Below are 1,153,433 nucleotides of genomic sequence, written 5' to 3'. Positions count from 1 at the left end.
AATACTATCCAAAACACCACCGAGAAGGCTGCGTGTCAAAGTGAAATGTGCAAATAAATCGGTGTGGAAGGTAAGTCGTACAGTGAAGCAGACAGTTGCCAACCAAAAGCAAGGGTCTTGCTCATCGTCCATCCAAAACACCACCGAGAAGGCTGCGTGTCAAAGTGAAATGTGCAAATAAATCGGTGTGGAAGGTAAGTCGTACATTGACGCAGACAGTTGCCAACCAAAAGCAAGGGTCTTGCTCATCGTCCAGAACCACATTTATTCTCTTCCTATGTTTCAGGTATGTACTGTTTTGACTGCAAAGTAACTGCAAGAGAGAAACATGACATACGTTGCCTATTTCTTCTTTAAGCAGTCAAGTACACCCTGTGACGTACCCTCTAGCAGAATACAAGGCTGACAAGTGAGAAAGGAAAGTTGTTATCCAGGGGGTTTCGGATTGTGCTAAATAGTTTAGTAAAACCTTCTGGTGTTGCTTATCGATGGAAACTAATTTTATTTTTTCTTGTTGTTTCAGGTACGTGTAAAATGGACAGCAGAAAATTTTCGGAAATGAAAAAGAAGTTACTTGTGCCGGTTCCGTATTTAAATGTGTCGCGAAATTTTGAAAGTAATACTAGTACACTATATGACACATTAAACCCCGCAAGAAATAGCTCTCAAAAGTACGTTCTACTGTTCCTCAAAGAGCTGCAAATATAAAAACACTCTAAAACGATTAGAACTAGAAAATGAATACTTTCCTGAAGGATTAGCGATCAAATCCGCAGTTAATACTTTCGGAAACATCTCCCAGAAGGCGGCGTGTTAAAGTGAAATGTGCAAATAAATCGGTCTCGAATGTAAGTCGTACTTTGAAACAGATAGTTTACAACCAAAAGCCATAGGTTTTGCGCATCGTCCACAACTACATTTATTCTTTTCCTATGTTTCAGGTGTGTACTGTATTTACTGCGAAGTAACTGCAACTGAAAAACATGATATTCGTTGCATATTTCTTCTTTAAGCAGTCACCTACACCTTGTAACGTACCCTCTAGCAGACTACGAGACTGCCAAAAAAAAAAAAAAAAAAGATAGGTTGTTATCCAAGGGAGTTCCGATTATGCTAAATAGTTTATTAACACCTTCTGGTGTTGCGTATCAATGGATACTAATTTTATTCGTTCTTCTTGTTTCAGGTACGTGTGAAATGGACACCAGAAGAGTGTCGGAAACGTTAAAGAATTTACTTGTGCGGGTTTCGTGATTACATGGGTCCCAAAATTTTTGTTTGTAGTAGTTGTACACGGCATGACACTCTAAACACCGCAAGAAATCGCTTACGAAAGTACGTTCTATTTTGATTCAAAGAAACGGAATAAGTAAATCTAAAACGATTAGAACTGGAAAATTGACACATTCTTGAGAATCATCGATCAAATCCGCAGTAAATACTCTCCAAAACACCTCCTAGAAGGATGCGTGCTGAAGCAAAATGTGCAATTAAACCGGACTGGAAGGCAAGTCGTACTTTGAAACAGACAGTTGCCAACCAAAAGCCACTGGTTTTTGCATATCGACCAGAACTACATTTATTCTTTTCTTATGTTTCAGGTGTGTACTGTATCGACTGCAATGCAACTGCAACAGAAGAACATGATATTCGTTGCATATTTCTTCTTTAAGCAGTCAGCTACACCTAGCAACGTAATCTCTAGCTGAATTAAGGCCGACAAATGAGAAACGTAAGTAGCTATGCAAGGGAGTTCGGATTGTGCTAAAATAGTTTAGTAATACCTTCTGGTGTTGCTTATCGATGGAAACTAATTTTATTTTTTCTTGTTGTTTCAGGTACGTGTAAAATGGACAGCAGAAAATTTTCGGAAATGAAAAAGAAGTTATTTGTGCGGGTTCCGTATTTAAATGTGTCGCGAAATTTTGAAAGTAATACTAATACCCTATATGACATATTAAACCCCGCAAGAAATCGCTCTCAAAAGTACGCTCTACTTTTCCTCGATGAGCTGCAAATATAAAAACTCTCTAAAACAATTAGAACTACAAAATGAATACTTTCCTGAAGGATTAGCGATCAAATCCGCAGTTAATACTTTCGAAAACATCTCCCTGAAGCCGGCGTGTTAAAGTGAAATGTGCAAATAAAGCGGTCTCGAAGGTAAGTCGTACTTTGAAACAGATAGTTGACAACAAAAAGCCATAGGTTTAGCGCATCGTCCACAACTACATTTATTCTTTTCCTATGTTGCAGGTGTGTAATGTATTGACTGCAAAGTAACTGCAATAGAAGAACATGATATTTGTTGCATATTTCGTCTTTAAGCAGTCAGCTACACCTTGTAACGCACTCTCTGCCAGAATACAAGGCTGAGAAATGAAAACGATAAGTTGTTATCCAAGGGAGATCACATTGTGCTAAATAGTTTAGTAAAACCATCTGGTGTTGCTTATCGATTAAAACTAATTTTATTTTTTCTTCTTGTTTCAGATACGTGTAAAATATACACCAGAAAATTTTCGGAAACGTAAAAGAAGTTACTTGTTCGGGTTTCGTGATTTAATGTGTCGTAAAATTTTGCAAGTAATACTAGTACATGGTGTGACACAATAAACACGGCACTAAATCGCCCTCGAAAGTAGTATCTACTATGCCCCAAAAAGTTGCAAGTGTTAGAATTCTTTAAAACGATTCTATCAAGGAAATGAACGCTTTCTTGAGGATCATCGCTCAAATCCACAATTAATACTATCCAAAACACCACCGAGAAGGCTGCGTGTCAAAGTGAAATGTGCAAATAAATCGGTGTGGAAGGTAAGTCGTACAGTGAAGCAGACAGTTGCCAACCAAAAGCAAGGGTCTTGCTCATCGTCCATCCAAAACACCACCGAGAAGGCTGCGTGTCAAAGTGAAATGTGCAAATAAATCGGTGTGGAAGGTAAGTCGTACATTGAAGCAGACAGTTGCCAACCAAAAGCAAGGGTCTTGCTCATCGTCCAGAACCACATTTATTCTCTTCCTATGTTTCAGGTATGTACTGTTTTGACTGCAAAGTAACTGCAAGAGAGAAACATGACATACGTTGCCTATTTCTTCTTTAAGCAGTCAAGTACACCCTGTGACGTACCCTCTAGCAGAATACAAGGCTGACAAGTGAGAAAGGAAAGTTGTTATCCAGGGGGTTTCGGATTGTGCTAAATAGTTTAGTAAAACCTTCTGGTGTTGCTTATCGATGGAAACTAATTTTATTTTTTCTTGTTGTTTCAGGTACGTGTAAAATGGACAGCAGAAAATTTTCGGAAATGAAAAAGAAGTTACTTGTGCCGGTTCCGTATTTAAATGTGTCGCGAAATTTTGAAAGTAATACTAGTACACTATATGACACATTAAACCCCGCAAGAAATAGCTCTCAAAAGTACGTTCTACTGTTCCTCAAAGAGCTGCAAATATAAAAACACTCTAAAACGATTAGAACTAGAAAATGAATACTTTCCTGAAGGATTAGCGATCAAATCCGCAGTTAATACTTTCGGAAACATCTCCCAGAAGGCGGCGTGTTAAAGTGAAATGTGCAAATAAATCGGTCTCGAATGTAAGTCGTACTTTGAAACAGATAGTTTACAACCAAAAGCCATAGGTTTTGCGCATCGTCCACAACTACATTTATTCTTTTCCTATGTTTCAGGTGTGTACTGTATTTACTGCGAAGTAACTGCAACTGAAAAACATGATATTCGTTGCATATTTCTTCTTTAAGCAGTCACCTACACCTTGTAACGTACCCTCTAGCAGACTACGAGACTGCCAAAAAAAAAAAAAAAGATAGATTGTTATCCAAGGGAGTTCCGATTATGCTAAATAGTTTATTAACACCTTCTGGTGTTGCGTATCAATGGATACTAATTTTATTCGTTCTTCTTGTTTCAGGTACGTGTGAAATGGACACCAGAAGAGTGTCGGAAACGTTAAAGAATTTACTTGTGCGGGTTTCGTGATTACATGGGTCCCAAAATTTTTGTTTGTAGTAGTTGTACACGGCATGACACTCTAAACACCGCAAGAAATCGCTTACGAAAGTACGTTCTATTTTGATTCAAAGAAACGGAATAAGTAAATCTAAAACGATTAGAACTGGAAAATTGACACATTCTTGAGAATCATCGATCAAATCCGCAGTAAATACTCTCCAAAACACCTCCTAGAAGGATGCGTGCTGAAGCAAAATGTGCAATTAAACCGGACTGGAAGGCAAGTCGTACTTTGAAACAGACAGTTGCCAACCAAAAGCCACTGGTTTTTGCATATCGACCAGAACTACATTTATTCTTTTCTTATGTTTCAGGTGTGTACTGTATCGACTGCAATGCAACTGCAACAGAAGAACATGATATTCGTTGCATATTTCTTCTTTAAGCAGTCAGCTACACCTAGCAACGTAATCTCTAGCTGAATTAAGGCCGACAAATGAGAAACGTAAGTAGCTATGCAAGGGAGTTCGGATTGTGCTAAAATAGTTTAGTAATACCTTCTGGTGTTGCTTATCGATGGAAACTAATTTTATTTTTTCTTGTTGTTTCAGGTACGTGTAAAATGGACAGCAGAAAATTTTCGGAAATGAAAAAGAAGTTATTTGTGCGGGTTCCGTATTTAAATGTGTCGCGAAATTTTGAAAGTAATACTAATACCCTATATGACATATTAAACCCCGCAAGAAATCGCTCTCAAAAGTACGCTCTACTTTTCCTCGATGAGCTGCAAATATAAAAACTCTCTAAAACAATTAGAACTACAAAATGAATACTTTCCTGAAGGATTAGCGATCAAATCCGCAGTTAATACTTTCGAAAACATCTCCCTGAAGCCGGCGTGTTAAAGTGAAATGTGCAAATAAAGCGGTCTCGAAGGTAAGTCGTACTTTGAAACAGATAGTTGACAACAAAAAGCCATAGGTTTAGCGCATCGTCCACAACTACATTTATTCTTTTCCTATGTTGCAGGTGTGTAATGTATTGACTGCAAAGTAACTGCAATAGAAGAACATGATATTTGTTGCATATTTCGTCTTTAAGCAGTCAGCTACACCTTGTAACGCACTCTCTGCCAGAATACAAGGCTGAGAAATGAAAACGATAAGTTGTTATCCAAGGGAGATCACATTGTGCTAAATAGTTTAGTGAAACCATCTGGTGTTGCTTATCGATTAAAACTAATTTTATTTTTTCTTCTTGTTTCAGATACGTGTAAAATATACACCAGAAAATTTTCGGAAACGTAAAAGAAGTTACTTGTTCGGGTTTCGTGATTTAATGTGTCGTAACATTTTGCAAGTAATACTAGTACATGGTGTGACACAATAAACACGGCACTAAATCGCCCTCGAAAGTAGTATCTACTATGCCCCAAAAAGTTGCAAGTGTTAGAATTCTTTAAAACGATTCTATCAAGGAAATGAACGCTTTCTTGAGGATCATCGCTCAAATCCACAATTAATACTATCCAAAACACCACCGAGAAGGCTGCGTGTCAAAGTGAAATGTGCAAATAAATCGGTGTGGAAGGTAAGTCGTACATTGAAGCAGACAGTTGCCAACCAAAAGCAAGGGTCTTGCTCATCGTCCAGAACCACATTTATTCTCTTCCTATGTTTCAGGTATGTACTGTTTTGACTGCAAAGTAACTGCAAGAGAAAAACATGACATACGTTGCCTATTTCTTCTTTAAGCCTGTGACGTACCCTCTAGCAGAATACAAGGCTGACAAGTGAGAAAGGAAAGTTGTTATCCAGGGGGTTTCGGATTGTGCTAAATAGTTTAGTAAAACCTTCTGGTGTTGCTTATCGATGGAAACTAATTTTATTTTTTCTTGTTGTTTCAGGTACGTGTAAAATGGACAGCAGAAAATTTTCCGAAATGAAAAAGAAGTTACTTGTGCGGGTTCCGTATTTAAATGTGTCGCGAAATTTTGAAAGTATTACTAGTACACTATATGACACATTAAACCCCGCAAGAAATAGCTCTCAAAAGTACGTTCTACTGTTCCTCAAAGAGCTGCAAATATAAAAACACTCTAAAACGATTAGAACTAGAAAATGAATACTTTCCTGAAGGATTAGCGATCAAATCCGCAGTTAATACTTTCGGAAACATCTCCCAGAAGGCGGCGTGTTAAAGTGAAATGTGCAAATAAATCGGTCTCGAATGTAAGTCGTACTTTGAAACATATAGTTTACAACCAAAAGCCATAGTATTTTGCGCATCGTCCACAACTACATTTATTCTTTTCCTATGTTTCAGGTGTGTACTGTATTTACTGCGAAGTAACTGCAACTGAAAAACATGATATCCGTTGCATATTTCTTCTTCAAGCAGTCACCTACACCTTGTAACGTACCCTCTAGCAGACTACGAGACTGCCAAAAAAAAAAAGATAGGTTGTTATCCAAGGGAGTTCCGATTATGCTAAATAGTTTATTAACACCTTCTGGTGTTGCGTATCAATGGATACTAATTTTATTCGTTCTTCTTGTTTCAGGTACGTGTGAAATGGACACCAGAAGAGTGTCGGAAACGTTAAAGAATTTACTTGTGCAAGTTTCGTGATTACATGGGTCCCAAAACTTTTGTTTGTAATAGTTGTACACGGTATGACACTCTAAACACCGCAAGAAATCGCTTACGAAAGTACGTTCTATTTTGATTCAAAAAAACGGAATCAGTAAATCTAAAACGATTAGAACTGGAAAATTGACACATTCTTGAGAATCATCGATCAAATCCGCAGTAAATACTCTCCAAAACACCTCCTAGAAGGATGCGTGCTGAAGCAAAATGTGCAATTAAACCAGACTGGAAGGCAAGTCGTACATTGAAACAGACAGTTGCCAACCAAAAGCCACTGGTTTTTGCATATCGACCAGAACTACATTTATTCTTTTCTTATGTTTCAGGTGTGTACTGTATCGACTGCAATGCAACTGCAACAGAAGAACATGATATTCATTGCATATTTCTTCTTTAAGCAGTCAGCTACACCTAGCAACGTAATCTCTAGCTGAATTAAAGCCGACAAATGAGAAACATAAGTAGCTATGCAAGGGAGTTCGGATTGTGCTAAAATAGTTTAGTAATACCTTCTGGTGTTGCTTATCGATGGAAACTAATTTTATTTTTTCTTGTTGTTTCAGATACGTGTAAAATGTACACCAGAAGATTTTCGGAAACGTAAAAGAAGTAACTTGTCCGGGTTTCGTGATTTAATGTGTCGCAAAATATTGCAAGTAATACTAGTACACGGTGTGACACAATAAACACGGCACTAAATCGCTCTCGAAAGTAGAATCTACTATGCCCCAAAAAGTTGCATGTGTTAGAACTCTTTAAAACGATTCTATCAAGGAAATGAACGCTTTCTTGAGGATCATCGATCAAATCCGCAATTAATACTATCCAAAACACCACCGAGAAGGCTGCGTGTCAAAGTGAAATGTGCAAATAAATCGGCCTGGAAAAGGGTCTTGCTCATCGTCCAGACCCACATTTATTTTCTTCCTATGTTTCAGGTATGTACTGTTTTGACTGCAAAGTAACTGCAAGAGAAAAACATGACATACGTTGCTTATTTCTTCTTTAAGCAGTCAAGTACACCCTGTGACGTACCCTCTAGCAGAATACAAGGCTGACAAGTGAGAAAGGAAAGTTGTTATCCAGGGGGATTCGGATTGTGCTAAATAGTTTAGTAAAACCTTCTGGTGTTGCTTATCGATGGAAACTAATTTTATTTTTTCTTGTTGTTTCAGGTACGTGTAAAATGGACACCAGAAAATTTTCGGAAATGAAAAAGAAGGTACTTGTGCGGGTTCCGTATTTAAATGTGTCGCGAAATTTTGAAAGTAATACTAGTACACTATATGACACATTAAACCCCGCAAGAAATAGCTCTGAAAAGTACGTTCTACTGTTCCTCAAAGAGCTGCAAATATAAAAACACTCTAAAACGATTAGAACTAGAAAATGAATACTTTCCTGAAGGATTAACGATCAAATCCGCAGTTAATACTTTCGAAAACATCTCCCAGAAGGCGGCGTGTTAAAGTGAAATGTGCAAATAAATCGGTCACGAATGTAAGTCGTACTTTGAAACAGATAGTTTACAACCAAGAGCCATAGGTTTTGCGCATTGTCCACAACTACATTTATTCTTTTCCTATGTTTCAGGTGTGTACTGTATTTACTGCGAAGTAACTGCAACTGAAAAACATGATATCCGTTGCATATTTCTTCTTTAAGCAATCAGCTACACATTGTAACGAACCCTGTAGCAGACTACGAGACTGCCAAATAAAAAAGGTAGGTTGTTATCCAAGGGAGTTCCGATTATGCTAAATAGTTTATTAACACCTTCTGGTGTTGCGTATCAATGGATACTAATTTTATTCGTTCTCCTTGTTTCAGGTACGTGTGAAATGGACACCAGAGGAGTGTCGGAAACGTTAAAGATTTTACTTGTGCGGGTTTCGTGATTACATGGGTCGCAAAATTTTTGTTTGTAGTAGTTGTACACGGTATGACACTCTAAACACCGCAAGAAATCGCTCACGAAAGTACGTTCTAATTTGATTAAAAAAAACGGAATAAGTAAATCTAAAACGATTGGAACTGGAGAATTGACACATTCTTGAGAGTCATCGATCAAATCCGCAGTAAATACTCTCGAAAACACCTCCTACAAGGATGCGTGCTGAAGCAAAATGTGCAATTAAACCGGACTGGAAGGCAAGTCGTACTTTGAAACAGACAGCTGCCAACCAAAAGCCACTGGTTTTTGCATATCGACCAGAACTACATTTATTCCTTTCGTATGTTTCAGGTGTGTACTGTATCGGCTGCCATGCAACTGCAACAGCAGAACATGATATTCGTTGCATATTTCTTCTTTAAGCAGTCAGCTACACCTAGCAACGTAATCTCTAGCTGAATTAAGGCCGACAAATGAGAAACATAAGTAGCTATGCAAGGGAGTTCGGATTGTGCTAAAATAGTTTAGTAATACCTTCTGGTGTTGCTTATCGATGGAAACTATTTTTATTTTTTCTTGTTGTTTCAGGTAAGTGTAAAATGAACACCAGAAAATTTTCGGAATGAAAAGGAAGTTACTTGTGCGGGTTCCGTATTTAAATGTGTCGCGAAATTTTCAAAGTAATACTAGTACACTATATGACACATTAAACCCCGCAAGAAATCGCTCTCAAAAGTACGCTCTACTTTTCCTCGAAGAGCTGCAAATATAAAAACTCTCTAAAACAATTAGAACTACAAAATGAATACTTTCCTGAAGGATTAGCGATCAAATCCGCAGTTAATACTGTCTAAAACATCTCCCTGAAGCCGGCGTGTTAAAGTGAAATGTGCAAATAAAGCGATCTCGAAGGTAAGTCGTACTTTGAAACAGATAGTTGACAACAAAAAGCCATAGGTTTAGCGCATCGTCCACAACTACATTTATTCTTTTCCTATGTTGCAGGTGTGTAATGTATTGACTGCAAAGTAACTGCAACAGAAGAACATGATATTCGTTGCATATTTCGTCTTTAAGCAGTCAGCTACACCTTGTAACGCACTCTCTGCCAGAATACAAGGCTGAGAAATGAAAACGATAAGTTGTTATCCAAGGGAGATCACATTGTGCTAAATAGTTTAGTAAAACCATCTGGTGTTGCTTATCGATTGAAACTAATTTTATTTTTTCTTCTTGTTTCAGATACGTGTAAAATATACACCAGAAGATTTTCGGAAACGTAAAAGAAGTTACTTGTCCGGGTTTCGTGATTTAATGTGTCGCAAAATATTGCAAGTAATACTAGTACACGGTGTGACACAATAAACACGGCACTAAATCGCTCTCGAAAGTACGTTCTAATTTGATTAAAAAAAACGGAATAAGTAAAACTAAAACGATTAGAACTGGAAAATTGACACATACTTGAGAGTCATCGATCAAATCCGCAGTAAATACTCTCGAAAAAACCTCCTACAAGGATGCGTGCTGAAGCAAAATGTGCAATTAAACCGGACTGGAAGGCAAGTCGTACTTTGAAACAGACAGTTGCCAACCAAAAGCCACTGGTTTTTGCATATCGTCCAGAACTACATTTATTTTTTTTCTTATGTTTCAGGTGTGTACTGTATCGACTGCAATGCAACTGCAACAGAAGAACATGATATTCGTTGCATATTTCTTCTTTAAGCAGTCAGCTACACCTAGCAACGTAATCTCTAGCTGAATTAAGGCCGACAAATGAGAAACATAAGTAGCTATGCAAGGGAGTTCGGATTGTGCTAAAATAGTTTAGTAATACCTTCTGTTGTTGCTTATAGATGGAAACATTTTATTTTTTCTTGATGTTTCAGGTAAGTGTAAAATGAACACCAGAAAATTTTCGGAATGAAAAAGAAGTTACTTGTGCGGGTTCCGTATTTAAATGTGTCGCGAAATTTTGAAAGTAATACTAGTACACTATATGACACATTAAACCCCGCAAGAAATCGCTCTCATAAGTACGCTCTACTTTTCCTCGAAGAGCTGCAAATATAAAAACTCTCTAAAACAATTAGAACTACAAAATGAATACTTTCCTGAAGGATTAGCGATCAAATCCGCAGTTAATACTGTCTAAAACATCTCCCTGAAGCCGGCGTGTTAAAGTGAAATGTGCAAATAAAGCGGTCTCGAAGGTAAGTCGTACTTTGAAACACATAGTTGACAACAAAAAGACATAGGTTTAGCGCATCGCCCACAACTACATTTATTCTTTTCCTATGTTGCAGGTGTGTAATGTATTGACTGCAAAGTAACTGCAATAGAAGAACATGATATTCGTTGCATATTTCGTCTTTAAGCAGTCAGCTACACCTTGTAACGCACTCTCTGCCAGAATACAAGGCTGAGAAATGAAAACGATAAGTTGTTATCCAAGGGAGATCACATTGTGCTAAATAGTTTAGTAAAACCATCTGGTGTTGCTTATCGATTGAAACTAATTTTATTTTTTCTTCTTGTTTCAGATACGTGTAAAATGTACACAAGAAAAATTTTCGGAAACGTTAAAGAAGTTACTTGTTCGGGTTTCGTGATTTAATGTGCCGCAAAATTTTGCAAGTAATACTAGCACACGGTGTGACACAATAAACACGGCACTAAATCGCTCTCGAAAGTAGAATCTACTATGCCCCAAACAGTTGCAAGTGTTAGAATTCTTTAAAACGATTCTATCAAGGAAATGAACGCTTTCTTGAGGATCATCGATCAAATCCGCAATTAATACTATCCAAAACACCACCGAGAAGGCTGCGTGTCAAAGTGAAATGTGCAAATAAATCGGTCTCGAATGTAAGTCGTACTTTGAAACAGATAGTTTACAACCAAAAGCCATAGGTTTTGCGCGTCGTCCACAACTACATTTATTCTTTTCCTATGTTTCAGGTGTGTGCTGTATTTACTGCGAAGTAACTGCAACTGAAAAACATGATATCCGTTGCATATTTCTTCTTTAAGCATTCAGCTACACATTGTAACATACCCTGTAGCAGACTACGAGACTGCCAAATAAAAAAGGTAGGTTGTTATCCAAGGGAGTTCCGATTATGCTAAATAGTTTATTAACACCTTCAGGTGTTGCGTATCAATGGATAGTAATTTTATTCGTTCTTCTTGTTTCAGGTAAGTGTGAAATCGACACCACAGATGTGTCGGAAACGTTAAAGAATTTACTTGTGCGGTTTCGTGATTACATGGGTCGCAAAATTTTTGTTTGTAATTGTTGTACACGGTATGACACTCTAAACACCGCACGAAATCGCTTACGAAAGTACGTTCTAATTTGATTAAAAAGAACGGAATAAGTAAATCTAAAACGATTAGAACTGGAAAATTGACACATACTTGAGAGTCATCGTTCAAATCCGCAGTAAATACTCTCCAAAACACCTCCTAGAAGGATGCGTGCTGAAGCAAAATGTGCAATTAAACCGGACTGGAAGGCAAGTCGTACTTTGAAACAGACAGTTGCCAACCAAAAGCCACTGGTTTTTGCATATCGTCCAGAACTACATTTATTCTTTTCTTATGTTTCAGGTGTGTACTGTATCGACTGCAATGCAACTGCAACCGAAGAACATGATATTCGTTGCATATTTCTTCTTTAAGCAGTCAGCTACACCTAGCAACGTAATCTCTAGCTGAATTAAGGCCGACCAATGAGAAACATAAGTAGCTATGCAAGGGAGTTCGGATTGTGCTAAAATAGTTTAGTAATACCTTCTGGTGTTGCTCATCGATGGAAACTAATTTTATTTTTTCTTGTTGTTTCAGGTACGTGTAAAATGGACAGCAGAAAATTTTCGGAAAGTAAAAGAATTTACTTGTCGGGTTCTGTATTTAAATGTGTCGCGAAATTTTGAAAGTAGTACTAGTACACTATATGACACATTAAACCCCGCAAGAAATCGCTCTCGAAAGTAGGATCTACTGTGCCCCAAAAAGTTGCAAATGTTAGAATTCTTTAAAACGATTCTATCAAGGAAATGAACGCTTTCTTGAGGATCATCGATCAAATCCGCAATTAATACTGTCCAAAACACCACCTAGAACGCTGCGTGTTAAAGTGAAATGTGCAAATAACTCTGTCTCGAAGGTAAGTCGTATTTTGAAACAGACAGATGCCAACCAAAAGCCCTGGTTTTTGCACATCGTCCAGAACTACATTTATTCATTTCCTATGTTTCAAGTGTGTACTGTATTGACTGCAAAGTAACTACAACAGGAGAACTTGATATTCGTTGCATATTTCTTCTTTAAGCAGTCAGCTACACCTTGTAACGTACTCTCTACCAGAATACAAGTCTGACAAATGAGAAAGAAACAGTTGTTATCCAACGGAGTTCGGATTGTGCTAAATAGTTTAGTAAAACCATCTGGTGTTGCTTATCGATGGATAGTAATTTTATTTGTTCCTCTTGTTTCAGGTACGTGTGAGATGGACACCAGAAGATTTTCGGAAACGTAAAAGAATTTACTTGTGCGGATTTCGTGATTACATGTGTCCCTACATTTTGCAGGTTATAGTAGTACACGGTACGACACACTAAACACCGCAAGAAATGCCTTACGAAAGTACGTTCTACTTTGATTCAAAAAACGGAATAAGTAAATCTGAAACGATTAGAACTAGAAAATTGACACATTCTTGAGAATCATCGATCAAATCCGCAGTAAATACTCTCCAAAACACCTCCTAGAAGGCTGCGTGCTGAAGCAAAATGTGCAAATAAACCATACTGGAAGGCAAGTCGTACTTTGAAACACAGTTACCAACCAAAAGCGACTGGTTTATGCATATCGTCCAGAACTACATTTATTCTTTTCCTATGTTTCAGGTGTGTACTGTATTGAGTGCAGAGTTCCGCTTGGGACGCGACAGGGATCGGACGTGTCGATACTTCCGCGTAGTCGTAGCGCCGCAAGCCGTGTTTATAATAATTCTTGGATTGTGACCTGTGATATTGTCAGTGCTTCTTCACTACCGTCGTACACAAGCTTCTTAATTCACTCACAGCGGTCCCGACCGCTCATATAGTGCAGTTATGGCTCCCAGTGTACCTCGTAAGAACACCCTGTGTTTTGCATTTGAGAAATCTTCCAGGAATGTGCAACCGGGTTCTCTAGAAATCCATGACTGGATAGTAGATATTATTGGCGTCACATTCGATCAGGTCCACACAGCATATTATGACATGGCGGAATACTGTTTCTTTGTGAAGTTTTTAGACCAGATACAACTGGAGAAAATTTTGGTGAATACTGTTGGGAAGGCAGAGTTCCGACATCGTGATCAGTCGGTGAGTACAGTTTCAATAACTAACGCTGACATTGAGTATAAACAAGCGCGAGTGTTCAATTTGCCACCTGAGGTTGAGAATTGTTTTCATAGAGATGTCCTCGCCAAATACGGTGACATCCGACAGATTAGAAACGAAAAATGGTCGAGCCGTCACAAACTCCAATGTTATAGTGGGGTTCGCTCAGTTGACAAGGCCGTTAAAGTCAATATCCCATCCTATATAATGGTTTGTGGTTATAAGGCTCATGTCATTTACGAGGGGCAAGTAGGCACTAGTTTTAACTGTAACACGAGTGGCCATTTACGAGAGGATTGCCCACGGCGAGTTGTCGTACTTCGTAGCAATCTGCAACAATCTGCAACAACGACAGAGATTAACATTGGCTGATGTCCTAACTCAAAATCAGACGCCTTCTGTGACTGACTCCCAACCGAGTGCATCTGTGTCACAGGACAACGATCTCGGTAACAGCACCTTCCCACCCTTGCCTCAAAAACCCGTGGCCAGTCACCCCTTAGCCACCGGTGTTGCATTATCTGTCGGTAACAAAAGACGACGTACTATAAGTGACGGTAGTGGTTCCGGCGACCAGGTAGTAAAAAATCAAACCGATGACGCGGAGCCACGGGCCTCCACACAGGACACACATGTGTCGGATGGCTCAGTTACGACCCGCCAAATTCCCATTCAACCGCCCGAAGCAGAAACTGTCAATACGAGTGCAGCCGAGTGTTTACAGCAATCCGTTCCGATGCCGCTTGCCGACTCGCCGTAGGTGGCCAACACACAAGAGGCGGCAGTCAGTCAACTGCAACTCGTAAACACGGCGGATGAAGCACGCGGTGTAGAGCATAACATAAACAGCCGCCACCTCGAAACTGCTTACAAACAACACGAGGACCCGGACAGCTGTATACAAACAGCCAGTGCGGCTCCAAACAAACACAGTGAGCCTACTGAAGCCGCGTCTTTGGACTTGCCGTCACCCGTTCCGAATGGTTCAAATGGCTCTGAGCACTATGGGACATAACATCTATGGTCATCAGTCCCCTAGAACTTAGAACTACTTAAACCTAACTAACCTAAGGACAGCACACAACACCCAGCCATCACGAGGCAGAGAAAATCCCTGACCCCGCCGGGAATCGAACCCGGGAACCCGGGAACCCGGGCGTGGGAAGCGAGAACGCTACCGCACGACCACGAGATGCGGGCCCCGTTCCGAAGCAAGGACTTTCACATACTGCTTACAGCCATGACTCGCCGACTCCGCCGTCTTCAATGACATTTCGGACGACTTTGCGACGGCAAAATAAAGTTAAACCAAAGGACTCTGTGGTTGGAAGTAACTCAAAAAGTAGTCAGCGCAAAAACTGGTACAAAACCTGCGGATGTAGGTTCGAGGTGCGACGGTGAGATACACTGGGCTTCCTACGCTTCCCATCACCCACAAGTCTCGGACGATCATGAGTCAAGCTTATAAGCTTTTGTCCCTGAACATTAATAGAGTTAGGACAGATTTAAAATTAGCAATGCTACGGCAGTTTATCTATGAGTCCGAAGCTGATATAGATCTGTTACAGGAAGTGTCTATCTTAAGTTTTCATGTATCAGGATTTGCAACAATCGTAAACACCGTGGCGGACGGGGGTACAGGTACGGCCATTCTATCACGAGACGGAATCCCAGTGAGCAATATCGAAATGTTGGACTCCGGTAGAGGCATAGCTTGCCAAATTTTTGATGTCACCCTCGTCAATATCTATGCTCCATCTGGAACGGCCTTAAAATCAGAAAGAGCTAACTTCTTTAAACAAGACATCATATACTTGCTACGCCGCAACCCAACCCAGTTGATAATTAGTGGTGATTTCAACTGTGTGATCCACAGGAAAGACCAATCGCCAAACTTTAATTACTGTAGGGAATTACATGATCTGGTGCGTCACTTGCAGCTGAAGGATGCGTGGGAACTAAAATTTCCTACCCTGGTAAAGTACACGTACCTGACCACCACCGCATGTAGCCGTCTAGAACATTTGTACATCTCTGAGAACATTTGCCAACATGTTCTGGACGCCGATTTCATTCCGGCTAGCTTCTCCGACCACTGCGCCCTCTGTGTCACGATAAATCTGGCCAAACAGCATACTAAACGGCATAGGATTCCGTGGAGCCTAAATGTTTCTATTCTCGCCGATGCCTTGCTACAAGATGTCATCTCCACGACATGGGCGGATTGTCTTTAGCAATGCTGCAGATATCCGAACAAGATAGCCTAGTGGAATGCTGTGGTCAAACGGAAAATGCGATTATCCTTAAGAAACTACTGTTGGCAACGGGCGCAAGATGTCAAACGCACGATTGATTTTTACCAAACAGTTCTGCGAGAGTTGTATGCGACTACGACACAAACCAACACACAGCTGACGACCATCGAACAAATAAAGGCGAAACTTATATAGGCATAAAGCGAACGCAGCTTGAAGGACTGAAGATCAGATCTAAAGCAAAATCGCTTCAAGAGGACGAACTTGCATCGTTGTATCACCTCATAAAACATCGTGCCCATCGCAAGCGAGCTGTTATCGGGGAGCTGGACACAGAGTGATATTCTTACTGCAGTTTACCGGTACTTCACGGATCTGTACTCGCAATGCGATACATATGGTGGTGATGGCGGCGATATCGTGAGTGCTCTGCCCACCGTAGTCACGCCTGCGGACAACTCGGCGGTCGTACACGTTTTTGCTCCAGACGAAGTCCTTGAAATGATTTCTGGCTCGCCATCGAATAAATCCCCTGGCCCTGATGGTTTGCCACGGGAATTTTATGTGCGCTTCTGGCCCATAATCGGACACGCATTTAGAGATGTTCTCAATGAAGAGATGCGAGGGAGTGACGTGCCGGCCGAAGTGAAGGAAGGCCGAATTGTATTGATACCAAAAAGCAAACACCGAAAAACCTTGCAAAACTTCTGACCTATTACTTTACTCAATTTTGATTACAAAACCTTCGCCACAGCACTCAACAGCAGATTGTCTCCGTTAATGAAGCAAGTGATTCACAACCATCAATCATGCATCCCTGGTCGCACTATTATGACGCCCCTTTCGGAATATAGAGATGTGATAGCCATAGCGTCAGTCACTAACGTGAATCTCGCATTGCTGTTTATTGACTTTTGCAAGGCTTTTGATCGCGTCCGCCACGAGTACCTCCTACAGCTACTGCAACGGTGTGGTTTTGAGCAACGGGTTATAAATGTCGTGCAACATTTCGTCACGGGCATTACAACCAGAATCAGCGTAAATGGACAGCTTACTCAACCCATCGAGGTCCAAAGAGGAGTGCCGCAGGGGAGCCCTCTCTCCATGATGTTATTTGTTTTATCGCTCGAGCCGCTCTTACGCTCTATTCATGACAAACTTGCAGGCCTTTCGATCGCCGGGACGTCCTTCGTGGTTCGTGCTTACGCCGACGCCGTCGGAGTGTTATTGCGCAACGACGGAGACGTATCAACCCTCAAGACCGCGGTAGACGAGTACTGCCGTGCTTCCGGTGCTAAAATCAACGCCGGTAAATGCACCTTTGTCAACATTCGAGGATTCGACGCAGTTATTATATCTTGGGCGAAGCGTGTCGAAACGCACACCACTCTGGGGATGATTATCGACAAATGCCCGCTAAAAATAGATGCAAAAATTGGAAGCAGGTCACCAATGAAATGCAAGGTGCCTTCTATGAAAACAATTGGCGGTCCGTTAACATCCTCCAACGCATACACTCCTCAGCAGTTATATATTCAGTAAAGCGTACTATATGGCCCAACTATTTAAAGTCCCCAAGATGCAGGCGAAACACGTGATGAAACTCTCTAATAGATTTATCTGGCAAGGGCATCTGTTCAAAGTGAAATACACCACGCTGACGTCTTGCAGACAGGCCGGCGGACTAAACATACCTGACATTAACCGAAAGTGTACTGCGTTATGTATTAAACGAATCACCCATTTGTTGGACAAGGAACCTCTCAGCGTAACCAGTTGGCTCTTCCGAACCTTACAACCCACCGATATGCATCCACCCATTGATGTAGGTAAAATACATTACAAACTACGACATGTCAAGCAGTTTTTTCTTGAAGTAAGCTGTACTGATGGACATTATTTCACGCAGGATTTACCGACGACGCACCTGTTATTAAAAAGATGGATATCTCCAATAGTCCGGAATCCCATTGAACTTAAATACCCTAGTGTTCATTGGAAGGCAGTCTGGGACAACATAAGTTTAACCGTCCACACTGCTGAAGTGGCGTCCACATGGTATAAAGTGGTAAACGATGTTATACCCACTAATGAAAGGCTGCATATAATCGGTTTAAGTGACAGTGATAAATGCGTCCGCTGTGGTCTTGTCGACACCTTACGCCATCGCTTCACTTGTGGCGGTCATCTCATTAACTGGAAATGGGTGCAGCAGAGGCTGGACCTGATTACCCACAGCAGCCCAGCCAGCCACTGCACCGACATCCTGCTCTGGCCGGACGCGAAACATTTTCCCGCTACCAAGAACAACACCATGATGTGGATGTTAGGACAGTTTGTGACAATAGTGAAGATAATCTCATTAGTTTCGAGGCTTACATGAGAAAGGCACACTGGAAGATGAAACGTTACCCAAATTTCAGGAAGATGTTTGCTAACATGTTAGACATAATTTTTGAAAAAACAAGGCGTAGGGTAATTCTCGATGCCGGTAAGGACACAAATCATGTGCAAGACTATGTAGCGAACAAAATACACAACAAATAAGGGGTTATACCAGTTCCTAGGACTACTCCCGACTTCTCAATGGTGACTTCATTATGACGTTTTCATTAATTTATGTTCCTGTGCATCTCTTGTTATCCGTTTGAGTGCTCCAAATAACTTTGAGTTTGGACGGTTATGAATGAAATGACAGAACTGTCATTACAGTTAAGACAATCAATTATATATAAATTTGCGTTTCTATGTCTCTGTCTGGACTGAAGAGGCTATTGTCAGTTTACTATTTATGTTCTATTTTGTAAGCTTACAAATGGCACTATATTGAAATGTGTGCTACAGTCTATTGTAGGATACAATTCGTGTTGAATCAGTTCCAGCACTTCAATATTTTGTTTTTGTGCTTATGTTCATATATGGTTGTTTTAATAAAGGAAAAAAAGTTAAAAAAAGTGCAAAGTAAATGCAGCAGATAAACGTGATATTCGCTGCATATTTCTTCTTTAAGCAGTCATCTACACTTTGTAACGTACCCTCTAGCTGAATTAAGGCCTACAAATCAGAAAGATAAGTTGTTATCCAAGGGAGTTCGGATTGTGCTAAATAGTTTAGTAAAACCCTCTGTTGTTGCGTATCGATGGAAACTAATTTTATTTTTTCTTATTGTTTCAGATACGTGTAAAATGGACACCAGAAAATTTTCGGAAACGTAAAAGAAGTTACTTGTACGGGTTTCGTGATTAAATGTGTCGCGAAATTTTGCAAGTAATACTAGTACACTGTATGACACACTAAACCCCGCAAGAAATCGCTCGCAAAAGTACGTTCTACTTTTCCTCAAAGAGCTGCAAATATAAAACCTCTCTAAAACGATAACAACTAGAAAATGAATACTTTCCTGAAGGATTGGCGATCAAATCCACAGTTGATACCTTCGAAAACATCTCCAAGAAGGCGGCGTGTTAAAGTGAAATGTGCAAATAAATCGGTCTCGAATGTAAGTCGTACTTTGAAACAGATAGTTGACAACCAAAAGCCACTTGTTTTTGCACATCGTCCAGAACTACATTTATTCTTTTTCTATGTTTCAGGAATGTACTGTATTGACTGCAAAGTAACTGCAACAGAAGAACTTGATATTCGTTGCATATTTCTTCTTTAAGCAGTCAGCTATACCTTGTAACGTACCCTCTGCCGGAATACAAGGCTGACAAATGAGAACGATAAGTTGTTATCCAGGGGACTTTGGATGTGCTGAATAGTTTAGTAACACAGTCTGGTAATGCTTATCGATGCAAACTAATTTTACTTTTTCTTCTTGTCTCAGGTACGTCAAAAATGGACACCAGAAGTTTTTAGGAAACGTAAAAGAAGTTACTGGTGCGGGTTTCGTGATTAAATGTGTCGCAAAATTTAGCAGCTAATACTAGTACCCTGTATGACACACTAAACACCGCACGAAATCGCTCCCGGAAGTACGTTCTACTTGGCCCAAAAAGCTGCAAAGGTAAAAACTCTTTAAAACTATTCTAACCAGAAAATTAACACCTTCTTGAGGATCATCGATCAAATCCGCAGTTAATACCATCCAAAACATCTCCTAGAAGGCTGCGTGTTAATGTGAAATGTGCAAATAAATCGGTCTGGAAGTAAGTCGTACTTTTGTAAGGTGTCAGGCAAATTCAACACCTTCCATGAAAACCCTGACATGATAAGCAAATCCAGTAGTATGTCATATAGCTCCGAATAAATCGTGACATTAAATTAACCAAAGTAATATGAGTAACGAGGGAGCAAATGGAATACCACAGACTAACACAAGAATGCCTAAATGCATGTCATACCTTCCCACTGTGAGACAGACGCAGTTCCGAGGGGAGAAACGAGAACAGAAGCCGAGAGCAGAACCGTGTTAAGCTGGAAGGCCCTACGATAAGGGACGGACACCCACATCGCCAGCTAACCGCTAAGACTACCCCCAGCCCATGTTAAAAGCTACAGCCGTCCAGAAGAACAGTATAGATCTCACGATAACACAAAAAGAGCCACCCCAGTCGCAAGTTTTAGTGTGAGACTTTTTCGCGTCTCTGTTACGTTGCAAACTTTAAAAACATTTCCCCACCACGAATAGTATAACGTTTCTCACTGGATAGACAGAATTTTTGTAGGCGGAGCTTAAGGTTAACATTGAGACCCGGATTGGTCAGATGAAAACACAGCCAGATAGTTTTTTTAAACCAACTTCGGTAAATTGTAGTAAGGAGAAGTTAGGAGAGAGTTCCTTCCGAGATGGCGAGGTGAGCGGAGCTGTGCTGTCCGCCGCCCCCTGATGAACACCGACAAGGTAATGGTTCAAATGGCTCTGAGAACTATGGGACTCAACTGCTGAGGTCATTAGTCCCCTAGAACTTAGAACTAGTTAAACCTAACTAACCTAAGGACATCACAAACATCCATGGCCGAGGCAGGATTCGAACCTGCGACCGTAGCGGTCTTGCGGTTCCAGACTGCAGCGCCTTTAACCGCACGGCCACTTCGGCCGGCTACCGACAAGGTAATGAACGCACGCAATGCCGCATAACATTGCATAAAACTTCACTCAGAACTGCAGAAGTCTCATCTGTTACACCCCCTTTTTTGCGTAATACTAGTGTAGATCGTCAATTAAAGCTCATGGTGTTCACATTTGCCACTTGAAGTAAAAATATGAAGCGCGATGATTTTTCTGTTATATAGTTATTGAGAAGCCACATCAGCCACTGTAATTTACGACGAGTTAGATAAGTAATTGAGGGTCACTGTAGACCATTTTGATAGTTTTCTCCTTTATGAAACTTAATTTAAACCTAGATTATAGATGTGATATGGCATAGGTCATCCTTTGATCCATTGTAGAACTTGGAAACCCATTCAGGGAATATTCGTTCACATTTTTGTTGAACGCAGTTGGTTTTTACCATCCTGTATTAAAACATTTCCTTTTATCAATAGTGCAATTTATAAACAATGCTTTGTGAGCAGAATAAAATTCCCAATGGTAAACTTAACTGCTTTTTCGACGTTATTTTACAAGCTAACTAAAAATAGGAAAGCCTTGAACCCCTTCCACTAAATTTAGTTAGTATTAAGATTCTTTTACAGGGAGTGCAGTGGAGCTGACGCTGAAATCATTACGTATTTGGTTATATCATCGCTAGTCTCACTGAACTCTTCTGAACTCTACATGTCATGTGTGGTCTGACGTCCCCTTACCAGCAACAGGTCCCAAGTTCAAACTAGTCAATTCCCTAAAAAACACGCTCAGAGCGTCGTTGCGCGAAAGTGGTAGGGAGATACGATATAGAACAACAGACACCACGCAGAATATTAGACTTTGAAACAGACAGTTGCCAACCAAAAGCCACTTGTTTTTGCACATCGTCCAGAACTACATTTATTCTTTTCCTATGTTTCAGGAATGTACTGTATTGACTGCAAAGTAACTGCAACAGAAGAACTTGATATTCGTTGCTTATTTCTTCTTTAAGCAGTCAGCTACACCTAGCAACGTAATCTCTCGCTGAATTAAGGCCGACAAATGAGAAACAGCTACACCTTCTAACGTACCCTCTACCAGAATACAAAGCTGACAAATGAGAACGATAAGTTGTTGTCAAAGGGAGCTCGGATTGTGCTAAATAGTTTAGTAAAACCGTCTGGTGGTGCTTATCGATGGAAACTAATTTTATTTTTTCTTCTTGTCTCAGGTACGTGTAAAATGGCCACCAGAATATTTTCGGAAACGTAAAAGAAGTTACTTGTGCGGGTTTCGTAATTACAGGAGTCGCATAATTTTGCAAGTAATACTAGTACACGGTATGACACACTAAACACCGCAAGAAATCGCTTTCGAAAGTACGTTCTATTTTGCCTCAAAAATCTGCAAAAGTAACAACTCTCTAAAACGATTAGATTGATCAATTTGATTGCAGCTTGTTTGTGAATGTCGGAACGTTACTCTTATGTTGTAGATTCAAAAGGGATTCAGTCCATATAAAATACTACAAAGCTGTTTGCGAATCTGATTTATGGGGAAAATTCATGAGACTCGTAAGTAAGCGCTATTTCACAAGAAACAACTGTCCTGTGGAAAAATGTATTGATGCTCCTGCTGTAAAAAATGTGCTTATACTTGCCCATTTTTCAGATGAGTGCAAAATAGTCTGCATGAGACGTGCGAATTAGAAAATGAACACTTTCTTGTGGATCACCGATTAAATACGCAGTTTATGCTCTCCAAAACACCTCCTACAAGGCCGCGCGATGAAGTGAAATGTGCAAATAAATCGGACTGGAAGGTAAGTCGTACAGAGAGGTGCCAATCGCCATTGGTGTTGCGCATAGTCCAGAATTACATTTATTCTTTTGCTATGTTTGTGATCAAATTTTGTAGAATTTTGTAAGACGTTTTATTTTCGAGTATAATGACTTTTCTGGAGACTAGAAATCTACTCTGTAGGAAACAGCATGGGTTTCGAAAATGACAATCGTGTGAAACCCAGTTCGCGCTATTCGTCCACGAGACTCAGAGGGCCATAGACACGGGTTCCCAGGTAGATGCCATGTTTCTTGACTTCCGCAAGGCGTTTGATACGGTTTCCCACAGTCGTTTAATGAACAAAGTAAGAGCATATGGACTATCAGACCAATTGTGTGATTGGATTGAAGAGTTCCTAGATAACAGAACGCAGCATGTCACTCTCAATGGAGAGAGGTCTTCCGAAGTAAGAGTGATTTCAGGTGTGCCGCAGGGGAGTGTCGTAGGACCGTTGCTATTCACAATATACATAAATGACCTTGTGGATAACATCGGAAGTTCACTGAGGCTTTTTGCGGGTGATCCTGTGATATATCGAGAGGTTGTAACAATGTAAAATTGTACTGAAATGCAAGAGGCTCTCCAACCAGCTCAGCAACTGGAAGCAGTTAATTCCATAAATTATCTGGGTGTAGGCATTAGGAGTGTTTAAAATGGAACGACCATATAAAATTAATCGTCGGTAAAGCAGATGCCAGACAGATTCACTGGAAGAATCCTAAGGTCCGAAAACAAAGGAAGTAGGTTACAGTACGCTTGTTCGCCCACTGCTTGAATACTGCTCAGCAGTGTGGGATCCGTACCAGATAGGGTTGATAGAAGAGAGAGAAGATCCAATGGAGAGCAGCGCGCTTCGTTACAGGATCATTTAGTAATCGCGAAAGCGCTACGGAGATGACAGATAAACTCCAGTGGAAGACTGCAGGAGAGACGCTCAGTAGCTCGGTACGGGCTTTTGGTGAAGTTTCGAGAACATACCTTCACCGAGGAGTCAAGCAGTATATTGCTCCCACCTACGCCTATCTCGCGAAGAGACCATGAGGATAAAATCAGAGAGATTACAGTCCACACAGAGGCATACCGACAATCCTTCTTTCCACGAACAATACGAGACAGGAATAGAAGGGAGAACCGACAGAGGTACTCAAGGTACCCTCCGCCACACACCGTCAGGTGACTTGCGGAGTATGAATGTAGATGTAGATGTAGATGCGTATTGAATTGACTGCAAAGTAACTGCAACACAAAAACATGATATTCGTTGCAAATTTCTTCTTTAAACAGTCTGCTACACCTTGTAACGTAACCTCTAGCAGAATACAAGGCTGACAAATGAGAAAGATAAGTTGTTATCCAAGGGAGTTTTGATTATGCTAAATAGTTTAGAAAAAACTTCTGGTGTTGGTAATCGATGGAAACTAATTTTATCTTTTCTTCATGTTTCAGATACGTGTATAATGTACACCGGAAGATTTTCGGCAACTTAAAAGAGGTTACTTCTGCTGGTTTCGTGATTAATGTGTCGCAAAATTGTACTAGTAATACTGGCACGCTGCAAGACAGATTAAACACCGCAAGAAATCGGACTCGTATGTACGTTCTACACTACTGGCCATTAAAATTGCTACACCAAGAAGAAATGCAGATAATAAACGAGTATTCATTGGACAAATATATTATACTAGAACTGACATGTGTTACATTTTCACTCAATTTGGGTGCATAGATCCTGAGAAATCAGTTCCCAGAACAACCACTTCGGGCCGTAATAACGGCCTTGATACGCCTGGGCATTGACTCAAACAGAGCTTGGATGGCGTGTACAGGTACAGCTGCCCATACAGCTTCCACACGATACCACAGTTCATCAAGAGTAGTGACTGGTGTATTGTGACGAGCCAGTTGCTCGGCCACCATTGACCAGACGTCTTCAGTTGGTGAGAGACCTGGAGATTGTGCTGGCCAGGGCAGCAGGCGAACGTTTTCTGAATCCAGAAAGGCCCGTACAGTACCTGCAACATGCGGTCGTGCATTATCCTGCTGAAATGTAGTGTTTCGCAGGGATCGAATGAAGGATAGAGCCACGAGTCTTAACACATCTGAAATGTAACGTCCACTGTTTAAAGTGCCGTCAATGAGAACAAGAGGTGACCGAGACGTGTAACCAATGGCACCCCAAACCAACACGCCGGGCGATACGCCAGTATGGCGATGACGAATACACGGTTCCAATGTGCGTTCACCGCGATGTCGCCAAACACGGATGCGACAATCATGATGCTGTAAACAGAACGTGGATACATTCAAAAAAACGACGTTTTGCCACTCGTGCGTCCAGGTTCGTCGTTGAGTACACCATCGCAGGCGCTCCTGTCTGTGTTGCAGCGTCAAGGGTAACCACAGCCATGGTCTCCGAGCTGATAGTCCATGCTGCTGAAAACGTCATCGAACTGTTCGTGCAGGTGGTTGTTGTCTTGCAAACGTCCCCATATGTTGACTCAGGGATCGAGACGTGGCTGCACCATCCTTTACAGCCATGCGGATAAGATGCCTGTCAACTCGACTGCTAGTGATACGAGGCCGTTGGGATCCAGCACGGCGTTCCGTATTACCCTCCTGAACCCACCGATTCCATATGCTGCTAACAGTCATTGGATCTCGACCAACGCGAGCAGCAATGTCGCGATAAGATAAACTGCAATCGCGAGAGGCTACAAACCGACCTTTATCAAAGTCGGAAACGTGAAGGTACGCATTTCTCCTCCTTACACGAGGCATCACAACAACGTTTCACCAGGCAACAGCGGTCAACTGCTGTTTGTGTATGATAAATCGGTTGGAAAGTTTCCTCATGTCAGCACGTTGTAGGTGTCACCACCGGCACCAACCTTCTGTGAATGCTGTGAAATGCTAATCATTTGTGTGGTGTCACCGCCAGACACCACACTTGCTAGGTGGTAGCTTTAAATCGGCCGCGGTCCATTAGTACATGTCGGACCCGCGTGTCGCCACTATCAGTGATCGCAGACCGAGCGCCACCACACGGCAGGTCTCGAGAGACTTACGAGCACTCGCCCCAAGTTGTACGGAAGACTTTGCTAGCGACTACACTGACGAAGCCGCGCTCCTTTGCCGAGCAGATAGTTAGAACAGCCTTCAGCTAAGTCCATGGCTACGACCTAGCAAGGCGCCATTTGTCTTACATAGCTTGTATCTAAAGAGTCTCACTTGTATCGTCAAGAGCGATGTACCACAAGGATGGATTAAAGTTAAGTATTCCAGAAGCTACGTACTTTTCTGTATAGCATTCATTACGTATCCTGTTTCAGACCTATCTCTAGCCTGCGTGAGTTTAACGCGTGCCTTTCGGCTACTTCCGAGTGGCGTGGTTGTCTTACTACGCCACAACAATTTGCATATCACAGCATCTTCCTGTCGGTTAAATTTCACGTCTGTAGCACGTCATCTTCGTGTTGTAGCAATTTTAATGGCCAGTAGTGTACTTTGCCTCAATAAGCCGCAAAAGTAACGTCAATCTGAAACGATTAGATTGATCAATTTGAATGCAGCATGTTTGTGAATGTCAGAACAACACATTGCTCCGATGTTGTTGACTGAAAAGGGATTTAAACCACATAAAATACTACAAAGCTCGTTGCGAAGCTGATTAACGGGTGAAAATACATTACACTCGTAGGTAAGCGCTATTTCACAAGAAATAACTGTCATGTAGAACAAGATTTTGATGCTCCTGCTGTAAAAATTTTTCTTATACTTGCCCATCTTTCAGATGGGTGCTAAATAGTCTGCATGAGACGTGCGAAGTAGGAAATGATCACTTTCTTGAGGATCATCAATCAAATACACAGTTAATACTCTCCAAAACACCTCCTACACGGCTGCGCGATGAAGTGAAATGTGCAAATAAATCGGACTGGAAGGTAAGTATTTATTCTCTGTATTAATACTCTCTGAATTGACTGCAAAGTAATTGGAACAAAAAACATTATGTCTTCAAAATACCTTCTATCATGCTGCAAAATCGAGTTAAAAGATGAATGAAAACGGACTGGGACGTAAGCCGCACTTCGTAACACATAGTTGTTAAGCAAATTAAATTAGTGGTGCTCATCGACAGGAAAATATTATTTTACTTGGTTTCAGATTTGAGCTGCGTTGACTGCATAGTATTGTCAACAGGGAAACATGTTTTTTTTGCTGAGTTAATGATTAAGAAGTCTGCTACAGCCCCTTAAAGTACCCTCTAGAAGAATGCAGGGCTGTCAGTATGGGAGGGATAAGTTATTAACCAATGTTTCGTGACTGATAGTTCAGTAAATCCGCTTGGTGTTGCGTATCCCGTAGATACTAATCTATCTTCTCTTCCATTTTTTAGATGCGTACGACATAGATACCAGCACATTTTTGAAATGCAAAGAAAAACTATTTCCATTGGTTTCGTAATTAAAAATGCAGCTAATTTTTCTTACAAGATACTAGCACACTGCAAGACATATGAAATCGTATTTGGTTGATTAAAAAGGGATTTAAAGCAGTTAAAATACTACCCAGCACATTGCGGGACACATTAATGAGGAAAAAGAATTGGATACGTGGGTAAGTCCTACTTCACAAGAAATAACTATCGTGTAAAACAAAGTTGTAATGCTCATACTCTAAAAATTAATTTTATCCCTGCTTGTGTTGCAGATGGGGACAAAATAGTCTATATGAGAAGTGCGAAGTAGAAAATTATTTAACATTAACTTATTTATAATTGGATTCGGAATTACCTTATTAACTATAATTCAATGATGACGAGAACCCAGCCTTGAAGACCATCGATAAAAAAACTCAGTTAATTTTTTAAAATATCTTGCCCTGCGCGATTGGTTGAAATCTCCTAGTAAAACGGACTGCACGTAAGTCGTACTTCGTGACACACATTTTCTTAGCAAATGCCATTGGTATCGCTCATCGCCCAGAAATTAATTTATTCTTTTGCTGTGTTTCATATGTGTGATGGATTGACTTCATAGTGTTTGTCAACGGGAAAACATGTTAGTGTTTGCGGATTTCCTGATTAAGAAGTCAGCTACAGCTTACAGCTTGGACGCTACCCTTGAACTGCTACCCCTGAAGAAACGTTATTACCGGGCAGTGGTCAACAGAAGATGCCAAAGAGGATGGCAATAGATAATCACTTTAGAGTACAACATCAATTCTGAGAAGAACAGCACACCACTTCTGAGCTGTGGTTGCCTGACTGACGTATCTGAAGATGCCGGTGAAGATATCAAGAGAAAATACTGACAGGGTATAACACCATAAATTGACGACACTACCCGACTAGCGTATCAAACAGATTTTCAAAGAATAGTGTCAATAAGCAATCTCAGCATAATACAATCTACCTTCTTAGTTGTGGAATCAGTGAAGGATTAGCGGTGTTAAAATATATTGCTGTACAATTGTGATGTCTCAAGATCAATATCGTAAATCAATCCACAACATATATGAAAACTTCTGAGTACACTACAGAGAATCTTTAGAGATGGATTCTCTAAACTAATGTATGTTCGTTGGGCCTATACTTTGGTAACAACTTCCTTCAGTAATGTAACACCACAGTTTTATTTAGGCCGTTAGTGTTGAAAAGAGTAGGCAACCTGTACGCGTACGTTATATGAAACAAAATTAATCTGACACCGACACATTGGACAAATAGTTTCTTTTCTTTTCAGGAGATGTCCAGCTCCGCCTCAATTCAACACCCAAATAAAAACTCACAACGTTGTAATTCCAAGTCGGCAAATCACAAATTCACAAATTACTGCCCTACTTATAACTTCCGCTCAAATAAATGCCAATATAGATACTAATGGGACTCTCAGTGCATAGACGCACAAAAGATTACGTACCCGAGTATTGCAATCTGTAAGTCATGTTGGCTTACGATAAAACAATCCTATGTCTGTGCCCTGTATTTGAAGAGGATTAATAAAAAAGGTATTTCTTTAGATAATAAAAGAAATCGTTATTTCCATCAGATTGTTAAATCAACGTTAAAGAAAATTAACGACACAAAAACGCCTATTTGTGATCAGCTGATCTGATAGACAAATGACCTTTCTGTGTGTGTTGTGCGTTGGCAAGGGCACTACCTCCGGAGGAGGTTGGTCCCTCAAGTGTGCGGGGTAGGTTTTCTTACTGGGGACACCATTTATTTAAAAAAAAAATGGGACACCTTGTATTCTTTTGGGGGCCTTTGGGCACTGTTTATTGGTCCTTGAGGCCCACAGTCTTGGTATTTTTACATATACTTATTGTTGCTTCGTTGTTCTGTTGTGACCTTTTCTATTGATTTACATCTTGGTCCTTAATTGTATTGTAATATGGATAGCGGAAATCTTATTTTGTGCCAAGGGGCTGGGTCTACAGTTGCTAATTCTTGTAATTGCTGTCTGGTAGGTCTGAGCCTTTCTATTTTTTCGATGAGTCTTCTTGTAGAGGTGTTGATTTGGTGTCCACTGTCGGCATGTTTAGTTCTTCGTGTATTCGATTTGTACTCGTCCACCATGGGGCGTTAAGAATGAGCTTTAAGCATCTGTTTTGAAGTGTCTGAAGTGGTTTCCTGTTGGTTTTACTGGTTATGCCCCACGACGAGCAGCCGTAGAGCATCATTGGTTGGACTATAGCTTTGTATATATTTAGTTTTGTTCTTTGAAACATTTCTTTGCTGGCCAGAAGAGGGTAAATTGCGTGGATGGTTTTTGATATGCGTTGTCGTTTTTGTTCTGTGTGTTGCTTGAATAACATTTTATTGTCTATTGTTACGCCAAGAGTATTTTACTGCTGTTGTCCATGGAATTAGCGTTCCGTTTAACTCGATTTGGTCGTGGATTTGTGGTCGACGGCGTGTAAATATGATGGCGACTGTCTTCTCTGGGTTTATTTTTATCTTGTTAAGTTTGGCCCATTTTTCTGTGTAGTCAACTTGTTTTTGTAGTCTATTTATTGTTGTTGGTAGTCGTCTGTGCGTTTCCAGAAGTGCTGTATCGCCTGCGAATTGCGCTGTTGTCGAGGTTTCTGTTTTCGGGATGTCGTTTACATACACGGTAAATAGGGTTGGCAAAAGTACCAAACCGTGCGGTATTCCTTCCTGTAGTACTTTGTGTGCTGATAGTTTGCTATCTATCTGTACAAAGCATCTCCGGTCGTGTAAAAATCTATCATTTTGATATAGCATTCAGGTATGTCGATCTGGTCTTTTAGTTTCGTGACTAGGTTGTCCTTCCATACTTTATCGTTTGCTTTCTCGACGTCTAGAAAAATTGCGGCTGTATACTTGGAGAGGTTCAGGTTTTTAGTAATATGTTCTGTAATACGGGGTACCTGGAGTTCTGCCGACAGTTTTTCTTGGAAGGCGAATTGTTCTTGTCGGATGATGTTGCCGTCAAGTAATGGTTGTCGAATTCTTGGGAGCAGGATGCGTTCCAGGAGCTTTGACATTGTTGGAAGTAGGCTTATCGGTCTGTAATTATATGGTTGTTTCAGGTCCTTTCCAGGTTTTGGGATAGGTACTATTTTGGAGATCTTCCATGCTTGTGGGAAATAATGGTTGATTAGACAGGCGTTGATGATTCTGGTCAGAAGGACTAAGGGCTTTCTAGGCAGGTTCTGGAGTTGAATGTTGGAGACGAGGTCCGGTCCAGGAGCGGAGTTTGTGCCGAGTCGGTTGGTAATTGTTTTTACTTCCGCAGGAGTGGTTAGTTCTGGTGGGTCGCGAGGTGGTGTCTGACGTATGTTCTGAGCTGTAGCTGTCACATGTTGATATTGGAGTATGTCAGGTTGTTCGTTTTCTTGAGGTTCTATTGTATTTTGTTGTTCGTAGGTAGCTGCAAACAGTTCTGCCTGGCTGAAGGCGTCGAAGATGAGGTTGTTGTTGTGCAGTAAGGCCGGTTTGTGTGTTTTTGTGCGTCGCAGGGTTTTAATTAGTTTCCAATCGTCTCTGTTTCGGAGTTGCAGGGTGCTCATTCGGTCTTCCCAGACTTGGGCTCTCCATTCTTGTACACGGTGATGTATTTGTTTTTGAGTCTGTTTAATTGTCTTCTGTCTTCCGGGCTGCGTGTTCGGAGCCATCGGCGTCTAGCTGCGTTTTTGAGGTACTTGAGATCTTGTATAAGCGGTGGCAGAGTGTGAACGTTTGTTTCAGGAAATATGTTTGTTGTAGATGCTTTCTTATAGGCTGTTTTAATTTTGTCTGTTAGAGAGCCGATGGCTTCTTCTATTTTTTGAGTAGTTGTTAGGTCTAGTGTGAGACGAATGTTATTATTTAGCCATCTCTGGAATTGGTCCCAATTTATTGTGCTTTTGTGTCGTGGGTGAGGCGGTTCTATTGCGTTACCGATGTGGCCAATTACAGGTAGATGGTCGGAGGTGAGATCTTGAAGGGTTCGGAGATGCAAGTCAGGATCGAGGTTCTTGGTTATGCAGATATCTAGGACGTCCGGTTGGTGGCGGTGATTGAATGGGATGTGGGTAATATCTTCAGGAGCGGAAATTGCAGCGTTCAGTCGTCCTTGTAGGTTATATAGTGTGTTTCCGCGTGCATTGTTCCGTCGGGCATTCCACGTGGTGTTTTTTGCATTTAAGTCGCCGGCCAGTAAGATTTTGTTGTTGTTATCAAATATTTGTAGCAAGTCATTTTCTTCGAATATTGCTCTGGGGCTGAGGTATGCGGCCACCAGGGTTATTTTTCCTTGTACTGTTTCTATTTTTACTATTGTGGCTTCTAATGATGTCATTTGTGGCGTAATTTCAGGATTGTGTCGTATATGTGAGCGAATAAAGATGGCCGTTCCGCCTCCCTGTAGGTTGGTTCGGTCTGTTCGGTGGCATACCATATTCCTGAGTTTAAAATATTGTGTTGGACGTAAATGTATTTCAGTAACAAATAGTATGTCGATCTTGTTTTCTTCTACGAATTCATTTAATAGGTCTTTTTTGTTGCGCAATCCCGAGGCGTTAAAGTTACAAAACCGTAGGTTTTGTTTCCTGGTAGGTCTAATTTCCATTGTCGGTACCAAAGAATTTCATTACTCCCCCGACAATTGCCATTATTTTTGATAGCATGTCTGGTGCAGTCATAAATTGCTGAAATGTGGTGGTGATGATTGATATGATGTTCGTCCACTGTGTGTTTTGCCAGAAGTTTTTGATATGGTTCAGGAAGTCGAGGAAGGAAGCAGGTCCAGTTGTTTGGTTTGAGGTTGAATTTGGTGCCTGTTGTGTCTGGGTTGTTGAGGGTGATTCCTGATTTGTCTGGAGATTTGCCCATGTTTTGCGTCCTCTGCGGCTGGCTTCAGCTGGAGTTGGCATTGGTGTGTTCATTATGGCTGGTTGAATTGTTGCTACTGCTGGGGTGGTGGTTCTTGGTCGTTGGGCTTGGTAAATGCGTATTGCTTTCTGGAATTCTTCGCAGCCGCGAAAGAACGCGGGGTGGCCATCTTGATTGCAGTTTACACAGTGTGATGTAGCATTTACTGTTAGGCTGCATTCTCTTGCTCTATGGGCGCCACCGCAGCGGACACAGCGAGTCGGCATAGAACAATAGTTTGCGGTGTGAAAGAAACCCTGACACTTTTTACATTGTGGTGGACCGTCTTTATTTTGATAAGATTCAGTTGTCACTTTCGTGTCAAGTATGTAGCGGACGTGGTAAATGGCGTCGTTTTCAGGTTTTCTGTCAAGTGCTACGCAGAAGACATCCATAGGTCTTAATTGTTTTGTATTATTGTCTCTTTTCTTGTATTGGTGAACGTTTCTTGGCTTGAAGTTAAGGTATCGTAATTCTTTGTCTACTTCTGCTTCTGTGACTGTTTCTGGTAAACCTTTTATCACTACTTTTAGGTGTCTTTCACTTTGCGGTTGATGAGTAAAGTTGCAAATCTTATGATGATGAAAGAAGTAGAGTGCTGTCCGTTGGTCTTTCATTGAGTCAAAGTGATACTTGATAGTGTCTCCTTTATAGATAGCCTGTATTGGTCCTTCCATGTGCTTTTTAAATGCTGCGTTGAGCGTTAGGTAGTGGCCTTTGTATTGGATAGTAATGGGCGGGATCCTTGGTTTCTTTGGGATGGCTTGAGGTGCGTTTGATGATGATGGAGTTGGTTGGTTTGCAGTTGCTGGATTTCTGGTACTATTGCTTCGTTGTGTTGGAGGTGAGAGAGGTTCAAATCGGTTTTCTGTTTGAATGGTGAATTGTTTGTACGGTGCTGTATCGTCTTCAGTGTTCTTCCGTTTTGCTGTTTTCCGTGGGGGAGGAGTTTGGAAATCCCCATCCCCATCGTCTTGTTCCATCTCTTCTTGCCCAGATAACTCAGATTCTGAAGAGCGGTAGTACTGTGAAATGTTGTCATCGTCGTGTGTTTGATTAGTGTCTTCATTGGTCGAGTTTTGCTCTGTGTCCTGTCGTGGTGCGTCGTGATTGGTTGGTTGGTTTTGGCGGGAAGTCGCCATGTTGTTGTCTTGTTGTGCCTGTTGTAGCTTCTGGATTTGTTGTCTGAGTGCATGTTCGACATCTGTTTCCTGTGTGTTAGTGGTGTTTGGCTCAGACCTACTCGCGAGGTCTACCTCAGCCCTATGGCTAGTTGTTTGCCTGGAAGGCCGCGGACGTACAGCTCGCGGGGGGCCGGCCTGCTCTCGGTCGGGCCCCTGCGTCTGAGGCCCTGGGTCTTCATCGTTCCCTTCGCTATCCATCCTATTCCCAGCTGTTCTGGGGAGGCTCTCCTGAGTCCTATTTCGCCCTGTCAACCTATCGACACGACAATTCCGCAATACGTTCACAACGGTGCGATGTAAAAACGCCGCCCCTTTGTGACCGTCACAATAATCCTCTATTATTCCACTCTCGAACAGCGCGAGAAAAACGAACACCTATATCTTTCTGTACAAGCACTTATAGCGTCCCCAGCGAAATAATAAGAAAAGATTTGTTGTTGTTGTGGTCTTCAGTCCTGAGACTGGTTTGATGCAGCTCTCCATGCTGCTCTATCCTGTGCAAGCTTCTTCATCTCCCAGTACCTATTGCAACCCACATCCTTCTGAATAGAAAAGATTTAAAAAACAGTATTTATAAAGAAGAGACATTTAAATATTGAATAATATACATTTTCCTCATGTACCCGTATTATAAAAATTTCTCTGTGTAAGTTTCGAGAGCAAAGAAATATAACAAAGTGATCTAAAGAGACGACAAGATACGCTCTTTTCTTAATTTTTTAGTCGTCTTCACTACTTCTCTTGTCTTGTTAGCGTGTAGACAGACATCTTGGGAGTGCTGGCAAATGTAAGCACATTTGTACTAATTAAGCAGATAATATACTCATTTAATATTATTGTTCACTTTTAATTTGTAAGAGGTGATTCCAATTTCATGTCCGCCTTCCTTGAATTAACCTGCATTCGAGCAATTTACAGTGCAACAACCGCAGCAACGACGCCATTACGTGGCGATATTAACTTATAAAATTTAGCGGAAGCGAAAAACTCGCCCGCTATTAACATAATATACATTTTCCCCACAGCCGCCCGACGCTGCAGAAAATACAGTACAACAGCCGAGAGCCAGAGCCAGGACTCCGACTGCAATAAAATGGTTAACGGAGGTAAGAAAAAATACTCTCGCGCGTGTGTGGGCCGCAATTGTAATTAATAACTAAAGATTTTTGCTTTAAAATGAACTGACTAGCCGAGGGAATTAATATGAAAAGTTTATTGGTTCAAAATGGTTCAAATGGCTCTGAGCACTATGCAACTTAACTTCTGAGGTCATCAGTCGCCTAGAACTTAGAACTACTTAAACCTAACTAACCTAAGGACATCACACACATCCATGCCCGAGGCAGGATTCGAACCTGCGACCGTAGCGAGCGCTCGGCTCCAGGCTGTAGCGCCTAGAAGCGCACGGCCACTCCGGCAGGCAAACGTTTATTCCATTGTTCAACTTATATGTTCATGCTTTAAGATTCAGTGAGTCTAACGTTCATTAACGTAAAAAATAATTTATACTGAAGATTAAATTGTTAAAAAAGGAGAACTTCACAGAAGCATTTAATTGTAAATCAGAATTAAATGAATTATCAGTTTCATTAAGGTCCACCACGTAAGTCGGCAACAATTAACGTTACCAATAAATAATATATTAAATTACGACGGCCGACGGACACGAGACTGTAATTTCCCTTATTTTATTATGATTTCTCCCTATGTAGGTCGGCGTCAACAAAATATTTTCGCATTCGGAGGCGAAAGTTGGTGATTTAAATTTCGTGAGAAGATTCCGCAGCAACGAAAATTGCCTTTGTTTTAATGGTGTCAGTTCCAAATCCTGCATCATGTCCGTAACTCTTTTTAGCGATAATACAAAACGTGTGGCTCTTCTTTGAACTTTCTCAATGTACTCCGTTAATCCTGTCTGGTAATGACCCTAAACCCCGCAGCAGTACTCCAAAAGAGAACGGACAAGTATACTGTAGGCTGTCTCTTTAGTAGATCTGTTACATTTTCTAAGTGTTCTGCCAATAGAACGCAGTCTTTGGTTTGTCTTCCCCACAACATCATCTATGTGTTCTTTCCAATTTAAATTGTTCGTAATTATAATTACCAGGTATTTAGTACAATTAACGGCCTTTAGATCGGACTGATTTATCGTGTAACCGAAGTTTAACGGATTGGTTTCAGCACTCATGTGGATGACCTCACACTTTCATTATTTAGGGTCATTTGCACATTTTCGCCCATTCAGATATCTTTTTGAATCGTGCTTGCTAGAACTGACAACAGTGCCGTCGCTATTATCTCAAATGTATGCTTCGTCCAGCACTAAAGAAAAGATGCAATCAGCATAGGGCTAGATTTAGACTTCCCGATCAGCAGGAGCCACGTCTTTGCTGTCTTCGTCATATTTTTGGCACCATTTCACTTCGGCTGAAAGCGACATTGCAATTTGATCCATATACAGACAGAATTTAATGATGGATCTGTGTGCATTTTAGACATTTCCGGAAAGAATGATACTATGAAGCGTACTTCGACTTCGGGCTAAGTTTCCAGCTGCTGCTCTTTAAGGAGGACATTAATTATTGAAACGTTGCCGAAAGGAGTACATTAATGGTAAAAAAAACTTTGAAAAATTAAAGGTCTTTGGGAACATAAATTCTCATTGTCAGTAACAGGCTGAAACTCTTCAGACCATCCTCATATACCCGCCCACAAGCTGACACTTGTTACATCTCTAAGGAGTGTAACGCGTTTGCTCTTACAGGTGTGATGCACCTGGTGTTTTTGAGACGAACAGGAGTCTCCTTTCCTCTAGAAACAGCTGTCATTATAGGTGTTTGGATTTTGTGCAAACAACAGCTGGAGAACACCGAGGATTTATTTCAATTGGGCATTATGATGCATCTATTCTTAGCACCACGGTAGAGTTACGTCTGCGGGAAAGCCTAACGTATACTCTCTTCTATGCGCCACTATTGTTGTGCAGTGGTATTAGCGTGGGGCCACATGCGTACTTTCTGAAATACCTGAGTATCTAGTTTGCTGATTTTAAAGAAAAAAGCTTCGCCATATAAAATTGAAGGCTACTATGTTCTATTTGATTTACATGGCCACCTATGAAAAATTATGCCATCCAAGTAGCGGCCATTCTCTCGAGTACTATTTTACACTCCTCGTGGGCCAACAGGCGTTAATAATTCGAGCTCACCTCTTATTAATCCTTCAGAAAGTCTTCTGTTGTTCTGGAGCCTATAAATCATCGTAGGATTGTTTTGTGGCTTGGAGTTAAAAGATTAAAATGGCAACGAGATATCCTTCATGTAGCAACGACAGAATTTAGGACAAAGGTGTGGTAAGCGAACACAAGGTACTCTATCGGCCACTCTGGAGCATCCGCTGTCAAGGGGTCAAGTTTATGCTTTTATAAAAGCAGACGATGACGCTGGACGAATAAGAAACTAGATTTTTCGAAATTTTTTTTTCACGTTGAATTAATGCGGCGTCTCAATAGGAATATGATAAGACATTCTGCCTACTACATGTAGACGCATGATGCGTTGACTGTAAAAACATGCATGTAACGGAACACTGAAACACAGAAGGAGATGGGAGCTATCTGACTGATTCGTTGCTGTTGTACCCTCTCCTCCCCTTGTCTCCTTCGTAGTCGTCGTCGGTAGTGGTTGTGGTTTGTTTGGTTCTTTCTTCTTTACACGCTCGGCAAATCCTCAGGATCGTATGTTCGAGGAAGTGGGGAAGGGGAAATCTTACTATCTATTCGAAATCATGATATACAACAAAACATTAAGAACTTCCAATTTATAGCCTTCGTCCGAGTACGGCAGGAAACGAAAAAAAATAAGTGTCACTGTTTTGACAAGTGATAACATCGATATCAAATTGTAGTTTCTACAGTTGGTCGTCTACTGAAACGAGACGTAACACATGAATTGTCTTTTCATGTAACTGTAGTTCATTGAGGTCCCGATTTCGCTAAAAAAAAAAAAAACACATTCATTCGGAATTCAATCATAATGCCAATTTTTATAGTGTTCGCCTGTGTGTGTATGGGATTTTCAACTTATAGCTCCGTTCCAGCCACACGTAACCAAAGACTGTTGATACGTTGCTATGCAACCATACAATCAAATCTAATTCCCGAAATTTCTTTTCTCTCGCGAATTATCTTTCGTAATAGTTAATTAAAAGTCAGTTCAGAATCATATGCTTTCTCGAAACAACTTCCGATCTAATTATCATCGGTAATAATTCTTCGTTTTAAGCGAAGTCTACATTGATTCTGTGCTGTAGCGCGATCCCTTGTAACATGGATCGCACCTCGTCCCTCACTGATGAAGTCCGCAAGATGTGACCTTTATTTGGACAGCTAGCGTATTTCTTTTTGTTTCCCTCTCTCTCTTCCTTTTACCACTCAAAGGGCTCAATAATTAATTAGAATTGCCCTCTACGCAATCAATTAGGACCAAAACACGAAATTCACTTATCGCGCACCAGAGTAACTTGATAGAGTGCTAACATCTCTCTCTTTATCAAACTTCCGCATTGTCAGGTCTATGTCAGATTACTATTATATCACTGTGAATACTATATAATAGTCATATGATTTTTGATCATATCATATACAATTATTTCAATAGCTTTCCAAATTAATAATCAAATTAAAAACCACAAATATTAGTATCGGGGTACATACAATGCGTTTCGATATATCAAAAAAAATTTCGATTCAGCGTGACATCACGCATTAACGCAGTCTGTTACTCTACCAACCCAACATGACACTACGTATTTCTCGGAATCGAAACTTCGCTTTTAAATTACTTTCGGAGCATTTCTTACTTTTACCACGATTGACACCTTATGTGAGATTACACTGTGTATACTGAGGACGACGCTCTCTGCTGTCCTTCATAGTATGCTTTGTCTCTGCTCTTGCTGTGGGTATGACGTGTGTTCTCAGTATCTCCGGTAGTAAGTATTGCGACTTCCCATACTACTGCAGCGGGCCCACTTCGTGAATATTTAGGTGGAATGTCGATTACCTCGTTCGCTATATTTATCAGGATCTCTCTAGCTTTACTATCATTTAGCGAGTGCGCTTTCACTTCAGATTCATAGCCTTAGAATATTCTAGTACAGACGTTTGAGTTCCATCCTGAGAACACGAGGAACTTCTAGTACAATCGCACTGATTAATTCATGTTCAGAAGAAGAAGAATAATCCTCATAAAGCTTATGCCTTAAATTTCTCACATTCATTATTTTGAGGCTCGTGGATGCAACTAGAATCTCTTATTGATCGTGTAATATATGTACGTTAATTGTGAAATAACGCCTCCCGTGACTCGGTAGAAATAATTAATAATTTATGTCAAAGGAAAATGCGTTAACTGCAGCGATCATGTAACGCTGATGGTCTGAGTGTTAATGACAAGCTTACTGTGATCGGCGCAGCATTAACGTCTCTGTTACTACTATAAATTACGATGTGTGACCGATTTTGGGCTCCCTATTGTTCTAGCGCTTTTCTGTTAGCCTCTCGAACTATCAGATTCTATCTTGTCAGACATTTTTCTCTAGTAAGCTCTATTTCTTAATTTGTCTTATAACGTATTATTCATCCCAATTACAGCGATATTATTATTTCCGACAATATTTCGCTCTGCTAATGAGCATTCTAATTTCTAAACAGGAAATATTAAACTTTGTTAACAATAACTAATATTCACCGTAACATGGCAAATTTCATTGTGTTTTTTTGCAGAAGATGTCTGCCATGAAACTGTACGAAACAGTTTTTCCAAATAATAACCTGAACTGTCGTAAAAAAAAGGGGGGGGTTACAAAATTATTTAGTAGTTAGATTTCCAGAGTCTCAGATATTCTATATTTCATCATGAGTCGTCGCCACTTCTGGACACTAATAGGAAAAAAATACTTTTCTTTCCAAAGTTTTACCCTGCTCTTTAAAAGCTAGCCATCATACAAACCAAAACGATATATTTACCGCTGAATGACTTCTTCCAGAACTTTGCTACAGAAACTACGAAAGGTAAATCTCATGTTGCTAACTTAACTTATAAAAGATATTATTTACTGTCAATAGAAGTCATCTCAATTATAAAATACTCTCTCTATTCAACAAGATTGAACATTCTTTCATGTAATATAAATAGAAAATTGTATTTAAATGGCGCCCAACGTGGGGCCATGATCTATAGTATATATTACAGTTTTGTGAAAATCAAATTTCTCTATGTCTAACATGAAAATTTTATTCTTTTTCATACTTCAATCTTATGTAGTCCATTACGAGCTGATGTAATCATCAGTTCCATATATTCAAAGCCAAAAAGAAATGAATAAGGTAAAATCACACAAATGATCTTTTATTTTTGCTCTTTTTCAAGTTCTTAGTTTTTTCTGCAGAAAAAATTTCCTTTGATGCTCAGTAGAAGTCATATCGTAGTTATAAGTAGTATTAATCAGTGAATTTTGGAAGGGAATGCTACGGGAGCCGGCCGCGTTGGTCTCGCGGTTCTAGGCGCGCAGTCCGGAACCGCGCGACTACTACGGTCGCAGGTTCGAATCCTGCCTCGGGCATGGATGTGTGTGATGTCCTTAGGTTAGTTAGGTTTAACTAGTTCTAAGTTCTAGGGGACTGATGACCACAGCTGTTAAGTCCCATAGTGCTCAGAGCCATTTTGCTACGGGAAATCAAATTTTTCAAAACCGACGCAAGATTGGTTTTTCGTGTGTAAAAGGGAACACGAAGTGGCCGATTTGGCCGAGCACTGAAAAATGAACGTCGCATCGAGGAATACTAATTTATTCAGTCTTGTGAATTTTTATTTCTGTAATTATTTTGAGTTAATATTAAAAGCAAATGTGCGCCTGAAGATTTTTCTAACTTTGGATAATTTTTGGTTATGGTAAAAGTAGGAAAGACAGATAGTTTTCCCCACCAGCTAATATTGATAGCGAAGCAGAAAATAATAATGATTCTTTAATGAATCTGAACTTTGACCCATTAGAAAACCCACTACTTGATCCGAACATGGCAGCGAATTTAGAAAACGCGCAACCAAATGCCGACGATAATGTAGGCGCCGAGCAGAGCGAACGACAGACAGAAAAAGACGCAATCTCAGCAATAACGGATGCAAGTATTTCGCTCGGCCCGCTTACCGCTTTCGGCCAAGCGGTTCTAGGCGCTACAGTCTGGAACCGCGCGACCGCTACGACCGCAGGTTCGAATCTTGCCTCCGGCATGGATGTGTGTGATGTCCTTGGGTTAGTTAAGTTTAAGTAGTTCTAATTTCTAGGGGACTGATGACCTCAGAAGTTAAGTCCCATAGTGCTCAGAGCCATTTTGAAATGCGTGATCGCAAGCGCGACCGCAAGCAGGAAAAACGCGGTCGCGAAATTAAAGCTGAACTAGGCACAATTAAATCCAAGCTAATTACATGAAGGCAGCTTACGTTCCAATTTTAAATCAAGTCACGAAACTTGAAACTGACGTGAGCGAGTTGAAAACCTCTCACGATGAAGTAAAGACGAATGTGGAAACTTTAATTTCGGCAGTCGTCAACATTAAGCTCAACGACCAGAAAATCCTGGAGGAACAATTAGAAAGTCACAGAAAACAATTAAATAAAGGCATATTCAATTGGATAGCGGACAAGGAATCTGAAACTGATTCAAAAATAAATGAATCAATAACCAATTCTGTGCAGCGCGTACGCGCAGAGATGTGTTCGGCGCAGAAGCAAATTACGACGAAGTACGAAATGTACATTCCGATAAAAAAGACACCGACGAAGAAAATCCTATGTGGAAGCAAGAGATAAGCACCCGCACAAGAAACCTGAAAAGGGTTATGTCAACTGATACCAGATCGGAAAATGATTTTCCATCACATGGTGAAAATCCTATCATTGACATTAAACCCACTTACGGGAATGAAAAAATACTTCAACCACCCGATATAACGCCCGTCCAAGCTAAACACGAAAATGAACCGTGTGCTAGCAGCACTAAGACAGAACAAAGTTTGTTGAAACATCGTCATTTCCAAACTTTTTCCGAAGACAAGAAGTCGGTCCACCCCACTGTCTTCATACGAGCTTTCATGAACATCTTACCAAGATGTTGGACGGAGTATCAGAAGATACAGTTCGTTATGTCTTACATCACAGGTGATGGCAGCTTTGTGGGTGAGCGAAACATCAGAAATATGTGACACATTAGCAGATTTTTGAAAGAGCGTTTCTTTCTAAACATTGGTCTGAGGGTATTCAGGAACGATTGCGCAAAGAGGTGTATTCGCCCGAATTGTACAACCCGCGTAAGGGAAGCTTGCGGAAATACTTCGAAAGATATATTGCGAAGACGAGGTATTGGTCGGAGGCAATCTCTCACAAAGAAGTGCTCCGCGTACTGAAGGCAAAACTTCCTATCCACCTAAGAGAAAAGTTGACTAATGTACCGGATGAGGACTTGGAACAGTTCCTGTCCGTGACCGACTCACTCGATCTCATCCAAGAAGACGCTAAGTTGTATCAGGCTTATTCCAACAACTGCAATAACTATAACAATGGTGATAACATTAACGTCAGTGACGGTAACAAACAACACCGGAGTGGAAAGAACCAGTACGCAGAAGTGAACGCGGCTACCTAGAGTCAAAATAACCACTCAGCAAATGAACCAAACACGACTTACGGAAATAATAAGTGGAATCATAACAAAGGTAATCCGGCAAATGGTTCCAATAGAAAACGGATGGATGGTAGCGGAAATGGCTACAATGATTCCAACCACGATAGGAAAACACCATGGAAAAAACAATCGGGAAATTCCTGGAATAATAGCAGTAATGTACCGATCCAGCAAGGTGCAAATGACAGGAACAAAAGTAGTCAGCGAAATCCTAATCACGGAAATGGTTGGCCTAACCAGCAACCGATTTTATGGTTTGGGAATCCAACGCAAAGCATGATGCAAGCCATGCCTGTTATTCCGAACCCAAACAGTGGCAATAGCAATGTCAACAGCTGCCCTAGAACGAATCGCGTATGCGAAGTCGTAGAGCAGGATACCAACCCACACCAGTTAAACTACGTAGAACCGACCGTTCTAAACAGCCTTTCTAGTGCGGTCGTATTCCAAAGTGGAGGCAACTTCATATCTGACCTGAACACATTGAGATACAACGACGGTGTGGATATCAGGGAAGAACTTTTGCAAGAGCCGAACACATGCAAACATACGGAAGATTATGTTGTGCAAGCTGCGACGAGAGTTTTGATAAACGATACCAGTGTGGAACTACACTCCTGGAAATTGAAATAAGAACACCGTGAATTCATTGTCCCAGGAAGGGGAAACTTTATTGACACATTCCTGGGTCAGATACATCACATGATCACACTGACAGAACCACAGGCACATAGACACAGGCAACAGAGCATGCACAATGTCGGCACTAGTACAGTGTATATCCACCTTTCGCAGCAATGCAGGCTGCTATTCTCCCATGGAGACGATCGTAGAGATGCTGGATGTAGTCCTGTGGAACGGCTTGCCATGCCATTTCCACCTGGCGCCTCAGTTGGACCAGCGTTCGTGCTGGACGTGCAGACCGCGTGAGACGACGCTTCATCCAGTCCCAAACATGCTCAATGGGGGACAGATCCGGAGATCTTGCTGGCCAGGGTAGTTGACTTACACCTTCTAGAGCACGTTGGGTGGCACGGGATACATGCGGACGTGCATTGTCCTGTTGGAACAGCAAGTTCCCTTGCCGGTCTAGGAATGGTAGAACGATGGGTTCGATGACGGTTTGCATGTACCGTGCACTATTCAGTGTCCCCTCGACGATCACCAGTGGTGTACGGCCAGTGTAGGAGATCGCTCCCCACACCATGATGCCGGGTGTTGGCCCTGTGTGCCTCGGTCGTATGCAGTCCTGATTGTGGCGCTCACCTGCACAGCGCCAAACACGCATACGACCATCATTGGCACCAAGGCAGAAGCGACTCTCATCGCTGAAGACGACACGTCTCCATTCGTCCCTCCATTCACGCCTGTCGCGACACCACTGGAGGAGGGCTGCACGATGTTGGGGCGTGAGCGGAAGACGGCCTAACGGTGTGCGGGACCGTAGCCCAGCTTCATGGAGACGGTTGCGAATGGTCCTCGCCGATACCCCAGGAGCAACAGTGTCCCTAATTTGCTGGGAAGTGGCGGTGCGGTCCCCTACGGCACTGCGTAGGATCCTACGGTCTTGGCGTGCATCCGTGCGTCGCTGCGGTCCGGTCCCAGGTCGACGGGCACGTGCACCTTCCGCCGACCACTGGCGACAACATCGATGTACTGTAGAGACCTCACGCCCCACGTGTTGAGCAATTCGGCGGTACGTCCACCCGGCCTCCCGCATGCCCACTATACGCCCTCGCTCAAAGTCCGTCAACTGCACATACGGTTCACGTCCATGCTATCGCGGCATGCTACCAGTGTTAAAGACTGCGATGGAGCTCCGTATGCCACGGCAAACTGGCTGACACTGACGACGGCGGTGCACAAATGCTGCGCAGCTAGCGCCATTCGACGGCCAACACCGCGGTTCCTGGTGTGTCCGCTGTGCCGTGCGTGTGATCATTGCTTGTACAGCCCTCTCGCAGTGTCCGGAGCAAGTATGGTGGGTCTGACACACCGGTGTCAATGTGTTCTTTTTTCCATTTCCAGGAGTGTATAATAGACACAGGAGCAAAAAATGGCTCTGAGCACTATGGGACTTAACATCTGTGGTCATCAGTCCCCTAGAACTTAGAACTACTTAAACCTAACTAACCTAAGGACATCACACACATCCATGCCCGAGGCAGGATTCGAACCTGCGACCGTAGCAGTCTCGCAGTTCCGGACTGAGCGCCTAGAACCGCGAGACCACCGCGGCCGGCTAGACACAGGAGCAACAACCAGTGTCATGAACTACGCATTATACAACGAAGTAAATCGCATAAGGAGACTTCCTGTTCTGCCTGTGCAAAACTGCCGCGTTCCTGGTGCATTAGGTGCAACTACACAGTGTGTGAACAACAGGTGCAGGCCGATTTGATAGTAGAAGACGAGCATATACAATGCCACTTCTTACTCATAAAAAATTTGTCGGTTTCCTGCATTCTTGGCTGCGATTTTCTGAGTAGTAGGGACGCAATGGTCGACCTACAGGCGGGACAAATGGTGGTAAAAGAATTGCACTGCAGCTCACTAAAACTTCGAGCGTCCACAACAGATACTGTCGTAACGTTGTTATAAAATTAGTGGGTCCACGCATACTACATATTGCGGAACAATTTGAGAAGACAGAATTCCTGCACTCAAATGATTCAGTAATCTTGCCAGTATCAAAGCTAAAGTATCAGAATCATCCTATCTGGAAAACATACAGAAGGAAGATCTGGCGAATCTCATTCAGGAGTACGCTAATGTTTTTGCAGATAAACCTGGCGTAATAAAAAACTTTGAGAATGGCATGGAAGTTGCCCCATATGAGACATTTTGCAGAACATCGTACGCCGTACCATGGACTAAAAAGAAGGCTGTAAAGGCGGAAATTCGTCAGATGTTAGTGGGGAATCATAGAACCCTCATACATCACCTCATTTTTGTGATGTGTATATAGTGTACATAGCTAACGAACTGTATGTTAATAATGCATTCTATTTTTCAGCACTTAGATTTTAAGTTTGTATTTTTCGAATAGAGTGAAATTTTTACTACTTAGAGAAGTGATAAATCATTTAACAAACCAAGTCATTTTATTCAGGTTCTTGACAAGATTTGTATAGGCATTACTTGTCCGTTTTACATAAAGATAAACTTAGAAGTTAAAGAAAGGAATACATAGATCTTTTTCTTTTCTTTCAAAATCAGTTACTAGTACTTAAAGAGTTTTGATGATTCTGATGAACGTTTTCATTTTCTATAGCCATTTAAAAGTAGATTCCCAATTTATGGTGTTGTAAAGTTGTATGTTTCATATTTGTCTTAGCGCAGGGAAGTCCCCACGGAGAATCTAAGGAAATGACTCCCTTTTCACTTATCAGAATATACATGCTTCACATGTGTACGTGATAGCCAGTTAGCTTTTCCTTTTTTTTGTTTTTGCTTTCCGCCAGTAGGTATAACGCTGCGAGATTTTTTCTTCCCTTGGCTGAGCAATAGAAACTTCACTTGTGCGAGTAAAGTTATACTTTCTCGCGTAAATATGTAAATGAGTGTAAATCCCAAATGACTGAATTTTGTAAACCTCTTGTGTGAAATTCATGCTAATTCTGGACAGTAATGATGATCTAACGATCAGCATTTGTTGCTGTGGTTGCTGTGATACTTAACGATGAGACCTCCATTGTGTGTGTAAATTTTGTGCACAGCAGAGAACTTTCACGTGGACTGTGTTAACTAAACTTTCAGTGGAACTTATATGGGACAATTCACGGTGAATACTTCAATAGAGACTACCACCATAAAGCATGTTGGCGTATTTTCCTATGGACAAAAGTTGTGATTCTCTGAGAACTTTACAACAAGGCAAAGTTTATCACAACTAACTGTGTATTGCGTTATAAAGAGTTTTAGACTTGTGAACAGTGTAATCACGCTTGGTTTTGTATGGTAACATTTCTCCATACATTGCTACGTCTAAATTGTGTGAAGTGCTTGTTTCAGTGAGCAAAGACTGTGTGAAAACAGATATTGATCTCTGAACCGTGTACGTTAGTGTGACGAACCGGAGACAAGTATAATCATAGGACAGAATCCGTACCGGAAATGCAATTTCGATCTACTTGTGAAAGACTGTGTTTCGTAAGTGCATCGGAATTCTGAGTCGACGTTTTTGCTTCGGCATGAACATTCACATATCAGCCGCAGTGTGCATCGAGAGAACCATTATTGACAAATTACCTCAGCGGCGCGCGGAGCAAACCAATATCCGCCGAACCGCATGTAGTGTAGCTCCGTGCGTGACGTCTATCTGTCGCGCCCCGCGTAACTTAGCACAGCGAGGATGACAAAGTTCAGGATTCTGGATTTGTTTAACCACCTGACTTAACCTTACAGGACACTAAAGGCAGCTGTACACGAGGCCAGTACTAGCGTCCACTATAACTGGCCAGTAATGGCTGGCACCATTTATCGTTCCAGTGGCCTTGTGTGTAGGGGTAATGGCGCCTTCAGTGGCCAGTAGCGAGTGGTGGCCACTAAAGTCAAACATGTTTGATTTTTGTGGCTGGTGACGCGGCCAGTAGCAGATCACGTGACCTCCTGGCCGTCATAACTGGACGGATCTTACGTGCAGTGGCTGCCATCGTGTGAGGAGCTGTGCCGTTGATTCTGAGCTTAGATCAAGTGGTTCCCCCCATGAACCATGGACCTTGCCGTTGGTGGGGAGGCTTGCGTGCCTCAGCGATACAGATGGCCATACCGTAGGTGCAACCACAACGGAGGGGTATCTGTTGAGAGGCCAGACAAACATGTGGTTCCTGAAGAGGGGCAGCAGCCTTTTCAGTAGTTGCAGGGGCAACAGTCTGGATGATTGACTGATCTGGCCTTGTAACATTAACCAAAACGGCCTTGCTGTGCTGGTACTGCGAACGGCTGAAAGCAAGGGGAAACTACAGCCGTAATTTTTCCTGAGGACATGCAGCTTTACTGTATGATTAAATGATGATGGCGTCCTCTTGGGTAAAATATTCCGGAGGTAAAATAGTCCCCCATTCGGATCTCCGGGCGGGGACTACTCAAGAGGACGTCGTTATCAGGAGAAAGAAAACTGGCATTCTACGGATCGGAGCGTGGAATGTCGGATCCCTTAAATGGGCAGGTAGGTTAGAAAATTTAAAAAGGGAAATGGATAGGTTAAAGTTAGATATAGTGGGAATTAGTGAAGTTAGGTGGCAGGAGGAACAAGACTTTTGGTCAGGTGATTACAGGGTTATAAATACAAAATCAAATAGGGGTAATGCAGGAGTAGGTTTAATAATGAATAAAAAAAATAGGAGTGTGGGTTAGCTACTACAAACAGCATAGTGAACGCATTATTGTGGCCAAGATAGACACAAAGCCCATGCCTACTACAGTAGTACAAGTTTATATGCCAACTAGCTCCGCAGATGATGAAGAAATTGATGAAATGTATGACGAGATAAAAGAAATTATTCAGGTAGTGAAGGGAGACGAAAATTTAATAGTCATGGGTGACTGGAATTCGTCAGTAGGAAAAGGGAGAGAAGGAAATATAGTAGGTGAATATGGATTGAGGGGAAGAAATGAAAGAGGAAGCCGCCTTGTAGAATTTTGCACAGAGCATAACTTAATCATAGCTAACACTTGGTTCAGGAATCATAAAAGAAGGTTGTATACCTGGAAGAATCCTGGAGATACTAAAAGGTATCAGATAGATTATATAATGGTAAGACAGAGATTTAGGAACCAGGTTTTAAATTGTAAGACATTTCCAGGGGCAGATGTGGATTCTGACCACAATCTATTGGTTATGAACTGCAGATTGAAACTGAAGAAACTGCAAAAAGGTGCGAATTTAAGGAGATGGGACCTGGATAAACTGAAAGAACCAGACGTTGTAGAGAGTTTCAGGGAGAGCATAAGGGAACAATTGACAGGAATGGGGGAAAGAAATACAGTAGAAGAAGAATGGGTAGCTCTGAGGGATGCAGTAGTGAAGGCAGCAGAGGATCAAGTAGGTAAAAAGACGAGGGCTAATAGAAATCCTTGGGTAACAAGAAATATTGAATTTAATTGATGAAAGGAGAAAATATAAAAATGCAGTAAATGAAGCAGGCAAAAAGGAATACAAACATCTCAAAAATGAGATAGACAGGAAGTGCAAATGGCTAAGCAGGGATGACTAGAGGACAAATGTAAGGATGTAGAGGCTTGTCTCACTAGGGGTAAGATAGATACTGCCTACAGGAAAATTAGAGAGACCTTTAGAGAGAAGAGAACCACTTGTATGAATATCAAGAGCTCAGATGGCAACCCAGTTCTAAGTAAAGAAGGGAAGGCAGAAAGGTGGAATGAGTATATAGAGGGTTTATACAAGGGCGATGTACTTGAGGACAATATTATGGAAATGGAAGGGGATGTAGATGAAGATGAAATGGGAGATAAGATACTGCGTGAAGAGTTTGACAGAGCACTGAAAGACCTGAGTCGAAACAAGGCCCCGGGAGTAGACAACATTCCATTAGAACTACTGATGGCCTTGGGAGAGCCAGTCATGACAAAACTCTACCATCTGGTGAGCAAGATGTATGAGACAGGCGAAATACCCACAGACTTCAAGAAGAATATAATAATGCCAATCCCAAAGAAAGCAGGTGTTGACAGATGTGAAAATTACCGAACTATCAGTTTAATAAGTCACAGCTGCAAAATACTAACGCGAATTCTTTACAGACGAATGGAAAAACTGGTAGAAGCGGACCTCGGGAAGATCAGTTTGGATTCCGTAGAAATTTTGGAACACGTGAGGCAATACTAACCTTAAGACTTATCTTAGAGGAAAGATTAAGACAAGGCAAACCTACGTTTCTATCATTTGTAGACTTAGAGAAAGCTTTTGATAACGTTAACTGGAATACTCTCTTTCAAATTCTGAACGTGGCAGGGGTAAAATACAGGGAGCGAAAGGCTATTTACAATTTGTACAGAAACCAGATGGCAGTTATAAGAGTCGAGGGACATGAAAGGGAAGCAGTGGTTGGGAAGGGAGTGAGACAGGGTTGTAGCCTCTCCCCAATGTTGTTCAATCTGTATATTGAGCAAGCAGTAAAGGAAACAAAAGAAAAATTCGTAGTAGGTATTAAAATTCATGGAGAAGAAATAAAAACTTTGAGGTTCGCCGATGACATTGTAATTCTGTCAGAGACAGCAAAGGACTTGGAAGAGCAGTTGAACGGAATGGACAGTGTCTTGAATGGAGGGTATCAGATGAACATCAACAAAAGGAAAACGAGGATAATGGAATGTAGTCGAATTAAGTCGGGTGATGCTGAGGGTATTAGATTAGGAAATGAGACACTAAAAGTAGTAAAGGAGTTTTGCTATTTGGGGAGCAAAGTAACTGATGATGGTCGAAGTAGAGAGGATATAAAATGTAGACTGGCAATGACAAGGAAATCGTTTCTGAAGAAGAGAAATTTGTTAACATCGAGTATAGATTTAAGTGTCAGGAAGTCGTTTCTGAAAGTATTTGTATGGAGTGTAGCCATGTATGGAAGTGAAACATGGACGATAACCAGTTTGGACAAGAAGAGAATAGAAGCTTTTGAAATGTGGTGCTACAGAAGAATGCTGAAGATAAGGTGGGTAGATCACGTAACTAATGAGGAGGTATTGAATAGGATTGGGGAGAAGAGAAGTTTGTGGCACAACTTGACTAAAAGAAGGGATCGGTTGGTAGGACATGTTTTGAGGCATCAAGGGATCACAAATTTAGCATTGGAGGGCAGTGTGGAGGGTACAAATCGTAGAGGGAGACCAAGAGATCAATACACCAAGCAGATTCAGAAGGATGTAGGTTGCAGTAGGTACTGGGAGATGAAGAAACTTGCACAGGATGGAGTAGCATGGAGAGCTGCATCAAACCAGTCTCAGGACTGAAGACCACAACAACAACAACAATCAAGTGGTTGTCGTGCCGTGCTGTCGTGTACTGACTTGATATGTCTTGTTCAAGTGCAAACAGATACTGCTACTAAGAAGATCGTGAAGTAGGGTACAGATAATATAATAATAATACAAATAATATATATAATATATATTATATATAACATAATATAATATATAATAAATATTATAATATTAATATAATTAATATTATTATATCATAATTATAATATACTATAATATTATAATACTAATTATAATATTAATATAATAAATATTGATTTAACTGTTTGGAAGTCGTTTCTGAAAGTATTTGTATGGAGTGTAGCCATGTATGGAAGTGAAACATGGACAAGAAATAGTTTAGACAAGAAGAGAATAGAAGCTTTCGAAATGTGGTGCTACAGAAGAATGCTGAAGATAAGGTGGGTAGATCACATAACTTATGAGGAGTTATTGAATAGGATTGGGGAGAAGAGGAGTTTGTGGCACAACTTGACTAGAAGAAGGGATCGGTTGGTAGGACATGTTCCGAGGCATCAAGGTATCACCAATTTAGTACTGGAGGGCAGCGTGGAGGGTAAAAATCGTAGAGTGAGACCAAGAGATGAATACACTAAGCAGATTCAGAAGGATGTAGGCTGCAGTAGGTACTGGGATGTGAAGAAGCTTGCACGGGATAGAGTAGCATGGAGAGCTGCATCAAACCAGTCTCAGGACTGAGGACAACAGCAACATAACAACAACAACAATAAATATAATACAAAAAATAATAATACAAAGTGGATGATGCCTCAAGGGTCTCTCTTCGACCTACCCAGTCTTTTACCCATACTATATGTCGATTTACAATCGATCTCAGCTCCTCATTCAAAGTTACAACAATTTCACCCGCCACTTCGTCAAAAGTCTCATCAAACTCACTGTCACATGCCATATTTTTCACGAAGAAACACGTAACACTGTATGCTCCACCATCTCTAACAATAGACTGGTGGCCACAGATGCGAAAATTTTCTAAGCCATTATTTGCTTCGTGTATAGGCTTACTGGCCGGTAAAACTGGTGGCGTTCTCTTCTGACCGCCAGAACTGGCTACCACTACTGGCCCCGTGTACAGCGGCCTTAACATCTCAAAATACAGTTAATATGTACCCGACCTATTTCATTTACTTCGCCACCGAGCTGCCCTCCTTACTGGGCGGCGATGCAGAGAACTGCAAGAGTTCCGGTCCATTCCAAAGTTAGAGACGAAGGAAGGAAGGTTGCAGCCAGGAGCCGAGGATGAATTGCAGCCGATTCATCACCACCTATCCAGCACCCGGGGGGCAGATCCATCTTTAGTACCTTTATATGTAGGCCCCCAGACGACGATTCTACGCTTCATAACCTTCGTATCAGCACTGCAATCAACATCCTACAATCAATCAACGACATCAAGACATAGAGTATGCTTTGCATTATATAGAATCATTCTAAAAATCAAACCACATCTAACTAAAAAGCTGTCTATAAACTAACACCTAATGCAAATTATACAGTACACATGCAGTAAAGTTCACGAACGTATTTATCTGACAAAAAATACCTTCTGTAACAAATATCTTGCATAAAAGTAACACTAATTAAATAATGTTTTTGCATTTTATAAAATACCTGAAATATTTAAAGTTTCTTTTTTAAGCCGTGATAAACTGTCTCATGTATTACTATTTAACTGTACTTCATTGAAATACTTAAGCAATTTACCTAAGTTATCTTCAAATTTAACTGAGATATTAGCGGGTACAAAAATGTATTTAACATCTTACACAGTTTTATCGTAATGAATTACTTACTATAAAGATTTTCTTTTTTGCAATAACAATTTGCTATCCAAATGCGAAGTGTATATGATTTGCCACGAGGTTAAAGACACTACAGTCTGGAAACGCGCGACCGCTACAGTCGCAGGTTCGAATCCTGCCTCGGGCATGGATGTGTGTGATGTCCTTAGGTTGGTTAGGTTTAAGTAGTTCTAAGTTCTAGGGGACTGATGACCTTAGAAGTTAAGTCCCATAGTGCTCAGAGCCATTTGAACCATTTTTATATATGATTTGTCTACAAGATATAAAATACTTGAATGATTTAACTCACTCGCTTTTCCAGCTTTAACCAAACTACGAATGTTGCATCATACAGCAATAGGAAAACATTTAGATTTGTTGAGAAAGCATAACGTTGTATATGACACCTATGCTTCCGAAAAATTATGTACCTATTATAAATACCGTACTAGAGAAAATGTTGATCTTTTCAAACAAAGTAAATTATTGGATTATATAATTTTTTAACCAAAATGGAATCCATAATGAAAAATGTGAACGATCTTTGTGAGATGTGTGTTTCTCGACTGACGGGGCCGGTTTTTTTCTCTCATATCCGGTTTTGTTTTTCCCGGTTCCCCCTCTGCCAAATGGGTGAGCCCATCCTGACAACAAAACCGTCAAGTTAATATGAGGACACGCATAGTAAGAATGAGTATCCAATGAAGTCTCGTGTGTGTAAGTGACTAAAGACCTGTAAATCCGGAAAGTATTTGTAATCGTCTACACTGGGACATATTATTTTAAAATTTCAATTGCAAATATAATTTTAAAGTACTAGACCAGGGAGCGATGTGAAATAACGCCTCCCATGACTCGGTAGCAATAATTAATAATTTATGTCAAAAGAAAAACATATTTTGCGTTAACTGCAGCGATCATGATGTAACGCTGATTGAGTGTTAATGCCAAGCTTACTGTGATCGGCGCAGCATTAACCTCTCTGTTACTACTGTAAATTATGATGCATGACCGATTTTCGGCTCCCTATTTTTCTAGCACTTTTCTGTTAGCCTCTCGAACTATCAGATTCCATCTTGTCAGACATTTTAGCTCTAGTGAGCTATATTTCTTAATATTGTAATTATTATTTTTGTCTTATGACGTATTATTCATCCCAATTACAGCAATATTATAATTTCCGATAATGATTTGCTCTGCTAATGACCATTCTAATTTCTAAACAGGAAATATTAAAGTTTATTAACAAAAACTAATATTCGCCGTAATATGACAAATTCCATTGTGTTTTCTTTGCAGAAGATGTCTCCCATGAAACTTGTCAATGTACGAAACAATTTTTCCAAGTAATAACCTGAAATGTTGTAAAAAAGGGGTTTTTAAAAAATTATTTCTTAGTTAGATTTCCAGAGTCTCAGATATTCTATATTTCATCATTAGTCGACCCCACTTCTGGACACTAATAAGAAACAATACTTTTCTTTGCAAAGTTTTACGCTGCTCTTTAAAAGCTAGCCATCATACAAACCAAAAACGATATATTTACCACTGAACGACATCTTCCAGAACTTTGCTACAGAAACTACAAAAGGTAAATCTCACGCTGCTAACTTAACTTGTAAAAGTTACTATTTACTGTCAATAGAAGTCATCTCAATTAAGTTGTACCTTTCTATGAGATGAAAGATACAAATGATGAGTAGTTTGATTCTAATGAAGATCTCCTTAATTGATGCACTTAGTATGTATCACATAAATAATATTTTTGTCATCTTACCATGAACGAATCTAGGCATCTACAGATCGCTAATGACTACTGGTTCGTTTGTTATAGAAATACTCCTACTAATTCTCCAATGAACGTCTGTAGCAGTAGTGGAACAAACTATGTTTGAGCGCATTTTGTTAGTGCAGGTTGCCTACATCATGGGCAGGTATGCACTCAGGGGCAAACCTATTGTTTTCCTTTGATTGACAGGTACTTAACCTTTTATTCTGCTAAAAGGATCCTACCTTTTGATTGGCAGGTCCTTAACCTATTGTTCCCTCCCCCACCCCTCAGAAAACCTCCCCCATCGCTGCTACAGGTACACTTTTAGGTCTGAGTTACTGGGCTAGCCCATCTCCCTCTTATCAATGTGATTGACTACTTAATTAAATTGATCAATTAATTAACCTCTCCCCCTCTGGTAAACCCCTTCCCTTCCCACCCTCCCTCCCAGGAATTGGTAGGAGAAAGACCCAGTTGACCAGTCATGTGGAGGGAATTCGGTTGCAGTGTATGGAACATTCTTTAAACACTTTAGACAATGTACAGAATATTATTTAATTATTTATGGCAATGTATGGAATACAGTTTATTTATTTCCATATTCCATACAGAGCCAACGCACAGAACTGACTTCTTTGATTTTAAAGCTTCTGTATGTAAGTTCTTCAATTGAAGTATCATCAAAACGTCTTATCTGTCTCAAATAGCTATTAATTCTTTCTCTGAAACAGAAGAATGAAAAATTTCAGTGTACTGAAAAGAGGGAAGATCGTGCCTACTGTATGTCATGCCATACTTTATGTGAAAAACTGGCATGTTTACTAATTGCAAAACTGTAGATCTGTGATGATGATGCCATTTTTCCTCCGAATCACAGGGAATTCTACAGTAACCTTTGAAACATTTGTTCAAGAATGGAGTTGTGTAAGTGAGACAAATCGAAACTGACAGATATTTTCTTGAAATTAAATTCATTATTCTCTTTAGAAAAAAATTTTAAGATATGAGGAATCGTTTTCGTCGGTTACAGTTCTACTAGTTAAAACATTACTACTACATTTCTGTACTTGAATTATCACAAATAGAAAGTAGTGGTATCAATGGGAGCTGAAACAAAAACTTTCTTATTGACATTTTGACCCAGTCAGTTCCCTTTTGTGTCACTAAGAGAGTTTTTAATTAATTACCTATTTTCTGATTTGTCTCTTTACTGGTAAAGTGTTAAGATGAACAGCATAATTTTGTGTTGTTAGAATACCTTCTCAGTTCTTTGGATTAGAATAACTTGTATACATTTTTTTACTCTCCTTACAAATGTGAGAGGTGACAGCTCCACTATTCAATTATTTGCTCTGGCGCTCTGGTCCACTCTATCAGTGCGTTAATTGGAATACACACTACCACACCGACTGATTACATTGAATGATACCTCCCACGTGGGACATGTGCCGTACTCCCTAGATTTGGCTCCTTTGCTTTAGTGTTCATCCAACCATATGTAGACGAGTATTTTGCAGCACCATAAGAACTTTACACAGATGGAATAACGTTACTGGAAACATTGCTGATAGAAGAGCATTAAAAATATAAAAAAAATTTGTAAAATTAAAGTTTTTTGGAGACAAATTCTCATTGTCACTACCAGACCACCCTTATATATTCGTCTACAAGCGTGACAGTTGGTATACCTACATGATTGTTCTGATGGGTGTGATGACCTGGTGTTTTCGAAACGAACAAGGGACTACTTTACTCTAGAAACTTTGGTCATTATATATGTTTGGACTCTGTAGAATCAAAATGGCTGCAAAGCATGGAGGGGCCAGCGAAGTTAAGAGGTAGAGCTCATATTCTCTGGAGGATGTAGACCAAACCAATGTTCTATCACTCTTATTTAGGATTTCCGAGGTTACTCTATGCCACTTAAGGCATATGTATGGGCAGATCTTTGAAAACAGAAGAATGATTGCCTTTCCCACTTTTTCCCAAAGGGAGACTGCAGTTCTATTTCAATGACCTAGTAGTGAACGTGATATTAAGGCTTGATCTCTTTTCGCCTTTTACAACCACACAGCAGCAACCTGAGGAGATCAGGAAACTTCTCTCTTATTTCATTATTTTTGGACTGGCTATCAGTAGTGGGACAAACTATGTTCAAAGGTATTTTGTTAGTGCAGGTTGCCTACATCAGGGGTAGGTATACACTCAGAGGCAAACCTATTGTTCTCCTTTGTTTGACAGATACTTAAGCTATTGTTCTCCTTCGATTGACAGGTACTTAACCTATTGTTCTGCTAAAGGGATCCTTCCTTTGATTGACAGGTCGTTAATCTATTGTTCCCCGCCCCCTCTCCCTTCCCCCACCCTCTCCCACCTCTCAGGAAACCTCCCCCCTCGCTGCTACAGGTACACTTTCAGGTCTGAGTTATTTGACTAACCCCTCTCACTCTTATAAGTTTGATTGACTACTTAATGAAATTGATCAATCAATTAACCTTTCCCCCTCTGGTAAACCACCTCTCCTCCCACTCTTCCTCTCAGAAATTGGCAGGGAAAAGACTCAGTTCACCAGTCATTTGGAGGGAATTCGGTTGCAGTGTGTGGAATATCGTTTAAAACTTTAGACAATGTACAGAATATTAATTATTTTTGGCAATGTATGGAATATAGTTTATTTATTTAGTTAAATAATTTGTCCAGCAATCGATTACTTTGTATGGAATATTGTTTAAGCAATTTAGACAATGTGTGGAATATTGTTTATTTGAACAATTTAGGGGATTCAAGGCAGTGTATGGTCTACATGGTGGAAAGGAAGGTTCTCATAACAGGAAATTCGAGGGTATGTTGTTTATTTATAAAAAAAAATTCAGTTTGTGGGGGTTGGATTTCACTTGCTCATCATTCTCTGCTGTTTGGAAATATGTAGTTCTTGTAAGAAGTAATTATATGGGACAAACATGTTGCATAACCTAATGTTCAACACTGTACTCTGGGTGTCTTAACCTAATGTTTGGTCCTTTGTTGGTACTTAACCTATTGTTCTGTTAAGTGGGTTTTCCATGTCACCCCATTTCCTTAAACTATTGTACCGCCTTTGATGCCAAATTAAGTAATTAGTTATGATGTTCTGCCACCATTTTCTGTTACACCTTTCGAATTTCACAGGCTTCTGAACGCCATTTCTGGCGCATTCTTCTTTGTCACCCACCATCTTAAACTATCGTACTGAGTTTTACATAAAAATTTTGCAAATTAACCTAGTGTTCTGTACTTAACGTGCTGCAGAAATGGCAATATCATCGACAGGTCTACTTGTTTTGCATTTGATGAACACGCCTGTTTTTCACATAAAGAACAGCATGACATACAGTAGCCATGGTCTTCCCCCTTTTCAATGTATTGAAATCTTTCATTCTTGTGTTTCAGAGAAAGAATTAATAGCAATTTGAAACGGATAAGACGTTTTGATCATACTTCATTTGGAGAACTTACAGGCATGCATTGACAGCAATGTTTCGGCAGAAACAAATCTAAGAAGTCAGTTCTGTGCATTGGCTCTATATGGAATGGGTTCGCAACTTTAGCTGACTCAACAGTGTTGTGCAGATGTTGTGGAATAAAGTTTTTGCTTTGATTTAATCGCTTCTCTGTAATTGCAAAATATCTGTCGCACCTCAAAAAGCTGTGCCCACACACCAAAAGCTTGTGTGTTATCTCTTCAAACCATGTCAGGCTTACCACAAACATCATTCGGCACAAAGGACATGCGCCATTTACTAATGAATGTCTGAAACATTTTCGCCTCGATTTGCCACTTTCAGCAAGTCTAGAGACATGCAGCAGAGTGCCGAGAACGCAATACCACTGAAAACGCGTTGTGTGGAAAACTGGCCTTTAGAACGTTTGACATTTTCACTTTTCAGTTATTGTCATAGAATAGGGATCAAGAAATAATGTTTTAGCAGGCTGGACAGGTTAAACAAAAGACAGGCCAAATATAATGTAAAAAATAGGTTTTATTAATATATGGTTGACAGTTAAAAAAGCGTTTACCAACATGCAAACAAGCTTCATGTCGTCGGCATATGGATGTCCATAGTTTGTTTTTAGCATTCCCAGTCTGTCATGAAGATCTGGTGTTGCATTAGTAAAACTGACTATGAGATCTTGTACATTGTAGCGACGCAGCTATTACGCGACTGCAAATTTTTGCTGTAAGTTTGTTACGTTATGGCAAGCTGTTTTGGGAGCCTGCAGTATTGTAGCGTTCGGTGGCGGCCAGCATGTGGCCTGCCGTATGCGTCATAGCCCCACCTGTCGCTAAAGCAGATCTTGAGAATGCTCACTGTGGCGCGTACTAAAATCACTTATTCACCTTTCCAAAGAAACTAAATAACTACGTCAAATATTAGCTGTCTTATTTCAAATTTGTTACATGTCCTTTTGTTATTCAGATGAGCTTTGTGTCGAGATTTGATACCATTACCTACAATAGTTTCAGAGATATATAAAACCTATTAAAAAGTACTTAATCGACACTTAAGAAAATAAATTCAGATAGTAATAATAACAGTTTATATATTTTGTTATTTGAAAACAGTAATAGCACTCTTACTGTGCTGGTTTATTTTATAAAGATTTTCAATTCTAAACTTTCGAAAATTTTTCATTCATAATCGAAGTAACAGTTTAAAAGCTAATATTTATATTTTGTGTTAGGGTGCGAGTAAATGAAAGTGAATGTGTGTATGCGGGACATACGTCAATTTCAGTTCTATATTGTATTACATCTTACATAACTAGCAAGTGTTACGCCACCAGGATGTCATGAAAAACTGTGAATCTCCCTAACTGGTGAGTGGCGTTGCTTTTGTAATAAGGCAGCCAGAAAGGTAGTAAGAGGATAATCAGTTCTAAAGTATATTTCAAGCATAGTTTTCTCTTACTTTTCGTTTTGTTTGGTACGGTGGAACATTTTGTTAATACTTGCAGCACGAAATGACGTAGATGCACCTGCGAATGTTGATTGAAGTAAAGCAGTTTGAGCGCGAATATGATCATGAAAGATTAATCTGATTGGCTGCTCGTTTTGATCAACCAATGAGAGTAAAGTATTTCCCGCGCGTTGGGAAGAGTTATATGCCCTGAAAGCAACGGCATTCAGTCAGTCGTGGACTAGCTGTCGGACAAGAAGGTCATGTTAGACGTGTCCGAAAAAATTATTTGTAAAATGAAGTCAAGACTGATATATCGCGTTCGGTTTGTATCGGCGTGCAAGCAGGTGCAGTTACGGACAGTTCTGTGAAGTTTAGGAGATTTTGGAGTGTTTGTTGTAGAGAAAACCGCGTGTGAAACTATCAGCCTTTGTAAAGAATTCTGCGTGGCGTGTTCAGTATGCGTTTACAGAACATTTTTGGCGAGCATCTTCATTTGAAGAATCCACTGAAAAGAACCGAGTGTGAAACTCATTTCGTAGCAGAGTATTGACTGTATTAATCTCGTAATATTTCGGGTTGGACTCAGCACATTTGTGGCTGTCTTGCATGTGACATAAGCTGCATGAAATAGTAGTGGATGTGCTATCGACGTAAATGTGGGCTTGTTGACACCATAGCTAAAAGACAATAAAAAACATTAGTATCGATAAGCGAACATTTTCAATGAAGGAAGGAAACATCCCCTTATGCCCGTTATTACTAGAGATTTGCAGGTTTATTTTGTTACCTGAGTTACGCAGACTATGCAGTCGTAAGTATGGACGATGGTTTTCCTCAACGCTGCTTTTAACATCGTCTGCATAGTACCTAAGAATGCAGAGCAACGGATAGTGAACAAACGCTATACTGAGGTAGGTGGACATTAATTTTGCAGCTTGCTTCACTCAGTACTAGAGAACAAGAGAAGTAGAGAACAACTGTCCCCCCGCAACGTGTGCATATACACTCCTGGAAATTGAAATAAGAACACCGTGAATTCATTGTCCCAGGAAGGGGAAACTTTATTGACACATTCCTGGGGTCAGATACATCACATGATCACACTGACAGAACCACAGGCACATAGACACAGGCAACAGAGCATGCACAATGTCGGCACTAGTACAGTGTATATCCACGTTTCGCAGCAATGCAGGCTGCTATTCTCCCATGGAGACGATCGTAGAGATGTTGGATGTAGTCCTGTGGAACGGCTTGCCATGCCATTTCCACCTGGCGCCTCAGTTGGACCAGCGTTCGTGCTGGACGTGCAGACCGCGTGAGACGACGCTTCATCCAGTCCCAAACATGCTCAATGGGGGACAGATCCGGAGATCTTGCTGGCCAGGGTAGATGACTTACACCTTCTAGAGCACGTTGGGTGGCACGGGATACATGCGGACGTGCATTGTCCTGTTGGAATAGCAAGTTCCCTTGCCGGTCTAGGAATGGTAGAACGATGGGTTCGATGACGGTTTGGATGTACCGTGCACTATTCAGTGTCCCCTCGACGATCACCAATGGTGTACGGCCAGTGTAGGAGATCGCTCCCCACACCATGATGCCGGGTGTTGGCCCTGTGTGCCTCGGTCGTATGCAGTCCTGATTGTGGCGCTCACCTGCACGGCGCCAAACACGCATACGACCATCATTGGCACCAAGGCAGAAGCGACTCCCATCGCTGAAGACGACACGTCTCCATTCGTCCCTCCATTCACGCCTGTCGCGACACCACTGGAGGCGGGCTGCACGATGTTGGGGCGTGAGCGGAAGACGGCCTAACGGTGTGCGGGACCGTAGCCCAGCTTCATGGAGACGGTTGCGAATGGTCCTCGCCGATACCCCAGGAGCAACAGTGTCCCTAATTTGCTGGGAAGTGGCGGTGCGGTCCCCTACGGCACTGCGTAGGATCCTACGGTCTTGGCGTGCATCCGTGCGTCGCTGCGGTCCGGTCCCAGGTCGACGGGCACGTGCACCTTCCGCCGACCACTGGCGACAACATCGATGTACTGTGGAGACCTCACGCCCCACGTGTTGAGCAATTCGGCGGTACGTCCACCCGGCCTCCCGCATGCCCACTATACGCCCTCGCTCAAAGTCCGTCAACTGCACATACGATTCACGTCCACGCTGTCGCGGCATGCTACCAGTGTTAAAGACTGCGATGGAGCTCCGTATGCCACGGCAAACTGGCTGACACTGACGGCGGCGGTGCACAAATGCTGCGCAGCTAGAGCCATTCGACGGCCAACACCGCGGTTCCTGGTGTGTCCGCTGTGCCGTGCGTGTGATCATTGCTTGTACAGCCCTCTCGCAGTGTCCGGAGCAAGTATGGTGGGTCTGACACACCGGTGTCAATGTGTTCTTTTTTCCATTTCCAGGAGTGTATTTTAGGACAAGGTTACTAATTTGGATCAGGAACGAACACGACAATTACAGTGATTGTGGTGGTCCTGGAATTGTATCACCTCGAACAGTCTAACGATGGCAACACTCAGTCAAAGTGAGGTCCGAATTTTCCAGAAAAGTGTGCAGTTCCACAACAGTGTTGTAATGAGGTATGTCTTCAAACTCTGGAACATCAGCCTGAAATATCTACTATGTCTTCCGCAGAAAGATACCGACCGAGCGACGATCTAGTGTGTACGCCCGATCACGTGATGATGCACAATACCTGTCAGTCAGAGCTCTGAACGATAATCTTTCCTGACATACACGTGGACGTCTGGTGAGAGGATTGCAACGCGTCACCACATATTAACTGCACCACTTAAACAGGTTGTCCCATGTAAAAATAAAATGACTTTGATAAATGAGAACAAACTGCTGAAGCCAAACTCTGTAACGATAATGAACGAGTAAGGTATGGTGAACAAACACCCAGAAATTCATAGTCTTCACGACAGAGACTATCTTATGAGGATGAGCCAATAACAAAGTCGCAAACACCAGAATAAAAAATGGCTGTGAGCACTATGGGACTTAACATCTATGCTCATCAGTCCCCTAGAACTTAGAACTAACCTAAGGACAGCACACAACACCCAGTCATCACGAGGCAGAGAAAATCCCTGACCCCGCCGGGAATCGAACCCGGGACCCCGGGCGTGAGAAGCGAGAACGCTACCGCACGACCACGAGCTGCGGACGCAAACACCAGAATACTGAAAATCGTTTTAAATTTAACGCGCCTGTGCGCATCTAGAAGGTGACAGCACATGTTGCGTGGAAGATAACCGACACCTGCGACCAACAGTTGACGATCTGCAATGAGACTAACATGATAGGTGAGTTAAAAATGTGTACCCCGCTAGAACAACGCGACTTTTGTAAGCTGAGGGACTGTCTGCAGGGCACGTTCGTAATGAAAATTCGTCCCGTATATGGTTAGAACTGTATTTTATAAATATCTGTGTTCGAGTGGATACACGAATTCTCCAAAGGACAAGGAAAAATCACAAACAAGGAGCGCCCTGGTCGACCTGAGTATCCAGTCATGAACATTGTTTCGCCGTCTAGGCGTATTTCGCTACCCACAGAACACGTCGGTCTTGTGGGTTGCAGCTGCTTAAGGAACCAAATAAACTTTTTCCCTAGAGGTGAATTTTTAGATGTGAACGCTCCCACGAGAATTCTATGCTTCTAACTTTTAACGTCTTGTCGAACGATGTTTTGTAAAGTGTTTAACTTTGTATGGAGAGACTGTGGAAAACGAAAACAAATTTCATGCTAGAGCACGGGACTCTTATGTCTCTATCCCAATTTGCGACTTATTTATTGACTCTCCCTCGTATGCACAATACAAAAAAATGGTTCAAATGGCTCTGAGCAGTATGGGACTTAACTTCTGTGGCTATCAGTCCCCTAGAACTTAGAACTACTTAAACCTAACTAACCTAAGGACATCACACACACCCATACCCCAGGCAGTATTCGAACCTGCACAATACACTAAGATGACAAAAGTCAAGGGGTAACGACATGCACAAATACAGAGGACGGTAGTATCGTGTACACAAAGTACAGAAGTGCAGTGCACAGGTGTAGCTGTTATTTGTACTCACGTGATTTATGTGAAAAGGTTCCCGACGTGGTTGTCGCCGCACGTCGGAAGTTAACAGACTTTGACTGCGGGGTAGTTGGAGCTGGAGCATAGGACATTCCATTTAGGAAATCATTAGGGAATTCAATATTCTGAGATCCACAGTGTCAATAGAGTACAGAGAACACCAAATTTCAGGCGTGACCTCTCACCACAGAGATGCCAATGGCCGACGGAGTTCACGTAACGATCGAGAGCAGCGGCCTTTGCGTAGAGTTGTCAGTGCTAACAGATAAGAAACACTGCGTGAAATAACCTCAGAAACCAATGTGGGACGTACGACAAAGTTATCCGTTAGGACAGTACGGCGTTAATGGGCTATGGCAGCAGACGACCGACACGAGTGCCTTTCCCATCATTACAACATCGCCTGGAGCGTCTCTCCTGAGCTCGTGACAGTATCAGTTGGACTCTAGACGACTGGAAAACAGTGGCCTGATGGGATGAGTGCTGATTTCAGTTGGTAAGAGCGGATGGTAGGGTCCGAGTGTGGCGCAGACCCAACGAAGCCATTGACCCAAGTTGTCAACAAGGCAATGTGCAAGCTGCTGGTGGATCCACGATGGAGCTGTGCTTACATGGAATGAACTGAGTCTTCTGGTCCATCTCAACCGATCATTGATTGTAAATGGTTATGGTCGGCTACTTGGAGACCATTTGCAGCCATTCGTCATCTTCGGGTTCCCAAACAACGATGTCGTGTCACCGGGCCACAATTTTTCGTCATTAGTTTAAAGAACATTCTGGACAATGCGAGTGAATGATTTGGCCATCCAGATCGCCCGATATGAATCTCGTCGAACATTTATGGGATATAATCGAGAGGTCAGTTCTTGTACAACATCCTTCACCGGCAACAATTCCGCCATAAAGGCAGCATGGATCAGTATTCCTGCAAGGAACCTCCAATGGCTTGTTGAGTCCATGCCACGTCGATTTGCAGCAGTGGGCCGACACGATATTAGGAAGCGCCCCCCTCCAATCAGCTCGGGATTTTGACGATCTAAAGCGCCAATTGGAAAGGAATTTGGCACGACATTCCTCAAGAGGACATCCAAAAACACTGTCAGTCAGTGTCAACTCGAATAACTGCTGGCATAAGGGCCAGAGACGAACCAACGCGTTATTGACTTGCTCAATTAGTAAAGCTCTTTGTCTTGAATAAATTATCGAATTTTTCTGAAATTGTAATCATCTGTTCTTCTGTAGATATACCTCATATATAGCGATTTCCGTCCCATTCAGGTCATCGGGTCATCCCTTCATGGTGTGGCTTTTATTTATTTTTGTCTTACAGTGTGTGTACCAGCGATCGTCTATTATGAAGACGTAAACTTTTTGATTTATATACAGAAAAGGACTCCCTGATTTCAAAATTAAATATCTCGAAAACAAAGATCGATAGAGGAATGCAGTAAACGGTGTATTTATTGTGAAAGTTGTAAGAAATTTATACAGCAATTTGAAATAATAGTTACAAAAGCTACTAACAGATGGCGCTATAATCGCCATACGTAATGCCTAGTATAAATAGTGATCCGAAGCCCAGAGCGATCAGTTCCACTATTGAAACGTGAAAGGAGGTTAGCGTACCGAAGGAAGAGATTAAAACCATGTACTCCATTGAACAACGCGCTTTTCTGGTGCTAGAGTACCACAGGTTAGAAGAGAGTCCTACGGCAACAATGCGAAGTTTTCAAGCACGATTTAATGTTCCAAAAGGACCCGATGCGAAAACCATTCGTACGCTCTTCGCAAAATTTCAACGAACATGCAGCGTAACTGATGATCTAGTGGGGCATGTTAGCCGCAAGCAAACCGCAGTTACGCCTGAAAATATCGCCACAGTTTCTGGAATTATTCAGCGAAATCCAATGTCATCCGTCCGTAGAATTGCATCTGAGACTGGTTTAAGGCGTTCCAGCACGCAGAAAATACTGAGAAAGAGCCTACGCATGTTTCCATTCAAAATTCAAACGCACCAGGCCATACCCGTACGAGCTGTGCAACAAAGGGTTGCCTTTGCTAATCAGATGCTCGCAATGATTGATAGTGAAGGATTTGATGTTGGCTGCATCTGGTTTACAGATGAAGCACACTTCCACCTGAATGGATACGTGAATAAGCAGAACTGGCGATTTTGGGGTTCCGAAAAGTCTTATTGGTGTGAAGCGAAACCCCTGTATTCTCCTAAAGTTACTGTGTGGGCTACAGTATGCAGCAGAGGCATTATTGGCCCTTTTTTCATTCGAGAAACGGTCACTGGTGCACGTTACGTTGCAATTTTGGAACAATTTGTCGCCACACAGCAAGCGTTAGAGGATCGACCAGGTACTAAATGGTTTATGCAAGATGGAGCCCGACCACATCGGACCTAACAAGTGTTTCGCTTTCTTGAGGAATACTTCGGGAATCGAGTCATTGCTTTGGAATATCCCAAATTTACTGGTGCAGGCATGGATTGGCCTCCATATTCGCCGGATTTGACTCCCTGTGACTTTTTTCGTGGTGCACAGTGAAAGACATGGTCTACCCGAAGCATCCCGCCACGCTGGACGAGCTTGAATCGGCGATCTCTGTGGCATGTGAATCCATTTCGGTTGAGACACTATGAAATGTGATGGCGAATTTCATTCTTCGTTTGCGCCACTTCTGTAGTGCCAATGGTGAACATTTTGAAAACATTGTGATGTGATTGTTTGCAAAGATTGTTTTCATACGATTATTTCACTTATGTATGCTGATATGAGCTGTACAGCGTACAGCGCCATCTGTTAGCAGCTTTTCTATTATTTCAAACTGCTGTATAAACTTCTTACAGCTTTCACAATAAACATACCGTTTACTGCATTCCTCTATCGGTCTTTGTCTTCGAGATATTTAATTTTGAAATCAGGGAACCCTTTTCTGAACACCCTGTAGTATCTCCGTTCTTCTTCATTATGTACGAACATGGCGGGTAGTGATTGTAAATGGATGTCGAGTCGTTTTTGAGGCTACAGAAAGCGCATGTAGTATTTGCGGTGTTTGCTCAGATTGTACCTTCATAATATCTGAAATGTTGCAGAATACAAATGTTTACAAGTTCAGATACTTTACTTCATACACTACTGTGGTGTCACAGCCAGACACCACACGTGCTAGGTGGTAGCTTAAATCGGCCGCGGTCCTGTAGTACATGTCGGACCCGCGTGTCGCCACTGTGTGATCGCAAACCTAGCGCCACCACAAGGCAGGTCTCGAGAGACTGACTCGAACTCAGCCCAGTTGTACGGACGACAGAGCTAGCGACTAGACGTACAAAGCCTTTCTCTCTCATTAGCCGAGAGACAGAATAGCCTTCAGCTAAGTTAATGGCTACGAACTAGCAAGGCGCCATTAGCCGTACAGTGATTGTAATTAAAGTCTCCTTTGTGCGATGTACCACAATGAGTGATTAAAGATAAGTATTATACCAGCTACGTACTTTTCTTCATAGCATTAATTACGTATCCTGTTCCAGTACTTCACGCCCGTCTGCGTTAGTCTAGCGTGCCTTTTAAGCCACCTCTATCTACAAGGTGTTGGCCCAGCTGCCGACACATCACATGGCGACGAGGGAAAAGTGTTCTTTCTGATTGCTTACATTTACTTGTGTCATGGCTTCGCCACAATCTCCAGATGTACTGTCCGAATTTTATCGCTTGCAGAATCAGCAGACGCAGGCGTTATTGGATGCTCTTGGACAGCTCGTCCAGGGTCAACGTGCGCTGCACACCGATGCGGCCGCCGCCGCTTCATCGCTACCGCAGCTACAACATGCTGTTGCACCTCAATTCAGACCCTTTGATGCAACCCACGAGTCCTGGCAAGAGTGGTCCCGTCAATTCGCCTTCCACCTCGCCGCCTACAGAATTCAAGGTAATGAGCGGCAGCCGTTTTTGCTTTCTTGTGTCGGTGTGTCCACCTACCGTGTGATAGTGAAGTTGTTTCCCCGGCGCGACGTAGCAACTCTGTCCTACGAAGAACTTTTGTCTGCTTTAGATGCCTATTTCAAGGAAACAGTAAATGTAGTTGCAAAAAGGTATACGTTCTTTCGTACAAAACGTACGGCCGTTCAGACTAATAGGGAGTGGGTTGCGACATTGCAAGGACTTACTAGGGAGTGTGCGTTTGAATGTGAATGTGGACTTCCTTATTCAGATACTATGATGCGTGATGCAATAGCACAGAACGTTTCTGATGTTCGCATACGGGAACAGATTTTGAAACTAGTTAATCCCTCCCTCAACAAGTGATAGACATATTGGATAGGCAAGACACACTTGACTTGACTTTGCTCAGGACTCATTTGCAACTTCGCCGGCAGTGTGTCACATTAACCGGCCCGCCGGGCCCGCTGCACGGGACGCTCAGCGGCCCTCGCGCCCGTCAGCGCAGCGGCAGCCTAGCTCGCAAACACGTGCGCCGCGCCAGCAAGCTAATGCAGTGAAATCATGCCCACGGTGTGCAACTCGACATTCGCGTGACAATTGCCCGTCACGCCAAGCTATTTGCTTTTACTGTCATAAGAAAGGACATGTCCAAAGTGTTTGCCAGAAAAAGCTCAGATCAGACACTCACACCAATTCCAGGCCCTTTGCTTCGCGCCGGAATCGAACCAAGGTAACTCAGGCTCGTGAACCGTCGCCCATGGATATTCATGTAGTTCATTCCACCCCGTCCGGTGACAGTGTTCCTTCCACAAAAAGTGTGCGTCGCCGTCGACGGAAGTCCCGTCACGTCGCACGTGATTCTGTCCCAGTGTCTGTTCCAGTTGCACAAACCAGTCGCTTTTGTCGTCAGCAGGACAATAAACTGTTTGTAGACTTAGACTTTGCAGGCAAAGTGATCCCATTCCAGCTCGATACCGGAGCTGCAGTTTCATTGCTCAATCATGACACGTACAACCAACTGGGCAAACCTCCGTTGCGTGCCGCAAATGTTCAGCTCAATAGTTACTCAGGCCAGAAAATACCAGTGTTAGGACAGTGCAGCCTTCTTGCAACATGCAAGGGACAAACAAAACTTGTGTCGTTTTACGTTCTTCGTTCTTCTACTGCAGTGAACTTGTTTGGTTTAGATTTATTTCAGTTGTTTAATTTGTCTATAGTAAATCAGGTCCTCTCAGTGATTCAGACTGTGCCTTCCGCCAGTGTTTCTAGTCTATGTGAAGAATTTGCGGACATTTTTGCACCGGGCCTTGGTTGCGCAAAGAACTATGAAGCACATTTGGAACTGAAAGCTAACGTGCAACCGAAGTTTTTCAGAGCGCGCACTGTTCCCCACGCATTGCGTGATGAGGTCGCAAGAACATTACAAGATTTAGAATCTCAAGGTGTAATTGAACGTGTGCAGGCTTCTCTCTGGGCCTCACCCTTAGTAATTTTGCCAAAACCTTCCGGAAAATTGAGACTTTGTGTGGACTTCAAGGCAACTGTGAATCCACAACTAGTAACTGCTACTTTTCCTTTGCCCCGCCCGGAAGATCTTTTTGACAAACTGTGCCCGGGAAAATATTTTTCAAAGTTGTACCTAGCAGATGCGTACTTGCAAATACCTGTGGACGAAGAATCCCAGCGCGTCTTGGTGGTAAACACGCATTTTGGCTTGTATCGCTTCAAAAGACTGCCTTTCGGGTGTGCATCCGCCCCTGCATTGTTTCAGCAATATTTACAAAGTATTTGTGCGTCGGTCCCTACTGCTGCGAACTATCTGGACGATATTGTGATCTCTGGAAAGACAGAAGCCGAACATTTGCAAAATCTCCGAACATTATTTCAGGTCTTGCGACAAAATGGTCTTCGTTTGAGGAAGGACAAATGTGTGTTTTTTGCTCGGGATTTACCCTACCTGGGCCATGTCCTCAATGCCCAAGGAATACATCCGAGTCCAGAGCACCTCCGTGCCATACAGGATTTGCCGTCACCGCAGAACTTGAAACAGCTGCAAAGTGTGTTGGGGAAACTTAATTACTACCATAAATATGTTCCCCATGCCTCTTCCATTTCAGCTCCGCTTCATCGCTTCCGCCGTATAGGTGTTCCGTTCGTCTGGACGACGGAATGCGAACGCGCCTTTTGCCAGTTGAAATCGGCGTTGCTTTCACATACTTGCCTTACCCCATTCGATCCCCGCAAACCCCTTTTGTTGATGGGTGATGCATCGGATTTCGGGATCGGTGCTGTGCTTGCGCACAAAGATGGATCGCATGATCGCCCTATTGCCTTTGCGTCAAAATTGCTCTCATCTGCGCAACGAAATTATTCACAGATAGAGAAAGAGGCTTTAGCTCTCGTGTTTGGTGTTACTAAGTTTCACGATTTCTTGTATGGTCGTCACTTACCATCATCACGGACCACAAATCTTTGACATCGCTTTTTCATCCGAACAAGCCGGTACCTCCGCGTACGGCGCAGAAATTCATTCGCTGGTCTCTTTTTCTCTCGCAGTACCGCTACGATATCTTGTATCGGTCCACTGCTAAGCACGGAAACGCTGATGCGTTGTCCCGTTTGCCTGTTGCTGAGGATAAAGCATTCGATTCTTCCGAACTTGCTTGCATGTTCATTGATGCGGAAACCGATGACGTGGTCGCATCGTTTCCGATTGATTTTCGTCGTGTCGCTACAGCCACGGCTGCTGACCCTGTCCTTGCTCCCGTTTTGCGTTTTGTTGCTACGCAATGGCCCTTGTCCAAGTCACGGATCGAGGATCCGCTGGTTCGCCGATTTTTTGCTCACAAGGAGAGACTTTTTGTACGACGTGGTGTTTTGTTGTTGCGTTCTGATAATGATCAGTCCCGAGTCGTGGTCCCACGTTCGTTACAGTCCTCTGTCTTACGGCTTCTTCACCACGGACATTGGGGTATAGTGCGTACGAAACAACTTGCTCGTCAGCACTGTACTTGGTTCGGAATCGATGCTGCGATTACGAATATCTGCTCCTCTTGCATGGCGTGTGCCGAACAACAATCTGCACCGCCGCGGAAATTCTTTGCATGGCCGAAAGCCGCTTCCCCTTGGCAACGCTTGCACATCGATTTTGCTGGTCCATTCTGGAATGCTCGTTGGTTGGTTGTGGTCGATGCTTTCAGTAATTTTCCTTTTGTTGTCCGGATGTTTTCCACGACGTCTTCTGCCACAATCCAAGCCTTGTCTGCTATCTTTTGCATAGGTCTTCCGCAGACTATTGTTTCCGACAATGGCCCACAGTTCATGTCCGCAGAATTTCAGTCCTTCTGCAAGGCCAATGGTATTCAACATCTGACGTCCGCGCCGTTTTCGCCTCAGTCAAACGGTGCCGCGGAACGATTGGTCTGGACTTTCAAGTCACAGATGTTGAAATTGAAAGAGTCGCATTCTCGGGAGGACGCATTATTGCTCTTTTTGTCCTCGTATCGCTCTCAGCCCCGCGATGGTCGCTCGCCGGCTGAGTTGCTCCATGGTCGTTCTCATCGAACCTTGATGTCTTTGCTGCATCCGCCGCATCAGGTTCCTGTGCAGCGGCAGACTCCTGCTTTTGCTCCTGGCGACGTTGTCTTCTATCGCACCTATCGCGGTTCACGGCGTTGGCTCGCAGGGCGCATTCTTCGCTGCCTCGGCCGCGCGATGTATTTGGTTTTGGGGGCCTCTGGTGAGGTGCGTCGGCATCTCAATCAGCTGCGCCTCTGTCGTCGCCCGGGTTCTGCCGCTCCCCGTCTGCTTTCAGCGACGGAGCCGTCAGGTCAGCACCCTGGGGACCCATCTACTGGCTCGCCTCATCCCCAGGTGTTCCCGACGCTGCCTTCTGTTTTGCCTCATGGCGTCGCGCCGCCGCCGCAGCCGCCTCCGGCGCCGCCCGCAGTGGACGCTTCGCTGCAGCCGCCACGCGCCTCCCTGGGTCGCGCGCCGCCGATCGCTTCCCGTGACCAGCTGTCCTCCGCCATGGAACTCTTGCCCGCTCCGGACCAGATGTCGTCATCGCGCGTCGGATTCTCCGACCACATGGAGGTCGACCCTTCGGCCCCTCCTGTCTCTTAACGGGCGCATACACCGCATGTTGACGTGCACCCTGGACTAGGTTTTCAGGCGTTTCCTAGCTCCCCTCGGACCGAATGGCCGGGTGCGGGTGGCACAGCCTCGCCTGTTGTTAGGCTCCCCACCTCATCGCATACGTCAACATGGGGTCCTCCCCACGGCGGGCGGAAGCCTTATCTCACGACCGTTCGCCGATTTGCGGGGGAGGAATGTGGTGTCACAGCCAGACACCACACGTGCTAGGTGGTAGCTTAAATCGGCCGCGGTCCTGTAGTACATGTCGGACCCGCGTGTCGCCACTGTGTGATCGCAAACCTAGCGCCACCACAAGGCAGGTCTCGAGAGACTGACTCGAACTCAGCCCAGTTGTACTGACGACAGAGCTAGCGACTAGACGTACGAAGCCTTTCTCTCTCATTAGCCGAGAGACAGAATAGCCTTCAGCTAAGTTAATGGCTACGAACTAGCAAGGCGCCATTAGCCTTACAGTGATTGTAATTAAAGTCTCCTTTGTGCGCTGTACCACAATGAGTGATTAAAGATAAGTATTATACCAGCTACGTACTTTTCTTCATAGCATTAATTACGTATCCTGTTCCAGTACTTCACGCCCGTCTGCGTTAGTCTAGCGTGCCTTTTAAGCCACCTCTATCTACAAGGTGTTGGCCCAGCTGCCGACACATCAACTACACCGGGAATTACCCCATATTCACAATCCTTCCATCAGTTAAGCAGGACTCGCAGACATCATTAGGCCTTTAAAGAAGACAACGAAGCCGTCATCGAGATAACCAGCCAAGTAAAAGTTGATCTCATGTCTGGATGTGTCCTACGATGGACTCACTTATAAATAATAACTAACGTCTGGTTTGAAGACAAGACATTGGATATGTAGCACTGAAGCGGCACTTTCATCGAAGACAGAGTCATAGCGATTATTGGAAAAAAACAGGGCACGTCGTGTTGCCATTGTTGAGACATACAAATGATTGGAAAAAGATATTTTGTCCACAGGAGTCGTTCCTTAAGCGGTAAGGATGTTACGATTCTGTAAAGCAAACTCAATACTGCACGATAACATAGTATGAAACCGCACAGCTGTTACTGCTAGAACCATACTGCGCATGTGTGCACTAGCGAACAGACAACACCTTCTGTAACATCCCTTTATATTCTACTAATTATCCCTGCACAATTCGATGAGTGAATTACGTTTCCTACTTGACCATCTATATACTCGCAGAATCGATGCGCAAAGTAGTACAGTACTATTACTATTCCATGAGCGCATAATTACTCTTTGTAATATTCTCTCTGGTGTGTTGAGGGGACTTCTAGGATCTTCTCCGTGCCGAATAGCCGCATTGAATAATCGTAATTTTGCTATCGAGATTACTGGCAGAAAGAGATTGAAAATATATTGTATGCTTCTCAAGAAAATATATACTGAGCATTTACATCAAAGATGTGTAAGGAATTTCATTATATATGTATTCTCTAATTGGAAATTTGCACGGAGGTGTCGTTTCGTTGGTAATCAGAAGGGAACTTCCGATGAATTGGAAACGAACCTGCAGTTATTAGATCCAAGAGCTGCATTATTTCATCGGATAATTAAACTCTATCAAAGCAAACTTTCCGCTTGATCAGAGGTTTCCCGACTGACTACGCAACGCAAGAAAACCAAGACTTTTATTTAAACAGGATTGCAGATCGCTTCGAATCATCGAGACTGCGGACAAGGAGAGTGATCGTCCGATTCTGATAAAACAAGTTGTGGTGTCACCGCTAGACACCACACTTGCTAGGTGGTAGCTTAAATCGGCCGCGGTCCATTAGTACATGTCGGACCCGCGTGTCGCCACTGTGTGATCGTAGACCGAGCGCCACCACACGGCAGGTCTAGAGAGACGGACTAGCACTCGCCCCAGTTGTACGACGACGTTGCTAGCGACTACACTGACGAAGCCTTTCTCTCATTTGCCGAGAGACAGTTAGAATAGCCTTCAGCTAAGTTAATGGCTACGACCTAGCAAGGCGCCATTAACCATTTGTAACGTTGCATGTACCTCAAGATAGAGTCTCACTTGTATCACCCAGAATGCTGTATACCAAAGGACGATATAAAAGTTAAGTGTTCTAGTAGCTTGTTCTTTTCTTTATCACATTCATTACGAATTCTGTTCCAGACTTAACGCCAGACGGCGTGAGTTGACGCGTGCCCTTTCGGCTACTTCACTGTGGACTGGCTGCCTTAACAGTCCACTACACAAGTAAAGCTTAATTATAGCTTTCTTGAGCGACTGTGATGACTGTGATATGGCTGCTTATGAATGAGATCATTAATCAAATACTAATAACTAACTTTCCTCCTCACCAGCAGCCAGTATAAACACAATATTAATTAAAATTATACTTCCATGCTTAACTGCGCTTCACTGTCAGTCACTTTGGTTGTTTTATCCAGATTGAGTAAAACAAAATGATAATTAAATCAATGAACGGGGACAGTTGAAAATGTGTGGCCCAAACGGGACTCGAACCCGGGATCTCCTGTTTACATGGCAGACGCTCTATCCATATGAGCCACTGAGGGCACACAGGATAGTGCGACTGCAGGGACTTACCCTTGCACGTTCCCCGTGAGACCCATATTCCCAACTTAATGTCCACCCACTACATTCGTAGAGCCCCTGTCCATTACACTCATTTCTCGCGGCAGACAATCTTACCGAGTCCCTTAAGAGTTCGGGCAATACGTGTCCATCCGCACAGAAGAAGAACTTCAATGGCCGGTTCTTCGGTGCAGATGCACACATATTGCCCGAACTCTTACGGGACTCGGTAAGATTGTCAGGGCCGGCCGAAGTGGCCGCGCGGTTCTGGCGCTGCAGTCTGGAACCGCGAGACCACTACGGTCGCAGGTTCGAATCCTGCCTCGGGCATGGATGTGTGTGATGTCCTTAGGTTAGTTAGGTTTAACTAGTTCTAAGTTCTAGGGGACTAATGACCTCAGCAGTTGAGTCCCATAGTGCTCAGAGCCATTTGAACCATTTTTTAAGATTGTCAATGTCATGACATGTCCGAAAGAACAGATACCATCTTCATATATTAGTAGAACAAATCTTACGCAATAACTGTCACTAATGACCTCCGTTATGGAGGCTGGTTAAGGATAAGTCGATGAGGAAATGGGAGTGTCGTTGTCAAGAGATCACATAAGAAGAGTCACGCTCTCAACTGGTTGTACAACAAGTTTTATTATCATAAATAGTGGATGACAGGCTGAAGCGGCGCTGTTGTGTGGGCGTGGCGGCAGCGGCGGCGCTCTTAACGAAGACTCGCGGCCCGGAGCTGTCGGCCAGCCGACCCTCTCGGTTTGTACGCTGCCGGCCACGCCGTGCTGGTGGCGGTGGCTGATGGGGATGGGGGATGGGCGGTGGGAAGTAGGAGGTGGGAGGGAGGCCTACTCCAGCAGCAGGTCCTTGTACGGCACCCTCTGGTAGATTCTGTTCACGATCTCCTTGAAGGTAGCGCCGAAGGCCTCCTCCACAGCGGGCTGCAGCTCCTTCAGTATCTCCTGCCAGTTCTCGTTCAGGAACTTGTTCATGTTGTCCCCTGCCGGAGAGAGAGACAGACACGTTATTAATTACTGTAAGAATTATTCCATTCCTTTGTGACAGGGAGCGACAGCAACCAGTTTCGAATTATTTCAGAATAAAAACATTCTTGGCTGCGAAATTACTTAATATCAAGGACGAGCTTCACCAATTTGGGGTATCATCAGATTTTGTAAAAGTAGCTGGATATAAAACCTATACGTCATAAACATATGAAATGAAGGTGGACTTTGAAGATACCAGCTGACTTCACCACAGAAGTACAAAATAGGATCATACTTACCAAATAAGCGCGGTATGAGGCGCACGCAGCACAATGTCCCTTTGGAGTGCACACAACGAGTATTTGCGTCCACGCCGAAGGGACATTGTGCTGCCTGCTGCGCCGGCCGACGTGGCCGAGCGGTTCTAGGCGCTGCAGTCTAGAACCGCGCAACCGCTACGGTCGCAGGTTCGAATCCTGCCTCGGGCATGGATGTGTGTGATGTCCTTAGGTTAGTTAGGTTTAAGTAGTTCTCAGTTCTAGGGGACTGATGACATCAGAAGTAAAGTCCCATAGTGCTCAGAGCCATTTGAAACATTTTGCTGCGTGCTGCGTTCTGTGTTTAGCTCATTTCCCATTTATTTTGTAAGTGTGTTAGCTGGTATGTTTAAGGTATACCTTCTATTTTATACGTCATTACTATGGATGGCTTACATATCCAGTTACTGTTGCGTCCATTTCCCATTTTAAGTAGCTTTATGACGGATGTGTTTTATATTCAGCTACTTTTCCACATTCTGATGATGCTCCAAAAGCGTGAAAGGCGACTTTGAGATTAAACAATTTCTCAACCAAGAATGTTTTTATTCTGAAATTATTAATTACTTTTTATTTGCAGTTAGTTTCCCTATTGATTATGCTAAAGTCTCTTACTGTGTCGACTACAATAAATAATGGGAAGTACTCTAAAATGTACGACAACCAGATGGTCTCGTTTACCTCTAACGGAATTTATAGTCTGATCACGAAGCCTCAGCGAAGACCCTATGTGGAGCGATTAAATGGGCCAAAATTCAGAAAGGAGTACGCCAAGGCTGTAGTCACCCTTTTGTTCTCCGGTGTCTGCAAGAATCATTGCCGTATTGCAATAAGAGGTGCAAGATTCTTGGAACTATCTGTCGCAGGATGCCATTCGGCATCTTTATAATGGTTTACATGCGAGAATTTACTACTGCGTTGCAGCCATAGAGTGAAGGGGCAGGAAGTACACTGTTTATTAATGCGACTCTTTAGGCACTGATTTCTGTGACAGATGTGTTCCATTTGATCTGAATTTGCTATCATGTTTTTCTACAACGATGAAGAAATGAAATGAGCGTATGGCCTTGTTGGCCAGGAGGCCCCATCCGGGGAAGTTCGGCTGCCAAGCGCAAGTCTTATTTCAGTTGACGTCACACTGGGAGACTTGCATGCAGGTGATGAGGATGAAATGACGACGAAGACAACACAACACCCAGTCCACAAGTGGAGAAAAATCTCCAACCCGGCCGGGAATCGAACCCGGGCCCGCTTGCACGGGAGGCAAGCACGTTACCACCGAGCTAAGCTGGCGGACTACAGTGATGAACTACGTGTCATCTCACCTGTCAATAAAATTATCTTGCCTTTAAGATTTTGCAATTTTTTTCCGGCAGCGTAATTAATCTTAGATATGCAGGTGATACCGTCTTGTTGGCAGGAAGTGAAGAAGAGTTAAAATCGTCTCACGGAAGATGAAAGAATACAATTCAAACGCTGGACTAATGTTGAATGTCAATAAAAAAATATTGCATCGTTCTATACCTATCACTTCATGGCACGAAGGATGAGGAATGGATGAAGTTTTTTCGACTTCCAGATTTCCATTGATGGTGGCTGCTGCCACAAAATCAAGAGAGGCTTAATGCTTGGTAGAAAGACGCTGTCCAACGTTGACAATGTTTTAAGCAGTAATGACATATCTTTAACAAAAGACATCCTTATAGTAAGGAAATGGTCTTTCCAGTTGTGATGTACGGATGTGCCACCTACACCATAAGAAAGACTGGACATCGTCGAATGGACTCTTTGAATGCGGTGCTGGAGGAAACTCCTTAGACTACCATGCACCGCAAAGACAGCGAATAGGTCAGTACTATAGCAAATAAAACATCTACTTTGGCCACATCATGAAAAGAAATGATTCACTGGAGAAGACCTCACTGCTAGGGAAGACTGAAGGCACAAGGAGAAAACAGAGGCAAAGGATAACGCAGATTCATGTCAGCACAGAAGTGGTGGCTCCCAACCCGCGAAGCCTTCGGATGATAGTTTAGGACAGAAGGAATTCGCGTGCTTTAGCTACAGAGAGTGGGAATCGGCTAAAAGATTAGAGAGAGCGCTCCTCGCAGAACAGTGAAATACGTTTATGATAGTGAACGAAAAATTAACAGACTACTAAGTGGATTTTACTGGTAACGGCAGTAACTGAGGGTAGATTTATTTCATTTGGCACCGTAGTAACAACGTTGTAGCGTATAAATAATTTATATGTGAGTGCAAAATGACTAAGCAGGAAAGGTTAGAGGAGAGCTGTAAAGCTGTTAAAGCATGCATGACTAAGGGAAAGATGAAAATTCATGAGGGCTCTGAAGAAAAGAGTTGCAGCAATCTGAATACTGTATTAAGAGTCCAAGTGGCAAACTCATTGCTAAGAAGAGAATTGAAAAACTCGTAGGATCCGCCACCTCTGGAAATATCGGTTTCGGTTCTGGAGAAGTGGGGCGGAGCCCCGAATCCTCCCGAAACCAGGTAGGTAAGCAGGTAACAGGACCGAATCCTCCCAAACTGACACATTGCATGTTGTATTACCATCCCATGTTTTAAACAAAAGATATTGATTCACTCGTGCACGCTTAGCGCGTGACCTTGAGCGGGACTTAGTCACTGGCGCTGTGCCGCCTCGATTTTATCTTAATAAGATAAAAGATAAAACTTTTAAACATACAATACACGGGAAACATTTTTACATCTTCTGCTGTAACTTCATGTGCTTTCCTTTGCCTGCTTGGAGTATTCATAATGTTTAGGACTGCTACCTGCTTCAAACGGGAGGATCCGGTCCCATCGTTTTTCAGTCCCTTGCGGGCTTGGGAGGATCCGGTACCATTTTTTCTGACCGCGGGAGTATTCGGGGCTGCGCCGGATAAGTGTAATATGCACACGCGCGTCAATATTGACATTACAAGGAATGGGAGATCGAACGTCTGCACAAGGATATAAACAAATCCATCCATTCTTAGCAAAAGCCAATTGGCATGCTGAGAAGTGGGTTCTGAAGTGCAACTCTACTGACGTAGGTAATGATAGGGAGTTTGTGAGGATCACTGACACGTTGAAATTCAACTACCGTTGCCACCGGCAACACCTTTTAGACTTCACATGGAACCATCGCCATATTGTGACTGCGAAGAGCTTCAGGATATTAATCACATCTGTTTCGGCTGCCCTTGATAAAGAAGGGACTTCGGCTGGCTGATTACGAAACTGATCAGCGAGCATCAATCATTTCTTTCTCACGTGTTAATCTGTTTTCAAAGAATTTAGACATTTATAAATTCTAATGGAGTTAAATTGTAACCATTAAAGGTAGGAATGTGTCGTGTTGTGTGTGTGTGTGTGTGTGTGTGTGTGTGTGTGTGTGTGTGTGTGGAGAAGGGGGGGAGAGAGGGGGGTGTAGGTGAGTAGGTGGGCGGTGAATGTGACTGAAATCTGGTCGTATTATTTTAACTGTCCATGACGTTCTATGTTCGGACTTCTGTATTATTCACCAAGTAATTGCAGTTTTTTCACTTTTTAAGAAATTGCATTTTTGAAATGTCTGTGTGGGTGTAACCAAAAACAAATAAAGAAGAACAACTTAACTTGGATACGGTTGAAGAAAACAAAATCAAGCATCACAGCATTTGTAGATTCATAGGAAGCATTTGACAATTTTGACTGGAACACACTCTTTCAAATTCTGAAGACAGCAGAGATAAACTGCAAAGAGCATAAGATTATCCAGGAATCAGGCTACAGTTATAAGAAACGAAGGGCATGGAAGAGAAGCGGTAGTTGAGAAGTGAGTACGACAGGCTTGTAGCCTATTCCCGATGTTGTTCAGTCTGTACTTTGGGCAAGCAGTAAAGGAAAGAAAGCAGAAATTTAGAAAGGGAATCACAGTTCAGACAGAAAAAATAAAAACTCTCTAGTTTGCTTTTTGCTGATGATACTGTAATTCTCTCAAAGACAGCAAAGCATTTTGAACAGCAGTTGACCGAGACAAATAGTGTCTTCAAAACAAGTCATAAGATGAACATCAACAACAGTAAAACAATCGCAATGGCCGGCCGGTGTGGCCGAGCGGTTCTAGGCGCTTCAGTCTGGAACCGAGCGACCGCTACCGTCGCAGGTTCGAATCCTGCCTCGGGCATGGATGTGTGTGATGTCCTTAGGTTAGTTAGGTTTAAGTAGTTCTAAGTTCTAGGGGACTGATGACCTCAGATGTTAAGTCCCATAGCGCTCAGAGCCATTTGAACCAATCGGAATGGGATGTAGTCGAGTTAAATCAGGCGATGCTGCAGGAATAACATTAGTAGTAGATGAGCTTTGCTGTTTCAGCAGCAAAATACTAAGAGAGTATATAAAAATGAGGACAGGAAACAACAAGAAAGGTAGTTCTGAAAAATAATCCTCTGAGCTCGTCGTTATTGTTTTCTTACAACCTTTTCGCTTAGAGAATTGTCCGAAGTTTTGTTTAGCAAGATTCTCGGGACGGTTCAGCTGAGGACGACGGAACTCACCCAGGGCCTTGTCGCCGTTGAAGAGGTTCTCGAAGTCCATGTGCAGGCGCTGCGGCTGCAGCGAGAATCCGAAGCTGAGGACGCGGCCGTACGTCTGCCCGTCCTTCACGACCTTCTCAGCGCGGATCTTCGCCGTCGTCTTCAGGTCGGCTGCAACACAGCACGGCACCGGCACTTACTCACACGTTCTCTCCCCTCCACAAAAAGCTCTCCTCACTTTCCTAAGCAGAATATTCTACGACACACATGCTTGGAATGACATGGGGTTTTACTAGAACAAAAAAAAAAAAGTTCACAAAATGTCCGACAGATGGCGCTGGGCAGCAAAACGTCAGTGACTGCGCATGACAGTCGTATATAAAAGGAGCTGTAATGAGAGAGAGAATCTCCGCCTCGCCTATCGCATCCGTCTCCCCTCCCCCACGCGGATCCTGTACGATCTCATCCCCTTCCCCCACCTCCTCCTTTTCCTTGAAAGAATACGGATCCTGTACACCTCCCGCAAACTCGATCCTCCTCATCCGCTTATCTCACCCATCCTCTTCCACCCCCGCCCGCTGCCGCGCCTGTATTCCCACGTCCCACCCGGTCTCCATCTCTCCACCCTCCTTACCCTCTCCCAAGGTGGCTTCCGCCAGCTCCCCCTCCCTGATGATGTCCTCCTCCCCTCCATCTACCTCTCCTATCAACTTTGATCATCCCCCCCACTTCCTGTGTCCTTTCCTTTAGGCACCCTCCCTCCCTTCTCTTTCCTTTTCCCCCGTCCCCTCCCTCCACCCCTCTTCCCCTCCCCCTTCCTCCCTTCCCCCTATCTCCCCTGCCCGTGGCATCTGCTCTCCCTTCTCCCTCTCCCACCCCCCTCCTCCTCTCTTGGCAGGTCCCCAGACTCGTACACGGTTAGTGAACATTCGCGCGCCGGAGATCAACGCCTCGTGTTCTGTGTGTGCCGTCGTTTTGTGCTTAAGTGGTTCAGTGTTATTCGTTTTGTGCACCTACGTTCACGTGTGACAATTTTCGTCTATGTATGTGTCGAAGTGTCTGAACAAATTTTATCTTGGACTCTACGCCCGTGAACGGCTCCATGTATTTTAAGTAGTGTTTGTCTCCGTTTATATGTCCGCCGTATTTTTTTCTCTAAATGTCTTCATTTGTATCTTTTGTGTTTCTCTGAGGCCCAAGAGCGGCGTAGTATGCTGCTGCTGGCCTGCCTGTACACAGGTTTCAAAATAACAATAAAGAAAAAAAAAAGAGAGAGAGAATCAGATGCACTAGCAGTTGCAGCATGTTGACGTTACCTGAAAAGGCGCTTTTAGTGAAGCTGTATTATCAGAATGGGGAATGTGCTAGTTCGGCGTTACAATCCTATCGCCATAGGAAGAGGATTCGAACGGGTAAAGGTCCGTTGACAAATGCAGTTGTGGCGAGAATGATCTCGAAGTTTGAAGCCACGGGTTGTTTAGACGATAGACCCCGTAGTGGCCGACCGAGCACAAGGCGTAATGCTGCTGAGACAGTTCAGGAAAAAATGGAGACTGTAGCGGGTTCGTCTATGCACGGGGAAGTCAGCGCTCGTGCAGTCGCACGTCGCACCGGCATTCCATACACTACTGTTTGGAAGGCACTTAGGCGTATCCTCCGATGCTATCCGTACAAAATCCATCGGCATCATGAGCTGTTACCTGGCGATTTAGTGAAGCGGAGGGCATTTGCGGTGTGGGTGTTTCAAAAGATGGCGGAAGATGACGATTGGTTGAGTAACGTGTTGTGGACCGATGAAGCTCATTTCACGTTCCGAGGGTCTGTCAAAGCCCACAACTGCAGAATTTGGGCTACCGAGAATCCTAGAACTGTCGTGGAAACTCCATTGCACGACGAGAAAGTCACGGTATGGGTTGGATTTACCACATATACCGTTATCGGGCCTTTTTTCTAAGAGGAAATGCGTGATTCTGGTTTTGTAACTGCTACCGTGACGGGTGAGAGGTACGCCGATATGTTACAGAATCGCATCATCCCCAGCCTGGCTGATAAACAGCTGCTGGAACGTACGATGTTTATGCAGGATGGCGCTCCACCCCAAATTGCTAGAAGCGTGAAAGATCTCTTGCGCGCGTCGTTTGGTGATGGCTCAAAATGGTTCAAATGGCTCTGAGCACTATGGGACTTAACATCTGTGGTCATCAGTCCCCTAGAACTTAGAACTACTTCAACCTAACTAACCTAAGGACATCACACACATCCATGCCCGAGGCAGGATTCGAACCTGCCACCGTAGTGGTCACGCGGTTCCAGACTGAAGCGCCTACAACCGCACGGCCACACCGGCCGGCCCGTTTGGTGATGATCGTGTGCTCAGTCGCCAGTTTCGTCATGCTTGGCCTCCCAGGTCCCCAGAACTCAGTCCGTGCGATTATTGGCTTTGGGGTTACCTGAAGTCGTAAGTGTATTGTGATCGACCGACATCTCTAGGGATGCTGAAAGACAACATCCGACGCCAATGCCTCACCATAACTCCGGACATGCTTTACAGTGCTGTTCAAAACATTATTCCTCGACTACAGCTATTGTTGAGGAATGATGATGGACATATGAGCATTTCCTGTAAAGAACATTATCTTTGCTTTGTCTTACTTTGTTATGCTAATTATTGCTATTCTGATCAGATGAAGCGCCATCTGCCGGACTTTTTTGAACTTTTTTATTTTTTTAGTTCTAATAGAACCCCGTGTCATTCCAAGCATGTGTGTCAATTTCTACCTCTTTATCTACATTATTGCGTGATTTATTCAGTTTTCAAATTTATACTGACTTTTCGATCACCCGGTATACTTCTCTCTTCTGACTACGAAAAATCTAGAGGGAGATTCACAGGTGTGGAAGAACCCTTTAAAAACAGAAACCGGTGGATAAACAGAAATTTAAGCTCAAGCAGTACAAGATGAAAGAGGGATAACATGGCGGCCATTTTGGAAGCGGCCATCTTGGATGCAACTCGTAATTTTCAAATGGAAAGAGAATCACCTGACATGTCATAGCCGACAGTAAATTTAATGGCGTTGGTAGCAAGCTGGCGCAGTTGCCCACCAAAACATTTTCTGCGATTACTCTCTGTCCTCGCACAATACTCACTACTTTGCAGCGTGGTTGTCAGTCCAGTGACCAAGATTGTTCCCATTACGGTCGGGCCAGCGAAGGAGTGCCGGTGTGTGTGCGTGTGTGTGTGTGTGGGGAGGGGGCGGAGGGGCGAGGGTGAAAGTGGTGGTGTCATGATGTCATGAAAGCCATTCGGCCAACAGCTCACCATTGACGATACCAAAACCAGTATAAAAAGGCCGAGCCCGTAAAAGAGACGGGACAAATTAAAAACGAAGAGGGGAGGCAGGCAATAGTAAAAATGAAATCATTCTAACTGCAACTGTCAACAATTTACGTAGATTTTTCCACAGTTAATTGCGCAGTTACATAAAACATTATTCCTCATCACAGGAAGCGTATTTGAAGATCTATAAAAATATTTCTTTTCGCTTAGCTTTTAATGAAAATACAGGATTTTGATTCAATTAGTAACGGTCTGAGTAATTTTAAGATGATAACAATCGACAGCTATAGTTCGACAAGAAAAATTTTTCTTAAAATCTACATGTACGTCTATACCCCGCTAATCTATTACGATGTGTGGCAGAGGGTATTTCTGGCGCCAGTTATAACTTTCATCTGTCTTTGATTCACGTATGATGCGATAGGGAGGACGAGTATCGTTAAGCGTCTATCGTGGTCTTCAGTCCGAAGACTAACTTGAATCAGCTCTCCATGCTACTCCATCCTGTGCAAATGAGCCTCTTCAACTCCAAATAACTACTGCAACATACATCCTTCTGAATCTGCTTACTGTATTCATCTCTTCGTCTCCCTCTACGATTTTTACCCCCCCTCCCCCTTACTTCCCTCCAATACTAAATTGCTGATTCCATGTTGTCCCGGAACGTGTCACACCAATCGATCCCGGCTTCTAGTCAGGTTGCACCACATATTTCTTCCCCCCTCCCCCCCCAACTCTATTCAGTACCTCATCATTACTTACGTAATCTACCCATCTAATCCCCAGCATTCTTCTGTAGCGCCACGTTTCAAAAGCTTCTTTTTGTCTTCTTACCTAAACAGTTTATCGGTCATGTTCCACTTCCACACATGGCCAGATCCCTTGTATGCACCTTCAGAAAAGGCTTCCTAACACTTGAATCCACATTCGATGTTAACAAATTCCTCTTCTTCCGAAACGCTTTTCTTGCTATTGGTAGTCTACATTTTATACCCTCTACACTTCTGTCATCATCACGTATTTCGCTGCCCAAGTGACAAAATTAAAAAACTATTTCAAATGTTTCGTTTCATAATCTGATTCCCCCAGCATCACCTGATTTAATTCGACTAGATTCTGTTATCGTTGTTTTTATTTTGTAATATTCATCTTATATGCTCCTCTCAAGACATTTTCCATTCCGTTCAACTGCTTTTACAAGTCCTCTGCTGTCTCCAACAGAATTACATTGTCATCGGCAGACATTAAAGTTTTTATTTCTACTCCATGAACTTTAATCCCTACTCCAAATGTTTCTTTGCTTTACTTTCCTGCTTTCTCAATGCACAGATTGAATAATATCGGGGATAAGCTGACTCCCTTCTCAACCACTGCTTCCCTTTCATTCCCCTCGTATCTCATAACTGCCATCTGGTTAGTGTACAAGTTCCAAGTAGCCTTTCGCTCCCTTCGACCTTCAGAGTTTTAAAGAAGGTATTTCAGTCAACACTGTCAGAAGCTTTCTCTAAGTCTACTAAGGCTAGAAATGTAGGTCGGCATTTGGTATTTTCTGAGATAGATCTTAGGGTCTGTATGTTCCTGCATTTCTTCGGAATTCATACCAATCTTCCCCGAGGTCGGCATCTACTTGTTTTTCTATTATTCTGTAAAGGATTTTCGTTGGTTCTTTACAACCACGACCTATTAAATTACGTCTCTAAATGAACTCTAATTTTTATAATTATCTGGTCGGAGTCATTCGCGAGACATATGTTGGAGGAAGTGATACGTTTCCTGACTGTTTCCCAAATGCACACTCTCGAAATTTCAACAGTAAACATTTCCGTGACTCACAATGTTTCCCTTTTAACGTCTGCCACTGAGGCTTATTTAGCATCAGCGTAACGCCCTCGCGACGAAAAGCCCCGCCCTTCGTTTGGTCTTCTCTGCCTCATCTATTAATCTAGCCCGGTAAGAGTCGTATACTGATGAACAATACTCGAAGAGCTACAAACAATCCTGTTGGAAGAACTTCCGAAATTGAGCATTGTACTAGAGGTTTATAATATCGCTTCAGTTGTAAATTTGTTTTATTACCACGACCGGTTTCGGGCTCTCACAAGCCTATCCTCAGGTGTCGCAACTGTGCTTTGGCCCCCGATCGCCGCAGTGGACGTGTACTAGACGCGCTGTTGAATAAGTGTTTTGTAAGCCACTTCTATTGTGAATGAATTTAATTTCCTTAGGAGCCTTAATATTCTGCCAATGAATCTCAGGGTGGCACCCTTTCTTTCCAACAACTGGTTTCACGTGAGCTTTCTATTTTAGGTTGTTCCGGACGGTTACTCCAAGGTGTTTTACTGTATTCAGTAAGTTCTGTGCGTTAACAAAAACGAACAGTAACGGATCTATTCTCCTATTCACGCACAATTCGTTACATTTATTTACGTCCAGGTTAACTACTACTCGCTGCAATTAACACCTATACTCCACAAGTCTTCCCACAACAAATTACAATCTTTTGGCTTTGCAGTCTTCCTATAGACAACAGCACTGACTGCGAATGGCTTCGGACAGCTTTCGGCGCTACCTGCTATAACTTATATACATCGTTAACAGAAACGGTCCTATCACATGTCCTTGGCATATTCCCGAAGTTACCACTGCATCTATCTCGTTCCGTTAAGAAGGACGTGCTGATTTCTATCTGAAACCAAGTCTTATACTACAAATCTGGCCCAATACTCAGTAAGCTCGTGTTTTGTTCACTAGAGGAAGTGCGGAACTGTAACTGAATGCATTCATGAAGTCCAAGAACACTCCATCAACACGAAAGCCAAGCACGACGATATACGGGCGAAGGGGTGGCCGCGGCCTTGCCCCCCCCCCCCCCCCCCAGCTCTAAGGGAAAGGAAAAAAGTACAGTGCAGTGAGGTGTTTCTCTTTCAAGAAAATAATTTAAAAGTCTGTATTATGTAGGTTTTTAGCAGGTCGGAACTGGAACCTTTATATATCTGTTTACTGGTCGCCATTCGTCTTCCAAAATGTTGAAAATACTGGATGCCCTCAGGTCTTGTTCCCCCCCCCCCCTTCTCCCTACAATCTTTCGTATGGGCACTCTTGATGAAAACCGTTTATCAGAGATACTGTGGGTGGACAAAAATATGCAGACGCTACAAACACAACACATTACCATGCCTCATACGGTGTAGGAAACCGTTGGCAAAGCAGCTTCAAGCCATCTCGCATTGGATAAATAGAAGCCCTGTCTGATTGTCAAGAGAATTTTATACCATTCTTTCTGAAATATACTGGCAAGTTCAGGCAAATATGATGAGGGTAGATAGCGATCGCACACACTTCTCTCCAAAGTACATCACAAAGGCTCAGTAATATTGAGATCTGGCGACTGCGGTGGCCATCGGAGATACAGTATTTCATCTTCGTGCTCACAAAACCAGACCTGGACGATGCGAGCTGTGTGGAAAGGGTCCCCGTTTTCTTGGAACGCAGCATCGCCACTGGGGAACAAACATTGTACTTTGGAACGGACCCGGTCACCCAAACCGGTCACATAAACCTTGGCAGTAATGCAACCTTCCAGAGTAACCAGATGGCCCATGATATTCCACAATACGGCTGCCCGAATCATCACCGAACCCTCACCACGTTTCAGTCTTGGAACACAAACTCGCTCGGTCAGAGGTTAGAAACTGATTAAAGCAAGACTCCTCTGACCAAATGATATTATTCCACTGCTCTGTAGCCTATGTTTTACGGGTTCGGCACCACGTTACGAGCATTTGCGCCACTGATGAGTGATTTTGGAATTCTATCTTCTCCTGTAATTCCCTGCTTATGGTGCTCAGAGCTGACAGGATTCGCGAGTACGACATTCACTTTTACAGTGACTTTTGCATCTAAAATGTAAATGTCGTGTGACTAGGGCCTCCCGTCGGGTAGACCGTTCGCCGGGTGCAAATCTTTCGTTTTGACGCCACTTCGGCGACTTGCGCGTCGCTGGGGATGAAATGATGATGATTAGGACAACACAACACCCAGTCCCCGAGGGGAGAAAAAACTCCGATCCAGCCGGGAATCGAACCCGGAACCTTAGGAGTGACAGTCTGTCGCGCTGACCACTTTTTTTTGTTTTTTTTTTTTTTTAAGTCTTATTTTGTTAGTTTTAGTTCGTTGCATCTGCTCGGGGCGGACGTCGCAAGACACCCGTTTCTGTTCGTCGTTTATCTATTAACTCAGTTTTTTTTTATTATTACAGAGGGCTGCTAACCCTCTGACCAAACACGCTGAGCTACCGTGCCGGCACTACTCAGCTACTGGGGCGGACACTTGTGCAGCTGTCGCGCTTGTATGTTTCGTGACAATCTTCTTCAATAACCATCTGTCATGGTTACTCAACAAACATTTTCGTCCGCGTTGTGACTTAGCGCATGATGTTTTTCCGTTTTCCCTGTATGCAGTATAAGTTTTTTCGATACGGTGCGTCTAGAAACAACGAACACTTCAGCTGCCTTAGTAACGGAGGCTTTTACCACACAAGCACCAACAATTTGCCCACTTTCGGATGCACTGAACTCCGACGTAGTGCATTCACAACTACACAGATCGCTGTTCGGACTACCACTGACACCTGCAACGTATTGAGGGGGGCACTGCACAGTTGCAGTTCGAAGTCAAATACACTCCTGGAAATGGAAAAAAGAACACATTGACACCGGTGTGTCAGACCCACCATACTTGCTCCGGACACTGCGAGAGGGCTGTACAAGCAATGATCACACGCACGGCACAGCGGACACACCAGGAACCGCGGTGTTGGCCGTCGAATGGCGCTAGCTGCGCAGCATTTGTGCACCGCCGCCGTCAGTGTCAGCCAGTTTGCCGTGGCATACGGAGCTCCATCGCAGTCTTTAACACTGGTAGCATGCCGCGACAGCGTGGACGTGAACCGTATGTGCAGTTGACGGACTTTGAGCGAGGGCGTATAGTGGGCATGCGGGAGGCCGGGTGGACGTACCGCCGAATTGCTCAACACGTGGGGCGTGAGGTCTCCACAGTACATCGATGTTGTCGCCAGTGGTCGGCGGAAGGTGCACGTGCCCGTCGACCTGGGACCGGACCGCAGCGACGCACGGATGCACGCCAAGACCGTAGGATCCTACGCAGTGCCGTAGGGGACCGCACCGCCACTTCCCAGCAAATTAGGGACACTGTTGCTCCTGGGGTATCGGCGAGGACCATTCGCAACCGTCTCCATGAAGCTGGGCTACGGTCCCGCACACCGTTAGGCCGTCTTCCGCTCACGCCCCAACATCGTGCAGCCCGCCTCCAGTGGTGTCGCGACAGGCGTGAATGGAGGGACGAATGGAGACGTGTCGTCTTCAGCGATGAGAGTCGCTTCTGCCTTGGTGCCAATGATGGTCGTATGCGTGTTTGGCGCCGTGCAGGTGAGCGCCACAATCAGGACTGCATACGACCGAGGCACACAGGGCCAACACCCGGCATCATGGTGTGGGGAGCGATCTCCTACACTGGCCGTACACCACTGGTGATCGTCGAGGGGACACTGAATAGTGCACGGTACATCCAAACCGTCATCGAACCCATCGTTCTACCATTCCTAGACCGGCAAGGGAACTTGCTGTTCCAACCGGACAATGCACGTCCGCATGTATCCCGTGCCACCCAACGTGCTCTAGAAGGTGTAAGTCAACTACCCTGGCCAGCAAGATCTCCGGATCTGTCCCCCATTGAGCATGTTTGGGACTGGATGAAGCGTCGTCTCACGCGGTCTGCACGTCCAGCACGAACGCTGGTCCAACTGAGGCGCCAGGTGGAAATGGCATGGCAAGCCGTTCCACAGGACTACATCCAGCATCTCTACGATCGTCTCCATGGGAGAATAGCAGCCTGCATTGCTGCGAAAGGTGGATATACACTGTATTAGTGCCGACATTGTGCATGCTCTGTTGCCTGTGTCTATGTGCCTGTGGTTCTGTCAGTGTGATCATGTGATGTATCTGACCCCAGGAATGTGTCAATAAAGTTTCCCCTTCCTGGGACAATGAATTCACGGTGTTCTTATTTCAATTTCCAGGAGTGTACAATAGCGCAACCTGCAGGCTTGGCTAGCGTCACCATTTGTTGCTGGAGCACGCATTTCTCGCCATCTTTCCATATTTTTACTCAATCGCGGTACTTCGTGCAAGGAGTAAAACAGTCTGCATCAGTAGCGAGCAACATCTTCGAGCTGAGTTATTGAAACTTACCTGGGCGTGCTGAAAAGTAATGCCTCTGATTTTTTATGTGAAGACTTTTAAAGCTTTTTAAATAAAATAAACTTTATTTTCGTTCACGTGTTTATTCCTCTTGTCTATATATTTATTTCTCAACTAAGCCACCGTGGGGTCGAACATATGTCTCCCAGCGACAGATCAGCTTGTTGATAGCGTCATTGTAGAATGTTTGACTCTGTTGACGGAGCCACAACCTCACCTCTGCTTGGACCGCTTCATCACTATCAAAGTGAGGTCATCGAAGGTGTTCTTTGTTTTGGAAACTGATGAAAATCGGTCGGGGCAAATCGGGATTGTATGAGGAACGATCCATGGCAGTGTACCCACGGCGTCAGATTGTTGCTGATGTCGCAGCGCTCGGGTGCGGTCCGGCATTGTCGTGCTGAAAGAGGGGTGCGCCATGTGTGGGTGAACTCATTGAATTTTCAACTCTGTTACAGACGTTCTTGCCCTGGTACTGACATAGTTACGTTACAAACCGCCATGGTACATGCTACAATTAAGAGCGCTCCAGCGGCAGAGGGCTACAAATATGTAGACATGGAGAATAAAGATGTAGCGTGTTGGTAACGTTTGTTTTACACTGAAGTGCCAAAGAAACTGATATAGGCATGGTTATGTAAACGGGCAGAACACAGCATTGCGGTCGGTAGCGCCTATATAAGACAAGTGTCTAGCGCAATTGTTAGACCGGTTACTGCTGCTACAATGGTAGGTTATCAAGATTTAAGTGAGTCTGAACGTGGTGTTACAGTCGCCGCACGAGCGATAAAACACAGCATCTCTGAGGTAGCGATGAAGTGGGGATTTTCCCGTATGACCATTCCACAAGTGTACCGTGAAATGTCAGGAATCCGGTAAAAAATCAAATCTCCGACACCGCTACGGCCAGAAAAAGATCCTACAACAACGGGACCAACGACGACTGAAGAGAATCGTTCAACGTGACAGCACTGCAACCCTTCCAGAAATTGCTTCAAATTTCAGTGCGGGGCAATCAATAAGTGTCAGGGTGCGAACCATTCAACTAAAGAACATCGATATGGGCTTTCAGAGCCGAAAACTCACTCGTGTGACCTTAATAACTGCACGACACAAAACTTTGCGCCTCGCCTGGGCCTGTCAACACCGACAGTGGACTGTTGATGACTGGAAACGTGTTGCCTAGTCGGACGAGTGTCGTTTCAAATTGTATCGACCGGATGGACGTATACGGGTATGGAGACAAGCTCACGAATCCATGGACACTGCATGTCAGCAGGGAAGTGTTCAAGCTAGTGTACGCTCTGTAATGGTGTGGGTCGTGTACAGTTGGAGGGATATGGGACCTCTGATACGTCTAGATACGACTCTGACAAGTGAAACGCACGTAAGCATCTTGTCTGATCACCTGCATCCATTCATGGCCATGTGCATTCCCACGGACTTGGGTAATTCCAGCAGGACGATGCGACACCCCAAACGTCCAGAATTGATACAGAGTGGCTCTAAGAACACTCTTCTGAGTTTAAACACTTCCGCTGGCCATCAAATTCCCCAGATATCAACGTTATTGAGAATATCTTGGATGCCTGGCAACATACTGTTCGGAAGAGATCTCCGCCCCCTCTTACGGATTTATGGACAGCCATGCAGGATTCATCGTTTTAGTTCCCTCCAGCCCTACTTCAGACATTATTGGAGTCCATGCCACGTCGTGTTACGGCACTTCTGCGTCCTCACGGGGGCCCTACACGATATTAAGCAGGTTCCAGTTCCTTTGGATCTTTAGTCTATTTAAGAAGCTTTAAGAGTTTACACATTCAAAATTCGGAGGCATTATTTTTCAGCACGCCCTCATAAAATCCATGAATATCATAAATTACCGGTTTTTTTCAACTAATAGAAAAGAAATGGCAATAAAATAAAGAAAAATGACTATGAATACACCGTACCTGGGCAGCAGGTCAAAGTGGCCCACCTCGGTGTGCCTTCTCGAGTAATGGTGAGAGGACTAAAATGTTTTCACGCTAGACAGATACAGAAAGGCAGCAGGACTCACCGAACGTGAGGTTGCAGCGGCCCGCCCCCGTGATGGGCAGCACGAGCACCTTGCCGTCGATGCGGTACTGGCCCAGCAGGCTGACGGGGCCGGGGAAGCGCGTCTGCATGTCCAGCGACAGCGTCTTCGTGTCGAACCTGCGCCAGACGGCACGCTCTGCAGCTCCACAACACACCAGTTGCTTACATGCTTACGTGTTCTGCTGAATTACAAACGCTCTCTTCCAAAGCAGAATCCCCAGCTTAATCCTAGCAATACGAAGGCATTTTCCATGACGCTCATTATTGTGGTAGGGTGGTATTTTACTACCACCCTAAAATTTTTTTAAAGAAATCGTTTGTTGTCGTTGAAGTATATTAAGAACACATGTTTTAAAAGAGGTACTGAGGTGTAAGTAGGGTCCAGGACTTGAAAGTGCCTTTTAGAACACTCTTAGCACTATCAATAATCTTTCATAAACATGTAAACATTTTATGACCTCCACAACAAAATTTAAAAGATCCAAATTTCGTTCATTGTTGTTGACTATCGATCTCAACATACCTTTTACACGGTTCAAATGGTTCAAGTATGGGACTTAACATCTTAGGTCATCAGTCCCCTAGAAGTTAGACCTACTTAAACCTAACTAACCTAAGGACATCACACACATCCATGCCCGAGGCAGGATTCGAACCTGCGACCGTAGCAGTCCCGCGGTTCCGGACTGTAGCGCCTAGAACCGCACGGCCACCGCGGCCGGCTTTTTACACGAATATTGATGTGTAAGTAAGGCACTGAACCTGGGAATATCGATTATGACGTTCACTAGGGAAAGTGGCATCTACTACTGAGACAGATTTTTGGGTTGATTTAAAGCACACATGGAATCTGCTAGAAGAATTCAATAAAAACAATAAATATTTTTTCCAAAATTTTAAAATATAGAGTAAATTAACAGATAGTGTGCTACTTGTGTGCTGCAGGCTGTGTTATTGACGCTGCGTACTGTAAGCAGCAGAATGGTCCGGTATTTATGTCGGGAACAAGCTGAGACGGTCATTGAGTACGGCCAAGCAGATGGAAACGGTCGACAAGCAACACAAGTACCCTTACAGACACGAACCACATCACACAACATTTCAAGTAATTCTGGGCATTTGTGAGATCATGGGTCCTTCCAGAGAGGTGGATGTGCAGGGAGGCGGCGGACTGTGCGTACATCAGATTTGAACGACCGCGTTCTGCGTATCGACAGTTTCCATGTGTTTGACCGTACACAAACACCCTCTAGGCTTGTTTCCGGCGTCAATATCGAACCATTCTGCTGCTTAAAGTACTCTGCGTCACATGGCCTGCAACATACAAGGAACATACGGCGGAAAATGGAACTTTCATTCCTCAGCGCCACCTACCGTGGCAACGATGCATGTCGGGAGACATGTTCATAGGACCTTTTTTCCTCCGTTTCCAGTCAGAAATCCGTCCCTGCAGTTCGTCCGTTTTATTAATGTTCGCTGTTTAGCTTTCAAAAGGTGGGCATAAATCATCCCCCCTCCTCCCCTGGTATTGCGAGTGTTTAGCAGGTCGTTTCTCGCCCAGCACGGGGCACACCTCCTACATATCTTTTAAATAATGTCATCTTGCTTCCAGCTATTACAGTTTTATTTTACAACTGCAGTTTAGGCAGTAACACCCAAACCTTCAGATTTCAGACGCTCAGATCGGTACCAAACGTTGTATGCCGATAGAGTATCAACCAAAACTCCGATTTAGTTCGTACTATGTGGTGGCGTCCAGCAGAACGGGCGTAAACGTTAATTAATGGTGATACCAGAGCTGCGGAGCGCAGTAAAAGCATAACTGAGAGTAAGTAATATGTATAGCCTCCGTGTGGAAGTTGGCAGAGCGATAGATCGTTGTACCTATGGTCGTAAGTTCATACTCCAATTATGACAATTTATTATTGTATTGTGTGTGAAAGTATTAGCACGTGTGAGGCAATTCTTTCCTTATTCTACAGCTCCAATTGGTTATAGTATGTGGTCAAAAGTATCCGGACACCTCCAAAAATTTTTCGTATTAGGTGCATTGTACTGCCACTTACTGCGAGATACTCCACATCACCGACCTCAGTAGCCATTAGACATCGTGAGAGAGCAGAAGGGGCGCTCCGCGGAACTCACGGACTTCGAACGTGGTCAGGTGACTGGATGTCACTTGTGTCGTACGTCTGTACTCGAGATTTATACACTCCTAAACATCCCTAGGTTCACTGTGATAGTGAAGTGGAAACGTGAGGGAACACGTACAGCACAAAAACGCACAGGCCGACCTCGGCTGTTGACCGACAAGGATAGTCGACAGTTGAAGAGGGCTAGAACATCACACAGGAATTCCAAACTACATCAGGATCCACTGCAAGTACTATGACAATTAGGCGGGAGGTGACTTTGATTTTATGGTCGAACGGCTGCTCATAAGCCACACATTACGTCGGTAACTGCCAAATGACGCATCGCTTCGTGTGAGGAGCGTAAACATTGGACGATTTAACAGTGGAAAAATATTGTGTGGAGTAACGAATCACGGTACACAATGTGGCGATCCGATGGCAGGATGTGGGTATGGCGAATGCCCGGTGGATGTCATCTGCCAGCGTGTGTACTACCAACAGTAAAATTCGAAGGCGGTGGTTTTATGGCGTGGTCGTGTTTTTCATTGGAGGGAGCTTGCACCCCTTGTTGCTTTGCGTGGCACTATCACAGCACAGGTCTACATTGATGTTTTAAGCACCTTCTTGCTTCCCACTGTTGAAGAATAATTCGGGGATGGCGATTGCATCTTTCAACACGATCGAGCACCTGTTCATAATGCACGGCCTGTGGCGGAGTGCTTACGTGACAATAACATCCCTGTTTTGGACTGGCCTATACAGAGTCCTGACCTGAATCCTAAAGAACACCTTTGGGATGTTTTGGAACGCCGACTTCGTACCAGGCCTCACCGACCGAGATCGATCTCTCTTCACTGCAGCACTCCGTGAAGAATGGGCTGCCAATCCTCAAGAAACATTCCAGCACCTGACTGAACGTATGCCTGCGAGGTTGGAAGCTGTCATCAAGGCTAAGAGTGGGTCAACACCATATTGAATTCCAGCATTACCAATGGAGGGCGCCACGAACTTTTAAGTCATTTTCACCTTGTGCGCGGAAACGTTTGATCACATAGTGTATATTTTTCTGTGAAACTGCAAGTGCACTAGCTGCTTCATCACCAGTGGTGTCTGTTCTGCCGGACATATCCGATAGAGCACCGCACCTATCTATACAAATGTACTCTATACGCTTGCTACTTTCAGCTAAGGAAGCGAAAGCTGACTGCGAAAAGGGCATTGCTAGAAACTCCGAAAGGTCGTTTTATATGTGAGGAAAATTTTCTCTCATATATCAATTTCACGTGTAAACAGATGAAGTAGTCATCAGTGGCTTCTGAACGCGAGACTTTTGGTACGAGAACATCACCCTATACTAGCTGACCCAAGTGAGAGCTACAAAGCCATTACTCACAGATAGGTTTTTCCTGTGCTCCATAGTTCTGGTGACACCTTTAATTATCGTTTACGCATGTTCTACTGCACGACAGCACATAGCACGAACTAAATCGGTGTTTTGGTCGGTACACTCTCTAAATACAACGTTTGGTACCAATCTAAGTGTCTGATGGTTCAAATGGCTCTGAGCACTATGGGACTCAACATCTTAGGTCATAAGTCCCCTAGAACTGAGAACTACTTAAACCTAACTAACCTAAGGACATCACACACACCCATGCCCGAGGCAGGATTCGAACCTGCGACCGGAGCAGTCCCGCGGTTCCGGACTGCAGCGCCAGAACCGCTAGATAAGTGTCTGACATCTGAAGGTTTGGGTGTAAGCGATTTTCAAGATGACATCATTTAAAAAATTTATAGAAGCTGTGGGCCTATATTGCAAGAAAATAACTTATTTCGTAGTTGTTCCGGAGAATAGTAATTTATTCTTTTTATTATAACAGTGACTTAATATAGATGTACGAGTATTTAATGTTGTTCATTAATAGCAACGATTTCGAAGAGCTCAAAGCCTCATCACCAGGCGCTAAAAATATTTACACAAAATGTGTGTAGTCATCTACATTATCTGACCAGAAGTACCCGGGCGGCGAAGAGAGCGGCCCGCGAGGGGAGGGGATTTATATCGGCCGCCCGCCCTCAGGAGCTCAGTTCGTCAGCGCACCTGACGATGGCGACATGTCTGATCGCCGAAATATTGTGCCCGTTGGACACTATGAACCGGCAGTATACACGTGGACTGTTCGAGCAACAAATATGCCGGGAGAAACTGAAGAATCACTGCATAAAAGCAGTCTGCGGATTGAACAACTCCAATAAATACCCACGAAGACGAGTGACGACTTTCGAAATGGGTCAGACAGAGGGGTAAGGAGGTATTCACGCTTTCGTTTGAACTGCAGTGGTGACTTACGAGGCTGTCTCGATGACGGCGGAGGAGAGCCCGTGGATGGTGAGGTCCTTGAAGTCGAGACTGACGTCGACGGGCCCGCTGCCGCGGCCGATGCTCAACGCGGAGATGGCCAGCGGGTCGATGGGCAGCACTCCGAGGCTGGGCGCGCCTGCGGGCACACAGCGCCACCACATGCCTTTTACTGACCACTCTCACCGTCTCTCAACTGGATTGGGTGTACAACATTTCAATATTTAAGTACAAAAATTACGTAAAATTATTTAAAAAAATATTTGTGGCCAAGATCGCGTTCAGTACCATGCCACTCTAAATTACGGTTCCATATGCACAGACCAACAATGTCATTATGTTGTAGTTATACACTTCCCAGCTTTGGATAACCTTATGTTATACACTGAAGAGCCAAAGAAACTGGTATACCTGCCTAATATAGTGTAGGACCCTCGCGAGCACGCAGAAGTGTAGCAACACGACCAGGCATGGACTCGACTAATGTCTTAAGTAGTGCTGGAGGGAACTGATACCATGAATTCTGCAGGGCTGTCCATAAATCTCATCTGAACAGTACGTTGCAAGGCATCTCAGATATGTTCAACAATGTTCATGTTTGGCGAGTTTGGTGGCCAGCGGAAGTGTTTAAACTCAGAGGAGTAGTCTTGGAGCCAATTCGTAGCAATTCTGGACGTGCGGGGTGTCTCATTGTCCTGATGGTGGTCGTCCGTCGAGTGCACAATGGACACGAATGGATGCACGTGATCATACAGGATGCTTACGTACTTGTCACCTGTCAGAGTCGTATCTAGACGTATCAGGGGTCCCATATCACTCCAACTGCACATACCCCACGCCATTATAGAGCCTCCATCAGCTAGTCTCCTACTGACATGCAGTGTCCATGGATTTGTGTTGTTGTGTTTGTTCCCGTACACCTCTATCCGCTCTATATAATTTGAAACGAGACTAGACCGACCAAGCAACATGTTACCGTCGGTGTTCACGGGCCCAGGTAAGGCGTAAAGCTTTGTGTCGCGCAGTCATCAAGGGTACACGAGGGAGTCTCTGGCTCCGAAAGCCTATATCGATGATGTTTCGTTGAATAGTTCGCAAGCTGACACTTGTTGATGGCCCAGCACTGAAATCTGCAGCAATTTACGGAAGGGTTGCACTACTGTCAAGTTGAACGATTCTCTTCAGTCGTCGTTGGTTCCGTTCAGTCGTCGTTGGTTCCGTTCAGTCGTCGTTGGTTCCGTTCAGTCGTCGTTGGTTCCGTTCAGTCGTCGTTGGTTCCGTTCAGTCGTAGTTGGTTCCGTTCAGTCGTCGTTGGTTCCGTTCAGTCGTCGTTGGTTCCGTTCAGTCGTCGTTGGTTCCGTTCAGTCGTCGTTGGTTCCGTTCAGTCGTAGTTGGTTCCGTTCAGTCGTCGTTGGTTCCGTTCAGTCGTCGTTGGTTCCGTTCAGTCGTCGTTGGTTCCGTTCAGTCGTCGTTGGTTCCGTTCAGTCGTCGTTGGTTCCGTTCAGTCGTCGTTGGTTCCGTTCCTGCAGGATCTTTTCCCGACCGCAGTGATGTCGCAGATTTGATGTTTTACCAGATTCCTGATATTCAAGGTCCACTTGTGAAATGGTCATATGCGTAAATCCCCACTCCGTCGCTACCTCGGAAATGCTGTGTGCTATCGCTCGTGCGCCGACTATAACTCACTTAAATTTTGATAACTGCCCATTGTAGCAACAGTAACCGATCTAACAACTGCGCCAGACGCTTGTTATGTTATATAGGCGTCGCCGACCGCAGCGGCATATTCTGCCCTTACATATCTCTGTATTTGAATACGCATGCTTAAACCTGTTTCTTTGGTGCTTCAGTGTATATTCTAAGTATGCTACGATGTCCGTGCTATAAACCGCCCTTCTCCTCCTGCCTCACCTTCTCTTTCAATCCATTATTCCCCATCTCTTACTGCTAAATATATTCACAGATAATTCTCGTGTTTAGTGCTGAAATTATACATATTCTTTTTTGTCTCCCCCCCCCCTCTCCAACAGCAGCTCCGACACTGATCCCCTCTTTCAGGACTAATGTCACATGTTCTGTATCTTGTAATGGTATTAAGCAGCTTATGTTGTTTATTACAGAGAAACCATGAAAGATAGAAACACATTGAGCGTGTAACTGAATAGAGGAAGATTCTAAGTTTTATGTCCGCGTAGACAGTATACTATACACTCAACACAAACGCCGTGCGTTGCCCGAGAAACATTGAAACGGTAGATCACTTCGTTTCACACACGCATCAACAGGTCCCTGTTTATTGAGCCGGCTGCTTCAACAGTTCGATTTTTCGGCTCTTGAAGAGTAGGTCCCATAGGTGGGACGAAGAAGAAAAGATGGGATATCTCGTGACCTGGGAGGCCAAAAGCAATGAGTAAGATCTTGATGTACAACACACAAAATGATTTGTCTTGTGGTGTAGTCGCCATTTTGCTACAGACAAATAAACAACAGCGCAATTGTGTCAAAACTTTGAACGTCCCTCTATTCAGTGACATGCCCAATGTGTTTTCTTCTTCTATAGTCTTCTGTAATAAGCGAATGAAATCTGTTCTTTCTTCTTGAATCGCTCGATATATTATAAGGATATTAAGACGAATACGAAAAAAAGCGGTGATCTCGCCGAGTGTTGAACGTATATATTCAGTAATACCCGATAACATAAAATACTGATAACCGACTTATAATACATGTGATGAGTAAAATTTTTTAAAAGTATATTACGAAAATATAAAAACACGCATTACATAAAAATCGGTATGTTTCTCAAATGGTACACTGTTAAACTGTTTACATTAAAAAATCTTCTGTAATTCTAAATGTTAAGAAAAAGAATGCATGAACAGGTACAGAATACCTACATAAGAGCCCTCTAATCGCTTTAATTATTTGCATGCCTAAATTAAATAAATTCTAGACTTTCATACATCTGTAAGTATGTTTTGTATGCTGTGCAAAATTCATCGAAGAATTTCTCTTACTTATGGAGCAACAAATGCAGCCAATTGTAAGTGAAAAAAATGATGAAATTTCACACGTAAAAAAAATTTATTTTGTTATTTTTTGAACTTCCACTGGTATGAGTGTGAATCCTGAATCCTTCCTGGACCTGTTGACAAAGTTTTATGAATTTATTTGTAAAACTACAGACAGTGGAAATTAAAATTTCCTGTGGTACCATTCCTGCTCCAAGCCGGCCCGTTTGACGTCCTAGCCCTCTTAACAACAGCTGAGGTGCTCTTTTACACATACTCTACATTACAAACAGCTCTGGCTGCGCAATTCAGATCATATGTACAATCATTTCATTCTTCACTTTGGCTGGTAAACTGTTCTCCGAGTCATACCTGAGTGTGAGTAGCTACCACTACCCAATCTCGGTGCAATAATACATTTACCATATACAGAACAAGTCCGTAGATAGAACGCAGAACGACTACCCAGTGATCACGAAGCCTGTTCAAAAAGTATCGAACATTTCGTTGGCGGAAATAAATTTATTGATTTGGTGGTACAGAACCCAAATCTCTTCAAAGCAGTCTCCCTATTCATGCACAGACTCCTCCAGCGCCCCCGCCATTGTGGAAAACGCTTCTGGAGTGCGTCTACGCAACTGTTGAAACGGTGATCAGCCACGACGTACGATATCTTCTCTTGATTCAAACTGTGTTCCTTTCACAGTCATTTTTAGGTTGAGAAACGGCCAAGAATCACACGGAACCATGTCGGGTAAGCAGGGAGACTGACTAACCACAAAAACGTTGTGCTTGACGAGGAAAGTAATTCATATACGCAGAATTGATGAGTGCCTTATTGATATGGAGCTGCCTAGCTTTTTCTGGACACAGACCCACCGTTCGCGCCACATAGAACCACGAAGGCGACAAAGGGCCTGCTAGTAGGTTTCTTTCCTGATATTGTGGCCTTGCCCTGTGTACTCATAATGCGTAACCCTGTGAGGGTCAAAGGAAACGGTCAATAGAACCTTGATGTTACTGTAGACCCGCTGTACTTTTTTTGATCTCGGATATTACCGCTGTGATGATTGCATCTTGGTTTCTGGATCGTATACAGATACGCACGTCCTATCACATGTCATCAAGATATTCAGAAAGTTGGGGCTACTTTCAGATTGTCCAGCATGTCCTGGACGATGTCCAGACGGCGTTGCTTCTGCTTCATAGACAGTAGTTCCAGAACGTATTTTCCAGATACACTCCTCATGCACAAACCGTCGGTCGAAATTGAAATCCAGTACCCACCACTACCTCGTTCACAAGTTCCCGTACTGTGATACAAAACTCTTCCACGACCGAACTCCGCTCGTCCTCAGAGACATTGTAATACCGGCATGTTGAGGTTCTGCCCCAGCGTGGTTCGCTAACGTGCGCCCATGTCCGTAGCGATTGCACCACTCATGACGTCGTCCCCGAAAGACTGTTGAATCTTGCGGTATCGCCAAGCGTTATGGCAAAATTTTACGCAGTATCGCTGCTCAAAACACTACCGGCCACTAACATTGCTACACCAAGTAGAAATGCAGATGATAAACGGGTATTCATTGAACAAATATACACTCCTGGAAATGGAAAAAAGAACACATTGACACCGGTGTGTCAGACCCACCATACTTGCTCCGGACACTGCGAGAGGGCTGTACAAGCAATGATCACACGCACGGCACAGCGGACACACCAGGAACCGCGGTGTTGGCCGTCGAATGGCGCTAGCTGCGCAGCATTTGTGCACCGCCGCCGTCAGTGTCAGCCAGTTTGCCGTGGCATACGGAGCTCCATCGCAGTCTTTAACACTGGTAGCATGCCGCGACAGCGTGGACGTGAACCGTATGTGCAGTTGACGGACTTTGAGCGAGGGCGTATAGTGGGCATGCGGGAGGCCGGGTGGACGTACCGCCGAATTGCTCAACACGTGGGGCGTGAGGTCTCCACAGTACATCGATGTTGTCGCCAGTGGTCGGCGGAAGGTGCACGTGCCCGTCGACCTGGGACCGGACCGCAGCGACGCACGGATGCACGCCAAGACCGTAGGATCCTACGCAGTGCCGTAGGGGACCGCACCGCCACTTCCCAGCAAATTAGGGACACTGTTGCTCCTGGGGTATCGGCGAGGACCATTCGCAACCGTCTCCATGAAGCTGGGCTACGGTCCCGCACACCGTTAGGCCGTCTTCCGCTCACGCCCCAACATCGTGCAGCCCGCCTCCAGTGGTGTCGCGACAGGCGTGAATGGAGGGACGAATGGAGACGTGTCGTCTTCAGCGATGAGAGTCGCTTCTGCCTTGGTGCCAATGATGGTCGTATGCGTGTTTGGCGCCGTGCAGGTGAGCGCCACAATCAGGACTGCATACGACCGAGGCACACAGGGCCAACACCCGGCATCATGGTGTGGGGAGCGATCTCCTACACTGGCCGTACACCACTGGTGATCGTCGAGGGGACACTGAATAGTGCACGGTACATCCAAACCGTCATCGAACCCATAGTTCTACCATTCCTAAACCGGCAAGGGAACTTGCTGTTCCAACAGGACAATGCACGTCCGCATGTATCCCGTGCCACCCAACGTGCTCTAGAAGGTGTAAGTCAACTACCCTGGCCAGCAAGATATCCGGATCTGTCCCCCATTGAGCATGTTTGGGACTGGATGAAGCGTCGTCTCACGCGGTCTGCACGTCCAGCACGAACGCTGGTCCAACTGTGGCGCCAGGTGGAAATGGCATGGCAAGCCGTTCCACAGGACTACATCCAGCATCTCTACGATCGTCTCCATGGGAGAATAGCAGCCTGCATTGCTGCGAAAGGTGGATATACACTGTACTAGTGCCGACATTGTGCATGCTCTGTTGCCTGTGTCTATGTGCCTGTGGTTCTGTCAGTGTGATCATGTGATGTATCTGGCCCCAGGAATGTGTCAATAAAGTTTCCCCTTCCTGGGACAATGAATTCACGGTGTTCTTATTTCAATTTCCAGGAGTGTATTATACTAGAACTGACATGTGATTACGTTTTCACGCAATTTCGGTGCATAGGTCCTGAGAAATCAGTACCCAGAACAACCACCTCTGGCTGTAAAAACGGCCTTGATACGCCTGGACATTGAGTCAAACAGAGCTTGGATGGTCTGTACAGGTACAGCTGCCCATGCAGCTTAAACAAGATACCATAGTTCATCAAGAGTAATGACTGGCGTATTGTGACGAGCCAGTTGCTCGGCCACCATTGACCAGACGTTTTCAGTTGGTGAGAGATCTGGAGAATGTGCTGGCCAGGGCAGCAGTCGAACGTTTTCTGTATCCAGAAACGACCGGACAGAACCTGCAACATGCGGTCGTGCATTAGCCTGCTGAAATGTAGGGTTTCGCAGGGATCGAATGAAGGATGGAGCCACGGGGCGTAACACATCTGAAATGTAACGTCCACTATTCAAAGTGCCGTCAATGCGAACAAGAGGTGACCGAGACGTGTAACCAATGGCACCCCGTACCATCACGCCGGGTGATACGCCAGTACGGCGATGACGAATACACGCTTCCAATGTGCGTTCAGCGCGATTTCGCCAAACACGGATGCAACCATCATGATGCTGTAAACAGAACTTGGATTCATACGAAAAAATGACGTTTTGCCATTCGCGCACCCAGGCTCGTCGTTGAGTACACCATCGCAGGCGCTCCTATCTGTGATGCAGCGTCAAGGGTAACCGCAGCCATGGTCTCCGAGCTGATAGTCCATGCTGCTCCAGACGTCGTCGAACTGTTCGTGCAGATGGTTGTTGTCTTGCAAACGTCCCCATCTGTTGACTCAGGGATAGAGACGTGGCTGCACGATCCTTTACAGCCATGCGGATAAGATGCCTGTCATCTCGACTGCTAGTGATACGAGGCCGTTGGGATCCAGCACGGCGTTCCGTATTACCCTCCTGAACGCACCGATGCCATACTCTGCTAACAGTCATTGGATCTCGACCAACGCGAGCAGCAATGTCGCGATACGATAAACCGCAATCGCGATAGGCTACAATCCGACCTTTATCAAAGTCGGAAACGTGATGGTACGCATTCCTCCTCCTTACAAGAGGCATCAAAACAACGTTTCACCAGGCAAGGACGGTCAACTACTGTTTGTGTATGAGAAATCGGTTGAAAACTTTCTTCAAGTCAGCACGTTGTGTCGCCACCGGCGCCACCCTTGTGTGAATGCTCTGAAAAGCTAATCATTGCGTATCACAGCATATTTTTCCTGTCGGTTAAATTTCGCGTCTGTAGCACGTCATCTTCGTAGTGTAGCAATTTTAATGGCCAGTAGTGTATTTAACAGTTATTTTGCAACTTACTGGAATCCAGCGAGCGCTCACTACACGTCCACACTCATAAGCTGCCTACCAGCGACTGACGCTTTCTGCTGGCTGGGAAAAAAAACCACGACTAGACATGAACGTACCCTGTCACATCTCCACCAAAGGAAGTCTGTCGCACTTCATTTATTTACGCTTGCTACAAAACATTCGATACTTTCTGAACACACTTCGCAGCTTGAAAATTAGGAAACTCAGTTTCACGGCGGCGTTTCATCCGACACGCAGCTCACACCGTAATGGGTTCACAAGTTCTTTCCGGGGTTACATTCCCGTCACCTATAGCTAAAAAAAATCCTCTCCATCAAAACGTTCATTTATTCCATGCCTTCCTTCACAGACGCGGGTTTTGTTTTTCGTCAGTACAGTTTATTACATCCTGTGTTTTACACAATGCATTTGTAGCCTGCTGTGGAGGCAGTGCGAATCAGGTCCGGCAAAGTCGAAAGACAGCACAAAGCCAAGCCGTTATCATAAATTTAACAAGTGAATCGCTAGCCTTGCAGCAAACCACCGTTCTTCGCCGCTTCTCGAACCTTGACACACAGCGCGCTTGCTTACCTTTAGCGAGTTCTCCGACTGCGACCTTGATGGCTTCCTTCATGCAGCCCCCAAGTTGTGGGTCTCCCGCCTTGCACCGCTTGAACGAGGCAGCTGTTGAAACACAGTTCGATAGATTATTCTAAATAAAACTGGACGGTGTAATTTAGGTTAAGATAATTAGTCTTAAAACGTCATAGACAAGCACATCAAAGAAACAACGTAGCATGTGAAAGAAAATTTTGGAAGAGAAATAAAACTGGACAGCAAAATACGAAATGAAGTACTATAAGAAACATGTGGGGAAAGAAGTTCATAGAAGAGCCTTACGAGAAGAAGGAATAGGCTAGTGAGACATCCAGGAAAAATAGTAGGAGTGGAAAAGGAATATGAAACTGCGTAACTGGTTACAGAGAATGTTGGCTGTAGGAGTTACGTAGAGATGAATAGATTACCTCCATAGGAAAAGACGGGATACAGCACTAAAACAGCAGAAACTCCGGTTACTTAAAAGAAAGTGAAAGTAAATTAGTATGTGACTGGATGCTCATCACATGGAGCAACCCTTCATATTTGATACCTCGTTAGCGACTTGCATATCAAGGTTTCCAACTTATTTCTGCAAGCAATCTTTCATTTGACCTCGTAAGGCACAGTGGCTTTCGTTCCAGACCTTTCAATAGAAGAAAAATTTCAAATGGTTAGCAGAAAGGAAAGAGAGCTCATCGATGTCAGAAGCACTCACTCCGCAGATGATCTTTCGTAAGCAAGTAGTAGTATTAATCTCTCTTTCATGGCGGTTGTTGGTCGCTAACGTACGTAGAAACCATTTCGACGTAATGCTTGAAAATTGGAAGAAGGAAAGAAGCCGATGACGTCATTGCAGCTGATGTACATCTACGGACTGGGGAAGGAATTTTGTCCTTTCCTTTTCAAAGAGTCTTACGATAAGAAGGAACAGGATAGTGTGATATCTGCTACGGCATCCAGGAGTAGTTGACCAGCAGGAGTAGAGGGAAAAATAGTAGGAGTAGATAAAGAATAGGAACCTGCGTAACTGGTTGCACAATTTGCCTTGTGAGATTTAGACAACCAATGAATAACTAAGTGTCGATGGCTAGACGGCGATTTGAACCTCTTCCCTCCCGAATGTGATTCCATTGTCTTACCACTGTGTTACTCCCCTCTGTTATCCTTGGAGAGAAATACATAGTGCAAAATGTCAGCCCGAAACTTGGAAATGATTCAAATGGTTCAAATGGCTCTGAGCACTATGGGACTTAACTTCTAAGGTCATTAGTCCCCTAGAACTTAGAACTACTTAAACCTAACTAACCTAAGGACATCACACACATCCATGCCCGAGGCAGGATTCGAACCTGCGACCGTAGCAGTCGCGCGGTTCCAGACTGTAGCGCCTTTAACCGCTTGGCCACTCCGGCACTTGGAAATACCACTACTATTACTGTCAAAAGGAATGTTCAAGATTATGTGGTTAGACCGAATAACTAATGAGGAGCTACTGAATAGAGTTTGGAAAATAAGAAATTATGGCGCAAATTGACTAAAAGAAGGGAACGGCTGGTAGGACACAATCAAAAGCAACAGGGAACCATCTACTTGGTTAATGAATGGAAGAACATTGTGTGAAAATTGTAGAGACGGACCGTGGCTTGAATATACGATGGCGTGCTGAAACGTAACGCCTCTGAATTTTTATGTGAAAACTCTTTAAGCTTTTCAAACAAAAAAACGTAATTAACATTCTACATCTGTATTCTTCCTGTCTACATATTTGCAGCCTTTTGCCGCTGATGGTAGGGATATAATATGGTGCTGACCTCACGAAGCTATGGACCCAAGTTGTCAATGAGGCAATGGGGTCCGGATTGTAATGTGTAACATGGTGGTGTGTAACGGCATGTGAGAGACAGCATACCGTAATCGATTTACGAATTAAAAGAGTTCGTCCACACAGGGGCACCTCTTCCTTCACCATGACAATGTCAGACTGCACACGAGAGTCGTGACATCTGCAACAATCCGTCGCCTTGGGGTCACCCCCGCGATCGTTCTCAATATATAACCGACTTGCCCCCATTCGATTTTCATCTGTTTTCGAAACGTAAAGATCTCCTTCAAGGACTTCACTTTGATAGTGATGAAGCGGTGCAAGCATAGGTGAGGTTGTGGCTCAGTCATAAAAGTCAGCCCGCATCTCGTGGTCGTGCGGTAGCGTTCTCGCTTCCCACGCCCGGGTTCCCGGGTTCGATTCCCGGCGGGGTCAGGGATTTTCTCTGCCTCGTGATGGCTGGGTGTTGTGTGCTGTCCTTAGGTTAGTTAGGTTTAAGTAGTTCTAAGTTCTAGGGGACTGATGACCATAGATGTTAAGTCCCATAGTGCTCAGAGCCATTTGAACCATAAAAGTCAAACGTTCTACAGTTACGGTATCAACAAACTGGTCTGTCGGAAGGAGAAATGCTTTCGTCGCCAGGGTGACTATTGAAAAATAAATACTCGTGAGTAGACGCGAAGAATAAAGATGTAGAATGTTAGTAACGTCTGTTTTATTTAAAAAGCTTTAAGACTTCTCACATAAAAATTAGGAGGCATTACTTTTCAGCAGTCATGTGAGGACCCACCACTGCAAGAATCCCAATTCTTTTGGCTGTTCTTCTTTCTTTGCACTCGATGTAAATAAGCAATGTGTACGTGGAATTGGTGTTATCAGAACAGTGAGGATTGAAATTTAGAGACTTTTCCATGGGTTAAACAAAGAATTTGATAGGATAATGCGGTTCTGTCAGCGGTTGCTGAAAGCGATGCAAAAGGACGCGGGACAATTTAAATAGAAATGGACGGTAAGACGGCAAAATTCTCTGCACTTGTGTGTGGACAGTCCATATGTTTGTGCCAAAGTAGGGCAATTAAGCGGGATTTGAAGTCTGGTTGGGATATCTTGTTGTCATTTGTAATCTCAGACTCGTACTGCAATCGTTCTCCGCGTTTATCAAATGCCTCCTCTCGGGTTTTAATCGACGGTCACCTCACAAAATCTCTTCGCGTTTATCGATCTTCACCAAGTATGCCCCTGTCGATGGCTCTATATGCTATAGCCGCTGAACCTAAGTCTCACTGAAAACAGAATTAGAAGAATAGTGGTTCAGAACACGTGGATCTGCTACACAGCATACGCATACGACGTATTGTTGTTGTGTCTTTTCAACAAGACCAGGCCTCGCCGGAAGACGTGCTTAATATCTATATGAAGGGGAGTGGCGCCCAGATGAGTACCTGATACTTCCCCTTAGTGGAGGCTTTGACGAAATTTCTGAAGTGGCATAGTCCGAGCAACAACCTCACATCGTTCTCTGGGCATCTACTGGGAGGCCACGCCAGGCCGCATGATAATTAAGAACTGGGCAGACCTCCTGAACCGCTTCAGGACCACACTGAAATTGCACTTCGATAGACACCGGAACCTCCTGCAAAGGTGCAGATAATTCATGTATACAACGGAAGCAAAATGTGCTACGTGACCCAAGTACTACCGCTCTCTGTAGCTATGGCGTCGAAAATGCAGCGGGCATTCAGCTGGTTTCTTCTACTTGGCAACGTCTTTAAAGTACAGTTCGCGGCACTCAGCCTGCCTCTCTCACGGGACTGTCTTGGGGTAATCAGCGTCCGACACAAATGTGCGACAGTCCTCATCGACTGAACGAGAAAAGAAATAGAGCGTCAGGGCGCATGTCTTCTCCGCAGTCATTTAACCAGCACAAGATCAACAAGCGTAGCGCCACCGATACAACTCGCGACTGTTCCTCCGGAATCCTCCAACAATGCGGAAATACTTTCTAGAATTTAGTTATGTGCATGCCGGCGTTCCAAGCACCTCACAGCTCCTAAACAAGACAATATACATAATCATGATAAAGACCGCACGTGGAAACCCCAAGGAGGCACAGATGAACTGGACAGTACTGTGGCGAAACATTCCCCAACCGTTCCGGCCTTCACGGATTCGCTCACGACGGTATCTGATTGTCAGTGACAAAATACCCAAGACCGACAAACTGCACCGAAACCACCTCAGTGCAGCTGCGCCCTGCCACAAACGCGGGAGCTTCGACTCGCTGGCGCACAAGTTTGTTTGCGGAGTAGCGCTTGAGTGTGGAACTTTCCCCGCCACCGCCTAGCAGCCATTGATAGGACGAACGCGAGCTACCTGAACGTTCGTGAACTCATGTGAACTGACCGCATTCGATACCCAGTTGTCAAACAAAATGCAGCACTATGGATGCTCGGACATACAGCTACCTACATTACTGAGAACCGCGATGCAATATTTCCCTAATATTTGTCCTACATTTAGTGAAATATTTTCGGATTGCGCGCCGGCCGCGGTGGTCTAGCGGTTCTAGGCGCGCAGTCCGGAACCGCGCGACTGCTACGGTCGCAGGTTCGAAACCTGCCTCGGGCATGGATGTGTGTGATGTCCTTAGGTTAGTTAGGTTTAAGTAGTTCTAAGTTCTAGGGGACTGATGACCACAGATGTTAAGTCCCATAGTGCTCAGAACCATTTGAACCATTTTTTTCGGATAGCGCAGATGACAATCATTGGAAAACATTTGGCAACATGCTGCTTATCACGATCAAGGAATCCCCACAAGTGCTCCCCACTACGGCAGTTAATAGATAATCGACGCAATACGAAAGCTAACACTATAGAAGACTCTCTTACAACGCTATAGTTGTTTCACGTAAGTGATAAAGGTGTGAGACTACCAGTAGAAGTCGACAACACATGAAGACCAAGTACTACGATTGACTTTTAGTCATTTGGAGGATGAATCTATAGCAACAAAAGGTTGCTTCTTTTGGACTACAAAAAAAATTCTTTTCATGCAGACGTAATTAATTTTCTCCGTAATGCCCAGGAGAAAGGATCGCGTTTCTTGTCACCTTCAAAGAAATACATTTTATTCAACCAAGAGTAGCACGTGCTTAAATTTATTCGCAGTTTATCTTTGATAAAGGAATTTTGTTACATTATGAAGTCGGAAGAACAATGAAATCCTATTATTTTAGGCCGCGCGGAGTAGCCGCTTGATCTGAAGCGCGTTGTCACGGTCTGCGCGGCTCCGCCTCCCTCCCCCCCCCCCCTCCCGCCCTCCCCGTCGGAGGTTCGACTCCTCCCTCGGGCATGGGTGTGTGTGTTGTCCTTAGCGTAAGTTAGTTTAAGAAGTGCGTAAGCTTAGGGACCGATAACCTCAGCAGTTTGGTCCCATAAGACCTTACCACAAATTTCCAGTTTCTATTATTTTATTTCTTCATTTCCATATTATTATCTTACTATCAGGATACGCACGCACACGACAAAGGCAATGAAGCCTGGAAGATGAAGGCACTTTGGGTGAAAGGATGGGCCATAAGGAGAGATGGAGGCCCAAATAAAAAAATTAAAAAAAGAAAAAGAAGAAGAGCTCTTACACACAGCGGCCTCAATTATTTTAAACAAATATTCCAATCTCTATCCTTGTTCAGAACTTTTACTCATTGTAGCTTTCCCCGGTACCATTGAACTTCTTCTCTGACCTCTTAACACATGTTCTGTCATCTTTCTCCTTCATCTACATCTACATCTACATCTACATCCATACTCCGCAAGCCACCTGACGGTGTGTGGCGGAGGGTACCTTGAGTACCTCTTTCGGTTTTCCCTTCTATTCCAGTTTCGTATTGTTCGTGGAAAGAAGGATTGTAGGTATGCCTCTGTGTGGGCTCTAATCTCTCTGATTTTATCCTCATGGTCTCTTCGCGAGATATTCGTAGGAGGGAGCAATATACTGCTTGACTCCTCGGTGAAACTTCAACAAAAGCCCGTACCGAGCTACTGAGCGTCTCTCCTGCAGAGTCTTCCACTGGAGTTTATCATCTCCGTAACGCTTTCGCGATTACTAAACGATCCTGTAACGAAGCGCGTTGCTCTCCGTTGGATCTTCTCTATCTCTTCTATCAACCCTATCTGGTACGGATCCCACACTGCTGAGCAGTATTCAAGCAGTGGGCGAACAAGCGTACTGTAACCTGCTTCCTTTGTTTTCGGATTGCATTTCCTTAGGATTCTTCCAATGATACAGATATTCCTCAGCAGTTCTGCCGACATTTCTTAGCTTATCAGTCCACGAAATTTCGGCATTCTTTTGTAATATCGCATTTCAAATGCTTCAATTTTTTCTTTACCGGTTTCGTCGTAGCCCATGATTCACCTCCGCAGGATAATACCTGCAAATTATTTCGTCATTATGGTATGTGTACCTGAGAAAAAGAAGAAACAGTGCACGACATGAAGCAAAGGTCTGTGATATCTAGTCTCTTTTCCCCACTGGAATTTCTTCAAACTTTTTGTTTTCGATTTCATTTTTCCTAGTTCTTAAACTAGAGGTTTTCCACCCAAAATACATAAATTGTTACACACCAAGGGTGGGAGGCGACAATGAGATGCCTCTTTGCCGTCTTGCGAAGGACTGCCTCGACGCAGAATGCCCGTCACCCCTTTAACTGTTTAAGTCCACAGCCCAGGTGGCTGTGACGAGACGATTTCGAAGTGAAAAGCAGCGGAAAGTGAATATTGTGTCCAGAAGGCTTCTTTCAGAAGCGTAAGTGGGTTCTTACCTTCGACACCTCTCGTAAATTTTCTGATTTGAGAAATTCTGTGTCCTTTTCCTAGTCTACGAATAACCTATTGTTACTAGTTTTCGGTATCTTCGCCTATGGAATGAGTGTCTGCTACAGGAGAATGCTGAATATGTGTCTATCAGGCAAAAAATAAAGAAGCGCTGATTCGAACAGACGAGAAAAGAAATTTTAAGATCGCTTGATGGGATACTTGCCGAGGCATCAAGGAATCGTCAGTTTGGTTGTGGAAGTGGAAACTGTAGCGAGACTCCAAGAGTTGTTTCTTGTTTCGTGGCAAGTTGCTAGGCTTTTTAGCACTTTATTTTTTTCTACGTGAGTCATAGTAAAAGATGAGGTGGGCACGAATTACATATGCATATAGATTATCAGTACAATATAGATTTCAGATATGAAGATTAATTATCAATAAGTGGAATACCTTATTAATGATCTGGAATCAAAATGAACTCTATATAGAGGAGAAAGGATCAGAATAGTCGAAAATTTTTTAAGCATGGGATCTACTTTTTAAGAGGGAAAGTCAAATGTTGAAATCAATAAAAGTATTAGTAACGACCGGAGGACCATTGATATTTTGTGAGCCATATGTTTGTGACTATTACAGCGCCATCTATCAAACCGAAAAAAGTGGTCCAACTAAAACATTCATATTTCTTTACGTACTACACAAATATGGAATAAAAAATGGGGGTTCCTATTTAAAAAAAAAAACGCAATTGATATCCATTTGACCTATGGCAGCGGCACCTAGCGGGCCAACCATACCGCCATCTGGTTTCCCCCTTCAAGCTAGACCAGTTTCGTTCTTTGTAGTTCTTTCGTTTGATGCTTATTTCGTGAGATATTTGGTCCGATCACTATCAGTGGACCACCCTGTATAGCAAGAACGTGATGAATAGAACGCAAAGAATCATATTCAAGTCGATGTTAGAGAGTACAGTCTTGTATACAGTAGAGATCTGGACACCTAATCGGAAATACACGGCCCAGTCACATTAATGTGACCACCGCCTACGTTCGACGTCAACGTGCAATAACTACTCACAGACGTCAGGTGGCAGCACTAGCAGTGGAGGGTATATAAGGCGTGTTGGTTCAAATGGCTCTAAGCACTATGGGACTTAACATCTGAGGTCATCAGTCCCCTAGACTTAGAACTACTTAAACCTAACTAACCTAAGGACATCACACATCCAAACCCGATCGTGGCAGCAGCGCGGTCCCGGATTGAGACGCCTAGAAACGCTCGGTCACAGCGGCCGGCAAGGCGTGTTGGGAAGGACATGTGCAACAGTGTACTTGTTGCCATAATGTGTGTGACGTCCAAAAGGGCATGATCATTGGGTTTCTGGACAAGGGTGGAAGCATTTCTGAAACGGCTGAGTTTGTAAACTGATCGCGTGCCGCCGTAGTTAAAGCATAACGTGCATGGCAAAATGACGCTATCCAAAACGGGCGCCAAGTTAACTGTGGTGAACCACGGGCCATAGATGACAGGTATGAACAACTACTGCAGACATGTGTACTGGCGAACAGACTTGAAACTCTTGAGCAAGTGACGGCTCAGATGAACCAAGGAGCTACCAACAGTGTCGCCTCAACGAATATGCAGCCAACCTATTTGCATACGGGCCTTCGCAGTAGGCGCCCAGTTCATACACCCATGCTGACTGCTGTTATTCTGCGACGAAGGCTGGAATTTGCATGCTAGTAACGCAAGTGGGTGATCACTGAGTGACGACCGATGACCTTTCCAGCAAATCAAGCTGTATGATCCATCAGGCAGATGGGTGCTGCTGTGCACGGCGTGAAAAGTCTGAGAGCCAATACCCTACAACAATCGTCGGAAGCGTCCAGGCCGGAGGGGGGAGCATTATGGTCTGGGTAAATTTTCGTCGCATTCCCTGGGTGATCTCCTCATTCTGGAGAGCACAGTAGATAAATACAAGTACGCATCTATTCTTGGGGGCCATGTTCACCCATATAAGCGGTTTGTTTTTGTTCCATAAAAACACGGGAGAACTGCCGGATATCAGTAACTTCCTGTCACCTCGCTTTAAATAGCGGAGCTCAACGCGTACTCGCCAGTACTACTACAGTGGCATTCACCTGAAGTTGGCCAGAAGACTGCGCCGAAATATCGTGGCAGGAAGTTACTGATATCCGGCAGTTCTCCCGTGTTTTTATGGAACAATCAGTACGCCGGGAAAGCTTTAAACATCAGTTTGTTTTTGCTTGGCACGGTGGTATCTACTAGCAGGACAATCCAACATGTCACACAGCTCGCGGTGTACGTCGATTTGTGGTAGCGTTTTGGAACATATACTGTATTCGAACATTATGAAGTACCTCGAAGAAAACTATTTATTGACACATAGTCAGCACGGTTTTAGAAAATATCGTTCTTGTGAAATACAACTAGCTCTTTATAGTCATGAAGTAATAAGTGCTATCGACAGGGGATGTCAAATTGATTCCATATTTTTAGATTTACAGAAGGCTTTCGACACCGTTCCTCACAAGCGACTTCTAACCAAACTGCGTGCCTACGGAGTATCGCCTCAGTTGTGTGACTGGATTCGTGATTTCCTGTCAGAAAGGTCACAGCTCGTAGTAATAGACGGAAAGTCATCGAGCAAAACAGAAGTAATATCCGGCGTTCCCCAAGGAAGTGTTCTAGTCCCTCTATTACTCCTGATCTATATTAATGACATAGGAGACAATCTGAGTAGCCGTCTTAGATTGTTTGCAGATGATGCTGTCATTTACCGTCTTGTAAAGTCATCAGATGATCAAAACGACTTGCAAAATGATTTAGATAAGATATCTGTATGGTGCGAAAAGTGGCAGTTGACCCTGAATAAGGAAAAGTGTGAAGTTATTCACATGAGTACTAAAAGAAATCAGCTAAATTTCGATTACGCGATAAGTCACACAAATCTGAAGGCTGTAAATTCAACTAAATACTTGGGGATTACAATTAGAAATAACCTAAATTGGAACGATCACATAGATAATATTGTGGGTAGAGCAAACCAAAGACTGTGATTCATTGGCAGAACAATTAGAAAGTGCAGCAGGTCTACTAAAGAGACTGCTTACACTACGCTTGTACGCCCTATTCTGGAGTATTGCTGTGCGGTGTGGGATCCGCATCAGGTGGGACTGGCGGATGACATCGAAAAAGTACAAAGAAGGGCAGCTCGTTTTGTATTATCGCGAAATAGGGGAGATAGTGTCACAGACATGATACGTGAATGGCAATCATTAAAACAAAGGTGTTTTTCGTTGCGACGGGAACTTCTCATGAAATATCAATCATCAGTTTTCTCCTCCGATTGCGAAAACATTCTGTTGCCACCCACCTACATAGGTATAAATCATCACGATAAAATAAGAGAAATCAGGTCTTGCACAGAAAAATTTAAGTACTCGTTTTTCCCGCATGCCGTTCGAGAGTGGAACGGTAGAGAGACAGCTTGAAGGTGGTTCATTGAACCCTCTGCCAGGCACTTTATTGTGAATATCAGAGTAATCACGTAGATGTAGATGTAGTACGAAGAGCACCGGAATAAGTTTACCATACACCGCTGGCCACTGAACTCCGCGGATTTAAACCCAATGGAAAATCTGTGGGACCACCTTGATCGGGCTGTTCACTCCATGGATTCTCGACTGAGAAATCTAGCTTACGTGGCCGTGGTACTAGAGTCGGCATCGCTCCACCTCCCTGTCAGTAGCTTCCAGAACCTGACTTACTTTCTTCCTGGAGTCTCGCTGTGGTCTGCGCTGCAGAAGATAGTTATTCAGGCATTCAGGTTTTGACAGGTGGTCATCATCTGACTGGACAGTGTACAGGGTGTTTATATATGAATATCAGGGTTTTAACGCGTTATGATATTTATTATATTAAACTTACAGTTATAAATGATATGTCGAATGAAAGAGCAACTCAAACAGTTGTGTTTGGCACCAGTGCGCATGCGCAGCGCGCGATGTTTCCGCCACAATCCGCTAGACAGTGACTAGATGGTGCGCCACCCCACCGGCCCAAGCGCTGGATAGGCCGCAACGGGCCCAATGACAAGGCTTGCTTTGCATGGCCACGTTGTTCACCCGACCTAACGCTATGAGATATTTTTCCTTTGGGGCTTCACCAAGGATCGTGTGTACTTGCCTCCGCTACCAGCAGACCTCACTGAATTAAGAAACAGGATTGAAGCAGCTGTTGCTACAATCACTGAAGACACACTTATCAACGTTTGGGAAGAACTCGGCTATAGACTTGATGTGTGCCGTGTGACAAATGGTGCTCACATTGAACATTTAGAAGGTTCTTGGTAAAACTGAGTTGCTCTTTCATTTGACATATCATTTATAACTGTAAGTTTAATATAATAAATATCATAACGCGTTAAAACCCCGATATTCACTTATAAACACCCTGTATATTAATTAACTGAAAGTGTTAGAGATGGACATTTTGAGAAAGTTGGAAAGAAGTTTTTAGAAAAAGGAAAAAGTAATAGTGAAATGTTAAAGAGAATGCAAGCGAGATAGAAGGAAACTGCAGTGATATGGACGTGTAAGAAGAACAAAGGAAACATGAACACCAAAACGTATACTGGGTTGTGAAACTGTTGGAAGATGGATAATTGGATGATCCATGACTACCTGACTCCAAAACGTACGGTCGATAGTGAGAAGACTTGGTATAGAAGAAAAGAATACATGAGATCGAAATACATGGAGGAACATCTCGAAGAGACAGTGTTTAATACTTGTGTCCTGATATGTTAAAATAACTGAGTTACCGATGTTGTTAACGCTGGAGGAAATGAACTCAGTTCTGAGGAAATCTCAAATACTAGTAATGAATGCCCTTCTTTACGTATGCGATAGGTCTCTGCTGCCGCAGTATGGTCGTGACTGCTGCAGACAGAGTAGCAAAGGAATTGAAGCAGCACCTCACTATATCTTCAGATGGTACATTCATTGCAATTTTGAAAACTACTTCTGCCTTTTCTTTCTTTGAAAGTGAGAATGTGCAAACTCTTTACTCATTATTTACATAATTATGCATTACCAAACGTATTTAACGATAAATTCCCCTTATGGTAAATAAGTGTGCTGGTTGTGTGAAGTAGGTTCTAACTTGTGCAAAAATAAACTTCTACCTGTGCTCTTCAACTGAAACAATGAGAAAAAGAGCAGCATTAATATTCCTGTACCTGTACCAGACTACATTTCGTCTTAATATTTACTTTAATGGACGTTCTTGCTTGGAAAAGACGCCTACTAAAATAACTAGCTTGTAGATTTTCTTTTACACTTTATAGATGGCTTTGACTAAGTGACCTTTTAATTCTTTTCCAAATGTGTCAGTCTTTGTTGGATGCTTTGTTATAGAGTGGTAATTTGTTTTACTAGATGATCAATGTGTTCTGAATACTCATTCGCATTTGCGTGTTTCGTACTTAATTTGTAATTTATTGAAAATGACAGCTCACTCCTCAGAGAGAGTCTTATACGTACATAACATCGAAGATGCTAAACATATTTCTATTATGATAATGGCGGAAGCTGAATAAATAAATTAAAATTTGTGCCATAGCCGATACTTGAACCTGAGTCTCCTTGCTTACTGGTCAGGAATGCTGACCATTACACTCAGCAGCACTATGGCTAACATTGCTGCACGGGTTCAAGTTCCGACTGTGGCCCAAATTTTAATTCATTTATTCAGCTTCCATCAATATCGTAGAAAAGATGAGACATAAATGTCGCGAGGAAAATTTAATTATAAGATCTATATTTCTATTAAATCAATAGAAAGGCCCAGAATCTTTTAGAATTCCAAAAAGGAATAAGAAAATATTCGTGGACTGCAGGAAACGAATCATGTACATTTACATGGCTACTCTGCAATTCACACTTAAGTGCCTGGCAGAGGGTTCATCGAACCATTTTCATGCTACTTCTCTACCATTCCACTCTCGAATGGCGCTTGGGAAAAAGGAACACCTAAATCTTTCCGTTCGAGCTCTGATTTCTCTGATTTTATTATGATAATCATTTCTCCTTATGTAGGTGGGTGACATAAATATTTTCGCATTCGGAAGAAAAAGTTGGTGATTGAAATCTCGTAAACAGATCTCGCCGCAAAGAAGACCGCCTTCGTTTCAGTGACTGCCACCCCAACTCGCGTATCATATCAGTGACACACTCACCCCTACTGCGCGATAACACGAAACGAGCTACCCTTTTTTGCACTTTTTCGATGTCCTCCGTCAATCCTACTTGGTAAGGATCCCACACCGCGCAGCAATATTCCAGCAGAGGACAGACAAGTGTAATGTAGGCTGTCTCTTTAGTGGGTTTGTCGCATCTTCTAAGTGTTCTGCCAACAAAGCGCAGTCTATGTTTCGCCTTCCCCACAATATTATCTATGTGGTCTTTCCAATTTAAGTTGCTCGTAATTTAACTCCTAGATATTTAGTAGAACTGACAGCACTTAGATTTGTGCCATTTATCGTATACCCAAAATTTATCGGATTTCTTTTAGTACCCATGTGGATGACCTCGTACTTTTCTTTGTTTAGTGCCACTTTTCGCACCGTACAGAAATTCTCTCTAGATCATTTTGTAATTGGAATTGATCGTCTGATGATTTTACTAGACGGTAAATTACAGCGTCATCTGCAAACAATCTAAGGGGGCTGCTTTTAGATCCTGTTAATACATTTCTCTCCACTATACTAAGGTGAACATGGGCAACTGGTGGCCATTTCGTATGTGATGGACCTGCTGAAAGCTCTTAACCACCTACATGTCATTACCCGATATTTAGTTACAACAAACTGTATCAATATCACAAGTTGCGACATCGTCGCGAAAAAACACAGTGACCCATATATGTAATAAGTTTCTTTAATTTACGTCTATGGTGACAATCTTTTTTGTTTAGCAGATCACCGGTTTCGGTCTTTAATGACCATCATCAGATCTGCAGCAAAAATGGGAAAAATATAAATACACTCGCAAACTGTATACAGCTTAAGAACAATACATAGAGCATATTGAAAAGTACTACTGACAAAATTTACATTTGTGCGATTTAAATATGAAGAGGCATACCTGTTTCATAAAAACAAAGTCCTAATGTACGGCAGCCATAGTGGCATCGTCAAATGTTAAATGCGGAATCAGCACCAGCATCGTCAAATACATATAAATCACATGACATGCACGAGTCATGTCGTCAGTAAAACTACTATTTAAAACAAGCTGCCGTACAGTAGCCACAAGATGTTTGTGTTTTAAGTTGACCAGATGTCGCTAATGTCGGCATACACTAGTTTTCAATAATTAATTGAAACAGCGAAAATAAAAGGGGATACGATAGTTAAAGTCTGTAATAAGCTTATAAAGTATAAAAGGTGTTACAGTAATAAAAATCAAATTTCATTTGTGGCTCCTTTAGCGATTTGTTTTATGTTGTTTAATATTACCCGGTGCAATATCAATGGTGTTTAATGTCTATGTCATTGTCTAGAATATTGGCACTAGAGTATATGTCAACCACTGTTTTTAACTCTTCGTCTTTTTAACAATATTACTTTTGTCGTGTTCTTTTAATTGCTTTTTATTACTGTAACACCTTTTATACTTTATAAGCTTATTACAGACTTTAACTATTGTATCCCCTTTTATTTTCGCTGTTTCAATTAATTATTGAAAACTAGTGTATGCCGACATTAGCGACATCTGGTCAACTTACAACACAAACATCTTGTGGCTACTGTACGGCAGCTTGTTTTAAGCAGTAGTTTTACTGACAACATGACTCGTGCATGTGATGTGATGTGATTTATGTGTATTTGACGATGCTGGTGCTGATTCCGCATTTAACATTTGACGATGCCACTATGGCTGCCGTACATTAGGACTTTGTTTTTATGAAACAGGTATGTCTCTTCATATTTAAATCGCACAAATGTAAATTTTGTCAGTAGTACTTTTCAATATGCTCTATGTATTGTTCTTAAGCTGTATACAGTTTGCGAGTGTATTTATATTTTTCCCATTTTTGCTGCAGATCTGATGATGGTCATTAAAGACCGAAACCGGTAATCTGTTAAACAAAAAAGATTGTCACCATAGACGTAAACTAAAGAAACTTATTGTATCAATATCGACGCATTTTCGAGAGTTTCTCAATTGCTGGTGTTTTGAGACACCATATATTCGAAGGACATTAGCTGTAATATATAAAATCCATCAAATTCCAGTTTCAACTAAAACGACGAAATGCAATAAGATGTCTCTCAAGTTCTTCAGCCAACGTATATCTTTGAAAGGAGCGAAGCCACAGTACCTGTCGAACGTAATCGTATGCGTGAAAAACAGCACGACCTGTGCGCACACAGACAGCTGCGGTGCGGTTTTCTTTTCGCAGAGCGGCCATAGACACGGGTTCGCAGGTAGATGCCGTGCTTCTTGACTTCCGGAGGCGTTCGATGCAGTTCCCCACAGTCGTTTAATGAACAAAGTAAGGGCATATGGACTATCAGACCAATTGCGTGATTGGATTGAAGAGTTTCTAGATAACAGAACGCAGCATGTCATTATCAATGGAGAGAACTCTTCCGAAGTAAGAGTGAATTCAAGTGTGCCGCAGGGGAGTGTCGTAGGACCGTTGCTATTCACAATATACATAAATGACATGGTGGATGACATCGGAAGTTCACTGAGGCTTTTTGCGGATGATGCTGTGGTATATCGAGAAGTTGTAACAATGGAAAATTGTACTGAAATGCAGGAGGATCTGCAGCGAATTGACGCATGGTGCAGGGAATGGCAATTGAATATCATTTAGCTACAATATAGCAGTTCAGCAACTGGAAGCAGTTAAATCCATAAATTATCTGGGAGTACGCATTAGGAGTGATTTAAAATGGAATTATCATATAAAGTTGATCGTCGGTAAATCAGATGTCAGACTGAGATTCATTGGAAGAATCCTAAGGGAATGCAATCCTAAAACAAAGGAAGTAGGTTACAGTACGCTTGTTCGCCCACTGCTTGAGTTCTGCTCAGCAGTGTGGGATCGTGCCGGGTAGGGTTGATAGAAGAGATAGAGAAGATCCAACGGAGAGCAGCGCGCTTCGTTACAGGATCATTTAGTAATCGCGAAAGCGTTACGGAGATGATAGATAAACTCCAGTGGAAGACTCTGCAGGAGAGACGCTCAGTAGCTCGCTACGGGCTTTTGTTGAAGTTTCGAGAACATACCTTCACCGAGGAGTCAAGCGGTATATTGCTCCCTCCTACGTATATCTCGCGAAGACACCATGAGGATAAAATCAGAGAGATTAGAGCCCACACAGAGGCATACTGACAATCCTTTCCACGAAGAATACGGGACTGGAATAGAAGGGAGAACCGATGACGTACTCAAGGTACCCTTCGCCACACACCGTCAGGTGGCTTCCGGAGTATGGATGTAGATGTAGAACGACTGGCGACATTATACTCACGCAGCTTGGCTGCGGTCGCGAGGTGCGACAGCAGCGCCACGGCGGCGAGGATGGCAGCGGCGGCGGAGGGAAGTCTGCAGGCCATGTCGACGGCTGTGGTGTAGTGGGTGGCTCTGCAGACGCTGCCCCGGACTGTGGCGCCCGGACCCGCTCAGCCGCACTTATAGTCCGGAAGGAAGGGCAAGGGCGCCCGCGGCCGCTGGCCACGGCCTTCGCGGCGGTCCGGTTCCTTCGCCGTCATTAGCGGCGCGGTCGCCACGCGCGTCAGCCGGCCAGAGGCCGCCGCGAGGACGGAAGGCGACTCCAGAGTAAACAGCCTTCCCTTCTGCATCAACAGGGGTCATTGGGAAACTTCGTGAGGCAACGGAGCTCTCACGTGTGCATTGGCTTTCGCGACCGGAGTCAGTTTCCGTAAAACTCATACGGGCTGTAGACTACGATCTATTGTAAAACGTTGAACCAACGCTTAGGCCGCGATTCCAAGCGGCGTGAAACGCCGTGCTAAGCCAACACCACCTAGACTACAGGCATGTGCGCACACTTGTGACGTCACATACTGATGGCCGGGTCTGTATCGGAACGCTCGTGTTAAGCACTCTGCAGCTGTACGAATTCACGAGTTTTAGAGCTGAGACCGCATAGGGATTCTCATGCTTTCCTCTTCTACATGGCCTTGTAATGAAAGTAGTTGTTGTTGTTGTGGTCTTCAGTCCTGAGACTAGTTTGATGCAGCTCTCCATGCTACTCTATCCTGTGCAAACTTCTTCATCTCCCAGTACCTACTGCAACCTACATCCTTCTGAATCTGCTTAGTTTATTCATCTCTTGGTCTCCCTCTACGATTTTTACCCTCCAAGCTGCCCTCCAATACTAAACTGGTGATCCCTTGATGCCTCAGAACATGTCCTACCAACCGATCCCTTCTTCTAGTCAAGTTGTGCCACAAACTTCTCTTCTCACCAGTCCTATTCAATACTTCCTCATTAGTTATGTGATCTACCCACCTAATCTTCAGCATTCTTCTGTAGCACCACATTTCGAAAGATTCTATTCTCTTCTGATCCAAAATATTTATCCTCCATGTTTCACTTCCATACATGGCTACACTCCATACAAATACTTTCAGGAACGACTTCCTAACTCTATGTTAACAAATTTCTCTTCTTCAGAAACGCTTTCCTTGCTATTGCCAGTCTACATTTTATATCCTCTCTACTTCGACCATCATCAGCTATATTGCTCCCCAAATACCAAAACTCCTTTACTACTTTAAGTGTCTCATTTCCTAATCTAATTCCCTCAGAATCACCCGACTTAATTCGACTACATTCCATTATCCTCGTTTTGCTTTTGTTGATGTTCATCTTATATCTTCCTCCACAACACTATACATTCCGTTCAACTGCTCTTCCAAGTCCTTTGCTCTCTCTGACAGAATTACAATGTCATCGGCGAACCTCAAAGTTTTTATTTCTTCTCCATGGATTTTAATACCTACTCCGAATTTTTCTTATGTTTCCTTCACTGCTTGCTCAATATACAGATTGAATAGCATCGGCGAGAGGCTACAACCCTGTCTCACTCCCTTCCCAACCACTGCTTCCCTTTCATGTCCCTCGACTCTTATAACTGCCATCTGGTTTCAGTACAAATTGTAAAAAGCTTTTCGCTCCCTGTATTTTACCCCTGCCACCTTCAGAATTTGAAAGAGAGTATTCCAGTCAACATTGCCAAAAGCTTTCTCTAAGTCTACGAATGCTAGAATCGTAGGTTTGCCTTTCCTTAATCTAGCTTCTAAGATAAGTCGTAGGGTCAGTATTGCCTCACGTGTTCCGATATTTCTACGGAATCCAAACTGATCTTCCCCGAGGTCGCCTTCTACTAGTTTTTCCATTCGTCTGTAAAGAATTCGCGTTAGTATTTTGCAGCCGTGACTTATTAAACTGATAGTTCGCTAATTTTCACGTCTGTCAACACCTGCTTTCTTTGGGATTGGAATTATTATATTCTTCTTGTAGTCTGAGGGTATTTCGCCTGTTTCATACATCTTGCTCACCAGATGGTAGAGGTTTGTCAGGAGTAGCTCTCCCAAGGCTGTCAGTAGTTCTAATGGAATGTTGTCTACTCCCGGGGCTTTGTTTCGACTGAGGTCTTTCAGTGCTCTGTCAAACTCTTCACGCAGTATCATATCTCCCATTTCCAAAATATTGTCCTCAAGTAAATGGCTCTGAGCACTATGGGACTCAACTGCTGCGGTCATTAGTCCCCTAGAACTTAGAACTAGTTAAACCTAACTAACCTAAGGACATCACAAACATCCATGCCCGAGGCAGGATTCGAACCTGCGACCGTAGCGGTCTTGCGGTTCCAGACTGCAGCGCCTTTAACCGCACGGCCACTTCGGCCGGCTGTCCTCAAGTACATCGCCCTTGTACAGACCCTCTATACACTCCTTCCACCTCTCTGCTTTCCCTTCTTTGCTTAGAACTGGGTTTCCATCTGAGCTCTTGATATTCATACAAGTGGCTCTCTTTTCTCCAAAGGTCTGGAAATTTATATCATTGCGTAAAGTAACTGAACAAAACTGGCCTATGATATATCAAGATGTAAAATTATTTTGACGATTTGCCTTAAATACGCGTTTCTAGGCTCGAATACAAACTGTAATTTTAAATTCTGTCTTTTACCTCAGGAGCTAAGTTTTCTAGTAGTAAAAAATCGGCAGCATCCAATAACAAGCAGACGTTTTCGGTTTTAAATAAAGCAGCTTGAGCTCCTACAGAATTTAAGAATTTGTTTCCCTGGTTATTTTCGTAAATTTTCCTCTCCACTTCAAAATTTGCTGACCTCACACAAAACTCAAATCATTCGACGAAATGGAGCACCTCCTGCGTAATGTTTAATAAATAAAAAAAAAAACCGAAAAAATATTTTATTTCCCTGTTCCTCCAGAACTTCAGAACCTTAAACATGAAAAGATTGTTTCTCCTATATCCTTGACAAATTCGTGTCACAGGGTGCTGTTAATTTGTCACAATGCACTTACATCGAAATTCTGCTTTCTATACTGCTTAATCTAACACTGGATTCGTTAAAGCAATTTTCTAAGGTAGTTTACTCAAACTGAAATTTCCGAATAGCTGTATATGTAAAACTGAACAAAATAATTCTGTAGCTCTTCCAAATAAAAGCACCGGGAAATCAATAATCTGGTAGGAATGTTAAGGAATACTAAACATTTTCGAGACACACTAATTAATATAACTATTCTGTGTGACAATAGTTGCTTCGCATTAACCTCGCAGCAATGGTCCATAATCAAGACACAACTTATACTGGTACATGATACATAACTGCTTTAAAAACAGTTGGCAAATGTGGTGCAATGGAAACAAATAACACGCTATAAATTTTTTGTCGTTTACTTACCCTTGAATGATGCGTAGACACAAATTCCTGTCTGGGAATAGCTGGAATCCAGCGATTTCTCAACTTCACACATTTGGGAAATCGAAACATGTGCACTTTCATGCCTTTTTGGGATTTATAATTTCCCTGGCAAAAGGGAACGCAACACTTGAATCCCATACTTCGAAGAATTGTAGGCGAATACTTTATGAAATATATATCACTTTCACGTGGCACTCACTTTCAACACAACATACACGCCAACAGGACTTCCGACTACAGATAAGATGGCCAACAGTTTGTGACGTCACGTGCCAATATGGCCGCTGTGCGTAAGCCTTGTATCTAGAAGGCTTTGGCTAAGCCCGCGGGACAGGACAGGTAGCTGGAATTGTGGAAAGGGGCCAAAATGAGCGGCTGTCAGCTACACTCGAACACATATAACTTTACTTATTTGACCAAACATTACAGTACAAATTCTTAGAACTTAGTTAACGGCTGAATACGCCGCACTATCTTACGCCTTAAGTATTGGAGGGCAGCACGGAGGGTGAAAATCGTAGAGAGAGACCAAGAGATGAATAAACTAAACAGATTCAGAAGGATGTAGGCTGCAGTAGGTACTGGAAGATGAAGAAGCTTGCACAGGATAGAGTAGCATGGAGAGCTGCATCAAACCAGTCTCTGGACTGAAGACCACAACAACAACAACAACAACAACAAGGGTACAACCACTTAAATTTAAAAAAAAAACGGTTAAAAGCCATTAACTGAAAATTCTGACGCCAAAAAGAATATTTAGAAGGCAGAAGGTTCAAATGGCTCTGAGCACTATGGGACTTAACATCTGAGGTCATCAGTCCCCTAGAACTTAGAACTACTGAAATCTAACTAACCTAAGGACATCACACACATCCATGCCCGAGGCAGGCTGGAACCTGCGACCGTAGCGGTCGCGCGGTTCCAGACTGAAGCGCCTAGAACCACTCGGCCACGCGGGCCGGCGAAGGCAGAAGGCCTCACGTTAAGTACTATAATTTGGCTGAAGGCCCAAAAATCTAACACTTGAAAAGCAACAACCTTAATTTAAAGACGGCTGAAGGCCGATGATTTACGATTCAAGGTAAAATTAAAAATAAAAAAAAAACACAAGTCAGAAGGCCTTATCTTCAATTAGGCTGAAGGCCCCAAACAGTCTGATGCTCGAAAAACAAAAGTCCTTAATTTAAAACACAACTAAAACCAACTTTATTTCAAAGCATAGGCCATGAGCCATACAAATACACACAACATAAAATAAGAAAACGCAGTCCATCTAACGGCACTCAGAAGTTTCGGGGGGAGGGGGGGTCGGCCAGCATTTGAAATACTAACATTCACTTAGGTGAGACAGCCATTCGGCCTAACCACACTCAATCCGGCGGCAACACAACCAACACACAGTCAACAGACCAATGCTCCACACTTGCACCAAGGTTCCGCTCCGACTTGCACCAAAATTCCAGCGATGCTGACAGCAGAGACTGTGGAACCAAACAAGAACGGATCCCAGACAACCCATAAGGGGTGGACGACCCGAAAACCCACGTCGCTTAATCAATGACCGACTGACTCAGAGGCAGTACGCTGGCAACACTTAAATAAACTTGTCAGTGAAAATCACATAAACTACACACAGCCCCACGAACATCTGCACGAGGACTAGACGATGCTCACGGCAGTGACTGTGCAATAACGAGGACGAACCAGGAGTCGGCGCACACAGCCAAACCATCAGCAATCGCCGGCCAAATACACGTCGTCTAACAAGACGACCGACCGACGGTCAACCAAAGTCGTCCCAACCAAAGTGTCGGCAATCATCGGGCAAGTGATGGCTATACGCATCTTCCTGACACTGCATGCCCCACTGGTGCTAGGTCACGACTGCGCCAACCGACCAATTGCTACACATCAGCACGGAAACAGCAGTAAAATAATTCGGCAGTCGACATCACAAGCTACGCACAATATCACATACACTTGGACGAAGAACGCGACCAATGGTAAAAGCAATGACTATGCAGTGACGAGGACAAACCACGAGTTGAGACACACACATCGCTAACCCATAAACGATCGGCGAGCACTAACGTCGTCAGGTAAGACGACCAACCGACGATCAGCCAAGACCGTCCCTATTGAAACCATGTGTGCCGGCAACGGTCGGGTGAGTCATGGCTATCCGAACCTCACTGACACTCCAACCCGACCGACTCCTGTCGCGTCTCAACTGACCGACTGCCAGGTTCGAACTCCACTCCTGCCGCGTTGCAACTCACTGCCAGATACGAACTCCCTCCGAACACACGACAACCAGGAAGTAATAGCAGTCAGCAAAGATAGTACGCCAGGGCTTATATCGATAAGCGCCGCTGCTGCCGCTCACGGGCAGGCAAGGCGGCAACTCGGTGACACCAGAAATTGAAATTAACATAACGAGGTGGTAGTGCAGTAAAAACAGGATGTCAAATGAGATATGGCACGAACACGAGCCACGCACGGCTCACGGCGTTTATGAGCGTATGTAATACTATCGGCGGAAATCCAACTTTCACCCTCAAATAGTGTCGTGTAAGTGCAGACATAGCCGAGATCGCATAATTTTCTTCAAAGTTTCGCGGAAAGGGAAATGCGTGACTTCGAACGGTCGGATACGCACGAAAATATGCATAGTCAGAAGTCATGTTCAAATGTGTGTGAAATCTTATGGGACTGAACTGCTAAGGTCATCAGTCCCTAAGCTTACACACTACTTAACCTAAATTATCCCACCGACGAACACACACACCCATGCCCGAGGGAGGATTCGAACCTCCGCCGGGACCAGCCGCACAGTCCATGACTGCAGCGCCTTAGACCGCCTTTTTATTTTTTTTTTTTTTTTTTTAAATCTCATTTTGATCGTTGCATCTGCTCGGGGCGGACGTCGTAAGACATCCGTTTAAGTTCGTAGTTGATCGATTAACTCAGTTTTTTTTATTACAGAGGGCAGCTAACCCTCTGACCGAACACGCTGAGCTACCGTGCCGGCGACCGCTCGGCTATCAGAAGTCATGGGTTAGCGATATGCATATATACAGATAGCTGCAATATAGTGTACACAAGGTGTAAAAGGGCAGCGCATTGGCTTGGCTCTGAGCACTGTGGGACTAAACATCTGAGGTCATCAGTCCCCTATAACTTAGAACTACTTAAACCTAACTAACCTAAGGACATCACACACATCCATGCCCGAAGCAGGATTCGAACCTGCGACCGTAGCGGTTGCGCGGTTCCAGACTGTAGCGCCTAGAACGCCTCGGCCACTCTGCCGGCGCAGCGCATTGGCGAAGGTGTCACTGCCACTCAGCTGATTCATGAGAAGAGGCCTCCAATGTGATTATGGCCGCTCGATGGGAATTAACGGACTTTGAACGCGGAATGGTAGTTGGAATTAGACGCATGAGACATTCCATTTTGGAAATCGTCTGAGAACTCAATATTCCGAGATCCAAAGTGTCTCAAGGGTGTCGAGAATACCAAATTTCAGGCGTTACCTCTCACTACGGGCATCGCAGTATCCTACGGTCTTCACCTAACGACCGAGAGCAGCGGCATTTGTGTAGAGTTATCAAGGTTAACATACAAGAAACAGGGCATGAAATAACCGCAGAAATCAATGTGAGACGTACGACGAATGTATCCGATAGGAGAGTGCGGCGAAATTTGGCGTTAATGGTTTATGGCGGCAGCCGACTGACGCGAATGCCTTTGCTAACAGTACATCGCCTGAAGCGCCTCTCCCGGAATCATGTCCACGTCGGTTGGAGCCTAAACTACTGGAAATCAGTGCCCTTGTCGGATGAGTGTCGATTTCAGTTGATAAGAGCTGACTGTAGGTTCGAGTGTAGCGCAGAACCCACGAAGCCACGGTCCCAACTTTTGTCGACAAGCTACTGTGCAAGATGGTGGTGGCTCCATTATTGGCGTGGATTCAACCGAACCGATCGTTGACTGGAAATGGTTATGTTCGGCTACTTGGAGACCATTTGCAGCCATTCAAGGACTTTATGTTCCCAAACAACAATAGAATTTTAATGGACGACAATGCGCCATGTCACCGGGCCACAATTGTTCACGATTGGTTTGATGAACATTCTGGACGATTTGAGAGAATGATTTGGCCACCCAGATCGCCCGACATGAATCCCATCGAACATTTATGGGACATAATGGTCAGTACGTGCACAAAATCAACATTTTCAGAATTACGGACGGCTAATGAGGCAGCATCGCTCACCATTTCTGTAGACGACTTCCAATGACTTGTTGCCACGTCGAGTTGCTGAACTACGCCGGGCGGAAGGAGGTCCAATACGATGTTAGGAGGTGTCCCATGAACTTGTCATCTCAGTGTATAATGGGCAGTCAAAGTAAGACGAGGGAGATGGAAAAAGTAAGTAAACTGTTTACTATTTCAAAAGTAATCGCAACAATTGTTAACTCATTTATCGCGTTATGAGGCAAGAAGGCCAATGCCTTCATGGACAAATGTTTGCAGCTACCTACAGAATCATGATTGTATCCGGGCGTGTATCTCTTCGTCAGAAGCAAATTGACAGTCACATTTGTCTTTATACATGGCTCCGAAAAAGTGGAAACCGCATGGGGGGAGATCGGAAGTGTAAGGACTCCCCAGCCAAACTTCTGCAGCCTAGTCCAAACAACCTTGGCAACATGTGGGCCCGCCCACATTTATCCACGACTCTGGAACCCTGAATAAAGACAACTGTGACTTTCGATTTGCCTCGGACGAAGAGGTACACGCCTTCTGTTTTTTTTTTTTTTTTTGGTCATCAGTCTACTGATTGGTTTGATGCGGCCCGCCACGAATTCCTTTCCTGTGCTAACCTCTTCATCTCAGAGTAACACTTGCAACCTACGTCCTCAATTATTTGCTTGACGTATTCCAATCTCTGTCTTTCTCTACAGTTTTTGCCCTCTACAGCTCCCTCTAGTACCATGGAAGTCATCCCCTCATGTCTTAACAGATGTCCTATCATCCTGTCCCTTCTCCTTATCAGTGTTTTTCACATATTCCTTTCCTCTCCGATTCTGCGTAGAACCTCCTCATTCCTTACCTTATCAGTCCACCTAATTTTCAACATTTGTCTATAGCACCACATCTCAAATGCTTCGATTCTCTTCTGCTCCGGTTTTCCCACAGTCCATGTTTCACTACCATACAATGCTGTACTCCAGACGTACATCCTCAGAAATTTCTTCCTCAAATTAAGGCCGGTATTTGATATTAGTAGACTTCTCTTGGCCAGAAATGCCTTTTTTGCCATAGCGAGTCTGCTTTTGATGTCCTCCTTGCTCCGTCCGTCATTGGTTATTTTACTGTCTAGGTAGCAGAATTCCTTAACTTCATTGACTTCGTGACCATCAATCCCGATATTAAGTTTCTCGCTGTTCTCATTTCTACTACTTCTCATTACGTTCGTCTTTCTCCGATTTACTCTCAAACAATACTGTGTACTCATTAGACTGTTCATTCCGTTCAGCAGATCATTTAATTCTTCTTCACTTTCACTCAGGATAGCAATGTCATCAGCGAATCATATCATTGATATCCTTTCACCTTGTATTTTAATTCCACTCCTGAACCTTTCTTTTACTTCCATCATTGCTTCCTCGATGAACAGATTGAAGAGTAGGGGCGAAAGGCTACAGCCTTGTCTTACACCCTTCTTAATACGAGCACTTCGTTCTTGATCGTCCACTCTTATTATTCCCTCTTGGTTGTTGTACATATTGTATAAGACCCGTCTCTCCCTATAGCTTACCCCTACTTTTTTCAGAATCTCGAACAGTTTGCACCATTTTATATTGTCGAACGCTTTTTCCAGGTCGACAAATCCTATGAAAGTGTCTTGATTTTTCTTTAGCCTTTCTTCCATTATTAGCCGTAACGTCAGAATTGCCTCTCTCGTCCCTTTACTTTTCCTAAAGCCAAACTGATCGTCACCTAGCGCATTCTCAATTTTCTTTTCCATTCTTCTGTATATTATTCTTGCAAGCAGCTTCGATGCATGAGCTGTTTAGCTGATTGTGCGATAATTCTCGCACTTGTCAGCTCTTGCAGTCTTCGGAATTGTGTGGATGATGCTTTTCCGAAAGTCAGATGGTATATCGCCAGACTCGTATATTCTACACACCAACGTGAATAGTCGTTTTGTTGCCACTTCCCCCCAATGATTTTAGAAATTCTGATGGAATGTTATCTATCCCTTCTGCCTTATTTGACCGTAAGTCCTCCAAAGCTCTTTTAAATTCCGATTCTAATACTGGATCCCCTACCTCTTCTAAATCAACTCCTGTTTCTTCTTCTATCACATCAGACAAATCTTCACCCTCATAGAGGCTTTCAATGTATTCTTTCCACCTATCTGCTCTCTCCTCTGCATTTAACAGTGGAATTCCCGTTGCACTCTTAATGTTACCACCGTTGCTTTTAATGTCACCAAAGGTTGTTTTGACTTTCCTGTATGCTGAGTCTGTCCTTCTGACAATCATATCTGTTTCGATGTGTCATAAAGATCATCTACAAAGGCTTCGCACAACGATAAGAAATGTTACAGTTTATGGAATAATAACAGATGCGACCAAACTGTCTTGTTTCTTCTGTTTTATTTAACGTAACTTTGTTCACAGTTTTATTTCGCATTCAGCACTCATTCACACTCTGATGTGGAGTATATGCGAGTGTCTGAACCTTAACTCCCAAGTTCCATCGAAACCCTTTGATGAACAGTTATGGTTGCTCGACAGCAACAGTCAATGATAATGGTACAGTATTTTGTAATTGACTCTTCTAGTTTAGCCACCGCCCTCCAAGAATGTGTTAGGCGTAAGAAAATTACACTCTTTTCTCTCGGGTCCGCTATTATTAAGAGTTCGCGTGAAAGTTAACGTTTTCCTTTTCATAAATTGGAGCCAGTTCTCCGCGATATAATTAAAAAAAAAAAAAAAACGGTCTCAATACCGCGTCCCTCGTGAGATGCGTATAGATTTATCCCAAAATTGACCGCCCTATAGGTGTACGCAATTTAATGATTTCGTGTAACTAAATGTCCTTTTGTTACTCTGATCGTATACCGTAGTTATTTAAAACTCGCCCCTATAGTTTTTCACAACGCACAGTTAGCACTTCTTTACTTGTTTATTTCTAAGTGTAAACGAAAAAATGACGCCGTATCATCGGCTTCGTCGATATAGAGCAAAAACCTCAATATACCCAATTTTACCTCTTCTTATAGGATCGACTACCTTACTCATTAATTTACTACATATTATTTCCAATAACACTAAACATGTATCGCCGTTATATTTTAATTGTATTCAAAAGCATGTTATTATTATTATGACCGACCAAATCGTAACAAATCGCGCGGCGTGCGTTTTTAACGATAGCTTTACACTCGCCCAGCCTTTATTCATGCAATATTATATATAAATATACAGACAGGACCGAAAGATCGATCTCTCTACCGTAACCAGTAGAGGCAAATACGCTATTCAAGTTCCGTTACATCTATCTTGACTAGTATTGCCCTTAAGCAAGCAGTTACTTGGCATTGACTGGTAGGTTTGTTGGACGTCCTCCTGGGGGATATTGTGCAAAATTCTGACAAATTGGTGCCTTATATCGTCAAAATCCCGAGGTAACTGGAGGCCCCTGACAATGCCCCGACTGTGCTGGTCAACGTAGGATTTGTCAAGCACCGAAAAAAGCATTAGAAACTCTCGCCGAGTGTGGGCGATTACCATCTTGCTGATTTGTAAGAGTTGGATGGCTTGCTGTGAAGGGCAAAAACACAGGGTGCAAGAATATCGTCGACGTACCACAGTGCTGTAAGGGTGTCTCGCACGATAACCAAAGGGGTCCTGCTATGAAATGGAATGGCACCCTCTGACCACCACTTTTGGTTACCTGGCCGTGTGGCGGGCGACATACAGGTTGGTCTCCCACCGCTGTCTGGGATGTCTCCAGACACGTCTTTGGCGTGGAATCTGATTGGCTGGCGTAGAATTGTCTTCAGTCACGAGTCCCGCTTCGTAATGAACTCCTATGACCTCCCTCGGGACGGCATCCAGTAACTCTATCAATTCCAAGCCGAATAACTGCTTGCATAAGGGGCGGAGGTGGCCAACGTGTTATTGACTGCTCAATTTCTGAAGTTCTTTCTCTCGAATAGATCATTCAATTTTTCTCTGAAATTGTAATCATCTGTTTGTTTGTACATATGCATCGCATCTATCGATTCCCGTCCCATTCCTTCGCGGTGCGTCGGATTTTTTCTTCTTAGAGTGAACCATGGACCTTGCCGTCGGTGGGGAGGCTTGCGTGCCTCAGCGATACAGATGGCCGTACCGTAGGTGCAACCACAACGGAGGGGTATCTGTTGAGAGGCCAGACAAACATGTGGTTCCTGAAGAGGGGCAGCAGCCTTTTCAGTAGTTGCAGGGGCAACAGTCTGGATAACTGACTGATCTGGCCTTGTAACATTAACCAAAACGGCCTTGCTGTGCTGATACTGCAAACGGCTGAAAGCAAGGGGAAACTACAGCCGTAATTTTTCCCGAGGACATGCAGATTTACTGTATGATTAAATGATGATGGTGTCGTCTTGCGTAAAATAATCCGGAGGTAAAATAGTCCCCCATTCGGATCTCCGAGCGGGGACTACTCAAGGGGACGTCATTATCAGGAGAAAGAAAACTGGCGTTCTACGGATCGGAGCGTGGAATGTCAGATCCATTAATCGGGCAGGTAGGTTAGAAAATTTAAAAAGGGAAATGGATAGGTTAAAGTTATAGTAGGAATTAGTGAAGTTCGGTGGCAGGAGGAACAAGACTTTTGGTCAGGTGAATACAGGGTTATAAATACAAAATCAAATAGGGGTAATGCAGGAGTAGGTTTCATAATGAATAAAAAAATAGGAGTGCGGGTTACCTACTACAAGCAGCATTGTGAACGCATTATTGTGGCCAAGATAGACACAAAGCCCATGCCTACTACAGTAGTACAAGTTTATATGCCAACTAGCTCTGCAGATGATGAAGAAATTGAAGAAATGTATGACGAGATAAAAGAAATTATTCAGGTAGTGAAGGGAGATGAAAATTTAATAGTCATGGGTGACTGGAATTCGTCAGTAGGAAAAGGGAGAGAAGGAAACATAGTAGGTGAATATGGATTGGGGGGAAGTAATGGAAGAGGAAGCCGCCTTGTAGAATTTTGCACAGAGCATAACTTAATCATAGCTAACACTTGGTTCAAGAATCATAAAAGAAGGTTGTATGCCTGGAAGAATCCTGGAGATACTAAAAGGTATCAGATAGATTATATAATGGAAAGACAGAGATTTAGGAACCAGGTTTTAAATTGTAAGACATTTCCAGGGGCAGATGTGGATTCTGACCACAATCTATTGGTTATGAATTGCAGATTGAAACTGAAGAAACTACAAAAAGGTGCTAATTTAAGGAGATGGGACCTGGATAAACTGAAAGAACCAGAGGTTGTAGAGAGTTTCAGGGAGAGCATAAGGGAACAATTGACAGGAATGGGGGAAAGAAATACAGTAGAAGAAGAATGGGTAGCTCTGAGGGATGAAGTAGTGAAGGCAGCAGACGATCAAGTAGGTAAAAAGGCGAGGGCTAATAGAAATCCTTGGGTAACAGAAGAAATATTGAATTTAATTGATGAAAGGAGAAAATATAAAAATGCAGTGAATGAAGCAGGCAAAAAGGAATACAAACGTCTCAAAAATGAGATCGACAGGAAGTGCAAAATGACTAAGCAGGGATGGCTAGAGGATAAATGTAAGGATACAGAGGCTTGTCTCACTAGGGGTAAGATAGATACTGCCTACAGGAAAATTAAAGAGACCTTTGGAGGGAAGAGAACCACTTGTACGAATATCAAGAGCTCAGATGGCAACCCAGTTCTAAGCAAAGAAGGGAATGCAGAAAGGTGGAAGGAGTATATAGAGGGTTTATACAAGGGCGATGTACTTGAGGACAATATTATGGAAATGGAAGAGGATGTAGATGAAGACGAAATGGGAGATAAGATACTGCGTGAAGAGTTTGACAGAGCACTGAAAGACCTGAGTCGAAACAAGGCCCCGGGAGTAGACAACATTCCATTAGAACTACTGATGGCCTTGGGAGAGCCAGTCATGACAAAACTCTACCATCTGGTGAGCAAGATGTATGAGACAGGCGAAATACCCTCAGACTTCAAGAAGAATATAATAATTCCAATCCCAAAGAAAGCAGGTGTTGACAGATGTGAAAATTACCGAACTATCAGTTTAATAAGTCACAGCTGCAAAATACTAACGCGAATTCTTTACAGACGAATGGAAAAACTGGTAGAAGCGGACCTCGGGGAAGATCAGTTTGGATTCCGTAGAAATGTTGGAACACGTGAGGCAATACTAACCTTAAGACTTATCTTAGAAGAAAGATTAAGAAAAGGCAAACCTACGTTTCTAGCATTTGTAGACTTAGAGAAAGCTTTTGACAATGTTAACTGGAATACTCTCTTTCAAATTCTAAAGGTGGCAGGGGTAAAATACAGGGAGCGAAAGGCTATTTACAATTTGTACAGAAACCAGATGGCAGTTATAAGAGTCGAGGGGCATGAAAGGGAAGCAGTGGTTGGGAAAGGCGTGGGACAGGGTTGTAGCCTCTCCCCGATGTTATTCAATCTGTATATTGAGCAAACAGTAAAGGAACCAAAAGAAAAATTCGGAGTAGGTATTAAAATTCATGGAGAAGAAGTAAAAACTTTGAGGTTTGCCGATGACATTGTAATTCTGTCAGAGACAGCAAAGGACTTGGAAGAACAGTTGAACGGAATGGACAGTGTCTTGAAAGAAGGATATAAGATGAACATCAACAAAAGCAAAACGAGGATAATGGAATATAGTCGAATTAAGTCGGGTGATGCTTAGGGAATTAGATTAGGAATGAGACACTTAAAGTAGTAAAGGAGTTTTGCTATTTAGGGAGTAAAATAACTGATGATGGTCGAAGTAGAGAGGATATAAAATGTAGACTGGCAGTGGCAAGGAAATCGTTTCTGAAGAAGAGAAATTTGTTAACATCGGGTATAGATTTAAGTGTCAGGAAGTCGTTTCTGAAAGTATTTGTATGGAGTGTAGCCATGTATGGAAGTGAAACATGGACGATAACCAGTTTGGACAAGAAGAGAATAGAAGCTTTCGAAATGTGGTGCTACAGAAGAATGCTGAAGATAAGGTGGGTAGATCACGTAAGTAATGAGGAGGTATTGAATAGGATTGGGGAGAAGAGAAGTTTGTGGCACAACTTGACTAGAAGAAGGGATCGGTTGGTAGGAAATGTTTTGAGGCATCAAGGGATCACAAATTTAGCATTGGAGGGCAGTGTGGAGGGTAAAAATCGTAGAGGTAGACCAAGAGATGAATACGCTAAGCAGATTCAGAAGGATGTAGGCTGCAGTAGGTACTGGGAGATGAAGAAGATTGCACAGGATAGAGTAGCATGGAGAGCTGCATCAAACCAGTCTCAGGACTGAAGACCACAACAACAACAGAGTGTATTTCTAGCCGATAACTTACATACTATCAATAATTTATGCGGAGCATATGAAATCTGTTATTTATTATACGCCATACTAAAACGACACTACAGCGGTTCTTTAAACAATATGACAGAGTTTTTATTTTAGTTCCAGTTTTTTTTTAAAGTGAACTGTGGCTGGCTCATGTTATGCATTGGATTAAACCTTTTTTTTCCAGCAATTGATCTAATTTTAAGTGGGAAAATCAGATGTTGAAATTAATAAAAGTATTAGTAACGGCCCGAGGATCATTGGTATTTTCATCTCAGTCTTATATAGCAAAAATGTGATAAAAAGATCTCTAAGAATCATATTCAAGTCGATGTTAGAGAGTACAGCCTTGTATACAGTATAGATCTGGACAGCTAATCAGAAATACACGGCCCAGTCACATTAATGTGACCACCGCCTACGGTCGACGTCAATGTGCAATAACTACTCACAGACGTCAGGTGGCAGCACTAGCAGTGGAGGGTATATAAGGCGTGTTGGGAAGGACATGTGCAACAGTGTATGTACCGTGGCTGGTTCATGTTATGCGTTGGGTTAAACCCTGATTGCTATTTTGTGTTTAGTATCCCGCAGTTATCACGATTATGCTGTTATCCTCTCTCTCCGCGAGTAGCAGCAGCGGTGTGTATCGATATTCGCACCTTGTACTATCTTCGGCCTGGCGCTTATAGTTTCCGGCTGTGCTGTGTGCGGGCAGTTGGGCGGTTGGCGTGGAGCAGCGAGGAAATCTCCGCAGTGCATGGTTTGGCCGAGACCGCTGGCAGCGTTCGCGCGCGGTTGGAGTGTGTGGCGCTGTTCCCATTGCTACGAGGTCTGTGGCTCACCGATCCTGGACACGAAAGTTGAGTTTTGACTTAACCTACCAGCAAGTCATGACTCTTCACATTGTGTCGTTTGGATTTCGTTGTCGGCTGTTGGGACGTTCCCGCGAGCAACAACGTGTGTTTTCAAGTTGGCAAATTTTAGCCACCCTCCGGTAGAGTTTAACTGTACTTGGCTATTTGAATTGAAGTGCACTAGCGGAGTCTTCTGCCTTGTGGCCGTTAACATTCCGGTTACCTGCCCTGGCCGTGTATTTTCCTCATTGTGCTGTCGCTGTCCAGCACTGCGTGTAGTTTGACAGCTCAATGTATAATTGGTTGTTGGCGCCAATACCTTTTACGTTGTTCCATTAAACTCCCTGTTGTGAGCTGGTCAGATGGAGCGGAAGTTATCTTGTCGGTGGGTCTGTTGAGTGTCTGTCGGTTGGGTTGTCGTCGGATAGAGAGTGGTTGGGCCGACTGCCTGTCTCACCTAAGCGGGCGTTAGTGTTTGAATTCCAGGACGACCCTCGAACATCTGAGTGCCCTTTTTTATTTGTTCTTGTTGTTTGTATTTGTATGGCTTCTAGGCGATTTTTAAATTAAGGTTGTTTTGCCCTTAAGGCGTAAGATTGTTTGGGCCTTCAGCCTAATTTAAAGAACTGTTTTAAGTAAGGCCTTTGGCCTTTTTAAAATTTAATTTTGTTGAGTCTTAAGTGATGGGCCTTCAGCCGACTTTGAATTAAAGTTGTTTTGCTCTTAATGTGGAAGACTGTTTGGGCCTTCGACCTAATTAAAGAACTGTTTTAAGATAAGGCCTTTTGCCTCTTAAGAATTCTGATTTTGTTTTGAGTCATAAGTTATTGGCCTCCAGCCGATTTTTAACCAAAGTGGTCTTGCCCTTAAGGCATGAGATCATATGGCGTATTCAGCCGGTTATTAAGTTCCAAAAATTAATGCTGTGGATTTTTTTTTTAATTTTCTTGCCTCTTGTAACGTTTGGTCAAATAAATAAAGTTGTATGTTCGAATGTAACTGACAGCCGCTTATTTTGGCCCCTTTCCACAATTTAGACTACCTGTCTTGTCCTGCGGGTTTAGCAGGGAGTCTCAAAAAATTTATACAATATGGAATTTATTTATTACAATATTCATTTATTTATTGTGTACAATATTTTTCATCAATATGGCCTATTAGGAACGTTTTTCAATATACTTGGTTTTTTAATAAACCTACTTATAAACTTCTCTAATTTGTTAAATCTGCATAGGACAAACTGCAGAGTTTTACTGGAACCGCAGAGTTTCACTGGAAGAAGCAGAGGAAGGCGGAGGGGGAGATCGCATTTAGCTGCCTACCAAGCTGCAGGATTACTTCGGTCATGTAATTCTGGCTCATGAAGATACTACGAGCTAAGAGACGGTGCCGGCACATTTCATTAAAAAAAAAAGTCAAACAGACCGCCAAGAGCAATTATGCGACAAATAAATCACCGCGAACGTTGTCTTATTACTGAACCTTCTTATATTACGTCACCAATTTTGGGATTTAGCAAGAAACACTGGTTCATAAAACGAAAGCCAGAAATTATACTCCACAGTTTTCCTGTCTTGCTGGCCAAAACAACAAGAGTGACAATTTCTTCCAGTTACACAGTTCGAATTTTCTTTTAGCTATCTAATTTAATGTACTCGTATTTCGTCCACTGTGTGTTCCCGAATTTTCAAGTTGAGTTTGTATCTAATCTTATTTCTGTTGCTCTTCATAAGTCCCATCTTTCGTTGGTTTACTCCAAAGTACCCTATCATAGGAGCTTCTCAGGGCAGCATCTTGGGACCAATATTGCTGTTGATATGCATCATTGACTTTCCAGAAAATGTCAGTCATAGGGATAAATTCTTTTTGATTATGACAGAAACATTGTAACGGCACATAGAACACCAGAACGCCTTGCAGAGAAAGCAAACGAAACCCTGAAGCCTGTTTTGTAATTGGTTATCAGGTAATAATCTTGCACAGAATATAAAGAAAAAAATTGCGAGTCAGTAAAATTAGTTGTGGCTGCAAATGTCATAGATTGTATAGCAAGCTCAAAATTTTTTAGGAATCAATATTGACTGTCACCTGAAGTGGATTGAGCACTCAAATACACTAGCAAAGAAAATGCCATCAGAGCTGTGTCATCTATGTGTAACAGACAAGCCATATAGTTACATACTACTGCTATATGCACTCCAGCTATAGCTCATAGATAATTTTGTGGGGGGTCCCATACACAGAACACGGACACTATCTTCAAAGTACAAAAAAGGCCATTTGAATAAAAACTAAAAATAGTGTCTAAGCTCCCTGTAACTATCTCTTCAAAAATCTGGTAATTCAAACTTCAGCATGTTAGTACATAAACCAATCTGTTATACGAATCAAGAGAAACACCAGCAGTCAACTCATAAACAGCACAATTCATGGTCATTGAAAAGTAGTCAGACGAAACTTACATTCACCAAGAGTAAACAAACAGAAAACACAAAACAACATTTCATCAAGAGAATAAAATTGTGCAATAAATTGTCCAAGGAGATGAAAGAGACAACAAAATCCAAATATTTAAAAAGTTCGTTAAAACGTGTTCCTTAAACACCTCATACTGCAAAGTAAAAATTATTTAGATAACGCAGAGTAGCGAATGATAAAGATTAACATTATTTAATTACAAAAACTGTCATTCTACGGTAAACTGCCCTAGTTTATTATTCTTCCTGTAAATTCCTGTGCTCAGGACCTGTTATGGATAATTCTAACCTTACACCATTTTCTTGAGCTCAACATCTCATTAATTGTAGTGAGGCACTGCCTTATCTTTTTCATGAGGATCGAAGAAACAATACGAAGAATTCAGTAGACTGGTATTCTAGTATTATTAATGTCTGGTTGCCAAGCGAACGTTGTGTGTGTGTGTGTGTGTGTGTGTGTGTGTGTGCGCGCGCGCGCGTGCACGCGCGCGCTTGTGTGTGCACTTCTGTGCAGTTCAGTTTAGGATGTGTTTGTGTGGCCAGTTGCCAGTGATGTGATACAAACGAGGTATTAAAGTATTTTGCTGATAATACAATATTATTATAGTCTTCAATTAGCTGATTTAAATAAAATCCTTCCCTTGTTTGGTTAAGAGGACATGTCTGATATCACATAGTAAATGGTCTATGGATTGAGAAACAACTAAATAACTAAATCTCAATCAATATTCTATAGCCAATAGGCCGTTTATCAATTCTAAAGATCCTGCAATTCTTCCTCAATTCCACAGGAAATACTATTGCCGTCAGAGAATCTTATAATCCCCATCATTTAACCCTTAATTTTATTACAGTCCCACTTCTAATCCTTCGATTTAACTACTTCGTTGTTCCATCTAAATATATGTTGAACAGTGAAGGAGAAAGACTGTCTCCCTCCCGTAACCCATTTTAGCCGAAGTACTTTGTTTTTCTTCCATTATTTTGGCCCCTCTTGAATCATATATGTATTGTATTTTACCGGTCTTTTCTCAATGATACACTACTGGCCATTAAAATTGCTACACCACGAAGATGATGTGCTACAGACGCGAAATTTAACCGACATGAAGAAGATGCTGTGATACGCAAATGATTAGCTTTTCAGAGCATTCACACAAGGTTGGCGCCGGTGGCGACACCTACATCGTGCTGACATGAAGAAAGTTTCCAACAGATTTCTCATACACAAACAGCAGTTGATCGACGTTGCCTGGTGAAACGTTGTTGTGATGCCTCGTGTAACGAGGAGAAATGTGTAACATCACGTTTCCCACTTTGATAAAGGTCGGATTTTAGCCTATCGCGATTGCGGTTTATCGTATCGCGACGTTGCTGCTCGGGTTGGTCGAGATCCAATGACTGTTAGCAGAATATGAAATCGGTGGGTTCAGGAGGGTAATACGGAACGCCGTGCTGGATCCCAACGGCCTCGTATCACTAGCAGCCGAGATGACAGGCATCTTATCCACATGGTTGTAACGGATCGTGCAGCCACGTCTCGATCCCTGAGTCAACAGATCGGGATGTTTGCAAGACAATAACCATCTGCACGAACAGTTCGACGACGTTGGCAACAGCATGTGATGCTGCATCACTGACAGGAGCGCCTACGATGGTGTACTCAATGACGAACCTGGGTGCACGAATGGCAAAACGTCATGTTTTCGGATGAATCCAGGTTCTGTTTACAGCATCATGATGGTCGCATCCGTGTTTGGCGACATCGCGGTGAACGCACATTGGAAGCGTGTATTCGTCATCGGTATACTGGCTTATCATCCGGCGTGATGGTATGGGGTGTCATTAGTTACACGTCTCGGTCACCTCTTGTTCGCATTGACGGCACTTTGAACAGTGGACGTTACATTTCAGATGTGTTACGACCCGTGGCTCTACCCTTCATTCGATCTCTGCGAAACCCTACATTTCAGCAGGATAATGCAGGACCGCATGTTGCAGGTCCTGTACGGGCCTTTCTGGATACAGAAATGTTCGACTGCTGCCCTGTCCAGCACATTCTCCAGATCTCTCACCAACTGAAAACATCTGGTCAATGGTGGGAGAGCAACTGGCTTGTCACAATACGCCAGTCACTACTCTTGATGAACTGTGGTATCGTGTTGAAACTGCATGGGCAGCTGTACCTGTACACGCCATTCAAGCTATGTTTGACTCAATGCCCACGCGTCTCAAGGCCGTTATTGCGGCCAGAGGTGTTTGTTCTGGGTACTGATTTCACAGGATCTATGCATCCAAATTGCGTGAAAATGTAATCACATGGCAGTTCTAGTATAATATATTTGTCCAATGAATAACAGTTTATCACCTGCAGTTCTTCTTGCTGTAGCAATTTTAATGGCCAGTTGTGAATATTACACTGAAGCGCCAAAGAAACTGGTATAGGCATGAATATTCAAACAGAGAGGTATGTAAACAGGCAGAATACGGCGCTGTGGTCGGCAACGCCTATATAAGACAAGTGTCTGGAGCAGTTGTTAGATCGGTTACTGCTGCTACAATGGCAGATTATCAAGATTTAAGTGAGTTCGAATGCGGTATTATAGTCGGCGCACGAGCGATGGGACACAGCATCTCCGAGGTAGCGATGAAATGGGGATTTTCCCGTACAACCATTTCACGAGTGTGCCGTGAATATCAGGAACCCGGCAAAACATCCAATCTTCGACATTGCTGCGGCCGGAAAAAGACAGAAGTGCAACCCTTCCGCAGATTGCTGCAGATTTCAGTGCTGGACCATCAACGAGTGTCCGAGTGCGAACCATCCAACGAAACATCACCGATACGGGCTTTCTGAGCAAGAGGCCCTCTCGTGGTCCCTTGATGACTGCACGACACAAAGCTTTACACCTCGTCTGGGCCCGTCAACACCGACATTGGACTGTTGGTGATTGGAAACATGTTGCCTGGTCGGATGAGTCTTGTTTCAAATTGTATCGTGCGGATGGACGTGTACGGGTATGGAGACAATCTCATGAGTCCATGGAGCCAGCATGTCAGCAGGGGACTGTTGAAGCTGGTGGAGGCTCTGCAATGGTGTGGGACATGTGCAGTTGGAGTGATATGGGACCCCTGATCCATCTAGAAAAACTCTGAAAGGTTACACGTACGTAAGCTTCCTGTCTGATCACCTGCATCCATTCATGTCCACTGTGCGTTCCGACAAACTTGGGCATTTCCAGCAGGAGAATGCGACACCCCGCACGTCCAAAATTGCTACAGAGTGGCTCCAGGAACACTCTTCTGAGTTTAAACCCTTCCGCTGGCCACCAAACTCACCAGACATTAACATTATTGAGCATGAAACTTCCTGGCAGATTAAAACTGTGTGCCCGACCGAGACTCGAACTCGGGACCTTTGCCTTTCGCGAACAAGTGCTCTACCATCGGAGCTACCGAAGCACGACTCACACCCGGTACTCACAGCTTTACTTCTGCCAGTATCTCGTCTCCCACCTTCCAAACTTTACAGAAGCTCTCCTGCGAACCTTGCAGAACTAGCACTCCTGAAAGAAAGGATTATTGAGCATATCTGGAATGCCTTGCAACATGCTGTTCAGAAGAGATTTCCATTCCTTCGTAATCTTATGGATTTATTGACAGCCCTGCAGGATACATGGTGTCAATTCCCTCCAGCCCTACTTCAGAAATTAGTCGAGTCCATAGCACGTCGTGTTGAGGCACTTCTGCGTGCTCGCGGGGGCCCTACATGATATCAGGCAGGTGTACCAGTTTCTTTGGCTCTTCAGTGTATATCATACGGTTATCCAAAGCTGGCAAGTGTGTAACTACAACATAATGACATTGTTGGTCTTTGCATATGGAATCATAATTTTTAATACTGGTCCACATACGAATGTTGTATATGGAAATACGACATAGGCTAGAAACTAACGTATCACGAAGGGCTTAGGGAATCCATTTTATACTTCTGCGTCTCCCAGATTTACGTGTGCTGAAACAGAGAAATCAGTTGTTCGTCCTTCAAAAATACAGAGGTCTTATACACTGCAAAAAGCAACTACTGTATTAAATATCTAAAAGTTGGAAGGAAGAATTGACCTCTCTTTTTCCTGTACATGACGGTTTGCTTCTTAGAGGTAAAATACGAGGGCTATCCACAAAGTACATTACGTTTTGGAATTAAAAATAAATAAAGTATTGGAATTTTTTTTATTATATACAGATGAAAGCCACACTTAAATACTACTTTTCTACATAGTTGCCATTTAAATTAAGGCACTTATCGTGGCGATGGACGAGCTTGGAAATTCCTTCGTCGTAAAATTCGGCCGCCTGCGCCTTCAACCACGTGGTTAATCAGTAACCCGGTAGAAATACGATTTATGTGGATTTCCTGGAAAGAGGCACTACAATAAACTCTCAAAGGTATTGCCAAATTCTGCACAACCTCAGAACAGCAATACAAAACAAGCGCAGGGGAAAGTTGGGCTCAAAGATCTTGCTGATTCACGACAACGCCCGGGCCCACACGGCAAATGCCACTCGTGAAGTTCTCGAATCTTTTAAGTGGGAGTTGTTTCCTCATCCGCCGTACAGTCCCGACCTGGCACCGAGCGAATTCAACTTATTCCCAGCAAAGAAGAAGTGGTTGGCTATGCAGCGTTTTGATGACGACGCACAGCTTCAAGAAGAGGTAACCACGTGGTTGAAGGCGCAGGCGGCCGAATTTTACGACGAAAGAATTTCCAAGCTCGTCCATCGCTACGGTAAGTGCCTTAATTTAAATGGCAACTATGCAGAAATGTAGTATTGAAGTGTGGCTTTCATCTGTATATAATAAAAAAAATTTCCAATGCTTTATTTATTTTTAATTCCAAAACGTAATGTACTTTGTGGATAGCCCTCGTATATGCTGTCGGACAACTGTCTATCTACGCTGCTCTCAATTATATCATGTGGGATACATTCCTTAGTCTAAACATTTTATTAAAAATACTTCGGTGACCACCTGTACATCGCAAAATAAATATTCTTCTTAACGGATCGTCGTTTCATGCTGAACGTAAGTGGATAATGTCTGTGTTACCAGCTATGTGCAATACAAATATGTCACTAATCTGAAATTGCTGTGCACTTCGTCCACATGTAAATGAAATAAACAATTTACTAACAATAATTTGCTAATCACCCAAATAACATAGCATAAATTTTATCTTCCAAAAAAAAAACTCCATCCTTTATTTAAGCATGTGTTCAAATTGTTGACCATGGACTGAAATGCACATTCGCAAACGCCGTTCGAAAGAACGATTAACAGTTGTAATTACAGTAGACGATACTGTAGAGCATGCACTGGTGATTCGACGAGACACATCATCTGGCGTGGTTGAGGCTTCGACATAGACTCCATCTTTGAGTGCTCCCTAAAGAAAGAAATCAAGAGGATTCAAATCTGGGGACATCGCAGGCTATTTGGCAGAATTTAGTTCCATCCAACGTCCAGGAAAGTCCTCATTCTGTATTTGCGTTGGAAGACGGGACGAGTGAGGTGGACAACCGTCGTGTTGCAGCCACATACAGCGTCGAACATCCAGTGATACCTCTTCTAGAAGAACCGGCAGAATGTTCATCATGTGTACAAATATACATTTAGAGCGCCTGAGATTAAGTAAGGTCCTATGATGCCGCACCATGCGTTTACGCTCCACGGCCGTTCGAGTTGCACCTGACGAAGCCAGTGTGAGTTTTCGGCTGCTCGGAAGTGCATGTTCACCAAATTTACATTAGCGTTGCTTCATTAGGTAAAGAGCACGCGTTGGAAAAACGTCGGAGATCTAATGTTTTACCAGATTCCTGATATTCACGGTTCACTCGTGAAATGGTTGTACAGGAAAATCCCCACTTTATCGCTACCTCGGAGATGCTGTGTCCCATCGCTCGTGCGCCGACTACAATACCACGTTATGAAACGACATAATCACCCGCGAAACTGAACGGAAATACTAGTTCCTGATGTCTCGCTGTCTACATCCTTATATCGTAGTTCACTAAATTCATCACCTAATGCTCGCAACATTACTTGGATTCCCGCAACATGGAGAATGATACAACGAGGAATCGAGATCAGTGTTGTTATCGTCGTGTGCCCGCGCTGCTCAGTAATACACTGAACTCTCACTAGCCGGTCCCCAGTAGTTCGGCTTCACAGTAATCCGGCCCACATGCACCAACGGAAATGACGTATATAGTAATGAATTGTAGTGTGCATTGATTTTATTAGTTAATTATCATGTTAAACAATGCTACACATGAAACTTCCTGGCAGATTAAAACTGTGTGCCGGACCGAGGCTCGAACTCCGGACCTTTGCTTTACGCGGGCAAGTGCCCTACCATCTGAGCTACCCAAGCACGACTCACGCCCCCTCCTCACAGCTTTACTTCTGCCAGTACCTCGTCTCCAACCTTCCAAACCTTACAGAAGCTCTCCTGCGAATCTTGCAGAACTAGCACTCCTGAAAGAAAGGATATTGCGGAGACATGGCTTAGCCATAGCCTGGGGGATGTTTCCAGAATGATATTTTCACTCTGCAGCGGAGTGAAAATACCATTCTGAATGCTACACATGATTGAAATGGTGGCTTTCTTTCTTTATGGTTCAGTATCATGGCTTCTAAAAGCTAACACGTTATGGTAGACTTCAACCAGAAACTCGAAATTAGGGAGAAGTTGAACTGGGGTTCTTCGCAGAAGGCCATTGCTGCTGAGTTCCTTGTTGTACAAGCAACTATTTATGATTAAAATTCAACAGACGCAGAGATAATCAAAAAGTGTACAGGAAAGTTATGATGAAGAAAACGACATAAGAGAACAGAACGTGGCCGGCCGGAGTGGCCGAGCGGTTCTAGGCGCTACAGTCTGGAACCGCGCGACCGCTACGGTCGCAGGTTCGAATCCTGCCTCGGGCATGGGTGTGTGTGATGTCCTTAGGTTAGTTAGGTTTAAGTAGTTCTAAGTTCTAGGGGACTGATGACCTCAGAAGTCCCATTGTGCTCAGAGCCATTTAAACTATTTGAAGAACAGAACGTGAAAAAATGGTTCAAATGGCTCTGAGCACTATGGGACTTAACTTCTGAGGTCATCCAGTCCCCTAGAACTTAGAACTACTTAAACCTAACTAACCTAAGGACATCACACACATCCATGCCCGAGGCAGGATTCGTACCTGCGACCGTAGCGGTCACGCGGTTCCAGACTGTAGCGCCTAGAACCGCTCGGCCACTCCGACCGGCCAGAACGTGAAGATATGTCACTCTGCTTGTGCTGAAGTAGCAGGTAGCTTCCTGGAGTACATTACACAACAATCAGGAAGATACAGTGCCGATGTAAAGCCGTTGTGTGTTAAAGCATACGGCCGTCGCGTATCATCATTGCGACAGCTAAAAATTTGAGACATGTGTCATAGTGAGTGATATTACTATATATGTACACTCTCAACGACTGAGTTTTCTGTGGAAATGAATGTATCTTTGGATTTAATAAAGTGTAATCCCTGCGTGTTTACACTAAATTTAAGACACACTCAATTATTCCACACTTCCGATAACATTGCACTCATATGTGCAAAGGGTGGCTGGATTCGCAAAGAGTCTGGTGTACTTGCGTGGATGTATGAATTTAGGGGACTACGATGTAAAGTTGTAGACAGTGTGACACATGGAGGTTTGGGGTGGTCTGGAGAGCGTGCACGGATAGCCTAACTCGTTAAGGCGACCACTTGCAACACGCGGGAAACACGGGTTCCAGTACTTCTCTGTCGCAAATTTTCATATTTCATTATTTGGTAGTAGATCTATATCTATCACAGCTGATGTTAAGTAACTCACGGTCAGAAAATTAATATTGAACTATTTCGCACAGCTCTCTGTCGAGAACAAGGTGTGTTTTTTCAGGCATGCATATGAGAAATGCCACTACTCTGCAACGTGCCATCGGAGAGCACAAGTCTCTTATACCAAAATGCTCAAAAAATATTCTTGACTTCTGACGATGTCATTCCGCTAAGAACGACATTCTGAAGTCTGCTCACAGGTTGCTCTTCAGACTGCACGTATATCTGTTCAGATATTCGATTTGCTCGTATGTTAAGTGCGAAGTAACGGGCGGAACTGTATCGAAGGCCTTCTGGAACACGGCATCAACGTGAGCAGCTTCACGCACTGGCTGTTATCTTTAGGACTGAATACCACAAGATCCTCCAGCAACGTCCACGGCAGTGTCTCGATAGTAGCGAGAGCTTTCCTATGTTGGCCTCCAACTACGTCCTCTGCGAGGCCGTCCGCTACGAAACACCTGTCCAGGTTTTATACAACAGGTGAAAAGATCGCCACAAGGCCTACGTGAGCAACAGTTCCCGCAGTAACCTAAACCGTCCTTATGCATGGTAACAGAAATATGGGTCTAGCTGCACGCAAATGGACTCTCTTTACGTTCCCTCCTGATAACAATCCGTTTTGCAGCCTTGTAGGATTTCGTTCATTTAGCGGCCAGATCACTGACGTGTTTGCTTTGAGCGAGGCGAGGCCACGAAAACAGGCGATTACGTTGATATAGGATCCGTAATTAACTGACCACCCGCATATGCTTTTGAAGTTGGGCAGATCAATCTACTGGACGTCACAATGTCCCAAATCACAACGCTATTGAAATTATGCGTTTGGAAATAATAGAGTAGTCCTATAAAGATTATCAGTCAATATTCACACAAACTTTGTTTATTGTCCACACCGGTTTGACTCTTCGGTCATTTTCAGTGCTTCTGCTAATATGTCTGTATCTCATGTGGACTAACGGCATTATTCTGGCTAATACGATGGTGAAGGGACTGGACCCGCATTTGGGAGGCGTGAGATTAAATCACCCTCGAAGCTGAAAGCCTCCTCCTCCTTTTTAAATTTCATCTCTGTAGTTAACTGGTATGACTTCAGTATCAGTGCCCTGAAAATATTCCGCTTAATATACCAGATTCTACCCATTAACGCGATCCGTGAGATATTCGAAGACAGGTAATATAGCGTCCTTATATCATTATGCAGTAATAGTATTTTTTGCAAGTGAAGTGAGACGTAGAAAAACTATGAGAAAAACTCGTGTGACTATGAAATGCTTAAAGACAGTATTTTATGCGAAGAGTTACAAAAATAGTAGTTTAAGAACCAAAGACAATAATGGTGTATTTGAAAAACAAACAATATCATTGTACTGATAAGTGGTCATTCGCGATGTTCTCTCTCTCGGTCCCTCTCTCTCTCTCTGTGATTGTCTTCTGAAGCGTCATTACGTATACTGCTTATCCAGATCTGTATTGTAATGTAATTTACTGAGCTGATATAAAATAAGTAATAAGTTAAAGTGTGAGTGGAGTTTTCTTTGTAGAAGTGTTAACCTATGTGAAATAATCCCAGTTTTCAGAATTATAGCACTGTCTGTAGCGGAGAGAAAACCGTATTGCTGGAGCGCGGCACATTTAAAATTTACGTTTTTGTTTTACAGACGCGTTGCTGTCAGAGCAGATTGTTTAATTATTTTTCTTCTAGTAAAGCTGGAGTCCTGGACCAGGCAATGTAATGACGACTTTGATAGCCGTTTTAAGTTATTGTGTGAAATTAGGCCCTCGTCTGTACTACGTCTCAAGAAGGCCGATATTTATTACAGAAAGTGAATATTGTAATTGATCTAGCACGTTACAAAGAAAAGTGACAGCTAAATACATATTTATTTTCGCAAATAATTACCAAGGTGCATTTGGTTGTGTTTTGCTGTGTTCGTAACATATCGATCGTATGTGGCTTAGAATTCATATAGATTTTCTGGATTGTCTTTACTGTTTTATCAACTGCAGCAATATTACGCCACATATAGACAATTTCACTGAAATAATAATAGCAATCTTTAATTAACACAATAATAACAAACTGAAATATTAACACATTTCAAAGAATGTGTAAAACATAATTTAAGCAGTTAGCAGTGTACGGGCACATTAAAGAAAGTATTTTATAGCGAAAAGATAAATATAGTAGATCTTGAAAATTTGTTTAAGCAGTGCAGAATTACGTGCAGTGCACGCGAAAATTATTAATACGATATGAAAGTGTACAGCTTCCTCCCTTGTAAGGATATACAGGGAGTCATAGTTTGAGGGTACTGGTGTGTAGTATCTGTAAGTGGTTGTTCTTTGGAGGGCGACAATGCCCAGTGGCGCAGAGAGTCGGAAGCAGGGGCAGTTGTTGAGAGGCTGTGGAAGGTGTAGGCTTCGTGAGCCAAAGGCGGTTGCGTAGCGAAGGATTTATCTCTGTGTTTAATAGTAGTGGCACACAGTTTGAATAATAGTGTGTTAATGTTTGTGCAGCGTGATATAGAAAATAAATTAAATTTTACCAGTTCTTAATGCGTCTCCATCAGTTAGTACCACACCATTGCATTTAACAATGAACGAAGTCTCGATATACACGGTCAACTAATTCAAGAGGAATGTAACGTAATGATCATTAATTAACCCATATAATCTCCAAGGAGACGGGAGCTTATAATAGGATACCTCCCAATATTGCGTCGGATCCTCTTTTACCAGGCATAGTGCAGCAACTCGACGTGGGTTGGGATCAACAAGTCGGAAGTCCCTTGAAGACATACAGCGTGGCGCACGAAAACTCGCCTGATTTGTTTCATGAATAACACATTTGTTGTTGACAAGATTTGTTCAAAATGGCTCTAAGCACTTTTGGGCCTTAACATCTGAGGTCATCAGTCCCCTTGACTTAGAACTACTTAAACCTAACTAATCTAAGGACATCAACACATCCATGCCCGAGACAGGATTCGAACCTGCGACCGTAGCACCAGCGGCCTGCGACAAGATTTGTAATTTACTGATGTAGAAGTAATGAACACAGCTTGGAAACACAACCTAATGAATCGCATGTTCTATATGACTGCCGTTTTGTTTTATAACTTCTTCAGGTCGCACACGTGCATTTGTGACGACTCTCAGACACAAATCTTCTGGAATGGCGCGGCATAACACCACAATGACGACCCTAAGTTGCACTGCATTTTCGGGTTTTCTCTGGAACACCTTCTCTTTAAAGAACCTCCAAAGGAAGAAGTTGCATGTGTTAATGTCCGGGCTGTATATGGCCACATTCCCCCTCCCGCATAACGTTCTGGAAATCTGTTTGGTAATACCCTAAAGTCCAAGTCTTTCGTGTAGGAAATCAAGCACAATGTTGGCAGTATTGGGGCGCGCTCCATCCTGTATGAACCATTGTGCCTGCAATGGAAGACATGAGGCCATGAGTTGAGGAAAGAACTGGTTTCGCAGCATTTGTAAATAGCGTTCACCAGTTACTGTAGCATCGAAGAAGAACGGACCGACGATTCCGTGGCTTGACATCGTGACCGACACGCACACTTTCTCCCCGTAGGTGTCTTTCGTGTGGATTATTCACGGAGGTTCACGTGCCCAGAATCGAACGTTCTGTTTGTTCACAATACCATTCACGTAAAAATAAGCTTCGTCAGAAAATCATGTGTTGTGTAGCACTGCCTCGTAATCTTGCTCGATCGCCCACCTTCCAAACTGCAGTCTCAGCTCCTTATCTCTCGTAGTAAGCTTATGCGCCACAGTCATCTTGTATGGATACAAGCGAAGGTCGGATTGAATAATTATTTGTACAGATCGGCGTGAAATTCCCAACTCGGCACTGGCTCTTCTTGTTGATTTTCTCGGACTGCGAGTCAGAGCCTCTCAAACTGCTTCAATGTTTTGCGCCGGACGTGCGGTACGTGTATGTGACAGCTGACATTCAAAAACAGATCCAGTACCTTCAAACGTTTGATGTAATCTGCGTATTGCCTGTGGGATAGAAGCCCACAGTGTGTCAAAATGAGCACGAAACCTTCTCTGTGTCAATGTAACGCTGTTCGTTGCCACGAACAGTAACACAATCTTTGTCTTTTGTGCGACGGTCAACCGTCCAAACTAAAATGGCGGACTCACAACGGAAGCGATGAACTTGCAACGACATCTTCCATGAACTGCAAGAAGTTGAAAGTACAATTTGAAAGATATTGCCCTAATAGTATACTCGTAGGATCAAAATTCAGTCGGGTGACTTACTGTGCCCCACCCTGTACTAAGCCATGTTGTCTCTACAGCTATCCATAATAGCGAAAGTGTTGCTGGTGGGCCGGCCGGGGTGGTCGAGCGGTTCTAAGCGCTACAGTCTGGAACCGCGCGACCGCTACGGTCGCAGGTTCGAATCCTGCCTCGGGCATGGATGTGTGTGATGTCCTTAGGTTAGGTAGGTTTAAGTAGTTCTAAGTTCTAGGGGACTGATGACCTCAGAAGTTAAGTCCCATGGTGCTCAGAGCCATTTGAACCATTTTTTTGTTGCCGGTGAAGGATTCTGTGCACGAACTGACCTCTCGATTACGAGGGGCGTTTGAAAGTCCGTGCAAATTCCGAGAGATGGCACCACAGTCGTGTTTCGAGGTCATGTTTAGTTAGTAGCATCTTTGGAAAGAACTCACACTAAGTTTCAGCCATATTGGTCTATTTCTTTGTGTTTGGCATTCGTGTGAATCAAGGAAGTCCAGTGATTGTCAAACAATGGACGAAGAAGAACATCTTGTGGTGAATAATATTACTTTATGAAACGCAAAACGCCTCAGGAGACTAAAGAGAAGTTTGATAAACATTGTGGTGGCTCTGCACCATCGATTAGAACAATTTGTAAGTGGTTTCAAAATTTTCGGAGTGGTCATATGGGCACAAGTGATGCTGAACGTTCTGGACGCCCTGTGGAGGTTATGACTCCAGAAATCATTGATAAAATCCATGATATGGTGGTGGATGACAGAAGAGTTTAGGTGTGTGAGATTGCTAGTGCTGTGGGCATCTCGAATGAACAGATACATAATATTTTGCATAAACATTTGGACATTCGAAAGCTATCTGCAAGATGGGTTCCTGATTACTCACGCTTGACCGAAAACGGAATCGTGTGAAGTGTTGCAAGGATGGTTTGCAGCTGTTCAGGAAGAATCCGCAGAACTTTAAGTGTCATTTCGTCACTGTGGATGAAATATGGATACATTAATATACTCCTGAGACCAAACAACAATCGAAACAATGAGTTACCAAGAGAGAACCTGCACCAAAAAAGGCGGAGACAAGTCCTTCGGCCGGAAAGGTTATGGCGACCGTCTTTTGGGATTCGCAAGGGAAAATCCTCATTGACTATCTGGAAAAGCGTAAAACTATACAGGTGCATATTATTCATCGTTATTGGACCGTTTGAAAACCGAGCTGCAAGAAAAACGCAGGCGATTGGACTGCAGAACTAATGGAAATAGGATTCCAACTCGTTTTACATCCCCCCTGTTCTCCAGACTTGGCTCCCTTGGACTACTTTTTGTGCCCCAATTTAAAGAAATGGCTGGCGGGACAAAGATTTTATTCAGACGAGGAGGGGATTGCAGCGACTAATAGCTATTTTGGAGACTTGTACAATACCTATTATTCGGAATGGATCAACGAATTAGAACAGCGTTGGACGAAGTGTATAAGTCTAAAAGGAGACTATGTCGAAAAATAAAAAAAGGTTTATCCCAAACACGTAAGTGGTTTTTATTTTTGCACAGACTTTTGAAACTCCCCTCGTATGTCCCATAAATCTTTGATGGGATTCATGGCGGGAGGTCTGAGTGGCCAAATCATTCGCTCGAATTGACCATTATGGTCTACAAACCAATTGCGAAGTGAAGCGCTATGGCACATTGTCATCTGTAAAAGTTCCATCGTTGTTTGTGAACACGAATTGCATTAAGGGCCGCAAACAGTCTCCAAGTAGCCGAACATACCCATTTCCAGTCAATGATCGTTTTAGTTGGACCAGAGGACCCAGTCCTTTCCATGTAAACACAGGCCATCACCAACTTGCACAGTGCCTTGTGACAACCTGAGTCCATGGCTTCGTGGGAATTGCGCCAATTTCGGACCCTACTATCAGCTCTTACCAACTCAAATCATGACTCATCTGACCAGCCCACGAGTTTCCAGTCGTCTAGGGTCCAACCGACATGGTCACGAGCCCAGGAGGGACGTTGGAGGCGATGTACTATAGTTGTTATCAAAATACTCGCGTCAGTCATCTGCTGCCATAGCCCATTAACGTCTAATTATGCCGCACTACCCTAAAGGATAAGTTCGTCGTACGGCCCACATTGATTTCTGCGGTTAGTTCACGCAGTTTTGTTTGTCTGTTAGCACTGACAACTCTACGCAAACGCCGTTGCTCTCGGTAGTTAAGTGAATGCCGTCGGCCATTGCTTTGTCCGTGGTAAGAGGTAATGCCTGAAATTAGGTATTCCTGACACACTCTTGTTACTGTGGATCTCGGAATATTGAATTTCCTAACGATTTCCTTAACGGGATGACCCATGCGTCTAGATCCAGTTTCGCGTTCAAAGTCTTTTAATTCACGTCGTGCGGCCATAATGACTCCGGAAATCTTTTCACATGAATCACATGAGTGCAGATGACAACTCCGCTAAAGACTGCCCTTTTGTACCTTGTGTATGCGATACTACCATCTTCTGTACATGTGCAAACCGCTATCCCGTGACTTCTGTCATCTCATTGTAGACTGCACGTTTCAAAAGCCTCCACTTATTATACACCTACATCTGCATTATTGCTCTGAAATTAACAGCTAAGTGCCTGGCAGAGAGGTTATCGAACCACCTTCGAGCTATTTCTCTACCGTTCCACTCTCGAACGACGCGCGGAAAACGCGGACACCTAAATTCTTCTAAGCGAGGTCTAATTTCTCTTATTTTATTATGATGATAACTTCTGCCTGTGCCGATGGCACCAACAAAATTTTTCGCATTCCGAGGAGAAAGCTAATGATTGAAATTTCACTAGAAGATCATGCCGCAATGAAAAATGCCTTTGTTTTAATGACTGCTACGCCAATTCTAATATCATGTCCGTGGCTGTCTCGCCCCTATTTCGTGATAATACAAAACGAGACGCACTCCTTTGAAGTGACCGCCAGTGCCAACTGATGAGGATCCGACACCGCACACAAATACTCCAGAAGAGGGCGGAAAAGTGTGGTGTAAGCAATGCTTGTTGCATTTTCTAAGTGTTCTGCAAAATAAATCCTTTGGTTTCCCCACAATATTATCTGCGTGATAATTCCTATTTTAATTTATTCATAATTGTTGTCCCTAGGTATCTAGCTGAATTTACAGACAATGGATTTGTGTGATTTATCGTGTAACCGAAAATTAGCGGATTTCTTTCAGTACTGATGTGGATAACTTCACCCTTTTCATTATTTAGAGTCAACTGCCACTTTCCACGCCATAGAGGTGTCTTGTCTAAATCATTTTGCAATTGGTTTTGACCATTTGATGACTTTGATGATGAAGTCCCATACTCCGAGGAGCGCAGGGGACGATGCGGGAGTCCCGCACCGCCGAAATATCCTAGCGGAGGTGGTTTGGCATTGGCTTCCTCCGACCGTAATGGGGATGAATGGTGATGAAGACAACACAACAACACCCAGTCCTCTCCAGGCAGGGAAAATTCCTAGCCCCGCCGGGAATCGAACCCAGGACCCCGTGCGTGGGAAGCGAGAACGCTACCGCAAGACCACGAGCTGCGGATGACTTTACAAGATGGTAAATGAGAGCATCGCCTGCAAACAAGCTAAGAGGGCTCCTCAGATTGTCTCCCAAATCGTTTATGTAGATCGGGAGCAACAGAGGGCCTGTAACACTTCCTTGGGGAACGCCAAATATTACACGTGTTTCACTCGGTGAGTTTCCGTCTATTACTAACTGTGACCTTTCTGACAGGAACTCACTAATCCCGTCACACAACTGAGGCGATACTCCATAGGCATGCAATTTAACTAGAAGTCGCTTGTGAGAAACAGTGTCAAAAGCCTTCAGGAAATCTAAAAATATGGAATCAGTTTCACATCGCCTACCGATAACACTCATTACTTCGTGAACAGAACGACCTTGTTGTGTTTGACAAGGTCAAAATTTTCAGAATCCGTGCTATTTATCAATAAATCATTTTCTTCGAGGTACTTCGTAATATTCGAAACCAGTGTATATTCCAAAATCGTACTTCAAATCGACGTTAGTGATATGGGTCTGTAATTCAGCGGTTTACGCCTATTTCCTTTTCTGGGTATTGGTGTGGCGTACGGGTGGTTGTATATGATTGTTAAGTATGGAGCTGCTCTATGAAAAGGAACCTGGTATACAACGTAGACTGGAGGCCCAGCTTTTATTGAGTGATTTAAGCTGCTTTGCTACTTCTAAGATACTCATGTTGGCAGTTGTTCTACATTCAAATTCTGCAATATTTACTTCGTCTTCTCTGGTAAAGGAGTTTCGGAAAAGCCGGCCGCGGTGGTCTAGCGGTTCTAGGCGCTCAGTCCGGAACCGCGCGACTGCTACGGTCGCAGGTTCGAATCCTGCCTCGGGCATGGATGTGTGTGATGTCCTTAGGTTAGTTAGGTTTAAGTAGTTCTAAGTTCTAGGGGACTGATGACCACAGATGTTAAGTCCCATAGTGCTCAGAGCCAACCATTTTTGAGTTTCGGAAAACTGTGTATAGTAACCCCGCTTTAGAGGCACTGTCATGAGTGATCGATATTGCTATCACGCAGTAAAGGTATTGATTGCGTCTTGCCATTGGCGTACGTTACATATGACCAGAATCTCTTAGGGTTTTCTGACAGATTTCGAGTTTCGTTGTGGAAATTATTAAAAGCATCTCGCACTGATGCTCGCACTAAATTTCGAGCTTCTGTATAATTTCGACAATCTTGGGGATGTTACGTTCTTTTTAATTTGGCATGCTTTTTTCGTTGCTTCTGAAACAGTGTTCTGACTCGTTTTGTATGCCATGGTGGATCAGTACCATATAATTTGTGTGGTATATATCTCTCAACTGCCGTTGATACTATTTCTCTGAATTCAAACCACATCTAGACTACGCTTATATAGTCAGATCGGAAGGAGTAAAGACTGTCAAGGGACTTTTTACCTGCATTTTTAAATAGATACATTTCCCATTTATTTTCGATGGGTTTTGATATTACGGTATTTTGTCTAGCTAGAACAATGTTGTGGTCACTAATCGCTACATCCGTCATGATGCTCAGGATTATTTGTTGCAAAGACTTCAAGTATGGTTCCGCAACTATTTACTCTTCGAGTGGACTCCTCAACTAGCTATTCAAAATAATTTTCTGACAAAGCACTCAGTAAAATTTCGGATGACTAATTATGGCTACTGCCGGTTTTGAACATGTATTTGTGACAACATATAGAGGTAGAATGAAGTCACCACCAACAACACTCAAGTTTTCTTTCAACTGTTCGGCAACTGACTCGTCTGAGTCGGGGATCGGTAAAAGGAACCAATTATTAATTTACTCCAGTTGTCCAGTGTAACCTCTATCTATACTAACTCACAGAAACTATCTACAACAGTTTCACTAAAAGGTAAGCTACTTCTGACAGCAATAAACAGTTCACCACGAAATGCATTTAATCTATACTTTCTGAACATGGTTAGGCCCTTTGTAAAAATATCGGCTAAACTTATTTCCGGCTTTAGCTAGCTTTTGTTTACGTATAACTATTTGAGCTTCAGTGCTTTCTATTAGCACTTGGAGCTCTGGTTCTTTCCCAACACAGCTACGATAATTTACAACTATAATACCGATCGCTGCCAGCTCTACCTTCCTGTGTTTGCCCTGCACCATTTTACACGGACGACCTTTCTGTAGTTTGCCGTGACCCTATAACCTAAAAAACCGCTCAGTCCCCTCCACCCTGCCCCCCACTACCCGTGTAGCCGCTTCCTGTGTGTACTGATCTATTAAATGGAACCCGGAAAACTATCGCCCGATGGTGCAATTCGAGGAACCTGTAGCCCACACGGACGCAGAAGTGTCTGAACCTCTGATCAAGACCCTCCACTCGGCTCTGTAGCAAGGGACCACAGTCGGCTCTGTCGACGAAGCTACAGATGATGAGCTTCGCCTTCTTCTCAGAAACAAGACTTGCACACACAGCGCACACTGGATTCCCTCCCCTCGTTGCCAGCCATATTCCTAAGCGGCTCCATTACGAGCCCAACGTTGGAGCTCCCAGCTAACAGTCATCCCACCCTCTGTGAATGCCAAGATCTTGTGGTCCGAGAGGCTTCCTCTGGAGTGAGCTACTGTATCTGGCTCAGAGACTTTGTCAGCCACAGATAGCGCTTGAAACCTGATCGTCAGGCGAACTGGGGAAGCCCTTTGACGGGCCTTCAGAAAGTCTTTCGCTGCCTGGCACACCTTAGAACGACTTCCCACTCGACCACAAGTAAGGGATCAACCTCAGTGCGGGCAGTACCTGGGACAGCCACAGCAGTGGAATAATTGGGGGACACGTGAGATGTGCTAGAAGTCCCTCAGATCTCTACCTTCAGTCTCTCTCAGTGATGGCCATTATCAGCAGCCTCAAACTGTGTGACGAAAGCCAATACCACCTGGAGGCTTAGGTGAAGGGTCACCATCTCAGCTCTTATCTGAACACAGCAGTCACGTTTCCTATCCATACTGAAGACGGTGAAAATACACTCTACGCAGTTAATAAACCCGGAACTGTGCCTGATAAATTAACAAACACGGACAAAAGTAACAAATTTAAACTAAAAAGCATAAGAAAGATCAATCACAATAGTTTATTAAAAAACTAAAAACCCGCCTCGATTGCGAAAAAAGCACCTAGTGTTAAGTGTTAACCCAGGTTTCGGTGTAGATAACTACACCTTCTTCAGAATAACAATAAAACCCACAAGTGCCTAAGAAGACCTTTGTCAATGATTAAAAGAACGCCATAGCTATAGATTTATAAACGAAAAAGAAAGGAAAACACAAACAGTACATATGTACAAAGTCAAAACCACTACTTAATGGTGTACGCTCCACCTCACACCGGCCTATGTTCGATGGGCCATGACCCGCCATAAACTGTTCTGAAGAAGGTGTAGTTATCTACACCGAAACCTGGGTTAACACTTAACACTAAGTGCTTCTTTCGCAATCGAGGCGGGTTTTTAGTTTTTTAATATATTAACCAACGATTGCTGACGCGCTGCGATGTTGAAGGTTCTTAAATCACAATAGTCATTCTCATCATATTCGGGATCAGTACGAGTCACAAAGTTCTCTACAGCTCAGACCTGCCTTAACTTGCTGTAGTACGCATTCAAAGAACTAACTGTATAATTCGCCGATTTCAGTTTGTGTAAACATCGATTTCATTAGATGCATAACGTATTCAGTTAAGTATGCTTTCATATCAAGTAGTTTTGCTTTGAAACTGACAGGATCCAGTTGCTCCTCTGTCATTGTCCAGCCCAAGGCTGGGTCTCATCTCTTACCTCATTGTAGAAAGGACGCTAAATTCCTAAATTTACTGTTATTTGTAGGTATATGGTGATTCCTTGATGATGTTACAAACTTCTAGGGTTCATGGAGAAGGGTAAATGTATCAATTTGAGGTAAGGACCCCCAGTCCAGAAACGACCGAGTCGAAAGGTATAAGCGTAAAATCGACTCAGGTTCCGCTTTAGCCTCGCGCAGCCCTCTAACTAAGGGTCGCAACTTCCTAATACTGATCATGATGGACAGAATTCCCGCTGAATACTCCCCAGTACGCTCAGATAATTTTCCCTGTCGATGGACTAGTAACGGCGCAAGTAACTTGACATCAGAAGCAGCGAAATTCCTGAGTGTACAGTAGACTTATAATGAATTCCGTTTGCCTGCACAACTTTCACAAGCCGCTACATTTACAACCAGTTCTTCAAAATGGCATCCCCCAGCGTCAATGCAGCGTCGCAAAAAGTTCTGTCGTACCCGTTCTAATACACCCGCTATCGTTTGGACAGTGTCGCAGGCAACGAGAATTCCTGCCAGATCAGATCCGCATCGACAAGGCTTTTCACATGGTTCCACAGAAGAGGTCAAGTGGAATGAGATCAGGTGAACGTGCAAGCCACGAAATTGGACCTCCTCTGGCTATCCATTTTTCATGTTATGTCTGATTCAGGTGTTCACGAACCGTCAGTCCAAACCGAGATTGGGCTTCATCACATTGGAACCAATTCCGTTGACGAATAATGAGTGGGATAGTAAGAAGTATCAGAATGATTGTCGCTTATAACTTTTGACTGGGTAGTTTCCGGACCCGGGTCTCTTACCGCAGATTGACACGTTTAACCTTTTCCATTACCCCTGAAAGTTTGCGACATTATCACCAAATCACCCTGTATAATTGGCTGCTATGGAAGCTGCGGATAGTCATATGCCACCGCCGTCGGGTGTAAAATGGCTCACCTTCCAACGGAACTTGCAGCAATCATAATCGTGTCTACCAAATCAGTTTGCCGGTATCGTGATGCTTCGGATCTGCGGAAGAGATGGACGGCACCTGCACCATGTTAACAACGGTGCATCGACGGAAAATTCCTCAGTTCGAAACAGTGTGCAAATTCGACTACTGATGATAGTTGACAGGCAGTATGCTCCCACAAGCCACGTTATTTGCTCCACAAGGAGTACGGAAGACGTGTTAGACAAGTGTTGTTTCTGGCCAGTTCTTTTCAATATTTAAGCTGAGAAAATAATAGATAAATCATTAGAAAAAGTGAGAGGCACAATAGCAGCAGGAAAATGGATAAGAGAATTAAGTATGCAGATGATCAGAGGATGAACTAAAAGTGCGGAAAGAGTGTGGATTAGGATAAATGCAGGTATAACTAAAATAATGGAAATCAGCAAACATGAAGTATCTGGCACAATATCAGTGGAAGAAAAGACCTTGGAACAAGTGGTACTTTCTAGACATTTAGGAGAGAAAATGGAAGCTGTGTGAAGGGCGTGAGAAGTAAGATATGTAGTGTAAAAGAGCTTCTGAAAAGATGATAGTTTGTTGTCAGCAAAAAAATGCGATATAATTTAAAAAAAGATTGGCCAAGTTTTCGTACGGCAGCGAATCATGGGCAGTCAAAAGAACAAAGGAAAATACTTGGATAGTTTGAAAACGTGATTACGAAGGAAAATTGAATGGACTGGCAGAATGACAAATAATTTCTAAAGAAATTCTTCCAGTCCATATGTGGCACAACAGCAAACCAGTGCTCAACAGTATTGATTAAAAAGAGTCTTGGTTGCAATTATATTTTTTTTATTTTTCAACGATGCGCTTCGCCTTATTTAGGAATCTTCAGGTTATCTAAATAGAAAACAGAGAACAAATACATCTATTTAAGAATCGCGATCGCGTTGTGCAGACTTGGATAACCTATAAGCATGTATAAACAGATCACCTATTGAATGACGCAGTATTGAGTGTTACATGGGCGGCCTCTCTACTTGAAATTACGGTCCTGTGTTTTTAATGTTCTCGTTCTAGTGGTATATGATATGAAAAATCTGTTTATGTACTACATCTTTGTGTTGTATTATACACCTTGTTTTCTCATTTTAAATTTACCACCTTCATTTATATTTTACTTCGTCAAAATGTTAGGATAAGTTATGCACAGGTGTTGTCCCTAGTAATTCCATCTTATCAATGTTTTATGTGGGTATGGGTATGTATATCCAGTTTACGATCTCTCATTTTTAGTCACTGCTGCGTCGCAGAGGCACCTCTTGAGGTGATTCTGTATTAGGCTTCAGTACTGGCACACGACGCTGGGGCGCATTGTGCTTACTACCTGAGTCCCCATCTTGCTGTTACTCGCTCCTGTGAATGGGAATGTGTTATGCAGATCTTGGTGCCTCTCGCGTCCATCTAGAAGAGGTAATTATTTTACTATTTTATATATCTAGTTTTTACCGAGTTTAACGAAGGCGATGTTGGCCTGATATATTCGACGATGCCCTTTGGCTACACTGACTAAAGTATTCTTAATAAATACCAAATTAAGGTATTTTCTCTTTCAATAGGTGATCTGTTTATATTTTCAATAGGTGATCTGTTTATACATGCTTATAGGTTATCCAAGTCTGCACAACGCGATCGCGATTCTTACATAGATGTATTTGTTCTCTGTTTTCTATTTATATAACCTGAAGATGCCTAAATAAGGCGAAACGCGTCGTTGAAAAATAAAAAAACTAAAATTGCAACCAAGAGTGTTTTAATCAATAATTTCTAAGTGAGAAAAGAAAAACTAATGGAGAGAAAGGTTAAGAATAAGAAAAACATCTAGTCTGCGACATATACTGCGACTAAGACTCATTGAAGGAAAAATTGCAGGAGTTAAATGCAGAGGAGGAATGAGAGTTGGCATGCTGGGTGACACTAAAATGGATGTAGTCAGCAGCGGATGAAGGAAGAGCCACTGGATAGAGAAGGATGGGGAGCGTCAAGTTGATACCTGTCAAACAGCACCAACAAATTACTAAGGTAAAGAGCGAGCAAATGATATGCTACCTGATCAGAAGTATCCGGACACCATTATGTAATGCGGAATTGACCACTAGATGTCACGAGAGGTGGACCTGCCAGTATAAAAGGAGGCGGGGAGTATCACATTGTCAGTAGAGAAGCAGTAATAACGGAGTGGGTCGGTTCTGAAACAAAGTCAGGCGGACCTCATGTACTGATGGGCATGGACCGCCAGCCATTGTGGAGGCTGGTTTTAAAAAATCGCATGACATTAGCGGACGGAATTGCTCTTGAGATCCAAAGTGGTACGAACAGTCCAGTTAGCAAACTAACTATACATAGGAAGTCGTAAAGAATGGGGGTACAGTGGTCAAGTAACTCCTCGTAAGCAGCACATTTCTGCAGTGATTGCTAAGTGACGCTTGAGGTGGTGTAAAGAATGACACCACTGAATAGTGGACGGTTCGAAACTAGTAATTCAGACTAATAGATCACGCTATACACTGTGGCAATCCGATGGAAGGGTTTGTCTGGAGAACTATTGGAGAACATTACCTGCCGTTATGTGTATTGCCAATACTGATGTGCTGAATAGGTGGTGTTACTGTCTGAGGTGTTTTTCGTGGTGGTGTGGTTCCCTTATCGCGCTTAAGCAATCGCTAAATGTGGTAGAATACGAACACATTTTGCAACATTGTGTATTTCGTACAGTTGTGGAACAGTTCGGAGACGATAGTTGTTTCCAACAAAGTGACACTGCACCCTGTCATAAAACAGCAACTGTGATGCAATGCTTTGTTGACAACAATATTCGTGAAATGGACTGGCCTGCCCATTGTCCCGACTTGAACCCAATGGGACACTTTTGGGATGAGCTAGATTGTTACATTCGCTCCCGACCCCAGCATCCACTATCACTTCCTTCTCTGGTTTCGACTGTTGAGGATGTATGGCCTGCCATTCCCCCAAAGGCATTCAGACATTTCAGCAAACGTGTCCCCAGCAAAGTTCTACCTGTTTTAAAGGCGAAGGGTGGACACAACCCATTTCAGTGTCTACTGAGAGGCGTCCAGATACTTTTGATCAAGTACTCATTTTGTCCTCGCTCAATGCAAGAATGAAATAGGACTGAACAATATTGGTACGAAGCAGCCTCGCCACCTACCGTGCAATGCCTTGTGGAGTATATATGTAGTGTTATCTTCCAAAGAGGTTGGGTAGAATAACTAGTTTGAGGACGCGGTTTTTCGTGGCCGGATCCCATTTCAATAAAATCCTTCTGCGTGCGTGATTCGTCATGTTGTGGCAAAACTACGGTTTAGTTTTGTCGTAAAGGCTTTGTCGTAAAGAATCTTATTCCGAGATACATTATCACACGATAGTTTTGTAGCCTTCCGTGTACGAAGACATAGAGTCTATAACATATGTGATCTGAAGATAGTTGTTTGCCGGCCGGAGTGGCCGTGCAGTTCTAGGCACTACAGTCTGGAACTGAGCGACCGCTACGGTCGCAGGTTCGAATCCTGCCTCGGACATGGATGTGTGTGATGTCCTTAGGTTAGTTAGTTTTAATTAGTTCTAAGTTCTAGGCGACTGATGACCTCAGTGACCATTTGAACCAAGATAGTTGTTTAGGAACTGAAACTAGACACTAGTGTTGCCACAGCCTATGTTCAAGGTCAACAGACAATAACTATTCATAGATGACATGTGGCAACACTAACAGTGACGGTATATTAAGCATTTGGGAGGGGGGGGGGCGGAAAAATGGCAAATGGTTCAAATGGCTCTGAGCACTATGGGTTCCAGACTGCAGCGCCTTTAACCGCACGGCCACTTCGGCCGGCGCGGAAAAACGGTGCAGTTGTTGTCGTAAAGAGGGAGCGATTTATCTGACGTCCAAATGAGCATCATTATTAGATTTCGGGCCAACGGTGGGAAAATTTTCGAAAAGGCTAAGTTTGTAATTGTTCGCATGCGACCGTGATTAAAATATGCTGTGCATGGCAAAAGGTGCTATGCAAAACAGGCGATGAGTCAACTCTGGTGCTGCCGGTCGCTGTGGCTGAGCGGTTCTAGGCGCTTCAGTCAGGAACCGCGCTGCTGCTACGGTCGCAGGTTCGAATCCTGCCTCGGGCATGGATGGGTGTGATGTCCTAAGGTTAGTTAGGTTTAAGTAGTTCTAAGTCTAGGGGACTGATGACCTCAGATGTTAAGTCTCATAGTGCTTAGAGCCATTTGAAACAAATCTGGTGCACTATGGGCAATATATGACAGGGGTGAAAGACGGCTGCGGAGATGTGTACGAACAAAATGACGTGCAACTGTTGGGCAAATGACAGCCGAGATGAACCAGGGTGCTACTAACAGTGTCTCCTCGAAGACAGTTCAGTGAACGTTGCTGTGTAAGGGCCTCCACAGCAGGCACCTGGTTCGTGCACTCATGCTGACAGTTGTTCATCGGCGGCGAAGGCTTTAATTTGCACACTAATACCGGTGTAAATCCACAGAGTGATAACAGGTGACCTTTTCAGACGAAGCACGTTTTATGCTCCATCGCCGGCCGGAGTGGCCGTGCGGTTCTAGGCGCTTCAGTCTGGAGCGGCGTGACCGCTACGGTCGCAGGTTCGAATCCTGCCTCGGGCATGGATGTGTGTGATGTCCTTAGGTTTGTTAGGTTAAGTAGTTCTAAGTTGTAGGGGACTGATGACCACAGCAGTTAAGTCCCATAGAGCTCAGAGCCATTTTTTATGCTCCATCGGACAGACGGAAAACGCCCTGCAATAATCGTCGGAAGTGTCCAGGCCGGAGGAGGCAGAGTTACGGTCTGGAGAATGTTTTGAGCCATTCTCTGGGTGATCTCGTCATTCTGGAAGGGACACTGGATGGACATAAGTTTCCGTGGGGACAATGTCCACCTTACATGCAGTTTGTTTTTACTTAGCGGAATGGCATCTAACAGCAGGACAATGCAACGTGTCACACAGCTTACAGTGTCCATGCTTGGTTCGAAGAGCACGAGGATGAGTTTGCCGTAATCCCCTGGCCACCAAACGTTCTGGATTTAAACCGAATCGGCAATATGCGGTAGCAACTCGATCGGACTATTCGCGCCACCGACCCTTAACCAATAAACCTCTCACAACGGTCTGTGCTGGAAAAGCTGGTTATTCTGGCTAGTAATCAATTGTAAATTCACGTATTTCTGCGATCAAGAGTATTAAAAGTTTTTGTATAAAAATTATTTTACAAGTTTTCGAAAAAAAGCACCACGATCGTTTGCTAAACATGGTCTTAAAAAAATGGTTCAAATGGATCTGAGCACTATGGGACTTTACATCTGAGGACGTTCACTAGACTTAGAACTACTTAAACCTAACTAACCTAAATCACACACATCCATGCTTGAGGCAGGATTCGAACCTGCGGTCATAGCAGCAGCGCGGTCCCGGACTGAAGCGCCTAGAACCGCTCGCTCACGGCGGCCGGCTAAACATGATCTTCCTTCATGTGATACGGCCTCCGCTTTGTCTATTCCTCTAGCCAGTACTGCAGGGACGTAAAGTGTGCTGTGGAACGCTAACCAACGGCTTAGGAAAGGAAGGAAAATTAGTTTTTAATTGCCCTTGAACGACAGGGTTATTAGAGACTGTTTGCAAGCATGGATTCCATAAGGGTGTAGCAGGGAATCGACCATGGTCTTTTCAACGGAATCACTTCAGCATTTGTTGTAGATATTTTGTCAAAATCACACCTAAATCTGGAAGGCTGGACATGGTTTTGAACCGCACCAGGCCCCGATGTGAGTTCAGTGCTTTAGCCACTGCAGCTTTTCTCTCGGTGCGTACCACGGCTAGACTTGGCATTTTCTACATGCTATCTTCACTTGGCTGTCTTGACGCCTCAAGTGTGCAAACTGGAGAGGTTCCCGATGAAGGCCGGACACACATAGCTGGAGGTTTACCCTGCGCCTTGTCGTTAGTTAGCACCTTCACAAGGTAAATTTTTTTGCACACTGCTGGCGACTGGAGCTGAGGAAACTTTCACACGACACTTCATACCTAGCGGTAAAAAATACTAGGCCCGATCTTGGGAAAATGTGTGAATGACGCATGGTGCCTCGAAAACAGATAGTTCGCAAGTCAAAGTGGCGTCTGAAATGGTGTAGCAGAAACACGGACATTAGTCCAGCTACATGTGTAAGATCTCTTTAAATAAGGTGAAAAAGACGTTGTTCTATTCCCTGAACGCTTCTGACGGTAAGAATTTATGAAAAGTATAATATTCAGCCCTCCTTTTTGTTAAGTATAATTTATTGTCAGGGGACCCCAGGAAAGGCAATTAAATGTGGAGTAGGTCATACAAAAATTATTTGGGCTGTGGAATTGAGGCGGGATCTGCGAACACAGCTTTAAATAGGACTATTGTCATTTGTAAAATGCAAATAGAAATATTTTATATACCTTTTTTATTGTATTCCAAGAATCAACAGCGTTTGCGTATACGACGTTTAATATCTTTTTTCACTAATTTAATTAGTCTTGATTAATATCAATTATGACTGCTTAATTTTGCAGTTCGATACAATGGCTGCTACAGACCATTTGCGAGCTCTTCTCTTTAATGGTGGAATCGAACTCGCTCTCCAAAAAGTGGATACAGAACATATTCTCACAGTCTTCTGCAGTAAGGGAAAAGATAAGAAAGTGGCAATGATGTACGTTCTAGCCTTCACTATGTTATCTATGATGTTAGGTATTCTCAGATCGAGGACACTCTTTGAATTACTACTTCATGTTTTATCAAAAACTTACGCTCTAATTACTATCCACTGTGGAAAGCGGAAAACGCAACGTGATGTTACGAGGGCTATTCCGAAAGTAAGGTCCGATAGGTCGCGAAATGGAAACCACGGTAAATATCAAACATGTTTTATTTGCAACAGTTAGATACACCTTGCAGCTACTTATCTCCATAGTCGCCGACCCGACTTAGACGTGTATCGTAGCGTTGTACCAACTTTCCCATACCCTCGCTATAGAAGGCAGCCGCCAGTGCTCTCCGCCAATTCTCTACGCTGGCCTACGGCTCGTTGTCTTGTGCCGAAATGTTGTCTTCATAACCAGCGGTTCATGTGACCTGAGCTGAAACTCAGAGGGAGACAATTACGGGCTGTATTGTGGGTAATCTCACATTTCCATTTGAAAACGATGCAGGAGCATCTTCATTGCCCCTGCAGAATGCGGCTGAGAATTGTCTTGAAGACGAAACAGCACGACAGTTATGTAATGTTAGCTGCATAGCTTCAGGGGAAATTTCTCACCAGGCCCCCGTACTTGGCGGCAGACACTATTTTCTAGACATCTTTACGCACTCACTGCGAGCTCAGAAATGAGAAGAGCGACGTGATGCTAACTGGGGTTATACTAGAGACACTACCCAACACATCTGTGCAAAGCTTTATCGGATTTTCATAGTCGTTTCCATTTCGTGACCGATCGGACCTTACTTTCGGAATAGCCCTCGTACAAAGAATTACTTCCATGGTTCTTTCTATACGATAAGGAGGAGAATTTATTGTTCATTTTACTGTTATCCATTTGTTTTCTATATATGTGTCTTTCACCAATTGCAAACGTCAGTTCCTTTTTCATAAAGTAATAATGGACTATTTACCTCAAAATACCTCAGGCTAATGTTCGATAATTTTTTAATAAGTAAATGGATGGTACACGGAGGAAGTATGTTCTTTGCTGGATACGAAAAGATAAGAAAACTAAAAACAACGAAGTATTGCGAAATTGGCATTCAGAAACACGTGAATGCAACAGGGATATGTACTGCTTGAGACCATTACGCATGGAAAAGTCTGGTGTATACTTTTATACAGCATTGTGTGTCAAATTACTGATGATGTTATACATTAAAGGCTTCTACTCTTTAGTCTAAGGGACGTGCAGTGTACTCAGCATGCGTATTCGCCCGTCTCGGTTATCCAGCGGTAAAAGGAAAATGAGAATTGTGTTGAATATAGATCAGATTGCTCTTATTTTCTTGATACTCGATTAGGTCTACATGTGTATTTACATCCGCAGTTACAGCAAGTCAAGAAATTCGTTCACATCGTTTCACGAGTGAAGGAGGGACGGAAAGACGTGTGTGTTTTTCAGACGATAACGTCGCAAACCTGTCCTGACATGTTATTCTAAATATCGTATTTCGTACGGTTCGCTCCTTTAAAGATGTAGAAATCACTAAGGTCAAATAGGAAGGGTTATTAGTGTTTAACGCCCCGTCGACAACGATGTAATTAGAGACGGAGTTCAAAATCAGATTGGGAAAGAAAATCCATCATAGTCTTTTTAGATGAACCATTACGAAATTTGTTTTACGTCAACCATCAGAAACTTAAATGTGGACAGTTAGATGGAGATTTGACTGCCAATCTCCCGAGTGCGTGTCCTCTTACCATTGCACGGTACACATTTCACAACTTAATCTTACCCTCACGCAGAAAGGACCACAGTACGCAGCGACAAAAATGTTTGACCACCTTCCACGTGAATTAAAGGTGTTCACAGATAATAGAGTAAAAGTTTTAAAGACAAACTGAAGCTGTTTTTCGTTTGATAACCGCTCCTACGGTAGAGATTATCTGTGAATGGATAGTATCTATGTGGCTGGGGAATACATATCAAATTTTGTTGTAGATTGAAACACAAATGTCCTGTTATGAAAATGGCGAGCGTGAAGCCGCGTTTTTACACACAAGTATCTGTTTTTAACATGCTGACATGTTCCACATCATAGCGAGCTGTTGCGAATAGCCGGCTGGAGTGGCCGAGCGGTTCTAGGCGCTACAGTCTGGAACCGTGAGACCGCTACGGTCGCAGGTTCGAATCCTGCCTCGGGCATGGATGTGTGTGATGTCCTTAGGTTAGTTAGGTTTAAGCAGTTCTAAGTTCTAAGGGACTGATGACCTCATAAGTTAAGTCCCATAGTGCTCAGAGCCATTTTTTGTTGCGAATATGATCAACTCTAATTTAAGCTAAGACGGACACGTGTTATATTAGAAACAGTAATGGCACTATATCACTCCAATCAGGTGGTTCCGAAACTACTTTTTCATCTGTGTATTGCGACCTGTGCAGAACAATGTGTTGATTTGTATCTGCTAGCAAGTTCCGGTATCAGTCAGGCACCTCCTGTTTTGCAGTAGAACTCGCAGATCCTTCTGGTCATGAGTGTTAGGTTGATTCTTTACGGAAGGCGTTCGATATAGTTCCACACTGTCGCCTAATGAACAAAATACGGGCGTACGGAATTTAAGTGTGATCGAAGCCTTCCTAGCAAAGAGGACACAGCATGTCACTCTTAACGGGGGGAAGTCTTCGGACTTGAAAGAAGTTTCGGGTGTAGCCCAGGGGAATGTCATAGGACAATTACTTCTCATAATATACACTGAAGAGCCAAAGAAACTGGTACACTTGCCTAATATCGTATAGGGCCCTTAAGAGCAGGCAAAAGTGCCGCAATGCGACCTGGCATCGACTCAACTAATGTCTGTAATAGTGTTGGAGAGTACCGACACAATGAATCCTGGGGGGCTGTCCATAAATCCGTAAGAGTACGAAGGGGGTGGAGATCTCTTCTGAACAGTATGCTGCAAGGCATCCCAGATATGCTCAATAATCTTCATGTCTGGGGAGCATTTCTGGGCCTGTGGCGTATCGTATTGTCCTACTGGAATTTTCCAAGTCCGCCGGAATGCCCAATGCACGTGAATGGAAGCAGGTGATAAGACAGGATGCTTACCTGTCAGAGTCGTATCCAGACGTATCAGGGGACCCATATCACTTCAACTGCACACGCCCCACACCATTACAGAGAGCCGGCCGAAGTGGCCGTGCGGTTAAAGGCGCTGCAGTCTGGAACCGCAAGACCGCTACGGTCGCAGGTTCGAATCCTGCCTCGGGCATGGATGTTTGTAATGTCCTTAGGTTAGTTAGGTTTAACTAGTTCTAAGTTCTAGGGGACTAATGACCTCAGCAGTTGAGTCCCATAGTGCTCAGAGCCATTGCCATTACAGAGCCTCCACCAGCTTCCTGACATGCAGGATCCATGGATTCATGAGGTTGTCTCCATACCCGTACACGTCCATCCGCTCGATACAATTTGAAACAAGACTCGTCCGGCCAGGGAACATGTTACCAGTCATCAACAGTCCATGTCGGTGTTGAAAAACGAGGCGTAAAGTATTGTGTCGTGCAGTTATCAAGGGTACACGATCTGGCCTTCAGCTCCGAAAGCCCATATTGATGATGTTTCGTTGAATTGTTCGCACGATGACACTTGTTGGCCCAGCATTGAAATTGCAGCAATTTGCGGAAGGGTTGCACTTCTGTCACGTTGAACGATTCTCTTCAGTCGTCGTTGGTCCCGTTCTTGTAGGATCTTTTTCCGGCCGCAGCGATGTCGGAGGTTTGATGTTTTACCGCATTCCTGATATTCACTGTACACTCGTGAAATGGTCGCACGGGAAAATCCTCACTTCATCGCTACCTTGGCGATGCTGTGTCCCATCGCTCGTGCGCTGACTATAACAACACATTCAAATTCACTTAAATCTTGATAATTTGCCGTTATAGCAGCAGTAACCGATCTAACAACTGCGCCAGACACTTGTCTTATATAGGCATTGCCAATCGCAGCGCCGTATTCTGCCTGTTTACACATCTCTGTATTTGAATAGCATGCCTATGCCAGTTTCTTTGGCGCTTCAGTGCATCAGGGCAATAGAAAAGTTTCCGTTTGAAGGCCGTAACATCCAGAATCGGTATGGCATTAAGACAATATCGCCGTGAGCACTGAGGCAATCATTCCACCGACATACCATGCTGAGCGTACAGTGTTTCAGCTGTTACACCCTCAATATTTAATGGATCAGTTATTTTCTTGCTTTGAACTTCATCAAAAAAACTTCTTCAGTTAAGAGTCTTAGTGCCTTTATCCAGCTATATTGGAGAGTTCATTACCGAGGTCAAAATCTAGGAACCAAATAAGGTTTCCAGATCGTTTTTTTCCTGTCGGAATCCTTTAGCAAATCTACAATTAAATCATCACAAACTATTAACTGCGTGTTGCTTCCTAAGAGATAGCATAGTTAGAATCCCACATGCCTCACAAATAGTTCAGAATTACAAGTGGGATCTGTATAAACAATTAAAAGTGAACTATTTTTCAATATTAATTCACAAATAAACACTCCTATTTGCTGATCTATAAAAAAATCTATTTGTTTCATTGTTTCTGAACTTACGTTCTAGTTACATATGTAACAGCTCCTGATTTTGGCATGTTACGAGATTTCTACACGAGTAAGATGCTAGAGAGTAATCTTTTATATTTAACTTTTTGACAATGGGTCAAAGAGGAGAAGCGTCCGGAGACCATCGGCGTTTCCTGAAGGTTTGAATTAAACTCTGTAAAATGCCTGTTCTTGATTTATGTACGTATGAAACAGCCGTAGTTATATCTTTTGCGCCAGACAAGATTATTTGATGGAACCTGCTGTTAACGTTGAACGAAATATTTAAAAAGATAGCTATGGAGTTCCATGGCGCAGTGTCTGTAAAGCGGAATTTATATAATCAATAAAATTTTTCAGGGTTTATACGTTCAGATTTATTTCAAGATAGGACACATTTTGTGTGAATATTTGAATGATAATGTTGAAGCGTGATGGTTAATTTGATGATCTGCAGGCAATGTTCCATGTCAATGATAAAGATACTATGTATTTAAACTTTTACGAAGGAAAAGCTTTGTACTACTGTGATTTGTACTACAGACAGTCAGATGCTCCTTTAGGGGGACAAATAAACAGTTTATAATAATATACGGGCCCTTTGAATATTAGGCCCCTATTTTTAAGCTGCATGTCACGGAACAAGAGAAACGTCACACTGACTGTGAAACTTGGAGTGTCCGATAAAAGACATAACTAATCTTGTTGTTTTCGAGCGGATAGTTATAGGAAGATTTACGGTCCATTAGAAGACAAGGTCACTGGAGAATGGGGACCTTATAATTGGGAGCTGGATTAGATCTACTACAGCACCATTATTATAAGCCTGATGAGAATCAAACGACTTGTATGGTCAGATCATGTCGCTCGGGTGTAGAAACGTTGATGACCTTTCAAATCCGTGGATTTTATTCCCTGCAGAAGAAGACTACTAGTTATCTAGACCGAATGAAAGTGGAGAGATGAAATCCCTGAGAACTGTCTGTCGATCGGCGAAGAGATTAGTGGCAGAAAGCGAGAAACAGAATCCAATGGAAGTGGAGCCTTGCAGCTGCGCGCGGTACGCTGGATCAAATCGCGAAAAATAAATGCAGGAGGTTGACAAAAATATGGAGACACCAAAAACACAACATATTACCAGACCTAATACGGTGCAGGTAAACCTTGGTCATTCAAAGCAGCTCCCAGTGGTCCCGGAATGGATAAATACAGGTCCTACATGGTTTTCATGGAAATCTTATACTATTCTTCCTGCAAAAAAAGCGACAAGTTCAGGAAATGATAATGGAGGTGGACAGCGAACTGCAAAGTAGGCCACTAAGGCTCAATAATGCTGAGATGTGGTGACAGTGGTGGCAAGGAGTGATGCGACAGTTCACCCTCGTCCTCATAAAACCAGTCCCGGACGATGGAACCTGTGTGAACAGGAACGGCGCCATTAGGGAACAAACATTGCACCATAGGATGGCTCTAATCAGTCAAAATGGTCAGACAACCCTTGGCAGTAATGCGACTATGCAGAGTAACCAAGGAGTCCATGGAATAGTACGATGTGGCTGCGCAAATAATTACCGAGAACCCAGCCATGTTTCGCTCGCGGGACGTAAACTCGATCAGAAGTGTGAATCAAGATTCATCCGACCAAACGACTTTCTTCCATTGTTCCATTACCCAGGTTTTGGTGGCTTCGCCACCGTGTTTCCATGGTTCGTGACAGTTAGACCGTCAGCGAGAGCGCACCGCTAGTTCCTGCTACTAACAAGGGAACCTCCCCATCGCATCCCCCTCAGAATTAGTTATAAGTTGGTACAGTGGATAGGCCTTGAAAAACTGAACACAGATCAATCGAGAAAACAGGAGGAAGTTGTGTGGAACTATGAAAAAATAAGCAAAATATACAAACTGAGTAGTCCATGTGTAATATAGGCAACATCCAGGTGGGTGTATTCTCATGAGCGCCGTGGTCCTGTGGTTAGCGTGTGCAGCTGCGGAGCGATAGGTCCTTGGTTTAAGTCTTCCCACTGGGAGAAAATTTTAATTCTTTATTTTCAGACAATTATCAAACTTCAGGCACTCACATATAATCAACTTCGCTCTCCAAAATTCCAGGCCATGTTCAGATTTGCTTGGACATATGCAGGATTTGACGGTCTACACACGGAAAAATTTGAAAACGTTAAAAACATGTTTTGACAGAGCACAGACAAAACTGTGCGACTGTGAAACTGTTACATTCATTTGTTGCAGTTTATGTGACAAACTCTTATGTTTTCACACTTTTTTGGGAGTGATTATCACATCCACAAGAAAACCTAAATTGGGCAAGGTAGAAGAATCTTTTTACCCATTCACCAAGTGTACAAGTTAGGTGGGTCGACAACATATTCTTGTCATGTGACGCACATGCCGTCACCAGTGTCGTATAGAATATATCAGACGTGTTTTCCTGTGGAGGAATCGGTTGATCTATGACCTTGCATCAAATGTTTTCGGTTTCCATTGGACAGGCACGTCCTTTCGGCTACTAATCGGACGGTTTTGCGGTGCGGTCGCAAAACACAGACACTAAACTTATTACACTGAACAGAGACGTCAATGAACGAACGGACAGATCATAACTTTGCAAAAATAAAGAAAGTAAACTTTTCACTCTACGGAAGATTTGAACCAAGAACCTCTGCCTCCGCAGTTGCTCACGCTAACCACGGGACCACGGCGCTCCTGAACTCGGGCTCTCCTAGATGTTGCCTATCTTGCACATGGACTACTCAGTTTGTATATTTTGCTTAGTTTTTTCATAGTTCCACACAACTTCTTCCTGTTTTCTCGATTGATCTGTGTTCAGTTTTTCAAGGCCTATCCACTGTGCCAACTTATAACTAAATCTGAGGGGGGTGCGATGGGGAGGTTCCCTTGTAAGAAGGCGAGTACACACCGTTCGTTCGTTGCATATTTTTGCGAGCTTCAAACAGGAGCGACTTATTTTCAGTTATCTGTGTAGTTACTAGTTTATTTTTGTAATTTCTTGCGTGTTCGAGTGCTTACTAGGCACAACCTTTTATTTCAATAACAGTGTAGTGTACAGTACCGCCGTTGCTATCGACCGTTGTATCGACTCTCGTATCGTGCAGGCTTTTGTTTGTTTGGTTAGAACAGTTCAGTGTCAGTTAGACCGTCAGCGAGAGCGCACCGCTAGTTCCTGCTACTAATAAGGTGAGTACACCGTTCGCTCGTTACATATTTTTACGAGCTTCAAACAAGAGCGACTGCAGTAATGGATAGGAACTGTGATTGTTGTGTGCAGATGCGAGCACAGCTGGCGCCCTTCGCTCACAGCTTAAGCACAGGTTGAGGCTGCTGCCAAGGGGCGTCAGTGGGGGATCGGACGCGGGAATGCGAGGGACGTCGAGCACGTCCCACGTGTCCTCCAATCGGTCCACTGCTGTGACCTCCCCGGGTACTGCCTCCACTGAGGTTGACCCCTCACCTGTAGTCGAGTGGGTGATCATTCCAAAGTCTGGCAGGCAGCGAAAAACTTTCCGAGGGGCCGGTCGTAGGGCCTCCACGGTTCGTTTGACGAACAGCTTTCGGGCGTTATCTGTGGCTGACGATGTCTCTGAGCCGGATGCAGTCGTCTACCCTGTTCCAGAGGAAGCTTCTCGGTCCGCAAGGTCTGGGCATTCACAGAGGGTGGGTTTGTTGGTAGCTGCGTGCTCCAACTTTAGGCGCGTAATGGGGCCCCTTAGGAACGTGGCTGCCAAGGAGGGGAGGAAGCCAGTGTGCACTCCGTGTGCATTACGGGGGGAGTCATTCCGGATGTGGAAAGGGTACTTCCGGATGCCATGAAGGGTACAGGGTACAGCCAACTGCATGTCGGTACGAATGGCGTGTGTCGCTTTGGATCGGAGCAGATTCTCTCTGGTTTCGGGCGGCTAGCGGAAATGGTAAAGACTGCCAGTCTTGCTTCCGAGATTAAGGCGGAGCTCACCATCTGCCGCATCGTCGATAGAACCGACTGTGGTCCTTTGGTGCAGAGCAGAGTGGAGGGTCTGAACCAGAGGCTCAAGCGGTTCTGTGACCGCCTAGGCTGCAGATTTCTTGACTTGCGCCATCGGGTGGTGGGTTTCCGGGTTCCGCTACACGGGTAGCAGAGGCTGTGTGGAAGAGACTGGGCGGTTGTTTAGGTTAGAGGGTCTCAGGGAACCATACAAGGAGCGTCCGTCTAAAAGTGGGCAGGTAAAACACAGTAAGATAATTGTAGAAACGATTGGTATTGTAAATTGTCGTAGCTGTGTTGGGAAAGAACCAGAGCTCCAAATCCCAGTAGAAAGCACTGAAGCTCAAATAGTTCTAAGTACAGAGAGCTGGCTAAAGCCGGAAATAAGTTCAGTCGAAATTTTTTCAAACGATCTAACAGTGTTCAGAAAGGATAGATTAAATATAGTTGGTAGTGGAGTATTTATTGCCGTCAGAGGTAGTTTGCCTTGTAGCGAAATTGAAGTACATAGTTCCTGCAAAATAGTATGAGAAGAGGTTATACTTGACAATCGAACTAAACTATTAATTGGATCGTTTTAGCGACTCCCCCACTCAGAAGACATAGTTGCTGAACAATTCAAAGAAAACTTGAGTCTCATTTCAAATAAGTACCCCTCTCATACAATTATAGTCGGTGGTGACTTCAATCTACACTCGATATGCTGGAAAAATTATACGTTTAAAGCTCTTAAGGCCTTTTTAAGAGACAGTCTTCACTCCTTCCGATCTGATCATGTAAGTGTAGAAAAGTTGTGGAATGTTCTCAAAGAGATAGTATCAACAGCAATTGAGAGATATATACCACATAAATTAATAAGTGATGGTACTGATCCCCCATGGTACACAAAACGGGTTAGATCGTTGTTACAGAAGCAACGAAAAAAGCATGCCAAATTTAAAAGAACGCAAAGTCTCCAAGATCGGCGAAGTTTTACAGAAGTTCAAAATACAGAGCGTACTTCAATGCGAGATGCTTTTAACAATTTCCACAACGAAATTCTATCTCGAAATCTGGCAGAAAACCCTAAGAGATTCTTGTCATACATAAAGCACACCAGTGGCAAGACGCAATCAATAACTCACTGCGCGATAACAACGGTGAAGTGTAAACACGGTTTTCAGAAACTCCTTCACCAAAGAAGACGAAGTAAATATTCCTGAATTCCAATCAAGAATAACTGCCAAGTTGAGAAACATAGAAGTAGATATCCTCGGTGTAACAAAGCAGCTTAAATCACTTAATAAAGGCAAGGCCTCCGGTCCAGATTGTATACCAGTCAGGTTCCTCTCAGAGTATGATGATAAAATAGCTCCATATTTAGCAATTATATACAACCACTCGCTCACAGAAAGATCCGTACCTAAAGACTGGAAAATTGCTCAAGTCACACCAATACCCAAAAAGGGAAGTAGGAGTAATCCGCTGAATTACAGGCCTATATCACTAACGTCGATTTGCAGTAGGGTTTTAGAACATATACTGTATTCGAACATTATGAAGTACCTCGAAGAAAACGACTTATGGACAGATAGTCAGCACGGATTCAGAAAACATCGTTCTTGTGAAACACAACTAGCTCTCTATACTCATGAAGTAATAAGTGCTATCGACAGGGGATATCAAATTGATTCCATATTTTTAGGTTTCCAGAAGGCTTTCGACACCGTACCTCACTAGCGTCTTCTAACCAAACTGCGTGCCCACGGAGTATCGCCTCAGTTGTGCGACTGGATTCGAGATTTCCTGTCAGAAAGGTCATAGTTCGTAGTAATAGACGGAAAGTCATCGAGTAAAACAGAAGTAATATCCGGCGTTCCCCAAGGAAGTGTTATAGGCCGTCTATTGTTCCTGATATATATTAACGACATAGGAGGCAATATGAGTAGCCGTCTTAGATTGTTTGCAGATGATGCTATCATTTACCGTCTTGTAAAGTCATCAGATGATCCAAATGATTTAGATAAGATATCTGAATTTTGCGAAAAGTGGCAATTTACCTTGACTAAAGGAAAGTGAGAAGTTAGTCACATGAGTACTAAAAAAATCCGCTAAATGTCGATTACGCGATAAGTCACACAAATCTGAGGGCTGAAAATTCACGTAAATACTTACGGATTACAATTACAAATAACCTAAATTGGAACGATCACATAGATAATATTGTGAGTAGAGCAAACCAAAGACTGCGATTCATTGGCAGAACACTTAGAAGGTGCAACAGTTCTACCAAAGAGAATGCTAACACTACGCTTGTCCAGCCCGCATCTCGTGGTCGTGCGGTAGCGTTCTCGCTTCCCACGCCCGGGTTCCCGGGTTCGATTCCCGGCGGGGTCAGGGATTTTCTCTGCCTCGTGATGGCTGGGTGTTGTGTGATGTCCTTAGGTTAGTTAGGTTTAAGTAGTTCTAAGTTCTATGGGACTGATGACCATAGCTGTTAAGTCCCATAGTGCTCAGAGCCATTTGAACCATTTGAACTACGCTTGTCCGCCCTATACTGGAGTATTGCTGTGCGGTGTGGGATCCGCATCAGGTGGGTCTGACGGATGACATCGAAAAAGTACAAAAAAGGGTAGCTCGTTTTATCGCGAAATAGGGGAGATAGTGGCACAGACATGATACGTGAATTGCAATCATTAAAGCAAAGGCGGCTTTCGTTGCGATGGGATCTTCTCATGAAATATCAGTTTTCTCCTCCGATTGCGAAAACATTCTGTTGGCACCCACCTACATAGGGAGAAATGATCATCACGATAAAATAAGAGAAATCAGGGCTCGCACAGAAAAATTTAAGTGCTCGTTTTTCGCGCGTGCCGTTCGAGAGTGGAACGCCTGAGAGACAGCATGAAGGTGTTTCATTGAACCCTCTGCCAGGCACTTTATTGTGAATGGCAGAGTAATCACGTAGATGTGATATGCGTCATTGACGAGTGATTTTGGGATTTCATCTCGTCCTGCAATTCCCAGCTTATGGTGCTCCCTGCGTGTTGTATTGCTGATGAAACTGTGACATTCCGTTCCGAACGACTTTTGCAGCTGTCATCCTCTTATTTTTCGTCAAAGCTCTTCGATGATCGTCCGTCACGACCACATGTTCGTCCGCATTGGGACTTAACGGACGATGTTTTCCTGCTCTCCCTGTTTGAGGTATAAATCTTTGATTCAGTGCCTCATGAAACACCAAACACTTCATCTACCTTGGCTGCAGAAGCACCCATCATACGGGCATTAACAATTTGTCTACGTTCGAATTCACCTAGCTCCGGCATAATGCAGTCACAACTACACAGAACACCGTTCTGAGCACCACTAACGCTAGCAACATATTGAGGGCATTGTACAGGCGCCGTTCGTCGTCAGACACAACATACAGGCTTTGCTAACATCTGCATTTATGTTCAAGTGTGCATTTCTCCCGGTGTCCCCAAATGTTACTCAACACCTGGAAGTAAGTGAGTCGGAAGCTGGGCGGCCGGGCGGTGAGAGAGAGGCGTGCCTCCGTCCTTCCCGCCAGCCCGTGGCCCCGCCGCATCCCGCTAGCCTCGAGCGGCGCCCTCATTCTGGTGCACTTCCTCGCGGGCACTGCCGCCCGGCTCCTTACGTAACAACGTAGTCTGCCAGCGTGCAGAACCACACCGAGGCAAAATACTGTTGACTGCTCGACCAAAAATCGAGGAATTGCCCCAAATACACACGTAATACACTCCTGGAAATGGAAAAAAGAACACATTGACACCGGTGTGTCAGACCCACCATACTTGCTCCGGACACTGCGAGAGGGCTGTACAAGCAATGTTCACACGCACGGCACAGCGGACACACCAGGAACCGCGGTGTTGGCCGTCGAATGGCGCTAGCTGCGCAGCATTTGTGCACCGCCGCCGTCAGTGTCAGCCAGTTTGCCGTGGCATACGGAGCTCCATCGCAGTCTTTAACACTGGTAGCATGCCGCGACAGCGTGGACGTGAACCGTATGTGCAGTTGACGGACTTTGAGCGAGGGCGTATAGTGGGCATGCGGGAGGCCGGGTGGACGTACCGCCGAATTGCTCAACACGTGGGGCGTGAGGTCTCCACAGTACATCGATGTTGTCGCCAGTGGTCGGTGGAAGGTGCACGTGCCCGTCGACCTGGGACAGGACCGCAGCGACGCACGGATGCACGCCAAGACCGTAGGATCCTACGCAGTGCCGTAGGGGACCGCACCGCCACTTCCCAGCAAATTAGGGACACTGTTGCTCCTGGGGTATCGGCGAGGACCATACGCAACCCGTCTCCATGAAGCTGGGCTACGGTCCCGCACACCGTTAGGCCGTCTTCCGCTCACGCCCCAACATCGTGCAGCCCGCCTCCAGTGGTGTCGCGACAGGCGTGAATGGAGGGACGAATGGAGACGTGTCGTCTTCAGCGATGAGAGTCGCTTCTGCCTTGGTGCCAATGATGGTCGTATGCGTGTTTGGCGCCGTGCAGGTGAGCGCCACAATCAGGACTGCATACGACCAGGCACACAGGGCCAACACCCGGCATCATGGTGTGGGGAGCGATCTCCTACACTGGCCGTACACCACTGGTGATCGTCGAGGGGACACTGAATAGTGCACGGTACATCCAAACCGTCATCGAACCCATCGTTCTACCATTCCTAGACCGGCAAGGGAACTTGCTGTTCCAACAGGACAATGCACGTCCGCATGTATCCCGTGCCACCCAACGTGCTCTAGAAGGTGTAAGTCAACTACCCTGGCCAGCAAGATCTCCGGATCTGTCCCCCATTGAGCATGTTTGGGACTGGATGAAGCGTCGTCTCACGCGGTCTGCACGTCCAGCACGAACGCTGGTCCAACTGAGGCGCCAGGTGGAAATGGCATGGCAAGCCGTTCCACAGGACTACATCCAGCATCTCTACGATCGTCTCCATGGGAGAATAGCAGCCTGCATTGCTGCGAAAGGTGGATATACACTGTACTAGTGCCGACATTGTGCATGCTCTGTTGCCTGTGTCTATGTGCCTGTGGTTCTGTCAGTGTGATCATGTGATGTATCTGACCCCAGGAATGTGTCAATAAAGTTTCCCCTTCCTGGGACAATGAATTCACGGTGTTCTTATTTCAATTTCCAGGAGTGTATGTTTTACATCACCTTGGTTCCGAGAGTTCTAGAGCTTGTACGAAAATTGGAATAGAGATCAACATAAACATTATTTCCACCCTTTTTATTGTTCATGAAAACCACACATTGCATGTTGTACCACCATACAGTGAGCCCTTCAGGGGTCGTGGTCCAGACTGCTGTACACACCGGTACCTCTAATAGCCAGTAGCACGTCCTCTTGCATTGATGCATGCCTGTATTCGTCATGGCATACTATCCACAAGTGAGTCAAGGCACTGTTGGTCCAGATTGTCCCACTCCTCAACGGCGATTCGGCATAGATCCGTCAGAGTTGTTGGTGGGTCAAGTCGTCCATAAACAGCTCTTTTCAATCTATCCCAAGCATTTTCTATGGGGTTCATGTCTGGAGAGCATGCTGGCCACTCTAATCGATCGATGTCGTTATCCTGAAGGAAGTCATTCACAAGATGCGCACGATGGGCGCGCGAATTGTCGTCCATGAAGACGAATGCCTCGCTAATATCCTGCCGATATGGTTGCACTATAGGTCAGAGGGTGGCATTCACGTATCGTACAGCCGTTACGGGCCTTCCTTGACCACCAGCGGCGTACGTCGGCCCCACATAATGCCACCCCAACACAGCAGGGAACCTCCACCATGCTGTACTCGCTGTACAGTGTGTCTAAGGCTCCCCAGTTTGCCTCCAAACACGTCACCGACGATTGTCTGGTTGAAGGAATATGCGACACTCGTCGGTGAAGAGAACATGATGCCAGTCCTGAGCGGACCATTCGGCATGTTGTTGCGCCCATCTGAACCGCGCTGTTTGGTGTCTTGGTTGCAAAGATGGGCCTCGTCATGGACGTCGAGAGTGAAGTTGCGCATCATGCAGCCTATTGCGCACAGTTTGAGTCGTAACACGACGTCCTGTGGCTGCACGAAAAGCATTATTCAACATGTTGGCGCTGCTGTCAGGGTTCCTCCGAGCCATAATCCGTGGTTCGCGGTCATCCACTGCAGTAGTAGTCCTTGGGCGGCCTGAGCGAGGCATGTCATCGACTGTTCCTGGTTCTCTGTATCTCGTCCATGTCTGAACAACACCGTTTTGGTTCATTCCTTGTTGACAGCCCTTCCTGGCACAAAGTAACAATGCGGACGCGATCGAACCGCGGTATTGACCGTCTAAGCATGGTTGAACTACAGACAACGTGAACTGTGAACCGTCTTCCTGGTGGAATGACTGGATCTTATCTTCTGTCGGATCCCCACCGTCTAATAGGAGCTGCTCATGCATGGTGGTTGTCCGCTCCGATAGCTGAGTGACGCGTGATGGATTGCCGTCCTAGGGGCCCAGGTTCGATTCCCAGCTGGATAGGGGAATGTACGAGGGTGAGTCAAATGAAAACCTTAAATTTGTAATAACAAATCGAAATTTCGCGCCGTTATCCTGTAAGTTGGTAAGCATGCCACAGACAGCTTGCAGAATGGCCTGTAGGTGGCAGCATAGAGCAGATGCACACATATCGTCGCAGTATCAGTGTAAAAATGGCCGCCCCACTTGCGCCTTGCACCAGGGAAGAACAGCGTTCTGTTATTCGGTTTTTGCGTAGTCAAGGTGTGGAACCTATTGAAATTCATCGATTAATGAAGGTTCAGTATGGTGATGCATGTTTGTCACAGCAACAAGTCTACAAATGGAGTAGGAAGTTCGCAAATGGTGTGACTTCCACTGAAGTCCCCATCCAGGTCAGGCACAACGAGTAGTGACTCCACAGAACATTGCAGCAGTTGAAGCCATAGTGAAGGAAAACCGCCGAGTGTCACTGAATGACATTGCAGCATGTTTACAGATTAGTCATGGCTCATCACACCACATTGTGCATGATGTGCTCCAGTTTCACAAAGTGTCTGCAAGATGGGTGCCATGGCAGCTGACTCCTGAAATAAGAGAACGACATATTGATGCTTGTGAAGAACTTCTTCGGCGCTTTGAACGAGAAGGTGATGGCTTCCTTGCAAGAATCGTTACCAAAACCAAAGAAGTTTCGAACAGAACCATCAGCAGGGAAGGTTATGCTGACTCTCTTTTGGGACGAAAAAGGCGTCATTTTGGAACATTACATGCCCAGAGGGACCACTGTCACCAGTGCATCATACACAGATCTCCTAAAAATCATCTGTGGCCTGCAATCAAATCAAAGCGACGTGGATTGCTGTCAGCAGGTGTCCTTTTGCAACATGACAATGCAAGGCCCCACACTGCCCGCACAACAGTTGCAACAATCAGAGACCTGTATTTTGAGTGTCTTTCTCATCCACTATACTCACCAGATCTTACCTCAAGTGATTTCCACATGTCTGGATCACTCAAAGACGCAATGAGAGGAAAGAAGTTCCGTTCTGATGAAGACGTACGCCACGCGGTGCACGAGTGGTTGCGCGGACTATCAAAAGAATTTTTTTCTAAAGGAATTTATGCACTTTGTAAGCACCGGAGGACTTGCATTGAGCGTAGGGGAGATTATGTTGAAAAGTGATACAGCTTTGTACCACTTCTGCACAATAAATAATATTTAAAAAAATATTTAAGGTTTTCATTTGACTCACCCTCGTAATAAGAACTGCACCAAGGCGGCCGGACCTGCCCCGCAAGGGGCCTCCCAGCCAATGATGCCAACCGCTCATTTCCATTTTTCTCATGGATGGTTGTTTACATCTTTGGGCGGGTTTAGTGACATCTCTGAACAGTCAAAGGAACTCTGTCTGTGATACAATATTCACAGTCAACGTCTATCTTTAGGAATTCTGGGAACCAGTGCGTTGCATTTTTTTTTATGTGTGTATTATCGACGTACACAACTAACCATTACACTGAAGTGATGAAAGTGACAGGATACCTCCTAATATCGTGTCGGGCTTTCGCAGTAACTCGACTTGGCATGGACTCAACAAGTCGTTGGAACTCCCCTGCAGAAATGCTAAGCCTTGCTGCCTCTATTTATTTATTTTATTTTTATTTATTGATTTATTTAACCTGGCAAGATTAGGGCCATCAGGCCCTCTCTTACATCTAGCCAGGCATTCTACTTCTTTTACATTCATATGTTTTAGTAGGCATGTTAAACTACATCTAGTACAAAAAGTGAAATAAACAATTAGAAAGGTACACCTGGAAAAATACCAGGTGTGGCTAGAAAAAAACCGGACTAGTACTGGTGAAACAATAAAACGAATGCAATAAGGCTGAAAGTCGCGTGGCCTGTCACGTGACTCTCGCTCCGCCTACTGCTCGAGTTTCATCTGCCTCCTGCACTCAGTCTGCCCGTGGCGTCTGTTTTAAGTAGTTGACGTTTTGTCTGTGCGTCGGAAAATGTTGAGTGTACAGAAAGAACAGCGTGTTAACATCAAATTTTGTTTCAAACTAGGAAAATCTGCAAGTGAAACGTTTGTAATGTTACAACAAGTGTACGGCGATGATTGTTTATTGCGAACACAAGTGTTTGAGTGGTTTAAACGATTCAAAGATGGCCGCGAAGACACCAGTGATGACACTCGCACTGGCAGACCATTGTCAGCAGAAACTGATGCAAACATTGAAAAAATCGGTAAACTTGTTCGACAAGATCGCCGTTTAACAATCAGAGCAGTGTCTGAGTTAACAGGAGTTGACAAGGAAAGTGTTAGGCAGATTCTTCATGAAAGTTTCAACATGAACAAAGTGTGTTCAAAAATGGTTCCAAAGTGTCTCACAATTGAACAGAAGGAACGCCGAAGAATGATTTGTTCTGACATCCTGGAAAACATGGAAAGTGATCCCACCTTCTTACAAAATGTTATTACTTGCGATGAATCGTGGTTTTTTACTTACGATCCCGAAACTAAACGCCAGTCGATGCATTGGAAAACTCCTGGTTCTCCACGACAAAAAAAAAGCACGAATGTCAAAATCGAAATTCAAGGCAATGATGATTGTTTTTTTTGACATCAAAGGGATTGTGCACATTGATTGGGTACCAGAGGGTCAAACAGTGAATCAGCATTACTACATTAGCGTCCTGGCTACCCTACGTGAGCGAGTACGGAGAAAACGGAACGATTTGTGGAGAAAAAAGTCATGGATCCTTCACCAAGACAATGCCCCAGCTCACAGTGCGTTGTCAGTGAAGACGTTTTTGGCAAAACACAACATTCCCATCTTAGATCATCCACCCTACTCACCTGATTTGGCCCCCTGTGACTTTTTTCTTTTACCTAAAGTCAAGTCAGCTTTGAAAGGAACTAGATTTGAGACTGTTGAACCAGTAAAAGAAAAAGCGACGGAAGTAATGTATGGACTTACCGAAAATGATCTGCAGCATTGCTATGAACAGTGGAAAATTCGTATGGAGCGGTGTAGAGACCGAGGAGGAGAGTACATTGAAGGAGATAACATGAAATTGTAAATAATTGTAAATAAATGTTTTTTCCAGCATCAGTCCGGTTTTTTTCTAGCCGCACCTCGTACATACATATAGAGTTTATGTTCTTAGATCATAAGTACTGTTATAATTAGACATTATTGAAGAGACAGATTTTAGATAGGAGTGCTGGCAGCAGGGAGTATGAGGGAGACTCATGGTGAAGGGAGGAGAAGAATAGAGAGACATGATGAAACATAATTAAGGAAATATAAAGGAAAAGAAGATTGAGTGGCTAATAGAGATAGATGAAGAGGAAGGCATCTCAGGAGCAAGATAGGAGACGCTAGCTTTGCTATTTGACAGATGAGGGGATTGCCCTTGTATATTAATTTTGTGGAGAACTTTATGAGGATGATAGTAGGAAATGCTTCAACTTCTGCTTAAAAGCAGCAGGAGATTGAATTTTGCGCAAGGTAAGGGGCAGTTTGTTCCAGAGGCGGACAGCGGCAACTGAGAAGGAGTTTGCAAAAGTTTTTGTTTTGTGTGTGGGCACAGTTAGGATACCAAATAAGAGTGACCTCGTGTTTCGATTATGATGGCATGACAGGTTTTTAATCTCTGAAGCAAGGTACTGGGGTGCTTGCGCGACGAGGAGTCGGTGAAGTAGACATAGAGTGTGGTAGTCACGCAATTTGTCCGGCCGCAGCCACCCTAGCTCGGAGTATGAAGCACTAACATGATCATATCGGCGAATGTTGCAGGTGTAACGCACACAGGCATTCATGGTTAGCTCTAGCCGTCTTTTGTTTTCACTACTCATGTCTTGTTGAATCACATCACAATAGTGGAGGTTCGGTAGAACGAGTGCTTGCACGAGCTGGCGTTTCAAGTCCTGTGGAAATATGTTCCGAAACTTTTTGAGAGCATAGAGACAAGCAGACGTCTTTCGGCACACTGCAACTGTATTCTCCGCCCAGTTGAGATGCTCATCCAAAGTTACACCCAAGTTCTTCACTGTTTTCTGATATGGTATTGGAGTACCGTCGAGCAGAATAGGAAGTAGCCGTTCGCGGAAATCTGAACTTATTAATTTCTGATGGGCTATTAAGATTACTTGCGTTTTTTTTTTGCATTTAGTTTAAGCCCCACTGCCTCTATAGCAGTCAATGATGGCAAAAGTGTTGCCGGTGCAGTATGTTGTGCACGAATTGACGTCTCGATTATGTCCCATAAATGTTCGACGGAATTCGTATCGGGCCACCTGGATTCGCTAGAGTTGTCCACAATGTTCTCAAACCAGTCGCGAACAATTGTGACCTGGTGACACGACACTGTTGTTTGGGAACACGAAGTGCACGAATGGCTGCAAATAGGCTCCAAGTAGTCGAACGTAACCATTTCCAGTTCATGATCGGTTCAGATGGAACAGAGGATCCAGTCCGTTCCATGTAAACACAGCCCCCACCATTATGGAGCCACTACCAGTTTGCGCAGCGCCTTGTTGACAACTTGGGTCCACGGCTTCGTGGGGTCTGCGCCACACTCGAAATCTAGCATCAGCTTTTACCAACTGAATTGGGACTCACCTGACCAGTCGTCTAAGGGCCAACCGATACTGTCACGAGCTCAGGAGAGATACTGCGAGCGATGTCGTGCTGTTAGCAACGGCGCTCGGGTCGGTCGTCTGCTGCCGTAGCCCATTAACGCCAAATTTGATTTCTGTCGTTATTTCACGCGGTGTTGCTTGTCTGTTAGCACTGGCAACTGTAAGCAAACGCCACAGCTCTCTGTCCTTAAGTGAATGCCGCCGGCCACTGCGTTGTCTGTGGTGAGAGGCAATGTTTGAAATTTGGTATTTTCGGCACACTGTTGGGACTAAGGATGTTGAAATGTCGAATTCCCTAACTAGTTCCGAAACGGAATGTCCCTTGCGTCTGTCTCAAACTACTATTACGTGTTCGAAGTCGGTTAATTCCAAACGTGTGGCCATAATCGTGTTGGAAATATTTTCACATGAATCACCTGAATACAAATAACGGTTCCGCCAACGCTCTGTCCTTTTATACCTCTTGTAAGCAATACTGCTGCCATCTGTACATGTGCATATCGCTATTCCATGACTGTCACGTCAGTGTTATGTTTCTGTTGCATGCATGCATATTCGCAAGAATATTCTTTTAGTTAATAGCGATCGCGTGCCGTACGTTGCTTCTATCGTATATTCAGTGCCCAAGCATTTCATTTTAGAGAGGGTTGTCAGGCGGCCGTTGTGCTGCATAGAAATACGGGGCCCTATGTTCATAATTACAGACTTCCTCTTGTTCAGCTTTGCTCCTGAGGCAAGTTGGTATTAATTAACGATCTGTAGAGTTTCTCCTGCTTAATGATAGTTCGTGACTAGAAAGCTATGTCATCTACATAAGCCTTACAAACAATTTTGTTTTCGTTTATGGTTAATCTTCGTCGATGTTGAGTCAGTGTAACAAGGAATGGTTCTATGTCTATGGCAAACAGAGCGATTTTCACTCTGCAGTGGAGTGTGCGCTGATATGAAACTTCCTGGCAGATTAAAACTGTGTGCCCGACCGAGACTCGAACTCGGGACCTTTGCCTTTCGCTGGCAAACATATGGAAACATCCCCCAGGCTGTGGCTAAGCCATGTCTCCGCAGTATCCTTTCTTCCAGGAGCGCTAGTTCTGCAAGGTTCGCAGGAGAGCTTCTGTAAAGTTTGGAAGGTAGGAGACGAGATACTGGCAGAAGTAAAGCTGCGAGGACCGGGCGTGAGTCGTGCTTCGGTAGCTCAGATGGTAGAGCACTTGCCCGCGAAAGGCAAAGATCCCGAGTTCGAGTCTCGGTCGGGCACACAGTTTTAATCTGCCAGGAAGTTTCAGAGCTATTTACATTGGACGACCCTGTGTCACAGAGCTCTTTATTTTAATTTCCTTAGTCAGTTAGCCATTAATCATGACTCTTTTAGTACTTTTATTGAGAAGTTCTCGTATTAGGTTAGAAACTATGGCTATATTGGAACTGTCTTGCCTGCACGTAGTTTATGAGACATTGCTGCTTTACTTAGTCGAAAGTTTTTGCAAAGTCAAGTGAAACTAAAGCACACTTGATTTTGCGGGCCCGCAGTTGCTATTACAACTCTGTACCCACAAAGTTGTGGTGGATCTTCCTGTACATCCTACACTCATTTGGTAACTACCACTTACGGTATTTTTTAGCATTTTAAACATGTGGGAAATTATGATAGATAGATAGATATTCAGCGATCACAGGCCCTGCAGACCACGCGCTGCTTCCACAAACTGCCTCCATTCCTTCCTGTTTTGTGCCCGGTTCCTCCAGGTGTCTTCAGTTCCCAGGGCTGCTAGGTCCTTCGCCAGGTCGTCCATCCAGCGCTGCCTTGGTCGTCCAATGGGGCGTTTGGTGTTTGGTTTCCCCGCTAGTGCCATCTTCTACTGTCTTCTATCTGGGATACGGGCTACATGGCCCACCCACTGTATTCTTTTACTCTTTATCTTCTGTAGGATAGATGGTTGTCGCATCAGAAGATAGATTTACTCTTTTCTCCTCCTCCATTATCCATTATCTAAAACTGGTCCGCACATCTTCCTCATTACTCTTCTTTCAAATATTTATAGTTTTCCCTTTCTCACTTAACCATGCTCCACGTTTCTGAACCGTACATTACTGCTGGGCATGTCACGGTGTTATAGATTTTCGTCTTAGTGTTCACTGAGATCGATTTAGAGCCAAGCGTCTCTCTGAGGGAATGCATACATTTCGTTCCCATTGCTATTCTTTCCTTGATGTCCATGTTTATGTTGTTGTCAGTAGTAAACCAAGATCCCAAGTATTTGAACTGGCCTACTCTCTTGAACCTCTTGCCATCTATCTCAAGAAATTCTGTCTGCTCTTGTCTTCTTCCGAATTGCATGAACTCTGTTTTGTCTCGATTCACTTTGACCCCAACCTTCTGTGCATTATTGTCCATTTTCTGGTACACTTCTTTCAACTCGTGCTTTGATTCACTTAATAGTACTATGTCATCTGCATATGTGAGACAACTGAAGTTACCGTCCATCTCTACTCCAGCCCACTCCTGTTGCCTACATTCTTTTATTACTTTCTCTAAGATGACATTGAACAGAACACATGACAGAGCACCCACTTCTCTGAGTCCCGTGTCAATCTCGAATGTTTCTGATGTGGCTCCTCGGAAACGTACTGCTGCCTTTGACCCTTCCATACAAGCTTGCTCCATTCTCACTAGCTTCTCAGGGATTCTGAAGTCCTGCATTGCATTGTATAGGCTATTCCTGTGCATACACGTTTAAAATCGACGAACGGGATGTAGATTATCATATTCCCAATGTTTTTCAAACAATTGTCTTAGTGTGAAAATGTGATCTGTTGTCGATCGGTTTGGTGGAAAGCCAGCTTGGTACTCCTGTGCCCCTAGTTCAATTGTTGGTGCTAGTCGTCTGCTAAAGAAGGCTCAAAAGAATGATACAAAGAATAAGACTTACGATGCAATAAATAAAATTATTCTACGTGACACTATTTTATGGTCATTTTTCAGTAACGTAATTGGTCTAAACCCTGCTGTTAGTGGGCTTCTTGGATGTTTACAGATTAATATAGCGATTTCACGAGCTCTTTAGGAACATTAAAATCCAATGGCAGTAATTCGTTACACATACACACATCAATAAAAGTTTTGCATCAACTCTTTATTTCGAAAATCATGGCACAGAAGACAAACTTTGGCTCTGAGCAATGCGTATATTAGTTGATGCAAAACTTTTATTGATGTGTGTATGTGTAACGAATTACTGCCATTGGATTTTAAAAAATTGGAAAAAAATGTCAGTTTTATAAATAGCGTAGCTCAAAGAATAAAGAGTTAATGGTTACCACCTATTAACAGATCTTTTGGGAACAATTTGATATGTGAACCACAGCTTTTGGTTTCACACTTTTTCCTGGATTGTGTTTTGCGATGTAAGTGAAATAAATCATGTTAATTTGTACAGCATAGGTACAAATATACAGAAATAAAAACAAAGTAGAAGTTCGATTGTTTCCAGACGTTCTTTGCACTTACGTTTAAAGTATGCTTTTAAAAAGGTCTTGCTGAAATAAATTACGGGTCAAAAGTTTTTTTAATAATATCATAAAAAATTCAATAACTGACTCATAGTTTTTCTTTAAAAAGTTCTCAAATTTTCAAATTTAGCTCATAAGAATAGTCTACTTTTCAGTCAAGTATGTTGTGAAACAGTATACAAAATTTTAGCCCTCTTTCTTCAATAGTTTTTAACCAATGTGTACCAGTACATCAAAAAAGTAAACTTCCTGGAAATTAAAGTTTTTTTCTCTATCTGCCCCGCGTAATACTAATGCATCCCAGGTCCATATTCATCTTGTTTCTAATGTTGTTCTGCCTTTCTTTTCTCTTTCAGATTACTTCTTATTCCTGGTCCTTCGATGGCATCCAACACTGATTTTTCTTTTGGAAGTGTCTTCCGCGGTCAACGGCAATTGCAGTTTTTTGAATATTTAGGCTACCAGGCTGTACTATCAGTTCCATAACGTTAAACTTTACCACTACACCATCAATGAAACATAGTAGAGCATCAAGCACACCTATGTTCAAAGTACTTAGTCCTATCAGAACATGTTTGGCGTCCATTGTCATGTACAGTTGTTCAAACTCTCATTTCGGTTTTCAGTCCAACCATATAATTACTTTTCTAATAATTTTGTGCCACTAAGATATTAGAGACTAATAAGTCATAAACAACATACAAGTGAGAACTAAATTACGGTTTTAACCGTGCTGTCTCCATGACATGGGAAAGTCGTTATGTGTGCAGGCATTTTTAAATTCCTCTAATTTGGGATTTCGTCGGTACGGTTTCCTTGAGGTAAACTTTTTCTTGGTCAGAAAACTACAGAGAATTTTTTAATACAAAAATGTAAGAAATCGATTTTTCGACATTTCTCCACGTACTAGTCCACGTAGACGCGTTGCTTGAATTATATTTGTTTGTGTTAGGAGGCTGCCTCTTTGGGCTTAGCGTACAATTGAAATCACCTACTATTATTATATGGTCTTGGTTCCTTCCAAAAATTGGAATTGTTTCACTTTTAAAAAATCCGCCCTGCGTCTACGGTTGGTGTTACGCATTGATTATCCATATTATTGGATATAAGGTCCACCTGTTATGCAGAACTCTCTTTTTGGATAACATGAAAAAACAGTGTTTTGCATAACAGGCAACCTTATATCCAATAATTTTAACTGAAAACATGGCAAATACAACATCAGCCAGTCCACTTGATGAGTATTGACTATCCATGTACTGTTAACAGTGTCACCGATCCCTCTGTTGTCTGGTAGTTCTTCTACATCTTTCGCCACAGTCACTTACTTTGTCAAAATGATTACTCCTAATCTGCTGTACTTCTCGGATTCGTGTTGGCATTCTATCCAGTTGTTTGTTCCAGCTCAATATCAGTTGATATGTGATCGGGGGCTTTCCCGGCGTATGTGTTGTTTCCAGGGCTCTCGGTTGTCCAGGCGGATGCGATCTTTGAAGTCCCGCGATATTTCGGCGAATAACCTTTCCCCCATCATCAGGTGGTTCTGATGGAAGGGTCTGTCTGCCTCTCTCTCACATTTTACTTTCCCCTCCTTGGGGAATTGTATGGAGGAGTCTGTACCCTGCTGGCCTTTACTCCACATTGTATGCTTGTGTGTGTGTGATTATCTTGGATAGTTCTGGCTGTCTGTGTATTGTGATGGTATTCTGGTTGTGTCTTGTACTTGCCTTAGGTAGGTGAGATATTGGGTATTTTAAGGATTGGTATTAGGACGTGGAGATTTGGGGATTTTTCTCTTCGACTTAGTAGTCGAAGATCGTCATAGGGCGTTTGTGCTTATCGCAGGACATGTCATACCGACCTACGGAGTGGATGTAATTTCCAAATCTGGAAGAGTTCTCATAGAAAGCCCTTGCCAGATCTTGGAATCTTTCTTCGAGAAGGGGGATTTCAGGAGCGGCGTGCAAGTCTTCTGTTAGAAACCAATAGGGTAGATGCAGTGCCCTCCTGCGCAGTTGTGCAGTCTCTGGAGCTTGTGCAAGTGCTGCTTCGCAGCATACTCCCAGGCAGGACGCGTATTCCATTGTTGGACGTATACATACACCCCTATCGAGCAGGAGAGGGAACTGGTTGTGTTGGCACACACATTCCTATGGACCTCATCTATGTTCCACGTTAGTTTCGAGTCCGAGGTTACGCTGAGATACATTGCGGATCTGCACCAGGGGAGTCGCGATCAATGTAGGGTTAGGTAATTGGCGGAGGGGGGCAGGGGGGGGGAGCTTTGAGGGATCCGCATCTCCAGAGCCTCCAGGTGATCAGCATAGCCTGTGTCTTTTCAGGGTTTCTGTGTAATCTAAAACCCTTTGTACCCCACGAATGACCAAGTCCTTATTCGCATTGCAAGCGTAAAAGGCTGTATCGTAAGCATACTGTGCACTGTGCACCAGCGGGGCTGTGGGGGTGTCCGTAGTGTACAGACTGAACAAAACGGGTCCTCGGACTGATCCATGTGGCACCCGAGCGCGATTACGCCTTTTGGTGGAGGTGGATGTTTCTACTTCTACATCTACATCCATACTCCGCAAGCCACCTGACGGTGTGTGGCGGAGAGTATCTTGAGTACCTCTATCGGTTCTCCCTTCTATTCCAGTCTCGTATTGTTCGTGGAAAGACAGATTGTCGTATGCCTCTGTGTGGGCTCTAATCTCTCTGGTTTTAACCTCATGGTCTCTTCGCGAGATATTCGTAGGAGGGAGCAATATACTGCTTGACTCCTCGGTGAAGGTATGTTTTCGAAACTTCAACAAAAGCCCTTACCGAGCTACTGAGAGTCACTCTTGCAGAGTCTTCCACTAGAGTTTATCTATCATCCTCATAATGCATCAGCATCATCCACAAAAAGCCTCAGTGAACTTCCGATGTCATCCACAAGGTCATTTATGTATATTGTGAATAGCAGCGGTCCTACGACACTCCCCTGCGGCACACCTGAAATCACTCTTACTTCGGAAAACTTCTCTCCGTTGATAATGACATGCTGCGTTCTGTTATCTACAAACTCTTCAATCCAATCACACAATTGGTCTGATAGTCCATATGCTCTTACTTTGTTCATTAAACGACTGTGGGGAACTGTATCGAACGCCTTGCGTAAGTCAAGAAACACGGCAGCTACCTGGGAACCCGTGTCTATGGCCCTCTGAGTCTCGTGGACGAATAGCGCGAGCTGGGTTTCATACAATCGTCTTTTTCGAAACTCATGCTGATTCCTACAGAGTAGATTTCTAGTCTCCAGAAAAGTCATTATACTCGAACATAATACGTGTTCCAAAATTCTACAACTGATCGACGTCAGAGATATAGGTCTATAGTTCTGCACATATGTCCCTTCTTGAAAACGGGGATGACCTGTGCCCTTTTCCAATCCTTTGGAACGCTACCCTCTTCTAGAGACCTACGATACAGGGCTGCAAGAAGGGGGGCAAGTTCCTTGCGTACTCTGTGTAAAATCGAACTGCTATCCCATCAAGTCCAGCGGTGTTTCCTCTTTTGAGCGATTTTAATTGTTTTTCTATCCCTCTGTCACCTATTTCGATATCTACCATTTTGTCATCTGTGCGACAATCTAGAGAAGGAAGGTTCTTCTAAGAGCCCCCAATTCGTCAACACCCTCAGTGTCACCAACCTACCTTTGTTGAACACTTTAAAAATGTACCTGAACAAAGACAATCAGTGACGAAGTCCTATGCCATTGCAGACATGTAACCCTTCCAACGTCCCTCCAATTCTGAGTGACCTACTAGCAGCCGGCCTGGGTGGCGAGCGGTTCTAGGCGCTACAGTCTGGAACCGCGCAACCGCTATGGTCGCAGGTTCGAATCCTGCCTCGGGCATGGGTGTGTGTGATGTCCTTAGGTTAGTTAGGTTTAAGTAATTCTAAGTTCTAGGGGACTGATGACCTTAGAAGTTAAGTCCCATAGTGCTCAGAGCCATTCGAACCATTTTTGACCTGCTAGCAGGCGCAAGAGCAGCAGCGTAGCCTGCCTGCAAAATCTTAGGACACTTGACACGGGCTCTGTCTGTACAGGTACATTTTTAAGGTGTTCAACAAAGATGGATGGATGGCACAGAGGACGCTGCCGAATTGGTTGATCTTAGAGAAACTTTTCACCGTTTAATTCACGCATGTGTCAATTTTCACCCGTCCGTGATCAAGCCACAGGCAGGCGCAAAAGAGGATGGCTGAAGAAGGAAAAGCTCCCTTTACTGCTTCAGATTAAATTTAGATATCGTCGAGTGGTTTTCAGCGGTCCATAATGACTCCACCCTGTACACCAGAGGAAAAATTGCGGCCGCACTGCACTCCAAAGGAGCACAACATATGTTTATTCCATGACACCCATGCAACATGCAATTTTCTCAACAAGTATGGAAGTGAGAGTGCACTGCTCATCCATATACACTCATGCTCATAAGGATAATGCTTATACTTGGTGAAACAATGCTCTGGTGGGCGGTTTGCGGGTTTAAATCACCTCGGGGTACAACCATGCGGTGCGTTTGACCTGCGGTCGTCGCACAGTGGCGCTGGCAGCAGTCCACATACGCAGAGGGGTGTTGGTGCATGTCAGAGTACGGTGCAGACGTTTTCAGAAGTGCTAATGGTCACTATGTGTTGAAAATGGCTCAAAGAACACATATTGATGACCTTATGAGGGGTATAATACTAGGGCGACTGGAGGCTGGTCAAACACAGCAGGTCATAGCATGGGCCCTCCATGTGCCGCAAAGTGTGATCTCATGGCAACAATTTCAGCAGGCAGGAAACGTGTCCAGGCGCTACAGTGCGGGACGTCCACAGTCTACAACACCACAAGAAGACCGATATCTCACCATCAGTGCCCACAGACGGCCACGGAGTACTGCAGGTAGCCCTGCTCGGGACCTTACCGCAGTCACTAGAACAGTTGTCTCCAGACACGCACGAGTGAACAGACATGGTTTATTCGCCCGGAGACCTGCAAGGTGCATTCCACTGACCCCTGGTCACAGGACAGCCCGTAAAGCCTGGTGTCAAGATCACAGTACATGGTCATTGGAACAGTGGTCCCAGGTTATGTTCATGGACGAGTCCAGGTATAGTCTGAACAGTGATTCTCACCGGGTTTTCATCTGGCGTGAAGCAGGAACCAGATACCAAACCCTTAATGTCCTTGAAAGGGATCTGTTTGAGCTCGTGGTTTGATGGTGTGGGGTGGGATTATGTTGGTGCACGTACACCCTTGCATGTCTTTGACAGAGGAACAGTAACAGGTCAGGTGTATCGGTACGTCATTTTGCACCAGTATGTCCGCCTTTTCAGGGGTGCAGGGGTGCCACCTTCCTCCTGATGGATGATAACGCACGACACCATCGACCTGTCATCGTGGAGGAGTACCTTGAAACAGAAGATATCAGGCGAATGTAGTGGCCTGCCTGTTCTCCAGACCTAAGCCCCACCGAGCACATCTGGGATGCTCTTGGTCGACGTATCGCGCACGTCTTCAAACCCCTAGGGCACTTCAGGAGCTCCGATAGGCAGTGGTGCAACAATGGGAGGCTATACCCCAGCAGCTGCTCAACCATCTGATCCAGAGTATGTCAACCAGTTGTGCGGCCTGTGTATGTGTGCATGGTGATCATATCACATATTGATGTCGGGGTACATGTGCAGGAGACAACGGCGTTTTGTAGCACTTGTGTTTCGAGACAGTTTTCTCAAGTTATCACCAATACCGTGGACTTACGGATCTATGTTGTGTGTGTTCCCTAGGTGGCTATGCTACACTCCTGGAAATGGAAAAAAGAACACATTGACACCGGTCTGTCAGACCCACCATACTTGCTCCGGACACTGCGAGAGGGCTGTACAAGCAATGATCACACGCACGGCACAGCGGACACACCAGGAACCGCGGTGTTGGCCGTCGAATGGCGCTAGCTGAGCAGCATTTGTGCACCGCCGCCGTCAGTGTCAGCCAGTTTGCCTTGGCATACGGAGCTCCATCGCAGTCTTTAACACTGGTAGCATGCCGCGACAGCGTGGACGTGAACCGTATGTGCAGTTGACGGACTTTGAGCGAGGGCGTATAGTGGGCATGCGGGAGGCTGGGTGGACGTACCGCCGAATTGCTCAACACGTGGGGCGTGAGGTCTCCACAGTACATCGATGTTGTCGCCAGTGGTCGGCGGAAGGTGCACGTGCCCGTCGACCTGGGACCGGACCGCAGCGACGCACGGATGCACGCCAAGACCGTAGGATCCTACGCAGTGCCGTAGGGGACCGCACCGCCACTTCCCAGCAAATTAGGGACACTGTTGCTCCTGGGGTATCGGCGAGGACCATTCGCAACCGTCTCCATGAAGCTGGGCTACGGTCCCGCACACCGTTAGGCCGTCTTCCGCTCACACCCCAACATCGTGCAGCCCGCCACCAGTGGTGTCGCGACAGGCGTGAATGGAGGGACGAATGGAGACGTGTCGTCTTCAGTGATGAGAGTCGCTTCTGCCTTGGTGCCAATGATGGTCGTATGCGTGTTTGGCGCCGTGCAGGTGAGCGCCACAATCAGGACTGCATACAACCGAGGCACACAGGGCCAACACCCGGCATCATGGTGTGGGGAGCGATCTCCTACACTGGCCGTACACCACTGGTGATCGTCGAGGGGACACTGAATAGTGCACGGTACATCCAAACCGTCATCGAACCCATCGTTCTACCATTCCTAGACCGGCAAGGGAACGTGCTGTTCCAACAGGACAATGCACGTCCGCATGTATCCCTTGCCACCCAACGTGCTCTAGAAGGTGTAAGTCAACTACCCTGGCCAGCAAGATCTCCGGATCTGTCCCCCATTGAGCATGTTTGGGACTGGATGAAGCGTCGTCTCACGCGGTCTGCACGTCCAGCACGAACGCTGGTCCAACTGAGGCGCCAGGTGGAAATGGCATGGCAAGCCGTTCCACAGGAGTACATCCAGCATCTCTACGATCGTCTCCATGGGAGAATAGCAGCCTGCATTGCTACGAAAGGTGGATATACACTGTACTAGTGCCGACATTGTGCATGCTCTGTTGCCTGTGTCTATGTGCCTGTGGTTCTGTCAGTGTGATCATGTGCTGTATCTGACCCCAGGAATGTGTCAATAAAGTTTCCCCTTCCTGGGACAATGAATTCACGGTGTTCTTATTTCAATTTCCAGGAGTGTATTGGCGCCAGTTTTGTGTAGTGTCACGATGTGTGGTACCACATTCTGCAATTATCCTTAGTTTATGAGCATGAATGTACTTTAGTATCTTAACGTATAGCTACTCTCTGTGTCAAAGCACTTCGCACCTCCACACTTGTTGAGAAAACTACTGACTGCGTGGGTATCGTGGTATAAACATATTTTAACACCTCAATACAGTTCAGCTGAAATCGTGCAAGGGCCAGCGTGGCCTGCGTACAGCATGCAGGAGGCTACATTACCGTCCTTCTATGAGTGACGCCTTGACACAAAGCTGTGACCAGATGAGCTAAGTGAAGTAGGGTACCTTTACAATACTGTTGGTGATGAAAGTGCGTTTTCATTGTGGTAGTGGTTTGAAACTTTAGCATGAAATGGATGATCCACAGACAGCACACGCTCTGTGGTTCTCCAGATGTACATTTCTGATGCCTGTAAAGGGCACAGACTTTGTGGATACTATGTGTCGAACGGAAAATGTTGTGGATTGGCAAGACAGCCAATCCACTAGGAGGAAGACGAAAGGCACGCGTTTAAGCTCACGCAGGCTGGCGTGAGGTCTGGAACAGGACACGGAAATGAGAATAGCCAAAAACGTACGTAGCTGCTGGATAACTTAACTTTAATCCATAATTGGTGAACATCGCTCTTGACGGTACATGTTCTGCAGCATCAATAGTGACTGGTAATGGCGCCTTGCTAGGTCGTAGCAAATGACGTAGCTGAAGGCTATGCTAACTATCGTCTCGGCAAATGAGATCGTAATTTGTCAGTGAACCATCGCTAGCAAAGTCGGCTGTACAACTGGGGCGAGTGCTAGGAAGTCTCTCTAGACCTGCCGTGTGGCGGCGCTCGGTCTGCAATCACTGATAGTGGCGACACGCGGGTCCGACGTATACTAACGGACCGCGGCCGATTTAAAGGCTACCACCTAGCAAGTGTGGTGTCTGGCGGTGACACCACAGAAAACGCGACAATTACAGCAAAAAATGTGTCAAACATTAAACTTGAAGCAGTGTCATCTTATTAGCACGTGGCTAAGGGTACTCGTCTGTGTAGAATTTGCTTCCAGGATGGCATAGATGCAATGTTCTATCCATGTGGACACATTACTACCGCCTATGTTAAATGTGCACTCTTCATTTCCTCGTTTGATCTGTTGGGAGCCTATATCATCTACAGTTGGAGTGTTCATTCAATGTAATCACGACAATACCAGCAAAGAGTGTGTTTTTCCCTTTGCAACATCTAAACTTCACAGTTCACAAATTAGTACATACCTGTTACCAAGCAAGGTGGCACAGTGGTTTACACACTGACTCAAATTTTGGAGGATGACAGTTCAAACCCATGTGTAGGCATTCTGATTTAGGTTTTCTGTGATTTCCCTAAATCACTTCAGCAAATTCTGGGATGGTTACTTTGAAAGGTCATGGCTGGTTACCTTCCCCATCCTTCCCTAATCCGAAGGGACTGATGACATCGCTGTTTGATCCGCTACCCCAAATCAATCAACATACCTGCTGTAAAGCACAATAAATGTTTTTTTTTTTTTAAAGGAAGTTCATACATGTAGCTACATGCAATTCACGAACTTAATGACAAGTTATTTATATCTATTAAACAGTGTTAGTAGTGATTGTCTGAATTATACACAGCAACTTTGTATGACATGCAGGTCTTATTTGGAAATTTGCATTAGCAAACAGTATGTACATCATCACTGTCATATGCTACTGTTGTGATATAAGCTGATAGGCTTCTTAATCTAACACACACATATACAGGGTGTCCCAGCTATCTTGTCCACCCAAAATATCTCTGGAACAATAACAGCTATTGGAAAACGACTTTCACCGGTATCAATGTAGGGCTGGGGCCCATGAATGTACATATTTGGAAACATTCTAAAACGAAAGCATATGTGTTTTTTAACACAAACTTATGTTTTTTTAAATGGACCTCCTATATTTTTTCTTCAGCAATCCATAGCATGACAAAGCACATACACAATGGCGTTGATTGCATTGCAATATTCCCATTACATCCCGAGATATTAAGACGCGAAGTTGACGCTTGAAACACCCGACATGCGCTGGTAGCGCACGTCCTGAGGCTCAGGCGTGAACACCATGCTGCCCGTAATCGCGCAGCAGACCGTATTATTCGTTTCGGACCTCTTGATAAGTATGGAAGTGTGATTACGAATGTCAATCACATCGCGATTACGGGCAGCATGGGGTTCACGCCTGAACCTCAACACGTGCGCTAGCAGCGCATGTCGGGTGTTTCACACGTCAACTTCGCGTCTTAATATCTCGGGATGTAATGGGAATATTGCAATGCAATCAACGCCATTGTGTATGTGCTTAGGCATGCTATGGATTGCTGAAGAAAAAATATAGGAGGTTCATTTAAAAAAAACATAAGTTTGTGTTAAAAAACACATATGCTTTCGTTTTAGAATGTTTCCAAAATGTACATTCATGGGCCCCAGCCCTACATTGATACCGGTGAAAGTCGTTTTCCAATAGCTGTTATTGTTCCAGAGATATTTGGGTGGACAAGATAGCTGGGACACCCTGTATATATCCTGAACTTTATGATGTATTATGCATGGGTTGACAGTTTGAGAGACCAGTGTCAACAATATCTGCTTGTACTATCACTAACACCGCTACAGCCCCACCTTCCTGTTACAATCAAATCGTTTACAGCACATGAGAACCAGACAACAGATGGCGAATGATGACATTCTCATTTGTGTGAAGATTTACTGTCAGTCAGTTATAGTAGGTTTCACTCTTCGTATTCTAGCACCCATTCTGGTAGTGTGTCTCCTACACTTGTGTATATGCCTCTATTACTTAATGCTGGCGTTGGATTGGAAGCGCCATGGGGTGTGATGGTTCAGGCAATATTGTGTTGCGACTTCTTCTGGGCGATTGCTGAGCAGGAGTACCACTGGTCTATGCCAACTGCTTCCACGTTGTGTCAGTTAATGAATAACTTACAGGACGTCACTGAGTGGCGTTTAACAACGTTTCTGCTGTTCCTGTACTGGTGTACAGGTAGACCATAAACTATATTGTATCTGCATACAAGTACAGGGTTATTACAAATGATTGAAGCGATTTCACAGCTCTACAATAACTTTATTATTTGAGATATTTTCACAATGCTTTGCACACACATACAAAAACTCAAAAAGCGTTTTTAGGCATTCACAAATGTTCGATATGTGCCCCTTTAGTGATTCGGCAGACATCAAGCCGATAATCAAGTTCCTCCCACACTCGGCGCAGCATGTCCCCATCAATGAGTTCGAAAGCATCGTTGATGCGAGCTCGCAGTTCCGGCACGTTTCTTGGTATAGGAGGTTTAAACACTGAATGTTTCACATAACCCCACAGAAAGAAATCGCATGGGGTTAAGTCGGGAGAGCGTGGAGGCCATGACATGAATTGCTGGTCATGATCTCCACCACGACCGATCCATCGGTTTTCCAATCTCCTGTTTAAGAAATGCCGAACATCATGATGGAAGTGCGGTGGAGCACCATCCTGTTGAAAGATGAAGTCGGCGCTGTCGGTCTCCAGTTGTGGCATGAGCCAATTTTCGCGGGCTACGCGTGAAACTTGCCCGCACGCGTTCAACCGTTTCTTCGCTCACTGCAGGCCGACCCGTTGATTTCCCCTTACAGAGGCATCCAGAAGCTTTAAACTGCGCATACCATCGCCGAATGGAGTTAGCAATTGGTGGATCTTTGTTGAACTTCGTCCTGAAGTGTCGTTGTACTGTTATGACTGACTGATGTGAGTGCATTTCGAGCACGACATACGCTTTCTCGGCTCCTGTCGCCATTTTGTCTCACTGCGCTCTCGAGCGCTCTGGCGGCAGAAACCTGAAGTGCGGCTTCAGCCAAACAAAACTTTATGAGTTTTTCTACGTATCTGTAGTGTGTCGCGACCATATGTCAATGAATGGAGCTACAGTGAATTTATGAAATCGCTTCAATCATTTGTAATAGCCCTGTATACTAAGCTACTCAGACTCCGATAGAAGTGCTATTTAAAAAAAAAAGGGGGGGGGGGGGCAGACTGTTCTCCACAGTACCATCAGCAGTACAGTGAGTCTATCATGATTTGCTACTATGTCACACACAACTCATGAAATATATCATTAAATTATCCCTTTACATTATTGTTACCTGCGTCCACGTCTGGTGGTCTTGCGGTAGGGTTCCCGCTTCCCGCGCTCGGCGTCCCGGGTTCGATTCCCGGCGGAGTCAGGGATTTTCTCTGCCTCGAGATGACTGGATGTTGTGTGTCTTTCATCATCATTTCATCGTCATTCACTCGCAAATCGCCGTAGTGGCGTTAAAGAACTTGCGGAGCGGCGGCCGAACCACCCCGCCAGGGGTCAACCGGCCACCAATGCCATACGCTCATTATTATTCATTGTTACCTGCAATTTTTATGGAATAGCCTATGACATTATTAATTTACACTCATGGTATGTGGAATGACATACTATTCTGTCTCATGAAACTACACTGTAAATCCACATAACAGAACCAGACTGCTTCGATACTTCTATAAAGTTTTTCCTAGGTGGAGCGTAACGTTCACCTGGAGGTGACTTCTCGCATATGCAATGACAACTGGGATTATACTATACAATAATGTGGTTAATGTTCACTGTTTAAGGTAGGTGACTTTCAATGGGAAGGTAAAACTTGTATAATATCTTATGTCAAATCGCAAGTCCAGGAGCGGGCAACATTATTGGCAATCATCTTATCGATTTTATAAAGTATCCAGACATGTGACTACAGGAAAATTTTTACATTACATTTACAGGAATATGGCATTACCAGGTTGGAGATCACTAGTGAATGGATTGTATGTCTGATTCCCGTGCAATATTATTTATATATGTACACAAAGAGGTGTATCTTTCTTTTCAGCTACTCTGTGAAGGACAATTTAGATGTAACGGTATTTAATTTGTGCTTGCAAAGTTTGAGATGTTTCACAATACAGGATAAGTAGTTTTATTTATTTTTAAGATATTGACTCTTCAGAAACATCATATCTCTCACTGTTACGATGTTTGGTCATGTGAACATCATATCTCTCACTGTTACGATGTTTGGTCATGTGTTTACAAGTAGTCTGTGCCCTTCTGTAGTTTACAAGTGATATTTGCATGTTTTTCCTTCCTTCCCTAAGAAGACAAATGTTTTGTGTGTTTGTTTGTGGTAACATAGTTGGTGGCCACAGGTTTTATTTTCATGAGCCATAATTTCCATAAATGTAGCAGTGCAGATTGAATACACACTTCACGAACTTAGATACCACTGCAATGTAAAAATCGCACTTTTCACATTGCTGACGCGTTTTTTTTTTTTTTTTTTAATATTGCGAGCAATAATATAGGACAACTACGGTCTATAAAGCTTTTACAGAGCCTTTTGATGGCAAACTGCTGTGTTATTTACATAAACCTCCAATAGGCTTGTGTCATTTGTAATAACAGCATTAATTTTGAACCAGTAACATCGATTACATTTTTTGGTGAATAACATAATGCATTTTTTCTGCCCCTCGTAAAATAGTGGTAATGGACATCAAGGCGTATGTATTTGTATGTGTGCTGTCTGTTCTCTTCAACAAGTCTGAAAGAACACAGACCATTCTTGATCCCGAGCTGTACACATACATGATGAAATGAAATATAAATTCTGAAAATTTGTTCCAGGCCAGGACTTCAACCCGGATTTCCCATTTCACTAGCGATCGTTTTAACCACTTTAGTTATCTGAGCACGCTTTCTATCCAACCCAAATTCCCAGCCTGTCACACACTACTTAAGTAGCCATACTCATTGCTTGCAGCCTAACGTTGATTCCTACAAGATTTCAGGACGGAGAGTGCATCCACACAGAAATTGGCTTAATGGCTGTCAAGACGTAATATATTTGTATGTATGGTGTCTGTTCTTTCAGACATGACGAAAGGGCGATGCCAGTTAGCGAGGCCTTGTGCTTAATGATGATGATGTGGACACTGGCAGTGACGGCGATGTGAGGAAACTTTTCCCTGTCGACATTCCAACCCTGAGAGGATACTACACAATTGTTTTCCCAAAGGGAAGAGGGGTTCCAACTCTCAGATGATACACATTCAACGATCTGCTAGCGAACAGATGTAGTCCTCCACACCAATCGCTTACAAGCGCGAACACAAAATAGCCCTCCACACCAATCACTTACAAATGTGAACACCTGCCGCAGATCAGTAGCATTCGCCTCTTAATTTCTATGTCATGCAGTGCTGTGAGCGAAATATGCAGATACATAGCCGCCAGTGGCCTGCTGCATCTGGCCAGCAGAGTGGAGCAGTGTGTTTATGAATGGTGACGCTGCTTTCTCCTGGGATGCAGATGGTGAAGGGACCACTCGTTATTGTGGACCAGTATATTCAACATCTCTCCACAAGATGGCGATGAGCTCTGTTGCTGATGGCAACTGTACTTTTTGGTAATGAAATATCTCGCACAAATAGAATACACAACACCACTATCATGAAATGTAGTTCTTTTTCTATCAAATGTATTCGAGACTTTTTAATAGTACTTTTAATAGTACTTTTTAATAATGTGTCACCTAGCATCACGATTATACCATGGCATCAGTCACTTTCATCAGTGACTAAATTTTACTGTAATATAAAATCATCAAATGATTATCAAAAAACCATCAATATTTTTCCATCTATATGCATTTTACCAAATCCCAAAAATTAAAAACCAGCAATATTTTTCCATCTATATGCATTTTACCAAATCCTGTAATATAAAATCATCAAATGATTATTAAAAAACCATCAATATTTTTCCATCTATATGCATTTTACCAAACCCCCATTTATTGTCACTTGTTTTTATGTAAAAATCGTCAATATCATACACCCATGTATATTTTTCAAACCATCTGTTATTGTCACCTTTTATGTATTTTAACCATCTTTAAATACAGTTTATGCAGCCTTTGGCTGAAGAGCAGTTTTTACCCTGTGCCAGCTTGCCCCCATAGTAGGAAACTGAAATGATAATTAAGAAAAAACTGACTGAACTGGAACTGTCCTGTGAATGAGCAGATCAATGCTTGTTTCCCTTATTAGTATAAATCCATTTAGCTCCCAAATGTTGTTCATACTTGTCCACCGCAAATAACTTTTTGTCTGCATTTGACTGAACCCCTCTTTCCAACCCTGGTCACGACACTCCACCTCACACCAACCTCCCATTTTCTCCTTCCCCCTTCATTGAACTTGCTGACTTTTAGTCGCTACCTGCAGCTCGACTGAGCCCCATAGTTATACTCATCATTGCACCTTGATCATGACAATTTTTTCATGTGTCACCTAGCATCACGATTATACCATGGCATCACTCACTTTCATCAGTGACTAAATTTTGACTGTAATATAAAATCATCAAATGATTATTAAAAAACCATCAATATTTTTCCATCTATATGCATTTTACAAAATCCTCATTTATTGTCACTTGTTTTTATGTAAAAATCTTCAATATCATACACCTATGTATATTTTTACAAAACATCTGTTATTGTCACCTTTTATATATTTTAACCATCTTTAAATGCAGTTTACGTAGCTTTTGGATGAAGAGCAATTTTTAGTCACTGCCAGCTTGCCCCCATAGTAGGAAATTGAAATGACAATTAAGAAAAAATTGACTGAACTGGAACTGTGCTGTGAACAAGCAGATCAATGCTTGTTTTAACAGTCGCCACCGAATCTGACATTCATTTTTAATGGCGAATTTTGCAAGCATAGTAGCAAAACCTATTTCTGTTTACTTCCTGAGCCACTGCACAAGCCACTCCCCTTCACTCCAAGAGGATGAATCTCCTGACTTTTGAATTTCTCTACAGAAAATATGTGTGGCTTATAGGTAATTGTCAACTTTGGTGAATTCTGAATTGCCCACCATTTTTCAATGTGGTGTAAAGTATAAGCATACTTCTGTGTTTTTTAATTTCCCCGCCATTTTATCTCAGGTCATCCAGGATGTGACTGCAGTATCTCCACAAACATACTAGAGGTGGAAATCGAACCTACTATTCTGCACTTTGTGTTAGGCTAATGAATTGGCAATTTGTGTGCAGCACCTCTGTGTGCCTAGCTATCGCCGATCGATGGTGATGTGACTCTCTGTTATTTGGTAGGTGCTGTGCCAGACTTATATGTATTATGCAGACTGTGATGCGGTAACAATGGCAGCACAACACAGTGCCTTAGTGGGTGAAGGGTGAGGCTCTCCCTGACATGGCACAGGACAATACATGGCTCATGATGAGCTTTGTGACAACGAAAAAGGGACTCTCTCCACTGTGGTGTTCATTTGAATAAAGACAGAAACATCCCTGTCCTTCCCCAGCACTTGATGTTAAAGCATAAGTGGATTAGGACAAGTCAGATCCAAACTTGTAGTGACTATTGTTTAAACTGTGACATCAGAGGGGAATTGTTTAAATATAAGACTAATTGACTTTTACTCAGTACAAGCAGTGTGTGATGACAGGGGAAAACACAGTGGCCACCTTAAAATCTATACTTACAACAAGTGACCTGATAACCATGTCTGCTAAAAATAGCCCTGCAGATTAGGCTTTTCATATCACTGGAAGTATTTCAGCTATAAAAGTAAGCAAGTTCAAACTGGTTACTACATGCATGGTGAAAAACATATTACTGGATCCTGAAAATAGCTAGCAGGTTCACAAAGACAGTCGACAAACAACTTTTGTCTGACAGGCAGGCCTGGACCCACAGGGCAATCAAATACCTTTTATTCCGGCTGTGAACAACAGCTCATGCAGGATCACTCTGGCACGAGGGCTGTTGAAAACCAACTAAATCTGGCAGCACTGGACAGTGTTTCTATGCCCTGGTCAGACATCTTCAATTCTGATGAGGAAAAACCCAGTAAATCTGATAACCATGCAAGCTGCAGCAATATCACCAGGTCAGCCACATTAAATTCTGAGATCATACAGCTCCACAAGTATTCCAGATCAGCCATCTTGAATTCTGCCATCGCAGAGATGCACCAATATCCCAGGACAGCCATCTTGCACCGCCAACTTGGTTTCTGACATTATACAGACTCCAATACCAACAGAACAATGCACCATTTCCTGCCAATTTATACTCAGGACAACAGCCCTACTTCCACAGAGATATCACAGGAATGTACGAAACACCTTCAGCACAATTGGACTATTTTGAATTTCTAACCATTTTTTAAATTTCACGCCATTTTATTCATAGAGTAGTAGGCTACGTCCGAGGGTTTGGAGGAGGGGAAGGGATAATCTGGCAGCAATGCATGTCATGATCGTTGATGCCACTGGAAATCCGACAGCAAACTGCACCAGAATTCTTCTTACTGTACTACTGCTCACGGGACCTGTGGTAGTAATCGAATGCACAATGATAGCTGTGGTGCAAATGAACTTTGTTGCAGACCACCTGCATCCCCTCATACTTGACCTGCTTGATGGTGAATTCACTTTGATGTTTTGGCCACCAGATTCGTCCCATCTGAAACCAGTGGAACAAACCGGGGATGTTGCTGGACGCCAGTGCGGCAACCACAAAGCGCTGGCCTATAATTTACGAGACTAGCATGACTTGTAAGTAGATGTCAGAAACTCACTAGGGGATAGTCGAATCCATAACACATTCCAAAGATGGAGCAACACACTATTAAGCAGATGTCGTTATTGGCCTCACGTCTCAGCTTATTAACACGTTGTCTTTCTTTATACAAATTACCGAGTATTCTGGCATAATATTTAAGACACAGGAACCACACTGAGAGAAGCAGAATTCAAATCGTCAACTAATAATCACATTTAGAGGTTTCTGTGATTTCTTTGAAAATTTCAGTCCCAGATTCCATCCCTGTTAATGTCCAACGCAATCCAAACCTCACCTGCCCCCCCTCCTCCTCCTCCCTCACTTTCCCCTGTCCCTCCCTCTCCTTCTGCCCCTTTCCCTCTTCTCCTCCTTCTTCCCTCCTCTACCCTTTCCCTCTCCTACTCCTTCTGCCCCTCTCTCTCCCCTTTCCTCTGCCCGCTCCTGCCCCTCTCTCTCTCTCTCTCTCTCTCTCTCTCTCTCTCTCTCTCTCCCTCCCCTACCTACCTGCCTACATATTATTTATCTATCTATCTCCATTTCTATCGACCATGTCGTCGACGGGACATTAACCACTAATCTTCATTTTTTCCTCAGTTATGTGCTATGTGCGATGAATAGTTGTGGACGAAGCAGACTTCCTTACGATAGTGTTAAGCTATAACAGTGAATAAGCACAGCAATAAAGAACTGCCCAAGGAAATGAACGAATTTCAACCTTGAGTCACGTATTGGTGCTTGGTTGGTGGTTGAGTAAGTTGCATGATGCCAGTAGGCTACACAGGTTTCAGCTTTTGTTTTAGTCATGCCAGCTGACCGTAGGTAGTAGCAGTAGGCTGATATGAATCGCAAGAGCTGGGGCTTACACATAAACGTTTTCAGTGCATGTGAAACCCCAGCTTCATTCACTGGCGATGTGAAGCAGTTTTGTTATGGCTGCATAATTTGCTTTCTGTGTCTAAATGAATTCAGGGCAGGTAATTATTATTCCTTTTATGCGTCTATAAATGATGTTAACAGGCCGGTGCAATGAAGGGTACAGTTGGTTAACTTTCTAAACAAGAAGCAGGTCAAAATCTTTTGACTATTTGACGATTTCTTTTATGGTGCACCAGAGAGGTGTGATATGGTTTTACATTGCTTCCCTCATGCATCAGTGTGGACGAGGGTAGGTTCCTCGTTTCTGCTGTCTAAAATAAAATACACAAGCACTTAAAGAACGAAAATACAGAACAGTGTTTACACAATTCATATACAAAATCCGTGAATTGTTTGGTCACCTGAAGGGTTCTAAGACACAGAGTAAAATAATGAGGTGCACATGCAGTGTTTGATAAACTTCTTTTACTTAACTTGAATGACAGTAAGTCCAGAGGATTATCCAGTGCAAGTCCTCTGAGATAGCCCAGTTCAACATCCGCAGTAACAAGAGAGGCTGAATGACAACGCTTCGATTACAAAGGTATAATTGCACTGACAGACAGACTAGACTCTGGTGTAGTTTTTGTCTGGCTACACGGGCTGAGGACAGTGTGTCTCAGAGCCATCGTCATATTAGAGGTGCAGCCACATGGGTTTCTGCCATCTTCTAGACGTGGACTGGCATTGCATGGCACTGATAGCGTACAATACTACATTCCTCCCTTCCAAAATACCTCGTCGTCATCTTGTACTGGTGCTGCTGGAAACAGCAGTGGGATGGGGGAGTAGGCGCTGGTGCCACTTAGGAGGCAGGGGGCATAAATTCAGCTGATGACAAGCTCCTGCCTACACACCGACATTTATCTTGTGAATAGCTAACACTTGGTTCAAGAATCATGAAAGAAGGTTGTGGAAGAACCCTGGAGATACTAAATGGTGTCAGATTATATAATGGTAAGACAGAGATTTAGGAACCAGGTTTTAAATTGTAAGACATTCCCAGGGGCAGATGTGGACTCTGACCACAATCTATTGGTTATGAACTGTAGATTAAAACTGAAGAAACTGCAAAAAGGTGGGAATTTAAGGAGATGGGACCTGAATAGACTGACTAAACCAGAGGTTGTACAGAGTTTCAGGGAGAGCGTAAGGGAACAAATGGCAGGAATGGGGGAAAGACAGTAGAAGAAGAATGGGTAGCTTTGAGGGATGAAGTAGTGAAGGCAGCAGACGATCAAGTAGGTAAAAAGACGAGGGCTAGTAGAAATCCTTGGGTAAGAGAAGAAATATTGAATTTAATTGATTAAAGGAGAAAACATAAAAATGCAATAAATGAAGCAGGCAAAAAGGAATACAAACGTCTCAAAAATGAGATCGACAGGAAGTGCAAAATGACTAAGCAGGGATGGCTAGAGGATAAATGTAAGGATGTAGAGGCTTATCTCACTAGGGGTAAGATAGATACTGCCTATAGGAAAATTAAAGAGACCTTTGGAGAAAAGAGAACCACTTGTATGGATATCAAGAGCTCAGATGGAAACCCAGTTCTAAGCAAAGAAGGGAAAGCAGAAAGGTGGAAGGAGTATATAGAGTGTCTATACAAGGGCGATAAACTTGAGGAGAATATAATGGAAATGGAAGAGGATTAAGGTGAAGATGAAAGGGGAGATATGATACTGCGTGAAGAATTCGACAGAGCACTGAAAGACCTGAGTCGAAACAAGGCTCCAGGAGTAGACAGCATTCCATTAGAACTACTGACGGCCTTGAGAGAGCCAGTCCTGACAAAACTCTACCATCTGGTGAGCAAGACGTATGAGACAGGTGAAATACCCACAGACTTCAAGAAGAATATAATAATCCCAATCCCAAAGAAAGCAGTTGTTGACAGATGTGAAAATTACCGAACTATCAGTTTAATAAGTCACGGCTGCAAAATACTAACGCGAATTCTTTACAGACGAATGCAAAAACTAGTAGAAGTCGACCTTGGGGAAGATCAGTTTGGATTCCGTAGAAAGATTGGAACACGTGAGGCAATACTGACACTACGGCTTATCTTAGAAGCTAGATTAAGGAAAGGCAAACCTACGTTTCTAGCATTTGTAGACTTAGAGAAAGCTTTTGACAATGTTGACTGGAATACTCTCTTTCAAATTCTGAAGGTGGCAGGGGTAAAATACAGGGAGCGAAAGGCTATTTACAATTTGTATAGAAACCAAATGGCATTTATAAGAGTTGAGGGGCATGAAAGGGAAGCAGTGGTTGGGAAGGGAGTGAGACAGGGTTGTAGCCTCTCCCCGATGTTATTCAATCTGTATATTAAGCAAGCAGTGAAGGAAACAAAAGAGAAATTCGGAGTAGGTATTAAAATCAATGGAGAAGAAATAAAAACTTTGAGGTTCGCCGATGACATTGTAATTCTGTCAGAGACAGCAAAGGACTTGGAAGAGCAGTTGAACGGAATGGATGGTGTCTTGAAGGGAGGGTAGAAGATGAACATCAACAAAAGCAAAACGATAATGGAATGTAGTCGAATTAAGTCGGTTGATGCTGAGGGTATTAGATTAGGAAATGAGACACTTAAAGTAGTAAAGGAGTTTTGCTATTTGGGGAGCAAAATAACTGATGATGGTCGAAGTAGAGAGGATATAAAATGTAGACTGGCAATGGGAAGGAAAGCGTTTCTGAAGAAGAGAAATTTGTTAACATCGAGTATTGATTTAAGTGTCAGGAAGTCGTTTCTGAAAGTATTTGTATGGAGTGTAGCCATGTATGGATGTGAAACATGGACGATAAATAGTTTAGACAAGAAGAGAATAGAAACTTTCGAAATGTGGTGCTACAGAAGAATGCTGAAGATTGGATGGGTAGATCACATAACTAATGAGGAGGTGTTGAATAGGATTTGGGAGAAGAGAAGTTTGTGGCACAACTTGACTAGAAGAAGGGATCGGTTGGTAGTACATGATCTGAGGCATCAAGGGATCACCAATTTAGTATTGGAGGGCAGCGTGGAGGGTAAAAATCGTAGAGGGAGACCAAGAGATGAATACACCAAGCAGATTCAGTAGGATGTAGGCTGCAGTAGGTACTGGAAGATGAAGAAGCTTGCACAGGATAGAGTAGCATGGAGAGCTGAATCAAACCAGTCTCAGGATTGAAGACCACAACAACAACAGCTGGAATCATTGGCTGAAAATCCAGCTATAGGAGGCGGTTCCACGTCCAGAGATGGAACATCTTCTAATGGCAGATGTGGGACAGCAACTTCAGGATGGTGACCCACTAGAAGGTGACACATAGAAGGTGGCTCACCTCCCACAACTGGGCAGCTGGCGGTGTGGTGCTGGCGTCAGTGTCGCATCAATGTCCATTGGCTTCCTGCCTGGCAGCAGAGGTGCAGGACACGAGGGAGGTGAAGGCGACTGGGCTGATGCTGCAGGGTCCTCCTGCAAAAGAAAAACGCAAAACGCGTGGCAGTATCACGCAGGCCACACAAACAAAGCTGGTTTTGATGTCACTTCTGCAACTCGGAGAGCTTCTGTACAATATGCAAAGAGCGGTCCAAAACGCTGGTGATAACGCTTTGTTCGCAGCATCTGTGTCTGCCAAAATCTCTGAAAAAGACTATATCATGCATATTAAACTTGGAGCACAGCGGAGGCTAGACTGACTATTGTGGGCGATCCAGCAGCTGCAGCGACGACGCAAAACCTCCACTGGCGATTTGCTGTTGTGTGGCTCGGAACGGTAAGATGAGAGGAAGAGCACTAAGGCTTGCTCCCACATAGGGGAAGTGCATAACTTGTTCATCTGCTCCTTGAAATATCTAACGCAGTGTCCTGCTTCACCATTAGAATGAGGGTGAGGCGATGCAGTCGCTACACGCTTGGTACTGTTGGCGTCGCGAAACTGCAGAAATTCTTCCGGTAAACATTCAAATGGTTCAAATGGCTCTGAGCACTATGGGACTCAACTGCTGTGGTCATTAGTCCCCTAGAACTTAGAACTACTTAAACCTAACTAACCTAAGGACATCACACACATCCATGCCCGAGGCAGGATTCGAACCTGCGACCGTAGCAGTCGCGGTAAACATTCGATGCAGAAAAAATGTCAGAGTACTGATAGTGCTAGCCGTTGTGGTGGAGTGCATGGGCACGACTAATGGAAACTTGCTAAAGGCGTCTACTACAACAAGCTAATGGGAATTCGAGTAGGGTCCTACAGCGTCAATATGCAAACATTGACTATAGGTGCTGGGCATGGACCAATCAAAAAAAAAAAAAAAAAAAAAGTGTCAGAGCAACCTAGTGTTCTGTATATCCTGTCATTATGAATTCAGTTATTCCATTTGAGTGTAAATGATGCTGAGTGTGCTGCTTAATGCATAAAATGCCCCAGTGGCCTTGATGGAGAAGGCTAACAATTTCCTTCTGAAGCAAACATGGCACAACAACATGGAATGACCATCGTCTGTATATAGGAGGATAACAACATGAACTTGATTAGCTGTGTCAAAATGCAAAACAATGACATACATCTGGATTGTTAATCTGCTTAATTTGAATGAGGTCAACCAGTGAGCAGGTACTGCAACAGAATCAAATGAATGGGTTTTACAGATGTTGCCTGACAATATGTTAGTGGCTGATGGGAAAACCATCAAGCATTTCATTGCCCTGGACATCAACGTGAAAGTAAGAGTCCCCTGAGGTATCAAACGCCGAATCAGTGCTGACTGATAGGTAAGGAAGAGTGTCCACATTCGTATGCTTTGCTGTTGGCTTGTACACAATTTCATATTGATAACTGGAAAGCAGCAGAGACCAACGCTCAACTTTTGTGCTGTGCATAGAGGGACTGGCTACACTAAGTATTGGCGGAATTTTGTCACCCCAAATATGAGAGCAAGTACTTCCTTTTCAGTCTGTGAATAACTGCATTATGCTGTATTGAGGATGCAACAGCAAATTGCCTATCCAATGGTCCAACTCTGTATAAGAGCATCGCCAATATCATAAGAGGATGCATCAACTACTACAAGAAAGTAGGGGTTAGAATCACACAGAAGGGCAGCCTGTAAAAAGCACAAAGGCACTGTCAGCTGCAAGCCAAGCATGGCTAAGGGCCACAATTGTGCAAGAAAGACACACAATTAGTATGGTCACCAATCGCTGATATGGAGAGAATTGGGATCTTGTAGCATTCAAATGTAGTTTTCCTCGTCATCCCAGTGGTGGATGATGAGGAGTGGTGGATGCAAAGACAGAGTACGTTATAATAAGATGAACTCGAAACGTTTAGTAAATTTCTTTTTCTTAACTTGAATGACAGTTAGTCCAGAGGAATATTTAGTGCAAGTCCTTTCAGCAGCCCAGTTCGATATCCACAATAGCAACAGAGGCTGAATGATAACACTTTGACTACCCATGCGGAACTGAACTGACGGACAGGCTAGACTCTGGTGCAGCATACCTTTGTCAGCTCCACTACAGTGCCCGACACACAGACCGAGGGCAGTGTCACTTGGAGGCTGCCATAGATTGGCGGTGCAGTCGCATGGGTTACTGCTAACTTCTAGATGTGGAGTGTCATGACGTAGTATCGATAGGGCACGATACCACAGGGATTCCTGCAATTATTATTTTAATTTTTTTTAAATAATTACTGCTTACATTAAGGAGATAGTGCGACATCCGCAAGAATGTTCAGTTATAACCAGTTACAGATCCACAATGAGAAAAGACACATGATGTACAGACGTTGCAGCATATTCATTCTCACTAACCATTAGAAATTAACAGTTCTGAGTGCATTCTTTGCCAATCAAATGTCTGTTTTGCACATTCTAGAAGTGATCGATAGCAAGCACTGCAACTAAATTTCTATTTGATTAACCGCATTGCACTCATTCATCCACTGTATCCAATTGTTAAGCAGCTTCCTCAAAATTTTCGGATTCTGTGCTACATTCACACACATCATCTTAGTTAGGTACTGCAGAATCGAATAATGAACTCAGTCTTTCCTGAAGTTTTGAACAAATACAATATGATTTTTGATCTTGTGAATACACTTCTCCTAGCCCCATCTTTCTCAACTAAGGCACCTATATCTTGCAACAGACTGTTATATGAGTACTAAGTCTTTTGTAATGGCTCCTTTTTATAAAACACTCTCAGATATCTTACCACGTCATTTGAAATTGATGCAGCAAGAAGTCTGAGAATATTTCATACAGTTAAAATTGCTGTGGCAAGAAGTACAAGACTGTTTTCACAACAAACTGCTAGTTATAAAACTCGAATCTGTACAAAGATGTGCGTTCGCTACATTATTCCTATTTGCTAATCGACTGCTCAGTTCACTATTCATTTCTGCTATCTGATTAGATTGATTCTGTTAACTGTCTCATTGATTCATCTTTTAATTCTGCCAATATTTTTCTCATTTCTCTCACGTTCTTTTATCTAATCCAGAATTATCGCTATGTATTATTTTTGGTACCACTTGAGATTTCATTTTCGTAATCGTCATCTTTTAATAAATTTACAACCAAAAACCCGAAAAACTTACGTTACCCCTAATTTTTTTCAATTTTCATTCCACACAACATAACAACGAAAATTTTTAAAATTTCAGTACGGTACTTATGTTTTGAATATCACATGAGCTGCCAAACAATGCAGTCCTCAACACAAAGTCCCAAGAATGTTTCATCCTTTTTCTTATGGTCAGAATAAAGTTTTTGGTATTTAAATTGTTGCCTAAGTATTTTTTTTCTGGCTGATGGAAATCGTTTTATTGGGATCTAAAGTAACTTACGCAGATTGTGACTTAAACAATTTTAATCAGTCACAGCAGTTTAGTTTACTTCATTGTGGCCATATTTGCTGTTAAGCCTACTCAGTATTGCTTCCTTGTCTGGTAGCTGTCTGTCTGTTTGTGGATGGGTTCTGAGGTTACATAGGTGTCCACTGGAACATTGAGTACAGAGTTTTTATTCCTTATAGAATTTTCACATTCTAGAAAAGCAAACCAAAGCTCCACACTCTGGCCCCGAAGATCCAATCACAACTGACCAACTGCAATTTGTCTGCCAATGGCGTCATTTGGATGTGGTATGGAGAGGCATGGAGTCATCACACCACTGTCCCATCCATTGTTGACTTTCTTGAGTTTGGAGCAACAACTTCTCACTCACATACCTCCTCTAATGGCATAACATGGCTGAGTGCATCCTGTTCCAGTTCTTCCACCAAGGAAAATTCGCTTGCGGAATTCGGCACCGAAAAATTTAATTTATGATGCTGATCACTTATGTACGTCAGCAGTATCGCCTTCTGCTGGTTATAGTTATGTTTGTATAAGTATAGGATACCCCCAGGCCACCATCAGCACGACTTATGTACCTATGTATACAGATGGTTTGATGATGATACTTGCATCAGAATACTTTTAATGGTATGTATAGCTAGTATGTATAGCTGTCACAAATATATTTTATGTAGTTGTAGATTTTCTGCATATTTAACTCTCAGACAGTTGAACTCATTTTTCTGACATTAGTGTTTTTCTCTGTTTATAACACATCTGACGATGATGACAGAAGCCAATACCAGTCATTGTGAATTGTCAAGCACATGTGATCATGACAGAGATTCATGAACAAGCAGGGTGAAGTGATCCACAATACTATTAACCTGTCTCACTGGCATCCATCTGTTGAAGAATCTTAGAACTTACATTGAGTAATGGAGTCTCTCAGACACAATGACCACCTCTGTACCAACCAACACGTATTTTGAAACTCGTGCTTTTCTCACATGACATACTGAAAGCCGTTGATCAAGTCAGTCAGGAAGATGCAAAATTTCTTGACTACAAAAGCATATTTGATATATTACCAGACCAATGTTTATTATCAAAAGAGTGTCAGATAACACTTTGGCTGACTGAAGTTTTCTTGGTATCGAGAATGCATCACTTTATCTTGAATAGAAACTCATTGACAAAAGCAGAAATAACTGCATCCCCCTCAGAAGTGTATTGAGATCCTTGCTGTTCATGGAGGATGCTGCTCAAGGAGAATGCAAAATTTCTTGACTTCGAAAGCAAATTTGACTTAATACCATTCCAAAGGTCATTAACAAAAGTATGATCATATGGGATATCAAATAAAATGTGTAACTGGTTGAGGATATCTTTGTATAGAGGATGCAGCGTTTTATCTTGGATGAGAAGTCATTGTCAAAATTAGAAATAACACCTGGCATGCCCCTTGAAAGTATATTGTTCATTTCATATAGTAACGATTGGCAAGCAATATAACCATTAACCTCAGATTTTCTACAGTGAAGTACGAACTGGAAATTTTTGAACAAGTATTCAGTCAGAAGACTGGTTTTTTACACCTGTCGTCAATGCGAGAAAGTTGAACATCTGCAAAAATAAAATTACTTCAAGAAAATGAATGTACTGTGTTTATTTTCCGTCCAGGATCAACGTAAGAGCGTTCTAAAAGGAAAGGATAGAATAGTGCAGGATTCCACACTTTTTCTGCATGAGCTTCATCTCATACATTAGAGCAACTCTGTGATCTTCTGCAATAGTCACAACTCCACCTTGCTCAGTTATGAATAGATAGTTCAGTAAGCTGAGCAAGTACAAAGTACACTGACTCGCTTTTGAATGTAGTAGAATCAACCACCCACATGTCCAGTGTCTCTGAGGATGTGTCCTGTAGTAAGACACGAGACACCAGCCACAAAAAATGTGCATTATTGGTCAATGTTTGCACATTTTGTCAGAAAATTGCTAAGTTCTTATTTGAAATATGTAATGCATCACTCAGAAAGGTAATACGAGAGACATCAATAACTACCGACATGTTTCGCTGCTGACATCTTAATAATTTGGCTAATATAGTCTGGGGACATAAATCTTTGTCCAGTACACTAAAAAAACATTCATATTGCTTTACACAGATCAGTTTTCTATTTACCAGTAAGGTCAAAATCTATATACTATAAGAATTAGAATATATTTTCCTACAAGGGCGTACTGAAAAGCTATGCCTCCATTTTTTTAGGTGAAAAGTCTTAAATCTTTTTAAATAAAACAAATTTTATAGACATTCTACATGTTAATTGTTCATGTCTACATATTTATTTCTCAACATACTGGCGATGAAATCATTTCTCCGTATGAGAGACCAGGTTGTTGATACTGCCACTGTAGAATGATTCACTTTATTAACACAGCCACAACTTCAGCTCAGCTTGCACTGTTTCATCATGATCTCAAAGTGAAGTCCTCAATACTATATGAAAGTTCTGGAAGTAGATAAAAATTGGATGGGGCCAAGTCAACACTATATGGAGGCTGATCAATGACAGTGAAACCGAGACATCAGATTGTTGCATGGAATTGTCATAATGATAGGGTGCTCCAAGTATGGATGAACTCTTCGACTTTGTGCTTCTCAGAAATTTGTTTACAGCATAGTGCTTCTCACACACCAGTTACATACTACAGTTCAGAGCCCTCTTTTGGCAGAGGGTTGCAGCTCTTTTCAGTGAAGCAGGAAAGTTGACTGGGTAATATACATGACATGTAATACTCAACAAATATTGAGAACAGAATAAAAAATATGGAGACACTGTTTTTCAGCAGATCCTTGATATCCAAATATTTTCATAAAATGATGTATTCTTTCACTTTGGTTTAGAATATTTGATGATTTCTCAATTTCTTGCAGATGTCCACCAGTTGCCCGTTACAGACTTTATCACCTCAGTATGAAACTCTGTGAACTCTGTAAAGGATACATTGTCTATAGGAAAATTTCTTTTATGTCGTTGTGAATTACAGAGGTCATCCTAAATTTACTCTTGTCATTCACTACAAACACACAAGGTGTATATGTATTGACATGTAGGTACAAGAACCCCTAGATCCCTGAAGAGGTTTCTGCAAAATGTTCAGTTATCAGCTTTAGACAGTTGCACACTTCTGTAGAATAAATATTTGTTCAACATTAGCTATAATGTTCAAGAAATTTATGCCATAGAACGATATTGAGCTAGCAATCCTGTATGCAGGTCAACACAATGAGAAGCAATTCGAAGTATAAAGCAGGCAGAATTGAGTTCTTTCTTTAATGTATCCATATGCTGGTGAGACCACAGTTTCTTATCCTTCTGGCTGTCCAGGAAAATCACACAAAGGGCTATTGGCTGTGAATTAGTTGTAAGCATGTCCCTTTTGTATCCTGGCTGTGTATGCTATTGGTGGCTTTATTAACATACTCATGTTGCCAGCAAAAATTATATTTTTTGAAGAGTCTTCCAATGTTCTGAATATACCATTTATGTGGACAAAGAACAGGCAGTCCAAGTAATGAACCTGGTAGCACACTATATTTAATGTTTCCCCCTCTTTGAATCTTATCTGATTTCAGCCCTATTATTTCCTTTGTCTTCTGTTGTTAAAAATCACACAAAACAGCAACATTGTAATTTTATTGTTTGGTTCTACTAGATTTGTGTTCGTGTGATATGGGGGAAGGGGGTGGTGGTGAATGAAAAGTAGTGCCTCCAGCTTCATTAATTGGGTTTGGATGGGAATATTTTAATAAATCAAACGCAGAAATAATCCTTAGAATGTGATGTTTAATTACCAATATTCACTTTTCCACATAATCACCAGCCAATTGGATACACTTCTGCCAACACGTTTTCTGAAGGCGTCACAGCAGAAGTCGACACTCTGTTTCCACAACCACAGTCTCACAGTGCTCTCAATGTCTTCATCAGGAACATAACGATATCCCCGCAGATCGTCTTTCATTATCAGGAACAGATGGAAGTCAGATGGTGCTAGATCTGGACTGTATGGAGAATGCCATATGGTGGTGAGATTCAGTCTCAGAAGTGTGTGGTTTGGAATTGTCACGCTGCAGGAAAACATTTCCCTTTTCCTTTCAGCCCCTTGTTAGCCGTCGTTTCAGAGTTTGCTGCACTGTGATGTAATGCTCTGAATTTATTGTTGTTCCACGATCAAGAAAATCAACATGGATAACACCATCTGTGTCCCAGATCACTGTGGCCATGATTTTTCCTGCTGAGGACTGCCTCTTGAATTTCTTTTTCTGGAGCGAGTCTTTGTGTCGATATTCCACAGACTGACGTTTCGTCTCTGGGTCGTAATGGTGTACCCATGTTTCGTATCCTGTCTCAATTGAATGGAGAAAGGCGTCACCTTCATTCTCGAAACGTGAGAGGAATTCCTGGCAAATTTCAAGTCTGTGCACTTTCATTTCAGGAGTCAGCATCTGGGGTACCCATTGTGCACAGATCTGATAGCCAAGTAAAGCAATAATGTGACCCACACGTTTCTGTGAAATGCCGATTGCGCTTGCAGTTTCTCTCTGAGTGATACGACGATCGTCCTAAATCAATCTGTCAACATTTTGCTTGTGAACTCGGTGGTTGCTGTCACAGGCCGACCAACTCTTTGTTTGTCGCGAAGGTCAAATGGTTCAAATGGCTCTGAGCACTATGGGACTTAAGATCTGAGGTCATCAGTCCCCTAGAACTGAGAACTACTTAAACCTAACTAACCTAAGGACATCACACACATCCATGCCCGAAGCAGTATTCGAACCTGCGACCATAGCGGTCACGCGGTTCCCGACTGAAGCGCCTAGAACCGCACGGCCACAACGGCCAGCTATCACGCAGGTCAGATGTTCCCATCTCAACATCTTTAAACTTACTCGCCCAACGACGCACAGTACTCACATCAAGACAATCACCATAAACTGCTCTCATTCTCTGATGAAACTCGTTTGGGATGATACCTTCTGCTGTCAAGACCTCAATGACTCAACGTTACTAAAATCGCATTGACCGACTGTATTGCTTTCTTACTAGAGAAGCCTTTACATAAGCTAAACTGAGCTGTTGTTAAAAGATTATTCTCAAAGAGATGGTTAAAGTTTCTGTTGTAAATTACTTTCTCAAATAAAAAAAAACAACAACAACACAAAACAGAGGGATATGGATCTACAATTAAAGGTCCCTTGCTCATCTCCTGATTTATTGAAGGGTTTTACTGCTGCACATTTCAGAATTTCTGAAAAACACCTTGACTCATTAGGTGATTACAATGGTGACTCACACATATTCACTTACTTGATCTCCATATTTCAGAATTTCTAAAAATCACCTTGGCTCATTTAGTGATTACAAAGGTATTTCAGAATTTCTGAAAAACACCTTGACTCATCAAGTGATTACAAAGGTAACTCATGCTCATTCACTGACTTGATCTCAAAAACTGTGCTAGCAAAATTTTGGAGGTGAAGTGAAACTGTGCTGTTGTTAAAAGGCAGTTCTCAACAAGGTGGTTCAAGATGCTGTTGTATGCTACCTTCTCAAATAAGAACAAAAGAACGAGAACACAAAATGGAGGGATATGGATCTACAATTAGAGGACCTATGCTTATCTCCACTTTTATAAATGATTGTTACTGCTGCATATTTCAAACTTTCACACACATTGTCTCATCAAGTGATTAATAAGGTAACTCACACTCAGCCCATAATTTACTTACTCGATCTCGAAAACTCAGCTAGCAAAATTTTGGTGTTTTTAAACCAACCTTACCTTTGGAACAAAATATTATTTCCAATCACATATTTTCCTATTCAACCATACAGTGCGCTAGACTTCGCATTATAGTCAAATAACTACCATAAACATAAATTAGCGACACTCCACATGCGACTATCTCTTCACATAGAAATCAGCGCAAATGTCTGAGCACACAGTAAATCATCAAAACTGTCATGTGTCCACATGACACAATTTTAACCTACTGCTGGCTCGCTACCTGCCAGGAAAGAAATTTCAGGAAGATGTGTTTACACTCTCGCAAAGGACATTTCACATCAGCACAGTATCGCGTAATGTAAGATATTCTTTCATGGCCTGTGTTCGCAGTGAGACTTGCAATAAATAAATGCAATCAAAGTGACAGAGGCAGAGAGAACCTTCTAAATGGTTAAAATGTTGGCGCAGTAAGTGAAGGCAATTTCCACATTTTAATTTATTTTGCAAGTTACTGGGTGAAAACGACGCCTATTGAAGACACTTATAACTCTTTTTCCCCTCTGACGTTGGCTCCCTAATTGCGTCCACGATCGAGTTCCTGCTCGATCTCGGTATTTTCTGATGGATCAGAAAGTACATGAGGTCAAAACACCAGACACCTGACTTTATATTCGGCTCTCCCCGATGCCAGCTGCAACAGATTGCATTACTTTGTTTAACTTATTGTGGTAAACAGTCCTGAACGACTTTTTGCTGTTTCCCTGTTTACCATAGACTCAGTTGCTCTTTTCTTCCCTATTACAGAATTACATAGGCAGCTGGTTCCTTATCCTGATCGCTGAATATCTTGCTCTCAACTGTCCACAAGCAAGTGTGACTCCCATTATTTCAATAAATTTAACAATGAAGTTGAGAGCACTGAAGACTGATTCAAACTACATATCAATTAAATGGAACATCAGTTGTCGTCACAGGCTAGTGATGGAGGTTCACATTAGATACAACTTCAACACAATGTCATTCGCTTAGGGAACTAACAATAATAACATTTCTTCATGACCAAACCAAACTTCATAAAGGATGTTCTTTATCAGTTCTGTATTGAAAACGCCTGGTTAGATATGAAGTAGGAAACACCCAAGTCCCTATTATACACTTCTCCAACATGAAAAGTACGGAATGCTATAACATCTCTTGCATTAAATGCTTCCAAACCAGTAACATTCTTAACTTGATTACCATCATAACGAACAACAGCAACAGTAATCCAACCATTACCAGCTTGATGTGCGTCTAATTGGGTAAGTGTAAAATTAATAATACAACCACAAAACACTGATGGACCTTGCAAAATAACCTGTGCTCCTTTGTTAGAACAAGGAATCATCGTAAAATTAGTGAACAGGAGAGTGTGTGTTTGTGGATTAAAGGTGCAGGAAGATGTGCTAAAGTGCAAGTTACAGGTGATGTAATACATTATTATAGAAATTAGCAAGAGTACGCTCCTGTAACCATTCGCTATAGAGTGGAAACAATTTTGTTTATTTAATGTAGTAATTATAATAAATATTCTATTTCACAAAATCTTGTTTACCTTTCTTTAAAAAAAAAACACTACATTGATCTTGTCAAAAGCCGAGAAGCGATTCTTCTTAGTGTTGTAGCTCTCTGGGGCACTCTGGGATGCTCTCAGTGTGAGTCACCTCTGTGTGCGGCCTTGCGTCACACTAAGAAGAATCGCTTCTCGGCTTTTGACAAGATCAATGTAGTGTATTTTTTTTAAAGAAATATAAACAAGATTTTGTGTAATAGAATATTTATTATAATTACTACATTAAATAAAAAAAATAGTTTCCACTCTATAGCGAATGGTTACAGGAGCGTACTCTTGCTAATTTCTATAATAATGTATTACATCACCAGTAACTTGCACTTTAGCACATCTTCCTGCACCTTTAATCCACAAACACACACTCTCCTGTTCACTAATTTTACGATGATTCCTTGTTCTGAGCGAAAACGCCTGGTTAGATATGAAGTAGGAAACACCCAAGTCCCTATTATACACTTCTCCAACATGAAAAGTACGGAATGCTATAACATCTCTTGCATTAAATGCTTCCAAACAATCATCCAATTAATTGGGTTTGGATGGGAATATTTTAATAAATCAAACGCAGAAATAATCCTTAGAATGTGATGTTTAATTACCAATATTCACTTTTCCACATAATCACCAGCCAATTGGATACACTTCTGCCAACACGTTTTCTGAAGGCGTCACAGCAGAAGTCGACACTCTGTTTCCACAACCACAGTCTCACAGTGCTCTCAATGTCTTCATCAGGAACATAACGATATCCCCGCAGATCGTCTTTCATTATCAGGAACAGATGGAAGTCAGACGGTGCTAGATCTGGACTGTATGGAGAATGCCATATGGTGGTGAGATTCAGTCTCAGAAGTGTGTGGTTTGGAATTGTCACGCTGCAGGAAAACATTTCCCTTTTCCTTTCAGCCCCTTGTTAGCCGTCGTTTCAGAGTTTGCTGCACTGTGATGTAATGCTCTGAATTTATTGTTGTTCCACGATCAAGAAAATCAACATGGATAACACCATCTGTGTCCCAGATCACTGTGGCCATGATTTTTCCTGCTGAGGACTGCCTCTTGAATTTCTTTTTCTGGAGCGAGTCTTTGTGTCGATATTCCACAGACTGACGTTTCGTCTCTGGGTCGTAATGGTGTACCCATGTTTCGTATCCTGTCTCAATTGAATGGAGAAAGGCGTCACCTTCATTCTCGAAACGTGAGAGGAATTCCTGGCAAATTTCAAGTCTGTGCACTTTCATTTCAGGAGTCAGCATCTGGGGTACCCATTGTGCACAGATCTGATAGCCAAGTAAAGCAATAATGTGACCCACACGTTTCTGTGAAATGCCGATTGCGCTTGCAGTTTCTCTCTGAGTGATACGACGATCGTCCTAAATCAATCTGTCAACATTTTGCTTGTGAACTCGGTGGTTGCTGTCACAGGCCGACCAACTCTTTGTTTGTCGCGAAGGTCAAATGGTTCAAATGGCTCTGAGCACTATGGGACTTAAGATCTGAGGTCATCAGTCCCCTAGAACTGAGAACTACTTAAACCTAACTAACCTAAGGACATCACACACATCCATGCCCGAAGCAGTATTCGAACCTGCGACCATAGCGGTCACGCGGTTCCCGACTGAAGCGCCTAGAACCGCACGGCCACAACGGCCAGCTATCACGCAGGTCAGATGTTCCCATCTCAACATCTTTAAACTTACTCGCCCAACGACGCACAGTACTCACATCAAGACAATCACCATAAACTGCTCTCATTCTCTGATGAAACTCGTTTGGGATGATACCTTCTGCTGTCAAGACCTCAATGACTCAACGTTACTAAAATCGCATTGACCGACTGTATTGCTTTCTTACTAGAGAAGCCTTTACATAAGCTAAACTGAGCTGTTGTTAAAAGATTATTCTCAAAGAGATGGTTAAAGTTTCTGTTGTAAATTACTTTCTCAAATAAAAAAAAACAACAACAACACAAAACAGAGGGATATGGATCTACAATTAAAGGTCCCTTGCTCATCTCCTGATTTATTGAAGGGTTTTACTGCTGCACATTTCAGAATTTCTGAAAAACACCTTGACTCATTAGGTGATTACAATGGTGACTCACACATATTCACTTACTTGATCTCCATATTTCAGAATTTCTAAAAATCACCTTGGCTCATTTAGTGATTACAAAGGTATTTCAGAATTTCTGAAAAACACCTTGACTCATCAAGTGATTACAAAGGTAACTCATGCTCATTCACTGACTTGATCTCAAAAACTGTGCTAGCAAAATTTTGGAGGTGAAGTGAAACTGTGCTGTTGTTAAAAGGCAGTTCTCAACAAGGTGGTTCAAGATGCTGTTGTATGCTACCTTCTCAAATAAGAACAAAAGAACGAGAACACAAAATGGAGGGATATGGATCTACAATTAGAGGACCTATGCTTATCTCCACTTTTATAAATGATTGTTACTGCTGCATATTTCAAACTTTCACACACATTGTCTCATCAAGTGATTAATAAGGTAACTCACACTCAGCCCATAATTTACTTACTCGATCTCGAAAACTCAGCTAGCAAAATTTTGGTGTTTTTAAACCAACCTTACCTTTGGAACAAAATATTATTTCCAATCACATATTTTCCTATTCAACCATACAGTGCGCTAGACTTCGCATTATAGTCAAATAACTACCATAAACATAAATTAGCGACACTCCACATGCGACTATCTCTTCACATAGAAATCAGCGCAAATGTCTGAGCACACAGTAAATCATCAAAACTGTCATGTGTCCACATGACACAATTTTAACCTACTGCTGGCTCGCTACCTGCCAGGAAAGAAATTTCAGGAAGATGTGTTTACACTCTCGCAAAGGACATTTCACATCAGCACAGTATCGCGTAATGTAAGATATTCTTTCATGGCCTGTGTTCGCAGTGAGACTTGCAATAAATAAATGCAATCAAAGTGACAGAGGCAGAGAGAACCTTCTAAATGGTTAAAATGTTGGCGCAGTAAGTGAAGGCAATTTCCACATTTTAATTTATTTTGCAAGTTACTGGGTGAAAACGACGCCTATTGAAGACACTTATAACTCTTTTTCGCCTCTGACGTTGGCTCCCTAATTGCGTCCACGATCGAGTTCCTGCTCGATCTCGGTATTTTCTGATGGATCAGAAAGTACATGAGGTCAAAACACCAGACACCTGACTTTATATTCGGCTCTCCCCGATGCCAGCTGCAACAGATTGCATTACTTTGTTTAACTTATTGTGGTAAACAGTCCTGAACGACTTTTTGCTGTTTCCCTGTTTACCATAGACTCAGTTGCTCTTTTCTTCCCTATTACAGAATTACATAGGCAGCTGGTTCCTTATCCTGATCGCTGAATATCTTGCTCTCAACTGTCCACAAGCAAGTGTGACTCCCATTATTTCAATAAATTTAACAATGAAGTTGAGAGCACTGAAGACTGATTCAAACTACATATCAATTAAATGGAACATCAGTTGTCGTCACAGGCTAGTGATGGAGGTTCACATTAGATACAACTTCAACACAATATCATTCGCTTAGGGAACTAACAATAATAACATTTATTCATGACCAAACCAAACTTGATAATGGATGTTCTTTATCAGTTCTGTATTGAAAACGCCTGGTTAGATATGAAGTAGGAAACACCCAAGTCCCTATTATACACTTCTCCAACATGAAAAGTACGGAATGCTATAACATCTCTTGCATTAAATGCTTCCAAACCAGTAACATTCTTAACTTGATTACCATCATAACGAACAACAGCAACAGTAATCCAACCATTACCAGCTTGATGTGCGTCTAATTGGGTAAGTGTAAAATTAATAATACAACCACAAAACACTGATGGACCTTGCAAAATAACCTGTGCTCCTTTGTTAGAACAAGGAATCATCGTAAAATTAGTGAACAGGAGAGTGTGTGTTTGTGGATTAAAGGTGCAGGAAGATGTGCTAAAGTGCAAGTTACAGGTGATGTAATACATTATTATAGAAATTAGCAAGAGTACGCTCCTGTAACCATTCGCTATAGAGTGGAAACAATTTTGTTTATTTAATGTAGTAATTATAATAAATATTCTATTTCACAAAATCTTGTTTACCTTTCTTAAAAAAAAAAACACTACATTGATCTTGTCAAAAGCCGAGAAGCGATTCTTCTTAGTGTTGTAGCTCTCTGGGGCACTCTGGGATGCTCTCAGTGTGAGTCACCTCTGTGTGCGGCCTTGCGTCACACTAAGAAGAATCGCTTCTCGGCTTTTGACAAGATCAATGTAGTGTATTTTTTTTAAAGAAATATAAACAAGATTTTGTGTAATAGAATATTTATTATAATTACTACATTAAATAAAAAAATAGTTTCCACTCTATAGCGAATGGTTACAGGAGCGTACTCTTGCTAATTTCTATAATAATGTATTACATCACCAGTAACTTGCACTTTAGCACATCTTCCTGCACCTTTAATCCACAAACACACACTCTCCTGTTCACTAATTTTACGATGATTCCTTGTTCTGAGCGAAAACGCCTGGTTAGATATGAAGTAGGAAACACCCAAGTCCCTATTATACACTTCTCCAACATGAAAAGTACGGAATGCTATAACATCTCTTGCATTAAATGCTTCCAAACAATCATCCAATTAATTGGGTTTGGATGGGAATATTTTAATAAATCAAACGCAGAAATAATCCTTAGAATGTGATGTTTAATTACCAATATTCACTTTTCCACATAATCACCAGCCAATTGGATACACTTCTGCCAACACGTTTTCTGAAGGCGTCACAGCAGAAGTCGACACTCTGTTTCCACAACCACAGTCTCACAGTGCTCTCAATGTCTTCATCAGGAACATAACGATATCCCCGCAGATCGTCTTTCATTATCAGGAACAGATGGAAGTCAGACGGTGCTAGATCTGGACTGTATGGAGAATGCCATATGGTGGTGAGATTCAGTCTCAGAAGTGTGTGGTTTGGAATTGTCACGCTGCAGGAAAACATTTCCCTTTTCCTTTCAGCCCCTTGTTAGCCGTCGTTTCAGAGTTTGCTGCACTGTGATGTAATGCTCTGAAATTATTGTTGTTCCACGATCAAGAAAATCAACATGGATAACACCATCTGTGTCCCAGATCACTGTGGCCATGATTTTTCCTGCTGAGGACTGCCTCTTGAATTTCTTTTTCTGGAGCGAGTCTTTGTGTCGATATTCCACAGACTGACGTTTCGTCTCTGGGTCGTAATGGTGTACCCATGTTTCGTATCCTGTCTCAATTGAATGGAGAAAGGCGTCACCTTCATTCTCGAAACGTGAGAGGAATTCCTGGCAAATTTCAAGTCTGTGCACTTTCATTTCAGGAGTCAGCATCTGGGGTACCCATTGTGCACAGATCTGATAGCCAAGTAAAGCAATAATGTGACCCACACGTTTCTGTGAAATGCCGATTGCGCTTGCAGTTTCTCTCTGAGTGATACGACGATCGTCCTAAATCAATCTGTCAACATTTTGCTTGTGAACTCGGTGGTTGCTGTCACAGGCCGACCAACTCTTTGTTTGTCGCGAAGGTCAAATGGTTCAAATGGCTCTGAGCACTATGGGACTTAAGATCTGAGGTCATCAGTCCCCTAGAACTGAGAACTACTTAAACCTAACTAACCTAAGGACATCACACACATCCATGCCCGAAGCAGTATTCGAACCTGCGACCATAGCGGTCACGCGGTTCCCGACTGAAGCGCCTAGAACCGCACGGCCACAACGGCCAGCTATCACGCAGGTCAGATGTTCCCATCTCAACATCTTTAAACTTACTCGCCCAACGACGCACAGTACTCACATCAAGACAATCACCATAAACTGCTCTCATTCTCTGATGAAACTCGTTTGGGATGATACCTTCTGCTGTCAAGACCTCAATGACTCAACGTTACTAAAATCGCATTGACCGACTGTATTGCTTTCTTACTAGAGAAGCCTTTACATAAGCTAAACTGAGCTGTTGTTAAAAGATTATTCTCAAAGAGATGGTTAAAGTTTCTGTTGTAAATTACTTTCTCAAATAAAAAAAAACAACAACAACACAAAACAGAGGGATATGGATCTACAATTAAAGGTCCCTTGCTCATCTCCTGATTTATTGAAGGGTTTTACTGCTGCACATTTCAGAATTTCTGAAAAACACCTTGACTCATTAGGTGATTACAATGGTGACTCACACATATTCACTTACTTGATCTCCATATTTCAGAATTTCTAAAAATCACCTTGGCTCATTTAGTGATTACAAAGGTATTTCAGAATTTCTGAAAAACACCTTGACTCATCAAGTGATTACAAAGGTAACTCATGCTCATTCACTGACTTGATCTCAAAAACTGTGCTAGCAAAATTTTGGAGGTGAAGTGAAACTGTGCTGTTGTTAAAAGGCAGTTCTCAACAAGGTGGTTCAAGATGCTGTTGTATGCTACCTTCTCAAATAAGAACAAAAGAACGAGAACACAAAATGGAGGGATATGGATCTACAATTAGAGGACCTATGCTTATCTCCACTTTTATAAATGATTGTTACTGCTGCATATTTCAAACTTTCACACACATTGTCTCATCAAGTGATTAATAAGGTAACTCACACTCAGCCCATAATTTACTTACTCGATCTCGAAAACTCAGCTAGCAAAATTTTGGTGTTTTTAAACCAACCTTACCTTTGGAACAAAATATTATTTCCAATCACATATTTTCCTATTCAACCATACAGTGCGCTAGACTTCGCATTATAGTCAAATAACTACCATAAACATAAATTAGCGACACTCCACATGCGACTATCTCTTCACATAGAAATCAGCGCAAATGTCTGAGCACACAGTAAATCATCAAAACTGTCATGTGTCCACATGACACAATTTTAACCTACTGCTGGCTCGCTACCTGCCAGGAAAGAAATTTCAGGAAGATGTGTTTACACTCTCGCAAAGGACATTTCACATCAGCACAGTATCGCGTAATGTAAGATATTCTTTCATGGCCTGTGTTCGCAGTGAGACTTGCAATAAATAAATGCAATCAAAGTGACAGAGGCAGAGAGAACCTTCTAAATGGTTAAAATGTTGGCGCAGTAAGTGAAGGCAATTTCCACATTTTAATTTATTTTGCAAGTTACTGGGTGAAAACGACGCCTATTGAAGACACTTATAACTCTTTTTCGCCTCTGACGTTGGCTCCCTAATTGCGTCCACGATCGAGTTCCTGCTCGATCTCGGTATTTTCTGATGGATCAGAAAGTACATGAGGTCAAAACACCAGACACCTGACTTTATATTCGGCTCTCCCCGATGCCAGCTGCAACAGATTGCATTACTTTGTTTAACTTATTGTGGTAAACAGTCCTGAACGACTTTTTGCTGTTTCCCTGTTTACCATAGACTCAGTTGCTCTTTTCTTCCCTATTACAGAATTACATAGGCAGCTGGTTCCTTATCCTGATCGCTGAATATCTTGCTCTCAACTGTCCACAAGCAAGTGTGACTCCCATTATTTCAATAAATTTAACAATGAAGTTGAGAGCACTGAAGACTGATTCAAACTACATATCAATTAAATGGAACATCAGTTGTCGTCACAGGCTAGTGATGGAGGTTCACATTAGATACAACTTCAACACAATATCATTCGCTTAGGGAACTAACAATAATAACATTTATTCATGACCAAACCAAACTTGATAATGGATGTTCTTTATCAGTTCTGTATTGAAAACGCCTGGTTAGATATGAAGTAGGAAACACCCAAGTCCCTATTATACACTTCTCCAACATGAAAAGTACGGAATGCTATAACATCTCTTGCATTAAATGCTTCCAAACCAGTAACATTCTTAACTTGATTACCATCATAACGAACAACAGCAACAGTAATCCAACCATTACCAGCTTGATGTGCGTCTAATTGGGTAAGTGTAAAATTAATAATACAACCACAAAACACTGATGGACCTTGCAAAATAACCTGTGCTCCTTTGTTAGAACAAGGAATCATCGTAAAATTAGTGAACAGGAGAGTGTGTGTTTGTGGATTAAAGGTGCAGGAAGATGTGCTAAAGTGCAAGTTACAGGTGATGTAATACATTATTATAGAAATTAGCAAGAGTACGCTCCTGTAACCATTCGCTATAGAGTGGAAACAATTTTGTTTATTTAATGTAGTAATTATAATAAATATTCTATTTCACAAAATCTTGTTTACCTTTCTTAAAAAAAAAAACACTACATTGATCTTGTCAAAAGCCGAGAAGCGATTCTTCTTAGTGTTGTAGCTCTCTGGGGCACTCTGGGATGCTCTCAGTGTGAGTCACCTCTGTGTGCGGCCTTGCGTCACACTAAGAAGAATCGCTTCTCGGCTTTTGACAAGATCAATGTAGTGTATTTTTTTTAAAGAAATATAAACAAGATTTTGTGTAATAGAATATTTATTATAATTACTACATTAAATAAAAAAATAGTTTCCACTCTATAGCGAATGGTTACAGGAGCGTACTCTTGCTAATTTCTATAATAATGTATTACATCACCAGTAACTTGCACTTTAGCACATCTTCCTGCACCTTTAATCCACAAACACACACTCTCCTGTTCACTAATTTTACGATGATTCCTTGTTCTGAGCGAAAACGCCTGGTTAGATATGAAGTAGGAAACACCCAAGTCCCTATTATACACTTCTCCAACATGAAAAGTACGGAATGCTATAACATCTCTTGCATTAAATGCTTCCAAACAATCATCCAATTAATTGGGTTTGGATGGGAATATTTTAATAAATCAAACGCAGAAATAATCCTTAGAATGTGATGTTTAATTACCAATATTCACTTTTCCACATAATCACCAGCCAATTGGATACACTTCTGCCAACACGTTTTCTGAAGGCGTCACAGCAGAAGTCGACACTCTGTTTCCACAACCACAGTCTCACAGTGCTCTCAATGTCTTCATCAGGAACATAACGATATCCCCGCAGATCGTCTTTCATTATCAGGAACAGATGGAAGTCAGACGGTGCTAGATCTGGACTGTATGGAGAATGCCATATGGTGGTGAGATTCAGTCTCAGAAGTGTGTGGTTTGGAATTGTCACGCTGCAGGAAAACATTTCCCTTTTCCTTTCAGCCCCTTGTTAGCCGTCGTTTCAGAGTTTGCTGCACTGTGATGTAATGCTCTGAAATTATTGTTGTTCCACGATCAAGAAAATCAACATGGATAACACCATCTGTGTCCCAGATCACTGTGGCCATGATTTTTCCTGATGAGGACTGCCTCTTGAATTTCTTTTTCTGGAGCGAGTCTTTGTGTCGATATTCCACAGACTGACGTTTCGTCTCTGGGTCGTAATGGTGTACCCATGTTTCGTATCCTGTCTCAATTGAATGGAGAAAGGCGTCACCTTCATTCTCGAAACGTGAGAGGAATTCCTGGCAAATTTCAAGTCTGTGCACTTTCATTTCAGGAGTCAGCATCTGGGGTACCCATTGTGCACAGATCTGATAGCCAAGTAAAGCAATAATGTGACCCACACGTTTCTGTGAAATGCCGATTGCGCTTGCAGTTTCTCTCTGAGTGATACGACGATCGTCCTAAATCAATCTGTCAACATTTTGCTTGTGAACTCGGTGGTTGCTGTCACAGGCCGACCAACTCTTTGTTTGTCGCGAAGGTCAAATGGTTCAAATGGCTCTGAGCACTATGGGACTTAAGATCTGAGGTCATCAGTCCCCTAGAACTGAGAACTACTTAAACCTAACTAACCTAAGGACATCACACACATCCATGCCCGAAGCAGTATTCGAACCTGCGACCATAGCGGTCACGCGGTTCCCGACTGAAGCGCCTAGAACCGCACGGCCACAACGGCCAGCTATCACGCAGGTCAGATGTTCCCATCTCAACATCTTTAAACTTACTCGCCCAACGACGCACAGTACTCACATCAAGACAATCACCATAAACTGCTCTCATTCTCTGATGAAACTCGTTTGGGATGATACCTTCTGCTGTCAAGACCTCAATGACTCAACGTTACTAAAATCGCATTGACCGACTGTATTGCTTTCTTACTAGAGAAGCCTTTACATAAGCTAAACTGAGCTGTTGTTAAAAGATTATTCTCAAAGAGATGGTTAAAGTTTCTGTTGTAAATTACTTTCTCAAATAAAAAAAAACAACAACAACACAAAACAGAGGGATATGGATCTACAATTAAAGGTCCCTTGCTCATCTCCTGATTTATTGAAGGGTTTTACTGCTGCACATTTCAGAATTTCTGAAAAACACCTTGACTCATTAGGTGATTACAATGGTGACTCACACATATTCACTTACTTGATCTCCATATTTCAGAATTTCTAAAAATCACCTTGGCTCATTTAGTGATTACAAAGGTATTTCAGAATTTCTGAAAAACACCTTGACTCATCAAGTGATTACAAAGGTAACTCATGCTCATTCACTGACTTGATCTCAAAAACTGTGCTAGCAAAATTTTGGAGGTGAAGTGAAACTGTGCTGTTGTTAAAAGGCAGTTCTCAACAAGGTGGTTCAAGATGCTGTTGTATGCTACCTTCTCAAATAAGAACAAAAGAACGAGAACACAAAATGGAGGGATATGGATCTACAATTAGAGGACCTATGCTTATCTCCACTTTTATAAATGATTGTTACTGCTGCATATTTCAAACTTTCACACACATTGTCTCATCAAGTGATTAATAAGGTAACTCACACTCAGCCCATAATTTACTTACTCGATCTCGAAAACTCAGCTAGCAAAATTTTGGTGTTTTTAAACCAACCTTACCTTTGGAACAAAATATTATTTCCAATCACATATTTTCCTATTCAACCATACAGTGCGCTAGACTTCGCATTATAGTCAAATAACTACCATAAACATAAATTAGCGACACTCCACATGCGACTATCTCTTCACATAGAAATCAGCGCAAATGTCTGAGCACACAGTAAATCATCAAAACTGTCATGTGTCCACATGACACAATTTTAACCTACTGCTGGCTCGCTACCTGCCAGGAAAGAAATTTCAGGAAGATGTGTTTACACTCTCGCAAAGGACATTTCACATCAGCACAGTATCGCGTAATGTAAGATATTCTTTCATGGCCTGTGTTCGCAGTGAGACTTGCAATAAATAAATGCAATCAAAGTGACAGAGGCAGAGAGAACCTTCTAAATGGTTAAAATGTTGGCGCAGTAAGTGAAGGCAATTTCCACATTTTAATTTATTTTGCAAGTTACTGGGTGAAAACGACGCCTATTGAAGACACTTATAACTCTTTTTCCCCTCTGACGTTGGCTCCCTAATTGCGTCCACGATCGAGTTCCTGCTCGATCTCGGTATTTTCTGATGGATCAGAAAGTACATGAGGTCAAAACACCAGACACCTGACTTTATATTCGGCTCTCCCCGATGCCAGCTGCAACAGATTGCATTACTTTGTTTAACTTATTGTGGTAAACAGTCCTGAACGACTTTTTGCTGTTTCCCTGTTTACCATAGACTCAGTTGCTCTTTTCTTCCCTATTACAGAATTACATAGGCAGCTGGTTCCTTATCCTGATCGCTGAATATCTTGCTCTCAACTGTCCACAAGCAAGTGTGACTCCCATTATTTCAATAAATTTAACAATGAAGTTGAGAGCACTGAAGACTGATTCAAACTACATATCAATTAAATGGAACATCAGTTGTCGTCACAGGCAAGTGATGGAGGTTCACATTAGATACAACTTCAACACAATGTCATTCGCTTAGGGAACTAACAATAATAACATTTATTCATGACCAAACCAAACTAGATAATGGATGTTCTTTATCAGTTCTGTATTGAAAACGCCTGGTTAGATATGAAGTAGGAAACACCCAAGTCCCTATTATACACTTCTCCAACATGAAAAGTACGGAATGCTATAACATCTCTTGCATTAAATGCTTCCAAACCAGTAACATTCTTAACTTGATTACCATCATAACGAACAACAGCAACAGTAATCCAACCATTACCAGCTTGATGTGCGTCTAATTGGGTAAGTGTAAAATTAATAATACAACCACAAAACACTGATGGACCTTGCAAAATAACCTGTGCTCCTTTGTTAGAACAAGGAATCATCGTAAAATTAGTGAACAGGAGAGTGTGTGTTTGTGGATTAAAGGTGCAGGAAGATGTGCTAAAGTGCAAGTTACAGGTGATGTAATACATTATTATAGAAATTAGCAAGAGTACGCTCCTGTAACCATTCGCTATAGAGTGGAAACAATTTTGTTTATTTAATGTAGTAATTATAATAAATATTCTATTTCACAAAATCTTGTTTACCTTTCTTTAAAAAAAAAACACTACATTGATCTTGTCAAAAGCCGAGAAGCGATTCTTCTTAGTGTTGTAGCTCTCTGGGGCACTCTAGGATGCTCTCAGTGTGAGTCACCTCTGTGTGCGGCCTTGCGTCACACTAAGAAGAATCGCTTCTCGGCTTTTGACAAGATCAATGTAGTGTATTTTTTTTAAAGAAATATAAACAAGATTTTGTGTAATAGAATATTTATTATAATTACTACATTAAATAAAAAAATAGTTTCCACTCTATAGCGAATGGTTACAGGAGCGTACTCTTGCTAATTTCTATAATAATGTATTACATCACCAGTAACTTGCACTTTAGCACATCTTCCTGCACCTTTAATCCACAAACACACACTCTCCTGTTCACTAATTTTACGATGATTCCTTGTTCTGAGCGAAAACGCCTGGTTAGATATGAAGTAGGAAACACCCAAGTCCCTATTATACACTTCTCCAACATGAAAAGTACGGAATGCTATAACATCTCTTGCATTAAATGCTTCCAAACAATCATCCAATTAATTGGGTTTGGATGGGAATATTTTAATAAATCAAACGCAGAAATAATCCTTAGAATGTGATGTTTAATTACCAATATTCACTTTTCCACATAATCACCAGCCAATTGGATACACTTCTGCCAACACGTTTTCTGAAGGCGTCACAGCAGAAGTCGACACTCTGTTTCCACAACCACAGTCTCACAGTGCTCTCAATGTCTTCATCAGGAACATAACGATATCCCCGCAGATCGTCTTTCATTATCAGGAACAGATGGAAGTCAGACGGTGCTAGATCTGGACTGTATGGAGAATGCCATATGGTGGTGAGATTCAGTCTCAGAAGTGTGTGGTTTGGAATTGTCACGCTGCAGGAAAACATTTCCCTTTTCCTTTCAGCCCCTTGTTAGCCGTCGTTTCAGAGTTTGCTGCACTGTGATGTAATGCTCTGAATTTATTGTTGTTCCACGATCAAGAAAATCAACATGGATAACACCATCTGTGTCCCAGATCACTGTGGCCATGATTTTTCCTGCTGAGGACTGCCTCTTGAATTTCTTTTTCTGGAGCGAGTCTTTGTGTCGATATTCCACAGACTGACGTTTCGTCTCTGGGTCGTAATGGTGTACCCATGTTTCGTATCCTGTCTCAATTGAATGGAGAAAGGCGTCACCTTCATTCTCGAAACGTGAGAGGAATTCCTGGCAAATTTCAAGTCTGTGCACTTTCATTTCAGGAGTCAGCATCTGGGGTACCCATTGTGCACAGATCTGATAGCCAAGTAAAGCAATAATGTGACCCACACGTTTCTGTGAAATGCCGATTGCGCTTGCAGTTTCTCTCTGAGTGATACGACGATCGTCCTAAATCAATCTGTCAACATTTTGCTTGTGAACTCGGTGGTTGCTGTCACAGGCCGACCAACTCTTTGTTTGTCGCGAAGGTCAAATGGTTCAAATGGCTCTGAGCACTATGGGACTTAAGATCTGAGGTCATCAGTCCCCTAGAACTGAGAACTACTTAAACCTAACTAACCTAAGGACATCACACACATCCATGCCCGAAGCAGTATTCGAACCTGCGACCATAGCGGTCACGCGGTTCCCGACTGAAGCGCCTAGAACCGCACGGCCACAACGGCCAGCTATCACGCAGGTCAGATGTTCCCATCTCAACATCTTTAAACTTACTCGCCCAACGACGCACAGTACTCACATCAAGACAATCACCATAAACTGCTCTCATTCTCTGATGAAACTCGTTTGGGATGATACCTTCTGCTGTCAAGACCTCAATGACTCAACGTTACTAAAATCGCATTGACCGACTGTATTGCTTTCTTACTAGAGAAGCCTTTACATAAGCTAAACTGAGCTGTTGTTAAAAGATTATTCTCAAAGAGATGGTTAAAGTTTCTGTTGTAAATTACTTTCTCAAATAAAAAAAAACAACAACAACACAAAACAGAGGGATATGGATCTACAATTAAAGGTCCCTTGCTCATCTCCTGATTTATTGAAGGGTTTTACTGCTGCACATTTCAGAATTTCTGAAAAACACCTTGACTCATTAGGTGATTACAATGGTGACTCACACATATTCACTTACTTGATCTCCATATTTCAGAATTTCTAAAAATCACCTTGGCTCATTTAGTGATTACAAAGGTATTTCAGAATTTCTGAAAAACACCTTGACTCATCAAGTGATTACAAAGGTAACTCATGCTCATTCACTGACTTGATCTCAAAAACTGTGCTAGCAAAATTTTGGAGGTGAAGTGAAACTGTGCTGTTGTTAAAAGGCAGTTCTCAACAAGGTGGTTCAAGATGCTGTTGTATGCTACCTTCTCAAATAAGAACAAAAGAACGAGAACACAAAATGGAGGGATATGGATCTACAATTAGAGGACCTATGCTTATCTCCACTTTTATAAATGATTGTTACTGCTGCATATTTCAAACTTTCACACACATTGTCTCATCAAGTGATTAATAAGGTAACTCACACTCAGCCCATAATTTACTTACTCGATCTCGAAAACTCAGCTAGCAAAATTTTGGTGTTTTTAAACCAACCTTACCTTTGGAACAAAATATTATTTCCAATCACATATTTTCCTATTCAACCATACAGTGCGCTAGACTTCGCATTATAGTCAAATAACTACCATAAACATAAATTAGCGACACTCCACATGCGACTATCTCTTCACATAGAAATCAGCGCAAATGTCTGAGCACACAGTAAATCATCAAAACTGTCATGTGTCCACATGACACAATTTTAACCTACTGCTGGCTCGCTACCTGCCAGGAAAGAAATTTCAGGAAGATGTGTTTACACTCTCGCAAAGGACATTTCACATCAGCACAGTATCGCGTAATGTAAGATATTCTTTCATGGCCTGTGTTCGCAGTGAGACTTGCAATAAATAAATGCAATCAAAGTGACAGAGGCAGAGAGAACCTTCTAAATGGTTAAAATGTTGGCGCAGTAAGTGAAGGCAATTTCCACATTTTAATTTATTTTGCAAGTTACTGGGTGAAAACGACGCCTATTGAAGACACTTATAACTCTTTTTCCCCTCTGACGTTGGCTCCCTAATTGCGTCCACGATCGAGTTCCTGCTCGATCTCGGTATTTTCTGATGGATCAGAAAGTACATGAGGTCAAAACACCAGACACCTGACTTTATATTCGGCTCTCCCCGATGCCAGCTGCAACAGATTGCATTACTTTGTTTAACTTATTGTGGTAAACAGTCCTGAACGACTTTTTGCTGTTTCCCTGTTTACCATAGACTCAGTTGCTCTTTTCTTCCCTATTACAGAATTACATAGGCAGCTGGTTCCTTATCCTGATCGCTGAATATCTTGCTCTCAACTGTCCACAAGCAAGTGTGACTCCCATTATTTCAATAAATTTAACAATGAAGTTGAGAGCACTGAAGACTGATTCAAACTACATATCAATTAAATGGAACATCAGTTGTCGTCACAGGCAAGTGATGGAGGTTCACATTAGATACAACTTCAACACAATGTCATTCGCTTAGGGAACTAACAATAATAACATTTATTCATGACCAAACCAAACTTGATAATGGATGTTCTTTATCAGTTCTGTATTGAAAACGCCTGGTTAGATATGAAGTAGGAAACACCCAAGTCCCTATTATACACTTCTCCAACATGAAAAGTACGGAATGCTATAACATCTCTTGCATTAAATGCTTCCAAACCAGTAACATTCTTAACTTGATTACCATCATAACGAACAACAGCAACAGTAATCCAACCATTACCAGCTTGATGTGCGTCTAATTGGGTAAGTGTAAAATTAATAATACAACCACAAAACACTGATGGACCTTGCAAAATAACCTGTGCTCCTTTGTTAGAACAAGGAATCATCGTAAAATTAGTGAACAGGAGAGTGTGTGTTTGTGGATTAAAGGTGCAGGAAGATGTGCTAAAGTGCAAGTTACAGGTGATGTAATACATTATTATAGAAATTAGCAAGAGTACGCTCCTGTAACCATTCGCTATAGAGTGGAAACAATTTTGTTTATTTAATGTAGTAATTATAATAAATATTCTATTTCACAAAATCTTGTTTACCTTTCTTTAAAAAAAAAACACTACATTGATCTTGTCAAAAGCCGAGAAGCGATTCTTCTTAGTGTTGTAGCTCTCTGGGGCACTCTAGGATGCTCTCAGTGTGAGTCACCTCTGTGTGCGGCCTTGCGTCACACTAAGAAGAATCGCTTCTCGGCTTTTGACAAGATCAATGTAGTGTATTTTTTTTAAAGAAATATAAACAAGATTTTGTGTAATAGAATATTTATTATAATTACTACATTAAATAAAAAAATAGTTTCCACTCTATAGCGAATGGTTACAGGAGCGTACTCTTGCTAATTTCTATAATAATGTATTACATCACCAGTAACTTGCACTTTAGCACATCTTCCTGCACCTTTAATCCACAAACACACACTCTCCTGTTCACTAATTTTACGATGATTCCTTGTTCTGAGCGAAAACGCCTGGTTAGATATGAAGTAGGAAACACCCAAGTCCCTATTATACACTTCTCCAACATGAAAAGTACGGAATGCTATAACATCTCTTGCATTAAATGCTTCCAAACAATCATCCAATTAATTGGGTTTGGATGGGAATATTTTAATAAATCAAACGCAGAAATAATCCTTAGAATGTGATGTTTAATTACCAATATTCACTTTTCCACATAATCACCAGCCAATTGGATACACTTCTGCCAACACGTTTTCTGAAGGCGTCACAGCAGAAGTCGACACTCTGTTTCCACAACCACAGTCTCACAGTGCTCTCAATGTCTTCATCAGGAACATAACGATATCCCCGCAGATCGTCTTTCATTATCAGGAACAGATGGAAGTCAGACGGTGCTAGATCTGGACTGTATGGAGAATGCCATATGGTGGTGAGATTCAGTCTCAGAAGTGTGTGGTTTGGAATTGTCACGCTGCAGGAAAACATTTCCCTTTTCCTTTCAGCCCCTTGTTAGCCGTCGTTTCAGAGTTTGCTGCACTGTGATGTAATGCTCTGAATTTATTGTTGTTCCACGATCAAGAAAATCAACATGGATAACACCATCTGTGTCCCAGATCACTGTGGCCATGATTTTTCCTGCTGAGGACTGCCTCTTGAATTTCTTTTTCTGGAGCGAGTCTTTGTGTCGATATTCCACAGACTGACGTTTCGTCTCTGGGTCGTAATGGTGTACCCATGTTTCGTATCCTGTCTCAATTGAATGGAGAAAGGCGTCACCTTCATTCTCGAAACGTGAGAGGAATTCCTGGCAAATTTCAAGTCTGTGCACTTTCATTTCAGGAGTCAGCATCTGGGGTACCCATTGTGCACAGATCTGATAGCCAAGTAAAGCAATAATGTGACCCACACGTTTCTGTGAAATGCCGATTGCGCTTGCAGTTTCTCTCTGAGTGATACGACGATCGTCCTAAATCAATCTGTCAACATTTTGCTTGTGAACTCGGTGGTTGCTGTCACAGGCCGACCAACTCTTTGTTTGTCGCGAAGGTCAAATGGTTCAAATGGCTCTGAGCACTATGGGACTTAAGATCTGAGGTCATCAGTCCCCTAGAACTGAGAACTACTTAAACCTAACTAACCTAAGGACATCACACACATCCATGCCCGAAGCAGTATTCGAACCTGCGACCATAGCGGTCACGCGGTTCCCGACTGAAGCGCCTAGAACCGCACGGCCACAACGGCCAGCTATCACGCAGGTCAGATGTTCCCATCTCAACATCTTTAAACTTACTCGCCCAACGACGCACAGTACTCACATCAAGACAATCACCATAAACTGCTCTCATTCTCTGATGAAACTCGTTTGGGATGATACCTTCTGCTGTCAAGACCTCAATGACTCAACGTTACTAAAATCGCATTGACCGACTGTATTGCTTTCTTACTAGAGAAGCCTTTACATAAGCTAAACTGAGCTGTTGTTAAAAGATTATTCTCAAAGAGATGGTTAAAGTTTCTGTTGTAAATTACTTTCTCAAATAAAAAAAAACAACAACAACACAAAACAGAGGGATATGGATCTACAATTAAAGGTCCCTTGCTCATCTCCTGATTTATTGAAGGGTTTTACTGCTGCACATTTCAGAATTTCTGAAAAACACCTTGACTCATTAGGTGATTACAATGGTGACTCACACATATTCACTTACTTGATCTCCATATTTCAGAATTTCTAAAAATCACCTTGGCTCATTTAGTGATTACAAAGGTATTTCAGAATTTCTGAAAAACACCTTGACTCATCAAGTGATTACAAAGGTAACTCATGCTCATTCACTGACTTGATCTCAAAAACTGTGCTAGCAAAATTTTGGAGGTGAAGTGAAACTGTGCTGTTGTTAAAAGGCAGTTCTCAACAAGGTGGTTCAAGATGCTGTTGTATGCTACCTTCTCAAATAAGAACAAAAGAACGAGAACACAAAATGGAGGGATATGGATCTACAATTAGAGGACCTATGCTTATCTCCACTTTTATAAATGATTGTTACTGCTGCATATTTCAAACTTTCACACACATTGTCTCATCAAGTGATTAATAAGGTAACTCACACTCAGCCCATAATTTACTTACTCGATCTCGAAAACTCAGCTAGCAAAATTTTGGTGTTTTTAAACCAACCTTACCTTTGGAACAAAATATTATTTCCAATCACATATTTTCCTATTCAACCATACAGTGCGCTAGACTTCGCATTATAGTCAAATAACTACCATAAACATAAATTAGCGACACTCCACATGCGACTATCTCTTCACATAGAAATCAGCGCAAATGTCTGAGCACACAGTAAATCATCAAAACTGTCATGTGTCCACATGACACAATTTTAACCTACTGCTGGCTCGCTACCTGCCAGGAAAGAAATTTCAGGAAGATGTGTTTACACTCTCGCAAAGGACATTTCACATCAGCACAGTATCGCGTAATGTAAGATATTCTTTCATGGCCTGTGTTCGCAGTGAGACTTGCAATAAATAAATGCAATCAAAGTGACAGAGGCAGAGAGAACCTTCTAAATGGTTAAAATGTTGGCGCAGTAAGTGAAGGCAATTTCCACATTTTAATTTATTTTGCAAGTTACTGGGTGAAAACGACGCCTATTGAAGACACTTATAACTCTTTTTCCCCTCTGACGTTGGCTCCCTAATTGCGTCCACGATCGAGTTCCTGCTCGATCTCGGTATTTTCTGATGGATCAGAAAGTACATGAGGTCAAAACACCAGACACCTGACTTTATATTCGGCTCTCCCCGATGCCAGCTGCAACAGATTGCATTACTTTGTTTAACTTATTGTGGTAAACAGTCCTGAACGACTTTTTGCTGTTTCCCTGTTTACCATAGACTCAGTTGCTCTTTTCTTCCCTATTACAGAATTACATAGGCAGCTGGTTCCTTATCCTGATCGCTGAATATCTTGCTCTCAACTGTCCACAAGCAAGTGTGACTCCCATTATTTCAATAAATTTAACAATGAAGTTGAGAGCACTGAAGACTGATTCAAACTACATATCAATTAAATGGAACATCAGTTGTCGTCACAGGCAAGTGATGGAGGTTCACATTAGATACAACTTCAACACAATGTCATTCGCTTAGGGAACTAACAATAATAACATTTATTCATGACCAAACCAAACTTGATAATGGATGTTCTTTATCAGTTCTGTATTGAAAACGCCTGGTTAGATATGAAGTAGGAAACACCCAAGTCCCTATTATACACTTCTCCAACATGAAAAGTACGGAATGCTATAACATCTCTTGCATTAAATGCTTCCAAACCAGTAACATTCTTAACTTGATTACCATCATAACGAACAACAGCAACAGTAATCCAACCATTACCAGCTTGATGTGCGTCTAATTGGGTAAGTGTAAAATTAATAATACAACCACAAAACACTGATGGACCTTGCAAAATAACCTGTGCTCCTTTGTTAGAACAAGGAATCATCGTAAAATTAGTGAACAGGAGAGTGTGTGTTTGTGGATTAAAGGTGCAGGAAGATGTGCTAAAGTGCAAGTTACAGGTGATGTAATACATTATTATAGAAATTAGCAAGAGTACGCTCCTGTAACCATTCGCTATAGAGTGGAAACAATTTTGTTTATTTAATGTAGTAATTATAATAAATATTCTATTTCACAAAATCTTGTTTACCTTTCTTTAAAAAAAAAACACTACATTGATCTTGTCAAAAGCCGAGAAGCGATTCTTCTTAGTGTTGTAGCTCTCTGGGGCACTCTAGGATGCTCTCAGTGTGAGTCACCTCTGTGTGCGGCCTTGCGTCACACTAAGAAGAATCGCTTCTCGGCTTTTGACAAGATCAATGTAGTGTATTTTTTTTAAAGAAATATAAACAAGATTTTGTGTAATAGAATATTTATTATAATTACTACATTAAATAAAAAAATAGTTTCCACTCTATAGCGAATGGTTACAGGAGCGTACTCTTGCTAATTTCTATAATAATGTATTACATCACCAGTAACTTGCACTTTAGCACATCTTCCTGCACCTTTAATCCACAAACACACACTCTCCTGTTCACTAATTTTACGATGATTCCTTGTTCTGAGCGAAAACGCCTGGTTAGATATGAAGTAGGAAACACCCAAGTCCCTATTATACACTTCTCCAACATGAAAAGTACGGAATGCTATAACATCTCTTGCATTAAATGCTTCCAAACAATCATCCAATTAATTGGGTTTGGATGGGAATATTTTAATAAATCAAACGCAGAAATAATCCTTAGAATGTGATGTTTAATTACCAATATTCACTTTTCCACATAATCACCAGCCAATTGGATACACTTCTGCCAACACGTTTTCTGAAGGCGTCACAGCAGAAGTCGACACTCTGTTTCCACAACCACAGTCTCACAGTGCTCTCAATGTCTTCATCAGGAACATAACGATATCCCCGCAGATCGTCTTTCATTATCAGGAACAGATGGAAGTCAGACGGTGCTAGATCTGGACTGTATGGAGAATGCCATATGGTGGTGAGATTCAGTCTCAGAAGTGTGTGGTTTGGAATTGTCACGCTGCAGGAAAACATTTCCCTTTTCCTTTCAGCCCCTTGTTAGCCGTCGTTTCAGAGTTTGCTGCACTGTGATGTAATGCTCTGAATTTATTGTTGTTCCACGATCAAGAAAATCAACATGGATAACACCATCTGTGTCCCAGATCACTGTGGCCATGATTTTTCCTGCTGAGGACTGCCTCTTGAATTTCTTTTTCTGGAGCGAGTCTTTGTGTCGATATTCCACAGACTGACGTTTCGTCTCTGGGTCGTAATGGTGTACCCATGTTTCGTATCCTGTCTCAATTGAATGGAGAAAGGCGTCACCTTCATTCTCGAAACGTGAGAGGAATTCCTGGCAAATTTCAAGTCTGTGCACTTTCATTTCAGGAGTCAGCATCTGGGGTACCCATTGTGCACAGATCTGATAGCCAAGTAAAGCAATAATGTGACCCACACGTTTCTGTGAAATGCCGATTGCGCTTGCAGTTTCTCTCTGAGTGATACGACGATCGTCCTAAATCAATCTGTCAACATTTTGCTTGTGAACTCGGTGGTTGCTGTCACAGGCCGACCAACTCTTTGTTTGTCGCGAAGGTCAAATGGTTCAAATGGCTCTGAGCACTATGGGACTTAAGATCTGAGGTCATCAGTCCCCTAGAACTGAGAACTACTTAAACCTAACTAACCTAAGGACATCACACACATCCATGCCCGAAGCAGTATTCGAACCTGCGACCATAGCGGTCACGCGGTTCCCGACTGAAGCGCCTAGAACCGCACGGCCACAACGGCCAGCTATCACGCAGGTCAGATGTTCCCATCTCAACATCTTTAAACTTACTCGCCCAACGACGCACAGTACTCACATCAAGACAATCACCATAAACTGCTCTCATTCTCTGATGAAACTCGTTTGGGATGATACCTTCTGCTGTCAAGACCTCAATGACTCAACGTTACTAAAATCGCATTGACCGACTGTATTGCTTTCTTACTAGAGAAGCCTTTACATAAGCTAAACTGAGCTGTTGTTAAAAGATTATTCTCAAAGAGATGGTTAAAGTTTCTGTTGTAAATTACTTTCTCAAATAAAAAAAAACAACAACAACACAAAACAGAGGGATATGGATCTACAATTAAAGGTCCCTTGCTCATCTCCTGATTTATTGAAGGGTTTTACTGCTGCACATTTCAGAATTTCTGAAAAACACCTTGACTCATTAGGTGATTACAATGGTGACTCACACATATTCACTTACTTGATCTCCATATTTCAGAATTTCTAAAAATCACCTTGGCTCATTTAGTGATTACAAAGGTATTTCAGAATTTCTGAAAAACACCTTGACTCATCAAGTGATTACAAAGGTAACTCATGCTCATTCACTGACTTGATCTCAAAAACTGTGCTAGCAAAATTTTGGAGGTGAAGTGAAACTGTGCTGTTGTTAAAAGGCAGTTCTCAACAAGGTGGTTCAAGATGCTGTTGTATGCTACCTTCTCAAATAAGAACAAAAGAACGAGAACACAAAATGGAGGGATATGGATCTACAATTAGAGGACCTATGCTTATCTCCACTTTTATAAATGATTGTTACTGCTGCATATTTCAAACTTTCACACACATTGTCTCATCAAGTGATTAATAAGGTAACTCACACTCAGCCCATAATTTACTTACTCGATCTCGAAAACTCAGCTAGCAAAATTTTGGTGTTTTTAAACCAACCTTACCTTTGGAACAAAATATTATTTCCAATCACATATTTTCCTATTCAACCATACAGTGCGCTAGACTTCGCATTATAGTCAAATAACTACCATAAACATAAATTAGCGACACTCCACATGCGACTATCTCTTCACATAGAAATCAGCGCAAATGTCTGAGCACACAGTAAATCATCAAAACTGTCATGTGTCCACATGACACAATTTTAACCTACTGCTGGCTCGCTACCTGCCAGGAAAGAAATTTCAGGAAGATGTGTTTACACTCTCGCAAAGGACATTTCACATCAGCACAGTATCGCGTAATGTAAGATATTCTTTCATGGCCTGTGTTCGCAATGAGACTTGCAATAAATAAATGCAATCAAAGTGACAGAGGCAGAGAGAACCTTCTAAATGGTTAAAATGTTGGCGCAGTAAGTGAAGGCAATTTCCACATTTTAATTTATTTTGCAAGTTACTGGGTGAAAACGACGCCTATTGAAGACACTTATAACTCTTTTTCCCCTCTGACGTTGGCTCCCTAATTGCGTCCACGATCGAGTTCCTGCTCGATCTCGGTATTTTCTGATGGATCAGAAAGTACATGAGGTCAAAACACCAGACACCTGACTTTATATTCGGCTCTCCCCGATGCCAGCTGCAACAGATTGCATTACTTTGTTTAACTTATTGTGGTAAACAGTCCTGAACGACTTTTTGCTGTTTCCCTGTTTACCATAGACTCAGTTGCTCTTTTCTTCCCTATTACAGAATTACATAGGCAGCTGGTTCCTTATCCTGATCGCTGAATATCTTGCTCTCAACTGTCCACAAGCAAGTGTGACTCCCATTATTTCAATAAATTTAACAATGAAGTTGAGAGCACTGAAGACTGATTCAAACTACATATCAATTAAATGGAACATCAGTTGTCGTCACAGGCTAATGATGGAGGTTCACATTAGATACAACTTCAACACAATGTCATTCGCTTAGGGAACTAACAATAATAACATTTATTCATGACCAAACCAAACTTCATAATGGATGTTCTTTATCAGTTCTGTATTGAAATTGTTAACAAGTGGAATAACACATCGATGTTTCTATGCTAGCCAAAATACATACATAGAAACATATCAGACAAGATTTAAAAGGGAGCTTGTTGAAGCGAATGCCACGAAGTGGTTCCATCATCTTTGGGACCAAAACAAAGTCACAAGGACTTAAGTCCGGCGAGTATGGTGGATGGTACAGTACTTCCCAATCTCATCGACCGAACAGAGCAGCCACAGCTTGCACTGTATGCGCCTGCGAATTGTCGTGCAAAATGATGGGTGGGTTGCACAGAAAGTGTCTCCGCTTCTTTCGTAAAGCTGGTCGCAGGTGATGCTCCAAAAACGTACAGTAATACTGTGCACTGACGGTCTGCATGCACTTCTTCTTCAGAGAGGCTAGGACGACCTGTCTGATCCATGTCTGTCACAGTTTGCTGACCTTTGTTGAAGGCATTTACCCAACGTGCCACTGTTCTGTACGGCGATGCTGATTCCCCGCTCGCCTCTTGAAGACCTTGATGACACTGTCATGCTGTACGACCTCTGACACATTCAATCTTGATCCAACTCCGTTGTTCCTGTTTCGAAAACATAGTGACACTGTTACGTTAGACGGCTCGCTCACAAGTAACAGTGTTTTCCTCGACTGTGCACACGCCAGTGACTTGAATGGTCGAGTCCATTTGCTTGGAGGTAAGATAGGTATGTCAACAACGTGTGCTATCAGTGAAATTAATAGATTCCATTGCATAGTGTATCCACAGCAGTTTTGCCACTATTTAAGTTCCAACCTACGTAGATTAACTACCTGTGAGAGCAGAGGTCGACACAATTTTCCCCTCACAAATGTCAATGTCGACTCTTTCTTTCCAGGAAACTTTGAAAGTGACATCCCGTTCCATTTCATGCCATTGATTGCCTATGTGAATTAGACCCCTCCAAGCACATTGCCTATCCATATGGTCTGCACACGCTTGCAGTGTGCAGGCAAATACACGATGGCGGAAATTGCCAAAGATAGTTCCTCACCTAGTCAGACAAGCGAGTGAGCGCTTGGCTGTGGTCATGCACTTGTCCCCAACCATGTGGATATCACGAGCTTGCGCTCACTTGCACATAGGCTGCAAATTTGCAACGTGCACATGCATGGACGCGCTTCGCTTACTCCCAGAGTTGAGCAACATTTATTCAAATGGTGAATAACAAATACAGATTAAAAATCATTTTTCGTTTTCGTGAATAGCAAATAAAAATATTTCTTCGAAATATTATTCATCTACACGAATAAAAACATTTATTGGTCATCTGGAAATAAAAAACGTTATGAATAATAGATTAATTTGACATCTAATCACATTTATTGCTCCAATTTGTCATTTATTAACAGATTTATTTTTTGTTGCTTTTAAATTAGTTTTCTAAACATCTCTGTTTTTCAACATCTCATCAGGATCTTTATTTGATACATAAAGATCTGCCATTGTGACACATTAAATAAAATATGTAAAGAGGATATTGTTGTGCAAAGCCAAACCAAATGCTGCACCTTCAGCAGAACTGTCAAAACTGAGACGTCTGTCCCCATCCCCATCCCAATAGTCTATATTTCTGCTTTTTTCTATATGGGTTTGCTATTTTCATAATTGAAAAAGTATATAATTGAACTATATTTCTACAAAATATTGCACACAACTAATTAAATTTATCATTATAGAAACTAAATCATTACTAGTATAAACATTATACAAAAATTAAAAGGAAAGCGGTATTATACTTTTCATGGAGCTACTACACATTGATTTTAGATGATGTATAATAAATTACCGATATAATAAACTTACTAGATGATGTCATTGCACAATTTGGCCAAAATAAAGTATACCTAAAAACTGTTATCAATTTCCCAATACATAAATTCACCGACAGGGATGGGGCCGGATACATTGTGTTGCGTCAACAAAAGAATTTGATAATCAAATTGAACCCACAGTGAAAAGTTTTCAAAAACAAAAGACTTGGAGGAACCAATACGATTGCCACATGACTATCAAATCCATCACATTGCTATCACATATCATTTTCAGAAAAAAATTTAGAATGTTCAAATCCATGGAGGTGTGAACATCAGCTGGGATCACTATCTTCCCTCACTGTAAGTTAAATATACCCCAAAAGAGTATACTGCAATATTAGATATCACAAGAAAATTGATGCAAAAAGTATCCAAAATACTAATACAAAGAGAAATGGGAGAAAGAAAAGGCAGTCACCTGGGTACATTTCCCAACCAAGATTACACAGAAAGCCGAAAAGCTACCCCCCAGAAGAACTCTAAGTTATCTTGGTGGTACCAAGTACGTAAAGATACTCAGTAAGAAGAAAAGAGGATCTACCAGAAAAATAACAGTAAAAAAAGCACCTGAGAGCAAACAACGCTTTTTCGAGATTGTAAAGCAAGTGACAACATTAATCAGACAAACAAAGAGCAGATGCATGAGAGAATAATACCAAATTATTGAAAATATTTTAATGGAATGCAATATGTGTACCTTTTAAAAGATTTTCAGTGGGAAGATCAATGGACAGATCACAGAATCTTATATGTAAAACATTCTCGGTTTTCTTTCGGCGTCAATTCGGGATAAAATCTCAAGCTTTCGACGATTACCTCCATCGTCATCGTCAGGAGCTACTGACTGTCCTCACTGCTGCTGTGGTAGCCTTTTTTATAGCCCGTGGACGGCTTCTTATTGGTCGGCTTGTGATTGATCGGCGATTACGTACTGCTGTCGCAGACGGTGTCAATGTGTGCGCCAGTGGCGCCACCACTTCCGTTGGAACGTAAACCTTGGAAGGAACGTCTCTGCTACTTCTCTGCATCAAGCGTCCGTTTCCATGCACGTGATGACGACCACCTGCTTCTTGTATAGTAACAAATTTTATCAAATGACGGACGGTATGGCGATTTGCAAATGGCTCTGAGCACTATGGGACTCAACTGCTGAGGTCATTAGTCCCCTAGAACTTAGAACTAGTTAAACCTAACTAACCTAAGGACATCACAAACATCCATGCCCGAGGCAGGATTCGAACCTGCGACCGTAGCGGTCTTGCGGTTCCAGACTGCAGCGCCTTTAACCGCACTTCGGCCGGCGCGCGGTATGGCGATGGGCTCTCCATTGCCTCCATCACTGACTAACTTTTTTTGTGGAGAATTTTGAGGAACGTGCATTGAATTCGGCTCCTCTCCGTCCATCCTTATTTTATCGTCATGTTGATGATACATTTATGATCTGGGCACAGAAGCTCTCGAACAATTCATGGAACACATGAACAGCATACATTCGAACATCCAGTTCACTGTCGAGATGGATAAGGAAGGGAGACTGCCTTTCTTAGACGTTTTAGTTCAACGACAGGTGGACGGGCGTCTTGGCCACTCTGTATACCGTAAGCAGACACATACCAATTTATACATGAATGCACAGAGTTTCCATCATCCTACTCAGCAGAGAGCCGGTTTGAACACATTGGTATATAGAGCAAAAACTGTTTTTGACAAGGACCACATAAGGTCCGACATTAACCATCTGAAGTACGTGTTCCAAAGGAATGGCTGTGGTGCAGGCGATATAAAGGCAGCGTTCTCCCAAAAAAGGAAATGTGAAAATGCTGCACACTCACAAGATGAAACACCAATTGCGGTTCTTCCTTTTTGTGGTGCTATTTCCAGCAAAATAGGAAGAGTCCTGCGTAGACGGGGTATAAGACCGATTTTTCGTCCTCCTAAGAAAATTTATAATATCCCCTGTGAGCGTGAAAGCAATTATATAGGTCAGACCATTCTTACCGTTTCCAACCTCTGGCAGAACACCAACGTCATATTAAAAATAGAGAACTGGAGAAATCGGAAATTGCGGAGCACAGCCTCACGAACAAACATAAAATATTGTTCGATGAAACAAAAATTCTGTCCCATGCCTCCACGTACTGGGATTCTGTTATCAAGGAGGCTGCTGAAATAAGAATTAGCCAAAAAACTTTAACCACGATAGCGGATACCATCTGAGCTGTGCATGGAAACGAGCGCTTGATGCATAGAAGGAGCAGAGATGTTCCTCCCAAGGTTTACGTTCCAACGAAAGCGGTGGCGCAACTGGCGCACACATTGACACCGTCTCCCTCAGCAGTACGTAATCGCCGACCAATCACAAGCCGACCAATAAGAAGCCGTCCACGGGCTATAAAAAAGGCTACCACAGCAGCAGTGAAGACAGTCAGTTGCTCCTGACAATGACGATGGAGGTATTCGTCGAAAGCTTGAGATTTTATCCTGAATTGACGCGGCAAGAAAGCCGAGAATGTTTTACATATAAGTGCCGTCGCGAAAGATTTCGTTCCCATCACAGAATCTTGCTTCTGAAAGGAGGGTGCTAAACTTGGTCTGACAAATCGCAACTGTATGGGCGATTTTGATACTTCTGTAAGTTATGCAACCATACAGGGCCACCATCAAGATTTCTCAGGGAGACGCAGGCAGACTACACACAAACACCCATGCCCATAATCTCAACCACCTACCAAAGATGGAATCTACAAACACATTATTAGACTTAAAAACAACAGGCTATTTGGGGACGGTGTCGTAATTACACAATTATTGAAGCATGTAGAGACAAACACACCTATCAGTACTGATATTTGGCACACACAAAAATTACCAGAAGGCCAAAAGTACACACTCACCCACACACTCCACAAGAAAGGTGACAGGATAGACATACATTATAAATTAGGGTTCTCATGCATAGAACACGTTTTAAACTTCAAACAATACTGAAATAACAAGGCAGGAGAAGCAGCTCAATTATTTACACTTTTTGTCGACTTCAAGAAGACATAACTTCATTGACTGATATCTGTTTGATATCCTAGAAGGTCCAAAGACAATAAACCTCAAATACTCATGGACACAACGCCCAAAGTAAAATTTACGTGTAAAATATCAAAACCCTTTGAAATTAAAACAGATGTTCGCCAAGGAGATGGGCAGACGCCAATCATCTTCAATCTCATCCTAGATAAAATCTTTAATGAATGGAGAAGAGAAATAGAAAATCAAAATCTCTGGAAAACTATTCTACTTGGACGAACAAAGATAGCATTAATACATCCGTGCAGTTTTAGCTGCAGACTAAATGCGAGATTATTTCATCAACTTTATTTCACACAAATTTATAGATCCACAGCTAAATCAATGTCCTTCAATAACAGTCAATATTCGATTACATTTTACGTTTTGTTATACATAATCACACTCATGAATCTCAGAAATACAGCATTCACTTTTTCCATAGAATGTGTGGAAAATCGACAGCTACAGAGAAATTTTAATTCTAAAAGCATTCCAATGCTTTCTGTGCCCATTAGTGCCACTGCCTCGTGACGAAGCTGCTTGGAGTCCATGTTACCTTATCGACGTGGTAGGGCTATGCGGCTGTTGCCCCAAACTCATTGAGTGAGCACCTCGTGACGAAACTGCAGAGTGTGTGCTTCAGCAATGGGTATTAAGTGAGTGATAGGCAGCGTGTGGTCCTCTTGTGGTGCTCTAGTGGTCTAATGTGAATGACACTATTTGAAATGCATTGTATGTTGTTTTGACATGGCGTTCCATTCCGTTCCATTAAGTGTAAATCGGCCTTGACTGGTATCGGCCGTTTCAGAATTCAGTGTGTATGCAAAGGCGAGACAAACTAGACTGAACAAACAGTCGACTCCAACATGTTTTGTGAGCCAGGTTTGCGGCTATCTCCAGGCTGCACAATTTGTCTACACAGATGTGATCTGTATCAACAGGTTTGAGCAATTTTGCTAAAACCTCAAACTTAGACAAAAGCACATATCATATATGTAAATTTCCGGTTTATGAGCTATCCTCCATCTGCGTCAATGTGACGTTCACAAGCGATTGTCAAATGGATTATTATCTTTGTCTAACATAACAATCTGCGACAGCAGCGAGCCAAACGGCCAGCAAGAGACACTCCTGACAAGAGAAACTCAATATCCCCCCCCCCTCAGAATTATTGTCAAAATGGCCCAGAGCACAGCCCATCAAAAACTGAATGTAGATCAAGTGTGAAAACGGGAAGAATGTGTGCTAAACTGCGACAAAAGAAGTAAACAGTCCAAGTTTAAGATGTTCAACACTGAGCGAATTGCAAAGATCACAGCGTTCTGGTTGTGTGGTTATGGTGGTGGACTGCAAACCAGGAGATCCATGTTCAAATCTCCCTCATGCCCCATTTTTTGTTCACAAAATTGTGAACTTTCCATCTGGTCATTGATATGTCTGTTCTCCTTTTGTAGTCTTGGCAGCTGTTATACTATAGACTATGTATGACTCATGTGGTAAGAATATATTACCGTCGCAAATAAATATTATGAGTAGTGAGAGCAGGTGAGATGCTACATAGACCTCGCACAGGAATGAAAATAACAAATAAACGAGTGTGAGGTATGTTACAACAAGGGAATTCAAGAGTCAAAACTTCCAAAACGCGACGCAAGAGTCATAAAATGTGATATTTGAGTAGAACAAATAGCAGATACGTATCCCTTCCTCATATCTCGCTATTGTAAATGGACGTTACACCATGACACAGACACAAATTTAAATACAGCAAACAAACACATCAGTGACCTGATGGACAGTTCATAATTTTGTGAAAAAAATGTATGGGTGTGAGGGAGATGTATTTGAACATGGACCTTTCCCTTTGCAGTCCAACACCAGACCACATAACCATGACAATGTGAGTAATCAACTGTGCTCCATATTGCATATCTTGCACTTGGATCTTTCACTGTTTCGATTCTACTTCTTTTTTAACAGTTTAGTACATGTTCTTCCTGTTTTCATGCTTGTTTGTGTACAGTTTTTGACGAGTTATCCGCTGTGTCATCTTACCACTAAATCTGAAAGGGGTGCCATGGAGAGTTTCCCATATGGGGATGTGTGCGAATGATAATAAAATTTATTTGATTTGTACCACAGTTTTATTTTTTTTTACAGTATGGAGCGTATATAGTGCCATAAAAATCAACACTAATAAATGACACTACTTTCATTATTCTTAAGTTTCCTAAGGATCCTGGGAATATCAAATGGTAGATTACAGGCCAGTTTATTTACGATTGTCTTGTAACATAGAGATACTTTCTGAAGAATGTCATTTTTCTTTAATAACAATATACTGCCAGTAAACGCAAGAGGGGCTGTTCCTCTGCAGAAAGATGTTATATATCTGCCCAACAATGCGAAGTTTCCAGGCAAATTGCCGCATGCCGTAGCTATGCAGTCTAAGGCGCCTTGCTACGGTTTGCGGGGTCGTTCCCATCGGAGGTTCAAGTCCTCCCTCAGGCAGGGGTGGGTGTCTTGTCCTTATCGTGAGCTACTTTCAGTTAGATTAAGTAGCGTATAAGCCTAGGGACAGATGACCTCAGCAGTTTGGTCCCATAGGAACTTACCACAAATTTCAAATTTCCAGGCAAATCGGTGAATGTGGAACTTGGAAAATCTGTATGGTATGCAATACCTACTTTATTTAACGTGCCAATAAACCATCACACAAGTAGCTGAAAGGAAAACAGCACAGGTGTCATTGTAAAACGTCAAAAACCAATAAAACTGTTTCTCAAGATGGAAGAAACGCATTCCACATCTGTTGCTACATCTGAACCACAAATGGCAAAAATCTTCAACATATTCGCATTTGAAGCAAAAGTAGTTACATTTGCAGAAATATTCGTGTATCAAAAAGTCGAGTGAAGAGTAAGAATGCGTGAAATCATTAGATTCAATAAAAAAAATTTTATGTGCCAAGAAAAGAACAGAAATATATGTTTCTCATGCATGAATATTGTTTTGCTGTCAACAGCGTAAGCTGCTGTTATGCAAATATTCAAAAGTGTTTCTTCATGAATAAGTTGCAGCTTATGTCATTGAATCTAAAGATCTGCTGCATTTTACATTTATTTTATGGTAAATCATGCCCTGTGGTACTTCAGTAATGCCTGGAATGCAAAATTTTAACAATTATTTCGTTGACTAAGTAGAAAAATAAATGAACCATACATTATCCTTACGACACATCTCACTGTATGCTTTCTCACCACTTGGAGCGCTAGTGTCACTCCAGCTGTCAAACAGTAATAACTGTAACCTACTTGGTTGCTACTCTTCGTATTAAGGGGCACCCAAAAAAAAAGTTCAATAATATTGTCAAACTGTCAATACATTGACCATTTGGGAGCGCATTTCATTTATTGTCAGTATTAGAAATTTTGATGAGTGATACTGGTGGAATATATACATACTGAAAGTGTGCCCCCCAGGATGATGGACTTTGCCATTGGTGGGGAGGCTTGCATGCCTCAGCAATAGTCGTAATATAAGTGCAACCACAATGAAGGGGTATCTGTTGTGAGGGCAGACAAACGTGTGGTTCCTGAAGAGAGGCAGCAGCCTTTTCAGTAGTTGCAGTAGCAACAGTCTGGGTGATTGACTGATATGGCCTTGTAACATTAATCAAAAAGGCCTTGCTGTGCTGGTACTGCAAAAGGCCAAAAGCAAGGGGAAAGTACAGCCATAATTTTTTTCAAGAGCATGCAGTTTACTGTATGTTTAAATGATGATGGCATCCTCTTGGGTAAAACATTCCATAGGTAAAAAAGTCCCTCCTTTGAATCTCCGGGTGGGGACTACTGAGGAGGACATCTTTATCTGGAGAAACAAAACTGGCGTTCTATGGGTGGGAGCATGGAATATCAGGTCCCTTAATCAGGTAGGTAGGTTAGAAAACTTAAAAAGGGAAATGGGTAGGTTAAAGTTGGATATAGTGGGAATTAGTGAAGTTCGGTGGCAGGAGGAACAAGACTTCTGGTCAGGTGAATACAGGGTTATAAATACAAAATCAAATAGGAGTAATGCAGGAGTAGGTTTAATAATGAATAAAAAATAGGAGCACAGGTAACCTACTATGAACACCATAGTGAACGCTTTATTGTAGCCAAGATAGACATGAAGCCCACTCCTGCCACAGTAGTACAAGTTTATATGCCAACTATCTCTGCAAACAATGAACATATTAAAGAAATGTAAAACAAGATAAAAGAAATTATTCAGAGAGTGAAGGGATACGAAAATTTAATAGTAATGGAGAACTGGAATTCGGTAGTAGGAAAAGGAAGAGAAGGAAAATTAGTAGGTGAATATGGAGGGGGAGGGGGGGTGAGGAATGAAAAAGGAAGCCTTCTCGTAGAATTTTGCACAGAGCATAACTTAATCATGACTAACACTTGCTTTAAGAATCATGAAAGAAGGTTGTATATGTGGAAGAGGCCTGGCGACACTGGAACGATTCAGATAGATTATATAATGGTAAGACTGAGATTTAAGAACCAGGTTTTAAATTGTAAGACATTTCCAAGGGCAGATGTAGATTCTGACCACAATATATTGGTTATGAACTGTAGATTAAAACTAAAGAAACTGCTAAAAGGTGGCAAATTTGAGGAGATGGGACCTAGATAAATTTAAAGAACCAGAGGTTGTAGAGAGCTTCAGGGAGAGCATTAGGGAACGATTGACAAGAATGGGGGAAAGAAATACAGTAGAAGAAGAATGGGTAGCTTTGAGAGATGAAATAGTGAAGGTAGCAGAAGAGCAAGTAGGTAAAAAGATGAGGGCTGATACAAATCCTTGGGTAACGGAAGAGATATTCAATTTAATTGATGAAAGGAGAAAATATAAAAATGCAGTAAATGAAGCAGGCAAAAAGGAATACAAACGTCTCAAAAATGAGATCGACAGGAAGTGCAAAATGGCTAAGCAGGGATGGCTAAAGGACAAATTCAAGGATGTAGAGGCATATTTCACTAGGCATAAGATAGATACTGCCGACAGGAAAATTAAGAAGACCTTTGGAGAAAAGAGAACTATTTGTATGAATATCAAGAGCTCAGATGGAAACCCAGTTCTAAGCAAAGAAGGGAAAGCAGAAAGGTGGAAGGAGTTTATAGAGGGTCTATACAAGGGTATGAGACAGGCGAAATACCCACAGACTTCAAGAAGAATATAATAATTCCAATCCCAAAGAAAGCAGGTGTTGACAGATGTGAAAATTACCGAACTATCAGTTTAATAAGTCACAGCTGCAAAATACTAACGCGAATTCTTTACAGACGAATGGAAAAACTGGTAGAAGCGGACCTCGGGGAAGATCAGTTTGGAATCCGTAGAAGTGTTGGAACACGTGAGGCAATACTAACCTTACGACTTATCTTAGAAGAAAGATTAAGAAAAGGCAAACCTACGTTTCTAGCATTTGTAGACTTAGAGAAAGCTTTTGACAACGTTAACTGGAATACTCTCTTTCAAATTCTGGAGGTGACAGGGGTAAAATAGAGGGAGCGAAAGGCTATTTACAATTTGTGCAGAAACCAGATGGCAGTTATAAGAGTCGAGGGGCATGAAAGGGAAGCAGTGGTTGGGAAAGGAATGAGACAGGGTTGTAGCCTCTCCCCGATGTTATTCAATCTGTATATTGAGCAAGCAGTAAAGGAAACAAAAGAAAAATTCGGAGTAGGTATTAAAATTCATGGAGAAGAAGTAAAAACTTTGAGGTTCGCCGATGACATTGTAATTCTGTCAGAGACAGCAAAGGACTTGGAAGAGCAGTTGAACGGAATGGACAGTGTCTTGAAAGGAGGATATAAGATGAACATCAACAAAAGCAAAACGAGGATAATGGAATGTAGTCAAATTAAATCGGGTGATGCTGAGGGAATTAGATTAGGAAATGAGACACTTAAAGTAGTAAAGGAGTTTTGCTATTTGGGGAGCACAATAACTGATGATGGTCGAAGTAGAGAGGATATAAAATGTAGACTGGCAATGGCAAGGAAATCGTTTCTGAAGAAGAGAAATTTGTTAACATCGAGTATAGTTTTAAGTGTCAGGAAGTCTTTTCTGAAAGTATTTGTATGGAGTGTAGCCATGTATGGAAGTGAAACATGGACAATAACCAGTTTGGACAAGAAGAGAATAGAAGCTTTCGAAATGTGGTGCTACAGAAGAATGCTGAAGATAAGGTGGGTAGATCACATAACTAATGAGGAGGTATTGAATAGGATTGGGGAGAAGAGAAGTTTGTGGCACAACTTGACTAGAAGAAGGGACCGGTTGGTAGGACATGTTTTGAGGCATCAAGGGATCACAAATTTAGCATTGGAGGGCAGCGTGGAGGGTAAAAATCGTAGAGGGAGACCAAGAGATCAATACACTAAGCAGATTCAGAAGGATGTAGGTTGCAGTAGGTACTGGGAGATGAAGAAGCTTGCACAGGATAGAGTAGCATGGAGAGCTGCATCAAACCAGTCTCAGGACTGAAGACCACAACAACAACAACATACAAGGGTGATGTACTTGAGGACAACATTATGGAAATGGAAGAGGATGTGGGTGAAGATGAAATGGGAGATATGATACTGCATGAAGAATTCGACAGAACACTGAAAGATCTAACTCGAAACAAGGCCCCCAGGAGTAGACAACAATCCGTTAGAACTACTGATAGCCTTGGGAGAACTAGCCCTGAAAAAACTCTACTGTCTGGTGAGCATGATGTATGAGACACGCGAAATACCCTCAGACTTCAAGAAGAATATAATAATTTCAATCCCAAAGAAAGCAGGTGTTGACAAGTGTGAAAATTACCGAACTATCAGTTTAGTAAGTAATGGTTGCAAAACACTGACACAAATTCTTTATAGATGAATGGAAAAACTGGTAGCAGCCGACCTGTGGGAAGATCAGTTTGGATTCCATAGAAATGTTGAAACATGTGAGGCAATACTGACTCTACAACTTATCTTAGAAGATAGATTAAGGAAAGGCAGACCTAGAGAAAGCTTTTGAGAATGTTGACGGGAATACTCTCTTTCAAATTCTGAAAGTGGCAGGAGTCAAATACAGGGAGCGAAAGTATATTTACAATTTGTACATAAACCAGATGGCAGTCATAAGAGTTGAGGATGAAAGGGAAGCAGTGGTTGGGAAGTGAGTCAGACAGGGTTGTAGCCTATCCACGATGTTATTCAATCTATAAATTGAGAAAGCACTAAAGGAAAGAAAAGAAAAATTTGGAGTAGAAATTAAAATCCAAACTTTGAGGTTTGCCAATGACAATATAATTCTGTCAGAGGTAGCAAAGGTCCTGTAAGATCAATTGAACGGAATAGGCAGTGTCTTGAAAGGAGGCTGTAAGATGAAACAAAAGCAAAATGAGGATAATGGAATGTAGAGTAACTAAATCAGATGAAGCTGAGGGAATTAGATTAGACAATGAGACACCTAGGGTAGTAGATGACTTTTACTATTTGGGGAGCAAAATAACTGATTATGGTCGAAGTAGAGAAGATGTAAAATGTACAATGGCAATGCCAAGGAAAGCGTTTTTGAAGAAGAGAAATTTGTTAACATCAAGTACAGATTTAAGTGTCAGGAAGTCTTTTCTCAAAGTATTTGGATGGAGTGTAGCCATGTATGGATGTGAAACGTGAACGATAAATAGTTTAGACAAGAAGAGAATAGAAGCATTTGAAATGTGGTGGTACAGGAAAATGTTGAAGATTAGATGGGTAGATCATGTAACTGAAACGAAATGTCGTCTGGCTAGAGCCTCCCATTGGGTAGACCATTCGCCTTGTGCATGTCTTTCGAGTTGCAGCCAATTTGGCAACTTGCGTGTCGATGAGGGTGAGATGATGATGATTAGAACAACACAACACCCAGTCCCTTAGCGAAGAAAATCTCCGACCCAGACGGGAATCGAACCCGGGTCCCTTGGCATGACCTTCCGTCGTGCTGACCCCTCAGCTACTGGGATGAACATCATGTAACTAACGAGAAGGTACTCAATAGTATTGGGGAGAAGAGAAATTTGTGGCACAACTTGTCTAGAAGAAGGGACCGGTTGGTAGGACATGTTCTCAGGCATCAGGCGATCACCAGTTTAATATTGGAGGGCAGCATGGAGGGTAAAAATCACAGAGGGAGACCGAGAGATGAATACACTAAGCAGATTCCGAAGGATGTAGGGTTACTTGGAAATGAAGAAGCTTGTACAGGATACATTAGCATGGAGAGTTGCATCAGACCTGACTCTGGACTGAAGACCACAACAAAAACAACAACAACAACAACAACTGAAAGTGTGAAGTCAAGTATGACTCTTTGACAAATGACAATATTCTCCATTCAGTTGTTGACAGAGCTTCAGGAACCAGCCATTCAGCGTTAGTGTGCACTGTTTTTTTTCTTTTTTTCCAATATGTTGTTGTATATATCATGCCTTAGGTTCAGTTTTTAAGGAGTCTTTTAATACAACAGTATTTTAATAGATATATGCAAGGACAATCGTTGTATATACTACTTTATGATGGTTAACAGAGGATTGCCAATAACAATGATTACGGGACATCGTTAGTTTCAAAATGTAGACATGTTCATTACATAGCACTTTTGGAAAAACAGTCCTGTTTCGAAAAATACGTCATATATCTGCAAAGACTGGTAAGAGATCTGCGAAATACACCTCAGTTTCACCAAATTACCACGAAGCCTAAAAAACTGTTTTACGTAATTGAAGAGATCCCTGTCGGGCTTGCTTGCTTCACAGGTTTCCACAGAAATTGTGGTAGCTGATATTACTGAACTAAACTATGAGCATTACAATTACCTGCCTGTCGCTAGAAAGCTCTGAGTTACTCGTGATTTATTGTCGACTGCGACTGCCTCTCTGATTAACGTATTTTGCGTCTCTGTTTTATGTCTTATCAACGCTAGTAACACGACGTACCAGTACGATGCAGGGCTCATCGGAAAATAATTTATGAAATTGTTCGGGTCCGTGGTTCAGACTTCAGTCAATAACCTCACTCCTTTTTTTTTTAAACCATTCTTGACTCATGTAATCTTTTTCGTTGTTTTCCATTGCTTGCAAAACTAAGCTAATGCAACTGCAGCATAAGCTTTCTATAAAGTGATAGTAATAAAGTATGGGTGTTATACACCTTAATCTTGTAGAATTGCGTTGTCAATTTACAGGTTTTGTCAGTGTTATTGGTTGTGTAGGTCGCTTCAATATATTGAAAGTGTGACCACTTTGACAAACTAGAATTGTCGATAAATGTTGAACGTTTGCGGGTCCCACTGTGTTTTATGTTAGACTGTGGTGTCACTACTGACATGGGAGATTAGAATATTTGAACATCTTTGATTATTAGAATTTAGAAATGAAGGATGTAGTTTATCTTGGAGAGGGCAAAGAGAACAGTGCCATGTGGTCAATGTAAATAAAAGTTATTTACGGGAAAAGTAATCACGTTTTAAGCTATGGAAGAAGGTACTGAACGTCTGAATTTCATTCCATGTGTGAGATGGGTGAAGAAAGGCGTTGCAGCGGAAAATCCGCACAAGGTATGATTGTTTGCTGGTATCAAATCCTCATATAAGTGAAAGTTTTTCGTGAAACGGGCAATATTTTTTTCCAGGTAACACTAACAGATGAGGAAATGAAGGAGATTATTGAGCAAGCAGGATGTGAAATCAAGTAAGAATCAATTAATGCAAAAGCATGATTTTCTTGTAATATCTCGGATATGCCCCTTAGAAGTGCATGAGTACTTCGTACACAGTCACTGTGCCCTGTACGAAGGTGATGGAAATGTATATGTGTATTCATCTAGGGATTGTTTTACAGAGATACATGAATTGCCATCGTAATACAATGAAATAGCTTAAAATATGTACATGCACACCCACAGAAGATTTGTGTATGCGTTTGTGAGGATATAACCGGTGATTTTGTTTGTTTAGTGTCTTCTATAAAATCACTTGCTGGTCTTAGCACCACCCACATGACAAGATTCAGGTACGTTATCTGAACCGAAGTCACATCGGCAAGTGGGATGTTTCCATTGTGAACTTTCAGCCTTACCATTGACATAATGTATCATCTGCCACACATCGATTCTGTAAACCACAGTCTCGTGAGAGATGGGTAAGAAAATGCCTGTTGTGTGTTTCATCTTTAGTGATGAGATCTAGTTACTAATATTGGTGAAGTACATGGTATAATGAAATCTAGAGAAAGTTCACTGAAGTTCCATGCTGCTATAGCTTGCCCACCTGTTGCATTATGTTTGTATGCTGAATTTTATTGTCTCTCCATATTGCTGTTATGGTGACTGTAGATACTACACTTAATGGATGCAATCAAGATCTTGTTGAATCCATGCAACTTGATAAATTAGGGTAATTGTTTTCTGCCCACTGTGTGTATGATAAATGTGTGTTTGGAGAAGGGGAGTATCATTGTTATGCCTGGAGATTAGGATAAAAGAAGATGCTACTCCTATAGATGGTGATTTTTCAACCTGAGACCCTATAAAATGTCTTGAGGGTTAATCAATTGTGAAGATATAATCTCCTCAAAGTCTTGTCCTTCCTGTTACTCTATCTCTGGTATTGTAAGCATGTTCTCTGTTTCATATCCTGTTGACTTTTTGTCATTTAAGTCAAGCCAGAATAATTTCAAAGTGTCATTTTTCACTTCTTCAAGAATTGCATCACATGTTCGTATTTTAGGTACATTTCCTCTGTTGGCTGCTGTCTAAATTTTCTTAATGCTGTTTTTCTGAAGGCAATTGCATAAATGTATTCTGAATTGAAGTATACCACATGCTGTTTATTGTGCAGTCACTGAACTATTTTCCTTGGAACAATTGTCAAAGCTGCTTTCTCAAATAGGTGCAGAGATTCATTGAATGGTATATATTAAATGAGGTGGAAAGGGAGATTAGTCATTTCCTTTTTTTAGGTGTGTTGAAACTCATGTCTAGTCTGCTTTATCACCATTACATTTCGCTGTCCTAGCTATTTGGAGCGTAAGAGACGAATTGACTTTCAAGAGATTGGACAGTGATCCAACCTTATGAGATCTTTTAGTAAGTACAAGTCACATGTGTAAGCTAGTGGAGGAGATGTTAACAGTTGAGTTTCTTTGATAAGTTGACAGTATCCCCATGGACAAATGTGACAAGGTTTTATCATCTTATGTTGTTAAATGAATAGCTGTCTCACAATTCCTTGCTGTGGCATCAGAATCAAAGGTGCCTCCTATTAAGCAGGTTCTATAGATAGTGACTTCGACTTGTTACTGAATATTTCAGATGTAACTGTTCCAATAAATGTTTGGAAATATGGAAGCATCCAATTCCACCCGTCTGCTTTGACCTATGACATCAAAAATACGGCGGAAACGACCATCCACTATGTCTCTAATATGGCGCCTATGACATCATTACGTACACATGACAACAAACACGAAAATACATCGAAAAACCAATACGCACACCATCCACAAAAAACCTAATCAAACTAATGGGACATGCGTGGGAAATTGGGGGTTTTTGGGTGGGGACAAACTAAATATAAACACGACACTACACCAAACAACAAAAACACTAAAATAACAAGACCCCCCACAACCTTCCCAAATTCCACTACACACAAAATCCACTGGAATCGATCACTTCTCTTGGCCTATATAGGTCAACAGAAACAACCAGCCAACCACACTATAAATCTCAAATTTCACCACCACCACACTTAATCCTGCCACAGAAAACACCTAGAAAATCAAAATTCGAATCGAACACTTCCCATGACCTTTTATCCTTACGACATCTCCACATATAGCCGTCCCTAGTCAGAGACGCCGGAACTTTAGTAAGCCTCATTTCTTCACGCCACACTGAACACTTCACAATTCAGCCAACAGGCCAAATAGCCGAAGAAATTTTATTAAACACACTGTCCCCCATCACCACCGGCAATGGAGGGTGAAGCTTTGACAATGCCAGCCACTCGTGCTGGCGAAACGTCAGAAAAATCATTAGATGAATGTCGGCCGAAGAACCCGAGACAGAAGCCAATAGGCAGTTTGTCAAAACCAATGATACCACACATGTGCAATGCTACCAAGCAAGTGAACCCCATACGCAATATAACACGCTTCCCATAAACACACCACCAGAGAGGACCACCGACCGCAACAATATGCCCCCTATAAACACGCCACACACGCAAACTAAACCAAAAACATCACCTCACACATAAACACACCACCAGAGAACACCGCCGATCACATCAAAATGACACCTACAAACATGCCACTCTCACAAACTAAACTCCGTGCTGTAGTGACGTCGCACACCACAACAGCCTTACGTAGCAGGTCAAAGCCAACGGGTGGGATCGGACGCTTCCATCGACCTAAATGTTCTTATGATTTGTAGCCCAAATGAATTAAATGTTGCTTCACCAACATTTATTTCATTCCTTATATCCTAAAAGAACATGGTGGTGGAACATTATAATTCTTTATGAGTACAACTAAAGTCTTGTTGCCATGGTTGTTTCGACTATCCTGTAGAAGTTTCGTTGGGAAGCCCATACACATCCTCCATACAGTCCCAATCTTTCCCCATGTGATTTCCATATTTTTGGAGCCCTGAAAAAAGACATCAGTAGCCACTTATTAGCTTCGGATGAAAAGGTGCCCACCTGAGTACAGTCATGTTTCTGTAGTCTGTCACCGCCCTCTTGTTGCTCAAAGTTGATTTATTAATTCTTGAAGTAAGTTATTAATTTGGGTGGCTGGTAACATTTTCACAGTATTTGCCACCCTGAGAGAGTGACACTGCAGCGAGAAATAGTGATGCTCTAATTTAAATAACCAGTTTTTTAAAATAATACTCAACTTTTTAGCTCTTCTTTGTTGTTAGTTGAGGATCGTTGCCCATTTCCTTTCTTTAGTTTAACTTTTGTATACCATCTAAAGAATGATTGGGTTGTTTCTACTGGAATTATTTGAAAACTGGTGGACTCTGTGGGAAATTACATGTATATTTTCAGTCATTTAACTTCACAATACAAATCAACATAACTTGTTCTGTATCCTCACCATCTTTGGGACATACATTTCGTACATAAAATATAAATAATTGTTTATATTCTTTGAGAAGTCTATAATTATCATTGTCATTACATTAAGTATTTATAAAAGTTGACATTTAAACATTTTTGCATAGCTATGTAGTAGTGGATTTTTGGTTTTTATGTTGTCAGTAGGGTATCAGTTGTTTCATATGATCCAAGATTGGTTAGTACATTTACCTCACCATGACTAGTTTTACAATAGCAGGGAGCGGTAAACATACTTTTGTGAAGACATTGACCATTTCTTGTCACAACGGTATGAATGTATTAACTGTTAGGCCTATAGCAATTACTTTTGAAATTGTAAACAGTTTACTTACTTTTTTCCAACTTTGTTGTTTCATTTTATTGCACCGTATACAAATTCTGAGCATATTTTCATATGGTCCTGTATCTCCCAATATAGTTATTGAGTGGGTAATGTTCTTTCAGATCATTTTGTGTGAAAGAACACACTCCTCCAAAGCAGTATTTTAAATATATCAATTTTATGATAGCATTAAATAATAATAAACCCTCAGTAATGGTGTCTATTAAATATTCCTTATTTTCGAATGACTTTCCTGTGTTTAAATCTTCTCCCAGTTAGTTAGTAAGTAAATGAGTTTTAAATTATAGTTAGGAATTAACTGGCAAAAATGATTTTAATTTCATAATTGTGTTATTTTTAGAAATTCACATCATGTTTTTAATCATCCAGAACAGGACTATTGATAAAATGTAGATATTGCCAATATATATCTTTTTCAGCGATATATCGATATCGAAATGGCAATATTGAATGTTGATACTTTTATTTTATAATTTCTTTTTTTCCCAAATTTTGATAAATATATCAAATTGTTCTTTTTGTAATTGTAGTGAAACGTAATTTTACTTTCACCGTGTGAAGAAGTCTTACTGCTTTTTCAGCACACATCATGTCCAGTGTTTCTCTTTGACTATGTGAAGCAAGTATAGGTGGCACAAATTAGTAGTCCGATTGAACTTGGGGGGGGGGGGGGGGGCAGGTAGCAGTGTGAATGGAATAACAAAGTCTCTGATGTGGAGAAAAAGCACACCAGTTGCGCTAAAAAACAATGTTTAACACAACTAGTATACACTTCACATCAACATTTTTCAAAACCAGTTGCTGAAAAAAATGGCCATAATCTAAATGACATGATTGGTTTTTGTGGTGGTTGGAGACGTGAGGAGATATGCTGATATAATTGACTCTCAGCAGTACCAACAGAAACTGCAACGTTCCACCCAATTTTGACACTAGAACTGCCTGGTCACTGGCATTAGCAGAAATGAGGAAATAGGGACGTTGGCATGAAGTGTTGCAGACAAATCCGATATGTGATGAAACTTAATGCTGGACCTACTGGGCACCTTGTATTGTGCCACTTACATGCAGTTACCATTGTTAGCAAAGTGGTTATTGCCAAGTGTGAATGTGCATTATTTTCCTTTCAATTCTTGTTCTAAGGGGGGATAAGCAGGCAGCTAGCTTGTTGACATACAGAATATCTAATAATAAATCAATACTTAAATATACAAATCTAAAATCGGCAGTGTATTTACAAGGTGCAGCTGATATTTTTATAGGCCAGTACGTCAATATTTTTATGTCAATATATCGATAATTTTTTTTCCAATATATATGGAGAGTTGATAATGATATTTTGGCATCGTCCATGTCAATTCAGGCAGCCTAGGAAAAAAATCTTACCTTCATAGTCTCGGATGTTATTGACTTTAGCATATGTTAAAATGAAGGATTAAGTAAGGAATAAGTACTTTTTTGTTTTCTCCAAATGGAAGGAGGGTAGCTTTGAGAGGGTTTCTCCCTTTTACATCCACAAGGATCTTGAGGGAATTGCAGGAACACTGAAATCTGTGAAGCGACTGCGCAATGGAACTCTGTTAGTTGAGACTTCTAGTTCCCGTCAAGTCGCCCGTCAAGTCGCTTCTCTTCGGAAAGCAACCTGTCTCGGAGAGTATGCTATCGAGACGGAGCTCCACTCCACTCTGAACTATAGTAAGGGTGTTGTGACATGTAGGGGCTTGGTGGATATCCCCACAGACGAGTTAAAATCTAAGTGGGCTGACAAAGGTATTGTTGACGTGCAGCATATTATGAAACGAGTCGATGGGGACCTAGACAAATCCGACTCGTTTATTCTCACGTTCAGTTGCCCGGGACTCCCAGAGCATGTTAAAGTGGGGTTCTTACGTTTGCCAGTACAGCCATATTTCCCCAACCCAATGCGCTGTTTTAAATGTCAGTGCTTTGGACATACTACGTTGGGGTGCAATGGGGTAGCCACTTGTGGTAAATGTGGTCAGCCTGCCCATGAAGGAGCCGATTGTTCATCGCCTGTGAAGTGCGTGAATTGCTCTGGGAGTCACCCTGTCTGGAGCCGGGTCTGCCCCATCTATCTCGAAGAACGGAAGATACAGGAGATTAAAACATCTAAGCGCATCCCCTATGGTGAGGCCAAGAAGCTCTTTAAGGCCATGCAACCTCCTGTGTTTACAACATCTTTCGCTTCCGCTCTGAAAAAACCAGTACAAATGGCCACTGTTGCTACGCAAATGGAGGTTGCTAGTGTTAGCACTAATACCTGCGTTTGCCAGTGCACTTGTACTGCTGTGGTTGTTTTGCAACCTGCGGCTCTCCCCGCAATGTCGGACAAGGCTGTGGTTGCTGACATTGGGGTACTTCCTGCCTCTCCCCATATGGCGCCTTCTGCCCAGGCGAGTAAAGCTCCAGCTGTTGAAAAGGCTCTGCATTCTAAGCCCCCCAAGACAAAGACGCCGAAGATGAAGGTTTTGCCACCTGAGGAGACTAGTCAGGGTCGGTCCGATGACGAGGCCATCGTACTGTCTGACATCTCCCGTGGGTCGTCATCGGAGCTGATGGACATTGATGTTGACCGGGGGCGATCTTCTTGCCCCAGGAATAAATCTCCGTCCAGTACGGGCTCTCCTCCAAAACACAGAGGCAGGATGAAAGTTCAGCCACCCTGATCACTGGCTCCCATATTACAGTGGAACCTGAATGGGTTCAGGACGCATGTGGCCGAATTACAACTCCTTGTACGAGAGTGCCCTTTGTGTTTATGTCTCCAAGAGACACATTTTCGGTCCACTGATGCTCCTTCTTTACGGGGCTATACCGTATATCGAAAAGATGATCTGACGGGGCAAAGGGTGGTGTTGCGGTTTTTGTCCGTGACACGCACCCCTCATCTGAGCTCCCTCTCGTTACAGACTTGCAAGCAGTTGCAGTTGACCTTCTTGTGGGTCGGAGGCTCACAGTTTGTTCAGTTTACTTACCACCTCAGGATGCGATAGACTCTGCGGCTCTCACAGACCTTATTAGCCAACTCCCGCGCCCATTTCTACTTCTGGGGGACTTCAATGCTCATAATGTCTTATGGGGCTCTCCGACTACTTGCCCCAGGGGTCGCATTCTGGAAAGCCTCATGATGTCTGAAGAACTGTGCATCCTCAACTCTGGTGCTCCCACTCATTTCTGTACTGCTTGTGGGTCGTCATCAGCTATTGACCTTTCCTTTTGCTCTCCAGCACTCGCGGATTCTGCTCTGTGGGAGGTTGCTGCTGACCTCCATTCTAGTGACCACTTCCCCCTTTGGATTCGCCTCCTGGATGAGGCTGTGGCATTACCAGTGCCGCCCCAGTGGCACCTCTGCAGAGCTGACTGGACACTTTTCAGCCAACTGGCTGTTTTGGAACACCGTGCCAGCATCCACGAATGGGTAGACCATGTTTCAGCCGTGATCTCCCATGCTGCTGAATTGTCATTCCCACGGTCATCCGGTCATCCCAAGAGGCGTCCTGTCCCTTGGTGGACCACTGAGTGCCGCTCAGCCATCCGAACCCGCCGTGCAGCTCTGCGCCGCTTCAAGTACCGTCCCTCAGCTGACAATCTTGCGGCCTTTCGGGTAGCAAGGGCCAAAGTGCGGCGAGTGATTAAAGAGAGCAAACGACGGTCATGGCAATCGTTCTTGAACTCCATATCCCGCTCCACTAGTTCTACGAAAGTATGGGAAGCCATCAGGAGGATTTCCGGTAAACTCAGCCAACTACCTGTCACGGCATTGCTGCATCAAGGATGTCTCCTCATGGCGCCGAGAGACATTGCCCAGACACTGGCCATGCATTTTGCGGAATCTACCGCCACTATTAACTGTGATCCAGATTTCTGCCGCTACCGCACTGCCATCGAGAGGGGTCACTTGGACTTCCGGTCTCCAAATTCTGAACCCTACAACTGCCCCTTCACAATGTGGGAACCGGATTAAACGCTGTCTGTGGCTCATGATACTGCGCCTGGTCATGATCAAATCCGGTACACCCCCCCTGCGGGTTCGGGGATAAGAATAGGCCCGCGGTATTCCTGCCTGTCGTAAGAGGCGACTAAAAGGAGTCTCAAATGTTTCGGCCTTATGTGATGGTCCCCTCTAGGGTTTGACCTCCATCTTTCTAAATTATTCCGAAGAGCGAGCCAATTGGGGAAGGGCGCCTTACATGGTGCACTGTATCCGTCGTGCAATTAGACCTTTAGCCGGCTTTCTCGTCGTTGCAATGGTGTCCCACTCGTTTTCGATCTCTTGGGCGATTACCATGCTGCACTCTGCAGTGTTTCTTTTAACTGCGACGACGACCTTGGACAGTTTTGCACTTAAGATCCAGTACGGTAGCCAGCCCGTTGTGGTGGGGCCGCCATGTACCCTCTTGGTTGTAGCCCCCTGACAACACAGGGATCGCTCTACTGATGCCTGCGCCGTTAACTCCCCACGTATGCCAAGGAGTAGATGCCCGTCTCCCTGGGGCATCAGGACTCCCGGCAATGGCCATCCTGCCAGGTGGCTATTGCTGCGGCTGGGTGGCGCCCGTGGGGAGGGCTCTTGGTCGGAGTAGGTGGTATCAGGGCGGATGACCCGCAATGAAGCGTGGTACATCATCTCTCGCTGGCGGCCAGCCGCCAGCAGTCTCTAAGCGTTCTTGGGCTCAATTTAATGCTCAAACGTACGATCCGAAAACGTTCCCCTCTCTGGCCACGCCGTGGGAGGAGCGTAAGTCTCAGGATGGAGGTAATAGTTATTCGCCCCGATTCTTAGTCTGCACGAGAGCTGATGAGGAGTCTTTTCTATCCACAAAGCCTCAGTTCTTTGTCGAGCATTTAGAGGACAAGTTTGGGGAGGTGGAGGGCTTGTCCAAAATGCGCTCTGGGTCATTACTGATACAAACGGCATCCTCCACCCAGTCACGCAGGTTACTTGCTTGTAACAAGTTGGGGGATGTTCACATTACCATTACACCACATAAGAGTTTAAATATGGTCCAGGGAGTTATTTTCCATAGGGACCTACTTTTGCAGTCTGACGACGAGCTGCGCGCCAACTTAGAGCGTAGAGGTGTTCATTTCGTCCGGCGCGTTCATCGGGGTCCGAAGGACAATCAGGTTGCTACCGGTGCCTTCATCTTGGCCTTCGAGGGTGATACATTACCGGAGAAGGTCAAGGTGATGGTCTACCGTTGTGACGTCAAGCCCTACATCCCTCCCCCGATGCGGTGCTTTAAGTGCTGGAAGTTCGGGCATATGTCCTCTCGCTGTACTTCTAGCCTCACATGTCGAGATTGTGGACGCCCATCTCATCCCGATACTCCATGTGCCCCGCCTCCCATCTGTGTCAACTGCGGAGAGCATCATTCTCCTTGCTCGCCTGACTGCAAAGTCTTTCAGAAAGAGCGCAAAATCATGGAATATAAGACCCTGGACCGGCTGACCTATACCGAGGCCAAAAGGAAATATGACAGACTCCATCCTGTGAGAATGACATCTTCTTACGCAGCTGCTACAACAACTGTGCTAGCCCCATCAGTTTCGAGACTTCCAGCGAGCTCGATAAGCAGTAAGACTCCTCCTGCCCCCTTGCCCGTGGGGGGCTCTACCCAACCGGTTGCTCCTGCACCACCTACCTCAGGAGCAACCTCCTCCCACCCGTCGGGGACGTCCGTCCCCGCTTCTCAGCTGGAGAAGCGTCTAACTTCTTCGGCTACTCTCGCCCGTAAGAGTTCCCTTGGGACCCTCCCTTCCCAGGGTTCCACCAGCGGGAAGGATGACGGCCGGCAGTGGCATAAGTCCTCACCAGCGGCCGGGCGTAGGACTTCACGATCCTCCTCTGTCCCGGAGACTGAATCGGTGAAGCCTTCCCAGCCGGTGAAACCCAAGGTTCAGCGAGAGAAGTCCAAGAGAAAGAGCTCTAAGGCCAAAGAACTTGCGGTGGCACCAACCCCACCGCACCTTTCGCGCTCTGCGTCTGAGGATGAAGTCGAGATTCTAGCGTCCGCTGCGGACCTTGATCTCGCTGGTCCCTCAGACGCCGTGGATGCCTCTCGTACGGGTACTGAATCGGTGGCAGTGAGTGAACACGCGACGTAAATTGCCTTCCCAGTCCTTTCACGCCTTTCTCAGCCATGGAATATATCATCCTCCAGTGGAACTGCAGCGGTTTTTTCCACCATCTCGCTGAGCTCCAACAACTTATCAGCCTTCACCCTTTCTTCTGCATTGCTCTTCAGGAAACTTGGTTTCCAGCAATGCGAACCCCCGCCCTCCGTGGCTATCGGGGTTATTATAAGAACCGGGCAGCATATGAAAGGGTGTCTGGTGGTGTCTGCCTCTATGTCCTTCACACTCTGCACAGCGAGTCTGTCCCTCTCCAAACACCTTTAGAGGCTGTCGCTGTTCGGGTGTGGACGCCACAGGCTGTTACCGTCTGCAGTCTTTACCTTCCACCGGATGGTGATGTCTCGCAGCATGTCCTGGCTGCGCTGATAGCCCAATTGCCGCCACCTTTCTTGCTATTGGGCGATTTCAACGCCCATAACCCTCTGTGGGGTGGGTCAGTAGCAACAGGTCGAGGCGCCATCGTTGAGCATTTATTGTCGCAGCTCGATCTCTCGCTAAACGATGGTGCCTTCACACACTTCAGTGTGGCGCATGGCACGTACTCCGCCATTGACCTTTCAATCTGTAGCCCTAGCCTCTTACCGTCTGTCCAATGGAGTGTGCATGACGACCTGTGTGGTAGTGACCACTTTCCGATCTTTCTGTCACTACCACAGCGTCACTCTTCTGGGCGCCCTAGCAGATGGGCTATGAATAAGGCTGACTGGGACTTGTTCTCCTCCACTGCCGCTCTTGAGCCTCTCTCTAATGACGACATTGATGCGGTGGTTCAATCGGTCACCACCGGCATCGTTACTGCCGCCGAATCTGCCATTCCCCGCTCCTCTGGGTCCCCTCGGCGGCGGACTGTGCCTTGGTGGTCGCCTGAGATCGCTGCAGCGATTACAGATCGCCGGCGGGCGCTACAGCGTCACAAGCGACATCCCTGCATTGAACACCTGATCACCTTCAAACGGCTGCGTGCGCGAGCCCGCCTCCTTATCCGCCAAAGCAGGCAGGAGTGCTGGGAGCGGTACGTGTCCACCATTGGCCTCCATGTCACTCCATCGCAGGTCTGGGCCAAGATTCGACGCGTCTACGGCTATCGGCCACCTGTCAGCGTCCCTGCGCTCTCACTGAATGGAGCAGTTCGTACTGACTCCGACGTCATTGCAAACCACTTAGCAGAGCATTTTGCTATGAGTTCCGCTTCTGCGAATTACCCTCAGGCCTTCCGCACCATTAAAGAGCGGATGGAACGTCGGATCCTTTCGTTTCGCACCCACCATCCAGAATCGTACAATGTTCCATTCAGTGCGTGGGAATTCTGCAGTGCCCTTGCCGCTTGTCCTGATACCGCTCCTGGACCAGATAGCATCCACTGCCAGATGCTGAAACACCTCTCAGTGAACTGCCAGGGACGGCTCCTCGATCTTTATAACCGTATTTGGGTCGAGGGTGAGTTTCCGTCGCAGTGGCGGGCAAGTATCGTTATCCCCATTCTGAAGCCAGGCAAGAACCCTTTGGAGGTGGACAGCTACCGCCCCATTAGCCTCACCAACGTGCTTTGCAAGCTTCTCGAACGGATGGTGAGCCGGCGCTTGACTTGGGTACTGGAGTCTCGGGGCCTTCTGGCTCCATCTCAGGGTGGGTTCCGTAAAGGCCGCTCCGCCGCCGACAATCTGGTGAGCCTGGAGTCGGCCATCCGTACTGCCTTTGCCCGCCGTCAGCACCTGGTCGCTGTCTTTTTCGACATGCGGATGGCGTACGATACGACATGGCGTCATCACATCCTTTCTACGCTTCATGGGTGGGGTCTTCGGGGCCCCCTGCCGATCTTTATCAGAAATTTTCTGTCGTCTCGTACCTTCCGCGTGCAAATCGCAGCCTCATACAGTTCCACCCACGTCCAGGAGAACGGTGTGCCACAGGGTTCTGTTTTAAGTGTCTGCCTGTTTTTAATAGCCATTAACGGGCTCGCTGCGGCCGTGGGAAATTCTGTCTCTGCTTCCCTGTATGCTGACGACTTCTGCCTTTATTACGGCTCTACTGGCATTGCAGCTGTTGAACGTCAGCTGCAGGGTGCTATCCGCAAGGCGCAGTCTTGGGCTGTAGCTCATGGATTCCAGTTTTCGGCAACCAAGACCTGCGTAATGCATTTCTGCCGGCGACGCACTGTCCACCCGGAGCCGCAGCTTTATCTTTCCGGCGAACTTCTTTCAGTGGTGGCGACCCACCGGTTTTTGGGTGTCCTTTTTGATGCCCGGTTGACTTGGCTGCCTCATATCCGGCAGCTCAAACAGGCGTGTTGGCGGCATCTAAACGCTCTGAGATGCTTGAGCCACACCCGCTGGGGCGCCGACCGATCTACCCTGTTGCGGCTCTACCAGGCGTTAATCCAGTCACGTCTGGATTATGGGAGCCTGGCTTATGGCTCAGCATCCCCCTCTGCGTTGCGGGTGCTAGACCCAATACTACACAGCGGGATCCGACTTGCCACTGGTGCCTTCCGCACCAGCCCTGTGGAGAGCATCCTTGTTGAGGCAGGTGTCCCTCCACTGCGGTTACGACGCCAACAATTACTGGCTGCTTATGCTGCCCATGTTTTTAGCTTGCCCGGGCATCCAAATTACCGTGTCCTGTTCCCACAGTCAGTCATCCATCTGCCAGACCGTCGGCCCCGGTCGGGTTGTCCGATCGCCGTACGCGTCAAGGAGCTTCTCTGCGGACTTGGGTTTTTCCCTGTTCCACCTCCTTTCCGGGCACCTCTGAGTACACCCCCGTGGTGTGTTCCTCGCCCTTGCCTTCGGCTCGACTTTTCACAGGGCTCGAAGGACTCGGTCCCTCCAGACGCCTTCCGCCGCCGCTTTTCTTCCATCCTGGCCACGTATCAGGGCTCTGGAATTGTTTACACTGACGGTTCGATGGTTGCTGGTCGTGTCGGATATGCGCTAACTCTAGGGGACCATTCCGAACAACGGTCCTTGGCGGCTGGCTGCAGCGTTTACACTGCTGAGCTAGTCGCCATCTTTCGAGCCCTAGAGTATATCCGCTCCTGCTCAGGTGAGTCCTTCGTTATCTGTAGCGATTCCCTGAGTGATTACGAGCTCTCGACCAGTGCTTTCCTCGTTCTCGTCTGGTGATGGCTATCCATGAGTCCCTGCATACTCTTGCGCGTAGCGGCCGCTCTGTGGTATTTGTGTGGACCCCCGGTCATGTCGGTATCCCTGGCAATGAACATGTTGACCGCCTGGCGAAAGAGGCCACAAGACAACTGTCTCTGGATGTTGGCCTCCCAGAGACTGATTTGCGGGCAGTCCTCCGCCGAAAAGTTTTTGCGCTTTGGGAAGCTGAATGGCGCGATCGGATCACGCCCAATAAACTCCGTGCCATTAAGGAGACGACGACTGTGTGGCGGTCATCCATGCGAGCCAACCGCAGGGACTCAGTCGTCCTCTGTCGGCTCCGCATTGGCCACTCCCGGCTGACACACAGTTTTTTACTGCGCCGGGAGGACCCTCCTGTATGTCGCTGCGGGGCGGCTTTGACAGTGGCCCACATTTTGTTGGCCTGCCCCTTTTTAGCTGTGGTCAGGCAGACATTTGCGCTGCCTGAGACACTCCCTGCCCTTTTATCTGATGACCCTGTTATGGCTGGCTTAGTTTTACGTTTTATTAGGGCAGGGGGATTTTATTCTTTACTCTGAGTGTTTCTGTTTTATTTTATTGTTTTATGTTGATTCTGGCCTTTGGCCTACGGTTTTAAACTAAGTTTTTAATGTGTTTTCGGTGGTTGGCTTTTCCTTTTTTTGTTCCTATGGTCGGCCAACCACCGTCACACTCGGTGTGATTTTATTTAGTTTTGTCTGGTCCTTGTCTATGTTTCTTTTGTTCTGTGTCGTCTGTCTCCTTTTCTGTTGAACAGTTTTTATTCTCTGTGGGTATTTTTAGTCTTTTGGAAAAAGGGACCGATGACCTCTGCAGTTTGGTCCCTTTAATCCTTAAACCAACCAACCAAATCCGGTACAGCATGCTGCAGCACTTGTTGCTGCTATCCAAGGAAGTTCTCCTGAATTGTTTTAATATGATATGGTTATCCGGCACGTACCCTGACTCGTGGAGGGAGGCGATTTTGATTCCCCTCCTCAAACCGGAGAAGGACCGAACGCTTCACAGTAGTTATCGAAGTATTGCTTTGACGAGCTGTCTCGGGAAGACGTTGGAACACATGGTCAACCGTCGCCTGGTTTGGCTGCTCGAGACCAGGCAGCTCCTTAGCCCCTCTCAGTGTGGCTTTCAGAGATGTCATACCACTATAGACAACTTGACCCTGCTTGAGGCGGCCATCCAGCAGGCCTTCCTACGTAACCAGCATTGTCTAGGTGTATCTTTGACATTAATAAGGCGTATGACACTACTTGGCGCCGCCTTATCCTCAATCAACTCCATGAGTGGGGCTTTCGTGGCTGTCTCCCCATCTTCATTCGGTCCTTTCTTTCCCACCGCCTCTTTCGATATCGGGTTGGTAGTGTGCTATCTGATTTGTACGTGCAGGAGAATGGTGTTCTTCAGGGAAGCGTTTTAAGTGTCACCCTCTTTGCTGTCGCCATTAACATTATCACGTCCACTATCAGGAGTCCTGCCCAGTGCTCCTTGTTTGTGGACGATTTTGCTGTTTTCTGTTCTTCCTCCAGTCTTGTTACTGCTAGTTGGCAGTTGCAGCTTACGATGAAGCGCTTAGAGCCATGGACTGCGAAGATGGGTTTTACCTTTTCTGCAGACAAATGTGTGTGTGTTCATTTTAATCGTTCTCGACGTCTTTTTACCTCCCCTGAATTGCGTCTGAGGGACACCATTCTTCCTTTTAGAGACACTGTGAGGTTCATGGGCCTCACTTTTGATTCCAAGTTGTCGTGGTTGCCTCACCTTAAAGACCTCAAGATGCGGGCCCTGAAGGCACTGAATATTTTGAAGTGTCTGAGCCGTCGGTCATGGGGAGCAGATCGGGCGAGTCTGCTGCAGTTTTATAGGGCTTTCGTCCGATCGCGTCTTGACTATGGTTGCACCGTGTATGGGTCAGCAAGGCCTTCGTATCTGAAGATTCTTGACGCAGTACACCATGAGGGTATCAGGCTGGCCACTGGAGCCTTCCGTACCAGTCCCATCCCCAGCCTGTGTGCTGAGGCAGGAGAACCGCCGCTCGCCATCCGGCGCAAACTCCTCATGGTGCGACGGGTGTGTCAATTCCGTGCCTGTCCTACCTCCCCTGCGTACCCTACCATTGCCCGACCGCCTATGGAATGTCTCTTTTTCCAGTCGTCCCAGGGCAACGAGACCATTTGGGATTCGTGCCAAGCATTTGCTTGAGTCCCTTGGTGTAGAGCGTGTGGCACCCCAACTCCAAGGTTTTACCCTTCTGCCTCCCTGGTTGCTCCAGGGGCCCAGCGTCCTTTTAGACTTGTCAGAGTACTGGAGGAGCTGCACTCCTGCGTTTGTTTTTACCTCCTTATTTTCCGATATTTTACACCAGCATCCCGACCATGTACCAGTATTTACGGATGGCTCTAAACAGGGGGACTCTGTTGGTTGTGCTGTTGTTTTCCCTGATAGAGTCGTCAAGTTAAAAGTTCCTGCGGCATTTACCATCTTTAATGCCGAATTGTTTGCGATCTTGCGGGCATTGGAGCAGAGAGATGTGTTCCCAATCTTAAGTTCCTCATCTGTTCTGACTCCCTGAGTGCCCTTCAGACCATGCAACACTTGTACCCAGCGGATACGGTCGTCCAGAACATCCATGATGCCCTACTCCACCTGCAACGGCAGGGGAAGGAGGTTTCTTTCTGCTGGGTGCCGGGGCACGTGGGTATTAGGGGAAACAAACTGGCGGATGTGGCTGCCAAAGATGCATGTTCCCTCCCTCACGTTGTTGAATGTGCCGTCCCCCTGCATGCTGTTACCTCCATCCTGCGTTTTCGTGTTATGCGTCAATGGGAAGAGGAGTGGCTGGCAGTCGGTGACAATAAGCTGCGTCTGGTCAAGGCCACCACGCGGCCATGGCGTACGTCCTACCAGTCATGCAGGCGGGATGAGGTTCTCCTCACTCGCCTCCGCATCGGGCACAGTCCCTTAACACATGGTTTTTTACTCCGGCGGGAGGACCCCCCAATCTGCAGTGCTTGTGGCGTCCAGATTACTGTCTGCCACATTTTACTTGACTGTCCTTTATTCTCTGACCAGAGGGCGGTGGTTTCTTTCCCACCGGATTTGCCCTCTATTTTGCAAGACGACGCAACGACTGTGGTTAAGGTCTTACGGTTTTGTGTCCTGTCCAATTTGTTGCCTCGGATTTTAGGGACAGGGTTTTAATGTGCTGCTGGGTGACTGGCTCACCCAGGTGTTAGGTAAGAAGTCCGCCAGTCACGAATACCTCCTTGTTTCCTTTCGGTTTCTGTCCTCCCTTCCTTGTGTTTCCTTTCCTTTTTTAGTGCGTTTCTTCTCCTCTTATTTTGCCTCTGTCTGTGAGGATTTGGAACTGCGTCAGGTCTGTGTCTTTTAGACGTTCTCCTTGTTCTCTGTCCGTCTTAGTCCCTTCACTGCATGTGTTCCTGTTTTTATGCGCTTGGGCGCTGATGACCACGCTGTTTAGCGCCCGTAAACCTCAAACACACACACACACACACACACACACACACACACACACACACACACTTGTTTTCTCAACAAAAAAAAATTGAAATTTTTGCCATATATATAAAACCTGTTTTATTAGCACACAACAGACTCATAAAAATCAAAACCCAGCCTTATTTAACATAATTTTAGTTTTGAAAGATGAGTAAGAGACTCATATTTCAAGCATTTTAAATGGTTCCAATATCTTCAACTTTTGTAGTCCTGTCTTCCTCAGTTGTGTGTAATATTAGTAAGTAAAAAATTATCAATATACCGTAATGGTTCCAATATGTATGTGAAAGGTCCAATCACTTAAAGGTTTCAATTTATACAACTTCTGTGCACTCTGTTTTGTATTGAAATGTGTTTGTATTGATATAGAGTGATGCCTTCCTGATGAACAGTAGGAACTGAAGCACTTAAATCGTAGTGACTGCACTATTTGAACTTGAGCTGCTTCTACAGGATGACCATATAATAGGAATCTGGTCTTCCAAAGACTCCTTTTACAAACCTCACATTTGTTGATTTGTCTACCATGTACTTTGGTGGTGATGGAATATAGTTCAAAATTATTTTCTTTGAAAATGTCTCAGGAATAATAGTTAAAACTTGCACCTTTTCATTGTAGGATACACAATATTCAACAGCTGAATTGACATTTGTGAAAAATTCCTGACAAGGGGCAAGAGTGCTTTGGTTCATTTTCTTCTGAAGATGCTCAGGGAATTAAATTAGAAAGTGACACACAAAGCAGTAGACGTGTTTTGCTATTTGGCACGAAAATAACATGATAGCTGAACCAGAGGGGACGTAAAATGTAGATCAGCAATGACAAGAAAATCATTTCTGAAGAGGGGAGGTTTGTTAACATCGAGTATAGATTTAAGTGTCAGGAAGTCTTTTTTGAAAGTATTTTTATGGTGTGTAGACATGTATGGAAGTGAAACATGGACAATAAACAGTTTAGACACAAAGAGAATAGAAGTTTTTGAAAATTGGTACTACAGAATAATGTTGAAGATGAGAGGGGTAGATCATGTAACTAATGAGGAGGTACTGAATAGAACTAGAGAGACAAGAAATTAGTGGCACAACCTGATCACGAGAAGGGATCAGCTGATAGGACATTCTGAGACATTAAAGAATCACAAATTTAGTACTGGAGGGAAATGGGGGGGGGGGGGGGGGTAAAAATCACAGAGGAAGACCAAGAGATGAATACAGTAAGAAGATTCACCAAGATATAGGTTGCATAGTTATTCAGAGATGTAGAGGCTTGCACAGGATAGAACAGAATGGAGAGCTGCATCAAACCAATCTTCGGACTGAAAACAACAACAACAACAACATCTTAGAAAACAATTTAATGATGAAAGAATCTTCCTACTTTGACTTCCATAAATACACTATATAGTTGACCTCATCTAGAATAATACAAAAGAAACATATAACACGCCATTTGGAGAGTTAGTCAATGGATGGGTGATCAACAGTACAATATGGAGGCCATGACGTATGTTATATATTTCATAAGCTTGTTGCATCATGGAAAGTTGCCAATGGATTTACACAGAGCTTTTGAAAAATGTAAAACATATGCTTGGTCATTAATAAACGGTCACAATGCCCACATAGTAGCAACAATCTGGAAAGGGGGAGGGGGGGATAGTAGTGTATGGGTGAGAAGAGAGACAGATGCTGTCTGATGGAGTGAGCAGGGACTAAAATACCAACAGGCCTGTCTGTCTACAATTTAATGTGTCGTCTTTACAGTAAGTAGCAATCTGTCTTTCCTACACTGTTAAAATTAAAAAGTTTTTTAATAGAGAATAGGGAGCTGTTTTGTTGATGTTAATGTTATGTCCTCTTTTAAAGACACTGTCCATTCCATTCAGCTGCTCTTCAAAGTCCTTCACTGTCTCCGACAGAATTACAATGTCATCGGCAAACCTTAAAGTTTTTTTTTTTTTTTCTTCTTGGACTTTAATTCCTACTTCAAATTTTTCTTTTGTTTCCTTTACTACTTGCTCCATGTACCACCTTTCTGCTTTCCCTTCTTTGCTTAGGACCATGTGAGCTCTTCATATTCATGCAGGTGGCTACTTTTTCTCCAAAGGTCTCTTTAATTTTCCACTAATGATAATGCTTCTAAGTCCTTACATTTGTCCTCTACTTACCCGTGCTTAGGCATTTTGCATTTTTGGTCAATTTCATTTTTTAGACATTTGTATTCCCTTTCACCTGCTTTATTTACTGCATTTTTATATTTTCTCCTTTCATCAATTAAATTCAATCTCTTTTGTGTTGCCCAAGGATTTCTACTAGCCCTTGTCTTTTTACCTACTTGATCCTATGCTATTGCATCTCTCAAAGCTACCCATTCTTCTTTGACTGTATTCCTTGCACCTGTTCTTGTCAATCATTCCCTAATGCTCGTCTGAAATTATTGACAACCTATGGTTCTTTCACTCTAACCAGGTCCCATCTCCTTAATTTCCTATTGTTCTGCAGTCTCTTCAGTTTCAATGTACCAGTCATTACCCATAAATTGTGGTTAGAATCCATGTCTGCCCCTGAGTCTGAAATCTGCCTTACCATTATATAATCAGTCTGAAACCTGCCGGTGTCTGCAGGTCACTTCCACATATGTAACCTTCTTTCATGATTCTTAAACCAAGTGTTAGCAATGATTAAATTATGCTCTGTGGAATATTTTATCAGGCAGCTTCCTGTTTCGTTCCTTTCCCCCTAGTTCGTACCCTCCTATAATTTTTCCTTCTATTTCTTTTCCTACTGTCAAGTTCCATTCCCCCATGACTATTAAATTTTTGTCTACGTAAACTATATGCATAACTTATTTTATCTGATCATACATTTCTTCAATCTCATCATTATCTGCAGAGCTACTTGACATATAAACTTGTACTATTGTGGTGAGTGTGGACCTTGTTTCTACCTTCGCTACAGTAATGTGTTCACTATGCTGTTTATAGTAGCTTATCGGTGTTCCTATTTTATTCATTATTAAACCTACTCCCTCATTACCCCTGTTTGATCTTGTGTTTATAACCCTGTATTAACCTGACCAGAAGTACTGTTCCTCCTGCCACCCAACTTCATTAATTCCCACTATATACAACTTTAACCCTCTGGCTGCTACAGCAGCACATCTGGCTGGCTGTGTCAAGTGCATCCTTGAGGTCACATGATCCATTTACCTGTGCTAATAGCTGGTCTCGGTGGACTGCAGTCTGTGCCTGAGCTTTTCGCTCGGCCGACCTCACATGTGCTGAGTATTTCTAGATCAGGGGGGTCGCAAAAGTTTGGCAGTCTGAGTGTGATCACAGATGTTACAAATAAACACAGTGTATCCGTATACTTATTCCATAGCTTTGAATCTAGAGATGAATTGCTCGACACACAAGTACACTGTGAAACTGCTTATGGTGCTAACATGTAACTCCTCATCAAAGGCTTTCTTTTATTTGCGATTAGTCCTTGCGAATCACCATAAAGTCGCTATATACATCTGAGTTTTCTCTGATACACTGATATTTAATTATCAGCTTTTCGTATGTAACTTACGATATAAACCCTGGAGAATCTGGAACGATCAAACGTTGATGTTCGTCTGTACTAACACAATAATTCGGCTGCAAACAACTTTCGAGGGTGGCATTTGGGTACCAAGACACACTTTCAAAGCTAATCACAAGTTTTTGAGGTCATTAACACAATAAATTATCCCCAGGGAAACTTCAGAACCAAAACACCAATGTTTCTGAATTCTTTTTATATGGCACGCAATTGTTGTTATACAGTAGAAATAAAGACTAATGTATAATTTTTGTTTAAGAATTCGATAAGGAGATATTAAAGTTTCTACACTACCTAATTAAATGCCATCTTTAATTCCTAATGACCTTTTGTGCCTGAGAAACGGGTGGGTTTGTCCAACTGGCCATCGTCTAATGAAGTTAACATTTTATAACATCTCTGTACATAAAAAAGGAACTGCTGTGTGTTAGTCTCCCTAAAACTCAAAAATGGCTTAACCGATTTGGGTAATTCTTTTTTTTTGTTGTGTTCATAATTGTTAAGGCAGGACTTCATCAAGAAAAGTTTGGGAAAGTTGCCTAGAAAATTAGAAAATTCTGGAAATACTGAAAGCTTTTTTCTATGGGATTGTTGAGGTTTTTGTTATTTATGATTGAAAAGATTGATATAAATAATTCTTTTTTTTGTTTTGTTCATCACAGTCTTGGATTTGAATATCCAGTGTGTTTTTTTCAGCAGAGACTATATGTTTCATGTGATCATACATAACGTGTTTGGGAGCACAGTAATTCATCTGGAGAGGCCCTTGATGCTCAGATAACTCTTGTTTTTTTATTTAGTTATGGTGTCTGCCCCCTTCCTCCCATCCTTTTTTCTCATCTGGGCTTTGGACTGGCAATGGCAAAGTTAAAAATATTTTTTTTTTAATTTTTGTGCTTAATTTTCATTTTTTCTTTTTTTAAATATTATTTTAGAAGTAAGGGCTTAATTCCATCTTCTAGATGTAGCAACTTGGCTAAAAGTTGATCTTCGTGTGGTACAACACACAAGGGTAAGTTGAATGTTTTGCATTCATATTTCGTTTATCAGTGCCCATTCTGTTTCAAGCAAACTGTGCATCTACGCTATAATCCACATTTATTGGGCTGGTCACTTGGAACGACATTTGAAAAGAGCCTTCGATAAACCACAGAGGATTCTCATCATCAGAGCATCTTCCTTTCCTATCTCTTCTCTGTTCTGTAACAACTTTTCCATATGTTCTCGCACCAGATATAAATGAAAATCTGCTAATTATATTATTCTCCCTGTCACTGAGCTGTGAGCAGAGTGAGCATTCAAAATATAAAGGACCACAACATGAAAAAAACTTTTTTTTACCATTTAACAGATTTATGCACAGATCCATTAAGCATGTCAGAGTGATCTACTATGCCCAACTTGAATTGTAGTCGACAACACATTGCGGCTTCATTACTTCCTCACCAGTCTTCTTGTTTGTCTTTCCAGTGTCGTGCATTTCTGTGGTGTTACAGGTAGTAAAGATCAACACTCCTCTCATGTCACACCACTTGATGGCAAACATTGTGTCAGTTGACATAAATTCAACTTCTCCTTATTTCAATTTCTTATGTAGCTTCAGCAAATTGTGCCTATTGATACGTACAGTACCACATACTGCTGTTCTATGGCTGTGAAGTCAGAGGAACAAGTCTGGACTGCATACCAATTGTCACAGGATGGCTTCATTAGTGTTGCCACTATATTGCCAGATTTCCCCAAATTGTGGACTTCAATTTCTGTTGTTGTGCCTGTGTATACAATGAAATGCAAGACGTATCCACTTTTACAGTGGCACAACACAAATGTCTTGATTCCAAATCTACTTTGTTTTGAAGGTATGAATTGTTTAAAAGATAAGCGACCTTTGAACAATAATAGGCTTTCATTGATACAGAGATTTTTGTATGGATTAAATGCACTGTAGAATGCCATACGAACTTTATCAATTTTAAACAAACTGTCCCATGACTGGCAGAGTTGTCACTAAAATGCAAAATTCTCAAAATTAAAGTAAAACGATCATGGGCTATAACTTTGCCGAAAATTGGAGTGCTCAGAAGTACATCTAAGGACAAGTAGCCCATTATTCTCAACTTTTTAATACAGACCATGAGAAGCCAAATACCAATGAAGCAAAACAGCTCCTCAAAACCAGTATCTTGCCAGGTGGACAGTCGACCATGAACTGATTCTGACATATTTGCCATGGTGAAAGTGTAAAATTGGTTCATTTCAAGTGCTATAAATTTCATCAGATTTTCTGACTGAAATAGCATGAAAAAAGGATAGTATGCTTGAATCAGATGTTAGTTGGTAATTATGTCCTGAAAATGAGTCATCAAATGCATGCAGTGATGAACTGAAATCACACTTTTGCCAGTCAAATTTGTAACTAAGGCATGGCCTTTTACAATCTGAAGAACTACTATCCTGCTGAGCTGTACTAGTTCGAAGTACGTGGACGCATATTGCTATGAGTTTCTTCTGAAGAATCATCACCATCACTACAGTCACTGAAAATGCCACACTCACTGTCACTGTCACTCCTTGTGAATATCTCCAGTATCTCTTCATCATTTTTACCACACTGACATGCCATTTGTTTGTGGAACTCAAAAGTGATAGCACTCTAAAAATCCTGATGAAAAGACAGAAAGGTAAAAAAACACCACAGAAGCAGTATGCAGGTGATTACATGAACCAGCTAGCACAAATGTTGAACTGCAACTGTGAAATCAGACAGAAATACTGCTGAAAGCTAAAGGACACCGCAGAAGCAGAATACAGATGATCACATGAGCTAGAAGCAACTGTGAAATGCAACAAATACTGCTGAACGGCTATAGACATCAGCAGGACCACAGGTAATGGAACAGACCAATGGTAAAAGCTGTCATTAGGACTCTGGTACCAGCCAGTCCATGACGGCAAATGCCGTCTGCAGCGCCCATGAGAACTACCTTTGCAGTGGCTAATGATGTCCGCAGTCCCAGGGAAAGATGGAGTGTGGTGGGATTTCATGTCTACAACACTCAAATGATTGACATCAATTTCCCTTTTTAAATTTTCCAACCTACCTGCCCAAGTAAGCGATCTGATATTTCATGCTCCAATCCGTTGAATGCCAGTTTACATTCCTATGATGATCACATCCTTCTGAGTAGTCCCCGCGCAGATATCTGAATGGCGGAATATTTTAACCAAGAGGGTGCCACCATCATTATTTAACCGTACAGAAGAACTGCATGCTCTCACGGAAAAACTACGGCTGTAGTTTGCCCTTGCTTCCAGCTGTTCGCAGTACCAGCCCAGCAAAGCTGTTTTGGTTGATGTTACAAGGCCAGATCAGTCAATCATCCAGACTGTTGCCACTGCAGCTACTGAGAAGGCTGGTGCCCCTCTTTAGGAACCACATTTGTCTAGTCTCTCAGCAAATATCCCTCCATTGCAGTTGCACCTATGGTACGGCTATCTGGATCACTGAGGTGCACAAGCCTCCACACGAACGGCATGGCCCATGGTTCTCAGATAACATTTCCAAACTCAGTCTGGCAGCCTGTTATTGCATACAGTACCAAGTCTTATAGGATAATGAAGGCACTGGATCAGATGAGGTGTGACTGAGTGAGGTAGCACAATGGTTTGCAAGCTGGGCTCATATTCGGGAGGACGATGGTTCAAATTAGTGTCTGGCGATTGCCGGGATTGTTCCTTTGAAAAGGGCACAGCCAATTTCCTTTCCCATCCTTAATGCAATTTGAGCTTATGCTCCATCTCTAATGACCTTGTTGTCGATGGAATGTTAACTCAATCTTCATTCCCTTCTTCCATTTCAGATGAGGTGAGATGGTCAGAAATAGTGCCCTTAAAACTCTTTAATATTTGTAGTCAGCAGCTAAAATGATGGATAACATAAAAGATGAGCTTTATCTGATGCAAAATAAGCTGAAGTGTTGCTCTCTTGCTGGTACAGTAATAAAAGGTGCACTGCTGAAGAATGTGCTGTTGTATTTTAAACCTCCTACCAGAGTTGAGCCAGTAAGTCATATGCCAGTGAACAGAAGAAACATGTACTTCTATAATCTGCGAACAACTGTGAAGTACCTGGCAGAGGTTACTTCTGACTGTAGCACATATTGGGATTCCTTCTCATTCCATTTGCATTGGAAGAACTGCTTAAATGCGATGTAGTTGAACTATTATCTTGTCCTCACAGTCCCTACAGTTCTGGTTTTTCAGCATTTCTGACATGCTCCTGCGGGCCATATAAATTTGTGACCATTCATGCTGCCCATCTTTGTGTGTGTTCAACATAATATGACAAGTTCCAGTCAGTCACTGTTTCTGCCAGGTTGTGGTATACCCTTTTGTGGGTGCTGAGACAAAATGTGAAAGTCTGTATTTTTGCAATGTTTTGAAAAAATAAAATAATTAATGATACTGGAAATTTCTTTTCTTACTTAATGTAAGGTAACTTCTGGACTGTGCTTGCAATTACATGAATTACATATATAACTCTGTAACACAATGTTCTGCTTTTCCAAGAGAAGACACACAAGATATGAATAGTGATTCAGATGATGACAGTGAACCAGAAGTAAATGAACATGAAGCAGAAGAAACTTTGAAAACTGATGAAGATGATGAATACAATCTTAAGAATTATGATAAAGAAGGAGGTTGGTAGCTTACCAGTTATTAGATTAAATGTATATGATTTTTGTATATTACATGTTTATTCAGATGCTAATTTGTTTATTTGTATTTATCATTCTCAGATGATGTAGGTAATCTATTTGGAATTGGCAGTCTTGTTGTTCACGATACAACAGGGAAAGACCCATATGTCACATTGGATGATTCAGATGACAGTGAAAAAGATGACGACATAATAAAACCCGATGACAATTTAGTAGTTGTTGGACATGTTTCAGGAGATGCTAGTGTACTGGAAATATATGGTAGGAAATAAGCTCAGCAATTTTATTCTTAGGTTATGAAGCAGTTTGCTTGAAAATTTAGGAATATCCATTTTCACAGTGCACAACGAGGTGGAAGATTCATTGTATGTTCACCATGATCTGATTCTGCCTGTTTTTCCTCTGTGTCTTGAGTGGCTGAGCTATGATCCTGGAGAACAAAAACCAGGTAAATTTATAGGCTTAGTTTGATTGTAATGTGTTGTATAATATATTTGTTTTGCAAATAACACAGAAAGAAAGATGTGTGGTAGCATATGTCCGCTTCACTCTAGCGTCTTACTCATGTAGAACTAATATGTGGAAGGATGAGCTGTTATATATGCTAAGACAAAAACACCAGTTTAGAAAATTTTAGACAAGTAGATTTTGTAGTGATAAGCACATAGAAGTGCTGAAAATAGTATACTTTTAATTGTAACTGTATGAAGATGCCCACTGGGAAACTTGAATTCATTGCTACACTATGTCGGACAACAGCAAACAGTTAATAGTCTGTTGTAATTTCAGTGTAGATTTTCTAAAGGCTTCTGATAGGAAACATGATCTGTAAACCATATTTGGATTGTACAGTTTGATCTCGATAGTCAACTTTCCAACACGGGTGGATAAAGATGGTAGGACCCTAATTGATAATGTTTTAGAAATAATTCAAAAGCCAAGACCGCTTAAATACTGTTTACTGGATAACTGGTTTCAATGCACTAAAGGTGCCATCGTCGGATCTGAATGTAGATTAACATTTACAATCTACATTCAGATCCGATGATGGCACCTTTAGTGTGTTGAAACCAGTTATCCAGTAAACAGTATTTAAGCGATCTTGGCTTTTGAATTATTTCTACAACACTTTGTGTTCACTGCATGATAATGTTTTCTCGGATGAAGCTCAAAGCAAGAAAATAACTGTAAATCCAGTAACAAATGCACTCTCTGATCATGATGCACAGTTATAGCTTACATCATGTAGGAAAGCACTTCCGTGCATAGAGGCAGTAGCAGTGCTTGGAGGGGATGAGGTGTGCGCACATGGGGCGGCACAGAGCAGGTAAACAAAGTCTGTGTTGCCGAACTGTGTTACTGCGGGCAACAGTAAGGTTCATTTGTGTACGGTACATTGTATTATACACTCAGATCTATAAGGGGAACAATAAATTTTAAAACCAGTTTCGATCTGTCGTCTTGAGAGAAATTTTACTTCACATCTTGACAACATTGAGTACACAGCTTTAGTTCAAATTATATCGGAAGACAAGAACAGCTGACGCAGCTTTGTGAAGATGTCAAGTATAATTTTTCTCAATATAACATTTGCCTAATGATAAGGTCATTGAAGCTGCTTGCAATAATTCTAAAAATGTAGTACATAACAAAATTAACTAAACCAAAGTCATTACATTTGCTTTACAACTGCGTCTACTCCATATAATTTTTAAAAATGTGTATAATGCATGTGCATGGGTTAGTTTGACTATAGTTAAGTGTAACCACTGCATAAAAACGAATTACTGGTAGAAAAAGCTATCATAAAAATAGTCAGTATATTGTCTTTTTTATGCTATAAATGGACATTATGAGTGTAAACTAACTCACTCAACATTACAGTGACAGACCGTATTTATAATCCATTGAACAAGGAAACAATGAACCTCTTCTGCAAATAACTTGAGGGAATGCTGACCGATAACATCGGAAACCACCAATATCTTGACAGGTAACCCCCCTCGTCATTTTAAGGCATTTTTCAAATTGTGTCTTGAAAATGACAGTGGTTTACCTATTGAAATATTGGAGTTTTGGATGAATTTATGCAGCCACATTATTTTGAGTTATTAGAACATACAACACACTGGGAAGAGCTTAACTTCTTCTGCAAACTTCATAGGATAAAAATTCCTAATCAGTAAAGGCTGAGAAGTTCTCATATGCTAAGTACACAACTGATACATTATTAGACACATTTTTTTAAACTACGAGTCTTTAAAACTAAGAAATTTCGTTACTTTACTTTGTTCCAAAGTCTGCATTGTAATACTATTGTTACTGCTATCCGAGTTTCTGTCCGAACCATCTGATTGTAAATTTACGATGATAGGGTCAAGGCTTACATCGATCTTTACCTCCCTATCAAAGTCTTCTTCCCGAAGCTTTTCTGCATGCTGCACAGACTGTGCCTACACTGGAGGGAGGGGGGGGGGGGGGGGATTATCTGTTGTCTGTTGTTTCATGCAAAAGCTATTCAGTGCTGTATCTTGACACACCGTCAGGTGGCTTGCGGAGTATGGATGTAGAGGTAGATATTTTCCCGCATAGCCTGCAACCTGTGCCAAAATTAATTCCAGGGGATTATACTGACAGTGATAACTGGGTAACCACAAAACTGTGTTACCACACTCACATGCAAGAAAGTCAAGTTTGTACATTTGTCGCATGACTCGTATAAATTAATGAGCTGCAGCAGTTTGGCACGAGTCTGGTTTACATCGTGCAGAATATTTTTATTTTTAAGCCAGGGCACATCATCTGCTTTCCTGGTGTTTGTACCTGGTGTTTTCTCTGTAACAGCTGAATGATAACTGGCACGGTACAATACAGTGACAGACTTCGAAGCAAGACAGGGCAAGAATTGTTCAGGGAATCACTTCATGAAACTGGTAGCATTTGTTTCTGAATGGTATTCACAGCTAGTTTTCTTACACCTGAGTACAAGTTTTCTCTAGAAAAAAAATCTGAAGAGCCACCATGCAGAATAATTATCCAAGAACATTACTATGGGAACTTGAAACTGCCAGTACCATCACTCATTTTCTAGCAGATATTACTGGGTTAATTCTGATTCATCCATGTTTCATCAAAGTACTACACAGTTTAACTAACTTCTTCTCTTGTATCGTTCATCTTTATAAGGGATGTGGTTCGTGCTGCACGTGTGCCACTTCTTTCAACTAAAAACTCTTCTTATCATACTCAAAACTAATGTCTCTTAAAATTCTTTACATTGATGAAGTACTACCTTTGAAGCCAATTTTCTCATGCATAATTCTAACAAGTGTTTGTGATGTTGGGTATATTTACTCCAAGTACTTTAAAACATCATTGTCATAACCATACATTACAGGTTTCTTGAGATTTCGATGCTTTCCAGGTGACATGAAATCAAGTTGTCCTAAGGTTTCTACACCTCTGACACTTTCAGTTACAGTTCTCTTGGCGACCATACATGCTTTTGCAGTCCATTCTTGTCTTCAGATGTCAACTGTAGGAATTTTTTTCCACGTGACGCTAGAATTGTAATCAATCCAAGCATACTTACAGAAACAGGAGAAATGTTAAACAGTGTTCTTAAAAGTATCATTGACCAGTTTTCTGTGAATGGTCTCACCCTCAATTTTAAAAAAGAGACAGCATATTTAGTTCTACACGTCTAGAGGTACCACACCAATGATAAGTGTGACACATGGTGAGGAATTGATAAATAGGTTGGAAATGTCAAAATTCTTAGGTGCTCATATTGATGAGGATTGAAACTGGAAAAGGCACATTCTGGAACTCCTGAGACATCTTAATTCAGCCACTTGGCTGTCCTTGAGACGCATCTGGGTTCAGAAGTGGTATTCACCGATGACTCAACAGTCAATGGAAGAACAGGCTTTGCATGCACATATGCATGGTGTAGTGAACTTCACTCTCTGACAAATGGCTGCAATTTCTTCACCACTGAATTGATGTCCATTAAACTAGCCCTTAGCTATGTTCGTTCCTGCACTGTCAAGAGTATCCTAATCTTTTGTTACTCCCTTGGCAGTACTCGGGCTATAGACCAGTGCTACTTACCTCACCCACTGGTTACTTCTATATGCGATCTTGTGTTTTAGCTGGGTGGCCAGTCGTTTTTGTTTGGACCTCTGGTCATGTTGGGATTTCAGGCAATGAAAGAGCTAACCAGTTGGCCAAGCTGGCTATCAGGATGCTGATTCTGGAAATCGGGGGTCCCAGAACTGAACCTTCAGTCGTTTATATTCCATAGATTGCTGGAAATCTGGAACTAAGAATGGTCTGCCCTGATCTCCCCAAACAAACTGGGGGCAATAAAGGAGTCCACGACCACACAGCAGTCTTCCCTGTGTGCTTCTCACAGGGAACCCACCATTCTCTGCTGACTCTGCATTGGCCACACTTGGCTGACCCATGGCCACATTCTCCAACATGGGAATCCCCCCTCACTGCAGGTGTGGGGCCCGCCTGATGGTGGCCCACTTATTCATAGACTGCCCTAATTTGGCTGCTTTGAGGCAGAATCTTAAATTTCCTGACACTACCTCTGATGCTAGCAGACGATGCCAAAGCGGCATCTCGTGTTACATTTTGCCTGCGAAGATTGTTTCTATTCATCCCTGTAAGACGTTCTGGCCTCATTGACTGGCTGAGGGGTTAGTGGGGCACCCCTCTCCAGCTAGCTGCTACAAATTTGATTTCCACAAACATCTATTTTTCTCAAAACCTTGTGTCAGTGCTTTGGGACCTTATAGATCATCATTAGGAATGTTAAAATGTAGAGACTCCTGCTGTGGACCCCACATGCACTGCGCTGGAAAGCACAGCTGCAAGCCACAGACTCCATCATTTGTAAGCAGACGAGCTTTTGGCGCCTTGCTGACCTGAGCTGTTCTGGCTTCTAACACCATTCACTCACGTCAGTCCATTGAATTCACTCCTGGTGGCCAAAGATTCCTTCGTGCCACTAGTCCCAGTTCCCACAATTGGTAAGCAGAAATCTTCTGTCTGTAGATTAAGTTGTATGCAGACACATTTTAACTGCTTCTTTAATAACAGAACCCCAGTAGATGGATACAGACGAGATGATGTTGGTTACTCCATAACTCTTGCTATGTCTCGTGTCTAGACTGTGGTCAACAGCAGCAGATTTTCCTGGCTGACCTGGTCTCATATGAACCAAATGTTCAATGTTCATTGCACCTCTTTTTGACAGTACAACATGTGTGGCCAATGTATAATTTCTCACAATGAAATGGAATCTTGTATATTTTTGGTTTTCTTGCTCCGAGGGCATCTTTTACAGAACCCGGCATCACTTGCAGTCATGCCCAAGGACACAAGAAACATTTTATTCTGTGTTTCTTGAACCTTCTGATCTTGAAAAACACACTAACAGCATAAGGCAGAAAAATCACTCACTACTTTTTATTCAACAACCAATATTTCGAACAAACTGACAGTTTTGTTGTGAGTAGTCCTCTGTCTCCCATCATAGCTAACCTTTTTGTAAAAGACTTCAAGAATAAAGCGCATCAATCAGTTGTTCTGAAACACACAACTTTTTGAAGATGTATAGATAATGCCTTTGCAGTATGGCCGCATGGGGTCGCAACACTTCAGTTAGTTTTGGAACATCCTCGCTCTCCATCCCAGCATTTTTTCCAGTTTGGAAGTGGAGAAAATGGAGTCTCTTTTATGAATGTCACGGTTCATAGAAAAGAAGATGGCTGTGGGGTTGACTGTATGTTTTGTAAGCCAACACACATTGCCCTGTTTCAGTGAACTGACGCCAATTCCAACATAGCAGTATATTACCAACATTCGTTTATAGAGAATGAGATATTTCAGATTCTGAGAGCTTATCAGAAGATCTCAGCCATCTGTTCTTCATAACAAGTACTTTGAGAAGCAGGTTCCCCATGCTTTTCGATCAGCACACATTGAAATTCATGAGCAGTCAGAGAATATATAGAACTCAGGGTGATTTTCTTGCTTTAGAGCTGGCCAGTGTGGCCGAGCGGTTCTAGACGCTTCAGTCTGGAACCGTGCAACCGCTACGGTCGCAGGTTCGAATCCTACCACGGGGATGGATGTGTGTGATGTCCTTAGGTTAGTTAGGTTTAAGTAGTTCTAAGCTCTAGGGGAATGATGACCTCAGATGTTAAGTCCCATAGTGCTCAGAGCCATTTGAACCATTCTTGCTTTAGATGGTGATGTGCCCTTCAAGGAGTCTGGGTTCTTCGAAAAACAACAAAATTTGTCTCAGGGTGATTTTCTTGCTTTAGATGGTAATGTGTCCTTCAAGGGGTGGGGGTTCATCGAAAAACACTGAACAAAATTTGTCTCCCACCCTTCAGCACAATTGCAAACAGTGCTGAGTTCTGTAAACGATGACCTATTTTTAAGCAGATCAGGAATATGTAAGATCTCGTGTCTTGGAAATCATTCATTGGCCAGCCATGTCACTCTGTTAAAGACAAGTTCTACATAAGTGAGTGAGAGGTGTAATTTACTAGATACATTTTTTCTTCAATTGCAAAGCCCCTCTATGCCTATACTGCAACTGTCACTTGGAAGTGACAACACTGGGCTCGCATTCGGGAGGATGACATATGAGCTATTACTCCATCTCTAATGACCTCAACGTCGACAGGACGTTAAACCATGCGCTTTCTTCCTGATACTGCTACCACTGCTTTCCCCATCCATGCCTTGACGTGCGCGAACTGCCATCATACGTGAATCTGACTATAGTGCACAGTGCAACCTCAGTTGGGTGCTATCATTGAAGAGGAAGTCAACTGAGGTCACTTTGAAAGAACTTCCTAGCTTCATGTGTTCTAGAAAGGATGCACTGTATATAAAGCAGTATGACTGGACTGAGATTTGAACTAACCCTTGAGAGAGGACAAAGGAAGGAAGGGTAGATTTTAGTGTGCCATCAAGATTGTTAGATATGCAAGTAGGTGTGTGTGTGTGTGTGTGTGTGTGTGTGTGTGTGTGTGTCCATTCCTACAACACTCAAGGAAAAACTGTCCTTTATTATCATTAGAGCGGCCAGTGGCTCAGAAAGGCATTCAGTATGCTACAACAAAAATTTGTGATTGCTTGCACAATAGCATAAAATGTAAATCGAAAATCATTTCTCCTGGACAACTCCTTCTATTTGTGGATGAATTTCTGTTTAAAAATTGGTAGTCTGTAAAATATATTTTTTAAAGTGTAGCAACGTGAGTAGGACAAAAAGAGTCTCCATTAGTGTTACCACTAATCATCTATCATTTATACCTGTAAAATGACTCATTCCACATCATTTTCATAAAAAAATCATTCAGTAATCTACGGAACTTGTAACTAGCTACCTACTTCGTCCAAGATGCTGCTGCGATCAGATTAGTGGGACACTACTCCCACTTCACATCAGGCATGCCTTAACTCCAGGTTTGATGTATCATAAAGGTCCTGAATAGTCCAAATGTACAATTCAATCTCTCTCATGTTGTAACTGTTGAAGAGTCTCCACCTTGGTCTGATGCTCAATGTTGCTGGTGCTGTTCTCAGCAGAAGATTCATTCAGACTTGCATTGGATTTCTTTACTGCAACTAGGTTCACTGTGGGGTGATGAACTTGTTGAACAACAACAATGAACTCTGAACCGTAAACTGCCAGCTAAGCTGTGGAGTGCAACTTTACTAAGTAGTGCAGAGTGATAAAGTGTGTCTGTGAAACGCTGTTCCAGTCATTCACCTGCTGCCAGAGTGAACTAAACAGCATGGTTTGTAGTGTGGGGCACACTCCAGTAGCTCTAGAGTAGAGTAACTGCAACAGTGGCTGAAACTTCGATTTCATTCAGTAAAATTAATTTTTGCCATACCCAGAAAACTTGCGTAAATTTTGAGGAATTTTCACATTGGTTGAATAATTTGTTCCTCGTTTCATCTTTCTCTTTTGAGTTCTGAGGCATACATTTACCTGACACATTAATTTAAAATGTAATGTGTATATTCTAATCCCCTAACTTCAGTTACCAGTTCCATGAATTCTCTTCACACTGGGTTCAGAAGGATTTTTCAGCCTCCCTTCTGTTGCCTTTTTCATACCTGCTTTGCTCGAAGCTGCTCAAAGAAGACCCCTAGGTTATGTTTAAGGAGTCATTCTCTTTAGCTGCTCACTATTCTTATCAGCTATGTCCCAAATCCTACTGCTGTACTGACTGGGTTGTGGTGCTGTACTGACTGGGTTGTGGTGCTGTACTGACTGGCTTGTGGTGCTGTACTGACTGGCTTGTGGTGCTGTACTGACTGGCTTGTGGTGCTGTACTGACTGGCTTGTGGTGCTGTACTGACTGGCTTGTGGTGCTGTACTGACTGGCTTGTGGTGCTGTACTGACTGGCTTGTGGTGCTGTACTGACTGGCTTGTGGTGCTGTACTGACTGGCTTGTGGTGCTGTACTGACTGGCTTGTGGTGCTGTACTGACTGGCTTGTGGTGCTGTACTGACTGGCTTGTGGTGCTGTACTGACTGGCTTGTGGTGCTGTACTGACTGGCTTGTGGTGCTGTACTGACTGGCTTGTGGTGCTGTACTGACTGGCTTGTGGTGCTGTACTGACTGGCTTGTGGTGCTGTACTGACTGGCTTGTGGTGCTGTACTGACTGGCTTGTGGTGCTGTACTGACTGGCTTGTGGTGCTGTACTGACTGGCTTGTGGTGCTGTACTGACTGGCTTGTGGTGCTGTACTGACTGGCTTGTGGTGCTGTACTGACTGGCTTGTGGTGCTGTACTGACTGGCTTGTGGTGCTGTACTGACTGGCTTGTGGTGCTGTACTGACTGGCTTGTGGTGCTGTACTGACTGGCTTGTGGTGCTGTACTGACTGGCTTGTGGTGCTGTACTGACTGGCTTGTGGTGCTGTACTGACTGGCTTGTGGTGCTGTACTGACTGGCTTGTGGTGCTGTACTGACTGGCTTGTGGTGCTGTACTGACTGGCTTGTGGTGCTGTACTGACTGGCTTGTGGTGCTGTACTGACTGGCTTGTGGTGCTGTACTGACTGGCTTGTGGTGCTGTACTGACTGGCTTTTGGGTTTTGTATATCTATATTTGGTTTGCTGTCTAATTTACCACATTATTTTTCAGTGGGTTGCAGACACTTAATTGACTTCTTGCTTACTTTCACAGGTAACTTGTGTGCTGTTGGCAGCATGTCTCCCATAATTGATGTTTGGGACCTTGATATTATTGATAGCCTGGAGCCAGCATTTAGATTGGGCAATAAAGCTAAGAAGAAGAAAGGAATTAAGCGACACGGTCATAAAGATGCAGTACTTGACATAACATGGAATACACACCTTCCGTAAGACTGCATCTGATTTTTTAAATTTTTTGTGGTACTATGCAAATTTCTTGAAGTACCCCTGCTATCAAAAAGTATGTGTGCACGCATGTTCTCGCGCATGCACTCACTTGCTCACTTACACAATGGTACGAAAATTGATTCTACTAGTAGCTCACAGGTATGATGCGAGGTGATGAGACAAACTGAAGAGATGAAAAGTGATCATTTTGAGGAGGAAGAATTGCAGGGAGAAGGGATTGGGCAATGTGAGTAGATATGGAATGACCTTAACGTAAAGAGAGATTGCTACATTTCCAAGAATTGTATTATATGTTGCACTCACTGACCAGGAACAGAATTACACTGAAAACAGTTCTTTCCTTCTCTTATTATTCTGAGATTCTAAGTCGTGCCATACTGGGGAAGGTAGTATTAATATTACGCAATGACATGCTTGGTTAGTGATTTATGAAGTAGTCTAGAATCTAGGGGCAGAATTGAAAGTAAGCAGATTGTAAGGGCAGAGGATGGAGGAAAACAAATGTATCTGGAGTGCAGGCTTTACACAAGGCACACCAAGTAGTGTTGTATGGTAGAAAGTAAATGTACAGTTGAATACCATTATGATATAAGCATTTCTCTGTAGTTTGCTGAGTATTAACATGTGGACGAGTGCCTTTGGTAAGGCAACACAGGGAAGTTTGTATTTGTGTGACATCAGATGGAATTTTACATCATAACTTAAATGTTTTTCTTGCTGCCACAATGTGTTACTTTTTTAAATTAAATATACTGTGCTAAATATAATGTACAAATAGACAGTATTCATAGTATACTCCAACATAATGTTAAGTTTCAAGCAAGCAACAAAAAACCGCACCTTTGCTCATAAGGCTAGGCAGTCATTGTGCAGTTACTTGTTATACATTTAAAATTAATATACAGTCCTTATCCAACAAGTTACATAATTATAGGAATACTTCATTACGTTATTTTTTTCTCATGTTATTGTAAACCTATGGTATGTTCCAATTCAAACCTTGTATGTTTACAGGCACATTTTAGCAAGTGGCTCAGTTGATCAGACTGTACTGTTATGGGATCTGGACAACGGCAAGGCGGCTACGACACTTACTCAGTTTTGTGAGAAGGTAACAAGTGTGAAATGGCATCCTTTTGAGTCTCAGCTGCTTCTTACTGGATGTTGCGATAAGTAAGTGTGATAATACAAATTACAAATATCACACCAGGAATAACAAAATTATATGAACACTCTCTCTCTCTCTCTCTCTTTTTGTTCTTCTTACCAATGCAACTGTTCCATCATGTTACATATAGATCAGGGTTTTTTTTTCTTTAGATGAATAAGAAATACATTATTGAAGCTTTATACAGGGTTATTACAAATGATTGAAGCGATTTCACAGCCCTACAATAACTTTATTATTTGAGATATTTTCACAATGCTTTGCACACACATACAAAAACTCAGAAAGTTGTTTTAGGCATTCACAAATGTTCGATATGTGCCCCTTTAGTGATTCGGCAGACATCAAGCCGATAATAAAGTTCCTCCCACACTCGGCGCAGCATGTCCCCATCAATGAGTTCGAAAGCATCGTTGATGCGAGCGCTCAGTTCTGGCACGTTTCTTGGTAGAGGAGGTTTAAACACTGAATCTTTCACATAACCCCACAGAAAGAAATCACATGGGGTTACGTCGGGAGAGCGTGGAGGCCATGACTGAATTGTTGATCATGATCTCCACCACGACCGATCCATCGGTTTTCCAATCTCCTGTTTAAGAAATGCTTCTGCTTTAGCCTTTTCCGTAAGATTTTCCAAACTGTCGGCTGTGGTACGTTTAGCTCCCTGCTTGCTTTATTCGTAGACTTCCGCGGGCTACGCGTGAAACTTGCCCGCACGCGTTCAACCGTTTCTTCGCTCACTGCAGGTCGACCCGTTGATTTCCCCTTACAGAGGCATCCAGAAGCTTTAAACTGCGCATACCATTGCCGAATGGAGTTAGCAGTTGGTGGATCTTTGTTGATCTTCGTCCTGAAGTGTCGTTGCGCTGTTATGACTGACTGATGTGAGTGCATTTCAAGCACGACATACGCTTTCTCGGCTCCTGTCGCCATTTTGTCTCACTGCGCTCTCGAGCGCTCTGGCGGCAGAAACCTGAAGTGCGGCATCAGCCGAACAAAACTTTGAGTTTTTCTACGTATCTGTAGTGTGTCGTGACCATATGTCAATGAATGGAGCTACAGTGAATTTATGAAATCGCTTCAATCATTTGTAATAGCCCTGTAGAAATGTGCTTGCTACAAACTATTAATAATCATGAAAACATATGCACAACATAGCGGACTGTATAACCCTGTTGCTCTTATTTCGCATAGAGTATTCAGTATTGACAGTAAAGTAAGTTTTCGTAGAGAAATGAAAGGATAATTAAGGAATGTGTTAGAAAATTCTAATGTTGTTGATTGATTCAGTTCTTTAGACTGTCGGAGGGGTATGTTGTAATGAAACTGAACAAGGTGATGTAGCAGTGAGATACTGATCATGCTTTTGGGAGGATAGTGTTTCAAATTCCCAGACAACAGTACAGATTCAAGCTTTCCGTGGTTTCCCCAAATCAGTAAAGCAAATGCTGAAATAGTTTCTTTGAAAAGGATGTGGTTGCTTGTTACCCAGGGATAGTTTCAATGAAAAGGGCATGGTTGCTTGTTTTCCATCTCTAATGATCATGGTGTTGAAAGTAGAGTAAATCCTGCTGTTATTTTCCTGGAAGTAACATTTTCCCATCGTTCACCACTTTTTTTTTATCACTCCCATCAAATTTCTTATGCCAAATGGTAATTTACACCTGATTTTGCTTTAACATATTTATAATTTTCATGCGATTTACGCTTTATGAAAAAAAATGTTTGTGCAGAAAGAAATGATGTAATTGACATAAAATGATGCTGACATCGCATTGGCTGTCAAGTAGTGTTTATAAACATTACATGGTTAAATTTCTTGACACCAGGGTGCTCCACTCAGCGGATCTGTGACGGTAAATGCTTAAATGTTGGCTCAATTCATGCCAAATCTCCTGCCTCTGCCAAGCTCCACTCGGCATGGTGGCTGATGGGATTAACTAAGTTCATTTGATTAATAATGTCATGATCAATTGCAACCATTTCCATACTGCTGCACATGTGTAGTTTCATGTCTTTTGCGATCTGTATTTAGCGTGTTTTGTCCTTTGGCCACTTGTAGCGCTAGTTGACACCTTTGCCGACTTTGTATTCCTCAGATTTTTTTTTTTTTGTTTCAGCACAGCACCAGTTACGTGTTTTTTCATGCTTAGCAAGACATGTTTTGAGATAAAGTCTCCATGCAATATTTATGCATGTATTTTCTGATGTTTCATAAACAAACAGTGTTGATTGATAGTTTGATTATGTGTGATTTTCTACTTAATTGACGAGGCTCAGTACCGGATAATCTCAAAAAGACAACTGCAGTGCAAGAGACACAAACAGCACATATGCAAACACCACACAAAATACTTACGTAAATATTTACACTTGACAATGAGAAAAAGTTTTTGAAACGTGACTTGCTAAGCATGAACCACTCTCTTGTGCTTGCATTCACACTCACAATCCCCGTTCCATGCTCTCCTCTCTGGTCTCTCTTTCCTCCCACATCACTCCAGCCTCCAAACCATGCTCTCTCTCTTCCACAGCACCTTTCTTGCCCCATTTGGTTAGTGGACTTCACTATTTTGTTTTGTCTTCTCTAACGGCTTGCTATGATATTGTGATGTGGAGATTTAAATTTGTTCCAGGAGTGCAGACCTGTACTTGCAAACAAACAAAATTAGGTACATAACTTTTTTGAGGTGATAATAAAAATCTTGCCAGCTCTAATGACCTTGATGCCGGCGGGATGTTAAACCTAATCTTCCTTCTTTCCTTTCTTCATTTCTTTAAACCTTTGGCTACCCTTCCTATGGTCAATGCATCAGATGATTCTATTGCAACAATCTTGTTTTTTTTTAACAGTAAACAAAGTGCACAAAATTATTGGACATAGTGATCTTCTAGATAGATTAGATAGATAGATAATCTAATTAAGCATATATAGATCCAGTTTACTATATTTTACCAGTGATTACAGATGTTCATCGCATTGTGTTGCTTTTCTTTTCTTTAGACTGGCAAGAGTTTATGACTGTCGAATTGACGATTGTTTCAAAGCTTGGGAACTTGAAGGAGAAGTTGAGAGAGTATTATGGAACCACTTCAACCCATTTCAGTTTCTGGTAAGTCTTGTACTAATTGTATGCAAGGTGAGGAAAACAGTACTCATTGCAAATTAGATACGAAAGAGTGAATACATGTAAATCTTGAAATATTTCACTCACTTCACAAGTCATACAGATTTCATGTAACACCTTGTTTCTCCTTTTCATCTCAGAATACATAAAAATTGCCATCACTAATGTTCAGTTACTTCATACTTTAAAGTACTTCCCTTAGACACACATCTCTGAGCCAAATCCAGACCACAGCCAGTCTTCTAACTCTACCTTTATGCAAGTAACTGTGTGTGCCAGCTCTGCATACACCATTATCCCCTGCACCTGTGACCTTTTCATGTCAAACGTTGCCTCTCCTGGCATCACTGATCTTTAACTTCCTACCTCCTTCTTTATAAATGTGGTGGAATCTATCCTTATGTAAAGTTATTTGCTCAAATAATTTCGATGTGGCTGTGGGTACTTGTATGACACCCTTATGTATGCACCTGTTTTGACCACTAGAAAGAATCCTATCTATACAGTCTTAAACTGCTCATATGTTTCAGAGTCATTAGTGGCATTTTCATTATTTCACTCTATATAGAAGACATTTCATGAGAATCTTAGAACCTTTGCCACATATCAGTTTACCCTGCCCAGAAGGCCAGTTTTGATATCAGCTTCTAGGTGTCATACAGGTCCATGTAAACCTCTGCCCAAGTATATTGAACTTCCTGCCAAAATTTTCTGGCATGATATTTCTGCTCTGTCTGATGCACGAAAACATAATCTGTCCCCTACATCTTTCACATCACTAATAAACAGGGAGTCTTTATAATACAAGAGGCCATTTCAGACTGCTCTATTATGTCCTCTATTAACACTTCATGTTCCATTTACAATGCCTTAGTACAAAGAAGGAAACTTCTTCCCTGCATCTTTCTAGACCCTCAACTATGATATTTTACTACCCACCCAAATTGCATGATAATCATTGCTCACTATGCCATTTGTGTCATAAGTCATACCCTTGTAAAGGACCTAAAGGTGCCTGACAGTCCGATGTACCCACACACCAACTCAATTGCAGTGAGCAGCATCTTTTAATCTCATCAGAGGTGAGGCTATCTACCATGCTGTTTGCAACTCAGCTGCAACATCAGTATTGCATAATCATGGATTGCTGTTGTGAAACTATGGCAAGGTTTAACTTGACTGCCCAGCTGCAGAGTTGCCCATTTCCTCAGACTGCTTTTCTTTTATTTTGTCCCCATTCCCTTTTACCTGAAAGACAAGTGATGATGGGCTATCCACTTAATAGTTGTTCATATTATTTGCACCTTGGTGGCCTGTTACTTTTGCTAACGTCCATAATTAACTTTCTTTCATACTTTTGGTGTTTTCTGTATTAAAGAACAATATGAATGCAGTTTTGATAACTAAATGTTATTGTACAGGCAGGAACAGAAAGTGGAACAGTATATTGTGTTGACTGTCGTAATGAGAAACCGATTTGGCAGCTGGCTGCACACCATGGAGAAGTTGCAGGTAATTGCTAGTGCTGCTGTGCCATAAACTATTCCTTTAACTTTAATTGTTGATTAGTATCAGTTGACGCCAGAAAAAACTTGCTTTGTATTTGATTATATAAAGAAATAAAGAAGACAACTTTCTTCGCACGTTGAATAACAAGAAATCAATAAATAATGCTGGGATTGAATTAAATTACTGTATTTCTAAGAACTCTTTATTCTGCCAGAGCAACTAAATTGAAAGGGGGCGGGGGGTGCATTTCATTATTTCTTACGTCATGTTCAATGAAATGTTTAACTACCTTTAAAAGAAGAATCTGGTGCTTATGCAGTACTGAGGACGTCATGAGAACTGTTTGTTTTTGTACATTTGAGGTGTTATCAAAAAGTAACAGGAATTTTTTAATGCTGAGGATTTTATGCACCTGATTTTCATTTATTTATTTATCAATATTATGAAGAGGAAGGTTGCCACTCACCATTTAGTGGAGATGCTGACTCACAGATAGTCACGACATAAAGACTGTCACAAATAAAGATTTTGGCCTGTAAGGTGTTCATCAAAAACAGAGGGGGGGGCGCGCGCGCCCACACACACACACACACACACACACACACACACACAAATGCAACTTGCACACATGACTGCAGCCTCAGGCAGCTGTAGCCACACTGCAAGCAGCAGCACCAGTGCATGATGGAAGTGACAACTGGGTGAGGATAAGGAGGCTGGGGCAGGTAGGGGTGGCGGGCAGTGCTCCCGGGCAGCATGCAGGGATGAGGTAGAGAGAGGGTAGGGCAGCTACGAGTAGTCGGGAGGCTATACAGAGGGCAGGGGAGAGGTGGGGAGGTGACAGGGGTATCAGAAAAGGAGAGAAGTGAAGAGACTGGGTGTGATGGTGAAATGGGGCTTGTACAATGCTGGAACGGGAACAGTGAGGCTGGATGGGAGAGGACAATGACTAACGAAGGTTGAGGCCAGTTGGCTTACAGGAACATAGGATATATTGCAGGGCAAGTTCCCACCTGCACAGTTCAGAAAAGCTGGTGTTAGTGGGAAGGATCCGTAAGGCACATGCTGTGAAGCAGTCATTGAAATGAAGGATGCCGTGTGTGGCCGTGTGCTCAGCAACAGGGTGATCAACTTGTTTCTTGACCATAGTTTGTTGGTGGCCATTCATGAGGACAGACAGCTTGTTGGTTTCATGCACACACAGAATGCAGCACAGTGGTTGCTGTGTAGCTTGTAGATCACATGACTGGTTTCACAGGTGGCCCTGCCTTTAATGGGATAGGTGATGTTTGTGACCTGACTGGGGTAGGTGGTGGTGGGAGGATGTATGTGACAGGTCTTGCGTCTAAGTCTCCTTACCCCCACCCAGCCGCCACTCCCATCATGCACTGGTGCTGCTGCTCGTAGTGTAGCTATGGTTGCCTGAGAATGCAGTCTTTTGTGTGTGTGTGTGTGTGTGTGTGTGTGTGTGTGTGTGTGTGTTTGATAAATGCCTTACGGACCGAAAGCTGTAAGTGTGACAATCTTGTAGTTGTGCTTATCTGTAACTCAGCATCTCCGCTAGATGGTTAATGACAACTTTCTTTTTCATAATATTGTTGCAGTCCATCCTGCATTTTCCATTGTGTGATTTATTTATTTTTGTATTTTATCTTGTTGGTACAGATGTACCTGATGTATGTTTTACAGTTGTTTTGAATATTTAGTTTATTGTTGACTATTGAGAAGCTTATTCATGTTTTCGAGTGCTCAGTGAATTTTTACTTTCAGAAAAATGGAGCAAAGAATGTGTTTGAAAAATGGAATAGAGTGCAGCACTGCATTCGAAATGTTGATTGTGGGTTTTGTTGAATCTATTAGGAGGAAGACATGAGTTTACGAGTGGTATAAATGTTTCAAAAAGGGTCAAGAAGACAATGAAGATGATAACTGGCCTGGAAGCCCTAGCACATCAATTACTGAAGTAGTAAAGAAAATGGTTCTGGAAAGTTGCCATCAGAGATGTTGCTGATGATGTCGGCGAAACCCTTGCCTCTTGCCAAGTAATTTGAAACATGTAGCAGCAAAGTTTTTTCCAAAATTGTTGAATTTTACCAAAAGCGATGTTGCACACACATTGCCCAATAATTACTAAATGAAGTTGACAACAATCCATAACTTCTAAAGGTGGTTATGACAGGTGAAGAAACATTGGCACATGGGTACGGTGTCAAAACCGAGGCCCAATTTTCTCAGCGGAAACTCTCTGAAATGCCAAGACTGAAAATAATTTGACAAGTTCAGTCACATGTGAAGATTCTTCTAACCGATTTCTTCGATTACAATGGGATAGTGCATATTGGGTCCTGCCTTATGATCATATGGCTGATAAGTAATACTACCTGGAAGTTATGTGCCATTTGCATGAAGCAATTTGAGGAAAACAACCAGAACTGTGACATAACCACTCATGGAAATTGCATCACGATAATCTTTCACCTCACACCTTAATACTTGCTCATGATTTTTTGACAAAAACAAATCCATTATGTTGCCCTAGTCACCATATTTGCCAGACACAGTCCCCTGCAACTTCTTTCTGTTCCCAATGCTGAAGAGAACATGAAAGGATGTCATTTTGCCACTATTGATGAGATAAAACCAGAATCACTGAAGGAGATGAACACCTTAACAAAAAGAGAGTTCTACAAGTGCTTCCAAGATTGTAAAAAGCACTGGCCAAGTGTGTTATATCTGAGGGAGCTTACTTTGAAGGGGACAAAGCTGATGGTAATGAATAAATAAAGATTCTTTAAGAAAAACAAAAATTACCATCACATTTTGATCACACCTTGTATGTTTTGTTTGTTCCATATCTAATGTAAAAACCAGTGTAATATGTCTGTTCATCATTAGCTTTTCCAGGCAAATTTCTATTTATTTGAAATTGCTAGATTTATGTCTCATATCAAATCACTATATTATTTATTTATTTGTACACTTTTGTGCCATTTCATTGGGTTTTTCTTGCATGTTTTATTACAGGACTGTCTCTGAGCTGTTCCTGCCCTGGCCTCCTTGTTACAGCAGGCAGTGACAAGAAAGTGTGTGTGTGGGACATTTCAGAAGACACGCCTGTACATGTCGCTGAGAAAACATACAATATGGGTGCTATCCAGTGTCTAGATGCTTGTCCTGATGCTCCATTTCTTTTCTGTGTTGGTGGTGAAAAGAGTGATTGTAATTTCCGTGTTCTTGATCTCATGCAATATTCTACTGGTAAGTGTGCACTGTTTCTCAGTACTGTCAGTGTAGCGGAATACAGTGTATGTAAGTAGTGTTAATATATCAAAAGTTGTTTTGGGTCAGGAAAGACAAGTTAAATTGACATTGCCTTAAACAATATTCTTTAAACATTTGTAAGTGTAATTACAACTGTTCTACTTTCAGCTACACTCCAAACTCATGCACACTTTTATCTCATAAGCCAATTGAATTAACAGTGTGTGTGTGTGTGTGTGTGTGTGTGTGTGTGTGTGTGTGTGCGAGAGAGAGAGAGAGAGAGAGAGAGAGAGAGAGAGAGAGAGAGGTTCAGAATCCAAATATCCATCCTACAAAGCAGGCCACTGCAACTCTCAAAAGTTCCTGAGAAAATTGAGTGAAGTTTTCTGATCATCATTAATACCTCAGAGCAGTGGTTCCCAAACTTTTTTGTAACACGACCCACTATTTTTCTCGAAACATTTTCACGACTCAGTATATACATATGTATGCCTTGTCACTACAGTCACTACGCAGTAGTTAACAATAATATAAAAATTATATATAATATGAACCTGAACTCAGTATTGTACAAAAAAATGCTTTGCTGAGCAATAATTTTGAAAATGGTGAAGGGAACATAATTAAAGGGAAAAAAAACAATATCGTGTCCCATTAGAATTTTATTTCATGCAGATTAAACGGAGAACTTAATGAGATTTGTGGTATTGTTTAGTCTTGGTGTTAATATCACTTTCTATATCTGGATTGAAGCTTGTTAGTTTTAGTCGTAAATCGTTTGCTGCGCAAAGTTTGTTTCTGTATTTGAAACAAAAAACGTTTACATAAGTAAGTAGTTGTGTTCCTTCTAAGCTATATTTGCAAGCACTCAATACTCTCCCTTTAATTTGATCCAAAATGGGATTAGGCTTAATTCTTGAAATAAACTTTTCAAAGAAGAATCACATGATAGTTCTATCAGGGAATCTTCCACAGGTGCCGAAAGTTTTAACTTTCTAAGGTTGTCCTCTTCAGACGCACTTCTTATCCATAGTAGTTCATCAGGAATCGTTGGAAAGTAATGCCTACAACAAGAAATCAATATTAACCCTTTCGGGACAGAGCGCATTTCCCCAAGGCAGAGCAATTTGGCGGTGCTCTGCAGGTTCCATATCCCTTAGGATTTTTTCATCGCTTATAAAATCTACGGTTAAATAAAGCTTAAAACATGCTCTTTACTGGCATACAATTTTCATTATTCCATATCGGGCACTTTTTGACTTGGCGGTGGTGCTAAAATAGAAAGAAGAAAAAAAAATGAAAAAAAAATTTTTTTTTTACTTTTTTTTAGTTGAAAGGTGATGCATTGAATTAGATATATTAAAATTAGTTGTATCTTATTCTTTAAAATTTTAGCTTTAAAACGACATATGAAGTACAATTTTAACTCTTATGGGATGTCCGTGGGAAGAAAAATAAAAAGTCCATTTGGAGGGATGACAAATTTGATCTCTGTCAAGAAACTACAAAATTTCATAAAATTTGCTTAAAACAAATTTTACAACTTTAGCATATCGATTTTTCGATAGGCAACCATATTTAAGTCCTTTCAGTACTTTGCTACTTTGTGATACCTGTTGAAACACTCAGGCACATGAAGAGAAGGGTTGGACAGACAAGTTTTGCAACAAACGGGGGAGCGTTTTCGGCCTCCTAGCTTGGAGCGATCACTGTAAACGACACAGTCACCCTGTTTTCCGGTGTCCATTCTTGCGATAGCATGGTACAGGCCACCCATCCTGTGTGTGTCACCAGGCGTAACGAGACTCTTTCGAAACTGCAAATAACTCTTTGGTGCCTCTCGCTCTTTTTTTTTGCTATGATGACATGTGGCAAGTAAGCATTGATGATCCCCACCTTAAATTAGCCAGAACAATTCCCCTTGTGTCAAAATAAAAATTTACTAACAAGGGAACCTCCCCATTGCACCCCCCTCAGATTTAGTTATAAATTGACACAGTGGATAGGCCTTGAAAAACTGAATACAGATCAATCGAGAAAACAGGAAGACGTTGTGTGGAACTATGAAAAAATAAGCAAAATATACAAACTGAGTAGTCAAAGTGTAAGATATGCAATATCAAGGACTATGTAAGCTGAGGAGCGCCGTGGTCCCGTGGTTAGAGTGAGTAACTGCGGAACGAGAGGTCCTTGGTTCAAGTCCTCCCTCGAGTAAAAATTTTACTTACTTTATTTTCGTAAAGTTACAATCTGACCGTTCATTCATTGACGTCTCTGTTCACTGTAATAAGTTTAGTGTCTGTGTTTTGTGACCGCACTGCAAAACCGTGCGATTAGTAGACGAAAGGACGTGCCTCTCCAATAGGAACCGAAAACATTTGATCGCAAATTCATAGGTCAACCGATTCCTCCACAGGAAAACACGTCTGAAATATTCTATACGACACTGGTGACGGCATGTGTGTCACATTACAGGAATATGTTGTCGACCCACCTAACTTGCACACTTGGCGAATGGGTAAAAAGATTCTTCTACCTTGCCCGATTTTGGTTTTCTTGTGGATGTGATAATCACTCCCAAAAAAGTGATGAAAACATAAGAGTTTGTCACATAAACGGCAACAAATGAATGCAACAGTTTCACAGTCGCACAGTTTTCCCTGTGCTCTGTCAAAACATATGTTTTTAACGTTTTCAAGTTTTTCCGTGTGTAGACCGTCAAATCCTGCATGTGTCCAAGCAAATCTGAACATGTCCTGGAATTTTGGAGAGCGAAGTTGATCATGTCTGAGTGCATGAACTTTGATAATTGTCCGAAAATAAAAAATTAAAACTTTTCACTCGAGGGAGGATTGAACCAGTGACCTTCCGTTCCGTAGCTGCTCACGGTAACCATGGGACCACGGTGCTCCTCAGTGTACACGTACCTTGATGTGGCTTATCTTGCACACGGACTACCCAGTTTGTATATTTTGCTTATTTTTTTCATAGTTCCATACAACTTCTTCCTGTTTTCTCGATTGATGTGTGTTCAGTTTTTCATAGCCTATCCCTGTGCCAACTTATAACTAAATCTGAGGGGGGTGCGATGGGGAGGTTCCCTTGTAAGTAGGGCAAGGCCTATTAGAAAAGTGAATCTCGTACCTTGAATAACCAGAAGAAAATTTTCCTCCACCATTTGAGGGATTTTCTGGCAAAATGGTACGACGCGCAATAGTGATCGGCTCTGTCTATGGCTCCCATATTTGCTGTGTAGTCACACATCATTGATGGCTTCTGGATCACCCCTTGACTGCCTCCCCACTTTTTGTGGGTGATTTCTTGCATAGCATCTTTGTGATGAGTAGATTCCATAATAACTGGCCTTTTGTCTTTCCACTCTAGAATATCTGCCACTGCGTTCTCAAACGCCTTCACATTGCCCTTTTTGAGTTTTGACAGCTTTTTCCCCTTTACCTGCAAGTAAAAAAATGGTAATTTTTGTACAGTCCTATTTTGCAAAATATTTAGTGAAATAAGCTAATTACGTCGACTGGTAAACCTTTTCGATTTGCCATTATTGTCCCAGTTAGACGAGTTTTTTCTTTCTTCAGTTCCTCTGCCAACTGTAAGCTTCTATAATATCTGTCGGTGTACATGTGCCTCCCCTGAGCCAGGCAATCTTGCTGTAGTCAAACAAACAAATGAAGGACGATTCGGGACATAAAGGGAAGTTCAGAGCGCACCAAGGACTCTGTCATAGAAGACCCATAGTAGGGCTCAAACGTTGGAATGTATCCTGTTTCGGAATCGGCCAGGACGTAGACTCGTAGACCCCACTTCGTCGGTTTCTGGGGATTATAGCACTTGAACGCAGTTCTTCCCTTGAAACGGATGGTAGACTCATCCACTGCAATTTTTGTCCTGGAGAAAAGTGCTCTCGACACTTGCTGTCAATGAAATTGGCAACATCCTTCACTTTTTGGGCTCGAGTAGCTAATTCTGATGAGCCCCGAGGAGCCGGAGGACAAATGTGAAAAGCCCAGTTGCAAAAATTGGTCGCGGAAAATTACTTCTGGAAAAAAGTCCTGCTTTGTTGTCCAATCAGTAGAAAAGTAGGCTTTTATGTCACTTTTTCATTCATTGCCATGTTGAGAATGGTACTCTCAAAAAGGTTTTATTTACATCAGTCACATCATGCCAGCCTTTCCACTGCAAACAGGGTTTCAGGGGGCTCATTTTTTCAATCTTATCACAAGCGTATCGGTTTGTCTCGGCCACGGTGTCATTCAAAAGTTCATCAGAAAAATATAGTTGCAAGAAATCTAGGAAACTCCTACAATTTGTCATTGCTTCAGAAATTTTTTCTCTTTGTGGCACAAAATCGATGTCATTAGGAAGCTCCCCTCTTCCTGTAATATTGTTCCATACACCACTGCCCCGATGAGCACCACCATTCGTGCCACCGCCATCATTCAAATCACCACCATCCTCTTCATTTTCTTCAACGACGTTTTCCTCATTTTCTTCTTCATTTCCCTTTTCATCTTCCTCTTCATCATCTTTTTCATCATCATCATCAATTAGATAAATGAGCCATAATTATTTAGCTGCTAACACAAAAATCACCACTTCTTTCGAAAGACAATCAATCACAAAGTGCAAACATAAACGTGACTGCAGGTGTCACGCGAGCTCCCTAGCAACAGTGTGACCAGTTAGCAGAGCGCTGAGGGGAAGACTGGAAGGAGAGGGGTTGAGCACACGCCGATCACCCGCGCTCTGCGTGTAGTTCACATTTTTCCCAACAGAATGTGCCTTGTCCCGTGTCGATACTCCAAGCCAGTTCCTAGATACAGCACTGGGTGTGTAACGTGACAATTGGGCCTCGAATCCCATAGCGACTGTCACATTGGGCCATGTATACCGGCCTCGTGTCCTGAAAGGGTTAAGTAACACTCTTGAATAAGCAAACAACTATCAGTGGCATTAACGTGAAACTATGTGATTCTTTTCTGTTCGCTATGTGGGAGCGACCTAACTATCATTTTGAAAATGGAGGTCGTTGAACTTAATTGTACTTTTCTTTACCATTGTGTTTGATAGGGGTATTTCGTCAGTTAGTCTTGAGCATTTCGCTAAATAAAGCATCAGATATCATTTTGGCCACTGGTAAAATAATATCCTCTCCTATGAGAGGGTTTCATACTCTCATTAGTAAGTACTTCAAAGCTCACAACACACTGAGGAAGTGTCTCTCGATCTGTGCGAGAAAACACAAACCCATATTTCAAATAACTATCATTGTATTTACGAAAGCAAAATTTTGCCTTCTTCTGGAAGGAGTTCAGTCCACTAACACAGGCACCTTTAGGTGTATTACATGATGCACTGGTACAGGGTGTGGAAGGTTCGTCTTAATTACTTGAAGTCTGTCTTTTACAGCTCGATCCCGTTTTAATCCACACATCCATAGTGAAGCAAAATGAAACAAGTGGCCACAATAAACATCACAATAAAGGATGACAGCCAAAAACAGTTGCAGGATAGAATTTTTTTATTAAAATTCTTGACCAAGGTTTCGGTACATATAAATATACCTTCATCAGAAGTAAAACTTCTAAAATTACATCATGCAATGGAGAATAATAAAACAATTATGCCAAAGGCGTCGTCAGTAATTAAATCATCTCCATTTGTACAACATGTGTAATGGGCACGAGATCATAGCGAACAGTTTAACACCGTTACTTCGTCTATGAACTATTAAGACACGAGTGTGAAGAATTTTAACAGTTGCTGCTGCAGCCATGTTTAAAATCTTGACACAATAAACATGCTTGCACACACTATACCAACAAACAAAGCACGCACTCACAGTCATGAGTCACATTGTTGCAAGTGGAAGGGAAAGCGGTGTTGCATTATTGCAATTACCAATGAGTCCTGTGCCTGCGCTGTTCTCGTTTCGCCCAGAGCACTTATTAAGCCCAATAGTTTATCGCTTAGAATGATTCTGTATATAACTGTTCAGATTATAAAACTTTTCCTCTTGAAATAAGATTACATGTTTTCAGTCGGTAAGATATTTTACTTAGGTATTTTAAAAATCGTCTGGCGACCCACCTGAATAGGTCTCGCAACCCACTAGTGACTGCGAAGTAGAATGCTTACCAGCCATGTGTGCATGGAGTTCAATTCACGACTGATACATATTTTTAAACAAAGAAATGTGTTCTGTGAGCATTTCCATGAAGCCTAAAATATATAAAGATGAAAAAATTATTCATTATGTTTTTTTATTCAGACAATCTTTATTAACAGTATTTTATAAACTAAAGTTAATTAAGAATTAATATTTACAATGAAACCATATTTTTGAGTGCAGTATATAATTAGAAATAAGAAGACATGTGCTCTCCTTGTCAAATAAAAGTGTACATGGATTTGGACTGTAGTCATTTTTCATAAAAATGGCTATTATGTATGTATTAATTAGCATATATTTGATGAATTTTATATTGAAATGGTGTAGGTATTCAAGCTAAATAGAAAAAAGACAAGAAAAATAGTGACAAAATGAGACTTGATCCAGTGATCCCCATACTTCACTGAAACACTCACAGAACGTGCATCTTTGTTTAAAAATGTGCATTTGACTGGAATCCAACACAGTGTCAACATGGCAGGCGAGCATTTTACCGCAGGGCCATAAGACTCGGAAGACAGAGCTGGTTACCATTACATTGAGCTGTAGTTTTTGTATTAAGGATGCTTGAGAAAACTTCAATTTTCTCGGGACTCTTTTAGAGTTGCACCGAACTGCTTCGACCGATGGATATTTGGGTTTTGAACTTCACTTACCATAAATATAAAAAATTACAAAAATACTGTTGTCGTGTGGGTCTCTCTGTGTGTGGTGAATGAGGGAGAAGTATGTCTGTTTTTATGTTGCTGGTATAATGTGGAAGGGGAGGGGGAGCTCTAGGTAAGTTCTTTCTCAAGTTATGTTCTCCCCCATTTTATTCCAGTTAAATAGCAAAAGATTGTAGAATCAGTAGTTACACACAAAGATGAATAGATTGAAGTGTAAAAGTGTCTTATCTGAGAAGGTAGAAAGGAAAGGAGAATTGAAGTATTTGCCAATAAATTTGTTCAGGTATTTGGGGCATGTGGGAGATTGGACAGGATATAAACTGGTATAGCAATGTAACAAAATTTGGTTTCTTAATTTTACAAGCAATGGCAAGCACAGCTGACAATAAGTTGAAATAACTGGATGTAGGAATGTAGTGTAGATGTTGTTAGACAAGAAGCAGAAGAAATGAAGACATAAAATAAGAAATTGGATAACAAAAGAAAGAATGAAAGCTTTGGAGATTCAGCCCCACAGAAAATCAGAAGGGGAGGTTTTTTTTTTTTTGGGGGGGGGGGGGCGGGGGGAGGAATCAAGAGTAAGCTTTTAAAACAGAATTAGGGCTCAGTGTGATGGCAGGTACGAAATTAAGAAAACAGGGACATAAGAAAGAAATAGACAGCAACAGAAAATATTAGGTAACTGAAACTGAAAGCAATTTCTGTAACATCACATTCCCAGAGCATTATTTTTGCATAGACCCGCCTCTTCGTGTAGTCAGGGGGGGTCTTGTAATTACCATTGTATCGTTGGCAACTGCCCTTGTGGGTGGGTTTGGGCCATCCTCCACTGTCAGATAAAATATCCACACTTACAATATGCTAAAAATATAATGGGAATCATTATGGGCCCTGCTTCAGTAGAAATACATAAGATATATGGAGATAGAATAACTGGATTATATAACAGAATATGGGGTAGCAGTTACCTCCTGTAGGCTGAACTGATTTTATATTCACCATTGTTTTTCCAATTACATTGATTTGTCTTAAGACCATGTCAAGTAATGCCTTTACAGCCAATTACTGTTCCCATCTCCCTTGAAGGAAAGAAAATTCCAACCTCAAGTCATTAAAGGCTGTGTGGAATACCTGTAAAAATGCACAGTTGTGAACAGTATTATTATGCAGTGTGTCTCATGAGGAATGGTCAATATTTCAGGGATATGACAGGAATGACCATCCAAAATAAAAAAAAAAAGTGTTGTACACATGGGCTATAAAATGCTTTTCTTGAGAGCTATGAGGACTTGTCCACTACAAAAATGTTTCACTGTGCTCAAACTCGTAAGGAGTGCATTTTAGAGCCCATGACTTTTTTGCTCCAAATGGGCATTCCTGTCATATTCCTGAATAATGACCATTTCTCCTGGTCACCCTGTGTCATAGAGAGTGCTTAGTAAAGCAGATACATCGAGACAGGTATAGATCATTGAACCAACCACTTATGTTGCTGATGTCCTTTTGTACAGTTACTCTTTCGGTAGTATTCCACATGACTTAGGCATTGGTGAAATATTTACTGAAGAAGTGTTACCCCTGTGCTCTGAACGAGATACACAAAGAATGTGTATAAGTTTGTAATAAAACATGCACCTATATTGTAAAGTATTAACATAAGCCTATTCGTGCAAATAACAAAAACCTCGTAGTATTAAATAGTGATTTGGTGCATATTAATCATATGAAGCATTATATATCAGTCGGTCTCATTTGTGTGTTTTAGTGGAAAAGAGATTTTCTTCAAGACCTTTGCTGCAAGCTGTTCCAGAAAAGGAATCGGACAGTACTGAGGCCAAAACTGAAACTGAAGAAGGCTCAGTTGGAAAGAAATCATCTTCAGGAACATTATTCTCATCTGTGTCAAATAAGGCATCCAAAATTATGCTTTCCAAAAGTGAAACTGAAGAAACTATGGATGTCTCGGAGACACCAGTAACTGCATTAGCTGCTCTTTCTCTAGATAACACCAAAACATGGGAGAAACCTTCAACGAGTTATAAGCCTGGAAGTGCCAAGAAAAAGGGTTTGAAATCTAAGAAAAGAAAAAGATAGCAGCTGTAGGCAGTTACCTGTGTGCTTGTTTTGTACATTGTCGTGTTATATTGTAGCCCCTAAAGCTACAGTCGTGCTTGTAATTTATTAATAAATAACTTTGTTAAAATTAATGTATTGTAAGTTATTCATACATTAATACTCCCTTCAAAACTTAATAACTATTCATTCTTGAGACTTCAAGATACTTTAAGGTTTTAACTTCAATAGAGGCTACTGTTGGTTCTTCTGTCTACCATAATATCACCTACCAAATTGTGTAGTGGTAGTATTTATTATATATTTCAGATAAGCTGTGCAAATGCGATTATGTTTTATTAAAATAGTCTTATATTCTTTCACAAAAGCTAGTAATTCGTATCTCGACTATCTGCTCATTGTTGTTATAGTTTCGTTTTCTGCATCATGTGTCTTGTGGAGCTGTGCTCCTGATATGTATTTCTAAAACTACTTTTAATGTTTCCCGTCATTCACTTTTCCCGATGAAGAAATTCCATAAATGTTCTCAAACACAAGTGTGTCCAGCATTGCTACAAGTTTTCCCAAGTGAAATTCCCTGATACCCAGACAAGTTTTAGCATTTTTCCCTGAAAAATTTTGAGATCTCAATGGTTATAAAAGACATAAGTTGACAAAAAAAAGTAAGGACTTCTGTATTTCTCAAAGTGTGAGCAAAAATCTCAAGTACTAACATCAACATCTTTTGTAATAAACTGTTTTTAGACAGAGAAAGCAAGTCAAATGGTATATATGTTTCATTAAGACCACTGATATTATTTTATTTCAATAAAACAAAACATATGTGGTGGCAAAAATACACATTTCGTAGGAGTTGCAAGATAGATTTAATATTCCTTCACTGAATCAGAAATAACCTCAGAAAAAATGTAGGCCTCTTGAAAGAAATGTGTAAGGCAGGGAAACGTGTAAACCACTGTAGGTGACTGCCAATAAAATGTTGGTTCTACTATGTTCATTGTTGTCTGTTATTACCCACTGTATTATGTCTTATTATTTTACAGGTATTGTATGGTTTTTCTTTCGAGAAATACACGAGTGCATAGCGTACAAACTGCCAATGACTACCACAATTTTCTTCTTCTCATCATCCATACTTTCAAATATATAAACTACTTTCGGAGTGCCAAAATGTACTAGAATAAATAAAATATCCATAAAATGCTGCACTGTACTTGCAGTGAGACAGTCACAGTTTCTGAAATCCATTACCTGTGGTCACTGGCCTGCCAAAGAGCACCGCACTCATGGGTTCATGGATAAACCACAAAAATCTGCCGAATTATGCCACACACAAATGTACCTGGCCTGCTGGCAGATTGGTGAGACTAGATCTGACAGGCAAGGCCTGCACATTAGTTGGAAACAATGGGCTTCAGATCGGCAGGCTCAGTCTGTTAGAGATACACAAAAATGGCCTGTGGTTTTGGCCCATCATGGGAGTCCACTTCTGTGGCCAGCTATTCACATGTCACGGACACCACGTTGATGAAATTAGACCACAGTGATCGATCCATTCAACAGATAACTTTTGCAAATACTCTGAGAATCAATACTAATGAGGATAGGTAGGAACTCATCCTGAAGATGATCGCTGAGCCACAGATAGTCATGTAGTAAAAACAAATCACACTCTCACAACTAAATTTTCGGCGAAAGCCTTTGTCAGAAAAGATAGCACACACACAATCACTCGGACAACTCGTGCACACTTGACCGCCGTCTCCAGCCACTGCGTCTACACACTCTGAGAATCAGATACAAACAAACCACTCGTGCCTCTCTTCGGCAGCTGCTAGGCTAGTGACACGAAGTGGTGGCAGCACTGACTACAACCTGAGGGGAGTGGTAGGAAGGGGAGAAGCAGTAGGAATGAGGGAGTAGGGAAGCAGCACAAGTAGTCACCTGTGCCTATCGAGCGACAATACCTAACATTTCAATAAACAAACCATTTTGACTACTGAGACAAAAACGAGATTTTTCCAGTGTTTTTTCCAAATTTCCCTGACACATTTGAAATTCCCAGATTTCCAGACCTTGGGGCAACCCAGGCGTCTGTCATGCTGTTGATTTTCCACCATCGTATTTTGTTCAAATGTTATTAATCATATTTTACTTTCTATCTTAAATTCATTATGAACTGTTATTTAAGTTGTAATGTAAATTCATACCCCACCTTGTAGCAAGCCATTTTGCGATTTTCTAGTGTTGACAGTTCTCTCCAAATTAAATATTTCGCATCTTAACATATAATTACATTACTTCGATACTTGTACATATCAGGACCAAACACTTGATGTACACCCAATAATCTGAATTTGATTGCACTGTTGAAGTTCTTAAGTATTCTCAGTGTTATTTATTTGAATTTTTCATGCTATAGGAAGTTTGGAGCAAGATGCACAGTGTGAAGTGTGGCTTAGTGGTTAAGGCAATGGGACTTGAAGTCCAGTCTTATAGTGTGTTTATGTTGCCACCACGCTGTTCGCACATAGCTGGCATGACCCGGCAATGGAGAAACAAACAGACTGATTCTTACAGACACGTTTAACTTGCACCGTCACTGCTCGCTGTGCTGCTCACTACAATCCTCACAGGCAAGGATATCAACCTGATTTGTGTTTGGAGCAATAATCACTGCCAGCAGTCCTGAAGCTTCAGCTGTGATTAGCTGCTTCATTGTCATGTTAGCAGTACTGTGTTTGGCTGCTCCTTGTTGCTACATTTCCATCTTCATCCATACTCTGCGGACTGCAAACCACTGTGAAGTGCGTGGCAGAGTGTACTTCCCATTGTATTATACATTAAGGTTTCTTCCTGTTCCATTCATGTGTGGTGTGTAAAAAAATAACTATTTAAATGATTCTTCACAAGCTGTAATTAGATTAATACTACCTTCATAATCATTGCAATAGCAATACCTAGGGAGCTGTAGTATATTCCTAGATTGTTCACCTAATATTTGTACTTGAAACTTTGTAAGTGATCTTTCGAGACATAGCTTGTGTCTGAATTCAATAATCTGACAGTTCAGTATTTTCTGCATTTCTACTACAATCTCCTGGGTCAAACATATGACCATTGATGCTGCCCTTCTTTGTATACTTTCAGTGTCTGCTGATAGTCTTATTTGGTATGGATTCGATACACTTGAGCAGTGTTCTAGAACAGGTCATCCAAATGTTTTGCAAGTATGCTACCAATGAAACCACCATATGCAGAAAATAATTTTATGAGAACTACAAATGACGATTTTAAACATGCACTTATTTCAGCCATTTTCGGACACGGTTATCTGGGACCAGAGGCATATGGATCATCACAACTGCTTTGTAGAGAAGAATACTAGTGAAATAATTTTTTTAAATTAGTTTCTCTGTTTTATTTAATTCATAATTTTCTTTTTTCCTTTATAACATTGGCACAAAATCTGCAGGTGGTTGATGTATTATGTGAAGTAGATGTTGATAAAAATTGACAAAATATTACATCAGAGTGAGTAGGCCTGTGAATTGATGTTCAACGTATTACATATATAATTTTGGATTGAATCTTTATTTTGATTCAATAATATATGTTGCGACTGAAAAAGTGTTGTGGATAATTTTTTAACTGTTGTTAGAACAAGTATGTGCATTGTGGACAGTCTACATTAAAAGGGTGCATCAATACTCTTCTTCTTTCAGTAACCACAGTTTTGGTATGAACAGACTCCTATTAATGTTGTCAGACTACGCGTAGAATGTAGTTTTTGCTTCATATGCTATTAGTAATCTACTCAACTAACTACATTTTAAAAGCTATATGGAGGTACCTGCCTGACCATTGATGCCAGCGTTGAGTCTGCACTGTGAATGTGTCCATCGCCTTAGATACAACCTCCATTCAGTAAATATCCAGAAAAGTTGTATAAAAGCTACAAAACTTCTACAAAGTTTGTGCTTATTTGTTATTTTTGGTGGTGTCCTAGAACTTTTATCAGATGGGGCTGGCATGTCTACCTCGCAAACAGGATGTTTGGGATCAGTGAAACAAGATGGTGGCACCCTTTCAGGTTTACACCAACGTGGAGCAATGAGGGGGGGGGGGGGGGGGGGGGGCTCATTATATTTTCATTAGCTAAAGGGTTGAAACTAATCAAAATTCACTGTTGGATGGCAGTGCAAAATTTTAAAAGCTGATTCAAACACATGCGTACAAGAGGAGAAATGAGTTCGAATGGGATGTAACAACTGCTGAAGATTCACCACACTCAGAACTCTGTCATGCAGTCATGGGGAACAACATTAGAGAGGGTGATGAGTTTTATGGGAAAAAAAACAGGTGTATTCCCATGAGTGATATTACAGCAACAATGAACATTAGTGTTGCATCAGACAGTGGCATTGTTCATGATGTACTTGTGTTCAAGAAAGTGTGTGTGATGTGGGTTGCAAAACATTTGACTTAAGAATTGAAAGAAAGGCATATGGATGTGTGCAGGGAGACCTGAAGTTTGTCTGCTTGCCCTACCCTCTGCCTTCCTTGGATTTGGCACCTTTAGATAATCACATTTTTAACCCACTGAAAGAAACTCCTGATGGTGCAAGGTTTTTTGATGATGATGATGATGATGATGATGATGATGATGATTCCAGGCAGCTGTGCATGACTGGTATGGAATTGACCAGATTCTGATTGCAAGAGTACGCTCCTGTAACCATTGGCTATTGAGATGACTCGTTTTAGGAGAAGATATAGACGTTCCCGTTTAACTGTTTATAAGGCATTAGACGATCTGGAGGTCAAAGTAGCCAACAAAGGAGCACAGGTTATTTTGCAAGGTCCATCAGTGTTTTGTGGTTGTATTATTAATTTTACACTTACTCAATGCCTGGAGATTTATAATTTGGGGCAAATACCTATGATAAATGCCTGGGCAAATGCTCAAAATTCACAACTGTCCAGCATTTATGCATTTTAAGGATTAATTGATAAATGGCACTTATAAAAAAATTTTAAACTAATATTTTTTATTGGAAAACATGTTTTGCAACACTGCTTCTGTAATGATTGGGTAACCAAGTTGAAAAAGCTGATTAGGAAAAAGTTATTAGGGGAAATAAATTGGACTGTTAACATAACTATACATTTTAATGAGGTCAATTCTTGGGGTAGTATATAGTTAAAAAATAAACCAAAATTCGGGTTTGGAAGTAATTCTTGAAAAAAAGTATATTTTATATTAAGCAGGTAGTATTTTTACTTATACTATATCACTGCAAAAAATTAGAGTAAAAAAATCCATTATTATTTTAATTAGGAATGAGTCATGCCAATTCTGATTGCCTGAATCCAAGAACTGCTGATTCTATAGGAATAAAGTGATTCCAATGTCTTGGGTATTGATTATTTTTTTATTTATGTTCTCATTTTATCTTCACAGCTGTGCAGTCATATGAAAATGGATAAAGAAAGGAGCAGAACAGAGAACTATAGTCTGTCTCAAATGTCCCCACATGTGACAACGAAGCTGCTGCTTCTTTTCTGCCACTGAAAACAGTTTAACATTTAGAAATAGATTTATTATCAAGAAAAACATGCCAGCCGCTTAATACATTCAGAATAATTTTGCTATCATCATTCTTCAGGAATATTCAGAGATTTGACACACGCTGTAAAGTGTCTTACTACTTTTGTTTTGTTCTTAGTAATAAAGGCAATGAATGACATAAGTTTAAATGTTAACATTTACTAATGTCTAATATTGAGAGCATTATCCCATCATGGGTAAATTATACATTCTAGCAGTAAAAACTTAAAAAAGTACTATTGTTATAAATGCTCAGATTCTGGGCATTTCAAAATGCTTTGAGCATTTGCCCGGCCCATATCACTGCACACACACCCCCGAGAATTCTTTGCATGTGGAATTTAGAAGCTTGTCCAGTGCTTACATAAGTGCATAGAACTTTGAGGGATTATGTTAAAAATAAATAAGTGTTGTATACCATTGTTGTAACAGATTTTTAAAAAAATCAGTTTTTTTTTTTTTTTTTTTTTTTTTTTTTTTTTTAATTAAATGACCATTGTCATTCAGGAAATGCTGCATTGATTCCTTTGAAAAGGAAACAGTCCTTCCTTCCTCATCGTTGTACTATCTAAGCTTTTGCTCTGTTTCCAATGAACTTGTTGCTGGGTCCTTAATATTCCTTCACCCCTTTTCAGAACAAGCTGTATATAGCACAGCGAGGACCAGTGACAACACAACTGATGAAATGTATTATACTAATTGTGCATAGCTCTTAAAATGTCTGACTAACCAGAGCAGAAATTATTTGCATCAATATTATTCTGTAGCTCATGGGTATGGATGTAAGTAGTCTCCCAAACATATTATTCAGTCAGGCCTTCATTAAAATAAAACTACCGATGTGAAGGTTTGTGAATGACTATATGCCCTGAATATTACCGTGTGAGTGCAAACATTGACACAAGGTAAACAGTGCAAATTGTAGAGTAGCACTGAAAGGAACATGAGCAGTTTTTGCACTTACACTATCCCTTAAAAACAGTTGTAGCCTAATAAAAACAAGAAAATGGACATCAAATTATAGTTACTAGTATCTGTCATATGGGCAAGCAGTTTCTGGGATAGCATCATAAAAGATAAGTTTATGAAATGGGAGTAAGGGTAGTAGCTGGAAAATGATTATAATATGGAATTTGGCCATCACAAGGTTATAGTAGACAGGGTGCCCAATAAAAGTATTACCTCACATTGTAATGGAATGGGCACCAATGGTATCATGAACAATAGCACAGATGTTAAAGGGTAATGTCATCAACTGCATGGTGTAAATGTTTTTTCCCCTATTCATGTTGAGAAAATAATTTGCAGCCATGTTACTGGACTGGGACTTGAACATAAATAACCATTTTTTGTAGGCATCATGTAACCTACATTCTGACTGTGATCGTGTGCACCTAATAGAAACAGCAAATTTTGATAACCCATTGCTTCTGAATAAAAATTCCTGGTTAGGGTGTGACGTGTACAAATTATCCTAACAAACAACTTATTCCACTTCCTCTACTCTCTGCTTATTTGAATTTTGATTAATGATCTTAAAACAGTGCAGTCACACATGATAATGAAAGTAGGTAGCACAAACTTGAATATTCCACAACGAAACTCTAACAACAGAATTAAGTAGTAATCAACTGACAGTTAGAGTAGTTGAACAATACCTGTTCACTACCTGAACAATAGTTAGAAGAGCAGTGATTTTGTATTTGTTTAACTGCATGTGTGGTAACAGAAGATTTGCATACACTTTCCAGTAACACAATTTGGTACAAAGTAATAGTGGGAATATGTTCACAATTACTTTGATTTGTTAATAAAATGAAAATATAATAATTTGGAGCAGTAATGAACTTTCAGTGCTGAAAATGGTAATCTGAAGGCAGCTTTTACTATAGAAACAATTATGTAAAATCACAATAATATTCCCTTGCATGTACACAGTTTATGAAAGGTATTGAGATGATGTAACTAATTTGAAAATTAGTCAAGTGAATAAACAACTATTGAGCTTCCACATATACAACACTGGAACGTGAACCAAGCCAACACTAAATAGCACATTGACACTTAACATCAAACAAAATATGCACAAATTTGTAGTATAAGTTAGAATGTTGATTTGCCAGTAATATTGTATTTAAATTAAGTTTGCTATAGGGAACTGTGTAAGTTTCATTTTTTTATATTTAATTTCTTATCACCATGGGGCAGTTGTCTTCCTTTACCATGTTCTGTGATATTGACATAATTCCCTAACTTGACTGTATTATCTCAGGATGGTATAAACTGTGGGTATCAAAGACCCAAACATTCATCTGTGTGCTGGTAAATACAACGTCTAAAGTGACTTCCATTGTTTCTTTCTGGCATCGATATTCTGTTCGGTGAGTGATGGAGGTCAGCTTATGTGGGGAACATCTTCATGGTTAAAGTAATTCTTCAGAATCATCTTGATCCATTTGAATGTGGTAGGAGAAAATGAGCAGTATTTTACGTGTACTGGAAATATTGCTTAAAGTGTTGATTCAAGGAAAAATGTTGCATCACAAAAACTGCAAATCAGTGTTTCTCTTTTCCACTGCTACATCACCAGATGCTAAGTTATCACCAGCTGTGGTACAACTGATAGTAGTGGCTTAACCTGTCAGTTATAGTGAATGTACAGACTGATCTCAACATACACTGGAGCAGTTTGCAACTTGCCCTCATGTATCCTCAACTGCAAAGCATTTTTACACATAAAGTTACAAGAGATAATACAATGCCATGTCACATCCTTGTGGAAGATTCAGTGAGTAGTTTCACAGCACTGCTGCCTACTTATAGGCAGGTACCTTGAAGGGGAAAAAATGATCCACATCATCACATTTAAAAAATACCTTGAAAGGGGTATGTCTTGTGCCCCGTTCCATAATTTATGATTTCCTGAATTGCTAATGCCACAGATTTCTTGCTTTTGCTGTCTAATTGAGTTTGTATCACCACTTGGGAACAGAATGCAGTGGAGCAGTACTTTTTTACTACTTTTGAGATCAGCAGCCTTTTTCATTGCCAGGTTCTGAATGAATGTCTGTGCAGTATGGATGCATGGGTGTGTGTTTTTTAAATGTATCGGGGAAGATAAGAAAAGTTCTTTCCCTGCATGCAAAATAATGAGCGTCTGTTTCCAGAGGACACCAGGAGGTTGTGTTTTTGAGGCACCCTTTCCGCAGTCTTCAAGGTGTGAGTATGTCTGTTCTGCTGTAGCATGGTTTAGTCTAAGTTGAGTTGCTCTCATGTCTAGTGATAATTAATAATGCTTCCTCTAGTGACGTTTGTGTTTGAATCTAAGTAATTTCGGGAATCAAATAAGGGCTTGTGAATGGGCTTTGTCCTTAGGCAGTATTTGTCCACTTGAGCTGATCATGGTAGATGCTACATTCAGTATTTTATATCTTGGTATGATTGTTTAATATCTTTGGTTTCCTAGAGAGTTAATTTTTGCCATCGTGAAAGAGGAGGCTACCCAAGAACAATAGTCAGATGTTACAGAAAGGAAGAAGCCTCACTGGTAATCCCCATGTTAGGTATAAGCAAGTGAAACCAGGTAGATACCACTTTTTTCTACTTCACAGCCATTAATGATATCAATTTCAAAAAGGTAACACAGTTATTTTTACTCTTTAAGTGTTGCTATACATGTATGGAAAGTATACTACTGTATGTAATGAATAGTGAAACAGTGTACATGAAAAAGAGAAACTTAAAAAAAATTAAGAACAGAATAAATACTGTACCAGCTTGCACTGCAGTTGTCACAAAAAGTAAGCAAACAGTGCAAATATGTACAAGGAAAGTAGACAGGATCTTGTTGTTTATCATCTATTCTTATGTTGAGTGTCTGTCAAAATTGCCAATGAACAATGATCAACAATATGTGGACAATGACAGAAAGTAAAAATATTATTTGTATATTTTCAATAAGATATATAGGTAGTATTCAAAAGAATTATGTTCTTGTGCATTACCAAAGTATGTTTGTTGCCTGAAAGTATGCTATGGAATGTTTTTGTCAAATTTTCATTGTTTGTACTGAGAATAATAAAAAATACCATAGAATTTTTATCACTAATATTAGCTACAAGTAGATCAAGTCCTATGCTAGCTCCAGAATTAAAAAATCTCTAAAAGCCATGTGGCTATATTTAGGGATGTCATCTAAGCTAAGGCAGTGTGTGTGGAGCAAGTCATAACAGTGACATTGAGCTATTGGACGTCAATATTATGCAACACTTATGGGGTTATCCTATCAGTGGTAGGATTATCTCTTGTATACTGACCCCACTAATCTTTTCACGTGGACTGTCAAAACAAATTGAGAACTGCCTGAACAGTTGTATGTACAGGTTTTAAGTGGTCAGTAAGCAACAGCAACCATGCCAGAAAGTCAGAAATTTGTGTGTCTTGATGACTATGAGAAACATGCTTCCACTGTGCTTCCAAGAAATGCTTTGGATTATTATGCAAGTGGTGCTGGAAGAGAGCATACTTTGAAACTTAACAGGAATGCCTTCAAAGTGTGAGTTTTCATACACACTTTCTTTAACAATATTAATTTATTGTAATATAACTATTAAATTGGATTTCATTGTCATTTGTAAGACATACACAATGTAATGCAAAAAACTGAATATTAGACTGCGTATTCGCCCAAGGATGATGAGAAATGTATCAAAGCGGGATATGTCCACCACAGTACTGGGTAACTGTGTGTCAGTGCCATTTGGAATAGCACCAACAGCAATGCAGCGTATGGCTCATCAAGATGGAGAATGTGCCACAGCAAGAGGCAAGTCTGTTTTCAACTTATTTGTATTGCACATAATAAGCTGGGAGACGAAATATAATCTCCTTACCAATGACTGTCAGACTTGCAATACTTCATTATCTGTTGTGATATTGGCATAACCTGTTTGAATTCATAGTGTTCCAGTCACTGTAATAAGCATTTTTAAATTTCTAAGTTACTGGGCTATTGCTTGATTTTATCAGCAATTGAAATTACGAACTGTAGTGTTTCATAAAGTCTTATTTTAAAAAAGAAAGAAAAAAGAATAAAAGAGCAATGAAAACAAATAACATGGATAATGTTTTTATGGCAATAGTTTGAATGTCATATTGTTCTGCATGTCAGTCCTATTTAATTCAGTAGTTGGTTTCATGTGAAGAGCCATTGTTCAAGAGATGAGGGTGTGTCAGTGTAAAGAGAAAGAATAATTATTGTGTTGACTCCTTAGTATACAATAAAACAGTTTTCTTTGAGAACTACTGAAAACAGGTTAACTGTCCTGAAAGATGACAGCAAAAACATTAAGGGGAAAGGTAAGTAATAGTTCCAGGTACAAATCTTCAGTATAAAATGGGTGAAAAAACTGCAATAATGCATTTAAGCAGTACTGTACGTATATTTTAAATGTAAACAACCCACAAGACCTTTGATACAGATAATAATTAACAGAAAAGAAGTTATCAGAATGAGGGCAAGTGGTTGGATTTTACAGAATGGTTATAATTAAAATTGTGCTACTTGAGAGAGCCTGCGTGAAAAACAAATGCTCGTAGGATAATGAAACCTTGTGAAAACATTTTTAAGGACATAGGGAAGAGAAAAAATGAATAAACCATCAAAAGACACACATTTTAATTTCTATGTTAGAGGGTTCAAATTTGGTGGTCTGGTGGTTATGCAGTTTGCAGTGACCTGCCAATGATTCAGTTTTATACCAATGTGTCATGGAGAAACCAAGTCACCTCATGAGCTGTGTGAGGTGGACCTCCATCATGTATCAAAATAGATTAGTCCAAAGCACCTCTCTCCTGTACAGCAGGATCACATGTTGGCGAAGCAGATCACAGTAACTTATTTCATTAATGCTGCCTGTCCTTTGTCCTTGAAGTCAGAGCTCATCAAAGAAACTGGACCAATCATGTACCATGCCATGAAGCTGCACCACACACATGCAGTCTCTATGCAGGGGAAGTTTATAAATGGCTTTTGGTGGTGACGATCCCAATATGCGACAGTTGAGTGTTCACTGCCCATGTGAGCGTAAAGTGTGATTTATCACTCCACAGAATGTTCCAAGGCCAAGTATCAGAAGAACATCTACTCAAAAGTCTGCATCACATGGCAAAAGGTGGTAAATAATGTGTGAAGTTTGTACAGATACCATTTCACAAAACTTCAAAGCACTTTTCAAACGTTCAATTGTGGAATGTTCAGCTGTCTTGGTACAGCTCATGCACTGCTCAAAGAATGCACATTGCATCCAACATTCTCAGTTGTGACAATAGTAACTTCTTCAACAATTTGTCATGCAACTGGCCGTCAGCATATCCCAGGAACAGACAGAGTCATTGGCCGATCGTTACAAATGGGATAACCCCTAAAATCACCAAATGTGAAACCCCTCATGTGGAAATCAAAATGTGTTTCTTTCAATGGTTAATTTATCATTTCTCTGTTGCATATTCTTACAAATGTTTCCACAGAATTTCACTGTCGTACAATAACTCGTTTTTCATGGGTGCTCTCTCAAAGTAGCAAAAGTTTAGTTATAACCACCCTGTGAAATGTATGACCACAGAAATATTAACTATTTGAAAAAAGGGAGCCTTGTAACAATAAAGGAACACTGCCCAACAATGAAAACCTTTTGGATTCAATAATAGCTTCTTCTTGTATACTTCCACCTGCTGAATTCAAAAATCATCTTAAAATGAATGATTACATCTTGCTCCAGAGGTAAAATAACGTGCCTTTCTTTCCCAATGTACGTTTTTATACTGGGCATAATTTTCTTTTAGAGTTGTCACTGTTAAATGATGAAGCACAATAATTTCCAGTTTTTTGTAGGTTGTAAGCACTATCACTGTTGCTGTGACTGACTTTCATCATGTTTGTGGTGTAATTAATGCATAATGTCTTTTAGTAACCAAGGAACACATGAAACCAATCCAAGTAACACAATTACAACTTTATTCATAAGCCTCTGAACAATAATGGAAATAAGCCTCTCATCACTCCACACACAAGACAGAAGAATCACATAGAGGGTGCAACATAAGTGATACACACATCAACAGATTAAAAGAATATAATGTGTGTGTGTGTCAGTGCTGCTCTGCATGTACATAGGCACGGGTCATTGGTAGACGGCATGGCAGAGACTGTGCCATGTGTGCACTTCCTACAGGCGGCCTCTAGTGGCCAGCCCGTGCTGATATAGTTGGTGTTTGATTTAAGTCCACACACACGGCAACATTGTACTCGGCTCACTCTCACTCACACGAACTAGTAGCAGGATACAACACACCTCTCCCTCAGGTGAAGACGGCACCCAGGCAACAGAAGAGACACCAGCGGCCTGCTGAGAGAGACATCCATCAGATCTGCAGTGGTGGCAGAATTGCCGGCGGCAGTGGGTGGGATGGTGTGCCAGGCAGGCCCGAGGGTGGTGGGTGTGCGGCACCTGATGACAGCACTGAGGAGGTGGGTGCCATCACCATCTGTGTGTCGTCATCAGCAAGCAAGGTCCTGTTGCAGAGGAGACTGAGCTGGACACACCGGCGACCGTGGCTGAGGCAATGATGGCAAGGGGGCCAGTGGATGCAGCCCAACCGGAACAGCAGGCTGCAGCAATGGACCCTAGGATAGAGACAGACCAGTGCCCAGCATTATGAAGCTGGATCACCAGGGCACCGCACATGGAAAAGGCAGCCAATGGGATGGGGCACCTCCACAGCAGGTGACGATGGGCTCCAGGCAGAGGTTGGCGGAGTGAGCTATGACAACAGGGGCCACACCTGCAAATTGGTAGCTTCCGTGTCACTGAGTGGGGCTTCAACTGATCAAAGTGGTGCACCACCAGCTTGTTAGCCATATGGGCATCACAAAGATGATGTCTCCAGCAGAGAAAAACAGTGGCCAGTATCCACTTGGGCCAACGACCAAACACCGCCGATCCCAACCACAGAAGGTGCAGAACAGGCCACAGAAGGTGACTGCAGGTCATGAAGTAGCTCAACCAGGCTCAGTTACCACATAGAAGTGAGTGATAGGTGCTTAGAAAACAGAGAAGGATATCGTCCAGCGAAGAATCCACAGTAAACTCTTTCATTTAGGACTTGAACGTACACACTAGTTGTTCTGCTTCACCATTTGAGTGAAGATTGAATGGCGGATCTTTAACATAATGAATGCTGTGATGCGAACAAAACAACTGAAGGATGTGAGAAATGAATTGGGGCCCATTATCGGAAACTAAGGTACAAGGCAATCCCTCAATAGGAAAAACCCTAAAAAGCATATGAATTGTGACCTCAGCCGATGTCGATGCAGACCAGAGAATGTATGGACAGTGGGAAAATGCATCCACAACCAAGAGCTAATAGGAATTCAAGAAGGGAGCTGCGGAATCTTCATGGTTGCATTCCCACGGCTGGCATGGAGTGGGACAGACACACTCCAGGGGACAGAGACGCCCTGGGAGCAGCCTGTTGTTGTGCACACTACTCACAAGTTGCAACAAAATGGACAATATTGCCATCAATACTGGCCAAAAATCATGTCTCCTAGATAACGGTTTAGTGCACAAAACTCCCCAATGGCCCTGGTGGAGAAGGTGTAGAATTTCATGCTGTAAAATGGCAGGAATGACTGCTCTGGGAGAGAGGTCTACATCTACATCTACATCCATACTCCGCAAGCCACCTGATGGTGTGTGGCGGAGGGTACCTTGAGTACTCCTATCGTTTCTCCCTTCTGTTCCAGTCTTGTATTGTTTGTGAAAAGAAGAATTGTCGGTATGCTTCTGTGTGGGCTCTAATCTCTCTGATTTTATCCTCATGGTCTCTTCACGAGATATACGTAGGAGGGAGCAATATACTGCTTGAGTCCTCGGTGAAGGTATGTTCTCGAAACTTCAACAAAAGTCCATACCAAGCTACTGAGCGTCTCTGCTGCAGAGTCTTCCACTGGAGTTTATCTAGTATCTCCGTAACGCTTTCGCGATTACTAAATGATCCTGTAACGAATTGCACTGCTCTCCATTGGATCTTCTCTCTCTCTTCTATCAACCCTATCTGGTACGGATACCACACTGCTGAGCAGTATTCAAGCAGTGGGCGAACAAGCATACTGCAACCTACTTCCTTTGTTTTCGGATTGCATTTCCTTAGGATTCTTCCAATGAATCTCAGTCTGGCATCTGCTTTACTGACGATCAACTTTATATGATCATTCCATTTTAAATCACTCCTAATGCGTACTCCCAGATAATTTATGGAATGAACTGCTTCCAGTTGCTGACCTGCTTTATTGTAGCTAATTAATAAGGGATCTTTCTTTCTATGTATTCGCAGCACATTACACTTGTCTACATTGAGATTCAATTGCCATTCCCTGCAACATGCGTCAATTCGCTGCAGATCCTCCTGCATTTTGGTACAATTTTCCATTGTTACAACCTCTCGATATACCACAGCATCATCCACAAAAAGCCTCAGTGAACTTCCGATGTCATCCACAAGGTCATTTATGCATATTGTGAATAGCAACGGTCCTACGACACTCCCCTGCGGCACACCTGAAATCACTCTTACTTTGAAGACTTCTCTCCATTGAGAATGACATGCTGCGTTCTGTTAGCTACGAACTCTTCAATCCAATCACACAATTGGTCTGATAGTCCATATGCTCTTACTTTGTTCATTAAACGACTGTGGGGAACTGTATCGAACGCCTTGCGGAAGTCAAGAAACACGGCATCTACCTGGGAACCCATGTCTATAGCCCTCTGAGTCTTATGGACGAATAGCGCGAGCTGGGTTTCACATGATTGTCTCTTTCGAAACCCATGCTGATTCCTACAGAATAGATTTCTAGTCTTCAGGAAAGTCATTATACTCGAACATAATACGTGTTCCAAAATTCTACAACTGATCGACATTAGAGATATTGGTCTATAGTTCTGCACATATGTCCCTTCTTGAAAATGGGGATGACCTGTGCCCTTTTCCAATCCTTTGGAACGCTACGCTCTTCTAGAGACCTACAGTACACCACTGCAAGAAGGGGGGCAAGTTCCTTTGTGTACTCTGTGTAATATCGAACTGGTATCCCATCAGGTCCAGTGGCTTTTTCTCTTTTGAGCGATTTTAATTGTTTCTCTGTCTCTCTGCCGTCTATTTCGATATCTACCATTTTGTCATCTGTGCGACAATCTAGAGAAGGAACTACAGTCCAGTCTTCCTCTGTGAAACAGCTTTGGAAAAAGACATTTAGTATTTTGGCCTTTAGTGTGTCATCCTCTGTTTCGGTACCATTTTGGTCACAGAGTGTCTGGACATTTTGCTTTGATCCACCTACCGCTTTGACCTAAGACCAAAATTTCTTAGGATTTTCTGCCAAGTCAGTACATAGAACTTTACTTTCAAATTCATTGAACGCCTCTCGCATAGCCCTCCTCACACTACATTTCGCTTCGCATAATTTTTGTTTGTCTGCAAGGCTTTGGCTATGTTTATGTTTGCTGTGAAGTTCCCTTTGCTTCCGCAGCAGTTTTCTAACTCGGTTGTTGTACTACGGTGGCTCTTTTCCATCTCTTGCGATCTTGCTTGGCACATACTCATCTAACGCATATTGTACGATGGTTTTGAACTTTGTCCACTGATCCTCAACACTATCTGTACTTGAGACAAAACTTTTGTGTTGAGCCATCAGGTACTCTAAAATCTGCTTTTTGTCAGTTTTGCTAAACAGAAAAATCTTCCTAACTTTTTTAATATTTCTATTTACGGCTGAAATCATCGATGCTGTAACCGCTTTATGATTGCTGATTCCCTGTTCTGCGTTAACTGTTTTAAATAGTTCGGTTCTGTTTGTCACCAGAAGGTCTAATATGTTATCGCCATGAGTCGGTTCTCTGTTTAACTGCTCAAGGTAGTTTTCAGATAAAGCACTTAAAAAAATTTCACTGGATTCTTTGTCACTGCCACCCGTTATGAACATTTGAGTCTCCCAGCCTATATCCGGCAAATTAAAATCTCTACCCAGAACTATAACATGGTGGGGAAATCTACTCGAAATATTTCCAAATTATCCTTCAGGTGCTCAGCCACAACAGCTGCTGAGCCAGGGGGCCTATAGAGACATCCAATTACCATGTCTGAGCCTGCTTTAACCGTGACCTTCACCCAAATTATTTCACATTTCGGATCTCTGTCAATTTCCTTCGATACTATTGCACTTCTTATCACTATAAACACGCCACCCCCTTCACTGCCCAGCCTGTCTCTGTGGTATACATTCCAATCTGAGTTTAGAATTTCATTACTGTTTACATCTGGTTTCAGCCAACTTTCTGTCCCTAGTACTATGTGGGCATTGTGACCGTTTATTAATGAGAGCAGTTCTGGGACCTTTCTATAGACGCTCCTGCAGTTTACTATTAGCACATTAATATTGTTATTCCCTGTTGCATTTTGCCTACTCCTACCTTGCCGCGTCTCAGGAGGTGTCTTGTCGGGCCTAGGGAGGGAATTCTCTAACCTAAAATACCCACATGTGCACTCCACACATACTCTGCTACCTTTGTAGCCATTTCCTGCGTGTAGTGCACGCCTGACCTATTCAGGGGAACCCTACATTTCTCCACCCGATAGCGGAGGTCGAGAAATTTGCACCCCGGATCTCCGCAGAATCATCTGAGCCTCTGGTTTAAGCCTTTCACTCGGCTCCAAACCAGAGGACCGCGATTGGTTCTGGGAACAATACTATAAATAGTTAGCTCAGATTCACCCCGCAAGTGAGGCTCTCCACCTTCACCAACTTCGCCAACAGCCTGTATGAACTGAGGATGACCTCTGAACCCAGATGGCAGGAGTCATTGGTGCCGACATGAGCAACAATTTGCCGTCGGGTGCACCCAGTGCTCTCAATCGCCACTGGCAGGACCTCCTCCACATCTCGGATGAGACCCCCCGGCAAGCAGACAAAGTGAACACTGGCCTTCTTCTCTGACCTTTCCGTGGACAACAGCAAAACCAAAACACTGTCAAAAACAGAGACGTATATAATAAGGAAAGATAGTTTCGTGTACAGGGTGCAAAGCCTGACATGGCTATTTATCTGGCCAGCCTTGTTTAACTAATTGAAAAACTTGGCTGAGAACCAAGTCAGCGGCAACAGGAGCTGCTATGTGCAAGTTCATAATTGGGAAACCCTTGACCATGGCCTGTGTTTCAGTATTATGATGGCAACAAAGCAATTCTTCATGATCGAAGTGGAGAGCAGGATCCACAGGGAGATGGGACAAGGCGCCTGCATTGGCATGTTTAGTCATGGGTCGAAAATGGATTTCATAACTGTACCAAGACAAGAACAGCACCCAGCATTGTAGGTGGTGTGCTGCCTTGTCAGGCAAGGAAGTGTCAGGTTTTAACAAGGAAACCAAGAATTTATGGTCTGTAATAAGGTGAAACTTGGACCCAAAAAGAAGAAGAAGAAGAAGTAGAAGAAGATCCTGAAATTTCTGGAAAGCACAGACTGTGACAAGACCTCTTTTTCCACCTGAGAGTAACATTTCTAGGCCAGAATGAGAGATTTAGAAGTGAAAACATCAGGTCATTCAGAGCCATTGGCATAGCGCCATGCTAGGACCATACCAAGGCTGTACTGTGAGGCATCAGTCACCTAAACTATTTGCTGGTCTGGAGAAAATGTAGCTAAAAAATGGACCAAAAGTAGTTTGGATTTCAACATCAGAAATGCATGCTTGCAATTCAGGCCCCAGCAAACACAACAATGCATACAACGGGTGGGCCAATGTGGCCACCCCCAGCAAGAAGGTATGGTAGTATGCTATTTTAAGACCTGAAGCTCCTTCATGGACAGGGAGTGAGGCATAGATGTAACAGCATAGATGTGGTCTGGCAGAGGTCGACCTCCATCCTATGAGAACTTGAATCCCAAATAAACAACAGAAGGTTGAAAAAAACTGAGATTTTGCGGTGCTACACTGTAAGCCTTCAGGTCATAAGACAGAAAACAAAGTGAGCATTTTTTTTAAGTGATCAGCCTTGGAGAAGTTCGTGACAACAATATCATCCAGGTAATTAATGCAATCCAGGAAAGGCATAGTCAATTGCTCTAAAAAGCATTGGGAAATGACAGGGGCACTAGCCACATTAAAAGGAAGGTGCAAGTATTGATAGAAACTAAAGGAAGTATTCAAAACCAGAACTCACCTAGACTCTTCATTCACAGGAACCTTGCTAACACACTTCAGACAAATCAATTTTAGGAAAGTGCTGGCCACCCAATATTTTCACCAACAGTTCCTCCTGGTGTGGGAGAGGATACTACATATCCATGACTGACTGCTTGTAGACAGTAGTATTGAAATCACCACAGAGGTGAAGTTTCCCCGACAGCTTCTGAACTGCAACCAGCAGAGATGACCATTCAGTGGCCATTACAGGTTGCTTCACTCCTAGAGATTGAAGTCCGTCCAATTCTGGTTTCACTTGATCTTTCAGGATGACAGGAATAACAATTCAATAAAAATGAGGCCGAGCCATGGGTTTTAAAGAAATATGAGCAGAAAAATTTGTAGCCTACCCTACACCTTCAAAAAACAAGTTCAAAAACTACTCACACAGCATTTCCAATTGAAAATATGGTATCTGATTGGTTAGAAGGCAAACTGCATTGGTGATACAAAATTCAAATTCCTTAAATGTGTTTATCCTGAACAAGTTCTTAACACTGGCATCAGCAACCACCAAAAATGTAACAGAATGAACCCCTTACTTGTAAGAGGCAGATGCCATTAATTATTCCAACAGCGCAATGTGCTGTTTTCTGACTAGCTTCCGCATGACTGGTGTCAATGTGGCTAGCCTAAACTCTCATAGGTTTGGAAATTAATTAACATCACTGCAGCACCTGTGCAACCTGTAGCTGATCACTTGGCAAGAAACACTTAACTCGATGAACAATTTGGGGGAAGTCACAAGCACTGGAGTCACACAGTTTACGTCCATGTCCATATCCAGAGCAACCTTCAGTGAATGACACACAGAGGTGATGTCGCCTTTCTTCTGGCAAACATTACAAGTAGCCCAATGTTTTTTGCATGCCAATTGGTCATTCTGGACACCAATTGGTCATTCTGGACGAAACAGAAAGAACTAGATGGGAAAAGAGAATGTTGATGCTGAAGCAGTGGCAGTTATAGCTGTGGGCCAGCCTTTGTCTCTCAGTGCTGGGCCTGCAAGTTTAATGCCACCACTGCCGCTTCCTTGTGCAAGGTGCCTGTCATGCTAGTGGGCACATCTTGTGACACTACTGTCACATCTCCCCACACTTAAATTTGATCACCTGCTGCCTGAGAAATTTCAAAAGATTTTGCTATTTGCAAACATGGGGTTTTCACAGAGTAAAGCCTTCTGGCGCACTTCCATATCTGGAGCTAAACAGATAATTGTATCACGCATCACAGGGTGTGCATAAGGTTAATTATGACCGTCAGTAATAAATTGACACTTATGGCTAAGATCATGAAGTCTGGCTGCCCAGGCCTTGTATTTCTGGTTTGGTTTCTCACGCATAAGTAGAATTCAACTTGTGCTGCTATGGCATGCATTCATTTGCAACGCTAGTTTGTCAATAAACTACATATGTGATCAAAAGTAAGATCTGCTGGTTCTTATAAATGGACAAGCTGACACAGTAATTGATACACCTTAGGTGGAATCCATGAGAGGAATAAAGCTTTGCACAAATTCGAGTCTGTCATATCGAAAGCCAAAAAGAGCTGTCTGAGTCTTTTTCCATAAGCTTTCCATTCCTTGGCTGAATCATCATATGGAGGAAAAGTGGGTGGAAGCCGACAAAATGGTTATTGCCAAAGTAAGCTGTTCAATCAGGGCCGGTCGCATGACATTCACAATGACTAATCCCGATGAAATCACATTTAAAGAGACTGCACACATGGAAACGGTTCCAAACCATCACTAACTGTGTAGTAACCAAGGGATACATGAAACCAATCCAAGTAACACAAATATGGCTTTATTTATAAAGCTCTGAACAATAATGGAAATGAGCCCCTCATGACTCTACACATAACAAGACAAAAGAATCATACAGAGGGAGCAACATAAGCAACACACAGAACAACTGATGTTATCAGTACAAACTAAATGAACATAGTGATTGTGAGTCAGAACTGCTCCACGTGTATGTAGACACGAATCACTGGTAGACGGTGTGGCAGAAACAGTGCTGTGAGCATCTTCCTACAGGTGGTCTCCAGTGGCTAGCCCATGCTCACACAATTGATGGTTGATTTAAGTAGGCATATGCGGTGACGCTACACTTGGTGCACTCAAACTCACACACACCAGTAGCAGGAGACAGCATTTCTGATTTTCAAATGATTTTGAAGTGTAAAATTTGTTAAGTCAATGAATAATTTTTTATCACATTTGTGGTGAAATAACATTTTGTCTCATAAACACTGCTTATCAATTTTATTTTAGTGTGAAGATAGGGGACTAGGATAAGTCATGGCTCCAGATATATTTTATGTTGCAATCCTTGTTCAGTTATGCTATGAGAATGGCTGAAAAATAAAAAAAAAATTATTTATAGCTGTTGCTGTGCCTATGGTTTGGTGGGAGCGTACAAACTATACAGGTAACTACTACTTTTTCTTGACTGTACTTATAAAAGCAGGATTGTTAATGAAGAGAAGAGGAATAGTTCAATACCCTAATCTTCCATCCACTTTTCTAGCTATTCCACATTCATATAATGTACCAGTTCCTACCCCACTCCAAAATTATTAGCTGTAAGTAGGAAATAAAGACAGTGTGGAAGAAGAAGAACCCAACAAGTTTTCCACATCCATGAGTCTGGTTTTGATGAAAAAGATGATAAACTGCATATACAGAGTCAGGCGAGGTTTGAGACCTGGATCTGTCGAACAAGAAAGCAGAACTTCTAGGGTAAAGACTACATCGATGGAATCTTCTCCAGTGTAATGTTAGGATCTCACAGTGCAGACATCATCATGGGAACAGCTTCCTTCCACCCCCACCCCTTTTTTATGAAATATTTTATTTTAATTTGAATTGCAAATTAGCTGATTGGAGGTTATTTATACTCTCCCCCAAACTTAATTTGATAGCTATTTTACTTGACAATTGCAGCCTTCTTCCTTCTTTTCCATTGGTCTGCAGTACACCTGAAGAAAACATGCCAACATGGCAGTCCTCGACTCAATCAAATATGCTGAACACAAGTGGAAAACCTGTGATGATCTAAAAGTCATTTCTGTATTCTTAAAAATGGAATGGGGGAAATTAATCACTGCTGCTTCTTATGTATGCAGGACATTAGGTATAGGAAATCGAATTATATTCTCACAGGCTGCCTGCAAAAAATCTTAAGTGAGAAAAAAGTTATTGCCAAGCTTCTTGTGGACCCAAAAGATGTCCTTCTACTACTCCGTTGTACATAGTTGGATTTGATGAAAATTTTTGTAAAAAGTGTAAACTGAGGAGGACAGGCCTGTAAGTACTCAAGAGACAAATTACCAATACTAACTGTAAACAAAATACCTTCCTTAACTTTTGCATCACTTAGTGGTGCAAAAGTTAAGGAAGGTATTTTGTTTTAGCCAAAAATTTGACAATGTATAAAGGGTCCTGTGTTTCACTGGATTTTGGAGGAGAAAGTAAAATATGTTTGAGGTGTGTTGAAGGGAGGACTTTTCGGCAACAAAAGAGATGAAAACTACAGTCAGTTGGTGACAGTACTTCTGCAAAAACGTCATCAGCTTGGATGCAATACGCCCCATAAAATTCATTTTCTCCACTCACATAGAGACTTTTTCTCTCCTAATTGTGGAGTTATCAGTGATGAACATGGAAAAAAATGCCATCAGGGTATTTCTGTAACTGAACAAATATATCAGGGCATTTGGAATGAAACAATGCTTGCAGATTACTGCTGGTTTATTTGTAGAGATGCTCTGGAATTTGCAAGAGGCAAGCCAAAAGACAACAATCTCATAAAGCCACCATATGATTCCATTCAGACCCAACCAACTGGCAGGTATTTTTCAATCAATTTAGAACTCTTAGAATGTAACTGTGATTAAAAAAAATATATCAAACAGGCTTTAAATGTTATTGACACATGTAATCAGAATTATATAATTTACTCTTAATCTCTTAAAATATATCCACCTATTTTATATCTTTTTCTTTATCATATTCCTTTTTTCAACACAAAATTAGAAGGATTTGACTCGTGAAGTGAAGGTAACATTCATTTTTATGCAGTATAATGAAAGAAGTAAGGGTAAACTACTTTTTGTCAAAAGAAATACTGTACATTACAAGATAATGTCATCCGCATAATGTGTCAAAAACCCGTTGTTTGTTGTTGTTGTGCTCTTCAGTCCTGAGACTGGTTTGATGCAGCTCTCCATGCTACTCTATCCTGTGCAAGCTTCTTCATCTCCCAGTACCTACTGCAACCTACATCCTCCTGAATCTGCTTAGTGTATTGATCTCTTGGTCTCCCTCTACGATTTTTACCCTCCACGCTGCCCTCCAATGCTAAATTTGTGATCCCTTGATGCCTCAAAACATGTCCTACCAACCGATCCCTTCTTCTAGTCAAGTTGTGCCACAAACTTCTCTTCTCCCCAATCCTATTCAATACCTCCTCATTAATTACGTGATCTACCCACCTTATCTTCAGCATTCTTCTGTAGCACCACATTTCGAAAGCTTCTATTCTCTTCTTGTCCAAACTGGTTATCATCCATGTTTCACTTCCATACATGGCTACACTCCATACAAATACTTTCAGAAACGACTTCCTGACACTTAAATCTATACTCGATGTTAACAAATTTCTCTTCTTCAGAAACGATTTCCTTGCCATTGCCAGTCTACATTTTATATCCTCTCTACTTCGACCATCATCAGTTATTTTACTCCCTAAATAGCAAAACTCCTTTACTACTTTAAGTGTCTCATTTCCTAATCTAATCCCCTCAGCATCACCCGATTTAATTTGACTACATTCCATTATCCTCGTTTTGCTTTTGTTGACGTTCATCTTATATCCTCCTTTCAAGATACTGTCCATTCCGTTCAACTGCTCTTCCAAGTCCTTTGCTGTCTCTGACAGAATTACAATGTCATCGGCGAACCTCAAAGTTTTTACTTCTTCTCCATGAATTTTAATACCTACTCCGAATTTTTCTTTTGTTTCCTTTACTGCTTGCTCAATATACAGATTGAATAACATCGGGGAGAGGCTACAACCCTGTCTCACTCCTTTCCCAACCACTGCTTCCCTTTCATGCCCCTCGACTCTTATAACTGCCATCTGGTTTCTGTACAAATTGTAAATAGCCTTTCGCTCCCTGTATTTTACCCCTGCCACCTTCAGAATTTGGAAGAGAGTATTCCAGTTAACATTGTCAAAAGCTTTCTCCAAGTCTACAAACGCTAGAAACGTAGGTTTGCCTTTTCTTAATCTTTCTTCTAAGATAAGTCGTAAGGTTAATATTGCCTCACGTGTTTCGACATTTCTACGGAATCCAAACTGATCTTCCCCGAGGTCCGCTTCTACCAGTTTTTCCATTCGTCTGTAAAGAATTCGTGTTAGTATTTTGCAGCTGTGACTTATTAAACTGATAGTTCGGTAATTTTCACATCTGTCAACACCTGCTTTCTTTGGTATTGGAATTATTATATTCTTCTTGAAGTCTGTGGGTATTTCGCCTGTCTCATACATCTTGCTCACCAGATGGTAGAGTTTTGTCATGACTGGCTCTCCCAAGGCCATCAGTAGTTCTAATGGAATGTTGTCTACTCCCGGGGCCTTGTTTCGACTCAGGTCTTTCAGTGCTCTGTCAAACTCTTCACGCAGTATCTTATCTCCCATTTCATCTTCATCTACATCCTCTTCCATTTCCATTATACTGTCCTCAAGTACATCGCCCTTGTATAAACCCTCTATATACTCCTTCCACCTTTCTGCCTTCCCTTCTTTGCTTAGAACTGGGTTGCCATCTGAGCTCTTGATATTCATACAAGTGGTTCTCTTCTCTCCGAAGGTCTCTAAATTTTCCTGTAGGCAGTATCTATCTTACCCCTAGTGAGACAAGCCTCTACATCCTTACATTTGTCCTCTAGCCATCCCTGCTTAGCCATTTTGCACTTTCTGTCGATCTCATTTTTGAGACGTTTGTATTCCCTTTCGCCTGCTTCATTTACTGCATTTTTATATTTTCTCCTTTCATCAATTAAATTCAATATTTCTTCTGTTACCCAAGGATTTCTATTAGCCCTTGTCTTTTTACCTACTTGATCCTCTGCTGCCTTCACTACTTCATCCCTCAGAGCTACCCATTCTTCTTCTACTGTATTTCTTTCCCCCATTCCTGTCAATTGTTCCCTTATGCTCTCCCTGAAACTCTCTACAACCTCTGGTTCTTTCAGTTTATCCAGGTCCCATCTCCTTACATTCCCACCTTTTTGCAGTTTCTTCAGTTTCAATCTGCAGTTCATAACCAATAGATTGTGGTCAGAATCCACATCTGCCCCTGGAAATGTCTTACAATTTAAAACCTGGTTCCTAAATCTCTGTCTTACCATTATATAATCTATCTGATACCTATTAGTATCTCCAGGATTTTTCCAGGTATACAACCTTCTTTTATGATTCTTGAACCAAGTGTTAGCTATGATTAAGTTATGCTCTGTGCAAAATTCTACAAGGCGGCTTCCTCTTTCATTTCTTCCCCCCAATCCATATTCACCTACTATGTTTCCTTCTCTCCCTTTTCCTACTGACGAATTCCAGTCACCCATGACTATTAAATTTTCGTCTCCCTTCACCATCTGAATAATTTCTTTTATCTCGTCATACATTTCATCAATTTCTTCATCATCTGCAGAGCTAGTTGGCATATAAACTATGGCAAAAGCCCATAAAGGACAAACTGAATTAATGAATATCATAGTAGTTTTGAGCTTTATTAAATTACTTAAAGTCCTGTCATTTCACTCCCCCCCCCCCCCCCCCCCAAAAAAAAAAAAAAAAGAAGAAGAAGAAGAAGAAGATCACATGTTTATGATCTGCTTGATAATCAGTTATATTTTTCTTATATGTCTAAACAAGATATTCAGTAGTTCTTTTTTCCATTTTCTCAAAAACTTTATTATTTCATACTTCACTTTTGCTCTCTACATTATTATTAGCAATTTAATTCTTTTATTGAATTTTGTTTACAAGAGAGGCACTGTGTTCCCCTTAGTATGTCTAGTCTATGTTAATTTTATTACTTCTCCATTTGATAAATTAGTCAGTGGTTAACATCTTTTTTGTTGTTATGGCTTTCTGTAACATGTTATATGCAGTTTTCATGTTGCACTTCCTTTTGACTGCCTTCTGAAGTCATAATGTTAAAGCCTCAACAACAGATCAATTGTTAATTAAAGACCCTCTTGGCATATACTTTGATTTGTCACTCTCTAGTTTTAAGCTTTATGCTGATAGTTAAATCAGTGAGATTCTCTCAAAATTTCAGCTGCTGGTATGATGGGCACAATATTTACACTGAGTACACTTTCAACAAGCAGTATAGAGGAAGTAGCAGAAGCAGCACCATCTACTATCAAATGGTTTCAACTCTATATCTATAAGGACAGGTCAGACTTCGATATACAGTACTTTCTAATACCATACAATATATATTATAATTGAAAATATGAAGTGAAATATTGACAAGTAGCAAAGGCAAACTAACACTGGCTTTATATGCAAATAATTTTGCATAGAGTGTATTATGTAATTTGATAGTTATTCCCTAAGAACTTATCTAACACAATAACGTGATTAACTTCAGCTGTTATAGTAGGAAACTCACAGCCAGGGACGTTAAACTCACATAGTGACTTCCAGTAATGTGAACTTGTTTCACTGATGGACCACTTGGAGAGCTGTAAGTTTATCAATTCTTCCTCATATCATTTTTTTATTGAGTGATTTAAAATCTTCCATACTTGTTCCTGTTTCATAGTAAACCAAAGCTGATTTCATCACATCGTGTTTCTAATTACAACTTGTCGTGCATTTGAATGGGATAAATTATTCAATATTTGTTTTCATTTCACACAAAATGAAGCTGCTTTTATTGCATGATGTTACGTGGACTCACACAAACATGGTGTCCCAGAAATGTTGCAGTAAACTCCAAGGTAGGTGGAGCACATTGTAAGGATTCAGAATTGCGTAGCAACCCATGGCCACAAACATCACTACGTGGTGCTGTACACGTGAGTACTGGAGGGGAACATGAGCATTTCCACATTTGAGCCCTAGCCTGGGGTAATATATGGACAGTGAGCTCACAGACATGCACTTAATGTATGGAACAGCTGTGTGCCACTGGACACATTTATCAAGTACTCTTCCCAGACAGACATCAACCACCCCACAGTTTGTTTGCACATCCACATCAAAATCCGTGTGGGTACAGGGCATTAAGAAGTTGCAAGGCTTGTGAGGACAGACCACAATCAGCGTGTTCGGTCGTTAGAGAATGCGCTGGATGCTGTGGAGACAAATCCAGGCACCAGCATATGTGCCATTGCTTTGGATTCAAAAGATCTTTTATTAGTGTCCAGAATGTTCTGAACACCAAATCCCTACGTGCCTCTGATCTCCAATGTATGTAATTATTTCACTCAATGCCCATCTTGCACACATACATTTTGCACAGTGGTTTCTGCAACAAAGTGGTCAAGATGTGCAGTTCGTAGCTTATGCATTGTACATTGATGAGACCACATTCACTAGAGATGGCATACTCAGTCACCACAATGAGAATTTGTGGGCACCAAGAAACCCCTATGGCGTGCGGCACAATGTGGCACAATCACTTCACAGTCTGTGACTGCTTGAAGATGTTCCAGCAAATATGAGGTGCAGCATGATGGGATGCCTGCTAATTTTGGCCTGGGTGTTCATAGGCATTTGAATAGATCATTCCCTCAGTGATGGATTGGACATGGTTGACCATTTCCTGGCCCCTACACTCATCAAATTTAGCGAGCCTTGATTTTTTTCTGTGGGGAGTCATGAAATTTCTTATGTATTGTGGTGGTGTGGAGCTTGAAATGGATCTCATCACAAGAATCATCTGTGCAGCTGCTACAAACAAAGAAACACACAGTGTTTTAGAGTGTCCAGCCATCATCTATGCTGAACAAAATTTCTTTGTGATCTGAATAACATTTCCTGCATAAAGTTTATCGCAGTCTATTGCACTGATGTCTGTGAAACTCTTTGTACTGCCAAAATGTAACATCTTTGTTAACTCTGTAATTTATTGACAGTTAATTCGGGGAGAGTATATGTGAAGGATTCATGGATGATGGACATGGGAAGTCAGGTCAAGAACTTGTCTTCACTGTGGCTATCAAAAATGTATTAACTGAAAATTAAATGATGTTTGAAATTGTTAAATTCAAGAACTGTTTTGACTTTGAAGTGTGAAGTTTAAACAGTGTTTCATTCAAGAATATTACTAGTTTATCCAGTCTTATTATTTTGAAAATGCACAAAGCGTCATTATTAACATAATTCTTTCATTAATGCCATTACAACAATCATCACTACCAGGGAAGATATTTCGTTGTGAAACTCGCCAAATCCGTGGCCTCTGCAGAGAACATATCTCACATTATTGCAGGATAACAGGCTCAGTCATTATACACAGCAACAAGAATTTCAAGATGAGTATAATTTTTAAATATTGTATATTGCAGCAGACAACTTAGGTACCGCCTGTCTACAACCTTTGTTCTCAAACTGAATTGCACACATCTATATGTCTGTTACTTCAGACAGAAATGTCATTAAAAAACTTAATTTGTGTTTGATTAATTTCCTACATGGTTATTAGACTGGGGCTCAGAGTTATTATAAAGTGGGTGTGAAAAATTGCTAAAAACCATATCCAGGCTGGCTGGCACACCAGTACCCGTAATTAATCTGCGAGGCACATTCAACACAGGGTTTTTGTGCCTCCCTGTGTCCAAGAAGCGGAAAATGGAATGAACTCAGCTGTCTGGGCGGCTATAAGAAGTGTAAATTTTTATCAGAGGTTAATATCATATGAATATCAGGGTAATAAAGACAGTGCAGCAGGAGCTATGTTAAAGCAACTGTCCATTACTCACTTGAGATGATTCTAAGCAAGCAGCAGAAACCTAAGTCACACAGAAAGGATGCCGTTTTAAACATCATATCACCCAAATAATCATCTACTGCCTTATTTTCTGTGTCACTTCACTGGCAAGATACAACATGTTGCCAAAAGACTTGAGGCACTCTAGTGAACATGCTCTGTGTGATATCACTGTGGCCAAGTAAATGTAGGCTCAATGTATCAGTGTCACAGATTTGTTTCCTGTTGGAATGAGCCAATGAAGACAACTGCATCAATTTGAACAGGGTATGATTGTGCAGGTCCACAGTTTCAAGCATTCTGTCATGGAGAATTCACAGAAATTATCCAATTTTAGTGAAGTTACTCTGAAGAAAAAGAAGAAGTAGTAAGGGAAGCACTAAAGCCAATCATCACTCTAGAGGCCCTTAGGAATTAACTGTTAAGGACCACTGAAGTCTTAACATATATTGTGTAAAATGTCTCTGCCAGTCACTGAAAGAGCTTTTGTTATGGATTGGTTAAAAAGGTCAGTGACAGAACAATATGTAAGAAAAGGAGAAAAGTTTGGACCCAGTTTCCATGGCCACACTTGTGCCCAGGGGCCACTGATTACAAGAGTTCATGCATGACACTATGTAGAAAAGTACGATGACTGTCCTTATCAATTTATGGATACAATGAGAGACCAGTTTGTTGATACCATCACTACAGAGTGTTTGACTTTGTTGACAAAACCACAACCTCACATCTGCTGGCATTGCTTCATCACTATCAAAGTGAAGTCCTCAAAGATGTTCTTTATGTTTTGGAAACACATGAAAATTGCATGGGGCCACGTTGAAACTGTGTGAAGATGATCGATGACAGTGAATGGATGTTGTGGATTGTTGCAGGTGACACAGCATTTGTGTGGTCTGGCATTGTTATGCTGAAGGAGAAGGTGCTCCATGTAAGAATGAACTCTCTTTGAAACACAATTACAGCACATTGTGTCTCACACACAACAATACATTACACACCACAATGTTACACCCCACCATTCAGAGCTCTCTAGCACTAGAGTGCTGCAAATATGTAGACATGAAGACTGAAGATATACAATGTTGATAACATTTGTTTTATTTAAAAAACTTGAAGAGTTTTCAGCATGCTCTCATAATTCTACAGATGAAGAAGAATGTGAGTGACAGCAACCTTGGACCACACTTCATAAAAAATAAAAATTATCTGCCAGCATATCAGAACTAAGTGGAATGCTTTTCCCATAGATAGAATGCCAGGAGAGTAATACTGGGAGATCTGACACACTTTTAGTTAAATACCTGGTGTCTTTGGAATGAACAGAAGTTTTGATGACATTGTGTATATTTGAAAAATAACGAATAATAATGTCAGTGTTGATGCAGAGGGAGATTAAGATTTAACATGGCAGTGAAGTCAGTCATTATAGACACAACACGAACTTGCACTGAGAAGGAAAGTGGCCAGGACATTTTCAAAGGAACCAGCACAGCATTTGTCCTAAGTGATTACAGAAATGGTCAGGCACAGATTTTAACCTCATTTCCTTTAATGAAAATCCAGTAAATTGCATTCAGGCATCAAATAGTTGCGGTCATAGTCAGCTCATTTGAAATGTTCCATTCAAGATGAATATTGTAAATTAAATGGACAGATAAGAGTAGAGAACATAGGGCTGTATTAATTGGACATGCGCTCACGCATCCAGTAGTAGTTAAATAATATAAAGTCATATGGCATGAATGGCTGGGAGACCCCAAAGGGCAGGTTCAGCCAGTTAATGGGAAAGATATTCCCTATCCTTCATGCCTATAGGCACCTTTCCTTCACAAGGGATGAGAGTTGTATGTATAAGAGTATCTGTTAAGCGTAAGTGGCTGGAAAGAATGTGTGTTTGTAGTGTAGTGCCATGTTTATGTTAAGGATGATGAGAGAATGGAGATGGTGAAGGCTGGTGTCAGCACATTGCGTACTCCTCTCGAAGAGTACCAAGGAGCCCTCTTAGTGTAACGTTCCCATTAAATGGGTGGATCACCATTAAGAGCGTCACATATCCTCACTTCATGAAACACTGCAGAGAGGTTTTGAATTTAATGCATGACATTGGCGCAGAGACTGACGATCGGGGACTTTATGCCACCAACCCTCCTGCCTCCTCTGCCATAAAGGCATGGGGAAAATTGTTAATATTGCGTGACATACCTGGACGGTCACCCATTCAAGTACTATGGACTGTCACTGAATTTAGATAAAACATGACATATGCAATACACTATTGCACAAGACCTGACCACACCATTAGAAATAATTGAGAAATCAGTAAATGAAATAGAATACTGTAAATTTTTAGGTGTTTATGTTGGTTATAACCTGAACTGGAAGTCATACATTACAAATCTTAAATGTTTAGGTTCTGTAACATTTGCATTACAGATAGTATCAGATACTGGAGATGAAAATATCAAAAAGTTGACTTACTTTTCATATTTTCAATGACTAACATCTTATGGCATCATATTCTGAGCTAATTCATTGAATAAAAACGTGATTGTTGCACAGAAGTTGTGTAAGAAGGATAATATGTGGTATCCATACAGAAGCTCTTATAGACAGCTCTATTAACAGTTGAATATAATTTGACAAATAAAAAAAATCTATTACCAAGTGTCGGCAGGAGAACACACTATAAAAAAGGAATTACATATGGCACACTGAAAATAGCATCACAGTACATTTACTCCTTAATGAAGTTTGTAGTTAACAATCCATCACAGTTTGGATGCAACATCAATATTCATAAGTATTATACTAGGAGCACAGATCCACACTACCCATAACTCAGTCTTAATGCGGCAGAGAAAGCAGTGAGGTATAAAAGTCTTTAACTGCCTACCCAGTGATGTAAAGAATTTAATGGACAATAAAATTAACTGTAAGCACTGTGTGTGTTTCACACAAGCACAACTTACACATAAATGACCACAATCTCTGGCCACTTTGGTCAGAGTCAGTAAAAGTGACTCATTCCATATCACTCAGAGAGGTCACAACTATGATCATGGAACATGCAGATAATTAACCTACTTTAAATGAAGCACCTTACTGTCACATATATTAGCAACCCAACCCTAAGCTGCTTACATTTCTCCATCTTTTCTGTAACACTTTGGCCCATGTTTTAAGTTTTTTTAAAATTATGTAGTTGTGTTTGTTACAGTCAGTTTTAGTATTCTTTTGAGATACATGTCTCCATGCATGGCGACTGTAATAACTAATGTGAATCTCAGCAAGACCACAAAGATTTAAAAGATACTAAATACATAGAAAGACCATACATATTCTCCAGTCAAAAACAGAAATATTCTCTGGCACTGCAGCTGTTAGACAACAAAAAACCACATATCAAGAAGACTAAAAATAGTAATATTAAAAAATTCAATCACAGTTTTTAAAAGTGCCTTGATTTATCCATTGTATATTTAGGTAAGAGAGCTAATTTATCAAGAATTGTGTCACTACACTGCCAAGTTACAGAAAACCGATTTATTCTTTTCTTTGTCCTATAGGCTCTGCAGTATTCATTAGTTAACTATTTGATTCTCTTTCTTCAGTCCCTTTTACTTTTCTATAACTTCTGTTTACTGGCATGTCTATTCCACCCACCCCCTCCCTACAATCTCTTTCATATATAGTGTACTTAGCTTTCCACTCTTATTAACTCTTGTTGGTTTTGTCAGTAATCTCTGGCTTGTTTATTACCCTGTTTTCTACCTCTATGCTCTTAGCTTTTCAAATCTCATCTGGTGCAGTCCCCAAAAATCCATCTTCCTTCTCATTCCATCCAATAAGTCTCCCATAACCCATGATTCTGGGAAATTTTTTCAAACTCTCCCCACTTCCTAAACCTCACCAGTCCTTTATCTTCATACTTATTCCTTCTTCTTCAAGCCTTCTGCCAGAATCAGAAGCCACTGGCTCCAAAATCTTGGAAATTTCCTTACTTTTATATGTGTCTGTTCTCCTGCTGCTGCTTGGCGAGCAAGATTTTTTTTTTTTCTTCCTCAGTCAAATCTATAATAATGTAGTGTGTGGGCGGTGGCCTAAAAGTTATAACAGATTTCTGTCATATACTCAAATATATTTCAGAAAGTCCTTTTTTTTATAGAAAAAGGGAATTTACATTTTATGAAAAGCATGATCATAAGAAAATCAAATGATAAGAAGTGAAAACATGTGGAAAATAATTTTTTTCACATTTTCATAAAACTGATGAATTCAAGAGTTTATGGATAACTAATAGAATCCACTACCTGTTAAAATATATACTGGTACCAATTTCAAATCCCAGAATGATGATCCTGAGTTTGGCATATAGTAAAAGTCAGAACATCCAATTTGCAGAACCATGTTTAATTTTCTCCCCTAGCTGTGTGCATTTGAGCTAGTATGCCATGTTTAATGTTGATGACATGTTAAACCTTAGCCTTCCCATTTTTTAAAGAAGATAAATGAGAAAATATGTGTAGTTAGACGTACATGTTACAAGCTAAAACTTAGTATGAATTGTATTGAAAGAAGATATCTGATTCATTGACACTTTGGTAAATGGAAATAATCTTTGAAAATAGAAGGATAAATCATCCAAAAAGAGAAACAGGTCATACATAGGAAAGAAACTGAGAACAGCAACAGCAGAGATTCTTGTGAACACCTCATTGTTATCTTTTTATAATGGATAATGTGTATCTCTGGAGCCTTATAATTTTGTTTGATTCAGTTATACTATATTTATTTTGCTGGTGATCTAATAAAGAATAAAATTTATAATTTTTTGATTATTTCTCTTGACAATAGTTCTATCAGTATTTAATTATAATGGCTCTTCTTAGATATGGGATAAATAGCAAGAGTTTTGATAGAAATTTCAGCAGAAGATTTGTCTTATACATTTCTCGTGTTTCTCATAGCTATATTAAGATTTTAAATTTAATATGCAAAGAAACTATACTTCTCTGGAATAATTCAGGCACTTTTGTTTCTTCTCTTTTTGTCATTCACATATCACATACTTAGGGAAATATTGCTTCTTGTTTCAGGGCAGTAACCGAGGATCTTGTTAGAAGAGCTGAAAAAGCTGGCTTCAAAGCACTTGTTCTGACTGTTGATGCACCGATGTTTGGAATACGCGATGCAGACATTCGTAATAAATTCTCTCTTCCTCCACACCTGATGTAAGTACAGAGCGTATCGCAACAATCTGATATTCATATCAAATGAATGAAATTTTCTAAATGATAACACTATCACCATTTATCTTTCCTTTTTGTTTTATTCTGGATACTATTGCAATTTTCACTCTGTATCCATTTTCAAATGATACATTATTATGCTATGGTACTCACATTGCATGCTGCCACTCATGTCAAGAACATAATGTGCAACATCATGTTAACATCCGTTCAAATCAGCATCTGTAAATTGAGAGCTAATGCTAGTTTGATATACCATATAAGTGGTGTTGACATGATGTTTTCTAACTTTTCCAACTCAGATGCCCACTTTAACAAGCCCATTTTTTTTACACAGAAAATAATTCTTCAAAAAAAGCATAGCAGTTATTTCTTTTATTTTGTAAAGAAAAAAGTCCAAGTGTATCACTTCAAAAGCAAGGAAAAAATTCTATATTGCGGGTGTAAAGTGATCGTAATGTGGGAGAATATGTTGTTAATGGATTTGAACTCTTTCACTGCTTTTATTAATTAGTCAAGTGCATACATACCAGCACCTTATACATGGCACTCACCACAGTCCCCATACAGGATGTTCCCGTTGCTAATCTTTTTCAAGCCTGTACCCTTCCATTTAATCTTGTGAAGAGCTGCTACTTTCAACCTATGTTTCTATAACTCCTTGGTCATATTCTGCAAACTTCCTGGCCTGTACAGGTTGTTTACCTTCCAGGTTATAAAAGAGAAGTCCAATGTCTCTCACTGTGTCTGATTCTAGTTGAGACAGTCATGATTCTGAGGCTTCTGTAGAGAGTCTTGACCCATCTATCTTTTGCGTGAGTGGGGGGGAAGGTAATCCCAGCACAGCTCTTAACCTGGAAGACAAGTGGCATAAAGTATAGATGCCCATCCTCCCCTAGAGACATTTGCCTTCTCCACAGCTTTTGACTCACCCATGGGGTGTTTTGATCCACCTCGATTATTTTATTTCCTCGGTACCCACTACATCCAGTGAGCGTTCCTCAATCCATCACCTCAGGAGGTGCCCTATTGGGGGCTAGCAACCCCACACAGTAAATAGTAAGATAATTTAAATGACCTACCAAGAATTACTACAGATCTCATATCAAAATATGTACAATTAAATAATTTTCTTTATGTTGTAGACCCCTGAATATGCCTAGAATGATCTGGTGAAACATGTTTGGTAAACATGAATAAACTATTTGTTTGCAAAAACATGAATAAACTATTTGTTTGCAGAACGTGGAATTTTTTCCTATGTACAGGCATGTGATAAAGCACAAGCTGATTGTAGAATTATAGTTTGTAGAGACCTTAAGGCTGACTTCTGTCAGAAAGTACTGATCAAAGGCACCTACAGTTGTTGATGTCCAGCTTTGGATTATTTGCCACACTGATGTCTTGGCATGGATTGAAGGACATAGTACACCACCCATGGACAAGTTCTTTTTAGACCCAATAAGTTACTGTGATTTAGATGTAACACCAGTTGTCAATGGTTTGTTTGACTATGGTTGTCAAATGTTAACAATAAAATATACTGACCAGTTAGGCATAGATACCAGAAGAGACCTGATGTATTGCAGAATCATGAACTATAAATTGATTGCAGTGTTTAGACAGAAATTATGGGGCAGATAAGGTTGATGGAAAATACTTTAACTCTTTCTTACACATATTTCTACAGCGTTTTGAGCCTTGTTTCCCACTGAAACAAATAAGGGTAAAATTGAATGGAAACAAGGAAAATGATATGTGGGACCCCACAAGGATCAGAACTAGGCCCACTCTTGTTCTTAACCTACATAAATGAACTTCCAAAGAGTTTAAAGTGCAGTTCCAAACCTGCACTGTTTGCTGACGACATGCATATTAACCAGAACCCCAGACACATTTCTGATGATAACTGGACAGGCCTTCAAGTAGTTCACAACCAACAGTTCAAATCTTAATCTTCCAAAGACTCGTATCATGCCGATTTCAAACAAGCAATAATAGCACCAGAAGTAGACATTAATTGCCGTACATAAAATTAAACACCAGGAAAAACTCCTTGTGTTCTAGCGGGAAAAAGCCTAAAACCCACAGAATCTCAGTTCAGCATGTTTTGGATGTAGAAGCATCTCTCACTGTGTTGAGCTAGGGACAATGGTGGTGGCTTATTTTGCATACTTCCATTCCTTGCTGTATTACGGAATTATTTTCTGGGATAGTGCGCCTACATTAAATAAAATGCTTATTCTGCAGAAGTGAGCAGTAAGTCTGTAAGGAAGACAATGATACTTCTTGCAAAAGGTTTTAATGGATATTGGAATTCTTCACTCACTTCATACAATCAATTTTGTTGCTAACAATAAAAATCAGTTTTGAACTGAACTGTGATGTACACAAAAGACAAATATAATTTTCATGAAGACTTGCATTCTTGTCTAGGGTTCCGAGTGGAGTGATGAACTTCGGCACATAGGTATTTGACAAGCTCCCATCTAACATAAAGCAAGAAACTGTGAATCCTACCTGCTCAAAAGAAAATTAAAAACATATTTCACTAGCCACACTTTTTCACAGATTATTTGAATATATACATTCATGGATTGAAAAGTTCTGGTAGCAACATGGCAAGTAGCAAAAGCTACATGATGAGTAATAATGTATTTGAAACAGAACTCAGTATTTACATATGTATCTAACTATTTCCTTTGGAAAGCATCAGTACAATCAAGTAAATATTATGCAATCGACAACACATAATAAACAGCTATTTAGTATAGCTGAGGAGGCAGAAGCTTTTTCTTGGTAGCAGCTTTCTTTCCAATTTACTTGATTAGATTTAGCTGGCATAATCATAACAACATTAAGTATTACAGTGACAGTTTATTTTTAACAAAGTATACAAATTGAGGTTCTAAAATTTGCTCATCTTATTTTAAAGTTGACCTTGACTCATTCTACATCCCTAAAGCTTGACCTCCTTGATGGGATCTACAATGGACGGATAGCGAAGTGTGATATGACATTTTTATGAAATGATATATCACATTTCCAGGCTTCCTTGACAAAGAAAGATGTTTGTGATGTTTATTAGTAAGTATGTGTCGGCACATCCCACTGTGGGAGACATTGTTACAGTTTGTGCAGCTGGGAGAATATCTTGAACCTATCACATCTTCAAGGCAGGATGGGTGAGTGTTTCTGGCTGCTGTATGGGGCCATTTGTTTCTTGGCATCATGGATTCAAGGTGTCTAGAAGACCAGCAGAAAAAGAGAACAGATCATGGCTGGAATAGGAACCACGACAAATGACCATCAAATTGGCTTGTGTAGATAAAATTCTTGTCTTGATTTTGTCCAAGCAACATCAGTTTAAAAAAGAAAATCAGCAACTCTCTTTGTACTGTTTTTGCAAGAGAAAGTATGAATACAGAAGGTTTAACGTTCAGTCATTTACATCATCCAAGTTGCTTGGAAGACTTTTTAGCACCCACCCATGCACGAGGTGATGAAGTCCAGTGAAGAATGATGTATCACTGTTGGCAAACACCAAGAAAGGTGACTGAGAAAAAATTATTACATAAATCTACTAACATCTAAGATCAAGTGGTTATGGATCGCACACAAGAAGTGCAACATTGATGCCATACTGAAAAACAATCACTGTATGTCAATGGATGACTGAAATAATAATTTTAGTTTCTTATAATATTTTTTCCAATTTTGTAAGAGAATTAAAGTACAAAATTAGAACACTAAACCTTCTTCGATACTATCTTCTTTTCCTCAATCAGTTGTATCTCATCACAGAACTTTTACTGACATTCATTTGTATGACCTGTTTTTCCATCTATATGAAGTATTGTGCAATGATTATTTACAGTTTATACACCTCTCATTTCTTTCCTCATCATTCCTATCATCGATATTATAATATATACTTCAAGGATTAAAACACTGACGCTATCTGGTGTACCTGGACGTGCAATTCATGGCAGTCTTGTCATATTATTTCTAGATACAGTAGTTTACAAGTTGACTTAATATTGTTTAATCTGATTTTACAAAAATTAAATTTGCATTTGTAGGAAGACTGAGGTTTAATGCCCCTTAAACAGAAATTTGCAGTTGCTGTCTTGTTTGTTTAACTTGTCCTTCTTCTGGTCCACAATTCTTTGCAGTATTGCCCATTTTTCCACCCATGCTTATTCTCAAATGCTTCTGATTGCACTGAATAGCTCAACTTTCTAGTCATCTATCCATAATACTTTTCTTTCTGTAATTATCCAGAAGTCTAGCTAGTGGTCTTAAATTAAAGAGGACTAACTTAACTAGAAAAACTGTGAAGAGCACAGGATAGAGAAACTCGAGGGCAAGGTGACAAGTACACTATTTCATTATTACTGTGTAGCAACCCTGAAGTAGGGTGAGGAAAATCTGTTGTCAGCAGAAACCAAAATAAGTTCTTACTGCCATTAATGTGTTAATCTGTCCGCCCCTGATAGCTGAGTGGTCAGTGCGATGGAATGTCATACCTAACGGCCCTGGTTCGATTCCCGGCTGGGTCAGAGATTTCCTCCAGTCAGGGGCTGGGTGTTGCGTTGTCCTTATCATAGTCATTTCATCCCCATCAACACACAAGCCGCCGAAGTGGTGTCAACTTGAAAGACTTGCACCAGGCAAATGGTCTACCCAATGGGAGGCCCTAGCCACACAGCATTTCCATTTAAACCATGTGTTAACCTGCCTTTCGTCTTTTTCTGTCTTTGCTATAGACAGCTGCAATGCATTTGTAATGGTTTTTTTTTTCAGTTCATAAAATTGTCAATGTAATACTCATTTTATTTTGACTCAAATAAAGTTATAGATAATATGCTGCTAAATATTGATATTATCAAATATAATTATGCTACTACTTCAAGTCAGTGAAATGTGTGTAATTCTGCAAAATTGCTGAGCAATACCTCTTCACACTTGTTTCTCGGTTTCAGGTTGGCTAACTTTAGAGGAGTGTTTGCTGACAGTGTTCAGTCATCTGGTGGCTCAGGGATTAATGAATATGTCAAAAACATGTTTGACGCATCATTAACTTGGAATGATGTTAAGTGGCTGAAAAGGCAAGTTATTTTGCAACTCTGTTTGTTGTTCTTTGGGAATAAATTGTAAGGTGTTTAGTTGAGTTAACAGTGCAGAAGCATTGATCACTGTTGAGCAATTAAATTTAGGAACTTGCTGTTTTGAATAAACATTCTCACACTTTTTTTGTAACCACATCTCTTTCAGAAAGAAATTTAGCAGCTGTTTTATAATCGATCGAAAATTTATCACAGTCAGAGCTTTGTTCTGGCCCCACATTGTAGTAAGGCTGTGTGATTTTATTTTGCTGTTTATCTTTGGCTCATACCAATGCATTCCCGTAAAATTTGGATACTTTCTGTTCAATCTGACATTGCCATTAGCAGTACAAAACATCATGCACGAAAAGTAGACTTCAAAGTTAAAGAGGGCATTCTGAATTTGTTATATAAGTTTATAAGAAAAGCAGTTTCCACAATATAGCACCATCTAAATTTTCAAGCAAGTGATTATGTCTGTTCAAGTTATATTAAATGCTAATCTTTATCAAAATTGTGGGACATCCAGCAGTGGGAGATAGTCATGTAACTGCAAGTTTTAAGTTGTTTGTAGTGCTGCTGCTATGGCAGACACAATAGTTTTTTGTCTTCAAATCATATATAACAATTTGAAATATTTATTACATGTGTCTTAATTAAAATAAAATATAGCAGATGAAAACCTTGGTCTACGTGCACTTTAAGATTTGATGTTGTTAACATTTGTTATTAGGTTTCACCAAAAGGAACTTTAAAACCACTTATGAATTCCAGCAGCAAGGTATTTTAGTGTGAAGATTTTTCTCATTACTATGTGTAATGTTGATGAAGGACAAACATTTGCTTTTTGAGAATATTGCAAATAATCTTTTCTGTCATCAGTTCATTTCAATATGATTCTCTCTAATTCTTTCCATAATGTTTGTTTATTGCTTCACCATGTGTGCCACCTTATTATGTAAAGTTTGAAACATATCCAGTACATGGAAATAAAAGTATGAGTTGTAGTGAAGACATTGGGCATTATGTCATTGTATTGTTTCTCACTATTATGATGCAGTATCAATTTGTTCTTGAAAATACATACACCACAGATTCTCATTTAACAAATTCCACACCACACAAACATACATTTGTTGTGTAATTAATTAATTCTGTATTTCACCATTACTGAACATTTTACTTGTCTGACTAAACAGATGAAAGTGTGCTTCAACCATCAGCAGCATTATATCACTACCCACAGGGTCTCAATAATAATTATTTAATTAGATGGTCATCACAAACAAAATATTGCACAATCATCACTTTATATGGATGCAATTTTAGGTTTCGTAATTGAATTTTCTTTCAGTTCACCAGGAGACAATTAGTGTATTTGATTGCTGGGCAAATATGATTGTGTATGCATATGTGTGAAAATAGTTCTATATACTACTGTGTTATGGCTGGGAGTGTGCCGACGATGACACGCAGTGCACTATCATAAAACTCGACAATGTGTTCTCATGGCTCATCTGTTGTTACAGGCGTTTCCACAAGAAATGGTAGATGCACAGTATCCTACAGCAACCATATAATCAAAACAGTATCATCAACATAGTCATTCGTTCTCTTCTCATACCTACCCATTCCGTGTAGCCAATGGCACTACCAACTCTGTGAACTCCCCATACCTTTTTGCTAGGCACTGTAATTGCATAACACTGCTAGCTTCATAATGTGTGAATGACATTTACTAGCCTGATTACAACTTGTTTGGATTTTCAGCATCACATCATTGCCCATTGTAGTGAAAGGAATTTTAACAGCAGAGGATGCAGTTATGGCTGTTGACAGTGGTGTAGATGCAATACAGGTTTCCAACCATGGAGCTCGACAACTAGACTGTACTCCAGCACCTGTGAGTCTTTCAAATATTTATGTCTAATAAATTAATCATATTTCTGTGTAGTCTACGTATTTGAGTGCATTTCATAATGTGAACGTTTTTATAGATCCTTACACAAACTCAAGTTACTTATTTTAAAGCTTGTCTGTGACACATTCCCATACAGTTTTATATGTCACTGGAGATGCTCTCTGCTGACAATAGCACCTCTTAAAAACTGAATGTGTTCTTGAGATATATCAGCTGTAATTTCACATTAAATTTTTGTAAATTAAAATGTGTTGCTGTTTCCAATGTCATTCTACACTCATGAGCACCTGAGTTATACATACCCAGCCAGTAACATGTAGCATGCCCTTTTGCGGTCATGAGTACAATTACTTGTCATAGCACAGACTTCACTCCCGACACATGACCAGTCAAGCACCGCCTGAAACTCATGGCAAATGGTTGAAGTTGGGTTCAAAACCCTGCACGTTTGGGGATTTTCCTCAAACTATTTGTATACAGAAGTGACCAAGTAAGTCACTTCACCAAAAGAACCATCCCGTATATGTGGTGTGAGGGTTCTGAGGCAGAAATCAAAAGAATGATAGAACACAATCATCAAGAGAAATATTGTATTCTGTTCAACTTTCGTACTGAGCGTACTTTTTGAAATCTTATACAAGTCCTTGGAAAAGCCAGGATTAGTTACACACTTTAACAGTTCACTATACAGACATAAACATAAGTCTTGAAGTCAATTCTACTTTCATAGAGAAAGTTGTGACTGCACTATGACTATCTTCAACTGCTGCTAACTGGAGCTACGCGACAAATGGGCAAGAACTCGGTTAGAACATCAGTTGGATGGTCTCTTATCCATGTGATCTTTAGTGCCTGTGGTGCCTCACCTCAGAGAGCATGACACACATGCAGCAGATGGCTAGGTAGCACTGGTCGCTGTCAGAGAACAGCAGGAGCCCCCTAGTGCTGACCTCTGTACACAAAATATTGCCCCCTGTGCAGATTCAGCTGGCTATGGGGCCACATGTACCAGTTGAGAATGATGGTGTGATGCACTGTCTTGCTGCAGATAAAGGTCTCCCATAGAATACAATAGGCTAGGCTGTTTCAGCTTGCGTGCCCACCCAGGGGCAGTTGGGTGGACATGGGCACTGGTGTGCAGTGCAATTGTATACCAATGACCAAATAAAGAGCCCGTGGGTGCCCAAGCAGCTTGCGTATGCACAGCCTGCATACAATACAGCTGTCTAACAGGAAGGACACTACCTGCTCCTGTCTAAGAGCATAACGAGATGGGGGAAGGCAGGTACCCTTGCCCTATACGGCGGCATTGAAACAGCCTGCCGTAGGTGAATGTGCAGATCAGTATGATTGGAGAGTAAATTTTCTGTGCTACTTGCCCATGAGAGATGATGGCACATGTATTGAGGTCCAATTTCATCCCATTTATACATCTCCTGTTGAGAATACTTCTACTACCTGTCTGAATGGTGAACTAATGGCAAGTGAGATGCATTCCCTCAAATGGTTTTCAATTTACACTTAGCCTACAGCCTTTTTTTCATATTTTGAGCTCCAGTGATGGTGTTCCTTTGCCCATGCTAATCTCTTCATGTGGTAATCAGAGGCAGGGCTCGTCACCACACTCATAGCATTCAATTTCGCTCATGAAGCCCCACTTCCTGATGTTCGCCTTGCGTCAGGACACTCCTACATTCAATCAGTTTAGTGTTTTCTGTGTCATGTACAGCAGATGAAAGCCCACAGCAGACTTCTCTTTGATGTTCTCCCACCCCTTTTGATTAATAGATTTCCTCATAGCTGCATTTGGCAAGTTCCAGGTGCTGTAAATTGCTGATTTTGTGCATATGAAGCTCCTATTTAATCTCAACCCAGCTTTTTGTGGTTTGTATCCGAACAGAGGCAGAGGGTGTCTGAGATCAATTTCCTAATTTTGGCGCTGTGTATTCTGCTGCAGAGAAGAATACTGCCAGTGCAGATGTAGGGGCACATTTGGCTGTGAGCCCCAGGCAGTGCCAGTAAGTTTACAGATGATGATGTTCTGGCCAGATACTTTTAGCTTCGTTTCTTGGCAACAATCTCAGAATGTGAGACCGCAATCAAACTTTACTCCCAGGTATTTTGGAATATCATAGCGGCATAGTTGTTGTCCTCTGCAGATAATATTTACCTTCTTCCTTGCTTCCTGTTTTCTCAGATGAAAGTCACAGAGCTGCATCTTTCTGGGATTTGGTGTTGAACAGCACTGAAATTGCAAATGATGTTTCGGACTGTAGCTCCTGTATCCAATGCTATAATCTGTTATAGTCGATGATGACCAGTCATACCTGTGGCAGTTGATGTGTACTCACTACACACTCTTGATTTGGTGGCATGCAAAGAGCTCAGTGCCCACATGGCTGCGGAGATACAGTGATACATGGTTCTGGATATGGTCTAAAAGGGGTATTACAAGACGATTTGCTGCAAACAGTACTGGTCTAGCATGACAGCCATCTGAAAGTAGAATGGGTGAAACTGTGAAAATAAGCAGACACATTATCCACATGCTAGAATAGAGCAGTCATAAACTGTCGTCAATCCACGCATGTGCACTAAACAGCAACAGCTCGTGCATGCCTAGAAGGGGGTGCCGCAGTGCTTTCTGTTTGTAATTTGTTTATTATTTCAGATTTTCATGTTGCGGATTTTCTGCATTTTTTTTTAGTAAGTAGGTTTTTATAAATGCTGATTTTTTTGTGACCAGAGGACTTTCTTTTACACTAGCTGTTTGTGAAAGCATTTTCTCTGTTGATTTCTTCGTAAAAGAACTGAAATGAAGAAAAGAGGCATTAAGGTTCTTAATTTAAGCATACAGTGAGGAAAGGTGTATGTATGACCCACTGTATCGTAATAAGGCACGTCGGCAATCGTGTACTTCCAAGTAATATGCATATAACATTGCACGGTGATCTGCGATGTATATTGTAATGCCTTAGTTTATGAAAGTTCAAGTTTGATTTGGTTCTCTCTCTTGCTTTATTTCAGCATGCCAGGAAAGAGAAACTGGCAGTGAAGGCGAGAGAGTCCGTGCAGGTTCGCCCAATGCAATAGATGAGGACTGCAAAACTCTGATTGGCACATATATATTTCAGACATGGAAAAATAACACATGTGCACCTTTATATACTGGTCCTTTAAAGAGTTGCAAATTGCAGTACAAACATCCACACCAACTTCTGAAATGGTAGGCTGCGTGATTCTGTGGCTAAAAGCCAGACTCTTACAAGATTCTCTAGTCACCAGGAAACATAACATTACAATCAGCCTGCAACATAACAGGGCATGTACTGATATTTTATCAGTGATCTACACTGGTATGATCACAAAACATATAAACATATATTTAATTCTTACTTTCAAGAAGGTGAGCTAGCCTCTCTCATGGCTGCATCACACTTGCTAATTCCATCTTCTATCATAGACAACAGCTTCTTGAAACAGGCCATGTCCGTCCTCACAAAGTTCCCAAATTCTTGCAGATCTTCGGGCATCAGTATTTTCATAAGAAGTGATTACATTCCCCTGCCTTCATCCCTTCTTTTCAGTCAGGGCCAGACCCAACAACATCTGGCTTTTCATTTTCATCATCGTTCTGCCCTAATCCGAAGATTTACTGTCACTGCCAGGGCAATAGCTTCAAAAACAAGTGGGTCTTCCATGTGCAAAATGCTGTATAAATGTAAATTTAGATATATATCTAAAAACAAAGATGATGTAACTTACCAAACGAAAGTGTTGGTATGTTGATAGACACACAAACAAACACAAATACACACACAAAATTCAAGCTTTCGCAACCCACGGTTGCTTCATCAGGAAAGAGGGAAGGAGAGGGAAAGACGAAAGGATGTGGGTTTTAAGGGAGAGGGTAAGGAGTCATTCCAATCCTGGGAGCGGAAAGACTTACCTTAGGGGGGAAGAAAGGACAGGTATACACTCGCACACACACACATATCCATCCACACATATACAGACACAAGCAGACATTTGTAAAGGCAAAGAGTTTGGGCAGAGACCTGTGTAACCAAACATTGTAATATAAAACTAACTGCTGAGTGTGTGATTCAGAACAGTGGTAACCAACATATGAGAATAACAATTACTTAATAAATAATGATAAAAAACAATTTCTTATGAAATAGTAAACTTAAGCTCACCAAAATAATTTGAGTGAATGACATTCCAATATATCACGCAGTCTCCTTTGTGTTTCACATGGTAGAACAAATGACTTTTCAAGAGATCAGACAGTTTTGTTTGTGTTTCGTGTGTTATTACCGTCTACTGCGCATGTGTGCCAGTTATATCCCACACGGATGGTGTAATATGTCGACATGAACCAGTCTGTAGTTACAGATATGCATGCTTGGGGCACCGGTGCATAGGTGTATGGTTTAGGCGCATCATGTAATAGTGGCTTAAGGCACCCTCTGGCTTTGTACATGTCGTGCATCCTGCCCTTGACAGTCATGTTGACGACCAAAATGAGGTCTGTCAACTTAACAGTAATCTGACATTCGCCATGGTGACAGCTGTACCTTCTACCTAACATAGCAGTTGCCTCTCATTCAGTTGCCATGCTTGTAATTAATTAGTGTGTTCTTAATGTTTTTCAAAACAATAAGTGTGAATTAATGATGCTGATAATATCTAGATACACTTTCTAGATGCACTGTGTATCTATTAGTCCTGTTCCGCTGGGTTGTGTGTGTTAAAGAAATAAACTACAATAATTTACTAGGGACTTACGTAATCTCCTCTGATAATAAAATTCATATCGTTTTCTTTTATTTGGATTTTGAAAATAAAAACTCATTACTATCTGAAATTTCTGTAATTTTAACACATTCACAGTTAATAAATTTGAAGTGGCTTATTTGGGGCTCAAGGTTGATCACAATGCTATTAGTTCCACGGGGTGATGCAGACAGCAGTCACGCAAAGCAAAAATTTGCCTACATTCCTACTCTCAAATTTTTTTTCTCTGAGGACTGACATTCAAGCAATTCAGAGGTCTGCTGCTACATTTGTTAGCGGTAATTTTGATCAACATGCTATGGAGACGCTTCATTAACTCAAATAGGAATTCCTAGAGAGGAGACAACATTCTTTTCACAAAACACAGTCGAGAATATTTAGAGGACAGGCATTTGCTGCATGAAGGTACAGAGACAGTCGTTTTTCTCTTATTCCACTTGTGAGTGGAATAGGAAAGGAAATGATTGGTAATGGTATGTGGTATCCTCTGCCATGTCCCATATGCATGTAGATGTAGACTATTGTATAAGCACCACATGAAAGTTTTGCTATGAAATAAGATACCACTGAAATGTAAAAGTCAAAAAACCTGTAAACAAATATTTCTGATCTGTATGTGGAGAGATCACTGGGCATAGAATAGACAAGTCAGTGGGCAACAGACAAAAATATCAAAACTGAAGATTACCAACTGAGCTTTTGAACTGTAGGGGTCAGTGACATGTGACCCCTACAGGTGCAGGATGACTAAATGTGGAGTGCAGTAGTGAGGGCCTGTCAGGCACCCAGGGGCGCTAATGAGACAGCATTAGCAGTTTACACAATTATAATTTTGATTTTACAATTTGAATCATCTCCTCTGTGGCAGTGGTGATGGCAGCAGAAGCAGCACACAGGATTGGAACGTGCTGATGCTTGAGGTTATCTGCATGGCACGGATGTTAACACAGAAAAAGTGGTGCTGCACAAGGCCAGGTGGCAAGTGGCAGGTTTTACTCAACCCGTCGTAACACCAAACAGCTAGATAGCACTGTTTACTAGGGGCACATTTGTGGACATCGAAGATGATGTCCCAGCATAAGCTCGCAGCAGCTCTGCATGGGACAGTGGTGGCTGTGCAGAGTTAAGTCACAGCCTTTCCATCAGAGGCCATGGAAACTAGTGTCTGCTTGCAGATGCAAGGTGGAGAGTGGGAGTGGGGGGAGGGTGGGCAGGAACAGCTAGCACACTTCACCACTACTGTGACATTTCGACAGTGTGCCAGTCGATATCAGTTTGTAGCCTCTCCTCAGTGAGCAGGTAGTAGAAGGCTACAAGTCTCCACATCAGCAGCTCACAGTGGTCGAGTCAAACTGGCTGCTGGCTCAAAGGTAGAAGCCATCTGGTGAACGGTAGTCTGCATATCACAGGTTCTACTTTGGAACTGACTCACTGCAACTGAATAAAGGAAGGGCTCAAAGGCATGAGTATTTGTAGCTGTCTGTTGGGAGTAAATATCCCTTAGTGAGAATGAATGAAGGTGGCCTAGTTCTCTGGACCTGACAGCATTTTTTACCTCACCACTGTGTTCCAACCTTTCATTTCATTTCAGGCTTTCAGTTTGTTACTTTCTGCAGTGTCAGTGGGCTGAAAGTTATTCTTGTGTATGATTTGTGTGTTGTTACTCCACTGTGCTTGCTTGACATGATGACATGCTCCATTCACAGTGAGGTCATACTGCTGCATTGGCAATTCACACACCTCACTCGAGCGAAGTGTAGCAGTGGCCTCGGTTATGTGTCACACTATTGGCACTATGGGCAATCCTGTTCCCTTGACATCTGCCACAAACATTGTGCACGAGCCTGCTGTGGTTTGTCTTGGCTCTGCACTGGCCAGGGGAGACTTCAAAAATTTTACATTTGCCCAGGATATTTTTCTGCGGCACAACAGTCCTATATAATCATATAAAACTTCCTGGTGGTGCAGTCTAATGATGACATATTGCAGTTTCGCCTTGAGCAAGCGGTGTAGGCACAGGAGAGGGCAGGAAGGGGGAACAGAAAGGGACGTGGCTAGAAAAAATCAGAGCTGTGGAACATGTTGGTGCACACAGGGGAATGCATACCACCTTCACAGCAAAGCAGAGAGAAGGATACATAGTGAGTGGAGGGGCAAATAAAGGAAGAAATAGCTGAGCTAAGGGGAATAGAAATGTACCAGAACCTGTACAGCTTGGATGGGAGCAGAAACTAACATTTTTTTTTATGTTTGTTCTATTACTGTTTGGTGTAAATACCTTGCAAACAGTACGTTATTAAACAAATAAAATGTCTCAAAATATTTAAGGACCTGAAGGGCATATGGTAGCTGATAATGAAGACTGAGAACAGTGGGGTTGCAGGAACAAACAATATATGAGAGGGGTTGTTCTCATCTGTGCCATTCAGTAAAGCTGCTATGGGAAGGGGAATCTACATATTATTTGCTGTTTATTTGTGTCTGCGGTCTTGCACGATTTTAGAAAGGACGTCATTTTCTGTCTGGATTGGTATTCAATGTATTTATTCATCAAAATCGCGTTTTCAACTTATAATACCACTGTCAAGAGATAGTTCACTATGAAGTGCATAAATGCATCATTCCTGTTAAGATGACACTATCCTTGTGTCATCCATGTTTAAAGACTCCGTGCGTATAATAAAGCAGGAGCCTTCATTATTTATATAATAGAACATAGCATTTTATATAATAATCCATGCTATTTGTGCACATAATTTGCATCATGTATAGAGCTTTCAAATGTCACACCTGGTGTATGTGCGGTGTGAATTACGAGCATAGATGGCACATATTCTATGACAGTTACTACATACAGTACTATATTTGTTTATATAAATGACAAGACTCCTGTCTTATTATATGCATGAAATAATTAAACACAGATGACACAAGGACAATGCCCTATTTATAGGAATGATGCACTGATGCTCTTCAAGGTGAGCTATAATTTGAAATTGGCATCGTAAGCTGAAACCACAACTGTGGTGAATAACAACCCAGGTGGAAAATGTGGTCCTTTCTGGAAACTAGATAGTTACTAAAGCCAAAAACATGCTGAGCAGCATGCTCTGCAATTGATTAGTAAAGCTGGTCCCTGAACGTTAATCAGGAGCAGCCATTTTTCCTGGTGCATAGCTGGCTTCTGGTCACACAAACGCAAACGAGGGTTGCCCAGAAAGTAATGAACCACATTTTTTTTTTCTCAGCCGAAAACAATTCTACAAATGTGAAACATTACGTATGTATTATTTGAAGTATCCTGAGTGAGCGTGCCAAGTTCACGTCACTTCCGACAGATAGCGTAGCTGCACAACAGTTTCAAAATGGTGTCTGTAGGTGATGTACATTACAAGCAATGTACTGTCATTGACTTCTTTACTGCAGAGAAAGAAACTGTGGGTAATATTCACAAATGCTTGTGCTAAGTCTATGGAGCACCTGCTGTCGACAGAAGTACAGTCAGTCGCTGGGCACAGAGAGTGACGTTATCATAAGGCAGCTCAGTGGAGATCCACGATTTGCACCGGTCAGGGAGACCATCCATGGCTGTCACACCTGACAGCCCTGACCTAGACCCCTTGGACTTCCACTTGTTTGGGCCATTAAAGGATGGCAAACGTGAATGACATTTTGAGGACAATGAGAAGGTGATTCACACAGTGAAACACTGGCTCTGCCACCAGGATAAGAATGGTACTGACAGGGCATACACGCCCTTGTATCGCACTGGAGGAAAGCCATAGAACGGGATGGAGATTACTTGGAAAAATAGGGTATGCAGATAAAAACACCATTCTTTCGTGTGTGTAATTCTCATTATGCTCAATAAAGAATTGTTGAAGAAAAAAAATGTGCATTACTTTCTGAGCAACCCCCATAGAAAGCGGAGAAGTCATTGCAATGAAATTGGTAACTGACAATTCATTACACTGGTGGTCAGGTCACTGGTATGTCTTGCACCTATGTCTTCCATGGAGATACAAACAGTATCACAAAGAGCTACATAGGTTAGATAGATGGCAGAACACCACTTAGCAATATTTTCCTATCCATTGCACAGCACAATGAGAGGCACTCAGTCATATCAGAGGATTTGGTTTAAATGTTCCAGTAGTGGAGGAAGTGGATGGTCAGCAGGTGTGAGAGTAGTTTTTGCCTGTGAATACCTTGGCATATGGGAAGAGGAGCTGCTTGTCTCTGAAGACGTAATGTCTATGGGAGAGATTTTCAGTATGTAGCAGATGGCAACTGCTAGAAGTTGATGTTTTTTGGCTTGTGAATGGTGAGTTTACTGTGAATAGAAGTTCTTGTGGAGTCACAGGGAATGGAGATGAGTACCACATACCGAGGCCAGATCATAAAGGTGGTAACTATCCAACTGTATGTGCTGCTCTTATATCCTCAGTTTTTCATTGCTTCTTATTTTATATTCGCACAACATAAAAACCAGAGATTATATAGTTGTAGAGTGATTCGTGGTAACAAAAGCAAGCATTCTGATACACTGTCTTGCATTCTCTCGTTCTGCCTCAGCCTTCAAACTTTTGTAATATAAACAGAATAAAGGTTGTGGTTTCAAAATATGCATACTTCTTTATCTTCATATGAAATTTATGAAATATGTGGAAAAAGCTGTGGAAATACTGAGTGCAAAACAATTCTGAAGGAAATTAATCTGTAATTCTTTACAGATAGAAGTTTTAGCAGAGATTGTGCATGCTGTAAATGATCGGTGTGAAATTTACCTCGATGGAGGAGTTCGAGAAGGAATTGATGTATTCAAAGCATTAGCGCTTGGAGCAAAAATGGTTTTTATTGGGCGGCCTGCAATATGGGGTTTGGCCGCTTCAGGACAAGAAGGAGTTAAGGAAGTTTTGGATATACTTAAGTGTGAATTTGATCATGCAATGGCACTTTCAGGTATGTTAGTGACTCTCCTGCAACAGGGTGAAGTTTTTTAATTGGTAAATAAAATTGTCTTGCATTTTATTTGATTATGTAATTTATGTTTTCTTGCAGGGTGTGCCAAACTTGGTGATATTCAACGTGATATGGTAGTACCAGATACACAATATTGCAAACTATGAATTAGTCAAGAGAGTTGCTTCAGTATTTGACAATGTGAGCCCTTTGTTAATGATGATGTCAGTCTTGTTACAGTCCTTCACATTTTTGTACGAATTACATTTCATTGATGCCATGTAATAACTCTCAAATAAATATATTTTTCTTAAAAAAAGAAAAGAAAAATGTTTTAAATTGTTCACAACTGGTAGTAGATCCAGTGTTATATACAGCAGATTCAATCACATCCAGAGTTGACAGACATGGAAGCTTGCAGTCAATTAATTACAATTTTTCAGAATCAGCTTATCAGCCACAGACAGGAAGTGTGTGTTATGGAACACTACTGTGGGACCCTTTTTGTGCATGGCATACACACTATTAAGCTCAGGTACTCCAAACTTCCATAAAGTTCCTAGAAGTCTTTAGAATAGATATGTTCTAGCATCCCTCTGAGGTGCCTGAAAGCACACTTGGTGTTGTGAAGGGTTTTCGAGCAATCAGGTACAAGGATTTAAAACCAAACAATCGTGAACATCATTTCACTGGCTTTCATTCCATCACAGTATGGGTTTATTGGTTGTGTGCAACAATATATTTTACAACTGTTAACTGAACTGCATATATCACAATCTCATCATTAAATCTACAAATACATAACATCATTGACACATGACATTCATGCCTGCTCTGTGCAGTGTTTCAGTCCTGCTTCTAATATTGATGTCATAATGGGGAAAATGCTGTGGAACTGAGTCTGTCCACGCTGTCGTACCATTTGCTCATAGCGTTGTAGTGCCCCACCCATCAGTTCCAGCCGTTCACACTCAGATGTGTGGAAATCAAACCACTGCGAGAAATAGCTGGGAGACCAATTGGCAGTCTGAAACAATAAGGCAGTAAAGAAATGCTAGACAATTATGTTTTATTAAGCAACTGCAAAAGAAAAGTTAAAGGGGACATCCTTCAAATACTAATAACATTTGTCGTCAACACACAACATCCACTAGACTGTACAGTGAAAAGATGCACAATACACTCAACATGATCAAACATTAGACATGCCAGACACTTTCTCATCCCTGCCTGAAACACAGAGTTGAGTTGACTTAATAGGAATTTGAGTATTAAAAAAATAAATAAATAAATAAATTAAAAAAAAAATTATTGCAAAAAAATTTTTTTTGCTTACATGTTCCTCACATCAGTATTGTGCAGGGTGTATTTTATCCACTCACCAGACGAAACACACAAAAGCAGGGAAAACAATTTATCAAGACATAAGCTTCACTTGCTTATACCATTACTACATATATAGTGAACACTAAGCATCTTATTGTGAACACTTCAGACAAGTATGATGTCCAACGGAAATTCAGTAACCTCAGGTGTTAAAAGTGTCTCTGTTGTTATTATCCAAGTTAGAATGTTCATTTCTTTCTCTTCACTATACTGAGCAGCACTCAAAAAACATCAATATGTTTTACTACCTTACTGCCACATCACAAAATGGAAGAAACATATTATTAATGAGAACCTACACACTCTATCTATGAAGGAAATGATACATATCATTATAGCACTATTTACCAAAAGAAAATCGCAACCACATATGCTAGCAGAAACAAAATCATGTATTATTTTCTTCTCATCCAGCCTGTGAAAAATTAAGGTATTTCAATCAATTTCCAAATTTTATTAGATCACTAAACAAAGGTATGTCAAGCCAGCTTCCCTCCTAATTGTGATACCTACAGTTGTAGATGTATAAAGGGAGGAATACAGAGTGGTTCTTAAAATTCTGAATCAAGAATTTGCTAGTAAGTTTGAATGTGATTGATATAATCACCCATAGTGTTCAAATGTGATTGTGCATGACTCAATTTTAGCATGGTCCACTGACAATTATCCTGAGTTGAATAGTGTGCAGGCATTCTAAAAGGTAGTGACACACCAACTTGACTTCATATAAAATAATGAATGACAGATACCTCAATTCCTCCTATGTAGCAAATGCAGCAATGCTACGCTCTTAAATGTTTGAATGTACAAGTATTGCAGTTCCTTGCTCAGAATTATTAAACAGATATGGCACAATTTGAAACAGTCATCTCACTTACAAGCATTTATAAATTTGTAACACATTTCTGGCTCTTTCTGCCTTTCCATTCAGCTTCCTACGTGTCTGTCACATGTTGTCAGCAACTGTCTCCAAACTTCTCCACTTCCATACTCCTGATTTTACAACCATTACAACTGACAAGACAACAGTTCATTTCAGACACCTTAATAATAAAAAAAGTAGAATAACTGCCATCTTCCTTTAGCACATAACATACATATTAGATGTATTTTCGAACTTCATATCCAAGGTAGTTCAATGGTTTCTCTTGTCATACCTGATGGGGTGATGCCAGCTCAGGGGGTCCATGTGCAAACAGAGCAAGCAGAGCCATGCTGTAAGGAACAGACTGCCCCAATGCAGGACTCACTGCATATTCTTCGGGTGGCAGCATCAACAATGTCCTAAGGGCTCGGAGTAGTTTGTAGGGTTTTCCAACATCTGAAAGAGGCCGGCAGAGAGGCGCTACTGCTGTCTCAACCTTGAACATTGAACACAATTTACTAACAAAAGGGTGAAAAAGGGATAACTAATGTGTTACCACAAAAAATAATTGACAATATTTACAGGAAAAAATTTACTTCACCATTGTTCTATTTAAACTTGTCCATACTACAATAAACTTGGTTGAAGTCTGTGACTGTTTTACAAAATTTACAAAACTTCAGGTATTTTCTGCTTCAGTCACTTTTTTATTTCTAACAATAGTTTGGCAGCAAAATGCAACCTTCAGATGCCCATAAGGTGGGCAGCAGAAGATGGCAGTGCGCTGCTGAAATGCATTGTGCCAAACTGTCACTGGAAATTTAAAAAAAAAAAAAAAAAAAAAAAAAAAAAAAAAAAAACTGAAGCACAATTATTTTTTAGTGAAGTTGGAGTTACTACAAATTGAATATTTTTATTCTTTCACTAACCTGTAATAGTCAGTGAAAATGCATAAAATTAACAATAATTAAAATGGAAGTTATATAGAATGATTCACATGGAGTACAAGCAAAATTATGGTGTAATGTCTCATTGATAAGAAGGTTATTAGAGACAGAGTGTAATCTCTCACAGGACAATGATAATGAAAGGAATTATGCTGCATATTTTTCAAAATATACACTTTGGGATTTGTTACTACTACTGATTTAAGGAAAACTATGGAAAACTTAAATCTTAATTATCAGATGGGGAACAGATCTTACTCCTCCCTATATTTCACTCTTTGAGTCACGTTCACTTATCTGATGACTCTTCCTTTCCTTTTGTTTACGTTCATTCTTACTTTAACTTTGCTTTTAAAATCATTTCATGTCTTTATTGAACAATGGAAAGTCCAGGTCAGAATATTAACAATTACGAAAAGGCTAAATTGCTATTGACCATAAAGACGAGATGAGACACTGAGTTGTGACAGGCATTGCAAAAGGATTGTTTGTGTGTGTGTGTGTGTGTGTGTGTGTGTGTTTTCTTTTCTGAAGAAAACTTTGTTCTTTTTGTTGTGCCTGTATGCAACTTAACATGTCATCTTTATGGTGAGAGGCGATCTACCCTTTCCATCTATTTATTGTGTTTACCGTCTTTTTGACAGTGCCTCACCTTCAAGGAAATGCTTGCAAATGTACACACCAGCACAAGATGGTGCAATGTTAAAACAGAATTATCATGGGCATTTGTATTATATTATGCAACATCTCAAAATTATTTTGCTGTTTGCTGCTATGCTCCTTGCAACTAAAAATGCCAGATAATTGGGTTGTAAGAGCCTCCAGTAGTATTGTATCATCAATTTGTGATGTTTTTCTAGTGTTATCAGCCAATGTCAAAAAACTATTAAAAATGTGAATACAAAGAGTATATTGGATGTATCTGAATGTAATCTGCCTATGAGCAAAATAATAATATGCACAAATCTCATACAAAATATACTCTCTGCGGATTTTGAGCTGTACGATTGTACGAAGTTGTGCTTTGTTCTTCAACCAACACCACTTCCACAAAAACAACATGGGTTTCTCCCTCCCTTCTTAGCCCTGATCCTGTGAATACTCTTCCAAAAATTCATTAATATCTTGTTGCAAGGACTAGGTTGAAGCTTATTTCATTGATGACATGAAGGAATGTCCTTTCCAACAGATAACAGAGATCCATAATACCGTAACACATACTGTCCAAATTTATAAGCAGAACTATGAGTTAGAGAAAAGACAGCTCATCTGTCAGAAGGGAACATACAACCTTCAGGATCATCACAGTTTAAGAACCTTTGTGTCTGCCATCATAGTTTCACAAACTTATGGTCTGCTACTGTCTTCACTTTATGATGTGCGCAATATGTTTTTCCATCACAGTGGATATGCATATAATCTGTTTCTGTAAGATACTCCTTGTCGTTAGAAAACATGGCAGGTAAGTTGGGCATGCACGAACCATTCATTCCACTTCTCCCACCTTTTTTTATACTACGCCTATCAATCACAGAGAAGAGGAACAGAACACAGCTAAACAATAAAACTGTGTAAGTCAAACAATTTTGTACATTCATGCCTGGCAGTGATACAAACACAAAATTGTAAATTTGCTAAGAGTGTTACCTGCACAAAATCTGCAGCCAGTCTTCGGCGACCACCTCTTCCCAGAGGTCGAACAAAGCACGCGTGCCGACAAAACAATTCCAAAGATCGACCAGCTACAGGAAGTGCACTGAAATATTATAATGCATCAAAGAGTCACTACCAGCAACGAAGTCTTATTTGTGTCATATATATAAAATAAAAAATCAGTTCTTACATGTTTTGAAACCATGCTATATTGCTTAGTGCAGCTCAAAAACTAAACAATATACTTTGAAGATTAACTAGTATAATACAGAACTACACAAGGCTCCATGCCATTATGCCATTTCTAATGTAATGCAGAACTGTATTAATGAACAGATTTCCGTATTTTCCTGAAATATTTTTGACTCACTTATGAATTTTAAGCCTAACACTGAATGCACACAACCATTCTACTTTTGACTTCTATATTACTAAATGGATATCCCAGTTTATGGTTCATGGTTCACAATCCCCAATTCAGGAGGCCTAGCTTAGTTTGATTTTTCAGTATTTCACATAATTATTGGCCAAATTTAAAATGCTGTTTTAATTTACTCATTAACAGGTACAATGTTATGTTAAACCTTTAACAGAACAAAACAAATATTATAGTTAAAAACTGGGTATATGTCCTGAGGCAGCATAGCTCGTGGGACACAAATATCCACACTATATTGATTCACCACTATTTGAGAATAACGGTACTTAGTAACTTGCAACAAACTTTAGACGTAATTGCAAGCCTTTACAAAACTTTTTTCTCACTAATAACCTCCACAAAATTATTAAAGGAAAAACTTTCGTTGTTCTTGCAAGAAAACTTCACAATCAAGTATAACATTTTAATTTATTACTTATTTATTACTAATTCTGTTCATGACACATTTTGCATACAGTATCCACATATATTACTAAAACGTATCTGAAAAATTGTATCATTCTATGTCACAAACATTGACATGCATGAAAAACTGCTTTTTGCTAAAATGAAACACAAATTGATCCCACTATACACATCCAGTGTTTGATAATGGGATTACTTAGCAACTTCCTACACACTTTAAATTTCAAACCTTTTTAAAGTTCTTTTCACTTACATATTTAACACTAAATATTTAAAATGCTGACTCATTTGTAAATTAATCAGAAGTTTGAAGCTGTTTGAGTTTCTAAAGGGCTGTGGGTTTACTCGTCTATACTAAAGGACCAAACTCTACGTGCTCAAAGAGAATGGGGATGTATTTTGACACATTTAGTATTAAAGAGTGAGGAAAATCATGTTTCTCATTCACATCTGCACGACGGTTATGTAAAAATAAGAACAACAATCACATACAGCAAGAATTACATAATATGTTGTATTATCAGAGGATTCAAGTTGATTTTCATGTCTCATAGCTTTTTGTATTGTTAAAAATTCTGTTGGTAACATTGCTGTCTTTTCCACCTGAGTTACAACATATAAATACCGCACTGTACTTACACTACTTATATTTCAATATATTTAGACAGATTTAATTCTTTCTTTGTTTTGTGTTGAATGATACAGTGAGGCACTGTCTTTTCCGCCTGATGTGTATCTTCACTGTGCTGGTCATTACAATTTCTTAGCCTAAAAAGCAATCCCAATAAAACTGCAGACACATTTCAATACCCGTAATATTTACAGAATTTAAAAAAATTATTGAAAGAATAATTTTAAAACAACTGAAAAGAGAAAGCTTAATATTTGTCTGACTGTCAAAGCATACAGTTAATGTTGCTGTTGCATTAATTCTAACAGTCAAATCTCCATTAACCGTCACTTTTGGGACCAGGCGGTGGACAGAACACTAAAAGGGTCATATAATTGGAGGAGAATGAAACAACTTAATTACAGAGCTCAAAATGATATAATAAATCAAAATTAGGCAAACAAATACTTTTGTAACAAAGAGAAAGAAAACAGGAAATTTTAGACACTGAATAATCTTTTTAAAGAAGTTTTTTTAATTTCATAAACATCGACTTAGCAACTGCATTACGCCACGCCTTTGCCCCAAATGCTGTAGCACTGCCCATAAGTGTAGCGGTTGGTTGTTGTTCAAAATATCCGAGGGCGGACTAAACACAATTTTGCTGCAGAGTGGCTGATCTTCTCATCTTCTTCCTTTTCTTCACCATCTACCTCATTTTGCTCAGTGCTACGCTGTTGCAAAACAAGATCGACAATCTGATTTTATCTTCCAGTTCTGCACCGGTAACAGCAGTAACATCACCTCCTGCTAGCCATTCCTCTACATCAGCAGGCTGGATATCACTGTGAAGAGCTACTAATCTGTGACTAAATTTGTAGTGTCTGACTCATAAGTTTCTGCATGTTTTTGCTCTTGGTTTAGGCTAGTACAAACCTCTCACTGTAGTTTTTGTACTGTGGTTTCCTTAAGTTCTTCCCAAGTTTGAGCAACTATGTAAATTGGCTCTTTTATGTTGAGACTTTTCACTGCTTCAAAAAGGTTACAAATTCTGTTTTCTCCTACAAAGCACTGGTGTGTTTCTTCCTACACTTTAACTGCTCAATAACATCTTGGTCCTTTCCTTGGATTATTGAAGTCATGGGGGGAGACAGAGGGAGGAGGCCAAAAACGTAGCTCTTATGTCCCCTGTTGAAGCTCATACACAGAGGGGCATTTTTAGCAATACAACTGCATGAGGTAGTAGTTTAGTTTTTCGATTTCAAGTATGTTTGAACAGCGGAACAAAATGCCTCAAAAACCCATTCTTTAAACAAAATACCATTCATCCAAGCACTTTTTTTGAGCTTAGTGATAAACAGAAAGTGCTGACATGTTTGTGTTTTGAAAGGTGGGTGGTTTCTTGGATTTTCCGATTAAAAATAATGACAATGTATGGTCATCACTTGCATTGCTACATGTTGCTGCCCTTTGCTAGTTTTGTGCTGTGACTGTTTCAATTTTTGGGTGAGCATTTTATAATTTAGCCCCATCTCATCAATGTTGTATAAATGATTAGCTACCAGTTCATTTTCTGCTACTCTCATTTCTATTGTATTTTTCAACAAACTTCTTACCTGCATCATCATCATCAGCAGAAAGCTTTTCACCTGAAACAGCAGCTTGCTTACTGCCTTGACAAATTTTTCACCAGTGAAGCCAACCTTCACTTGCTTGGAATTTAACTTTTCAACCCCTCAACCCCCCCCCCCCCCCCCAGCTTTTGGAGCTACAGAAAAGCTTTTTCTTTTGTGATAGTGACTGAAATTTCATGAGTACAGCAAAGCGAACAGTCTGGCAGTACAGTAGTTGACAAATTTCATGAGTACAGCAAAGCAAACAGTCTGGCATTATAGTGGTCTGTCAACTGAACATGTGCGAGAAGCATGACTCACGACAAACCTGTTGTAACAGGAATAAAATCAACTGATAATTCTGGTATGCTATTCGCTGCAGAGCACAGACATGTAGTCAAACATATGGTCAGATAATCCAAGGAGTCAGTTAATTGAAGGTGAGACAATCGAGGTTCTGCTGTAGTGGAGAACAGAGTTTGTATGTGCACAAAAGATTTGAAAAATGGTGATTCAAGTTGAATTACATAAAGAACGGCAGATTTTAAAAGAGTGTGTCCTTATTTATTTGAAAATATTGTTTATTTTACCAAAATTGAATCTAGTAATTTGATTCATTTTGAAATTCCAAATAAAATCTGCTTTAAATGCCCAATTTCAAATTTCACAATACTGATATCTGAACAGAAGGTATTAGCAATTTATCACAGAAAAGAAGTGGCAGTTTTTTGCTTGAAGATTTACAGAATAGTTTCTTGAAAAAGAAACAGCCTTTCTGCAAAGTCTTTTTCTTCTGCACGATAACAGTAATATCAAACTGCTGTAAGAAAATGTACTTTATTTTACCAAACAACCTTAATGAATCTATGGCAGAATAGTCACTATGTTATCAGGTTTTATTTGCTTCAAACCAATGAAGTTCAATGTGTTCATGGTATTGAGTTTCCTATTTTGATTTAAGCATATTATAAAAATGCAGTATAAGGAGAACTATGTTTAATCAACAAACTGTCTTGGGTCAACAAATTAGGAAGACAAATTGAGAAGTGAATGTGAGTGAGGGCAAGAAGAAAACACAGGGAAAGGTAACCTCAGAAAAGAGGGGGGGGGGGGGCACAACTTACGTGGGGGAGAGAATGTGTGGGACTGGAATTTGAAAAATATGACAGACTGAATTTAGAAGCAATCAAAGTGCATGTTGATGCAAGTTAAAAATCTATAGTTTCACAGAAATTTCTTGTAATACTTTTACTGATTTTTGTACTGTTTATGGTATTTCCGACTTCATTTCACACTTGATGTCAGCATGACTATAGGACCACCTGAGTCTGGCCGTGCAACACTTGGAGGAATGGGAAGACAGTGTATGTCAAACAGCAAGTAGTTTTTCACAGGCATTGGGAGCATTGCGAACCACAAGTACTGTTGCCTGAAGGAGAGGAGATGGTTGACCATGGTCAACTACAATGTATGACCACTACATTATGCAACAGGCAAGAAGGGACCCATGTCATTTAACAGAATTCCAAAGCACGTAGTCTCCGACTCCACTGTGGCACAATGTCTGTAGGGGTTGTTCTCTTTGCCCGATGACTAGTACATTTTGTTCTGTCGACACATGCTCATCTGTGGCACCGTTTGTGATGGTGCCAAGAGCACAGGGACTGGACCAATGAGGAGTGGGGACACATGCTCTTCCCAGATGAGAGCAGATTCAGTATGAGCAGTGATCCTGGATGCAGCCTTGTGTGGGGAGAGGTGGGAATACATAATGCACCCAGATACAACGTCGACATGATAGTTTTGGTGGTCCTGTTGTTATAGAGTGGGGAGCATAATGTTGCCTGGGTGTACTGATCTCCAAATCTAATTGGCTCCATTCATAAGTCAACATTTTTGTGACACTGTACTCCTCCCCCGTGTCTGTCTTTTCAGGGCTGCATTTGGCCTCGACTTATTTTTTATGGGTGACAACACATGACTGCAGTATAAGTGGAGCAGCTCTTGGAATGAAAGGATGGACTGTTCTGCCTGTTCCCCCAACTTAAATCCCATCAAGCATGTGTGAGATGTGTTGGGCAGCTGTAATGCAGCATATACACATGCAGCAATGACCAACCAGGGGCTGTCAACCACACTGGTTAAGAAATGTAATACCCTACCAAAGAACACCTTACCAACACTGTGGCCAGCATGGGAGCACATTACAAAGCATGCACTGCAGATCGTGATGATCACATACCCTATTTGGAACCGTGTCCCACCTTTTGTAATGTCAAAGGGACCCTTATAGATCATGATAACTTCAGTGTAATTATTGTCTTTGAATAACAGTGTTATTTCTGTTCACCTCATTGTGTTTCTTTCAGATACCTTCTGTAGTATACTGTAGCAGTTCTTCCCATGCACAGTCCAAATTTCATCACACTATGTTTCTTGTCAGTGAAACATCATGCGAAAGTTACTTTCATCCTTAAGTTTTGCACACCAGTGCACTTGTGTTGGATATACAGATTTAAATTTTTTTGCTGTCATGAAGAATAGGCAATTTTTACAGTTGTGATATTGAAGGAGCATTGTTATCATGTGTATAGTTCTGGCTATTTTAATAAATACATTGTATTTACTTAAAACTACTTGTGTTATAATAGATTTCTTTGTGCACGGTTAGAGTAAGAACTGGATATTTGGATATATTACACTTCCAACATTTTGTGTATCAAATACCAGGCTAATCATTGAATTGAGCATTCCATTTTATGACTTCCAGTTTTATTTTTTCTTGTGCATATAGTTTTCAACAATATTTTGCATTCTGTAGTTATTTTGTACTACAGCACGTTGTTTCCAATTTCAATGTTAGAGGGAATGTGAAGGATCAATGTGATGAGTGAGTGAGTTGCAGGCTGGATTCTAATTTGAGCCCATTTGCATGGACAGAAAATTGGAGCTGTACTGAGCCACAGGAGGTCACTGAAAAGGTCCATTCTGGTGCTGTGTAACAACGCAACAGATTACAGTAAGTTATGACAGCACACTAACGAACTGAAAAATTTGTTAAGTAGATGTGGTATGACTGCTGCGGAAATTGACAGTGAATTTGTGTGATGGGAGTCTACATTTCTGTCATTGATACTTTTGTGTTTGGTATCTCTGCTCCTCTGAACACTTTTATTTGATTGTTTCAAATGGAGACTTTTTTGTGATTTTTATTTCTTTAGGATGGAATCTCTAGTCTTCAATAGAATTATTATTGCGCCAAACGTAATTCCTAAAACTTGTGCTTATCATTACACAAATATATCATTACCAAACAGAATGAAGAAAACACTGCCAATGTCTTTGCACTTCTCTTTGTTAACAATATACACTGCCTGACAAAAAGTGAAGCACCTTCAATAGGAGGAAATCAAATGAAACTTTGCAGACTGAGAGTATATGCCCACTTATCTGCACACCCTCCTGCCCCAATGCATGCACTGACTCGATTGGGAAGGGCATCATAATTCTTGATATATTGGATACTGGCACTGGAACAGATTTCATAGCTGACCTGCTCTTAAACAGGTTTTCTAAGGCACATAACTGAGATTTTGCTGGCCCTGGGAGTACCTCAACATCAAATAAATAGCTCATAGACATATGTCCCACGTAAGGGCGAGCAGTGTCCTTTTAAAAAATGCAACTATGATACTGTCACATGAGAGGCAACACATGAGGATGCAGGATGTGTGTGATGTACCACTGTACTGTTCTTGTTTCCCTAGTCACTGCCAGCCATGACCTGAAGTCATACCTGGTGGGTCCCCACACTATGATGCTAGGAGTATCACCACCACAGTTCTCCAAAACAAAGGAAGATTAGAACCTCTCACTAGGTCACCACCATAGGTCACCACCATAGGTCACCACCATACTAACTGACAATTATTGTCCAGAGTAGTGCAGAGCAATGATTCATCGCTGAACACATTCATCACAAGTCCATGCTTCCCTGTCATGACACCACTCCAAATGTAGCTGTATGTGTTGTGGTGTAAACAGCAGTATATCCACGAGACAGTAATTCCCTAGTACGGCTGCTGCCGGTCTCTGACCAATGATGCAGGATGACGCTGAATGTTGCAGAGTGTCCAGCACCTGTTCTTGGATGGCAGGTGTTGATGTGAAGGATTTTTTGGTGTGCTTGGTGTACAGCAAAGTGCTCCTCCCTTGTGGTGATCAGACATGAGTGACTGTAACCTCGGCTATGAGTGCACCTGCCCTCACACCCACATGTTGCCCAACATCGGGCCACTGGCATATCTAAACGCTCCAAAAATTTGGATACTGCACAATTCGACAAGCTGGCCAAATCGAGAGCCATAATGGGGACTCTTGCAAACTCAGTCATATGCTGGTAACACTGTTTCCAACTTCCCTGTGTCTTTCACAGAGATCCTCAATATGTTATGCTGTTCATATGTCTTCTAAACCCCAATAGGTTTGATAACATAGTTAATGCACTCTAGTGGCCATTCTATCTGTCACAGAGAACTGCAACTCCAATCATTCACATACCCACTGAGATGTGTATGAAGTGACAATGACATCCGACCTTGTTTTCTGGGTGCTTCTCCCCCCCCCCCCCCCTCCTCCTCCCCAAGTAGCGTAAGTGCAATGAAAACCAAAAACCTGAGGGGGACTTTCAGTATGGACCACTAGTGAAGTTGGTCCTCACAACATGCAGGTGTGTCTGTTTCACCAGGTCATGATGAAAGACATTGAGTGAATCTTCACTGAGAAATAAATGTCAGAAGTAAGAACCTGACAAAATCAAACTACAGATAATCGGCAGACCTCTATTCGTAAAAAAGGGTCACGTTTTTAAGCTATAGCAGGCTAGTGACTGCAGCCACTGTGGTAGACAAATGCATCGCTACATCATGGGTGTGGTCTATTCTGCTTTAGGAGGCCATGAGGCAACAGGTATCATATACTACAGAATCAATGTGTTTTAATAAATAAATTTGGAGTCAGTGATGGAACTTCATTTTAATTATCACACAGTTACTCATATATTCAAACATGTTTACCAGTTTGAATTCTCAAAGTTGTGAAAGAACTTCACATCTATAACTATCAGTTACAAACACTTACCACTTTGCAACGAGTTCTTGATTTTGGAATGGTGCCAGATATGTCGAAACAGCTCTAGATATAAAACCCTGAAGCTCTTTCATATAAAGTGAGCAATTTGCTTCACTTTTCTTGCTTGGTGGTCCAGTTTCACTGTTAAAAACAAAATGTTATCCTTATAATCATAAAAGTAGAGTTCTGTTTTTGAATCAGATATTGTACATAACATATTAAATGTTTATAGTTCTCTATAGGTACAAGGACTATCTGGAAAAATGCACCATTCCCATACCAAAGTGCACGGTAGCCCAATACACATCTATCCATGCTTAGTCGAAGTCTGTGCTGCCAACCACTCTTCTACAGCAGTCATTCAAAAATTGGCCAAATGTAAGTTTTAAAAATATGTTGGAAATCAGTGCTTCAGAAATGTTCTCACTAAACATCCTGACAGATTAAACCTATGTGGTGGACCAACCTGGAAGTGAGCCTTTCAAAAGCAATGCTTTTCTTGACTGAGCTATCCGTGCACGACTCATGACTTGTCCTCACAGCTTCAATTCTGTCATTATCTTTCTCCTACTTACCAAACTTCACAGAAGCTCCGTTGTATCCAGGATGTATAAGCAAACAAGAAAAAAAAATCCCAGATTTTTCCCGGATTTCTTGGTTAAAACCACACTTTTTACCAGGTGAAAATACACTTTTTCCATGTCAAGTGATATTATAATTTCCCTGGGAACTGTAAAACTTGTCAATACTTTCAATGGTTTAGGTTTTATACACCAGTGTAGAATTTTCCGGCACTTCAGAAAACGAAAGCCAGTCGAGTTCCACCAAACACAGAAACACAGCATGTTAGTTTCCAAATAATTGAAACCGAGATTGTGATGTGCTTTTGTAAGCCAACCATTGCTCATGTCACATGATCCCACCAGCCGATTGCAGCAGATATTCAGAGCATACAACATGTGATGTAGTCAGCCAATAGCAACATCATCACTGTTAAGTAGTGTGAACACACAAATACAAAAAGTTAATGGTTTAAATTAATATACATAGCTTTCACATTTAATATTGGTTTTGAAGATTAATACACTAAAGAAGAGAAAAGCGTTCACTTATAATATTGATCTCATTTTGCACATGTTATACTTCAACATGCATCACACAAATGCGCCAGTAAAACTTTAAATAATGTATAGTCTTCTGGACTCGAAATTCTTGTTATTGGTTGGTCCTCAAAGTGTTAAATTCAGTGGACAATTGAAACTAGCCAACAGTGTGGAACAAAAAACACTTCATTTCAAATAAATTGACTGCCTCTGCGGAAAAGATTAATAAATGTCCAATTTCTTTAGCAAATCGACACAAATAACTTCACAGCGACTACCAAAAACACAGAAATAAAATAAAATCAGAAAACTGAAACTAATAACATATTTTAACCCTCCATAATTATGTGTGCATTTTAGTTTACCTGATAGCTCCCGGTCAAAGAAAGACATTTTATTTTCATTTGATGTGAGAGCTGTAAATGTAGAGGAAACAGCAAAATCACTAAACGTAAAATGGGTCACATTGACACCACTCCCCTCTCCACTAAAACTCTGACTGCTTGGCACATGCGTGAATCTAGCAGCTTGGGCGCCAGAAATTTTTTTTTTTTGGGTAGCATCTGCCTGCTTGCTGATACTGCTAATAAAGCTAACAGCCACACTTCAAGTAGCCAGAAGTGGAAGAAAGTCCTGCACATACACGACTAACCTACATATGTGCATGAGCCAGCTGGCAACTGCTCAAATGAACCTAATGTAAACAGTTGTAACATTGCACTCATCGGAAGCAGTTTGTTATTATGAAGTATTTCACAGTCTTCATCCTAAAGCCTTTGACACACTTTGCTTTTGGCATATGCTTGTGTGTGCACTGTCTTGTCATTGTAAATGGCACATTTCCTTTGGAACTTAAGTTTTATTTATTTATTTCTCTCATTTATATTTCATTGTTGCAGTATTATTATGCAATAGAGGGGTACAAAAATTCTTTTTTAGGATATCAGTTCTTGCCAGTCAAAATCACAAATGTTTAACCGAAAAATAAAATAATGAAAAATCCCTGGAATTCTAAAAAAATCCCGGACTTCTCCCCATTTTCTACCAGATGAAAAACTTCTGGGATTTTTCCTGGATTTCCCAGGGCGTATACACCCTAGTATCCCTTGCTGGATTAGCAGTCTATCAAAGCACACACAAAATGTCCTATGAGGTTTGGAAATCAGACAAAAGATACAAAAAAACTGTAACAGTGCGAGCTCAGCAACTTAAAAAAAAAAAAAATTGCCTATGAAAAGCAAAGTTCTGGGTTTAAGTCTCAGTTTGGTACACAATTTTAATTTATTCAAAAGTTTTTACATAGCACTGACATTGTTGCAGCATTTAACATTCATTCTGAATTGGATTTATTAGTCTAATAGCACACGTAATTTAAATTGTTTCATTCAAGCTCGGAAGACATATCAAAATTTACCATAAACATAGAACAACTGATGCTAATAATAGCATTCTAATAATAATAAAACTATATTTTAAAAAATAATATTAAGTTACCCCTTTCTCAAATTATCGTTTCATCCACAATTCTTCTATCAAATAGTAGCATTTCGCTAACAGAAACTTTCTTACTTTTAGAATCTGTGGTTTCATTTTAAATATGTTTTGCCCTTTAATTTATTATACATTGTTATCCCAGTATATTGTGGAGTTTCTGTATACAATTTTATCTGTGTGTGGGTAGCACAAAATTCTTTTTATATCTCATGTTGTATTTGTGGTTGATATAATAAAGTAATTCTTCTCTCACCCATAGCAGGATTACAGTATTGTAAGTGTGTATGGATTGAACAGCTTTATCCCTTTACTTTTGTGGTAAGCTATGTGCTTAAAAATTTATACATAACACTTGTATTTAAAGTTGTAACAAACAGTAAACGAAATTCATTCAAACATAATACAGCTAACTAAACAAAAAGTAACATGCATATCAATGATACTTACATGGAGAAGTCCTCATTGTGCACGGTCAGTAAAATAGCCTCTATAGCATCTGTTATTGACTCAAACAGAGGTGAAAGAATTGACTGTGCCAGCGTGTCAGCATGTCCAACTGCTTCTGCAACAGCAGCTGCAGAGTCTGATGGTAAGCTTGCGCGCATGTTTGTGGTAACACGTAGCACTTGACTCGAGAGGCACGACAACAAGTTCACTATCTTTACATTTGTCTGCTGTCCCGGTGTGCATGGTCCTATTATGTACAAGAAAAAGTGTGTGTTGAAATATGAAAACAACTAGAGGTATAGTTTTACAGACTATCCATACTACAATCCAATAATATTAGTATCTCTTGATACACTTAAAACAGATTACACGTGTTGCTGGTCGAAATTATGTACTGACACATGCCACTCACCGACGATAGCAACTAAAGCAGTTTATGCAGTACAATTTCATATCATTCACCGAGAGGAAGGGTTGACTCATTTGACACAACAGCACGAACAGGATACTGTCACTTAAAGCAAGCACTGTTTTACGAAGTCAAAATTGACAGTCCCTCTTTACTTGGTGTTAATATAGCACGAGGATGTACCACAAAGCATTGATACTACAGCAAGACTGATTTGAGGAGTCAACAATTTACAGTATATGCAGTATCAATTCACTTATATCTTTTCATTCACCAAAAGGAGGGATTCCCAAAACGTCATTAATTCTTAGTTTACCCTTTCTTACTGTCATAATTATTTTCTTTTTCAAGGAGGGAGTGATCTCTATGACCAAGCACAGAAATTCTTCAAGTGGAATATTAGTTCTGTTGATCGTGTGTTGCATCACTGCTCGGCAGAAAAATTTAATGTTTGCGAATGACTACTCATACCATAGATGTTCTAACAGTGTGTGTGTGTGTGTGTGTGTGTCAGAGAGAGAGAGAGAGAGAGAGAGAGAGAGAGAGAGAGAGAGAGAGAGAGAGTATGTGTGTGTGTTCCTCTTGCTAACAAAGGCCTCAATGGCCGAAAGCTAGAAAGCTATAATTGCGTGAATCTTTTTGTTGTGCCTATCGTGACTCAACATCTCCGCTATATGGTGAGTAGCAACTTTCCTTCTCTAATATTGTTACATAGATGTGTGGTGTCACCGCTAGACACCACACTTGCTAGGTGGTAACTTAAATCGGCCGCGGTCCTGTAGTACATGTCGGACCCGCGTGTCGCCACTGTGTAATCGCAATCCTAGCGCCACCACATGGCAGGTCACAAGACACGGACTAGACCTCACCCCAGTTGTACGGACGACATAGCTTGCGACCAGACGTACGAAGCCTTCCTCTCATTTGCCGAGAGACAGATAGAATAGCCTTCAGCTTACTCTATAGCTACGACCTAGCAAGGCGCCATTTGTATCAGTGCTTATAGCTTACTAATATTCAAGAGAGATGTATTCCAACAAGAGAATTAAAGATAAGTATTAAAAACGCTACGTACTTTTCTTCTTATTCATTAATAAGTCTCATGTTCCAGAACTTCAAGCCCGTCTGCGTTAGTTTAGCGTGCACATAGCCACTTCATTGTGTCTAGACTGTAGGAACTAGACACAACATTATTTGGCGACGAGGAAATGAGTTTGTATTAATTCGTTTGTGTCATGGCTTCGCCACAATCTCCAGATGTACTGTCCGAATTTTTTCGCTTGCAGAATCAGCAGACGCAGGCGTTATTGGAAGCCCTTGGACAGCTCGTCCAGGGTCAACGTGCGCTGCAAACCGATGCGGCAGCCGCCGCTTCTTCGCTACCGCTGCCACAAAACGCTGTTGCACCTCCGTTTCGTAGCTTTGACGCAGCTCAAGAGTCGTGGACTGAGTGGTCCCGACAATTTGCCTTCCATCTAGCAGCCTACAGAATTCAAGGTAAAGAGCGGCAGCCGTTTTTGCTTTCTTGTGTCGGTGTGTCTACCTACCGTGTGATAGTGAAATTGTTTCCCCGACGCGACGTAGCAACTCTGTCCTACGAAGAAATTTTGTCTGCTTTAGATGCCTATTTCAAAGAAACAGTAAATGTAGTTGCAAAACGGTATACGTTCTTTCGTACAAAACGTACGGCCGGTCAGACTAATAGGGAGTGGGTTGCAACTTTGCAAGGACTTACTAGGGAGTGTGCATTTGAATGTGACTGTGGACTTCCTTATTCAGATACTATGGTGCGTGATGCAATAGCACAGAATGTGTCTGATGTTCGCATACGGGAACAGATTTTGAAACTAGTTAATCCCTCCCTTCAACAAGTGATAGACATACTGGATAGGCAAGACACACTTGACTTTGCTCAGGCATCTTTTGAAACTTCGCCAGCAGTGTGTCACATTAACCGGCCCGCCGGGCCCGCTGCACGGGACGCTACGCGGCCCTCGCGCCTGTCGCAGCAGCGGCAGCCTACCTTGCAAACACGTGTGCCGCGTAAGCAAGCAAATGCAGTGAAATCATTTTACGTTCTTCGTTCTTCTACTGCAGTGAACTTGTTTGGTTTAGATTTGTTTCAATTATTTAATTTGTCTATAGTAAATCAGGTCCTATCAGTGAATCAGACTGTGCCTTTCGCCAGTGTTTCTAGTCTTTGTGAAGAATTTGCAGACATTTTTGCACCGGGCCTTGGTTGCGCTAAGAACTATGCTGCACATTTGGAACTGAAAGACAACGCGCAACCGAAATTTTTCAGAGCGCGAAATGTTCCCCACGCATTGCGTGATGAGGTCGCAAGAACATTGCACGATTTAGAATCTCAAGGTGTAATTGAACGTGTGCAGGCTTCTCTCTGGGCCTCACCCTTAGTAATTTTGCCGAAACCTTCCGGAAAATTGAGACTTTGTGTGGACTTCAAGGCAACTGTGAATCCACAACTTGTGACTGCAACTTTTCCTTTGCCCCGCCCGGAAGATCTTTTTGACAAACTGTGCCCGGGCAAATACTTTTCCAAATTGGACCTCGCAGATGCGTACTTGCAAATACCTGTGGACGAAGAATCCCAGTGCGTCTTGGTGGTCAACGCGCATCTTGGCTTGTATCGCTTCAAAAGACTGCCATTCGGGTGTGCATCCGCCCCTGCATTGTTTCAGCAATATTTACAAACTATTTGTGCGTCGGTCCCTACTGCTGCGAACTATCTGGACGATATTGTGATCTCAGGAAAGACAGAAGCCGAACATTTGCAAAATCTCCGAACATTATTTCAGGTCTTGCGTCAGAATGGTCTTCGCTTGAGGAAGGACAAATGTGTGTTTTTTGCTCGGGACTTACCCTACCTGGGGCATGTCATCAATGCCCAAGGTATACATCCGAGTCCAGAGCACCTCCGTGCCATACAGGACTTACCTGCTCCGCAGAACTTAAAACAGCTACAGAGTGTGCTGGGTAAAATTAATTATTATGCAAAGTTTGTGTGCAATGCTTCTTCCATTTCAGCTCCGCTTCATCGCTTACGCCGTAAAGGTGTTCCGTTCGTCTGGACGACGGAATGCGAACGCGCCTTTCGCCAGTTGAAATCGGCGTTACTTTCAAATACTTGCCTTACGCCATTCGATCCCCAGAAACCCCTTTTGTTGATGGTAGATGCATCGGATTTCGGGATCGGTGCTGTGCTTGCGCACAAAGATGGCTCGCATGATCGCCCTATTGCCTTTGCGTCAAAATTGCTCTCATCTGCGCAACGAAATTATTCACAAATAGAGAAAGAAGCTTTAGCTCTCGTGTTTGGTGTTACCAAGTTCCATGACTTCTTGTATGGTCGTCACTTTACCATCCTCACAGACCACAAACCGTTGACATCGCTTTTTCATCCGAACAAGCCTGTACCTCCACGTACAGCGCAGAAATTCATTCGCTGGTCACTTTTTCTCTCGCAGTACCGCTACGATATCTTGTATCGGTCCACTGCTAAGCACGGAAACGCTGATGCGTTGTCCCGTTTGCCTGTTGCTGAGGATAAAGCATTCGATTCTTCCGAACTTGCTTGCATGTTCATTGATTCGGAAACCGATGACGTGGTCGCCTCGTTTCCGATTGATTTTCGTCATGTCGCTACCGCCACAGCTGCTGACCCTGTCCTTGCTACTGTTTTGCGTTTTGTTGCTACGCAATGGCCCTTGTCAAAGTCACGGATCGAGGATCCTTTGGTTCGTCGTTTTTTTGCTCACAAGGAGAGACTTTTTGTCCGACGTGGTGTTTTGTTGTTGCGTTCCGATAATGATCAATCCCGAGTCATAGTACCACGTTCGTTACAGTCCTCTGTCTTAAAGCTTCTTCACCAAGGACATTGGGGTATCGTGCGAACGAAACAACTTGCTCGTCAGCACTGTACTTGGTTCGGAATCGATGCTGCGATTACGAATATGTGCTCCTCTTGCGTGGCGTGTGCCGAACAACAATCCGCACCGCCGCGGAAATTCTTTGCATGGCCGAAAGCCACTTCCCCTTGGCAACGCTTGCACATCGATTTTGCTGGTCCATTCTGGAATGCTCGATGGTTGGTTGTGGTCGATGCTTTCAGTAATTTTCCTTTTGTTGTCCGGATGTCTTCCACGACGTCTTCTGCCACAATCCAAACCTTGTCTACTATCTTTTGCATTGAGGGTCTTCCGCAGACTATTGTTTCCGACAATGGCCCACAATTCATGTCCGCAGAATTTCAGTCATTCTGCAAGGCCAATGGTATTCAACATCTGACATCCACGCCGTTTTCGCCTCAGTCAAACGGTGCCGCTGAACGATTGGTCCGGACTTTCAAGTCACAGATGTTGAAGTTGAAAGAGTCGCATTCTCGGGAGGACGCTTTGTTGCTCTTTTTGTCTTCGTATCGCTCTCAGCCCCGCGATGGTCGCTCGCCGGCTGAATTGCTCCATGGTCGTCCTCATCGCACCCTGATGTCTTTGCTGCATCCGCCACATCAGGTTCCTGTGCAGCGGCAGACTCCTGCTTTTGCTCCTGGCGACGTTGTCTATTATCGCAACTATCGCGGTTCACAGCGTTGGCTCGCAGGGCGCATTCTTCGCTGCCTCGGTCGCGCGATGTATTTGGTTTTGGGGGCCTCTGGTGAGGTGCGACGGCATCTCAATCAGCTGCGCCTCTGTCGTCGCCTGGGTTCTGCCGCTCCCCGTCTGCTTTCAGCGACGGTGCCGTCAGGTCAGCACCCTGGGGACCCATCTACTGGCTCGCCTCATCCCCAGGTGTTACCGACGCTGCCTTCCATTTTGCCCCATGGCGTCGCGCAGCCGCCGCCGCAGCCGCCGCAGCCGCCGCCGGCGCCGCCCGCAGTGGAAGTTTCGCTGCAGCCGCCACGCGCCTCCCTGGGTCACGCGCCGCCGATCGCTTCCCGTGACCAGCTGTCCTCCGCCATGGACCTCTTGCCCGCTCCGGACCAGATGTCGTCATCGCGCGTCGGATTCCCCGACGCAATGGAGGTCAACCCTTCGGCCCCTCTTGTCTCATTACATGCGCATACACCTCATGTTGACGTGCACCCTGGACTAGGTTTGCAGGCGTTTCCTAGCTCCCCTCGGACCGAATGGCCGGGTGCGGGTGGCACAGCCTCGGCTGTTGTTGGGCTCCCCACCTCATCGCATACGTCAACATGGGGTCCTCCCCACTGCGGGCGGAAGCCTTATCTCACGAGCGTTCGCCGATTTGCGGGGGAGGAATGTGGTGTCACCGCTAGACACCACACTTGCTAGGTGGTAACTTAAATCGGCCGCGGCCCTGTAGTACATGTCGGACCTGCGTGTCGCCACTGTGTAATCGCAATCCTAGCGCCACCACATGGCAGGTCACAAGACACGGACTAGACCTCGCCCCAGTTGTACGGACGACATAGCTTGCGACCAGACGTACGAAGCCTTCCTCTCATTTGCCGAGAGACAGATAGAATAGCCTTCAGCTTACTCTATAGCTACGACCTAGCAAGGCGCCATTTGTATCAGTGCTTATAGCTTACTAATATTCAAGAGAGATGTATTCCAACAAGAGAATTAAAGATAAGTATTAAAAACGCTACGTACTTTTCTTCTTATTCATTAATAAGTCTCATGTTCCAGAACTTCAAGCCCGTCTGCGTTAGTTTAGCGTGCACATAGCCACTTCATTGTGTCTAGACTGTAGGAACTAGACACAACAAGATGTTTTAAAACATTTATTATTATTTCTCAAGTTGCTGGGTCATCACAATAACAGACAGTTTTTAGAGACAAAAACACACTTGCATTGTCTGCAACAATGACAATCAGATATTGCCCGATGATAGCCTTATACATTGACAACTCATTTTCATTTTCATGAAATAAATAAATATTGAAAAACCCTCAATTTGTATTTTCATGGTAAATATAACCATAAAACTTTTAATTGCTTATTTAAATTAAATTACTTATGTATCAAACTTAAATTCAGATTCAACATTCTGTAGGAAATGGGATATCTACATCATCATCATCATCATCATCATCAGCTGTCCTTATAAGTCTCACAAAATAAATTTCCTAGCTATCTCACACATAACCATAGTGTAAACCCTTTCTTCTTACTATTTTAGGGTTATCAGACATACGGAAACTCCTGGATATGCCCTACATTTTAGCCATCTGGGAGAGGACATTTTGAAAAGTGTCAAATGTCCTACATTTTCAGACACAAGTAGTGATCATCAGAAAACTATTTGGCAACTGGGAAAATAGAAATGAATAATTGGCTTTAGCAGCAGTTTTTGCAGCAGCGTAGGTCTAAACTTGGGAAATTGTCCTACAATGATAAATGGGTTAGATATTTTGGCAGTGACAAGTATGAGGACTGCCATTCTGAACTGCTGAAACTAGTTCAGTATTTTTTTGATATTCCTGTGCACAACACTAATGTTGAGAGAGTATTTTCACTAATAAGAACACAGTGGGCAGTTTATCTATTGATTCTGTGGAAGGTATTGTTTTTGTGAAATATAATTTTAAAAACTACTTCAGTTGTGGAATTTCTTGATTATATTTCAAACAGACTACATGTTTTGAGCATGATTTGTTCTTCAGAGAAGTATTACTGACTATAATTATCAGAATTTTAAGAAAATGTAAATGTACATGCCTGAGGATATACATATAATAGCATTTAAATTATAACTTTACACTATTTTTGCATTAACTGATAATGTCCTACATTTTTGTCAAACGCCCTACACTTTTACCACTGTCTCCCACATTTCCATTAAATAATCTGGTAACTCTATACTACTGGTAAAAGTTCAGTGTTACTGAAACTTCTATTCTTTGAGTTTGATACAATAGATAAGTGCTTCAAATGCACCAGCTTGAACAGGAAACTGTTTTAAACTTTTTTCCTTCCTTTTACAGTGTCCTGTCCCACATCTATCACTGTTAAGAATTATTCTATCACCTATACTTGTGCTACACACAGTTTAGTGTTTTTCACAGAATGGGAGTACTGTGGAAACTTGTTTAATTTTCTTTTACATATTAATCAAATTATTATTATGATTTCCCAGCACATAGTAATACTAACACCACAACAGCATTTGCAAGAATTAACTACTACAAGCTGGTAACCCACATGTGGACTCATGTGATGTGAGAATCTGAGCTTTAGGTAACCTAACTACACACTTTCTAGCTGTAGCCTCAAAGGGAATGCTGTTTTCTATCACTTGTTGAGAACAAGGGATTATCAGCTAAAAGTAAGGATATCTGTGCAGGTACATCATTCAGGTCTTTGTAAGAATGTCGAGTTGGATTAAATAATGAGAAACTAAAACCTTTTCTCATGGAAGTAAAAATGTGTAAAGAGCTAATGAATATTTCAATGCATAATGCATTTATTGTCTATGAGTTTCCTGAGATAACAAAGAAATGATCAACTGTAAATTTCTTGTAACATGACTGCTGAAAACTCAAAGAGAGAAACTGTAATCAAGGAATCTGTTTCCAAGTTTACCACATTGATAGTTGAATTTACATAATCATGTTCTGAATGTAAGAAAATTCTATTGTTAGTTATTCCTGATCAGTTCATTAATTTTAAACAAATGATTTCTGTACTACAGTAGCTTAAATAAAACATTGTATCCCTTACCAAACAGCTTTGCAAATTACCAACAGTAGACTAGCTGCAAGCATGGAAACCACTGACTAAGGATTATCAACATCACATATACCGTTCATTTGCAGATAGCAAATTTTCAGCAGCCATAGCCCAGACCTTTGCAATAGCCATAGTCAAGATATATACTTTTCAATGAAATTAGAATTATATTAATACCTTCAGCTGCTAACGGGTGTTGATATATATCAACAGGGACAGGTGAAAATGTGTGCCCGACCGGGACTCGAACCCGGGATCTCCTGCTAACATGGCAGATGTTCTATCCATCTGAGCCACCGAGGGCACAGAGGATAGCACAACTGCTGGGACTATCTCGTGCTTGCCTCCCGCGAGACCCACATTCTCACCTTGTATGTCCACACATTACATTCGTAGTGTCCCACCCCAACACACTCATTATTCGTGGAAGACATCCCTATCAAGTCCTATAAGAGTTCGGGGAATATGTGTGCATCCGCACAGAAGGAGGTCATGGCCAGTGTTGCCAGAACTATATACTTATGGACATGGACATACAAGGTGAGAATGTGGGTCTCGTGGGAGGCGTGTGTGAGATAGTCCCTGCAGCTGTGCTATCTGTGCCCTCGGTGGCTCAGATGGATAGAGCGTCTGCCATGTAAACAGGAGATCCCGGGTTCGAGTTCCGGTTGGGGCACACATTTTCACCTGTCCCTATTGATATATATCAACACCTGTTAGTAGATGAAGGTATTAATATAATTCTAATTTCATTCTAGATGGCCACAGGTCATCAATGGTGTCTGTTCTTTCAGACATGTCCGAAAGAACAGACACCATATCCATATAAGTATATAGTTCTGGCAACAACGGCCATGACCTTCTTCTTCTGTGCGGATGCACACACATTCCCCGAACTCTTACAGGACTTGGTAAGAATGTCTTCCACGAGTAATGAGTGTGTTGGGGTGGGACACTATAAATGTAGTGTGTAGACATACAAGGTGAGAATGTGGGTCTCATGGGAGGCGTGTGCGAGACAGTCCCTGCAGTTGCGCTATCCTCTGTGCCCTCGGTGGCTCAGATGGATAGAGCGTCTGCCATGTAAACAGGAGATCCTGGGTTTGAGTCCTGGTTGGGCACACATTTTCACCTATCCCCGTTGATACATATCAACGCCCGTTAGCAGCTGAAGCTGTTAATATGATTATAATTTCGTTCTAGATGGCTGCAGGTCATCAATGGTGTCTCTTCTTTTGGACATGTCCAAAAGAACAGACACCATATCCATATAAGTATACACTTTTAATGTCTGTTAACAAACCCCTAGCAGAAATGTACTCAAGATGTAATAATTGAAAGAAAAGAGATAAATCACAGAAAAATATCAATATCAAGGTTTAAGAAAGCATTTGTCCAACTCAACATATAATACTTAAGTGTGATGAAACAAAGTACAAATCAGATCTTGTGTGCTTCAAAAATAACAGCAATTATTACCTGAAGTGTAAAGTAACAGATAATGGAGCAACAAATTTATTTCAAACTTTATTTGTTCTATTCCACGCATCCCTTTTGTCAGTTTGAAAGTTTTTTTGGGTATTTATACTTACCTATGACTTGAGTAGCTTCACCATCAGTTACTGTCAGTTGTTCACACTTGAGGCAGAAAAGGCGCACTGCCTTTCCGATATTACGAGCCACTGTACGGCTAAGGGTCTCATCCACCAATGACACACTCAATTCACTGGAGATGAACATGAAATGAAAACTTTGAGGATAAAACCTGATACAATTAATATAAAACTGTGATACTGTCACTAAGACATTCATTGATCGGAAGAAGTTATTTTCAGAATTATTAATTTGCATCTGTATCTCCTTTTGATAACAAAGTTAACCTGAGTCAAGATATTATTATTTTACAATATATCAAAATTTTTTATTGACCCAGCATAATAACTGTGACTTTTGGTAGGTCAGAGGATTAGTGCCACATGTGGATATGGCACAGGAGATCAGTTTAGCGACTAGGCTGGGGAGGGGAGGGCGGGGGCGGGGGCAGGTAATGTCAGTCTGTGAAAGCTTTAGCAAGAACTTCAGCATAATGGACAAGGGATTGCTCGTCACTGCAGATGTGCTGTCTGCTATTGGTCAGACTACATAGGAAACAAATCACTTTTTTCACAGTCCTAGAACAACTACCACCCCCCATTACCTCTTGGATTAATAAGCATCTCTGTTGATGCCACCTGTTTACACACCAACATCACCCACACTAATCGTGTTACCACTGTCAAACACTAACTCTCTCAATGTCCTTTCAACTCTAAACCCACCACCCACTCCTTATACATCTAACAACTTCCCCACACAAGACTACTGCTTCTTTCAGTGGAAGATATACGAACAAATATGTGGCGCCTGCACGGAACCCATCTATGCCAACCTGTTTCATGGGCCATACAGAGAAAACCTTCGAAATCATCCAAAATCTCAAACCACTTGTGTGGTCCAGGATTATTAAAGGCATCTTCATGACCTGGACTCAGGGCCACAACAGCATATTCTCATTCCTCCACAGTCTCAACATATTCTCCCCAATCTGCTTTTTCTTGTCTTCCTTACTTCAGTGTGGCAACTTACTGGATGTTGACCTCCATCCCTTCAATGTCCCATACATCTCTTCCCATAAACAGTATCTGCACTTCAGTAACTCACATCTATTCCACACTAAAATGTCTGTCTCATTTTCTGGGCCATCTGTGGCAGCTACGAGCAATCCCTTGTCCAGAATGGTGAAGGTTTTATTAAGGGCTTCACAGACCCTGTAGTAGCCACCAGCCCCCCCCCCCTCCCTCCAAAAAAAAAAAAAAAATTTCCTATTCCACAAACAGATATCACAATACATATCCAAACATGTGAGAAGCACCCTACTTAAATTGTTCCCCACAAAGTGGTATTCCACTAACCACCCTATCCATGAAACATCCTTGTGCATCCCTATGTCACACCTACTCCCTATCCCTTTCCACACGTGGATCATACTCCTGCGGAAAACCCAGGTACAAGACTTTTCCTACGCACTCAACCAGCACTTCCTATTCTAGTCCCATCACAGGCATATACTGTTCAACCAGCAGCAGGGTCACTTGTGAAAACAGTCACATCTTATACCAACTCTGTTGTAACTTCTGCACAGCATTTTAAGTGAGCATGACTATCAACCAGCTGTTCGCCTAAGTGAAAGGCCACAGCCATACTGTGACCAAGAGCAGAGTTGTCCTGTCACCATCCAGTGGCACATAATGCTGCTAAGCACATATGCTTGGCCCAAGTGGCTGCTCCACAACTTATGCCATGTTGATCTTTTGTCCCCAACACCTATGTCTCTGAATTATGTAGATGGGATCTGACCATGGCCCTAACTACTTTGCTCCTGCTCCCTCTTCTTCTGGTCTTTCTCTCTTCCAACCCACTCCTCCACATTACTGTGTGCTATGCACAACTCTCTCTTCCTGTGGCCAAAACTAGCTCATCAGTAACACATTCCTATCCTGTGCACCAAGTGACTCTCCCTATCAGATGTGAAAAACCCTCCCTCCTGCTCCCTGCCACCTTCCTCCCCTTGCCTTCTACAGCTGACACAATCCCTTAGCCTAGTCAAGCTGCTATCCTGGGACAAAGTAGTCATGCAGGTGTATGTGCATTTTGTTAGCTAAGAAGGAGGATTTGTCCTCTTACTGTTTTTGTGTCCATTGCTGACACAACTATATGGAAAGTTGTTACTTTTACTACTTTCACTTACTAACATATGAAACACACATGAGGATATTACAAAAATACTCTAAAATTTCACGACATAAACAGGGGGCTTCTCCCAAACTTCAAAAACTGGAATCCCTTCCATGTGATATATTTTACAGTGATTTGAAGAACATAACTATGCCCGCACAGAATGCTTTTGGAATACAGATTGCAGTTATTCTTCAGCACGTTTTGTCTTGCTGCCCACTTTTGAAAAGTTTACATCAACAATTACTGTTTACACATAAAGCTCACTGTATACCATCCCTCCTTATCAACAGTGTGCAAAATCTTTTTCCTACTATTTCATATTCACCTTTACATCACAGTTTTTCATGCTCCCTCCTTTCCTTAGTGCTTTTATTTCTCTTTTATTGTTTTTCTTGTTGCTTGTTCTCTCTTCCATAAGCTTCCCTACTTCAGCACTGCAGAAAATTTTCAGTATTCCAATCTTACTTTTGACCACTGTTCACTAACGTGTCTTTTGATCCTTCTTTAGCATTTAAAATATGACTGCAACAAAGCAACTTAGCACTTTCACACTGTATTGTCATCTCATCCTCCCTTCCCAGTTCCGAGTAGTTCTCAATCTAGCCTAGTTCCCCCCCCCCCCCCTTCAAATGGGTTACTTAATGAATAATTAGTATTACAGAAATGAAATTAATGTTGTTAATATTATACCGATTCTTTTGTTTTTAATACATAAATGAGAACATGTCGCACACACTATTCTGTACTGAAATATAAATGTTGTAGAAATATACCTTGTGATTGTTCTGATGAGAGAATCAACTTCTTCAGGAGGTGGAACAGCATCACCAGAAAACATAAGATTTACAGGATCAAGAAGACGAGACACTGATCTTGATAAGTATGCATTTTCAAATGATACTACTACCATGCGACTGCAAAAAAGGAACAAAAGGTCATCCTTAAAAAGTTTTTTGAGAATGCCAGAAAGCCACATACATAAATTCATTAACATATTTTTGTTTCCATAATATGAGGAGAATATACAGAGGAGCGGGAAATAGCTAAACATACATAACAATAGTTAACTGAAAAGAAAATGATGAAAGTTGACACACTGCACATATCATCTGAGTATAAAGTAAGCAAAAAGCTTCAAAATGCTAGCCTTATTTTGTGAGATAAAATGATAAGAAAAAACAATAACCATAGAAACACCAGCGCCACAAATTAATAGCAATTCTCCTTTTACTAATATACCCCATTTTCTTCAACTCTAAGCAGAGTGGATATAATAATAATAATTATTATTATAATTATTTTAAGGGTGAAAAGCAAACAAACCAGTTAATAGCTTAATGTGCCTAAAATTGATTTGTAATAAAAAAAAAAATATTAGTGGAACAATCTGTTTGTCTTTCACCTCTAAATTTGAAACTGTACTGGGGAGCGACAGAAGAACCCATTAATATAAATAGTAATAACAACAATAATATTGTAGGTGACTTCTTGTCTTATCTTTACATGATATCGCTACAACTTCTCTAGTTGTCTTCATCAGGTACTGAGCACAGATTTTGTTTGTTTTGTTTTCTTTTAGGGCGCAAAATCAACTAGGGTCATATGCGCCCATGTCAAAACTATACAACATGAAGACAGAGAAGTGTTAAAAAACGACTACATGTCAATCCAAATCCACATAAGAGAAGACAGCTAAAAAAGGGACATGGAGAAAGGTCTATAAATATACCATAGAGAAACAGAGGTCCAGAACTAAAAGTTACATATTGCTACAATGGATAAAAAAGTAAAACCCAGTCAACAGCCCGCACATCATTCGCTGAAACGGCTGATAACTCAGACGACAAACACAAATGAGAATGTAACTGGTTGAAAAAAGGGCATTCCATCAGGAAATGGCAGAACATTGAAGGTTGAGCGCTATGAGCACAAAGTGGTGGGGGAGTGTCACTTAACAAATGGTGATGGCTAAAAAGGCAGTGCCCAAACACCGCAACCTAGTTAAAATGACCTCCTCTTGGCTGGAGGGCAGAGAGGAGGTCGTCCAAGCCGCCAGGAGAGGTTTAATAGCCTGGAGCTTATTCCCATGGAGGACCGGGGCCGATGCCAAAGTGACACCACCTCCTGACAGACGGCAACACAGAGATCATCAGAGGAAAGATAAGAACTAGTGGGCTGAGGTACGAGGACTGCAGCCTTGGCAGCCTTGGCAGCAGCCTCTGACATGACCGGGAACCCACATAAATATCATGGTGGCTCCATCAAGAGTGAGCAAGTGACAATTTTCCTGGACCAATTGCACTATGGGAAGGGCTGTGTACAGCGCACAGAGGCTACAAAGGGTGCTGAGAGAGTCTGAGCAGAGAAAATAATTGAAAAGTCTGTGTCACCGGACATACTCCGTGGCCTGATACAGGGTGAAGAACTCTGCTGTAAATACTGAGCAGTGTTCTAGAAGCCTATACCAAAAAAACATCAGTACCAATGACGAAGGCATACCTGACACCACAGTCAGTCCGAGAGCCATCAGTGTACACAAAGGTACTATCACGAAGTGCCATGCGAAGGTTGTGAAACTGAAGACGATAAAGCAAGGCTGGAGTAGTGTCCTTAGGAAGTGAATGAAGGTCAAGGTGAACATGGGATGCTGCACAAAGCCAAGGTGGTGAAGGGTTCACACCCGCCGGGAAAGTTGCAGATAGCATGAAGTTAAGCTGCGAGAGCTAGAACCGAAAGCGAACTCCAGGAGGTAACAGAGAAGAGGGACACACCCCATACTGCCAGATTTTGTTGACTACTGTTTGCACAACATCCGAACTGTGAATGGTAAATACTGCATTACCTGCAGGAATTGTTTCCTGGTTTTGTTGATCAAGAAATCAGTAACAGAAATTAGAATCAACATAAGGGCTACATCAAAATGTAAAAAAAATTATACAGAAGGAATATGTCATAAGACAACAACTTTTACTGAAAGACTTCTTAACAGGCACAAATATATGGGGAAAGAGAAAGAGTACTGAGGTATTTTCTGTTGTGATTTAAGCAAACTCATCTGCCAGTGCCCACATTTTACTTAAGTTACAACCTATTTCCCTGTTAATTGAATTATTTGTTGCTCTGATTTCGATTGCCTTCTTTATTATACTGTCCGAAAAACTTGTCACCTGCACCACAATGCTGGAGTCTGCACACTTATCTACTTGGCTCCTTTATTTGTGTCTAGCGACCCCGTTCTTTACTTCTTTGTGTTTAACAGTTCCTACAATTTGTCCAACAAGTGGCATGCTCCATTTGCATGTTAAATAGTATACACCCTGTTTTCAGAGCCCTAAATTATCTTTAATGCAACACGGTACACATTTTAATTTTGTTGGGGGAATTGATACACACTGGAAACAATATTTTCAAAATATTCTGCCAAACTTTACAGAAATGATGAACACTAATGTTGATTTCCCTTCTCAGGCAGTGTTAAATTGTGTTGTAGAGCATTCTCGCCCTCTTGTTATGACAGGGTGTATATGTGGACAAGGAAAAAAAACTCCCAGATTTTTCCTGGATAAAAAAACACTTTTTCCTGGGTGAAAATACACATTTTCCTGGGTGAAAATACACATTTTCCTGGGTGAAAATACAAATCTTCCTGAGTGAAAATGTCCCACAGACTGTAAAACTTTTTTTATCAATTCCTTGAGTGGTAAGGGTTTTATACACCATTTCCCACCACTTTAGAAAATGAAACCCAGCAAAAAAATAATGCATTTTGGAAAGATCTTGGATGTGCAGCAACATGTATGTTGCATATTTTTGTATTACAGAAGTATAAATACATATTCCACCAAACACAGCACGTTAATTTCTGAAGCACTGAAATCCAGATTTTGATGTGCTCGTCAGCCAATCACAGCTTACGTCACATTATCTCGCCAGCAAATGAAAGGTATTCAGAACATAGGATACCTGATGTAGTCAGCCAATAGCTATATCACTGTTAAAACAGAAAAGTTTATGGTTTAAATTAATATATGTGTAGTGTAGCTACAAGAAAAGCTAAGCCTTTTTATTTATTTATCTTTTTTTTATGGCGAGTGTTATCCTTTAAGATATATCAAACATGAATGTGCCAGTGAAATTTTAAATGCTGGCATAAATTTTTTGTCTTCTGGTCCCAAAATTCTTCTAAGTGGCTGGTCCTCAAAGTCTTAAGTTTTGAATGAGAGTCAATCACTCTGTGATTTAAGAAATTCATTGCACATTTTCACACATAACATAATTCATCTTGTATAAAAGTAAATTTACTTTGAAAGTAATGCTTCTCAAACCATCATTTGCAATATTTTCCTGCCACCTGGTAGAAATGTAAATTTTTGTGATGTCACGCTCATTGAAAGCAGTTGTTATTAAGTATTGCATAGTCTTCGTTCTGGAGCCTTTGACAAATTTTGCTGGCGGTGAACACTTATGTGCGCACTGTGTTTTGTTGTAAGTTTTACTTTGTGTCACTCTCTTGTTTATGTTTTATTGCCACAGTATTATTCTACAGTAGCGGGCTAAAGTAAAATTCTTTGTTAGAGTGTCAATTATTACCAGTCAAAATTACAAATATTTTAACTCAAAAGTAAGACAATTTCCGGGAATTCTAAAAAATTTGCAGGTTTTTTCCAGTTTTCTCCCAGATGGAAAAATTCCCTGGTTTTCCCCAGATTTTTCCGGTTGTCCCAGGGCATATACACCCTGTATGTGTACCTGTTCTTTTCTAAAACTTGTGTCAAGTGTCTTGGTTCTTCAGTGAGGCTTCTACATCAACCATCGTACGTTCCCTGTGGACCAATATACTAAGCACAGCCCTTCTCTGTGCTGGGTGATGACAGCTTGTGGCATGCAGACAGAGCCCAGTATGGGTGGTCTTATGGTACACATTGTGTTCCAGGGATACATTGGCTATACTCATAACCAAAATGGCAAGAAAAAGTAAATGTTCATCTTGTTTTGTTACCACTGTGAATTTTATGGATCACATTGAGATGATGTAGGAATTCATAAATTTTTCCCGATACATGTGGCCAGTCTACAAATGTGCTATGAGTGTACTATTAAAAACATGTTGGTTTATGTTTAGCAGATTCTAGAGCTCTAGCCTAAAAATGTTCCATGTCAAATTTGACAACTACTCATGTTAACAAGCTGCCCATATCCACTCCATCTGTTTGTTCATAATATTTCCTGTAGAAGAGAAGGTAAGTTGATGGGAGGACATATGAACAGAGCTATGCAAAGTCTGCTTTGTACTTCTCATCAAATAATTACAATAATTTTTTAAGTGTGACTTAGGTAAAGAGACAAACCACATCAATACTAACTATGATATCCTTCTCTTGAAGTGAAATTTTTCTGAGAAGATACTCAAGATTGATAGAATTACGAATGTGGTGTCCATATTTCCCCATGTAATGACAAAGGTGTTGTTTGTGTTGAGACAATACCACATGCAATACAGCACACTGGAATGTAGGTCGCACAGTGTGACACTTATCAGTGTGACACCCGTGTTCTCAGTAGGATGGTACAATATGTGATTCGATACAATATGCAATGTGACTCATCATATGACAAGCAACAAGACAGCATAAATCATATTTCTGTTTATGTTTCAGTCACAATCATGAGCTCTTCTGAATATGATATTATTGTGGTTTATTGTTATTTAAAGCTCAAAAAACTGAAAAAGAAAGGGAATGCTACAAATATCATAGTTCAGCTGTGATCTCCCATGATGTCTCTCAGCACAAAAAATTCCATGAATTCTACAGAATGACCCATTTTTTGAGTAACTAGCATCAGCTACTACGAGAAAGCACAACACAGTTGTGCAGCTACTCATTACAATAAGGTAATATGGTAAAAGTGTGTGAATGACATTAAAAATGTCACCATGAAAAGTTTCATTTTTGTAAAACAACCTCGTAAGTTACTTTATTTAGTGTCGTGTATATATGATGGAAAAAAAGTTGCAACATCAAAAAATAATTAATGTAGAGAAATGCAATTTTGGGAATACATTTGTCTAGGTAGTTAACATATTCAAGATCACAGGTTAATGTAAGCAAGAGAGAAACCACTGCAAATGTGAAATGCTGATACTTAATGACTGATGTTATCACCAGAATGTTGCATACAAGCGTGTAAATGTGCACAAATTCTGTTACACAGGTGCTGGATGTCAGTTTGTGGGATGGAATCCACGCCTGTTGCACTTGTTTGGTCAAAACAGGGATGGTTAATGCTGTTTGTGGATAATGCTGTAGTTGTCGTCTGATGATGTCCCGTATGTGCTTGATTGGAGACACATCTGGTGATCGAGCAGGCCAAGAGAACATGTCGATGTTCTGTAGAGCATGACAGGTTACAACAGCGGTATGTGGGTGAGCATTATCCTATTGGAAAATATATCCTAAAATGCTGTTCATGAATGGCAGCACAACGGGTCAAATCACCAGACTGATGCACAAATTTGCACTCAGGGTACACGGGATAACCACGAGAGTGCTCCTGCTGTCATTCGAAATTGCGCTCCAGGCCATAACTCCTGGTGTAGGTCTAGTGCGTCCAGCAAGCAGACAGGTTGGTTGCAGGTCCTCTACTGACCTCCTCCTAACCAAAACACAGCCATCACTGGCAGCGAGGCAGAAATAGCTTTCATAGGAAAACACAACATACCTCCACTCTGCCCTCTAATGAGCTCTCATTTGACATCACTGAAGTTCAAATGTCTGTGGTTTGGCGTCAGTGGAATGCATGCTACAGGCCGTCTGGCTCGGAGCTGTCCCTCACGTAACTGATTTGTAAGTTTGCTGTGTCACTGTGCTCAATTTGGTACTTCAGAAGCAGTATGATGCACCAGAGCCACACACCTAACCAAATCGTCTTCCCTCTTTGTAGTGCCATGTGGCTGTCTGGAGCACAGTCCTCTTGCAACAGTACATTCTTGTAATCACCACTACCAGCAATCGGGTATAGTGGCTACATTCTTGCTACGTGTTTCTGAATTATAGCAGAAGGAACAGTACATTCTTGTAACCACCGCTACCACCAATCGGGTATAGTGGCTACATTCTTGCCACGTGTTTCTGAATTATCGCAGAAGGAACATTCAGCTTCTTGTAGCCCTGTTACAGGATCTCGTTCAAACTCTCCCTAAAGGCATTTTTGACTAGCACAAACTCCCCACATCCAATCTTAAAGGTAGCTACTGTTCATGACCATTGCAGTATGTATTTAAAGCAAACCTAATTTGCATCCTCACAATGCAAAATTGGAACAGACATCATCTTTCAGATGTAGAAACATTTCTACCATCTTTTGTTGATGCCGCACAACTCCTTCTTGATGTTCTGATTTTTTGCCCCAGTCAGTGTGTGTGTGTGTGTGTGTGTGTGTGTGTGTGTGTGTGTGTGTGTGTGTGTTTGATAGAGGACATCATTTTTGTTACTGACTATAGAATATTTTTATTTCACAATTGCAGTTCCAACTGATAATGACCTTAAAAGCAAAATAGTAAATGTGAAATAAAAAACTCTCTGCAATCAACTTGAAAATTGATGTCCTCGAAAATTTTACATGACTGTGAGCCCTAACCACAAGAAGTTAATCAATATAAGTAAAGGTTACAAATTAATAAACCTAGGATAATATTTCTACACTGTTCAGTTCTGTAAAGTAGTATATGATTCAGGTTGAGGAGTATTTAGAATAAACATTGCTGGATTTGAAATGAGATCTGTCACCATCACTGGTGTAGCAGTGAGTGGTGAACTCTGCATAAGGGTAGACAATGTGTTTGAGGAAAAGGAAGTAGCTTACAATAAGAAAAATACTGACATGTCCGTCATGGCTACATCCAGCTATTAATTCAGAAGTAACAGCAATTTAAATTTCAGATCTCTTTTATATTTATCATGAAGTTTCCTCAAATCAGAGAGTATGGACTGAAGAAACATCTAGTCCGAGTCATCAGATGATGACTGCCAATGTCTCTTCATTCCAGCAGGTTTTTCATTTCCTGCTTCAGCATATACAGGCTGCATACAAAAAAGAAAAATGTGGAGTAAATGTGCACTCTGCATGGCAGGAAGCAGTAGCACTGTATGTGGCACATAGCTGCCAACCTCAACAAGAGGCATACTGGAACTGAAATATGAAGTTCCTATGTCCCTCCTGAACATTTATGATATCTGAAATGTGCGATAAGCAGAATGTCATGGGCCTTGAAAGATTCAAGGCCTCACTTATCTTCAACAATCACAATGTACAATTGCAGCTGTTATCCACCCACCATGTTGGGCAGTACCATTCTTCGTAAACATGAAGTTCAAAACTCCTCCAACAAAAACAGATGGCCCGTGAAGAACAGATTGAGCTCGTAACTGGCCCTGTATAGCAATTGATATTATCAACTGATTTATAAACAGTACCATGGAACCGTTTTCTCCTCCTATAGTAACACGGCATCTCTGTAAGTCGTTCAATGCCGTTGCACAAACAGCTGCACGACAACTGACGCCACCTTTCCAGATACATTACACGTAAGTATGTCACTTATCTCTGGGCGCAACTTCCTGTCTAGTGTCGTTATCCAGTCTGTCAACATTAGTGCATGTGGTGCCTTACAAAAGTAGAGGCACTGCGCCAAGTGTGGACCCCCACCTCTTGTACGGCTCAGTGTTGTGCGGCAAATCATGAGCCATGACTCGCAGAACTCCCAGAGGTGCCGCACACAGAGGGCATCTCAGGGTGCCCCTGAGAGCTACAACACCAGAAGAATTGCTTCTCGGCTTTTGGCAACATCAATATGTGGTATCCTTTTTTTTTTTTTCAATTCTTATAATATATTGTAAAATCAGCTACAGATAACACATCTGAAACGTGCGATAAGCAATAATGTCCAGGGTGTTGAAAGATTCCCATTATGTTTGGTTGTGCATGTCTCACTGGATTTCCCTACAAACACTGCAATTCTGAAACCTCCAAATAAAGTTTCATATTGCACCTTGTTGTTAACAAGCAGTGTGTGGTCGGCTGTCTTCCATCCCTTGCGGTATATTTGTAGCAGTATTACTCAGAATTGTTTTCATGCAACAAGGATTAAAATTTTAGTTCTTTACTAATCAAAGTCATTTGAGAAATTTAATTGCCTACTTTATTATTATTTCTTATTGAGTATCTTATTAACCCTCCAATTTCCATCAATTTCAATATGGAAAAATGTACAAATAAAAAAACCTACACATCGCATTTTAGAATTAAACACAGATTCTCTGCTCTCCAGCTAGATGCCTTGGCTGCTATGCCAGTGGTGCTTTTATTGAAGACTGTTTAGGAACCTTATGGGTACATAAGTGACAGCCGTAACAGTTTCTTTCCTCAGTTTCTTGAAAATATGTGTTTGCAGATACATGACAAGTAAAAATGCACAATTTTCAGTTACCTATTGATCCTGTCAATTCTGATTTAATTGTGTCTCATGAACTGTATATAGGGGTTTTTTTCTCCTCAAAACCAGAGACATTAGGCCAAAATATCTTAGGCTCTTTCATTTTAGGTTGCACAAAAGTGACCTGCCAAATATGAGCTGAATCAGTTGGCCGTTTCTGAGGTCTTTGCCTAACTAAAAATCTCAAATTCTGTTTCTGATTAGTGACAGGCTGGTACCACGCAACAGTCACTACAGCTGCACGAGCACATACTGCTCACAGTTTGTTAGGAGTAAAAGCAGCAAAACCTGCACCTGACAAAGACTAACAGGGAAGTTGCCAAAATGAAGTGTAAAGATAAAATGACAACTCAGCTGCAAATTCAAATACTAGTAAACCAATGTCATCACTGTTATTACTGTGTTACAACACAGAGCCTACACCTTCCCCTGTTCTCTTCTCTTAGCAACAAGCCATCTTGAGGGTAAAATGCGTAAATTTGTAACAGCTGCAATAACTTTAATCATTAACTACATTTTCCAGTAACTTGGAAAACAGCTTATTTTGAACTCAGTGTTACTCCATTACAAAGGTGTTATTCTAATTACATTGTGATTATTCATTACCAAAACTGATTAAAAAAAAAAAAAACATTTAATTTTTGTTGTTCTTGGCCTTGTTCACAGTCATTCAACTCTGTTACTGTCAAGTTCCCACACAATCCAGTATTCGTCAGCTTTGGGCTTTTCAGCATCATATGGTTTTATTACCTTCATTTACACAACTGGGAATGATCATCCATCTTGAGATGTAATCAACAGAAGTTTTAAGTTGATGTGTTGAGATATTATTGAAGGATAGCAGTTATGTTATACACTGCTTGCCAAGAAAAGTGAAGCACCCAAAAGGAAAATAAAACAAACTTCATAGGTTGAGAGTGTCCGAATGTTATATAAGTGATCACAATATCGAGTCAAATTTACAGGGAGCTTGGCTGTGAGAGCCCACTTCTCATTAAGATGTTCCACACCCTCTGGCCTGTACGTATGCACCAATTTCATTGGGAAGGGTGTCATTAAGTAGTCATCATCTCTCCAGATGCAAGCAGGTCCACAGCTGTTGTAACTGGGATGAAGTTTACATCTGAGCTGGTCCCACACATCTTTCATCTGGGACAGATCTAGGGATTTTTTAGACAGTGGGGCTACCTCAGCATCACACAGCTTGTTCATGGACATATATGCCATGTTCTGGAATAACCAAAAGCATCGGGATGAAGATGAAGAATGCAAGAGAAGAGTAGGCACGGAAACGACATCGGCCAATGGTGCGCTGATTAGGACCGCACCATGACAGGAGCGGCCTCAACAAGAGGAGAATACAAGGGCCGCCTCCTGCCAGCCTCAGCAGCTCAGTATCAGTTCGGTATTCGAACAGTATTTTCAGAGTTGTAGCCAGGACTTGCAGAACAGTTACTAGCGATCCCGATCCATTACTTGTTTGGACATTGTCTATAGCCAAGAACATTAATGTCTGCATGTCGCCCATCACTTGTTGTACATTTAAGTTAAGTATTGTCAATCCTCTTAATTTGTACTAAAAACTATTATTGTGATTTTGCTTGAATTGTTGTATAGCATCCTGAGAATGCAGCATCCTTTAGACACCCTAGACGAGATGAGTGAGCAAGACCCCACATAATCACAATGAGTATCCACCAAAACCAGGACATAATGACCACAGACTTTTTTGTGTTTTTTGCTGGTGCCTTAATTCTCTCTTGTCTTTACTTTGCAAGTGCGCTTATTGCTTTAACAGTTTCTTGTCATTTTTGCTAATCAGTGTTTTCATGGAGGGGGGGGGGGGGGCGTTGCACAAATTTACTTTGCTTGTCCTTATTTTAGTTGCTCGGCTTACCTCTCTCTCTCTCTCTCTCTTTTTGCACTTCCAACATGCCTACCCCCCTACCCCACCTGTCCCGCCCCTGCTCAGGCACCACAGCCGCAAGTGTTAGATGCAACACAGCTAATGCAGATGTTTCAGTTCCAGATGCAGCAGATCTCAGCAGTTCTCAACATGGTGCAGCAGCTACTCACCAACGCTGCATGTCCGGCAGAACAAGCACTGCCTACTGCAGTTGCTATACCACCTTTTCGACAGCTTCATGAACAAGAAGAGAAATGGCTCCACTGGTTGTCCCAATTTGAAGCCCACAACATCACCCACAACGTATCACATACCGTGAAACTTCCTTATCTAATATCAACAGTAGGAAGCGCAGTTTTTAGGCTCCTACAAAAACTGTTCCCTAACACCACTCCAAGTGAACTTGTTTATGACGACATGGTAACATCACTAACTATTATGACCAACAAGTGAATATGGTAGCAGCTAGGTATCAACTCTTTAATTGCAAAAAACGGTCAGAAGAAACTTATCACGAGTGGGTATGACAAGGTATGCAAGGTATGACAAGGAAATGCAAATTAAAATGTGCTTTCAGTGCTTTATATTCAGATATTATGTTGCGTGATGCGATTGTGTACAATGTTCCTTATGTCAAACTCTGAGAACAAATTTTAAAACAGTCCGATCCATCATTTCAGCAGGTAGTGCAAATTGTAGATCAATATGATTCTGGTACCTTGTTGGCTCATACATTTGAGCAGCCAGCTATTTCTCGGATTGAGTCTCTTGCTTAAACAACCTTCCTCACTGTACAAGCAGTTCACTAAACAGGTGGCTGCACAGGTGCACAGATTTAAGTCTTGCCCTCACTGTTATTCATGGCAAAAACGTCAAGACTGCCCCTTCCAACACACTCAGTGTTATGCCTGTGGTAAGAAACGACATGTACAATCTGTACATTTGCAACAGAATAAACGTAAGAATTCAGCCCACTCACAAAAATCTCCTCACACGGCCCATTTCATAAATGCAGTATATTCCAAGTCTGCAACGAGCATTAGCAAAACTAGTAAGTGTGCAGTTTCTTCAATGATAGTTGAACACGGGCGCCTCTGTCACATTGCTCAATCATCACACATATGAACTGTTAGGCTCCCCACGCGTGTCTAAAACTAGCATGCAACTGACAGCTTATAACGGACAAGACATTCCCATTCTTGGAAAATGTACTTTGCCTGCCATGCAATGCTAGCATATGCGAACAGTGACTTTTACAGTGCTACAATCACACAAGTGTGAGAACATATTTGGTCTTGATTCTTTCGATATGCTTGGCTTTAACATTCAAGACAATGTATTGTCAGTGTCTGCACTCAATGCCAAAGATATTGTAGCTAGCTTGATAAGGAATTCCTAGAACTCTTTTCTGAAGGTTTAGGCAAAGCTAACAATTTTGTTGCACAAATTACTCTGAAAGACAATGCTCAGCCAAAATTTCGCCAGGCCAGAACTCTTCCCATTGCATTACGGGACAAAGTCTTGGTTGAACTTTAAGAATTGCAAGATAGCGGGGTTATTGCGCCCATATCAGTTAGTCAATGGGCAAGTCCACTGGCTTTGCTCCCCAAACCTTCAGGTCGCATTTGCATCTGTGTTGACTTTAAGTCTACGGTCAACCCACAAACTGTAATTGATACTTATCCATTGTCACGCCCAGAGGATCTCACGGACAAATTAGGTTCTGGACACTACTTTTAAAAAATGAATTTGCGAGACGCATATCTTCAAATACTGCTCGATGAAGACTCTCAAAAAGTGTGTGCGGTAAATACTCATTCGCATTTGTTTAAATATTTGCATTTGCCTTTTAGCAGTGCTTCCGCACCCACCATTTTTCAACGGTATTTGGATCAGCTGACTGCACAAGTGCCAAACTGTTCAAACTATTTAGACAATATTGTAGCAGCAGGTCGTACAACTGAAGAACATCTTGCAAATTTACGCGCTTTGCTTCGTGTATTATCTAAAGTGTAGACTGAACAAGTGTGATTTTTTTAAAACCTGAGTCGCAGTATCTTGGTCATGTCATAAACAGTCAAGGTGTACATCCTCTTCAGTCGCTTTGTTGGCCATACAAGATTTGCCAGTTCCTCGCAATATCACAGAATTGGAGTGAGTTTTAGGAAAAATGAACTATTATATTCGGTTCATACTGAATGCTGCACAACTAACAGCTCCATTGCATCACTTGCGTTGCAAGATTATCCCCTTTGTTTGGACAGATGAGTGTCAAGTAGCTTTTCAAAACCTTGAAGATGCATTGCTCAGTAATAGATGCTTAGTTCACCTTTATCCTGACAAACTAATGGTATTACATGTTGACACTTCCTCTTATGGAATCGGTGCAGTGCTTTCGCACAGAATTGGTGATAAAAACACACCTATCACTTTCGCGTCAAAAGTGTTGTCCAAAGCTTAGTGTAACTATTCAGAAATTGAAAAAGAGGCTTTGGCTGTTGTGTATGGTGTCACCAAATTTCACCACTATATGTATGGCAGAAAATTCCACTTAGTAATGGATCACAAGCCTTTGCAGTCTTTGTTTCATCCGACAAAACTGGTTCCTGTACTAACTGCCCAAAAATTGCAAAGATGGGCTTTGTTGTTGTCTAAATACCAGTACGGGATTGTGTATTGTCCGACAGCTCAACACGGCAATGTGGACGTGCTTTCATGTCTTCCGATTGGCGCTGATACAGACTTTGATGCTTCTGCTGCATCTTTTTGTCACATCAATGCTCAGGATTCTGAATTGCTTCAATCTTTTCACTGAACTATAAGAAAATTGCAAAGGCCATGGAAGCTGATCTGAAATTGAACGTTTTGCACATCTTGGCCTCGTTCCTTGCATATCATAAAGAGCTCCTTAGTGTGCATAGGCTCGTTGTACAGAAAGGTGTGATTCGTGTTCAAAATGACAGTGGACAGTCACGTGTGTTGATCCCTAAAGCTTTGTAAAAAGAAGTATTGCAGGTACTTCACCAAGGACACTGGGGGATTGTTCGTAGGAAACAGTTAGTATGTCAACACTGTACTTGGCAGGGTATGAACGCCAAATAGAACAACAGATGACGTCACAGTATCACGCTTGCACAGAAAATCAGTCTGCTCCATCACAAAAAATTCTCTGCTTGCTAAGTCACAATCGCCATGGCAATGTGTGCACATAGACTTTGCAGGACCTTTTTGGAACACTTATAGGTTGATAGTGGTTGACTCGTATAGCAAGTTTCCTTTTGCTGTGCCAATGAACTCAACAACATCACATAGCATAATTCAGGTGTTGTCATTGGTTTTTTGCCTAGAAAGTTTACGTCACATAGCACAATTCAGGTGTTGTCATTGGTTTTTTGCATAGAAAGTTTACGTGAAGTAATAGTGTCAGTCAATGGCCTTCAGTTCAAGTCAAATGAATTTGAAACATTTTGTGAATGCAATGGCATACACCATCTACCTAGTGCACCATTCCACCCACAGTCAAATGGCGAAGCGGAATGTTTTGTCAAAACCTTCAAGCAGCAGATGGCCAATCTTCGCTCTGCGCATACCACGGATCAAGCATTGCAACTGTTTCTCGCCTCATATTGTTCACACCCACGAGATGGACAGCCGCCGGCAGAACTGTTTCGCGACCGCCGCTATCAGACACTGCTCCACCCTCCTCAGCATCAGGCTACAAACGAAGGCCGCAAGTATCATTTTCTGCCACATGATATTGTCTTTTACAGGGTTTTTAGCGGCAGCTGATGGTGGGTGTGAGGTAAAATCGTCCGTCGACTTGGCGTTTGCATGAATCTTCTTTCAGGTCCATATGGCTTGCACTGCTGCCATCAAAATCAACATAACTTCTGTCATGTACATGATGATCTTTCAGTCTCTCTTCCCACAGATTCACGGATCCAGAGGACAACACAGCCACAGCGGCCACCAGAGAGTGTCACCATGACATCGCAGGATGACTCCATCGAGACACAGCCTTCACCTCCTCCACTTCCTCTCGTCCTACCGATGGATCGGGACCTGCCTACACCGCAGCAGTGCCGCCTTCTTCCTCTGCTTCATGGCAGCAGGAGGTGGACGCGTACTCTTCTGGTCGTTGTCCAGGTGACGTTTCCACCAGAACGCAGAAGCCGGATGGCAGGGTATGGCCGGAAGCTTGATGTCCCCTGCAACCACAGCATCCGGCCTGGCGATGTGCCCACACTCCTGCCTCCCCCATCGTGGTTGCACTCCCTACACAACGATAGTCCGTCGCTTTGGGGGGAGGATTTTTCTGGCATAACAACAAGTGCCAGAATGAAGATGAAGAACACAAGAGAAGAGGAGGTGGTGAAACAACGTCAGCCAATGGTTCACTGATTAGGACCGCACCACGACAGGAGCAGCCTCTACAAGAGGAGGATATAAGTGCCGCTTCTGTAGCCTGGCACTCACAGAACAGTTATTAGTGATCCCTATTCATTGCTTGTGTGGACATTGTCTATTGCCAAGAACATTAATGTTTGCATGTCACCCATTGCTTGCGACACTTGTTGTACATTCAAGTTAAGTATTGTCAATTCTCTTTATTTGTAATAAAACTATTTATGTGATTTTATTTGAACTGCTGTATAGCATTCCAAGAACGCAGCATCCTTTAGGCACCCTAGACAAGACGAGTGGGCACAACCCCTCATACGAGGTGTGGACAAGCATTGTGCTAATGAAAAGTAGCACTATGATACTGTTGCATAAGATGAAACACGAGAACACAGAATGTCTGTGATATACAGTTGTGCTCAAATGGTTCCCTCAGTCACCACCTGCCATGACCTGAGGTCACACCGAATGGTTCCCCATACCATGATGTCAAGAGTAACACCACTGTACGTCTTCAAAATATTTGAAGAATGGGACCTCTCCCCAAGTTGTCACCATATCTGCCAACAATGGTCATATAGAGTAGTGAAGGATCACGATTCTTCACTGAACATAATGTGATGCCATTCATCGGCAGTCTATGCTTCCCTGTCACAGCACCACTCCAAATACAGACATTTGTGTTGTGGTGTTAATAGCAACCTACATGTTGTTGCTGTTGCTGTTGTTGTTGTTCTTGTTGTGGTCTTCAGTCCAAAGACTGGTTTGATGCAGCTCTCCATGCAACCTACATATGGGGCTGAATTCCCTAGTCTTACTACTGTTTGTCTCCAATCAATGGTGCAGGATGACACAGAACATTGTAAAGATTCCTTTACTTGCTTTCAGATGGCACACAGATTTCAAGGGGTTACGAAAAGCTTTAGGTACAAAGGCGACCTTCCCTTCTGGTGGTCTGACATGGTTGACTGGAACACTGATGACTAGTGTGCCTGCTGTAGAGGGAGGACATTAACTGGGACTTGGAGCTAACGATGGAGTGCCAGGATAGTAATTAGGCCGCACAATGGAGTCAGTCGGGGGCCTGTCTGCAACCCTTGAGCTTGATGGACTTCTACAATTTTCGTATCACAGCCCTCTGCGTGATGAAACCAGTCTGGTCATCAGGAAGAACTGCAGTTTGACCCACTGCCAATACAGCTGTTCACTGGCTTAAATCCAGATAATTCGGTGTGACACACCACTGCCACAACTCCTGTCAAGTCACTGAGCAAAAGCAGCATTTAAGCCCACCTGGACCAGCCCGTATGCATTATACTAGCTGGGTTGTATTCACTGCCATGCCTGTCCACAGCCAAAATGGACCAATTACAATGGGAGTCCAAGTTGTATAAATTAATAAAGATGTTATCATCTCCTCATCATGACCACCTTCTGCTGCCATAGTCTTCCATCCTATCTTTGGGAGAGAACCACACGCACTCCCACCAACACATTTCTCCCTTAACACTGCCCTGAAATTCCCATGCAGTTGAACATCAATCCAATTTCACATCCAAATGCCCCACAAATCTGGATATTGCACAATTCAACCACATGGCCAAATGGATACCCACAATGAGGTCTCTTTTAAGCTCTGTCAACTGCCGATAACCCTGTCTCGCACAAGTATGCGGCATTTACGTGTCCTTCGCACAGATCACTCAATATCTGGCACTGTTCATACCCTTTATGTACCCTGTCAGGCCTGGTAACAACACTAAAGATGAACAATACTACAACACTAAATGCAGTCTAGTGACCATTCTAGCTGTCACAGAGAATTGTAACTCTAATAATTTATATACACAATCCAATGGTGTCTACGTGTACAGATCTACACTGACATCTGACCACGTCTTCAAGATACTTCATTATTTTTGTCAGGAAATGTATTAATGACAGACAGTTTTATACAGATGACAGTCTGTCACAACCTGAAGGAAAAGGATGGGACATCGATTAGGAGTTAAATGTTGCTGAGACGATAAGGTCATCAATCGAACACAAGATCGGATTATAGTGAGATGGATAAGGAAGTCAGCTGTGCACTTTTCAGTGAAACTATCCTGCCATTTGCCTCAAGTTATCTACGGAAACAATAGAAGACTTAACTCTGGATGGCTGTATGGGAATTTGAATCACCACCGTTCCAGACATGATTCCAGTGTCTTAACTACTGTGCCGTATCACTTGCTCTTTGACAAAGTGGCTACACTATCAAATCTGAGAATACCAAATTTTGTGTTAACAGCCACCTCACAATATCACAGTGCCCTGTGGACACAGAGTTAACAACACAAACAATATTATATTCTGTGCAAAATATCAACACATGTGGAACTTACTTTGTAAGGAAGGTATTTATGGTAGGAATATCATGCAAAAATGTATAAAAGTTTTCTTTGTATAACATGTGCTCTATGCTGCTGTTGTGACACTTACTTGACAGGAAAGCTCACTGTGGATTTTGTGCCTTTGGAGGGCACCTCACTGATCATAGTAGGCTCAGCCTGATCCATAACACTCATTTTATTTGTTTGCAGTCGCTTGCACAGATCTAGGTACAGCCGAAGAAACTTGGGGTATTCACCTTCAAGAGCCTGTTTTAGAAATGAGGAACCTACAAAAGCATAAACAAACACTGACATATTATGTATGAAGAAAGACAGTTTTAATAGAATTGTATCCAATTTTAAAAGTTATATATTTATATTCATCTATGAAAGCTGCATAGTGTATAGATTGGTGCTAACTTCTACAACATATATCAAATTAAATAAGTTCCACATAATATGACAAAACTTGGAAGAAAATAACAGCTACAATTAGTAAATCTACAAGTTCACTGGTCAAAACAACTTTTTCATTGGTTATTTTTTGCTGATATAACCTGAGTGATGGCGATGTATGTCTAGGATTACCTGAACTATGTAACATTACCACAGGAACTATATATATTTCATTCTGTTCATCTAATTGTTCAAATAAAGTTGATTAAAATGGTAAATTGTTCAAGTACTTGTGGTCCACAAGTTTTCAGTGTTTAATGGTAAGGCACATTTTGATATATGTAAAAATGGTACAATGTCTGAGTAATGTGAATAAATAAGATCTATGACATTTCATGTCAGCGAAGTCCAATAGTGTAGTTTAACAACTGACTGCTCATTTTTGCAGTGGTGCAAAATCGTGAACTACACTATGTGATCAAATGTATCCGGATACTCCCAAAAACATGTTTTTCATATTAGGTGCATTGTGCTGCCCCTACTGCCAGGTACTCCATATCTAGTCATTAGACATCGTGAGAGAGCAGAATGGGGCACTCGGGGAACTCACGGACTTCAAATGTGGTCAGGTGATTGGGTGTCACTTATGTCATACGTCTGTACACGAGATTTCCACACTCCTAAACATCCCTAGGTCCACTGTTTCTGATGCGATAGTCAAGTGGAAATGTGGAGGGTCACGTACAGGACAAAAGCATACAGTCCGACCTCGTCTGTTGACTGACAGAGACAGCCGACAGTTGAAGAGGGTCGTAATGTGTAATAAACAGACATCTATCCAAACCATCACACAGGAATTCCAAACTGCATCAGGATTCACTGCAAGTACTATGAAAGTTAGGCGGGAGATAAGATAACTTGGATTTCATGGTAAAGCTGCTGCTCATAAGCCACACATCGCGCCGGTAAATGCCAAACAATACCTCGCTTGGTGTCAGGAATGTAAACATTGGATGATTGAATGATGGAAAAATGTTGTGCGGAGTGATGAATCGCAGTACACAATGCAGTGATCCGATGGCAGGATGTGGGTACGGCGAATGCCCGGTGAATGTCATCTGCCAGTGTGCATAGTGCAAACAGTAAAATTCGGAGGCGGTGGTGTTATGGTGTGGTCTTGTTTTTCACGGAAGGGGCTTGAACCCCTTGTTGTTTTGTGGGGCACTATCACAGCACAGCCTACATTGATGTTTTAAGCACCTTCTTGCTTCCCACTGTTGAAGAGTAATTTGGGGATGGCGATTGCATCTTTAAACACGATCGAGCACCTGTTCATAGTGCAAGGTCTTTGACGGAGTGATTACATGACAATAACATCCCTGTAATGGACTGACCTGCACAGAGTGCTGACCCGAATCCTATAGAACACCTTTGGCCTGTTTTGGAATGCCGAGTTCGTGCCAGGCCTCATCGACCAACATCAGTACCTCTCCTCTGTGCAGAATGGGCTGCCATTCTCCAAGAATCCTTCTAGCACCTGAATGAATGTATGCCTGCGAGAGTGGAAGTTGTCATCATGGCTAAAGGTGGGCAACACCTTATTGAATTCCAGCGTTACCGATGGAGGGCACCATGAACTTGTAAGTGATTTTCAGCCAGTTGTCTGGATACTTTTGATCACATAGTGTATAAGTTACAAGGACTTACACCAACAACACTGTAGTTGTGTATAATCAGTGTGGCTTTAAGTGACGCATTAATTTATATGTACTGAAGAAGAATGGAACTGATAAGGATATGATGTTAGCTTTTGTAAGAGGAGGAATATGTTGGAGTAATGTATTTGTTTCACGGAGGTTCATAGGCATCAGAGACACAATGCAACCAACTGGGCATGTAATAACTATCCTGAGCATCAGGCAACGCATCACGGCTCTGTGCAACTGCAAATCTGTGTCCAACAACTCCTCAATAAACCAACTAAGAACACTGTCTTACAACTTTCTATTCTATGAAAAAAGAATTGGAATTGTAACACAATGAATCTTGTGATTTTGTCAGAATGCGGCTGTAAGTCTCTGAGTACACTTTGGACTGATTTGTCAATAAGCTAGTGTTCACCTATATGGCGTGTTACTTCTCATAAATGGAGACAGAGATCTATACTGCATGAGCAAAATATATTTTTTGCAATAACAAATGGTTCCATACATACTTGAACTCCAAAAATGTAGAGTGTAATCTTTGGTTGGGGCACAATACACAGATAAAAGTAGAAGGAAAGGAACACTACCGCAAATTTTTATGTTTAGAACTTTTAAATGACACGACTGCAGAAGATATAAGCTGTTGGAGAACTTACCAATGAATAAAAAGACTGCTTAACAACCATTACATTGGAGTGAAATAATCACTACTGAAAGATGATTTGGGTCAAGAACTGTACGAGAAACAGTTTTTTGAAAAATGCAGACTCCATTAAGGTAATGGAAGGAAGATTAGCAGAAGCTTAAAGAAGAAATGAGTTGAGACAGAGGTCACTTCCAAGAAGAAACAGCACACAAGGATTCTGATAAGGAGCAGCAGCAGCAGAGAACCTGTACCAGTCTATGGAAAATTGAGACCTCTCCAAATATTTCTGGGCAGGTAAAGACACAATGCTCTCACGAGTCCAACTGAAAATGCCACAGCTCTATCAACAGACCACAAGGTGAGTCATCCACACACTGTTACAAAGGACCAGCAAGTAGCAATGAGCACACCACCTTCGAGTGGAGAAGGAGCTAACCGGCTGTCCACACAAACACAGTCACAGTCGCAACACACAGTTCCTGCAGACTACATGACTTTATGGTGCACCAATCCACAGGTCATTTAACCTAGTCACTGTCAATACCATAAGTGTGGCACATCATTTTTTAAAAATGTGTTTGGTTACCTTATTGTGACAGTCAATCAAAAGTAGTAAAATGTGAACAATGGGGTTTTGATGCAAGAAAAATGTATAAATAGTTGTGGGATATCAGTTCCTGTAGTAGTAGTGACAGTTCCAACAGCTCTAATCATGGCAGTAGGAGGTGTTTGCAGCTTCAAACGATGGAAAAGATTCAAGAAATATTTTTAGAGCACTTACAAGATGGATTAGATAAAATGAGTAAGCAGATAGACAAGCTAAGTTGTATGTGAAACAGACAGAAAACCAACTGAATGTAAGAAATGATGATTATTTTTCCTTTCTTTTTTCTTTATTTAATTTAAATTTGGGGTGAATATATTAAGGAAGCAGGCAGTCAGGTAGAGGCTGTAGAGGATCAGGTGGCCAAAATGGCTGAGAGCTTACATGAAATGGAAAGAAACAAGAATAATTGAACAAGCCAGAGGGAAACATCTATCCTATTCTTATTGGCACTTTAAATGATCACTGGTGTGACCAGAAACATGTAAGATACACAGTAAGTCATTTAGAAGGTGGTGTTGCTCAAAGGGACAAGTTGCATTTTGAGGAATTTCAATCATAGCTGAGTATAACAGAATGTGTATTGATGTGATATATTAATAGTTATGTGTTAACGAAGAAAGAAGTCATTCAAGAAATGTTGTTAGCTTTGTAGAGGGATGGTACATCCTGTGTTTCAGAAGCTCCTGGATGTTGGAGGTGTGATGGTGCCAAATCAATAAGAGGAGTAGCAAGTACACTGAAAATTGGGCAATGTAGCACAGTTTGAGCAGCTGCAAATCCATGAGCAGAAAGTCTTCAAAGAACAGTTTTATACTGTGAATAAAAATTTGGAATTGTAACATAAAGAAACTTAGACTTTGTAAGAATGCTGCAGTCATACTCCAACAACGCTTGGCAGATTTGTTTGTAAACTAGTGTTCATCCATATGGTGTGTCATATCTCATAATGACATAATTAAATACACACTAATGCAAAACAATTCTATATGTACTCAATCTGCCAAAATATCAAGTGAAGTCCTTGGTAGAAGTCCAATACATATGTCGAAGTTCAGTTGCAGGACCAATATTGGTGATTAAATAGAAGTAAAAGTCAATATTCACTAAAGGCAGGGAACATCTGCTTATATTGAAGGAAATTAATGTGGTTATTTAAAAATGAAAAGTAAACTTCCTTAACTTTCAAAAACAATAACTGAAAATGTAATTTTATTAGTTTCAAGGTTCACACACAACACATGGATGTAATCTCATAGCCAGGGAATATTTAAATAGGTTATACATCACACTCTCACGTGTGGCTGAGAGAGCATAAAATGATTCGGATTATAAAATATAATGTAAACTACCAAATAATGGAAGATATTTCCAATTCTTAAATCTCACTGAAATAGGTAGCAGAATATAAGAAAATTGTAGTGAGCATTGGAGATAGCAACCAGAAGCAGAATATCAACCCAAACCTCTGGATTCATCCCTCTGATCTAATCCCTCTGTAAAGATAAGACACATTCTGAATGTCCTATTAACAGCATGACACCCGAATACACAAAAACACACTAATTAGGACCTTAGGGTAAGGAAGGCTAGACAAAGCCATGTTTTGTTCTGTAATAAGCAAAAATTCAGTGAAGATCCCAGCAATTAAAATGTTTACATCTGATTAGAGGAAGGAAAGGGAAACAACAAATCAAAGTTCATTAATTACACTATATCATCATGGCACACTGATGGTGTGGCTAGGAAATCAGCGCTAGTGGACACATGGACATCCACACCATATGAAGTAAATGACTATAAGATATGTGAACCAGTTTCCATTACCTTCCTGAGGTAATGCTGACAATTACTTTTATTTTTACAGGTAACAATATCATTTTCAAAAGCTTGGTTGATGAATAAAAAGTTAGAAGAACAGGGTAACACTTGAATCTGCTGACAGTATAACCCACTGTTTTGAACTCCACTGGCTATGCCTAGAATTTACTTAGACAGCATACTGCACTTCAGTGTGCAACTATCCTTGCTGTTCACTGTTGTTGTGAGGAATTTACACTCAAATAATCAAAAATTTGAGTAAGATAGCAGTGACAGAAGTTTACTCGGGCTGAGAGGAGGAACTGGGGCTGCAGCGTTTCATAAGGTCTCCTCTAAGACCAAAATGTTTCACTATATCTTGTAATGGGTGCAGATTAAAAAGGAAATAAGACATATTAAATGAGAGATCTATTACCATGCCAGGAAAAGGAAAACAAAGTGTTAAGGCTCACATTAAACTGTCAAGGATTAGCATTATTGAGCTCAAATGAAATTTTAGCATTAACATTTGGATCACTGCGAACACTGAAATTGTTTACATGCTTCCAATAATTTTACTGTTCTTTTGTATTAGCTTGGAACTGAACAGATGGATGTAAGAATTAGGTAAATCAATTCTTTTTATACCACATAATCAGTATCAAATTTCAGGTTGATTCACAAATACTTTTTGGTTGGTGATTGATGCGGCTATTTTCCCCAGCAAGTATATAGAAGATATAAAAACATTTGCAAGAAAATTTGGCAATTTATTATTCATATCAAAATATTACACAAAGTTTATATAAACAAGGGCCCAAAAATTATTCATGAAGGAGGTATGAAGGCAAATTTCCTGTAGTGATTCCTTGTCGTGTAATTAACCTTGCTATTCTGTTCCGGTCTATATAACTCGAAATGGTTATAAATTTCATTTCTTATTATCTAAATATCAATATAACATATGTAATCTGGTGATTTTGTCTGAAAAATGAAAGGGTTGTACTTATTTTTAAAAGTTTTAAAATATTTTAAGTTATCTGGTTATAAACCTTAATAGTTACTTATGAAACATTCGGGTCATAGCGACCCGGTATTAATATGATTACTCTAACATCAAATACTTTCTGGTTGTCTGTTATATTTTTGTAAATGTACATGTGTTAGGTAAATGTACCATTTTTGTCCCTTGAATAATAAATTCTTCCATCTACCAAATGCAAATGAAGGATATTTGGATCCTTGTTCATATGAAATTTATGAGATGGTTTGAGATCATCAAGAATAAATTCCTAAAGTTTTGTTTTTATACATTTTGTATAAATATTCATTTCACAAACTCAAGTGCCTTTTTCTTGCTGCAATATAATATTAATCTATGTCTGAGGCAACTTTCACCTGCGTGCCACAAATTTTAGATGAATAGAATGTTACTCTCAGTTACCCATCTGTCATGCCAAAATCTGCACTTTCTCTCACTTGGTCTTAGGTTAGAGGGTGAACGTCCATGTCACTTATGTGAAATGGAAGTGTACCCTGTAATCTATGATCAGATGAGACGAAATGCAGATTTTGGCAGAACAGACAAGTAACTTTAAGTAACATTGCATTGAAGTGTAAATTACGGGGTGAACTATTTGAATCTATCTGTATTATAGGTGAAACAGTATTACACTAGAATGAATTTTCTTGGTGCAATGGAGTCTGTACTGATTCGAAACTTCTTGGCAAGAATCTTTTAATCTGTCAGCAAATATCAAAACTATATTGATACAGGAGACAAATCCCCTGAAGATGCCTTTTATATAAAAGATAAAATGCATCTAGGACTTAAATAAATACTATGTTGCAACAGAGAAAAGAATTTCAATTCATGAAATGAATATGATTAGTGTTTTTGAACCTTTCTACTACCTGTAACAAAACCTGAAACTTCATCATACCTTCAGCAGCTTGATTCAACTTTTTTGCAAGAGTTTCAGTGACATTGTTCCAGAAGTAACTGGCTAAGTTCCTCTTGTTTGTGGGCAATAGCTCCAGGTATGATGGACTGGGCAATGTGTCTCGTGTCCTGCGAGACAGAACTCGCTGGAGAAGCATCATCTGAAATATTAAGCAGTGCGTAAATAATCTGTTGTTCTACGAATGCAAGCTCAGTCATCATCATATTTTTTTACATGAAAAGAATTGTTGGTATTACAAGTGTACAACTTTGTTATTCTATCAAAGACAACATCTCTGTTTATACGCCAAGTGGTTCATAATAACAGTGGTAGGAAGATCTTCCAAAGAAGAAGCATGACGTCCCCACACAGGGTGTTTCAAGTTAAGAAATAACTCAAAGTATGATGGATTCTAATCCAAAATATAGGCAGTATGAGGTAGTACTTTCCAACCAAAACTTGCAGCTACCCTATAGTATTATTTCTGATGCACCAACTGAGCCGGTGGGTTTCTGGTGCCAGGCGATATCGATTCTTACTTCCATCTTTGATCATTGTCCCTGTGCCTTGTTCTCTTTGTATGTTTGAGGCAAGCAATTTATGGTGGCGTGCATGCGCAGGTCGAGGAGAGCGGGTCCACGCATGAGCCGAGTCAGTCTGTGACGTGACGTGCTTTCGATGCTGTCATTGTGGGGAGCTGGTGACACCATGTCACATGGCATGACGGTGTGCCATGAGGAACAGCTGAGTTGGAGCAATGAAGAAGCATGGGACGCTGCTGGAAAGTATTAAAGTTGTATTGACACGGCTGGCAGGTGGCGACCAGGATTTGCCAATACCTCGAGATCTATGTAGATGGATGGCATGTGAATTTCACATGAAGAAAATAAAGTTAATCACCAAGCTCTCATGGTGGGTTCTTTCTTCTATATATAGTGAATATTATTGTGTACTTAAAGGACTGTTGACTGTTGCAGTTGCTCATGCTAGTGGCCAGCAAAACATTCACTGCAGTGGTGGCTAGGCGAGTTATGTTCTGGAACGGCCACAAAATTATGTTACTAAAGTGGCTAGAAATAGCGCCTCGCATTTGGAAGTTTGGATTTGGTGCTTAGTGGCACGCTGGAGGTAGATGGTTCACTTGAACGTCATTTCTTAATTTAGTTATAGATTTAGAATTTTCTGGTTTTATGAATTAGTGGTAGTTGTTGTTTCTTAATAATTTCTTGTGTGTATCTAAAACAAAGATTCTGTAACTTACCAAACGACAGCGTTGGTACATTGATAGAAACAATAACAGTAACAAACACCAACACACACATAAATTTCAAGCTTTCGCAACCCACGGTTGCTTCATCAGGAAAGAGGGAAGGAGAGGGAAAGACGAAAGGATGTGGGTTTTAAGGGAGAGGGTAAGGAGTCATTCCAATACCGGGAGCGGAAAGACTTACCTTGGGGGGAAAAAGGGACAGGTATACACTCTCTCTCGCGCGCGCGCGCGCGCTCACACACACGCACACACACACGCACGCACACACACACACACACACACACACACACACACACACACACATCCATCCGCACATAACAGACACAAGCAGACATATGTCTCGAGGTTGGAATACTTTCTTCTTCAGAAACGCTTTCCTTGCCATTGCCAGTCTACATTTTATATCCTCTCTACTTCGACCATCATCAGTTACTTTGCTCCCCAAATAGCAAAACTCCTTTACTACTTTTAGTGTCTCATTTCCTAATCTAATACCCTCAGCATCACCCGACTTAATTCGACTACATTCCATTATCCTCGTTTTGCTTTTGTTGATGTTCATCTTATACCCTCCATTCAAGACACTGTACTCCGTTCAACTGCTCTTCCAAGTCCTTTGCTGTCTCTGACAGAATTACAATGTCATCGGCGAAGCTCAAGGTTTTTATTTCTTCTCCATGGATTTTAATACCTACTCCGAACTTTTCTTTTGTTTCCTTTATTGCTTGCTCAATATACAGATTGAATAACATCAGGGATAGGCTACAACCCTGTCTCACTCCCTTCCAAACCACTGCTTCCCTTTCATGCCCCTCGACTCTTATAACTGCCATCTGCTTTCTGTACAAATTGTAAATAGCTTTTAGCTCTCTGTATTTTACCCCTGCCACCTTCAGAATTTGAAAGAGTATTCCAGTCAACATTGTCAAAAGTTTTCTCTAAGTCTACAAATGCTAGAAACGTAGGTTTGCCTTTCCTTAATATTTCTTCCAAGATAAGTCATAGGGTCAGTATTGCCTCACGTGTTCCAACATTTCTACGGAATCCAAACTGATCTTCCCCAAGGTCGGCTTTTATCAGTTTTTCCATTTGTCTGTAAAGAATTCGTGTTAGTATTTTGCAGCTGTGACTTATTAAACTGATAGTTCGGTAATTTTCACATCTGTCAACACCTGCTTTCGTTGGGATTGGAATTATTATATTCTTCTTGAAGTCTGAGGGTATTTCGTCTGTCTCATACATCTTGTGCACCAGATGGTAGAGTTTTGTCAGGATTGGGTCCCCCAAGGCTGTCAGTAGTTCTAATGGAATGTTGTCTACTCCGGGGGCCTTGTTTCGACTCAGGTCTTTCAGTGCTCTGTCAAACTCTTCATGCAGTATCATATCTGCCATTTCATCTTCATCTACATCCTCTTCCATTCCCATAATATTGTCCTCAAGTACATCGCCCTTGTATAGACCCTCTATATACTCCTTCCACCTTTCTGCTTTCCCTTCTTTGCTTAACTGGGTTTCCATCAAAGCTCTTGATATTCATGCAAGTGGTTCTCCTTTCTCCAAAGGTCTCTTTAATTTTCCTGTAGGCAGTATCTATCTTACCCCTCACGAGATAAGCCTCTACATCATTACATTTGTCCTCTAGCCATCCCTGCTTAGCCATTTTGCACTTCCTGTCGATATCATTTTTGAGATGTTTGTATTCCTTTTTGCCTGCTTCATTTACTGCATTTTTATACTTTTTCCTTTCATCAATTAAATTCAATATTTCTTCTGTTACCCAAGGGTTTCTACTAGCCCTCACCTTTTTACCTATTTGACCCTCTGCTACCTTCGCTACTTCATCCCTCAGAGCTACCCATTCCTCTTCTACTGTATTTCTTTCCCCCATTCCTGTCAATTGTTCCCTTATGCTCTCCCTGAAACTCTGTGCAACCTCTGGTTCTTTCAGTTTATCCAGGTCCCATCTCCTTAAATTCCCAACTTTTAGCAGTTTCTTCAGTTTTAATCTACAGTTCATAACCAACAGATTGTGGCCAGAGTCCACATCTGCCCCTGGAAATGTCTTACAATTTAAAACCTGGTTCCTAAATCTCTGTCTTACCATTATATAATCTATCTGACACCTTTTAGTATCTCCAGGGTTCTTCCATGTATACAACCTTCTTTCATGATTCTTAAACCAAGTGTTAGCTATGATTAAGTTATGCTCTGCAAAAAATTCTACCAGGCGGCTTCCTCTTTCATTTTTTAACCCCAATCTATACTCACCTACTATGTTTCCTTCTCTCCCTTTTCCTACTCTCGAATTCCAGTCACCCATGACTATTAAATTTTCGTCTCCCATCACTACCTGAATAATTTCTTTTATCTCATCATACATTTCATCAATTTCTTCGTCATCTGCAGAGCTAGTTGGCATATAAACTTGTACTACTGTAGTAGGCGTGGGCTTCGTGTCTATCTTGGTCACAATAATGCGTTCACTGTGTGTAGTAGCTTACCCATACTCCTATTTTTTTTATTCATTATTAAACCTACTCCAGCATTACCCCTATTTGATTTTGTATTTATAACCCTGTATTCACCTGACCAAAAGTCTTGTTCCTCCTTGCAGTTCTGCAAGGTTCCCAGGAGAGCTTCTGTAAAGTTTGGAAGGTAGGAGACAAGATACTGGCAGAAGTAAAGCTGTGAGGACAGGACGTGAGTCATGCTTGGGTAGCTCAGTTGGTAGAGCACTTGCCCATGAAAGGCAAAGGTCCCGAGTTCGAGTCTCGGTCTGGCATACAGTTTTAATCTGCCAGGAAGTTTCATAACAGCGCACACTCCGCTGCAGAGTGACAATCTCATTCTGGAAACATCCCCCAGGCTGTGGCTAAGCCATGTCTCCACAATATCCTTTCTTTCAGGAGTGCTAGTTCTGCAAGGTTCGCAGGAGAGCTTCTGTAAAGTTTGGAAGGTAGGAGACGAGATACTGGCAGAAGTAAAGCTGGGAGGATGGGGCGAGAGTCGTGCTTGGGTAGCTCAGTTGGTAGAGCACTTTCCCGCAAAAGGCAAAGGTCCCAAGTTCGAGTCTCGGTCTGGCACACAGTTTTAATCTGCCAGGAAGATTCATAACAGCACACACTCTGCTGCAGAGTGAAAATCTCATTCTAAAAGCTGAAATGCTTCACTCCATTATCAAATGTTCCTTTATAAAGGAAAATCCAGGAGAAATGCCCCAATTTAATCCCCATACCACTGAAAAGATGAGTGAAATGAGTATTACTGTCAGCGGTGTTGAGAAACAGCTGAAATCGTTAAAACTGAGCAAAGCTCGAGGACCTGATGGAATGCCTGTCAGATCCTATACTGAATTTGCGGCTGATTTAGCCCCTCTTCTAACTATAACCTACTGTAGATCCCTCAAACAAAAAACTGTGACCAGTTCTTGGAAAAAGGCACAGGTCACACCCATCTACAAGAAGGGTAGTACAAGTGATTCACAAAACTAGCATCCAGTATCCTTGACATCTGTTTGTTGTAGGATCTTAGTACATATTCTGAGCTTGGGTTAGTTCACATCTATCTTCAAGAGTCTTCAATTTCTGTGCCCTCAGTTTCTCTGTGACACTGCTCCCACGGATTAAACAAACCCGTGACCATTCATGCTGCCCTTCTCTGTATGTCTTCAACACCCCCTGTTAGTCCTATCTGATACGGGTCTCACACACTTGAGCAGTATTCTAGGATGTATCTTGAACAGAACGACTTCCTCAATGCCAGCCAGCACGGATTTTGAAAATATCGATCACGTGAAACCCACCTCGAACTTTTCTCACAACATACTGAAAGCTTTCGATCAAGGCAACAAGGTAGATGCAATATTTCTTGATTTCCGGAAAGCATTTAACTCAGTACCACACCTACACTTATTGTCAAAAGTATAGTCATATGGGGTATCAACTGAAATTTGGGACTGGATTGAGAACATTTTGGTAGGGAGGACGCAACATGTTATCTTGGATAGAAAGTCACCATCAGATGTAGAAGTAACTTTGGGTGTTCCCCAAGGAAGTGCGTTGGGACCCTTGCTGTTCATGTTGTATCTTAATGACCTTGCAGACAATATTAATACACTCCTGGAAATGGAAAAAAGAACACATTGACACCGGTGTGTCAGACCCACCATACTTGCTCCGGACACTGCGAGAGGGCTGTACAAGCAATGATCACACGCACGGCACAGCGGACACACCAGGAACCGCGGTGTTGGCCGTCGAATGGCGCTAGCTGCGCAGCATTTGTGCACCGCCGCCGTCAGTGTCAGCCAGTTTGCCGTGGCATACGGAGCTCCATCGCAGTCTTTAACACTGGTAGCATGCCGCGACAGCGTGGACGTGAACCGTATGTGCAGTTGACGGACTTTGAGCGAGGGCGTATAGTGGGCATGCGGGAGGCCGGGTGGACGTACCGCCGAATTGCTCAACACGTGGGGCGTGAGGTCTCCACAGTACATCGATGTTGTTGCCAGTGGTCGGCGGAAGGTGCACGTGCCCGGCGACCTGGGACCGGACCGCAGCGACGCACGGATGCACGCCAAGACCGTAGGATCCTACGCAGTGCCGTAGGGGACCGCACCGCCACTTCCCAGCAAATTAGGGACACTGTTGCTCCTGGGGTGTCGGCGAGGACCATTCGCAACCGTCTCCATGAAGCTGGGCTACGGTCCCGCACACCGTTAGGCCGTCTTCCGCTCACGCCCCAACATCGTGCAGCCCGCCTCCAGTGGTGTCGCGACAGGCGTGAATGGAGGGACGAATGGAGACGTGTCGTCTTCAGCGATGAGAGTCGCTTCTGCCTTGGTGCCAATGATGGTCATATGCGTGTTTGGCGCCGTGCACGTGAGCGCCACAATCAGGACTGCATACGACCGAGGCACACAGGGCCAACACCCGGCATCATGGTGTGGGGAGCGATCTCCTACACTGGCCGTACACCTTTGGTGATCGTCGAGGGGACACTGAATAGTGCACGGTACATCCAAACCGTCATCGAACCCATCGTTCTACCATTCCTAGACCGGCAAGGGAACTTGCTGTTCCAACAGGACAATGCACGTCCGCATGTATCCCGTGCCACCCAACGTGCTCTAGAAGGTGTAAGTCAACTACCCTGGCCAGCAAGATCTCCGGATCTGTCCCCCATTGAGCATGTTTGGGACTGGATGAAGCGTCGTCTCACGCGGTCTGCACGTCCAGCACGAACGCTGGTCGAACTGAGGCGCCAGGTGGAAATGGCACGGCAAGCCGTTCCACAGGACTACATCCAGCATCTCTACGATCGTCTCCATGGGAGAATAGCAGCCTGCATTGCTGCGAAAGGTGGATATACACTGTACTAGTGCCGACATTGTGCATGCTCTGTTGCCTGTGTCTATGTGCCTGTGGTTCTGTCAGTGTGATCATGTGATGTATCTGACCCCAGGAATGTGTCAATAAAGTTTCCCCTTCCTGGGACAATGAATTCACGGTGTTCTTATTTCAATTTCCAGGAGTGTAGTAAAATCAGGCATTTTGCAGATAACACAGTTATCTATAATGAAGTACTATCTGAATGAAGCTGCATATATATTCAGTCAGATCTTGATAAGATTTCAAAATGGTGCAGAGATTGGCAACTTGCTTTAAATGTTCAGAAAGGTAAAATTTTGCTCTTTGCAAAATGAAAAATGTAGTATCCTATGACTACAATATCAATGAGTCACTGCTGGAATCAGCAAACTCATACAAATACCTGGATGTAACACTTTGTAGGGATATGAAATGGAGTGATCATACAGGTTCATTGTGGGTAAAGCAGGTGGTAGACTTCAGTTGATTGGCAAAATACTAGGAAAGTGCAATCAATCTGCAAAGGAGTTTGCTTACAAATCACTCATGTTAATGGTTCTAGAATATTCCTTAAGTGTGTGGGACCTGTATCTTAATCCATGGGAGAGTGTCACAGAGAAACTGAAGGCACAGAAATGGAAGACTCTTGAAGATAGACATAAACTATCCAGAGAAGGTCTATTAACAAAGTTTCAAGAACCAGCTTTGAATGATTACTTTAGGAATATACTATAAGACCCTATGTATCGCTCACATAGCAACTGTGAAGATAAGATTACAATAATTACTGCATGCACAGAGGCATTCAAACAATCATTATTTCCATGCTCCATACATGAATGGAACTGGAAGAAACCCTAATAACTGGTACAATGGGGAGTACTCTTTGCCATACACCTCACAGTACTTTGCAGAGTATAGAAGTAGATGTAGAAGCAGAATACTGATATTTGTGGAGTCCACACGATATCAGAAACTTTGTCACAAGTTCCAGAATGATCTTTTACAATAGCATCCCATCACAGATTTTACATTTCATTTATTAATGTGTGAATCCAGGATGGATTGTAATAATTAAGTAATTAACTGTTATTTACTAATGTGTCAAAGTTTTCTGGTTCTAAACCACTGTTTATGCCACATAACCAAAGTGACTACTGTGTTACTGTACCATGGCATACTGCTAACTCACTGTGAGCGTATTCAGAAGCACAGCAGAACTTGGATGAGTTTTGCCATGTAAAGTTTCACTGATAATGTCTGACCTATGAGCCCCACAGACTCATGCAGGTTTAACTTCAAGACAATGTTACTTAAAAGATAGTACACTTCAGAGGAGACAAAGCACTATCTTTTTCTTCCATAAGCCTTCAACCGCAACTAAAACACTACTATTATGTAATGAAACTGTTAGTCTCACAATCATGTGCATTATTTATAAAATGATCCTTGTAAATGTCGTCTAACAGTGTCACAGAGAAACAACTCAATTTACCATGCAAATTTTTCATAAAGTCACCGTGCTCCGCCACAAGAGCCTCCACATATTGTAGCACCACAGCTAGCAAGCTACGAATGAGGTTCAAAAAACAGCAATTTCAATTGCTCATACCACAGTGCACAGTTCACTAAATTAAGTCTACTAAATGAGCTTGTCTAACAATCTAATAATAATTGAAATAGTTTCCCACAGACCTTTTTACAGTCATATCTCATATATATTTGTCCATTTCCTGCCTTCATTTCACTCATTTATTTCATGTTTTTCCATTCAGAATTTACCTTCCAGGTTTATCTTCAGTATCCTCCTACAGTGTCTACCACAATGATCACTCCATGAAGTCATTTACATTCCATGTCTCTCCTTACAGCTACATCTCATTACAAACTGACCACATCTTCATCCCCACATTCAGATTTAAAATGTGTCAGTATTCCTATCTGTAACTCAATCCCCTTCATGATATTCCTGGAATGCTATGCTACCTAACTCACAGAACCCCCCCCCTCCCCCCCCCCCTGCCCCCTGAAATGCATTCTTCCTTTCAATACAGTTAAGTCTTCAGATTCCACCAATCCCTATCTGCCAAACTCAGTATTACAAAAGCAGATTTCCAGACATCTCTGAACTGACTGTTTCCTCCATAGCTCACTCATATCATGCAAACACAGTTACCTACATCCTATCTTCCAAACCGAAGTCCTTGCTCTCCAGACCAAATATGAGTACTATCAACAACAGTTATCCAGCCTGTTGTCTTTCAACTCCCACATCAGAATACCACCACCCAACAAGACTTATCCTACCCTCAGTGTCTCCCTTTTAATCATCTCATAGGTGTCCAGGGACCCTGCTGACTTCTTCCATGTCTTCTTAAAATTAAATCTGTAAGATCTGCAGGAGGGTACAGATTGTTGCATTACCAAAGCTTGGGAATAACAGAACAGATTCAACAACCTTCAGGCCTATTTCCCTATGTCAACTTCTTAAAGTATTACAAAGAAGGAACCTTAGCCACATTTCAGTCTATGAAGATCAAGTTATTAGTAGAGAACAAGCAGGTTTTTGCCACGGCAAGTCATGCTGTGGTCAAATCCTGACCCTCTTGCAACATAAAGAAGATGGTTTTCACTGATCTCAAAGCAACCTAAGAAGCTGATAACAAAAGTATACAATACAGTGAATGAGTTTAGACTGGCACAATTCTTCCAGTGCTTATTACATAAATGGATGATTCTTTGTTCCCCTACAAATAAAAATGAGTCATGTAAATGGCCTCCTCCAAGGAAGTGTTCTCACCCTACTGCTGTTTAATGCATAAACCAATGACCAGACTGTTAAACCAGACACTCATTCCTTTATCTACACAGATGATAGAGCTGTCACCTTTCAGGACAAAACTTTCAAAGGAATGGAAAAGAAAAACTAGTGGCAGCACTCAAGAACTTAGATGTTTCTTACAGTAATAATCATCTAAACCCCAACCCTGAAAAAAACAAAAATCTGTGCTATCCATCTGTGCAGCAGAAAGACAAAGAAAGAACTTAATGTAACATGGAACGGATATCAGCACTCACACTGCACTAACACAAAATATCTGATAGTCAAGGTCACCCATACGGAATGCCATGTAAATAGGAAAGGAAGTGACTACCATATTTACTCGAATCTAAGCCGCACCTGAAAAATGAGACTCAAAATCAAGAAAAAAAAAATTATCCGAATCTAAGCCGCACCTGAAATTTGAGACTCGAAGTTCAAGAGGAGAGAAAAGTTTTAGGCCGCACCTCCAAATCAAAACAAAGTTGGTCCATTTTAATATGAGAGACAATTTAGGTCGAATGAATGACGATACAACTACAGTAGTTTGGTTCGAGTCGTAAGCTTAGCAGTTAAGCTTTACAAGTTAGCCATTGCTATGTGTCAGGCGCTCCATCCGTATTGATACGGGTACCCTTCCTTTTTCACGTGCTTCGTCTGGTTTGAATTGATTGCTTATTTTTCTTTGATCTGATAAGTGCCATTTTCTTTGTTATAGGTGTTTACGTCACTCTAAGCTGAAAATGCATTACTGTACAGTGTGATGCATTGTTTGTCGCATTCTGGTAGTGCGTGTTCACGGCCTGTCGCCGCTCGTGGCATGGTTTGCTTTTCTGTGCGCTACCGCAGCCCACAATTAAAAAAAAAAATTAGGAATTGTCTCATTAGCGAAACAATGGCAAGAGACTGCTGTTTGTTGTTACTTACACTGCTGCTTTCTTTGATAATGATCAACAAGAACCAAATAATAGACTGCGTATGATAGATGTTCTGAACGAGAGTTTAGCGAAAATTTTTCCCCGTTTGAAAATCTTTGCAGACGCCGCTTTAGTACATTACATTGCATTCTGCACAGAAATTAGTCATCTTAGATTTAAAAATCTAGTCAATTGCCGTGCTTAATTTCTGACTGTATCACTATTAGCCATAAGAATAATACGAATATAAACATGACATGACATGATATGTATATTCTTCCGCGTTTGCTGTTGTCTCACTCTAGTTTCGTAGTTTATTAGGCAGATAGGATTTAAATGAGATAGCAGCAAACACGAAAGAATACATCGCAAAATGTTTATATTCGTATTATTCTTATGGTGAAGAGAATACTGCATGTGATTCACAATTCATAAAAGTTCCTATTAGCAACCATCTCTTCTCACAGGTAGGAAAAAATTCAGAACATAGTTAGCCATATTGACAAAAACCCCAAACAGTCTTGCCAGTCAGATTTTCATAGTACAATGAAATGATGCTACTTTCGAAGATCAACAATACGGAATTTGTATTCACTTCGTTGTTTCGTTGGATAATGTATGAAAATGCAGTGGTCGAAACTCGGGGCGGAGAAAAAAGCTTGTCTTCCACCCTTTTGAGGTTTTGGCGCCAGTATTTATCTTTGTGCCTGCAAAGCAAGCCTGTGTAGCGCTACATATTTTCGACGGCAGAAGTTAGTTGTGGCGGCACCTACCATCATTTTTCAGAACTTCCGCTTACTTTGCACTTGATTCTAAGCCACAGGAGGTTTTTTGGATTACAAAAACCGGAAAAAAAGTGTGGCTTAGATTCAAGTAAATACGGTAGTAATGGTACAGGGTACCATCCACCAAGCACCATATGATGGCTTCTTGGAGTATGTATGTAGATGTAGAAAATAGGCACCCAGAACAATATAATACGAAAGCTGACAAAACAGATGGGGAATGCAAACCACAGTCCTTTGTACATCTGTTTAGCCTGTGTGTCCTCCCGTCACAGAGTAAGCAGCTCGAGGAAACTCCACTCACGTAAAACAAATAAGAGTGGCAGTGAATGAGATAGGACATGTTATTACAAGATGTCTTTGCCCTATCCCTGTAAACCAGTTCTATCAACTTATGGGTATAGCTGTCCCAGATGTAAGGGGAAAAATGGTTGCACAGATTGAAACACAAAAGCGAGAGACAGATCGCAGACACCTTATGTTTGAAAATGTTCCTCAGCCACTGTGACTGGAAAAAAAAAAAGAGCTATTTACACTCAACCAAAGCAACCCCATTACCATCTAGTAAACACAGTATAAAACTGTGGTGTTACTCATCTCCAAGAGGCCCATGGAACAAACAGAAGTAGGAATTTTCTGGTGGTTTTGGACACCTTTATACAACTTGGGAACTTCTGAATCACCCTAAGGATGGGGGTATCTTGCTGTGAAGATAATCTGAAAAAGTGAAGCTAGAATAGAACTCATGAATTCTGTGAATGCCACAAACTACAATATCCATACTGCGTGCTAATCTGCAGACAGCTGGGTGAAGCATGTATCTTAGACAACTTTTTAGTAAGAGCAAACAACAAGGATATTCAGGCTGCTATTTTCTGGATTAATTTTGGAATTGGAACATCTGTAAATCTTTGTAGATACTATTTAATATGATTTTAATGTGTTGACTCAGTTATGTTAACTAAGTTTGTTTTGTCTAATTGATGGAACCATTTTAATCGCCGCAGATTGTCAATCTTACATATAAATTACATTAATGGCCAGTTTCAGCCTTAGGCCATTATCAAATGTATGCAATATAATACCACAAGTACACTAAGTAAGTAAACATATTAGTGGATAACACTATGTTTGCATATTACAATAACTACTGTTTAAATTACTTACATATTTCTCATTTCAAGGTGAAATATTTTTGCAAAAAGATGGTCAAGCAATGGGAAGCTGTCTTGCTGGTATACTTGCAACTATCTTCCTTAACCATGTAGACAGAGAGATTTGTTTTTAAGAAATATAAGTGGAGCATGAATAAAATTATACTTTACTGGTGATACACAGATGACATATTGATCCAACAGAAGCATCAAAGATAAAATTGCACACACCAACAGCTAAACAACATGCACAAGAATTTGAAATTTACCATGGAATTAAGAATCGGGAAAGAGTATCAGCTTCCTTGATTTAAAAATAGCAAATACCAATTTGGTACACAAATCTGGAGTTTATCGAAAGTCTAGTTAGCAGCAGCTTTCGTCATCCAACTGCTCACAAAATAGAATTCTCCCATTCCATGGCGCATCGCAATTATGAGCCTTCCATTAGAAAAACAAGAAATTGATAAAGAACTAAGAATATTAGAAGCCATGGCTAAAAATAATTGTTACAATCCAAACATGATTAAAGAAATATACCAGAAGAAGATGAAAGTGAAGCAGTTATCAAAAAATGACGAAATCATTAATTTCTGTACTGACAACATGCTGGGCAACACTACACATCACTAAACACAGGAAGAGCTGCTTTTCAATAAATCAGGAATTTACAAAATACATTGCAGAGATTGCGATAAATTTTACATTGGCCAAATCAGGAAAACTTAAGCACACAGTTTAAAGAATATATCAAACAGAGCGAAAGTAATCCATCCATGTTTAGTATACATGAGAGAGAAAACAACCACTCTACATTAGACACAAACAAAACATAAAAATTTTCGCACAGAGCAGATAAGGTAAAAACCATGGATATCTTGGAAGAGATTGAGGTATATGACAACTTTATAAAGCAGTCAATAAAAATGTTAAATGAGCAGAAGACTTACATAACAGAATATTTTTTGACAATTTTCACTGTATTTTATGAGCTATGTGAATTGGGTTTACGAATGACTGATCTTATTGCAATAAAATCTGGTTGGTGGTTGCAGAGTAGTTATTATATCCCTGTATAGAAGTGGATCTGTAATTTTACTAATGACAATAATTCTTAACTTTAATACATTATTTTAGGAAAACAAACACATGAAACCACTTCAGTGAAAAAATATTGCCAAATAGGTACTTATTTTCGTACAACAATGACAAATGTAAATCATTTTAGTATTTGTCTGTATTGTAAACAATTTTATAGTATTGTGAATAATTTTGTAAGTTCATAGATCAATGTGACATTGAACTGTGATCAAATGTAAGGACAGTTTACTACAGTAGTGAAGAACAGTAATGTTGTGCCACTTGTGTAATGACAACAAGCACAGATGCTATTACAGTAATGGTATATAAAACTACGACCACTTTTTAAAAGATGTAATAAGACTATGCAATATCACTGCAGCAATAATGAACATCAAACTATTGCTATAATGATTATAAGTATTGTCAAAGTAAATAATGCCAGAAGTTTGATAAGAATTAATGACTTGTACTCAAGACTGTGATCACATGATTGCAGCTTCTCTGACGACAACTTTCTCTCTGCAAAATGACAGCTCTTGGCATGCTCTTTGGTTGATGCATGTTCCCTGTGATTTGCAATGGTTATGTATATGTATGAGAGTGGAAAAGTACATGGTATGCTGCTAAATGAATGTGCAAGGGCCAGTAAGCTACCTGTCAAGGAGGTTTGTGCCTACATGGCGTGCTGTGAAAGTTGTTGTAAGCTGTTGGGTATGTGCAGGACTATATCTGTAACATTCAAGATGATTATGAGTCGAAACATGTCTGACCCCACATTACATGCAACAAACATTGTTAAATGTGACACACACATCACCAATATCCTGTAAGTAATTTAAACAGCAATTGTAACATAAAATTGTAATGTTGTCCACTAATACGTCCTACCTATTTACTGCACTTGTGGCATTATATTGCAGACATTTGATAATAGTAATGTAATTTATATGCTTGGTGCTTTTAAAGCTGATAGTCTAAGGAGGTTAAAGTGGCTTCACCATTTACACTGTGTATCTGTATGTGAATAAATTAGATTTGCTTTAGAACAGCAAATTTTAATTTTATTTAATAACGATATTGTTCCTATTGTATGATGTCTTGGACAAGAATATATAAATAAATCTGCTACATTTCCTAAAACTTCCTCCCAGCATATCACAATAATACAGTTCAAATAAACCCAGAGTAGTGTTGCTGACTTATCCAACAAGAACCTTAATCACATTGAAGTTACAGTCCTTTTAAAAGATCTCACTTTCAATGCCACACCCACATTCAACTGTGCTCGAGTAGTCACAGCTTCTACTCTTCTTCACTCAGTACCTACAGTGGAAACACTTTTTGTCACCAGCATCGCTGACCGAAACAAACTAAAAGCTAACACTGAACATTGCCTCTGACACTTCACACCACTGTACAACTGTGGCCCTCAGCAGTCACCCAAAATCTTAAAACAGATGCTGATTTGACCATCTCCTCTGGAGATAAAAGTAGCACCCCTCTTGTGACGATAAACAATGGTGACCTATGAGAAACTGTCTGCCTCTCCATCTATAAGTCTTGATGATGATGATTATGGGTTTAAAAAGTGACATAGTGATCCCATACCAGAAATCCAGCAAACTTCAAATACCCACTCAAATCTCTAGACCTATCCCAGAACCTCTCCCCAAATCCATCTTCCCCCTAACTCAACTATCCATTGTACACCCACATTCTATAGACTTTCCAAAATTGATGAACCGAATCACCCCCCCCCCCCCCCCCCACACACACACACACACAGTAGCTGGCTACTGTGTTCTAGCACTTGGAAACTTGGTTCTACTTGACCAACACGTTCAAGGCACTGCTCGTAGCCTAACTTTCTACATCAAAGACACAGGCCACTTCTTTCTTCTCCACCATCTCCACCCCCATTAGCACCTGGATATCTGCTTATCATTGTTGACATCACCTCTCTTTACACTAACATCCTCCATGCCCATGGCCTTGCTACCACCGAGCACTGCTTTCTCCAATGTCCTACTGACATCAAATAGACTTTCTCATTCTTTAAAGATATGAGCAATTAATTTCTTACCCAAAACTACTTACCATTAAAGGGGGAAATGTGGTATGGCCATAGGCACCCACAATGTACCCTCCTTTTCCAAACTCTTTATGACCCATCTAGGGGAGAACTTCAGCACAATGAGAAATCATAAATTCCTAGAGGAGCTCAAGTTCAATGACTATACCTTCATGATGTGAACTGGGGAGACCAAGATGCTCTATCCTCATTTCTCCACAGCCTTAACACCTTCTACTCTCTTTCATCCTGACCTTTTTAGTTCAACTTGCTATCTTCTTAAAGGCTGAACTAAACCTCTCTGATGGCTCGATATAAAACCCTCCAACCTTGGCTGTACTTCCACTTCAATAGCTTCTATCCCTTCCACACTCAAGAAGATGGTGTATCCATATTGATTAGCAATCCCTTTGCCAGTATGCAGTACCTCTCCCCATATTACCCAATAACACCTTGGACTGGAACAACATAACACCACATCATCTGTCAGATTTTTGCTTATATTGCACAGATATGACTAATGTCTCCTCCTTATGTCGTGCATGCCCCTATCTCTTGCCATATGGGTCACAGCCTCGAGGAAGGAACAAATGAAAGATCTGTTCTATGCATCTACCCAGCACATTGTATTCCCATCCTACCACTAGCACATCCTATACTATCAGAAGCAGGGACACTTGTGACAGCAGTCATATTATACACCAGCTTTGCTGAACTTATTCACAGCCTTTCACATGGGCACAGTGACCAATCAGGTATTCACCCGCCATTGAGTGACAGAATACATTGTTGAGCACAACATGCTCTATGGAAATAGCTATTCTAGATTCTTCCACCCTAAAAATACCAGCTTCTCTGACTGTAAACACACAAATTGTTCTTACAATATATCCTTTGTATCAACAATACCATGTAACTGTGTGTGTGTGTGTATTTTAGTAATCAGAAATGAAACAAGTACGAGTCTAATGTTGTGGGCTGCATCCTTTAAAAATCAAGGTGCTGCTTTTACATCAACGCTAATGGCTTCCTTCGTTTCTACTGTAGCTCTGTGAGTATGAAGCTTCTGAGAACTGTGGCACTACGGTCACTTCATACTTGTTGAATTATTCTCTCTTACTGAAGCATACAGGAACGTAACAATAGTTGTGACTCACTGCTAGTAGAGATGATGAGCGCATGAACTCACTGCTGAGAAGTAGCACTGACAAAGCAAAATGACCGACTGTCGACATCAGATGGCCTTTAGCAATGCTATGGTTTGTGAGACTGTGGAGGACGTACGACGAAAATTAATGAATGTAGTGTACAAAGTGCAGCTGTGTTATGTTAGAGGAGGAGTGATATCTGGAATAAGTTTCATGCTAAAGTTCACATTTCAGATGAAAAACATACAAATTTCGTCCTATACAAACAAAATGGTTGTATTGTCATTTATTCCACCTCTACTATGAGAAAACATATGGGCAGCATCAAACAAAAATTGGCCACAGAGCAACATCACTGTTGTATGGGTTTGACCAAAAAGTGAGCTATTTCTGTATTCTCTTACAGTGAGATGTGTAGCTTATCATTTGTTTCTGTAAAATTTTCGAAGACTTTACAGGTTTAAACACCCCCTCCCCCCCAACCACGCACGCACACATGCACCCCCCCCCCACCCCCACACACACAAAGGTTTAACTTATGCAAGCTTTCAGAGTCAATGACTCACTCTTCTGGCAGAAGGGTTGAAGGGAAAGGAAGAGGGGTGAAGGAAAAGGACTGGAGAGGTGTAAGAAAAGGGGTAGATCTAGGGAAAGTCACCCAAAACTGTGGGTCAGGGCAGACTTACTGCATGGGATGGGAAGGAAAGACTGATTGTTGAAGACTGCATAAGACAAGATTTGAGAACCTGAGGCCTTAAAGGTGGAAGAAAGGGTAATATGCATGACGGAGGTTACTACTTAAACATCATGCACGAGTTAATAAGACTGAAAAGCTAAGTGCATCGTACATAACAGAGGTGGGAGGGAGTAAGACAATGAAAGATGTAGAAAACTAAAATTGAGTGAAGAAAAGAGTAGTTACTATGGAGATATGCTGAGACAGAAGAAATTAATGTAAATTAAGGCCAGGTGGGTCGTGAGAACCAAGGACATGCCGTAGCCCTAGTTCCCATATGCGGAGTTCTGAGAAACTGGTGTCTGGGGTAAGAATCTAGATGGTGCATATGGTGAATCAGGCACTGAGGTTACGGTTGTCATGTTGTAGAGCATGCTCTTCAATAGGATATTGTGTGTTGCCAGTATACACCCTCTGCCTATGCCCATTCATTCTTAGGCTGCGTTCACACTGGTGGCCGGGCCGGGCCAGGATGACGCGTACTGGCTCGGCTCGTGCGTAGCCAGCTCAGGCCGACGTGTAGTGCATTCACATTGCGCGCCGCGCCGAGCCGGGACGGCGAAATGGGGGAAAATCCACTTCTCTGATTTTCACGTTTTAAAAATTCTTAGTGGTATATAAGCCTTCGCCACATCGTTTTATGAACCTATTTTTTCCTTAAAAGCGTTACTTAAGTCGTGAAAAAAGGAAAAGTCTACTTTTCGTTCCACGTGATTTCTTAGTTTCGTAGCACTTCCCAACCGATTTTGAAGAAAGTATGCGGCTAAAAAATCTGATTTTTGTACACGTGGTAGTGTAACATCTTAGCTTCGTATTGAATCATATATCTTTCCATATTTCTTAACAGTCATTGTGAAATGATGCTATTTGTCAACGTTGTGCACTTGATTTAAAAATCTTGTAGTGAAAAAGTTCTGTAGTGGGTAGCTTACTGTTAGATCCGTTTAGACCATACATTGTTAGGAATGAAACGTAGCTAAAAGTACCAAAAAGTTTTTGAAATGATAATGATACTGATATCTGTCTCTGGTCACAAGTAATGCAAGCTATTCAGTGGCGTCAGTGCCGTGTCCGCGAGCCATGGAGTTCGCGCGGTTACAGCTTGGTTTAGTGTAGTCATATAATGCAGAACAGAAAAAAACAAATTACTAGTGATCAGCGCAGACCTAGTGTCGGTCCCTCGTATTATTTTAATGGTCTCATTGTCTAGATAAATCCAAATGTATAAGAATTTTTCCCTCGTCTACTGGACAATGATCTGCTATGCTTTTATAATTGGCCACACGTTGCATCACAAAAGACAAACAATTATTTCTCATCAACTTCCTACAATTAGTATAATGTACATTTCATATTTCAAACTAAAAGATAAGAGTATATTAATCTAAGATGAGATCCCGCTCCTGATGCATTGTAATAAAAGCTTGCAACATTCTACATGATTTCTTTCTAGTTGCATATAATAAACAGCAGATGTTTAAAAAATATAAATACATTTATAGATGTTTCTATGTCTAAGTTTGACTAAGGCGCAAAAAGTTCATCTTTTTGTATTATCGCTTTTGCAGTTCACGTAAGTGTAGTACCACAAGCTGTAAATAATTACATTCTTTGGATCGACCCTATCGCCACTTAGAAAGATCTGTGGATAGCTCTTACAAGTAGTCTATTTTAGGAAATGAATGTAATGAAACCAAGGCTGAGTGGGACAGCGTTTCAATCAACGCTTTGCTGAATCATTTGACGACGAAATGATTAAGTTATCGTTTTCTGTAAGGAGCTGCCATTTCGATTTTTCTACTGTAACTGAAAGAAAATGCGCGGATTCAGCATAGCCTCAAGCACAGCAGGAGAGGTAAATGAATTATTGTCGATTGATGTGTTGGATTCTCGTCTAGTTCAAAGCAGTGTAAAGGATGAGATGCGTGTGTCACTGCTTGCTTCTGTGTATTTTTTCCCCTTGGTGGTCTTGTCCCCAGCGGCAAAGGGATCTTAATTCATTAGCAGCTGAAGGTCGAAGATAACACAGGTGCAACCAGAAGTTTTTCACGACTATCCAATTAAAACCATCTTATGTAACAATGATTTCATTGTTATCTTAGTTATGTTTTCACATTATGGTGACTCGTCAAATTTTGAGCACATCGTAATAGGGTGGACATTGACTCTCCCTAAGAATATCGACTGGCATTTAGTAAAGGTTTTTAATTACAATAATAAAGAACGTTCCTGAAAAACTTTTATTTATATTGCAGATTGAGTAATAACATGTATCACTATTAAAGAACATTTCAGGCAACAATTACAAAACGGAATACAGTTTCACATTAATATAATACAAAAAGCAAAGTTGTCTGTAATGAAGAAGTAAGTTGAATTTGCGCAGTCATTGTTTTGAAGAACCTGGCACTGCACTCACTGCCTCCAATTCATTATAAACAAGCTCTTGTATTTTAAGTTTCACAAACATTTGCCGCTGAACTGGAAGGGAGTTTATTGCACTCATGAGACTCATCAGGGAATGACACGGTAGTTTGCAGTAGAACTTTGTACAGCATTCACTACCTCCAATTAATTGTAGTCATGCTTTTGTATTTTAAATTTCACAAACGCTTACCTCTGAGGGGAAGAGTGTTTATGGGACTCCCAAGAATCATTAGGAAGTAATTAGCTTCATCTTTTTGGGTAATGTCTTGCTGTGCCTTCAACGAAGAATCGCAGAAATACTCCTTCAGAATTTTCCAACTTTTTTCTTCTTTTTTCTTCAAGATGCAGTGCTTGGCAGTGATGATGGTTCATCATGTGGAACCACTGATGACCTCACAGAATTCTTTTCATTACCTTGTAAGATAGACAGATTGATAGGCGAAGAGTTTTGAGATAATGCCCTTTGACTCAGTGGTTCTATTTCCACTGATAATAGCTCTTGGAACTTAGGAAAATCATATGACAGAACAAAGCCCGAGTGGAATTGCATTTTAATATACTATTCCCTGGATCACATGACCTTATTTTGCCAAGTTATACAAGTTACTCTGTAACTGTCTCTCAGGTCTTTGCATTCCGATTTCATTATTTTAATTGAAAGAATATAGAGGGGTGCAAGAAAATGTCTCTTTAATTATTTATTGTTGTATAACTGTGAAATGACATGGACTAAGTAAATATCTACTGTGCAAACAAAACTGTAAAAACTTTGCCCAACACCACACTTGAGTAACACATTTTACGATTTTTTTTTCTCAGGTATCTGTCCACTGGCATCTCCTTTCATGCACTAGCATCGTCATTCCGATTAGGAGTGTCCACTGTATCAGTGGTGGTGAAAGACGTTTGTATGGCCATATGGGAGTCACTTGCTCCCATTCATTTACCAATGCCAACTGTTTCTCGATTTAAAGAAATTGCCAGTTAAATGCATACGAGATGGGGATTTCCAAACTGTGTTGGGTGTATAGACGGGAAGCACATACGTGTCCAATGTTCTAAACTTTCTGGCAGCATGTTTTACAATTACAAACAGTATTATTCGATTGTACTCCAAGAAGTTGCTGATGCGAACTACAAATTTATAGCTGTAGATGTTGATGCCTACGATAAACAGTCTCATGCAGGCGTTTTTAAAGAAAGTATGTTATATAAGAAACTTACAAATGGGGAGCTGTTATTACCGCCACCAACAAGACTTGAAGGAATGTGTCAGGAACTACCATACGTCATTTTGGGAGATGAAGCTTACCCCTTATTAGAGAATTTGATGAGACCTTTTCCTCGCAGAAATTTGGACAATGAGAAGATTCTATACAATGATAATGAGAAGATTCTATACAATGATATGCATTCCAGAGCAAGAAAAGTTGTTGATTGTGCATTTGGTATAATGACCAATAAATGGAGACTACTGAGGAAGAAATTGAAACATCCATTGACGTAGCTGATCACATAGTCAAGTGCATTTGTCTACTTCATAATATTGTCATTGACAGAGAAGGATGCAATGTTGAAGCTGAAAAGTTTTGTAACAATGCTGATATGCAGACAGCTGGTGCCACATTCAACAGAAATTCCACATTACGTTCAGAAATTGTCAGGAACACTTTTGTTGAATATTTCGTTAAAAATGCAACTTAAAATAATTAAAAAACCTTTCAAAAATAAATTCTGGAATTGAAAGTACTTAGCTATTTACTGTATTTTTGTGTATCTCATTTCACTGTAAATAAAACAAATAAAATTATACAGGAAGATAATTTATATTTGAGTGTACTATTTGAAACACACTCCTTGGTTACTTCGTTCCATAATCTGGAAACTGCATCATTACTGTCATACTAGCCGAATTTCTGATACCAAATTGATGGACACAAGTTAACGTCATGTATATGTTACTCTGCATTCATTAAAGTAAGAACATCGCAAAAAGATGTCACAGACAACGGCTTATAGTAACGTGCCATAGCATGACTTTACAATGCACTGTCATCTGGTAGGGACACATTTCCGTCCCTCAGTGACACCTATATCTGTCTCCGTTTACAAGTAAATGCGAACTATTCAGTGGCGGCAATGCCGTGATCGCTGGCAAGCTATTGTTGTAAATGCATGTAAATACGGTAGATTAAATAAATGAAATAAAAGTAATTTCGCATGTATCATTATAATAAACGTAATTTTTCCTCACTGATAGTGAAATGTGAGGTAACATCTTAAAATAAAAGACATGCAGTCACACTTGTGATGAAAGCAGAAGGGAGACGTGTGATGCATGTACTGCAGAAGCTGTAGTGCTGCTCCACAGGCTCGCACCTGCGGTCGGCTCGCGCCAGCAATATTAAACACTCAGGATGTCGTCGGCTCGGCTCCAGGAGGCTCTCGCCGCGTCGGCGCGGCCCGGCCGCCAGTGTGAACACCGCAATTCAAAACCATGTGTTTGATATCAAAGCGTCCATCTCTGATGGACGTGTGGTACATCTCCTCTGACCTACAGTTCTGGGTGACTTTCCAGAAATCTACCCCTTTTCCTAGACCTCTCCAGCCTTTTTCCTTTACTCCTCTTCCTTTCCCTTCACCCTTTCAGCCTGAAGAAGAAGCCGCTGGCTCCAAAAGCTTGCCTAATTACAATCCACTTTTATGTCTGTGTTCTGCTGCACCCTGGTGAGTAGATTTTTTAATCTATTCAATTAAATTATTTTGTAAAAAATTGATGTTTTCATTGTTATGTAAGTACATTGTATGTAACAGAAGAGGGAGGGGCCAGCAAAAACTAGGCAGGTCAGAAAATTCAAGATGTAGAAAACTAAAATGGAGTGAGGAACAGAGTACTTACTGTGAAGAAAAGCCGAGATGGAAGAATCATTTCACAGGTGGCTATCCCTTTGATAGTGTGTGTTGCCAGCTAATACAGATAGGACTAGTACAGGTGATGATAGGAGGGTGCATAGGGATAAAAGTCTTGCAGCAGGGACGGTCACAGGGGTAGGAGCCATAGGGTAGAGAGATGGGTGCAGAAGGAGCATAGGGTCTGAGAAGGATATTGCGGAGATACTACCATCTGGGCCAGGATAATTGGTGACCGTATCATTGGGCCTTATCTACTGCCAAACATATGAACCACACCAATCTACCTCACATTTATTACAGTTGTTTTGTCTGTTTTGCCTACCCTATTGGATGTAGTGTCACTAAATGTTCGGATGGACATGCGGCATGTAACATAATGGATCTCCAGCACACTTTGACGCCGACGTGCGGAATCACCTCAATGTCGCATATCCCAGCTGATATACTGGTAGAAGTAGACCAATTCCATGGTCAGTACAGTCATCAGATCTGATACATCTCCACTATTTTCTGTGGGATAATAGGAAGAGTATGGCATACGGCACATCTATAAAGTCAGCGGAGGACCTTACTGCTCGATTCCATGGAGCGAATAAAATACTTCAAAGACAACCACACATATTGTCTCATGTGCATGAGGCTCAACACTGCCTTTGCACGATATGCACTGATGTAGGAGTTCACAGTTTGAAGCCTGTTTGATATGCAGACAGCACAATGTGCTACCCATGATGGGTTTATTGAGGTAAGGTGGAACACACACCCACAAAATGTGTTACTCATGTTGAGTTTGTCGAGGTAATGTGGAACACACACCCAGACAATGTGCTACTCGTGTTGGATTTATTTAGGTAAGGTGGAACACACACACACACACACACACACACACACACACACACACACACACACACACACACCTCACACACCTCAGGCTTCCATGCTCTCCAGCATCCAAGCCATGCATTTTTCTGGATATGGGTTCTTCCAGGAAAACTAGTTAATGTGTCTTCCTGCACAACATATTAACTGTTGTCATTGTTCTCTCTCTCTCTCTCTCTCTCTCTCTCTCCCCCCCCCCCCCCCTTTTTTAACTGTGTGTGTGTGTGTGTGTGTAATTCATAAAATACATCCATATGAATCTATGTACAAACAGAACTATTCACTGCTAACTGATCAGTTATTATACTGGCATATAATAACTGTCATGCCAAATAGTTGCTTAGGTCATTTAGCCACATTGGATATGTTGCAGCATTTCTGCTTGCACTTAAGAATGACTATAAAGCCAAAAGCATGATCATGTGAAATAAATGAATAGTAATTTACAATCAATGCAAGAAACTTCTTTCAGAAAAGTTGCATATATAGCAGGAATGCTGTGAGTCTGCAGTTATACGTGCAAACTAGTGTACTCGATCTCCTTTCAGAACGAGTTGAGTACACTTATGCTCGACAACAGACAGAAGTGATGAGTGGGCAGTGGCAGATACGATTTGAGTCTCTGAGCATAGGAAGATAGTGAGTTCGGAAAAGACATTGTAGAACTTGTTGGTGAGTTTGAAGGGAGTATATGGAGCTCATTTCTGATCTCTACTGTGTGTATGTAATTTTATACTAGTCAGCTATGAAGAAAGACATCACCCAGATGCATAACAATATTTTCAGTATTGCACTTAGCTTACTTATCCTTTATTTGATATGATACAGAAAGTCCTAGTTGGGATGCAAATAACGGAAAGAGAAAAGGTAACGGACTCACCATATCATTGAAACACTGAGCATTCAAAAGGCACATACACAAGATTGAATATGTTGCTATTTGGACAATGTCTTCTTTCTAAGTTAATTAAAAGAAAACACACAAAAACCAGCTGTATTACACTGTCCCAGCTGACTATGCTGTCCTTCTACTGCACTCAACAGGGTAAGGGATTGTGTGAGAGGAGAAAGGAGGTGGGGAGGAGGGAAAAGAGGTGGAGGGTCGGGAGGCTACAGGTTGAAAGCAGAAGCAGCAAGGATACGGGGTACGAATGTGGCGGCAAAGAGCACACCCTACTGAAGGCAGTTGTGTGTGATGTGGTGAGGCTGAGGAGTGGTTTGGGAGACGGAGATACAACAGAGCAAAAGGAAGAGTGCGGAGAGGGAAGTGCAAGCATAAAATGATAGTGAGCAGTGGGAGGCATGGGGGCAGGCCTGGTAGTGGGTGTGGATGGAGGCTAGCAGAGATTGAAGCCAGGAGGTTTTTGTATTACATCCAACTGAGAGCTTCAGATACAAATGTTTAAACATGAACAATTATAAAACAGGAAGTATTTCTACCTTCGCACACTCGGAGTATACAGACTCAAAAAGCTGCTCAAGCGATGACCACAAGCGGGTGCGGAATGCAGAAGTATTTCCTGGAGATGGCATTGCAGCACGTCCAGGACCAGCTGCAAAGATAAATGTGGATTTATTTTGTGATCATGGTATTAAAAGAACAGCAAAATAAAAATACATTTACATAATTATAATTAGTGTGTTGGAGAATTCACCGAAAATGAAACCAGGATTTCTTTCATTTGGAGTTATTTTCTTTTGGTTTGTTTTAGGACGCAAAAACAACAAGGTTCATATGCGCCCATGTCAAAATTGTAGAACACGAAGGCAATGAGAGGAGTTAAAGGCAACTACACATTAATCCTAAGCGGTGGAAGAGAAGACAGCTAAAAACAGGGACATGGGGAAAGTTCTATACAAAACACCATAGAGAAACTGAGGTCCTGAACTAAAAAGTAAATGGTCTTTGCCATATTGCTATGACGAATAAAAATTAAAACGCAGTCAACAGCCTGCGCATCGTTTACTAAAACAGCCGATAACTCACATGGCAAACACAAATGAGAATGTAAGTCGTTAAAAAAGGGGCATTCCGTCAGGAAATGCAGACCATCAAAGGGTGAGCGCAATGAGCACAAAGTGGTGAGGCAGCACCACTTAACAAATGGCAATAGCTAAAAAGACAATGCCCAATACGCAACCTAGCTAAAATGATCTTTTGGCGAGTAGGTAATCCAACCTGCTGGGAGAGGCTTAATAGCTCAGAGCTGGTTCCCACGAAGGGAGGACCAGTGGTGATACCAAAGTGACACCACCTGCTGATAGATGACTCACACAGAGATCATTTGAGAGAACATAAGAACTAGCGGGCTGAGGTATGAGGACTGCAGCATTGGCAGCAGTGTCGGTGGCCTCGTTTCCTGGCAGACGTAAACACCACAGTGACTCCATAAAGAGCGAGCAAGTGACAGCTTCCCTGGACCTGTTGCACTAAGAGATGGACGGTGTACAGCACACAGACACTTTGAAGGGCACTGAGAGAGCCTGAGCAGATGTCACAATTGAAAAGCCTGTGTCGCTGGATGTACTGTGTGGCCTGATGCAGAGCAAAGAGCTCTGCTGTAAATACTGAGCAGTGTTCCAAAAACCGATACCGAAAAATCTTGGCACCAATGATGAAGGCACACCACTCAGCCCGGTCAGTCCGTGAGCCATCCGTATACACAAAGGTACTATCGCGAAGTTCCGTGTGAAGGTTGTGAAACTGAAGGCGACAGAGTTAGGCTGGAGTAGCGTCCTTAGGAAGCGAATGAAGGCCAATGTGAACACAGGCCACCGCACGAAGCCAAGGTTCACACCCACCAGGAAAGTAGCAATAGCTGAAAGAAAACTCAAGGTGGTAATAGAGAAGAGGGATGTGTCCCATACTGAGGAAAAAGTCACAGTGGTAGGACGGTGGTAGTTCGGCAGCTTCTGCATACAGACTCTCAACTGCGCTAGTGCAAAAGACGTCAGTGGCCAAACGGATGCCACAATGGCGGATAGTATTGAAAAGGCCAAAGAGGGAGAAACATGCATAAATGAAACACCCATAGTCTAGTTTCAAACAGTCAAGGGACCGGTACAAATGGAGGAGGGTGGTGCGATCTACTCCACAGGAAGTACCACTGAGGACACGTAGGGCACTGAGGAACTGTATACAGCGGGCTGCTACGTAACACACATGGGAGTACCAAGAAAGTTTCCTATTGAGCGTGAGCCCCAGGAATTTTGTAGTTTCAACGTACGAAAGAGCAACAGGCCCAATATGTAAAGACGACGGAAGAAACCAATTGCACCGCCACAAATTCATTGAACAGTTTTGTCATTGGAAAAGCAAAAGCCACTGTCAATGCTCCATGAGTGAGGACAATCGAGACATCGCTGTAGATGCCGTGGAAAACTGCAATAGATGGCAAAATCATCAATGAAGAGGGAGTCAGAGATGCCCAACTGGAGACAGGCCATTATAGTGTTAATGGTGACAGCAAAGAGGACGATGCTCAGGACAGAACCCTGAGGCAGACCATTTCCCTGGATAAAATAGTCCGACGAGGCAGAACCCACACGTGCCTTGATGAAAACTCGGCCTTTTACAAATTCTTGAAGGAAATGGGGCATGCGGCCATGGAAGCCACATGTGTAGAGAGTACATGGGATAACAGTCCTCCGGCAGGTGTCATACGCTTCCTCCAAATTGAAAAACATGGCTACAGTCTGGGATTTCCACAGAAAACCATTCATGACATGGGTGGATAAAGTGGCGAGATGGTCAACTGCAGAACAGCACACTCGAAATCTACACTGTGCAGTGGTTAGAAAACTGCAAAACTTAAAACTTGAGTCACCATACCAACTGCACATGAATCAAACATTCCTTCACCTTGCAAACACAACTGGTGAGAGAAATAAGACGTTAGCAGGAAGGTGTTTGCCCTTACTGAACTTAGGTATGGGTATGACAGTGGCTTCACACCAGCATCTGGGAAATGTGACCTCTGCCCAGATGCGGTTATATGTATGAAGCAGAAAGTGCTTGCCCACAAGAGAAAGATGCTGCAACATCTGAATGTGAACATTGTCTGGCCCTGGGGCGCAGGATTGGGATGAAGTGAGAGCATGATCTAGCTCCCTCATAGTAAAAGCAGCATTGTAGAACTCATGATTATTAGAAGAGACAGGTATCGCTTGAGCAAGGCTGGGTGATAGTTGAACGAGCTTGAAATCCTGAAAAATGATGGCCTAAGGTGATGGAGATAGCAATAGGGGCCACTATGAAATCATCTGCTACTCTCAAGCCAGAAATTGGGGAATGGATCTTGGTCCGAGAGAGCCATCAAAGGTTGGGCCACATGACAGAAGAGGGGGTGGAACTGTTAAAAGAACTAGTGAATGAAATCTAGCTAGCTTTTTTGCTATCCCAAAGAATGCGACAACACTGTGCATGCAACTGTTTATAATGAATGCAGTTTGCCATCATAGGATGATGGTTAAAAACACAGAGAGCATATCTCTGCACACGAACTGAGTCGTGGCACGCCTCAGTCCATGGGACATGGCATGGTAAACAGGAAGTGCGAGGAATGGAACATTCTGTGATGGTAAGGATAATGTTTGTAAGATATTCCACCTGGTCACCACAACTGGGGAAATGTTCATCGAAAGTCGCCAAGGAGGAGTACAGCCTCCAGTAGGTCTTACAAGGGAACTCCCCATCGCACCCCCCTCAGATTTAGTTATAAGTTGGCACAGTGGATAGATCTTGAAAAACTGAACACAGATCAGTCGAGAAAACAGGAAGAAGTTGTGTGGAACTATGAAAAAAATAAGCAAAATATACAAACTGAGTAGTCCATGTGCAACATAGGCAACATCAACGTTAATGTGAGCTCAGGGGCGCCGTGGTCCCGTGGTTAGCGTGAGCAGCTGTGGAATGAGAGGTCCTTGGTTCAAGTCTTCCCTCGAGTGAAAATTTTACTTTTTTTATTTTCGCAAAATTATGATCTGTCCGTTTGTTCATTGACGTCTCTGTTCACTGTAGTAAGTTTAGTGTCTGTGTTTTACGACCGCACTGCAAAACCGTGCGGTTAGTAGACGAAAGGACGTGCCTCTCCAATGGTAACCGAATACATTTGATTGCAAGGTCATAGGTCAACCGATTCCTCCACAGGAAAACACGTCTGATGTATTCTATTCGACACTGGTTATGGCATGTGCGTCACATGACATGAATATGTTGTCGACCCACCTAACTTGTACACTTGGAGAATGGGTAAAAAGATTCTTCTACCTTGCCCGATTTAGGTTTTCTTGTGGATGTGATAACCACTCCCAAAAAAAGTGATCGCATCGGACGGACAGATAATAATTGTCTGAAAATAAAAAATTAAACTTTTCACTTGAGGGAAGACTTGAACCAAGGACCTCTCGTTCTGCAGCTGCTCACACTAACCACGGGACCACGGCACTCCTGAGCTCACATTAGCCTTGATGTTGCCTGTCCTGTGCATGGACTACTAAGTTTGTATATTTTGCTTTTTTTTCATAGTGCCACACAACTTCTTCCTGTTTTCTCGATTGATCTGTGTATAGTTTTTCAAGGCCTGTCCACTGTGCCAACTTATAACTAAATCTGAGGGGGGTGCGATGGGGATGTTCCCTTGTTCGTAAGCAGCCATTTGGGTGTACACATAAGGGAGGAGTACAGCCTCCAGTAGGTCTTAGTAAGCAGCCATTTGGGTGTACACATACGTGGGGTAGGAGTCAGCAAACGGATAGCACATGAGAAATGGTTGCTCGGGTATGTGTCAGAGAGAACAGACCACATGAGACGATGGGCAAGCTGGGCACTGCAGAAGGATAGGTCCAAATGAGAATAGGTGCAGTCTGAACGGAGCGTGGGTGCTCGTGTGTTAAGGCAGAGGAGGTTAAAGTGATTGAGGTCAGCCAAGAGGGTACCTTTCGGACAGATTCTGGAAGAACCCCAAAGGGGATGGTGCGCATTTAAGTCACCGACCAGCAGAAAGGAGTGAGGTAGTTGCCCAATAAGCTGGAGGAAGTCTGCCCTAGTAACATCCAATGACAGAGGGATGTAATCGGTACAAAGGGAAAAGGTCAAGTGAGGAAGGTAAAGGCGAAATGCAACAGCCTGAAGATGGGTAATCAGGGAGATGGGTTGATTATGAATGTCATCCCATATGAACAGAGCAGCCGTAAATCCTCTTTGTTTGATAGAAGGCCATGAACGTTCCATTGAAAAAGTCATGATGAGGAAGGGGAGGAGGGAAAAAATGAAGGGGTGTCACCTCGTTGGCTGCTGAGTGCCAGTCTTCAAAGACACATTGCAACAGGGCGCAGAGGCTGGAGGATCCTACTCTGTGAGATCTATAGAGGTGTTGGCATTCTCCCTCTGTCAATCTGTGGATTCCAGTGCACAAAAATGGTTGGGTGTGGGTGTCACGTGGCGACAATTTCAAAGAGGATCTCCGAGTCGACGAAGGAGAAGACCGTTTGCTCTTGTTTGACTTCTTGGAGCCTTTCCGGCTGGAAAGACTGAGATGTTTGTTGGCTGGAGGCATGTAGGAAGTCTTTGTGAGAGTATTTCTTCTCTCCTTTCCTTTCTGATGGTTGTGTAGCAGGTGAATTCACCCCAGGAGACAGATGTTTGGTGGCTTGTTGCACAGTTGGACAAGTTGACAGTGATGCTACCATGACACTGGGTGATTTCACAACCCCAGTGCTAAATTTGAGGTTGCATGTCTGCATAGCCATGTCCTTCATGCAGTGAGATGTAGCAAGATCAGTACTGTAAGTGCCAGATGGTAGAACGTGGGTTTGTGACTAGCCAATAACCTGTGCCTGGTAAGGCACTTTTTTCTTTACGCAGATCTCCTGGACAGTCCGCTCATCGAGATACACGGGACAATCTTGAGAGGAGGCAGGATGGTCACCATTGCAGTTGGTACAGTGGGGAGAATGAGGCAGACAATTGCCCTCGTGCGCATCCATACCACAGGTTACACATTTGGCCAGGTGTCGACAAAACATTCGACAGTAGCTGAAACGATAACACTGGTAGTAGTGCATGGGGTTCAGAATGTATGGCTGGACTGTGATGTCTTCATAGCCTGCTTTGATCTTGGACGGTAGCACCACTCTATCAAAGGTGAGGAAAAAAGTGTGTGTGGGCACTAAGGATACATCTACCTTTTTCACCACCCGATGGACAGCAATGACACCTTGATCAGAGACGTATATTTGGATTTCTGCCTCGGTCAGACTTTTGAGCAGCCTAGTGTAAATAACAGCACGGGAAGAATTCAGAGTTAAATGGTCACAGGATAGCCATGGAGAATCAAAATGGCAAGCAGTAGTTGTGCTTTAGAGTCAGGAGAAGTCTCCAAAAGGAAAGTGATTTTGCATAAACGAGAGTAGGATTTCACAGGGCTGGCAATTGCATCAACACCTTTCTGAATAAGAAATTGATTTACTGTTGTAGAGCACTGACCGTCTTCAGTATGTGAAACCATGAGGAATCGTGGTGCAACTGGTAAGGTCTTTGAATTGGGAGCTTCATTCCATTTACATTTCGCAGACATGGACTGCAATGTTGATCGACTGGCTCATTGCGAGAAAATCCCCCATGATTGCTAGTGTTTCCAATTGTGTGCTCCTTCCAAACACCCCCCCCCCTCCCCTCAGAGGGGTGTCTCACCCACCTTAGGTGATTGTTCACACCTCAGGTCACACATCCCAAACACCTGACAGAGGGACAAATCAGCATATGGAAGGTAGCAGCTCAGGTAATCACCCCTCCCTGGGCCAGGCCTATACATGGGGAGTACATGTGAACCCTACCTGTTGACCCTGGGTTGGGAATTACACATTATCCAATCACCTGTTACATGTCAGACATGCGGGTTGGCCTTGAGGAGTGCACATGGAAAAAGAAGAAAAGAGGATCCTCAAACACTGAAGTGGAGGGAAGATAGGAGAAGGCGAACAAAGAAAGCAAAAAAGGAATGAAAAATGTTGAGACTGTTCTTATGTCAGCTACTGAAAATGCAGAACAGATACCCAAAAACACCCCAGTTTTCCCACGGGAGGAGTAAAGGAATAGCAAGAGGATAGACATGCACAATGGAAGGGAAAAGATGCTGCAATGACTGGGACCCTGTGGTAGCCAAGCGCAAGCTGGCTCCACTAGCCTTCATACGCTAACTGTTGTGTCCAGATAGGGTCATGCCCTACCTCCACATTTAACAAAGAAACTTTTTCTAGATGTTACTTTGAGTGTAGCAAAACTGTGGATGGAAACAGTGATGTCTGGAACTCCATATGTTTTTCAGCAAGACTGGGGACAAGTGAATATGATTTTGATATGTTTTAGTCTACAGAATTTTGTTCTCCCAATCATCCTGTTTTAAATATACTGGATTACTACATATGAACTGTAGCTGAAAGAGACTCCAACAAATCTTACTATTAACATCATTCACAAACACTGACCAACAGGCATTATGTCATGCATGTGCTCTCCAGAGGTTCTATACATACTATTTAGAAGAATGTTTTCTAATATTTAATCTTTTGCTAGTAAATGTTGTTTAAAGGGACGATTAAAGTTGTCCAGATTTTGGTGAAACGAGTTGTATATACAAGATGAGTCATAAATGAGGAAAAATATTTCATGCATAGACTCACACACTGAGCTACACAGACAAAATTATATTTCTTATCTTTCTATGTCAATAAATGGCAGTGTAACACAATTTAATACAAGTAAGAAATATGAAATGGTCCTTCGAGTGTTCTTGTTTGCATGCATATAAGAAGGAAGGAATGGTACACAAAACAATATGATTATTTGTATTCAATGATGAGATGAGGTTTTCCTTGTGTCTTGCCAGCACTGGTCGATACAAATTAGGACTTTGGTGTCTCATAACAATAAATACAGCTGCGTGGATAAGAAATAAAAAAAGAGAGGAATAAAGCATATCAACAGTGGACACCTTTTAAAACTCACTAATATAGTTTTAAAATCATGACGTAACAAAATCATGTCAATAAACATTTATACCAAGTGTAGTCATAAGGCTTAACTTCTTATCTAGTTGATAAATGTCATTTGTTTTCACCAAAAGTATTGCTCACCCCTTGTTCGTCCTGCTGGTGTACTGATATCAGCCATGGAGCTTTGGCTCAAGGTTTGTACATCCAGAGCTCTGTCAATTGCAGCTGCTACACGACCTTGTGCAGCTGTAAGAACGTCTTCAACTACAGCTGGTAAGTTTCCGAGACTGTGGAAAACCTGAATAGCTGTACACACCTGTGAAACACACATTATATATTTAAATAATTGTAGTGATTCAACGTAATTAACATTAATGCTGCCACTGGTATTTATTTGCTATAAAGCAATAGAAGACAAAATCTTTGTGAATCAGAGCACCAAGAACTGCAGACATAACTTAAAAAAATATATAAATACATCCAAAGGATTGAACAACTGCCATCTTCAGCACTAGAAACAAAAACAGTCAACTCACATATTACAATTCAGCCCACATGTAAAAACCACAAAATTGAATGAAATATGTACTGAGTGATGAAGAAGAATCTGCAGTGGAAAAAGAGTGTCAGTATTATCTATTATCAATAGTGATACAATATTATAACATTATGAATTCAATAAACAAAGTAAATATAATATGTGCAGTTATCCTTTGAAAGTAACATTTTCCACTTAAATTTGAGGAACTTTGATGTTCATCAAGTAAAGAGACATTTTTTCATTTCATGCAACACAGTCATATGCTGCTACAACACAAACAATCCCTTACCAAAGTTGATCGCCGTAAACTAAACTACTGCAATGAAGCACGAGAAGACATACAGGGGAGGGAGGTTACAGTCCCATATCAGGGTGCTGCTATGTGTTGTACAGGAGAGCTTTTTGAGCAGTCAAATAATCCTACTTTACTATCTTAACTGTTTTTCGTGTTTCCTCCAAAACACAAACTGAATCCCACAACTATATCAAACGTAGGTAACTGCTCTATGGCAACGCATTGTTACTTTGAGATGTGCAATGGAAAAAATGACTGTAAATGTGTATACTTTTGAAAGTTACTGAACAGCAGTAAAACAATATATAGGATGATTTTTCAACTGTTGAGTCTGTAAATAGGTAAACTAGTGCATATGGATGGAAAAGCAGTAGATGATGAAGATGTATCAATAGAAAATGGTATTAAAGAATGGAAACTGACAAAAAATAAGACTATTCCTATGTGTAGCAGAAAGCAGACAAATACACTCAGACTGGAGGTGAGAAGAGATGGTGTATTTAAGCAACATCAGTGCACAATTCTGTACCATGATTCCCCACTATTGCTGCTATCACCAACACCTCACTACCACAATCATAGTAAAAACTATGACCATTAGAGATTACCATCACCACCCTCAAATGTTAAGGTCAATACAGTCAAACCTTCTACTTTCTCCTTTCTCTTCAACTCATTGAACTGCTCGCCTATTTTTATCTCCCTCCAGCACCCCCCCCCCAACCCCCCCATACCTCACTCATAACCTTTAAGTCTCCAGTTATACATTTTCCAGTATCTTGCCTTAACCTTACACAGCCAGTATCCATAGTTATTTATAATGTCATTTTTATATCTGCAAGAAACAGGATATCCAGAATTTCTAGATGCATTACCTTTTATTCTTTATATACTTCTCTCTTTCTTTTAATGTGACCAATAAGCCGTAAGAAGTGACTAAAGGATTAACCACCAGTTGAAAGTGTGTTCTTATCTCTACAAAATACCAAAATCTAAGGATTGTTTTTTCCCCTCAGGTAATGCAATTTTATCACAATTATCAATTGAATTGTAGCACAAAAAATTCTATCATTTTTTTTTAAGTTGAAGCTACTTATGAGGCTTCCATTCATAAAGTATTAAAATGTGTCAGCAATAAATTTGCATATATCCTTTTGATCATTTAGAATACTTGAACCTAAAACTTGTACAATTTCTGCGATAGTCAAAGAAGAACATCTCTAAAACTAGACCACTTGTCATGAAATCACCCAATTCTCTCAGGCCGTAAGTACAGTCCTCATGATTTTACCTTCATTTGTGGTTATCAGAAACAACTTTTATTAGCTGACAATTGAGAACCAAAGCTGAAACAACTTTTAAACTTTTACTAGCTGACAAGTGAGATCAAAATTGAAAAGTAAACTGGAATAAATATTCAGTAATACAGATGTTAATGTACCAACCACAGAACTGTCAAAATACTCACTTGGCCATTGTTGTTTGTAGAAAGACCTTGGGCCAGTAAAGCCTGCCCTTTCTGTTCAACCTGACCACGATGGTTCTGTATTGCTCGCTGGTCTGCTTCTAGCATTTCAAGGCCTGTAAGATCAACATCTTCTGCCAACTGAGCTGAAAACCAAAAAAGTACTTTCATAATGTGACAAGTCTACTAGTCTGCAATGCATCCAAAATTTAAAGTATAGGTAACAACAGGATAAATAGGTACTGCCTCTTCAAAAATTGAAAATCAAAGGTGTAGATACATAAAATACTCTGTGGCTTACATGTCATGAACACATATCCAAAAATAAAATTCTTCTCGGGTATGCAGCCGGATCATGACGTCTTCAAGACACAATATTTCTGCGGTCCAACTGTCCGCCATCATCAGGTGAGAGCGCTGGTGCACAATCTCGCCGGAACTCTCACCTGATGATGGCGGACAGTTGGACCGCAGAAATATTGTGTCTTGAAGACGTCATGATCCGGCTGCATACCCGAGAAGAATTTTATAAATTATTACGCCGGGAAAGCCTTCGTAGTCACATATCCAAAAGTTTATTTAAATCACAAATCTGCATTTTTCTTTTTCTGGCTTCAAATTACTAGTTGGAAGCAACAACTTTTTTGTTTTGTAATAGTACAAGCAAGAGTATGTGTTTATTTATTTATCAGTAGGGAATAGATTTTTATTTAGATAAATATTTTTTTCCTTATACATAAAAACTGTGACTGAGACAGTAATTCCAAACAGCACACTTGAATCATACAAATTCTCTTTCACATAAAAAACATATTTTTGTAATGTTTTATGTAAATAAATATTTAAGTAATGTCACTAAAAACACATAATTTGTTGCTTTTCTTTGCTATTTTTGATTCAATGTGGAAAGTTCTCTTCCTGAAAGGTCTGTAGTGAACAATTTTCTGACCAGGTGTGTTAAAAGCCCTTTTTTCTGTTTATGTCTTAGCTTCACTATCTACTGCTCATCTTTTCCTTTCTTATAATTTTAAATGAAGCAAACATTGATACCAAAAAATGAATTTTTGCCTCAGCTTGTAAGTGTGTGATTTACTGTCAACAACACTGCCCCAAAAGACAATCCTTTTAAGTTTCTATGCATGTTATACTTGCCTTTTCAATTACTCTGTTCTACTTATAGCTGTGACATTATATGTGCTTTTATTTTGCTTTCCTTTTGGGTGAGAGGATAATGAGAAAGCATGAAAATCAAAAGAAGTATACTCGTCTGTTTGAAGAAATCCTTAACTCATTGCAGCATACAAATTCTACCTCCTCAAAAATGGCTTCCCCATAAAGCTAGCAAACTATTTTTATGTTCCTGTCAACGATTTACTATTTCTATTATTTGGCGACTTGTGATTTTTACTCCTAGATTATTTGCATTCTGCAAGAACTTTCCATATTGAAATTTGAAGAAAACTGCTATATGACTGCTTCATAGCATGAGCAAAATTAATCTGTCTGCAGCAGAGAAAAAGAAAGATTATAAGAAGCAGATAATACTGATATAATTTTTCGGTTTAATGCTTAAAACCTGACAGCAAACACATACTGTTCAGTTATTACCTGTTACAATAGCCTAAAGGTTTTTGTATTGGGTCGATGCATGAATCTGTAATATTTTCCCATAAGTTTACTGAACACAACAGATATACATAACAGAGACTACACTCATCAATAATATGTTCTCCTTCACTATTTAAAACTGTCTGCCAATGCTGAGGCAACTTTTCAATTTCACGACTGTGTAAATCATGTAGTTCTGAGCGAAGAAGCAAATCATATGGTTTTGAGCAAAGAATTTGCCGAGCCATGTTTGGAGCTCACTTTCATCTGGAAAGGAAGTTCCTTGAAGGTTGTTCAATACACAGTGTAAATGCTGAAAATCTAAGGGTGTGAGATCAGGTGAATAAGGTGGGTGCAGAATGACTTCCCAATGCAGTCTAGCAAAATGTGGGTGGCCATTATCGTGGAGTAGCATCACCTCACACAATCTTCCTGGTTGTCATTGTTGGATTTCATATGCAAGATGTCTCAGGTGTAGACAATAAATGTCAACAGTGATGTTTACACCTTGGGGAAGCAATTCATAGTACACCCCACCATCACTGTTCCACAAGATACATAATTTGGCTGCCTCTGCTTCTGTCATCCCTCTATTGAACTTGAGCAGAAGAAAATGTCAGAAATGTTCCAATTTTCTCCACTTGGCACTCCTTTCACTAGCGACCACTGCTCCACTTACTAGCTCCGAATGCCAAAATGACAATACATAAACTCAAATAGCAACACTGAATTACAAATTAAAAATGACAATAATAAATAAACCCATATAAACTGAAATATCAACATGTAAAACAAAAACACTACGAACTTAGGTACCAACCTAATACAAAGCTGCTTCTATTTGCAGTTCCACTGATATTCTCATTTTTCCACAACCATTATCCCACATCCAACAAGAAACCTCCCTGCATCACTTATGGTAAGACAACTTACCAATTTCATTAAGGGAATGAGCAGCCTTGCTTATATCCCCAGCCTGGACCTGGGCTTCAAGCTTTCGGGCAAGATGTTGCGTTCTTGCTGCATGACGCAGTGTGTCAGAAGTGGCATGCAGGCGTGCCAGGACTCGGGTCTGTCGTTCCAGGCGCTCGTAAGGCTCCTGCACCTGTGTCCGAAGACGTTCCACAGATGACAGAACTCCCTGTAGGCAAAATATATATATAGCAAACTCCAGGTAGAACTATCCAATTTTTATTGCTGAAGCCCTGAATAATTTTGGTTTCACTACTGCAGCATTCATCGCGCAGTTCACATACATATTGTTTCCTACAGCTACAATGTAGTAAACTAAAGTAATGCCATATTGGATCATTGTGACTACATTTAAAACTCATTACAGAGTAAATAGCAAAGATTAAGAATAAATTTTAAGTATCAGTTATTATCTGCAAGAGTAGTTACTGAGTCATCAGTAAAAACAGCAAAGAACTTCTTTCGTCTAACCATCATTATTTGCTTGCTCCATGTCATGGCCACTTCCATTTCACTTTCACTACAGTCAAAATAAGTCTTCCACCCCTGGCTGTTCGCTAATCTATTTGTTTGTTCTCCAGCTTCTCCTAGTAATTCTCAGTGTGCATCTCTCCATTGCCTACTGAACAACCTTCAGCTTTCATTGAAGGGGGATAAGCAGGCAGCTAACCTGCTGATGTACAGAATATCTAATAATAAATCAATACTTATATATCTAAAAACAAAGATGATGTGACTTACCAAACGAAAGCGCTGGCAGGTCGATAGACACACAAACAAACACAAACATACACACAAAATTCTAGCTTTTGAAACTCTTCGTCTTTGCATATGTCTGCTTGTGTCTGTATATGTGTGGTGTGCGCGAGTGTATACCCGTCCTTTTTTCCCCCTAAGGTAAGTGTTTCCGCTCCTGGGATTGGAATGACTCCTTACCGTCTCCCTTAAAACCCACATCCTTTCGTCTTTCCCTCTCCTCCCCTCTTTCCTGACGAAGCAACCGTTGGTTGCGAAAGCTAGAATTTTGTGTGTATGTTTGTGTTTGTTTGTGTGTCTATCGACCTGCCAGCGCTTTCGTTTGGTAAGTCACATCATCTTTGTTTTTAGATATATTTTTCCCACGTGGAATGTTTCCCTCTATTATATTTAAATCAATACTTAAATATACAGATCTAAAACCGGCAGTATATTTACAATGTGCAGCTGATATTTTTACAGGCTGGAACATTGATATTTGTTTTGTTGATATATCAATACTTTTTTCAATTTATCGAGGGTTGATAATGATATTTTTTTAAATATCGATACCTCGGATTACCAACATTTTCAAAAATATCAACAGTCCTAATTTACAGCTAGCTCCCATTCATCACAACAACTACAAATTTTGTTTCAGTCATCTTGTATCCTTCTACAGTCACTCAATGATAAAGCCTTCCCGTACATCACAGCATCATCAGCAAACAGCCGCAGATTGCTGCTCACCCTGCCCCATCAGATCACTTATAAATGTAGAGAATAATAACGGTCCTATCACACCACCCTGAGGCACACCTGATGATACCGTTCGTCTGCAAGGGCAATATACTGGGCTCTACTATGTAAGAAGTCTTTGAATCACTCACCTATCTGGGAGACTACTGCATGTGCTAGCAACTTTGTTAAAAGTCTCCAGCGAGGCACTGTGTGAAACACTTTTTGGAACTTTATGAATATGGATTCTGCATGGTGCCCTTCATCCATGGTTCACAGGATATCATGGGAGAAAAGGGCAAGCTGAATTTCACACGAGTGACGCTTTATAAATACATACTGATTTGTGCACAAAGGCAATGTTAGGGATACTGGTCTGTAATATGTCTGTACTTGCAAAATGAAACACTACCTCCTAACGAAACTAAGCAAGTTGAAGGATTTAACTGCTGTAATGCATCAAGAAAACATCTTAATTGCACCTCTTCAAGAACTTTGGAGCTCAGATTAGGATTTAATGGACTCTGTGATGTATCATATTTACAAAGGACCTTCAGGAAAAATAACATGAAGACTGGCCCTCATTTCAGACAGGGGTTTCTAGTGGATAACAACACAAAATTTTCAATAGAGGACTTCTTGAACTCTATGAGGATAAGTAACCTTAATACTTGACATAGAGAGCAATACATACACTTCTATAAATATCAGATGCCAAAAAGTTATGAAAACACAAAAGCAGAAAAAAATTGAAAAAAGTTTGACCAAATGATATTCAATATCCCTGCAGCACATATTACAATCTTGTTTGAAGAATTCAATGGAGAAACAGTACAAAAAAAGGCAATATTGCACAATGGTAGGAAAATGACCAACTCATATATTAATAGTCAAAGATTATATCAACCTGGTGTAGACAATGGACTAATCCTAGATATTATCAGATTTTAGTGCGTACTATATTAAACTAATTACCTGAAAATATCACAACATAAAACTGAAGGAGGGCTAAGCTGATCACGAAAGCAGGGATAAAAATTACTACATAGAATGACATAACGCCACAGTTCTCTACGGGGTAGATATTGACTTACATTTCAATAATAAAAATCACATTTACACTAAAAAGGAAACAAAATATTTCCAAAGAGGAGGAATTATCGTATCACTTATTTAAAAAGCAATAAAGTATAAACAAAAAGATCTAAAACACATCCAGGTGATAAACTGAAGATGATAATTAATAAGCTGAAAGCCAGAGCCAAAGAAATTGCTACTGTTAAAAACATGCCTGCTGAAACACAGAACAAGGCACGAAGCATGGTTGAATGATCAACTAAGGAACTCTAAACAATCCTGAGAAAAAATAATACTAGAGGACAAGTAGCTGAAGAAATTAGAAGATTTAGATGCAGTCATCAAAGCAAAAAAAAAAATTTGATAGACAAGGTATTCAATCAGTATAAAACAAGGGACTATTACAAAATGTTTAAACAGTAACAGTCAAAATATATTCCTCCTACTCCTAAGATGAAAAACTGAAATGAGAAAACAGCATGAAACAGTTAATAATAATTACATAAATAAATAACAATAAATTTAAAAAAAGCCATAATACAAGTAGAACAATTAAAGAAATAACTCAGCTGCAAAGATCCAAAGGAATATCAATTACCTTTTGGGTACTTCACCTATATGTAAATAAATGTAAATGTAGACTCCATCCATAGGCCCTGTCGGGCCCTTCAGTACCAACCGACCGCCGTGACATCCTCTGACAATGATCTCACAGGATGTGGTATGGAGAGGTGTGGGGCCAGCACACAGCTGTCCCTGTCGTCGTCAGTTTTCATGACCTGGAGCTGCTACTTCTCAATCAAGTGGCTCCTCAACTGGCCTCTTTGAGGTTTAGTGCATCCTGTTCCAGTCCTCCAGGCAAGGAAAAATACCTAGCAGTACTTTTAGTATATTCAACTACTGTCACTACGTTATTTCCAGTGTTTACTTTTATGTCTCTCTAGTCAACATAATGTAATTTGCCTTCTGTGTTAAATAGTGAACTCCAACAATGAATGTGGAAACACTAAATTGAATGTACAATCACCTGAAGATAGACATATGCTCAAAACCAATTATGCTTTAAATAAATAAACTGTGGCTGGTAGCAGATTTTATTCAACTTGTCCTTTAAAGTAGTGATATCAACCTGGTCCCTTGGTCCTACTGCCCACTACTAGGCATTGCAGCTTTCATGGTGGGCAGCAGCATTTGGTAAAAACTTTTTGTTAAGTTTTCATGGAATTTTGACATAAAATATTTGGTATGTAATTATTATTATTGACTTAACTTACTGTAGCTCTGCATTATAAATTTTGTATGGTAAAGTTACTTCCCTCCTTTATAAATCACTGATACTGTGGAACCAGTGGACAGTTAAATATGCTGATTATCAAATCCTGCAAAGCCTACACGAAATTGTTATTGACATCTGGGATTCTGATATAATAACATTTGAGTAACAGAAAAAAGTGATGAACAATCTATGGCACAAATATCCAATAGGTTAAAGCTGAATAATTATTGGGATGCTACATATAAAATTACCTCCAAAATTATTCCCACAAGAATTCAAGAAAAGCTTCACAAATAACTTGGAGCATATCACAAAGGATTCAACTGGGCGGGAGTAAGTAGTATATATAGCATCATCAGTCTTATGCGGTGGCTGCCCATGGCAAAGCTTGTTCCAGAGGGCCCACCACCCCTGTTCCTGTGTCACAGACAATCTGGTTCCCAAGAGACAGGGGGGGGGGGGTGGGGGGGGGGGAGGTGAGGGGGTTCTGCCTGGCAGGGGTTCCTGCTTCTGCATCCACTCCTCCACTGCCATCTTTGCAGCCGCTGTGGCCATCTCTGTTGCTGAGTCCCACGAAGCCGTTTTCTTCAACGCCTCCAGCACCGACTGCTGACCCCGAAGAGGACGTCGCTATGGAGACACCATCCCTGGTCCTGCCCACCAGCCTCTCACGAGTGGGGGGATGGTGTGCTAACCCGGCTCCTCATCACTTCTGCCCTAGTCGCCAGTGTCTGCCTGCCACATATGCTGCAGCCACTGCCATCATCAGATGATGAAATGCAGGTCAGAATTGTCATTGTTTCTGTGACCTGTAATCTCAGTGCCTTGTGAGAGCAGTGTTTCTGCCCCCCTCCTACTGACCTTCCCTCACAGTACCAGTGCCTTTCTTTTCTCTACCATGCATTTTTGTGTGCCTAGTGTTTAGTGTATGTATGTGGTTTTCCCACCCCCTGCAAGGAAGGAGTCATGTACCTTCACACATGACATGCGCAATTTGAGTTCACAGGGTCACATGGGTCGACTCCCTTGCACGCTCTGGTGAGGCGTCAAAGAAACAGCTTTATTTAAGTGATCGCAAACAAGTACTTGGCCTATTCTTTACTCTGTATTGCTGTTGTTCAGTTAATGTGTTCAGGGCTACACATAACCTATATTTTATGTGTCAATCCAGGGTGCCAGGGTGTGTACGCGGAGAAGGGAAAAAAAAATCCCAGATTTCCCGGTTAAAAACACACTTTCTACCAGGTGAAAATACACTTTTTCCGTGTTAAGTGACAGTGTACTTTTCCTTGGAACTGTAAAACTTATCAATCCTTTGAATGGTTATCGTTTTATACACTGGCATGGAATTTCTCAACCCTTTAGAAAGCAAAATTCAGGAAAAAAAGACCAAGTATGCTGCATATTTTCGTATTACGAAAGTATAAATTCGAATTCCACCAAACACCGCATGTTAATTTCCGAAGCATGGAAATCGAGATTGGGTGACACGCTTTTATAAGCCAGTCATAGCTCATGTCACGTGATCTCGGCAGCTGATACAGTGGATATTCAGAGCTTAGGACACGTGATGGAGTCAGCCAATAGCATTATCACTGTTAAGTAGCGCGTACACACAAATAGGAAAAGTTAATGGTGTAAATTAGTATACGTAGTGTTGCTACAAGAAAAGCGGAGCTTTCACATACAATATTGGTCTCGATGATTAATAAGCTGCAAGAGAAGCTAAACTTTCATGTATAATGTTGATCTATTTTGCATGTGTTACACATTAAGATACATCACACAAATGTACCAGTAAGATTTTTAATACTGACATAAATGTTTGCTTTTCTGGGCTCGAAATCTTTTCTAAATGGTTGTCCTCAAACAGTTGATTTTTAAATGAGAGTCACACGCTCTGTGATTTAAGAAATTCATAGCACATTCTCACACTTAGTTCATCTTGCGTAAAAGGAAATTTACTTTGAAAGTAATGCTTTTCAATCAATCATTCACAATACTTTCCCACGACCTGTTAGAAAGAGGTTTGTTTCAGCAGTTGCCAGAGAGCGCCAGATAATAGGCGTCACCATGCTTGTGCAGCTACGATGACGCAGGAAGCCAATATTTTTGTACGTGTAAAACATTAAAATATCTTACATTATGTAAAAAAAGAAACAAGACATCAGAGGAATTTCGTGAACCGAACTAAAATCCATAATTCAGCTTAGAGTGCACATTCGTATGTCCAGATTCGTCTGTAAATTTTCTTGGAGTACCAGTACAGTATTATCTCATTTCTGGTTCTTTATTATGGCATAATGCCATGCGTGCTAGAAGTTGAAAACATGCTCAATTGAAATGCAGCGAACAGTTGAAACTAGCCAACAGTGTTGAATTAAACACTTCGTTTCAAATAAACTGACTGCCTCAGCGGAAAAGATTAAAAAGCCACATTTCTCTAGCAAACTGACAAAAATAATTTCTTTGTTCTGCAAGGCGATTAATGCTCGACTGAAATTGCCGCCCAGGGCAGATACCCCAGTTTGTTCCCAGTGAATATAGCAGCTTGCATGCGCCAGTAAAATTTTTACGGGTAGCATCTTGCTACTTGCTTATACATCTTCTAACAGCCACACTTTTGTAGCCAGAAGCGGGAGAAGGTACATGCACGAATCAACTGTGCATGCGCATGGGCCCGCTTGCAACTGCTCACACGAATCTAAAGCCTAGTTTACATGACGACACTAGGTTGCAGGCAACTGCGCTACCGGCCACTGCGCATGGGCGCCGCACGTTTGCACAACTCATCGGTGAAACTAAACAGTTTCGGATTGTTCCAACTCTGGCGACACTAGTTGCATGGGTTTTGGGATTGTGTGTGTTCGTAGAATGTAGACAAACTGAAATATGAAGTGGGGAATGGAGAATAATGTTCGCTTTTTGGGTGTATATGCTTTGCATAGGTGTTTGTGGATTTTCAGTGATGCTGATTTCAAAAATAAGCAACATACTGCTGATCCTGAGACCGTCTTCATCCAGTCATGAATCAAAAGACGTTTCTTATTTTTTTCTTATGCAGCGATTCCACGCAACAAGCTTTAACTTCAAGACAACTTGTGCGACGTGCAGTTGCCAAAATATTCATTTCAGGCATGACTCAGGAACCCACAAAACCATGAAACTGAAGTATATACTGGTTTTGCCATGTCTACAGTCAAATATGAAACCATTTGCATGCAACTCATTCCATGCAACGAAGGGCGCAACCCAACGTCATCATGTGAAGTAGGCTTAATGCAAACAGTTGTGATGTCATGCCCATCGGAGGCAATTTGTTGTTATGAAGCATTGCATAGTCTTCCCAAAGCCCCTGACACATTTTGCTACTGGCAGAAGCTTGTATGAGCACTGTGTTTTGTTGTGTACATGACGCATTTCCTTTGCAACTTACGTTTTATTTTAGATTTTTTCTCTCATTTATGTTTTATTGCTGCAGTAGCGGGATGCAGTAATATCCTTTGATAGAGTATTATTTCTTACCATTCAAAATTACAAAAATTTAACTGAAAAGTAAAACAAAAAAATCTCAGAATTCTAAAAAATTCCCAGGTTTTTCCCGGATCTCCCGGGTAATATACACCCTGTGCTCTATAAAGTGCTATGTTCCACATACATCATGTTTGTTCTTGCTACAACAGTAGGTTTGCCTTTCTTTATCCTATCTTCTAAGTCACAGGGTCAGTATTGCCTCCTATCTTTCTCCAGAAAGCTAACTGATCTTCCCCGAGGCTGGCTTCTACCAGTTTTTGCATTTTTCTGTAAATAATTTGTGCCAGTATTTGTTAAGCATGATTTATTAAACGGATATTTTGGTAGCATTCACAACTGTCAACACCTGCTTTCTTTGAAATTATTAAATTATTTTTGAAATCTGAAGGTATTTTGCCTATTTTGTGCAGCAGGTACAATAACTATGTCCCGGCCCTCCTAAGGATGTCTCTAGTTCTGAGGGGTTATCACCTATTCCAGGGGCCTTATTCTGACTTAGATCTTTCAGTTCATCTCACAGTACCATATCTCCTATGTCATCTTCATTTACTTCCTCTTCCTTTCCTATACTACAATCTTCAAGTTCATTTCGCTTGTATAGCCCTTCTATCCTAGCTTTACTGTATGATTAAATGATGATGGCGTCCTCTTGGGTAAAATATTCCAGAGGTAAAATAGTCCCCCATTCGGATCTCCGGGCGGGGACTATCAAGAGGATGTCGTTATCAGGAGAAAGAAAACTGGCGTTCTACGGATCGGAGCGTGGAATGTCAGATCCCTTAATCGGGCAGGTAGGTTAGAAAATTTAAAAAGGGAAATGGATAGGTTAAAGTTAGATATAGTGGGAATTACTGAAGTTCGGTGGCAGGAGGAACAAGGCTTCTGGTCAGGTGACTGCAGGGTTATAAACACAAAATCAAATAGGGGTAATGCAGGAGTAGGTTTAATAATGAATAGGAAAATAGGAATGCGGGTAAACTACTACAAACAGCATAGTGAACGCATTATTGCGGCCAAGATAGATACAAAGCCCACACCTACTACAGTAGTACAAGTTTATATGCCAACTAGCTCTGCAGATGACGAAGAAATTGAAGAAATGTATGATGAAATAAAAGAAATTATTCAGATAGTGAAGGGAGACGAAAATTTAATAGTCATGGGTGACTGGAATTCGAGTGTAGGAAAAGGGAGAGAAGGAAACGTAGTAGGTGAATATGGATTGGGGCTAGGAAATGAAAGAGGAAGCCGCCTGGTAGAATTTTGCGCAGAGCACAACATAATCATAGCTAACACTTGGTTCAAGAATCATAAAAGAAGGTTGTATACATGGAAGAACCCTGGAGATACTAAAAGGTATCAGATAGATTATATAATGGTAAGACAGAGATTTAGGAACCAGGTTTTAAATTGTAAGACATTTCCAGGGGCAGATGTGGATTCTGACCACAATCTATTGGTTATGACCTGTAAATTAAAACTGAAGAAACTGCCAAAAGGTGGGAATTTAAGGAGATGGGACCTGGATAAACTGAAAGAACCAGAGGTTGTACAGTGTTTCAGGGAGAGCATAAGGGAACAATTGACAGGAATGGGGGAAAGAAATACAGTAGAAGAAGAATGGGTAGCTTTGAGGGATGAAGTAGTGAAGGCAGCAGAGGATCAAGTAGGTAAAAAGACGAGGACTAGTAGAAATCCTTGGGTAACAGAAGAAATATTGAATTTAATTGATGAAAGGAGAAAATATAAAAATGCAGTAAATGAAGCAGGCAAAAATGAATACAAACGTCTCAAAAATGAGATCGACAGGAAGTGCAAAATGGCTAAGCAGGGATGGCTAGCGGACAAATGTAAGGATGTAGAGGCTTATCTCACTAGGGGTAAGATAGATACTGCCTACAGGAAAATTAAAGAGACCTTTGGAGAGAAGAGAACCACTTGTATGAATATCAAGAGCTCAGATGGCAACCCAGTTCTAAGCAAAGAAGGGAAGGCAGAAAGGTGGAAGGACTATATAGAGGGTCTATACAAGGGCGATGTACTTGAGGACAATACTATGGAAATGGAAGAGGATGTAGATGAAGATGAAATGGGAGATACGATACTGCGTGAAGAGTTTGACAGAGCACTGAAAGACCTGAGTCGAAACAAGGCCCCGGGAGTAGACAACATTCCATTAGAACTACTGACAGCCTTGGGAGAGCCAGTCCTGACAGAACTCTACCATCTGGTGAGCAAGATGTATAAAACAGGCGAAATACCCTCAGACTTCAACAAGAATATAATAATTCCAATCCCAAAGAAAGCAGGTGTTGACAGATGTGAAAATTACCGAACAATCAGTTTAACAAGCCACAGCTGCAAAATACTAACACGAATTCTTTACAGACGAATGGAAAAACTAGTAGAAGCCGACCTCGAGGAAGATCAGTTTGGATTCCGTAGAAACACTGGAACACGTGAGGCAATACTGACCTTACGACTTATCTTAGAAGAAAGATTAAGGAAAGGCAAACCTACGTTTCTAGCATTTGTAGACTTAGAGAAAGCTTTTGACAATGTTGACTGGAATACTCTCTTTCAAACTCTAAAGGTGGCAGGGGTAAAATACAGGGAGCGGCAGGCTATTTACAATTTGTACAGAAACCAGATGGCAGTTATAAGAGTCGAGGGACATGAAAGGGAAGCTGTGGTTGGGAAGGGAGTAAGACAGGGTTGTAGCCTCTCCCCGATGTTATTCAATCTGTATATTGAGCAAGCAGTAAAGGAAACAAAAGAAAAATTCGGAGTAGGTATTAAAATCCATGGAGAAGAAATAAAAACTTTGAGGTTCGCCGATGACATTGTGATTCTGTCAGAGACAGCAAAGGACTTGGAAGAGCAGTTGAATGGAATGGACAGTGTATTGAAAGGAGGATATAAGATGAACATCAACAAAAGCAAAACGAGGATAATGGAATGTAGTCAAATTAAATCAGGTGATGCTGAGGGGATTAGATTAGGAAATGAGACACTTAAAGTAGTAAAGGAGTTTTGCTATTTAGGGAGTAAAATAACTGATGATGGTCGAAGTAGAGAGGATATAAAATGTAGACTGGCAATGGCAAGGAAATCGTTTCTGAAGAAGAGATTTAAGTGTCAGGAAGTCGTTTCTGAAAGTATTTGCATGGAGTGTAGCCATGTATGGATGTGAAACATGGACGATAAATAGTTTGGACAAGAAGAGAATAGAAGCTTTCGAAATGTGGTGCTACAGAAGAATGCTGAAGATTAGATGGGTAGACCACATAACTAATGAGGAAGTATTGAATAGGATTGGGGAGAAGAGAAGTTTGTGGCACAACTTGACCAGAAGAAGGGATCGGTTGGTAGGAAATGTTCTGAGGCATCAAGGGATCACCAATTTAGTATTGGAGGGCAGCGCGGAGGGTAAAAATCGTAGAGGGAGACCAAGAGATGAATACACTAAGCAGATTCAGAAGGATGTAGGTTGCAGTAGGTACTGGGAGATGAAGAGGCTTGCACAGGATAGAGTAGCATGGAGAGCTGCATCAAACCAGTCTCAGGACTGAAGACCACAACAACAACAGCCCTTCTATTATTGCTTCTATCTTTCAGCTTTGCTTTCTATGCTTAGTACATTCTTTTATCTGAGCTCCTGATATTCTCAGAGCTACTGTCCTTTTTGTCAAAGGTCTTTCTAATTTTCCTATAGATGGCGTCTATCTTCCCCCTTGCTATGCGTGCTTCTACCGTCTTGCATCTGTCTTCTAGCCATTTTGCACTTTCTGTCAGTCTCATTTTTTAGACACCTACATTCTCTTTTGCCAGTTCCAGTCTTATATTTTTCCTCTCATCAATAAAATTCAGTATCTCCTGTGTAATTAAAGAATTTCTACTATGACCTTTCTTTTTACCTATCTGATCCTCTGCTGTCTTCACTTTTTCATCCATCAATGCTAACCACTTTTCTCGCATTCCTTTCTCTTGCCTTAGTCAATCATTGCCTAATGCTCACTTAGAATCTCTCAACAAACTCTCTGGTTCTTTCAATTTATCAAGGTCCCATCTCCTTAATTTTTTCTGCAATCTCTTCAGTTTTAATCTGTAGCTTGTAATTAAAAAAGCTATGGCCAGAGTTCATATATGTCCCTGGAAATGTCTTCCAGTGTAAAGACTACTTTCAAAGTATGTTCCTTACCATTATATAAGCAATCTGAGACTTTCCAGTGTCTCTAGGTCTCTTCTGGGTATACAGCCTTTTCTCATGATGCTGAAACCAACTGTTAGCAATGATCGAATTTTGTTATGTGCAAAATTCTAACAGGTGGCTTCCACTTCCATATTCTCCTATTACTTTTTCTTCCTTTTAGTTTTCCTACTATCAAATTCCAGTCCTCCACCATAAATCAATTTTCATCTCCCATTAACTATATCTGAATGATGATGTTTGGTTTGTAGGAGGCTCAACTGCATGGTCATCAGCACCCACACATTCCAATTTCTCACAATCCAATCTAGCCACTGTCACGAATGATGATGATGATGATGATGATGATGATGATGAAATGACGAGGACAACAAAAACACCCAGTCCCTGAGCAGAGAAAATCCCCAACCCAACCAGGAATCGAACCCCGGACCCCATGATCCTGTGGAGTTAGTAGGTATAAAACCTAGTACAGTTGTGGTGGGTGTTGGCTCCATGTCTACCCTGGCTATGCTAATTTGTTCAACAAGCTGTTTGTAGCAGTTTAACCACAATGATACTTTCTTATTCATTATGAGACCTAGTCCTGCATTACCTCTATTTGATATTGTATTTATACCCCACACTTACCTGCCCAGATATCCTGTTCTTCCTGCCACTGCACCTCAGTGATTCACATCATATCTCACTTCAGGCTATTCATTTCCATTTATAAATTCTCTAACTTACATACTCAATTAAGTGATCAAACATTCCACATCCCGACATGTAGAATGCCGATCTTGTTTTTCCTGATGACAACATCCACTTGAGTTATCCCCACCCAGAGATCTGAATGGGGGACTATTTTACCTCAATTATTTTACCTAAAAGGAAGTCCTCATCATGAAGTCATACAGCAGAGGCATGTGGCCTCAGGAAAAAAGGTGGCTGTAGTTTGCCCTTGCTTTCAGTCATTAACAGTACCACTATAGTAAGGCCATTTAGTTAATTCTACAAGCCAGATTGCCCGATCATCTACATTCGTGACCTCACACGATTACTGAAACAGCTGCTGCCCCACTTTAGGAACAACAGATCAACAAATTAGCCTGGCCTCTTCATAGAGCCCCTTCTGTTGTGGCTGCACCTACAATATGGCTAGGTGTATGAGGCAAGCAAGCCAGCCAGCCAGCCTCAGCATGGTAAAACAAAGATGATGTAACTTACCAAACGAAAGCGTTGGTATGTTGATAGAGACACTAACAAACACAAACACACACACAAAATTCAAGCTTTCGCAACCCATGGTTGCTTCAGCAGGAAAGAGGGAAGGAGAGGGAAAGACAAAATGATGTGGGTTTTAAGGGAGAGGGTAAGGAGTCATTCCAATCCCGGGATCCACAGGATCATGAGGTCCCAGGTTCGATTCCTGGTTGGGTTGGGGATTTTCTCTGCTCGGGATTGGAATGACGTAATCTTTACATATGTCTGCTTGTGTCTGTATATGTGTGGATGGATATGTGTGTGTGTGCGCGAGTGCTCCCGGGATTGGAATGACTCCTTAACCCTCTCCCTTAAAACCCACATCCTTTCGTCTTTCCCTCTCCTTCTCTCTTTCCTGATGAAGCAACTGTGGGTTGCGAAAGCTTGAATTTTGTGTGTGTGTGTTTGTGTTTGTTTGTTTATCTATCAACATACCAGTGCTTTCGTTTGGTAAGTTACATCATCTTTGTTTTTAGACATATTTTTCCCATGTGGAATGTTTCCCTTCTTCCACACACCACGAGTATCAGAAACCAGACTCATGAAACAATTATTAAACTGCTATTTTTATTGTGTATTCTGTATTCTGCATGAAGCCAGTTGCTCGCCATGTCCTTTTGTCTTCTGCACACTCTTCATATCCACATGGATTCTACTTGCTTTAATGTCATCTACCATCCTTTATCTTCTCCATAGACTAATTCGTCTAAAGCTTTCACTATCAAGTAGTTCTGTTGCAACAGACACCCACGCCGATGTCCCCCTTTTTCTTAGAGCTTCCAATAGTCTTCTTTTCTCCTATATTCTGTCCAGCACCTCTTCACTAATCACTCTCTATGGCCAACTAATCCTTTCCATCCTCCTCCACACCCACATTTCAAATGCTTCCCAACCTAATTTTGTTCTCACTTCTCAACGAAAATGTTCGGCTCCATAGTGTTAAACACTCCAAACAGAACATTTGGCTGGTCTTACTGAGGTCTTTATTCACTTTTCCACATAACAAGTACCACTTTTTAATGAAAGTTTCCTTAGTTGCTGCAATTTGAGGATTTGGATTGTATTTTGTGTTATGATAAAGGGTTATTTAACTTGGACTGCTATATTTGTGTAGTAGTTTCAGAATGCTACATTGGCGCACATGATGGCAGTTACATAGTTCAATAGAAGTAGGGAGCAGATCACGACAATATGTTAAAGAGCAAAGAGGAAAGAGCAGCGTTCCCTCAATCTCCATTCAATCATACTTCCTTAGACATTTAATTTTCAACTATTACTCTTATCTTCTGTTGTAAATTTAAATTTTGTACTGATCTCCTCTCTTTCTAATCAACTTCTTTCTTTTTCAAAATACTCATCAACTTGCTCCACTGTACTTTGCCAAAAGGCTTTTCTAAGTCAACAAATATAGTATAAATTCCTCTACCTCCTTCCACATATTTCTGTCTTATACTTCCTGGCAGTCCAATTGCATCTCATGTTCACTGAGCCCTCCTAAATCCAAACTGTTACTTTGCAATGGGTGAATTTAGCTTTCCACATTACTTTCTGTTCATCAGTCTCAATATTTTTGCTGCATATTCCTCACACTTTTGGTACACTTCTGTTTCTCAATTAGTATCACTGTTGTAGCGCATGCGCGCGCGCGCGCGTGCGCACGTTTGCCCCTTCTAACTCCTTACATTATATTAGATTAATACTTGTTCCATAGATCATCAATACAACATTTCATAATGATGTGGACCATGTCAGTTTAACATAAGCTTTCTTTACACAATATAATTAATTAATTAATTTCTTTCTCTCTCTCTCTTTTTCCCCTTCATATCGAAAATTCATCTACTGAGTAGAAGGAGTTGTCATTCAGAAATTCTTTTAATTTGTTTTTAAATGTTGGTTGGCTATCTGTCAGACTTTTAATGCTATTTGGCAAATGATTAAAGATTTCTGTGGCAGCATAATTCACCTCTTTCTGTGCCAAACTCAGATTTAATTCTTCTAATGCTGTAGCTACGCACTTCATTATTATTTTTGAATTGGGATGGGTTATTAATAACAAAATTCATAGGCGAATATATGTATTGTGAAGGGATGGGTTATTAATAACAAAATTCATAGGCGAATATATGTATTGTGAAGGTAATATATTGCTTGAGCTGTGATGCAGCTCACACAACACACTCCTTATATTCTCGTCAACTATTAACATTTCTTGTGTGTCTTTGGTTATCATGCCATTCGTTCTTTCAATTTACAAATTAATCTTTCTTTTCCTACTTTCAAAAACTCTCTCCCTAGGTAAGCTGTATATTTCTATACTTTCCCTCTTTCTTCATTTTCTCTATTTCCTCGCATTTCTCTTTCTGCATTTTTTCTCTTGTACAGGTATGTTCTGTTTCTCTTCTTAATTCATTGTTCAATTTCCTACTCATCATTTTCCTTCTCTATTCTCCAGGTTCTTTCATTTTCTCCACTATTCTGTCTTTTTCAACTTGTTTTAAATTACCTTTCCTTTCCTGATTTTTTTTTTTTTTTGTACTTTCTGTTTCCCACAACTGCTTTTGTGGCTGCCACAAGACTGCCCCTTATTTTTATCCATTCCTGATTTATACTGTTCTCCTCACTACCCTTTCCCAGTTTTTCTATAAACGAGTTTCCAAATGTAAATTAAACACTTGTCTTGCTCAGACACTCTATATTTAATTTCTCTTTAGCTGTTTCTCTCCATACTTTCTACAACTGTACTTGTGTTTCCCCTACCACCAGGTTGTGGTAGAATATTTATGTCAGCTCTTGGGTGTATTTAAGCATTCTTCAGACAGATCGTATATCTTTTTGTATAAATATTCAGTCCAACTGATACCTCTCTCCATTCAAACTAGAAATCCAGTTTACCACCCCCTTTTGTGGTTCCCAAATAGTGTTGCCCAAGAACTAAGGAGCTTTATTTAAAATAATTAATTAACCTTTCAAATCTATCATTCCTTGTGTCTAGTTGAAATTTTACTACTATATTTCTTTGTTTCCTTCATCCACCACAACATTCCCAACGTCAAAACAATAACACAGATATTTCTATTTCCTCTTTCTATAATAATTTTTTGTCTCCTCATCTTATGTTGGCTGGTTAACACGTATAGCTGTACAATCCAACATCCTTTTGTTTTTCACTATCGCCTTATCATCATCAGACTACTGTCTATATATTCTACCTTTTTTACCTGAATTTTTAGTTTCTGTCCCAACAATATTTCCACTCTACTCCATGCTTTTCCTCTCATGGGTTGTATAGCCTATATTCACTGCTTTCAGTCTCACTGGTTCCTCCCCCTCTCCCTAGCACATGTAAAGTATATTCAGGTTGCCCTTTCTTGTCACTTGCTTGACATTTTTCAACTTGCCTCTCTGCAATAAAGCAAGTACATTCTATGTTCAAATTCTGTTCTTTTCTTAATTTCTTTTGTAAATATACCATTTAAAAGTATTGTCATGGCAGTGATCCACATGAGGGAACATTAATGTTGTATTATCTCATTACTTTCTGCTTAGACAGCCATTTACTATAAATTATATGCTGGTTGTAGCCACATGTTTGGGGTACAGACACTACTTGTCAAGTCTGTGTTTGGTCCCACGAGGAAAGGGATGCTTCTTCTGCCACCTTCACCATTACAAAAGATTCTTTCTTTGCCTTCACTGCCATGTGCGCCTTTACCATGTCTACGGGAAAGTACAACCAAGAAATAATGTTTCCGAAAGTCCAAGATGATTTAGGAAAGTTAAATATAATACTGCACCAAATTGAAGACAGAGAAGAGATAGAGCAGAAATATGAGACTTACAGGTAAAAACATTCACATAAAAACAGTACACCATCAACAAATTGCCTGTTGGCTTCTTCTTGAGTTCCTGGGCCAATTTTTGTTTGATGATTTTTCTAACATTACGCCAGCACTAGTGACCAGCATTATCAAAGCTTCACCTTCCACTGGTCTGCTGGTGGTGGATGGAGGGTGAAGCCTTGACAATGCCAGTCATTTGTGCTGGTGAAACACCAGACAAATAATCAAACAAACACTGGCCGAGGAACCCAATACAGAAGCCAACAGGCAATTTTTCAACAAGTAGCCACAATAGCCTTAACAATTTTTTAATACAGCGTTACTGATGAAGAAAGGGTAGCTAGCTGAGAATGAATGAAAAATTAATAGAAAAAAATGGAAAAACTTGTGGTAACAGATGACAGAGGCAATAAAGCATTTCTAACTACATTGCAGACTGTAATTTATATGATCTGGTTCAAGAGCTTCAGTGTGAGTGTAAACTGTGTAAATAAACAATCAAAAGGAGTAGAGGTAGTTACTCACAGTACAGTTGAGCAGTTGACAACCACATAAAAAAAACTTATATGTTCCATCATCTTTCAGGCGTGCGTCACTGACAGCAATATTTCTTCTTCCGAAATTTTGGTTGATAATCTCCAAGGCAAGTAGGTGACTGAATTAAAATCACAGTATATTTATCCATCACGTAATTTTAATTCAGTCACTAAATCACCTTGAAAATGGCTGTATCGTTATCAGCTGAAATATCAGAAGAAGAAATATTACTGTCTGGATGTATACCCAAAAGATGATGAAATATTTTATCCACCAAGAAAATTTCTAAAAAAGACTGAAATAGTCGATAAACTTACATACAATACAACACACACACACACACACACACACACACACACACACACACACACACACACACACAGAGAGAGAGAGAGAGAGAGAGAGAGAGAGAGAGAGAGCTCAACACTATAGCTGCGGGCTACACTGTACAGGCCCTGCAGTCACACTAGGGTGAGGACTTGTGTCAAGTGCTGTGGGCAGTGCAAAAAAGGAGGGGGAAGAAAAGAGGGGAATTGGTAGCTGGGTGGCAGAGACAGCAAGGGAATGGGATAAGAATATGCCATTGGTGAGTTTGTCATAGTTCAGGTAGAAGATGACACATGACAAAGTTTAGTGGATAGGTCACGAAAGGGTAACACAGTGGAAAGAGGGATACTGCAGAGGAAACATGGCGGGTGTACATTAAAGGAGTGAAGTGGAGGTCTTGGGGACAGAGATACATATAGTTGTGGGACAGTCGCTAGTGGAGATTGAGGCCAGGAGGACTGCAGGTCAAAGGAGATTGTAGGGCAATTCCCACCCAATAATTCAGGGAAGATGGTAGTGTGGAGCAGGATCTATGGTATGATGCACCCAATATATTGTGTTCCATAAATTCCATCACAAAGGAGAACCATTGGGGATGTGGAGTGATTCAAGTAACACATTGACTGGCAGAAGCAGCCACTTCAGGCTGCTTTTGCAATGTACAAGGTGTGATCAAAAAGTAATGGGAATTTTTCAATTTCACAGGCTTTATACATTTGATTTTCAAAAATTTGTTTCAGCTTGTTGGTACACAGGTTCCTGCTGTATGCTACATTTTCAGCTGCTTTGAATATTTAATTCACTGTTGACAGTCAAAAAAGTTATTTGTGTTTTTGAGTGTTTGGCAAATTTTTACTTTTGAAAAAGATGGATCAAAGATTTGCATTAAATTTTGCTAGAAGAATGGAATAAAGTGCAGCACTGAATTCGAAATATTGATGTGGCTTTTGGTGAAACTACTATGAGTAACACAAGAGTTTACAATTGGTATAAACATTCAAAGGGGGTTGAGAAGAAGTTGAAGACTATGAGCACCTTTGACACCCCTGCACATCAATTACTGATGAAAATATGGAAGAAGTACAGAAAATGGTTCTGGAAAATCAGAGGGGTTGCTGATCATGTTGGGATATCTTTTGGCTCATGTCGAACAATTTTTTCACATGTTTTGGACATGAAATGTGTAGCAGCTAAGTCTGTTCCAAAATTGTTGAATTTCAACCAAAAATGACATAGCGTGGAGATCGTTCAGGAATTGCTGAATGATGTCAACAATGATTCCAAACTTCTAAAGACAGTTATAATAGGTAACAACCACCCCGGATGTCCTTACACATCCATTACTGATGACAATGTGGAAGGGGAAAAGAAAATGGTTCTGGAAAATCGCCGAATCACTATCAAGGAGGTCACTGATGATGTTGGCATATCCTTTGGCACATGCCCAACAATTTTTTTGGATGTTTTGGGCATGAAACTTGTAGCAGCAAAGTTTATTCCAAAACTGTTGAATTCTGATCAAAAACATCACATAGACATCATTCAGGAATTGCTGACTGAAGTCGACAATGATACAGAACTGATAAAGAAGGTATATCAGGTGACACAGGTATATGGCTATGACATCAATACCAAGGCCCACTCGTCCCAATGGAAACTGCCTAACACAAAAAAAAAAAAAGACAAGTTTGATCACATGTGAAGATTCTTTGCGCTGTTTTCTTTTATTACAATGGGATAGTGCATCATGAGTCCCTGCCTTATTGTCAATAAGGAACACTACTGGAAGTTAAGCACCATTTGTGTGAAGGAGTCCAGAGAAAACGAGCACAATTGTGGCAAAACCACTTGTGGAAATTGCATCACAATAATCATTCTGCTCACCCTTCAATGCTTGTTCATAACTTCTTGTGAGGGGGGGGGGGGATGTTAGGTTACTTAAGCCACCATATTAGCTGGACATGGCCCCCTGAAACTTCTTTCTATTTCTGAGGCTGAAGAGAACCATGAAGGATGTTGTTTTGCCACCCCTGACGAGATAAAAATAGAATCGCTGAAGCAGTAGAAGCACATAATGAAAATGTGAGTAGTTTTTGATCACACCTTGTATACTAACAACAAATTATAACTAGTGCTCATATTAATAATTATACAAATTACTTCTAGATAATTTACTAGATTACTTACATATTTTTGTGGTGATTTGCAGTTATATCCTGAATGACACAAGGTTACACTCATAAGCAAATGTTACTGTAATGTTCTTGATCAACTAGATGATGATCAGTACACTTTGAATCTAACTGTCACAATAAAGATACTTTTGCATAGCATCTTATGGTGTTAAAGGGCACCTCTGTAGCTGACTGGCCACTGCGTTCTGCTGCCATGCCGAGGACCTGAATTCAATTTCTGGTACTGCCAGGAATATTTTCTTGGTGGGAAGATTGACAGCCTTGTGAATCCACTTGAGTGATAAGTAGCGACTCCAAAGTCTAGGAAGCTGGAAACAGCCACTAGAAGGTGTACTGACCCCCCTCTATAGTGCATCTGAATGATGCCACTGGCAAGGTATTACATGGCAGCTTTAATGTTACTCTCGACGACAGAGCTTTAGCTTTAGCTTGTGATGTTCTTTTAAAAACATCCTTTAAATCTGTGAGAGTTGAGGGGCATTGTTCACATAAGTTTTGATGGTGAAGCACCTTTATACTGAATCCACTAGATCATTGATGGGACCACAATTACCAATTTTTATTAATGGTTTACTGTTCCCATAACTCAAGAGACACTTTCACGTATGGATTGACATTGTTAGTTGCCGCAAACAGAAGACACGTTTTTTGTTGCTTCACAATTTTGACTCAGATAAACTGAAACTGCAGTATTCATTTTCAGCACATCAGTGTAGATTTTGTCACGAGATCCGTCCAGGTCACACATTTATTTACATATATACATCACCTTATGTATTTTCCTCTGTGTGAGACTGCATGTGCCAGACAGAGCCGATTCAAAAATCTAGATTCTAATGTTCTACAGTACTGTTCATTTTCACATAATCTCTCAATGATTGTGTATCGTGATTACTGTGGTGTGTGCCACAATCTGCAGATGTACTGTCCGAATTTTATCGCTTACAGAATCGGTAGACGCAGGCCTTACTGGATGCCCTTGGACAGCTCGTCCAGGGTCAACGGGCAATGCAAAACAATGCGGCAGCCGCCGCTCCACCGCTAACGCCGCCACAACACGCTGTTGCACCAACTTTTCAACCTTTTGATGCTGCACTGGAAAGCTGGACGGAGTAGTCACGCCAATTTGGATTCCATCTCGCCGCCTACAGAATCCAAGGTAACGAGCGGCAGCCTTTTTTGTTATCATCAGTCGGCGTACAAACGTACCGTGTGATAGTCAAATTATTTCCCCGACGCAACGTAGCAACTCTGTCCTACGACGAAATTTTGCCTGCATTAGATGCATATTTCAAAGAATCAGTCAATGTAGTTGCGAAAAGGTATACCTTCTTTCGTACAAAACGTACGGCAGGTCAGACTAATCGGGAGTGGGTTGCAACTTTGCAAGGCCTTACTAGGGATTGTGCTTTTGAGTGTCAATGACAGAACGTTTCTGATGTTCGTATAAGGGAACAGATTTTGAAACTAGTCAATCCCTCCCTTCAACAAGTGATGGACATGTTGGATTGGCAGGACACACTTGACTTTGGTCAGGAATCATTTGAAACTTCACCAGCCGTGTGTCAGGTTAACCGGCCTGCCGGGCGAGCTGCACGGAGCAGTAAACAGCCCTCGCGCCCGGCCGCGCCGCTGCCGCCAGGCTCTCAGCCACGTGTGCCGTGAAGGCAAGCAAATGCAGTGCTAAAATCATGCCCGCGGTGCGCTACTAGAAATTCGCGTGAGAATTGCCCGTCACGCCAGGCTATTTGCTTTTTCTGTAATAAAAATGGATATGTTCAAAGTGTTTGCCAGAAAAAGCTCAGATCGGAAACTCACAACCATTCCAGGCCCTTTGCTTCACGCCGAATTCGATCCAAGGATACTCAGGCTCGTGAAACTTCACCCATGGAAATTCATGTAGTTCATTCCACTCCGCTCAGTGCCACTCTCTCTAACAGTGACTGTGTTCGTCCCACAAATAGTGTGCGTCGACATTGCCGGAAATCCCGTCAAGTCGCAAGTGATTATGTGCCAGTGCCAGCTCACGTTGCACGAGACAGTCGCTCTTGTCGTCAGCAGGACAATAAACTTTTTGTAGGCTTGGACATTAACGGCAACGTGATACCATTCCAGCTCGATACCGGAGCTGCAGTTTCACTGATCAATCAAGACACGTACAAACAACTGGGCACACCTCCGTTGCGTGCCGCAAATGTTAAGTTAACTAGTTATTCAGGTCAAGATATCCCTGTGTTAGGACAGTGCAGCCTTCTTGCAACATACAAAGGACAAACAAAACTTGTGTCATTTTATGTCCTTCGTTCTTCTTCTGCAGTGAACTTGTATGGTTTCGATTTATTTCAGTTGTTTAACTTGTCTATAGTAAATCGGGTCCTATCAGTGAACCAGACTGTGCCTTCAGACAGTATTTCTCGTCTATGTGAAGAATTTGCAGACATTTTTGCACTGGGCCTTGGATGCGCTAAGAACTATAAAGCACATTTGGAACTGAAAGTAAACGCGCAACCAAAATTTTTCAGAGTGTGCAATGTTCCCCACGCATTGCGTGATGAGGTCGCAAAAACATTACACGATTTGGAATCACAAGGCATAATTGAACGTGTGCAGGCTTCCCTCTGGGCATCACCCTTAGTAATTTTGCCAAAACCTTCTGGAAAATTGAGACTTTGTGTGGACTTCAAGGCAACAGTGAATCTGCAACTAGTGATTGCAACTTTTCCTTTACCCCGCCCGGAAGATCTTTTTGACAAACTGTGCCCGGGTAAATATTTTTCGAAGTTGGACCTAGCAGATGCGTACTTGCAAATACTGGTGGACGAAGAACCCCAGCGCGTTTTGGTGGTTAACACGCATCTTGGTTTGTATCGATTCAAACGACTGCCATTCGGGTGTGTATCCGCCCCTGCATTGTTTCAGCAATATCTACAAACTGTTTGTGCGTCGGTCCCTACTGCAGCAAACTATCTGGACAGTATTGTGATCTTGGAAAGACAGAAGAAGAACATTTAGCCAATTTCAGAACATTATTTCAGGTCTTGCGACAAAATGGTCTTCGCTTGCGGAAGGACAAATGTGTGTTTTTTGCTCGTGACTTGCCCTACCTGGGACATTTACTCAATGCCCAAGGCATACATCCTAGTCCCGAGCACCTACGTGCCATACAAGACTTGCCTTCGCCGCAGAATTTGAAGCAGCTACAGAGTTTTCTGGGAAAAATCAACTATTATCATAAATATGTGCCGCATGCCTCTTCCATTTCAGCTCCGCTTCATCGGTAACGCCGTAAAGGTGTTCCGTTTCTCTGGATGACGGAATGCGAACGCGCCTTTCACCAGTTGAAATCGGTGTTGCTTTCCAATACTTGCCTTACGCCATTCGATCCCCAGAAGCCCCTTTTGTTGATGGTAGATGCATCGGATTTCGGGATCGGTGCTGTGATTGCGCACAAAGATGGATCGCACGATCGCCCTATTGCCTTTGCGTCCAATTTGCTCTCGTCTGCGCAAAGAAATTATTCACAGATCGAGAAAGAAGCATTGGCTCTCGTATTTGGTGTTACAAAGTTTCATGTTTTCTTGTATGGTCGTCACTTTACCATCATCACAGACCACAAACCTTTGACATCGATTTTTCATCCGAACAAGCCTGTACCTCCACGTACAGCACAAAAATTCATTCGCTGGTCTATTTTCCTCTCGCAGTACCGCTACGATATCTTGTATCGGTCCACTGGTAAGCACGGAAACGCCAATGCGTTGTCCTGTTTGCCTGTTGCTGAGGATAGAGCATTCGATTCTTCCGAACTTGCTTGCATGTTCATTGATGCGGAAACCGATGACGTGGTCAAATCTTTTCCGATTGATTTTCATCGTGTAGCGACTGCCACAGCTGCCGACCCTGTCCTTGCTACCGTTCTGCATTTTGTTGCTACGCAATGGCCCTTGTCAAAGTCATGGATCGAGGATCCGTTGGTTCGCCGATTTTTTGCTCACAAGGAAAGACTTTTTGTTCGACGTGGTGTTTTGCTGTCGCGTTCTGATAATGATCAGTCCAGGGTCGTGGTCCCACGTTCGTTACAGTCCTCTGTCTTACAGCTTCTCCACCAAAGACATTGGGGTATAGTGAGAACGAAACAACTTGTTCGTCAGCACTGTACTTGGTTCGGAATCGATGCCGCGATTACGAATATGTGCTCTTCTTGCTTGGTGTGTGCTGAACAACAATCAGCACCACCGCGGAAATTCTTTGCATGGCCAAAAGCCACTTCCCCTTGGCAACGCTTCCACATCGATTTTGCTGGTCCATTCTGGAATGCTCGATGGTTGGTTGTGGTTGATTCATTCAGTAATTTTCCTTTTGTTGTCCGGATGTCTTCCACGACGTCATCTGCCACCATCCAAGCGTTATCTGCTATCTTTTGCATTGAAGGTCTTCCACAGACTATTGTTTCCGACAATGGCCCACAATTCATGTCCGCAGAATTTCAGTCATTCTGCAAGGCCAATGGTATTCAACATCTGCCGCCCGCGCCGTTTTCGCCACAGTCAAACGGTGCCGCTGAACGATTGGTCAGGACTTTCAAGTCACAGATGTTGAAGTTAAAAGAGTCGCATTCTCGGGAGGACGCGTTATTGCTCTTTTTGTCCTCGTATCACTCTCAGCCCCGAGATGGTCGCTCGCTGGCTGAGTTGCTCCACGGTCGTCATCATCGAACCTTGATGTCTTTGCTACATCCGCCGCATCAGGTTCCTGTGCAGCGGCAGACACCTGCTTTTGCCCCAGGCGACGTTGTCTACTACCGCCACTACCGTGGTTCACGGCGTTGGCTCGAAGGGCGCATTCTTCGCTGCCTCGGACACGCTATGTATCTGGTTTTCGGGGCCTCTGGTGAGGTGCGCTGGCATCTCAACCAGCTGCGCCTCTGTCGTCGCACAGGATCTGCCGCTCCCCGTCTGCTTTCAGCAACGGTGCCATCCGGTCAGTGCCCTGGGGACCCATCTACTGGCTTGCCTCAGCCCCATGTGCTACCGACGCTTCCATTTTGCCCCATGGCGACACGCCGCTGCCGCCTGTTCTCCCGCTGGCGACGCCCGCAGTGGACGCGTCGCTGCAACCGCCGGGCGCCTCACTGGGTCACGCGCCGCCGATCGCTTCCCATGCCCAGTTGTGCTCCAACATGGAACTCTTGCCCGCTCCGGACCATATGTCGTCTTCGCCCGTCGGGTGCCCTGGCCTGATGGAGGTCGACCCTTCGGCCCCTCCTGTCTCTCTGCGGGCGCATACACTGCACGTTGGCGTGCACCCTGGAGCAGGTTTTCAGGCGTTTCCTAGCTCCCCGCAGACCGAATGGCAGGGTGCGGGTGGCACAGCCTCGCCTGTTGTTAGGCTCCCCACCTCGTCACATATGTCAACATGGGGTCCTCCCCACGGCGGACGGAAGCCTTATGCCACAACCGTACGCCGATTTGCCAGCGAGGAATGTGGTGTCACCGCCAGACACCACACTTGCTAGGTAGTAGCCTTTAAATCGGCCGTAGTCCGTTAGTATACGTCGGACCCGCGTGTCGCCACTATCAGTGACTGCAGACCGAGCGCCGCCACACGGCAGGTCTAGAGAGACTTCTTAGCACTTGCCCCAGTTGTACAACCGACTTTGCTAGCGATGGTTCACTGACAAAATACGCTCTCATTTGCCGAGATGATAGTTTAGCATAGCCTTCAGCTACGTCATTTGCTACGACCTAGCAAGGCGCCATTATCAGTTACTATTGATATTGATTCATGTACCGTCAAGACCGACGGTCTTCATTAATGGATTAAAGTTAAGTATTCCACCAGCTACGTCCGTTTTTCTAAATTCTAATTTCCTTGTCCTATTCCTAATTTCCTTGTCCTATTCCAAACCTCACGCCAGCCTGTGTGAGCTAAAACGTGTGCCTTTCGGCCTCCTCTAGTAACACGGTGTTGGCTCTCCTGCCAACCAAAACAGTTTCTTTGTTTGTCATGGCAATTTTCTTAACAGGTACACTGGTTATGAATGATGGATGGTATATACTGCAGCTATAGGAATAAACCCTAGTATGATTTTATGAGCTTTAAGTGTGTCCACATGACACTCAACCTTTATCTCGAGGTGAATGGTTGCCAGTACTCATTATTAGTCTATTGCTTCATTTCTGGAATTTACGCTATTATAATAAATTATCAGTTGTGTGGATGTGGAAAATGTTTCTGTCTGAGAAAAAGTGAAAGCAATAGAGACAACATCAGTATTTTGTACCCATCCCATGCCTGTTTACAGACAGTTACCAGCAAGCACGCATTTTTGTCATAATTTCAACTGAATATTGCGTATCCTTAATACTGCACCAAATATGACAAATATAAGTTTTCCACATTGGCACAGAATCTCATAAACTCTTTTTGTTCTCTCACACTCTGGTTGTCAACGGAATGTGGGACTCATACAAAATACATGAATGGATAAAAGCCACATATAATGCCATACTTTCTAAAGAACTCGGCCAATCTCGGATAAAATACTACAGACTTAGGGCAAAATGGTCAATTGTTTCATGCAATCTGTTTCTTCTTTTTTCATAACTGCTGTATAAGAGAGCTCTCAGTAATTCATAGTGCTGAGGTGAATGATAAACGCTAGCTGCCTGAAGGTACAGACTTGTGATACACACTCTGGACCAAAGCTTAATCAACCAGTAATCCCACATTATCTCCCACTTCCATGATAAAACATATCTTACCATGGAAAAAATCAATATGCTGTAGACATAAATGTAATGTAGCAACTCTTTGGGACCAGAAAACATACAGAAAACTGGTGGAATTCTATTAGTGACATGATACATACAATTATTTTATGACAGTCAACTGTCCTATGAAATTCTACTTACCCTCCAGAAAATTCATTTGTATAGTTTTCTTTCACGGCTATTAAGTCTGGCAAGAAGATCCAAAAATCAAAATGGTCAATGCTGAGAAAATAGATGCTTGTGCTCCCAATTGTTCAGTTCAAGATAAATGATCAAAGTACTAAACATTGAGATAACCAAGACAGTGTATACATTATCTTTTTCTCAACATGTATTGTGTTCGTAACTGTTTTTGTCTGTTGAGTGGTGTGAATTACTAACAAGAAGAGGGTCCTGTTTGTTTTTCTTCTCTCGCCACTATGGTGGTTGTTAGATCATTGTTCCTTGATAACGGGGTAAAACTGGGTTTGTGTTTCCTCTGCAAAGGACAGCATAGTTTCTTTGCCTATATAATGAAAATGTCTCACATTCATTAAGAATATTCTTTGCCCACAAAAGGTTAGTCAGATTGATCTGTGGTGACAGTTTGCAAATTTCATGTATGTTGTTATTCAGGTTATCTCCTAATGCCAGCTCTGCCATCCCAATATTCTATATATACAAACTCCAACATGGGATTTGTTGTTGACAATATTGTCTCATTCAGAAGAAAATGCAATATTCATACAATGAACACTAGATGAAAGAATGGTATACACTTGAACGACACTTTCTTAAGTACTATAGAGAAAGATGTGCACTATTCAACAGGTTTTATTTTCAATATGCTTCCAGAAGAACTAAAAAGATTTTGAGATAAACCCCAAGTATCAATATCCCAGTTCAAAGGTCCTTCTGGTACGCTCCCTCTATTCTGTTCAGGAGTTTCTCTCAGTAGTTCAAAAGCATCCTCTGTAACGTGTTACTTATTCGTACACTGTCTCACAATTGTTTCAAATTTTACTACTCTTTAATTATTTTATTTGTAAATTTTCTAATCAACATTCTGTATGCATTTGACTCATTCATGAGCATGCACCTTTGGCTCGCAAGGTCCTATAGAACCTGATAAAGAAATAAGCTACACTGGAACAATGGAAACATACTGCACATAACACACAAATCCAGAGACTTGCAGAGATATGATTCAATAAAAATTTCTCAAATTTCCAGCAGTATTAAGAGGTTAAAAGTCCATGAGCTACCAAGTAAGTTACCTTGATCTAGTAATACTATCATGCAGTTGATGGCATGATCCTTATAAATAGATGTCATGGACTATTGCCCCATCTCTCTCTTGTTGTTGTTGTTGTGGTCTTCAGTCCTGAGACTGGTTTGATGCAGCCCTCCATGCTACTCTATCCTGTGCAAGATTCTTCATCTCCCAGTACCTACTGCAACCTACATCCTTCTGAATCTGCTTGGTGTATTCATCTCTTGGTCTCCCCCTACGATTTTTACCCTCCACGCTGCCCTCCAATACTAAATTGGTGATCCCTTGATGCCTCAGAACATGTCCTACCAACCGATCCCTTCTTCTGGTCAAGTTGTGCCACAAACTCCTCTTCTCCCCAATCCTATTCAGTACCTCCTCATTAGTTATGTGATCTACCCATCTAATCTTCAGCATTCTTCTGTAGCACCACATTTCGAAAGCTTCTATTCTCTACTTGTCCAAACTATATACCGTCCATGTTTCACTTCCATACATGGCTACACTCCATACAAATACTTTCAGAAATGACTTCCTGACACTTAAATCTATACTCGATGTTAACAAATTTCTCTTCTTCAGAAACGCTTTCCTTGCCATTGCCAGTCTACATTTTATATCCTCTCTACTTCGACCATCATCAGTTATTTTGATCCCCAAATAGCAAAACTCCTTTACTACTTTAAGTGTCTCATTTCCTAATCTAATACCCTCAACATCACCCGACTTAATTCAACTACATTCCATTATCCTCGTTTTGCTTTTGTTGATGTTCATCTTATATCCTCCCTTCAAGACACCATCCATTCCGTTCAACTGCTCTTCCAAGTCCTTTGCTGTCTCTGACAGAATTACAATGTCATCGGCGAACCTCAAAGTTTTTATTTCTTCTCCATGGATTTTAATACCTACTCCGAATTTTTCTTTTGTTTCCTTTACTGCTTCCTCAATATACAGATTGAATAACATCGGGGAGAGGCTGCAACCCTGTCTTACTCCCTTCCCAACCACAGCTTCCCTTTCATGTCCCTCGACTCTTATAACTGCCATCTGGTTTCTGTACAAATTGTAAATAGCCTTTCGCTCCCTGTACTTTACCCCTGCCACCTTTAGAATTTGAAAGAGAGTATTCCAGTCAACATTGTCAAAAGCTTTCTCTAAGTCCACAAATGCTAGAAATGTAGGTTTGCCTTTCCTTAATCTTTCTTCTAAGATAAGTCGTAAGGTCAGTATTGCCTCACGTGTTCCAGTATTTCTACGGAATCCAAACTGATCTTCCCCGAGGTCGGCTTCTACTAGTTTTTCCATTCGTCTGTAAAGAATTCGTGTTAGTATTTTGCAGCTGTGGCTTATTAAACTGATTGTTCGGTAATTCTCACATCTGTCAACACCTGCTTTCTTTGGGATTGGAATTATTATATTCTTGTTGAAGCCTGAGGGTATTTCGCCTGTTTCATACATCTTGCTCACCCGATGGTAGAGTTTTGTCAGGACTGGCTCTCCCAAGGCCGTCAGTAGTTCCAATGGAATGTTGTCTACTCCGGGGGCGTTGTTTTGACTCAGGTCTTTCAGTGCTCGGTCAAACTCTTCACGCAGTATCGTATCTCCCATTTCATCTTCATCTACATCCTCTTCCATTTCCATAATATTGTCCTCAAGTACATCGCCCTTGTATAGACCCTCTATATACTCCTTCCACCTTTCCGCTTTCCCTTCTTTGCTTAGAACTGGGTTTCCATCTGAACTCTTGATGTTCATACAAGTGGTTCTCTTATCTCCAAAGGTCTCTTTAATTTTCCTGTAGGCAGTATCTATCTTACCCCTAGTGAGATAAGCCTCTACATCCTTACATTTGTCCTCTAGCCATCCCTGCTTAGCCATTTTGCACTTCCTGTCGATCTCATTTTTGAAACATTTGTATTCCTTTTTGCCTGCTTCATTTACTGCATTTATATATTTTCTCCTTTCATCAATTAAATTCAATATTTCTTCTGTTACCCAAGGATTTCTACTAGCTCTCGTCTTTTTACCTACTTGATCCTCTGCTGCCTTCACTACTTCATCCCTCAAAGCTACCCATTCTTCTTCTACTGTATTTCTTTCCCCCATTCCTGTCAATTGTTCCCTTATGCTCTCCCTGAAACTCTGTACAACCTCTGGTTCTTTCAGTTTATCCAGGTCCCATCTCCTTAAATTCCCACATTTTTGCAGTTTCTTCAGTTTTAATCTACAGGTCATAACCAATAGATTGTGGTCAGAGTCCACATCTGCCCCTGGAAATGTCTTACAATTTAAAACCTGGTTCCTAAATCTCTGTCTTACAATTATATAATCTATCTGATACCTTTTAGTATCTCCAGGGTTCTTCCATGTATACAACCTTCTATCATGATTCTTAAACCAAGTGTTAGCTATGATTAAGTTGTGCTCTGTGCAAAATTCTACCAGGCGGCTTCCTCTTTCATTTCTTAGCCCCAATCCATATTCACCTACTACGTTTCCTTCTCTCCCTTTTCCTACACTCGAATTCCAGTCACCCATGACTATTAAATTTTCGTCTCCCTTCACTATCTGAATAATTTCTTTTATTTCATCATACATTTCTTCAATTTCTTCGTCATCTGCAGAGCTAGTTGGCATATAAACTTGTACTACTGTAGTAGGTGTGGGCTTCGTATCTATCTTGGTCACAATAATGCGTTCACTATGCTGTTTGTAGTAGCTTACCCGCATTCCTATTTTCCTATTCATTATTAAACCTACTCCTGCATTACTCTCTTGACCACATCAAAAAAGTCCTCAAGAAAATACCGAATTCTAGAATTGTTAAGCATCTCAAAAACACTGATATCACCAGTGAAAGTCATTTTGGATTTTGAAAAGGTATGTCCAAAAATGAAGCTGCATTTTCAGCAAAACACTTAAGCCTGTTGGTATGTTTTGTGTTCTTTCTAAAGCTTTCAACTGAGTGAACGGCAAAATATTTCTCAACAGAACTTGCCACTACCCGTCCAGTGCTTAACATGTAGAAGTGACAACATACAAGATACAGGAGGGCACACCGGCCCCAGATTTAACCCACCTTGTTGATTAACAATGAGAACCTGTGTGCTGGCCTGCTTGGACGTGGTTTTTAGGTAAATACTGGTCTGGTTCTCAGGATCTGCCTCAGTAACATGAAGTGTAAATACTTTGAAAAACAATATCACATCTGATCACGCAACAGACACTAGACGCATGCAGAATAGGTACATGGATTCATCTCCAAGGGGTAATGGCAGTAGCTTTCAAAAAATGCCTTTGGGAATGGTGAAACCATCATAATAGTAGCTTATATATGTGGGACAAAATGATATTAAAAAATCCTGTGCATTTTTACAAAATGATACTTTTACTGCTTCTCGGCATAATCCCCATCGATATTAATAGAATTGACCCAACAAAGAACTCATTTTCTATACCTGATGCAAAGAAGTCTTTCTATTGTTTGAGCCACTTTCTCACAAATTCTTTGTCATCTTCTTTGTTACTCTTTTTTTTTTCCACTGCCACCATGAGTGGACCATACACATGAAAATCCAAGGAAGCCAAATGTGGACTGTAGGGAGGGTGAGGTAGTATCTACCAACCCATTTGGAATGGTTTCTTGAGTCAGCTGTCTAGCGTGAGGGCAAGCATTATCATGGAGCAATATCACACTTTTGTCTCACTGCTGGCTTTACGTCGTTCATCAGCATGTCTGAGTAGAAGGCACTGTTTATCGTACACTAATCTTCCAAATTACCACAAAAGACAATTCCTTGGACATCCCAGAAGACAGTCAAGTTGAATTTTTACACCGATGCTTGTATTCTGAATTTCTTTCAGACACGTGACCTGGTGTGCTTCCATTCCATGCTTCAAAATGGTGAACCAAAGCCTCATCAGACATTAAAAATGGGTCACTTTTCTATCCTGTGTGGTTTAGGTAGACTGTTGTTCCGTTGGATACAACAAACCAGCGGGAAACAAACACACATGCCTATAAATCTACAACAGATTGATTTCACAAAGCGAATGAAGCTCTAGCAAGTCCAGGACGTGGCAAAGTCAATGTAGAAATACAACAGTTCCATACCAGTAACCGCTTGAGACTGGAAAACAAACTGAGTCACCTCGGCTGTGCAACACGAACAGGTACAAAGTACAGCAAGAAATCAGCCGCACCCCACGCCCAGGACACAGGCTCAGCAGCAAACAGTCACCATTGGATAGTGCCATGTGGTGCACACATTTCAGTGGTGGTACACCTTAAGATGGTGGTCCACAGCCACTGTCCGCGGTCTTAGAACTTCTGACATTTCCACTTCCATGCTAGGCAAATCCCCGCCAAAGACTAGAGTGGCAGAGTTGGAGGTGGCATCATATGCATCGATCTGGACAAAATAATGACCTCTGGGGCACAACTTGTGTTGTGCCTGCAGGGGAGGGGCTGTCACATGCGACAGGCGTGGTGCCAACAGGTCACCTTCCATCAGCACCTCAACCCAAGAACATGCACGGTCCCACGATCAGTCAAGGCACAGGAGCAGTGCACAGTGCGATGGGAGGGAGGAGATCACCTCCATAGGCTACCATCACTGTCAGTATTTACTTCCATCAACACCTTGCACTGGGACGGAGGATGGAGTGGGAAAGAAGAGGCCCAGAGACTGGTTTTGTTTTGGGATGAGTCCAATGATGCTGCCCCATTGGTGCCTGAGGAAGTCTATGGGGGTGGCATGCCGCACTGTGGGCAGAGTTGATTGTGGTGATAGACCAGCTGTTTCTGGCCAACTGCTACCTTGAACATATGTTATCCTCAAATGCCAATCATGACACCCTGAGTTCATCTGGGATTCTGGCCAAATGTGCGAACCCTCTCACTATAGCCTGAATGATAATACAGTAAGGTGCGGTGGTGTGGAGCCTTTGCCACTGGATGCAAGAGGTTGGCAACCACGCATTATCTCACTCAGGCTATGTCCATTGGCAGGTGTGGACCAGTAAGTGGCCAGGAAGTTGGCGAGTGCATCCCTTGAGTTCGCCAACATCAAGATTTTTTTTACATCAGGGACTTGAACGTCCTGACCAACCACTCAGCTTCTGAATTGGATGCCGGGTGAAATGGAGAGTGGTTGGGTGCTTGATACCATTACATCTATAAAAATTCCGAAATTACGAAGCCGTAAAACATGGACTGTTATCCAAAACGAATGTAGCTGTGGCCCTTTCTACAGCACAGATATTAGATAAGGCCCAGACCACAGCACTGGAGGATGATGTAGACATCTGCACTAGATACAGGAAATGCAAAAGGGCATCAACAGCCTACAACTACGCTGCTCCCTGAAAAGCCTGGCGAAATGTATGTGTTCTCTTTTTCATGGGTGGTCAGGTTGGGGCACTGAATTAAAATGCTGTGCTGGGGTTGACTGGTTATGCGCTGTGGCTGGTACGTTCAATGGCGGTGTCTATGCCCAGCCAATACACATAACACCGCACCATTGCTTTCATTCGGCACATTCCCCCAACGGGCACTGAGGAGGACTTGCAATATGTGGGGGTAGAATGCAGGAGAAACAATGTCCCGACATTCTGCATCATCCATGGCTAAAATAATGACTCCATCTGTAACATTAAGTCTTTGCCTGTGGGAAAAGTAATTGCACCACTCTGGGTCTGCATCTTAGCCAATGCTCATGACAACCCTGCTGCACCATGGACAACACTCTGTAATTGAGCAGGTCCTAGCTTGTCTCAGCTGCTACATTGGCTGTCACAATAGGAAATTTCTCAGAGGTGTGTCCACTACTTCACGTCCAGGGCAGAGCACACTGTTTCATGTCTGTCAAAACTGGTATCGGGGCCACACAGCAAACAATACAGGGCATCAACATTGGAGAGCTGCATGGTAGTTCTGTAATGGATGTCACAAATGTAGTTACTAAGACACAATGCCCATTGCCACAGCCATTGCGCCATTTTGTCCAGAAGTTTTTCATGGGGTTCAAACAATGACAGCAGGGGCTTGTGGTCTGAACTCAGATGAAACTTGGTACTATAGAGGTAGACATGGAACTTCCGGACACCTTAAATGATTGCCAACCATTTTCCTGTGCAGAGTTCAACGTCTTAAATACAAAAGCAATAGGTTGTTCCATGCCTTTGGCAAATTTGTGAGACGTGATAGCACCAACACCACAGACAGATATATCTGTGGCCAGCATTAGCCATTCGACCAGCTGGAATGTCGCCAAACAAGGAACTGCCCTATGACACTTTTTAAGTTGCACTAAGGCCTGTTGACATGTCTCTGACCACACAAACTGAACATCCTTTTTACGTAACTGGTTACTCAAATGGGGAAAATACGAGCTGTGTTGGAAATGAATTAGGCATAACAATTGACTTTGCCCAGAAGAGATTGCAATTCTTTAAGATTCTTCGGCACCACTAAATTAATAATAGTTGTCATATGGTCTTGTGTGAGTATAAGCCTGTTTTTACTTAATATGTGGCCCAAATACTTGACTCTCGGCTGGAATAACCTACCGTTGGCGAGACAACAACGCAGGCCACTGGCTTGCAGCTGCTCCAACAGCAGTCATAAATTGTGCAAGTGCTTCTCCCGCATGGCCCCGTAATTAAAATTCATCCAGATAATTGAGACAATTAGGGATGCCCTGGATGAGCTGTTCTAGATAACTCTGCAAAACTGCAGGGCACTAGTGATCCCAAATAGCAATCTGTTGCATCAGTACATACCAAATGGCTTATTAATCACAAGAAACTGCTTCGTGGTCTCATGAACAGGTAACTGCAAATACACGTCAGCAAAGCTAACAATTCCCCTTGCCTAGGAATTGGGTACAAATCAACATTTGCCTGGACAATAATGGCTGAATTAAAATCATAACAGATCCTAAGTGACCCATTAGGCTTTTGTACAATAACAATAGGTGTCGCCCGCTGGCTACACAAGACGTGGGAGATAGCACCCTGATTCTGCAATCTGTCTAGTTCTGCCTTAACTTGTTTCAGACGGGTTCTACAGAACTTAGGCAATGCCTAATGCTTCAAAAGAGAAGTGTGCCTGAAAATTCATAACACAATCTAAGGTAGGTTCAAACAACTGTTTGAATATTTGCTCACAATCAAACCAGTTCTGTGAATAGAGTCACACTAAGAATTAGATTCACCTGATCCTGAATTTGGAAAACGAAAAGTGTGAAAGCGTTGAGAACAAAAATGTTAGTAGTCATTGTCCAAGAACTAACTGCATGCAAGGTCAGTTGCTGAGCAACACTTTTGTATTTAACTTGCACAATGATTTGATCCCACAGTGGCTTCGACTGGCCATTGTCTGTCACCACTTTGCCTCACTGTGGCTGTGTACAGCACAGTGCAATGTGCCAGTAAGTATCCCCGTTAATTAGGGAGTGTGGCATGATACACTGCATCCCATCTACTGTTGTCCCTGGAAGTGGCAGGGTGGTGTGCACCATGTTAATGGCTGAAGCTGATGCCCACCGGCTGAGGCAGACGCTCGTGAGGTATCCTGGCTTGCGGCAATCAAAACTCATGAAGTAGCTGTATGGACAGTGATGCTGGTGATGATGAAGGCTGTGCTCAGGACGTGATTTGACGGCACAACTTATGCTGGTGCTGGGGTTCTCAAACAACGATAGGAGGAAATTCTTCAGGAACTGCCGCTTTCACCTTTGTGTTTCCACCAGCACGGCAAGAGGGGATGCACTAAATACTGAATCCTGTGGCGCTGGACGAATGGATGCACAAGAGCTCGGTAAGCGAGATGATAATCTTGACTGGGAGTCACCAGTTGATTCAAGAGTATGACAACTAATACTACAATGACATCAAAACGTGAAGAATTGTCAAACAGAGCTGATGCTGCAGGAGTCACTTAATACACCTTAACAATTCAAAGTAGGATCCGATGTTTCTAAAGCCTTTGCACTAATCTCACGATCTGGAGCCAGGTGGATGATAACATTCTAAATTAAGAAATCTGCAGAAGAGGTGTCACACTTTTGAAAGGCAAAATCACACATACAAACTATCCTAAGGACAAACACACACACACACACACACACACACACTCATGCCCGAGGGAGGACTCGAACCTCCTCCGGGACCAGCCGCGCAGTCCATGACAGTCAGTCAGTAAACTGGAAACTTCAGAAAACTTCAAACTACTGGGGACCAAGAGTTGGTATAATTTTTGGACCGCTTTATACAGTTTACTACTTGACAACAGTAATAGTGCACAATGGCACTCAATAGTAGTGCACAACAGAGATCAGGATCATCAATTTGACTTCCCTTGCACTGTAGTTCGAAATGCCTCAAACAGACCTCTCAACTCTCGCCTTCCTCATAGAAAAAAGTGAATGGTAAGCAGGGATACATTGAAACAGCTGCTGCTGCCTGTGTTGATTTTGGAGAAAATGTAACAGCAATGTGTGCTGTTCCTGCTGATACTCCTACTATTGCTGCTACTTTTGGAGTTGCAACTGCTACTGCCACAACTTGATAAACTCAGGATCCATGGTTAACTTAATGAAATGGCACAGAGAGAAAGTTCCTCGTTGGCAGTTTTTTATCCTGTGTGGCATAGGTAGGCTGTTTATTATCACTTACACCACTGGGTTCACCGAATCACAGGGAAATAACCACATGTCCTGTAAGTCCACAATCAACTAAGTTCACAAAGTGAACAAAAGTACTGACAAGTATGGGACATTGCAAATTTGGTGTAGAAATACAAAAGTTCCAAATCAGTAACCACTCGAGACCACAAAACAAACTGAGTCAACTCAGCTGTGCAATGGTACCACACAAACAGCTACAAAATACAGCAAGCAATAAGCTGCACCGCATGCCTGGCCCGCAGGCTCAGTGGCAGTCTCCATTGGGTGGTGCCATGTGATGCACATATCTCAGCTGTGTCTCCCCTTATGATGGTGGCCCGCAGTCACTGCTCACAGCCTTATTACCTCTGACATGTCCACATCTGTGCTAAATGGGTAATCTGAATCACTTTTGGATACAGAAGTCACCTTCCCTTTCATATGTTCTTTCAAGTCTGTACACACTTTGAGTCTTGTTTCTTTGTATTGCTACATTCACTCTTTCGGACACACCTTTCAATTGTTTTGCTGAACTTTAGTTTGTTACTGGTAACATTATGAACACTGCCAACACTTACAGTAACTGTCTGATAGTAACTGTTTGAGCTGAATGTTAAACTATAACACATTGGTGTTCAAAAATAGCACTGTAAATGCATGTTTCAAGAGAAGAAGTTGACACTTCAACCAGCAGGCCAGGACACTGCTCATCAGTCACTGAGGTTCAACTGTTTTGGAACTGTTCTACCCACTTACAAAAATTTCTGCAGTTCATACAACTTTCACCATTCTGTAAAATCATTCAATAAACGATTTTAGCCCTTTTTTCACTTTCAAAATGCAAAAAATGGATGCGAATATTGTTCAACTAATGTGGAAACCTCAAGTGAACATGCCATTACTGAATTCAATATTTAGGTTATAAACAGAACAATTTTTCTCTCTCAGCTTGAGAACAGCATCTCAGTTATGCCAACCTAAAAGTCATAAAACTTCTCCTACAAAATTTTTCATTTCTACATAATTTTGTTTCTTTATTTATTTGATGTCCCTCACACATTTATGATTGTCTAGGAAAATTGGAGAAGTAGCATACCAGTCCCGACATGGAACTGACTGACTACAGGGCACTGGAATGGATGACTGGAAAGTGTACCATTTTGACATCAGAGGGGCAGTGAGAATGAGAAACAGATTGAAATACTACTTCCTAAACAGGATGTTGAAGGTAGTTGTGGATATGAGGAGCAAAGCAGATTGGGGGCGGCCGGGGAGGGGGTAGAGTGTGACTGCGACACGGTATTCCATGGGGTCTCTTAGGGACTTAAATCAGTAAGTGGCTCGAAACAGCATATCCAGACACTCTGGGATGATGATGGCATTGAAACAGAGGATGACACGCATAAATCTGAAATACTAAACACCTTTTTCCAAAGCTGTTTCACAGAGGAAGACTGCACTGCAGTTCCTTCTCTAAATTCTCACACAAATGAAAAAAAGGCTGACATCGAAATAAGTGCCCAAGGAATAGAAAAGCAACTGAAATCACTCAACAGAGGAAAGTCCACTGGACCTGACAGGATACCAATTCGATTCTACACAGAGTACGCGAAAGAACTTGCCCCCCTTCTAACAGCCATGTACCGCAAGTCTCTAGAGGAACAGAAGGTTCCAAATGATTGGAAAAGAGCACAGGTAGTCCCAGTCTTCAAGAAGGGTCGTCGAGCAGATGCGCAAAACTATAGACCTATATCTCTGACGTCGATCTGTTGTACAATTTTAGAACATGTTTTTTGCTCGCATATCATGTCATTTCTGGAAACCCAGAATCTACTCTGCAGGAATCAACATGGATTCTGGAAACAGTGATTGTGTGAGACCCAACTCGCTTTATTTGTTCATGAGACCCAGAAAATATTAGATACAGGCTCCCAGGTAGAAGCCATTTTCCTTGACTTCCGGAAGGTGTTCGATACAGTTCCGCACTGTCGCCTGATAAACAAAGTAAGAGCCTAGAGAATATCAGACCAGCTGTGTGGCTGGATTGAAGAGTTTTTAGCAAACAGAACACAGCATGTTGTTCTCAGTGGAGAGACGTCTACAGATGTTAAAGTAACCTCTGGCGTGCCACAGGGGAGTGTTATGAGACAATTGCTTTTCACAATATATATAAATGACCTAGTAGATAGTGTCGGAAGTTCCATGCGGCTTTTTGTGGATGATGCTGTAGTATACAGAGAAGTTGCAGCATTAGAAAATTGCAGCGAAATGCATGAAGATCTGCAGCGGATAGGCACTTGGTGCAGGGAGTGGCAACTGACCCTTAACATAGACAAATGTAATGTATTGTGAATACATAGAAAGAAGGATCCTTTATTGTATGATTATATGATAGCGGAACAAACACTGGTAGCAGTTACTTCTGTAAAATATCTGGTAGTATGCGTGCGGAACGTTTTGAAGTGGAATGATCATATAAAATTAATTGTTGGTAAGGCGGGTGCCATGTTGAGATTCAATGGGAGAGTCCTTAGAAAAAGTTGTCCATCAACAAAGGAGGTGGCTTACAAAACACTCATTTGACCTATTTTTGAGTATTGCTCATCAGTGTGGGATTCGTGCAAGGTCGAGTTGACACACACACATATCCATCCACACATATACAGACACAAGCAGACATATTTAAAGACAAAGAGTTTGGGCAGAGATGTCAGTCGAGGCAGAAGTGCAGAGGCAAAGATGTTGTTGAATGACAGGTGAGGTATGAGTGGCGGCAACTTGAAATTAGCGGAGATTGAGGCCTGGTGGAAAACGGGAAGAGAAGATATATTGAAGAGCAAGTTCCCATCTTCGGAGTTCGGATAGGTTGGTCTTAGTGGGAAGTATCCAGATAACCCGGACGGTGTAACACTGCGCCAAGATGTGCTGGCCGTGCACCAAGGCATGTTTAGCCACAGGGTGATCCTCATTACCAACAAACACTGTCTACCTGTGTCCATTCATGCGAATGGACAGTTTGTTGCTGGTCATTCCCACATAGAATGCATCACAGTGTAGGCAGGTCAGTTGGTAGATCACGTGGGTGCTTTCACACGTGGCTCTGCCTTTGATTGTGTACACCTTCCGGGTTACAGGACTGGAGTAGGTGGTGGTGGGAGGGTGCATGGGACAGGTTTTACACCGGGGGCGGTTACAAGGGTAGGAGCCAGAGGGTAGGGAAGGTGGTTTGGGGAAGAACCACAAAAGTGCCCCACTTATGACAGGATACTTTCCGGGACTGGATCAGATTCTGAATGTGGCTCTCCAGCAGGGATACGACTTCCTCAAATCCTGCCCTGAAATGAGATCCATCCTTCATGAAATCCTCCCCACTCCACCAAGAGTGTCTTTCCGCCGTCCACCTAACCTTCGTAACCTCTTAGTTCATCCCTATGGGTCATAGCAAATTCAGCAAAACTGAGGAAAACTAATTATATAAAATTCCACAGGTGATATCTACTGTACACAACGGTCAGTAAATGCAAAGATTATACTGTTCCAGATCCTTAGGCCATCACAAAGATGGCAGGTTTACCTGTGGACAGTGTGACCTGCAGACCATAAAAATGTTGGAACTTATTCTGCGTTCTCCATAAAAAGGTTGCCCTCAGCCACTTTTGCCATTAGGACAACATTTCATGTTGGAGACATCAGTGTCATAAAGTCTACTTACTTTGGGTACTTACTCTATTATATGCTATGGAATTATCTTCAGGGAAAATTCATCCACATCAAGGAAAATTCTCTTTCTACAGTTATCTGAATTACATCATGATTTCCCTCAGCCGTTTCTTGTTACAATCGTTTTAAGCAACCTAGGATGCTTACCACCACTTCTCAATATTATCCACTATGAGCCATATGGTTGACAACCCTGTGCATCATGAAACCAATGATATGTACCACAATCATAATATGAGAAAGAAAGCTGACCTACACCGTGAATTCAAAAATCTTGAAGAGGTATAGAAAAGTGAAAATATTCCAGTGTTAAAATACTTAATTCACTGCCAAATATCAGCAAAGGTCTAAGAAATAATAGTGCATTAATTAAAAATAAATATGTGTATACTTGACCAAACTTTTTATTCGTTGTATGACCATTTAACAGAGACATATAGCCTGTTTCTATACAAATTATTTGATTTTTTAAATGTATTGTCATAAAACAGTTGCTATCCGCATCCTCAGCTGAGGATGATACGGCGGTCGGATGGTCCCGATGGGCCACTTGTGGCCTGAAGACGGAGTGCAAACAATCCAAGTACTATGCCTATTTGATATCTGTTGTTTTATGTTTCTGTAAATTAGCAGCACTTTTCCTTATATCTTCTGCTAAATGTTCAGTGTAATTTATATTTTTGACTCATTCCACATCCTAGTGTCTCACAAGTGCAAAAAGATTAATGTAATTTTTTTCCAATTAATTATCTAAGGTACTACATGATATAATTGGATGACAGTATTAATCTTGTGCCGGCCGAAGTGGCCGTGCGGTTCTAGGCGCTGCAGTCTGGAACCGCGAGGCCGCTACGGTCGCAGGTTCGAATCCTGCCTCGGGCATGGATGTGTGTGATGTCCTTAGGTTAGTTAGGTTTAACTAGTTCTAAGTTCTAGGGGACTAATGACCTCAGAAGTTGAGTCCCATAGTGCTCAGAGCCATTTGAACCATTTATTAATATTGTGATGAAAAACAGGTAGTCAGAGATCTGGGGCTCAATTCCTGTCCCTCAGCATTTCTTTCACCTCTGGCAATGACTTGTTAAAGTGAGAAATGTCATGTTGCCCCACGGTTGAGGGTCCACGTAAAGCTGTAGGACCCTCTATAGCTGGCAGCATAAGTCATTTCAACTATCAGATGAAGACAAATGCATATTATCCTTAATACAACCATGCCTGGAAAAGCATTGTGGGGTTCAAACCAATCTTCAGTTAGAGGGCAGGTTTACTATAGGACACATGTATTTTTTTCTGACAGCTATTGCCTAGAAATGTAACCATCACTGGTGATTTTTATGCTAATTACTCAAGACCATGAACCCACAGTTACTGATAAGTAACTGAGAAGCCTGAATCAAATATATTTGTCCTATGCAGCAATACAACAACATCCCATTTTACTAACATAACAGACCAAATTATCTAGAAGCTTAGCTTGAAATTTCTTCCGATGCCTTCATTCTACTCAATCTTGCACGTACCAAACCCATCCTCCTCCTCAATTTTTTATCTGCATTTGCAAGGAAATTTGTTTAATAGTAAAAATTTTTCAGACTCTGGTCAATGATTCCTCAATGAAAAACTGGGAGTGGAGTAAGGAAGTTACTCCTGTACTAGGAGATGGTGCAAGTATGAAATGTAGGATGACATACATGTTTATTCATTTATGAAACTATCTTGTTCACTAGGGACTACCTCCTGAAAACAGGCAAACTGCTACAGAACAAAAATGTACACAACTATAGTACCAGAGGGAAATCAAATATACATAAAAAAATATCACAGAAAACCACCTGTAAGAGGAGCATAATCAACATTGGTGTAATACTGCACAATAAGATACCAGAGGAAATAAAAAATGCTACCCATCCAATATTTAAAGCTAAACTAAAGGCATTTCTAATAAAGCACTGTTTCTATTCTGTCAGGGAATTTCTGAATATGTAACAAAATTAATTGTAATAGGTGCCTATTTTTAATTTGTCTACTATTTTGCTAATACTATGTATTATTGTAAATTATCTTTGACCTGTCCAGTATCAATTGTACAATTTGTGCTGTATGACAAAACTGGATCAATAAAAAATCAAATCAAATCAATATAATGAAAAGGATAGTAGCCACTCACCATATAATGGAGACACTGGTGTGTGTGTGTGTGTGTGTGTGTGTGTGTGTGTGTGTGTTTTGCCTATTTTTTGACAAAGGTCTTGTTGGCAGAAAGCTAACTTTCCAACAGTCTTTTTGTTTTGCCTTTCCGCGACTCAGCATCTCCACTATATGGTGAGTAGCTACTACACTTTTCATTATATTATCACATTCCATTCTGGATTTTCCATTGTTTGTAGGATGGCATGCTATGGACAAACTCCTAGTCTCCTTACATTTTAAATGTAAATGAAATTAAAAAGTATGTCACAGCGAGCTAATGTGAAATTGTAAACCAACTTAAAACTTAAGGGTACTTTTATCTTGTAGGTAAGAATAACTGTTACTTGTCTTTTGTAATGAATTTTTAGGTACCCTCAATGGTCTGTAAAAAATAACTGTTTGCTTAAATGGAATTTTTTTTATGTTCACTGAATCTTCCATCGCTTCTTTGTAGAACAACATTATAATAAACGAGAAGCATAGGTTTGCTTTTGTTCTGCAGTATTAATTTTATTGTGTTTTCGGTATACAAGGCTGTCTTCAGACATTTACTGACTATTGTTGCCAAAGAAGTTACAATGTTTGTAAATGACATAGGAAAAGAAAGTTACACATCTAGACTGAAGCCGAAATGTACAGTAAATAACAATTTTGACAGTGTAGTGGTAATGCAATGTAAAAAGTAAATAGTTGAACAGTAAAAATAAATATACAGGGAGGAAACAGGAAAAAAACTTTAACACAAAAATGCAAGCCTATGTGACAGTTTTTATTAATAAACAAAATCAATGAAATAAAATAAAATTAATACTTGACAATGCTACTTCAGGAAGTATAAGACATGGAAAAAAATTATCAATGTAACTATAGGATATATGAAGAACTTAAGCACTATCAATAAGATAAACAGAAATGGAAGAGTGTGAGGGAACATACAGTAAATGCCATCATTGAGAGTGTGGTGGTACTGCATTTTAAAAAGTAAAAAGTTGAACAATATACAAATATAAAAGGAGCAAACAGGAAACACATTAACAAAACTGTGCCTATGCAACAGTTTGCATCAAATAAATGAACAAAGTAAAATAAAAACAGTACTTGATGAGACAAGTTCAGGATTCCACAGACAATTTCAAGAAAACAAAATAACTCAATGAACACAGGGAAATGCGAGAATACAAAGATACAGACAGTGTGGGAAGTAATGAAAAAGAGAATTATGTAGAATTTAGGAGAGGGGAAGTATTAAGTTGTGTCTGGTCATTTAAGATTAGATCTGGACTGTGAGCTAGAAGTTTGTTTGCTAAGTGAGGGACATGGGACTCTGGCTGATAGTTGTGTCCCTCACTCAGTACATGCTCAGAAAATGTGGAGTCAGAATTCTGCAACCTCCAGCTACATTCATGTTTAGATGGTCTAGTTGCTATGCCTCAACAGCAAAGATAAGAGCCAGTTCTTAGCCAACCTGTTCTGGTTGTGACAAGTTTTACATTAGTCAGTCAGGCAGAGACTGTTGCAAACTGTTACATAGGCACAGTTTACAGTATAGTGTCAATGTTTTTCCTATTTGCTCCATTTATATTTGTATACTGTTCAACTTTTTACTTTTTAAAATGTAATATCAGAACACTCTCAATGATGGTACTTACTGTATGTTCCTTCACACTCCTCCATGTCCCTGCATTTATTCATTTCTGATTATCTTATTGATACTGTAGTTACACTGATAATTCTTTTTCAATTGGTTTGATAATTATTACTCAGGCTATATACAAGTAAAGGACAAATATTTCTGTACTCACTGTAGAATTAAAATGTGCTTATTGTAGAATATTTATGTCTAAAGTCCAACAACCACACTGCAGTTCTAAAGTCCAATATCAACATTGCAGTTGACAGACTTTGAATCTACGATTATGCCTTCTGTTTAGCAGACCATTCAATTTTTACGGATCGTATTCCATAGAGACATGTGACAAATGGGTCACACTGGCTTGATAAAGACCTTTTTACAAATGGATACATGATTCATCTGCCACAGTCCAATAACTACTTTCAATATGACAGGATACACATGTAGAAACTTTGACAGGAAAAGCAATTGGGAGATATCAGGCAGGCTTTACTTCTGGCAAATGAACTAGTGACCAAATACCCACCCTTAGGCAGATACTGCAGGTGGGGGGGACCAAAGGAATACACTATAGAAACACATCATACATTTGTCGATTTTAAAGCATTATATGACACCATAAAAATAAATAAATTTATTAAAGCCATGAATGAACTGTACGTACCACAACAATATATCTCATAAATTTGTCTATGGAAAAGTGGTGTCTTAAAGTATGGATACAAGGAAATTTAATGCAAAGTATTTAAACTATGTAATTAGGGACTGAAGCAAGGGGATGCACTCGCACACATGCTTTTTAACATAGCACTAGACAAGGTAATACGGACAGCTCAAATCAACACAAGAGATACAGTATACAATAGAATGCTGCAGGTTCTGAGCTACGTGGATGATGTGGAACAGAACTAGTTGCTAAAGAAACATATAGGGCACTGGTGGCAGCAGCAATAGAAATGAGACTGGAAGTGAATGTCAATAAAACCAAATACAAACAAATAATACGAGCAGAACAACATACACTGTTAGAAACTGACCGGCTGCAAATAGAATCTGTTAGTGAATTTGTCTATCTGGGAACACCGTAACATCACAGATCGATATAAGTACGGAAATAAAGCGGCGCATCCACCTGGCTAATAAATACTATTATGGACTGTCCTCACAACTTAAGTCTAAAAGAACAAAGTGTTAACTGTACAAAACTTTAATGTGTCCAGTGTAACATGTGGCTCAAAAACCTGGACACAGAGACAAAAGTGTGAAGAGTTAATAGGCTGTTATGAATGAAAAATGTTACGCAGAATCTATGGAGTGTCGTATGAAGATGGTGCATGGCATAGACGACATAATTTTGAACTTTACAGATTATATAAGACCTTGAAATCATAAAGTTCATTAAAATAAACTACCTGAAATGTGTCACTATGTTTTTCGCAAGGAAATGAGAACCCAACGAAAATAGCACTGTTACAAAACCCAGTGGCAAGAAGAAGCAGGAGAAGACGAAGATTTGGGAAGAAGAAGCACCTGAAGATCAAGAATTCGATACCTGGATGATATACAAGAAGATTTAAAAATTATTGGTGTAAGAGGATGGATGTGCATAATGGTGGACAAGCATGATTGGAATGACATTCTAGAGCAGGCCAAGGCTGTAGAGCCAGGACGAATCAACAGGTATACCTATACTCTGTAAACCACTGTGATGTGCATAGCAGAGGGTAAGTCCCATTATACACAGATTAGATTAGATTAGTTTTTCGTTCCATAGATCTGTGCTGAGGAGATCCTCGTGGATGAGGAATATGTTAATTTTTTTTTAAGCTGAAATAACAATACTAATAGTATGAATATATACAATACATCATTTGTTTCTATTAAAAAAATTTGTCAATGGAGTAGAAGGAGTTGGCCACTAGTAAGGGGTTTCTTACCATTCCATTCAGATATGGAGCGTGGGAAGAATGATTGTTTGTATGCCTCTGTGAGTGCTATAATTATTCTAATCTTATACTCCCAATCCCTATGTGAACAATACATAGGGGTTTGTACTATATTTCTAGAGTCATCATTTAAAGCTGGTTCTTGAAATTTTGTTAATAGACTTTCTCAAGATAGTTTACATCTATCTTCACGAGTCTTCCAGTTCAGTTCCTTCAGCACCTCTGTGGCACTCTCCCATGGATCAAACGAACCTGTGACCATTCTGCTGCTCTTCTATGTGTAAGTTCAATATCCCCTGTCAAGCCTATTTGGTACAGGTCCAATACACTTGATCAAAATTGTAGAACCAGTCACATGAGTGATTTTTAAGCAATATCCTTTGTAAATTGATTGAACTTCCCCAGTATTCTACCAGTCCACTGAAGTCTACTACCTGCTTTACTCACGACCTAGCCTATGTGATCATTCCATTTCATACTGCCACAAAGTGTTACACCCATGTATTTGTACGAGTTTGCCGATTCCAAAATGACTAAATGATATTATCCACAGTTTTACAGTTCTGAACATTTAAAGTAAGTTGCCTATCTTGAAATCTTATCAAGATCTGACTGAATATTTGTGCAGCTTCTTTCAGATGTTAGTTCATTACAGACAGCTGCATCATCTGCAAAAAGTGTCGGGTTACTATTAATATTTTCTGTAAGGTCATTAGTACATAACATAAATAGCAAGGGTCCCAACACACTTCCCTGGGGCACACCTGAAGTTACTTCTATATCCGACAATGACACATTATCACTCACATTTCACTTGATACTCCATATGTTCAAATAATACACGAGTCATCTGTCACAAAATGAGAACTGGTTTCAATATGACAGGGTGGTGCCCACAAATGTCTAATCTACATACCTGCACATGTGGGAACATTGTTGTCAGGACATCTTCTAGTTTCTCCACCCAATTTGCTTGTGAGAGTAGTTCTTCTAAATTCCCTAGAACTTGCTGCTGCAATTCTTTGTCCAGTAGCGCTATTCCTTTAATGTGAGAAAACAGGGAACAAATTGACAAGTTACATTGTGTGATTAAGACAACAGCTATGTTCTGTTTTTATTAAGTACATGATGATAACACATATGGTGGGGGGAAAAACAATAAAAATTACCTTCTGTTAATTTTTTAAGCTGGTCTGCAACAACCATACCCTGTTTTGCAGCAGACAATTCATCACCAGTCTTTTTCTTATTAATAAACTGCTTGTAGAATTCTGCAAAGGAGAGGGGAAGGGAAATTAATGAACACTATATATTTTCATAAAACTATACAATGCCCAGATAAATATTAAGAATGTAACACAGGTAATTTACACTTCACTGGCATTGGATAATGGTTTTAGTACATCCAACTGTTAACATGTACGTTACCAACAAGATCTTAAAAATATTTATTTACTAGTCAACACGTGGATATGAAGTTGGCCAGACAGACAGGGACTAGGAAGTTTGAACATCAAATTCTACTGAATAGCATGGTTCTTCTTTATCTGCTTCAGCAATTCCTCATATACAAGAAGCGCAGAAATTGTACCATCGTTTGATTTCAGTGAAGAGGTAAACTCTAAGGTAACACCCACTGCTTGACTATCAAAAGCCGAAATAGTAAACAATGAGCTGTGGCCGTCACCCATCGAATATAGGCCTACTCCAGGTAGTTTTTCAGCCATTACACAATATCCAAAAGACCACACTTAGACTTCCTAAGCACTGATGTGAAGGAGAGTGGCCAGTAGAGGCTTCCAATATCCTTGTCAAGGAAAACTGGCAGACACAGAGGCATGAGAAATGGCTGATGATGAAACACCTGAAATCACGTACAACAACTTGTAATTCAGTCACACAACAATTCCAGATGTTTCCACCTAGCGGGTAATTATATGATCAAAATCAGCATTATTACATCTGTAGGCATATACAAGTATTATCCATACCCCATATGACAATTAATAGCACGCATATGCACTGAGCTAGATTAATAAACAAGGCTTCAAAAGCTGAAGAATCTGTTCTCACCACGTAGCATCTCATACAATATTACAGATCTCATATGCTGTTGAAGGTACATCCTATTTTAATTACAATAATTATAATTATGCAGATATTTCAGAACACTGTGCCCTCTTGACACCTGCATGTATTGTGAATACAGCATGACGCAGCACTGTCCAGTGTCTATCCCCCAATGTGCTATATGTTTGGATTTGATTTGTAATTGAGTAACTGGTTATTCATCTGGCCATCACTAATGACTCAAGTCAATTAAATATACTGTAGTTATATAAGCAACAATGGAAAGAGCACAGAGCACAGCTACAGTTTAGTATGGAGGCAAGTGTAGTCGAACAGTAATTGATATTCCTACCCATTCATGCACAATTTCCTGGAAGTATGACTTCTGCTGGATCATGTGCAGATAGCACCAAGGAGCTACCAATATTATCCAGCGCAAGGAGCTACCAATATTATCCACTGCATAATTTGAATATACTGTACTAACTTGTATACACTCATTTTTGGTACTCACAAAATTATTTTTACACCTGAAGATTTTGTCCTGTTAAGAATAATATATTAAAAGGATTAGCAAACAACACTATACAGTACCCGCACACTGATGATGTCCAGAATATGGCAAGAATATGAAACTCAAGAAATGACTAATGGATGACACTGCTAACAATATGGGTCGACAGAAGCGTCCGATCCCACGCGTCGGCTTTGACCCGTGACGTAAGGGTGTCGTCGTGTGTGACGTCATGACGGCGCGGAGTTTGGTTTCAGTGAGGCTGTCTCCAGTTCTGTTTTATCTTATTTTATTTACTTTTCTGACCTGATCGTTCTATCTCGTGAGGGTTTTTTTTTTTTTTTTTTAATTTAAAAACACTTATTACTTATTTTAATTATCTGTTTCCTCCAATTTCTGTTTTAGTTTATTATATTTATCTTTCTGATTTGTTCGTTCTATCCCATGAGATTTTTTTTTTTTTTTAATGACAAAAAAAACTATTCAGCTACTGAAGCATCTTTATCTTCTATGGGTTGCAGGGGTTATGACCCCTGGGGAGGTGGGTGAGTATTCATGCATGGCTGTCTTCACTTACACGTTGTAGCTACGCAAGGCGTCTAAATTTGTTTATATTTAGTTTGCCCCCCACCCAAAACACCCCATTTCCCGCGCTTGTCCCGTTAGTGTCATTAGGCTTCTTGTGGAAAGTGTGTGTGTTTGTTTTTGTTTCCGCCATATTTGTTACGTCATGGGTCAAAGCAGACGGGCGGGATCGGAAGCTTCCGTATTTCCAACAATATTTAACCACCGTGGTGGTTGTTATTATTGGTGGTGGTGTCTTCTGCCCGATGTCTGGTTTGATGCAGTTCTCCAGGACAATTTATCCTGCGCAAGTATCTACAACTCTGATGAGTACTTTTTGCCTTCTTCCACAATTTTTATCCACTAAACTTCTCCATGTTACCAAACTGGCTCTTCCTTGATGCCTCAGGCCTCAGTATTTGTACCAAAACGCTATCTTCTTTTTTTAGTCAAATTGTGTCATAACACTTGTTTCTCCCCGATTTGATACAGTACTTCTTCATCTATAATCTCTCTCCCCCTCTTTTTCACACACACACACACACACACACACACACACACACACACACACATATATACACATACCTCTATGCCCCTACATGGTGCTGACTGGACACACAAGCTGGACATAAAATTCATCTATTTTAATCTACTATAACCAATAACTCTCACATAAAACTGCTGAATCAAATCCCATTAGCTGTTGTTCTGAACATTCCATTAAAATCTCAGATCTCAGATGGGAGACTGAAAACACCAAGTGAAAACAAGAACCCTAGAGTAGACTGAAGAAGTATAAATTTGCCAACTTCAAATACAAATTTAGTAATTGACTTCAGTGTAGCCTTGTAAGGAAGTGAAACATGGACAGCATGCTAAACTGTTCAGACAAGAAGAGAATAGAAACTTCTGAAATATGGTGCCACAGAAGAATTATGAAGATTTGACTTAATACCTAACAAGGAGGTACTGAACGAAATTGGAAAAAAGCATTTTGTCGCATAACTTGATTAAGAGAAGGGAGGAGGAGAAAGGACACATCCTGAGGCACCAAGAAATTTTTTACTTGGTGATGGAAGTAAGTTTATGCCGTAAAAATTGTAAGGAAGACCAAGGCTCAAATTCAGTAAACAGGTTCAAACGGATGTAGCCTGCAGTAATCATGAAGAGTTGGAAAGACTTGCACAGGCCAGACTAGCTTGCAGATTTGTGCACTTAAAGACTTAAGATCACAATGTAACTTGTTGTACAGACCACACAATAAGCATTATGATGTGGAAAGTCTCATTTGCAAAACGATTATAAACTATATCATAAACGTTACACATGGCTCCATGGTGCCCACTTACTAATATGTATTAGATGATAAGTTGTATTTAACATTTCGTAAGTGGCTGTAACAACTATCTCAAATAGTTACCACATTAAAGATGCAATCTTTACATACTGTAAGTGTCAATCTTGGGGTAACTGCAACGGTACTACAGTGCAACAAACTCCTGTTGACGTCAGCAATATCATGGTGTTTCTGAGTCTAGACGTTAATGTAACTCTTATCAGCTCACGTTACATGTTCATCAGAAGAAAATTCTTCTGGGTGTTGTTCCACGTCAGTGTGTAAAATACTATACATTATAAACTGTAGAGCCAACGTTTCGACCGCATTACAACGGCTTTCCGACACTAAAAGTAGTTTTGCCCTGAGGAAGTTCTTTATAATAAGTGTGTTCGAAACTGTGGTTTTACAGTTTATAATTAAAGTATTTATACAGCGACGTGGTAAACCACACACAAGTTTTTTTATACTCATGACACTGGCCGGGGAAGCCTATTAAACATTGCTGTGTATTATTTCCTTCTGACAATGTTTTAACATATCTATCTGCTGTTTGTCGAGATGATCTCGTACTCACCGTCCTGTTCAATAGATTTTAATACGTCTTGCTCCGGCATAGTCGCTTTTTAGTGTATTAACAGTTTTTCATTAGATGACTACAGGGAAAAAGAATAGCACAAATCACTGAATCGCTATTCTGTGATTCAACAGAACGCTCTACTTCTACTGTGACAATAACAATACTCCACTTAGCACTTGCGAATAACCATAAACAAACTACTGTTGCGACGTGCCAAAAGAGTGTGATAGGTTGTCTTTTGTTACAACAGTTGACAGCTGCATTAGTTATGTTGGCGAAACTGACAGGAGTGTTGTGGAGGCGTGGAAGAGTGATTGTTGTAAACAAAGTATTATGTGTACGATTAACTGGGTTTGACGATGGCAAATGTCGAAGAGGAAGATATCCAGGATGAAGAAATTAACGAAGTGTTAATTAATTTTCCACCAGAAGTTCAGCGTGCCATTGAACAAGTAGGCAAAACAACTACAATCTGGAGTTTGTATATTCTATGTACACAAACGAGTTGTTGGTGTAATATTAAATATTTGCTGATTATTAATGTGAAATGAAGTATGTTTATGATCATTATTCACTGATGACGAATAAAATTGCGATTGTCACAGGTACTACCAAGCAGTGACCCACTAGATAAGCCAGATTTCAATGCTGTTGACTATATCAATACACTGTTCCCAACGGAACAGTCGCTGTCAAACATCGACGATGTTATTGGCAATATGCAGTACAAAATCAGATCAATTGATGATGAAATCCGATCAGTCGTTAGGGGTCAAACAAATGTTGGTCAGGTGTGTGAGAAAAATGTGCTCTCCAAGTCTGTGCCGGATTTTGCTGTAGTGCCAATTGTAAATTGTGGGACGATGTCAACCAGCTTTATTGTTTTAGGATGGACGTGCAGCTTTGGAAGAAGCACAGCGTGTTATTCGGCAACTATTCGTCCACATAAAAGATATAAAAACGAAGGCTGAACAATCTGAAGAAATGGTGAAAGAAATAACGCGAGATATAAAACAATTGGACTGTGCTAAAAGGAATCTTACTGCAGCCATCACTACACTGAATCATCTGCATATGCTGGTTGGGGGTGTCGACAGTCTGCAGTGAGTGACCCAAATTAAAACCCTAGAGGATGAACGACATGTTTCTTTCCTTTTTTGCCACCACTTGCTCATGTTGTAACTATTTTTTATTATTATCTTTATTCATCCATAGACTAACCCTCAATGATATAGGAAATGTGAAGGTAATACAATATGAATCTATACATAGCTCAAAATATGCAACCCGCAGAATACATAACATGTTTATGAGGATAGGAGAGGTGGTGTACAAGGATAGGACATATGATCCACCATGGCCTTGATTAAGCATGTACCTTAGTGAATTAGGAAAACCATGGAAAAACCAAATCAGGATGATGGGGGCAGAACAACTCCATCCTCCTAAACAAGAGGTCAGTGCCTTAACAGCTATATTGCTCCACTTAGTTGGTCCCTATTATATGATACTCCTTGAATTACACACAGTTTGTCCTAAGGACTCAAAATATGAGACTCAGTTCCATTCTTCATTGCCAAACACACTAAGGACACCCATTGGAGACTCCTGTACTGTAAAGATGCTGCGGTGCCCCTTGCACCAACTCCCACACATTCAGAAAGCAGATTCCGTGCCTACACACATTCAGCTATGCTCCTCAGTCCACCTGAAAAACCAAGTCACTGTCCCTCCCACAACGAGTGAGATTTGAACTCAGTAGGAGGACAAAACATTGCTGTCATGCTACACACATGATTTTCTTGTGAAAGCAGTTAACCATGATCACATAGTGAAATGTGACGGGATGTTTTATTTATCCCCTTTCTTTACTACCCGCTAATCTGAGTCCTCTAAATAATCATTAATTGTGTAGTGTGCATTATTTATGAAGAATGTTTTACCTGCCTTTTGAAACACATGTATCTTAGTGATCTTTTTCATTACCTTGGCAGTTTATTATGCTGTTTTATACTCTGATATATAGTGCTGTTTTGGTTTCCCAACCCCCCGCCCCCAACCCCTCCCCTCCCCCCCCCCCCCCCCCCGTCCCCCTTGGTAAACGTAAGTCCACATGGAATATATATGAGCTGTTAGTTATTATAATATTATGTGCTCATAACACTTAGATTTATGTGTGTGTCATTGATAATTTTTTACAATTACAAATATTTTACACTGTGCTTTGATTACTATACTTGTTTCAGTAAAACTTTGGTGCTGTTACATTGAAGCACATATTGACAATACCTATTGCGAGCGATGGCAGAAATGTAAGATGTCAGAACAGCTGATTTTGCTAGTCAGTAAGAACAATGTTTTGGTTTCAATTGTGGGCAAAACAAATATTGCATTTTGACATAATATCCTTTAGGATAATGTATATCTTAGTGCAGTGGAACTCAAGTTTTGCCAAAAAACATTGATACATGCAAGCATGTAATAAATGATTTAACGTGTGTTGTTATCATTATATTGTTGCAGATGTCATTTGTCTATGCAACAAAATAAGACCTTGTGTTATGGTACAAGGTTTTCACTGCTTTGTATTTAAGAAACACCAGGTAATACAGGCCACTAATGATGCTTTGAAAATACTAGGAAGCAACAAAAACAAACAGGCTTTTATTTAGTTAGGCTACATAGATGTATCACATCTCCAAGAATATAATAATATAGAAACAACTAATGAATTCCATAAAACATGACAATAACATTACCAGGATGTTATTGAAACAAACACATCACACTAAGGCTTGTACACTGTTGCTCCAGTCTTCATGAAATGCATAAATAAATCCCATTTTTGAGAATACCTTTCATGCCACACATATTCGAACAAATAACTATCAAAAAGTTTTTTGTACGGTCTGGTTCCGTGAAGGGTACCTTTGATGCTGTTTCTGTATGCACTTGTTTCAGAATCCTTAAATGTCACTTTATGCTTAACTATAAAGTAATTGAAACCTTGATCAATCCAGCTTTTGTATGATTTAAAACAGTCAGAAATAACTGTCATTCCTTGAAGGATGTACTCTTGGATGATACTAAGCAGCACCTCCTTTGTATCTCTGGGAAAATGCAAGTAGTTTCCTCTTTGGATTTCTCTGGAAATACAGCTTCCTGTTTTTTGTCTATCTCCTCCATGAATCCTTTGCCACCAAGTTTCTCGCCTTCTTTGGGACAACTTTCCCTGCATACTTCTCTGCAGAAGCTTTTTCAACCTACTACTGTGTTCTTGGAAAACTCCAATTCATCGGCAATAAAAAAGTTTGTGCATCTTTTGACTGAGAGACTACTTAGTTGTAGAATTTTTGCAATACTTAACTTGCTTCCCTCTAAACACTTTTTTTGCACTGTAACTAACTCTGGGATCAGGCTTTTTGCAGCTCCACTACACTCCTGTGGACTTTTTGTATGAGAAATAAGGCTCATCTTCCCCAACACATTTTGGACACTTCATAAAACTGTCTATAAAACAGTGCAGCATACACCATTTAACTATATCACCTTTGTGTCTCATAAGGACAAGGTCCCGTAGTGGACTGTTTCAGAGGTCACCACTGAAAACATAACAGAGTCAAATCGAACTCTCCACTTGAAAGAGTATGAAGACATCTGATCTGGTATTTGTTGTTGGCTACTTACAGAAACACCAAATGCAGCTTTAACATATATGGTTGTCTTCTAAGATGATTAGAGACAAACAAACTGAAGTCAGAAAATTAAAAGGTAATATCTGTGAAAATATACACACTGCAATAAAAGTTTTTCTGTGTTGGGCGATATAACCCCAATAATACAGCCCCATCCCCTTTCAGTGTCATCTGCTCAGAAGAATCTATGCAGCACATAAGAAAGGTATTAATGGGCCTTATATTAGTGCCCATTTATCACTACTATTACTGTTACAGGTTGAGACACATCATCCTTACACAGACCCAGGGCTATGCTACAGGTCAGCCCGACACCATAACCAGTTTGTCTGCCTTCACATTCGTAGCCTTCACCAAGTCACAACCAAACTTTTTCCTTCCAACATAACCTAGGTCATGGGCTACAGTACAGGCCAGTCCGTCACCACAGCCAGTATTTCTGCTTCCACATTCATTGGCTTGGTCAGATCATAACCATGTCTTCCAACCTAATCTTGGCCTTGGGCTATGCTACAGATTAGTCTGTCACCACAACCAATTTTTCTGCTTTCACATTTGTTGGTTTTACCAATTCACAACCAAACTGTTGCCTTCCAATCTAATCTATCCCTCAGTCTGTGCTGTAGGTAAGTGTGTCAAAGCAGTTAGTTTTTCTGCTTTCACATTTGTTACCTTTGCCAACTCACAACGAAACTATTGCCTTCCACCCTAACCCAGGCCTTGGGCTATGCTACAAGTCTGTCTCACCACAACTAGTTTCCCTGCTTTCATATTGTTGGCTTCATCAACTCACATTCAAACTGTCCCCTTACCCACTTAATCTAGAAATAACTAGACTACAGGTCATAATAAAGATGCCAGTGTGCTGTAACTGCTGAATCTAAAGAAAGGATCATCTGCACAACACATTTAATTCATCTCTCATTGGAACAAAAATTCACTTTTGAGTACAATTTACTTCCAATCAGACTGTCTCAAAATAAAGATTTCCGTAATTTTGACAGATCCCATAATAACGACCTCTACATAAAAGACACCAAACTGTGCGTATACTTCAACAATATCAATGCCAAGATAAAGCTAAAGTAGAAAATTAATAAAGGGCCCTTCATAAAATGAGAATAAGTTATAGCAGTCTGTCATCCACACAACAGTCCACATTTCAGGATAAAAATGCCTGTATACTGTAACAGCAGACACTAAAGAAAGAGCTGTGTATACAATTTACTTTCAATCAGACAACTACAAAACACAAATTTCTGTAATTCGGACATATCTGTGAATAGCTTCTTCAACATAAAGAATGCCTATACACAGTCTTTGGGCTCCCCTTACACTGAACTTTATTAGTAGTTAAACTTTTTATGGCTGCTGACAAGTTATTGAAAATGTGTATTCCTGAATAATTCTACACGAGAAGAAAGATTATACTAATCCCAAATATTCAGTTCTTGGGATTTCAGAATTAAGATATAGTGGTAGCCAACCTGCTGCTTCTGTGGGGTTATCTGTATATTAATCCAAAAATTTATATTCTGAACTGCTTATTGATAGAATTTCATGTCACAGTGTTTTCACCATTTGGACCACTCAATTTAAAGTGAATTTTTTTTTTTTCTGTGTTTGATTTTAAGTTCTCTTTTCCAAAGTGAGCTTTAGCCTTGCCAATAAAGTTTTGAAGCGCTTCAGTTCGGCTGCACTCACTGTCTGCACAACAACAATAGATGTGTCACAGGTGTACATAGTATCAAATACTCATTATCTAGAGAACCTGATATCATTTACATGACATATAAAAAGAAATAGTCCTAGAGTGGAGCCATGAGGAATGCATGGATTTATATTTCTTATTCTCGGTTGTCTCCTCTCCAGTATTTTTCCATTATCATATATAATATCTGTTCACTATTGTCTACATTTTGAATACGTTTCCAGCAATTGTATGAATTTTCTGGTGACAACAGTCATTGAAATTTCGATAAGAGCATGTTGTTATGTACTCTATCAGAGGCTTTTGAGAGCTCCAGTAATACTCTTGGTTCTTGGGACTTTTCATTTATTTTTTCAAGCGTATAACGGACAAACTGAACTCCTACTGACATGGTACTCTGAGCTCTCCTGAAACGACACTTAGTGAAACACTTAGTTTTGTTTTCTCTTATATGCACCACAGATTGGTAGATATGCTGTAAGGATATCCAATTTTTTAAATAACTCTTTACAGTGAGAATGACTACTACTTCTAGCTATTATTTTTACAGTCCTTTTTTGCAGTTTAAAAATAGTGCCCATATTGTGTGCCTTTGATCATCAGGAAAGAATCCCATAACTAAGAACTGAGTGCCCATGGGCATAGTAGGTCACCACAAGACAAAGGCTGTACAAATGGCTGCTAAAACACTAAGAGCACAACATGCAGATGACATTCTTTTTTGCCACACAAATGTGCTCATTCCGTGTTAGCTGGCTGTCAGTGTTCATCCCTAAAAAACTTTGTGTTTGTTGCACCATCTGTAGATTGATCTTCTATGTTTAATGTGACACAGTAACCTCTCCTCTTTATACTGAAATGTATACTGTTTTTTATTTGTGTTAATTGTTAATTTATTACATATAACTCGATCAGAAACATCCTTGAAGATTTCATTTGCATTCTGCAACAGGGGTTATGATATTTTATCAGTGACTATGATGTTGTTGTTATCTATAAGAGAACTTTTTCTCCATGTCTCGTACTGTCTGGAAAATCATTTGTATAAATTAAGAACGAAATCGGATCAGAATATATTACCCTGAGAGCACTTGTGTGTTTATATATTTCTTGTCTGACAATTGCTTTACTAAAAAATGAATCATTAGCAGGCGTGTGAAATAACTCTACTTTTGGCACCCTGTTTTCCAAATAAGGTTGAATCCATTCGTTCACTGTTCCTTTTACACCTACTGCTTCGGGCTTGGTTAGTGTTATTTTATGGTCAACAGTGTCAAAAACTTGAACAAATCTAAGTATATGCATGTAGCACAGTCATCGTTGTCAGTAACTGAGTCACAGTTGGAATCTGTAAACTGTATAGGTATAACACTTAAAAGGGACATTGAGTGTAATTATCACATAGACTCAGCCATGAATAAAGCAGGATAGCAGACTTTGGATTATTGGTAGCACACTAGGAAAATATAATCAACCTGCAAAGGAGGTTTGTTACAAATCACTTGTGCATCCCATCCTAGAATACTGCTCATGTGTGTAGGACAAGTAATAAATAGGACTAGGAGGGGATGTTGAATTTGTACAGAGAAGGGAAGCACAAATGGTCACACCGAGATGCTGAAAAAATTGAACTGGCAGACTCTTGAAGATAGACAGAAACTGTCCCAAGAAAGTCTACTCATAAAGTTTCAAGAACTGCCTATAAATAATGAATAGGAATATACTACATATCACTCCCACAGGAATCATGAGGATAAGGTTAGATTAATTACAGCATGCACATAGGCATTTAAACAATCATTTTTCTCACACTCCATATGTGAGTGAAACAGTGAAAAAGCCTAATAGCTGGTGGGACATAACCTATACCCTCTGCCATGCACTTCACAGTGTTTCACGTGTTCTGCAATGGCCGATATTTTACTTCTCCTGCTTCAGAAACCAAACTGTGCTTCATTAAAAAGATTGTATTTATTTGTGAAACTCATTCATCTCTCTTATTGAAAAGAATCGATTGCTACTCACAGTATAGAGGAGATGTTGAGTCGCAGACAAGCACAACAAAAAGACTGCTCTACATTTAAGTTTTTGGACAAAAGACCTTCTAAAGCAGAAAACACATATACATTCACACAAGCCCCCCCCCCCCCCCCCCCAAGTGGGCATGTGGACATACACACACACACACGACCAATCTCTCTTGTTATTGAGGCCAGACTCTGGACAACAACTGCGTCTTTTGGGAGATGCAGTCCGTGCATGGTGGTGGTAAGAAGGCTGAATCAGGGAGGGAGGGAGAGCAGGCAGGATAGGGGTGGGGAAAGATGTAGTGATGCTTATGGGAGCATGCAGGGATGTGGCTGGGACAAGGTAGCACTGCTAGGTGCAGTTGAAAGATTTGAAAGGGAGTGGGGAGTGGAAAAAGGGGAAAGTATAGGACAGGAAAAAGATCAATGGATGCATTGATGGAATATGAGGCTGTGTAGTGCTGGAGTGGAAGCAGGGAAGGGGATAGGTAGATGAAGGGCAAGACTAGTGAATGTTGAGACAAAGGGGTCACCGGAACAAAGGATATATTGCAGGGAGAGTTTCCACGTGTGCAATTCAGAAAAACTCGTGTTCATAGGAAGGATCCAGATGGCACAGACTGCAAAGCAGTTGTTGAAATGGAGCATGTTGTGTAGGGCAGCATGTTCAATGAACAAGTTGATCCAGCGTCTTATGGCCACAGTTTGTTGGCGGCCATTCGCGCAAACAGCTTCTTGGTTGTCATGCCCACATAGAAAGCAGCACAGTTGTTGCAGCTTGGTTTGTATATCATATGACTGCATTGACTGGTAGCCGCACCTTTGATGGTATAGTAAATGCCTGTGACTGATCTCGAGTTGGTGATAGTGGAAGAATGTGTGGGACTGCTCTTGCATCTTGGTCTCTAGCAGGAATGTGTCCCATGACACTGGGGGTTGGGGAGACTGTGGCCTGTCTGCAACTTAACATCTCTTCTTCAGAAATCTATTCTTTTCATAATGTTGTCATTATTTCATCCTGGAATTTTATCTGAGATAGATCTTTTACACAGTGTATCAATGAAACTGCAAATCCAAAATGGTATGATAGCTTCGGAAATAGTGAAATGAGATTGTGCTGTGGCATGTGCTTGTGTTAGACACATCATCTCACCAGTCTGTCATAACACAGACTCAGAGCACATTACATATGATGAAATCAGCCACTTACATCATCATATTTGCAATGCACAAACACTCAAACAACAAAAACTATTAACCATAAAATACGAATAAAGTAGATGCCCCAAACTAATATCAAAGTGTACATGCCAAGAAAACCAATGCTGTAATGTACGATTAGTGTTGAAGAAAGTGAAAGCACTGGTTTCCCCGAAAGGCCCAGAATTGTATTTGCTGGTCCTGCTTGCAGCATTCTTTGAAAGAATTATTGCATCACAGTTCTGCTAGACAAAGTCTTGTAATATTTCTTTTGAGCAGTATGCTCGACAGAACATATATTCAGCTCTAGGTAACCCATAAAATGTGCATTCTTTCTGCCATATTGTGGAATGCCGCCTCTGACATCCCATTACATTCTGTGTGTGAACAGAATGATCTTTCAGATCTATGTAGTTCAGACTGTGGTTCACTCTAAGCTGTTGAAAACCTTCAGTACCTAGAGTACCTTCAGTACCTATGTATGAACTGAAGCAGTTGCTAATGATTGTTGACTCAGGGAGGATCATTTCTTTGATTATTCTTACCAACACTTCCATGATCCAAACTGCAACTGGCTCAAGCAAGCATTTTTTTGGCTCTTTCTCAGTTCAAACTGAACACCTGTTTCCATGGCTTTTACAGCCTGTGCCACGTATTCTTTCCTCAAATTTCGCCTAGTCTATTTCTGCTACAACTCCTGGTCCCCTTAACTGTTGTGAATTGTTTATCGCCCACTCAATACACATTTCAAGTCAGAAGGAGACCAAAACCATAGACATGCTAAAATTTGTGACAAATCTCAGTGTCTTTGGATAATACATGGAGACCGACATGGTGCAGAAATCTGAGATTTTTCAGACCGACTTTTGCAAATGACTATACCAAGTACCGATCTGAACACTCCACTTGAATGTGCAGTACACATTGGCTATGCAATTAGCTTTCTGCACCTTCTGTCAGCACCATTAATGGAAAGAGTCCTCATTCAGCAAAAACTTATGCCTTGCATGACATCTGGAGCAGTCATTTGCTCATGGTATTATGTTGTGCTCCATCAGCCACAACCATAAGTCTAGTTTGGTTAATCTATAAAATACAACTTCACCCAGAAGGTGCCTGTGGTATTGACACCAGTTGAACGTTAATGTCACATTTGACTCTTGCAGAGGACCACAAGGGTTGTGCTATGAACCAGCCACAACAAGCTATAAATCTGCTTAAAAATGGACAGTTTCATCAAACAGGAAATTTATAACTTAGTTTAGTTTATAACAAATAGTTGGCTCCATCAACTATAGATGTGCTCTTAGTTTCCTGCCTATCTATGCCCGTGGAAACTGTGATGTCTTCAAGAAAATAGCCAGTTATTTGTGACAAGTAAGATTATACATTTCACTGCAGTGCCACAAGCTACAAATGGATCTGTCTCTACAGTCAGATTTCAGTTTAACCTAGTACTCAGGTTACTTAGAGCTCAATCTGTCACCAAAATCAGGTTTTTTGTGGCAATTCAAGCTGTGATCTTGTGTGCCAGCTTAAACATACCCTTGGAAATCGCAAAATAAAAAAATAAAAAAAATTAAAAGAGAAAAAAAAAATCTGCTGATAGCAGCCTACCCTCACACCTGGAAATCACGACATATTCGAAGAAGAACAGACAAATATTTGTGACAATGAAAAATATAAATGTTACTGCTTAACTCCTAGCAGTTTAATTTCTGTTGTTTCGTCCAAGACTAACCATACCCTTGGAAATTACGATAGAAAAGCCATGACATATTCAAAATAAAACAGCCAAATATTTCTCACAAACAAAAATAGAAATGTCATTGCTTTGTTCACAGCAATTTAAGCTGTGCTCTTACACCCCGAAAAAAAACCTATATTTGTGACAGCCAAAAGTTTATGTAAAGGCATAAATGTGCTTATATTGCATTGTATATTAATTTGTGTGTGCACGCGCGTGTGTGTGTTGTGTTCATGCACAATAATATAGTCTTGCTATAATTGGCTGACTAGTTGAAGTCTGCTGTGCTCACTGTTATTGGATAACTAGATTGTGCATCCTGTGGCTGCTGTGATTGACTGAAAGCAGCTAATTGAGTAGTCGCTATCTTAAATTCAGTGTCTCCGAAGCTAACACACCATATTTTGTGGATAACATATTTATACAAGTGCATTCCAAAAATATGCAGTTTCAATGATAGTGCCTTGAAGATTTTGTCAAGATGCATCTTTCACAGTATGGTTTGTTGTGGTACATTGCCAGGAAGTCCAAAACCGATATATATAAATATTCTATCAAGTTGTGCATACTTTAGCTTCTCTAGAAAAATACATGAGATACCGTGTATATGGAAGATGCTAAGATAACTAAATTCTGTGCAGTGTTTAAATTTATCTTTGGGACACATTTCAAAAAGTAGCAATTTCTACAGCAGCAGGTAATGGGGCTTATATGCTATATATACATGCCTTCAGAACAGACAGGAACCTCATTTATGCTTCTGACTTCTGATTTTTAATTGTTGTACTGTCTTCCTGATTTCAAGCTTTATTGTGGGAAACAACATCATTGTGCTCACTATGTAAGTCATAGCAGGTGCTGCATGTATTTTAGGAAGTTTTTGCTGCAGCTTCTCAGCAATCCCAGAGAAGTAATCATGCACATCATTTGCTAATTCCTGAGTCTTTTCTATTATTCTATCCACTTCTTTTATTTTTTTGATATTATACTTACATTGGCCTTTTCCGGTTTCTTGTTTTATAACATCCCACACTACTTTGCATTTAGTTTCTGTGTTGCATATTATTTTGCCATTGAATGAATTTTTTGAGCAAGCAGTAACATAGTGTGTGTTTTTTTATATTTGTTATAGTAATCTGTGAACTGTGGGTTAGTGCAGTGCTTTGGTAAAGAACTGAGAAATTTAGATACCCATAGTTATCCATCTATTTTCCTTACCTGCTGCTGTAGAAATTGCTACTTTTTGAAGTGTGTCCCAAAGATAAATTTAAACACTGCACAGAAATTAGTTATCTTAGCATCTTCCATATACACGGCATCTCAGGTTTTATTTGCAATTGCTCTAGAAAAATTATGTGTCTCACATCCCAAGAAGACTCTTTTTGTATTCCTGCACTTTTGCATGTTTTGTCAAGCCTGTCTTTAGCTTTATTATCTTATAGTAATTGTCTGAAAGGCAAAGATCTCTTATAAATACTTCACAATTTTTCCTTCCAATATATATAGGTACATGGTCTAAAACTGATGATGCTGATTGGTTCACTCACAATTCCATTAGTAAAACTTATGTTTCATTTTGACCTATTACTTTCTGTTTGTCTTTACTCTCTCAAGAACTGTCCATGGTAGTGTTTAATATTTTTCATGTTCGTATTTGCCCGGAAATTACCTTTCAAATGTAGTGTAAGGAATTATGTGGTTTAAGTTTTGCTCATTTATAATAGTTGAATGAGACTTGTCACATATTTAATCATTTGACCTCACTATAATATAATGTATCACATATCCAATAAATGGATTACATTTTATGTGATTGTCTGATTTTAAATAAATACCCTTCATACATACACTTTTTTTATTATGTTGTAGGGCACTCATTAAAAAGAGGCAGTATGGAGAAATTGAGCTTCCATTACAAGCAATAATGGAAGTAATGAAACATTTCCATAATTATATGGACATTCCCCAGATCAAACAACTAGCAGAGCAGGTGAGTTTGACTTTCACAAAACAGATTTGAATGTGGCCATGATATATTTGGACTGAGATTTTCACGAACATGAAAGAAATGACTCCATTGTTTTGCTTGATTTATACAATGACAGTTTGCTCTCAATATAAAATTAAATTGTAGCTGAAAGAGTAGCTGGAACATTTTGATGAACAGCTAATATAATTTAGGAGTTGAGTACTTGTCTTGTAGTATAGTGTAGCAATTTATTTGTTCAAAACTGTTATTGTAGTGAATGGCAGACATTGATAAGGGAAGATGTAATACTGTATTAAACATAAGCAGATGTTTCATCTGTGATTAATTTAGGCAGCTGTGGACATTCCTCAGGCACACAAATTATAAATCTTGTAATAATAATGATTTATTTGGCTTCTGAATAAGCACAAGAAACTATCACTTGTCAATCACATATCGGTAACAGAATAAAATATAATAGCTCAGAGTTGCCATCAAAAAGGTCAAATAATTAATTTGCAAGATCTGAATTGAACCTTCAACACTCCCCCTCAATTCAACTATATCCAGTATTTCCACACACTTGCAGAAAGAATCATGATGTAGACTTCTGTCTTCTCTACTGCCAAAGTCTGCATCTGCATAGCAGAAAGCCATCTATGCTCCTCATCTTGCATACCGCAAACCAAGATCCAATTTTCCTTTCATATATCTTTTAAATCCCTTCCAATGGCATTACATTGGTTTGTTTTGGGATGTGCCGAAATAATATATTGCTACACTCAGATCCTTTTGTGTTGTAAGCATAGGATATATCAAACAACGTATTAATTGATGAAATGGTGTAGAATTGTCTATCCTGTCTGGTAAGTCTCCCCTGACCCGCGGTTCTGGGTGATGTTCTCGAACTCTACCCATTTTCCTAGACCTCTCCAGTCCTTTTTGCTTCACCCCTCTTCCTTCCCCTTTGACCCTTCTGTCTGAAGAAGGAGCCAATGGCTCCAAAAGCTTGACTAATTATAACCTTCTTTTATGTGTGTGTTCTGCCACCGCTTGGTGAGTAGATCTTTTATCCATCCAATTAAATTAGTATGTAATCTTGATCATTATACTTATTTCTGGTTTGCTTTCCATTGTCAGTTTGGGCTCCATTGGTGTCAAAGCATTTCATTAGTTTCCACCTCTATATAGGCTGACTCATAATCATTCTGTCATCTGACCTTCTGAAATCAAAGACAAGAAATGGGTCATCCCATATCTCACATAAAAAATCACTTTTCCAAAGGCTTTTAAACTTGTTGATATCAGAGTTGCTTGCAGCAGTTGCCGGTATATTGTTGTCTATGTATAATATAAGATAGGATCTACTACCTCCCGAACTTCTGTCAACATTTGACTGTCTAAGACCAATATTTTTGACAAAACTATCAAACGTTGTATTCCGCATATGAGGAGTCTGCTTAAATCCATACAAGGCCTTTTTTAATTTGAAGATTTGATTCTTTCTTCATGTGACAGCTTGAGGGATCTTAATGTAGACATCATCTATTTCCCCATGTTGTTGTGGTCTTCAGTCTTGAGACTGGTTTGATGCAGCTCTCCATGCTACTCTATCCTGTGCAAGCTTCTTCATCTCCCAGTACCTACTGCAACCTACATCCTTCTGAATCTGCTTAGTGTATTCATCTCTTGGTCTCCCTCTACTATTTTTACCCTCCACGGTGCCCTCCAGTGCTAAATTTGTGATCCCTTGATGCCTCAAAACATGTCCTACCAACCGATCCCTTCTTCTAGTCAAGTTGTGCCACAAACTCCTCTTCTCCCCAATTCTATTCAATACCTCCTCATTAGTTACGTGATCTACCCACCTTATCTTCAGCATTCTTCTGTAGCACCACATTTCGAAAGCTTCTATTCTCTTCTTGTCCAAACTAGTTATCGTCCATGTTTCACTTCCATACATGGCTACACTCCATACAAATACTTTCAGAAACGACTTCCTGACACTTAAATCTATGCTTGATGTTAACAAATTTCTCTTCTTCAGAAGCACTTTCCTTGGCATTACCAGTCTACATTTTATATCCTCTCTACTTCGACCATCATCAGTTATTTTGCTCCCCAAATAGCAAAACTCCTTTACTACTTTAAGTGTCTCATTTCCTAATCTAATTCCCTCAGCATCACCCGACTTAATTTCACTACAGTCCATTATCCTCATTTTGCTTTTGTTGATGTTCATCTTATATCCTCCTTTCAAGACACTGTCCATTCCGTTCAACTGCTCTTCCAAGTCCTTTGCTGTCTCTGACAGAATTACAATGTCATCGGCGAACCTCAAAGTTTTTACTTCTTCTCCATGAATTTTAATACCTACTCTGAATTTTTCTTTTGTTTCCTTTACTGCTTCCTCAATATACAGTTTGAATAACATCGGGGAGAGGCTGCAACCCTGTCTTACTCCCTTCCCAACCACAGCTTCCCTTTCATGCCCCTCGACTCTTATAACTGCCACCTGGTTTCTGTACAAATTGTAAATAGCCTTTCGCTCCCTGTATTTTATCCCTGCCACCTTTAGAATTTGAAAGAGAGTATTCCAGTCAACATTGTCAAAAGCTTTCTCTAAGTCCACAAATGCTAGAAACGTAGGTTTGCCTTTCCTTAATCTTTCTTCTAAGATAAGTCGTAAGGTCAGTATTGCCTCACGTGTTCCAGTATTTCTACGGAATCCAAACTGATCTTCCCCGAGGTCGGCTTCTATTAGTTTTTCCATTCGTGTGTAAAGAATTTGTGTTAGTATTTTGCAGCTGTGGCTTATTAAACTGATTGTTCGGTAATTCTCACATCTGTCAACACCTGCTTTCTTTGGGATTGTAATTATTATATTCTTCTTGAAGTCTGAGGGTATTTCGCCTGTCTCATACATCTTGCTCACCAGATGGTAGAGTTTTGTCATCACTGGCTCTCCCAAGGCCATCAGTAGTTCTAATGGAATGTTGTCTACTCCCGGGGCCTTGTTTCGACTCAGGTCTTTCAGTGCTCTGTCAAACTCTTCACGCAGTATCTTATCTCCCATTTCGTCTTCATCTACATCCTCTTCCATTTCCAAAATATTGTCCTCAAGTACATCGCCCTTGTATAAACCCTCTATATACTCCTTCCACCTTTCTGCCTTCCCTTCTTTGCTTAGAACTGGGTTGCCATCTGAGCTCTTGATATTCATACAAGTGGTTCTCTTCTCTCCAAAGGTCTCTTTAATTTTCCTGTAGGCAGTATCTATCTTACCCCTAGTGAGACAAGCCTCTACATCCGTACATTTGTCCTCTAGCCATCCCTGCTTAGCCATTTTGCACTTCCTGTCGATCTCATTTTTGAGACGTTTGTATTCCTTTTTGCCTGATTCATTTACTGTATTTATATATTTTCTCCTTACATCAATTAAATTCAATATTTCTTCTGTTACCCAAGGATTTCTATTAGCCCTCGTCTTTTTACCTACTTGATCGTCTGCTGCCTTCACTACTTCATCCCTCAGAGCTACCCATTCTTCTTCTACTGAATTTCTTTCCCCTATTCCTGTCAATTGTTCCCTTATGCTCTCCCTGAAACTCTCTACAACCTCTGGTTCTTTCAGTTTATCCAGGTCCCATCTCCTTAAATTCCCACCTTTTTGCGGTTTCTTCAGTTTCAATCTGCAGTTCATAACCAATAGATTGTGGTCAGAATCCACATCTGCCCCAGGAAATGTCTTACAATTTAAAACCTGGTTCCTAAATCTCTGTCTTACCATTATATAATCTATCTGATACCTTTTAGTATCTCCAGGGTTCTTCCAGGTATACAACCTTCTTTTATGATTCTTGAACCAAGTGTTAGCTATGATTAAGTTATGCTCTGTGCAAAATTCTACCATGCGGCTTCCTCTTTCATTCCTTCCCCCCAATCAATATTCACCTACTATGTTTCCTTCTCTCCCTTTTCCTACTGACGAATTCCAGTCACCCATGACTATTAAATATTCGTCTCCCTTCACTACCTGAATAATTTCTTTTATCTCGTCATACATTTCATCTATTTCTTCATCCTCTGCAGAGCTAGTTGGCATATAAACTTGTACTACTGTAGTAGGCATGGGCTTTGTGTCTATCTTGGCCACAATAATGCGTTCACTATGCTGTTTGGTGTAGCTAACCCGCACTCCTATTTTTTTTAGTCTGTATTAAACTTACTCCTGCATTACCCCTATTTGATTTTGTATTTATAACCCTGTAATCACCTGACCAAAAGTCTTATTCCTCCTGCCACCGAACTTCAGTAATTCCCACTATATCTAACTTTAACCTATCCATTTCCCTTTTTAAATTTTCTAACCTACCTGCCCGATTAAGGGATCTGACATTCCACACTGCGATCCGTAGAACGCCAGTTTTATTTCTCCTGATAACGACGTCCTCCTGAGTAGTCCCTGCCCGGAGATCCGAATGGGGGACTATTTTACCTCCGGAATATTTTATCCAAGAGGACGCCATCATCATTTAACCATACAGTAAAGCTGCATGCCCTTGGGAAAAATTACGGCTGTAGTTTCCCCTTGCTTTCAGCCGTTCGCAGTACCAGCACAGCAAGGCCGTTTTGGTTAATGTTACAAGGCCAGATCAGTCAATCATCCAGACTGTTGTCCCTGCAACTACTGAAAAGGCTGCTGCCCCTCTTCAGGAACCACATGTTTGTCTGGCCTCTCAACAGATACCCCTCCGTTGTGGTTGCACCTACGGTACGGCCATCTGTATCGCTGAGGCACGCAAGCCTCCCCACCAACGGCAAGGTCCATGGTTCATGGGGGGGTTCCCCATGTAGAAAGGCATTTTTGACATCCATTTGGCATCTATATAGATCCTCTTCAATGATGATCGATACCAATGTTTTCAGCATAGCCAAATATGCAACAGGACAGTACATTTCATCATAATCATAACCCTACCTCAGAGCACAGCCTTTAATTACAAGCCTTGCTGTATATTTTTCAATTTTCAAATCTTGATTCCATTTAATTTTGAAGACTCATTTTCTATCAATTCGTTTCTTCTCTGGACAAGACTCAGGCAACTCCCATGTCTCATTAAATTCCAGAGACTTAATTTCTTTGTTGATAGTTTCTCTCCATTCATTTCATTGTGTCTCCATTGTATATCATTATAGCATTCAGGAACATCACTGACAAACAATTCAGCATGCAAGGCCATTACTGCATGAGTGTCAAATTGTGCAGGCATCCAACATTCCTTCTTGTGTTGTCAAAGAGTTCGTCCCACTTCCAGTGTCTTGACCAATTCACTTAGAATTTCCACATTCTTTCTTGTTTTTGTTTGTCTTTTATTTGTCAGTCCTGTCATGCCACTGGTAACTAGTTGTTCTGCCAAAAGTGAATTTTGTTTTATCAAAAATTACGTAATTTCCTGAAATTACTTTCTTCAGTTCAGGCATCAAAATCTGCATCCATTTGGACGGAAGTCAATGAAATACATCTGAGACAGCAAGAATGAATTTACTAACTATAAGTTCTTTGGAATTTTTAAAAAAGCTTCACAATCATTTTCATGGGTTTGGGATTGACTAATGTTACCTTATGCTGTGCTTTCTTTTTGTGTTGGTTATCACCTTGCATGTATCAACTCCTTTGCCAACTGGCCCCCTGCAGGAGCTGTCTTCACTCTCTTTTGATACCACATGTGACCTTCTTTTGAACTACCACTGTAAACAGACATACATCATTGCCACTTTAGTGGAATTCTGTGGTGTCACAAGAAACCGGAACATTCCGATAAGACTCGGCAGCTGAGCTTCACTGTTTAAGCTGTCGTTGTCACTTTGTCATCGGAGCTGTATGCCGACCAAATGGTTCATGATGCAAACATTCGGCTGACTCCCAATTTTGTGAGCAGGACCTTCGATGTGAAAACCCTTCTCTCTTGGATGTTCTGTCTATTACACAATCGTTTGAGAGCTGTGCCCACAGCTTGTGGTCTGGTGCCTAGGGTTGCTGCCTCTGGATCACGGGGTCCCAAGCTTGATTCCCAGCCAGTTCGGGGATATTCTACATCTACATCTACATCTACATCTACATGACTACTCTGCAATTCACATTTAAGTGCTTGGCAGAGGGTTCATCGAACCACAATCATACTATCTCTCTACCATTCCACTCCCGAACAGCGCGCGGGAAAAACGAACACCTAAATCTTTCTGTTCGAGCCCTGATTTCTCTTATTTTATTTAGATGATCGTTCCTACCTATGTAGGTTGGGCTCAACAAAATATTTTCGCATTCGGAAGAGATAGTTGGTGACTGAAATTTCGTAAATAGATCTCGCTGCGACGAAAAACGTCTTTGCTGTAATGACTTCCATCCCAATTCGCGTATCATATCTGCCACACTCTCTCCCCTACTACGTGATAATACAAAACGAGCTGCCCTTTTTTGCACCCTTTCGATGTCCTCCGTCAATCCCACCTGGTAAGGATCCCACACCACGCAGCAATATTCTAACAGAGGACGAACGAGTGTTGTGTAAGCTGTCTCTTTAGTGGACTTGTTGCATCTTCTAAGTGTCCTGCCAATGAAACGCAACCTTTGGCTCGCCTTCCCCACAATATTATCTATGTGGTCTTTCCAACTGAAGTTGTTCGTAATTTTAACACCCAGATACTTAGTTGAATTGACAGCCTCGAGAATTGTACTATTTATCTAGTAATCGAATTCCAACGGATTTCTTTTGGAACTCATGTGGATCAGCTCACACTTTTCGTTATTTAGCGTCAACTGCCACCTGCCACACCATACAGCAATCTTTTCTAAATCGCTTCGCAACTGATACTGGTCTTCGGATGACCTTACTAGACGGTAAATTACAGCATCATCTGCAAACAACCTAAGAGAACTGCTCAGATTGTCACCCAGGTCATTTATATAGATCAGGAACAGCAGAGGTCCCAGGACGATTCCCTGGGGAACACCTGATATCACTTCAGTTTGACTCGATGATTTGCCGTCTATTACTACGAACTGCGACCTTCTTGACAGGAAATCTCGAATCCAGTCGCACAACTGAGACGATACCCCATAGGCCTGCAGCTTGATTAGAAGTCGCTTGTGAGGAACGGTGTCAAAAGCTTTCCGGAAATCCCCTATCTATAGCAGCCATTACTTCGTGCGAATAAAGAACTAGCTGCGTTGCACAAGAACGATGTTTTCTCAAACCATGCTGATTACATATCAATAGATCGTTCCCTTCGAGGTGATTCATAATGTTTGAATACAGTATATGCTCCAAAACCCTACTGCAAACCGACGCCAATGATATAGGTCTGTAGTTAGATGGATTATTCCTACTACCCTTCTTAAATGCTGGTGCGACCTGCGCAATTTTCCAGTCTGTAGGTACAGATCTATCGGTGAGCGAGCGGTTGTATATGAGTGCTAAGTAGGGAGCTATTGTACAGGTATCAGCATAATCTGAAAGGAACCTAATCGGTATACAATCTGGACCTGAAGACTTGCCCGTATCAAGCGATTTGAGTTGCTTCGCAATCCCTAAGGTATCTACTTCTAAGAAACTCATGCTAGCAGCTGTTCGTGTTTCAAATTCTGGAATATTCCATTCATCTTCCCTGGTGAAGGAATTTCGGAAAACTGCGTTCAATAACTCCGCTTTAGCGGCACAGTCGTTGGTAACAGTACCATCGGCACTGCGCAGTGAAGGTATTGACTGCGTCTTGCCGTTTGTGTACTTTACATACAACCAGAATTTCTTCGGATTTTCTACCAAATTTCGAGACAATGTTTCGTTGTGGAACCTATTAAAGGCATCTTGCATTGAAGTCTGTGCCAAATTTCGCGCGTCTGTAAATTTTAGCCAATCTTCGGGATTTCGCGTTCTTCTGAACTTCGGATGCTTTTTCCGTTGCCTCTGCAACAGAGTTCGGACCTGTTTTGTGTACCACGGGGGATCAGTTCCATCTCTTACCAATTTATGAGGTATGAATCTCTCAATTGCTGTTGCTACTGTATGTTTGAATTTGAGCCACATCTCGTCTACATTTGCATAGTCAGTTCGGAAGGAATGGAGATTGTCTCTTAGGAAGGCTTCTAGTGACACTTTATCTGCTTTTTTAAATAAAATTATTTTGCGTTTGTTTCTGGTGGATTTGGAAGAAACGGTATTGAGCCTAGCTACAATGACCTTGTGATCACTAATCCCTGTTATCAGTCATGATGCTCTCTATCAGCTCTGGATTGTTTGTGGCTAAGAGGTCAAGTGTGTTTTCGCAACCATTTACAATTCGCGTGGGTTCGTGGACTAACTGCTCAAAATAATTTTCGGAGAAAGCATTTAGGACAATCTCGGAAGATGTTTTCTGCCTACCACCGGTTTTGAACAAGTATTTTTGCCAACATATCGAGGGAAGGTTGAAGTCCCCACCAACTATAACCATATGTGTGGGGTATTTATTTGTTACGAGACTTAAATTTTCTCTGAACTGTTCAGCAACTGTATCATCGGAGTCTGGGGGTTGGTAGAAGGAGCCAATTATTAACTTAGTTCGGCTGTTAAGTATAACCTCCACCCATACCAATTCGCACGGAGTATCTACTTCGACTTCACTACAAGATAAACCACTACTGACAGACACAAACACTCCACCACCAATTCTGCCTAATCTATCTCTCCTGAACACCGTCTGAGACTTCATAAAAATTTCTGTATAACTTATTTCAGGCTTTAACCAGCTTTCTGTACCTATAACGATTTCAGCTTCTGTGCTTTCTATTAGCGCTTGAAGCTCAGGGACTTTCCCAGCACAACTACAACAATTTACAAATACAATTCCGACTGTTCCTTGATCCAAGCACGTCCTGTATTTGCCATGCACCCTTTGAGATTGCAGCCCACCCTGTACTTTCCCGAGGCCTTCTAACCTAAAAAACCGCCCAGTCCACGCCACACAGTCTCCACTACCTGTGTAGCCGCCAGCTGAGTGTAGTGAACTCCTGACCTATTCAGCGGAACCCGAAACCCCACCACCCTATGGCGCAAGTCAAGGAATCTGCAGCAAAACCGTCTGAGCCTTTGATTCAGACCCTCCACCCGGCTCTGCACCAAAGGTCCGCAGTCGGTTCTGTCAATGATGCTGCAGATGGTGATCTCTGCCTTCATCTCGTAAGCAAGACCGGCAACCTTCACTAAATCAGATACCCGCTGGAATCCAGAGAGAATTTCCTCAGATCCAAAGCGACACACGTCATTAGTGCCGACACGTGCCACCACCTACAGCTGGCTGCACCCTGTGCTCTTCATGCCATCCGGAAGGACCCTTTCCACATCAGGAATGACTCCACCCGGAATGCACACGGAGTGCCCACTGGATTTCTTCCCCTCCTTAGCCGCCATACCCCTAAGGGGCCCCATTACGTGCCTAACATTGGAGCTCCCAACTACCAATAAGCCCACCCTCTGTGATTGCCCGGACCTTGAAGGCTGAGAATCATCCTCTGAAACAGGGCAGGCAGCTGCATCTGGCTCAGCCAGAGACAGTGCCTGAAACCTGTTCATCAGACGCACCGGGGAGGCTTTCTGATCAGCCTCCGGGGATGTCTTTCGCTGCCTGTCACGCCTTGGAACGACCTCCCAATCAACCACAGGCGAGGGCTCAGCCCCACTGCGGGCAGCAACCGTGGCAACCACAGCGGCAGACCGATCTGGGGACAGACGGGACGAGGTTGACATCCCCGTGATACCCAAGTCCGGCTCCCCACAGTGGCAACAGCCTCAAGCTGTGCAACCGAAGTCAGCGCCGCTTGCAGCTGTGAGCGAAGGGATGAGAACTCAGCCCTCATCCGAACACAGCAATCACAGTCCCTGTCCATTCTACTCGATGCTGAAGAACAGTTACTGAAACACGAGTCCCTGCCTAGATAACACAAGGGAAACACGCAAAGAATGTATTAACTACCCTGTGCAAATGCCTAACGACTGCGCTACAATCTGCCTGAATTTATGATTACAGTAACTAAAACTCAAAATTACACCTCCTATACGAAACTCACACGCAATTTAAGTAAGAATCTATGAAGTAAACACTAAAGCGCGATGCTTCAACTCTCAAATACTATAATACGCCCGAAATTTATGAATTAAACAATGTAAGTACCCAAAAACACACAAAGAAATTAAGAATTAAACTATGTAACAAATAAGTAAGCTAGGGGTATACGACTTGCTGCTGCAGCTGCTTATCCAACGGCGGCAGGGAGCACACTCTCTGCATGAGGACTGGGTGTTGGTGTTGTTATTATAATTTCATCATCATTCGGGAAAAGGGTGAAACTGGACTGTGAAAAGATTGGGAATTTGCACAGGCACTGATAACCGCATTGTTGAGCGTCCCACAAACCAGTCACAGGGGAACGATATAGTGGCAGCGGTCCACACATGAGCAAAATATAATAGTGATCAGCCCAACTCAATGCGGTAGCCACGCCCACTTTAGCAGCACAGCATAGACAACAACGCGGTCAGATTGTTCTAAGCAGTGGGCCATTTGCTGCCATTGCAACAAAATGGGCCACATTGCTCCTGTTTGTAATGCAAAATTCCAACAGCCTATTGCTGATATGGACATCATTTGTGTATCGGCAATCTCTGTTGCACCCAATAAACTTTTTATGGATGTCAAGGTTTATAAACAGTTTTGCACATGCAAGTTGACACAGAAGCTGCTGTGTCATTATTCAACTTGCAAATATGCATGGACTTAGGTTCTCCCCCTTTAGTGCCAGTGTCACGTACATTAGTCACCTACAATAGACAAAGCATTCCAATATTAGGTAGTTTCTCAGTCCCAGTCACATATAAATCTGTGGTTCATCTGCTCACTTTTCTGTTGGTGAACAATGCACACAATGAAAATTTGTTTGGTTTGGATGCCTGTAACTTTTATGGGTTTGCTATGTCCAGTGAAGTTAATCTCATCTCTGATCTAGTGCCTTATACAAAACTCTATCCTTTATGCTCTGAATTTTTCTCCATGTTTTCTGCAGGCTTGGGTTGTGCCAATAATTTCAAAGCTCATATCACCATGAAACCTTCAGTCAGATCTTGTTTCTTTTGGGGTCGCCCGGTGCCGATGGCACTCTGTGACCAAGTCAAGAAGGAGCTCAATCGCCTCATGGTCATCGGGGTTGTTCAACAGATCGTTTCCATCGAATTAGCAACCCCATTAGTTATTGTTAGGAAGCCATCAGGGCAGTTACACCTTTACAGTGATTTCAGAGTTTCTGTTAATGCTCAGTCTATCATTGACATGTGTCCTTTGCTGTGCCCTGACGAACTTTTAGCTAAGCTTAGTAGTGGTCAGTACTTTTCCAAGATCAACCTCTCGAGTGCATATTTGCACCTTCCTGTTGATGCTGGCTCTCAGCAGCTTCTGGTCGCTAATACACCTTTTGGCTTCTATCAATACTTGTGGTTACCATTTTTCGTGGCCAGCACCCCAGCAATTTTTCAATAGTTTCTTGAATAACTCACAAGGTCTGTGCCTGGCTGTACCAACTATCTTGGTGATATTGTGGTCTCAGGCTCCTCCACTGCTGAACATCTCAACAAGTTAAGTACACTCTTTTCAATGTTACAGGCCACCGGGTTAAAACGCAGTTTGGAAAAGTGCTGCTTCTTTCAGCCTTCTGTTGTTTATCTTGGGTTCAAGGTCTGTAGTGGTGGTATCAAACCCCTTCACCAGAATGTCTCTGCTGTTGTGGCTCTTCTGCATCCTACATTGCTCAATAAATTCCATGGTTTTTTTTTGTTGTTGTTTTTTTTTTTTTTATTTAGGTAAGATAGTTTATTATCATCAGTTTTTGCCAGGGGCATTGTCAATTGCACAACCGGTACATGCCTTGCTGCATAATGGGGCGTCTTTCCAACTGGGTCAAAATTGAATGTTAGCAACACGTGGGTCCCAACATGGGCTGGGGGTGGCGTTAGCTCATAATAATTCTGATGGCTCCGAGCGGCCTATTGCATGTGCGTCAAAGACACTTAATTTGGCTTGGACTAGATATTCAAAAATAGAGAAAGAAGCCCTCGCCATTGTTTATGCCTTAAAGAAGTTTCATGTTTTCCTCTATGATCTAAAATTCCATAATTCCATCTTATCACAGATCACAAGCCATTAGTTCCGTCGTTTAACCCCTCAGCGTTGTTGCCAGACAATTCACATCATCACCTTCAGTGTAGGGCGCTGTTCCTCTCTTGGTACAACTATGAGATTCAGTTCCACCCCACAGCTAAACATGATACGAATGCTGAAGTGCTCTCCCATCTTCTGGCTGATTCGGACCCAGTTTTTGATCAGGAGGAGTTACTCTGTTTCCACGTTGATGAATGCACTCAAGAAACTTTTGATGGTTTTCCAGTCAGTAGCACTCAGGTCATGCAGGCTAGTTCTGCCAATCCGATTTAATGGAAAGTGATGCATTGTGTATGACATGGCTGGCCTGAAGCTCCTCCATTGTGGGCATCAGACCCCCTCTATAACTATGTGTTTCAGCATAATTTCTCTGTCATTGATGGTGTGGTGTTCTACTCCTTGCTATGGACTATTCAACTCCTTGCGTAGTGGTTCCCTCAGCTCTCCATTCAGAGATCCTGCAAGTGCTGCACACTGATCACTGGGAATGTCATGCACCAAGGCATTAGCCTGTTGTCATGTCCTTTGTCCTGGTTTGGACGGCAAAATCGCTCATTCGGTTACAGCATGATGTCAATGTGCATTGTAGTAAGTTGCCCCGCTGGCAATGTTGTCTGTGCGGTCGCAACCGTTGCAGGCCTGGGACCATCTACGCATCAGTTTCGCCAGCCCTTTCCTTATTGCACACTCGCTAATAGTTATTGATACATTGTCTCAGTTCCCATATGTTGTTCGTTACCCGTCAACTTTGGCCTGTGCCACTATGTCAGCCTTGCCGAAAATTTTTTCATCGAAGGACTTCCAGCAACGTTGGTCTCTGATAATAGCATTCAGTTTGTTTTGTAGTAGTTTTATCTCTTTCTGCAATGTCTGCAGGATTCACTAAATTTTTGCCTAACCCTTCTACCTGCAGGCCAACCATGAGGCTGAAAGGTTAGTTAAAACATTCAAAACGCAAATGAAATGTACATGTCTCGGTCCCTGTCCGATGTCGCCTTGGATCAATTTCTGTTTTCCTGCCAGTTCACCCTTTTGGCAGCTACAGCCCCGCCAAACTGCTCCACTGGCATTAACCTCGGATGCTCCTACATCTCCTGCACTGTAGCCAGAGACACCAAGTTGTGCAGTTGTCGTCCCGTTTCCAGTACGGATGGCTGTCTGGGCATATTGGTGTGGTCATCGCCCAAAATGGATTTCCGCCATCATCTCCCAATACCACAGCCACTGTCTGTGTGATGTTCATACATAGGAGGGTCTCTGCGCATGTCATTACGACCAGTTGCACCTGAGCGTGGACGACCAGATGACTCTGGGTGGGACACCAATGTTGCCACGCCAGTCTGCATCATTCGACAGATCACCTGATGCAGCTGTGTCCCTGGCACGACATACAAAGGGTCTTCTCATCACTGATGGATGAACCTGGTGCAGCTTCTCCTACACTGCTACCAGTGCCGATGCAGCCACCACCCACACCGGAGCTGTCTTCTCCGCCTCAGCCACCAACTGTGGTGGCATCACCGCCACCAAGCTCTGGACCTGATGTGGACATGTAGCTCGTGCCGGCATCGCCCATCCTACCGAATGGGTTGACAAGAGAAGGCAAACTGTGACACTACCTGTGTCCCATGCACTTCTGACCATATGCTCCAGTATCAGCATGTGATCACAGTCAGAGCCTTGCAGAGAAAGACGCCATGGACATGTCACAAATCCAAGCTGCTCCCTAATGGAAGAGGCATGAAGTAACGTGTACATACCAGAAAGCCGTGTGCATTAGCTGTGTATTTTCATCCATCCATGAGATGGCACCGCGAAAGAGCTATACTATTTAAACCCTGCTGCACTATGCTCGCGCTCAGTTATCGCAGAAGTGTTTTGTTAGTAGTCTTCTTTGTAGACTGACTGAATTTTCTCTTTTTTCTGGCAATGAATCAAAATGTGTCACTTGCTTTATTTACTGAAATGCTGCACCGTTGTTTTCTTAGTAGTCACATAAAATGCTGTGTCTTTTGCATAAATTATCTTTGTACAATCCGTGCCTCCACCCACTGGGTTGGCATAGCATTATGTTTCCAAAGATTATATAATGGCTGCAGGTTTGTATTGAGAAAATTTTTAAAGCTTAACGTGCTCTATAATTCCTGATATTTTGCAATAAAAATTTCAGTCAGAGTCATGTAAGATTCTTGCTGTTGTTGATTGCATTGCTATGATATCCAGGCACGCTCAGTGACTGAAGCATAACTGCTTGAAATTATCTCTTTCTGAATTAAATTAATCTTTTCACTTTTAAACGGTTGTGATCCCTGACAACTTTCAGATCAGTCACTTTTCCACTCATAAATTCTATAGGCCAGAGATAACTATATCATCATAAATTTCCATTGTATTTGGAGGTCAATTTTTATTGTGATTTATCAAATCTTTTAAAAGTTACTTTTCTATTATAGCCTGAATTGAGTATTTTAGGTGAAGGTATTCCATGAAAAATTCACCACACAAACATGTATTGATTTTAACAGCTTCAGATTATTTTTGTAGTCCATTAACAATATAGTCTGCTGCCAGCTTCAGATGTTGAAACACTGAACTATGGTAGAACCTGTTTGGTTACTCCATTTAATATTTTCATAAATTGTTATACCCACATATTTCTGTGAATTCATTCATTTCATTTGCGACTTGTTGATAATGTTGTGATAAGATACTACTTTTTTGTATTTTATGCACTTCTGTACATTTAAAACAACCTGCCAACCTTTGCAGCATGTTGAAATCTTATCAAGATCTGGCTGGATGTTTACATAGCATTTTTCAGATGGAAGTTAATTATAGACTACTGCATCACTCAGGTACACGTTTCTCCTAAATGACTGAAGTTAAACTCACAAAAATTGGTACAGATCTTTAGTATGACCGCTTCTGCCTCCCTTACCTACTATTTCCTGAAAAATGTTTAACATGATGATGATGTCGGTGATATTTGAGCTACATTTTTAAACATTTTTGTTGTAGTAAAATAAATTACTTATCTTTTTCACAGATTAGCATCAGGGAAGGAAATGGGAGGCATAAAACAATTATGTGAATGTTGCCTGTACTCTGACTGTGTTTCCAAGCTGTGCAGTCAGTGGCTCCACAGTGAAATAGTGTTCTGCTTTTATACTATTATAAATATTGTTGTCAGCACCAAAATATAAAAAATATCTTAATGATTTTTTGGGAAATGCTTTGACTAATGGCCCTTATTGAGTGTAAGAATTTTGAGCTATCTCTCATTTATAGATCAGTTACACTATGAGGGTGAAGATAATGCCAAAAATGCAGCCCGTTCAGGGGTGTGTCCCCTTAATGTAATGTAATTAGCAAAAAGACGTCCTGCATGCCAAACAGCACAGAATCAGAAAACATCGAGCACACTAAATTCTCTTTTCTCACACAACATCTTGAAAGCTATGGATCAAAGTAATCATGGGGAGCAGTATTTCTCGATTTCTGAAAACTGGTTGACTTAGCACCACGCAAATATTTATTAATAAGCATACAATCATATGGGTGTATCGAATGAAATTTGTGACTGGACTGAGAATTGCTTAGTATGAAGGACATATTATATGTGATGGAGAGACATTGACATAAGTAGAAGTAACTTAAGGTATGGCCATGGAAGTGTATTGGGATCCTTGCTGTTCATGAGGTACATAAGTGACCTGGTGGGCAATATTAATAGTGCCCTCAGTCTTTTTGCAGTAAATCGCAAAAGAAGGTTTACAGATTTATTAACTTGTCACTATGCTTACTTAGAACATTCCAGCGGCATAGTCCAGTTGTCCTCCTGTTTCCTTATCCTTCGTACTCTTTTTCTTCATTCTTTTCTTTATCCTTGACTCCTTGGCAGCAGCTTCTGCAGCTGTCTCTGCTTCGGTTACCTTCCGCTTATCAATAGCAGTTAGGGCTGAAGCCATATTCCTTCCTGTCTCGATGTTCAATTTCTTTGTAACATTGATTCTTGAAATTGCACCATCATTGAATGTTGTTATTGCATCCATTACACCAATCTTCAGCACTATCAGCCCAACAAATACAGTTTTAGGTATCCTCTCCCATATACAGCTGTTGAAGCTTTCATTTGCATTCTGAGAGAGACCATGCATACATTTCCTAAGTAGATTTTTATTTACCAGATAGGCCTAATTGTCTCCATTACAGCAAGTGGTAACCAGGACTTGCACCATGAATCTTCCCCTTTTGAACACAAACCATGTTGTGGGGTTTCATCTGTTGACACTCTGTGAAACCACGTTGCCCAAACAGCTTGTCTCATGTTCTCCAAATGTACTACATTTCTCCTTATTGCTAATCCATAATATTGAGTCAAAGAATCAATTTCACTTTTAGTAAGATGACCTGGACCACCTATGTGTTTTCCGTCTGACATTTTTTTCCACTGAAGTTTTCACATAATTTTCTCAGCTGAGCTCCTGTTCTTTTTTGTACATGCCCAACACATTCAAGCTTTTCTATTAGAGTGTCCCCATATGGTCTGTTATTAACAACAGTTGTGTGTCCTTTACAATCCCCGTCCCCAAGGTAGCCTACATACCTCACATCATAACTGACCTCTGATCTTCTAAAAATGTTTAGAGCTCCTTTCATTTCCATGTTTCCACTTGGGCCATCAGAGTTATTTACACAAACATGGGTGTCAAGAAATTTACTTGAACGACCCTGGCAGTGCTTTGTTAGACATTCATAACATAGTATCTTACCGGTTTCAGTAAATGTGGCAGTTACAACCCCATTCAGAGAAGTATGACCTCTCTTCTGCCAAGATCCATCAAATGCTGCTACAGTGTCTGTATTCTCAGACAAGGCTACTGCTTCTCTGCTGCTATTTTCATTGAATGTGCACTTACACCACATAAAGCATTATGTATTAATTTATTGTATCTGTCAAGCCTTAGTGGAGGTGGAGGCAAATCTGTCACTGCACAAAAAGTCTGGGCAGCTCTCCTTCCCCTTCCAATACATCGCATTGCATAAGCAAGCTGAATATTTACACCATAATGTCGACTATCAGTTACTGGCGATGTCATAGAATCATTGTGCATCTTACACGAGTTACTGGCAATTGCTAACAGACTTGAAAGACTTCCTTGGTGAAATGTCCTCAGAAACGTCAATACTATCTTCACAAATGCAGTACTTACATTTCACGGTACTCTTTAAAAGTCTTGACAGCATATTTAGGTTCATAATAACATATCTGTCATTATTGCTGCTCACAATACTACTAGGCTTGTTCTTATTACATTTAGAAAGTGAAAGTTTACATTTAGAAGCCGGCCGAAGTGGCCGTGCGGTTAAAGGCGCTGCAGCCTGGAACCGCAAGACCGCTACGGTCGCAGGTTCGAATCCTGCCTCGGGCATGGATGTTTGTGATGTCCTTAGGTTAGTTAGGTTTAAGTAGTTCTAAGTTCTAGGGGACTAATGACCTCAGCAGTTGAGTCCCATAGTGCTCAGAGCCATTTTTACATTTAGAAGCACTGCCTGTAGACACAGTTTCTGCAGGCGACTTTTGAAGCAACTGATGTGTATTATTCTCTTGTGTTTGGAACTGGTTGCCGTTAAACTTTTGTTTGGGGCTAAATTCCTTTAGTCTCAGCATTTGTAGCACAGGGAACAGACACACAGAAACAAAACAACACAATAACTACAAAACCACACACACATGAAATTCCGAAATCATATATTCTCAGATCTTTGTTTACATTCGAACCATAGCCTTGTAGATATGCCTGTACTTTGGTTCCGAGAGTCAGTGCCTTCTAGAAGACACCTGTGTTAACAATCTGTAACTAACGACGGAAAAAACAGAAGAACAAAATAATGCATCACGTATTCTGACATTCTTCAAACTGACAGATGGGCGTGGCCCCTGTGCTATATTACATTCAACCTCAATTTTAGAACGAATGGAAGATGATAATGCCCATAAACTATACATTTTTGAAATCAGCATTAAATGCTCTTTTCTTGACCAAGAAATTTTTTTTCAAATTTTTGGTCATTTTCACGAGCATGTCCCCTTAAGTTATATTAATACTTGTTCCATAGATCATGAATATGAGATTTCGTAATGATGTGGAATGTGTCAATTGAACATAAGTTTTCTTTACACAATATAGTTAATTAATTTTTTTAAAGTTACTACTTTATATGTAAAAATTCTTCTATTGAGTAGAAGGAGTTGTCATTCAGAAATTCTTTTAATTTGTTTTTAAATGTTGGTTGGCTATCTGTCAGACCTTTAATGCTATTTGGCAAATGACCAAAGATTTTTGTGTCAGCATAATTCACTTCTTTCTGTGCCAAAGTCAGATTTAACACAGAATAGTGAAGAATATCCTTTCTTCTAGTGTTGCAGCTGTGCACTTTGCTATTATTTTTGAATTGGGGTGTGTTATTAATAACGAATTTCATAAGTGAATATATGTATTGCAAAGGTATTGCGAATATCCCAAGTTCCTCAAAGAAATGTCTGCTGATTTTTGCAGACTATCTGTACTGTTAATTTAAACCTTCTGCATTCTTCCACTTAAATATGAATTAAACCATTTGTGAATTGTCCCTCTCATACTACAATACTTAAGCTTACCTAGAAGAATTTCATAATTCACACAGACAAAAGCCTTTGAGGAATCGCAAAGTATCCAATGGACAATGTTCAGTTCTTCAAAGCACTTAATATTTGATCAGTAAAAGCATATATAGCATTTCTGTCAAAAAGCCTTTCTGAAAACCAAACTGACATTTTGTTAGTACTTCATTTTTACAAATATATGTTACTCTTGAAAACATTACTTTTTCAAGAATTTTGGATAAAGCTATCAGAAGTGAGATTGGGCAGTAGTTGGTGGCATCAGACCTATCCCACTTTTTATGCAATAATTTAGCAATAGCATATTTGTCTATCTGGAAGAATGCCCTGTTTCAGTAAGCTACTACATATATGGCTGAGGATCCTACATATCTGTTGGGAACAAGCTTTTAGTATTCTGTTGGAAATGCCATTAACTCCAAATGAGCTTTTACTTTTGAGTGAATTTATTATTTTCCTAATTTCAGTAGGAGAGGTGGGTTTAATTTCAGTTCTGTCAACTTGCGTAGGTGTTGCCTCTTCCATATAGTAGTACTTTGCATTTTTTAATGAACAGCTGAATCCTGTTTTCTCTACAGTACTTAAAAATTATTATTATTACAGGACTAATCAATACAAAGATTAATTAATAACAACATATTGTTGTATTCCTGTTATCCTCCGTCAAGCTTCTTTATCCAGTGCATCTATCTTGTCGGTGCTGCGATGTTCCATTATTCCATTTATGTGGTCTGTCCAAGAACGCCGTGGTCTTCCGCTTTTATGTCTGCCGGGTGGTTTCCATTCATAAACCTTCTTTGGCCACCGATGATCTGGCATTCTCATCATATGTCCATACCATTTTAATGATTTTCTTTCAATTCTATCACTGCATCATTTGCCTTCATTCTAGCTCTTACTTCATCATTAGTTTTTCTTTTGAGTTTTGATATTCTGTCACTCCTATGCAAATAATCCATTTCCACAGATGTTAGTCTTCTTTTGAGATCCACATTTAAGATCCATAGTTCTGATCCCCATTATCTTACCCACTCTTTTATTATTGCTGTTGTAAATATTCTTATCCCACCAAAAAGGATTCATACATTCTAATACTTTTTCTCTTTGCTATATTCTACATTTTCTTTTGTATGGCCCAATTCATTTTCATCAATATGTGCCCCGAGATATTTAAATTTCTCTACCTGTCTCATAACTGCTTTGTCATTGATGTGTACTTCAAATTTAGCCTCACTATTCGCCACCAGATAGTGTGTTTTTGTTAGACTCATTTGTAGTCCCCATCTGTTGTATTACTGATATAATCATCATATCATGAACTCAAGGCCATAATCATCTTGTGCTATAATAGCTTGATCATCAGCAAAACTTAATGAAAGTATCTGTACATCATTGACAGTGATTCCCATTCCTATTCTCCCAATTTCAGAGAGCCACTTCTACGTATAAATTGAACAAGATGGGTGACATACTGCAACCTTGTCGTAAACTTTTAGTGACATTAATAGGTTCTGATAACTTTGGACCTCATTTAATCTGTACCACATTATCTCTGTACATTTCGGTAATAATTTGTAAAAGGTGATCATCCATACCTGTATCTTTCATAGCTTCCCACAGCTTAGATTCAGGGACTGTATCATAAGCTTTTGCTAAATCTACAAAGACAATGTGTAGCTCCTTCCCTACTGCCATAAATTTCTCCATTAGTTGTTGTAAAATAAATAAGTTATCTGTACATGATCTGTTCTGCCTAAACCCACTCTGGTATTCCCCAATATGGGGGCCAACATTTTGTCTAGTTTTTTCAAACATTATCTTGCCAAATAAGTGGCTCATTAGTTGACACTAATGCCTCCATAGCAGTTTGTGTCTTTTCTATTCCCTTTCTTTAAAATAGAAACCATATATGACTTTTTTCCATTCCGAGGGAATTTCAATCCCTTTACAACAGTTGTTCATCAGGCAGGTTATTCATTTCTTCAGATATCTTCCTCCAGCCTTCAATTATTCAACAGGAATGTTTCCTTTACCAGGTGATCGGCCATTCTTCATTTTAATTTTTGCACAATTCACTTCCTCTATTGTAATGTTTACATTTCGGTCAGTTACTTCCATCTTCTCTTCATTCCCTTGCGTGTAATATGGCCCATCTTCAGTTAAAAGGTCCACGTATTACTTTTTCCATTCCTTTAAGGGAATTAGGTTGTCCACTGCTTTGTTTACTAGTGTTTTCTTCATACTGGTAATTTTCCTCCACACTTCTGTTGTTTCTGATCCACCTATTAGACTCTGAATTTCAATACATTTCTCTTCCCACATCTTGTTCTTTTCTAATTTAATTCTGTTTCTTAGTTTGTAATTTGTTGTCTGGTAGTTTTGCCTGTCCTGTAGTGATTTAGTTGATAACCATTTTTGTAGAGATTTTTCTTTCCCCTAATCAACATCTTCAGGTCATCAGATATCCATGGAGGATCCCATTTACCTAGATTCTTACTCTCAGTCCCTAGTACCTCTAGAGAAATTTTTGTAAGTGCTTTTTTAATATTTTCATATTACACTTCAACATTGTCATCTTCTGGAATTGCTTTTAGTTCATTTTCTGATCTACGTTGAAATAAATCCTTGATACTGAACTGCTTCAGGAGAAAGAGCTTATACCTTGCCTGCTCTAATTTCTCATGATTTCTGTGGTCAGACACTTGTCCAGTTGTTGATGGTTTTTTTCCTAAATGGGTATGTCAACTTTGCTAAAACTAAGTAGTGATCAGACCCACAGTTGGCTCCCCGCATGACTCAAACAATCTTGAACTACCATTTCTGGCCCTTGCTTGGTAATGATGTAATCAATTATTGATTTCTGCTGTAATGATGGTTTCTCCTATGTATATCTGTGGATATAAGTCCCATAGTGCTCAGAGCCATTATCTGTGGATATCTTTATGTGAATAGTGTATGTTCAGAATTTTCGAGTCATATTGGTTACAGAATTTACAAGATTTTCTCCAGAACTATTAATGGCATTTCCTCCATATCTTCCTACTACTGCATCATTTACTTGTGAGCCAAACCTCACATTAAAATCTCCTGCTAATCTTACTTCTTGGTGCTTTTTGACTTGGTTGAGTAGATGGTCTAATTTGTGGTAGAAATGGTCTTTGGTTTTCTGTGCCACATCGTCATTTGGTGCATAAACCCCTATTATAACTGTTTCAATGCCATATAACTTGATGGTAATAGTGACAATTCTTTCGCATAAAAATGCATAGTCCTTGATGTAAGCGCTCCGAGCTTTGTTAATTAGAATGGAAACACCTGCTTTTGCTCGTTCATGTTTTACAACTCCAGACCAAAAATGGATGAAATTTCCGAAGTTCTCATTCCCTTGTACCTTCTTTTTTGTTTAACTTTTCTTAATACAGTTTTTGTAAAGTTTCACTGTTTCTGGATCATTACTCCTTCTAGCTGTAAGATACATTTCCCTTTTCTGTTTGCAAGATATTTTTATCCCTTCAGTAAGCCATGGCTTTTTAGATGGTTTATTACAAATATGTTTCACTGTTTTCTTAGGGAAACTTTTTGAATATACTTTCAAAGATATCATGAAATAGCTAAATTTTAAATTAGCCACAGGTTCTCTGTGCACCTCATCCCAGTCTAACTGTTGTAAGCGTTCCCTAAAATTTTCAGTTAGTAAATCGTTAATTGAATGCATTATTTCAGAGGATTGTTTTGCATTACTGCATGGAGCTATGTCAGATACTGTAACTAGCTGTGCGTCATGATCAGACAGACCATTCTTAACAGAAAAAATTTTTATTTTATTAAATTTATCTTGGTCTATATAAACATTATCTACCAGTGTGCTGCTTTCCTGTACCACCCATGTAGGAAAATCAATAACTGATGTCATATTGAAGGAACCAAGTAATACTTCCAGGTCAAACTTTCTATCTGGCTCTTTCAGAAAATCTACATTGAAATCCTCACAAACAATAATTTGCTTCCCTGTGCCTGACAGATAGTACAACAAAGAATCCAAGCTTTTAAAAAATAGCTGAAAATTTTCCGATGGGGACCTGTACACAGCAACAATTATAAAAGTACCATTATTTGGTTTAAGCTCACATGTACATGCTTCTATATGTTGCTCTACACGCATTTTTTAGTTTCTAAATTTTTCCCACAGTTACAGATTTTAACATATGCAGCAACTCCTCCTCTCTCCATAGTATCTCTACTTACATGTGCTGAAAGCTTATATCCGCCTACCATTTAACTTTTCTGTATTTGTGACTATATGATTGTCAGACAGGCATAATACATCTAGTCCACCCTCAGTTTCTAAATCTTCTAAACAAACAAGAAGCTCGTCTAATTTGTTTTTTAATCTCCTGATATTCGTATGCAATATACTAACATTATTTTTCACTGTGCTTCCATGAGAAACTTGTGACATACTAACATTATTTTTCATTGTACTTTTATGACAATCTTGTGATATTTTAACATCTCTAGTACCTACCTTTTTGAGCTTCTCATTACGCTTAATTTCATTCAATGTAGAATCACTGTACACTGATCTTAGCCTAAAAAAGAGGTACTCCCGTAAGTTTCAGTACGCACCCCCCCTCCCCCTCCCCCTCTTTCCTCCAAAGATTTTGCTATCATCCCAACCAATTTACTTTTCCTTTTCCTACTGAGATGCAGGCTATGTCTTGTGAAGTCCCACCTATCAATACAGGAACCATTACCTATGCCTAACAAAGTAGTTGCCTGAAGCAGCTGACCTAGCTCCATATTTACCCTCCTCACAGAGCTGTTCAGTTGGGGCAAATTGTACTGCATGAAAACAGGAACCAAGCCAACAATTGTATGGTTCGTTGCAATTGCTATTTTTACCATATCACATTCAATATTGTGAACCTGATCTTTACCAATACTGTTTCCTGCTTCACCCACTACCATAACATGATCCTGCTTTGTAAAATTCTTGCACCATGACCCTACATCCTCTATCACTTGGCTAAGACATGCACTAGACTTGAAAAAACTTGTGACCTTGTACCTGTCACCTAATTTTTTCCTGCAAGATCTGCTCCACACCTCTTCCATGGCTACTATCTAACAGCAGAACTTTCCTCCTACTTTCTGATTTTTTTCAAATGCTTGGTTTCCTGATGAAAGTCTATTGAGTGTTGACTACACTTACATCTACCTGAGCCTCTTTCTTAGTTAATTGAGGTAGCAAGGCAAATCTATTCTCTGTGCCAATGATGAAACTGTTCTCTTTCTGTGCCCCCTATTCCTTGCTACCACTTCCCACCGGTGTTCATCCTTCTCCCCTGTTAACCTAATCAGTTCTTCCCTAGCACTATCCAATTCAGCCTCAAGGGCTCTAATCTTCCCTTCCTGTTCAGCTGTTTTCCTATCCCTTGAACATACTCTGCAATGCCATGGAAGAGATCTGTTTACTTCCACAATTCCCATGCCACTATGTTCCCCTCAATGTGACCATCTGTCTCAGCAGTTGCATAGAACCCCAGAACTAACTTTTCCACAGCAGCTCACACTTTTCACTCATTGTTGTTTACAATATTTTTACAAAATTTATCTAGACAATAAAAGCTCACAAGAGTCACTAATTATGTGGAACAGTAATATACATGTGGTGTACTGTTAATATAGTAACATAATGCACTTAAACTAACGTTAAAACTTAAAACTTGTATACCTGAAAAATTAGGCCCAAGATCGTGTATGCTCAATCTGGACTTTACGTGTTTTGAAAGGAAATAAAAGATAGAATTTAAAACCTTTAATTCCCCAAGTAGATATGGCACTACTAAATTTATGTGGAATGAAAACAACCTAAATTCTTTACTTAATACTTACACAAATGTCTTAAGTTTGTACATAAACCTACGTCTAAATGTGGAAACTGGCCTATAGGTCCTTTTTTTTTTCTTAGATACTCTAAAATAAATGAAACCATCAATAGATAATATGAAATACACTCTAATTAACTTCCTTACAGTGTAATATTAACTTAAGTGACAGTTATTATAGAATTAGCTACTTATCTTCACAAGTTCAATATTCAAACCTCATTGTGCTAAAATCTTTCAGGTTGTTAGACTGCGTCTTGTTTCTTCTAGTTGATCTACATTTTGACCTTTCTGTAGGATCTTCATGATCTGGAGGGCTTAAAACATAGAGCACACAGAAGAAACGTGTGGCCTAACAACCTAGAAGATGCCTGCAGTCTTATGTACCTCATTATGTCTTAGCCTTGGTCTAAGATTCTAGAACAGATGGCACCAATTAAATTAGATGATAATGTTGTGCACCACTTCTGCTACACCATTTTTTTTTTTCCATAGAATAGGAAAAAAGATATTCAGTATATTATGGTTAAAATGGGAGCTAACTGAGAATAGAAGGGTTCTATCGAATGAATTCAGCTCTTTCTCAGTGTCACTGACACTATTATCAACATCACTTAGCTTTGCTTTTTGTGGGAATTGAACTTGGGCTATATTTCTGTATCTTTCTTTGTAAAGGACTGTTTGAAAACAGAGTTCAGCATTTCGGTTTTTGCTTGCCACCCTTCTTACATGATCATTGCCAACGGCCTTGCTGCAATGGTAACACCGGTTCCCGTCAGATCACTGAAGTTAAGCACTTTAATTGTGCGGGGCTAGCACTTGGATGGGTGACCATCCGGTCTGCTGAGCGCTGTTGGCAAGCGGGGTGCACTCGCCCTTGTGAGGCAAACTGAGGAGCTACTTGATTTACAAGTAGCGGCTCCGGTCTCATAAACTGACATGTGGCCAAGAGAGCGATGTGCTGACCACATGCCCCTCCATATCCGCATCCAGTGACTCCTGTGAGCTGAGGATGACACGGCGGTCAGCCGGTACCATTGGGACTTCCAACATCTGCCTGGATGGAGAAAGTTTACATGATCATGTGTATAGCTAAATGTTTCAAATTCCTCCCTGAGATATGACACCACGTCTCTTTATCTAGTTTACTAAGCATGTAAATCCTTCTGCTGGTTTTAATTGCCCTTTGTACTTTGGTACTTCTTGTCTCTACAACAGTCTCATGTAAATGTAGATGTAGATGTGTCTGATACCCATGTCAGTGCGGTCATCTTCAAAGAGGGCAGGTCTTATATGTTGCCATTTGATGATCTACTGTAGTATTTCCATCATGAGTAGGCTTCCAAACAATCTGTTCTTTTGAGTTTTCAGAGGGTATTTAGTAATGTCTTGTCACGCTCACAACTTAACAGAAATGTCTCCTCCAATGTTGACAGTGTGTCAACAGATATTGCCATAAAATATGACTACAATGATTTCAAATTTCCAGTATCAGTTAAAGCTGCCCATCTTCTGATAAACAAAGGGCAGACATCAGCAACAGTTAACAGACTGCTATAATAGATTAATTTAGAATAGGTTTTATTGTATTTTATAAAGTATAAATGTGTTTTATATTTATGTTGTACATGTATGGAGCTGTTGTAGTCCATGTCACTGCAGTAGGTAGAGTTATTGGGATACTTGTGGTAAATGCAGTACTGAGAGGATTTGTAAGCTTGCAGATAGATGGGAGACAGGCAAACACAGGAGAGCATTACAGATGATTGTTAACTCAAGAACAAACTGCTGCACTAAATGTGAATCTACATTATGAACAAAAACATTGTAACAAAGGCCTATGTAAACAAAGCATTCATGGTGGAGATACTTCCCAAAATTCTCGTCAACCATAAGAAAGAGAGAAGAGATTTCTGTACTTAAAGAGCACAGAATCTGGAGAACATATCAATGGTGGCATGGTCCAGTTCCGCTCCATTATGGAGAAAATGTCTAGATATGGACAAGCCATAGGAAAAAGGCAGTCCAAACTCTTCTTCCAACTGCAAAGCTTGATGGACATTTGGAAATGGTTTGAGCATTATGTCATATTTTCCGATGAGTCATATGGTTTCATTAAAAGGAAAAGTTATGATTCTCCATAGAGTCAATCAAATTATTTTATGAAATCTTTTAAATGAAAAGTACAGGAACTGTTCTCCGCTGGGAACTACAGCTTCTAAAAATGGCATTATCTTCGCTGATATTGATGTAAATGATCCATTTGATCTGGTGAACATGGAGATGAAATCACTAGGTTAAATATTATTGGCCCATTCTGTGTTGGAGAAAGGCATTAACAGGCAAGAAATTGAAATAGCTTCTTAGTAAGAAATATTAAAAAGTTCCATTAACCAACATTCAGAATTTATTTGCTTCAATCCTCATGAGGATTTTGTCTGTTTCAGATATAAAATACAATACTACACAATTTTGTTGACTGTGCCAACCAAATAAGACATTTGTTTTATTTTTATAACATTATTGTAAAGTGCATTTTGATGAAGTGTTACAACTGTTGTCCCTGAAAGGATATTTTGCTGAGCAGGTATAGAGCACAGATAAAAATATATTTCTAATTTGAAAGTATCACTGATAGCCTGTAATATACACTAATGAGCCAAAACATCGGACCACTGCCCATCGCATGGTTGCACGCTTCCAGGTGGTGTTGCGAGCATGCGATGTGGTAATGGAAGTATGCACGATGATTTTTCTAATTGTTGATAACTGCAGGGAATAATTCCTCAGACAATATGGAGCAAAAAAATGTCATAAGGACGTGTAGTTCTAAATGTGTTTCAGGGGAGGTACACCAATTTCAAGGTGGAGGTTAAAGATCTTTGATGGTGATCTTTGACAATAGCAGCACTAGACACATGGCCCACTAGCGTTGGTTAAGCCAGACAACTGTGTGGAACATTCTCCAGGATAACTGCCACTATCTGTATTGCTTACATGTGCAGGCCTTATTACTTCCGAAATTTCTCGCGCCGCTGGAGCGCAAATAGAGGCATGAGTGACGTTGTGGACGTACAACCTCTGTGTGCTGTAGACGAAGCATGCAGCGTGTCCCCGACAGCTGACGTGGCCGCAGTACGCTCCCAAGCGCAGCCTCGGCCTAACCGCAAACAAACCTCTAAGCAACTGCATCAAAACCCACGACAACTTCCTTCGTGTCCGCGGTGTTTTACGAAACATTCGCGAGAGGATTGTCCACAACGTTGGGCCGTGTGTCACAAATGCAAAAAAAGGGTCATGGGTCATCCATTTGCAAATCCGACCGCATACATGATGTTCATGAACATAACGCTGATTCTGATTCTGTGTTGTCTGTCGATTGTACTTCTTCCCTTTCAGGGAAGTTACTCCTCAGGTCCAAATACTTGGTTGAGATGTTTGCATGCAGGTGGATACTGGTTCTGCTGCCACTATTATCAATTCTCAGACGTATCTTCAGTTGGGTTCTCCAATCCTGTCACCTGTCACTAGGCAATTACGGACTTACAATAAACAGAAGATTTCGAAGATTTCTCTCTTGGGACAATTTGATGCTGAGGTATCTTACAAATCTTTCGTTCACACTGTTCCCATATTTGTGGTCAACCATAGTAACGCGGAGAATCATTTTGGTTTCGATGCCTGTCGCGTTTTTGGGTTCTCCATAGATGACTCTGTCAGTGTCGTCTCTGATGCTATTCCTTATGCGCAATTGGATTCCTTGTTGACGACATTTTCGTCCCTTTTTTCTCTTGGGTTAGGCCATGCAAACGACTTTGCTTATATCACTCTCAAACCCACTGCTCTGCCTAAGTTTTTTCGGGCTCGGCCCATTCCTGTGGCCCTTCGTGATCAGGTCAAAAGGGAACTGGATCGTCTCACTGCTTCAGGGGTCTTGCTTCCTGTCACTTTCAGTGAGTGGTCCTCTCCTGTCGTTGTCATTGCTAAGCCAAATGGTGATATTCATCTCTGTGGCGATTTCAAGGCCACTGTAAATGCTCAATGCTTTATCGACACTTACCCTATGCCTCAACCTGAAGAAATGTTCATTAAACTTGCTGGAGGCCAGTATTTTTCTAAACTTGATCTGCCAGAAGCTTATCATCAACTTCCTCTCGACGCTGCTTCCCGGCAGATTCTTAGAACAATTATTGCTCCATGTCCCTGGGTGTATCAATTACATTGACGACATTGTTGTCACTGGCTCCACTACTGAAGAACATCTTCAGAATCTCCGCACACTTTTTCATGTCTTACAGACTGCCGGTCTTAAATGTAATCTTCAGAAATCACAATTTTTTCAGGTATCTATCACGTACTTGGGGTTCCAACTCTCTCGGGATGGTATTCGTCCACTTCAGCAAACTGTCGCTGCGATCGATGCCCTTCCTCGCCCTACATCTGTTAAGAAACTGCGGGCCTTCTTGGGGAAAATAGCATACTATCACAGGTTTTTACCGTCTGCTGCTTTGGTGGCTCAGCCGTTGCATCGCCTGTTGCATAAAAATGTGCCTCTTCACTGGTTCGCGTCATGCAATGTGGCTTTCCAGAAATTGAAGACAATGCTGAAACAGGTCCCGTGCCTGGCTACTTATCAACCTGGCCAACATCTTGTTCTTGCCACGGACGCCTCTCAATACGGGGTTGGTGCAGTCCTTGCGCACCGTTTTCCTGATAGTTCTGAACAACCCATTGCTTATGCCTCTAATACACTCACGGATGCACAACGAAAGTATTCTCAAATTGAAAAAGAAGCTTTGGCCATTATTTATGTTCTTCATAAGTTTGGTGTTTTTCTCTATGGATCCAAATTCATCTTGTTACGGATCGCAAACCCCTTGTTTCCTTGTTTCATCCATCAACATCACTTCCCGACAAGGCTGCACACCGCCTCCAGCGTTGGGCTCTTTACTTGTCTCATTTCAATTATGAGATTCATTTCCGGACGATGGCTCAACATGCGAATGCTGATGCACTGTCACGCCTTCCCATTGGTCCTGATCTGGCATTCGATAGGGACGAACTTTAGTATTTCCACCTGGATGTTCCCGAGCAGCGGGTTGTGGACGGGTTCCCCATCACCGGGGACTGGCTGGCAGCTACTACGGGTTCGGATCCTACCCTCTCCCGGGTTTTACGCTGTATTTAGAAGGGTTGGCCAGATCGTCCATCCGCTAAGACTTCTGATCCATTGCAGAACTACTACCGTTACCGCCTCAGGGCTAGGGATGGTGTTATCCTCCTTTCCACCGAAAATGCTTCGCCGCGAGTTGTGGTACCTGTGTCTTTGCGTGCTTCGGTCTTGCGCCTCCTTCACCAAGGGCACTGGGGTGTCTCTCACACAAAATCTCTGGCGCGCCGTCATGTGTACTGGCCTGGCATCGACTCTGAAATCGCACACATGGTCGCTGCCTGCGGCCCTTGTGCGTCACAGGCCACCGCCCCGAGGTCATCTTTGTCACTGTGGCCTTTGCCTGAGAAGCCCTGGGAGCGTATTCATGCTGACTTCGAGGTACCTTTTTTAGGTACTTATTGGCTTCTCGTTATTGACGCCTACTCTAACTTTCCTTTCATTGTCCATTGCACGTCGCCTACCACCGCGGCAACCACAAATGCTCTAGCTCGCATTTTCTCTTTGGAAGGCCTTCCCTCTACTCTTGTTACTGATAATGGTCCACAATTTGCCTCTTCCGATTATGCGGATTTTTGTGCCCGTCACGGCCCGTCCATTCCATCCACAGTCAAACGGTGAGGCTGAACGTCTGGCCCGCACATTTAAGGCTCAGATGAGGAAACTCCTGACTTCTTCTGCTGCTGATGATGCGCTTCTCCAGTTTCTGCCTTCTTACTGTTTCACCCCCATGGGCGACCACAGCCCGGCTGACTTTAGATGCCATTTTAGCGGATGACCCACGAGCAGCTGCTCGTGTTCTTTGTTTTATCAATTTGGCAAACCTCGCTAAGGACATTTGATGATATTTTTAATCCTATGCCTGTCAGTCTGTCTTTTGTGTTTTCCCTTTTAGTTGTTGTTGTCAACTTGTGCCTCGCGGTGCATTCTTAGAGTAGTCAGGGCGCTAATGACCATTGAAGTTGTGCGCCCGAAAACCACAAAAAAAAAAAAAAAAAAAAAAAAAAAAAAAAAAAAACAGCCCGGCTGAGCTCTTATTTGGCCGACAGCCCCGCCCGCTACTTCATCTTCTGCGACGTTCCACCTCACGGCCGCGGATGCCTTCGCTTGGCCTGTTCACCCCCCGCGACCTTGTATGGGTACGGGGATATGGCAGGCGGCCAAAATGGAGTCCTGGCCGCATCTTATGACACCGTGGCTGATGCCTGTATGAAATCCAAATGGACATGGGTGTTGCAGTGCGTCATTCAGACCAGCTTCGGCCTCGTGTGCCAGCAACGCCTGTTCCGGATGCCACTACACCACCTTTGGCTCTACCTGATGCTCGGGATCCTGGAATCTCTGATTACTCACAACGCAGTCCTCTCACCATCATCTCGGTGCCAGCACAAGAAGTGACACCAACAGGAGACGTGCCCATGCAGGAACCAAATGACCACCATCTGTCGGAACAACTCTACTTGTCTCCTCCTCCTACAGACGCGGACACATTGCCCATGTCTCCTGTTATAACAACCGGACTTGTCGCAACAGGCAGATTGGTGCACGGGGCCCCAGCATATGCGACCACCACATCTCCTGTCGTTTCGACCCATTATCATCGGGGACACTTCCGTCCGTACGGGAAGCCTCCTCCTCAAGACTTTACGGCCATTCAAACAACATCTATGGATGTTAGCAATCTACAGGCCACCTCCATCAAGACATGTGCAAAAACTTCAAAGGGGGAAAAGTGTTGTGACTTGCCAATATTTCAAAGTGCCGCCGCGCAGTTACATGCGTCCTCTACATGCGGCGCTGTCTGCCAGCCATGCAGCAGTAGCGTCACCTAAGCGGCCAGCCAGCCAGCGGCCTCTAGACTCGGACTCAGTTCTGATTTGACTGTTAAAGTGTACACACGTCTTACTTTGTTTACTTGATCTGTGACTTACATGTTTCGTGTTGTCCTTGAAATATATTTCTTCAACTTGAAGTTATAACAATGTGTTCCCTGAGAGCAATGATATCTTGGTTAAATAGCATTTCAAGTAATCTCCATGGCCCACTACAAATATGAAATCTTAAAATTACCAGGGATGAGAAGAAATTACATGTCAGTAGTAGGGAAAAGTCACTCATTGCAGTGTTAATTAACATATGCTTTACTTTGTACACACACACACACGAGCATCCACACATGGGCTCACACGTGCATGCGCCCCCCTCCACACACACACACACACACACACACACACACAACCACACACACATTCTATCCCTGCCTTTCTGATATTTTTCCCTTTTGGAAGTAGTATTTAGTTATTTTAATATTCTTTAACTCCATTTTAGAGTTTACATATTTTATGTCATATCATTTGATGAGGTGGACAAAATGTGGTATATTTTTAAAATGCAGACATTTTCTAGTTTTTTGCTAACCATTTCTTGTGTATTTACAAAAATATTACTGTGTGTATTTGGTGTGATATCTCAATTACTAATTTGAACACCGATTGAAGACTGAAATTCCAAAAGGCTGACTAGAAGAATCAAACACTCCTCTTGAATGGGCTGACATAATGTTGCTTTCCTCTTACTTTGGTACTTGTTCTTAATAAAGGAAAACAATGCTTTAAAATTGTGAAGTATTTTCTAAATTTTAATTTATTGTATTTTTTATTTTACTTTTACTTACTAGGTTAACAAAATACATTTGGAATTAGCAACACAAATAACAGCAGATTTCCGTGATGCTTTTTCTGGTCCTAATGCCAAACATTTTGCACCTACTAAACAACTAGCAGAAGCTTGTCGAGTTGTGTCTGTTCTGGATCCAAAAGTGAAGTAAGTAACAGCTGTGTATGGTATATTAATTGTCAAAAATGCTCATATTTTTTTCCTCTTTTTTAAACTTCATGACATTTTGATGTGTTTATCTTTATAAAGTTTGCTGTTATGTTGTGTGAAGAGTTATCTTGCTTTGATACAACTGCCGTCTGTTGACGAATAACGTTCGAGGACATGGTGGGGACAGGGTAGGGCTGTTGGGAGGATTGAGGTGGGCGAGGGGAGTGGAAAAGTAGAGAAGTGGAGAAAGAGGCTGGAGGGTGCATTGACGGAATAGACGCCTGTGTAGTATTGGAATTGGTGCAGGGAAGGAGATATGTAAGTGGACAGGGACTAGCAAAGGCCGAGGCCAAGAGGCTGTGGGTATGTAGAATATACTGCTGAGAGAGTTCCCACCTGTGCAGCTTAGAAAATGTGGTGTTGGTGGAAAGGATCCAGATGGCACAGGCTATGAAGCAGTCTAAGAAGTGAAGCACATCATGTTGGAAAGCATATTCAGCAACCAGGTGTTCCAGCTGTCTCTTGGCCATAGTTTGTCGGTGGCCATTCATGTGGACAGACAACTTGTTAGTTGCAATGCCCAAGTAGGAAACAGCACAGTGGTTGCAGCTTGGTTTGTAGATCACATTTGAAAGCAGCCACATGACCTACAAACTAAGCTGTAAACACTGTGCTAGGCATGACAACTAATAAACTGTCTGTCCTTATGAATGGACAAGAGACAGCTGGACCACCCAGTTACTGAAAATGCTGCCCATCATGATGCACTTCACCTTAGTGACTGCTTCTTAGCCTGCACCATCTGAATCCTTCCTGCCAGCATCAGCTTTTCTGAAATGTGCAGGTGGAATTCATCCTGCAATGTATCCTATGTATTTGAAGACTGGGACCTCGCCCAGTGTTGCTGCCATGCTTGCTGACTGAGGTCATCTGGGGTTGTGCAGAATCACTATTCACCACTGAACACAATGTGACATCATTCCTCAGCAGTCTACTCATTCCTGTCACTGCACTGTTCCAAATGCAGCCGTTTGTGTTGTGGTGTTAATGGCAGCCTATTTATGGGACAGAATTCCCTAGTCTTATTACTGCTAGTCTCCAACCAGCACTGCAGGATTACACAGAATGTTGCAGGGAGTGCATTACTTTTTTTCGAATGGTAGGTACACATGTCAAGGAGTTACAATGTGTGTGGTGCACAATACAACGATCTCCTCTTGTGGTTGTCAGATGAGGTTGACTGGAACACTAACGACGAGATGCCTGCACTCATGTTCCCATGCAGTTCAACATCAGGCTGCTGTTGTATCCAAAAGCTCCACATATTTGGATACTGCACAGTTTGACCATCCAGCTGAATGGGGACCCACAGTGAGGTCGCTTTCAAACTCGTGTCAGATGCTGATAACGCTGACTCTTACAAGTATGCTGCATCTCCATGTCTTTCGCAGGGATCGCTCAACATCTGATGCTGTTCACCCCCTTATTAACTCTACCAGCTCTGGTAACAACACTAAACACAAACAATATTAATGCACTCTGTTGCTCATTCTACCAGTGACAGATAATCACAACTCTATTCATTTACATACCTGCCAATGGTGTGTACGTATATGAAGTTACAATGATGTCCAACCATATCTTCTAGGTGCTTCATTTTTTTGTCAGGCAATGTATAAATGAAAAGTAGATGTTTTTACAGATATTTAGTTATACATTAAATGATTTAGTAGAACTGGAGGTGGTAGTGGTAGCACTCATTTGAAGTGTATTATAAGATAGATATAAATTATGATTATGAAAATTCTTTATTTATTTACTAATGCTAAAACTGACATAATTAAGCACACACATGTAATTTGTATAACAACATAGCTTATAAAAAAAATTCAAAATAGGTGACATAGTAGTATAATTGAACGTGTAAATTATAGTATGTTGGAGTAGCTGCTGCATTTCATAGCAGACAATTTACTCTTGGTTTTCACATAGCGTTTTTGTGCTCTATCTAGAGGTACTCCAAAGTATTTTGATGTTATACAGTGATTCAAAAGAATGCTGTCTCATGTCAATTGCAGATTCCTTGTTTCCTGCATGTTCTGTAGGTAGGAGGTGCAGTCTTCTGTTTTTAAAAGATCGAGCCTTAACTGGGGTGCTTTGTATTATGGACAAAGTTTTATCAATGTTTCTGACTGTTTTCTGTCTACAGCCTCAAGTGTTTTTTAGGTTTATCGATTTGTCATTAAATGATGTCATCTGGTAAAAGTTGGCTCTTTGTGTGTGGTTTTATATGGATGGGAAACTGAACACTGCGTTTATATAGCCCATTTCTTTTCTTTCCTCTCTTTGTTCCTCCTCATTAGCTATACTGTTACTGACAATCAACAGAGAACTTTTGTATATTACTTCTTGGTTGGCGTGGAATCCTTCATAATCTTGTACACTGTGATTACAAGGAAATGACGACTAAGAGTATTATATGCATCAGGTAGGTCAGGGACAACAGCTCCTTTTATGTTTTGGTTTGCAAATCTATCTTCAATATATCATGTCAGATGTAGAATTTTTATGTACAGCATTCCCCTTTCGGAAAAGGAGCTTGTCCAGGAATCACGAGTAGTTCAGTGAGCTTTGTCTTTCTTTCTGGTTTATTCCCTCTGGATATTCAAATAGCTGACACAGAAGAGAGAAGATTATGCAGTTTTTAGGATCACTTGAATATTTCCCTGATTTAAGGATTGCTATAACTCTATTTTTCCCACATGTTTGTGGCACTTTCCAGGAGTAAATGATGTTGTTACATAAATTTAAGCCACCCTTCTCTGGTCAGAGGCCCAAAATGTTTTATTTATTGTTGCAAGTATCATCCTGACCTACTTCCTTTCCATTCTTGCATTACTTATTTTCCTTATTCATTTCTTCCATAGTAAATGGCCTTGAAAACACATGAGTTTGTCTGTTATTCTCCATTATGAAGTTTTTTTTTTTCTTCCACTAATTTTAAGATTTTCCTCTTATGAGGGACCAGCAAGTAATTTGATTAGGAGGTTGGTACAGTGTGGTGGTACCTTGTGTGGATCATTGATAATATGCCTTAATTACTTCCAGGCTTTTTGACCTCTTGGCCTCTCAGTCTGTTATTCTCCAGTATGAAGTTTTGTTTTTTCTTCCACTGATTTTAAGATTTTCTTCTTATGATGGACCAGCAAGTAATTTGATTAGGAGGTTGGTACAGTGTGGTGGTACCTTTTGTGGGTCATTGATAATATGCCTTAATTACTTTCAGGCTTTTTGGCCTCTTGTTGCAGTATCTGTTTTTGCCGTCTTTATCTGTTGTCATTACCCACAGATGGCAGCACTCTTTATTTGGTGGCAATGGTTTGTTGTAAAACAGATTATTAACACATTGGTTGTAGTAATGTGAAGTTTAGATTATTCCCAATTAGCCATTTTTGAGTTATACTTTTTCCTGGACAGAACATTTTGCGGTCTGAAAGCAGGAAACACAGGTACATTATGGGTCTCTGTTGAGTCCTTACAATACCTTTGCAAATAGATTTCATGTATTGATGAGATGCTGTTTCACAGAAAAGTATAAAATCTGGACTGAAACCACACTTTCATCTTCCACTGTTAAAAAAAGGAATGTGTTTGCTATGGTGTATGGGGGTCAGCTGATTACAATCTCCCTACTGTAAAGTAGCTTCTTCGGTCTCACTATGTTATGAGTAAGAGCATACACCGCACTGATTGTTAGACACCAGAAATGAAGGACACATTCAGTATATTTACGTCATCGGTATTCTGAATGAATAACATACCTTTAGCGGTTACTAAATTGGGAATATTACTGTGTTTCTCAGATCTGCTGAGTAGCAGATAGGCACAACTACTATTCAGCATCTTTGCTGTATGGTGAGTAATGACTATTCTTTTCATAATATTGTTACAAAGGGCAAGATAAACATGTAGATGAAGCCAATCATGGTTGGAATTCTGGCAGCCAGAGAATGACAAGAACAAAAATCAAGATTTAGTGCAAGTCGTTTCATGTTGATGGATTCTTCCATCACTTCATGGTAGAACTATTTCATATTTGACATTACAGCGCGTGATGGGAGAGGGAACTGGGTGTGGGGGTAAGGAGGAGGCTGGAGCTGAAAGGAGACCCCCTCCCTGTCCCAACCTCCTCCTTACCCCCACCACCCAGTTCCCTCTCCCATCATGTGCTGCTGCTCGCAGCCTGGCCTCGGTAGCCAGAGAATGTGGTCATGTGCGTGTGAGTTGTGTTTGCGTGAGTGTGTGTGTGTCTTTTGTCTATTTTTGATGAAGGCATTGATGGCCGAAAGCTCACTTTCGGACAGTCTTTTTGCTGTGCCTATCTGCAACTAAGCACGTCTGCTGTATGGTGAGTTGCAACTATCCTTTTCGTAATATTGTTACATTCCATCCTGGATTCTCCATTGCGTGTCTTATTCTTTGGATAAATTTATTTATTTATTTAGTCAGCTTGTTACAGAGAATCAAGTTATTAAATGAGTTGACCCTTTTGATTTTTTTTTTTTATTTATTTTTTTTTTTTTTTTTTTTTTTTTAGTATGTAGCACAGTATGTCAGTAAATAAGTGCCAAAATGGGGTAGAGCCAGTAATAATCAACGTAATGTTTATTTTATTTTTCTATATATTCATCCTTTACATTCACTTATCCCATATCTTTACAAGCCATTCATAGCTGGTAGCAAAGAAGTCCATTGGTTGCTGTCACACCCAATGTGTAACCTCATCAGCTATGATATCATTGTTTTCAAAATGTCAACCACTCAAATGAAATTTTAGGGACTCATACAGGAGAAAGTCATCAACGGTTAAGTTAGGACTGTAGTGTGGATGTTCCAAGTGTTCCCAACAAAATGCATGTAACAGCTCATGCATTCGTCTTGCAGTGGGAGGATGGATATATTCATCCAGAAGAATCAGTCCCTCTGTCTGGAGGCCAGGTCATTTGCAGCGAATAGCCTGTTGGAGTTCCCACAGAGTTGTGCAGTTTGTCGCTACTGTAAATAAGCCATTCCTTTTCAAAGCTCTATATTTTATGAAGTATTACATGTTCAGATACACTCCTAAGACAAAAAGAAGAAACAGATTCACAATGGGAGCAAGTAAGTTACATGTTAGCCCTACCTCTGGCCCTTATGCAAGCAGTTATTCAGTTTGGCATTGATTAAAAGAGTTGTTGGATGTCCTTCTGAGGGTTATTGTGCCAAATTCTGTCCAGTTGCTGGTAGGAGGACTCTGCGCATTATACTTCAAAATTTGTCAATTGGGCAGAGATTCAGCAACCTTGCTGGCCAAGATAGGATTTGGCAAGCACAAAGACAAGCAGTAGAAGCTCTCACCTTATGTGGGCAGGCATTATCTTCTTGAAATGTAAGTCCAGGATGGCTTTCCATGAAGGACAACAAAACAAGGCATAATCAACATATGGCTGTGCTGTAAGGAAATGCACTGTTTATGACAACCAAAGGGGTTCTGGTATGAAAAGAAATGATGCTCCAAACCATCACTCCTGGTTGTTGGGCTGTATGGTGGGCAGTAGTCAGGTTGGTATCCCACCACTGCCTGCGGCATCTCATGGCATGTCTTCGCCGTGGAGTCTCATTGATTGGAGTAGAATTGTCTTCAGTGGTGAATCCCACCTTGGATTGCACCCAATCACCAGAACTTTCTGAACCATTTGGGTAAATCCTTCATGGTGCACCTTTTTCTTTTTTTGTCTTAAAGCTTGCATTGATATACATATAAAACTGTAAACACCAAACTTTACATTTTGCACTCTACAAATGTTCTATGAGAGTCCCTCTGGTCACACACACACACACACACACACACACACACACACACACACACGCACACATATTCAAGTGGTAGTTAAGTTCATTCCACACCTTATGTAACAACATCCTGTTAGTGGTCACCACAGCAGTACTGATGCACTCTCTGAGCTGTTCCAGTGTTGTTGGCAGTGGGAGTACATAAACACAGCCTTTAATGTACCCTCAAAGCAAGTCAAAGGGCTTTAGCTCAGGTGACCTAGGAACCCAAGTCATCTTCGCCACTACATCCAGTGCAGTGATGCAGAAGCTTGTCCTTTATGCACCGACCGCCATCAGTGTTCCGATGAGGGATTGCCCCATCCTGTAGGAAAATGAAATTCTTGAAACCAGTAGTCAGTTTAGGAAGCAGCCACAACTGGAACATATCAAGATAGGAGGTACCCTTCACAGTCATCTCACAGAAGAAAAGCAGCCCATACAACTCTGTCTCGGACTCTACCCAGGAAACATTAATCTTCAAACAATGGAAAAACCAGGATAGAATGTAAACTAACTCCGTCTACAGGCCGCAAGCGACCCATCGGGACCATCCGACCGCCGTATCATCCTCAGGTGAGGATGCGGATAGGAGGGGCATGGGGTCAGCACACCGCTCTCCCGGTCGTTATGACGGTTTTCTGTGACCGGAGCCGCTACTATTCGGTCGAGTAGCTCCTCAATTGGCATCACGAGGCTGAGTGCACCCCGAAAAATGGCAACAGCACGTGGCGGCGGGATGGTGACCCATCCAAGCGCCGGCCACGCCCGACAGCGCTTAACTGCGGTGATCTCACGGGAACCGGTGTATCCACTGTGGCAAGGCCGTTGCCCAGGATAGACTGTAACAATATTAAATATATCCTATGTTCCCGTAAGCCTCCTGGCCTCAACTTTCATTAGTCATTGTCCTCACCCATCCATCCCCTTCCCTGTTCCCATTCCAGCACTACAAAGCCCTCATTCCACCATCGCACCCAGTCTTTTTTCTTCTCTTTTTTCGCTACCTCCCCCCTCCACTTTTCTCCCCTGCCCTCCATCTAACCTCACAACTGCACATAGCTGCCCTACCTCCTTCCACCTTGTCCCTGTGTGTTCCCCGGCACCACTTCACTGTCCCCCACCCCTACCCTACTATCTCTCCCGTGCCCCACCCCAGCCTCCTCCAGTCCCACCGAGTCGCCACTCCCGTCTTGTAGTGTACTGCTGCTCGCAGTGTGGCTTCAGTTGCCAGAGACTGCAGTCAGGTGTGTGTGTGTGTGTGTGTGTGTGTGTGTGTGTGTGTGTGTGTGTGTGTGTGTCATCTATTTTCAACGAAGGCCTTGCTGCCCGAAAGTTTATTTGTGACAGTCTTTTTGCTGTGCGCATCACGACTCATCATCTCCGCTATATAGTGAGAAACATGAATCTTCAACAAATCTCGTTCATGTACCGCAACTTCATGAGGATTTTCAGTGTTCCACACTTTCACATTGCGCTGATTAACCTTTTCAGATAAGTGGAAGATTTGAAGAAAATGTTAAATGGGAGGTTCCTTCTTCACTGAATATCAGCTTAGAGGCAAAATGTCTGTCCTCAACTGCTTGCTGCATTGTGATACAAATTTGAAGGTGCCAGTTGTAGTGAGATGCACAACGTGATCTTGCTGAGCTTACAGTTCTATTCATGCATCAGTCATATTTGTGGATCTGATACTTTTGAGAATACAGAACTTTGAAAATTATGATCATATGTAGTAGCCCTGTACAATGTGACATTCATGGTCAAACCGTGAGGCTGGAATTTTATCACTATAACCACTTACATGTCCCAAATATGGCAAGCATAGATTTGTAGGCTGATGGAATTGTCTTGGACCTTTTTGTTGTTGGGGACTAGGGATGTTACCTTCCCATGGATGATCATTTGGTTACCAGTTAAAATTGGTGAACTCTGTTACAGCCCATGCCATGAGGTCCTCTCTGTCCTCAGAGTATCAAATGAGGTGCTGCAAAGAAAGATCCATTCTGTTCATTTGGTGTTTCTCAGTCAACATGTGAGACATCCAGTGTGCACAGACTTTATGAAACTTCAATTGCTCATGCATGATGTTGTAAGTGGTTGAGTGTGCACAACCTCCAGTACATGCTATGTCTTCAATGATCACATACTGGTCATTACGAATGATCTGATTGACATGGTGCTATGTGGTTTCAGGTGCCACCACCACAAGATGACCAGGTTGCTCTTGATCTCTGATGTGTTGCCTTCCCTTGTTAAACTCCTGGAGCCAGCTGAACACAAATAATTGTCAGCATACACACAACACATTTTACGATGTACGTTTTCTGCTGACAGTCCTTTGGCCTACAAGAAACACACTATTCTAGCTGTGCACTCTCATCTTGCACTGCCTACCATGCAATACCTCCCAGCCTTTATGAGAAGCATACATTTGCTGCAGTCTGCTGGTAAAATATGGCTACATAATTAAAAAAATGATATTAGGTAAACTAATGTTTGCGACTTATTTATTTACTTACCCTTGTAATCCAATTTTTACTGTGTCTGTACTACAGAGACTTCCAGTCTCATTTACCTACATTCATGTTCCTAATTTCTGTTCAAATGTCTCATTATTTTCAACTCTCTTTTCATCGTAGAAATTGGTGTAATTTTTTTTCCTCACATTAGTAATTTTTGCATAGTCACACCACCATTTTATCATCATAAAAGGCAACCCTTTTAACTTTGTTGTCATCTGAGATTTTGCAGATAATCTTGTTACCAGGTACTTTATATAGGAGTGTTTGTGCACTGCTAAGTGTATAAATGTGTGTGGTAACAAACTGTAGTTGTGAACTAGAAATATATAAAAGCCTGCATATACCACAATGAAATTCTGTTTCACTATGTCAGTAGCATAAACTTTTATCATAATTTTCTGTGTGGATGGTTTATAAATCTCTTTATTTTCAGGCGAGACCTCTTGAAATGGTTCATTGGTTTGCAACTGGCCGAGTATTGTCATCTCTTTCAGGAAAACCAAGATACTGCTTGGTTAGACAAAATAGACAGAAGGTATGCGTGGCTAAAGAGACATTTACTCGATTTTGAAGACAAATTTGGATCAATGTTTCCTCCAGAATGGGAAGTATCAGAGCGCATCACAGTAGAATTCTGCAATATTACCAGGTAAATATAGTCAAAATGTAATTGTTTCGTCGTAATACCAGAAATTTCCATAATTTCCAAACATTATTTGTTTGTTATATCTTTTCTTTAGTGTTTCTTGACAAATGCAATATTTTGGATAAGAAAAAAGCAGATATATTGGAAAAGAAAAGTAGCAGATATTTTCGAAAACCAAAATAGTAGATATTTCAAAAAAGAAAACTAGCAGACATTTTGAAAAGAAAAATGGCAGGTGGTTTCATATATTTTCACTTGCTGAACTCTTGCATGGCTCAGTGTCTAAAAAGCTATGAACATTAAGCAAAGTAAAGTTTTCTGTGCAGCAAACTACTGTATAAAGGGGCTTCTTGCATGTGTTATATGTCCGTACCCTGGTTCTCATGATAACTTACACACACACACACACACACACACACACAGAGAGAGAGAGAGAGAGAGAGAGAGAGAGAGAGAGAGAGAGAGCACTGTGGTGTGGGGTAGCAAAGACATAAAGGCTGGAGAGGGAGGCAGCAGCACAGGAGGATAAATATGTGAGTGATGAAAGATCTCATGGCTGTAAACAGAGGTAGTAAAATGGTTAGGGGTAGTGGGTAGTCTATAGGCCAAAGGCTAAGAAAATTTTGCCCTAAAGTGAGAGTAAGAGCAGTACTCTCGATGGTACTCCCACTGAAGTGTACACCTACTCACTACACCCAAAAGTTTTGTATTTGTTAGTTGTTCAGTTTCATTGTCATCAATTTCGAGGTATTTGTAGCGGGTAGAATGGTTTCTGTGTGGATATGAGAGTATATGCGCTGTCTTGCTTGTGTTTAGCAACAACTGATACTTGTGCAGCCAGAACAGCAGCCTTTTGGTTCTGTCATTAATGTTGTACATCAGTGGCAGAGCTGATTCAGAGTAGGAGAGAAAATGTGTGTCCTCAGCAAACAAAGGAGTAGAAGTATTTGGCAGTTTTAATAAAAGGTCATTGATGAAAAGTAGGAATAGGAGAGATCCCAGTACTGAGCCTTGTGAAATTTCACAACTGGTCAGGGCTCAGTCAATTATTTGAAGTCTGGATATGAGATTTTGGTTTTAACTCTTTGCTTTCAAATGTTAATACATGACTGAGACCATATGTTTGTTACACCTCTGATGCCACATGGTTCTAGCTTCAGAAGCAACAGTGAGTAATTAATGAGATCAAAAGCTTTACTTGGGTCACTAAAAGGTTCAGAGGAAAAATCAATTTCACTGGTGGATTTAAGAATGTGGTCACTGAAACTGAAAAGTGCACCATTAAAAATCCTGTTTTTACAAAATCCAAACGGGTGTTTGACGAGTTATTCCATTTTACAAAGAAATATGGTTTTGTTTACCCTCAGCCTCACAGTAGGCAAGTCCCTTTCATGCTGAGGTCTTGAGTAATATTACTTTCCTTTCTAACCCTTCCCAAGCTGCTCCCCTCCCCTCCCCCCTCCCCTCCCCCTTGAAAGCTAAATAGTGAGTGCATATCGGGAGATGGGCAGTGTACACAGGGGTGTGATAATTTCCATAGAAAAATCCTGTAATAAATAATGTAGGGTACTACCAACGCCACATGTGTAAGATGATTTTGTTTCACTTGCAATTTTTAATACCTCTTTTTCAGTCACTAGAGTCAGGAAAATCGACCTGTCTGATAATAAATTTTTGTATTATTCTGCTGATACAGTGATTCCTGCCAAGAAATTATTAGCAATCTTTAAAAATTGTGTCATAAATAATTCACTTATCTGTTTTGCATCAGAAATATTTGTTTAATTTAGCTGGATGTCTTCAGGTAAATCCCCTTTGATTTGATTGCTATGTCATCATTGACAACTTCCCAAAAAGCTGTGCTTCTGGTTTGTCGATTCTTGATATTCTTTTTTAAAGTATACTTGCAAATTCATGTCACCTGTTGGTTTTAACTACTATGGACTATAGGTGATTATACCCTGGATGAGCCGTCCTTTGTAATCATTGCTTCTCGAAGGCTTTTCTATATGCCTTATGAGAGGAAAGGCAGTGTTACAACAATGGTATAGAATAGCAACAAAAATTTTTGCTTTTCTGTCAATGTCCACCTCATGATAAACATTTTCCCAGGTCTCTTGCTTCAGCAGGTACTTCGTTAAACTGTTATAACCTTCAATAAATTTTTGAGTGTTTTTTAAGGAGGGTTTGTGTATGTCCACGGGTGTCTGTTTTATTTTGAGTAAGGCCCTCATGGCCATAAAACCCATTTGGCAGATTTTGTGAACTGAGTACTGATGTAGGTATATACTTAATAAATATGGCATAAACTGAGCTGCAGGAAGTTGGTGCCACTCTTGTATGCATCTTGACCATGTATGTCATACAGAATGTACTCTGTCAGTCAGTTCATGTCACTCATCTGCAAAGTTTATATTAAAAGCACCATACAATTTAATTCGTTTGCCTTTGTTCAAGTAGAGGGTCATAATTTACTCAAATTTATCCTGAAGTGCTGAATAATCACCATATAATAGTGTCTTGTAGCAGCAGAACATAATGCTCAAGATGTTTCTCATCATTTAGGCAATATGTTTTTTGAGTTCACAGGTCTGGCTATTTAGACTGACTAATACATTGAAGCACTAAAGAAACTGGTATAGGCATGCGTATTCAAATACAGAGATATGTAAACAGGCAGAACATGGCACTGTGCTTGGCAATGCCTATATAAGACAACAAGTCTCTGGCGCAGTTGTTAGATCAGTTACTGCTGGTACAATGACAGGTTATCAAGATTTAAGTGAGGTTGAACTTTGTGTTACAGTCAGCACACGAGCAATGGGGCACAGCAGCTCCAAGGTAGCAATGAAGTGGGGATTTTCACGTACGACCATTTCTTGAGTGTACCTTGAATATCAGGAATTTGGTAAAATATCAAATCTCCGACATCACTGTGGCTGGCAAAAGATCTGCAAGAATAGGATCAACAATGACTGAAGAGAATCGTTCAATGTGACAGAGGTGCAACCATTGCACAAATTGCTTCACATTTCAATGCTGGGCCATCAACAAGTGTCAGTGTGCGAACCATTCAACGAAACACCAGCGATATGCCCTCTTGGAGCTGTCCAGTCAATATTGTCTAAAGCTTTTTCTAATTTTACAAATGTTATGAACATAGGTTTGCCTTTCCTTACCCTATCTTCTAAGATAAGTTGTAGAGTCAGTATTGCCTCGCATGTTGCTACATTCTCCGAAATCCAAACTGATCTTCCCTGAAGTTGGCTTCTACCATTTTTTCCATTCTTCTGTAAAGAATTCATATTAGTGCTTTGCAACCGTGACTTACTAAATTAATAGTTAGACATTATTCACACCTGTCAGCAACTACTTTCTTTGGAATTGGAATTATTACATCCTTTCTGAAGGCTTAGGGTATTTTGCCTGTCTTAAACATCTTGCACACCAGATGGAGGTGTTTTGTCATGGCTGGCTCTCCCAACACTATCAGTAGTTCTGATGGAATGCAGTCTTCTTCAGGGGCCTTATTTAGACTTAGGTCTTTCAGTGCTCTGTCAAATTTTTCTCGCAGCATCATATCTCCCATCTCATTTTCATCTGTGTCCTCTTCTATTTCTATATTATTGCCTTCCAAGTTCATCTACCTCATATAGACCCTCTACATACTGCTTCTGCCTTCCAGCTTTCCCATCTTTGCTTAGTACTGGTTCTTCATCTGAGCTCTTGACATTTATGCATCTGCTTCTCTTTTCTCCAGAAGTCTCTTTAGTTTTCCTGTACATGGTATCTGTTTTTCTCTTAGTGAAATACACCTCTAAATCTTTACATTTGTCCTCTAGTGATTCCTGGATAGCCAGTTTGCACTTCCTGTCAATCTCATTTTTTAGACCTTAGTATTCCCTTTCGCCAGCTTCATGTGCTGCATTTTTATTTTCTCATTTCATCAGTTAAATGCAGTAATGTCTGTGTCGTCCAAGTATTCCTACTAGCCCTTGCTGTTTTACCTATTTGATCCTCTGCTGCCTTCACTGTTTCATCTATTAAAGCTACCCATTTGTCTTCTACTGTATTCCTTTCCCCCCTTCTAGCCAACTCTAGCCTGATAGTCACTCAGGAACTCTCAACTACCTCTGGTTATTTCAAGTTACCTTGATCCCATCTCCTTAATTTTCTGCCTTTTTGCAGTTTCTTCAGTTTTAATCTACAGTTCGTAACCAGTAAATTGTGGTCTGAGTCCACATCTGCCCTTGGATATGCCTTGCAATTTCAAATCTCATTCTGAAATCTCCGTCTTACTGTTATATAACCAGTCTAAAACCTTCTGGTGTCTCCATGTCTCTTCCATGTATACAACCTTTTTTCATGATTCTTAAACCAAATGTTGGTAATGATTAAATTAAGCTCTTTGAAAAATATTATCAGGCTGCTTCCTCTCTCATTCCTTTCCCCGAGTGTCATATATAAAGGGGATACGTTGTTAGCAAAAATTCATCTTCGTTCATTTGTTCAAAATCTTAAATCTTAGAAAGTTCGTCACAGACTCCTTTGAAATATTGACACAACATTGCAATCAAATACGAGAGTGATGTTGTATACCTACAGGAGTGCCATAAGGTTACCAACTACTATTTTACTTTTGGGAGGCAGACATATAAACAGATCATGTGTATGGCCATGGGAACGAGAATGGTGTTTTCCGAGGCCAACTTTTTCATGGGTAACTTAGAAGGGGCTGGGATCCATAAGCCTTCAGCCCCTGGTTTGGTTTAGGTACATAGGTAACATCTTTGCCACATGGACTCATGGTGAGGCCAACCTGTTAAAATTCCTGGAATCTCTTCTCCCAATTAAATTTCACGTGGTCCTATTCCGAATTCCATGCTGCTGTCCTTGATGTTGATCTCATCCTCAATGAGGCCAGCTACATGCTTTTGTCCACATAAAACATACTAACATACAACAGTACTTACATTTTGACAATCGCCATCCTTTCCATGTGAAACATTCTCTCTCATACATCCTTGCAGTTTGAGGCAAATGTATTTGTTTGAATGCGGACTCTTTACAGTAATACACCCCCATTCTCACCTCAGCCTTCAGTGGACGTAATTACCCCACCAGCCTAATTCAAATGCAGATTTCCCTGGCCATCACATCCAATCCTAGTACTGCTGATTCCTCCAAAAACCAATTTCAAAGCACACCACTTGTCACTCAGTGTTATCCTGGTCATGAAAATATTAATGAGCTACCTCGACAAGGCCATGACTTCCTAAAATCATGCCCTGATATAAGATCCATTGTGTCTGAGATTTTGTCCACAACACCACAATATCCTTGTCAGATCCTATGCTCTCTCTGCACCCATCTCCCTACCCTATGGCTCCTACCCCTGTGATTATACCTGCTGCAAGACTTGCCCTACACATCCTCCTACCATCACCTATACCTGCCATGTAACTGTCAAAACATATACTATCAAAGGGAGAGCCACCTGTGAAATGACACGTCATATACCAGCTGTTATATAAACACTGTTCGGACTTTTAGATCGGCATGACTACCACCAAGTTATCAGTTAGGATGAATGGGCAGAGGCAGAGGATATATACCAGCAACACACAATATTGTGTTGAAGAGCATGCTCTGTAACATAACAGCTCTGATCTCGGTACCTTTTTCACTACACATGCACCGAGCGAGGTGGCGCAGTGGTTACACACTGGACTCGCCTTCGGGAGGACGACGGTTCAATCCCGTCTCCGGCCATCCTGATTTAGGTATTCCGTGATTTCCCTAAATCGCTTCAGGCAAATGCCAGGATGGTTCCTTTGAAAGGGCACGGCCGATTTCCTTCCCCATCCTTCCCTCACCCGAGCTTGCGCTCCGTCTCTAATGACCTCGTTGTCGACGGGACGTTAAACACTAATCTCCTCCTCCACTACACACGCCATGTGGATTCTTCCCCCCAGACACCAGTTTGTCAGAACTCCACAGATGGGAACTAATGCTACAACATGTCCTTGGTTCTCACCACCCACCTGGCCTTCATTTATGTTAATTTCTTCCGTCTCAGCATTTCTTCACAGCAACTACTCCTTTCATCACTCTGTTTTTAGTTTTCTACATCTTCCATTTTCTGACCCATGTGTTTTTTTCCATCCCCCTTCCATTTCTCTTACATACAATGCACCCAGCTTTTAACTCGTATTGACTTGGTCACAATGTTTTAGCAGTAATCTCTGTGGTGCATATTACCCTGTCTTCCACCTTTAAGCTCTCAGGGTTTCGAATCTTGTTGCGTGCAGTCCCCAACAATCAGTCTTTCCTTCTCATCCGGTCTGGTAAGTCTCCTCTGACCCGGGATTCTGGATGACTTTTGCGAATTGTACCCCTTTTCCTAAATATCTGCAGTAGTTTCTCTTCACCCCTCTACCTTATGCTTCAACCCTTCTGCCGGAAGGAGGAGCCGCTGGCTCCACTGGTTCTGAAAGCTTGCATACATAAAACCTTTTTTTATACGTATGTTCTCCTGCTGCTGCTTGGAGAGTGTTTTTGTAATCTATTTAATTACTTTATAATGTATAAAGATGTCTATTATGTGCACTACTTTTTATTTATTATAAGGCACTTCATTAGATACATAAAAACACCCTCCGCCACACACTGTTGGGTGGCTTGCGGAGTATAAATGTAGATGTAGATGAAATGCAACATTGTTTCAAAATTTCATCTAATTGCTGAAGAACTTATGGAGATTTAAAATGTTGAACAAACGAACATGAGGTTTCTGCTAATATCATGTTCCCTTTATTGTTATATACCACTAGGGCATCCGGCAGTTCTTCATAATTGCTAAATATATATGAAAATTGCTTATACATCATAAATTCCTCCTCCCCCCCCCCCACTGTCTCTGTACACCCCCTCCTCCCCCCATCTCTCTGTGCATAACCTCCTCTACCATCTCTGTCCATCTCCTCCTCCTCATTCTCTATGTCCACTTCTGTCTGAACGTTGAGTAGTTCCATACACCTCCTCCTCTCCCCGCCTCTTTGCATATCTTCTCCCTTCTCTCTGTGTCCATCTCCTCCTCTGCCCTTTCTGTGTCAGTTTCAATCTGAGTCTTCAGTCAAGTATCTCTAAAAATTTGAAGAAAATCCGTCAAATCTTTTTGAGATTTTTGGTAACAATGTTTCCCCTTTATATATATATATATACACACAAAAATATGTAGCATATGTCTCTCATTAGAGTATTGTGTAAAAATTGAAAGTAAATTGGTCAAGAACTTTTCCAATTTATGTGTTACATATATATATATGTATATTACAAAAATAAATAGCCTATTATCCATTAGAGTGTGATATAAAAATTTGTAATAATTCAATCAAGAACTTTTTGAGATTTTCTGTAACAACATTTCCATGTATAACTGTAACACTGATTGTTTTTGTTATGAAAATGTGCCATATACACAAAAGAATAATAATAATAGTAGTAGTAGTAGTAGTAGTAGTAGTAGTAATAATAATAATAATGATAATAAAAGGTCAACCAAATCAGTCGAGCCATTCTCAAGTGATGATCTTTCATAACTAATTTTAATATTCAACTTTTGTGGTGGATTTTCCAAGAATACAAATAATAATAATAATAATAATAAGAGGTCAACCAAATCGGTCGAGCCATTCTCAAGTGATGATCTTTCATAACTAATTTTAATTTTCAATTTTTGTGGAGGATTTTCCAAGAATTTTCTTTCATACAAACCTTGTCTTGGCAATGAAGAACACAACAAAAGAAAAATCCACCAAATCAGTCAAGATATTCTCAGGTGATGATCTTTCATAGATGTGACAATTGATTTTTGTTTGTATAGATATGGCACTCCAGTAGGTATATAAAAGCATGCTTGTATTCAACTGCAACTTTTTGTCAAAATTTGGAAGCAGTCGATGACAAACTTTCACGTGGAAAAGATTTTTAACAAACGAACATTTCCATTTTTATTTATATATATAATAGCGTAATCACCAGTTTTGGTACCAGCTCCACTTTGTGTATAAACAATATGAGTGGTAATTGTTTATGTAATAGTTTAATGGGTACAGTCACAAAGCAGTTTCAATCGTTAATGCTCTGCATTTTCCTGGACTTTTTGCATTGTCTATTTAAAAAAAGTGCCAGTAATCTCTGTATGAAAGCGTAAGTACACTGACTTTCCTGACTGGCCTCAACTTGCTTATTTCTTCCTTCACGTGAGCTGAAATAGTGTTGCACAAATAATTCTTGCCAAGACCCTTGAGGTAAAGTTCTTTGTGTGTGTGTGTGTGTGTGTGTGTGTGTGTGTGTGTGTGTGTGTGTGTGTGTGTCTAAGTAATCCTCATCAAATGATATTTGTAATATTAACATTTTCGAAGCATTTGCAGATTTTTGATAAATACATGCAATTCTTTCCTTTTTGATTTACTTGAGATTATTTTATGAGATCATGAAGATGCAGTATGTTGAAAAATATTACATTTGCATGTGTGAGTGTACTTAAACACAATTTCAGTTCACAGGATGCCTTTTCTGTCTGGTTTTTGTAGGCACCAGTTGAACAACCAATTAGAACTAAAACATCACGACCATTTAGTGACTTCACGCCAGTAGATTCGAGCATGTTCCGTAGTTCAAACAAACGGGCACCATTTGCCACAAGATCACATGCTGTCATATCTGTTTCAAGGTCAGCCTGGAAGCAGTACGATGGTCATTGTTGTCACCTAGCAGAATCACTTTTCTACTTAGTGTCTGTCATGTTTTGAAATTCAGCAAGTGTGAAATTCAGCTGTTTTATGTTTCCTTTGGTTATTCTGGCATCTTTTTGTCCTTAATAGCCCAAAATGCCTCAACAGAACTTGTAAAGGTTGGTATATGAACTGTTATCTCAGAGGCATCTGTTGATGTATTTTCCTGGGAATATCACATCCACATGACCCTTTTCCTTTTCATTATTTTCAGATACTGTTAGATATACTTCCACAATCTGTAACATAAATAATTTCATAATGACTATTAATATGAAAGTTACTGGCAGATGAAAACTGTGTGCTGGACAAAGACTCAAATGTGGGAACTTTGCCTTTCATGGTAAGTACTCAGTTGCTTGAGCTATCCTATCATGACACACAACCCACTGTCACAGTTTTACTTCCACCATTATCTCATTTCTACTTCCCAAACTTTACAATAGTTCTCCTGCATATTTTGCAGGACTGGTACTTCTGGAAGGAGCGACATTGCAGAGACGTGGATTAACCACAGCCTGGAGGATTGTTTCCAGAAGGAATTTTACTCTGAAGCTAGTGTGTGCTGATTGAAACTTCCTGGGAGATTAAAACTGTGCCATACTGAATATTTGAACCTGGGATCTTTGGATTTTGCGGGCAATTGCTCAATCAACTGGGCTATCCAAGCATGGCTCATGACCTTCCCTCACAACTATACTTCCACCAGTGCCTCATCTCCTAGTTTCCATACTTCACGGAAGTTCTGCATATATTATGGGACTAGTACTCATGGAAGAAAGTCTCCTGCATACATTATGGGACTAGTACTAGTGGGAGAAAGAATATTTATAAATCAGTGTACACTCTGCTGCACAGTAAAATTCATTCTGGAAACATCCCCCAAGATGTGGCTAAGCCATGTCTCCACAGTATCCTCTCTTACAGGAGTACTAGTCCTGCAAGGTATGCAAGAGAGAGAACTTCTGTGAAGTTTCGAAGCTAGGATATGAGGTACTGGCAGAACTAAAGCTGTGAGGGCGGGTCATGAGTCATGCTTCGGTAGCTCAGTCAGTTGAGCACTTGCCCACAAATGGTAAAGGTCCCAGGTTCAAGTCCCAGTCTGACACACAGTTTTAATCTCCCATGAAGTTCCAAATCAGTGCCTACTCCTCTGCAGAGTGAAAATTAATTCTGGAAGCAACCTCCCACTCTGTGGCTAAGCCATGTCTCCGCATTATCCTTTCTTCCAGGAGTACAAGTCCTGCAAGGTATGCAAGAGAACTTCTGTGACCTTTGGAAGGTAGGAAGTGAGCTGTAGGTAAAAAGAAAGCTGTGGGGGCAGGTTGTGAGTTGTGCTTGGAAAGCTCAGTGGGTTGAGCACTGGGCCACGAAAGGCAGATGCCCCTGTCCTGACTAGGCACACAGTTTAATCTTCCAAGAAGTTTCAGACCAGTGCACACTTGACTTCAGAGTGAAAATTCGTCCAAATTATTAACATAAATGTATCTCAATTGACCATTTTACTACTACTTCCTTGTGTGTATTTAGATTTGAAAATTATTCAAAGAAAATGCAAGTAATATTTTCCCCCCTCTGTTACAGAGATGAGCTTTCAAAGTTGATGCATAAACGCAAAACAGAAATTGATGTGAAGCTGCTTTTATTTGTAATACAGAAAACAGCAAATTTTGAAAGTCTTCTTGCAAGAAGGTTTACTGGTATCACATTAGAGGAGACTGATAGGCCAACTGAGAGAAGATTGTCGGAGGTTTGTAACACCCCCACTCCCTTCTTTCCTCCTCTTTTTTTTGTTTACATTTTATTGTAGACTAAGATGTCTGTTAATCTGCCTGTCATGATGTGATACAGAGATTGCGTAAAGCCACCAGTACACTGTGATAGCTGTCTAGAAGTGCCTTGCAATTCCTATTTTTACTTCCTGTATTAGGAACTTGTGAATCCTGGTGCGTGTTTGTGTGCTGGCTGAAGAACTTGAAACATGTTGGGTTTTCTTTCAAAACAGTGGATTTGACCTGCTGCTAGTGCTCTGACTTTTATGTATGTGTATTTTGTGAGTATTGTTTCATCCTAAAATATTGAAGCATAGGCACCAAGAGCTAATGAATTACCTGATCAGATCATGAGAGGTTATTTGTCTGAGTATGGGTAACCAAAACCCAAGAGCAGTTTTTATATATAGTAATGGTAAACATATATGAGCAATTAAAAAGATTTCTAGCCCGATAAGTGATGTCAGGCTAGGGAAAGAAGTACTTATATATAGTGGAATGACAGAGCAAATGTTGAAATAAATGGAAAAATGTATCTAGAAAATGTGCAGTGAGATTGTGTGAACCATATGAGAAGATTGTAAGAAAAGAGAAAGCAAAATGATTAAGTGAAATGATGCTGACTCTAGTAGGAAACAACATTAGTAGGAAAGTTTTACAAGAAATGCTTACCAGTGGCAAAGAGAGAGAAAAATCCATCATTAACATTGTTAACCATAATAAGAATATTGCAATGAATGAAGCAGATACTAAATAACTGTGTACAGTTTCCTGACAATTGTGTGCAGTTAGGACACAGTATATGCCTGATAACACATAGGACACAGTATATGCCTGATAACACAGTTGCGAAAGACAGAAGTCGTCTAAAGGGAGACAAATGTTGTTGGATATACTGTAAACTTAATATAAGACTTCTTCCAGCTGTTGAAGTAACAAAAGTGATCAAACCAATAGTAATTATTTCTTGTTACTTGAGTTTTGCATTGGCACTTGGCCGAACGTGGAGATAATTACAAATGGAAAACACTTTTCATGTGTTCTGTAACACTTTGTGTATGAGTTGTTTTTCAGCTTCCTATTCCATTATCAGTTACCAACTGACTGTTATCACGACAGTTAAAACAGGCATAGGACAAACGTAGGTATTAACTATTAGGTAAAAATTACAGCTAGAAGGTTTTAATCAAGTTAAGTTACTACATTTTAGAAAGTGAAGCTGATCCTACAGCTATACAGTCGTGTAGTTCCGTTATCTATCTATAGAAGATGTTGTAGATGGGTAAATTATACTTTATTGTTCAAATACAGCCTATAGAGAACCAATACTATTGCAGTAGGCTGCACCTTCTGTTGGCCAACTTGAAGTTGGAATTTGAGTTGACAGTAGAAAATTGCAGGACAATACAAAGGCTGATCCAGAGGAAAAATCAGACTAGTAGGCAAGCTTCTGTAGCTGTGGTCCATAACACAGTATAACCAAACTGCTGGTGGTGGTTGGTGGTGGAACAGACAGGGATTACCAATGGATTGTTGATCTGTAACAATTCACTGGTGGCTGAGGTGCTGATTTTCTGATATAATACAAGACAGACAGCACTGCCACACTGGGGTGGTCTTGACTAAACTGTTGTGTGCCTAATCAGTGAATCCAGAGGATACAGCATCTATCCCTTCCACCCTCAAATTGGGTGGACATGGGTGTAAACAACCCAATTTGTGCCTGCTTCTGCAGGGAGGTGAATGACAGGGCATAGTATCCAGTGACAGCTCTATTATTGACCTCCATGGAGAATGGCTAGGGCAACAGGATGTTGACATCGATCTATTACTAAGACTGAACAGGCTGGCAACAAGTGCTTGGGCGTAGTAGAAAGCGTATATGGCAGTGTTGGTGGAGATGGCAGTGGCAGACAACTGTCTTGGTTAGTAAAAGAAATACAATGCTGGAGCAAAATGAGCTAATGCCAGATCACATATCTTGAAGAATGGTAAGCCATTGGGATCTAATGAGAGACTAAATAAGCAAAGAATGTTAGGAGAAGTCTAAGAAAGGGACAGTGATCATTGCTGTTCCTATGAGGTTACCTGAAATTCCATGAAATGTAGAAATCTTTGCACATACACCTTCCAGACTTCCGTATTCTCATCAAAAGTAGGAAAGACATCAGGTTGTTATGCAGCTAAATTCTAAGTGAGCCATAGGAATATGTGGTTCCATATTTTTGTAGCCTCTCCAGTCACCACTGTTGCTACAATTTCTTCACATGTAACATTTATTCGTGATGAACCATCTGCTGCTGATGATGCTTTTCATCCTATTGTGATGTCTGATGATGCAGAAGTTTTAGCAGATCAATAGCCACAGACACTAAATTTGTTTGAATTTCCTCTGTTGTGCATGTGCAACCTAAACTTTACTTTCATTGCTCAGCCACAGTCACATATGTTGTAAAAGGATAAATATTGTCACATAAAGTTGCACTGTCTGGAGGCAAACTTAAAAACTTCGAAGAGGTTTGTCAGGTAGGAGTGGCTGAGCTGTTCAAATGACGATCCAGAAGAGATGTCTGCATCATAGACAGGGAACAGTAACTGTGATCTGTACCAAGAAATTTAGATGTTTTCTAATAGCCCGTCAGTCTACCATGACTTGTTAGTGACAGGAGTTATATCTATGTCTACAGTGTCAAACTGCTAGGCTGATACTTGACCAGTTCACCAACCCTTGGACGACCATTGGTACCATGGTTGGTGCCTCATTTGATCCATAGGATACAATGAGAGTTACTGGTGGTAGGTAATTTGAGAGGATGATGAAGGATCTGCTCTAGTCAATTTAGAAATATGCTAGCATTCCATAATGAATGCTTCTTGATTTTAAATTTTTCCAATATTGTCAGCTTTTTCATAAGTGGACAGCTTATATTTAAATCCAAATTATGCAAATTGCAAATGAAAATTCTGTAATGCAAGATCTCGGGTCTCACTGCTGATTATTATTCTTTGTAACTGTACACGTGCCTAACCTATAAATTATTATTAAATTGTTCTTTAATTTCATCCACTTAATGGATAAATATTGCAGGTACAACTTTGACTAAGGTAAGATTGAATGTGGAAGAAGAAAATGGCCGTAAAATGAAACAGAGCCATTTAGTAAACTTCGTCCTTATCATATATTATGTACAATAAATAGTCCATAAATATGGTGGAACCACATTCCCCACACTCCCTTCCAAGCTAGAAAATAATTTGTGGAACTGGGTGCTTAGCATAATAAAGGTATTACAAGTGGTACATTTGGAGCCTAGAGCACTTTGCTATCATACACCACAGTTGTGAAAATTTGCAGTTCCATCAAGGAATCATCACATATTAATAAAATTTGTTCCACATAACAGTTACATTGATAAAAATACAGAATTAAAAATATAGAGAAATAAAACATTATTACATCCCCAAACTAGTATTTAGCGAGACCACTATATGAAGTGATAAATGGCCATGGCATTAAATTGAACAGAAATGGACTATGTTCACAGGAATATCTTTGCATCATGAGAGATTCTCGAAGTGCCAAGTTGCTGTGTGTATCCAGTAAGCACATTCGGTGGATAGGTATTCCTGGAAAGAAACAGTACTTGATATGCAGAGATGGATATGCTCCTTGTGTGTCAAGAGCTGTTTGTGGATTAGTCTAGATTTACTGCAGCATTGAACAGCAACCTGGACTATGACGCTAGGCATCCGTCCTGTGTTGCCATAGATATAATGCACACTACTTTATTGACAGAGGTAATACACACATGGAGGTAGTTCTAACCACTACAGTATCTCACAAGTACTACTATAATCCAAACTCACTGGAAAAAGAGTTGTTGCCAGTTGACACGCCCTCGTCTGCATTGAGAAGTCCATTGAAACGAGAGACATTTTTTGGTGAAGTATCAAAAATATTTTTTGCAAAGGAATATGTTTGTTCAGTATTACAACAAACGCTTGTGGACCGTGGGGAGAGACAATGGAACACATGTTGTCATTTTCCAGTATTTGACAAAGTTCTGTGGTCCTTTACTGCTCTGAGAAAGCTGTCCCATTTCATCCTGTTCTGATGTCACATGGTGCATCATACTAACTGAATTTTCACACTATTGTAAGTCACACACTTGTGAAAGTAGGCCATTCACCTCTTTTCAAACCTTTGTAATTTCATTTAAATTACACTTTAGAGGAGACATGGTGTAGTGATCTTGGGTCGAAGTTTTAAACAACCAGCAGCTGTTGATTCACAGCAGTCAGTTTTGCTCTGCAGCCCTTTTATGCTAATGTACCACAGCTGTTCAGATGAGATGCTCGGGCTATGCACATACTTTCACTCTGCGGTTTTAAATATATATGTATTCTACTCTTTTTAAATTTCTTGCAAGTTAAGTATCATTTATATATTCCCCTGATCACTTGCGCTAGCCATAAGAAATCTTTGCAGCTTTCCTGTTAATGAATTTACATTCTTATAGAACAAACTGAACAACACACAGTCAAATAGCTTGTGCCAAACCTACATGTATTTGGATCATTACTAACATCAGTACTTTTAATAAAACTGTGAGTAAGTTGATAACATGAAGTAGATTATTTGAGTTGTATTGTAAATTTTAACTCGTATTTAACGGTGCAAAAAGAATCATTGTAGTGGGCAAAGGGGAGACTGTTAATGTGTGAATAACCTGACCAATGTTGGTTATCCAGTACCATACAAAACGACAATTTGAAGGTGAGTATAGTATTCGGAAGCCTTTTCTGATATCTCTATTCAGAGAGTACAAACTGGACAGAAAGATACTGAGTAGTTTTTCTGCAAAGACTTCCCCAAGAAGGGCCAATGACAAGCAACACCCCCAAAATAGACAGAACTGTTTATTTTTATTGCTGCATGATTATCTTGGAAAATGAAGCTTTGCATGGGCTGCAAAACAAGTATACACTGATACCAGAGTTCAGACAGATCATGAAATGAAGGAAAATATGATGAACAAACAAAATATAAACTCAGCGTAGAACTGCCTCACTCCCAACATCACCAGGAGCGACGAACAAGCTGATAGTCTGTGAATAGAATTACCCATGACACAACATTCTTTTCCTCTGTAACCCCCTTCCCCTACTCCCAAATCTGTCTAGCATGCAATGGGGCAAGAGTTGAATGCAGCTAGAGCCTGTTGCAGTTTCTTGTTTCACTAATAATGGGTGAGAAACTGTTTTTGTTGTGTTCTTCATAGATTGTGCTTTCCATAGTAGTTTGATAGTTGAGTGGCTATGACAGAAGTCCATGAGTTGCATATGTAAGTGTGCACACTTTGGCCGAGGCTAACGTTTCTTACCTTATTCATTATAGAATTTTCGTGTAAATCCACACAGTAACAACTCAATGAAAGACTATGCTGACAAAGTTGTAAGAACTCTCTTACACAGAACCATAGTGGCACAAACAAACTTTTCAGTAATCTTTGTACTGGTGGTTCGCAGCTCACATTGCTCTAATTATATCTGATCAGGTACCATTCTTAAAAGATCAAATAATGATTTATATATATATATATATATATATATATATATATATATATATATATATATATATATATATATAGAGGGAAACATTCCACGTAGGAAAAATATATCTAAAAACAAAGATGATGTGACTTACCAAATGAAAGTGCTGGCAGGTCGACAGACACACAAACGAACACAAACATACACACAAAATTCAAGCTTTCGCAACAAACTGTTGCCTCATCAGGAAAGAGGGAAGGAGAGGGAAAGACGAAAGGATGTGGGTTTTAAGGGAGAAGGTAAGGAGTCATTCCAATCCCGGGAGCGGAAAGACTTACCTTAGGGGGAAAAAAGGATGGGTATACACTCGCACACACACACATATCCATCCACACATATACAGACACAAGCAGACATCTCACAAGCGGAAACATTCCACGTAGGAAAAATGTATCTAAAAACAAACATGATGTGACTTACCAAATGAAAGTGCTGTTTGTTTGTGTGTCTGTCGACCTGCCAGCACTTTCATTTGGCAAGTCACATCATCTTTATATATATAATTTAATAGAGGGAAACATTCCACGTGGGAAAAATATATCTAAAAACAAAGATGATGTGACTTACCAAACGAAAGCGCTGGCACGTCGATAGACACACAAACAAACACAAACATACACACAAAATTCAAGCTTTCGCAACAAACTGTTGCCTCATCAGGAAAGAGGGAAGGAGAGGGAAAGACGAAAGGATGTGGGTTTTAAGGGAGAGGGTAAGGAGTTATTCCAATCCCGGGAGCGGAAAGACTTACCTTAGGGGGAAAAAAAAGGACAGGTATACACTCGCACACACACACATATCCATCCACACATTACAGACACAATGTCTTTCCGCTCCCGGGATTGGAATGACTCCTTACCCTCTCCCTTAAAACCCACATCCTTTCGTCTTTCCCTCTCCTTCCCTCTTTCCTGATGAGGCAACAGTTTGTTGCGAAAGCTTGAATTTTGTGTGTATGTTTGTGTTTGTTTGTGTGTCTATCGACGTGCCAGCGCTTTCGTTTGGTAAGTCACATCATCTTTGTTTATATATATATATATATATATATATATATATATATATATATATATATATATATATATATTTGGACAACATCTATTTAATATTCTCAAAGAAATCAATGTTACATATGCTGATGAGCCAAAACATTATGACCATCTGCTTGGTTACGTGTTGGCTGACCTTTGGAGTGGTATACAGTAGTGAATGTGCTTACATTGATTTGAGAAGTACTTGTTAAATTTCTGTAAATTTGTGGCACTAGATGACTATGCACAGATCACACAATTCACATAAATTATGAACAGGTGAGTTGTGGGTATGGAGATGACACCCAGGGGTGTATCAAATTTGGTCCATCAAGTTCAGATCAGACAAATCTGGTGGCTATGATATCAACTTTATTTGACTATCAAGCAGTACTTTGTCATTAAATGGACAGTAATCTTGCTAAAATTCCATCACTGTCAGGGAAGACATCAAGCACAAAGGCATTCAGATGGTTTGCAATAGTGCTCACATAGTCCGTATCTGTCATGATGCTTACAATTACTACCATAGGTCCCACAGAAAACACGATGTCCACAGTGTGGTGCATGTTTCAAGCAGACATTAGCGTGGATAACGGAAATCCAGACATGACAGTCGAACTGATGTATAGAGAAATGTGACTAATCCAAACAGGTGACATATTTCCATTTATCCAGGACCCAATCTCTGTCCTGCTTTACACAGATGGCAAGCATCTGAACTACATGTTCTGTGATAATGCGTGGATGTCCAACACCTTCTTGCCAACTCATGGTTTCACTCTGCTTGAACCATTCTCTATACAAGCTCATGACAGTGGCATGCAAACAACTGATCAGCTTCACCATTTCCAAGATGAATATTCCCAAATGCCAGTCCGTAACAATGTGCCATTTGTCAATGGAGCTCTCTATTTGCAGCCTGTATCATCGCTAGTATGGATCTCCATATGTCTGTGATTCATTTACCATTATGAGCTTCATTTACGAGGTTTGATCAAAATACACTCCTGGAAATTGAAATAAGAACACCGTGAATTCATTGTCCCAGGAAGGGGAAACTTTATTGACACATTCCTGGGGTCAGATACATCACATGATCACACTGACAGAACCACAGGCACATAGACACAGGCAACAGAGCATGCACAATGTCGGCACTAGTACAGTGTATATCCACCTTTCGCAGCAATGCAGGCTGCTATTCTCCCATGGAGACGATCGTAGAGATGCTGGATGTAGTCCTGTGGAACGGCTTGCCATGCCATTTCCACCTGGTGCCTCAGTTGGACCAGCGTTCGTGCTGGACGTGCAGACCGCGTGAGACGACGCTTCATCCAGTCCCAAACATGCTCAATGGGGTACAGATCCGGAGATCTTGCTGGCCAGGGTAGTTGACTTACACCTTCTAGAGCACGTTGGGTGGCACGGGATACATGCGGACGTGCATTGTCCTGTTGGAACAGCAAGTTCCCTTGCCGGTCTAGGAATGGTAGAACGATGGGTTCGATGACGGTTTGGATGTACCGTGCACTATTCAGTGTCCCCTCGACGATCACCAGTGGTGTACGGCCAGTGTAGGAGATCGCTCCCCACACCATGATGCCGGGTGTTGGCCCTGTGTGCCTCGGTCGTATGCAGTCCTGATTGTGGCGCTCACCTGCACGGCGCCAAACACGCATACGACCATCATTGGCACCAAGGCAGAAGCGACTCTCATCGCTGAAGACGACACGTCTCCATTCGTCCCTCCATTCACGCCTGTCGCGACACCACTGGAGGCGGGCTGCACGATGTTGGGGCGTGAGCGGAAGACGGCCTAACGGTGTGCGGGACCGTAGCCCAGCTTCATGGAGACGGTTGCGAATGGTCCTCGCCGATACCCCAGGAGCAACAGTGTCCCTAATTTGCTGGGAAGTGGTGGTGCGGTCCCCTACGGCACTGCGTAGGATCCTACGGTCTTGGCGTGCATCCGTGCGTCGCTGCGGTCCGGTCCCAGGTCGACGGGCACGTGCACCTTCCGCCGACCACTGGCGACAACATTGATGTACTGTGGAGACCTCACGCCCCACGTGTTGAGCAATTCGGCGGTACGTCCACCCGGCCTCCCGCATGCCCACTATACGCCCTCGCTCAAAGTCCGTCAGCTGCACATACGGTTCACGTCCACGCTGTCGCGGCATGCTACCAGTGTTAAAGACTGCGATGGAGCTCCGTATGCCACGGCAAACTGGCTGACACTGACGGCGGCGGTGCACAAATGCTGCGCAGCTAGCGCCATTCGACGGCCAACACCGCGGGTCCTGGTGTGTCCGCTGTGCCGTGCGTGTGATCATTGCTTGTACAGCCCTCTCGCAGTGTCCGGAGCAAGTATGGTGGGTCTGACACACCGGTGTCAATGTGTTCTTTTTTCCATTTCCAGGAGTGTATATTAGTTTTTTGGGTTTTTATAACTGATTTTCAATTTTATTTATCTTGTTGGTACATATGTTTATATTTTCAGGTGTTTTGAATATTTAGCTTACTGTGACAGTCGAAAAGGTTATACCTGTTTTCAAGTACTCAGTGAATCTTTACTTTTAAGAAAGATGGATCAAAGAATTTACATTAAATTTTGCTTGAAAAATGGAATAAAGTCCAGCACCGCATTTGAAATGTTGACTGTGGCTTACTATGAGTAAGACGAGAGTTCACATGCAGTATAAATGTTTCAAAGAGGGTCGAGAAGACATTGAAGATGAAGCCACCCTGGATGCCCTGATGAAAATGTGGAAGAAGTAAAGAAAACTATTCTGGGAAATCGCTGAATCCCCATTGAAGATGTCATTGATGATGCCAGCATAAAAAAGGTTATAACAGGTGATAATACTTGGGTATACAGGTATGATGTCAAACCCAGAGCCCAATCGCCGTGATGAAAACTGCCCGAAGCGCCAAGACCGAAAAAAATTCAGCAAATTCGATCAAGTGAAGATTCTTCTCGCTCGTTTCATTGATAATATGGGATAGTGCATCTAGAGTTCCTGCCTGAGGTCATTCAGTCAATAAGGAATACTCTACCTGGAAGGTATATGCTGTTTGCATCTAGCAGTCCTAAGAAAAAAACCAGAATTTTGGCAAAAGTACTCATGGAAATTGCATCACAATAATGCTCACAGCCACACAATGTTTGTTTGTAATTTTTTGGCAAAAAAACAAAACCATTATGTTACCTCAGCCACCATATTTGCTGGACATGGCCCTGTGCAACTTCTTTCTGTTCCGGAGGCAGAAGAGAATGATGAAAGGATGTCCTTTTGCCACCATTGATGAGATAAAACAGAATCGCTGAAGGGGCTTCTGAACACCACACTGAAAAGTGAGTTCCAAAGTGCTTCCAAGATTGGAAAGCAGTGCTGGTACAACTGTATATATGAGTAGGATTGCTTTGAAGGGGACCAAATTGATGTTTATGAATAAATTAATATTCTTTAAGAATAACAAAAATTCCCATTACTTTTCCATCACACCTCGTATATACTTTCCTTACCATGTCACGTTCCTGCAGTGTGTACCACCAGACAGCACACAATCTCCTAGTGAATGGTGGTCGTGACCTTTTTGGTCATCAGTGTAGAATAGCAACTTCTTCGTTACTCTCCTCTTTGTGCTGTTTTTTTTTTTTTTTTTGGCTAAAGTTAAGTATAAGGAGACTTGATCACCACTACAATCTCCTGCTGATATCTGCTGGGTCAAGAAGAGTAAGCTGAAAGTGAGAGTGGTTTCAACAAGGAAAGGAGATAGTATTTCTGTGGTGTCACTGCCAGACACCACACTTGCTAGGTGGTAGCTTAAATCGGCCGCGGTCCATTAGTACATGTCGGACCCGCGTGTCGCCACTGTGTGATCGCAGACCGAGCGCCACCACACGGCAGGTCTCGAGAGACGTACGAGAACTCGCCCCAGTTGTACGATGACGTTGCTAGCGACTACACGGACGACGCCTTTGCTCTCATTTGCCGAGAGACAGTTAGAATAGCCTACAGCTAAGTTAATGGCTACGACTTAGCAAGGCGCCAATTGTATCAGTGCATGTATCTTACGAGACTCATTTGTATAGTCAAGAGAGATGTACCAAAGGAAGCATTAAAAGTTAAGTATATTCCAAAGCTACGTATTTTCTTTATAGCAGTCATAACGTATCCTGTTCCAGACTTGACGCCAGTCGGCGTGTGTGTACGCGTGCCTTTCGGCTTCCTTCTCAGTGTGGCGTAGCTAGCTTGTTACGCCACAACAATTTCATCTTTTTCAGTGACATAATGTTAGCCTTACACAGGTTGTCTGTGCCCTGGGACAACTGGGACATCTGTAAAAAAAAAAAAAACCAGGAGCTTTTTCGTCCAAGAGAAATTGCAGAAAAACCCAGAATTTTTTAAACTTCCAGGAATTTTTTAAGCTTCTGGAAATTTTTCATTATTTTAGTTTGCAATTAAATTTTTGTAATTTCGATTGGTAAGAACAGATAAATCTAACAGATGATTTTACTGTAGCCTGCTACTGCAGAATAATACTGCAGCAATAAAACATGAAGGAGAGGATAACACCAAAATAAAACTTAAGTTGCATATAAAATGCACCATTTACAACAACAAAACACAGAGTCCTCAGCCAAGTGTTTGCTAGTAGCAAAATGTTTCGAAGACTATGCAATTCTGCGTAACAACAAATTCTTTCTATGCATCTTTCTCGTGGGCCTAGTTTTGTGCAACGTGACATGACAACTGTTAACATTTGTACCTGGCCACCAGAAAATACTGCAAATGGTGGTTTGAGAAGCATTAATTACCATTTATGGAAGATGAATTATGCTACATGTTGGAATGTGCGATGAATTTCTTAAAACATGGAACATTAGACTGTCGTTCAAAACTTAACACTGAGAACTAGCCACTTAGAAAAGTTTTGGGCCGAGAAGATCAGCCATTTATGGTGTTATTTAATATTTTACTGTCACATTTGTGTTTGAAGTGTCTTAAAGGGTAACACCCACTAAAAAAGACTTTAGTTCTTTCATAGATTACGAATTATATCATAATGATGGCAAAGAGTATAATTATCCTTCAAATGATTGTCTGACAAAAGTGCATCGCAATCTCAGTTTCAGTGCTTTGGAAGCTGTTGTGCTGTATTTGCAGGATTTCCTGTTTATACTTTCATAATGCAAAAATATGCATTGTAAATGTTGTCACGCATCATGAATCTTTCCAAAACACATTTTTTTTCCGCTGAGTTTTAGTTCCTAAAGTGCCCGGAAGTTCTATGCTGGTGTATAAAACCTTCACCATTTGAAGGTTGATACATTTTAAAACTCTGAGGGAAAGTATATTGTCAGTAAACAGGGAAAAATGTATTTTCACCAGGCAACAAGTGTATTTTTAACCAGGAAATCCAAGAAATATCAGGGAAATTTTTTTTCTCGTCCATGTATACACCTTGCTTACAGTATTCAAGGCTTTATCAGAGACCAGTAATTGGAAAAGTATGTTGCAAGCTATTATTAAGCTTCATGACATTGTCAGGGAGTGTGTGTGCACCACTGATGCTCTACATCGATGTTTCTTAAACTGTACTCTGCAGAACGCTGGTGTTCACTGGAGATCATTCTATGCTTCCTTGAAACTTATATGCCATTTCTCACTTTTTTTATTACATAAAAAATGAAACTAATGTTTTTACAAAATTGGAAAAAGTAATAACTAAATCTTGTGTCTATGTGTTTGGATGGTTGTGTCAATGAACATGATAAATTTGTGAAAATGTAATGTAATTGGATAGATAAAAAGAAATCAGTCACCAAGTGGTGGCAGGAGCAAATATATACAAATGTTAAAGATGTGTGCAAGCTTTCAGAGCCAGTGGCTCCTCCTTCTGACAGAGAGATTTAAGGGGAGGGAAGAGGGATGAATGAAAATGACTGGTGAGGGTTAGAAAATGGGGAGAGTTCAGAAAAGTTGCCCAGAACCCCGGACGAAGGGAGATTTACCAAACGGGATGAGAAGTCTGGTAAGTCTCCCCTGACTTGGAGTTCTGGGTGACTTTTCTGAAGTCTCCTCATTTTGTAAACTTTGCCATTCATTTTCCTTCATTGTTCTTCTTTCTCCTTCAACCTTTTTGCCAGATGATTTTCCAGAAGAAGGAGCCACTGACTCGGAAAGCTTGCACATTTCTTTAACCTTCATATATGTTTTCTCCTTCTGCCACTTGGTGAGTAGATTTTTTATCCATCCAATTTGCATGGTTAGTATGAATGGAACACTATCAGTACATATGGCTGTGTATACACCAGAGATGAAATGGCAACCTTGCAGATGTCAAACTCACCAATGAGGGGAAAAAACATGCATGTGAGCCCGCGCAAACAAAACACACACACACACACTTTTATAGGGTTTAGAGGAGATAAAAAGCAACACTTTTTTCGTGCCAAAAATGTCACAGGCGCATCATTTCACCACAAGGTGTCCATGAAGATTTCGACACTGTTGATGTCCAGAGAAGATGTTTAAACTGCCATGTGATGAATGTTGTTTTAGGGATGTTGCAGAAAATGTTCATTTACATTAGTGAATAACTGGCATCTGCATGCTAATCATTGTCTTAACACGATTTAAACTATCAGATGTTTCATGGTTAGTAGGTGTAACTTCAGCCAAATGGGCAACCAGCTCTTCTGGAGTGTCGATCAGTGTCTATGATTCACCTCCGCCACAAAAAGAAATCCGTAGGAGTGAGGTTGGGAGAACATGGTATCCACAGTGTTGGCAAACTCCTCTCAATAATCAGCTGTTGTATTTCCTTCCCTTGTTGGTAAACAAAACACATTTGGAAGTCAGGGAAATTTCCAACTTGTTTGTCTTGAGATCATTTTGGAAGTCAAGGATATACACAGTATGTTTGTATTTAGTTCCTTTGCTGCTGATTGTGTGCTGGTACTTGGAATGTACTCAATACACTGTAACACAGTTCCTCAAGCTGAACAATTCACACACTGTGAGGTGAACCAATTTCCCGTTGGTCTGGTTTAAAGGATCTTGTTTCATGAAGAAGTCTTTATAATGTGAACTGAGTTGGTAATCTCCTCCCAGGAAATTGCCCTGTATAGAGGAACTTTGCTGCTCACCTGTTGTATCATGCCTCCCCATAAATGAGATGCTTGTCAGCTAACTCAGCTAGAGTGTAATCAGCCATCAAGACCTCTAAACATCTGTAGAAACTTTTATGCTAACACAACATAACATAAACATTAATAATCATCCGTGGAGATGGACACTGCTATCAGTAATGAAAACTTAACCTCCCTGACAAAAAGATGTAATTGTATTGCAAATCAGATTCCAAATGTCAGTGTGTTGCATACAGTGCAGCCAAAGCAATTGTGAACATAAGCCTAAGGGAAATCTAGCATCAAACTTCTGAGATGTTCCATTTTCTAAGTTTTATATAATGCAGTTTCTTCATTATTTCTTTATGTTAATGATTATGACCTTGCGAAAGGCTGTGTCGACCTCCTTCTCCAACCTTGTAGTTATTGCTGTTAAAAAACTCAATACTACCATTCTAACTTCCATTAAGTAATGTAAAAAGTCCATTTCAAACAATGGAAAGTCCAGTTTGGAATATCAATAATATTAGGAAAATGATAGAGTGCTACTCTCCATAAAGATGATACATTGAGTTACAGACACACAGCAGAAAGACTGTTACATTTTTAACTTTCTTGCAGAGCCTTCTCCTGAAAAGAAACACACACACACACACGCACACACACGCGCGCGCGCGCACACACACACACACACACACACACACACACACACACACACACACACACACACACCTACTGGACAAGTTTTCATGGGGTTTTCATAGGAAACTTCAGTGTATCTGGAGGCAAACATAGACTTCATTTCATCAAAATCAAATCACACAGGGATGGCGGGGAAGAGGTAATCTAATTTAAAGTTTTATGAGTCTGTTCAGCTTAGTAGTTCAGATTTTAACTTGTGATGGCATAGTACAATAAAGAACCAATAAATGGCACTGTTAGTTTTTTAAATTCAGTAACAGAAGTATTTTCAGAAGTTTTCGTCAGTGACAGAATTAAGTGATACACTCTTATCTTTACATATACAAACTAACATTGAATTTACTTGGTTAGGATTATGGATTTACTGATTTCGCTTTGTGCATTAAAAATTTAACAAAATGTCTTTGCTGCCTTCAATAAGCTTCATTTATATTTTATGTCTTGGGTAGGAAAAGCAAATTTATAGACAGTGGTCCTGTAAGAGTTCTGCTTTTATTGATTGAGGTAGAGAACCTAAAAGAGCAACGGTATGCAAAGACACTTCTTTAACTTCTACTGCAAAACATGGACATTACTGTCCATTCAAGATGCTAATTAGATATCTGCGGCATCATTTTAAATAAGTGTTCTTTGATTCTTGTAAAACCACTTGTTGTGGATGATAACACAGTTCCTTTAACAAGGCCACTTTCCTTTTTCTTAGTCATGCATCTGAACTAATATTTTATTATTAATGGCTTTGATCTCTGTGTGACATTAACTCTACCTTTCCTTTCCTTTTCAAATTGGCCAATACTTTGATACTTTATTGGCATCAGCCACTACCTATCAAGAAAAGAAAGAAAGATTAGGCATTAATGTCCCTTCGATAGTGATTCCATTAGAGATGCCACTGTCTTCCTTCCAGCACAAACAATACTGCTGTGCATGAGAGGTTGCAGTGCAACTTCCATGCTGTGATGCAGTTGCACTGCATCTCAGGTGTTTTTTCTGTGAGAAAGAGCAATAATTTATCATTGGCAAAATCAAGAACTTTTCAAGGCAAGCGCAACTGGAAATCCAGTGTATTGAAACATATTATTTTTCTTTCTTTTCATTTCTTATATATAAGCTATATATAAACTGAATGAGCTATAAACCAAAGATGCAGCCAAAGGTAAATTAATGAGTTGTTTTGTGGCAAGGATAATGTTTTGGTACATCATTAAATATCTCTATGAAACAAAGTAAGAAATACACTCTTCAGTTTATTAATTCGTGTATCTTCACCCTTTTGCTTTGCGAAGTGGTTGCGTACAGACATATGCTTGGATCCATCGTATCAGCATTGCTAAAAATGTGTATTTTAACCATCCATTAAAAGTATTATAAAAATTTATTAGAAAAGTAATATTTATTCGCATGGTTGTGAGTTCAAATCCTATCTGTTCATCATTTCACTCACTTCTGACATCCTGCATCAAGAGGTTAAGTGCAGACAAGAATAATTTACATTGTATCTGGAGGAGTGTTCCTACATTGACATTATCACACTCAAGACTAAACACAATGGAATTAATGTGAAGGTAATGACTCAGACTTGATAGGCACGTATTGACCTTGGTTTACTTATACTAAAAATATTGCGCTATGGTTGTGGTGATTATTTGGTACCACACACTACTGGAAGCACCAGTACATAATGCAAATTGTGTTTATTGACCCTGAATGTAATGATAGTAAAGGTCTTTTGATAACGGTATCAGTGAAAGTTCACCCAAGATTGTACACAGATTCATAAATTACCTTCAAAGTTTTTCAACTATTCTTTCCAATCAATTTTTCCAATTATTCAATCACCTATTAATTCATTTCCATTTTCACATCTCTATTCAACAACTAGTAGTCACCTGTTCAATACATGGTCCGGCGAGCAGGCAGGGTAGTCATGTTTTGTTGTCAGCCTTTTCTGCATAAACAAACCTATTGGCTCCCTGCGGTGATAGCTGGGGTCATGAATATGGATTCAGCTGAGAAGAGACCAAGTTCTAGTGTAAACAGTGTGCAACAAGAATCCCAATGAGAATTGCAGTGGCTTTTTGTTTGTATTGGAGAACATGCTACATGTCTAGTATATCAACATTCTGTTATACCAAAAAAAGATAATGTTGAATGACATTGCACTTTCAAATGTTGTGACATGTAATACAGTGTTCAGAGAGATGAGCATCTGCTTTTAATTGCAAAGTTAAAAGAATCCTGAAGTAGTCTTAAATCAACTTTTAATGTTATTCAAATTATATTACAATTGGATTTACCCGACACTTCCATTTCTTGGAATTTGAAGCTGCAAATGAAGGTGCAGTGAGGATAAGCCTTAGAATTGTCCATTTTATCACTTGGGAACTTTGAGCATTCTCCAGCGGACCATTTGTGAAGTAATGTCTTCACATTGCTAGTGAATCCGTGTGTCCTCTAAGTACGAGGGTGATTCGAAAAGTTCTCAGAATGGAATACGAAAAAAGTACTTACACCACTGAAACTTGTTTTTTATTTTTCAATGTAATGTCCTTGTAGATTAATGCACTTGGTTCATTGATGTTCCAGCACCTTGATCCCATCTCGAAAATTAGTTTCCTCCAGGCTTGCAAAATAGTTGTCAACTCACTCTATCAATTCTTCGTTTGAAGTGAATCTTCGTCCACCAAGAAAAATTTTCAATTTTGGGAAGAAATTGAAGTCTGACGGAGCCGTATCAGGTGAATAGGGTGGGTGTGGCAACAATTCATACCTTAGTTTGTGTAATTTTGCCATGGTGACAACATATGTGTTTTTGATCCAGCATTGAGAGTTGTGGCACCCATCTTGCAGGTAATTTTTTCATTTCTAATTCTTCAGTTAAAATGTGATGTACCCTTTCAGATGATATCTAGCAAGTGTGAGCAATTTCACGCACTTTCAATCGGTGATCCTCCATGACCATTTTGTTCACTTTTGCAATGATTTCTGGAGTAGTGACACATCTTCGCTGACCACCACATGGACCATCATCTAAACTCTCCCAGCCAAATTTAAATTCATTTGTCCACTTGGCAACAGTTGAATATGAAGGAGCAGAGTCCTCCAGTGTATTCTGGAAATCGGCATGAATGTCCTTTGCTTTCATACCCTTCTTTACGCTGGCCGAAGTGGCCGTGCGGTTAAAGGCGCTGCAGTCTGGAACCGCAAGACCGCTACGGTCGCAGGTTCGAATCCTGCCTCGGGCGTGGATGTTTGTGATGTCCTTAGGTTAGTTAGGTTTAACTAGTTCTAAGTTCTAGGGGACTAATGACCTCAGCAGTTGAGTCCCATAGTGCTCAGAGCCATTTGAACCTTCTTTACGAAGTACTTCATCTCTACTCAAATCTCGATTTTTTCCATCTTCTCATATCACTACCTGGGAACAACAACAGAGCCACATCACCGCCACAGCTCTCTTCCAAGAGCACTGATGTGGCACGTGTTTACAAGCAACAGTCCAATGAATGTCATGTGAACAACTCATTGCACTAGCACTGACCTCTCATGTTGATTCTGAGAACTTTTCAAACCACCCTCATACAACACAATTTCATGAAATTTGTCTCTCTCGACACACAATTACATGTCGAATAGAAGATCTTTGTACAAATTTTGAACAACAGCTAATGATGAGAGGCCAACAATTCTTTGCTTATTCTTCAGATTCAAATTCTTTATTAGTCATTCAGCATTGTTACATGCAATAGACTTCGTCAGTTCACTTAACCTATTAGTTTTACAAAATAAATTTTTACATATTTATATCTAAAAACAAAGATGCTGTGACTTACCAAACAAAGTGCTGGCAGGTCGATAGACACACAAACTAACACAAACAAACACACAAAATTCAAGCTTTCGCAACAAACTGTTGCCTCATCAGGAAAGAGGGAAGGAGAGGGAAAGACGAAAGGATGTGGGTTTTAAGGGAGAGGGTAAGGAGTCATTCCAATCCCGGGAGCGGAAAGACTTACCTTAGGGGGAAAAAAGGACGGGTATACACTCGCACACACACACATATCCATCCACACATATACAGACACAAGCATGTGGATGGATATGAGTGTGTGTGTGAGTGTATACCTGTCCTTTTTTCCCCCCTAAGGTAAGTCTTTCCGCTCCTGGGATTGGAATGACTCCTTACCCTCTCCCTTAAAACCCACATCCTTTCGTCTTTCCCTCTCCTTCCCTCTTTCCTGATGAGGCAACAGTTTGTTGCGAAAGCTTGAATTTTGTGTGTTTGTTTGTGTTAGTTTGTGTGTCTATCGACCTGCCAGCGCTTTGTTTGGTAAGTCACAGCATCTTTTGTTTTTAGATATATTTTTTCCATGTGGAATTTTCCCTCTATTATATTCATATCATTAATTTTTACATATTTAAGTTGTTATTGGGCATTTCTAAAAATTCTTCTAATGAATAGAATGGATTAGTTAACAAGAAGTTATGAACATTGTCTTTAAATAATTTGTCAGGCTTGATTGACCCATTTTTAGACAATTTGTTATATATTTTAATTGCCATATACTTATGACTATTGTTAGTTTTAGCTAATCTATTTTGTGGCAACAGCAGAGAAGTACACGTTCTTGTATAGTAGCCATGTATTTCATTTGTTACACTTAAATTAGGTAGTTCAGCAAGTATGTAGTTAACACTGTCAAGAATATATAAATTAATTACTGTTAAAATTCTATGTATAATGAACAATGGTTTACAATGTGTTCTATTATCTACCTTAGCCATTACTCTGATTGCTTTCTTCTGGATCACCATAATTTCATTTGTTTTTCTGCTGTTTCCCCAGAGTATTAACCCATACCTTAAAACAGATTGAAAAAAGGCAAAGTACGCTGTCCTTACGTACTCAAATGTCACACAACACATCAGTCTCTTCAACAAATATATAACTCTTGACAACCTAACCACTATGTGATCAACATGAGAGTTCCATGTTAGACTGTTGTCAAGTACAATACCTAAAAACTTTGCCTTTTGTTTTTCTATTTTTGTAGTCTTTGATAGACTGAACCACATATTCTGGGTCTTTTCCTCATTTAATAGCAGACCATTGGCATTAAACCATGATGTTGCATTTTCTTTTGCCAATTTCATATCACTTACAAGGTTATCAAGTACATGGTTTACAGATAGAAAAGTTGTGTCATCTGCATACATGTATGTCTTTACATCTATATTTCCTGGTAAGTCATTTATGTGTACAAGGAAAAGAAGTGGTCCCAGTTTAGATCCCTGTGGCACTCCATGTTGAACCTTGAGTACGTTTGACAGATGACTTCCTGAACTCACCACCTGGTTCCTTTTATTGAGGTATGATTTGATGAGTTTTAAACTTTTATCACATATTCCATAGTACTCAAGTTTAGAGAGCAGAAGTGAGTGGTCAACACAGTCAAAAGCTTTGCTCAGATCACATAAGGTTACCTGTGCGTGCGCATGGTCCTCAAATGCTGCTAGAATGTCTCTGACTAAGAGCTCTATGGCATGTATAGCTGACCTTCCTTTTCTGTAACCAAACTGTGATGCACTTAACATACCATTTAGTTCTAGGTACTCATACATCTGCTTATATATTATGCCTTCAAAGACTTTTCCTAGTACTGGAATTAGTGAAATTGGTCTGTAGTTTGCAGGATCTGATTTGACACCCTTCTTAAAGACTGGAGTTACCTTGGATAGTTTGAGAGGATCAGGGAAAAACCCTTCTATGAGACACAGGTTTATAGAATATGTTAATGGTGCTGCAATGTAATGTATGATTTCTTTCAATAGATTGTTTGACATATTAAAAATATCTGTACTATATGAATTTTTCATTTCTTTGACTATTTTAAGAACTTCATGTTGGCATACCTCTTTGAAGTGTTTCAATGATGATCTGGCCCTATTATGATTTAGGTTTGCTCTCTTCAGATAATCTATACATGTTACATTGGGTTTACTGATCAGCTTTTTGATATCATCAGCACAGCTTACAAAATATTTATTGAATGTATCTGCTGGTATTGGGACTGTCTTGTCCGAAGTTTCTGACTTCACCTTTAACAGTATTAATTACTGACCAGGCTGTTTTGCATTGGTTTTTACTATTTTTTATGAAATTTGTGTTGTATCTTAGTTTCGCCAATTGCAACTCTTTCTTATACAGTTTCTTAGTGATTTTTTCGAGATCCTTAATTTCATTAGAATTGTTTGCTTTGGCAAGGCGCTTCAACAGCAGTAGCTTATTTTTTAGATTCTCCAGTTCTTTGGTGTACCAAAATTTGCCCTTTCTTGTTTTATGGTATTTCTTTTGAACAAGATGGGCTTTTAAAATACCTGTTAAGTAATTGTGGAATGTTTCATAAACTGTTTGGGCACTGGAATCACAGTTTTGAAATAATTTGTCCCAGTTTGTTATCCTCAACTGGTGTGTTAGTTTTATGAGATTGTGTTTTGTTAATATTAAGGTATTAGATTTTGTTAACTTTTGTGCAGCCTTGCTCTCATCCCCTTTTATAAAATGTCTTAACTCAACTGTTAACATGGAGTGGTCTGAGAAAACAAATTCCTTTACATTGGTGGAGTACATATCACGAGCACAGTTGACAAAAGTATTATCCAAGCACGCTTGTAGTCTTGTTGGTTCTGAATTTACATGATGGGAGTTGTGCTGCCTTAGCATATTCAGTAACTTATTTACACTGGGTTTGTTACATGTTACATCAAAGCTTGAGTTAAAGTCTCCCCCCCAATTACAGTTACATACTGTTTCCATTTCGTTATGTAGCAGAGTACACTGTCTAAATTATCTAAAAAAGTTTTATCATCTGAGTCAGGGGAATGGTAGATACATACTATGATAAGTTTCATTATATCACATATGATCCCGGTAATTTCAAAGTGTTTCTCTACACATGCCCAACTAAGGTCTAGTTCTCTACACTCTATTTCATTTGAAATATAGATAACAGTACCACCATTACGGTACTAAGATCTGCAAAAACTGTTTCCATATTTATAACCTTCTGGTACATAGTATTGTATTTGTTCTGGTTTAAGCCAATGTTCTGATAGACATAAGAAAGAATACTTATTCTGTGGCAATGACTCATCCATAATTTCAACTTTATTTTCAAGACCCTGAATGTTTAAAAATAGGATGTTGTTGTGACTTATCTGTGAGTTAGCAGGCTGGTTTTTCACATTTTTATTTTTTTCTTGGCTTGAAACCATAAAAAATTATCACTGAATGACACAGATGTATTTTTCCTTTGGCTCCTCCTTAAGCATTGCTGTGTTGCTGCTCCAGTCGTTGTTGGTTCTGCTACTACTACTGCTGCTGCTGTTGCTGCTTCTGCTGATAATGATGGTGCTGCTGCTGTTTCACTTATTCTGGTGTTTGTTGTTCCATAACTGCTGTGCCTTTCTGTGATTCCTTGATGAAAGTACGGACATTACTGATACAGCATAATTCGGTACATTCGCCCGAAAGGTGAATATACATTTAAATATCACAGAAGAGCTTCTTTATTTAGTTCCCTTGCGAGACACTTGTACCGGTGAAGGTATACTTAGTGGTGTTTGACATGCTGTTACGAAATTGAATCTGTCCTAGAATTGCGGGATTTGTGGGCTGTCTAAAAACCAAACTGAGACCAGGACAGCAATTTCACTCAGTTCATTGTATAATTCATCAAGAGGTGCTCTGTGTTAAGGCTTTGCAATTTGACAGGGTTAAGAATGTCATCATTAGGTCTGTAAATTTTATACAGACTGCAGGTTTGAGACAGTTTCAAGAGTTAATGGATTCACTGGAATATGACTTCAATGATATACCCTATTTTTGTCAGGTAAGATGGCTGAGTAGGGGTAAAACTCTTGAATGTTTCCTACTTTGCTTGAACAGGCAAATCTTTTTATGGAAATGAAAGGAAGGTCGGTTTCTGAGCTTTCTGATCCTCAGTGGGTTGTTATCTTAGCATTTGTTACTGACATAACTAATAATTTCAGTAGTCTCAATACTTCATTGCAGAGAAAAGGTGAGGTAATTGTATCTCTATTTTCTAAAATTTGTGCCGTGGAAATGAAATTGGAGGTATCCAGGGGTCAGTTCCAGGACCACAATTTCACACATTTTCTGAATGTGATGCAATTCACAGCTATAATTAATAATAATCTTGTTGCATCATTTGTTCAGACTCTTGATAATTTTGATGCAACATTCATAAAACAATTCAAGAACTTGATGTCACTTGAGCCAGATTTTTATATCTTGGTACCACCATGCTCGGTGGGTGTCAGAACTGTGTCCTCATAGCTGCAATTAGAACTGATAGATCTGCAATGTGACTGCTTCATCAAGGAGAAGTTTAGAATGGCGAATGACATCGTTCAATTCTATTCTTTCCTTCCACAGGTAGATTTCCTTAACTTCATGTGAAAGCAGCAGTTATAATGTGCATGTTTGGTTCAACTTATTTATGTGAACAACTTTTCTCAGCCTTAAAGCTTTGCAAAGCTAAACATAGATTACAAATAACAGATAACCATCTGAGGGCCATTCTTTGATAGCTCACCAAAAGTAGTATTTGTACGGACATTCCCCTGCTTGCTGCAGTACCTGAGAAATATGTAACATAGAACAGCACACACACATACAAGCCTGAGAGAGGACTCAAACCTGAGCGCTGTCTGGCAGGTCCTGCGGGGACTAGATGGCGACCTGATGAGACTGCCTGGCATAACGTTTGGAGGTGGGGTGCGGGTGGAAAAATGTAGGCAGTGGAAAAGGAGAGGAGCAGGGAAGGGGAAAGGATGGGCGAGTGCATTGACAGAGGGCAGCACACAATGATGGGTGGGGGATGTGAAAAGCGAGGGGGTGAAAGGACAGAGGGGATGGAAACTGCTTGGTGGACTGTTTGAGGACAGTAGGTTACTGTAGGTAACGGCTGGGATAATGTTGGTACTGTAGAATGTGTTCTAAGGATAACTCCCATCTGCACAGTTCAGAAAAACTGGTGTGTGTGTGTGGGAGGGAGGGGGGGGGGGGCAGATCCATATGGCCTGGTTTGTGAAGCAGCCACTGAAATCAAACATATTATATTCAGCTGAATGTTTGTTATAGCAAATTGAACGTCATTCATAACTGCAAAAGTTGTACCTTTTAATATTCTATACTACATTCTTTACTGCATTTTGCTTCAACATACTAGCAAGCTATTCCATTTTCAGTCATTCTTAAACTGTTTATCATTTTGTTGGTTGCCTTTGTTATTGTTCATTTCTTTTGTTTAAAATGAACTATGGAAACACCAGAATGGAATAACAGTAATATGGAAAAGATTGATTGCAGTCATCACATAGAGAAATCATTGAATCACAGACAGGCATAACATAAAAGAATGCTATAAATAATCTTTTATTCACACTATACTCTTGTAATTTTGTACAAATTTGTTAGGAAATTGATAATGAGCATACAAAAATGTGCATTACATACAAAAATATAACAAAAAAACACCAATCCGTCCTGTGGTTTTATGAAATTGCTTCTATTTCTTTTTTCATTCCAGGCAGCTCCTTCAACAAACCCATTTGATGAACCTTCTGCTCCAGGTAACCCATTTGAGGAAGAGACAGAAGACACAAAATCTAGAGACAGTGCACCAGTTAAGCCAAAACTTTCACCTTTCCAGGGCATCATTGGACGCTGTTTTGAACCATATCTGTACATTTATATTGAAAGTATAGACAGGTATGTCACTGGTACTTTATAATTTATTGTACAATATACTTTTACACAATGAGATAGAATTCTCACAGCTTCAGTAGATTTGGAAGCTAAGGGGATCTCACTCTTACTCCTTTGTTCCATTGAAGTGTCATTGAAAGTTTGTATGATTCCCTTTGCTTATTCCTTTCTGCAGAATCATTTCACCACACAGTTTTTGTGCACAATTATAGGATTGATTGCTGTATGGTAAAATCTTTTAATCTCCCCTGATGATTGACACCCACAAACAGTCTGATACAGTTTTTAATATAGTGGGGTATTATAATGCATAGTAACACAATTCTTGTCTGTATGATTCAAGGTCTGGTAGGAAAACTTTACCAACAGTACAACAGTTTACTACTGTGCCCTCAAATGATCATTTCTGTTCTACAATATGGTATGTGCCAGCCACAACTGCCCTACAGTGATTTGGATTTGCATGGTATGGGTCACTGAGATTATTCTTGACTTTCTAGGAGACTTTTCACTGCTAAGAAAAGAAATTTCAAGCTCTGTAGGAGATGTGGGAGATGCTGGTGTAGCAACAAAATATTTTCCAAACAAAAATGTATGCTTAGTTACATTCACCAATTTTTTGCTTACCATTTGAATGGTATTCTCATCATATTAAATATTTTACACCATCTGAGTTCTGTGGGAATGAACATTGTCACACAATATGAACAGATTGATAAAAGCACTAGCATGGTTCAACGATAGGTTAGGGGATCTCACACCTTTGATCCATTGAAGCATCATTGAAAGTTTGTATGATTTCCTTTGCTTATTCCTTTCTGCAGAATCATTTCACCATACAGCTTTTGCGCACAGTTACAGGATTGATTGTTGAAGCATCACTGTGTTGTTTTGTTAATATTGTGGAGAAGGGACATCATGGTTCACATGCAAATTAAGTCCATCTTCACAAAGTTGGTGCAGAAAACTTGGGTTAATATTCCGTGTACATTTGGTGTTTGGAAGGCTTCCTGTTTGACGTGTATTTTACTACCTGTTACAATTTGCTAAATTGTAGCAGAACTCCAGGCTCTATGTTCCCTAAAAGCTGATGACTCCACATTATCCTCCCAGAAGACAAAGGATTTACCATTGTTGTACTTGACCGAAAGGAGTATGTTAATGAAGGTCCATGCCAGTTGTCTGACGCCTCTACGTACAGCGTCTGCCATCAAGGTCGCCATCCTTGTGATTAAAACTGACCTGCAGCCCCTCCTTAAAACCTCAGGCCCCTCACAAGGACTAACACCTCAATCCATAGAACTTCTCACCCCACCCAAACCACACACCCCCACCTTTAACCTTCTTCCCAAGATCCACAAACCAAATCGTTCTGGCCATCCTAAAGTTGCTGGCTTCAAAGCACCCACTGGGCATATATCTGTCTTAGTTTATCAACACCTGCAACCTATAGTACAAAGACTCCCCTCCCACATTAAAGATACCAACCACTTCCTAGATAATCTGAAATCCATGACCGACCCACACCCTCTACACACATCTTCCATGTCACCACCGATGCCACCTCCCTCTATACCAACATTGTGCACGTACATGGTCTGTCTGGTGGTGAACATTTTCTCAGTCAGCACCTACCTGATTCCAAGCCTATGACATCCTTCCTACTCACCTTAATCAGCTTTATACATACCAACAACTACTCCACCTTTGAGGGTCAGACACATAAACAGATTAAGGGTATGGCTATGGGAACCAGGATGGCTCCTTCCTATGCCAACGTTTTCATGGGTCACTTGGAGGGAGCTTTCCTGTGAGCCATAAGTCTTCAGCCCCTGGTTTGGTTTAGATACATTGATGACATCTTTACCATATAGACTCATGTTGAGGCTGACCCGCAAAAATTTCTGGAACCCTGAATACCTTCTCCCAATTAAATTTCACATGGCCCTATTCCGAATCCCATGCCATTTTCCTTGATGTTGATCTCATTCTCACTGAAGGGTAGCTACACACTTCTGTCCACATTAAACCTACCAGCAAATAACAGTACTTACATTTTGACAGTTGCCATCCTTTCCATGTCAAACTTTCCCTCCCATACAACTTTGGCATCCTAGGCAAACTTATTTGTCTGGATGCAGACTCTTTACACCAATACACCACCATTCTCACCTCAGCCTTCACTGCATGTAATTATGCCACCAGTCTTGTTAAAAAGCAGATTTCCCTGGCCATCACATCCAATCCTGGTACTGCTGATCCCTCCATGAAACAGCTTCGGGGCACACCATTCATGAGTCAGTATTATCCTGGTCTCGAATGTGTTAATCAGCTGCTTCGACAGGGCATTGATATCCTAAAATCATGCCTGAAATTAGATCCATTCTGTCTAAATTTTTGCCCACCACACCTAGAATAGCTTTCCGTCACCCTCCCAATCTCCGCAATATTTTTATCAGACCTTGTGATCCTTCTGCAAACATTTCCCTATCCTATGGCTCCTACCCCTGTGATCATCCCCGCTGCAAGACTTGCCCTATGTGCCCTCCTACCACCACCTATAGTAGCCCTGTAACTGGCAAAACATATACTATAAAAGGGAGAGCCACCTGCGAAATGACACGTCCTACACCAGCTATTATGTAAACACTGTTCAGCCTTATACATCGGTATGACTACCAACAAATTATCAATTTGGATGAGTGGGCATAGGCAGAGGGTATATGCTGGCAACTTGGAATATGTTTTTGCAGAGCATGCTCTACAACATGACATTCATGACATTGGCGCCTGTTTCACCACACACACCATCTAGATTCTTACCCCAGACACCAGTTTCTCAGAACTCTGCAGGCGGGAACTAGCACTACAACATGTCCTTGGTTCTCGCGACCCACCTGGCCTAAAATTACGTTAATTTATTCCATCTCAGCTTTTCTTCACTGTAACTACTCTTTGCTTCTCTTGGTTTTAGTTTTCTATATCTATCATTGTCTTTCCTGTCTATTTTTTACCACCCCCTCCCACCTCTGTTATGTACAACGCACATAGCTTTTCACTCTTATTAACTCATGCATGATGTTTTAGTTTTCATCTCTGTCGTGCATATTACCCTGTCTTCCACCTTTAAGCTCTCAGGTTTTCATATCTCAACCAATGCAGTCCTCTCATCGCGTACGGTACGTCTCCCCTGACACGCGGTTTTGGATGACTTTCCTGAAAAATCTACCGCTTATCCTAGACCTCTCAAGTCCTTTTCTTTCACCCTACTTCCTTCCCCTTCAACCTTCTGCCTGAAGAAGTAGCCACTAGCTCCAAAAGCTTACCAATCACAACAGGCTGTTAAGTGTGTGTTCTGCCACTGCTTGGTGAGTAGATTTTTTATTTATCCAACTAAATAATTTTATCAATAATTGAAAATATACATAACATTCCTGTAGCCATGGATTATTTTGAAATTAGCTCTTTCATCTTGTTCAAGTTATAATAAAGCGATCTAATATGTTGAATCTGTAATAGTACCCATTCGGCCTCGTCCAGAGGTAAATCTAAGAACCCACCTCTTTGCCAATGAGTATTATTTCATGCAGCAAAACACCAGTAGTTTGCAGTCTGTCATGACCCAATTTTTTCAGCAAAACTATTACAGACAATTTGTAATGGTGCTACAGATGTGATCCAGAAAATAGCCAACAGTCATGTCTATGAAAGTTACCTGGCTCACTTCACCCAAAAATTTTTATTAGGTAAAATCAAATATGAAGACGATGCTGATCCATCTTCTGACTCCATATGGACCATACATTTAGAATTCATGCCTCAAAAGCAGAAATCAAACCAACAATTATATTTGGAGGTTATGAGAAGGCTGCACAGAAGTTCGGTGTCAAAATATTTGGCTGTGCGGAATTCCGGCAAGTGGTTCCTGCATCATCACAGTGTTCCCACACACGCGGCTCTCAGTGTATGCCAGTTTTTGGCCTCAGTGAAGATTTGACACACATCCCCTATTTGCCTGTTATAACTCAGACTTCTTTCTGTTCCCTAGGATGTGAACTTGAAAGGAGTGCATTTTGCCGATGTGGACAATGTGAAACGCATGTCACAATGGTGTTAGCAAGTATCAAAGAAGAATGACTGTTTGGACAAGTGGGTTAGAGCTTATGGAGAGTACTTTGCAGAAGGTTTAAGTTGTATTTTGGGTCCTCTCTTTTACAAAACTCTGTGTTAAGAAGTTCACTGGTTGTATGTTATATTGACTTAAGCATATGGTGCGGATATATGTATGTGATTTCTATAGGCAGCTACAGATTACAATGTTCCATCTTTGACAACTTGTCATAACAGCAAACAGTACACATTTCGCAGATGACTTGTACTGTTTTTCAAGGTATCATGAACATTGGTGTGTCAGACAGATGTTAATTGTGAAACATGATATGTTTAAATACACATACCTGACATGCTTCACTCACTCAAGATATTCTATTAACTGAAACATTCATTTCCAACTGTTGGTTCCTTATCTCAAAATATTCAGTTTAGGTTACTCTATTGTGTGCTTAGCCCTGTCTGTGAAGATGTGGAACAACCTCTTGCTCCTAAGCCACTGTACAATACGTAGCGGAAGATACTTCATACTGAGTTATCTTATTGCTTTCTGTTTGCATATAGAGCTCAAAAAAATGATTGTGTATATGTTTCCGTACTCAGCCTACGTGAAACTTGAAGTTGTACAAAGTGACACCTCTACCGATTCTGTAAATTATCTCAATAAATTTCTATGTCATTCAAAAGTTGTAAAGTCCTCTTTGACTCATCCAGTATTTTGCCTTCACTAATTCAACAATGTGTTGTTTAGCTTTCCAAATAATCCTATTATCTCATTTTTATGCTGTACATTTACCTGATTTTCTGTTCAGCAAATCATTAGCCTCACTTATTGCTTATTATAGCATTAGTATTATTACATAATATTCATTACATAATATTCATTCTATTCACACCATTGTTTGATTCTATATTCAAGAGCAATCTTATATATGTGTGCAGCTTCTAAAAAGCAATAGGTTTGATAATTTATGAATGAGGGGACATTTCATTTAGCATAAAAATTTAATTTTGCAGTGAACACATAGTGCGTAGTGGGGCAATCACACTGTTGTAGAAATAATTCAAGAGCCAAGATCGCTTGAATACTGTTTACTGGATAACAGGTTTCAACACACTAAAGGTGCCACCATGGGATCTGAATGTAGGTTAACATTTATAAACCATTTCGATATAATGATACACAAGGCAGATCAGCTGATATAAAATCATTGTAGTAGTATTTAAGACTGATGACCATAGATGTTAAGTCCCATAGTGCTCAGAGCCATTTGAACCATTTTGAAGTAGTATTTAAGCGATCTTGGCTTTTGAATTATTTCAAAAATTTAATTTATTGAATACATTAAATAAGGTGATATATAATGGTTTGTCCAACTTGATATCACAGGAATTTGGCTGAACTTATCGAGAGGTTCATTCAAGAAACAAAGGAGCAACAGTCTGATGGGATAAATGATGGCACCGGAAATGCTGTGATGTCATCGTGTGCTGATTTGTTTGTCTTCTACAAAAAGTGCATGGTACAGTGCACACAACTCAGTACTGGAGAGGCCATGCTAGGACTCACAGCCACTTTTCAGAAGTATCTACGAGAATATGCAGTAAAGCTGTTACAGAACAACCTTCCAAAGTATGTATTTATAACTCTGTGTGTGTAACTTGTCATGAGTTTGTCTGCGTTGGCTGAATTGTTCATATCATATATACTAGCTCATTATAAAATTTTTACTGGGCTGTAATACACTCCTGGAAATTGAAATAAGAACACCGTGAATTCATTGTCCCAGGAAGGGGAAACTTTATTGACACATTCCTGGGGTCAGATACATCACATGATCACACTGACAGAACCACAGGCACATAGACACAGGCAACAGAGCATGCACAATGTCGGCACTAGTACAGTGTATATCCACCTTTCGCAGCAATGCAGGCTGCTATTCTCCCATGGAGACGATCGTAGAGATGCTGGATGTAGTCCTGTGGAACGGCTTGCCATGCCATTTCCACCTGGCGCCTCAGTTGGACCAGCGTTCGTGCTGGACGTGCAGACCGCGTGAGACGACGCTTCATCCAGTCCCAAACATGCTCCATGGGGGACAGATCCGGAGATCTTGCTGGCCAGGGTAGTTGACTTACACCTTCTAGAGCACGTTGGGTGGCACGGGATACATGCGGACGTGCATTGTCCTGTTGGAACAGCAAGTTCCCTTGCCGGTCTAGGAATGGTAGAACGATGGGTTCGATGACGGTTTGGATGTACCGTGCACTATTCAGTGTCCCCTCGACGATCACCAGTGGTGTACGGCCAGTGTAGGAGATCGCTCCCCACACCATGATGCCGGGTGTTGGCCCTGTGTGCCTCGGTCGTATGCAGTCCTGATTGTGGCGCTCACCTGCACGGCGCCAAACACGCATACGACCATCATTGGCACCAAGGCAGAAGCGACTCTCATCGCTGAAGACGACACGTCTCCATTCGTCCCTCCATTCACGCCTGTCGCGACACCACTGGAGGCGGGCTGCACGATGTTGGGGCGTGAGCGGAAGACGGCCTAACGGTGTGCGGGACCGTAGCCCAGCTTCATGGAGACGGTTGCGAATGGTCCTTGCCGATACCCCAGGAGCAACAGTGTCCCTAATTTGCTGGGAAGTGGCGGTGCGGTCCCCTATGGCACTGCGTAGGATCCTACGGTCTTGGCGTGCATCCGTGCGTCGCTGCGGTTTGGTCCCAGGTCGACGGGCACGTGCACCTTCCGCCGACCACTGGCGACAACATCAATGTACTGTGGAGACCTCACGCCCCACGTGTTGAGCAATTCGGCGGTACGTCCACCCGGCCTCCCGCATGCCCACTATACGCCCTCGCTCAAAGTCCGTCAACTGCACATACGGTTCACGTCCATGCTGTCGCGGCATGCTACCAGTGTTAAAGACTGCGATGGAGCTCCGTATGCCACAGCAAACTGGCTGACACTGACGGCGGCGGTGCACAAATGCTGCGCAGCTAGCGCCATTCGACGGCCAACACCGCGGTTCCTGGTGTGTCCGCTGTGCCGTGCGTGTGATCTTTGCTTGTACAGCCCTCTCGCAGTGTCCGGAGCAAGTATGGTGGGTCTGACACACCGGTGTCAATGTGTTCTTTTTTCCATTTCCAGGAGTGTATAAATTAGTTATTTTTCATTTTGTGGTCACATCACATGATTTTTTATGACAGAGATGATATTGCATTGAAAAACCTGAAAACAGTTATCTAATTATCCTTTTATGTGATTCATATTTTAAAATTTGCTTTTCTCAAACATTATTTATATCTTCATGTGAAACAAATAATATTTATTCTGCCTCATTTCCCGTATATTTTATTCAGTTCACAAGGGAGCAGTTACAGGGATACATCTGTGTAATATAAATTTCATGTGCCCACTACATGCGATGCAACATTTGAGTAGAGAGCACACATTGGAGAAGCAGTTGCATAGTAAGTATGAGGGACTAAGCACGGACATATTCAGAGTTCAACCAAACAGTTGCAACTTTGTCAGATCTTCAAGCTTTCATGTTAAAAGTAAGCCTACTAACAAGGGGTCCTCAGTGATTGGCTCTCTTCGATTTTCTTTATACGTAGGACCTGAAGACATGAAGTTGTCTGAGCACTGTTAAGTACAAAACATATTGAATGTTGTAACAAAGCTGCAGGAAACTCAGTGCACTAGCATAAAAATCTTGTAATCACAAAAGGCACTGATTTTATCCTCACAGGTTGTAAACTTTTTCCTTTTGTGTGAATTCTGTATTTATTATCAAATGGAATTTTAAGTCAACAGATATTGAGTCAGTCATAACTTTTTAATGAAATGAAGATTTTTATATGTTTAATTACTAATCACATGAAAATATGTGATAAATTAAAATTAATACAAAAATGCGAAAACATCAATGTAAAACTTTTTTATTTCTAGAAATTGAATGGTATTATTGATAGATATATTTTTTCTTTGAACAATAAGGTATTTCATATATCTGTTTCAATTTAACTTTGCTTAATTACTAATTAAAAAATTACTATATTAATTTTACTTAAGAAATGTGATTTAATATTCATTAGTTAACATTTACATTTTATAACAAACAGAAAACTCAAATTAAACAAAAAATTACTTATTGCAAGAATGTGACTTGCAACTTCACAATCACAAGGTTGATGTCCAGATGATGAACCTCAAATTTGTAGGTATGAAGAAAAACTTGTAAGGCCAGTTTGTGAGTTCCTCTTGTTAGATGATTATGTTCTGCAACTACCCGAAGTATGAAAGCCCATGTCTTCTATTGAGGTATGTGAAAATACGCAAGGGCTTTTTCCTCGGTCTCTAGAATAGCTGAAAGTTAAAACAAGAGTCAGTGTTAATCAGAAGTCAAATACAAATACTACATGCAGGGTGTTTCATGTAAGATGTTTTTCCCTGTAACATGCAGAACAATAAGAGAAAGGCATATTCTTTTTAAATAGTTAAACATTACAAACAGTACCCTTTCTACAGTTATGATTTAATTATTTTACAGAGTAACAGCAATAAATCGTAATTTTTTTAAAAAATTAAATATAATTTTTTTGATGTTGTATCATTTAGCTGATGTACCAGGTGTTTCAAAATGAGTATCGGGGTTTTAAGATTTCATACCATTTATTACATTCCCTGTACAGTTATAAATAATACATCAAATTAAAGAGCAATTCTCACAGTTTTTCTTACAGGTGTTGTGTGAGCATCATTCATCACACAGCACACATTGAGTCAATGTGCATGTTCTTCCAAAAAATTGAACAATATGTCTTGAGTAATTCTTGCAACAACTGCTTCAGGCCTATATCTTAGGTCAATTAGATCGGCTGGTATAGGAGGCACATACACATGATAATTTATGAACTACCAAAGGTTAAAATCGCAAGACGTCAGATCAGGTGAAAGTATAGGCCCTGTGAAGCAAGCTCTGCCATCCAGCCCCTAGCAGCCAATCCAGTGATTGGGTGCACCGTCTTTTAACCACTCGCATACTGAGTTATGCCAGTGAGACAGCACGCAATCTTGCTGTCAGATAAAGTTCTATGGTTCAGCTTCTTCCAATTGAGGAAAGAGCTTCATTGAAAGAGAAAGGACCATGAACTTTCTGCTGGGATATGGAACAAAAAACATTCAATTTAGGGGAGTCTCGTTGCAACAATACCATCTCGTGGGGATTTGCAGATCCCAACATGCAAACATTTGTGTGTTCACATTTCCGCTTAAGTGAAATGTCAATTCATCACTGAAGATTACACGATCCAGAAAATCTTCGTTATGCAGCAACATTTCGCTTGCAGAAATGGGATGTAAGCCACAGTCTGTAGACTTTAGAACTTGGAATGACTGCAAACGATAAGGACGCAGTTGTAAGCATTTCCTTAAAAGTGTCCATGCAGATGTCACAGGAATTTCTAATTTATGTCTAACCTTCCAAATCGATTTTTTTTTGTTTGCATAAAAGACTCCTTCAACCATGCAACACATTCTTCAGTCACTTTTTGTTGGCCCATACTCTTCCCTCTGCAAAGACAGCTGGTTTCTTCAAACTGATGATACTGTCTGTGGGTGTAGTTATCATTTGGAGGATTACAGTGCAACTTAAACAGAATGCATGTTGCACTGTAACAATAGATTTGGCCGGCCGAGGTGGCCGAGCGGTTCTAGGCGCTACAGTCTGGAACCGCGGAGCCGCTACGGTCGCAGGTTCGAATCCTGCCTCGGGCATGGATGTGTGTGATGTCCTTAGGTTAGTTAGGTTTAAGTAGTTCTAAGTTCTAGGGGACTGATGACCTCAGAAGTTAAGTCCCATTGTGCTCAGAGCCATTTGAACAATAGATTCAGCAAACTTCAAAACACAAGAAGCTTTCTGTTTCCTGGTCGCCATCATTGCAACTAGCGCTTTCTAACAGAAGACACAGGAAACAGTGCATGCACGTGTGCACAGGTATACAAACAGTATTGTTTGAGTTGTTCTTTAATTTGATGTGTTATTTATAATTGTAAGTAGAATGTAATAAATGCTAGGAAGTCTTAAAAACCTTATATTAATTTTGAAACACGCAGTGTTTAAACCAACTGTGTACAATAATTTAAATCAAATTTCCATCAGTTTTAGTTAGAGAGCTAAAAATAATCAGAGTTTTAGGAGTGGATACAATGTGCTCTGATGGCCATTTAAGTGTAGTGCTTACACAAGTGCTCATTTTCCTGAATGTATAACTCATTGCGCCTTCTGACCCATGTGTGGATGAGATTAAAGTGTAGTGTTTTGGGTTGTGTTAGCTGTGAACTACCTAATGCAGATTTAATTTCATTATTAGTTTCTTCATATAAAGAGTGTACGCTGATTTTGCAACTGAGTCTTACAAGGAAGCCCTTGAGCGCAAGGTCGCAAAAGGCCAGTGACTTTTATGGCATGCAACACTCCACTAATTGTCTACCATGTGACCTCATTATTGGCTGCTAATGGCAACAGGGAAGTATTCAGTGGTGCCTACAGAACGTAGTTGAACTGCTTAATCGACAAGTAACTCACAATAGAGCTAGTTGTGTTGATACAAAGCAGAGCAATTGCAACAATAGACAAAGAAACATTGCATTATACCGGTATCTGCAACAGAAGTTGTGAAAGTTGACATTTCGTCAGAAAGGAACTCAAGGAATTTTGCAGAGTGAGAAAGAAATGGCAGATGAGATATTATCATTTCTGCAAGATGAGTCAGTGAAATGTGTGGTGTCATATATGCTCAACTGTGCAGATAATGTAAACGAGAAGTACATTGATGACGATACATGCTTAACAAGTGAAAGTTATATTGAAACAGGTGTCTAGCCATGTAGTTCATCCTTGTTGGACAGCGAGCCACAAATCCCATCTCCAGTGAAATGTATTGAAGGAAAATTATTGTCCAAGGAGTGGGTACTAAACATAATTATGTATCCACAAGGGGGGGGGGGGGGGATCAGCATTATGACCGTGTAATGCATAAGAAAAACTATGGCTATTCAAGGGAGAGTAAGGTCTTTTTATAAAAACGGGTGTTTGTGAGTTTCAAGGTAACGTAATACAATTTACAGGATGTGCATGATAATGACCTATTATGTTATGCACATCAAACTGCATGCAACATAGATCACAGTGATTTCAAAGGAAGCAGTGCACAACTTCAAACAATTACAGAATTGAAAGACATAAGATCAAGAAATTTCAAATAAATTGTCAACTTGATGAAGCACAGCAAACTCCAGAACAACCTGAAAATTTGTAGATGAGATAAACAAAGTTATCCCATCATTTAGTAAGGGATTTGTTTTCAATTGAAAAGTAAATGCATATGAAATGAACCCTGGAAATTAAAGGTACCAAGAGTGTTACATGAAAATCAACTAATATCAGTGCCTTAATGCATTCATATATAATTGTGCCAACTTTTAATATGGTTGGTAAATTGACTGGAGAGTTATTTATTGTTCTGCAAGAAGGTGGAGGTGCGCTGCCACCTACAATTCTTTCTTGGGTGTGTGATCATCTAGGGCAGTAGGGAATATTTATTTCACATTAACCAAGAGTTGGAAAATGGGCATTAGAGAACTACAGCTATGGTATGAGCACTGCTTTTGGCCAGTAGCTAGTCAAAATAACTTGATTTTGCTTGATTATTGGTCTATGTATAAAAAATCATAATCCTTAAAAAGCAAATTGTCTCTCCTGAAAAGTTTGTGACATTGCAATTCAAACCACCTGGAACCACTGGACAAATTCAACCTCTGGATATTTGTCTTTTCCGTACCTATAAAAAATATTATCACACTATCTGCACCTATGCCTCAAAGGATAGCCAGTTTTACGGCAAGCTCCACGACAGACTTTTTTGTGTTTGGTTGAATCAGTTCTCAACATGCTTCACCTTCGATCTTTGTGGTCACTGTGGCACGCTGTTTTCCATGATATTCGTGGTACGAGTAAATGGTTTGTTTTGAATGTTTCTTGAATATTGATGATGTCCATTTCGTGAAGTGTAACACATAACATCACGTAGAAGGTTGATATCTGCACCTCCTGGGCACTCATTTTCTATTACCCTCCTGACACACATGGTGAGTCATTAGCAGTTAATATTTTTCCTGTCTTAACAGTTAACACAACACTTTCATATGAGCATTACAAAAGATTGAACTTCTTAGCAGTAAGCAAGCTATGAGCAGAGGAATTTCATATTTTATATAACAGATATACATGAACTTGATTCAAGTACTGGGTCATATAATGTATCAAAGGTAATATTCATACAATAACTTACTACTTCTAGAAAATTAGCTTCATAGACAGTGTCATGAAGAACTATAAAAATTATATGGTTGCCCTCATGTTTGTAAAGATAAAACTTACACAGTTGAAGACTTTCCTAAAGATAAGCTCGTGCATCTTCTTAGTTGTTTCATAGCCAAACTTAGCAAAACATGTTTAATTCTGTTTTTGTTTCCTTTTCTTATTCTATCTCCCATTTCACAGGGAAAGGGGGGGGGGGCGTGCATTTGTTTCTGATTTTAGTGAACAGTGGCATTTCTTTCTGCTTCACTGACTTTTGGTACAGAATCATCAGCTGCAAAAGAAAAGTAGTATTCGTTTCTGAACTTGTGCTCACTCTTCACCATCATCTTTCTTTCTAAACATGGTCATTTCTGCTCATGGCTGCCAAATATTTATTGTGGTTGCAATTTCGAATTTTACTCATCTTCAGGTAGAAATCTCAACTGCAAATATCCACATAGGCATTCAAACAGCTGCTAGTACAAACATGCAGGAAGTATGAACAGTAACCAAAGCATAGAGTGCAAAATAATTACAAATTTTGTAAATTAGAGGTGGAGCAGGGAGAAAGGGAAAGAACTGATGGTATCAGCTGCATCGTGACATTGTGCATTATCAGCAGCGACGAGTGAAAATGCGTGCTGGACCAGGATCCAAACCCAGTATCGTCTGCTTAGTAGGCAGCTGCATTAATCTCTGCACCACCCAGACATAGTGCTTATCGCAAATGTATGCATTATCTCAGCATGCTCCCTGGTCGATTCATACTCTCACCTAATGCTACCTGTCAGCTGTCCCCGTCCATGCCCTCCAGACTCGCTAATTTTAGATTCCCGCTGGAGGTTGATCGTAAATGTACATACACACTGAATGATGTGGATTTATTGTCCATTGAGGCAAATCAATTATATAGATGTATGGGTCTTGTAACGAAACTGTACATTTTACTGGTGGGGTGAGAGACTGAGATTGTTGCAAAAATTGACATTAAAAGAGATTATTTGATTTAGACAAGAAATCTTAAAAGTTTGTCGTTACAGTTGTCTTCCATAGACATCAAGAATGCCTGATCATGGGAGTATCTTTTGAAAATTTTGGCCTCCACCACGAAAAGATAACTTTGAGACAAATGCCAATATTTACTGCTACAACAGTTTCCAAACATTACATGTTTAGTAATTAGTTCTGCAGTGGCACATATATAGTTCAGTTCGTTGTTCATACGTATCTTACTTCGGTGTAACTCAGAGTAATCTGCTTTCTGCTGCTGCTGCTGCTGGAGCCGTCGTTGTCCAGGTCCATTTCATTTGCCAATTGGGTCGAGTTATGTGAATTCCATGAAATAATCCAGGTACCAAGTCATTTTATAGTGATTTATTTATGACAAACTGCACCACTTTTCTACATAGTCACAGTACTGTACTAAAACAATTAGATTACTGCACAGATGTGCGATACAATGGTGACGTCTCAAAACTGTCTCCAACTGACCTCCTCTGAGCTTTGTGCTCCTCCTATTTATACATTTTTAATAATGAAGAGAACAAAACTACAGTCCAAGTTTATAAAATTAACAATTAAAAGTTTAACATTAATATGAGTGACTATCCACAAAACCTTGCTTATTTTATGCTGAAACTGGCGTATACAATAAAAATTTTTTTTACATAGGATATACCTCACATATTGTAAAATACTGAAAAACAACAATGCTAACCTAATTTTTCGTAATTGTGGCTTCATTACTGAAAGCAAAATATTGCGAACATATATTTGACAAACATACAATTGCAATTACTGAACTTTCAATGAATTGTCTCTTCAGAGAGTACTTCGTTAGGGTATTGAAACAGGAATGTAAGCACGGAGTTGTTTTATTTCATTCTGTTCTATTGGAACAGCCTTCAGTCCAAATGCACATTTACGTTCAACCTCCAGCGGACATCTTAAATAAGCAATCATGGAGAACATGGATGGGGCTGCAGATAGGTGGCAAAATAGTCCGCACATTTGTGATAAATACTGTGTCCGGATGGTGCAATGGTTAACAAAGCTGTCTAATAAGCAGGAGATCGTGGGTTCAGGTCCCGGTTCAGCACGCATTTTCTTCTGTTGCTGCTGATTCTGCCCAAAGACCTGATGCAGATTATATCATTAATTACTTTCCCTTTCACTCCACCTTCCCCTCCACCTTCCCCTTCCCCTTCTCCTCCCCCTTCCCCTCCACCTTCCCCTTCTCCTCCCCCTTCCCCTTCTCCTCCCCCTTCCTCTTCCCCTCCCCATTCCCCTTTTGTGTTTTCCCCCTGTCCCACCTTTCCCCTTCCTCCTTCCTCCTTTCTCTTCTTTCTCCATCCCCCCTTCCCAGTCTCCTTCCCATTCCCCTCCCTCATCCCCCTCCCCTCCACCCACCCCTCCTCCTCCCTTTCCCCTCCCTCATCCCCCTCCCCCCCACCCACCCCACCCCTCCCTTTTCCCTCCTTCATCCTCCTCCCCTCCCCTCCACCCACCCCTCCCCCTCCCTTATCCCCTCCCCTCCACCCAACCCTCCCCCTCCCCTCCACCCAACCCTCCCCCTCCCCTCCACCCATCCCATCCTCTCCCCTCCCCTCTCCTCCAATTTACCTAATATGCATCGCAGCTGCAGATCACGCATGATGTCTGTTCTTTCGGACATGTCTGAAAGTACAGATACCACACATCCATATAACTGATTCATTGTAATGAATCTACATCCTCCAGTGTAAAATTAGTGAGCAACGAGGACATAGACGGGGACTGCAGATAGGTAGCATTAGCTAGGATTGTTAGTCAGCCGAGGAGTGTGGCAAAATAGTCCATGCATTTGCACTAAATACTGTGTCCAGGTGGTGCAGTGGTTAACGCAACTGTCTAGTAAGCAGGAGATTCCGGGTTTGGGTCCCGGTCCGGCATGCATTTTCACTCACCACTGCTGTTTCCGCACAAAGTCATAATGCAGGTGATATTGTTAGTTTCTTTCCTTTCCTTTCATTTCTCCCCTCTTCCCCTCACAATTTATGTTTATGTATCGCAGCTGCCTATCATGCGTGCTGTCTGTTCTTTCAGTCATGTTCAAAAGAGCAGACACACGCATTCATATAAATAATTACAAAACTAGTTAAAAACCCATGACAGTAACATATTTCTTACATTTGTGTGGTCCTTCAAACATAAGAAATATGCTACTTTTGTGGTTTTTGTCTGGTCTCTGCCTTATAGTAAGTCCTATTTAACAGATGTAATCAGAAACAATCATGTTTAATAATTGCTTGAAGGTATTGAAGCCACTCCACTATCGTTTCAATTTACATGAATTGTCTGGTATAACATATTTAATGCTATAGCATTAAAGTTGAAAATGCCACACATCTCCGTGTTTGTATAGTTGTAATTAATGTATAAATGCTTTGCAGAGTTTTCCACGTCGTATTTGTCGTTCTCAAAGTTTTCACAGCTTATCCCACCAGCATCATCAGGAGATTACATTTCAAACACTTGCCACGTCAGGTTTGTCAATCCCACGTTTTTGAAGATTTCCTCTATTTTTATCAGAATATTACATTTTAGTAGGCCTACTGAAGTCTGATCTCCTGATGATGATGATGACACAGGAAGTCATCAAAAGCTCAAGACTGACAAGTTTGATGTGATAAGAACTCTGTAAAGCATTCCTTCAGGAATGTCACCACGAAGAACTATGTGATTAATTCTAACGTTGAACTGACACACTGCTAAATCTGCAGTGTATTGGTGGATGTGGTAAATTTTCATGTTATTCATGCCTGTGTGTGATTTTTCTTTTTTTTTTTTTTTTTTTTTTTTTTTTTTTTTTTTTTAAAAAAAAAAAAAAAAAGGACCTTACAGAGAAGGAAAAGTCTGACTTAGCTGCTGAGAGCCAGTCAGTCTGCTTTCATGTTTTATTTTGCATTTGACATGTCTTGATTAAAAAAATAAAGCTTTCCTCGACTCGGAAATTCTTTTGAACATCACAGTGCTCCTATAGGCGTGGTAATAATGGAGATGCTATGCCATTGCCTTCCTCTGACATTGGTATTGACATACTCAATCAGTTCCATGGGGATTTACTGTTTTCCATGGCTTCAAACTGTAATGCAGCTTGGCAGTTTTCAAATTTGTCAATCAGTGCAGATATAAACTAAGCAATAAGTCACAGAAAAAATCTTGATGCTGGCTGGTGATCAAACCACAAAGTTTTGGATTGGCAGTCAGGCACTTAAAGACAGCCACTGAGCTTGATTATGAAGAGTAAATGCTTAATACGACTGGTCCTTCACTCAGGATCACCAGGTATCTTTTGTAATTTGATTTAATGACCACTCTCATATTAATGAGATACTGATTTACTCATCTTGTAAACACATCTGTAGAGTTAACAAAATTTGACATATTCTGACATGGAGCAAAATTGCAATTTAAATGTAACAAAACATTATTACCAGAGTCTTATATTTATAATCACAATTGGTTCATTAAATTAAACAGCACTCATTACCACAGCAATGATTCAGAAGTATTATACACAGTTTTCATTTGATGTTACTGTGGTGTAGTCCCCCCCCCCCTCCCACCACCACCACCACCACCACCACCACCACCCCATAAACCATGGACCTTGCTGTTGGTGGGGAGGCTTGCGTGCCTCAACGATACAGATAGCCGTACCGTAGGTGCAACCACAACGGAGGGGTATCTGTTGAGAGGCCTGACAAACGTGTGGTTCCTGAAGAGGGGCAGCAGCCTTTTCAGTCGTTGCAGGGGCAACAGTCTGGATGATTGGATGATCTGGCCTTGTAACACTAACCAAAATGGCTTTGCTGTTCTGGTACTGGGAACGGCTGAAAGCAAGGGGAAACTACAGCAGTAATTTTTCCTGAGGGCATGCAGCTTTACTATATGATTAAATGATGATGGCGTCCTCTTGGGTAAAATATTCTGGAGGTAAAATAGTCCCCCATTCTGATCTCCGAGCGGGGACTACTCAAGAGGACGTTGTTATCAGGAGAAAGAAAACTGGCGTTCTATGGATCGGAGCATGGAATGTCAGATCCCTTAATTGGGCTGGTAGGTCAGAAAATTTAAAAAGGGAAATGGATAGGTTAAAGTTAGATATAGTGGGAATTAGTGAAATTCGGTGGCAGGAGGAACAAGACTTATGGTCAGGTGAATACAGGGTTATAAATACAAAATCAAATAGGGGTAATGCAGGAGTAGGTTTAATAATGAATAAAAAAATAGGAGTATGGTTAAGCTACTACAAACAGCATAGTGAACGCATTATTGTGGCCAAGATAGACATGAAGCCCACGCCTACTACAGTAGTACAAGTTTATATGCCGACTAGCTCTGCAGATGACGAAGAAATTGATGAAATGTATGACAAGATAAAAGAAATTATTCAGGTAGTGAAGGGAGACGAAAATTTAATAGTCATGGGTGACTGGAATTCGTCAGTAGGAAAAGGGAGAGAAGGAAACATAGTAGGTGAATATGGATTGGAGCTAAGAAATGAAAGAAGAAGCTGCCTGGTAGAATTTTGCGCAGAGCATAACTTAATCATAGCTAACACTTGGTTTAAGAATCATGAAAGAAGGTTGTATACATGGAAGAACCCTGGAGATACTAAAAGGTATCAGATAGATTATATAATGGTAAGACAGAGATTTAGGAACCAGGTTTTAAACTGTAAGACATTTCCAGGGGCAGATGTGGACTCTGACCACAATCTATTGGTTATGAACTGTAGATTAAAACTGAAGAAACTGCAAAAAGGTGGGAATTTAAGGAGATGGGACCTGGATAAACTGAAAGAACAAGAGGTTGTACAGAGTTTCAGGGAGAGCATAAGGGAACAATGGCCAGGAATGGGGGAAATAAATACAGTAGAAGAAGAATGGGTAGCTTTGAGGGATGAAATAGTGAAGGCAGCAGAGGATCAAATAGGTAAAAAGACGTGGGCTAGTAGAAACCCTTGGGTAACAGTAGAAATATTAAATTTAATTGATGAAAGGAGAAAATATAAAAATACAGTAAATGAAGTAGGCAAAAACGAATACAAACGTCTCAAAAATGATATCAACAGTAAGTGCAAAATGGCTAAGCAGGGAGGCTAGAGGACAAATGTAAGGATATAGAGGCTTATCTCACTAGGGGTAAGATAGATACTGCCTACAGGAAAATTAAAGATACCTTAGTAGAAAGGAGAACCACTTGCATGAATATTAAGAGCTTTGATGGAAACCCAGTTTTAAGCAAAGAGGGAAAGCAGAAAGGTGGAAGGAGTATATAGAGGGTCTATACAAGGACGATGTACTTGAAGACAATATTATGGAAATGGAAGAGGATGTAGATGAAGATGAAATGGGAGATATGATATAGCGTGAAGAGTTTGACAGAGCACTGAAAGACATGAGTCGAAACAAGGCCCCCGGAGTTGACAACATTCCGTTAGAACTACTGACAACCTTGGGAGAGCCAGTCCTGACAAAACTCTACCATCTGGTGAGCAAGATGTATGAGACAGGCGAAATACCCTCAGACTTCAAGAAGAATATAATAATCCCAATCCCAAAGAAAGCAGGTGTTGACAGATGTGAGAATTACCGAACAATCAGTTTAATAAGCCACAGCTGCAAAATACTAACACGAATTCTTTACAGACGAATGGAAGAACTGATAGAAGCCGACCTCGGGGAAGATCAGTTTGGATTCCGTAGAAATGTTGGAACACGTGAGGCAATACTGACCTTACGACTTATCTTAGAAGAAAGATTAAGGAAAGGCAAACCTACGTTTCTAGCATTTGTAGACTTAGAGAAAGCTTTTGACCAATTTGATTGGAATTCTCTCTTTCTCTCTTTCAAATTCTGAAGGTGGCAGGGGTAAAATACAGAGTGCGAAAGGCTATTTACAATTTGTACAGAAAGCATATGGCAGTCATACGAGTCGAGGGGTATGAAAGGGAAGCAGTGGTTGGGAAGGGAGTGGGACGGGGTTGTAGCCTCTCCCCGATGTTATTCAATCTATATATTGAGCAAGCAATAAAGGAAACAAAAGAAAAGTTCGGAGTAGGTATTAAAATCCATGGAGAAGAAATAAAAACTTTGAGGTTCGCCGATGACATTGTAATTCTGTCAGAGACAGCAAAGGACTTGGAAGAGCAGTTGAACGGAATGGACAGTGTCTTGAAAGGAGGGTGTAAGATGAACATCAACAAAAGTAAAACGAGGATAATGGAATGTAGTCGAATTAAGTCGGGTGATGCTGAGGGAATTAGATTAGGAAATGAAACACTTAAAGCAGTAAAGGAGTTTTGCTATTTGGGGAGCAAAATAACTGATGATGGTCGAAGTAGAGAGGATATAAAATGTAGACTGGCAATGGCAAGGAAAGCATTTCTGAAGAAGAAAAATTTGTTAACATCGAGTATAGATTTAAATGTCAGGAAGTCATTTCTGAAAGTATTTGTATGGAGTGTAGCCATGTATGGAAGTTAAACGTGGACTATAAATAGCTTAGACAAGAAGAGAATAGAAGATTTCTAAATGTGGTGCTACAGAAGAATGTTGAAGATTAGATGGGTTTATCACATAACTAATGATGATGTATTGAATAGAATTGGGGAGAAGAGGAGCTTGTGGCACAACTTGACTAGAACAAGGGATCGTTTGGTAGAACATGTTCTGAGACATTGAGGGATCATCAATTTAGTATTGGAGGGAAGCGTGGAGGGTAAAAATCATAGAGGGAGACCAAGAGATGAATACACTAAGCAGATTCAGAAGGATGTAGGCTGCAGTAGGTACTGGGAGATGAAGAAGCTTGCACAGGATAGAGTAGCATGGAGAGCTGCATCAAACCAGCCTCAGGACTTGAAGACCACAACAACAACAACGTGGTGTAGTATTTAAGTTATGGCTTTGTGATAAAAATTTAAACGTTTTCCACTTGCAAGTGCAGATGATGTATCATACACAAGTAGCTAGTGTGCCTGCTATATCATATTTGGTATTGTAGTGCTGTTTATGAACTTTATTTTTGTCATACAATCTATACCCATGCATCAGTTGTTAATTACTTTGCTTCATTACTTTACTAAATTTCTTTGTTTTTAAATGTGTTTACAAAGTGTATTGAAGTTGCTTGTTTTGATGAAGTTATTTATTATGTGGTAGGAATTCATTGAGGGCCAGCTCTTTTTTCCCTGTAATTGCAATTTTATTGATCTTGTAGCCTTAATAACGATTTTTTTAGCCATTTGCTACTGCAGTTGTTGTAACAACAGCTGGTTTTGCTCATTTCTTCTCTTTTTAAGAGAACAATCTTTTGTGATTTTGCATTGAGAGGAAAACAAGGAACATGCAGTATCATCATTAACTTTATCACTAGGATGGATTTTCATTCTGCAGTAGAGGTACTGCTGGAAGTAAATCTGTGATGGTGGGTCATGAGTCTTGCACGAATATTTAGATCGTAGAGCATTTACCGATTTAAGACAAAGGTTCCAGGGTTAGGTCCCAGTCTGGCACACAGTTTTAATTTGCCTAGAAGTTTCAACTTTATCACCTTTTAACCCATGGATGTGTCATAAAAAAATTTGTCTGTCATTTAGGCTAGCTGCCCCATCATCAGGAATGTCAAACTTGACGAGGGACCTCAGAGACCTATCATCAGCTGGGCTGTCTACTGCAGGACTTATCCAAAACTTCCAAAGCCTTCTGAAAGAAGGAGAAGTAACGAGATACACCCCAGAGGAACAGGCAAGGGTCTGCAGGTTTGTGTGTTCACAAGTAGGTTAATATTTTTATTGGTGCGAGTCTGTATGTCACATATATGAACATATTACGTTTCTAGTACTCTGGTAAAAGCTATGATGTACACTTCATTTCAAAACTTTAATTACTTTGCAGTATACTTACAACAGCAGAATATTGCCTGGAGACAACTCAGCAATTAGAAGAGAAGCTCAAAGAAAAAGTTGACCCTGGATTGGCTGAGAAGATTAATCTGTCCCAGGAACAGGATGTATTCCACAAGTAAGGAAGAACAGACCACTGCATTATGTCTCGTTTAGTAGCAAGTACGAGGTGCATTCAAGTTCTAAGGCCTCCGATTTTTTTTCTAATTAACTACTCACCCGAAATCGATGAAACCAGCGTTACTTCTCGAAGTAATTGCCCTGCAGACGTACACATTTTTCACAACGCTGATGCCATGATTCCATCGCAGCGGCGAAGGCTTCTTTAGGAGTCTGTTTTGACCACCGGAAAATCGCTGAGGCAATAGCAGCACGGCTGGTGAATGTGCGGCCACGGAGAGTGTCTTTCATTGTTGGAAAAAGTCAAAAGTCACTAGGAGCCAGGTCAGGTGAGTAGGGAGCATGAGGAATCACTTCAAAGTTGTTATCACGGAGAAACTGTTGCGTAACGTTAGCTCAATGTGCGGGTGCATTGTCTTGGTGAAACAGCACACGCGCAGCCCTTCCCAGACGTTTTTGTTGCAGTGCAGGAAGGAATTTGTTCTTCAAAACATTTTCGTAGGATGCACCTGTTACCATAGTGCCCTTTGGAACGCAGTGGGTAAGGATTACGCCCTCGCTGTCCCAGAACATGGACACCATCATTTTTTCAGCACTGGCGGTTACCCGAAATTTTTTTGGTGGCGGTGAATCTGTGTGCTTCCATTGAGCTGACTGGCGCTTTGTTTCTGGATTGAAAAATGGCATCCACGTCTCATCCATTGTCACAACCAACGAAAAGAAAGTCCCATTCATGCTGTCATTGCGCGTCAACAATGCTTGGCAACATGCCACACTGGCAGCCATGTGGTCGTCCGTCAGCATTCGTGGCACCCACCTGGATGACACTTTCCGCATTTTCAGGTCGTCATGCAGGATTGTGTGCACAGAACCCACAGAAATGCCAACTCTGGAGGCGATCTGTTCAACAGTCATTCGGCGATCCCTCAAAACAATTCTCTCTCGATCATGTCGTCAGACTGGCTTGTGCGAGCCCGAGGTTATTTCGGTTTGTTGTCACACGATGTTCTGCCTTCATTAAACTGTCGCACCCACGAACGCACTTTCGACACATCCATAACTCCATCACCACATGTCTCCTTCAACTGTCGTTGAATTTCAATTGGTTTCACACCACGCAAATTCAGAAAACGAATGATTGCACGCTGTTCAAGTAAGGAAAACGTCGCCATTTTAAGTATTTAAAACAGTTCTCATTCTCACCGCTGGCGGTAAAATTCCATCTGCCGTACGGTGCTGCCATCTCTGGGACGTATTGGCAATGAACGCGGCCTCATTTTAAAACAATGTGCATGTTTCTATCTCTTTCCAGTCCGGAGAAAAAAAATCGGAGGCCTTAGAACTTGAATGCACCTCATATAATCATGTGCTCACCAGAATCATAAGAAAAGTGGTTTCTCTCTAGTTTGTGTTTCAGTTGTGATACATCCAAATGAACTTGCACTAATTCCTGAATTGTCATATTTACAATGGAAGCTGTTGCACAATATTGAAATTCAGTTAACACATCAAATGCCATGAACCTGCTTGTAGACATATCAGAGCCTCACACTTCATGCATTGTTCTTGCTGGCAGAAACCCTTCCATGCCTGTTCAAGTCTTAAAACAATAAATTAAATTAAATGGCAATCACAGAAAATAAAGTTAAGTAACTCTATTCTCATTCATGCATGTGTCTTACAGGTCAAACAATGGAAAATCCAGGATGTAATGTAACAATATTATGAAAAGGATAGTTGCTGCTCACCATGTTGTGGAGATGCTGAGTGGCAGATAGGCACAACAAAAAGACTCTCACAAAATAAACTTTCAGCCAACAAGGCCTTTGTCTAAAATAGATGACAGGCACACATACACACTCATGCAAACGCAACTCTCACACATATGACAGTTATGTGTGTGTGAGTATGTACATGTGTCTGTCGTCTGTTTTTGACAAAGGCCTTGTTGGCCAAAAGTTTATTTTATGTCAGTCTTTTTGTTGTACCTATCTGCAACTCAGCATCTCTGCTATATGGTGAGTAGCAACTATACTTTTCATAATATTCTCTTACAGATCAAAATTTTGAAAAAAATATCTATGCCTCCATATGTTTTATGTAAAAATTCATAAAGATTTTTAAATGAAATGAACTTTACTAACATTCTATAAGTTGATTCTCCGTTTCTACATATTTATTTCTCAGTGTAATCACTCAGGCAATGAACATATTTCTCCCAAAGAGAAACCAGTTTGTTGATGCCATCTCTGTAGAATTTCTGACTTTGTTGACAAAGTCACAACCTCACCTCTGCCTGCACCGTTTCATCACTATCAAAGAGAAGACCTCAAAGATGTTATTTAACCTTTGGAAACAGATGAAAATCGGATAGAGCTTATTCAGGACTGTATGGGGGATGATCGATGATAGTGAACTTAAGATGTCAGATTGTTGCATATTTGACAGTGCTTTTGTGTGGTCTGACATTGTCCTGCTGAAGGAAAGGGTGCTCCACGTGTAAACAAACTCTTCGAATTCATGCTTTCAGTTTTCTGAAGGTCTTGCAGTACCTTGCAGAGTTTACGGTGGTGCCTGTAGACATGAATTCCAAATACACCACACACTGAACATCTCAGAACACTGTGAGCATGACTTTGCCTGCTGATGGCACGGTCTTGAACATATTTGATATCAGTGATCCATTGGGGTGGAACTCCATTGATGCTCCTTCATTTTTGGGTTGAAAATCATGAACCCAACTTTCATCATCTGTCACAATCTTGTTAAGGAAACTATCACCCTGACACCAAAAATGCAGAATAAATAGTTGACAGATGTCCCATCTCCTCTGTTTCATACAGGAATGGACATCCACGATGCACACAGATTTCTGTACTGGAATTCTGCAGTGACGGCCTGCACACGCTCTCGTAAAATGCCACACTTACCTAAGAGCTGTCTCTGTGTTGTCTGACAATTTTCTCTGATGAATTCATCAACTTGATTCCGATTAGTCTCGTTGATTGTTATTTGTGGTCATCCACTCCGAGCTCTGTCACATGTGTTGAGGTTAGTGCCACCCTTCTCTTCATTACAAGCATGAACAACCCAATGCCAAACATTACTGATGTTGATAAAAGTACCATCACTCACAGCTTGCATTCTTCTATGGATTTGATTTGGAGGCGTGTTTTCTGTAGTTACAAACTCAATTACAGCACTCTGTTTCTTAGACACTGATGGAGTTACGTTACATACCGTTATGCTACGTGCTAAAATTCATAGCTCTCTAGCAGCAGATGGTCGCAACATGCATCAGCGGAGCTACAAAGTCAACCGAGTGATACACATGACGTGTAATACCTCATTTGATATTTAGAAAAGTGTTGTGTCAGTTACAGTGGGAGTCAGCACCGACATACACAAGGAAGAAGAGAAACTGCGATGGCCGGTTGCAGGAATACAAAATGATCTGTATATTAAACTTTCAAATGATACAGTACTTTATTTCGAAAAAGAAAATAAACATAACTTTATGAAGTGGCTCCTGTGCCTCCTACTTACAAGTAGTTTAGCTAATATTACTACTCGCAGAGTGCAGGCTAGGTAACATCTTCCTATTACTTACTACTGTACTGATGCTCTTGAAGACTGCAACCACACTGGGGCCAAACAGCAATGGACAGCTCATTAAATCAGCATTGACATGGGATGCTGAGCTCTGTCTTCCTGGAGATGTGGCGCTGCCCGCTCTTTCCATTGGTGCATGGAGCAGCACTTTCTTGTTGTCACTTCGTGGCACTGCATTGCTCAGTGTGCAATCAGTGCTTTAGGACTGCACATTCCTCCCCTCCAAAATGTTGCATTCATCGCTTTGGTGTAGGGAGCCATCTTATGTCAACGGGGGGGGGGGGGGTGGGGGGGGTGGAGGGGGGGGGGGCAGGAAGCTGAGTGGCATGAGGAGCCGGGAGTCCCAACTGGGACCAACGCCGTACCTCCGGCCGTGCACCGACATCCGTCTTGCACTTTGAGAAGAACATCAGTTGGAGAACTCCCAGAAAGGTATCCATCCTCTTCCTGAGCAGTGATGGAGAGGTCAGTGATGACAACTACAAAGCTGAGTGGCATGAGGAGCCGGGAGTCCCAACTGGGACCAACGCCGTACCTCCGGCCGTGCACCGACATCCGTCTTGCACTTTGAGAAGAACATCAGTTGGAGAACTCCCAGGAAGGTATCCATCCTCTTCCTGAGCAGTGATGGAGAGGTCAGTGATGACAACTACAGTGGCGACGATCATGACACAACACCGCATGGTCTACGGTGGATGCTGGGACAAGTGCTGGGAAGTTGAACTGCTGTAGCGGTGAAGGCGATGAGTCCAGCTCCATCGGTTCCACATGCAGTGCCAAACAGGCACCCAGGGGCGGCCGCACCGACTGCAAGATCCGTGTAAGATGTGAAACTGGAGACAAAAAGTCTGTGGTAGAATCTTGCAGTCGAGAAGCACAAATCTGGTTCTGGTGGCTGCACAGCGACCCAGCATAACCTTGAATTAAATGTATGCAAGCACCCAAATTTCGAAGAATCGTTCCTCTCTTCCTGTGCCTGGTACAACCACAAACTCTGAAAAGAAGACCACCATTGGTCACAAAGCGATTCTTGTGAAGCGTGACAGGCGCCATGCGCTGCAGTGGGTGCAGTAACTGGAGGAGCAGTGTGCGATGGCACCAGCCATATAGAAGCTCTGCCAACAATGGGGCAGAGCAGCACTTGCTCCTGTGGTCGGGAGGGAGGGGGTATGTAATTCGATCACTTGTTGCTTGAATGTATGCACATACTATTCAGCTTCTCCTTTTGACTGAGGATGAAACAGAGCACTGGTAAGGTGAGTGTTACCATTAGCTGTTCAAAACTCTTCAAAGACATTAGCCATAAACTGTGGTCCATCTTCTGTAACCAACACATCGGGCAAGACTTCCAAACAAACACTATATGACAAAACCTGAATGGCACTGTGTGACGGAGTCGAGTTCATGGGCACCGCAAATCAGATGTTTGTTAAAAGAGTCCACAACAGTAAGCTAATGAATGTTCCAAAAAGGACCAGTAAAGTCAGTATGCACTGATTGCCACGGCAATTGAGACTTTTACCAAGTGTAAACGTTTGTGGCATTATCTATTCAGTGTGGGCGTCCGTGCCCAGCCATGTACAGTGCTGACATGCAATCACAACAGATCTTTCTGCAACACTTTGCAAATAAGCACACATGATTGTCCAGAGTCAGTTTGCATTAAAATCACACCATGCTAGATGGAGAGGCTATGCCAACGAACAGAATATTGTTGCACAAAAGAATTCCGTATGTTTTTCACTGAATGAAGTCAAGCAGTATGGGTGTAGTGCAACAAAAGGTTCAAATCAGGGTCTGCTTCTGTAACCTGTGCAGTTTTCCTATAGTTTAGTGGAAAAGTACGTAAAAGTTCAGTGTCTTGTTCATCGATCGGACAATAAGATGCAGCAGTAGCATCAAATTCAGAATCGACCAACAGGAAGGCGAGGAAGGGCGTCAGCATTTGCATGCTTCGATGTGGGCTGGTACAATATTTCAACTGATACTGTGACACTAACAAAGCCCACCATTGCTGCTTCTGAGCTGTGTGTAGCGGAACAAGTTTGATTGGATGAAACAAAGACTGAAGTGGCTTATGGTCTGTTGCTTTTGACCAAACAGATAATGGTGAAACTTTGTCATGCAATTGATAATAGTGAGCGCTTCGTTCTTAATTTGTGAGTAGTTACATTGAGTTTTGGCCAATGACTTGGAAGCAAAAGCAGTTGGCTGTCCTTTGAACCAAATTTGTGCAAGAGCTCAGCTTTGATTCAGTGCAAAAAAGTGTCAACTGCCAAAACTTCAGGCTTAGCAGGCTCAAAATGAACAAGGCATCTGTCACTCCTTCACTTAATAAGGCATTTTTAAATTTCTGGAGCGCATCCTGACACCTTCTGGTCCAAACAAAAGGCACATTCTTCCAGCACAAATGATGCAATGGAACTGTGATTTCGGCTGTATTGGGCATAAACCGGAAATAATATGTCATCTTCTTGAGAAGTTCCTGTAATTCTGCCATGTTCTGTGGGACAGGAAGGTCTGGGATGGCCAGCAAATGTGATTGAAGAGGATGAACACCTTGGCTATCAAGAACATGGCCTAAGTACTGAATTGCAGACTGAAGAAGGCACATTTGTCCAGGCGATACTTCAAACCTGCAGCTGAAAGCACTTGGAAAAATGTACAAAGATTATTGACATGTTGCTCCAGTGTATATTCTGACACGACAACATCGTCCAAGTAACTTGAACAGAATGGAACTTTAGCAGTAAGCTGTTCTAGGTAGCTCTGGAATATGGCAGGCACAGAAGCGCTGCCAAAGGGTAAGTGCAAAAATTTGAACAATCCTAAATGTGTGTTGACCACAAATACTTTCTGAGACTCCTCATCTAGCGGAATTTTTTAAAAATAGTCTATTTTTTAAAAATAGTGGCATGCACAAAGCCTATCCATTAACTTCTCAGGGCGATGGAACAGATAAGTATCAGTCATTGTTTGTGGATTCGCAGTGGATTTAAAGCCAATACAAAGATGAAGTCTTCCAGAAGTTTTGGTAAGATTACCAAGGGAGAAGCCAATTGACTAGCCTGGATAGGAATAATAACACCATTGTCTTCCCACTCTTTAAATTCACTTGCAACTTTGTCTCTAAGTACAAGAGGTATGAGACGGGCCTGAAAACTCGTAGGTTGCGCATTGTCCTTCATTGTAAAATGCACCACAAAATTATTTCCTCTGCCAAGTCCTTCAGAAAATAAATCAGGAAACTCCTCAATCAATTGAGTAACACTGTCCTTTGGTTTGAAAGCAGAAACAGAAAGTACTTGTCCTGAATATGAAGACCAAACAAATCAAGCGAATGTAACCCAAAAATATTTGCAGTCTTTTGGACGCACAATTGTAAATGTCACTGTTCTTCTGTGAGACTGTAAAGCGGCAGGCAAATTACGTACATGCACGAAGCACTGGACTGTCCTGACCATTATATGCAGTAAGTTGCATGCTACATTTTGTTGCCAGTGGTGAGCCCAATTTTTCCTAATTAGTGTGAGTGGGCAATGTAATTGAGGTGCCGGTGTATAACTGAAGTCACACACAGCGTCCAGCTGCGACTAAGTTCACTAACAGTTTCTTTAACTGGCATTGCACAGCACTTGAGCAGGGCGAAGGCACATCCTGAATTTGGTCTATACTAGTACCGGCAGCCCATGTAGAAAAAAAAATTACATTCACTGAGTAGAGCACCAGGCTTCTGAGAGCAGGGGCGAGTAGAGTTCTTCTTCTCTTGGAAGCATACAGACTGTACATGACCTGGCTTTCCACTAAGCGAAGGGTAATTTTGTCGTTTATGTGTGGAAAAGCAGCGGGGATATAATTTCACAGCTGACACTTCCACAGTGATACTAGTTTACTCCTCCAGGTCATGGTGGCCTATTTGTGTGTGGCGGTCAGTCATGAGGCCGTACTTGTTTGTCACTTTCTGTTACACCACAAATGGGAGCTACCTAAAAGTTTTCCATAGCACTATCACACGAGTCCTGATGTTCAATAATTTGCAACAGTTGTTTCAAAGAGGCTCAGAATGTTTGAGAATTTGTTCACAAATCCTACTGTCTTGAACATTGTACATTATTGCATCAAGAATCATTGTGTCACTATAGTACTATCCACAACTGCACTGAAAACGACACTGTCATGTCAAACCCTGAAGTTCTGTGACCAACTGATGGTATGTCTGTCTTGGTTTTTACCAGAATTGAAAGAACTTATAATGAGCTGCAGCAACTTTTACCTGATCCTCATAATACTTAGTAAGGGCAGAAACTAAATCTTCAAAAACTAGCAACTTCAACCTACTAGTCAGGAATAACTTCTAAGTAGGCAGTAAACTCCTGTGCTGGCCATTGACCAGAAAGTTTCACAGGACCTTGCACTTGATGTGTATCACAATGAGGGTCGAACTGAGTGTAGTACTTGTTCCATTCCTTTTGCTGTTCATCGAATGCTCAGACCGGCGAAATGCACCGAGGCAGTGACTCAGATGTGGCTGGCTGTTGTGATGGAGTTAATACAGAAGTGGTTTGTGAATTAATAAGCTGCTGGACTGCCGTCATCTACAGCAATGTTTGGTGGTTCTGAAACTAAATAAATTGCATCAGATCAAAGCCAGCAGCAGCCAGAGGCGTAAGCGCAGGTGGTGTAGGAGGCAGGTTAGAGGCCATTTTAATGAGACGAATGCCACAGCAAATTATAAGTAGAAGCAAGGCAAAAGAAAGAAAAGTAGTAACAATGCACCTCTGAAAGTAAAGAGAGAAATACTAGTGGCAAGCAGTGAGGGAGCAGTGTAGAGGGAAGGCAGTGTTGATTCTGGATTCCTCATCGCCAGATGCTGTGTCAGCACTGACAGAAACAAGGAAGAAGAGAAGTTGTAATGGCCAGTTGCAGGAATCCAAACTGATACGTACATTAAACTTTCAAATGATTTCAATACTTTATTTCGAAAAAGCAAATAAACATAACTCCTCTTCATGAAGTGGCTCTTGTGCCTCCTGCTTGCAAGTACTTTAGCTACTATTACTACTTGCAGAATGTAACATCTTCCCAGAATGTAACGTACTCCAACTACTCATTACTGATGCTCTTGATGACCGTGACCGAACTGGGGCTGACCAGTGATGGGCAGCTGGTTAAATCAGCGTTGACAGGGAGTGCTGAACTCTGTCTTCCTGGAAGTATGGCACTGCCTGCTCTTTCCATTATCGTGCATATCAGCACCTTGTTGATATCGCTTCGCTGCACTGTGTTAGTCAATGTGCAGTCAGTGCTTTAGGACTGCACAAAAAGAATAAAAAATTTGGTAGTATTACTTTTCAGCACATCCTCATAGGATGCCTGCAGGTATGTCATGTCTCAATGCAACATGTGAACTCAGAGAAGCATGAGGGCACTGGCTGCTACAAGTTAGTTATCTAGCATATACAATTTATTTAGTAGGCGAGTAGAATTGTGGAATCGACATAAAAATTCTTGAAAATGAAATATTTTATAGATAGTTTTTCACTCAATATAAATTTTGTCATAAGTGTGTGTCGTGCTTGCATCAATGTGTGTGCATTTAGAAGAAGGCCTTTTGCCCGAAAGCTTGGATGTTAGCTGTCTTTTTGTTTTGTACCTGTTTGCTACTCAACATATCCTCTATATGGTGACTAGCTATCTGTTCTTTTCACAATATTGTAACAGTATGTCATTTATGCCATTTATTCCAAGTTATCAAAGTCCACCTCTCAATCACTACCAAACCTGCCAATTCCCACTCCTTACTCAGCAGTAACCAGGAAATATAGCCAGTAAACATTTAACTGTATCATATATTCTGTCAGTTATCATTGCACTACCTCACTTTTTCAAAGTTCATATTTTGGAAAAAGAAAATGATTGAGAACATGCATTTTACAAGCTTTCACATTACATTAACATTCATAACTTGTTGCAATAGTTCATGCACCAGACACTTTTTTTTTCAGTGTGATCTCCAACTGCATCCAACTCCTGGTACAGGACTTGGAATCTGCTTGTGAACCAGCACTGACTGCCATGAGCAAGGTATTTTGAATGAGCTGTCTGTTTCAGCTAACCATTCTCTTACAATAGATAGTAATAAATACTAAGTACAACCAGTCACCAACTCAAAGGTGGTTTGAACTAGGCATTGTCACTAATGGTACTTACCTTTATACAACTGAAGACCAACCTACCCATTTAGGTATAGGAGGATAAAGAAGAAGCCGAACAGCAAAGAAATTTGGGCTAAGTGTCCGTTATTACCTATCCTTAAATTAACAATGTCGTAAAAGACAGATTGCTACTTACCGTAAAGAAGACATATTAAGTTGCAGGCAGCCACAATTAAAAGACACTCACATAAAGCTTTCGGCCACAGCCTTCATCAGCGTCTTGGCCATTTGGGCCCGAGATGCTGGAGTTGGTGGTCATGAGTGCATGTGGTGTGCTGACTTGTGTGTATGAATGGTGTACGTCTCTCTCTTTCACTGATGGAAGCTGTGGCATAAAACATCATATGTCTTTTAATTGCGCCTGTCTGCAATTTAATGTGTCTTCTTTCATGGTAAGTAGCAATGTCTTTTCCTACATTGTTGACATTCCTACCAGGAGTTCCCATTGTTTGGTCTATACTTAAATTATTTGCTTTACAGAATATCAACAGAACCTGTACTAAATTGAACTAAATCTAAATCTAAGACATCATACTTGCACAATCTCATATCCCAATCCTCTGAATGCTTCACCTGTGATTTTCAGACAGAATTACACACCATTAAATATATTGCATCATCAGTGGCTGTACCCCTGAATTAAATGACAACGTTTTACACAAAAAAAGAAGAAAAATGTTACCCTATGTGTATGGCCCCCCTTCCCCCCTACAGCAACATTTATATCTAAAACCAACTGTACTTCCTCATATTTAGGAAAGCTATCTGACAAATTAGCCAAAACACTCACGTCCTGCAATTACAAAACATCATTTTATGTAAGAGGCACTACAGCCCATATCCTATTTAACAGCAAGGACAAAACAGATTTATTAAGTTACAGTGATGTTTACAAAATTTTTGCAATGACTGCAACAAATTGCACGCTGACAGGCAGGGCCATAACAATAAGGCTGACTGAACACAAATGCAGCTGAAGATTACATAAGTCAGACTCCACCTTTGCCAAACACATGCTGAAGGAAGGACACAAATATCAAATCCACGCGGAAGTATTACATGTAGTCACAAGGAAAGAAAATAAGCGTATTAGATGCACTTGAGGTAAACATACATTTAACTCAAAATTCCCAACTGGTCCACTTCACCTGAGGCTACCAACCAGCCACATACCCACAAACTGCCACAATGATACATATTGCTACACAAAATTATAAAATACCACACTTTCCTAGACCTTACCCCACAAACTTAAACAATATAACTTGTAATATTATAATATTGTATACCCAGGTCCTATGTTCAATGCTGTCCATTGGATAAATATGTTATTTGCAATGTAAAACATGTTTGTTTCTCAATATAAGTTGCTACTGCTCAGTTATGACATCAAATGGTTCAATTGGCTCTGAGCACTATGGGACTCAACTGCTGTGGTCATAAGTCCCCTAGAACTTAGAACTACTTAAACCTAACTAACCTAAGGACATCACACACATCCATGCCCGAGGCAGGATTCGAACCTGCGACCGTAGCGGTCGTGCGGTTCCAGACTGTAGCGCCTTTAACCACTCGGCCACTCCAGCCGGCCGTTATGACATCATAACAATATATCCTGTAATAGTGTAAAATTATGTATTCTAATTATTGTGTATAGTAGCATCCATTGCCTAGGGTTTAGTTTACAATGTAAAAAAAAAGGGGGAAAAAAAGAAAAGGAAAAGAAATGAAAGTGTTGCACAACGTAAATGAAAAGTACTCAGTTCAACAGTATCTCATGAAAAAAGAAAAGAAAAAACTAAATTTAAGTTGTAATATTGTTTAGTTTAATTTTTTATTGTACTTCACATCGTCCATTATGTAAAGCGTAATTTCAACATTAAGAAACAAGTTCGATGCACAACATGCTGTGGAGTGGTTGTATTGTTGTCTGTAATGTTTGGTTACCTAAGAACCAACATCCCTTTCAGAGGCTAGTCAGTTGCTTCGTGAAGATGGCCTAATAAGCCGAAAACTAGTTCAAAATAAACAAACACTAGTAGAACAAAAACTGTGTACTTGTTATTCGACCTTAAATATGGAATTATGCTACCAAGAAGTAACAGAAAAATCCCTAAAAAAGTTATTTGTAGTGCAGTGGATACAGAAGAGAATCAGCAAGTTTACTTTTAAACATTTGTATTTGTACGTCTGGAGTACAGCATTGTATGGTAGTGAAACATGGACTGTGGGAAAACCGGAACAGAAGAGAATCGAAGCATTTGAGATGTGGTGCTATAGACGAACGTTGAAAATTAGGTGGACTGATAAGGTAAGGAATGAGGAGGTTCTACGCAGAATCAGAGAGGAAAGGAATATGTGGAAAACACTGATAAGGAGAAGGGACAGGATGATAGGACATCTGCTAAGACATGAGGGAATGACTTCCATGGTACTAGAGGGAGCTGTAGAGGGCAAAAACTGTAGAGGAAGACAGAGATTGGAATACGTCATGTCAAGCAAATAGTTGAGGACGTAGGTTGCAAGTGCTACTCTGAGATGAAGAGGTTAGCACAGGAAAGGAATTAGTGGCGGGCCACATCAAACCAGTCAGTAGACTGAGGGGGGGGGGGGGGGGGGGAGGTTTTCTGGGAAAAAAGAATGCACTCACCACCTGCAATTCACAACATAGTTCCACTGTGAATGCTGTTCTGGGGCACGGGTAAGATAGTTGCTGCTGTTAAGCAGCTGGAAATTGCTCTGACTGCTGTCAACCTATTTGAAGCGGCTGCAAGTGGATGTTTTGGGAGCACTACAAAAAGACATGTACCAAAGGTAACTCAATACTAGCCTCTTCAGTTGATACTGCCTCCTCTACAGGATTTACAGGATCTGTTGCCACTCATCCACTTGACGTGACTGGCGTATCAATAGTAGATATATAGGCCCTGCACAGGGAAGGCAAGGACCAGGGGGAACTCAGGGTAATACACCCATTCCCCTAACCAAAAACTTTGAGGCTTTGTCTTCCATTAAAACTGAAACGGCATAAGATACTTTACTTGTTGGGAAATGCACTTGTCTCATTTCAAGGGGAGGCAAACATAAAAAGGGCATGGGATTGTTAATTGGGAGTTCAGGTATATGGCAAATAATGGTACTGCAATGCACTCAGAGTATATGGCTGAAGGTCTCATACAAAATGTTGAAGAGGCTGTCCTGGCAGCTGTTGAAAAACAGGGTGCCACCAGGTGCAGAATGTGGCACACATTTGAACAAACGATTGCTGTCATCTAGGCTCCTTGGTCATACTTGAATCAGAGAAGTTTGAGAAGACCAGCCCTGCCTGTGGAATTTCAATGAACCTCACACTCTACAGCATTGTCCATAGAACTGATCATGGCACTCTGGTTCTTAGCCAAGTGGAGAGCTTGAACCAGAAACTTTGAGTGTTATTTTATAAGTTAAGCTATGACTTCCTAGGCTTACGCCATAGGCTTGAGAAGTGTAGGATCCTCCTAAACGGATTAACGGTGCATTACTCATCAGAGGCTATTACCCAGGTAGCTGACAGGATGTGGGGTACATGCAAGTGCTTTATAAATTACATGACTTTCATCAGAAGCTGTTACCCAGGTAGCTGACAGGATGTGGGGTACATACAAGTGCTTTATAAGTTACATGACTTTCCATTCAGTCCATCTAACTCTATACATAATTTTAAAACTGAGGCAGCCACAGCTAAAATAGTTATACATAATTGATTGACAGTTTGTACAGTAAATACGGTGTTAAAACTATTACATTGATTACAGTTTGTGCAGTAAATACAGGTGTTAAAACTATTACAATATAAAAAAGTCTAATAGTCCACTGTTGCTGTATTTATTTTAAAATGATTAGAGAGCCACCCAATTGGTTGCACAAATATTAAGTTGCATCTTCTGCTATATATAAATGCTGTGTCATATGGTATAGTGAGTTGTTACAGAATGCTGCAGAGTAACAGTTGCCATTGCTAGGAAAAATTTCCAGTCCTCAATTGATAAAAACCATTATGAATGATGAATGTCCAGTCTGTGTTAATATCACAAACTTTCGTCACTTTACCACTTAAAATATCAATTGGTAAAGTGTTGACAATTTGTGATTTTAACACAGGCCTCACACTTTTCTAACTTATTTCAATGAAATAGCTAATTTTTGTTAGTAAAATTTCGTTGTCCACATTATGATAATATTCCTTTATTAGGTGTAGTGTGCAACAACAATTGGTACATTTCAGAGACTTTGTTTTACATTATGTGTCCGTGTATGGTACTATCAGATAAAAGAGGGTTGACATTTAGAGATGTTCTTACTCAAAATTGTTGTATATAATTGACACAGGTTACAGTTGTCTCTTAATAACATACTTGATATTTCTCAAACCAATTATGTCTCTAACCCGAAAGGAATGTGTGTGCTATTTTATTTTTTGAACTGGTCAGTTAAAAAGTGTGTAATATTTTCTTTGTCAAATTATAGCAAACACTTCTTGCAACATAGATGGAGTACTCGTGCTGCAATCTATAAAGTCACTGGTAAAAATGAAAGATCCTTCCTTGTAGCTTGCTTCATACCTACCTGTATTAATGATGTGTATGTTGTATGCCCCCCCCCCCCCCCATGAACCATGGACCTTGCCGTCAGTGGGGAGGCTTGCGTGCCTCAGCGATACAGATGGCCGTACCGTAGGTGCAACCACAACGGAGGGGTATCTGTTGAGAGGCCAGACAAATGTGTGGTTTCTGAAGAGGGGCACAGCAGCCTTTTCAGTAGTTGCAGGGGCAACAGTCTGGATGATTGACTGATCTGGCCTTATAACATTAACCAAAACGGCCTTGCTGTGCTGGTACTGCGAACGGCTGAAAGCAAGGGAAAACTACAGCCGTAATTTTTCCCGAGGACATGCAGCTTTACTGTATGATTAAATGATGATGGTGTCCTCTTGGGTAAAATATTCCGGAGGTAAAATAGTCCCCCATTCGGATCTCCGGGCGGGGACTACTCAAGGGGACGTCATTATCAGGAAAAAGAAAACTGGTGTTCTGCGGATCGGAGCGTGGAATGTCAGATCCCTTAATCGGGCAGGTAGCTTAGAAAATTTAAAAAGGGAAATGGATAGGTTAAAGTTAGATATAGTGGGAATTAGTGAAGTTCGGTAGCAGGAGGAACAAGACTTTTGGTCAGGTGAATACAGGGTTATAAATACAAAATCAAATAGGGGTAATGCAGGAGTAGGTTTCATAATGAATGAAAAAATAGGAGTGCGGGTTAGCTATTACAAGCAGCATAGTGAACGCATTATTGTGGCCAAGATAGACACAAAGCCCATGCCTACTACAGTAGTCCAAGTTTATATGCCAACTAGCTCTGCAGATGATGAAGAAATTGATGAAATGTATGACGAGATAAAAAATTATTCAGGTAGTGAAGGGAGACGAAAATTTAATAGTCATGGGTGACTGGAATTCGTCAGTAGGAAAAGGGAGAGAAGGAAACATAGTAGGTGAATATGGATTGGGGGGAAGAAATGAAAGAGGAAGCCGCCTTGTAGAATTTTGCACAGAGCATAACTTAATCATAGCTAACACTTGGTTCAAGAATCATAAAAGAAGGTTGTATACCTGGAAGAATCCTGGAGATAGTAATAGGTATCAGATAGATTATATAATGGTAAGACAGAGATTTAGGAACCAGGTTTTAAATTGTAAGACATTTCCAGGGGCAGATGTGGATTCTGACCACAATCTATTGGTTATGAACTGCAGATTGAAACTGAAGAAACAGCAAAAAGGTGGGAATTTAAGGAGATGGGACCTGGATAAACTGAAAGAACCAGAGGTTGTAGAGAGTTTCAGGGAGAGCATAAGGGAACAATTGACAGGAATGGGGGAAAGAAATACAGTAGAAGAAGAATGGGTAGCTCTGAGGGATAAAGTAGTGAAGGCAGCAGAGGATCAAGTAGGTAAAAAGATGAGGGCTAATAGAAATCCTTGGGTAACAGAAGAAATATTGAATTTAATTGATGAAAGGAGAAAATATAAAAATGCAGTAAATGAAGCAGGCAAAAGGGAATACAAACGTCTCAAAAATGAGATCGACAGAAAGTGCAAAATGGCTACGCAGGGATTGCTAGAGGACAAATGTAAGGATGTAGAGGCTTGTCTCACTAGGGGTAAGATAGATACTGCCTACAGGAAAATTAAAGAGACCTTTGGAGAGAAGAAAACCACTTGTATGAATATCAAGAGCTCAGATGGCAACGCAGTTCTAAGCAAAGAAGGGAAGGCAGAAAGCTGGAAGGAGTATATAGAGGGTTTATACAAGGGCGATGTACTTGAGGACAATATTATGGAAATGGAAGAGGATGTAGATGAAGATGAAATGGGAGATACAATACTGCGTGAAGAGTTTGACAGAGCACTGAAAGACCTGAGTCGAAACAAGGCCCCAGGAGTAGACAACATTCCATTAGAACTACTGACGGCCTTGGGAGAGCCAGTCATGTCAAAATTCTACCATCTGGTGAGCAAGATGTATGAGACAGGCGAAATACCCTCAGACTTCAAGAAGAATATAACAATTCCAATCCCAAAGAAAGCAGGTGTTGACAGATGTGAAAATTACCGAACTATCAGTTTAATAAGTCACAGCTGCAAAATACTAACGCGAATTCTTTACAGACGAATGGAAAAACTGATAGAAGCGGACCTCGGGGAAGATCAGTTTGGATTCCGTAGAAATGTTGGAACACGTGAGGCAATACTAACCTTACGACTTATCTTAGAAGAAAGATTAAGAAAAGGCAAACCTACGTTTCTAGCATTTGTAGACTTAGAGAAAGCTTTTGACAATGTTAACTGGAATACTCTCTTTCTAATTCTGAAGGTGGCAGGGGTAAAATGCAGGGAGCGAAAGGCTATTTACAATTTGTACAGAAACCAGATGGCAGTTATAAGAGTCGAGGGGCATGAAAGGGAAGCAGTGGTTGGGAAAGGAGTGAGACAGGGTTGTTGCTTCTCCCCGATGTTATTCAATCTGTATATTGAACAAGCAGTAAAGGAAACAAAAGAAAAATTCGGAGTAGGTAATAAAATTCATGGAAAAGAAGTAAAAACTTTGAGGTTTGCCGATGACATTGTAATTCTATCAGAGACAGCAAAGGACTTGGAAGAGCAGTTGAACGGAATGGACAGTGTCTTGAAAGGAGGATGTAAGATGAACATCAACAAAAGCAAAATGAGGATAATGGAATGTAGTCGAATTAGATTAGGAAATGAGACACTTAAAGTAGTAAAGGAGTTTTGCTATTTGGGGAGCAAAATAAATGATGATGGTCGAAGTAGAGAAGATATAAAATTTAGACTGGCAATGGCAAGGAAAGCGTTTCTGAAGAAGAGAAATTTGTTAACATCGAGTATAGATTTAAGTGTCAGGAAGTCGTTTCTGAAAGTATTTGTATGGAGTGTAGCCATGTATGGAAGTGAAACATGGACGATAACTAGTTTGGACAAGAAGAGAATAGAAGCTTTCGAAATGTGGTGCTACAGAAGAATGCTGAAGATAAGGTGGGTAGATCACGTAACTAATGAGGAGGTATTGAATAGGATTGGGGAGAAGAGAAGTTTGTGGCACAACTTGACTAGAAGAAGGGATCGGTTGGTAGGACATGTTCTGAGACATTGAGGGATCACCAATTTAGTATTGGAGGGCAGCGTGGAGGGTAAAAATCATAGAGGGAGACCAAGAGATGAATACACTAAGCAGATTCAGAAGAATGTATGCTGCAGTAGGTACTGGGAGATGAAGAAGCTTGCACAGGATAGAGTAGCATGGAGAGCTGCATCAAACCAGTCTCAGGACTGAAGACCACAACAACAACATGTTGTATGCCTCATAATTTTGGTGCTATAGAATGAGTCAGGTTTGCATAATATGATTTCAGTTTGTGTGTGAATTTAATTTTATGATCTATCAAATTCTTCAAATTGCTCGATAATTACGCAAAGATTTTTGTGGCTGAATACCTCTCTTTTTCTCTGCCACGCTAAGGCCAAGTGAAGGATAGTATATGTCTTACTCCTTGTAGTATTACCCTTATGAGTGTTACTGTTGATTTCTTCCTGTGATTGATTGTTGGCAGGGAACTTCATAAGGGAGTAAATTTGTGATGAGGCTATATCAGAGTCCGTGTTTACACTTTTTGAGTTTTACAGAACTGTATTTCATATGAAAAAGGAAACAAGAATTGTCTTAGTATTACATTAACACACATTTACTCTTTTATTAATGTCAAATTCCTTATCATATTTCCAGAGCTTGTTGACAGGCTGTGAGAGATATTTTAAAAACATATTTGGTCTCTGACACTTGATGTTTTTCATATGGATGAAGCTTTACAGAAATAAGAGGAATGCACAGTGATGTGGAGCAATAACGGCTGAATAACAACTGAATGCACTTAGAACATGATTCATAAATCACAAAAGTGAGACAAGTACAGCTCACTTCAACTCGTAAAAAAAAAAAAAATAAATAAATAAAAATAAAAATGTAAAGTGAGCTTCATACTACCTCCCTTATCTCATTGTAAAAATGGATATAACTGCTGTTTAGTCTGCAATACTCAGAGTCTGATCATCACACCATAGGTACCCCAAGTAGGCTGCAAAAGATGGGGACTTTCAGTTTTGAGTCACCGATGTGTGTGCTAGCATTCAGGGTTCAAGCACACAAAACAAAAATTTAGCTACTCCTAGCAGACATCACACTAATACCGTATAATGCTGCCTCCAAACTTGATAATGTCCTCAACTCGACAAGAAAGAGAATTGACAAGTTTCCTCAGATATGCTATACTCAACTGAAGTCACTCATTGAGGAATAGATGCCACAGAGCTACCAAATTTCAAGTTGTTGACTGGTACATTTTACCTGCTGTTCCCCATATCCGAGCCATTTTCTATGGAGTTAAGGTGTGGTAATTTATCGGGTCATTTGAGGTGCAGTAGGGTGCCTGAATGTTCGTGGAATAAGGAATCTATGTTTCTAGCCCTGTAAATGTGGCTATTGTTATATTTGAAGATGGTAGTCTCCACAGCATATGCACTTTGAAGCTGTAGAAGAAAGGGTAACACTTGGTTACTGATAATGTTGAAGTAGTCACTGTAAATACAACCTCCACACCCTGCTGGTCCAGTGGATATTTGCACAGAAAGAGGCTTTCTAGTGGTCTGTTGTCACAAGCCTTTAAAAATTGTTAGGAGTGCTTGAAAGAGGGATGAGAATTCTTAATATCTATTATGTATTCACTTAATTGACAGGTACTGCTGATTGCTATGGAATGACATTACAATACCAAGCAGAAAAGATTAAAGATATAGTGAACAATAAAGTGCAGATTACAATGACTGACAGACTGGATTCATTGTTGTGTACATCAAGAAGCACTTTGTGCTAAATTTTCAGGCACAGAGCACATGAAGAAATTGGTGGTATGGATAGTACAATTTCTGAAGTCGCATGAATTATTCCACTGTCATTGAACGGAGTGTGGAAATTTTATATATTACTGCCAAGGACATTTGTTAAGTCAAGGGGCCTGCCTGGAATGGTTGTTTTGATTTAAAACCTCCTGCTGTTGAATTTATGAATGAAAAAGAAGTACAGGAACAAAAAATTACAATATCCAGAATGGATTAGGGACCTCGCATTTTAAGTGGACTTCACTGCACGCTGCCCTCAGTGAGACATTGCAAGGTGAGAAACAACAACTTATTCCTGATTTGATGGGGTTACATTTAAAAAGAGAATCACATTTTAGAAAGGACAAGTTCTGACAAATACAGAACAGTTCCCTAAGCTCACTGGCATCGAAGTAAACTGAAGATTTGAAGAATTCATTGTGGCCTTGAAAGAATTACAAGGATAGTTTTCTAAGTGTTTTGAGGTCACTGCCAATTTTACATACGATTCTGAACTGTTTTAAGAATTGGTGGCCATTTCACTTGAAAGTGACCTTGTGCGTATCCGGATGTAAGTTTGATCTGCAGTGTGATTCCCATTTGTAAAGGCAAATCCTTTTACATTAAAACTCTTCAGGATATCTAAATTGTTTTTCTCATGTAGAGTTTCTGTCTCCTTAATAAGGTTGCAAAAGTGCTAAAATATTTTGATCATCTTATCTGTGCATGAAAGACCTTTTCTCACTTATGGAACTAAATAAGTAATAACTACATGGCGGACCGATGACCAAGCAGTTTGGCCCTTCCACCTTCCCTGCCCTTTAAACCAACAATGGCAACCTGGTTGTGAAAATCTGTGAAATTGTCTGCATCTGTCTGTACGCTGACAGCCTGTACCATATAAAAATTATATCATGTCTTCAGCACACCAAAAATTATTAAATGATATTGAAATTTTGTTTTGTTTCTGGTCTATGTTGTTAAGAAATATGAATCCAGGCCATATGCAGTACAACAAAATTGCCATATAAATGTGGCACATTTGCAGTTGCCCCCTCTCCCCCTTCTCCAACTGGGACAACATGGCATGGCGATGGGGAAAGTGTGTAGGCAGGTGGAGTGCTATGGCTCATGAGTTGGGACACGACTCACAAGGCATGGCGTGAGTCATGAGCCAAATTTTTGGCCATTCCTGCTCTAGTGAGTTACTGTCAAGTTTCTGTACCGTGTAGCCCACTGAGGATATGCAGCTTCATGTGCTACTCTGACGAGTGGCCATTCTCAGGGTCACTCCAAATGTCCATTGCATGCAGTTTCCTTTGCAGTGTTCGTCAGGAACTGGTTGAGATGGGCCTGCATTCGCTAACAGCATTCCTGTCAGGTTTTAAATCAGTTGTCATTAACAAGACATGACTCTCATCTGTTCCTATCACAGGGGTATACGACCTGGGACAACCGGGAGATGCAGGAAAAACCCGGGAATTTTTTCATCCAGGAGAAAACCGTGAAAAACCCGTGAATTTTTTTGGAATTCCAGTAATTTTTCATTGTTGTAGTTTCAGTTTAATTTTTGTAAGAACCAGTACTGTGACAAAGGATATTACTGTATCTCGCTACTGCAGAATAATACTGCAGCAATAAAACATGAACGTTGAAAGAAAATTTTTGACCAGCTGCTACACTAGTTAGGGCCAGTGGTACAGTCCCTGGCTGGCAGCCGCTCAAGGTCTATTCTGGGAGCAGTGCAGAAAACACATTGTACGAACATGTAATAACACCTAACCAGAGAATAAACACGAGATAACTAAACCGGTGATTATGGCAGGGTTAGTGAAGTTAAATGGAGAATAAGTTTTGACACTGGCAGGAATATTTACAGAATTAGTGATGACAGGATTGTTTGTTAAAACAAGGAAGGAGAAGAAATGGGGGCATCACACAAATTATGGAAGAATATGATGATTCCAAATTTATATAAAAATTTCGTACTACTACTTTTCAATCTCATGCTTCAGAAGCATGAATGTGAAAGGCATTTCATATTGGTACTTCATGAATTATATCCTGTCGTGTTATAAAAATGACCATTTGTGCCAAAACAGTCTCGTTCATTTGGTGTGTGTTACAATTGCTGCAATATTAGGCAGGCCTATTTCATTTTGTCTTGCAAACAGTGACAAAATACACATAATCTGATTGAGAAACTACAACAGTCTTGGTTACTATTTGTATTAACAGATTTTTCAGTATTAGATAAGGACATTTTGAGTTTTCATATAGCATAACGTTTGACGAACTTTGATGAGATAATAGATTCTTTCCCAGAACAGAAAGCACACCATGGAAAACTGTAGCAAGATTAGAGAGAAAAAAATGCTAGGTCTTAAGGATTGAAGAAATGTGTTCCGTCTTCCTTCTCTCTTGACTTTACTGGTTTTATGTATCGTATATTTAATATTATGTCACACAAAACAGCAAGTTATAAGCTATAGGCAATAAAGAGTGCAAATTTTCTGAAGAGTTCTTGTTCTCTCGGTTACAAATAATCCCATCCAGTATTAATTGCGAGTTTATTTTTTTAAGAGGGGCAGGATGTCAAACCGGCCGACTGGGAGCAGGAGAGGCACCACAGGACATTTTAATTTCCACTGTCCTGAATACAGTGTGATGACATCCATTACAAAACATTACACATTTGAATTTCACAGAGCGAAATACAGAGACGTGCGATACAAGAGTGCAGTGTGAAGCGGCGTGGCACTGCACTTTGGTACACTTACGACCAAATAACATGTCTTACATTTTCTCGAACACATATGTTTTATTTATCAGATTCTTCAGAAAGAACTGTGCTACAAAATGAACGTATTTTTGAAAAGTCGATTTTTATTTTTTAAATTTTTGGTGTCCTACCTCAAACACTCGAGGGAGGGGGGGGTGGGTGGGTGCTATCTAGTGTTGCCCGGTTCAGAAATATCATAGATCAGGGGCTGATACACAGAGCAGTTTGAGTTGTAGTGGGGAGGTGGGTAGTCTCCACATGATCCGTGTTTATGTTTAGTAATTTTGCTGTTTTCTCTTCATTTATTCCTCTCACATCGAATGAAAACAAAATGGGTTTCTGTGACCGGGAGCTATCAAGTGAATTAAAATACATTCACATAATTACAGAAGGCTAAAATATGTTATTAGTTTCAGATTGTGAACAGCAAATGACATGCACTGGCAAACATATGAAATTAGATTTCCTAATATGCAAAGCGCACACGACACAAACATGTGTAATCTGAAAGGGCATGAGTTGTCCTACAGAACTGATGTATCAGATGTTCAAAAGATGAACAATAAAACAAAATATGTGCAGTTTCTCGGCAACACTAGCTGCAACAGGGGACAGAAGACGTAGAAGTCTTGGGTGTCTTTGCTAGGAACTGGTCACTTTGAAACTGTGTATCTTGGGAAGTATTTGTCCAGTGTTAGTGAAATTTTAATAGGTTATAAGTACATATATTGGCAGTGCAAATCTCAGGTTACAGAATTAACCAGTCACAAATAGAAAGTTCTTATCATTTTTCTAAAATAATTTTTTATCAGCTCAGAATAAATTTATAACGGAAAGCTTGGATTAGTTTTGAAGCTCTTTTTGTGGATACCATCAGCTGCAACTTGTGACTGTACAGTGTGATTCTGATTTTGAAAAAAGTTTTATTGAAAAGTGGCTCTATGTATGCTGGGATGTGTGATCAGCTTACAGTGCATCAGCTGAGTCAGGCATCTGCCTTCCAGGCACAAAATACATTTGCCCCTGTTAGCCGGCCAGGCAGGCAGGATGCTTGGCCTAGCAACCACAAAAGGGTTAAGCTCAAATATTGAAAAGCAATCCCACTGGTTTAAGCTATGAAACAAGTGAAGATCATTAGCATGGTTAATGTTCATATAAGTTTAAAACACATTTTGTACCTGTGAAGTGCTATTATCTGGAAATTTATGATTTTTTTATTGATATGCTATCAGTACTTGATACTTACTCTCCTTGCTTGTTGGCAGATATCGTGGCAGAACATAGACACAGTGGGTGACCAGAGTGGCTATGTTTCTGCCATCACTTCTCATTTGAGGCAGACCGTTCCAGTAATCAGAGACAATCTTGTCTCATCTCGAAAATACTTCACTCAGTTCTGTATTAAATTTGCTAAGTGAGTATTACCATAATTTTATTGATATGACTGGACTAATTCACATAGTTATTTATGTAGTTAACTAATTAGTTACATAAATGATTTCCATATCACACTAATGATTTGGGCAAATCAGTCATTCTATATTTCTGTGTGTATATCATTTGGAACATGTATATTTAAATGGGACAGAACAGTCAACTTGAAGCAAATAGAGGTAGGTGAAAGATTACCTAAGTATCCAAGTTACGCACTAGCCCTTCCATAAATTTACACTTTTCATTCTCTCCATATTTCTCTTTTCCTCATACGAAGGAAAAAAGATCTATCTCTTATTCGTAGCAGGGAAGCTGCCTCTATATTACATGATGAGAAGTTGATCTTTATTGTTAGATTATTTAGTTAGGAAGATACTTATGTAACTCAAAGAATGAAAATGGAAACTGAAGATTAGTACCGGATGCAAAGAAAAGGTGGCAACGAAAGGTGAAGGTACATAATGTGTACACACTTATGTCTGTAAATGTTAACAAGTTTGGAAAATTCGTAGGTTTTTTCCATCGAAAGAAATTCTTCTTAATGCAGATTTTGTAATAAAAATATTGATTCAGCACATCCAAATTATTTTTATTTTATTTTGAGCTTTTCCTCATTATAGAGGCTTATCTCCAACATAATAATTTACTCAGAAATAACAATACAAAGAATAAACCTTCTTAAACTATATTTTCAAAATATTCCTCCAGGTGTTTCGATCTTGTGTGTCCTCTTCCTCTGCGCCCATTCTCCTCATTGTGCATGTACATTTTGGATCCAGGTGGTCATAGTTCGTCGTCTTCTTCTTCTCCTCCGGTTCCCACCCTAGTATCAATTTTGGTATTCTGGTTTTCTCCATTCGTCGTACATGTCCGTACCACTGTAATTTCTTCCTATCCATTACGTCATATATTCTTTCTTTTATTTCCATTCTCCTTATTATTTCGGTGTTTCTTATCTTTTCTTTCCTGGAGATTCTTGCCGATCTTCTCCAGAAGTCCATCTCAAGAGCTTGTAATTTTTTAATGTGCTTCATGTTACGGTAGTTGTCCAGGTCTCCGTTCCATACAGAACCACACTTTCTAATATGGATTTGTATATTAAATTTTTAGTTCTGCTCATTACATTCCTGCTCCATAAGACTGAGTTAAGCATCCCAATGACCTTCCGTCTGCTACTAATTTTTATTGATTTCTGACTCTGATTTTCCCTCTATTTTTAAAATTGATCCCAAATAACAGAAAGTGTTTATCTTTTTGATTTTCTTTCCTTCAATATATAGCTCATCTGAATCATTAGTCAAGTATTCCGTTTTTTGGAAATTAACCTTCAAACCCCAAGTTCTGTATGCTACTGCTAGTTGATTGCACATATAGTTAGCATCCTCTCCATCTTGTGCTACGACTACTTGATCATCAGCAAACAATAAATGATGTAGGTAAACTCCATCTCTTATTTCTAATCCCATACTATTAAATTTATGAGACCATGTTCTAAGGCTAATATCTATATAGGTTGTAAATAATGATGGTGACGTGGGACAGCCCTGTAAAAGGCCTTTGCTTGTTCTAAATTTCTGTGAAAGTTTATTACCAACTTTCACTTGGCAAATGTTATCTTTATACATCGGTTGTATTATTTTAATCATGGAAGGGTTTATGTTTGCCTTATGTAGTGCTCTCCAAAGTAATTTTCTTGGAACAGTATCATATGCTTTTTCTAGATGTATGAAAATTAATCCTATATTTTTTTTATTTTTCCCTATGTTTCTCCAAAATCTGTCGTAATGTGAAAATATGGTCTACAGATGATCTCCCAGCTGTGAATCCACATTGTTCTTCTTGGGTTCTAAAATTTTTTTCTAGTTTGTTTTTAATTACTTTCACAAAAATTTTCATTAATGTGTTTGTAACACAAATTTCTCGATAGTTTGAACAATTATTGTATTAATGTAACCTAGCTTCATCTCGTTGGGTATTGAATCTCCATGTATCATTTTGTTGAAGAGCTGTGTTATCAGTTTCACAATTTTGTCACCACCATATTTCAGACACTCCAGATTGATATTGCCTGGTCCTGGTGATTTACCATTCTTTCCTGTTCTCAACACCTGAAGTACTTCACTTTCTAAAATCTGGATCTCATCATTTTCATGTCCTTTTTCTTCCACTGTTCCTTCTTGATATTCTTCTCTGTCCTCATTTAATAATATTTTGAAATACTCTTCCCATTCCTTTTGTGTTCTCAGTTGGAGATTGGTTTTGCTTTTTGTATCCTGTCGAAGCCCTGTTAATACTAACCATGCTTCTTTTGCTCTCCAAATTATTAAATAATTTATTACTGATTCAAAATCAGGATAGGATAAACAAAATAAAAATTAATGAAAGTCAGTGTAGTCCAAAATATACAAGTAAAATAGCACATGTTCTTGTATTTAGAGTTAGAGCAGAATATAGTGATTATTAGTCATTTAAAGTGAAACCAATAACATATGTTCTTCTGTCCCTAGTCACATACACACATGTACAGACAGAGAGAGAGAGAGAGAGACTGCAAAAGTGATAACATTTCATTCATCCTATCCTGTTGTGATTGCTCTGTTAAAGTTCCTCAGTAACATGAGCCGATGAATTGTTGATAAGCCACAGTTATAAGTGACGGTGAAAAACTGTATCAGCTCAGTAGCTGCAAAAATAAAGTGACAAAATGAAACATATGACAAAAAGTATATAAATTTTGTTGCTGTTTCCCATTTACAGAGTTATTATGTGCTATTGTTAGATAATAGGATCCACTGTCTCCTGTGGTTAAGACATGATGTTACACATTAGTCTTCATAATGGAAAACTGCAATTTCCAATAGTAGGTCCTCAGGTAGACTAGTTTCATTGTCTACGAGAGTTTGGTGGGATCATTCTAATGAAAAAATAAGAAGTAGCTTATGGACAGTTCATTTAATATTAAATAGAGCTGTACTGTTCTCAAATGTTTGTTTGAATACTGTTTTGTATTTCTAGGCATGATCCTGTTGGTGGTAATATGCTTTTGCCTACCTACAACCTTTCAATCTGTGTAAGGTGGCCTACAGTTTAATGTAGACTCCGACCATGGAGCAGCTTGCCATTTTCCACACGAACAAGTCAATGCCAGATTTGAAAGAAGCAGTAACTGACACCCCTACCCCACCCCCATCCACAAAAAAGTAGGACTAAATGTGGATAGAACCCCAAACCTTTAGATCTGTAATCTAGCACTTACCAACTGAGCCCCATCAGATGTTATGGGCCTCAGTAATAATAGGACTACAGGAGATGCAGGATGAGATAACGTACATTGTATACTTCAAATAAAATATTCAGAAAAAGTTTGTTGCCCAGTGCAAACTATTGAGGAATTGAAAGGGCATGGGGGAGGGGGGGGGGGGTGTTACTGATCATGAAGGTTATCGGGTGAAAATCTGAAATAGGGAGAACACATTTTGTTTACAGAAATTAGTGAGGTTCATTTGCTGAATGATGCAGAGTAAATGAGGGATGACATTTCTGTATTTATATAGGTATTTGCCAATTTAGGGCACTGTTTCATTGTTGCATAGCAAAAGATGTCACAAGCCAATGACTGTGTAATGTGTATACATGAAAAATCCATTGTCAGATACATGTAGAGGGCAGATGCTAATACTAAATCAATCAACTTCTAGTATCAATCAAATTTTTAAAGTGTACAGTTCATCATTCTCAGTATTTGAATTTAATCAAAAACCTTTTTTCAGTGTCTCAAGGGGTGGAGTCATGTGACCCTCTATATCACACTAGCCAAGTTGTCTTATCTTTCGATATAATGTGTGATAATGAAGTTATTTCTAATAATCATAGTTAATTATGATAAAATCATGCTAATAGACACTGGAATCTGAAGTATTGGAAACGGGGTCTTGTGAAGTTTTGAAACAAAGTCAGTGAATGAGAAACATCTATTTAATGACACACATATTAGAATGTTTTTAGTTGCACATACTGTATTATACTTAATTTAAGAAAGGGGAAAAGTTATCCTATGTATATTTGATTGTATATAAATTTGAATTCTGTGTCACGTCCACATTTCCGTTGGCTTTCTTTAATTCATTTTTGTGTCTAGCAGTAACTTTAAGGTTCAGTATTGCCATGGACTGAAATGTCTGATTAAATTAGAATGTACTTATATTAGAAAGAATGATTCCATAATTCAGAAGCTAGTGTAATTTTTATATCCACCTTGCATGACCCACCAGTCATCTAGAGACGAGTGATTGCTTGTCCTGTATTTTGTATTTCGTAGATATGCATAAAACTATATTTTTTATGTGACTGAAATATTCCCAGCATCACTTACAGGTCTCTCTTTTTTTAATTTCAGTTCCTTCATTCCAAAACTAATACATCATATATTTAAATGCAAACCAATAAGCACTGTTGGTGCAGAACAATTGCTACTAGACACTCACATGCTGAAGACAGTGTTGCTGGATTTGCCCTCCATAGGTTCCCAAGTAAATCGAAAGGCCCCAGCTAGGTGAGTAGAGATCAGTCAGCAGCTATCTGTTGTGACCAAATGTGAAGTCAGGTTCTTGAGCATCTTGTTTTCAGAAAGTCACTAAAATCGGTTTCAATATTTTTCAGTTATGCCAAGATAGTTATTAAGGGAATGACAAAAGCAGAAATGATACTCAAGGTTGTGATGGCACCTAGTGAACCAGCAGCAGCTTTTGTAGATCAGTGCATCAAGCTTCTTCAGGGTGCAGATATTTCAGAGCTACAAAAGATCCTCGATATGAAGGTATTCAAAATATATATCTTTGTTGAGGTTTATTTAAAATGTATATATTCATTTAATTTTAATGTGATTTCAAGAATATAAACCTGAACAGTTTGACAGTTATTGTAAATCGAACTAAAACAACACATAGGTGAAAAGCAAGATTCAAAATCATATTCTCCCAAACTGACTGAATGTTGTCATGATCCCTGTTACTCACTTAAGGCAATTTCTGGAATTAATTCTTTAATGAACTGACATTTATCCTTCTTACCAGATGAGAAAAATTATTAGCTATTTTTATTCCTCAGTACACCCTTAATTTATTCGCAGTTTGTTTCTCTCTTTTAATGGAAAAAAATAGAAAGTGTATAATCAAGGGGGATTTCAAAATTTCTGGTTTTCTAACATCAGATCATATTCATCAGTTAAAGCCATTGCCTTCAGGTGTCAATGACACAACTAGAACACTGTCAGTTCTCCTTGGCAGATGGAAACCTACACAAATGATGCTCCTAATAATTCATGTAAATTATAAGAAGTTACTTTTGTTCTCTGCACAGTACTTTGTCTTCCACAAATAATGTTTACTACAGTGAATTGCATTGAAAATTGTATATTATATTATCGTACTAATTTGTTCCACATTCTGCATGATACATTTTCATTAGGCATTTACAAATGGGAGTCTTGTGTTTCCATTGGGTTGATGGGGTTGGTATCTTCCCCATTAAAAATTACATGGTAGTGTTATCAGTGAACTATTGTTTTCATTATGTTGCTCCCTGTCAGTTTGTTGCCAACAGAAACTCATCCAGATTTGTTTAATCGAGATCGGGACATTGTTTTCTTTTAAGAAAGTAATCTTTTATAGATTACCTTTGCCTTTGTAAGCAAAAAAATGTTGTAGACAGTGAAATTTGTGTGTTTTAGAAAAGAAAAACATTTTATTTTGAGTGTTCATTTTGGGAACAAGCAAATCAATTTGGGGGGGGGGGGGGGGGGGCAAGAAACATAGCATTTAAATTATACACTACTGGCCATTAAAATTGCTACACCACGAAAATGACGTACTACAGACGCGAAATTTAACCGACAAGAAGAAGATGCTGTGTCATGCAAATTATTAGCTTTTCAGAGCATTCATCCAATGTTGGCGCTGGTGGCAACACCTACAACATGCTGACATGAGGAAAGTTTCCAACCGATTTCTCATACACAAACAACAGTTGACCGGCGTTGCCTGGTGAAACGTTGTTGTGATACCTCGTGTAAGGAGGAGAAATGCGTACCATCACGTTTCCGACTTTGATAAAGGTCGGATTGTAGCCTATCGCTATTGCGGTTTATTGTATCACGACATTACCGCTCACGTTGGTTGAGATCCAATGACTGTTAGCAGAATATGAAACCGGTGGGTTCAGGAGGATAATACGGAACGCCATGCTGGGTCCCAATGGCCTCGTATCACTACCAGTCGGGATGACAGGCATCTTATCTGCATGGCTGTAATGGATCGTGCAGCCACGTCTCGATCCCTGAGTCAACATATGGGGACGTTTGCAAGACAACAACCATGTGCACGAACAGTTAGACGACAGCAGCATGGACTATCAGCTCGGAGACCATGGCTGTGGTTACCCTTGACGCTGCATTACAGACAGGAGCGCCTGCGATGGTGTACTCAACGACAAACCTGGGTGCACGAATGGCAAAATGTCATTTTTTCGGATGAATCCAGGTTCTGCTTACAGCATCATGATGGTCGCATCCATGTTTGGCGACATCACGGTGAACTCACATTGGAAGTGTGTATTCGTCATCGTCATACTGGCGTATCACCCGGCGTGATGGTACGGGGTGCCATTGGTTACACGTCTCGGTCACCTCTTGTTCACATTGATGGCACTTTGAACAGTGGACGTTACATTTCAGATGTGTTACGACCCGTGGCTCTACCCTTCATTCGATCCCTGTGAAACATTACATTTCAGCAGGATAATACACGACCCCATGCTGCAGGTCGTGTACGGGCCTCTCTGGACACAGAAAATGTTCGACTACTGCCCTGGCCAGCACATTCTCCAGATCTCTCACCAATTTAAAATGTCTGGTCAATGGTGGCCGAGCAACTGGCTCATCACAATACGCCAGTCACTACTCTTGATGAACTGTGGTATCGTGTTGAAGCTGCATGGGCAGCTGTACCTGTACATACCATCCAAGCTCTGTTTGACTCAATGCCTAGGCGTATCAAGGCCATTATTACGACCAGAGGTGGTTGTTCTGGGTACTGATTTCTCAGGATCTATGCACCGAAATTGCGTGAAAATGTAATCACATGTCAGTTCTAGTGTAATATATTTGTCCAATGAATACCCGTTTATCATCTGCATTTCTTCTTGGTGAAGCAATTTTAATGGCCAGTAGTGTATATACAGACCATCCAACACAAAGGCCTGATGTCTATTACTAGTTCTTGCTCCCTAATATGCAGCAGATTGCACTAAACAGATGACATAACTGAATCTAATTGGGTTACCATGTACATAGTGTTTTGCTCCATGTATTCTATAATATAATTCCATTGACTCAGGCACTGACAAATTTATGTCCGCATAGCAAAAATTCTTCCATCTGTCATTCAGTAATTGCTACAGAGGCTAGAATTTGGGGAATTTATTACATAGATCTACATTATTTTTTGAAATATGTAAGTTTCTCAAAATTAGCAGAAACCTATTCTTTACTATAACATTAGAAATAGACTCATTCTGATAGCAGTAACTCTTCATTATAGGAAATGGACAATAATCAGATATGAATAAAATGGAGAAAAATACTTTCAGTTCATTAGCAATAACATCTACCATTGCATTCTTAATTTTTGAAGTGTACTGGTTTGTATAAGAAACAAGTCATGGACAGAAGGTACTCATCAAAGACAAATTAAAATAATTCAACACTAACTTAAATTTTTCAGAAATTAAAGATCAGTCCCTTCCTTAGTAAACCATCATGCCAATGATATATTGCTTCTTGTACAAACAATTCTTTTGTCTTATTTTGTTTTATGTACCAGATCAGAGGGTTCAGTGGAAACACTATCAGTTTCTTTCAAATTATTATTTTTTACTGATAGCTCTTTACCAGCTGCTTAATCTTAAATTTCATTGAGGAAATTTCATACAGCATTTATTTTTGCTGTGCATCCCAGTATAGTTATTTTACCTTTTACTATGATTATTTCTGGCAGAGATGGTCTTCTTCACTATTACTCTCTCCCCCCTAGAATTCTTCAGTTTTAGAGGATCTATAAAGACAACTGCTTTGAGCAAGTGAGGACTGTCCTCTGCAGTTGCACGTAGTTCATCAAAATCTATCAGAAATCAGTGATAAAAATGCTCCCACCTGAGATCTGTTCCAAAACTGTAAATCCGTGACCATAAACTATAAGTTCATAAAATTAATACACTTTAACTGGGAAGATTTGCTCATATTGTCCAATAAATTTCACATACATAGAAAATTATTCATAAAAGGGCAACTGTTTACTTATGATGCACTGAAATAATGTTCAACAACATTATGTTCTTGCATTCATATGGAATAATGAAACAACTGCATCACTCGCTAAAGAAGGAATTGTTAATTTGGTAATTGAGGGTTGTGTGGGGGCAAGATAGATAGATAGATAGATAGACAGACAGACAGACAGACAGACAGACAGAGAGAGATCAAGGTTTAATATCCCGAGATGAAAAGGCTTGCATAAAGATAGACCTGCATGGAGAGTTACATCAAACCAGTCTTTGGACTGAAGACCACAACAGCAACGTTGTGAGTAAATAGGAGGAAACACACATTACTGTTGTGTTACAATATGGCCAACAAATCACTGGAAGCAGCATAACTGTAATAAGCATAAAGCTTGGAACTACTTGTGTGGCCACAGAACAGTAACACAAGATTTTCTGCCATGGTATTACTTTTATCTGGGATGTTTTATGATTTGAAATTATTATGACAGTGGTACTGTGAGGCAATTTTAGTTATTATTATGTGAAACATTAAAACATCTTTACAGGTGTGTTCGATGAATCATAAAATACACTAGTCTAATTTATCATCTTGGTATCAGTAAATGAACGTGGTGAATTCTGCTTCACATTGTCCTTCATGAAGTTTTCAGTGCAGCGTCCGATGTCCTCTTGCTCTGTTTCTTGCTCTCCCCCTCAGAAAAATGGAAAGAAAAAGAGTACTACTAAGTGCCTCTTGCTAGTAATGGCATATTTGTGTAGTTTATTTGGCCACATTGCCTACACCTGTACGTGACACATTATGAAAGGAAACGTGTATGGTACATTTGTACATTCACTAATGTTCAAACAGAGCACAGCACATCTTACATCACTCGCTCACCTTTTCACAGTACATGGGCTGCAACAGCTCACTGTCCGCACCTCAACAGACTATAAATGAAAGTGTTAACTACATAGGTAGCAAGGTGAGTTCCGAATAACTTCCCACAAAGTCAAAAATACTCAAAGTGTGCTCTGAAATTCTTTCAGTGAACTAATTATTTGATAGTGGTTAATCACTTACGTGTTGCCAGAACTAATTCTTCATTATTGATTATTGTATGAGTAAGTCCTGAATATTTTGCAACTTAGTACTGCAAGAGAGTTTAAAATTACTGGCATCATATTGTCTATCAACACATTTACACACAAGAAGCACATTTCATTTTAGTACTGTTACTTAGTTACTCAATGATACAGTTGTGAGTATCTTCATGGCAATTCATTTTTGCAAGTACATAAAAATGGTGGGCAATAACACTTATCATTTGTTAATGAAAACAGTACACTTTTATGAAAATGTAGTACTTTTGGCCAGTTCTTCATAAACCACATTGCAAAAAAACATTAATAGAAGCATTACCACCTTCTGCATAAAGCGATATGCATTGTGGTCTGGCACTGTCTAACACTTAACATGGGTTCCAATGCACACCGACTGCTCGTGTCAGTGCTGGCAACAATGACGAGCTCCAACAACAACAGCAACAACACATCAAATCTGATTACAAGTGTCAGTGTGCTAGAGGTGGCCAAAAATAACTTTACTGATAGAGATAGGCCGTTATTCAGAAGTAGCAGCTACTGTAATAACCACTCATATGTTACTAGCAATTATTTTAATAACTGCCAATAGTGTGTGACACCATCTGTTTACTAAAGTGCGTTCTCTGCTTTCATATTATCTGAGATCTGACCAGCAATAAATGAACAGAGCAGAAGGACGAACCACCCAGTAGATACTCTGCTAATAACTGTGAGACTGCGTGCCATCTTTTTATCAGAGTGTGTACTACACTTCCATGCTATCTAACTACATAGAGTGACCATGAGGAAGTCACGGGCTACCACTGTAGGTAACCCGGAATCTGGTAACTGTGTCCTGGACTCCAGCAGGTCGTGGCAGACAATGATATGCAGGGAGGAGAGTTGAATGAACATTTGATTACTTCTGCAGAAACAACCACTGGTTGCCAGGGAGCACCACTGAGTATAAAAATAACTGGATTGTTATTGCCCTTAAAGTGCTCCAGATGATGCCATTCATGCAGTTGCCTTTAATCTGAATGCAGTAGCTCTCAGCTTGGTGCCACACACCATAATCAGCTTGCATAACTACCAAACCAAACAAAAAAAGTTAAATAATTTAATGTATGCTTCACAGATCAACTGTAGGAGCACAAAAAATAAAAAAATAGAAAATCAAAAAAATGTTAGTTAACAAGAAAGTTTCAAAATGAGCTGTTCCATGAGACACTGTCAGTCGACTACTTTAAGATACTGTTCTTTAAAATAGCCTGGAGATTAAGTGACAAAAGTGAAATTCCTAACCCAAAAGATATATATTGGAGAAAAAGGTCTGAGTTTGTACGTACGTGAGCTGAGGGAAATCTAGCAGCTCACATTTTGCGGTCACTCAAGAGTTAACAGCACTCCTGTCTGGGAAATTTTGTAGCAAAAATAACTGACAGTTATATAAATATGTATTAAAAGTAACTGGTATAAAAAAATAACTCTAACTGTGATAACTTATACTCTGAAATAACTGTTTGGTCCAACTCTACAGTGTGCTGCTTAAATGTTTAGATACCATATAAAGGTGGGACGATAGTGTGCTCAGGGTATGGATAGTACACACAAATTAAATGTGACCAAAACTAGTGTAACTATGAAAAGTGAGTAAATCACTGAGAAGATAGTAACTTTATAAAAGTGGTGTTTGGAAACAGATGTTGCCTTTTTTGTAAATGTGGTATCCTAATAGTAACTCCAATAGTAAAGATAGTTTTATTACAATTTTAAGTAAAGTCTATCCTGACAGCTACAGAAGTCATCTGGATAAGCATGTCACAGTCTAGCATTTTGAACGACTTAAAGTGGTGAAGTATGTGTGTAACTCCCACTTCTTTAACGATACGACTTACTTGAAATGGTCAGCCGACTTTCCTAGCTGGTTAGCTTGCTGCTGCAAACTCCCTTTCTCTTCTTCTTCGCAGTATATTGCTGGGAACAGGAATTTCTCAAGACTCTGTCTACTTATAAAAATAAGTAACATGCACACTTTCTTTTACTTCACTTAATGACATATATTTAAACATCAACCTTTTACAAATCTCACTCTCCACGTGAATAAATACTGTTAAGTAAGTCTCCTCGCATATCCAAATCTTAGAAACACCGTTACATTTACAACAAAGTTGGCTTGCTAACCACAACTCTATTATACAGAAATCATACACCTGTCTTGCCTCTGGCAAGTTCAAGTAAAAATCTTTATCCATTCAATTGTTCTTTCATCACTAACAATAGTCATAGATAAACAACAGCACAGATTACCACAGAAGTTCCTTGGTTTTGCCGTGCCCTTTCATTATGACTTCCATGGCGTGACTGACAAGTACTTGTCGGTGCTTCGACCGCTGTGTCTACCGTCTTCTACAACAAACTTCAAACCTGCACACGCAGACACGTGACGCACAGTAGATGGGGTTCCTTTCTCCCAGTCACATCTAAAATATCGTAATCGTATGTTCGAGATGGTGAAAAAGGCTGAGTGATTCTAGAATTTGCGCAGAAATTCTCGAAACACTAAATATCTTCCGCCCCCCCCCCCCCCTTCCCCCTCTCAGATCGTACACGATATATTTTATACATAATCATTATGTACATAGCATCACTCACAACAACACTCTTTCCTTATTTCTAATCATAAATTGCAGGTGTACATGACACTTGCGTATTCTATTTTCTGTTTCTATCCTCCGTACTACTTTTTCTTTAGTATGTACTAGCTTCATTATCTGTTGTAGTTTGGAGGAACTCTGGGGAACATGAAAGTGTTCCTTTTGACACTCATAAACTTACATAAAAAATATAAATGCTTGTGGTACATAGAATGCAAACTTTCCAGAATAATCCATACAAAATTTTGTGACTTCTGTCACGATACTGTCCCTTTCCCCTAGGATCAGTACCTATACCTTGCCTGTGGGTTGACCATAATGAGAGCACTTCCTCTTTCCATTTTGGTAGGTGCGCCCCTTTATAGAACGTTGCTGTTTCTTGGGCCACAGGTCGTCCTATCTCCATGTAGGTACGCCTGCCCTATATATGTAACAAATGCCATGTACGCCCCCTCGTCATCCTTTCTGAGTAGGCCTCATGGTTCATTATTCCAGTATACATTTCTATGCATACTATAATTAAGTATTTTCTGGTAAAGTTACAAATCTTCTCTACACTTCGCATATACTTCTTAATACTTCACCTAATCTGTACAGTCCTTCTCTACTTATCAACTTCTATACTTCCAGTGGATACCACGTCTGTATACACTATTCAGTATATAATATGCTTACATTGGCTGTTCATGTCCCACTATCCTACAGCTCGTCACTTTATCAGAGTATTTATTATACTGACTTTTCTTAAATGACTTATCACAATCAGTTCCACTCTTGTTTGCGTTCTTTTTCTTTGCTCACGCCTCCTTCTCATGTATACTCGATGTAGAATCGTCCTAGTTTTTAGATACTTATGTATATACGTAGAACTGTCATAGTTTTCACACACACACACACACACACACACACACACACACACACATAGATATTTGTAATTTGTAAGGAACTTCATGAGGGTAATTTCCTAATACTTACTTACCTGTTTACACCTGGCAACCTTTCATGTTGTCTGGGAAAATGTATGCAACTATACTTTGATATTTTATTTGCAATGTTTACTCTTGAGTTAAGAACTGTATAACATTCACTATTAATTTAATTTAATAATTTTTAATTAATAATAGCCGCGCATAAATATGGGATGGCAATTTTAGCACATTTATTTACACACTCTGCTGCATAAAATACACATTTTATTAACATACTCAATAAGGGAAGATCAATTTAAGTTGAAATCTTAGACTATAAGGGAGAACCAATGCAACAACTTGATGGTAATTGTACAGATGACATTGAAAAACAAACAGGAGGCACTTGGAGACATCTAACTTGGGAAGATTGTAATGCTGGTTGAGTTCTGGACATAGCATTTTCCAACAGTGTATGTTCAATGGATGATGATGACGATGATGATAATTCACAAAATGTCCCTGATGGTAGAAATAGATAATTGTGAACACATACAGAAGCTTATTGTTGGGGCAAATGATTATGAAACCCTCTACATATGCAGTAGTGCTAATATCTCTGGCAGACACACGTCCACAAAGCTCTCACTAAGTTAAGTGATTAATATTAAAATGAGTGCTAATTTAGTTAATATTACATTTTAGACTAGTGCATTTACTTCTTCACTACGCAGTCTATTGAAGGTTTCGCTTTTCTGAGCTTATTTAGATCGAAAAGCAAGTATTTCGTAAAGGCCGATAGTCGTTAGTTTTGTTTACATTTTTAGGCATAAATTTTGGGCAAGTGTACATCTTCATTTTTTTGACCAGACTAGCAGTACAAAGTTAAATTAATTCGTATCTGTCATACAGACTTTAGGTAGTTAATTAGAAATTTTGAAAGTAAGTTTAAAAGTTTGTTTAGATAAGCGTTAAGTTACGTATTAGTACAGACTACGAAACTTCAGTGATCTTGTGCCAAGTTATTCTCTGCTTTTTTGTAAATTTTTCTATCAAACTATGTGTGACAAGTGTGGTGGTTGCCTTAGAAATTTGAAGGAGGGCATGTTCTGTGAAGACTGTAGGTTATAGTTTCATTGGGGAGAATGTAGCGGCAAGGAAACGGGGGTAGATAATGAGGCTCTCCCATGGCAATGTAGGTTATCTAGAAAGGACAAAAAAATTGCTGAACAGGAGGCAAAGATTTGTGCCCTTAAAGTTGAATAAGAAGACGCAAATTTGGAATTATGTAGGCCAAGGGAGGAAAAAGAGATGGGGTGCTGGTGAAAGGTAGCAAGCAAAGGGTAAAAAAGGGAAATTGTTGAAAAAACTTTAAAAATTCTGTTAATAAATCAGTTTGGCTTGCTACCCGAAGTAGTGGAGTAAGGGCCTCATCCAGATGTAGCTGAATGTAGGTTGAAGCAGAATAGTAGCTTTAAAAAAAGACAGGTCGGGATCAAACCATAATAGGAAAAAAAGAATTCTGCTTCTAGGTAGCAGTCATGGGAGGGGCTTCAAGAGAAATTAGTTGAAGGGTACCAGGTCACAAATTTTGTGAAACCAATTGCTAGCCTTAGCCAGGTGACAGCTGTACAGGGACTTTGAGAAGGAAGATCAGGTAATTATAGTTGGGGGAGCAGGAAACAGTCTGGCCATGAATCCAAGATATAGTATTAGGAGTGACATGGACAAAATAGGTGCAGAAACTGATCACACAAATTTTGGTTTTCTGGAGGTCATTCAGCGCCATGATCAGCCCTGGGTAAACACTGAGCTGAACAGGATGCCCCAGTTGTTTTATTTGTTTTAGTTGTAAATATTTCTCATGTATTGTTGTTTTTCTGACATGTTCCACATCCTGGAGGACCTCCTCACTACGGATCAATTGGAATGAAAGTAAATCTAATCTAAACCCCAGACACCAGCAAAATCTCACATGAGTGTTGTTCCAGTTGATGCTATTGGTAGTTGGGGATACACTACACATGGCCTGCACCTAAATAGAGAGGGGAAAGATAAGTTAGCTTCTCTATTAGCAGGGGGGGGGCACAGTCTCACAAGGGATGATACCTGTAATTTTTTAGGTTAAAGCCAAAGTCCAGAAAGACAATAATCAAGAAAAATATAATAAAAGAAGCTTCATGTACAGGAACTAGGGATAAAGCTAAGGGGAGTATCAATTTACTTTATCGAAGTATCAGGGGAATAAAAAATAAAGTACATGAGCTGTCAGTGTGTTTAAATGATCACAAAAATAAGAATGAGGTTGATATACTTTGTCTGTCTGATCACCATTTAACTGTGGGGGTGGAAAGTGTCAGTGTAAATGGGTACAATTTAGCATCTTACACTTGCAGATCTAGAATGGATAAAGGAGGAGTTGCAATTTACACAAAACAAGGGTATAAGTACAAAACAGTGGAAATAAGCAAATTTTGTGTTTATCAGCACTCTGAAGTTTGTGCATGAGAACTACAACTAGATAATGTAGTGTTGATATTAGAAACAGTGTACAGGTTCCCATTAGGAGATTGGGAGCTATTGACTCGCTGTTATGCTGTCTGTCAGACAAAAATAAGTTATTAATCAGTGATGATTTCATTGTAAACTTTCTAAGCAATTCTGTAGGAAAAGTGAAGTGTTATTAATGACATATAACTTAGAATCAGTGATTAATTTCGCTATACGTATAGCTCAAGACAGTAGCACTCTAATAGATAATGTATTTGTGCAACAAGAGGATGTAAAACTAACACACGATTTCCCTGTGATAAATGGATTATCAGACCATGATGCACAACTGATTAACTTACAAAGCTTAGCAGGGTGTACAGTACAGAAACCATTAAGTGAAAGTGTAAGGCTGGTCAACCTGGTGTCTGTAGAGCAGTTCAGAGAAAGTTTAAGAAATGTTAATTTGGGAGCTGTATATAATGAGCCAAATGCCAATAATAAATGCAACATATTTCTTGCTAAATTTATATCCCTTTTTGAACACTGTTGCCCCAAAAAATGACTAAATGTAACACCAAACAGTTAAAAAAAAAAAAACCTTGGATCACTACAGTTATTAAAGTGTCTTCAGAAAGGAAAAGAAAAATTGCGCGAGGCAGCAAGAATTAGTAAAGACGATATGAAGTTAACAACTCGGGCAATAAAATAAAATCAGTATGGAATGTTGTTAGAAGGGAGACAGGAAAAGTAACCACTGGGGTAGGTAGTATTACTATTAAGTAGAACGAGACCACCCTAACCAACAGTATCAAGTAGCTAATGTATTTAACAACCATTTCTTAAGTGTAGGAGAAAAAATTGGTGAGAACAGTTCAAAAGAAAAAGCCAGGCGGTACATGGAAGAGTCTGTTTTGAAAAAAATTTTGTCAGATTAAGTTTCACATAACAACCTCTTGTGAAATAAGTAAATTTATTAAATCTTTGAAAAATAAATGTTCTGTTAGAGTAGATGACATCTCTAATAAGATATTAAAACGATGTGGAGCAATTACAGCTGATGTTCTGAGTCACATATGTAATGCATCACAAACTCAAGGTATTTTCCCAGACAGGTTAAGATATGCCATTGTCAGGCCTCTCTACAAAAAGGGGGACACCACAGATGTCAATAATTATCGGCCAGTATCCTTGCTTACAACATTTTCAAAAATCTTCAAGAAAATAATGTACTAGAGTGGTTAGCCATCTCAACAGTAATGGGATACTTATTAAATCACAGTTCGGATTTCAAAAATGCTGTTCCACTGAGACAACAATATATAATTTCACTGTCCACATAACAGAGTCTTTAAATAGTAAAATGTCACCAATAGGAATTTTCTGTGACTTGTCGAAAGCATTTGGTTGTGTGAACCATGACATTATGTTACAGAAATTACAATTCTATAGTATAAATGGAGCAGCATATGAGTGGTTTAAGTCACATCTACAGAACAGCTAGCAAAAAGTGTCTTTAAATGATTTAAGGAGGTTTCCCACTTCATCTACGGGGGAGGGAATTACATTAGATGTTCCACAGGGTTCAGTCATGGGTCCCCTTCTGTGCTTGATATATGTGAATGACCTCCCTTCTTATCTGAAACAAGAAGCTAAACTGACATTGTTTGCTGATGACACAAGCATCATTATTGATCCAGTAAAGGAAACTCCACTAGGAAATGATACAAATATCTTTGGAAAAGTTATTGATTGGTTTTCTGCAAATGGGCTTGCTCTGAACTATGAAAAAACACAGTACAGCCAATTTTCTACTGCAAGGAGTAAAGTTCCTTCAATAAATTTAACACATCAACAGAAGTCAGTAGCCAGGATAGAACATACTGAGCTTTTGGGTGTACATATAGATGAGAATCTTAATTGGAAAATTCCTATTTTGGATCTCCTAAAGTGACTAGGTTCAGCAACTTTTGCAATCAGAATAATTGCTAATTTTGAGGATATAGAAATTAGCACACTAACATACTTTCACTCTTTGACGTCATACGGAATGGTATTTTAGGGTAACTCAACATTTAGGCAAAAAGTATTCACTCCTCAGAAGAAAATGGTGAGAATAATGTGTGGGGCTCATAGTCGTGCATCTTGTAGGCATCTCTTTAAGGGGGGTAGGACGTCAAACGGGCTGACTTGGAGCAGGAGAGGCATCACTGGATATTTTAATTTCCAGTGTCTATACTTTTACAAATAAATTCATAAAACTTTGTCAGCAACACTAGGAAGGATTCAGGATTCACACTCATTGCAGTGGAGGTTCGAAAACATAACGAAGTAATTTTTTTACGTGTGAAATTTCATCATTTTTTCACTTACTGATGGCTGCATTTGTTGCTATAGGTACACTTTTCTTCATAAGTTAGAGAGATTTTTCGATGAATTTTGCACAGCATACATACCATACTTACAGGTGTATGAAACTCTAGAATTTATTTAATTTATGAAAAACAAATGAGCTGTTATATTTTAAACTTCATGTTTAGAAAAAACAAAAATTTTATAGTTAATTACCTCAATTTTTACCACAGTTTTTAATAGATTTGGAAAATTCTAGAGTTTCATACACCTTTAAGTATGGTTTGTAGGCTGTGCAAAATTCATCGAAGCATCTCTCTTAGTTATGAAGAAAAGTGTACCTACAGCAACAAATGCTGCCATTAGTAATTTAAAAAAAAATGAAATTTCACATGTAAAAAAAATTACTTTGTTATGTTTTCGAACTTCCACTGATATGAGTGCAAATTCTGAATCCTTCCTGGTCATGCTGACAAAGTTTTATGAATTTATTTGTAAAAGTATATACAGTGGAAATTAAAATGTCCTGTGGTGCATTTCCTGCTGCAAGCCCATTCGATGTCCTACCCCCCTTAAAAGGTTAGAAATTCTTACAACAGCCTCACAGTACATTTACTCAGTAATGAAATTTGTTCTCAACAACATGAACCAGTCTTTGGTACAGAAAGGGGTAAAACATGATGCTGTAAAACTTTTTGATAAATTACCAGATGAAATAAAATGTCTGACAGACAGCAGTAACAGTTTTAAAATTAAATTGAAATCATATCTCCTTGACAACTCCTCCTGTACCATAGATGGTATAGGTATAATAGATGTATTTTGTGCCATTTAAGGGCTTGGGGTAGGTAACAAAAATTTTAAACTTAAAAAAAACTTCATTCATTTGTGTATTTCTTATGCATTTGACTCATTCCACGTCGTAACGGTTACTGTGAGTTTGATCAATGGAACACGTAACTAACTCACACACATCGTAACATAACTTGTTTAGTCTGGATGTAGATGTAAAGTTGCAGACGAATCAGTGTTTTGCACAGTGACTGGAAAACGACACTACAGAAAATGAAATGCGGTGTTGTTATTACAAAATTTTAAATGCATAAACGTGTAAAAAAAATCCTATACGCCAGAACATCATTGCGCAGAACTTGCCATAGAGTCTCATAAAAAATGATGTCCATTATAATCAGTTAATTAAGCTGATTTTATTTCTGTAATAAATCAAAATTTCTATTTTAAGAGTAGCAGTTTGTTTAAGTAACTGCATTGTCGATTAACTCATCCTTGCAATTCAGACTTTCCGTATGCATTTACTGCCTCTTACCAAGGATATCAGCGTGTATTTCTTCCACCTTTCTTCAGCTGAGATGTTCTCCATATTGCTCTTAGTGAAATGAACTATGCCAGCCATTTGGCATTCGCACAGCTTCAAATTGGCTATTTGAATTTCTCCTTTTTAGGGTCTGCGACGGGCAGAGCAGAGTCAGCTGGTGGAACTGTTCCGCCAAAAACTGCCACCACCTCCTCCACTGGGAGGTAGTCCCATGCTTGGACCACCGGGTTCTCCGTTGCCACCTCTGGGTCTTGGCAGCCCAGACCACGAGTCGAGTCGCATCAAGAAGCTTGAAAAACTTATCAAGAAAAGACTGTGAACTCAGCCAAAGTGCCAGACTCAGCTATGGCATGTGCTAATAGTCTTAAACAGTAACATGGATAGCAGTATCAGGAGCATTTGGCGCAAAAAGAGGAGCTGTAGTTGTTTTGGAATAAAATCATAGTCAGTACTTTTCCCTCTGTTAAGTAAGTAGAATAAACTACAAACTGTGCAGTACCAAAGTACAGTTGGTGCTAGAGTCAAATAGTAATCACTAAAATGTGAATGGGCCATAGAGTGTGTGCTTCCCATAATCCATTATACCATTTGTGCCAGGGCACTCCCCCTAGGTTTTGTGTGTGTGTGTGTGTGTGTGTGTGTGTGTGTGTGTGTGTGTGTGTCTGTCTGTGTATTTATTTATCTTCCTTTCTCTTAACATGATAGTGGTTATTTATTCAGCTACAATGCATAAAGCAGTGAGCTCTTTTGATGAGGGTGGGAGGGGGGGGGGGGGGGGAGATCCCTGTATCCGTCCCCTTCATTTTTACATGTGCTTTAAAAAATGTTTGAATCAATTTCATTGATTGAAAGCTTAACATACAAATACCCTGAATGCTTTCAAATGTTTTATTGCTAGATAATGATTTTTTTACTGTTATGTAGTTTATATATTTACTACATCAGATCTGAGAGCTGTGTTGCCTTCTGGCACCTTTTAATTCAGTTTTAAATTGTAAATAAAATATAAGTAGATGGGCAATTTTGGAAGTAAAGCATATCGTGACATACAAAATTATTTACTAGGCCTACTGGTATTACAAAAACATGTTTTCTCCAAAATCACATACAGTCTCATCTGTGTTGCCATTTATTTCTCCAAAAAATTGAAGCATTTATCATAGATTGGCATTAGTTTAAGTAGGATCTCAAAAAATGAATGAATGTACAATGATTCAAGTAGTCCACACCTGAACTATAAAAGACACGTCTGGACACTGATTGCATTGTATTAATTCTTAAATCCTCATTATGCAGTTAGTAACAGTCCTTTATGCCTGGGGCTGTGTGAAACAGGGTCCATCCTTTATGTGTAGTTCTGTGCAGCGGCCACTCTGATCCCTGGTCTCTCCATCTCGCAGATGCCTTCTTACCTGTTTCACTATTTTCCCATCTACTTATTTTAATGATTTGAAATGCTACACAAACAGTATGTTGAATGAATATTGTTATTGTAATGAAAATCAGTAATATGTCTCTGTGCAGTAATTTTTAAAGCCATGGTCTGCTCACAAAGATATATTTTCAGCACCATGTGAAACTAAATGTAATATTGCAAAAAGTATCTTTGTGTTGATTTTATGGTATGGCCTGAGGGAATCGACACATACATCCATATGTAATCGGGGGGGGGGGGGGGGTTCTTACCACCAATGACCTTATTTCCTTACAATTTAAATGAACTTTGGAGCATATCTCCCTTTCAACAGTGCCCGTTTAAGCATTGTAATTTGCTATAACTTAAGGAATTTATTTTTTGATGATACTTTTTCACACTCAAATTTTGTTTCCATCAACTGTGAGAGCGTCCAGACACCCTTCTCATCATAGCACAACACAACACAATTATGAGACTTTTACCAATGTAAAGGTGCATTAGGTTGAGAGTACTGTTGCCAGATTTACTCAGTCCTGTATACTCCGTAATGAATTTGGCTCTAGCTTGAGAAATTCTAAGAAGGCTATTTCCTCAAAAGATGTTTACATTATGTCCAAAATTACTATAAGATCGACACTTCAGCAGGAGCATATGTAGGTGCAGAAGATAGTTGTCAAATACCATATGGAACAGGTGTTATGTTTCAGAATCGTGCTCAAACTTGCAAATTATCAAATGTACTAAGATGGCACTGGTATGTTTTGGAAAAGTTGCACTGTCTTCATTTTACTTTTATTTTTAGCAACAACAAAAATGCATTTTCTGTTGACAGTGTGAAGTTATTCACATTAAATTTAGATGAAAATATTATGCCAACAAAATTTTTAGAAGCAATCGTGTCCGTATCAGCTCCAAACTGGAACACAGACATCTGACCTCTTGCACAATTTGATTGCGTTAAATGTGATGCATAATTTTCCACTCATGCTTCAAGAACTAAGCAAGTGCCAAATACTTTCATTATGAGAAGTATGTTGCCAAAACTCTCTCTCTCTCCCCCACCCACCCACCCCACCCCCTCCCACATCCCCCATCAACAGATCATGGTCACTGTAAGTCCGTAATGAAAGCCCAGATTGTGTAAAATAGTGAATAATGATGTGCAACTATCTTGAAAAATGTCTACTTCTATAAGGATAATCAATAATTTGCTGAGTTTTGTATGTACCTTTCCACAATAATAATGTGAACATGACAATATATAGCAACATCTGGTGGTAATTCACTTCTCCATTCAACTTTTTTCCCCTGGAGTGTCAGTTTTCAATGAATTTTGGGCTTCCTCTTCTTTCTTGAACATTTCCTAGTATTGTTTATGTTTAAAGCTGCTGCAGATCTTGTGATTACCTTGTTAATGAGGCCACCAGAAATATTTTAGCTCTACACAGAAACATAATGCATGAACTATTTATCTTGTCTGGTATCCACTGTAAAAGGCATGATATCACACTTTTATGTATACGACAAAACTGCTTTCGACATTGCCCAGTATCAGATAACACATAGTTGCAACAAATAGAATGAAAACAAATTCACAGTGCACAAGTGATCTCATAGAACAAGAAGTTGCCTGAACTTTAAGCATAGTGCAGGTTAGAAGTGTTGTGAGGGTGGGGATGACGTTTTGGCAACTTTTGGAGGGTTGCAGCAGTCACAAAGCTCGTGAGGCTGGTTGAATGCTAGCCATGCCTCCAGCAGGAATCTCACCCCATTACTTCCTTTGTAGATACCAATCCTAAAGTCATTATGAACAGGGTATTATTTATATTTATGAATAATAGGAAACTAAAACTAACAAACTATATTGTAAATCCCCACCTAGAAAGGTGTGAAACAATAAAACTTACAGAGAAGTGGGAAAACTGAGAATAGCTTGATATTTTAATATAGAACTTTCTTTGTAGCATTAGGTTTCATAAGTTTCGTGCTCATGCTTTTAATGTGAGCAATGCATTTAATTAAAAGTCTCATTTTTTATTTGGAAAGTTGCTACTCACCATACAGCGGAGAAGCTGAGTGGCGATAGGCACAACAAAAAGATTCACACAATTGTAGCTTTCGGCCATTAAGGCCTTTGTCAACAGTAGACACACACACACACACACACACACACACACACACACACAAGCAACTTGCACACATGTCTGCAGTCTCAGAGAAATGAAACCATACTGCAAGCAGCAGCACCAGTGCATGATGGGAGTGGCAACTGGATGGGGGTTAGGAGGAGGCTGGGGCGGGGAGGGGGGGGGATAGTATATGGAAGTGACGGACAGTGAAGTGTTGCAGTTTTAGACAGAGAGTAGGAGAGGGGGGAGAGGGTAAGTAGCGGAAAGGAGAGAAATAAAAAGAAATTAAAAGACTGGGTGTGGCGGTGAAATGACATCTGTGTAGGGCTGGAATGGGAACAGGGAGGGGGCTGGATGGGTGAGGACAGTGACTAACGAAGGTTGAGGCCAGGAGGGTTATGGCAACATAGGATGTATTGCTGGGAAAGTTCCCACCCGCGCAATTCTGAAGAGCTGGTGTTGGTGGGAAGGATCCATATGGCACAGGCTGTGAAGCAGTCATTGAGATGAGGGATATCATGTTTGGCAGCGTGTTCAGCAACAGGGTGGTCCACTTGTTTTTTGGCCACAGTTTGTCGGTGGCCATTCATGCAGACAGACAGCTTGTTGGTTGTCATGCCTACATAGAATGCAGCACAGTGGTTGCACCGTAGCTTGTAATGCAGATGACTGGTTTACAGATAGCCCTGCCTTTGATGGGATAGGTGATGTTAGTGACCAGACTGGAGTAGGTGGTGGTAGGAGGATGTATGGGACAGGTCTTGCATCGGTCTGTTAAAGTGGTATGAGCCATGAGGTAAGGGATTGGGAGCAGGGGTTGTGTAAGTATGGATGAGTATATTGTGTAGGTTCAGTGGACGGCAGAATACCACGGTAGGAGGGGTGGGAAGGATAGTGGGCTGGACATTTCTCATTTCAGGGCATGACAGGAGGTAATCAAAACCCTGGCGGAGAATGTAATTCAGTTGCTCCTGTCCCAGATGGTACTGAGTTACGAGGCGGAATGCTCCTCTTTGGCCGGACTGTGGGACTTTGGGAGGTGGTGGGAGACTGTAAAGATAAGGCATGGGAGATTTGGTTTTGTACAAGGATGGGAGGATAATTACGGTCAGTGAAGGCTTCAGTGAGGCCCTCGATATATTTTGAGAGGGACTGCTCGTCACTGCAGATGCGATGACCACGGGTGGCTAGGCTGTACGGAAGGGACTTCTTGGTATGGAATGGGTGGCTGTCGAAGTGGAGGTATTGCTGGTGATTAGTAGGTTTGATATGGACGGAGGTACTGATATAGCCATCTCTGAGGTGGAGGTCAACATCTAGGAAGGTGGCTTGTTGAGTTGAGTAGGACCAGATGAAGCAAATGGGGGAGAAGTTGTTGAGGTTCTGGAGGACCTAAACAGACCCGCAACACAGTTATGAACCTTTCTTCCAGAAGCCTTAGTCCCACAGAAATATCAGTCCTTTCCTGTTGTTAACAGTACAAACAAGAGTGATCAGTAAGGAATATTGTGTATTGTCACATTATTTTGCCTGCGCCCCCCCCCCCCCCCCCAAATAACAGATTAACACTGTTGTGTTACACATTGATGCATACACAATTACAACTTTAATTGACTATGTTTCTTCAGTATTTCAACTGCTTTCAGTATTACTTTTAATGCCTTTAGTTCCTGTTCCCATTTCATTCACGATATGTCTAAGATGTTTCAGGGTAAATTCTTTGTCATATGAAGTACCATACAGTATTAATAAGAATTAATTTGCTGAATTTCTATACTAATATGGCTTATCTAATTTGATGACCAACAGGATTTTATGAAGAGAGATTCATGTCACTAATCAGAAAGCTTTAAATGTTTTGAGATGCTGGTATAATAATCTACCGATTAAATAAGACATTCATTTTAATGTTTCGCTTTTGTAACTGCTACCATCTTCATTTGCCTTATTAAAGGTTTATTATTTATATTTTAAAGCAAAATACATTCAACTATAAATCTGGAAAAGGCAGACTAATTTGAAGAATTTAAATAGCACTTTTTATTCAGTACTGTGTTTCAAATGTAATATTAACATTTTAAGCTTCATACTTGTGTTATCAAGCACTGGATTCATAACTATAAAATGGATTCTGTATTTCATTATTTTTTATCTCTGATGTTACCTACGTTTACATAGGGTAGACAACAGTTAGAAAGAAAAATATACTATTGAACTGATGCCAGTACTAAACTCAACTAACATAATTGTCATTTGTAGTCTCATGTATAGGCTGTGATTTTGTTAACATCAGGAACACCTTAAATCTAATGCACACACTTCAGTTATGTCGACCAAAATAAAAGAACTGTTCTGGAAGAGAGTATTTTAGTGATATGAAATGATGCTAAAAATTTCAAAAGTGAATCGATAGATTGATTTGAAAGTTAAAGTGTTGAAGTGTGCTCATAATCTGTAGCACATGAATAACTATACGGTGAAGGAGGTGGTGATGGTGATTTTGTGTGTGTGTGTGTGTGTGTGGAGGAGGGGGGGGGTTACAATGGAGTGAGGGGGAAAGAAGAGGGAATTGTTTGAAGGATGGTAAGATGTAGGAAAGAGCTAATCACTGATTTTGAAAGGAAGGAGGAAATTAAGTGTTCAGTGTCCTATCAACAAGTTCATTAGAGATGGTGCGCAAGCACAGATTAAGGAAGGATGAGGAAGGAAATTGACCATGCCATTTCAAAGAAACCACCCTGGCATTTGCCTTATGCAATTTAGGGTAACCTCTGAAAACTTAAATCAGAATCGCCAGATGCAAATTTGAGCCTCGTCCTCTCGAATGTGAACAGATTTTTGAGGCCACACTTTATGTATTGAGATGGAAGGAAAACAGATGGGAGATGGTAACATGAAACTACTTACACATGTGATCAAAAATATGGAGACACCAAAACACAACTCAGTTCAGTAACTAATACAATGTAGGAAAACCATTGGCATTCAAAACAACAACTTCGAGTTGTCTTGGAATAGATAAATACTTGTCCTGTATAGTTTTCAAGGGTACCTGTACCATTTTTCCTGCAAAATAAGTGGCAAGTTCAGGAAAAAGTGGAGGAAGACAGCACTATATACTCTTCTCTCTCCAATGTATACCACAACACCTAAATAATTGAGGCTTGATGATTGTGGTGGTGAGGGAAGATGCGACAATTCATCCTTATGCTCAAAAAATCAGTCCTGGACATTGCAAGCTGTGCAAACAGGGACCTGTCATCTTTAAACACAGTGTCACCATTTAGTGTGAAACACTGTACCATGGGATGGACTTGGTAAGTCAGAATGGTCACATAATCCTTGGCAGTAATGCAACTTTGCACAGTAACCATGGGGCCCATAGAATACTATGCTATGGCTGCCCAGATCATCACTGAACCACCATGTTTCACTCTTGGGACGTAAACTTGGCCAAAAGTTGGGAAACAGTGCTAAACAAGACTCATCCAACCAAACAACATTTGTCCATCACTTGATAGTCCAGGTTTTACGGGTTTGGTACCACATTTTGCTGCTGTGGGCTTTCACAGCACTGATGAATCGTTTTGAAACTCCAGCACTCCGTGCTTATGGAGCTCCCTTCATGTTCTTTTGGTGCTGATTGGGTTCTTGAGTGCGACATTCAGTTCTACAGTGTCTTTTGCAGATGTCATCCTCTTATTTTTCATCACTATCCTCTTCAAGACCCTCTGTCACACTCAACATACACTTTTGTCCAAGTAATGACATAGTGGATAATTATTTTCTGCTTTCCCTGTATCTGGTATAAATCTTAAATCAGTTGCTCTTGAAACGCCAATCACTCCAGCTACTTCTTTATAGAGGAACCACCATGCCAGCAACAATAATTTGCTCACATGTGAATGCTCCGAGCTTCGACACTAATCATAACTGCACGCAGCACTGTTCTGACCCTGAATGTAACTTGCAACATATTGAGGACATTGCACAGATGCTTTTTGTGGTCAAATACAGCAGTGCAATCTGCAGGCTTGGCTAGCATCTGCATTTATGTTCTAGCATGCATTTGTCATAGAATTTCCATATTTTGTCCATGTCCAGTATATAGTATCATGAGTTTTTTGTAGAAGAGACATTGGGAACGGTGTGGGTTAGAAATCAGGATTTTTTGTGGGGGGAATAAATTGTGATTCAAGGAGCCATATACTTTAAAGACTGGTTACAGAAACAATACGAAATTTAATTTCAGTCACAACGGCCAGATAGTTCTACCCAGATAAAAGCCCTGCATCATATTCATTGTGCAGACTGACAATCATATAAACACACATAGGACATTAATTCATTGGTACTTGCATATAGTGATTCAATCAGTATACTGGAAAAGAATATGCGACTAAATGAAAGTTTCATAGAACTCTGTGTTTTGGCAGTGGTAACTCTTTTCCTATACCTTGCCTCATGACAGTCTTCTAAATCACTCCTCTCCACTCAGCAAATTACATTCAGTTGTGAAAGAGGTCCTTGTTAAATTGTAGGTGCTACTTTACAGACTATAAGCTGATTTTTGAAATTTGTTCCAACTTACTGTTACAAATTGGGGTGAATTTGTGGGTTAAGTAAATATCTTTAATAATATTTTGTAGTCACAAAAACCACTTTTAGGTTTATTTTATATTTCAGGGAAATAAGTGTAACTCTGTGTGTGTGTGTGTGTGTGTGTGTGTGTGTGTGTGTGTATTTTATTATGTTCTGTTACTGTCTGTGAATATAGCATTCCTATTACTAATGAATTATGATATGGGAAGTGCATTACTTCCAGCAAGATCTCAGAATAGTGTAACACTAGTATCTCTGTATATATGCTGCACAATTGTATTTGTAGTATACTATTTGTTTAATACTATGTTTACTATCTATATAAAAAGCAACAATACAAAAATGCAGATATATTAGATCTTTTTCTAATTTTTCCGTACTGTGTGTGAACAATATCCTCTAACAAAAGCCAGATTTTTAAAATACTTAAGGATACAGAGCTCAATTCCATTTTCAGTGTCCTCTGTTCCCAAAGGAGGTACTGTGAGTCCACTCTTAAATCAGCAACTTACACTTTTCGCCTTCTGAAGGTAAGGAGGCCAGCAATTCCATCCCATATTAATACCATGGAACCTCACACAGCAAGCATAATTCGTTCCAGAATCTTACTAGTATTGCAAAACACTCATTAAGCAAAACAATTTATCCTATATAAGTTAATGTACAATATGATAATTATTTCATGTAGGAAAAGTACTAAAAGTGTTATCTTATTCATACTTTTTATTCGAAGAAAATTATACATACAGTATTATTCAAGATGCATAACTAATTCGTTTTTACTAGCAAGCTGTTTATAGTCATTTGTTTCTGCCGACACTTCAACACTTGATGGAAATGTAACACAGCATTATCGTCAACTAAATTTGTAGCACGTATAGCCACTGGTGATGCTTTTCAATGCACAATGCAACCGATTTCCAAGCTTTCAGCATTTCTCTTATTGCACCAGAAGATTGCTGCTTTGCTGTTACCATCCCGTCCTCTGAAGAACTCCTCTCCACAGTTTCCTGCTGTGAAACACACTGCAACTCCATAAGCTCTTTGGTGGGTCATTTATTGGCTGTGATGTTCCACAGCCTCATTGATATCCACTTCTAGTCCCATGCTCTTGGCCAAATGCACAATCTCGTTGACTACAGGCTCCACAGGTACTGACTCAAATGCCTCAGTCACATTCGACAACGCACTCCCACCAAAGCTTCTTCCAAGCAGAACTGAGTTCTCTTGGTAGTCCCTTCCCACATCTTTTCAATCATCTTAATGCAGGTAATAGTGTTGAAGTGATATTTCAAAAACTCTTAGAATGATCTTGGTATTTTCAGTCTACACTAAAGCGCTCTTCGAGTATTGTTTTGAGTTGAGTTTGTCAAAGTCAGAAATAATCTGCTGGTCCATAGACTGGAGTAACGGAGTGGTGTTGAGAGGCAAAAATTAGATCTCGCTTAATTGAAATTCCTCAAGGTGGTGGTCTTGTAGGCCTGGAGAATGGGCAGGAGTGTTGTCCACAACAAGCAAGACATGGAATCATCTTAAGCAAATATTTTTTTCACCAAAGGAGACCAAACACTTTATTGATCCAATCATGAAAAAGATCATGTGTCACCCAAGCCTTGTGGTTGGGCCTCCATATCACATTTAACCTGTTGTTCTGGACTTTACACTTCTTGAAGGCTTGTGGAGTTTCTGAATGGTAAACAAGCAGTGGTTTAATTTTCAAATTGCAGCTTGCATTGGCACAGAATAACAGTGTGAGATAGTTATTCATTTGCTTGTAACCGGGCAGTACATTCCCCTCTGCTGTTATAAAGTTACATTTAGGCATCTTTTTCCAGAGTAGACTCATCTCGTCACTATTATAAACGTGTTGTGGCAGATACCGCTCGGAATCTACGAGAATCTTGAAGCCACTGATGAAGTTCTCTGCTGCCTTTGTCTTGGAGTTGGCTGCTTTGCCTCACATGCCGATTCTTCTCTTAAACTTCTCAAACCACCCAAGGCTTCCCTTAAAACACTTGTTCAGCTGTTGATGATCCTGGCATCATCTTAACAAGGTCGGCAAAAATCATTCTCAGCTTCTCACAAATGATGTTCTTGTTAACAGTGTCACCTTGCAATTGCTTTTCATTTATCCGTGTAAGGAGCAGCCTTTCAACATCATCCAGAATACAAAACTGTTCTTTAGATATTCTTGTCACTCCCTTTGAAGCATATATCTCCTTAATCTTGTCCTTGCTCCTGATGGTAGTCCGAATAGCTTATGTAGACTGATTGTATGTGCGTGCTAAATCAGCAATGCTCACACAACGTTCGTGTTTTTCATTTATTTTACATTTCCTTTGTAAGGTCATTTTCTTTCTCTTACAGTTGTCTTCTTGAGGCTTTATCTTCAGGGACATTTCTACAAAAGTTATTAAAATTTGCACAAAAAAAAGGAAAAAAAAAGCACTCTGTGAACACAAGTGCACAAAAATCTGTGATCACAAGCTGCACTAAGATGGTAGCAGAAAGGGTACTAAACCCAGACTGCAGTATGTACTAAAGACATTGTTCATATTGTTGAATGTTTCCCCTGCCATGCGCAAATGGCTGGTGACATCACACTAAATCATTGTCAAACGTTATGCAAAATATCGCTCATTAAGTGAGTCTTTTTCTTGCAATTTGTTCTGCACATTGTGTGAATTGTGAGTTATGGAAGGTGCTCATGAAGTGAGATTCCACTGTGTTAGTTTTCTTGAATGAATTTGCCTTTGGTACAGTTTAAATAAAACTTGCTGTCACATACGACTAGAATTGGTTTAAGAAAATCTAAGATTTTCAGGTGCATGTCCTGTCCACCTCCATAAATTCTTTAGGAGTAAAGGAGGCCACTCAACAAAAGCAGCATTGAGTCATCAACAGGCGCACACACAAAGGAGATAGAAGACTTTCTGGCCTTTGGAATAAATCCTTTGTCACACACACACACACAGACACACACACACACACACACACACACACACACACTTGGAGGGAGACAGCAGTTTGCCAGCTAGGAATGCAGGATGCAGGCACTCGAGCTGGGCATGTGATACATGGATACAAAACCAAAGAAGTGCATCGCATGATAGAAGTAAAGTGGAGGTGTGGAATGGAAGGGGATGATTGGTCAAAGGAGAAGGAAACTGTCGGGTAGAGGGTATTGCAACACTGTGTTAACTGAGGCCAGTAGGATGTGGGAACAATCAACTTTGTTCTTGCCCTCAGTTTGGTAACAGCTGGTCAGTTGTCATACAAACATAAAATGCTCTGCAGTGATTGCAACAGAGTTGACTTTCTGGTTTAACAGGACACTGCCTCATGGGATAGGGTAAGCCTGTGACAGGAGTTCGGAGGGGGAGTGGCATGTGGATGGACCAGGATGATGTATAGGTTGAGTGGGCGATACAAAACACCACTTTGGAGAGGTGGAAAGGATCTTTGGAAGGACATCTCTCATTTCCGAGCATGACAATAGATAGTCAAAGCCCTTGTACAGTTGTTCCAGCCCATTGTGATATTGGGCAATATGGCTCCTTTGTAACTGATTCTTTGGGACAGGAGGAGGATTAGGGCTGTGTAAGGATATGGCGTGGGAAATCAGTTCGCGGTCTGGGTATTGGGATGGGGATAGTGTGTCCATAAAGACTCTTGTCAGACTATCCATACTGTGCTAGGGAGTTCTAGTCATTGTATATATGCTGTCCACAGGTGGCTAGGCTGTATGTGAGCAGTTTTTGTGGAAAGGGTGGCAGCTAAATGCAGGCAGTGTTGATGGTTAATTTTTCCATAATATGGACAGAGATGTAGATGGAGCCATCTGAGATGGAGAGAAATGTCCAGAAAGGTAGCATGTTCACTTGAGGAGGACGAGATGAAGCATACGGGAGAGCAGCTGTTGATGTTGTGGAGGAATGAGGACAATGTGCCTTGGCCCCAAGTCCAGTTCTTGAAGATATAATCAGCGAAACTGAACCAGCCAAAGGATTTAGGGCTTTGGGAGGCTATGAAGATGTCCTCCAGATGGTCCATAAAAAGGTTACCATAACAGGGTGCTATGCAGGTGCCCATAGTTGAGCTGCATATTTGTTAATATACTTTCCTCTTGAAGGAGAAGTATTTGTCTGAGAGATGAAGTTAGTAAGGTGTATGAGGGATGTGGTGGTAGGTTTGGAGTCTGAAGGGCTGTGGAGATATAGTGTTTCATAGTGGCAAGGCCATGGGCGTAAGGATATTGGTTTGTGGGGATATGGCATCAGCAGTGACTAGTAGGGATCCAGGAGGCAAAGTTATGGAGGTGGTAGTGTGTCAGTGAAGGAAGTGGTTAACATTTTTGATGTGAGAGGCTAGATTTTGAGCCACTGGTTGGAGGTGTTAGTCAGCCAGAAGAGAAATTTCAGTAGGGGCACAATAACCAGCTACAATGAGGTGTCCAGGATTGTTGGGTTTATGGATTTGGGGAGTATGTAGAAAGTAGGTTTGTGGTGTGTTGTTAGGGTGAGGAGGGAGAAGGACTCAGGGGAGAGGTGGTGGAGTGGGCCAGAGGATTTCACTAGGGATTGGAGGTTATGTTGGACTTCTGGGATGGATCAATATGATAGAGCTTTCAGGTGGAGGAGCTTGGCAGTTAGTGGTGGTGCCTTTGTTTGCAGGGGGATGATTAGGTCGAGTTCTGTTTTGAGTTCGTGGATGGTTGTCCTTTCTGCTGAACACAATTCTAGTAATGAACCACCACATTTCATTCCCAAATCCACCTACCTCTCTCCTTTCATATTGTTCCTGTCTGAATTTTACTTCTTTTGTTTTTCTATCCTGCACTTGACAATAACTGATGGGCAATGAAATATTCTCCGATGACATAATTATCCTCCCAAACTCGAGCTTTATTATCCAGTTCTCTTTACAACCACCTAATCCTTTCCATTGGCCATTTATTGCGCCACCATTTCACGTTTTCCTAGCACCATCCCAATCCCTGCTCCATCTATTTGCATCAGTTAGGAAAAGAATCCCATTCCCAGTCCCATGTTGTGTTCCTTAATTAGTGCCTAAGCCAGGAATCAGCCCCAATGGCCTAAGCATAAAAATTCCCTTTTCTGAATCCTGACCCCCGTTTCAGAATGACCATCTAAATTCCACCAATCCTATTCCTCACAAACCTGGCACTCCATGGCACAGGTATCCCAGAACCACCTCTGCTCTCTTCATAAAATTAATTTATTGTTCAGTCCTAACTACATACACTATCTCTCCAACACCTCCTTCAGGCACCATCTCCATAAACTATCCAATGTGTTGACAGCCTATTCCCACCTTGGAGCACCACAACCCATCAGATCTCATCCTGCCCACAGTGAACCCCTCTTTAATCCTTCATAACACCAAGACCTAGCCTAGCTCACCTTCTCAATTTCACACAGCCTTCAAAACTGTCCCCCCTCCCCCCAAACATTTCAAGAAATCCAGACCAAAATAAATCCAAAACACTGTTATCCTTTCCAGAAAAGCTCTCAATCTCATAAAGGCCTCACATTTAGCCCTACACCCAGGTGAACCATTTTGGACCTAATGAAGATGTACTTTCCTTCTTCTGATCTGCACAATGGGAACACTTCTTTATTAACAACTCCTCCAACCAATGCAAATCTAATCCCAACATTGAACACTACCTCTCCCAGTTCATACCACTGTCCAACAGTGATCCTCCCCCTCTCCCAACTAATCACCCACTGCTCACATTCTGAGGATTTCTTACATCCAACATGGCCTCACTATCCTTCCACATATCCGTTCCTACAAACGACTTCTCAGAGCAAAAGAAAGGGCCGCCATCCACAACTTCAAAAACAGATCTTGAACTAATCATTCTTCCTGCAGACAAAGGTGCCATGTCTTGGTGAATCGCAGTGATTACCTGACAGCAGTCTTCTACCAATTGTCCCACTCCGCCACCTAAGAGCTCTGCCATCATGATCCCAACACAAATGTCCTCACACGTGTCCAATGTGACATCCAAACTCTACCAAAATCTTTACACCCATTCCTGAACATCTCCCCGGGAGTCCCTCTTCTTCCCCACACCAACAACACCCCGTACACGCACCTTCTACATGCTCCCCAAAGTCAACAATCCTGGATACCCAATTGCCACTAATTTTTGTGCTCCTACCAAAAGGATTTTTGCTCAGTTAACCAACACCTTCAACCAATTGCCCAAAACCTAGCCTCTAACATCACAAGTACTAACCACTTCCTTCACTGACTCTACACTGTCCCCATCCCCTAGCCTCTTGGATCACTACTTATTGCTCTTGATGCCACCTGCCTGCACGCCGCCGACACTCCCATGCCCATGGCCTTGGTGCTATCTCACATTACCTCTCCCAATGTTGTTCAGACTCCAAAACCACTTCCTCATTTCTAATGCACCTTATCAACTAGGTCCTAACACAATTACTTCTCATTTGAAGGGGAGATATATTAACAAATAGGCAGCACATCTGTGCGTACCCGCGTGGCACTCTCCTATGCTATACTTTTATGGACCATGTGATAGCTTCTTAGCCTCTCAAAGTCCTAAAACCAGTGTCTGGTTCAGGTTGTGGTGTTTCAAAAGTCGTATCAGGAAACATCGCGTTTCTTTACCGCTTGAACGACGCCAGGTAAGAAATGTTAATATATATATTTATTTTAGTATATTAAGTGGAGACTTGTTATTTAAAAAGATTTTGTTTCTTTTCTTTCATGTCGAGCGTGGCAGCAAGATGGTCCAGTGGGGACTCCAGTCGCAGCAGACGACGAGAGCTAACCACCATTGCATCGTAGTCGATGGCCGGAAGAACCATTGAAACATCATGCTGACCATTATTAAAATATGATTTTTATATATTGTGTCTGTATATGTGTGGATGGATATGTGTGTGTGTGTGTGTGCGCGCGCGAGTGTATAACTGTCCTTTTTTCCCCCTAAGGTAAGTCTTTCCACTCCCGGGATTGGAATGACTCCTTACCCTCTCCCTTAAAACCCACATCCTTTCATCTTTCCCTCTCCTTCCCTCTTTCCTGATGAGGCAACAGTTTGTTGCGAAAGCTTGAATTTTGTGTGTGTGTTTGTGTGTCTATCGACCTGCCAGCGCTTTCGTTCGGTAAGTCACATCATCTTTGTTTTTAGATATATTTTTCCCACGTGGAATTTTTCCCTCTATTATAACATGTATTTTGTGTTTGTGTCCGTGTTGGAATGATACACTACTGGATATGAACTCAAGTAGCCTGAACAATGAACTTTATTAAGTCAAACATAACAACAGTCTCTTTGTCATAACTTGATGCACAATGAACAAACATAGTTGTAGCCTCCAGGTGCATAGCCTGGCACAGGCTTAAGAGTCCATCACAGTGCACTGGAATGTACTTGGCATGATTGTAGATGACCACAATCAGTGGTACGTGGATGGTAGGCACATGACCACGTAAAGACTTCCAATGAGAAGCTGCTACGCTCAGCAAACTGAACTCAGTACTGAGACAATGAACAGTTGGCACTTGACCACTGAGTAACTCCCAAAGCGCAACTGGCATAGACTGGCTGAGAGATAGCCTATATAGCATGATCGCAGAAGGATACAAGGACCAACACTTGGAGTCTTGTGACTGGCAACAATAATGTAGTTGCACACTGACAGTGCCCCGTGTGGTGAGGCTCGCACCCCCAGGAAGCTGCTGGAGACCGAAAAGAAAATAATCTCACACATTTATCTGTACATCAGTTTGTTTTTCTGTAATCACCAACTTTGTGTAGCGAGCAGATGAGAAAGGCAGCCACTAACATTACATTGTTGTATGAAGGGTAGTTGAATTGTAGGTGTTAGCCTTAACAATATTATAATGACAGTTCACTATGTTTGTTAATGATAAAAGTATTGTGATAAACAACTAACATTCAACTGATCTCAAGACTACTGCCAACAAACTCCTCTTGGAAATCTTAGCTTGGGTCATAGCAAATTCAGCAAAACTGAGGAAAACTAATTATATAAAATTCCACAGGTGATATCTACTGTACACAACGGTCAGTAAATGCAAAGATTATACTGTTCCAGATCCTTAGGCCATCACAAAGATGGCAGGTTTACCTGTGGACAGTGTGACCTGCAGACCATAAAAATGTTGGAACTTATTCTGCGTTCTCCATAAAAAGGTTGCCCTCAGCCACTTTTGCCATTAGGACAACATTTCATGTTGGAGACATCAGTGTCATAAAGTCTACTTACTTTGGGTACTTACTCTATTATATGCTATGGAATTATCTTCAGGAGAAATTCATCCACATCAAAGAAAATTCTCTTTCTACAGTTATCTGAATTACATCACGATTTCCCTCAGCCGTTTCTTGTTACAATCTTTTTAAGCAACCTAGGATGCTTACCACCACTTCTCAATATTATCCACTATGAGCCATATGGTTGACAACCCTGTGCATCATGAAACCAATGATATGTACCACAATCATAATATGAGAAAGAAAGCTGACCTACACCGTGAATTCAAAAATCTTGAAGAGGTATAGAAAAGTGAAAATATTCCAGTGTTAAAATACTTAATTCACTGCCAAATATCAGCAAAGGTCTAAGAAATAATAGTGCATTAATTAAAAATAAATATGTGTATACTTGACCAAACTTTTTATTCGTTGTATGACCATTTAACAGAGACATATAGCCTGTTTCTATACAAATTATTTGATTTTTTAAATGTATTGTCATAAAACAGTTGCTATCCGCATCCTCAGCTGAGGACGATACGGCGGTCGGATGGTCCCGATGGGCCACTTGTGGCCTGAAGACGGAGTGCAAACAATCCATGTACTATGCCTATTTGATATCTGTTGTTTTATGTTTCTGTAAATTAGCAGCACTTTTCCTTATATCTTCTGCTAAATGTTCAGTGTAATTTATATTTTTGACTCATTCCACATCCTAGTGTCTCACAAGTGCAAAAAGATTAATGTAATTTTTTTCCAATTAATTATCTAAGGTACTACATGATATAATTGGATGACAGTATTAATCTTGTGCCGGCCGAAGTGGCCGTGCGGTTCTAGGCGCTGCAGTCTGGAACCGCGAGGCCACTACGGTCGCAGGTTCGAATCCTGCCTCGGGCATGGATGTGTGTGATGTCGTTAGGTTAGTTAGGTTTAACTAGTTCTAAGTTCTAGGGGACTAATGACCTCAGAAGTTGAGTCCCATAGTGCTCAGAGCCATTTGAACCATTTATTAATCTTGTGATGAAAAACAGGTAGTCAGAGGTCTGGGGCTCAATTCCTGTCTCTCAGCATTTCTTTCACCTCTGGCAATGACTTGTTAAAGTGAGAAATGTCATGTTGCCCCACGGTTGAGGGTCCACGTAAAGCTGTAGGACCCTCTATAGCTGGCAGCATAAGTCATTTCAACTACCAGATGGAGACAAGTGCATATTATCCTTAATACAACCATGCCTGGAAAAGCATTGTGGGGTTCAAACCAATCTTCAGTTAGAGGGCAGGTTTACTATAGGACACATGTATTTTTTTCTGACAGCTATTGCCTAGAAATGTAACCATCACTGGTGATTTTTATGCTAATTACTCGAGACCATGAACCCACAGTTACTGATAAGTAACTGAGAAACCTGAATCAAATATATTTGTCCTATGCAGCAATACTACAACATCCCATTTTACTAACATAACAGACCAAATTATCTAGAAGCTTAGCTTGAAATTTCTTCCGATGCCTTCATTCTGCTCAATCTTGCACGTACCAAACCCATCCTCCTCCTCAATTTTTTATCTGCATTTGCAAGGAAATTTGTTTAATAGTAAAAATTTTTCAGACTCTGGTCAATGATTCCTCAATGAAAAACTGGGAGTGGAGTAAGGAAGTTACTCCTGTACTAGGAGATGGTGCAAGTATGAAATGTAGGATGACATACATGTTTATTCATTTATGAAACTATCTTGTTCACTAGGGACTACCTCCTGAAAACAGGCAAACTGCTACAGAACAAAAATGTACACAACTATAGTACCAGAGGGAAATCAAATATACATAAAAAATATCACAGAAAACCACCTATAAGAGGAGCATAATCAACATTGGTGTAATACTGCACAATAAGATACCAGAGGAAATAAAAAATGCTACCCATCCAATATTTAAAGCTAAACTAAAGGCATTTCTAATAAAGCACTGTTTCTATTCTGTCAGGGACTTTCTGAATATGTAACCAAATTAATTGTAATAGGTGCCTATTTTTAATTTGTCTACTATTTTGCTAATACTATGTATTATTGTAAATTATCTTTGACCTATCCAGTATCAATTGTACAATTTGTGCTGTATGACAAAACTGGATCAATAAAAAATCAAATCAAATCAATATAATGAAAAGGATAGTAGCCACTCACCATATAATGGAGACACTGGTGTGTGTGTGTGTGTGTGTGTGTGTGTGTGTGTGTGTTTTGCCTATTTTTTGACAAAGGTCTTGTTGGCAGAAAGCTAACCTCCCAACAGTCTTTTTGTTTTGCCTTTCCGCAACTCAGCATCTCCACTATATGGTGAGTAGCTACTACACTTTTCATTATATTATCACAATCCATTCTGGATTTTCCATTGTTTGTAGGATGGCATGCTATGGACAAACTCCTAGTCTCCTTACATTTTAAATGTAAATGAAATTAAAAAGTATGTCACAGTGAGCTAACGTGAAATTGTAAACCAAATTAAAACTTAAGGGTACTTTTATCTTGTAGGTAAGAATAACTGTTACTTCTCTTTTGTAATGAATTTTTAGGTACCCTCAATGGTCTGTAAAAAATAACTGTTTGCTTAAATGGAAATTTTTTTTATGTTCACTGAATCTTCCATCGCATCTTTGTAGAACAACATTATAATAAACGAAAGCATAGGTTTGCTTTTGTTCTGCAGTATTCATTTTATTGTGTTTTCGGTATACAAGGCTGTCTTCAGACATTTACTGACTATTGTTGCCAAAGAAGTTACAATGTTTGTAAATGACAGGAAAAGAAAGTTACACATCTAGACTGAAGCCGAAATGTACAGTAAATAACAATTTTGACAGTGTAGTGGTAATGCAATGTAAAAAGTAAATAGTTGAACAGTAAAAATAAATATACAGGGAGGAAACAGGAAAAAACTTTAACATAAAAATGCAAGCCTATGTGACAGTTTTTATTAATAAACAAAATCAATGAAATAAAATAAAATTAATACTTGACAATGCTACTTCAGGAAGTATAAGACATGGAAAAAATTATCAGTGTAACTATAGGATATATGAAGAACTTAAGCACTATCAGTAAGATAAACAGAAATGGAAGAGTGTGAGGGAACATACAGTAAATGCTATCATTGAGAGTGTGGTGGTACTGCATTTTAAAAAGTAAAAAGTTGAACAATATACAAATATAAAACGAGCAAACAGGAAACACATTAACAAAACTGTGCCTATGCAACAGTTTGCATCAAATAAATGAACAAAGTAAAATAAAAACAGTACTTGATGAGACAAGTTCAGGATTCCACAGACAATTTCAAGAAAACAAAATAACTCAATGAACACAGGGAAATGCGAGAATACAAAGATACAGACAGTGTGGGAAGTAATGAAAAAGAGAATTATGTAGAATTTAGGAGAGGGGAAGTATTAAGCTGTGTCTGGTCATTTAAGATTAGATCTGGACTGTGAGCTAGAAGTTTGTTTGCTAAGTGAGGGACATGGGACTCTGGCTGATAGTTGTGTCCCTCACTCAGTACATGCTCAGAAAATGTGGAGTCAGAATTCTGCAACCTCCAGCTACATTCATGTTTGTTTGTTGCGAAAGCTTGAATTTTGTTTGTATGTTTGTGTTTCTTTGTGTGTCTATCGACGTGCCAGCGCTTTCGTTTGGTAAGTCACATCATCTTTGTTTTTAGATATATTTTTCCCACGTGGAATGTTTCCCTCTATATATATATATATATATATATATATATATATATATATATATATATATATATATATATATATATAGGATGTCAACTGGTTATCAAATGTTAAATAAACTTCGAGTTGGAAGTTGGAACAGTCAGTTGACTCTGTTGTTACGACATGCATCGTAAATATTACTTATGTGTGAGATTTGCAAGCTTTATTAAAATTCAGACTTCTTGAAGAAGTTCTGGCAAGGTTTTGTCGAGTGTGGATGATCTTCAATGTTTGAAGTTTTATTGGTGAGAGGTCGACACGTATTGATATTTTGAAAATAATCGATACTGTGAAGTGTGTTAGGATTCTGTTTTGAAACTTTATCGGCGATTGTGGTCGGGAGGATCGGTTTTGAAGTGGAATATTTCGTTGAATGAGAATAGGATTGATTCTTTAATGACATTAATTAATTATTTAAGGAAAAATCAGGAGAAATTCAGTTTATTCTGGCAGAGATATCAAGGAGTGTCAGACCGCACAACGAATATATAGAAACTGTGACTTTGTTGAACTGAACTGTCAAAAAAAATTTTTTTTTTTTTTTTTTGCGATAAAACTTGTCTACAACAGGGACTGGTAACTTTTGCTGCATCTACCCTTATCTTCTAGGTTGAATCTGCTACAGCTTAATGTTTTTCTTTATGGATTTTTCAAGTAACTGGGAAAAGAACTTATAATTTGATCTGCGGTGGACCGTCGATATTGGGTTCATGGTTAGGCTGTTGGTGTGCAGATTGCCTTTCTTTCCCCTGCTGCAGACATCATTGCTGAGTTGCTGCGACAGGATCGGCGGTTCAGCCCAAGGGTCATTGATAATATCTTCATTATCTGGACTCAGGGCCAAGACACCCTATTCCCATTCCTCCACAACCTCAACACATGCTCTCCCATCCGCTTCATCTTGCCCTCCTCAGCCCTGCATGCCATTGCTGGGATGTTTCCCTCCACCTCTCTCATGCCGCCATCAACACTCGTGGCCATGTTATATTAACTAGTCACCAACACTATCTGCATTTCAACAGCTGTTGCTCCTTCCACACACAAAAAACTCTTGCCCAGTATGCATGAAGTCTTATGAGGTTCTTCAGAGACAGTCACTACCTGTCCTCCCTTCCCCCCCCCCCCCCCCCCAAAACCTAGACCAAAAACTGATTTTCCATGCCATATCCTCTCACAGCACTAACCCTCTTACAACCCCCAAGAATCATCTAAAATGGAGCCTTGTCACCCAATATCACCGTCGACTGGAACAACTGAACCAAAGCTTCCCACCTCTCCCAAAATTTTATTCTGTCACCTACACAACATCTTGGTGCATACTTACCCACTCCCACTCCCTACTCTTTGGCACAGGGATCATATCCCTATGGAAGACCCAGGTACAAAACCTGTGCAACCTACCCACCCAGTACAAAGCAGCCATGTCACATTAATGCTGCTGATTAATGCACAGCTTTTTATGTCAGTATGACATCCAACCAACTGTCTCCGGAATTAATTGCCACCGTTAAACTGTGTTCAAGAACAGAGCTGAACACCCAGTGGCAGAACATGCAGCTGAGCACAACATGCTCCAGCTTAATGGCTGCTTCACAACCAGGCCAGCTGAATTCTTCCCTCCACCATCAGCTTTTCTGTATCATGCAGATAGAGTTATCCTTGTAATGTATCCTTCACTCCCATAACCTTCCTGGCCTTAAACATCAGCCCACTACCCCACACCCTCCACCCAACCCATCTCTATGTTACCTTAATCATGTGCCACACCCCAGCAGTTCTCGTACCTGTGTTTCACAGGGTGTATATGCCCTGAGACAACTGGGAAATCCGGTAAACACCCAGCAATCTTTTCATTGTGTTAGTTTTCAGTGAAATTTTTGTAAATTTGACTGGTAAGAACGAATATTCTAACAAAGAATTTTACTTTAGCCTGCTACTGCAGAAATAAAACATAAACAAGAGAATAACACCAAAATAAAACTTAAGTTGCAATTTACAGTGACAAAACACAGTGAACACACAAGCTTTGCAGACAGCAAAATGTGTCAAAGGCTTTAGGATGAACAATTTGAAATACTTCATAACAAAAAATTGCCTTCAATGTGCTTTTCTCAAGGGTATAATTTCGATGAGCATGACATCACAACTGTTGACATTTCTAACAGATCATGGAAAATATTGCGAGTGGTGGTTTTGCATTACTTTCAAAGTAAATTTCCTTTTACGTAAGATGAGTTATGTTGTGTGTGATGAGTCTCTCAAATGATGGAGCATTAGACTCTCATTGAAAACTTAACACTGACGACCAGGCACTTAGAAAAATTTCAGGCACATTTGTGTTTAATATGTCTTAAAGGATAACACACACTAATAAAGACCAAGGTTAGTTTGTAATATTTATTTTAGTTGTTTCATAGATTACAATGTACACAATAACAATGGCAAAAAGTATAATTATCTTCCAAAAGAAAGTGCAAAGTGAGTTTTTGAGAAATTTCACAAGTAATTGGCTTTTCTGTGGAAAATTAAGTGCTTGACAGAACAAGTATTCAGCCAGGTAACTTACAAAATGTTCGGTGCTCAGCAATGAAATTCATAATCGTGGTCATCAGAACTATTCAGCTGCTGCAATTTAAGTTATGCTCTTAGGTGATGCCTAACCACACTTATTGGCAGAAAACAGCAAAAACATTTTGATGATCAGTTTTATATGTGAAAGCTTAACTTTCCTCGTAGCTATATGCACGCATATTAATTTAAACCATTAACTTTTCTTATTTGTGTTTTCACGCTACTTAACAATGATGCTATAGGCTGACTACATTACATGTCATATGCTCTGAGTATCTGCTGTCATTGGCTGGTGAGATCACGTGACATGAGCTATAATTGACTGACAAAAGCACGTCACAATCTAGATTCCAGTGCTTCTGAAGCTACCATGCTGTACTTTATGGAATGTGTGTTTATACTTTTGTAATTCGAAAATATGCAGTGTAGATGTTGCCGCTCACCAAAGATCTTTATGGGACTTATTGCCTTTCGCCTGGGTTTCATTTCCGAAAGTGCTGGGAAGTTCTTGTCACTTAACACAGAAAAAAGATGTACTTTGACCTGGGAAAAACTGAGTTTTCATCCAGAAAAAAGTGTATTTTCACCCAACAAAAAGTGTATTTTTAACTGGGAAATCTGTGAAAAATCCATTCCGACCTCCCTCCCTCGCTGGCCTGTAGCCAGCAAATTGCTACCCACCCTCAACCCCTCTTCATACTCACTGTTCTCCTCTATGCACACTACCGTAGCCCAGCTGCGCGCTCTCTATTCATGAGCAGTCTAGCGAGCTTTCTTTCTCTTTTGGTCCGCCTGTTGTTGAAAACATGTCTGCTATTTGGCATGTAGCCTCCTTTAGGTGTCAAATATGTACATTCTGCCATATCCATTTGTTTCTCATTAGGCATAATTATGTCTTTTTAATCTCTCTCCCCTAATAATTCTCAATATGCATCTCTCACTCACTCTGTGTATGAATAGTTCTCACATTGAAAAGTGTTTTTTCTCTCTCTCTCTCTCTGCACCCAAGTCTCAAAAATGGTACCACACACTGATTGTATAATTTCAGAGACTTGTTGAGAACTGTTCAATGTACCAAAATCACTAAAGACCATTTTTACTCTTCTGTCCATCTGGCCACATCTTCAGCTAAGGTAACTTCAACTCGGTTTTTGATTTCATCATTAATGCACGCTATTTTCCTTTTGCTGTGTTAATTATACATCACAAGGGCTGACTTTTAAGATTCCACAAAAACAATAGAAGAATTTTGTTTACTCACATCATTTTGTTTCTCAAATTATTTGTCTTTAAAATACACATAATTTTAATTTTGCAAGCTTCTGAACCAGTTTTGACAATATTGTATTGGAAGTATTCAACAGGTTCTGGTGGTGAATAATATTGTTGGCCACGCAGCTTTTATGTGAAACGAAAGGAGACACAATACATCAGATAAATATGAGCAATGACAAAATAAATTCAGTGTTTAGCTGACAAATAATAAATTGATGTGCTGAGTGACCACTGGCCATGTCACAATGAAAAACAGTTCATGAAAAATCGAATGTACTACTGTCATTGTGGTATTTCGTGTGCTGAAGCTCTTCAGTTGTATTACCTACAGCATCATCTCACCAGCCCCCTCCTTTTTTGTCAATCTTTGTGAAATTTGATACTGACAGAAGCACAACCATGACAAAATTTTGCAAACCAAATGTACAGTGTTTTCTGAAGATGATAGATTGCCAAAAGTTAATGTGATTCAAGGCATTGCTGCCAAGATAGGCCTTTTAGAAATCCTAAAATTCATCCAACATAAACCTTGGCAAGACATTTCAGTTTTTTCACAACACTGTTTCTTTAAACACTTACCGTAAACCAATGTGTGTGCGCCAGTTTCTGAGTTACCACAACTTTTAAAAACTTAAAAGCTGACCCCTCATGTTTTAGCAGTACTGATATCTATTTTCATCCCTACTCTCAAATTTGCTCCATTATATTATTCCATTCATGTTTATCTGGACTAAAGGTAAATGCTATTGGCAATATGTAAGTGGTTCAGAAATGTTTTATAAACATGTATTCCTTTGCCAGTTTGAAATTCTGAAAACTGCTGAGAAAAGTCTTGGCAATATGGAACTTGCTGCATAGATGTATATATTATTAAGTATACAAACATATGTGTAATAGAATGTTATTAGCACAGTTTCCGATGAAATGGAGTGAAATGCCTTCTCAAAATCTATGAATTCATACTCACTGCTCCATTCTATAATTTTTTTCATAACTTGCAATATATCCATTGTGATAAATCTACTGTGCTCCTTTGGTTGGTTAAAATCCAGTGTTTTTCTATGCAGTTGGAGTTGACTTTATTGATGATCCTGTACATTACGGAAATAAGCTGATAGACCTATCTACTATTTTATCTTGCCTTTCTTGTGGTTTCAGTTCGGTATAATTCTTCCACAGACATTCTGTAAATAATGTTGCGAATTCTTTTCATATTACTCCAGGCAGAAGACTTATCATATACAAAGGATGGTGTAGCGAGTGTTAATAATGACTACAAACAATAATGAACTTTGGTATGAAAGTATCATACATAAGCAGTTACTGACCTACAAGACAGAAATCAATTCATGACCAGCTGAAACACTTAAGTCTCAAGCTTTTGAACTTAAATTTCTAATTCCCAGTTTCTCATGTATAGAACATCAGCTACAGCTAGAAGGTATCTCCACTTTCACTGCACTCTTCACATTTTCCTCTGCTGAAGACTGGTTAATGACTTAATACTTTAACAATTTCATGTACTTTTATATTTCTGTCATTCACATCACAAAATTAACCATATCTGACAACACAATAATTTATATAAGAAATAGTTACAAAATAGAACATTGCTCAGATACAGCTAGAAGGTATCTCCGCAGACCACCACTGTGTCACTAAATTTTAATTGATCAAAAATTTATACTCATTTCATACAGACTTGATTCACACACACACCTGTAAATTGCATTAGGTTGGCACATTAGTTTCAAAACTTCACTTCTAGTTCTTGGATGCTATTTTTGCCCGTAACTCCGTCCTGCAAAAGAAAAGAATGTTCATTATATTTCTCTTTCAAACGGAGGATAACGAAGTAAACTAAGGGAAGGAAAAGTGCTACCTTGGAAGCAACACAACATATTATACACAAAGCAAAGAGGACATCAAAAGCCTACTAGCACAGCCACAGAGGACAAAGTCTATTAATATCACACATCGGCCTCAATTTGAGGAAGAACTTTCGAAGAATGTACACTTGGGGCACAGCATTGTATGGAAGTGAATTATGGACTGCTGGTTTTTGGAAGAGAAGAGGATCAAAGCGTTTGAAATGTGGTTCTACATAAGACCGTTGAAAATTGGATGGACTAATAAGAAAAAAACACTAACAAGAAAAAGGGACAGAATGAGGACATGTGTTAAGATATCAAGGATTAACTTCGATGGTACTTGAGGGCAATGTAGAGGGTGAAAATTGTAAGGCAAAACAGATATTAGAACATATCCAACATATAGTTGAGAACATTACATGCAAGTGCTAATTTGAGATGATGAGATTGACACAGAAGAGGACTTTGTAGCAGTCACATCAGTCCAGTCACAAGATTGTAGGAAAAGAAAAGTAATTCATAACTGGCTGGTTTTCTGTCTTGTAGTGTTATGTTGTAAATAAGCTGACTTAAATTTGTAGAATGTATCTGAAATCTAAGATTACTATCGGCAAAAGCTTTCAGGTAGCACTGTAGTGGAAACCTGACAAGCGAAGTATTGTTTTGGATTGCATACCCCAGTCCATTGTCTTGTTGCACAGCCCACATGCGAGCATAATGTGAATCTGCCCTCGACAGAAGCTGGGTGTGTGTGCCACGTTCCACAACACGGCCTCCACTTAAAACGAGGATTTCATCTGCGTCCATGACTGTAGAGAGTCTGTGTGCAATGCAGATTGAGGTGCGACCACTGGTAGCACGTTTTAAGGCATCGAGGATGTTCTGAAACATATTGGCAATTATATTATTATGCTACAGACATGTTATCAATGTTATTGGAGAAATCATAATATTATAACTGATGGGTAATATGAAATATAAAAATAATATATTTACACAATATCTACAACAGGCCTCAATCTCTCTCTCTCTCTCTCTCTCTCTCTCTCTCTCTCTCTCTCTCTCTCTCTCTCTCTCTCTCTTTACACAAACTTTGTACCACCTTACTTTATTGCCATGGTACATGTAACCACATAATTTATATTCAAAGTCTTGTTTCCTTTTTGGCTGGTTTGGGAAGGAGTGGGATTAGACAATGAATACAATAGTTTAAAACGACTAAACATCTTGGTTATCAGTCCCTCACTGCACTGGAATTTCACGTAAAGTGGAGTGCTACGAGAAAAGGAGAACTAACAGCTCCTTGGTTTGCATACATGTTGTCATGGTTGAAAACCTACATAACAGTAGATTTAAGTCACATGGTTAGAAGAAATATAAAATCTGAGCAGCTAAAAATGATACTGGTCATTAGAGGAGACCCCAAGAAAGATCAAAACAGGGCGGGGAAAATAAGCTAATTAGCTCTCTAATCTTCAAACAGTTAGATAAATAAAATATGTATAGAAAAAATTTTAAATGCATGACAATGCAGGGGGTTGGGGGGGGGGGAGAGCAGTTTGAGGTCAGTGAGAGTTGCTCCCCACATTTGTCCTCTCCACTGACTGTTGAAATAAATTAAATTTTACTCCTCTTTCCTTCAGGAAGTGCACGACTTTGCGAGATGCTATCCCATTGTCTGCAAGTATCTGTGTTAGGGAGGTGACATGTCGATAACTCTTCTCAGGTCATTCAGTAGGGCACAAACTGCAAGGAGATGAGCTAATATGAGCAGACTACCACAGTTACATTGAGGGGAGTCCTCTTGATCCAAATGAAACTTGTGGATAAATCTGGAGTGGCTGATAAGCAATCGACTTAGTATGATGGCATCTTTCTGAGAGGTGCGGAGAAAAGTATGCCACACCTAACAGTCCCTCGTGATTGGTCTCTGATGTAGCAGTTGCAATCAGGTCTTTTCCCAGTACTCTGAGTCCAAGTTTATCTCCTGCAGCTGCTAATTTGGCGGTGAGTTCATTTCCTGGAATACCAGGTGGTTAGTGTCCACATGAATGTTACTATGACATTCCTGTGCTGTGAAGGTTAACTAATAAGTCTGATGTCAGCAACCAAAACATTTGTGGGGTACCACCGAGATTTGCCCTGTAAGCAGCTCACGGACACACCACAAACCAGGAAGATCTTTGTGAAAAGAGTTTTCATCTACTGCAAACCCCATGACATGGTGACCCAACACCGTGCTCAGCAGAGAATACTTCTCATGCCCCTTACATTGATGAAACTATAACCAACCCTGTTACTGACTTATCTGTCCGTTTAGAAACCTGTCTAATTTGGGCAGTCACGGAAAACCAAAAAGAACAGACATTTGAGAACTTGTGGTACCAGCATTTTTCTTAGTGCCACAAAAGTAATCCGTCTGAATCACTGGACTGTGTACATGTCCCAGGGTGGTGCTGAGACAGAACTCTTGCAACATAGACAAGCTGAGGCAACTGGAGGTCCCTGAAAGACCCTCCAACTGTTCTCCAGCTGGTCCACCCATTTCTGGCTGATTTGTAAACAGTGTGAATGGTTGGTTATGAAACAGGGTCATATAACACAATGGGTAGGCATCTGACAGATTGTCACCATCTAGTTTGCCAAGTGTTGCTGGCATCTGACCCTCAGTGGTGGGATACCCACTAGAGGACTTGTACAGAAAGCTCTAGTTGCCAACTGCACAACACTGTTGTGGACAGGGTCTTCCATGCTCAGTACTGATAGAGCTATGTAGAGTCGCATAAAAACCGTGCTGTCTGCACCCCAGGAGAGCTGCTAAGACATCTGACAATGTTAAGTTTCCTCGTACAATTTGTCTTGAGCTGGCATATACGTGGTGAGTACTTTAACTTCTTTTCAAATAAGGCCTAAAAATCTGATAGTTTCAGAGCTTCTAGTAACTGGTTGCCAAGTTTTAAGTTCTGGATGTGGGTGCACAGTTCTGAATCTACAGAAGTTCAAGGCATGAGATTTCATGAGAGGAAACTGATATCCATAATTCAAGGCCAGGTATATACTTTCTGTATGGCCTCCTGCAGATGATCTGTGATGTACAACGATGTAGAGCTGTAATACAGGCAAAGATTGTCCACATACAGTGACAGTAAGACAATGGGTCCCACTGCAGTCACAATACCACTGATGGTGATGGTGACGAGGATTACGCTCAAAACTTGTCCTGAATGATCCCAGTTTCCTATATGCATTGGCTGCTGAGGGTACAACCTATACAGAACTGAAAGAGTCTGAAGGAAAGGAAATTTTGGATAAAAAAAGGTAAGCAACCCCAGAAGCCCTACGCATGCAGAGCAGACAGGACATGGAGGCACCAGGTGATGCCATAGACCTTTTGCAGATCAAAAAACACAGTGATCAAGTGTTGGCGATGCACATAAGCATTGCATGCTGCAGATTTCAGAGGAATCAGTTGATCTGTAGTGGACATAAATACCTGAAAGCCACTTTGAGACTGATAATGTCCACTAGCTTCCAGGCACCAACACAGTAGTCTGTTGACCAATCTTTCAAATAATTTACACCAATTAGACAAATTTTGAGTGTCTTTTCCTGGTTTCAGAATAGAAATAATAACATACACCATTGGAAGAGAAACTCTCCTCCTTGCAAATACAATTGAAAAACTTGGACATGTTTTATGCTATCGTTGCTAAGGTATTTAAGAATCTGAGTATGGATTTTTTTTTTTTTTTTTTTTTGGGTCCTGGGACTGTGTTGCCACATTCTGCTAAGGGGCTGTCGAACTCCCATTCACTAAACAATATTGTATGATTCAAGGCCTTGTGCACAAGACAAGTAGTTCCAACTCTGCAAGGCATTTACTGGTCAGGAAATTAGTATGGTAGTTACTGCATGCAAACACTTTCGCAAAATGTGATGCAAAACATTCAGTAGTGACTGCGGGATCCTTACAGATCTCACCGTTGAGGGGGATGCCAGTAACCACAGTGTAGTGATGCCAGTAGACAGTGGGTAGCAGAGTTCAGTCAAAGCTTGAGCCGACAGGATATGGCCTCTCATAGATGATACATACTGTTACCAACACTGCCTTACTGGCTTTCCAAAGTGACCAACATGGTGCACATTTCATTGCTTGGTGGTTTGAGAGAGTAATAAGAAAGTGGTCGCTATCACAGAGGTCACAATGGACATACCGCCAGATCGAGGGTGAGATGTTTGAGCTGCAGATCATGAGATCAACTGCTGAGTATGATCCATGGGCTGTACTGAAATGCGTTGCAAGTCCAGTGTTAAGTAGGCAGACGCCCACTGTGGAAATTAACTGTTCTATTATTTGACTCCTACCAAATACGGCTCCATTGCCCCACAGTGAATTGTGCGCACTGAAATCCCCAGTAGGAGGCAGAGTGGAGGCAACTGTTCCACTAGTTCCACAAGCTTGTGATATGGTATAGATCTGTCTGGGGGTATTTAGATAATAGGTTAGTGACACTTGCTCATTGAAAATGTCAGAGTGAATGAGCTTACAAACTCCTCCAGATGCCCTCTCCGCATTAACACAATTTTTATAGTTGAATCTGTACTTTGAAACAGTAGCAAATTAGGTTTCTGAGAAATATGTCTTCTGAAGTGCCATGCCAACTGCAGAGTAAGTAGCAATTAGTTGACTAAGTTTCGTAAGGTGGCTAAGACTGCAGTTGCTGTCCCATTGAAGGAGCATCAGATTTGGATCTGAAAAAGCAGCAAAGGGAAAATGGGAGTGCAAATTATTTTGCGAATGAGTCACGTTTCGCCTGTTTGTGTGGCTTGCCATTGATATTTATAGACTATCTCTGGGGGAGGAAGGGCCATGGGTGCCAAGTCAGCCAGAACAGCAGAATTTTTCCGCATTGTCCCTGTGTGGTTTTAGTTTCTGTGGGAATACTCCTGTTGGGACTTTTGGCATAGTAAAGGGCCATTCTTTTCTACAGCCTGTGGCTCCGTTAGCCATTGTTGGTGGTAGATTGTCCATCTAGCAGGGGGCGGGACACCTTGCCCGATGTCCTCTTCTGCTGAAGGAGGAGGCATTGATGAGTTGGTTAACACAGGTGCTGTTGGATTTGGGTGTCAAGGGAACTGATGTTCCTTCCCCCAACTGAAAAACAAGCACTGACATGTGGTTAAGGCCAGGAGTTGCTGTTTGAGATCCTGTTAATCGCACAAAGTGAGGATTTTAACGTAAATTTTGAAAAGTTTAAGTTCGGTGTCATATCAATTGGAGAAAGTAGATTAAACTTTTTTTAGCATAAGACAGGAAGTCTTTTTTTATATTCCTGGTTTTTCTTCTCCCTTTTAAAAACAGTACACATCAGTGAATAAGAGGGGCAAAATTCTGGGCAGGGGGTTGTTTACAAGGACTGCACTCATGGGTTGTCCTTACAGACACCAAACAAGTAGCATCTTCAGCAAAACAGAATGACATGTCCAAACCTCTGATGTATAAATATTTCATAAGAGTAGGAAAATAAAGTCTGTCATCTTACCTATAAAGCATGACCTTCAATTTCTCAGGTAAAACATTTCCATTGAAGGATAGGATGAACACTCGAGTGTCCACCCTACTATCCTTAGGTTCTCTCTGGATGTGATGAACAAAATGTACTCCACACCACTCTAGGTTAGCATGCAGTTCCACACCTCTTTGTAGTTTTAGCTCCCAATGGAAGGTGACACCTTGAATCCTGTTGAACTTGTTATGAGGAGAGAAGGTAACTGGTACATCCCCAAGTTTGTCACAGTCCTGAAGTCCCTGTGGTTAGTTAAGCATTCAAAGTTTTGATCAACAAAGATCCATTTCTCATTTTCTCTATTGCAGCACCTTTACAGACCTATCCTGTCTTCTCAATGAGAAACAGTGGCTTCACTGTTGCTGCAGAAGATTCTCAGTCAGTTCTGAAGAACACGAACTGGCCAAACTGTTCATCTCCAGTTCTCTTACGTCAACTCTCATCACTCTCTTGACCAAATATGGAAATGCTTTGAAGCTGTAAGCCTCTGCGTTAAAATCTTACTTTCTGTCTGCTGAGATGGCCATGCATGCCAGGACCAGTACAGGAGAGCTGCCCTGGTGCTACTCACCCACATCAGACACTCTTCCCATAAAGACCACCCAGCCATGACAAAGTCTTCCTGGCCACAGTAACCATTATGAGTCATGGTACCCCAGATTGGACAGGCACCTACTCCCACGTACACATGGGGGTGTTATAGCTCAGACATCAGCAGTGCATTCCCCGCATTGTCAGGCGGCTACGTCTATGAGGGTACATTATGATTCCTCACATAATGAAATGGCTATCACCCTGGATTTCTGGTGTGAATAAATATCCACTCCAACAGCAGGTGCAGAAGGTCTTGACACATGGTGAATGGATTGTATACCATGTAAGGTATCCTTCCCCAAATGGCCCACTCTTATGAGAAATTAAGAAAAGAGGACCATAAGTAAAGCAAATGAGGGAAAGAGCTAGAACTGGTGGGTGTCCTAATAATAGCTGAGTCATCAACTTAAAAAGCTTCACAAGGTATAAAATTCGTTTCAGTCACCTCTTACGACAGGTGAGGAATAACTGCTGGTCCATCCTAATCCCCAACACTGCAGGGGTGTATTTCCTATCTTAATGTTTGCCCTCACTTGTTTGATTTATCTGTCACCAGTATTTTAGCCTTGTTTGTCTTTATTTTTCGTTTGTGGTATGCAAGGTATCAGACAAAATTTTTAACTTTTAGTCCATGTTGACCATTATATCATCAGTAAATGAAATACAATTTATTTGTTTGCCATTAATTCTGACCTCTTTGGTGCTGCTTTTCATTGTTTGTACAAATAAATTAAAGGATAAGGAGGGAGGGGGGAGGGGGGGGAGAGAGAGAGAGAGAGAGAGAGAGAGAGAGAGAGAGAGAGAGATCCCCTTGTCAGATGTCTCTTCTCATCCTAGGCTCTTTCCTAGTGCCATAGACATCTATTTCTGTAGTTTGGTTTTTGAATATGTTGAGAATCAATCTCTTTCTCTCTCCATTTAATTCCAGTTTTACTGTTTTCTAAACAGCATTTTCAAGTCCTCTTTATCAAAAGTTCAAGGTCAATGAACCTGGCATGCATTTTCCTGTTCATCTCGGTAGCTTGCTAAGCTAAGATCATTTGTAGTACTATTATAGGTTCTCTGTTTCCTTTTCCCTTTTTAAAATCTGAACTGGTTTCTTCTACACGTTGGTTAGCTTTAGCATTACAACTTTCCTTAATGCTGAGTAGAATTTTTGAAGCACGGCTTAGTAATGCCAAGATTCTATAATTAAAATAATTTAAACTGTCACTGGCACTTCCTTTCATAGGTATGGAAATTATCATTCCATGCTCATAACACACACACACACACACACACACACACACACACACACACACACACATTTTTACAGCTGTTGTTTCATCACATCTCCAGAATTATTTAATAACTCAGCAAGGATGTTATATGTTCCCATCACTTTAATTGTTGTCCAAGCTGTTTAAAGCACTGTTGAATTCTAACCTCATAACAGGTGGTCCTATGAATATTTGCGACTTTTTCCATTGGGCTTATGTAATCTGAATCCTCTCAGGCATTTCCAGCATGTAGTTCAATGTATTCTTTCCACCTATCTTTTTTGTTTATTTTTTTCAGGTTCAAACAGAATATTACTTTTATGTTTAAATATGTTGTTAAGAGTTCTACATCAAAACGGCAGTGATTTAATTTTTCAGTACATTTTGTCTATGTTTGCTTGGGCTATGTCTTCTTGTACGTCTCTACTTATATGTCTCATTCTTGCCGTGATGAGGTGTAAATCTGGAGTATCACTTCCTTGGAATAGGATCTAGTGGCATTTCCTATTTCCTTTGTTCACTGAGGAGGCAAGCAGACATACAAGCATGTAAATTGTTGCCAGTAACACATTATTATTATTATTATTATTATGACTACTGTTGTTATCTTCAACCATCAGGTTGGTTAGCAGCAGCTCACCATGCTTTTCTGCCTTTCTCTTGAAAGCAGTATAAATGGTGGAGCAGGTACACCATGGTTTATGTATTCTAGTCTCAGTTCGACTCTCGTGTTCTTTCCTTCTATTGTCCCTTCAATGATACTTTTTAATGGCATCATGATGTCTCGTCGCCAGAGACCCCTTGTGTCCTTTCTGTGTTGGAAAGCCTTTAAGAGACGTGGCTCCTCTCTCTCTCTACTGGCTGGGAGACGATCTGTTGGTATACTGTAGATGTAGCCTAAAAGGTTTTAATGGCAGATGCTGCCAAGTGAACTTAACATTGGATGGGAGATGATTTTTTAATCCTTTATCATGCATACTTATTTGTTATTTGACACATATTAAGTACATAAATGAACTGGAAAAACTTTACTGACCTATAGAATTTGTTTTATACAAGCAGCATACCCTGCTATAACAGGGAATGGAAGGCACAGAGCGGATTTTACATACCAGAGAATGGAAGGGAAGGTGACAATTATTTTAGATGAGGGGCACTCAAGATCATGGTCATCAGTGCCCTGACGAAAAGTCAGCCTAACGATCTCGTGGGTGGGAACAAAGGCTGTACCACATGTGAAGCACTTTATAAAGCATTAAAGTTGGCTTCCACCCACACCAATTTAGGGATGAGGCCGTTCACAAAATTCACCTCTCGTGTAGCTCTGGAATCACTATTGGAGAGGATTGTGAGCAAATCTCCATCGAGACTGAGAGCTGCCCTGATATAAGTGTGTAACACATATGCAAAATATGCTGAACTGAAAGTGGCGCACCACAAACCTCACAATGTGTTAGAACTAGCTGAAAAACATTCCTGCCTGAGCACAAGAAAGACGAATAAGTTTATCTTTAAAAGAGTCTGACAGAAAAGTGGGGAATCAATTGCCTCAATCCTCATTCTGCCTTCCTCACCAAAAAAACTGTCACGCAAACATATTCACACTTCTTTTTTGCTGAAAGGAAGACAGTGACGGTGAAGACAGAGGAAGCAGTGCCTCTTGGAGGGGGGGGGGGGGGAGCTAATAAATGGTTCAAATGGCTCTGAACACTATGGGACTCAACTGCTGTGGTCATCAGTCCCCTAGAACTTAGAACTACTTAAACCTAACTAACCTAAGGACATCACACACATCCATGCCCAAGGCAGGATTCGAACCTGCGACCGTAGCAGTCGCACGGTTCCGGACTGCGCGCCCAGAACCGCGGGACCACCGTGGCCGGCGGAGAGAGATAATAGGAGTAGAGTGTGGACCTGTACAAGAGCTTGGGGGCGAAGAGGGGCTTTGGAGCCCCTACCCCCTTGAAGCAGTGAACTTCAGCAAAAAAAAAAAAAGCCACTTATTCTCATCCCCTATAACCACAAGTTAAGGTTTCCTGGTATACATGTCAAAACCCTGAGCAAGCCATCCCTAAAGACACATGTGGAGAGGAGACAATGGTGACAAACGAAAGACAGCGGCAATGGAACTGAAAAAGAATGAAACACAATGACAGTGGGGCAGAGAGACAAAGTGGCAGAGAAAGAGACTGTGGTACACAAGAGCAAGGGAAAGGGATGAGGACACTGATACTGGGAGAGACAGGAGACAGTGGGAGAGAGTGAGAGAGACACACACACACAAAGGCAGTGAGAGGGAGATGCTGACTATGAAGGCTTTGCTACAAAGGAAGACTGGGTAGCAAAATTTGCAATGTTCTGAACTAAAAATAGTGTGAATGTGTTTTTGGTGAGGAAGGTGGAAAGACAATTGAGGCAGCTAGTTCCCCATTTTTCTGTCAGAGTCTCTTAAAGAGGACCATTTTTTTTTTTTTTTTTTTAAGTCAACAAAGGCAATTTCTGTTTCCTGAGCTGCCATCAGTCTTATTTCAAGAATTAATCATAAGCCACGTATTGCTTCTTATGCTCATAACTCTGGTAAATTTAAGAATTTGTTTTCTTCTTCAGCTTGCACTTATCCCCCATACAGCTGACAGTCACAGCCTCTGATACATTTGCAACAAAATCCCCAGAGTACTTAGTGCTGATCAGAGATCCACACTTAAGTGTGTCTGCCCATGACAGTTTTCATAACATACTAGAATGTCATACAAATGAACTGCAAATAACCATATACATAGATTTTAAATGCATCAGTGTACATGTACTTGTACCCAGGGTGCAAAAGGCAGATTTGGAGACAACTTACATTCCATATCTAGGCATAAATGACAAACATTATGTATTTACTGACATACTCGTCTATATGACAAATATGCTCTCCCAAAAGACTAGAAAAATGGGAAGGAAAGACATATCTTGGCTAACAGATGAGCTTAGACAGCTCATGAATCTCAGACACTAAATATCTGGCATACACACATGACAACCCATCCGAAAATCAGATTGCTGACAATTAGAAGTGGAAAAGAGGCAATCCATCTGTGAGAAACACTAATCTCAGGCATTAAATGGCAATAGACACATATCAGCTATCTTTGAAATAAATTTGTGTGACACCAAGTTGAAGGCAAATTAAAAGCTGCAACTGATCCCATTGTCCCAGTAAAAAAAATAAACCGAAATCTTATGCACATTACAATATTATGCATGTTACTGCCAATACCGTATGCAAGAATTCATCGTGGGTATCTGATCACCATTTACTGGATTCAATAGCATTATATTCTAAATGACTGGGCTTATTGCAGATACATTGCTGCTGCCCATAACAACATATACTCAACCACTCTTTGGCTGCAAAGATTTTCCCTGTGGTCTGGAAACTGGTCATTGTCAAAACACTTCGCAAGACAGATGCTACCACAATATCCTACAACTATCACTCCATTTCTATTCTTCTGGCATTGTCCATTACCTTAGAATATTTAGTCCACAATCAGCTTACCAACTACATAAATACCTACTACATAAATAACAACCAGGCTTCCATAAGTACTGCACCACATCATCATCTTTAATAAAAGTAACCTATGCCCTGTACAAAGAAGAGGTGCCTATAATATCATTTTTAGATTTTAGCAAAGCCTCTGACACTGTTTACTGATACCTTACTCACCACACTGAGTAACCTAAAATTTCCTCCAAGTTCAGTACAATGGTACAGTAGTATCTGACATCACCAACAATGAGTCACATTTATGTCTGGGTACACACAGTTGCAGTTTATATCTGGGTACACACAGTTGCAGTGGCAACAGGTAGTACCACACATCCCCCAGGATTCGGTATTAGGTTCAATTGATCCAAAACTCGATTGGTCCTTGTTTGTCATTAGCCTAAAACTTTGGGAATCTCTCCCGTGTTTAATGGAACAAACATAAATTTCTCTCCATCAGAAAGAGTCTAGGAGCAGTAATAAGTGAGAATCTAAACTGGGCTGAGCACATAACTACAATGTGCAAAAAGGCATCGGCATCTCTTCATGGCCTACAAAAATACGAAGAACCCTTCCCTCTTGACCTGAAAAAAATTCTGATTTAAGTAATTCACAGCCACCTCTCTCTAGGTAGGTTTGCAAAAACCTCACAATTAAGAAGTTTATTGTCATGAAAACATCTCACATATTTCAACATGACAGCATCTAGATCCTGACCACATAAACACAACTACATTTCTTTGCTGTCAGTCACAGTGTATAAACATAAACTGACTAAGGTGCAGTTGCTCAACTTCAGTATTGTGAGCCACTGTGGCTTACTGAAAATTGTACCGCAAGGGTAATTTTCTTTCAACAGTTCTTTTCCAAAGAATGATATAAATTTCAAACTGAAATTGTTCAAGGTTTACATAAAAATTTTATGAGCCATAACAACAAAACTTTATTAAAAGATATGAGGTAGCACATCATCTTATTTAGCACTTTTAGTTTTATTTGCTCCCCAGACATTGAAAGTGGAGATAAATTATTGTGTACTTACATGTTCAGTGATTGAGTCAAGTGATGATGTGGCTTCATCAAAAACAAGTATTGGGGCACCTTTCAGCACAGCTCTCGCTATGGCTACCCGCTGTTTTTCACCACCTGACAGTTTCAGTCCTCTCTCACCAACCTTTTGAAAACAATTACAAAAAGTTCAAATTAAAATATTTCTTCCAGGTACTCATTATAGTATTAGTCAAAATAGAAAAAAATGTACCTGTGTGCAATAGCCCTGTGGCCACTGCTGGATGGAATCGTGCAAGTCTGCTAATCTTGTTGCTGCGTAAACATCTTCATCTGATTTGTTGAGGTTTCCATAATGAACATTGTACATGATTGTATCATGAAACAACACAGAGTCCTATGAGACATAGTGTACACATTAACTTCTTTTTCTGTGACATCTATAATTCTAATATATATTATGTCAAATATTGATCCAAAATCCTATTAAGCATAAAACGTGTTGATTCTCTATGAATTTAAATAATGGAGTTAGCAATGGTAGCCACTGACCTTATAGTAGAGGCACCAAGTGTTGGGCAGGCACAAAGAAAAAATGAAACCTTGTAGTTCAGGTAATGGACTAATCAGACAAACATATGTACACTGCTACATTGTCCTGGCACTGTAGCTGGACTGTACTCTCAAGAAGAATAACCATGTTCTAATTCTTATTTGTGACCAGATCTGCCACTTAATGTCTCCCACTATAAATACATCCATTATTTTTACTCATTCTCTTGTGATTGTTTCACACGCCATATTCCAGGAGGGAGGGAGAGAGAGAGAGAGAGAGAGAGAGAGAGAGAGAGAGAGAGAGGGAGGGAGGGGGGGGGGGGTTGATGGGATTAATTAGTAAGAAGTATACCTGTGGTACAATAGCAATGGACTTTCGCAGGCTGTCCAGATCAACATCACGGATGTCCTGTCCTCCCACCAAAATCTGCCCAGTTTGTGGCTCAAAGAATCTGTAGAGCAACCTTACAATAGAGGACTTTCTGAAAAAAAAAAAATAAATAAATAATTAAATATTTAATACCTACCAAGAAAATTTTACATATTCAGGTGATCTCAACTATATATGTAAATTAGAGCTAACAGGATACATACCCAGTACCAGAACCACCAACAATAGCAACTTTGCTACCAGCAGGAATGGAGAATGAGAGTCCATTGAGAACGCTTTTGCCAGGTCCATACGAAAAATGTACATCTCTGAAATCAATAGTTGCCGTTGATGGGGTAAGTGACAACACTGGAGCCCCAGGCTTTGTCTGAAGAAAACAGAAACCACTCTGATACAATTCTGAACTGGCTGTGTAATCTCGTCATATATCTCCCTTGTGAATTGATGTTCAGTCAAAATTACATATGCTGCTCTTCACTGAAAAAACTCACAAAACTTAGGAAAAGTTGGGTCTTTCCTATGAAATATTTAACCACAGTTCTAATCACGCACGTCAAGTAGTAAAAATACTATGAGAATCAGAAGAATCAAACACACTCAAAAATTATCAAATTAAAGGATGATATGATGTTCCATTCAAACAAAACAAAATTCAGTACTTCCTAATGAAATACCAAAACTGTAGGAAACAGTGTCTCTAAAAGAACCTCAAAGCACATTATTATGCTGATTAGATAAGTGAATCTAGTAATGTTAGTACAACAGCCTGAACTGTAGTAAATTAATACAAGGAATGCCAGCCTGCAGTAATATAGCACAGCACTAAGGGGAAAGGAAATGTTGCCATGTGAGCCAAATACAATATGTGAGGCTTTTATAGAAAAATATGATTCCTGAAGGGTAAAGGAGCATAAGCCAATTTCTGCAGTTTTGACTTTAAACAATATTCGTAATACTCAGGGACTGCTTCATTTGTGAAAGAAGCTTTCCAGTTTTCACCTGCCCATAGGTGATTTATGCAGTGCTAAAAAACATGAGGGTGCATGTTCATTTAACACTAGCTATATCAAGCACTGTCTGGAGCAGGACTGCCCTCTTTCTTCCACAAACGAAGTACTGTCAGGTACTTCGAACACAGTTTCAAGTCAAAATTGCAGAAATTAGACTTATACCCTTTCACCTTTCAGTTTCACTATTTAGTAAGACAAGCAAGGGAAAATTTAGCAATAAACTCATCTAAATTGAGGAATTCCTTTTGCCTGTGGAGTGTTACAGAACATGTCCTGAAAATTATTTCAAAGCTTAAAACAAAACTATCCATTGGCTTGGATAACATTTCATCTAGATTACTTGAAGAATAAAAAGTGAATTAATAACAAAAACAGAGGATTAATGTCTAACATTTTCTTGACAATAAGGTTTTTAAAAGACTGAGCACATACTCTGCTTGGGGATGGAAATCAGCTGTGTCCTTTCCAAATAAACCATCCCAGCATTAACCTTATGAAACTCTGATAAATCGAAGAAACCCTAAATCTGGATGGCCAGACAGTAAGATGCAGTCCTCCCATATATCAGTCCCCTGTGTTACCAATGCTCCACCTCACCTCACTCATTATGGCTATGTGTGGCCAGCATCTATGTGATGGCTGTTACAAAACTACACTTTCTTGTAGAGGTTACTTCCACCTCTGTATAAAACTCCTGTTTCACAGTTTCAATAAGCTTTCATTTAAAATACCTTGGATAAAATAGAATCTTGTGCTCCAAGGAGATACAGTACAAAATTATTAATGGGTTTATAAAACTACTTTACACTGTGTTTCTATTGTCTATGCTAAACAGCTGATCCCACTACATTACAGCATTTCAGAAACCTTCCATTGCATATCCAGTACACACTTAAACAAAAGTGCCCACAATACAACACAAAGGGGAAAGGAGGTACTCAAATAGTAATTCAAGACATAATTTGCTATCACACACTGTGTTCTGAATATACATTGTAATTTTGCTGAAGCTGAACCTTTTTACACAATTCAATTTGAACAGGTTTGTTCGTGCATTTTGAAGATGATGTGTAACTCACTATGTGATATAGTATTTACTAATACTACTTTCTGTCTTCAGAGACCCAGCTTTTCATGTCTTTTGCATGTTTTGTCTGTATCCTGTCATTATCAGTACAATTCACAATTAATTATTTGCGATGTATTCACTGCAGGCGAGATTTAACAATAAGGTATCTGAAAACCCACCATATAAAGAGGTGACCAGAAATGAAGTGCCATGAAATAGATCATATGGACATTCCTAGGAGATACTACAATAATTTATTTTAGCAATGTTTTGAGATAATTATGCTCTACCCATGGAAAAAGACTAAAACAATGGAAGCTAACAGGAATGTGTTAACGAAGTGTGACTAAATACCAGGAATGATGTTGAGGGCAAGTAAACATCACTAATCTTCCTCATTGAAAACCTTAACCTTGCATAGCTTGAGGTAAAATGTCTGACTAAGATAGCTTACATTGTTTGCTGTAAAAGGATGAGAGGTATGGAGCGTTTATTCGAACAGAGAGTACAGTCAGTATTCATAACTATGCTTAAACATGATATGTAAATAAACAACAAGAGTGACAACTAAGTGCGAATTTTATTCCATAACTGCAAAGCCATACATTTTTAGAGAAAAAGCGGATCTGCTATTGTCCAGTAGCAGAATTAAACTAGAAGGAAAGCAAGTTTTCAAGATGCAGCGATTGTAAGTTGTAATAAAAATTTGGTACAAGTCAATAGCTTGTGGGAGTAAGGAAGGACTGAATGAATGGCCACTGCCAAACTGTGACAAGAACAAAGTTTACCAGCAGAAAACTCTGCACCATCTAATTCCTTCCTCTCAGTACCAGCTTCTCTGAATTTCACAGGCAGATATTGTCCTTGCAACACATTCTTTATTCCCATAATCCTCCCAGTCTCAATCTCCACTAGCCCCCTACCCCACCTCCATCCTGCCCCAGGGGCCAAACTTCACACTGACTTCCACACCACGCTCTGTTATTCACAGTCTCTCTTTCCTCTGTTCTGGTACGCCCTCTCAATCCATTCCTCCACACCATCATCGTGTGCACCATGAACTCACTGGTGCCAGTGTCCATGTCCTATTTCTATCCTTTATACACACATCAGCCGTCCTCCTCCTACCCTCCCTCTCTCCTACTCCCCATGTCAAAACTTGTTCATAGTAAGTCTCATGTTTCCTTAGCCTTCCTCTTGAAAAGATCATGATGAATGAACTTACAAGAGCTATACTAATTTGGCAAATGACCTGTTGATGTCCTATAGCAGATCCAATGATTCAAGTGCTGTGACAAGCAACTCCCAAAAAACACATCCATTACTATTAAAAATGACAAAGCTATTCCTATAGCTTGTTATTCTGTCAAGTACTAACTTTTTATCAGTAAAGAACTTCACTGGTCTGAATCTGAACCCTTTTTACCCCTTAACCAAATGTGAAATAAAATTCAATTTCCTTACCATTCATTGATGGTGAGGCAAAATCAAGTACAACACATATTAGTTAATAAGGGAGAAATAAATCTCTAATGAGGTATAAGGTTAGTAATAAAATTTTAATTATGACCTCAAAAAAAATCAAGCTGTTGCCATGAAATTTGGTGACAGTGTTACGGTAGATAACTTGAGGGAGACCTAAGTTGTGTAAAAGTCTGCATTTTGATAAAACAGAAACCGTATCACCTGGAGTATCACCTCACAGACCCTGTGGAAGGCCGGCCACCCAATGGTTTCTTCATCTGAGTGCAGAAAGCAGTCATCAAAATGAAGAGGACGCAGTCACTGGGAGACAAAATTGGATAAGTATGTATGACTATTTCCTATGCAGAGTGAGTTGGGGAGCCATCTTTGAGCAAAATAATCCCACTGGACACCTTCATTTGACACTTTAACAGCCCCCCATAACTCCAAGAGGCTTTGGTAGTATGCTCCTGTGATGATTTGCCCCCTATGAGAACAATCTGTTAACACCACATGATAAACGTTCCAAAAACTCAGGACCACCTTCCACAATGCTGGATCCATTTTCATGTTTTTCAGTGGGGCTGAATCCACGTGTTTCCACTGCTTGCTTCACTTCTTAGTCTTGGGTTCAGATATCTACAGTGATTACATGGCTAAAGTAGTAATCTAGATTGGCCTGATACAGCTACAATATTTCTGCTGCTTCCTCAGTTCCACAGGCTTGTTAAACAGTTGTGAACAGCTGTGGAATTCGACAGGCAGTGGGCTTTGTCATGACCAAAATGTCAAGAAGGTGTGAAAACTCATCCATGACAGATTTTTCACTTTGTCCTCTATCGATTCATTTGTTATATGCTGGTCTCCAAACACCCCCCCCCCCCTGCCCTCTTCTTCTTTTGAAATTCCCATTTCTTCACAGCAAGGTGGTTTGTAACTTTATTCATCATTCAGACTTAGCTGACCTCTCTGGAAGCATGTGTGCCAGCAGGCCCCTGTGCCGTATGATGATATATTCCACCAGATCAGCAAAAGTTGCTCTGCCTGTTTGCCTATCAATTCAGAAAATGAATTACTGCAGAATACTCCACTTTCTCAGTGAGCTGCACTATTTTGTTTTGGCTACTCTAGTGGTGTACTATAGTACTGCAGCACGAGGATTTCATTGTGTACCAGGACAGCACACAGCATTTTTCCCTGCATGGTGTTTCATCTCCAATGACGGATACACCATCAGAGGCTATAACAACTCAGAAAACAAATACAACCTCAAGCTGACCTTACTTGTGATTGTAACTGCTTTCTGAGTTGTTATAGCCTCTGATGACATCTCCAGCACTGGGGACTACGCACCAGTCAGAGAAATATGCACTGTACAAGAGCCTAATGCCCTTAAAACAATAATCACTATGAATAAAACTGAAAATTAATTATGTAACTATTTTTGTTAGGGTGATTAAAACAACTCCTTATGCCAATAATAACAAAAGCCTACAATAGTGGAAATCAGTTTAAAGGCATAGACATTTGTAGAAAAATTAACATCATTGGTTGGAATAGTTACACACAGCGTATATAAGATTCAGGGGGTAGATGGTGGAACTCAATATAAAGACAGTTGACACTCTGCAGTGTTAGTATGTGCCTTTCCTGCATATAGCAAACAGACACCATTAGTGACAGTGCGTGTTGTGCACATAAAACACTTGTGATAATGCCACGCAGAAAACAGTTATCATGGTGAAACAATGAAATGGGACTCTCTAATCATCAAATTGATAACCAGTTGATTTGTTCAAGTACAGTCACTGATAATTTCATTAGATTGTGGGCATGATATAGACAGAACAGAAAATATGGGCAAAGCAGAAAATTATCTGAGGCACATAAAGGGTTACTTTTGCACAAAGCAATGGTTACAAACTGTTATTCTTCTCAATTTGTTGGTAATTTACAATTGCTAATAACTGCCAGACATGTACAACAAATTTTGTCCAATGAAAGCACCTTGCATTCAAGAAACGACTGCAGAAACCTGCTCTAACGCACATACAAAACAAGCTAGATTGGAGTTTGCTGAAAAACATATGTGATGGACTTGAGAATGGAATAATGTGATCTTCAATGCTGAGACAAAGTTTAATTTGGATGGTCCCAATGGATTTCAATATGACTTGCATGATCTGAGAACAGAGCAGCAGGTAAGAATGAGCAGAAATTTTGGTGGCGGAAGTGTTGTGATTTAGGTAACATTCTTCAATAAAGGTAAACCATCCATTGCTCGGGTGAACACTAGAATGAACTCTGTATATGTTAACTGAGATGCCAGAGACAGAATGGATTTGAATGTATCAGGGCCTAGAGGACAAAAGTCTAATGTTTCAACAATATAATGCATCTATGCAAGTTTCTGCACGACAAAAAAGTGGTTTGATGATAGGGATATTGATGACTTGTCCTGGCCTCCATGTAGTCTGGATTTCAACCACGTGGAAAATCTTTTGAGGAATACTTGCTAGGCATGTTTATCGCAATGGAAGGCAATTTGAGGCCACAAGTGAGCTGAAAGGAGCCATGCAAGAAAAGATGGTGACAATTTCACTGCAAGAATTACAAACCCTAACAAAATCAATGCCGGAGAGAATTTTTGAGGTAATTAGGAAGAACAGAGGTTGGGCAAAGTACTAATAGTGCAATAATACAACATGACAGTGAGTGGTGTTCTACCAATTTCCATCTAGGAAATGCAAATGCCTTATTTTGTTACTTATGTTATGAAGGAAACTACGTAATTCTGTCATGATTCTTTACGTCTCATATGTATCTACTACTTTCGTAATAAATCCAATGCATGCCTAATTCAGAATTGTAAATTACTTTTGTAGGAACCCTGCCTGTATACCGATTTTCACTACTGTATGAGGGACACAAGTTATTAACCCAACCTACCTTGATACTGGAATCAACAGTCATAAGAGTGAACATTGTCTGCATGTCTATGAGAGCTTGGCGCACTTCACGGTATACAGATCCCAAGAAGCCCAATGGCACAGACAACTGAAAGAGTAGACCATTCACTACTACAAGGTCACCAACAGTCATTTGCCCTGTACAAACAGAAATTACAGCAGCAATAAACATAAGTGAAAATATTTATCAATGCAGATCAAAAGCTGGGGTTCAGTATGGTGTGTAGGAAAGTTAAATCAAAAAGTGTGCAAAGCAGTATCACTTGTTGAACATCTCCCCCATGCTCAATTCACAGGTACTATATACTATAAAATGTCAAATTTCTATAGACAATATATATTTTTTAAAAATCTGTGCAACAACTCTAGCACTGTGCAATGTACTTCATTCTTCAGAATAGAACTTAGTGCTCAATCCAGAATTGTTCATTCATATAAAAACCAGTGGAGGAAAATATGGATGATGCAGAGGACATTCAAACTTCAGATCTGAGATTATCACAACAGCTTTGTGAGCTATGCATTGTCATACTTCAACATACTGACCGCAATCAATTTTTGACCAATTTAAGAGCAAAGATTGTAATAAAGTCTGAATATGAAGTACTGGTAGCAGTAGTCTGTGTTGTGCTTCAACGCCATCTTTTCCATCCTCAAAAACAGTTTGTACAATCTTCCCTGATGATACATCTGAAACTGCCCTATATGGGTGATAAAGAATGGGCCATGTCTCACTATCACTTCTGGGCAATGCCGAAAACTTTGTGAAACTAGAGGATAAAAGGGGTGTTGGTGTGAGAATGTTCCCGTTATGCCATTTACTGTGACACCATCTCACATCACAATGACACCAATGTTCTATGGAGTCATAAGAGATTGCACCTGAAACATATAGGAGCATTAGCTACTGACATTTTCTTCTAACTTCTGATATCATTTGCACACTTGCTCTGACAAACATGCATCACTATAATTGACTTTTATTCTGTGACGAATTACAATTGGACAAAATTAGAATTAATTTAATAGCTTCAGCTGCTGATGGGTGTTGATATATATCAACGGGGACAGGTGAAAATGTGTGCCCCGACTGGGACTTGAACCCGGGATCTCCTGCATACATGGCAGAAACACTATCCATCTGAGCCACCGAGGGCACAGAGGATACTGCGACTGCAGGGACTATCTCATGCACACCTCCCGCAAGACCCACATTCTCACCTTGTATGTCCACACACACTACATTCGTAGTGTCCCACCCCAACACACTCATTACTCGTGGAAGACATTCTTAGCAAGTGTCATAAGAGTTCGGGGAATGTGTGTGCATCCGCACAGAAGGAGATCATGGCCAGTATTGCCAGACCTATATACTTATATGGATAAGGTGTCTATTCTTTCAGACGTGTCCGAAAGAACAGATACCATATCCATATAAGTATATAATTACAATTGGTTACTTCCTCTAGCCACACAGCTAAGTTACAGGAAGCCATGCTCATTTAAAGTTGCTAACAGAGCAGCCTGTTTTTACTTTTTGTGTTTTTGCATTAACGACTGTGCATCTGCACCAGAATACTATACATCTCTTATCACATGGTTTAAAAAGTGCTCTCCACTTATCCTCTAATGGAACAGTACAGCGAGGTTCTGATGATGATACAAACTTTGAGAGATAATATAACAACAAAAACAATCAGTTATTGACAAAATTATTTAATCTACTCACCAAGTGGCGGCAGAACACAAACATAAAAGATGGTTGTAATTGGCAAGCTTTCAGAGCCAGTGACTCCTCCTTCAGGAAGGAGGGGTGAAGCAAAAGGACTGGAGAGGTCAAGGGAAAGGGATAGATTTCAGGAAAGTCACCCAGAATAGCAGGTCGGGGGAGACTTACCGTATGAGATGAGAAGGAAATTCTCTTCCCTAGAGTCTTTCCTTGTCATCCCATACAGTAAGTCCCCCCTGACCCATGGTTCTGGGTGACTTTCCCATAATCTGCTCCTTTTCCTTCATCCCTCCTGCCCAAAGAAGGAGCCACTGGATCCAAAAGCTTGCCAATTACAGCCAACTTGTGTGTGTGTGTTCTGCCGCTGCTTGGTAAGTAGGTTTTTTTTATCCATCCAATTAAAAACTTTCTGGGATGATGGAGAAGGATAAATGTATAAGAGTACATATATCTATTTGAGGTAAGGCATCCTAGTCCGGAAACGAAAATCATTACTTCTGACAGAAGAAAACATGTTCTGGTACAGTTGCTGCTTAAATTGTAGGATGAGCAACTTTCAAAGGCAGTAGTATGGACCCATAAAAGAAAAAAATGTGTGTAGTAACTATTGGCTCTATAACGCACACCTTATGAGCAATGGGCACTTGCTAAGAAGATGCACAGTAGCAAAGATTAAATACTCGTACCTCTTAAGGCATGCATTTTAGAGCCCATCTGACTACACTTTTTTTCTTATTTTGGTCCAGATTTTAGCAGTAACAGTACCGGTACGTCTATTCCACTGTCAAGAGGTATAAGAACGATTTTCGCTTTAAGCTTTCAATTCTGATTTATGAACCAATATTTCTTATCTCAAATGGTTGCAATTACCCTTCTCCATCATTCCTGAGAGTTTGTATCATCATCATGGAATCACCCTGTATCTTGAATTTTTGCTACATATTTATGACTCATTGGCTGCACCCTGACATCTGAGTATTACCAACAGTACTTCAGTATGTTCGCAGAAAATCTGCTTTGTAGCTGTTACGTAAATTAGATAACTAATGAAGTGAACTGAATATCATAATTTAAGGCTTCCACAGTAAATAGTTTTGGCAAATGTGACCTAGAGAATACTTCCACCAGTCTTAATACTGGATGACATCCACATGCTAAGCAAATACTGCTGAACAAATATTTGCATATAAAATTTACTTTTTCTGCGGCCTAACATTATTTTTGGAAATCATAATTCTAGGCCATTAGAACTATTCCCAAGTAATTCGTTTATTCATTCACTTTTTGCAGACCTCATGAAGGAGAAATTGCCGGGTTTTGGTACAAAGCAAGATATACATTAACAAAAGACAAAGAATGGTGAATTCTTAATCTGTTTAGTGAATCAACAATAAACTATCACTACACCATTCAATGCTATTTGTGCAAATGCCAGCTAAATTTAATCATGTAAATTAGGAAGAAAAGTCATTATGAAAGCAGGTGTTTCTTGTCAACCACACTATATAGCTGCTGTTCACCTGCCGTTGGTAGCATAATATTTACTTTATTACAATAATAATTTTGAAAGAAAATGTTTGCCTACATCTGTAAATATTGTGTCTTATTTACAGTGCATTACTACCTGTTATGCAGCTTTACAGTGAACACTCTTACCTTCCATGTAGCAAACATAATTTTTCAATCCTTGAATCTACATATCCAGTTAATTTGTGCAAGCAAAAGCTAATAAGGTACTTTTTTTCTTTCAAATCACTTGAGATTCTCAATTTCTCACTTTTTAGACGTGAGCTTGTTGAATATCTTATCATGAGAGAGAATGTCTACGCAAGTTCTTTTTGTGTCTTGTGTTGTGAGTTTGTAAATCAAAGTTCAGCTGGAACCGTCAGCAACAAAGACTATTTAAGAATAAGTGCATTAGGAAGTTAGAAAAAGATTTCTGCAAGATGAATGGTTATTTACTATATTCTTGCTGCTCACTTCTGCTTTATTTACTGCAGGTGCAATAACAGGTGGTGAAAATGTGTAAAATAAGAAAAAAAAATTGTGTTTGGGTCAACACAATGAGAGATGCTTCTAAGTAATATACTGAACTTTGCTGCTTGATTACTTGATGATTGTAACATCAACACAGAATCACCTTGTGTCTAGAATTTTCATATTTATGACTCATTTGCTGCACTCTGGCATCTGAGTATTACCAATCACCTTATAATTCAGCTGGATCCAAAGTAATTTTACACAGTCTATTTAGTTTAGTGTGTGAGTGTCAATTCTACTAAGGGCCAGGAAGGAACTGTCTGAAAACACATTATACTAATAACCCAGTAGCAGCATTTAATTATTTAGTTAAGTAGCTTGCACGACGACACTTTCGATGTAATTTAAATTCCTCCCAATCCTGAGTTTTAGATACTGTCTGACAACTGGCTGCACAAAATTCATGTGGAATTTTCAGCACCACAATCATAATATAACAATAGATTTAGTGCAGCCAAGCTGGCCACTTGGTGCATGAAGTACAGGAATTATTCTCTATTCACTATTATTATTCTCAGTCACTACAGAATTTCACCAGCAATTCTGTTCTCGTGCTACAGATTAAATCATAATATAATAAACTACATATCACTACTCACATTTCATTACACAATATTATTCTAATGATACTTTTTGTACCCTTTTATAAAATTTTTTTTAACTTTTTAAAGCTATTCAGGTCACCTTTGTCAGAAGTAAAATTTCTGCTGTAACATGTTAATCATTTCCTCGTACATGCAGTCCTACTGGTGTCTGTATGATTTTTTGGGCAGATTCACACTCTCCATACCACAAAAAATGAAATTATGTGAGTTTCATACAGAATGCCAATGACAAAATAGGCTCCTTGCCTGTCAAATACATCGGACAAAAAATTATTCTTCCTTAGTACTCACACTGATGCTGTTAATGCCAACTCTAGCCTTGATAACGGCCTCTATTCAGCGAGGAAGAGTGTATGCCAAGTTCTTCAGGTAGACTACATTCATCTAAAGGCACTCACCAATTGTCACATCCTGCAGAGCTACCAAATTATGAGGATGTTTCCAGAATGAGATTTTCACTCTGCAGCGGAGTGTGCGCCAATATGAAACTTCCTGGCAGATTAAAACTGTGTGCCCGACCGAGACTCGAACTCGGGACCTTTGCCTTTCGTTGGCAAGTGCTCTAACATCTGAGCTACCGAAGCACGACTCACGCCCGGTCCTCACAGCTTTACTTCTGCCAGTACTTCGTCTCCTACTTCCCAAACTTTACAGAAGCTCTCCTGCGAACCCTGCAGAACTCATTGTGGAAACATCCCCTAGGCTGTGGCTAAGCCATGTCTCCGCAATATCCTTTCTTTCAGGAGTGCTAGTTCTGCAAGGTTTGCAGGAGAGCTTCTGTAAATATTGGAAGGTAGGAGACGAGGTACTGGCAGAAGTAAAGCTGTGAGGACGGGGCGTGAGTCGTGCTTTGGTAGCTCAGCTGGTAGAGCACTTGCCCGCGAAAGGCACAGGTCCCGAGTTTGAGTCTCGGTCCAGCACACAGTTTAAATCTGCCAGGAAGTTTCTTATGAGGATGTTGACAGCTGCATTTCCTTTGCTGCTCCAAATAGTCCCAGACATTTTCTATGGGGTAAAGGTCACACTACTATCATGTGCACCTCCAAACACGATAGCTCCTTTCTGGTCTAGTGTGTCAGTCAAGCTGTTAAAGGGTGCCCGAGTGTGCTTCATAGCAGAAACACACATTTGTAGCCCTGCAAGCAGAGCTCTTGCCAGTTTGGAAGATGGGAATGTCCACAGTATTCTCATCACGAAGAAGGAGAATAAAAGCCAACTTGCTCAGTAAGAATGTTTATAAGCAATGGCCTTTTGTGAGGTACCCAACTCACAAATTACCACTGGAAGCAGTTCCGTTCAAAATGTCATTCAGAAATTGAATGAAGCGGACCTGCAGTCACTGACAGTAGAAATTTCGGTCAGGTTCGAAACCTATAGTCAAGACAAGGTATGACAACTGTCTCAGATTCCTGTAGTTTAGGAAGTTTTTATAACCACTTTCCTTACACCATGTTTCCTTACACCATGTTACATGACTGAGTGGAATATCATTCCTTGTAATATGCTTGCTGGTAAGTGTTGATACACCAACAAATAGGGCAATTTTATTCACAGTGCGATCATGAGTATGTCCAAATAGGATTCTATCTATGTCAACCTGACTTACTCTTACTGATCTATGTAACTTAATCATGCATATGTACCAGTTAACTGCCATTATTTACATAAGTGGTGATATTTTGTCCAGTAAACTTTATAATAAGGGCTATTTCCTTCCTTCTTTACAAAACTAAATTGTTATCTAACAAGATACTTGATTAGAGCCATTTAAATATGTTTTGTTACTGGGGAAATATTTAAACATTTCTTTCAGTACACAAACCAACATTTCTAAGTGACATTGGGCATAATTAAAGAATTACCACAACATGCAATAGTAAACTCACCTGCAGCAATTTGCTTGGCAGCCATCACCATTATAAGACTTAAAGCACCACTAAAAATAGCATTTTGGCCAAAATTAAGCAAAGCAAGACTGGTACTCGTCTTCAGTGAGGCTTGCTCATAGTCTTTCAGTACCCGATCATATCTGTCTGCCTCATACCGCTCATTGTTGAAATACTGTGAGAGGTAAAAATCATCAAACTGTAATATCCAAAGTCACATACACAAATGTTGAAACTACTTAACTGCATCAAAATGAGACAGACTTTAAACAACTACTCTGAACATCAGGCACAAGTCTGTTTCATTTGTTGCTACCTGACTTGAGCAACATGAAGTAACTCCAAACAAACTATCCATAAATAATGCTATGTTAGTGTTACAGAGTGAGAGAGGGAGAATGCTCTCTGTATAACAGCAGTGTAAATTGCACTGCTGTAGAATATCCAGATTGTGGATAAATGTTGAATATCACAAATTAGATTCATGCAGAAAGTATATGTATTCAATATTCTCTCTCTCTCTCTCTCTCTCTCTCTCTCTCTCTCTCACACACACACACACACACACACACACACACACACACACACACACACACTTTTAAGAATAATGCCAAAGTTTCAGAAAACATATTCACCTTGCCTGTTGTGCAACAAGTGCAAGAATGTAACCAAAATTAAATAGAAACAAAATCTGATTACAAATTACTGGAGAAGGGCTTACACAAATAATAAGGAATTGTGTGTTCATTTGCTGTTATAAACATTTAACAAAATAGAGAGATAAAGTACAGACAAGAAAAATTATGGAATACCCTCTTAAAGCTAAAATTCACCAGCACACAGTAGCAATTGAATGTAGCATGTGGAATTCAAATTATTATTTCTGTCAATTCTGTTCATTTGCTCCATTTACCATGACCTCCAGCTTTCATCAGCCAACTACAATATAGTTACTTTTTCGTTTTATGAACATAGGTGCTAAAGTATATACAAGGAAAAATATATTTACTAAGAAATAAGAGCAGACTATTTACAGTAGAAAACATGAAATGATGATAAAGAAACACTGTAAATATTAAAGGAGGAGACAAAAAATCTCTTCAAATCCTGGACCAGGAAGTTGTTGAGTTTACTATTACTTTCCTTGCAGATTTTTGTCTCTTTTGATTCAGACTAGAATTTACTTTACACTTTTCATTACCTCTTTCCAATTCCTATCCATCTTTACCACTCAATTAAATTTTTTTTTTTTTTTTTTTAAAATTTCTGAAAGTTCAAGGCCTGTCTTCTCTGATTACTTGTCAGTCTAGGCAGTTATCTACAGAATAAGATAAATTCTTGCAGTTGTTCTTCAGCAAAAGGAAAACTGACAAGCACTCTTCATTTAAATGTCTATTTTGCTGTGAAAGTGTTCAAATGAGAACATTCATTTTGATTTCAAAGCTTGGTATAATTACAATCAATAACAAACACAATTGTTCATATATTTTCATATTGCTTTTCATCATCAAAGAAACACTATACTTGTGATTCTATGCCCAGAAATTTGAACACTAACACAGGAGTATTTGAAATTGGAATTCTTTAAAACAATTTCACACAAATGAACAACTTACAAATGTAGTACATAAAGCTTCTGATAAATATTTTGAGCAATACACCTGTGCAGAGATAAGAATGCTGTACTCTGACAAGTTTAACAGTGATCTGATCTGCAGCAGCACCCACAAACAATGAGAAACTGAGATTTTTCTGTGACAAAATGCTCACTTGGTATTAGGTAATTTCAGGCTTAAGACCTAGTCGAATCATTTCACTGTACATTTCCCATTGTTTTTGGATAAATTATGCAGTAGATTCTATTAACAATCCCTTAAAAACACAACTAGGGTCCTGTTTCTTTTTCTCAGGTAAGTCACTGAAGGAAGGCAACGTACATTAGATATAGTAATAGCCTTTTAATGGCCAGAAGATGGTGACAAAACAATATGTGAAATAAACCAAAAATAGCATCTTCATACTTAGAAAAAAAAATCATAAAAAGACATTTGCTGAATGTCATGAGGTCAACAGCTTTTTGAAATGATTTATGCATCTATTTCACTCTCAGCTTCCCAGAAATTGTTGCTATTTTGTCCACAGGGTCATGTAACACCACCTTGTAATGTAAAATGTCACTTTTTTGCATTGTCTGGATTCCCGAAAAGCAAAAACTAGAAATGAATCACTGGAATTTATCTATATCTATAGCTACATTGTAAATTGCTGTGAGGTGCATGGCAGAAGGTACGTCCCATTGTACCAGTTATTAGTTTTTCCCCATTCCATTCACATATGGAATGTTTGTTCCATACAATGACAAATGTGAAAATTACATTTACATTTCCATTTATTTTTACTGTTGTCTCTCTCTCCCTCTCCAGCTTCATTTCTCTATCGAGATAGACGAGTGTATCCTCCCTTCCCATTGCTTTTTATCCGTAGCTATTCTCAATATTTGTTTTATTCCCATCTGAATTTAATTAACAGAATGACAACCTACCTCGGATCTCCCAATTTATATTCTTCCCACTGGCTCTTCAGCTGCCTTGTTCCTTCTCATCTTGAGGAACAGTCATCAGAGCCAACAGTCTTATTTTAATTAATTTCTGTCCACTGCCACTGATCAGATCACTGTTTCACTGGTTTCAGCAAATGGCCTTTCAAGAGATCTTCACTGCAGCTTATATTCATGTTACACAACAGCTTGGTTGTAGTCCACATTGTTTTACCTTAACAGTTTCATAGTTAATTAATGAATCAATAGCCTTGTTTCCTGCTTCGTTCTCTGCCCTGTTCATCTGAACACGGAACTTTGTACGCCATTGTGTGATTGCGAGCGTGAAAGCAGCATATGTAGCAACACAGCCCAAGGAAACAGCAGCAAATTCAGAACCATACCGAGATCCCTGAAAACAGAAATATATTTTTGTATCTGCTGATCAAAGGTAATAAGCTAACAGTCGGCACTACACACAAATCAGCTACAGTAGAATGGAAGAACTGGTTAGCTGACCTGGGGAAAAATTAGTTTGAGTCCCAGAGATATGTAAGATCATACAAGGCATTACTGACCACACTGCAACTTATGTTAGCAGACTGGTTGAAGAAAGACAACACACACTTCTAGTATTTGTAGATTTAAAAAGAAAAGATTTTGGTAATGTTGAGTGAAATACATTATCTTCAATTCAGAAGTAATAGAACACTGGAAGTGAAATGTTATCTACAGCGTTAAATTGTAGTCTGGTTTCTGTGCAAGAATGAAGACCTGAAAGGAAAGCAGTAGTTGAGAAGATAGAGGGGCAGAGTTGCAGTCTATCTTCAATGTTATTCAATCTGTACATTGGGCAAGCAATAAACAATACTAAACTAAAATTTGGAATGGGACGAAAAAATAAAAACACAGTTTGCCAACTACACTGTCATTGTGTTAAAGAAATTTAAAGTCTTGGAGAAAACACAATTGACCATGCCTTGGAAAGAGATCACAAGATGAACACCAAGAAGAAAAGAGAAGTGTTAAGGAGCGTAGATGGATAAATCTGGTGACAGTGATGAACTGAATTAGGAAATGAGATGCTCTAAAAATGGTGGAGGAATTTTGCTATTTGGGTACAAAATTGATGGTAGCAGAAGAGTTCTAAAATGTACATTGGCAATAACAAGGAAAGCATTTCTGAAAGAGGAATTTGTCAACATCTAATATAAATTTAAGTTTTGGGAAGTATTATGAAACCATTTGTCTGGAGTGAATGGGAAACATGGACAGTAGACAGCATATACCCAAAGAAATAGAGAACTTAAAATGTACAGAAGAATGATAAGGATTAGTTGGGTAGATCGGATAACTGATGAAAGGATACTGAATGTAATCATGGAGTAAGGAGCATTATAGCACAACTTGACTGAAAGGAAAGATAAGATGATCAGAAATGTCCTAAGATAACAAGGAATAGTTCATGCGGTTACGGAGGAAAAAGAAAGGTGCGTGTGTGTGTGGGGGGGGGGGGGGGGGGCACAGTTGAAATATAATACACAAGTTGAAACGTGTTTAGGTTGCAGTAGTTATGCACAGACAACATCGCACTGAAGATGACAGCAACAACTGGTAGTAATGAAAGTGTATGACTGGAAAGATAAAGCCAACAACACATAAGAATTTAGTCAAATTGTTAAGGATTCAAAACTGTATACATAGTGGTAGATCTGCGTGGTAAGTTAATGTAAACATGTTAATGTACTTGCTTTGGCCTGTAGATATGGGAATTACTAACTAAAAAGACTCTGTTCTAGTGGAAACCTGCTGGTTGTTTTTAAAACAAGGCTGGGTAGACACTGATTGCACTAAAACGAATAAATGAGGAATGACAGTAGCTTCTACTACTAGATAGAAAAGCTACATGTAGTAGAAGTAAGGACACTCGCCAGATGCCTATTGCACAAAGGATATGAGTGAACTGTGTAAACTCTCACAATATATTTTTGTATCTGCTGATCAAAGGTAATAAGCTAACAGTCGGCACTACACACAAATCAGCTACAGTCGAATGGAAGAACTGGTTAGCTGACCTGGGGAAGTATGAGTTTACATACAAAATTCATCAGTCCATCACATGAATGAGGGGGGAAAAAAAGCACATGCACAAGGGATATATTAAATGTATCCAACACAGCGTACATGGTGGCACTTTCTCTGATAGCGTTGATACTGCATGATTCAACTACTAACAAAACAGATACCGGTATGTGCGTTCTGTTTAAAATAGAAGTACCAAAACAACTGCACATTAAGGGATAGGTAACTGGATCAAATAAATTCAAAAATGTTAGATGCACCCAAAAAACTGCCAGTAATTACAGATGACTGATTTAAATTAAAAACAACTCTCAATTTTCACTAATATGTAACACAATTATAAAATTAATTATATAAGCACATACTAACCAATATAGTGCTCACAAGGGCCAGCTCAAATACTGTGGGAACCACGTTGAACACCATGGCAGAGAGAACAAAATTGATGCCACGGCTACCTCTGTCTATTGTCTGTAACAGAAATTAAAAGTGTTATTTTAGTACACAGATCAACTTGTTAAGCCTGTCTTAAATTTATACGCATACATGGAATGAGAACATGCTGTCCTCGGTGCTTTCTTTGTATACTCCTCACATCAGAATTTGGCATTCACTATAATGATTTTTACAGGAAGGTGTAAACCTTCAAATTAAAAAACACCATATCTTTTCTCTGTCCTTAAAAGTATAGTCCAGTATAGATTCATCAGTTAACAAATACAATATTAGTTTAGACTTTCCCAATTAAATGGTTAAATTTCTGGATAACAGCAATTTCGTTTCCTCAACAGATGGCAACAGGATCATCAATCTAGCTCACAACCGTAATCAGTGGCAGCAGATTAACGTTAAGATGGATGACATATGTTACAGCACATATGAGCAGAAGAAGATTACATCTACAACAACATTTCACACACTATCTCATGGTGGTTGGAAGGTACTTCTCATACCATAATCATCTGCCACCTTCTCTGTTCCACTCGTGAATGCTGTGAGGGAAGAACAACTGTTGTTAAGCCTGCATATGAGCTATAGTTTTTGTGATTTTTTGTTCATGCTCAAAACATAAGACATATGTAGAAGGCATAATATGTTGCCCGACTTCTTGGAACATAAGCACTCAGAATTTCAACAGTACACCTCTTAGTTATGCACAAGGCCTCTTGTAGAAACTACCACTAGACTTTGTTTAACACTTCCGCTGCACTCTAGCACTTATCGAGAATGTCCAACAAAATGCACCGCTCTTGAGCCACTTTTTTGTGGATCAATAACAACTACTGAAGATTTTTCCAATGAATCTCAGCCTGGAATCTACTTTTCCTACAAATAGTTTTACATGGTCTTCCCTCTATTCCACTATTTTTGCATAGTTATTAACATTCGGGATCAACTAACAGTCCCTGCAAACTTCCTATAGGCAATAGCACCACCTGCACAAAACCTCACAGAGCTTCCAACTGTTATCAGAGTTTGCGAATGTTGCTGCAGTTTAGAAACTGTGGAGGCGCAACATATGCACATTTCCCAGAAAAACTGGATGTTCGCAGACCAATGTGTCATGTGCAGAAAGGCCAATCAGTGTGATTTTGCATCGCCAGAAGTGATGAAACCTCAGATTTGGTGCTGCAATTGTTTCTGTGTTCACCACAAAAGTATTCCAGGCACATGAAAGAGGTTTAGAAGTTAGTAGTCTACGATACATTCCAAAAAGAAGCACGTTGCATTATTTTATTCCAAGGCTGATGACAATGACCCAAGCTACAATTCGGTGAATAAGGTCAGGGAATGATTACACATGAACCAGGATTTATGGGCAGCAATGTTTGGTCAGATGAAGTGCAATTCAAACTTAATGGAACGGTCAGTTGGCATAATTGTGTGTACTAGTCTGACGAAAAGACTGACAGTGCCTAGTTTGTAAATATGGTTTGGTTTGTCTCTTAAGTGAATCTTTGAGTAACACGTCAGTGTATGGAAAGCAGGGTCCACTAAAATTTCTTGCATGCTCTTCCAAGACCTCACCTCTCTCTTTTTTTCCCTTATGAGCAATGTAAAAGAGGAAGTTTACCACCGCAAACAGCATCTGGACACACTTTGGGATGAGATTTAGTGCAGAAATACCATTGATAATTTTGATGCATGCTATGAAATCTGTCATAATTCATACTCAGAAATCCACCATGTGGAATATGTAGTTAACCATAAAATATACTTTTAGGTAAAAAATTAATTTCCTATGACAGATCCGAGTGTTTTGTTTATGGATGAAATGGACAGTTGTTTGGCCGGGTGAATGTCCAGCCATCCTATAAGCTGGATATTTGGCTGAATATTGCCATGATGCATGTAATGTTTAGGTCTGAGTGAGCCCATGGAGAACATGAATGGACGCGTAGGCAGATTCAGGTAAATTTGGGCACCGTTGTTCACAAGGAAAGTGAGTAAATGACACTGATTGACCGACTTGACTATTTGATTTTTTACGAAATGTGATCACTGATTACTGTTCATTTCAAATTATCATTTAGGGTTACTACTAAAAATAATTTTTAATTTCAATATAAATTTTTAAAAATGTCGTCTGTAAAGAAGAAATTTCCTGCTTAGGAATATTTTTGTATAAACAGTGACCATTTTTCTAACTTGTGTGGCACAGGTAGACTGTTCATTGCCACTTTCTCTGGTGGGTGCATCATACTATGTAGGGAAACGAGCACACATTCCCATAAGTCTGCAATAGACCGAGTTCATGAAGTGAAAGAAGCACTAACAAGTTCAGGACACAGCTAACTCAGCAGAGAAATACAAGAGTTCCAAACATGTAAGCACTCAAGACTGGGAAACAAACCGAGTCGAAAACACAGTCAACTTGGTTTTGCAATGATGTGGTGCAAACAGCTACAAAGTATAGCAAGTAATTTGCCACGCCATGAGCCTCGACCACAGGCTCAGTGGAAAATAGTCTCCAATGGATGGCAGTACATGACGTGCATATCTTGGCAGTGGCTCTCCTTATGACAGCGGCCCATAGCCACCGCTTGCAGCCATGTTATCTCTGACATTGTCACATCAGTGTTAAATTGGGAATCTAAACCACTATCAGATATAAAAATAAGAAGCCTGCAATTTGCTTGTTGTGTCAAGTTCAAATTTCTTGTGGCAGAGAAGAAAAATCAGCAGGTACACACCAAAGCCTTAGCTAGGGTTGCCATACATTGCGGATTTCGCCGACAGTCCGTGATTTTATGCTCGAAGATGGGTGTCCTGGACGAAAAGGAAAATGTCCGCGAAAAAAGTGGCAGGTAAGTAAAAAAACTTTTTTTAACACAAGTTTTGCCACTGGCGACCGATCAAAGTGTTTCATAACTCCTGCAAACTTGACGATAGCCGTTGAAACCTGTGCTGATATTCCGTGTCACTTCAGAAGCACTCTGCTATTTTCAGAACAGACTGTGGAAGCTGTGCAATAATTGATTCTTTGCGATTGTTTCAGTTTTCCGCTGTTGGTTTACAACATTTCTGCTGTAATATTCTTTGGTCGTGTAAAGTTAACATTCAGCAGTGCGAAGTGTACTTCTGGTGGTGTTATTGCACAGAATTTAAAACTTAAAATGTCAAAATGAAAAGTACATTTTCGAGAAGAATATATTGATGCATTTCCAAGTATTAAATGTGGAAATATGACTGGTTTAAAGCATAAAGCAAAAGATACGTATCAATTATAGCAGCATGATCGTGTACATGTTAATAATTTGTGTTCCGTGCTTTAATTAAAAAGTTATTTAATGTCAATTGCAATTAATTTTCTTCACCATTGACTACTCCTTTATAGACACCATTAATGCTTCGATTAATTTTCCCCATTAATTACAACTTCTTTGCTGCTGTTTGAATTATGGTAATTATGAAGATTTGGCTGACGTGCAGAAAGGTGAAAGGACATTGTGTGATTCCAGGTTTCAGCCCAGCCACATCTTCATAATTACCACTGTAAAGTAATGGTGAAGATTCAACTGAAATGCAAACCAATGGTGACTTGCACAACATATCGGTCCATGTTTCAACCACATCCTTATAATCACCGAATTTTGTCCTTGATTTTCGTCCTTGGATTATGGAAACCCTAGCCTTGGCTTGTCTTTTTCTTTTGTTTTGAATTGGTTTATTACACTGATTAACAAGGTCTATAGATAAAATAGCAAATATCATTAGTAGGTTCCTATTTATTGAAAACTTGGTTTAAATAAACTTGTCTTGGATGCACAGATATATTTGTGAAATATAAAAAAACCATTTAAAGTACTAGAAAATATCTAACCTTTCTTAAATCCAATGAAACATTTATTTTGTCTGGCAGGTACTTCAGCTATGAAAAATCATTCAAAATACACATCTAGATGAATTCCAAGCAACTGATAAAGCTACAGCTGCTGGTGTGCCTACACTGTCTTTTAGACATCCCCACTACAAGTTTGTCTTCAATGTCAACAGGAAAGCAACTGACTATCTCACAGACATCTGAAAGGAAAGAAACTAGTTTGGGATGTACACAACACAAAAACCAAAAGAGATCATAACCTAATACCAAGAATGATTGCACTACATGATGAGCCATCATCCTGGAATTAGCTTTATTCCGTTATAAAATGCCAAGTCATACTACATTTTCCAAAACATTGTTCCCGACATCTACGGCAGAAGTTATGAAAAAATTAAAAGAAACTTTTCAGGTGAGCTTCTAGGTTTTGTAGCTTCTGATATAGGGACTTGTTTCCATAATAATGTAATCATGAGTTTCACAGCTTGTTGGTAATCTCCTGATTTCTGGCTGGAACACAGAGTTCTTGCTACGAACAGTTGTCTAGGTTCTCACACTGGAGAAAATATGGCAATAGGGATTTATTACTATTGCAGATCACTAGGATATTGACCAAAGCAACATACATTTATTCATTGATGACTGTGGCTTGAACATGATAAACGGTGTTTCTGTGGCTGAGTATGATTCTGCTGCATGTACCAGTTGTTTGCTTCAGAGGGTTGTAACTGAGTCACTGAAGGTCCAGCCTACACTAGGAGCAACAGTTACTACTTGTAGGCATTTCTTAACCCACTTCAATCAGTCAAGATCAGAAAAAAAAGCTGCTGGCAATTCAAAAGAACTAAATTTACAAAAGCAGTTGGTACAAGGTATTAGTGCAAGGTGGAATTCCACCTTTTATATGGTAAAGCACTTGTTAGAACAAAAACAGGCTATGTCACTGTATAGTCACTAACTTCATGTCTTATCAGTGGCTTCTGATGGAGCAGTGCATTAAATTATTGAAGCCCTTTGAAGAAATATAAGTTTCAGTCTCTCCTGTATACCTGAAGCAATACCACACATTGTGGCATATTTACATAACGATGAGGCAGTATAGAGAATCCCTGATTTACCACACATAAGAGCCTCATTGAAAGCTGTAAAGTCGTTTTAGTGTCTTAAATGAAGATCCAAAGTACTTGATTACAAACTTTCTAGATCCAAGCTATTTGGTTGTCACTGAAGCTGAAAGAACTTGTCAGAAGATCCTACTGGAATTTTTCAAGAATCTTCCACCAGCAGTACTTCATCCCCAATACCTGCTAAAGTAGATGAGACGAGACTGACTCAACTGAGACTTGCAAAGTTCATAATACATTTTGGGATTGCTTCAATGAAGTGGTAAATGAAAAAATTATTTGAAGACGGTTCAAATCGATCACAGTAACCACCTTCATACGGTAGTCAGCTAATGTGACACAGTACCTGAATTTAACAAAGTTTGCCAGAATTTGTCTTTCAGCACCTTGCAGCAGTTTATATAGTTAAAAGCATTTCTCTGAAGTTGGCCTTGTTCATGAAGACAAGCATAAATCACTTATTACCTCTCAATGCTAAAAAATCTGTGTTCATCCACCACAATCTGCCCCTAGTTCAGTATGAGTACTAATTTGATTTGAAGATATTGTGGTTTTCTTTGTGTCTAGAGTATATTACATGTGAATTAATAAACTAGATTTTTTCCTCTGTATATTGACCTATTATTCAGTACCTGGTTGGATTACCAGATAGTTGCTGCATATCCATTTTATATCTAGTTTTGGCATACTGTGTTGAAGTGGTTTGTATGGTGAAGTAAATGGACAGCTTATTTAAACTTTTTATGTTTAAGAGCTTTCTGTTGTTTTCTCCTCACACACCAGTTAAGCATTAGAACACATGCATGCAAATTACATGTGTATTAAGACACAACATTGGAAACTTCACACCACGTACATAATTATAAAAATTTATTTCTTGTTTTTGGATCATTTATGCCTGCTTCAGTGTTGCAAAAACTGTGAGCTAAGGATACAAAAATGAGTAGCTTTTGATTTATTCCTCCCTGAGACTTGAACAAAGCCACCAGAAAAAGACAATTAAGGGACAAGGCAACAAGCACACTGGTACCACAATGCATCAGTGTGTTCAAGATGTGTGTCCCCTGCAGCAATGTGCCAGTATTAGAATTTGACAGTGGCTGAAAAGATATCATCCATGTAACAACCAATTCTACTACCAACACATGAAGATTATAATTTGAGTATTATAATAAATGTCAAGAAATATTAATTACAAACTGTTAAACATTTTCCATGCATAAATGAAACCCAACTGTTAACTTACTTCCTTTTGTCTTGCAAACTTATAAAATATTGTTCACAAAATGTACACTAACCTTTGACAATGCACCTGTCTGGCGGCTAAGGTGGAATGAAAGGTCAAGACGATGTAGATGAAGGAATACATTGCGTGCCAATTTGCGTATTGAATGCTGGGCCACTTTTGCAAAGACAGCATTACGCAATTCGCTGAATCCAGCTGCTCCTGCCCTTGCAATACCATCTGAAACAAGTAGTGCATTTGCAACACTTTAAAAGTGTAAAGACAAGGTTCAATCACAAAACTGAAAAAGCTAAAGTACTTAATACACATAATAACAAATACTGAAATTTCCAATCAGTTCCATGAAGTTAAACATAAAAAATATGATACTTTAGTTTTGAAGTGACTTCCCAATAGCAAATTAAATATTCACTGGCAGAAAACAAAACACTAACTAATACCAAAGTCCTCACAGAAGAAAAAGGTACAACAAACACCACCTGTGATGAAAAGAAAATACAAATATCAAAAACCTCTCCCAAAAAGGAAAAAACTACTTCTCTTAATGGCTGAAGCTCTCCATAAAAACTGAATTTTTGTAAGCGTAGGGAATCTGAAAGTAGAGTTGAAGGATAAGGGAGGTAACAGCTCAAGAAAGGCAGCAGTCAATTAGCATATATTAACTGCAACCACATGTATAAAGTTTACTCACTCGCATTGCATTATATACTCCAACCAAATGAACAGTGGGCCTGGAAGGACAATGCTGTATTTGAGAACTATTTTAAGTCCTCTAGGTACAGCGCATCTTTGATCGTTATTGATTTGTGTTTGCATTAAATGGGGTGGCATAAATCTTCAGACACTGGACTTCTATGTTGGGTTCAAATCTCTATCATAGTGCATAGGTTTAGCTTCACTAAATCATTTCATTTCAGACAAATGCTGGGGCCACTGCTTCTAAAATTTCACAGTTATTTTGCCTATTCTTGACCATCTCAGCCATGACATAAAATTCTAATATATTCTAAACATTATTCCTTTTTTTAATTACTTCTTCTGAGATAAAAATGATAACACTACCAAACAGTACTTTATACTTGGTATTGCATATTTATACAAAAAAAGAGTTAACAGCAAAGGAATGTCAACACTGCATAATATTAACAAGAATATGCTATTCATTCCATGACAAATTGCCTAATTTCTGAACATTTTCCTGCTAAACCATCATGGATTTCAATGAAATTATGTGAGAATATTCGCCCTTGTCCCCAATTAACAAAGGTAAAGTTTAATATTCATCGAAGTAATACTGGCAGATATATAGCCACTTGTTTGACTTCATACATGACTGTGTGGAGCAAGTTTGAATTTCTGGCAACTGAGCTGTTATATCTTGGGCAATATTTTGTTGGCCATCTTTTACAACTTTGTGTGTTCTCTTAAGAATACTAATGGAAGGAATTTTGTGAGCAATATTCAGCCTGAAAATTTGAGGCAAAACCGCCTGAAAAAAAAAATCAATGCCCAAAAAAATATTGGCATTTGGGTTCATATATCTAAAGGTATGACAAATGTGAAACTTAGCTTGTGAGAACGTAACAACACAAAGTTCTCAAATATAAATTTTCATTTATGTACCACTTTCCAATACTGAATAAAGTAAGTGAAAAGTGGAAGATTTCATAAAAAAAGGCAAAAAATGTGGTATCTTTGCCCAGGTTTTATAAAAATACTGTGTTCTATGAAACTCTCCAAACTTATCTCATTAGAAAGACCATGATTTGAACCACAAACTTGAACTGCAAAACAAAGTGTATTCGATTATCTAATGCAGACTATGTTAGATAGTTTGAATAAAATTTGGGCATGAAAATCATAGCACAAAAAATATTTAAATTTCAAATTCTTATATCTCGTAGGATAAATGCATGCTAAATGTGGAACTTAATATGCAATAAGTCAGCAGCACAAGGATATGGAATACAAAATTTCATTCACCTACTATTTTCCAATAATCTACAAATTAGTCAAAAAGATGTTGAGTTTTTGGAAAAGTTGAAAATAGGGTAGATTTCACACTTCTTTTACAAATACCATTTGCTATTAAAGCTTCAAAACCAGTCTCATTCGAAACAATGCGTTTTAAGCCCCCTCCCCAGAACAGTGTGTTTAATTTCCAACCAAGGCTACAGATGCTATATAAACTGAATAAAACTAGCCACAAAAAACAGGCTGCGAATATAGTTTTAACTTTGGCTTCTTGTATCTTGTTGGTTAAACACATGATAAACATGAAAATTTTGATGACGCCAACAACAGCTAAGTAACAAAGTTTTCCTATATAAAGTATCATTCACCCCACTTTTAAGTTTTTACACAATCCATTCAAATTGATTTTTTAATTACAAAAATAGATCACAATCAATTTGCTTTTTAAAAAATCCAGTCTCCATTACTGATCTGAAACTAATCATTGCTGGAAAGAGAATATTTTCAAGTATTCAGATAACCACATTCGATTTTTCAATTGCACTAACAATGCCTGAAAATGATGGGCAAATTTGAAGGAAGTACCATTGCAAAAGCTTACATTGCAGCAACACGTTGCTCCTGTTTCACTGCATGTGGTTTTTATTTTTAAATTGACAAGTAATAATTCATTATATTGCATTGGTCACTTATCTGTTCAAGGACAAGAACCAGCAATCCCGTCACCATAGGAGTCACATCTGATATCTGTGCAATACCAGCCATGGGTGAGTTTCTTCATCCAGGTTTGTTTTATAACTTGGTTTCTTAATTTACACTCCAAAGCATTGTTGAGATAATATCGGATTCTCAAATCTGTAGGAGAATCTCACCTAGCAGCATGGAAATAGTAATACCAATTTTTATTTTAAACCTCTCAACATCGCAGTTTACACTTTTCAAACTTTTTCTGGAAATTGATACTATCAGCCAGATGTTGATATTAAATGGACATGGACTGTGGTGATGAGGCATTGTTCTGGTACCCAACAAGCATCTTGCGCCTCACCTTGATTCTTGATTGACTGATTGAGGGGTGGGGGGGGGGGGGGGAAAGGGGAGGGGGGGGTGATGGGACTAAAAGGCGAAGTCATCAGTCCCGCAATTCCAAAGTTACAGGGGGAAGAGAGAGGGTATGCTAAAAGTGGATGGATCCACTCAGAGGGGTCAAACTATAAAATGAGGAAGTTTAAACACAAACAACAGAAGAAGGGTAGAACTGGAAAAAAAGAGAGGGATAAAAGAATGGTCATTGCAAGGGGGAGTGGTCATGTGGCCCCAACCAAGAAAACAAAGAGAGGTCCCAACCACAACCGCCTTGCCCCTACTCCAGGAGTAAAACGAAACCTTGTATCTGAAAATAAAAATCACTTTCATGGAGGAAACTGAGGACCAGTTCAACCACTTGTGAATCGTCTGCTAATGTTAAAGCTGAGGAATCTGGAAGACCATACTTAGTACAAAGGGCCAAAGAATGTGGCATTCCACCAATATATGGGACCCCATCAGTCTGGCTCCACAGCCACATTGTGGAGGTGGCTCATGATGCAAGAGAAAACAATGGGTGAGCCTGGTATGATCAATGCGTAGACAGTAAGACAATGGACTCCTTCCGAGAGGAGCAGAAGGAAGAGTGCCAAACTGCAGTAGTCTCCTCGATTGTGCACGGTTTACTACTGACAAGAGTAGCGCACCAAATGTCATTCCACTTTTGGGCATAGAGAAATTTGATGTAGATCTGCATATCTGCAGCTGGAACCACGAAAGGGAATGGAGGGTCAGTATGGAGGGTCAGTATCTGCTTATCTAGCCAAACAGTCAGCTAGTTCATTCCCTGAGATGCCCATATGACTTGGGACCCAGAGAAAGACAACTGAGCATGCAGCCCGCCCAAGAGCAGAAAGAAGGTCATGGATAGCGGAGACCAAAGTGTGACGAGAGTAGCATCAGTCTATAGCCTGCAGGCTGCTCATCGAGTCAGTACATATTAAAACACTTTGGAGGGAGACCTGAGTAACAATATGGAGAACCCTGTTAATGGCCAGCAGCTCTGCAACATGATCTCAGTAATCAATGGTGTTCTAAGGCAGTAGGAGATGTGAAAGCACATCCCACTTATCTATCATCTTAGAACCATTAGAAGAAGGTAGTACCCTGGAACTCTGCAAGGATGGAATGTACAAGACGCTGGAAGACCATAGAGGCAACAGAGACCTTAGGACTCTTAACAGGTCGGTCCTAATCCATGGTCTAGGCACCATCCAAGGCAGTGGCATGTGGGGAAATAATGGGGCACATTCCAGTGAGTGGAGATTGAGATCCTGACAGAGGTAAGTGGGACACATGCCATCCAGCAACCCCACACTGGGGCAGGCATCAGCAGGGAAACATTCCTCATTTGCAAAGAAGACAGGGTACAAGGGATGGTCAGGTAATCACTGAATGGTAATGGCATAAGAAACCAGGAATTGGCTCCGTCGTACTTATAGAGGGGAAATCCCCACTTTTGCGAGGAGATTGTCAACAGGACTATTGCAAAAGGCACCAATAGCCAGATGCACCACCCAATGCTGAACAGGGTAAAGCATTTTCAGAGTGGAAGGAGCTGCTGAGCCATAAACCTGACTACAATAATCTAAGCTGGACAAACAAAAGCACAGTAAAGATGGAGATGAGTATCACTATCTGCACACCAATATGTGTAGCACAGGAGGTGGAGATTGTTAGGCTTCCCCATGCATGTGGTCTTCAGGTGGCGAATATAGGGCAGCCCGGTCAGCTTTTTATCAAATATAAGGCCCAAGAAATAGGACTGTGCTACAACATCCAGGCGCTGGTCACCTAAATAAAGTTCTGGATTGGGGTGTCCTGTGGGTCGATGGCAGAAATGTATAACCCACATTTTGGAGGGAGAAAACTGGAAGCCACGGGAGAGACCCCATGCAGAGGCCTGTCAGATAGCACCTTAAAGTCAGCACTCAGCAGACGGTATCAAGTGGGAGCTGAAACACACACAAAAATCATTGACATTCAATGCTCAGGTAACCACAGGCCAATTGATGGCTATGAGGAAGAGTGTGACACTTAACATGGAACCCTGTGGGATACCGTTCTCCTGAATCCGAAGGGTGCCGAGTGAAGTGCCAACTCTAACTCTGAATAGCCAGTGGGATAAAAACTCGCAGATAAAAATCAGAAGGGGTCCCCAATCATGGAGGGTAACTAAAATTTGATGGTGCCAAGTAATGCTGTATGCCTGATGTAGGTCAAAGGACCACAACAATGTGCCAGCGGTGAGTAAAAAAACTGTCGGATTGCTATTTCCAACCTGAGTAAATGGCCAGTCGGAGATGGTCCTTCCCAGAAGCCACACTGGTACGGGGACAAAATGCCCCGAGATTCTAGGACACAACATAACTGCAAGCTAACCATCCACTTGAGCAGTTTACAAAGTATGTCGGTCACACTAATCAGGCAGTAGCTGCCGAGAGACGTTGGGTTTTTCCCGGCCTTAAGGAAGGGGATAACTATACTGTCACACCACTGCAAGGGGAAAGTACCCCTGAGCCAAATGTGGTTGAAGACCCTGAGTAGATGTTGCCTCTGGGTAACGTCCAAATGTTAGATCATTTGATTGTGGATGGAATTCTGGCCTGGGGCCGTGTCACGTAAAAAGGCAAGAACCCGGAAGGATTCTCATTTAGTGTAGGGTTCATTATAGGATTCAGCTCGGTGAGGGTTGAAACAGAAGTGGGTCTGTTCAACTCAGCATTTCTGCTAGAGAAAGGTAGCAGGGTAGGAAGAGGAGACCGATGCTGTTGCAAGGTGTTCTGTACGGACTGATGGATCAGTACACAGAGCACCCTGGAGGATAAGACTCTAGGCAGTCGATTGTTGCTGGTGGGCCAGAAAGCTACGAAGCTCGGACCAAACCTGTGATGAAGAGGCATACATCCCCGGGCAGGAAACGTGGTGCTCCCCGCAATCCTTTTTACTCCACTTACGAAGGTAACGAGCCTTAGCACGGACACACTTAAGAGAGATAACGCTGGTCTACGGATGGTGGTGTTTAAATCTCTGCAGTGCCCATCAACATTCCTGGATAACAGCTGCTACATCCTTGGTCCACCGTGGTACCAGTCAATGATGAGGACAGCAGCATCAAGAATAGTGGCAGACACACCCTGCTTTACCACATCAATGCAATTTGAAAGAGAAGTGTACGTGTACAGCAGATGTATATAAAGGACAATTAGAACTACGAAATGCCCAACATAGGGTCTTGTCTGCCTGGCGGCGGCAGGGAAACAGTAGAATCACTGGGAAGTGATCACTGTCACAAACAACCATTGGGTGACCACTGTAGGGAAGTGAGATCAATAGCAATAAAGGTGCCATTAGCAGTACTGAAGTGGGTAGGGGAACTGTCATTTAGGAGACACAAATCAAAGTCTGTAATAAGTTGGTCAATTAACAGGCTCCTACCTGTTGAAGTGGCAGTCCCCCACAGGGGGACGTGTGCACTGAAGTCCCCAAGGAGGAGATACAGTGGCAGGAGTTGATGTAGAGGTACACAGTTCGACGTAAACAAGTGTCCTACCAGGAGGGAGGCAGACATTACAAACATTGATTGCTGGGGTCATTTGCACTCTAACTACTATTGCTTCCAAGTTGGTGCAAAGGGGGATCCAGACACTAATGACATCGGTGTGAACCAAAGTGCAGGCCCCTCCAGATGCTATCCCAAGGCCAGCACGATTCTGACAGAATGCCCAAAACAACAAAACATAGGAGAGTGGTCATCATCGTGGAAGTGCATTTCTTGAAGAGCAAGACAGAATGCAGAATAAGAGGAAACAACATGTTGTATTTCCAGTAGTGGTAGCAGGCTTCCAGCCTCAGACACGCGAGGGGGAGGGGTCCAGTGGGGGGAATGGAGCGGCACTGGGAGGGGCGGGTGTGGGAACTGCACGGGACAGGGAGAGGAGATGGGGATGGGGCTGGGGTAAGGACAAGGTAGGAGGAGGAAAGAATGTAACAGAGGCAAAAGTTGAATAAAGTGACACTGGATGGAGTCAGTCTATTTCTGGTGAGCCTCAGCATAAGATAGGCAATCCAGGGACTTGTTCTCTTGGATCTTCTTTTCTTCCTTGTAAGCTGGGCAATCGGGTAAGTGAGTAGAGTGGCAGTCATGACAATTAGCACACACAGGCAGCAGAACACAGATGCTTCCCTCATGGAGTGGGTGTCATCACACAGAGGGTCCACCATGCAGCGGGAAGAAAAATACCCAAAATGCAAGCAACGAAAGCCAGATTTTTCCAGCTCATGGGTGGTGGGACGTACAGCTTTATATCACACCTGTAGCGCATAACCTTCACCTTCACTGGGAGGGTATCTCCATCAAAAGCCAGAATGAAGGTGCCGCCAGTATCGATGTCGTTGTCTTTATGGTCTTTCGGCATACGTCGAAAAAAATGAATGCCGTGTCACTCCTGATTAGCCTGGAGTTCCTCATCAGTTTGCAGGATGAGGTCCCTATGAAAAATCAGTGCTACCCGGACCATATTCAGAGGCTTGTGAGGTGTAATAAACACTGAGACACAGCCAAGATGATCACAAGCATGAAGAGCTGCAGATTGGGCAGCAGAAGCTGTTTTGATCAACAGGGTGCCCAACAGCACCTTACTGAGAGACTATTTCACCAAACTTGTCCTCGACATTCTCCACAGAAAACAACGGCTTTGTGGTGGTGAATGTGTCCCCGTCCATTCTAGTACAGATGAGGTAGCAGGGAAAGCATTTCATCTCAAGATGGCAAACCTAGCCCTCCTCCCAGGGTGTAGCCAGGGAAGTGAAGGCTGCTGGGTCATACAAGGCAACATTCGATGATCCTTTAGCATTCAAAGAGATGGCCATTTGAGAACAGCCAGATTTTTCCAGCTTGGCATGCTTCATGCACCGAGCAACCACCCTATCATGCATACCAATCAGCGGCTCTCCCCATGAGTGCCACCCAGCCACAGTAATGTCCATGTGCATACATGGGGAGGCAACAGCTCATGCATCAGTAGTGTGATCACTGTATTGTCATGGGGTTCAACCAGATGGGTACATCACAGACCCACCACAAGTACTGGCTACATGTACTGGTGACCTAGCAGGGCAGAGGGGGAATACAGCAGGGAAGGAAGAGGGGAGGAATCCACACCACAGATGCTAGGGAGGGAATTCTTCCGCAAATGGCTCACACTAAAGATGGAAAATTTAGAAGTGGAGGACAAAACTTATGGTGGACCAAAATGCCAAAAAGGAGGAGAGAGAACAGGCAAGAGCAACAAAATCACATGGAATACAGGGAACCCAGGTGGATAGCCAGGTCATCATAAATCACAACACCAAGAGAGGGGAAGGAGGAGGCAGCGGGAAGGAGCAAGGATGGGGAGGGAGGGGCACGGTGAAGGAAAAGCAGCCCGGGAAGGAAAAATGTGCTGCAACAGTTTGGTGCCCGTGTGGGTCACGTACAAACTCATGAAAGAACTGTGAGCCCCCTGGGGGCAGAGGAGCCTCACCTTGATGACACAAATTTTATTAGTGCCTCATTTTGTGTCACTGATATGTCAATGTTGCTATGGTAACAAATTTAAAATAAAAATTGATATTACTTTTTGCTTGCCACCTATGCGAGATACTCTGACAGATATGAGAATCAGGGATAAGGTACTCAGCAAACTGCTTTGTAAGCAGACAGGTATCACAACAATGTTTTGGTACCTAAACTAAGAAACAAAATTGCAGGCTTGAGAATCTGGGTGAAGATATCCACCTATTGCTGGTATTTCACAGCTACTGGGCATGGCCCTATGGCAACGGAGCTGCCAACTCATGTTCTCAAGCTGGTAGTGGCAATGTCACAAAGGACCAATGCAATACAGTGAGATATTCTTGTCAATTTAACAAACATAAATCACTTGCAATGAAACAGGAGCAACAGGTATAAGTAAATTTCTCCAAATTTGTCCATCACTTTCAGGTACTGTCAGCATACACTGAAAAATAGAACGTGATTTTCAGAATGCTTCAAAACATTCTCTTGTCATTAGTTTGAAATCAGTTATGGAAAACAGATTTTCTAAAAGCAAATTGAATGTGATCTATTTTGTAATTTTTTTAAAAATGTAGTTTGAACTGATTTTGCAAAAATTTTGGAAATGGGATGTGAATGACATTTTATATGGAAAAACCTTATGGAACTAATTTGATGTATCCCAAGTTTCATGTTTATCACGTGTTATGTCAATGAGCCCCCCCATGAACCATGGACCTTGCCATTGGTGGGGAGGCTTGCGTGCCTCAGTGATACAGATGGCCGTACCGTAGGTGCAACCACAACGGAGGGGTATCTGTTGAGAGGCCAGACAAACGTGTGGTTCCTGAAGAGGGGCAGCAGCCTTTTCAGTAGTTGCAGGGGCAACAGTCTGGGTGATTGACTGATCTGGCCTTGTAACACTAACCAAAACGGCCTTGCTGTGCTGGTACTGTGAACGGCTGAAAGCAAGGGGAAACTACAGCCGTAATTTTTCCCAAGGGCATGCAGCTTTACTGTATGGTTAAATGATGATGGCGTCCTCTTGGGTAAAATATTCCGGAGGTAAAATAGTCCCCCATTCGGGCGGGGACTACTCAAGAGCACGTTGTTATCAGGAGAAAGAAAACTGGCGTTCTACGGATCGGAGTGTGGAATGTCAGATCCCTTAATCGAGCAGGTAGGTTAGAAAATTTAAAAAGGGAAATGGATAGGTTAAAGTTAGATACAGTGGGAATTAGTGAAGTTCGGTGGCAGGAGGAATAAGACTTTTGGTCAGGTGAATACAGGGTTATAAATACAAAATCAGATAGAGGTAATGCAGGAGTAGGTTTAATAATAAATAAAAAAATAGGCGTGCGGGTAAGCTACTACAAACAGCATAGTGAATGCATTATTGTGGCCAAGATAGACATGAAGCCCACGCCTACTACAGTAGTACAAGTTTATATGCCAACTAGCTCTGCAGATGACGAAGAAATTGAAGAAATGTATGATGAAATAAAAGAAATTATTCAGATAGTGAAGGGAGACGAAAATTTAATAGTCTTGGGTGACTGGAATTCGGTAGTAGGAAAAGGGAGAGAAGGAAATGTAGTAGATGAATATGGATTGGGGGGAAGAAATGAAAGAGGAAGCCGCCTGGTAGAATTTTGCACAGAGCATAACTTAATCATAGCTAACACTTGGTTCAAGAATCATAAAAGAAGGTTGTATACATGGAAGAATCCCGGAGATACTAAAAGGTATCAGATAGATTATATAATGGTAAGACAGATTTAGGAACCAGCTTTTAAATTGTAAGACATTTCCAGCGGCAGATGTGGACTGACCACAATCTATTGGTTATGAACTGCAGATTAAAATTCAAGAAACTGCAAAAAGGTGGGAATTTAAGGAGATGGGACCTGGATAAACAAAGAACCAGAGGTGGTACAGAGTTTCAGGGAGAGCATAAGGGAACAATTGACAGCAGTGGGGGAAAGAAGTACAGTAGAAGAAGAATGGGTAGCTTTGAGGGATGAAATAGTGAAGGCAGCAGAGGATCAAATAGGTAAAAAGACGAGGGCTAGTAGAAATCCTTGGGTAACAGAAGAAATATTGAATTTAATTTATGAAAGTAGAAAATATAAAAATGCAGTAAATGAAGCAGGCAAAAAGGAATACAAACGTCTCAAAAATGAGATCGACAGGAAGTGCAAAATGGCTAAGCAGGGATGGCTAGAGGACAAATGTAAGGATGTAGAGGCTTGTCTCACTAGGGGTAAGATAGATACTGCCTACAGGAAAATTAAAGAGACCTTTGGAGAAAAGAGAACCACTTGTATGAATATCAAGAGCTCAGATGGAAACCCAGTTCTAACCAAAGAAGGGAAAGCAGTAAGATGGAAGGAGTATATATAGGGTCCATACAAGGGCGATGTACTTGAGGACAATATTATAGAAATGGAAGAGAATGTAGATGAAGACGAAATGGGAGATACGATACTGCCTGAAGAGTTTGACAGAGCACTGAAAAACCTGAGTCGAAACAAGGCCCCGGGAGTAGACAACATTCCATTAGAACTATTGACGGCCTTGGGAGAGCCGGTCCTGACAAAACACTACCATCGGGTGAGCAAGATGAATGAGACAGGCGAAGTACCCTCAGACTTCAAGAAGAATATATTAATTCCAATCCCAAAGAAAGCAGGTGTTGACAGATGTGAAAATTACGGAACAATCAGTTTAATAAGCCACAGCTGCAAAATACTAACACGAATTCTTTACAGACGAATGGAAAAACTGGTAGAAGAACATCGGGGAAGATCAGTTTGGATTCCGTAGAAATGTTGGAACACGTGAGGCAATACTGACCTTACGACTTATCTTAGAAGAAAGATTAAGGAAAGGCAAACCTACGTTTCTAGTATTTGTAGACTTAGAGAAAGCTTTTGACAATGTTGACTGGAATACTCTCTTTCAAATTCTAAAGGTGGCAGGGGTAAAATACAGGGAGCAAAAGGCTATTTACAATTTGTACAGAAACCAGATGGCAGTTATAAGAGTCGAGGGGCATGAAAGGGAAGCAGTGGTTTGGAAGGGAGTGAGACAGGGTTTTAGCCTCTCTCCAAAGTTATTCCATCTGTATATTGAGCAAGCAGTAAAGGAAACAAAAGAAAAGTTCGGAGTAGGCATTCAAATGCATGGAGAAGAAATAAAAACTTTGAGGTTTGCGGATGACATTGTAATTCTGTCAGAGACAGCAAAGGACTTGGAAGAGCAGTTGAACGGAATGGATAGTGTCTTGAAAGGAGGATGTAAGATGAACATCAACAAAAGCAAAATGAGGATAATGGAATGTAGTCGAATTAGATTAGGAAATGAGACACTTAAAGTAGTAAAGGAGTTTTGCTGTTTGGGGAGCAAAATAAATGATGGTCAAAGTAGAGAAGATATAAAATGTAGACTGGCAATGGCAAGGAAAGCGTTTCTGAAGAAGAGAAGTTTGTTAACATCGAGTATACATTTAAGTGTCAGGAACTCGTTTCTGAAAGTATTTGTATGGAGTGTAGCCATGTATGGAAGTGAAACATGGACGATAAATAATTTGGACAGGAAGAGAACAGAAGCTTTCGAAATGTGGTGCTACAGAAGAATGCTGAAGATTAGATGGATAGATCACATAACTAATGAGGAGGTATTGAATAGAATTGGGGAGAAGAGGAGTTGGTGGCACAACTTGACGAGAAGAAGAGACCGGTTGGTAGGACATGTTCTGAGGCATCAAGGGATCACAAATTTAGCTTTGGAGGGCAGCGTGGAGGGTAAAAATCATAGAGGGAGACCAAGAGATGAATACACTAAGCAGATTCAGAAGGATGTAGGTTGCAGTAGGTACTGGGAGATGAAGAAACTTGCACAGGATAGGGTAGCATGGAGAGCTGCATCAAACCAGTCTCAGGACTGAAGACCACAACAACAACAACAACAACAACAACAACAACAACAACAACAACATGTCAACGAGATATAAGAAGCCAAAGTTAAAACTTTATTCGCAGCCTAATTTTTCCAGCTAGTTTGATTCAATTTCATAGCATTGTTATCCCATGCTGGAAATTAAATCCTCTGCTCAGGACAGTGGGGAAGGGGCAGAGAGGGTCTTAAAAACACACTAATTTAAATTAGATCAGTTTCAAAGTTTTTACAGGAAACTGTATTTGTGAAAGAAGTGTCGTATTTACCCTATTTTCACCTTTTTCTGAAAATCAACATATTTTTGACAAATTTGTAGATGATTGGAAAATATTAGGTGAATGATGTTTTGTATTTCAATTCCTTGTGCTACGGACAAGTTGTGTATCAAGTTTCACATTCAGTATGCATTTAGTCTAAGAGATGTAAGAATCTGAAGTTTACATCTTTTTGTGGTGGGATTTTCACACCCAATTGCGATTCAAATTATCTAGCATTGTTAGCCTGTAATGGACAATCATACACAATTTTTTGGCAGTTAAAAACATGGTCACTCTTATTAGCCCAGTTTGGAAAGTTTCATATAACACTTTTTTGCAAAATCAGATTAAAAGTACTGCATTTTTCATCCTTTAACAAAATCATCAAATTTTCACTTCATTCATTCAGTTTTGGAAAGTGTTATACAAATGAAACTTTATTTTTGAGAACTTTGTGTAGTTAGGTTACTTCATGCCTAGTTTCACATTTTTCATACCTTTATTCCCTGAAATATAAGAATCCAAATTCGGGCATCAATTTTTTCTGGTGATTTTGTTTAAAATTTTCAGGCTGAATATGGTTTGCAAAATTCTTTTCATTATTATTCTGAAGAGAACAAATGACGTAATAGATGGCCAAATTGCATATCTTTCAACAAAATATTGCGCAAGTTATAAAAGCTCAAAGTCATCAAAAACTCATGCTTGCTCTGTGCAAAGTTGCACAATGAGTCAAACAAGTGACTATATTTCTACCAGTATTGCTTCAACAAATGTTAAACTTTTATTGTTCACTGAGGATCTGTGCAAATTTTCACACAAAATTTCAACGAAATTTGTGATTGCCAAGCAGCAGGGAGGCCTAGATGAGATGACATGGAATGACCCGTGAATTAGCTAGACTGGCCTGTGTTTTTGTTTTTGGAAAACACTGAAAAATTTAAACTTTTATGATGCTGTGACATTCCTCGTCATTTCATTCTTTTGACAGAATAGTTTTCCAGTTACCAATACGATATGTTCTGTTTATGGAACAATATCCTGTCTGCTAAAAAACATTCATATGATGTAGAAAGTGAAGTTTTACATACTGTCAAGAAAAGCAGAAAGATAACCCTACTGGAAATCAACAAAAACTTAACACAGAATGTCAGCCTAATCTTAAATGACCAGACTCAACTTCCATCTACCATTTTTTTTAAATAAGTTTTCATTACAAATATTAGATTCAAACTGTAAATTCATCTTATTTCTCATCATTGTTAACTGTATCTCTGCATAGAAACTTTGTTTACCCTTTTCTAGTTAATACATATAATTACTTCTACGTGCAAAAACTGTAATGTTTACATAGGAAAACACTGTCATTTTTGTATCTTCTGTACAAATAATATCTGTGTAATTCACACATCAAGTTTATCTTTGTTTGTGACAGTACATCAAGTTTATCTTTGTTTGTGACAGTCACTGTCACCTGAAGATGGCCTGTTAAGTCAAAAGCTGATTAATGAGCAAATAAATATAATTTTGCGGGACATTAGGAACTTTTTCCTTTTTTAATATTATCATGGTCTGACATATCAAAGGAAAATTCAGTTAATGTCAAACATTTTCATTTCGAGCAGCTATCGCTCAGAGCAAGGGTCACTTTTTAGGTACAGGAGAATCCTCAAATGCCGTCATTCAAGGGGCTGCTTCTTAGTCAAATCTACTTTCAACTATACAAAATCAATGCACATAAATTTCCTGAGCAACTGGAAGGAAGACAGGTAGGTTGGAGTTTAATTCTCGTTGTCATTTAGATCATTACAGATGTAGCATTAACTCAGTTGGACAAGTATGAAGAAGAAAATAAAATGAGGCCTTGTTGAAGAAACAATGCCAGAAATTAACTGAAGCTTTTGAGGGAACAATATAATACCTGAATCAAAATGAGCATATGAAGGTTTGAACTCTGCTCCTTCAAAATAAGAGTCCACTGTCTTCCTACAGAACCCATTCACTTCATCTTCTGCAACTGAATACTAAATAAAATGTGACAATGATGGCTTCTCTACCTCTTATATCAGTTGTACATTGATGAAACTTTAAACAATATACTGTACACTGCTATAATGCCTTAAATATATGACAAGGACTAGGATTCAAACCTTGATAAAATTTCAGTGGACACTGTATTATAAAGAATTTATGATTTTCCTTCCTATGGATATCTTGGCTAACAAGATGTGGTGTTTATTCTCTATAATGCCATATGATCAAGATCATTTCCATGAAGTGATCATATGAAAAGAATAATCTATCATGTCTCATGCAAGGCACACCCTCAATCATGCCACAGTTTGTTTGCACTGTTGACCTATGTAATCATATGTTTATGCAGTGTTGAAAATTTGGCTAGGATACATACATAACCCAACATAAAATTTAATGGCCAAATGATTAAATTCATTCCTGTAGTAATTTTCAGGTGGAATAATAAATGAAACACCACTGATAGCACAAAAAGTGCTTTGGGTAAGGCAAAATTGAACAGCACACAAGGTGAAATCCTTGTCCAGTTTTTCTTTCCAAGCTCAGAAAGAAACAACAGCTGCAGAATCAAAAAGATGGTTAAGTGTTAACTTTGCACTGGTATACAACTATCAGAATGAGCACTATGCTTGGTTGGGCTTAACTCACTGAGCAGGCTGGGTTTCATCCCGGATTTAGTACAGTTGACCACATCCTCGTCTACATAAGAAATTAGTAGAAAAAATGAGTACCATTACCTTTTTGCCTTGACTTTATAGATTTTGAAAAGGCATTTGATTACATAAGTGACCTAGTTCTATTTGAGGCTCTAACAGAAAAAGAAGTCTAACAGGGTTGTACTAAAATTTTGTATAACATACACAAAACCTCCACAATGTTTGTGAAAGTCACTGAAGGAACCGATGAATATCACATTGAAAAGAGTGTACAACAAGATGATACTACATCTTCAAAACTCTTTCCAGTAGTCCTACAAAATACAATGTCTATACTGCATTGGAAAACAAAGGGAATTCAAGTTCTGCGAAAAATTAAACATCCTACGATCTGCTGCTGATACTGTTCTATTTGAAAATAATACAGAAGAACTCCAAATATTAATTAGCAAACTTAAGCTGGTCTGCTCTGACGTCTATCTAAAAATGATGACCTGACAAAACGAAGATCGTCATGAATAAATGGACATCTGAGAAAAATATACGCATTGGAAGTACACAACTACAACGGGTCGCAGGATATATCTGCCTGGGTCAACTTGTAAATATGAAGAGAGACTTAAAACCACAAATATTTTGATATATTAAGTTGGCTGGCAGGCTTACAGAAGACACTTCAGTTTACAAGTCCAAGATGTCAGCTGAGATGAAGACAATAGTTTCTGACCAATGTATACTACCAGTCATAACTCTTGCCTGTAAGAGAGGGACATTAAGCAAGTTCATTATCAGGAAACTCACAGTAGCTCAAAGAGACATGGAAGGCTCAATTCTGGTTTACACAAAGAAAGACAAAAACAAAGCAGTATATACACGACATGTAAGAAATATGTCAGCGACATGATGGAAAGAGTAAGCACCTGGAAGTGGTAGCAGGCTGGTCACACCACTTTAAGAAAGGATGGCAGATGGTCAAAACAAACACTACACTGGATCTTGATTTAGCAAAAAAAGACAGAGGAAGACCACTGGACAGATGTGACAGACTTACGAAAGACAGTTGGATACAAATGGCAATGGGAAACTGAATTTGCAGAAATGGAAGGACATGCAGGGATGCTACACTGTGTGCCGACCCATACGCCATATCGAATGACTGGTTTGGCTTATGATTATGGACGATAATGAACCACATTTAAGACATTTGAAAATTAAATATGATTCCACTTTTTGATACTCACATCCAATGAGGAGAGCAGTGACATATGTGAGGACGGTACTCTCTGCTGATGCAAGACTCAGCGCAGGCTCAGCAGCTGTGGCATTCAGTTCATCCACAGCCCACTTGAACGTGAAGGGAACAAATACATTGAGCAGCTTGGCACCAGCTAGTAGGCCCAATGCTACAAGCACTCGCTTGCGAATATCGGCATCCTCCTACAGGTAGAAGACACCTACATTTAGACTAACATACTTTTTATCGGAACAGTACACGAGAAAAAGAAACCACATAATTTAGAATTAGAAATACATACATAATGCTTCCTTTGAAAAGTTAATAAACATGAATTTCATAACCTTGAATACACATTTGATCACACATTTGTAAACTACTTACACAATGTCACACATTGTTTCACATTTCTTACATACTGCCATTTAAGGCTTCAATCTGGCATCATCTTTGCTGCATCTTTCTACATTAATCTATCATAGTTAGTGTCTTCATTTCTGAATAGCTACTACATCCCACATCCACTTAAAACTGTTTACTGTATTCACGTCTCCAACTCCCTCTACAATTTTCACACCCAACACTTCTCTCCATTATCAAATTATCTATTAGTCGATGCCACATGATGTGTTCTATAAATACCTATCCCTTCTTTTACTCAAGTCTGGCCATAAAGTTGTATTATCCACAATTTCTGTAAGTACCTCCCCATTAGTATTCAGATCTATTCATCTAACCTTGGCCCTACTGAAGCTATTATAGGAACACACAACAACCAAAGACATCAAAGCAGGAGGAGAAATGCCAATATTTGGAGAAATGGATGGTTCCGAAGGAAGAGCTTCCTCAGAGAAGTGGACAACACAGCAGCCTCTCAACAGATTACAATGTCTTACTATGAGATGCAAGACCAACCACCAGAATTGGTGTCTTCCTGGGGAGTCAGTTTTGGAAATATTGTGCTGTGCAGACAAACAACCATCTACTACAATGTTGTTCCTTTCCAGTCACATGCACCACGGGTCACCCAATGAAGGTGACACTGAATGCACTAGATGTGGGCAATTTCTGGTCAACCGATGTATAAACTAATGTTAATGATCGGTTTCCTTTTGTTCATTATATACTTTGAACTGTTTCAAAACTTTCTATTACCTCCTGGTTTGTACTGTCTATAATCCATGTTTCATTTGCAGATAAACATATTCTCCAAACAAATATTTCAGAGAAAGTAACAACTCATAATCAATGTTACTGTATTTCTACTTTTGGGAAAAGCTTTTCTTGCTAATGTCAGACGTCTCTACTTTTGTCATCAATGTCTATTTTCAAGCCCATATACGAAAAACAATTACAACTCTTTGTCCCACATTTCCTAAATAATTCCCTGATCATTTGACTTAACGTGACTGCAGTATATTATCCTTATTTTTATTGTAATTATACTTGACTTAATCACTTTACAAGACACTGTCTATTCTGACAGACAGAGCTTCCCAATTCTTTGCCATTTCCGACTGAATTACAATGTTTTCGACAAAAAGAGTTTTTATTTCTTTGGCTACTTGGTTTTGTAATTGCTTGTTGTGCATATAGTTTGAGTAACATGAGGGGTAGGTTACCTCTCAATACCTTCTTAAATACTACTACTTTCTCATTTCATGTGACTTGTATAAATGCTGTCTGGTTTCTGTACAAGTTTAGATAATTAATAACATCTTTCTTTCTTTCTTCCTATGTTTTATCCCTGCTACCCTCATAATTTCAGTGCACAGTGTGTATTCCAGCCAACACTCTCAAAAGCTTCCTCTAAATCTACAAATGTTGTAAATGCAGATTAGCCTATTTTCAACCTAAGATAAGCTGTAGGACCAGTATTGTCTCACATGTTCCTATAATTCTATGGAGGCCACACTAATCTTCCCTCGGGCTGGCTTATACCTTATAGAGCTAGCTTACAATAAAATACTGACTCATTTAACTAAGTAAAACTTATTAACTGCCAGTCAGCTTGATACCATTACAGGATTCTCCTCTGAGAATACAATACGATACAATACAATACATCACAAATAAAATGCTGGCAGTGCAAAACAAGAAAAAATAGCATGGCTCTGTAAACTTCCTTGGCATAGTCATTGATGATATTCATTTCGGGTCTCCAGCCAGAACATATCATCATCCGGACACAAAATTTCATCTTCAGGTGAGTAAGCCGCTGCACTAACTCATGCAAACTGAAATCAAACTGCAGCAGTGGCTCCTTTATGCACTGCCTGCAGATCCACTGCGCGTGCGCAAACGTAACTACCCTAGATCTAGCAAGAAGCCTGATAGCATACCAGTGGTGAAAAATCGTGAACGATAAATCGATATCATACACTGTTGACACCTTTCGATGACCGAAACAAAGACCATTGTGTTTTGAAGAAAAAGTCATTATCTGACAATGTCCTTAAAAAACTTTGACCTGGTGCTGCAGTCCCACCGAGACTATACAGCCTGCCTAAGGTACACAAGCAAGGGGTTCCTCTTCAGCCTATTGTTCGCAATTTGGGTGCTCCTATTCACAACTTGACCAAATATTTAGCATCCATTCTCAGTTCCCATGTCAGAATACGTGAACATCGTACTTCTAATTCTCTGGTTTTTACTCACTGTTTGAAATCTGTGTCTCAGACCCAAGGATTTGATCATTTGTTCTGATGTGCCACTTTCTACCAGTGTTCCTCTTCAAAGATCCTTTGCAGTTAATTGGCGAAAAATTGGATGAAGAAAAAACTAAGCTTTGTTACCAAGCATTGACACAATTTATTTTTTATTTAACGACAAATACTTTGAACAAACTGGATGAGTGGCTGTGAGGAGTCCATTATTGCCCATAGTTGCCAATTTGTATTATGGAAGATTTTGAGGACACGGCAATGAAGACAGTGTTCTTAAAACCAACATGTTTTTGGAGATACGTCAACAATACCTTAATGGTATGGCCGCATAGGTGGAATGCTCTGGATCATACCTCGATCATTTTAATTGTCTGCTCCCAATATTAAGTTCTCAATGGAAGTTGAAAAGGATGGAATCTTTCTCTACTGGAGGAATGATGGGACATTAGGACACAGTTTATCGTTAAGTCCACACATACAGACCAATACCTTTATGCATCAAGTTGTCATCCACTGTACAAACATAAAGACGTCCTATGTATATTGGTAAAAAGAGCTTATGCCATCTCAGATGCAGATAGTTTGACACAAGAACTGGATCATCTACAAACAGTGTTCAAGCAGAATAGTTATAACGACAGTCAGATCTGCCATGCTCTACAGACTGGACCCTCACGGGAACCAACAGAAGACACAAGCAAATCAGTGGCGTTCCTACCTTTCGTGAGAACCGTATCTTCAAAAATAGTAAGAATTTTAGAAAGATTTGATACCAAAAGTGTATTCTATCTGCCAGCTAAGATCAGAGCGCTGCTTGGTACAGTGGAGGATGATTTGGGTTTGAAGAAGCCCGGTAGCACAAAATTCCCTGCCATTGTGGGAAAGCCTATATTGGACAAACAATTTGTAAGGTCTATGATCGATGCCTGGAGCACCAGCACCACACGCATTTATTTCAGCCAGAAAAAATCTGCAGTTGCAGAACATTGTCTTACTGAAGGACATAAAATGTCGTATGATGAGACATAAGTGGTTTCCCCTGCATCATGTTATTGGAATTGTGTAGTGAAAGATGCTTTTTAAATCTGGCTATCTGATGATATATAAACAGACATAATGAGCATCCTTAAAGTAAGAGTTGGAACCCTGTTTTGTTTGACATTAAAAAAAGTCTTTATTTTGTTTATAAAAAGGTGTCAACAGTGTTTGGTACCAATTTATCGTTTCTGTGAGTTTTCAGCACTGGTGTGCTGTCGTCTTTGCACTAGAGGACAGTTACGTTCGTGCACGTGTGGTGAACATACAGGCGACGTGTGATGGATCTGCTGCTGTGGTTTGATTTCATTTCCAGTGAGTTAGTGTGATGGCGGCAAAGAGGACCGCCAAAGTATTGTGTCAAGATGACATTATGTTCCAGATAAGACCCAATGTGAATATCAAGAAAAAATATCCACTTGCATATTGTGTGATTTTGTCAAAGCTTTAATTGTATAGATCACAAAATCCTAGATGGCAGACTAAAATGTTATAGCATTAACGGCAACCTCTTCAAGGACGGAATCTTCCTTCATAACAGAAAGCACTGGGTCTCATTACCACGCAGTGTCCCAGACATGAAATGAAACCACAGAGTGCCCCAATGATCAGTAGTGGATCCACTCTTGTTACTAACTTACATAAATGGTCTTTCAATGACTTTAAAGAGCTGATCAAAAACTGCAATGCTTCTTGTTCAAGGAACCAACTCAGTCCTAGCAGAAACTTCAGATGAGGACTGAACACACCTACAAGAGGTTTGCAGTTAATAGTGTAATTTTAATTTCACAAAGACTCGTGGAACGCTATTTCTACTAAGTTAAACTGGCCAGCTTGCACCAAAAGTAAACAATGTTCATTTATTAGATGAAAACACTGTGAGAAATTTCTTGCGCTCTCGTTGGAGAAGTTAAAATGGAATCAACTTGCACACTAATTGAGAAAATCAGCACGCATCTCTTATTGTGTTGACCTAAAGACACAGGTGTTTGTTCATTTTGCATATCTTCAGACGTTGTCTTATGCATTTATCTGCTAGGGCAAAGCACTTAAAGTAAATAAAGTGTTCATTTAGTAGAAGTGAGCAACAGAGTAAAATAGGTAATGGTACATATTGTAGAAGACTGTTTTAAGTTCCCTGGAATTTTACATTCACTGCTCACCACATTTACTCCTTAGTGGCTTTTGTTACAGACAATAAAAATCCATTTCAGCTGTACTGTGATCCCCACAATAACAGTACGAGATACAGAATAAATTTTAATGTAAACTCTGCCACTTATTTACGGTTCTGTGTGTGACACGACATTTTTATTAAATAACATGTCCAATCCCCAGGTTTGCACGGCAGCAAAAGAATAAAGCTGAATAAACACACACAGTGTAGCAAACAGAAAAGTCACTTCAAATACTACGGAATAGAAGAAATTTGAAAAACCTAAACTGATAAAGGAAGTTAGAGATTACACTTTTGTTATCCACAGCAAAGCAGACAACAGTGGCAAATACAACTGTGTTCAAGTCAAATAGGACATGGCAATAAAATACTGCTATTCATTGCTTGTAACGACTGAATGTGATCATCCAACGGTGAGACAGATAACTTTGTAGCGAGTCTGCCACCTCCATGTTAACACTCCACTGAAAGTGTGCGACAAACTTTAGTGAGAAAGGTGTTCAGCACCAGCTTGCATGGACAATACAACGATTTTAACTGTGTGCGTTTTATCATTTGTGTGGATTTTACCACCTGTGTGCATTTTACTGATTGGATTTTTATCAAGACATGTACATGTGGGAAGTGCCTTTTATGCTTTGACTTCAAGTAATGTAACATGACAGTTTTATAGTAAGTTCCAGAAAGTACATGGAATACTGCATACTTTATTTGGTTATATAAAACAAATGTGTACAGAAACAGAAAAAATATTTGTTGTACAGAAATCTACAGTTGTTAACCTACTTTTCTACATAGCTTCCAAAATTTTGTAGGCACTTGTCGTAGCATGGAACAAGTTTTTGTATGCCTTCTTCACAGCAGGTTGCCACCTGTGTACTCAACCATGTGGTAAGACGTTCTTCCAGCTCGTCATCAGCATTGAAGTGTTGACCACCAAAGACAGAATTTAGGTGTAACAAGAGATGAAAGTCGCTAGGAGCGAGGTCCGGGCTGTATGACGGAGGAGGATCAAACGCGTACCAGTGAAACTGCCGTAAGAGTTGTTTGGTTACATTCACCATGTGAGGTAGGCCATTATCGTGGAAAAAAACAATACCTTTTGACAGTAATGCTCGGCGCTTGTTCTGTATAGCACGGCACAATTTCTTAATGGTCTCGCAGTAACTATGTGCATTGATAGTTTGGCCTCGTGGTAAGAAATCAATCAGCAAAATGCCTTTTCTGTCCCAAAAAATGGTGCACATGACTTTTTGAGGTGTCAAGATTTGTTTAGGTTTAACCTTCGTTGGGCATGAAGTGTGCCTCCATTCCACTGATTGCTGTTTTGTTTCAGGGGTGTCATACAATACCCAAGTTTCATCCCCCCATGACTATCCGAGAAAGAAAACCATCGCCTTCTTCATTGTACCGTGTCAAAAACTGAAGTGCACAGCCCATCTGTTTGCTTTTTGCGTTGTTCAGTAAGAATTTTGGGTACCCAATGAGACCAAAGTTTTTGAAATTTCAGTTTTTCAGTAAGAATTTCATGAATTGGTGATCGTAAGATTTGTGGAACTTCCATAGCAAGGGCACTAAGTGTAAGCTTATGGTTGTGCTTAATCTTCTCTTTAACTGTGTGAACCAGTTCATCAGTAACCACAGACGGGCGTCCATTTCATTCTTCATCGTGCACTTGATCACGTCCTTCACTGAACAGTCTGACCCATCTTCTAACCATTGAATCACTCATAGCATTTTGACTGTAAACCTCAGATTTGCGGATGAATTTCCTTTGGTTTAACTTTCTTTGCATTTAGAAGACGAATCACAGATCTGATTTCACACATGGTGGCATTTTCAATTACGGCTGACATAATAAAGAAGCACTACAATGCACACGTCAGCAGCAGCGAACTGAAAATGGCATATATGTCTTCTCCTTGAGTCAGAGTAACTGCTGCACATGCTCGGAACTGCGATCATAGTGCTGCCACGGACAGAATTAGAAACGGAACTCACTTTGTGAACGACCCTCGTATATCCGTCATATGAATTTTAGTCTCCCTCCAACCTCCCTTATTATCATTGTTTTCCCATTACATCAGATGATGACAGCATAAGACTGTTAAAACCGGTCATCTTGGAGCAATACTGCGATCACAACATACGAAGTGTGTTCATTTTCGACCATACTGATTGCCTCACAGCACAGCACGTGTATATCATGAAATGGAATGATCATTTAGGTTCAGTCGTGGGTAAAGCAGGTGGTAAGACTTTTTTTTTATTGGTATAATTTAGGAATATTCCAACAATCTACAAAAGTGATTGCTTACAAATCGCTTGAGATACTAGCATGATATATTTGACAGACAGAGGGAGGCAACACTAATGGTCAATAGTTTGATGACCCATGAGAGAGTCACTGAGATGCTGAAGGGACTGAACTGGCAGGCTCTTTAAGACAGGTGGAAACTATCCCAAGAAAGTCTACTAACAATGTTTCAAGTTTGACTTTAATTGATGGCTTCTAGGAATATACTACAGCCCCTTGCATATTGCTCCCATAGGCATCATAAGGATAAGTGTAATTACAGCACACACAGAGGCTTTACACAATCATTTTTCCTGTGGTCCATATGCGAATGAAACAGGAAACGACCCTAATAACTGGTACAGCAGGACATACCTACTGTCATGCACTTCACGATGGTTCGCAGAGGTTGGATCTAGATAGATGTAACTGCAGTCTAGGTCCATACAGCTACGCACTGTGCGTTGCCACATAGCAACACCATGTGTATATAAGTGGTTTTCTTAACATTGTACATAAATTTACAGTCTGTTGGCAAATAGGAACACCATGCAGTAGAGGGTTAAAAGACATACTGCCTGAGGTTGTGTCTCCGTTTTAGACTGAGTACTTGTAATATAGGCACTTCAGTCAGTTGTTCACAGAGGTCACAGGAGTTACCTAGAGCAAATGAGATAACAATAATGTATGAAAATACTGCAGGCTTAAAATAGAACCATCTACAAAAACAACACAGCTTTTTCTTCATTGACCCTTATTTTGTAATATATCTGTTCACAAGTATTGACAAAAAGCAGAATCTTCTGAAACCTAAAACAGCTCTAAATAAGTATGCATACTCCATGGAATGGTGCTAACTGCTACTGTTACACAAGCACAGGCATATGTATTCAGACAAACTTAAAAAAATAAAAAAAGGCAACTTTTATAAATTATTGGGGAAAAACTCTAATATTAAAGAATTTACAAAATTTATTGCTAGAATTTCAAAATACCTTTTTTCTATAGGCATAAGCAGTACAGAATAAGATGAACAATTATAAAGTTGCAAAAATCTAAGATAGAGGTACTGAAGTCCGAAATGTTTGGTATGATTTAATGTGATATTGCTATGAATAAAATATAATTCTTCTCTCAGCTTTGTGTTGTAATAAAAGGAAAATCCTTAAGAAATCAAACAATGTAAAATCCAAGATGAAATGTAACAATATTATGAAAATGATAGTTGCTACGGACCATATAGCAGATAGGAACAACGAAAAGACCATCAGGAAGTGAGCTTTTGGCCAACAAGGCCTTCCTCACAAATAGACAACATACGCAAACACAACTTGCCCACACATGACCACAGTCTCTGGCTGCTGAGTGCCAGGAAAAACACACAAAGAATCTTGACTAGTTGAGTGTGGGTGTGGTGTAGGTGGGTGGGAGGGGTGATGCTTTAAGATAGCTTTTTAATATTTTTCTTATATAATTCTTAAACTAAGGCTCCCAGCAAAAATGTTTCCCTCTACAAAATTAGAGTATATTAAATTTCTTACAAAAAAGGTCATATTCATTTTTTCTTTAGAATTAATAGTTTTCCCATTGCTAAGGGTGAAAAAATGGCAAACTGTTAAATGTGGTGTTGTAATAATAAAAAAAATTTATGTTTATTGTTGAATAAAGTGGCCTAAGAACAAATATTAAACGTGTGTACAACATCTAAGAACAACAGAATCTTATTAAGGTATAAATTGCGTCCTGCTGGTGTGACGGGCTGGAGGGGTAAAAGTCTACAACAGGGCCAATGGGATACTTATGCATTTCATGCAGTAAAGTTGTCAGCTCTTGTTGTAAGGTATGATGGAAAAAAAAGAAGACGTGTCCACTATTTACATTACATAGCCAATGAGAGAGCAGCAGGCAGATGAGAGTTTCGAAAGAATACATACGAAAGAAAGTGTGAAACACTGCCATAAACAAGGACTATAAATTAATCGCTCCTTATTTGAGTCACAGTTATTTGAACCGTGCTAGTCTCTCCAAACCATTGACAATGTCGCAACCTACGATATATTCGAAAAAGCTGTGAACTTTCTCTGTTCTGTGTTGTTACACAGTCAATGTGCGCAAGCACACTGGGTAAGAGGATAAAGTTATTTAGCTAAATCTTGAAAGAAGGTTTGTGGATCAATGTTCATTAATATACTGAACATGCAACTCTTATTAAAAAACACTGAATTAAAAACATAGATCCATTTACTCAAAGTGGCTGCTTTTGCTGCTCTTCCAGATGATTCCTTCCATACAAACCGTTGACTAAGTGTCATTTCACCACCGAATTTGATACATTTTCGTGTCTCTGCAATTAATCCACAAGACATGCACTAACAGTCGATGTTGCTGTGAAGAACTAAATCACTTAAATCAGTCCACTTTATAGTATATGCTGCCATAATCACAAAATATTTCTCTCGATGCTCACTAATACACCAAAAAACAGCAAACAAGACAATGGTTTCAATTTCAGAGCTAGAAATACATTGCCTCTGTTCTCACCTTTCTTTGGTTATGTCAAAGAATCATCCTACTGGCTACGTGAAATTGGCGCCTTGCCAACTTATGAGCAGCAGATAAGCACTGCCAAGACTGCCGGAGACCTGATCTAGACTTTAGCCAGTGGAGGGAGGTTATCGCACATTCTACTTCCCTCCTTCACAGGTGTGCAAACTGAAGAGCTAGCAAGCGAGTCAGCAAACAGTGCACAGACATTTTCTGGGTGTATTTTTCACAAAGTGTGTTAACACTTCATGGAATACAGAAATGAGCTACTAACAATAATAATTCAAATACGGACAGATTTTACTTAAATCTCTGCACACTGTTTTACACTGCTAGAGGGGAAACTGTTCCCGCTTATCCTGTAAGATAGTTTTAGTGTTCATCCAAGAAAGGCAATTTTACCCACCATGAGTGAGTAGACAAAATAAATTCACTGAGCTTGGGTTTATACAATTGAGTTACTTTCAGTTTATTATGTGAGCACTTATTTGCAGTTGTTACGTGGTCTATTATTTCAAAAAGCTCAACAACTGAAGCTATCAGCTGTCTACCACGCTGAAGAGCCCGCCCAAAGTGAAACATGCAGCCAATATTTACTCGACAATGTCAGTATCATTGTCTCCACTGACAATGGCCCAAATACTTTTCACAACATGTGGGGCATGAAATGCATCACCCCTGTCTCAGCTCTCTCAAGTTCTGAAGAGGCCTGCAGGATTAAATTGGTTCCCTCTGCAATAGAAGTAGTTCACTTAGGTGTTATGAAGCTTCAGATGTTTCAACATACCTCAAACAAAGTATTGCAGCCAATTATTGTTCTAGACTTGAACACAATCAGTCCCATTTGATCAGACATATTCACACCCACCTTGCAAGATGCTGGAGGTGTGGTAACAGGTACCACTGAGTGCAGCCCACTTTTACAAGTGCCAGCAATTTCTTAATGGTAGAGATTTACACAGTGTACCATTGACACGATTAATAGTGAGACAAGTACAGTAACTTTATGACCATTCATTATTTGAGCGCGAAGTGAGTACAACACAGTTACACAGCTTTACAATACACCATCAAAGATCGACACTACAAGATGCTGCAATTACCAATCCAATCCCTTTCCCACCAACACTACACAAGTCACGGACATCACACAAACTTCTTAGTCATTGTTAATAGGACTGTATTTTACATTAAGGGGCTCCGGAACGCCCTATACTTGCAATGTTAAAATAACACTTATAAATTACATCTTTCCTCACGAAGTATTTGAGGTAGGAAGTTGAACTTTTTACAGATTATTTATTGGAATATGGGCTACAACGTAACACACGGATTTTACAAAATTTTAGTTCAGTTATTAAAGATGATTTTTTTCAATTGTAATGAAAATTCACAACATTTTTTTGCAATTTTTTATTTATATATTCAAAAATATACAGTTTTTTGGAAAAAGGCTGTGTTAAATTATGCAGAAGGTACCGTGTAACATTTACTGAAAGTTTGAAACAAATATGTTTGGAAGATCCTTAGAAAACATGTAATTAGTATGAGAAAATAAAAGTTTTGGGAATCGAGCGACAAAGATTGGATTAACTTTTTAGTGCATTCCAGATCCATAGGATGGATTATCTTCATCCTCTGCAAACTCCTCCTCCAGCTTCCTCTTGTTCCTCCTCCTGTTTACTCTTGCTTGTATTTCTAGACTCTTTACAGCCCTGTCTGCAGCCCGAAGGCGTTCCTTGTCTAAAGCAAGCATAGCTCGTACCATGTTAGAACCTATCTTCATTCCCATATTTCTAAATACCTTTGGCTTTCCAACATTTCTCCTTTTCTTAGAAGCCTTCAGAGGATTTCTAATAACTTTACTTTTACTCATTATTATACTTCAACAAAACAGAGACTCAAGAAACAGAATTAATTACGAATATTTTCGAGATAACGACAGAGTAAATAAACATGAAACAATCGACAATCACACCAGCGATATATATTGAACCATCACAGGTTAGCCACAACACATACTTTATCTCACATCACTAAAATGTACCTGATGAACACGGACGTTAATAATAGCACCATTTGACAGCAGTTTAACAGCGCCACAGTGGGTCACGCCCATGTAGAACACATTTAAAAAACAAATTTAAAAATAGTTGTAGTCTTCGGAATTGAATAAATTATATATCTATTAAAAGGTAATAGTCTGCAGATTCAGAAAACGCAAAAAAGTAAAAATTGAACTTTTCATGATTTTGAGCCTTTCCGGAGCCCCTTAAGCCTCACTTAATAAACTGAAACTAAATCCATTAAATAAACGTGAGCTTAGTGGAGTTATTTTGCCTACTCATAATGTAAGAGAACTGGACAGGAAATGCTGGGGGGCTGCAGTCAGTCCGTAAACTCAAAGAGAGAGACACTCATGGTGGTGGAAGCTACCTTTCCCAGACGAACTGTACAACAACTATATAGGACACTAGAAACCAATTTCTCCTCTAACAATGTAAAAAAGAGAGCAGACACTTAGGTAGAAACTGTCGATATGCCTTTCCCACTTTAGTATTGTTAGTAACTCTCATGTGCATTACACGTAGTGTTAACACCCCTCCCCCCCAAGCGTATCTCTGTACCTCATCACCAGTGATCTTTGAGGAGAGTTGCAGGATGGTTGGTATAACTTCGTGAAACACATCTGTAGTTGCTTCTTGTGAAGTATGAAGAAGAGAAAGTGGAAACTTGCTCCCTTGCTTTTCAGTTTGCAGACCTAGAAAGAAGGTAAGTGCCTCCGGCGACCTACTTAGGTTCCCTCACGCATCTATCCTCCTCCACTTCCTTCCTCCCCCCCCCCCCAACTCCCCCACCCTCCAACCCATCACACCTGTAGAACACATGTCAATGCACCCCTTAATATGATGCTATGACACAAAGATGTTTTACACACATTTAATATTGGTTCATATCTCACTTAACAACAAACATTCATTTTATACCATTTAAATATCATTTTTTATAATCTGCAATTTTTCCATCTCCTGCAATGCAAAAATTATTGGTCCCAGAGCTAAAATGAATAGCCCCTATCTTGTCGAAAATATAATGTTGTTTAATTCCACAGTGGGAAAATTTTTTGAAAAACATCGCAGTTTTCAAATTCTTGAAGAAAAACAAAGTTTACTTTATGTGTCATCCCCCCACCCACCCACTCACTCCAATGGTCACACACCACTGGTCAGGATTTTTATTGCATTGTTCCTGGGACTCCTGCCTACCACTGTACAAAAATTTGTGACTACACATTTTTTTTTTTCCTAATCAACCTTCTTTACTGTTTGCTGACTGAGCTATTACAAGTTCATGCCACAAAAATAAAAGTTTTAAAAAGAAGACTGACTCAATCCAGTGAGTGATGGACGAAATTTTTGTTGAAACATGTCTTACTATAATGGAACCCTTCCATAAGAACATTGCTACCAAAAGTGACTCTAAAGTGGATATTGATAAGCTTGTCCGCAAGGCGTTCGATACAGTTCCCCACAGTCGTTTAATGAACAAAGTAAGAGCATATGGACTATCAGACCAATTGTGTGATTGGATTAAAGAGTTCCTTGATAATAGAACACAGCATGTCATTCTCAATGGAGAAAAGTCTTCCGAAGTAAGAGTGATTTCAGGTGTGCCGCAGGGGAGTGTCGTAGGACTGTTGCTATTCACAATATACATAAATGACCTTGTGGATGACATCGGAAGTTCACTGAGGCTTTTTGCGGATGATGCTGTGGTATATCGAGAGGTTGTAACAATGGAAAATTGTACTGAAATGCAGGAGGATCTGCAACGAATTGACGCATGGTGCAGGGAATGGCAATTGAATCTCAATGTAGACAAGTGTAATGTGCTGCGAATACATAGAAAGAAAGATCCCTTATCATTTAGTTACAATATAGCAGGTCAGCAACTGGAAGCAGTTAATTCCATAAATTATCTGGGAGTATGCTTTAGGAGTGATTTAAAATGGAATGATCATATAAAGTTGATCGTGGGTAAAGCAGATGCCAGACAGATTCATTGGAAGAATTCTAAGGAAATGCAATCCGAAAACAAAGGAAGTAGCTTACAGTACGCTTGTTCGCCCACTGCTTGAATACTGCTCAGCAGTGAGAGATCCGTACCAGATAGGGTTGATAGAACAGATAGAGAAGATCCAACGGAGAGCAGCGCACTTCGTTACACGATCATTTAGTAATCACGAAAGCGTTACGGAGATGATAGATAAACTCCAGTGGAAGACTCTGCGGGAGAGACGTTCAGTAGCTCGGTACGGGCTTTTGTTGAAGTTTCGAGAACATACCTTCACCGAGGAGTCAAGCAGTATATTGCTCCCTCCTCCGTATATCTCGCGAAGAGACCATGAGGATAAAATCAGAGAGATTAGAGCCCACACAGAGGCATACCGACAATCCTCCTTTCCACGAACAATAAGAGACTGGAATAGAAGGGAAACCGATAGAGGTACTCAAGGTACCCTCCGCCACACACCATCAGGTGGCTTGCGGAGTATGGATGTAGATGTAGACGTAAAATGGAAGTGGCATATCTCTAGGGAGCTTCATTCATATGAATTCTAAAACATTATTAATGGTATGTGCCAGCATGTGGAGTGGCCATAGGAACTGACAAGTTAATAAAAAATAACGTATGCAGACTGGCAAGAGGATGATACGAAAGCAAGCAGTAATACTGATGACAAGTGCACAATATACAAAAATTGAGGAACTATGTGAAAAACTACATGTATGATTTGTACATAGCAGTATGCAATGTTTAAACATGATTGAAACCTTTTTCGGGTCAAGCACAATGAAGCAGACGATATTAGTGCACGCACAGCTAAGCTGCAAAAGTTATTTGTAGATCAAAATGATTGAATAACAAAACAAAGGAAATATTGAATTTCATCTGGACTGATTAAGTATCTCAGGGACACAATACCATGAGAAAACCAGAGTCTGAAATTACTCATTCAAAAACTTTATGCCACTGAACTGAGTGAACATAATATGACAGAAGCACCTGTTTGTCATTTCTAATAGACAACAAAGGCGAAAAAAGTAACATTCATATGAAGATGTCAAAGAGTAAAGACAGCAAAAATTTCTGTGTAATAACTGTAAACAACTTGGCATTCAAAACCAACAGTTGGCTTTGAGTTGTGACATTATAGAAGTCATTCATTAACAAATGTCTCATCTTTAGAAGCAGTCAGAGATTAAACACGGTCTCCGATTGTCTTAGTAACAAGCATAAACACTGATTACAATTTACATGAGCTTTAGGATACATATACAAACATTTTCCTTTCAAAAATAAAATTCTTGCCCAGTGTATCTAATTTCTTCAAGGCACCAAGTCTCATTTTGTGTATTATAGATACATAACATGCTCCTTGGTTCTATTTCTTGTTTCATTATTTTGTTTTACTAGTTTCTGATTTTGCAAATTTCATCCTTCATTAATATTTAACAGTCGTATGTTGTTATGGAACGTCAGGAGTCAACTATTAAATTTTTACAAAAGTTACATGTTATTGGAGAACAATGCAGATGCCGTATATGTCATGTTAGTATGTGTTTGATGAAGGTTTTGTCTCGTTGGTCATCCAACTGCTACACGCAAAAGGTGTTGTAAAGACTGCTTGGGGGCAGTCAATCTGGCATAGTACCTGGTTGAGATCAAGACTCATTCTCTCTCTTACAGGGATGTCAACTTAACTATTTTTACTACAAGTCCTCTGCAAGATATGACATGCACAAAACAGGTGTTTGCGACAACATTAATAGGCTGACTATTTTCTTAGGGAGTTACGTTGTAAATTTATTAAATATAGAGGGCTGAATAGCAGGGGAGGAGGGGGGGGGGGGAGGAGGAAGAGAGGAGTGGAAGGCCCATGGGTTGACAGAGGAAAGTGATGAATCACCTTATGATACGAAAAAGGGTAGGAGAAAGCTAGATGAGATAGGTCTTTTTGTCTAGGTGCGGCTGTTATTTTGGATGTGCATGTATTTCATGTGGATGAAAATTGCACTAAGTAGGTTTTGGTTTCTCTTATATGAGAACATGTTGCAGAAGATCCTATGGTAATGTTAAATGGATTTGCTTCTTTATACAGGATTGGGCAGAAAGAGTTACAACCATCTTGTTGTGAATCACGACCTGGAATAAAAGAGTATGAGACTGGGGCATGTATGAACACTACTAGGGGATAGTTGGGGCTGTGAACTCTGTTGTAGGGAACGGAGAAAGGTGCTATCCTGTCCTGCAGACAATGTTTCTCAGGATTTCTGTATTATTCAGGGCTTCCTGAATTTAATCGGGAAATTTTAAGGGGGGGGGGGGGGGCTTTGTGTATGGCACTAATATTTTTTATTTAGTTTCTTTATTCTTCTGGTTTCTTAAATTGTGCTATTTTTATATTTTTCACAGTTTTTCTTTATCATTTGGTTTCATTTCATAGTTTCAGTGTTTCTTTGATGGCAAAATATGTGTGTGTGTGGTAAATTGTGTTCCTGTTTTGTTGAAGTCTTTTGTTGCCTAAGCTATTATTTATAAGTTTCGTGCTTCAAGGCATTAGTGTTAGTTATTTCTTTTAATATTGTAGTACATCTGTTTGAGTTGCTTACCTAGTATGTTATATTGCTGCTTTGTTTGAGTTGCTTACCTAGTATGTTATATTGCCACTAAAATTATATCAAGTGTAATTACTTTTGCACACTTTTTGGTTCTCTGCATTGGTACCAGCCTTTACAGTTAAGTCATATCGGACAAGTGATGTTTTCAATGTCAGTTACTGTTGGTTTACGGCCGATGTCAAGTCTTTTGCATTTTGGAGCACATATCGTGTATCTCTGGTAGCTTTCTATATTTTACTATCATCACGATTTTTCAATTGTTAGTTTAGATTTTAGCTTATCCTGACCCATGGTTGTCCTGTAAACTTCAATATTTATTATTAAGATTTTGTATGATTCTGTATTTGATGATTATATTTTCATGTCATGGCAACATGTAATGTTACTGGTTGCCATTTTTATATCATGTTTGTGTAGCATCTCAAAGGTTGATGTGACATCAATGGTTAAAGCTGATGTGTGTTACTTCAAACAGTGACTGAGCCAGATGGCATTGTGGTTAGCCCACTGTAATCACATTCTGGATAAAGGTGATTCAAATCCCCATCCACTCATCCATATGTAGGGTTTTCCAGATTTCCGTAAATCACTTAAGGCAAATTTCTGGATGGTTCCACTGAAAGTGCATGTCAGACTTCCTTTCCCGTCTCTCCTTGATCAGAGCTTGTGCTCGGTCCCCAATAATCTCTCTGTCGATGGAACTTTAAACACTAATTTTCCTTTAGTCAAATGCTCTGGTTTACCTCTGAATTGTAGCATAGCCCAAGGTCTAGCTTAGGTTGAAAGGCGACTGGTTGTAAGCTGGTGAAGTAGAATCTAATGTGTCAATCTGATTAATTACTGAGAAATTAAAAGTGGTATACTACACTGCTTCTGTTCATTATTTACAGTCCCCTTGGGTGAAATGAAAGATCATACAGAAATAGGCCAACTGAATTATAAGACAGCAGACTATAACAACTTGTGGGCTACTAACTAAGCAGATCTACATTTCATAAACAATTTTGTAAATTCATCACATTTTATACAAATATGAAACAGGTACCATATTACTGTAATGTTGAAAAATGATACCACTAATGTAACAATACACACAGGGTAACCTAATGAAATTTAAAATGGCTCAAGCTCACCTTTGGCCAGATGTATGCTCCCATAGCACTCAGCATTTCTACAGCAGTGATCTTCCGGCCACCTTTGACCAACTGCTCCCCCTCCCTTGCAAGAGACGCAGTACCAGGGTGGAAACATTGTCGAACAGGTGGTTTGTCTGCAGGAGATGGTATACCCGTTGTTGGCGGCCGTGCTGAAACGCACTGAAATACTTCGACCACTGTATACACAAATTGCAAAATACATCCTAACATTACACAAGTAGGTGGTGAGAGCACAAAATCTATCCTTTAAAATATTTTTTTTCTTAAATCTATTCTTTTGGTTTCCATTACATCATTCTGTTGAAAAACACCCTACAAAATTTTACTATAGCCTATAAAGAACACAGATTGTTATTGAGCCATCACTCTGCAACCCCCACATTCATGGCTGTAGTGAAAACCTTGTTAATATAACAGACTGATCTGTAGCATGGGCTGATGTCTACTTTTGCACCATCTTTAATGCACTTTGTTATGAATCTAAATCTGTGAAGTAAATTCAGAAAGATTGTATGACATAAACAAATATCCCAGGAATATTTTGGTGCACGTAGATATTTCACCCATAGACTATGAAAAATGCAAGAGGAATGGATTGCACTACATAACTGTCACCGAAGATTTCTTAACAGTGTTATAAATTTTCATACTGATTAGCTTACTAAACAAATTAACATTTTTGACGTAGACGAAATGGTCATATTCACTAATAATTATTTATATTAACTGCTGTATAACTCCAAAAGATTATTCTATAACTTCGCAACCTCTCTTCACTTCTCTTTATCACTATCAAAATAAATGTGCATTTGACTACAAACTAAAATATCAGATTAATTAAAACAAGGAATTACACTGTTACAGAGCTTTGGTTAAGAAATTGGAAGCATTTCCTAATTTTAACAGTCTGTCCTTCACCAAAATACTACCACAACATTGCACATTTACTTACATAAACCGTGTGTTTCCATTTCAGATTTGTGTGAAAGCAGCAAACAAAGCTGTCTTAGAACAATCATTTCACAAATAAATCTTGGCACATTTCACTTAAAGAAACTTCACACTTGTCCAAAACAGTCAAGTATTCTGAAACTAAGTCTTTTGCGACCTGAAAACTTGAAGTACACTGGTTGGTTTCTTTTCCAATCATCCTGCCTAATATAGTTTGATATTCCACACGTTTCATTGACACCAACTTTTTGCCAGTCATGCACAACATATACATTTCCTCTTTTGAGAATTCAGAAGAGTACACACTTTTATACCCCAATTTACTGGTTTCTGGTGACATCAAAATGTATATGGCAGATCTGGCATTAAATGATAAGCCTTCAGAACATAAAAATATGTTTTCCAATAATTTGTGAGAAAGTAGGTAATTATATTTTGCTCTAGAGCAACTGCATTCTATGCCTTTAGTTCTCTTTACAGCATCCACAAGGTCTTCAAATGTCAAATCAACAGAGTCATGAGGATTGCAAGGAATTATAAAACCATACTCTAAAAACAATTTCATGTTTGAATGGGGACCATAATTAATGAAAACCTGAGAATATTTTGAGTAGCATGATCTACTAATAATATCATAACTGTTCTGGCTCATTTCAATATCAACAACTGCATCATATGAATGATTAAATAGGTCCAAAAATGGTGCCAATGCCATACAATTTTTATCTTTAATTTTAATTGAAGGTTGGGATGTCGCCAAAGGGACCGGGTAAAATATACTGCGTGTGTTGACAACATACCAGGCCCACAGAAATGCTTCTACGGTAAAAACGGTTTCTATTCTGTCCAAAAATTTATTACTGCCACAATATGAACATGTCTTTCTCATAGAAACTAAATCACTAATTCTATGAAATGAATCCTTGACTTCTTGTTTTTGTGAGACTACTGCATCCAATAGGTGATTGTGTAACATCTTTATTTCATCATCTGCACAAAAAACTGGAGTTGAAAAACTTGGTGGTAAAGTATCTAGATATGGGAACCATTTAGAGTGATACCCCAAATGACGTTCCCAAAGAAGGAAGGTCGCTAAGACCTCGTGCGCAGAGAACATGGTATCAGTTCCATGAAACAAACAACCCACATCAGACAAATTCACTGTGTTTGTTGTCAACAGTATGTCACACGGAATGCTTATAATTTTGTCACCACTCTTTATATCAACCCCAGCCATAAGTCCTCTTCCTGTAATGTCGAAATCAGCCACTCTTAATTTACAATTTGGGTTCCATCCCTGGCTTCTAAGCCACTTGCCGAGGATCCTCAACTCTTGCTGATAGTCTATTCTTGAGCATCTACCGGCAATCTTTCTTCTTCGTCTGCTTCTGCGTGTCCGGCCCATCTTATAACTTCAAACTCACTGACACACCTCAAGACAGTTCTAAATCGAATAATGGACGTTTCAGTCTGTCATTAAGCAAAACGTTATACGGGCACATCGTTTGAAACGCGTACAAATTGATATACAACTTCTTTAATTTAGTAACTTACTCGTGCTGACGTAAGAGGGTTATATAGCAATGATGTTCCATTAAACACCAAAGTTTTCGGCTTCTTGTAAAGATTGGCATGTGAAATATTTCGACAGCATACACCGCGGGGACGACGATACGTTAATTTTAAGCATCCGAACCCAGAAACACCATAAACCCTCAACAGCACAGCCGCCGCCATACCCAAGGAACTCTTTAGAATTAGAAAGACAGATCACTATGCAAGTCTTGGTTTCCCGCAATCCATCTGTTCTCTTTGACTTTTTGAGCTGTTTACGAGCACTTCAGCCAATACGCAACGAAAAGCATGCGCAAAACACCTGTGTATTGAATCTGCGCAGACACATCGTAAGGTGCGGTCTGGACATCGTCACAAATTTGGCAAGTGAAAAGTTCTGAGCCAGATTTTTGTTCAGTCTATTGTTTCTCATCCCTGAAATCCATATGGTTGATAAGTACCAATACTCAAGTTTGTAGAAAGTTATGATCAAGAAATACAGAGACAGTGATAGAAATGCAGCAGTTTATAATTGTATAAGAAGTTACTGGTAGACTTCATAAAGAGAACTGGAAATCCCCAGATACTCAGATCCAAAGTAAAGAATACAGCAGGATCTAGCTCATTTCCCATTTCTATAACTGATTAGAGTATATGAAGTTCCAAAATCGACTAAAAAAGAAAGAAACACGTAATTTGTCGCAACTGATAAATTATAGAACTAAGGCTTTGTACTTCATGGACTATTGCTACACAACAGTCGCTCATGTGGTGAAAGTGTTCGTCTCAAACATGTGGCCCCTCGCATTATGTGAGGAATTAGCAGCATCAAAAGTGTTTACACCTCTCTGAATCCTTTCGCAAAAAATTTCGACACTCATCATTTTCGCCCTGTTACTTGTGAAGTAAATTAGTACATAAAACTACTGTCGCTTGAGGAGCAACTGTCTTGACAACTTAGACTGTTATTTCCGTCTGACACTTTATTAGCAATTATTTTTGCAAGATTTTTCTTACATATTATTTGTACATATCAATTTTGTAAGTTTTGACGCAGTCATCCAGTCATAGCTGGCGAACGACACAGACTTGGTAATAAATTTGGATCCCTTTCCTAGGTCGATAGATCAGTGGCATAACAGCAGATCGAAACAATGCGGCGTGGACGAACGAGATTGGTAATGCATGCACAGAAGTTTCAATATATTCTTGTAGAGATGCTTTAAGTGTTCCAGGTCTTGTGTTTGCATCTCTCTTCTGAAGAGCAGAATTAGAGAAAAGAGAAGTTGTCATACTCATCGGGAAATGGCACACATTCAAGGATATAGTAAATAAAAATTTTGCTTAGAGCAGCCTTTTTAGATTATTTTTTATCGGCCTTTCAGCATTTTACCACTCATTTGGCTCCGTCAGTTGAAGTTATACATGCACATGTATTTTTTAGTTAGATACATACAGTTTTTAACACATTTACAAACTGATGATTCTCATTACATAATTAACAATATGGTGTACCTCATTGAGTTAGTAACACTATCATTCAACTTAATTCCCACAGTAAAGTTCCCCACTAGGATAGCCACTTGCTCACAAACAGCCATTGATAATATCTTTATAGAAAAGTCCAATGAACAAAATTATATTACAAAACCAATAGTCAATGGCCTCTCAGACCATGACATGCAGTTCCTTCCGTTAAATGTTAATACTGAACAGGATATAAAATCTGTTAAATCTGAGCTCAAAACGGTAATCAGTAAGCCAAAAATTGATTATTTTAGGACACTCCTCAGAGACATTCACTGGACTGATGTTTACAGCGTTCATGGCATGAATGAAAAATATAACATTTTTGCTAATAAAGTGCTTACCTTATTCGAACACTGCTTTCCCCCAAAACTTACCAAGGTTAGAGCAAAGTCTACAAAGAAGCCATGGATTACTCGAGGAATAGGGGTATCTTGTAAAACAAAAAGAAAACTGTATCTGTCACTCCGAAACATTTCCAATGTTGATGCTATAGCACATTATAAGAAATACTGCAAAATATTAAAGACTGTAATACGGATGTCAAAGCAAATATATTACAAGGAAAAGATAGTCATATCAGATAACAAAATAAAGACAATATGGGATATAGTGAAGGAGGAGACCGGTAGAACCAGGCATGAAGAGGAACAAATAGCATTAAGAGTAAATGATACATTGGTGACAGATGTGTATAGTGTTGCAGAACTTTTTAACAAACATTTTATAACTGTTACTGACAAGATGGGGTTGTCAGGTTCGGTAGATGCTGCTATGGATTACCTTAGACCAGACATTTCAAGTAACTTCCTTAATATGAATTTGACCCTCACTACCCCAACAGAAATAATGTCCATCATAAAATCTTTAAAATCAAAAACATCTAGTGGGTATGATGAAATATCAACAAAGTTAATTAAAGAATGTGATTCTGAGCTAAGTAACATATTAAGCTATCTGTGTAACCAGTCGTTTATTAGTGGAATATTTCCTGAATGGCTGAAATATGCTGAAGTTAAGCCACTGTTTAAGAAGGGAGATAAAGAAATAGCATCAAATTTCCGTCCAATTTCACTGTTGCCAGCATTTTCAAAAATTTTCGAAAAAGTAATGTACAGTCGTCTTTATAACCATCTTATCTCAAATAACATACTGTCAAAGTCACAGTTTGGATTTCTAAAAGGTTCTGATATTGAGAAGGCTATCTACACTTACAGTGAAAATGTGCTTAATTCATTAGACAAAAAATTGCAGGCAACTGGTATATTTTGTGATCTGTCAAAGGCATTTGACTGTGTAAATCACAATATCCTTTTAAGTAAACTAGAATATTATAGTATAACAGGAAATGCTGCAAAATGGTTCAAATCTTATATCTCTGGCAGGAAACAAAGGGTGTTATTAGGAAAGAGACATGTATCAAGCTATCAGGCCTCATCCAACTGGGAACTAATTACATGTGGGGTCCCACAAGGTTCCATTTTGGGGCCCTTACTTTTTCTTGTGTATATCAATGACCTTTCATCAGTAACATTACCAGATGCCAAGTTTGTTTTGTTTGCCGATGATACAAACATTGCAATAAATAGCAAGTCAAATGTAGTCTTAGAAAGATCAGCCAATAAAATATTTGTGGACATTAATCACTGGTTCCTAGCCAATTCTTTGTCACTAAACTTTGAAAAAACACACTACATGCAGTTCAGAACTTGTAAGGGGTGTCCCAAGAGTATATGTCTAACATACGATGACAAGAAGATAGAAGAAGTGGACAGTGTTAAATTCTTGGGATTACAGCTTGATAATAAATTCAACTGGGAGGAGCACACCACAGAACTGCTGAAGCGTCTTAACAAATCTCTGTTTGCAATGCGAATTTTGTCAGACATAGGGGATATAAAAATGAAAAAGCTGGCATACTATGCTTACTTTCATTCCATAATGTCATATGAGATTATTTTTTGGGGTAATTCATCAAGCCAAGCTAAAGTTTTCCGGGCACAAAAACGTGCAGTGAGAGTTATATGTGGTGTGAACTCAAGAACATCCTGCAGAAGCCTGTTTAGGGAACTAGGGATACTAACTACTGCTTCCCAATATATTTATTCCTTAATGAAATTTGTCATTAAAAATATATCACTTTTTCAAACCAACAGCTCAATTCATGGAATCAATACTAGAAATAAGAATAATCTTCACAAGGATTTAAAGTCACTTAGTCTTGTACAAAAAGGTGTGCATTATTCAGGAACACACATTTTCAATAACTTGCCAGCAGCCATAAAAATCTTAACAACCAATGAAATTCAGTTTAAGAGAAGCCTAAAGGATTTATTGGTGGCCAACTCCTTCTACTCCATTGATGAATTTCTTAGTAAAACCAACTGATTTGTATATAAGTACAACATAACTTCTGCACAATTTCAGTGCAGTAATGTGTTCATTGAAATTTTGTGTGTGTGTGTGTTAGTATAATCTAACTTCTGCACCATTTCAGTGCAGTAATGTGTTCATTGTAAATAAGTATTACAGTAGTTGTATTACATGTTTATTACCTTAGAAATAAATAAAAAACTTTTTTATTTTAAATTCAGTGCATTAGTATTTGTAAAATTACTCTTAGTGTTCATTAAAAAATGACGATCATTCCACTTGGGACCTGTGGAATGGTACATTAGCTTATTTGTTTTAATTGTAAATATTTGTCATGTATTGTTGTTTTTCTGACATGTTCCACATCCTGGAGGACCTCCTCACTACGGATCAATTGGAATGAAAGTAAATCTAATCTAATCTAATTACATATCAATGCAATCTTCCAGATGATTCCAATAGGTACATAGGCAGTAGTTACAGAACAATTACTGCATTCTTGGAAAAGGTAGAAGGTGAAGACAATTGGCGGAATAGCTGCGAAAATTTTAAAAGCCGTGCTAATAGCAACAATTACCCCAATGGCAACAACCATAACAACAATAACCATGACAATAATGGTTCTCATCAGCATGATAATAATAACTCACACCACTACAACAATAACAGTCATAGTGTAAACAATAATAGAAATGGCACAGGCCACTATCAGACTGAGTAACACACCCGCAGTAACAATATTTGAAGATGAAATGGCAGTCGACAAGGAGATCGCAGAGCATAAGATCTGACGATGTACTACAGTTAGTGTTTATGGACCTATACGGCCCCCTGTCAAAGACCTCAGGTAATTTCGCCTACATATTAGTAGTGCTGGAAGCCTTTTCGAAGTTCATTAAGTTATATCCGATAAGAAAGGTAACAGCTAAAGTGGTTTGTAACAAACATGCAAACGATTGCTTTGTGCATATCGGCAAACCAAAATCAATTTTGTCCGATAACGGGACATAGTTTACTTCCAAAATGTTTACACATCTCTGTATCCTTCCGCAAATAATTTCATTACTCGTCGTTTTCGCCCTGTTACTTGTGAAGTAAATTAGTACATAAAACTACCGTCGCTTGAGGAGCAACTGTCTTGACAACTCAGACTGTTATTTCCGTCTGGAATGAAGGTATGAAAAACAATTGGGTTGAAGTGATACATACACACATATCGACCTATTGCCCCACCCGAAATCCGGAGGAACGATACATGCATGATTTGGGGCGACTTTGCTAAACGTATTGTCACAACAATGACAGGGCATGGGGCAAATACATAAACGATTTTGAAAAGATTATGAAACTAGAGGATTCATTCCGAAGGAAATCCTGTTAGACAACAAGTCTAAGAGCTTGGTGGGAAAGATAATTGATTTCCCTCTACGAGCTAGTATTAACATTGAGGTGAAGAAAGAACGTTTACACGAGCTAATGAAAAAGAAAGCCGAGGCACGAATACGGCGCTATGACGCGTAAGTGCGGTTTGCTAAATTTGCAATTAGCGACATCGTTCTCGGTAAAGTGAACGAAAAATCAACTGAGACTGATAATGAGATTTCAAAATATAAATTCATTTACAACGGACCATTCAAGATTGTCAGTATATCTCACACTAACGCTTACTGTTTAGCTTTTCCTAATTCTGGCAAGCTGTTAAGTGTATGTAACATTTCTAACTTGAAGTTGGGTCTATTAAGAACTAATTAATCTGAGAAAAATTCCAGTAAAAAACGTAATTATTATTGTAATTTTAAAAATTTATTCAAAATTTACTTCTTGGACCAGACAGTCGTCAACCAATTTGGAGAAATTATACTGAGAAATTTAGCTTACGAGGTAAATGTTCCGAAAGCAACTGAAATGAAAGAGAAACCCAAGCCATGCACAACGTGTATAAATGTACATTTGCAATTTTTTAAATAATTTTTTTAAGTATGTGTTGCAAAAATTCTTTTATACCATGTATTATGGAAGTGAATACCGCTGCATTCAGACAATGTATAAGTTTCAGGTGTGTGTATCCATGTGAATATGGACAGTGATGAGTTATCCACTGTGAATGAGGTATAAGGCCTCCTTGAGATTACTTGGGAGTGAGTTTTCAAAGAATGCAAGGCAGGTGGACGTTCTGGAATGCCACTGCACAAACAAAGAGATCAAGCATGCCACTGGGGCACATACAACAATGCCATGTCAGGACTGAGCCACTGCTGGCTCTTAGAACTCTGCGTCCTCCGTAAATACGCCTGTGGAAGGCAGCATCTTTCTTTTTAGCACAACCAGTGAAAAGCTTTGTTGTAAGCATTTAAGTTTTATCTGGACACTTTCTGGAAACACAAAAACTCTTGTAATGAGAAATGCAATCTGTTAATGCTTATGATATTTATGAAAAACTACATAAAGTAAACATTGTAACTATGATTTATTGTCATGTTTCTTATTCATTTGCCCATTCTTTGTATACCTTTAATTATGTTACTTACGTTTTCTTGTGCAGTACTGACATGAAATTTGCATTTCAAACGTAATGAATGTTTGAAAGATGTAATTTCGTTTTTTGAAATATGTTATGGTACACTATGATGATTTGAGCTATAATGACACAATGTTGTCATCATAATTATGTGCCCACACATAATTATGATAATTAATGAGAAGCTTAATGAGTGAATACACTTACACATATGTATTTTCTTTTGCACTTCTTCAGACACTCCCTGAATCTGTTCCCCTTCAGGAAAAAACTCATGAAATGGGGGACACATGTAACCTGAAAATGCAGATAACTTACCTTATGCAAGATCCAACATTTTTCCATGTTTAATGCCCGTTGATAACTTGTCCTGTACTTCTGATACTCAATATGTAAGCGTTATCACAGAAACTATAGTTAATATGTAATGAATGTAATAGTGTATTTATTTCTGATTGTATATAATTGATTGTAATTATAATATAAATATTGTAAATTTATGGGTAATAGCTAAGGGACTTTTATTTCAATGTATTTATAGCAAAGACAAAATGGCAGTAGCGGTGTCGTTGTTTATCATTGGGCATGGAGTGTCTCTGTCGCCCTGTGAGGAGAGAGGAAGCAGAGCAGTTTGAAAGAATGCAGAAGTGTTTGTTGGGTGCAGTTTATGGCGGGTCATGACCCATCGAACATAGGCCGGTGTAGGTGGAGCGTACACTATTAAGTTAAGTAGTGATTTTGACTTTGTACATATGTACTGTTTGTGTTTTCCTTTTCTTTTTCGTTTATAAATCTATAACTATGGTCTTCTTTTAATCATTGACAAAGGTCTTCTTAGGCACTTGTGGGTTTTATTGTTGTTCTTAAGAAGGTGTAGTTATCTACGCCGAAACCTGGGTTAACACTAGGTGCATTTTCGCAGACGAGGTGGGTTTTTAGTTTTTTAATATATTAACTAACGATTGCTGATGTGCTGCGATGCTGAAAGTTCTTAAATTGCTTGCCTTTTTCTAAATTTTGCATTATGTTACACTAAGGTTACTGAAAGTCATTTTTTACATAATGAAGTGTAAGTCATGTATTTAACCAGTAACTTCATTTAACATTATTTTGAAAATTTAGTATTTCAGAATATGTAATTGCAAATTCAGTGCTTATTGATTCATTTATTTTCTCATGAACTTTTGTGTTGTGGAAAAGCCTGACAATCATTTGTTGCAACGCCAGTGATTGTTTGCTTGAATTTCTTTGGCATTGCCTTTCTACTACTCTGGAGATTCTCTGTCCCAGTGGGCTGATGACTGTTTAATTAGCCCTTTTTTTAGCTAACCAGTAATTTTTTGTATTAGTAATATTTTTGTATAAAAATATTACATGATATCCTTTTTGCCCCTGCACTAAATTTCCACACATTTCAAAATTATCATCAGTATTTAGATTAAGTTTAGAACAGTTCAGAAGACCCCATTGTACACTTTCCTCCTGTTAACTGGTATTATTTTCCTTTGGTAACGAGAGCCTTACTCACTGTAAAATTTCATTAGGCCTATGTGTTCACAGTCAATTGTATCACAATCCAGTAGACCAATAGGAAAGGGGGGAGTTACAAGTTCCAAAGAGTTTCTGGAGTGGTACATTCTTAAAATGTAGCATATCAAGGAAGGAAGCTTTTCTATCTAATGTCAGCCCACAAATATTACAGAACCGCATTATTGTACAAATCTTCATTCTCCTCTGATTCGGGCATGGTATTTTGTCGCTGTAAAGCTTATCAATCTCCCATGAAACTTTTTAGAGCTCAGTGAGCAGCCAGACTGCAGGATTATTCCTGTCATAAGATTTTTAGCGGTTAAGACTTGAATCATAGGACGTTAAAATTTGGTACACCACTGGATATGGTACGTGTTTTTCTGTAAAGGTAGCATGTAAGGCTGTAGCGTCACCTTCACAGTGGGTCACAGGAGCGAGGAGGCATTCAAACTCAGCTTACAACATAAACAGGCATCACTCCCGATGATGAGCATTTTTACACTTTATTAGTTCGTTTTCCAAAATGACATATACCAGCTCCTTGGAAGCACAATGTATTAGATGCCTTGCTAATAACTTGTCTGAGGAAAAATAATTCAGGCACCTGAAACCAATTGCTTTATATGACAATGTGTTGACAGTTGATCCAAACATAATGATAATTGTGTTTCTCCTTATTTTCATCATGGGAGAATAAGAGCATGTTTACACGCAACTTACGCGCACCAACAAATTTTGAGAAATGGAGGGGGAAACCGACTATATGCTCATTCAACCCATCTGATTTACCTTCCTCCAGGCGATAAACATGAACCAATACAAGCCTGATCGAATTTATTTTAGACATTGATGCATGCCTTCTTATTAGCTACATCTTTAGGCATCCCTGTATACCTTGTCCCTCCATTTAGCATATCATAGCATAGCATTCAGCTAACTTCCATCTCGGAAAATTAGGCCAGTGGCTGCTCTCAAGAAGGATTCATGACACCTCTCAGTGATTGATGTGCTCCACATTCTCACGCCATTTTACCCCCCAAAGAAAATGAAGACTTGTCTCTGCAATGCGAGAGGCGACTTTTGGGGTGGAGGTGTGCAACTGTTCAATGCACAGCATCATATCGGATTTAATGTTGGGAAACCACAGATCGCTAACAACCTTCAGGAGCTCCGTTTCTATAACAGGAAGGCATGCTATTAGAAACTGAACAACACCCTCCTGCCGGATTCTCGGTTCTACTGAACGAGATTCGCTCCTCAAAAGTGTCTGCAATCACTGAATAGTCTAACTGCTGTATGGGATCACTGATCTGACGTCCTTCACTAAAAGGATGGGAGAGGGAACTCTTGGTAGCCACAGAATCATCGCTATTACTAATACTACTACAACTAGATGATGAAGCTGCTTGTGGAGAGATGTTGAGATGTATGTGCCATACCTCATGAGATCGGCAAGGAGAAGAAGGTGGAGGAGGAGGAGTAGGAGATGTTGTGATATCAGCCAAGTGCAAACAGCTTGGCTGCTGCTGCTGTCCTAACTCGCTTGCTGGAGAGAGGGTGACCCATGGATGCCAGAGTGAAGCTGGTGTGGGAGGTGGTGGGGGCGGCGGCCACGCTAGCGGCCACAGCGGTGGCTTCTCGCGTGCTGACAAGTGATGCCCTTGCCAGTGATACAAAGCAGGTTTGCCACTCCCAGCACCCGCGCCATAACGTATAGTATGGATGGTGGTACTGTAGAGAAAGAATAACAAATACAATCAGTGCAATGTTCCAGACATCGCCAGTTCCTACAAAGAAAGAAAAAACACTGCTTATTTGTAAGCAGAGTGAGTATGTAGTACCTACTTCGCTCTGACTCCTTGGCATCTCCCTCGGGTCATCCGACCTATCGTCATGTCAACGAAGGTTTCTCTCAATCTCCTCCACCCATGGTGGCATTTCGTCCTCACCTGAATTGGGAAAGAGCCATCTGCCCATCTCACTGATATAATCTAAAACAACATATTCAATTTTTAATAATAAAAATGTAGACACAGGAGAAAAATTACGAAAAAAAGTATTTTTCTGTTTTAGAATATGCACTTACAGGAGAACTACGGTGTCTCCTGCTTATCCCCAACACATAACCCTCCCTGTGCCACTTCTTCTACTTGGGAATCTTCTGCAACAACAAGGAATATACACCATACTACATTCATGATGAAATTATTGTCAAACAGCAACATATTACATACACACAGTACTACGAAGAAGAACTATATATATATATATATATATATATATATATATATATATATATATATCACTTACAATGCTGATGCTGCTGTTACTGTTAATAGTTTTCAGCAACTGGTTCACCAATTTTATGTTGGCCATATACTGAAACAATAAGACGACATGTGTTCAATACTACGAAATTCTTAGTGCAAAACGTATAGTTATTGATTTCGATTTTCGAAATCATGTACAACAGCAAAATCTCACTGGCTAACCACAAAATAACACCAGCATATTGTGTAAATGAAGAAAAATACATGTACTACTTATGATGCTGTTGCTGCTGCTGTTGTTGCTGATGCATCACAACATTCATTTCATCCACAATTTGCTGGAATTCCTGAAATTTAATTACTTCATCTGCTTTTGTCTCTCTATACACGTGGGGATAGACCATCACTCTTTGTGAAGTGATCATAGTCAGTAGTTATATCGATTGGGGGCACTGGGATCGCTAGGTAATTGTCCACAGGCCTGGGCACGTGGCTTCTGGACACTGTGAGATCCCAGCAAAGTGCAGTAGCACCATGCATTTACTCAGACTTGTTAGTGGATGTATGTTTTATAGTGTCTATTTGCAGCATACATGTTAGGCTGGTTCTTTTTGCGATATGTTATTCCCACCACCAATCTGTAGCACTGCAGTCAGAACGGGACATCATGTGTGATGTTTGTAGTAGCGGAAAGCTAGTGCTTCCTACAATATCTTACCTGTTGACTAATGGTTCCTGTCACCTGATGGTTTGTTCAATGATTAGCACTTCTGGTTGGCACACCTCTCTCCCAAATGTGTGCATGGTAATACTGCGAATGGCTGGTGGTATGGTGGCGAACAGTGGTCACAGGATCTGAGTGGGCATAGTGTGGCCTCTTGGATACCAGCATGTGATGCAGCCCAGTGGAGCAGTCGGCGTGCGGGCGCGTAATGTACCGGTTGGCACGTCTGCCCTGTGGTCAATACAAAGACGTCCTCAAAAGACTGTTAATGGAGTAATTATGTGTGGTGAGTTATGTTGACAGTATTCCTTGCATGATCAGAAAAAAGTGATTTATTTGATTATTTCTTTTCGATGCATTTTACAAGACCTCCACCTTCCCAAACAACACAGAATTATTTGAATTTCCTGTCATGAGATCATTCTTCTCCAGCACAGACTGAGTCATTTCTCGCCAATTTCTAGGTGGGGGAAGGGTGGCTGTGGGATTTACCTGAGGGTTAGGGGTTAATTAATTTATTGATTTAATTAATTAGTCAGTTAATTTGATATCAGAGGTGTGCTTGTATCAGTGAGGGGATTTCCCAGGAGAGTGGCAGAGGAGGACGAGGAGGAGGAGTGGGGGGTTTCTTGGAAGGACCGATTATCCAGAGGGGGTTATAAAGTAACTCCCAGGGGGTCATAAACCACTTAGCAGAACAATAGGTTAAGGGAATGGGGAGGGGACATAAAACAATCAAGCTTTCCCCTGATTATATGCAACCTGCACTAACAAAAAGCACGAGAACATAATTTGCCTCCCTATTCCTGCTATCAAATTCCCCATTACATCGACTCCATAATGTCCTTCAGGTTACCCATCACATACATAAAGCAGAAAAGTACCTTCAATTGATCCATGACACACTTTTCTGGTTACAGAGGCTGGACAAAGAGGCGTCATTCTGTTGGGTACCAGGACACGTGGACATTCAGGATAATGAAAAGGGGATGAAGCAGCTAAGAATAACTTCTTGGAAAATAAAATCTCTGAAGTTGCTGCCTCCATACATGCTTTTACATTGCTGCTGAGGTATAGCACCATGCGTCTATGGGAGAAGGAGTTGTTATGAACCCAGAACAACGAGCTGCAGTGGCTGAAAGCAACGACACAGCAGTAGCATTCCTCCTTCTGACCACTGTGATGAGATATAGTGCTCTTTATGCAGGTAGGGAGCTGTCCTATGACACATGGATCCCTCCTCCAGCACAAGAATCCTTCAGTAAGCAGAGCCTGTGGTGATCAGGTAATTGTACACAGATTGTGTTTTGTACCGAGCTGCGAAGGCTGAAGCCAACTTACCAGCTGACCTGCCCTTTATTTTAGGAGATGATGAATCGCATTTGGCCCATGTTTTAAGATCCTGTGTGATGTCCAGCCTGATCAATAGTTTCTTAAATAGAAGATTTTAATAGGTTTCCAGGTCGATTGCTTCTTCTATTACTTTACTACTGATCAACCAGGCGTAGTTCTGTGTTACATTATTTTAGATTTTGTGTAGTTACAGTTTGAGTATTTAAAACTGTGCTTGGCAGTGAAATTAACTGTAACCCAGAAGAGTTCTTATTCATTAACAATTATAGACACAGTCACAGCAGCATTATATTGTAAACAATGGCGACTTCATGGGGCAGAGCTTCACCACAGAGGGCCCTCCAGGAGTAATAGGAAGGAAAAGGGCTTTTTTTGTAAACAATAACATTGTTTCTATTATAAATATTTACAGCTGTTTTGAATTGCTGCGTCCTGCATGCAGCTAGCGGTTGTGTCTCTTGTGAGTGGGCATGCAGGCCATTGTTCACTATGGATGCACTTGTGCCTCCCACACTGGTTCATGATAGCCACTTCCCACCACATGTCACCCCTTAGCTGCACTATCAGCCCGTTGTACCATGCTCCTGCGGCTATCTTGCACACTGGCCCTTCTTACTGAGCCCTCACTATAACATTACTTATAACCTAAGTGTCCCAGTCAGGTAAAATCTGTCAGACCATCGATGCTGACTGTACCAAAGCATTTTAGGCTAACTATGAAATTAATTTGATTGCCTACAGATCACTATTGTATCTGAGAATTTTAGGCAGACACGCACAGCAATGGCCAGCGACATTTGTTATATTCTCCTAATGTCCCTCTCAAGTTAAGTCTGGGAGCCCAGTCAGAGAGATTGCAGCTGAGAACTTTAAGCACACACTCATGACAGGAGGCAGCAACATTCCTTACTTCCCTCAACGACCCTGCCAAGTTAAGTCTGTAAGACTGTCCTCATTGACTGCAAAAATGCAGAATTAATTGATGACCAAGCTCCCATTTGTACAATTGCTGACGTTGAATGCCTGTGTGCACTTGACCTCCACCTTCCACACCACCCTTGGTGACTACTATATAACACTGCGATTCGCAAGCGGATCCCCACCATTGCTCACTGGACTTTTAAGGTGAAGCGTTCTTGTAGTAGTGAAATCTCTGGAGAGGATAACATTGTAGCAGTCGTAGATACACTCATCTCAATCCTGCTGCTGACATTTCAAGTAAGTAGCGAAAATTCTGTGTGTGTTTTTCGCACGTCTGTGTGTATGTATGTGTGTGTGTGTGTGTGTGTGTGTGTGTGGTTTTGTATAGGCAGCTAACTCTAAATATAGATAAATGTAAATGAATGCAGATGAATAGGAGAAAGAATCCTGTAATGTTTGAATACTCCATTAGTAGTGTAGCGCTTGACATAGTCATGTCGATTAAATATTTGGGCGTAACATTGCAGAGCGATATGATGTGGGACAAGCATGTAATGGCAGTTGTGGGGAAGGTGGATAGTCGTCTTCGGTTCATTGGTAGAATTTTGGGAAAATGTGGTTCATCTCTAAAGGAGACCATGTAATCCCTGACACAGCACTCGTTAAAGCCTGTGCTATGGTAAGTGAGCCGGATTCACCTCATGGGAAAGAATTTTCGTAGAGATATCGACCACGTGTACCTGAATGGTGGCAAATCAGACTTACATCCACTCTGTAATAACAATGATCCGTCAAGTAAGTTCGAAAGGCAATTACAAGTCGGGATGGATCAAAAGCAACCCAGAAGATGCTACCAATTTTATAATAATACCGTCGCCAGCCTAATTAGGCAGTAACTGAGTTTCTTGCCTGTACAAGTTGGTATATATTCATGCAAACAACAAGTTGTGACACTGCATAATATAGTAGAATTTTAGAACCAGAAAATCTATTGAACTGATAGTTTCACGTTCTGTACTGATATGGAAAACCAAGAATACATGACACTACACTATAATGTATACTACAAAACTTCATACTGTCTACTAATCTGATTAAAATAGAGCATAGGTTACCCTAGAAATTGCACTTTCGTGCCACACACATAATGTCAGTTTTGATAAAGATAAAACAATGATAAATTCTGACTTTTATATTGACTTTAACTTTTGCTGGTCAAACCAATTTAGAACACTTCAGAATTCAAATGAATGGGGGGAGGGGGGGTACCCTGAGACTGTTATGGTCGCTGTATTTAAAAAAAATGATTACTGAATTTATTATGCATTCAAGATTTCCAGTATATAGGTTACTACTCTTTTCATCTTATTTACTGCTCATTTAAATGCCTTTAAATCTGTCTCGAAATAATAAACTTCATTCTACATAAATACTAAAGTTATCTTTCAACTTCGTTATACCTTCGTTATTCATTTACTGGTTCATTAACAAAACATTTCTTCAAACACCATTCTAATATAGTTAGTTCTACAAATAATTATTATTAACACAAATTTTAATTTCCATTTCGGGACACTCGGATTGCACAACATTTGGAAAGGACCCTGTCTAGATTAGTTGTGAGAGTAATTAAATGATGGAAAAGTTCTGGTAAAATATAGGTTATTATTGCACCAAACAAATACAGTTCACTCTCTGATCCACACGAATACAGTACTAAAAGTTTCAACCTTCTAGTATCGATGCAGCGGTTGGCGGGCGGCGAGATGGCGAGGCACAGAGCACACATACAACCACAGCTATGGCTCTTGATGTATCGGCACTTTAATTCTTCTCAGCATCGCAATACTTGTCCATTTAGTGCCTATGGAATTTTGCCATGCTGTGTGGGCGTTGGAACAGCATACCCGAAGCTCAGTGAAGCTATGTCTTCCAGGAGAGCCTCCTCGCTCCAGAAGGTGTTGCTCAAGCCAGTGCCAAACTCCAACAACTACTGTGCCCATTGTGCCGTGCAGTGCCCGTGCGCATTTTCCTGCGCTTGCCTGCCATCCACCTTTTACTGCTCCCTGACAGACCGGGTATTCATCCAATGTTTTGCATTCTACATATCCTAACACATTGCCTACATATGGACAAGACGCACAGTCACAATTTTAAAAATCTTAATACAGTTTCAACATGTGTTACATTTCAATTCTATTACAATATTACTTGACATTTGACATAAACATTAATATTCACATTGAAACTTGTTTACAGTTTTCTTAACACAATGGCATGAAACAAAACAAATTGAAATCAGAACATCAATTACACAAGTTTATCGAAAAATCAGATGGGAAGAATTACTTATGTGTACAATATTACAGAGTTGTTGTTGTTACAACCGCTTATAAAAACACTAGTACGACCTATTCTTGAGTACTGCTCGAGCGTTTGGGATCCCTATCAGGTCGGATTGAGGGAGGACATAGAAGCAATTCAGAGGCAGGCTGCTAGATTTGTTACTGGTAGGTTTGATCATCACGCGAGTGTTATGGAAATGCTTCAGGAACTCGGGTGGGAGTCTCTGGAGGAAAGGAGGCGTTCTTTTCGTGAATCGCTACTGAGGAAATGTAGAGAACCAGTATTTGAGGCTGACTGCAGTATAATTTTACTGCTGCCAACTTATATTTCGCGGAAAGAACACAAAGATAAGATAAGAGAGATTAGGGCTCGTACAGAGGCATATAGGCGGTCATTTTCCCTCGTTCTGTTTGGGAGTGGAACAGGGAGCGAAGATGCTAGTTGTGGTACGAGGTACCCTCCGCCACGCACCATATGCTGGATTGCGGAGTATGTATACAGATGTAGATGTAGGCATGATTTAACGATTTATGTTACACATGACTATGATGTATATACACAACTATCCCCACTTATGGACGCTGCTACTCTGCCCTTCTTAGTAAGGCAGATGCTGCCTCCAGAGGCATATAATGCTTATGTGAAATTTTTTTGCTAGGTCACATGTTTCAGCATGTGACCTATTGCCTAGTAGGAACAGAGTCCACCATGGACCATGATAACTTGTTCCATGCATGATGGCATTGATGCATATAAGGCGAATGGCGTCCTGTCGTATAGCCATCCATGCTGCATTCACCTTGTTCCAAAGTTCATTTGTGATGGTTGGTATTGGATCATAGCATTGCACCTGCTGCTTCACCATATCCCACACATTTTCGATTGGTGACAAATCTGCTGATATGGTGGGTCAGGGCAAAAGGCTGACATCCTGTGACATCAAGAAGGCATGTGTTTATGCATCATTAAGTGGTCATCTATTGTCTTGCTGAAAAATGGCACCTGGGCTGCTGTGCAGAAAGGGTATGGCTAAGGATCGCAGGATGTCATTCTTGTAGTTCATACTGGTCATGGTGTCCTTGACATGCATCAAGTGTGATTTGTGGTTGTACTCAATAGCACTCCACACCATAAGGACTTGAGTTGGCACTGTATGCCTTGTGTGAATGCAGTCACTGTGATGCCACTCCCACTGTCTGCAAAGAACCAAAATGTGGCCATAATTTTCAAACAAATAGGACAAGGATTCGTCCAAAAGCACTGTCTGATGCCGTTCCTGTCCCCAGTGACATACACCATTGCCGTCTTGCATGTTTCTGCACAGGTAGGTGGAGAAGTGCATAGCGTGCATGTAACCTAAGCTGTAATAAAAGACAATGGGCTGTCACACCTGATATTGTACAATGTGTTCCACTGTTGTGCCAGAGATAAGGAGGATGCAGACCTGTCCTGCAATACTTTTTGGATGAGGTGTCGATCTTCTCAGGGGATGGTCTGGGTGGTGCGACCTGACCCATCTCCCTGTGTTCTGCAGCCTTCCGTTAACCATTCTGCACATACCAGTTGCACTGCAAAAACACTTCATTCCACTTGAGCAGCAATTTCCTGTGTGGATGCACCACATTGTCTCACACCAATAATGTTATCTCTTTCAAACTCACTGATACGATTAGTGCATACATCTGCAAGGCATCCTGCAGATCTGCTCAAGTCACACTGATCCATTAGCTTCAGTTTATAGCGACAACAAGAGCCACAGGCACATTTTACTGGTAGGCCATGTGGCGCCACGAATCGATGTTGAACATGAATCAGCAGGCCAACATAGTTCAAACGCTAATCATTTCCGGAGAACATACTAATGTACAGGTCCTGTGTATATGAGCATTGCCGTCTTGCATGTTTCTAGTCGTTCAAGGTGTTCCGTTTTTTCTGAACATAAAAGAAAGAGAGAGAGAATAAGTTCGTAGTGTTTTTGCTTTGCGTTTTAGTATTTCGATTGCTATGGGTTTATTTATCGATTGTCATTTATTATTTTTAGTTCACTGTTGCCATTTGAGATTACATATAGTAATTTTTTCATTTGGAGATAATGAACAGAGCTGTGGACGCTAGGAATGCAGTGCCGAATGGAGAAATTGGAACAGTTCCGACGTATTCTTCTGTTTCAGTTCAATAGAGACACGGCAGGAGCAGAGGGTGCAAGAATATTTGTGCTGCATGTGGGGATAATGCCACTGGATTGAGCATGGCAAGAGAAATGGTTTTCTCATTTTAAGGAGAATCTTTTTGACATTGGGAAACGGCCTTGCCGTAGTGGATATACCGGTTTCCGTGAGATCACCAAAGTTAAGCGCTGTTGGGCGTGGCCGGCACTTGGATGGGTGACCATCCAGCCGCCATGCACTGTTGCCATTTTTCGGGGTGCACTCAGCCTCGTGATGCTAGTTGAGGAGCTACATGACTGAATAGTAGCAGCTTCGATCAAGAATACCATCATAACGACAGGGAGAGCGGTGTGCTGACCCCACGCCCCTCCTATCCGCATCCTCCTCTGAGGATGACACGGCGGTCGGATGGCCCGGTAGGCCACTATGGCCTGACGATGGAATGCATTTTTTTGACATTAGTGACCCACCAAATTCAGGAAGATCTTTGAAGTTTGATGAAGATCGTTTGACACATTAATCCACAATGATTCATATCATTGTACCCAAGAACTGACAAATGTGATGAACTGTGATCTTACCACCGACATGCGACATTTGCATATAGTGGGGAAGGTTTAAAAATCGAGTGAAAGGGTACCTCTTGCGCTAAACCAAAATGACAGAAATCAGTGGGTGGAAATATGTGCATCTCTCCTTGCTCATTGTCAAGTGGTTCATGGAAAGCACTGACCATATCCGTCCTCTATCGTTATGGTGATGAGAAATGATGTCTTTACGTTAACATAAGGAAACAAAGAAATTGTTGAGCCAAAACAAGCAAAAGCAGCAACGACCTATACAAATGTCACATGCGTTCACAAAAGATAATGTTATAAAAACTGGTGGAACAGCAATGGTGTGGTGTGCTATGAATTGCTTCTTCAATGTGTAGCTATTGTTGCTGATATATATCATAACTGAGACATCTTGCAGATGTGATCCAAGAATAACGACCAGGATGGCTGCATGTAGTGGTGCTACTCCATGATAATGTCTGTCTGCATTATGATGGACTGACAAAAAACACTATACAGGAGTTAGGATGGGAAGTCATTATTCACCCATATAGCCCAGCAGGCATACATATATATATATATATATCTGTTGTTATGGGGTGGCATTATGTGGATGTGGGGCGACATACGCCGTTGCTGGTCATGGAAGGCAATAGTGAAATCATATTGGCGAGGCATTCATCTTCATGGACGACAATTCGCGCCCCCATCGTGCGCATCTTGTGAATGAATTTCTTCAGGATAACAACATCGCTCGACTAGAATGGCCAGCATGTTCTCCAGACATGAACCCTATCGAATATGCCTGGGATAGATTGAAAAGGGCTGTTTATGGACGACATGATCCACTAACCACTATGAGGGATCTACGCCGAATCGCCATTGAGGTGTGGGACAATCTGGACCAACAGTGCCTTGATGAGCTTTTGGATAGTATGCCACCACGAATACAGGCATGCATCAATGCAAGAGGGCGTGCTACTGAGTATTAGAGGTACAAGTGTGTCCATAAATCTGGACCACCACCTCTGAAGGTCCCGCTGTATGGTGGTACAACGTGCAATGTGTGGTTTTCATGAGCAATAAAAAGGGTTGGCTCTGAGCACTATGCGACTTAACATCTGAGGACATCAGTCCCCTAGAACTTAGAACTACTTAAACGTAACTAACCTAAGGACATCACACACATCCATGCCCGAGGCAGGATTCGAACCTGCGACCGTAGCGGTCGCGCGGTTCCAGACTGAAGCGCCTAGAACCGCTCGGCCACTCCGGCCGACAATAAAAAGGAGGCAGAAATGATATTTATGTTGATATCTATTCCAATTTTCTGTACAGATTCCGGAACTATCGGAACGGAGGTGATGCAAAACTTATGTTTATGTGTGCAGTAATCGTAACCAGTTTCAAGTGTGCGCAGTGGCTGCCATCTGTGTATTGAGGCTCTTTAACCTATTACTGGCCATTGTCCCTTTTTTGGGACATGTATATTTTACTTATTTCTACATAATCAATGGTGCTTTTAGCCTTTATTGTTGCACCTGTAGGTTCAGCTAACTGCTATAATACCTGTAAATGTAAAATAAATACCTTTTTTCTAAGTATTTCACGTCAGGAAAATTATAAACTTGCCGGTTTCTTGCTCTTGCACTTGGCAGCACTGCATGCCTGCTGGTAGTTCCTGGACGACAATGAGCTGTGATTTAGTTGTCTGGGCGTGTTTGTTATGAACATACGGATGTCTGTGTAACAGTAAGTATACTTCAGATTTTTTCAAGTAAGTGCAATATCGATATATTTTATGCATCCCAATAATGGGACAATAGCATGTCACACTATCATTTATTGTTGATGTGCCCTATTCTTGTATACACGTATTATACAGAGAAGAATTGCATTTTACGTTCTTTATATCTGCTTTTTTCCACATTCTATTCGAATTTTACGATTCCGACAGGATAAAAACATTCCGCGTGGACTTACACTTGAAGAAATTCTAGCAGAACTAGAGAACCATCAAGAGAGTGACGATGAAGATGATGACGTAGAGCCGGCCGGAGTGCCCATGCGGTTCTAGGCGCTACAGTCTGGAGCTCAGCGACCGCTACTGTCACAGGTTCTAATCCTGCCTTGAGCACGGATGTGTGTGATGTCCTTAGGTTAGTTAGGTTTAATTAGTTCTAAGTTTTAGGCGACTGATGACCTCAGAAGTTAAGTCGCATAGTGCTCAAACCCATTTGAACCATCTGATGACGTAGAATTGGCGATTATTCCACCCGATGCAGCATATCAAATTTGGATATGAAATTTGGTGTCTTACAAGTTCCAATGGCTTTCTTTATAATTTTTCGCCATACTGTGGCAAGACTGACAACAAATAGGAGCCTTTAGGTGTAAGAGTAATAAATGAACTAACCAGCATGATTCCAGAATCAGAGTATCCGAATTATAAGCGTTTCTTTGACAACTTTTTCACCGGTGTTGACACACTGATCACACTCGGAAAGAGTAAAATGAAAGCTACAGGAACAATAAGAGAGATCTGAACTAATGCATGTCCTTTGATTGACTCGAAAAGAATGGCAAATGAAAAGGAACGAGGATTCTATGACTACATGTCTGACAAAGAGAACGAAGTTCTGGTTGTGAAATGGAGTGACAACAAACCAGTATGTGTAGCGACAAGTTACAGTACTATTACTCCTCTGAGTTCTACTAAAAGATACTCACAGGCAAAGGAAAAGGAAATATCTGTTACAATGCCACATCTCATTGAAGAATACAATGCCCATATGGGTGGCGTAGATCTACTGGACAAGCAGATATCACTTTATAGGATGAGGATAAGGTCAAAGAAATGGTGGTGGTCATTATTCACACAGATGATAGATATCTGTGTAGTAAACACATGGTGTGCATACCAAATTGCTAACTCTAATGAGAAGCTATCAATTTTGGATGTCCAATGCAGAATAGTGTTTTTCTACCTATCAAAGAAAACAGGATCAGTACCAAAACGCAGAGGACCACAACGAAACAAATTGATGGGAGATCCAGGAAATCATTTCATTGTGCCAAGTGAAACACAGATGATATGTGCTTGCTGCAAGAAAAAAACAACAAAAATTTGTGATAGGTGCAATGTTGGTGTACACGACAAGTGTTTTGCTTCATGTCATACTGAATAGACATTCAATAATATAAAAACATTCTTTATTTATTGTTTGTGTTGTTTCTTACAGTATTATGCATGGAGAATAAGGTTGTGAATTTGGATAGCGCATTTGACCAATGTCCCAAAAATTGGACAGTCTGTAGTTTTTGTTCTAATAAACTGAAAATTTCCATAACAACTTTTTGGTCAATTAATCACTCAATGTAACGTATTTATGTATAAAAGTTTGCAAAAAATGATCCAAAAGAGTTTTGGCCAGTAGTGGGTTAATTGTGATCATCAGAGGGGGCTTGTCGCCATCAAGCTTCTTGCTATGTAGGTTAAACACAGCATGAGAATCCTCCATCTACTTAGCTTTCTTATTCATGTAGTCAAACTTTGCAGAATTACACACTGCGGCATTCCTTTGCTGCTCTCTGATAGAGAGCAAGAGGCACTGTCTACCCAGACTTATCTTTACCTACAAGGAGGAGGTGCGGTTTGGGAGAGAGGGATGACTCACGCTGGAGCGTGCAGAGAAACACAGACACATGTGTCATTGGCTTTATTACATCGAAGATATACAGCGGGCCTAGCACTAAACTTGGTGATGGAGCCGTGCAGCATGCGTGGGTCAGCGCCAATCTAAACGTCGGAATCCGCAGTGTCGGCGTCCGGTTGTCCGTCCTTGTGGCTATAGCGATTCTACTCACACCACAGCTATGTGCCACGGTGTGCGTTATCTATGCCTGTGGCCCGGAAAACAGCTGACTTCTACTTCAAGCACAACCGGTGGACCCCATGTAGAGCGCCGAAGGGAAGCAGACAACGGCCGTAGCTGTAGTGAGCTTTAGCAGCTCCAGCCGTCCACCCATCAGCTCGTTCAGTGCCTGCAGACTGCTCTGCACCAGGGAGGCCGCGAGTTCGCGCCCCGGCCCCGCCCCAGCAGATAGCAGCTTGTAGTCTGCTGAACGATGCCATCCAGAGAGCAGAAGTTAGCAGCCCTCTCGCTCCTCTCACTAGTGTAGCTCCAAGGTGCGACATGCCCTGCCTCAGCAATGACACGCCCATGCAGCAGAGGTTGGAGGTTGGAGGTAGCTTCATCATGCTGGTTGGTTGCTGATATCCATCAACAAAAGGTCGTCGTGTTTGGCCTGCAACTTAAGCAGTTGTCATTCCCTCCTGTTATAGATGTGGACAAAATGGCGACATAACTGCCTGATTTGACCTTCAGGCTCCCTTATTCATACATTTTTTTCACTACACCTCTGATGTAATTCCCTTGGAGGGTACAAGTCAAGTGCTCTTTGATAATCACGTTTCCTCAGTCCACCTCAGCCCCCACACACAGGTCACTAGGCACTGTTGTAACTACAACGTATGGAATCTTCACAGCACATCAGTGCCCTGTGCTAGCCTGATTATTTCACATTTGTATGTAGTGCCCACTGGTCTGTGCCTTCTAGTCTTCGAGCAGTGTCTTAAACCTGTATCACAGGATCGTTTGCAAAATTTCAGCATCGCCCACGGCTGCCATCCAATGTGCCAATTGGTCTTACTACTGCCTTCCAGACATAGCTGCTCGAGATTTACAATAATTCCCCAAATCCATACAGTGACGAGCAACAGGATGATGCTCGTGATAACGACCAGCACTACTGACACATCCACCTCACTCCCACCGCTCTCAGTCCATTCAGCCATTCAGGTCGGTGGCGCTCCACTGCTGCTTTGGTGCCTGAGGGCAGGCAACCCCACCAGTACCCATCAGGTTCCCCATGGCTGCAAGCAGGCGCTAGAACAGCAGTGGAGTGCCATTCAGCTGAATAGATGTCGAAGTCTCTGTGCAGACACATGTTTAAAGTGTTCAACAGATATATAATGTTTCACCAAGGGTGTTGCCAATGTGGGGCCTCTTAGAGGGAGATTTTGCCACTTCATTCACGCATATGTCAATGTTGCATCCCCCCATGATCACGCCACAGGAGGGTGTGAAAGAGGGGAGCTGAAAAAGCATAAACAGTTTGTGCTGCTTCAGATCATTTTCAGATTTCTTCAAATGCTTTTGAAATGCGCTAGCGTCTCCACCCTCTATATCAGAACAAAAAGTGTGGATAACATTATGCCAATTGGAGTTGCAGCCTCACAATGTCACAATGTCCCTAGAGGAGAGTTGATACTCCTGGGGGGGGGGTCAGCAGTGCCGAACATTCTCAAGGACGTCATCTTGTTCCTTAATCGCATTGTAAAGTGTCATTTTCGGCAGACAGATATGTGGGAGTCAATGCTCCAACAGTGGTTTCATTGAAGCTCTGTATGCCACCCATGAGGCCTTTTGATGTCAATTCTGAGCGGCAGTATTTCCGAAATGTTGTCCTCCGCCACCCATAAGAAAACCACGTGATTTTAACGCTGGGCATCGCTTATATGACCTCCATCGCAGAGGCGTTAAGGGAAGGGGTGAAATGTAGGTAAGAGAGGGTGTGACGATTTTTCCATCGTGTGACTCATCCACGGTGGCATCAGGCAACATTGTAGCAAAGCATTGGGTGCTAACGTCGCATCATTAACACACGTTACAACTCATACGAACTTAGGAGCTCTGGCATCTCTGTAGGTAAAGATAAGACTGGGTAGACAGTGCCTCTTTTTCTCTGTCAGAGAGCAACAAAGGAATGCCGCGGTGTGTCACTCTGCGAAGTTTGACTACATGAATAAGAAAGTTCAGCAGATGTAGGATTCACGTGCTGTGTGTAACCCAACTGACAAGAAATTTGATGACGACGAGCCCCCTCTTATGAGCACAACTGAAGAGCCCTGTGTGTCGTTCGTCACCTCAATGCTCAGATGGCAGCCACTGCACACGCTGAACACTTGTTACAATTACTACACACATAAAAAAGTTTTGCATCACCTCCGTTCCTATAGTTCCGGAATCTGTACAGAAAATTGAAATAGAGATCAACATAAACATCATTTCCACCCTTTTTATTGTTCATGAAAACCACACATTGCATGTTTTACCACCATATAGCGAGACCTTCAGAGGTGGTGGTCCAGACTGCTGTACGCACTGGTATCTTTAATACCCAGTAGCACGTCTTCTTGCATTGATGCATGCCTGTATTCGTGGTGGCATACTATCCATAAGTTCATCAAGGCACTGTTGGTTCAGATTGCCCCACTCCTCAACGGCGATTCGGCGTAGATCCCTCAGAGTGGTTGGTGGGTTATGTCTTCCATAAACTGCCCTTTTCAATCTATCCCAGGCATATTCGATAGGGTTCATGTCTGGAGAACATGCTGGCCATCCTAGTCGAGTGATATTGTTATCCTGAAGGAAGTCATTCACAAGATGTGCACGATGGGGGCGCGAATTGTCGTCCATGAAGACGAATGACTCACCAATACGCTGCCGATATGATTGCACTATCGGTCAGAGGATGGCATTCACGTACCGTACAGCCGTTACGGCACCTTCCATTACCACCAGCGGCGTACGTCGGCCCCACATAATGCCACCTCAAAACAGCAGGTAAACTCCACCTTGCTGCACTCGCTGGACTGGATGTCTAAGGCTTTCAGCCTGACCTGGTTGCCTCCGATTGTCTGGTTGAAGGCATATGCGACACTCATCAGTGAAGAAAACGTGATGCTAATGCTGAGAGGTCCATTCTGCATGTTGTTGGGCCCATCTGTATGATGTCCCCCAAAGATGGACCTCGCCATGGACGTCAGGAGTGAAGTTTCGCGTCATGCAGCCTATTGCGCACAGTTTGAGTCGTAAGACCACGTCCTGTGGCTGCACGAAAAGCATTATTCAACATGGTGGCGTTGCTGTCAGGATTCCTCCGAGCCATAATCCATAGGTAGTGGTCACCCACTTTAGTAGTAGCCCGTGGGCGGCCTGAGAGAGGCATGTCATCGACAGTTCCTGTCTCTCTGTATCATGTCCGAACAACATTGCTTTGGTTTACTCCGAGACGCGTGGACACTTGCCTTGTTGAGGTTCCTTCCTGGCACAAAGTAAAAATGCGGACGCGATCGAACTGCGGTATTGACTGTATGTCTAGGCATGGTTGAACTACAGACAACACGAGCAGTGCACCTCCTTCTTGGTGGAATGACTGGAACTAATCGGCTGTCGGACCCCCTCCATCTAATAGGCGCTGCCCATGCATGGTTGTTTACATCCTTGGGTGGGTTTAGTGATATCTCTGAACGGTCAAAGGGACTGTGTCTGTGATACAATATCCACAGTCAACGTCTATCTTCAGGAGTTCTGGGAACTGGGGTCATACAAAACTTTTTTTGATGTGTGTATTATTCTGGTGACAAACACACATAAGTATGTCGACTTATGGACCCAATGTTTTCCTAGATAACATTTACGAGGGGTATCGCCTATTGCTTGACATAGGCCCACAGTAACATCTTGATCCTAACACAGACTGGACTTTCATCATTGATGATGGGTTTTCCAAATGAAGAAGGCTGAGAACTTTGCCTAGTCACGCCAACTGACAGTCTGTGGCATTCTGTATTAGCTCTCTATACCACTTGACATAGCGCTATACACACCAGAAGATGCAACTTAAAATTTGCAAAAGCGGTTGTGTGATTCTCAAACCGACTTCAGTAACTACAGCTTGTATTGTAACGACGTATAGTTTTGTATAAATGATTTTCTTTTGACATATGACCATGTGCAGATTTCGTCACCTACATCAGTTACAACACACTTCAAAATTATTTAAATTCTTTTTAAATTGTCTCTAAATGGTTCTTGAACGAAACTGTAATTAAAACATCATCATTTGAGTCTTATGCACAGAATTACGTCACTCAGGCCAATTGGTTTGCGCAAACTTTTTCAGTTTAGATGTCGTTTGTTTCTTCTCAGAAATTATATTAATGCATGTGATCTGATTTAATAAATATTAGAACCACATTGAATAAACTTTCTAGATTCAAACTCGCGATGAACGTTGTCAAAAATTACTAATCTTGTTAAATAAATTACATAACATAATTCTTCATAAATAAATTCTCGGAACACGTATTTAAACTTTTGTAGCATCCACTAGTTTGTTATCTTGCTACATATAGACGTGAACCTGAGCCTTGACAAGACAGAACTGAACATTTACAACATGATTAACTTTCTATGACGTCATTGTTGTACAAACATTACAAATTCTTATTCTTTTTCAATTTTAGAAGCACGACGCAACAACTCGGTTTCAGGATCTTCTGTTGCTCTTTGGCTGTCGACCCGCGACGTATAGTGGCCAGCAACTTCTCTCTGGTCCCGGCAGTGAAGATGCTGTCTCCGTTCGTTGCGCCGCCCTCTCCGTACATGAAACATAAAAAATAAATACAAAACTTTAGATAATTCACGATCATTACAAATATTACAAAATACATAAACAAAAAACTAAATTAAACTTATATTCACCTGCAAACTGGGCTGACACTGGTGGATGGATGACACTTCAATTTCGCGTCCCACTACATACCCCACCCACAAGCTCAGTTCGTCAGGTTTTAACCGAAAATAAAACTTCTTCTATATACAATATTTAACTGTTAATATTATACATTTTTCTCACATTTACAGCAATCTGAAGTCCTTGCTCTTAGATTCAATCCTTTTATGACGATATTGTTGTGAGTATTTGTCATTTACTTTTAATTGTGCTATTATGGTAATTCATAACCGAATATATGGAGATTACTTCTTTTCATTCAATAGTTGCTGGTAAATAATAATTTAGTACGTTCTTTAACGTTGTTACATTAGGACAGAGCGTTCAAATTGTGATAGGTTAGTTTCAGTTTTATTCATTTACTAGAGTTATTCTTTCCAAAATATGTATTACTAATAAGTTTCTCACAACAACTAATAGTACTATTTACTTTACGTCGTTCTTTTTCCTAATGCTTTATTTATGCCTGAGGTCAAGAAGAATTCAAGCAAAACTTTCTTTAGAATCTCGGCACGGCTTTCTTCACCTTCGGACACTTCGTTGGGTAATGGCAATTTATTTAGGAGATACAAGCGAGAGAGCCCCGTTTGGTGTGTTCTATATTAACACTATAACACTATTACAAATCTCTATTAAAGGCACTCTGCTATGTTCTCGTGAGCCATATAGCTCTGGACGCCCATGGTCCCTAAAATTATTAACCATCCCCTTTGGTTCCTACTATCTGAGTAAATATAACATATACAAAATTCCTTCTGACCTAATAACAAACTTTCTTCCATATAAATCCCCTTTTAGTTACCTTTCCCTTTTTGAAGTACCGGTAGATTATTGTAGAACACTTGTTTAAACTTCCTGTCATTTCTTTAAAATAACACATAACTATCACGAAAAACTTCATATCAATAAACTATGAACGCTCGTCCATATGTAACATATACTAAATAGTAACTTATTTAGGAATGAAGGGTTTAATTTGATCGACACTATATAATACTTTAATTACACCTGATGAAGGTTCCATAAGAAGTAACGCTTTGGGATGTACAATCTTATGTACAACATATGGACCTTCAAAGATAAAGAAGAATTTTCTACATTCCTTATTGATCTTCGAACTTTTAGGATGAGATCGTACTAATACAAGATCTCCTACCTGAAATGAGGGTTCTATAGCATGTTGATTATAACTTTTAATTCTCCGTTCAGCATTTTTGACAATCTGTTCACCAATTTTTTCGTTTGGAAGGCATTGTTGGATCTCATTTACTGGTGGCCAAGGTAGAGCAGCTAGTAAAGGCTCACCTATAATTCGTTTACCTGAAATTTCTATAGGTGATAATCCCCTTGTTAGATGAGGCAATTCATTTAATATCTTTTCGAATTCAGGCATTAGTTTGGCCCACCGAGTATGTTTATATGCACAATAAGTTCTACATAATCGTCCTAATTCTTTCATGACTCTTTCTACTAAATTACTTTGAGGGTGATATTTCGAAATTAAGATATGTTTGATTCCATATTGCTTGATCATATCTTGAAACTTTTGACTAATAAAGGCACTACTGTTGTCAGACATAAGTCGTTTAGGAATGCCCCAGTTAACAAAGTAATTTCGAGTAATACAGCGTATAATGCATGCTGTATTCGCTCGTTTCAAAGTGTATAGCTTCACATGTTTGGACCAACATTCCATTACAACAAACACATAAGTAAATCCTCCTGAACTACGAGGCAGAGGGCCGAAAAAATCTAATGACAGTAGATCCCACAGACCTCGAGGAATTACAGCTTATAAATTATAACGCTTAGATTTGTTATTAACTTTAACCTTTTGACAGGTTTCACAATTCCTAATAATACTTCTCACAATACGGGACATATTTCTGAAATAATAATACTTCTTTAGAAGTTTAATACATTTATGAATTCCAAAATGCCCATAACCTTCATGAATATAAGTAATTAATTCGTACACAACAGTTTTCGGAATGCAGATTTTCCATCTCTGGTGTTCCCTCTGTGCTTTCCAATACAACAAGTCGTTGAAATATAACCACACCCCAGGTGTTAACTGTTTCGTCCCCATTATTAAGGTTTTGTATAAGGTCCCTATATTGATCGTCATTTCTTTGATTGCATCTAATAGCAGTTACTATCCGTTTAACCTTACGTTCGTTCTCCTGAGTTAAAAGGAAATAAACATGGTAATTTGTTCCTGGTTCTTCTGCAATGTTAATATTCTCCATTCCTACTGGAATCTCGACAAAGCATCCGAAACTACAATTTGAGATCCTTTTGTATACCTAATTTCGTACTGAAATTCTTGCAAGCATAATACCCAACGTAATAATCTACGGTGAAGAAACCGAGAATTGTTCAAAAAGGTTAAAGCCTGGTGATCAGTATATACAATTGTTTTTCTTCCAATTAATAATCCTCTAAATCTTTGAAAACCCCATACCACTGCGAGAGCTTCCTTCTCGGTTACAAAATAATTTCTTTCATGTTTATTTAAAGTTCTACTAGCGAATCCAATAGGCTGATATAATCCGTTTTCATTGGTCAGATCACCTTGGAATATTACGCAAGACACTCCATAATCAGAGGCATCTGTACACATACAAAAGTCCTGATTGAAATCTAGATGGTATAACATTTCGGCTTCTGTTAACGCTCCTTTTATCTTATTAAAAACTTCCTCTTCCTCTTTTCCCCAGAGCCATACAGATTTCTCTTTTAATAAATTCAGTAATTTAGGATTAACAATATCGTGCCCTGGAAGAAATCTTCTCAGAAATCCTACCATTCCTAAGAATGATTTCAGTTGTTTCGATTTCTAGGACTCAGGCATCGAGCAATAGCTTCAATACATGCTGGGCCTGGCCTAATACCTTTACTGTCCACTATATGCCCCAAAAATCTCACTTCCTCCTTTCCGAAGTAAGACTTAGATAATTTTAAAGTAATTCCTCTGTCAATTAAACGGTTAAACAATTCCCATAATATCGTTACGTGTTCTTCCCACGTTTTAGTGGCTACCAAAATGTCATCTACATATAAAATAATCTTTTGTAATAATTGCTGACACAAAGGAGAATCTAATGCCCTAATGAAAGTTGACACTGATATATTAAGTCCAAAAGGTAAAACATGGAACTGATATGATCTGCCTTCAAAAAGAAAAGCCGTATATTGCCGTGAATCCGGCTGTAATATTACTTGATGACAGCCAGCAGGTAAATCCATTGTACTCATGTAACGAGAACCAGCAATCTTAAGAAGTACATCCTCCATAGGAATAGGTCTGTCTCTTTCCATCTCTATAATTTTGTTTAATTCACGAGCATCCAGAACCAGTTGTACCCCACCAGTAGCTTTCTTAACTACCCACAAAGGACTGTTAAAAGCACTACATGATCGTTCGATAATATTTTGTTCTAGCATCTTACTTATTTCTCTACTAGCCGGTTCTTTGAATTGTACTGGAATAGGATAAGGCTTCTTAAAGAATGGATTTTGATCTTTAATCTTAAGTTTACAAACGTAATCTTTGATTCTCCCTGGTTCATCTGAGAAGACAGCTCTAAATTCTAACAATAAAGATTCCAACTCTTCCTTTTCTTGTTCGGATAGACAATTCGTAGAATAACATTTTTCTTTCACTTCGGTTTCCATACTATTACTAGCCTCACATTGATATACTTCATATTCAAGATCACTAGAATCTGTTAATAGGTTCATGGTCTGTGTGTACTTAATCTGTAAGGATTCATAGCAATTTTCAGGTACTTGATAATTAGAAAACCTCACTTTAAAAGCACATGCCTCCTTATGGATGGTTTAGGAAGAGTCTTTAAAATCTAATATAGCTTTATATTTACACAGCCAATCTATACCTAAAATTATGGCCACATTTAAGTTGGCTACTACAAGTACAGAATGGGAAATTAATTGTTTAGAAATTTCAAAAGTTAAATAAACTTCCTCAGTAATATTTTGACTTATTTTACCAGTAACTCCTATAATTTTCACCCCAGTTACAGGTAAGGTTGGGAAATTCCAATACTTTCTTTTAAGTTGAAATAATTCTTTAGATAAAATACTTACTTTGCTACCCGAATGGATTATAATATTTACTTCGGTATCTTTAATATAACCTTTAATAATGGGTTTATAAGTTATATTCTCCCTTATCTGATTGTCTTTCTGAAGTAGATCTTGTTGCCAATCACCTTCCTTTTGGCAGCTTAATGATAAATTGCCATTGGGTCTTGTATAATCTTGACTAACAGTTCCCTTTAGTTGACCCGTACTAAAGGACTTTACTAGTTTTCCGAACTTTCTATGATAACGTCACCTACAACTTGACCTTCATTAATTACTTGAGGATGATTTATCTCATTATCGTTATTGTGTAATTTTCGCATTTTAGAGTTATTACCACTATTTTGTTGCCTCTCTTTATGTTTAGATTGCCATTTTATATAACAAAACCGGCTATGATTGTTGTTGTTAAATTTTCGTGGTTCTGAATTATTATTATTTCGAGGATTGTCATTTCTACCAAATCTAAATTTCTCGTCTTCCCGTTCTCTATTAAGTATATCTAACTGTTCTAAATATCCTAATAATTCGCAAGGTTGTGACCATTCCCTTTCTATCATTCTTTCCTTTACATAATATGGTAACCTACTAATTAGGACTCATATTAGATGACTTTCAGTAATTGGTTCTTCAATTAATTTAGCATGGTTTAAATGCCATTCGAAATAATTCCTATAACCTCCCCACCGTTTAGAATATGGAGGAGGGTCTAACAACTCTAAAGTTAAGTGTTGTTGTTTTCCTCTTGACCAATAATTTTGTTTAAACTGCTTAACAAAATCGTCCCAGTCCCTAAATTCAGTTCTGTGCAGTACTGCCCATTCCGCAGCTTCTGCTTCTAAATGTCCTATTACAAATTGAATTCGTTTTACATTACTCCATTTAGGGGATAATGAAGTTTCAAAAGCTTTTATAAAGATTATAGGGTGAAGTTCGCCTCCTGGTTTGAATCAGGAAATCGACTTGCTACATTTGAATTTGTCGTTATATCAACCCAACATTCTGTGAGAGACATAGTTGGATTTTGTTTAGATTGCAGAGACGGAGTTGCGTCGGATTTGCTTGCCAAGATTTCTTTATTTGTGTTGTTGTCATCTGAGCTAGCAAACACGATGCGACTGTCGTCTCTGATTACGTTATTGCTTCTATTACTTGAAATGTTTTCATAATTATCTAATTCCAATAACCGTTTAGTAATTTCCTGTATTCGCATTTCTGTATTGGATACACGGTTAGCTAATATCGATTCTTCACTGTGTTCACGATATGAACGCTCTGTACCTTCGTCAATGTTATTATCTTTGGAAGTCTCAAGTTTACTGCATATTTCGGTAGTTAAAAATTTCATGTTTTCTATTTCAGCTTGATCTTTTTCTACTCGATGAGTTAATATCTCTAATTCTACATTTTTATTGAAGAAATCTCTACAGGTTTGGTAGAAACCTCTTTAATAGATTCTAATAATTCTGTACGAACAGTTTCTGTTTGCATAGAAAATTCATCTCGTAACTTATCGTTATTTTTCTCTATTTCATTTACAACTAAGACATTGACATTATCTAGTCTCTTGGTTAAGTCAGTAATATCATTTCGCATGCGGGCTTTTTCCTCATGCGATTCCTGGATATGTTCTTCTAACCTTTTACAATTATAAGCAATCTTATTACTAAGTCCTACTAGTTTTTCCAGCGTTTCAACTTTAGAAGCCTCTATTTTATCACTTAATTCTCGACTGGTTTCATTAAGATGTTCCTGTAACCTGTCTGTAGATTTTGTTAGCTCCCCTTTAAGTTCCTCTTTTAATCTAGCCATAGATTCTTCGTTAGACTGTTTTAATTCCTGTTTTAGTTCCTCTTTTAATCTAGCAGTAGATTCTTTGTTAGATTGTTTTAATTTAGCGATCGCCCTAAAAAGGGATCTCATGCTCCTATCGGACACAGATTGCTCTTTGTCTGACATTTCACTTCCCAACATTATTGTAAGATATTAACTAGTTACACAGACAGACTTGTAATCAACAATCCTATAAAAGCACACTCCCTGTGTACAACACTCCACTTCCAACTTAAAACAGACTCACTGAACACTAATATTGTAGTTTGTAGTTCTCGGTGATCAGTGTGCTGCTATGGGCTGCAGAAGTAACAGCCGTCGATGCAGCCACTGAGATGCTGCGACCCCGCTTCCGCAACCGGCAGGACGCTGAGTCGAACACCGGAGACGTCACTGGCTGCAACCACGCCCAGCCCCACCATAGACAGGCGAAGCCCTCAGCAACACCTCTAATACCAGCCAGAGCAACGCACCCCAGCTAACGTACTGGGCCTGTTAGTTTAGGGAGAAAAAGGTTGTCAGGGTTTGCAGCGTTCAGCTGCTGCCCAACAGATGCGCCTTCTCGTGGAATAACTGCGTGATTGTACTGCTTGGCTGCGCTCTGTCAGATGCCCACACCCGTGAAGTCGCCGGTGGCTGGTGAAGGCTTCACGAAAATTCGCGTTGACTTCCGAAGGACTCTTGATGTTTTGTTTCGTACCTGTGTGCCTTAGTTGCACACAAGTCCTGTTTTTAAGGTCGCCACGGTGTATTGTAACGACGTATAGTTTTGTATAAATGATTTTCTTTTGACATATGACCATGTGCAGACTTCGTCACCTACGTCAGATACAACACACTTCAAAATTATTTAAATTCTTTTTAAATTGTCTCTAAATGGTTCTTGAACGAAACTGTAATTAAAACATCATCATTTGAGTCTTATACACAGAATTACGTCACTCAGGCCAATTGGTTTGCGTTAAAGGCGCTACAGTCTGGAACCGCGCGACCGCTACGGTCGCAGGTTCGAATCCTGCCTCGGGCATGGATGTGTGTGATGTCCTTAGGTTAGTTAGGTTTAAGTAGTTCTAAGTTCTAGGGGACTGATGACCTTAGAAGTTAAGTCCCATAGTGCTCAGAGCCAATTGGTTTGCGCAAATTTTTTCAATTTAGATGTCGTTTGTTTCTTCTCAGAAATTATATTAATGCATGTGATCTGATTTAATAAATATTAGAACCACATTGAATAAACTTTCTAGATTCAAACTCGTGATGAACGTTGTCAAAAATTACTAATCTTGTTAAATAAATTACGTAACATAATTCTTCATAAATAAATTCTCGGAACACGTATTTAAACTTTAGTAGCATCCACTAGTTTATTATCTTCTTACATATAGACATGAACCTGAGCCTTGACAAGACAGAACTGAACATTTACAACATGATTAACTTTCTATGACGTCATTGTTTTACAAACATTACAAATTCTTATTCCTATTCAATTTTAGAAGCACGACGCAACTTGGTTTCAGGATCTTCTGTTGCTCTTTGGCTGTCGACCCGCGACGTATAGTGGCCAGCAATTTTCTCTCTGGTCCCGGCAGCGAAGATGCTGTCTCCGTTCGTTGCGCCGCCCTCTCCGTACATGAAACATAAAAAATAAATACAAAACTTTAGATAATTCACGACCATTACAAATATTACAAAATACATAAACAAAAAACTAAATTAAACTTATATTCACCTGCAAACTGGGCTGATACTGGTGGATGGGTGACGCTTCAATTTCGCGTCCCACTACAAGCTATTGCAGAATATTGGACTTTTCATTGTGTTTTAAAAATGTTAACATATGTGTGTAAACAACTCTGTTATACTGTATGAGCGGCCAATCAATTATGTATAATTACTTTAGCTGTGGGTCCCTAGTTTTAAAATTATGTGTAAGCATTCCAGGTACAGGGAAGAAGCAAAGGTTTATTTGACACAATTTTCACAAAAATGTTCTCCACAATGAAACAAAAGATAGGATGTATGTTCAATAAGTGAAACAAAATGGATGCTAGTCCTTCAGTAAGTAGAACAAAATAACTGGTGGTTCATACGTTATGGAGCCACTTAGACTTCCACAATCACAAAGTAAATAAATAAGTTCCGTGATACTTGAAAGAGTTACACACTCTTTAGTGAACACAATCTTGAAGTTTTCAGAGCTTTACATTAAAAACAGTGAATTTTTTGTAGTCACATGCTCTTTAACGAGTGGGTGCTTCAAGTCCCAATAATTTTGGATTAAAAAGGGAAAAAAGTATCTCAATTCAGTTTTAAAGTCAAGATCCAAATCCAAGCTTTAGTCAAGAAGAATACGCACTTCACAATTCTTATGGTGTAGTTCGCTGAAGAATGATTGAGAACCAACAGTAATGAAGTATATAAGTCAGACAAAGATAGAAACCTCCATCAAGTCGGCTAGAAGAACAACAGTATGAAGCATTACTTGAAAAAGTCATGTCTTTTTAAACATAAAAAAATTCAAAGTGATTTTCTTTCATTAATGTGCTTTCTTTTCAAAAGGAAATGTTTCACGTAGTTTTTGAAAAATATATGAAGACATGTATGAACTGTGATTTCAGATCCACTATGTCTGAGAAATCAGCCTGTGGCTGAAAGAAATCTATGGAGTTGTATGTTCAAATATTTGTATCAAAATGAAAGCGAGGAGCGAGGCTCCTCTCAGCAAATTGTACTCTTTTCTCTTGTCTCCATCGAACTGGGCAGACGTATTTTATGTAAATCTCCCTCTGCTGTAGAATTAGTTTCGATTTACAATTACATATGTCAAAAATGGGTTATATTTATGTTTCATTCAGAAGGAAATGTACTCCCCGCAATTATTAACTGGTACATGATTATGAGTTTTGTAATATTTGTTTCAGGTAAGCGAGTTCGAACTGCGAGCTCAGCAGATCACGGTAAAGAGACGCAATGCGACGCAATCCGCGTTCAGCCACTGATTTCATTTTGCCATGTACAACTCTCGTCCCTGAGATTGTTTGTGGATCATTTAACAGTCACTTGCGATCATTTTGAGTAAGCAAAAATTACATATGATCTGGCCATTGTCTCTGATCTGTTGATCTGCTGCTCTCGCTTCTGTCAGATACAGGCCCCACAGAAGGACTGGTGGTATTAAATTACTATGGCTCGTAAATGGTAAAAATTTCAGGAGCCAATTTTATTTTGAGATCATTGCATTCTTTTTAGATGCATATGAGATGCAGTAGGAAGAAGCCCACCACAATCAACATCGACTGTTGGTCCATTACTCAATGAGAAGGAAACAATATTCATTTGCTACCTTGATTTTTACAAATTCTGTGACTTTTTTAAATATTGGGGCAAAATAATGCATCAAGTTCAAATATACCAAGGCTCTATGAGCCTGTCGCATATCACTTAAGAGTCCCAGTTGAGGAGGCAGACAGATGTGTGCTGGTCTATATTTGGCATGTGACATGACGGATGCATGAAGAGGTGTAGTTTGCCAACGACCTCTACCGTCGCCATGTACACTGCCTGGTGACTTGGTTGGAATGCTGTCGATGCCCTCTGCTGATCTGGCCATGGATTTCTGGGGGGCTTTGGATGCTACAGCCTGCACTCCAAATAAGTTTTGTGTAGTGTTGTTGACGCCTGATGTCTAGGACATAACGCGGATGACATCACTTTGAATTTACTCATCAGAGGCCTCAACTTCGCAACTACTCATAGGAATACACCCGTTCAAGTTTTGGCAGTGCAGTGGAGCAAGCTACCAACACATTTCCATGTGGCAGAAGATATCAGCTGGGAGACCTGCAGGATGGTCAACAGGACAAAACTTCCCAAAATGAAGATTTTCAGATCTGAGAGGGTGACACTCAGGAAGCTCCAGGAAGACAGCAATATCGTGGTTTTACCAGCAGACAAAGGAAACTGCTCATCTTTATGCAGCAGGATGGTTATAATGAGAAAGTTTGGCAACTTCTGTCGGACCCAGCGTAAACACTTTTGGAATATGTGCCCATGGACGAAGTGGACAAGACGACTAGAGCACTCTTGATGGCAAGAGGCGTGTCTGACAAGAACATCAAACGATTCCAATTTAGAGTTCCAGATCCATCCAGACTGTACAGAATGCCGAAAGTACACAAATAAGATGTGCCATTATGCCCAGTTATCAGCGATATTGGTGCATCAGTGTATACAGCAGCTAAATATTTTAGAAACTAATGTGTCCATACATTTGAAAGTGTATTCACCACATCTACAACTCAGAGTACTTCTTGCAATGTCTCAAGTAACTGCATACCATGAAATCTGAAATACTGATCAGATTTACCTAACGTGGTCTCCATGTTTACCAAGGTACCATGAAAGACTCACTGAAACTGATTTCCGAGATATTTGACGATGCCTTTCTGTAGTTGTTCTCGCATAGACTGACTTCAACATATTTTCTGAATGGAGACTTTATTACGAGCAGACAACAGGAGTGACTGTAGGCAACTGCCTGTCTCCAGTGCTTGCCAGTATTTTCATGGGGAAATCTGATGAAGAATCATTAGAGACAGCTAGATACATACCCAAATGCTTCTTCAGGCATGTGGATGATACATTTGTGATCTGGCCTCCTGGTTGGGAGAGACTCAATGAGTTTCTGTGACATTTCAGCTCTCGCCACCCATTGTCAAGTTCACCAGGAAACTGGAGAAGCATGATTTGTTGCCATTTCTGGATGTACCTGTCAAAAGGAGAGCAGATGGTTTGTGTATCACAAACATACATACAGTGATTTATACATGTAAGCTACCAGCTCCCATTACCCAGCGCAGAAGAATGAAGTTCTTATGAGCACAGGGCATTCACATTGTCAGACCAAGATAGTTGGAAACCAGAAATAGAGCATCTACGATCTGTCTTCTGCAAAAATGGATACACTGTCAAATAGATTCAGTAGACCTTCCAACCAACCACTCTGCAATACAGTGTAGAAGAAGAGCAAGATGTAGGCAAGGTTATTGCTAACCTATCCTATGTGGTATCCATTTCTGCCAAGATCAGCAGGATTCTCAAGAAACATAACATCAAATGTGTGTGCTGTCCACCTACCAAAATAGGGGGACTACGGGGAACTATGAAAGATGACCTTGGTCTACACAAACCAGGAATGTACAACAAAGCATACCAATGTGGCATTTTATACATTGGCCAAACGACTATAACAGTGAAATTATCATGCAGACTAAAACTGTGTGCTGGATTGAGACTCGAACTTGGAACCTTTGCCTTTCATGCACAATTGCGCTACCAACTGCTATCTAAGCACGACTCACGACACATCCTCACAGCTTTACTTCCGCCAGTACCTCATCTCCTTCTTTCAAATTTTACAGAAGCTCTTGTGCAAACTTGCCACCTGTGGAGACGGGTTGTGAATCATGCTTGGGTAGTTCAGTCAGTACAACACTTGCCCACGAAAGGCAAATTCCTGAGGTCGAATCTCCCAGTTTTGATATGCCAGGAAGTTTTATATCAGCGCACATTCTGCTGCAGAATGAAAATTTAATTCTGCAACTAGAATAGCAGATATCAGATGCAATGAACATCTGAGGTACACTCAAATGAGACAGGAAATTAGCCACTGCCAAGCACTGTCTTGAACTTAATCATGAAATGAACTATGAAGAAATGAGGGTTCTGGCACAGGCCTCAAGCTACTGGGATTGTATTATAAAATAGTCAATAGAAATAAAGGTGGTGGGAAACCTCATGAGTCATGACAATCGTTACCAACTAAGGAAAGGCTGAGATCCTGCACTGGAGTTACTAAAAAAGAAACAGTGGCAGCAGCAGAGCTCATGAAAAAGAAGAACTGAGATAGTGGACATGGGGAACTTACCCAGACAGAGAACCTGAAGTATCGTATGAGAACAGAACCCCAGATCGCTGTCAGCAGCGTGTGACTGAAACCAGAGCGCCAGGTGCATCAACCAGAAGATAGAACATCTCAGGAAGCTTCTACTGGGAACAGGACAGTGATGGAATGGTTAGAACAAACCAAGGATGCGCACTGGACCGAAAACGAAACGCCAGCTCTTGGCCAGGCGCGACAGACCGAAGATGCAATGTCTAAGGACGCTTCTGTGGGAACAGACTGCTGGCAGAACACCTAGAACCAACCATGGAGGAGGTTGGCAGTAGGTATAAATACTGCATCCATTTCACTGGACTAGCAGTCTCAATGATTCATGTTGTCGAAATATATTGTTTGGAAGACACTTATATCTGACAGAACAACCGACACATCAAGATGTCAAAATAGTAGATGTTATTCCCTTTTTTAAAAGCATATTCCACAAAGCAAATACCATGTCTTCCCGCAACATCTGAATTTTGCAGTCCCGTATTGTTTAGATTTCCACATGGTCTCAGGTGTCATATCCCGCACAAACACTTCATGAAATCTTGGAATACGGAATTTTTTGGCGAATTTAAGGCAGTCGGTATCTGTAAGCCGTCTGTTAGGTAGTACAGCTAGGAGCTCTTTCGTTAACGACGGCTTTAATCACCCCATTGTATCTTTTTACTTCATCAACCCGTTCTTGAGGGTTTTCACTGTTTGATGATGGGTGCTGCTCCTCTACCTAATGATCCAATAGCCGAATGTCCTGCCAGTACAGGAATTAGGAATATAATAATTCTGTGTGATGTCTTAGCTAATGGTAAATCCTGAGGTGCTTTAATCAGTCTTCATCTTCTTATTTTTTCTGCTTCAGAGCACTTTTAGCTGCTGACACTGATGATTTGATGCAATTTTTAATCATCTTTGAGTGTTCTTCTTCTTAAGGGGGTGATAAGTGGTGATCATAACTTATCTGAAATTTTGTGTTAGCACACAAGTTAAGTTTGGCACGCATTGCTTTGTCAACTGCAAATTCTGCAATACATTGTACTACACCAATGTATATCTTAAGACACACTTTACGAGAAACAAGTCTGGCCTATTCTGTTTTTGTAATACTTCAGTGTAAAAACTTTCAGCTGTTTTTGGTAGGTATGATATCTCAAATTGGTTTTTTTTTTGTAATGCATACTAAATCACCTACATTAAACTTCTGTTTGTGTGGATCCACCATTTTAATATGATTGTAAACTTATTTAGTAGTTCATTATTGTAAACACCAACTGATTTCATGTTTATTGTTTACTGTCCAATCACATCTGGAAGAAAATTCATGCATTTCTATGATCTATGAAGATTAAAACTCGTCCATATTCGAGTTTTTATCAGTCTATTCAAACAGTTCACGATAATTCGTTTGATATGAGTGAATGTTGAACAGTGGTGTAATCCATACTGCTCGAGTATCACCTTCTAATATCTGTTATAAAACTTGACATTCTGAATCATTCAAGACTTTCAGTAATAGGTATAAACATATTTGATGTTAGATATTATTAGATTTCATGTTAGATATAGTACTTTCTATCGAATAGCATTCTGTATCCCAACAACTTTGCCTTTTGTCGACATGATGTTGTGAACTAAACTGACGTTGAGAGATTAGATTAGATTAGTACTTGTTCCATAGACCATGAATATGACACTTTGTAATGATGTGGAACATGTCAGGTTAATAAAAGGTGTCTATACAAGATATTATACTACACAAAATATTACATGACACTTAATATTTTTAATTTTTTTGTGGGGGTTGGGGAAATTACCCACTTACTATATCCAAAAATTCATCTAATGAGTAGAAAGAGTTGCCATTAAGAAATTCTTTTAGTTTCCTTTTAAATGCTATATGGCTATTTGTCAGACTTTTAATGCTATTAGGTAAGTGACCAAAGACTTTTGTGGCTGCATAATTCACCCCCTTCTGAGCCAAAGTTAGATTTAACCTTGAGTAGTGAAGATCATCCTTTCTCCTAGTGTTGTAGCCATGCACACTGCTATTACTTTTGAATATGTTTGTATTGTTAACAACAAATTTCATAAGTGAATATATATATATATATATATATATATATATATATATATATATATATTGTGAGGCTACAGTTAAGATCTCTAGCTCTTTAAATGGGTGTCTGCAGGATGATCTTCGATTAGCTCCAGCAATTATTCTAATTACACGCTTTTGTGCAATGAACACTCTTTTACTCAAAGATGAGTTACCCCAGAATGTGATACCATACGAAAGCAGAGAATGAAAATAGGCGTGGTAAGCTAATTTACTGAGATGTATATCGCAAAAATTTGCAATGACCCTAATAGCATAAGTAGCTGAACTCAAATGTTTCAGCAGTGTTTTTTTTCTAGTTCAACCACTCATCAATGCATACACCTAGAAATTTTGAATATTCTACCTTAGCTACCGATTTCTGATCAAAGCCTATATTTATTAATGGTGCCATTCCATTTTCTATGTAAAACTGTATGTACTGCGTTTTGTCAAAGTTTAATGAGTGCCCATTTGCAGAGAACCACTTAATGATTTTCTGAAAAACATCTTTTACAATTTCACCAGTTAATTCTTGTCTGTTGCGTGTGATAGCTATACTTGTATCATCAGCAAAAAGTATCAGTTTTGCATCTTCGTGAATATAGAATGGCAATTCATTAATATATATTAAGAACAGCAGAGGATCCAAGACCAAATCTTGTGGAACCCCATTATTGATTGTTCCCCAGTTAGAGAAATTACCAGTATTTTGCATATTATGTGAACTGCTTATTTCAACTTTCTTCTCTCTTCCAGTTAGGTATGATTTAAACCATTTGAGCGCTGTCCCATTCATACCACACTACTTGAGCTTATCTAGAAGTATTCCACGATTTACAGAATCAAAAGCCTTTGAGAGATCACAAAAAATCCCAATGGGTGACTTCCGGTTACTCAGAGCATGTAATATTTCATTAGTGAAAGTATATATAGCATTTTCCGTTGAAGAACCTTTCTGGAAACCAAACTGACATTTTGTTAAAACTTTATTTTTACAAAGGTGTGAAGCTACTCTCCTATACATTACTTTTTCAAGAATTTTGGATAAGGCCGTCAGTAGAGAGGTTGGGCGGTGGTTTTTGACATCAGATGTATCCCCCTTTTTATGCAGTGGTTTAACAATGGCATATTTCAGTCTATCTTGGAAAATACCCTGCTTCAGAGAGCTATTGCATATGTGGCTAAGAATCCCAGCTTTTATTATCCTGCTGGAAATGCCATAAATTCCATGTGAGCTTTTATTCTTGAGAGAGTTTATTATCTTCCTAATTTCAGAAGGAGAGGTGCGTGGAATTTCAATTGTATCAAATTGTGTGAGTGAGGCCTCTTCCATTAACTGCCTTGCTTCTTCTAATGAACATTTAGACCCTATTTTCTCTACAACGGTATATGAGTTACATACTTTTTTGTATTTGTTGTGTGGGAGAGTTATTTCGGTTTCATCACACATTATAGTTAACAAATCGATTAACTATAAAATGGCTGTAGTGTGGATTCTGCTCAAGCATTTACAAAAAATGGTTCAAATGGCTCTGGGCACTATGGGACTTAACGTCTGTGGTCATCAGTCCCCTAGAACTTAGAACTACTTAAACCTAACTAACCTAAGGACATCACACACATCCATGCCCGAGGCAGGATTCGAACCTGCGACCGTAGCAGTCGCGCGGTTCCGGACTGAGCGCCTTAACCGCGAGACCACCGCGGCTGGCAAGCATTTACATTCCTGCTGAATTTCTCAGTGCTTTCCTCCTGAGCATTTAAATGTCTGACATTTTTGTTGATTTAGTCTCCTCAAGAATTTATATCCTGGTCCTTCTACTGATGCTTTATTCACAGCATTTACGTCTTTCATATTTTTGGGTATATCTTCTGGATGGAGTATTTTCAATTTTATTTGAGTGACACAATCCTCACATCTAGCATATTGTCTTCTATGTGCGATCGAATCTTACATTGAACAGTAGGTCAGTCTTCTTTAAGTTATGTTAGTATGCTGATCAGCTTGCTCAGAAATAGTGTTATCCATTGCAACAAGGATTTCAATTTTTGTAGTAGTGCAAAACTATGCTGGACATGTGGTGTGTTTTGAAAGATTACAGGAGTTTATGAGTTTATGCCCTGACAGCAATCATTCTAACTAGTAAGCCTTCCACTCGACTACCTGGCCCATACATCTGCTAAACTGAATTTTTCCCTTTCACTGTGTTTGTTGTTGTTAACCTACATTTGAGGTTATCACATTTATCAAAATCAATATAAGCTTGAGTGCTGAAATAATATTAATGAAATGGTGACCATATCATTATTTTATTCAGTTGTTGATGTGTGCTTAATATATCAGCACGGTGTGGCGATGTTATCTCTCGGCTCGATGGTGATGGGTGTCCCAGTCGAGACGACGTGGAACGGCGTCCGTCGATCACAACAACGCCAATCTAACTATTAGAAAAGAAAACTCCTCGCGTGGTTTGGTTATTTTCAGATACTGTATCTCGAAACTGGTATCAAGATCTTGATGGAGCAGCACGCCGGAGTGTGTACGCTGCCCTTGCTTGTAATGAAAGCCGTTGTGTTCGTTGTCTGTCGATCTTATTGACTTATAAATGTAGCGACTGCATCACTCGATAACGTGATGCCTCCACTGACCTGAAATAATCAAAAGTCCCTTGCGTGTTCGCGACAGAACCTTCAGTTTATGCAAACTCGCTGACTATAGTTCTTATGCCCGGTTTGAGAATATTTTTCAAACGTTAACAAATAGTGTCTTGAATCATCATTCCATCACCCAAGCCGAGGATACATTATGAATTCTGCGACGATATTAAATTGTTAATGATTATTCCGTCGTCAAGGCGTCGCTACGTCGCATATTCAACAACTGCACAACGGGACTCATCTATAAGAGTTATGACGTTTGTTTCTTGATTAATATAATAGGACAAACAATATTTGTTAGCTTGATGACAAATAAAACACGAACTGTTGGCAATACAAGTAGATGCAACAAATAGTTAACACCCCAGTGGGCGGCGACTGGTTGGCAAAGACTAAGGACTGTCTGAATGAGCTTTCCACTCTGTCTCAAATCATGTATAACGCAATCTGAAATTATCTAACACTGTATAAACTTTGATGGATTTATTCTTCACAGAAGTCATACTACACCACGAAGATGACGTGCTATAGACGCGAAATTTAACCGACAGGGAGCATATGCTGTGATATGCAAATGATTAGCTTTTCAGAGCATTCACACAAGGCTGGCGCCGGTGGTGACACCTACAACGTGCTGTAACCAGAAAGGCCAACCGATTTCTCATACACAAACAGCAGGTGACCGGCGTTGCCTGGTGAAACGTTGTTGTGATGCCTCGTGTAAGGAGGAGAAATGTGTACCATCACGTTTCCGACTTTGATAAAGGTCGGATTGTAGCCTATCGCGATTGCGGTTTATCGTATCGCGACATTGCTGCTCACGTTGGTCGAGATCCAATGACTGTTAGCAGAATATGGAATCGGTGGGTTCAGGAGGGTAATACGGAAGGCCGTGCTGGATCCCAACGGCCTCGTATCACTAGCAGCGAAGATGACAGGCATCTTATCCGCATGGCTGTAACGGATCGTGCAGCCACGCCTCGATCCCTGAGTCAACAGATGGGGACGTTTGCAAGATAACAACCATCTGCACGAACAGTTCGAAGACGTTTGCAGCAGCATGGACTATGTTCGGAGACCATGGCTGCGGTTACCCTTGACGCTGCATCACAGACAGGAGCGCCTGTGATGATGTACTCAACGACGAACCTGGGTGCACGAATGGCAAAACGTCATTTTTTCGGATGAATCCAGGTTCTGTTTACAGCATTAGGATGGTCGCATCCGTGTTTGGCGACATCACTGTGAACGCACATTGGAAGCGTGTATTCGTCTCACCATACCCGCGTATCACCCGGCGTGATGGTATGGGGTGCCATTGGTTACACCTCTCGGTCACCTCTTGTTCACATTGACGGCACTTTGAACAGTGGACGTTACATTTCAGATGTGTTACGACCCGTGGCTCTACCCTTCATTCGATCCCTCCGAAACCCTACATTTCAGCGAGATAATGCACGACCGCATGTTGCAGGTCCTGTACGGGCCTTTCTGGATACAGAAAATGTTCAACTGCTGTCCTGGCCAGCGCATTCTCCAGATCTCTCAGCAATTGAAAACGTCTGGTCAATGGTGGCCGAGCAACTGGCTCGTCACAATACACCAGTCACTACTCTTGATGAACTGTGGTATCGTGTTGAAGCTGCATGGGCAGCAGTACCCGTACACACCATCCAAGCTCTGTGTGACTCAATGCCCAGGCGTATCAAGGCCGTTATTACGGCCAGAGGTGGTTGTTCTGGGTACTGATTTCTCAGGATCTATGCACTCAAATTGCATGAAAATGTAATCACATGTCAGTTCCAGTATAATAGATTTGTCCAATGAATACCAATTTATCATCTGGATTTCTTCTTGTTGTAGCAATTTTAATGGCCAGTAGTGTACATTGGTGCAGGCGAGAACAAGTGGTGAGACTGTGACTCTGTTTGCTCTCAAGTCAGAGCAGCAATACTATACTACTTTCTCGATGTGTCATATCGCGGGCACGAAATATGCAAAGTCACGGCTGGTGATCTGTTAGATAAATCGCAATTACTCTATAATGAAGCCCTGAAATCTCCCATTCGCTGGTCATACCGTGAACCAATCTTACTCACTTATGCGGCAGTGCGCACAAGGAGATCAAACGTCAAGGTGGCAGACCTGTCACGAATAAGCTTGTTCTTGGCGCATCAAGTTGTCCGAGATGACTGAGGTCTAAACTGTTGTAAAAGCTAAGTCCTCACCACAGGCTTTCCAGTCAAGACCAGTGCTAGTGCGAAGTCATGCTCTGGAAAAGTGTCCCAAATGCAACCCACTCATAACAAACGTCAAGTCCAGAATCCTGTCTAGGCTGGAGTCTGAATCAGAGGACCTTTCCACACTGGAGTCTGAATCGGAAGACGAAGTTTCTCCTCTCCTCACTTTCTATCAAACCTCAGTAATCTCCACAAATGCACTCCCGCAACCACCCCCACAAGGATTTCATGCCAGTCACAAACTCTACCAGCTTCATGCTTACTCTCTACCTCATCTGTTCTACCCATCAGCCAGTCCTAATCGAAGTTATCAATATTCTTCTCTTTTCAGGAGAAGCAGTCAGACCCTGACTCGCCAATTTCTGCACAGAGGAGAAAAGACGTTGTGCTCCTGATACGTGTGTTTTGAGTTTCCATATAGCTCTAAAGTGAACAACACATTTATCACGGAGCTCATTATCTGGACAGCCTGTACATTACAACCTGTCCAGTCAGGGGCCTTGGTAAACTAAGAGAAGTAGAGAAGTGTTTTTGTGTCGAATTATCATTTCAGAGCCGCCAATTACTTTTCAATCCTTCTAAAATTGTTTTGAAGGCCTTTGGCTTACCAAAAACTCTGCAGGCCTTGGGGATGACATCCCTGACGCTTCCTTCAACAGCGTCCAGTCCACGATGAACATGGAAACTCGCGAATTTTTATAGCCGCCATCCCCTTTCACAAAAGGCGTTTATGACATTGTCGAATAACGTTGGCCGGGCGATCTAGGTTTCTTTCATGTCGCTTCCCTTGCTATGGCTAGAAGTGCCTAACATATAGGTCCAAGAAGGCAGTTTTTGCGTCTTCGGCCGAATGCACTGTCTGTACACCGGTGCGAAAAATTCTTTGGACCAGCATTCTATCCCCAGTAAAGCTTCAGTATGTTCCTTTCCCTAATAGTTACACATAGTATCCAAGGCCCAAACGCCCACTGCAACATTTACTGCTAAGTGAGCAAACTGCCTGCTTGGTCTCAACTCCAGAGAAACACTATTTGAAGGAGAGCCACTGTAAATATCCGGTATCCATTAACAATATACATGCTCCCATCAGTACCTGCTCATCTGATAACTTTCTGTCGTCTCATAAAAACGATTTCGTGGGTGTAAATCAACATTAAAGTGTAGCTTTGACTATGGAAATAGTGAGAGAGTGATTTCCCCACCAATGATTGATTTCCGCACGTGTAGTATAGTGTGACATGGAACAGAGGAAATCATCAAATAGTATTGAGCTCTCACAATGATGGCATGAGTTTTGAGGGCAGCTTTGCCAACCAAGACAGTACCCAAACAGACATCCTAACTAGACCTCATTCACGTCAGGGCTCACTCGCTCACACAAAGCTGTGTGTTTGTAAGACATGCAGATGAACATTGCTTGGTGAAGTATGATTAATGTGGACGCAAGGGTAGTTGCTACACCACAGCCACCAGATAGACAATTACTAAGCGGCTAAAAAGGTTTTGCAGCAGTATTTTTTTTACTCAGTTATACAATTTCTGAGGTTAGAGACCACTAATGTCCCTAATCATATTACAATTCCGTGGATTCTACACCATTCTCTGCCCAAGTGATTTTACCCCTGCTCAACCATATAACAGGTTTCAATCATTCCTGCTACACAAACGGACAATAGCTATAACTTAAACACACTCATCCTCAAAATCTAAACTAGTAAGTAACATGTGTCATCTCATATCTTATTTCCTAGGGGAGTGTAATATTTTTTCTTCTACATTTGAAATTCACTTCTTTCAACTCAAGTTAACACAAATGTTTGACAAATTATCTACACTAGATCAGTTGTATAAAAAAATTTTAAAGCGATTTCACAAGAAAATACACAGAATTACATGAAAATCTGTATCATGAATCATCCTATCACTCCCTCCACAAGGGTCTCCGAGAAGACAATTTACATTTACAAAGTCACACAGATATACCATGTCACTAAACACACATGGTCTCTGGACTAATGAGTTCGTTTGCGTGGCAATCCTCCACAGCAAGCACAGAAATATTTGTTTTGTAAATAAAAAATTCCTTCTTTTGCTGCACTGTATTTTATTTCTCCGAGATGCGTTTTATCTTTTTTCACTTTCAGACATCATCAATGTGATAGTTACTCGCGTGTTTAGTTGGTTTCTGCGTTTCCTCTCATCTGTACACGAGCTGGAGGTCGCACTACAGATCTATTTACGAAACATGAGCATGTTTCGATGTTCCGAACTTTTTTCTTCTCCCTTTTCATTTTGTTTGCGCTTATTATTGTGGTGCACTATCAGTCTCTTGTCATTAATTATATGTATTTATTCGAAAACAGCGTAAATACTTTGAGTTCACTATGTGTCTCATCCTGTCTCTGCATTGTCTGAAGCTCTGAGAGCCACACGGTGTACCCGCACGGCCTGAGGAGCCTTGGCACAGTTCGCGCAACATGCTCTTTCCACACAACACTTAGTATTAACTTACTTTCTTTACCCAACGCTCGTCAACCTCCGTCAGAGTCCTCCCTTGGGCATGGGTGTGAGTGTTGTCGTGAGTGTAAGTTAGTTTAAGTTGGATTAAGTGGTGTGTAAGCCTAGGGACCGATGACCTCAGTAGTTCGGTCCCTTAGGAACTTACCACAAATTTTTAATTTAAGCACTGAGGTGCAGCTAGTTTGCGCCAGAGTAAGGGTCGCCCTTCACTCAGTGCGTAATGTAGGAGCAACAATGGATGGCTCTGGTTCACCATCTGGAGCGTGGCATCATCATTAAGGCAGCTGGGCTGTTGGCATCATGTCGACCTGGCAGCAATTCTTAGTCTGGCACGCTGTCAGGCGCGACAGACCTCTGATGACAGGGAATGAGACACCAGTGTGGTTACATGTCATCTAGCATTTCCAACTCTGGTAGTGACGTCTCTGCCCCTGTCTCATCTCTCGATCCAGTAGCTGAAAGAGTGTACCCTTCCCTTGGGTTAGGTGGTGACAAAGTGTTGCATTTGGTTTGCAACTTCTAGACAGGATTTCCTCTCTTCCACTGTGCCAGTGGGTAACTTGTGATGTCTCCACTGTCGCTGGTGCTCATCTGCATTACAATATATTACTTCAGGAGAAACTCATCCAGACTGTGGCACCTGATTCTGCACGCCATCTGTAGAGGGAGTGTGTCGTCCAGGGAAGCTCTCTGAGCCTTGTGGCAGAGGCTTACCTGCGAGTGTTTTGAGGACATGGCATGACGTCAGGGATAAGCCTCCAGTCTGGTGGTTCCATTCACAACCGCTCAGTGGGTGGTTGCTGTCAGCCGACATTTAGTCGGCGCCAGGCCCATCTGCCAGGCTGTGAAGCATGTGATGTGATGTGGCGTGAACAGCAGACTAACTTTGTCCAGCGGGCCGCCCCTGTTCACAGCTACCCAGGGTAGTCTGGTTTAAGACAGCCATGGCGCATGATGCAGCTCCCTCTCTGCTTTCACTTTCGCTGGGCTGCGAAGGTGGCTGGCAGACCCTCTGATGTCCCAGTATTCACTCAGCGCTGGCGACTGTCCGTCCACTCGGCAGGTCTCTAGGCCACCCACCGCAGGTGTCCTCCTTCAAGATGCCTCATGGGCTTTGTCGCTGGCTGCGGGGTTTGCCTCATGATGCCCCACAGGATGCATCGATAGTTGGTTTAACAGATCCCAAAATCTGCACGGTCATTGTAGTATGTTTCAGTGCCAATGTTTCACAACAACCTACATACATAGTTTCTTATGAATAAAACAAAAACCCAGAAATAAGCTCTTTAAATAAATACATTATGAGCACATATATAGTTACATGAGTGATCGTAATAAGAATGAAATAAGAAATATGAGTTATCGTGTTGAGTAAACACGCGAGTGTTAACATTTATACTTGTTTTAAATACACTACCGGCCATTAAAATTGCTACAGCAAGAAGAAATGCAGATGATAAACAGGTATTCATTGGATAAATATATTATACTAGAACTGATATGTAATTATATTTTCACGTAATTTGGGTGCATAGATCCTGACAAATCAGTACCCAGAACAAACACCTCTGGCCGTAATAACGGCCTTAATACGCCTGGGCATCGAGTCAAACAGGGCTTTGATGGCGTGTACAGGTACAGCCGCCCATGCAGCTTATACACAATACCACAGTTCATCAAGAGTAGTGACTGGCGAATTGCGACGAGCCAGTTGCTCGGCCACCACTGACCAGACGTTTTCAATTGGTGAGATATCTGGAGAATGTGCTGGCCAGGGCAGCAGTCGAACATTTTCTGTATCAGAAAGGCCCGTACAGGACCTGCAACGTGCGGTCGTGCATTATCCTGCTGAAATGTAGGGTTTCGCAGGGATCGAATGAAGGGTAGAGCCACGGGTTGTAACACATCTGAAATATAACGTCCACTGTTCAAAGTGCCGTCAATGCGAACAAGAGGTGACCGAGACGTGTAACCAGTGGCACCCCATACCATCATGCCGGGTGATACGCCAGTATGGCGATGACAAATACACGCTTCCCATGTGTGTTCACCGCGATGTCGCCAAACACGGATGCGACCATCATGATGCTGTAAACAGAACCTGGATTCATCCCAAAAAAAAAAATGACGTTTTGCCATTCGTGCACCCAGGTTCGTCGTTGAGTACACCATCGCAGCGTCACGGGTAACCGCAGCCACAGTCTCCGAGCTGATAGTCCATGCTGCTGCAAACGTCGTCGAACTGTTAGTGCAGATGGTTGTTATCATGCAAACGTCCTCATCTGTTGACCCAGGGATCGAGACGTGGCTGCACGATCCGTTACAGCCATGCGGATAAGATGCCTGTCATCTTCGCTGCTAGTGATACGAGGCCGTTGGGATCCAGCACGGCCTTCCGTATTACCATCCTGAACCCACCGATTCCATATTCTGCTAACAGTCATTGGATCTCGGACAACGCGTGCAGCAACGTCGCGATACGATAAACTGCAATCGCGATATGCTACAATCCGACCTTTATCAAAGTCGGTAACGTGATGGTACGCATTTCTCCTCCTTACACGAGGCGTCACAACAACGCTTCACCAGGCAACGCCGGTCAACTGCTGTTTGTGTATGAGAAATCGGTTGGAAAGTTTCCTCATGTCAGCACGTTGTAGGTGTCGCCACCGGCGCCAGCCTTGTGTGAATGCTCTGAAAAGCTAATCATTTGAATATCACAGCATCTTCTTCCTGCCGGTTAAATTTCGCGTCTGTAGAACGTCATCTTCGTGGTGTAGAAATTTTAATGACCAGTAGTGTATATGGTGTGAAGTGTCTCTGGTCTGTATGTGAGAGCTGTGTTAGTACTATTTCCCATCATGCATATCCCTATGATAAGCCGGCACTGCATTAGCTCTTCACCCAACGTGCTCTTTCCATACAACACGTAGTATTAACTTATTTTCTTTACCCAATGCCTGTCTACCTTGCCTCTAACTCCTCACTGTCCTAAGATTATGACTGTACTACGTATACTCCTCCAGTTCTTGATACTTCCAGAGGCGTTGTCACCCAATACCAAAGTGGTCTGAAACCATGCTCTCATCTGTCCATATAGATGCTCTGTCTTACGGCACCTGCTCCTGTATTTGCACATCTTAAACTTACAAATGTTATTAGTACCCGCTTGGTTGTTGCTTTACATGTTACAGAAACGTCTCCAATTTCCTCCTGTTGGATCACCACTGTAATACAATATAAAAAGGTAAATTAGTTCTCTGTTGTAGGTCGGTTCTCATCCTCACCAATGGTTTCCTTCTTACTGCCGCCCTCCTTTTACTGAACCTGAGGTATGCCACACCACCGCGACTCGAATGGTACATGTCCACGCCTTATAGCGTATTTCGCTTACGGCGCTTTCATAGCCCTCGCAAAATACAAAGTCCTCGAGAAAGGCTTCACTGCATGACTGCCGATGGCCCAGAACCCCAACAGACTTAGTGTCTCCACGCATTTAATGTGTGGACAGCTAATACCACTCATAGCACACCCTAAAATCGGGGCAAACATGCGCAGTGGCATGGCCGCGGTCTCGTCATCGCTAAACAGCGAAAAGGAACGTACACTCGCCTCTTGAGTAGCGCATAAGATATCGTGGAAAAGATACAGAAATACTTTCACAAGCCATAGTGATACTATGGAAGATACTACTAAGAGAACTCTACAGCTGAATTAGATGTTCATCATGCCATCGTTTCTTGACTAACATTTTTATACTCCTCGGAGGGCGAAATGGAGAACGAATGCGCGGTGCAAAGACATAATGACCATTTGTCACATAGATAAATGAGCTCAGTTCAACCAGCGTGCAGCCATTATCATGCCATAAAAAGGTGTCAGTTAACACTAGGAGCTGTCACTTCTATTGGATCCTGGCTTTGACTTTCAAGCAGGCAGTGAACGCGTTGATATTATGATGTAACAATCATGTTACTCATTTGACCACGTTCCTCAAAGAGTCGCAATGTATGCTAATAAATTACAATTACAAATTCATCAATTACAGGAACTCAGCAAACGTTTAATATAGACTACGCTACACATACCACCTAGAATTTGCTAATCCATTATAGTTCCACGTAGAAATTAATTCTAACTGAACTGATCTGCTGTAACCTACTCTACAAATCTTGTCTTCATATTCCAACATGCTGATATTGCTTTTTCCGCTAAACCCTACGGCCTTATTCTGGGATGTGTCCGCAGCAGCCGAGCGTCAGTTTCTGTTTAGACATCTACATCTACATACATGCTCCGCAATCCACCATACAGTGCGTGGCGGAGGGGTACCTCGTACCACAACTAGCATCTTCTCTCCCTGTTCCACTTCCAAACAGAACAAGGGAAAAATGACTGCCTATATGCCTCTGTACGAGCCCTAATCTCTCTTATCTTATTTTGTGATCTTTCCACGAAATGTAAGTTGGCGGCAGTAAAATTGTACTGCAGTCAGCCTCAAATGCTGGTTCTCTAAATTTCCTCACTAGCGATTCACGAAAAGAACGCCTCCTTTCCTCTAGAGACTCCCACCCGAGTTCCTGAAGCATTTCCGTAACACTCGCGTGATGATCAAGCCTACCAGTAACAAATCTAGCAGCCCGCCGCTGAATTGCTTCTATGTGCTCCCTCAATCCTACCTGATAGGGATCCCAAACGCTCGAGCAGTACTCAAGAATAGGTCGTATTAGTGTTTTATAAGCGGTCTCCTTTACAGATGAACCACATCTTCCCAAAATTCTACCAATGAACCGAAGACGACTATCCGCCTTCCCCACAACTGCCATTACATGCTTGTCCCACTTCTTATCGCTCTGCAATGTTACGCCCAAATATTTAATCGACGTGAATGTGTCAAGCACTACACTACTAATGGAGTATTCAAACATTACAGGATTCTTTTTCCTATTCATCTGCATTAATTTACATTTATCTATATTTAGAGTTAGCTGCCATTCTTTACACCAGTCACAAATCCTGTCCAAGTCATCTTGTATCCTCCTACAGTCACTCAACGACGACACCTTCCCGTACACCACCACAGCATCATCAGCAAACAGCCGCACATTGCTATCCACCCTATCCCAAAGATCATTTATGTAGATAGAAAACAACAGCGGACCTACCACACTTCCCTGAGGCTCTCCAGATGATACCCTCACCTCCGATGAACACTCACCGTCGAGGACAACGTACTGGGTTCTATTACTTAAGAAGTCGTCGAGCCACTCACATATTTGGGAACCAATCCCATATGCTCGTACCTTAGTTAGGAGTTTGCAGTGGGGCAACGAGTCAAACGCTTTCCGGAAGTCAAGGGATATGGCATCCGTCTGATACCCTTCATCCATGGTTCGCAAGATATCATGTGAAAAAAGGGCGAGTTGCGTTTAGCAGGAGCGGTGCTTTCTAAAGCCGTGCTGATGCACGGACAGCAACTTCTCTGGCTCTAGGAAATTCTTTATATTCGAACTGAGAATATGTTCGAGAATCCTGCAACAAACCGATGTTAAGGATATTGGTCTGTAATTTTGAGGATCCGTCCTTCTACCCTTCTTATATACCGTCGTCACCTGCTCTTTTTTCCAGTCGCGCGGGACTTTACGTTGGGCAAGAGATTCGCGATAAATGCAAGCTAAGTAAGGAGCCAATGCAGTAGAGACTCTCAGTAAAACCGAATTGGAATCCCATCAGGACCTGGCGATTTATTTATTTTCAACCGATTCAGCTGCTTCACAACCCCAGGTATGTCTATCACTATGTCCTCCATACGGGAATCTGTACGGGACTCAAACGGCGGTATGTTTGTACGATCCTCCTGCGTGAAGACTTCTGGTACGTTTGTGATGAGAGGGACTGGGTGGCCTAATCTGGATATTATGATCTTGTTGGTGTTCTTGCTGCCATTGACTCTTATTTTGTGCTGCTGTGGTTCTCCAGTATCCCGCCGGAAATGGTTTGGATTTCGTTGTTCTCTCCAGTTTCCGTTTTTCCATTCGTAGTAATTATTATTATAATTGCCTCGTCTGTCTGTGTTCTCCCACAGTGGCTGGTTACTCCCTCTGTAGTTCGAGTTATCTTCCATGTGATCGATAATTTCCCCTATTTTGTCTGTTGTCGTTCCTTTCTGACGAGGCTTGCCGACTGCGGTCGTTGTTTCTATTCCTGTCTCTTGCATTTTGTATAACGTTGACACAGTGTAATTCGCGTAGTGCGCTCTTGAATGCTTCAGTGAAATCGTTGCACTTTCCGATGAGGAGCTGTTGGTAGTGCCGAGTTAATTTGACGTAACAGTCTCATAATAACAGTCTCATGATTTCTTGTGCGGGTAGTCCAAAAACTGATTCTCTTAATTAGCGACTCAAAGAACTTCACCGGACTACGGAATTGAAACCTGGTAATTAAGGAAGGCAGGATTGGGTTACGATTGTGAACGGGGCCAGAATCAATTACTACTGGTTTGCTTTGCAATTTCACTCATTTATTTTAATCAATAATTTTTGAAAACAAGCCAATGAGGTCGCAATCAGACTTTTAAGGCACGTAAACACAATCACGGCTGAAGGCCTTTAACGCCCGAAATGGCAATTATTAAAAAAAAATTAGCAAACATGCATAAATATAGACAGCAAAAAAATTTTGAAAGAACCCAGAGTGGTCGCAATCAGAATTTTAAAGCAAGTAACAACAATCACGGCTGAAGGCCTTTAACGCCCAAAATGGCAATTACAAAAATTTAACAAATGTACTGTCAAACGGCGAATGGCATAGCAAAAGTTAATTTAAAAAAGCAAATAACAGATCACCAAACAGGCGAGACAAATGATGGTAACTTAATAATACAATAGTAAAATAAAACACAAGGGCCAGTGACAGACGGTGCTCCAGGAATCGACCTCTGAGTAGGTCACACCAAAAACACTATCACGAGCGAAGAGGAAGGCAGCCAAGAGTTGCATTCAGATCACAAGATGGTAACTCTGACTAGTGGCAGTCTAAAGAGCGACTAATGATAATCTTGGTGAGGCTACCTGGCATCCGACAAAACAAATACAAGATGTAAAATTACGCCAAAGCCGGAACCGACGGTCTGGGCTCCACCCGCAGAATACTCTGCTTAGAGCTCCCGGAACTAAGGTGGAAGAATGCCACCCAACCTACAATCAAGATGTCCAACTTACACGCCTCACCGGACAGCGGCGGCAAGGCGAGGAAATGTACACCGCCGTAACATACACTAACCCCCAGGGCAGGTAACTAGGGCGTTAGCGGCCACAAGACAGAAAAATACCACTGGTTGAACTTAACAACGTAAGAAGCTGAAAATTGTAGATAGTAATTAGAAGCTCAGGGAGGCTAATCAGATTCGCCTTCCCCAGGTACTCCACTCGCTGCTTTTCGCCTCGGCGACACTACAATCAGCAACACGAACCAAAGTCACTGGAGAATCGCGAGATCTCACAATGGAGGGGGTTTCTCTACGCGAATTGCAATGCACTCAGCTTAAACATCCAGGATCCGGTTTCGACGAGGTCGTGCTCCCTCGTGACCACTGCCCTTCGATCCGGCAGTCCATACACGCTGTCAGCGGTCCCGGCATGTTGTCGCTCTGTGCAGACCTCGCTGCTCCTGCGTCCCCAACCAAACTCCACACTCACACCACGCAGAAGAAGAACGAGGTCGTCCCAAAGATAGGGCACCAGAACTACGTATCGATAAGCGCCGCTGCTGCCACTAGCGGACAGGCAATGCTTACGAAACCGAGTGGTGCCAGCGAACACGAGAAGAAGACAAACAACGCAACCATGCCAACTAAACGATACGGTCTGTCAGAATCCTACACACGGCACCAACACGAGCCGCAGCACGGTTCAAGAATTCTGACGCTTCTATATATTTTCCCAGCATAATCTCCTGCGTGATTGTTTCTTATGTGTCTTGAGACCAATACATGTTTAAGGAGCGCCTTCCTGAATAATTTATATGAGCGACAGCTCTCAGTAACATTGCGCATACGTTCCGCAATCGATCCCTCTAAAAATCTGCAGACACATCCCAGCTTGTTCCTCAGTGGTCACGATTCAGGTAGCTCTTTATCGTACGGGCTATCTAACTTTTCGGATGTAATGTATTGTTGTACTCTTTGGACATTTGGAAATTCTGACTGGATAATGTCGTGTGACTAGAGCCTCCCGTCGGGTAGACCGTTCACCGGGTGCAAGTCTTTCGATTTGACGCCACTTCGGTGACTTGTGCGTCGATGGAGATGAAATGATGACAATGAGGACAACACAACACCCAGCCCCTAAGCGGAGAAAATCTTCGACCCAGCCGGGAATCGAACCTGGGCTCTTATGATTGACATTCTGTCGCGCAGACCACTCAGCTACCGGGGACGGACTGAATGGATAAGAAATGTTTGCGATCGAATGGTCCGACATTTCCTGCGAGCGAATTTTTCCTCGCTTCTACAGCACGCGTCTCCATAAATCGGTGCCGAAACGATCCTTGTGCATTGTTGAGGCTTCCTCTTGTGTCGTCCGATTCACGGAGTAATGTTTCTGTCCTCCGAAGACGTACACAATAAATTCTGGGTCGTTCTATGCCATACTTTGCGTTATCGACGAGGCACGCTCTGTCGTGCGCCCTATGGCGGCTGGTGTATTCTCCTGTGGCATTCGCTTTTGTGCTTATGATGTAGCCTCATATTGTGCATTGTGCATATTGTACATCATATTGTGCATCGAAGTCTCTTCCCTGATCGTGCGGGAATGCTGCCGAACCGGACTGTGAATCTAATAGCGCAGCCCGCTGATGGCTTCCTAGATGCCTTTCCTAGCTCGTTCTGCTGTGAGGTGATCTATAGCCTGCCCTTCTTGAACCTCTGATATTTGTGCCTATTTGTTCTCGATCTGTTCGATGCGCTTCATTTTCACAATAATTTTTTTCTTGCGTTTACTGGACGATCTTCTTCCCCGTTTTTGGAGCGTGACAACAACCTTTTCGGTTTTTCACATTTCAGTTTTGGCCTATTTTATACTTGTTCTTTCGGTAACAAGGCGTTCTTGCGAGCATCTTGGGCTACTAATCTTACCGCCCTGGCATCGCTTTTTGCCTCGTTCGCGATCACGCGTCTCTGTTAATGTCTCCTTGACGCTTCCTACCTCTTCTTTAACACCCCTTATTTTCTTCTTTACCTGTTCTATACTTTCAACAAGCTGTTCAGCTACCATCCGTATCTCCTTCGTCTCCTTAGTCATTAATTCCCTCATCTCCTTCGTGGCTCTCTTCTCTCTCTTCCACCTCTTTTTCTCTGCTTCTTGCATCCTCTTCTCCGCTTCCTGTCTCCTCCGCTCCGCTTCATGCATGAACCGCATGATGGCCTCAAATGGAAATCCTCCGTTAATATCTCCAGGACTAGACGAAAGCGATTCCATCGTTATGTTTTGTTCGTAAGTATGACCTACCACCGTCACTAAGGATACATCTTGCCATGCCTGCAAATTCCACATGGCACTCTGCTGCAGTTTCACCTTCGCTCTCGTTGTCGGACTGAATTTCCTTGTTATAATCAGAAAATTCCGCGTTCTACATATATGAACAGTAAAATTACTACTGGTTCACCAAAGGTTATTAATCACAATTAATACACAAAATGTAAAGTGGAAGTAGGTGCCAAGGAATAACTGGTGACATTACACACAATTTTCAGTGACACTCTTGATTCAAATTTGGTGCAAGATTTTAAGATATTTAAAAAAAAACAACAATCACTTAACGAATAAGTCACAATTTACGATAGGAAAGGATTTTTAAATTAAATTCTTATAAAAAATTTCACGTCAGTAAAAGGCAAGGACAGGCAAGCAATTTAACGTATACAATGAGACGCTGTATAATATTTCAAGCTCAGCTAAATTACAGGTGAATTTCACTCCATTAATAAATGAATATGAATATATGACTTCACTTTTGGGCAGACAGATTTCCCATTTGGTTACAGCAGCCGTAGCGACGGCCGCCCACAACAGCCTCACTCAGGCTCATTAAATGGCGCAGAATCTAACTTGTCTGCAACATATAAAAAAAATCCTACATTTCCAAATATATAGAAAAACAAACTTTACAAATTTCTACCAGTTAACTTACGGCAAACACACAAGATCGCAACGTAGGACTTGCGAACTTTTACGACATTCTCCTTTCAAGGCACCAATTTCTACCCGTAATGAAATGGTAAACATTTGCATGGCAAGAAAACACACTAATAACCAACTACCTGTATAAAAGACATAAGCACGTTGAGTAAAAGCCTTAAAAGGTATTGAATTGAAAAAAAAACACACACACACAGTTTTTTTCTGACTAGAAACAATATAAAAATCCACTACGGCGTACCTAAACACAAATTTACGTAAGTTACAGCTTCCAGATGAGCAGGAATTCGTTATGCAATTGACTAGTTCTTACCACGAGGCAAAAAGGAATTTTTCTTCTTTCTTAGAGTACCTTTTACACGTGAGTCTAGTAATACTAGTTATGGCAGGCGAGAGAATGTGTCAGGTCTTAGTACCTTGCATTTTAAACAGTACAGCCATTGGTGCCTTAGACTTTCACAGACATGGCAGGGGCTAACAGTCGAATAAGATGGGAGGGGAAAGAAGCAATCCGAACCACAGGTTTACTCTGACTCCCCCCCCCCCCCTTTTTCATCCTCAAAAGGGGACAAACGGACCACCCTTTCTAATATTACCACCTTCCCGCAGGTGGGCAGACGAGAATGAATGGCGGGAAACCCTCAAAATATGCGGCTGGTATAATTAACAAGAATAAGTAAATTGAAATCAATTAAACTTCATAAAATCTGTTAACAATCAATACTCAACTTCTAGTGCGTTATGACTCCCAGGACTGAACCAACGCAGCACTTCCAAATGCTCTGCCGAGCCGCCCGCTGCCAGCCGTTTCAAGGGATGCAGGAAGACGCGCCGATTTTCAGAACCTCCTCGCCGGTCGACAGTATACGGCCGATCTGCAAATTAGGCGCCTCGCGGACCCACGCTCAGGAAGATTCCTTTCGCTACGAGCAGTTAGCGCCCCATACCACGGAGCCGCTGCTCGCGTCGCTTACGCTGATGCTGCGGTCTGCGTGCTGTCCCCCTAGCACCGGCAGAGAAGTCGCTTCTTGATGCCCCGACTGCCAACTCTCCACGAGAGCCCATACAGCCACTTCTCAAACCCACGCGAACAGCCCACTTTTCCCCTTTCCCCCTATAGGGAGACACCGAAGCCTTCAATTGCGACAACGGCGCCACCGCCAGAAAACGGAGGGCAACTGCTTCACGCTACGCACTGCGGCGCTCTTTTCAAAGCTACCTTTACTACGGCTCAATATACACAAAGTCAGCTACTACATTCGACTGAGAAATCTCCGCAACTTTCTCTTGCTGCCAGTCTGACATTGATCCAATGTGACGAGAGTCGTAAATTCCCACTACTCTGGAGGAAACGTGCCATGCTTCTAGTGAGCATGCAGTCAGGTTTCTCTCCCGAGAGATTTCTGTTGCTCCTCGTCGCAGTGCCACACAATTCTACCCTGAAATTTGCTCTTGCGAGCCACTAATACTAAATACCTGACAAAGTTTATCAAATAAAAGCAACCCTAATATACGATAAAATGCAAGAGCCACAGATAATCTACTATCCCCCATGTTAACACATCACCGTTCTCCGTCAAAACAATCGACAAGTGACACAGAAATCACAGCAACAAGTGAATGAAAATACAAACGAATAACACACAAAAGTTAACAAATCATCAATGTATTTAGCGCCAGAAATTCTTATGGTTATGAGGAACTAATTTACCTCAGTGCACCAACTGAATTTCAAAATGGGAAAACAAGAACCTTGTAACAAAAATCGTATTGGACAATCGTAGAAGGTGCCATCCATTCAGGATCCTGGCAGTGGCCGCCATATTGCAAGATCCGGTATGTTTTGAAAGGCTACAGGCAGTTATGAGTTTACGCACTGACAGCAATCATTTTAAATAGTAAGCCTTCCACTCGACTACCCGGTCCATGCATCTGCTAAACTCATTTTTCCCTTTCACCGTGTTTGTTGCTGTTAGCCTGCATGTAAGGTTCACATTTACCAGAATCAACATGAACCTGAGTACTGAAATAATGTTCCAGAATGAGATTTTCACTCTGAAGCGGAGTGTGCGCTGATATGAAACTTCCTGGCAGGTTAAAACTGTGTGCCGGACCGAGACTCGAACTCGGGACCTTTGCCTTTCGCAGGCAAGTGCTCTACCAACTGAGCTACCCAAGCACGACTCACGCCCCGTCCTCACAGCTTTACTTCTGCCAGTACCTCGTCTCCTACCTTCCAAACTTTACAGAAGCTCTCCTGTGAACCAAGCAGAACTAGCACTCCTGAAAGAAAGGGTATTGCGGAGACATGGCTTAGCCACAACCTGGGGGATGTTTCCAGAATGAGATTCTCACTCTGCAGCGGAGTGTGCGCTGATATGAAACTTCCTGGCAGATTAAAACTGTGTGCCGAACCGAGACTCGAACTCGGGACCTTTGCCATTCGCGGGCAAGTGCTCTACCAACTGAGCTACCCAACCACGACTGACGACCCTTACTCACAGCTTTACTTCTGCCAGTACCTCTTCTCCTACCTTCCAAACTTTACAGAAGCTCTCCTGCGAACGAGGAGAGCTTCTGTAAAGTTTGGAAGGTAGGAGACGAGGTACTGGCAGAAGTAAAGCTCTGAGGACAAGGTGTGAGTCGTGGTTGGGTAGCTCAGGTGGTAGAGCACTTGGCCACGAATGGCAAAGGTCTCGAGTTCGAGTCTCGATCCGGCACACAGTTTTAATCTTCCAGGAAGTTTCTGAAATAATGTTAATTAAATGGTGGTCCTGTCATTATTTTAGTCAATTGTTGATGGGTGGTTAATATATCAACAAAGGATTGATCTTTTATAAAAGTTATGGCACACGTATATTGATTAATATAATAGGACAAACAATACATGTTAGCGTGATGGCAAATAAAACATGAACTGTTGACAACTCAAATAGAAGCAACAAATAGTTAACACTGCACTTGGTGGCGACTGTTGTCAAAGACAAAGGTTTGTCTGATCATTTTACTCTGCCTCAAAACATGCATAACCCAATCTGAAATTATCTAACACTGAATAGACTTTGGTCGATTTGTTCTACACAGAAGTCCTACCACGTTGGTGCAGCTGAGAACAAGTGGCGAGACTTTGATTCTGTTTGCCCTACAAGCTGCAGTATAAATACTCTACCCCTTCTTTGATATGTAGCGCTATCTCAGGTGATGGTCGTGGTTAAAAAGTCTGCAGAGCAGTAATGTGCGGCGCCCGTAATTCGCTATCGTGGGCACGAAATATGTAAAGTCGAGGCTGGCGATCTGTTGGACGGATCGAAATTACTCTCTAATGGAGCCCTGAAATCTCGCCAGATTCCAACGTGTGGCACTCCCACTCGCTGGTTATACCGTGACCAATTTGAGTCACTTATACGGCAAAGCACGCAAGGATATCAAATCTCGATGCGGCAGACATCTCACGAATAAGACTGCCCTCGGTACAGCAAGTTGTCCAAGATGACTCATGTCTAAACTGTCGTAACAGCTAAGTCCTCACAATAGGCTCTCAAGTGCGAAGTCACGCTCTGGACAGGTGTCCCAAGTGCAACTCACCCATAACAAAAGTCAAGTCCAGAATCCTATCTAGACTGGTGTCTGAATCAGAAGGCCTCTGCAGACTGGAGTCCGAATCGGAAGATCTAGTTTCTCCTCACTTTCCATCGAAACTAGGTAAACTATACAAATACACTCCTGCAACGGCCCTCACAAAGATTTCATGCCATCACAGGACCCTACCAGCTCCATGCCTCCCCTGTACCTCATCTGTTCACCCATCAGCCAGTCCTAATCGAATTTAACAATATTCTTCTCTTTTCAGGAGAAGCGGCCAATCCCTGACTAGCAAATTTCTGCACAGAGAAGAAAAGACATTGTGCTCCTGACAAGTTTTTGTCCCATGGCGACTTTAATCAGTGTGTTTTGGGTTTCCATGTAGCTCTAAAGTGAACAAGACATTTATAACAGAGATCATTATCTAGACAGCCTGAACATTACCATGTGTCTGACCAGGAACCTCGGCTAAACTAAGAGAAGTGCTTTTGTGTCCAAACATAAACATTGTGTTTCTACTAAAATTGTTTTAAAAGCCTGTGGCTTACCAAAAACTATGCAGGCAGTTTGATGACACCCCCTGACGGGTCCCTCAACAGCGTTCAGTCAATGGTGAGCATGGAAACTCGCGGATTTTTATGGCAGCCATCCCTGTTCATAGTGCATTTGACACTGTCGAAACACACTGGCTGGGCCACCTAGATTTCTCTTGCGCCCCTGCCCCTGCTGTGGCTTAAGATGCCTAGCATATAGGTCTAGCTAGCGAGTTTTTCCCCGTCTTCGAGCGAACGCAGTGTCCGTACACCGATGTGAGAAATTCTTGGGACCAGTATTCTGTTCCCGGTAAGTGCTTCAGTATGTTCCTTTCCCTAATAGCTGCACGTGGCATCCAAGCCGTGAATGTCCATTGCAACATTCACTGTTAAATGACCAAACTACCTGCTTGTTCTCAACTCCAGGAAAACACTATTCGAAGGAGAGCCACTATAAAGTTCCCACATTTATTAAAAATGAACATGCTTCCACAGTTCTTGCTCGTACTGATAACAGCTTGGAAAGCTTGTAAGGATGTTGCAGGGCAGGCTGTGCTAAGAATTAATTGTTGAGAGAAAATTCAAAATGTTGCTCTGTTTCTGAGCTAATTAGCGCTGAAATTAGCCTATCAGGCTGTAGTGTACACAAACTGAAGTGACTCACTATAGATGGTGTCACCAAATCTGTTCTTTATTTGGTTTCCTAAAGTCAGATAAGAGAGCAATACGAGAATTGGACATGGGATGGCAGTAATGATCAAGTCAGACGAAAGGCTGAGCAGACTCGTGGGCTATTACCTATATTATGAAAACAAATGACACAATTATATCTGGTGGGCCACTTGAATTTGCACGCACAGTGAACTCATTGGCTAAATTCAATACTAGTTGACTCAGAAATGGCAAAATATATCGAATTATTTCTCAGCAGTACTTACCCTTCAATTCTCTTGCAGATTTTAAGATCTTTTTTGATAATTCTGTATATAATTATATCTAGAGGATCATCAAAAACCATCTGAAAATCTTGCAAGGGTGTTGAAGGGCACGTACTGCTGAGCCGTCAATATATTAAAATCTTCTATGATGTTCCATTGTTTCCCAATGCTAGTTTCAGGTTTTGTATCAACTTGTTGAATAGTTTTGTGTACTTGTAGATGAATATTCAGTAATTTAGCTAGCAAAGGTTGTGTACATTAACTTGCCGCATAATGTGCCATAAAACCATATTTGTCCATGGTACACAGTCTGGAACCGCGAGACCTCTACGATCGCAGGTTCGAATCCTGCCTCGGGCATGGATGTGTGTGATGTCCTTAGGTTAGCTACGTTTAAATAGTTCTAAGTTCTAGGGGACTAATGTCCTCAGAAGTGAAGTCCCATAGTGCTCAGAGCCATCTGAACCACTTTTATAAATTCATTGTTTTGGCTGTACTGAAGAGAGGACTGTTGCTGCTGTATGTTGAGAGTTTTTGTGTAACAGTTGTTAATGAATAACTTTTGCAGCACTATCTTTCACTTGAAAACATAAAATTTACTGTAGTGGTTCGAAAATTTCCGCGTAAATTCTAGAATCACTCGGCTTTCTACCGTCTCGAAGTAGAGCTACATGAATTACACACATAAAGAGCTCAATACACGGAATAAAACAAATCATAGCGTCCGTAGCTGCCCATAGCAACACAACAATATCCACACACCAGGGAGGCATAGATTCTAAAATCCCACACCCCCACTACAATTATGCCTGCATAAAAGATACACACACACAACAAAAAACTATGAAATTTCCTGGCAGATTAAAACTGTGTCTCGGTCCGGCACACAGTTTTAATCTGCCAGGAAATTTCATATCATTGTACACTCCACTGCACAGTGAAGATCCCATTCTGGAAACATCCCCCAGGCTGTGGCTAAGCCATGTCTCTGCAATATCCTTTCTTTCAGGAGTGCTAGTTCTGCAAGTTTCGCAGGAGAGCTTCTGTAAAGTTTGGAAGGTAGGAGTCGAGGTACTGGCAGAGCTTGGGTAGCTCAGTTGGTAGAGCACTTGCCTGCGAAAGAAAAAGGTCCCGAGTTCGAGTCTCGGTCCGGCACACAGTTTTAATCTGCCAGGAAATTTCATATCAGCGTACACTCCGCTGCAGAGTGAAAATCTCATTCTAGAAACAAAAACTACTTTCTCAGTCCAAAATCTTGCAGCAGCAGATGATGGCGCGCCTTCGTCGGAGATACTATCATATCTGCCTGCATTTTTGTCTGAAGGTATATGCTCCACAGTAATTTGAGCTGACTATTTTTTCCCTTGTATCTATATGTTTGGTTCGACTCTTATAGCCGCTAGTCTTAGACAGGTCAATTGCTGCCTTGTTGTCACATAATAGTTTGATAGGGTCTTTTTTGGGGCTTGGTGATATTTCATTGCGTAGCCTTTGAAGCCATAGAGCCTCCTGACATGCTGAGGTCAGAGCCATATATTCTGCCTCAGTTGTAGATAAGGCCGCTGTTGGCTTTTTCTTACTCTGCCAAGATATCACGGCTCCTTGGGATTTAAAGAGATACCCAGTTGTTGACTTCCTGTCTTCAGAATCTCCGGCCCAGTCTGCATCACAGTAACCTACTATGTGGCAGTTCTCTGATTTAGAAAACAAAAGTTTCATATTCTTAGTACCTTTTAGACTTCTGAAGATTCTTTTGACCGCTTGCCAGCGCGGTATACCTGGATTATTACAAAAACGGCTAACAATTCCTACCGGAAAGGCTAGGTCCGGCCTTGTTCCTAATGGAATATACATTAAACTACCTATTGCTTCACGATAGGGTATGTTCTTCCTAGCTTCTTGCTCTTGTTCTGTTTTCGGACACATATCATGAGTGAGCATTTGATTACTGTCCTGTGGTGTACATATTGGGTTACACTCTTTCATATTAAATCTGTTGAGAATTTGTTGTATATAGTGAGTGTGTCTGATCCATCCACAAATAACTTTCTTTGCGGTTCCTAGTAATTCGGATGCCTAAACAGTTTGTAACTTCACCAACATCTTTCAGCTTAAATTTTTCTCTGAGTTTGTTTTTAAAATGAGCATATCATCCACATAAACAGCAACTATTAAAATGTCTGAACCTTGATTTTTTTAATAGACACAAGGATCAGCTGTTGCCCTTTTGAAGTCTTCATCTAATTTCAAGTTCCAGCAGCGACCACCTAGCTTCAATCCATATGCTGCATTTTTCAGTCTTGTTACACTAGTACCTTTCACTGTCTTTGTAACTGGATCTACTTCTGGAACTTTCACATAAATCTCTTCATGTAAGACACCTTGTAAGAAAGCTGTGACAACATCTAAGTGATCAATGTCAAGATCATATTTAGCAGCCATGCCAAATAAATACCTTAATGAGTTATATCTTATGACTGGTGCATACGTTTCATCATAGTCCAGGCCTTGCTTCTGAGCACAACCTGTTATCACTAGCCGTACTTTATAGCGTACAAGAGACCTTTCATATATTTCTTTGTTTTAAATACCCATTTTTGCTTTTAATGGCTTTTTTCTGAAGGTGGCCGTCCCCGGTAGCTGAGTGGTCAGGGCGACAGAATGTCAATCCTAAGGGTCCGAGTTCGATTCCCGGCTGGGTCGGAGATTTTCTCCGCTCAGGGACTGGGTGTTGTGTAGTCCTAATCATCATCATTTCATTCCCATCGGCGCGCAAGTCGCCGAAGTGGCGTCAAATCGAAAGACCTGCACCAGGCGAACGGTCTATCAGACGGGAGGCCCTGGTCACACGACATTTACATTTTTATCTGAAGGTAAATCAGCAGACTCCCACGTGTGGTTCTCTTTGTGAGATTGTAACTCGTCTTGTATTGCCTTCAGCCAGTTTTCAGGCTTGTCTGACATCATCGCTTCTTCTAATGTCAAAGTATCGGAGGTAGTTGACTGTTTAGACTGATAAGTTACAAAGTCATGCAGTTTCTTTGGCTTTGGAATTCTCAATGACCTTCGTATTTGCTGCGGTTGCTCATTATCATAAAATGGATCGTCTGGACTTGTCTTGTCATTGCTGATAATATTCATTGAACTACTACTTGATGTTACACTCTCAGGTTCAGGTTCAATTTCTTCTAATTCAGTTGTAGTTCCTTCATCTTGCTTCTTCTCTTTCAGTGGGAGAAACAGTCGACTTGGTTCCTTTGATTCAGTTCCCTCTTTACACTGTTTCGAAGTATCTTCATCAAAAATCACATCTCTCGTTTTTATGATTCTCTGACAGTTAAGTTCAAAAAGTCTGTACGCTTTTGAATCTTCGCAGTATCCTACCAAAATACACTCAACACTTTTTTTGTCCCATTTTCGTCTGTTGGCTCTGGGAATGTGAGCATCTGCCTTACTTCCAAATATTCTAAAATGCTTAAGGTTCGGCTTCTTGTTTGTCCAAGCTTCCTCTGGGGTCTTGTTCTTTAGTGCATTAGTCGGGGATCTATTAATTAAGTAAACAGCAGTGGAGACTGCTTCTGTCCAGAATTTATTTGACAAATTTGCTTCAAAGAGCAGGCAGCTTGCTTTTTCTACTATTGTACGGTTGTAACGCTCAGTCACTCCGTTTTGTTCTGGTGTATATGGCGCTGTAGTTTGATGTCGGATCCGTTCCTTTCTGAAAAATGTTATCAGATTATCGTTCACATATTCTGTGCCATTATCGGTGCGTAGAGTGCACATCCTTTTTCCAGTATGCCTTTCTACTAGATTTTTGAAGTCTCGTATCAGTTGTGCTACTTGATTATTATTTCTGAGGAAATATACAAATACTTTCCTGGAATTGTCATCAATTAGAGTAAGGAAGTATTTGGCTCCTCCAATTGATCTAGTTTCCATCGGCCCATACAAATCTGAGTGAACTAGCTCGAGAATTTCTGTGGCTCTTGAGCTAGATCGTGGAAAAGGAAGTCTTGTTTGTTTTCCCTCTAAGCAAATTGTGCAGGGAGTATTTATTGTTCCCTTATATGATATTCCACTAGCCAGTCCATTACAAAGTGCATCCTTAACTTCAGAATGCAGATGACCTAGTCTTTTATGCCACAAGTCTGCACTATTTGCCTGCAACATGGATTTTGCTTCAAAATTTCGATCATATGTTTGGTCTAGTCGGTACAATCCGTTTGCTAATGACGCACTAGCAACCATATTTTTGCATGAGTCGTAAATACGACAACCTTGTTTGTCAGACAAAACCGAATGACCTTTTTCTACTATTTTACTAACAGACAGTAGATTTGTGCTTAGCTGAGACACACACAGAATATCCTCTACTTTGATTCTAGATTTCTTGTTGCCAGTGAGAACATCTACAAATGAAGATCCTATATCTTTTACGGGTAAGCTTTCATTATTTGCTATTAAAACTTGCGAGCTTGTCAATGCTTAAACACTACTTTCATTACAAGGATATTGAGACATGTGCGCTGATGCGCCTAGAGTCTACGTACCATTCTGTCCGCGTATCTTTACCTACAGCTGCTGTTGTGAGAAACGTCTGGTAGCTGGCTGTCTTGGTCGAAATTTTTTTCGTCGTTTTCCTTCTTGTTGCGACAGTTTTTAGCCAGATGCCTGTACTTGTTGCAGTTATAGCACCTGGGACCCATTTTGAATATTACATCGCTCTTTTCCTTGTTGACTCGCAGAGCAGCATCGCTAGTCGATTGTTTATTACAAGCTTCATCGTTTATTTCTTGCAGTAATTTATTTTTATGGCGTCTCCTGTGATCGGCACGTTTGAATTTTCTAAGCTCATAACCATAGGCTTATATTCGTCTTGTAATCCTGCAAGCAGAATACACCCAATCCATTCTTCTTTGACTTCAAAATTCAATCCATTTAATTTTTGTGACGTGGAAATTATTTTCGACACATATTCCTCTACTGACGAACAATTCTCCAGTCTGGTTGACAATGACGTTTTTAACAACTCTATCTTTCTGAAGAGACCTGAATATTCATAGACTTGCTTTAGCTTGTCCCACGCTTCCTTTGCTCTAGAGGTATCTTGCAAGTGAATATACACTCCTGGAAATTGAAATAAGAACACCGTGAATTCATTGTCCCAGGAAGGGGAAACTTTATTGACACATTCCTGGGGTCAGATACATCACATGATCACACTGACAGAACCACAGGCACATAGACACAGGCAACAGAGCATGCACAATGTCGGCACTAGTACAGTGTATATCCACCTTTCGCAGCAATGCAGGCTGCTATTCTCCCATGGAGACGATCGTAGAGATGCTGGATGTAGTCCTGTGGAACGGCTTGCCATGCCATTTCCACCTGGCGCCTCAGTTGGACCAGCGTTCGTGCTGGACGTGCAGACCGCGTGAGACGACGCTTCATCCAGTCCCAAACATGCTCAATGGGGGACAGATCCGGGGATCTTGCTGGCCAGGGTGGTTGACTTACACCTTCTAGAGCACGTTGGGTGGCACGAGATACATGCGGACGTGCATTGTCCTGTTGGAACAGCAAGTTCCCTTGCCGGTCTAGGAATGGTAGAACGATGGGTTCGATGACGGTTTGGATGTACCGTGCACTATTCAGTGTCCCCTCGACGATCACCAGTGGTGTATGGCCAGTGTAGGAGATCGCTCCCCACACCATGATGCCAGGTGTTGGCCCTGTGTGCCTCGGTCGTATGCAGTCCTGATTGTGGCGCTCACCTGCACGGCGCCAAACACGCATACGACCATCATTGGCACCAAGGCAGAAGCGACTCGCATCGCTGAAGACGACACGTCTCCATTCGTCCCTCCATTCACGCCTGTCGCGACACCACTGGAGGCGGGCTGCACGATGTTGGGGCGTGAGCGGAAGACGGCCTAACGGTGTGCGGGACCGTAGCCCAGCTTCATGGAGACGGTTGCGAATGGTCCTCGCCGATACCCCAGGAGCAACAGTGTCCCTAATTTGCTGGGAAGTGGCGGTGCGGTCCCCTACGGCACTGCGTAGGATCCTACGGTCTTAGCGTGCATCTGTGCGTCGCTGCGGTCCGGTCCCAGGTCGACGGGCACGTGCACCTTCCGCCGACCACTGGCGACAACATCGATGTACTGTGGAGACCTCACGCCCCACGTGTTGAGCAATTCGGCGGTACGTCCACCCGGCCTCCCGCATGCCCACTATACGCCCTCGCTCAAAGTCCGTCAACTGCACATACGGTTCACGTCCACGCTGTCGCGGCATGCTACCAGTGTTAAAGACTGCGATGGAGCTCCGTATGCCACGGCAAACTGGCTGACACTGACGGCGGCGGTGCACAAATGCTGCGCAGCTAGCGCCATTCGACGGCCAACACCGCGGTTCCTGGTGTGTCCGCTGTGCCGTGCGTGTGATCATTGCTTGTACAGCCCTCTCGCAGTGTCCGGAGCAAGTATGGTGGGTCTGACACACCGGTGTCAATGTGTTCTTTTTTCCATTTCCAGGAGTGTATATCGACGGATGGACGGAGAGTATAATTTTGGCTCTTGCTGTACAAGCTTTAGTTGCATCCTGTATTCCGCCACTGACGCATCCCCACAATTGTTCGTGTTCTACATATGTTAACATAGCGAACTTCCAGGTACTTTAGTTTTCTCTTCCCATCAGTTTGTCGATCGTAGGCAATGAATTGGTATTTACTGGCACCATGATTTTTGCGATTACGTCGCTCCAAATTAGCGCGCGCTGCTACTAATTTTCCCGAGCCGGTGATCCCGTAATTTTTTGAGAATATTACGTCGATTTATAATCCTGGGCCCAAAACCTGTTAGCAGAGTAATTTACGGGCGGTTTCTGATTGGAACGTCCGCTCCTCGTGGTCTCGCGGTAGCGTTCTCGCTTCCCGAGCACGGGGTCCCGGCTTCGATTCCCGGCGGGGTCAGGAATTTTTCCTCCCTCGAGATGACTGGGTGTTATTGTGTCGTCTTCATCATCATCATTCATTCCCATTACGGTCGGAGGAAGGCAATGGCAAACCACCTCCACTAGGACCTTGCCTAGTAAGGCGGCGCGGTTCTCCCGCGTCGCTCCCCTACGCTCTGTAAAGAAGTATGGGACTCATCATCATCATTCTGATTGGAACAATTTATTAATACATTAAACAGGTTACATGAATTACACACATAACAAGCTCAATACACGAAATAAAACAAATCATTGCGTCCGTAGTTGCCCATAGCAACACAAAAGATATTCACACACTAGGGAGACGTAGATTCTAAAATCCCACAGTTTGGGACATTGAGAGGATAAGACGTATGTTCAGACTCAGAATGAGAATGGACATGGATTTTAAGCCAACCTTTTCTTTTGTGTAAAAGAACTCTGTTTTTAACCTATGGATGCGCGAAGAGGCTTACTTGATAGTACGTAAGGGCAGGCTTTCTTGGCGAATTTCATATATGAAGTCTTCACGGGTTGTCAGCCGAGTAGCAACGTTTCGATGGAATGCGAAGATCGCCTGAAGATGATGGAGACGCATTTCATCGAAACGTTGTTACGAGACAACGACGCTACTCGGCTGACAACCCGTGAAGACTTCATACATCACTTGATAGTGTTTGTTTATGTGGAGAATGAGTTATGTAAAAGTTTGATGTTCAAATATACGTCGTGAAGTTAAGCAAAAGAAACTGCGTACGTCTGCTTATTTTTATAAGTAGAAAGAGTCTTGAGGAGGGGGAGATTTAGTGTTTATCGTCCCGTCGACAACGAGGTCATTAGAGACGGAGCGCAAGCTCGGGTTAGGGAAGGATGGGGAAGGAAATCGGCCGTGCCCTTTCAAAGGATCCATCCCGGCATTTGCCTGAAGCGATTTAGGGAAATCACGGAAAACCTAAATCAGGATGGCCGGAGACGGGATTGAACCGTCGTCCTCCCGAATGCGAGTCCAGTGTGCTAACCACTGCGCCACCTCGCTCGGTGCGAGTCTTGAGGAATTCCTGTTCCTAGCAGATATACTTCGGAGAAGAAGAGAAAAAAAAGGAGGTTGCAGCAGCAAGCTAACAAGCAAGGAAAGTCGGCTGACCATCTCAAGTAAGTCTATCATTAAAGAAGTGGGATTTTGCACACATATTTCGCCACTTTAAGTCGTCCGAAGCGTAAGAACGTGGCGACCTGTGTGAAAGGACAGAAGAAAACAGGAATTTTGAGACGAAAACGAGATAAGTAGATATTAGGTGTTGCCATAGCAACCGAGCATAACAAGACAAAAGAACCAGTTCACGGAATTGGGATTCTGCCTAAAAATTCAAATGGTGAAAATTAGTAAATGCAAAAAAGGGAAGACGAACGAAAGTAATAACGTTAAAAGAACGGAGAGAAGTGTCGACGTGTTAGACTACGAAGAGATACGTCGAGAACAATTCGACTGACCAGGAAAGTACTTGGGCTCGAAGTAACAGATCTGTATGAACGTTTGGTTACAGGACCATTATGTACCTCTGAATGTGCTGGTGGGTGTCGTTTTTCTGCAAAACTCTCCAGTCATGCCCTAGATATCACTGTAGATGTAATTGTAGGCGCCATACGCAATGCAGCAATCTTAGGTATAAATGTAAATGCGGAATGTCAATAAAATGCTCCGAGCAATACGAATGACTGCAAAACGCACAGTGAAGAAATGCAAGTTGATCGCATGGCATATTTGCACATTCTATAATATCAGTGTTGAACACCACGTCAATGACACCTTTTGAAGTTGTTCACTGGTTCACCAATATAGTAGCCAGCGTTCTGCCACGCGTAACGAAGCATTGGTCTGTATACTCCCGCAGATAACTGATTGTAAATGACAGAATGCATATTCATGATAAACTTTCGGCTGCATATTACTGGAACGTAGTTTAATGAAGTCTGTTATTCTCTTGGCATATATTTTATATTGTCTGAAGAAATACACAAAGTACTAATGACTTTCTCGACAAATGTGGATTCAAAACTGACAGAAACAACTTCTTCAGATGTTGTTTCGTCATCTTCCCACTCACACTTGCATCGACGACGACATTTGGTGGGCACCGCGTTTCTATTTCCCTTGACACGCGGGGTCCAAACTTTCCACTGGATTCTTGGAAGCAACTATAGAGTTTTTCTGCCAATCGTCCGTCCATTGATATAGCAATATCGATCGTGTAACTATGTGTTGCATAGTTAACTGATTGCAACACCGCGACAGTGTTTCTCTCCCCTCTCATGGATAGTGTTCTGTCACAAGAAAGTTCATAGTTGAACTGACTCTGATCACAGTTAGATACAGAACTAATATCGATGTTTTCTCTCGTGATATGCTCATTGACGTCAGCAACAAACGTTTGAGCTCTTTCAATCAGCTCTTCTTCGTCATCCTTATCTTTTCGTGCTTGGAGCGTAGTGATACGGCGTGATGTTATCCTAAACTCCTTTTTCAAATTAGTAATAAATCCTAGTGAAGCTGTAAAGTTTGTACACCTGAGATTTCTGGCTACGTCCAATGCCCAATGTTGTAAATGCCAATAATGAACGGCGGAACCGCATTCTTGCGCTTCATCGAATTTCGCCGTTACACGCTCCTTGATGGTCTTGAACAGCAGTGTACGATTTCCTTTGAAAACTGTATTTCCTTCTCTTTTCTTTGCCACGCAATCCAGTATGTTTTTAATATTGCTTTTAGACTTCAGTTTAGGGTATCTTTTCAGAAGCTTGTCGTAGGTGTCGAAACCTCTTACGTAATAATCATCGTACATGTTCTCCAGTGTGTTGTCATCAAACGCCGTGATAATACTTGCAACTTTAACCTTCTTCTTGGGAGACGGTTGGTATTCACTGCCACTGCTTCCATCGCCTCTTCCCGCACTTGCCGTAGCACTACCGTTTGCAATGAGTTGTTCGTCATTATCATCCCTATCATCATCATTATGTGTTAGTGTCACAACAGTATCTGTTTCTAACTTATGCTCATATTTCTGCACTATAATAGATACCAGAAAACATGCGAATCTTCACGAAGAAGGGTTCTTCGTAACTTCATCTCAGCCAATCGCAATACATTAGCAGGATTGATTAGCAATCGCCGAGCCATTTGACGCTTCAATACACAAATAATGTCACAAAACGCAACTTCAGAGGCGCACTGCACCGTCCCTACTGGTCCCGACTGGCGTACCGGCAGGTCAGTGTGCAATGCGGCATGGCATACGCAGAGGCCTGTAACGGACGACTGCAGAGTTTTGCAGATGCGGGAGTATCACTAGTGCTTTAAGAGACCTTTACATTATTTCTCACACGATTTTGGTGTATTTGTGTTTGTACGAGCCCAAGTACTTTCCTGATGAGAAGATCTAGTGTAGGGAGTATAAAGATCTCACACATCGTGTGTAAGCAGACGCAGAAACCAGCATTCGATGCCGCCGGCAGCAGTTGCTGTCCACCGGTGCTGACCTGCTTCCACATCTGCCCACCAACGCCTACGTAGAAACCAACAACCGACGCCACAGGCATCAGTTGCTGTTCTCCGGTGCTGGTTACACATCCGCTCGCCGGTGCAGCCTAAACTCTACGCCGGGTGAGCGTAAAACAAAACTTTATTGTTCTAGTACAAACTAGTAAGAACTGTTGAGTGAACAATATTACTGTAGTTATTATACTCAGAGTTGAATTTCTTCTAAATGATTACTAGGTCTAAAGCTAATAAGAATATGGATAACTTGGGACAAATGGAAAAAACTCAAGAACTAGCTATGGCCGTCAAAGTTAGTAAAAAGACGCCAGACTGGCCTGAATTAACAAATTTAATTAAAGCCCAGAACGCAGATTCAGCGGCTTTCAGAAAGGAACTAAATGAAGCTTCTAATGCTCAGAATGAAACTCTAAAGAAAGAACTAGGCTCAGTAAATTCTAAATTAAATTTGCTAAATGCCAAAGTAGAATCGCAAAGCAAAGAATTTGGTAGTTTATGCGAAAGCATGGGGGCTTTAAAGACTGAATTTGACGATTTAAATAATAAAGTAGAGGATTTGAAATTGGAATTAAAGAATGAAGTAACTAATTCTTTAAACCTGCATGTAAATCAACGGTTCACTGACTTTAGTCAGATACAGAATGTTCAAATCCAGGATTTGACAAAGAAATTAGAATTTGATATTGAGGAAAAAGGTAATATGATCAAATCTGAAATTAATGAAAAGTTAGGATCATTTGAAAATGTATGTAATGTTAAATTTGATGCTGTAAAGCAGGGGTTTCTTACTTTCAAAGAGTGCATCGATAAGAAAGATAAAATAATGCTAATAATCAAATCGCAAATTATAGGCATTAATACACGAGTAAATAATGTAGAAAGAAACTTCAAACAAAAGCTAGCGAACTCAGACATTTTAAATGTAAGTAGTTTGGAGGAACAGATAGACGAAATGGAAGATCGAAAAGTTGCCGCGAGAGTAACCTTCGGGAACGTATCGCCTACTGTTTCTTACGAATTTTCAGATCCCCGAAAGGTTATAGATGACTTGTGGAAAGAATTCAAACTTATCTAGGACAAAGTGGAAATACGGACAACTTACCGAATGTTGTGTTAACTAGTGAAGTAGTTACTGAGTTGCAATGGGGAGCGAATTCAGGGTTATAGAGGCAATTCCCTAAGTTTAAGCCAGACGGGGACGTACATCAAACTCCTTTTTTGAAAAGATTCAATCAAGCTTTGCCAAAGAACAGGGAAGATTCTAAGAAAACTGAATTTGCTGTGGGGTACCTTTTAAGGTACTGTAAATATTGAGAATTTTTCTTCTTGGGAAGAGTTTCAGAAGAAATTTAAAGAGAAAGGCTGGTTGGCAAGTGCACAAGAGAAGTTAATATCAGATTTGTGGGACACATAATATTACAATAATATGTGGGGTATTATAAGAAAATATTTCGACTGGCATTTAACACGGGTGAAATATTTAGATAAAACGATGGAGGAAGAGGGATTGCTTAGAATTATAATAAGACGTTTACCCATCTATGCAACGAAAGAGATCTTGTGTAGAGGCTGGAAAACGGTTGAAGAATTGTTATCTTTCGTTGACGCTCTACATGCAGTAAGTAAAGATCGTAATGAAACTCTAAATCAAGGGGAAAATATGAATTACAAAAGGAATAGGAAGTGCAATAGAAAAATTGTGATGACAATTGTGAAAAGAAACCTCCACCTTCGAATTTAGGTCCAGTATCTTTGCAGGAATTTGTACCGAGTAATAGTACAACACAAAGTGGTAACGTAGTATCTCGATTTGGTAATCAATCTATGATTACTGATAATGAGGAAAAAGTGATGCGATCTGGATCTAGACCTAATTATTCATCTCCCTGGTGTGAAAGCTGTCGCAAAATATGCGAAAACTGTTGAGGACTGTTTTTCGGTATTTATAAAAGACATAAGAATTATAACGATTACATCGTGCACAAATATTTACATGCAACACGTTGCATCAAATTTCACAAGAGAACGTGATGCTAAACCAACAAATGAGGAAGAAATCAAATCTGTTCTGGGTCTGTTGATATTGGGTGGGCATTACAGGGCGAACACCAAAACCTGGAAGACTTGTGGGACGAAAATGTTTTTTGATGTGGCTGACAATTCGCAATTTTTCACAAACACAACTTTTATTGATGTAAGTTCACAAGGTTGATGACTGAACATACAAACGAAAGGTAACAATATCGATGCCAGTAAAAGTCTCCTAATTTATGCAAACAAAAGTTCTCTTCTAATTTTCCACAAAGATTCGTGGTGACATACTCACACACTAGTAACAGTCCAATTCAGAGAAGAAGACGTAGTCTTCCATGGTCGCAGTACATGAGGTCGGCATCCGGCATGAACTGAACTTCATGGCTGGTTATAGCCCCTAAATAGCTGTCTCCAACCAATCAGGTTTTGGCGTAATGATACTTCCTGCAGGCCGTGCTCGAGCTCTCCCTGCAGGAAGTAATGCTTGGAATGTCTGTTTCCATTATCTTGTATGTAAATAGCCGGTGTTTACCATAGTGCTTTGCGTACGCCTTGGGCATAGGCAACCTCGTCCTCAGTGGTGTAATATTGGTTGCCGGCCCTCAATTGCTACCTTGGCTCTGATATAACACCCCTTCCCCCTTGGAAAATCTGGTCTGGCACGGGCGACTGCAGGGGAGAGAGTACCAATATAGCCCCGTGCCTTAGGCTGATCTGCAGCTAAGTCCTCCTGAAGGAGGCGATGGAACCCGACCGCAGGAGAGTAGGGCGCCACTTTCCACGTGAGGCGGCTGGAACGCCGCAGTGGTGGCAGTTGCGAGGCGACGTCGGGCTGGGCAAGCAGCATGGGGACGTCCGCATCGTCCAACTGAGGCGGCGCCGGAGAGGGGCCGGGAAGTGGGTTCAAGGGAAGGTCCCGGAGCTGTCCCAGGTCCGGAGTATGCGCTGGGCTAGCAGCCAGTGTCTGCTGGCTATGTCCGGGAAGGTCATCCAGCAACTGAGGAGAGAGCATCAACATAGGCCCCAAGGAAGGGACCGCTGATGGGAGAGAGAGAGGAGCTGGCATTTGGGGCTATGGCTGTTCGAGGAAACGAGGACACAGTTCGTTGCAGTGATGTGACACCACTCTGTCGTCCAGGCATACGTCGAACAGCTGTCGACCCCGGGTCCGGATAACGACCCCTGGAAGCCAACTGGGCTGGGGCCCAAAACTGCGAGCCCACATCTTGGAGCCGGATGAATATTGGGAAACGCCTGGCAGCGCATGAGGTCCAACCTGTGGCAGGAGGGGATGGAGTAGTGTCCAAGGCTGGTGACCATCGAGCAGTTTGGCTGTACTCTTGTCACCCACCAGCATAGCCCTGTAGGTACAGAGAAATAATGTAAGAGCTGCTTCCAGAGAATAGTCCTCCGTGTACTTCTTCATCTGAGTTTTAAAAGTGTGAACAAGGTGCTCCGCCTCTCCATTGGATTGGGGATGTAAAGAAGGGGTAAAGATGTGGTGGATACTATTATCGTGACAGAATGTGGCGAACTCTTGACTGCGAAATTGCGGGCTATTGTCTAATACCAAGGCGATGGGAAGGCCTTCAATGGAAAATATTTTTGACAGGGCCATGATGGTATTCTCTGTGGTGATAGAGGAGCATTGGATAATGAAAGGGAAGTGGGAGTAGGCATCTGTGACGAGTAACCAATAAGTGCTGAGGAAGGGTCCCACAAAATCCACATGGATGCACTCCCATGGGAGGGAATCAGCCGGCCAGGATTGGAAGGACCGGCATGGTGCGGGAAGGGCCTGGGTACACTGTTGACAACCCGAAACCATCCGCTGTCATGCCTACTCAGAAGACATGGCGTCATATGAGGGTTTTCATCTGGGCAATACCCCAGTGACCTTGATGTGAGACATGGAGATCCTGGGACTGCAGGGAAGTTGGTACGATGGCTCGTGGAGTGGCGTCATTTTCTGCATGGAGGAGCACTCCATTGACAGCCACCAGTTTATGGCGGATGGAGAACAATCGGAGATCAGCCTGGGCGCGAGGTGGAGGAAGCGTCGGCCAGCTGCGGAGAACATTGCGGGGCACCAGTTTGAGGAGTGGGTCAGCGGTCATCGCTGCGGCTACCCTCTCAGCTGTGACAGGGAATACAGCCTGTATTTCGCCATCGACCTGAAAAATTAGGAAGTCCGACGAATCGAATGCTGAATCCTGGCCAGAGGGGAGCTGAGACATGGCATCGGCGTTGGTATGCTGGGAGGTGGGCCAGAAATGGATGGTGTACCTAAAACATGAAAGGAATAGGGACCATCGCTGCAGACAGTGGAAAGTCTTTGTGGGTAACTGGGCTGACGGAGAAAATAAGTCCATGAGGGGCTCATGGTCAATGATTAACCATAAAGACCTATCATAAAGGTACGGGAGGAATTTGGTACAGGCAAACATGATGGCTAGGGCCTCTTTCTCAATTTGAGAATATTTGCATTGGGCCCCTGTAAGGGATTTAGATATGTATGCCACTGGGCGTTCTGATCGATCGGGTAGACGTTGCGAAAGGAAAGCTCCAACACCATAGTCTGAGGCATCCGTAGCCAAGAGGAGAGGAAGAGAGGGGTTATACGGCATGAGACACTCTGCAGAGTGCAACCTCCGCTTTAAGATTTGGAAAGCCGATTTACAAGCCGGGAACCAATGAAAAGGCATGTTCTTTCGGCATAAGTGATGGAGGGGCGCTGCAGTGTGGATGGCAGAGGGAATGAAATTTCGATAGTAAGCAATTTTACCCAGGAAAGACCACAATTGGTGGACGTCGCACAGACGAGGAACGGCCATTATAGCACTGATGTGGGAGGAGGTAGGCGACATGCCATCGTGGGAAATGATGTGACCCAGGCAGGAGATAGCAGGTTGAAAAAAGGAGCATTTGGCAAGGTTGCATTCAAGGCCTGCATCTGCAGGTGCAGGAACAATCGTCACAGATGACTGAGATGTTCATCCATGGTACAGCTTGCGACGACGATGTCGTCGAGGTAGTTTATACAACCTGGCAAATCCCGCAAGAGCTGTTCCAAGTAACGATGAAAAATGGCCGGTGCACTAGCGATGCCATACATGATGCGGTTCAACCAGAACAGCACTAACAGTATGTTGACGACGGCCAAGTGAGTAGAATGCTCATCTAAAGGTATTTGAAGGTAGGCCTCAGCAAGATCGATCTTCGAAAAAATTGTCCCCCTGCAAGCTTGGACAACAGGTCGTCAGGATGCGGGAGGGGATAGTCCTCAACCTGTAGCTGAGGGTTAAGCATAGCTTTGAATTTGCCACAAACTCGAAGACGCCCATCTGGTCTCTTGAGGACGACCAAGGGTGTCGCCTACGAACTGTAACGGACCGGAATCAAGGCTCACTCCATGGTGAGACAGTCCATTTCTTGTTGAAGAGGCTGCTGGAGGGTATGGGAAACCTGCTGGGCACGGAAGTACTTCGGGCGAGCAGACGGTTTCAGCTGGAGCGACGCGTGAACATCTTGAGCACAGCCGATGCCCGGCGAGAAGAGGTCCTGGAATTCTGTGCACAGGGTATCGACTGTCGGGAATGGAACCTGGGAAGACATCAGATGAACATTGTCGTCGATGGCGAAGCCAAAGGCCTGGAAGGCATCCAACCTGAAGGGATCTGCCATGGCTGCATTGTTGACCAAAAGGAAGGTAACTTCCAGGCGAACCGATTTATACATGATGGAAACCATGAACCGACCCAAGAGGGCCATCACTTGCTTATTATAAGTAAGGAGGCGTCAGGAGGGGGGGGGGCGCCCCAGCCTTTGCATAAGAGAAATAGTTAATCAGTGAGAATGCTGCTCTGGTATCCACTTGCATCTGCAGCGGCCGACCGTTGACCTGAACGTCGATCATCAGCTTGGAAGATCCCGAAGACTGCACGTGGTTGACATCCATGGGTGTAGGCCCCCAACCGTCATTGGCCATATGACGAGGGGGCTGCTGAGATCGGCATTCCGAACTGACATGTCCGTTATGGGCACACACTGCACAATACGCCGACCTATCATGGCAGTCTTTCAGTGCATGGTTCTTAAAGCATCCTGGGCAGGACAGCAACCAGAGGGGCTGGCTGTGCTCGTGAGGGCACGGGAGCCTCGTTGCACTGATGGTCTCTGCCGGGCCCGCGGAGCTGTCCGAGAGCGCAAATTCCTGGACAGGGCGGCTGCGTTGTCAACGCTGTGCAGAACAGGATGGCCAGGGCCGGACATCAGAACGGATAGAGGCGACGTCTTCAACCTCCACCAGTGATGCGACGGGCTCCGAGGTATCGTGCTGGTGGGGGGCGGCCACTTCCGCTCAGGATTCCAAACGCTTGTCGGCTGTCATAGAGACTTAGTACTTGAATGCTAGATAAATGATCTGGTCCAAAGTAGGATCGTCGAGTGAGGGCGTCGTGCCAGAAAGCCGTGTCAGGGTGGCCTGGATGAGGTGGTCGTGGACCAGCTCGTCCACATACGATTCTTTTCGGACTTAAGTGTTGAAGTGACATTTCCGACTGAGACCTTGCAGTTCCTCTGCCCACTGGCGATAGGATTGGCCAGCCTTCTTGCGACACTGGTAAAATTCGACATGGGCAGTCAACACATGGAACTGTTGCTGGTAGTAAGCTGCGAGAACCTCACAAATCTGGGAGAAGTCAAAGAATCTGGAGGTCGAGGTTGGAGTTTCGTCAAGAGAAAATACACTTTGGACTGGTTCCAGGACAAAAAGTAGGAGCGACGAGTAGCCTCCTGCACAACCTGGTGGATTTGAAAATGCTGCTGGAGCCGTTTCTCATATGTTTCCCAGTCTTCAGCATTCTTGTCAAAAGTGGGAAACGGCAAGGGCGACGGAACCGGGTGGTTTTGCAAGAGTTCCGTAAATAAATGTTCCTGTGTATGCTGAGAATTCTTGCAAAACTGTTGAAAACCTTGTAGTAATTCATGCACACTTTGGACCAGCTGCTGAAGGACAACTTCCGCCATGAGGAAGACACACGCAGGCACCAACTCATCGCCACTTGTGTTGTGACGGACAATTCGCAATTTGTCACAAAAACAACTTTTATTGATGTAAGTTCACAAGGTTGATGACTGAACATACAAACGAAAGGTAACAATAACGATGCCAGTAAAAGTCTCCTAATGTAGGGAAACAAAAGTTCTGAACCATGAACTGAACTTCGGGGCTGTTTCTAGCCCCTAAATAGCTGTCTCCAGCCAGTCAGGTTTTGGTGTAGTGATACTTCCTGCAGGCTATGGCTCGAGCTCTCCCTGCAGGAAGTACTGCTCGGAATGTCTGATTCCATTATCTTGTATGTAAATAGCTGGTGTTTACCATGGTGCTTTTGGTACGCCTTGGGCATAGACAACTTCGTCCTCAGTGGTGTGATACGGGTTGCCGGCCCTCATGGGCTGCCTCAGGTCCGGTATAACAGTTTTGGAATTGCAATACTTCATGCAACAATGAGTTTACGGCGCTTTCGTTTCTTGTCGCATTGTTTGAGATTTGATGATATTCGAGACAGACAACAGTGTCAGAAACTTGATCACCCAGCTGCATTCAGAGAAGTGTTTGAATTATTCATGTCAAACTGTGTCAGTAATTATACTGTGTCTGAATGCATGACAGTGGATGAACAACTGGTTGCATTTAGAGGTCAATGCAGTTTCCGACAGTATATACCAAGCAAGTCTGTGAAATATGGTTTGTAAATTTTCACCATATTTGACGCAAGAACATGGTATACTTTGGGGAGGGAAATCTATGGTGTGAAACAGCCAGAGGGTCCCTTTGCACTGTCAAACTCGCCTAAGGAGACAGTAAATATACTTGTACTGTCTATCGAAGGTACAGGATGAATGTGACACTAGACAACTGGTTTGTTCCATACCACTGGCTGAAGAGCTCCTGAAAAAGAAACTTACGGTAGTAGGAAATCTTAGAAAGAGGGAGTTCCATTCAGACTTTGTTTGCATGAGAGGTCGTGAACTTAGCAGCAGCCTTTTTTGGATTCAGAACTGATATCATCATAGTTTCATATGTGCAAAGAAGGGCAAGAACGTTATTCTCCTTTCATCTTTGCATCATGACGGTGCCATTGACACTGATACTGCGGAGGAAAAGAAACCATAAATTATAACAAAGTACAATAAGACCAAAATAGGTGTGGACACAATAGCTACTTATGCAACCTCAAGAAAAACTAGACGCAGGCCACTTGCCCTATTTGTCCAAATGATTGACATTGCTTGTATTAACGTCTTCATCATATACGCAAATAATAACAATGAGAGGATTTCCTGAAGAATGTTTTTACATGATGTCAGAAGGTCATTAGTAAATCCCATAGTGTGCGACAGAGCAGCCACTCACTCCCTGCCTAAACAAGTTAGACAGAAAGCCGCTAAAATGGCGGGAATTGAAGACAGCAACAATGCACCACCTTGTAAACAAAGAATACTTAAGCCCAGGCGCTGTCTGTCCTCAGAGTGAAGATATATAAAGTTAAATCGCACTGTGCTCGATGTTTGAAAGTTATGTGTGTAAAGCACATGAGAATTGTGTGTGAAAAGTGTCACGATAACGCACCCCTTGCACCCAGTGATAGTGACTGATCTCATAAAATGGTTGTATGAGTTGACTGAACAAATGTTTGATTATATGTATAATGTGTTATACCTGTAATATATTATGAAGAATAACAGAAGTAAATAATTAAATAAATATTGTAAGAAAATGGGAATTATTGCATATGTTTCAAATAACGCAATTTAATACTAAATTAATATTAAATAAAACGATAATGTATCAGGAGATAACATCCTAAAGAGCCATTTGTGAAAGAAACATATTCATATCAGTGATATGCTCAACAACAATGTCTTATAGCCACTTTTATTTGGAGTGTTAGCAACACACCGCGCGACTATTAACGTTACGAAAACTCGCGCGACCGCATCAGGGTCAACTACAGACTAAAAAACACATACTGCTGTTACCAGTAACTGGAGTTTACATAGTTGGTATAACACACATGAAATGTAAAGTTGTGAAACACGAAACTCAAGTGAACGGTAGTGTTGAAAATATTTTATTTCATCAAACACTGTTAATCGTAGAGAATATAAATAGAGATGTTTAATTTTGTTTAGATTGGTTATTAGAATTTGAAGACATCTTAAACTTTGAGGAAAATCTTCTATGCATCAGAAAAGGGGACAGTACCGTAGTTACTGGATACCGTTTGTGACAAACAGTTACATTGGTAGACAAACAACTGAATGTCAGTGTCTGTGATTAACAGCTACTGCACAATTGTCATCAGAGATCGATAGTTTAGGTATGTATCACATCGAACTGACATGCAAGACAAAGTAAACGAGTCTATAAGATTGACCAGGGAACAAAAACAAAATTTATATAAAATTCTAATGGAATATAAAGTATTACCGACAGGTGGCGTCTCCTGTCGGTAATAGTGTTATAATTAATATAAATGACGTGCACTCTGCCAACCAATTTTATGTGATGTAGCATGTGAAAGTTGCTGGATTTGGACGGGTTACTCCTGTAACTGAAATATCAGATCTGAAGATGGTTCTGAATGAACCGTAACCGGTCATATGAATAATAAAAAAATTTGCAATCAAGACGGATTTTAAGTAACATTATAAAATCACTGATTGCTGTTATCCCATAAGACATTATGTCTGTTTTTGCAACATTTTTGTTTGATGGTAAATCATACCATTTGAATGTATTGCCATTCAGACTTAATATTTCTGTATCCATATTTATACGTGTGCTGGATGAAGCATTAGGGAGAGATTTATTGAAGGATTTAATAGTATATGTATATGACATCCTGATAATATCACCTTCTTGGGAAGAACATTGTATGACATTGCATAAGACCCTGATAAAATTTAAAGGGTAAGGTATTACAGTGAAACCATCTAAATCATATTTTGCACGTCAAGAGCTTAAGTTTTTAGGGCATATGGCAGAGATGCAGGGAATTAGGCCGGACCCTGAACGCATCAAAGCTATTAAAGAATGTCCACATCCTAGAAATGTAAGGCAGCGAAAGGCATTTATAGGAATGGCCAGATACTATCGACAGCACATATGAGAGCAAGAACTGAATGACCCGATAATTTTACGTTTATTAAGGGAGTACAGTGGGTTTGGGATAAAGAGGTGAATGAAGCGTTTGAAAACGTCAAAAGAGCACTTGTTGAATCACCCATATTACATCATCCGGTTACGGGTGAACCTTTTAAAAGTTCAACAGATGCATCTGATTATGGTATTGCCACAAAACTTTTCCAAGAAGAATGGGATCTAAATCATGTAGAACACCGAACCATAGCTTTTGCTGGCCGTAGTCTGAATAAAGATGAGTTAAATTACATGGCTACTGGAAAAGAATTGTTAGCAATTATATGGAGTATCCAAAAATTGCAAACACTGATAGGGGGTTCAGAAATCCACAGTTATACAGACCATCAAGCTTTATCTTTTCTAATGAGTAGCTGTTTATTACATAGTAGGTTAATGTGCTAAGTGCTTTTCCTACAGGAATATGATATTAGGATACAATATGTAAAAGAATCTGAGAATATTGTACCGGATGCTTTGTCTAGGTTACCCATAGGCATGGAAAAATTAAAACATATGGAAGGACCTGGTGTTATATTTGCAATTAATTTTATGTCATTAGAACATCCGAACATCAGAGTACAAGAGATGGCTCAAAGAATAACGGAAAATATCCATCATGATCCCTATTTTACAGAAATGTTTTCTATGTCTATCCGAAATTCCTTACCTCCTAATCAAGTGGGAAAATTATATGTCATAATTTGTTTTGGAAAGATAGTGTGACATCGCAATGTTGGCACCTATGCACTCCTAAGGTAATGGAAGATGCACTTGTGTGGTATGTTCATACAGGATATGGATACTTTGGAATTAAAAAATGTATAGCTCAAATGAATAACTTTATTATTTTAAGAAGCTAGGGCATAAAGTAGCATCTTTAATTAGAACCTGTGAAATCTGTCAGAAGGTGAAAGAGAATAATACTCATGTTAAGTACAAAATGTATCCGATTATTACTGAGTCGTTACACGATCTCACAGCAGCAGATTTTTTTGGACCAATTCCAAAAGGGAAGGGAGGAATGTCATCCATTTTGGTTATCATAGAGTGTTGGTCAAAATATGTTAAACTATACCCAATCAAAAGAGCAAATACGCAAACAGTTATACACTGTTTACAATAATACTTTCTGGAGGTAAGTAAACCAAAACGGTTTCTTACTGATGATGGACCACAGTCCGTGAGTAACGAATTTAGAGAGTTCCTAGGTTGGGAAGGTATTCGTCAAGTATTAATATCCAACTATAACCCGTCCTCGAATCCGTGTGAAAGAGTTATGAAAGAAATTGGGAAATTATGCTGTACTTCCTGCCATGAAAAACATACTTTATGGGCAATGAAAATTAAACACTTTCAACTTATTCTAAACGAATTAGCACATTTATCGATAGGGTTATCACGTTTAGAAGTAATAGCCATCCTTTTGTGGGAGAACCCCTCATTAAATGTTTTAGTTGACCTAAACAACCAAGTGTCAATTACGAATTGAACCAGGAAATCGTTTCTAAGAATTTAGCTGAGGAGGGCCAACAAAGGGTGAGTAAGTACAATGAGGAAGCTGTAGAACCTCAGTAAAAGGTCGATGACCTAGTTCTTATAAATCTACATCTTCATAGCTCTGCCATGAAGAAAGAAACAAAGAAGTTTTTCCAAAAATATGAAGGACCACACCGAGTACAAAAGGTAATCCATTCCAAGACATTATTTTTAGTAGATCCTACAACTCGATCAGAAAAGGGAAAGTACAATGTGAAAGACGTAAAGTTGTATTTCCCTCAGGGACGTTAACATTCTTAGTTAATGGGAGGAGTGACGACCATCGAGTCCCGACTTATTTTCGGTGTTACTTCAGTAATAATTTTCCTGCACCAAATTCTCCCAAATTCTTTAACTATTCTATCATCCCACATTTAGAGGCACTGGAAAAAACCATACCAGCGAGAATTTGTGATTACGTCATCCAAAACTGCTCCTGGTAAGATATTTTCTTGTTCCAGTCAGTTAGATGTCCCGACTTTGTTCAGCTGCAGCATGAGGCGGAAATTTCTACACATGTTGTCTCCGATCTCAGTCATTTGGCACAGACTTTGGACAGGGTACAGTGTGTGCCTGCCCAGTTCTTATCTCCCTCGGTCATGGGAATACTATTCTCAGACTGAGTGTAATACAGTCAAGCCAACTTTTGTCTTTTTTGCTCTACACGAGGTTTCCGTCCTTGCTGAGCTGGCCTTAGGACAACTGCGTTATTCTTTGACAGATGTACCACCATAGTCGGGCCAGAGTTCAAATTTATATTTCCTAACGCATATTTGTCTTAATGAACGGAGGTGTATAGTACGTTAGCAGAACATATAATATTGGTTGACTAATTAAATAATCATGATACTATAGCATATAATTTTCTACTTTGTACAAAATATTATATACCTTTTACGAGCTGTGATGTTGATGGGAGGGTTTGTATCAGTTTGAAACGGGTGGGTATTGTGGATAACAGCATGGTTTACGAGTACACATAGATCATGACTAACACAAAACACACACTACACCTTTCAAACAACCCTCGCAAACATGTGTGACTGATTCTTCATCACTTGCTATTTCCATACGGTTGCTAAGATTTCCTTCAGGGACCTCAAGGGTGAAGTTGTGAATGTCCACTCTGTAGGAGATGATTTAACACCAAACCTCCTCTGGCTTTTCACTCAAGTACCTGCGAGGTAGGGATCCTGGGGAAGGTGGGTGGGAAGGGTTTCCTGTCTTTGGGGCTATCTTCTTTCTCTTCTTCGATCTTAGCAACCATTTCTATTTATTTCCCTTCTTATTTCTCATTTGGGGACCTATCTATCTTTCCCTCCTTCCATAGCCACATACTTCTATTGCAGAAGTCCTTCCTACTTTCTGTGGCTTCTAATAACCTACATCTTATCTTTTGATAAGAACGCCGTAGAACCAGATTACATGAACACACGCCCACATACATACAAAAAGAGTCAGATACACAGACAATGAGGTAACAGATTAGAAAGAAATGAGAACTGCCAAGTGTTGTAGGGAGAAAGATATGTGTACATCAGGAAATATGCATACATAGTTTTTTTATTATGACGGTTCTACATAGCTTATTTATATTGTGTGTGTGTGTGTGTGAACTATGACCTGTGATGATTGTATATCAAACGTGCATAAGGAGGTTTGAGTAATGAAAGAGAACGTAAGCCAAAGAAGTGTAAGATAGTGGGACAGGTATAGCCTAAGTAAACATGTTATCTACTAAACAGTATATAGAAATGGAATCTATTAAGAGTACAGAAATTGAAAATTAGAGGAGAACTCCAGGGATTAGATGAAGTATTAAGAAGCAAATGCGAGGTGTAGAGTACTTTCCATTTTCACCAGAAAATATTTAATAATAGTATACATAGGAATGTATAAGGGGTGTAATGAACCATAAGGCCTACTTAGAAAGGAGAAGGGAGGAGTACGTGGCATTTGCTAAATATATAGGGCAGGAGATAGGACGACCTGGGACGGAAAAATAGGGATGTTTTATAAAGGGGCATACCTACCAGAATGGAAATAGGAAGTGCACTCATATAGTCTACCCACAAGTACAGTGTAGGTACTGATCCTAGCAGGAGGGGACAGTATCGTGACAGACGTCACACATTTTATAGGGACTACTCTGGTAAGTTTTAATTCTACACACAACAAGCATTATTACATGCTATGTAAGTTTACAAGTGTCAAAAGGAACACTTTCATGATACCCAGAGTTCCTCCAAACTACATAAAATATTATACACTCCTGGAAATTGAAATAAGAACACCGTGAATTCATTGTCCCAGGAAGGGGAAACTTTATTGACACATTCCTGGGATCAGATACATCACATGATCACACTGACAGAACCACAGGCACATAGACACAGGCAACAGAGCATGCACAATGTCGGCACTAGTACAGTGTATATCCACCTTTCGCAGCAATGCAAGCTGCTATCCTCCCATGGAGACGATCGTAGAGATGCTGGATGTAGTCCTGTGGAACGGCTTGCCGTGCCATTTCCACCTGGCGCCTCAGTTGGACCAGCGTTCGTGCTGGACGTGCAGACCGCGTGAGACGACGCTTCATCCAGTCCCAAACATGCTCAATGGGGGACAGATCCGGAGATCTTGCTGGCCAGGGTAGTTGACTTACACCTTCTAGAGCACGTTGGGTGGCACGGGATACATGCGGACGTGCATTGTCCTGTTGGAACAGCAAGTTCCCTTGCCGGTCTAGGAATGGTAGAACGATGGGTTCGATGACGGTTTGGATGTACCGTGCACTATTCAGTGTCCCCTCGACGATCGCCAGTGGTGTACGGCCAGTGTAGGAGATCGCTCCCCACACCATGATGCCGGGTGTTGGCCCTGTGTGCCTCGGTCGTATGCAGTCCTGATTGTGGCGCTCACCTGCACGGCGCCAAACACGCATACGACCATCATTGGCACCAAGGCAGAAGCGACTCTCATCGCTGAAGACGACACGTCTCCATTCGTCCCTCCATTCACGCCTGTCGCGACACCACTGGAGGCGGGCTGCACGATGTTGGGGCGTGAGCGGAAGACGGCCTAACGGAGTGCGGGACCGTAGCCCAGCTTCATGGAGACGGTTGCGAATGGTCCTCGCCGATACCCCAGGAGCAACAGTGTCCCTAATTTGCTGGGAAGTGGCGGTGCGGTCCCCTACGGCACTGCGTAGGATCCTACGGTCTTGGCGTGCATCCGTGCGTCGCTGCGGTCCGGTCCCAGGTCGACGGGCACGTGCACCTTCCGCCGACCACTGGCGACAACATCGATGTACTGTGGAGACCTCACGCCCCACGTGTTGAGCAATTCGGCGGTACGTCCACCCGGCCTCCCGCATGCCCACTATACGCCCTCGCTCAAAGTCCGTCAACTGCACATACGGTTCACGTCCACGCTGTCGCGGCATGCTACCAGTGTTAAAGACTGCGATGGAGCTCCGTATGCCACGGCAAACTGGCTGACACTGACGGCGGCGGTGCACAAATGCTGCGCAGCTAGCTCCATTCGACGGCCAACACCGCGGTTCCTGGTGTGTCCGCTGTGCCGTGCGTGTGATCATTGCTTGTACAGCCCTCTCGCAGTGTCCGGAGCAAGTATGGTGGGTCTGACACACCGGTGTCAATGTGTTCTTTTTTCCATTTCCAGGAGTGTAAATAATACATACTTAGAAAAGGGAGTATTAAAGATGAAAACTGAAAATAGACTTCTCATGTGTCACAAACACCTGTAGTTTATGACTGAAAGAAAGTCTCACGTTTCCAAAATTCTAGTCAGGCTTACTGGACCACTAATGAGTACTTAAGTTTAGTTATTAAAGAATCACTCAGCTAAAGAAAAAAGAAAGGATATATATATATATATATATATATATATATATATATATATATATATATATATATATATAAACCTATGAAAAAAAGTATAATGTTAAAATGTAAATTGTTATTGTGTACGATTTTTAATTTACAAGATTATTATGTATAAAATATCTGAAGGGGGGAGGGGGGAAAATGTCGTGCTTCGAGAATTTCTGCTTAAATTCTAGAATCACTTGGTCTTCTACGATCTCGAACACACGATATTTTAAATATAAGTGTGAGAGAGCCTATCTACTGCGATTCGCCTGTCTGTGTGTGCAAGTCTAAAGTGTGTAATAAGAAGACCATAGACATGGCGGTCGAACGGCACCGACAAGTGTTTGCCGGTCGCGCCACGAAAGCCATAGTGAAAGAACAAGGAGTGTTCATGTATTCTGTGTTGTTTTATAACTTTGACTATTGTAGTGGAAAAAAAGTACAGTAGAATATTGTTAATTATTGTTAGTTTTGGACATGGAGAGGATAAGACGAGTGTTCAGATTTAGAATGAGAATGGAGTTGGGTTTTAAGCCAACCTTTCCTTATGTGTAAATGAACTCTGTTTTTAACCTTTGGACATGTGAAGAGACTTACCTGATAGTGTTTGTTTATGTGGAGAATGAGTTTTGTAAAAGTTTGATGTTCAAATATACGTCGTAAAGTTAAGCAAAAGAAACTGCGTATGTTTGCTTATTTTTATAAGTAGAAAGAGTCTTGAGGAATTCCTGTTCTTAGCAGATATACTTCGGAGAAGAAGAGGAAAGGAGGTTGCAGCAGCCAAGCTAACCAGCAAGTAAGTCGGCTGACCATCTCAAGTAAGTCTATCATTGAAGAAGTAGGATTCTGCACACATACTTCGCCAGTTGAAGTCGTCCAAAGTGTTAGAGTAGAACCACAGTCTAACGTAACAGTCGCGACACTAACTGCTGTAAAAGTTGTTACCGTTTGACAGATGGTGCGACACTAGCGCTCCAAGCGGCGAGCAAGGTGAATGTCAGACGTGTCGTAAGCATAATGTTTGTTGTACATCCATTTAGTACGTAATTTTCGAAATATTTGAGTTATTTTTCTTGCCTCCATGGGTTTGTGTAGTATCAGAAGGCGTATATGTTTCTAAAAATGATTCTAAAATAAGCACAAGTATGGACAAAAACCATAAATCGAGTGGCAAGCTACAACACATAAGTGAAGAAACACTTGTGACGTTGGATAGAATTGCAGCTTACCAAATTGATATCAAACGAATATAAACACACAGATTCACATGTAAGAAGCACAGACATGTACCTCTACATGCAAAAGCGATCGACAGCACATTTATCGTTCTGTAGGCCTACTGTGTTTATCATTGTCGCCTGTTGCCACAAGTACGACCTTCATCTTTATATTATTCTAAGTGGGACAAGCAACTGCCAAATAGTGGGAGAAATATGTGGAAAACATTATAATGAGCTGATTACATTTCACACAAAACCAAATATTTGACTAATTTTCAAACAATCTGTCAGTGAACAAGGTGCTAACAAAATAATGTCTTCACGTGAAGGAAGCAAGAGAAATTAAGTGACTAACAACAGAAGTGAATGAAGTACATACCTACAGTCTTCAACATTCGTTTGTTCTTGTTCACTTGATCCTTCTGATACAGTTTCTGTCCCTGTCTGTAGGCACTTTCCTTGTCCCGTAATAGTTTTGTTCAAAGTCTAGCGATCTGCGCATTCTGAAACTTCACACGCTTTTATAAGACACGAATAACTGCACTTAATCTAACAACTTCATCGTCAAAGCAGGTCTGTGTTGACGATTCACACGAATCTGGCACTGATACATGGAGAGTTGAACTGGCTGCTTCTGTGTCATACGACTGTTTTACTGCTTTAGATGGATTGTCGATTCTTTGTGGCCGTTTCCTCTTCATTGTCAGTTGAGGTGGCTTATTTGGGATGTCAAAAAGTGTGGGGTACTGTATTCTGCACGAATTTATTATTGTCTGCGTTCATGAACTGGTTTTGTTAGCTACCTTTCGAAATGTAGCGAACAAAACCTGATATTATTATACAGGTAAACTCGGTCTTTTCTCAAAAGACCTTCTCGTCTGCTATTAACTAGCTATTTTCTGCTCCTGAAACGAAACATTAACCATTAATACACATGCAGTTTGCAAGTGAATCCTGATGATACAGTTTAGTAACATATCTCTCAGGATCCTTAGGGAACCTAAAAAAAGACAGCTGTGGTGTCTTATTTCTGTTGTTGCTGCAATTTATTGCGCTACAAACGCTTCCGCTTGTAAAAACCATTGTAGAAATCAAAATAAACAACCACTATTCGCTTTCACGATCGCGCCGAACTCACAGTTTAACTTACTGGCCGCTTGGGGCGCTGCTGGCGTGGTAGCCAACAAAATCGAGGCGAAGTGTCGCGACTGTTATGTTAGACTGTGGTACAACTGTGTCATCTCTGCTTAAGAATCATCATATCTCTGCTTTGGGTATAAATGAAAAATGCTCTGAGGTATACAGTGTAACAGTTCTGACACTAAATGTAACTGGGCTTTCTCTTTTGATGCTAGTCAGTTGTCAGGATGAGCATTACTGCAATGGGCATTTAATTCTAAAGCTATATGTCAGGGTGAAAATCCTAAATAAATTAATTTTTCTCTCTTAACAACATGTGGGCAGGGTGGGTTCTTCCTTGGCTCGGATATGAGGTAGAATGAAACAGCATTTTTATATAAGATAACTTTTATTGAAAGTTTCGTACAACTGTTTCTTACTGGATGTTCTGGCTCAGAGAGCGGCAGCTGTGTCGTTTGCGAAACCTTCTGCTGCGGCAGCGGCGGCGTCTAATTACGCGTGGCGGTGTGTATCTCGTGTCGCCGTCTCGCCCAGTTGACTGGAGACGCGCATCGTGCTGTGGCCCGTTTAATTATTGAGAGCGAAGTTGTGCATCGGACGGTGATACCTTGGATGTGGCGTCCCAGTGTTTCTCTTCTCTAGCGGCCACGTGTGTCAGTGTTGTGCGTCGGCCAGCGGAGCGGCGCGGCGGGGGAAGGCCAGTGTCCCGGACTCAAACAACGGACTCCCGCTTGCCAGTCTTCGGCTGTCAGATCTTCATCTCAGCTCACAGGTGACTGCTGACGTGAGGTCGTCTCCTTCCCGTCCTCACGAGTCACCCGGGTATGTAAAAATCAGTCTTCAAATACCTTTTAACTTCTGTCTTCTGGCGCCGAGGCTCCTGCTTGCTATTCCATTACAGCGGCGGACTTGGTGCGTCTGTGTATGATGTAGTCTCTTCTTGCATGACGGTCTTCAGCACCGAAACTGACTGAAAACTACTGCTACTCTCCTCTTCTTTCTTCGTCTGTCGGGCCCACTGCGTCTCGCGTATTTATTCACTTCAGTTTACTGGAGGTGAGCGACTTCACGGTCATTGCCTCTTCTGTCACGTTGAAAAGCTTCTCCAAGAATCTTCTAAACGTCGGTCATTGGCCCTTGGAATGTAGGTGAGGGCCTTTGATCACATGTGACGACTGAGAAACACGTGAGTCGGTCATTGCCTCTTCTGTCACGTTGAAAAGCTTCTCGAAGAATCTTCTTAACGTCGGTCATTGGCTCTCGGAATGTAGGAGAGGGCCTTTGCTCACATGTGACAACTGAGAAACACGTGAGCCGGTCGGGCGATGCCCTGACGGCTGAATCGACAGTTTCTTGTCTACTACAACAAAGACACCACCTCTGTTTCGCATTTGCCTACTATTTCGATATACACTGTCTCAAAAATCTCACTACTATCAATTTCATGTTTCAACCACCCTCGTGTACCTTGTATTACCTGAGCGTCACTGCTTTTCACGAGCCCTTCAAACTCTGGCACTTTGCTGTGAATGCTTCGGTAGTTTACCATTAGGATTTTGATACTCTCACCTTTGGGAGGCATTTCTTCTTTTTCTTTGCATCTTACACTGATACTTCTAGGTTTCCTACATATATCATTATCTAGATTGGCTGGAGAGTCGCCTAATCTAAAAAATCCCTTGTGTGCACCCCACACACCGTCAGCTACCTGAGTAGCAGCCTGTAATGTGTAGCGCACATGTGACCTACTTAATGGAACCCTACAATTCTGAAACCTATGGCGCAAGTCCAGGAAGTCGCAGCCTACCTCGTCACAGAACCTTCGAAGTCTATGTTTCAGTCCTTCTACTTGACTGAGAACTAAAGGAGCGTGATCAGTTCTGGGGACAATGCTGCAAATTTGGAGCTTCGTTGAAACTCTACGCACAAGGCATGTCTTGTCAACCTTCTCTGCCAGTCGCTGGAATGACTGACGAATGACCTTGGAGACCTGATGACAGGCCTCATTTGTTCCAAAATGTAGTACAGTCTGCAGCTTCTTGCACCCTATTCCCTCAATGGTTGCCTGAATAGCCTCTTCAACATGTTGAATGAGGCCTCCAAGAATAGACACTGAGTGCACCTGTGTCCTTCCCTGTCCTTTGCTGCCATTTCCCCTAAGAGTGACCATCATTCGCCATATGTTTGAACTGTCGACGAGTAATACACCCCTGCCCTATTGCGCTCACCTCCTCCTAACATTGAACAAAATAGATTTCTCCAAAACATACACGCACTTCTGCACTTGTCCAACAACTCAGTCTATGAACTAAAGTTGTATCACATACTCAGAAACACTGTCAAACAGCAATTTGACATATGGTCACCATTATCTCGGATGTCTGTGTCAATCCATTTGCAATTGTACAAATGGCATAACTTCATAACAGATGCATGTTTGAAATATACTTGAAATGCCAAGTCTAGAGATGATAACTTCGGGATAGTGTCACCTTGTGCATTGACAACTGACACAGCGATGGTCCCGATGTCAATGTTTTGAAGTGATTCACTGTTGTCGTTTGTCGACTGACTGTCGATATGCCTCAGATTATTGTAAAGTTGTTACAACCCCTCATCAGCCAATTCTACCTTCACAATTCATTGGCCATCAAAATCTAGGCTCGGTGAAAGGCCCACATTAATGCATTTTGACCACTAGTGGTCATGTGGTATGTAATGGTGAAGTGCAACATTCTGAAATGAATTAGCTAGATAGGTGAAGTGCCATCTCTTATACACATTCAACCCCTCCATGATAGTTCTATTCCCACCACAAATAAAAAGAAGTAGGTACATAGGGGTGGACAGAGTGGATCTGATTACGCAACAAGTTTTGAAAGTCATCTAGAGTTACAGTTAATACTATTGGGAATCGTGCACGCTGTGCCAGTATCCTGAGGTCCACCGTCTTGGATTGACAACCATGGGTAGGTGAGCTAATTCCGCTATCTTGGATTACCCAGACATCGGTAAATCATGCAAGGTGTCCTCGTATCCCCATTACTAGGACAGTTGCCCATAAAGGATTTCTAAATTTTCACCAATTTTACAAGTAGAGCAATTGGCCTATCGTGTCAGGAGTGGTGGTGAAGGGGTAGGTGGTGACATAGACCTTGACCTTGGGAGAGGGAGAGAGATCTGGCAATAATGCACACAGACCTTGGAAGCCAAATTCCCCCTATTACCCTGTGGCTAAATGTCAAAGTACCATCACTGTGTTCGGATTGTTGTTGTTGTTGTAGTCTTCAGTCCTGAGACTGGTTTGATTCAGCTCTCCATGCTACTCTATCCTGTGCAAGTTTCTTCATCTCCCAGTACCTACTGCAACCTACATCCTTCTGAATCTGCTTAGTGTATTCATCTCTTGGTCTCCCTCTACGACTTTTAACCTCCACGCTGCCCTCCAATACTAAATTGGTGGTCCCTCGATGTCTCAGAACATGTCCTACCAACCGATCCCTTCTTCTAGTCAAGATGTGCCACAAGCTCCTCTTCTCCCCAATTCTATTCAATACCTCATCATTAGTTATATGATCTACCCATCTAATCTTCAGCATTCTTCTGTAGCACCACATTTCGAAAGCTTATATTCTCTACTTGTCTAAACTATTTATCGTCCATGTTTCACTTCCATACATGGCTACACTCCATACAAATACTTTAACAAACGACTTCCTGACACTTAAATCAATACTCGATGTTAACAAATTCCTCTTCTTCAGAAACGATTTCCTTGCCATTGCCAGTCTACGTTTTATATCCTCTCTACTTCGACCATCATCAGTTATTTTGCTCCCCAAATAGCAAAACTCCTTTACTACTTTAAGTGTCTCATTTCCTAATCTAATTCCCTCAGCATCACCCGACTTAATTCGACTACATTCCATTATCCTCGCTTTGCTTTTGTTGATGTTCATCTTATACCCTCCTTTCAAGACACTGTCCATTCTGTTCAACTGCTCTTCCAAGTCCTTTGCTGTCTTTGACAGAATTACAATGTCATCGGCGAACCTCAAAGTTTCTATTTCTTCTCCATGGATTTTAATACCTAATCCGAACTTTTCTTTTGTTTCCTTTATTGCTTGCTCAATATACAGATTGAATAACATCAGGGATAGGCTACAACCCTGTCTCACTCCCTTCTCAACCACTGCTTCCCTTTCATGCCCCTCGACTCTTAGAACTGCCATCTGCTTTCTGTACAAATTGTAAATAGCCTTTCGCTCTCTGTATTTTACCCCTGCCACCTTCAGAGTTTGAAAAAGAGTATTCCAATCAACGTTGTCAAAAGCTTTCTCTAAGTCTACAAATGCTAGAAACGTAGGTTTACCTTTCCTTAATCTTTCTTCTAAGATAAGTCGTAGGGTCAGTATTGCGTCACAGTTCCAACATTTCTATGGAATCCAAACTGATCTTCCCCGAGGTCGGCTTCTGTCAGGTTTTCCATTCGTCTGTAAAGAATTCGCGTTAGTATTTTGCATCTGTGACTTATTAAACTGATGGTTCGGTAATTCTCACATCTGTCAACACCTGCTTTTTTTGGAATTGGGATTATTATATTCTTCTTGAGTGTTCGGATTATCATGATTAATAATTTTGCCAATGTCATAATGGTGGTCGCTAGTAGCAGTTTTTGGTTTCTTGAAACGTATGAGGAACGACCTTGTTTATGGAATCACAAAAACGAATGCTGTAAATCAGAAGTTTAAGAGACCAAATCGTGCTTGAAATCGCGCATAGGTTGCAGGAAAACGACTCTGGTTGTTGCTATGTTCACCAAACAACTTTGGTGTCCAACGTGACAGTAGTGAAAGCGAGCCCCCTACCACAGAATGTGATTTCTGTATAGAGGTTCTGTTCTTATGTGCAGCAACAGTCTTGTCACAGGGCAGAGTAGAACTACAACAAAAATAATGCTAACAGCACAATGAGTGACAATCGATAATCAGTTATTAAAATCACATATATACAAATATTGAGCTTTAATGTGACGATGATATGATGGTGTGGCAATGGTGCTTAGAACTGGGTTTCCATCTGAGCTCTTGATATTCATACAAGTGGTTCTCTTTTCTCCAAAGGTCTCGTTAACTTTCCTGTAGGCAGTATCTATCCTACCCCTAGTGATATATGAGTCTACATCCTTACATTTAACCTCTAGCCATCCCTGCTTAGGCATTTTGCATTTCCTGTAGATCTCACTTTTGAGACATTTCTATTCCTTTTTGCCTGCTTCATTTACTGCATTTATTTTCTCTTTTCATCAATTAAATTCGATATATCTTCTGTTACCCAAGGATTTCTACCAGCCCTCGTCTTTTTACCTACTTGGTCCTCTGCTGCCTTCATTATTTCATCTCTCAAAGCTACCCATTCTTCTTCTACTACTGTATTTCATTCCCCCATTCTTGTCAGTCGTTCCCTAATGCTCTCCCTGAAACACTCTACAACCTCTGGTTCTGTCAGTTTATCCAGGTCCCATCTCCTTAAATTCCCACATTTTTGGAGTTTCTTCAGTTTTAATCTACAGTTCATAACCAACAGATTGTGGTCAGAGTCCACATCTGCACCTGCAAATGTCTTACAATTTAAAACCTACTTCCTTAATCGCTGACTTACCATTATATAATCTGTCTGAAACCTTCCCGTGTCTCCAGGCCTCTTCATATGATTCTTGAACCAAGTGTTAGCTGAGCAAAATTCTGCCAGGCGGCTTCCTCTTTCATTCCTTACCCCCATTCCATATTCACCTACTACGTTTCCTTCTTTTCCTTTTCCTACTATCGGATTCCAGTCACCCATGACTATTAAATTTTCGTCTCCCTTCACTGTCTGAATAATTTCTTCCATCTCATCATACATTTCATCAATCTCTTCGTCATCTGCGCAGCTAGTTGGCATATAAACTTGTACTACTGTAGTAGGCATGGGCTTTGTGTCTATCTTGGCCGCAATAATGCGTTCACTATCCTGTTTGTAGTACCTTACCCACATTCCTATTTTTTTATTCATTCTTAAATGTACTTCTGAATTACTCCTATTTTATTTAGTATTTATAACCCTGAATTCATCTGACCAGAAGTCTTGTTCCTACTGCCACTGAACTTCACTAATTCCCACTATATCTAACTTTAACCTATTCATTTCCCTTTTTAAATTTTCTAACCTACCTGCCCGATTAAGGGATCCGACATTCCACGCTCCGATCCGTAGAACGCCAGTTTTCTTTCTCCTGATAACGACATCCTCTTGAGTAGTCCCCGCCCGGAGATCCGAATGGGGGACTATTTTACCTCCGGAATATTTACATTGCACCATTTAGATTGCCATCGATAAAATGGGGGAGAATTATCCTTCCTCCCATAATGCCGCACCATACATTAACCCGCCACGTTCGCTGATGTTCCACTTGTCGCAGCCATCGTGGGTTTTCCGTCGCCCAATAGTGCATATTACGCCGGTTTACGTTACCGCTATTGGTGAATGACGTTTCGTCGCTAAATAGAACGCGTGCATAAAATCTGTCATCGTCCCGTAATTTCTCTTGTGCCCAGTGGCAGAACTGTACACGACATTCAAAGTCGTCGCCATGCAATTCCTGGTGCATAGAAATATGGTACGGGTGCAATCGATGTTGATGTAGCATTCTCAACACCGACGTTTTTGAGATTCCTGGATCTCGCGCAATCTGTCTGCTACTGATGTGGGATTAGCCAGGACAGCAGCTAAAACACCTACTTGGGCATCATCATTTGTTGCAGGTCGTGGTTGACGTTTCACATGTGGCTGAACACTTCCTGTTTCCTTAAATAACGTAACTATCCGGCGAACGGTCCGGATACTTGGATGAAGTCGCCCAGGGTACCGAGCAGCTTACATAGCACATGCCCATTGGGCATTTTGATCACAATAGCCATACATCAACACGATATCGGCCTTTACCGCAATTGGTAAACGGTCCATTTTAACAAGGGTAATGTATCACGAAGCAAATACCGTCCGCACTGGCTGAATGTTACGTGATACCACGTACTTATACGTTTGTGACTATTACAGATCCATCTATCACAAACCGAAAAAAGAGGTCCAACTAAAATATTCGTATTTCTTTACGTACTACAAGAATTTTCAATAAAAAATGGGGGTTTCTATTTTTAAAAACCGCAGTTGAATTCCTTTTGACCTATGGCAGCGCCATCTAGCGGGCCAACCATAGCACCGTCTGGTTTCCCCCTTCAAGCTAGACGAGTTTCGTTCTTTGCAGTTTTTTCGTTTGTTGCTTATTTCGTAAGATATTTGGCCCGGTCACTATCAACGGACCACCCTGCATATATGTAACTAATTCTTCTATTTCTTTTTCAGGTTATGCGTAAATAAACAGTGTTTAAATTTGAATCTTTTTTCTAAGCTACGCTTTTAGCATGTACTCATAGTTATACCACTGCACATCTTGTGTTAACTGATATCTGGAGTCACATTCATGTTGTGCTGAATGACAACTATTGGGGAATTATTCGTTAATATAAATTTTGTAACATTCTTATTTCAGTTACCTGGTGATTTTAAAACTCAGTATGTTACATTGTGATTAATTTCATTTCGATTTTAGCAAGCATAAATACATGTAAAGAACTTGTGTGTGTGTTAGGAACATTTTCCAAATGATAATGTTCGTGATACAAGCAGCTCAATAAAAATCATTGTCAACAAACACATTTTACGAATTTCATTACTAAAAACTAAAAACCAAGTAAAACGTAATGTCACAGCATGGGTAGAGCAAGTTAGTATTTAATTCTATGATCTCAGTCAATAAATGTCATCAAGTTTTTGCTTGTAGTCCCTAAATTTTATTTCTGTAATGATGGATCAGATAACACGTAATTATTGGAACGATATGTAAACAGTGGTACATCATCTGTGTGTGCGCCAGTATTGTGACAGTTTTTGGCAGTCAGTTCTATTACAGTTTTGTATCAGTTTTGGACAGTAAACATGTAATTGTGATAGCGAAACTTCGCATCAACTTGTTTACTTAAAATTTCTCTTGACATACTAAATCATTCTCTTCATTGTTAAGAATGCAGGAAGTCTCAGCAAAATTTTTGAAGCAGGTATTTGTAATTTTTCACAGCCACTAAAGCATCGGAGATCACTGGAAAACGAGGATGAGTATTTTCTACTAACAGTTACACCCAGAAGCGTCCATTCTTACTTCTGCTGTCAGCTGTTACTATTAAAAAATAAATTAAAGTGTATCAGATTTCCAAAAATATAGCTATTTTCACACAGTCTGGTCAATATACAGGTTGTAAGCGGTGTAAGTGCAGATGTTTTTATTGGAGGTTCGGGACAGTGTATTGAACAAAATTAACATCAGTATTACTACATCTGCAAACTAAGAATTAGGGCTATTACAAGTCGCATACGTTTAGGTTGTGTAGTACCTACACAAACATGTAACAAGAGGAAGCCATTAATGCTTATTTTCACCTGGGCAGCAATCAGATGCTGAACTGTGAATTTATGGATACAGAAGTTAGTGTATAACGACAGTCATATTCCACTTAGTAACGACTGTGTAGAAAACATCAGGTCGTACGGTTTGTGATCTGTTTGTGAGAAAATTGTTCGATGCAGAGAAAAAACAACCAAAACACTAATGTGTGTACATTTTAAGGTACTACATATAACAGTATCAGCACTTACACCTATTACACCCATTATGAATTTGGGTATATGAAATGAAGCGAAATGAATATTTTATGTTCCACCTTTTTGCATATTTTTGCGAGAGTACTACATTTTGCTTCATTTCCCTTCTGTTCCATAGTTAAGCACCTTTCCTTCCATATTTCTGCGTTTTTAATACATTAAACAGGACTTGTTTCTCTTCTTGAAAGTATTTTAAGATTTTGTTTAAACAGAAGTCAACAATGGTCAATAAGTATTAAAATATAAGTTATGGAAAACATCAGGAATTATTCACACGCCCACTGGCGATATCCAACCTCAGCAACAATAATTAACATCAGTAACAATAGTAACCTGTTGGTGTGAAATCAAATATAGTGTAAACAATGACGCTGCAACAATTGAAACATAAATTCAGTTAGTGCTGGCTTGATTTATAATGGTTCCTATCTATCGATAGTGGACTGTTTTGCTGGCTGTGTTAGGGTCTTACCAAAATGGTAGGAGAAGATGTGTGCACTTTCAGAAGAATTCAACACTCACTTTACTGAAGCTGATGGCATCATTCTGCGATGTGCCATCTGGCAAGTAAATATTGCAATCAATGACAATCATCAAAGCATCAGAATAACCCAGCACATTCAGAACAATAAGCATTTAAAGGACATAAAAACTTCGCAAGTCGAAACCTAAGCAAACTACTCTGATACTTATATTTGCTTCAGTATCCGGAAAACAATAGTCATTGGGTGAGTTTAGTGTGGATCTTGCTATAGCGTTCATCCAGTCAGGAATTCCAGTCCACAAGGTAAACGCTCCTGCATTAAAATCATTTTTGGATAAAAACACACAAAGGTCAGTACCAGATGAGAGCACTCTGAGAAAAAAAATAGATGCAACCAATTTATGAGAACAGTTTGGAGAAAACAAAAGAGATGGTAGGCAAACACAAAGTGGGATTCATTTTAGATGAAACTTCTAATGAGCTGCAAAGATATGTTTTGAATGTGTTAGTTTTTCCCTTCGACCATAGATACTAATAGACTGGGCAAGCAGTGCAGCGGCTATACATCTGGCGTGGCTGTAACATAGAATCACGTGACTGTTGGCAGAACGTCAGCGGGAGTTCAAGGCATCATTCTGATTCCTGATTTCACTTCCAGTATTTCTCAGTGGATTTCCTGCTAACTTCGCCACATTGAATGTAGCTTATGTAAACACAGCTAGAAGTGATAAATTATTGCGTAACCACTGTACAAATTTAGTTTCACAGCCATTACTTCACAATGAACTTTGTGAACTGCTGAAACACTTTCGATGTTCGGCAATATATTCGCCGCGAATATTTCAGTGTTACCAATTATGAGATGCATTCTCTACTAACAATACGCGTTATGCACTGAATAAAATGTAAATATTGCGTGTGTGTGTTTTAGTCCTTGGTTGTAGAAAGTGTTATAGACTTCATAAATCGGCATAAACAACGAAACCTGTAACGTAAACACACGTGTTCACATCGAATGTAACGGACTCAATTGTGTCGTTCACCCACAAAACGTAAAGCAGTTTGATTTGAAAGCTCTTTTTTTGTTTAAACAGTTTGTTTCGTAGATGTATCAAATAAGATATCTACAAAATCAGTACCTACTTACATGAATACTTGTTCCACAGATCATGCATACGATACTTCACAATGATGTGTCAGTTTAATGAAAGGTAGACCTATCATTACATGACAATTCTTCCAATCACTTATTTATACCTAAAAAAATCGTCTACTGAGTAGGAGCTGTCATCCATAGATTCTTTCAGTTTGATTTTAAATGCTGGTTGGCTATCTGTCAGGCTTTTAATGCTTTTTGGTAAATGACCAAAGATTTTTGTAGCAGCATATTATTTATCCCATACATTACAGCTTATTATCTGGAAACTAACATAGGCCATACAACTACCTTTTTGCAAATGGTATTCAGTATTTGTTTCTGATATTCGTATGTTTTGTAACTGGGAAGTACAAAATAAAACTAAACCCTGATGAGAAATCAAACCCCTAACTTGTTTTTGCAAATTGTTCTTTAAAATAATACCAGCATAATTCACCCCTTTTTGTACCAAAGTCAGATTTAATCCAGGATACTAAAAATCATCCTTTCTTCTTATGTAGTAGCAATGCACATTGCCATTGCTTTTGGAGTGGGAAGGGTTATTGGTAATAAATATCTCTCTCTCTCTCTCTCTCTCTCTCTCACACACACACACACACACACACAATATATATATATATATATATATATATATATATATATATATATATATATATATATATGTGTGTGTGTGTGTGTGTGTGCAGATGGATATGTGTGTGTGTGTGTGTGAGTGTATACCTGTCCTTTTTCCCCCCTAAGGTAAGTCTTTCCGCTCCCTGGATTGGAATGACTCCTTACCCTCTCCCTTAAAACCCACATCCTTTCGTCTTTTCCTCTCTTTCCCTCTTTCGTGACGAAGCAACCGTTGGTTGCGAAAGCTTGAATTTTGTGTGTATGTTTGTGTGTCTATCGACATGCCAGCGCTTTCGTTTGGTAAGTCACATCATCTTTGTATATATATATATATATATATATATATATATATATATATATTCTTCAAAGTGCTTCGAACAGATGTGTGTGTCCGCAGTAGGCTTGAAACCTTTTCGTTTCACTGCCTGTATCCACATCTGCCTGCGCCCTTCATCCTTTGGAAACCTATACGAAACAGAAAAAGCAGCTTTGTAGCTTACCATTTCAAGAAATATATACGATTGCAATGTGCGCCTGGATACACACACAGCACTTCAAACCGCCAATTTACGTAACTGTGGCGTTCTGGGTAAGGATATGATACACACAATAGTTAATCAGTATTCAAGAAATGCCACGAAATTTTACTAATAATACTTACACGTGAAATTTAATGTTACTTCCCTTCACAAAACGCTCGGTACAACCATAAGCACAACAGGATACCACCATTGTTTTGCCAATAGTCACGTGGTATAGCAGTAGAGATGTTGGTGCCACGAAATATACGTCATGACTAGTCTACCAATATCTATGGTCGAAGGTTTTTCCATTATTTGGTGAGCAGGTGAATAAATAAAACAAATGCTTTTTAAAAATGTACCAACTCGAGAAGACAAATGACTACACAATAAGGTATTCATTCATCGATTCATGTATGAACCTGTAGTCAGGGGGCTCACAATAGAAAAAATTCGGGTTTTTGATGATTGATCAAGCATGCTCTATACCTCTGACATTCCAACAATTGAAGGACATATACCCTAACCTCAAAAATGTGACACATGTTGCACATGGTCTACTTCGTGTTTGCAAAAGTGTCAAGGAGAATATAAGGTGTACACTTTTCTTGTATGTGTCTTAGACTCAATGGACACGTCAGCCATCAAGCAGGCCCAACAATTAGTCAACAAAAACATCCTAGAGTTGGTCCTTTTTACAGTGTACATCCGCTAGTACTTTCCTGATGTGATTCAGAGCGTGGAAGAGGAAAATGTGGAGAAGGTTGAGCAGTTGAAGAAGCTGATGAGTGTTATTGAATTACATCCTTAATGACTTTGCTGATAACAAATTCGAATTGAATCTGAAGAACAATCCAGATGTATAAACCTTTGCAACTTTGACTGAACTACCATCATGGAAATTGATAAGATACACTTCACTGGTTTCTGTACATGTCCAGTGGCGTTTGTACATAAGGAACTATTGAAAAAGTGCAACCAATTAAGTGTCAAAAACATTGAAATGGTGTGTTTAATAAAACCAAGTAAATGGGACAATGAAAGTCAGTGTAGCTAGTTTAAACCAAAATTAAGCAATTTCATCAGCACCTTTCTTGCATCTTTTTGTATGTATTTTCAGAATCTTTTCCCCTCTTTTCTGACCATAATTTGCACCTTAAAATCTTTTCACTGATTATTAAGTTTCCAAACTATAAAGTTTGCTGTTATTTGTATGTTCAATTGATTTTACACTATTATTTCAGACTTTTTAGGGTTTATTTTCTGTTTGTGATTATACAACACATCAAACAAAATTTTTAGCATAAAGTTCATATCCTTCTGAGAATCTGCTAAGACTACTATATCATGAGCAAATTGCATATGATTTATTTGTTTACCATTAATTTTGATCCCTTTAATTTTGCTTTTCATTGTTGCTATTTCACTTTCTATGAATGAATTAAATAAAAAGAAAGAGGACAGCCTTGTGCACCTAATCAGATCCTAACTTATTTCTTAGTGCTATTAGTATATATTTTGTATTTGGGTTTTGTATAGACTGAAAATCAGTCTTTTATCTTTGCAATCTGTTACGATATCATTTAGTTTTCCAAAGAGTGTCTTTCACGGCAATCTGTCAAAAGAATTCTCTAGGTGAATTAACACAGCAGATGTTCTCCTGTTCATTTTTCTAACATAATTTGTAGTGCCATTATGGCTTTCCTGGTTCCTTTTCCTTTCCTAAATGCAGATTCTTCTTGCTGTAAAAGTTGGTTAATTTCACGGTTTAGTCTTTCCTTAACAACATTGAGTACAATTTTTGAAGCATGGCTCAGTAATTTCAGGTTCTATAATTTCAATAACAATTGGCGTTTCCTTTCTTAGGTATGGTAATGGTTTTACTTTGTATTAAGACCATTGATACTGTTCCATCCTCAGAGAAGACACACATAAATTTGTACAGTTGTTCTTTCACCATATCTCCAGAATTCTTTAATGATTCAGTAGGGATGTTATCTCTTCCCGTCGATTTATTGTTGTCTAATTTGTTTGAACCATAGTTGAATTATGACCTCATAATTTGGGGTCCTATGAATTCATTTTCCACTTTTTTCTTTGTGATTACAGAATCTGAATTCCCTCTGACTTCTCCATCATACAGTTCTTCAATGTATGTGTTTACAGCGAGAGTTTATTATCTCCAAAATGGTGTGCTCAGAGAAAGAGACACATAGGGTGATTTATTGGTTCTAATAGATCGTTTACATGTGAGTGTAGATCTATTAGTAATGTGTGGGGTAAAAATAGGAAAGAAGACTCACAGCATCATACTGCTGTACTGTGTGCAACCATATCAGATCATTTGTTGATGGTGCTGTTGGCTTGACATTGGATGGTCGTAAAGAAATGCAGAAAGACTCTCACAAAATGTTCACTTGGTCTTAATGGGTTTCCAACTGCAACTAAAGTGACACTACAGCAAGTGGTGTGAAAGCTGACATGGCACTGACAGGGTGCATTGGTGTTTCCACACATCCTGTCAAAATTCTGGAGCCACTGTTTCCAGTCTGGTGTCAATTGAAATTTTTCAGGCAGATATTGGTACTGTCATTCATATTATGATGTGACAGAAACAAAACTCCAGTAAGAAGAAGAGAAAGCAAAATGTTGGATTTCGAGATGGATTTTGTGCACAAAGTACATAGCCGCATCAAGCATACTTACAGTAGTGCCTACTTGTAGTAATACACATGAATGGAGATCCATCCATGAACCACTTTCGTATAACAGAAGCAAATCATGAGTACTCTGAAATATAGGGTTATTCTAAATGATGGACCCATTTTCAAAAATTCGTATGTATTTGTGGCGACTACCGCACACGTCGATCGCAGCTGACGCGTAAAATTCGCGCCAACCACAGGGATTCTTCTCCACAGTTCGCAAGGGAGCCACAGAGAAGAGAGCCGTCGACTGCGATTCTCATACCTACCTTTTTACTCTTTGGTGTTGATTTGCTTTTATGTATTCTCTTACTTGACAACCTGTTATATGTGATAAAATAAAAAAGAAACTTGAGTTCAGACTCCGTTAGTTTCCGATTTCTAACTGTGTTTGCGTGGGTACACACCTACTTACCCAACATTGGTGACCCCGACTGCAAAACAAACAGCAGATACGGATATGGACACGCCAGCAGTATCAAGACTAGTGGTTCGCCTACCACCCTTTTGGCCACACAACCTAACGCTGTGGTTCGCACAGGTGGAAGCGAGTTTCACGTACGCGGGAATAACTGCAGAAACAACTAAGTTTTCCCTCGCAGTAAGCCAACTCGATCATCGTTACGCAACTGAAGTTCAGGATATCATAACAGCTCCCCCGACAGAGAATGCATATGAACGGTTTAATACTGAACTGATAAGACGCTTAGCCGTTTCTCAAGAAGATAGAATCCGGCAAGTATTGACGCAAGAGGAAATCTGTGACCGGAAACCTTCGCAGTTCCTGCGCCATCTCCGCAGCAAGGTGGACCCCGGCACGATTCCAGACAGCCTTCTGCGTACCCTGTGGAGTTCCCGCCTGCCACCGCAGGTAAAAGCAGTCATCGCCACTCACAACGAGACGTCACTGGACGCGGTAGCAGAACTCGCCGACCGCATACTGGAAGCGATCACGCCGAACACACAGGTCAGTGTTGTAGACATACCTGTCAGCGTAGCAGCTGCATCTACTACGGTGTCTCGGGCGGATTACGATGCACTAACCGCCAAGGTCGATCTCCTATGCACACAGCTCTCAAAACTAATGTCGAAAGGCATCATTGTCAATCAGAGAAGCCGTAGCCGACGACGACATGGAAGTCGTTCTGCATCGGAATCTACAACCGAGAACAGACAGACCATTTGTTGGTATCATAGTCGGTATGGAGAGCAAGCACGTAAATGCATTAGCCCATGCTCTTTATCCAAATCGGAGCGGAAAGTGGCAGTAGACGCTACGTCCTACCTTCCTGCATCTCGACGCCTTTTTATAACAGATCGTGCGTCAGGCAGGAAATTTTTAATCGACATCGGTTCAGACCCCAGTACACTACGAAGACAGTCCTTGCATTGTTGCCGGCCACCCACTGCATTTAACTTATCCGCCGCCAACAATTCGCAGATTTCAACATACGGATTACAACAAGAGAATCTGAACTTGGGACTCCGTAGAGAGTTTAAATGGAATTTCACGGTAGCAGACGTCACAGAAGCAATACTAGGGGCTGATTTCTTATCACCCTTCAGACTTTTGCCAGACTTGGCCAATGCTCGCATGATAGACAGTCTCACCAACCTATCAACGGCTTGTTATTATCGTGACACAGGTTGTGCCAGTATTAAGTTAATTCAAATGGCAGACGCAGAGTCCCGCGCAATCCTAGCGGATTTTCCTGAATAAACGAAACCCCCAGGAGCACCGCAGAAAGTGTTGCATGATACGGTACACTACATAAAAACCACGGACGGCCTGTGTCATGTCGACCTAGGAGACTAGCACCGGAACGCCTTGCTATAGCTAAAGCGGAATTCGAGCTAATGCTTAAAGAAGGAATTATACGCCCGTCATCCAGTCCATGGGCGTCGGCCTTACACCTCGTACCAAAAAAAAAGGTGGAGCCTGGGGTCCGTGTGGCGACTATAGAGCACTGAACGCCAGAACTATTCCGGATCGTTATCCTGTACCTTTGTTAAGGGACTACAATCACGCGCTGCACGGCGCCACAGTCTTTAGTGTGCTAGATTGCGCAAAGGCCTATACGCAAATTCCTGTAGCGCCAGAAGACGTACCAAAGACCGCCATAATGATATACCCTTTGGATTGTTTGAAAGTAATTTCATGACGTTTGGTCTGCGAAATGCCGCACAAACATGGCAACGTTTTCTGGATTCTGTATTACGAGGATTGCCCTTCTGTTTTGCCTACCTGGATGACGTGCTCATATATTCCGCAAACAATGAACAGCACAAGCAGCATTTAAAAGAAGTACTCCAACGCTTAGAGAAGTTTGGAATAGTGTTAAATACAGCAAAATGCCTGTTTGGCCAACCTCAAGTGGAATTTCTAGGTCATCGCATATCCGCTACAGGTTCAGCACCCTTACCCGGAGAAGTTGAGGCTATTCTACACATTCCCAAGCCTACTACGGTCAAAGAATTAAGAAGATATCTAGGCATGTTAAATTTTTAAAGAAGACATCTACCACGGACAGCTGAACAGCAGGCGCCGTTAAACGCGTTATTAGCCGGCCCAAAGGTTCGCAGCAATGCAACCATACAACGGAATGAGGAATCTGATGCAGCATTCGAAGTGACACGTCAGAGCCTGGCTCAGGCCGCACTGCTGGCACACCCTAAACTAGAAGCACCTTTGGCACTGGTGGTGGACGTTAGCCAGTTTGGTGTTGGTGCAGCCCTGCAACAGTTGGTGGATGACGCATGGCAACCTCTGGCATACTGTTCGCACAAGTTGTCACCGGTGCAACAACGCTGGAGTGCTTACGATAGAGAACTTTTGGCTATATATTTAGCGATTAAACACTTCAGACCACAAGTCGGAGCTCGTGATTTCGCAGTTGTTACCGATCATAAGCCATTGACTTACGCATTCAACAAGAACAGTGACAAATGCTCTCCAAGGCAGTATTCTCAATTGGAGTTCATAAGCCAATTCACCACAGACTTACACCACATCTCAGGTTTAACCAACGTGGTAGCTGACTGTTTGTCACGAGTATCCAGTATAACACAGCTTGTAATTACGGCAGAACTAGCGGAAGCCCAGCAGGAAGATGATGAGCTAAATACCCTGTTGAGTGACGACAACACGGCGTTGAAGTTACAGCTAGTTGACGTGCCCGGGGAAGACGTACGACTACATTGTGACGTACAACATGGTCGATCACGCCCTTACGTTCCAATCACACATCGCAGAGAGTGTTCGATTGTCTCCACGGCCTATGTCACCCCGGTGTTCGAGCTACTACCAGACTGGTGTCCAAAAGATTTGTATGGCCAGGAATAGACCGCGATTGCCGTAACTTATCCTTTATTATATGATTATATGATAGCGGAACAAACACTGGTAGCAGTTACTTCTGTAAAATATCTGGGAGTATGCGTACGGAACGATTTGCAGTGGAATGATCATATAAAATTAATTGTTGGTAAGGCGGGTACCAGGTTGAGATTATTTGGGAGAGTCCTTAGAAAATGTAGTCCATCAACAAAGGAGGTGGCTTACAAAACACTCATTCGACCTATACTTGAGTATTGCTGATCAGTGTGGGATTCATACCAGATCGGGTTGACGGAGGAGATAGAGAAGATCCAAAGAAGAGCGGCGCGTTTCGTCACAGGGTTATTTGGTAACCGTGATAGCGTTACGGAGATGTTTAGCAAACTCAAGTGGCTGACTCTGCAAGAGAGGCGCTCTGCATCGCGGTGTAGCTTGCTCGCCAGGTTTCGAGAGGGTGCGTTTCTCGATGAGGTATCGAATATATTGCTTCCCCCTACTTATACCTCCCGAGGAGATCACGAATGTAAAATTAGAGAGATTCGAGCGCGCACGGAGGCTTTCCGACAGTCGTTCTTCCCGCGAACCATACGCGACTTGAACAGAAAAGGGAGGTAATGACAGTGGCACGTAAAGTGCCCTCCGCTACACACCGTTGGGTGGCTTGCGGAGTATAAATGTAGATGTAGGTGTAGAACTGGACTAGATCTTGCCCACGCTGTCAGCTATGCAAAGTGAGCAGACACGGGCGCCCTCCAATCGGACGATTCCCGTATGTCAAGGCACGCTTCTCGCACATTCATTTGGACGTCGTAGGACCTCTTCCACCATCAGATGGTAATCGCTACCTGCTAACAATCATTGACAGGTATACACACTGGCCGGAAGCAATACCTACCGATAACATCTCGGCAGAAACTCTGGCAACGGCATTCATGTCAACTTGGATATTGAGGTTCGGCTGCCCACTCCATATAACAACTGATAGAGGACGACAGTTCGAATCAGAATTGTTCGCTCAGTTAGCAAGATTCTGCGGGTACTGCCATCACCGCACCACCGCCTACCATCCGGCAAGCAACGGGATGGTAGAAAGATGGCACCGTACCTTAAAAGAAGCCCTCATGTGCCACGGTACTAAATGGACGGAAGCATTAGCCATTGTACTTTTAGGTCTTAGGACGATCTTTAAACCTAATATGGACGCCTCCCCAGCAGAGCTGGTCTATGGAGAAACAATACGTCTGCATGGAGAGTTCGCTGACGACTCAGTGGTACCGAATGCAGATGACCAGTCAGAATATTTACAAGGATTGAGAGAAACGATCAAGAAAATCAAACCTGCGAAAGCGTCCAGACATGGAGCCCCGGTAACATTCATGCACAACGATTTAAAAACTTGCACGCATGTATTGTTACGCACAGATGGCGTCAAACCACCACTACAACCGCCATACACTGGACCTCATCGCGTGATACGCAGAGATGCACACACCCTAGACATAGTACTGAATGGGAAACAAGCCACCATATCGCTAAGTAGAGTGAAACCTGCTTATATACTTCAAGACACTCCGGCGATGTCAGCGTCGCGCAGCGATCAGCACAAGACAACGATGCAGAACCCCACTCCGCTACCTCCGCAGTCAATAAAGCAGCAGCCTCGATGCACCACGCGCACGCGTTCTGGCAGACAAGTGCACTTCCCTGCCCGCTACAGAGAGGAACATCCGAGATCCGCTCTCACCAAGGGGGCTCATGTGGCGACTACCGCACACGTCGATCGCAGCCGACGCGTAAAATTCGCGCCAACCACAGAGATTATTCTCCACAGTTCGCAAGGGAGCCACAGAGAAGAGAGCCGTCGACTGTGATTCTCATACCTACCTTTTTACTCCTTGTTGTTGATTTGCTTTTATGCATTCTCTTACTTGACAACCTGTTATATCTGATAAAATAAAAAAGAAACTTGAGTTCAGATTCCGTTAGTTTCCAATTTCTAACTGTGTTTGCGTGGGTACACACCTACGTACACAACATATTCAAGTACAAATCCAAAATGAACAAGCTTTATACTAATGAAAAGAAAAAGTTTCAGAGTTTTTGGCGTGTGGGTGGTGATAGGTTAAGAAGCAGCTTGTAGAGTTTGCATGGCAATAGTCCCATCATTCCATTTCACTGTTAGTTGTGAGTGAGATGGCGACTGTGGAGCACAAGGTTTCCTACGTTCTTGAGTTCGTGAAACGTTAGTCGCAAGTTGCAGTGCAGTGGGCATTTCATACCAAATTCGGTATTCAACCACCTACTCACAAGAGTATTAGCCATTGGTTTAAGCAATTTAAAGAGCCTAGGAGTTTGTGCAAAGGAAAAAGCACAGGCCAACCGTGTGTGTCAGAGGATGATGATGCCCAGCGGATTCACGATAGTTTTGTGTGCAGTCCCAGTAAGTCTACCAATAGAGCCGGTCGAGAGAACTTGGAATACTCCAACCAGCTGTACGGAAAGTCCTGAGACGGCGTTTTCAGTATGAGCCCAACCGATTACAACTTGAGCAGGCTCTCAACCCCAATGAGAAAGAGAAGCGTCTCGTATTTTTTGGTTATGTGCCAGCAAAGATGGAGGATGACACATTTCTACAGCATGTAATTTTTAGCGACGAACTGACGTTCCACGTTAGTGGTAAAAGCAGCAGATATAATGTTCACATATGGGGTTTGAAAAATCCACATTCACTGTTGCAAAACGAAAGAGACTCACCAAAAATCAATGTGTTCTATGCCATATACTGTACAAAGGTTGATGGACTATTTTTCTCTGTGGAAAGAACTGTAATGGGAATCATGTACCTGGACATGTTGGAAGAATGGCTGTTCCCTGAAGTTGTGGAAGATTTCCAGGACTTCATTTTCCAACTGGATGGAGCTCCACCCCTTTGCACCGTGATGCATCATGCTTTTTGAACGATTCCCTTCCTCAGCGCTGGATAGGTTGCAGGGGACTTGAGGACCTGGCTCTGCACTTCTGGCCACCTAGATCTCCTGACTGCACATCCTGCAACTATTTCTTATGGGGTTATGTCAAGGAAGCTGTTTACATCCCACCTATGCTAACCACTCTAAACGATCTGCAGAACCGGATCACTGCTACCATGCACTCAGAAATAGCAGATACGCATTCATGTGTGTGGGACAAGTTTGGCTACTGCAGCAGTATTTGCTGTGCAGCCAACAGTGGCCACATTGAACATTTATAACATTTGCCACATTTATAATTATTAATAATTATTAAAAACTAATCAATTATAAGGATTTACAATTTTTTAAATTCATTAAATTGATACAAAACATTATGAAAAAACTTTGAAACTTCCTCTTTTCGTTGGTATAAAGCTTGTTCATTTTGGATTGGTACTGAATAAATACAAAGTTTTGAAAATGGGTCCATCATTTAGAATAATGCTGTATAGTGGATGTTCAAAGAAGAATTGCAATGAGTAAATATGTATTCAGAAATTAGAATAATTTATTTACACACAGCCATTTTATTATAGAAACGAGAAATACATTGATCAAGTAATTTTTTTGTACAATTTTATAGTGTGGTTGTGGAAGGGATATGAGAAAATAAAATAAATTACAAGTAATATATATGTGGGTGTGGATAATGACCAGAAAAAGCATCCTGGACAGAAAGGAAATTTAATGAAAATATACTAAAAACTATTAAAGTTTATATGATGCAGAAAGAAGAACTAAATTAACTGGATGCGTAAGTCAACATAAGTTTCATAAAAAAACATCTTGGAAGGATAATTTCTGGGGAAAAAAATCAAGAGATAGGCCCAGAACATGCATATCACAAAATGTTATCAATGAATGTACTGCAGCTACTACAATCAAATGGTGCAGGTGGCAAAGGACATACAAAAATCATCAACACGGCATTGCCTTTAGTATCTGCTAATGATGTTTTCCAGTGGTCATCATAGTTTTCTTCTATCTTGCTTTTAATTACAGCTGATTGTATTGTTTGTTCTTCCTTATCTTGAGCCAAATGATATCACCAACTTAGTTATTTAAAAGATAGAACAATATGTGGATTCATTAACAATGTGGCACATAATAATCAACTTATATTAACATGTAATTATTCTACATACTTAATTTCTATATGCCTTATCCTTTGCTCTGAGAACGTCACCCACTGCCTATTTGTTGTTGCCCAGTTATTGTAATATTCCAAATACTGTTCTCTTCTACAATTGTTTAGTATTCATAAGACGAATTAGCTTTGGAACATCACACTTGCTGTCACATCATGTCAAAACATTATAGAATGCATTTCAAAAGGGGGCATTCAGATGCACCTTCAGTGGTCCGTCAAGTCATGCTGAGGTTTCTCGGGAAGAAAGTTTTGACGGTGTCGTCGTGGAAGTTAACTTATTGTCTACGCACTCACTCATGTTGTAATAGTGGATTTTGTTCATTTTTAAATTTTTGTTATTATGCTTCATTTTCGCAGCAAATTGCCAATGTTCCATCATGACTTCCATATTGTCCCATTTACTGTTCTAAAAGCGATGTCGTATATATCTGAGAGCGGAAAATTATTTAGCTTTTACAACAGGAGCCATAGGTTGATCAAGGAGTTTAAATGAAAAGGTCAACATTCTTGAATGATAAAAATATAGCTGTGTATGATGTTATTAGTTGCATGAGAACGAAATATCACTGATAAAGTAAACAGGCACTATTTTTTCAAACAACTTCCGGGCGTTCAGTCAGGTAACACTTTCAGAGACCGCCGATATTTCGGCGGGAGAACACCCCGCCATTTTCGAGGCAAACTGCAACGGACAGGCGGCGTACATGCAAATTTAAAACCTCGGTTCTCGGACTGAAGCAGGATAGATAACACACACACTGAACACTAGTGCCACCAAAGATGACCAAAGTCAGAGCTATCGATAGTGAGACTATGAATTCGCAGGTGAGGTAGTATTGACTCCGTCCCTCTGTTTTTTGAGAAGGGAGAGAGCCGGATTCCAAACAGAGTTTAAACAGAAACCTCCATCCCTGTTAACGAGGTTGCTCGCTAATTTAATCTCAACTGCCTCCCTAATAACACTGTCCCAATAGCTGAACGTACATGCCAATATCTCGGTGTTATTATATAACATGGGGTGACCAGTATCCAAGCAATGTTCGGCAATAGCAGATATATTTGGCTGCTGTTATCGTGTGTGCCGTTTATGCTCAGTACATCGGTCCTCCACGGCCCTGATAGTTTTGCCAATATATGCCATGCCGCAGCTACAAGGAATACGATATACACCCGCCTTACGCAGTCCAAGATCATCCTTAACTGAACTCAAAAGTGCTCTAATTTTAGATGGAGGTCGGAAAACACATTTCACATCGTATTTCCGTAAAATACGACTGATCTTGTCGGAGTGTTTCCTACGTAAGGCAAATAGGCAGTAGACTTAGGTGTTGACTCAGAATTATCATCAATCACCTGATGTACAGTTGGTCGATAGCGCAACGCACGTTCAATCTGTCTATCACTGTAACCATTTTGACGAAATGTAACTTCAAGATGGGACAGCTCAGCTGGCAAAGTCTCAGCATCAGAAACGACATGTGTCCTGTGTACCAAGGTACGAAGTACCCCTTCGCACTGAGCTGGATGGTGACAACTATTAGCCTGTAAGTACAAGTCGGTGTGAGTACGTTTCCTGTAGACTGCATGTCCCAATGATCAATCATACTTCCTCCTAACCAGCACTTCAAGAAAGGGAAGGCAACCATCCTCTTCCACCTCCATCGTAAAACGAATTTTCGGATGGATCGAGTTCAGATGTTCTAGAAAGACATTCAAATTCTCCCTACCATGAGGCCAAACAACGAAGGTATCGTCAATGTATCTAAAGAAACAGGCGGGTTTCAAACGAACCGACTCCAATGCACGTTCCTCGAAGTCTTCCATAAACAAATTTGCAATCACAGGAGTCAATGGACTACCCATCGCAACTCCATCTGTCTGCTCGTAATACTGGTCATTAAATAAAAAGTAAGTGGATGTCAACACATGCCGAAAGAGATTAGTTAATTCAGCACCGAACCTGGCCTCAATTAAACGCAACGAATCAGACAGAGGAACACGAGTGAAGAGAGAGACCACATCGAAACTCACTAAAATATCAGAGTCATTCAACCTCAGTTCCTCCAAACGACGTAAAAAATCAGCTGAGTTCCTGATATGAAGTTCACACCGACCTACTTGTGGACTCAACAGAGGAGCAAGATGCTCGGCTACACGATATGTCGGAGCGCCGATGTTACTCACTATAGGGCGGAAAGGAACCCCTCCCTTGTGAACCTTCGGAAGGCCGTATAACCTAGAGGGAACAGCACTATAGGTGTTAAGACTCTTGACAATGTCCTGCGACAAACCACTTTTCTTCAGGAAGCTGTTGGTCTTTCTCTCAACACTTTTTGTGGGGTCAGAATCGATTCTGCGATACGTCAGAATCGATATCGTCGGTCGCTGAAAGTGTTACCTGGCTGAATTCCCGGAAGTTATTTGAAAGTTGTATACGCCAGGAGAAACTCAGGTCTCACAGGCACTATTTTTTCCCTTAGAAATATTGCTTGATGTGTTTTTGTGGATGCATGTTGCTAACAAATAAATGCCACTGTTTGCTTCTCAGCAATTTACCTCTCAAAACTGATCAAGAACATACGTTTGCCCATTAATAAACGTTATCATTCTTAGTTTACTTCCGAATCTATACTCCAACTTTTTGTGTCGCAAATGGTCACTGTTTGGTAATGGGCTAACCAAGGTGACATGACGGGACATGATGTGATGGACAATGTGAATACGAGCTGATGTGACAATGCTGTGACGTGACTGCTAGTGTGAATTTCTCTTAACTATGCTTCAAAATTCCTGTCAATGGTTGGCCAAAAGTAAATATAAGAACTTCTCCAAGGAAACTTCATCATCTATTTCGAGATACAGTAGTGACTGTTTGGAGTATCAGGTCAGTAACGCTGTACAAAATACAATGACGATCTATAAAATAGAATAATGTGTAGCAAAACATCGACAAACGCTCCATAGATGGCACAGAATTTCTGTACATTACCTGTTGGAGAGTTTTTTGTGATCATATGATTTGTATCAACTCATCAAATGTGTTTATACTCATTCGATAACAATAATAAAATTACTTTGCAAGTTTTCTTGCAATTTTCGTCTAAAGAATAGCATCACAGAAACCACTAAACGTTGCTGTAAAGTGAATTTATTGACAAATAACCACTTACCATCAAGCTACCATCTTCAAGTTACAAACGAATGTTACATTAGGTCAAAGAAAGCTTCCTTGTCGTGAAGTACATAATTATTATCAATTGCTAGAATTGTCATTTGCTCATGCTTCCATTACTCTATATATACATTATGAGTCATTAATACACAAACTGATAGTTTACTGTTTGACCAAAGTCATATCATAAAGTGACATTCAGCATTAAACCCTGAACTCTCTTGGGAATGTGGAACGTGACATCACTCCATCAGGTACCTAGGTCTGCTACTAAATGTCACCCTTAGTGAGTTGTTCTTTCACAGACATATAAATGACTGTACTGTATTTGAGTTATTGTCGGATTTTTTTTACATGCAGTGTGTGTGATTGCACTTTGGCCAGACAACAGCTTGTATAGATTTTATGCCTGTGAATGCATAAAGGCGCTATATCTGACAAGGGGGCTCTATAGACTGGTCCAGTTCGATTTTTTAATACCTGTGTCGAGACATCAGTTTACTAAAACAAGGCAACACTACCTAACAAAAAAAGCGAAAATTTGTCTCAAAAAATGACGATTTACGAGCTCTTTTAAGCATAAAACACTTCATACAACGAAATCATTTACTGTAGCTGAATAAATAGCACTGAAATGTTGTGTTGGAAGAGACTAAGGTTCGAATGTTAGCAGAATTTTTTCACTTCTATTTAAATTCTATATTTTTTCTCAAGTGGAAATTATAATAAACAAACACTGAATCATAATTTTCTAATTTGTTATGGATCACACAATATAAATTAAATTTTGATACAGACTTACTCCAGAATGAATTTTCACTCTGCAGCAGAATACATGTTGAAATGAAACTTTCTCACAGATTAAAACCAGATTAATCTGCAAGGAAGTTTCAACAATAATACTAGTGCATTTCGTATGCACGTTTCTTCACAGAAAAATGAAAGTAGTGGGCATTAGCAGTAAACAGAGAAGATACAGAATACCTAGGAAAAATTTGATTTGAAGTTGGCCAGTAGGTCTCCCAGTAGATACAGTGCAGCATTTTGAATTTTTACATACCAGGGTCTGCTAGATGACTTCTATAAGTGATGCTTGTCACAATGTATGTTTGCTTTTTCGGTTTACTCACAGCGAATCTCAGAGTTTTACATGACTATGTTAGTGTGTTCCTGTAAACACCTTTCATTACTACCAAATGTGCAAATGTACAGATTTTTTTATGAACTACATTTGTTTAAAATATCATGCACATGACAACCAGCCTTTATTGTCCTTGCTGGTAATGTCAAGTTCCAGTCTCTGTGTTATTATGACCCAGAACACCATGCCTCGCTTCTGTTTCTCTATTTCTGCAGACTGTTGGCAATTATAAATTATAATAACATATTATTTATTTCGCTGTAGCACTGTTCACTGTAAATAAGCGTCAACTGGAAGATATTTTGCTGAACAAATCGCATTGACAAAACTTTAGACTAAAAAATTTGTAGTCTTATAACAATACACATGCTGACTTACTTTCTAAACTAAGACATTAATGTCTACTGTGAGGTTTAATGTTACGAGATAATGTGAGTTTCAAGAGTAACATCGTGCATTTGATGTAGAAAACAAATCTTAGAATATCGAGATTTGTAGTCAACATTCTTGTTCGTTCAGTGATTTGTCTCCTGAACAAGGTTCAAACAGAAATGTGCATAAATATCTTTTTCATTCTCTGGGTTGTACATCATATACTATTAGTGGAAATACAGCTAGGGAGATATATTATTAGTCCAGTAATTGTACAGTAGTTCAAAATACATTTACTAGGGTATTTTCCACAATTTAATCTTTCCACAATTTAATCTTTTTTTTTTTTGCCTCATTGCCGGAAGTATAACAACAGAGTGCACTCAGATATTGTCCATTCATACATTACGTGATAGTTAAGCAGAAAGATGGCTGCCGTACAGTAGCGGTGTTGACCACTGTCTAAAGACGACTTAGTGCCTATAGACAGTATATAGGCTCTCTGAAGAAGATTGGCTATGACATATAGTGGGAACACCTGGTATCCGTGGCGTGCAGTCATGAGCCGCAACGCCAGAAAGTTCAGACGTTAATGCTGAGCAAAATGTTCATGTTTGGTATGACTATTGATAATAATTATGTATTTGACACGAAGGTAACTTCTTTTAAAATGGATTCATATACATCTGTGGCTTGAGGATAGTCTTTTGATGGAAATTAGTTGTCTGTGAATAAATTACATGTAACAGTAACTTTTGGTGATTTCTGTAGTGTAGATCAGTAAATACATTGAAGATATCGAGACCAGTTTAGCGGAAAATATTTTTTTGTCGTTTTTTTTTAATCAGATGCCCCCAACAAAAATGTTTGTGTCAGTTTCGTTAGTTGTACTTCTCACTTGTGAAGATCTTCATTATCTGGTGAGCCTCAAGTGAGAAATAAAGGTGAAGTTTTGTGCAACCAGTTGTGCAATGCACAACAGGAAATAACAATTTTTTCTCCTTCATCTACTGATAATGGTACATTTCGGCTTTTCAAAAATATGACATGCTGTAACCTGTATACCAAAGGCGTTCTATGCAATCCTCCAAAGCCTTATTGGCTGATAAATGAAAATTGTTTGTCCATAACTTAACATTTCATTTCTGAATCTAGTCCATTGATACCATTTTAGAGGAGGGCATCATCCCCCACAACCACTGATGCCTTAAGTATACATAATGTATCCTCCTGTACAGCTGTTTTCAGATGAGAACAGGAGAATACACTCCCATCACATTCTCGTCCTACTACCTCAAGTCTATGTATTGGAAACTGTAGCTGCTGTCAACCAATGCCAGCAAGATGATGCTGAAAGATCCTCTACATCTGAAAAAGGTGGTACCTGATTCTCTTGGGCACTGGATCAGTACATACTTGCCATCAATTGCTCCAATGTACCCTGCAACATTCCATCTTGTCACAAATCCCTTCTCTACTTTCTTCCATTCGCTCTCAGTACAAGCTGTCAATAAAAATATAAGTTGTGTGAAGTTTCATATCGCTGTAGATGTATATTACAGTATTGCACCAGTAAATACGTCTTAGTAGTCGGTTATTTATGAACTTGCAGACAGTAAAAAATTGTATTTGTGAAAGGAATGATGATGAAAAATTTATATAGTGACTTTTTATGAGTTTGATGTTATCTGAGTCATGAACAGTAAAGGGCGTTGCTATAGACTTCAGCAGCAAGTAACATTCACGCTGTATCAGTTGCATCTAGATAGATTAAATAAAATAAATGCTTTCATAAACGTTTGTGACTCTTTTATGTACACACAAAAAACTGGTCACAGCAGTTAATAAAAATTCCACTGACGTACATAATTTGTTGTAACTGAACTCAAAAAATGTACATAAAATTCTGTGCATCTCATGTTTTAATACAAGTTCCTAGAAACTGCCATTGCAAAAAGTCTAAAGAATGTCAAGTGCAGCATAAAATTATCTTTATTCGTCTTATTTACAAACTTGCAAGGAGTCAAAAATTGTGCTTATAGGAGGAATGAGATTATGAAAATCTATATAGTAACTGCAAAAGGAGTAAATATATTGTGATTTATGAGCAGGTCAAGTGTATAAAAAATTACATTATAGGTAGACACATAATAGGCCTATTGATCAAATAACAGTTCAGTTTTAGTTTCATGCAAGATTGGTTCCTTCCATAGACAATGAAAGCTGGTGTTCTGGAGTTCATAAAGGCATCTGAAACACTGTGACTATATTTAGATTCTGATAATTGATGCATATTTACAGCATAAATCCTGTTAAAGCTCTGGCCAGTGAATCTGTGAAATGTCGAACAGAATGTTTCTGGGGGCACAACGTAAAATTTTTTCTGCTATACTAAGGAAACGTAAGTCAAAATACTGATTGTATTTCAGTAAACTTAATGACTGAATAACTGCACAAAGGGTAATATTGAAGGATGGGATCCAATTCGTACTGTGCCACGCCCCCATTAAATTACAAATAATATTGAGATACCTGACAACTGCAGTCACTGTAATGTGTGTACTGTATTATAAAGAGCACTATTTTTAATCTACATTTCTAAATCTACAAGACACTGAAGGTACATCAAAAAGTAAGGTTTTTGTTTCAACAGTTCTGATTTGTTTCTGTTTTTAGTGTTAGGTGATGTTCTGATAGGTCACAAGTGCTGTAAACATACATTCGTTTCACTGGCACGGTACTTAATTTCATAACCAAACACTGAACTACTGTACAAAAAGGCGTTACTCAATAATAGTGCCAATATGAACACTGTTATGTATATATACGATTTTAATGAGGGTTAAGAGTCCTAAGTAAGCCACAGATAATAGGTGACCAACATTTGAAAGCATAACCGATTGTTCCCAACAGTGATCTCTATACTATGTATATTACAGAAATCACTGGTTCAGAAACAAAGAAATGTAACAAAGAGAACAGAAAAAGCAGACTACATTATGTATATGTATACTTTTAACATAATCTTATAATGTAACGAAAAACAGAAATGTAGCAAAGAGAACAGAGATCGTACATTACATGAACCCAGAATCTTAAATAATGAAAGAAAAAGAATTCACGATTTACCAGAGTCTGAAAATAAATGAAAGTAGCAGGACAGACATGAGACTCGGGGAGGTTCAAGTGGGTACAATCTAAAAACAGAACTGGAGACATAACTAAAAAAGAAAACACTAACAAAAATAGCAGGAAGACATATTACATTACACGAAGAATACGGCAGACTGAACACTGATATCATGTTCTTCAACTGAGGAAGGTGATAGCAATGTTACCCATGAACGAAAAAGTAGCCAACCAAACACTGGTATCACCAGTGGTGAAAAGAACAACAAGCTGAATTCAGTGCCCGCTTCTTCAGATGAACTATAAAGGTCAACTGAACAACAAGATACTAGTATTGCAAATAGTGAAAGAAACAACATACTTAACATTAGAATCGAGTATGTTGTTCTCGACAGCGAGGGTTCAGCAGGGACAAGGGTACTGTCAGGAGTACCCCAGGGAAGTATGATAGGATCACTGTTGTTCTCTATATACATGAATGATTTGGTGGATGGAGTGGACAGCATTCCACAGTTGCCTGCCGACGATCCTGTGATGTAGGGTATGGCTTGGACGTTGATGGCTTTGACAAAGTTTCTAGTCGGTGTGATGAATGTTAGCTAGATCTAAATGTGGGAAAATGTAAGATAATGCGGATGAGTAGGAAAACCTGTAATATTCAGATAGGACATTATTAGTGTTCTGTTTGACTCAGTCACGTCATTTAAGTATTTGGGCATAACATTGCAAAGCTATATGATATGGAATAAGCAGGTGAGGACTGTGATAGGGAAGACTAATGATCGACTTCGGTTTATTGGGAGAATTTTAGGAAGGTGTGGTTCATCTGCAAAGGAGACCGCACATAGGACACTGGTGTGACTTACTGCTTGAGTGTTTGGAATCCATACTAGGTCAGATTAAAGGAGGACATTGAAGCAGTTCAGAGTTGGGCTGCTAAAGTTATTATGGATAGGTATGAACAACAAGTGTTATGGAGATGATTTGGGAAATCAAATAGGAATCCCTGAAGGAAAGGTGATGTTCTTTTCGAAGAACACTATTGAGAAAATTTAGAGCACCAGCATTTGAAAGCTGACTGCCAAATGAGTCTACTGCCACCAATATAAACTGCAGGTGGGGACCAAGAACATAACATACGAGAAATTAGGGCTCATATGGAGACACTTAAACAGTCGTTTTTTCATCGCTCTATTTGTGGGTGATATGTGTAGGTCAACTGAAGAACAGGATATTAGTATTACCCATGTCGAAGACAACAACATACTGTTTTTAAGATTAGTATTCTGTTCTTCTGTAGACCTATAAATTACCTATTGTGAAGAAAATTACAACTCTTACCTTGCTATGCAGTACTTCAGTTGACACAGATATTACCTGTTGCAGAAAAAAATGAGACCTCTAACATTGGTATCCTTTACTTCAGTTGACATATATATTACCTAATGTGTGGAAAATGACACTTCTAACACTCGTATCTTGTTGTCTATTTCATCTACATAGGCCAACTGAAAAATAGGATACTTGCATTGCCCATGACGAAAGGAACGTCGAAACTGGCATTGGTATGGTATTCTTTACACATGGGGAATACATTGGTAGATTAAAACGAGTACACAAATTCTTTGAAACGGCAACCAACAGGGGTCAACCGAAGACTGGGATACAACACATCAGCTTTGACCAATGATGTCCTATTTTAGTCATAGATATTAGCTATAGATAATAATTCGGTTATCATCTGTAGCAAAGTGTCATATTCGTAAATAAGAAAAATAATTGAATGTGTTATTAAGAGATAGATATTGCATACACTTTTGTCACATGTGGTAATTTTAAATCATTTGTGTACACATTTTGAATTATACATTTATCTTATAGTGAGTCATTCCAATTGCTGTTTCCTCTGCAGTTGATTCATATCATGTAGTATGTAGATCAACTGAAGAATAGCACAGTAGTACTAGCGAATGCAAGCAAAGCGACAAACATAACAGTTGAACTATGAAGTTCAGCAGAAGTGCAAGATACAAGTTTTACTTTTGTCGCTTTTTTCGCCTTCGCTACTACTAGTACCCTATTCCTCAGTTGAGATTTACAGATCAGCTGAAGAACAGCATACAAATTTTATGTTTGTCACATTTTTTGCCTTCGCTACTACTAGCATCCTATTCTTCAGTTAAGTTGTTAGGGTCAGCTGAAGTACAGGATACAAATTTTACGTTTGTCTCTTTTTTCGCCTTCGCTAGTACTTGTATCCTACTCTTCAATTCACCTATAAAATTCATCTGAACTATAGGATGCATGTTTTACGTTTGTCGCTATTTTAGCTTTCGCTAGTACTAGTATCCAACTCTTCAGTTGATCAGCTGAAGTACAGGATAGAAATCTTACGTTTGTTGCCTTTTTCCGTCTTTGCTAGTACTAGTATCCCATTCTTCAGTTGACCTATATACGTCAAAAAACCGGCATACATAAAATTTGTGTCCTGTACTTCACTTGAACCGTGAAGGTCACCTGAAATACAGGATACAACCTATATATTTCAACAGAGATATTCCTTGCCAATCTTACATATGTCGCTTGTTTTTGCTTTCGCTAGCACTAGTATCCTATTCTTCAGTTGACCTCGACGAAAACGGTCTGTTGACACAAAGTCAACATAGATTAAGAAAACATCGTTCTTGTGAAACACAACTAACTCTTTATTCACATGAAATGTTGAGTCCTATTGACAAGGGATTTCAGATAGATTCCGTATTTCTGGATTTCCGGAAGGCTTTTGGCACTGTACTGCACAAGTGGCTTGTAGTGAAATTGCGTGCTTATGGAATAGCGTCTCAGTTATGTGACTGGATTTGTGATTTCCTGTCGAAGAGGTCACAGTGATTTCTGGCGTTCCCAAAGGTAGTGTTATAGGCCCTTTGCTGTTCCTTATCTATATAAACAATTTGGGGTACAATCTGAGCAGCTGTCTTAGGTTGTTTGCTGATGACACTGTCGCTTATCGACTAATAAAGTCATCAGGAGATCAAAACAAATTGCAAAACGATTTAGAAAAGATATCTGAATAGTGCAAAAATTGGCAGTTGACCCTAAATAACGAAAAGTGTGACGTCATCCACATGAGTGCTAAAAGGAATTCATTAAACTTCAGTTACATGATAAATCAGTCAAATCTAAAGACCGTAAATTCAATTGAATACCTAGGAATTACAATTACAAACAACTTAAATTGGAAGGAAAACATAGAAAATGTTGTGAGGAAGGCTAACCAAAGACTGTGTTTTATTAGCAGGACACTTGGAAAATGTAACAGATCTATTAAGGAGACTGACTACATTGTGCTTGTCTGTGCTCTTTTAGAATACTGCTGAATGGTATGGGTTCCTTACCAGATAGGACTGATGGAAATCATAGAAAAAGTTCAAAGAAGGGCCAGCACGTTTTGTATTATCGCGAAATATGGGGGAGAGCGTCACTGAAATGATACAGGATTTGGGCTGGACATTATAAAAAGAAAAGCGTTTTTCGTTGCGACAGAATCTTCTCACGAAATTCCAGCCACCAACTTTCTCCTCCGAATGCGAAATATTTTGTTGACACCGACCTACATAGGAAGAAACGAGCACCACGATAAAATAAGGAAAATCACAGCTCATACAGAAAGATATAGGTGTTTGTTCTTTTCGTGTGCTATACGAGATTGGTATAATAGAGAATTGTAAAGGTGGTTCGATTAACCCTTTGCCAGGCACTTAAAAGTGATTTGCAGAGTATCCATGTAGATGCAGATCTAGATGTAGACCTAAATAGATCAACAGAAAGATAGGACTTTCTACTGTGAAAACAGAGGTAATGTAATGTTACGTTTGAAATATAAATAATGTGGTACATATCCATGACTTGTTTTCTCTCTACTATATTCCTTTGTTTGTCAAGTTCTATCTATATATTTCATGGAGGTACATCGAAATGAATGATGTAGGTTGACATAGTTAGTGTGTTTCAAAATACTTATGTTCTGTGTATCAATACACTTGGAATTATAGCAGTTTAAGGACATGATTTATGTATCATTTGCACAGTAAATTGTAATGAGGTGGAAGAAGTCATTTTACATTAACAACAATTTTATACGAATTGCATAGTTACTGCTACATTAGCCAAAAGAGGACATTATAAGTGATGTTGAATCGTTATTGGCTGCTGTCAAAAATTTCCGTACTCAACTGTTCACTGCAAATATTTCGAATTTTCATTTCTTACTCTGCTGCTAAGTGGTTAAAAAGCTTTGTAAATACCTAGTCGTGTCCCAACAGCTGTTACGAGATTGATCCTTACGTATACATGACAGCCGGTAATTTCTGTAACCTAACCTTCCAGATCGAAAAAAAGTATTTTAAGAATCAGCGGCGTTGGAATGGTGTAACCACATAATTTCTTGCCATTTTTGTATTAATAACAACTTTTTTTATTATTTCATTGGTATCTGCTAAAAACAAAAGCGATGAATCGTAGTTCCACTACACTATGAACTGACGATTAGACCTGACCCTGACTTTGAACTGTGTATTTTCGTCAGTCAAATATGTTCCGACTTCACTGTGATATGATCTAGGATTAACGTATATACAACGCAGATTTCCACGTTAAGCTTGATCTAAGGTCATTTTCTGTCTTAATCTAAGGTTAAATGCTTTATACAATCGGTCCTTATTGTATTTCACAATGCTGGCACATGTTTAAAAAAAGTTATACGTTTTTATACACATTAAATTTTGTTATTGGTCACTCATTGAATGATGCACCATAGGCAAGATTTCAGAGTGAGAAGATGTGTAAATTACAGTGGGAGTAATACACTGACAATCTAATAAAACAAGAACAATATTCTGCATGCCTCTCTGCATCTCTGTTTCTTTGGCATTCCAATAATCGTTCATTTTGTTGACATGCACAAAATGCAATAGAATGCCTTGTTTCTTATCTCATTGCATACGTTTATGCCCTAGGTAAATTACTTGCAAGAGTGAATATTAGAAAGTTGTGCAAACGAGTTGAGAGCTGAAAATGTAACAAACAAGAAGCAGTACAAGTGATCAAACAAGAATTGGTTTCAGAGTTCCAGCTTCATTTGTTAACGATACATATACAGTAAAAGTGGAACTGAGTAGATTACAGATGCATGCTATTCACTTCGATTCCTCCTCTTCTTGATTATTCGAAATATATTAACAAAAAACAAGCTATACTAATTAGGCCAAATGTGTCGTGTTACTAGAGAAAATACGCGTTCAAGAACTGAAAACATTCGAAAGTGCTTTCTGACACTATCTTAATCACATGAGCACTGTAATTTATAGTATTTAAAACAGCTGTTGCGTGTACGAGACAGAAATAATGAACGAGAAGCAACTGTAAACAGTAGTCTACTAATGTCTTGGGGTTTTGGGGCAGGCCCCGCCCACTCTGGCTTCAAAACAGAGTACAGCATAAGAGGAAACGTTAGCGACAGCCCCTGACATTTGCACAAGCCCCGCCCATTTACCCCCCTCCACACCTACCCCCAACACACCAATATGATCTTTGGTAGTCCTCGTCGCTGTCGTGTTTTTGTTCGTCGTTTTTTGTTTTACCGCGGTTGTTCATACTAGCAGTGTTGTGCTGTTAGTACTTTTTAGCAGTTTGTGTAATACTGTCAAAATGAAACATAGGTATGCACTCTCAATAAAGTTATCATACACAAGGTACCTAATCTTGACTGTTGTGGCCAACTGCTGTCAAAACTGATACCTAACGCACATTAAAGTACGATAAGATGTGTTGGAATGACACTGACGAAATTATGTACATATGTTTTACAATAGGCAGCTCTAAAGCTCTCAAACACTGAAGAAGAACTCAAAGTTATCTCGTGTCTGTTATAAGCAAGCAGTCATAAAAGTTCACAAGTAAAAATTCACCCATTACACAGGCAAATATTAATGAGGAATGTCACTGTATAAATATGTGACTGCTTGCATTGCGCATTTCTACATTACCCCACTCTCATATTCTTTAGTCTTAATGAGGTAATCAGAAACAAACCAAGACATCGACTTTGCCTTGTTTATGCACGACATTGACTTTACACAATCGAGATAATGGACAGCATCCTTGGCGATACTACCAGTTAATATTTCCCAACAGAATTTCTTACACTACGCAATGTGACGGAAATTTGCGCTCACTGCAGTTAACAAATATATGATTTTTTGATATAGTGCAGATGAAAGCTCACGAAATAAAAAATACAGTGTGGATACCATTTTTATTTTTCTTTCTTATTGATGATTTTTCAACTCGCATATTCAATGAACATATTTCTAATTCTTTTCACAATGGTACCGGAAAAACTGTATTTCGTACTAACTACTGATTATCTCCCTTGTGTCCGTTATTGATTTATATACAGCAGTAAATAAACTGACATCACTGATTTCTACTTACCTTAGCAATACGATTTCTAATCTAAATTTAGGATTTTGCTTCTATTCACTTCCTGTTTCAACCAACTTTGTGATTCTAATAGTACAAAGGCATTATTAACGTTAATCACGTAACATTAGTGACAGCCCCGGATGGTCCACAAGTCCCACCCAATCACCCCCCTCCACACCAATCCATATCCTAAGCCCCACCCATGGTCTACCGCATGTTCCAACATCGAAGTTGTTCGTATCACAGATATGCCAGTCATAACAAGGGAGAAAATTTGTAGTTAGTACGAAAAACAGTTTTTCCGGTACCATTGTGAAAAGAATTAGAAATATGTTCATTGAATATGCAAGTTGAAAAATCATCAATAAGAATGAAAAATAAAAATAGTATTCACACTGTCTTTTTTATTTCATGAGCTTTCATCTGCACTATATCAAAACATCTTATATTTGTTAACTGCAGTGAGCGCAAATTTCCGTCACCTCGCGTAGTGTAAGAAATTCTGTTGGGAAATATTAATTGGTGGTATGGCCAAGGATGCTGTCCATTATCTCGATTGCCTAAAGTCAATGTTGTGCATAAACAAGGCAAAGTCGATGTCTTGGTTTGTTTCTGATAACCTCATTAAGACTAAAGAATATAAAAGTGGGATAATGTAGAAATCCATAATGCAAGCAGTCAAATATTTATACAGTGACATTCTTCATTAATATTTGCCTGTTTAATGGGTGAATTTTTACTTGTGAACTCTTATGACTGCTTGCTTATAGCAGACACGAGATAACTTTGAGTTCTTCTTCAGTGTTTGAGAGCTTTAGAGCTGCCTATTGTTAAACATATGTACATAATTTCGTCAGTGTCATTCCAACACATCTTATCGTACTTTAATATGCGTTAGGTATCAGTTTTGACAGCAGTTGGCCACAACAGTCAAGATTAGGTACCTTGTGTATGATAACTTTATTGAGAGTGCATATCTATGTTTCATTTTGACAGTATTACACAAACTGCTAAGAAGTACTAACAGCACAACACTGCTAGTACGAACAACCGTGGTAAAACAAAAAACGACGAACAAAAACACGACAGCGACGAGGACTACCAAAGATCATATTGATGCGCTCTTGGTTGGTGTGTTGGGGGTAGGTGTGGAGGGGGGGTAATTGGGTGGGGCTTGTGCAAATGTCAGGGGCTGTCGCTAAAGTTTCGTACAGCATAAGTCTATATCGCCATATCCCTCCTTTTTTACCGCCATGCCTTTTTATCTTCCATGCTCAGAATAAACAAATTATCATCTATGACTTGAATATGACGTCATTTTTAAAACCAACGAGTTGCAATCCAGTCTTCAGTTGATTGCAAAATTCGGTAAAAAATGAATTTATTTTTACTGTTGAAAACTGCGTGAGTGACAATATTATATCACTGTCCTTCACTATTGAAAACTGCAAGAGGGGCAAATGTTATATCACTGTCCTTCACATGAGATGTAAGAGTATCATAAATACCCTCCAGCGCCTCACATAAGAACACTGATACAGTATGAAATTTTAAACATTGTTATTGGTTGAAGTCCAGCAACTGTGCGTTATTTTTGGAGGGTATCCTACAATTCACAAATATGACTATTTTGGCGTCACACGCATTTATCGAAGACCGCAGAAACTGCTATTGGCTATCTTTAACATTCGATGATGGGTGCTGGGGAAACACCATATTGCATCCGGTAGTTTCGTATCATAACTTCCGTGTTATGAAAGTACGCCATTTCAAGGCAATGGCATATTGAAGATTTATAAAAGCACATCAAATTTGCTATGGGTTGTTACACACAAACGTCACATAATGACATATCGGCTGTTAACGCCTTCATGCGATGTTAGCATCAGTATAAAGGGTGGAACACCATAGCTGAATTATGGTGTAGTGATTATAAGGGTTGGTTACAAACTGCATGGTACCCATGAAGGCGAGTCGCATCCTCCTATATTCGACTTTTTTTTCTTGCCCTCATTTTAGATTTTGAAACTTCGGTAAAAAGCTGACAGAAGTATGTTCCTTCTATAATATTCCATGTTCCTTACCGAGTGCACTCTCTCTATCTCTCCCTCTCTCTTTTTCTCTCTCTTGGGTGTCAGTTGCCATTGTTAATAATGTGAAAATTAAGTATGAAACACGCAAAAGCGAATAAATACACTCGTGTTGATGATCTGGTAAAGGTAACTACCATCCAGAATAAAAAGCATAGAAAATACTAAACCATTAGCAACAGAATTAAAAGGTAACTTAGTCTCGGCCATTTCTAAGTGCATAAAAGAAAGTCTATGAGTTATTCATTCTATTAAATTTCTTTTCCAAACAAATGTCTTCAATTGAAATACATCGTTTGAAAGGGTACAGTACCGCCCGACATTGAAAATAGGTACAACATACTTCATTATTTTTGTCAGAACAACACATTCTTTTTGTAAAATAACTCAGTTTCAATTAATACAGCGAAGCCGATACCAGTGTGGGAAAGAATGACAATTTATTTATTTAATTGATCACATGTGCACTCCCACAAAATAAATCCCTACATCCAGTTTGGTGAGATCTGTGAAATGAATGAATGTATGGTCGTCTGCTAACTGCGGATAGTGAATGTGAATATAGGATCATCTTTGAGACGATCCTTTGGCCACCTTTGGTGGGACCAAAGAGATGAAATTTACCTGAGCTTTGAGCGCCTGAAATGTGGCTGACCAATACGGTAGCAAGGTGCTCCCCCACTTTGGCAGAGGTGCGAGAGAACCTGAAGAACGGCCATGTTTCAGCACTCTGCCGCTGGATCTTGTGCTGTTAAGACCTGTCTTAGGTGTGCTTCGTAAAGATAAAAGAGTGGAGACATGGTATGCATATGGAATATTTAAGAGTAGTTTGAAATAATAATTTCTCTATTTCAGGAACTTTTGTGGGGAGAATTAAATGTCAGGCAGGTAATATTAATGGGATCGTAGTAATCTTCGGAAGTGACCAACGGTCACAATGAAACCACGTGTAGCAATAAGTTGAAATATTTCCGTGTGCTTAAGTTAAGCTGAATTACTAGCGTGTGTACTATAAGTTGAAATATTTAAGAAATAGCGTGTGCAGGACTTGAAATTAGAGGCGAGTACTTCCACGTGGTGAGTACTGTGTGAGTCTCAATCTGTGTATGAGACAAAGGATAAAGAGAAGTACTCGTCCATAGTATCAGTTGAGGACTCGTGTGTGTGATGAATATGTTCTTAATATTACTTTGCGAGATATGTTTCCGTGTGACGCTTGATTCAAACTATAATACTCTGAGAGAGAAACAAGGTGAGTCAGCCGTCTATCCAGCAACGCCACTTGGCTTGCATTGCACAGGAAGACGTGCATATATCTCCAGAGTTCATAGTAGGAAAGTAGTATTACGAAGTGGGGAAGTGTCGTGTGAAACTGGGATAAATATTAATTGAAGTGGGAAAGCTGAAAGTGATAATGTTGTGACTATTCCCTGTGTTGTATTTCATGTTGTAGTGTGGTGTATGTCATGTAATTTAAGTATGTGTGGTTTGCATGGGAGAGTAGCAAGGTAGTTTCAGAGGTAGTGGGTTATGCGTGTTCCTTTTGTACTGCTCGGTCTGGAGGGAAGTTTCGTGATGATGATTGTGAGAGTCGAAGTGTGAGAAATAATAAAAGATCCACTATCCTATCCAGAAAGTGCACTGTAGCGTTAAATAATTACGAGACCATAAGATAGAGATTCACCAATGTAAAGCCATGCCCACTGGGCGGAATTTCTCATGTGTTATTGTTGTAGGTTATAGAATTTGTGTGTTTAGGTTATAGAATTTATCGGAATAAATAAGATAGTGAAAAGAAAAAGATTGGTGGCCTTTTCCTTCGAATTGTATGTTGTCATGATATCCAGAATTTATAATGTGTGCGCCACTCATATTCAGTGCGATGACCACGTGTTGATAAAAGCCGTTAAATAAAAAAGAAAGAAAATGTGGTATTGCCAGTGCGTAGTGAACAGTCAGAGTTCTGTAAATTACTGATAGTCAGATGTGCGTTTCCGTTGCGTAATATTCATACAGAAGAATAATTTGTAACTTAATTGTGAGTACTAGAGTTCATGTTACTCGATAAATAAGAATGAATCCACTCGCTTGGCAGACCACTCATCTTGCAGGCCTGGCTGCTTGATGCCACAGTATGAGCAAGGCATGTGGGTGCCTCTCACGTTAACCATCAATATTACGCTTTTCGTAATTACAACATTTTTTTCCAATAGGGACGCTTTTTCGAAAGATGCTTAATGTGGTGCCGTTGTCGAACGGCATTTATTCAGGGGAGATGAGATAAATAAGGTGACGTGCTACCCACTCTTTCTAAACACAGATCAACCTTTGCAAGTAGTTTTCAGAGTTCCTAAAAATAAGCATCTATTGTTAGCTTTTTTTTTAATAAATCGAAATCAGTGACTACTCTTATCTTGAGGTTGTTGAATATTACACTACGTTTACATGCACATTAGTGTTTCCACACATCGAAGCTGAAAACGCTACTTACGCGACTTTCAAGTTGGCGACAAGTGAAATTATTCATGAGGGAGTTTAGGAGTTTTCAGCCAAAGACCTCATAGTGAAGTTGATGAACATTAATCGATCACACATATTTGGATAGGAAAATGGGCAAAAAGAAAAAAAAAGTTCAAATGTGTGAAATCTTATGGGACTTAACTGCTAAGGTCATGAGTCCCTAAGCTTACACACTACTTTCCTAAATTATTCTAAGGACAAACACACACACCCATTCCCGAGGGAGGACTCAAATCTCCGCTGGGACCAGGCGCACAGACCATGACTGCAGTTCTTTAGACTGCTCGGCTAAGGAAATGGGCATCTTGTAGGACTCATTTGGGAACATCCAATACAGCAATAAGGGAGTTATCTCCTGAGAATGACGTTTCTTTCGAAAATCGTTTTCGAATGAGAAAAATCAATTTCGGAATCGTTTGAACCGTATTTCAGGCTCTGCAAGATGCTGCATGAGCTCATATTATCTGCTCATATTATCTGCAATACACTGAAGGTATGTTGGAAAGAAAATTTTGTTTCAACAGTTCCGCTGTTTTTATTTTCAGAGTTAGTCGATTTCTGATAGGTCACGAGTGCTGTAAATATACATTTGTTTTACCGGTAGGTAACTTAGTTTGATAACCAAACATTGTACTACTGTACAGAACAGTTATTACTCAAAACTACGAACACTGTTATACTTACACAGGATTTTAATGAGAGTCAAGAACAGTATCTGCTAACCATATACTACACCTTCCACATCGCTGGCAACGGGTTCTACACAACTCTGGTGACTACTTCGAAGGACAGTAACAGGTACAAACATGTAACTCATTTGTATCGGTTTTGAATAAATAGTTGCCACTTTTTTAGTTCCAACACTCGTATAAACCCATTATTTTGTCATAACACTGATTTTTCACAGACACAGACAAACGATTCTAGATGGGCGTTGTTGAACGAACAAGAACAGAATGAGGGCAGATCCACTTATTGACAGTTACTGAAACTCGTAGGTAATGATGGGCGAAGCAACATCGTGCAAGAAATTAGAGTGCCTTTCAGGTTTCGTAACTTACATGCAAGTTGGCTTGACAGTATGCAAGTACGGTATTTCCACATGTCTGTTGACTTATGTGAGTGGAGATGGGGGATGTAAGAAATTCATGTTTGTGGACACCTAACTCAAGTTTCAGAGTTAAATCTTGCCAAAATTTCAATCTCTTCCTCACCCACATTTCTGTCCTCATGAAAGCAGAACTTCAAACATTTATAAATGATGTAGCTTCTAGGTTAACTGGTACAGTGTTTCTGTTTCATTCTTTAGATCATGAATCCTGTTTTTGCTAAAGATGGTCTAATGACTAATTTGAAATTTTTTGCAACAGGTGAAAGCTATTACAGTTTTCAATATGTCACTCGAATCCCACAATGTATCATTTTACGTATTATTCCAGAAACATGCAAAACAAAATATAAATCACCCAATGAGGCATTTATGAAGGTTATTTGGAGTACAAAAAACACATTTACTTCACTTCTGTATACTCTGAACCTACTTAACTTTTCACACACCCCTCTCCTTCCACATTTTTCTTTTTATACGTAAGCTTTACATCATCCAAAGTGCTACAAATTTGAATACAGCTTATTGCTGCAGCTGTTTCTCAGCTTAGAACCGCTTCTTATAGTTTTTGTAGTCAGCATGCCTTGTGGTATGAAGAATTCTGTATTGTCCATACTTCCAACAATTACTGAAGTGGTAGCCATGTACGTAATGTATTTCGTCATTCTATAGTTTAAATGCACCAAAAGCAAGCGAAACGATAAGTAAACAATGGCCCCACCATAACTTTTATCAAAGATCATTGCTTAAAGCTTCCCTACTACATTCTCAAACATTTGATCAAAGGGCTTTGACACCATGTAAGTATATGTCCATGTTTGACACAGCCATACAGACATCTGTGGGCTTTGGTAAGTATTTATTGTTGGCCACGAACACTACACTGCTGCTGTCATACAGCCACATACTTATGTCCATAGAATGCCTCTTTCGTTGTGCGCAATCGCAAATGCGCGGGAATAAAAGGGCATGTACAACAATTTTGGGAAAGAACGCATTTACACATGAGCGTTCTCGTATACACAAGTTTCCTCGTTGTATAAGCAATCTCCTTCTTTGCTTGGGAACTTGTGTTGTGTTTATTGTGATGAAAGGGTGACTGAAAAAGAAAACGCAAAAGTGACTGCATGCAAAGAAGTATATAAACAACAGGTGTACAAGAAATACAAAGCGATAACTGTGTTTTGTCTGCAAATTTCAGAAGGTTACAACGTATTTCTAGATTTTCTGCTTGGGAAACTGTAGCAATAAGGCTGGCAATAAAATTTTGTTAGCTGGTAATTGGCGACTTATATACTCGTTTGAGTTATTATTCCTCATTTCAGAAGAAAACATTTCAATATTATCAAATTTGTAACTTGCAATTTGAAACAACTGTAATTTATTATTTGATTACTTAAGAGAAGAACAACTTCTTAGCCAAGATCGCTATAAAAACTTTATTGTAGATAAAAAGTTCTACATAAAGGTTATAGCAAATGTCTTGTGCCAGCTACACAGAAAATATTTTCTCTGAATTTCCAGGTATGTAAAACATGAAATGAGTGATGCATTCACAGGTCAAAGTTAAAATCACTACATACACCAGAATTTGCCAAATCGTTGTCCCCATAACATAGCATCTCATGCGTATCAGGGCGCCAAATGACTCAACATGTGTAAACTAATATTATATTTTATACCTATTTTCACTGTAGGAAATACTTAAGCTTATATTTATTAGCACATTTTGTTCCTATACAATATTACAATTTGTGTCTATTAGCCCCTTTAATTACTATTGTCATGTACAATTATGACTCCTTCCATATCTATACTCCTTCCATATCCATACAGTTCCATTGTATACTGGATCACCAGAACATGAACAAACAAATAAAAATAAAAGTTATTATTCCTAAAATTGAAGAATACTTTAGGGAGGTTCTTAGTCGTTTTTTGAAGGTTAATTTACTTTCAGTGCATCATGTGCATTTAATTATGAAATTTGATATGTAGATTAGCGTCATTGGATTCTACAAATTTGGGAATTTCGTAGATGCAAGAATCCACTACAACAGAGATTGCGTTTTCCATTTTAGTATTTTTTTGTATCATCTGTGTGCTTCATTTCTATTTTTAGTAGTTTGTGAAGAGCTACACATAGCCCACCACTTCTTTTGTTCAGATGTCAGGCTCCTTAGTTATTGTTGTTGTGCTTTAAAGTCGCTATAGCATGAATATATGTCCTCAGTTTTCATATACACTTTTCATAAATTTCAGGGTTGTTCGTCTCAGTTTTCCAACTTCAAAATTACAGTATCTCATTGTTTACAGAAATATAATCAGAGACTTTTTATCTAATATGTGGCGCTCAGGGCAACACATCTCGAATTTTTATTCAAATAGTCTTCAGAAGTTGCATTACACGCGACTTTTTTCTTTGTCTGTAATCATCTAAATACGTACTTTCTTTAGAGTCAGCAGACACTATTGCACATTAATTGCTTTGCAGCATAACCTCAACACATGGACACATATGGATCCTAGCTGCCCTACATATGCTAAAAAAAGGGTAGCAATGCACATTACACACTGCCTCCAATTCTGGGAAATTACACATGCGCAAATGTGCATTTGTAGTTGTCCTATTGGAAATTTATGTTCATATGCAAAGTTGAAAAATTTTTGTTCATAACCAAAATTGAACACAAAAAGGGCATTATATGGATGCATCATTAGGCTTGTATTTATCGTAGGCCATCTATGACGTCAAAATGACGTCATGTTTGCATGAAGTCTTGTGAACTCTATGTTACACTGTTTTTGGGGACACAGTAGGTGTACTGGAGAGATGACATGGAATCAAGGCTTGCCGAATATCGGAGTATTACTTGCAATTTCACGTAAGTTGGGACTGCATCCCTCATATGTGTCTCTGACCATTGAATAGCGCTTGATACATGACTCAACAAGATCTTGAAATTTGTTTCTGAGATTCGAAAACGGTTTATGAACGTTCAAATGTTAATTCTTTCATGAGAGTATTTGTAGCCCCCATTTCATTCCTGTGCAATATCTATTTTCGTATCCATTTGCGTTTATTTTCTTTGTAGTTAACTCGTCACTCAGTTCTGTAGCCACAATTTGCGCTACTACATTAAAGGCCTGCCCAGATACTGGCAATGCCACATTGCAAACTGTGTAACTACAATATGTAGAATTTGCAGCATTATGTGTGATTGATTCATTGGCCCATCTGTAAACATTTTCCATGCAATTTTGTCATCTTTTTGTACACATTATATTCCTGTATTATACATCACACAGCTTGAACATGTTGCAGGAATGTATATGGTTTATACTAGGCACATGTATTAATCATTAAATATAAATATGTCACGCTGAGTTGAAAAGTAGGAGTAGTATGTGTGACCAAGGACATGGCAAAGGCTTTGTCGAAGGTGGGGGGGGTGGGACGATTTGTTAAAGAGGACCTTAAAAAGACTCATATTTTTCATTTACTGTGAAAATTTCCATAAAGAACAATAAACCATTTCATTCAGCGACGATTTGGAGTCTTCACCAAGCAGAGATATGATTTTGTTACTTAATTGTGGTGTATTTTGGTAAACCACTAAGATGCACTAATGTTCCAGTCTCCCTTCACTCTTAAAGGTCTTTTTACAATGTTCTTCTTTCAGTCTGATCAGGAACAAACGAACGTTAATTTTTCGGGATACTTTGATTATTACCTGGAGGACTTTTGGATTAGAGAGATGTCTGTTCAACAGAGAACCCAGAACAATTTTTGGTGATGAAAATTCAAAGGATCTGAAATAATTCAACCTTGCACTCTCCCAAATTTCCTTGCTTAAATGTGTATCTGTCACTTCTTGCAGTGTAGAAAGATCATTTTCTTCATTAAAGAACGTCCTTGCAGACAAAAGCAAGAGCCTAAATGAAAAGAATCTGGATTATTCGTTTATCATATGGCTTTCAGTACCGAGAGTTCCAAAGAGACGTTTGGCTCACCTTCGATACAGCTCTTTTCATTTAAGCAGAAAGGCTGCATCTTTAAGGGAACTTGAATCTGTCAGCAAAGAAAAGAGTTAGCTGTGGACTATAATAAGAGACCACTCCCGGAAATTGCTTAAATCGAAAATAGGGAACCACTAAAACCATTTTCAAAGTTGCTGAAGAATGGACTCGAACCACCTCTACTCTTAAAACCAGGGATTGCTATCTCAGCACCTCAGTGCACAGAGCAACTCTCGTGGGTGGAGGATCTAGAAAAACTGGTTGTTGTACATTGTTTTAAAATAAAATGCATCACTACAAAAGATTGAATTCTGAAATAGTGCTTTTCCTTTACTTGTGCTTGTGTGGTGCATGAATGCATGCACATTTTAAGTTTTAAATCAGCACTCAATTGCTGGCTTCAATTACTATGGTTTTACAGGAGTGTAAACAGATTTTGGACAAAATGGGGGGCAGGGAGAGGGAATTCAGGGCAGTCAGCTCAGACGAATTCAAGCAGTTCACTGAAAAAAAAAATCTTCTTGAAACGAATGAACTATAAAATGTGCTGTCATCATATACCTCTTCCACTCTTCACAAACTCCTCTCCATCATTCCATAACAGAAATGGGTTTGATAAATGAGTACCGACTTTGTGATCAGATTGGTGGTATTTTACCATTTGAGCTACTAATGATAGAATGTTAACAATTTTTTTAAAGAAATGCAACCATCGATGTTTGGGTGATATTTTTGTTGATTAATGAAATTTTTGGGCGACACAGGCAAATCAAAGTGTATTTTTGTGGACTGAATTCACTTTAATGTTATTTTTAGGGATAGACTGATCAGCCAGAACATTATGACCACCGACCAGCTATCGATATAAACCCATCCAGGCGATAGCAGCGTCACCTGGCAAGGAATAACTGCTAGTCTAACACACGCACATTGCATAAAGTATCAGTGAGCATGCTGTCAATGTCTAGAATGGGGAAGCTGCACAATTTGTCTGAGTTTGACTGAGGGCAGACTGTGATGGCCAGAGGCTTGGCATGAGCATTTCGGAAACTGTACAACTTGTTGGGTGTTAAAGAAGGGGTGGTGAGTCTCTTTGGCACATGGCGAAATCATATTCAGATGATGTGGGGTTGGGTGGTCATCCCTCATCCCTCATTACAGATGTCAGACGTCGTAGGCTAGGCAGATTGCTAAAGCAGGACAGGTAGTGAACAGTCACTGGATTAACATCAGACTTTAATGCTGGATAGAGTAAAAGTGTGTCTGAACACACAATGCACTGAACACTCCTTGTGATGGGCCTCCACAGCTGACAACCAATGCATGTGACTATGTTACCACCATGGCATCAGCAGTTACGACTGAAATGGGCACGTGGCAATCGCCACTGGACGTTGGCACAGTGGCAGAGCATTGTGTGGTCTGATGTCTTCTGCATCATGCCGATGGGAGAGTATGAATTCGCCATCTTCCAGGGGAACAACTCCTTAACACCTGTATGGTGGGAGAGGGACAAGCTGGTGGCGGCTTCATTATGGACTGAGGAACATTCATGTGGGCATGCATGGGTCCAGTGGAGCTGTGCAAGGCGCCATGACAACCAAGGAGTATCGTACACTGATTGCAGACCACGTACACCCCTTCATAACCAACATATTTCCTGATGGTAGTGGCATTTTTCAGCAAAATAATGCACCATGTCACAAGGCCAGGAGTGTCATGGAGTGGCTCAAGGAACACAGCGGCGGGTTCCAGTTGATCTGCTGGCCTCCCAACTCGCCAGACCTGAACCCGATCAAACACATCTGGGATGTGATTGAAATGGTGTCAGAGCTCATCGCCCCTCTCCCCGGAATTTAAGGGGAGCAGTGTGTACAGATATGGTGCATACTCCCTCCAGTGACCTACCAAAGCCGTTTTGCTTCTATGCCATGATGTATCACAACTGTTATCTGTGCCAAAGATGGACATACTGGCTATTTGGAAGGTGGTCATAATGTTCTGGTTGATCATTGTATACACTGTTTGACTGCTGTATGAAATACTGAAATATTACAACTTCGAGGTACTGCCAGTCCGCAAATAACGACCCCCATGCTAACAAGCAGCTATAGATCAGTAATTAGGCCATCACAGTAGTGCATGTATACTTTTATAGTACCATAACGGAATAAGAATCAGTTTTCCTCTACTTTCTTGTCACAAACTTATCCATAACTAGAAGCTGTAACATAACAACACGCAACACAAAAACAATAAAAGGCAGCACTTGCATTAAATTTAACTGCAGGTGAGACCGGAACTGCTTAACAAAACAACAGCTCAGCCTAGGAAAGCAGTTGGTCTTGATTGAAACAGGATTGGGGAAATAGCCGATAGTGCTATGGAAACCTAGATACAGTCAAACCTTGAGATATCAGATCTCTATGAAACCAAAATTCATTCGATATATCGATGTTCCGCTATAACCAGATTTCAGCAAAAAAATAGTTTAGAACGCACGATTTTTTTATTACTGTGCCGTGATTTTTTATGTGTGTATGTGATGTAGACCTATGTTTAGTTTTGGTATTATAAAAAAGCAATCAAGATAGATTGTTATGCATATTGCTTTATTTCTTCTGAAATAGACATCAATTTATAAGTTTAAAATGAAGTACTTTCAGCATAAAAAATTAAATTCGGTAAAAGAATACGCCATATGTACATAAAAATTTCCAGAAATCATTGACTTTAAAAGTAATCTGTCATTTTTGCTTGGTTTAAACTTATGATCAACTTTGAGTCAATTTCATTATGTATGATTATGATGGCTGAGAACACATTATCGTTTACCTCCTCGAAATTCTCCTTGTACGCTCGGATTGTCTCAAGAGCCGCTCTGGCATGCCTGGCTGTCACTGATGGCGTTTCTTCAACCTTACCTTCCTCCACTTCCCCTTCCTCTTCGGCACTGTTGCCGCCTTTCTGGTTTGCTGTCTTGACAGAGTCAACAATCTCGGCTTCTGTTAGTGATCCTGCTACTGTGACATCGTTGTCCATACATGAAATCTTTAAAACGAACGTGTTGTTCAAGAGAATCGCCACTTTCGTTCATTCAGATTCGTGGGTACTAAGGGAGGGAGGTAGGGGGAGGGAATCTCCTGTAAGTAATATATAAAATAAACAAAATTCCCATAAACCAGTGCTGAATCAAACTAAGACCTTACATGCTTAAGTATTAAATCCACCAGATGCTCATTTTTCTTTGTTGTAGAAGATCTACATGTTTGGAAACAATTGACGATCGTTTGCTGTTTCATGTTTCTCTATACTTCAGCCATAATTCTCATAGCATCTAAAATGTTGATAGTTGTAAGGCTGTCATAGTCAATATTGCGAATGTCATATGAACTGCTTCATACCTGTAGTTTTGTTTGACATCTTGATTATTCAGTGATCAAAGGGCGGCAATTTTGGACATAGAATTACGTGGTAAAAATTGTACTGTCACGGCTTTTAATGGAGAGATAATATTGTGTGCACTGCAATTGTTCACAAACCTGTCACGGATTTTAAGTGAAGAATAGCATTGTGCCAAAAGCAACACAAGTTTTCAATTTTCGAGCGTCATTTTCCTAAAAAATCCTTCAACCAGTTGGAAAAGACTTCTGAAGACGTCCATCTTCTTTGTTCGCAGTGCTCTCCATAGGTAACGACTTACACCCAGAAAAACGTAGCTGTTTCTTAGGTTTTTCAGTGATAAGTGGCTTGAGCTTTTCTGTGCCTGTCATATTTGCTTCCGTGACATTTTTCTACTCGGAAAGTCAATGTTTTGTCTAGAAGACAAACGTAAAAAGTCCTGGTTCGTCTTTGTTAAAAGCATCATCCAGGTTGTAAACTTGAAGGTTGCTCTGTAATTCTAACTTCCCCTCGACACAAAAAATGTTATCAGCACTGGTATTTTCCCCACTCACGGTTCGAAAAATAATAGTCACAGCCACTGTTGAAAAAACAATACCATTTCTTGTCCTGAAATTTTCTAAACACCTTTACTCATATGAAAAGTATCGTAACCCAAAGCTGCTGCAAAACAATCTGCATTTTCTTTCAAAAAGTTAGCTGATGTTCACATTATCGTTCGTCTGTTGTCAGAACCACTCTTCTAAGTCTGGAAACTGACCCTTTCGTTGTCGTTTCCGATCTGTTCTAACCACTACAGCTATGTCTCACTTTTTTTCCTACCTGATTTCACTTCGTAAGTTAACTTTTGCTTCACAGTGATTGTTAGAGGTTTCTTCTTAGAGTGCATGGCTGACTTTTACAGCTCACACAGCCCAAAATCGCACCTGTACAAAGGGTGTGGGAATTGCTATGCGGTGCAGATCTCACTGATGCGTCGACACAGAGAGCGAAAGGACTGGAATTCTCCTATTTGCGCCCAAGAGAGAGAGAGAGAGAGAGAGAGAGAGAGAGAGAGAGAGAGAGACAGGTGATTTCGATATGAATAGTTTTTGTCCACTGAACTTCGATATACAGAGGGGTCCAAAAAATTGTATCCTCTGTTTAAAAGTCCATAACTGGCAAAGTAATTGTCTCATTTTTGCTGAAAATGCAGCTTAAAGTCCAACTTAAAGATATCATTGTAGGTGTTCAAAATGGTCGCCATTAACACCCACACCCAAACGATGCCGCCGAACTGCAGCACGAGCTACTGACTGCAACGTGTTCAGTTGGATATTTGAACATGAATGTACGATGGATTCTCGAAGTTCATCCAATGTGCATGGCTTTTGTCAATAAACGAGGTCCTTTAGTGTTCCCACTGATAAAAGTCCAGAGGAGTTAGGTCTGGGGAGCGTGGTGGATACTCCACAGTACCTCTATGGCCTATCCATCTTCCTGGTAGATTTTCGTCGAGATACGCCCTAACACGATTTTGGTAGTGGGCTGGGGCACCATCTTGTTGAAAGTAACTCTTCCGTCTCCATACAAGTCTTGGACGGCAGGTAAAATGGATGCCTGAAGCTTCTGAAGGTACACCTCACAGGTAACTTTGCCGTCAAAGAAGAATGGCCCAATCAAGCCCCGGTAAGACAACCCACACCACACATTTACTCCTGGCAAATTCACGGCATTGTCTACATGGACGTTCGGATTTTCGACGGCCCAGTAGATGCAATTGTGGCGATTTACTGTACCATTAAGTTTGAACTGTGCCTCACCAGACCACACAATCATCTCTGCAAACTCTTCATCATTGCGCACCATGTTAGTAAACCACTCGCAGTCCTCCATTCTACGATCTGGGTCGTCCTCGTTCATTGCGTGTAGCAATCGTGGGATGTAGCACTTCCACTTTACTGTCTTCAAAATTCGACGAACACTTGAGCGATTCACTCCAGTTTCACGGGCACATTGTCTCACAGAATTCTGTGGTGAGCGAGTGAATTGTTGTAATACACGACGGGAGTTATCTGGACTTGTTACTGTTACAGGTCGTCCAGATCGTTGTTTGCGTACATCTTCAACACAGCCTTTTGCTTCAAATTTGTCTCGAATGCGACGAATCGTTAAATGTGTCGGTGGCTCTGTTTGATACTTATTTCGCCATTGCGGTTGAACCTCATTAATGTTTTCGTACTTAAAATATCACTCCAAAACTAACATCCTTTCATCGAATATAAGCCTTGCTAGTGCAAGGTGCAACTAAGAACAAAACACTGACTATATGGCGACTGTCATCTGACAAAACAAAACAACGCAGTACAACGCTTGTGTGACGATTGCTGGAACTACAAACTATTACACTACGAAAGGTGAGACAACTCCGTCGGTTAGTTTGCCAGTTGTGGACTTTTAAACAGTGGATACATTTTTTTGGAACCCTCTGTATAGAGGTAAAATCTGCGCTTCTCGAGCTTTTCAGAAACTTCGATATAACGGCGGGTTTTCTTCGAAAAATCAGGGTTTTGTGCTTCCAAGGGTAGGGAATGAAGAAAAAATTTGACATAGACATATCTTCGATATATTGATGATTGACACATTGAGGTTTGACTGTTGTTTAAATGAACCGTCGGCCTTGTTGACTGTCGACAGCGCATGTCCACTTTTCATTGTATGATGGAATATCAACGTATCTTTCAGTTTCACGACATGGCGACCAGGTCATGTGTAATTTCATTTGGATGATATGTGGGTCCGCACCCCTTCCACTTCATTTGGCTACTTCCAGAATAAACATGCTGAGAAAACATTTTAACAAATATAACTGAGATACGCTTGACAGTGTTAAACATTAAGTATAAATGTACTTAAAAAATAGTGGACAAATTATACAGCAATTTTACAAGATTATAATATTTTTATTAAATATTTTAAATTCTTGTGTCGTATAGAAGCCGTTTTGTCCAGCCACATTTCCATAATGTTTCTGATGAGATTCAGCGGTACACAGCGTGCTATAGTTGGTAATATATTAAATAATTCTGTCCTTATGTATGTGAATGGCAGCTCACGGTGTCACTGCAGAATGCCAAGAGTTGCGGCGACTCTTGTTGCGTATGTGACCCTGGCTTTAGTTTCGTGATAGATAACTGGAATATCTCGTGGGCACATAGTCTTTAACTTTATATCAGTGTTAGTTTGACGTTATATGATTGGAACGTCTCATAGACGTTGAGGAAGGACTTGGTGCAGTTTATTGCGTGCGTAGGAACATATCTTAATTCTGTGGTGTTGCAAGCAATTGTTGCACCATTACAACAGTTTGCTGATATTTGACGGGTTGATACATAATGTGGTGAAATATACAGCGCAAAATGAACGAAAAAATTTTTTGAGATTTTTTAAAAAATGAAACAAAAGTGGAACGTAAAATAATGATGAAAATCCTAGGACCAAGAACTAAAGATGGTGTGAATTATCCACAACCCAATGCAGAAATATATAAAAATATCTCCAAAATTACATACACAATGCGCATGAGGAGAATCCGAAGCACGGGGGCATTTAGAAAGAATGGACTCAAACAGGTTAACGCACAATATACATACATTTTTAAAGAACAAAACTACAAGACCGAACTGGTATAAACAGACGGAAAAAGACCTGAGAGAATTAGGGTCTCAAAATCTACATGACAGAAATGAAATCAGAAAAATCACAAACACACGGGGTTTTGAGGAAGAAGAGAGATAAAGTAACCGACATACGTGGTCTACACAACGAAAGCTAGCCCATTCGTTGCTTATTAATGAATACTGGACGAGAAGGAAGGCCAACAAATGTTGATTACGCGTAGCCCTAAGTGATACATCCGCGAAGTAGAAACAACAGCAATCGAACGATATCGATTGTCAGTATTAATACTACTTGTACTTGAGTGCTTTGACAAGTAATAATGTTTTCGTTGGTCTGTTGACATATAGCTGAAAGTGTTGAGGGGAGTGCAATTTGAAAAGAAAGTTTAAGTTACATGTAACTGATGGAGCGGTCCAGTTGAATGTATCATGGCTGCTACATAACAGTAGAAATGAATCGAGCCCTTCTCCAAACACTTCGTTTGGATTATTGAATTTTAGTAGTGTACAGTTAGTTGCCAGCAGAAATTCGTTTTTATCGTTATGTTGACCACAGCCCCTCGAAATATATGTGGTAGATACCACTATAGCCGCCTTAGCAGTTTGATTCGTGGATGTAAGAAGGACAATTCCTTTTTAGGATGTTGTAATGTAGTTGGATTCCAAAATCACGTTCATCATTCGAGTATTCAGACGTTTACTGCACAAAAACATTTGTCTTTATTGCATACACGTTCTCATCGATGCATTAGAATTTTGAGTAGCCTTAATACTTACAGGTGTTTTCACAAGACATCTGTCGACAATGAAAAACCGAATAAACCGTTCCCAAAGGTTCTATACATACAGAATCCATTCTCGTGGTTAATGAATAAATTAGATTTTGGTATTTTGAAAAATACGTGGGATCCACAGTTCAATGAATCAGAATTTAAACGTGGAGCAAAACAGGTAGGCACTCTTCAGTGAAATGTTATTTTAGTAGTAACAACGTCTTATAATTGAAGTGTCCGCTGCTGAAATCTGTATATGTTGCAAAAGGCGGTGTCAACTATATCCCAACTGATTTGTCAAGATTTGAGGGATGGACTGGCTGGTCTTCTAACAAGGAAAGCAACAACCAAACTAATCCACGACATTGAAACATCATGGAGCGATGAGCAAAGGCGTCTTATTGGGATAGAACCAGAAGATATTCAGGTTGCTGTTCCACGGCGAGTTAATTTTCAGACCATAGTGGGTGAGAGGAACTTACGTTGACTTTATATATTTGTTTAAAATAAGAGCTTAATCCTAAAAATATTAGTGTATTTGCCTTTAACTAAAATGAAGTAATTTCTGTTGTTGTTGTGGTCTTCAGTCCTGAGACTGGTTTGATGCAGCTCTCCATGCTAATCTATTCTGTGCAAGCTCCTTCATCTCCCAGTACCTACTGTAACCTACATCCTTCTGAATCTGCTTAGTGTATTCATCTCTTGGTCTCCCTCTACGAGATTTACCCTTCACACTGCCCTCCAATGGTAAATTTGTGATCCCTTGATTCCTCAGGACATGTCCTACCAACCGATCCCTTCTTCTAGTCCAGTTGTGCCACAAACTTCTCTCCTCCCCAATCCTATTCAATACCTCCTCATTAGTTACGTGATCTACCCATCTAATCTTCAGCATTCTTCTGTAGCACCACATTTCGAAAGCTTCTATTCTCTTCTTGTCCAAACTATTTATTGTCCATGTTTCACTTCCATACATGGCCACACTCCATACAAATACTTTAAGAAACGACTTCCTGACACTTAAATCTATACTCGATGTTAACAAATTTCTCTTCTTCAGAAACGCTTTCCTTGCCATTGCCAGTTTATATTTTATATCCTCTCTACTTCGACCATCATCAGTTATTTTGCTCCCCAAATAGCAAAACTCCTTTACTACTTTGAGTGTCTCATTTCCTAATCTAATTCCCTCAGCATCACCCGACTTAATTCGACTACATTCCATTATTCTCATTTTGCTTTTGTTGATGTTCATCTTATATCCTCCTTTCAAGACACTGTCCATTCCGTTCAACTGCTCTTTCAAGTCCTTTGCTGTCTCTGACAGAATTACAATGTCATCGGCGAACCTCAAGTTTCTTATCACTTCTCCATGGATTTTAATACCTACTCCGAATTTTTCTTTTGTTTCCTTTACTGCTTGCTCAATATACAGATTGACTAGCATCGGGGATAGGCTACAACCCTGTCTCACTCCCTTCCCAACCACTGCTTCCCTTTCATGCCCCTCGACTCTTATAACTGCCATCTGGTTTCTGTACATATTGTAAATAGCCTTTTGCTCCCTGTATTTTACCCTTGCCACCTTCAGAATTTGAAAGAGAATATTCCAGTCAACATTGTCAAAAGCTTTCTCTAAGTCTACAAATGCTAGAAACATAGGTTTGCCTTTCCTTAATCTTTCCTCTAAGATAAGTCGTAAGGTCAGTATTGCTTCACGTGTTCAAACATTTCTATGGAATCCAAACTGATCTTCCCCGAGGTCGGCTTCTACCAGTTTTTCCATTCGTCTGTAAACAATTCGCGTTAGTGTTTTGCAGCTGTGACTTATTAAACTGATAGTTCGGTAATTTTCACACCTGTGAACTCATGTTCTCTTTGGGATTGGAATTATTATATTCTTCTTGAAGTCTGTGGGTATTTCGCCTGTCTCGTACATCTTGCTCACCAGATGGTAGAGTTTTGTCAGGACTGGCTCTCCCAAGGCCGTCAGTAGTTCTAATGGAATGCTGTCTACTCCTGGGGCCTTTTTTCGACTCAGGTCATTCAGTGCTCTGTCAAACTCTTCACGCAGTATCATATCTCCCATTTCATCTTCATCTACATCCTCTTCCATTTCCATAATATTGTCCTCAAGTACATCGCCCTTGTATAGACCCTCTATATACTCCTTCCACCTTTCTGCTTTCCCCTCTTTGCTTAGAACTGGGTTTCCATCTGAGCTCTTGATATTCATACAAGTGGCTCTCTTTTCTCCAATGGTCTCTTTAATTTTCCTGTAGGCAGTATCTATCTTACCCCTAGTGAGATAAGCCTCTATATCCTTACATTTGTCCTCTAGCCATGCCTGCTTAGCCATTTTGCACTTCCTGTCGATCTCATTTTTGAGATGTTTGTATTCCTTTTTCCCTGCTTCATTTACTGCATTTTTATATTTTCTCCTTTCATAAATTAAATTCAGTATTTCTTCTGTTACCCAAGGATTTCTACTAGCCCTCGTCTTTTTACCTACTTGATCCATCTACATTTATACTCCGCAAGTCACCCAACGGTGTGTGGCGGAGGGCACTTTACGTGCCACTGTCATTACCTCCCTTTCCTGTTCCAGTCGCGTATGGTTCGCGGGAGGAACGACTGTCTGAAAGCCTCCGTGCGCACTCTAATCTCTCTAATTTTACATTCGTGATCTCCTCGGGATGTATAAGTAGGGGGAAGCAATATATTCGATACCTCATCCAGAAACACACCCTCTCGAAACCTGGCGAGCAAGCTACACCGCGATGCAGAGCGCCTCTCTTGCAGAGTCTGCCACTTGAGTTTATTAAACATCTCCATAACGCTATCACGGTTAACAATAACCCTGTGACGAAACGCGCCGCTCTTCTTTGGATCTTCTCTATCTCCTCCGTCAACCCGATCTGGTACGGATCCCCCACTGATGAGCAATACTCAAGTATAGGTCAAACGAGTGTTTTGTAAGCCACCTCCTTTGTTGATGGACTACATTTTCTAAGGACTCTCCCAATGAACCTCAACCTGGTACCTGCCTTACCAACAATTAATTTTATATGATCATTCCACTTCAAATCATTCCGCACGCATACTCCCAGATATTTTACAGAAGTAACTGCTACCAGTGTTTGTTCCGCTATCATATAATCATACAATAAAGGATCCTTCTTTCTATGTATTCGCAATACATTACATTTGTCTATGTTAAGGGACAGTTGCCAGTCCCTGCACCAAGTGCCTATCCGCTGCAGATCTTCCTGCATTTTGCTACAATTTTCTAATGCTGTAACTTCTCTGTATACTACAGCATCATCCGTGAAAAGCCGCATGGAACTTCAGACACTCTGCTGCCTTCACTACTTCATCCCTCAGAGCTACCCATTCGTCTTCTACTGTATTTCTTTCCCCCATTCCTGTCAATTGTTCCCTTATGCTTTCCCTGAAACTCGGTACAACCTCTGGTTTACTCAGTTTATCCAGGTCCCATCTCCTTAAATTCTCACCTTTTTGCAATTTCTTCAGTTTTAATCTACTGTTCATAACCAACAGATTGTGGTCAGAGACCACATCTGCCGCTGGAAATGTCCTACAATTTAAAACCTGGTTCCTAAATCTCTGTCTTACCATTATATAATCTATCTGATACCTTTTAGTAATTTCTATTAGTATGATAACTAGGCTGACATGACAATGTGTAAATATATTACAGTAGTAGTGGAATGTCCATATGTTTATATCAATACTAACAGTAGCTGAAAATACCTGCCTTTTTGCTTTCCTTTTTTTGAGTCCAGCATTCATAATTGTTGCACTCTTGGTCAGCGGTCTGATTTGATGCAGCTCGCCATGCTATCTACCCTGTTTACTAAGTCACTGATCCAAACCAATGACTCTTACAGAATATTTATCCTTATCCAGAAACTTTCAAAATCTGGAGTCACAGAAGAATGCTGAGATTAGGATAGGCCTATATCAAATAACAAATGAAAATGTAGACCTACTGAATCAAATATAAGAGAAAAGAACTTTACGGTATAACAATGAATTGCTGGGACACATCCTGAGACACTGAAGAACTTGTGTAAAATTTTACATAAGGAAAAAGAATATAAATGAGAGGAACAATTTCTGTAATGATTTAAATTACCTGCTGTCAAAGTTAAAAACTGACTGAAAGAGAGAATGAATCCACACATTTTCACAGTGCGGCACTTTATTTCGTGCAGCCGGTTTTAGTAGAAAATCTGTACATTGTTACTTAAAAAACTGAATACAACATTTCTCTATTATATATTATGTGTATATTTATGCATCATATTTATTTAAAAAATGTGGAGCCTCTGACTGTCAAATGTTTATTAGGGTATGGTGTAAAAATTTGAAGTAAATTGGTCGACTCTGAGATTTTTGCAAACAATGTTTTCTCTGTATATAAAACAAGCCTTTTCCCCACCGCTTCTCCTGATATGTGTTACGCACATATGTTGCACACATCTTCTCCTCTTCTCTCTCCTATTGCATTTCTGGCCATCTCTCTGTCTACCTCATCCTACCACCTCTATCTGCCCACTACCGATTGTCCTCCTCCTCCTCCTCCTTTACCCCTCCCTCTGTCCATTTCTCCTCTACCTTCTTTCTGCATGTCTCCTCCTCCCTCTGTGTCTGTGCATCCTCTCCTCCCCCCTCTCCATCTCCTGCAGAACCCATATTTATTCTCATCGTCACCCTCCCTATGTGAAAATCCTCCTCCTCTTTCCCAGTCTTATCCCCTCCTCTATCCATGTCAACATTGCCACAACTATACCCATCCACACATGTCATGCAGGTCAGAATGTATATAAGGGACTTGAAAACACTCTTTTGCCCCTGACATATAAGTTGCTCTGGCAAAAGAGGTCGATAATGCAAGCTGATATTACTCCAACACGTTGTGCAGGGCACCTTTCACATTGAGGGCTGGCAAACTGTTTCTTGCCCCTCATGTGTAGATTGCCCAGCTAAGCAGGTTCATAAGATTCCCATGCAGCATACCTGTGGTGCAATTCAGTCAATGCAGCAGGAGATTAAACATCATGCTTGTGTCCCCATAAATATTAGAGCTAGAGCATTTTAAGCCCCTGTATGTTGGTCCTCTCAGGATAAGCAGTTTGTGTGTCGGATTTGGCCAACTTGGGTCCAGTGGCCTGTGAGTAGTTCTTATACATACATACATAAAAATTAACCGTATTTGTAGTGTAATATTAAAAAGACTTCATTTCCATGCATTTCTGAGAACACCATTGAAATTATGAAAGTCTTACAAAGATCCCAGGCAGTTTCTGTATGTTGAGTGGAACTGCGTCAGGTGCCTGCAACGCAATTTTGTAAATGTGTCTATGGCAGTGCCTCTTCATAGCTCTATAGACAGCTATTGTTTTTGCCTACAGCTGTTTGTGCTTCACAGCTGAAAGCTATCAAAAGCAATGCTAGGTGTCAGTGATTTCATCAAGTTGACTCAACTCTAGGAGTGTCTTGGTAGTAAAGAATAAATTCATTAAAATTTCATGAATGATGCAGCATTTTTTTTATGCATCTCCATGTTTATCATGTAATATCCCTTGAAGTATGTATCATACAGTGATATATTTGTGTAGGTACATTCAGTGGCATATGTGAATATTGTCTGTGAAAGTGTCGTGCACAATGTGGCAGTTGTTCTTGCATCTCAGTGTTTGACATCAGATCTCCTAAATTATGATAGGCAACTGGTTCTTAACCCCACAGCAATTGTTGCCTGGCAATAAGGGATATGTGTATCAAGTTTGGTTGAAGTTGGTCCAGTGGTTTATTTTTATATGCATGGACATAGATATATAGCCTTTTCTCCGCAGCTTTGACTGCGTATGTTCAACAAATACATCATTCTCATCTCATCCCCACACACTGTTGCGTATCTTCTTGCAACCTCTTTCATCTCCTATTCCTCTGTTTCATTATCTCCCCTCTTTATTTGTCCATCTTCTTTGCCCCCCCCCCCCCCTCCTCCCTGTGTCCGATCATATATTCATCCCCCGTCCTCTGTCCATATACTTCTCCTACTCTTCCTTTCCCACCTGCCCGTTATGCATGTACTACTCATCTCCCATTGCTCTCTGCCCGTCTGTTCTCTCCCACCTCCCCCACCCCACTAATTGCCCATCTCATCCTCCTCCTCCCTCTCTGTCCACCTCTTCTCCGCTCCCCTCTCTGTCCACCTACTCATCCTCCATATTTCTCTGGCCATCTCATCCTCTCCATCTCCCATTCTCTTTGTCCACTTCTGGGCCCTGCCCCCTTTCTTCATTCATCTCGTCTTGCTCCCCACTCCCTAGCCATCTCCTCCTGCCCCCCCCCCCCTCTCTGTACACCACCTTCTCCTCACCTCACCCTATCCAGCTCCTCTTTCCCCTTTCCCTATCCATCAGTTTCTCCCCTCTCTGTCCCTTAATCCTCCCCTCACCCTATGAATCTCCTCCTCCTCCTATTCCCATCCATCTTCTTCTCCCTGCCTCCTCTATCCATTCCTCCTACTCCCCTGTTGTCCTATACATCCCAACCTGTCCTCCCTCTATCCATCTCAACCACCCTCCTCTGCATGTGTGCCCCTACAAAACAGATTGATCAAGGAAGCTGATACTACTCCATCCCAACAGGCTTGTTGTGTAGGACAGCCTACACAAATGGGACTGGAAAATTGTTTCTTGCCACTGACATGTAGGCTACCTTGCATAACACATCCATAAGGCAGAGCAATACTATTCCCACATCACACACGTTGTGCAGGGCAGCCTGTATGGCAGGAGCTGGACATTCTGGCTGTATCTCCACGTGTATTGAAGCTAGTAGGTTTCTTACCTCGCAGTGCTGCTACTCTTGAAGTTTTCAGTTTGTGTACCAAATTTGGCTGAAATTGATGATGTTTGGGAGGAGATCCTGGACAGGCATCATTACACTGTTTGATACATATATATTTAAAAAATATTTAGTTTGTCTCTATCCAAACATTTATTACAGTATCATGTATTGAAGTAAATTGGTCAAGAACTTTATCAGATTCTACTAACAATAGTAAACAGAATCTTATCTTTATGTAGTAATGTATATTGATTGAACTGGGTTGAAAATGGGGAGGGATGTGGAAAAGTTAAAAACAAGTAAACTAAAATAACTAGACAAATACCAAAATAAAAATCAAACATAATGTTGTGATGTGCATAAAATGGTTCCATTTGATCAGAGGATTGTGAAACTGAAATTCTATTTTGTTTAGGTAAAGTATATAGAGTTATCAATGCTTGTCAGTTAGCAGTAATTAAAACATCTTTTAAGTAAAAATAAGTCATTTTGATCTCTTGCTGCAGCAGAAATATCTCAGCCTTTTCTAAAATAGTCAGAATTAAGATCAGCAGTGCACTCATATGAAGCTTTGCAGGATTAGTTCATGGAAGCCATCCCGCCAAAAACTATTACCTCACTGTGAATAAGTTCTTAGTTCCAATAAATTTTAGGAAAGCTGGGGGTCAGTTCTAAAGGAGAAACCAAATGTCAAAACGTGAACCACATGAAGAAGCTGATAAAGCAAATACAAGTAAAAATAACTATATGAAAAGGATGCATAATTTTAAGCAGCTTTATGTAGTGCTTACGTTACAACAGAACCAATATTATTATGTAAAAATTTAGTTAATGAATAACTTTTTGGCCATGTATTAGGTTTTAAAAAAATCAACATTGTCCAAAAATATCCATCATGATATGTTTCAGAACAGAAGTTTTGTGACGTGGACATGATTTTTGTCGCCCTGAAGACAGCTGAACACAAAAGTTCAAGTGCCTTGATCTTCATTGAAATACTAGCAAGGTAAGATGACTCACTAACCTCAAATGAATAAAAATTAATTAATAAAATGCTACATATATACATGTTGCAGATCTAATAATATAACAGGAGTTACAGCAACCCATGTTTAAAAAACCAACTTCCTACACAATTGATTGATGCTACACACAAACAAAGGCAGACAGAAATGCTTGTTTTTGGTATCACAGGTCCCTTCATCCAGCAAAGAGAGGACAGAATTGGATGAAGTAAGACTAAGTTATTCAGAAAGTCTCTTGTGACCCTGAAGCCAAGGAAAACAAAACTATGACAATGAGAGGAAAATTGTATAATGAGGTGAAGTTAACAGATCACAGGTAAAGTGGGACACAAGGCTAGATAGTTACAGAAAAAATAAGAAATCGGTAAATATTGGAGAAGAAAAAACCAAAAAGTATGGGGTGAATTATAAGAGGGGCAAAAAGTTCCTGAAGATTATGGGGAAGAAGATGACAGAAGCAGATGAATCTAATAGAAATCACATGGTCTACAAGTAAGGAAATAATTAAGTTGATGGGTGCCAAAACACATTATGGATCAAATGCCAAAGAACAAATTTCTGATAACTACTGCAGATCTTGAGGACAAGATTTATGAGATACAGACTGTACTCCATGACAAGGAACTGAGTACTTCCCGTTTTATGTATCTGTTTTCAATTTGTCATTATGGATGAATTAGTGATCCTCCTGCACACACAGAGCAAACAATGAGTTAGGCCATTCCAGTGCTACTTCCAAAGTACACAAGTGCTTGGAGTGGTTGTCAGGTACCTTTCAGCCAAGTGCTGTGAGTATAGACTAATTGCCAGGTAGCCCTATTGCACGCACGCTAACCACTTGACTGCTCCTGCCTGTAGGTGTGAAGCCAGGGCAGTACGTTTGCATACGTCACAACATGGCTAGCTGGCTGGCTGCCTGCCTGTGCCCCAACTGTTTGTCCAAAGCCTTGTGACTGTCCTTGGCTAGAACAGTGTCCAACATGTAATTACAAACAAAGGAATGAGTTAGGTAAGATCATATCATCTGACCAGCAGAGGTAAAGAAAAGTTACTCAAGGAAATTGGTGAGACTGGCCCTATTTTTGGGCACATTTAAATCACAACCTGGATTGAGAATTTGGGTGATTCATTCAAGCCCAGAGCTGTGTTGCAAAACATACACATCTTTCTTAGTTTTGAATACAACTGGTTTTAAGGAGCAGGACTTGAGGGAAGCTGGGATGTGGTAGAGTCGGCATGGGCAATCTTATAAACGACTGGTAAATTTAGGAGGAGGGGGGTATTGGTGAGAGACTAGTGTTCTTACACAGTACACCAGCACAGCATTGTATAACAAGTATACTCATTCGGTACTGAATAGCAGTGCTAACAGCTATGGTGTACTAATGCAGAAATGAGAGTACAATCTTTTTCATTATTCCACTTTTAAAAATGTATTTTGGCTTTAAATGTTCACTCTATTCACTTCCATGCTTTCCAGTCCATTGTCAGCATTATTCCCCTTTTCTTCAGCTGTACCCCTAAGTTGTTCCCCTGCAACTATGTAAATCACATTGGATCAAATGTAGTCTATCACACTATTGAATCATATCTAAAAACAAAGATTCTGTAACTTACCAAACGAAAGCATTGGTATGTTGATAGGAGACAATAAAAAAACACACACACAAATTTCAATCTTTTTCATTATTCCGTTCGTCTTTCCCTCTCTCCTGATGAAGCAACCTTGGACTGAAATTTGTGTGTGTGTGTGTTTTTTTTTATTGTCTCCTGTCAACATACCAACGCTTTCGTTTGGTAAGTTACAGAATCTTTGTTTTTAGATATATTTTTCTCACGTGGAATGTTTCCCTCTATTAACTCAACTACATTTGAACACAGTTTCTGGTATAGCCTCTGCCATTGGTTCTGTGGATCATCCCTACCACTTTCATATCCATTACATGTAATTAGGATATTCCATTACCAGTAGGGCAAGCAACCCATTTCACAAGTAATCACAAAACACTGTTACTATTTTTAGAATCATAATCATGTAAGAACCAGTTATAGTTGTCTGTTATCGATGGAGAAAGAGAAAGCTCCGTCTTTAGGCCACAAGTGGCCCTTCCGGGACCGTCCGACCGCCGTGTCATCTTCCGAGGAGGATGCGGATAAGGAGGGGCGTGTGGTCAGCACACCGCACTCCCGACCGTTAGGACGGTATTCTTTGACCGAAGCCGCTACTAATCGGTCGAGTAGCTCCTCAATTGGCATCACGAGGCTGAGTGCACCCCGAAAAATGGCAACAGCACGTGGCGGCGGGAAGGTGACCTATCCAAGCGCCGGCCACGCCCGACAGCGCTTAACTTCGGTGATCTCACGGGAACCGGTGTAGCCACTGCGGCAAGGCCGTTGCCGTTATCGATGGATACATGGAAAAATCTCATCTGTTACTGATAGGGAGTTGGTCTAACTGTTTTATGGCTTTCATGAGTGACTGTGTTGGGTAGAATAAGGCAGAACAAAAGCTGTATTCCTACAAGTTGTGAATCACACACACAGCCAACTACTTGCCTGAGAACATCATAAGCTATGCAGTTCCTTTTGAAACAATTACGTCATCAGCATCTTGTTTGTCTAAAAGCACTCCCAAAGTGTTCTGAAAATTGTCACAGGGAATTTGCTGCTACTTAAAGAAAAGTCTGTAAGAGGGTTGATGTATGTAAGGGAGAATGGCCCACTTGGACAAATGAAGTGTTTACATGTGATATTCCACAGATAGGGCACAACTGTAGACCTACTGTGCTCTCTGCTTATGTTTCTTGTTAAACTGTGTGGGCAGTAGTATGGCATACACAACTGCTGAATATGTCAACATGCTTTTGATCTTTCTTACATCTGATAACAGCACTGGAATTGCTGTTAGTGAATATGCTGCCAAGTATCTAGAGCGATGTTATCAAGACAAATATGTTTTTGTGTGGATTTCCACCTTTGCAAGACCCCCCCCCCCCCCCCCATTCACTGAATAGAGATTATCTACAGACGAGCAGTACTCCAGAGCTAACCAAGAACCGATTCTAGAAGCTATACACCAAGTATGTTAGGAAAGTACTCATGAGGTAGTAGGGAAACTGCATGTTTCACATGTTGCACAATGAAGGGTTACATCCCTATCATTATTTGTTACAATGCCAACATCCTAAGGATTGCTTTCTGCAGATGCCAGTTGGGTGAATGGTTCCAACAACAATAGGGAACCAATAATGACTTAATAAAAATTGTAATATAGTCTGATTAAGCAGCATTCACACATGACTATATCTTAATATGCTTAGTGCCTTCCATTGACATGTTAACCCACACATTACCAGTGCCTGTGGATACATCAATGTGTGGGCCAGAATATTGGGGCAGTATCGCAGGTCCGCACATGTTGCTGGATTGGTTGACTGAGTGAAGCTATGATGCATTTATCACAATTTGCCTTTAAGATATTCTACTTCTTATTGAGCAGAGGTTGTGCTCCAATATGACGATGCACCTGCAAATTTTGGAAGAAATGTGCAACAGTATTTAAGTCGAGGCTTTACCAGGAAATGGATTGTCCATGGAGGTTGTGTGTTCCATCTTCCGCATTTGTCTGGCCTAAATTCCATTTATATCTTCCTGTATGGACATGTGGAAGAGCATTTTTATTCTTATCTGCCAATGAATGTGAAATAGCTGGTACTGTACTTCTATGCTGCTCTTCTAACTTGTTTCAGAGGAGCAAGACCATGCAGATCACTAATGTTTAGGGATGCAGGGAGGTCGCTTTAAGCATTTGTTCTGGAGGCTGCGTCTGTTATGTGGAAGACATGTTGTCACTGATGGCGTATTTAAAAGTATTGCAGTTGCTGCTGTTATATAACTACATTTAGTATGTTTAACATCTCCTCATTGATAAGTTTTGTAATTATTTCTATCATATAATTATGATAAAAATTACCTTACTGATTATTACTCTCGGTGAATATTTATGACATGTTTGACAAATGATTGTTATGTTTAGTGTTTTAAAAGGTCTACAATACAGTATTAGTGGGTGGATCAAAAATAGAAACCGCCTAGGCCTGTAATCAAACTCAAGTATTCCAATGCAAAACACTACCCACTGCATTCACTGGAGAGCACAGATGTATTGAACTGAATGAAGATACTTGTCTTATATTTGATAAGAGTGTAACCCAATTGCCTGCCTTTGGCATTGATTTTCTACAAAAAAATAAGCATGGGGTTAAATTATTGTACTTTTAGTATGCAAGGAACTGCGTTGCGATGTCAGGGTGCAGACATTTTGGTTCACTCTGAATATATGCATGTATTAGAAAAATTAGATTTAATCACATTCACTATTTTGTGTTTGCACTTTGTTTATTGGAAAGTATGTAGTAGCAAAGAGAGATTTTTGTTGCTGAAGGAAGGATATTTTGTTTTATAGTGTCATCAGCCTGTACTAGACTTGCTTTACCTTATTATAATTTTGAACTTTGTATAATAAGCAGCACAGAAATGTAAACAGAATATCCTCCTTCATGTGGCAAAAAGAAATAACGCAAATTAGAAATGGCAGAAGAGAGGGAAGGCAACTTTTTCTGACACATTTAAAACCACACACACTATCAGACTGCAATCCTCAATCAGTCCAAGGACATTTTTTGGTCACTTACCATGTCTGGGAAAGTAGACAACTTTAAATTAGTTTCCACCATAACCAACTGCATAAATGAGCCCAGTGAAAGGCAAGTGTATCTCGCCTTCAATAGTATCATGCTTAAGCCACTGCTTTGGTGTTCAAACGAGCCTTCAAACTATCGATCTTAAGGTGTGTCTATCTTTACTTTGCAAGTACCACTTGCTGCCCAATCAGTTTGTGTGTTTTATACATGTTTGACGTTGATTCTTTGTTTTTGTAAGTTTTCTTCCAACAATAACACAAAATTATAATTAAAATGGTAAACTGTATATTTATATGCTTTGAATTCTTGATTTCAGATTTCATAGAAATTATACAGAAGGAAGATTACCAGACTGGACTGTCTCACTGTTCCGTGTAACTCAATTTGATATACGCCCAGTTCCCGCAGGGTAATGGCACCACAACTGCAAGATTTTAACTTGTTTTGTGTCTTTCTCAGACAAATTGTTGTAATTCATAGTTTGAAAAATGAGCTAAATATAAAAGTATTAAGATGAGTTACCTTCATTTTTTAACTGAGCACACTACCTTCTTGTAGAGGCAGTTTTTGTACAGCTAAAAGTAATTTCGGAGAATGTTTTATTCCTTCTGAATTCCTAAAGTTATGAAAATAATTATTTATTTGTGCACAATTCAGTACATCACACAACTATCAATGGCACACAACTAACATCACTATTTATTGACACCAATATGTAAATGTAACACTATTCAGGTAACAGAATCTGTCAAATCACACATAGAAGAGCTTCTTTTATCTTCAAAGAAATGTGAAAATATTGGAATGAATGCATATATACTGTAACATTGTGCAACATAACGTTCATTTCAATGACTGCTTCACAGCCTACCAACACTAGCTTTTCTGAACTGCGCAGGTAGGAACTCTCCCCGCAATATCATTCAGGAGGACGGTTCAAACCCACGTCCGGCCATACAGATTTAGGTTTCCTGTGACTGCCCTGAATCGCTTCAGGCAAATGCCGGGATGGTTCCTTTGAAAGAGCACGGCCGATTTCCTTCCCTAATCCGAGCTTGCGCTCCGTCTCTAATGACCTCGTTGTCAATGGGATGTTAAACACTAATCTCCTCCTCTCCCCGCAATATATCCCACATTCCTGTAACCCTCCTGGGCTCAATCTTCAGTAGTCATTGTCCTTTACCCATCTATCTACTTCCCTGTTCCCATTCCAGCATTACACAGTCCTCTATTCCCCCAGTGCATCCAGTCTTTTTTACTTCTCTCCTTTTCTGCTGCCCGTCCTTCCCAGCCTAACCTCTCAATGGCACCTTGATGCCCTACCCTCTTCCCACCTCGTGCCTGTATGCTCCCATAAGCAGCACTTTACCATCCCCTACCCACCATGACCCTGCCTCCTCTCTACCCCCGCCACCCAGTTTGTTTCTCCCGTTGCGCACTGACGCACAATTGACGGCTGAAATGTGTTTAATTTGACATCCTTATCGAGCAGCCGAGTCCCGCAACAATCGCTAAAAAGATGGTCATAAAAGACTTGTCATTATTCCATCCTGGGTTTGCCATTGTTTGATCGTAGCAACTGAGATATCCAGGCACAACTCATGACAGTGTGGCCTTGGCAACTGGAGATTGTCATCGTGTGTGTTGTCTAATTCTGATGAAAGCCTGTTTGGTTGAAAGCTTTATTGGACAATCTTTTTGTTGTGCCTGCTATATGGTAGCAACTATCCTTTTCATAGTATGTCAAATTAAACACCTTTCAGCTGTCCAATTGTCAACCTTATCTTATTAGGCAACCAGTTTCAACGTTTTACTACACCATCTTCAAGTTCCTGACTGGCGTGTATGAATAATCTACTGATCAAAACAGGAGCTAGCAACACTGGTATTAGTAGATATCTACCCAGGAGCTAGCAACACTGGTATTAATAGATATCTACCTGCTACAGTGACCCAATGACTTAGTAAGATGCTGAAACTTGATGCCCAATAAAATAAGGTTGACAATTGATGGCTAAAATGTGTTTAATTTGACATCCTTATCGAGCAGCCGAGTCCCGCAACAATCGCTAAAAAGATGATCATAAAAGACTTGTCATTACTCCATCCTGGGTTTGCCATTGTTTGATCGTAGCAACTGAGGTATCCAGGCACAACTCATGACAGTGGCTTAGCCAATTCAATGATGCAGTGAGTGGTATGTTCGTTAAGAAAGTGTCTGTAATTACTAAATCGCTTGGTACACAGCATGCTATGAAAAGTGCGACAGGGATGGATGAGAATAGGTCTTAACAAGGAGACCACACAGCAATCAGATGTTTGTTATTTTTTATATTTATGGTATTTGAGCTTCAGGAGTAGACTATTAATTTGCCAAAGCTGCTCAATGCAGTTCTTCAAAAATTCTCAAGAAAATCAGCCTTCAAATTTTCTGACTTTCCTTAATTCGCAGATCTAGGATGATGATTCTGATGGGCCACATGGCTCTATGGTAGAAAGTTCACCTGCCAGTTGGGCGGCCTGGGTTTGATTGGCAAATGCAAACTTTGTTTCTAAGTTGAATCTTTTATCAGTATTTCCTCCGTAAAATATATGAAGATGGAAAAAAACTGATGTTATATTTTTTATTTTAAAACAAATGTTATAAACATCATTAATTATGAATTTATATTTGCAATGAAAATGAAATGTGTTAATCAGAATACAATTAATAAATTTTAAATTTAAATGAAGTAGGGCAGCACTTCAAACTTTTTTGGCAACGGAACCTTTTTGAAATATTTAATATTTTACAGAGCCCTAAAGTAAGCAAGACTTAAGTTTTGTATTAATCCTTCAATTATAATTATTCAATGAAAAACATACAAAAATTGGTATATTATACAAACTGACTTCCACTACATAATAATAAACACACAATAATACAATAAACAAAATACTGTGTATTGATTCCACTGTAAATTGATAAAATTGTTCCCATTTAATGAGAGGCATGAAGCTGTTTCTATTTTTGGCCAACTGTCCAATGTCAGGCTTCATAGAGGAGAGCTGAAGGCAAATGTCAAATTCAGTATCCAGTCTATTGCAGGATTTTGTCTTGCATATGCTGAGAATCCATTTGTTTCACACATTTAAGTTGTTGGGAACATGAGAAGAACAGTCTCAGCCTGTGTGGGAAGTTGTAGATTTTTGGTGCAGGGTTCATGATAAACATCCACAAGTGATGCTGTTTTAAACAGTTAGTCCATGCTTGAATCTGATGCCACTTGTAACAAGGATTCATAGGTTTTGTTTGACATATTTTCTGGATTGTACTAAAGGATTCTGAACCCATGAATTCATTTTCCGTCTTTTTATTCTGCTCTTCAGGAAAATACATCTCAAAATATGATACATATCATGGAGACACTGGACCAATCCTTCAAATGTTTCATCTGGTAATTCTGCTGCCTCACCAAAGAACACATTGTTAAAAAGCTTTCTAGTTATCTCTTACAACGCTATCAAAAAATCTACTTTCTTTTTTTAACACAGTTGTTAGTATTGAAAACTATTATCTCTTTTCATTGTAAAGATAATTTTAATTCATCAATTTTTCCAAAGATATCTGCCAAAAAAGCTAGTTTGAACAACCAAGTCACATCACTCAAATGGTCTTTTAATTTAAAAGAAATGTCATTCATAAAAGCTTGTAATTTAGCTCTGAGTTTAAAGAATCTTGTTAAGGTCTTACCCTGAGGTAACCATGTAAACTTGTTGTTGAACAGTAATGTTGTGTGTCTGCTTCCATAATCTTCAAAACAGTTTGCACTGAAAAGTAACTGATTATCTTTACTTAATTAAGAACCAGTTTTAGATTTGGTGGCATCTTTATTGTGAGTGTCTGTTTATGAAATGGCTGGAATAACAGTATGGCAATTTACTTTTTCTCAGTGATACGCTGTTTTATCAGCCTTTGACCAATCTGTACAAATATTGATAATATCGTTCCAATCAAGGTGGTACATTTCAAACCAATTGTTTATCATGTTAAAAATTTATTTTGCAGTAGTGTCAGTTGGCAGTGATGCACACATAAGCAAAAGCAAATCATCTTCAAATGAATGTTCACATGGTTATCATAACATTATCAGCATTATCATTTGCAAGATGAATTTCTGTGAAAGCAATAAGCTAGTTCCTGTTTGATATAGCCTGCAAGAGCACTAATTCAACATTAAACAGTGTTGTTTGAAAGTAGAGTGTAGAAAGATACTTTATAGATTTTTCATTGAGCATACATTGTGTTATGTCTGCTACACATTGTTTTATTATATTACCAGTGATAATGTATACTTTGTCTGCTTGTGCAATGTGATAGATGACCAAATAAAATGTCTCTGTAGTTTTTTCATTCACAGTTTGGGTCACATACTTCAGTTTTTTTTTAAATAGCTGTTTTTTCTTATGTATAAAAAAATTGTTCATTCTGGTCTTTGTAATCAGGGTGTATACTTTCTAAATGTTGGTGCATCTTAGTAGGTACCATGGCAATATTTGGAAGTAACTTGCTGTATAACATGCAGGGAAATGAGAATACTATGGGAAGCAAACTACCCACCATACAGCAGAGACTTAAGAGTCGCAGATAAGCCTATCTGCGACTCGGCATCTCCGTTATATGCTGAATTGCAGTCTATCCTTTCCATAATATTATCATTATTCCATCCTAGATTTTCCAGTCCATATGGTTGAGGCATTTGTCATATTTTCTTTTTATCACCTTTACTGATCATTAGATCCTTACTGCTTGAAACCATGGAGCCTGAAATTGTTACAGCATCATCTTGAACGTTAGTCTAGATCGGAAATCTTTGAGGTTAATGCTGCATCTTCTGGATTAACCACCTTTGAACTTCCGATGCAAGATTTTGTTGCAGCATCTTTAAGCCAAAACTCTACCCGTCTTTTAAAATCAAGAGTGTAAATTTACAATATGTCAGATGTAGAATAATATCTCCACAAAATATTAAATTTTACAACTATAGTCAACAACAAGCACAAATCAGATACGCAGCAGTCAGTGTGTAGTGCATGGTTTCGCCGTGCCAAATTTGAGTACACATTGCAATCGCAAACTCATGTAGATAGAAACTATACTCTGTGCTACTTGGCATGGATTTATATAGCCCCAGGTGGTAAAGTATAGACAGCCAAATGAGGAAACCGCAAACCTCTTTGCATAATTATTATTACTTTTTAAATCATAGCATCACTGTGCATTCATTATTCTGCTTGTTGCCTGATTGTCAACTATTATGCGTTGAAAGAAGAAGAGAAAAATATTCTAAAACCAACATTGATACAATCTTTATAAGAGCTGTTTCTTGTCAGTGCATGATGAGGCTTGATGGGTTTTGTTCTTTAGGTTGGTATTATTTTGGCGGAGACCTCACAAAGCCTCCTGGGCTGCACATAGGACACAGTGGCTCATCGAAAAATTGTTATAGCTGTAGTGAGTTAAAAATGGTTGGAATACCTCAAAGTTTATTTTCTCGAGAATTTTTGAGTTACATCAGACTGCTTGGGGTGAATAATATTTTAATTCTGCACCACATAAACTATAATAACAAGAAAATTACAAAAAATCCAGTTGCCTTTTGGTTTCTTTAGTAAGACAGAACTCAAGACCCTGATTTGGTAATTTTAATTATTTTGCTGAAAAGCAGTTTGTAAGACTTCATGAGATCAAGCTCTGCCAATAAAAATAAGATATAGAACTTAATGAAACCTGCAGCATGGCACAGCTGATCTGAAGCCAACCCACAACAACAAAATTTACTACTTGATTGCTACTGCATCTACGGATTTAATGAGATTTGACTGGAAGGTCCAAGAGGACACTGGCAATATCTCAAAAGGACTCACCAACTGTTTGGACATAGATTTCTCCACTTAATAAGTCCAGAATGGTCTTCTCCATACTTCAGTTTGAATCAAAGCATGAGAAGTGGTAGTGGCAACTCCAAAAGCGACCTAAAAAACAGAATTAGCTAAAAGGTTATCTGGATAAAACTAGACCATATATGTGTATCATACCTCTGCCCCAATTGAATGCTTCAATATTGTAGGTCTTCAGGCTTTTGTGTGAAGGCATTGTCATGTTGGATAATCATGTTTTCTGCAGGTAATCCACACAGTCTCCATCAGGTGCTCTGAGGCTGAATCCATTGTGGAATGGGTCCAGTATTTATGCCTCTGTGGGGCTAAGCACTCATCAATGATCTGCACCGCACCAGGCACTCCATCCGATGTGCTACTAGCACCTAATAATTTTGCCATCTCTCATTCTGTTCTACCTCCCAAGTTGTACTGCGAGTTCAGTCTTCTGACTTCAATCATTTAAGCTTTCCCATGGACTACGCTGTTCTATTACTGCAGCAGGTCATGTCAAATGCTCCGTCTGAGGCCTGCACCCGCTAGGAGCAGCTATCAGATGACAACAGCCAAAAAGTGTACAGCAGTCGGAACAGCTATAGCTGTAAAATACTGTGGTTGCTGCTATGAGCAGCACAGACCTCTGAGCACGTGGAGCAGTGTGGACAGATCAGAGCACCTATCCCTACATAGGCATAAATAATGGTCCTGTTCCACATTGGATTCAGCCTCAGGGCGCACCTTATGAAGATTGAGGGTTACGCTATTGAAATATCATGCAAGTACAGCATGGACTACTGGAGAGGGAAGTGTTATTGCTCATTTCTGGGCAAGGAACTATGTTTAGGTCACAAGAAGATTCTGACCCTTTTGTGTTGCAATTGGTAATGTTCACTACACTGACAAATTATAAAACCAGCTACATAAGGAATATAATAATAGTTTATTTGAATTTACTGCCATGGACACTGACAAAGGAACAACATAGCTTATACTACTTGTGACACTTTTGTGATCTTGTGACTTTGTGGCTGATGCATCAAACTGTAACAATAGTAAACAGCTACATGTAAATCTTGTTTATATTTTTGAAGAAGAATATAAGCAAAAGTAAATAGGGGTCTGGCTTTATTTCCAACAATTAGTATGCTGCTCTTCAGAAGCACTAATGTGTCACATTTTATGTTCTTGTTGCCAGAGTTCTTGAGTGTGAATGACAAGATTTGTTGCATCATCATTCAAGCCTGATACTGAAAAACGCCAAGGAAAATGGTTTCAAATTCCTTTAAATGCTTATATAAAAGTTTTGGTGTTAAAAATACGAATAGCAGGGCTGGTTATAGCAATTGGGACATATTTAACTAGTAAGAAATGAAACTGCTAGAAATCACTTGGATTGATGGTACGGTGTGTACGATTTTGTCTGAGTACTTCAATTAGCAATTTCACATTAGGACATCAGCTGGTGATATTCACACTTAAATTAATTTTTTAAAAACATAACAAGTAGATTTTTCAAGTTCATTTTTACTAATAATCATAAAAGGAAATACAAAGGTGACTGTTGAATTTGCCTGAAATTGTCTTTGGTAAAATCAGTATCTTTTTACAATAGTACAATGTTTTACTGTTTCTTCCTCTTGGAAACACTTTCTGGAGATAATGAATGGCTTCTCTTTCTGCGGGACTTTTCACTATGATGTCCCTTTATTTTCCTTTCATTATTTGGGCTGCTGCTGGCTGATTTTTCAGAACACTGCTGGAAAAAAATGTAGGGATAATCACAGATCCATAATTACAACATATATTAAAGTGTAATATGATTACATCATGATGCTCCCCTTATCCCAAATGATGAAAGCCAGTCAAAACTACTTGCAGAATAAATTACTATTTAATAGGATTGTGGAGTACAATATGAGGAACATTTTAGGCATCAAAATCATCTTGTTCAGTATTTTGTATGAAAGACTTTCCCTCATTAGTCAGTTCATATTTATTAGTATTGTTTCTATGAACATTCTGCAAAGTCTTCAGTTTTTTCTTGACCAAACAGAGGAATTGCTTGGTTAAGATGCGCAGGTATATTGGCAAGGAGTTGAGGGTCAAATACCCATCCACCCATCCTGATTCTATAGTTCTCCCACATAACCAAAGGTAAACACTCCATGTCCAACTCAAATGATGTCAATTTCAATTGGTGTTAGAGGTTAAGACCAACAAACAGATTTGATGGAGTCTTAAGTATTTAGTTTAACAGAGTCCAGTTGTCTTATGAGGTGACAGGTACAGGTACAATGGAATATAATAATACATATAAAAATTAGAGCTCACAAAAATATAAAATTTAGGATCAAGGAGTTCAACAATGGTGCTTCGCTGTCATTACTTTAACATACAAAAGCTGATTATTACTTATGCATCCACACTTTGCCCAATGGCTCATGACTGAGGACTATAGAACAAAACAAAAGTGCACAGATAGTACTCTACAGTTGTTCAGTCAGGGCATTGTGACAGGTATTTGTAAACTCGTGGATCTTCTGCTGATTTTCCTGGAAATGGAGTAACAAGTACTTCACCACTAATGTCCAGAGGGCACAATTTGAGCAAATCCACCCACCCAAATTGAAATAAGAGAGGGGATATAGACATTCTTTCCAACCTCTGTAAAGATCTGCACAACAAATCAATGTGTATTGTGACCTGTTACAACCCTGGGTAATCTGACAGATATTTTTCAGTACCAAATATGTAAGCTCTTTTAATTACTGTTGAAAAGTACCAAACAATAGGTAGATTTACTGTTCTACTATACCTCACTGTCAGATGTATCACTTGCATATTTTCGTTTCTTTTTAGACTTTTTCGATTTCTTGTGGTGACTTTTACTTTTCTTGTGCTGCAAAAAAATATAAAATAAGTTAAAAATCATATTAAAAATGTAACATACTCGTGCAACAGTAAGAAAATTGTATCACTGATCAACAACAATGGGCTACAGAAAAGCAGCATTGTAGCTGCCCCACATTTGCAACACTTCACTGTGAAGTGCAGTGCTGTATAGGCATGGAAAAAGTTATTCTGATGATTTGATTAATATCTGAACGAGCATGAGCAAATTGTATAGCAAAGTGTAGTTGCAAGTCTGCATCAGGAATGGTTACATAGGGCAGAATTTCAGTATATAACATACTTACTGGTATCTGGAAGTGCATGGTGTGTTGTGCTTTCTGTGAACAGTTATTGGGTGCTGAATGACAAATGAAAATATTCAGTACCATTCATAATTCTAAATATCAATGTTCTCATATTGGAATATTCATATCCAAGTTGTTAAGGATGAATCAATGATGTGATGAAAGAGGTTGTATTACTATATCACAGAAGAATTGTCACACTAGTTAACAAAAAATACAAGCTATTATTGAATAAAAGTTTCATTAAGCAGTTAGGCTCTAAAAATACAAGTACTGTAAACACAGAGTAAAGCACCTGCTTGGCACCATTCTATGCCAATTTATTCATTGGCCATTTAGAGAAATCCTTCCCAACCACCCAGAATCCAAAACCTCTGGGTTGAGTGTGAGGACACTGTATCCACATTCCTCCCATCTGGTCCTCCCCAACCCAAAAGCCACCTTCTTTGATGTTGACCTCCACCTCAAAGATAGCTACATCAGTATCTCTGCCCATATCAAACCTACTGACCACCAAGCAATAGGACATTGCCACCGATCCCATATCATGAAGTTCCTTCCATACAACCTAGCTACTCATAACCATAGCATCTGTAATGAGCAGCAGTCCCTCTCCAAATGTATCAAGGATCTCACCGAGGCCTTCACGGACCAAAATTACCCTCCCAAACTTGTACAGAAACTGATCTCCTGTCCTTTATCTCTCCAATCACCCACCACCTCCCAAAGCCCCATTCCCCTCATAACACAGTACCACTCAGGACTGGAGCAGCTGAATCACATTCTCTGCTACCTCTCTTCATGCCCTGAAATGAGGAAATCTTACCCCATTATCATTCCTACACTTCCCACAGTGGTGTTCCACCGCCCACTGAGCATACACAATATCCCTACTCATCCCCATTCCAAACCCCTTGCCTCATTGCTCATATTCCTGAAGCAGACCTAGATGCGTCCACAGCTCATGGCCTAGTGGCTAATGTTGCTACCTCTGGATCACGGGGTCCCAGGTTCGATTCCCGGCTGGGTTCAGGATTTTCTCTGCCTGGGGACTGGGTGTTTGTGTTGTCCTCATCCTTCCATCATCATACTGGATTGTGTGTACAGGAACTGACGACCGCCCCACAAACCAAACATCATCATTGGACCTAGATGCAAGACCTGTCTCATACATCCTCCCACCACCACCACCACCAATTCCAGTCCAATCACAAGCATCACCTATGTCATCGAAACCAGGGCTACTTCTGAAAGCTATCATGGGATCTACAAGTTAAGTTGCAACCACTATGCTGCATTCTACATCGACATGACAACCAACAAGCTGTGTGTCCATATGAATAGCCACTGAAAAACTGTGGCCAAAGGCAACAGAACTAGCCACTTGCTGAGCACGCTGTGCAACACAACATTCTTCACTTCAGTGACTGCTTTACAGCCTGCACCATATGGATCCTTCCTACTAACACCAGCTTTTCTGAATTGTGCAGGTGGGAAATCTCCCTGCAGTATATCCTACATTCTTGTAACCCCGCTGGCCTCAACCTTTGTTATTGTCCTTCACCCACATGTCCCCGAACCTGCTCCCATTCCAGGGCTTAACAGCCCTCTCTCTATTCCACCAACACATCCACAGTCTTTTTATTTCTCTCCTTTTCCACTCCCCTCCCCACCTGTCCACCATGTAACCTCCCACTTGTACCTAGTTGCCCTACCGTGTCCCCACCACATCCCTGTATGTTCCCACAAGCAGCACTTCACTGTCCCCCACCATTATTGTGCTATCCCTCCCTCTCCATACCTCTGCCACCCAGATTGCTTCTCCCACCACACATAGCTGCTTGCTGTCCGGCCTCGATAGCCAGAGACAGTGGTTGTGTGTGTGTGTGTGTGTGTACTTTATAAGAAGGCCGTTTGGCTGAAAGCTTACTTGCTTAGCAGTCTTTTTGTTGTGCCTGTTTACAACTCAACATCTCCACTATAAGGTGAGTAGCACTCTATCCTTTTCATACTATTGTCAGATACTGTTTGAATCACAGAAGGAAGCAAGACTGCATTTTCAAGATAGCAGAAATTGGTATAATGCAGTATATACATGGTTATGGAGGTAATATGTGTCAGCAAAAAAGAAAGTTACATAGTATGATATTTTCTATATGCTCATAACAACATACAGTTTACAATGAAATAAGAATACAAGTGATGAACTAGGAACTAAGAAAGCTTGTAATGTGTGAACTTAGAAAACAAGAAATAGGAGTGGGGTACCACAGAGTATTGTTAAAAGTGCATATGAAAGAGAAGTGAAAATAAAAGATATTTTTTCTACTTCTGTGCTTTAATCCCCATGTCTCTTGGGGTCATCCCTTCTAGCCTCATTATGCCATTCTGAACGTATTTGCGTCATTTCAAGGTTCAGTCCCATGGTTTCCACAGTGGAGTGGGTCCTAATCCATATTCAATGTTTATCCAATGCTTCTTCTCACTTATTTTATGTAAAGTATTGTCCTTGTCATATTGTAAGGTTTACAGCACATGATATTCCTGTACTAGTGTAGGGGATTTTCTTGAAGTTTTTCCACTATGTTTGTTTCCTTAAATGAGTCTGTCTTTTAGATTCATTTCTCCAGGCCAGCTGAGCATCCTTGCCTCTGTAACCTGGAGGTTCTGTTCATCTGATTAGCGCCATGGCACACCACATTGAAAATACATAAAATGTATTCGCAGTTGTGAATATCGACAACCACCAGCTGTATGATGGAGTGATGACAATGAAAATTTGTGCGAACCGGTACTCAAACCCGGATATCCTGCTTATTGCGAGCAGGAAATCCGAGTTAGAGCCCTGTTCCGGCACAAATTTTCATTCTCGTCATTCCATTATAGAGTTGATGTTTATCCAGATTTGAGGTTCTGGGCATAAAAGTCCTCCTTTAGAAATAGAAACCATACACACAAGCTCATCTCATACACATTTGGCCACTGATATTGGTTACTGTGGCCAGACTGCATACTGCGACTGCATCTGACAAGAGTAGCAAGGGGGGTTGTGTTGTGAGGGCAAGGAGGAGGAATGGGTTAGGGATGGGGGGAGAGACAGTGTTGTAAGGGTAGATGACGATGATGTGCTGTCTGTGAGGTTGTCATGGATGTGGGGGGGATAGGACAGGGCTTTTACATGCAGAGTCAACTTCTTGTGCTGAGAGACGGGGGAAAGAAAAGGGAGTGGAGAAAAGCAGAGAAAGGAAAAAGGCTGTAGGTGCATGCAGATATGACTTTGTAGTGTTGGAGTGGGAGAAGGGAAGGGGATACGAAGGTGGAGGACAGCGAGTTACTATAGTAACCAGAATATGACAGGACTAGGAGGCACTGACCAAGCAGCCTAGGCCATCAAACAGTGAGTTCCAGAAAACCACTAAGGACAACAAGACAAGATGACAGAATGACAAGGCCAGGTGTAAACCAAATCGAGAACATCAACACAGCAATACGTGAAGCCAAGCAACACTGCAAACAAGGAGTGAAAGTAAGTGCAGCCAAACATGACTGAGGTCTGGATCCCAGTGCTGCTGACTTTATAGTATGACTGCAGATTTCAATAATCTGAAATGTGTGGCATGTCCTGCGGCTATTACTGAGACAGTGACAGCATTGCTTGCAAATATTAGGAGCATTGAAACTTCCTGGCAGATTAAAACTGTGCCGGACAGAGACTCGAACTCAGGACCTTTGCCTTTCGTGGTCAAGTGCAAGCACGACTCACGCCCCGTCCTCACAGCTTCACTTCTGCCAGTACCTCGTCTCTTACCTTCCAAACTTTACAGAAGCTGTAAAGCATTCTGGAAACATCCCCCTGGCTGTGTCCAAGCCATGTCTTCGCAATATCCTTTCTTTCAGGAGTGTTACGTCTGCAAGGTTCGCAGGAGAGTTTCTGTAAAGTTTGGAAGGTAGGAGACGAGGTACTGGCAGAAGTGAAGCTGTGAGGATGGGGCATGAGTCGTGCTTGGGTGGCTCAGATGGTAGAGCACTTGCCCGCGAAAGGCAAAGGTCTCAAGTCTCAGTGCGGCACACAGTTTTAATCTGCCATGAAGTTTCATATCAGTGCACACTTCGCTGCAGAGTGAAAATCTCATTCTGGATTAGGAGCATTGCATGACACCTGTCATCTGGGCCCATATGTTATAGCAGGCTGTCAAACGCATCAGGCCAGAATATCAGACCCGTGAAGGTTGTGGCCTTGGGGGTTATGGGAATGAAGGATCTGTTGTAGGGAGAGTTCTCACCTGGCACAGGCTGTGAAGCAATCGCTGAAGTGAATCACTTCTTCTTGAGCAGTACGTTCAGCAACTGGGTGATTTCAATAACTTCCTCTTAGTGACAATTTGTCAGTCGCCATTCATGCGGACTGACAGCTTAGTAGCTGTGATGCACACTTAGAAGGCAGCACAGTGGTTGCAGCTTAATTTGTAGACCACATGGCTGCTTTGATGAGATAGGAGATGCATGTGACAATAGGCATTTTCGCATTGCAGATAAATCCTATTAGTACCTCCAGTTTAACCACCAAGGTTTTCAATGTCTTTATTCACAGTAGCTGTGGATGTTATTACTGATTCAAGGTACTTGAAATGATCGGTTAATGATATGAGGGCATTGTCTTCATGAAGTTGTGGTTTCAAACTGAGGGTTGTTCTTGATAAGTTGCAATACTTATACTCTGTTGGTCCTACTTACTCTAAATCCTCTATGTTCTAGCAATGAACACCAAACATTAAGATAATATTGAACTTCTAGTAGAGTTTTTGTTATTAGAACTATGTCATCAGCGTATAAAAGTTTACATGGAGTTGGTTTCTGTAGATTCTCTGTGACGTAAGTTCATGGCCAGATTGAATAGCAGTGGACTTGAAGCAGATCCTTGATGGACCTCAGCCTTCCCTCAAATTCTTTGCCAATACCCTCAAATTCTTCGCCAATACCTGCACGGCTTAAAACTTCTGTCTTGATGTTCTCATTTATGTTCTTGAGAATATAGATGTAATATTCAGGGACACACTGTGCGCAAAAAGCATGAGTGAGACTGACGAAGACTTAAACTAATGACCCCAACGCAAAGTGCTATAATACAATGGCAATGAACTACAACATTGTTTTAATATAGGACGGCAAAATTACCTAGAAAAACCTCAATTCCACTCCATTTTAGTTATATCTCACTAACAAGAAGAGAAAATAATTAAGCACTTGGTGTGTTGGCATTTACAGAATAATTCTCCATGAAGCAGCATATGCCATGTTGGTCGTATAGTGGGTGTATGACTGCTATAACAATTACAAACAGCAACCAACAGTGCTTTCTTTCACACTCCGGACCACCATAGTAATCAGAACCGGGTTGGTGTACCTTCAGCTTTCTCACCATATCAAAGTTATAATTATGTACAAAAACAACAATTCGAACCCAAACCTTTAATATTTTACATCACTGTCCTAGTTGAAGTTATCTTCACAGTCACTTGGACACTTAACTGGAACCACTACCTGACCACTATGCACTGATCCACAAACATCAGAGTGAGAATTAAAGCATGCCGGAATATTTCCAATTCCAAAATAATGCTCCTCCTGTCCTCTTAACACTATAATCTCCAGGCATGTCAGGAGATCTACATTTCCAACACTGTCCTGCAAACTTTCCTACAAACTTCTCTGAAACCTCAAATCCTATTCCAGCTAAATCCTGTGCCATCTGTGATCTGAAGTCAGACCACTACAATTACCATCTCAGCAGACAAAAGTTCCACTACAGTGTCACATGATCATAGGCAATATGAGGCAAAGGGCCTGTTTCAACACACAAATGCAAAAAACTTTTCTTCATGACCCCATTCATTCCATCAATACTAAGTGCAGGAAATCTTTAAAACCCTAGGCCCCTCCAAAGATCACATAATGGCCTCCACAACTTAAAAGATACACCCCCTGCCCCATATCTGTGCATCTCTACATCACACTTCTTTTGCTGCTGGGTTCAATATCAGAAGAACATCCATCAAGCATGGCATACACATAATAGCCAACCAAGATAAAACCTTAGACCACGAGACCTTCCAGTCAAATACGATGATGCAACAAAATGCTGATACATTTGTACCATCCAAGATCGCTGCTGGACTTTGGAGACTGGTGGTGGTATTTCATACAGGAGATAGATCAGTTGGTTTCTGGGCAAATAATGGTAAATTCACCATAACCAAGTGGTTGGGGCACCTGTATGCCAACAGTGATGCTGCTGAGAGGGGGGAAAAAACTTGAGAGACTCAATTGGCCGAACAAAGTGAAAAGGGTGTTGTTTTCTTTAAAGACCTCAATGAAAAATATATGCTTGTAGATGGTGAATTGTAATTGCTAATTCTGATGCATCAAGTTTCTTCATAGAACCTTAGTTAAACCGATTATAACATACGATAATATAAATGTAACTTATTTTGAACTATAAACTGTGTTATGCATGTGTTTAGGAATCTTAGAGAATAGTAGCTGCAGGGGAGACCATTTTACATACAGTACAATTACGAGAGCCATTATATACTGCCATGACTGTGGTGCATGCATTATGGTGGAGTGGTTAGCATCGTTGGCTAATGTGATGCGGGTCACCAGTTCAAAACCGACTGTCAACAATTATTTGTTATTTAGTATTTACCATATCTGGAATATTCGATGTTTGTGAAAAAACATCAACACACTATAATATTCGATGTTTATATAAATAGCTGCACTCTCCATCCAGGTTACTTGTAAGTGTTGTACTTCACTGAGGACCCTGACTTCTGATTTGGAATTGACTGTGGTTTCGACATGACAATATGAAAGAGCATTGGCATTTTCATTGAAATTAAACAAGCATTATTGTATAAATAAAAGCTTTTTCTAAACTACAACTTGTAGGTGTTATTAATCATTGAAGAGATTTCATAGTGTGTTACCTTTTTAATTTTCTTTGCTTTCTTACTATGCTTTGTTTTCTGTGCCTCTTCAGCTAGCTGAGCAAGTACACCAGGCACATCATCATCATCGTCATCGTCTGGCAAAAGCTCATAGGTTTTCCCATCTGGACTCTATAAAATTAAATGCATATTTAAAGAATTTACTATATAAATATTAAGAGAGAAATTATGCGCTTGTCTGTAGCAGCAGAATGCCAAGAAATTGCTGGAGCAGTCTATGAACAGTTCTTACCTTGAAGCAATCTTTTGCTAAATGTCCATAAGTACCACATTTTGTACACGTTGTCTTTAACACTGCTTCAAGTTCAATAACTTTTCTCCTTGAAGACGGGTCGAAGGACTTTCTTTTGAGTTCGTCTTGGCTGGTAGTAGAATAAATTTAAACTTTTATAAAATGCAACAGCCATGAAAATATGTTTCTATTCTAAACACACACACATACACACATTACATTTTTCTGGTATTGCAGCCTCATTAGAATGAATACTTGCCACATTGAGGTACTTCATTTGAACCTGAATGAGGCGAAAGAATCAGAAGAGTGAGGGCTCGGGAATCAAGGTATAATAACAGAAAAGAAAAGGAATGTAGAGGTACAGAAAGGCAACCCAGGTGCAAACCAGTGCAGAGACATGGTAAAGAGGAACTGCTGAGAAAACATAGTAGAGGAGGATACACAAACCTATTTATTTACAAAAGTAAAAGGCTGGTAGACACAGAGGGCTAAGAAATGTGAATAGATAGATGGGGGAGAGGGAGAGCAGGAGGGAGGGGGGGGGGGGGAGTAATACAGTTTAAGACCAAGAGAATTATAGGAGCAAAGAATATTTGTGTGGGACAGCTCTGCTTGCACAGTTAAGGGACATCGTAAATATTTGTGGGGCGAGCTGGAAGAAGAGGGGTTGATCCGAGTCACACAGGTTGTGAAACAGATATTGTAGTTGAAAATGTGCTAAACAGCTTAATCTGCAGCTGATTGATCAAGTTTATGGTCATATTAGCGACTAAACTGAAATATAAAACACTAACCATTACTATCTATTGTGCATATTGTTGTTGTTGTTGTTGTTGTTGTTATCCTTCCATGAACCACGGACCTTGCCGTTGGTGGGGAGGCTTGTGTGCCTCAGCGATACAGATAGCCATACCGTATGTGCAACCACAACGGAGGGGTATCTGTTGAGAGGCCAGACAAACGTGTGGTTCCTGAAGAGGGGCAGCAGCCTTTTCAGTAGTTGCAGGGGCAACAGTCTGGATGATTGACTGACCTGGCCTTGCAACATTGACCAAAACGGCCTTGCTGTGCTGGTACTGCGAACGGCTGAAAGCAAGGGGAAACTACGGCTGTAATTTTTCCCGAGGCCATGCAGCTTTACTGTATGGATAAATGATGATGGCGTCCTATTGGGTAAAATATTCCGGAAGTAAAATAGTCCCCCATTCGGATCACCGGGCGGAGACTACTCAGGAGGACGTCGTTATCAGGAGAAAGAAAACTGGCGTTCTACGGATCGGAGCGTTGTATGTCAGATCCCTTAATCGGGCAGGTAGGTTAGAAAATTTAAAAAGGGAAATGGATAGGTTAAAGGTAGATATAGTGGGAATTAGTGAAGTTCGATGGCAGGAGGAACAAGACTTTTGGTCAGGCGAATTCAGGGTAATGCAGGAGTAGGTTTAATATTGAATAAAAAAATAGGAGTGTGGGTAAGCTACTACAAACAGCATAGTGAACGCATTATTGTGGCCATGATAGACACGAAGCCCACGCCTACCACAGTAGTACAAGTTTATATGCCAACTAGCTCTGCAGATGACAAAGAAATTGAAGAAATGTATGATGAAATAAAGGAAATTATTCAGATAGTGAAGGGAGACGAAAATTTAATAGTCATAGGTGACTCGAATTCGGTAGTAGGAAAAGGGAGAGAAGGAAACGTAGTAGGTGAATATGGATTGGGGGGAAGAAATGAAAGAGGAAGCTGCCTGGTAGAATTTTGCACAGAGCGCAACTTAATCATAGCTAAAACTTGGTTCAAGAATCATAAAAGAAGGTTGTATACATGGAAGAAGCCTGGAGATACTGACAGGTTTCAGATAGATTATATAATGGTAAGACAGAGATTTAGGAACCAGGTTTTAAATTGTAAGACATTTCCAGGGGCAGACGTGGACTCTGACCACAATCTGCTGGTTATAAACTGTAGATTAAAACTGAAGAAACTGCAAAAAGGTGAGAATTTAAGGAGATGGGACCTGGATAAACTGAAAGAACCAGAGGTTGTACAGAGTTTCAAGGAGAGCATAAGGGAACAATTGACAGGAATGGGGAAAAGAAATACAGTAGAAGAAGAATGGGTAGCTTTGAGGGATGAAGTAGTGAATGCAGCAGAGAATAAAGTAGGTAAAAAGACGAGGACTGCCAGAAATCCTTGGGTAACAGAAGAAATATTGAACTTAATTGATGAAAGGAGAAAATATAAAAATGCAGTAAATGAAGCAGGCAAAAAGGAATACAAATGTCTCAAAAATGAGATCGACAGGAAGTGCAAAATGGCTAAGCAGGGATGGCTGGAGGACAAATGTAAGGATATAGAGGCTTGTCTCACTAGGGGTAAGATAGATACTGCCTACAGGAAAATTAAAGAGACCTTTGGAGAAAAGAGAGCCACTTGTATGAATATCAAGAGCTCAGATGGAAACCAAGTTCTAAGCAAAGAAGGGAAAGCAGAAAGGTGGAAGGAGTATATAGAGGGTCCATACAAGGGCGATGTACTTGAAGACAATATTATGGAAATGGAAGAGGATGTAGATGAAGATGAAATGGGAGATATGATACTGCGTGAAGAGTTTGACAGAGCACTGAAAGACCTGAACCGAAACAAGGCCCCGGGAGTAGACAACATTCCATTAGAACTATTGACGGCCTTGGGAGAGCCAGTCCTGACAAAACTCTACCATCTGTTGAGCAAGATGTATGAGACAGGCGAAATACCCTCAGAATTCAAGAAGAATATAATAATTCCAATTCCAAAGAAAGCAGGTGTTGACAGATGTGAAAATTACCGAACAATCAGTTTAATAAGCCACAGCTGCAAAATACTAACACGAATTCTTTACAGACGAATGGAAAAACTAGTAGAAGCCGACCTCGGGGAAGATCAGTTTGGATTCCATAGAAATATTGGAGCACGTGAGGCAATACTGACCCTACGACTTATCTTAGAAGCTAGATTAAGAAAAGGCAAACCTACATATATAGCATTTGTAGACTTAGAGAAAGCGTTTGACAATGTTGACTGGAATACTCTCTTTCAAATTCTGAAGGTGGCAGGGGTAAAATACAGGGAGTGAAAGGCTATTTACAATTTGTACAGAAACCAGATGGCAGTTATAAGAGTCGAGGGGCATGAAAGGGAAGCAGTGGTTGGGAAGGGAGTGAGACCGGGTTGTAACCTACCCCCGATGTTATTCAATCTTTATATTGAGCAAACAGTGAAGGAAACAAAAGAAAAGTTCGGAGTAGGCATTAATATCCATGGAGAAGAAATAAAAACTTTGAGGTTCGCCGATGACATTGTAATTCTGTCAGACAGCAAAGGGCTTGGAAGAGCAGTTGAACAGAATGGATAGTGTCCTGAAAGGAGTATATAAAATGAACATCAACAAAAGCAAATCGATGATAATGGAATATAGTCGAATTAAGTCGGGTCATGCTGAGGGAATTAGATTAGGAAATGAGACACTTAAAGTAGTAAAGGAGTTTTGCTATTTAGGGAGTAAAATAACTGATGATGGTCGAAGTAGAGAGGATATAAAATGTAGACTGGCAATGGCAAGGAATGCGTTTCTGAAGAAGAGAAATTTGTTAACATTAAGTATAGATTTAAGTGTCAGGAAGTCATTTCTGAAAGTATTTGTATGGAGTGTAGCCATGTATGGAAGTGAAAAATGGACGATAAATAGTTTAGACAAGAAGAGAATAGAATCTTTCGAAATGTGGTGCTACAGAAGAATGCTGAAGATTAGATGGGTAGATCACATAACTAATGAGGAGGTATTGAATAGGATTGGGGAGAAGAGGAGTTTGTGGCACAACTTGACTAGAAGAAGGAATCGGTTGGTAGGACATGTTCTGAGGCATTAAGGGATCACCAATTTAGTATTGGAGGGCAGCGCAGAGGGTAAAAATCGTAGAGGGAGACCAAGAGATGAATACACTCAGCAGATTCAGAAGGATGTAGGTTGCAGTAGTTACTGGGAGATGAAGAAGCTTGCACAGGATAGAGTAGCGTGGAGAGCTGCATCAAACCAGTCTCAGGACTGAAGACCACAACAACAACATTATTATTCAAATGAAAACATGCTGGTGTGGAACATGTACAGTCAGAAACTAATAAAGTACAGTACAATGTAGGGTGTCAGCAGGGAAAATCAGTAAGCCAAACTCACATTCAGACTGCTGCATAAGAGGCTGTATACTTTATGAAATACGTTAACAAAAGTGAAATTTTTGTATGTGATTTTCCTCTGTAGTAACTGAGAGGAAAAAATAAAACTGGTATCTGTACCACCAGTCGCAAATGCATTAGCATTCAAAGAGAACAATTGGAGAGACACTACAACAGGTGATTAAGGTACGAAGTATGGCAAAAACTGCTTACCACATGGAAATATACAGAATCATGTACTAGGGATTGATCGATGAGGGGATACAGAACAAAAAAGGTCTAATGAACTTGTCCGGAAATGCATGGTTTCCACACTAGAGACCATTTATTCAATCATACATTGTTACAGAGACTGCGGTATAATACACATTGTTCCATGCAGCCACTGTTATAGTATGTATTGAAAATGGCTTCCATGTTCCTCAATGCATGCGTGTACGCACTGTAGCATGTTCTGTGTCTCACATTCACATTGGCCATGCTGCATCCAAACAGTGTCAAAGGCAGCATGAATATGCTGCTCCAGTGTCTCCACATCTGGAACGGGCTCTGCATACACGATACTTTTGAAATGACCCAATAACCAGAAATTGCAGGGGTTGATATCTGGTGAATGAGCAGGCCATGCAACTGGACCCCCTTGCTGATCCATTGACCAGGGAAGACACATTACAGATGTGTCTGAACATTAATGGCGAAATGGACTGGAGCACTACCATGTAGCAGCCACACAGCCCTTCGAATCACCAATGGCACTTCTTCCAGTGGTGGAGGCGAAATCCACAAGAAACGCCGACAGTTTCCGGCCTGTTAGGCAATGTGGGAGGAAGACTGGTCCCAAAATACAATCACCAATTATCCTGGCCCACACATTCTGGCTGGAACAATGCTGATGATTCGCTGTCACCATACCATGGGGGTTCTGGATACTATACCACAAATGACTGTTATGAAAGATGAAGATACCACTCCACATAAAGGTCGCCTCATCTGTGAATATGATTGGATGACACAAATCCCAGAATCATGGTTGCCTGGTGAAGAAACCAGCGACAAAACTGTTCCCAATATGGAAAGTTTGTTGCTAGTGAGCCCTGTGCATGTTGTAAGTGATAAGGATTGCAACAATTTTCATGGAGAATGTTCCACTTCGTTATCTAGCTTCCCTGTACCGGCCGGCCAACTGCCTGGTACTGACATGGCGGTCACCTTCCACAGTGATAGTCACATTTTCCTCCAAGTCTGGTGTCCAAACATTTCATTTCAGGTACGTTCTTCATGATTTTCTGCTTCCTGAAACAACCCTGACTCAGACAAATGACGAAACACTGTTGCAAACATTGAATGCTGCGGTGGTTGTCACTGGGAATAGGTCTCCTGATACAACCTTGCTGCCCGCCGCCTGTTGCCATTGCCTTCCCATAAGTAAACACAATGTTGGCAAGCTCTTGATTCAAATACAAAATGATTGTGTAAAACACTGTATCACAGCAACTACAAGGTGAGCCAGCAAAAAAGCGAACTGGACACATCACCAGTTACTACAGCAGGAGAGGGCATTAGCGCATTATGTATGAGGAACCATTTCATCCTCTAGGAGGAAACCATGCATATTGTAACTGTGACTGCATGGTATAGTGCAAGTAGCCCACAGCCCCTGTATCAAAGTATGATTGAATAAATGACCTCTAGCATAGAAACCATACATTTACAGACATAAGTTCATTAAACCTTTTCTGTTCCGTATCCACACATCGATCAATCCTTAGAGTTTGTACACGGTGGAAAAAAATCACCCTATATATACACCATGTGATCAGAAGTATCTGGACACCTGTCTGAAAATGACTTACTAAGTTCGTGGTGCCCTCCATCAATAATGCTGGAATTCAATATGGTGATGGTCCACCCTTAGCCTTGACGACAGCTTCCACTCTCGCTTCAATCAGGTGTTGGAAGGTTCCTTAGGGAATGGCAGCCAATTCTTCACGGAGTGCTGCACTGAGGAGAGGTATCAATGTCAGTCGGTGAGGTCTGGCACGAAGTTGGCATTCCAAAACATCCCAAAGGTGTTCTATAGGATTCAAGTCAGGACTCTGTGCAGGCCAGTCCATTACAGGGATGTTACTGTCGTGTAACCATTCCGCCACAGGCCGTGAATTATGAACAGGTGCTCAATCATGTTGAAAGATGCAATCGCCACCCCAAATTGCTCTTCAACAGTGAAAAGCAAGAAGGTGCTTAAGACATCAATGCAGCGCTGTGCTGTAATAGTGCCACGCAAAACAACAAGGAGTGCAAGCCCCTCTGAATTTTACTGTTGGCACTACACACGCTGGCAGATGACATTCACTGGGCATTCTTCATACCCACACCCTGCCATTGGAGCGCTACATCGTTTACCGTGATTCATCACTCCACACAATGTTTTTCCACTGTTCAATCGTCCAATGTTTATGCTCCTTACATCAAGCGAGGCATCGTTTGGCATTTACCGACGTGATGTGTGGCTTATGAGCAGCTGTTCGACCATGAAATCCAAGTTTTCTCACCTCCCATCTAAGTGTCATAGTACTTGCAGTGGATCCTGATGCAATTTGGAATTCCTGTGTGATGGTCTGCATATATGTCTGCCTATTACAGATTATGACCCTCTTCAACTGTCGGCGGTTTCTGTCAGTCAACAGACAAGGTCGACCTGTACACTTTTATGCTGTATGTGTCCCTTCACGTTTCCATTTTACTATCACATCAGAAACAGTGGACCTAGGGATGTTTGGGCATGTGGAAATCTCGCATACAGACGTATGACACAAGTGACACCCAATCACCTGACTACGTTCAAAGTCCGTGAGTTCTGCGGAGTGCCCCATCCTGCTCTCTCACGATGTCTAATGAGTACTGAGGTCACTGAAATGGAGTAGGTGGCAGCACAATGCACCTAATATGAAAAACACATGTTTTTGGGGTGTGTCCCTTATACTTTTGATCACAAAGTGTAGCTGTATTTCTGCACTCATGAAACAAATATCTGCAATTACACACAGAGGTATTACTGTCTTCAGACCGTAAAAATTCAAAATGCTGCAATAATCTATTGATCTGTGATTTATTATTAACATTATGCTATACCCATACTTACTGAATCTGAACTCCATTTGGGTCTAAATCCTTTCCAGTACCCTGATCCACCACTTTCATTGACAAGGAAATTTTCTTTTCATCCTATATGAGCAAAATAGATATAAATTAGAAGCAACAATTAAATTACGGCTATCCATTTGGGTGTCCCTTATTTTCCGATTTCAATATTTTTGAGCACTGTCCCTCCAACATTCTTTGAATGACTCTAAAACAAGTCTGTAGAAAATTTTATTGCGATCAGAGGATTGTAACCCATGCCAACTCTAGCACGAACTCCCATGAGGAACATGACCTTTCACACTGTTCATAGATATTGCACTGAAGTCACCTCAGCTTATTGGTCAATGGTTTATTTGTTACCAATCACATCACACACATTTTCCAGTCACTATCTAGGATGTCACATCAATTACGCGATGCCAAGGAATGTGTGTTTTTTGATAGGAGATATAAAAGACCAAATAACTGGACATGAATTACCATCAAGCACACAAGTGTTGGAAGTTTTATTTCATAACATATGGGATGTACAATTAACAATTACTGAGAATGCTAATCTTGTGGTTTGCAAGTGCATTATATTTTGGTAGAAAGCAAGATTTCCCACAAGCACGCAAGCATGCGCCCGCGCGCGCCCAAACACACACACATACACACACACACACACACACACACACACACACACACACACACACACACACACAAAATCAGGTTGGAAGAGAATAGGATGTTCTTATTTCAACACAAGGAGCCAGGGTGCAAAGGCTATTGTCCAGGAATGGATCGAAAGACCATGGCAGAAAAAATTGGAAGACAAGAAAAGGCAGAAGAAACAAAAAACTACATTTTCTGCCTTTTATCTTCTTCTTTATCATCATTGTCTAAAAAAATCAAATAATGGAGATGCTGAGCTGGGGAAAAAAAACAGAAACACAGAGAGAGAGAGAGAGAGAGAGAGAGAGAGAGAGAGAGAGAGAGAGAGACTGTCAGAAAGTGAGCTTTTGGCGAACAAAGCCCTCATTGGAAATAGACAAAACAACACAAAACACACACTTGCGTTATTTCCATTGAAGGCCTTGTTGGCCAAAAGCTCAGTCTTTTTGTTGTGCCTATCTTTGACTCAGCATCTCTACTATGTTAGTAGCACGTATTCTTTTCATGATATTGTTACATTCCATCCTGGATTTTCCATTGTTAGAAGACTCAGATAAGGCATTTTCAAATTTATATGAAATTGACATTGGTGATGGTGAGTTTGTTGCCAGCTTTAAATGTCAGGGACTCAAAAGGAAAATACTTACAGTCATCGATTGGCGACTACCTGGAGTGCTCTGTGCACAACGACCATATATGTCAAATTAAAAGGAAGGTCAGCATTGGCCATAATATTGATGATTTATTGATAGCAAAATCGATTTTCAATCACATAGTGATCATCTACAGTGCTGTGGTTACTGATAATAACTTGATACCAGTGCCTATGAGTTTAATTTTTACACCACAGCACAGAAGATGATCACTATGTGATTGAAAATCGTTTTTGCTATCAATAAACCATCAATATTACGGCCAACGCTGACCTTCCTTTTAACTTACAGTATTGTTACCTTTGGGGACAGTGCACAGTTCACTGTGTTACAGAAGTACAGAATGGTTCTGGTAAAAATGCTATTTGGAATGCATTAATATATTGGGGTATTGAAGATAGTGTACAAGTTCTCTGCAGTGACACAGCTACCTCAAATACTGGCTGTGTTAATGGTGCATGCACAAAATGGACAGAGTGTTCATGTATTTCCCATTCCATCATCACATACATGAACTTGTATTTGAATATGAAGTACATGGTGCAATAAGCAGTCATGGCATATCAGTTAACACATTTGAGAGGAAACGGGAAAGTCATCATCAGTGTCAGTAATTTTCACACTGACAAAAAGATTGTCGATTTTTTTTTTAAATGAATCAGAAATTAAGGTGATGTTAGACTTTTAAGAAAGTGAATTAGAGAAACTAACAGTAACAGCTGATTGTGAACTCATAGAGGTCTGTGTAGTATTTTTGGGAGGAGACTTTGGAGGGAAAAGACACCAACAACAACAAAAAACTGACAATATATGCTCCTGGAGCAACGCATTGAACAAGATATGTGGCAAGACCAATTTATTATTTAAAATGTTTCTGCTAAGATCACACCTTGACCTCTCCACTGAAAATAAAAATGGACTCAGATGCCTCTCTTTTCATTGTAAATGTTTTTGTCAATCCATGGCGTTAGTGCAGTGGAGGTGTAAAAGCTCCTCATCTGGATCTCTTAAAATATCTTATATCATATGAAAAGATAATATTCCAGAATTTTAAAAGCAGCAGTAAGGAAATTTAGTCATCATTTGTGGTATTTATCAGAACACTTTTCTTTCTTATTGCTCTTTTATGATGAAGTAAACGGACAAACAAAAACTGAATTGGTAGCAAATTTGGACAGAGATAATATAGAAATGGAAGTGAGATATATTTCTTTTTGTGGCGAATTGGATGGACCATTATGTGGTAAGTTTAATATTATTCTGATTGCCATATATTTAATTCATTAATTTACATCTTCCAATTCACTCTCATCTCGTTTTCAGAGAACACATTAGCAGACTTCATGTCGCACAACAGCTGTGGCCTGTTCTCTTGCCTGAAGATTATGGACACTAGTTCTATTCAAGAATTCTCTTCAACATGGATGAGCAGCACTTCATATTCAGATGCTAAGAGGATAGTTAAGGATTTAAAAGCTGCTAATGTCTAAGGTGTATTAAATTAATGCAAGATTTTCACAGACTATTAACTGTAGACAAGAAGCAAAAGGAATCTGTATTGTGTAGTGTTCAAGAACATCGAAGACTGTATTCTGATTGCAGGGAAGAGACTCTGGAAAGAAAATATTCTCAGGAATACTAAACACATCTAGTCCCAAGAGTATTAAACACTCCCTAAAAAGCAAAAATATATTTTTGATTTTAGACAGTCATCTATAACTTTGACACTGACTAAAAGCTATAAAACTGAAAATTCCCAAAATTAAAATTTTTTGCTCTAGTCAGCATGGGTCAATGTCATTGTATTGAGACGACATTTTTTTCCAGAGTATATCTAATGAAGTAAAAAACATTTAATGAAAGAGCATAAAATTTTTAAAGGAAAAAGAAAGAAAAAATGGAGTGCAAAATAAGGGACACCCTATTGTCCTCACAATGAGAATTTCTTTAGTTATCAAGTAGCACTTTTGCTTATGTTCCAAAATGATTAAAATGTTGTTGAGATGTACTAAAGGAATTTACTTTCAATATAGGTTACTATATTACTGCTCACTGACTGATGTAATAAATTATGGGGCATTTGAGACAACATATATTCCATCTTACAACTAGTAAACAAATTCTGAAGGAAAGGGAGAAATATAAAAACTTTGTACAAGTGTTCTTATTCAAATTATTTCATTAGCATTTTGTTTACATATGTACAGCTGATGTCACTGAACTTGCATTCATAATGAACTAATAACATTCTCAGAAGTTGGCATGCACTCACAGTTGAATAAACATAACACATTTCACAAGCATTCATCTATTTTAGCACTCCAGTTTTTTTTGTGTAATTATTTATTTTGACCATGAGTGGAAACTGCGAGATTCATTGTGAGGGTGACTGTAGTATGGAGAACATGGGGGAAATTACAAATGCCCTATCTTAAAGCTGCAAGATATGCAGCAGGAAATGCTTGATCAAAGAGCATGAAAGGTGATTTGTTGCCATTCAGTCACAGATGGAAGGAGCAAAGAAGGAGTTACTGAGAATGAAGTCTAGCAATGGGTGGCTGAGAAATGGCGCCTTGTACTATGTCAGGATGGGGGTTAGGGGAAGATGAGGGGAAATAATCTGACAGTTTTGTTGTAAGTACCAGAAAGAGGTTCCAGCTGCCAGGCTTGACTGAAGAAAAGTATCAAGCAGAAGTACGAAATGTGCAGGAGACTTAAATGTTGAGGGAAACTAAACACGTCACTAATCGTAGAAAGAAAAAGTACTGCTGCTAAGTTACAGTCATTCCAGAGGTGACTGTTACAGGTATACTTATAGACCTGTCCAAGGCTTTTGAGACTGCTGGCCATAAAATAATACCAAACTAGAAACATAGATAAAGGAGAAGTTAATGAATGGTTCCAGTGATACCTGGAAAATAAGCCACAAAAGGTAGAGATAGCCACCCTTCAGGTGATGATAAACATTTAGTGAAGCATTTTTCAAACCTAAAATATACTAACCTAGGTGTTCCTCAGGAGAGTATATTAAGACCGGTTTTATTCTTAAAAACAAAGCCTTTACAGACAATATAAGGCATGGAGAAAAAATCTCTTTGCATTCTGGTAAAATAGTGGCATATGCCCCTCTTTTATGCTTACCGTTGCTGCACTTGACCTGTCTTGAGTTGTACTTGGTTTTTATTTGCCTGCTAAATATGATTTTGTTGTTATTATGTTTAAAATGACCTGTTGTGGACACCAGTAAAATTTTGCGAGGTTGGAAAACTATTTGGTATTTATAGGAAAACTATTTTGTATTTATAGACTATGTTGTGGATTTTTAACAGTGTCTACCTATGTTTTCTCATGCTCGTTAGTGAAATGTGCCTGCTACTGCATTGCTATGACTCAGACATACTTTTCACTGCACATTTACATTTTGTGTATGCTGTTGGTAGTGGTTTATTTCACTGTTTTGTTATTGAATGTTCAAATCTGTTCCAATGTCTTTTCATTTTGTGTGTGTGTGTGTGTGTGTGTGTGTGTGTGTGTGTGTGTGTGTGTGTGTGTTTGATAGTTACTTAAGAGTGCTGAATGGTATTCTGTTGCAGAGCACTGTTTAATCATAATGAAAATAATCAATTATTGGCTATATAATATACATGGATGGATAAAAAAATCTACTCACCAAGTGGTGGCAGAGGAACACACACACACACACACACACACACACACACAAAAGGGTTTAACTTTTACAAGCTTTCGGGGCAGTGACTCCTCCTCCTGGCAGAAGAGTTGAAGGGGAAGGAAGAGGGGTGAAGGAAAATGACTGGAGAGGTTTAGGGAAAGGGATTGTTGTTGTTGTTGTTGTTGTTGTTGTTGTTGTCTTCAGTCCTGAGACTGGTTTGATGCAGCTCTCCATGCTACCCTGTCCTGTGCAAGCTTCTTCATCTCCCAGTACCTACTGCAACCTACATCCTTCTGAATCTGCTTAGTGTATTCATCTCTTGGTCTCCCTCTACGATTTTTACCCTCGACGCTGCCCTCCAATGTTAAATTTGTGATCCCTTGATGCCTCAGAACATGTCCTACTAACCGGTTCCTTCTTTTTGTCAAGTTGTGCCACAAACTCCCCTTCTCCCCAGTTCTATTCAATACTTCATCAGTAGTGGTGGTGGTGGTTGTTGGGATGTTTAAGGGGGACTAAACAGCTAAGGTCATCAGTCCCCCATTCCAAAAACAGGCGAGACATAAATTCGCGGAGCAGGGAAAACCCCAAGGGGAAGGAGACTCCCCCCCAGGCACTGAAAGAACACAAATTAGGCAACGAACACTACAGACAAGAAGAGTACAGATGAACACCAGACAGAAAGAAACAGAAAGAAACAGAAGATGGCCGAAGACTGGTTGACTGACCACGAGAACAAAAAAAAAAAAGGGAAAGAGTCAACCATCTTACGACACACTAAAATCGGCAACCAAATATGAAAGACTCGAGGACAAGAGACACAGAAAGAGAAAGGTGCAGGACCTCCCTACATGGAGCTATAAAAAGGACTACCACGGATAAAATTTAAAACGTTGTCAGCCATGGAGGCATCGTCGCATAAAACCAAAGGCAAAGGGCCCGGGAGATTAAAAGACTGCCGGAGGGTGCACAGTCGGGGACACTCCAACAAAATGTGGGCGACCGTCAGCCGGGACCCACACCGACACAGGGGGGGATCCTCCTGACGCAAAAGATGGCCGTGCATCAGGTAGGTATGGCCGATGCGGAGCCGACACAGGATGACAGAGTCCCTGCGAGAAGCCCGCAGGGAGGAGCACCACACATCGGTCGTCTCATTGACAGCCCGCAGTTTATTCGGGGATGTCATGCCACGCCACTCAGCAGTCCACATCCCAAGCACCTTACGGCGCAACACCAGCTGCTGATCGCGAGCCGTGAGGCCGATCTCCAAAGCTGGGGCATCGATCACCCCTTTGGCCAGCCTGTCAACACGTTCGTTCCCTGGGATGCCAACGTGACCTGGCGTCCAAACAAAGACCACCGAACGACCAGAACGGGTAATGGCGGAAACAGACTCCTGAATAGAGGACACCAGAGGAGAAGAGGTATAGCAGTGGTCGATGGCCTGGAGGCTGCTCAGGGAGTCACTGCAGATGACGATGGACGTACCTGAGCAGAAACGCATATGCTCAAGAGCGCGCAATATGGCCACCAGCTCTGCAGTAAAAATACTGCAGCCAGCCGGCAAGGAGCGCTGCTCAACACGGGCAGCGTGAGCAAAAGCGTAGGCAGTGCGACCATCAACCAGGGAACCATCAGTGTAGACAGTCTCACAGCCCGAAAATGAGGCGAGAAGCGCAAGAAAACGGCGACGGAGGGCCACAGGCGGAACCGAGTCCTTGGGTCCCTGTGCCAAGTCCAGACGGACGGACGGCCGGGGCAAACACCAGGGCGGCGTAGGTGCACGGACCCGGAAGGGAGGCAGAAGAGGGAATGACCCCAGTTCCGACAGCAGGGACTGAACGCGGACAGCTATGGAAAGCCCAGACCTAGGTCGCCGTTCGGGCAGATGGAGGACCATGGCAGGGAAAAGCAGGCGACGATTGGGATGGCCCGGCGAGCAATGCACGTGGACAGCATAGTCGGCGAGCAGTCGATGGCGGCGAATCCGCAGCGGGGGAACCCCGGCCTCCACCAGTAGACTATCCACGGGGCTCGTACGAAAAGCGCCAGTTGTAAGCCGAACCCCACAGTGGTGTATGGGGTCTAACAACTTCAACACTGAGGCTGATGCAGACCCATAGGCCAGGCTCCCATAATCAAGCCTGGACTGCACAAGGGCCCTGTATAATCGCAACAGCAAGTAGCGATCCGCACCCCAAGATGTGTGGCTCAGGCAGCGGAGGGCGTTGAGGTGCCGCCAGCACTTTTGCTTCAGCTGAGTAATATGAGGAACCCATGTGAGCCGGGCATCAAAGACGAGTCCTAAGAAGCGGCATGTGTCCACCACTTCAAGCAGGTGGCCGTCGAGGTAAAGTTCAGGATGAGGGTGGACCGTCCGACGCCTGCAGAAGTGCATAACTCGAGTCTTGGCTGCAGAGAACTGAAAACCATGAGTCAGAGCCCATGAAGCTGCCTTGCGAACGGCTACTTGCAGCCTGCGTTCGGCGACTCCCGTAGTCGTGGAGCTAAATGAGATGCAGAAGTCGTCGGCATACAAAGAAGGAGACACCGACGACCCCACGGCTGCAGCCAGACCATTAATGGCCACTAGAAATAAGGAGACGCTCAACACCGAGCCCTGCGGGACCCCATTTTCCTGTATATAAGATGAACTAGAGGCGACACCCACTTGCACCCGGAAAGAGCGGTGCAATAAAAAGGTTTGAAGAAAAGCCGGGAGCTGACCACAAAGACCCCACTCATGCAACGTAGCAAGGATGTGATGTCTCCATGTGGTGTCATACGCCTTCCGCAGATCAAAAAATACAGCAACGAGATGCTGACGTCGGGCAAAGGCCGTACGGATAGCAGATTCCAGCCGCACCAAATTGTCCACTGCAGACCGGCCCCGACGGAAGCCACCCTGGGATGGAGCGAGGAGACCGCGCGACTCAAGGACCCAACACAAACGCCGCCCCACCATACGTTCGAGCAATTTGCACAAAACATTGGTGAGGGTAATGGGACGATAGCTGTCCACCGCCAGTGGGTCCGCACCGGGCTTCAAGATGGGGACAATAAGACCCTCTCGCCATTGCGACGGGAACACGCCCTCGCTCCAAATGTGGTTAAAGATGGTGAGGATGTGTCTCTGGCAGTCCCTGGAGAGATGCTTCAGCATCTGTGCGTGGATGCAGTCTGGTCCTGGTGCTGTATCAGGGCAATCGGCGAGGGCAGCGAGGAATTCCCTCTCGCTCAAAGGAGCATTGTATTTTGCAGAACGACGCGTGTGGAATGATAACGTCGTCTGCTCGGCTCGCTCCTTTAGAGAGCGAAAGGCGGGGGGATAGGTTGCAGTCGCAGAGCTCTTAGCAAAGCGCACAGCAAGATGTTCAGCAATGGCGGCAGCGTCCGTGCAGACAGCGCCATCCAAGGAGATCCCAGGGACACCCATAGGGGTCTGGTATCCGTAAATCCGCCAGATCCGGGACCACACGAGCGAGGGGGAGACACGGGAGCCCAAGGAGGAGACATACCTCTCCCAGCACTCCTGCTTACGCCGTGCAATAAGACGACGGGCCAAGGCACGGAGCCTCTTACAGGCAATGAGGGTCTCGAGAGACGGGTGCCGCCTATGACGCTGGAGAGCCCGCCGACAGTCGCGAATAGCCTCAGCAATCTCCGGCGACCACCAGGGTACAGCCTTCCTCCGAGGGAGTCCAGAAGAGCAGGGGATGGCAGCCTCGGCCGCTGAAATGATGGACGTGGTTAAGACACGGACCACCTCGTCAATGTCACCCTGTGGGGGAGATTCAATGGTTGCAGCGGAAGTAAAAGCCGGCCAGTCAGCCCTGTGGAGAGCCCAGCGGGGCAGGCGCCCAGAAGAATGACACTGGGGCAGTGACAAATAAATGGGAAAATGGTCACTACCACACAGGTCAGGATGCACTCTCCAGTGGAGGGATGGGACAAGTCGGGGGCTGCAAAGAGAGAGATCGATGGCCGAGAACGGGCCATGGGCCACACTGAAATGCGTGGGAGCACCGGTGTTCAAGAGGCTAAGGTCGAGCTGAGCCAACAAATACTCCAAGGCACGACCGCGGTCATCGACGACAGTCCCACCCGATAGAGGGTTGTGGGCATTGAAATCGCCCAGCAACAAGAAAGGGGGCGGCAGTTGGGCTATCAGAGCAGCCAGGACATGCTGCGCGACAGCACCATCAGGTGGAAGGTAAAGACTGCAGACGGTAACAGCCTGTGGCATCCACACCCGAACAGCGACAGCCTCTAAAGCTGTTTGTAGAGGTACAAACTCGCTGTGAAGAGAGTTAAGGACATATATGCATACGCCACCAGACACCCTTTCATAAGCTGCCTGGTTCTTAACCCCGATAGCCACGGAGGGCGGGGGTTCGCATTGCTGGAAACCAAGTTTCCTGAAGTGCAATGCAGAAGAAAGGGTGAAGGCTGATAAGTTGGCGGAGCTCAGCGAGATTGTGGTGTCACCGCCAGACACCACACTTGCTAGGTGGTAGCTTAAATCGGCCGCGGTCCATTAGTACATGTCGGACCCGCGTGTCGCCACTGTCAGGATCGCAGACCGAGCGCCACCAAAAGGCAGGTCTCGAGAAACGGACTAGCACTCGCCCCAGTTGTACGACGACGTTGCTAGTGACTACACTGACGAAGCCTTTCTCTAATTTGCCGAGAGACAGTTAGAATAGCCTTCAGCTAAGTTAATGGCTACGACCTAGCAAGGCGCCATTAACCATTTGTAACGTTGCATGTACCTCAAGATAGAGTCTCACTTGTATCATCCAGAATGCTGTATACCACAGGACAACATAAAAGTTAAGTGTTCTAGTAGCTACGTTCTTTTCTTTATCACATTCATTACGAATCCTGTTCCAGACTTCGCGCCAGTCGGCGTGTGTGTGACGCGTGCCCTTTCGGCTACTTCACTGTGGACTGGCTGCCTTGTCAGTCCACTACAGAGATGGTGGAAGAAACCGCTGCAGTTCCACTGGAGGATGGTGTTGTCCATGGCTGGGAAAGGCGTGACGGGACAGGGAAGGCAGATTACACCGCTGGGTCACCTGCTGCCTCCGATTGAGCACCTGTGCTAGTGCTTTCCATGGCGTCGGAGGGACCGGCGAGATTGAGGTCCTCAGCGGACGCCAGGATCTCCACCTCATCCTCAGACGCAGAGTTTGAAGGTTGCGGTGGGACAGGTGTCAGGATGCTTGGGAGCCTTTTTCTTCAACTGCTTTGCACGCTGTGCCTTTGGAGGGTCTGGCTGGGAGGGCCCCACTGGGTCAGTCTCAGGGACGGACGACGACCGTGAAGCCCTATGACCAGCGACCGGTTGTTGTTTCAAAACTTTGCGGGTGTCCGCTTTGGCACGGGGCAAAGCCTGGGAAGGGAGGACCCCAAGGGACCCCTTCCTGGCTAGAGTAGCCGAAGAAGCCTCACGCTTCTCCGGCTGGGAAGGGGGGACGAATGTCCCCGATGGTTGGGGTGGTGTTGCTCCTGGAGTAGATGGAGCAACAGAGGGGGAAGTGCCCCCCACAACCAAGGGGGCCGGTTCATTCTGACATAGCTGAGAGGCAACAGTACGTGACGACACGGGAGAGGATCGGACCGCTGTTGCAGCAGCGGCATAGGTGGATGTCATGGGCACGAGATGTAGCCGCTCATATTTCCGCCTTGCCTCGGTGTAGGTCAGGCGGTCCAGAGTCTTATATTCCATTATCTTTCTTTCCTTCTGGAAGATCCTACAGTCCGGTGAGCAGGGGGAATGGTGTTCTCCACAGTTAACACAGATAGGAGGCGGGGCACATGGAGTATCGGGATGGGAAGGACGGCCACAATCTCGACAGGTGATGCTGGAAGTACAGCGAGATGACATGTGCCCGAACTTCCAGCACTTAAAACACCGCATCGGAGGAGGGATATATGGCTTCACATCACAACGGCAAACCATCACCTTAACCTTTTCGGGTAAGACATCACCCTCGAAGGCCAAGATGAAGGCACCGGTGGCTACCTGATTATCCCTCGGACCCCGATGGACGCGCCGGACGAAGTGAACACCTCGTCGTTCGAGGTTGGCGCGTAATTCATCGTCGGACTGCAGAAGAAGATCCCTGTGGAATATAATACCCTGGACCATGTTGAGACTCTTATGCGGCGTGATGCTAACTGAAACATCCCCCAACTTGTCACAACTGAGCAACATCCGTGACTGGGCAGAGGATGCCGTTTTGATGAACACAGAACCAGAGCGCATCTTGGACAAGCCCTCCACCTCCCCAAACTTGTCCTCTAAATGCTCCACAAAAAAATTGGGGCTTGGTCGACATAAATGAGTCCCCATTAACCCGAGTACACACGAGGTACCGGGGTGAATATTCTCCACTGCCTTCTTTTGCCATACGTTCCTCCCATGGAGTGGCCAGGGAGGGAAATGATCGTGGTTCGTATTTCCTGCCGTTGAGGTTAGACCTCGATCGCTTAGAGACTGCTGGTGGAGGCCCACCAGCGAGAGATGATGTACCACGCTTCATTGCGGGTCATCCGCCCTGATGCCACCTACTCCGACCAAGGGCCCTCCCCACGGGCGCCACCCAGCCACAGCAAAGGCCACCTGGCAGGATGGCCATTGCCGGGAGTCCCGATGCCGCAGGGAGATGGGCATCTACTCCTTGGCATACGTGGGGAGTTAATGGCGCAGGCATCAGTAGAGCGATCCCTGTGTTGTCAGGGGGCTACAACCAACAGGGTACATGGCGGCCCCACCACAACGGACTGGCTACCGTGCTGGATCTTAGGTGCAAGAAAGTCCAAGGTCGTCGTCGCAGTTATAAGCAACACTGCAGAGTGCAGTGTGGTAATCATATCCAGGGACATATCCTCGCCCAAGAGATGGAAAACGAGCGGGACACCATTGCAACGACGAAAAAGCCAGCTAAAGGTCTCAATGCACGACGGTTACAGTGCAGCATGTAAGGCGCCCTTCCCCAATTGGCTCGCTCTTCGGAATAATTTAGAAAGATGGAGGTCAAACCCGAGAGGGGACCTTCACATAAGGCCGAAACATTTGAGACTCCTTTTAGTCGCCTCTTACGACAGGCAGGAATACCGCGGGCCTATTCTAACCCCCGAACCCGCAGGGGGCTCATCATTAGATATGTGATCTACCCATCTAATCTTCAGCATTCTTCTGTAGCACCACATTTTGAAAGCTTCTATTCTCTTCTTGTCCAAACTATTTATCGTCCATGTTTCACTTCCATACATGGCTACACTCCATACAAATACTTTCAGAAATGACTTCCTGACACTTAAATCTATACTCGATGTTAACAAAGGGGTACAGTTCACAAAAGTCATCCAGAAACCAGGTTGGGGGAGGCTTACCAGACCTGGGGTCTGAGTGACTTTTCTGAACTTTGCTTTTCCTAAACTTCTCCAGTCGTTTTCCTTCACCCCTCTTCCTTCCCCTTCAACTCTTCTGCCAGAAGGAACCACTGACTCCAAAAGCTTGTAAAAGTTAAACCTTTTTGTGTGTGTGTGTTCCTCTGCAGCTACTTGGTGAGTAGATTTTTTACCTATCCATTTACTGTTTAATCATTGTAAGATGACACCTGGATGAATGAAATAAATAAATAAATCACTGATGAGTTTTTTGTCCTGTGTATAGCTTTTTGTATGTGGTGATTTTCTTCTGTTGTTAATAAGCGATACAGATGATTACTGAGTTTTACGATCTGCAAATGTGAAATCAGTGCTGTTGCTTCGCAATGCTCTTAAATGCTCTAAATACCTTTTTCTGAAATTTTTACGTTTCTGTCCTACGTAGTGAATAACAATCTTTGCTGGTTAACTCTTGTGTACCTTCCTTCCTAAATTTATCTATGACAGTTTTGAATGTTTTTTTTTTCTATAACGTACTGTTCTATACATGATTATTGAACAAGAGTCCGTTCATTTACCATAGAAAAACAAATTAAGAACTCAATAAAGCAATTTATATCAAGGATTAAGATTTGATAATAATTTGCCCACTAATGTCTCACCATTTACTAGATCTCAGCATCTGACACAGGTTTTTAGAGAGGCAGAAGGGAAGATGTAGTAATATAACAGAGGCATCACAGCAATGTTGTGGCCCCAAACTCATCTGCAGGTGTGTGATGTATGCAATGATTTCATTTTGAAAGACATATAATCATTAGTGAATAACTAGATTTTCCTTTATTTAAGGCAAACCTATGATGTTTATCGATAGTATGCAAGCAAAAGAAATGGCTGCCATGCTAGAGACGACTTTGCACTCAAACTAGAACAACATTATTAATTTCCTAGTAGCATTCTCCAAATTGGACACTTCTCTCATAAGAAATTAATGCCGTATTTGCTTAGGTATTCTATGGCCATCATGTAAGATGCACACTACTGTGAACTTGCAGTAAGGCTATCAATCACTGAATAGTACTTCTTGCAAGGAACGAAAAATCAGAATAACAACATTTTGAACTATAAAATTCCTGGTGAAAATGAGAATACCCATAAATCTTAATAACCAGTAAGGAAAAGGGAAAGTGTCAGACATTGTCTGCTGGTAGGTATCACTCTAGCATTTGCTTGGAATGGTTTGGGTAACACACAGACACAATAAAAAAACAAATATCTGACATGCAGGTACAAAAATAAGGCTGCATTTTTTTGGGAACAACTTGAGCAGTTCATGACAGACACATTTTACTTTCACTCTGTTAAAAACATATTCACATAGAAGAGAAAGTTATATACTGCACTGAACAGGTCATTCATTTTCTCATAACTATGGGCTTTTTACTTCAACAAACAAAACAATATTGATCTAGGAATTGAACACAAAGATACTCAGCTGAGAACTTGCAATGCCCACAAAAGTCATTACTGAAAGAACTCCAGCATCTGTAACCCAAGATATCAATAACAGGTATAATTTGTAGATGAAACAGACTTTTAAAAAATCATATCTTGATTACTACATCAATATCTTAAATCTTTGTCCGCCAGTTTCATACCTCAATATGGTTTGCATTGTCAAGATAGGTCCATGTCTCTAAATGATGGTAGTGATCAAATGATAACAATAATAATAGTAAATCCATCTGTTTTACAAGCAGAGTTTTCCGTGAGAAATATCTCAAGTCTGCCACACCTCACACTTCAGCGATGTTGTGGTTTTGAAGTCACAGCAGCACAATACATCTGAGTCAAGGCATTTCTACCCTAATATTAGACGTAGCATACTGTCAGCCAGAAGTAACAAACTAGTCAACAATTGACACACTGCCCTTCAGACTAAATAGTTTTTGGGTTTAGCCTTGTCTACAGCCCAATGAGCACAACTTATAAAAAGTGGTTCAGGGACAGATGGAAAGTCCGCAGAATTTACAAAAATCATATGCAGAAGTATTTACAGATCCCATGATCATGGTGAAGAAACCCAGGTCTTGGTTATACAAGAAGATCCCCTTACTCTTATCTACTGTACATGGCTCACTCTTGGTGGAGTGGGGAGGATCCTTCATGAAATCCTCCCCACTCCACCAAGAGTGTCTTTCTGCCGTCCACCTAACCTTCGTAACATGTTAGTTCATCCCTATGAAATCCCCAAACCACCTTCCCTACCCTCTGGCTCCTATCCTTGTAACCACCCCTGGTGTAAAACCTGTCCCATGCACCCTCCCACTACCACCTACTCCAGTCCTGTAACCCGGAAGGTGGACACGATCAAAGGCAGAGCCAAGTGTGAAAGCACCCACGTGATTTACCAACTGACCTGCCTACACTGTGATGCATTCTATGTGGGAATGACCAGCAACAAACTGTCCATTCGCATGAATGGACACAGGCAGACAGTGTTTGTTGGTAATGAGGATCACCCTGTGGCTAAATATGCCTTGGTGCACGGCCAGCACATCTTGGCACAGTCTTACACCGTCCGGGTTATCTGGATACTTCCCACCAACACCAACCTATCCGAACTCCGGAGATGGGAACTTGCTCTTCAATATATCCTCTCTTCCCGTTACCCACCAGGCCTCAATCTCCGCTAATTTCAAGTTGCCGCCACTCATACCTGTCATTCAATAACATCTTTGCCTCTGCACTTCCGCCTCGACTGACATCTCTGCCCAAACTCTTAGTCTTTAAATATGTCTGCTTGTGTCTGTATATGTGTGGATGGATATGTGTGTGTGCGCGAGTGTATACCTGTCCTTTTTTCCCCCTAAGGTAAGTCTTTCCGCTCCCGGGATTGGAATGACTCCTTACCCTCTCCCTTAAAACCCACATCCTTTCGTCTTTCCCTCTCCTTCCCTCTTTCCTGATGAGGCAACAGTTTGTTGCGAAAGCTTGAATTTTGTGTGTATGTTTGTGTTTGTTTGTGTGTCTGTCGACCTGCCAGCACTTTCATTTGGTAAGTCACATCATCTTTGTTTTTAGATATGTTTTTCCTACATGGAATGTTTCCCTCTATTATAATCATATAATCGGAAATAATTCGATATAATTCTAATCCCTCACCGTTACACCGATAACTTTGCACCAAACTCTTTCTCCACGCTGTAACACATCATTTGCGTCATCTACTGCACCTTTGGAAATTTGGCTACGATGTATTAGCCCATTGTCACGACGCCCTGGTATAGTAACAAAAGCTCCATAGTTATGAACTGAGCGCACCTGCAAAGAGAAAACAGTGTGTTAATAGTTATTTAATGTGTCTCACAATCAAGAAATTGTTTGATCTTTCTGAACAAACTATGAGGGAAACTCTACATTCTAAGAACTTTCTACCTCATGCACAATTAACTGGAACTGAAGTTGTTTCAGTGTGAGCAAACAAAGACTTATGTTAAAAGTTTCACTTCCAATGTATTAAGCATGACCTATTGATTCATATTTACGTGGGACCAAACTTCAGTAGGGTATAATTTACATACGTCTTTATACCAATTTTGCATAAGATACTCTCTTGTGCATATAAAACTTACCATATTTGTACCATGGAATAATTAAAAATATCACTTAATCACCATCAGGCATTTGTCACCTACAGCAAGATACGTGCCTCCTCTACACTTATTACACCTATTATGATCTTCAGCCCCCCTCCCCATGAACTATGGACCTTGCCGCTGGTGGGCAGGCTTGCGTGTCTCAGCGATACACATGGCCGTACCGTAGGTGCAACCACAACGGAGGGGTATCTGTTGAGAGGCCAGGCAAACATGTGGTTCCTGAAGAGGGGCAGCAGCCTTTTCAGTAGTTGCAGGGGCAACAATCTGGATGATTGACTGATCTGGCCTTGTAACACTACACCAAAACGGCCTTGCTGTGCTGGTACTGCAAACCGCTGCAAGCAAGGGGAAACTACAACTGTAATTTTTCCTGAGGGCATGCAGCTTTACTGTATGGTTAAATAATGATGGTGTCCTCTTGGTGAAAATATTCCCGAGGTAAAATAGTCCCCCATTTGGATCTCCGGGCGGGGACTACTCAGGAGGATGCCGTTATCAGGAGAAAGAAAACTGGCGTTCTATGGATCAGAGCGTGGAATGTCAGATCCCTTAATCGGGCAGGTAGGTTAGAAAATTTAAAAAAGGGAAATGGATAGGTTAAAGTTAGATATAGCGGGAATTAGTGAAGTTCGGTGGCAGGAGGAACAAGACTTTTGGTCAGGTGAATACAGGGTTATAAATACAAAATCAAATAGGGGTAATGCAGGATTAGGTTTAATAATGAATAAAAAAAATAGGAGTGCAGGTGAAGCTACTACAAACAGCATAGTGAACGCATTATTGTGGCCAAGATAGACACGAAGCCCATGCCTGCTACAGTAGCACAGTAGAGCACTTGCCCGTGAAAGGCAAAGGTCCCGAGTTCGAGTCTCGGTCCGGCACACAGTTTTCATCTGCCAGGAAGTTACAGTTGTACAAGTTTATATACCAACTAGCTCTGCAGATGATGAAGAAATTGATGAAATGTATGATGAGATAAAAGAAATTATTCAGGTAGTGAAGGGAGATGAAAATTTAATAGTCATGGGTGACTGGAATTCGAGAGTAGGAAAATGAAGAGAAGGAAATGTAGTAAGTGAATATGGATTGGGGGGGAAGAAATGAAAGAGGAAGCCGCCTGGTAGAATTTTGCTCAGAGCATAACTTAATCATAGCTAACACTTGGTTCAAGAATCATAAAAGGAGGTTGGATACTAGAAGGCATCAGATAGATTATATAATGGTAAGAAAGAGATTTAGGAACCAGGTTTTAAATTGTAAGACATTTCCAGGGGCAGATGTGGACTCTGACTACAATCTATTGGTTATGAACTGTAGATTAAAACTGAAGAAACTGCAAAAAGGCGGGAATTTAAGGAGATGGGACCTGGATAAACTGAAAGAACCAGAGGTTATACAGAGTTTCAGGGAGAGCATAAGGGAAGAATTGACAGGAACGGGGGAAAGAAATACAGTAGAAGAAGAATGGGTAGCTTTGCAGGATGAAGTAGTGAAGGCAGCAGAGGATCAAGTAGGTAAAAAGACAAGGGCTAGTAGAACTCCTTGGGTAACAGAAGAAATATTGCATTTAATTGGTGAAAGGAGAAAATATAAAAATGCAGTAAATGAAGCAGGCAAAAAGGAATACAAATGTCTCAAAAATGAGATCGACAGGAAGTGAAAAATGGCTAAGCAGGGATGGCTGGAGGACAAATGTAAGGATATAGAGGCTTGTCTCACTAGGGGTAAGATAGATACTGCCTACAGGAAAATTAAAGAGACCTTTGGAGAAAAGAGAGCCACTTGTATGAATATCAAGAGCTCAGATGGAAACCCAGTTCTAAGCATAGAAGGGAAAGCAGAAAGGCGGAAGGAGTATATAGAGGGTCTATACAAGGGTGATGTACTTCAAGACAATATTATGGAAATGGAAGAGGATGTAGATGAAGATGAAATGGGAGATACGATACTGCGTGAAGAGTTTGGCAGAGCACTGAAAGACCTGAACCGAAATAAGGCCCCGGGAGTAGACAACATTCCATTAGAACTATTGACGGCCTTTGGGAGAGCCAGTCCTGACGAAACTCTACCATCCGTTGAGCAAGATGTATGAGACAGGCGAAATACCCTCAGACTTCAAGAAGAATATAATAATTCCAACTCCAAAGAAAGCAGGTGTTGACAGATGTGAAAATTACCGAACAATCAGTTTAATAAGCCACAGCTGCAAAATACTAACATGAATTCTTTACAGACGAATGGAAAAACTAGTAGAAGCCGACCTCGGGGAAGATCAGTTTGGATTCCATAGAAATATTGGAGCACGTGAGGCAATACTGACCCTACGACATATCTTAGAAGCTAGATTAAGGAAAGGCAAACCTACGTTTCTAGCATTTGTAGACTTAGAGAAAGTGTTTGACAATGTTGACTGGAATACTCTCTTTCAAATTCTGAAGGTGGCAGGGGTAAAATACAGGGAGTGAAAGGCTATTTACAATTTGTACAGAAACCAGATGGCAGTTTTAAGAGTCGAGGGGTATGAAAGGGAAGCAGTGGTTGGGAAGGGAGTGAGACAGGGTTGTAGCCTATCCCCGATGTTATTCAATCTTTATATTGAGCAAACAGTGAAGGAAACAAAAGAAAAGTTCGGAGTAGGCATTAAAATCCATGGAGAAGAAATAAAAACTTTGAGGTTCGCCGATGACATTGTAATTCTGTCAGAGACAGCAAAGGGCTTGGAAGAGCAGTTGAATGGAATGGATACTGTTTTGAAAGGAGGATATAAGATGAACATCAACAGAAGCAAAACGAGGATAATGGAATGTAGTCGAATTAAATCGTGTGATGCTGAGGGAATTAGATTAGGAAATGAGACACTTAAAGTAGTAAAGGAGTTTTGCTATTTGGGGAGCAAAATAACTGATGGTCGATGTAGAGAGGATATAAAATGTAGACTGGCAATGGCAAGGAAAGCGTTTCTGAAGAAGAGAAATTTGTTAACATTGAATATAGATTTAAATGTCAGGAAGTCATTTCTGAAAGTATTTGTACGGAGTGTGGCCATGTATGGAAGTGAAACATGGACGATAAATAGTTTGGACAAGAAGAAAATAGAAGCTTTCGAAATGTGGTGCTACAGAAGAATGCTGAAGATTAGATGAGTAGATCACATAACTAATGAGGAGGTATTGAATAGGATTGGGGAGAAGAGGAGTTTGTGGCACAACTTGACTAGAAGAAGGGATTGGTTCGTAGGACATGATGATAATGATAATAATAATAATAATAATAATAATAATAATAATAATAATAATAATAATAATAAAGATTTTATTGTCTTTAGGCCATTACAGCTATGAAGTTACAATTTATAATACAGTGTGATAAGGTATTGACTACTGAAATATTTTAGCTTGTATTACAATAAATGTGCAGTGGATCATCTGTTGGATTACTGCATTTTACAGTTGAAGAATTCATTGATATCATAGAACAGGTGGGCAATAAACCATTCATGCAGTCTTTCTTTGAATGTGTGTTCAGGAAGATCCTGTATAGCATGTGGCAGCTTGGTTGGTTGGTTTGTGGGATTTAAAGGGACCAGACTGCGATGGTCATCGGTCCCTTTTTCCAAAAAATTAAAACCGCCCAAAGAGAATAAAAAACGGACAGCAGGAAAGACGTCAGACGACACAGGACGAGAAAGACTCCGACAGAGATCAGACAAAACAAAGTAAAACACACAGAGTGTGACGGTGGTTGGCCGGCCATAGAGAAAAAAAAGGAAAAGCCAACCACCAAGAACACATTAAAAACTCAGTATAAAATCAGAGGCTAGAAGCCAGAATCAACGCTAAAAAAAAAAAAAAAAAAAAAAAAAAAAAAAAAAAAAAAAAAACCACACTCAGATTAAACTATAAAAACCCCCTGCCCGAATAAAATGCAAAACTAAGTCCACCATGGCAGAGTCATCTAGTAAAAGGGCAGGGAGCGTGTCAGGCAGTGCGAACGTCTGCCTGAGCACAGCTAAAAGCGGACACTCCAATAAAATGTGCACCACAGATAAAACGGAGCCGCAGCGACACAGAGGCGGGTCCTCACGGCGCAATAAGTGGCCGTGTGTCAGCCGAGTGTGCCCAATGCGCAGCCGGCAGAGGACAACAGACTCCTTGCGAGAGACCCGCAAGGAGGAGCGCCACACACCGATAGCCCCCTTGATGGCCCGAAGTTTGTTGCATGAAGGCAGGGCGCGCCATTCAGTGTCCCAAAGGTCCCAGAATTTTGCGGCGTAGGAATGCTCGCAAATCTGTCTCTGGGAGGCCAACATCCAGAGATGGTGCACTAGTCGCCTCCTTCGCCAGCCGGTCAACATTCTCGTTGCCGGGGATCCCAACATGGCCTGGGGTCCACACGAAGACCACAGAGCGGCCGCAACGCGCAAGAGTATGCAGGGACTCATGGATAGCCAGCACCAGACGAGAACGAGGAAAACACTGGTCGAGAGCTCGTAAACCGCTCAGGGAATCGCTACAGATAACGAAGGACTCACCTGAGCAGGAGCGGATATACTCTAGGGCACGAAAGATGGCGACCAGCTCAGCAGTGTAAACGCTGCAGCCATCCGGCAAGGAACGTTGTTCGGAATGGTCCCCTAGAGTTAGCGCATACCCGACACGACCAGCAACCATCGAACCGTCGGTGTAAACAATGCCAGAGCCCTGATACGTGGCCAGGATGGAATAAAAGCGGCGGCGGAAGGCCTCTGGAGGGACCGAGTCCTTCGAGCCCTGTGCCAAGTCGAGCCGAAGGCAAGGGCGAGGAACACACCACGGGGGTGTACGCAGAGGCGCCCGGAAAGGAGGTGGAACAGGGAAAAACCCAAGCCCGCAGAGAAGCTCTTTGACGCGGACCGCTATTGTACAACCAGAGCGGGGCCGACGTTCTGGCAGACGGACGACCGATCGCGGGAACAGGAGACGATAGTTAGGATGCCCGGGCGAGCTTAGAACATGGGCAGCATAAGCGGCCAGCAAACGTTGGCGTCGGAACCGCAGCGGAGGTACACCAGCCTCCACTAGTACGCTGTCCACAGGGCTGGTGCGGAAAGCACCAGTGGCAAGGCATATCCCGCTGTGGAGAATTGGGTCCAGCACCCGTAACGCAGATGGGGATGCTGAGCCATAAGCCAGGCTCCCATAATCCAGGCGGGACTGGATTAACGCCTGGTAGAGCCGTAACAGGGTAGAGCGGTCGGCGCCCCAGCGGGTGTGGCTCAAACATCGCAGAGCATTGAGATGCCGCCAACACGCCTGTGTGAGCTGCCGGATATGAGGCAGCCAAGTCAACCGGGCATCGAAAACCACCCCCAAAAACCTGTGGGTCTCCACCACAGCAAGCAGTTCGTCGGCAAGATAAAGCCGCGGCTCGGGATGGACTGTTCGGCGCCGGCAGAAATGCATAACGCGGGTCTTGGCTGCCGAAAACTGAAACCCATGCGTTCAACAGCTGCAATGCCAGTAGAGCTGTAGTAAAGGCAAAAGTCGTCAGCATACAGGGAAGCGGAGACAGAAGTTCCCACGGCCGCAGCAAGCCCGTTAATGGCTATTAAAAACAGACAGACACTTAAAACAGAACCCTGTGGCACACCGTTCTCCTGGACGTGGGAGGAACTATACGAGGCCGCGACTTGCACGCGGAAGGTATGACACGACAGAAAATTGCGGATAAAAATCGGCAGAGGACCACGAAGACCCCATCCATGAAGCGTAGAAAGGATGTGATGACGCCATGTCGTATCGTACGCCTTCCGCATGTCGAAAAAGACAGCGACCAGGTGCTGACGGCGGGCAAAGGCAGTACGGATGGCCGACTCCAGGCTCACCAGATTGTCGGTGGCGGAGCGGCCTTTACGGAACCCACCCTGAGACGGAGCCAGAAGGCCCCGAGACTCCAGCATCCAATTCAAGCGCCGGCTCACCATCCGTTCAAGCAACTTGCAAAGAACGTTGCTGAGGCTAATGGGACGGTAGCTGTCCACCTCCAGAGGGTTCTTTCCAGGTTTCAAAACGGGGATGACAATGCCTTCCCGCCATTGCGACGGAAACTCCCCCTCGACCCAAAGACGGTTGTAAAGATCGAGAAGGCGCCGCTGGCAGTCCACTGAAAGGTGTTTCAGCATCTGACAGTGGATGCCATCTGGCCCAGGAGCGGTATCAGGGCAAGCAGCTAGGGCACTGCGAAATTCCCACTCACTGAATGGAGCATTGTAAGATTCTGGGTGGTTGGTGCGAAACGAAAGGCTCCGACGTTCCATCCGCTCTTTAATGGAGCGGAAGGCTTGGGGGTAATTCGCAGAAGCGGAACTCATAGCAAAATGCTCTGCTAAGCGACTTGCAATGACGACGGAGTCAGTACAAACTGCTCCATTCAGTGAGAGCGCAGGGACGCTGACAGGTGGCCGATAGCCGTAGACGCATCGAATCTTGGCCCAGACCTGCGATGGAGTGACATGGAGGCCAATGGTGGACACATACCGCTCCCAGCACTCCTTCTTGCCTTGGCGGATAAGGAGGCGGGCCCGCGCACGCAGCCGTGTGAAGGCGATAAGGTGGTCTATGGAGGGATGTCGCTTGTGACGCTGGAGCGCCCGCCGGCGATCTTTAATCGCTTCAGCGATCTCAGGCGACCACCAAGGCACAGCCTTCCGCCGAGGGGACCCAGAAGAACGGGGAATGGCAGATTCGGCGGCAGTAACAATGCCGGTGGTGACCGATTTAACCACCGCATCAATGTCATCAGTAGAGAGAGGCTCAAAAGCGGAAGTGGAGGAGAACAAGTCCCAGTCAGCCTTATTCATAGCCCATCCGCTAGGGCACCCAGAAGAGTGGCGCTGTGGTAGTGACAAAAAGATCGGAAAGTGGTCACTACCACACAGGTCGTCATGCACACTCCATTGGACAGACGGTAAGAGGCTATGGCTACAGATTGAAAGGTCAATGGTGGAGTAGGTGCCATGCACCACACTGAAGTGTGTGAAGGCACCATCATTTAACAGCGAGAGATCGAGCTGCGACAATAAACGCTCAATGATGGCGCCTCGACCTGTTGCCACTGACCCACCCCACAGAGGGTTATGGGCGTTGAAGTCGCCCAATAGCAAGAAAGGTGGCGGCAATTGGGCGACCAGTGCAGCCAGGACATGCTGCGAGACATCACCATCCGGTGGAATGTAAAGACTGCAGACGGTAACAGCCTGTGGCGTCCACACGCGTACAGCGACAGCCTCTAAAGGCGTCTGGAGAGGGACAGACTCGCTGTGCAGAGTGTGAAGGACATATATGCAGACGCCACCAGACACCCTTTCATAAGCTGCTCGGTTCTTATAATAACCCCGATAGCCACGGAGGGCGGGGGTTCGCATTGCTGGAAACCAAGTTTCCTGGAGAGCAATGCAGAAGAAAGGGTGAAGGCTGATAAGTTGGCGGAGCTCAGCTAGATGGTGGAAGAAACCGCTGCAGTTCCACTGGAGGATGGTATTGTCCATGGCTGGGAAAGGCGTGACGGGACTGGGAAGGCAGATTACGCCGCCGGGTCACCTGCTGCCTCCGATTGAGCACCCGCGCTAGTGCTATTCATGGCGTCTGAGGGACCGGCGAGATCGAGGTCCTCAGCGGACGCCAGAATCTCCACCTCGTCCTCAGACGCAGAGCTGGAAGGGTGCGGTGGGGTGGCTGCCACCGCGAGTTCCTTGGGCTTAGAGCTCTTCTTCTTTGGTTTCTCACGCTGCTCCTTGGGTTTAACTGGCTGGGAGGGCTTCACCGATTCAGTCTCCGGGACTGAGGAGGATCGTGAAGCCCTTCGACCAGCTGATTGTGGGCACTTACGCCACTGTCGGTCGTCAGCCTTCCCGCTGCTGGAAACCTGGGAAGGGAGGGACCCAAGGGACCCCTTGCGAGCGTGAGAAGCCGAAGAAGTTGGACACTTCTCCGGCTTAGAAGCAGGGACGGACGTCCCTGATGGGGGGGATGGTGTTGCCCCTGAGGTAGGTGGCACAGGAGCAACCTGGTGGGTAGAGCCCCCCAATGGCAAGGGAGCAGGAGGAGTCGTACCACTCAGCGATCCGGCCGGAAGTCGCGAAACTGATGGGGCGACCACAGGTGTTGTTGCAGCGGCATAGGAAGATGTCATTCTCACTGGATGTAATCGGTCGTATTTCCTTTTGGCCTCAGTATAAGTCAGTCGGTCCAGGGTCTTATATTCCATGATTTTGCGCTCTTTCTGGAATATTCTGCAGTCTGGCGAGCAAGGTGAATGGTGCTCCCCGCAGTTGACGCAGATGGGAGGCGGGGCACATGGAGTATCGGGATGAGATGGGCGTCCGCAATCTCGACATGTGAGGCTGGGAGTGCAGCGGGAAGACATATGGCCGAACTTCCAGCACTTGAAGCACCGCATCGGGGGAGGGACATAGGGCTTGACGTCACAGCGGTAGACCATCACCTTGACCTTTTCCGGTAACGTATCACCCTCGAAGGCCAAGATGAAGGCACCGGTAGCAACCTGATTGTCCCTCGGACCCCGATGAACGCGCCGGATGAAATGAACACCTCTACGTTCTAAGTTGGCGCGCAGCTCGTCATCAGACTGCAAAAGGAGGTCCCTATGGAAAATAACACCCTGGATCATATTTAAACTCTTATGCGGTGTGATCGTAACAGCAACATCCCCCAACTTGTCACAAGCAAGTAACCGCCGTGACTGGGCAGAGGATGCCGTTTGTATCAGGACCGATCCAGAGCGCATTTTTGACAAACCCTCCACCTCCCCAAACTTGTCCTCTAAATGCTCGACGAAGAACTGAGGCTTTGTGGAGAGAAAAGACTCCCCATCAGCTCTCGTACAAACTAAGAATCGGGGCGAATAACTGCTACTGCCATCCTGAGATTTACGTTCCTCCCACGGCGTGGCCAGAGAGGGGAACGTTTTCGGATTGTACTTTTCAGCATTAAATTGAGCCCGAGAACGCTTAGAGACTGCTGGCGGCTGGCCGCCAGCGAGAGATGATGTACCACGCTTCATTGCGGGTCATCCGCCCTGATGCCACCTACTCCGACCAAGGGCCCTCCCCACGGGCGCCACCCAGCCGCAGCAATAGCCACCTGGCAGGACGGCCATTGCCAGGAGTCCCGATGCCCCAGGGAGATGGGCATCTACTCCTTGGCATACGTGGGGAGTTTACGGCACAGGCATCAGTAGAGCGATCCCTGTGTAGTCAGGGGGCTACAACCAAGAGGGTACATGGCGGCCCCACCACAACGGACTGGCTACCGTGCTGGATCTTAGGTGCAAAACTGTCCAAGGTCGTCGTCGCAGATAAAATAAACACTGCAGAGTGCAGCGTGGTAATCGCCCAAGAGATTGAAAACGAGCGGGACACCATTGCAACGACGAGAAAGCCGGCTAAAGGTCTAATTGCACGACGGATACAGTGCACCATGTAAGGCGCCCTTCCCCAATTGGCTCGCTCTTCGGAATAATTTAGAAAGATGGAGGTCAAACCCGAGAGGGGACCTGCACATAAGGCCGAAACAGTTGAGACTCCTTTTAGTCGCCTCTTACGACAGGCAGGAATACCGCGGGCCTATTCTAACCCCCGAACCCGCAGGGGGAATGTGGCAGCTTATTAAATAGTTTGTGCCCTGTGACTTCATAGCTATTTATTGATTTTGATAGTCTGTGGTAAGGCGTGTATATGTGTTTGATGCTTCTTGTGTTGTAACAATGTACATTTTCTCTACGTTTCACATCTTGTAGGTTCTTCTTCGTAAAGATTAAGACATTGTATATATAGAGGTTTTTACTGTCATAATTTTTTGGTTAGTAAATAAGGGTTTGCAGTGAGCCTTATGTGAAGAATTTGTAATTATCCTAATGGCTTTCTTCTGCAATAATAGGATGTCATGTATATGACCCACAAGATAATGCCATAGGATATTATACTTTGGAAAAATGCATAATAAGATGATCTGATGTATGTTTCAGGTACACAATTTCTGAGTTGTCTTAATAAACAAATTACTCTAGATAGCTTACTACTAATATAGTTTACATGTTGGCCCCAGGATAACTTTTCGTCTAAATAAACTCCCAGGAATTTAACAGAACTAGGGTCATCAGATAGTGGCTTGTCTCTTAGAGTGAAGATTATCTGCTGAGTTTTACTTTCATTTAGCAGGAAACCATTTGCTCTGAACCAATATGCTGCATTGAGTGAGTGTATTTTCAGCACAGGTTTTAAGATAATTAAGATTGTTACTGCTATGAAGAAAAGTCGTATCATCTGCATACAATACAGTGGTGGATCTAATAAACGAGGGGAGGTCATTGATCATTATCAGAAACAGAAAGGGCCCCAGTACAGATCCCTGAGGCACACCTACTTTAACATTTTCTATGTTTGACATTTCCTTACCAACACAAACTACCTGTTTACGGTTGTTGAGATAAGCTTTTAATAGTCTGAGACTGTTTCCTTTGATGCCGTAGAATTCTAGTTTCTCTAGTAGTGGTGTGTGCTCAACACAGTCGAAGACCTTGCTTAGGTCACAGAATGAGACCTGAGCAAAGCCTTTGTTCTCAAAAACTTTGAGGATGTAACTGACTACCGTGTTGATTGCATCAGTGGTCAACAGATTCTTCCTAAATCCGTATTGTGTAGCATTAATTATTCCTAGATTCTCAAAGTGAGATGATAATTGTTGGTACATGATGCATTCTATTACCTTGGAGAATGCGGGTACTATTGAAATAGGCCTGTAACTAGATGGAGAGTCTTTATCTCCCCTTTTGTATACTGGGACGATCCTAGACAGTTTTAACTCATCAGGAAAATATCCCTCAAGTAAGCACTTGTTTATGCAATGGGTTAAAGGGTACAGAATGCAATCACACACTTCTTTTTAGCAGGTTGCATGATATGCCATATATATCTAAGCTATCAGATGATTTCAGTTGTTTTATGGCCCCTTGTACATATCTAGGCAATACTTCGGAGAAGGTTAGCATGCTTGTATTTAGTGACTGTCTACCCCAATTTTGGGAGAGTAGCTCTGATGGACTAATGTCTGGTTTGATAATTGCGTCTCCTATTTCTTTCACTGAATTAATAAAAAACTCATTGAGTGTTTGTGGTGGGATATTAATTTTGTCTTTTTTAGTATCTGTGGCAGCACTGTTAATTACTTTCCAGGTAGTTTTGCATTTATTGGTGGAATTATGTATGCTGTTGGCATTGTAGGTTTTTTTGGCTTGCAGGATGGCTTTTTTGTATTCATTCCTGCATTCCACATAGGCTGATTTGGCACAGTCAAACTTCATACTATTGTATATGTTGTACAGTAACAAAACTTGTTTCTTATCTGTCAGCTGTTTAGTGTACCATATATTTTGTCTGTTTTGAGATCTGGATTTGTGGCTGCTGTCCATTATTTTGATTTTCTTTATGGGAATACTATGGTTAAATAGGGTCAAGAATGCATTAAAAAATTTATCAAATATTATTTTGGCTGGCAGGTCATTACTTGATGTGTAATGTCCATCGACACTACAATAGCCAAACCAGTCTCTGTCAGCAAGGGAATTACGAAATGTGTTAATTTTATCCTCAGTTACGGGTCTGGTAATCACAACTGTTGGGACAGGTCTGTTTGCATTGCTCCTATTGAGGGGAATTTTACTTGCATAATTTAGGGATACGGAGTCATGGTCAGAGAATGGAAACACTACAACTTCGCATGTGTTTTCAGTGGTCTTGAAGTTTACAAAGATGTTATCTAAACATGCTTTGTTTCTTGTGGGCCTGTTATTAACATGATGTAAGTTATATTGTCTTAGTAAGTTTTCCAGATCTGCAACACTACCCTTACATTTAGTAACATCAAAATCAGCATTCAAATCACCTCCTATTGCAATCTCACAGTGTAGCCATTTAATATTACTTAATTCACTCAATAGCATGTCCATTTTTTCTAAAAATATGTTAATGCTTTCCTTTGGTGATCTGTACATGGATACTACTATTAGCTTATGACTATTAATGATTATAGCCGTAACTTCAAAGTGCTGTTCATCACACAAGGAATTTAGGTCTAGTTTGGTTATTGTACAATTGAGTGACTGGTTGGAATAAATTGCCACACCACCTCTAATGTGCTCTTTCCTACAGTAGCTATTTACTATACTAAAATTGTCAAATTTGGCAACTGCAAGTTCATTCTCATTAGCCCAATGTTCACTCAGACAAAAAATATCAAACTGGTTATCAAGACCAAACTCATTCATGATAAGTTCTTTATCTTTCAGACCTTGAACGTTAAGGTAACATATTTTAAGATCCATGCTCTTATTGCTTACACACTGAACACTATGGTGATTGGTTTTCAAACCTTTTTCAGGGCTTATCTTTTGGATTTCTGCCTCCTGTTGCCTTTTACTAAAAAATTGTTCACTTGGAGTGGTAGCACATCTACTGTTGTATGCCTACTCTTCCCTCCTTGTGATGATATTGTAGATGGGGCTGCTACTACAGGAATCGATGGAACTGCTGTTATGGTGTGTGGACGCACTGTTGTGGCATCTGGTGACTGAGGAGATAAGGTGGTTGCTTCTTCTTCTGCTGCTGTTGAATCTTGCTGATGAAGTGTGATAGGTACTGCTGCTGCTGCTGCTGTAGGCATTGTTGTGGCAACTGGTGACAGTGGAGATTTGGATGTAGCTTCATCTTCTGCTGCTGTTGAATCCTGTAGATGAAGTGTGGTAGGTACTGCTGCTGCAGCGTTTGTTGTGTGTGTAGGTACAATTGCTGCTTCCACCTCTACCGCTGCAATAGAAGTAACCATTTCTTCAGGCTCTGCTTGCGTCAAGCAAGGAACTGGAAGAGCAGCAATTACTTCTTGGTTGTCAGATGCTTTCAGTATCATGCTGATGTTTTGGCACAGAATCTTCTTGCCTCTGTTATTAAGGTGCATGCCATGTCTCGTGTAACAGTCTCTTTGCAAGGAGTCCATATTTATAAAATATGCATTTTGGTAGGCCCTGCAAATCTTTGAGTATTGCCTGTTTGCTTTTATGATTTCCACGTTCACACATGACCATTCCGAAAGGTCATGCCTATGTGGAATTCCGACTACAAAAACTGATTTCTCTTTTGTTGAATCTAGTATTGCCTTAAGGTTTCATGTAGCACTGTGGAGGTCGTTTTTATATACATTATTGGCTCCAGCTATGGCGACAATATGTCGATCATTTTCAGTTTCTATGTTTCTAATGAGTTCTTGGATGGGTGCACCTGGTTTGACAATACTAGTTGCTTGTATACAATGACTGTAACATAAGTGTTCTGAGGCATCAAGGGATCACCAATTAAGTATTGGAGGGCAGCGTGGAAGATAAAAATCGTAGAGGGAGACCAAGAGATGAATACACTAAGCAGATTCAAAAGGATGAGATGGGAGATGAAGAAGCTTGCACAGGATAGAGTAGCATGGAGAGCTGCATCAAACCAGTCTCAGGACTGAAGACCACAACAACAACAACAACAACACAAATGAAACAGTGTGTACAATTACTTGGAATCCAGCTGCATACAGGGGCAGCGGAAAGGGGGGAGGGTCTATGGGTGCTATAGCACTCCCCCCCCCCCCCCCCCCGCCCCCCTTGGAGTATCATATTACACTGAATAAAATGACTTAAGAAATCAGCGAATATATTACTCCAACAGATGCAATCTTTTTTTTTATAATTATGTAGCAATATAGGTTGCAATGTATTTCAAACACATTTTAACAAAAGAATAAGAGCAGTGAATAGCTTATTACCTAAACCAATAAATATCATTTAACTTAAAATACGCATATTATTTATTAATACCCATTTTTTACCCTTAACTCCAAAACAGTTACCAAAAACTACTTTAAACAACACCAAATTTTACCAATTTGTCAGGAGAGGATCCCAACTCTCCTTTTGTTAAGCCATATTCCAGTCCCCCAAACCCCCTGACTGACTTCTGGAATTGCCCCTGGCTGCATAAAAACTTAAAATAGAGTAAACATTTAGACTAATAAAGCAATTCAGTTCACTTTACTTGTAACGGCCCATTTTGATCACACAAATATTACAATTCACAATCATCAGTTTCAGCTACTGCAATCTTCAGAGCAGTTACAAGTAGAAAACAGTAATGTAACCAAGTTCACTTAGCTGAAGCAAAATCTATAACAGGCTTAGTGATACATAAGAAAAATAAAAGATATTTACATGATTTACAGTCATGCATACCAGTCATTCATCCCATAAAATATTCTGATGTAGGTATAAATATCAAAATCCATATATGTAGCTACATAGTAAGTGCTGGTGATGGCCTGGATGTGTCCAGCTGAGGGCACTATAGCAATTGTAGACGAGTAACCAGTGTTGTACATTTAATAATTAAAATGCAGTATGCATAGTCATTAATTAAAATTACTTCATATGGCAAAATGAGCATCTGACAGTAAAACATGAACTGCCATACAATATGTGGAATCAGATCAATACTGAAACTCCACATAAAAAATATAATACACAATAATGGGAACCTCCCAGCCTGGCAAAGTAAACAAGACACAACTACGTAAATGTCAGAATAAAAAGTTTAAAAGTAACATCAGACTTGTAAATTGAAACCTTTCAGTATGACAAAACAATGAAACATAGCTGCAACTGTAGGGCAATTAACAAAACAGTGGCTATTAATCAAAATCTCGAAAGTCGATGACACATTTGGAGTGTAATCTAAGTGGTGCCACCTTGTGGCTACTCTGTGTGAAGTTCTTGTTTTCCTGTGGTGGAGCTTGCGGAAGAAGGTCCACTCTCCTCGCTGCTGGTGTTTGATGCACACAACTGCCTGCCAAACTGCTGCAATGCTTGACACTGCTCACACTAGTAGTTTTTTGAATACATCAAAATAAGCATCCAAGTTAAACTCATTCTGTTCATTCAGCAGTAATCCCGGTTGCAGTTTTGTGTGTACATATATTTCCATTTGTTTGAGTAGATTCAGTAACTGTCCTTTTGATGCCTTATGCAACACTTCCATATCATCCTCTATGTTGCTGCCACATGTTTTTCTTTATCCAAATGTTTACCGGAAGTGTTCTTATTTTGGCTATATGTATGCTCTCAAAACAAGTCATGAAATTATTTCTCATCTGACCAATATAAAATTTGCCACAGTCTTGAAAATTGATCTAGTAGATTCCAGATTCTAAGTATTTGTTGCCGTTGTCACCAACCTTGTGGCGTAGCCTAGAACCAATTGTACCTTTCGTTTGAAATCCCATTTTTACTTTCATTTTTTAGTTTGTTATAAAGGTTCATTACATACCTGTTTGCTCTGGCTACTTGTTTAATCATATTTAACTTTTCCATTTCATCTTAGGGTTGAGTGGTAGTTTTACAATCCTGTTGATCATTGGTCTGAAGTATGCCTATTTATGCCTCGTAGACAGATAGGTTTTCACATTTATAATCATGTCAGTAGCCTTTGTCTTCCTAAATATGGTAATCTTATGCCTTCCATCTCTTTTAGTTAATCTACGATCCAAAAACATATGCTTCCTTCTTCTTCCAGTTCCAATGTGAATGTAACTTTTTCATGCATCCCACCATTCTTTCTGCTACCTCACATATTTCTTTTTTAGTCACCTTTACACAGTAGTATGAATTTGTCTACATAACGTCTGTAACAGTTCTTTCTTCCTCTTTTTTTTCCCCTCATTTATGAAGATCTCAACTTAAGTATCTGATGAATTGTTGCCCATTGTGAGTCCAACCTTTTGACTTTTCTCTATTACAGACTTTATGTCTTCAATTGATATATTCAGTTCACAATGTTTTCTTCTTAGAACTATCTCTCACTGTGTTGACCCAAAGGCAAGGATGTTGCTTTATTTTGGATATTTTCATTCCCAGTTATTTTATGGAATTATCTAGTGGGGAAAGCACTTAAAGTAAATAAACTGTTTATTCAGCAGAAGCAAGCAGTAAGAATATTGTGTAAAGTAAATAAGCATATATCTAGGAGAGACCTTTTTTAAGAATCTTGTAATTCCTACTCCCATTTTCCGGTACATAGTTTTTGTTGTTGGCTATTTTTTTTTTAAAAAAATCAAGTGAACTGCAATTTGCACAACCACAATACAAGGTACAGAGTTATGCACTTTGGTGCAAAGGTACTCAAATTCCCATCCCACGTAAAGCAATAAATTGAGAATATCTAGTAATTCCAAATAAAATTAAAAACATACTCCATTAACCATCACTCCTACTATTGCAACATTATCTATATTTAGGAATGGAAAACTTCTGCTATATACATGGCAAGTAGCAATGTTCATTGTGAAGTTACACGAGACGTAGAAATTTACCATAAACACACCTCTTTTGACACAGATGTAGGAAATTATTTCCTTTCATAAATGTCAATCCGATTAAACAGTGGAAAATCCAGGATGGAATAATGACAGTATTAGGGAAAGGATAAATTTCTACTCACTGCAGCGGAGATTTTGAGTTGAAAATAGGCACAACAAAAAGACTGTGAAACATGAGCTTTCGACCAACAACTCCTACTTCTGCATTAGACAAAACACACACATGACCACTGCCTCTGGCTGCTGAGGCCATATTGAGAGCAGCTGTGCTTGATGGGAGAAGCAATGTGGGTGATAAGGTTAAGAATGAGGCTGGGGAATGGAGGGGGGACACAAGATAGGGGTGGCCGACAGTAAATTGCTGCTTCTGGGAACATAAAGGGACGAGGTGGAGAGAAAGTAGAGCAGTTATGTGCAGTTGGAAGATTAGACTGAAGGCAAGGGAGGGTGGGGGGAGCAAAAAAGGCGAGAAATAAAGAGATTGGGGTTGTGTTTGTGGAATAGACGGCCATGTAGTGCTGGAGTTGGAACATGGAAGGGGATACGTGGGTGAAGGACAATGAGTAATGAAATTTGAGGCCAGGAGGGTTACGGGAACATAGGACACATTGCAGAGAGAGCTCCCACTTGTGCAATTCAGAAAAGATCGTGTTGGTAGGAATGATCCAGATGGCACAGGCTGTGAAGCAGTCATTAAAATGAAGAACGTTACATTGGGCAGCATGCTTCAGCAACTGGGTGGTCAAGCTGTTTCTTGGTTACAGTTTATCAGTGGCCCTCATGCAGATAGACAGCTTTTAGTTATCATGTTCACATAGAATGCAGCTTAGTTTGTTGATCACATGATGCTTTCACAGGTAGTCCTGCCTATGATGGGACAGATGATGTTTGTGATCAGACTGGAGTAGGTGGTTCCGGGAGGACGTAGGGGACAGGCCTTGCACCTAGGTCTATTATAGGGATGTGAGCCACAAGGCAAGGAATTGAGGGCAGGGATTGTGTAGGAATGGATGAGGACATAGTGTAGGTTCGGTGGGCAGTGGAATACCAATGTGGGCGGGGTAGGAAGGATAATGAGTAGGAAATTCCTCATCTCAGGGCATGCTGAGAGATAGTCGAACCCCTGGTGGAGACTGTGTTCATTTGCTCCAGTCATGGGTGGTACTGAGTCACAACGGGAATGTTCCTCTGTGGCCAGACAGTGGGTCTTTGGGACATGAGGGATGACTGGAGAATAAGGCTTGGGAGATCTGTTTCTATACATGCTTGGGAGGGTAATTACAGTCTGCTCGGTGAGCCCTTGGTATATTACGAGGGAGACTACTCATCACTACAGATTAGGCGGCGACAGATGGCTAGGCTGCATGGAAGAGACTTCTTGATATGTAATGGGTGGGAGCTGCCGAAGTAGAGGTATTGCTGGTGGGTGACAGATTTCATAAGGATGAAGGTTCTGACATAGCTAGCTTTGAGGTGGGGTTCAACATCATGGAAGGTGGCTTGTTGGCTTGAAGAGGAACAAGTGAAGCAAATGGAGGAGATGTTGAGGCTCTGTAGGAATGTGGATAGGGTGTCCTGACCATCTATCCAGATCATGAAGATGTCAGCAACGAATCTGAACAAGGTGAGGGGTTTAGGATTCTGGGTGGTAAGAAAGGATTTCTCTAGACAGCCCATTAATAAGCTGGCACAGGATGGTGCCATGCATAGGCCCACTGCCGTACCCCAATTTGTTTGTAGGTGATGTGATCCATAGAAGTAACTATGGGTGAGGATATAGATGGCCATGGTAACCAGGAAGGAGGGTTGTAGGTTTGGAATCCATTGGATGTAGGGAAAGACAGTGTTCAATAACAGCAAGACCATGGGTATTAGGGATGTTAGTGTAAAGGGAGGTAGCATCAGTAGTGATGGGCAGGGCACCATGTGGTAAAGGAACAGGAACAGTGGATAGTTGGTTGAGGAAACGGTTGGTATCTTTTATATAGGTGGGTAATAGGCTGAAAGTGGTGTCTTACAGAAACAGATATTCTCTCAATGAAGGCACAGTAACTGACCACAACAAGGTGTCCTAGGTGGTTGGGCTTACGGACTTTAGAAGCATGTACAAGGTAGGAGTGCGGGGAGTGGTAGGTGTTAGGAGGGAGACAGACTCCAGCGAGAGGTTCTGGGATGGGCCTAAGGATTTGAGAAGAGACTGTAGATACTGGTGGATTTCTGGAATGGGGTCACACTGGCAGGGCTTGTAGGTGATGAATATGGCAGTCTTTGCAGTTCAAAACAACAGTGGTGGAGCCTTTGTCAGCAGGAATGATTATCAGGTTGGCATAAGTTTTTAGATTGTGATTTGTGGTTCTTTCTGCATATGTAAGGTTAACTTGCATGTTGAGATATTTGGGGAATGATGGTGAGACAGGTTTGAGTTTAAGAAATTCTGGAAAGTTAACAATGGTTGATTTGGGGGGGAAGTGTGAGAGGATCATTGTTGGATGGAGGAGTGAAATGAGTCAGGCAGCGTTCAACATTGGTCTCTGGTTGGTTGGTAGGGTTGGTAGTGAAAAAATATTTCCACTGTAAGGACTGGGAGAAGGAGAAAATGTATTTAACAAGTCCTGTATGACTGAATTTGGGAGTGGGACAAAAGCCGAGGCCTAAGGAAAGGACTGATATCTCTATGGTGTTAAGGCTTCGGAAGAAAGTGTCATGACAATGTTTCAGGCCTCTTTAGGTTTTGTGTTGTGTGTGGTGGTGGGATGAAGTTTTTCAGTGTGGAGTAAATATAGAAGGTCTGTGAGGCAGGGTTTGTCAGCTATGAGGGAATGTGGGTAAAATCTGGAGGTTGCTGTAGAGATGGTGGATAGTGGTACTCCAAGGTGGAAGTAGGAGGTAAACAGGTTGGAGAACTTTTTTAGGTGGCATTATGCATGCTGCTCTAGTTCCTGGAGGACAAGAGTTTCAATGCGTGAGATGGGATCCAGGAATTTGGAATTGCATAGCAGGAGAATTTTGCAGATGGAGAGGAGGTATTGCAAAAACAATTTAGGCCTGATTGACATGTTTTGCAGGACTATGTTGGTGAGTGTTATGGACTGGTGAAATCTGAACAGATGGAGGTCATGAATGAAATTTTCACTCTGCAGCGGAGTGTGTGCAGATATGAAACTTCCTGGCACATTAAAACTGTGTGCCAGACTGAGACTTGAACTCGGGACCTTTGCCTCTGGCAGACAAGTGCTCTACCAACTGAGCTACCCAAGCACGACTCACGCTCCGTCCTCACAGCTTTAATGCCACCAGTACCTCGTCTCCTACCTTCCAAACTTTGCAGAAGCTCTCCTGCATACCTTGCAGAACTAGCACTCTTGGAAGAAAAGATATTGTGGAGACATGGCTTAGCCACAGCCTAGGGGATGCTTCCAGAGTGAAATTTTCACTCTGCAGCAGTGTGTACTGATATGAAACTTCCTGGAAGATTAAAACTGTTTAATGAATTTGGTAAGAAGGCTTCAGTCTTCGTGCAGCCACGCGAGCAACAGCATTGGACTGCTCACACCGAAGATGCCACAATATTATAGGAGGAGAAGGCGCCATCACCGTACAGTAGAGCACTTGCCCGTGAAAGGCAAAGGTCCTGAGTTAGAGTCTTGGTCTGGCACACAGATTTTATCTGTCAGGAAGTTTCAGATGGAGGTCATTGTGGAAGAAGGGGTTCCAGCTGGAGATGGGAAATTTGATGGTGAGGCCATTTGGACAGATTCCATGAGTTAACCAACAATGCAGGAATAGTATGTGGAACTGGGTTCTGGCTAGGGATAAGGGAACTTTTTTGTACTGGTGCAGGTAGAAGGGGTAAGGAACCATGATGGAGTATAAAAACAAATAAAAATACGCAACAAAGAAATATGTGTGAAAAAATTTGCAAGAAACACCAAAACACATGAAAAAAATGCAAGAAGGGTAGAATGGATGAGGTGTGGGCAAACAAGATGTAATCTGATGGAGTAGGCTGATAGTGAAAGGCGAAAACCCACTGAAATCGATGAGAAAACACAATGAGATCAAAGAAGACCTCTCACTGTGCCCTGAAATGAGGAATGTCCTACCCACTATCCTTCTTATCCCTCCCATAGTGGTATTCTGCCACCCACCAAACCCACACAACATCCTCATCCATCGCTACGCAACCCTGCCCCCAACCCCTTGCCTGTCTCATGGCTCATATCCCTGTAACAAACCTAGATGCAAAACCTACCTCATACATCCTCCCACTACCAACTATTCCAGTCCGGTCACAATCATCATCTATCCCATCAAAGGCAAAGCTACCTGTGAAACCTGTCATGTGATCTACAAGCTAAGCTGCAACAACTGTGTTGCGTTCTATGTAGGCATGCCAACCAACAATCTGTCTTTCCACGTGAATAGCCACCAACAAATTGCAACCAAGAAACAGCTACTGAGCATGCTGTCCAACACAAAGTTTTTCGCAGCCTGCGCCATCTGGATCTTTCCTAACAACAACAGCTTTTTTGCACTGCACAGGTGGAAACTCTTCCTGCAATGTATCCCATCTTCCCATAATCCTTCTGGCCTCAACCTGCATTAGTCATTAGTCATTGTCCTTCCCCCACCTATCCCCTTCACTGTTCCCCACTCCAGCATTACATGGGCCTCTATTCCACCAATGCACCCCCGTATTTTACTTCACTTCTTTTCCACTGCCCTGTCTTCTGTCCAACCTCCCAACTAGACCTAGCTGCCCTATCCTCTCTCCATGCCATCCCTGTATGCTCCCACAAGCAGCACTTTACTGTCTCCCACCCTTACTCTGCTACTGCTATCCCTACCCTTCCCACCCAAGCCTCCTCCTTATCCCCACCACTCAGCCTGCTTCTCCCATCATGTGCAGCTGCTCGCAGCCTGGCCTCAGTAGCCCGAGACAGTGCTCATGTGTGTGTGCGAGTTGTATTTGCATGAGTGTGTTCGTGTATATTGTCTAATTCAGAAGAAGTTCTTTTTGGCCGAAAAGTTATGCTTGACAATGATTTTGTTGTTCCTATCTGTGACTCAGCATTTCTGCTATATGTTGAGTACCAGTCTATTCTTTCCATAATATTGTCACCAATCCAAGTAAATATATATTAAGCTACCCAGAGTAGATTTACAGCTGCTACTTAATATGAGTGAGCAAATAGTAGGTTTTTTTTTTCTTTCTTCCCCCCCCCCTCCCCCCCAAAGCACAGAGTTCCTGGTAACTTACTATGTTACATTTAGATGGTGTGCTCCAGGAAAGTGTTTTAGAATCAGCAAAGTTTATGTTAATCATGTTGCACCAAATACTGTCACAAATTGATGCATGCAGTGTGGTATACTGGTCAGTATCACTGGCTGGTGTGTTGTGGATCACCAGTTCAAATCCGACAACCAGCAATATTGGTTATGTAGTATTTATTATTTCTGAAAGGGTTCTGAAATACCTTATATTTGTACATTTTGAAAAGCCATCATTCTGGAATATTCTACGTTCTCTCCATGCAGTATTTCAGTTCTGTTCTGACTTTACTCTGGTGTTTGTAATAAACATGCCTTCAGTACTAAGTGTTGTATTTCACTGATGGGTCTGCTTTCTGGTTTGGACTCGAGTGTGGTTATGACATGGCACTGTTTTGTGGCAACACCGGTTACTTCAAAACATCTAAATCATCGTTGCACCTATTAGGCAATGTAAAGACGTTGCCTGTGAGGAAAGGAACCAAAATACAAGCAGTACACCATTCCCACGGTCTGTTTATCGATAAAACAAATTGATTTCAAGCCAGCAGTAAATCAGCTGCACATCAGGCATCTCTCAGTGTTCTGTGGAGATGGTTATCAGGACTTGACAAAATGGCTGAAACAATTTTATCAAACTGCCAGATACAACAGATGGTGTGACATGATATGTACTTTTACTTGAAATGCACAGCACAACAATGCTGCAAGACCAATTAGAGAAACTCAATAGTTGGGGCAAATTCCATGTCGAATTGAAGAAAACATTTGGTGACAATCAGCAGCAAGTGTGATTAGTGGGAGAACAATTGAAGAACAGGGCCCAGTTCCAAAAGGAAATGACACAATTCTACATACAGAGTGTTTTGGCCCTATGCCACATAGTGAATCCAAATATGACAGAAACTAAAAAATTCTCACATTTGATGAAAGGAGTTGCAAAAGACATGTAACAAGCTCTTCTGGTATGGGATGTCACAACAACTGAGGAATTCATAAGGTGGTACTAGTGCAACTGGATATGAAATCAGATGAAAGGAGTGTGACCGACTCCCAAACGTGGTCCCTATGGCAGCTATGGATGACCATCATGACCTCACCCCTCTCATATGTCAGGTAGCAAGAGAACAAATACAGCATTTTCAGCATTTTATGGCAACCAGGACTATTGGACGAAGCATACAAGAGACAGCACCCATGAATGTCGACCAGATATGTTGGGGCAATAGAGAATGTTGGAGGGGAGGTGTATCAATGTTTAGAAATAATTTCAGTCACCAGTTAAACACACCTCACACTTACATCATAGGCCTCAAATGACAATGCAGCATTTGACCAACACAGGTACAACCAACTCCTCCACAAATAATAATATTCTGCAGAAGGATAGACATTTGGAGAACAAAGACAATATGCTGGTATGGTTCCATCGTCAATGCCCTGGACACATTCTACACTAAATCTACATTTACATCTATACTCTGCAAACTCAGTGAGGTGTATGGCGGGGAGGTATGTCCCACTGTACCAGATATTAGGGTTTCTTCCTGTTCCATTCACACATGGAGTGCGGGAAGAATAACTGTTTGAATGCCTTTGTGTATGCAGTAATTAATCTAATCTTATCCTCACAATCCCTATGTGAACGATACATGGAGGGTTTTAGTATATTTCTAGAGGAATCATTTAAAGCTGGTTCATTAAAACTTTGTTAATACACTTTCTCGGGATAGTTTACATCTAGCTTCAAGAGTCTTCCAGTTCAATTCCTTCAGTGTCTCTGTGACACTCCCTCATGGATTAAACAAACTTTGGACTATTCCAGTTCAGCTCCTTCAGTATCACTGTGACACTCTCCCATGGATTAAACAAACTGTTACCATTTGTCCTGTCCTTCTCTGTATATGTTCAATATCCGCTTTTAGTCCTATGTGCTATGGGTCCCACACACTTGAGTAATATTCTAGAACCAATTGCACCTGTTATCTGTAAGCAATCTCCTTTGTGGACTGATTGCAATAAACCAAAGTCTTCCACCTGTTTTACCCACAACTGAACCTGTGTGATCATTCAATTTCATATCCCTACAAAGTGTTACACCCAGGTATTTGTATGAGTTGACCGACTGGAACAGTGACTCAATGATATCATAGTCATAGGATACTATGTTTTTTTTTTTGTTTTGTGAAGCGCAAAATTTTACATTTCTGCAAATTTAGAGAAAGCTGCAATCTCTGCACCATGTTGAAATATTGTCAAGATCTGACTGTATATTTATGCAGCTTCTTTCAGATAGTACTTCTTCATAGATACTTGCATCATCTGTAAAAAGCCCTATTTTACTAATAATATTATCTGCAAGGTCATTAATATTCAACATGAACAGCAAGGAGCCCAACAAACTTCCCTCGGGCACACTTGAAGTTACTTCAACATCTGACGCTGACTCTCCATCCTGTGTGTTCCCTGTCCTCCCAACCAAAAAGTCCTCAATCCAGTCACGAATTTCACTTGGTACCCCATATGATAATACTTTTGACAATAAGCGTAGGTGCAGTACCGAGTCAAATGCTTTTTCAGAAATTGAGAAATACTGCATCTACCTGATTGTCTTGATCCAAAGCTTTCAGTATGTCATGTGAGAAAAGTGTGAGTTGGGTTTCAAATGATTGACGTTTTCAAAATCCAAGCTGGTTGGCTTTGAGAAAGAGACGCAGAGAAAGAAGAAGAGTGCTCAACAACTATTATGCCGAAAGACGTCAACCAACACAATAGTCTTATTCACAGCATTCAACCTGTAGAACGAAGCCCTTCACAGTACCTGTACGAGTTTGTTCCCAAACATGCCATTAGCCTAGCTGTTGAATTCAGGAAAACTAAGTGAGGCAACCATTTGTGGAAGTGAGGCTGTAATGTCGAGATACCTCATTGATATCACCGTCTTTGGACAAGCTGTCTGAGTGCTAATCAATTTAGGGGCTTATTTTATCAATTGTCAGCTAAAGAATACATTCCGCGATACGATAATGATTATGCTGACGGCCGGAAATCAGAAATCCAACAGGAACATGTATTGTAAGAGTTATTGTTAATGACAGAAGACAGCCTTTCGAATTTGTCTTTTTAACAGAATGTAGTCACAATGTTTTTCTTAGATAGGACTTCTTGGAGTCATCACAAGCAGTCATACACTGGAAGATCAGAGCTCCAGACTGATGAAGCTATTTCAACAAGCACATGTAACAAAGATTGCTCTGGACAACTGTTTTCAGATGAAGACATTGTTCTGTCATTACGGTATATTGATAATTTTTATTTATGGACCGTCTGACAGCAACTGAATAAAACACAATTTTAGTGCCATACGCGTTTCGCCTTTATTTTCTGCAAGGCATCATCAGTGGCCTGGAATATGTACATATGTTAGCTATTTTATTTACATTTTTGTAACTGTGCCTATAGGTTATAAACAGTTCTGGTGGTTGGTATATCGTATTAAGTAGTAATGTTTTGAACTGTACTTACAGGTTGCGTAGACAGTTTCTTACATATTACGCTCCTGTTGCATTTTTGGTGTTGTTCTTCTTCCTATGAACGCCAATTTGCTGTTTTTTCCACATCCCACAGCACTATGCACTGAACGCTTGTTTTAATGCAATGTTTTGGTTTCTGTTGCCGACTGTCAAATGTTTTTGCCAAAGATTGAATATTACTGCCAACCTTATGAGTGTAACTTTTGAAGTATCTGTGGTCTGTTCGTGTATGCATTTGTGTGTGTGTGTGTGTGTGTGTGTGTGTGTGTGTGTGTGAGTGTTTTTTGGTGTGGTATTAATTTTATTTTATTTTATTTATTTATTTATTTTTGTTTTTGTCCTGTGTATGTGTGTGTGTGTGTGTGTGTGTGTGTGTTGGTGTGATATATATATTTTTTGTGCTGTGTGTGTCTGTCTGTCTGTATTTTGGTGTTATGTAATTTTTTTTGTTTTTTTTTTGTGTGTGTGATATATATATATCACACACACACACACACACACACACACAAAAAAAAACAAAAAAAATTACATAACACCAAAATACAGACAGACAGACACACACAGCACAAAAAATATATATATCACACCAAAACACACACACACACACACACACACACACACACACACACACACACACACACATACACAGGACAAAAACAAAAATAAATAAATAAATAAATAAATAAATAAAATAAAATTAAATTAATACCACACCAAAACACACACACACACACACACACACACACACACACACACACACACACAAATGCATACACGAACAGACCACAGATACTTCAAAAGTTACACTCATAAGGTTGGCAGTAATATTCAATCTTTGGCAAAAACATTTGACAGTCGGCAACAGAAACCAAAACATTGCATTAAAACAAGCGTTCAGTGCATAGTGCTGTGGGATGTGGAAAAAACAGCAAATTGGCGTTCATAGGAAGAAGAACAACACCAAAAATGCAACAGGAGCGTAATATGTAAGAAACTGTCTACGCAACCTGTAAGTACAGTTCAAAACATTACTACTTAATACGATATACCAACCACCAGAACTGTTTATAACCTATAGGCACAGTTACAAAAATGTAAATAAAATAGCTAACATATGTACATATTCCAGGTCACTGATGATGCCTTGCAGAAAATAAAGGCGAAACGCGTATGGCACTAAAATTGTGTTTTATTCAGTTGCCGTCAGACGGTCCATAAATAAAAATTATCAATATACCGTAATATTACACGCAACTGAGGAAGACAGGACTACAAAAGTTGAAGATGTTCTGTCATTAATGAGTTGAGTTCCAGTGGTCAATCTAGATATTCAGTTAAACTCTGAAGCTTTCATCAATTCCAAAACCTCACTTTGGCTCACAAAACAAATCTACAGCCCCAGTGATGACCATAAACATTGCAGGAGTTCAAGGAGAAATATGCATTGCTAACTGTTATGAGCAGGCACAGCTCATCTCGTAAGGTATGTAAACAGGAATGCCAAAACCAGTTGTGGATGGGAAGTGGTTGGACATAGAAAATGTGATGAAAGAATTAAGAACCAAAACTGCACTCACTTTCTCCCAATCTCACCCATGACACACAATCTCACAGGCTCAATCCTGAATGAGAGTGTTAAAATGGTTGAATGTGTTCTACAACTGTCTATTAAAACACAAATAAGATAAAAAAAAATAGTTTTATAGGAATTTGTGGTTGGCTGATCATTTACAAAAAATATAGACGAGTCAGCCACCCTGAAAACACATTAAAAAAGGAGCCCCAAAATTTTATGGAACAAGCTGGACATTTCACAAAATCTTCAAATATGTGCGAGATTTATGTCATTGCCAGTTAAAAATAGGTGGTTAATTAGTCATGAAATGAGCTGTTGCACTCTTGTCAGTATTCAAAATACAGTCTACTAAAATGTGGATCATCATGGATGTGCGCCATAAGCACAACACACAGGAGGGTCCTCTAACCATAGCAAGAAGCCAGGAGTCAGAGGACTGTGTCCTACTTGAAGATGAGTGAGAGTGACCTCATCCTGTCTGCATGGCCGGTAGGAAGTATGCCATGGCTGAGTTGCGGACTTTACCAGGCACAGTTTATTGTCTGTCATTTCCAGCCACTCTTCTTCCCACCTGTGCACGACTCTGTACCTCAACCATGGGGCAATACCATGTTGGAGGATGACAAACTGAATGAACTGAGGATCGTGACTACATCCACCATTTTGTTTCCCGTAATACAAATGTGTCCTTGCATGCAGCAGAAACACACCTCTTTCCCTAGCCTTTGTAAGTAGAGGGCATCCTGGATATCCTGGACTACTTTATCTGTTGGGTAAAGGTGTAGTAGAGTGTCAAGGGCACCCAGGAAGCCAGAACAGATAGGGAATTTAGCAGGCATGACACATCTCATCTGCTCCAGTGCCCTCAAGATCATGTATAATTCAGCACTGAAGACAGTGAAGTCTTGAGATAACTGTTTCTGGAGAACACGATCAGGAATAACAACACAGCAGCCAATGGAATTCCCTTGTTTAGACTCACCCCTGAATACAGCTTACTTGTGGTGCTCATTTAAACTCAGAAAATATCACATTAAAGACATATGCAGGAGTGGAACCTCTCCTGGACTCCACGGAATGTAAAATTACCTTGACCTCTGCAGTGATCAGGGAGACAGTTATAACCCCGGATTTGGGCTGTACTTGTCCCTCACGAAGTGACTATAGCATATGCTTCACGCAGATCCCAAATGGCCTTGTTGCTCGATGATGACTGGAGAAATGGTATTCCATAGCTGGTTGAGCAAAAATGTCTGTCTTGGCTCTCGTACGTATTGTATATTACCTATCTTTCCCTATAGCTGACCCCTATTTTTCTCAGAATTTCAAACGTCTTGTACTACTTTACATTGTCGAACACTTTTTCCATGTCGAAAAATCCTATGAATATGTCTTGTTTTTTCTTTAGTCCTGCTTCCATTATCAACTGCAATGTCAGCATTGCATCTTTCATGCTTTTACCTTTCGTAAAGCCAAGCATTGTCATCCAATACATCCTCTATACACTTGACCCCTTAATACATTATCGTATTGAAGTCTCCCATTGGGGAAATGGGCAGGTAAGTTGTTCTAAAAGATCTCTGAGAGCCTCAGAATTTATCGCCCTCTGTAGTGGTAAATAGACAGCAGATGGTAATCCCTTGACCCATATGAACTTCAACAGCAACTATTTGCAAGTCAGTAACCAGAGATAGATCAGAAGATGGTATCTGTTACTGACAACACAGCGATACCTCCGTTGGCCCTTTCTTCAGTCAGGCCACTCTTGCAATAGAGGGTATAGCCCCAGAGCATAAGGGGGTAAAAAGCTTTAAAATTAGTTTTTTTGTAAACACAAGCACAGGGGGCGTACCTGTGCTAGGATTTCAGTTACTCCACATTCATTCCAAACCCATTGATGTTCCACTGATGTATGGGAGTCATATAACAAGTGGATTGTATTTTCACCTTGTCTCTCCGCCATGGTGGGAGCCTGCAACAAGTGTAGGCTCAGTCTTGGGGCAGGATGGTTGCCCCAGACAGACTACTTATTCCACTGGCTTTGAAGCAGAATAATTAGAACTGTGAGGTCGAAGTCCACTGACATAGTCTGATGGTTTAGTGCCTGTATTTGTCTGCCACTGAAGTTTTTCATTTGGATTTTGGCTGGGAGGCTTTGTAACATGCAACAATGGTGACAGTACTGATCTGTTTATCAGACTCTGCCTCTGAGAGTGCTGGGAGCTCACCACCACTGGCAACTGTACCTTTTTATGATGTTCTAATGGAAGTTATGGGCTCCAACATAACAGTATCTTTACAAATGGACTTAAAAATAACAGTAGTAGTGCGAACACTAGCAACTTCCATTAGAGACATCGGCTTTTGGAATACACTTTCCACGAGTTGAAGCGAAAGAAGTAGTGAATGTGGAAGGCTGCATGAATTTATACATCTTTTTGGCCTCACCACAATCACACAGGATACACTTGTTTATTTTCAGCTCCCATATTTTACTTTCTTCAAGGTAGATGCTGCAGTCCCTTCTCCAGAAAGGGGGAAGCCCAAACCAATTTTCACACTTCAGAGGAGCTGAACAAATGACTCCTTTGTGAGCGGCTTTCCCACATTCCCTGCAAGTTGTTTCTTCCTTATATGCTAGATTAATGTACCCAAAGTGCTTGCATTTAAAGCAGTGCATTGGATTGGAGATATAAGGCCACATTTTAAGTGAAGGAAACCAGCCTTGACATGCTCTGGAAATTCCGTACTGTTGACAGTGAGGATTAAGGAGTTTGATTTGACCAGCTCACTGTCTACCCTTTTAATTATGTTTTGCACCTTGATGATACCTTCTTGAGTCCACTCAACTTTCAGTACCTCATTGGGAATATGCACCAAATGTCTGCATGATGCAACACCTTTACTGTAGTTCAAGCCATTATGCAGCCCCTTGTCGATTGCATATCCCCAATATATTTAGCTTTCTGGAGGCTTGTTGCTTCTTGGGAAATAGAAGTTTTGACCAATACCCCAATTGCAGAATCGTTTGATAGATTTTACTGTCAGCAATTGCTTGTAAACCCTTCTGAATGTAGAACTATAGCCTGTCCAAAATTACTTTAGATGTCAAGGACAGAAGTGGTAGGGAGGGAAGCCCACACGGCAGGCCCCGGTCACTTTCCGCCAATGCCATACTACCTGCAGCTGCCCTTAGCTTGCTGATCTGTGTGATCGTTGTGCCCTGTGACTTCCTGTGTTTCCGTTTTTACAGTTGTAGGAGTTATTCTTTTATTTGTTGTTACCATTATTTGTTGTTACCGTTATTTGTTGTTACCGTTATTTGTTGTTACCGTTATTTGTTGTTACCGTTATTTGTTGTTACCGTTATTTGTTGTTACCGTTATTTGTTGTTACCGTTATTTGTTGTTACCGTTATTTGTTGTTACCGTTATTTGTTGTTACCGTTATTTGTTGTTACCGTTATTCATTGTTTCTGTTATTTGTTGTATGGTACTGAACAATGTCACTGGGAAGTAAGTCAAAAATTATAAGTAGAAAAGTTCAATGTCTTTGTCTTGGCCTGGTGATTGCCATAAAAATGGCAGCCAAGAGAAATGGCTTGCACATTACATGCCTACTTAAAGAATGAAAAACTTAACTGCAGCCTACTGCTCTCCGTTGCAATGTGATCAACAGAACTACTGCAGATTTGAATATAAACGAAAACACTGTCCTGAAGATTTGGAAGGAAATGTTTGACAAAGAAAAGGAAACTGAACAACCATCAAAACTTAACAGGCCTGGAAAAAATCATATCGGTAAGTGCATTAGCAAAATCTATTTGTTTGCAGAGGCTGCAATTTGTCTTCATGTTTATGATTATCATCGCAGGAAGAAACATCTGACACTCAGGAAGTTATTGGTCATACTTAAAGAATCAAGACTTTTTCAAGGCTGTTGCACATCCCTGTCCACTCTTTTACACAACCTTGTATATGTTTGGCGGGTGCTGTTTACATCTTTAAGTACCTACATAACAAAATTATATCACTCTAAGCTTTGAAATTTTATAACACAAAATAAATATTACTGTTTATGATATAACTGCTGTAATACAGAGGTCCTGTTATTTGTATTGCTGTTGTTCTTTCTAAACAATAGAAATTGGTATATTTAAGGTATGGTTTCCCACCATGATAAACACGGTTAATCTTATTTTTTGTTGTGTTAGAATTAAACAGGTGGATCAGAAAAATTAATAACAGTTTCATTACAAATCTATAGACATCTTGGAACAAATAAGCCCTCCGTCACAAATATTAAGTCAAAATTATAGACATCTGTTTCTCACGTTGAAACTGTATGGGGACCTGATTAGTAATTGACATGTAAGTAGACCACTGTCTTTTAACTCAGATTTTATCACATTAGGGATCTCTGACAGAGTTATGGTTTTGAAAATATGAAGTATTCTTAAGATTTCATTCACATAATGTATCCATTTAACTTTAATAACAAAAAAATTCCTGCATGTAGAAAATTCAGTAAAGTCTTAAAAAAATGCACTTTTTTAAAGTGTCACTGTATCGTCTTAATAATTTGTTGCCACAAATTAAACTAAAATCAAACTGTAGTGCAACACTTCTAGAACACATGGATGCAATTTCCATATTTATAAAGTAAATAGTTTGCCTGTTTGCACAAGCTGAATGAAATGTAAGATTGTGTGTGTGTTCCATGCAGGTCGTGGCAACCTTGTTCTACACCTCCATATGCTCCTGCCGAAGTGTCAATCCTACAGCACTCTATAGCAGACTATAGGCGAAACTTTGCAAAGCTGCTGCTTTTCCTCTGAACTATTGAAAACACTTTCTGACCAGCAGCATGCATTCTGCTACTGTGAATGGAAGTACTCTGAGTAACTCCTGAGTCAGGAGGACTGCCACACAAGCCCTTTAAAGTTGGATGTTGATACCCATCAGTGGTACACCCATCAGGGAGTTCATCAGTTTAATAAGTATAAGGGTTTCATCTCGGGCCCAAGAGGAGCAAAATAAAAGTCCACCTAGACAGAGTCACTCTTGCCTGGGTAAGCCTTATACAACTGAGGTACAGCAGGTTCCTCAGAGGTTGTCAGTCGTGCATCTCATCACAGTTTGAGATTGAGGGTATGTTTGAGATTGAGGGTATTTTTGCAGAGGTTTTTATCATCCTTGTGATCCAGGCAAATAAGCCAAGCGCCTCATTTCCTGGGACACTGCATGCCCAGAGCTTACAGTTACAGATGACTGGTTGTGCTCGCCAGTCCTTGGCTTAGGAAACCCAGGTCACCAAGCCAGCCCCAGCAAACGAACGCTGAGCTTCTTGAGGTGGGAAGCTAAGACTGACCTGCCAGCAGGATCTGTCCTGACCGAGGAATAATGTTGGCTAGGTTAGTCATTCTCCGTCAGGTGTTAAGGTGATTTCAAATCCGTCTGGAGAAAAGGCAGACCAGTTAGCCCACACCATATCAACAATGGGGATGAACCACCAGAAAGCCAGTGCTCTTATAGGTCATATCCAGCTGAACAATGCATAATACAGGAGGAAATGGAGAAGATGCTGCAAGATGACATCACTGAACTTTCAGAGTGTTCTTGGTCTCTTCTGTGGTCTTGGTGAAGAACAATGATGGCACATGGCATTTCTACATTGAGCACCAATGACTGAACAAAATCACGAAAAATGGTATCTATCCATTGCCGCATATTGATGACACCCTAGACTGTTCGAAAGCAACAAGAAATTTCTCCACTATGGATAAGCATCAGGCTGCTGGCAAATCAAAGTTGACAAGGCGGACTGGGAAAAGACTGCCTTCACAGCTGCTTGCAGCCTCTATGAATTTAAGGTCACACCATTTGAACTGCGTAAGGCTCCAGCCACCTTTGAACATATGATTGACATCCAGCATCAACATCTTAAGTGAATGACATGTAATTGCTATTTGAGAGAGACTATCATTTTCTTAAAGACATTTTAAGTACATCTAGGCTGTCTGACAATTGTGTTGATGTGTGTTCAGACTGCACGCATCGAAGGAATAAAAATCCTTGGGTGTGTAGTGGATGGTAATAAGAGTCTGTCCCAATCCAGAGAAAATAAAGGGCAGTAACTGATTTTCCAACTTCTCGACATATTCGTGGTGTGAGAAACTTTCTTTGAATTGGTTGTACTACAGGTGATGCATAAAGGATTTCTGCACCAAGGCACATCCCTTACTGGAACTACTGCAGGGAAATGCCAAATATTCATGGAACAAAGTGCAGGAAAGATCTTTCCTTGCCCTTAAGTAGGCACTAATATCTTATCAAGTCATAGCATCATTGCCAATGCTAGCAGTGTTGGAATAGGGTCAGTTCTAGTACAAATTCAGGGAGGTGTTGAAAAGGTAACAGCTGTTTCCATAGTACTCTTCAAGTCTGAGATGACCCACTCTACAACCATTAAAGAGAGCCTTGCAGTTGGTTTGGCAATAAATAAGTTCCAGACATAGTTATTTGGTAAATCATTCATTATAAAATTATTGAAAAATGTTTAGATCACAATGGTTACTTTATTTAAAATGACCGGTCTCAGCCTAGTATTAGACCATCTTCAGAACAGCACCATCTGCTAAAGTTGAAAATGTCCAGAACAGTCAGTAACCCCCAGTCACTGAAACTGTACATTAACATGGCTTACAAGATTGCTGTTCCTCTGAAAATATTACCCCAAAAAACTGCAGAGGTCCTTGTAGAAGACACCATTTTGGAGCATGGGTGATCTGTGATCATGGAAAATGTTTCCACTTGAGACTAGTATTGGAGGTAACTTCATGTTGTAACATCACCCAAAGGATGACAGCTTCCTTACCATTTACAGACAAATATCCTCCCAGATGCTTAAACAAGTCATTGGCAGGTATGCTCCCCACACATGCTGATGTCAAGTGGATGCTACTCAGACTGACTATGTGGAATCTCTCATCACAAGGACCAAAGAAGCAAGACAGCTGGCTTGCATATAGAACTTGGATGTCCTGAAGAAAGACCTAGAACAACTTCAAGCAGCGGCTTGATTTGGTATGGACTTTTCTGTCCGTGCAGTCAGTGGGACTATCAGAAAAATTACTAAAGTACTACTTTGGGCCATATATGCTCTTTTACTTTTAGTAATGATTACAACCCTTCGTCAAGAAGACAAGGTGAAGAGATTTTATCCATGTCCTCCATATTACAGTCCTGTTACAGTCCAGGTAAATCTCTACTGCTGATTCAGAAGCAGCAGGTTTCTTCACAGAGGCACTATTAATGAATATATGTATCATAGCAATAACAAACATGACTTATGGCACACAGATTGCTACTTAGCGTAGAGAATACACATCAAGATGCAGATGGGCACAATTAAAAGACACTCACATACAGCTTTTGGCTACAGCCTCTATCAGTAAAACACACACACACACACACACACACACACACACACACACAAAAGTAAGCAAGCACACCTCACACATCTATGGCCGCCAACCCCGGCATCTTGGGCTGGAATCACGCTGGAGTTGTGAGTGCCTGAGGTATGCTTGCTTGCTTGCTTTAGTGTGTGTGTGTGTGTGTGTGTGTGTGTGTGTGTGTGTGTGTGTGTTTTACTGGCAAAGGCTATGGCCAAAACCTGTATGTGAGTGTCCTTTAATTATGCCTGTTTGCAACTTTTGACGTGCCTTCTTTATGGTAAGTAGCAATCTGTCTTTTCCTACATTGTTGATATTCCTACCTGGAATTTCCATTGTAGATTTATGGAAAATAGTACTTTATAGAGTACCATGAAGAATACATTGTGTGTAGCACTAAACACACTGAATGGACAACAGCGATACAATTACAGAAAAGGCCGAGTATTCATTTGCAGTCACTTTAAATAATACTGTTTCTTTAGTGGCTCGCCAGAGTGTGCCAGGGGGTGGACCCAGGTGGCCTCTATAAGAAGGCATGAGAACTGTATGGATATGCCACCTAGGAATGTACATCATTCCTCCCTTCCAAGGGTGGGAAATGGCATACATGAAAACACCACACACAGAAAAATATGCATGGTACAAAAAAATGCATGGTACTGAAAAAAAAGCACTGGTACCGAAAAAAAACACTGTTACTAAAAAATGCAATAGTACTGAAAAAAAGCAATTGTACCCTTGTAAAAAAAAAGCACTGATTTCAAGGCACAGAGATTACGTGCCTCGGAAATCACCAATTACTGTGCTGACATCCATTTCATCGCAAGATGAATGTGGCTGCTGTAGAATGTGGCAGGCAGGCAATGGTGAGTAGGGGTGGAAGTGATGAGGGGGCTGTTTGGTGCACCATTCCCCCTCTCGTCAGAGGCCGCAGGGCATGACTGGGGACAGCATCTCCATAGCAATGTCCTCATAGAGGTCAGTGGTTGGTGCCAGAGGTATCAGTGGGAGTGTCATAGGCAATGGCCACACAGGACCCAGCCATGGATATGACGGCAGCTGCGGCAGCAGGTGCAGCGGGAGCTGCACAAGCGACGGCAGTTGAGGAGTGGGGGTGGGGGCAGAAATCTCAGACAATGATTTGTCAGGCAGTGACCCCTGCTGCAACACGACAGGACCATCTGTGACACACGGACAGGCATTGGCGGGAGGGGGGCACTCCAGAAAAGATCCCACTGTGCGTGGCTGTAGATGGTTGAAGTGACGTGAGTCCACACATCAGGAGTGCAGACAATGCTCAGGCACCAGCCCCAGTGACACAACGATGGCAAGAGCCCATTTCAGCCAGCAGCTGAAATCACTAATCCAGACAGGCGTATCTGGCCGTCATAGAGCTGGTGACAGTGGTGGATGCAGTATTGGATGCAGCAGATGAAGGAGGGTCCATGGTTGGCGTCTGTGTAGCAGCTCCACTGGGCTCTTATCTCCCACTGGAGCAAAATGGTGCAAACTCAAAAAATGGTCTACAGCAGCATCAGGGGACCTACTGGGTATGTACTTCCCCATATGAGATTTAAATGTCCAAACCATGCGTTCGGCCTCACCATTAGAATGAGGATGAAACAGGGAGCTTTGAGATGTGGAATACCATTAACCTGACAAACAGAAGTAAATTCTCAAGAAACAAACTGGGGGCCTTTAGTGGTAACCATGGTATACCGAAGTCCCTCAGTTGCAAAACTCTTAAAGCGGAAATAGTGGCCACCACGGATGTGGATGGACAATGCACCATGTAGGGAACATGGCATTGTCATCCACTACAATGAGCCAGCAAAATCGGCACGTAGACACTCCCACGGGCACTGTGGCATCGGCCTGGGGCAAAAAGCAACCCACAGTGCCACCTGTTGCTGAACACAGTGTGCGCAAGCAGCGATAAGTCACGTAATGTCTCCATCTACGCAGGGTGGTTACACATGTCAGCGAGCCAAAGCTTTGGTGCAAGAGGTCCCCCAATGACCAACATGCAGAAGCCGCAGAACAGGAAGCAGGAATCGCAAGCTGGGGAGCAGCATCCCGCATAGGTAACAAAGGAATGCCGTCAAATGGCCCAGGGGTTTTTCCAGCCACTGGAACTGCACAAAAGAGAGGAAGTGACTATGTACAGGATCCATGGTGACAGTCGATGCTATCGTGGCATTAATGACAGGAAAACGGTTGATCGCGTTTGGTTCTCAGTTTCAATCTACCCTGTGTCAGACCACTTCCAAACCAGATTAGCATCTCTTGTTGCTTACAGATGTCTTGCAGCATGCTTTTGGCATGGTGTTGATTCACAAATATGTGGACGGGTCTGAACGACACATTTTTGACGCTTCTAAGACTTTAACTCTACTCAGCAGCCATATTCTCAGATTGAAAAACAGGCTTTAGTGGTTGTGTTCGCCCTCAAGAAATTTCATTTATTCTTGTATGGTTCTTAGTTCCATTTAATTATGGATCACAAGCCTTTGGTTGCTCTTTTTAACCCTTCACCTTCTGTGTCCGACAAGGCAGTGCATCGTTTACAGTATGGGCTCTCTTCCTCTCCCATTATCACTATCAGATCAATTAGCAGCCGAGGGCACAACATGCCAGTGCCGATGCCTTGTCTCACCTTCCAGTCGCTCGGACTCAATGTTTGAGCATGATGAGTTGCTCTGTTTCTATTTAGATACTGAGAACCAAACGCGATCAATGGTTTTCCTGTCATTAATGCCACAATAGCATCGACTGTCACCATGGATCCTGTACATAGACTTCATCAGTATGGTGGAAACGCCCACTTGCAGTGTATACAAAATGGTAATAATGTTACAACTACAAACACATAAAAAAAGAAAAGATACAAGAATATCTCACTCCAACAATAAAATGAAACTAATGAGACAACCGTGGTAAACAGGAAGTTTAGGGTGAGAACGAAGCTAAACAAATGAAAATACAAAACACCACACCATCCCAAAACAAATATTTTAAAAAAGTATTCTCAACTTACAACATAGTGTTACAGCCACAAAGCCAACAGCAATTGTACGCTTCACTCTACCTACAAAGCTCAAATGAAGCCTACAATACCAAAAAATCAATATCTGCAATTCTGAAAAGCAGAATCAAACATTTCCCTTGACTTATACAGCTCAAATGAAACCCTCAATACCAAGAAACCCACACCTACAGCTCCGAAAAGTGAAACTGGACATCTACCTTGACCTATATAGGTCTAGTTCAAATGCAGCTCTTGATATCTACTGGCACACCATAAAAATAAAATAAAATGAATGAATGAATAAATAAATAAAAGCACATACTTCACACACCTATTCAACTCACAAAACCCAAAAACCCCATACTCACCAGATCAATTAAAACAGAACTGAAATAATGTGCGCGCGCGCACACACACACACACACACACACACACACACACACACACACACACACACAATGACAAACACCAAACTAATCACACCTAACCCAAATGCCAAACACTCAGGAGAGGTAACTCATAACTCACTGAAAACAATGAAAACACTTCCAATTACACGTTACAGACTCAAATAAACCCAAGTTACCACAGCAACAACCAAGACACAAATGAACACACTACCACACATTAAACTGAACAGATCAACATCCATCACTGGAGAGCCCCATCAAATTAAACAACATGACATCTACTAATACAACCAACTCAAAAACACCACACCATTACATCATGGGTAAAAGCAGACATGTGGAATCAGACGCTACCAATGACCTCCTAACAAAGGTTGAAACAGGCAAGATTCAGAATTATTATGATGTGGTAGCCTAATTAGGAATAACCGAAACAACGTTGAAGCAATGAGAAGAGATACACTCCTGGAATGTTTTAACAGTGTATCTGTATGGTAATGGACATTAGTTTCTTGTATGTAAAACAAATTCACTTTTCCTCAAAAATACATTTTTTTTTAAATTTCCGAGGCACTTTTCTAAAAAAAAAGACTGATAATGGCATCAGACTTTCAGTACCTCTTGTTAATAAAAGAATGATTAATTAAAATGGGGCCTATAGTGAGAACAAGAACAAAAAAAAAAAAAAAATGGTTCAAATGGCTCTGAGCACTAGGGAACTTAACATCTGTGGTTATCAGTCCCCTAGCACTTAGAACTACTTAAACCTAACTAACCTAAGGACATCACACACATCCATGCCCGAGGCAGGATTCGAACCTGTGACCGCAGCGGAGAACAAGAACAAATTTACAAGTTATTTATAAGAAATATAACTTATTGTCTTTTACAACAAAAAAACATTACTCATAAAGAAAAATTACAGTAACAAATCTTTATCTGATTTGCAGATGATGTTTCTTCAGAAACTGTACCTGAAGTTTGCTCATGTTAATACTGATTTCCTATGGAACGTTCCTTCGTGACTGTGTCACCTAAAGTGAGGAATCAAGCAGATCTCTACATGCCACTCCAGTGTAGGGAATGTGAAGACAGAATTAAACTAGTGACAGAACCATTTAAGCAATCATTTGCGTCAACCTAAACCTAACATTACCAGATGTTACATTCACTTGGTAACATAGCAATGAGACACCATAAATGCACATACAGTAGCGAAATTGACACACTATTTCTATTGCATCTATATATTTTTTTGAAATGCAAACTGTGGTCACAGTTAATGGTTCAAATGGCTCTGAGCACTATGGAACTTAACATCTGTGGTTATCAGTCCCCTAGCACTTAGAACTACTTAATCCAAGGTTTAGCTCAGGTTGAGAAGTGACTGAGTGAGTGACTGACTGAGAGCTGACCAAGGCATTAATCTGACAATGTGGATTTCGACGAAAGAGTTTCTATGGATTTTTGTCTTGGTTACGTCTTGAAAAATCAAATGAACACAAAAATAAACATTATCTTCCTACTCATATTTTATTGCGAAAACTTATTGCATATCCAGTACGAGTTTACACCGACAAAAAAAATAGTATATACGTACCTCACCCAAGAATATGGTATTCAAAAGCTCATCCACATTTTCATCACTTTTCATCATGTTTGACTTGGTACTTGTTATTTTTACAATTTTAGCCTTTCATTCCGTACGATCTTTAGTATTATCCTCATTTCTTTAACATTATTTATGGCAAAATTAAAAATTTTATATTTAAGTTCGAAGAAATCGCACAAACTCTTAAGTACCATTTGTTAATATCGGTTCTTCTCCCATTTTAAACATAAACAACATTCGACACTGTTACTATTTCACGTTTCGCGGCAGTACGTACTACAGCTGTTCTTTCAAATGTGAAATGACTACGTTTGTCTAGTATCATCTTTGCTGTACGACAATTGTTTGACTTTGTTACTCTGTTATCTTTGCGAAAGTTCTGTGTTTTTATGTTCTCAGAGCGGTTTGTTTACATTTCTTCGAAGTCCCATAGTCCATACTCCATACTGTGTTATGATTACTAAAGTATGGCAGCTATAAGAAAACTGCTGTCTGTGCATCATATTCTCCGAAACGGCGACCTACTTGCAGTAACCCAGCGTAAGTTCTTAAGCAGGCCACTTCTGTCGTGATTGTGCCGATTTTCAGTTTTATTGCCGTAGGGTTGAATAAGTAATGAAGAAAGAGATGTCACCTGTCAACAATAAAACATAAGATAGAACCTCCGGTGCAGGAAATTGGCAGTAAAGACACTTTTTGTGACTTTACCGTAATACATGATACGCCCTCTTTCAAGCAAGAAATATAAGAGTTTGACGCTTTGTCGATGTCATTAAATACGAACCACGTATTGAGATTGGGTGAGTCTGAGAGTAAAAATAAGCTGTGGCCTTTTCAAAGGAACAATCGATGCATTAGCAGAAGGGACGTTGGAGAAGTATGGGAAATATAGATCTGAAGAGCTCCGTGCGCAAATTTGAATACCGGCCCCAGAAATGGAACACAAATGCCTTTAATCGCGAACCACACTCTTTATATTTTTTCGACTTTGATATATGCCCATGTATTTTCCTGTAGATCGTGTTTTATTTTTCCGTTCCAGCTGTGAAGAGGAGGTGAACCATTTTAATATAGTGCCTCTGATTTATTTATTTTTGTTCCTTCATCCAATTATCATATCACAGTTAGGCCTATATAGTATTTGTCGAGGTAAAAAGGTGTCTATCTTTGGGCAAAAAAATTACACAAATCATACATACCATGCTTTAAGAGAATAGGACAGAGAGCTTATGGGGATAACACAGATGGTCAGCCGTTGCCTGTCCAGAGGATCATCTCGGCATTTGCCTCAGCAAGCTAGGAAAACTGAAAAACCCACTGATACTTTTCCTACAGTATTTCGTGGTCCACAATTTCATATTCCTTTCCAAAGTCTTTCATAAGTAGCTACAACTTGTGTGGTATTTTGTAGATCTTAGATGGTCATCTAGGTGATCAGAGGGCTGTTGTTTTTGTCGAAAAATTTTGGTAACATGTAATACATTATTTTTTTGTGATACTCCCAGAGCCTGATAATGAGAGTACCTGTAGTTTTCTAGATCTGATTTGACACCTGTCTTATGAAGTTTTGGTAACATGTAATACATTATTTTTTTGTGATACTCCCAGAGCCTGATAATGAGAGTACCTGTAGTTTTCTAGATCTGATTTGACACCTGTCTTATGAAGTTTTGCCATTTTGGCAATTTGTAGATGGTCAGGGAATGCGCTTGTCAGAAAATGTGAATTTACTATAGCCTATCTCATAGAGGTACTGAAATGTATGTAATGCACTGCTTTGTAGGATAATCTGTAAAGTCATTTCTAGAAGGTTTTTTTTTTTTTTTTTTTTTTTTTTTTTTTTTTTTTTTTGGGCATTATCAGTATGTAGAATAAAGAGATGCAAACTGTACTTTGCATATCCCATGTGATGTTAGTCCCCCTCTGCTCCAAAATCTTGTTTATGGTGACTGACAAATCAGTAGTCTAGCCCAAACCATAGGCTATGTTAGAAGACTACAACTTTGTTTACTGTTGGGGAGCCCAGTGAATCTGAAATTGAAATAATGGCTTTGGAAACTTATTAATCTGTAGCTTAGCATGATGTCATTTTCATGTACAGTATTTAATGTGCTTCACATATTTAATAAACTTTTTGTTATAAAAATTAAAACTCTTGCATAGATTCAGAAAAAAATCTATTAGACAAAAAACATATCACCAAAGATTATTTTGGTGCATAATGTATTTTACAGCAGGCAGTCTGTTGTACATAATCCACTGTAGCTCAAGAGGAATTTTTATGTATGTAATTACAATACCATTACAGAAACATCTGTTTCCACCTTTCTGCTTTGACCAATGACATCATCAATATGATGGAAACTGCTATTTCAAGTGTACACAAAATGATAATGACATCATTACATACAAATGCCAACAAATGTGGACAAAAATAAAAATGAGACAATAACATTGCACTCCAAAAATAAAATGAAACTAACTCTATAACCATGGAAAATTGGGAGTGTACAGCAACAACAACACTGCACCATCCCAAAACAAATACTATTAAAAAAATGGAAATTACAACTTCCTGCTACACCAACAAAACTACAGGAATTCTACATTTTCCTTGAGATTTGAGATATGCAGCTCAACCAAAAAAAAAAAAAGAAAAAAAAATCTATAACACCAAAAAGTGGAATTGGACATTTAACTTTACCTCTATCACTCAACTGCATATATGGATACCAAAAAAACCAGCTCCTACAACTCCGAAAAGTGGAACCAAAACCTCAACAACTCAAAAATCCGAATACCTATACACTACAGCAATTAAAACACAGCTGACCAATTATAAATATGCAACACAAAACGTCACAACTACTATAGAAGAAAACCAAAACAAAAATTCCTTACCAACAAAAGCTTCTGGCAATACCACCTAGGTTGTGCTCCCCTCATCCCAACACACACACACACACACACACACACACACAAAATATGTCCCATGTCCCTGGTCCGAGACACTGGAACTCTTGTCAACCTCATGTTGTTGCCAAAAACGTGACAACATATTCAGCAATAAGACCGAGCATCTGCAGAAACTATATGTCAGACATTATATTGTCAACTATGTTAGAACCTAATGATACACTTGTGAGCTGCACTGTCATATCCATAACTAATAAAAAGCAGTAAAAAAAATTAGGCTTGTTTCTGCACAACTACGCCAGACTAATCAGACCTAATAAAAACATCAAACACGTAAACAAAGAAAACCTTAATAACTCACTGAAAACACTTCCACAGCCAAAGTTACCACACCTATTACATAAACTCAAAACCAGATTAGCACTATGACAACCAAAACTCAACTGAACCCAGTACCACATGGTAAACTCTGCACGTCCAAATCCATCACTAGAGAGCCCGATAAAATATAGCAACATGACATCTACAAACACAACAAATTTAAAAACTGCGCCATAGTGACATCACATACACCACCACCATCATGTCACAGGTCAAAGCAGGAGTGGAATCAGACACTTCAATTGACCCGGAAAAAAGACATTCACTACTCCATATTAAAACTCTCTTTAGCACAAAAAGGGGCGCAATGATGCAACAAAAAATTTTGATTACTGACCCAGTGAAATAAAATTTCTGGCAGACAGAAAGGTAGAACCTTAAAACAGACTGAAAAAGTTTTTCCTTGACAACTCTTCATATTCAGTAGAAGAATTTCTGTTGTTGTAGTGTGTAAAAAGTGGTGAGTAGGAATTACTAACTTACATCTGTATACATTAAGAAAAAATGTTCAGCGTGTGACCATATTTACAAATTAATTTGTAATGTAAAATGACTGATTCGACATTATTAGATTTATTGTGCAAAGTAATCCATGGGACATGAACCTAAGTAGCTATAAATGTGTATTGTACATAACCTATAAAAATGTCAGGTGGCACTACTATGTAATCATTATTATTATTATTATTATTATTGTGTACCTGCGTACATAGCTGCTCATGGCACCCTGTTTGGATTTCTTCTCGTTTCAGTCTCGTACGGATATGTATGTTGTAACCATAGAGAAGACCGATGACATAGTTACCACTTCTTTATTTGTTTAGGACAAGTTCTGGACTCTAGTTATTATAAGTATAATGTCATGTGTGGATCAACTCTTAATTATCCTTTTAAGGTACTTTGAATAAAGCACAGTTGCTGCTTGGATGCATGTTACACCTTTGGTGGTACAGAGCTTTACCACATACACTTAATCCAAATAACCTTCCTTAAAAATTCCTATAAATGCAACCATGCTGCTTATCTCAAAAAGTGTAGAAGTTCCCTTAGTACAAAAGTTTTAAGAACCAGATCACTACTGCTCCTAAGAAGAGTATACAAAACATACAAAGCTATATTTACATATTAACCTACTTAAGTCACTGTAGGCAACAAAATATCCCTTGTTATTAGGCTAGTTTCCTCGTCAGACACTTGTGAGATGCGTTAGAGCTTTTGGAGGTGAGTAATGCATTTATTGTTTATGTGACTGCTACCAAACTGAAGGAGTTAAGTGTTATGAACAGTTAACAACCTTTTGTTGGTGGTCATTCTATTATTAATTACTTATTGTTCCATGCATGAAGACTTGCATACAACACCCGCATGCTTGTATCTTTGTTATTCAGTTATTGACTTAGCATACAGACTAAATCATCAAAGTTGGTATGTTCATTTACTTTGCTACTTTGGAGGATACCTCAAAACCAACAGTATCCAGCTTCTGTAGTTACTGTCAAAATGCTCCTCTTTCTTGAGAAAAATGCTCCCAGACAACCATTTAACTTTCTGCAGCAGTGATGTCCCTATATGCACAATTTTTCCGTCATTCCCATTTAGGCATAGGTCATCCTTTTTCTGTAGGTCCGCTATCCTATTCACCACACCACACATATATGTAAATTAGGATACAGTGTCCTGTTTAATACTACCTACAACTCTACCTTCTTCTTCTCCTCTAAATATTCTGAAGTAATATACTCCTGTTGTATTCTGAATCCATATGTGGTTTCTGAGCTTCCTTGTGTGATGTATTCATTGTACCCTTCTGTACATAATTGCTTCTTACCAACCTATGTCCTGTTGTAACTCTGTATGCACTCATCTACAAGGTGTTCTAAAAATACACAGCAATATTTCAGAGTGAGGTTCAGCACATGTAGGAGACATGGAAGTCGGTTACCTAGTTGGTGAGAAACACCAGTTTATTTTCACAATGATGCACCCAGTTTACTACTGTATGAGATGTGTTCAAAATGCCCACTGTCTGCGAGTATGCAGTCTTCATGTCATCACAGTAAGGTACAAACATGAGCACCATCAAAGACTGTGCTACCACATTAGTAACTTTAGGAGGAAATAAGGCCAAAATTTACCCCCAAGCAGTAGCAGAAGTCAAGTTAGATAATAAGGTGCATTCTTCAATTTCTGCATGTTGAATATAAAATTCTATGGATTACCTAGACAGCAAATAATATATGGAGATGGAGGAAGAGGTTGACATGCCAAGAATTAGGGTTTTAATGGAGAAAAGAGATCCATTTGTAATGTAGAATGACAGTGGTTTGAAACAGCTGTTTGCGTTACATAAGGAATCTTTTGAGTTACAGTTTGGTATGCTGGAGCTGTTACTGTGGCATAGTAATGACAGGAATTGTTCTGTTTCCAAGGCTGAAACTTCTTTGTGCACTGTGGATCATTCCCACTGGTACTTATCAAATTCGTAGCATGGGATCTGATTAACAACCATTGTACTACTGCTGAAAGATCTTTTAACAGTGTGATAAACCGTTTAATTGCCTTAAAGCCACTTTGTGTCCATGCCACAGAACCAAAATAATATATCAAGGAACAAAAGGGAATTATATGGAATTGTGAGATTCCCCATAGTCATAGGGGCCATAGATTGTGTACTTATATCCTTACTTCATCCTTCTGGAACACAACCAGAAATACACTGAAGAGCCAAAGAAACTGGTACACCTGCCTAATATCCTATAGGGCCGCTGCAATCATGCAGAAGTGCCGCAACACAACGTGGCTTGGACTCGACTAATGTCTTCAGTAGTACTGGAGGGAATTGACACCGTGGATCCTACAGGGCTGTCCATAAATCTGTAAGTGTATGAGGGGGTGGAGATCTCTTCTGGACGGCATGTTGCAGGGCATCCCAGATATGTTCAATAATGTTCATGTCTGGGGAGTTTGCTGACCAGCAGAAGTGTTTAAAGTCGGAAGAGTGTTCCCAAAACCATTCTGTGGCAATTCTAGACATGTGGGGTGCCGCATTGTCCTGCTGGGATTGTCCAAGTTCGTCGGATTGCACAATGGACGTGAATATACGCAAGTGATCAGGCAGGATGCATACATACGTGTCACCTGTCAGAGTTGTATCTAGACATATCAGGGGTCCCATATCACTCCAACTGCAGACCCCCCACACCATTACAGAGCCTCCACCAGCTTGAACAGTCCCCTGCTGACATGCAGGGTCCATGGATTCATGAGGTTGTTTCCATCTGTTCGATACAATTTGATATGAGACTTGTCCAACCAGTCAACATGTTTCCAGTGATCGGTAGTCCAATGTCAATGTTGCTGGACCCAGGCAAGTTGTAAAGCTTTGTGTCATGCAGTCATCAAGGGTACATGAGTGGGCATTCGGCTGCAAAAGCCTGTATCGATGATGTTTCATTGAATGTTTCACATGCTGACACTTTTTGATTGCCCAGCGTTGAAATCTGCAGCTTTTTGTGGAAGAGTTGGACTTTTGTCACATTGAACAATTTTCTTCAGTTGTTGTTGGTCCCGTTCTTGCACGGTCTTTTTCCGGCTGCAGCAGTGTTGTAGATTTGATGTTTTATCAGATTCCTGATATTCACAGTAACTTGTGAAATTGTTGTAGGCCTATGGGAAAATCTCCACTTCATCACTGCCTCAGAGATGCTGTGTTTCATCACTCATGCACTCATTATAACACCACATTCAGACTTACTTAAATCTTAATAACCTGCCAGTTTAGCAGCAGTAACCAATCTAAGAACTGCGCCAGACACTTGTTGTCTTATTTAGGCGTTATCGACCGCAGCACCATATTCTGCCTGTTTACATGTCTCTATTTGAATATGCATGCCTATACCAGATTCTTTGGCACTTCAATGCATATAGATATTGCAAGATTTTCTTTTCTACCAATAAATAAATCATCTGTGATGCCAGTATAAAGATTTTGAACATGGTGAACCATTGATTGGGTTCCACACATGATGCATGCCTTTTGGACAATACTAGAGCTGCCACAGAATTTGATAATTGAGAATATAATGGGTTACTTGTTGGAGATAGTGGAAATTCTCTCTCCAACCATCTTATGACTCCTGTGTTTTGACTCCTACACAGGAGCTGTAACACGCTACAACAGACTCCATGTTGCTACCAGATGTGTAATAGTGTGTACATTCAGTGTGTGGAAGAACTGTTTCCAACTTCTCACTATAACAGTGTGACATTAATGAAACAAGTGTGGAAATGTTATTGTGGCTGCTGCAGTCCTGCACAACTTTGTAATAGAATTTACCTAATTTTCTAGTAAAATAACAAGTTGGTGTAAAGAATTTTCCTTCTTAAATGAATAAATAAGGCACTGGATTGTCACTACTGAAGTGAAATGTGACACATTTTATTTATGGACATTTTATAGTTAAATTTCACTCTTTCTTTCATTTTTTCAATTCGTTGATTAACATTTTCATTCTGCTTATTACCTCAGTGTACAAAGTTACACAATAAAAAAGTCTGCATTATTCCTAAGAAAAACTAGATGTCTGCTTTTATAATTTTGCTAATACAAATAAATATTAGAATGTAGTAATTAGAAAAATTAAATGTACTGATCCTGAAATAGTAAACACAAATATTATGTCATGTGAAAAACAATAACATATTAACAATTGAAAAAAAGCAAGTGAAATATACATATAAAATATACATTAATTTACAAAAACCTAAATTTCTCTAGCAAAATGCCTATAGAACCAGAACATGAAGTTTGCTCCATTTCCTTCTTGAACTCATTCATAACTTCAGTTTTAAGGTTAAGCTCTTCTTCCATGATTTCCCTTTGTCTTTCAATTAACAACCTTTTCGCATTGTATTTCTCTTGTATTAAACACATTTTAAATGAGTAATCTCATCTGCTTTTTCCAAGAACTCCCTGTTTTTACCTACAACCACATGTTCTCTGCCTTTTTAGATGGGTGCATCTTCTGATAAGCTCTAACTATTGAATGCAAGCGAGGGTTCATGACTGTGGGATAACGTTTCATCTTCATCAGGTTTGTTGCCATCTTCAGAGTAGTTATCATCGTTGATGTTACTTGAAAGGACCACATTGTCTTCAGTTGTGTCGTCGTCATTAACTCCAGTTATTCCTTCGAAAACTTGGGGAACATATCAGCAACTATTTGGCTCCTATAATGTATTTTAGCCTCAGATACTCCATTGCCAGTATGAAATTGTTCTTGATAAAATTTAGCTTTCATTTTTATCACTTTGCTTTCATGTTCTTCCAAATTACTTTAAGTTGCTCTTTTTTCCCAAGCATCCCTTTTCCAGATGTGAGGTCCGCCAGTTATGCAAAAAACCATTTTTCTCAGTACCCAAACATGTTTCAGCACCACTGTGCCATCATCAGTGGGTTTTTGTTTTTATTTATTCTGCAATGTGAACATTTTTGTTAAATGAATGTGCAGTTTTAGTTCAAACAACAGATCGTTTCTTTTTGTAAATACCTTTACATTTGGTGAGCATGAATTTTCTGGATCACTTTTGTGTTAATTATTACAGGTAGCTTGTCATCTGCAACCAAACGACGTTGGTGAGAAAGTTTTTTGCTGGGAGTTAACCTGTCTTCTAGAATGTAATTTAGTCTTTTGCGATGTTTTCGCGCATATTTTCATATTTACTTATGTTTTCATGTGGCAAACACTTCCATTCTTCGCATCATGCTGAGATGTTGTGATGAATACGTAACTATAACAAGTATTTTCCACAAATAATGTAGTAAAACACTTTTCTCTACACCAGAACACAATGTGATTGTGGTTTGTTATGTGTCCCAGTCCAGTCAGTGTTCATTTGTTCACCAGAGAGTTTGTCACCAAATTTGAATTTTATTTGCATTTTATGTGTGTGTGTGTGTGTGTGTGTGTGTGTGTGTGTGTGTGAAGCTCTGTTGTTTTAACTAAAAATGCACATAATTTTATAATCATTTAACAAAATGTTCACATTGCAGAATAAATAAAAATGAAAACCCACTGATGATGGCACAGTGGTGCCAAAACATGTTTGGGTACTGAGAAAAACAATGTTTTGTGTAACTGGCTGACCTCACATCCCAAAATTTTAACTGCAAACATGGCCAGTACAAGGAGCTGAAAATTAAAAAAATGGACGTCCTTTTCCCTTTTTAGAAATTTGAGATCGTGCTTGAGATTTAGTAGTAGTTATGGACTTTTTCTTATTTCAGCAAACCACACTATTTTTAATTGTCTGGTATGTTTTTTAATGTTTCTTAACGCTTAAATTGTCCTTGCTTCCTTCCATGTTCCTGTTATCTCATGTATCACGTTGTAAAAATATTTTGTCAGTTGCTGCTTAAATTAACATGTGTCACTCACCAATAATGGACAGTGGTGACTGTAGATAGGGAAGGTAAGGACTGAACAATAGATTTATCCATTAATAGCACGTTCCTTTTTCATGATACACAAATATTATCATTAATACAATATTATTCAGCTTTTTTGAATTTTAATAATCCTTTATAACATTAATTACAACACAATATTACTTTCAACAGGTGTTGCAATAATGTCTGCCAACTATCAATAGTTTGCAAGAAGAAATGAAAACCAGGAGCCTGTGGTGTGCAGAAATGGCTTACCACTTTAGTAAAAAGGTGTTACTATTTTAGTTACAACTAAAGAAGTAAATAGAAATTGAGCTCTCCAACAGTTATTTAGGGTATATTACTACAGAAATAATTTACTAAAGTAGTCCAGACTGAAGAAATAAGAGTTACTACAAGAATAAGTTATACTAGTTTCGTGCTCACCACCCTAAGTTAGGAGAGTATGGGGGCCAAGCAATTGGTTCACCTCTAACCATGCAGCAATTAGCATAATGATGAATCAAGTGTTGGTGAATAAGAACACTAAAATGGACAGAGGCACCATTGTGCACGAAGTGCATCTGTTACCGGAGTTGTAGTGAAAGATCTTCCAATACAGGAGGCAGCCTTCTGCATGAGAACCATCTGTACCTCTGCCCATTCGGATGTTATGGAAATATAGAGGGTCCTGTCAAGTGGACCTCGATAATTCCTGCCCAGATGTTGATGGTGAACCTTTGTTGATGGGTAATTTCTACAGTTGCATGTGGATTGACATATGCCTGTCCACTCATGCTGATTATGGAAAGTTTGGGTGCCATCGCAAGTGAATGTTGTCTCACCCCATCCCTAACACCATTGCTGTAAAAGCAAGCCTCATGCCACATTGTTGGATAAATCATTGACAAAACATGTCTTACAGGAAAATCTGGAGGAACCAATTCATGAATCCGCTATAGGTGGCTTTTGCCCACACAGGCATCACAGTGTTGTAAGGGACCTGCAGCTGATGACCTAAGTGCCAATTGCTGATGTGTGGCCTATGTTTTGCAGCATCAACAATAATGCCCTCATTTGCGGGCATGACGTGTTGTTACTGTCCTCTTGTTCCAAGTAAAGGTGTGAAACTACCAAGCTTTTTGTACCAGTCGTATACAATCCTTCCCTCCCTGTATTTTACCTCTGCTGCCTTCAGGATTTCGAAGGATGTATTGCAGTTGACATTGTCAAATGTTTTCTCCAAATCTACAAAAGCTATGAACATAGTTTTGCCGTTTCTTAATCTATCTTCTAAGATAAGTCACAGGGTCTCATATCTCTTATCTTCATCTATGTCCTCTTCCGTTTTTATAATACTGTTGTAAAGTTCACTTCGCTTGTATGGTCCCTCTGTATACACGTCCCACCTTTCCTTCTTGTCACCTGAGAAAAAACTGGTATAGTTCCGCATTTTTTTACAGTGGTAAGGGACAGTATCATGAAGAATGTAATGAAAAATCCTGACCTGTGGGATGTGAGTGTGGGGGTGGAGCCATGTGAAGGTCACTTTTTTATGTTTTCTTGAATTTCTCAAAAATGTGGCATCTAGTGAAAATGTTTACCAGTACAGAGTTAATTTACATTAAATTTCCTGCAAAAAGGTTCAATTCTCTTTTTCTTGAGGAGTGATGGTTTCCACGTTGCAGGGGATGGAAAAATTGCAGATTATTAAAAATATTTTTGATGGTGTAAATTTAAGATGCATTGTAAAATAATATGGGTTAAGAACAAATATTAAATGGCTGTAACACATCTAAGTGCAATAGAATAATGGCTCGCAGTAACTTCCCTGACAACGCATTTCTCTATTACACAACAAAATAAAACTGTTGTCCACAGTATTAGTTAGACTGAGCTCAGTTGTCAATTGGAATATGTATTTGACATCTACTTTCACATTGTTTTAATATCTAGATGAGAAAATTTGGCTAACATCATTTTCCTTCTGCCTAAAACTGAAGAATTACTAGCTAGTTGAGCTATACATACCTGTACACAGTATAAAAGATTGTTACCCAGCAGTTTGTAGAAATAATAAAACAGTGATATTATGCTATGCACTTCTGCAAAGCTGCAACATTATTGATTCCAAAACTCACGCAGAAAGTTCAAAATATTACATGGATAGATTTCATGCATGCACGCTAAACAGGATATTCATTCTTGTTTTTATTACACATTGCTTTCACTTTTCGGATTTTTAAAGCTAAGTGGATATTGTTAAATAAAAGGAAATGCAAACACTTAGAAGTAAGCATGTGAATTTTGTTAATTATTTTCGTCTTTGAAGCAAGAAAAAACAAAGGAGTAAAAAATCCTTTAATTTTATTGTCTCATTTGATAGAGTGTATCTTTTAGAACAAGAATAAAAAAGTGTTACTTGATTATCCTTTTCACTTTCAATGATAGTGCTCTTATCGTGGTTCTCCATATTTGGTTAAAAAAATTGAATACTGCAATTAAAGATTTTTTTTTGTGCCCATTTGAAGTCTCATGCTGTTTTAACGTGCACTTTTCTGATCTCTTTACATAATAATTCACACAAAAATAAAATTTTATCAGTATTCATTGGTAAACAAGGAAGAAATAAATTATTTTATATATTTGAACACCCTGTATTTCCTTTGCATGACATCCAATATCTGTTAAATTCCAAAAACTTTAAGAGGTTGTAAAATCTAAATGGGTTGAGGTAGAGTGGAAATATTTTGCTTCCTTAATTAGATTCGTAAAACAAACAAATCAAAATATGAGACAATGAGTGTCAAATCCTTTTGCGTTGATTTGATATGGAATGATCCTTACAACAACATTAGACAAGTAATGTAAATTAACTCTGACAATACTATACATGTAATCTAAACTGACACCAAAAGTTAACACAGAACTCAAATCTACCCAATCATTATGAAACTCTGACAAAATCCCATCACATATATATGTTCCACTAGTTCAGTTGTAATTTTGCCATAATAATAAAAAAAAAGAAAACCTAGATAATTTTCCCCAGATAGACTTAATAACTACCATTTCTGGGGAAAAAGGTGTGTTATTAGCCAACTGCACATCAGGTTGGACCATTAACAGTGGGAGGACCAGTAGTAGCAAACTATTTGGAAGACCACTATCGGTCATTTTGACTGGTGACGTCTCTCTCTCTCTCTCTCTCTTTTTTCTTTCTTTCTCTCTTATCTAGTGTTATTTGTTAAGTTAATTCAGTGCTGTGTCTTTAAATGTCACTTGTGTATTATGCTTGCACTACCAATGTGATAAGCTTAAATTTTTCTGTAGAAACTACATTAAACTAAAGAAAGAAGGATCAATATAAAGAATACATTGTAAATACAGTATTAATTGAAACTAAACTTCCAAATGCAAATAAAATTATGTTTTTATCTCTATGACTTGTTCTCAATCAAAGCTCCGAACAGGCCATAAACATATATTGATTAGGAAAATTGAGCATAAATCACTGTGGCAGTTATGTGAAAATAACATTTTTTTCCTGTTACATGTTTTCAATTAAAGCCACCATCTTTGTCAAAATGCTGTGCATAGACATACTGAGCACTTCCAACTCGTGGACCACATACAAATTTCTTGCACTGCACACATAGATTTTTTAAAATTTTGTTTGAACTTTTGCATCCTCTTATGTGGCAGGTCTTCTGTACTGGTTCCTTACATATTTCAGTGGTCACAGTGAATGTATGAGTAGGCTTTTTCCTCGATTGTACATATGAAGAGGAGAGTTCTTCTGCTAATTTAAAAAGAGACAGTTGCCTGCTAACGTTTCATTGGCACCCATTTTGCTTTCACTCTGTCAGAATAAGCTCTTTTCCACCCATACCAAGTTGTTCAGGTATTCCTGGGTCTATCTGTCAGGCCAACTGTGCAGTCGTGACATTTTTGCCTTTTTTTCTGTCTGCTCAGAACCACCTGTAAAGTGGTTGAGCAGCAGGTAGTAGCAACACTAGACAGTCAAATTGTACCACATGATGTCTACTGGATTATATGAGGAGCATCCAATAAGTAAGTATCCCCTATTAAAAAAAAAGAAAACATTACACACAATTTATCATGTTGAACAAATTTTGTTGACATTATGCAGTGGCTCTGTTACTTTTCTACATAATCACCATGTTTTCCCAAGCATTTTTGGTAATGTGACAAAAAGTTTTTCCAAGCCAGTGTTGCACCAGGTCAGGTCCTGTGCTCGTGAACAGCTTTTCTCTGTTGTTGTGACTTCATCATCGGTGTTGGAGTGCTTGCCTCCAAGATGACCCATGAGCTGGGGGGGACATGAGAAAATCATTTGGCAAAATCTGGTGAATATGGAAGATGCAGGAAAACTACCCAGTTGAATTTTCCAAACTCCGACTGGGTTATGTGAGCTGTATGAAGTCAAGCTTTGTTATGAAGGAAGAGAACTTTGCAACACATAAGTCCAGGTCATTTTATTTTGACAGCAGCTCGCAGATTCCTCAAAACATCACTGTACTTATTTTCATTCATTATGGTGCTACGAGGCAAGTACTAAATGATCAAAACCCACTAACAGTCCCAAAAGATAGTTGCCATAACTTTTCCTGCTAAATTTGTGATCTCTGTCTTTTTGGGGGCACTTTCCCCAGGTTTTTTCCACATCACACTGTGATATTTTCTCACAGAAGTCAGTGATGGACACAGGTCTCATCCTCAGTCACAAGCCATTTGAAGAGCAGATCTCCCTGTCCCTAATGCATTTCCTGACACACACATTCTGGTCGAATCCACCTGTTGCTGCTGATGGACATCACTTAGCAAACATTGCACCTGTCGTGCACAGACTTTGTGGTTGTGAAGATGGTCTGTCAGGATCTTTGTGAAGTGTTAGTTTAATTGCAGCCCCAGGAGGCAGCCACATTTTGATGTTATTAGCAGCAATGCGACAGTCTTCCTCGAGAACATTGAAAATTGCAGTAATGGCACCAATGCATGTTGCCATAATCTGCCATCTTCCTCCATGTGCACTGTTCATAAAGCACATCTTTGTGCCCTTCCACAAACTGTAGACAGTAACACTGAACCATTTGAATGTTTTTACAGCCTTCACCATACACAGAGGTTAACTCGTGATGGGTGTTGCCAGTGGGTAGTTGTTTCACTGTGAAAAATTGAAAAACAGAGCACAGGTCACAAGTGGACATACTTGTAGTGGTAAATGGCAGCATATGACAAGATACTGTGGCTTGCATCTAAGCTGGTGTGAGCATTGTCAACATGTACCAGTCAAATTTGCCAGCCCTCTTGAGTCACAGGCACAGTTTATTTTGTGGAGAAATAAAATAGGGCAACTTACTGGGCAACCCTCATATTTCATGACTTGAGGGTGGCATTAGTAAGTAGTGTCAAAGCGTTTTTGCAACATGGTGATAGTTTCTATGTAGTTCTCCTATCTGTAGAATATTCATTTTGTCCATTAAATGAGACAGAATTATGGCTAAACAGAACACAAATTGGCACAAATTATATAAAAAAAAACACACATTTTTAGAGAAGGAACTGAGTGTTTCTATTTTCCTGATCAGTGGGTTTGGGAAAGAACTGTATATTTCCCAACACTCAGTATTTATATATGAATAATGTTTCCTTTTTTGTCTATATTGTTGAATTGAAGCAAAGCAATGAACAAACTGAAGATTGGTTCAAATAACACAATGCAGTGAAATGTATTGTTACATTTTAAAGGGTATGTTCGCAGCTTTGTTGAATGTATATTGCTCTTCCTTTGCAGTTACTCTTTTTTTTTTGTGCTAAATAGTTTTGAAAAGTAAGCAAGAAAAGCTGAAGTTAATGTTCTAGTCAACAAATTTTCTAGGTGTATATGATTTTTTTTTCTTTTCCTTTTTCCACTAGAGAGATCAGTGAAGCGTTGGGTGGCACCTACCTTGAGGGAATTGAAAAAGAGGAAAGACAGACTTGGTCCAGAACCAATACAAAAGCGATCCTCCTTTTTGGAATGGTAAGTTTTCAGTTTTATGCACACTAAACACCCCCCTCCCCCCCCCCACCCCCCCCCCCCCCCCCCACACACACACACACACACACACACACACACACACACACACACGTGTGGAGAGGGGGCAAGAAATAAAGTTGCTGTGCTTATATGTGCAAAAAAAATGGGGCTTCACTCAATGAGTAGGCCTACAGATACATATTTATGTATTTTCTGTCCATATAGCTGCCAGTTTTGAGGCAGTGTCGTAGCTTTAGTTATATTGAGATACTAAGTTGTACTAATTATATTTCTCTTACTAGTAACAGATAACTGTATGTATTAGTATGAAAAGTGAAGACCATAAATTGTCAGTTTTCTGTTACAAAAACAAGCTTATGGTTATATGAACTGCCAGTTTTACAGTGAGACATTACAGTTTGAAATATTCTGTTGACTAACAGCATTTCGGTATTAATAAGAGCTTCAGTTTATTCTTTAAAGTATTTACATTAGCCATCTTAAAATCAAATGTTAGTCTGTTGTAAAAGATTGTCCCTATTATATGGTTTCATAATCAGAATTTACACCAAAGGTACAAACACCAAGAAAAACAATTGCAGCCCAAAATTGGCAATATACTAAATAAGGGATGGTTTTTAAAATATTTTTATTTATTTTTTATCCATGTCAGATGCATGGAAGTAAATCTTTAACTAAGAAAATAGATACATTTCATGTATCACAACAAGCATTTCTTTTCAGCCAATTCTGGACTTCATCCTTTCAATTGGTCTGTGTTTATGCTTTTGCATATGTTATGTATTTGTCATTCTTCCAGCTAAAAATTGTTTTTCAGTGTCCCTATTACTTCATACATAAGTGAACACTTTCTTCTTGCACTATATTTTAACTGTTTACAATACCTGTTTTTAGAGGCCTTTTATTGTATCTGTATGTAAAGCAAAAACAACCTACCACTGCTGCTGTCTTACTGTTACTCTATTATTTTTACTATATGGTAGTATGTTCATACAAAATCCTTTCTGTTGTCTAACAAAACTGTTTTATCTGTACCCTATTCATTACTCTTAGAATGTCATTTACCCCTCGGAAGCAGCAAGAAAGTTATTTGATACACCTTTTTATGCATATACTTACTGTATTGTTAAAAGACTCTAAACATTCTACAGAACGCGCTCTTTGTGACATGAAGGCTGGGTGTCTGAGGGCGTACAACTGTAGGTTCAGTACATTATCGTTATCATGAACTTGTTTCCTCTTACAGTGAATCAGTAGAGAGAAATACATGAATTCAAATAGGACAGTAGTGTAGGGTTGTGCAGGGCTAGCTAATCTATCAGAAAGATTTCAGAGAAGTTTGAAGTGCCATGTCTGCAGTTGGAGAAGGTGAAGTGAAGACATCAGGAAACAGATAGCCAAGAGAAGTAGTAGTAGCAGTAGTAGTAGTGGTGGTGGTTGTTGTGGTTGTTCTTCAATTTATTTATCTGCAGGCCTATTTTACAAGGAGATTTGATATGTCTCAGTATTACAATTTAAGAACAAGAAAAATAAAGTAATTCAAATAAAGAGATATTTACAGACTTTGTAGGTTTAGAATGACAAAGATGGGGCAGGCCATGGCCTTAAAGTAGAACCATCCAGGCATGCCTGCAATAATTCAGAGAAATCACCAAAAACTGAAATCAGGATGGCCAGATGAAAACTGGAACCTCCACTCTCCCAAATATAAGACTACTCTGTTTAAAACAATGCTGTCTCATTCGGTTTACCTCTAGTGTACAGTACTGTTTTATAAATAAGTTATTAAATAATGATAAAAGGTTACTGCTCCTTTGTTCATTTATTTCTCATTCCAAGTAAGTGTACACACTATACACACATTGTTTCATAACATTACATACACCATAAGCTGATGTCAGGACCATTTTGTGCACAGCAACTTCCCATTTTCCAACCTGAAAAACTGGTCAGCATCCCTCTACAGTGTCCCTCAAGGAGGCTCACAAATTTTTTGCAAGTATGTGCTTGGCTCTCACAGGGCCCCAGCCTTTGCAGCATTCTTCCCTCTCCCCCTTTCCCTTTCCATTGGAAGGTGTTCTTGGTGCCGAACCTGCTTGGACCTGGTGTATTATTGGGCCTTGAGTTGCTACGTCCAGCGTATTCTACACTTTTTCATTAAATACACACATGGTCCCCATTGTTGGGTTTGACCGTCACCAATTTTCAAAATTCTCCAAAATTCCAAAAAGTGTGGATTGTGCAGGGAAGGTCACCCAGTGCAGTGTGTGCTCCACCTTAGTGCCTTTCCATCTGTGTATCCTTCCCTAATACAGTAATACACCCAAAACCCTACACAGTAGCCATCCCGTTGTGGAGGGCGTTGTCAAGTACGTGCATGATGGTAGCCGCCTGACCACTCAGGGATCACGCTGTTGGTGCCTGTGCTGAAAACTCCCCATGCGTGCCAAGGAGTATGTGCCTGTCGTGACTGGGGCATGGGGACTCCAAGCAATGGATTACTGGCCAGGTAGCCATTGCTGAGGCTGGACAGCACCCATGGGGAGAACCCCCATTCAGAGTGGGTGGCACCATGATAGATCAGCTGCAAAAAAAAGCAGATGAAGTTATCTCCCATTGGTGGCCATATGGATCCAGCAGTCTGTGTGCAGACAGATACGACCCTAAAATGTTCTCTTCCCTGGCTATGCCATGGGAGGAACATAGAGCTAAGTGGCAAGCAGAGCAGTACTCTCCACAATACTTGGTTTGTACAAGGACTGATGGTGATTCCTTCTTGGACAAAAAGCCCTTGTTCTTTGTGGAGAACTTAGAACACAAGTTTGGGGAAGTGGCAGTCATCTCTAAAAGGAAAGTGGGTCAGTTCTGATCTAAAAGGCATCGCCTGCCCAGTCGCAGGCACTGCTCGCTTGTAACAAGCTGGGTGACATACCGGTGACCGTCACTCCCGATAACTGTTTAAATTTAATTCAGGACATCGTTTTCCACAGAGACTTGCTCTTAGAATCAGATGATCAGTTACGTGCCAACTTGGAGTGATGGGTTGTACACTTAGTCCATCATGTACACAGGGGGCTGAAGGACAGTAGGGTCACTGGCCCTCACATCCCATCCGCAGACAAAGCACCTTCCTCTGGCTTTTCTCCCCGGGCCGGTCGACAACTGGACATCAGCCAGTGGCTGAAGGAGCTGCAGGCTGCAAGTTGTGCAGGGCGTTGTGATCATCATCTTTACCTGAAATTCATTGAGAGGAGCTCTTGCAATCATTGCAATCCTCTAAGAAGAGAAAAGACCAGATAAGGTCCTTCAAGAAAGACATTCTGGTGGCCCCCACACCACCAGATCCCACCCGTTCCACTCCTGTAACCTAGGCAGAGATTCAGTTGGCCCCTGAGGTGCCTGTTAACATCACACAATGGAACCCAGAACATATGAATATTGGTGCCGTAACCTCTCAACTAGTGACAGAAGGTGACCCATAACATAACCTCCCCGCTTGGCCCCTTCATGTCCTCATAGTACATCAACAACACTATTCTCCAGTGGAATTATATTAGTTTTTTCCACTACCCAGGGTGAGCTATGACATCTTTTAAACACATCACCTGCCTTCTGCATTGACCTTCAGGAGACTTGGTTTCCAGCAATGCAGACCCCAGCCCTTTGTGGGTACTGGGGATGCTATAAGAACCATGCTACCTATGACAGGGTGTAGGGCAGAGTTTGCATACATGTTCTAGACACACTATATAGTGAACTCATGCTTCCTAATACACCTTTGGAGGCTGTGGCTGTTTGGGTAAGGGCATTTGAGGATATTACCATCTGTAATGTTTACCTCCCTCCCAACTGTGAAATGTTTCAGAACATACTGTTTGCATTGGTTTTTCAGCTCCCTCCACCTTTCCTAATCCTGGGTGATTTTAATATTCATAACCCTTTGTGGGGTGGACCCATGATCACTGGCCATGGTAAAAACCTCAAAAATTTACTGGCACGAATTGATCTTTGACTTTTGAGTACTGGTATCCCCACACTCTTCATTGTGACACAAGACCATAGACCTTTCCATTTGCAACCCTTGTCTTCTCCCATCCATTCACTGGAGGGTCCACGATGACCTGTGGTAGTGACCACTTTTTGATCTTCCTATCCATCCCTCAGTGTCACTCCTGTGGATGCCTGCCAGGTGGGCTCTCAACAGTGCTGACTGGGGTGCTTTCACATCTGGTGTCAATCTTAGCTCCCTGCTGCATGGAGATATCAATGAGGCAGTCCAGAATACAACTATAGCCGTTCTTTTGGAAGCAGATTTAGGGATCCCCTGTTCCTTGGGCCGGCCCTGATGGAAGACAGTACCTTGGTGGTTCTTGGACATTGCAGAGGCCACTCAAAACAGAAGGCGAGCTCTTGAATGTTGTAAGTGGCACTCATTGATGGAGCAACTCCTTGCCCTTAAGCGACTTCGTGCCCGGTCTGCCACTTAATGAAGAGACAGAAGCAAGAATGCTGGGAATGGTATGCTTCAACCACCAGACCATGTGCCTCTCCTGCGCAGGTTTGTGCTAATATCAGACCTAAGGCATTGTCTACACTGACCCAGATGCCATCACTGAACATTTTGTTCTGCACTAATCTCAGTTGTCAGCGTCTGAGAATTATCAACCTGCCTTTTGTGTCCTAAAACAACAGTTGGTGTGAAAGCAATTATCTTTTACTAAGAGACACCTAGAGCCACATTCAGTGGGTGGGAATTCGTCAGTGTCCTCACCCACTGCTGTGATACAGCGCAAGGGCCAGACCGCATCCACAACCAAATGATCAAGCACCTACCAGTGGATTGTCAGCATCATATCCTTGGCATCTTTAACCACATTTGGAGTTAGGGTAAGTTCCCATCACAATGGCAAGAAAGCAGCATTTCCCCAGTTTTGAAACCAGGGAAGCACCTTCTTGAGATAGATGTTATTGCCAAATAATTCTCACCAGTGTTCTCTGTAAGTTGCTTGAATGCGTTGTGAGCCGGTGGCTGTGTTGGTGCCTTGAGTCTCAGGGTCTTCTGGCTCTATCCCAGTGTGGTTTTCACCAAGGCCATTCTGCTACTTATGATCTGGTTTACCTGGAGTCTGCCCTCTGAACAGTGTCTGCCATCTGAACAGCTTTTGCCTGATGGCAACATCTTACAGCTATCTTTTTCAACCTGGGAAAGGCATATGACATCACATCCTTGATATCTTATGTGAGTGGAGTCTCTGGGTCTGCACCCAATTTTTATCCAGAACTTCCTGTCACACTGTACTGTGCTCTGGGTTTGAGTTAGTGTTTCCCACAGTACACTCTATATCCAAGAGAATGGGATCCTGGCAGGGCTCTGTTCTGAGTGTCCTTTCTCTAGTAGCCATCAATGATCTAGCAGAGCAGCAGCTGTGGGGTTCTCGGTATCACCCTCCTTGTATGTTGACAACTTCTGCCTCTACTATTCCTGCTTTAGTGTGGGTGTTGCTGAATGTTAACTGCAAGGCATCATACGAAAGGCACAGACATGGGCCCCACTCATGGCTTTTCATTTTCCACCACCAAGATTAGCATTTCTGTCGATGTCATACCGTTCTTTCACAACCAGAACTTTACCTTGACAACCAACTACTCATTGTGGTGGAGACATCACTTTTTAGGACTGGTCTTCTATCCTCGGTTGACTTGGATTCCCCGTATTTACCAGCTTAAGTGAAATTGTTGGCTGGACCTTAATACGCTGCAATGCCTGAGTAACATTAGCTGGGGTGCAGAGCGCACTACCCTTCTACAGCTTTATGAAGACCTGGTACAGTCCCGCCTCGATTATGGGAGTTTGGCATATGGTTCGGCATCACCCTCAGTATTGTGGATACTGGATCCGATACATCACTGTGAGGTTCGACTTGCAACAGGAGCCTTTCAAACTAGTCCTGTGAGCAGCTTACTCGTGGAGGCTAGGGTCCCTCCGTTGCAGATCAGGTGCCAACAACAGCTTGTCAGTTATGCTACCCATGTTTGCAGCTCCCGTAAGCATCCGAACTACCGTCTCCTCTTTCCAAACAAGGTAATACAGTTCCTGCAATGGTGGCCCTGGTCAGTGATTACAATCTGTATCAGGTCTATCCTTTTTGAACTTCAGTTGTTTCCTCTTCCACCTCCATGGTGCATCCCTCAGCCACAGCTTTGTCTTGACCTATCACAAGGTCCAAAAGACTCAGTTCATTCCAAAGCCCTCCACCACAAATTTTTCTCTGTCATTGGCGTATCCCACAGATCAGAAGCCATCATCTAAACTGATGGCTCGACGGTTGCTAGTTGTGTAGACTTTGTTTACACTCATACTGGACATACTGAACTGCTCTCCTTGCTATATGGCAGTAGTGTTTTTGCTGCGGAGTTGATTTCTGTCTCTCAGGCTCCTGAGCATGTCCGTTCCTGCACTGGTGGGTCCTTTTTCATCTGCAGCGTCTCTTGAGTAGTCTGCAAGCTCTCAACCAGTGCTACTCTCGCCATCCCTTGGACACATCTATCCAGGATTCCCTGTATGCCCTTGAACAGTGTGGATGCTCAGTGCTCTTCATCCAGACCCCGGGCCATGTCAAGACTGTGAGGAATGAACTTGCTGATCCTGGCCAAACTGGCTACCAGTAAAGTGACTCTTGAGATCAGTATTCCATAAACAGACCACCGATTGGTATTATGCCGTCAAGTTTTATGTGCCTGGAATATGGAATGGCTCACACCGACTTCACCAAAAGAATTAAGTGATAAAGGAGACTACAAATCTGTGGAGGTCCTCCATGCAGGCCTCTCACAAGGACTCTACCATCCTTTGCCTGCTCTGCATTGACAATACTTCACTGTCTCATGGTCATCTCCTCCATAGTGAGGACTCATTCCATAGCCGATGTGGCGCCCGTTTGATGGTGGTCCACATTTTGCTGTACCATCCCAACCTACTCATCCTGTGGCACACTCTTAATCTTCCTGACTCGCTACCCCTGGTGTGAAGAGACATTGACCCAGCAGCTGACTTAGTTTTACGTTTTATTCATAAAGCAGGCTTTTACCACTCTCTTTAATGGAGGGCCACTTAACCTTATCAGCCTGTTGAGGGATTGACAGAACACTCAGTTGCTTCCTCTGCCCAGACTGGGCTGCAGCTGTCTGTGCTTGGTGGCCCTACCTCCTCTTCCCCCCCCCCCCCCCCCCCCCAACCTCCCTCCTGTGTGATCTGTTAGACTTGTTCATCTTCCAAGGAAATCTCGAGAAGTAGAGTTCCTCTGGTAAGTGGCAGGGACAGGAGGATGGATGTCCCCTCATTGCACTTGCATTCAGGAGCTTCCGGCTGATCTCTAGGTGGAGCAACTTGCTTGCCTTTCTTCCTCTGTGTCCCTTTTTTCTTTTTGTCCCTTAACTCAGCTTTGCTGACATAGGTAGACCTTGGGGTTTTCTTTCCCTGGGTTTTACGCGGTAGGCTTCCTCTGATCTACAGTCATGTAGACCTATGTGTTCGAGGACAAAGGGACTGATGACACACTAGTTTGGTGTCTTTAAGCATCCAACCAGTCTGTCTATAACAAGTCAGATGTTGACTCAGAAAAGAGGATAAGGTGTTTAGTATATACATTGTAGAGATTTTGGAGTAAGTTTTTCCAGAAAAGGAAAAACTATAATGTAAAAGTGTTATGTGGGATGTTATATGCGTTATTATTATTATTTGTCTTACATTTTTTACCAAATCACTGTTTTGTGTTATGTACCTAATCCTTCAGTGTATAGAATGTTTGAGTTAAAAGTACTTTTTAACTGCTTTTTTAAAATAATTTTTTTTTTTTTTTTTTTTTTTTTTTTTTGCAATTTCTTTACTCTCCTTTGGTAATTTATTGCACAGTTTTATTCTTTGGTAGAAAATGCTGTTTTGCGCTTCATGTTTATTCTGTTTTGGTATTCTCCCACGAGAGACCAGTTTGTTGATACCTTCACTTCGTTGACAGAGCCACAATGTCACCTCTGCTTGCACTGCTTCATCACTGTCAGGGAGATGTTCTAGAAGGTGTTATTTAAGTTTTGGAAACATGAAAATCAGATGGGGCAAAGCCGGGACTGTATAGAGGATGGTCAATGGCAGTAAACCCAAAGTGTTGGATTGTTGCAAATGCAGTACTCATGCGTGGTCTGACATTGTCATCCTGAAGGAGAGGTTGCTCCATGTGTAGATGAACTCTTCGAATTCGTGCTTTCAGAAACGCTGTTACAGATGCTGCTTCTCATGCAGCGTCACAGTTATGTTACACGCCAACATGTTACACACAACAACTAGGAATCCTCCAACAACAGGGGTTTGCAGCTTGCATCAGTGAAGTGGGAAAGTTAACCGAGTAAAATGCATGATATGCAATATATCAGTTGGTATTAAGAACAGAATAAAAACTTTGGAGGCAGTACTTTTAAGCATGCCCTCGTAGATCTCGTTCCATGATCATTGTGCTGTGATTACCACTGTTATTTTTGATGTGTGTAACTTTTTGGTAAATATATTCACAATGATGCAGCTAAAATCCACAGTGTTTTGATTATTATTCTTATGACCGTTTTTCTGTGGTTTAAAAATTGTGTTAATTTTTTTTGCATTTGATCCCCAGAGAAGAAAGCCTTAGCTATAAATAAAGAATTGAATGTACATATGAATTGTATGTAACTAAAAGATGCTGACTGTTACACACTTATGACGACACTAATGGCATAACATGTTGATGACATTCTGTTTGCAAGTATCAATTGTGTATTCACACCACTTCAATTGAAAATCAGTATTCATTCCTAGAAATTTTGCATTTCATACACTGTCCACAGAGATGCATCTATATTTATCAGTGTCATTTTGCTTCTTCAAACTGAAATTCATTGCATTTGTTTCTTTATTTTCACAGCATTTTATTGCATATTGACTAATTGTAAACTTGTGAGTTTCATTTGTTTTCTCTGCAAGAAGTTCTCTTGTTTTCTCAGTGGCTGTAATATTGCTGTCATCGGAACACTGTTGGAAAGTCATTGATGTATATTGTAACAGTATTGGTCCTAAAATTCTGCCCATAGGAACTCTTACATAGATGCATTTTGGCTCTGATAAGTGTTTTATTGAAGGTTTAGAGTTATTTAAGGTGTGTCATCTCTGCTTGCACCTTATGTGGGTAGGTATGATCAGAAGCAGTCATAAGCTACCCCTCTTGTTCCTAGTGCTTCTAGCTTATTTAGTAGAATCTTAGCAACCAAACTGTGATTCACTTAAAATATTGTATTTATCCATGTGACTCATTAATCTCTCTTTCATAATTGATTCTACTATTTTTGAAAATGGAGACAGCAGGGAAATAGGTCAGTATTTTTCTCTGTCCTGTGCATTACCTTTCTTTATCTGATGTACAACCCCTACTTGTTTGAATATTCTAGAAGTTTCCCTGACATGAACGATTTGTTTATTGTGTTTGTTAAGGAAGCTTGTATACTCTCTATGCATTGTTTCAGTACACACATTGATAACCGCTACTTCTACTGACTTTATTTTGTAGTTTTTGTTCACTTTTAAAGACTTCATGCTCTCTGGTTGGTAGCAGCATCATTTTATTGTACTTAGTGCATAATTGTTTATAGGTGTCATATTTGTTTTTGGGATTTTTTGTTGCAATTTCTCTGCAGTAGTAAAAAAAATGCTCATTCTCATAGTTTGCTAGGTAATGTGGATCATTTATCTTCCTCCTTTAACAGTATGTTGTTATGCCTTTGTTTGTCTCTCTCCATGTTTCCTTTTTTATGATATCCCAGATTGCTTTGCTTTTATTCTCTGCACTGTTTATTATTTTTCATTAAATGACTTTTTGCAGCAGTCAACATCTATATTTTTGTACCTATGATAGAAATTTTAGAACCCTGTCTCATTATGATTCTTTCATGGAACTGAAATATTAAGGGTTTGGGAGGACATAACAAGAGCTGTTATAGATTTGTTTTTGTGGTATATTGATACTGATGTGCATATTTTTGGAAATGCTTTTTCAAAGTTCAGTTTAAATAATGTCGAGTATTTAGAGAATTTCACATTTATGTTGATTTCTCTATACACTTCCTCCTAGACTTAAGTTTAATAATTCTTTTGAAAATCTTGTACTTTGATTTCTGATAAATCTCATTTGTAAACTTGCAATTTAGGGAATTTTTCCATACCCAATTTTACCATTATTGTTTGGCAGAAATGGTCCGATAATCAAGATCTCTGATACCTACAGCACACTTTTTCCTGTCCACATACATGGCCACATAGGCAATTACTGATGCAATCATTGTAGTAACCCTTGTTGCACTATTGACCAACAGCGACATTCCAAAACTCTTGAGGGGATATTTATGAGTGTGCTACTAGATTCATTTATGATACTTGTGTTTGTGTGTCCACACGGAATTATGTTGACTTTTGTACATAAGATTTTATCTTTCTGTTATTTTATTGAAAAAAGAGTCCACTCTACCACTCTGAGATCAAAGCACACACTAGGGAGGAGATGCTCAGACTGTACAGAATATATAAAAATTCTTGTAAACAAGGACCTGAGCTAGATAATACTTCTTATAGAGCCTATCTAAAATGTAAAAAAATCTACAAAGACAAACTGTCCTTGGCCAAAAAACAAGCATGTGAACATTACATTGAAAGTGCTCCCAACAAATGTAAAGCAGCATGGGATATCATCAACCAATATAATTCACAAACCCGTACACAAGATGCAATGCTGGTCCCAGAAGAAGTAAATAATTACTTCCTAACCTCAGTGAGTGAGCTGAAAAACAAAATCAAGCAAAATGGCACTTGTGCACTAGATCATCTTGGTGCCGTGCCCCATAGTATGCATACTTTCCACTGGAATGTTGTCACCCCAGAGGATATTGTAAAAGCTGTGGCAAGGTTCACCAACTCCAAAAGTATGGACTGTTATTGGTTTTCTAACTATGTAATGAAAAAAATAATACACCTTATCTGTCAACCTCTTTCTTTTATTTTTAATGTGTGTTTAGAATCTGGAGTTTTCCCAGATGCACTCAAAACTGCTAAAGTAATACCAGCCTTTAAAAAGGGAGATAAGCATCTGCCCAAAAACTATCGACCAGTTTCTATTGTCCCAATTTTCTCTAAAGTTTTTGAATATGTAATGTACAGTCAACTAAATAACTATTTTGATAAGCATGATCTCCTCTCCAACAGACTGTTTGCATATCAGCATGGTAAAAACACCACTACTGCTGTCACTGAAGTTGTTAACCAGGTGTTAACTGCATTCGAAAATAAGGATATAGTATCAGTCGTACTGTGCGATCTTAGCAAAGCCTTCGACTGCATACCATCTAACACCCTACTTGCAAAACTGGAATTTTATGGCATACACAAACCATCTTTGGATGTAATCGAATCATACTTAAGTAACAGGAGACAGTATGTATCAATTAAAAATAGATGCTCCTCACTGAAGGAAGTTCGGACTGGAGTGCCTCAGGGTTCGGTCCTAGGTCCTTTTCTGTTTATCATTGCAGTTAATGACTTACCTTACCATGTAGGAGCAAATTCAGTTGTGTGTTATGCAGATGATACAACGTTGCTCAATACACACCATGACACAACAGAACTGCATCAGGCAACACAGGAAAAACTAGAACTAGTAATGGATTGGTTTTCTTCTAATGAACTCCTGTGTAATCCTGATAAAACACAAGAATTAATACTGGGCTTAACTACAGCTGTTGAAAGCAAATCAATAAAATTGTTAGGATTCCACATTGACTCAAAATTAAACTGGGAGGAACACATTAGCCCTATCTGCAAGAGAATAGCAAGAGTGTGTTATCTCATCTGGAGACTGACAGATGTGGTCACTGATGAGTATCTAAAGGTGGTATATTTTGGCCTCTTTCAGTCACACATTTCCTACGGCATATTGTTATGGGGACATTCTTGCTTTGTCAGTGAAATTCTGAAAATTCAAAAAAAAGTAATCAGAATAATAAGCAAAGCTAAGCCCAAGGAACACTGCCGTCCCCTCTTTATCAAGCACAGGATATTAACTGTGGTGAATCTATACATCTACACAGCACTGCTTTATGTCAAAAGCAACTTAAATGAGTTCGAGACCAGAGAGAACATACATCCCCACAACACCAGAGGCAAACTGGACTTTGACATACCAAGACACAGACTCACAAAGACTGCAAACTCACACAAAATAATGAGTTTAAAACTCTTCAATAAACTTCCAGCATCTGCTTGGTCACTGACCAATAATATTTTCAAACGTAAGGTTTATGACTGGCTTCTCAAACACCCATTTTATAAGATAACAGAATATTTTGAAATAAGCATTGACATTAGTATATAAGAATATTCCTAAAAGAAAAGGAATTAAATTGTAAAAACTTTACTGTTAATTGTATATTTAATGTTTAGACCTATTCCGCTGTAAGTGGTCAATGGTGAATAAACTGAATACTGAAACTAAACTGAATACAAAATGATTAATTTCTTAACGTTATCAAGCTCTATTAATTCAGTAGCTGATCTTTCAAAGTATTTTTCTTCTTACTGTACGACTGTACTAATGTTGTGTCTTGGTTTGAACTGTGTTCCTTTCCTGAAATTAACTGGTAGGACCAGTAAAACTCTATAGCAAATTGTAAAACCAGCACTCAAACATATTTGCAAATATTAAAAGACTTACACCGCAGCTCAGGAATAATAGTCTCTGACATTTCCCATTTGAACTGCTGCATGGGCCACAGACTGTGTGTGTGTTCATTTACCTCATCCCAAACAAAATCACAGTGCTTAATTATCTCAGAATATAACTTGCCTTTAAAATTTAGTATAGTGTATTTTAATTCTACTATTTGATTTATCTGAACCTTTTACTGATGTGACTCAGCAGTATGTTCCTCTAACGTATAGGAGCGTTGATCTATATTTTCGTCTGTTGTTTTTAAATAGACATTGTTCTATCTTTGCCATCAGATCAGTAATTGTTTGTTCCGTCAACTCATAAAATTTCTTCTATTTTTCTTGGCAGTATTGCCATGTTGTTTGTTGTTGTTGTGGTCTTGTCCAGAGATTGGTTTGATGCAGCTCCCCATGCTACTCTATCCTGTGCAAGCTTCCATCATTTCCAAGTAACTTCTGTACTCTACATTCTTCTGAATCTGCTTAGTGTAATCATCCTTGGTCTCCCTCTACGATTTTTACCCTCCACGCTGTCCTCCAATACTAAATTGGTGATCCCTTGATGCCTCAGAACTTGTCCTGCCAACCAATCCCTTTTTCTAGACAAGTTGTGCCACAAATTCCTCTTCTCCCCAATTCTATACAGTACGTCCTCATTAGTTATGTGATCTACCCATCTAATCTTCAGCATTCTTCTGTAGCACCACATTTCGAAAGCTTCTATTCTCTTCTTGTCTAAACTATTTATTGTCCACATTTCACATCCATACATAGCTACACTCCATACAAATACTTTGAGAAAGGACTTCATGACACTTAAATCTATACTCAATGTTAACAGATTTCTCTTCTTCAGAAACACTTTCCTTGCCATTGCCAATCTACATTTTATATATCCTCCCTACTTTAACCATCATCAGTTATTTTGCTCCCCAAATAGCAAAACTCATTACTACTTTAAGTGTCTCATTTCCTAATCTAATTCCCTCAGCATCACTCTACTTAATTTGACTTCATTCCATTATCCTCATTTTGCTTTTGTTGATGTTCATCTTATATCCTCCTTTCAAGACCCTGTCCATTCCGTTCAACTGCTCTTCCAAATCCTTTGCTGTCTCTGACAGAATTACAATGTCATCGGCAAACCTCAAAGTTTTTATTTCTTCTCCATGGATTTTAATACCTACTCAAAATTTTTCTTTTGTTTCCTTTACTGATTGCTCAATATACAGATTGAATAACATCGGGGATAGGCTACAACCCTGTCTCACTCCTTTCCCAACCACTGCTTCCCTTTCATGCCCCTCGACTCTTATAACTGCCATCTGGTTTCTGTACAAATTGTAAATAGCCTTTCGCTCCCTGTATTTTACCCCTGCCACCTTCAGAATTTGAAAGAGAGTATTCCAATCAACATTGTCAAAAGCTTTCTCTAAGTCTACAAATGCAAGGAACATAGGTTTGCCTTTCCTTAATCTATCTTCTAAGATAAGTCGTAAGGTCAGTGTTGCCTCACATGTTCCAATATTTCTACAGAATCGAAACTGATCTTCCCCGAGGTCAGCTTCTACTAGTTTTTCCGTTCGTCTGTAAAGAATTTGCGTTAGTATTTTGCAGCTGTGACTTATTAAACTGATAGTTCGGTAATTTTCACACCTGTGAACTCATGTTTTCTTTGGGATTGGAATTATTATATTCTTCGTGAAGTCTGGGGGTATTTTGCCTGTCTCATACATCTTGCTCACCAGATGGTAGAGTTTTGTCAGGGCTGGCTCTCCCAAGGCTATCAGTAGTTCTATTGGAATATTGTCTACTCCCAGGGCTTTGTTTCAACTTAGATCTTCCAGTGTTTGTCAGATTCTTCACGCAGTATCGTATCTCCCATTTCATCTTCACCTACGTCCTCTTCCATTTCCATAATATTGCACTCAACAACACCACCTTGTATAGACCCTCTATGTACTCCTTCTGCCTTCCTGCCTTCCCTTCTTTGCTTAGAACTGGTTTTCCATCTGGCCATACAATTTAATGAATAATATATGAACGACACTTCATTAATTCACAACAGTTACCAGTATTTGCTTAGGAAATTGCTACTTGAAACAAAATCCTTTGTGTTTCAACACACAACGTCACATAAAACAGAAAAATTAAAAATATTTTGGTGTTAATGCATTTTAGCCACATTTCCTGTGTAACATGCCACGTCATTGTGTGGACTGTACTGACTGCCATAACTCTGAGTGAAGCTGTGAAATGGTTGCACAGTTGTCTTTTGAGCTGGAAATAACCGTGTAGTTGCTGGTCACCATCCGCTAAAGCAATCGGTCATCTTTTGTCATTGTATAAAAACCTTCTTTTTTGGTGTAAAGTTGTGATCTTTAATTGATAGTTATCAGCACCATATTTCTTCATAACTGTCTAATGCTTGGGTTAACATGCTCATTTTCTTTCTTTGATTTGTTATTTGTTGGGTTGCTAGAGGCAGTACGACATTCTTATGACACTTCTTCGTGGGAAAACAGGATTTTCTTCTTATATCCTTTCTTCCAGTACCCTTTTTTTATCAGTTCGGTTCATTATTCTTATTTTCCCCCCTGCGGGTCTGGGGGTTAAAACAGGCCTGAGGTATTCCTGCCTGTCATAATAGGTGACTAAAAGGAGTCTCACACGTTTTGGCCTTTATGTGATCGTCCCCTGTAGGGTTTGACCTTCATTTTTCAAAATCTGGGGAAAGGGCACCTTACATGGTGCATAGTGTCCATCATGCATCGAGACCTTTCACATTCTTCATCGACGTGGATCTGAACTTTCGGTCATTCTCCAGCTGTTGGGCGAGGTCACCCTCCTGGGTGAGTTTTCCTCCATCCTCTGTGTCGTATCACTTTCTACACTCTTGATGATAACGGACTTCTTAGCTTGTTTGCGCCTGATATCCAGCATGGTAGCCAGTCCGTTGTGGTGGGGCCACCATGTATCCTGTTGATTGTAGCCTCTGACCACACAGGGATCGCTCTGCTGATGCCTGCGCCACTAACTCCCCACATATGCCAAGGAGTAGATGCCTGTCACCCTGGGGCATCAGGACTCCCAGCAATGGCCATCCTGCCAGGTGGCCTTTGCTGTGGCTGGGGAGCACCCGTGAGGAGGGCCCCTGGTTGGATTGAGTGCCATCAGAGCGGATGACATGCCATGGAGTGTAGCATATCATCTTTTGCTGGTGGTCGAACACCAGTAGTCTCTAAGTGGTCAAGGTCTAACTTCAATGCTAAGAAATACGAGCAGGTCACTACAACAACCGTTTCTGTGGCGGAAAACATGATCCCTCGTTCTTTAGGGTGCCCCCAGTGAAAGACAGTCCCTTGGTGGTCACCGGAAGTCGCTGAGGCAATTAAAGATTGTCGGCGAGCTCTACAGCGACATAAGCGGCATCCTTCCCTAGAGCACGTAGTGGCCTTTAAATGGCTCTGTGCCCACATTCGCCAACTTATAAAACGACGGAAACAGGAGTGTTGGCAGAGGTATGTGTTGACCATTGGGTGCCGTACATCACCTTCCCAAGTCTGGACAAGATAAGACGTCTTTTTGGGGTACCAGACCCCAACAGGTGTCCCTGGCACTAACATCAATAGCATGTTATCTATTGACGCAAACGCGATTGCCGAGAACTTTGCTGTGCACTAAGCTTGAGCCTCTGCGTCAGAGAACTACCCCCCATACTTTTGCACCCTCAAATGGCAGATGGAAAGGAAAGACCTCTCATTCACTACACACCACATTGAACCCCATAACGGCCCATTTACAGAGTGGGAGTTCCTCAGCGCCCTTGCACATTGCTCTGACACAGGTCCTGGGCCAGATCGGATCCATGGTCAGATGATTAAACATCCCTTGTCTGACTACAAGCGACATCTCCTCGTCATCTTCAACTGCATCTGGTGCGATGGTGTCTTTCCATCGCAATGGCGGGAGAGCACCATCACTCTGGTGCTCCGATTGGCTTGGCTACCTCGCCTTCATCAGCTTAAGAAGTGCTGGCAACATTTCAGTGCCCTCCGCTGCCTGAGCAACACCAATTGGGGTACAGATCACTCTACACTGCTACAGCTCTGCAGAGCCCTTGTTCAGTCCTGCCTTGACTATGGGAGTGTAGTTTACATTTTGACGGCGCCCGCAGCGTTGCGTTTACTCGACCCAGTGCACCACTGTGGCGTTCGCCTAGCGACAGGAGCTTTTAGAACGAGTCTGGTGACCTGTGTCCTGGTGGAGGCTGGAGTCCCTCCATTGAAGGTTAGGCATGCACAACTTCTCGCCAGTTATGTTGCACACGTTCGCAGTTCTCCTGCGCATCTGAATTACTGTCTCCTTTTCCCATCCACGGCGGTTCATCTCCCGCATCGGTGGCTCAGGTCAGGGCTTATGATTCTGGTTCGCGTCCAGTCCCTTCTGTCTGAACTGGAGTTCTTCCTGTTACCACCTCTCCTCGAGGTACATTCACGTGCACTTCCATGGTGTACACATAGGCTGCAGATTATTCTGGACCTTTTGCATGGCTCTAAGGACTCCGTTAACCCCGCAGCTCTCCGTTATCACTTCCCCTCGATTCTCGACATGTACCAGGGCCATCAAGTGGTTTACAGTGAAGGCTTGATGGCTGATGGTCATGTAGGCTTTGCATATGTTCATGGAGGACGTATTGAACAGCACTCCTTGCCAGATGGCTGCAGTGTTTTCACTGCAGAGCTGACGGCCATATCTCGTGCTCTTGAGAACATCCTCTCATGTCCTGGCGAGTCATTTCTCCTGTGTACTGACTCCTTGAGCAGCCTACAAGCTATCAACCAGTGCTACCCTTGCCATCCTTTGGTAGTGTCCATTCAGGAGTCCACCTATGCTCTGGAACGGTCCCATCATTTAGTGGTGTTTGTCTGGATTACAGGACACGTCGGAATCCCAGGCAACCTACTTGCAGACAGGCTGGCCAAACAGGCTAAGCGGAGATGGCTTCCGAAGATGGGCTTCTCTGAAACTGACCTGTGTTATGTCGTATGCTGCAGGGTTTTTTGGCTTTGGGAGACGAAATGGCATAACAGTATGCACAACAGACTGCATGTCATTAAGGAGACTACGAATGTTTGAAAGTCTTCCATGTGGTCCTTTCGCAGGGAATCAGTAGTCCTCTGCCGGCTCCGCATTGACCATATGTGGCTAATGCGTGGTTATCATTTGTTCTAAGTTTTAGTGCATGTCCTTTGTCCCACTGTGTCCTCCACCCTAGTGCTTTTAGTGTGGAGGCTTTAATATGTTGCAGAGTGGCGGGCTTCTCCTTTTTATTCTGATGGTCAGCCAGCCATGGTAATCTGCTATCTTGTTTTGATCTCTTCTACATGTTTCTTGCGTATCTCTGTGGTTTTCTTGTCTGATTTTGTCCATTTTAGTGTTTGTTGCCCTTCTGTCATTCTTGTGGTTTTCTCCTTTCTTCCAGCTGTGTTTTGTATGTCTCAATTATTTTACTCCCACCCTTGTGGAATTATTTTAATCGGAACAAGGGACAATGACCTAGCAGTATGGTCGCTCCACCCCCCCCCCCCTCCCCCTCCCCCATTTGAACCAACCAATTCTTACTTTCTGTCACTCTTTGTAGTATACAGATAATAATTTTTCGTGAAGTTTAAGTTTTTGCTTTACTTACAGGTAAAACCAGTTATTACCTGCCCACTTCCAGTACTGGGGTGCCACAAATGCTGTGTGTCACCTTTCAAATGTAATTTAGATTTTCTTTACCGTTGCTTGTGACTTTTGTGCCTTTATCTGCTCATTTGAGTTTTGCTCCGCCTGTACTTACAGTGCAGTTAAACACTGCAACACTACATTTATACTTTACTACCAAATAACGTGTAAAATCTGAACTGAAATCTTTTTTGTTTGATGTATTGAATTAGAAATAATGTCAAAGATCATTTTAGATATGCGTCATAAACTAAAGTCTATTGTTCATATATGTCGTGCTTTGGAACTGCACATCTTTAAGGTAGGGTGGCAATCCATTTAACTTTTATTCACACTTCCAAGCAGCTATTTCTTCTCATGGAGTCACTGTGATTGCTGTCCCAAGTTGGAGACGGTGTTGTCCTTCAGTGTAGCTCATCACATGCAAATAAAAATATCAGTCTGACACAATATTTGTACCTTTACATGTGACATCTTATTTTATACTTTTAGTTGTGAGTATAATTTGTCAGTAAGAAGAAGCAGAGAAAAGGTAGGGATATATGTCACTCCTCTAGAGTGGCATATATTGCCATACATTTAATTAATTGTCCATAGTTGTTTGGCCAAAAACAATATTGTAATGATGTGATTTTTTTCTGTTCCCACTATCAAAGAAAACTTGCAAGTTTTACAAGCATAGATGAGATTAAAAACACACCATGAGGGGGCTGAACGTTATCACAAAGGTTGAATTCCAGACATGTTACGGGGATTGGAAAAAGTGCTGGCATAAATAGGAACTATTTTTAAGAGGACAACACTGATTCAGATGAATAGATAAAATTGTTTCAAGATTCCCATCACTTATTGAACACATCTCATTTGCAAAAATATAACTTATACATACAAAAATTTTGGGGGAGATATCATAACCCCATCATTATTTCAACTGCACCCACTAGCAGTGTGATCATTGGTCTGTAGAGAAGGAGGTTCTGTGAAGCTGTGAGCCACAGTACATGACATGGCAGACGAGTGAACATGCATGAACGTGGTGGATGTGTGGTGAATGTCATTTACCTTAATGTATTGTGACAGCAGTGAAATTTGGTGAAGAGGCGTGTGATGGCATGGGGTGTTTCTCCTGGCTTGAGTTCAGATGATTAGTTGTGGCTGATGGCAAAAAGAATCAAGTTATTTATGGACACACTTCACACATTAACATATTTGCCACACTGTAGTTATGGTTCCAGATATTATTTATTTCTGTATCATTGTGGTAATGCTCCTGTCCTTGGAGCTGATTAAATTGTGGCATGAAGGGGAAAAAATGTAAGATTCACTAAGTAGGCCACTTCAAAGTCTTGACCCGAACCCATTCAAACACCTTCGGAGTGAATGGGACCATAGGTTGTGTGCTGTATCAACTCGTTCATAAACTATTCACTGTCCTTCAAACAATAATGGAAGCACATTTCATCTTTGGTGTGTAGGATATATACAAAAGTGTTCTATGATGATAAATCCATCCCAGATACCCTTCCATGTAACAAATTTCAGTTCTATAAGTTACATGGCTGGCATTTTAGGAACAAGCAGAAATTGTTTTTAGAAGACTCTTGGCCAAAAAACATTATTTTCTTCTTCACACATATCACATGAGGCATCCCACAGTCAAGTGTACTAAGTAAATGATGTTTTCCCATTCCACTATATCATTAATTTGTGTGGTTTGTGAACTGACAGTGATATGTGCTGAGGAAACTTCCATGCAGAGATGTTTAGTTGTTGTTGAGTACACTATATTCTTGAAGCTTGATATAGAAAACCATCAGTGCAACTGTTCACTGATATTAATTTTACTATTAAAATATTTCACATGGAGTACTCTGGCAATAGAGTATTGTCTGCTCAAAATTCTTATTTTGTGTGTGTGATGCATACATGTATGCCTCAGGAGTTAACCAGAAAGTTTGAAAATCTTGTATTGTTTGGTGGGCACACTCTGTTTCCATGCATCTCCTGCTAAAGAACTGTAGTATTTCATTTTCACCCATCTGTCATAGTTGTTTGAAATATCCAAAACAATATATGATACTGTTTGTTTTCCTTATTTCTCCATAAATTCATAGATATTACTAGAATAATTGAACTATCCATCACAGTCATATATTTTTCTAACAAGATGACTGGTCTCATTCCATCTTTAGATCATAAAATACAGGCTTTGGTTCAGTCCCAACACTGTGGAAGCCTTGTTGTTGCACAAATATTATCCTGTAATGTGTAGACTTTTAATTTTATTTGCCAGAATTTTACAATGTTCAAAGCAATAATAAAATTACAGGAACTATCATGCTGAAATCTTTGCATTTGGCAAGCGCCTGAAGGAAGATTTTGACAGGACGTTACTGCAGCAAGCGTTTACAACACGCTCTTACATTGTTCAAGAAGAAATGAAGCAGGAGCAGCTAGGTATTGAAGATCCAAAGCTAGCACTTACTGACAACCAAGAATTGGCAAAAGAAGGCATGAAGTTCATGAAAAACTACATAGAGATTTATGTGAGAGAATCTTTACCTAAATTACCAGAAGAAGGTGTTGTGTAAGTATATTAAAGCAATAGTCAGAGATTTCATTTTACTATTCATTCTGTGTATGCTCTTTTGAAATGTGTGTGATGTCATTACAGAGCCATTTGCAAGTTCCTGATGGCAGATAGCATGTTGGCTTCTATCTCAAAGCTTATTGGAACGGAAGATCTTATTCTTTCTGCTGTGAGTACATCAATAATTTCTTTATATCTGCTCTTATTATTACAATATTTGTTACTTACTTGTAAATTAAATAGTAATTTTGAAGTATTTTCATTCTGTTATAGTGGCAAAATATGAGTTGTATAGGGGATGTGAAAATACAAAGCACAGAAAATAGTTCTGCAGCAACATGTTTTCTTACTTTTTGAGATGAGTTTAGAGGGTACCTGCCACATACTGATTGCTGGATGTACAGCATTTTTCTAGCAGGGAAACTGTCACATAAATGTTATGCAGTCTCCCCTAAACAGCCTCTTGAACATCATCATCTTTGAAATTCCGCCCACCTTAGTATGCTGTCATTACATGCTGTATTCGGCCCCAGCATTGATTTTTTAATTTCCTTTTTACAACCACAACAGAGATTTTTTAATTTCCTTTTTACCACCACTACAGGTTTTTCAAAGCCAGTAGTTCATGCCAGTGTGCTTCTCACCATGCAGTTATACAGATCTAGTTGGATTCCTGCAGTTCAGTTTTTTTTTTAAGTAAAAACTAAATGAGATGTTCATATGACACTGCTGGTAATTTTTCTTTTTCTCTTATTTCACATACATATTTAGACTATGTGGTTCACAGTTTTTCTTGCTGGTGGTACCATTATCTTAATATCTGTTTTTCCCATCATCATCATCATTTTCTTCTTCTTCTTAACGGTTTCCATCATCAATGGTGCCAACATTTTCTTCTGTCCTCCCACAACTTCTCTTGAGTCTAGTTTTCTTCCGCACTTGTGCACTGCATCTTTATTTTTTCTCTTTGGTTTGTAATTTATTGTGCCCTGTAGATTTCTTTCATTTGGCATTCTTCATTTGCTGCTTTAATATTTGATTCAGTTTTTTGAGCATTAATCTTTAAAATCCACCATGAACTAGGACTTCGCTGAGGTGCGGTGGCCTGCATGCCTCAAGGATACATATAGTTGTACTGCAGGTGAAACCAAAAGAGAGGTTTATAAGTGGGGAGGTCAGACTAACCATTGGTTTCTGAAGAGGAGTGGCAGGCTTTTCAGTAGTTACAGGATAACAGTCTGGATAAGTGACTAATCTGACCTTGTAACAAAAGCCAATATGGCCTTGCTGTGCTGGTACTGAAAACAGCTGAAAGCAGTGAGAAACCACAGCCATTATATTTCTCAAGGGCATGCAGCTCCACTGCGTGATTAAATGGTTATGGCTTCCTCTTGGATAAAGTATTTTTAAGATAAAATAGTCCCCCCCCCAACCCCCCCTCCCTCACCCCGGCCATCTCCGAACAGGGACTGCCCTGGAAAAACAAAATGCGTTCTGCGGGTTGGAGTGAAGAATCTGATATCCATTAATTGGGTGGGGAGGTTAGAGAATTTAAAAACTGAAATGGGTAGGTTGATGCTGAATGTAGTAAGACTTAGTGAAGTCTGGTGACAGAAAGAACAGGGCTATTCATCAGGTTAGTACAGGGTTATAAATACAGAGTCAAAGAGAGATCGTGCAGGAGTAGGTCTAACAATGAATAAGAAAGAGGAATATGGATAAGCTACTACGAACACTGGTGTGAATGCATAATCATAGCCAATGTAAACACAAAGCCATACTCACCACAATGGTACAAGTTTATATGCCAGCTGGCTCCACAGTTGAAGATATTGTAAGAATGTATGATGAGGTAAAACAAACTATTAAGATAATTAATGGAAATGAAAACTTATTTTTTTTGGAGGACCGGAATACAACAGTCAGAACTGAAGGAAAAATAATCGGAGAACGCGGCCGGGAGGGGATGAAAGATGAAGCTACCTGGTACAGTTCTGCGCAGAACACAATTTAATCATCACTATTCCGTGGGTTGATAGTCATGCAAGGAGATTATATACGTAGAACCGACCTGGAAACAAGAAGATCCCAAATACTCATAGATTATTAATGCTGAGGCAGAGGTTTAGAAACCATATTTTAAAATACAAAGTGTTTCCAGTGGCAGATGTGAACTTTGACCGTAAAATGTGGTTCAGAACTGCAGATTAAAACTGAAGAAAGAGAGTAAATTGAAGAGATGGGATGGGAAAAGCTGAAAGAATGAGTGGTTGTTTAGAATTTGAAACAGAATATTAGGCAACAATTGACTGAAACAAGAGTAAGAAACACTACAGAAGATGAAGGAGTAGCCTTGAGAGAAAAGGCAGCAGAGGTTATGCATGCATGCATGTCCAAAGGCACTTTGCATCGTAATCAGAAAAGCACAGGCACTGCAATATCGTATGTCTCTGTTGATACCAGACAAGTGACTTTCAAGTATAACATCTAACCTGTATGGGAATATACGAGGTGTGACAATAAAGTAATGAGATTGATTTTCTTTGCAAGATGTGGCAACCCTCCAGGCTTGCATAGGCACAATTTCTTTGACCTTTGTCTATAAGCTGCTTCTAGTCCAAGCGGCACATCAATGCAACTGCTCAGTCATGAGTTGTGCTGTAATAAGTTAAGACGTGTTTGTGTCTCTCATCACGGAAATGGAAACGCATGATATAGCCCAACGGTACGCCATTTCTTTTTGTGTTAAATTGGGTGAAAACGCAATGACAACTTACGGTAAGCTTCAGAAGACTTTTGGAGAGGAGATTATATCAAGAGCTCAAGTTTTTTGTTGGCATAAAATGTTTACTGAAGGCAGAACAAATGTTGAAGATGAAGACCGCAGTGGATGGCCGTCAACCTCACGGACAGATATCAGCTTGGCCAGGGTGCGTGAACGCGTACGATCTGATCGAAGATTATCCGTGAATATGATTGCAGAAGAACTGAAGATCAATTGAGAAACGGTTCGTCTAATGATAACTGAAAATCTTGGTATGAAAAGTGCGCCATCCCATACTGCTGTCAGTACAGCAATTTTTAACCTCAAAACAAATTTCAGTAGTACTACAGTCACCTTATTCACCAGATATCGCCCCGTGTGACTTTTTTCTATTTCCAAGAGTCAAAACGGCCGTCAAGGGACACCATTTTCAAACAACAAAATATGTCCAAAAAGCTGTGACGAGGGTCTTGGAGGATATTACAGAAGATGAGTTCCCCAAATGTTATCATCAATGGCAGAAGCGCTGGAAAAAGTGTATGCAATCAGAAGGGAACTACTTTGAAGCAGACAACACTAAACTTGACTAAAACGGTAAGCAACATTTTCTTTCACACCAGCCTCATTACTTTATTGTTGCATGTCATACATAATGGATGTAGAAGTTCAGGTCATAGACACATGGTTGATGACATAAGTAAGTTTGGGTCTGGTCGTTAGTCGTGCATGAATAACCAAATGGTAAGGTGACCCATAAGCGGGAAATCTGAGTTCGAGTCCCTTTCCGGCACAGATTTTCATTGTCATCATTTCATTCTACAGCTGACAGTTGTAATTATTCGCAATTGTGAATAAATTTAATGTACGAGGGCAGTTCAATAAGTAATGCAACACATTTTTTTTCTGAAACTGGGGTTGTTTTATTCAGCATTGAAATACACCAGGTTATTCCCCAATCTTTTAGCTACACAACACTATTTTTCAACGTAATCTCCATTCAATGCTACGGCCTTACCTTGAAATGAGGGCCTGTATGCCTGCACGGTACCATTCCACTGGTCGATGTTGGAGCCTACGTCGTACTGCATCAATAACTTCTTCATCATCCGCGTAGTGCCTCCCACGGATTGCGTCCTTCATTGGGCCAAACATATGGAAATCCGACGGTGCGAGATCGGGGCTGTAGGGTGCATGAGGAAGAACAGTCCACTGAAGATTTGTGAGCTCCTCTCGGGTGCGAAGACTTGTGTAAGGTCTTGCGTTGTCATGAAGAAGGAGAAGTTCGTTCTGATTTTTGTACCTACGAACACGCTGAAGTCGTTTCTTCAATTTCTGAAGAGTAGCACAATACACTTCAGAGTTGATCGTTTGACCATGGGGAAGGACATCGAACAGAATAACCCCTTCAGCGTCCCAGAAGACTGTAGCCATGACTTTACCGGCTGAGGGTATGGCTTTAAACTTTTTCTTGGTAGGGGAGTGGGTGTGGCGCCAATCCATTGATTGCCGTTTTGTTTCAGGTTCGAAGTGATGAACCCATGTTTCATCGCCTGTAACAATCTTTGACAAGAAATTGTCACCCTCAGCCACATGATGAGCAAGCAATTCCGCACAGATGGTTCTCCTTTGCTCTTTATGGTGTTCGGTTAGACAACGAGGGACCCAGTGGGAACAAACCTTTGAATATCCCAACTGGTGAACAATTGTGACAGCACTACCAACAGAGATGTCAAGTTGAGCACTGAGTTGTTTGATGGTGATCCGTCGATCATCTCGAACGAGTGTGTTCGCACGCTCCGCCATTGCAGGAGTCACAGCTGTGCACGGCCGGCCCGCACGCGGGAGATCAGACAGTCTTGCTTGACCTTGCGGCGATGATGACACACGCTTTGCCCAACGACTCACCGTGCTTTTGTCCACTGCCAGATCACCGTAGACATTCTGCAAGCGCCTATGAATATCTGAGATGCCCTGGTTTTCCGCCAAAAGAAACTTGATCACTGCCCGTTGTTTGCAATGCACATCCATTACAGACGCCATTTTAACAGCTCCGTACAGCGCTGCCACCAGTTGGAAGTCAATGAAACTATACGAGACGAAGCGGGAATGTTTGAAAATATTCCACAAGAAATTTCCGGTTTTTTCAACCAAAATTGGCCGAGAAAAAAATGTGTTGCATTACTTATTGAACTGCCCTCGTACTTCATAACAGCTGTAGTCACTGCAGTGCCTGTTCCTTTGGACATGCATGCATGTCCAAAGGAACTTTGCATCGTAATGAGAATAACACAGGCACTGCAACATCATATTTCTCTGCTGATACCTGGCAAGTGACTTTCAAGCATAACATCCGACCTGTACAGGAATATACATAATGGATGTGTGAGTCCTGGTCAGAGACGCATGGTTGGCGATATATGCAAGCTTGGTTCTTGCCATGAGTCGTGCACAGATAACCAAATGGTAAAGTGACCGCTCGCGATAAGCAGGAAATCTGGATTTGAGTCCCGGTCCGGCACAGATTTTCACTGTCATCATTCCATTCTGGAGCTGATGGTTGTCATTATTCGTAATTGTGAATACATTTAATGTATTTCATAATGGCTGTAGTCGCCGCAGTGCCTGTCCAAAAGTACTTTGCATCATAATCAGAATAAAATCGGAAACAGTCTTGTGACATTGATATGAAACTATTATTAAAGTTTTTTACATTATTTCCCCAATTTCACCACACTTATGTATTAGTAACAGCAAAGGTGCGTAACTGCTGGTATTATGGATGCAAATCAAAACTCCTAGAAGGAGGAAAAGCTAGTTTTCATAGGTAAGTAGCTCAAACACATTAATTATAGTTATCCTACTAATAAGGGGTGCTTTATGGTTTAATTAATACCAAGACACGTTGTAATGAGGACATAAAATCATAGGGCTTGTTTATGTTATTGTGTGGTCTTATATTTACAAGGGTTTTTTTTTTTTTTTTTTTTTTTTTTTTTTTTTTTTTTTTTTTTGGGGGGGGGGGTGCTGTCAGTCACTATGTTAAAAGTATAAACATTTAAGAAAATTTCATCTGCAGATAAGATTTACATTTGGCAGTCTGGGTCATTACCTCCAGATCATGCTGATTTCCAAAGCCCTGTGCTTATTTTGAAATATTCACGATATTATTAATACCTATGATGCGGTGAATGAATACATGCGGTTATTATTTTAATTTCCTTAAGAAAGGACAAAGTTGAAATATATCACACTTGAAAGTAAAAATGGAAGAATTTTGTCCTTACTTCACAGTACAATATATCGCTATTGTATTGGCTCAAAAGTAATGCACACTTTTTTACCAAATTTCACCTCCGAGAAGTTAGTTTGCATCTAATATCCACTTCTCATTCTTCTTTCTCTTCTTCCTGAAACATTTCTGCTTATGCAGATCTTGTCTTTTTGCATACCTTTGCTATAAAAAAATTATTCTCATTTGCAACAATACAACTAGTGTCTGTAGCAAAAACTGTTGACAAGGCATTTTATTACGTAGCAACATAAACTTTTTTATTGTTCTTAACATTGTGTACATCTACCATTATTGTTTCTTTAGCTCATAATTAAGTTTCAGTTGTATACTGGTAAGAAAACCTAATTTATGTCAATATGAATGACTATTTAAAGCAAAAAGCGTCATTGAGCCAAGGAATTTGGTAAACAATGAGGGGGTGGGGGTGGGGGGGAAATAACCGTGAAACACTGAGAACTCCAAATTGAGGTTGGAATATCATCATGGAAAAAATAGTTTACTGCTCATCTTAAAGATGCCACTTTCCGTTGCAGACAGACACAATGAAAAGACACTTGCACATTAGTTGTCAGCCAAAGCTTTCAGCAGAAAAGGAAACACAAAGATACATTCATTCACACAAGCAAGCACACTTCATACACACAACCGCCATCTCCAGCCACTCAGACCGGAACGCAACTGTCACGTGGAATGGAAGCAGCAGTCTAGGGAAGGGGAAGGGTTAGAAGAGTGTGGTGAAGAGAGAGAGAGAACTGTCTGGTGGAGCATGCAGGGTCTAGACTGCCAACGGGTTTAGCGTTTTGAGGCCGTGGGGCAGGGACATGGGGAGGCGGTGGGGGAAAAATGGAAAGCAAAACAGTAGAGGAATGGGGAAGGAAAAGATGGGCAGGTGCATTGGCAGAGGGCAGTACACAAAGTGAGTGGAAGACAAGAATAGGGAGGAGGTGATGATGACGGGATGGTACGGGGGGAGGGGGGGGGGGGGAGGGAGGGGGACGACAGTATGTTACCATAGGTTGAGGCTGGGATAATTTCGAGAGCAGAGAATATGTTTTAAGGATGACTCCCATCTACGCAGTTCAAAAGGGCTGGTAGTGGAGGGGAGGACCCAGATGGCTAGGATAGTGAAGCAGTTATTGAAATCAAGCGTGTTATGTTAGCTGCATATTGTACCGTGTTATGTTAGCTGCATATTGTACCACAGAGTGGTCTACTTTGCCGTTGTCCACAGTTTAGCGGTGGATTTTCATCCTAGTGGACTACTGGTTGGCAGTCATAGCAATATAAAAAGCTGTGCAAAGATTTCAGCAGAGCTGGTATATGACAGAGCTGCTTTCACAGCTGGCCCGGCCTCTGATGGGGTAGGATAACACTGTGACAGGACTGGAATAGAAAGTGTTGGGTGGATGGACTGGGCAGGTCTTACATCTGGGCCTTCCACAGGGATATGATCTCCTTGGCTAGGGGTTGGGATTGAGAGTGGCATAGGGATAGGCTAGGGTGTTGTGGATATTAGGTGGGTGATGGAACACCACTTTAGAAGGAGTACAAAGGATATTGGGTAGGATCATAGCATGATGATAGGTAATCAAAGCCCTGACGAAGAATGTGGTTCACTTGTTCCAGTCCAGGGTGGTATTGGGTCACAAAGGGGGCACTCCTTTGTAGCTGGTTCTTGAGGGTGATGGGAAGATTGGAGGTGTGAGGGAAAATGACTTGGGAGAGTCCACATCATAAATAAATCTTCAGTGAATCGGAAACAGACTAGGAATTTGGCAGTTTGGTAGGCTAGGAAGGTCTCCTCTAGATGGCCCCCATAGGCATAGGAGGGTGCCATGTGGGTGCCTGTCGCTGTTTGTGTAACTTTCCTTCAAAGGAGAAGTAGTCATGGGTTAGGATAAAGTTAGTAAGATGTATGAGGAATTAGTGGGTTTGGAGTCTGAAGGGCATAGGGAAAGGCTGTGTTCAATTGTGGCAAGAGCATGAGCATGAGGGATGTTGTTGTATAGGAAAGAGACATCAACAGTGACTTTATCCTAACTTACAGCTACTTCTCCTTTGAAGGGAAGGCATACAAACAAATCCATGGCACAGCCATGGGCACCCACATGGCCCAATACTGTGCCTGTTGGCAGTCTAGTAGTCTAGTCCCTGCACACACTGCCAGACAAAGCTCCTCCCTCCCTTGACCCATACACTAATATTCCTTCCCTCCCATCCCTCTAGACTGCTGCTTCCATTCCATGTGACAGTTGCCTTCTGGGCTGAGCTGCTGGAGATGGCAGAGAGTCTTTTCATTGTGGTGGGGGAAAGTTACCCCCTATGTCATTCTGAAGAGAAAGACTATGTCCAAAGAAAAGTTTCCTAAGGACGTAGTGATTCACTGTTAAGAAACAGGATGATTGACGATGCAACCAATCGTTGACTGGCCGTCTATTGTTTGGAATCCTGGGGCACTCAATGTTGAGAGAGCCATGCTTGTTTTGGATGGTTTTAAGGGACATACTGCTGAAGTAAAACAACATGTGGTACTGGTATCTTAGATGCCAATGTGCTGTACCATATGTTACAAGAAATGTTTACAGTATGTACCTACATCTTACATATAAGTACAAGTAAATTTTTTGTAATTTTTCTCATCTCGGTTTGTGTGTGACTTATTTTCACACTTTTTTTTTTTATTTCCTCCTAAAACTTTACAGGTAGGGCTTAAATGTGGTGGCGGCTTGTTATCGGACCAATACGCTCATCTTCTTCCTGTTACAGTTCCCAATTCAGTGTTTGTAGGGACACTTTCAGCTTGGTGTGCTAGGAAGCCATTTCGCAATGCTGCTGAATCATAATTTATAAGAACAGAGACTCAGCAATACAATTAAGTGCTGAACAAAGCATAATAAAATAGCCGTGGCTATTCCTTCTTTTCCCATAACATAAAATAGCAATGTCTAAGTGTAATTATATCTGTTGGATACCAGTGAAGTTCCTCCATCAACCTTCTTTCTGTAGTCTGCATATAATCCTTCATTCTAGAATGAGATTTTTGCTCTGCAGCAGAGTGTGCGCTGATATGAAACTTCCTGGAAGATTAAAACTGTCTGCTGGATCGAGACTCAAACTCAGGACCTTTGCTTTTCGCTCTACCATCTGAGCTACCTAAGCATGACTCATGACCTGTCCTCACAGCTTCTATTCCAGAGAGCTGTGAAGTTTGGAAGGTAGGAGATGAGGTACTGGCAGAATTGATGGTGTGAGGAAGGGCCGTGAGTTGTGCTTGGGTAGCTCGGATGGTAAAGCACTTGCCCGTGAAAGGCCAAGATCCCGAGTTTGAGTCTTGGTCTGGCACACAATTTTAATCTGCCAGGAAGTTTCAAGCCTTCATTCTGCTGCCAATTTTCCTATCGATTGCTGTTTGTAATCATGCTCTACCACTAATTGATTCAGTACAAATAATCCTAAGATCTCCACTCAAAAAATCATCCTCTTCTGGTCATTGCATCATATTGATTTATAACATATCTGTGCGCATCCTTTCGATTTCCACCTATAGATTTTCTAGTTCCCCACACTGCCTTCACATTTTAACATTCCACATTTCCACCCTAATTGCTATTCTTTTTTTGTCTGATAACTCCCTCAGAGAAGTCCTGTGTAGTAATCTGAATGAAATGCTATGTTACCTCTAATATATTTATCCAGGAGGAAGATTTTGAGCTTCAAACTGCAAGAACTAGGTGAAGATAATTTGGTAGTTACCCAATGTCTTCCATATGACAGTACTGCAGTTCTTAAAGTCATCCTGACCATTCCGGCAGGTAGCAAAACAATTTGTTATTTCTTGGATTTGCTGCCAGATCCTAAAATGAACATGAGTCAGTATTTCGGAACTCCATCTGTACATCAACATCAAGAGCAACACTCCTTGTGCTGAGCCCTGCTGAAACCCTTATCATTTGTAGACCCCCTTCTGTACATGGAGCATGGGCCACACACTACATGTTCTGCCTCCAAGACTGCCCATAGTGTCACACTCAAAGACTGTCCTCAAATACTTGGACCAGCCACACCAAAGAATGTTGGGTTTTGATGTGGGATAGCACAGGGTTGTACATCCTGCTGAGAGGAGAACCCTTGTCTCTATTAATAGAGTTGTCTGCCACCCTAATTTCAGTTGTTTCCTTACAAACACTGTACCAGAAACTGGATGTACTGGCAAGTGTGAGGGTTCATCATATTTCTTCCCATGTCTCTTGTTGAAACAAATTTTCCACTACCATTGAGTTTTCAGGCTGTTGTGTTTTGTGATGGTGAAGTTAAACACTTATGTCCCGAACTGTGCAGATCGACCAGCTGATGTAAGCTTTCCCATATTGACACAAAATTTTGTATATTCTAGGCTTTAAGTCCCAAATCATTGTAACAGAGTCAAGTAGTGCTCTAATCTTGGCAGATGGATGCAGCATAGTCTCCTTAACATTCACCCACTCTTAAAAGGTATGCCCCAGTGTAAGGAATAAAGGCCACAGATCTGTGCTCCTCTTCATGCACCTCCAGGGATGGTGCAAACACCATTGCCCAATGAATCTGCTTTTTGGAGTATCTGTTTCCCTTAAACACAGAGACCAACATTGCAAGTTCTTGTGTCAGAAATAGCATATAATCTGTGTATAAGAGTTCTAAGGACCATGTCCCAGAGTACCACCATGTCTTTTGTAAACAGTTATGTCCAAAAATGGAAGTTACCTATTACTTTCAACCTCAATCATAAATTTAAAACTGATGAAGACAGTTGAAGTGGTCCAAAAATCACATCCATAGAACGAGATTAAAAAGGTGTCATCATTGTATCTTTAGAAGCATGTTTGTTGCAAAGCCAAAGTTCTCTGTATCCCTTTCCTTAAAAAGTCCGGACCATCCTCTGAAGTGCACAAAGAGGAGCATAGATCTGTGGCCTTTATTCCTTACACTGGGGGCATATCCTTTAAGATAAGAAGAACTTTAAGAATAAACATGATATTAAGAGTGTGTTCCATCTACTTTCCAAGATAAGGTTACTACTCAGGTCTGTCAACAATGATTTGGAACGTATAAAGCCTGGGATACACGAAATTCTGTATCAATGTGGGAAGACTCACTTCAGCTGGTTGGTTCGCACAATTCAAGACGAGTGCAAGGCTACAACAGCCCAAAAAATCAGTGGTAGCAGGAAATTGTTTACATGAGGGACATGGAATGAAATATGACGAGATGCTGATAGTTGCCAGGAAACTGAAATTAGTTTGCCAGACAACTGATTAGTGAGAAAAGGGTTTTTGTCATAGCAGGATGTTGAACATTGTACTGTCCACATCAAAACACAATTTTCTCTGGTGTAACTGGCCAGAGAGTTTGGGGATAGTCTTCGATATGGTACATCATTGGCATCAGTATTCTACTATGGGTGGTGCCACAAGCCCTGTCTTGGAGGCAGCACCTGCAGTGGGCGGCACAGCATGGTATGCGGCCTATATAGGATGATGATTCCAGTTTTGGCATCAGTTTTCAGTGGGACTCGGCAGCAGTATCTCTCCTGAAGACAGACAGGTCACTGAAATATTGATTTCATTGGTCTTCATTTGGACTCAGCAGCTTCATGTTTTTAAAGATAGACAGATCGCTGAAATATTGAGTCATGTTGATTCCATAATCAGCAGCAAACCCCGGGAGACTGTCAAGCGATTATGCTGGGAGATCTATATAGTCACAGCATTACAATTACCATGTAATTTCCACCAACTGTGACTACTGGATGAATTGCTGCCTTCCACCAGCATGAAGCTTCTCTGGCAGTCCTAACAGAGAGAGAGCTGCTGTTTCCTCTCCAGAAAGCACTTAATTCCTTGGTTCCATTCACCACATAACCTGTGATAAACTTCACTGTAACTCTAGCAAGAGGTCATTACAAGCTACACTTGCACTCAATCAGGCAAGTTGGACCAAATGCTTTTTGTGTTATAGTCCATTGTTTGCCATTGTGACAGGCAGAGCCCGGCTGCTCAAGAGAGTTGTCAAGTTAGCAAAATTTGTGTCGTAGTGCAGCCAACATTTTCCCTGTTCTGGTGATACTTTGTGTACACTCCTGTTCAGCAGAAGAATGAGGGCATCTGATGGTGAATTGTAGCTACATATCCTTGATACTGAGATGACAAGAGTCTGTTAATTGCAACTGCCTCTCCCTAAGGTTTCTCTTTTGATATATTTCTTCCTACATCAGTGAGAGAACCCAGTAGTGTTTGTCATTTATCGCTTTATGGTATATCTGTATGTTACATTTTAACTGAATAAGCAGATCTGTCTAAAAGAACTCTGCATTCTCTCAGAAAACAGTGGCACGAGTTTAAAATTTACGTGAGTGGAAAATGGAAGTTAATTAAGTTAATAGTACATAATTTTGATGTACACTCCTGGAAATTGAAATAAGAACACCGTGAATTCATTGTCCCGGGAAGGGGAAACTTTATTGACACATTCCTGGGGTCAGATACATCACATGATCACACTGACAGAACCACAGGCACATAGACACACGCAACAGAGCATGCACAATGTCGGCACTAGTACAGTGTATATCCACCTTTCGCAGCAATGCAGGCTGCTATTCTCCCATGGAGACGATCGTAGAGATGCTGGATGTAGTCCTGTGGAACGGCTTGCCATGCCATTTCCACCTGGCGCCTCAGTTGGACCAGCGTTCGTGCTGGACGTGCAGACCGCGTGAGACGACGCTTCATCCAGTCCCAAACATGCTCAATGGGGGACAGATCCGGAGATCTTGCTGGCCAGGGTAGTTGACTTACACCTTCTAGAGCACGTTGGGTGGCACGGGATACATGCGGACGTGCATTGACCTGTTGGAACAGCAAGTTCCCTTGCCGGTCTAGGAATGGTAGAACGATGGGTTCGATGACGGTTTGGATGTACCGTGCACTATTCAGTGTCCCCTCGACGATCACCAGTGGTGTACGGCCAGTGTAGGAGATCGCTCCCCACACCATGATGCCGGGTGTTGGCCCTGTGTGCCTCGGTCGTATGCAGTCCTGATTGTGGTGCTCACCTGCACGGCGCCAAACACGCATACGACCATCATTGGCACCAAGGCAGAAGCGACTCTCATCGCTGAAGACGACACGTCTCCATTCGTCCCTCCATTCACGCCTGTCGCGACACCACTGGAGGCGGGCTGCACGATGTTGGGGCGTGAGCGGAAGACGGCCTAACGGTGTGCGGGACCGTAGCCCAGCTTCATGGAGACGGTTGCGAATGGTCCTCGCCGATACCCCAGGAGCAACAGTGTCCCTAATTTGCTGGGAAGTGGCGGTGCGGTCCCCTACGGCACTGCGTAGGATCCTACGGTCTTGGCATGCATCCGTGCGTCGCTGCGGTCCGGTCCCAGGTCGACGGGCACGTGCACCTTCCGCCGACCACTGGCGACAACATCGATGTACTGTGGAGACCTCACGCCCCACGTGTTGAGCAATTCGGCGGTACGTCCACCCGGCCTCCCGCATGCCCACTATACGCCCTCGCTCAAAGTCTGTCAACTGCACATACGGTTCACGTCCGCGCTGTCGCGGCATGCTACCAGTGTTAAAGACTGCGATGGAGCTCCGTATGCCACGGCAAACTGGCTGACACTGACGGCGGCGGTGCACAAATGCTGCGCAGCTAGCGCCATTCGACGGCCAACACCGCGGTTCCTGGTGTGTCCGCTGTGCCGTGCGTGTGATCATTGCTTGTACAGCCCTATCGCAGTGTCCGGAGCAAGTATGGTGGGTCTGACACACTGGTGTCAATGTGTTCTTTTTTCCATTTCCAGGAGTGTATAATACTGAGAACTAATACGTGTATTTAGAATATTTTGTTTTTAAAAGTAATATTTTTTTCGAAATGGTAACAAGTTATATTTTGAATTTTTTTCTGATTTGCCGAAAGGAATTTCCTGTGGAAGAATCAACATTAGTCCAAGTGTTCTGTGCTGTTGTTGGAGCACTTTTGAAGAGCTCAGGCAGTGAGAAGACGGGCTTGTTTGTACGTGATTTTGTGGTGGCTCAACTTGCTGGCCGAGATGTGAGTGACATATGGTCTCCAGAACAGCCGCTTCTAACCCTAGAAAACATTCTCAAACAACAAGGAAGAGCTGCACCAGAGCCACGACTCATTGGAGTGGCCGGTCCAAATACCATACTGGCTGCATACAGAGTTGCTGTTTATAGTGACCGTCAATTCCTTGGTGCTGGTTAGTGCACTTATTTCTTTTGATACAGTATTATATTAGCCATGAGCAACAATTGATGCAAAATAAAAATACACTCAAGTGAACTGTAAACTTATGAGAGAGAATTGCTAGCCAGTGCATACTTTCAGTAGGACAAGTGAGTCTCTCTCTCTCATCCTGAAGTCTGAATGATGTGCCTTTCCCTTTTTAACCTTCCACAATAGGACCCGATCTCCTCCCCGAGGAAAGTACTACACCGATAGACAAAAAAAGTGAAGCACCCAGAAGACATTGTCAGATGTCATTGTAACTTCATACACGCACAAACCATCAGTGGTCACGTACACAGTTTGAACTGCAATTTTCTCTTAACAGGTAGTACAGCCATCAGAGTACATTAGTGTTGCAGTTGTCAAATGATTTTGCCCAACAGCCAGTACTGACATTGTGGGGTGACACCTCTGGATGCATATGTACCAATGTTAAAGTTAATTGGTAAGCTATATAAATTAACATGTTGTGGGCCACCAATAGATTAGCTGTAGTATGGGCACGATATGTTGGCTGACAGCTCCCATATTCTGTTTGTTAAAAGTTGGCCACATTTGGAGCACTTGGTGTTGGCTATTCTCTGTTTCGGATTGTTGCCACCCTCAGTGATCCCAAATGAAGTGTTGTCGTGTTGTCTGTGTGAGCAGACAATTAATTGATTAATAAAGTAATTGTTCTTATGTTTAAATGCTTTATGCGATATGAAACACGATCACAAAAGTTTTCAATATGTATTTAATGTAATTTTTCTTTCACTCATCGTGTTGTACTACAAGAGTCGTAATTTAATTCTGTTGTCCTTGCTGCAAATATGTACCAAATTTGAAGATGACCACCTCTATAATGTGCATGCAAGAATCCATGTTGCTTCTGCTTGTAATTTATACCATAGCAGTTGATCAGTAGTTATTCCGAAGGAAACACTTTCTGTGTGGTCAAAGGAGTTTGTGTGGTTCAAAGAAGTGGAAGGCTGGCTGCAAAAGGATGGATAGTGTACTTTAAACAACGGAAGACAAAGCTGTCTAAGCAAGGAGAAGATAAAGCTGTCTAAGGTGTAGGACCCAAAAATAAAATCATGGTGGATAAGGAAAATTTGTTGGATTGTAACAACTGGTGTGGTATTACGTTGCTGCCAGTGTCCATTAAGGTCCTCACCAGAATTATCTTAAATAGGATTAAAGATTCACTTGAAAATTGACTGTGTAGAAAACAGGCCAGTATCAGGCAAAGCACAGTTGTGTTGATCTCATTAATATTCTTTAGGATCATCTTAGACCAAAGTAAAGAATTCCAAGCAATGATGTATGTGGCAGTCACTGGTTTTAAAAAAGGCCTTCAATTCAGTGAAGCATCAAGTGCAGTGGCAGGTATTGCGGATTTGTGATGTGGCACAGAAAATTTTATAAATATCGTCAGAAAACTGCATAACATCTACAGAAGTTGTATACTCACAAGGGAAATATCACAGACCCAACAGTGGTAACACAAGAGTCTGGCAGTGACCTGTTTTGTAACCATCACTTTTTCTACTTGCCCTAGATTTAATGAGAAGAGTCACCACAGGCAGGAGAAGAGGAATGAAATGGGGAATCCATGAATGCTGATTGATGTGACAGATAAATTAAACCCTTTAAAAAAGAAGCAGGAATTGCTAGTCTCAAAATAAATATAGGTAAAACAAACAAAATTAGAGTAAATTCTAAGTAAATGGAGTAACCTCTGTAGAGGTGCAGCAAGTGAAGAAGGTAAACTCATTTTTGTACTTTGGTGGTGTTGCTGGGAGTAGTTGGGCTGGAGAGGATGTGAAGAACCTCATAAAGAAGGCAAATGCTGCCTTCATTGTATCCAGTATGGAAAAAAAATTGTATTTTTAATACAAATGTCAAGGCTGTCTTATATGTTCATGAAAGTCGGAAACTAGACAACAAGATAACATCACAGTTATAGAGCTTCATAATTAGGTGTTCTGTAGCATCATGGATATCTGCTGGCCAGAACAAATAAGTAAGGAGGAGCTCTGTGCAGGAAAACGAACCAGATGTGTGTAGAAGATCAGACAGGGCAATCTAGAAGGAGGCACTGAAACAGAATCTCCAGGGAACAAGGAACAGAGGCAGGCCCAGAGCTACATGGAAAATGATGGTGGAAGGGCAAGCAAGGAGAATTGACAAGAAATGGTTGGAACTGAGGGAAATGGCCCAAGACCGAGATGGATTGCGAGATCTTTTGATGCCCTATGCCCCCCAGTGGGCCAAGGTAATTAAGTCAAGTCATGTAAGTCAGCTATTTGGTAAGATGCATGCACGCCCATGAGTTGTCAGTATTGAATGACACCAATAAACTACCTCCCCTCTCACATCCTCTAATACTGCAGTGATGTTGCTACTTATGACTGAATTCATGAGTATCAATTAAAATTAAGCACATCTTAAAATCTCTCTCTCTCTGTAAGTAGTTTTGTTTGTTGCTGAGCAAGAAAAAATATACTATTGAGAAGATCTTCATGTTTTTGGATTGGGCTGTTAGTGGCTAGCTACGTATTGTTAAAAAGTACAGATGAGAACTCGGGTCCGCACAATTACTTGATTCGGGCCGCAGTTTGATGTGTTTGTTTCCCATGTTTTTACCAAGCCTGGTATTGTATCCAAGGGGTGTGAACAGCATCAGCGGTTAAGGGATCACTGTGATACCACGTAGTCATGTGAGACAGCATTATCAACATCTGACAGAATTTGGAAGGTGCTTCATTGTGGGTCTCTATTTGGCCATCTGGTCAAATCGTGCAATATTGACATTTTGGTGCATTCAGATGTGACAGTGGTTTGATGTTGCACTGCATGGAAATGTGAGGACAGGCATATTCATTGTCAAGGTTCTGTTTGATAGTGTCTGACCATTACAAGGGAGGATCACCAACTTGGGCACTAATTTTGTTATACCTCCTTCACTTCTGCACCTGCCATCCGAGAACAAGTAAAGGACTCCCTGCAACAATCTGTGTCATCTTGTGCCATTGGTTGCCTTACCCAAAGTCCTCAGGTCATCTTGGAAGGCAGCTTGTAGCTTGGTGGACTAATGCATGCTGCTCAGCAATCTGGGCCAGGCATGTGTCTCTGCGACAGTTTCAGTGCTGCCCAACTGTAGAAAACCGTGGAGTTGTGAAAGCCTGATGCATAATCAAGGAAAGCAAGAAAATATAATCACACACATTCCTAGACTGTTTCAACCACTCCACATATTCTACAAAACTGTGGGAAGCCATCAGGTGGACTTCTGGTAAATGCAGTCATTTACTAATAGGAAGCAGCAGTCTCTCTAAACAATGCCCAGAGACATCACCAGACATCATCAGCACCAGCCAAGATTCAGCATTCCACCACTGTCTTGCGACTGTGAAGAGGGATGAGCTGCACTTCAGATCCACCAAGTCTGAGTCCTAGAGGTGCAGATGGAGATGTAGGAGCTGGATTTGGCACCGTCTTAGTCTCTTCATACTGTGCATGGTCACAACCAAATATGACACAGCTGGCTACAAATTTGAAAAAGGTGTCAAAGGAAATTCTTTTATAATGTTTTAATTCAGTATGGCAGAGTGGCCAATTTCCCAACTGGTGGAGGGAGACAATTTTGATACCTCACATCAACCAGGAAAAGACCTAACATGTCTCAGTAGTTATCAGGGTGTTGCCTTAATGAGCTGGAGCAAAGGGTAAATCATCATCTGATCAGGCAGCTTCTTAGCTGTTCTGAATATGATTCAGGAGATATCAATTCACTGTCGACAACCTGATCCTGCTAGAGATGCTATCCAGCATTATTTCCTATGTAGACACAATACACACGCATGTGCACATGTGCCAATACACACACACACACACACACACACACATAGACAGTGTGTTTTCTTGTGGCACATGAGGGCAGACCTAGTCTCCCATGGGACCTGCCTCCTGTTTTAACTGATAATGAGACAATTGAGGTTTGTGATTTAAGGTTTTATTTGATGTTTGTTTCATAAATATTTGTTTGATATTTGTTTCATAAATATGTGTTTGATATTTGTTTCATAAATATTGTGTGAGAGGTATTAATGTGTTCCATAGTGACTTCGTCACTCATTATTTTGAAGTAGCTTTTTAATTGTGTCTCTGCTTGTATTTTATCTTTGTTGAGATAGTCTTGTGCCCCCTGATGTGAATGTTGTATTTTAAATACTCATTTATTGTTACAGCTGGGTTTTGAAATTTATTGTTATTTCTTAAAAGATTTTCACCACACTTGTCTCTGTTTATTTCATGACTCACTGTTCAGTGCCTTAAACCAATAGTCATCACTGTTCAGTGCTTTAAAACAATAATCATCACACTGTAAGCTTAGAGAATGGCTAGGTCCAGGACTATTTCACACTTCTTAAAATTAACTGTGATCACAACTGTCTGTACTCCATTGTTGTAAGTTGCAGCAGTAAGCAAATGCTGGAAGTTATTTATGCATGTAGCTTAGGACTTGTGCATGACTTCCTAGTTGATGCCATGTAGGTATCAGGAGCACCTGTGTTCATTTGTACATTGTAGCTGTGCAATAACTGTAGGTGTCCTGGAATGAACATGAACATAATGTCATAGATCACCAGTTTAGTGCTCTACTATAGATGGGATGTAGAATGTACAATAAAACCATCGTTGTCTGAACAAGTGCACACTTTACCATAACAAAGCTGGTACAATAGAGCTATGTCTGCTCTACACACATAGTCTATGTACATGGACAAGGGAATGTTATAAGTTTGTGTTGTCTGAATGCAGTTCTTTGTAATTCCTTTAGAATAACATATATTTAATCTTTTTTTAAAGTTTGGTCCACTTGCACTTTCCAAAACATAGTCACTGTTTTTATGATGCTGTTCAGCAAAATTACAGGTATCTTTAAACTCTTTGTTAATGCAACACATGTTCAGCAATAAACTACAACTCTTTCAGGAATTTCCACAATCCCTTCCATTGAATGGATTTTCCTATCTCTTTCTGCAATATTTTCCATTTTAAAACAATGACAAAAAAGACTAATCTTCTACTTGAATTGAAAAGCTCACAAGATGACATTTCGATCATACATGCAAGGCTACAGAAGATGCCACACAGTACACACATTAACTCTTGGTATGGTGGTTGACAGGAGAAGCTGTGTTGATTGAAATTAGTTTACCTCAGTTTCTGGTGACAGCTTTGTTGGTGCAGGTAATGTAGTCAACCTCAGCTAGCAGATGACACTGTGTCCAATGCGTATACAAACAACAAACAATATTATACTATTAATTAAAAGTTGAATGTTGATGTCCTCCGCACATGATCATAATCACACAGCAAATACAACACTAAAACAATATGGCTACAATTATAACAGAATACTACTTTTTGTATAGCACACATCAATGAAACCTAAGGTTGGTAGAGACAAGAAAGAAGTGAATGTTCATCTGAAGAAAGAAGTGAATGTTCATTTGGAGTCATACTTCTGATTTCTGCAGAAACAATTGCTTCTGTCAGCTACCAAGCCAAGTAGAGTTTAGCAGAAGCAGGAGACAAAGCTTAATGCCATGAATTGTATGGACTTTTACTGGTTCAGATCTAATGAGCACAATGCTCAGGACTCAAGAAAGTTAACTGTGTAATGCTGGAAGAAGGCCAATTCCAAGTCAACACCATTTTATGTCAGTTGCATTAGTTTTCTCCATAAATGTTGTTTCATAAAGCATAAATTGCAGGAAAATTATAAATATGTTAATGCTGAAAAGGGTACAAATTTACATCGAGAACACAGGAAATTTGACAGAAGTGAAAAAAAGGTTGTAAACAGTGGGAATACATTAATTCTAGAAATGTAAAAGCAGTGTTATAATACTGTAAGTGGATACACTGTCAAAATTATATTTCAAGAAAATGACAGAATTTTATGTTGCAGAGCATTTTCTTAAGATATTCAGAATAGAAAATGTGAAGATATTTTCTCCGAAAAGCAAGAAGCATTATTCCCTTGGAAGTTTAAAAAAAGATGAAAATGACACTTTTGGAGCAAATGACTCCTTCATCCAACAGGAGAGAAGAAATCAGTGATGGAAATAGGACTCGTCATAGATTAAGTGAGAAAATGACACAAGGCGAGGTTCATACAATATGAATGGCCGAGAGGAAAACGAACAATAAAATACAGAGGTGATTTAAAAACTTATGAAGACGGAAGGAAGAGGGAATAGTTGACAATTCAGCAACTCAGAGAGAAGAGAGAAAGATACTAGGAATGGAATTGCAGATAAGACAAGGACAGGTAGCAGTATAAAAACGTCAAAAAAAAAGAAATTAATGTCGAAAGAAAGGTTAAAAGAATAAAATTACAACAAGAGAAAGAGAGAAACAAAAACTTACTATGAAGCAATGGTTACATTGCACATGTAGGAAGGAATTGAGGGTGGGACAGAGTGGTAAGTATGAAGATATGCAAAGAGTTCTGTCTAACAAAACAAAATAAAATATTTAAGAGATAATTATCCAAATAGCAGAACTTATCAATTACTTTCATGTCTCATTTGCTAGTTTAATTCCTGCAGCATCACCTGGTTTAATTTGATTTAATTCTGTTATCCTTGTTTTGCTTTTTTTAACATTCATCTTACATCCTCCAGTCAATACACTGTTGTTTTGTAAAGTATTAACATGTTGCGGGCATCCATTTCTCAATTACTCTTACAAGGGAACCATCAAGACATGTTAACCATGGATATTGATGAGTCTTGATTATGCTGTGAGAGGGTCTTGTCCAGAGTATTGGCTAGCAGCTATTCAGGCAATGGCCTCTGGTTCCCAAGAAAAATGATGTTAAAATTTTATGCATACCACCTACACCCGTAACGTTAGACCTATTTCGAGCTAGTGTGTGCAGTGCACCGGCTAAGGTTCACAGCTACCACACTGGCAGCAGACGTTCAAATCCTGTTTGCAAAAGTTTTTTTTTCCAATTTCAGTGTACAGAACATCCCTAACTTTGACCTCAATTATTTAATTAATACCGATCAAACTGGTTGCCAGACCCATCAACGCACGGTAGATCCTTAGTGGGATATGGAGCAAAAACCATCCCTGTGCAAGAAAAAAGATCTGAACAGGATTAGTCATTCCTTCACAGTACAGTATACTATAACTGCATCAGGAAAGATATAAATTTAAAAAATGTAATTGTAACTTGCACAAAATCAGGTGAGTTCATGAAAACGCTGTACAGCGGGTTTTTAAAATCTGTTGTTTTTCTGTATGTGATACATGAAAAATTCTTTTTACATTATTGATTCCTGTGGAGGGCGGACTGATTTGTCACTTTATGATCAAATCTTAGTAGAAGAAAAAGATGCATCCACTTGCACCATAAAAATTACCCCACTCAAACTTTGCCAGCTTTGCAATATTTATTTTTACAGGCTGGGTTAAATCTTAAAAAAAAATCACAATGTTCCCTGTTTGCTGAAGACCAATAGAAAAATCACGTAAAAAGAAGATTCATTAAAATACATTCTTTAATTCTGCATCAGTTTAGTGCACCTACTTTCACAGGAATGATGAAACATGCACAATTCAAATCAAAGTTGATCAGTGATAGAACAATCTCTTTGAATTGTGTCTGTGGCATCACTTCTAGAAAATACATATGCCTGCAAGGCAGCAGCTTTCATTAAATGTGAATGGTGGTCATGTGACAAATACCATCCGGAAGTTTGCTCTACCACAGCAAGGGATAGTAAGTCGAAATCGGTCTACTGTTATGGGTATGGAAGGTACACACAAAACTTCAACATCAGTTTTCTCAAAAACTAAAGTTTATCGCTTGAAAAGCTGCTCTCCAGGTAGTCAGGACAGGCCCTTTTACAACATAACTAAGACTCTTCAAAATCTGTGATTAACAGGTCTGATGGTCCACTTGTCAGCCATATGGGAGACAAATGTTGGTTTAGTGCCATAATAATGGTATTTTGTTGGAGTTTTCCATTTGTTATATTGGTGTAACTAAATGTATGTTAGCACTGGTAACTTCCTGATGCAGTTTCATTTCATTACAGGATTTGGAGAATCAGTAGATACAGCAGTTGAGCAGGCTGCACTGGATGCACTGAAACGATTATTCTCTGTTACAGAAAACATGAAGCCATTCTCATACAAAATAAATCCTGATGTAGAAATGTACAAAGCAAACTCTAATGCCAGTCTGGAAGACTGGGGTGTGAAACATCCACAAAATATAGTAAACTGTTAACTTTGTATTGCTCATCCAAAAATTTAGAACTGTATGTGTATAAGGTTTTATTAAAATTTTTGATCTCAAATAAAATTGCTACTGTATTTCTTCAGATTAGACTAACATTTGACATGTGATAGCTGTCATCCAGCAGATTCCTTAAACCCTATATACATCTACATTATTTGCATAACTGTAATTATTAGAAGTGGAATTTTCATCTAAAGTTTACACAAGCACATGACACCTTTCATTCTCATCTCATAAAAGGAGGCATCCTTCAGTTTCCTTTATTCATATGGTCCAATATTTGATTATAAAATCAAGTGGGGTGGTGTAGTGATTAAAGCAATTGATTCACATTCAGGAGGAATTGGATACATGATTTAGGCTTTTGTGGCTGCCCTAAATTCCTAAATCAAATGATTGGGTGTTTCTTTTGAGTGCAGAGCTGATTTACTTCCTCTTCCTTTATACAATGCAAGTTTGGGCTCCATCTCTAATGAACTCTGTGTCAGCAAGACATCATTTCTTAATTTTAATATTATGAAAAGGATAGATTGGAACTCACCATATAAAGGAGACATAAAGTCACTAACAGGCACAATGAATAACTCATGACCACTGCCTCTGGCCGCTGTGGGCAAACTGAGTCATAACTGTGCCTGATGGGAGTAGAAATCTGGTGGTAGGGATAAGTAGGCGGTGTGGGGCGGGGATGTGTGTGTGTGTGTGTGGGGGGGGGGGGTTGCAGAGTCATAGTGGGGACAGGTAAGGGCTGCTAGGTACAGTCAGGAGGTTTGGGGGGGGGGGGGGGGGCAGAAAAGTAGAGAACTGGAAAAGGATTAATGGGTGAGTTGGTGTGGAAAGAAACCTGCATTGTGCTGGAGTGGGAGCAGGGAAGGTGATAGGTAAGTTGAGGACAGGTACTAGTGAGGGTTGAGGACAGGGGTTACAGGAGCGAAGAATATATTGCGGGGAGGGAGGAGTTCCCAACTGTGCAGTTCAGAAAAGCTGGCATTGATAGGAAGAATTCAGATGGTGCACGCTGTGAAGCAGTCATTGTAGAGAAGCACATTGTGTTGGGCAGCATGTTCAGCAACTGCATGGGTCCGCTGTCTCTTGGTTACAGTTTGCCAGTGGCCATTCATGTGAACAAACAGCTTCTTAGTTATCATGCACAGCAGCACAGTGTTTGCACTTAGGTTGTAGATCACGTGACTGTTTTCACAGATAGTCCTGCCATTGATGGAATAGGAAATGCCTTTGACTGGACTGGAGTAGGTGATGATGGGAGAATGTATAAGACAGGTCTTGCATGTAGGTCTGTTGCAGGGGCATGAGCCATGAGGCAAAGATTTGGGTCAGGGGTGAAGTAGTGATGGACATAGATATTGTGTAAGTTCAGTGGGCAGCATAATACCTCTGTGGGAGGGGCAGGAAGAATAGTAGATATGATATTCCTCATTTCAGGGCAAGGCAAGAGACATTCTAAACCCTGGTAAAGAATGTGATTCAGTTGCTCCAGTCCTAGTTGGTACTGAGTCACGAAGGGAGTGCACCTTTGTGGCTGGATGGTGGGTAGATGAGGAGATGGTTGGTAACTGAAGGAACAAGGCATAAGATATCTGTTTGTGTACAAGGCTGAGTAGGCAATTTCAGTCTGTGAAGGCCTCAGTGAGACAGACCCTTGGTATATGTGGAGAGGACTGCTCGTCACTGCAGATGTGACAACCAGGGATGGCTAGACTGCATGGAATGGACTTCTCTGTATGGAATGGATGGCAGTAGGTTTAGGAATAGAGCTACTGGTGTAACCATCCTTTGAGGTGGAGATCAACATTGCGGAAGGTGGCGTGTCAGTTTGAGGAGAACCAGGTAAGGCGAATGGGGGAGATGGTGTTGAGCATCTGGAGCAATGTGGACAGGTGTTATCAACACCTAACAGAGCTTGAAAGTTACCCCAATTTGGATCTCCATTTGGCCAACTGGTCAACTCTTGCAATATCCAGTTTTGTGAGGCATTCGGATGTGATGATGGCCAGCTGTTGGACTTCATGAGAATGTAAGGGTAGACTGTTTCATTATTCCAGTCAACCCCGTCTGACCTCCCATGAGGGAGGATAGATGTGTTGTGCACCAAGTATGACGTAAATCCTTCACATCTGCACAGGCCATCTATGAACAAGTAGTTGATCCCATGCAACATTCTGTGTCATCCTGCACCATTGATTTGAGACCAGTAGCTGCCACTAGGGAATTATCATCCCATGCCTAAGTTAGGAGTTCAGAGGATCACACTATGGTTCAGGTCGAAAAAAGTCTATTTTCGGTTTTCATCATATTTTGATAGATTAAGGTTTTATTTAAGTACTCTGAAAAGGATTTTGCTGAAAAAAATTTTTTTTCAAGCATTTTCCTACCATGTGTTTATGTGCCACGCCCACTTTTCTGTCACCCACTTTTTTGCATATATTTTAGATCTTTATATCCCCTACATTGCACTTTAGAGTTTGTTTTTTAACTCCCAAGTATGTTGGCTATCCTTGGAATGCAATGGTCAGTATTCTTTTGTATCTGCTGTTTGTAAACAACACACTTTCAAACACGCAGTTAGTTTTGTTCAAGTGTGATTGCGAGTAGTTGTTATAGAAAACTTGCAGGTATACTATGGGCAGGCAGTTAGGAGAAATAAAGAAAATCTGGAGGCAATGAAGAGAGATGTTTGGGCCATATTCTTCCGTAAGTCCTGCACTGATGATAAGCCATGTCATGGATTGTTTCCATCAGGAGAAAATTCATGGTGCAAATACAATAGGGCTCAAGCAACTGGGGAATCTTATTCTCACCAGCATTCTCTTCCTGCTGCTGTTACTACAGCAATTAAACCAATTTTCAGAGACTTGGCTCATCCTGACCTTCTAAGGAAATGTCCACATGGGCAGACACAGAACCCAAATGAATGTTTCAACAGCATAATTTGGAACCGCCTTCCTAAAACTGTATTTGTAGGCATGCATACAATGAAACTAGGAGTTCATGATGCAGTTATTACATTCAGTTGTGGTATTATTTGAAAATGTTGGGTGCTGAAAAAGATGGGAATTAATCCTGGTGAAAATATGTTCACTGGGCTGCAACATTGCGATAAAATGAGGATAGCTGATGCAGACAGGTCTGCATCTAATATGGCCAAGAAAGAAAGACAGACATCCAGGAAGGTGAAAAAGAAGCTTGAAAACCTGCTAGAGGCCAAAGAAGGGCCATCATATGCATCAGGACAGTTTTAATTAACTGTAAGTAACAAATTTCAAAAGTTTTTCCTTTAAAGCCAATTTCCCACAAACTAAATTTTTCAGTGCATATGCCCCATTATATCAGAAAATATCATAGATAAATGAATGAAATTTTCAGAGAGAAAAAATGTTTTCTGCAGAAAAAGCTTAATATTTTTTGTTAATGAATTTAAAAAAAGTGTTTCTTAAAATCTATAAAATGGATAAAGTAGATTTTAGTACAGTTGACTCTATTAGCATCATGTAACATACAGTAAAAATATTAAGGTCCTGCATCAAATAGTTTTTTTCAGAAATGGGTCAAATAATTGCCTAATTTAACATGGGTTAGATAGTCAGGGTGTGGTCCCCTTAACACCACAAAATGAATAGCCGCGTTTGGAGTGGTGTCGTGACCAGGAAGCATAAAATGCTAAAGAATGACATCACATTCCGTTAAGCAATGAATCATGGTTCTGTGCTGTTCCAAATGACCGTCTTTGGTGAGAATGGCACAGACCTGGGGAAAGGTTCCATTCTTCCAATGTTTTGCAGAGGCACAATGGTATTACTCATGGGATCCTGCTGTGGGAAGCCTTGGAGTATGATATTAGTACACAGCTGTTTGTGAGTGAGGGAACTGTGATGGCACAATGGTACAGCAAGAACATCCTGTGTCCTCATGTCTTACTGCTCATGCAACAGTGTCATTGTACTATTTGTCACCAAGAGAATGCTCATCTACACACTGCGTGTGTATCTATGAGCTGTATGTGTGATGGTGAAGTACCCCTGTGGACAGCAAGATTCCCAGATCTGTTCCAGTTGGAACATGTAGGAGCAACTTGGATGTCAGCATCATCAAGAACAAAGTACTACTGTTTTAGACCAGCTGACCTGAGGAAAGGATTCAATGGCTTTGGCAATGCTCCCAACTGGATCAGTGCATGCATCCAGGACAGAAGGGGTGCAACTTCATATTGATAGTGGGCTCATACTGCCAAGTTCATTTTAAATGACTTGCTTTTATAATCTTTGTAATAACATCACATATCCTCTTAACCCATGAAGTTTCATTTCATGTCCTCTTCTCCTCTTCTGGATCCTTCACTTCTTTTGTCAGGCAGTGTATATCCTCTCTCTCTCTCTCTCTCTCTCTCTCTCTCTCTCTCTCTCTGTGTGTGTGTGTGTGTGTGTGTGTGTGTGTGTGTGTGTGTGTGTGACCTTAAACATCAGTAAATTGTTACCTTCCATAAATTACATTCCATATAGGACTTTTGGTTTTCATAAAAACTATAATCCTCTATTAAAATCGTCTAAGTATTGTAGCTTTAGTATGTAGCATTAGCATAAACAAAAGCTGTATAAATGCTTGATATGTGAGTCATTACTGTGAGATTGTTTACCTTTACTTTAGGCATTTATGGAGTCGGTACATCAGAAACATCAAACTCAAAGACTACTTTTGCTGCATCATCACTCTTTGCTGTCTCAAGAGCTTCTTGGTGCTCTTTTAATGGGTATGAGACAACACCCAATTTGTTGAAATCAAGATACCTGTAATTGAAACAGTAATAGCTCATTACTATAACACACTCTTTTGAATTGCTGCATAACAGTAGGTTTATGTTTTTTAAAAGAAACAATGATTGCTTGAGGAAGCACTGACAATCTGACATAGTTCTAATACTGTGAATGTGTTTTACTTTTGAAGAGAAATAGTGGTAAATGGACAGTTTATGAAATTTGAATATTTCCATCTTTGTTTTAAGATCTACTGCCCTCTCTGTTTGCTTCATAAACTAGCCACTAAGTGCTCTGCTAACCACTGTCAATGCCACAATCTCCTCGCCAACATTTCTTGTGCCCACTGTCATTCCACTACTTTTCCAGTGCCTGTCTTATTGAAACTCACAACTTCCTTGCTAATAACCACAACAATTTCCACACACATTACAGGTATGGCTCTGCCATAGACACTGAATGGCACAATCGTGTGCCTCACCCGTTTCAGATTCACTGATGTTCATATCCTATACGTACCCTCATTCCATTAGGACATTAGTGCCTCCCCCTATTCAGTTCATGTGATGTTACTTGCGTCAGCAAGCTACCTGATTGGATATTTACCTAAGCCTCACTAATGACCCCACAAGTACGTCTGTTCACATCAAACTTGCCAATCATCATAAATACCTGCACTTCAACAGCTACTGCCTATTCCAGGTGAGAAAGTACTTCCCATGCAGTCTTTCCACTTACGGATGCTCTACTTGCAGAAAAAAGGAGCCCCTTTTCCAGTATGCCTTCCCAATGTCTCCACAAGCTGAAACTATCCTCCCATTCTTTTCCAAAAGGTATGAATAATTTCTTGTGGAAAACATAAAGACTTAAAATCAATGGCAAGTATTGTAAACACATTATTTAAAAAACTTTATTAAAAGAAGAAGAAGAAGGAGGAGGAAAAGTTGCTAACATTGAACAATATCAGTTGTAAACATCACAAAACAGCATGTGAGCATTGTGGCCTGAGGCTCAGAATGAAACTGGTCATGGATAATGGTGGAACGCTGCTGATGGCACTGCAGTAGTTAACCAGTAACGACTGCGTCACCTCAATAGCTGTTTACGCTATTGGTGTGCAAATCATCTTGAAATTGATCTTTTTAAATAGATTGTTGCACCATCCTCATGATGAATCTCCAAGTAACACAATACTTCCTATAATAACCAGTGGTGCTTTTTGAAGCATTCCCAGAGTTCATAGTACTAGGGAACTTGTAGCATCAACGAGACCACAGCTTAGAAACCTGAGCAGTGACCATGGTCACATGTAGCTTTACAGAAAACTTTTGACATACTGAGTATTGTATTCCACTCTGACATCTGGTACCAATTGAATCTTACATCTTGTAGTAGAGGCACATTGTAATGATGCAGGAGACATGTTGTATGTGACTGCGTCTTTTAAGCGAGTGAGATGTAGCAGTATTTGTGGTATGGGAGGAGTGGCAATCCACACTTAGGCTTTCTGTAACTGATTAACATAAATTGTTTCTTTGAAAAGGACATAGCAATTTTCTTCTCCATTCTTATCCTTTCAGGGTGCCATATTTGTGGCCATCATCAGCATCGCAGAAACTTCATGGTCAAACCAACTGTGCAGTGCTTGTGAAGTGTACAGATGGGTGTGGTCATAAGTGTAATGGAGAAATTCTTACTACTCCACTTGAGTCACTGTTTATAATTTTAGCCAATAGACATTACCACCAGGTATCTCATTGCCACGTAATAGCTGGGTAAGCTAAAGGAGGTCCAGAAGTTAACCACCAATGGAATTTATAATGAAATCCAGCTAAGGTGTTAGCAGCTGGTAGAGTGACAAGGACTCATCTCATAATGGTCAACAGGTGTACCAAAACTTCTCAAATATCCAGGAAAGGATAAAACTATAACATGTCTCACATAATCGAGGCATGGTTCATCTACTGACTGGGCACAGCCCTTATCCTCAACACATATCTGGAACACAATGCTGAAGGAAGTAGCATGTGAATTCAGTATTTTTGGTTTCCCATAGCATATTTTATTGCAGTGTCAATTGCACAAGCCACACCGACCAAAGACAGAACAAGGTTACTGATTAAATTTTATAGCTAAAGACTCAGAATTGTGGAAAATTGTGAATAGCCTGCCAGATTAAGTCTCCTGTCAGTTGTACAGAGAAAACTTCTGTAAGCATAAGGGAAATACAGGGTGTTTGTAAATGAATATTGGGGTTTTAACACTTTATAATATTTATTACATTAAACTCACTGTTATAAATGATATGTCAAATGAAAGAGCAACTCAAACAGTTGTGTTTGGCACCAGTGCACATGCACAGCATGCAATGTTTCCGCCGCAATCCGTAATTGGTGGAACTTCACTGTACCCAAGCACTGGATAGGCCGCAAGGGGCCCAATGACAGGGCTTGCTTTGCATGGCCTCCACGTTCACCCAACCTAATGCCATGTGATTTTTTCCTTTTGGGCTTCATCAAGGATCGTGTGTACGTGCCTCTGCTACCGGCAGACCTCCCTGAATTAAGAAACTGGATTGAAGCAGCTGTTGCTACAATCACTGAAGACACACTTATCAACGTTTGGGAAAAACTCGGCTATAGACTTGATGTGTGCCATGTGATAAACGGTGCTCACATTGAACATTTATAAGATTCTTGGTAAAACTGTTTGAGTAGTTCTTTCATTTGACATATCATTTATAACACAATGTAAGTGTCTGAAAGCGAGACTCTGAGTGATGCAAGTAATGGTTGAATTAATGAAGTGCTCTACTTGCAGCAGCAATGCATGGCCTAATAATTGAAGTAGTGTGTCACCTTAACTTGCATCATCCACATCATCATGACGACTCCTAGGATCACTGAGGTTTCAGCTACTAGAGGCAGCATAAGAGTTAGACCCGAATGTTCATATAAATTTTAAACAATGGATTGCAACGTAGTAATTTAAAAGTGCTGTTGCAGTTTCATTTGCTTAGAAAATTCAAGTAGAATAGAGCATGTGATATGCAGAATCATATTATATTATAAAAACCATGCAAGAATTCTACCAATGTGATGGAATATACTGGTGGCAGTAGGCATGGTTTGTACAAGCAATAGGTGCAATCACTGCTAGTAGTACAGGAAGTGAACCTGAAGAGTCTTCCAAGACACTCATCAACCAGTGGGCTGATGATGGGTATCTATAGGTTAGCTTTCTATTCATAGTGTGTTCGTTTTGTGCTAAATGTGCTTATAAACTGAATGACACAATGAAATAACTTTTATGATGGAAAGTTTCCTAACACACTGTGTAGAAAGTTGTTGTCTCCAGTCAAAAAATTGTTGATAAAGATCCCCATTCCAGTTTATCCTGTGTGAGCCTCTTTATCTCTGCATAACTGCTGCAACCCACATTGATTTGAACTTGCTTACTATAGTCAGGTCTTGGTCTCCCTCTACAATTTTAACTCCCTCCCTCTCCCCCCCCTCTCTATCTCTCTCCTCCCCCCCCCTCCCCTCCCCCCTTACCCCTCCTATTATTTGATGCCTCAGAATCACCAATCCCTTCTTTTAGTTGAGTTGTGCCATAACACTCTTATGTCCCTAATTCAGTTCAGTACCTCTTCATTAGTTATTTGATCTATGAATCAAATCTTCAGCATTCGTCTGTGTAGAAAATAAGTCAATAAACTGAATAAATACAGCAATAAATAAATAATCCTTGTCCTAACAGAACTTGTGTTCTATCTCTAATGGTCATGTCACCAACGAGACATTACATCCAAATCTTGTTCCTCCCTTGAAACTTGATTTATTAATTCATCTAAAGATCATCTCTAAATGCTATGGTGTTTATCATCATAATACAATGAAAATAAACAGCTCAAGATATACATACATACAGGATATGTAAGTACACTTTTATGAGCATTGGACAGGTGGTCGGCCATGGCCATGATGAAGAAACCATCCTGCCATATAACTTTGAATTCGAATGTCACGCTGACTCAAATTGCCTAATTGGTAGGAAAGTGCTTTCAGAAAGGTGTGAGGTATTTTCAGATGACTCAGTTTATTTATTTACATATTTATTTAGCATCCAATAGATCACACATGTGATATAGGATTTGTCATTTGATTACACGTAACACATAACAACACATACACATAATAAATTGACAAACATATACAAACAGCAAACATATCACATACACACAGTACATAAGTAGTGTACAAGAACTTATTACCCAAAAAACAAAAGTACGTGCTCACGATAAACAATTTTAGATAATGAACTATGCCTTATACACAAAACGTGTTCCGGATATACACAAAATGTATTACGGATATTTAACAGATTTTTCCTAAGTATCATAATTACTAAGTTGAAAACATCATTAAATTTGTCTGAATTTTTAAAAATTAAGTAGGCTACAGGTTTCAATCCACGTCTGAGACAGGTATTCATTTACACTGTAGTAGCATTTTTCCATCAAGTATTTTTTTACTTCATGCTTGAAATTATTTTTGCCTTTCAATCCTTTAATTTGAGATGGAAGTGCATTTAAAAGCTTTATTCCTAAGTGGCTAACATGTTTCTGACTTCTAGTTTTTGCTACATAGGGAATGTGGAAGTCTTGACAATGCCTTGTATTGTGATCATGGTAGCTTGAGTTGGTTTGGAGATCGCAGTTATTGTTACTTATCATTTCCAGGCATTTAAAAATATATATTGATGGTATTGTAAGTATCTTTAGTTGTCTGAATAAGGGTCTACAGTGAGTTTGTGGTGGGCTGTGTGTCATGATACGAATAGCTCATTTTTGCATAATAAAAATGTCATTTAATCTTGACCTGGTTTTTCCCCAAAAACTTATGCCATAGCTTGCAACTGATTGGAAATAACTGAAATACACTGCTCTAATACATTCTTTGCTGCATACCTTGGATATTATTCTTAAGGCAAAACATGCTGAGCTAAGTTTCTGAGTAAGATATACACTGTGCTCATTCCAGTTTAAATCTTGGTCAATTCGCATTCCCAGAAACTTTGTGGTGCACACTTTTTCGATTTGTTTGCTATCCAGCATAAGGCACATATTTTCCCCTTGACACTTGCTTCCATACTGTATAAAGTTTGTTTTCTGTGTATTTAATGTCAGCTTATTTGAATAAAACCATGACTGTATGTATGAGAGTGTTTTCTCTGCTGTAGTACACAATGATTCTTTTATATCACTAATTATGATACTCGTGTCATCTGCAAATAGTAGAATTTTGGCTGAGCTGTCTGGAGCCTGTATATCATTGATATAAATTAGAAATAACAATGGGCCCAGAATGCTGCCCTGTGGAACACCTATTTCAATTTGTTTTGGTTCAGATATGAGTTTAAAATTGTGAAGATTGTTGGATGTCCTCAGCTCAACAACTTGTGACCTGTTTTGCAGATAAGATTCAAACCATTTTTTAACAGTACCCCTGATGCCTATTGCTTCAAGTTTCTCTAGTAATATTACGTGGTTCACAGTATCGAGGGCTTTGGATAAATCTAGATTAATTCCAACAACCTGTTTATTTGACTCCAGATTTCTTACTATTTCTGTTGTGTAGTCCAATATGGCTGTTTCTGTACTGTGCCCTGCTCGAAAGCCATGTTGACTGTTATTTATTAGTTTGTTTTTCTAGATATTTTGTAACCCTGATTTTCATTAATTCCTCAAGTATTTTGGAGAAGGCTTGGAGGAGAGATGTTGTTGTTGTTGTGGTCTTCAGTCCTGAGACTGGTTTGATGCAGCTCTCCACGCTACTCTATCCTGTGCAAGCTTCTTCATCTCCCATTACTTACTGCAACCTACATCCTTCTGAATTTGTTTAGTGTATTCATCTCTTGGTCTCCCTCTATGATTTTTACCCTCCATGCTGCCCTCCAATGCTAAATTTGTGATTCCTTGATGCCTCAAAACATGTCCTACCAACCGATCACTTCTTCTAGTCAAGTTGTGCCACAAACTTCTCTTCTCCCCAATCCTATTCAATACCTCCTCATTAGTTACGTGATCTACCCACCTTATTTTCAGCATTCTTCTGTAGCACCACATTTCGAAAGCTTCTATTCTCTTCTTGTCCAAACTAGTTGTCGTCCATGTTTCACATCCATACATGGCTACACTCCATACAAATACTTTCAGAAACGACTTCCTGACACTTAAATCTATACTCGATGTTAACAAATTTCTCTTCTTCAGAAACGATTTCTTTGCCATTGCCAGTCTACATTTTATATCCTCTCTACTTCGACCATCATCAGTTATTTTACTCCCTAAATAGCAAAACTCCTTTACTATTTTAAGTGTCTCATTTCCTAATCTAATTCCCTCAGCATCACCCGATTTAATTTGACTACATTCCATTATCCTCGTTTTGCTTTTGTTGATGTTCATCTTATATCCTCCTTTCAAGACACTGTCCATTCCGTTCAACAGCTCTTCCAAGTCCTTTGCTGTCTCTGACAGAATTACAATGTCATCGGCGAACCTCAAAGTTTTTACTTCTTCTCCATGAATTTTAATACCTACTCCGAATTTTTCTTTTGTTTCCCTTACTGCTTGCTCAATATACAGATTGAATAACATCGGGGATAGGCTACAACCCTGTCTCACTCCTTTCCCAACCACTGCTTCCCTTTCATGCCCCTCGACTCTTATAACTGCCATCTGGTTTCTGTACAAATTGTAAATAGCCTTTCGCTCCTTGTATTTTACCCCTGCCACCTTCAGAATTTGAAAGAGAGTATTCCAGTTAACATTGTCAAAAGCTTTCTCTAAGTCTACAAATGCTAGAAACGTAGGTTTGCCTTTTCTTAATCTTTCTTCTGAGATAAGTCGTAAGGTTATTATTGCCTCACGTGCTCCAACATTTCTACGGAATCCAAACTGATCTTCCCCGAGGTCCGCTTCTACCAGTTTTTCCATTCATCTGTAAAGAATTCGCGTTAGTATTTTGCAGCTGTGACTTATTAAACTGATAGTTCGGTAATTTTCACATCTGTCAACACCTGCTTTCTTTGGGATTGGAATTATTATATTCTTCTTGAAGTCTGAGGGTATTTAACCTGTCTCATACATCTTGCTCATCAGATGGTAGAGTTTTGTCAGGACTGGCTCTCCCAAGGTTGTCAGTAGTTCCAATGGAATGTTGTCTACTCCGGGGGCCTTGTTTCGACTCAGGTCTTTCAGTGCTCTGTCAAACTCTTCACGCAGTATCTTATCTCCCATTTCGTCTTCATCTACATCCTCTTCCATTTCCATAATATTGTCCTCAAGTACATCGCCCTTGTATAAACCCTCTATATACTCCTTCCACCTTTCTGCCTTCCCTTCTTTGCTTAGAACTGGGTTGCCATCTGAGCTCTTGATATTCATACAAGCGGTTCTCTTCTCTCCAAAGGTCTCTTTAATTTTCCTGTAGGCAGTATCTATCTTACCCCTAGTGAGACAAGCCTCTACATCCTTACATTTGTCCTCTAGCCATCCCTGCTTAGCCATTTTGCACTTCCTGTCGATCTCATTTTTGAGACGTTTGTATTCCTTTTTGCCTGCTTCATTTACTGCATTTTTATATTTTCTCCTTTCATCAATTAAATTCAATATTTCTTCTGTTACCCAAGGATTTCTATTAGCCCTCGTCTTTTTACCTACTTGATCCTCTGCTGCCTTCACTACTTCATCCCTCAGAGCTACCCATTCTTCTTCTACTGTATTTCTTTCCCCCATTCCTGTCAATTGTTCCCTTATGCTCTCCCTGAAACTCTCTACAACCTCTGGTTCTTTCAGTTTTTCCAGGTCCCATCTCCTTAAATTCCCACCTTTTTGCAGTTTCTTCAGTTTCAATCTGCAGTTCATAACCAATGGATTGTGGTCAGAATCCACATCTGCCCCTGGAAATGTCTTACAATTTAAAACCTGGTTCCTAAATCTCTGTCTTACCATTATATAATCTATCTGATACCTTTTAGTATCTCCAGGATTCTTCCAGGTATACAACCTTCTTTTATGATTCGGTAATTTTCTATTTTATGTCTGTCACCATTTTTGTATAGAGGTATCACTTTGGAGAATTTAAGTTTGTCCGGAAATATCCCTTCACTAATGTGCACTATATGACAACACATGGAGCAATTTTCTTAATTATTGATACAGGTACATCATCAACCCAGAGGACATTTTGGATTTCAAGCATTTAATGACTTTTAGAACTTCATGCTCATCTGTTGGCATTGCCATCATGCTGGTATTTACCATTGGAGTTGTCACTGTTGGTTGTTGCTTAAATTTACTACTTAAAGCAAGGGGAATATTTAAAAAATAATTGTTAGTTTGCCATGGCATCTTTTTCTATGGGAATATTTTCATTATTTTTAAGATTGATTTCCTGTTCTTTAGTTTGACCCCCAGTTTCTTTTTTTACCATTTTCCACATCATTCTGGACTTGTTACTAGCCTGCCTTATTAATCTATCATTACTTAATAATTTTGCTTTTGCTATTACTTTGCGGTAAGTCTTTTTGTATGTCCTCACATACTCAACAAACTGCTGATCATGACATGTTTTTAACTTTAAACTTAGTAATTTCATGGTTTCACTTGATTTTTTAATTCTGGGTGTAATCCAGGTCCCTTTGGATCCAGATGATCTATAACTCAAAAGCTTTTTTGGGAAACACATTTCAAAGTATGCCAGAAAAGTGTAAGCAAATATATTGTAAGCATCATTTGTGTTTGTTTGAGCCAGGACCTCTAACCAAACTGCATTTTTTAAATTATTTTTGAACTGATTACAATTTTCAGTAGAGAAAAATCGTTTGTATACCTTTTTATTTTCCTCCTCCTTGGGAGTTGCAGTGAGATTAAAGGTTAGTGCATTATGATCTGATAATCCTATATTCACATTTGTAACTGCAACTTCATGTGTGTCCACATTTGAGAAGATGTTATCTATTAGGCTTTCACTGGAATCTGTTGTCTAGTGGGAGCTGATATGTGGGGGAACATGTTGAAGCTTTTTAGTATGTCTAAAAACTTGTTTTTTACTGGACTCTGGACCAATAGATTAATATTAAAGTCACCACAAAGAATTATGGTAGAGTTCTCATTTGAAAAAATGTTGAGCATTTCTTCCAAATTCTTAAGAAAGACTTCAGTATCTCCAGATGGTGACCTGTAAATTGCTGCAACAATTATTTTCTTCGTTAAACTATATAACTGAATGGCTACTGCCTCAAAATCCTTTTCTATGATTAATGGTTTAGCCTCATATCTTAACTTAAATTTAAGCTTGGGATTTAGATAAATGCATACACCACCACCTTTGGAATTTTGCCTACAGTACTGACTGGCAAGTTTATATTGGCTTAAGTTTATGCTGTTTAGTTCACTGTCCCTGCACCAATGTTCCATAACACATAAACAATCAATATGGTCACTATTTGCTGCTACCTCAAGTTCAAGGTACTTGTTTTTAAGACACTGAATGTTCGGACTCATAATTCTTAGCTAATTCGAACAATCCGACTGACCTGTGGATTTACACTCTGTTGATGCATTTTCTCTTACACTGTTACAAGATTTCATACCTTGTTGTAGATTCCTCTGCTTGCAAACATTTCCCTGTTTCCCTGTTATGTGCTGTTGTTCACTGTTTTGCCCCAGCAAAAATCCTGGCTTCTCAAGGGTGGCTGCCTTCTGGTGTGATGACTGCTCCTATTTCCACTGCTGCTGCTGTGGCAGTGAATGTCAGTGATTCTGGTTGCTTGGTTATTGATGTTGGAACTACTGCTTCTGATGTTGCTGTGACTGCTAATGATTCTGGTTGGTTGGTTTTTGATGCTGTAACTATTGCTTCTGTTGTTAGTTCTGCTGCTGCTAATGTTGGTCCAGTAGTAGGTTCCTCTGTTGCTACTGTTTTTTGGATGGTCCATTTGCATGCTGCTGCTGTTTGTGCTGGTGTTTCTGCTATTGGAGATTCATACCAGTTACCAGTTGGTAAGACCATTGTTTTGAAAGTCGACTATATTCTACTTAATAAGAAAAGTACACAATTTTGATTGTTTTTCTGTTCTCAGTATCTGTTCATCTGATAATGGCTAGTCTACATTGCTGTGTTCTGTTAACAGAATTACATTATTTGTAAACAAAGTGAAATTAAGTCTGCTTTTCAGTGGTGTTACTGAAATGAAAATGCAGCAATACTAACAGTGTAATTGGGTTCATTTTACAGTGCTGTGAATATATGGAAGCAGACAGTTTCTTTGAATTAAGAGATCAAAAATTGCAACTGACATTTTAAATTTATTTATTATAATGCTTTTTACAAAACAGATGAAACTCTTTGTTTGGTTATTTCACATTTTTCTTAACAAAGGCAAAATTGGAAGCTTGTCACATATGGTTACCCAATGTTTGAGAACTGTACCAATAAGAAACCCTTATTTCAATTTAAAACAAGTATACAGATAATTTAAGAACGTTACTGTTACAGTTTCCCATGGAACTGGGATATTTTCAAATGTTTTTCTCTTTGTGTTCAGGGTATCTGATTAGGTTACAGTTGACTTATCTGATTAGGTTTCAATTGACTAAAGTCTTTCATTTCAGACTAGTATCACTAACACAAATTTTACTATTCTTACCTGTGCCCCAACACTGAAGCCCAAGTAAGAGCCTTCCCAAAGGCATAAGGATTGATAAGGGAACCAGTGACTTTTATCTCATTCGTGAAAATATTAAATGGTGACAGGCTGCAAAAATTAATCACAGTCAGAAATTATTTTGGATTTTATTAATTTACATTCAACATGATTACAATCAGTAAATCTAGTATTTGTGGATCTTCAGCAACTGTAGTTGTATATATCAAAATAATCAGCAACCAGTTGCATAAAAGGAATTTAATTTCTTAACCAGTTTCAAGCAGTTACTCCCCATCTTCAGAAAGTTATAACTGTCTCATGTGCTCGTGTGGTTCATAGCTGTCATCATGTAGTGCATAGTGCCTGCACTATGAACCACATGACCACAGCAACATGGTGCATGCATTTTATTGTTGTCACTAGCAAATAATGTGCTAGTTATAACCTTATGAAGAAGGGCATTAAGGGAGTGTAACTGGTTAAGAAATTAAATTTCTTTTATGCAACTGGTTGCTGATTATTTCAATATAATCAGTAAATCATTATATAGTGATGTAAACCAAAGCACGTCCTCAACTGAGCTGCTGTTAAGAATCCAGACAAACACAAATACAGGATCACAGAAGAATTAAAATTTTTTGCAGAAGCGTACCTTGTTTGGTTAAATTACCTGTTAAAATCATTCTGATTTCTTTAAATCATGACTGCTACAAATCAAAAGTTCGCAATATGGCACTCACAAATATTCACATCTGTGTGAAATAAATGAGTGAAAAGATGCTGCTATGGCAGCTAAAGTTCCTAGAACACTAAGGAGCCTGACATGCAGTTGCCTCGGTCCACCAACATTTTGAGTCAACTGTTTGGCAAAAACAAATAATGAGGCCTGAAACTGAAGAGAATGGAAGCATTTGCGATGTTCACCAAGCATTTGCCATGCTCTGGTAACATGAAAGACACTGACACCTCAGTGACCATTGCCTCTCAGAGAGCTTAGGACATGAGCCCATTTCCTCGAAGATAAGACAATACCACTAAGTGATTCATATGGAAGGATAACCGTGTAACAACCTCTGAGATTGATCAAACACCCTGAAACCAAACTTATTAGGTTTGGAGAGATCTAGGCGACAGTTGAAAATCTCTTGAATAAAATAGTATGGCAATAAATATGATGCAGAAATAAATAAGAAGAGATCTGTAACAGAGTCAGCTATCACAGGAAATATAGATTACACCTGGTCAATAGTGCTGTAACCATGATCAGTGGACTCCAGACCCCCCCTCCCCCCCCCCCCCTAGTGATTTAGATAGGATGCCAAAAATTAAAAAAAAAAAAAATCGATTTTTCAAAAATATGTTCATTTTGTAGTACACATCTTTCTGAAGAGTTTTATGTATCAAGCATATATGTTCGAGAAAATATGACACATATTATTTGATATATGATACATGTGCCAAAGTACAGCACCACACCCCTTCACACAGCATTCTTCTACCGTACCTCAACGTATTTCGCTCTGTGGAATTCAAACATGTATGTTTTGTAATGGAAACCATCAAACCAAATTGAGAATAGTGGTAATTCAAATGTCCTGTGGTGTCTCTCTTGCTCCCAGTAGATCGGTTTGACATCTTATCCCTCTTTAAAAAACTAACAATACTAGGTGGGATTATTTGTGGCCGAGAAAATAAGAACTCTCCAGAAAATTTGCACTCTCTATTGCCTATTAGCCAACAACTTTCTCTTTTATGTGATTTAAAATTAAATATAGGAAACATAAAACCAGTAAAGACAAGAAACAAGCAAGATAGCACACTTTTCTTCAATCCTTAGGCCCTAGCATTTTATTTCCTTTACGCAAAAGAATCTAGTACCTCATCGAAGTTCATCAAACGTTTTGCTGCATGAAAAATCAAAATGTCATTGTCTAGTACTGAAAAAGCTGTTAATATGAATAGTACCCAAGACTGGTGTGGTTTCTCAATTTGATTACATCTATTTTGTCATTGTTTGCTAGATAAAATGAAATGGCCTTTCTAATATTGCAGCAATTGTAACACATGCCAAATAAGCGAGACTGTTTTGGCCCAAATGGTCATTTTTATCTACCTCATTTACATAAATAACACAACAGAATGTAACTCATGAAGTACCAATATCAAATGCCTAAAGACCTATTGCGAGCAAAAAGTTTTGTTAGGAAATAGATTCACATTCCATTCATATGCTCCAGTTTCTCAGGCATGAGATCGAAAACTAGCAGTAGTACGAAATTTTTATTTAAATTTGGAATTGATATATTCTTCCATATAATATGTAAGATGCCTCATTTCTTCTCCTTCCTCATTTCAACAAACAATTCTGTAACTATAACAGTCATTGTCAAAACTTATTCTCCGATTAACTTCGGTAACCCTGCCAAAATCGCCAGTTCAGTTATCCTGCAACTATTCTTTGGTTAGGCATTATTATGTATTCGTACAACGCGTTTTCCACACTATTAAGCACAACTGGCTTTTACTAGTGTAGCGATCTGCCAAAAATTTTGTATAATCCCATCCCCTTTTGCCTGCGGGAAAGTTTTTTTATTTCTTGATGTGACCGCCACCTGGCAGAGACATCATGTACACTATGCATGCATTCAAAAATCAACTTATGATTTGTTCAGAAATCAATTTAGAATGTGTTCAGAAATGTCCATAAACCAAGAGGGATGCATTTCAAAATTATATGATTTTGGCAACCTCCTGAAATTGCCACCCACAGCAGATACCCCAGTTTGCTCACCACCCCCCATCCCCCACCCCTCCTATAGATCTGGGCCTGGTGGTCAAAAAGAGATAAGAGGAAGCTGACGTGTTTAGATACACTGCACAGAAAAGAGGGATTTTATTTTCCGATGAGCTTATTTCTCTGACAGTTTTAATGTGCTTAGTTGCCAAATTAATTCCTTGCTACTATTGCTGTGGTGTGACATCAGAGAATACTATTACATCTAGCTGCGGTGCACATGGTGTGATGTAGTGGTTACCATCTCTGGTTGGTGTGCTACAGGTCACCAGTTCAAACCCAACCATCTGCGACTATTTGTTATGTAATATTTATCTGTTCTCGTAGGTTTTTGAAACATTTTATGTTTGCATAATGTAGAATATTCAAAGTATGTTTAAATACCAGCATTCTGGAAGTAAGTTCTGTTTTGGCAGTACATTGGTGCTCATAATAAACATGTGTATTTCTTTGAGAATTTCCGCATAAATTCTAGAACCACTCGGCCTTCTATCATCTTGAACACATGATATTTTAAATATAAGTGGGACAGAGCTTATTTACTGCGCATCACATGTCTGTGTGTGTGTGTGTGTGTAGGTTTGAAGTTTTATCATGAGGGAACTGTACACGCGATGGTTGAACAGCACCGACAAGTGTTTGCCAGTCGCGCCATGGAAGTCATAGTGAAAGAACAAGGAATGTTTATTTATTCAGTGCTGTTCTGTAAGTTTGATGATTGTAGTGACAAAAGAACAATGGAGTTGGAAAGAGACTTTTAATTAATGCTCGTTTTGGACTTGGAAAGGACAAGACGTGTATTCAGATTGATATTGAAAAAGGACATGGTTATTAAGCCAACCTTACCTTATACATAAATGTACTTTGTTTCTACGCTTTGGAGACGTGAAGAGACTTACTTGACAGTATTTGTTTATGTGGAGACTGAGATTTGTAAAAGTTTGATGTTGAAATATATGTCGTTAAGTGAAGAAAAGAATCTGCTTATTTTGTAAGTAGAAAGAGTCTTGAGAAATTCCTGGTCCTAGCAAATATACTTTGGAGAAGAAGAGAAAAGTATGATGTAGCAGCAAGCTAACCAACAAGGAAAGTTGGTTGACAATCTCAAGCAAGTCGTATCATTAAAGAAGTGAGAGTTTATACACATACTTCACCACTTTGTCATCCAAAGCGTTAGACATGCTCTCAGTGATTAGTGCCGTATTTCTTTGATGACACTGCTTTTAGATTCAGACTTGTTTCTGATTATGACATGATGTAGTTTGGTGGAGATGCTGGGTGCTTCAGTTGGGAAACATAAAAGGTGTTTATATGTAAACTGAAGGGGGATCTCTGCTATCATCTACAGTGGGATATTAAGCGGGATCAGGGACTGCGGATAGCTATAATAAATTCCAGGCTGAACTGAAGAAAACATTTGGTGACAATTAGTAGCAAGTCCTCTTAGCAGAGGAGCAATTGAAGATAAAGGCCCAGCATCATGGGGAAATGACAAAGTCCTACGTACATAATGTTTTAGCCCTATGCCACATTTTGAACCTAAATACGGCAGAAGTTGAAAAAATCTTACACTTGATTAACGGAGCCACAGAAGATGTGTACTGGTCTCTTCTGCTAAAGGATGTCACATCAACAGACAAACTGATTAAGCGAAGCTAGTGCACCAAGAAAATGCAGCATAAAAGAGTCAAATGAAAGAAATACGAGTGACCCCCGAATGGTGTCTCTGAGCACGCAAGGGATAACAGCCATGATTGTCGACCCCATGCATCAGGAGGTAAACAAGAATGTAGAAGTGGTTTGTAAATCTGTGTCACCAGCATCAATAGAATATGCTGTGATGAATGGTCTCGAACAATTCAAACTTATGCTGCAGTCTTAGATGACAACACACCATCCGACCAACTCGCATTGAACCAACTCACATACAACCAACTTCTCCTCAGAGTATAAAGTGCCCCAAAAGAACAGACATTTGAATGTCAGAAGACAACATGCCGGTGTGTTTCTACTGTAGATGCCCTAGATGTGTTGTCTGCTAGCGCAGAGAAAGAAAATGAGTTTTCAATTACTGCTATGTCACTAGACGTTATTCATCACTACAGTTCTATTTGTGCCAGTCACCTGGCAGACGATTATAGTCAACCTGTGGGATGAAGCACATGTGGTTCCCTGGATGACATCACTCCTTGACACAAAGTAGCCATTGCATGTTGCAGTACAGAGCACCAACTGCTTGCCTAGCTGCTGAATTGGGGAAAGGTAAGAGAGGCAGCCATCTATGGAGGTGAGGCCCATGTGTAGGTTTTTAAATGTCCTACACATATAAATAAATATTTGTAATGATTCTTATTTGTGCCATCCTCATGCAATTGAGGTGCACTGCATGAAAGTGGCAAAGTGGAGTGAAGACAGAAATGCACACACGCAGTAGCTAGCTTTAAGGTTGACTACTTCGCGCATGTGCACAGAATAGCTTAGGCCAGTGGATCGCCACCAGATGATGATCATAGATAGCAATGAAGCACCAGACACTCTACACTTAGAGAAAACTTTATGATATGAGTTGACTACTAAGGAAATAAAATGTCTACACTACAGAACTAAACTAAGATCAAGAAGTTACGAAGAACTAAGCTTAGGAATAAATATATGGATGGAGGTAAGCATTATCTACATAAAACTAGCTACACTCTATGATACATTGTACAAGCTATTTACATTTATAGAAGTTGCTATTTACATGCTGTACGAAAGGGGATATATAAAACACCACCTATGACAACACTTTTCTTTCCAGGTGCAAAACAATAAGTCAAAACGACAACCACAGTACAGACGTGCGCTCTTACAACTCGTAAAAAATTTGATAAAGAATGAACTGCATACTGACAGAAATTGAAAATATGAATCTTGAAGGTGTGATGCATTACTAGCCAGTGGGCAACTATGCACTTAGTTTTAAGTGTCCTTCTAGTGAATGATGCGGAGTCACATCCTGGGTAAAATAGGTAACACAATAGTTAGGTGTTTGGCACCAAAGCATAAGAGTTGCACTGAAAATAAATAATAATATGTATAAAAATATGTTTGAAAGTGATGGTGTGAATGTCTGTATGAAAAAGCTGTAGTATGCCAGATGTATGAATAGGTTGAACTTAGGTCTTGTGCTACCAAATCAAAAGGGTTCAGACCAAGCTTTACAAGTCCATGTGACCGAGAAGGGTGCCAAGCAACAGTTAGTACAGATCATTTGCACATGAACACAAGCTGTCTCAACATTGTTTTACACGTGTTCATTGGCACAATTCTCCTAGAGAAATGTTCATGCACAACTGAATATACAAGAGTGATATCATGTAGCAAAAGAAAGTATAAATCACCAACACTGAAGTATACTGTTTACAGTTGATGATGACACTTGCGTAACACATTATTGTACTGTTGGAATGTATCAGTTGATAGTAAACATGAAGTAAGTGGATTAACACGAGCAGATAGCCAAGAAATGATGTACTCAATAATTCTTGTGATGAACGAGGAATTGCAGTGGTAGAGTAAAAATGAATGCTTGTTCCTGTCCGTAACACTTCCTATAGACCAATAGACAGATCCTAGTAAACATGTCAGAGATGTGGTGAAATGTAGTTTTGTAGGCTTATTGCAATTTCGTGTTATGAGTCTGTTTTTCCTCAGCATCTGTAATGATGGATACTTGTGTCAGGTGCGATGTATGAACACAAAGCTCATGCACATCCAGTAATAATGCTGGATGCAAATACTTTGTCAGTGTTGGAAAATGAGATTGAAAAAATGACAATCTGTGTAACGTTAAAGCAAGATGAGACTATGATTGCAGATTGTTTACAAATGAAATTTCAAAAGGGTAATGCCTGAGAGCAAAATGTGATAAAAAAGTCAAAAAAGTTACATGACATAAAATCAGAAGAAATGTGTGTAATATTAACTGTCTTGTATGTATAATTTCTGTACACTATTTATGTAAATTTTTGTACAATATTTATGTAAAGAAACGCAAATGCCATATGAAAATGCATATGTACAGAGTAAAAAATACACAAACCCAGTGTGTCAGTACGTTTTTAAATGCAAGTACTTAGGTTATCATAACAATGATGAAATGTATATGCTATGATTCAATGTAAAGCTGAATATGTTATCCAAGACTGCATATGTGAACTAATAACTGCAAATGTGCTACGAACATTTTGTGAAGGTTTGAAACCCATAATTCCATGTGTTCCCATAAAAAATGTGTGCCAGAGCTGGGCAGTAATGAACATTTATATCCTCGGTGTACTCGGGTATTGACAAGACATTCTTCCACAGAGAGGGTATGGAAATGAATAAAGGCATTGGAGACTTACCTCAAACCCATTCCAGAGTCTTCAGGATGTTGACAGTGTGAGCCTGGTTCAACCACTGAAACATGTGGATTATGACAAGAACAAATGCCTGGGCTGTAAATTATAAACATCCTCACCACAGCATCAATTGTTCCACCTCAGCACACCACGTTGCAGCAATGAGACAAACACTTTTATTGACGTTGGGTAAATAAATGAAATTGTAGCACACTCATGGACAACTTAGCTTAATTACAGCATTAACAAACTCAAGTTCGCACACAGCATACATTAGGTGAGGCACACACACTGGACACTGCCACAATAGCAGCAGTTAGATTCCAATAATCAAACTACAGACTCTGAATTCAAATGTGCCTGTTGATGCAACCCTTAAAACCTTTTTTAAATAGTTGTAGTAATAATTTCTAAAGTGTGCAGTGAACAACATCAGATGTATATGTTATGTAATGACAAGTTCCAGGAGTAAATGAGATAAAGTTGGCCATGAATAAAAGTCTCGTTACCCTGACAGGCCAAGGAGTTTAAAGTACAAAAAAGGTGACCACTAATGTATATTGACTTCCAGTGAGATGGATCATGCCAGTATACACTGGAGGGAGGAGGTGAGTGAGTGAGTGAGTTGTGTAGGTTCTTTAAATGGCCTACAAATATAAATATTTTATTTGTAATGATTCTTGTTCACCCCATCCCTGTGTGGCAAAGATATCATAGGGAGGTATGATTACATCTGAGTAAGCTGACAGAAAATTGAAAGCTGCAGTCTCCTCCACACTACACATTGGGGAATGTGCAGAATGAAGACAATGATGTGGTGTAGTGTATTGGCCGGGCATTGATGTTACCACCGAGCACACCATCTGGAACTGCCATGCCTGTATCCACAAAAATGGTTCAAATGGCTCTGAGCACTATGGGACTCAACTGCTGTGGTCTTAAGTCCCCTAGAACTTAGAACTACTTAAACCTAACTAACCTAAGGACAGCACACAACACCCAGCCATCACGAGGCAGAGAAAATCCCTGACCCCGCCGGGAATCGAACCCAGGAACCCGGGCGTGGGAAGCGAGAACGCTACCGCACGACCACGAGATGCGGGCCTGTATCCACAACCACTCAGCCAAAACAGTGTTTCATCCCTTGGTCACGCCATGACCAATTCTGGCCAAGAGTGCAAACTGATATCGCCATGCCATTCTAAGGAGCAATGTGGTTACTAGTTGTCAATGCCCTCTCTATCTTTCCATATATTGCACAAATGGCTAAAACTACTACAGCAGTTACTATCTGTACCCTGTTCATGATATTCACAATAAATTGGGTCCCTTCCATCCTGATTTCTAACAACGGTCTTCAGTTCACTGCATCAGAGTTTCAGAATTTTTCTTGGTGCAATGGCAATGAGTACCTGATCTCTACCCTGTTCCATCCTGTCTCAGAAGCTGAATGGATGATTAGAAAATTCAAGACACAGATGCAAAAACTATTGGTGACAGCCAGCTCTGGGGAAACACTCACAGTTTCTTCACCACCTACTGGTCCACCTCTGTGAATGGATGTAGCCAAGCCAAAATTTTACTTTGGCACAGATCGTACACCCTGATTGACCTGCTGCACCTGACTCAGCAGGCCCATCACTTACACACACAGCCATATCTGGGCTCATACTTTCAGCCAGAACCTCCATTGGGCCCAATGTGTTGTCATCAGTAACAGGTGGAGACAAATGCTTGAGATTGAGGCTGGCCAGGAGCAGCTGGTCTGGCACTGGAATCAGATCCATCCACAATGTAATGTACCACCCCACCCCATTTCTCCTTCACTGCTGACTGGGCGTGCCATCCACCATCTCTCCAGGGACAAGCCAGTCCAACAGCGTGCCTTTTACCACAACAACATCCGCCCTCATGTTAGGCGTCAATAGTAAGTTGATAATGACCACTGATGGGAGTCAATGGAGGTCAAAATGCTCCCATGCTGCTTCTGGCTCCCACCCGTGCCACTGGTGAGCCTTTCGATTCACTATAGATGGATGATGATCATTACTGGCCTTTGGTGCTCACGGAGACCAACCTGTTGGTCCCTTCTCTGCCACATCAGTGCCCACTTAACTAGAGGCTAGTCCAAGGTGAACTCTAGACTCTTGTGATCAGCAGAAGTCTTTGGAGGAAATTCCTGCAGCTCTCTCCCATCTTTCTTGGCGAAGTTACCACATGATAAACCACTCTTAGCTGCACATGCTGATTAAAGGGGGAGAGGTTTAGTATCCAGTGGTGATTCTGATTCCCCATCTAGCCCAAGTATTTATAGGGACAGCATGTTAGAGATACTTGGGCTCCAGGTGACAGCTGTGGCTTGTGCATGCATGGGGTGGCCACTGCCCAAAGTATGTGAGGTGGCATCACCCTGTGACGAGTGTTCACTGCTGAATACCACAGCCTGTCTATTACTAGCCAGTCTCTCACTAGTCATTAAAGCCTTTCATTATGGGCCACTGAATAGCAGAGTTTTCATCTTGCCTGACTTGTGTTTGTGATTTGGATTGCACTTTGGGTTGTTGTATATGCTTAAAATGACATAGATAGGCTTTGAACTTTACTTCCAGAACCACCTGTTTCATTTCACCAATCTCTACATCATCACCAGTGTGAATTGTCACAAACTTTGTCCTACCTACACAGAGAAGGGTAGAAGAGAATCACTTAGCAGAACACAGGAGTGTTGAAATCTCAGTTATCATCATGTTAAATGGCATTGCTGTTGGACAAAGAGAAGATTCAGCACAATTGAAAATCACAGAGGCCTCCAAGGAGGAGGAACCGACCAAAGGAGAATTTCAAATAGTAAATAGACTGTTGTATAAGAGGAACTGTCATCCAGTGGGGTGGAAATGGTTGCTGGTCATAGCACATAATCTACTGTCAACTATCCTGAAGTATTTTCATGATACTCCAATATCTGGTCAGCTAGTGTTTGTGAAGACTCTAAACAGAATCAATTGCAGGTAGTACTGGCCATGTCTCAACTGATCTGTTAGAGACTATGTGAGCCGTTGTAAGGGATGCCAATAGCAAAGCACATGCTGCAGTTATCTCTGTGGCATGTGCTATCAATCTCACCTGCATAAGCACCATTCCATCGAATTGGAATCAGCATTCTTGGGGAGGTTCACTACCTGCCCTTATGCTGTCACCAAAGCTGAGCCAACTTCCAAAGCTCCAGAAATTGCAAAGTTTCTTGTAGAAGACATCATTTTGAAGTGTGAGCACCCTGTGTAATGATCGCTGATTGTGGAAAAGTTCTCCAGTCAAGACTAGTATCAGAGATAAGTCCACATTGCGACATTCCCCACAGGATGACAATTATCTTCAAGCCACAGGTGAATGGCTTCATAGCACACTTTAATAAGACATTGGCAGATATGGTTTTGGCGTATGATGGTGTTGAACAAAGAGACTGAGATACAATACTGCCTGTTGTGACGTTTGAATACAACAAAGCAAAGTAAAACACTACAAGATTTACACCATTCTTTCTACTCCTTGGTCATAGGACCAAAATGACAATGGATACACTGTTCTGATTTCAAGCAGATGATACTCAGGATGACTACATAAACATCTTATCACCAGGACTGAAGAAGTAAGGCAGCTGGCTGGTATATGAACTCTGGACACTCATGAGAAAGAGAAAGTGCTCTATAATGTCAAACACCAGTCAGCAAGATACAGCCAGTAAGATTTAATAAGATTTTTATGGCTGTGCAGAAAGTGGGAATATCAGAGAAGTTACTAAAATGCTTCTGCGGGCCATATTGTTTCCTTCATCTCTTCTTGAACATCATATATGAAGCTGAGGATTATGACCCTTCATCAAGATAACAGAAGTGCAGAGACATTATCCACAGCCTCCTTATGAAGCCCTACTATCATCCAGAGGTACAGATTGATGATGGGATGTTCAAGGAAACTGAAGACTCACTCGACGATCATGAAGCTTTGACTGGAGGGGCTACTCTGGTGCCCATCATAGTGAAGAGGATGTAACAACATGACCAGAATCCAAGGACCTGACAGTGCCACTATATGGAGGACCAATGAAAAGATCAGTACCCAAGGTGCTTCAGTTGGCTCCAGTGATAATATGGAAGCAGCAGGTCACTGGTTCTCCAGGAGAGGGAATGTTGTGAGCTGTGGTGCAAGCAGTGTGGGGTAGTGATTAGCATTACTAACTGATGTGCTGCGGGTCAGCAGTTCTGATCTAACTACGAGTGACTATTTGTTATTTAGTATTTATCAGGTATGGAAGGTTCTTGAAATACGTAATGTTTGTGTGCTCTGGAGTATTTGATGTATTTAGAAATCCAACATTGTGGAATGTTTGTATAAATAGCTGCATGATTCCTACAGGACATCAGTTCTGTTCTGGCTGTACAATGGTGTTTGTTATGACCATGCTTTCATGAATAAGTGTTGTATTTCATTGGTGACCATACTTTTGGATTTAGACTTTATTTTGGTTATGATGTGACACTGTTAAATATGAGTGCAGAGCACTGGTTGTCATTCTAAGTTGCTGATGGAATACAGTTCATGTTGTCAAGCAGCACCCTGCACAGAGATGGGTCATTATGTATGAGAATCAGATATGACGTAATGGGCCACGATTTTGTCTTCAGCCATCCAAGACAACGCGTCGCCAGGGCACTGCTGTCACTGAGACCACCAATACTGCCCAAGCTTCCCAGAATATAGCAGACACTGCTACATATATAACAGTCTTCAGTTATCCTACATGTAGTCTGTCCATTGTGACATAATTAACTCAGACCAAATTACCCAGAGATTATTTAACACATGAAAAAGTATATGCCATCAATGTGCGTAGTTCTTTATTCACTGCTTCTAAATACCATGTTTTTAATTCTTTATTATAAATTTGATCATCAGAAGTATGCAGTATAGTATGTAGTATAGTTCATATGTCAAAGTGGCATTTTCCAGTGACATAACATCTATCAGTCGAATGCAGGGTATAACATTTATCCTATATACATACACATACACATGTTTGATGATGAGAGTATAAGTACAGCTAATACGAGGGGGCAATATATGTCTCTGTGGGAAAGTCAGTAATTTAATCAATAATTCCCTCTGCATAATTATCCATTTCCATCCAACACTTGTACATAAACCACTTACACTAAAGAAGGGAAACATTCCACGTAGGAAAAATATATCTAAAAACAAAGATGATGTGACTTAACAAATGAAAGTCCTGGCAGGTCGACAGACACACAAACATACACACAAAATTCAAGCTTTCGCAACAAACTGTTGCCTCATCAGGAAAGAGGGAAGGAGAGGGAAAGACGAAAGGATGTGGGTTTTAAGGGAGAGGGTAAGGAGTCATTCCAATCCCGGGAGCGGAAAGACTTACCTTAGGGGGAAAAAAGGACGGGTATACACTCGCACACACACACATATCCATCCTGTCTGTATATGTGTGGATGGATATGTGTGTGTGTGTGTGCGAGTGTATACCCGTCCTTTTTTCCCCCTAAGGTAAGTCTTTCCGCTCCCGGGATTGGAATGACTCCTTACCCTCTCCCTTAAAACCCACATCCTTTCATCTTTCCCTCTCCTTCCCTCTTTCCTGATGAGGCAACAGTTTGTTGCGAAAGCTTGAATTTTGTGTGTATGTTTGTGTTTGTTTGTGTGTCTGTCGACCTGCCAGGACTTTCATTTGGTAAGTCACATCATCTTTGTTTTTAGATATATATAGAGGGAAACATTCCACATGGGAAAAATATATCTAAAGAGGGAAAGATGAAAGGATGTGGGTGTGTATGTGCGGATGGATATGTGTGTGTGTGCGAGTGTATATCTGTCCTTTTTTCCCCCTAAGGTAAGTCTTTCTGCTCCCGGGATTGGAATGACTCCTTACCCTCTCCCTTAAAACCCACATCCTTTCGTCTTTCCCTCTCCTTCCCTCTTTCCTGATGAGGCAACAGTTTGTTGCGAAAGCTTGAATTTTGTGTGTATGTTTGTGTTTGTTTGTGTGTCTATCGACCTGCCAGCACTTTCGTTCGGTAAGTCACATCATCTGTGATTTTAGATATATATATACAGGGTGTTTCAAAAATGACCGGTATATTTGAAACGGCAATAAAAACTAAACGAGCAGCGATAGAAATACACCGTTTGTTGCAATATACTTGGGACAACAGTACATTTTCAGGCAGACAAACTTGCGAAATTACAGTAGTTACAATTTTCAACAACAGATGGCGCTGCGGTCTGGGAAACTCTATAGTACGATATTTTCCACATATCCACCATGCGTAGCAATAATATGGCGTAGCCTCTGAATGAAATTACCCGAAACCTTTGACAACGTGTCTGGCGGTATGGCTTCACATGCAGATGAGATGTACTGCTTCAGCTGTTCAATTGTTTCTGGATTCTGGCGGTACACCTGGTCTTTCAAGTGTCCCCACAGAAAGAAGTCACAGGGGTTCATGTCTGGCGAATAGGGAGGCCAATCCATGCCGCCTCCTGTATGTTTCGGATAGCCCAAAGCAATCACACAATCATCGACATATTCATTCAGGAAATTAAAGACGTCGGCCGTGCGATGTGGCCGGGCACCATCTTGCATAAACCACGAGGTGTTCGCAGTGTCGTCTAAGGCAGTTTGTACTGCCACAAATTCACGAAGAATGTCCAGATAGCGTGATGCAGTAATCGTTTCGGATCTGAAAAATGGGCCAATGATTCCTTTGGAAGAAATGGCGGCCCAGACCAGTACTTTTTGAGGATGCAGGGACGATGGGACTGCAACATGGGGCTTTTCGGTTCCCCATATGCGCCAGTTCTGTTTATTGACGAAGCCGTCCAAGTAAAATAAAGCTTCGTCAGTAAACCAAATGCTGCCCACATGCATATCGCCGTCATCAATCCTGTGCACTATATCGTTAGCGAATGTCTCTCGTGCAGCAATGGTAGCGGCGCTGAGGGGTTGCCGCGTTTGAATTTTGTATGGATAGAGGTGTAAACTCTGGCGCATGAGACGATACGTGGACGTTGGCGTCATTTGGACCGCAGCTGCAACACGGCGAACGGAAAGCCGAGGCCGCTGTTGGATCACCTGCTGCACTAGCTGCGCGTTGCCCTCTGTGGTTGCCGTACGCGGTCACCCTACCTTTCCAGCACGTTCATCCGTCACGTTCCCAGTCCGTTGAAATTTTGCAAACAGATCCTTTATTGTATCGCTTTTCGGTCCTTTGGTTACATTAAACCTCCATTGAAAACTTCGTCTTGTTGCAACAACACTGTGTTCTAGGTGGTGGAATTCCAACACCAGAAAAATCCTCTGTTCTAAGGAATAAACCATGGTGTCCACAGCATACTTGCACGTTGTGAACAGCACACGCTTACAGCAGAAAGACGACGTACAGAATGGCGCACCCACAGACTGCGTTGTCTTCTATATCTTTCACATCACTTGCAGCGCCATCTGTTGTTGAAAATTGTAACTACTGTAATTTCGAATGTTTGTCCGCCTGAAAATGTACTGTTGTCCCAAGCATATTGCAACAAACGGTGTATTTCTATCTCTGCTCGTTTAGTTTTTATTGCCGTTTCAAATATACCGGTCATTTTTGAAACACCCTGTATATATATGTATATATACGTGGAATGTTTCCCTCTATTCCCACGTGGGAAAAATATATCTAAAAACAAAGATGATGTGACTTACCGAACGAAAGTGCCGGCAGGTCAATAGAAACACAAACAAACACAAACATACACACGAAATTCTAGCTTTCACAACAAACTGTTGCCTCATCAGGAATGAGGGAAGGAGAGGGAAAGATGAAAGGATGTGGGTTTTAAGGGAGAGGGTAAGGAGTCATTCCAATCCCGGGAGCAGAAAGACTCACCTTGGGGGGAAAAAAGGACAGATATACACTCGCACACACACACACATCCATCCGCACATACACACCCACATCCTTTCATCTTTCCCTCTTTAGATGTCTGCTTGTGTCCGTATATTGCACTTTCATTTGGTAAGTCACATCATCTTTGTTTATATATATATATATATATATATATATATATATATATATATATATATATATATATATATATATATATATATAGGGAAACATTCCACGTAGGAAAAATATATCTAAAAACAAAGATGATGTGACTTACCAAATGAAAGTGCTGGCAGGTCGACAGACACACAAACAAACACAAACATATACACAGAATTCAAGCTTTCGCAACAAACTGTTGCCTCATCAGGAAAGAGGGAAGGAGAGGGAAAGACGAAAGGATGTGGGTTTTAAGGGAGAGGGTAAGGAGTCATTCCAATCCCGGGAGTGGAAAGACTTACCTTAGGGGGAAAAAAGGACGGGTATACACTCGCACACACACACATATCCATCCACACATATACAGACACAAGCAGACATATTTAAAGACAGAGAGTTTTCATGGGGTCGTTGTGGGGGTGTTGTGAGGGTGACATGGTATTAGAAGGTGGAAAGTGTAACATGAGGTTGAAATGAAAATGAAAGATAAAAATATATGGGGAAAGATAAAGGTGAACTAGAAAGCAACTGGAGATCTGGTATGGAAAAAGGCGAAAAAGTGTTGGTTAAGTTGATCCTGTGGTGAACTTGGGTTGGTAGACAGCGATGTGCATAAAGGTTAGGTGGTTATGTTGCCGCTAAAACACGTTAAAGGACGGAGAAATTCGGGAAAATTTCGAAAAAACGTGTAAATGTATTAAAAGGAGTGGTGTTGTGGTGAAAGATTACGAAAATGGGGCTAAAAATTGTCTGATGAAGAAATAATGACGTTAAAACCTGTGGGGAGCGGCTTAAAATGATCAGTGATGTGCGAAAAACGGAAGTGGAAATATGGTGAAAGTTATTAGAACTAGCCGAAATGGTTGTTTTATACGTGAAAGCAGCTGTTATAGAACTAGAAACGGTGGATTTTATAGCAGCGGTAGAGTAGAAAGCGGAAAATAAAATTTTTTTGGTTATGGTTTGGAAGTGGGTTACGTATTATTGAGTATATATAGGCGGGATAAAATTGTATAGTAGATTACGGTAAAAAGGGGAAGCTGAATACAAAGTGAGACTACTGGTAAAAACAGAAAGAGAAAATAAAGAGAAAATAAGACGACAGGAAAGATTTCGAAATGCAACAGCGACAATAACAGACGTAATTGTTGGGTTCAAATTAATGATATGGTTATAATAGAGGGAAACATTCCACGTAGGAAAAATATATCTAAAAACAAAGATGATGTGACTTACCAAATGAAAGTGCTGGCAGGTCGACAGACACACAAACAAACACAAACATATACACAGAATTCAAGCTTTCGCAACAAACTGTTGCCTCATCAGGAAAGAGGGAAAGAGAGGGAAAGACGAAAGGATGTGGGTTTTAAGGGAGAGGGTAAGGAGTCATTCCAATCCCGGGAGTGGAAAGACTTACCTTAGGGGGAAAAAAGGACGGGTATACACTCGCACACACACACATATCCATCCACACATATACAGACACAAGCAGACATATTTAAAGACAGCATACAAATAACATGGCTAATATCATCAGACACAGTAGTTATGATGGCTTATAATTAGAGGCATCTTTTATATTTTATGTCTCTGTTTTTATTGACTATCTGCACACAGAGTGAGAAGAGAAAGTGATGTGTCGGCAGCTGGGCCAACACCTTGTAGATAGAGGTGGCTTAAAAAGGCACGCGAGACTAACGCAGACGGGCGTGAAGTACTGGAACAGGATACGTAATTAATGCTATGAAGAAAAGAACGGAGTTTCTCATATACTTATCTTTAATTTCTTCTTGTACATCTCTATGGTGAACACAAGTGAGACTCTAATTACAATCACTGTAAGGCTAATGGCGCCTTGCTAGTTCGTAGCCATTAACTTAGCTGAAGGCTATTCTGTCTCTCGGCTAATGAGAGAGAAAGGCTTCATACGGGCTGAGTTCGAGTCAGTCTCTCGAGACCTGCCTTGTGGTGGCGCTAGGTTTGTGATCACACAGTGGCGACACGCGGGTCCGACATGTACTACAGGACCGCGGCCGATTTAAGCTACCACCTAGGACGTGTGGTGTCTGGCTGTGACACCACATTCCTCCCCCGCAAATCGGCGAACGGTCGTGAGATAAGGCTTCCGCCCGCCGTGGGGAGGACCCCATGTTGACGTATGCGATGAGGTGGGGAGCCTAACAACAGGCGAGGCTGTGCCACCCGCACCCGGCCATTCGGTCCGAGGGGAGCTAGGAAACGCCTGAAAACCTAGTCCAGGGTGCACGTCAACATGCGGTGTATGCGCCCGTACAGAGACAGGAGGGGCCGAAGGGTCGACCTCCATGTGGTCGGAGAACCCGATGCGCGATGACGACATCTGGTCCGGAGCGGGCAAGAGTTCCATGGCGGAGGACAGCTGGTCAAGGGAAGCGATCGGCGGCGCATGACCCAGGGAGGCGCTTGGCGGCTGCAGCGAAGCGTCCACAGCGGGCGGCGCTGGAGGCGGCTGCGGTGGCGGCGCGACGCCATGAGGCAAAATGGAAGGCAGCGTCGGTAACACCTGGGGATGAGGCGAGCCAGTAGATGGGTCCCCAGGGCACTGACCTGACGGCTCCGTCGCTGAAAGCAGACGGGGAGCGGCAGAACCCGGCGACGACAGAGGCGCAGCTGATTGAGATGCCGACGCACCTCACCAGAGGCCCCTAAAACCAAATACATCGCGCGGTCGAGGCAGCGAAGAATGCGCCCTGTGAGCCAACGCCATGAACCGCGATAGGTGCGATAGAAGACAACGTCGCCAGGAGCAAAAGCAGGAGTCTGCCGCTGCACAAGAACCTGATGCGGCGGATGCAGCAAAGACATCAAGGTTCGATGAGAACGACCATGGAGCAACTCAGCCGGCGAGCGACCATCGCGGGGCTGAGAGCGATATGAGGACAAAAAGAGCAATAATGCGTCCTCCTGAGAATGCGACTCTCAATTTCAACATCTGTGACTTGAAAGTCCGGACCAATCGTTCCGCGGCACCGTTTGACTGAGGCGAAAACAGCGCGGACGTCAGATGTTGAATACCATTGGCCTTGCAGAAGGACTGAAATTCTGTGGACATGAATTGTGGGCCATTGTCGGAAACAATAGTCTGCTGAAGACCTTCAATGCAAAAGATAGCAGACAAGGCTTGGATTGTGGCAGAAGACGTCGTGGAAGACATCCGGACAACAAAAGGAAAATTACTGAAAGCATCGACCACAACCAACCAACGAGCATTCCAGAATGGACCAGCAAAATTGATGTGCAAGCGTTGCCAAGGGGAAGTGGCTTTCGGCCATGCAAAGAATTTCCGCGGCGGTGCGGATTGTTGTTCGGCACACGCCACGCAAGAGGAGCACATATTCGTAATCGCAGCATCGATTCCGAACCAAGTACAGTGCTGACGAGCAAGTTGTTTCGTACGCACTATACCCCAATGTCCGTGGTGAAGAAGCCGTAAGACAGAGGACTGTAACGAACGTGGGACCACGACTCGGGACTGATCATTATCAGAACGCAACAACAAAACACCACGTCGTACAAAAAGTCTCTCCGTGTGAGCAAAAAATCGGCGAACCAGCGGATCCTCGATCCGTGACTTGGACAAGGGCCATTGCGTAGCAACAAAACGCAAAACGGGAGCAAGGACAGGGTCAGCTGCCGTGGCTGTAGCGACACGACGAAAATCAATCGGAAACGATGCGACCACGTCATCGGTTTCCGCATCAATGAACATGCAAGCAAGTTCGGAAGAATCGAATGCTTTATCTTCAGCAACAGGCAAATGGGACAACGCATCAGCGTTTCCGTGCTTAGCACTGGACCGATACAAGATATCGTAGCGGTACTGCGAGAGGAAAAGAGACCAGCGAATGAATTTCTGCGCCGTACGCGGAGGTACCGGCTTGTTCGGATGAAAAAGCAATGTCAAAGGTTTGTGGTCCGTGATTATGGTAAAGTGACGTCCATACAAGAAATCGTGAAACTTAGTAACACCAAACACGAGAGCTAAAGCCTCTTTCTCTATCTGTGAATAATTTCTTTGCGCAGATGAGAGCAATTTTGACGCAAAGGCAATAGGGCGATCATGCGATCCATCTGTGTGCGCAAGCACAGCACCGATCCCGAAATCCGATGCATCTACCATCAACAAAAGGGGTTTCTGGGGATCGAACGGCGTAAGGCAAGTATTTGAAAGTAACGCCGATTTCAACTGGCGAAAGGCGCGTTTGCATTCCGTCGTCCAGACGAACGGAACACCTTTATGGCGTAAGCGATGAAGCGGAGCTGAAATGGAAGAAGCATTGCGCAGAAATTTATGATAATAATTTATTTTACCCAGCACACTCTGCAGCTGTTTCAAGTTCTGCGGTGACGGCAAATCCTGTATGGCACGGAGGTGCTCCGGACTCGGATGGATGCCCTGGGCATTTATGACATGTCCCAGGTACGGTAAGTCACGAGCAAAAAACACACATTTGTCCTTCCTCAAGCGAAGACCATTTTGTCGCAAGACCTGAAATAATGTTCGGAGATTTTGCAAATGTTTGGCTTCTGTCGGTCCGGAGATCACAATATCGTCCAGATAGTTCGCAGCAGTAGGGACCGACGCACAAACAGTTTGTAAATATTGCTGAAACAATGCAGGTGCGGACGCACACCCGAATGGCAGTCTTTTGAAGCGATACAAGCCAAGATACGTGTTTACCACCAAGACGCGCTGGGATTCTTCGTCCACAGGTATTTGCAAGTACGCATCTGCTAGGTCCAACTTTGAAAAATATTTTCCCGGGCACAATTTGTCAAAAAGATCTTCCGGGCGGGGCAAAGGAAAAGTTGCAGTCACAAGTTGTGGATTCACAGTTGCCTTGAAGTCCACACAAAGTCTCAATTTACCGGAAGGTTTTGGCAAAATTACTAAGGGTGAGGCCCAGAGAGAAGCCTGCACACGTTCAATTACACCTTGAGATTCTAAATCGTTTAATGTTCTTGCGACCTCATCACGCAATGCGTGGGGAACATTGCGCGCTCTGAAAAACTTCGGTTGCGCGTTGGCTTTTAGTTCCAAATGTGCTTCATAGTTCTTAGCGCAACCAAGGCCCGGTGCAAAAATGTCTGCAAATTCTTCACATAGACTAGAAACACTGGCGGAAGGCACAGTCTGAATCACTGAGAGGACCTGATTTACGATAGACAATTGAAACAACTGAAATAAATCTAAACCAAACAAGTTCACTGCAGTAGAAGAACGAAGAACGTAAAATGACACAAGTTTTGTTTGTCCCTTGTATGTTGCAAGAAGGCTGCACTGTCCTAACACTGGTATTTTCTGACCTGAGTAACTATTGAGCTGAACATTTGCGGCACGCAACGGAGGTTTGCCCAGTTGGTTGTACGTGTCGTGATTGAGCAATGAAACTGCAGCTCCGGTATCGAGCTGGAATGGTATCACTTTGCCTGCAAAGTTTAAGTCTACAAAAAGTTTATTGTCCTGCTGACGACAAAAGCGACTGTGTTGTGCAACTGGAACAGACACTGGGACAGAATCACGTGCGACGTGACGGGACTTCCGTCGACGTCGACGCACACTTTTTGTGGAATGAACACTGTCACCGGACGTGGTGGAATGAACTACATGAATATTCATGGGCGAAGGTTCACGAGCCTGAGTTTCCTTGGTTCAATTCCGGCGCGAAGCAAAGGGCCTGGAATTGGCGTGAGTGTCTGATCTGAGCTTTTTCTGGCAAACACTTTGGACATGTCCTTTCTTATGACAGTAAAAGCAAATAGCTTGGCGTGACGGGCAATTTTCACGCGAATGTCTAGTTGCACACCACGGGCATGATTTCACTGCATTAGCTTGCTTACGCGGCACACGTGTTTGCGAGCTAGGCTGCCGCTGCGCTGACGGGCGTGAGGGCCGCTGAGCGTCCCGTGCAGCAGGCACGGCGGGCCGGGTAATGTGACACACTGCCGGCGAAGTTGCAAATGGGTCCTGAGCAAAGTCAAGTGTGTCTTGCCTGTCCAATATGTCTAGCACTTGTTGAAGGGAGGGATTAACTAGTTTCAAAATCTGTTCCCGTATGCGAACATCAGAAACGTTCTGTGCAATGGCATCACGCACCATAGTATCTGAATAAGGAAGTCCACATTCGCATTCAAACGCACACTCCCTAGTAAGTCCTTGCAATGTCGCAACCCACTCCCTATTAGTCTGACCGGCCGTATACCTTTTTGCAACGACATTTACTGTTTCCTTGAAATAGGCATCTAAAGCAGACAAAAGTTCTTCGTAGGACAGAGTTGCTACGTCGCGCCGGGGAAACAACTTCACTATCACTCGGTAGGTGGACACACCGACACAAGAAAGCAAAAACGGCTGCCGCTCATTACCTTGAATTCTGTAGGCGGCTAGATGAAAGCTGAACTGGCGGGACCACTCCTGCCATGTCTCGTGGGTTGCATCAAAGGGTCTGAATTGAGGTGCAACAGCATGTTGTGGCGGCGGTAGCGATGAAGCGGCGGCGGCCGCATCGGTGTGCAGCGCACGTTGACCCTGGACGAGCTGTCCAAGAGCATCCAATAACACCTGCGTCTGCTGATTCTGCAAGCGATAAAATTCGGACAGTACATCTGGAGATTGTGGCGAAGCCATGACACAAAGAAATTAGGGCAAAGTAAAACACAAGAGCCTTTGTAGACTCGTCGCCATGTGATGTGTCGGCAGCTGGGCCAACACCTTGTAGATAGAGGTGGCTTAAAAAGGCACGTGAGACTAACGCAGACGGGCGTGAAGTACTGGAACAGGATACGTAATTAATGCTATGAAGAAAAGAACGGAGTTTCTCATATACTTATCTTTAATTTCTTCTTGTACATCTCTATGGTAACACAAGTGAGACTCTAATTACAATCACTGTAAGGCTAATGGCGCCTTGCTAGTTCGTAGCCATTAACTTAGCTGAAGGCTATTCTGTCTCTCGGCTAATGAGAGAGAAAGGCTTCATACGTCTAGTCACTAGCTCTGTCGTCCGTACAACTGGGCTGAGTTCGAGTCAGTCTCTCGAGACCTGCCTTGTGGTGGTGCTAGGTTTGCGATCACACAGTGGCGACACGCGGGTCCGATATGTACTACAGGACCGCGGCCGATTTAAGCTACAACCTAGGACGTGTGGTGTCTGGCTGTGACACCACAGAAAGTAATTTTAAGTTCTCTGTCTTTAAATATGTCTGCTTGTGTCTGTATATGTGTGGATGGATATGTGTGTGTGCGAGTGTATACCCGTCCTTTTTTCCCCCTAAGGTAAGTCTTTCCACTCCCGGGATTGGAATGACTCCTTACCCTCTCCCTTAAAACCCACATCCTTTCGTCTTTCCCTCTCCTTCCCTCTTTTCTGATGAGGCAACAGTTTGTTGTGAAAGCTTGAATTCTGTGTGTATGTTTGTGTTTGTTTGTGTGTCTGTCGACCTGCCAGCACTTTCATTTGGTAAGTCACATCATCTTTATATATATATATATATATATATATATATATATATATATATATATATATATATATATATATATATATATATATATATATATATATATATATATATATATATATATGAATTTTGCAATAAGTTGATGGAAAACTATTAGCCCTGTTGTTATTATGAAAAGACAATAATACCACCATGTTGATTATAATTCAAAATAATCATTAATACCAGAAAGAAGCTGATGTTGTGACAGTACTAACAGGCAATTGATATCTGGTTTTCATGCTTTCAAGCAGCAGCCACAAAAGCTGAAAAGCGAAAAATCATGTGATTCCAATTAGTCTTCCCCAACCCAATATTAAACAAGATTCAATATAAAAAACTGAAATTTATAAAAGAAGGTAGAAAGGAACTAGGATCAGCACAGTAGAGAGCCAAACACACATTCACAGCCAGAAAATTTCAGTTGGTCTGATGAAATGTATGCGAAAAATCAGAAGATGAATAAATTAGTGACAAGAGATGGAGTCATTCCAGAAATTAAAGATGAAGTGCACATCTGTATAAAGAAAAATAGTCTAAAACAAAACTTTTTGGTTAAAGTATATGAACAAAATGCCAATGAATCAAAATATTATGACCACCTAGTTGATAGCAAGTTGGTACACTTTTGGAGCACAACACAGCAGTGATTCTGCATAGCATGGATTCAACAAGTCCTTGGCAGATTTATGAAGATGTATTGTACTAAGTGTATATGTACAAGTTGTGCAGGTCCCATAAATTATGGGCCAGTGAGTTTGGTTATGAAGCTAACACCTGATAACATCCAATATGTGTTCCATGAGGCTTCTATCAGGAGAATTTGGTAGCCAGATATTAATGTGAGTTTACTATCATGTTCCTCAAATGTCTTTGGCATGAATCTGGCTGTTAGGTCAATAGTTATCCTCCTGGAAGTTACCATCACTGGCAAGGAAGACATCAAGAGTGAAGGGATGCAGGTGGTCTGCAATAATGATCATAGATGCTCATTACAGAAGCACGTGAACAGCCAACCTGCTCAGTCATTTCCAAAATGATCGTTCCCAAGCACAGGGCCATGATAATCTGTACTTTTTCAAAGTCACTTATGACACCAGTTTTCCCCAACTTCGATCAGTATTGTCACTAGATGGATTCCCCATTCATCTCTGTTCCATTTATATATTATCCTTATGGTGTCACATGAACACAGTGCCATCAAGTGGCATTAAATCTTGCATTGGACAGAGGTTATAAATGTATTGGGTCATAATTGTATGTTCATCCTGAAAACAAAGATCCAATGACAATAATCACTTACATGATTCCAAACAAGGTACCCAGTTAGAACATATGAATACATACCAGCTTCAAGCCATGGTAAAAAAATACTATGTCTTATGTGTAAAATGTACCATTTTTAACAACAAGCATTGTTATTATATTGCTCCATACTGTTAGAAATTAAATATCGGTAGTGTTTACCATAGTCTGTCCTTCACAGAGTTTGATCTGAAAATGAGAAGGTGTCCTCCAAAACCTAATGCATGGGCTGCTTCTTGCTGAATCATGGCATCTCCTGTACAGTCAATTGCCAAATCAAAAGTCTTGTTACAGAGTTCATTATGGTCTATCATCTCATACCCAAGGCCTGTAGGAAATAATGTAGACAGTTAATAAAAGAATATTTGGATGTACTCCAATGTATGCTTAAGTAAAACTTGAAAACTATCATACAAATAACATGGCTAATATCATCAGACACGGTAGTTATAATGGCTTATAATTAGAGGCATCTTTTATATTTTATGTCTCTGTTTTTATTGACTATCTGCACACAGAGTGAGAAGAGAAAGTAATTTTAAGTTCTGTAACATTTTTTTCATCCAGTTCAGAGTTTTAATATGCAGGCCTCTACGACTGATGTGCCCAAGAAACTGGCTTATCTGAAGAGTCTGCATTAGACAGTTGTTATGCAATAAGGTTTTAATTTTTTCTAGGTTTTCAAAGCTATGACCACTATTGGCTTCTGTATTGACTGTGGGCTTAACATAAAACATCATTATTTCTCCTATTAAAGGGCATACTTCTCTTCTAAAATGTGTAGTTAATAAACCTCGCATCATCAGTCAGAAATATTTTCAAGTGGAGAACTGTTCTACATAAATATGAACTTTAACATTACAAAGAGTATAAACACAGGATATTTAAGTGTAGGAAGGAGTTTAACGAGGACACATTGTAGATGAGAGTTTTATTCTTTCTTGACAGCTTTTAGACAACACTATGAATCCAGACTTCCTTTCCTTTCCATTGTGTCAGGGACAATTTCACTGGAAACTGAGAGAAAAGTGGCTGACATCAGGGATAAAAGTATCTTATGCTATGGAGAGAGATTTTTTTCCATTTAGGGAACTAGCCCAATTAGCCTAAATAAGGGCTTAGAATGAACTATGTGTAGTATTGCAAACTTCTTCAGTGTAACATCAAGAAGGCAAAAATCACACACTATTCACAATAAATTAAAAATTTCAAGAACAAGACATGGACAACTTATAACATTACTGGGCATGAAACAAACTCCCTGATTACAGTGGCAACAAGGCAAGTGACGTAAAATGCAAATCACTGGCCACTAAATTCAATTACTTCTTCCCAACAGTAGCTGAAAATACAGGGACAAAAACTAATCCATTGAAAACAGATCCTTTAGATTTACTTAGACAAACATTGCATGCTCCACCACTGGACATCAGTTACACCATATTATCTACTAAAGCAATAACAGATCACTAGATCACTGAAAAGCAGGAACTTTTCTGGCTGTGATGGTATTTTATCTCAAGTACTGAAATTTTGTACTGTCTTTGTAGTGCCCTCTGTAATTTAGTAGCCAGTAGGAATATGAACGAACAATATTATGAAAAGGACCAATTGCTATTCATTGATAAGATGACTCATTGTGTTGCAGACAGGCATGATGAAAAGACTGTTGTTACTAGCTTTGAGCCAAACCTTTCTTCAGAAAAAAGTAATGCAAATGCATTCACACAAGTAAGCACACCTCACACACATGAGACTGCTACCTCCAGCCACTTCTGTCAGAATAATTTATGATAAACAGTGCAATTCTCAACCACAATCTAGAAATAAAACTAATCTCTGTATAGACTATGCATTCCTATGTTGGGTCCAAAATGGAACTTTATGTTCAGGAGCAAAAACCTATAACAAGTTATCAGAAGAAATCCAGAAGGAAACTGTTCATTACACATTTAACCTTTATATTCAACAGGTCTCAACTTTGCCAGTATATATATAGCTGATAGTCTGTACAGTTACTTAAATGGTGTGCTTCAAGTGTGAGATAAAAACGGAGTAAGATGGTGAATAGTGGATTATCTTCTCAAAATAGCTCCTTTTTGCTAGTGTAACAAACATTAAAACAAAGTCAAAGCTGTCACAACCACACATTTGATTTGAACATCACAATATTTTACTAGGGATAGGCCAACTGGAGCTGGTATGACGTTACCTTCCTCCGACATTTGAAATGACGTACCCAACCACCTACAGGGGACAGACAGCTCAATTTGATTCTGAGCCATGATAGAGCACAGCATTTTTCACATCAGCAAGCATTGCCAGAGGTGACAGAGCCAATAAGTGACTGATAAAAATCCTAGGACTGACCGAGAACCCCTTCTATAAGAAGGGAAAAATCTCACAACTGACTAGGAGTGATATGTCACAAGAGCAAAGACTAGCAATTACTTGCAGGTAAATAAAGAACCAGATGACATCTGTTTCAATAAAGGGAAGTTCTAAATCAAAAGCAATTTTTCTGTACAAAAGAACAAACCCTGTAATATGGTACAGGATATGCATGTGGTCAACAACTAAACATACAACAAGAACAAACACATTGCATGCTGGTGAGGTTGAATCAACCATTGTGATCCTCCTCAACCATCACCACCACCACCACCACCACCACCACCACCACCACCAACAACAACAACAACAACAAAAATAACGACGGCAACAACAGCAGCAACTGTAGTGCAGAAGGATGCACAGCTGACTGCATGGCTAAATCAACATTGTTAAGGTTTGATGAGTACTGTTTGTTAAATGAAGATTATGGGAACTGTTTGTTAAATGAAGATCATGCCTCACCTGTGTGGGTGAACCGCACTGTCAAATGATGAGTGTTAACTTGCAGATTTTACTTATACTGAACAGAACAGCAACATAAATCAGATGTAAATGCATTTGTGTGTATCTACAGATTTAGAGCTGATGAAGAGCTCCATTTTAGCTTCAGGTGCACATTCACATTGCTCACCGAGACTGTGGGCTCTCTGGCGGGCAGCCTCAGCATTTTCACACAATGTGACATGGCGGTAGCCCTGAACGTGCAACAGGCTGGCAGTAAGACAGCCCACCAGGTCAGTGCCAAGCACAGCAACACGTGCACTGTGTGGAAGTGGTGCCACATGTTCCCATGCATGAGCCACGCATGAGAGACTCTCACATAGCACACCTGTACAAGACACAAATTATTGTCATTAATGACACTTACTGCCATTTTGTAACTTGAAAGAATGTACTGCAGTAAATGACAAGCACTACAGAGCACTAAATAACAATAAGTTTGACAGATTCAGTTTCCGGATATGTTAGATTAGATTAGATTAGATTTACTTTCATTCCAATTGATCCGTAGTGAGGAGGTCCTCCAGGATGTGGAACATGTCAGAAAAACAACAATACATGACAAATATTTACAACTAAAACAAATAAGCTAATGTACCATTCCACAGGTCCCAAGTGGAATGATCGTCATTTTTTAATGAACTCTAAGAGTCATTTTACAAATACTAATGCACTGAATTTAAAATAAAAAAGTTTTTTATTTATTTATAAGGTAATAAACATGTAATACAACTACTGTAATACTTATTTACAATGAACACATTACTGCACTGAAATGGTGCAGAAGTTAGATTATACTTACACACACACACGCACAAATTTTCAATGAACACATTACTGCACTGAAATTGTGCAGAAGTTATGTTGTACTTATATACAAATCAGTTGGCTTTACTAAGAAATTCATCAATGGAGTAGAAGGAGTTGGTCACCAATAAATCCTTTAGGCTTCTCTTAAACTGAATTTCATTGGTTGTTAAGCTTTTTATGGCTGCTGGCAAGTTATTGAAAATGTGTGTTCCTGAATAATGCACACCTTTTTGTACTAGACTAAGTGACTTTAAATCCTTGTGAAGATTATTCTTATTCCTAGTATTGATTCCATGAATTGAGCTGTTGGTTTGAAAAAGTGATATACACTCCTGGAAATTGAAATAAGAACACCGTGAATTCATTGTCCCAGGAAGGGGAAACTTTATTGACACATTCCTGGGGTCAGATACATCACATGATCACACTGACAGAACCACCGGCACATAGACACAGGCAACAGAGCATGCACAATGTCGGCACTAATACAGTGTATATCCACCTTTCGCAGCAATGCAGGCTGCTATTCTCCCATGGAGACGATCGTAGAGATGCTGGATGTAGTCCTGTGGAACGGCTTGCCATGCCATTTCCACCTGGCGCCTCAGTTGGACCAGCGTTCGTGCTGGACATGCAGACCGCGTGAGACGACGCTTCATCCAGTCCCAAACATGCTCAATGGGGGACAGATCCGGAGATCTTGCTGGCCAGGGTAGTTGACTTACACCTTCTAGAGCACGTTGGGTGGCAAGGGATACATGCGGACGTGCATTGTCCTGTTGGAACAGCAAGTTCCCTTGCCGGTCTAGGAATGGTAGAATGATGGATTCGATGACGGTTTGGATGTACCGTGCACTATTCAGTGTCCCCTCGATGATCACCAGTGGTGTACAGCCAGTGTAGGAGATCGCTCCCCACACCATGATGCCGGGTGTTGGCCCTGTGTGCCTCGGTCGTATGCAGTCCTGATTGTGGCGCTCACCTGCACGGCGCCAAACACGCATACGACCATCATTGGCACCAAGGCAGAAGCTACTCTCATCGCTGAAGACGACACGTCTCCATTCGTCCCTCCATTCACACCTGTCGCGACACCACTGGAGGCGGGCTGCACGATGTTGGGGCGTGAGCGGAAGACGGCCTAACGGTGTGCGGGACCGTAGCCCAGCTTCATGGAGACGGTTGCGAATGGTCCTCACCGATACCCCAGGAGCAACAGTGTCCCTAATTTGCTGGGAAGTGGCGGTGCGGTCCCCTACGGCACTGCGTAGGATCCTACGGTCTTGGCGTGCATCCGTGCGTCGCTGCGGTCCGGTCCCAGGTCGACGGGCACGTGCACCTTCCGCCGACCACTGGCGACAACATCGATGTACTGTGGAGACCTCACGCCCCACGTGTTGAGCAATTCGGCGGTACGTCCACCCGGCCTCCCGCATGCCCACTATACGCCCTCACTCAAAGTCCGTCAACTGCACATACGGTTCACGTCCACGCTGTCGCGGCATGCTACCAGTGTTAAAGACTGCGATGGAGCTCCGTATGCCACGGCAAACTGGCTGACACTGACGGCGGCGGTGCACAAATGCTGCACAGCTAGCGCCATTCGACGGCCAACACCGCGGTTCCTGGTGTGTCCGCTGTGCCGTGCGTGTGATCATTGCTTGTACAGCCCTCTCGCAGTGTCCGGAGCAAGTATGGTGGGTCTGACACACCGGTGTCAATGTGTTCTTTTTTCCATTTCCAGGAGTGTATTTTTAATGACAAATTTCATTAAGGAATAAATATATTGGGAAGCAGTAGTTAGTATCCCTAGTTCCCTAAACAGGCTTCTGCAGGATGTTCTTGAGTTCACACCACATATAATTCTTACTGCACGTTTTTGTGCCCGGAAAACTTTAGCTTGGCTTGATGAATTACCCCAAAATATAATCCCATATGACATTGTGGAATGAAAGTAAGCATAGTATGCCAGCCTTTTCATTTTTACATCCCCTATGTCTGACAAAATTCGCATTCTTTTTGCTTTCTTCCAGTGCATTTTTAATATAACGGTAATGAATTGCAAAGGAATGTTTTAAAATATTATATATAAGATTCTAAAATAATATTTTCTTGTATATGTAACAACTTGGACATGGATTGCCAAAAGATGCTTTGACTAGATTATGGAGTCACACTGCGTGGAAAATGTGATGAAACAGTGGAAGCAAGAAGCTAATTGCATTTGTCAGCATAGAGCAGTAGCAGAAATAGAAGCTTTTAATATTGTAAGCAGAATTTTTTATTTTATGCAGAACAACAATAGAATTTCTACGAGTAACTATTGTTTTATTCTAGAACAGAATAGGGCTTTTAGAAACATAACTATTGTAAAAAAAGACTGAAGAAAGTGTAAACTGGCAGCCGAAAGAATGTGGGTATGAGTTGTGAAAAGGTGAAAAACGTATTCTAGGCTTATTTATTGTCTTATATGCGAAAATGTTAAAAGAAGAGTATATTTCTTGTAAACTCCATCCATAGGCCCTGGTTGGTCCATTGGTGCCAACCAACCACTGTATTTTCCACTGTCAATGGCCTCCCTGGATGTGGAATGGTGGGGTGTGGTGTCAGCACACCACTCTCGCAGACATTGTCAGCTTTCGTGACCTGAAGCCAATACTAATCAATGAAGTAGCTCCTTAGATGGTATCAAGAGGCTAGAGGCTGAGTGGACCCCTGTTCAAGCCCTACCACCAAGGAAAAATTCCTGGCAGTACTGGGAATCAATCATGGATCCTTCACAGGGTTGTCAGCTTTGCTGACTACTGAGCTACAGGTGCATAGCATTTAGTACAGGTCCTTGTAGTAATGAATGTACCAAATAAACTGAAATTTTATACTTTTTTATTACATTTGGAATCTTTTACACAATTTTGCCAATGCACTTTGGGTCTGATGAACGATGGTAAGTACGTTCTAAGAACAGGCCTACGAAAGATGACATCTCCTTGATGCAGTGCAGGTGAGTTCTGAGTAAAGTATGATCAAACACCTCAAGAAACTTCTTGTGCAGTCATGATTTCACACACTGAATGCACAAACAGGGACACTAATGATTTGTAACAATATTATGAAAAGGAAAGTTGCTGCTCACCATATAGTGGAGATTCTGAGTCGCAGATTGACACAACGAAAAGACTGCCATAAATTAGCTTTTGGCCAGTATGGCCTTCATCAAAAATAGATGACAGACACACACACACTCACACAAATGCAACTCACATACACATGACTGCAGTCCCTGGCAACTGAAGTCACACTGCGAGCAGCAGCAACAGTGCACTATGGGAGTGGCAACTGGGTGGGGGTAAGGAGGAGGCTGGGGTGGGGAAGGGGACGGATAGTGGGGATGGGATGGGGGACAGTGAAGTGTTGCTGGGGAGCAATCAGTGACAAGGTGGAGTGAGGGTAGTGCAGCTGTGAGCAGTCGGTAGGTTAAACAGAGGGCAGTGGAGAGGTGGAGGGGGGGGGGGGGGGATAGCAGAAAAGGAGAGAAGTAGAAAGACTGGGTGCAATGGTGGAATGAGGTCTGTGTAGTGCTGGAATGGGAACAGGGAAGGGGCTGGATGGGTGAGGACAATAACTAATGAAGGTTGAGGCCAGGAGGGTTATGAGAAGGTAGGATATATTGCAGGGAAAGAAACCATGTGTGAAATTCAGAAAAGCTGGTGTTAGTGGGAAGGATCCATATGGCACAGGCTGTGAAGCAGTCACTGAAATCAAGGATGCCATGTTGGGCACTGCATTCAGCTACAGGGTGGTCCACAAGTTTCTTGGCCACAGCTTGTCGATGGCCATTCAGGCGAACAGACAGCTTGTTGGTTGTCAAGCCCACATAGAATGCAGCACAGTGTTTGCAGCCGAACTTGTAAATCACATGGCTCATTTCTCAGGTAGCTCTGCCTTTGATGGGGCAGGTGGTTGTGATGGCTGGAGCAGGTGGTGGTGGGAGGATGTATGGGACAGGTCTTGCATCTAGGTCTATTATAGGGATATGAGCCATGAGGAAAGGGGTTGGGAGCAGGGGTTGTGCAGGGATTTATGAGTATATTGTTTAGGTTCGGTGGACAGTGGAATACCATTGTGGGAGGGGTGGGAAGGATAGTGGGCAAGACATTTCTCATTTAAGGGCATGACGAGAGGTACCGTATTTACTCGAATCTAAGCCACTCTTTTTTTCCGGTTTTTGTAATCCAAAAAACTGCCTGCGGCTTAGAATTGACTGCAAAGTAAGTGGAAGTTCTGAAAAATGTTGGTAGGTGCCGCCACAACTAACTTCTGTGGTCAAATATATTTAGTGCTACACAGGCATGCTTTGCAGGCACAAAGATAAATACTGGTACCAAAACCTCTGCGTGAGTAAATAAATTAAAAAAAAAAAAGGTGGAAGACAAACATTTTTTCTCTGCCCCAAGTTTCGACCACTGCATTTTCATACATTATCCAACGAAGTAAATACAAATTCCGTATTGTTCATCTTTGAATGTAGCAGCATTTCAATGTTTTACGAAAATTCGACTGGTAAGACTGTTTGGGATGTTTGTCAATATGGCCAACTCAATGTTCTGAATTTTTTCCTACCAGTGAGAAGAGATGGTTGCCAATATGAACTTTTATGAATTGTGAATCACATGCAGTATTCTCTTCACCATAGGAATAATACGAATATAAACATTTTGCCATGTATTCTTTCATGTTTGCTGCTATCTCATTTAAATCCTGTCTGCCTAATAACCTACGAAACTAGTGTGAGGCAACAGCAAATGTGGAAGAATATACATATCATGACATGTTTATATTCATATTATTCTTATGCCTAATAGTGATACAATCAGAAATGAAGCACGGCAATTGACTAGATTTTTAAATCTAAGATTACTCTAATTTCTGAGCAGAATGTAATGTACAAAAGAGGCGTCTGCAAAGATTTTCAATCGGAGAAAAATTTTAGCTAAACTCTTGTTCAGAACATCTATCATACACAGTCTATTATTTGGTTCTTGTTGATCATTATCAAAGAAAGCAGCAGTGTAAATAATAACAAATAGCAGTCCCTTTGCATTGTTTTACTAATGAGACAATTCCTCTCTTTTTTTTTTATTGTAAGCGGCGGCAGCGCGCACAAAAGCAAGCCATGCCGTGATCGGCGACAGGTCATAAACAGTCATTACCAGAATGCAACAAACAATGCATGACACAGTACAGTAATGCGTTTTCAGCTTAGAGTGACGTAAACACCTATAACAAAGATAATGGCCCTGATCAGATCAAAGAAAAATAAGCAACCGATTTGAACCAGATGAAGCACGTGAAAAAGGAAGGGTATCCGTATAAATATGGACGGAGCGCCTGACGCATAGCAATGGCTACCTGGTAAAGCTTAACTGCTAAGCTTATGACTCGAACCTAACTACTGTAGCTGTATCGTCATTCATTCGACCTAATTTGTGTCTCATATTACAATAGACCAACTTTGTTTCGATTTGGAGGTGATGCCTAAAACTTTTCTCTCCCCTTGAATTTTGAGTCTCAAATTTCAGGTGCGATTTAGATTCGGGAAAATTATTTTTTTCCTTGATTTCAAGTCTCATTTTTCAGGTGCGACTTAGATTCGAGTGCGGCTTAGATTCAAGTAGATACGGTAGTCAAAACTCTGGCATAAAATGTAATTCAGTTGCTCCAGTCCTGGGTGGTACTGAATTATGAGGGGCATACTCCTCTGTGGCTGGACAGTGAGGCTTTGGAAGGTGGTGGGAGACTGGAAAGATAAGGCATGGGAGATTTGTTTTTGTACAAGGTCGGGAAGATAATTACAGTCTGAGAAGGCTTCAGTGAGACTCTCAGTATATGATGCGTGTTTTTTAAGTAAGTACCATTTTGAAAATAAAAAAATGACGTGCTAAGATATCTCAATAATTTTATTTTTACATGAAAACCTGTACCTTCATCTATACACTGATGCCATTAGTCTGATTCTTCCTTGTTTACGTTGTGTACTGAGTGTTTAAGATGCCTCCGATGCCTAAAAGCGATCAATATTCACCATGAGATCTGTGTAGTTTACGGGGAAAACATTATAAGTGATGGAATGGTAAGAAAGTGGGTGAGAGCATTTAAAGATGGCCGCACAAATCTGCATGATGAGCAACGGAGTAGGCGTCCTTCGGTCGTTAATGAAAATTTGGTGCAGGAAGTGGACAATAAGGTTAGAGAAAAGAAATGCTTTACGATTTGCTCCTTGCAGGATGACATCCTAATGTTTCTCATAGTGTTTGGTATGGCATTGTGACTGAGCACTTGAATTACCGAAAATTGTGCTCAAGTTGGACACCTAAAATGTTGACAGATGTGCACAAAACCAAATGTTTAGACAGTGCATTGACTTTCTTTGAACGGTACCACAACAACGGTGATGATTTCTTAAGCCAAATTGTTGCAGGCAATGAATCATGGGTGGCCTACGTCACACCAGAATAAAGCAACAGTCCATGCAAGTTGAGCAAGGGCATCGTTTTGCTGCAAGACAATGCCCATCCACATGTGGCATATCAGACCAAAGATCTCATCACATCTTTTCGATTGGAAACTCTAGATCATCCTCCATACAGCCCCGATCTTGCGCCCAATGACTACCATCTGTTCCTGCACTTGAAGAAACACCTGGGCAGTCAGCATCTTCAAGATGATGATGAAGTGAAAACAGTGGTCATGCAGTGGTTAACAAGTCAGGCGGCAAACTTCTATGAGGAGGGTATCAAAAACTGGTACAACATTACGACAAGTGCCACAATATTGACAGAAATTATGTAGAAAAGTAGATTAAGGTACAGGCTTTCATGTAAAAATAAAATTATTGAGATATCTTAGCACGTCTTTTTTTAATTTCAAAGAGGTACTTACTTAAAAAACACGCCTCATATTTTGAGAGGGTCTACTTATCACTGCAGATGCAACAACCATAAGAAGACTACTTGGTAGGGAGCAGGTGGCAGCTGTCGAAGTGGAGGTATTGCTGGTGGTTAGTAGCTTTGATATGGACAGAGGTACTGATGTAGTAGCCATCTTTGATGTGGAAGTCAACATCTAGGAAGGTGGCTCATTGGGTTGAGTAGGACCAGGTGAAGCAAATGAGGGAGAAGCTGTTGAGGCTCTGGAGGAATGTGGATAGGGTGCCCTCACCTTCGATCTAGACTACAAAGATGTTGTCAACGATTATGAACCAGATGAGGGTTTTAGGATTCTGGGTGTTTAGGAAAGATTCCACTAGATGGGTCATGAATAGGTTGGCATAGGATGGTGCCATGTGAGTGACCATAGCTGTATCCCAGATTTGTTTGTAGGTAATGCTTTCAAAAGAGAAGTAATTGTGGGTGAGGATTTAGTTGGTTATGGTCACTAGGAAGGAGGATGTTGGTCTGGAATCCATTGGATGTTAGGAAAGGTAGTGTTCAATAGCAGTAAGGCCATGGGCATTAGGGATGTTAACTGGACTACTCAGAGTTTCAAAATACTGAGTGCAGATTAAATGAGAATAGTGGCTTTAGTTTAAGACAAAGTGCTAAGCATGGGCGCAAGGTAAATATGACTTAGCTGTAATTTATAATCACCCCAATACATGAAAGGATTTTGTGATATGAAAACAAAGTTCATGAAAAATTATATGTCAGTACACAATTCCATTTCAAGAATTCAATGTTCATACATACACTAAGATTAACAAATTAAGCCAATTACAGATGTGTGGTTGTTCAGTACAACATCATATTCCTGAGGAGATGTAGAAACATTACACATAACTGATACAAGAGATGAAGAAACAATTATGACAACAGTTAGCATACTTCATCCAAGTGTCCATCACCTAGGTCCTGTTTATGAGAGAGGTTGAAGTAGGAAGCTCTTAAGACTCCTTACTAGCCACACTTAATTTAATTCAGAATGCTCATCAGTAGTACACAAACTCAGAAGATGCTGATAAACAGACCTTGTTTGAGAGGGACGTCTGATGGCAGCAAGTGTAACTGCGACTGTGGCACTAGGCAGAACTCTGCCCAGCCTCCATCTCGTTCCACACCTACACTTGCTTCTGCAGGTGCACCCATTTCCTCATGAAGACAAACTGCACATCGCTCACATTTGCTGAAAAGTCATAAAGTATTGTTCTCTAAATTCAATGCATTGTCTTAATCCAATAATAATGTTAGTGAAGAGATACGAGGATAAATTCTGTCAGGAATTTGATATCTGTTATTCTACTACAATCATCATTAACTTTCTTCAAAAGGTCCCAAAAACTTGTTACTTGTATGTACAATATTAATCAGACCTTTAAGAAGTCATTCTGTGAGGTGACTGATAGAAGTAGTAGAATCAAGAGAAGTTGCAATACAGTGCAATACAGTGTATGACAGTGGGCTGTCTTCACTTGTTTTTGGTCCCCATAAAATGTAACAGTCAGAACTAAGATTAGATATAGTATCTGATCCCACAACATAGTGAACTATATGATACATACATATTTCATAATAAAAGGCTTGTCTTCTCCTGAGTTTGCTATTTCAGTAGCCTATATTGATGAGTAGTGAGATGATATATTTGAATAAAAATGAGAGTTTTTTTGCTTTTTTTAAAATTTCCAAGTTAGGTAGTAATATACAGGTCAGGATACTTCATCTTTCAATTATACATAAGTGTGCAAACATCCTTAACTTATGACTGATGGAAGGAAAACAACAAGAGGCAGAAAGAAAGGAAAATCAGCTGTCCTTAATAGTAACACCAGTTAAACCACAGTTAGAGGCAGCAGCAAAGAGATCCAAGCAGTTGCCAATGAAGTATAAATTAAATGAAGTAAAGCCTTCAGTCAAATATTGGAAGAGAGAAGCAGCAGCCCTGAAAATGCTGATCATGTCCAGTACATTGATTCTTCTGATACGGGCTTTTACACAAGTGGTGACGAAAACATTCAAACGATGAAGAAGGGGACTTCATTGTAGGCCTAATTAAAGTACAAGGGCAAAATAAAACAATACATACTTCTTTGTTTGTGCCCAGTTTCACTTTTAAGATGTAAAACACATCCAGAAAGGTCATTGGGAATTTTAGGTTTGAAGAGAATATCTTCAAAGTAATCACAAATAAAAATTGTTTTTCGTATTAAGGTTAATATGTAATTAAATTTTTGGGAAATAAGCTGTACACAATGTGCGGTTTCAGTATTTTCAACAAACCTAGTGAAATATCTAAACATTCGTTATTATCCTAATTATTCTTTTACTTATATTTGTTTAATGTTTTACATCATTATTTTACATTTTACACTCATTTTTTTGTTTCTTTTTTTAGTATACCACTTCACACAATATGAAAATAATAAGTAACTCATTATTGTGGTACAAAATCATTACAACATTGATAATTTGTAAATAGTGCTTAAAACATAACATTTTTATACCACACATATAAAATGAATCGAATTGCTTCACATAATGGCTCATTTTGAAGCTCCAAATATCCTTGTGACAGCATCAAAATCTAGTACACAAACAGCTCAGAAGGTGAAAAGATATTTGAAAGATGATTCTTTTTCCCAGTGAGGGAGAAAAATTTGTATTATTGTTAGATTCTTGATAGGTATAAGGCTTTCAATGTTGTAAAAACATTGTGACAAGTTCTTCAGATTTAGTTCTGTTGAACAATTATGATGTCAGTCTCCACTTGAGAAACAATATAATCAAGCTGCATTCAGTAATACATAAACAGTTCTCTTTGCCAAGGCTTATTAATGTACTGAAATAAGCCTGATACACACCACGATATTTAAATGATCACCTGCAACAATTTCAAATTCATCTGAATTTTCTTTTCTAATTTGTTCTTCATCATGCATATTATGTGAAGAAATTTCATTCAATTTATGTGCAATAGTGTGATGAACAGCAATTTAAGGTGTGTGGCATTGAATTAACGGCAGACAGTGTAACAGTTATTGCACTGGGTATTTACAGGGCACCTACTGGAAATCTGAATGTATTTCTGAGACAGATAGAATCACTTCTGTCTCACCTATGTAGGAAAACTAAATTAACCACTGTTATGGGTGACTTCAGTGTGGACTTTTTAACAGAAAATAGAAATAAAATGGACTTTGAACACCTGATGTACTGCTACAACTTCATACCAGTGGTGGACACTCCAGCTACAGTAACAGCTGGTTCTAGCACTTTAATAGATAATGTTTTTGTAGATAAGGATATTTATAGTAATTTAACTGTGAAAATATTATAAATGGCCTCTCTGGTCATGAAGGGCAATACCTCACTCTAAACCAAATAAATGTCCAAAGGAATTAAAATGTCATTTGGAAAAACTTTGGGATTATAAACAAACACACCATTGAAAGCTTTAATCAGCAATTACAGCTAGTGGACTGGTCTCCTGTGTATGCTGCAATTGATGTTAACTCAAAATTTAATATATTTGTTAATGAAATTACAAGATTCTGCTATCAGCCAATATCACTACCGATAAGTTTCTCAAAGATTTTAGAGAAACTAATGCATTCCAGGATAGTTAAGCATCTCAGGGATCAAAATATCCTCAGCAAAAGTCAGTTTGGATTTCAGAAAGGTTTGTCAACAGAAGATGCAATATTTGCATTTGCTGGCAAAGTCTTGGAATCTATCAACAAAAACTGGTTGCAATTTTTTGTGTCCTAACAAAAGTGTTTGACTGTGTCAGTCACCAGATACTTTTACAAAAATCTGCATATATCAGTATATGTGGTTCATCAAGGAAATGGCTTGACTTGTGCCTGTCAATCAGGAAACAGAAAGTTGTAGTGGATAGTCAAAATGGAGTCCCATTATCTTCAGAATAAGGTGTCATCACATGCGGAGTGCCCCAAGGCACAGATCAGGGCCTCCTACTTTTTATTATCTTTATAAATGATCTGCATCTCTGTATGGAATATTGTAGATTCACCATTCTTGCTGATGACACTACACTACTTATTGATAATTCTGTAGATAAACTTGAGGAAACAGCAAATAAGGTTTTAAGCAGAAACAGTGAACTGGTTTAGCATTAATGGCCTTTCTTTAAATTACACTAAAACGATCTACAGTCAGTTCCATGAAACATTCAAAGATGAAGAAATAGTAGTAAAAATAGGTCAGCAGGTGATAGTGATGGTGGATACCTCAAAATATCTATGCTTGCATACTGACAGCAAACTGAACTGGTCAAACCACATCCTGGTTCTATGCAAAAGATTGAGTTCAGCAACGTAAGCATTATGCATTGTTTCTTCTTATAGAAGTATGGAAAACATGAAGTCAGCCTGTTATAGTTATTTTCATGCCATTATGGCAAATGGAATTATATTTTGGGGAAATCAGTCACTGGTTAAAAAAAAGTACTGTGTGCACAAAAAAGAGCCATAAGAATCATATGTGGAGTCCATTCTAAAGCCACATGCAGGAATATTTTTAGATTAGATTAGATTCGATCAGTTTTTCATTCCATAGATCCGTGCTGAGGAGATCCTCGTGGATGTGGAACATGTTTTTTTTTTATTTTTATTTTTTTTTTATTTTCATTTTTTTTTAAAGAAACTTGGACTCCTTACATCCACTGCACAATATATATTCTCTTTGATGTGCTTCATAAGAAAAGAAAAATCCATTCTTAAACTGAATAGTGAGTATCATAGTCATGAGATGAGAAGAAAACATGATATCCACAATGAACAGGCAAATCTGAATATGGTAAGGAAAGGAGTCCATTTAACTGGCTGCAAGATCTTTAACACTCTCCCTTCAAGAATTAAGTGTTTGGTACAAGATGAGTCTTGTTTAAAAAAATCTTTAAGGCAGTTCCTATTACAAGGATCATTTTATATGATAGAAGAGTTCCTGAACTACAGTGTTTAGCATTTCTTGTATTGTTAACTGCAAATATATGCCAAAATCTATATTTGTAGTCCTGACTATTCTTTATTGTAAACTCATATTATGCCATCTTTAGTTTCTGTAACACTTATTATTTTGTAATATTTATTTATCTCTCAAAATTGATTTTCTATAGTAGAACCTAAATTACTGTTTACTGTAATATGAAATCATTTTGTTTTTTTTTTAATGTGCTACCATGCATGTCTGACATGTTCCGTATCCTGTGATATTGTCACATCATGGATCACTGGACCAATAAATAAATAAATAATGAAATAAATACAAAATACCGTAAAAAATTTTACATTTCAAGCATGTCTTTACAGATTGTCATTAATGGAATGATGCTGAATCATAATAATGAGTTACTTATTATTTTCAATTAATAAAATACAAGTATGTAAAAAAGGATGTAAAACATAAAATAACAAGTTAAAACATAAAACAAATATAAGTAAATAAGTAATTAGGATAATAATGAATGTTTAGATATTTTCATTAGATATTTTGAAAACTCTCTAAGGCACATTGTGTACAGCTTATTTTCAAAAAGTAACCAGCTTTATTGCACATAGATGTATGAGGCTTGAAAGCTTCTTTAATTTAGGTTGTAACAAAAGTTTTCATTTTTCAAAATTAATTATGGTGGTGGGGTATTTTGTAAAATTTCAAATTATTACAAAAGTCAATTATACAGTTTTCAAGAACGTTGGTTACATATCAACTATTATACACAAACAAGTTTTTATATGTCATTATTTCAAAGATATTTCCTCCAAACATTAGCTGCAAAATTGCCTTTAGGGGAATATTTTACCCTTAAAAGTAAAATTACACATACACAAAAGATATAGGTATTTTGTTATTTTGCCCCTCCACACACTCACCAAATTTCATCAAGATCATTTATTTACACTTGGAAATGTTCTCTTATATGTATGTTCAAGGAATGCGTAAATAACACATATGTTTTTCTCTCTCTTTACTGTACCACATATGTAAATTCAGAAACCTTAAGTATAATGACACAGATCTAGTAAACAATTATATACAGCAGAGCATACTGCATAGATATTCTATAACACTATAACACAGCTAACAATGGAGACAACCTCAATTGTAAAATTTTTTCCACAAGCTCATTATGTCCATAGAACACTATATTTAAATTGTGCATGGTACAAAAAGTGAAATGTTTCTGGGTTCTATTCATTTACTTCATCTCTAAACCTGAGCATGCACATAAAGAGGAAGTTTTACAAATGTGAAATGAATCACAGCAACACTAGTGAAGAAATTGGTAATAATAATAACAATAACAATAATAATAATAATGTCACTTATTCAGTATCAGATAATCAATAAAATCGATAAATAATACAATGTGAGTGTGGTGTCACCGCCAGACACCACACTTGCTAGGTGGTTGCCTTTAAATCGGCCGCGGTCCGTTAGTATACGTCGGACCCACGTGTCGCCACTATCAGAGATTGCAGACCGAGCGCCGCCACACGGCAGGTCTAGAGAGACTTCCTAGCACTCGCCCCAGTTGTACAACCGACTTTGCTAGTGATGGTTCACTGACAAAATATGCTCTCATTTGCCGAGACGATAGTTAGCATAGCCTTCAGCTACGTCATTTGCTACGACCTAGCAAGGCGCCATGTTCAATTACTATTGATATTGTAAATAATGTACAGACAAGAGCTACGTTCAACATTAATGGATTAAAGTTAAGTATTGCACCATCTGCGTCCGTTTTTCTAAGTTCTAATTTCCTTGTCCTGTTCCGAACCTCACGCCAGCCTGTGTGAGCTAAACGCGTGCCTTTCGGCTTCCTCTAAAATCCGTGGGTTGGCTCTCCTGCCAATCCACAACATTTTGGCGATGAGGTAACACTGCATTCTTAACTATACTGCCCTGATTTACTTGTGTAATGGCTTCACCACCATCTCCAGATGTACTGTCCGAATTTTATCACTTACAGAATCAGCAGACGCAGGCCTTACTGGATGCCCTTTAACAGCTCGTCCAGGGTCAACGTGCAATGCAAAACGATGCGGAAGCCGCCGCTCCACCGCTAACGCAGTCACAACACGCAGTTGCACCAACTTTTCAACCTTTTGATGCTGCACTGGAAAGCTGGACGGAGTGGTCATGCCAATTTGGATTCCATCTCGCCGCCTACAGAATTCAAGGTAACGAGCGGCAGCCTTTTCTCCTTTCCTCCGTTGGGGTGACCACGTACTGTGTGATAGTCAAATTATTTCCCTGACGCGACTTCACAACTCTGTCCTACGACGAAATTTTGTCTGCATTAGATGACTATTTCAAAGAATCAGTCAATGTAGTTGCAAAAAGGTATACCTTCTTTCGTACAAAACGTACAGCAGGTCAGACTAATAGGGAGTGGGTTGCAACCTTGCAAGGCCTTAGTAGGGATTGTGATTTTGAGTGTCAATGTGGACTCCCTTATTCAGATACTATGGTACGTGATGCAATTGCACAGAACGTTTCTGATGTTCGTATAAGGCAACAGATTTCGAAACTAGTCAATCCCTCCCTTCACCAAGTGATGGACATGTTGGATCGGCAGGACACACTTGACTTTGCTCAGGAATCATTTGAAACTTCACCAGCCGTGTGTCATGTTAACCAGCCCGCCGTGCGAGCTGCACAAAGCAGTAAACAGCCCTTGCACCCTGCCGCGCAGCTGCCACCAGGCTCTCAGCCACGTGTGCCACACAGGCAAGCAAATGCAGTGCTCAAATCATGCCCGCAGTGTGCTACTAGACATTCGCGTGAGAATTGCCCGTCATGCCAAGCTATTTGCTTTTTCTGTAATAAAAAGGGACATGTTCAAAGTGTTTGCCAGAAAAAGCTCAGATCGGACACTCACAACCATTCCAGGCCCTTTGCTTCACGCCGGAATTGGAATTGAACCAAGAATACTCAGGCTCGTGAATCTTCGCCCATGGAAATTCATGTAGTTAATTCCACTCCGCCCAGTGCCACTCTCTCTAACAGTGACTGTGTTCGTCCCACAAATAGAGTGGGTCAACGTCGCCGGAAATCCCGTGAAGTCGCAAGTGATTTTGTACCAGAGTCAGTTCACGTTGCACGAGACAGTCACTCTTGTCGTCAGCAGGACAAAAACTTTTTGTAGACTTGGACATTAATGGCAAAGTGATACCATTCCAGCTCGATACCGGAGCTGCAGTTTCACTGATCAATCAAGACATGTACAAACAGCTGGGCACACCTCCGTTGCGTGCCGCAAATGTTAAGCTCAGTAGCTATTCCGGTCAGCATATCCCTGTGTTAGGACAGTGCAACCTTCTTGCAACATACAAGGGACAAACAAAACTTGTGTCATTGTACGTCCTTCGTTCTTCTTCTGCAGTGAACTTGTTTGGTTTAGATTTATTTCAGTTGTTTAACTTGTCTACAATCAATCAGGTCCTATCAGTGAACCAGACTGTGCCTTCAGACAGTGTTTCTCGTCTATGTGAAGAATTTGCAGACATTTTTGCACCGGGCCTCGGTTGCGCTACGAACTATAAAGCACATTTGGAACTGAAAGTAAACGCGCAACCGAAATTTTTCAGAGCGCGCAATGTTCCCCACGCATTGCGTGATGAGGTCGCAAAAACATTTCACGATTTGGAATCACAAGGTGTGATTGAACATGTGCAGGCTTCTCTCTGGGCATCACCCTTAGTAATTTTGCCAAAACCTTCTGGAAAATTGAGACTTTGTGTGGACTTCAAGGCAACAGTGAATCCACAACTAGTGATTGCAACTTTTCCATTACCCCGCCCGGAAGATCTTTTTGACAAACTGTGCCCGGGTAAATATTTTTCGAAGTTGGACCTAGCAGATGCGTACTTGCAAATACTGGTGGACGAAGAATCCCAGCGCGTTTTGGTGGTTAACATGCATCTTGGTTTGCATCGATTCAAACGACTGCCATTCGGCTGTGCATCCGCCCCTGCATTGTTTCAGCAATATCTGCAAACTGTTTGTGCATTGGTCCCTACTGCAGCAAACTATCTGGACGATATTGTGATCTCCGGAAAGATGGAAGCAGAATATTTAGCCAATCTCAGAACATTATTTCATGTCTTGCGACAAAATGGTCTTCGCTTGCGGAAGGACAAATGTGTGTTTTTTGCTCGTGACTTACCCTACCTGGGACATGTACTCAATGCCCAAGGCATACATCCCAGTCCCGAGCACCTCCGTGCCATACAAGACTTGCCATCGCCGCAGAATTTGAAGCAGCTACAGAGTGTGCTGGGAAAAATTAATTATTATCATCGCTATGTTCCCCATGCCTCTTCCATTTCAGCTCCGCTTCATCGCTTATGCCGTAAAGGTGTTCCGTTCATCTGGACGACGGAATGCGAACGCGCCTTTCGCCAGTTGAAATCGGCGTTGCTTTCCAATACTTACCTTACGCCATTCGATCCCCAGAAACCCCTTTTGTTGATGGTGGATGCATCGGATTTTGGGATCGGTGCTGTGCTTGCGTACAAAGATGGATCGCATGATCGCCCTACTGCCTTTGCGTCCAAATTGCTCTCGTCTGTGCAAAGAAATTATTCACAGATCGAGAAAGAAGCATTGGCTCTCGTATTTGGTGTTACTAAGTTTCATGATTTCTTGTATGGTCGTCACTTTACCATAATCACATACCACAAACCTTTGACATCGATTTTTCATCCGAACAAGCCTGTACCTCCACGGACAGTGCAGAAATTCATTCGCTGGTCTATTTTCCTCTCGCAGTACTGCTGCGATATCTTGTATCAGTCCACTGCTCAGCACGGAAATGCCGATGCATTGTCCCGTTTGCCTGTTGCTGAGGATAGAGCATTCGATTCCTCCGAACTTGCTTGCATGTTCATTGATGCGGAAACCAATGTCTTGGTCAAATCGTTTCTGATTGATTTTCATCGTGTAGCTACAGCCACAGCTGCCGACCCTGTCCTTACTACCATTCTGCGTTTTGTTGCTACGCAATGGCCCTTGTCAAAGTCACGGATCAGGGATCCGTTGGTTTGCCGAAATTTTGCTCACAAGGAGAGACTTTTTGTTCGACGTGGTGTTTTGTTGTTGCGTTCTGATAATGATCAGTCCAGGGTCGTGGTCCCACGTTCGTTACAGTCCTCTGTCTTACAGCTTCTCCACCAAGGACATTGGGGTATAGTGAGAACGAAACAACTTGCTCGTCAGCACTGTACTTGGTTCGGAATTGATGTTGCGATTACGAATATGTGCTCTTCTTGCATGGCGTGTGCCGAACAACAATCCGCCGCACCACAGAAATTCTTTGCTGGTCCATTCTGGAATGCTCGATGGTTGGTTCTGGTCGATTCATTCAGTAATTTTCCTTTTGTTGTCCGCATGTCTTCCACGACGTCACCTGCCACCATCCAAGTGTTATCTGCTATCTTTTGCCTTGGAAGTCTGCCACAGACTATTGTTTCCGACAATGGTCCACAATTCATGTCCGCAGAATTTCAGTCATTCTGCAAGGCCAATGGTATTCAACATCTGACGTCCGCGCCATTTTCGCCACAGTCAAACGGTGCAGCTGAACGATTGGTCAGGACTTTCAAGTCACAGATGTTGAAGTTGAAAGAGTCGCATTCTTGGGAGGACGCGTTATTGCTCTCAGCCCCGAGATGGTCGCTCGCCGACTGAGTTGCTCCACGGTCATCATCGAACCTTGATGTCTTTGCCACATCTGCCACATCAGGTTCCTGTGCAGCGGCAGACACCTGCTTTTGCTCTAGGCGACGTTGTCTACTATCGTCACTATCGAGGTTCACAGCATTGGCTCGAAGGGCGCATTCTTCGCTGCCTCGGCCGCGCTATGTATCTGGTTTTGGGGGCCTCTGGTGAGGTGTGTCGGCATCTCAATCAGCTGCGCCTCTGTCGTCGCACGGGATCTACCGCTCCCCGTCTGCTTTCAGCGACGGTGCCATCCGGTCAGCGCCTGGGGGACCCATCTACTGGCTCGCCTCAGCCCCAGGTGTTACCAATGCTGCATTCCATTTTGCCCCATGGCAACATTCCGCCGCCGCCGCCTGTTCTCCCGCCAGCGACGCCTGCAGTGGACGTGTCGCTGCAACCGCCGGGCACCTCCCTGGGTCACACGCCGCCGATCGCTTCCCGTGACCAGTTGTCCTCCGACATGGTACTTTTGCCCGCTCCGGACCGTATGTCGTCTTCGCTCATTGGGTGCCCCGGCCCGATAGAAGTCGACCCTTCGGCCCCTCCTGTCTCTCTATGGGCGCATACACCGCATGTGGGCGTGCACCCTGGACTAGGTTTTCAGGCGTTTCCTAGCTCCCCGCGGTCCGAATGGCAGGGTGCAGGTGGCACAGCCTCACCTGTTGTTAGGCTCCCCACCTCGTCGCATACGTCAACATGGGGTCCTCCCCACGGCGGGCAGAAGCCTTATGGCACAACTGTGCGCCGATTTGCAGGGGAGGAATGTGGTGTCACCACCAGACACCACACTTGCTAGGTGGTTGCCTTTAAATCGGCCGCGGTCCTTTAGTATACGTCGGTCCCGCGTGTCAACACTATCAGAGATTGCAGACCGAGCACCGCCACACGGCAGGTCTAGAGAGACTTCCTAGTACTCACCCCAGTTGTACAACCGACTTTGCTAGCGATGGTTCACTGACAAAATACGCTCTCATTTGCCGAGACGATAGTTAGCATAGCCTTCAGCTATGTCATTTGCTATGACCTAGCAAGGCACCATGTTCAGTTACTATTGATGTTGTAAATAATGTACAGACAAGAGCTACGTTCAACATTAATGGATTAAAGTTAAGTATTGCACCATCGGCGTCCGTTTTTCTAAGTTCTAATTTCCTTGTCCTGTTCCAGACCTCACGCCAGCCTGCGTGAGCTAAACGCGTGCCTTTCGGCTTCCTCTAAAATTCGCGGGTTGGCTCTCCTGCCAATCCACAACAGTGAGAACATTACACAGATTATTCTTGTGAACATATCAGGTAAGAATATTGAAATTTAGACTTTACAAAGTTTGAACACTTTCAATGGATGTCAGATGCTGAGTGTCCTAAGAAGATATGGAACAATCTGCTGCAGTATGCCTGAAACTGGGACAGACAAGAATGCCTAAACTAAAACTGCATATGATGATGATGATATTACAAACTACAGTTTGTCAAAATAGAAATGCAAGTGTAATGGTATAGTTTTGATTTCAACAATAAATTTGTGAATATACAAAGGCATGACTAGGCCTACTTTTTATGAATAGATTCGTAGTTATAATACAGATTTGAAGAGTAGAAGGACTATCTTACAGTTGATAGTGATTTCTTGTGAATTACCTATGAATTAACACTGTACCTAGAATACCAGCAAAAAAAGAATATTCCTATTTATTTTCATGAAGACAAAGAAATATTCTGAAAAATAAAATGAATCTTCCGTTAGAATTTGTTTAAGGTATTTTTTTATTTTTTTCTGTTTTATTTTTTATTTTTAAATAATAGATTCATAGTAGGAGGGTTGATTGGCTTCAGCCCAATATGAAGTGCACTTTTTCATATAGTGCTCACCTGAGGCTATTTATGTGGTGTTTTATATTTATTCTAGTGTTACGCTGTTGCAGTTACACTTTAATTTTGCTTTCACAATTTTTGCAAGCAGTATTATGTTCAAAATATGTACACTTATAATCGTAAGCACACCCATTTTTGCAGTGTTATAATTGTGTTTAGGCTTTCTTGCTCTGTACCCCATATTTCTATTGCATAGTTAAAATTTTATGAGAGCAATGGATGATATGCAGTTTTAATTCATACTTATCTTTACAACATTTGCTAACCACATTTATGGAAAATAATAAATAAATAAATAAATAATAAATGATTTATTTGTCCATAATGACTTTTACAGTTGTGGACACTGTGTTTATAAACATATGAACACCAACAAGAGTGTAGAAATAACGATAAATTATAAACAACAACATTAAAAGTCCTTGATGGAGTACAAACATTTAGCAATTAACAATTGCTTTAGTTTTGTCTAAAATATGTTTCCTTTTAACAGTTTTATATTATTTGGCAGTCTGTTATAAAAATATCTCCAGCAGAAAATGTACTATGATCTGCTGCTCCTTCATTACTAAATTTTATGAGGTAATCCTCTCTTTTTTGCAGTATAATTATGGATTTCACTATTGATTATACTATGTTCCATATTTTCTTTTACAAACAGTATAGTCCTGAGAACATACAATTAATACACTGCTAGTATGTTATACATAATGAAGTATTCTCTGCAGGACTGACATTTACAAATATTAGCTATTATCCTAACTGCTCTTTTCTGGGCTATGAAAGACCTATCCATTGGTGCCGCATGCCAAATCTCCCAAAACTCGAAAGCATATTGCAGGTGGTAATGTAGGATTCCAAAATAGATTTACCTTAAGACAGGTGGCACTATTGTGCTAGAAGGGTGTTTTAGCAGGTTGATGTTACAGAAGACTTTTTAACATATACAGCTGATGTGCTCCTTCCATGTAAGATGTTCATCTACTACAATACCCTGGAATTTATGCTTATCAATTGTTTCAATGGATAACTCTGGCTCAGTATCTACGTGTCTTGATTTATGATTTGGTAGAAACTCCATCAAAATCGTCTTGTCCTTATTTAACGCCAATTTGTTTTTGGTCAGATATTCTGTGATGAGGTTCATGTTCTCTGTTTTATTTTTCACTGCTAACTGTTCTGTAGAGCCACAGCTTATGGAGGAGGTATTGTCGGCATACTTTACTAGGTTTGAATTTTGTGGAATTATTATATAACTGGTGAACACAATAAACAAAAAAGGCCCGATAATGCTTCCCTGAGGGACTCCACTGTTATGAATTTAATAAGATGATTTTACTGTTTGTGTATGTAGCCCAATTGTATGATACAGCTTAAGACATTGTCTCCTGTTGGCAAGATAGGATCTTAACAAATTTAATGTCACTTCTCTGACTCCATAAGTTTCTAATTTATATAGGAGAATGGAATGATTTACAGAGTGAAAGGCCATAGATAGGTCTAAAAAGGTGCCAATAACATTGTTTCCGTCATCATGTTTATCCAATAGCACTTGAAAAAATGTGGCTACAGCTATTACTTTAGATCTTCCCTTCCTCAAACTGTGCTGAGAGCATTTTAGTAAATTGTACTTGAAGAAAAATGACTTGAGTTGATCAAGAAGTAGCCTTTCTGACAATGTACTAAGTACTGATGTCAATGAAATAGGCCTATAATTTTGCACATCGGTTGTTATTCCCTTTTCATGCACCATTCTTGTTTCAGTGACTTTTAACATGTCAGGAAATGGCTACTGACTGAAAGAGCTATTTATTAAATGGTGTAGTGGCTTCATTAATTCACTACTCCTTCTCTCAGGAATTTGACTGAGATGTCATTCCAGCCACTGGCTGTATTTGTTTTAAAGTTGGAAACATTTTTCAGGATATACAATTCTGTAACACACCTCAAGAAGAATGAATTGCTGACATTAGTGGGATTTAGCACCTGTGGTGGGTCAATCACATTCTCCCTACTCACCTTGCTAAATTGGTCTATAAATCCCTCATACTTGCTTTGGGCCACTCAGCAGTTTTCCATTGCCTATTATTATGTTGTTGCACACTGCATTGTCACTTGCCCTGATTTCCTTGTTTACTATACTTCATACTGTTTTGCTAACATTGCTGGATTGCCTCATCTGTTCTGCATATATCTGTGCTTTTAATGTCTTAAGTGCTGCCCTGTACATTTTCCACAAGGTTTGTAGTTAGATTGGAAGCATTGCAGTTTGGTGTCTCTAAAAAGAATATATACATCCTTCATATCTTCCTTCAATTTTACCACATTGGCGGTGGGGGGGGGGGGGGAGGGGGGGGGAGTTTAAGAGTCTTGGAATTGTCTATTTTCCTTAGTTTTTTGACCACTGGGCTTGATTAAGACAATGGGTTAATGTTGTATAAAATTTGTCTCACTTTTCATTAATACCTTTTGTTTCATAATAGAGGCCTATCTGATTCCAGTTTATATGTGCCACATTTCCTTTAACGTATGATAGTCTAGCTTTCTTTTACTGGTAAAAGAGATATTATTCTGTCTGTATGAAGCTATAGGACTAATGCACTATGATCTGAAATATGGTTCTCAACGGTTCTAAAGACAAAGTCTTCCTTCCTTATGTTTGTAATAATGGGGCCAATACATGTCTGAGAGTCACATGCTACTCTGCAGCAGAGTGAAAATCTCATTCTGGAAACGTCCCCCAGGCTGTGGCTAAGCCATGTCTCCGCTATATCCTTTCTTTCAGGAGTGCTAGTTCTGCAAGGTTCGCAGGAGAGCTTCTGTAAAGTTTGGAAGGTAGGAGACGAGATACTGGCAGAAGTAAAGCTGTGAGTACCGGGCGTGAGTCGTGCTTCGGTAGCTCAGATGGTAGAGCACTTGCCCGCGAAAGGTAAAGGTCCCGAGTTCGAGTCTCGATCGGGCACACAGTTTTAATCTGCCAGGAAGTTTCATATCAGCGCACACTCCGCTGCAGAGTGAAAATCTCATTCTGAAGACTGAAAATGTTGCCAAGATTTCACCCAGCTATGTTTGGTGCAGTAAGGGAGAAGGTGGAGAGCAGGAGGGGAGGTTGAATGGAAGGCTGATTGATGGCTGAGAGGGAGAGGCAATAAGTACACAGCTGAGGAATGTGGCACCAATGAGGTTGCTCTGATGGGGGAGGGGACAGAGCAGGGGCTAGCAGCGTTTGAGGCCAGCAGGAGGTTTGTAGGATTGAAAAATGTCTTATAAGGACAATTCCAGTTACTTAGCCAGTATTGGTGATGTGTGGGATTGATAGAGGTGGCACAATTTGTGAGACAGCCATTGAAATTGAGCATGTTGTGCTGAACAGAATATTCTGTCACTAGATGGACAACTTTGCTCTTGACCACAATTTGGTAGTAGCCATTCGTGCAGAAGTGCTATATGATATGACTGCTTTCACAGGTGGCACTGCCTTTGACAGGATAGGATATGTCTCTAATAAGACTAAGTAGGATGTACTATGTGTGTGCATAGAACAGGTCTTGCAGCTGGGTCTTCCATAAGGGTATGATCCATGTGAGTAATCTATAATCTGCTTAGGCATTTGTCTTTAGAACAGCAAAGGTTAAATTTCACAGAAAATTTGCATACTAATATAAAATGACAAAAGAATTCGTAGTCTATTTGATCAAAGTATCCAGATACCCTTACAATTTGCAAAAATAACCCCTAGATGTCATGAGAGGTGGACTTGCCAGTACATAAAGAGGAAGAAGACAGTACATTTTCAGTAGAGAAGCAGGAACAGCAGTGACTTTGAAGATGGAGTAGTTATTGGATGTCACCTGAGGAACAGATCCATCAGATACATTAAAACCATACTAAAGCTACCAAATTGACTGTTGGTAGTGTAACTGTGATGTGAAAATATGAAGGAACAACCACTGTGAAACCTAGAGCAGGCAGATCTCATGTAATCGTGGACAAGGGCACTCGAGTATATAAAATATTATGTGAAATCACTGGAGTGAATTACTTGTGAGTTACAAAGTACCACCAGCATTCCAGCTAGCATAATTACTTTGCATAGGGAGTTAAAAAGAATGGGGTACAATGATCAAGCCACACTTCATAAGCCACACATTTCTGTAGCCAATACTAAATGATGCTCCAGGTAGTGTAAAGAGTGATGTCACTGGACAGTGAATAACTGGAACTGAGTGATTTAGAGTGATGAACCTGCGGCAATCTGGCGGAAGGGTTTGTGTTTAGCAAATACCTGGATAATGTTACCTGCCATCACGTGTAGTGCTGAGAGTGAAGTACAGTGGAGCTGGTGTTATGTTATGGAGGTGTTTTTTTCTGGTTAGGATGTGGTTGCCTTATTGAGCTTAAGAAAATGCTAAATGCGAAAGGATATGAACACATTTTACAGCATTGAGTAATAAATACAGTAGAGAAACAATTTAGTGACAATAATTATTTGTATCAGCATGAGAGCTCACCCTGTCCTAAAGCAGCACCTGTAAGGCAATAACATTCCTGAAATGGAATAGTCTGCCCAGAGTTGCACTCTGAACCCAGTGGAGTGCTTTTAAGATGAGTTAGAATGTCAACATCACTCCAGACACCCCCCCCCCCCCTTTAAATACCACTTAAGTTATCTGGTTTTGACTCTTGAAGAAGAATGGGCTACCAATTATTTACAGTCATTCAGGCACCTCATTGAAAATATCACCAGCTGTGTTCAAGCTGTCATAAAAGTGAAGGGTCAACTCACTTTATATTCAACATTTTGAAGAGGTTATCCACCAGACAAAGAGGGAACAGCTTGCAACCAACTGTAGACTGTGGCACACAGTGGAACAAATGATGCCTGTTGTATGGGCTCTGAGGTCATACTTGGATCATTCCAGTGACTGGCAAGAAGGTTGAGAAGACCAGCCTTATGTATGGAGTTTCAAAGAAGCTCACAATTTGCACCATTGTCCCCAGAATTGATTGTTTCCCTTTAGTTCTGAGTCAACTTGAAGGAGTGAAGCAGTGACTTTGAAGGTTCTGTGACAAGTTAGGTTGCTATTTTCTGGACTTGCGCCATAGGGTTGAGAACTTTGGGGTCCCCCTAAATGGATCAGGTGTGCACTACACATCAGAGGCTGCTACTTGGACAGTTGATTGTGTGCGGGGTGCACACAAGAGCTTTTTAGTTTATATTGCTCTTCATCCAATACAGATAATGATAGCTGTCAGAAACACAGAAGTATCAGTGTAAGATTGAAAGAAAAGCCTCCCACAGGTGAGAATATTAAAATTCTAATGGTTAACTGCCGAAGAATTTGCAACAAAGTGCCAGAGCCTGAAGTTCTCATGAGAAGCAGCGAGGCTCACATGATGCTAAGTCCAGACAACTGCTTGGCTAATGCCATTGTTGCTGTGGTAACACTGGTTCCCATCAGATCATTGAAGTTAAGTGCTGTCAGACTGGGCTAGCACTTGGATGGGTGAACATAACTGCCAAACACTGTTAGGAAGTGGGGTACACTCAGTACTTGTGAGGCAAACTGAGGAGCTACTTGATTGAGGCGTAGCGGCTCCAGTCTTAGAAACTGATATACAGCAAGGAGAGTGGTGTGCTGACCACATGTCCCTCCATATCCACATCCAGTGATGCCTGTGGGCTGAGGATGACGCGGCGACTGGTCAGTACTGTTGGGCCTTCATGGGCCTTCGTGGCCTGTTTGGGAGGAGTCTTTTCTTTTCTTCTTCTTCTCCCCCCCCTCCCCCCCCCCCACGCGACATGTAGTTGAAACCTGAAATTGACAGCAGTGAAATTTTTGGGGGAAATTTGAGTGTATATCGAAAGGACAGGCTAATGGGCAATGGAGGTGGTGTATTTGTCACAGTAGACAAGAAACTCAAATCTGCCAAGAAAGAAATTCAAGCTGCATGTGAGATTGTTTGGGCAAGACTCAATACCCGGGGTGGGCATAAAATGACAATTGCATCCTTCTGTCGCCCACCACACTCACCTCCTGATGTAACCAAAAACTTTAGAGAAAACCTCAGTTCATTTGCACATATGTTCCCCAATCATATGGTAATCATTGGTGGAGACTTTAATCATCCAATAATTAAGTGTGAAAATTAGAGTTATTTTAGTGGAGCACAGATAAGACATCCTGTGAAACATTATTAAATGTCTTCTCTGAAAACAACCTAGAACAAATAGTTAGGAACCACACTTATGATGAAAATATATTGGATCTAATGGCAACAACAACAGACCTGACCTCTTTGAGGATATCCATGACAACACTAGTATCAGTGATCATGATGTGGTTGTGGCATCAGTGATTACCAAAGCACAAAGGGCAACTAAAACAAGCGGGTAGATGTATATGTTCAGTAAACTAGATAAAAAATCAGGAACTTGAAACATTGAGCAATGGGCAAGAGCATGTAGAGGAACTATGGCTCATTGGTTGACCATGCACCAGATAGATATCTACCCAGTGGAACAGTTCATAATGAGAGGAAACCTATATGGTACACAGTAACTGTAAAGAAACTTCTAAAAAAACAGAGATTACTGCATAATAGATGTAAAACGAAGCATAGGGCTATAGATAGAGATACTGAATGAAATGCATTTCACTGTCAAGGTATGACTACCACAGGAGAAAACTGTCAAATGATATTTCACAAAATCCAAAGAAATTCCCATCTCATGTGAAGGCTGTTAGTTGCCCCAGAGTTAGTGTCCAGTCCCTAGTGAATGAGACAGGAACTGTAATTGAGGATAACAAAGCAAAAGCTGAAATGCTTAACCCTTGTTTTCAAATGTTCCATTACAAAGGAAAACCCAGAAAAATTGCCCCAATTTACTCCTCATACCACTCAAAAGATTATTTATTTATTTATTTATTTATTTGTGTCAATGGTGTTGAGAAACAGTGGAAATCTTTCAAATTCAACAAAATCCTAGTGCACAATGATATCCCTGTCAGATTCTATACTGAATTTGATGCTGTTAGCCCCTATTCTGACTATAATCTATTGCACATCCCTAAAAAAAAAACAGGCCCAGTTCTTGGGAAAAAGTACAAGTCACACCCATCTACAAGAAGGGTAGTAAAAAAGATCCACAAAACTACCATCCAATATTATTGACATTGAGTTATGATAGAATCTTAGAACATATTCTGAGCTCAAACATAATGATGTATCTTGAACAGAATGACCTCCTTGATGACAATTAGAATGGATTCTAAAAACATCGGTTATGTGATACCCAGCTCTCACTTTTCTCATATGACATACTGAAATCTTTGGATCAAGGCAGTCAGGTAGATGCAATATTACTTGATTTCTGAAAAGCATTTGACTCAGTAGCATATGTATGCTTACCATCAAGAGCATGATCATATGGGATATCAAGTGAAATTTGTGACTGGTTTAAGGGCTATTTGGTAGAGAGGACACAGCATGTTATCTTGGATGGAGAGCCATCATCAGATGCAGGGGTAACTTTAGTTGTGCATCAGGGAAAAGTATTGGGGCCCTTGCTGTTTATGTTGTAAGTCAGTGACCTTGCAGAAAATATTAATATGATGAAGTACTGACTGAAAAAAGTACTGACTGAAAAAAGTTGCATAAATATTCAGTCAGATTTTGATAAGATTTAAAAGTGGTGCAAAATTACCAGCTTGCTTGAAATTTTCAGAAATGTTAAACTGTGCACTTCACAAAACAAAAAAATGTAGTATCCAATGATTATAGTATCAATGAGTCACTGATGGAATCAGACAGCTCATACAAATACCGGGGTACAACACCTCGTAGGGAAATGAAATGGAATGATCACATAGGCTCAGTTGTGGGCAAAGCAGATAGAAGACTTTGGTTTGTTGGTATAATACTGAGGAAAGGAAATAGTCTACAAAGGAGATTGCTTACAAACCACTTGTGCAGCCAGTTCTAGAACACTGCTCAAGTGACCAACAGGAAACAGTACTTCATCAGTTATTTAGTCCTCAGGAACACAAAAAGTCAAAATTTCAGCTGCAAGAATGTACCCCTAGACACAAGACTTGGAGCCAACAACAAGAGATCATGAAGATAAGTAAAAAGTTTTTCTTTTGTTTATCTTACGCCTCTCGAAGCTTTTGAAACTAATGAAAACACTAAGAAAAGTTTAATAGTGATGTGTGGGTGGGTAAGATTATAAGTGTGGTCATCAGCCGGAATCTGTTGACTGATAACGAAATTTTGTCTGTTGCAGACGAACAATGGATTTTGGATTTGTGTATTTGCATTTTTTTATGTAAATGAACTTCAATCACACAATGAAAAAAGATCCAAGAACTGCCCAACAAAGTTGGACCAACAGTGACAAGATAATATCGATAGCGACGGACTGGATGAATTGAAAGAGGACTTTTCAACTATGACGAGGGACATCAATAAGAAAAAAGATAAGTACAGACTATTTGTGAAATTAATTTTTTGGTGGACTTGTGTGATTGCTGGGAAAAAGAACAGAGATGAAGGTAGTGCTGATGAAGTGAAAACTTTAGGTGAAAGTGTAGTCAGCAAAGAAATAGTTAAAACTGAAGTTATTCGGTTGATTTTGGCAAAATTGAGTGCAGTTACTGATCAGTTAATGGAAACAACACCAAAAAGACCAACTTAGTAATCAGGTTTCAGAGCTAAAAAAAATGGGTTGTCAGATGGATTAAAAAGTGTGAATGAAAAAGTTGATGCATTATAAAATAAAGTTATTGTTTTGGAAAATGAGTTCATGGCCCAGCCTGCACAACAAACAAAGAATGTTGATGATGTCAGAGTTCAACAGAAGGCCATAGAGAAAAAAATGGAACAGAACTTTAATAGTTTAGATCAAAAAATTTTAAATGTTGAAAACATTATGCTAACTAATGTAAATGTTTTAGATAAAAAAAATCAGTTGTTCAAGAAAATTGCATTCACAACAATCTGTATTCAAATAATGATACTGCATGGTCCAATATTCCAACAAAAAGTTTTCCATCAGACAATTTACATCCAGTGGATTTTCTATACCACTGTAAAGATAGTTTTGTGTCGGACATGAGTGATTATCAAAAAATTAAGTTTGTCAAAAGATGTCTTGAAAGTGAAGCTCTGGCTTGGGTAAATCTAAATTTAAACCTGTGGGAATTACCAAAGTTTCAAAAAAAGTTTTTTAAATAAATTTTGGCCAGAAGTTGAACAAGGGAGAATTAAAAGTGAATTTCTGAATTGTCCAAATTATAGGAATAGGGACAGTACACTGAAAGAGTTTTGTAAGAACCAACTTAAGAACTTAACATATCTTGACAAACCATTTGACAAAATGACATTGATTGATGCACTAAAAAGGAGATTAGAAGAAAGGTTGCTGTAAGATTTAATTCATGGATCTGACGATTGCCTTGAACAATATTTATGATATGTTGACAGACTGTTACTTGAATGTATACTGAGTATTGCGAAATTGTATCTGATTGGTTCTTGAGTTATGGACAGACTCACGTTTAGCTCTGTTTTGGGTACCCCTGCGACTGTGTGTACTCAAGGAGAATGTATTAATTGGACTTATTGATATGATTATGAACTTTATTCATTTTGTTGTGTCGAAACTTTTTGCTGGTTTGTACCCGCTGTGGTTTGGATTCGTGGGTGAATCCCCACATTGTAAACTTAGGCTCTAATAGTTTTCCATTATTTCATCCTTTCATGAGTCAACATATCCTCAGCTACTCTGGTTTATGCAGCTGATAGATTTTGTACTATATGCTTACTCATGGTTGAGAAGATTTTTGCTCATTTGTACCCGTCGTTGTGAGTTTTTCGAATCAGCTCACTCGTCGTTCACTTAGGCTCTGAAATTTTTCTCTTCTCTTTTGAAGATTGTATGCATGTTAACATACAATTTACGATTCTAGTAATTTACATTGTCTCTGTAATTATTTCTATAGATTAGTGGTCAAATGTTGTAGTTTTGACTTTGTATTATTTGTCCTGTGACAGTATTTTCCACAGATCTGAAAATCTGAGTACCATATCCTGATATTTGTATAGATTATGACTTGTATAGTAGATATTTTTTCATGTTTTCTGTAATATGTTATGTATCAGATACTCCTATACATCCATCTGCTATCCTGAGCATCATTTTGTACACCATTTGGCAAAACCTTGTAGTCTGACACAAAATATTGTAAACACTGTTTTCAAATTTTGTGAGGAGGATATTGTAATGGGGAACCCTTTTCTAACATTACCATTTTTATAGAAATAACTGATACCATTTATACTATCAATTCTTGTATAGGTGAACATTATCTCTAAAAGACTTGATATGATTTTGTATACAATGTATTATATCTCAGGCTAAAATGCGTAAAAAGGAATTAATTTGATAGCACTATGTATGTATTTGTATTTTTGTATTTGTATTTCTTTATTGGTCCTGTAAATCGTGTTTAGGTATATATTTTGCACAAATGATGTAGGACAAGTCAGGTTGGTACAGTATATACAACATCATACACATTGTTATTTTTAAAGGATAAATAATTAAAAATTATTCAATACATGTTGAATATTGATGACAAATTTAATATAATAAAATAAAATGATAGACTTATTAAGAATATTGGAGCAATTAGACTACACTTTTCTGGTACTCTAAAAACTCGGAAACAGAATAGAAGCAGTGGTCAAGCAAGTATTCTTTCAGTTTCACTTTAAACTTTTGTAAATTTTGCATCTGTTTCAGATAGGATGGCATGTGATTGTACAGCATTATGCCAGTATGATACACTCCTCTCTTACAAATGTTTTTACTTACTGTATTGACATGCAAATAATGCTTCTGCCTAGTATCATGAGGGTGGTAATTGCAGTTATGCTTGAAGATATTTCCATCTTTTAAAATAATTCATTTTGTGAATATATATATATATATATATATATATATATATATATATATATATATATATATATAAAACAAAGATGATGTGACTTACCAAATGAAAGTGCTGGCAGGTCGACAGACACACAAACGAACACAAACATACACACAAAATTCAAGCTTTCGCAACAAACTGTTGCCTCATCAGGAAAGAGGGAAGGAGAGGGAAAGACGAAAGGATGTGGGTTTTAAGGGAGAGGGTAAGGAGTCATTCCAATCCCGGGAGCGGAAAGACTTACCTTAGGGGGAAAAAAGGACGGGTATACACTCGCACACACACACATATCCATCCACACATATACAGACACAAGCAGACATATTTAAAGACCAATAAAATATGTCTGCTTGTGTCTGTATATGTGTGGATGGATATGTGTGTGTGTGCGAGTGTATACCCGTCCTTTTTTCCCCCTAAGGTAAGTCTTTCCGCTCCCGGGATTGGAATGACTCCTTACCCTCTCCCTTAAAACCCACATCCTTTCATCTTTCCCTCTCCTTCCCTCTTTCCTGATGAGGCAACAGTTTGTTGCGAAAGCTTGAATTTTGTGTGTATGTTTGTGTTCGTTTGTGTGTCTGTCGACCTGCCAGCACTTTCATTGGGTAAGTCACATCATCTTTGTTTTTAGATATTTTTCCTACGTGGAATGTTTCCCTCTATTATAACTATATAAGCAAGGAAGAGGCAGTATACAGAGATTTTTAAATATTGGTCTACAGGAGTCTCTGTACTTAGCATGGCTTATTATTCTAACAATCTTTTTCTGTAGCCTAAATGTTTTGTTTGCACCTACGGAGTTCCCCCAAAAGATAATGCCGTACATCAGCAGTGACTGAATACTGCCATGGTACATTGTGATCACAGACGCACGACTTGTATTTTGTGCGAGGATTCTTACTGCGTAAGTAAGTGTGTTTAGCTTTCTTTTTACATGGTTAAGATGTGTCTCCCATTTTAGGTTTTGCTGAATATGTATACCTAAAATTTTTGTGTCACTCACAGATGAGACAGTTTTTCCATCAATGTTAAAAATTGGTCTTGCAGGATGTAGTTTCTGTGAATTGTGGAAATTGACTGTCACTGTTTTTTCATTATTTATCATTAGCTTGTTTGTTCTGAACCATTGTGTCAAATTTTGTATTATACCTGTAGCTGTTTTTTGTAGGCTTTCCTCATCACGTGATTTGATTAGGATATTTGTGTCATCTGCAAAAAGTACTGTTGTCCCTTTAGTTATTTTTTCTGACAAATCATTAACATAAAGAATGAAAATAATTGGCCCAAGGACTGACCCTGGAGGAACTCCATATGATCTGTTGACAATCATGAAAGTAGGAATGTATCCACTCGTTTGGCAGGCCTCGTATTCCATAATTACCTAGCTTCTGCAACAGAGTATTATGATCAATTACATCGAAGGCTTTATTAAGGTCAAGAAATATGCCAGACACATGTTGCTTATTATCTACTGCAGTTAGAATAACATTTAAGAAGGTATAAATAGCTGACTGTGTTGATCTGCCAGTTCTGAATCTGTGTTGTGCATCACTTATTATGTTTTCTTTATTTAGAAAGGCTGTCAGCCTTCTAAGAAATAGTTTTTCAAGAATTTTACCAAAGCCTGACAATACTGATACAGGTATATAGTTTGCAGCTTCATGTTTGTCCCCTTTCTTGTACAGAGGTGTCACTTTTGCCATTTTCAGACTTTTTAGGAATATACCACTCACGAATGATGAATTGAAAATATCCGTTAATGGTTCTACAATAGATGTTACACTTGCTTTGATGATAGTAGCTGGTATTTCATCAGTAGCTGCTGAATACTTATTGGGTAACCTGTTAAAATTGCTCTTCTTTAAAATTATTTTAAATTATGAAATTTCTGGCATACTTAAAATTCATATTATTAATTGAAAAATCTAACATTAATTATTAAATTTATTTCTGGATTCATTTATATAATAATGTTATAACTTGGTGATAATTCTTCTTTTGTCAAAAAAGTATGTAAACTCTTTCACTTTGTAAACTCTTTGGCATATAGCAAGTACTGCAGAATGTAAGTAGTAGTTGGCATGCCTCTGATGGAAATGCATGTATTTTGCTGATCTTGTCAACAACAATGTATTTGATGGTTTTATGAAATGAAAACTGCAAAGTCAGTGTAATACAGAAGAATGAGATAAAACAAAAAGAAAATCATAGCAACAGATAGCACTTCATCAGTTATGTAGTCCTCAGGAACCCAAAAAGTCAAAATTTCAGCCGCAAGAGTGTACCCCTAGATGCAAGGCTTGGAGTCAACAACAAGAGATAATGAAGATAAGTAAAAAGTTTTTCCTTTGTCTATCTTATGCCTCTTGAAGCTTTTGAAACTAATGAAGACACAAAGAAAAATTTAATAGTGATGTGTGGGAGGGTAAGATTACAAATGGTTACGATTTCCTGATAGGGGACACAGGCAACATAGCCTGCAAGGAAAGTTACTATGATATACAAATGGTCCAGATAAAATTTTGACACTTCAATACTTCAAGGCATTTGTTTGAAATTATCCAAGAAAGACCAGACTTCATCCCACAGTCCTGGGTGAAGGAGGCTTTTGCTCAAAAGAACTATCAAATGACAAATACTCGCATGCACTAGAAAGTTGTTTACTAACTTAGGCGTGCATCTAATGAAGCAGGTAAAAATGCATTAGGTGCTCTTGTAACTGCAGCAATTGTGGGAAAAAAACCTATACTCAAATCCCATTCCTCTTGAAAGGTAATCTGGATGTGCAAATTTATACGTGCAAAGTTCCCCAAGAAAAACAGATAATATTGAGAATTTTGATTCATTCCTCTCAGGTTGTTTTAGGCAATTAAGTGCTCACATACATCAAATGACAAGGCAGTAACAAGTTTCCACCAAAACTTTTAAGTACAATTAATGAAATTCCCATTTTCTTAGAGGATTAACAAGGTATATAAGACGCAAGTGCTTCTCAGGCCATCATATGACTACCACCACCAGCTCTCTCCAGATTGATAACTATACCTTACCAACTTTATTCTGTAGAAATAATATGGTGGAGGAAGAACAAGAATTTTTGTAAAAACCAAGTGCCTTTTTAAAGCACTAAACATTCAGGAATACTTTGAGGTGAATGACATTTAAACTGAAGACACCTGCCCATGTTGCTTGAATAGGACCAGAAATAATAATGTGTTCTTCAATGTTAACACTAAACATATATAACTATCCTGTAAATAGACGTATTCCACATCACTTTGATAAAATAATCATTCAGATGATCTATGGAACATGTAACTAACTAACTTACTTACTGTCTAATAACTGTATCCACCTGCACAGATCCTTCTGGCAATTTTAAGCAGTTTATCAGACAGCAACTAACAGTAAACACAAAGAATACAAACTAACTGGTGATCTCAATGCAAACAGACTCTTGTCATAAAGACCTTATGTGTTCCTTTAATCTAGCACCAGTGTTTAACTTCTTGATCAGAGTCATTGGTCGCTCCAGTACATTAGTCATTAACATATTTGTAGAAAATGATGAAATTAACAACACTGCAGTCGTGCAACTCATAAATAGACTATCTGACCATGATGGCTTGATGGAGACTGTTTCTATGCACAGTACATCTCAGAGCATGATAGAATGCTGCTGAAGAACAAGTAGACCATAAATAATGGTACAGTTTAGAAGTTTAAACACTGTCTTCAGAAAATTAATTGGGGCCTATTTATCTGGAGCCTAAGGCAATATTAAATTTAACATATTTAGTAATGAAATTGGACCACTTTTTGAACACATATTTAAAAAATAATGTACAGAGTTGACTCCAAAGAACTGGTTGAGAAACCATGGCTTATTGTTGACATTAAAATATCCTGTTAAGGAAAATTGGAGTTACACAATGAATTCAAATTTTCAAATAACCCTATGTAACTGAAGTTCTTCAGAACCTAGAGTAAAATTCTAAACAAAGCAATAGAAAACAATGCACCAGTACTTGCTGGACAAAATCAACAATTCAAGTAACAAAACCAAAAGTAAGCAGAAAGTGAGACAATGCTACTTGCACTGCTAATGCTGAAATTTTCAACTTGGTTTCTCATGGAGATTTAAAGCTTAATTCCTTTTCAATGTTTCTCCATCATAATCTCTGGCAGATTCCTGAAGTTCCATGATTTTTTCATCTCTAAGTTACAAATCAGCATTCCAGATAAACCACAGCCCACAGATAATCCCTGACGATTATAACAGACAAAGTCATTGAAAGCTTCATGAAACCTGTGAAGCATTTATCCAAGAATTTCACCATGAAAAACTATGTTCTCATAAGTCAGTCTGCTGAACCAATATTTTGACTTTCTGGAGAAGTTTGTGGATGAGAGCTTAGACATGCTTCGCATCAGCTACTTCAGTTAAAAATGTTATAGGAACGAGATATGGTTATCAGTAGAATGCAATAACTATCCCCATTAAATTCCATGTCGAGATATATTTCATAGTTAGTCATAAACGTGTACACAGCTTGAGATACAGAACAGAACTAAAAACTAACATGGAGGCTCAGCAGAGCAAGAAGATGGTGTTAATCATGGTTGATACGACATATCGATGTCACACACAACCCTACCCCCCTCCCCCCCCACCCTCTACACACACACACAACACCCACTCCCACGCACCCCTCGCGCAGTATGGAGTACCACCTGTGAGGCTTGCGTGGAGGTGATGTGGGCATCCGCGTCGGTAGTAGTCATGCGAGGCGGCAGGCATACAACTGGGATTTCCATCTGAGATGAGGCAGAGTATAGAGGCAGAGTGATTGGCAGCAGGTCCATCTCGTAGTAAGTCAACCAGCGGGGGTGGACAATGTGTCCGCCGGCCCGCGAGCAGGTGTGTGGAACGGCCTGCAGCATGGTGCAGGCGTGCCCATCGCGAATGCAGATTGAGCCACCCAAGGAGGCGAATGCATGAATTTCTGATGGCTTGCACTCATGGGGGAGGGACAGGCTATGCACTACACTGACATTTAACTGCCCGTTGGTGGGAGAGGCCGCAGTGTCTGTTAGGAGCACAAGCACACAGTCATTGAAGGTGACGATCGACACGTCATCCACGCGGTGTGGTGGCACATTGCAGCACAGGCTGAATGTAGGAGACAAAACCCACACATGGGGTGGATCACTATGTGGCTGTAAAACCTGCAATGGTGATGACGAATCGTGGGTTGGAGAAAACAGCGCTGTGGGATGAGACAAAGTATTTTCAGGCTCCGCAGTGGAAAAGTTGTCAGGAGGGTCCGACTGAGATGGCAAAGGAGTGTCAGAGTCCATGAAAGCAGGAACAAAACAGTTTCAGGATGATCTTTAACCATAATGTCGAACGTTGTCTCGCCCCGCTGCAGTACTTTAAAGGGGCCGAGGTAGGGTGATTGCAGGGGTTGCTTAACAGAATCATGCCTGAGCATAACGTGGGAGCAAGTGTTGAGTGCGGTTGGCATGTAAGGGTCCGGCAGGGAATGGCTGATAGGTGGGAGTAGCTGTGCATGTTTGAAGTGAGTGCGCATGCGACTAATGAAATTTGGGGAGGGGGGGGAAATCCTCGGGTGCTTGAGGCAGGATAAGTTCCCCTGGTAGGACTGGGTGCTCCCTGAAAATGAATCCTGAAAATGAATTCAGAGATGGTTTCCTGTAAGTCTGGTATAAAGGTCAAATGGAGACCAAGTAACACCCATGAAAGCACCTCAGACCAGAGGCAGTCATGGCACCTGAGGGCAGTTTTGAGGGTGCGGTGCCACCGTTCAACTAACCCATTGCTTTGCAGGTGGTAGGCTGTTGTATGAATTTTTTTAATGCTGCAGATGTTACATAAAATGGTGAACAGGGCAGACTCAAACTGCCGACCTTGGTCAGTGGTGATGGTGGTCGGGCAACCGAACCTGGCAATCCATGAGGAGATGAAACCCTTGGCCACGATTTCAGCGGTGATGTTGGGTAAAGGAACAGATTCCACCCAGCGAGACATGTGGTCGATTATGGAGAGAATATATCTGTGGCCCTTTGATGGTAGTAGTGGACCAATAAGGTTGATATGTACATGACAAAATCTTCCTTGCGGAATGTCCAACTTGCATAGCAGAGGGGAGGTGTGGCAGTCAATTTTGTTGCATTGACAGGAGATGCAGCTGTGTGCCCAGGTCTGACAGTCTCGTTTAATATTTTTCCTAACAAAATGCTAGGATATGAGCTGTGCGGTGGTGCAGATGCCAGGGTGAGTGTGGTTATGCAAGGCGTTGCAGGCTTGCCAGCGAAATGTGGGCGGGAGCAATGGCCGCAGGGTGCCGGTAGAAGAATCACACCACACCTCATCCAAAACGCTGGGGAACTTGGCAAATACAAGATATGTTTGAGGATCTGTGAGGAGAGCTTGAGATTCCTCATCAGAGGTCTGGAGAGGGGCCAGGTTGGATAAGTCGATGATGCGTGAGACAGTATTGATCTGCAAGAAAAAATCAGTGGGGATGTTTTCTGTACCTTTGATGTAGCGAATGTCTGTTGTTAATTAAGAGATTAAATCAAAGTGGCGGAAATGCTGAGGGGGTGGGTTCTCAAGAGGGTTGCAGAAAGTGTCCGCTAGTGGTTTGTGATCAGTAAGGATGAAGAAAGAATGGCCCTCGATGTCGGGACGAAAGTGTTTGACAGCTTCATAGACCACCAGAAGTTCCCTATCAAAAGTGGAATATTTCTTCTGAGCTGTAGACAGTATTTTAGAGAAGAAATGAAGGGGAGAAACCATGTCGCCTATGCATTGCCGTAGTACTGCTCCTACTGTGATGTCACTGGCATCCGTAGTGATGAACAACTCGGCCGACAGGTTGGGATGGGCGAGTGTCATGATGTGAGCTAAGGAAGTTTTTAAAGCCTTTAAGGCCTCCAGCATAGGTTCAGTCCAGCGAACTGGTTTAAGGTCTGAAGTCTGTTTGCCTGACAGCGATTCTGTCAGTTGTGCCTGCACGACAGCGGCAGAAGGCAGATGCCGACGGTAGTAATTTATTGTACCCAAGAAATGTCAGAGTTCTTTGTAAGTAGCCAGAGGCGGCAGTGTTGTGATGGCCTGCACACAGGATTTGGGAGGCTGTATTCCGTCTGTGGAGACGGTGTAATCCAAAAATGTGACAGAGGACTGGGGCAATTGGAATTTGTCCTTGTTGACCTCGACGCCATTGGAATGCCAGGTCTGGAGGACCTTGGATAAATGATTTTCACATTCCTCAGCTGAGTTGCTGAGAATGAGTATGTCATCCAGATATGCAAAGCAAAACTCGAACTGTCGTAAGATTGAGTTGATGAAACGTTGCCATGTTTGTGCTGTGTTTTTCAGGACAAACGGCACGAAGTTGTATTGGAACAAACCGAGCGGTGTAATAATAGCTGTCTTTGGAATGTCTCCCAGTGCTACAGGAATCTGGTGATAGGCACATTTATAGTCAATAACACTGAAGATTTTTGCGCCCAATAACATATGTGTGAAATCGTTTATGTTCGGCACTGGGTAATTGTCCGTGACGGTACAAGCATTTAAGTGTCTGTAGTCGCCGCATATTCAGAAAGAACCATCGTGTCTGGTGATGAGGTGAATCATGAAGACCAGTTGCTGTCCGATGGTTGCAGGATAGCTGCCTCCAAAAGTTCATTAAGTTACTGCCAGGCAGTGCGCAACTTAATGGGATTGAGGCATCTAACCTTGTGCCTAATAGGAGGGCTGGCAGTGGTAACTATCTTGTGTGTCATTCCATAAGTGACAGGAGAAACTGAGAACTGCACACGAGACTGAGCAACATCCTGATGTGAAGCTTTTGGAAGAGTGGGACGTGACAAGGCATAACCATTAGTGCGAGTGGAAAAAGGCAGCATGAAAGTCACATGCCTATTTTCGAGCATGGCGTGCGCCTGGTTGGAGAGGTTGGCTGCGTGCACAGTGCGGAGTAGGCCGGGATGTGCAGCAACTGTCTCTTGTCAGCCTTGCCTTGGGTAACTGGTGTGGGCAAGAGAGGCATTGGTGTCGGATGGGGAACAGTGATGGCCACCGAGTCACGTGTCTGGTGCGTGAGACAGGGGGAATATTTATCAACACATGTAGCATCTGCTTGCCTGGTGGGCGTGGTCATATTGCACGTGCAACTGTCATTAAAAGCACTGTTTGAAACACATGGCAATGAATCTGGCAAGCGCGTTGGGGGTGCGGTGTCTACTGGATGCGAATCGTCACACACAACGTTTTTGGACTAACCTGCTGAGTGACCAAGCTGGTGTCTGCTGGAGAAACACAATTAGGTGGTGGCACTGTGGACTGCAGTTTCACCAGCGAGGTACGAGCTGCGACAAGCTTGTTGTAAGTGTGTGCTATTCGTTGTTTCAGCTCGTCATTTCCCCGTGGAGTTGTGCCGCAGCGTCATATTCTGACAGTAGGTTAGTGACACAGGTCATAATGTCACCTGTGAGGGCATAGCACTCGTGTACTAACTCACATGTCACAAGAGAAACAGAACTTGGAACATAAGTGCAGGAGTACAGTATCTGAGTGTTAGTGGGATGATGAAGCACTGAGCCCTGAACCACATATAAATGACTGCTCGGTCGGGTGGATGAGTGGACGGAGTGCAATGTGTGAGGACCCCTGTGAGGTTCCCACAGGATTCAGCATCTTCTAAATCCTGCGGTCAGCATTTGGGTGCTGGCAAGGTAATTGACACTTCTTGGCATCATCGCCAAAAATCTTGTGGTACCAACAATACAGATGAGCCAGATGTGCTGGTGGCAGCGACTGTGGCAGCGGAGGATGCTTGTCCTCATTTATTTGTTCTAGGATGTATAATGGCACTTATGGTGGGTGGGTGATTCTTGAGTACTCAGATGGAGGAGAGAGTGAGCCGATACTGCCAGGTGGTGTAGACGGTGTGGAGATGGAGATGCCAGTGAACAGGAGCAGTTGTGCCAACCAGTGGTGAGTGGTGTGCCAGTTGGTGTTGTCGTAGCAGTGCATACAGCTGGTCTGCAATGCAAAGACAAAAGCTGATTGACTTGAAGGAGTGCAGTAGCAGGTGAATCTGTAGGTCGATAGTTAACTTGGCGTACCATGCTGCCCACAGAGTAACATCCGGCATTTTATGTTCACTCACAAGTAATCGAAGGCGGTGCCAGAGTTGTGATGGAGTTCGGTGCCCCAGTTGCTCCTTGTTCAAGATCTTGATGATTAATTCTCATGGTGAGCAGGCGAGTCGGTCCAATATTGTTTTCTTTGTGAACTCGTACTTTGGTGGAGGTGGTAGCGAGAGGAGTAGATCACAAATTAAGTCTGAGTGATCATGGAGGTGCGTGACGAGACACAGGAATTTAGAGTTGTTATTGGACACACGATGTAACTCGAACAGATGCTCCACAAGCACAAACCATGATATGGGGTTGTCCTCGTATAAAGGGGGCAGCTTCCACAGGCGGACAGGGGGAGGGGGACAAAAGCAGCTTCGGTGCGTCTTGGAAGGCCTGCTGGTCTGTGGTAGGAGGGGCCATACTGCAGCCTGGCACCATAGGTGTAGGTGTGTTATTGGCAAGGATGTCCAAAGCAATGGCGGGTTGCATTGTCCTTGACATGTCGCAAAAACACGACGCGGCTGGCACGGTCAGTACCATGGGAATGAGTGGTTGTGCAACATGTGTGGTGGTCCCATAAACTGGACCAGAGGTTAGAGGTACAGATTTGAAATTGTCCACCTCAGAAATGATGCAGAAGCCTGGCATGGCAGGCACAGGTAGAACTGTGGAAGAGGTGAGCGGCTGAATGGTCAGAATCAGGGTCCCTCCAATGCGTCTGGTGGGGGGTAGAGGGGGAGGGGGGGGGTGGGTGGCTTGGGTTGGTACTTCGTGTGACAACAGTGTGAGTTTCCTGTGCACGTCAGGAACACATCCCGTATGGTTGGACTATAAATTACCAGTGAAACTTGCTGAAAATCGCATTGTTGCAGTAAAATGCACCATAAGATGTGCTCGAGCCCACATGGTCGAAAAACTGAGCAACAGGTCTGGTGGGTGAGCAAGGGGAATTTGGTGCATGAAAATGTCCATCATTAGTTTGTGAGTGAGGCAAAACCGGAATAGGTTGATAGCGTGTGCATTTTGCACAAATGGCAGCGTTGCACACGGCATGACTGTAACTGATGTTGTGACCCGTTGAAAGTCAAAGTACGTGTGTGAATTCGTTGAGGGTCAAAGTACGTGTGCGAATTTAGATCACTTTGAACATTACATGATTGATTGGTAGTCACACAGTTCTGAAAATTAGCCACTTCACATTTCACATGTTGGTGATTACAGTCCAGTGACACAAAACCAGAGTCCATTGTTTGAGTTAACGGTGTAGCACTCGACCATTGTAGAACAACAAAGTTTGAGGTTAACTTGGTTGGACATCACGAATCACTGTCGATTAGTGGAGAGCCAGCTGTTGGCGAAGGATTGGAGTCCAAGTCTCTGAGCAAAGCATTGGGTGAGGTAGCCATGGTGTTGTGCGCATAACCTGTTGATTTACAACACCCGGCACAGAAGTCGCAGAAGATGTAGAAACTTTGGGGTCACCAGTATGGGAACGAGATATGGTTATTGGTCGAATGCAATAACTATCCCCATTAAATTCCACATCGAGATATATTTCGTAGTTAGTCATAAATGTGTACACAGCTTCAGATACAGAACAGAACTAAAAACTAACATGGAGGCTCAGCAGAGCAATAAGAGTCTAAAGATGGTGTTAATCATGGTCAATACAACCTATCGTCGCCACAGTGTAATAGCTGGTCAAAGACACTTTTTGTTCTGCGCTTTAGCACATAATCAAAATTTCACAACTGATTTGCAATCTTAATATTATGATTCATTCTTTTGATCGATTATTATTGCCACAAAATGTGGAAATTCCACATATACATATAATTTCATATAAAAAATTGTATTTTTGTTAAATCCTTGCTGTTCTCCATACATTCAACTCACCTGTTTGGATTCACAGCGACCTTGTCACCAATTCTCAACCAATTAACTTCTTTGCCAACACCTGAGACAATTCCACTTATTTCATGTCCAAGAACAAGCCGATCACAGTCTATTTGAAAATCACCCTGTGAAACAATCAAGAATGGGCATGACTGTTCTGCCTTTTATATTTCTTTTTTCATTTGAATCACTGGTTACCTCTGTGAATGTACTCAGTCATAACAATAACATTTCGCATTAAAATATGCTTTCTAATTAATTGTTTGACATATCTTTTTTAGTTTACAAATTTTTTATGAACCTCAAGAAAATCTAGCACATCATTATTATCATCTACATTTGTCTTCACACAATCTATCTCTATGAAACAACCTGAAATGAAATCATTCACATAGCAAAAACCTAAAAAAGAGTGTCCTTAGAAATTGATCGTATTCCAGAGTTTATCATAAAAGAACTATCATAAACAATGCAAACACCAGTTGCAGATAAAATCATCACATCCTTTTCAAAAGGAACCTTTCCTGACTGTCTTAAAATTGCCACAGTGATCCCTATTCATAAAAAGGGTGATAAAGCAGATTTAGAAAACTATAGACCAATCTATTTATTATCAGATTTTGCAAAAATCACTGAAAGAATTGTGTATTGCGGATTAATTAAATTACTGGAAAAGTACAAATCCTCACTGATGCCCTACACAGTTTCTGGAAAAATAAATCTATGACTAGTGCTATCAATAATTGTTTACAAAATTCTCTAGAAGCAATGGACAAAAAACAAAGTGCTGCTGGTATTTTCTTATATCTAAGTAAAGCTTTTGTCATCTTGCACAACAAAAGCCTGTTGGAAAAGACCCAAAAGTATAGCATTAGAGGCTCTGCATTAAAATGAGTCTCCTCATACTTCGCTAACCACAAACAGAAAGTAGTAACAACACATAAACTATATAACATGTAGGCAATCATCAGGCCGTGGACTGGAGTCAGCCCACAGTTGGTTTCAGTCTGGCTGGTGGAAGAAGTTCTGGGAGGGAGAGTGAGGGAAGGTCCCACACACATCCAATACGTAAATATAATAACCATCTGAGAGTCTATTGTCAAGACTTGGTATATTGATGAACAGTACTGATGCCAGCCAAAATATTCTCAGTATTGCCAATATGTACTGAGCATGTGAGGGTGAATATGATCTGTTTGACAATTCACCATTGTGTTGTTTGGATTTTTCCAGTTTGGCTTATGTATAACACAGATGAAATATATTATGCTCAAGCAATTTTGACTTTTAATCTTTTGAAAATGAACAAAGAAATGTTATCTCAATTTATTTAGTGTTATAGAAACAACACAGGCCTATGCCATGAGTCATCAAAAGTATTTTGGGTGAATATTTAAAAACTCCTTGCTAATAGTGTTTGAGGATATTAGCAATCTAAATTTCACACACTCAGATGAGCTGCTGTGCCTGAAAATCATGAACTTACTCCTAATAGGGTGTCAACTGGAATTTCCTACATTATTGGCACTTTTTTTTATCTATTCTTTCATGTATTAACACTAGTAAATATTTTTTGTTGATTGTGGACATATTATGAGGGGCATTCAATAAGTAATGCAACACCATTTTTCTCAGTCTACTTCAGTTGAAAAAACTGTGGAATTTGTTGTGGGATATTCCCTCTTCAAACCCTACAGCTTCACGAAGTTCCAATAGTTGGTGGTGCTATACATAGCCTTCAAAATGGTGTCTGTATTGGAGGTGTGTTCCAAGCAGAGAGAGTTTTTTCTGGTGGAAAACATGAGCATCATAAGTATCAGATATTCATAGACACTTGCAGAATGTCTACAGAGACCTGGCAGTGAACAAAAGTATGGTGCGTTGTTAGGCGAGGCATCTGTCATCATCGCAAGAAGGTCATGCAAACCTGTCCAGTGCCCTATCTGCTGGCTGACCACACACAGCTGTGACTCTGCAATGTTTGACTTACATGTGTTTGTCATCACAAAAATGCAAACAAACTTCTCCTTCTCCATGACAATGCAAAGACTCACACAACCCTGCCCACCAGAGGGGACTCACAAAACTTTATTGGACTGTTCTTCCTCATCCACCCTACTGCCTGGATCATGAACCTTCTGACTCCTATCTGCTTGACTCAATGAGGATACACTCCACGGGAAGAAGTACATGGATGATGGGCAGGTTATTGATGCAGCAAGATGTTGGCTTCAGCATCAACCAGTACGGTCGTACCATGCAGGCATTCAGGCCCTCCCAGTAAGATGGCATAAGGCCACAAAAAGGCCATTGCACTGAACAGAGATTATGTAGAAAAATAAGATTTTGTAACCAAAAGAATGGGGAATAATATGGTGTACAGGAATCCTGAATAAAACCAACTTGCTTTCAGAAAAAAATGTGTTGCATCTTATTGAATGCCTCTGGTAGAACACTACAGCTCTTAAAATTTAAGATTATTTATAATGAATTAGCTGCAACTAGTTGCTTTTATAGGCCTTGGCATCTGTTTTCCATGATGACATTTCAAGATACCTGGAAACCCATCTTCAGATGCTTCTATCTGTTTATGTGTCATACATTATTTCATTAATAATGGTGTTGCTGAATTTTGAATCAGAAGTTTTTAAGACTGTTGTTGTAAACCATCATAAGTAAGAAAACAATGTTTAGCAAGCATTAATAAATGGAAACATAGAAAATGCAAGTTTTGAGGCATAATTTGTTGCTGTGGTGTGCTGGGAAAACAGTGTCATTCATTACGGTGCATTACCCTATAAACATTAACTTCACGGACACTGCAGTTTTGACTTTATATGCTAGAAGCATTGCTATCATGTCATGACATGAGGTAGCCCACAAGCTTAAGTAAGTATGTGAACAGGCCTGCAGTTCAACAAAGGTTGCCATGCCTGAACTAAATGCTAGCACTGGAACATATTTTTCAGATGCAGGATTAATAAAAAGGATAGTCCTCAAGGATCCATTCTTGGGCCTATTCTATTCCATCAGTACATAAATGGCCTAGGTCTAATCATTGAATGACAAATAAATATCTTGCTTGCAGGTGAGACTGGCATCCTTCTTTCAGAGAAAACCGTAAGACAACTACAGGCAAACATAAATGAAGTTACAGACCAACTAAATGACCAGTTTCAAGAAAATAACCTTATAATAAATAGATTCAAAACAACTTTTCTAATCTTTTGTTTAAAGGGGGAAGCCTCCAACACTTCTGAGGCAAATTATGGTGAAATTATATTCATACTGGAAACAAAATTTTTAACCTTATAGCTAATACGATTTAAAATAGCACGCACACATAAAAAAAAAAAATAAAATAAAAAAATAAAAAAAATGTGACGCAGATAAAAGTACGCTACACCCTACATGTACTGGCAAACAAAGCAATTTTCCACAATGTTCTATTTGCATATTTTCCTCAGTTCCACAGTATTTTACAGCATGGGATTACATTCTGGGGCTGCACAATTGCTAGCTCACTCAACTTCTTGACCAAAAAAAGAGGTATAAGAGCAATGCACCATGCTCAACAGTTTCCTGTAGGCTCCTTCCACTCCAGGGCATTTTTATTCATAAGTATGTGAGAAAGAGTTTAAAAGACATAAATAAAAACTTTATAATGAAAATGATAGTTGCTACTGATCATATAGCAGAGATGCTGAGTCATAGAAAACCACGACAGAAAGACTGCCAGAAAGTTAGCTTTCAGCCAACAAGGCTGTCAAAAATAGACAACACACACACACACACACACACACACACACACACACACACACACACACACACACAACTCACATACAAATGAACAGTCTCTGGCAGCTGGAGCCCGACTGCAAGCAGCAGCCTACTATGGGAGAAGCAATCGGATGGGGGTAAGGAGGAATCTAGGGTGGGGAGGGGGAAGGATGGCAGGGTAGGGGTGGGGCAGCAGTAAAGTGCTGCTGGGAGCAAGCAGGGATGAGGTAGAGGGTAGGGCAGCTACATACGGTTGAGAGATTAGACACAGGGCAGGGGAGAGAGGGGGGTAGCAGAAAAGGAGGAAGTAAAAAGACTGGGTGCATCAGTGGAATAGAGAGCTGTGCAGTGCTGGCATGGGAGAAGGGAAGGAGCTAGATGGATAAGGACATGAGTAATGAAGGTTGAAGCCAGGAGGGTTACGGGAATGTAGAATATATTGCAGGGAGAGTTCCCACCTGTGCAATTCAGAAATGCTGGTGTTGGTGGAAGGATCCTGATGGTACAGGCTGTGAATCAGTCACTGAAATGTAGAACAATGAGTTGGACAGCATGCTCAGCAACAGGGTGGTCCAGTTGTTTCTCAGCCACAGTTTCTCAGTGGCCATTCATGCACACAGACAACTTGTTGGTTGTTTTTTATTTGTGAAGAACAACTGTAGGTTTGGTGTTTGGTGGGTGGCAGAATACCACTGTGGGAGGGGTGGAAAGGATAGTGGGTAGGACATTTCTCATTTGTGAAGAACAACTGGACTACCCTGTTGCTGAGCATGTCACCCAGCATGATATTCTTCATTTCAGTGACTGCTTTAAGGCCTGTACCGTCTAGATCCTTCCCACCAACACCAACTTTTCTAAACTGCGCCACTGAGAACACTGCCTCCAATATATTATACATTGCTGTAACCCTCCTGGCCTCAACCTTCGTTAGTCATTGTCCTTACCCATATAGCCCCTTCCCTGTTCCCACTTCAGTACTACACTGCTCTCCATTCCACCACCGCACCCAGTCTTTTTACTCTTCTCCTTTTCTGCTATCCCCCGTCTCTTCCGTGCTCTCTGTCTAACCTCCCAACTGCACCTAGGTGCCCTGCTCTCCACCTCATACCAGCATACTCCCAGTAGCACTTTACTGTCCCCCACCCCTACCATGCTATCCCTCTCCTTCCCTGCCCCAGTCTCCTCCTTACCCCCACCAAATTGCCTCTCCCATAATGCGCTGCTGCTCGCAGTCTGGCTCCAGCTGTTAGAGACTGCAGTCAGGTGTGTGTGAGCTGTATTTGTATGTGTGTGTTGTCTATTTTTGAAAAAAAGGTCTTGCTGGCTGAAAGCTAACTTTCTGACAGTCTTTTTGTTATGCCTTTCTGAGGCTCAACGTTTCCACTATATGGTGAGTAGCAACTATCCTTTTCACTATATTTTTATAGTCCATGTTGTATTTTCCATTATTTAAATAACAACTTCAAGTCCAGTCAGTACAGATATCAGCCTTTACTACTTCCACCACAAAAAATGCTATACAAATGTACAATGGTCTGCTACATGAAATAAAAGTTATTTCCTCATTTTTACTGTTTTATGCATCCTAAAGGCATTCTTATTAGCTCAATACCTCTATTTAGTGGCACAATTTTTAAATGATGTGAAGTACACCAGACTTGAAGCAAGTATATACAAAAACTGGTACCACTCCTAAAGCAAGAGCTAATAGAATTAATTTATTGCACTATTTCAAAATAGTTTGATGTTATAGGCAAATTGTGTGTGTGTGTGTGTGTGTTTGTGTGTGTGTGTGTGTGCGCGCGCGCGCACATCAGAGTGTGTGCTCATACACATATGACATTGCACAATCTGTGGAGATTTACTGGATAAATAATGAATTTGAAATTCATGGTTTAGGTTCGAGGAACCTGTTCTGACTTCAGTCTTCTTTGCACACAAATAATATAAACTGTAGCTAACACCTGAAAGATAAAGCTGTGTTATAAAACAGTACTACAATATTAATTTTCAGAGGGGCAAAGAAGAAATAATATTCTTGAATTTTGCACATTTGGTAGGTTTCTATTCAGAGAGTAAGGAATGACTGGTCATGACATGAAACCCACATTGTAAAAGCTTTGCACAGATGTGTTGGGCAGCATCTATAGTATGCCTGTAGATAGTGTCATGTAGCTCTTCTGAATTCTGAGTGCACAGTGAGTGCACAAAGAAGCCTAGAAAATAACGTTTCCTGACAAGCACGGGTGCCTGTCAAGAAATTATGCCTCATTTCATGCAACCCCACATAATGTAACTGTCATGCATTTCCTTCTTCCTGATAGTTCTTAGCCACACACTGCAGGGGCAATGAGAATGCCCCTGAGTGTTTTTGATGGATAGTGTTTGATCATCCACCACATGGCCTTTTCATCTCTACTGAAAGGAACCACTGACTATGAAGACAATATTTTGGCACAGACAATGAGCTGCAGTCCAGCATAGAAATCTGTCAGAAAGCACAGGAGACTGCCTTCTATGACAAGGGTATTGGAAAGTTGGTACAATGTTATGACATACATCTAAATCAGAGCAGCAATTAAGTGTCTGGAAGGTGTAGTTAACTGTTGCAAATAAAACAGTATTTATTTTCACTGTTGTTTCCATTTTATGACCAACTATCCCTTACTTTCTGAACAGCCCTTGTACAGTTACAAGCTTGGCCATGCCATATTACATTCACGGATATCTGACAGTGAAATCACCAAATTATTTAAGATATCTGAAAGTAGAAAATCCTTCAAGAAACTCTACAAATAATTATCTTTTATTTTTAAATATTTATGAGCATAAAAACTACATGTTTTGTAGTATGCATGTCAAGAAAGATATCTCACAAAGTCAAAATTTTAAAAAACATATTGTACTTAAAGCAATAATCTAGATAATATATCAAGAATAACGTTTAAAGACTAGCAAGAAAATAATGCAGCAAAATGTAAAACAGGATGTGTAAAAGTTTCAGTGCTGGATAAAGACACACACATATAAGGAGAAGAGAAAACATAAGTATATTTATGGGAAAAGAAGTAAGTGGTGGACACTAAACAAAAAGCAGGTGTATTACTATTCTCTAAAGATGCTACAGGGACAATTGTACTTAAATTAATACAACACTTGCCGAAGAATGGGCCATTTGTTTGTAATGGATGATGAGGATCATGTCCATAAACAGATCTGAGAAAGTGAATAATGATAGGAAAATACAATAAAAGTCAATAATTTAATCTGTATTATCTACATGTTATTGAGATAAAAATGAACCTTACATTTGCAGTAGACAGTAAGCAACAGGATGTGTGACATTGTCATGATTAAGATACTGTGATATGGATGCCTTATATTGTAGTATTTACACGAGTCTTTGCTAGGGAGAGTTGTTTATTTAAAGCACGATGTTTATTAAATTAAAAAAAATATTCTTGTGACCAAAGACTGGTATAAATACTGTGGTCCCGGTCACCTACGGTGGACTGGATGGCCGAGCGGTGACCTCTCCAGTTGTCAGGATGTAGAAGCATCAGAAACGCCAAAGAAACATTATTAATTCATAACACCTTTATTCTTGCTGAGTACAATGTGGCTTGGTGATATCAACGACCTTCCCCGAGTCCTCACTGACTCGTAGCGATGACACCAGATCCGGGCCACACCAGTCTTGCCAGCGCAGCGCCGCGTGCTGTGACATAGTGGAGGAATGCCCTTACTTCGGCCGCGCATGGCTGGCGGCCCCCGACTGGCCGGCCGTCTCGCGGCGGACAGCAGGCTGTTGCGCGTAGAGGCTCCGGGTTGGAGTCCCCGGCGCTGTCAGCACCAGAAGCGTTCTTGTAGTGCGGAGTGTACTCTGTCCCACCCCGTCTTCTTCCCTGCTCCTCCTGGTGGCTCGTCCATGGTGGACGGGCGGAACGGGCTGCAGTCCCCCAGCGTCGTCAGCTCACCCAGTTGTGACGGCGGATGCACAGGGACTAGGCCCCACACGATCTTGACAACGGCTCACTGATGTGGTCAGCATTGGCGGCGAGCGAGTCTGCCGCAATGTCTGCTAATCCTGGGTTGATGATTGACAGTGGCAGCAGAGAGGACCAGAGCTGGTACGGTCCCCTCACGTCTGCTGCTGGATGGGCCGCCCTTACTGCAACATCTCCTTAATAAAGATTAACATGTCAATCACCGAGCTGAGAGCTACACAGTGACCCAGTACACATCTAACTGCAAGTCTAACTGTGAGTGCGAGTGTCTTGTTGCTATCGAAGCTGGCGTATTTAAAGGAAGCACGAGCGACGTCCTGACGTCATGCTCATTTGTAATGACCGCATTCGTTCCACTTATACTGCTGATTCATCTGTCGTACTCGCCGCTTAGGTGTTGTTGTGGCAGACTTCCGTGAAGTTGTGAAATGCAGTACAGCTGACGCTATACCTCTGTCTTGCACTCTACGAAAGTCTCCGTCTAACACAAACCTGCATGCTAAGCAATTATCTCGCACCTGCTGTGTGTAACCAGGCCATTGCCCCTGCGTGACGACACATTCTGATACATGTGCAATCCTCTTAGCTCTTAGCTAACCTACTGCCTCTGGCTCTTGGCATAGGCAACGAAACTTTGACAATATTTCACGTTTCCAACTCTCTACTATTCCGCGACACTACAATACTACAGTTACAAATGTATCAATAGGACATTTACCTGAGAATTTTGAAAGAAGGTAAGCAATAGATTTAATTATTTGCTCTGATTATAAGCTCTGATTATGTTCAGGGGTTATTTTTAAATAAATGGTCACCATTTTCCCATAAACTAAGGGGCATAAAGTTTCAGATTCTTATAAAATATCTTTCATGCAGTGTGGATGGGTGCTAATCAATAGCATATTGAAATGCTAAAAAGATTTCTCTATGTTAATTATGTCCAAAACAAAGAAAAGCACAATATAATACTTATACACAATACATACTGTGACTTCATCAGTTGCACTAGTGGATAAGGGAGAGCCAACAGTGAAAAAAATTTCTGAATATACTTAGTGATAAGTACTTGAACTGGAAACAACATACTACGAATCTTCTGAAATAATCAAGTAGAACTGATTTTGGGAATTAAAATTTCAGAAAATAATCTGGCTTTTTGTGTTCCAAATTTTTAAAGATACATAGAATAATACTGTGGAGAAATCATACATTTAAGAAACAAAATATCTACATAGAGAAACATATACCACAAATAACATAATGATCATGTAAGCAACTAAGAATGCTGTTAATAACTCTGCAATGAAGTTGCTTAATTATGAAGTCTGTCATTAACAGGCAGTGATATCTGGGAAACAACAGTAATATTAGACAATAAAAATACACTCTCCTGTCAATAACGCCAGAAGAGCCTCAGAAATTACAATACCTGTATTAGCATCCATGAGCATTACACTAGGAATAAAAATGTCCTCCACAATTCAAACATAGCCTTACTCTTGTAGCAAAGCAAGATTTTACAGTCTTTAGAATTCAGTTACATCCACAGTAATCACAGTAAAAGGAACACAGGCCATAAATACAATTTCGAAAATATGCTGAAATTCTTTTTGTTTGCCAATTTTTTCTTCTCCACAAAGGAATTTTTCAATAGAAAATCTCTCATCTTTCCTCTACACCCACCTCCACCACTCCCCCCTCTATCCCAGCTACGTGTGTTTGTAATTCAATAACTACACACATCAAAACAAGTTTTACATCACCCCGGTTTGCAGAACTCCTGAAGATAGACATTGACTACGGATATTGTATCATAGACACAGTCCCTTTCACTGTTCGGAGATGTCACTAAAGCCACCAAAAGATGCAAACAACCATGCATGAGCAGTGCCTATTAGACAGAGGGCTGATCAGTTCCAGTCATTCCACCAGGAAGGAGGTACATGGCTCATGTTGTCTGTAGTTCAACCATCCCTAGATGGTCAATACTGCGGTTTGATAGTGTCCACATTGTTACTTTGTGCCAGGAAGGGCTCTCAAGAAGGGAAGTGTCCATGTGTCTCTGAGTGAACCAAAGGGATGTTGTTTGGACATGGAGGAGATACAGAGAGACAGGAACTGTTGATGACATGACTCCCTCAGGCTGCGTAAGGGCTACTACTGCCGTGGATGACTGCTACCCACAAATTATGGCTTGGAGGAACCCTGACAGCAATGCCACCATGTTGAATAATACTCTTTGTGCAGCCACAGGACATCATGTTACGACTCAAACTGTGCACGATAGTCTGCATGATGAGCAACTGCACTCCCGATTTCCATCGCAAGGTCCATCTTTGCAACCACAGCACCATGCAGTGCGGGACAGATGGGCCCAACGACATGCCAAATGGACTGCTCAGGATTGGCATCATATTCTCTTCACCAATGAGTGTATCATATGCCTTCAACCAGACAATCATTGGAGATGTGCTTGGAGGCAACCCAGTCAGGTTGAACGCCTTAGACACACTTTCCAGCGAGTGTAGCAGGGTGGAAGCTCCCTGCTGTTTTTGGGTGGCATTAAGTGGGGCTGTCATATGCTGCTGGTGGTCATGGAAGACACCATAATGGCTGTACGATACATGAATGCCATCCTCCGACCAATAGTGCAACCATATCGGCAGCATGTTGGCAAGGCATTCATCTTCATGGATGACAATTCGTGCCCCCATCATGCACATCTTGTGAATGACTTCCTGCAGGATAACAACATCGCTCGACTAGAGTGGCCAACATGTTCTCCAGACATGAACCCTATCGAACATGCTTGGGATTGATTGAAAAGGGCTGTTTATGGATGACATGACCCACCAATCACTCTGAGGGATCTACACCAAATTGCCGCTAAGGAGTGGGACAATCTGGACCAACAGTGCCTTGATGAACTTGTGGATAGTATGCAATGACGAAGACAGACATGCGTCAAAACAAGAGGACATGCTACTGGGTATTAGATGTACAGGCGTGTACAGCAGTCTGCACCACCACCTCTGAAGGTCTCGCTGTATGGTGATACAACATGCAATGTGTGGTTTTCATGGGCAATAAAAAGGGCAGAAATGATGTTTATGTTGATCTCTATTCCAATTTTCTGTACAGGTTCCGGAACTCCCAGAACCGAGGTGATGCAAAACTTTTTTGATGTGTGTATAAGCATAAATTGTATATTCTTACACTAACCTGCAGAATGGCAAGATCAGTGTGGCAGATGCCAGCATAGGCAACACGAACAATCACTTCTGTTGGTGGGCAGCGTGTCATCATGGGCAGCCGTGTCGGGTACAGTCGTCGCAGACGCGTGTCCAGTTGAAGTGCTGCATAGTCCCCCATGTCACTGCCGCCACCTAATAGTACTGAGTGTGAATTTCACTTATGCAAAACTCAAATTGGATAGCGATTTGCAGATCAGTGTCAGTGTCTTGACCATACAATGACTTAAGATGGATAATAACCTGAGATAGCACTTGTACTTGGATAAGTTAATCAAAAAGCTCAGTTCTGTGTGCTTTGCACTCAGAAATCTCTCATTCTGTTGACCTGCAGAGATGATTACAAGCATACATACACAATTTCAATCAATACTGTCCTAAGGCATAATCTACATCTACTTGATTACTCTGCAATTCACAATTAAGTGCCAGGCATAGTGTTCATTGAAACACCTTCAAGTTATTTCTCTGCCATTCCATAACTGACAGCGTCTGGGAAAAATGAGCACTTAAATCTTTACATGTGGCTGTAATTTCTCTTACTTCATTATGATGATCATTTCTCCCTGGGGTCCAACAAAATATTTTCACACTCTGAGGAGAAAAATGGTGATTGAAATTTCATGAGAAGATCGTGCCACAACAGAAGACACATTTGTTTTAATGATTGCCACCCTAGTTCCCATATCACATCCATGGTACTCTTCCCCTGTTTCACAATAATAGGAAATGAGCTTTTTCGATGTCCTCCATTAATCATATCTAATTCAGATCCTACACTGCAACATTGCACAGCAATAATCCAGAAGAAGTTGAACAAGCATGTTATCTATGTGATCATTCCAGTTTAAGTTAGTTGTAAAAGTGGAATGTACAGGCTTTATATTTACACTGTAAGGAAAAGGTAAGACTGCTACTAACTGTAAAGGTGACATGTTAAGTTGCAGACACTTATACATTATATTTTGGCTACATCTTCATCAGAAAAAGAAACACACATACATTCATTCATACTAGCAAGCACACCCCTCACACACAACCACCATATCCAGCAGCCCAGACCACAATGCAACTGTCATATGGAATGGAAACAGCAATCTGAAGAGGGCAGGAAGGGGATGGGAATGGGTGGATAAGGAGGGGGGGGGGGAGGGGAGGAAGGAGGAGTATTGTCCAGTGGATTGGCTGGGGACTAGGCTGCCAACAGGTGCAACGTCAGGAGAAAGAGGGACGGAGAGGTGGGATATGAACTAAAAAAGGGGAGGACCGGGGAAAGATGGGCAGATGTGTTGGCAGAGGGCAGCACACAAAATTGCATGTGAGACGAGAGTAGAGAGGAGATGTAGGACAGTATGGGTGGGAACTGGTGGGTCAAGGGCGTGGGGACAGTATGCTACTGTATGTTGAGGCCAGCATCTGAGAATGAGTTGTAAGGGTAACTCCGATGAGTGCCATTCAGAAAAGTTAGTGGAGAGGAGGAACCACACAGATTGGGTAGTGAAGTAGCCATTGAAATCCAGCATGTTATGTTCAGCTGCACACCCCTCACACACAACCACCATATCCAGCAGCCCAGACCACAATGCAGCTGCATGTTGTGTTACAGGGTAGTCTACTTTGCACTGGTGGACAGCTGGTTAGTAGTCATACCAATATAAAAAGCTGTGCAATGAAGCTATTTAAATGCATATACTGTTGGTGGTTGGTGGGTTTAATGTGGACAGAAGTGTAGATAGAGTGATCAGAGAGGAAGAGGGCAATGTGCGGGAAGGTAGCACACTGAATTGAGGGTGGCCGGGTGAAACAGATGGAGAGAAGGTGTTGAGATTGTGAAGGAATGAAGATAATGTGTCTTGGCCCTAAGTCAAATTTATGAAGATATCATCAATGAACCTGAACCGGACTGGGGGACTGGCGTTTTGGGAGGCTAGGAATTTCTCCTCGAGATGACCCTTGAACAAGTTGGCATAGGAGGTGCCCCATGTGGGTACCCATGGCTGTACCGTCGATTTGTTTGTATGCCTTTCCTTTAAGGGAGAAGTAGTTGCAGGTTAGGATAAAGTTAGTAAGGTATATGAGGAATGAGGTGGTGGGTTTGGAGTCTGAAGGACACTGGGAAAGGTAGTGTTCAATAGCTGTTGGTGTATAGGGAGTTGGCATCAACAGTGATAGGTAGGGATCCAGAAGGTGAAGGGGTGGGGATGGTGGAGAGTCAGTGAAGGAAATGGTTGGTATCTTTGATATGGGAGGCTAGATTATCGGCAGTTGGTTGGAGGTGTTGGTCAATGGGGACTGAAATAATTTCAGTAGGGGCCCAATAACCAGCCAAAATCAGGCATGCAGGATTGTTGGGTTTGTGGATGATTTTGGGGAGCACGTGG

General features: G+C 40.9%; 10 protein-coding genes and 1 non-coding gene across 14 annotated transcripts; 6 read left to right on the top strand and 5 right to left on the bottom strand.

Moving 5' to 3' along the window:
• Positions 1–74,264: 74,264 nt before the first annotated feature.
• LOC126203069 (protein takeout-like) lies at positions 74,265–119,968 on the bottom strand. The gene is made up of 6 exons (XM_049937308.1): positions 119,847–119,968; positions 103,630–103,722; positions 95,650–95,797; positions 91,145–91,281; positions 79,489–79,638; positions 74,265–74,641 (listed from the first exon to the last, which is right to left on the bottom strand). The coding sequence occupies exons 1-6, from the start codon at positions 119,929–119,931 to the stop codon at positions 74,490–74,492; spliced, it is 765 nt and encodes a 254-aa protein (XP_049793265.1). The 5' UTR covers positions 119,932–119,968; the 3' UTR covers positions 74,265–74,489.
• A 139,627-nt stretch (positions 119,969–259,595) lies between these two features.
• Positions 259,596–312,498, top strand: LOC126203063 (periodic tryptophan protein 1 homolog). Its single transcript, XM_049937301.1, has 11 exons — positions 259,596–259,890; positions 259,965–260,023; positions 284,785–284,918; positions 285,018–285,200; positions 285,280–285,387; positions 294,174–294,348; positions 295,385–295,543; positions 298,543–298,651; positions 300,088–300,178; positions 303,200–303,433; positions 312,057–312,498. The coding sequence occupies exons 1-11, from the start codon at positions 259,807–259,809 to the stop codon at positions 312,383–312,385; spliced, it is 1,665 nt and encodes a 554-aa protein (XP_049793258.1). The 5' UTR covers positions 259,596–259,806; the 3' UTR covers positions 312,386–312,498.
• Positions 312,499–322,326: 9,828 nt separating this feature from the next.
• Positions 322,327–363,650, top strand: LOC126203064 (uncharacterized). The gene is made up of 8 exons (XM_049937302.1): positions 322,327–322,530; positions 322,649–322,800; positions 338,636–338,756; positions 346,399–346,533; positions 351,537–351,662; positions 353,430–353,562; positions 363,114–363,342; positions 363,442–363,650. The coding sequence occupies exons 1-8, from the start codon at positions 322,388–322,390 to the stop codon at positions 363,507–363,509; spliced, it is 1,107 nt and encodes a 368-aa protein (XP_049793259.1). The 5' UTR covers positions 322,327–322,387; the 3' UTR covers positions 363,510–363,650.
• Positions 363,651–364,026: 376 nt separating this feature from the next.
• Positions 364,027–505,228, bottom strand: LOC126203061 (conserved oligomeric Golgi complex subunit 5). Its single transcript, XM_049937298.1, has 16 exons — positions 505,015–505,228; positions 501,123–501,224; positions 500,870–500,994; positions 454,013–454,220; positions 451,475–451,617; positions 449,312–449,486; positions 441,617–441,729; positions 416,604–416,763; positions 409,618–409,795; positions 392,107–392,247; positions 389,149–389,282; positions 379,435–379,681; positions 376,400–376,531; positions 368,188–368,296; positions 365,886–366,089; positions 364,027–364,369 (listed from the first exon to the last, which is right to left on the bottom strand). The coding sequence occupies exons 1-16, from the start codon at positions 505,052–505,054 to the stop codon at positions 364,166–364,168; spliced, it is 2,415 nt and encodes an 804-aa protein (XP_049793255.1). The 5' UTR covers positions 505,055–505,228; the 3' UTR covers positions 364,027–364,165.
• LOC126203065 (39S ribosomal protein L44, mitochondrial) lies at positions 410,296–1,055,077 on the top strand. Its single transcript, XM_049937303.1, has 7 exons — positions 410,296–410,321; positions 995,906–996,003; positions 1,011,128–1,011,233; positions 1,032,086–1,032,343; positions 1,032,431–1,032,515; positions 1,046,371–1,046,674; positions 1,054,809–1,055,077. The coding sequence occupies exons 2-7, from the start codon at positions 995,931–995,933 to the stop codon at positions 1,055,000–1,055,002; spliced, it is 1,020 nt and encodes a 339-aa protein (XP_049793260.1). The 5' UTR covers positions 410,296–410,321; positions 995,906–995,930; the 3' UTR covers positions 1,055,003–1,055,077.
• Trnas-uga (transfer RNA serine (anticodon UGA)) lies at positions 420,582–420,656 on the top strand. Its single transcript has one exon. It is a non-coding gene; the product is annotated as a tRNA-Ser (tRNA).
• On the top strand, positions 505,305–660,963 carry LOC126203059 (vacuolar protein sorting-associated protein 53 homolog). The gene is made up of 16 exons (XM_049937297.1): positions 505,305–505,469; positions 505,623–505,808; positions 505,906–506,120; positions 517,267–517,387; positions 550,012–550,157; positions 558,990–559,205; positions 569,585–569,750; positions 593,868–594,049; positions 599,547–599,789; positions 615,183–615,344; positions 615,481–615,606; positions 625,226–625,304; positions 638,971–639,119; positions 643,536–643,691; positions 643,799–643,955; positions 658,412–660,963. Exons 1-16 carry the CDS (start codon positions 505,377–505,379, stop codon positions 658,601–658,603), a joined length of 2,589 nt encoding a protein of 862 aa, XP_049793254.1. The 5' UTR covers positions 505,305–505,376; the 3' UTR covers positions 658,604–660,963.
• On the bottom strand, positions 680,867–758,207 carry LOC126203062 (iron-sulfur clusters transporter ABCB7, mitochondrial). 2 transcript variants are annotated; one of them, XM_049937299.1, is made up of 14 exons: positions 758,000–758,207; positions 755,471–755,653; positions 737,944–738,139; positions 721,249–721,415; positions 714,872–714,973; positions 712,656–712,832; positions 709,885–710,059; positions 703,605–703,762; positions 697,316–697,479; positions 697,074–697,203; positions 696,420–696,563; positions 696,201–696,332; positions 684,877–685,082; positions 680,867–684,130 (listed from the first exon to the last, which is right to left on the bottom strand). In XM_049937299.1, the coding sequence occupies exons 1-14, from the start codon at positions 758,180–758,182 to the stop codon at positions 684,094–684,096; spliced, it is 2,154 nt and encodes a 717-aa protein (XP_049793256.1). In that variant the 5' UTR covers positions 758,183–758,207; the 3' UTR covers positions 680,867–684,093. The 2 variants fall into 2 exon arrangements, with proteins under 2 accessions (XP_049793256.1, XP_049793257.1); XM_049937300.1 differs by having other exon boundaries at positions 755,471–755,643; positions 758,000–758,136.
• LOC126203066 (m-AAA protease-interacting protein 1, mitochondrial-like) lies at positions 903,280–916,876 on the top strand. 2 transcript variants are annotated; one of them, XM_049937305.1, is made up of 5 exons: positions 903,283–903,589; positions 903,753–903,924; positions 904,015–904,213; positions 911,541–911,637; positions 916,676–916,876. In XM_049937305.1, coding segments are annotated over exons 1-5 (567 nt in total). In that variant the 5' UTR covers positions 903,283–903,587; the 3' UTR covers positions 916,773–916,876. The 2 variants fall into 2 exon arrangements, with proteins under 2 accessions (XP_049793261.1, XP_049793262.1); XM_049937304.1 differs by having other exon boundaries at positions 903,280–903,924.
• Positions 923,783–995,772, bottom strand: LOC126203068 (zinc finger CCHC domain-containing protein 17-like). 2 transcript variants are annotated; one of them, XM_049937306.1, is made up of 7 exons: positions 995,452–995,772; positions 955,621–955,779; positions 940,076–940,158; positions 932,718–932,847; positions 932,465–932,596; positions 925,094–925,177; positions 923,783–924,034 (listed from the first exon to the last, which is right to left on the bottom strand). In XM_049937306.1, exons 1-7 carry the CDS (start codon positions 995,506–995,508, stop codon positions 923,900–923,902), a joined length of 780 nt encoding a protein of 259 aa, XP_049793263.1. In that variant the 5' UTR covers positions 995,509–995,772; the 3' UTR covers positions 923,783–923,899. The 2 variants fall into 2 exon arrangements, with proteins under 2 accessions (XP_049793263.1, XP_049793264.1); XM_049937307.1 differs by having other exon boundaries at positions 923,783–924,031; positions 995,452–995,771.
• Positions 1,055,078–1,059,680: 4,603 nt separating the features above from the next.
• On the bottom strand, positions 1,059,681–1,151,173 carry LOC126204230 (D-altritol 5-dehydrogenase-like). The gene is made up of 7 exons (XM_049938626.1): positions 1,151,024–1,151,173; positions 1,140,015–1,140,139; positions 1,106,362–1,106,516; positions 1,097,659–1,097,856; positions 1,094,796–1,094,961; positions 1,070,500–1,070,607; positions 1,059,681–1,059,816 (listed from the first exon to the last, which is right to left on the bottom strand). The coding sequence occupies exons 1-7, from the start codon at positions 1,151,171–1,151,173 to the stop codon at positions 1,059,681–1,059,683; spliced, it is 1,038 nt and encodes a 345-aa protein (XP_049794583.1).
• Positions 1,151,174–1,153,433: the final 2,260 nt, after the last annotated feature.

Source organism: Schistocerca nitens, chromosome 9 (genome assembly GCF_023898315.1).
Source record: "Schistocerca nitens isolate TAMUIC-IGC-003100 chromosome 9, iqSchNite1.1, whole genome shotgun sequence".
In the NCBI taxonomy this organism is placed as follows: Eukaryota; Metazoa; Arthropoda; class Insecta; order Orthoptera; family Acrididae; genus Schistocerca; species Schistocerca nitens.
This window is presented reverse-complemented; position numbering and strand designations above follow the sequence as displayed.

What these genes read in the sequence shown, in the direction of transcription:
- LOC126203069 (XM_049937308.1), bottom strand. Translation starts at nt 119,931, where the DNA reads ATGGCCTGCAGACTTCCCTCCGCCGCCGCTGCCATCCTCGCCGCCGTG. An exon ending in CCGCTGCAACCTCACGTTCG is followed by an intron (nt 79,639 to 91,144) that starts GTGAGTCCTGCT and finishes GCTGTGTTGCAG; the next exon opens with CCGACCTGAAGACGACGGCG. An exon ending in CAACGGCGACAAGGCCCTGG is followed by an intron (nt 74,642 to 79,488) that starts GTGAGTTCCGTC and finishes TCTCTCCGGCAG; the next exon opens with GGGACAACATGAACAAGTTC.
- LOC126203063 (XM_049937301.1), top strand. Translation starts at nt 259,807, where the DNA reads ATGGAAGAAGGTACTGAACGTCTGAATTTCATTCCATGTGTGAGATGG. An exon ending in ACACCATGGAGAAGTTGCAG is followed by an intron (nt 300,179 to 303,199) that starts GTAATTGCTAGT and finishes GTTTTATTACAG; the next exon opens with GACTGTCTCTGAGCTGTTCC. An exon ending in TCTCATGCAATATTCTACTG is followed by an intron (nt 303,434 to 312,056) that starts GTAAGTGTGCAC and finishes TGTGTGTTTTAG; the next exon opens with TGGAAAAGAGATTTTCTTCA.
- LOC126203064 (XM_049937302.1), top strand. Translation starts at nt 322,388, where the DNA reads ATGCCAGAAAGTCAGAAATTTGTGTGTCTTGATGACTATGAGAAACAT. An exon ending in TCTCTTCCTCCACACCTGAT is followed by an intron (nt 346,534 to 351,536) that starts GTAAGTACAGAG and finishes TCTCGGTTTCAG; the next exon opens with GTTGGCTAACTTTAGAGGAG. An exon ending in TCATGCAATGGCACTTTCAG is followed by an intron (nt 363,343 to 363,441) that starts GTATGTTAGTGA and finishes GTTTTCTTGCAG; the next exon opens with GGTGTGCCAAACTTGGTGAT.
- LOC126203061 (XM_049937298.1), bottom strand. Translation starts at nt 505,054, where the DNA reads ATGCCGGAGCAAGACGTATTAAAATCTATTGAACAGGACG. An exon ending in CAATGTTCCCACATGTGCAG is followed by an intron (nt 454,221 to 500,869) that starts GTATGTAGATTA and finishes TTTTGCCTACAG; the next exon opens with GGAGTTCTGTCATCTGTGGA. An exon ending in TATACTCCGAGTGTGCGAAG is followed by an intron (nt 416,764 to 441,616) that starts GTAGAAATACTT and finishes TTAATATTTCAG; the next exon opens with ATGATGCTTCTCCAGCGAGT.
- LOC126203059 (XM_049937297.1), top strand. Translation starts at nt 505,377, where the DNA reads ATGGCAAATGTCGAAGAGGAAGATATCCAGGATGAAGAAATTAACGAA. An exon ending in GAACAGGCAAGGGTCTGCAG is followed by an intron (nt 615,345 to 615,480) that starts GTTTGTGTGTTC and finishes ATTACTTTGCAG; the next exon opens with TATACTTACAACAGCAGAAT. An exon ending in AATCGAAAGGCCCCAGCTAG is followed by an intron (nt 643,692 to 643,798) that starts GTGAGTAGAGAT and finishes AATATTTTTCAG; the next exon opens with TTATGCCAAGATAGTTATTA.
- LOC126203062 (XM_049937299.1), bottom strand. Translation starts at nt 758,182, where the DNA reads ATGGCGGCGGCTGTGCTGTTGAGGGTTTATGGTGTTTCTGGGTTCGGA. An exon ending in CCCTTGTGAGCACTATATTG is followed by an intron (nt 712,833 to 714,871) that starts GTTAGTATGTGC and finishes TTCTGTTTTCAG; the next exon opens with GGATCTCGGTATGGTTCTGA. An exon ending in CCATTGCTATTGTACCACAG is followed by an intron (nt 696,564 to 697,073) that starts GTATACTTCTTA and finishes TATGTCTCATAG; the next exon opens with GACTCTGTGTTGTTTCATGA.
- LOC126203066 (XM_049937304.1), top strand. Translation starts at nt 903,517, where the DNA reads ATGTTGACCACAGCCCCTCGAAATATATGTGGTAGATACCACTATAGC. An exon ending in TAATTTTCAGACCATAGTGG is followed by an intron (nt 904,214 to 911,540) that starts GTGAGAGGAACT and finishes GATATGTTTCAG; the next exon opens with AACAGAAGTTTTGTGACGTG. An exon ending in TTCATTGAAATACTAGCAAG is followed by an intron (nt 911,638 to 916,675) that starts GTAAGATGACTC and finishes TCTTGATTTCAG; the next exon opens with ATTTCATAGAAATTATACAG.
- LOC126203068 (XM_049937306.1), bottom strand. Translation starts at nt 995,508, where the DNA reads ATGATGAAAAGTGATGAAAATGTGGATGAGCTTTTGAATACCATATTC. An exon ending in CCAAATGGAGTTCAGATTCA is followed by an intron (nt 932,848 to 940,075) that starts GTAAGTATGGGT and finishes TTCTACTACCAG; the next exon opens with CCAAGACGAACTCAAAAGAA. An exon ending in TAGCAAAAGATTGCTTCAAG is followed by an intron (nt 932,597 to 932,717) that starts GTAAGAACTGTT and finishes TTAATTTTATAG; the next exon opens with AGTCCAGATGGGAAAACCTA.
- LOC126203065 (XM_049937303.1), top strand. Translation starts at nt 995,931, where the DNA reads ATGGCAGCTATAAGAAAACTGCTGTCTGTGCATCATATTCTCCGAAAC. An exon ending in CGATCCTCCTTTTTGGAATG is followed by an intron (nt 1,011,234 to 1,032,085) that starts GTAAGTTTTCAG and finishes ATAAAATTACAG; the next exon opens with GAACTATCATGCTGAAATCT. An exon ending in TTACCAGAAGAAGGTGTTGT is followed by an intron (nt 1,032,344 to 1,032,430) that starts GTAAGTATATTA and finishes ATGTCATTACAG; the next exon opens with AGCCATTTGCAAGTTCCTGA.
- LOC126204230 (XM_049938626.1), bottom strand. Translation starts at nt 1,151,173, where the DNA reads ATGGGGGACTATGCAGCACTTCAACTGGACACGCGTCTGCGACGACTG. An exon ending in CTGATCTTGCCATTCTGCAG is followed by an intron (nt 1,140,140 to 1,151,023) that starts GTTAGTGTAAGA and finishes ATTGTTTCACAG; the next exon opens with GGTGATTTTCAAATAGACTG. An exon ending in AGACGTCCCTCTCAAACAAG is followed by an intron (nt 1,097,857 to 1,106,361) that starts GTCTGTTTATCA and finishes TGTCTTGTACAG; the next exon opens with GTGTGCTATGTGAGAGTCTC.